The sequence below is a fragment of the Ambystoma mexicanum genome, chromosome 13, assembly GCF_040938575.1.
Source record: "Ambystoma mexicanum isolate Mex_15411 chromosome 13, UKY_AmexF1_1, whole genome shotgun sequence".
NCBI classification, from domain to species: domain Eukaryota; kingdom Metazoa; phylum Chordata; class Amphibia; order Caudata; family Ambystomatidae; genus Ambystoma; species Ambystoma mexicanum.
The window spans coordinates 806967572-808121004 of record NC_090938.1 but is presented as its reverse complement, the minus strand read 5'-3'; the positions used below and the strand labels follow the sequence as shown (position 1 = coordinate 808121004).

The 1153433-nt window shown below is 47.3% G+C and overlaps 2 protein-coding genes and 2 long non-coding RNA genes across 4 annotated transcripts; 2 read left to right on the top strand and 2 right to left on the bottom strand.

The window, feature by feature from the left end:
- The first annotated feature begins 66793 nt into the window (after positions 1-66793).
- Positions 66794-67984, top strand: LOC138520699 (uncharacterized). The gene is made up of 3 exons (XR_011282866.1): positions 66794-66883; positions 67324-67612; positions 67722-67984. It is a non-coding gene; the product is annotated as an uncharacterized lncRNA (long non-coding RNA).
- A 247454-nt stretch (positions 67985-315438) lies between these two features.
- Positions 315439-582452, bottom strand: LOC138522036 (H-2 class II histocompatibility antigen, E-U alpha chain-like). The gene is made up of 5 exons (XM_069635258.1): positions 582183-582452; positions 489656-489901; positions 388015-388296; positions 338773-338934; positions 315439-317563 (listed from the first exon to the last, which is right to left on the bottom strand). Exons 1-4 carry the CDS (start codon positions 582259-582261, stop codon positions 338786-338788), a joined length of 756 nt encoding a protein of 251 aa, XP_069491359.1. The 5' UTR covers positions 582262-582452; the 3' UTR covers positions 315439-317563; positions 338773-338785.
- Positions 582453-582759: 307 nt separating this feature from the next.
- On the top strand, positions 582760-811131 carry LOC138522037 (H-2 class II histocompatibility antigen, E-S beta chain-like). Its single transcript, XM_069635259.1, has 6 exons — positions 582760-582943; positions 658373-658642; positions 745282-745560; positions 746729-746842; positions 790933-790962; positions 809864-811131. Exons 1-6 carry the CDS (start codon positions 582856-582858, stop codon positions 809881-809883), a joined length of 801 nt encoding a protein of 266 aa, XP_069491360.1. The 5' UTR covers positions 582760-582855; the 3' UTR covers positions 809884-811131.
- Positions 811132-1096674: 285543 nt separating this feature from the next.
- Positions 1096675-1109276, bottom strand: LOC138520698 (uncharacterized). Its single transcript, XR_011282865.1, has 2 exons — positions 1109085-1109276; positions 1096675-1100227 (listed from the first exon to the last, which is right to left on the bottom strand). It is a non-coding gene; the product is annotated as an uncharacterized lncRNA (long non-coding RNA).
- Positions 1109277-1153433: the final 44157 nt, after the last annotated feature.

Here is a 1153433-nt window from a genome sequence, read left to right as displayed (position 1 = left end):
ATCTATATCTCCCGCCAGAGCCATTACCGACGATTTTTGTTTATTTATTTGTAGTCCGGATATTGCTCCATATTCTTCTATCTGATGAATTAGTAGGGGTAGGGTCTTGATTGGTTCTGTAAGGGTCATCATCATATCACCTGCGTAGGAGGCTGTTTTATGCATATGGCCTCCCATTTCTATGCCCTGTATGTCTGCGGCCGCTCTGATTTTTGCCAGAAAGGGTTCAAGGAATATTGCATAGAGTAGCGATGATAGGGGGCACCCCTGCTTGGTGCCCCTTCCTATTTTGATGGGGTTCGACAATTCCTCGTTGACTGTGATCCTGGCCATTGGTGAAATGTAATTGGCTCTGATCATCTTCATGAAATCATTGCCCATTCCCATTTTACGTAGAATCGCGAACAGCATGGACCATTCTACCCGATCGAATGCTTTTTCCGCATCAATCGAAATAATTGCTGATGGAATTTCCATGATTCCCGCTTTCTCTATAAGATGCACGATACGCCTAATGCTGTCGTGGGATTTTCTGTTGGGGATAAACCCTGATTGTTCTTGGTGGATCAGCTTAGGGAGCAGGGGAGCTAACCTGTTGGCTATTACGTTTGTGTAGAGTTTTGCGTCCACGTTGATTAGGGCTATTGGGCGGTATGAGCTCGGGTTTTCCGGATCTTTTCCTTTTTTGTGGAAGACAAGTATTTTTGCTTCATTCGTGGAGGGTGCGATGTTGTTCGAATTCTTGAAAGTGTTGAATAGGTTTGTTAGATAGGGCGTTAATATGTCCGCAAATGTTTTGTAGAAAGCCGCCGTAAAGCCGTCCGGTCTGGGGCTTTATTTTTGGGAAGATCCCTTATAGCTTTAGTGACCTCTTCAGTCGTTATCGGTTGTTCAAGGGCTGCTTTTTCAGCTGGGGTTAATGTAGGAATTGATATATCTTTTAGGTATGCTTCCTGTTCTTTTTCATTTGGGTGCTGTGAAGTATATAGGTTCTGGTAGAAGTCCCGGAATATTTCTTTGATATCTTCCGATTGTGTTTTCTTTTCTCCCTGTCCGTTTTTCAGGGAGTGCACCATTTGCTCTTGTTTTTTCCCTTTTAGTTGTCTTGCCAGCAATTTGTCTGCTTTATTTGATTTCATCGCATACCAGTGTTTTGTGTGCAGCAGTTGGATTTCTGCTCTTTTAGTCCTGATCAGGTCTAGCTGGCTCTGAATGTGGCGATATGCCCTCTTTATTTTCCTGGAGGTATTCTTTGACATTTCTTCTCTTATGTCTTCCATTTTTTTTTCCAGTTCGTCTTCCCATTTGTGAGATAGCTTGTCTTTTTTTGATTTCAGCGCTATTATCTGTCCCCTGATCATCGCTTTGAAGGCATCCCATATACTGCTCTGGGAGACATCAGTGGTGTTGTTTTGCTCAAAACATTCCTCTATTTTTTCTCGAATTGTTTCTTTGGTCACTGGATCTTGTATGATGTCTCTGGGGAGCGTCCATCTCCATAGGCCTGATCGCTTTCTGAATTTGGGAAGTGTGGGCATGGTCTGGTAGCGATATCTGACCTTTTTCAATGTCCTGGATTTCTCCCACCAGGGGTCCTGTGGCCCAAATGTAGTCTATCCTGGAGCTTGAGTCATGTACATGTGAGTGATACGTGTATCCTTTTGTTGTGCCTCTGAGTCTCCGCCATACGTCTTCGAGTGCCATATTCTGCATAGTCTGTTTGAGCGCTGGTGAGGGCGTTCCCTGTTGGGAGGGTTTGGGATTCGAGCGATCATCTGTTTGGTTCCACGCTATGTTGAACTCTCCTGTCAGAATAACTTCCCATTCCGCGAAGATTTCCAATTTGTTGATCGTATCTTTTATAAAGCCCTCCTGGCCCGTGTTCGGCACGTAGAGGGTTGCTAGAGTCAGGTGGCGATTGTCTATCAGCACCTTCGCAATAACATATCGGCCGTTTTTGTCTGCCATTGTCGCTTTGATTTGGACTTTCAAGTGGTTGGCGAATGCAATCAGCACTCCTTTTCTTTTCTCTTCGTCATTGGATTGGAGGATTTGATTGTAGCCTCTTATCCGGGTAAGGCCTTTCCTCTTTTTCTGTATGTGTGTTTCTTGGAGTGTTATTATATCGAATTTCTCTCTGTGCAGGAAGTGTTCCGTTTTTTTCCTTTTCATTGGCGTGTTCAGGCCTCTAATATTGAACGTTAGAATTTTTAGCCACATTCTTTGGTGTGTGGCTTGTGTTTCTTCTTGGATTCATCTTGTGGGTCGCCCTTGTATGCATTTGTACCGGTGGGTATCTCATTTCCCCTCCCTATCTTCCCCCCAACTCCCCTCCCTCCCCCCTCCCTCGTTCCCGCCCCAACTTTGATCCTGAGGAGGGCCCTGGGCCCTATGGTTGCTCCGGCGTTGTGCCTTTGCTCCATGCCCTCTAACGTCTCAGGTTTAGAAGTTTGCAGGGGTTCCTAAACCCTGCTTGTGGTGCAGATTCCTAGGTCGTCCCTTGGCTCTGCCGCACCTTCCTGTGAGCACCTGCCCTGTCTGTTGCTTCAGTATGTTTGTGACCTCACTCTCCATCTGTTCTTGCGTAGAGGTTCATTTTCGTTTACAGTTAGTTTTCCACTGTTTTTCGGGATTGGAGTCTAGTTCTTCGCTTTTCTGTTTGCCACCCCCTCGGTTCCCTCTTTTGTCTTGGGAGCTCGCTTTTGTTTGGGGGCTCTGTCTCTTGTTCATGGCCACCCAATATTTGGAGGCCTTCCTCGCACGTAGCGATTCGGCATTGTTTTTCCTCCCATGTGAAAAGGAGTCCAAAGGGGAATGTCCATTTATATCAGATTTGTTTTTCGGTAAGGAATTTCGTTACCTGGCCCATTTCTCTTCTCTTTCTAAGCATTGATTGCGCTAGGTCTTGGAACAGAAGAATTTCTTTTCCATTCATTCTTATTTGCTCTAGGGTCCTGGCCTTCCTTAGGATTTGTTCCTTCTGTATGTATCGTGTCATGAACAGCTCTTGGGCGGGTTCTGGGTTCCCCTGCTCTCCGAGGGCCTACTCTGTGTATTCAGTCAATGAGGATTTCCTATCCAGAGCCATCGTTTAGAATGTCTTGGAAGACTTGTTGTACGGCATTGCGCAGGTCTCTATCCTCCACGGTTTCCGGCATATTTTTAATTCTTATGTCCGATCTCCTGGATCTGTTTTCTAGGTCTTCACATTGTGATTCAAGCTCCATTGCCACTCTAACTAGGCCGTCTTGTGCTTCTGAATATTGGAGTACTTCCTCATCCATATTCTGGACCGTCCTTTCCAAGTTATCTGTCCTTTCCTCGAGGTTTTCTATGTCTTTCTTCAGGTGAAGGACCGCTTGTTTCAATTCCCCCTTCATGTTTTCGAATTGCGTCTGGGTAGAGGATATGAACTGGTCCTGGAATTCCTTGAACCAGGTTTTCATGTCGTCTTTCGTGGCCATTTCTGTGTGTTCTTTCTGTTTTGGGGGGTCTTCCCCCTTGCTTTTATTTCTGTTTGGTTGCTTGTTGTCAATATTTCCTAGTCCCCAGAATGGAGTCAGATCCTGGGCCTGTTTAGAACCACCTTTGTGTGTCGCGGAGGCCTGTAATCGTAGTCTAGCCCTGGATTTTGACATGTGTGTGTGTCTTTACTGGCCTTTGGTTATTGATTGTTCTCTGTAGGTCTTAGGTTTTTATTGAGTGTTCCTAGTGGGCGGATTGTCTTCTACCCTTGGTGGGGTCTTCCCGCTTGGACTCTGATCGGGTTGGGGTAGTCTCCCTCTCAGGCCTCGCGTGGTGGAAATTCCCTTATTTCTCGCTCTTTCATAGGGGAACAGAGTTTCACCAGTGAGTTTCCCCTCGGTGTCTCCTCAGGGTCCATGTTTAGGGTGTGGGTGTTTTCGTTTTCCCCGCGGGGTCCTTCGTTATCCCCTGCGGTCTCGTGTCTTGCCTGTCGGGCTTCCCCTGGCCAACCGTGGGGTGCTTACCCCGAATCTACTTAGGTTGGGGTTTTCCCTGGGGGGGATGGGCGCTCGGCCCGCTCGCCTGAGCTTTTCCTGTGTTTGCGCCAGGATCGTTTTTTCCCCTCTCCCGTTGTATCCCCCTGTATTGTGGCCGGGGGTCAGTGTTGCTAATCGCATGGGAGGTGGGGCTCTTCCCGCCAGTCCCGATGGCTCTCCCAGGCACTTACCTCTGCTCCGTAGTCACTGCTGCTCTGCGCGGCCCTGCAAAATTCTTCGCCTTTCCCTCCGGACTCCGACCGGGACTCGCGTGAAGCGCTTCTGCTTCTCGCCCCCGCGCCTCTCCGCGGGCTCGGCACTTGTTCCGGGCCCGGCCTCCGGCTCTTCTGCTCGATCCGCCTGGGTGGTGCCCGCTATCCCTCCGCTTTCTTCTCCTGCTGGGGGGGGGGGTTCTTGGTAGGGAGGAGCATGGCTGCCGCTCTCCAGGCTCCGGTCCTCTTCCTTTCTCTTCCTTTCTCTGCCTTTCTCTGCCCGGCCGACGTTTCGAGTTGTTGGCTGGGCCTGCGACGCACCCCGTGGATCTGCTCTTCTCCGGGTTGCTTTGCTGGAGATCGGGCTGCTCTGGGGCGGGGCGGCGGGGCAGGTCCGTCTTCTTCTGGCAGGAGCGATCGGGGGTCTCCTCTTCTTCCTTTCTCCACCTTCCGTAGACTGTGGAGGGAGGATGCGCACCGCTGGGCTCGGTGTTCGCTTAACTTGAAATCTTAAATTTGTGCGGCCCGAGCTGGGGGACGGAGCTACGCTCACGCACGTCTACCCGGCTCGGCTGCCATCTTGGAATCCCAAACCCCTCTTTTTAGCCAGTCAGTTTTGGTGGCCGGTGAGAAACACTGGAGTTGGCACATCTTGGAATCTCAAACCCCTCTTTTTAGCCAGTCAGTTTTGGTGGCCGGTGAGAAACACTGGAGTTGGCACATCGTCCTAGTTCTTTGCAGTTAAGACTGCTATGCCTTAGGACAGTTATTGGGGCAGCTTTGCCTGGGGGAATACATTTGCAATCAGTTGATTCGTCAAAATAGAAACATTTAAAACGCTTCTCCTATTATTATTATTATTATTATTATGGTATTGTCACTATTGAATTGATCGTGTTGTAATTAATGGGATGCAAGGGCTTCAAACTTACATAATATGAGCCTCCTGTCTTGCCATAGAATGACTAATCCCCCTCACTAGCGTGAGAAGGGGGTTTAGATTCTATTAAAGACAAGGAGGCGAGTAGAATCCCAGCCACCCACCCTTGATATGATATGGCATCTATGGCGCGCCTATAGACAGGTGTTTCAAGAGAGAACATTCTTTAGTTTGTTGTTCTTCCCATCCACCCACCCTTCTTTGTTTGTTGTTCTTGCAGCTTCGGGCTGAGATGTTCTGTTGACGAACATCAGTAACAGTTACAAGATGTGGAGAGTGCGTGATATGAGAGCTTCGCTGGATTGTGTTATCATCTGGTCTGTGCAGTGCATGTCGGGTTCAAGACAGTTACAGAAGGAGGAGTTGGGATTGGAGTAAAGGACTTATATAGAAGAGGGGCCGTGCCCATTGGTCTGCTGCAGGGCATGACCTGTCCTCCATGATGGACTGGGGAGTTCCCCCTTACATTGACATGTACTCTGTGTTTCAAACTTTTTTGTTTGTAAAAGTTTTTTCTTTGCTGCTGTGGTTTCAGAGTAAAGAGTGTGATGCATAATACTCGCCTCCTTGTCTTTAATAGAATCTAAACCCCCATCTCACGTTAGTGAGGGGGATTAGTCATTGTACCCAACCCAACCCAACCGTATTGCTCAGATCCTGCACAGAGGGGAGCACCCCGTTAGGTTGCAGAGAAACCCCTGCTCCCTACGGACGTGTATGCCAAGCACCTCATGATTATTCATAAAAAGGGTTCCGATCGTACTTCTGGGTGACCGGTTTCGTTGGTGTAACACTGAGAACCTTGGCTCTTGCTTTACCCTGAACTGGAACCCGTGGGGACGATTCTACAGGATTCCATGGAAATCTGCCCCGGTTCCTGCACAGTCAGGAGTCATTGTGCTAGGACACGTCCTGTGCTGTGATGCATGCAATCCCGTCCAGAATGATTGCAGCTGAACATGTTTGGACACCCCGATGCCTTGGGACCCTCATGGGTTTTGAACCCTGAGCCCCGAGACAGTAGAGACTGTTTTATAGCGTGGCCTGAAGCCAGGGAGTCTTGGCGCTGGCTTTGGGGAATTTTTGTTGTTGTTTTGCCCCCGCGTCCTCCCGCCTTGGCCTCCAAACAGAAGCTGCTGCGTTTCTTGGTTTCGCTTCCTTGTCTGGCGTGGCTTGCTCTCCAGTGTACTTCTGTAGCATCAAACATCACCTCAGGAGCACAGAATGTTCTAGAATCCGGGAGGCAAACGTATTACTGTGCATTGTCCCCACTTCTGACGCAGACCACAGGGCAGATGTTCACGCAGTCTGGTTTTGAGTGTGAGACCAAGAGCACAGGTAATACAGGTGACACCCACACGTCCCTGCTCACACGCTTTTGGCGACTGGCACTTGCCATACAATTACCCCACTCACCCGCCAAGCACCTTTACCTGCCCGCAAAAAATGGAATGTGTTTCATCCACCATGGGGACTCGAATAGTTGAGAGGTATGGAGACCCCAACAGCCAGAAGAAAAGCTGCAAACCCCAAAGCATACTTGCCAACATTATGTGACCAAAAAGATGTAGGATTTTTCAAGTTTCCAAAATAATAATTTGCATAACTATGGCATCACAGAAAAATACAAAACATACATTGTTGGCACCATTGAAGCATTCTAAAATACACAACCCATCAAACAGCACAACATGGAAAGATGTTCAAATTTTAAAAATGTATAATTCTGAACGGTAAAATAACACCAAATTCAATTACACAGAAGGTAATCACACAGAGCTGGTAGGCAAGGTTTGCCACTGCTCTGTAGCAGCAGCCCAGGCAGTATATATCTATTCCTGCAGTGCAAGGTGAATAACTGAACAACATGGAGACTGATACCCTCCTCAGTCTGATATGCAGATGCTGTGTGATTGTGTCACACTCTGCCACTTGCCTTCACTGGTGGTTCACCTAAGGTCTTTCCAGGCCAGAGTGCAGGGCAGAGTCACGTAGCTGTCAGGTCACTGGATTGGTCTGAGCCCAATCGAAGTAATCACCTACCAGCCCACTGTACAGACAGACTAAAGTGTTGCATGCTTTGTCCTGCAGCCTGCCTTAGAGTCACATAAATTACCTGCCACTGTAAAAAGCAGTAGGATCTCTCACCCAAACCTGTAGGCGGTAGGTCTGCTTAAAAAGCAGAAGCCTACTGCCAAAATCTGTAGGGTTGCCAAGTATGTAGAAGTGCAAAACAGAGAAACACACGGGACCCACATGTTGGACTAGATCTCACTCCGGAGGCTTCTAATTAAGCATTAACTTCTTTACTACCAGCAGCCAGCAGCAAAGAAAACAAACTTAGTCTATATAAGGCTAGCCCTGCAGTCTATATAAGGGTAACGCTGCACTCTATATAAGGCTAACACTGCACTCTATATAAGGCTAACACTGCAGTCTATATAAGGCTAACACTGCAGTCTATATAAGGCTAACACTGCAGTCTATATAAGGGTAACACAACACTGCAGTCTATATAAGGGTTACGCTGCAGTCTATATAAGGGTAACACTGCAGTCTATATAAGGGTAACGCTGCACTCTATATAAGGCTAACACTGCAGTCTATATAAGGCTAGCCCTGCAGTCTATATAAGGGTAACACTGCAGTCTATATAAGGGTAACGCTGCACTCTATATAAGGCTAACACTGCACTCTATATAAGGCTAACACTGCAGTCTATATAAGGCTAACACTGCAGTCTATATAAGGCTAACGCTGCAGTCTATATAAGGGTAACACTGCAGTCTATATAAGGGTAACGCTGCACTCTATATAAGGCTAACACTGCACTCTATATAAGGCTAACACTACAGTCTATATAAGGCTGACACTGCAGTCTATATAAGGGTAACACTGCAGTCTATATAAGGCTAACACTGCAGTCTATATAAGGGTAACGCTGCAGTCTATATAAGGGTAGCCCTGCAGTCTATATAAGGGTAACACTGCAGTCTATATAAGGGTAACGCTGCAGTCTATATAAGGGTAGCACTGCAGTCTATATAAGGCTAACGCTGCAGTCTATATAAGGGTAAGGCTGCAGTCTATATAAGGGTAACACTGCAGTCTATATAAGGGTAACACTGCAGTCTATATAAGGGTAGCACTGCAGTCTATATAAGGCTAACGCTGCAGTCTATATAAGGCTAACACTGCAGTCTATATAAGGCTAACACTGCAGCCTGTATAAGGCTAACACTGCAGTCTATATAAGGGTAACACTGCAGTCTATATAAGGCTAACACTGCAGTCTATATAAGGCTAACACTGCAGTCTATATAAGGGTAACGCTGCAGTCTATATAAGGGTAACACTGCAGTCTATATAAGGGTAACGCTGCAGTCTATATAAGGCTAGCCCTGCAGTCTATATAAGGGTAACGCTGCACTCTATATAAGGCTAACACTGCACTCTATATAAGGCTAACACTGCAGTCTATATAAGGGTAACACTGCAGTCTATATAAGGGTTACGCTGCAGTCTATATAAGGGTAACACTGCAGTCTATATAAGGGTAACGCTGCAGTCTATATAAGGGTTACGCTGCAGTCTATATAAGGGTATAAGGGTAACACTGCAGTCTATATAAGGGTAACACTGCAGTCTATATAAGGGTAACACTGCAGTCTATATAAGGGTTACGCTGCAGTCTATATAAGGGTAACGCTGCAGTCTATATAAGGGTAACGCTGCAGTCTATATAAGGGTAACACTGCAGTCTATATAAGGGTAACACTGCAGTCTATATAAGGGTTACGCTGCAGTCTATATAAGGGTAACACTGCAGTCTATATAAGGGTTACGCTGCAGTCTATATAAGGGTTACGCTGCAGTCTATATAAGGGTAACACTGCAGTCTATATAAGGGTAACGCTGCAGTCTATATAAGGGTTACGCTGCAGTCTATATAAGGGTATAAGGGTAACACTGCAGTCTATATAAGGGTAACACTGCAGTCTATATAAGGGTAACACTGCAGTCTATATAAGGGTAACGCTGCAGTCTATATAAGGGTTACGCTGCAGTCTATATAAGGGTATAAGGGTAACACTGCAGTCTATATAAGGGTAACACTGCAGTCTATATAAGGGTAACACTGCAGTCTATATAAGGGTTACGCTGCAGTCTATATAAGGGTAACACTGCAGTCTATATAAGGGTAACACTGCAGTCTATATAAGGGTTACGCTGCAGTCTATATAAGGGTAACGCTGCAGTCTATATAAGGGTAACACTGCAGTCTATATAAGGGTAACACTGCAGTCTATATAAGGGTTACGCTGTGGTCTATATAAGGGTAACACTTCAGTCTATATAAGGGTAACGCTGCAGTCTGTATAAGGGTAACACGGCAGTCTCTATAAGGGTAACGCTGCAGTCTATATAAGGGTATAAGGGTAACACTGCAGTCTATATTAGGGTAACGCTGCAGTCTATATAAGGGTAACACTGCAGTCTATATAAGGCTAACACTGCAGTCTATATAAGGGTAACACTGCAGTCTATATAAGGGTAACACTGCAGTCTATATAAGGGTAAGGCTGCAGTCTATATAAGGGTAACGCTGCAGTCTATACAAGGCTAACGCTGCAGTCTATATAAGGGTAACACTGCAGTCTATACAAGGGTAACACTGCAGTCTGTATAAGGGTAACACTGCAGTCTATATAAGGGTAACACTGCAGTCTGTATAAGGGTAACACTGCAGTCTATATAAGGGTAACACTGCAGTCTATATAAGGGTAACACTGCAGTCTATATAAGGGTAACACTGCAGTCTGTATAAGGGTAACACTGCAGTCTATATAAGGGTAACGCTGCAGTCTATATAAGGCTAACACTGCAGTCTATATAAGGGTAACGCTGCAGTCTATATAAGGGTAACACGGCAGTCTCTATAAGGGTAACGCTGCAGTCTATATAAGGGTATAAGGGTAACACTGCAGTCTATATAAGGGTAACACTGCAGTCTATATAAGGGTAACACTGCAGTCTGTATAAGGGTAACGCTGCAGTCTATATAAGGGTATAAGGGTAACACTGCAGTCTATATAAGGGTATAAGGGTAACGCTGCAGTCTATATAAGGGTAACACTGCAGTCTATATAAGGGTAACACTGCAGTCTATATAAGGGTAACACTGCAGTCTATATAAGGCTAACACTGCAGTCTATATAAGGGTAACACTGCAGTCTATATAAGGCTAACACTGCAGTCTACATAAGGGTAACGCTGCAGTCTATATAAGGGTAACACTGCAGTCTATATAAGGGTATTGCTGCAGTCTATATAAGGCTAACACTGCAGTCTATATAAGGGTAACACTGCAGTCTATATAAGGGTATTGCTGCAGTCTATATAAGGCTAACACTGCAGTCTATATAAGGCTAACACTGCAGTCTATATAAGGCTAACGCTGCAGTCTATATAAGGCTAACACTGCAGTCTATATAAGGGTAACACTGCAGTCTATATAAGGCTAACACTGCAGTCTATATAAGGGTAACGCTGCAGTCTATATAAGGGTAACACTGCAGTCTATATTAGGCTGACACTGCAGTCTATATAAGGGTAACGCTGCAGTCTATATAAGGCTAACACTGCAGTCTATATAAGGGTTACGCTGCAGTCTATATAAGGCTAACACTGCAGTCTATATAAGGCTAACACTGCAGTCTATATAAGGGTAACGCTGCAGTCTATATAAGGCTAACACTGCAGTCTATATAAGGGTAACACTGCAGTCTATATAAGGCTGACACTGCAGTCTATATAAGGGTAACGCTGCAGTCTATATAAGGCTAACACTGCAGTCTATATAAGGGTTACGCTGCAGTCTATATAAGGCTAACACTGCAGTCTATATAAGGCTAACACTGCAGTCTATATAAGGGTAACGCTGCAGTCTATATAAGGCTAACACTGCAGTCTATATAAGGGTAACACTGCAGTCTATATAAGGGTAACACTGCAGTCTATATAAGTCCCTTGTTTATTTATGTCATTCTCTTCGCTGCTGCTGAGGGCAGAGGTTAACTCTCCTCCTGTGTCAGTTGCTTTTTTCATTAATGGTCTTATTTTACTTATATATGATTGCATAAGAGGCTGTAAAACCTTCTGAAGCTTTAAGGTTGAGTGTTCATTAATGCTTTTTCAGTAATACACAGTGAGTAGCAGGACGGGACTGTCCCCTTCCCGGGTAATAGGGCTCGTGCTACGTGCACAACACGCGCACTGACCTCCGAACAGAGGTTGCCACTGTGTCAATCCTGGCACGTAAGGGATTGGTTGACCCGAGTGGTCATGTCACACTTAGCAGGGAAGCCACAGTTTTGGGTCCCGTTCCCCCCAACTTGCAGACCGTGACTCTGCTCTTGTGGAGGGGACTTGGTGCATTCGGTGACTGTGGCGCCGGCTCGCCGCAGTTTTTTAGCAGAGGGCAACATGGGTCTCTTCCCACCTCCTTCCAGTGCATCCGCCGCTGTTCAGGGGCTCTGGCAACTGCTCAGTGCGCGTCTTCAGCTGGGCTTCCAAGGTACAAGGAATTCAGTTAGGGGACAGATTTATTAACCATTTGTCCTCTTATGTCCATACCTTCACGGCCCTTGACAAACACGCAAAGTTCTTTGCCCCTAAGGCTTTGGACAAGGCCAGAAGAGGTACAGCCCGCTCCTCTGGCCCCTTTTCCCAGGGTTCCTCCCACCCCATCCATTATGCATCCAGAGGTGCGCACAATTCAGCCTCTCCTAGAGATGGTCAAGCAGGATTCTATCCACAGGGAGGGAACCAATGGAGAAGCCGGGCCAAAAGAGGATTTGGCTGATCAAGGTCAGCAACACATAAATAAAAACATTCCTTTTAAATCTTTCTTCCGTCAGAGGTTTGGGAGCGAGGTTGGCCAGGATCCTACCGGAATGAGAGATTCTCACACCAGATCCATGGGTTCTCCAAACAGAATTGGGAATCCATGTAGATCTTTGCTCTCCCCCCTAGTCAGTTATTTGCGCCTGTTCCCCTCAGTTGTGACAAATTCAAACAGAAACTATTAGATTTAGAAAGCCAGGGACTCGTCTATAAAGGGGCTGTGGTTCCAGCAACGTTCACAGCCTCTCAATTCCTCAGCTCGATATTCCTGGTCCCCAAGACTGACGGTCATAAACCTCAAGGCATTAAATTCATTTATGATTTATCACCAGGAACCTCTCGTATTCCCAGCTTGTAGCTCTCTCCTCAGATTCCAGGGAAGCGCTTATGTGGTGGCTAAACCACATGGACGCCTGGAACGGGACAGGCATTTTTAGTCTGTCATCGGGCCTCATTATAAGTCTGCTGGTCTGGTAACAACGATACCAGTAAGCTTGCCGGTACCGTTGTTACCGAACCGACAGACTACGAGGTCTGCTCGTGGGTGCCTTCCCGCCTGCCAGGTCTGTCCTGGCGGGTGGACCGGCACCCGCGAGCAGACCTTGACAGATCCACTGGCACCGTTATTAACGGTGCTGGTGCATCCGGCGTCCCCATTCCCATTCAGCCCTATGGGGGCTCAAATGGGAATGGGGACTAATAAATACCAGTACCCGGCAATGGGGATGTACCAGGTCCGCCCGGGCTGGAATGCCCCAGTACATCCCAATTGCTGGGTGCTGGTGAAAAAACCACTTCGGTGAATACCGGCACGGCTACCGCCACAGTCATAATGAGGCACATTGTCTTGGAATCAGACCCCAGCACTTTGGGCTGGGGAGCCAGGATAGGGCAGATGTCCACTGGGGGAAAATGGTGACAACAGGAGAAGGTCCTTCATATAAACTTGCTGCCACGCTCAGTAGGGTTCTTTGCGTGAAGAGCCTAGTGAAGGATCGGGATAGTTGTATCCTTCTGCAGATGGACATCTCCGTAGTTCAGTACATCAACCATTTGGGGGAACTTGTTCCAAGGGTCTAGCAGACTTTGTGTAGGAGTTTCGCATTTTTGCCTGGACAGAAATATACATCTACAAGCAGTATACCTTCCAGGTTGGAACAATAGAGTGGCGCATTGAAACTCCAGGCATGTCCTAGACAGGAGTGATTGGATGTTGGACAGGAACATGTTTTCTTGCATTCACAAGCTCTGGGATCCATAGAGATAGAGCCTTTCGCTTCCAGACTCAATTGCCAGGTTCACAAGTTCTTCAGTTGGAGACCAGACCCAGAGGCATTAGCCATGGATACGTTCCTGCAGGATTGGTCAGGAAAAGCGGTGTATGTGTTCCCTCCTTTTGTAATGATAGTGAGGGTTCTGGGTCAGGTGCAGGCAGTACTCCTCAATGGTAATAGTGACTCCTAGAGACCCCCAAACCCCTTCCAGTTCACCCCCATCTGCTGACAGCCCCCGCAGGCCTCCCTCATGATCTGGTCCATCGGGGACAACTATCCTTCATGGCCTGGAAGATCTCAACTCTTCCTGGTATTTGTAGGGACTTTTCCAGGTTGCTTGTTCAAAGAAGGGAAAGCTTACAAGACAATCACTGGATTCAGGTCAGCGACATCAGCAGGACACATCATAGTAAAAGGGGAACCCATTGGTAAACATTTCCTTGTAAGGATTGTGAGATTTACATTTTTTTTTTAATTTGCATAAGTCTTGGCCAGATAATGAACATTTTACTTTTGAGTAACTGTTTGCCAATCTCATTATGTCATTGTGTTTGACTTCTATTAAGGGAGTATCTGTTTCACGGCATTAGACATTGATAATAAGGTGTTCTCTCCAGGGGGAGTTACCTGTTTTGGTACCAGGAGAACTACATATATGACCTGTTAGTTTCATATCATTCCTTTCAGGGGGATCATTCACTGTGAGTGGTGCAAATGAAATGCTTTGAATAAAGAAAAGCTACTGGTAGACACATGAGTGTTTTCTCACATGTAGTCCCCAGGGATCCATTATCCAGGTGGGCAGGGAAGGGCCATCGCTCTTAGATACCAACCCTGGGGGCGGACTAGCGAGGGGGGGGCCACCTTGATGGGCGATCCCTGGGGAGTACATGTGGGAGACCCTCAGGTGAGACACAGTATTCCGCCACTTTGGGAAAAGGGGACAAGGCTTGCCTCAAAGCTTTTATGGGATATTCTAATACCCATCCCTTCGAACCTGACCCTAAAATTAAGATAAGATGAATATGAAACTCTCCAGGTAAAATCAGGGAAACATTCTGTACTAATATCAATCAGAATCTATCCTCCCCTCCCCCAGCCTCTCCAAACTATTGTAGAAACCCATCACTCCATTCTATAATACCTTCAGCCAAGACAAAAAGTGTAAAAGAAGAAATCACACTCTCATACCATTGTCCCTCCCACCATCATTACAAGGAGGGGATTAGGCGAGAGAAACTGAATAGATCATCAGATCATCCACGGCGATCTGCCCATCCCTCTTTCTGAACACCCCCTTACCCAACATTTCCTCAGCCCACATGACCTATCGTGTGCCAGACACCCATTTCCCCTGTACTCTCCTTGTTTAAACTGTCATAGTACCATCAAGACAGAGAAGATACATTCAGAGGTATGCAACTATTTTCATGAATGTCTCGTTAACAACGTCAGGCAAAGTCAGGCACTGGGCGAACATTGCATCCACCTGAATCCTGTTAATAGTCTTCAGGTGTATGAAAGGAGTAACCGTATGAGTCAAATAGAACGAGTTGGAGCCCGAGAAGGAACCCGCCCCAGAGACAGAGCTAGCAGGCAACTGGGAAAGCCTGAGCACCCCAAGATTTGCCGTCAGAGAACAGAGCACTGAGATGCTGAGAGCTAGTGATGTGAGAGGGCTGGAGAAAGTGTGGGGAGGGAGTCTCGAGGTCAAACCAACCCACACAGGCTTCACTCATTCCTGATCACATCATCTGCACCCAAGGCTTCCAACTTCACTTTTGGACTATAATGTACCCCTCCCTGTACCCTGCATTACAAACCATGTCATTATAAATAAAGATGGGATGACCATGCTCTTAGATCTTTATGTTTGATTAGTTTATGGTCGGTGGTCTGGGGTCAACTGGTATGTTGGAATTCAGGGGTCTCAGGACTAGGGCAGTTGTAGAGGCTATAACCCATAGTGACATTCCTGCCTGGGACATAGCCTGTCTGATCCAGGTGTATCAATTTGCCAATTACTCGCTTGAGCCTATTGGCCAGCACTGCCATGAGTATTTTGCTATCTTGATTAAGCATTGATAATGGCCTATAGGACCCACAGTCCACATTTGGTTTGCCCGATTTCAGGAGTGGGATGATCCCCACCTCTCGGAGAGACTCCGGCAGCTCCCCCTGTTTGTAGGCCTCATTGAACGTGGCCAGAAGTGGTTGGAGTAACTCCTGCTGGCTATAACTCATAGTTAGCTGGGTGGGGGTCAGTGGCCTGCTTCAGTCTGTTTGCAATAACACATACACCATGGTGCCCAGTTCTGTCTCGTGGCCTTGCTGGGCACATTCTTTTTAGAACAAATATATTGGCAAAAATCTTAAAACAAAGAGGGGTTTCTATGGAAGTTGGTGGCATGGGTCTCTCTCATCAGCGCTTGGGCCTGTCCAGATTTCCCCTTCAGGCTCGCAGACTGTGTCTAACACACTAAATACTCCATGGCACTGCATGCCCTGTACTTTGACTATGGCTGCTAATATCTACAAAAAAGGTGTTCGCTTTTGGACGTGTACTATGCCTAAATGTCTAAATTGCATACAATATTACAATCATGTGAGGACTTTTGGGATGCCCCCCTCCTCCCTGGTCTATTACAGTTCTTTTAATGGGGTTCGCCTCACCTCAAAACGCCTAGGGAGTGGGATGGGCTTGCTCCATTCCCAACAGGAAACAGAGCTGCAGTTTGATTTTAGTAAATGACTGAATGTTCAGAAATGGGCCTAGTGTCATGAATGGCAAAATCTATCACCTTAATTTAAGTAACCACTTCTAAAGCAGTAGGCCACAGGCCTTGTCATCTTACTGTTAGCAAGTAAGCCTAATGTGACAGAATGATATTTTGGGTGGTGTTAAGGCTCAATAAAAATGGCCTAGCCTTGGCCAGCTTGTCAGAGCTCCTCGTGCAGGTAAGATCCTCTGAGCGTATACTTTCTGCTGCATTTAGTGTGTTGATAGTGCATCCCTATTTCTACATTCCCCCCTCTAGTTGATTCATCAACTACTCTGCGCTCATCTCTTGTCTTATCAAAAGGATCAACTGGCACCCACAACTTCCTAACATTTCTGGGATCCCCTCCATACTCCTCTGGGATGCATGGCATGAAAAATCAATCCTCATCCCCTGCACAATGGACATAGGTCTCAATATAATTCCCAATATCATGTGGTTGGTCAAAATGTGTGTCTGGTGGCCCAATTGGGATATCTACCCTAACCATACGATGTACGTTGGGCTTGATTGCACCAGTGCTCCCTGCTTGTGTTATAACATCTTTCAAGAGAGGCGTGTCGTTGATAGGAGGCAGTGCAAGTGGCATCATTGGCATAACCTTACCAACTGTTTTCTTACTGCATCCCGCGATCAGCTGGCAACTGCAAAAGAGCACAAGTAGCAAAACCAGTACAGGTATCAGTAATTTAAAGACAGTATTCATCCAGGATGGTACCCAAGAGAAAATGGATATCAGCCAGCCATTTGCCGTTGCTCCACCCTCCTTTTCCATGGTGGTGCATACATTGTGCAAAGCAGCTATTGCTTGGCTAAGAGAACCGTTGTTGGTGTCATTTGGAGAAATGTAGTTACAGCAGGATGTTCTTATCTTGGCGCAAACACCTCCTTCCATGGCAGTGAGGAGGCCAGGGACATATCTATTTTGGAGAACCACTATTCTAATTCCTCTGACCTATTCCTTGGTGGCGTTTAGGCCCTTCTCAGATTTGTTGGCCATCTGTATAAGTTCCCACCTGGTTCTTTGCAGCCACTTTGCATTTGCTGCTGCTTGTAGTACTGTTGCAAAGAGTCAAGCAAAAAAGGGTCATGTTTTGCTGAACAGCCAGCACTCAGTTGGTATCCTAATTTTTCACTCGATTCCTCTGATAGGTAGTTGCCTCGACAGTGACGCTGCAGGCACGGTCACTGTCGAGGCAACACCTCAACAGTGACCAGGCCTGGTGGGCCTGCTGAGGCATTTTGTGAATAGGTTCCTCCATCATAGGGTGTTTGCGGATAGCTGTAAGATTAACTTTTGGGACCAACAGCATCATGGATTGCAGGGTTGCTAGCTAGCATGTTCTGTGATGATTCACTGGATTTTGTAACTTCTCCACAGAGTGGAGCCCTTCCCTTTGAGGCTAAGGAGACAAGGCTGCCACCAAATAATCCCCCTAGGGGTGGTAAACTTCGGGAGGAACTCATAGGGAGAGACTCCCCTAAAGCTTACAAGTATAGGGACTCCCGGCTGGGGAAAGCCTTCCCTAAATCCTTGCCCCCACAAGCCATATCCTTGTTGACTACTTCCCTTTCATAAGTTGAAACTAATACTGTGTGTTATTGTGAGGATTCCACTGTCTCATCTGTAAAGGATTATAATACTGAGATGAAGTAGAACCAAGGAAACATATAATGAAAGGAGTCATCTAAGGACTGAGAAGAGGTGGCCATTGGAAGACATGAAGATCACCTGGAAGACATTAACTGTGAACGTTGACGCTGCGCTTGGGGCAGGCCCAGCTATATAAAGTAAACAGCAAGGATGGATCAAAAAGAGGGAGACGCAGGAAGAGCAGCGAGTGAAGCTGGCGTTCATCCTGCACTGCCCGGAAGCTCAAATCCACAGCAAACAGAGCCCAGAGAGACTGCTGGTCTATAAATAAGAGGAAGTGGGAAGACGTCACACGAGCCAACGTGCAATCACAGAGTGGTGGAAAAGTAAGGAATTTGGCGGTGGCGTGACCTCTAGGAGGTGGACCGACGGGTCTATTAACTATGCCGCAGCAAAGAGAAGGAAGACGCTGGAGAGGCACTTTCAGAGGACGTGTGTGGCAGAACTCCGGAGAGAAGATCCTCAGAAAGAACCTGCAAGGCCCCAACTATTGGAAAGAGATAATCAGAGCTGTGTAAGAGCTGGGTTGAGTCCTGGGAGGCTCAAGATTCAAGTACTCCTTGGGAGTGATCTCCCTCATCACAGTAGTGATACCCAGAGAACCAAGAGTCAAATATTCCTCTGGAGTGATCTCCCTCGTCACAGTAGTGATACCCAGAGAACTGAGAGTGAAGTATTCCTCGGGAGTGATCTGCCTCATCACAGTAGTGATTACCCCTGCATGACCTGAATTTGCTAGGCCTAGTAAATTCTGTCCTGTCCCCCATTTGTCTCCCCTCCCTTATCTGGTTGCGCCTGAAACACTTCATGCACTTACACTAGGAGAAATGCCTTCAGGCCTAGTACGCTAGTTACTTTTTTGTTAGATCATTCGGCAACCTCAAGACCTAAGAATGACTACTGTACTCACTTGCTCCCTTCTCACCTTGAAGCGCTTTTTAGCACTTCACCTGTGTATAAGCACTGTACAAATAAACAATTACAATTACCCAGAGAACCAAGAGTCAAGTAGTCTTTGGGAGTGATCTCCCTCATCACAGTAGTGATACCCAGAGAACCAAGAGTCAAGTATTCCTCAGGGGTGATCTCCCTCATCACAGTAGTGATACCCAGAGAACCAAGAGCCAAGCACCACTCAGGAGTAATCTCCCTCTTCACAGCAATGATACCCAGAAAACCAAGAGTCAAGTAGACTTTGGGAGTGATCTCCCTAATCACAGTAGGTATACCCAGAGAACCAAGAGTCAAGTAGACTTTGGGAGTGATCTCCCTAATCACAGTAGTGATACCCAGTGAAACAAGAGTCAAGTAGTCTTTGGGAGTGATCTCCTTCATCACAGTAGTGATACCCAGAGAACCAAGAGTCAAGTAGTCTTTGGGAGTGATCATCCTAATCACAGTAGTGATACACAGAGAACCAAGAGTCAAGTAGTCTTTGGGAGTGATCTCCCTATCACAGTAGTGATACCCAGAGAACCAGGAGTCAAGTATTACCTGGGGGTGATCTCCCTCATCACAGTAGTGATACCCAGAGAACCAAGATTCAAGTAGACTTTGGGAGTGATCTCCCTCATCACAGTAGTGATATCCAGAGAAACAAGAGTCAAGTAGTCTTTGGGAGTGATCTCCCTCATCACAGTAGTGCTACACAGAGAACCAAGAGTCAAGTATTCCTCGGGAGTGATCTCCCTCATCACAGTAGTGATACCCAGAGAACCAAGAGTCAAGTAGTCTTTGCGGGTGATCTCCCTAATCACAGTAGTGATACCCAGACAACCAAGAGTCAAGTAGTCTTTGGGAGTGATCTCCCTCATCACAGTAGTGATACCCAGAGAACAAAGAGTCAAGTAGACTTTGGGAGTGCTCTCACTTATCACAACACACATACACAGGAAACTAAGCATCAAGTCTTTAATGGGAATGCTTTTGCCTGTGGAAGTATGAAAATAAAAACCATAAACTAGAGGAGTAGCTCGGGAGTGAACTCCCTCGTCACAATGAGAGTTTTAATACTTGTGAAAAATACCAAAGAGACAAGGACCTGTCTGAAAGTGATGTTCCTAGTGAAGTATTGAATGCAAGGAGGAGAGTGTATAAAGTCTTGACATTATTGTTTTAAAGTCCGTGGGAAGAACTAAAGAGACTTTTCAAAACTTGTGACCAGAACTGTCAAGTATCAGTCTATGGAACCTTTCCAGACAGGCCAGGAGAAGGGAGTCTACTTATATCTGAATAGGAACTTTGCTGAATGCTTTTGGTTTACTTTCTTAGTGGCAGAAATAGAGTGATTGGTTTGGATCGAGGAAGTATGTAAGTTTCTTTGACTTGGATACTAATGAGTTCCTGGGTTATATTAGGTTGCGGTAGGGACTCCACCCCTATTAGAGGTAGGAAGAGTTAGGTTTCTTCCTTTACTTAATACAAGTTTATGCCCAAACATCACACTACCTCATCAGCCTCCTTACTTCATCTCACCACAGTTCCTCCGCAGGACGACGGTAGCTGCACATAGGCCAGTCCCCTGCAGGCCCAGTCTGTGTCCATTAGCGCTGAAGGGCCAGTTTGGAGGTCGCAGATGCTAACAGTCTCGCCACAGTTCTTATTGTCCCTCAAAAACATGCTGCCACTGCCTCTGAAACACAGGGAGAAACAAAAAAGTTACATAGCTTTAGTGAGTTGGTACTGGAAAAGCCATATCCAACTTTTAACGAACTTATTCCAAATAAAAGACACGTTCCATTTCTCTCTGATACTATTTCCTTAGACAGTCCCGCATCCCTGCTGCTCTGCACCCAATCAGGCCTTCAACCCATTCATCTTTAAAGAAAACGCCTCCTTCCATCTGTAACCTAGGTCTTTCACACTGCAGATGGCTCCTCCCTATCCCATTAGAACACCGGACAGTGGGTGGTGCCGTGACAACAACCTCATTCTTCCCGGCTCTTTTCTCCCCCTTTTCCTGGAAGCTTTAATATCAGTTTGTTTCCATTCACTTCCTCAGTCAACTCTTGATCTCCACATAGGTGCCTCACATATAGAAGTGTCAGCTCCCATCCACTGTATGGTTATTTAGTGTCCCTGGACCATACCTCGCACCCTGCATAAGGCTAGGTGCGCTAAACATTGTGCCTCCACTTGTTTTCGTTTCTCCTTTCCAACCACCCTCATATGTCTGTACCACAAGCGATCATCTGCATGGCGATGCACATCACTCATATGTCTGTTCCACAAACGATCGTCTGCATGGCGATGCACATCACTCATATGTCTGTTCCACAAACGATCATCTGCATGGCGATGCACATCACTCATATGTCTGTTCCACAAACGATCGTCTGCATGGCGATGCACATCACTCATATGTCTGGTCCACAAACGATCGTCTGCATGGCGATGCACATCACTCATATGTCTGTTCCACAAACGATCGTCTGCATGGCGATGCACATCACTCATATGCCTGTTCCACAAACGATCGTCTGCATGGCGATGCACATCACTCATATGCCTGTTCCACAAACGATCGTCTGCATGGCGATGCACATCACTCATATGTCTGGTCCACAAACGATCGTCTGCATGGCGATGCTCATCACTCATATGTCTGTTCCACAAACGATCATCTGCATGGCGATGCACATCACTCATATGTCTGTTCCACAAACGATCATCTGCATGGCGATGCACATCACTCATATGTCTGTTCCACAAACGATCGTCTGCATGGCGATGCACATCACTCATATGTCTGGTCCACAAACGATCGTCTGCATGGCGATGCACATCACTCATATGTCTGTTCCACAAACGATCGTCTGCATGGCGATGCACATCACTCATATGCCTGTTCCACAAACGATCGTCTGCATGGCGATGCACATCACTCATATGCCTGTTCCACAAACGATCGTCTGCATGGCGATGCACATCACTCATATGCCTGTTCCACAAACGATCGTCTGCATGGCGATGCACATCACTCATATGTCTGGTCCACAAACGATCGTCTGCATGGCGATGCTCATCACTCATATGTCTGTTCCACAAACGATCATCTGCATGGCGATGCACATCACTCATATGTCTGGTCCACAAACGATCGTCTGCATGGCGATGCACATCACTCATATGTCTGGTCCACAAACGATCGTCTGCATGGCGATGCACATCACTCATATGCCTGTTCCACAAGCGATCATCTGCATGGCGATGCACATCACTCATATGTCTCTACCACAACGATCGTCTGCATGGCGATGCACATCACTCATATGTCTCTACCACAACGATCGTCTGCATGAAAATGCAAATCACTAGAACTTTCTGGTGGAACGTTTGGGTTAGTGCTATTCCTCGTCACTCTAATCATAGAGGCACTAATATATGCTGATCCGTCTGCAATGCTATTGCCATTAGACGGACCATATAAACTCGACCTTGAAAAAAGCAAGAGAGAGAAGACAAGCGAGCAACACAATGCCAGGCATACATCTTTCCATTAGATCTTGGTCTTCTTGCGCCTGAGATGAACACCTGTCCTTGTGCCCAAATGGCTGTATTATGTTCATGGAAGTGAAAATGTCCATACTCCCCTTCTCTGCATTCCCCCTACTCCTTCTTTTACTGATGTGAGAGGGGAGATGTTGCCCAGGAGATGGGGTCCCTACGGATGTCGCTGAGGGGGACCCATGGACGGTGTCCTGCTACCTTGACCGCTGTGAGGGTGGGGCATATTATCTTGAACGGTCCCTCAAAGCGTGGTTCCTTCCACTTCCTCACACTTCCTTCCACTTCGCTCTGGCCTGTAGCTATGGGCGCCGAAGCATCACCTGAAGCGGTAATGACCCCCCAGTTCGGGGCTTATTGCTTAATTAGAAAACTGTTTTTGAAGATTCTCATCTCTAACAACTGTGATAAATCGAGGGAATTCATCCCTTCTCCACTAGGGGGAGCCCCCGCCCTGTGACGATGGGGAGGTGAGCCTGGTCCGCAACACCCTCCCTAGCGGTAGAGGCAAATGGGGCCTCCCCGGGAGAGACTCCCCCTTTGGGGACAAGAACTCCAGTTCCCACGAGGAAATTCTGCAAGCTGGACATACAGCGGCCTACATGGGATGTTTTAAAATGCCAGAAACCATGAGGTATCAAGAATGGGACAAAGAAACTCCTAATGGATACCGTCATTTTATGGGAAAAGATCATATCCCTTTAAATCAGAACATCCAATGTACTGGGACGAGTATGTTAAAGAGCGTGCATTCAAAGAGAGACGAACGAGAAGCAGGAGAAGAGAGTAAAGAAAGAGAGGATTGCATATGCAAGCCAAGGGAGGCCCCAAGCTGTGTAACACCTGGAGAGGACGAGAACCAGGAAGCCCGCACGTTTCAAACTCACTCGCAATTACTAGACAGGAAGCCAGAGTTGCGGCGAACCCAAAACCTGAGAAAGCGACAGGGTAGGAGCCCAGGAGAAGGTGGTGGTGAGACCACAGAGGTGAATCCATGGTGGACAGCTGGTCTGCAGAATGACACTGATACCACCAGCAGCAGATGAGCACATTGTGTCCGGGAGTGCAGCCGAGCACCAGGACACCGCGAGAGAACGAGAGAGAGAGAAGTGACGGACGCCAGAGAGGAAACAGCGTCAGCGGTTCATGAGCAGAGAGCGAGTCCCCGAGAAAGAAGCCTTCCGAAAACGTTCTCCATCAAGAACGAAGGTAACGGGGAGAACGGGAAATACAGAAAGACTCATGTGGATTATTTTACTGCACAGTTAACTCATCAAAGTAAAAACTATGAAACAGAGTTAACCTTGAAATCAAGTGGATACAAAGGTTGTGAGTCAAGAGAAAAGGTTGTTGAAAAGATGGCCAATGAGAGCAAGAACCAGTGGATGAAAGTACCCTGGGAAGGGCGGAGAATAACTTGCTATCCTGTACAAGAACAATACGGTACTAAAGAGAAAGAAAGACATAGGGCCTCATTACACGGAAGGCGGTAATGGTTAACGGCCACCGTTAATGGTAACGGTGACCGTTAACCATTACCGCCTTACTACGAGGTCCCTTAGCGGGTTGGTGCTTTAACGCCTGCTTTTTGCAGGCGTTAAAAACCAACCCGCTAAGGGACCTCGGAGCTAATTACGGCACCGCAAAATTGCGGTGCCGTAAATAGCGCCTTCCCCATTCCCATAGAGCCCTATGGGGCAGAAATGGGAATGGGGAAGGGCAATGGCGGAAGGGGGATTTACCGCCCCACCAACCTTGGAATGGGGCGGTAAATCCCCTTTCCGCCAAGGCGGTGCCGGTAATTTACCGGCATGGTCCAGGGTGCTAATAGCACCCTGGATCACAGCCTTCCGTGTAATGAGGCCCATAGCCCTGAACGGATACAAAACCAAGTGATCCACAAACAATGGAACTGCTATAATATAAGAGTGACGAACCATCAAAACAATATTCCCTTAAAAGGGCCCGCTCAGGTCTATGAACAAAACCATAAGAGACAGCCAAAAGGGATTCAAGGTGAAGCGAAAAAACTCAAGATCCCAACTGGGAACTAAAGAGACTGATACAAGAGGTCATGGGAGACTATTTACAGATTGCAAATTAAAGACTGGTACTAGAAGTACCCTCAGGAGAAGGGAGTCATTTTCCTGACCTAAGTTAGCTTTTTCATAGCGGTCGGGTCAGTTAGGGAAGGTTTTGGACAGCAGACTTATTTCTTTGGACATTCATGACTGACAAACGAGCACCTTAGTTAGTAAGATAGGTACGGACATCTCATAGTCATAGGGAAAGTTAAGCCTTATATCAATACTTGTAGATCATGTCCTCTGAGAGTCGGTGTCCTTCTTCTGATTCGCCACACAACATATTGGAATATGGGTGCACACTGTTTCATTTAGAAGATATTCCATAAAATGATTCTTATAAAACATATTGGGCAAACCCACTCTGCACTTTCAGCCGTTTAATATGACCAATATGCTAAGAAAAAGTGTGTTGATAAACACTGAGCTCACCCTCATAACGTGATGACATCATCACACATTTTACGCCATTGTGCTCCGACGTGCACGCGGTTTCCCGCAATATACGCCTCTTTCTTTTGTAACTAGTAGGTAGGCGCAGTAAAAGACTTTCCTGTGCATCCGTGAAGGCCGACACTTTGGGGGTAAAAATTAGATACAGTTTTATCCTTAGTCTCACATACATTCATGAGTTTTTTCTCAGACTGATTGGGCTTGTATTTCTTTGTTTGTAATTCAGATTATTTCAATCTTCATTGATCTGCAGCTGTATGGCAGTGCTTCAGGTGCCAGGTTTTGATCACACTAATTAGCAACTATTGTTCCAAGTTATTTTTAACATTACCTCTGCATAATGCCATACAATTATAGCGACCATATCCTTGACTATCATTGTAGATATTCTGATATCAAACAGCAATACAGATAATGGTGTCCTGGTTACATGTTCTGTGTAATAGATACCGTTTTTTTCACGTGGCAATGAAATGTACTAACTGTTATATCATTTTCTTTCATTCCCTTTTCTTGTTTGTTCTTTATGTTTTTCTGTGTCTAATTTTGTACCATGGCTTTTGGCTCATAATTACATATTTAACCCTGATGACGGTCATATTCCGAAATGCATTGGCTTGAATTCTATCTGGTTTCCCTCAATTTGGAATGGATTTTTACATGAAAGATCTGACCACATAAGGACTTGATGTACATGAATGTTCTTGCTGATGACTATTTCCTATGTTGATTACTGTTTAAGAAGCTTCCAGGCACCTTAGTGTGAGCACACAGTCCTTGGAAAGTTGCCAGAGGCCTTATGCAAGGGCATGCTATCCTTACTAGCGGGAAGGGCACAGTATCTCTTACTAGCAGGAAGGGCACAATATTCATTGGCACCCTGGTGGGGGGAGCCAGCCAGTCAGGTGGCTAGGAACGTGAGCTTGAAACGCCAGTGAAAGCATGCGTTCCATCGCACCTGTCGGCCAGCTCTCCTCCGGCCATCTTCCCCCCACCCTCCATCCCGTTATATTTTTTTCATCCCTTCCCACCCCCCATTTACCTCATTTCTGTGGCTGTGGCACTCCCCACCACCGTAGCTAGCTCCTTCCTCTCTGCTCTTGCAGGCCGCCATGGAAATGGAGGCAGGGATCCGTACGGAGCCCCGCTTCCCTTTCCATGGCAGCCATCTTGGATAAGTATTTTCCTTTGTACAACAGGATGTGTGTAGCGTCCTGTTGTACAAAGGAAAACACTTTTTTTTAGCACCCCGCCGGTTTACCACTTTGGCAACCCAGGGTGCCAATGGCCTTAAGCCCTCTTTCCAAAGGCTGGAATGGAGGTTAACAGCCCGGAGCCCTCGTTATCCGCCCTCACTTAGCACGGGCCGATAACCTGAGCTGCCGGGTCCTTAACCCCCGTTCCAGCCCTTCGAATGGGGGCTTAATGCCACATTACTAATGGGAAGGGCACGATATTACTGCAGAGTCGGGCACTGTATCCCTTGGTAGTGTAAGGGAGGAAAGGGTCTTTTTGACACCCCGGCATTCCGCGCAAAGTGAACCTTATGCTCATTCAATCAATGGAGACGTCTCTTGTCTGACTATCCAATTCATTTTGTACGACACCAGGAACTCCATTTTGCATAATTCATAACTCCATCTTTTTGCTAGGCTGCACAATGATCCCTAAGAAGCAAACCTTCTCCCTTTCTCACTCCTTCCAGCACCGCGCACAGTCAGCCCAACCACCTCCTCCTCCTCCTCTCTGGCCTGTGCCGCTGTCCTGTTCTCACGGAAGCTTGGGCACGAATTGTTGCAAACTGATACTGTATCTCTCCTCTTCCTCTGAGATAATTGCCCTGTGTATGACCGGACCGAAGCCTGGCTGTAGAAAAACCATTTGTCTCTACAAACATGCCCCTGCGCCTCCGACCCCCACCGTTCAGAGTTATTGCCTGTATAAACCTCAATCCCCCTCGCTCCCTTAATGTAGCAGTTGGTGGGACCCTTTCTCATGGGCCACCCTAGATTGCCCCCGTATAACTAATCCCGTGTGACTATATATTTTCCATGTACTAACACTTCTCATACCCTCGTTTGATCTATGAAACACAAGATGAATGCACCTTACAGGGCCACCTCCAGATAAGGCACCTGGACCACCACGCCTCGGCCCTCACTAAGGTCTAGGTCAAGAATGTGTTCGCCTTTCACCGCAATTTATAGATGACAATGTATTTTATATCCTATGTATTAAATCTTGCATGCCCATGATCACCGTGAAGCTTAGATTAGTTAGAATTACAACTGTGTGGACACAGCTCGACCTTCACCCCTCCCTGATGAGCCCAGCTGACCCGCATGCCACAAGAAGCAACAAGTTCAGTATCAGCCAATCAAGCAACACCGCCACCATATAGCCACACTGGCTTATTGAGCTGAGCCAATGAAGTGGCACCAAGTAACACTTATAGAACTCATCATAGATGACGGCAGTCATGTTTAAAATGTGTTGTTTCTGTATTGTTGGCAGAGCGCTCTCGGGGATGCAGAGTCCTCTGCCTGCCACATTTATTATTATATAGAGCAAAACTTTATCTGACTCGCAATCCTTCTCCTGGTCTCATTCCCTACTGGGGTGTGTCCTTTTATTCAAAGTTTGTATTGTATTTTTGGGGAATGACCACCTTCACTTGGTGACCCCTTTTGCGTGATTGATACGAGACATCCCCCCACCACTGCGGCGAGATCCGGGGCACCCCCAACAAGGCTGACCCACCTTCGGCTCACTGGTATTTTTTGTTTTAAATGCATACGCTCCTGAAAAGGTTCCACGGGTCCCAGCTTTGCGAATACCCTAGTGCCTGCCGGGCGCGGCTCTTGATTGGGGGCGGCACCCCGATTGTGGGTAGATCACGCACGGATGCTCTCGGATCTACAACGAGCATGTGAGTATCGATTGTGAGAAAAATTAAAGAAGGGTAATGGTAATGGGAATGGAGTCAGATTAAGCAACGGGAAAATAACCTGTGGGTTGGGATAAGGTGTGACTAAACAACTGAGAAATGTGGGGATTCTTCTCGTTGTCTTCATATGGCCATTAGGTTTTTATATAAGGTGACGGAATAAGAGGAAGTACGGGAATCTAGCTGTCTTGACCAGTACAGGAGTTTAAAGGGTGAAAAAAGAAATAAGTGGGAGTCTTGTATAAAGGAGAAGACTAGGAAAATATGAGTTATTCTTTGCTTCTTTACTTCTGATAGACGTTCTCTAGAGGTCGGCCCAAAAGGGGCCAGGGAAGGGTGAATGCAGGGATTGTATGAAAGGGGAAACTCTGGGTTTAGGGCAGGGGGTAGCGGGTGAAAAGGAAGGGAGGGCACATGTTCTACATTATTTGTTGTGAGTGCAGTCCATTGGTGTGTTACGTTTTATATTACATGTTAATGATATGTCATTCTGGTTATATGATATTCATGTGAAAAAAAATATAGGTGGGAGTTTGACAAAAAAGTTTGCTTAAAGTGTTTTGATAGGTCCAGCCTGCTAAAAACAAGGATAGAGAACCACAGCCCCAGGTGGCGACAACTCAAGAGGAGGGAGGGGAAGAAAAAGAGAAGGGGGAAAGAGCCCAAAAAGTTGTACCCATTCCTATCTAAGCCCGCGGAAGGATATAGTGATCCCCTGTATCTGCCCGACAAAGCGTGCTCCTTACGCCGGCAGCTGCACCGCCTCCCCTTTATGATCCTAAAGGGATGTACGGTCCAAGAAGTGCACCCACGGTACATATAGGGCGTCTTACCCGAGATTTAGAAACACAAATTACCACCACACTAGCAGAATTAACACGTTTGAGGACCTTGTGTGAGAGTAGCCAACTTTTGCCAGGGGTGGACAGACACCACCACCCCCTCCATCAAATGCTTCTGCGCGCCCCACAGTGGAAGACTGGAGGTCAGGGGACTTCCTATTCCGAATAGACAGTGCACCCGTTAAGGTGAAACGCGGAGGTAGAGAAGATGAGCAGGTGAGTACAGGACAAGGGAGTGTGACGTCTGACAGGGAAGAGGAATGTTGGAGCGATCTAGATGAATATGAGGAAGGGGCCAGAGCAGGTGGGGTGGCATTACCAAGGAGAACAATACTGAGCGACCACGGGGAGGAAGAAGGGTGACACACCCCGGAAGGTTGAGAAGTAGGATAGGGAGAATGGCGGTAGCAAAGAAAAAAGGGATCAAGGTGAGAAAGGGAAAAGGGAAGTCAAACCTACAAATGCCTCTGATTCACAAGGGGCAGGAAGACCATACTATGTCTCCTTGCACAAATGATAAGGCCGATTTGCTGAAGATGTTGCCCCTGCTCTTGGGGGGGGCTACTAAATGAATATACGCATTTGAGAAAAACACAGCAGGGGTGCCGTTGGCAATAGGTGATGTCAAAAGCTTGTTACTTTCTGTGGTGGGTGACCAAGCTAACGGAGTATGGGCAAAGGCAGAGTTCCCGGGAGTGACACTGGATTGTGACCGTCATGAAGGGGCATCTTTTAATAACGTGAGGGCGCAGGTATGGGGTGCATTGCAGAGTACCTTCCCTGACACCCCAGATCTACACTGAGTAATGCAATGTACAATGGGGAGGACGAAGGTGCTGCAACTTACATTTTCCGGGTGCAGGATATGTGGAGGGCAGAGACGGGCACGGCTTGGGACCAGTCTACCTCCCTCTTTTATTTTATCATTAAGAGAGGCCTCCCCAAAGAGGTACAAAAGGCACTTGAAAAAATTGCTGGGATAGAGCCAAGGGTTGGCCAGAAATACAGAGCATTATGGTATACCACTGTAGGAGGATTAAAGAAAGGGAGAAAGAAATTGCTCAAAAAAGATTAGATTAGCAGACGAGGCAAAGCTTGTACAGACTAAATTGGTGAAGGTCGCGGCAGTAGCAGCCGCCCTCCCCATGGAGCGGCAGGGAGATGGGGAGGAGGGGTCGGTAACAATACAAGAGAGAATGGCAGCCACCTGTCCAGCTAACGGACAAGAGCAATGGGCTGGAGAGGAGCAGTATGGAGGGCCCCAATGACAAGGAAAACCTGGACAAGAGGTGGGTACCGAGGAAAAAGAGGAGGGTTTGGAGGACAAGGACCCAGGTGTGGAGGACAAGGGATGTGCTGGTCATGTGGAAGGTGGGGTCACCTTGCAAGGGAATGTTGTACCCTCCCCATGGCGTATTACCAAAACAAACAATGATATGGTCACCCCCACCCAGGTAGCCTGTATGAATTGCCCATGGGTGGATGTACACATGAGGAACAGGCTGACACACGGTATGTACATGAACACAGAACATCGCCACAAGGAACACAGCAGCAATTGACACGACAAAACCAAGTAGTAAACACAGCAGTAACCCTTTCGCCACGATGGCAAATGGCACACCAGCACCTTTTAGAGGGACAACCATGGTGGGGGGACATGTTTTCACATTCCCTGGGACAAACACACACCCAGACTAGGACAGCCCACAGAGAGCACTTGCATGTCCAATCCTATCAACTACCCTTCGTCCAGACGAGGAACCACTGTTGGGGCCAGAGATAGGAAACAAACAGTTCATCTTCATGGTAGATTTGGGGGCAGAAAAATTGTGTCTAATGGAAGGCCGGTTTCCGCTTTTGGACCAGAAGTTGGAAACGCATGGTTTTTCTGGGGCTGTAGTCACGGTTCTATACACTAAAGATTTGGACATAACTGAGGGGGGGGGGACAGTGCGAGCACCCCTATTGTATCATGAAGACTCGCCAATAAATTTGCTGGGGAGGGACCTTCTTAGCAAGCTTAACATGATAATCTCCTTTATGGAGAGAGGAATAGCGTGTTCAACAGTAGGTATGTGTCCCCTCAGAGCAATGTTGTTAATTAACACAATTGCAAATGAAATAACTGTCTGAGGAGTACCCATTGACACAGATATGTTCGTGCAAGGTATACAGGTTTTGGCAAGAACAGTGCCTGAGATAACACGACAGGAGTGGAGGGTACCTTCTTATTTTGTGTTCCAACCCGTAGCTTCCCCTGAGGTGGTACCTGGGACTATACTATCTTTGGATTTGCAGGGTGTACAAGCGTCGGCCCAACGTATTGCAGTGATAGGTTTGGACACGCATGGATGCGAGTAGCGCACAGTCCTATGCACAGACCCCAATATAGCTCTGCGCGACCTGACAGATGAGGAGCTATTCACTGACAATGACAGTGATGGAGAAATAATAATGGAAATTTGTATTCCTTGTGACATAATGATTCAGCACAGACAGGTTACAAACCCCCTCATGGCCATTGTCAGTGCGCCCCCAACATTTTTTGATGAGGACATACAACAAGTAACCGACGACTTATGGACAACCAATCCCCACGATGTAGGGCTCTTACAAGAGGTACGCCTGTCAAAATAAAACTCAAACCTGGTGCAGTACTTCCCCGAGTAAAACAGTACCCCTTGTCCAGAGAAGCAGGAGGGAATAAAAGAAACCATACATGCACTATTACAACAAGGTATCATTGTGCCCTCAAACTTACCATGTAATACGGAAATCTATCCAATCAAAAAAGGGAAGGATGGGGCTTGGAGGATGATACAGGACTTACACCAACTTAATGACATTATACAGAAGGAGTTTCCCCTTGTTCCAAACCCTGTGTCCATCTTGTGCAGCATCCCAAAATCAGCCACCTGTTTCACAGTAGGGGACTTGAAAAACCCATTTTTTCGGTACCACTTTATCTAGAATCCCGATACTTGACTGCCTTTACCCTGGGGGGCGGGGGGATATGAGTACTGCAGGCTGCCCCAGGATTATTGTGAATGTCCGAGCATTTTTAACAGAATACTACATGAAGACCTTGCTAACATTGATGTCAGAAGCACAGTAATACAATACGCAGTAGATCTCCTAATTTGTGGTGAAAGCGAGCAACAGTGCAGGGCAGACTCCATCACATTGCTAAATCTGTTGGCCCAAAAGGGATACAAGGTGGACAAGCAGAAGTTACAGTATTGCCTAACAAAGTGCTGTATTTAAGGCAGCTAATATCAAAAGATGGCAAACGAATAATCCCAGACAGGGCAGCAGTAGTATGTGCAACCGTCAGGCATCGCACTGTAAAAGGCATGCAGACATTTCTCGGCATATGTAAATATTGCCGAGCATGGATATTAGACTATGCATCATACACCAGGCCCCTAGCTCAGAAATTACATGGACCCACACTGAAAGATTTCATCTCCACCGCCCCAGTTCTAGTTACCCCAGATTACGAACATGAGTTTTTCTTATGCTCACATTGTAATGGAACGCTTAAGACAGCAGAACTAATGCAGAAAACATCCCTAGGGCACAAACCCCTGGCCTATTACAGCGGCATGCTTGACGCTGTGATGCAAGGACACTTTGCATGCGAACAGGCTCTTGCGGCCGCCGCCATCGCAATTGAAGAAAAAAGTGCCACCATTGTGATGGGATGTTCAGTGACGTTGTTTGTCGAGCGCTCCTTATTTGCAATTCTTGAAAGGTCCAAGTCCACACTGACAACACAAATGGCAACAGCATACAAAATTATACTCTCAATCTCCAACATACACGTAGTACATTGCAAAACAGTAAACCCAGCAACATTCATTACAGAGTCCTGCACAGTGGAGGATATGCAAAATCATGATTGTGCAACATACGAAGTGGAGGGTGATGACATTCCCAAAGCAAATGAAAATGCCCTAGAGAAAGGGGAAGTGTACTTTGTGGAGGGGTCGGCATCTTTTTGCCCAGAAACAGGGGAGAAGCATGTAGGAGCGGCAGTAGTGAGGTTGGAAGACAGAGAGTATGAGACAATTGTACAGAAATGGTTACCAATGCATTTTTCAGTACAAGCAGCAGAACTTCTAGCATTAATTGAGGCACTACATGCGGCAAAGGGGAGCGCAGTGACAATATACTCAGATTCAGCATACATGACCACAACAGTACATGGTGGGTTGTCAAGGTGGGGAAGAAGGGGGTTCAGAAGAGCAGATGGATCCCCAGTGCAACACACAGATCTTCTAAAAGAGATAATAGAGGCGTTAGCAGAACCCTCCAGAGTGGCCCTAGTGAAGTGCCAAGTGCACACTAACAACAGTGATGTCATATCATTGGGAAACGTGGCAGCGGATGCCGCTGCGAAACTGGCAGCATACCTTCAAAAGCCCCTACAAGGAGAGTACATATTGAAAGGGAACGCACACGAGGAAAAAGAATTGTAGTATAATTCAATGCCAGTGTTCCAGATAATTGAGTTGCAAAAAAGAGTCCCAATAGAAGAACAAGAAATGTGGACTAGAAGTGGGTGCACACAATCAGCTACAGACCTCCTCTGGTGCCATAACTGCACGGGGAAGGGAGTAATGTCCCTAGAACTATTACAAATTACATTCCAACAGCTGCACTTGCCAGCACACATGGCAAAGCAACACATAGCTGCAGATATACAAGAAGATTGGTTTGCTCCGGGATTGCAGGAACATGTGGCAAAATTGACCATAGAATGCACAATTTGTCAGACATACAATTCTGGAATGACTCTAAGAACATTGAGAGGTACACTGCCTAGCCCCATCGGACCCTTTCGTGAATTGCATATTGATTATGTTGACATAGGAGAAAGGGGCAATGGGGCATGATATCTCATTGTGGGGGTCTGCACCTTTTTACACTGGGTGGAAGCAGGACCCTGCGCCCATCCAGATGCGAATTGTGCAGCAACATTTTTGGTGAGAGAGGTTTTCCCAAGGTGGGGAATTTGTGATGTCATACGGTCCAACAACGGGACTCACTTCGTAAACGACTTGTTCAAGGAAGTGACGTCCCTATTAGGAATTAACCACAAGTTATGTTCCATTTATCACCTGCAAGCATGAGAATGGCCCAATACCCCCTAACAGTGAGAGGGGCTCTATAGCCCATGTAATGGAACTAGTGCACTTTATCCTTGGAATAGGGAGAAGTCAGCCAGGCACTATCCTCCTGATTGGATTATTTATAATTTTAATTTATAATTGGTTACTTATAACATGCTTAATAACCAGAGGTTTCTAAGCGTGGACCCGGGGATCGAACCTGTGTTGCACTGCTTCGTCTTGCTCCCAAGATGAGCGCGTTGCCCCTAAGCTATCCTCCAGAGACTAGAAATAGAAATAGCAAGCTGGGTGCTATAACCCTGTAAAGGTTAACTCTGGCAAAAAGTGTCTATGCGCTATGTCCTTGTAACTGTAAATTGAGCCAGGAAGCCGCTAGACCCTCTATCTTCGAGACTGCGTTTGAGCATCAAGAAGCTGCAGGACTCTATATTCTAATGACACTGAGAAAGAAGCACCTGGGTGCTATATCCTTGTGACTGTGTATTGAGCCAAGAAGCAGCTAGACGCTATATGCTTAATATTATGTCAGAGAATCAAGAAGCAGTTGGACACTATATCCTGGTGGCTGTGATATTTAGCAAAACGAAACTGGGGGCTATACCACTGCAACAGTCTTGAGGGTACAGAAGGTACAGGAGGTACAGAGCGACCCGTATCCATGTTGGAGTGAAGACCCTAAACCCCTATATTTGCACCCAGCCTGACACCGATTTGAGCAATGATACCTGATTCCGTGAGCCGGATCAGGTTGTTATGGCCCGGGGCCCAGGTTTGGAAGGGCCTTAACGATGGGCCATGGTGCTCTTCCCGCCGGATCGGGTATCATTGCTATAAGCACCCCGGGTTCTCAATCCACGAACCCAGGGTGCTGACAGCAATGTATTTTGGATGAATGAAGGGGACGCCTTGCGGCATCCCGTTCATTCAAACAACAAACTTTACCAAGATGCCTGCCACGGAGCTGGAAGATGGGGATCCAAGTGGAGAGTGGGGGGTCAGATGGTGGGGGAGCAGCCATGAGGTTGCTTGGAATGTGGGCTTGTATCAGTAGATTCAGCCTGTGATCCAAGTAACCTGATTGGCTGGCTCCCCACCCCCGGGCGCTACTACTTAGATTTTGCCCAGAGGGGAGCACAACGTTAAGTTGCAGAGAAACCCCTAGTGCCTTTGGACCTGTATCCCAGCCACCTCCTGATTACATACAAAAAAGGGTTCAAGCTGTACTTCTTAGGTCACCACTGAGAGCCTTGGATCTTGCTTTCCCCGGAACTGGAATCTGTGGTGAACATTATTCTGGATTTCGTTTCCATGGAAATCTCCACCAATTCCTGCACTGTGTCTATACTAGCAGGAGTCACCGTGCGAGAAAACGTCCTATGCTATGATGTGGTTAAACCTGTCCAGAATGATTGTAGCATAAAATGTTTGGGCACCCAGATGACTTAGGGCCCTCTCAGGTTTTGAAACCTGCACCCTGACCCCTGAGCACAGTAGAGACTACTTTATAGCACCTCCTTTAGGATGTGTTGTACCTATCCTCTTCCTCCCTACGACCCCCTCTAACTAATCCAGAATAGGGCAGCAAGACTTATACTTATCCTCAAGCCCAGGGACCGCATCTCTCCTGCCCTAAAAACTCTTGATTGACTCCAGGTTGCTGCAAGGATCAAATTCAAATCCCTCTGCCTCATCCACAAGGCTGCCTGGAGCCGGGGACCACGCTATCTGCTACTTGCTCTTAATAATTACTCTCCCTCTAGACCTCCACGTTCCTCTGGTACCAGCTCTCTGTGTATCAAGCGTTTGGCTAAACAGAGGGCCAGAGGCCGATCTCTTTCCTCAGCTGGCTCCCTCTAATGGAACAGCCTCCCCCTCCCTCTTTGTCTTGAGCCGGACCTCCTCAAATTCCGGAAGCTCCTCAAGACTCTCCTTTTCACCCCCTCCTTCCCTTCTTGCCACCTCTGCTAAGCTCACAGTCGCTGTGATTGGTGACCAGTGACCTTATGTGTCCTTCGGGGCCCTGGCCTCCCACACCCAACCGCCTCAGCCTCTGCCTACACACAGCACTTGCCTTGGCACCCACTGGCCTATGCCACTGTAGGCCTGCACTTACCTGCTTATTGCAGCTGAACGCTCCCTGGCACTTCCTACACTGGGCACTTACATCTGCTGCTCACCCACGAGCACGGACACTCCTGCACTTATCCCCACTCCCTCTTCCCCTCCCCTCTCCCTGCACTTGCACGCTCTGAATGCTCACAGGGCCTAGTAGATCTGTCTTTATCCCCCAGTGTATTAATTGGTCTCAGTTCCATGTTCCCTCACTGTTGCCCTGTGGGCGCTTTGAAACACAATTTACTTGTTATATAAGCGCCTAACAAATGCACAATAAAATAAAATTAATGTTGTAAGGCGAGTGCTGTAACACTTTCTCTGTGTGCCAGTGAGGCTCTGTCAATGTGTTCTTCTTTGTCCACCAGGTGGTACTTGAGAACCTTTTTTTTTCTTTCTTTGAGCTGCCAAGCTCCTGGCCCTTTGGAGTCCCTCTCTCCCTGACAACAAATGACGTTACTGGCCCGTCACCTCCGATTGGTTGAGCGCCTATGCAAGCTGTGCCATGTGGCCTAAAGCCAGGGACTCTTGGCGCTGGCTTTGGGGAATTTTTGTTGTTGTTTTGCCCCCGCGTCCTCCCGCCCTGACCTCCAAGCAGAAGCTTCAGTGTTTCTTGGTTTCGCTTCCTTGTCTGGCGTGGCTTGCTCTCCAGTGTATTTCTGTAGCATCAAACATCACCTCAGAAACACAGAATGTTCTAGAATCCGTGAGGCAATTCAGTTTGCAAAAGTATTACTGTGCATTGTCCCCACTTCTGCAGCAGACCACAAGACAGGTGTTCAAGCAGTGGGGTGTAGAGCAGTGGGGTGTACAGCAAAGGGGTCTAGAGCTGTGGGGTGTAGAGCTGTGTGGTGTAGAGCTGTGGGGTGTAGAGTAGTGGGGTGTAGAGCAGTGGGGCGTAGAGCAGTGGGGTGTAGAGCTGTGGGTTGTAGAGCAGTGGGGTGTAGAGCTGTGGGGTGTTCACACAGTGGGGTGTAGAGCAGTGGGGTGTAGAGCTGCGGGGTGTAGAACTGCGGGGTCTAGAGCAGTGGGGTGTAGAGCTGTGGGGTGTTCACGCAGTGGGGTGTAGAGCAGTGGAGTGTAGAGCTGTGGGGTTTAGAGCGGTGGGGTGTAGAGCTGTGGGGTGTTCACGCAGTGGGGTGTAGAGCTGTGGGGTGTAGAGCTGTGGGGTGTTCACGCAGTGGGGTGTAGAGCAGTGGAGTGTAGAGCTGTGGGATGTAGAGCTGTGGGGTGTAGAGCAGTGGGGTGTAGAGCGGTGGGGTGTTCACGCAGTGGGGTGTAGAGCTGTGGGGTGTAGAGCTGTGGGGTGTAGAGCTGTTGAGTGTAGTGCAGTGGGGTGTAGAGCTGTGGGGTGTAGAGCTGTGGGGTGTTCACACAGTGGGGTGTAGAGCAGTGGGGTGTAGAGCTGTGGGGTGTAGAGCTGTGGGGTGTTCACCAGTGGGGTGTAGAGCAGTGGGGGGTAGAGCAGTGCGGGGTAGAGCAGTGGGGTGTTCACGCAGTGGGGTGTAGAGCAGTAGGGTGTAGAGCTGTGGGGTGTAGAGCTGTGGGGTGTTCACGCAGTGGGGTGTAGAGCAGTGGGGTGTAGAGCAGTGGGGTGTAGAGCTGCGGGGTGTAGAGCTGCGGGGTGTAGAGCTGCGGGGTGCAGAGCAGTGGGGTGTAGAGCTGTGGGGTGTAGTGCTGTAGGGTGTAGAGCAGTGTGGTGTAGAGCTGTGAGGTGTAGAGCTGGGAGACCTAGTGCAGAGAGTGGCGAATACACTAAAACCACAGGGACTCCGCTCACACGCTTTTCGCCATTGTCACCCACCATGAAATTATTTCACTCACCCGCCAAGCACCTTTACCTGTCCATACACTTCAATGGGCTCTCACCCACCAAAAATGAAATGTCTGTGTTCACCCACCCTGGGGTTGCAAATGGTTAAGAGGTATGGACTCCCCAACAGCCAGAAGAAAAGGTGCAAACTAGAGAAACACACTGGACCCACATGTTGGACTAGATCTCACTCTGGAAGCTTCTAATTAAGCATTAACTTCTTTACTACCAGCAGCAAAGAAAACAAACTTAACTTCTAAAACACATTTTATCTTAATTTTTTTAAACATAAAATTAACATTTTGTTTCAATGGCTGACCCCAAAGATGAGGTCATGCACTGACATCCTCCAATAGGCTAACACTGCAGTCTATATAAGGGTAACACTGCAGTCTACATAAGGCTAACACTGCAGTCTATATAAGGGTAACGCTGCATTCTATATAAGGGTAACGCTGCATTCTATATAAGGCTAACACTGCAGTCTATATAAGGGTAATACTGCAGTCTATATGAGGCTAACACTGCAGTCTATATAAGGCTAACACTGCAGTCTATATAAGGGTAACGCTGCACTCTATATAAGGCTAACACTGCAGTCTATATAAGGGTAACACTGCAGTCTACATAAGGCTAACACTGCAGTCTATATAAGGGTAACGCTGCATTCTATATAAGGCTAACACTGCAGTCTATATAAGGGTAATACTGCAGTCTATATGAGGCTAACACTGCAGTCTATATAAGGCTAACACTGCAGTCTATATAAGGGTAACGCTGCACTCTATATAAGGCTAACACTGCAGTCTATATAAGGCTAACACTGCAGTCTATATAAGGGTAACACTGCAGTCTATATAAGGCTAACACTGCAGTCTATATAAGGGTAGCACTGCAATCTATATAAGGGTAACGCTGCAGTCTACATAAGGCTAACACTGCAGTCTATATAAGGCTAACACTGCAGTCTATATAAGGGTAACGCTGCACTCTATATAAGGCTAACACTGCAGTCTATATAAGGCTAACACTGCAGTCTATATAAGGGTAACGCTGCACTCTATATAAGGCTAACACTGCAGTCTATATAAGGCTAACACAACACTGCAGTCTATATAAGGCTAACACTGCAGTCTATATAAGACTAACACTGCAGTCTATATAAGGGTAACACTGCAGTTTATATAAGGGTAATACTGCAGTCTATATAAGGGTAACACTGCAGTCTGTATAAGGCTAACACTATAGTCTGTATAAGGGTAACACTGCAGTCTATATAAGGCTAACACTGCAGTCTATATAAGGCTAACACAACACTGCAGTCTATATAAGGGTAACACTGCAGTCTATATAAGGCTAACACTGCAGTCTATATAAGGCTAACACAACACTGCAGTCTATATAAGGCTAACACTGCAGTCTATATAAGGGTAACGCTGCACTCTATATAAGGCTAACACTGCAGTCTATATAAGGCTAACACAACACTGCAGTCTATATAAGGCTAACACTGCAGTCTATATAAGGCTAACACTGCAGTCTATATAAGGCTAACACAACACTGCAGTCTATATAAGGGTAACACTGCAGTCTATATAAGGGTAACACTGCAGTCTATATAAGGGTAACACTGCAGTCTATATAAGGGTAACGCTGCACTCTATATAAGGCTAACACTGCAGTCTATATAAGGCTAACACTGCAGTCTATAAAAGGGTAACACTGCAGTCTATATAAGGGTAACACTGCAGTCTATATAAGGCTAACACTGCAGTCTATATAAGGCTAACACAACACAGCAGTCTATATAAGGGTAACACTGCAGTCTATATAAGGGTAACACTGCAGTCTATATAAGGGTAACACTGCAGTCTATATAAGGGTAACACTGCAGTCTATATAAGGCTAACACTGCAGTCTATATAAGGGTAGCACTGCAATCTATATAAGGGTAACGCTGCAGTCTACATAAGGCTAACACTGCAGTCTATATAAGGCTAACACTGCAGTCTATATAAGGCTAACACTGCAGTCTATATAAGGCTAACACAACACTGCAGTCTATATAAGGGTAACACTGCAGTCTATATAAGGGTAACACTGCAGTCTATATAAGGGTAACACTGCAGTCTATATAAGGGTAACGCTGCACTCTATATAAGGCTAACACTGCAGTCTATATAAGGCTAACACAACACCGCAGTCTATATAAGGCTAACACTGCAGTCTATATAAGGGTAACACTGCAGTCTATATAAGGGTAACACTGCAGTCTATATAAGGGTAACACTGCAGTCTATATAAGGCTAACACTGCAGTCTATATAAGGCTAACACAACACAGCAGTCTATATAAGGGTAACACTGCAGTCTATATAAGGGTAACACTGCAGTCTATATAAGGGTAACACTGCAGTCTATATAAGGGTAACACTGCAGTCTATATAAGGGTAACACTGCAGTCTATATAAGGCTAACACTGCAGTCTATATAAGGCTAACACAACACTGCAGTCTATATAAGGGTAACACTGCAGTCTATATAAGGGTAACACTGCAGTCTGTATAAGGCTAACACTATAGTCTGTATAAGGGTAACACTGCAGTCTATATAAGGGTAACACTGCAGTCTATATAAGGGTAACACTGCAGTCTATATAAGGGTAACGCTGCACTCTATATAAGGCTAACACTGCAGTCTATATAAGGCTAACACAACACCGCAGTCTATATAAGGCTAACACTGCAGTCTATATAAGGGTAACACTGCAGTCTATATAAGGGTAACACTGCAGTCTATATAAGGGTAACACTGCAGTCTATATAAGGCTAACACTGCAGTCTATATAAGGCTAACACAACACAGCAGTCTATATAAGGGTAACACTGCAGTCTATATAAGGGTAACACTGCAGTCTATATAAGGGTAACACTGCAGTCTATATAAGGGTAACACTGCAGTCTATATAAGGGTAACACTGCAGTCTATATAAGGCTAACACTGCAGTCTATATAAGGCTAACACTGCAGTCTATATAAGGCTAACACAACACTGCAGTCTATATAAGGGTAACACTGCAGTCTATATAAGGGTAACACTGCAGTCTGTATAAGGCTAACACTATAGTCTGTATAAGGGTAACACTGCAGTCTATATAAGGCTAACACTGCAGTCTATATAAGGCTAACACTGCAGTCTATATAAGGCTAACACAACACTGCAGTCTATATAAGGCTAACACTGCAGTCTATATAAGGCTAACACTGCAGTCTATATAAGGCTAACACAACACTGCAGTCTATATAAGGGTAACACTGCAGTCTATATAAGGCTAACACTGCAGTCTATATAAGTCCCTTGTTTATTTATGTCACTCTCTTCTCTGCTGCTGACGCCAGAAGTTAACTCTCCTCCTGCGTCGGTGGTATTTTTCATTACTGGTCTTATTTTACTTATATCTGATTGCATAAGAGGCTGTAAAACCTTCTGAAGCTTTAGGGCTGATTGTTCACTCATGGTTTTTCAGGTGTACACAGGGTGTAACAGGACCTTTCAGGGGGATCACACATTCTGGGTGGTGCAATGAAATACTTTGAACAAAGAAAAGCTACTGTGAGAAACCTGAGGGTTTTCTCACATGTAGTCCCCCGGTGTTAGGCAGAATCACATGCAGTACCGTTGGGGAACACTACATGCAATTAGGACTACAAGTGGAAGCACAATTTCACCTTTGGTGCAAGCCTGTACTACACAGTAAAGTGGTAGCGATGGCTGAGCAGCCAGACTTATCTCAAGAGTTTAAGTGAGCAGTAGAACAAGTTACACAAAGGACCAACCAATACAGTGATTCAAGTAAACACTTACATGGTTTCTTGATAAAAGAATATACATTTATTTACTCAGTCAGTTAGAAAACATCACTCTAGCATAAGCAGCTCAATATCACACACTAATACACCACATAAATCTAACTGGAAAGTAAATGAACAAGTTTAGCTCTAAAATTAAGTGGGAGCAAAATGGCACTTCAGATACTTAATAAAGGAGGGAAAAGACAAGGTTATAAGAATAGACAGCCCAAATACATTCATAGGCAGGGCAAAGGGTTTCAGTTAAATACAACCAGCAATTCTTCTCAATAGGCCTGGGCCAAAGGCAATGGTTCAGAGTCTTTTGAATAGGATAGCACAGTTCTGGTAAGTAACGGTTAAGTCTTTACCACAGAGATTAGAAGAATTTGGCTAGGCGAAAAGTTTGACGAAGGTTTAGGGAAGGACAAGCCTTCGTAGTTGAGGAAAGTTTCACGCACTTTCTTGATGGCCGAAAAGATTTTTGGACCGCGTTTGCACAGTACCTTGTCAATGAAGAAAGCTGTAGCTGACGCATGTTGTTCCTGGCAATTCAAGCAGATCTCGCTGTTCCTGAGCTTCAGTCGTGTGGACAAGAAGGAGGACGTCGGGAGGTTCCTGCACTGCCCAGGGAAGAGGCCAAAAGCTGTAGCAACAAGTCAGTTTAAGGTATGAGTGCCTTAAAGTCCATGAGTTGGTTTCCTTCCCTCTGGCTATCTCGTTTTCAACAGCACTCTGATGAAAATTCGACCAGAATAGGACGGTGTCCAGGTGGCTTGCGAGTTGTTTGTTCCCAACAAACTCAAGGGAAGAATTTAACCTTGAAGGGCTTCTCTGTCGTCAGAGTTTCAGGCAATTCGGACCTGCAGCAGGGCTTTACCGGACGTCCAGGAGTTGCAGCAGTCCTCTTCCTTCCTCTCCTCTTCGGTTATTTCGTTCCAGTGGTCGACTCTGCTATTCAATACCCAGAGACCTGCTTTTAAACAGTTTTCCCCCATTCATTCCAGCCTGGCTGTCACTCACACAGCAGGGTGGCTGTACTTGCCGGACAGCCATCCAGCCAATCACGCCAGAGTGCATTCAGGTCTCCTAGGAGACTAAGCACAGGGAGTTTCGGGCACCTCCCTCACATTCGGTCCACCCCAGACACCCTGGCGCCAGAGGAGGGCTTCAGCACTGATGCCCGCCAAAGGCCAACAAACAAAGGCACCAAACCGAGAAGGACCTTTCCTAAAAGAAATGGCGAAAAAAGATGACCAGAGTCTGTTTTTACAGATAGGTCTTGGGCGCCATATTGAAAAACATGGCTGACCCGATTTTTAGCTACCGTTGTTAGCGTTCGGGAAAAATCACGGTAGTTGATCTAAACCACTGCCACCAGCCATTTAAAGTAGGAAAGGGTAACATTTTACTGATACATGAGTGTTTTGACTCAGGGGAAGCTAAGCAACCGCTCCAGCACTCTGTAGGAAGATAGTGTGTGCTGGGTCAGTAAATTTAAAAAGACTAGTAAAGCCATTTTAACTTTTTAACTTTAACTGCTCTGGGAGACAGTAGTCAGTCCCAGAGAAGGTATTTAAACCTTGGGGAGTCTGAAAGACACCCCTGTGCCACTGCACTGAAGGTGTTGTGTGACACACAGAAAAAGATGATGCCACTGGAGTTGTTTTAAAACTCCATAACCAAAGAACACAAAATTAAAACACACACAAAATACAGGGAAGAGTTGGAAAAAAAAGGCTCACACTCTTCCCAGGTAAAAAATAAAATCCTAGAAATCCAGCAAACAACAGGGATCTGTTATGCAGATGGCCAGGGAAGGGCCATCGCTCTTAGATCCCAATCCTGTGGGCAGACTAGCGAGGGGGCACCACCTTGATATGAGATTCCTGGGGAGTACATGTGGGAGACTCTCAGGCGAGACGCAGTATTCCGCCTCTTTGGGAAAAGTGGAAAATGCTTGACCTGAAGCTTCTATGGGATATTCTAATACCCATCCCTTCGAACCTGACCCTACAATTAAGATAAGATGAATAAGAAATTCTCCAGGTAAAATCAGGTAAACATTCGGTTATAATATCAAACAGAATCTATCCTCCCATCCCCCAGCCTCTCCAAACTATTGTAGAAACCCATCACTCCATTCTATAATACCTTCAGCCAAGACAGGGCAAAAGAAGAAATCACACTCTCATACCATTGTCCCTCCGACCATCGTTACAAGGAGGGGATTAGGCAAGAGAAATTGAATAGATCATCAGATCATCACCAGATATCTGCCCATCCCCCCTTTCTGAACACCCCCCTACCCAACATTTCCTCAGCCCACATAACCTATCGTGTGTCAGACACCCATTTCCCCCTGTACTCTCCTTGTTTAAACTGTCATGGTACCATCAAGACGGAGAAGATACATTCAGAGGTACTCTACTATTTTCATGAATGTCCCGTTAACAAGGTCAGGCGAAGTCAGGCACTGGCCGAACATTGCATCCACCTGAAGCCTGTTAATACTCCTCAGGTGTATTAAAGGAGTAACCATATGAGTCAAATAGAACGAGTTGGAGCCTGAGAAATAATCCGAACCAGAGACAGAGCTGGCAGGAAACTGGGAAAGCCTGAGCACCCCGAGATTTGCTGTCGGAGAACCAAGCCCTGAGATGCTGAGAGCCAGTGGTGTGAGTGGGCTGGAGAAAGCATGGCAAGGGAGTCTCGAGGTCAAACAAACCAACACATGCTTCACTCAATCCTGATCGCGTCATCCACACCCAAGGCTTCCACCCTCGCTTTTGGACTATAATATGTCCCTCCCTGCACCTCACATTACAAACCATGACATTATAAATAAAGATGGGACGAACATGCTCTTAGATCTTTTTGGTCGATTGTTTTATGGTCGGTGGTCTGGGGTCAACTTGTAGCTTGCAATTTAGGGGTCTCGGGACTGGGGCAGTTGTAGGCGCTATAACCCATAGTTAGCTGGGTAGGGGTCAGAGGCCTACTTCAGTCTGTTTGCGATAACACATACACAATGGCGCCCAGGTCTGTCTCATGCCCTTGCTGGGCACATTGTTTTTAGAACAAACATATTGGCAACAATCTTGAAACAAGGAGGGTTTTCTGTGGAAGTTGGCGGTGTGGGCCTCTCTCATCAGCGCTTGGGCCTGTCCAGATTTCCCCTTCAGGCTTGTAGACTGTGTCTAACACACTAAATACTCTATGGCCATGCAGGCCCCATGCTTTGACTATGGCTGCTAATATCTACAAAAATGGTGTTTGCTTTTATACGTGTACTATGTCTAAATGTCTAAATTGCATACAATATTACAATTGTGTGAGGACTTTTAAGATGCCCCCCTCCTCCCTGGTCTATTACAGTTCTTTTAATGGGGTTCGCCTCACCTTAAAACGCCTAGGGGGTGGGATGGGCTTGCTCCCTTCCCAGCAGGAAGCAGGGCTGCAGTTTCATTTTAGTAAATGACTGAATGTTCAGAAATGGGCCTAGTGTCATTAATGGCAAAATCTATCACCTTAATGTGAGTAACCACTTCTAAAGCAGTAGGCCACAGGCCTTGTCATCTTACTGTTAGCAAGTATGCCTAATGTGACAGAATGATATTTTGGGTGGTGTTAAGGCTCAATAAAAATGGCCTAGCCTTGGCCAGCTTGTCAGAGCTCCACGTGCAGGTAAGATCCTCTGAGCGTATACTTTCTGCCTCATTTAGTGTGTTGATAGTGCATCCCTATTTCTACATTCCCCCCTCTAGTTGATTCATCAACTACTCTGCGCTCATCTCTTGTCTTATCAAAAGGTTCAACTGGCACCCACAACTTCCTAACATTTCTGGGATCCCCTCCATACTCCTCTGGGATGCATGGCACGAAAAAGCAATCCCCATCCCCATCCCCATCCCCTGCACAATGGACATAGGTCTCAATGATATAATTCTCAATATCATGTGGTTGGTCAAAATGTGTGTCTGGTGGCCCAATTGGGATATCTACCCTTACCATTGCTCCACCCTCCTTTTCCATGGTGGAGCATACATTGTGCAAAGCAGCTATTGCTTCGGTAAGAGAACCGTTGTCAGCATCATTTGGAGATATGTAGGTACAGCAGGATGTCCTTATCTTGGCACAAACACCTCCCTCCATGGCAGTGAGGAGGTCAGGAACATATCTTTTTTGGAGAACCACTATTCTAATTCCTCTGAGCTCTTCGTTGGTGGCGTTTAGGCCCTTCTCAGATTTGTTGGCCATCTGTATAAGTTGCCACCTGGTTATTTGCAGCTACTTTGCATTTGCTGCTGCTTGTAGTGCTGGTGAAAAGAGCTGAACAGCCAGTACTCCGCTGGTATCCTCATTTTTCACTCGATTCCTCTGATAGGTAGTTGCCTCGACAGTGATGCTGCAGGACCAAGGACAGGTGGGCCTGCGAAGGGATCTTGTGAACGGGTTCCTCCATCATAGGGTGTTCACAGATAGCTTTAAGATTAACTTTAGGGAACACCAACATCAGGGATTGCAGGGTTGACAGCTAGCATGTTCTGTGACGTTTCACTGGATTGTGTCACTTCTCTGCAGAGTACAGCCCTTTCCTTTGAGGCTAGGGAGATGAAGCTGCCACCAAATAATCCCCCTAGGGGTGGTAAACTTCAGGAGTACCTTAATGGGAGAGACTCCCCTAAGGCTTGCGGGGATAGGGACTCGCGCCTGGGGAAAGACCCCCCATAATCCTTGCCCCAGAAGCTGTATCCTTGTTGACTCCTTCCCTTTCATAAGTTGAAACTAATACTGTGTGTTATTGTGAGGTTTCCACTTTCTCATCTGTAAGGGCTAATAATACTGAGATGATGTAGAAGCAAGGAAACATACAGATTACTAATGAAAGGAGTCATCTAAGAACTGAGATGAGGTGGCCATTGGAAGACATGAAGATCACCTAGAAGACATTAGCTGTGAACGTTGACACTGCGCTTGGGGCAGGCCCAGCTTATAAAGTAAACAGCAAGGAAGGATCAAAAAGAGGGAGATGCAGGAAGAGCAGCGAGTGAAGCTGGCGTTCATCCTGCACTGCCTGGAAGCTCAAACCCACAGCAAACAGAGCCCAGAGAGACTGCTAGTCTAGAAATAAGAGGAAGTGGGAAGATGTCACACGAGCCAACGTGCGATCACAGAGTGGTGGAGAAGTAAGGAATTTAGTGGTGGCGTGACCTCTAGGAGGTGGACCGTCGGGTCTATTAACTATGCCGCAGCACCGAGAAGGGAAAAGCCGGAGGGAGAGACACCCCCCAGGAAGAACCTGCAAGGCCCCAACTATTGGAAAGAGATAATCAGAGCTGTCTAAGAGCCGGGTTGTGTCCTGGGAGGCTCAATAGTCAAGTACTCCTCTGGAGTGAATACCCTTGTCACAGTAGTGATATCCAGGGAACCAAAGTCAAGTATTCTTTGGGAGTGATCTCCCACATCACAGTAGTGATACCCAGAGAACCAAGAGTCAAATATTCCTCTGGAGTGAGCTCCCTCATCACAGCAGTGATACCCACAGAACCAAGAGTGAAGGATTCCTCGGGAGGGATCTCCCTCATCACAGTAGTGATACCCAGAGAACTGAGAGTGAAGTATTCCTCAGGAGTGATCTCCCTCGTCACAGTAGTGATTACACCTGCATGACCTGAATTTGCTAGGCCTAGTAAGTTCTTTCCTTTCCCCCATTTGTCTCCCCGCCCTTATCTGGTTGCGCCTGAAACACTTTGTGCACTTGCACTAGGAGAAATGCCATCAGGCCTAGTACGCTAGTTACTTTTTTGTTAGATCATTCCTCAACCTCAAGGCCTAAGAATGATTACTGTGTTCCCTTGCTCCCTTCCTGCCTTGAAGCGCTTTGTAGCACTTCACCTGTGTATACGCACTGTACAAATAAACAATTACAATTACCCAGAGAACGAAGAGTCAAGTAGACTTTGGGAGTGCTCTCCCTTATCACAACAAGCATACACAGGAAACCAAGCATCAAGTCTTTAATGGGAATGGTTTTCCTTATGGAAGTACGAACATAAAAAGCCATAAACTAGAGGAGTGCCTCGGGAGTGAACTCCCTCGTCACAGTGAGAGCTTTAATACTTGTAAAAAATACCAAAGAGACAAGGACCTTTCTGAAAGTGATTTTCCTAGTGAAGTATTGAATACAAGGAGAAGAGTGTATAACGTCTTGACATTATTGTTTTAAAGTCTGTGGGAAGAATTAAAGAGACTTTTCAAAACGTGTGACCAGAACTGTAAAGTATCAGTCTATGGAACGTTTCCAGACAGACCAGGAGAACACAGTCATTCTACTTATAGCTGAATAAGAACGTTGCTGAATGCTTTGGTTTACTTTCTTAGTGGCAGGGATAGAGTGGTTGGTTTGGAGAGAGGACAGTATATAGGTTTCTTTGACCAGCATCCTGATGAGCTCCTGGGTTACATTAGGTTGCAGTAGGGAAACCCCCCTCCTTAGAGGTAGGAAGAGTTAGGTTTCTTCCTTTACTTAATACAAGTTTATGCCCAAACATCACACTACCTCATCAGCCTCCTTACTTCATCTCACCAAAGTTCCTCCGCAGGACGGCGGTAGCTGCACATAGGCCAGTCACCTGCAGGCCCAGTCTGTGTCCATTAGCGCTGAAGGGCCAGTTTGGAGGTCGCAGATGCTAACAGTCTTGCCACAGTTCTTATTGTCCCCCAAAAACATGCTGCCTCTGCCTCTGAAACACAGGGAGAAACAAAAAGTTACATTACTTTAGTGAGTGTTTACTGGAAAAGCCATATCCAACTTTTAACGTACTTATTCCAAATAAAAGACACGTTCCATTCCTCTCTGATACTATTTCCTTAGACAGTCCCGCATCCCTCCTGCTTTGCACCCAATCAGGCCTTCAACCCATTCATCTTTAAAGAAAATGCCTCCTTCCATCTGTAACCTAGGTCTTTCACACTGCGGATGGCCCCTCCATATCCCATTAGAACACTGGACAGTGGGTGGTGCCGTGGCAACAACCTCATTCTTCCTGGCTCTTTTCTCCCCCTTTTCCTGGAAGCTTTAATATCAGTTTGTTTCCATTCACTTCCTCAGTCAACTCTTGATCGCCATGTAGGTGCCTCACATATAGAAGTGTCAGCTCCCAACCACTGTATGGTTACTGAGTGTCCCTGGACCATACCTCACACCCTGCATAAGGCTAGGTGCGCTAAACATTGTGCCTCCACTTGTTTTCGTTCTTGTGGTATAAGCAGTCTGGTGTGTGGCTGTCACATGGGGGATCAATGAGCAAACAAACCATGGCTCGCTCGATTTCTCCTTTCCAACCACCCTCACATGCCTGTACCACAAACGATCGTCTGCATGGCGATGCACATCACTCATATGCCTGTTCCACAAACGATCGTCTGCATGGCGATGCACATCACTCATATGCATGTTCCACAAACGATCATCTGCATGGCGATGCACATCACTCATATGATCATCTGCATGGCGATGCACATCACTCATATGTCTGTACCACAAACGATCGTCTGCATGGCGATGCACATCACTCATATGCCTGTTCCACAAACGATCGTCTGCATGGCGATGCACATCACTCATATGCCTGTTCCACAAACGATCGTCTGCATGGCGATGCACATCACGCATATGCCTGTTCCACAAACGATCGTCTGCATGGCGATGCACATCACTCATATGCATGTTCCACAAACGATCGTCTGCATGGCGATGCACATCACTCATATGCCTGTTCCACAAACGATCGTCTGCATGGCGATGCACATCACTCATATGCCTGTTCCACAAACGATCGTCTGCATGGCGATGCACATCACTCATATGCCTGTTCCACAAACGATCGTCTGCATGGCGATGCACATCACTCATATGCCTGTTCCACAAACGATCGTCTGCATGGCGATGCACATCACTCATATGCCTGTTCCACAAACGATCGTCTGCATGGCGATGCACATCACTCATATGCCTGTTCCACAAACGATCGTCTGCATGGCGATGCACATCACTCATATGCCTGTTCCACAAACGATCGTCTGCATGGCGATGCACATCACTCATATGCCTGTTCCACAAACGACCGTCTGCATGGCGATGCACATCACTCATATGCATGTACCACAAACGATCGTCTGCATGGCGATGCACATCACTCATATGCCTGTTCCACAAACGATCGTCTGCATGGCGATGCACATCACTCATATGTCTGTACCACAAACGATCGTCTGCATGGCGATGCACATCACTCATATGTCTGTACCACAAACGATCGTCTGCATGGCGATGCACATCACTCATATGCATGTACCACAAACGATCGTCTGCATGGCGATGCACATCACTCATATGTCTGTTCCACAAACGATCGTCTGCATGGCGATGCACATCACTCATATGTCTGTACCACAAACGATCGTCTGCATGGCGATGCACATCACTCATATGTCTGTACCACAAACGATCGTCTGCATGGCGATGCACATCACTCATATGTCTGTTCCACAAACGATCGTCTGCATGGCGATGCACATCACTCATATGCCTGTTCCACAAACGATCGTCTGCATGGCGATGCACATCACTCATATGCATGTACCACAACAATTGTCTGCATGGCGATGCACATCACTAGATCTTTCTGGTGGAACGTTTGGGTTAGTGCTATTCCTCGTCACTCTAATCATAGAGGCACTAATATTTGCTGATGCGTCTGCAATGCTATTCCCATTAGACGGACCATATAAACTCGACCTTGAAAAAAGCAAGAGAGAGAAGACAAGCGAGCAACACGATGCCAGGCATACATCTTTCCATTAGATCTTGGTCTTCTTGCGCCTGAGATGAACACCTGTCCTTGTGCCCAAATGGCTGTATTATGTTCATGGAAGTGAAAATGTCCATACTCCCCTTCTCTGCATTCCCCCTACTCCTCCTTCTACTGATGTGAGAGGGGAGATGTTGCCCAGGAGATGGGGTCCCTACGGATGTCGCTGAGGGGCACCCATGGACGGTGTCCTGCTACCTTGACCGCTGTGAGGGTGGCGCATATTATCTTGAACGGTCCCTCAAAGCGTGGTTCCTTCCACTTCCTCACACTTCCTTCCACTTCGCTCTGGCCTGTAGCTATGGGCCCCGGGGCACTACCTGAAGCGGTAATGCCCCCCCTAGCTCGGGGCTTATTGCTTAATTAGAAAACTGTTTTTGAAGATTCTTATATCTAACAACTGTGATGAATCGAGGGAATTCATCCCTTCTCCACTAGGGGGATCCCCCTCCCCGTGACGATGGGGAGATGAGGCTGGTCTGCAACACCCTCCCTAGAGGTAGAGGCAAATGGGGACTCCCCGGGAGAGACTCCCCCTTTAGGGACAAGGACTCCTGTTCCCACGAGGAACTCCAGCAAGCTGAACATGCAGCAGCCTACATGGGATGTTTCAAAATACCAGACACCATGAAGTATGAAGACTGGGACGAAGAAACTCCTAATGAATACCGTCATCTTATTGGAAAAGATCATGACCCTTTAAATCAGAACGCCCAATGTACTGGGATGAGTATGAAAGAGAGGATTGCATATGCAAGCCAGGAGACGCCCCAAGCTGTGTAACACCTGGAGAGGACGAGAACCAGGAAGCCCGCGATTTTCAAACTCACTAGCAATTGCTACACAGCAAGCCAGAGTTGCGGCAAACCCAAAACCTGAGAAAGCGTCAGGGCAGGAGCCATGCGGAAGGTGGTGGCGAGACCACACAGGCGAATCCGTGGTGGACAGCTGGTCTGCAGAACGTCACTGATACCATTGGCAGCAGAAGAGCACATTGAGTCCGAGAGTGCAGCCGAGCACCAGGACACCGCGAGACAATGAGAGAGAGCAAAGAGACAGAGGCCAGAGAGGAAACAGCATCAGTGGTTCATGAGCAGAGAGCGAGTCCCCGAGAAAGAAGCCTTCCGAAAAACGTTCTCCATCAAGAAGGAAGGTAACGGGGAGAACAAGAAATACAGGAAGACTCAGGGGAATTATTTTACTGCACAGTTAAATCATCACAGTAGAAACTATGAAACAGAGTTAAACTTGAAACTATGTAGATACAAAGGTTGTGGGTCAAGAGAAAAGGTTGTTGAAAAGCTGGACGATGAGAGCAAGAACCAGTGGATGAAAGTACCCTGGGAAGGGCGGAGAATAACTTGCTATCCTGTACAAGAACAATACGGCACTAAGAGAAAGAAAGACATAGCCCTGAACAGATACAAAACCAAGTGATCCACAAACAATGGAACTGCTATAATATAAGAGTGACGAAGCATCAAAACAATATTCCCTTAAAAGGGCCCGCTCAGGTCTATGAACAAAACCATAAGAGACAGCCAAAGGGGAGTCAAGGTGAAGCGAAAAAACTCAAGATCCCAACTGGGGAACTAAAGAGACTGATACAAGAGGTCATGAGAGACTATTTACAGATTGCAAATTAAAGACTGGTACTAGAAGTACCCTCAGGAGAAGGGAGTCATTTTTCTGACCTAAGTTAGCTTTTTCATAGTGGTCGGGTCAGTTAGGGAAGGTTTTGGACAGCAGACTTATTTCTTTGGACATTCATGACTGACAAACGAGCACCTTAGTTAGTAAGATAGGTACGGACATCTCATAGTCATAGGGAAAGTTAAGCCTTATATCATTACTTGTAGATCATGTCCTCTGAGAGTCTGTGTCCTTCTTCTGATTCGCCACACAACATATTGGAATATGGGTGCACACTGTTTCATTTAGAAGATATTCCATAAAATGATTGTTATAAAATATGTTGAGCAAACCCATTCTGCACTTTCAGCCCTTTAATATGACTGATGTGCTGTGAAAAAGTGTGTTCATAAAGACTGAGCTCACCCTCAAAGCGCGATGACATCATCACACATTTTACGCCATCGTGCTCCGACGTGCACCTGGTTTCCCGCAATATACGCCTCTTTCTTTTGTAACTAGTAGGTAGGCGCAGTAAAAGACTTTCCTGTGCATCCGTGAAGGCCGACACTTTGGGGGTAACAATTAGATACAGTTTTATCCTTAGTCTCTACATACATTCATGAGTTTTTTTCTCCGACTGATTGGGCTTGTATTTCTTTGTTTGTAATTCAGATTATTCCAATCTTCATGGCTCTGCAGCGGTATGATCACACTTTTTAGTACTTATTTTTCCAAGTGGTTTTTAAGGTTACCTCTGCATCAGGCCATACAGTTATAGCGACCATATCCTTGAATTTCATTGTAGATATTCTGATATCAAAGAGAAGCACAGATAATGGTGTCCTGGGTACATGTTCTGTGTAATAGATACCGTTTTATTCACTTGGCAATGACATGTACTAACTGTTATATCATTTTCTTTCATTCCCTTTTCTTGTTTATTCTTTATGTTTTTCTGTGTGTAATTTTGTACCATGGCTTTTGGCTCATAATTACATATTTAACCCTGATGACGGCCATACTCCGAAATGCATTGGCTTGAATTCTGTCTGGTTTCCCTCAATTTGGAATGGATTTTTACATGAAAGATCTGACCACATAAGGACTTGATGTACATGAATGTTCTTGCTGATGACTATTTCCTATGTTTATTACTGTTTAAGCAGCTTTCAGGCACCTTAGTGTGAGCGCACAGTCCTTGGAAAGTTGCCAGAGGCCTTATGCAAGGGCATGCTATCCTTACTAGCGGGAAGGGCACAGTATCTCTTACTAGCAGGAAGGGCACAATATTCATTGGCACCCTGGTGGGGGGAGCCAGCCAGTCAGGTGGCTAGGAACGTGGGCTTGAACCACCAGTGGGCTTTTAGCCGGCTCACCCAACACCATCTTCCCCCCACCCTCCATCCTTTTTTTGATTTTTTGATCCCTTCCCACCTCCTTTTACCTCTTTCTGCGGCAGTGGCACTCCCCACTGCTGCCGCTCCTTCCTCTCTGCTCCTGCATGCCGCCATGGAAAGGGAAGCAGGGCTCTGTACGGAGCCCTGCTTCCCTTTCCATGGCAGCCATCTTGGATAAGTGTTTTCCTTTGTACAACAGGACGCATGCAGCATCCCGTTGTACAAAGGGAAATACTTTTTGTTTAGCACCCCGGGTTACTGGTTTGCAATCCGGGGTGCTAATGGCCTTCAGATCTCGTTCCAAAGGCTGGAATGGGGGTTAACGGTGTGGAGCTTTCGTTTTTCGCCCTCACTTCGTTTGGGCCTATAATTTGAGCTGCCGGGCCCATAACCCCCATTCTAGCCGCTGGAGAGCCCTAATATCCCTCCACAGGAGGCATGGCACAATATCCCTTACTAGTGGGAAGGGCACGATATTCCTTAATAACAGGAAGGGCACAATATCCCTTACTAGTAGGAAGGGCACATTACCTCTTACTAGTGGGAAGGGCACGATATCCCTTACTAGAGGACATGGCATGATATCCCTTACCAATGGTAAGGGTGGGTTATCCCCTACTAGTGGGAAGGGCACGATATTCCTTAATAACAGGAAGGGTACAATATCCCTTACTAGTGGGAAGGGCACGATATTCTTTAATAACAGGAAGGGTACAATATCCCTTACTAGTAGGAAGGGCACATTACCTCTTACTAGTGGGAAGGGCACGATATCCCTTACTAGTGGACATGGCATGATATCCCTTACCAATGGTAAGGGTGGGATATCCCCTACTAGCGGGAAGGGCACGATATTCATTGCTAGGGGGAAGGGCGCAATATTACTGCAGAGTCGGGCAATGTATCCCTTGGTAGTGAAAATGAACCCAATGCCCCCTAACAGTGAGAGGGGCTCTATAGCCCTTGAGATGGAACTGGGGCACTTTATCCTTGGAACAGGGAGAAGTCAGCCAGGCACTACCCTCCTGATTGGATTATTTATCATTTTGATTTATAATTGGTTATTTATAAGGTGCTTATTACCCGGCGGTTTCTAAGCTTGGACCCGGGGTTCGAACCTGTGTTGCTCTGCATCGTCTTGCTTCCACGATGAATGCGTTGCCCTTGAACTATCCTCTCGAGACTAGAAATACAAATAGCAAGCTGGATGCTATAACCCTGTAAAGGTTAACTCTGGCAAAAAGTGTCTGTACGCTATGTCCCTGTAACTGTAAATTGAGCCAGGAAGCCGCTAGACCCTCTATCTTCGAGACTGCATTTGAGCATCAAGAAACAGCAGGACTCTATATTCCAATGACACTGAGAAAGAAGCACCTGGGTGCTATATCCCTGTGACTGTGTATTGAGCTAAGAAGCAGCTAGGCGCTATATGCTTAATACTATGTCAGAGAATCTAGAAGCAGTTGGACACTATATCCTCGTGGCTGTGATATTGAGGGGAAAGCAACTGGGTGCTATATCACTGCTACAGTATTGGGAGTACAGGAGGTACAGAGCGACCAGAATCCATCTTGGAGTGAAGACCCTAAACCCCTATATTTGTACCCAGCCTGACACCGATTTAAGCAATGATACCTGATTCGGTGAGCCAGATTGGGTTGCAATGGCTCGGGGCCCAAGTTCGCGAGGATATATATATGGGTACTCCCTTATTTTTGTTAACGGGGGGTCAAGTCTGTTGGTAGGGAGAGTCTACAACGAGAAAAAACTACATGACAGACTGACTACCCCTCTCTAGAGGTCCTGTGAAGACACAGGTTTGGGTACAGAGAGACTGCTTACTTATTATACAGACTAAACACCTTGTGGGAAAAAATTATTTCGATTGAATGCAATGTAGCAAAAATCATTAATCTCTTTAATGTTAATTCATAAAAACATCTTAAAATATATTATTAACTTCTGCTTAAACCAGTCATACCTTTCATTCCATTGATACTTTTTACAAAAACGAGGTTCTTCAATTTAAATATTCTTCCAACATATTATTTATTTTTGATGTGCATGACATAGGAAAAAACATTTTGTTTCCCTTTTTAGGTCGACATATGTTTCGGCCCTTGATGGAGTACCACCGTTGTCTGCGGTGGTCAGAAAAACAACTGTCGGGCCATCTTCAGGACATTCATATTTTCTTAGAAGATTAACAAGACAATGGGCCTCATTACGACCCAGGCGCTGATGGGTTAACGGCGCCTTAAAAGGCTGCAGCGCCGTTAACCTATTAGCGCCTAATTACGAGGTCCCTGTAACGCTCACCTGATTCCCGTAGAGGCGCCGGTCTTGACTGGGCGTATACCGTATCTTCAAAGGTGATGTGTAACACACGGCTGGCTCTTTGGGCTGGACCTCTGTGCACTGTATGTCTGACTCGAAGGGTAAGATGTCTGCAGATAGAAAATATGGGATTAATGAACTGGGTTATTGAATGTCTCTCTCTTCTTCCCTTTCTCTTCTCCTGTAGAACCCCAAAGGTTAACGTTCTCACCTTAGGTAAGTGAACGCCGTGCTCTCCATCTGCCTCGGGGCAGGGTGCTGTAACCAGTTTCTTCACTGGATAAGGGGAGCAGGCCTCTTGACTTCAGAGGACTGCTGTCCGTCGTTTACTGCACGAACGGTAAGTTTCGAGTAATTCTAATGTCTTTAAAAGTCTTTAGTAATGATGTCTCTTGTTTTGCAGGGTTCCGGCGATGGCGGATGACGGGCTGAAGTGAGTTGAAGATGGAGCCCGTGTGATGAATGGAAGCGCCTGGAAGCACGTAAGTAAGCGCTTGTTGCCTGCTTCACGATGCGCTCTAACTGTCTTTTTATTTTGCAGGTACAAGTTCGGAGCGGCTGCAGGGTGCCGGAATACCCACTGGGTTAGATGTGGAAAGGAGTAATGGCACGTGAGTATTAAAGTTCTCCAATGTCTTTAAACGCACCTTGTTTTGTCTTTCAGATGCGGGATGCAGCGCCGAAGGCCTCCGGAGCGTGCGAAGAGCTGGTAAGCTTTTGTCTTTCAGATGCCGGAATGCAGTGCGAAGACCTCCGGAGCGCACGAAGAGTAGGTAAGCCTTTGTCTTTCAGATGCCGGAATGCAGCGCGAGGCGTTGGTGACAGCCGATGGACCAGGTAAGTGAAGCGCTGTCACTGAAGACCGTAATGCTAACCTGTTCTTTCTTGTCTTTATAGGTGTTGCTGAAGACTGGATTCAGGATGGTAAGCCTTTTTCCTTAGGCCCAGGATCAGATGCAGAAGACACGATGAGCGTTCTGCTGCAGAGGATGCAGAATAACGCAAAGCAAGATTCATCCATCGGGTGTGGTTTAAATAGCCTCCTGTAGTGCTTAGGTGTCTCCTTCCACAGCCACGCCTAGGTAAGAAAAGAGTTCCTGCTTTCCAGAAGAGTTCCAGTGTTCTGAACCTAGGGAGTGGCTCCTGCCCCACCCAACAGGAAAAGTAGTTCCAAACAGAAGAGGATCAGAGGCTCAACTGGCAGGCAAGTAAGCAGCATGGTCTGCTGCAGGTAAGTCCACCCAAGCATTATGAGCCCGGCGCTTCCAGCGCTGGGACTGGGCATATTTATGAGCCTGGTGCCACTGGCGCCAGGACTGGGTCCAAAAGGTCCCAATTGGGACTGGTTGGCACTCGGAACCTGGGTTATGGATCTGCTTCCAAGGGAGTTGGGAAAACCCAGACCTTTTGGAAGCAGAGATCATGACAGTACCCCCCCTCAAGGCCCCTCCCAAACCGGGCTTCTCCGGGGGTTTTGGCTTGTCAGGAAATGTTCGGTGAAATCTTTTGATTAAGCGAGGAGCGTGGACATATTCAGCAGGTTCCCAGGATCTCTCTTGGGGGCCGTAGCCTTTCCAGTCAATTAGGTAAAATAGTTTAGATTTGGAGATCTTGGAGTCCAGAATGTTTTTGACTTCAAACTCGAGTTCTCCATCAACTAGGATGGGTTTTGGAGATTTAGTTAGTCGGGTTTGAGGTTGCACGGGTTTTAATAGAGAGACGTGGAAGACCGGATGTATCTTCATGTGCGGGGGCAAGTCCAACTTGACCGCTACTGGGTTTACTATGGTAGTGATGGAATAGGGACCAAGGTATCTTGGGTTGAATGTGCGTGGCCCTTTTAGAGGTAGATATTTGGTGGATAACCAGACTTGATCCCCTACTTGATATTGAGGGGCTTCCTTCCGATGTTGATCTGCTCCTTTCTTGTATTGTTCTTTAGCCCTTTGAAGGCGAGAAACAGCTTCCTTAAAGACTTGGGTGATTGTAGAATGCAGGTAGTCTACTGCTGGTGTTTCAAGATCTTGGAGGGGATCCAACTCCGAGGTTCGAGGGTGACTGCCGTATAAAAGAAAAAACAGGGTTTTCCCAGTTCCCGAATGGACAGAGTTATTGTAGGCATATTCGGCTATCCAAAGGATGTCTTTCCAAGTTTTTTCAGTTTGTTGCAGCATGCAGCGTAAATACTGTTCCAGAGTTTGATTGGTCCTCTCGGTTTGTCCGTCGGTCTGAGGGTGGTGACTGGTCGATAGTCTCACATCAATTTGAGCCGACCGACAGCAACTTCGCCAAAAATGAGAAATAAATTGACTACCTCGATCCGAAATTAGAACCGAAGGAAAACCGTGCAGTCGGACGATGTTTTCGAGAAATTCTCGGGCCAGAGTTGCTGCTGTTGGCAAGCCTTTGAGCGGAATGAAATGCGCCATCTTGGAGAATAAGTCCACGATTACTAGAATCGTATTATATCCGGAGCATGGAGGTAGATTGGTGATGAAGTCCATAGAAAGCGTATGCCAAGGGCGAGGTGGGATGTCAATAGGGCGTAAGAGGCCTGCTGGTCTTTTCTTTTGACTCTTGTTTTGGGCGCATACTCCACAGGATATTATAAAGTCTCTGATATCTTTTTTCCAAGACGGCCACCAGAAGTAGCGCTTGATCTTTTCTGAGGTCTTGGCCATACCGGGATGTCCTTCCATTAAAGAATCGTGATAACAAGAGATTACTTTTTTCTGTAAATCTGTGCTGGGCAGGTATAATCGTTCTTGGAAATACAATAAATTGTCCTTTACTGCAAAGTCCTTTCCCTGCAGATGCCAATTCTGTATGTCTGCTGGAGTTACAAGTTGCCTGGCTTTATCCTTAACTTCCTCTATGGATTGTGTGGTGATTACACCCAGAATTCTTTGTTCGGGAATGATTGGTACAGGTTTAGGGTTGATCAAGTGTTCTTCCACTCCCATCCGAGAAAGGGCATCAGCTTTACCGTTTTTTGTACCAGGTCGATAGGTAATTATGAAGTCAAACTCGGCAAAGAATAATGCCCAACGGAGTTGTCTAGAGGATTGGGCTTTTGCGGTTTTCAAATATTGCAGGTTTCGGTGATCCGTAATCACAGTAACGGTGTGTCGGGCCCCCAGCAGATAATGCCGCCAAGCCTTAAAGGCAGACTTGATAGCCAGAAGTTCCTTGTCAGTAATCGTGTAATTGATTTCAGGAGGCGAGAATTTGCGGGACCAAATTGCCACGGGATGCAACTGATTGGTTACCGGGTCCTTTTGTGATAGAACTGCCCCCATGGCAAGGCTTGAAGCATCAGTTTCCACGATGTAGGGGAGTTTGGGGCGAGGGTGTTTTAAGATTGGTGCAGAGATAAATTTAGTCTTCAAATCCTGGAAAGCTTGTTCCGCCTCGGTAGACCATTCAAAACGTTTGTTTTTCTTTAACAAGGCAGTGATGGGCTGGACTATTCGAGAAAATTCGGGGATAAACCTGCGGTAAAAGTTAGCGAAGCCTAACATGCTTTGCACACCTTTTACGGAGGATGGTGATGGCCATTTGAGAACTGCATCGACCTTCTTTGAATCCATACGCACTCCGCCAGGTGATAATATGGATCCCAAGAATTCAACTTCAGTCACGTTGAAAACACATTTTTCCAACTTAGCGAAAAGTTTGTGTTGACGCAATCTTTCGAGGACCATTTTCACGTGTTTCCGATGTTCAGATTCCAATGAAGAATAAACGAGGATGTCGTCAATGTAAACAACAACACACACATCTATGAGCTCTCTGAGGACATCGTTCATAAAATATTGAAAGGCGGCCGGGGCATTGCAAAGTCCGAAGGGCTTGACCTGATATTCAAATAGCCCATATTTGGTGCGGAAGGCCGTCTTCCATTCATCGCCCTCTTTTACTCGTACCAAGTGGTAGGCTCCACTAAGATCCAGCTTTGTATATATGCATGCTTTTCTGACGTGGTCCAGGAGTTCAGGGATCAAAGGTAACGGATATCTATTCTTGACGGTGATCTGGTTCAGGGAGCGATAATCTATACAAGTTCTAAGGTCTCCTTCCTTTTTTGGAACGAAGAACAAAGCTGAAGAAGCAGGGGACTTGGAAGGACGAATAAACCCATTTGCCAGGTATTGATCCAGGTATTGTCGAAGGTGAAGGTTCTCAGGCTCGGTGAGGGCATAAATTCTACTACAAGGAGGAGTAGATCCAGGTATCAGGTCTATCTGGCAGTCATAGGACCTATGAGGAGGTAGAGAGTTAGCCTGGTCCTTCCGGAAAACATCTTGGTATTCTAGGTATTCGGGAGGTAACTGGGGAGTCTCTGAAGAAATTGCTGCCAGTGCAACACCAGGTGGAGGGTGACAAGTACAGACACATTCTGGAAACTGGACCGTTCTTGCTCGCCAATCGATCAGAGGATTGTGTTTCTCTAACCAAGGTATTCCTAGAATAATCTGAAACTGAGGAGCCTTGATCACATCGAACACGATCTTCTCATGGTGTCCATCTTGACTTACTAGCGTCACTTCTTGAGTGGTATGCGTTAAAGGTCCGGAGGCTATCTCCGTTCCATCCACCGTAGTAATGACGTCCTTTACAGCCTTGGGACAAAGAGTTAGATTCATCCTCAAAACCATTTCATGATCCACATAATTGCCGATGGCACCGCTGTCGACGTAAGCTTCAATTGCATGTAATCGATCCGGATTATCAGGGCTAATGAGGACCATAGGTATCACGAAATGCGAGGTCACGGAACTGGTTTTCACGCTCGGCAAGAGGACCTCTATTCTTGTCGGGCGAGGTCGTTTCCCTGCTCAGAGTTTGTAACTTTGGTAACTGCAGCTCCTACTGCCTTCTTGGCAGGTTTCACCGGACAGTCTCGAAGAAAGTGCCCTGAGTTTCCGCAATAGAGGCATAATTGCAACTGTTTTCTCCTTTCCCGCTCCTTTTGTGTTAGAGGACCTTTCAGGCCCCCTATTTGCATGGGTTCCCCGGAGTCTACTCCTTTGGAAGGAGTTGGCGGTTTGGAAAATACTCGAGCATCAAACTTGGAACGATCGGCCTTCCTGTTCTGCAGTCTGTGATCTATTTGAACGACTAAGTCTATATAGTCCGAACAATCTTGTGAGGGATTCACTACTTGGGCTAACACATCTTTGAGCTCTCCACGTAGACCTCTATAAAACAGCGTAATCCTTTTGTCCTCAGGCCATTGAGTTTCCACTATCAGTCTGTTGAAAGACGCAATATAAGCCAAAAGGTCTTGATTACCTTGTCGCAACGAAAGAAGCTCATTGTCCAAGGCCTGCCCCTGTGAATGTCTTGCGAACAGTTTTTCCATACTGAGCTGAAAAGCTTGAAAATCATGGAGGACCGGATCATCTTGATTTACTAGAGGGATCGACCAGTCTGCCGCATTGCCACTAAGGTACGAAAGCACGAAAGCTACTTTAGCTTGATCAGTTGGAAAGGCTGCTGGCCGGCATAAGAAATGCAACCGGCACTGATTGATAAATACTGCAAACCTCTTTGGGTCACCAGAAAATCGTTCGGGCGGAGCCAGAGGTACATTCCCAGGTAGGTTGATCTGCACTGGATTCATAGAGGATGTAGAAGGAAGATTTCCCCCAGATGCGGGTAACGGGGTCTGTCCGGCTTGTGACTGTAGCAATTGTCTAGCGAGATCATCTGTTCGCTCCTTGGAAATAATCAGTTCCCTTCTTAGAGCGTTCGTTTCCTGACGGGCTGCATGCACTTCTGCCCTTAGTTCCCCAAGTAACTGGGCTAGCTGGTCGGTATCCGAGGTTTCCATAGCGCCTGGACGGGAGTTTTGCGGTAGGCTTTGCGTTCTGTAACGCTCACCTGATTCCCGTAGAGGCGCCGGTCTTGACTGGGCTTATACCGTATCTTCAAAGGTGATGTGTAACACACGGCTGGCTCTTTGGGCTGGACCTCTGTGCACTGTATGTCTGACTCGAAGGGTAAGATGTCTGCAGATAGAAAATATGGGATTAATGAACTGGGTTATTGAATGTCTCTCTCTTCTTCCCTTTCTCTTCTCCTGTAGAACCCCAAAGGTTAACGTTCTCACCTTAGGTAAGTGAACGCCGTGCTCTCCATCTGCCTCGGGGCAGGGTGCTGTAACCAGTTTCTTCACTGGATAAGGGGAGCAGGCCTCTTGACTTCAGAGGACTGCTGTCCGTCGTTTACTGCACGAACGGTAAGTTTCAAGTAATTCTAATGTCTTTAAAAGTCTTTAGTAATGATGTCTCTTGTTTTGCAGGGTTCCGGCGATGGCGGATGACGGGCTGAAGTGAGTTGAAGATGGAGCCCGTGTGATGAATGGAAACGCCTGGAAGCACGTAAGTAAGCGCTTGTTGCCTGCTTCACGATGCGCTCTAACTGTCTTTTTATTTTGCAGGTACAAGTTCGGAGCGGCTGCAGGGTGCCGGAATACCCACTGGGTTAGATGTGGAAAGGAGTAATGGCACGTGAGTATTAAAGTTCTCCAATGTCTTTAAACGCACCTTGTTTTGTCTTTCAGATGCGGGATGCAGCGCCGAAGGCCTCCGTAGTGTGCAAAGAGCTGGTAAGCTTTTGTCTTTCAGATGCCGGAATGCAGTGCGAAGACCTCCGGAGCGCACGAAGAGTAGGTAAGCCTTTGTCTTTCAGATGCCGGAATGCAGCGCGAGGCGTTGGTGACAGCCGATGGACCAGGTAAGTGAAGCGCTGTCACTGAAGACCGTAATGCTAACCTGTTCTTTCTTGTCTTTATAGGTGTTGCTGAAGACTGGATTCAGGATGGTATGCCTTTTTCCTTAGGCCCAGGATCAGATGCAGAAGACACGATGAGCGTTCTGCTGCAGAGGATGCAGAATAACGCAAAGCAAGATTCATCCATCGGGTGTGGTTTAAATAGCCTCCTGTAGTGCTTAGGTGTCTCCTTCCACAGCCACGCCTAAGTAAGAAAAGAGTTCCTGCTTTCCAGAAGAGTTCCAGTGTTCTGAACCTAGGGAGTGGCTCCTGCCCCACCCAACAGGAAAAGTAGTTCCAAACAGAAGAGGATCAGAGGCTCAACTGACAGGCAAGTAAGCAGCATGGTCTGCTGCAGGTAAGTCCACCCAAGCATTATGAGCCCGGCGCTTCCAGCGCTGGGACTGGGCATATTTATGAGCCTGGTGCCACTGGCGCCAGGACTGGGTCCAAAAGGTCCCAATTGGGACTGGTTGGCACTCGGAACCTGGGTTATGGATCTGCTTCCAAGGGAGTTGGGAAAACCCTGACCTTTTGGAAGCAGAGATCATGACAGTCCCTTTGCGGGACCCGACCTTAATGGCCGGTTTTGCCAGCCGTTAAAGTAGGGACCCGCAAAGGGACCTTGGTATTAAGTACGGTGCCACAATTTGCGGCACCGTACTTAGCACCTTCCCCATTTCCATTGAGCCCTATGGGGCAAAAATGGGAATGGGGAAGGTCCATGGCGGCATGGGTAATTACCACCCCGCCAACCTTGGATTGGGGTGGTAATTCCCCATTCCGCCATGGCGGACACCGGCATGGACCATGGTGCTAATAGCACCATGGTCCTCCGCCTGGGTCGTAATGAGGCCCAATACAATTAAGGACATTAAAGAAACCTTGGAAAAAATTGAGGTGGAAATGATTACATTTAAAAAACTGACTCTAGATAAGAAAATTTGAAAGCTAAAGAAAGATGTAGAGCAATATAAAGAGACCAGAACATACCCCTATCTCATAGAGACATACTATGATGGTATACAAAAAGCCAGTCAAGGGAGACCATATAACACTGGGAACAGAAGAAGACCGTTTGTGAATTTCTCTAATTCATCAAATGCATCAACCAGCAGCGGTTCAGATACAAGTCAGCAAAGACCTACAGGTCCACCTCCCCAATTGTTTCGGGGACAGGGGAAACGCGGCCGACACAAACACCAAGGCCCGCCTCGGATGCACACGAGGAATTGGCAGGGCCCTCCCCCACAAACTTGGTAGTCCCAATTTATAATCTAACTTCCTATGTCCTTTCGAAAACCAAAATAAGTGTTCTCTTTAAAGGATTGTCCTTTGTCCCCACTATGAGAGCTAGACCTTTCGAGACAGAAGTAGAACTACAAAAGTTCTACAGTACAATACACCTAAATACTTCTTCAGAAACTCGATATTGTCGACTAAAAAACCAACGATAACAGGTCTCAAAACTCCTTCTAAATTCATCCCTTCAAATGAAATGGTGAATCCAGCTATTTTAGCATTTGAACTAAGGATTTCCCATGAAATCCAAGATGTGATAAAAACTAAAAACACTTCAAAAGATAATTTGTCTAAAGCCGAAAGAAAAGCATTGAAAACCTTACAATCTAATGACTCCTTTATAATTAAGCCCGCAGACAAGGGGGGAGGGATTGTGCTGTGGGAAAAAGGTGTTTACGAAATTGAAGTCATGAAACATCTAAATGACACAACTGCTTACAAAGAACTGGCACGAGACCCCACACCCAGGCTACAAGAGGAAATTGAAAGTCTCATGAAACATGCAGTGGAAGAAGGCTGGATAGACCCTGATGAAAAAGATTTTCTGGTCAATCAACATCCAACCATGCCAGCCTTTTACATTCTCCCAAAAATTCACAAAAATTACCAATCACCTCCAGGTAGACCAATTGTGGCGGCCATCAATTCCATTCCCGAACCACTGTCAATATACTCTGACTGGTTCCTTAGACTCTTTGTACCAAAAATGGCATCATATGTGAAAGATACCACTAGCATGTTAAAAAGATTGGAGACTATCAAACTGAATCCATCAGATATCTTGGTAACCCTGGATGTGGTTAGTCTCTACACCAGTATTCCTCAAAATGACTGTTTGAAGGTGATGGCTAAATATCTGGACAAGCGTACCACGACACTTAACCAAGTTCCACCTGCATTCATCTTAGAATGTATTAGGCTAGCGCTAACAAAAAATGTCTTCCTGTACAACGACCACTTCTATAACCAGATACAAGGGACGGGTATGGGAGTGACATTCGCTCCCGACCTCGCGAACCTATACATGGACGACCTTGAACAACAATTCATTTTCAACCTGCATTAAAAACTGGCTACGATATATTGACGATATCTGTCTGATCTGGAGTGGCACATCTGACCAACTCTCCCTGTTTCACAAGTGGCTTAATCTTCAGAACCCACATATCCAATTTACATTACATACGGACTTGAACAAGATTCCTTTCCTAGACCTAGAGATACAAAAAACAGTCAGTGGCAACATAGAAACTGTGTTATATAGAAAGCCTACAGATAAAAACACTCTCCTTAATTATCACAGTTTTCATCCACTAAGTCTCAAAGAAGGCCTACCATATGGCCAATTTCTGCGTATTCGCCGAAATTGTACACAAGTGGAAATGTAGAAACAACATGGAAAAAATCTCTAATCCAGACTTAAGGATAGAGGTTACCCTAAAACCACTGTACACAGAGCGTATAAAAGAGCATTACATACGATTAGAGCAACCAGCTTGGAACCGGTTCATCGGAACAATGAGGATAAAATAACACGTGTTAGCACATAAGGCCCGATTAGCAACAATTTGAGAAAGATCATTCGCAAACATTGGAAAATGATTCAATCAGAGGATTTTAACCCTCCAGTTCCCAGGTTTGCATTTAAAAGACAACAAAACATAAAAGATACCCTAGTACACACATACCCTAACATTAGAACAATGAAAACATCACAAGCATCACTATGGGGCTTAACCCCCGTAGAAGGTCACCACCGTTGTGGAAAATGCTCAGTCTGTACACAAACTGCCACGATGAAAAACATTACCCTTTGCAACACGGTAATCCAACTAAAAGACTTCACTAATTGCCTAACCCAATGGGTTGTGTACGCCATCAAATGCCCCTGCGACTTGGTGCACATTGGAAAAACTAAAAGGCAAATCCACCAAAGAATCTGTGAGCACAAGTCCTGCATTCGGAAACAAAGTTGAGAAAAAAGCACTTGTGACTCACTTCACTATGAAACAACATAAATGCACCGATTTGCTATGGTGCGTCATTCAGGTCATTAAACCCTCCCCAAGAAGGGGGAATAGAGATCTGACCCTCACTAGAAGCGAGCAGAAATTGATCTATAACTTCAATACAGTGAGAAGGGGGCTAAATATTGCCGTGGAGTGGAGTGCTTTTCTTTGATGGTATCTAATCAGTCTATACCAGTTTGCATTATCATGAAATCTGGGCTCGCTATCACCCTGGCCTTCATTAGATAACCGATCTTGTCTGGTCTACATATTTAGGCAGAAAAGTCTTCCCACCATTATTTGTAACCCATCAAGTGGTGATGCCCCATTACTCCAGGAAGTAAGTAAATACAACAAGGGACATTGAGATCATCGAGGTTATGTCACCCCTGTATCTACTGGTGTTTGCTCAATCAGAGTGATTAATATTCATCCTTGCAAATATGTTTAACGTGTGTGCTAGTCCAGGGCTTCTGGAAAGGACCACGAAAAAACACGAATTCTGTGAAAAGATGGGTTTACCAACACTTTTGGTAACACTCCGGCCACACATCTAGAGATGTGGAGAGCATGTGGCTGTCGGCAGCAGATGACCAATAGCGCGCTTGCCATTTTTGCGCTCCCAAAATGCTGTAGATATTGCCATGTGATCTTTCACGTTTATACACCTGCAATCAGGTGTTTTTAATATGCCTAAAGAGTGTTCCTCTCCAACGGCTCATCAATTATGGAAATGACAAAAAATACAAACTCTGCTAAAGTATAGGTTTATTAATATTTTCAGCCACACTGCAGTCAGATAACTAGAAATGTAAAGCACGATCAGCTGTTTGCAGCAGATGACTAACAATGTGCATACTAGATTGTGCTCGTAAATGCCGTAAATCTATCACGTGACTTTTCACGCACGTACACCTGGAATCAGGTGACCTTTAAAAGGGCTGGTGCGCCATTTAAACCGTGGTGAACGTATGGAAGATATCTTGTCCGTTTTGCCACCAGCAGCGAGCGCGTTCAACACGAGTAAAGTGTCAGCAACAGGTATGCGCTTGCGAACAAATGTCATTGAAAGCGTATGTTTTAAATTGTTGTTGTCACAAGCATACAAGAAGTCATGCAGCATTTAAGTTAGAACAAGAAATGTTTTAAACATGTAGCTGTCTGCCATTAGACAACGAGATGTAACACAAACGTTCAAGTTGGTAATCTATTTTGCACTAAACAATAGAAAGCCCTTCTTTAAATATGTTGGGGCCGTTTCATCTGCTAAAATAAGAAATACCAAACGAGATAACATTGTTACACATTTCTCATGTCTATCCAAAATTTTATGCGTGGTAACATAATAGATTTTTGACTGAGATAAGCGAGACACAATAAGGCGTTACAACTCCTTTTTCTGAAAAAGTAGCATTGAATGCTAAACAATAGTGCATCTAAAAGCCCCAGCTAACAGGACTTCACCTGCCATTTGTTAACAGGCAGGAGCATAGCTACAAGCAGTGGATCAAGCCTTGAATCAGGGAAGCTGTCCATCACTCGTTGTCACTACATTAATAGTGGCCGTGAAGATACATCTACAAGGAGGGGCCTCCCGTAAATTCTAAAGTCATTAGGAACCTTCTTTCTTTTCTATACAAGTAATAAATAGTCAATTCATTAGGTCCTAACTTTTGTGTGTTCCCTTTAATGTAGGGTTCCGGACACTGGATAAATCACGTACCCAGCAGTCCCAGCTCAGTGGTCCTAACTAGATGGTGCGGATCACAGGTGGGTGCAGTGCCCTTGTCTAGAATAAAATAAACTAGCTATCACCTTCAAACAACCAACCTGGGAAAACTTTGTTCATATTGTAATATATGTGTAATTTATGTTTTAGATCTGGCACTTTATGTGAATGGGGAAAAAAATTAATCTTCTAAGACAATATGAATGTCCTGAAGATGGCCCGACAGTTGTTTTTCTGACCACCGCAGACAACGGTGGTACTCCATCAAGGGCCGAAACATATGTCGACCTAAAAAGGGAAACAAAATGTTTTTTCCTATGTCATGCATATCAAAAATAACTAATATGTTGGAAGAAAATGTAAATTGAAGAACCCCGTTTTTGTAAAAATTATCAATGAAATGAAAGGTATGACTGGTTTAAGCATAAGTTAATAATGTATTTTAAGATGTTTTTATGAATTAACATTAAATAGATTAATGATTTTGCTACATTGCATTCAGTCGAAATATTTTTTTCCCACAAGGTGTTTAGTCTGAATAATAAGTAAGCAGTCTCTCTGTACCCAAACCTGTGTCTTCACAGGACCTCTAGAGAGGGGTAGTCAGTCTGTCATGTACTTTTTTCTCCAAGTTCGCGAGGGCCATAACGATGAGCCCTGGTGCTGTTCCCCCCGGATCGGGTATCATTGCTATTAGCACCCCGGGTTTGCAGTCCACAAACCCAGGGTGCTGACAGCAATGTATTTTGAATGAATGAACGGGACGCCTCGCGGCATCCCGTTCATTCAAACAACATACTTAACCAAGATGCCTGCCACGGAGCTGGACGGTGGGGTTCCAACTGGGGAGTGGGGGGGTAAGATGTTGGGGGAGCAGCCATGAGGTTGCTTGTAACGTGGGCTTGTATCAGTAGATTCAGTCCGCTATCCAAGTAACCTGATTGGCTGGCTCCCCACCTCTGTGTGCTAATGCTTAGATCTTGCCCATAGGGGAGCACCCTGTTAAGTTGCAGAGAAACCCCTGCTCCCTACGGACGTGTATGCCAACCACCTCCTGATTACATATAAAAAAGGTTCAAGATATACTCCTTAGGTCACCACTGAGAGCCTGGGCTCTTGCTTCCCCCAGAACTGGAATCCGTGATGACATCTTTTCTGGATTTCGGTTCCATGGAAATCTGCACCGATTCCTGCACTGTGTCTATACTAGCAGGAGTCACCATGCTAGAAAATGTCCTATGCTGTGATGCAGTAACCCTGTCCAGAATGATTGCAGCAGAAAAGGTTTGGGCACTTAGATGTCTTGGGACCCTCATTAGTTTTTAACCCTGACCCCTGAGCACAGTAGAGACTACTTTATAGCACCTGCCTTAGGATGTGCTATATCTACCCTCGTTCTCCCTATGTCCCCTTAAACTAATCCAGAATAGGGCAGCAAGACTTATCCTTGGCCTCAGGCCCAGGGGCCGCATCTCTCCCACCTTAAAAATTCTTCTGCAAGGATCGAGTTCAAATCCCTCTGCATCATCCACAAGGCTGCCTGGAGCCGGGGACCGCGCTATCTGCAACTTGCTTGCACTAAATACTCTCCCTCTAGACCTCCACATTCCTCTGGTACCAACTCTTTGTGTGTGAAGCGTTTGGCTAAACAGAGGGCTGGCAGCCGATCTATTTCCTAATTTGGATGTCTAAGAAACGAGCTGGGGGTAGATCTCTGTCTTCGGCTGGGGCTTCCCTCTGGAACAGCCTCCCTGCGACTCTAAAACTTGAGGAGAACCATCTCCGGTTCGGAAGCACCTCAAGACCTTCCTCTTTTCTTCTGCCTTCGTTCCCCTTCTCCACTGCTGATCTGTTCTCTTGGCACTTGTCACCTGGCCATCCTCTGTCCCCTGGGCCCAGGTACCTGCTCACCCTGCCACCCTCCCACACTGCCTCCGAGCCACCCCTTGCACTGGAGACTTGTATCTGTACCCATACAGTCTCCATGCCCCCTTTTTCTTCTTTTCATGCACTTATTCTGAATTACCCAGTTTGCTGCCGTAAACACAGCACTTGCCACTTGCTGGCTGCACTAGCACTGTTAATTTCCTTTAATATCAATTTATTTGTATTTATTATTATTTATCTGTTTATCCTCTGCTCTGCACTTTCCACTCTCCGCCTTCCATGCACTTTTCCCCTTTCCCTTTCCCATGCACTTGCACGTTCTCAATGTCACTGGGCCTAGTAATATCGCTGTTGTGTTCTCCCCTGTTCGCCTCCCTTGCCTTGTCGCGCTCTGAAATACTGTACGAGCGCGATAGAAATAAAATATCCTATCATATCTTATGGAACAGCCTCCCCCTCCCTCTTCGTCTTGAGCCGGATCTCCTCAAATTCCAGAAGCTCCTCAAGACTTTCCTTTTCACCTCCTCCTTCCCTTCAACCCTCCTCTACTAATCCCACAGTTGCTGAGATTGGTGACCAGGGCCCTTATGTGTCCTCTTGGGCCTGGCCTCCCACACCCAATCGCCTTCAGCCTCCGCCCGCCCCCAGCACCTGCCTTGGCACTCACTGGCCTATGCCACTGTAGGCCTGCACTTACCTGCTTATTGCAGCTGAACGCTCCCTGGCACTTCCTACACTGGGCACTTGTATCTGCTGCTCACCCACGAGCACGGACACTCCTGCACTTATCCCCACTCCCTCTTCCCTTCTCCTCTCTCTGCACTTGCACGCTTTGAATGCTCACAAGGCCTAGTAGATCTGTCTTTATCCCCCAGTGTATTAATTGTTCTCAGTTCCATGTTCCCTCACTGTTGCCCTGTGGGCGCTTTGAAACACAATTTACTTGTTGTATAAGCGCCTAACAAATGCACAATAAAATAAATGTTGTAAGGCGAGTGCTGTAACACTTTCTCTGTGTGCCAGTGAGGCTCTGTCAATGTGTTCTTCTTTGTCCACCAGGGGGCACTTGAGAACCTTTTTGTTTTCTTTCTTTGAGCTGCCAAGCTCCTGGCCTTTGGAGTCCCTCTCTCCCTGACAACAAATGACGCTACTGACCCGCCACCTCCGATTGGTTGAGCGCCTATGCAAGCTGTGCCATGTGGCCTGAAGCCAGGGAGTCTTGGCGCTGGCTCTGGGGAATTTTTGTTGTTGTTCTGCCCCCGCGTCCTCCCGCCTTGGCCTCCAAACAGAAGCTGCTGCGTTTCTTGGTTTCGCTTCCTTGTCTGGCGTGGCTTGCTCACCAGTGTACTTCTGTAGCATCAAACATCACATCAGAAGCACAGAATATTCTAGAAAACAGGAGGAAAAAGTATTACTGTGCATTGTCCCCACTTCTGAAGCAGACCACAGGACAGGTGTTCAAGCATTGGTGTGTAGAGCAGTGGGGTGTAGAGCAGTGGGGTGCAGAGCTGTGGGGTGTAGAGCAGTGGAGTGTAGAGCAGTGGGGTGTTCACACAGTGTGGTGTAGAACAGTGGGGTGTACAGTAGTGGGGTGTAGAGTAGTGGGGTGTAGAGCTGTGGGGTGTAGAGCTGTGGGGTATAGAGCAGTGGGGTGTAGAGCTGTGGGATGTAGAGCTGTGGAGTGTTCACACAGTGGGGTGTAGAGCTGGGGGTGTAGAGCAGTGGGGTGTAGAGCAGTGGGGTGTAGAGCTGTGGGGTGTTCACGCAGTGGGGTGTAGAGCAGTGGGGTGTAGAGCAGTGGGAAGTAGAGCCAGTGGGTGTAGAGCTGTAGGGTTTAGAGCAGTGGGGTGTAGAGCAGTGGGGTGTAGAGCAGTGGGGTGTTCAGGCAGTGGGGTGTAGAGCAATGGGGTGTAGAGCTGTGGGGTGTTCACGAAGTGGGGTGTTCACACAGTGGGGTGTAGAGCAGTGGGGTGTTCACACAGTGGGGTGTAGAGCTGTGGGGTATAGAGCAGTGGGGTGTAGAGCGGTGGAGTGTAGAGTAGTGGGGTGTAGAGCTGTGGGGTGTTCACACAGTGGGGTGTAGAGCGGTGGAGTGTAGAGCTGTGGGGTGTAGAGCTGTGGGGTGTTCACGCAGTGGGGTGTAGAGCAGTGGGGTGTAGAGCAGTGGGGTGTAGAGATGTGGGGTGTAGAGCAGTGGGGTGTTCACGCAGTGGGGTTTAGAGCAGTGAAGTGTAGAGCAGTGGGGTGTAGAGCAGTGGGGTGTAGAGCAGTGGGGTGTAGAGCAGTGGGGTGTTCACGCAGTGGGGTGTAGAGCTGTGTGGTGTAGAGCTGTGGGGTGTAGTGCAGTGGGGTGTAGAGCTGCGGGGTGTAGAGCTGTGGGGTGTTCGCACAGTGGGGTGTAGATCTGTGGGGTGTAGAGCAGTGGGGTGTAGAGCTGTGGGGTGTTGAGCTGTGGGGTGTTCACGCAGTGGGGTGTAGAGCAGTGGGGTGTAGAGCAGTGGGGTGTAGAGCTGTGGGGTGTAGATCTGTGGGGTGTAGAGCAGTGGGGTGTAGAGCTGTGGGGTGTTGAGCTGTGGGGTGTTCACGCAGTGGGGTGTAGAGCAGTGGGGTGTAGACAGTGGGGTGTAGAGCTGTGGGGTGTAGTGCAGTGTGGAGTAGAGCTGTGGGGTGTAGAGCTGTGGGGTGTAGAGATGTGGGGTGTACAGCAGTGGGGTGTAGAGCTGTGGGGTGTTCACGCAGTGGGGTGTAGAGCTGTGGGGTGTAGAGCAGTGGGGTGTAGAGCAGTGGGGTGTAGAGCAGTGTGGAGTAGAGCTGTGGGGTGTAGAGCTGTGGGATGTAGAGCTGTGGGATGTAGAGCAGTGGGGTGTAGAGCAGTGGGGTGTAGAGCAGTGGGGTGTAGAGCTGTGGGGTGTAGAGCTGTGGAGTGTAGAGCTGTGGGGTGTAGAGCTGTGGGGTGTTCACGCAGTGGGGTGTAGAGCAGTCGGGTGTAGAGATGTGGGGTGTAGAGATGTGGGGTGTAGAGCAGTGGGGTGTTCACGCAGTGGGGTTTAGAGCAGCGAAGTGTAGAGCAGTGGGGTGTAGAGCAGTGGGGTGTAGAGCAGTGAAGTGTAGAACAGTGGGGTGTAGAGCAGTGGGGTGTAGAGCAGTGGGGTGTTCACGCAGTGGGGTGTAGAGCTGTGGGGTGTAGAGCTGTGGGGTGTAGAGCTGCGGGGTGTAGAGCTGTGGGGTGTAGAGCAGTGGGGTGTAGAGCAGTGGGGTGTAGAGCAGTGGGGTGTAGAGCAGTGGGAAGTAGAGCCAGTGGGGTGTAGAGCAGTGGGGTGTAGAGCAGTGGGGTGTTCAGGCAGTGGGGTGTAGAGCAGTGGGGTGTAGAGCTGTGGGGTGTTCACGAAGTGGGGTGTTCACACAGTGGGGTGTAGAGCAGTGGGGTGTTCACACAGTGGGGTGTAGAGCTGTGGGGTATAGAGCAGTGGGGTGTAGAGCGGTGGAGTGTAGAGCAGTGGGGTGTAGAGCGGTGGGGTGTTCACACAGTGGGGTGTAGAGCTGTGGGGTGTAGAGCTGTGGGGTGTAGAGCTGTGGGGTGTTCACGCAGTGGGGTGTAGAGCAGTGGGGTGTAGAGATGTGGGGTGTAGAGATGTGGGGTGTAGAGCAGTGGGGTGTTCACGCAGTGGGGTTTAGAGCAGTGAAGTGTAGAGCAGTGGGGTGTAGAGCAGTGGGGTGTAGAGCAGTGAAGTGTAGAGCAGTGGGGTGTAGAGCAGTGGGGTGTAGAGCAGTGGGGTGTTCACGCAGTGGGGTGTAGAGCTGGTGGTGTAGAGCTGTGGGGTGTAGTGCAGTGGGGTGTAGAGCTCCGGGGTGTAGAGCCGCGGGGTGTAGAGCTGTGGGGTGTTCGCGCAGTGGGGTGTAGATCTGTGGGGTGTAGAGCAGTGGGGTGTAGAGCTGTGGGGTGTTCACGCAGTGGGGTGTAGAGCAGTGGGGTGTAGAGCAGTGGGGTGTAGAGCAGTGGGGTGTAGTGCAGTGTGGAGTAGAGCTGTGGGGTGTAGAGATGTGGGGTGTACAGCAGTGGGGTGTAGAGCTGTGGGGTGTTCACGCAGTGGGGTGTAGAGCAGTGGGGTGTAGAGCAGTGGGGTGTAGAGCAGTGGGGTGTAGTGCAGTGTGGAGTAGAGCTGTGGGGTGTAGAGCTGTGGGATGTAGAGCAGTGGGGTGTAGAGCAGTGGGGTGTAGAGCAGTGGGGTGTTCACGCAGTGGGGTGTTCACGCAGTGGGGTGTAGAGCTGTGTGGTGTAGAGCTGTGGGGTGTTCGCGCAGTGGGGTGTAGAGCGGTGGGGTGTAGAGCTGTAGGGTGTAGAGCATTGTGGTGTAGGGCTGTGGGGTGTTCACACAGTGGGGTGTAGAGCAGTGGGTTGTAGAGCAGTGGGCTGTTCACGCAGTGGGGTGTAGAGCTGTGGGGTGTAGTGCAGTGGGGTGTAGAGCAGTGGGGTGCAGAGCTGTGGGGTGTTCGCACAGTGGGGTGTAGAGCAGTGGGGTGTAGAGCAGTGGGGTGTAGAGCAGTGCGGTGCAGAGCTGTGGGGTGTTCGCGCAGTGGGGTGTAGGGCGGTGGGGTGTAGAGCTGTAGGGTGTAGAGCAGTGTGGTGCAGAGCTGTGGGGTGTTCGCACAGTGGGGTGTAGAGCAGTGGGGTGTAGAGCAGTGTGGTGTAGAGCTGGGAGACCTAGTGCAGAGAGTGGCGAATACACTAAAACCACAGGGACTCCGCTCACACGCTTTTTGCCATTGTCACCCACCATGAAATTATTTCACTCACCCGCCAAGCACCTTTACCTGTCCATACACTTCAATGGGCTCTCACCCACCAAAAATGAAATGTCTGTGTTCACCCACCCTGGGGTTGCAAATGGTTAAGAGGTATGGACTCCCCAACAGCAAGAAGAAAAGGTGCAAACTAGAGAAACACACGGGACCCACATGTTGGACTAGATCTCACTCCGGAAGCTTCTAATTAAGCATTAACCTCTTTACTACCAGCAGCCAGCAGCAAAGAAAACAAACTAACACTTCTAAAACACATTTTCTCTTAATTTTTGAAAACACAAAATTAACATTTTGTTTCAATGGCTGACCCCAAAGATGAGGTCATGCACTGACATCATCCAATAGGCTAACACTGCAGTCTATATAAGGGTAACACTGCAGTCTAAATAAGGGTAACACTGCAGTCTACATAAGGCTAACGTTGCAGTCTATATAAGGCTAACGTTGCAGTCTATATAAGGCTAACGTTGCAGTCTGTATAAGGCTAACACTGCAGTCTATATAAGGCTAACACTGCAGTCTATATAAGGGTAACACTGCAGTCTATATAAGGGTTACGCTGCAGTCTATATAAGGGTAACACTGCAGTCTATATAAGGGTAACACTGCAGTCTATATAAGGATAACACTGCAGTCTATATGAGGGTAACACTGCAGTCTATATAAGCCTAACGCTGCAGTCTATATAAGGCTAACACTGCAGTCTATATAAGGGTAACACTGCAGTCTATATAAGGCTAGCACTGCAGTCTATATAAGGCTAACACTGCAGTCTATATAAGGCTAACACTGCAGTCTATATAAGGCTAACACTGCAGTCTATGTAAGGCTATCACTGCAGTCTATATGAGGCTAACACTGCAGTCTATATAAGGGTAACACTGCAGTTTATATAAGACAAACACTGCAGTCTATATAAGGCTAACACTGCAGTCTATATAACACTGCAGTCTATATAAGGCTAACACTGCAGTCTATGTAAGGCTATCACTGCAGTCTACATAAGGCTAACACTGCAGTCTATATAAGGCTATCACTGCAGTCTATATAAGGCTAACACTGCAGTCTATATAAGACTAACACTGCAGTCTATATAAGGCTAACACTGCAGTCTATATAACGCTGCAGTCTATATAAGGCTAACGCTGCAGTCTATATAAGGGTAATGCTGCAGTCTATATAAGGGTAACGCTGCAGTCTATATAAGGGTAACGCTGCAGTCTATATAAGGCTAACACTGCAGTCTATATAAGGGTAACACTGCAGTCTATATAAGGGTAACTCTGCAGTCTATATAAGGCTAACACTGCAGTCTATATAAGGGTAACACTGCAGTCTATATAAGGGTAGCACTGCAGTCTATATAAGGCTAACACTGCAGTCTATATAAGGCTAACACGGCAGTCTATATAAGGGTTACGCTGCAGTCTATATAAGGGTAACGCTGCAGTCTATATAAGGCTAACACTGCAGTCTATATAAGGGTTACGCTGCAGTCTACATAAGGCTAACACTGCAGTCTATATAAGGCTAACGTTGCAGTCTGTATAAGGCTAACACTGCAGTCTATATAAGGGTAACGCTGCAGTCTATATAAGACTAACACTGCAGTCTATATAAGACTAACACTGCAGTCTATCTATATAAGGGTAACACTGCAGTCTATATAAGACTAACACTGCAGTCTATATAAGACTAACACTGCAGTCTATATAAGGCTAACACTGCAGTCTATATAACACTGCAGTCTATATAAGGCTAACACTGCAGTCTAGGTAAGGCTATCACTGCAGTCTATATAAGGCTAACGCTGCAGTCTATATAAGGCTAACACTGCAGTCTATATAAGGCTATCACTGCAGTCTATATAAGACTAACACTGCAGTCTATATAAGGCTAACACTGCAGTCTATATAAGGCTAACACTGCAGTCTATATAAGGCTAACACGGCAGTCTATATGAGGGTAACACTGCAGTCTATATAAGGGTAACACTGCAGTCTATATAGGGATAACACTGCAGTCTATATGAGGCTAACACTGCTGTCTATATAAGGCTAACACTGCAGTCTATATGAGGGTAACACTGCAGTCTATATAAGGCTAACACTTCAGTCTATGTAAGGCTATCGCTGCAGTCTATATGAGGCTAACACTGCAGTCTATATAAGGGTAACACTGCAGTCTATATGAGGCTAACACTGCAGTCTATATAAGGGTAACACTGCAGTCTATATAAGGCTAGCCCTGCAGTCTATATAAGGCTAACGCTGCAGTCTATATAAGGGTAACACTGCAGTCTATATAAGGCTAGCCCTGCAGTCTATATAATGGTAACGCTGCAGTCTATATAAGACTAACACTGCAGCCTGTATAAGGGTAACGCTGCAGTCTATATAAGGATAACACTCCAGTCTATATGAGGCTAACACTGCAGTCTATATAAGGCTAACACTGCAGTCTATATGAGGGTAACGCTGCAGTCTATATAAGGCTAACGCTGCAGTCTATATAAGGGTAACACTCCAGTCTATATAAGGGTAACGCTGCAATCTGTATAAGGGTAACACTGCAGTCTATATAAGGCTAACACTGCAGTCTATATAAGACACACAGCACTGCAGTCTATATAAGGCTAACGCTGCAGTCTATATAAGGCTAGCCCTGCAGTCTATATAAGGGTAACACTGCAGTCTATATAAGGCTAGCCCTGCAGTCTATATAAGGGTAACGCTGCAGTCTATATAAGGGTAACGCTGCAGTCTATACAAGGCTAACGCTGCAGTCTATATAAGGCTAACGCTGCAGTCTATATAAGGGTAACGCTGCAGTCTATATAAGGCTAAGACTGCAGTCTATATAAGGGTTACACTGCAGTCTATATAAGGGTAACACTGCAGTCTATATAAGGATAACACTGCAGTCTATATAAGGCTAGCCCTGCAGTCTATATAAGGGAAACGCTGCAGTCTATATAAGGGTAACACTGCAGTCTATATAAGGGTAACACTGCAGTCTATATATGGCTAGCCCTGCAGTCTATATAAGGGTAAGGCTGCAGTCTATATAAGGCTAACACTGCAGTCTATATAAGGGTAACGCTGCAGTCTATATAAGGGTAACACTGCAGTCTATATAAGGGTAACGCTGCAGTCTATATAAGGGTAACGCTGCAGTCTATATAAGGCTAGCCCTGCAGTCTATATAAGGGTAACGCTGCAGTCTATATAAGGCTAACACTGCAGTCTATATAAGGGTAACGCTGCAGTCTATATAAGGCTAACACTGCAGTCTATATAAGGGTAACAGTGCAGTCTATATAAGGGTAACGCTGCAGTGTATATAAGGGTAACACTGCAGTCTATATAATGGTAACGCTGCAGTCTATATAAGGCTAACACTGCAGTCTATATAAGGCTAACACTGCAGTCTATATAAGGGTAACACTGCAGTGTATATAAGGGTAACACTGCAGTCTATATATGGCTAGCCCTGCAGTCTATATAAGGCTAACGCTGCAGTCTATATAAGGGTAACACTGCAGTCTATATAAGGCTAGCCCTGCAGTCTATATAATGGTAACGCTGCAGTCTATATAAGGCTAACACTGCAGTCTATATAAGGGAAACGCTGCAGTCTATATAAGGCTAACACTGCAGTCTATATAAGGGTTACGCTGCAGTCTATATAAGGGTAACACTGCAGTCTATATAAGGCTGACGCTGCAGTCTATATAAGGCTAACACTGCAGTCTATATAAGGGTTACGCTGCAGTCTATATAAGGGTAACGCTGCAGTCTATATAAGGCTAACACTGCAGTCTATATAAGGGTTACGCTGCAGTCTACATAAGGCTAACACTGCAGTCTATATAAGGCTAACGTTGCAGTCTGTATAAGGCTAACACTGCAGTCTATATAAGGGTAACGCTGCAGTCTACATAAGGCTAACACTGCAGTCTATATAAGGGTAACACTGCAGTCTATATAAGACTAACACTGCAGTCTATATAAGACTAACACTGCAGTCTATATAAGGCTAACACTGCAGTCTATATAACACTGCAGTCTATATAAGGCTAACACTGCAGTCTAGGTAAGGCTATCACTGCAGTCTATATAAGGCTAACGCTGCAGTCTATATAAGGCTAACACTGCAGTCTATATAAGGCTATCACTGCAGTCTATATAAGACTAACACTGCAGTCTATATAAGGCTAACACTGCAGTCTATATAAGACTAACACTGCAGTCTATATAAGGCTAACACTGCAGTCTATATAACGCTGCAGTCTATATAAGGCTAACGCTGCAGTCTATATAAGGGTAATGCTGCAGTCTATATAAGGGTAACGCTGCAGTCTATATAAGGGTAACGCTGCAGTCTATATAAGGCTAACACTGCAGTCTATATAAGGGTAACACTGCAGTCTATATAAGGGTAACGCTGCAGTCTATATAAGGCTAACACTGCAGTCTATATAAGGGTAACACTGCAGTCTATATAAGGGTAGCATTGCAGTCTATATAAGGCTAACACTGCAGTCTATATAAGGCTAACAATGCAGTCTATATAAGGCTAACACTGCAGGCTTTATGAGGCTAACACTGCAGTCTATATAAGGCTAACACTGCAGTCTATATGAGGGTAACACCGCAGTCTATATAAGGGTAACACTGCAGTCTATATAGGGATAACACTGCAGTCTATATGAGGCTAACACTGCTGTCTATATAAGGCTAACACTGCAGACTATATGAGGGTAACACTGCAGTCTATATAAGGCTAACGCTGCAGTGTATATAAGGCTAACACTGCTGTCTATATGAGGGTAACACTGCAGTCTATATGAGGGTAACACTGCAGTCTATATAAGGCTAACACTGCAGTCTATATGAGGGTAACACTGCAGTCTATATAAGGCTAACACTGCAGTCTATATGAGGGTAACACTGCAGTCTATATAAGGGTAACACTGCAGTCTATATAGGGATAACACTGCAGTCTATATAAGGCTAACACTGCAGTCTATATAAGGCTAACACTGCAGTCTATATAACGCTGCAGTCTATATAAGGCTAACGCTGCAGTCTATATAAGGGTAATGCTGCAGTCTATATAAGGGTAACGCTGCAGTCTATATAAGGGTAACGCTGCAGTCTATATAAGGCTAACACTGCAGTCTATATAAGGGTAACACTGCAGTCTATATAAGGGTAACGCTGCAGTCTATATAAGGCTAACACTGCAGTCTATATAAGGGTAACACTGCAGTCTATATAAGGGTAGCACTGCAGTCTATATAAGGCTAACACTGCAGTCTATATAAGGCTAACACTGCAGTCTATATAAGGCTAACACTGCAGTCTATATGAGGCTAACACTGCAGGCTTTATGAGGCTAACACTGCAGTCTATATGAGGGTAACACTGCAGTCTACATAAGGGTAACACTGCAGTCTATATAGGGATAACACTGCAGTCTATATGAGGCTAACACTGCTGTCTATATAAGGCTAACACTGCAGTCTATATGAGGGTAACACTGCAGTCTATATAAGGCTAACGCTGCAGTCTATATAAGGCTAACACTGCAGTCTATATGAGGGTAACACTGCAGTCTATATAAGGGTAACACTGCAGTCTATATAGGGATAACACTGCAGTCTATATGAGGCTATCGCTGCAGTCTATATGAGGCTAACACTGCAGTCTATATAAGGGTAACACTGCAGTCTATATGAGGCTAACACTGCAGTCTATATAAGGCTAACACTGCAGTCTATATAAGGCTAGCCCTGCAGTCTATATAAGGCTAACGCTGCAGTCTATATAAGGGTAACACTGCAGTCTATATAAGGCTAGCCCTGCAGTCTATATAATGGTAACGCTGCAGTCTATATAAGACTAACACTGCAGCCTGTATAAGGCTAACACTGCAGTCTATATAAGGGTAACGCTGCAGTCTGTATAAGGCTAACGCTGCGGTCTATATAAGGGTAACGCTGCAGTTTATATAAGGATAACACTGCAGTCTATATGAGGCTAACACTGCAGTCTATATAAGGCTAACACTGCAGTCTATGTAAGGCTATCACTGCAGTCTATATGAGGCTAACACTGCAGTCTATATAAGGCTAATGCTGCAGTCTATATAAGGGTAACACTGCAGTCTATATAAGGCTAGCCCTGCAGTCTATATAATGGTAACGCTGCAGTCTATATAAGACTAACACTGCAGCCTGTATAAGGCTAACACTGCAGTCTATATAAGGGTAACGCTGCAGTCTGTATAAGGCTAACGCTGCGGTCTATATAAGGGTAACGCTGCAGTCTATATAAGGATAACACTGCAGTCTATATGAGGCTAACACTGCAGTCTATATAAGGCTAACACTGCAGTCTATGTAAGGCTATCACTGCAGTCTATATGAGGCTAACACTGCAGTCTATATAAGGCTAACGCTGCAGTCTATATAAGGCTAGCCCTGCAGTCTATATAAGGGTAACACTGCAGTCTATATAAGGGTAATGCTGCAGTCTATATAAGGGTAACGCTGCAATCTGTATAAGGGTAACGCTGCAGTCTATATAAGGCCAACACTGCAGTCTATATAAGACACACAGCACTGCAGTCTATATAAGGCTAGCCCTGCAGTCTCTATAAGGGTAACACTGCAGTCTATATAAGGCTAGCCCTGCAGTCTATATAAGGGTAACGCTGCAGTCTATATAAGGGTAACGCTGCAGTCTATACAAGGCTAACGCTGCAGTCTATATAAGGCTAACGCTGCAGTCTATATAAGGGTAACGCTGCAGTCTATATAAGGCTAAGACTGCAGTCTATATAAGCGTTACACTGCAGTCTATATAAGGGTAACACTGCAGTCTATATAAGGATAACACTGCAGTCTATATAAGGCTAGCCCTGCAGTCTATATAAGGGAAACGCTGCAGTCTATATAAGGGTAACACTGCAGTCTATATAAGGGTAACACTGCAGTCTATATATGGCTAGCCCTGCAGTCTATATAAGGGTAAGGCTGCAGTCTATATAAGGCTAACACTGCAGTCTATATAAGGGTAACGCTGCAGTCTATATAAGGGTAGCCCTGCAGTATATATAAGGGTAACACTGCAGTCTATATAAGGGTAACGCTGCAGTCTATATAAGGGTAACGCTGCAGTCTATATAAGGCTAGCCCTGCAGTCTATATAAGGGTAACACTGCAGTCTATATAAGGGTAACGCTGCAGTCTATATAAGGGTAACGCTGCAGTCTATATAAGGCTAGCCCTGCAGTCTATATAAGGGTAACGCTGCAGTCTATATAAGGCTAACACTGCAGTCTATATAAGGGTAACGCTGCAGTCTATATAAGGCTAACACTGCAGTCTATATAAGGGTAACAGTGCAGTCTATATAAGGGTAACGCTGCAGTGTATATAAGGGTAACACTGCAGTCTATATAAGGGTAACGCTGCAGTCTATATAAGGCTAACACTGCAGTCTATATAAGGGTAACACTGCAGTCTATATAAGGCTAGCCCTGCAGTCTATATAAGGCTAACGCTGCAGTCTATATAAGGGTAACACTGCAGTCTATATAAGGCTAGCCCTTCAGTCTATATAAGGCTAACACTGCAGTCTATATAAGGCTAACACTGCAGTCTATATAAGGGTTACGCTGCAGTCTATATAAGGGTAACACTGCAGTCTATATAAGGCTGACACTGCAGTCTATATAAGGCTAACACTGCAGTCTATATAAGGGTTACGCTGCAGTCTATATAAGGGTAACGCTGCAGTCTATATAAGGGTTACGCTGCAGTCTACATAAGGCTAACGTTGCAGTCTATATAAGGCTAACGTTGCAGTCTGTATAAGGCTAACACTGCAGTCTATATAAGGGTAACGCTGCAGTCTATATAAGGGTAACACTGCAGTCTATATAAGGCTGACACTGCAGTCTATATAAGGCTAACACTGCAGTCTATATAAGGGTTACGCTGCAGTCTATATAAGGCTACACTGCAGTCTATATAAGGGTTACGCTGCAGTCTACATAAGGCTAACGTTGCAGTCTATATAAGGCTAACGTTGCAGTCTGTATAAGGCTAACACTGCAGTCTATATAAGGGTAACGCTGCAGTCTATATAAGGGTAACACTGCAGTCTATATAAGGCTAGCCCTGCAGTCTATATAATGGTAACGCTGCAGTCTATATAAGACTAACACTGCAGCCTGTATAAGGGTAACGCTGCAGTCTATATAAGGATAACACTGCAGTCTATATGAGGCTAACACTGCAGTCTATATAAGGCTAACACTGCAGTCTATATAAGGGTAACGCTGCAGTCTACATAAGGCTAACACTGCAGTCTATATAAGGGTAGCACTGCAGTCTATATAAGGGTAGCGCTGCAGTCTATATAAGGGTAACGCTGCAGTCTACATAAGGCTAACACTGCAGTCTATATAAGGCTAACACTGCAGTCTATATAAGGCTAACACTGCAGTCTATATAAGTGTAGCACTGCAGTCTATATAAGGGTAACGCTGCAGTCTACATAAGGCTAACGCTGCAGTCTATATAAGGGTAACGCTGCAGTCTACATAAGGCTAACACTGCAGTCTATATAAGGGTAGCACTGCAGTCTATATAAGGGTAGCACTGCAGTCTATATAAGGGTAGCACTGCAGTCTATATAAGGGTAACGCTGCAGTCTACATAAGGCTAACACTGCAGTCTATATAAGGCTAACACTGCAGTCTATATAAGGGTAGCACTGCAGTCTATATAAGGGTAACGCTGCAGTCTACATAAGGCTAACACTGCAGTCTATATAAGGCTAACACTGCAGTCTATATAAGGGTAGCACTGCAGTCTATATAAGGCTAACACTGCAGTCTATATAAGGCTAACACTGCAGTCTATATAAGGGTAGCACTGCAGTCTACATAAGGCTAACACTGCAGTCTATATAAGGGTAGCACTGCAGTCTACATAAGGCTAACACTGCAGTCTATATAAGGGTAGCGCTGCAGTCTATATAAGGGTAGCGCTGCAGTCTACATAAGGCTAACACTGCAGTCTATATAAGGCTAACGTTGCAGTCTGTATAAGGCTAACACTGCAGTCTATATAAGGGTAACACTGCAGTCTATATAAGGGTAACGCTGCAGTCTACATAAGGCTAACAATGCAGTCTATATAAGGGTAGCACTGCAGTCTATATAAGGGTAGCACTGCAGTCTATATAAGGGTAACGCTGCAGTCTACATAAGGCTAACACTGCAGTCTATATAAGGCTAACACTGCAGTCTATATAAGGCTAACACTGCAGTCTATATAAGGCTAACACTGCAGTCTATATAAGGGTTACGCTGCAGTCTATATAAGGGTAACACTGCAGTCTACATAAGGCTAACACTGCAGTCTATATAAGGCTAACACTGCAGTCTATATAAGGCTAACACTGCAGTCTATATAAGGGTTACGCTGCAGTCTATATAAGGGTTACGCTGCAGTCTATATAAGGCTAACACTGCAGTCTATATAAGGCTAACACTGCAGTCTATATAAGGCTAACACTGCAGTCTATATAAGGGTTACGCTGCAGTCTATATAAGGCTAACACTGCAGTCTATATAAGGGTTACGCTGCAGTCTATATAAGGGTTACGCTGCAGTCTATATAAGGCTAACACTGCAGTCTATATAAGGCCAACACTGCAGTCTATATAAGGGTTACGCTGCAGTCTATATAAGGCTAACACTGCAGTCTATATAAGGGTTACGCTGCAGTCTATATAAGACTAACACTGCAGCCTGTATAAGGGTAACGCTGCAGTCTATGTAAGGCTAACGCTGTGGTCTATATAAGGCTAACACTGCAGTCTATATAAGGCTAACACTGCAGTCTATATAAGACTAACACTGCAGTCTATATAAGGCTAACACTGCAGTCTATATAACGCTGCAGTCTATATAAGGCTAACACTGCAGTCTATATAAGGCTAACGCTGCAGTCTATATAAGGCTAACACTGCAGTCTATATAAGGCCAACACTGCAGTCTATATAAGGGTTACGCTGCAGTCTATATAAGGCTAACACTGCAGTCTATATAAGGGTTACGCTGCAGTCTATATAAGACCAACACAGCAGCCTGTATAAGGGTAACACTGCAGTCTATATAAGGGTTACGCTGCAGTCTATATAAGGGTAACGCTGCAGTCTATATAAGGCTGACACTGCAGTCTATATAAGGCTAACACTGCAGTCTATATAAGGGTTACGCTGCAGTCTATATAAGGGTAACGCTGCAGTCTATATAAGGCTAACACTGCAATCTATATAAGGGTTACGCTGCAGTCTACATAAGGCTAACACTGCAGTCTATATAAGGCTAACGTTGCAGTCTGTATAAGGCTAACACTGCAGTCTATATAAGGGTAACGCTGCAGTCTACATAAGGCTAACACTGCAGTCTATATAAGGGTAACACTGCAGTCTATATAAGACTAACACTGCAGTCTATATAAGACTAACACTGCAGTCTATATAAGGCTAACACTGCAGTCTATATAACACTGCAGTCTATATAAGGCTAACACTGCAGTCTAGGTAAGGCTATCACTGCAGTCTATATAAGGCTAACGCTGCAGTCTATATAAGGCTAACACTGCAGTCTATATAAGGCTATCACTGCAGTCTATATAAGACTAACACTGCAGTCTATATAAGGCTAACACTGCAGTCTATATAAGGCTAACACTGCAGTCTATATGAGGGTAACACTGCAGTCTATATAAGGGTAACACTGCAGTCTATATAGGGATAACACTGCAGTCTATATGAGGCTAACACTGCTGTCTATATAAGGCTAACACTGCAGTCTATATGAGGGTAACACTGCAGTCTATATAAGGCTAACACTTCAGTCTACATAAGGCTAACACTGCAGTCTATATAAGGGTAACACTGCAGTCTATATAAGACCAACACAGCAGCCTGTATAAGGGTAACACTGCAGTCTATATAAGGGTTACGCTGCAGTCTATATAAGGGTAACGCTGCAGTCTATATAAGGCTGACACTGCAGTCTATATAAGGCTAACACTGCAGTCTATATAAGGGTTACGCTGCAGTCTATATAAGGGTAACGCTGCAGTCTATATAAGGCTAACACTGCAATCTATATAAGGGTTACGCTGCAGTCTACATAAGGCTAACACTGCAGTCTATATAAGGCTAACGTTGCAGTCTGTATAAGGCTAACACTGCAGTCTATATAAGGGTAACGCTGCAGTCTACATAAGGCTAACACTGCAGTCTATATAAGGGTAACACTGCAGTCTATATAAGACTAACACTGCAGTCTATATAAGACTAACACTGCAGTCTATATAAGGCTAACACTGCAGTCTATATAACACTGCAGTCTATATAAGGCTAACACTGCAGTCTAGGTAAGGCTATCACTGCAGTCTATATAAGGCTAACGCTGCAGTCTATATAAGGCTAACACTGCAGTCTATATAAGGCTATCACTGCAGTCTATATAAGACTAACACTGCAGTCTATATAAGGCTAACACTGCAGTCTATATAAGGCTAACACTGCAGTCTATATGAGGGTAACACTGCAGTCTATATAAGGGTAACACTGCAGTCTATATAGGGATAACACTGCAGTCTATATGAGGCTAACACTGCTGTCTATATAAGGCTAACACTGCAGTCTATATGAGGGTAACACTGCAGTCTATATAAGGCTAACACTTCAGTCTATGTAAGGCTATCGCTGCAGTCTATATGAGGCAAACACTGCAGTCTATATAAGGGTAACACTGCAGTCTATATGAGGCTAACACTGCAGTCTATATAAGGGTAACACTGCAGTCTATATAAGGCTAGCCCTGCAGTCTATATAAGGCTAACGCTGCAGTCTATATAAGGGTAACACTGCAGTCTATATAAGGCTAGCCCTGCAGTCTATATAATGGTAACGCTGCAGTCTATATAAGACTAACACTGCAGCCTGTATAAGGGTAACGCTGCAGTCTATATAAGGATAACACTGCAGTCTATATGAGGCTAACACTGCAGTCTATATAAGGCTAACACTGCAGTCTATATGAGAGTAACGCTGCAGTCTATATAAGGCTAACGCTGCAGTCTATATAAGGGTAACACTGCAGTCTATATAAGGGTAACGCTGCAATCTGTATAAGGGTAACACTGCAGTCTATATAAGGCTAACACTGCAGTCTATATAAGACACACAGCACTGCAGTCTATATAAGGCTAACGCTGCAGTCTATATAAGGCTAGCCCTGCAGTCTATATAAGGGTAACACTGCAGTCTATATAAGGCTAGCCCTGCAGTCTATATAAGGGTAACGCTGCAGTCTATATAAGGGTAACGCTGCAGTCTATACAAGGCTAACGCTGCAGTCTATATAAGGCTAACGCTGCAGTCTATATAAGGGTAACGCTGCAGTCTATATAAGGCTAAGACTGCAGTCTATATAAGGGTTACACTGCAGTCTATATAAGGGTAACACTGCAGTCTATATAAGGATAACACTGCAGTCTATATAAGGCTAGCCCTGCAGTCTATATAAGGGAAACGCTGCAGTCTATATAAGGGTAACACTGCAGTCTATATAAGGGTAACACTGCAGTCTATATATGGCTAGCCCTGCAGTCTATATAAGGGTAAGGCTGCAGTCTATATAAGGCTAACACTGCAGTCTATATAAGGGTAACGCTGCAGTCTATATAAGGCTAGCCCTGCAGTCTATATAAGGGTAACACTGCAGTCTATATAAGGGTAATGCTGCAGTCTATATAAGGGTAACGCTGCAGTCTATATAAGGCTAGCCCTGCAGTCTATATAAGGGTAACGCTGCAGTCTATATAAGGCTAACACTGCAGTCTATATAAGGGTAACGCTGCAGTCTATATAAGGCTAACACTGCAGTCTATATAAGGGTAACAGTGCAGTCTATATAAGGGTAACGCTGCAGTGTATATAAGGGTAACACTGCAGTCTATATAATGGTAACGCTGCAGTCTATATAAGGCTAACACTGCAGTCTATATAAGGGTAACAGTGCAGTCTATATAAGGGTAACGCTGCAGTGTATATAAGGGTAACACTGCAGTCTATATATGGCTAGCCCTGCAGTCTATATAAGGCTAACGCTGCAGTCTATATAAGGGTAACACTGCAGTCTATATAAGGCTAGCCCTGAAGTCTATATAATGGTAACGCTGCAGTCTATATAAGGCTAACACTGCAGTCTATATAAGGGAAACGCTGCAGTCTATATAAGGCTAACACTGCAGTCTATATAAGGGTTACGCTGCAGTCTATATAAGGGTAACGCTGCAGTCTATATAAGGCTGACACTGCAGTCTATATAAGGCTAACACTGCAGTCTATATAAGGGTTACGCTGCAGTCTATATAAGGGTAACGCTGCAGTCTATATAAGGCTAACACTGCAGTCTATATAAGGGTTATGCTGCAGTCTACATAAGGCTAACACTGCAGTCTATATAAGGCTAACGTTGCAGTCTGTATAAGGCTAACACTGCAGTCTATATAAGGGTAACGCTGCAGTCTACATAAGGCTAACACTGCAGTCTATATAAGGGTAACACTGCAGTCTATATAGGACTAACACTGCAGTCTATATAAGACTAACACTGCAGTCTATATAAGGCTAACACTGCAGTCTATATAACACTGCAGTCTATATAAGGCTAACACTGCAGTCTAGGTAAGGCTATCACTGCAGTCTATATAAGGCTAACGCTGCAGTCTATATAAGGCTAACACTGCAGTCTATATAAGGCTATCACTGCAGTCTATATAAGACTAACACTGCAGTCTATATATGGCTAATACTGCAGTCTATATAAGACTAACACTGCAGTCTATATAAGGCTAACACTGCAGTCTATATAACGCTGCAGTCTATATAAGGCTAACGCTGCAGTCTATATAAGGGTAATGCTGCAGTCTATATAAGGGTAACGCTGCAGTCTATATAAGGGTAACGCTGCAGTCTATATAAGGCTAACACTGCAGTCTATATAAGGGTAACACTGCAGTCTATATAAGGGTAACGCTGCAGTCTATATAAGGCTAACACTGCAGTCTATATAAGGGTAACACTGCAGTCTATATAAGGGTAGCACTGCAGTCTATATAAGGCTAACACTGCAGTCTATATAAGGCTAACACTGCAGTCTATATAAGGCTAACACTGCAGGCTTTATGAGGCTAACACTGCAGTCTATATAAGGCTAACACTGCAGTCTATATGAGGGTAACACTGCAGTCTATATAAGGGTAACACTGCAGTCTATATAGGGATAACACTGCAGTCTATATGAGGCTAACACTGCTGTCTATATAAGGCTAACACTGCAGTCTATATGAGGGTAACACTGCAGTCTATATAAGGCTAACGCTGCAGTGTATATAAGGCTAACACTGCTGTCTATATAAGGCTAACACTGCAGTCTATATGAGGGTAACACTGCAGTCTATATAAGGCTAACACTGCAGTCTATATGAGGGTAACACTGCAGTCTATATAAGGCTAACACTGCAGTCTATATGAGGGTAACACTGCAGTCTATATAAGGGTAACACTGCAGTCTATATAGGGATAACACTGCAGTCTATATAAGGCTAACACTGCAGTCTATATAAGGCTAACACTGCAGTCTATATAACGCTGCAGTCTATATAAGGCTAACGCTGCAGTCTATATAAGGGTAATGCTGCAGTCTATATAAGGGTAACGCTGCAGTCTATATAAGGGTAACGCTGCAGTCTATATAAGGCTAACACTGCAGTCTATATAAGGGTAACACTGCAGTCTATATAAGGGTAACGCTGCAGTCTATATAAGGCTAACACTGCAGTCTATATAAGGGTAACACTGCAGTCTATATAAGGGTAGCACTGCAGTCTATATAAGGCTAACACTGCAGTCTATATAAGGCTAACACTGCAGTCTATATAAGGCTAACACTGCAGGCTTTATGAGGCTAACACTGCAGTCTATATAAGGCTAACACTGCAGTCTATATGAGGGTAACACTGCAGTCTATATAAGGGTAACACTGCAGTCTATATAGGGATAACACTGCAGTCTATATGAGGCTAACACTGCTGTCTATATAAGGCTAAAACTGCAGTCTATATGAGGGTAACACTGCAGTCTATATAAGGCTAACGCTGCAGTCTATATAAGGCTAACACTGCAGTCTATATGAGGGTAACACTGCAGTCTATATAAGGGTAACACTGCAGTCTATATAGGGATAACACTGCAGTCTATATGAGGCTATCGCTGCAGTCTATATGAGGCTAACACTGCAGTCTATATAAGGGTAACACTGCAGTCTATATGAGGCTAACACTGCAGTCTATATAAGGCTAACACTGCAGTCTATATAAGGCTAGCCCTGCAGTCTATATAAGGCTAACGCTGCAGTCTATATAAGGGTAACACTGCAGTCTATATAAGGCTAGCCCTGCAGTCTATATAATGGTAACGCTGCAGTCTATATAAGACTAACACTGCAGCCTGTATAAGGCTAACACTGCAGTCTATATAAGGGTAACGCTGCAGTCTGTATAAGGCTAACGCTGCGGTCTATATAAGGGTAACGCTGCAGTCTATATAAGGATAACACTGCAGTCTATATGAGGCTAACACTGCAGTCTATATAAGGCTAACACTGCAGTCTATGTAAGGCTATCACTGCAGTCTATATGAGGCTAACACTGCAGTCTATATAAGGCTTACGCTGCAGTCTATATAAGGCTAGCCCTGCAGTCTATATAAGGGTAACACTGCAGTCTATATAAGGGTAATGCTGCAGTCTATATAAGGGTAACGCTGCAATCTGTATAAGGGTAACGCTGCAGTCTATATAAGGCCAACACTGCAGTCTATATAAGACACACAGCACTGCAGTCTATATAAGGCTAGCCCTGCAGTCTCTATAAGGGTAACACTGCAGTCTATATAAGGCTAGCCCTGCAGTCTATATAAGGGTAATGCTGCAGTCTATATAAGGGTAACGCTGCAGTCTATACAAGGCTAACGCTGCAGTCTATATAAGGCTAACGCTGCAGTCTATATAAGGGTAACGCTGCAGTCTATATAAGGCTAAGACTGCAGTCTATATAAGGGTTACACTGCTGTCTATATAACGGTAACACTGCAGTCTATATAAGGATAACACTGCAGTCTATATAAGGCTAGCCCTGCAGTCTATATAAGGGAAACGCTGCAGTCTATATAAGGGTAACACTGCAGTCTATATAAGGGTAACACTGCAGTCTATATATGGCTAGCCCTGCAGTCTATATAAGGGTAAGGCTGCAGTCTATATAAGGCTAACACTGCAGTCTATATAAGGGTAACGCTGCAGTCTATATAAGGGTAGCCCTGCAGTCTATATAAGGGTAACACTGCAGTCTATATAAGGGTAACGCTGCAGTCTATATAAGGGTAACGCTGCAGTCTATATAAGGCTAGCCCTGCAGTCTATATAAGGGTAACACTGCAGTCTATATAAGGGTAACGCTGCAGTCTATATAAGGGTAACGCTGCAGTCTATATAAGGCTAGCCCTGCAGTCTATATAAGGGTAACGCTGCAGTCTATATAAGGCTAACACTGCAGTCTATATAAGGGTAACACTGCAGTCTATATAAGGGTAACAGTGCAGTCTATATAAGGGTAACGCTGCAGTGTATATAAGGGTAACACTGCAGTCTATATAAGGGTAACGCTGCAGTCTATATAAGGCTAACACTGCAGTCTATATAAGGGTAACACTGCAGTCTATATAAGGCTAGCCCTGCAGTCTATATAAGGCTAACGCTGCAGTCTATATAAGGGTAACACTGCAGTCTATATAAGGCTAGCCGTTCAGTCTATATAATGGTAACGCTGCAGTCTATATAAGGCTAACACTGCAGTCTATATAAGGGTTACGCTGCAGTCTATATAAGGGTAACACTGCAGTCTATATAAGGCTGACACTGCAGTCTATATAAGGCTAACACTGCAGTCTATATAAGGGTTACGCTGCAGTCTATATAAGGGTAACGCTGCAGTCTATATAAGGCTAACACTGCAGTCTATATAAGGGTTACGCTGCAGTCTACATAAGGCTAACAATGCAGTCTATATAAGGCTAACGTTGCAGTCTGTATAAGGCTAACACTGCAGTCTATATAAGGGTAACGCTGCAGTCTATATAAGGGTAACACTGCAGTCTATATAAGGCTAGCCCTGCAGTCTATATAATGGTAACGCTGCAGTCTATATAAGACTAACACTGCAGCCTGTATAAGGGTAACGCTGCAGTCTATATAAGGATAACACTGCAGTCTATATGAGGCTAACACTGCAGTCTATATAAGGCTAACACTGCAGTCTATATAAGGGTAACGCTGCAGTCTACATAAGGCTAACACTGCAGTCTATATAAGGGTAGCACTGCAGTCTATATAAGGGTAGCACTGCAGTCTATATAAGGGTAACGCTGCAGTCTACATAAGGCTAACACTGCAGTCTATATAAGGCTAACACTGCAGTCTATATAAGTGTAGCACTGCAGTCTATATAAGGGTAACGCTGCAGTCTACATGAGGCTAACACTGCAGTCTATATAAGGGTAACGCTGCAGTCTACATAAGGCTAACACTGCAGTCTATATAAGGGTAGCACTGCAGTCTATATAAGGGTAGCACTGCAGTCTATATAAGGGTAGCACTGCAGTCTATATAAGGGTAACGCTGCAGTCTATATAAGGCTAACACTGCAGTCTATATAAGGGTAGCACTGCAGTCTATATAAGGGTAACGCTGCAGTCTACATAAGGCTAACACTGCAGTCTATATAAGGCTAACACTGCAGTCTATATAAGGGTAGCACTGCAGTCTATATAAGGCTAACACTGCAGTCTATATAAGGCTAACACTGCAGTCTACATAAGGCTAACACTGCAGTCTATATAAGGGTAGCACTGCAGTCTACATAAGGGTAGCACTGCAGTCTATATAAGGGTAACGCTGCAGTCTACATAAGGCTAACACTGCAGTCTATATAAGGGTAGCGCTGCAGTCTATATAAGGGTAACGCTGCAGTCTACATAAGGCTAACACTGCAGTCTATATAAGGCTAACGTTGCAGTCTGTATAAGGCTAACACTGCAGTCTATATAAGGGTAACACTGCAGTCTATATAAGGGTAACGCTGCAGTCTACATAAGGCTAACAATGCAGTCTATATAAGGGTAGCACTGCAGTCTATATAAGGGTAGCACTGCAGTCTATATAAGGGTAACGCTGCAGTCTACATAAGGCTAACACTGCAGTCTATATAAGGCTAACACTGCAGTCTATATAAGGCTAACACTGCAGTCTATATAAGGCTAACACTGCAGTCTATATAAGGGTTACGCTGCAGTCTATATAAGGGTAACGCTGCAGTCTACATAAGGCTAACACTGCAGTCTATATAAGGCTAACACTGCAGTCTATATAAGGCTAACACTGCAGTCTATATAAGGGTTACGCTGCAGTCTATATAAGGGTTACGCTGCAGTCTATATAAGGCTAACACTGCAGTCTATATAAGGCTAACACTGCAGTCTATATAAGGGTTACGCTGCAGTCTATATAAGGCTAACACTGCAGTCTATATAAGGGTTACGCTGCAGTCTATATAAGGGTTACGCTGCAGTCTATATAAGGCTAACACTGCAGTCTATATAAGGCCAACACTGCAGTCTATATAAGGGTTACGCTGCAGTCTATATAAGGCTAACACTGCAGTCTATATAAGGGTTACGCTGCAGTCTATATAAGACTAACACTGCAGCCTGTATAAGGGTAACGCTGCAGTCTATATAAGACTAACACTGCAGTCTATATAAGGCTAACACTGCAGTCTATATAACGCTGCAGTCTATATAAGGCTAACACTGCAGTCTATATAAGGGTTACGCTGCAGTCTATATAAGGCTAACACTGCAGTCTATATAAGGCCAACACTGCAGTCTATATAAGGGTTACGCTGCAGTCTATATAAGGCTAACACTGCAGTCTATATAAGGGTTACGCTGCAGTCTATATAAGGGTAACGCTGCAAACTATATAAGGGTAACACTGCAGTCTATATAAGGCTAACACTGCAGTCTACATAAGACCCTTATTTCTTCATGTCATTCTCTTCTCTGCTGCTGAGGGCAGAGGTTAACTCTCCTCCTGCGTCAGTTGCTTTTATCATTAATGGTCTTATTTTACTTATATATGATTGCATAAGAGGCTGTAAAACCTTCTGAACCTTTAAGGTTGAGTGTTCATTAATGCTTTTTCAGTAATACACCGTGAGTAGCAGGACGGGACTGTCCCCTTCCCGGGTAATAGGGCTCGCGCTGCGTGCACAACACGTGCACTGATCTCCGAACAGAGGTTGCCACTGTGTCAATCCTGGCACGTAAGGGATTGGTTGACCCGAGTGGTCATGTCACACTTAGCAGGGAAGCCACAGTTTTGGGTCCCGCCTCCCCCCAACTTGCAGACCGTGACTCTGCTCTTGTGGAGGGGACTTGGTGCATTCGGTGACTGTGGCGCCGGCTCGCCGCAGTTTTTTAGCAGAGGGCAACGTGGGTCTCTTCCCGCCTCCTTCCAGTGCATCCGCCGCTGTTCAGGGGCTCTGGCAACTGCTCAGTGCGCGTCTTCAGCTGGGCCTCCAAGGTACAAGGAATTCAGTTAGGGGACAGATTTATTAACCATTTGTCCTCTTATGTCCATACCTTCACGGCCCTTGACAAACACGCAATGTTCTTTGCCCCTAAGGCTTTGGACAAGGCCAGGAGAGGTACAGCCCGCTCCTCTGGCCCCTTTTCCCAGGGTTCCTCCCGCCCCATCTATTATGCATCCAGAGGTGCGCACAATTCAGCCTCTCCTAGAGATGGTCAAGCAGGATTCTATCCACAGGGAGGGAACCAATGGAGAAGCCGGGCTAAGAGAGGATTTGGCTGATCAAGGTCAGCAACACATAAATAAAAACATTCCTTTTAAATCTTTCTTCCCTCAGAGGTTTGGGAGCGAGGTTGGCCAGGATCCTACCGGAATGAGAGATTCTCACACCAGATCCATGGGTTCTCCAAACAGAAGTCGGAATCCATGTAGATCTTTGCTCTCCCCCTTAGTCAGTTAGTTGCGCCTGTTCCTCTCAGTTGTGACAAATTCAAACAGAAACTATTAGATTTAGAAAGCCGGGGACTCGTCTATAAAGGGGCTGTGGTTCCAGCAACGTTCACAGCCTCTAAATTCCTCAGCTCGATATTCCTGGTCCCCAAGACTGACGGTCATAAACCTCAAGGCATTAAATTCATTTCTGATTTATCACCAGGAGCCTCTCGTATTCCCAGCTTGTAGCTCTCTCCTCAGATTCCAGGGAAGCGCTTATGTGGTGGCTAAACCACATGGACGCCTGGAACGGGATAGGCAGTTTTGGTCCGGTCGTGGAATCGGACCCCAGCACTTTGAGCTGGGGAGCCAGGATAGGGCAGATGTCCACTGGGGGAAAATGGTGACAACAGGAGTTGGTCCTTCATATAAACTAGCTGCAGCGCTCAGTAGGGTTCTTTGCGTGAAGAGCCTAGTGAAGGATCGGGATAGTTGTATCCTTCTGCAGATGGACATCTCCGTAGCTCAGTACATCAACCATTTGGGGGAACTTGTTCCAAGGGTCTAGCAGACTTTGCGCAGGAGTTTCGCATTTTTGCCTGGACAGAAATATACATCTACAAGCAGTATACCTTCCAGGTTGGAACAATAGAGTGGCGCATTGAAACTCCAGGCATGTCCTAGACAGGTGTGATAGGATGTTGGACAGGAACATGTTTTCTTGCATTCACAAGCTCTGGGATCCATAGAGATAGAGCCTTTCGCTTCCAGACTCAATTGCCAGGTTCACAAGTTCTTCAGTTGGAGACCAGACCCAGAGGCATTAGCCATGGATACGTTCCTGCAGGATTGGTCAGGAAAAGCAGTGTATGCGTTCCCTCCTTTTGTAATGATAGTGAGGGTTCTGGGTCAGGTGCAGGCAGTACTCCTCAATGGTAATAGTGACTCCTAGAGTTGGCAGTAGACACCCCCAAACCCCTTCCAGTTCACCCCCATCTCCTGACAGCCCCCGCAGGCCTCCCTCATGATCTGGTCCATCGGGGACAACTATCCTTCATGGCCTGGAAGATTTCAACTCTTCCTGGTATTTGTAGGGACTTTTCCAGGTTGCTTGTTCAAAGAAGGGAAAGCTTACAAGACAATCACTGGATTCAGGTCAGCGACATCAGCAGGACACATCATAGTAAAAGGGGAACCCATTGGTAAACATTTCCTCGTAAGGATTGTAGGATTTAAGTTTGTTTTTTAAATCTGTTTAATTCTAAATAGTGAAAATGTAACTTTGTAATAACTGTTTTCTCATTATGTCACTGTCTTTGACTTCTATTAAGGGATATGATATGGTATTTATAACACGCTTAATACCCAGAGGTTTCTAAGCACAGACCCGAGGATCGAACCTGTGGTGCTCTGTGTCGTCTTGCTTCCAAGGTGAGCATGTTGCCCCTGAGCTATCCTCCCGAGACTAGCTGATTCACGGCATTAGACATTGATAATAAGGTGCACTCTCCAGGGGGAGTTACCTGTTTTGGTACCAGGAAAACTAAACATATGACCTGTCAGTTTCTTATCCTTCCTTTCAGGAGGATCATGCACTGTGTGTGTGCTGCAATAAAATGCTTTAAACAAAGAAAAGCTACTGGTAGACACCTGAGGGTTTTCTCACATATAGTCCACAGGGATTCTTTATCCAGGTGGAGATGGAAGGGCCATCGCTCTTAGATACCAACCCTGGGGGCGGACTAGCGAGGGGGGGCCACCTTGATGGGCGATCCCTGGGGAGTACATGTGGGAGACCCTCAGGTGAGACACAGTATTCCGCCACTTTGGGAAAAGGGGACAAGGCTTGCCTCAAAGCTTTTATGGGATATTCTAATACCCATCCCTTCTAACCTGATCCTAAAATTAAGATAAGATGAATATGAAACTCTCCAGGTAAAATCAGGGAAACATTCTGTTCTAATATCAATCAGAATCTATCCTCCCCTCCCCCAGCCTCTCCAAACTGTTGTAGAAACCCATCACTCCATTCTATAATACCTTCAGCCAAGACAAAAAGTGCAAAAGAAGAAATCACACTCTCATACCATTATCCCTCCCACCCTCATTACAAGGAGGGGATTAGGCGAGAGAAACTGAATAGATCATCGGATCATCCACGGCGATCTGCCCATCCCCCTTTCTGAACACCCCCTACCCAACATTTCCTCAGCCCACATGACCTATCATGTGCCAGACACCCATTTCCCCCTGTATTCTCCTTTTTTAAACTGTCACAGTACCATCAAGATGGAGAAGATACACTCAGAGGTACTCTACTAGTTTCATGATTGTCCCATTAACAAGGTCAGGTGAAGTTAGGCACTTGTCGAACATTGCATCCACCTGTAGCCTGTTATTGCTCCTCAGGTGTATAAAAGGAATAACCGTATGAGGCAAATAGAACGAGTTAGAGCCGAAGAAGGAACCCGAGCCAGAGATAGAGCTGGCAGGCAACTGGGAAAGCCTGAGCACCCTCAGATTTGCTGTTGAAGAACAGAGCGCAGAAATGCTGAGAGCCTGTGGTGTGAGACGCCTGAATAAAGTGTGGGGAGGGAGCCATATCTTCAAGGAGCCAGAAGGGGAGTGCATGGAAAGTCGATTTCTCAAGAGACATTCCTTAAAAAGTGCTCATTCCCCTGGGCCAGCAGGGCTGCCCAGGAGTGTAGGAGGGGTGAAGGAGGAGTCCCTGACCTTGACACAATGAAACCGCTACAGCTACACTACCACAGCCAGTGAGTTCAAAGTCAGAAGGGAGCCCAGTTGGTGAAACGTGCAAAGCGCAAGAGATAATTTGTTGCAAGGGAAGGACAAGCATAGGATGAAAGACACGTTGTTGAAAGACTCTGTTAGAATTAAAGTTACTCTCCGAAAGTGGACGGAGCTGTGCAAATCTGGAAGTGGGAGCTAAAGTGAAGAACAAGGGGGAGCTTGCGGGATAGGAAGATTGAGCTGAAACCCCAAAATAATACCAGATAAAGAGTGCCTGGGGCACGACCCTGTTGATGAACTATGATGAAAGACTGTTAAAGAGTCCCTGGGGCACGATCCCATAAAAGCCAAGGTGCTGGAGTGGTCACATATAGAGCAAAGTAACTTGGGCGCATTCAAAAGTCTCTGATACAGAGAATTGGTGAATTGTTATAGTTGTTGAATTGATGGGGGAAGGAACCCCTGTTGAATCAAGAGTAAGAGAACAGTGTGCAAAGCCTTGAAAGCGAAATTTGTAAAAGGATGGTACAAGATGAGAACATCTGAGAATAAAGTGTGAACTTTTAAATCAAGAGGGCTGTCGAGTGTGGGGAAAAGGAAAGCCTGTAGAAGCCCAAAAGGAAGTTTTGAGAATCTATGGAACTTTGGTGATCGCGAGTAGTTCAAGCTTAGGGAAGGGAGCAGTGGGCCAGCTCCAGTGTTGCCAGATGAACATCGAGAAGAAAGCGGCAGAGTCGCCGCATGTGCCATCCTGATAGGCTTTTGCTACACCCTTTTGGATGTTGTCCAAACCCCTACAGAGTACCTTTCTAGAAAGTGAGGGCAAACCTAGATTAGACACAGATTTTCTTTTGATATTGACTGACACACTTTGAACTATTAATCTTTTCTTTTTATGGTCGAGATTACTTCCATTTAGAATAGGGCAGGTTAGGTATTCATCCCAACCCTTTTTCCTAAATAAAGGTTTGGGAAACTGATTCCTTGTGTCTGTGTCTACCTCTTCACACCATGACAACCTCACACTACATTTAGACCTGCGGCTGCGTCTCGGCTGCTTGTTTCTAAACTTTGCAGTCCAGTGTCTCTGGCCACTTTAGCCAGGTGGGTCGGATGGGTTATGAAGGAGGCAGGCATTGACATTTCAGTGTTTGTGGCACAGTCACTCAGGGCAGCCCTGGTCTCAAAATCAGCCTAGGTGGGAGAGAGGCTGGAACGTTATCTTGAAAGTGTTTGATCATAAATGCATTAAACATATTTCAGTGAATGTTTTGCAAGAGCTTTAAACTCTCCTAATAAGAACTCTTGCATCTTGACATATAATGTATAATGCCTCTCACGTCATATTCTATTAAAGACACGGAGGCGATTATTGTGCCCCCCCCTGAAATGCTCAAATTACCTTTGTGAATAAGGTGACCTGAGCATTTAAAAAAATAGTGCAAATAAAAGAAGCGCACAGAATGCACTTGATTCATTTGCACTTATTTACAAAGGAGACCTGAGCATTTCAGGAGGGACTGGACAGCAGCGCAAAGATGCGTTGTCCAGCACTTTTGCATAAGTTAGCATCAGAAGTGCACCCCAGACACTAATGAGTGACAGGCTCCCAGCAACCACGTGTTTGCTGGGATCCCATTTCACAGAGACAGGCCCTTAAACAGGACCCGTCTCTGTGAAGTGATCAGAAAAAAAGCATTTCCGTCCTCGTTTGAGGGATGGAAATGCTAGTGTGACAGCCGCAGTTTAACGCGTGGCTGTCACACTTCAAAAACAAATCATGACATGTCAGAAATGACCTTTCCATGATTTGCACATTGTGAGGGGTCAGAAATGAGAGGCAGACACAAAGTTGTAATGTTTTCATTATCATACTTCTTTATTAAATGAAAAGGGGTTGCATAAAGGCTTCTCGTTCCCTATCCTAAAGAGAGTTTCCCTGCCCAGGAAACTAAAAATAAATATCAGAGTGTGTGTCGTCGTCAGAACATATAAACTGAACTCGTGTCCAAAATAAACTAATCTCACTCTGACACTAAAAATGAACAACTAAAGGTGCAGGGAAATGTCTCTGACCTATGTTTGGCAGAAAGTGTTCACAAAAGTAAGTAGATAAATCCAACAGAAACAGTCTTTTCCATGGTGAAAATCCTTGGATCCAGAGGGTGGTTCCGTTCCCCATGATATTTCAGGTAGGATGGCAAAAGTGTCTCTTTCTTAAGACTTGCAAAAGTTTCTGTCAAACAACAGCTTCTTAAGACGGCAAAAGTGTCTCTTTCTGCAACTTTAGTGGTCCTCCTGGTATACTCCCCTGCCAGGAATCATTTAATCAACTTCTTTGATTACCTAGTATACTCTCCTGCCAGGAATCCCTTTCAGGGGTCTTGCAGATTCCCTGGTATATTTCTCTGCCAGGTATCGCTCCCCAAAATGCTCATTGCCTGATGTGTTCCTTCCACTAGGTCTTCTTCTCTGGGTTTAAATGCCTTTCAATATAGCACAGCTGTATTACTTCACTGTGCTTTCACATCATTGGCCGAGGTATGTGAGAAACCCGAATGTGTCTCACCCACTAGTCCCTGGGGATCTGTCATCCAGGTGGCCAAGACACAGCCATCGATTTTGGATCCAGCTCCTGGGGGTGGACCAGTGCGGGAGGATCACCTGGGTGAAGGGTCTTCGGGGAGTGGGAGTGGGACCCTGCATGGCGAGACGTGATATCCCCTTCCCTGTAACACCTTTACCCCATCCTACCAGGTAGGATACTTAGGATATCAACCTCCCAACCCTTTTCTCGAGAAAAACACTTTCTCACGGATGGATCTCTATGAGAGAAAACGGACTAATACCTGAGCCGTATACCTGACATGGCCCAATACAATGGTCAGGCAGGATCAGGCAATTACTGACCATTACACACAGCTGACTTCCATCAAACTTCCCCACACGGATAAAATACCGAACATGAGAGCACACTCTGAACAAGGCAAAGCACACGAGGAAGCAGCAGTTCCAAGATGGCACTTTAATACAAGGCGAAAGACAGCGAAACATAAGGGGATTGCGAGGAGGGAAGTGCCCTTGACCTTTTCAATGAGAGAACGTTACATTTATGAACCTTCGAGAATAGAAAACGTAAGACCAGGAAACAAGGCTGAAGAATCCTGCATTGTGTGTTCAAGGTACCTAGGGCTCTACCGCGTCTGTAGTCAAGGTTGGGAGAATCACTTGCTGCCATGGTACTGTCCTTGGCTCCAACAACAAAGCAGCACCAGTGAAGTCTGCCCAGTCGGTGAGTTGGGGAGACCTATACCAGAGCAGTCTGTATTGAAACCAAGGTTGCAAGCAGCAACATTGTATAGTGAAAGCTGAAGCGAACAGTGTATGAAGCGTATGTGATCATCGACACAAGCAAAATTGAACAACAGATGAGTGATTGTGCTTTGAAGCCAAGATACAATACCTTAGACAGAGTGGTCTGGCACTGCGTGCATGCTCATTCGAAAGTCTCTGTAAGGGATCCAACTGAAAGGTGGCAAAAGCTAAAGAGTGACAAAGAATTGTGAAATCAAAGTGGTCCTGTAATGGGTCAAGCAAAATCCCATGCACATTCGAAAGTCTTCAGTGTTAATACCGTCAAGAAAGTTGATGACAAAATAGATGAAGTTGGTCAGAGCCCGGCAGAGGGAGATCATCTCAGAGCTTTTGGTTAAAGCAAGTTTGTTTTTAAAAGTTACATTGAAATTGGTCTGAGCCCGCCGTAAGGAGAGTAATTGAACGTTGTGTTAAAGAGTATCTAAGCCCGGCTGAGGGGGGTCCGAGGTCAATAGTGCATCACCTGAGAAAGTGACTGTGTGTGATATCAGGCCCTCTGAAAGAAGATACTTTGATAGGCAAAGAGACTTGTGCACAGACGTTCCTGTTGCTAATGATTGAACTGTATCCTCTTGCTAGAGAAGCCAGAGACTGTGCTGCATTCGAGTGAGCCACCTTGTCCCGTGCTTAAAACGTGGGGAAGGGAGGCCAACGGTCTTAAACATCCTAAAATATCATTTTGTGAACACTTCTTTCCTTTTCGTAACATTGTTTCCCACTCTATTTGTATTTAGAGGTAAGGGTTGGCAATAGGTGTATTAGTATAGGCCCTTTTATTTTGAAAAGACTCCATTAGGACTGTGTTCTTATTTGATGGTCGTGGCTTGCTCCCATCTGTAGATTTAGGATTAGATGGGCGTTTTTCAAACCCTTTTTTGAAGTTCAATAAACACCCTTGAACTGTGGTCACTTGTGTCTGTGTTACTGTTGATACCATGCTTTCCTTACCGGTACTATTTGTTCCACTTTCCCCACTTTGACATCTCATGTATGGGGACTTGTTCCAGTTCTGTCTTGGTTCTTTACTTGGTTGGTATTGAAATATTCCTATTTGTTTATATGCCTGTCGGTACACCTTGCAGTCCCCAATGGTTGTGGGCTGACTCACTGGTGTCTTGTAGCGTTCCGGACCCGTGGCATGCTGCTGCGAAGAAGCCTCCTCTCTGGGAAAACCTCCCTCGCACTGCAGACTCTCCTCCAGCAGGCCTGGCCACTCCACGCTCTGCTGCCTCTCTGCACCACCGTGGCACCACCGTGGCTCCGGTAGCTCTGCTGTAAACTGCCCGTTCTCTGCCGGTCCTCCCACGGTGCCTGCTGCATCTTTCCTGGCCTCGCGCCACACCGGTATATCATTGCGAGGGGCTGCCTGGAAATGCCTGCTTTCTCCTGTTCTGCCTTCCTCTTCCATTTGAGTGCAGACACCATTTTTAAATGTCTCATGCACTCGTGTTGCACGAAAACAACTAGCCTGTACGTATAGTTTTGTGTTACTTTCAATCTGCATTAACTCCTTCTTCGTCCTCCTCGTCTCAGTACTTGAGGCTTTATGGGAGTTGGAGTCCATAGGATTTATATTTAAAGAAACATTAGAGATAGGTTCAGACGTTTAGGTGTCATAGGGAAAGGGGAAATACTGAGTCTCTCCTAATGGAGTCATCACCGCCTCGCGGCAGTCGTCCCCTCCCCCATGATCCCCCCTCATAGTACCACCCCAGGGTCAGGATCAGGTAGCGGCTGCCGTCCCCTGGGTGAAGATCATCACCGGGGAATCAGTGGCGACTCTGCAGGATTAATCACAGCACCCCCCTGAGCCTCTTTCAAAATGACCCTCCTTTCAGGGCATTTAACAGTGCATCCCGCTTGTGAATTCAGGACGTGATTTTAAATCCCCTGAAACGCCCCCTTATTTGCACAAATGCGTGAAGGGGGAAAAAGGGATAGATGAATGAAGATGTCCTTGGCGCATCTCCTCTTGCGGCAAAACAAGTTTGGAGACTCTGGCCCACTTTTTCTTTGCTCTTTTGGCTTTTGGCCCAGAGCCTGATGCCAGGCATGTGGGGCCAGGCACCCGCTGCCTGAAGCAGGCCGTGTTTATTTACAGGACACTCACACCACGCCAAGCAGGGTACAGTCAAACGGGACCTGCCCAAGGTCACACAGTGTCGATCACACCCTAGTCCCATGCTGGCCTCCTTTAATTACCTCCTGTGGGCGTCTTCTCAGGAACAGTAGACCTCTCATCCTGTGGACTCTCGAGGGAGAGGGGAGTCAGGTTTTGGGGGTGAGATCTGAGTAAAGCTGGCCTACATGAATAATTGTATTAGCGTGATGAAGGTTTTCTAAGAGTGAGACCCCATGAACGTGTTTGGAAACATGTAATTTACTGGCAGGTGAGGGTAATAGAGATCCAAGGAAGGCGACACCCTCCAAATGAGGGCGAGGTGAGAGTGGGATGTACCAACCGAACAGAATATGCACTATTCGGCAGAACACCAAACATGAAGCAGGGCATGCCAAGTCAGCCTCAAGCCTGAAGACATGCTCTATGAAATAAATAAGATTGATCCTTTACATGTGTGTTTCATGCACCCCTCTTTATTGTCATGAGCACATCACTTTTATTTGAAAGCTACAAAAGAACGGCAGGTCAATGAAATATTCATGCAGTGGTCATTCCAGCGCCAACCGCACCCTCTCATTCCTCGCCCCCTCCCCGTTTCCAAAGTGCTAGCACATACAGCTCATTCCGGCTCCCAGCCCCAAACAGACAGGACCCTCTCATTCCTTGTCCCTGCCCCTCTCCATCACCCCCCCCCCACCAGTGCTAGGACATGCAGCTCACTCTGGATCCCAGCCCCAAACAGACAGGACCCTCTCATCCCTTGCCCCTCCCCCTCTCCATCATCTCTGCCCCCCCCCCACCCAGTGCTAGCACCTACAGCTCACTCTGGCTCCCAGCCTCACACAGACAGGACCCTCTCATTCCTAGCCCCCCCCTCTCCATCATATCTGCCCCCCAGTGCCAGCACATACAGCTCGCTCTGGCTTCCAGGCCCACACAGACAGGGCCCTCTCATTCCTAGCCCCCCACTCCATCATATCTACCCCCAGTGCTAGCACATACAGCTCGCTCTGGCTTCCAGGCCCACACAGGCAGGACCCTCTCATTCCTAGCCCCCCCCCCCCTCTCCATCACCCTCCTCCCCCAGTGCTAGGACATGCAGCTTGCTCTGGCTCCCAGCCCCACACAGACAGGGCCCTCTCATCCCTTGCCCCTCCCCCTCTCCATCATCTCTGCCCCCCCTCCCCACCCAGTGCTAGCACATACAGCTCATTCCGGCTCCCAGCCCCAAACAGACAGGACCCTCTCATTCCTTGTCCCTGCCCCTCTCCATCACCCCCCCCCCACCAGTGCTAGGACATGCAGCTCACTCTGGCTCCCAGCCCCAAACAGACAGGACCCTCTCATCCCTTGCCCCTCCCCCTCTCCATCATCTCTGCCCACCCCCACCCAGTGCTAGCACCTACAGCTCACTCTGGCTCCCAGCCTCACACAGACAGGACCCTCTCATTCCTAGCCCCCCCCTCTCCATCATATCTGCCCCCCAGTGCCAGCACATACAGCTCGCTCTGGCTTCCAGGCCCACACAGACAGGGCCCTCTCATTCCTAGCCCCCCACTCCATCATATCTACCCCCCAGTGCTAGCACATACAGCTCGCTCTGGCTTCCAGGCCCACACAGGCAGGACCCTCTCATTCCTAGCCCCCCCCCCTCTCCATCACCCTCCTCCCCCAGTGCTAGGACATGCAGCTTGCTCTGGCTCCCAGCCCCACACAGACAGGGCCCTCTCATCCCTTGCCCCTCCCCCTCTCCATCATCTCTGCCCCCCCTCCCCACCCAGTGCTAGCACCTACAGCTCACTCTGGCTCCCAGCCTCACACAGACAGGACCCTCTCATTCCTAGCCCCCCCCTCTCCATCATATCTGCCCCCCAGTGCCAGCACATACAGCTCGCTCTGGCTTCCAGGCCCACACAGGCAGGACCCTCGCATTCCTAGCCCCCCACTCTCCATCACCCTCCTCCCCCAGTGCTAGGACATGCAGCTTGCTCTGGCTCCCAGCCCCACACAGACAGGACCCTCTCATTCCTTGTCACTCCCCCTCTCCATCACCCCCCCCCCCAGTGCTAGCACATACAGCTCGCTCTGGCTTCCAGGCCCACACAGGCAAGACCCTCTAATTCCTAGCCCCCCCCATCACTCCATCATATCTACCCCCCAGTGCTAGCACATACAGCTCGCTCTGGCTTCCAGGCCCACACAGGCAGGACCCTCTCCTTCCTAGCCCCCCTCATCACTCCATCATATCTACCCCCCAGTGCTAGCACATACACTATCACTATCCCTCTTTCTGATGGGGCTGCCGGAGCGGCTTCAGCTTTCCCCTCCACCTGACCTTCTCTTCACTCTGTGCACTACGATCCTGGACACCCTGGAAGGTAAGCCCTCTACCATTGGGCCACTCCAAGATGCACGCGAGGACGCTCGAAAATGAACATTTATGCAAATAATATTTTATGCACAGGCTTGTGCTACATCTGTAAATTGCAGACTCTGTGAGCCAGAAATCGCTCCGTTTCGTTTTACTGCCCCCAGTGAGTATCTCTGTGCCCCCCCCCCTGCCCCTGTGAGTGCCCCCCCTGCCCCTGTGAGTATCTGTGTGCCCCCCCTGCCCCTGTGAGTATCTGTGTGCCCCCCCTGCCCCTGTGAGTATCTGTGTGCCCCCTCCTGCCCCTGTGAGTATCTGTGTGCCCCCCCGCCCCTGTGAGTATCTGTGTGCTCCCCCCTGCCCCTGTGAGTATCTGTGTGCCCCCCCTGCCCCTGTGAGTATCTGTGTGCCCCCCCTGCCCCTGTGAGTATCTGTGTGCCCCCCCTGCCCCTGTGAGTATATGTGTGCCCTCACCCTGCTTGCCCCCCCTCTTGCTCTGCGCTCCACCCCCCTCCTCATTTCCATCCTCTTCAACTTCCCGCCAACTCCCCCCTCCTTTTCTCCCCCCTCTTAGACTTCCCCCTCCTAGCACTTACTCCTATCATCTGTCCCGTGACTCCTGATAGCAGCTTGTCTGTCTCCCCCCTTTTTGTTCTCCCCCTCCCCCCCTCCCCTACTTTTCAATTTGTCACTGACTTTTTGCTCAGTAGCGTGTTTTGTTCTCCTTTCCCCTCCGTACCCTTGCCCCCCCTCCCACCCCTCCTCTTGTTACCACCTGCACTGCGTAAATTGTCGTCAGACATAGTAATGTTACTGCTTGCTTTGTTCTCCTCCTATCCATTACCTCTTGCCTTACTTGTTCTATGCACTTGCACTATCAGAAATGTCGGCAGGCCTATTATGATAGTTATTTTCACATTCTGTATTGTTTCAAGGACTTTTGCTGAATGTAACTGTATTTTTCCTATGTCCCCTCCCTCCTTGAAGCGCTTTGAAACACATTGTGTATAGGCGCTGTACAAATAAACTATCATATCATATCATACAGCTCGCTCTGGCTTCCAGGCCCACACAGGCAGGACCCTCTCATTCCTAGCCCCCCCCATCACTCCATCATATCTACCCCCCAGTGCTAGCACATACAGCTCGCTCTGGCTTCCAGGCCCACACAGGCAGGACCCTCTCATTCCTAGCCCCCCCATCACTCCATCATATCTGCCCCCCAGGGCCAGCACATACAGCTCGCTCTGGCTTCCAGGCCCACACAGACAGGACCCTCTCATTCCTAGCCCCCCCCATCACTCCATCATATCTACCCCCCAGTGCTAGCTCATACAGCTCGCTCTGGCTTCCAGGCCCACACAGGCAGGACCCTCTCATTCCTTGCAGGGCTGGTCTCTGCATAAGGCTATGCAGGCGGCTGCCTGACGTTCCAGCCCCTAGGGGCGCCAAGAGGATCCACCCATTGTACACATCTAAACACAGGAATCATACCAAAATGTCGCCCTGACAATTACGACGGGCGAAAATGCTGACTTTTTTTTTTGGGATATAGTATGGGAGGGGAGGGGTTGCAGAGGGTCTCCCCCCTCATATATGGTGTAAAGGGGGTTTAAAAAACAAAGTCGGCATTTTCGGCCCTCGCAATAATCACATAGATCCTTGTACACACACACTGCGCCATGATGCTTGATGCTGCTGCCCCTGCATCATTTAATTTCATAACATAACATTATGTAAAGAAATAAAGCCCTACTCGAATGTGAAACCAGACTGAGTCCGAGAGCGAGAGCACTGCCCGCCTGATGCCAGGCTGCTGGTCTGCTGCTGCTGCCCCGCACAGCCAGGCGAGCACCACCCGCTTGCTTTTATGGGTTGTATACGAATTGTTCGTTTTACAACTGTTCGAATTACAATTGGCCTTTTCACAATTGACCGAATTGTGAAGGTCAATTGTAACATATATGTGGGGGGAAACCCCACACAACCCCCCACCCAACGTCAAACCCCCAAAACCCTATATATATATATATATATACGGTCAATTGTGAAAAGGTCAATTGTGACCCTTTAAATTCGGTCAATTGTTCATTCGAACAATTGTAAACGAACAATTTGGGTAATACCCTTTTACGATCAGTCAACTGCGGGAGACTGCGGGGGCTTGGCCCCTTTGATCCCGTTCACTTGCCCCTACACGCTGCCCTGCGTCTTTTCCTGACACCAGCAAACTGTTTTATCCCGATACCACGGCATTGGTTTTCAGAGAACCATTTAATCCTAAAACTCCAAGCGCTGCGCTGACTTAATCAGCAGGCCACTTTACTTTACCTACCCCACCCTACCCTCCATTGCCACTCAGCACAGTGCTAGAAGCCAACACTGGACTGTGCACGGGAGCCTCCGGGGGCAAGTCTTTTTAATCCCGTTACTTGCCCCCCCCACCTCCGCAACAATACATTGAAGCTCTGAGTCTCTGCCCCGTATTTCCCTTTACCTTTCAATCAACATAAGGATAAACATGTCATCCACAACACAGAACAAAACTGCGCCCAATGCTCCCGACCCTAGAACAAAGCAGCGTGGGAAACTGGACGTGAACTTTCTTCCGCACAATCCACTTGAAACATTACAGCTAAATATACAACAAGCAATGCATAAACACAAGTCCAAGAAAGGCGTACCAGCTGCTCTGATCCAGAGTGCACGCACTTGTCTAGTTGCTCATGTAACAATTTTGTTAATCTTTCTACGATTACTGGCTGGTGGCAGTGGTTTACTTTTTACTACCATTGTGTGTTTTTACCATGAGCTGTATTTGCAGCTGCAGTAAGGCACCCATGGGTGCCCACTTTCTCAAAATGGCCCCGGTCTTCTTTTTTCGCCATTTCTTGTTGAAAAGGTCCTTCTTGAGATTTACTCTGAGCGCCAAACCAGGTTTGGTTCCTTTTTTCGCTTTGTCTTTGGCGGGATTCATGAGTGAAGGCCGCCTCTGGCTCCAGTATGTCTGGCAGGGAAAGGAAGTGAGACAGGAGCCCGAAGCTCCCTGTGCTTAATCCCCTTGGTTACAGGAATGCATCCAAAGGTGATTGGCTGGTTGGCTGCCCGGCAAGGACAGCCACCCTTCTTGTGTGATTGACAGCAAGGCTGGAATTAATGGGAGAAACCTGCATAAAAGGCAAGGCTTTTGGCTTGGAAGGCAGTCGACCACTGGACGAAGGAATCCGAAAAAGAACTTGGAAGAGACGCCTACTGCAACTCCTGGACCGTTGGTTTGCCCGGTGAAGCCCTGCTGCTGTGCCGAAGCTCCGAATTTGTTTTGACTAGAGAAGCCCTGCAAGGACGACTTCTCCCCTTGGGTTGGTGGGACCAATCAACCCCAAAGGGAACTCCTTTGGACATCCTCTCGGAGCTGGCTGTACTTCTGCTGCTGGAACCGAGGGGACAGGGAAAGGAACAGCAAATCGAGTGGATCACTTTTAAGTTGGACCTGAGCGCCAGGACGATCTTCCGGACTCCCCTTAAGCAGGACTGACCAAGCCTGAGCCACCTCAATGAAGTGCTGGACCCCAGATGCGAGGAAAGTCCGAAGTGGTATCCGAGAACCGCAGTGTTGCTATTTGCTGTCCGACGCGAGGAGCTGCAACCGCGAAGTGCAGCTGAATTGAAGTTTGCCCATTGCTGCTGCTGACCTTCCCATTGCAGTGCAGGAGTCCCCAGACGTTCTCCCTTTTTGTCCTCACGACTGAGGCCCAGGAACACCAGGATCTGCAGAGCTGTACAGGAACAGAAGCCAGCTGGAACCATTTCTTCTAACCAAAGGTACTGTAAACCTAAGAGGACTTACCTCTTGTTGTGTAGCCTTACTCGCTCTCAGTTGAGACTTGTCTTGGTTGCCCTTGCAGAGTTGCTTACAGCTTTGCCCCTCACAAGCCTCCCAGCTTGTGGCCGTTCAAGTGAATCTTATTTCGACAAACATTTCTAAAAACATTGCAAGAAGTTTACTTGCCTGCAAAGATCTTCAGCTCCCCTAGACTGTGCTCAACTAACATTGGCTGTCCTGGCTTCCTGAGAGACTTTCTTACCTCTGACTCTGTGCCTTTACCTTTCCCCCAGGAAAGGGTTAAATTGACTTAACATTGGAAGGTTTCAAAAAGTAATCGTCTGTTTATTAATCAATCTTTGTTATAGTCCCATATCTAACCTTTACACCAAACTCAGCGTTGCTATAAATGTTCCAGTAATAAATCAATGTCCAGTGTCCTAGCTATTAAAGTCACCTGAGGGTGTAGTGTCTGTGCCATCCACAATGGGTATCATCTGGTTTAGAGAAACTAAAAATGTTTTTGAAGTGTATTATAATTGTTCCATGTTTTGATCCCTTCTGAAGAAGGCTTATAAAACTGACTGTTAAGTTGATAATTGTTTATTCAAGAAACCTTAATAACTTGTAAGTGTTTATTTGAATAACTGTCACTGTGAAACGAGTTACAACCCTACTGCTCACATTGACCCCTCTTGAGATAAGCCTGGCTGCTCAGCCACACTACCAACCTGTGTAGTTCAGACTTATACCAAAGGTTGTGTTCCTATTGCCAGGCTGTCAAGGTTGCTGTATTCTTCGAATGGATACTGCACACAATCTTGACTAACCGAGTTTTATGTTAATTTCTATTTGATTGTTGAACCGTAGGTTATCAGAGTTGGGGGGATGCTCTATGAATGATAGGTGACTTGACCTTTCGGTAGTATTTCTACCCAAAACAATCATGGTAGTTGGGTCACACCAATGCTTTACACCTTATTCTGTCTAGGTAACTTTCCTCATAATATTCTTGGAGTTTTTTCATGAGTGGGGCGTGTGCAATAACAGCATCCCATCAGATATTCGGGAATTACAGTACTCTCGCAGGAAGATGAATACTGTGTCTCTGCCAAAGGAGTCACCACTTCCCCATGACAGCCATCTCGTCCCACGTGATCCTCCCTCATGATAACACCCCCAGGGTTAGGATCAGGTAGCGGCTACCTTCTGGCCACATGGGAGGAGACTTTAGGCTGAGGTTCAGTGATGACTCTGCAGTATTCTCAACCTAGCGTAGATTGTGAGTTTGCTCATCCCTGCTTGTGCTGTTGCTTTGATTACCCCATTGTGCGTTATTCAGCTTCTCAAGTCTGGCTTCCGGTTTCTTTGGCCTTGTTTGACTGGTTGCTTCTGTCACTACCTCCTGAGCTATCCGGGTCATTAGCGTTGTGAGGACTATGGGCCTCCTCTGCCCTGTATGGTTCTGCCTTTCCTCCCTCCCCCCTGGGGTACTCGCACCGTCAGCCCTGCTTGGGCTCTGTTCGGCCTCACCACCCTCTAGCTTCTTGTTGGATCACGATGCATGCCCTTTTCTATTGCAGGAATGCTCTGGAATGGAGGCAGCATCCTTGCATCTTCTCTGATCTGCTTTTCCGCGTTGCTTCCACAGGTCAGTGGATTGGAACACTGTGGTGCCCTGTTTCCTCTGCTTCGTTCTTCTGCAGTCCCTATCTGGTCTGCACTTCTGCCTTCGTAGATGCGGCAGCGCTCTATTGGCTGGCTTGGGTCTACACCAGCCAAGCCTACTGCGTGGCTCTCTGCTCCTTCTGAAGGAGCGTCTTCCCTCGGTTGTGTCCTGAGTGGATGAAACAGATGGAGTGGATGGAGCGGATGGAGCGGATGGAACAGATGGAGCGGATGGAGCGGATGGAGCGGATGGAGCAGATGGAGTGGATGGAACGGATGGAGCAGATGGAGTGGATGGAACGGATGGAGCGGATGGAGCGGATCTAGTGGATGGAGTGGATGGAACGATGGAGCGGATGGAACGGATGGAGCGGATCTAGTGGATGGAGTGGATGGAACGATGGAGCGGATGGAGCGGATGGAGTGGATGGAATGATGGAGCAGATGGAGCGGATGGAGCGGATGGAACGGATGGAGCAGATGGAGCGGATGGAACAGATGGAGCGGATGGAGCGGATGGAGCGGATGGAACGGATGGAATGGATGGAGCAGATGGAGCGGATGGAACGGATGGAACAGATGGAACTACACCTTACTGATAACCAAATGGATGCAACAGACGAAATGGATGATCCAACGAAGTGGAATGAACGGACAGAGTAAATAAAATGGATAGAATAGATGGTACAGATGGAGTGCTCGATCTCAAGCGCATAACTGATAACTGCCATATTACACCACCACGCTTACTCCCTCCTATACACCAACACTCATCTAGAACACAGCGATACTATGACACATTCGGTATAGCTGTTCTCATACTAACACCCGCTGCATACTCCCCATCATCCTAACTAAACATCAGCTGAGCACACTGCTAGCTTAAGCGTCTCCTCAGGCCTAACGCAGCCACAAATCAGTCTAGGCGTCATCCCCCCCAGAATGACCACATATGCCTGACTTCCCAACCGCTACACCTGCCGCTAAGAAGCAGCTAACACGCAACTGCCACATCAGCTGCACACATAGCCGGTACACACACGCACCTTATGATCCTTTCTCTCTCTACTGACTTCTGAGGGAGTTCAACCTACCAGCGCTTTGAGATCATACCAATGATACATAAGGCGCTATATAAATGCCAAGTAACATAACATAACACTGAACAACCTATCTCAAATCCACTAGAGCCATATGAAAAGCAACCACAAGAAATTTCTTTGGACATAAGGAAAATCACATAACCATTGTAGCCGCACCTTCCACCCGATAAACTAAACACAACCAATTGTCAATCACAACCCTTTCTTACCACGACAGATCCTGACACCGAGGATACTGATGCACCACTAACTACTCAGAAATGTCCTCGGGTGACACCAGATGAGACCTTGATCAAAGATGTAATGGGCCGATGTGAAGATCCTACAGCTCCAACTGTTGTGGTAGCCTGCTCCACTAGGACTGCTGCAATCAATGAAGGAATCCCACATGAAGCCTTGATCCATAGTGATAATTCCATCTTTACTCCCCCTGTGGGCGAGCTGATGAATAACCACACAAATGTATCCTACAGGACAAAGCCAACAATATACTGCCAAAGGATAAGAGTCCTTGTCCTCTACATCTGTTCCGAAATAACAACTCCACCCACTCATCTTTAACAAACAACAACCTATTGACCGTCCCACAACGGAATCAATAGTCTATCAGGATTCATCAGTACATCATTTTCTCGATAATCCACATGACACCATTCAACGCAAACTACCAACAGAACAAGCAATCTCGGATAATCTGGTTTTACTGACAGAATCTGCCCACAACTGTTTTAGTGGAACCAACCACAGTCAGGCAGCTCGACCACTTTTGGCTGACAATTTGAAAAAAGAGAAAGCCAAACTTGCCAAATTAAAATGGCTCCAATCCCACACGGCACAGAAACTCATTAAAGAACCTCTATCACACCAACCTCTCCGAAGAAACAGCAAAGCTGCGCGCTTATCCCTTGACATTACAGAGATTGAATCCTTAATGAATAGCTTGGGAAAAAGAAAGGAAGTGTTCGGTGATATCCAATCTTCTTCAACCCCCTTAGTGAGAAGTTCTCAACCCAACATGAAACAGCCATCCTACATTAAATCCGAAATACAGAAGACGAAGAACACCAAGAAATCACTCCAAAACCAATTTACCTATGAACCTGAAGAGTCATTTTTTTAATCCACCGCAGACAAGTGAGAGGCAGAAGTCGATCTCACCAACACTGCTTCATAAAGATGACATCAAAGGGTTCAAACCCATGGACAAAGACAACGATGACCACAACTATTATAGGATACCAACTACTATGGTAGACCTACAAAACATGCTCATCGCAATAATTTCTCAATCCATGATACCGTTTTTGAAATTACATGAAACCATCAATGACAATATCCGGGATCAAGTGACGCTATTAGCCATGATTCACCCCAAACAGATCCACACAGAGAACTTTATAAATACCATAGGGACTCGTTTGGACACTGAAGCAGAGCAATCCTGCCTCTGGCAGTCAAGACTCTTTGAGATCGCGAGAGGAGAACAAGAGGAAAAAAATCCAACTGACTGCCGATGTTATGTCCTGGCTCAAAGCTCCCTTGCAGAAACAGACGATCATTCCGCTCGCCAAGGTCAACTCCACTGATAACTCAAACCTTCCGATACCTCCCCTGCCAACTGTAGGAGAGGAATCGCTATCGCCCAGACCCAGGCAGGCCCCACAGGCCACAATAGATGACTTTTCCATATTACAGCCAACAATTGTTAATCCTTCATTAAATATTCTAATAACGAATTCTGCAGACACCTTTCATATTTTCTCCCAAAACGAGAACTCACTGGTGTCGATAAAAGGAAAAGTAAAAAAAAAGCCTAACAAACAGACTGGATCAAGAGCTTTTCTCCGGAACTTAAAACCACCTCAAGATCAACCTGCAAACAGAAATCAGGAGTCCCGTAAAGCGTTAGAACTCAAGGTAAAGCCAATCAAGATCAGACCTCAGAACACTCAGCCTACTCCAATTACGCCCCCTTAACTATGCATGAAGACAACAACTCTAACCTAGAGGAACTACTCAATTTAACTACCCACATGGATCCACAAGACCCAGGGATGCACGAGATATCTATCTATCCTAACGAATCTGCGCAGGTTACCATCAAAGAATATATCATCAACTCATCTGAGATTTCTATCTTATCCAATCTTACCTGCGAGGAAAGCTCAGATGTATCTGCATATTATTTGATAAAAAGAAAAGAGTATAACTCCCATTGTGAGCCTGGCTACCAACGACAAGCCATCAGGTCACCGACCCCCAATGCAGCCTAATCAAAGGCCCCCAAGATACAGGAACGATCAGGGACTCAATATGGATGCAAAGGACCATATAACAGCTGAAGGCCCATGTCTACCTCAATTTGTCAACCCCTTGATCCAAAGAACACATTACAACCTGAGGCTGGAAAATCTTATTCACAGACCCGCCCCTCTGATACTGAACAGGACAAATGTCCTGCTACTTTTACAGGCAATATCTCAATTGAAAGCAATTTGTTCTGAACACATTAAGGTGGTTACATTCGAGGACCATCATTCCCTAGAAGAAATTCGAATTGAACTCTGGGATATTACTGTAATGGAAAAGATTCTATCCATGGAAAAAATCCTACTAAAACTTGGATTCAAATGTCAACATATCACCGAAAATACCAACGATGGGAAGCAAACTCAAAAAACCCATGACTAGGAGGGCACCCGCAGATAAGATACGTGGGAGATAAACACACAGCGCAGACCACCAAATGCCCAAGCCGCCATGACTCTTTTAACACCAACCCTACTTTCTCCTTCTAAATATTCCCACAATAGAATAAGCTCTGATCATAGCAAACGCCCGATCAGGCGAGAATATGATAGACATCAAACAAATATGAATCGTAACTCATAACCATCAAAAAAAGACGACACCAATTGGCTGTTATGTTCGTGGAACACCAGAGGGAATGTTCATTTGTTCAACCAACCGGTTCCGGAATTTGAATCTTACCATATTACCTGTTTCCAAGAAACATGGCTGACTGAGATACCTTCCTGCAAAGGTTTCTTAACCTTTCTCAATACGGCTCTACAAAGAAAGCAAGGTAGACCCTCCTCAGGCCTACTTACCTTGATTAAAATCAATCCAGATTGGAGTTTAGTGAGATCTGAGAACATAAATCCATGGACACAAAATACCATAATAGAAATACAAATCGAAGACGCCAATCAATACCCTCCCCTCTCCTTGGGGGACACATGAGAGACTTATATCAATCATGAATCTATATTGGAACCCGGAGGCCATCAACAATGACACTTTCCTCGATGGGGTACTCATGACAATAGATGATCTTATTAATAACCATCGAACCATTGAATTCATCATCTGCAGTGACTTAAATATACACCTACACGCCTCCAATGGTCAACCGCTAGATCAGAGGGGCTTATCAATACGATCGCAAAGATGGTCTAAAGAAATACACATTCGCAATCTTATTCTATCAGGACATGCTACCGACGATCAAAATAACATCATACCCACCTGGGTACGAGGAAACACATCTGCAACAATTGATTTTATTTATCTAACTGCGGAATTGAATGCCTCAATAGTGAAAGCAAACACTATCCCGACCACGAAAAGCGATCACTGCCAACTGATAATACAAGGTTCGGGCCTGACTCAACATAAACAGATACAACCGCTCAGCCAACTAGAAATCATCGGTTCAGCCACAAGAATAAGCCAAATCCAAACCTCAAATATATCCACTCTCTTTCAACAAGCGAATATGGAAGACGCCGACAAGCTGAATTATGAATGATTTCTGATTCCTTTTCACAACCAAAATCCCCTGCAAAGAAAAAAGAACCATAAACACCCATAAAATGCAGATTTAGCTGACAAAAGGAAATCTCTGAGGAAGACACTACGTCTATTGAGGAAAAATGTCAATCCAGACAATATTCTAAAAACAAAATACTTGTACTCTAACTGGAGGAAACCTGATCAAATGACTTTACTGAAAAAAGATGCAGAAGCTATCCTGACATCATACAAAACCCATGAGTTGAGCGAGCTCTGGAATCTGCTGAACAACAACTCTCAGCCTCAGCACATGCTAACCGCAAATGTCACCCTACAAAAATGGATACAACACTTTTCCACCATATACAAAGCCCGTACGACGGACTCTACTCCCCCTGTCATCCATCACATACAGAAGTGGCATATATCGTGGGACAAGCAAGAAATTGTAGAGATGATCCACAACCTAAACGCCTCTCGTACTCCGGGCCCGGACGGACTCTCTAACGCGGTCATCAAGAAGGACCCTCAGATCTGGGCAAATCTGACGGAACAACTTTTTTCCCTAATTAATAAACTAAACCAGATTCCCTGTTCTTGTCAAACTGCCACAATAGTACCCATCTTCAAGCAAGGAACTCGCGATTAGCTGGCTAATTTCCAACCTATAGCCCTCCTCAACCCCATAGGAAAACTGTTTGCTTCACTCTTGCTCAAAAAACTTAGCAAGTGGGCTTCAGAAAACAACCGATTTGCCACAAGACAAACAGGCTTTGCAGCGAACATTGGCACTAATGTGAATCTGCTATTACTAAATCTGATCAAAAACGAAGCAATAAAGAGCAACACCATCGTTTGCCCAGCCTTCATTGATCTTCACATGGCTTTGTACACCATTTCAAGACAGAAATTGTGGAATAAACTAGCAGCTTGGAAATGTCCTACTGACACCATTGAGCCAATCAAATTACTATACTCCAATACATCAATAACCATCCGACTGTCTAAAGAAGGAGCAACCACCTCCTTGATCCAAACATCGAACGGCCTGAAACAGGGCTGCCCCCTTGCTGCAACACTCTACAACCTCTTCACTGCAGACCTTGAAGGTCATTTCGAAAAATAACTCTCTAAACCCTCCAACAATCAACTCTTTTCCCGTCCCAGCATGCACTCTGCTCCACTTGTTATTTCTACTGTCCGCACAGGCATTCACTCTGACTCACTTGGTCTACGTTCCTGCACAGGCATGAATGGATGCTGCATATCACAGTTGACCCTCTTGAGCAGTATGGAAGCCTGCATAGTGGACTAGACGTCCCTGAATTCACTCTAGCTCATTGCAGCAGCTAAAGATCTGTGAACGCAATTTGCTTCTCTAACGGCATTGGACTGCTGATCCCAGAATGCACTGTCCCTGACTTAATGAAAATGCCTCCTCAAGCCTATGTGTTTCATATACCACCTCAGCAGGAGTACATGCCAGACGAGTTACTCTGCCTGGCACAGTTCAGGCGACCACTCCCCATCACACATAAGACTATATGTGTAGGAATGCACACTTCTTACACAGTACAAATCCCTCCTGGGGATCACACCCCCAGAAGGCAAATCCAGAATAAGAATAATCCCCGCTCAGATGTGCCCGTCTTGATGCCAGGGCACTACCTAAACACGCTGGTGGCATGGCAGCTCTCCTCCTAGGCGGACATGTTCGCGTGAACAGAAACCTGGACGCACGCCTCCTCTGGTGCGACAATCTCTCTCGCAGTCCCTAAAGGGGATTCAATGCTTAATGTTAATCGTGCAAACGGTAGAGGGGGTGGCATCGCCGATATCTTTGCATCAACAATAACAGTTTACGAATTTCCCATCTGCCCATCTTCTTCTGCAAACCCAGGCTTCACATCTCAAACGCCCGGCCTTGTTATCTACAACATCAAAGGGATCCCGACAGCTGAGTCATTGTACCACCTTTTTATGTGAATGTTGGCACTCCTTATCAAAACACCTGGATTGTGACCCTTTTACTTTTCCAGAAGCATCCATCTGGCTGAATCCGTCACTAACCAGACAAGGAAAAGTGCTATTCTGGCCATCCTGGTATCTGGGTGGAATTCGATACATCAAAGATCTCCTTGAGAACGGAACATGGATCCGATTTACTCAACTGAAGAGGAAGTTTAGCTTGATAGATTGCAGCTATGCCGAATACAGACAATTTAGTGGTCTGATGTCTGCTAAACTTGAGCTCACACCTGGAGATTGCGGGCAAAGCGCTGCTTGGCTAACGTTGGAACTCTGTGTCAGAGCCAGTCATCCTGCAGCCACCGTGTACAATATCCTTGCATCGAAACGAAGGGGGGTCTTTGACCTTCCAATCGTCTGGGCCAGAATGCTGGAAGAGATGTTGCAATAACGTCTGCTTCTCGAGCATGGATTGGGGGCTGAGAGCCACACAAACCAAGCTGCTTTTTAGAACATATTGGTCACCGGAAAGAATGTTTAAAAGAGGCCTCTCAGACAATGACAGAGTGCTGGAAGTGTAACCGATCAGTAGGCACTCTGAGTCACTTGGTATGGTTTTGCATGAAAACCAGATCTTTCTGGGAAGGGATGTGTGAGCGGATGGGCCTGGTGCTGCATTGCTCCATCCCGAGAAAGGCTGCACTTCTGATTCTTGGGGATATCACCCACTAGGAAGGCCTGTCATTTCCAAAGAAAATCTGGGTATTAAGAAGCTGCATGCTTGCTAAAAATAATCTTGTGTGCATGGCAATCCCCCAACAGCTTCAACATCAATGATTGGGTGGAGAATTTGCTGACTGTGTCCACGTACGAAAAGGCGATTTTAAATACAAAGGAGAATCTAGTAAATTCAATGATCGTTGGGCTCTGTTCTTGGACACCTATGGCTAAATGATGCGTGCATTATTGGCTAAATGAAATATGTGCAGTTTGCATGTCCCCTGAAATGTATCGTCATTATGAGCTGGTTGCATTGCTGTTTTACAAATGTATCCTGTTAGATGGGTAATAGGCGTAACATTGATATAACATGTGATGTGACTGATGTGGTTTTTTCTTTCTCTTTATCTCGCAATGTGATAACAAAAGTCTTCTAAGACGAGTAGTTTTTATAAAGTTCTATTGTCAATGCTTTGGTTGTACTATTTGAATATGCATATGTGCTTTGACTTACTAATGATAACATTAAAATCTTTAAACTCAAACGCCCAAGGCCACATTATCATCCATGCAGGTGTCAGGCCAAATGCTCATAGGCTTAGTAGTGTAGGCACTCGTGCTCTCTTTCATACCCCTAACTAGTAACAAGATATTGCATACCATTCTGTGTGGAATAGAATTGTGGCCACAGGCTTTTATTATTATTTACAACAATAATAAGCACATGATAAAAAACAGGTGTGCTTTTGGACACCTCCAGCTCGAGGTGGGTAATGCCTTGCACCAGCCGATTGTTCCTCAGATCTGGGTCATGCTCTGTGCTAGTGGTCTTTCCACCGTTCTTCGAGCTCTGCTGGCAAGTCCTTTTCTTTGCTTACCTGCAAGCTGAACGTTTGCCTCTATCTTTGGTTGGTTCCTTTCTCTCAGCCCAATTGGCCTCCTCTCTTTAGACACGTGCCGCCACACCTGAGTTGAAGCCCCGGCCTCTCAGGTTCCCCCCAAAAGTACCCTTATCTGCCCCCTTATTCTCTGGCACCCTGCTATCCCCATCCCTTTCTGCGACACTCAGTGGCATCCCTAGCGAGGGTAGTTGAGCCGAACCATAGCTCTAGCCTGGAGAAGGAGCCAAGGACATCGATGTCCTACGTGTACTCTCAGGACGGTCCATTTATCCCATGCCACAGATCCACCAGTACACAGAGCTCCATCACGGACGGACGTGTCCCTGCCCCTCCCCCTGCGGATCACTGACACCTGCCTTTGTTGCTGATCCTGGCCTCGCACCTCCCTTACACCTGATCCTGGCCTCCCACCTCACTCACACCAGGTCCTGGCCTCCTACCTCCATCACACCTGACCCTGGCCTCCCACCCCTTCACACCTGATTCTGGCCACTTTCATCCCTCACACCTGATCCTGGCCTCTGACCTCCCTCATACCGGATCGTGGCCTCTCACCTCCCTCACACCTGATCCTGGCCTCCTACCTCCATCACACCTGATCCTGGCCTCCCACCTCCCTCACACCTGATCCTAGCCTCCCACCTCCCTCACACCTGATCCTGGCCTCCCACCTCCCTCACACCTGATCCTAGCCTCCCACCTCCCTCACACCTGATCCTGGCCTCCTACCTCCATCGCACCTGATCCTGGCCTCCTACCTCCATCACACCTGATCCTAGCCTCCCACCTCGCTCACACTTGATCCTAGCCTCACACCTCTCACGCGCCTGATTCTGGTCTCTTCCCTCTCTCACACTTGATCCTGAGCTTTTATCATCCATCTAACTCTGACCCTGCCCCTCCCCCTCCGGATCACTGCCACCCGTCCTTGCTTAGTGCTGATCCCGGCCACACCTTCTGCTCGCCCGTGAACTTGGCCGCTGTCGAGGCCTCGTCTTACCTGGTGACATATGACGCTATGGATTGCTCATTTCTGATTGGCTGCCCAGGGCAGTAATGTGTGATTAGGGTGCGTTGCCCCTGGCTGCAGTCCCTGTTTAGCCTCTGATGGAAAGCACCCGCCTGCCTGTGGGGAAGCACCCAGCACCCAGCAGCCCTCACGTTCGCTTCTCTGCTTCCTCTTCAACGCAGCTCTTCTAAACACACTGCAATAAACATTACTATTTATACACACCACATCTTTACCTCCGAGCTCTGATCAAGCATTGACAAAGCCAATAGTCTGGCTTTTGAATAGTGAAAAGCGTTTCAGTTTGTACTCACACATACACATTGCCGCATGAAAGAGCTTCGGGCTCCTTGGGTGCTCCCAGTCCGGTCTTCCAGTGCCACCACCAGTATCATTTGCTGGTGATACCAGCGTTCCGGACACCCCTCAGCCAGCGCCTTGATTAGAGGCTGGCAAATACTTTTTAAAGCTTTTCATTGGTGACAGATGGCAGCGGACACAGCAGCAAGTGGGGAGTGCCTTCTAAGTGTGACAAGTCCTTCTGTGAGTGTGGTGATGATGATAAGAACTGCAATAATTGCACTTCATTTTAAAGCCCCAAGAACTGCAGCGAGCTTCCCAAATGTACACATTTTTATCAAGACAATTAAACTGAGTCACAAAATAACACTTTAAAAAACACAGTATTGTTTATTTCCATGATGTCTGCTTGTTTACAAACAAAAAGGGTCTGCATTTTTGATGCCGTTCATATTTTCTACACACCCAGATGCACGCGACTATAAAACAATGACTACAAACACGTGTCTGTATCACTCATATTCTGTTGTTATGGGCCTTTACATCTTCAAAGTATAGTTGCAAAGCCCGGGCGTGACTCTTTAGTCTGGCATTACTCTGCATGTTAGAGCTATTTATGCTTCATTCTGGGCGGGGAAAATAAAACTATAATCCTATAGTTTTGTTCAAAACGTTGTTATAACCGTTTTATTCTATTTGATAGTTTATTGCGTGAGGGACGCTTTTCAAGTCATCACTATAACACGCAGTGTTAGTTCAGCTCTTGAAAGGCAAACAGTAGCACATGTTTGTAGCAACCACAGCACAGACGTTCTATGCACAAGGACATACATCGCACAAGGGGCTCAAATTCCTGCTTCACTACTTAACTCACGTGTGTGATCCTAGGCACATAATTATACATCACTGTGCTTCATCTGCCTGTATATATGGGGTACTTATGATTGAGTCAGCTGAAAGAGTACACTTTTTGCATCAAGTCGCACTCTTGGCTTGGCAGTGGCTAAAGCCCACACTGAGGACAGTGGGAGTTTAGATTCTATTAAGAGACATGGAGGCGAGTATTATGCATCAATCTTCTTTACTCCACAAAACAGCAGCAAAGAAATAAACATGTTTTAAAAGACTGCACATTTGTTAAGAACAAGAACAAACAAAACATGACACCCCAGTCCAAGATGGCAACCATGCCTTCCTCCCCCAAGGAGGATCTGAGCTCCCCTATAAAGTCCTCTGCAGGAAGTCCCTTGTCCTCTTCTGTAGCTGCGAAGCAAAGGTAACAACAACATGAACAGCTCAGACTAGCAACGGCATCCATCCAGAGAGCAAAGTCCAACCGCCACGGTCCTCCTTTGGTAAATGCTGGGAACCGTCCTTACGGAAGATGTCCTCACAGAGGAACTGAAAGAGAGCAAACATATGATGCGGAAGGGTGGGAGGGATAATACTCGCCTCCGTGTCTCTCACGTTAGTGTGCAGGGAGTTAGCCATTATATGGTGTGACCAGAGGCTTCCTATTATGTAAGTTTAAAGCTCCTGCAATACCACATTATAGACATGTGGAACATTTTCAAAGTCTTAAAGGTAGACTCCCTGCACCAATCAGCTGCTTTATGGAAATCTTGCAGATCACCCCCCATGAAAACGGACTTAGATGCCATAGCCCCCCCCTTGCCGAATGGGCTCCAAAGACAAAGACATCCACCCTTGTCTCTTTCATCACCCAACGCACCCAGCGTGCCAAAGTGGCAGAAGACACCGCCCCAAAAGGCTTCCAGATGGAAATGAGCCGCTGAGAGATAGAAGGAGGCCGTTAAACTGGGTTCCATGCCTTTATAACGAATACACAAATAACGAAAACATTTTCAGTGAAAGTAAAATAATGAAAGAATTTCAAATTATTTTCTTTTTTAATTTGGGGGGATTTGAAGCCCCCCCATTTACACAGCTTTATAACCCCTTCAGCCTCCCTGCCCTTTTTAATCCCTTACCCCACCCCCATGTACACTTTAACCAAACATTTTTCGTAATTCTTTGTCACTAAAAAGCTATTTGTTCTTTTTTCACAACATAAATACTGTTTATGGTAAAATGAAGTCATACACTCATAGCATTGCAAAGAGTTCACCACACATCATTTCTGATCCTCCTGGGAAGAAGGATAAGAAACCGAGGTGGTGAAATTCTTGCTTCTACGAGTGATAAAGAATGTTACACCCTCCACAGAATACACCTTATTGCCGAAATGTTTTCACACCTGAAACTCTCTTGATGGAAATTAGACACAACAACATAGTTAACTTAGCAGACAGTTGCTGGCGTGACAAAGTCTCATTATTGGGTCAAGAATTAAATAAATGGAAAACCAAATTACCATCCAAAAACGCAGAATACTTAGCCTTAGGAGGAACCTCAATCCTACGGCATCGCAACGCCTTCTTGACCAAGAAATGCTTTCCCACTGGCTCCCATTTAACGAGCACATGTCCTGCCCATATCACAGACCAGCGAATATTAACTCTCCTATAAGCCTTTCCCCCTTGAACAATATCACCAAGAAAGTGACCACCTCTACAGGAGGGGCAAACACGGAATCGACACCCCTGTCCACGCACCAGCCCACCCAGCGCGACCATGCAGAAGAGTAGGAATCCTGAGTGCATCTAGACCATGAGTCTCTGAGAACTTAGAAAGCATCTCCCGAAAGACCTGGCAACGCCCAGGAATCGCAGAAATCTTTCAAGCGATGAGGGACAGTTGCCCCTGCAAAATCTGCTTGTGTAGGCCTCCCTGGGATCTGTGAGAAGAGGGGAAATGACAGAAGCAGGCGCAGAACATCCACCACCAGCTCCAACAGGGCCGAAAACCACACGTGGGTCGGCCAGATTGGGGTCAGAAGAAGCACTGGCACCTGCTGCCTGTGCCCCAGAAGAAGAACTTGAGGAATGAGAGAGAATGGGGGAAACGCACAACCTTTGAGGTGCCTCCGGCCTGGAGAAATGCATCTACCGCCAATGCATCCGGATGCCAACTGAAGAAATGAGGCACTTAGCAATTAGAGGTGAGAGGCAAAGAGGTCAGTGAGGAATGGACCCAACCCCCCCCGACAGAAGATGAAACATCTCTGCATTTAGTTCCCAATCGCTTACATCCTGAAGAAACCTGGAATTCCAATCCGCTACTTTGTTGACCAGACCCAGGAGATTCTCTGCCTAAAGCATTATTCCCTTGTTGGGACAAAAATGCCCAAAATCCTGGGACAAATCCACCAAAACTTTGGGCCGCATTCCCCCCAGCTTATTGATATAACATACCGCTGAGATGTTGTCTATTCTCAGAAGAATGCAATTTACCTTGCCCTTGGCCAAACTCTTCACTGCAAATGAACCCACCAGAAGCATGAGACCATGTATACAAAGAGACGTCTCCTGAGCAGACCTCTCTCTGCCCGTGGACACCTCCTGCCATCTTGCCCCCCCCAGGTCTGACTGACTGGCATCTGACTGTAACACCATATCGGAATAAGACCAAAAGTAGCCCTCTCGTTCCAAGCTTCAATGTGTTGGAGCCACCACTGAAGCTCCCCCGAGGTTTCTGGGGAAAGCCTCACCACCTGCGAGTATGGCGCGCCCTATTTTAGATGACTGATCTGCAACCTCTGAAGAGCGCGGTAATGTAACGGACCCGGAACAATGGCCTGAATAGTGGCCGACAACATCCCAATGACCGTCGCCAGAACCTGGAGAGAGAGAAAAACTTTCTTCAACACAGACTTGATCAGACTGTGAATACCCTGTATTCTTTTCTGGGGAAGAAGGAGCTGACACAGCTGACAATCGATAACAAAGCTCATAATTTGGATGCATCGTGAAGGCACGAGCACAGATTTGTCGAGGTTGATGACGAACCTCAAATCCTACAGTAAAGAAATCGCCAACCGGAGATGAGCTTGTCGCAACTCCCGTTGTTGAGCTAGCAGGAGCATGTCATCCAAGTAAATTATTATTCTCACCTCCCTTGCCCGCAAGAAATCCATCACTGGGAGCAACAGCTTTGTGAAGCACCACAGAGACGAGGTGAGACCGAATAGGAGGGAGGCGAATTGCCAAACGGCAACCCTGCCACTGAAACTGTAGGTATTCCTCATGGCGGGGATGAACCGGAATGACCAGACAGGCGTCTTTGAGGTTGATTTTGCACATCCAATCCCCCGGGAGGAGGGAATCCCTGAGAAGATGAATCCCTTCCATCTTGAAATGGTGGTATACTACAAACACATGGAGGGCCTTGAGGGTTATCACTGGGCGGAACCCCCCATCCGGTTTCGGCAGAGGGAAACTGATCAGAGAAAGGGGGAGTGAAGATGAGAGGCGGGAACGACAGCCCCCTTGTAAATAAGATCTCACACTTCCTTGTCCACTAGATTGCTTTTCTCCGGACTGAAAACTACCGGACAAGGAAGAACCTCCTGACAGGGAGGGGAATACATCTATGTGAAACCTGGACACCATGGGCCTCATCAGGAGTTGGGCGTAACGCCGGCACTAATAGAGCTGGCGCTATCTGCCCTACTGCCAAACCCACCGGCGCTATTAGCGCTGGATCACGGGTTTGGCGGATTTGGAAATCCCCATTCCCCATTGAGCCCATTCGGGAATGCCCCATTCCCCATTGGGCTCAATGGGGAAATTTCACGCTCATACCGCCGGCGGATTTCCCGCCGGCGGTATGAGCGCGAATTTTCAGCAGATTTCCCCCGAGCTCAGAGCTGGGGAGAAATCCGCCAAAGCCCTGATTTGGCAGACCGTTAAATCCGGCAGTAACAGCGCTACCGCCGGATTTAAGGGTTACCGCCAAACTCGTGATGAGGCCCTGTGTGTGGAACCCATGCGTCTGTAGTTAGAGGAAGAAAACGAGCCAGCCTGCCCCCAAGCTCTCCTGGGAAAGAAACACTTAAACATACACTGCTCACCTGCTGCAGATCTGGCTGAACCTGCTCCACTGGCAAAACGACCACTCCACTGGGTTCCTTGCTGTGGAAAGAACACATCTGCAGCGCCTCTGGCTGCAAATGACCCTGCTCGCATGCCTCTTGCGACAAACTGCGATCGACGCGCGGATCCCTGAAAGGGACGTCTAGAGGAGCAGGCTTTACCTCTTCCAGCCCTGGGAAAAACACCAGGCGGCAAAACTTTCTTAATATTGGTCAGAGCCTTATCCAAGGCTATACATGTGTGCACAAAGGAGGACAACTCCTTGACAAACCTGTCCCCAAACAATAACCCTTGCGCCCTGGGACCTACTTCAGAAGGAACCATATGCGCCAACTTAGGATCTAGACGCATAAGCAGCGCCTTCCTGCGTTCAGTGGGTAATGCAGGTTTAGCATTGCCTGGGAGGCAGACACATCTCTGAATCCAGCCCTGAGGGCTGTCACCTGAAGGGAAGTTTCCAAAGCTACGCTCTCTTCCAACATATCAAATATTTGTGTAAGGGTCCCCAGAACATCGAACAACTTATCCTGACAAGCACGCAGGGCCTTATCTATTACCTTACGAGGATCCTTCCACTTTCTGGTCACAAAAAGACCAGAGACTGGTCCACCTCAGGGGTAGCATCCACCTTATCTGGGAGACAGGGCCGCAGACATTCTGCCTTGAGCTGATTGCCAGCCTCCTTCTCCATAGGCTTCCTTACCCAATGCCTCATGAAAATCACTACCGACTCAGACAGATGCCACTCTGCCGAATGCAGAAGCTGAATACTGCCACGGTCGATAAAGGGCTCACCCATTATATCCTTGGGTACCACCTGCTCTTTTTTAATCTCCCTCCGTTTAACCCTGTTCCTTTCCTCTTTCTATCTCTTCTATCTCTCTTTCTACCTGTGGTGTTCCCCACGGGTCTAACCTTTCTCGCTGGCTTTTCAACCACTACCTGGAACCTCTTGCCCACTGCACTGCTACATTCTGCTCTAACTTTCAGTGTTATGCAGATGACACTCGGCTCTCCTTCAGGCTCCCCTCAGCCACCTCTGCCCCTTCTCTCATACCAGACTGTCTGGCCGCAATTCAGGAATGGTGTGCTGCCTAGGATTTTTGCCTTAATGCCAGTAAGACTGAGATCCTCCTCACTGGGACACCTACTCCCTGCTTTCCCCTCTCTCTCTGTCTGCCCACCCTGTGCCCTCTTTCTGCTCCTTCCTGTGAGGCTAAGAACCTTGGTGTCATCTTCGACTCCACCCTCTCTTTCTCTCCTCACATCTCAGACGTCTCTAAGAAGTCAAACTATCAACTGCACCTCCTCAGAGGTATTCTTCATTTTCTCACTGTCGCCCAGAAGCTCACTGTCTTCAGCCTGGACTATTGCAACAGCCTCTTTCTAAATCTTCCTGCCTCTACTCTTCAACCTTTATAACTTATCCAGAACAGGACTGCAACACGTGTCCTTGGCCTCATGCCCAGGGATCATATTTATCCAGCTCTGAAATCTCTTAACTGGCTCCTAGTGGCTCCAAAGATCAAGTTAAAGACCCTCTACATCGCCCACAAGGATTTCGGGGGCCTGGGTATGCACTATATTCAACTTTCTCTACCTAAACATCTTCCATCTCAAGCTCCCTGCTCATCCACCTCTAACTCTCTGAGGGTCAGACGCTTCTCCAAGCCAAGAGTGGGGGGCAGATCTCTTTCCTCAGCTGAGTCCTCCTTCTTGAACAGCCTCCCTGCCTCTCTCAAACTTGAGCATAACTACCTCTGGTTCCGGAAGCAACTCAAGACCTCAATTTTTGCTTCTGCTTTCTCTCTTCCTCTTCCCTGCTGATGTCCCTGACTGTTCCACGCACTGGTCACCTGGCCACCCACAGAACTCGGTCCAAGGCTCCCGCATGTCCACTTGCCCTCACGCTGCCTCTAGGCCCCACCGGCACTTAAGGGTCTGTATCTGCAACCCTACAGTCCCTTCTCATTGCACTTATAAGCCACCTTCTGGCAGCACTTATTGAGTTACCTACACTGCTCGCTCCCCTCCCCCTAGCACGTCTCCCCTTCCTCTTCCCCACACTTGCGCGATCTGAGTGACACAAGGCCTAGTAAGATTGTCATTTTGTCCTCCTTCCGTTTCCCCCTCCTTGTCTTGTCGTGCCTAGAAACACTTGTGTACAGGCGCGTTATACATGACATATCACATATATCATAAAGGTGCCTTGATTGAGGGAGTTGTTGATGATTGCCAGATTAGGGAGGTGTGTTTCGGTCTGAAGGCTCTTGAGTACGGAAGAAGTGAGGATGTCATTTGCATACACCATGCCCTTGAGGGATGCGTGGGTGGCATTGAGATATTTCAAAGTGAGTATCTTGAAAATGTTCCAGGTAGTGGGGGTTTTACGAGTTGGTTTGTGATCTGCTGTCAGTTGTGACATTAGTGTCTATGTGCTGGATGGGTCATGCTAATCTTGTTGAAGAAAGAATTGATGTCAGTGGATGTTGAGATGGAATGCGGTCTGGTTAGGTCGGGCTAGGTCGGGCAGAGAGTTGGCTCAATGCTAGAAGGCTTTGAAGAGGGCTCTGCTTTCATTGTTGTCCTTTTCTATGGTGTTTTGGTAGTAGGTGGCCTTGTCAGTGGTGATCAATCCACTGAGTGTAACATGGAGTTACTTGAGCAGGGCGCGGTCGTATGCCCTGAATGATTTTCACCATGTCTTTTCTGACTTTCTTATGGTTCGTTGGTTGAAGTAAAATTATTGAGTGATCCAGGGTGTGGAAGGTTTAAGTTTGATGGTGCGTTTTTTCACTGGGGCAAGGCTGTTGATATTGCTTATGTGGGTGGTGTTGATCTTTTGGAGAAGGGAGTCACAGTCCTGGTTTAATGTAGGTGAAGGTTGGTGAGGCCTTCCATGATGACCAGCAGTGGAAAGCTCTTAAATGATCTGAAGGCTTGTTTGCTGGGTTTCTGATAGGTATGCTTTACAGTGTGATGACATCACATGTGACATCAATTCTGATGAAAAGTCCTTACAAGGGTTTCTGTTTAGAAGGTTGCTAGCAACATATGAAGGGGTGATCGGGAGACCTCTCACGAACTACTCCATGTATCACAAAATGTACTTATTGAAACAGAAATTGAAGTGTTGTTGTTAATGCAGCAATCTAATAATACATACACATAGGCCATGGCTTCAGCATGGACCATAGAAGTAGAGTAATTTTAATCCAGTGATATTGGCCAGCAGAATCATAAATCCAAGCCTATCAGAATCTTGACTATTGTTTAACTTGGAATTAACAGCTAACAATACAAGAATTACTACACACATGTGTTATTACAAAACATACGCATGGAGAGCATCAATGGTTACAAATCTGAGGCACATTCAGGGAAACTCTAGTTAGGAGGAAAGAAACACCATGACCAGAAAATGACACTAAGATTAGAGTTCATCATCATGTATAAAAAAGGAATTGTCTGTCTGGGGCCTGCTTATTGTCTCATGTATGTATGCCATGAGTTCATACCAAACCCTAAGGAAAGTACCTTAAGAACATAGCAGAAGGTTAAGGTCTACATATACAGCACCTTTAGAGTATGTGTATCATATTTTCAATGTAATATGACAAGATTAAATCCTCTGCTTAAAATCCACACTGTTACTGAACAAAAACAACCGCCCTGATATGTGATGTCATCAGTGATGTCATCAATTATGTCATTTATGATGTCATCTTTGATGTCCTGGGTGTTAGTCTTAGCAGTGCATGGTGGTGGCATAAGTTAAGGTTGCATAGCTTAACGTAACTGTCAAATTTCTTTGGTTTTTTTCGATTTTACCTTGCAACCATACGTTCTTTTAACAAAGTTTTTTCATTGAATTTCATAGGGTAATATAAGTGCAACTTAACCATAACATCCATTCAACAACGTTTTTTCAGTGAATTTCATAGGTTTGTATTAGTGAAAATGTTTTGCAGAGAGGCTGATGTATATGCCATCTATAGGGCCCACCCCCTCACCTCCATCATACTGGAAGAACAGCAAGAAAGCACTGTGCACGACACCTGGTATCATCCCAATACCACATTGAAGATATGAGAGACATTATGCGCTCAGACAACCCTATCAAATGTACCCTTGAACTGATGCAGTAGAAGGAAGCCTGCAGACATCAATGTAACTATAATAAATGAAGTCTGATGACGTCATGAAGAAGAGAAGATATGAAGACCACAGAAACTAACACATGGATATTTAAAGAATGAAGATGTGACATAAGTGACAAAGTAAACATGTATGTGAATACGAAGAAAACCAAATGCACTGAGATGAGTGACAAGAGATGTAGTAGATGTATATATGCTGAAATGCAAGATAGACAAGACAATGTAGAAGCTTGCTAAAGTTGGAAATAGAACGTGGGCAAAGCAGCCATGTTGATAAAATGGACGTCAGCATCGTGTAATAGTAAGCAAGAAATCTCGAGAAGGGAAACCAAGGCTGAAATGCTGACAGGCACTGGAATACAAATGTGTGCACGAACAAAGGATAGTTGTTTGGTTTAGGATCAAGAATGCCACAGCAAGAAGCAACTGCAAGGTTTCAAAGGCGTCGGAGAGGATAAGCCATGTATGTAAGACATTGGTCTCTTAGATTAAGTAAAGGAGTGAACATTTGCGAGTGTCAAGTATTGTAGAATTAAAGACATTGAAAGCCTATTACAGTGGGATTTTAGACCCAGTAATGAGAGGACATTACCCTTGCAAACAAGCGTTAGCTGCTGCTGCTTTTGCAATTGAAAAGGCTGCAAGTATTACAATGACGTGCTCAATGACTTTATATGTCGAGCATGCCTTATTCAACCATTTTGGAGAAACCCAAAAGCACATTGACTACACAAAGAGCACCTTCATATGAAGTGATTATTTCAAACCCGGCAATCAAAATTGTTAGATGCAGGGTAGTGAATCCAGCCACATTCATAGCAGAACCAGTAGAGAAGGAGGACCATACACATGATTGCACAACATATACTGAATTTTATGATGATATTCCTCATGTTAGAGAAAATGCTCTTGGAGAGGGGAAAATTATATTTATTGATGGTTCTTCAAATAATTGATCAAGCGACTAGAGAAAGACATACAGGGATGGAAGGAGTGACTTTGAAAACATAACAATGAATTTGAAGTAGTGACAAGTGCTAGACTGCCTTCAAACTTTTCAGCGCAAGCTGCAGAATTAGGGCTGCGTGTTGCTGCACAAGAGAGCTATGAGGATGAGGAAGTGAGAGTGTGCTCTGACTGTGTGACATAAACTTTACATGCAGGATTGTCACGTTGGAACAGGAGGGGCTTCCACTGTGCAGACGGTGCACAGTGCAACATGCGTCTCTATTGGACAGGCTTATTAAGGTACCACAGCTCCCATTGGCTATCGCCGTGGTGAAGTACGCAGCCCATACTAAGAGGGCAGACATGATTTCTCGCGCTAACGAAGCAGCAGATGTTGAAGCAAAAAGAGCAGCATATTTTCCTGATATTTCTAGTTTTGAAACCCAAAGTGTTGAACAAATATCAGAACGATGTATGATTATGAAAGAAGGCTTTAATATGTTATGCATTGTACATTTAATTGAGCTGCAAGGCCGAGCCCCACAGGAAGAACTTGATTTATAGAAAAGACAGAGGTCTTCCTTATTCCCCGCAGAGGCTATATATATATATGGAGACAAGATAGTACTGGAAAGCCAGTCATGCCTCTAGTATTATTGAAAATTGCGCTGGATCAACTCCACTATCCCACGCATACAACCAGAGAGAGTCTTGCTCGCATGATTGCAGAAGACTGGTTTTCTCCAAATTTGTTAGAACACGTTGCACAGTTTATTGTGAACTATATTGTCTGTCTGAAATTCACAGCAGGGCATACCTTTCAAACAGTGAGAGAAGCAATACCCAGGCCCAATGGCCCCTTTCAGCATCTACATATAGATATGTGGATATGTTTCAAACATGCAATGGCTACAGATATATGTTAGTCATAGTATGTCCCTTTTCCAGATGGATTGAGGCAAGTCCATGCATGCACCCTGATGCCACATGTGCTGCCAAGTTTCTTGTATGTGAGGTATTTCCTAGATGTGTTGTATGCGAAATCCTGCAGTCTGATAATGGGCCGCATTTTGTAAATGAGATGTTCGAACAGATAACTCTTCTATTCGGCATAAAGCACACGTTTTCATCCACTTATCACCCACAGGCAAATGGTGTTTGCAAGAGATTAAACAGACTCCTCAAAGAAAGGATAGCAAAGATAAAGATAACTTTGAAGGAGGGATGGCTATATTGCCTACCCCTTGCCCTATTCAGACTAAGAAACCAGCATGACTCAGATCACCACCTGACTCCTCACGAGTTGGTGACTGGATGCCGCATGAGAGTACCCCCTCATTCAAATAAAAACGGATGCCCATAGTGTAGCAAAAACATTAGGGGATGAGATGCATGATTATTTGACAAATATGACAGCTAGTGTTTCTTTTATTTCCCAACCAATCAAAAATCAGAGGGAAGGGTCGAAGATGATTGAAGAAGACAGCCAACCGATCAACCCTATCCAACTGTTAAAACCACCTAGTTTCTATCCTGGGGATCAAGTGCTCAACAAACCCTGTTTTGAAGGAATGTACCTAGTAGAGGAGGTCATTCCCACAACCTTAAAGATCCAAGGAAGAAGAGCCTGGCTGCACCTGAATGATGTGAGGTTTTACAAAGGAGAGACCCCTACCCCTCCAGCACCCGTTGACGGTGAAGCAAGAGAAGAAGATCCACGTATGCAGATCCGATCGGCTACCAAGAGCCAGCAAGAGTCACCCAAGTAAAAATGATTTGAACTGCCAATCATTTCCAAGTTTAAGTGGAAATGAATAAACTTTGCAGCATTCACAGAACTATTCCTGTTAGGTTAAAGAGACATTGGGCCTCATTACGGGTCCGGTGGTAACCGTGCCGATAAAACCGGCCAGTTGCCGCCGGACCCGTAAATATTTACTGGTGCCTGACTTGCCAGTAACACTGGTGGATTACAACCCCAGCGTTCCGGAAAGTCAGGCACCGGTAAATAGTAATTCCCCATTCCCATTGAGTCCTAATGGGAACGGGGAACACAGAAGCATGGGCACTGTTAATAATGGTGCTGGTGCGTCCGTGATGGTCTGCCTACCATGGCCGCTGTGACCGGCAGGGTCAGACCTGCCAGCCACAGCAACTGCAGCAAGCAGACCTGTAATATGACCCCACCAGAAACAACAGTGCCGATAAGGTTACTGGCACCGTTGTTTCCGGTCCTGCATAGCTGTTTTCCGGTCCTGCATAGCTGTAATGAAGTCCAATGTTTCAAAAGAAAAATGAAGAACGCACCAAACACTTTATGTTGCCCATAACGGTGGACACATTTCTGCATGCTGTTTTTGTATAAATACTTCAAACCTATCCCGCTCTAGTGAGATGAAACGTTGATATTGTCACCTTTTTCGGAAATTCCCAAAACATTCTGATCCTTCGCAGGATTATCATTGCAATATTGTTACAATTTCTGACATAAAAAGTGTGGTTATTATAAAGAGCAACAAGAACTAATCTTTGATAAAAAGAGAATGGGAATCTAACATTATGTAAGATTCACATTGCTAGCAAGAAGACCGCTTAATGCACACGGCGCAATTCGGCATATTAACTCTTTTGCATTATTTCTTGTAGCTGCATTTCGTACAATATGTTCCCTTTACTTCCTTATTCTAATAGCATTTCGTGAAATTATGTATTATAATATAGGTAAAGCATCCAACACTCAGACATCTGTTTCTATCCCTAACAAAAGTACAAATGACTGTTTTCCAGGTATTTCCAAAATAATTAATCAGCTTTCGAGGGAGGATGGAGCTGATTACCTGCATATAAATGCATATATTGATAAATCAGCCCATTTAAAGAATAACATGTGCTACCCCGCTCTAGTGAGATAAAACGTTCATATTGAATAGAGGAGAGATGAAGATTGTTGAACATAAAAGACCGGATTGTGCTGAGACATGGGAAACACCAGGATTGCAAGGATTCTGGGAAATACCTCAGCTGTTGGTATATGAACATGTAGCCACCTGTACAGGATGGGAAGATGGAATGTTGGCATACAGTGCACACTTATTGATGACGACACCAGTAAAGATAGTGCAAATAGTCAATGACGAATGTCTTAAAGAAGGGGCCATGTACTCAATGTTATTAAGATGGTTTGAAGATGAAGCAGGACCTGTATCCAAACTGCCCATAAACAATGCGATACTATGTTTCAGAAACAGTGGTCAGACCAAAGTTGAGGAAAATAAAGGATATAAATGCGTAATTGATGTGCCAGGAATGAAAGAAGGAACTGCTGTGCTGATGGAGCACTATTGGGCCTCTGGATCCAGAGCTCACATAAAGCTGCCTAAATACTGGGGAGGAATATGTTCTATGGTGGTAACACATGTTCCTGCATTGGTGGTCCCTCAAAGTGATCTCCATATAGACAACTTTCCAAATATTGATGCACATCAAAGAAAGAAGAGGTCGCTCAACCTTACCCGACAGAAGAGGGAAAATTACTTTTCGGCAAAATCAATAGAAGCGTATTACAATATACCGGATGAGCATAAATTGTTCAGTTCAGGCTGCAGCAAATGTAGGTGGTTACAAATCACAAGGTGGGAGCTGTTACAAACAAACAATGAACACGACAGTCAAAGGATTTAACGCGATTAAAGAAGAATTGAGGGCCATCAGACTCATGACCCTCTAGAACAGTTATGTGCTTGACATAATTACAGCAATAGAAAGAGGCATGTGCGCAAAGATAGGGCTTTCTTGCTGTATATTCATACTTGCCCATGATGGAGAAAATGGAAACCTGACAGAGGCCATAACGTTGTTATCGACCCTGCACACGAACATGGAAGAAGAAGTAGATGAAAAAGAAGAGGATAAGGATTAGTATTTCTACCTGTTCTCATGGGTTCCAACCTGGCTGGCAAATGCATTTAAGATACTGATAGCAATAATAGTGTTAGTATTGCTGGGATTCTGTCTTATAAGAATAATCATAGGACAATGTAAGAAGACAGCAAAGAAAGCTACTGGGATGAAGATAATGATCGATGTAAATGCTGTGACTGATGAACACACACAGACCGAGCACACTACCCCTGAGCACCTGAACGAAACCCCTTTGGTACCCCCAGGAACAAAGCTTTACTATCCCAAGGATTATAAGAACTATGTGGGACATTGGGTGTTCTGTACACTGACAGGGGGATGCTGCTATGTGACCAGGAGAGTGGATGAACACATACAAAATGCAGGTGACCTGAGAGGGGTAACAAAAATATGGATTCCAAAGAAACGACTGTATGGAGAAAAGGCCAAGAAGGTTGAGGGGGTGGTTGAGTACTCGACCAGAGGGGGGGAATGTAGAGACGCAGATGTATACATAATCTATAGGTCCCACCCTCTCACCTCCGTCATACTGGAAGAACAGCAAGAAAGCACTGTGCATGACACCTGGTATCATCCCAATACCATATCGAAGATATGAGAGACATTATGCGCTAACACAACTGTATTAAATGTACCCCCGAACTGATGCGGTAGAAGGAAGCCTGCAGACATCAATGGAACTAGAAGAACTATAAATGAAGTCTGACGGATGTAAAGTGACGTCATGAAGAAGAGAAGATATGAAGATGCACTGAAACTAACACATGGATATTTAAAGAATGAAGATGTGACTGAAGTGACAAAGTAAACGTATATGTGAATACGAAGAAAACAACATGCACTGAGAAGATGAGTGAAAAGAGATGTAGTAAATGTATATACACAGAAACACAAGGTAGACAAGAAAACATAAAAGATTGCTAAAGTAGGAAATAGAACGTGGGTAAAGCATCCATGTTGAACAAATGTCCATCAGCATTGTGTAATATTAAGCAAGAAATCTCTAGAAGGGAAACCAAGGCTGAAATGCGGACAGGCACTGGAATACAAATTTGTGCGTGAACAAAGGATAGTCGTTTGGCTTAGGATCAAGGATGCCACAACAAGAAACAACTGCAAGGCTTGAAAGGAATCAACAAGGATAAGCCATGTATGCAAGACATATTTCTCTTAGATTAAGTAAAGGAGTGAACATTTGCAAGTGCCAAGTATTGTACAATTAAAGACATAGAAAGCACATGCAGAATAGAGCAACCAAGTCTCGAGAGTCCGAGGAGAGTAATACCACCCAATATAATAGCATCAAATAGCACTAAATATAAGAGCACAATGGACAAAATCATGGTCTCCTCACACGTGGTCCAGGACTGGAAGACAAGGTCTCTTCATAAAGCCCCAGATGAAGATAGCAATGCACCTTCACTCCCTTTAAAGTTCAGAGGAAGAGAACAGCTAGCAAGGTCAACTACCAACAAGAAGCCTTGGCTTAGGGCCTAACTGATGAGAGATGGTAGCTTAATTAGCCAAGTGGGCAGTTGTCTGACCTTGTTCCCCTGCACCTGGGTTGTGTTGCTTATGTCTTGCTATTGGGCCGAATGTTCAAGGTTGGACGAGAGTGCCAACCAATCATGAGGGCCTGTGTGATGGTGGACCATGCATTGTTGCAGAAGCCTCTTTGCTGCTGTTATTGTGTTAATATCTGTATTTTACGTACTTAGAGGTGGTTCAAGGCGTTCCCACCAGATAAGGGGCATCCAATGATGTTACTAACACCTATATAGTCTATATGTATACGTTTCCCTTAACCAATCCCTTCACCCGTTAGATTTTTACTGTTAGCCATGTAGGATGACATCATAGCTGACGTACATCGAGGTGGTATCCTGTGATGTTAACGAATACAGAAATAGTGAACCACATCGAAAGTGATTAGATATTCTTTTAATGGCACTATTCCACACTTTCCCCAAATATTCTAGGACTGGAGTTTGAATATATAATTGTTCCAGTCCTAACATATATTGGCGAGGGTGCTTAGTGCCCTTTTAAACAAATTAATCACATCACATCAAAATTGATTCGGCATTTTAGTTTTCGGTAACATCACATAGATAAAGCCTTTCTTGTAACTGAAATGCATTAAGAATGTGTGCGCTGCGATCTCCAGGTTTCACTACTTTAATGAAATGATAATAAAATCGTATTTTGCCATAATCTCTGAGTCTGTCCAGTTTTCTGGGCCCGAGATCATTTATTGTGGTAATCCCATCCGACACTTGGAACGCACCAGGTGCCCTTGCACATTTTAATGATGTTACAGCACTGTATATAAGTTATTAATAATTCCTCTTTTAACATATATGAAAGAATTATAAACCTCCTTTAACAGATATTTTTTTTTCAGCACATACCGACGTGTGTCGTTTTCAGCAGTGCATGTTCGGGATGCAAATCATGGTTCAATGGCCTAGGGCATGAGGCTCGACCTAGCCCCACCAAACCACCTCCATTATCCACTGCACCTAGCGCACACTGCACCAATAGCCAGTGCTCATTGCGTGCAGCTATGGCCAGTCTTCACAATCCATGGGGCATGGGCCTTGGCCATGCTGCATGTCCAAAAGGCTAATCAGAGTAGACATTTGTCCTTGCCGAGGGCCAGGTCCACTGCCCAGACACCAAAGCTATATCACTATTTTTTGTACTTACATCTTGACACTTTGGAAATAAAACACAGGAGAGATTTGCAAAAGCATGCTTTCATGCCCTTGCTGATGCTCCTCGTGCATGTTTGCTGCAATCCGTACATTATTACGGGCTGTAGCAGTGAGCAGAATTATTTTTCCCATTCAAACCTATCCCGATTTCAGAAAACATTACCACATTGCTGGTCCCTGGTGGCCATGCCCACTTTAACCACATTACTGGTCCCTGGTGGCCATGGCCAGTGACCAGATGGTCCGCGGCATGGCCAGCGTCCATGCCCCGTACAATCTGGCCCGCTGGCCATGGCCACAGGTTATACCTCAGTCACTAAAGGTATATCTCTATTTTCGTACCTACATCATGACATTTTTCAAAAAATAAAACACAGACACATTTGCAAAAACATGCTTTCGGGTCCTTGTCAATGCTCCTCGCACAAGTTTGCTGCAAATCTGTCTGTGTTTTATTCTTTGAAAAGTGTCAAAATATAGGTACAAACAATAGTGATATAACTTAGCCACCACTTGACATGATGCATTCAAACTTTGCACAAACATTCAAAGTTGGGTCTATAATCTTTTTGCAAACATTTGTGCAGATTTGTCACATGGCAGCAAAGTTATAAGCCATCTAAATATGTTGCGACCCCCTCTAATTTTACATCCTCTTGAAAAAATCCCACCAACTTTGCAAAAACATTAAATGTTGGGTCTAAACTCTTCTTGCAAACTGTTCAAATATGTTGGGATCCCCCTCTAATTTTGCTGCCTCTTGTCGGAAAGGCACCACACTTTACAAAAGCATTGAACGTTGGGTCTACAATTATACTGCAGAATATCAAACAGTTTCATTAAAAGACACCAAAGTTATAAGCCCTCCAATAACTGCTCTTCACCGGCCTTGTAATGCAAAAATATGCATGGATGTCCTCGAACATTTGTGAAGTTCGCAAACATCACAGTGATGTCTCCGAACATTTGAGATGTTTGCGGACATCGGAGAAGAAAAACACCCGTTTTTTGGCTTTTTATGGCCATATCCCATCCTTATCACCCCTCACGTCCCCAGAGATTTCATTAGTTTGACAAGTGTAATGTTGTGTTTTTTAATATGTTTTTATCATGTCATCTGCGGACTAAGAGCGCAGTTCGATAATCCAACATGGCATCAGTTTTAAAAGTTTTGATGCATCTGACGTTTTTAATTGTCCAAACAGCAGGAACGTACAATGTCTGCAAATGGCATGCAGCTCCCTGATTGATGCAGAGGCATCCGTGGACACCGAATCAGGAAGTGAGTCCGTGGACCGGACGCAGATATAACTAATTGTTTGACTTACATTTTTGGCATTTTTTATCAATCTACTGGGGACAGATTAATACCAAATTTGTAAAAGCACGCTATCAGAACTAGGTCACCACGCCCCATGCAAGTTTGGTGCAAATCCATCCAGCAGGTTTAGGCTGTAGCCACAAGCAAATTATTTTTCCATTCATGCCTATCCGGATTTCAAATATTTCGGGACTGTGCTCATAACCTCCCCTTGATAAAACTGCCCAAAACTTTACAAAATAATTCAGAGTTGGCCATTTACTTTTTTTTGCAAAGTTGCGTGCCAGTTTATTGAACGGCGCCAAAGTTATAAGCCGCCCAAAAACTGCTATTCCTATGGGTTGAAAAACGTAACCATAACTACAGGGCCGCTACCGCAGGCCCTGTAATGTATAGACACCGCAGATGTATATATTAAAAGTTTCTATGACTTTTTCAAATCTGAGCACAGAATTTTCATTCAACACAATGAACTGGGGAATCTCCCCCTGTGGCACTGCTGTGAATGTCAGATGCATACCGGCACCTGACTTAAGCCATCAAGCCCTGATATTCGCCGAACCCCCTTTTAAGCTGCATACATAAAGATTTGAAAGCAGGATAGGATGGTGATTGGGGTAAAAGCTTACACTTAGTTGTATCCCAACAGAGGGTAGATGCGGGTAGATGAGTCAAACTATAGCTCTATGCTGGAGAAGGAGCCACGCACAGCAGTGTCCTAAGTGTACTCTCTGGACGGTCCATTTATCCCATGCCACAGATCCACCAGTGCACTGAGCTCCATCATGGACAGGATCACAAGTGCGCTTGTTTAGCAATCTAGCCAGAGGGACATCTTATCAACCTCTGTGTCAAGTATGGTAGGGTATGGTATGGTAATGTTTATTTGTAAAGAGCCTACACACAAGACAAGTGTTTCAAAATGCTCAATGAGGGAGGGAACAAGGGGAAAAAACAACAGTCATTCAGAGCCCTTGAATTTCTGAACGATATAAGTCTGCACAGGCAGAGTAAGTGCATTTACACAATTAACAGTGTAGATAACAGCAAATGGGTCTGACGACGATTCTGCAGTTTTTCCAAGTGCATTGAGGCACCACCATGCAAGGAGGGGAGACAGAGAAGATAGATAGATGATCTTCAAGGCACGGAACATTCAGATCGCGCAAGTGCACAGCAGTACAGGGGAGGGGGACAAGTGTGAGGGGGGGAGTCCAAGTGCGCCCAGTCAGTCAGAAACTGGAGTATCATATTAAAGTCACCACTGATAAACTCTGAACCCAGAAATTCATGGCATCTTGTAAATACAATATCAAAACATTTAGGAGCGATGATAGGAGTGATCATTTAGAAGGATGATGTTAGTGTCCGCAATATTACCCAAACAATACCATATCCCTCGGCTGGGACAGTTTCCACCTCACCACATTGGAATCAGAGATCACAATGTATTAGTGTAACCACCCACAGAGTGTGAAGGGTGAGAGGAATACCATTACGCAGTGTCCAAGCACTTGGTAAATGCGGCATGCAATCCCTGGATAAATGGGTGGCCTGTAGCAAGGCCAGTCACTTGGTGCCTTTATCTTGCGGCTTTCACCAAGTTATTGAGACCCTTAACATTCCAGGTGTTCCTCTCAATTTGGTCAGTTTCCATGGCACCCATAATCGCCATGGCAATGTGGCGAGATCAACGTGCTACATCTGGATCGTGGACCACTAATCGAATCCCAGACAATCAAACTCTTATGCCCCTGGTTATAGAAGTATGCAAATAGTCAAGAAAGCCCCCAATAACTGACCCCCAGTCCCGGCAACATTATTCAACTCACAAGCACCAGTGAGTGCGACCGACTATAAACCACACAAAACAGATAGCGATACATGCAGTGAGGCGGCTAGTAGTCAATAACCCCCACCACCCTCTCCAGCCTTCCAAATAATGCTCCTCGATTGCAAAACCATTGACTGTAAAACAAACATTATTATTAGTCTCCAAACCAAAGCTGCAACAGGCCACACAGAGCTAATCATCCATAGCATGGACATCAAATGAGCCAGTGGACATCTCCCTCAAAGCAACAGGGGACGTCAGGACATCTCCAGACTGCACCAGGGTGTACTGGTGTATCCTAGTAGAAGTCCGCTTTTCATTCAGCCGGGCTGCTCCGAGGGAAGTTAGGATTAACAAAGTCGAACACCTCATTGGACAAAAAGATGAGTGTGTTCCAATTGTGAATTTTCCAGGGTTGGCAGGAAACAGCAGTGCGTAGGGCACCCCTTATGATTCAGCTTTTTCTCAACATAAGTAAAGAGCTTCCTAGATGGCTGAACTGCTAGGCTAAAATTGGGAAAGATTGATAACGTGACAGACCATTAGTACACATTGCCTTTCTTCCAGGCTGGATGAAATGAGAGGAAAATATCCCGATAGTGAAAGACTTGAGGTAACACTGGGTGCAGAGTATAATCATTACATGGGCCCTGTGGCCTACAGGCCTTGCAATCTAGAAGTGTGCAGAGAAGAGTCCCCAAGCAGCACCATCAGCAATTATCTAGGGAAGCCTCTGGTGGAGCAATAGGTTAGGATACAAGGAGACCAGCAATTGCTTTATTGTTTCTGCAGAATCTATTTTCAAGGGCATTATTTTTGCTTTCACCTCGACGAGGTCTCTAGTCAATGTGGTCATTGTTGCTTCGAGTCGATGAACCGCGCCTCCCATGCCATCTGTTCTGTTCTCTTCCTCCATCGTTTGCCCGTGCAGCTTTTCTGTTGTGGCATTTGAGAATTCCACCCGAGCCGCTAGGTTATCAAGCCTCTGCCCTACGGAAGGCATATTGTTCATCAGCAGCCTCATTTGTATTTCTCTACCATTGTTGGTGTAGCCTCCTCTGCCATATTTCCCCCAAATGTGTCACTCCTTGATTGAGCAGTACTTCTTTGGCAAAAGGGCATATAATAATAATAATAATAATAATTTGGCACTTATATAGCGCTACGAACCCTCAGGTATCTGAGCGCTGCTTATTATTACCCACGGTGTGTGGTGCTCATTTATCGACCTCGGAAGGATGAAAGGCTGAGTTTAGCCCTGCTGGGATTCAAACCTGCGTCAGCAGGCTCTGCATGGATGTCAAAGCGAGCGCTCTACTCGCTGCGCCACTTGACCGGCACGTATGTTTGGGACGTCTAAAGAGCAAATGTAACTGGAAAGCAATGAAGCCCTGTACATAGTGTCCATCTCTGATTGATTCTTAGAGCCTGTAGGCTTGCTACCTGTGCCTTATACCAGCAGGGCAGTGACAGCAATGGCTTCTATCTAGAGCCGGAACCCTCGCACAGTCCATCTTGGATTAATTCTTAGAGACCTGTAGGCTTGCTGTCTGTGCCTTATACCAGCAGGGCAGTGACAGCAATGGCTTCTATCTAGAGCCGGAACCCTCGCACAGTCCATCTTGGATTGATTCTTAGAGACCGGTAGGCATGCTACCTGTGCCTTGTACCAGCAGGGCAGTGCCAGCAATGGCTTCTATCTAGAGCCGGAACCCTCACACAGTCTATCTTGGGTTGATTCTTAGAGACCTGTAGGCTTGCTACCTGTGCCTTATACCAGCAGGGCAGTGACAGCAATGGCTTCTATCTAGAGCCAGAACTCTCACACAGTCCATCTTGGATTGATTCTTAGAGCCTGTAGGCTTGCTATCTGTGCCTTATACCAGCAGGGCAGTGCCAGCAATGGCTTCTATCTAGAGCCGGAACCCTCACACAGTCTATCTTGGGTTGATTCTTAGAGACCTGTAGGCTTGCTACCTGTGCCTTATACCAGCAGGGCAGTGACAGCAATGGCTTCTATCTAGAGCCGGAACTCTCACACAGTCCATCTTGGATTGATTCTTAGAGACCTGTAGGCTTGCTATCTGTGCCTTATACCAGCAGGGCAGTGACAGCAATGGCTTCTATCTAGAGCCGGAACCCTCACACAGTCCATCTTGGATTGATTCTTAGAGACCTGTAGGCTTGCTATCTGTGCCTTATACCAGCAGGGCAGTGCCAGCAATGGCTTCTATCTAGAGCCGGAACCCTCACACAGTCTATCTTGGGTTGATTCTTAGAGACCTGTAGGCTTGCTACCTGTGCCTTATACCAGCAGGGCAGTGACAGCAATGGCTTCTATCTAGAGCCAGAACTCTCACACAGTCCATCTTGGATTGATTCTTAGAGCCTGTAGGCTTGCTATCTGTGCCTTATACCAGCAGGGCAGTGACAGCAATGGCTTCTATCTAGAGCCGGAACCCTCACACAGTCCATCTTGGATTGATTCTTAGAGACCTGTAGGCTTGCTATCTGTGCCTTATACCAGCAGGGCAGTGACAGCAATGGCTTCTATCTAGAGCCGGAACCCTCACACAGTCCATCTTGGATTGATTCTTAGAGACCTGTAGGCTTGCTACCTGTGCCTTATACCAGCAGGGCAGTGCCAGCAATGGCTTCTATCTAGAGCCGGAACCCTCACACAGTCTATCTTGGGTTGATTCTTAGAGACCTGTAGGCTTGCTACCTGTGCCTTATACCAGCAGGGCAGTGACAGCAATGGCTTCTATCTAGAGCCGGAACCCTCACACAGTCCATCTTGGATTGTTTCTTAGAGCCTGTGGGCTTGCTATCTGTGCCTTATACCAGCAGGGCAGTGACAGCAATGGCTTCTATCTAGAGCCGGAACCCTCACACAGTCCATCTTGGATTGATTCTTAGAGACCTGTAGGCATGCTACCTGTGCCTTATACCAGCAGGGCAGTGCCAGCAATGGCTTCTATCTAGAGCCAGAACTCTCGCACAGTCCATCTTGGATTAATTCTTAGAGACCTGTAGGCTTGCTGTCTGTGCCTTGTACCAGCAGGGCAGTGCCAGCAATGGCTTCTATCTAGAGCCGGAAACCTCACACAGTCCATCTTGGATTGATTCTTAGAGCCTGTAGGCTTGCTACCTGTGCCTTATACCAGCAGGGCAGTGCCAGCAATGGCTTCTATCTAGAGCCGGAACCCTCGCACAGTCCATCTTGGATTCATTCTTAGAGACCTGTAGGCTTGCTGTCTGTGCCTTATACCAGCAGGGCAGTGCCAGCAATGGCTTCTATCTAGAGCCGGAAACCTCACACAGTCCATCTTGGATTGATTCTTAGAGACCTGTAGGCTTGCTACCTGTGCCTTATACCAGCAGGGCAGTGCCAGCAATGGCTTCTATCTAGAGCCGGAACCCTCGCACAGTCCATCTTGGATTCATTCTTAGAGACCTGTAGGCTTGCTGTCTGTGCCTTATACCAGCAGGGCAGTGCCAGCAATGGCTTCTATCTAGAGCCGGAAACCTCGCACAGTCCATCTTGGATTGATTCTTAGAGCCTGTAGGCTTGCTACGTGTGCCTTATACCAGCAGGGCAGTGCCAGCAATGGCTTCTTTCTAGAGCCGGAACTCTCGCACAGTCCATCTTGGATTAATTCTTAGAGACCTGTAGGCTTGCTGTCTGTGCCTTATACCAGCAGGGCAGTGACAGCAATGGCTTCTATCTAGAGCCGGAACCCTCACACAGTCCATCTTGGATTGATTCTTAGAGACCTGTAGGCTTGCTATCTGTGCCTTATACCAGCAGGGCAGTGACAGCAATGGCTTCTATCTAGAGCCGGAACCCTCACACAGTCCATCTTGGATTGATTCTTAGAGACCTGTAGGCTTGCTATCTGTGCCTTATACCAGCAGGGCAGTGACAGCAATGGCTTCTATCTAGAGCCGGAACCCTCACACAGTCCATCTTGGGTTGATTCTTAGAGACCTGTAGGCTTGCTACCTGTGCCTTATACCAGCAGGGCAGTGCCAGCAATGGCTTCTATCTAGAGCCGGAACCCTCACACAGTCTATCTTGGGTTGATTCTTAGAGACCTGTAGGCTTGCTACCTGTGCCTTATACCAGCAGGGCAGTGCCAGCAATGGCTTCTATCTAGAGCCGGAACCCTCGCACAGTCCATCTTGGATTGATTCTTAGAGACCTGTAGGCTTGCTACCTGTGCCTTATACCAGCAGGGCAGTGACAGCAATGGCTTCTATCTAGAGCCGGAACCCTCGCACAGTCCATCTTGGATTGATTCTTAGAGACCTGTAGGCTTGCTACCTGTGCCTTATACCAGCAGGGCAGTGCCAGCAATGGCTTCTATCTAGAGCCAGAACTCTCGCACAGTCCATCTTGGATTAATTCTTAGAGACCTGTAGGCTTGCTGTCTGTGCCTTATACCAGCAGGGCAGTGCCAGCAATGGCTTCTATCTAGAGCCGGAACCCTCGCACAGTCTATCTTGGGTTGATTCTTAGAGACCTGTAGGCATGCTACCTGTGCCTTATACCAGCAGGGCAGTGCCAGCAATGGCTTCTATCTAGAGCCGGAACCCTCGCACAGTCCATCTTGGATTCATTCTTAGAGACCTGTAGGCTTGCTGTCTGTGCCTTATACCAGCAGGGCAGTGCCAGCAATGGCTTCTATCTAGAGCCGGAAACCTCACACAGTCCATCTTGGATTGATTCTTAGAGCCTGTAGGCTTGCTACGTGTGCCTTATACCAGCAGGGCAGTGCCAGCAATGGCTTCTATCTAGAGCCAGAACTCTCGCACAGTCCATCTTGGATTAATTCTTAGAGACCTGTAGGCTTGCTGTCTGTGCCTTATACCAGCAGGGCAGTGCCAGCAATGGCTTCTATCTAGAGCCGGAAACCTCACACAGTCCATCTTGGATTGATTCTTAGAGCCTGTAGGCTTGCTACCTGTGCCTTATACCAGCAGGGCAGTGCCAGCAATGGCTTCTATCTAGAGCCGGAACCCTCGCACAGTCCATCTTGGATTCATTCTTAGAGACCTGTAGGCTTGCTGTCTGTGCCTTATACCAGCAGGGCAGTGCCAGCAATGGCTTCTATCTAGAGCCGGAAACCTCACACAGTCCATCTTGGATTGATTCTTAGAGCCTGTAGGCTTGCTACCTGTGCCTTATACCAGCAGGGCAGTGCCAGCAATGGCTTCTATCTAGAGCCGGAACCCTCGCACAGTCCATCTTGGATTGATTCTTAGAGACCCGTAGGCATGCTACCTGTGCCTTCATCCAGCAGGGCAGTGACAGCAATGGCTTCTATCTAGAGCCGGAACCCTCGCACAGTCCATCTTGGATTGATTCTTAGAGACCTGTAGGCATGCTACCTGTGCCTTGTACCATCAGGGCAGTGACAGCAATGGCTTCTATCTAGAGCCGGAACCCTCACACAGTCCATCTTGGATTGTTTCTTAGAGCCTGTGGGCTTGCTATCTGTACCTTATACCAGCAGGGCAGTGACAGCAATGGCTTCTATCTAGAGCCGGAACCCTCGCACAGTCCATCTTGGATTCATTCTTAGAGACCTGTAGGCTTGCTACCTGTGCCTTATACCAGCAGGGCAGTGCCAGCAATGGCTTCTATCTAGAGCCGGAACCCTCACACAGTCCATCTTGGATTGATTCTTAGAGACCTGTAGGCATGCTACCTGTAGAAAAAATATAAGGGGCGCCTGCTTTTAAGTCTGTGGTCTATCAGGCAAAATGATAAGGCTAATGAAAATTAGACCATCCAGACCAGAGATAACAACTGATTACTCTTTCAATTTGTAATCGTTAGCTATTTATTTCGCAATAATCCATATGTCAAGTTACACAATAACAAATATATTCATATAAAATATGGCTCTTTGAACTTAGAACAAACACATCCCTCCAAACAAACTTCATTCACAACTTCTTCATGCATTCATCACATTCACAAACGATAGGAAAAATGATATTTTGTTCATATCACAATAACAATGGCAGTTAAGGCGTTTCTTGGTTTCACACTTGATTGATTTACAATGTGTCCATCTGTCAACATTCAGAGGATAGAAAAACTGTTTGTCGACATGTTTCGGTTGAGTTCTTAACGTGGGCAATGACTTCCCTTTGTGTATTATACTCAACCTTCTTCAGGACAAGAGACGTTCGCCAATTCCGCGTGGTCTCATAGAAAAGTGGGGGTGTGTATAAGGCAAAGAGGCCTTGGGTCTATAAAATAAGGAAAGAATATGTAAGATGTCATCTCTGTTTCATAAAAACCCATTTCTTGAGTAACAGCTAGCTACTGGAGCTGTGTGCGAACCGGCTCACCTCCTCTGATTTTTTCAGTGGCTGGCGTGTCGGTTCAGTGGAGTAAATCCCGGCATGAGAGATCTCTAATAATGAGCTCCACGTAGTACGTCCTACAGAATAAGGGACATATAAACTTGTAAGTTTATAGGAAGAGTATAGCATACTATTAGAAATGAACATTAATGAATTGGTACTCACTCAGTTGGAGTAGTAGGGCTCGCAGAAATTGTCCGAGCTGTAGGTTCAGTCAGACTGCAGGGGAGGAGACAAAATGTAAGTGCTTCCGAATTATACACCCATATGTCGCGTAACTATTATCACAATATAAAACTTGCTTTTAAGAGTTCTTGAATGTCAGCTCTATAGAATAGAGAAAATGTAAAAAATGTGTGATGGGCCCACAATAGGGAGTCAGGGACCCATGAGCCTACACATCTAAACCTCAGAATGTCTGAGTCTCTACAGTGAACTCTAAACCACTCGTAAAAAATAGAAAAATGATGCTTACTTCTTTGGTTCTCTGTAATGAATCCCTTGGAAGAGAGTATCCGTTGCTGTTCAGTCGCAGATAAAAATGTCACGAAGCTGTAACAACAGTGCATGGTTTCAGATATGGAGCCAAATGAGCACGAACTGGCATAGACTATATCTGCTGCTGTCTACTTACTCGGTGGTTACCTCGGCTCTGTCCGTCAGTGTATGAATCTGTTGGTGCTCCTCCGCTAGTGATCGCGGCGATCCGGCGTACGTACCAAATAGCACCAATGGACGCACGGCCGCTCGGAATTCTGGTCCGAGTGGTATGCGGCTGCTCGGCATTATGGACAACGTAGTTCCCGAACTAAGGCGGAAACGAAAACTGTCTCCACATGAATGTACGTCTTGTGAGGTATACACACAATTACCAAACAGTGGTAAATGTGCCGCTGTGCACGCTCACTGAGCGTGAAAGGAAACAAAGTCCAGTTTTCCAGTGCCCGGTTGATAGAGCTAGGCATTATGGGATATGTGGTCCCAAATATCTACAGGCCTCTTTTGTTGTTATTTAGTAACCTAAATCGTGAAACCTCTCTTCCCATGTCGCAGGGCTATGAAAAAAGGCTACAGATGAATGTAAAAGTCTGATACTCATCTTAGGCCGCCATAGTGTTATGTACTATTCAGGACATTCCATTCCACTGAAATATTTAACCCGTGGCGGACCGTATCTAGAGAATAGATCCATTTCTGTTCCAGGCGGTGTAGGGCACTAGCCATATCCCCGCCTCTTGATTTAGTGCATATGGTTTGTAGTACAAACCACTTGATGTCTGTATCTTTATGGTGAAGTCTGTCAAAGTGGTCCACCAGAGGTTTGTCAGCTGTATGGTTTCTAATACAAGAGCGGTGTTCCCCAATACGTATTTTAACCTCTCTTGTGGTTTTTCCAACGTATAGTAGGTTACACGGACATGAGATGACATAGATTGCATTTTTTGTATGGCAGTTGGTGTGATTCTTCATCGTCCATGTATTGGTCCCGTATTGAAAAGTATGTTTGGTCTCAGTAAAGGGACATACACTGCAGTTCCCGCATTTGTAGTGTCCAATAATGGGTGGAAGTCCCCATTGGTTCAAAATTGAGTTCTCTTTAGGTTTTTCATAATAAGCGTGCACCAACTTTTGTCGCAAGTTGCAATTTCGTTTGAATGCAAACATGGGTTTCTTAGATAATGTACCCGGGTTCTTGATTAAATCCCAGTTCTTATTGATGATCTTCTTGATAGCATTGCTAATAGGATTATACGTTGTGACACAGACCAGTCTCTCGTGGATCTTTTTTTCTTGACTCTGTAGAATGAGAGCCCTATTGGTGTTGGCTGCTCTCTTCATGTTCCTTTTTACCAGTTGTTTCGGGTAACCCCGTGTGTCCAGTCTTTCTTTGAGTTGTGTGGCGTGTGTTTGATAATCGACCCTATCTGTGCAATTGCGTCGAATCCTCTGAAATTGCCCATATGGCAGATTAAATTTCAGACTCTCCGGGTGAAAACTTGAGTAATGTAGTAGGGTATTCTTGTCTGTGGGTTTCCTATAGAGTGAGGTGACCAACGCATTCCCTTGTTTTCTAATCAGTAGATCTAGGAAACTGACTTGATCATTGTTCCATTCGATGGTGAATTTTATATTGGAATCGCACGTGTTGAGCCACTTGTGGAAGGTGAGTAGAGATGTATTGTCACCCCGCCATATGATGAACACCTCGTCTATATAGCGGCGCCACATCTTCAGCTGTCCATGCGGTTGTGTTCGTAGGATGTCGTCGATGTTTCTTGATTCGAAATTGGCCATGTATAAATTGGCCATGTGTGGGGCAAAGGTGGCACCCATACTTACCCCTTTTTGTTGTTTAAAAAGCTGTTTTTTGAAGAGAAAGAAGTTCTCTGTCATTGCTAATCTCGAACACTCTAGTATAAACCCTGTTGGTGGTTTATGTGGTTTATTACGTGTGTCGAGTACTTCGGCTAATACTTCTAGACATGCCATTTGGGGAATCGACGTGTATAATGCTTCCACGTCCATTGTGAACAGCAGATCTCCTGTTTCTATTGCAACATCTTGAAGAATCCGAATCATATCCGTAGTGTCCTTAATATATGAAGGCATTGCCAGGACAAAAGGTTTCAGGAAAAATTCACTGTAGATGGACAGTGGTTCCAATAAAGAGTCTATCGCTGACACGATTGGCCTCCCTGGTGGATTCTCGAGGCTCTTGTGCACCTTGGGGAGAATGTAAAAGCCCGCTTTTTTGGGGAATTTTTTGTTCAGAAATTTAGCCTCGTCTGAGCAGATTCATTCTTCTGTCAGGGCGTGTGTTGTAAGGCTTTTAATCTCTTCCTGTAGTCGAGCAGTTGGATCTTGGTCCAATTTTTTATATGATCTCGTATCATTGAGCAATCTCAGGCATTCTTTATCATAATTGAGGCTATCCATGAGGACTATCCCTCCGCCTTTGTCGGCCGATTTGATAGTTATATTTCCTTGGCTGCTTAGATTTCTGAGGCTCACTCTTTCGTCTTTTGTCAAATTATCTGTACGATAGTTTTTCTTCTTTAGACTCGAGAGCACTTGTTGCGTCACTCGGTTCTCGAACGTGATAATTTCCGGCGGACAAGTATGTGCCGGTGGATTAAAGTTTGACTTCATCTTGAGCCCAGTAATGTTAATATCTGCTGGGTCTTGGTCTTTATCCCCCATATTGGTTTGATTTTGATTGGGTATATATATTTCGAAGAAGTGTTTGAGTCTAATGTTACGGAAAAACCTCTATAATTCTAGTTCGATGCTGAAAGGATCAGCTTTGGTCACAGGGACATAAGATAATCCTCTCGCCAGAAGGCTTTTTTCTGCAGGACTCAAAATGTATGAAGAGAGATTAAAGATCGGCAAGGTATCAGGATTCACTGATTCGAATACCATTGCCGGGTGCGTACCCCCATTTGTTGAGGTCGTTGTCGTGGTCTTCCTTTGGGGCCCACTCTGGAAAAACCCCCTTGTTGTTGTGGGAAGAAACCCCGTCCTCTTTGGGGTGCCCCGGATGGGCCTGCTGAAGAGGGATCAGATCCGCTAGACAAACCAGATGAATTGGAGAAAGTCACTTTCCTATTACGTCTCGGATTCTGATTCGGATTCTGAGGTGGATTAGTAAAGAATCCTTCTTTGAGATACGGATAGGTTTTATCTTCCTTGTAGCCAGCAATATCTTTTTGCAATTTAAATACTTTACGATCTAGATTTAGTTGTTTAAATGTCTTGATCTCAATTTCTAGATTTTCCAGTATCTTTTTTGCGTCATGTATATTTTTATTATCCAAGAATTCTTTTTCCAGGATTGCTAGCTCATCTCCCTGTTTTTTTGTTTCCTCCTCTGCAGTCGCGATTATTAATATAATCCAGTCCCGAGAGCAGCGATTACCGACACCGCTAAAGTTTTTTTGAAATTTAGGGTTATCAGGGAAAATACACGGTATGTTTCTTACTTGGAGACCTTCCGGAATAATTCCAGCCCTGAGGTATTCAAGCATCAGTTTGCCAGGTAGTTCGGTACCGGTGATCTTTTTCTTTTTTTGTAAAATTATTTCACTTTTGTTTTGTTCACCACCTGTTGTTGTTTCAGCTATCTTTTCTTTTGTTAGCCATGCGGGTGTCTCTAAGAGTTTTTTTATAGTGATCCTCTGAGAAAGAAAAAAGGTGCACATTATCCATTTCTTTGTGAAACCTTCTGAAGACTAATTAGCCCTTTCAGCCGTGGGCTGTGCTTAGATAGAAAAAATGTAAGGGGCGCCTGCTTTTAAGTCTGTGGTCTATCAGGCAAAACGATAAGGCTAATGAAAATTAGACCATCCAGACCAGAGATAACAACTGATTACTCTTTCAATTTGTAATCGTTAGCTATTTATTTCGCAATAATCCATATGTCAAGTTACACAATAACAAATATATTCATATAAAATATGGCTCTTTGAACTTAGAACAAACACATCCCTCCAAACAAACTTCATTCACAACTTCTTCATGCATTCATCACATTCACAAACGATAGGAAAAATGATATTTTGTTCATATCACAATAACAATGGCAGTTAAGGCGTTTCTTGGTTTCACACTTGATTGATTTACAATGTGTCCATCTGTCAACATTCAGAGGATAGAAAAACTGTTTGTCGACATGTTTCGGTTGAGTTCTTAACGTGGGCAATGACTTCCCTTTGTGTATTACATTCAACCTTCTTCAGGACAAGAGACGTTCGCCAATTCCGCGTGGTCTCATAGAAAAGTGGGGGTGTGTATAAGGCAAAGAGGCCTTGGGTCTATAAAATAAGGAAAAAATATGTAAGATGTCATCTCTGTTTCATAAAAACCCATTTCTTGAGTAACAGCTAGCTACTGGAGCTGTGTGCGAACCGGCTCACCTCCTCTGATTTTTTCAGTGGCAGGCGTGTCGGTTCAGTGGAGTAAATCCCGGCATGAGAGATCTCTAATAACGAGCTTCACGTCGTACGTCCTACAGAATAAGGGACATATAAACTCGTAAGTTTATAGGAAGAGTATAGGATACTATTATAAATGAACATTAATGAATCGGTACTCACTCAGTTGGAGTAGTAGGGCTCGCAAAATTGTCCGAGCTGTACGTTCAGTCAGGCTGCAGGGGAGGAGACAAAGTGTAAGTGCTTCCGAATTATACACTCATATGTCGCGTAACTATTATCACAATATAAAACTTGCTTTTAAGAGTTCTTGTAAATGTCAGCTCTATAGAATAGAGAAAATGTAAAAAATGTGTGATGGGCCCACAATAGGGAGTCAGGGACCCATGAGCCTACACATCTAAACCTCAGAATGTCTGAGTCTCTACAGTGAACTCTAAACCATTCGTAAAAAATAGAAAAATTATGCTTACGTCTTTGGTTCTCTGTAATGAATCCCTTGGAAGAGAGTATCCGTTGCTGTTCAGTCGCAGATAAAAATGTCACGAAGCTGTAACAACAGTGCATGGTTTCAGATATGGAGCCAAATGAGCACGAACTGGCATAGACTATATCTGCTGCTGTCTACTTACTCTTTGGTTACCTCGGCTCTGTCCGTCAGTGTATGAATCTGTTGGCGCTCCTCCGCTAGTGATCGCGGCGATCCGGCGTACGTACCAAATAGCACCAATGGACGCACGGCCGCTCGGAATTCTGGTCCGAGTGGTATGCGGCTGCTCGGCATTATGGACAACGTAGTTCCCGAACTAAGGCGGAAACGAAAACTGTCTCCACAGGAATGTACGTCTTGTGAGGTATACACACAATTACCAAACAGTGGTAAATGTGCCGCTGTGCACGCTCACTGAGCGTGAAAGGAAACAAAGTCCAGTTTTCCAGTGCTCGGTTGATAGAGCTAGGCATTATGGGATATATGGTCCCAAATATCTACAGGCCTCTTTTGTTGTTATTTAGTAACCTAAATCGTGAAACCTCTCTTCCCATGTCGCAGGGCTATGAAAAAAGGCTACAGATGAATGTAAAAGTCTGATACTCATCTTAGGCCGCCATAGTGTTATGTACTATTCAGGACATTCCATTCCACTGAAATATTTAACCCGTGGCGGACCGTATCTAGAGAATAGATCCATTTCTGTTCCAGGCGGTGTAGGGCACTAGCCATATCCCCGCCTCTTGATTTAGTGCATATGGTTTGTAGTACAAACCACTTGATGTCTGTATCTTTATGGTGAAGTCTGTCAAAGTGGTCCACCAGAGGTTTGTCAGCTGTATGGTTTCTAATACAAGAGCGGTGTTCCCCAATACGTATTTTAACTTCTCTTGTGGTTTTCCCAACGTATAGTAGGTTACACGGACATGAGATGACATAGATTGCATTTTTGTATGGCAGTTGGTGTGATTCTTCATCGTCCATGTATTGGTCCCGTATTGAAAAGTATGTTTGGTCTCAGTAAAGGGACATACACTGCAGTTCCCGCATTTGTAGTGTCCAATAATGGGTGGAAGTCCCCATTGGTTCAAAATTGAGTTCTCTTTAGGTTTTTCATAATAAGTGTGCACCAACTTTTGTCGCAAGTTGCAATTTCGTTTGAATGCAAACATGGGTTTCTTAGATAATGTACCCGGGTTCTTGATTAAATCCCAGTTCTTATTGATGATCTTCTTGATAGCATTGCTAATAGGATTATACGTTGTGACACAGACCAGTCTCTCGTGGATCTTTTTTTCTTGACTCTGTAGAATGAGAGCCCTATTGGTGTTGGCTGCTCTCTTCATGTTCCTTTTCACCAGTTGTTTCGGATAACCCCGTGTGTCCAGTCTTTCTTTGAGTTGTGTGGCGTGTGTTTGATAATCGACCCTATCTGTGCAATTGCGTCGAATCCTCAGAAATTGCCCATATGGCAGATTAAATTCCAGACTCTCCGGGTGAAAACTTGAGTAATGTAGTAGGGTATTCTTGTCTGTGGGTTTCCTATAGAGTGAGGTGACCAACGCATTCCCTTGTCCGGGGCACCCCAAAGAGGACGGGGTTTCTTCCCACAACAACAAGGGGGTTTTTCCAGAGGGGGCCCCAAAGGAAGACCACGACAACGACCTCAACAGATGGGGGTACGCACCCTGCAATGGTATTCGAATCAGTGAATCCTGATACCTTGCCGATCTTTAATCTCTCTTCATACATTTTGAGTCCTGCAGAAAAAAGCCTTCTGGCGAAAGGATTATCTTATGTCCCTGTGACCAAAGCTGATCCTTTCAGCATCGAACTAGAATTACAGAGGTTTTTCCGTAACATTAGACTCAAACACTTCTTCGAAATATATATACCCAATCAAAATCAAACCAATATGGGGGATAAAGACCAAGACCCAGCAGATATTAACATTACTGGGCTCAAGATGAAGTCAAACTTTAATCCACCGGCACATACTTGTCTGCCGGAAATTATCACGTTCGAGAACCGAGTGACGCAACAAGTGCTCTCGAGTCTAAAGAAGAAAAACTATCGTACAGATAATTTGACAAAAGACGAAAGAGTGAGCCTCAGAAATCTAAGCAGCCAAGAAAATATAACTATCAAATCGGCCGACAAAGGCGGAGGGATAGTCCTCATGGACAGCCTCAATTATGATAAAGAATGCCTGAGATTGCTCAATGATACGAGATCATATAAAAAATTGGACCAAGATCCAACTGCTCGACTACAGGAAGAGATTAAAAGCCTTACAACACACGCCCTGACAGAAGAATGGATCTGCTCAGACGAGGCTAAATTTCTGAACAAAAAATTCCCCAAAAAAGCGGCCTTTTACATTCTCCCCAAGGTGCACAAGAGCCTCGAGAATCCACCAGGGAGGCCAATCGTGTCAGCGATAGACTCTTTATTGGAACCACTGTCCATCTACAGTGAATTTTTCCTGAAACCTTTTGTCCTCGCAATGCCTTCATACATTAAGGACACTACGGATATGATTCGGATTCTTCAAGATGTCGCAATAGAAACAGGAGATCTGCTGGTCACAATGGACGTGGAAGCATTATACACGTCGATTCCCCAAATGGCATGTCTAGAAGTATTAGCCGAAGTACTCGACACACGTAATAAACCACATAAACCACCAACAGGGTTTATACTAGAGTGTTCGAGACTAGCAATGACAGAGAACTTCTTTCTCTTCAAAAAACAGCTTTTTAAACAACAAAAAGGGGTAAGTATGGGTGCCACCTTTGCCCCACACGTGGCCAATTTATACATGGCCAATTTCGAATCAAGAAACATCGACGACATCCTACGAACACAACCGCATGGACAGCTGAAGATATGGCGCCGCTATATAGACGACGTGTTCATCATATGGCGGGGTGACAATACATCTCTACTCACCTTCCACAAGTGGCTCAACACGTGCGATTCCAATATAAAATTCACCATCGAATGGAACAATGATCAAGTCAGTTTCCTAGATCTACTGATTAGAAAACAAGGGAATGCGTTGGTCACCTCACTCTATAGGAAACCCACAGACAAGAATACCCTACTACATTACTCAAGTTTTCACCCGGAGAGTCTGAAATTTAATCTGCCATATGGGCAATTTCTGAGGATTCGACGCAATTGCACAGATAGGGTTGATTATCAAACACACGCCACACAACTCAAAGAAAGACTGGACACACGGGGTTATCCGAAACAACTGGTGAAAAGGAACATGAAGAGAGCAGCCAACACCAATAGGGCTCTCATTCTACAGAGTCAAGAAAAAAAGATCCACGAGAGACTGGTCTGTGTCACAACGTATAATCCTATTAGCAATGCTATCAAGAAGATCATCAATAAGAACTGGGATTTAATCAAGAACCCGGGTACATTATCTAAGAAACCCATGTTTGCATTCAAACGAAATTGCAACTTGCGACAAAAGTTGGTGCACACTTATTATGAAAAACCTAAAGAGAACTCAATTTTGAACCAATGGGGACTTCCACCCATTATTGGACACTACAAATGCGGGAACTGCACTGTATGTCCCTTTACTGAAACCAAACATACTTTTCAATACGGGACCAATACATGGACGATGAAGAATCACACCAACTGCCATACAAAAAATGCAATCTATGTCATCTCATGTCCGTGTAACCTACTATACGTTGGAAAAACCACAAGAGAGGTTAAAATACGTATTGGGGAACACCGCTCTTGTATTAGAAACCATACAGCTGACAAACCTCTGGTGGACCACTTTGACAGACTTCACCATAAATATACAGACATCAAGTGGTTTGTACTACAAACCATATGCACTAAATCAAGAGGCGGGGATATGGCTAGTGCCCTACACCGCATGGAACAGAAATGGATCTATTCTCTAGATACAGTCCGCCACGGGTTAAATATTTCGGTGGAATGGAATGTCCTGAATACTACATAACACTATGGCGGCCTAAGATGAGTATCGGACTTTTACATTCATCTGTAGCCTTTTTTCATAGCCCTGCGACATGGGAAGAGAGGTTTCACGATTTAGGTTACTAAATAACAACAAATGAGGCCTGTAGATATTTGGGACCACATATCCCATAATGCCTAGCTCTATCAACCGGGCACTGGCAAACTGGACTTTGTTTCCTTTCACGCTCAGTGAGCGTGCACAGCGGCACATTTACCACTGTTTGGTAATTGTGTGTATACCTCACAAGATGTACATTCCTGTGGAGACAGTTTTCGTTTCCGCCTTAGTTCGGGAACTACGTTGTCCATAATGCCGAGCAGCCGCATACCACTCGGACCAGAATTCCGAGCGGCCGTGCGTCCATTGGTGCTATTTGGTACGTAGGCCGGATCGCCGCGATCACTAGCGGAGGAGCGCCAACAGATTCATACACTGACGGACAGAGCCGAGGTAACCACGGAGTAAGTAGACAGCAGCAGATATAGTCTATGCCAGTTCGTGCTCATTTGGCTCCATATCTGAAACCATGCACTGTTGTTACAGCTTCGTGACATTTTTATCTGCGACTGAACAGCAACGGATACTCTCTTCCAAGGGATTCATTACAGAGAACCAAAGAAGTAAGCATCATTTTTCTATTTTTTACGAGTGGTTTAGAGTTCACTGTAGAGACTCAGACATTCTGAGGTTTAGATGTGTAGGCTCATGGGTCCCTGACTCCCTATTGTGGGCCCATCACACATTTTTTACATTTTCTCTATTCTATAGAGCTGACATTTACAAGAACTCTTAAAAGCAAGTTTTATATTGTGATAATAGTTACGCGACATATGGGTGTATAATTCGGAAGCACTTACACTTTGTCTCCTCCCCTGCAGTCTGACTGAACCTACAGCTCGGACAATTTTGCGAGCCCTACTACTCCAACTGAGTGAGTACCGATTCATTAATGTTCATTTCTAATAGTATGCTATACTCTTCCTATAAACTTACGAGTTTATATGTCCCTTATTCTGTAGGACGTACGACGTGAAGCTCATTATTAGAGATCTCTCATGCCGGGATTTACTCCACTGAACCGACACGCCTGCCACTGAAAAAATCAGAGGAGGTGAGCCGGTTCGCACACAGCTCCAGTAGCTAGCTGTTACTCAAGAAATGGGTTTTTATGAAACAGAGATGACATCTTACATATTCTTTCCTTATTTTATAGACCCAAGGCCTCTTTGCCTTATACACACCCCCACTTTTCTATGAGACCACGCGGAATTGGCGAACGTCTCTTGTCCTGAAGAAGGTTGAGTATAATACACAAAGGGAAGTCATTGCCCACGTTAAGAACTCAACCGAAACATGTCGACAAACAGTTTTTCTATCCTCTGAATGTTGACAGATGGACACATTGTAAATCAATCAAGTGTGAAACCAAGAAACGCCTTAACTGCCATTGTTATTGTGATATGAACAAATATCATTTTTCCTATCGTTTGTGAATGTGATGAATGCATGAAGAAGTTGTGAATGAAGTTTGTTTGGAGGGATGTGTTTGTTCTAAGTTCAAAGAGCCATATTTTATATGAATATATTTGTTATTGTGTAACTTGACATATGGATTGTTGCGAAATAAATAGCTAACGATTACAAATTGAAAGAGTAATCAGTTGTTATCTCTGGTCTGGATGGTCTAATTTTCATTGGCATGCTACCTGTGCCTTATACCAGCAGGGCAGTGCCAGCAATGGCTTCTATCTAGAGCCGGAACCCTCGCACAGTCCCTCTTGGATTGATTCTTAGAGACCGGTAGGCATGCTACCTGTGCCTTATACCAGCAGGGCAGTGCCAGCAATGGCTTCTATCTAGAGCCGGAACCCTCGCACAGTCCATCTTGGATTGATTCTTAGAGACCGGTAGGCATGCTACCTGTGCCTTATACCAGCAGGGCAGTGCCAGCAATGGCTTCTATCTAGAGCCGGAACCCTCGCACAGTCCATCTTGGATTGATTCTTAGAGACCGGTAGGCATGCTACCTGTGCCTTATACCAGCAGGGCCGTGACAGCAATGGCTTCTATCTAGAGCCGGAACCCTCGCACAGTCCATCTTGGATTAATTCTTAGAGACCTGTAGGCTTGCTACCTGTGCCTTATACCAGCAGGGCAGTGCCAGCAATGGCTTCTATCTAGAGCCGGAAACCTCACACAGTCCATCTTGGATTGATTCTTAGAGCCTGTAGGCTTGCTACCTGTGCCTTATACCAGCAGGGCCGTGACAGCAATGGCTTCTATCTAGAGCCGGAACCCTCGCACAGTCCATCTTGGATTGATTCTTAGAGACCTGTAGGCTTGCTACCTGTGCCTTATACCAGCAGGGCAGTGCCAGCAATGGCTTCTATCTAGAGCCGGAACCCTCACACAGTCATCCAGGTAATCCACAAAGGTCAGCTAGAGGTATGAACAGTGTGTGAGGTCTCAGGCCACCCCCACCTCCACTCAGCAACCCCTGGCCTATCTGGTTCCAGTGCCCATGGTGCGCCTCCAGCTCCTTCCCGGTGATACAGCCTCAGAGCACCATGTCCCGGGCACCTAAGCAGCCATATCCACCTGCTTCCACATCCAGGAAATCTGCTGCCTGGGGTCCTGGAAGGAAGGAAGGGCAAACATCAGGAATGGAGGTGCACAGGGCAGACCAAATTGTAGCCATTCTGATGGCCACCCTCTAGCGCCTGCTTGTGCTATATATTCTGACCTATCTGCAATCTGCAGGAGCGCCTTCAGGGTGCTCAGAATGTGACTTCTTTTGGGATTCCTGCACTCTTCACATTGGTTGTCAGTTAAAGCGAAAATTACGCTCAAGCTGCTGTTTTTGAGTTGTAAGGTCAACAATCTGGAAAGAAATAATAATGAATGTGCCGGCTCACAGACTAGGCTCAGAAGCAGAAGGTGAAAGACATAGGTGCTTTGGAGTCACAGAACCCAGAGTGTGGCCCTCCGTGCACACTGGAGTTAGCTCAGTCCCGCCAGCTCGCCTGAAAGCATGACTGCTTCCATGAGGCCGCTGGATGGGTGATGTGCTCTGGTCTCTGAATCATTGGGGGTGTTTACTTTGAGTAGATTGGGTTTGCAGAGCACCAAACAAGCAGAATAATGTCCTTCAGGGCAACCCAAGCGATGGTAGAGGGGAACAGTATTTGAGGTCGGAAGGATGTGGGAGAGGGAAGTCATAGAATGAGGAAGTGAGTGAAGAGGTCACAGCACTCTCAGGTTCACACCACGTCTAAACATTTGTGCTGTCCTTCAGACTCAAGGGATCTTGTAAGGGCAGCTGGATCACCTTTTTATATCGAAGTGGTACTTAATAAAATAATATTCACCCATGACCCTGGTCTCTCGCTCTACTTTTACAAATGATCCTGCCCTCCCACCTCCCTCACACCAGATCCTTGCCTTTTACCTCCCTCACACCTGATCCTATCCACCCACATGCCTCAAACCTGATCCTGGCCTCCCACCAGCCTCACAGCTGATCCTGGCCTCCCACCTCATCCTGGCCTCTCTTGTCGGGCAGGCTTCCCGGGCTGAGGGCCTGGACGTTTTTTTTTTTGTTTGTTTTCTCTTAAAACCCACAATGGTCTCGGCTGACTCCCAAGTAGGGCAGCTAGACAGGGCGCCGGGCTGTGTCTCGTCCGCGGCGGGCTGGATGGGCGGCGCTGCCTCCCCCTCAGCCTCTCCTGCACCGGCAGGTTCGAGGCGGCATCTGGAACAAAACAAAAACATTGCCTGTGACCCTTGGCAGTGGATCACTCGGCTTGCGCGTCGATGAAGAACGCAGCTAGCTGCGAGAATTAGTGTGAATTAGTCTCTCCTTTGCCTTTACAACTAATCATGGCCTTTCACCTCCCTCACAAATAACCCTGCTCTCATCTGCCTTCATACTTGATCCTGTCATCTTACCTCCCTCGCTCCTGGCCTCTCATCTCCCTAAAACATGCTCTTGGCCTCTCACCTACTTCACACTAAGCCTCTCATCTCCCTCACACCTGATCCTGGCCTCCCACCCCCCTCACTCCTGATCCTGGCTTCCCACCTCCCTTACTCCTAATCTTATTTATTTATTAATTCGATTTGTAGAGCGCATGTCAGCCCGGGAGCATCGTGACGCTTGTTACAGACATATCTTAGTTGCATATACATCTTGCGCTCTCACTACTGATCATGTCCTATCAGCTCCCATGCACCTGATCCTTCACGCCACATCCTGGCACTTCACCTCCCTCACACCTGATTCAAATCTCGGACCTCCCTCCACTACCGGCTTCTCCCCTCTGTCACACCTGGTGCTGACCACCTGATCCTAGCCTCTCACCCCTTCAGACCTGTCCCTAACCTCTCACTTCCTTCTACACATCGCCTCTCAACTCCACCTCATGAATTATCCTGACCCTCATCTTCCTTCACCCATGGCTTCTCCCTTCTCTCACACTTGACCTTGGCCTCTCACTTCCGTTACACCTGCTCCTGGACCCATACCTCCCTCACGCTTGAACATGTCCTCTCACCACCCCTTACTCCTGTATTCTCCACCCTCACGCCCAATCCTGGCACACCACCTCCCTCACATCTGGTCTGGCCTGACTTCCCTGCAGCCCTGGCTTCCCCTCTCCCTCACACCTGATCTTGGCCTCACCTCCCCCCACCTATGGCTACCCATCTGTCTTACACCTGATCAAGATCATTCACCTCACGTCCCAGAGGCCATGATCCTAGCCTCTCGCCCCTCTGGCCCTGATCTTGGCTTCTTACCTCTCACACGTGATCCGGATCTTTCACCTTCACTCGCCTCTCTCACGCCTGATCCTGATCTTTCATCTTCCTGTGGCCATGAACCTAGCCTTTCATTTGTCTGCTCCTGATGCTGTCCTCTCACCTCTTTCCCTCCTGACATTTCCCCTTCTCCCACCTGCCTCACTCCTGAACACCTGATCCTAATCTTTTACCTTCGTGCGTCCATGAATCCAGGTATTAATCCCTCTGACCGTGATCCTGTCCACCCCCTCCCCCTCTCCCGCAGGGGTGTTGCTGGGTCTGGAAAAGATCCGGGGCTACGCTAACATCGGGACTGGCGAGACTCGGGCTAGCTAGCCTTTTGGTTGTAGCCCCTGAACTTGTATTCAGGGCTACAGCCTAAAGACCCAGGCTCTAGCCCCCTCAGCACCCCCCCCCCCTCCACCACTAGACACGCCTCTGCCTCCTGGATCACTGACACCTGCCTTTGTTGCTGATCCTGGCCTCCTACCTCCATCACACCTGATCCTAACCTTCCAGCTCCCTCACTCCTATTCCTGGCATCCCACCTCCCTCACACCTGATCCTAACCTTCCACCTCCCTCACACCTGATTCTAGCCTCCCACCTCCCTCACACCTGATCCTGGCCTCCCACCTCCCTCACACCTGATTCTAGCCTCCCACCTCCCTCACACCTGATCCGAGCCTCCCACCTCCCTCACACCTTATCCTAGCCTCACACCTCTCTCACGCCTGATTCTGGTCTCTTCCCTCTCTCACACCTGATCCTAGCCTCCCACCTCCCTCACACCTGATCCTAGCCTCCCACCTCCCTCACACCTGACCCTAGCCTCCCACCTCCCTCACACCTGATCCTAGCCTCCCACCTCCCTCACACCTTATCCTAGCCTCACACCTCTCTCACGTCTGATTCTGGTCTCTTCCCTCTCTCACACGTGATCCTGAGCTTTTATCATCCCTCTGAGCGTGCCCCTGCCCTCCCCCTGCGGATCACTGCCACCTGTCCTTGCTTAGTGCTGATCCCGGCCACACCTTCTGCTCGCCCGTGAACTTGGCCGCTGTCGAGGCCTAGTCTTACCTGGTGACATGTGACGCGGTGGAATGCTGATTTCTGATTGGATACGCTGGCCCTGCTTAGCCTCTGTTGGAAAGCACCCGCCTGCCTGTGGGGAGGCACCCAGCACCCAGCAGCCCAGCACCCAGCACCCAGCACCCCTCACTTTCGCTTCTCTGCTTCCTCATCACAGCAGCTCTTCTAAACAAACTGTAATACACATTATACGCGCCACATCTTTACCTCCGAGCTCTGATCAAGCACTGACAAAGCCAATAGTTTGGCTTTTGAATAGTGAAAAGCGTTTCAGTTTGTACTCACACATTCACATTGCCGCATGAAAGAGCCTCGGGCTCCTTGGGTGCTCCCAGTCCCCGGTTCCAGTGCCACCACCAGTATCATTTGCTGGTGATAGACACATAAGTGTTCCGGACACCCCTCAGCCAGCGCCTTGATTCGAGGCTGGCAAATACTCTTTAAAGCTCCTCATTACTGGTGGGTGCAGCAGCAAGTGGGGAGTGCCTTCTAAGTGTGACACGTCCTTCTGTGAGTGTGATGATGATGATGATGATAAGAACTGCAATCATTGCACTTCATTTTAAAGCCCCAGGAACCACAGTGAGCTTCCCAAATGTGAACATTTTATCAAGACAATTAAACTGAGTCACAAAATAACACTTAAAAAAAAACAGTCTAGTTTATTTCCATGAAGTCTGCTTGTTTGACAAACACAAAGGGTTTGCATTTTTGTGGCAGTCCATATTTTCTACACACCAAGATGCACGTGATTATAAAACAATGACTACAAACACGTGTCTGTATCACTCATATTCTGTTGTTATGGGCCTTTACATCTTCAAAGTACCGTTGCAAAGCCCGGGCGTGACTCTTTAGTCTGGCATTACTCTGCGTTCTAATACTATTTATGCTTCATTCTGGGCGGGGAAAATAAAACTATAATCCTATAGTTTTGTTCAAAACGTTTTTATAACAGTTTTCTTATATTTATCAGGATAGTTTATTGTGTAAATGGTGCTTTTCAAGTCATCACTATAACACGCAGTGTCAGTTCAGCTCTTGAAAGGCAAACAGTAGCACATGTTCGTAGCAACCACAGCACAGACGTTCTATGCACAAGGACATACATCGCACAAGGGCATACATTGCAAATTCCTGCTTCACTACTTAACTCACGTGTGTGATCCTAGGCACATAATTATACATCACTGTGCTTCATCTGCCTGTATATATGGGGTACTTATAATTGAGTCAGCTGAAAGAGTACACTTTTTGCATCAAGTCGCACTCATGGTTTGGCAGTGGCTAAAGCCCACACTGAGGAGAGTGGGGGTTTAGATTCTATTAAGAGACATGGAGGCGAGTATTATGCATCAATCTTCTTTACTCCACAAAACAGCAGCACAGAAATAAACATGTTTCAAAAGACTGAACATTTTTTAAGAACATGAACAAACAAAACATGGCACCCCAGTCCAAGATGGCAACCGTGCTTTCCACCACCAATGAGGGTCTGAGCTCCCCTATAAAGTCCTATGCAGGTAGTCCCTTGTCCTCTTCTGTAGCTGCGAAGCAAAGGTAACAACAACAAGAACAGTCCAGACTAGCAACAGCATCCATCCAGAGAGCAAAGTCCAAGCGCCACGGTCCTCCTTTGGTACATGCTGGGAACCGTCCTTACGGAAGATGTCCTCAGAGGGGAACTGAAAGGGAGCAAACATATGATGAGGGAGGGTAGGTGGGAGGGATAATACCCGGCTCTGTGTCTCTTAATAGAATCTAAACCCCCACTCACGTTATTCTATGGAGAGACCAGAGGCTTCCTATTACGCAAGTTCAAAGCTCTTGCAATACCACATTAGCGACATGTTGAACATTTTTTAAGTCTTAAAGGTAGACTCCCTGGACCAATCAGCTGCTTTATGGAAATCTTGCAGATCCCCCCCATGAAAACGGACTTAGATGCCATAGCCCCCTTTTGCCGAATGGGCTCCGAAGACAAAGACATCCACCCCTGCCTCTTTCATCACCCAATGCACCCAGCGTGCCAAAGTGGCAGAAGGCCAATGAGCCGCTGAGAGGTAGAAGGGGCCGGTAAACTGGGTTCCATGCCTTTATAACAAATACATAGATAACAAAAACCTTTTCAGTGAAAGGAAAATAACGAAAAAATGTTGCATTTTTTTCTCTTTTTTAATTTGGGGGAGTCCCTCCAATCCCCCTATTTCCCCAGCTTTATTACCCCTCCATCCCCACCACACTTTTGAATCCCTTCTCCACCCCCATGCATACTTTAACCAAAAATTTGACATTATTTTCGTAATTATTTTCACTAAAAAAGTCATTCATTATTTATTTCCGATATAAACACTGTATAATTGTAAACTGAAGTCATTCTCTCATAGCATTTCAAAGAGTTCACCACACATCATTTCTGATCCTCCTGGGAAGAAGGATAAGAAACAGAGGTGGTGAAATTCTTGGTTCTACGAGTGACCGTCCGCAGAATACACCTCATTGTCCGAAGCTTTCACATGTGAAACTCTCTTGATGGAAATTAGACACAACAAAATAGTTAACTTAGCAGACAGTTGCTGGCGTGACAAAGTCTCATTACTGGGCCGAGAATGAAATAAATGGAAAACCAAATTAACACACGTCTGTCACTTTCAGGGACCAGCAATTATTAACTCTGATATAAGCCTTTTCCACCTTGAACAACATCACCAAGAAATTGACCACCTCTACATGAGGGGCACAAACGGGACCGACACCCCTGTCCACGCACCAGCCCACCCCACCCAGCGTGCCCATGCAGAAGAGTAGGAAACCTGAGTGGATCTAGACCGGCATTGCCCCAAAATGTCGTCCCAAAAATGCTGAATGCACATTTTTTGTGCATGCGGCATAGTTGATAAGGTCGAATCCCAAAATGCCGAACTAGGTGAGTGGGGGTTGACGGGGTTACCCATGCTCCCCTGGTTCGGCATTATGGGCTGGTGTGTTGCCGGGGGTGTTCCCCAAATACACTAAAGGCACAGTGGGGGGAAAAAACAAAAATCCAAAAGCTCAAATTACAAAATGCAAGCAAGTGGGCTTCGCAATGTTGTAATTCAAGCTTTTCGGATTCGGTCATTTAATGTACATCTATCTAGACCATGAGTCTCTGAGAACTTGGAAAGCATCTCCCAAAAGACCTGGCAACGCCCAGGAATCGCAGAAATCTTCCAAGCGATGAGGGACAGTTGCCCCTGCAAAACTAGCTTGTGTGGGCCTCCCCTGGGATCTGTGAGAAGAAGAGGAAACGACGGAAGCAGGCGGGGAACATCCACCACCAGCTCCAACAGGGCCCAAAACCACACCTGGGTCGGCCAGAATGGGGTCAGAAGAACCACTGGCAGGTGCTACCTGTGCCCAGAAGAAGAACTTGAGGAATGAGAGAGAACGGGGGAAACACACAACCTTTGAGGTGCCTTCGGCCTGGAGAAACACATCTATCACCAGCGCATCCGAATACCAACTGAAGAACCGAGGCACTTGGCGATTGAGGCCAGAGGCAAAGAGGTCAGTGAGGAATGGACCTCAAACCCCCATCCCGGAGAAACTTGGATTTCCAATCCGCTACTGTGTTGACTAGACCCGGAAGATGCTCTGCCTGAAGCATTATTCCCCTGTTGAGAGAAAAATGCCCTAAAACTTGGGCCAAATCCGCCAGATCTTTGGACCACATTCTTCCCAGCTTGTTGATGTAACGTACCGCTGAGATGTTGTCCATTCTCAGGAGGATACAACAATTCACTTTGCCGTTGCCCAAACTCATTACCGCAAACGAACCTACCAGAAGCTTGAGGCAATTTATATGAAGAGACTTCTCCTGAGCAGACCACTTTCTACCTGTGGAGACCTCCTCCTGTCTTGCCCCCAGCCTGACCGACTGGCGTCTGACTCTAACACCATATCAGGAGTAAGACCAAAAGTAGCCCTCCCGTTCCAAGCTTCAATGTGTTGGAGCCACCACTGAAGCTCCCCCAAGGTTTCTGGTGAAAGCCTCACCACCTGCGAGTATGGCGCGCCCTATTTTAGATGACTGATCTTCAACCTCTGAAGAGCGCAGCAATGTAACGGACCCGGAACAATGGCTGACAACATCCCGACGACCGTCGCCAGAACCTGGAGAGAGAGAAAACCTTTCTTCAACACAGACTTGATCTGACTGCGAATACCCTGTATCCTTTTCCTGACTGATTGTGCTTTTTTTAGTTTTTGAGAGAGGTACCTGGGGCAGTGTCCGACAGGCATTTGTGCGTAATGGCCATGGTTTTGAAGATAATTCTTTCTCAAATTGGTAGCCAATGTGCATTCTTTCTTGCATCAGAGATATGCTCCCACTTGGAAATGCTTAAGGCACCTCTTAAGGCATTGTTTTGGATGCCTGCATGCTTACTGTTGCTTGCCCATACCTCGCTCTTGAAGGCTCCACCTTCTGAGAGGCTTGCATGGGGCGTGCATCTCAAGTGTGCTAGGAGCACACAAGCATGCTTACTGTTGCTCGCCCATCCCTCGCTCTTGAAGGCTCCACCTTCTGAGAGGCTTGCATGGGGCGTGCATCTCAAGTGTGCTAGGAGCACACAAGCATGCTTACTGTTGCTCGCCCATCCCTCGCTCATGAAGTCTCCACCTTCTTCTCAGGTTCTGAGTGAAGTGGGCATGGCGCACACTTGTGTTGGCCATGGATGATGCTTGCCACCTTCCATGCATTGTCCTCACCTGCTACTTCCGCTTCTGCCTGGGAAAAGTTCCCCAGGGATTAAGCTAACTAATAGCTATGTTTGCTGGTCCCACCCTAAAACAAGAGGGTGTGAGCCAGCTCAACGCTACTCATTTGATCAGTCTCAAAGGGAAATTGTTTGTCGGTTCATTCAAGATACAAACTAGTGAATTTCAGCTTGCACACATATCTGAGCAAGTGCATAAACCAAATGAGTACACTTACAAATTACAATAAAAGTATATATTCGACAGTTTTAACCACTGGAGTATACGTGACTGTAGTATACGTGACATAAATGAGGCTGGTATAAGCAAATTGTATTTCTGGAGGCTAGAGTTGAGTAAAATCGAAAAGTGATAGAGGCAAGGTGTTTATTTATTTATGTTGACATTTGTATAGCGCACCTAACCCAGAGGCATCTGGGCACTGGTTACATAAGAGGGTTGGCTGTCTTGGTTACATATATCATTGTGTTACAGAGATTGTGATATATAGTGAGTGGGATAATGTATAGCAAAAAGTACATTGAGGGAAAAAAGAGCATTGAGATTAAGGCACCCTAGGTATAGTTTGCGGCAGAGGATGTATAGCAAATAGTGCATTGACATAGAGGACAACATAACATTGTACGTAGAACAAAGCATTGACAATAAGGCATAGTGGGTGCTAATCGTTGTCAGTAGGGTAGATTATTAGCAGCTGTAGGGTTAAAGTTATCTATATGTCTTGAAAGAAGAGCCAGGTTTTGAGGCCTTTGCAGAAGGACCAAAGGAGGGGGGGGTCTGATCTTAGAGCATTGAGTTCCATTGTTTGGCAGAAACCACAGAGAAGCTGCAACCTCCAGCTTTTTGGCGTTTGTGTCTCAGAATAACACAGCAGTGGGAATATGCAGATATGGTAGGTCTGTTGAATTGGGTTTTGAAGATTTGTCTGGCTAGGTAGAGTGGGACGCTATTGGACAGGCATTTGTGTGTCAGAGGTAGGGTTTTGAATGTGATGCGTTCACGGACCAGGAGCCAGTGGATCTTTCGTCTGGTTGAGGATATGTTATTTTTTAGGGATGTTGAGTGCAGCTCGTATAGCATTATTCTGATTGATTTGTAGTTTGTTAATGTTTCGGGAGCTGGAGCCCGCAAAGAGGGAGTTACAATAGTCAATCCTAGACAGAATGAGGGCCCTAGCGAGGGTGATGCAGTTATCAGTGGTAAGGAAGGGTGTGCTTGCATTTATTAGTTTGGCGGTGTAGGCTGCTGCCGTTGCGATTGCGTTTACTTGCCTTGTTAGGGAGAGGGATATGTCAAGATATACTCCTAGTGTTTTTACCTCTTTTGCTACAGTGATAATGTTACCATCAATGGTGAAGGATTTATAGGATTGAGAGAGGTTGTTTAGCCGAGATTGACTGCCAATGAAGAGTAGCCCCGTTTTTTCATCATTAAGGCATGGCTCGTGTTGAGCCATCCAGGCTTGAATGGTGAGTTATATTTCGCTTAGTATGTTGGAGTCGGTTTCATAGATGCCAGTGGTGGGGAGGAGAATTTGGGTGTCATCCACGTAATTGGTGTACGTCATTCCCAGTTTGCCTAGTAGGTCGAATAGTGGTTTGGTGAGCACGTTGTATAGGGTTGGTAAGACGCAGGAGCCTTGTGGCACTCCACAGGTGACTAGGGCTGGCGGGGCGCCGCAGTGGTTGAAAATACTCTCATTGTGTGGTTAGATAGGAAGGATTCGACCCATTTTATGGCGTTGGCTGAGAAGTGTGCAGATAGGGCAAGGTGTTTGCATACTATATTGTGGTTTATCAGGTCAAAGGCCGCTGACAGGTCTAGTAGGAGGAGGACAGCCAGATTGATCTTGTCTTTTATCTCATCCGGTCAAGTGGCACAGCGGGTAGAGTGCTCGCTATGACATCCGTGCAGAGTCTGCTAAGGCAGGTTTGAATCCCGGCGGGGCCAAACTCAGCCTTTCATCCTTCCGAGGTCGATAAATGAGCACCACACACCGTGGGTAATAATAAGCAGCGCTCAGATACCTGAAGGTTCGTAGCACTATATAAGTGCCAAATTATTATTATTATCCATTTGGATTTTGAGGTCAAGCAGGACGGTTTCTGTACCGTGACCAGGGCAGAAGCCTGATTGGCAGAGGCCAAGGAGGTTGTGTGTTTCTAGGTATTTTTGGATCTGTACGTAAGCCACTCTGTCCAGTATATTCAGGAGGACTGCTACTGTAGTGATGGGGTGGTAGTTAGTGGGGATGTTGGGGTTCAGAGTGGGTTTTTTGAGAAGTGGGAGTACCAAGGCTTCTTTAAGGTTTTCAGGTACGTTGCTGGTGGAGAAGGAGTTGTTGATCAGGGCTATGATGAAGGGGGCAAGCTCTTTCGCTCAGTCTTTGATGAGGGTGGCTGAACAAGTGTCTCTGGCATCTGGTGGGTTTTGGTGGTTTCTATGATGGTTACGGTGGTAAAGTCAAAACTGGGTGTGGTGCTGGGAGATGTGGGGTGTGGGTGTAGGGTCGGGCCACTGAGTCAAGTTTGGATTTTTTGGCATTGATTTTATTTTGGAATGTGGCGACTTTGCAGAGGAGGGCGTCTTGAATGTTTTTGAACCAGGGAAGATCTTTTTTGCAGTGGTCAGGTGAGGGGGCTGGTGATTCGAGTTCACATAGGATTGTGAAGAGCTCTCTCGTGCCTGAGTTTGCTTTTGCAATTCTTTTGTTGTATGAGTTGCCTTTTTGATTGGAGAATGTTTAGTTTGTACCCTAATCTAGGGTGTTGAATTTCTGTTTGTTTCCATGAGAAGGGGATTATTTCCAGGTGTTCTCGGCCATTCTTTTCTCGGCGTGTAGGGCTTTGAGGCTAGATGAGTACCAGGAGTTCATGTGGGCAGTTTGGATTTACGGTTGCCTAGAGGAGCAGCTTTGTTGATGGCATCAAGGATGGTTTGGTTGTAGAGTATAACCATGGAGGTGGGGTCGGTATTGGTATGGGAATGGCTTGTTAGTGGAAGTAGCAGGGGGAGTATTTTGTCTGGTGTGATGTTTCGTGAGTTTCTCGAGGGTGACGTTGGGATCGGTTGAGGCAGGGTGCTCTGATGGGCTAAATCGTTGATAGTGAATAGGATGACATTGTGGTCTGACCAGGGGCATGGGTGGTTTGCTACGATGTTGGTATGGCAATTGAGGTCCGCTAGCCAGTCAAGTATTCAGCCTTCGTCGTGTGTGGGGTTGGAGATTCTGTGAAGGAGACCTTGTGCTTCGATAGTGTTTGCAAGGGCAAGTGCCTGGGGGTCTGATGGGTCGTTGAGGCCCAGGTTGAAGTCTCCTAGTATGATGATTTTTGAGGAGGGCTTGGTGTTGTCTGAGAGACGTTGTGCAATCTATTCCTCAAATGGTAGCAAGGGGCCTGGAGGTCTATAGATTAAGTGGGTTGTGAGAGTGGATGTAGCAGAGAGGGAGATTTTGAATGAGATAAGTTCTCCCCACAGGATAGTTTGGTTGGGTATTTCTCTGATGGTAAGGTTATTTGGTTGGGAATTTCTCTGATGGTAAGGTTATTTGGTTGGGTATTTCTCTGATGGAAAGGTAATTTTTGGTGAGGACAGCTACCCCGCCTCCTTTAGATACCAATCTGTCTTTCCTGAAAATGGTCTAGTCGTCAGGGATGGCCAGGGAGAGGAGGGTGCTGGAGCTGGGTGCAGCCAGATTTCTGTGATTGCTAGGAAGTCTAGGTTGTGGGAGGGGATGAGATCAGCAATGTCAAGGTTATGTGCCAGGAGGGATCTGGCATTGACGAGGGCTGCCTTGAGGTGAGTTGTGCTGTCTGTTTTCGGGATATGTGGTCTGGTGACCTTTTGGGCGTTAGGTTCTAGCGGTTTCTCTTTCTTCGGTATCTGATCTATAGCAGTTAGAGGATTGTGCCTTGCTGCTTTGGGTGGATTTGAGTGGGGAGCTGTGGTCCCGGAGGGGCTTGTTTGAGCATTTGGAGAGAGTGGTGGGGTTTTCCTTGGAGGGGTGTGTTGCTTTCTGGTCGTTGAGTGGGGTCTTGGTTCTGCAATTGAGTTGTTCGTTTCTGTGGGTGATGGATGAGGGGGTAGTTCGTGGGTGTTACTGGTTAGTGATTATGCAAGATGCTAGGCGTTTGTTTCTCTGTTCCAGAGAACACGGTTTCTTGGGGTTTAGGTTGGTCTTGAGTCTGGTGGTGTGTCAGGTTGTAGCGGTGTAGTTCATGCTGGTTGCTAGATGCTTGTTCCTGTAATTGGGTGAGCAAGGTTTCTTTGAGTTCAGAGTTGTCGTGTGTCCAGTGGATCGCCAGATTGAGGAGATGCAGATTGTGCGGGATAGGCGGGATACCAGGCGATTTTTTCCTGTGCTGTGGTGAGCAGGGTTTCTTTGAATGTCGGGTGGTTGTATGTCCAGTGGATTGCATGATAGTAGTAGACTGGGTTGGCCATGCTGTAGGAAGGAATGGGGATGGTGGGATGTCGTGAGAATTAGGGAGCATGGGAGCCATTTTCGGGGAGAGTAGGAGCTTGGTTTTAGTGTGAACTGGATAACCCAGCCCTTTAAGATGAATAGCAATACCCTGGAGATGGATGGGGATGCAGATTGTATTAATACATCTATAATCGAAACAACTCAGGTAGTTGGCAAAAAGAATAACAGTTTTAATATCAATTATCTAAAACAGGGAGTACAACGGACAACAACAGATGTCGCAGCGCAAATTCTCTCAATGCTTCTTAAAAAAACTCATTCATTTATAGTGAAAAATCATCATAGGTGACGTTTATCCTACATGTTACTAACGTCATCCTACGTAGCAAACTACAAAAACCTATTGAAGAACGTGATAGGGTCTAAGGGAATATCTAAGTATACGTTCTATACTAGTATGGTACAGTGAGTGAAAGTGATTGGTTTCTTAACATCAGGTGGGGCAACTAATCCCTCCCTTCAAAATGGCCACTATGAACGTCACTAAATGTACGACGTCCAAATGGCTACACAAACTATAGGACCATAATTACGTCATCCCCTACAATTAGTTGTCATTCTAACCTCCGTCAGTACTTTTCTACTTACGTCTAGCAGCACGCAGGCTGAACTTCCAGGTGCTGGTGAGCTCATTTTAACCAGAGCTTCCCACCAATTAGCATATCAATCTATCATCACCTCAGTGGTCTGCTGTCAATTAGGACTTTGAACTCGTCCTTGAGAGTGTTCTTTGCTCTGGGGAATTCAGGGGAGTGAAGGCACGCTCTGCCTTCATGCGTAGGTGTGGTCATCGTGTTTGTCCAATTTCATCCTTCCATGTGACTGAAGAGCTTTTAGTGCATTTAAAATACTATTTTCTAATAGGCCTCTGACATTTTCCTTGTTTTGTTCATGCCTTCTGAACAGGAGTTTTGTTCTTTCACACGATTTGTATCCAATGGCAGCTCACCCCAGTTTGATAAGACCTTGGCTTCTTGGACTCATCCAGCCTCGCCTTCTGAGATTCACTTTGTAATTCAATTGTTTTTAACTGCGACACACTGGAAAATGAAGGCCTTTCTTTCTTAGTCTAGCACTGTTATAATACGTTTGTGGAAACATCCATCCTTTACTTGTCCATGTACATATATCTATGTTGGCGCTTGCCACAATCTATTCATTATAAAGCTAGCTTCACGATTTCTGTGTCTACTTGTGTTTCTTTTGCATCTGTACACGTGTAAAATGACTTGATATCTTCAACAGTTCTGTAGCATAAGCTTCTTTACCTTGATCCCAAGATGTCACCTATCTTTGATACTGCCTTGATTCCTTATAGAATATCTCCATTCTCTAGTCTCTGCATCTTCTATGTACGTCAGCTCCTCTCTGTGTGACGTCGCCATTCATCTTCGCCATTTATTTTCTCTGCTTCTTCTGGCCATCATATTTTCTTGTATGCAGGTATGGTTTTCTCAACGGGAACCTTGCCTCCAGGATTCTTCTCGGTATTGGTATTCTCACTGGTACCGCACGATTTTCATACTCTGGCTCCCAACATATAGGCAATATGGGCAAAGTGGTTGAGGTGGGGGTACTTGGCTCCTCCTCTACACTCCCCCCTCAGGGCAATTTATTGACCACTCTCTCATCAATCTTCACATCAAGACATCCTCGTCTGAAGAAATGCTTCTTTGGGACCCAGATCTTGATCCCTACTTTCAGGCATCCAGCTGATTTCACATGCTCATCTTTGTTCCATGTCATGAGCATGCACTGTCCATTTGGACTACAGTAGACCCATCTTCCCACATACTTCTTATGGTTCTTCGGGTACAGGAACTTCGTTCCCTCAGGTGCATGGATGCTGGCCTTTACAAAGTCTCTGATTTCTTCATCTGTCAAGTCACTGGCCTTCCATCCTGGTTCAACATTGATCATGATCTTCATTTTTGCAGTCTTCTTGCATAGTGAGAATACATACACAGAATCCAAGCATTATCATTATTATCAGGGCTCCAAGGAACTTGAAAATGTCTGCCATCCATTGTGGAATCCAAGAAAAAAAGAGTTCCAAACCAACTGTCATCAGCAATGTCTTCTACTTCGTCTATCATCTGGCCGTGTAGCTTCATCAGCATTCCTATGGCCTCAGTCAGGGTGCCATTTTCGTCATCATGAGAAGGTATGATATGCAACATGATTCTCTGATTTTTGCACAAACACCTCCATCCATAGCTGTGATCATGTCCAAGACATATCTGTTCTGGAGAGTCATCAGTCGTATGGCTCTCATCTCTTCTCTGATTGCATTCAATCCTTTTCTGATCGTGTTGATTGTAGCAATTCCCATCTGGTGATCTGCAGCCATTTGGTATTTGCTCCAACCTGGATTCTCGGCATGAAGATTATCGTAAAGACTGACGATTTCTGACTGAACAATCTGTGCTCATATGGAATAGAATCAAAAGCTTCTATGGATTTTGCTGAGAAATAATTATCTCTCTTCATTCTCCTAATCAGCTCCACAGATCTTCTCTTCCTCAGGTGAGCATCTGCTTTCGGGAAACTGTCAATATTCAGGTCACTTTCCGGAATCACCAACGCTGGAACATGGACATTCACTATTGAGCAAAGTCCTCCCCAATCTGCAGGCAATCTTATATACGCTCTTGCTCCACACACCCAATAGAGATCCATGATCACTGCTTTTCCGATGCTCATTCTTGGTGCATCAGGGATTCAACTACAATTCTGATTTTCTCAGACTTTTCTTGTACCATTGTTTCTGAAGCACAGCTTTGAACTTTCCAAAGGTACTATCTGCAAGGGTCCTCCTCTATCTTCAACCCAGGTCAGTAACTTGGCAATACTCTTCCATAAGGGTTTGCATGCTACTTGTGCATTCCAAACAGTCGATTCAGTACGATCATACACCATCCATGCTCTGTAGATAACCACTCCTTCTTCCCAGCCATCTGGTGATAATACTGATCCCCAAATCTGCATCTGGTCTCTGTATTTCCAATGTCAAATGTTTTCTTCAATTTTCCCTGGACTATCAAGTTTTTTGTTTACTTCCCATCTGATTCCAGCTCCTTTCACTCCAGGCTTCTCGTATCTGATCACATGATTCTTGGTGTGCTCTCTGTCTCTTGTCTTGGAGTCTTGCACATAATCATCTTCATCTGGATCTGTCAATTCAGTTGCCCATTTGAGATAGGCACCTCGGCCCATGAACTGGCCTCTTGTGCGGCAAAGTGCTATGTGTGAAAGACAATGTGCTGTCAAGACGTCTACTTCAATAGCTATGAAGATCTTGGACTTTACCATGCTATAAGGCAGGAGTGCACATACAAAGAATTCCTCCTTTGAGGTGCTTCTTCCCACTTCCTTCATATGTTGATATCATATGTTATTCCCCAAGTGTGCTGTGCTATCCAGGAAATCATTCAGCTCATAGTCATCCTCTCTGGCATCTCTCTTGGATCTCATTCTTCTCTTGAGACCTTCTATAATTATCTCATGAAGTATGTCAGCATAACTCCTTCTTACTGGATCAATCATAGGGACATTTGTTAGAGGACTGGGCATATTTACATGTGTTACCTGTGTAGGTTCACCTTTTGACAACTTTTTCCTTTGTCTCTCCTGTTGAGCCTGTTTCTGGTGTCCGAAAATAATTTCTACGACACTTTTTGCATGAGAACAACAGTTAGTGACATTTGTCACAGACTCAGGTGACTTTTCATTATTCTTTGAGACAGGAAAAACTACATAGGGTCTTGGCTGCCTAGCAGTTGCCACGTCTCTACCATCCTTCTGTTCAGGAAGATTCACAGGAGTCTTTGCTCCATTTACATCTATGTAGTAAGATGTACACACCGTGAGTGGGAGCAATATTACTATGAATAAAATGAAAGCGGAAATAACGCAAAGATATGACCACTTAAAGCAATTACTTTTTATACATTGTGGACATCTCTCAGGCTCTGGCATGATTATGTTGCTACTAATGCTGCCCATTCTTTTTATTAAGAAAGGAAAAATAGATCTTTAATTAGGGCAACATTATGCACTACTTCTGGAAGCGGCTGACTCGGTTCTGTAAATCTCCTCGATCAGCTGACTGCTTACTGGACGATGAACACAAATTCCCAGTGAACGCCACTAATTGGCCTCTCACCAGATGACATGATGATTTTCTTTAAGCATAAAACAAAAGTTCTTTTCAACAAGCAAAACCTCGGATCTGTCCCACGAAGCAAAGTTTCATTCAGATCTCAATGTTCTCTCAGAACATATATTTACTTGAGTAATTATGTTTCTCAAAATCTCACTAAGTGCTGGATTATTTCTCGGGTCTCTCAGGAATGTTCGGACATCTGTGTGTCTATTAACAAGCTGTGGGCATTCTTCAATCAGGTAGTAGAATACAAGGCTGACCAGTCTGTGTGCATTGTCAGCTGATAGGGGCATTTGCACCTTCCCCACTGTACTCAGGAAGCTGGAGAACCTGCTCAATAATGGCTGTGAGCAATCGCCTTACGATAGGACCATTCTTAGGATCTTGCAGGAAAACGTGAACAGTAGTACTTCTTCCCACAAGCACAGGATATGCACGCAAAATAAACTGAAAAACTTCAAATATGATCCGTGAAATGTTGTCATTGGGCACCACCATGGGCACCTCCAAACAGGAACTCACTGAGAAAATAATCAGGGAACTGTTCTCTCTTCCAGTCGTCGAAAAAGAACTCAAGATCTGGCATATTTTCTTCTTATCAAGGCTTAAGCATGGCTCAGTCCAATGTCAACAAACACCTGTTGCTCAAGAACAAAGATCTTCCCTTAACTCCTTAATGACTGAAAAGAGTGTTTGAATATTTTTCCTTAACTCTGTAATGACTGAAAAGAGTGTTCGAAACAAGCCACAGTCCAATGAACTCTTTATCTTTCTTCAACAGCTTCTGCGTCCTTCTTCCTGGTCATAGATCTTGTCTGCACGTGCTGAGGTTCTATCCCGATGCTTGCTTCCGATGGGTGTGGGGGTAGAGGGGTCTCTCCAGCATAGATCTTTATGTCACCAAGGAAAATCCAAGCACGTCTGCCTTGCAGTTTGACAGCAGACGGTGTGACGTCCTCCATGATAAAAGGGCTGTTAAAGCGGGGTTCATGCCACTTTCTTGTGAAGTTGCGTACTAGGACCGTTTCTCCGGGGAATAATTTGGGAAGACAAAGTTCTTTAAATCCACTTGTTGAAGCATCTCCTTCTGTGTTCTGTATTGCCCCACACCCTTTTCATTTGATCTGAAATGACAGAGATACTTGAAGTCATACAAATAAGGTAATCACCTAGCTCCTTTCCTAACAGTTCTGAAGTCAGCTGGGCATCACTTCTAACTCTGGATGGAGGTGTGAGGAGTGTCTTCATTCGCCTCCATGTCACTATCTCATGGGGGTTAAGATGGTGGTCCGAAACTGGTTGGTTCCTCAATTCATATAATGCCAGTGGTAGTCAATGCAACCACCCTTTCTTCAAGGTAAGCTTCAACTTGGCTATCTTTCATTAAGCAAGCCGTTGAGCCTTTCACAGATTCCATTTTCTTGTGGATGATAAACCAAAGAAAACATATGCTTTATACCAAGCAAAACTCTTATTTGCTCAAAGATTTAATTTACAAAATGAGGACCATTATCTGATCTTAACATTTCACATATTCCCCATCTAGGAAACACTTCTCGTATTAGAATTTTGCTGCACAGGTGGAGTCTGGGTGTGTACACAGACCGCTTCAATCCACCTTGAAAAGGGACAAACTACTACAATCATGTATCTATATCCATTGCATACCTGTAGCATATCGACATAGTCGATGTGCAAATGCTGAAAGGGGCCATTAGGTCTCGGAATAACTCCCCTAACTGTGCGCAGTGTGTGCCCAGCGGTAAACCTTTGACACACAATGCAATTCACTACATAGAACGCTATGTGTTCTAATAAATTTGGCCCAAACAAATCCTCTGCAATAGTTGAAGCGAGGTTCTCTCTAGTTATGTGCGCTGGGTAGTGTTGCTGTTCCAGCTCCACCCTTAATAAGGCCACAGGCATCACCGGTTTACCAGTGCTGTCTTGTTGCCACAATGCTTCAGAGGGGTTTAAAGAACACCCTCTTCGCGTCCACAAGTCTTTCTCATCTTGAGGCGCTTCTCCCTGAACCTCTACCAATTGGGTCCTAGACAAATTACTGTAGCATTCGGACACACTCATCATTACAACCATGCTTTCATTCACTTCAGGCGCCTCAACGTTCATCATTACATTATCTGAATATGCAACACGCTTGGCTTAATCATCGGCTGCTTGATTTCCACGTGAGATAAAGACTGTCTTTTTAGTGTGAGCTACGCATTTAACGACTGCAATGTCTACTGGGAGTTGTAGTGCCTTAATAAGCCTGCCCAATAAGGCACATGCTGCACTGGAGTGGCATCCGCTAGGAGGTAGCCACTCCTTTTCCAACGTGCTAGCTCTGTGTGTACCGTCGACGTCATGTAGGCGGAGTCACTGTACACTGTTACATACTGGTCTGCGTGATTCTCGAGCACGATTATCAGCACCACTAACTCTGCAGCCTGTGCTGAATAGTGAGACGGTAGTCGTGTACTTACAAGTACCTGAAACTCTCCATTGGCCGTGTGCTTCACCACAGCGGCACCTGTATATCTCTGGCCATCACTTTGATCTATCCTTGAAGAACCGTCAATAAAAACAATTTCTCCACCTGCCAAAGCATTTTCTTTTATCCTAGGGATTTCATCATAGAATTCTTCATATTTTGAACAATCATGCACATGCTCACCCTCTGCCAGTGGTTCAGCTACAAACATAGCAGGATTCACTATTCTGCATCAGACTATTTCAATCGCCGGATTCAATATGACTACCTCGTAGGCAGAAGCCCTTTGAGAAGTCAACGATTCTTTCAGTTTTTTCAAAATGGCAAACAATGCATGTTCAACAAATAGCGTCATAGAGCATCGCATTACTATGCTTGCAGCCTTCTCAATGGCGAACACGGCGGCGGCTGCCAAAGATTGTTTGCAAGGAAAATTACCTCTCATTACTGGGTCTAGAATCCCACTGTAATATGCAAGGGGCTTGTACCCCAACGCGGTTCTCTGCGTGAGGACTGCTGTCATAGCAGTGCCATCCGTGTGTGAAAACAAAAAGAATTCCTCTGCATAATTGGGAATCCTTAAAACTGGAGCTGTGCAAATTGCTTTTTTAAATTCTTCAAACCCTTCTTCCATTTCCTCAGTCCACATAATTTTTTCTCGTGTTACCTGTGCTTTTTTTAGAGCTTGCAATAAGGGCCTAATGTATGAACTGTAGTCAAAGACCCATGCTCTAACATATTTGCATAACCCCAGAAATCTTTGCATGTGTTTTATCGTGTGTGGCTTTGTGGTTTTCAAAGTAGCCTCAGCCCTTTCAGGAGTAACCTTCTGTCCTTCATGCGAGATGAACTGGCCTATATACAACACTTCGTGTTGACAATACTGTAATTTTTCCTTGTCAACTTTATATCCTCTGTCAGCAAGAATAATTATTAGTTGAACAGAATCTCATCTGCACTCTTCCTCCGAGGTGCTACAAACTAATATATCATGTATGTATTGCAACACAACACTTTCGAGATCAATATTGCTTAAGTCCATCTGCAGGACTCTATTGAAAATCAATGGAGACTCACAGTACCCCTGGGGTGATCTTGTGCTTTTCAATTTCTGTTGTCTGAACGTAACTTACGTCAGATCCTGCGAGTCTTTGTGCAATGGGATTGAGAAAAACGCTTTTTTCAAATCAATCACAGTAAAATATCGTGCCACAACAGGGATACCACATCGAATTGTCACAGGATTAGGAACTAAAGGGAACTCGGCCTCTAAAATCTGGTTAATTGGGCATAAATCTTGAATTAAATGCCACGACCCCCCCCTTAGATTTCTTGGTAGGGTGTACTGATGTATTACACTGTGACTCTGACATCACTAAAATGCTTTGTTTCATCATGGCGGAAATCGTCTTGAAAATGCCTTCATCTGCCTCTCGAGACATAGGATACTGCCATGGGATACTGCCATGGTCATAATCACCAGTTTCCCGTACCTCGCTGCCGTACACTGGAACACCCTCCCTAGCTCCCTGCGCTCTGAACCCTCACTGACCGCCTTTCGGAAAACCCTGAAAACGACCCTGTTCATCTAACAATTACATGGCCTAGCCCTCATAATTGTATTGTATGATGTATTATGTGATATATCTGATCACAGGTCACTGCCTTACTGTAAGCCAAGGCACAACCTGCTCACATTGTAACTAAGTCTTCCTGCAAGTAACAGTGCCACAATGCCCCTGGGCTGCCTGCGCGCTATATAAATTTAATAAATAAATAAATGGTCGAGGTAAAATTGCTCCTCGTTTCAATTTAATCTTCACTTCTCCAATCCCCTTCAATAGGCCTACGTCATAGGGGCCTGGGGTCCATAATGAAACTGGCACCTTTGATATGTCGTAACACTAAAGAACGATATTGGAGAACACAGTTAAAGAAGAGACAAATCAATCATCTTAGAAGTTAAATGATACAGACATACAGACTGCCCTTACAGTGAAGAACACCCTGTCCCTATCCCAATGGATCTCTCCCTAGTAGACGGGTGATGCACCGCCTATCTAAAAGGGATAGCAGAAAGGAATTTCCCTATCCAATGATTAAGCAATAACATATCAGATACAGGTCACCAAAATACCAGTTTTAAGACAGAAACCATATATATATATATATATATATATATATATATATATATATATATATATATATATATATATATATATCTTTTTCCAGAGTGGCATGGACTAATCCTCTTATTTGGAATTTCTCTCTATGTTTTAATCACCATTTGATAGAGGTAGTCCTGTCAACTCAAAACCTGACTCTGATAATAAAAGCAACTAATATGCTCCTCAACGAGAGCAGCAAAGCCTAGAGGCTGATACAGCTATCTAGCGATAAAACACATGATTTGTGACGTGTACAGATATATTGGGTTGAACATCGTCATCTGCATGAAAACGCTCATGCCTGGTTGGGTCGACCGGTTTCGATAATCATAGCTATTGGGATCATCTTCTTCAGGACCATTCATGCTGTTCTTGGGATGTTACTCCTTATCTGAATCAGTGTTGTGATCCAGGTGACACCTCTGCTTCCCGAAATCTGTGTAGAAGTAGTCAATCACGTTCAGGTAACTCAGTAGATCAGTTGGTGTAGGAAATGTGCATCTCTTGACATCTTGGCAATTACGTGGTTGTTTGCAACGCGTCTTTTTTCAAATATCAAAAAACCCAAGATGTTTCATGCAGCGGCACATCTTGTGTCTCAGTATTCCTGCAGTATGTCTAAACCCGAGTGTTTCCTCATCCGTGTGTGTTCATAGCGGGCGTCTCTGTCACCTGGGCTGGACTGGCGTACTTTCGCCATGTCTTCATCAAAATATTTGGGACGTTTTTGTGCTATCATCATTTTCTAAGGAACCTCTCATTTAATTGCTCTTACCCAATACGTAATGCTCATTTCAAATACTACTTCGTCATAAGATGGATGATCTCTAAACATGTCCTCATCAGTGACGTCAGTCAATCTGTAACCTTCCCCAATGGCGATTACTGTGCTTCATCGTCTGCCTTCATTGTCAACTCCATCAAGTAAAGCCATTTCTCCTTGCACTATGGCTGCTTGTAATTCTAAGGGAAAGACTCGTCCTTCTTCCTCAAGCATAGGTACCATTGGTCTAAATAAGAACTCATCAGGTATTTTCACAGTTTTTCCCACTAAGCCTGGCAGCCATGTTAACAAAATGCGTACCCCATAGTGAAAAACTTCTGGTTCCAACGGAACTGACCGTATGGTCACTTGCCCTGTGAATGCCATAATAATGCCAGTGAGCTGTCCTATTGTGGATACAGTCTCATCCCTGTACCTGTAAAAGGATTCCCTCCATTGACAGTGACACCCCCTATTCTAGGAGTCATTAACTGTCCCGTGCTTGTGCTTTGCTGTATATGCATTGGTGAGTGATGTGACTGCCCTTGTGGCAGATTCGTTGCTGCCTGCTGTGCTTGCAAGCCTTGCTGTATTCTCGGCGCTTGTGCCTGCTGCACCGTCTGATTCTGAGCAAACCCATTCCCATTTTGCTGTGAATACGCAGGCGGGTTTTAAGTCCCCCCTCTTGAAAACAGACTATTCTGCATGAACCCTTGACTTCTACACATGCGAGCAATGTGCCCTGTCATACCACACGTCCAACATATAGGAGGAGGTCTCCTAACCTACCCATCCTGCATGTTTTGGTTGTCATTCTACATGTTTTTAAACCCACCTTGATTGTTCTGGAAATGTCCCTGATTATTCTGCCAGCTCCCTTGATTATTCTGAAAGCCCCTTCCTCGAAAGCCCCCCCTTCCCTGTGGTACAAACCCATTATTGCCTTGGTCAAACTGCCTTTGATTGTTCATCTGTGGCATGTTTGCTACTTGCTGTGAGCTCGATCGTCTCCACTAGTCATCATTGCCCCTTCAATGGCGTATTTGGATAATTTCTTCTGCACTAACTTTGCCTCTTCGCCTTTCCTAGCATCATATTTTTTGCAATTCTTTTCTTGTAAGAGTCTGGAATAGTGCGCGATGGTCATCTAACTCTCTGACCATGGTTTCGCTTCCATACCCACTAACTTCTTGAGCTGCTTCTGCACTGGGTTTGGCAGCCCTTGGCACAATATATGATAAAACACAGGTATAGATTTTCCCCAAGCCTCGCGTGTCTCCAAAGCCCATTGCTCTTGGAGGTTTTGAATGTAAACAAGCAGATCATCCCTTTCCTGCATCTTTTTCGTCATTATAGCTCCCATATCTGACGTGTCCGGATACAGCACTCTAAGCGCTTTCCAGACTGCCGCTCTGCAGTTATTGAACGGTGCTCCGTCATGAGCAGTGTTTACCGTGGTAACACCAGAATATCCCGCTCGTGACCAAACGTCATCAGCCCTTTCCCCAAGGATAGCAATCAGGAGACCCTTAATGTCCCCTACAGCCAACGTATTTCCTCCTGTCATCTTCTCTAACTCGTGTATCCATTTCCCAGCACCCAAAGTTAAACTCAGGAGTTTGCACCTTAAATTATCCTTGTCCATTTGTGGCCAAGGTATATGCTGTGGTCTGGCCCCTCCTTTCTCTAACAAGGAAAACTGCGAAACCCCAAACTCACTCTCATACCCCATCGTCTGTCTGTCCATAGTAGGGACAATGGTTCTGCACCGCTTTCTTCCTGGCAGAAACCTTAACCTGTTCACATAAGGTGGCGACTCCCCCCTCTCACCATGGGGTTGCCCTTCAGGTCGATCTAGCCGCGTCAATGATTCTGACGTCCGAGGTATAGGTAAGTATAGATCCCACCATCTTTTTTTTTTACTTTAAATTTTTATTAGCATTTCAGACAAACAACAACAAGGACCATCAGTACACATCTTCTTGAACTTTGAGTCCGTCCTTTGTAAATTTAACATATCCCCTCCCTCCCCCGACCCTTCCCCAACCCGTAAACAGTGACAGTGGCTTCTTGCGTAAGGGAAGACTAATAGATTTGGCTAACAGTTTATTGCTGATCCTCTACCTCTCCCGGGGGACGTCATTCCCAGTTCTGGGATCTTGGTGGGGTGAAACAACATGATGTGTCCGGTTACCTCAATATATCGAGCTAGTTGTTATTGGCTCTCTTCCCTCTGGCGACTCCCTCTCTCTCCCCTCCCCTTCCTCTGGAGGGGGGACTCACCCTACCTTTGTTAGTTCTGTACTGTGTCTAAACCACGTTGTTTTATAGCGTTTGCCAGTGCTTCTTCCCTCAGTGAACTTCCCATCCCCAATTCTGCCTTACCCCATCCCAGGCTGCTCGAAAGGAGCCCAATTCATCATTCACCATGGCCGTTAGTTTGTCCAATAAGAACATGTTTTTCACTTTCAACAGCCATTCTTCTTTATTGGGGATCATCCACTTCCGAGCCAGAGCTACCCTCCCTGCCTGTAACATAGTCTCCCACATCCTGGGGTATCTATATATCTCCGAATCTCTCGGGGGTAAGCCCAGTATCATCGTCAGTGGGTCCTGCGGGAGTGTTTCCTCTGTAACCTCTGCCATACACCCTCACAGGTTTTCCCAATATGCTTGTATTTGTGGGCAGTGCCACCACACATGGCCTCTCAAGCCTATGAGGCTGCACCCCATCGGGCACCGTGGGGAGGCTCCCGGGAACATTTTGGATATTTTGAGGGGGTCCCTGTGCCAACCCTGTAGTACCTTGAAATTATGCTCCATATCAGCTGTGAACAGGTTCCCGTGGAATGCTATTCTGAAGACCTTGCCCCACACCTCATCCGTGAGTTCCTCACCCGCTAAGTCATTCCAGTATTGACTGAACCCTCGTCTCTCTTTTAAATTGTTGGTGTTGATTACTTTATACAACTTAGACACCATCCCCCTCCTTGAGCCAGCTGAGTCAAGGGCTCTCTCAAAGGGGGTTAGGTATCTCTTGAAGTTTTCTCCACATTTCTAGGCACGTAGGAGACCCTTCAACCTCAGGTACTCGAATACCATAATCATGTCTGGTCCCAGGGCCTCAACCACCTCTTCGTAGGCTAGGAACTCTCCTTCCTGGAATCATTGGCCCACTCTTTCCAGACCTTTCCCTGATCAGTTCTGTGCATTTCGGAATCCCCTGTCTCCCAACCCAAGTACAGGGTCAAATAATGACACCATTGGAGAGGGCCATGAAGATAGATATTCTGTTTGTGCGCCATTTCTCCACAGGGACCACAGTACCACCAGCGTGGGGTGATCACGTAATCTGCTCGGAATGTCTTTACGTGGGGCCCACAGGAGATCCCTTACTTTGAGCGGGTGGGTGTCCATATCCTCTAGGTAGGTCCAATACGTTCCCTTATCATCTTTCATGTGCTCCAGGAGGACCCGGAGTTCAGCCGCTTTGTGATAGTAACGGAAGTCAGGGAGGCCGAAGCCCCCTTCCTCCCTGGGAAGGGTGAGAGTGGCTCTCTTGGTTCTCGGGGGCTTGCCTTGCCAGATGAATCTATGCACTGCCGATTGAAGATCTCTAAAGACATGCTCGGGACTTTCGTGGGGAGGGCTTTGAATAGGTATTATTAATCTCCGTAAGATGTTCATCTTCACTGCCGTCATATGGCCATACGATGAGAGGATCATGTTGCCCCATCGGTTTAGATCTCTCTTGAGGTTAGCTAATAAGGGATGGAAGTTTGCTAAGGCCAGTGTCAGGAGATCCCTTGGGACAAGAACACCCAGGTACCGAATTTCAGTTTTTTTTCGACCCTGACCCCATGGAAAGTAGACAGAGTCCAAGATCGGTTCGTGCAGTCGGAGGGGTAGCAACATATATTTGTTTTTTTTTTATTTTCAGCCCCGAGAAGGCCCCAAAAGTGCCGATTAAAGTGAGGGGGGTAAGCGACAGGCGCAGGTTCACTATGTAGCCCAGGATGTCATCTGCAAACAGGGAGAGCTTGAATTCAACCAGGCCGCTACGGATCCCCTGTATTTCTGGGAGTGACCTCACTGCTATCGCTAGGGGTTCCATTGTGAGTGCATATATCAGTGGGGACAAGGGCATCCCTGTCTAGTACCCAGTGTATGGTTAAAGGAAGCTGTGAGTTCCCCGTTTATTTGTACTTTCGCCGTGAGGGCTCTGTATAGGGCGGCTATCCATTTCCTCATATGCTCCCCGAATCCCATCTTTTGCAGGAGGACCATCATTTACCGCCATTCCACTCTGTCAAAGGCTTTCTCCGAGTCAAGGGAAAGCAGGCTAGCATTTAGGTCTGTTTTCCGAACATGGTGGAAAAGATCTATGTGCTTTTAGATGTTATCCGAGCCCTGCCGTCACCTAATGAACCCCACTTGGTCCCCATGGACCAGGGTGGGCATAATCCCCTCCACCCGTCTACCGAGCACCTTGGCCAGAATCTTAATGTCTGTACTGAGTAATGATATTGGCCGGTATGAGGAGCACTCTGTCAGGTCCTTTCCCTCCTTTGGTAACACCACTATTAAGGCCCCCATCATCGTCTTGGGCAGGATCTCCCCGTAAGGGCCACGTTAAAGACTCTGGCAAGGTGCAGGGCGAGGGTAGAACGGAACAATTTATAGAATTTCACTGAGAACCTGCCTTCCCCCGGAGTCGTGCCTCCCTTCATTGCCTTAATCACCTGGGCAACTACCTCCTCCGTTATAGGCGTTTCTAGGTTCCCTGCCGCTTGCCTGCCGCTTCCCTCGCTAGACCAGGTATCGAGATCTATCCAAGAAAATCTTCAAATTAGGGTTTCATTGCCATCGAATTCAGACTTGTATAGCTTTTCATAATACCTCTTCAAGGCCGAACCTATGCTCAGGTTGTCATAGGATAAGCCACCCTCGTCCGATTTTGTGGCTTTTATCATTTTACTTTTCTGGGCTTCCCTCAGTTTCCACGCCAAAATTTTGTCTGCCCTGTCCCCCTTCTCGTTATATTTTTGTTTGAGGAATTGAAGGCTCCTTTCCGTTTTAGACAGCAAGAGGACTTTTAATTGGGTCTTACACTGGTCTAGGGCCGCTGCCTGCTCTAGGATGATGGACTTGCCTGGTACCTGTCCCGGCTGAAGTTCTGCTATTTTATCCCAAAGGGCCTTTTCCTGAGTATCCCTTTCCCTTTTCTTTTGTGCCCCCACTTTTATCAGGGTCCCCCAAATAGTGGCCTTGAATGCATCCCTCAAAATGTGCAGGCTGACCTCCCCGTTATCATTCAATTCAAAGTATTCTATTATATTTTCCAGCACCGTTTTGGCAATTACCGGGTCCTTGAACAGGGGGTCACTGCATTTCCATCTGCCTCTTCGTTGTCGGCCCCAGCCACCCATTAATGTGATCCTCATCACATCATGATCGGACCAGGGGACAGAGTCCACCCTGTGGTCCACCGCGTGGGCAAGCAGGGAGTTATCTACCAGGATATAGTCAATCTTGGAGAAGGTCTCATGGATTCTCGAAAAGTAAGTGAATGGAGGATCCCCCCCATTGACCTCTGGAACGTATCTTCCAGGCCCAGCTCACAAGTCATTTTGAGTAAACTTCTAGATATGGGGTTGTCCGTTGCCCGGAGAGATTGGGGTACCATTCTCTTCCTGTCTCTTGAGGGTTCCATTACCATATTGAAGTCCCCCCTACAATTAGGATGCCTTCTGCAAAGAGTTTTAATTTGTCCCTTACCCCCTCCCAAAATAACACCTGGCCTTCATTCAGGCCGTAAACCACTGCTAGGGTCAGCTAGGCTCCCTGGAGCTTTCCTTTAACTAATAAGTATTGACCCTCTGGGTCTTTGATTGAGGCCTCAGTTTTGAAGCCTAAATCGCTGGCCATGATGATCTCCACCCCCCTTTTCTTTGTTTTGTACGAGGCGTGAATTAACTCCCCTACCCCTCTACCTCAAAGGACCGGCTCCTTCCTCCTCACCCAGTGTGTCTCCTGGAGTAAGAGCAGGTCTAACTTGGCCCTTCTAAATTCCCTGCCTGGCAGGGATCTTTTCGTGTGAGTTAATTCCCCAGACGTTGGGAGAGCCTATCTCCAGTACCGGTAGGTAGTCAGCCATTCCCAAGAACGAGGTTACTTCTAGTGGACATCACTGGGTCGCCCCGCTGACCTATCTTGCCTTGTTTTTGCCCCGCTTGTGGGGCTCGATGTGAGCTTGAGACCACTGCTTCCCTCCCCTTTTTCCCACCTTACCCCCTCCCCCCAGGGTGGAGCCTGACCCCAACTGCCCCCCCATCCTTCCTGACAAACTTTCAACTATAATTTCCCTTTTCCCCGGGGCACAGCCAAAAAGTTCGACCATTCCTGGTGCTTGACTGGACCATCACTGTCCCCGCCACGGCCGGGTCCCATTTCAAAATATGTCTCCTTCTTTGAACCCCCTCTTATCCCCCTGCCCCCTCACCGATGCTACATTTTTGCTGACGCTCCCCCCATACTAGCTATTCGCTGGGGAAGCTCGCTTGGTCTCAGTTCTGAACTTCGGGCCGTTTCCTCGGTCCTGTCCAAGGCCCCTGTCATCCTTTGGGGCTTCTCCGGCCCCTATCACGCGTCGGAGATGGAGTGTTCAGTTGTTCAATTTTCCTGGATCCGGGGATCCGTCTTCTGTCCCTCCCCTCTCGATCCGGCTGCTGCCTCCGCAGTGGGTTGTCTCTGGTCGTCGGAGGAGTCCACGTATTCTTGAATCGCCCCTCTGATGTCGTCCTCTGTGACGAGGCTTATTCTCTGGCCCATATATTAAAATGAATGAATAGCCCCACCGGTAGCGCACCCTCTTCTCCCGCAGGCATAGAGTCAAGGGGCGGCATAGCCTTCGCCTGGCCAGCGTGAAGGCAGTCAAGTCTTGGAAAATCGATATTCTCGCATTGTTATACGTAATGTCTCAGGTTTTCTTGGCTTCCTCAAGGACTTTCGTTTTCTCGGTAGAATAGTGGAAGCGCACCAGAATGGAGCGGGGCCCCCCCCCGCCGTGTGCGCCCTATCTATCGTAGGTTCTGTGGTCGCTTTGATTCCAAACAATAGGCGGATCACGTTTCTGACCATCTGACAAATATCCCTCTCTGTTTCCCCGTCCACCTCCGGGATGCCAAAAAATTGAAGATTGTTCCTCCTCTCCCTGTTCTCAAAATCGTCCATGTGCAGGGCTCTTCGTCTTTTTTTTCCAAGGCAGCGAGTCTTGCGTCTATCTGTGCCTCCAGGATGGTGGACAATGACTGATTGGACTCAAGTTGGTTCAGTCTGTCCTCTGCTTTGTCTGCTCTTTGGTACAATTTCTCCAGCTTTTGATTTATATCTGAGAGCATGTCTCGGATTACCTGCTGTAGGGCGGCGAATCCCTTTTCCATGGCCGAGGCATCCTTCGTCGGGTTCGCTGCCTGATCCATATTGTTTTCCACACCCCGGCTATATTGATCTCCAGGTGCTTCCTGGAACCGGAATTCCTGTAGGGCTCTCTTCCAGCTCATGCAGCACCCTTGTGCTTGCGTTATGGGTGTGGGTGCCAGCCGGGTGGGAGGTGGCAGGTACTAAAGGGTGCTACTGTGTTTGGGTGGTACCGACTTGTTTTGGACTTCTTTACTGGGGCGGCCTTCAGCCATGCAGTTGCTTTATCCAAGGCGGGCACTCACCGCAGTTGAGGCCCCCGGGGCCCACCCCTTGTGTGAGACTAGTAGGCGTTGTTTGAGGTGCACGTGAGGGATGGAGGTATTGGCCCTGTAAGCCCAAATTCCTGGTAGATCTTTGCTCTTTACTGGTTCTTGAGAAGAGATTGTAGGTTGGAGGGGGTGTTCTTCCTCCTCTTTGACGTGGAATCTCTCCCTCTGGCAGATCTGTGCCTTGGATATGTCCTGAACAGCGGGGCCAGGAAGCTGTGGGTCTCCCGGGGGTCCCCTGAGCGGACACACACCCCGAAACCGAGTCTGGGTGCCACCACCCAGGTGGGTCCAGGGTTCAGGGGCCTTCTGCCTCTGCTAACACTGCTTGTGTTCCCCTTGCGTTCATTGGGGTAGTTCTCTTTTGAGGGCCGGAGCCTTGTCCCTTGTATACTAGGTCGACACCCCTTCCTTGCATCCGGTGGTGCTTCCAGATAGAATGTGGGGGGTGAGGGTGGGTCTCACGCTACCCAGATTTTCGTCCCAGGTGTAGGGGTGCCAGAGCGGCCTGCCGCTGTCATGATGCCTACCCCCGGAGCACCAGGCCAGGCCCAGCACCCCCGGGAGCAGGCATCATGCCCCCGGGTAAAAGCCCAGCGGCCCCTTATAGGGGCTCTTTGGACTCTGTCCTGGCGCCGTTGGTGCCAGGCTCATAAAGGAAGGTGTTTTGTGCACTTACCTGATGCAGACCATGCTGCAAGATTCAGGCCTCCCTGAGACCTGAAAGGGACTATTTTTTCATTGGGACTATTTTACCACTCGGGCGTGGCCAGGGAAGGATACTTACCTGGAACTACTTTGGGGGCTATTTAAGCCACGCCCAGACAGTAGTTCACTCTTCGCGTTGTTCTGCATCCAAGCAGCTGAACGCTCACCGTGTCTGCTCCTGCATCTGGTCTCCAGCCACGCCCGCCTCGATCCTGGAAAACCTGTAAGGAAAGAAGAGAAGAGAAAGGTGAAAACCAAGAATTTTATCAAACTTCTTACCTGCATCCGGAACCTTCACGCCAGCGTTCCTGAGAAAAGACTTTCATTTAAAAGCACTGCGTTGCTCGCTGCAGCGCCGCGCTTCACTCACCTGTCCTCGGGAGTTCTTCTGGCTCCACCGCGACTGTCTGCACTGGTCGCCACATCTCTGCGCCTAGGGGAGAGAAGAAGAGACAAAAGATGAGCAGAAGGAACAAATGAGGAAAGCCTAATTTTCCGCCATAACACTTACCGGTCTTCTGTTGGTGGATCATTCCTCATTTCGGGTCAGCGCCGCTTCGTTGGCAGGTACCGCACCCCGACCCCTATGGGGAAAGGACAAAAGACATTACTGGAGGAATATAAAGACATTAAGAGGGATCGCCCCCATCGCTAACTCACCTGAGTTTACCATCGGCAATTCAATCCCTAAACGCATCGCCTTCATTCTGCACCTGAAATAAAGGACAGATCACAGGTTAGGAAGGCAGCAGAAAAGGAGGCTCAACACTTGAACTTTTGTAATCTTCATACTTACGGCGTTCCGCTCGGAAAAGTCAAGTGGATTTTGCCAGCGCCATTCTGAAAACCAGTGAAGTAACTGGACAAACACGCGCCCCTGCACCAGAAGCAGGATGGAGAGTTCATCCTTTCAAACCATAAGGTGAGCTTCAACCGGGGATTTCGGAGGAAGTTAGAGAAGAACGAAGGGAGGAAGGGGGGAGCAAGCACACTATTCTGCAGACTGTTAATCCTCTTTCTCATCTGCAGAAGGATATTCCTACGGGCCAGACAAGCAAGATTTGAGGGTCCTGTTCAGTCGGTGTTCCGAGTTCTGCGCATCACGCTCGAAGAGGCCACAGCAACCCAGACTAGACCAGCGCCTCCGTGGGAGTCAGGTGAGCGTTACAGAACGCGAAGCCTTCCTACAAATTCCCACCCAGGCGCTATGGAAACTTCTGAGACTGATCAGTTGGCCCAACTACTGGGGGAATTACGGGCCGAAGTACACGCCGCTCGTCAAGAGACTAATGCTCTCAGGAGGGAAGTGATTGTATCAAAGGAAAGAACTGATGACCTGGCTAGACAGTTTTTGCAAGGTCAAGCTGGACACACTCCTCTACCCGGTTCCGGGGGGAACCCCGCTCCGGTGGTTCCCAGTAACCCTGTGCAGATTAATCTACCTGGAAACATGCCGCTGGCCCCACCCGAACGCTTTGCTGGGGACCCCAAATGATTCGCCGTATTCATGAATCAGTGTCGTTTGCACTTCCTATGCAGACCTGGGGCCTTCCCTAATGACCAGACCAAGGTAGCCTTTGTATTGTCATATCTCAGCGGCTGTGCTGCCGATTGGTCAGTTCCACTGGTTACTCAAGATGACCCGATTCTCTGTGATTTTCAAGGATTTCAAGCAAGCATGGAAAGGTTATTTGCTCGACACTCTCAGGGGCAGGCTCTGGATGACGAACTCCTATCCCTGCGACAGGGCAATCAGGACCTCCTATCCTACATTGCAACCTTTAATAGACTAATTGTGGAAACTGGGTGGCCAGAGGATAAAAGAATCAAGTTATTTTATTGAGGTCTACGCGGAGAACTTAAAGATGTCCTGGCCCAAGTTGTAAATCCGCCCCAAGAATGCACAGAATATATAGACTTAGTGGTCCAATTGGATCACAGACTTCAAAACAGAAAAGCAGATCGGTCCAAGTTTGAGACCCGGGTGTTGGTCAAGACCCACGCTAACCCCAAGGGTGCTGATGTCTCTGAGCCTATGCAAATCGGAGGGGTTAAAGGACCTTTAACTCAAAAAGAACATGAAAGAAGACGGCAGATGCAATTATGTCTTTATTGTGGGTCCTCTGGACACTTTCTACGAGATTGCCCGGCGAAACCGCCCAAGAAGGTGGTAGGAGCCGCTGATAAAAACCATGACGACTCTGTTTCGGCAAACGACCACGCCCGACAAGCGTAGGGGTCCGCTTGCCGAGCTTGAAAACTAACTCTCAGACCTCGCATTTTATTGTGCCAATGATCCTCGTAGATCCGGAACAGCCTAAGCGGTTGCATGCAATAAAGGCATACATCGATAGTGGGGCTATAGGAAATTATGTGGATCATGAATTGGTCTCTAGGATTAACCTCCCTCTGCGTCCTAAAACCAGCAAAGATGTCATCACCACAGTCGATGGAACCGAAATTGCCTCTGGACCGGTAACACATTCCACTGCTGAGGTGACACTTATAGGTCCGGACGGCCATCGGGAGGCAGTTGTGTTTGATGTAATCAAGGCTCCACAGTTTCAGGATATTCTCGGAATCCCTTGGTTAGAGACACATAATCCTCGAATTGATTGGCGAGCGAAGAGAATAACCTTCCCGGATTGTGCACAAACCTGCTACCCAGAAAATCTGAAGATTAGTCTAGCGTCTGTAACCTCTGTCTCCATGCAACTACCTCCGGAATACCAAGACTTTCAGGACGTCTTCCAAAAGGAACAGGCCAACACGTTACCTCCCCACAGATCGTACGATTGCCAAATCGATCTGGTGCCCGGTGCACAACCCCCTTGTAGCAGGATTTATGCCCTTACTGAACCTGAGAATCTGCATTTGAGACAATATTTAGATCAATACCTAGCCAATGGTTTCATTCGCCCGTCAAAGTCTCCCGCATCCTCGGCTTTGTTCTTCGTGCCCAAAAAAGAAGGCGACCTTAGAACTTGTATCGACTACCGCGCATTGAACCAGATAACTGTTAAAAACCGTTACCCTCTGCCTCTGATCCCTGAACTCCTTGACCAGGTGAAGGACGCTTGCGTATACACCAAGTTAGATCTCCGGGGGGCTTATCATCTGGTGCGAGTAAAAGAAGGCGATGCTTGGAAAGCGGCCTTCTGTACAAAATATGGATTATTCGAATACCAGGTGATGCCTTTCGGGTTGTGCAACGCAACTGCTGCCTTCCAATTCTTCATGAACAATGTCCTTCGGGAACTCATCGATGTTTGTGTTGTCGTATATATCAATGACATTCTTGTGTACTCCTCTTCGGAATCTGATCACAGAAAGCATGTCAGGGCCGTCCTTGAGAAATTGCGCCAGCACAAACTGTTTGCAAAGCTGGAAAAGTGCGTTTTCCATACCACCGAGGTTGAGTTTCTTGGATTCATCCTGACACCTAAAGGGGTCCGAATGGACTCACAAAAAGTGGATGCCATCCTCAAATGGCCATCACCTAGTTCGGTGAAAGGTGTCCAAAGCATGCTTGGTTTTGCCAATTTTTATCTCAGATTTATCCCGGAATTTTCACGTGTGGTACAACCCATCACTGCACTCTTGCGGAAAAATAAACGCTTCGAATGGACCGAGGAAGCCGAACAGGCCTTTCAGGAATTGAAAGCTAAATTCATGTCCGCACCTATTTTGAAGCACCCGTGTCCCGATCTCCCATATATAGTCGAAACCGATGTGTCCAGCTTAGCCATGGGAGCTGTCCTGTCTCAGAGAGACCCTGAAACCAACCAACTGCACCCCATAGCATTTAGGTCCAGAAAGTTCTCGCCGCCTGAGGTAAATTATGCAATCACCGACAAGGAATTATTAGCCATTAAGTCCGCCTTTAAGGCTTGGTGGCATTATCTTCTTGGCGCCAGGCATACCATCACCGTGATCACTGATCACCGAAACTTACAATATTTAAAAACTGCCAAGGCTCAATCGTCACGTCAGCTCTGATGGGCTTTGTTCTTTGCTGAGTTCGATTTTGTAATCACTTACCGCCCCGGCTGTAAGAATGGCAAAGCGGACGCGCTATCTCGAATAGGAATGGGAGAAATAGACACAAACTCAGAACCTGTGCCGATAATTCCCGAACAAAGAATTTTGGGGATAACCTCTTTACAAACCCTTGAAGACATTCAAGCACGGGTAAAACAACTCCTGGACTCTACAGCCTTGCAGGATTGGATCCAAAGGGGGTCTTACTTTTCGGTCAACGATGGCCTACCTTACTTCCAAGGACGCTTATTTCTGCCAGAAAAGGAATTGCAAGAACTGGTTATTTCCCGTCATCATGATACCCTGATGGAAGGACATCCTGGCATTGCCAAAACTGAGGAAAAAATTAAACGACAATTCTGGTGGCCTTCCTGGCGAAAGGATATTAAATCTTTCGTGATGTCCTGTGGAGTTTGCGCCCAAAACAAAGGCCAAAAGACAAAACCCGCCGGTCTTCTTCAGCCTTTAGACATTCCACCAGCACCTTGGCACACCTTGTCACTAGATTTTATCACGGACCTGCCCCCTTGTAATGGATACAATACTATTCTGGTTGTGGTGGATTTATTTTCCAAGATGGCCCATTTTATTCCGTTGAAAGGATTACCTTCAGCTTCTGTCCTAGCCAAGGAATTCCTCGAAAATATCATCCGTTTGCATGGATTCCCGTCCATACTAGTCTCCGACCGGGGAAGCCAGTTTATTTCTCATTTTTGGAGAAAGTGTTGTCAACTGGCACAAATCGACGTAAGACTCTCAAACAGCCACCACCCACAAACCGATGGTCAGACGGAGAGAACGAACCAGACCCTTGAACAATACCTACGATGTATGTTGCACCAATCGGAGGGTAATTGGAAGGATATTTTATGGGTGGCCGAATATGCATACAATAACTCGGAACACTCTGGAACTGGACAAAGCCCCTTTTATATCTTATATGGACATCGCCCTCGTACTTCAGACCTGGACTCACCTCTGAGCCTTGAAATGCCCGCAGTGGACCATTTGCATTCCACGATAACTCAAGCCTTCAAGGATGCAACTGCACATTTGCAACAAGCGAAAGGGAAATACAAAAAGAATGCGGATCTGCATCGGAGTGAGGCGCCTCCATACCAAATAGGGGATCAAGTATGGTTGGCTACCAAACACTTATTGCTCAAGGGACCTCGAACTTTTAATCCAAGGTATTTGGGCCCTTACTCAATCAAAGCTATAATTAACCCAGTGGCAGTCAAGCTCGATCTACCAGCTAACATGCGGATTCACCCCGTTTTTCATGTGTCACTTTTGAAACCAGTGCAACCAGGAACCAGATTAATAAAGCCACCAGAACCAATCCAGATAGATGGGGAGCCTGAATTCGAGGTGAAGAACATTTTGGATTCTAAGATCTCAAAATCAAAACTTTTCTATCTAATTGATTGGAAAGGGTACGGGCTTCAGGAAAGGTCTTGGGAACCCAGCGACCACGTACATGCACCTCGACTGGTAAAAAGGTTCCATCGAAATTTCCCAAACAAACCGAAACCTCCAGAGGGAACGACCTTGGGAGGGGCCTTGGGGGGGGAGTGCTGTCATGATGCCTACCCCCGGAGCACCAGGCCAGGCCCAGCACCCCCAGGAGCAGGCATCATGCCCCTGGGTAAAAGCCCAGCGGCCCCTTATAGGGGCTCTTTGGACTCTGTCCTGGTGCCGTTGGCGCCAGGCTCATGTTGGACATCAGTCCTGGCGCCATAGGCGCCAGGCTCATAAAGGAAGGTGTTTTGTGCATTTACCTGATGCAGACCATGCTGCAAGATTCAGGCCTCCCTGAGACCTGAAAGGGACTATTTTTTCATTGGGACTATTTTGCCACTCGGGCGTGGCCAGGGAAGGATACTTACCTGGAACTACTTTGGGGGCTATTTAAGCCACGCCCAGACAGTAGTTCACGCTTCGCGTTGTTCTGCATCCAAGCAGCTGAACGCTCACCGTGTCTGCTCCTGCATCTGGTCTCCAGCCACGCCCGCCTCGATCCTAGAAAACCTGTAAGGAAAGAAGAGAAAGGTGAAAACCAAGAATTTTATCAAACTTCTTACCTGCATCCGGAACCTTCACGCCAGCGTTCCTGAGAAAAGACTTTCATTTAAAAGCACCGCGTTGCTCGCTGCAGCGCCGCGCTTCACTCACCTGTCCTCGGGAGTTCTTCTGGCTCCACCGCGACTGTCTGCACCAGTCGCCACATCTCTGCGCCTAGGGGAGAGAAGAAGAGACAAAAGGTGAGCAGAAGGAACATATGAGGAAAGCCTAATTTTCCGCCATAACACTTACCGGTCTTCTGTTGGTGGATCATTCCTCATTTCGGGTCGGTGCCGCTACGTTGGCAGGTACCGCACCCCGACCCCTATGGGGAAAGGACAAAAGACATTACTGGAGGAATATAAAGACATTAAGAGGGATCGCCCCCATCGCTAACTCACCTGAGTTTACCATCGGCAATTCAATCCCTCAACGCATCGCCTTCATTCTGCACCTGAAATAAAGGACAGATCACAGGTTAGGAAGGCAACAGAAAAGGAGGCTCAACACTTGAACTTTTGTAATCTTCATACTTACGGCGTTCCGCTCGGAAAAGTCAAGTGGATTTTGCCAGCGCCATTCTGAAAACCAGTGAAGTAACTGGACAAACACGCGCCCCTGCACCAGAAGCAGGATGGAGAGTTCATCCTTTCAAACCATAAGGTGAGCTTCAACCGGGGATTTCGGAGGAAGTTAGAGAAGAACGAAGGGGGGAAGGGGGCAGCAAGCACACTATTCTGCAGACTGTTAATCCCCTTTCTCATCTGCAGAAGGATATTCCTACGGGCCAGACAAGCAAGATTTGAGGGTCCTGTTCAGTCGGTGTTCCGAGTTCTGCGCATCACGCTCGAAGAGGCCACAGCAACCCAGACTAGACCAGCGCCTCCGTGGGAGTCAGGTGAGCGTTACAGCCGCGGCCCGCTGTTGGGACTCACCGCAGTTCGGCGTCCTCACTTCCTTGGGGTTCTTTCTGCTGTTGCCGGGAGGAGCACAGGCCCCCACGCACCAAGATCAAAGCTGTTTCCCCTCTGATCAAGGATCATGGAGGAGGGCACATGCCCCAGAACTGGGGGCCCAACCCTCCCACAGAGTGGAGTTGTGGTGTTGTTTAAAAGAATAATGGGAGCCCTCCACGTTGGCCATTACCCAAGGACAGTGCTTGTCATCCCTGGCCCCCGCCATGACCTGTGGTTATCGGGAGGGCCCCAAAGAAATCAGTGTCCATTCGGGCTTGCCTGGAACTTCACTTACACTGCATGGTCCTTGAAACAATAATGAGAGGGGAGCTCTAGTGTCTCGCAGGGAGTGGCCTCTCCAATGCCCTTGACTTCTAATACTGCAATGTTGTGGCGTGTTCCACACCTCCTCCTGGCGTGAGTACTCCCTGTGCCCTGGTGGAGCCCGACCCCCTCTCCTCAGGCTTTGAAATGCGTTCAGGGCTCAGGGAGAGTCTAGGGCTCCTGCAGGGTACGCGAGAGGCACTTCACTCCCTGGGGGTAATCAACAGAGTGGCGGTGCGTGTGGCCCCCTTCACTGGTCCTTTTCACTCCTGCTTGGTGTGGCGTACACCCCCAGGTCCAGGGTGGGCCGTTCGCCTCCAAGGGGAGTTGGTGCTGGTTTATTCGGTATCATCCAGGAGCACTCAGTGTACCTCTACTGCTTCTCGTGGTCAGCTCGGGGACATCTACAATCCTCCAAAATCATTCATCCTCCGGGGTGTGTGCGTGTTATCTGAGCTATGGGCAGGTGGCCATTGGCGCCGGAGGGTCTCTCTCCTCGGGTGGAGGGGGATAAGGGTATTACTAGCGCGCTGCCGAACATCCGTGTATGCAAGCCGCTCTGCCACTTCAGGTAGGGAAGGACAGCGTCTGTCCCTGCCGTGTGAGTTCAGGATGGGGCGAAGCGGCAGTCAGTGCGTTGTGTGAGTAATGTGGCGTGACCACCTTTCCTCACCTTAGGACACATTGAGAGGATACTCATCAGCCCCAGGTCCCAGCTGTCCCAGAATATCCGGCACTCGATCTTTCCAGCTGTGGGGAAGCCTCCAAGCCCCAGTCACGGCCACAGGGGGGACCTGGGCCGCAATGGGGGATGGGGCACCCTCTACCCCTGCTTTCTGGGCCAGGTTATACTGTCTGATGGTTCAATAGTCCACACAGGTAGGCTGCCTGGATCCCAGCGTGTCTGGTCAGCGCCCTCCACTCCTCTTCGATCGCCTGGACCCTGCTCCCTGCCGATCTCACTGTGATCCTTGGGAGAGGCGACGTGTCCTCGAGGGATGCGGGACAGCTACCTCCCCTGTCTGCGTTCAGTAGAGGGCGATGGACGAAGCCCTCCGCCCGGCGGGCAAGCTTCCCCTTCGTTGAGTTAGGTGATCAGGGGCAGCGTGCGGGAAGGTAGTGCCCCCCCAGTGTCCTCACCGCCGTCTGGGGAGCGTATTCACAGGCCCCCGATACGCAGTCACTGTATTTGGCTCTTCCTCGTTTGGTGCTTCACTTTACGGGTGCCGCCAGCCGTAGTGGGTTCTCCCCTCTCCATAGTTCGTTGCCCCCGGAGTGGTGGGGGGTCTATTTGCCCGACCCTCCTCAGTGTTGCTGTGTAGGGTTGGTATCCTCTGTCTCGAGTAGGGTGCCTTCGCAGAACGCTGCACTCCAACAGTGCCGGAATCACTTTCGGTTTCGCCTCACAGAGCCAAGGCTGTTTCTTCAGTTTCTGGTGGTAAAATTTCTCAGCTTTTTCGCTCAGAAGCCATGTGGGAGTTTCACACACCACCTTTGCCGGTCAGTTCTGGGGTGGGAGGTCCCAAGTGTGGGCTCAATCCAACTTTTGGGAGAGTCGGGCTGGGAGCTCACGTAGAGGCAAACTGCATCTACGCGCTCCCTAGTGGCCACCAGATCCGACCATCTTACTTCCTTATCCATTGAGAAACATCCTCAGGACCACATGCGTCACCTCTCTCCTCCCCATGGAAGGTGCCCAACTCCTATAACTTCTCTCCTCTTCATCTCTGTTTAGAGTCATCTCTGTTTAGAGTCAGCCTATCTAAAGACAACTCTTTGGGCTTGACACTACATGAGGCTCCCTCTGTGTCCTACAGCTGCGTACTCTCGAGTCGATCATTTTTTCCCTTCCCCTTTAATTCCTTCTTGGCTCTCATATCATGATAGACTTTATCGATTGCGTCCCCAATGCTTCTAGAGTCAAACTCGTCCTCTAGATTTACTCTAGACGGGCCTGGTAATGACTCGTATTCTGGGAAGAACTCTTCTATATCCTCCGATGCTACTTCCGGATCAGGATTCCTTACTTCCTTCTCCAAGCGATCAAGATCACGTGCTCTCTGCCTTCTCTTTTGTTCTATGTCATTGTCAAACTATTTTTGCTTCCTCGCTTCCTCTCTTATCCTGTCTTCCGCTTTATTCTTTTATTCCGTAATTCCTGTCCCTCCTCTTCTATTCTTTTTCTTTCTAGCCTTTTCTGCTCATCGATTGCCCTTTGTATGTTATCATGTTTTCTTTGCTCCTCTGCTCTTTCCTGTTTCTTCAATTGCTCATCTTGATACAACTGCTCCCATCTTGGTCTAAATTTCCTTTTCGACTCTTCTTCTTTCAATTGTTCCTCCCTTGCTTTATCTTTTTTATCCTGTTTGTCTCGATCTTCCCTTTGCCTCACGTCCTCGATGCCTTTACCATCGAGTTTGAGCAAAATCTGACCACCCATCCATTTGTTCTGTAGAAGTGCTAACTCGTCAGTTTTATCTCTTTCTCCCTTCCATCTCTTTATTTCTCTTCTATATCTAAGGATGTACTTGGTCGTTCACTTTGCTCTTCATCGCGTCTCTCCTTGTCCCTCTGGACCTTAGAGATTACATCTCTCTCAGTATTTTTCTCTGGGCCCTCGTCGCTGCTCTGCACAGGCGACTCATATGCCGGGTTGCTATACCCTGCTGCTGCCCTAAGCTCCCTTAATGGGTATAACCCGTTGTCTTTCTTACTTTTGCCGTCTATTCCAGGTGGGGCGGGGGGAGCAGAAGGCTCCTCACCCCCCTCTTTACATAAATTGAGGATCCAATCTAAAGGAGGCAGCTCATCTCTCTCCTCCTGGTACATTTTCCAAAGCTCTAAGCTATCTAGTCGCTTGTCTAGCTTTTTCCCCGTATATGCTGCATGCAAATATGTCATCATATGCTGCAGAACTGCTTTCGATAGTGATCCCCTTGTGGCCAGGCATAAACATTTTGTCTTCAGTTCCCTTAACCCATTCCACACTATACTGTCTAAGCTTGGGTGCATGCTTCGGCAATTGCTTGCAGAGGTGCACAAGTGGAGTTACATCCTCCATGTTTGACTCATCACTCTTGACTGTTAATACTCGCTTTCAATTGTTTACAGATTTCAATATACATTTCAGAAAAACAACACAATATGAGTGTGCATCAATCGTCGCAGGCTCCAAACCCTTTAAAATCACGTTTTCTACTTTAATCTTGCTTAAAAAACACCATCAACTCAAGTTTAAACAAAAAAATAGTTTTTTCAACCTCGCCATTTCTCCTCTTTTCATTAATTAATATTGTTTCTTATTTCATCATCATTACTCAATTCACATAAAATAAACAGACAAACAAACACACTCGACCGGCCACATATAGCTTATCTCTCACAGTCTTTTCTCTAAGATCTGTCTTGCCCTCTAAGAAATACTCCTACAGAGTTTAAATTGTCCTCCTTAGATTCGTCTTTAATCGAATCCGTTTTCTGGATCTAGGTACAACTTCTTCTGTTACGCTTTTTAAAACGCAGGCACTGGGCGTACTCTTTATCGTGGCCTCTCCTCACAATACCTCTTAATTATTTGGCCTCTCCTCAAGTCAATCTTTACTCAATATTTAACACTCTTATTCTTAAATTACGTTTACCCCAGCCTGGACCCTGGACCGTTTTCCCCTTACCACTTTTCTTCACTCATTGCCCATACAGTTTTTACTCACCATTCGCATGTTCGTCTTCCGACTCTCGGGATCGTCCGCCCCTTCTACCGCCTCTTCAGCTTGCTGTTTGTTCAGCTTCCTGGAGATGTGGGAGGGGATTCCGTGGAAACCGGAGGACCAATCACACCCTGCTTGCAAGACTGACTATTAAACTATACCACTATCTACGGGGAGCTTCACGTCCTTTCAGCCGAATGGCAGAGGTTGTGCGATATTTCCGGGACCCCAAAGCTTACTTATCTCGATGGGTCTTTAACCATCCTCTCTCTGCTACCACGTGAACTGGATAACCCAGCCCTTTAAGATGAGTAGCAATACCCTGGAGATGGATGGGGATGCAGATTTTATTCATACATCAATAATCGAAATTACTCAGGTAGTTGGCAAAAAGGATGAGTGTTTTAATATCAATTATCTAAAACAGGGAGTACAACGGACATCTACAGACGTCGCAGCGCAAATTCTCTCAATGCTTCTTAAAAAAACTCATTCATTTATAGTGAAAAATCGTCATAGGTGACGTTTATCCTACGTGTTACTAATGTCATCCTACGTGGCAAACTACAAAAACCTATTAAAGAAGGGAATATCTAAGTATATGTTCTATACTAGTATGGGACAGTGAGTGAAAGTGATTGGTTTCTTAACATCAGGTGGGGCAACTAAGCCCTCCCTTCAAAATGGCCACTATGAACGGCACTAAATGTACAACGTCCCATTGGCTACACAAACTATAGGACCCTTAATTATGTGGCCCCCTACAATTGGTTGACATTCTAACCTCCGCCAGTACCTTTCCACCTACATCTAGCAGCACACAGGCTCAACTTCCAGGTGCTGGTGAGCTCGTCTTAACCATAGCTTCCCATCAATTAGCATATCAATCCATCCTCACCTCAGTGGTCAGCTGTCAATTAGGACTTTGAACTCGTCCTTGAGAGTGTTCTTTGGTCTGGGGAATTCAGGGGAGTGAATGCACGCTCTGCCTTCATGCGTAGGTGTGGTCATCGTGTTCGTCCAATTTTATCCTTCCATGTGACTGAAGACCATGGAAACAAGCTTCTAGTGCATTCAAAATACTATTTTCTAATAGGCCTCTGACGTCTTCCTTGTTTTGTTCATGTCTTCTGAACAGGAGTTTTATTCTTTCACACGATTTGTATCCAATGTCAGCTCACCCCAGTTTGATAAGACCTTGGCTTCTTGGACTCATCTAGCCTCGCCTTCTGAGATTCACTTTGTAATTCAATTGTTTTTAACTGTGACACACTGGAAAATGAAAGCATTTCTTTCTTAGTCCAGCACTGCTATAATACGTGTGTGGAAACATCCATCCTTTACTTGTCCATGTACATATATATGTTGGCGCTTGCCGCAATCTATTCACTATAAAGCCAGCCTCACAATTACTTTGTCTACTTGCAATTCTTTTGCATCTGTACACGTGTAAAATGACTTGATATCTTCATCAGTTCTGTAGCATAAGCTTCTTCACCTTGATCCCAAGATGTCACCTATCTTGATACTGTCTTGATGCCTTGTAGAATATCTTCATTCTCTAGTGTCTGCATCTTCTATGTAGGTCAGCTCGACTCTGTGTGACGTCACCATTCATCTTCGCCATTTATTTACTCTGCTTCTTCTGGAATCACATTTAAGCGGCCATCATATTTTCTTGTATGCAGGTATGGTTTTCTCAACGGGAACCTTGCCTCCAGGATTCTTCTCAGTATTGGTATTCTCACTGGTACTATCACAGGTTTCCCCCTTTCTCACCTGTTTTCGTTGCCTGATGACTTCTTTAGGCAGAGTCTTCTTTCGTATGGTTCGGGTCTTATACAAGCCCGCTCGGCCGTCCTCGGCTTCCAGATTGCGTTCAGCTTCAATGTCCGGGATCAAGGGAAACTCCAGGAATTCAGAAAAGAGGATGAGGTGCACGCGGTAGCGGTGCAGGGATTCCGGGAAAGGCTGGACAAGAAGGAGGGAAGGTAATTGGAAGAAGGGGATCCAGGAACCAGGAAACAGCAGAATAGTACAAGGGAGAGTACGGAGCACACGTCCGGTCACAGCTAGCAGCAGCGTTGAGACGCGCAGGGCCGCGGGGGGTGTGGTTTCTTTATAGAGCACGCTGCGTAGAACGTGAAAACTGGTGAGCAGCGTTCTTAGCTTGCTGCCATGTTGGTAGTACTATGGAGTGTAAACCCCGACGTGTCAGGGACCAGGAGGCCCAGAAGGGGCGAGTTGGATGGTTCATGACAGGTACCGCACGATTTTCATACTCTGGCTTGCAACATATAGGCAATATGGGCAAAGTGGTTGAGGTGGGGGTACTTGGCTGTTACGCTCACCTGGCTCCCACAGGGGCGTCGATCGGAACTGGACAGCTGCGGTTTCCACCTACGTGACGCGTATTGCAGAGATGACAGACTGGACTGGCCCACCTAATCTCGTCTGCTTGACCCGAAGAAGTATTCTCCTGAAAGTGGAGGAAGGGAATTGGCCACCCGTGGATTTGAGTGATAACCCCCCCCACTGTTCTCCCCTCTAATCACCTCCGATGTCTCTATATTCTCACCTTAGGTTTTGAAAGGAAGAGCTCTCCATCCTGCGTAGAATGCAGGGGTGCGTGGATAACCAGTTACTTCACTGGTCCGAAGGAATTGGAGAGTTCCAGAACAATATTGACTCTGAGGTTCCTGGCGAGGAGCCGTAAGTATATAGTTCGTAAGAGTTCAAAATGTCTGACTTTCACTCTTGTCTGATTCCTTGCAGCTTGCAGCTTGACCCTAGAGAAGATTGCCTCGTGCGGCTGGTAAAGTTCAGGTAAGAGTCTGTAGTATCCAACACTGTCCGGTAAATGACACCTGCATGTAATCTGTTGCTTTCTCCCTTATTACAGGTGCTGAGTGAGAATTATGGTGTTTTGAGGAATAATACCTCCGGCGGTAAAATCAGGTAAGTCTATTATGGTGAACGAGATTCCCTTGGTTTGTTCTTTCGGCTCACCTGGCTGTTCTTTTGTTCCCCTTCGAGGCCGGAGTTCGGCGAAGATGAATGGAGGCTGCGCCGGCCCTTGGAGATGAAGAATGCCTCCGGCGGTAAAACATTAATCAGAGCACATCTAGATTAGAGGGGGGGCGGAGGGGCTTGCAAAACATTCATCAGAGCACATCTAGATTTGAAGGTGGCTGAGGGCCTGCAAAACATTAGTCAGAGCACATCTAGGTTTGAAGGGGGCCGAGGGCCTGCACACAAATAGGGTTGATGGGGGCAGGGTGGCCTGCGAGTCAAGTAGGAAGCATGCCTAGTCTGTAGAAAAGGCTAGGGGCCAGCAGCCGGTCATGCTGAGTTTGGGATTTGCGGTTGGTGGTGGTGGCTTGTTCAGCAAGTAAGCAATTGCCCTTCAGTTGCTGGCAATAGATGAGTGGTTGGTGGTAATTAGCCGGTCTGCAACGCGTGTCTCCGAGTGAGAGAGAACTGGTTAGGCGTTGCTAGGCAACCTTGTGCGATATGGTGAGCATGGTCTTACTTGTGACACGTGGAGTCTGCTTGGTGTGAGGGACCAGCGTGCATGGCGTTGCGCTGCTGGACACAGTGCTGGTTTTCGCAGTGCTGGGGGTTCAAAGTGTTGGGCGGCCAGGGTCTCGTGCTGCTTCTCCCTGCTCTGACAGGATCAGACAGGTGTCTTAGGAGTGGGGCCATGGGTGGGGGTCTGGCTTTCACCTGCCGGATAATTGTTTTGGACCAGATGAAGGTGTCTTTGACCAATCAGAGCAGCTTCAGGCTGCTTCAGGATGTACGTTTGTTGCTGCTGAATCGGGCAGCCATTTTGGAGGGACATGTTCGAGTACAGAATAAAATGGCAAGTTGCAGATGATCTTGATGGAAGCAGTTCAATTTTACTTCTTGATGGAATGAAAACCAGATGCCTGCTATCTTGCTGGGGGCAGAATGCAGGTCGCGGTATTAGCGCTGCCCACAATCAGTCGCGCTTGTGTCAGGTGTAACCTTTGAATCTGTGCAGTTTGGTGCGAGGCTGCACACAGGGGCCTCGTGGTGCTGCGGATGCCAGCTGTGTTCCGCAGCAGCGAGGATCTGGCTTCTCTTGTTGGATTAATCATTAACACTATCATTGCCCTGGGCATCCTTCCATGCCACAATTCCTTACTATGTGTGTGTGCCACTACAGTAGGAGACTAGCAAATGAGTCTTGGTTCTGCCACCTAAAGGTGCAGTTCAGCCTCACCTGCTTGGACATGTCCCCTCTGCACTGGAACACAGGCCATCACAGGCATTTTAAGACCTAGTGGTCTATAAGATTTGACTGAGCACTCTACATTAGTGGCACTGGCAGGGGTGTTGCTAGGTCTGGAAAAGACCTGGGGCTACGCTAATGGCAGGACAGTCAGGACTTGAGGCTAGCTAGCCTTTTGGTTGTTACCAATGAGCTTCTATCCAGGGCTACAACCAAAAGACCCGGGTCTATAGAGCCCTAGGCCCCCCTAGCAACGCCTCTGAGTGGCAGGACAAAGGCTGTTTTGCAGCCAACGGTATGGTAGGCTGACCATAGCAATGGCAGTGGTTATAATTGACTCAAATCCACCCATCCATCCTTTTGTAGATTTGGCTATAAAATATAAGACTGATAGATTGCACTGGAATACTGATTAGAGATAGGGTGTAAGGATGGACACACAGCCTATGGGCATGTTTGGTCATTTACCCACCCATTGATCACCCATAGTCATGGTAATCCCTATGACCATTCCCATCAATAACTTGCCCCTCCCCGGCAAAACATACCATCCTGGGAACTCTTTTAGCTAGCTTTATCACAAAGTAACATCACACTTTGTGCTGTATAGTGATATGAATATTCCCAGGCCACTTACCAAGCCTCAGGGACTAAGATAGAGTAATCACCTGGAGCTTTTTGGCATTTTACTCCTTGTGACTCTTTTGTGGGCAACCTCAAATTTGAGCTAGCGTGCCAAACCAAAAAGAGGGGGCGATTGTTTCCTACTTCGCACAAAAGCATTCATTCTTTGCACCATGTGCTGTGTATACACTTACCCTTGTGCAGGCAATTGGATGAGTGCGCAAGATGAATCTGTCCATATTAGAATAATGTCCCGAAGCACATACTTATCTCTGCAATATTCATGACAACGTAATTACTCAATACATTAACCACTTGCATAAAAAGAGCTAGGAATTAATCATTGGTTTACGTTTAATTATTAAAATATATTTCTGTTTATCCAAACATCTACTTGTGTGAGCGGTCTTACCCACTATACATACCGCACTGCCTTAATCTTCTATGAGTTGGTTCCTGCCTCTAACTTACCTACCCAGACCTACTCCTCCTTTGAAAGCCTGGTCTGCAAGTTGGTCACCTCTCCCACCTCCACCCTGACCATTGCTACCATCTATCGGCCTCCAGGCGCCGCCTCCCTATCCCTCTCTGAATGTGCTGACTTCTGCTCTTCTTTGCTTTCTTCCACCTCTAACCTTCTCTTGGGTGATTTCAACATTCAACTGGACTCCCCTGGCTCTGCATGCACTCTATTCACTGACCCCTGCTCCTCGCTTTCCCTCTCCATTCTCCCTTCTGGGCCAACCCACACAGCTGGACACACTCTGGATGCCCTCATACACTTTTATCTCTCTCCCCCCCGCCCCCATTAATCACACCTCTCTCCTGGTCAGACCACTCTCTCCTCTCCTCCCATCTGGGTCCGATTTTGTCCCCCTGACTGCCCCCACCAAAATCGCACCACTCTCCTTCACTAAAACCCACCTGATGAAACGAGTGACTGTGGCTGCCTTCGCCTCCACCTTCATCCCCTCACCCTCACCCCTCCACATCTGATTCTACCTCTGACTCTGCCCTTAGCAACCTCCATCTTTACATCACCAACACTCTTGACATTCTTGCCACAGTCATGAGGATCCGTTTGAAACCTGCCTCAAAGCGTAACACTTGGTATGACACCGAACTTGCAGCCCTGAAACGAAAGTGCAGGGCAGCAGAATGGAAGTGGCTAACCTCAGGCTCATCGTCTGTCAAAATGGCCTGTCGCCTGCTCCAAAGGCAATACAGACTTGCCATCCGTGCAAAGAAAAGAGCCCACATTCAGGCATGGGTTTCCAGCTCATCCAATAACTCGGCTGAAGTTTTCAAAATCTGCAGGGAACTAGCCAACCGCTCCGCAGTCTCCTCCTCCCCTTCTCCTTCTCAGGCCCTCTGCAGTGCGCTGGCCTCACACTTTGCCATCAAAACTCAGGACATTCTGACCACCCTTTCTACACTCCCTCACAGCCCATCCCACACCCCCTCCCTCCCTTATCCTTTTCCTCCTTCTCTCCTGTCACACCTGATGAAGTTACCAGAGTTGTCCGCTCCATGAATGTCTCTTCTAAACAGGTCTCCCCTTCCTCATCCAGGACCATCAAGGATAACATTTGCTCTCTTGCCCCTGCTCTCGCTGATTTCTGCAATCACTCTTTTGTCACAGGATCTTTCCCCTCCCCCTTGAGCACTCCTTTGTTTACCCACTCTTGAAAAAAACCTTCCTCTAACCCTACCCTACCAGCCCTGCCAGCTATTGCCCTATCTCCATCACCCCCTTCCTGGGAAAGCTACTTGAGAAGCTGGACTTGCCCCAACTTATCTCGCACACTGAACTTGGTGGTGGCCACCACGACCATCAATCTGGTTTCAGAGCATCCAGAGGCACGGAACCTCTCTTCTGAACACCTGTGAAGAACTGCTTGCATCGCTGGTCTTCAACTCCCCAGCTGTCCTTATCCTCCTCGATCTCTCCTCTGCATTTGACACAATTAACAATTCCATCCTCATACAAAGGCTCCACGATACACTGTGTATCTCGCAACGGGCACTGGATTGGCTGTCCTCTTTCCTCGCTAACCGCTCTTCCCAAGACATCCTGGGCCCCTTCTCCTTTCCTACTTCCATCTTCACGTGTGGTGTCACTCGGGGATCTATACTCTCCCCCTGGCTCTTTACCATCTACCTTGCTCTCCTTGCACATCTCATCTCCGCTTTCTCCTCCAACTTCCAGTGTTACACAGACAACACACAGCTCTTCTTCAGACTCCCTGCTGACCCTCTTGCACCCTCGATCATCCCTGACTGCCTATCTGCCATCCAGTCCTGGTGCACCTCCACTGATCTCTGCCTTAATGCTTCTAAAACTAAGATCCTTCCCATTGGGAGCCCCAGTCCCTCCTTCTTCCCCTCACTCTGGCCTTCCTCCTTGGGCTCACCCCCTGCGCCTTCAACTGAAGCCAGAAACATTGGAGTCATCTTCGACTCCTCTCTCTCCTTCCTCCCTCACACCCAGGTCATTGCTAAGAAGTCCCACTTTCAGCTCTTCCTTCTCAAAGGAATTCTCCCTTCACTCACTTTCCCTCAGAGGATCAACGTGACTCAAGCTGTGGTTCTCTCTAGACTGGACTACTCTAACAGCTTCCTACTAAATCTTCCTTCTTCCACTCTGTTACTCATTCAGCTTATCCACAGTAGGGCAGCAAGACTTATCCTTGGCCTTAAGACCAGAGACTGCATCTCTTCTGCACTAAAAAGTATTCAATGGCTCCTGGTTGCTGCACAGATTAAATTCAAATCCCTCTGCATCCTCCACAAGGCTGTTTGGGCCCAGGGACCACAATATCTTCAACTTTATCTCACTAAATACTCTCCCTCTAGACCACTTCACTCCTCTGGCACCAACCATTTGAGTGTAAAGCATTTTGCTAAAAAGAGGGTGGGGGTCGTTCACTTTCCTCTGCTGGCTCCCTCCTTTGGAATAGCCTCCCCCTGCACCTTGAGTGGGATCTTCTCGAATTCCGGAAGCTCTTTAAGACGTTCCTCTTTTCCTCCTCTTTCCCTCCCTCTCTCCACTGCTAATCCCACAGTTGCTGAATCAGTGCCGTTGGCCCTTATGCATCCTCGGATCCTGGACTTCCCACACTAATTCTTCCCATCTCCTGTCTATCCACAGCACTTTGCATCTGCACACTCTCCGCTCTGGAGGCTCGCACTTAGCGGCCCAGGCCGCGTAGCACTCAACATTCCTAGCACTTCCTCCATGGCTCACCCACAAGCCCGGACTACCCAGCACTTACCCCTCTTCGCTCTTCGTTTCTTCACTTACACGTTCTGAATACTCAAAAGAATAGTAGGTTCCTCCCTCTCCCTCTTCCCCCTCTGCTCTTAAATATTGTGTTGTAATGTATTTCCCACTCTCGCTCCCTCCTCCCTGCCCTTTGGGCACTTTGAAATGCTATATTCTTATTGTATAAGCGCCTAACAAGCAAACAATAAACAAATAAATAAATATATTTCATTAAACCATTAGTTAATGCTTTGATATGTGTCTCACAACAATGATCTTAACCCTTCACACTAGCTCACTAAATTCATCATTGGTTTCAGGATTTCCAAAAATAATAGCGTCTCACCTATAATATGTTTGCAATTTACTTCAAGTTCCTTCCAATCATCCTGCTGGTTAAACATGCTAGTTGTATCTAAGTTCAATCAAATGATAATATCAAAAATAGGCATCACCGACTATCAGTTTAAAAGCAGTATTTTATTCTTACTGTCAAATTGCTTTTAAAACATGTTGGCTCACAGCCATGCTTAGCTCTTCAATTTCTTTTTAAGAAAATATGGTTCAAAATCTACTTGCAACTTATCTCATTAAATATACAAGCCATCCTTGCATGAGAGCGTCGACCAAGAAAGCCAGCTGAGGCCCGAGCTCCAGACAAAGACTCTGAAATCCTTCATAAACATCCTGGTGGAAGGATTTTAGTGATCGCCACTCACAGATTTAGTGTCAGTAGGTGTAGAGAACTGTGACTGCAGCCCCCAGGTAGTGGCAAGTGATGACAGGGGGTGTAAGGCTCCATTGACTAGCACAGGACCTCGCTCAAGCTCAGAGAATGACAGCAACAGCGGAATAGGTTGCAGCCTTTCCCTCAGAACATTGACGCTTGTGTGGCGCTGAACAACATACGTAAGTAAGTACGCCGGGCTGTCTGGAGGGACTCAATTTCTCATCTGGGCAGCATGGTGGGTGAGGTAGTGGAGTGCTCCTCTTTGTCCATTGCAAGTGGCCTGTGTCAATGAGGGCGTGGCAGATATATTGATGCTCTTTGTGGAGTCATTTTGATCCCGTTCACCCAACGATCCATAGGGCATTGGATGTCACTGTTGGTCCTAATAATAACTCACTGTAAGAGTGAGGGGCTGCACTGAACTGGTCATTGATTGCTGGTAGGCTGTGAGCATCTTTGGCGGCACTAACTTGAACTTGTCTTTTGGTGATACTGGCAACACCTGCATAATACACCCGTTGCGTGCCAGTTGTTCCATTTTTATTGCTGCGAGTACAATTTTAGGTGGAGTGCCTGGATACAGGGCCTCATTAGGACCCTGGCGGTAAGGGGTTTGCGCCAGCGTTAGCTGCGCCGACCCCTTACCGCCAACTACGAGTTCCCAGAGCGCCATGGTCACTTTTCCGCCCGCTTTTTGCGGGCGTAAAAATCCATGGCGCTATGGGACCTCGGTGTTAATTACGCCACCGTAGTGTACGGTGGCGTAATTAACACCTTCCCCACTCCCATTGAGCCCTATGGGGCCGAAATGGGAATGGGGAAGGGTAAATGGGTCAATGGGGACTTACCGCCCCGCCGACCTCGGAATGGGGCGGTAAGTCCGCCATCCGCCATGGCGTAAAGGGACTTTGCGCCATGGCGGAAAAGTCCGCCGATGGCGGAAAAAATCTGCCAGGGTCGTAATGAGGGCCACAGTGTAGCAGAATGGAAATGGAGCAGGACTGCTGTTTGCTATGCCAAATGCAAATAGAAAAAGACAGTATAAATTAAGTGCCTTTCATTACACCAGCTGCAAATCTATAGAAACTGATCGATAATCCAGGGTTGTTGGAAGATGACAGAGGCAGAGAAACATATCAGCGACTCTGAGGAAATGAAGGAAAAAAAATGAAGGAAAAACAATGTACACTGAAAAGATATACACACTCACTTGAAATCAAAGTAGCAACACTGGAAAAAGAAACGTGTAGTGTAAATGCAAAAAAAGAGGACTTCGAATCCAGGTCTTGTGGCAATAACCTCAGAATTTTGGGCATCCTGGGGTCATCATTGTAAGGCCCCATGGGATTATTTTTGAAGAAAGACCCGCCAGAGATCCTGGGTCGACCGGTGTTCCCTGATCATTTTTGATTGAGAGAGCCCACCGGTCACTTGGACTGTGATGCCCCTAGGCCTGTGATTGATAGATTATTCAATTGCAGAGACAGGAACTTTGTTCTAAAAGCGGCAAGAGAGAAAGGCAGCATTTAGTATGGCAACTCAAAGATAACCATTTTCCCTGACTTCAGTCCTACTGTACAAGCTGCAAGAACGTCATACATGGAAGTCAAACACAGGCTACGTGATAATAATATAAAATACCAAATGCTATTTACATCTCACCTGAAGATAATTCATCAGGAAAAATCAAATTTACTTAGTACTGCGGAATGACCCCCTTCCTTAATAGACACTTATTTTGTGTATATCAACAGCAAACAGCATTTACCACATTCCCCAAAATAAATATACTTCATTTTTAAATGTAATCCTCTTCGCTAACCTGATGAGAAGATCACGTTACAGTAATACAATGACTCCTGGATGTACGGAGTCTCAGAAGCTCACAGAGGTGAGTTTGGTCTACTCTCATAGCAAGGTTAGCAAGGGTGGGTAGAGTTTGGTTAATTTGAAAGATTTGAGGTCATTCATTGGCGCTTGGGGGTATGCTGTTAGCAAATCACTTGCATTATGTTGTCATTCACTCTTTTGAATATTTAATGGCTGCACTGCTTTTGCTCCGTGCTCTTAGTCATGTACTTTTCTCTATATATATTGTGTTGTCTAGATCAGTTTACGCAACAACAAAGAGGTAGCTAAATATCACGAACTTGTTAAACCTCACTTTGGCTCTGACATATTCTGAGTTGAAAGCTCTCACATTGAATGTTCATGGCTTAAACAACGTTGTTAAGGCATGGACGATCATAACATATTTGAAGCATCGTTCAATATCTCCAGCCAAACTGCAAGAAACACATTTGACAAGGGAGGGGCACTAAAGGTTTGGACATCAATCGAGTGGCAGTAAACGGTGCTCATCGTTTACATGAATCTTGAGCGGTAACAGCACTAGTGCATAATTCAACTGGGTTTTGGTCACATAAAACCTTGTCTGACCCAGAAGGTAGATTCTTGGTTGTAGCTGGTAACTTGTGTGCTGAAAACATTGCATGCATGGATATACATGGCCCCAATCTAGACACTGATCAGTTTTTTTGACTCCCTGACGATTACATTGCATGATTTCATTGGATATAAGATAACTATAGGTGGGGAGGCCAATACAATCAGTGGTTTGGATAGATCATCGTAGGCCACTTGGGATCACTGCCAAAACGCTGGCCCTTTGTGATAAATATGATCTGGTAGATTCTTGGAAAAACTTTAATGGAACTTCCATAGGCCACACATTGCATTTCAGTGTACACAAACCTTATTCCAGAATCGACAGATGGTGTGAGAATCAGACTACACCGGGATGAAGAGGCTCCCGCACTATTCGGCCCGAACAATGTCAGGCCACTCACCCGTCCTTCTATCCTTACCTATACCCAACAGAGGAGGGGTGATCCTTCTATCCTTATCTATACCCAAGAGAGGAGGGGTGATAAGGAAATTCACATTGGAGGCTCCTGCAGATGGGGCATTCAGACTAAAACTTGATAACGAAATGCTGATTTGTAGAAATTAGTTTGTCACAACTGAAGTCAACGGGTTAGCACATTCTGTCTCAACCCACTCGAATTTTAACACATCAAAGACAGAACACATTTATTCATCAAGTTATTCTTCAATCGCAGTTCCCTGCAATTTACAAAATGTCCCTACAGAAAAATAACTCTTTATCCCTACATATATGTCTCTAACCCTGGTATAGCGCTGGTGTATCACCTATCAAGGTTAGGGGATATAAGAGAAACTCGCCCTATCCTCTCTCACTACTTTCCTCATCTGCTAAGACTAAGACCACACTTTATGGAAGTCAATTCCTTTTTCTTTTATTCCTATTGCTTCCACTTCGTGTGACTTATCAAATTTCTAGGTTAAAATAGAAAACATTTGTGCAATGAACTCATTCCATATGTATCTTGTAAGAGGATTCAATTCAACACTACAGCTAAGTCAATGCCTAGTCTGGGATACTGAATGGAAACCCTTATTGATATATCTTTGCATCAAGTTCATGCGTTCTGGATGACTACCCCTATATAACACCCCTCTCTTGGAATCCCCCTGACCTCACTGAGCCAAGAAGTAGTTCTGTTTTGCAAGTTTAAAAGGTTTATTTGATAATTTAAACAATAGATATATATATCACACTTTATAATAAATTAATAATTGAATATCACACTTAATCTGAGCAGTAATCAATAATAGATAGTCCGGCACTAGCACACTTCTTTATAATCAATGATGAGTGGTTATAGGATGGATAAGATAGCAACAATACTTTTATGGTTTCAAATGGATGCAAGGTGGAATGAAATTGCAGTACGGAAATACTCAATATGATTTCAACAAAACAATGTAATCACTTTTCTCTGGCAATCCACTCTCCCCTTTATGCAATGCAAGGAAATGGAAGGAAAGCACACAGTTCTCAGAAATGCAATCAAATGTAATTCAGTTCACCCCAGCAAGCTTAGACTACAGAAGTTTGAAACACAGGCCCAAAATGCTTTTATATGTGCTGGCAATGAAGTGAAAAATATGCTAAAATGTTTTTATATGTGCTGGCAATGAAGTGAAAAATATGCTAAAATGCTTTTAATTCCCTCTAGAGGTTCAGGGTGAGTGGTATCTAGTTAATATTAGTCCAGGTTCACTCTAGCAATGATTCAGGGATGGTTCTTAAGAGGCAAACAAATGTTTAGCAAGGAAAGCAAGGAAGCTGCTGTTTTCACACGTGGCTGGATTTTTAACCAAATGCTCAAATCGCGGTAAAATTCGCGAGTGCGAGAATCATGATTACGGAGAAAGTATAAGGAGTAGGAAGTCGGAAAGGTAAGATTCTAAGCTTTCAGAGGAAAGTTAAACCAAGTTCCTAGCCCAAACGGTTCCAGAGATACGGACGATTAAATAAAGATAGTTTTTTGGATTTGAAATTTTAAAAGTTCAAAGCAACAGGTTACAGCTTGCAGATAGAAAATGACAGGTGACAGTTAGGAGGCAGTTCTGGTTAGATTAAAATAGATTGAATTATATTATTTTAACTAAGAGATTGGTTCTGCACAGTTCTGCTAGGTACTCACAATATATTTTTGAATTAGGCCTCGCCACGGATCTGGTCAGGTTTTGGACTGGACTCCGGTCTGGTCTGGGTCTCTTCACAGTGATCTGGGTCAGCTCTCTGGTTCTGCTAACAGCGGTCTGGGTCAGCTCTGCGCTGCTGGTCTAGCCTCTCTGGATTCTGGATACTGCTCTGCTTTCTAGGTACTGCTACAGTTTCTGGAGATTGATGGATTTGAAGTCTGGATCTCTGGATGTGAAGTCGTCGATCAGCATGCTCCGCAGCAAATGGAATTGAATGTCTCTATCTGTCCTGACTGTCTACTTTTATGTGTTTTGAAAGTGGGTGTATGTGCAGCATCACTAGCCAGCCCCTCTTTCAACTTGTCATTGGCCCAATTCTCCCCTCTCCCATGATTGGGGAAGGAACTGTGAGTCAGAGTGATGCTGTAGGTTTTATGGGTCAGAGGATCCTCCCCTGGTCAGTTTGCCCACAAATCTATATTTGATTCAAAATGCACATTTCTCAAATACATAGTGGTTTGTCATTGCATGTACATATTACCTATCACATGAGGTAGTCTCTGTCCCAAATCTGCTCTTCCTAGGAGCTTGGGTTCAAAAATGGCAACATATTTCACTTTTTAGTCGGGTTACCAATATTGGATTTTTCCCCGCATTTACACAGATGTGCCCATGGTGTGTGGGCATTAGGTGGTGGAGTGTCAGATTTTTAACATACATACATTTAGAGTAATATCCTCTTTTCCGCTAAAACCCCTTTGAACATACCACCGGGTCCTACCACGTCTTCAAATGTGCACAGAAAAATCACAAGAATAATGATATCACTTATAAAATTTTCACAAGTCCGCTCTATGAATGATCCATCTTTTTAGATTTATGTTCTGGTCCCAAAGGGGTGTGGTTTCCCCCAGCACAAGGTTGAATTTCTGTTTTTTCCAGTTCTGCCAAGCTAGCTTGCTCTCACAGGCAGTGCTCCTCCCCTTTCCTTCCAGGAGGAAGCCACTTTTATGACCCCCATAATAAAACATTTGCCTGAGTCAGGACAGGGCTTTGTTCAATTTCCTGCAGAGCCCAGGTAATTCAATCAGAGAAGTGTCATATCCCTTTTGGTGGAAACAGCAAAAGGCAGCTAGGCCTGGGAACACAGCTGTTGTGCAAGTCTCAACTCCTGTCGGGGGTAGCTGGTGGGCAGAATTCAGTTTCATTAAGCCGGGTTTCAGATAAAATGTCACTTTTTGTTCCCCAGTTTAAGTCAAGACAATTTTTACATATGCAGCTAGAATGCTGATTCTAAGTTCAAAACTATGACATTTTAACAGTGACAAACTATGTGGCAGTCACAAGTCTGTCCCTCAGTTTATTTACACATTTCGATTTTTGGTAATTTTAAATCCAGTTTCAGTTTAAGCCGCTGCAGACCTGCAGAGCTCAGCCAGTCTTGTTATAAACCTTCAAGTCACTTCAGAATATAACTTTACATTGTATCCACCTCTCAGTAAGTCTTTCTTTGGCCTGCTTTGGGTTCATTTATTCAGTTTTACACAAAGTCTGGTGGTTTTAAAACGCCGGCTTTCTGATAGTGGTGAGTACTGGTAATGCAACCATTTTTGGGATTTTTCTTGGATTAATGCATTCCAGACAGGAATGGTTCTTACATGGTAGTAAATCCTTGCTTAACATTGTTTTGATGGGGCTCCTTACAGTAAAATGGTTATGTGGAACCCCACAAAAGGGTTGAATCTTTAAAGTGGTCCGGTGAGCCACGATTTCAGCAACATTTTGACATCAATAACAGTGGATTTTGTTAACAAAGATCTTTCTTTACACTGGTGGGTGGCAAGTGAGGTAACCATTTTGGTGTGTGCACAAACTGCGTGGTTCTCCTGGATTCTGGCGCACTTGTGGGCTTTTTGGCCATCTTGGATTTTCTAAGCCCACAGCACCAAATGTTGCAGTATGATAGCTCAAACGTGGGTCAGGACACCCAACAATCTCAATATTTACTTTCACTTCTTTTTAAATTATGGATGTAGTTTAACCAGGCTCAGTCTTGTTTTTATGAGTCAAGGGGATCAGGGAATCAGCCCGACCCACTACTAGTCAACTGGTTTCAGCGGAATTGGTCCCACTCTCCGCTTTCTTCAGGACTTAATCTGTGGCCAATGTGGTCACAGCATATTATTAAAAAGGACAATCTTCTCGTTTCTTGTTTTGCGCTCCATCTGCCTTGTTTTGGGAGAGCATCTCGATTTTGTTGTTGGACGTCTTAATTTTCTTTTCTCAATCCATAAAAGGGGAATACATATAGAGGGGGACTGTCAGAGAGTATATTATCTCAAAATTCTCTCTATACAACTTTTCCATGTTGTAAGGCTTACCTCTCAGGGTGTCTTGTGTATGTTTAAGTAATGCTGTCCCTGTAGTTTCAGAGGTCCATCAGTGGTTCTCTCTTATTAGTTCCTGTGGGTAAATGATCCCCAGTTATTGCTTCATCATCTCATACATACACCATAGGCCATCTAGAAGATGGTATCTTTGTATTTTTGTCTTTTTGTCACATCTGGTCTCTTTTACTCACCCCATATGATGTTTTCTTAAGGGTGTTTAGGTCTCCCAATTCGGACCTGCGTGTTGACCGCCCTCTGGTGTTTGAGTGACAGCCTGCACTTCGTAAGGTTAGTATAATTGTCTTCTTTGCGGCTGTTTTAATCACCTAATAAGGGAGACGTTTGTGATCATGAGGTATTTCTTGTGAACTCACATTTTCATATAGTTGTACATCACAAGATGGGGCAGAACATGCTTTTCTATCACCTTGGTTTAAGAACCACACAGATATGCCGGGCGTCTCTTTTCATCTGTGCTTCATTATTATGCAGGGCACATTTTGTGTGTTGCGCAGTGTTACCCGACACGGTATTGCATTACACAGTGTGATTTTAAGCTTTGTCATGATACAGTTGCACTTCTTCAGCTCCGGTGCATATGAAGGCGGTTTTAAGCCAACTCCCATCGAGGGGCGAGTGTTACGGGCCTTACCTTGTCCGGTTCTGTTCCGAGAGCCAAGGCCAACATGTCGCTCGTACGGCATCGCGGCCGCCATATTGGAGTACCCCAGCTTTTGTTTGTTTTGACACGTGACTCTGCTCTTGCGAGCCGGTCCAGTCCTCTTTTTGTTGTTATTACTGCTGAGTATAACACAATGGTAAAATTCAGATTTTCCACACATTCGTTACAGAAAGTCATAATTCTATTAAAGACACGGAGGCGAAGGATTATGCTTAACTCTTCATCTTTACTGTCAGCAGCAAAGAAAAACAACATGTACAATAGCATACAAAAACCAAGAAAAAACTACAATAACCATGAGGTTTTTCGGATTTTGTAGTCCATCCCTATAGGTCCTTAAAACTGACCACGTGTTCCCAACAACCAATAAACAAATAACAGTCCTCTCAAAACCCTTGTCCTTCCTTTATTCTCCCTCTTTCTTTGATCCTGCGAGGGTGTGTTCAGTACATCTTCAAACTTTATCCACGTCTTGCATCAAACTCCGGTTTGTTTGTTATCCGTCGCTCCTCCTACAAAATAAATCAGGTAAAAGGTGACTATAGACCAAAAATAAGGGTGGGCAATCGTATGCATCAGAACATTACTACCGTCTCATCAAGCAATATTACCAATAATTAAATATTCTATCATAAACAGTACATATGTAAACACAACATGATGCATATCAATTACATCTCATACGATTGGTAGGGTGGGATAATCCTTCCCCTCCGTGTCTTTAATAGAATTATGACTTTCTGTAACGAATGTGTGGAAAATCTGAATTCTATGTCAAGACCGGAGGCTCGGATTATGCTTGTTCAAAGCTTACTTACCACCAACAATGACGCACTTTCCATGGGTTTAAAATAGAAAGTTTTAAATGTCGACTCATTCGACCAATCTGCAGCTCTCATAATATCTTATATCCTAGCTCCTATGTTATAAGCTTTAGTCGCCATCGCTCCTCTAGCTGAATGGGCGCCATATCTCTCAACATCTATGCCCGCTTGAACCATCACCCATCTAAGCCATCTAGCGATAGTGGCTGGTACCACTGCTTTATAGGGTTTGCAAATCCCTATCAACAATTGAGACACGCCTGGGGGTCTAACATCCCTCGTCATATCCTCGTAAACTTCTATACACCTGACTGGACACAATTTTGGTTGATCTGGAAAAGATTCATAGGAAATAGATCTCAAACCTGTTTTGGTCCTTTTAGTTATAAGAAAAGTCACTCCATTCGGAGATATACTCTTCCTGTCAATCTCCAACACTCTCACATCAGAAGATCTCTTAAATGCCAACAGACATAAAAGCATAGATAATTTGCCGGAAATCGCTTTCCGGGATAAGTCTTGATTATCTGGCCAAGATAAAAACAGTTTCAAAACTTTATCTACATCCCACAACTGGTTATATTTAACACTAGGTGGTCTCAACATCTTTATTCCCCCTAAACAATCTACAAATCAACGGGTGTTCTCCAACCGCTCTACCCTCTACTCTAGGGTGTCCCGCAGATATCGCTGACCTGGCTGTATTGATCGTTCTGTAAGCCTTGCCCTGCGCAGCCATCTGAGCTAAAAAATTGGTTACATGTACCACATCTGCTCTATCGGGATGAATATCCCTTTCCATACATCAGCTATACCATTTATCCCATGCTGATCTATAAGCTTTGTGAGTGCCTGGGGCCCATGATTCATTAATGATGTTTTCAGCTTCATTCGATAAACCTGGCCTAGCCCAAGATCTCCTGAAATCGCCCAAGCCACTAACTTGAGTCCTCCTGACCTCACCAGCGGATGACTGCCCCCTCTGGGATCTCGAATGATAAATTCGGTGTCTGGTAGAAGTACTGGGTTGTGGTATGTCAGTTCTAACAAACTGGGAAACCACGCCTGTCCCTTCCAGTCTGGCGTGATTAGAATTATGGATGCTTTTTGACGTCTCACCTGTGCCAGCGTCCTCGCTATCATTGAAAAAGGAGGGAACGCATAATTTCTCTGATGTTCCCAGGGTTGTAGGAAGGCGTCTGTCGCTTCCGCTTCCAGATCCGGCCTCCAGCTGAAGAACCGAGGAAGCTGTCTGTTCAACCTCGAAGCAAACAGATCGACCTGACAAGGACCCCACCTTGTCATAATTTCTTGGAACACTACCTCGTCCAGCTTCCAATCGCTGGCGTCTCTGAGGTATCTCGAGTTCCAATCGGCCACCTCGTTCATCTGTCCCGGCAGATACTCCGCCGTCACCGAAACTCTCCTCTCTAGACAGAGTTCCCAAAATTCTTTTGCCAATTCCGCCAATAACGTGGACCTCGCCCCCCCCAGTCTGTTGATGTACCTGACTGCGGAGACATTGTCCATCTTCAGTAGGACGCAACAATGTGCTTTCTCCTGAGTCCAGCATCTCACTGCAAAGGACCCTGCCAACAACTCCAGGCAGTTTATGTGGAGTCTCGTCTCCTGGTCCGACCACCTGCCACCTGTGGACACGTTCCCACATCTGGCTCCCCAGCCCCATCTGCTGGCGTCGGACTCGATAATGAGGTCCGGGGATGAACCAAATATGGCTCTCCCGTTCCATGCATCCATATGAATGAGCCACCATTCTAGCTCCTCTCTCACATCCTGTGAAATATTCACTCTTGATTCTTAAGAAACGCCCCTCCTGAGGTGAGATATCTTCAACCTCTGGAGTGCCCTGTAATGCAGAGGTCCTGGGCAAATCGCTTGAATTGATGCCGCTAGTCGGCCCACCAATCTCGCTATGTCCCTCAACGACATCTCGCCTCTCGGTAGAGTATGTCTCAGTTGTTTCTTGATGTCGTTCACCTTGACAATAGGTAAACTGAGAGTTCCCTGTAACGAGTCCACAATGAAACCCAGAAATTCTTTTGACTGGACAGGGATTATATTGGACTTTTCCCAATTTATTAGGAAACCCAGATTCTCTAACACCTCTATAGTCATCTGAATCTATTCTATCAACAATCCCTTCTCTTGACACATTAGGCAAATGTCGTCTAGATAGATTATCAGTCTTATCCCCTGAGCTCTGAGATGAGACACCACGGGTTTCAGCATCTTTGTGAAACACCACGGTGCTGATGCCAGGCCGAAGGGTAGACATCGAAATTCCCAAATCGTTCCTTCCCAGAAGAACCTTAGAAATTTGCAGTGCTCTTCTGCGATGGGAATGGTCAGGTAAGCATCTTTCAAATCTATTCTGGCCAACCAATCTCCCTGAATAAGAGTATCGCTCAACAGATGTATCCCTTCCATCTTGAAATGTCTGTATACCACATAACTGTTTAGGCCTCTCAGATTTATGATTGGTCTTGTCTTGTGTCTTCCTTTTACTATGAACATATTGCTTATGTAACCTCCTACCTGAACCGTCGCGGGTCGAATAGCCCGTTTGATTTGTAAAGCCTGTAACTCTTTTCCCAGTAAGGCCTTGTCTTCGCTGTTCATTTCTAAACCTCTTGGCGGTTCTCTCTGATAAGGAGTTTCTACAAAATCTATATAAAAGCCTTGAACAGTCTGAATCACCCAGGGATCCCCTGAAATGTTTAACCAATTTTCCAATAATTGAGCGGTCCTCCCCCCTACCTCTGGGGTCACCATACTTGTACAAGGCAATCTCACCTGTGTTATTTTGCTGACGCTCCCCTCGCCAGATTCTGCCTCTTCCTCTACTCCTCGATGGGAAAAAAGGCGTTTGTCTGCGCTCTTCTTGATCGCAGCAATTTGTTCTATCTTGAAAGGATCCGTTGAAATGGTACCGGCCAGCCGAGCGACCCCTGCCTCTGCTGGCCCGTCCAAAAACCTGTCTCCCAAAAACTCTCTTCAACGATGCTTGCGCCTTATCCAAGGCTGCATAGGAGTTCACAAATCTGGTGAGCTCCTTGATGAAGGAGTCTCCAAATAGCTTTCCTTTAGCTGACGAAGCTGAGTCAGAAGATGCTAACTCACTCAATTTTGGGTCGATCTTGACCAACAAAGATCTCCTCCTTTCGGTGGTTATGGCATGATTAGCATTACCCAACATGCATATCGCTCTTTGGGCCCAACCTATGAGGATTGTCGGGTCTATCGGTTCCCCTTTTATTTTCACGTCCTCACCCATCTGGAGGATCTTAGTGAGGGGTCCCGTCACATCGAGCATCTTGTCCTGACAGGATCGCCAGGATCTATCAAGTCCTTTCCTCACATTTTTTGTGAATTTACCCATAAAGGTAATCTTTTTTTCGTCAATCACTGGCGTATCAGCTGCCCCTTCAGGGAGGAGTGGTCTTGGGCATTCTGCCCACATTTTGCTTCTAGCCTCTTTGGCTAGCGGCGCCCTCAGGCGTTTCTTTAAATATGACGCAATTCTTTTGGGGGGTTCCCATTCTGAAGATCTGGGGTGAATCAGTGCCTCCGGATCGAAATCTTCATCATCCGCACCGTCCCCCTCAGTCTCCTCATTTTTCCTTTTCTTTATTGCCTCATGGCTTTCTTCACCTGAAGAGGATATCGATAGCACTTCCTCCTCTTCAGGGTACTCCTCCTCCCACTCTTTCTCACTCTCATCTGAGGTATGAGATGTTTCTCGTCCCCTGCTAGGCACCGCTTTACCTTTTCTTTTTCTTTTTCCACCTTTCTCTGGTGGAGTGCCCGGGGGGTGTGGGCTTCCTCCGCCCTACGGGCTGCTTTACTGCCCCCTTTGGATTTCATTCGAGCTTTCAAACTCTTGACCTCCTCCAGGCCCTGAGAAAAACGGAGCCAATCCTCCATCAGCGCTCTCTGCTGAGGATCATGTCCCAATGAAGCCCCCAGGGCTTTGTGTAGGACGTCTGTCATGGCCATGTGGCTCCTCTTTTGGCTAACACTAGCCTTCCCCTCATCACTGGAGGAACTCATTAGTCTCAGGCCCCGGGGAAAGCAAATAATAATAATGTTATATTTGTATACCAGGGATTATCACTCTCTCAGTACAGAGAGTAAAAATATGTCCAAAAGAAATATAAATTAAATTCCCTGGTTCTGAGTATATAATATATACAGGTATGTTAATATCTGATAACAGGTTTTACCTGGGACTGTGCCCGTATGACTGCAGTATCACCGATTGCCTGCAGGGGCGCTGTAGTGTGCCTGGCACACAGGCCGCTACGCTACGTTCTCATGAACGGTGCGTAATGATATTGAATCCAATTGTGATTCGAAAAGAATTAAATGAGCAAATCACCGACACTGTCCGACACAAACTCCTCTCAATATGAATCGGCACGGAAGAAGTGAGCGCCGGAACTACGCAGTCCCGTCGCGCTCCTTCTTCCGTACCGCAGTGCCCTCTTTGACGGTTTTGTGAAGTTGCGGCCGCCGGTGCCCCAGCCCCGTCGCGCCCGCAACTTCAGTAAACCGTGAATGTAGCGGATATGCTCCGCCCGCAGGCACAATATATTACCAACGTATAGTTTAAATACACTCTCAGTACACACACACGTTTTCAATATGTAATAAGAAAAAAGAGTACTTAATTCGCTGCCGAGCAGCAAAGAAAGAGGGAGAATAAAGGAAGGACAAGGGTTTTGAGAGGACTGTTATTTGTTTATTGGTTGTTGGGAACACGTGGTCAGTTTAAGGACCTATAGGGATGGACTACAAAATCCGAAAAATCTCATGGTTATTGTAGTTTTTTCTTGGTTTTTGTATGCTATTGTACATGTTGTTTTTCTTTGCTGCTGACAGTAAAGATGAAGAGTTAAGCATAATCCGAGCCTCCGGTCTTGACATAGAATTCCTGAGCGCGGGTCCACTTGGATAACATGGTGTTGTATTTCCACACTGTTGCTCTGCGCAACCAATGTGTGCGATAGCTCTGAATGTCAGCCACATGTGCTACAATATACACATGTATCACCAGAAGTTATCTATCCGAGTTAAGGATGAATAATGAGGACACTTGACATAAACACACCAAATGTACTCTATTCCTTTCATGATTATGTATGTATGCTAGCACTGATGGTGCAGATGGATTGCACTTGTTGTCATATTATGAAATGCGGTCTGTGTTAGTATATTCCTATGAATAGGCACAGACAGCTAGCGTTGTGTTGCCTCTCCACACTATTAGGGTGTGCAACCGCAGTTGTTAGTATAGATACATTGAATATATCAGCATTATAATTCTGCTAGTGTTTGCCAGCATATTTCCTCATTGAGTCCCTCCAGATGACACCCAAGCCTGAATATCCATTGTTGTTCTCTCCTCAAAAGGATGGCCCCAATATTTCCTCCACGTTTTGGTACCACTACCTTATCTAGTATGGTTCAGCTGATGTCATTCTCAGAGTGACTATTCAGTACAAAATGATCTACTAGGGGGGCAGTCATCCTTTTTCTTCTAATGTTGGATCTATGCTCGCAAATCCTGATTCTGACTGCTCTTGTGGTCATTCCAACATAATTCTTGCCACAAGGACATTTGATCAGATATACCACATTAGTGGTATTGTAGTTTGTCAAAGTTCTTTGCTCCCACGCTGTCGTCCATCCTATGTCTATAGTTGTGAAGCGTTTCATGAAGGGGCACACCGAGCACGTCCCGCACAGTGTATGTTCTGTAGCCTTAGGTAGTTCCCACAGACGTGACTGATTTTCAATTTCTTTTTTCTCCTCTCTGTATGTATGTACTAAAACATCACTAATGTTTCTCCTTCTTTTTATCGCAAACAGTAGGATGCTTAGTTTATTCTCTCCAATATTCAGGAGATGCCACAGTTTCCTTATCTCTTTTTTTATGCGGTTGACCACTGGAGCGTGACTAAATACTGCCGTTATTTGGTTCTCATCACTTTGTCTTTTCGGATGTTGGGTTAGAGTTCTTTCTCTCCGTATATTGCAAGCTCTTTTTCTGACCTGTCGTATCGTTCTTTTGGGTAGTTTCTCTCTCTCAGTTTCTGACTTAGTTTATCTGCCTGGACATCAAATTCGTTCCTAGTGGTGCAGTTACGCCTGAATCTAAGGCATTGCCCGAATGGCAGATTCTCTGTTAGAGTCCTTTGGTGAAAACTAGTGGATTCCAAAAGAGAAATTCTGTCTGTGGTTTTTTGATGTATTGTTGTTTCCACATTAGGTCCTCTCCTAGTCAATTTAAGATCTAGGAATGTCGCTGTGTCCTTACTGGATTCGTGGGTGAATTTTAAGAATGAATTTAGACCATTGAGCCAGTATATGAATTCATGTAGATTGTCCTCCGTTCCCTAAAAAAAATGAGGATGTCGTCTCTATAGCGACGTCAGTTTAAGATGTTCTGTGTTTAGGGATTTGATGCATGGTAAATATGACGCTCCTCAAAATCAGCTACATAAAGGTTAGCTAATAATGGGGGAAAAGTTACCCCCATAGCTTTGCCTGAAATTTGCTCGAAATACCTGTTGTCGACCATGAAGTAATTTTTAGTAAGCGTGTTTTCTGCCAATTGCATGATTAGGTTGATGGGCATTTCAATGGGCGGTAGTTTGGCTCGTAATATTTTCTCAATCGCTTTAAGTGTCTGGCCTTGTGGAAATTTCAAATAAAGGAATTCAATGTCCATGGTGACTATATAGATGTTGTTGCTGGGTAGATTTAGGGTCTTGAGGTGTACCAAGACCGCTGTAGTGTCTTTGGTATAGGATTTCACTGATGTTACCTCATTCTTGAGAAAGAAATGCACAAATTGGGATAATGGCTCCAATATGGAGCCTATCCCTGAGACTATTGGGTGTCCTGGTGGTGGTCTAGTTCCCTTGTGTATTTTGGGTAGTGAATAGAAAACAGGGCATCTCTGAAATTTGGGGCAGAGGAAATCTGCTTCTTTAGGACTAATATGTCCCTCTGTTAGTGCCTCCTCAATTATGGGGTTGATAAGGTTCTTCAATGTGTCGGTAGGATTTGTACCTAATCTCGTATAGGTAATTCTATCCTCGACTAGTACATTAAGCATAGTTTGGTAATCTACCTTATCCATTACCACTATGGCTCCTCCCTTATCAGCGGATTTAATTATGATGTTTTGATTATTTTGCAGATCTTTTAATGCATTGTTCTCAGTTTTACTCAGATTGAAGAAAGGGCTGTTATCCTCTGCCTCTATTTCTTCAATTTTCTTTAGCAGTGCTTTCTCAAACGTTATAAATTCTGGTGTGATTGAATTAGGCGGGGATAGAACGTAGATTTGTTATGGAGGCTGATAGTATCATAGGTACCTCTGAATGTATTGTTTGCAAAATGTTGTTTGAGGCAAATTTGTCTCATAAACTGCGTGAGTTCAATTCTTGCCTGGAAAGGGTCATGTTTAGTAGTGGCGACAAATGATAGTCCCCTTTGGAGCACCCCAAGTTGTATTGGGTTGAGCAATGTTTTAGAAAGGTTAACCACTAAAGATTGTTTAATTTAGGTACTTCCTCTCTCCCTGTCTCTTTTACTGTTCAAACGCCTGGTGCGTTCTGCTCGTACCAACCTCTACCTCTGTTGCGCGTGATCATGGGAGATTGAGCCTGCCACCATCCTCTCGGTCTCCCGCGTCCTCTTGGTTGTTGAAAACCCTGGATGTTGCCACGCCTGTTTTGTTCCTGGTCTTCAAAACGTAGGTTTCTTGCTGGTCTGGTTGTGTCCTCATCAGAGCTCCCACTGGAGAAATTCCAGTTATTGGGTCTGGGTCTGCTCTTGCGTTGATATTGCCATCCTGTAGGTTGGCCACTATTTGAATTTTGGTTGGTATTTTTCTCGACCTCTTCATAATATTCATCGGTGGTATAAGGGTATTTTTTCTCATGTGAACATGATGCAATGGGCCTCATTACGAGTCTGGTGGTAACCAAGGCGGTAAAACCACCTGGTTACCGCAGGACTCGTATTATCATTCCGCCTCTGTAATTCACGGAATTACCGGGGCATTTAAACCCCGGTTTTCCGGGAATCACGGAGCCGGAATGATGTTAATCCCCATTCACATTGCGTCCTAAGGGACTCAATGGGATTGGAGATCATGGAAACACCGGCAGCATCTCGTAATGCTGCCGGTGTTTCCTTGTCGGCCTGCAGGCGGGCGGTGTTAAACCCGCTAGGTCAAACCTGGCAGGAACATCACCTCCCGCCTGCAGGAGTCGGGATCAGGCGGTCCGGAAACAACGGTGGCGGCGGGTTTACCGCCACCGTTATTTCCGGACCGCCTGATTTGGAATGAGGCCCAATATCTTTTTTTAGTTTTGTGATTTTTTTATTTAGATTGAAGTCTTTGGGCCTCATTACAAATCACCCTGTATGGAAACAACGAGGCGGTAAACCCGCCGCCACCGTTGTTTTCATGCCGGGCGATCACAACTCCTGCAGGCGGGAGGTGATGTTCCTGCCAGGTCTGACCTGGCAGGTTTAACACCGCCCGCCTGCAGGCGGACGAGGAAACACCGGTAGCATTACGAGATGCTGCCGGTGTTTCCATGATCCCCATAGGACTCAATGGGAATGGGGATTAACACCATTCCGCCTCCGTGATTCCCGGGAAACCGGGGTTGTAATGCCCCGGTAATTCCGGGAATCACGGAGGCGGAATGGTAATACGAGTCCGGCGGCAACCAGGCAGTTTTACCGCTGCGGTTACCGCCGGACTCGTAATGAGGCCCTTTGAATTCTTTAATGGTTGCATCCAGTGCTTCCATACTTTTCAGATAATTATCGATGATCATTTTTGCTGCCAAGATGTCTTGTTTCAAAATGATTTTGTTCATCAACTTTTTGGAGACTGATTTTGCAGTGTTTATGATGAGGATCAACCAATCCCTAGTACATTTATTAGCTATAAAGCTCCAGTGTTTTCTAAACTGGATCTGATCCAGGAAGATGCTGTAGTGATACACGAAATTGCAACCTTGCCAATCAGGGCTTTAGATGACAGCATTAGCCGCTGAAAGCCAATAGTGTATTCAAAGTATGTGCTAAAAATGCTGACAGTAGTCTGTTGTAGCACTTCCATTATGCAGTAGTGAGCTACAAGGAATATGACAGGCAGGGAGGGCCCCCAGCTATGTAGCTAATAGGTTTTTGGAGTGTTTGGAACATCATGGCACCTATATAGCGCTTAGATAGCCAGTCTTAAGCGCTATAAACACTAAGCTATGAGTGCATGCCTTTTAGAGCTTGCAGATGGGGTTAATACATCCCTGCTTCCCTTAGAATATTCAGCCTCACTAACGTTAGCCCTGGCCCCAAGCTAATCTTCCTTTTCTCTGGGAAGGTACTGATAAGACATTCCTCAGCCAGCGCAGATGGGAACAAGGGAGGGGGTAGGAGCGAGCAGGGAGCATCTCAGAGAGAGCTGGGTTTTTTCCATGAGCCAGTTGCACAGGGAAAGTTCTGGAACTGTGCGTCATGGTGACTGACAGCAAGAAGTTATAAAATATCCATGCACACATGGATCAGGGGGAGATCGCCTGTGGACTTGATTCGTGTACAGTCAGGTGCCCGGAATTGGCTCTCACGGTGTCCTCCAGCCTTGTTTTTCTATGAGCGGGGCTTGTTTTACAGCTAGCTTATGAGAAACCCAGGTCTCCCAGGGCTGATTAAGGGACGTAAGACTGTGTTTCTCTATGTTTCTCTATATTTCTCTATGTTTCTCTATGTTTATCTAAGTTCCATGTTTCACTATATTTTGCATTGCTCTAAGTGTTATGCCTTGTAATATTCTGTAACTTGAATCCCAAATGTATATGAAATTCACTGCTTAGAATAAATATGCTAATAACACTTTGAGGGTGTCATTTGTCACTTGCATGAGATCACTGCTCAGCACAATAGAACCTGTATTTTGGGCTGAATTGGGTATTTTTGCTCTCAAAGGGCTGGCCCCGAGGAAGATTTTGCCCAATATCAAGACATTTGGTGGCAGCGGTGGGATTGTGAAGAGCAGTGCCATGCTGACATGACAAATGGTGTGAGAGAACACAGTGTAGAGTGGGGAGCAGGCTGTCGCATTTCCTTGATGGTCTCACTGCAGCTCTGAGACTTCAAAAGGCAGCAATGTTGTGTCGGCTTGCCGTGGCCGATAGCTTGTGTGGTTAAGACTCCCTTCATGGGATTGGTGCCAGGGAGTACAAGGCAATAAACGAGCGGGAAATGGCTTTGTTTAAAGCACTCCGATGAATGGTTAAGAAAGATGTATGCTCAATTAGAAAAGAATTTTATCATGTGGTTTCCCAAGTTTAAAGTTGTAATTTGGAATGCATAGTGAGACGGAGTTCTCATCTCTATTCTGTCATGAGGGCAGGAAAAAAAATAATAATTGCAGGGATTTGACATGCAAATTGTGAATAGTGATTTAACCATTGACTCAGCCCCAGTGTGCTAGCGAGTGGGGGCTGTAATGTTCGGAGGCGAAGGTTCGTCTTTTTTGATGTATGCTTTTGAAGGGTTGGCATTCCTGAATAATGAGGAAGGGGAATGAGCCATGCTTAGGAGAATGAGTAACATCTGTGCTGAGAGCCTAAAGAGTTTTTTTTCTTTCTTTTGGCAACTGTAAAATTCCATGTGCTAATGGTGGCAAATTCTGTTTAAAGGAAACACACTAAAATGGTTATATTGCATTTTAGGCTGTGCCATGCTTTTATTGGGTGAGAGACTCACTTAAAAGGAAAGTGAGTGAATGTTATTTGGATTTTCGATTTTTGTGTACTGATTTGAAATTGCAGAACCAGCTTGCAATGGTTGGGGGGAAAAACAATTTATATTTTTCTAAATTGCCCCTGGAGTATTTTTGACTGTCCCCATGCTATGCCATGGATTTGTGCTGTTGCCTCATTAGTGATGTATGCTTTGGAAATAGTGACCTGTTGACTGTGATACATGGGGAAAAATGTTGTTGACACATTAAACAGCCCACAAGCAATAGAGTGTGGGTTGTTCTTGCAGAAAAAAAAACGTGCAGGGAGCTGCACTAAATATGGCATTTTTATTTTTTAAATGCACTGAACTGAGTGGTTATAGTTTGGCAATGGTACAACAGAATGAAACATCTGTGTGTGATAAGATAGCACAAAGATTTAATGGGTTGTGAGTTCTCTTGAAAGATCGCACATTACAAGAAAAAAAAGACGCTTTGACATTTTGCAAAATTACATGGAGTAGAAAAATGACAAGAAAAGTGCCGCTTTTGAAAACAAGAGTCTTGCTGTGTGTGCAGAGCTTGTGCCTTGAAGCTGTCTTGGGCGAGGTGTGTGAAGGCAAACAAAAGCAGAAACAGTACAAGAAAGAGTTAATTTGGATGAATTGTCTGAAACGAGTGAAGCCGCCACAGTATAAGAGTTATAGGCAAAAGAGATAAGCTGCGTGCTAATGGCGCTGCCAGGTGCACACGAAAGATAAACATGCCTGCATTCCTGAGGAAGGGGGAGCAAAAACAGAGAGCTGTTCAAAAAGTAAAGAATTTGCCCAGTAAACTGTGGTACGGAGCAAAGGCTTCATGCAGGATGGCAGACGGGCACATCACATCTGAACATTTACCTATGCATCTGTGAATGGGCCAAGAAAAGACAGCTGCCCATTCCAACAGACATTACTGTGCAAACCGCATTCCCATGTGATGTGATGTGAAGTGAAGTAAAGCGCTATTGCTGTGCAAGCTGCATTCCAATGCTCCATGTGATGTGAACTGAAGTAAAGCGCTGTGCACTGGAGAAGAAACCTCTAGGCGCTTTGAGAAGAGAAAATACACATCTGGCAAACTGCAAGCTACATTGCCAGGGATGGAGTAACTGACAAAGACATTATGGCCTTCCAGATGGAAGCAAAACTGACAAAAGTGCTTAGCCGTTTTGCAAGAGACAACATGCAGAGCGGGGCTTTGAAGTACAACATGAACACTGCACATTAGCCATGATCCAGAAGCCACACGGCTTAGTGCAAGAATGAATGATTTGTTGAAGCAACAAAAGAAACTGACTCAGACTATCGCACTCAAAGGAGTGGTTCAAAAACAGCAAACGCCCTTTGAAAAAATGGAGTGATGCCAGCAGGGCAACCTAAACCAAGATCATGGGACACTGGAAGCAAGTTGGCGCCTGGCATTGGTGATCGCTTTGGTGAAAAAGAAAAGCATTGTGCGACCTGGGTACTTACTATATGGCTTTGTAAAAGCACAGATCAGTCTGAGGTACCATTGACCAGCTATGATTGCATTGCACAAATGAGTTTGTGATTAGGCAGTTACACCCCGTATGGTTGAGTGTAAATAAGCCCCCAGAAACATGCAGAAAGGTGATAAATAATTGCAGTAGCAATGACAAAGTGTGTAGTTACCTGATGAGACTTTTTGAAGATGGGGGTGGTATTATGGGAAGGGGTGGATAACGCTGATATTGAAGTTTTGATGACATCCTAACATTTCTGTTTGTATTTTGCCTAGGCAAAGCACGACAAGACATTTCATAATATAGGAAGATAATATGCAGTTTGTGGGTGACACTGATCAAAGAAGGGTCAGACGCATTCTCAGAGAAAGCGAGCCACTGCGACATGCTATTTCAACTTTAACGTGCCCTGCACCGCACTCAATGCTGTAACCTGCGAATAGTGTCCAACAGAGTAATAACTTTTACTGAATTGGCACGATGCAGACTTGGCTAATTATCAAGTATTTGATGCTACACATTTAAATGACATGTTTTGCCCTTTCTTGTTTAAAGGACTATGGACAATGAATTGTGGACTGTAACATCAGGCACCACATACAGCTGTGTGACACAGCAATTGAATGCTAACACATTGAAAAATGGTTTTTAAATGCACTGTTGAGATGAATCTGAAAAAACCAAATGGTTTTCCTCTTCCAACTGAATGGCTTTAACCAGAGATGTTTTGTTTTTTGAAAAAAAAAATATTCTACATTGCACGTAGGCAGGAGAATGATTTATGAACTGTTGGGGCAGCAGAATTATGCAAGCAGGAGCGTAATTTATTTTGAGATAAGATGGGTGCGCACATCAAAGTCACCTGTGCGTAGGTTAAGATTCTTAATTGAAGTAATGCTGCCAAGTGTATGAGCTATAATTTGAAATGGTAATCTTTGAAACACTGGATACTTTTACAGCCAGCTTAAGGCAGGTAAATGAAACCATGACTGACTTGATGTTTGATTTTATGACACAGAGTGTGACACGGTTTTTTGTTAAACCAACCAGTTTCATGTTTTTGTGGGGACAGCTGTCTCCAGCACACTAATGCAAAGAGTCACCTTTTGATTGTAAACATTTGGAATAATTCTTTGGAAAAGCGCTGCAAATGAGTATCCACATGGAATTGCTAGAGTACTGGCCTGGCACATTGTCAGGCATCTCTTGTCACTGAATGGATACCATTTGTTTAATTTGTCTAATGTGATGTTTTTCTGACCAAGAACTGCAGCGAGTGTTCTCGCCAAGATTTAATGAACTATAACTTGACTAAATGAATTTTTTCCATGGTGTGATGAAACAGCCACTGCCGGATAGTAGTATGGTGTTTGTGGCTAAAGTTAATATTGTATATGGTAGATATCCCACTTGAAGAAGGGTATTCTCCAAGTCACAGAAGGTAGACACTGTGAACCTGTTAGATTTTCCAGTGGTAAGACAACATGTAAATTGTAGACTGGTAATGCACACCTTCATTATTACAGTGCTACACTTAGACATAGATTTATCATGAGGCAATGTTTCCTTAGTACTACCAAGCTGCTACAAATGGAGTCCATTTCTATGGCCCATCACTAGAGTGCGTGTAGCTAGGGAGCTAGATTCATTAATTGCAGGAGCTTTATATGCTTGTGACATAGAAACTGTGCACTATAAGCTGGCCACTATGGGTTCTGATGCCAGCTCTGCTATAGAACTTCTGGCCTAGTGGGGCCCATTGATATGCCCAGCACTGCTACAAGTATTGACAGCCAATTGAAGATAACAGAATTTTAGACATGAAGACATTTTTGTCTGCCATAGGGCAGGTCAACAAGACTGCTAAATACACACAATGCATTGTATGGCAAACATTGTTAAATCAGCAGGTGTTGGCTTTTTACTGGGTGGGGGCGACCATCCTCCACACACTGGCACGCAGAGCTACAGTTACCAGCATACATATGGATTGAATTGCTTGCTTTTGATTGCATGAATAACACATGCCATGCTTTGATGTAAATTAGTAGAATTGTTTTTATTTAGACAACCTGGTGCCCATGGGTTCACCTTGTTCACGAAATTAGATGGTTTCTGGTTGGGTTCCACCTACCTGGGGGAAGTGTCTAGTCACACAGCCCATAGTCACGCTTGAATGCCCTGGGATCAGGGGGAGGGTAGGCCCTTAGAGTGAAAGGCTGCCAGGTTTTAGAATTGGTAACCATACATAAATGCAATAGTGCATTGTAGATTAGACTACACTGGATTGCCTTGACATTTTAACTGCATGCTGCTTTTTAACTGACAATCAGTTATACAAAATTGATTTAGGTATTTTTGTGTAGGCCAGGTTTTGGCTAGAGTAAATGTCCATGTTCACTTGGCGTAGGTATTTTTGTGTAGGCCAGGTTCTGGCAAGGGTATATGTCACTGTTCACTTTGTGTACATTTTTGTTTAGGTAGTGTTTTACCTTGCATGCCACGCTAACTAACCGCTATAAGATAGTTTGCTTAAACCTCTTGCAAAGCCCCAAGGTCTTTATCGCTGCACTAAATACTATATTGATAGGTATTAGTCAGCATTTTGTCGCACACACGTTGAATAGGGGTGGAATGTAGTGATACACGAAATTGCAACCTTGCCAATCAGGGCTTTAGATGACAGCATTAGCCGCTGAAAGCCAATAGTGTATTCAAAGTATGTGCTAAAAATGCTGACAGTAGTCTGTTGTAGCACTTCCATTATGCAGTAGTGAGCTACAAGGAATATGACAGGCAGGGAGGGCCCCCAGCTATGTAGCTAATAGGTTTTTGGAGTGTTTGGAACATCATGGCACCTATATAGCGCTTAGATAGCCAGTCTTAAGCGCTATAAACACTAAGCTATGAGTGCATGCCTTTTAGAGCTTGCAGATGGGGTTAATACATCCCTGCTTCCCTTAGAATATTCAGCCTCACTAACGTTAGCCCTGGCCCCAAGCTAATCTTCCTTTTCTCTGGGAAGGTACTGATAAGACATTCCTCAGCCAGCGCAGATGGGAACAAGGGAGGGGGTAGGAGCGAGCAGGGAGCATCTCAGAGAGAGCTGGGTTTTTTCCATGAGCCAGTTGCACAGGGAAAGTTCTGGAACTGTGCGTCATGGTGACTGACAGCAAGAAGTTATAAAATATCCATGCACACATGGATCAGGGGGAGATCGCCTGTGGACTTGATTCGTGTACAGTCAGGTGCCCGGAATTGGCTCTCACGGTGTCCTCCAGCCTTGTTTTTCTATGAGCGGGGCTTGTTTTACAGCTAGCTTATGAGAAACCCAGGTCTCCCAGGGCTGATTAAGGGACGTAAGACTGTGTTTCTCTATGTTTCTCTATATTTCTCTATGTTTCTCTATGTTTATCTAAGTTCCATGTTTCACTATATTTTGCATTGCTCTAAGTGTTATGCCTTGTAATATTCTGTAACTTGAATCCCAAATGTATATGAAATTCACTGCTTAGAATAAATATGCTAATAACACTTTGAGGGTGTCATTTGTCACTTGCATGAGATCACTGCTCAGCACAATAGAACCTGTATTTTGGGCTGAATTGGGTATTTTTGCTCTCAAAGGGCTGGCCCCGAGGAAGATTTTGCCCAATATCAAGACAGATGCATGGTTCGATTTTGATGGTTAGCCCATTTGGCGCTATATGTGATCTGAGACACTCAGTCATTATCACTCCATGGAGCTCTGTTCTGATTAGTTTTTTGCGCAGGACTTCAAATTCATTCCAATCATCGCCTTTTGGTCATAGGTCTGCTTGTTGGTCTACCCCTAGTATAGAGGGATTGGCCAAAATTCCCTCCACTAGCTCCACCGTATGCGCTAAATAGGTTGCTTCTGCCATTCTCTGGTTTCATCCAGTTAACCTTGTCGTGATGGTTTTCTCAATGATACGCAGTGTAATCCCCTCTCTATTGATTCAGTTTTAAAGTGTCCTTAAATACTACACTGACTCACTGTAAAAAAAATGCTAGAAAAGTAGTGTGTCACAACTAAAGCCAATGGGTTAGCACATTCTGTCTCAACCCACTCGAAGTTTAACACATCAAAGAAAGAACACATTCATTCATCAAGTTATTCCTCAATCTCAGTTCCCTGCAATTTACTAAATGTCCCTACAGAAAAAAAACTCTTTATCCCTACGTATATGTCTCTAACCCTGGTATAGCGCTGGTGCGATACGCTAGATGAAATTTGTAGAAATTAACCGTGACTCTGTGGATACAGCAGGCAGACTTTGGGAGACGTAAAAAAACGATCTAAGGGGTATTTATACTTCTAAGGAAGCAGGCATATTGAAATCACTCAGAGGAAGATTGGATACCCTGGAAAGATCTGTACAACAGTGAGCACTAAAGTGCATCTAATAGCATAAAAGCAGCTGTGCCCAAGGAGAAAGTGGGATTATTTAGGAAGACTGTTGACCGTGAGGTCAAGTATTTGACTAAGCAGGTGTCAGCGAGGAGGTATGGCGAACGGGAAGGCCTTGGAAGGTTGTTGGCATGGAATACACACAAGGTTACGTAGGTGAAATTGTAGTTAATGGGAAGGCGCACAGGGATAATGAAACTATTATGCAATGTTTGCTTGAGTATCACAATGCGCTATATAAAGCTGTGGATCCGATGCTCCGGGATGTCATAGATCAATACTTGGATAGAGTAGAAATAGCCTGGGTGGTTGATTCCCATTGTGAATGCCTAGATAGACCAGTGACGGAATCAGAAATAAGCAGCCATTGGGGATATGTAAGCGGGTAAAGCTCCGGAATGAGATGGCAGAACTATGGAATATTGATAGCACACATGTGGTATAGTTGCTCCTATCCTTTCTGTACTGTTCCTGGAGGCTATAAGGGTGGGAATGCTGCCCCCTACCATGCAGGAAGCAACTACAATTTTGGTACCGCAACCAGGGAAAAACCACCCCAACATTCAGCGCTTGTTTTACTATCACAGACTGAAGCGGATACCTCTACTGTAGCCAGGTTTTTAGACTCCAAGAAGGTGTTTCACTCCTTAGATTGGAAGAATTTGTTTGCAGTGCTTTGCAGAATGAAGGTGGGTTCAACTTTAATTTTCTTAACTAAGCTATTATATATTCAGCCTTCAGCAAAAATTCGGATAAATAACAATATATCAACTTTGATTGAAATTCAACGTGGCACTTGACAGGGTTGCCCTGTATCCCCACTCCTGCTTTCCCTTGCAGTTTAACCACCGGCCAGCATCCTAAGATCTGAACATATTGACCGGCCCTGCAATTCTCCACGCAGAAACTGTTGATTTCTCTCTACGATGATGACGTACTGTTAAATGTCCGAAATCCAGATGATAACATTGCGCTTTAATAAATTAAATTTAATCTATTAAAACCTTTGCAGATTTTGTAATACTCCGAATCAAGTGGCATTCTTAAAGCACCTGCTCATCGACTGCTCGGGGCTAACAGAGGAGCGGAAATGCCATTTGACACCACTAGCAGAAAAAATCGTGACTTATGATGATCAAGCCTGGTGGGCGAAATTGATGAGCAGAGAAAAAAAAAATAATAATAATAATAATAATGGGTGATTGCAGCGGCTGCATTCATACGCAGGATTCTAATAATGGGTGATTGCAGCGGCTGCACTCATACGCAGGATTCTAATAATGGGTGATTGCAGCGGCTGCACTCATACGCAGGATTCTAATAATGGGTGATAAGCGGCTGCACTCATACGCAGGATTCTAATAATGGGTGATTGCAGCGGCTGCACTCATACGCAGGATTCTAATAATGGGTGATTGCAGCGGCTGCATTCATACGCAGGATTCTAATAATGGGTGATTGCAGCGGCTGCACTCATACGCAGGATTCTAATAATGGGTGATTGCAGCGGCTGCACTCATACGCAGGATTCTAATAATTGCAGGATTCTTCCCACAGATGACCCAGGTCGCACGTCTCTGTAAAGCAAGACCTGTGAATTGACCTATCAGACCAACTGAATGCAGGAAAATATTTTAATTTACTTTTATTACTGCAGTCCTTCTCTCCCCCCGTTTCTTCATTCACGTTTCTTTTTCTTTGATGGTTCTTCAAGCTTTCTGGCATAAGAATTGGAACAAGTCAAGCCCGAGAGAGATAGAAAGACACTTAAATTAATAAACAGAGCTAATACATGTTAACTGGACGGGATTTCGTAAGCTGGTTGTAAAAATTGAAATCAATTAAAAAAAATGTTTTAAAAAATCAAAATAATGGAATTAAATTCCAGTGACAGCAGAGTCAGAAGCAGTCTCTGCAGGTTGGACTCTCTCCAGTTCCCTGAGTCTGTTCTTGCTCTCTATCAGAAGGAAGGAGGATACAAATACCTACTTACACCCCGGAGCGGCCGCGGAGTCACAGCAGAGTCAGAAGCAGTCTCTGCAGTCCCTGTCAGGACTGGCAGAGACATGGCATCAGCCCCTGACTTTCGGCAAAACTGCTGCCTAGACATCACCAACGAGGAAACTGAAGAGGAAAAAATGCACCTCAGAAGCTTGCGCTTACTCCAACTGCCCTCAAGCCTCTTGTTCACCTCAAAACACCCAGTCAAACTCAGACCGCAAGCTCTCCTTTCCACAAGTTCCACCCTGAGCGGGCTCTGCCCAAGCTTCATACCAAGCGGGGTTCAGCGCCCAAAAAAGCGGTAGCAACTACGCAGAAATCCCCAAAGAAGGGGCAACAACTTGGGGCTGAATCTCATACCCCCTCAAGGAAACTACAAACTTACAAAAATTCACAATCCAAAGGCCGAGCTACGAAGTTGAAGCTCCCAAAACAAACTTTTTCGAAAATAAAGAAAACAATGCTGGAAACTTTGGAAACGCTCCAAACACCCAGCCCGTGCCCAGTGTTGCAGGTATCCCAGTGCTGCCAGTCGGAGGACTGGCAGCGAGGGAAATACCTCCACAGGAGCCGGGACATGAACAAGAGGCCGCAACCCAACTCGTATCAAATTTAGAACACACAAACTGCTGCGTAATCCAGGAACTTCCACCTGCCGTGAACGTCCTCCCGGAGCAGAGGAGCCCTCACTGCTCGGCGAGCCCCGGCCCTCCTGACCCGACTCAGGCTGAAAAGTCAGCACTGCCTCCAGGATCGGTGGGCCCGCCGGGGTGCAGTGGCGAGGTGGCGCCCCAGTCAACCGTGGCGATTCGGGCTCAGATACACGCGGGAAACCTTCAGGACGCTGGAGGCCCTCGCTCGCCCCGCCCGCTAAACGTTGCTCCAGCCGGCTGTTCACACGCGAGCGAACCTGTCTCAAACACCGACTTGCGAGCTCCTCCGGTGGAGACCAGCAACACTGCAGAGCTGCACGCTGGAATAGCATCTGCAGCCCAAAACTCAATCACCCCGCCGGATGCATCAGAGGAATGGGAATACATCTATGACCCCAAACCAAATTCCCAGACAAACAAAAAGACCAGCGCCCAGACCCTCAACGGTGAGCCAAACAATTTAAAAAAACTACAAAAAAAACTGGGCCAAAAAATACCAAAAGATCTGGTCAAACCAAGAAGGCACAACAAAGAGTGCCAGCGGGAGTCACCCCCAAAACAATGATCTGCAACTCTTTAAAAGAATTGGTTGCCCGACAAGGGAAAAGAAAGCACGAGGTGCTTACAGAACTTACTGACTACGAGATTCTTGAGGCCCTGACTGATCTACAGCCAGCAGTGAAAACAAGAAAGACCGCTTCGATCCCTAAAGTCAGCAGGGCGCCCAACAACAATAACATCAGTCTGACTACTGACATACAAGAAAGCTTACCTGCAAACTGTGCCTTTGAGCACTCGTCAATTGATCTGAAAACCGCAAAGGGGTCGGCTGAACCCCCCCTCCTTTTGGAGTCCTAACCTACAACTCAGCCCTCCCAAACTCCCCCAAGTAATGACCAGGGAGCCCCAGACATTGACCTGCCTCCTACTCCTGAAACTCAAACAGTCGATAAAAGCTCAGAGGCCGGATGCCAACGCAACCTAATAATATCTACGCTGGACCCCCTTGAAGTCTTTCATAAGTCTAAAGTTCCCATGCTTCTACACCCTAGAATATCCGCTGACGCAGAGTGGCTGCTCTACGGCTCACAAAGACCCGCAAGAAGATCCTCTCTCCCACATTTTGCACGTGAATCCCGGACATCGAACCACCAGCAGGAGCAGAGGGCCCCCCAAGATTCTTCCTTTGTTATCCCAAGCAGAGTCCAATCTGACCACTCTGCAGTGCCCAAAGAAACTCCCACAAAAAAACCTGACCTGACGACAATAATGTCGGCCATCACGATAGGTTTAACACCATTTGGGAAACTGCACAAATCTCTCAACGAGACACTAAAAGATCACACTACGCTAATTGCTATGATGCACACAAAGTTAACATTCATCGAGGGTTTCATCACTGCAAAAGAAAACAGCGCAAAAACAAACAAGGATTGCCCTAACTCTGAAATTCTTAGTCAAGAAATGGACAACACTGAAAAGGAGACATCCAAGTGAAAGAGCTCCTGCGCCCACACCTAAACCGATCTACAACAAGGACCAACTCAATTTGTATTCTCTGGAAAAACCCGCCACCGAAAAAAACTGAAAATCCCTGGCGGGGCCAAAGAGTACCACTCATGAACGGAAATCAAATGATCAATCTTGCACCATCATCGATCAGCCAAATCCCTCACACACCACCTCAAAAAGTGCTCCTTCCGACAAACAAAAATAATTGGTATTCAATTACTAGAAAAGCACAAAGTTAAACCCTAGCGGAGTGTCCGCCAACAAAACACAAAAATCTCCAAGATCTATTGAAGAGTTTCTGGTGGAAAAAAGCTCAATGAACATTACTCTCCACTCTTCGCCAGAGACTCTAGGGGTATGCAAACCAACATCGACATGCTCCTTTGAAAAGGAAAATCAGTCAAAAAAACAAAGACGTAATAGCTCGACAAGCACGACTCAAACCCCTTCTATTACAGATCGCCCTCAGAAAGAAGCAACACGACAAAAAAAACAGAACAATCGTCCTTTAAATACAGAACCTCCAATGACAAACCCGAACATCAAGGGCCAGACGAAATGAAAACACAAAAAGGCCAAGCCTATCAAGACCAAACCAAAGACAAAAGACCACAAAACAAATTTCGACCAGCCCACAGCCCCCTTCATAAACCCCACAAAAGGATCATCCTAAAAATGGAACAATCAGAAGCAAACAAAGAAACTATAACCCTGAATAGAGGTACTATCATGAAGATCTTGAAAAGCACTAATGACCTCAAACGATTACCTCTGCACGACATTACACTCGTGGAACCATACCACATTGCTAGGAAAGCCAAAGCATACATTCACACAAAGGAGTCATTGAGATCAACTCTATCAAACACAGACTCTGAATTCCTTCTAAAACAAGGTTTCAACATTACTGAATACACAAAGTCAAAACGAGCCCCAGTAAAAACCCCACGAGAAAGGACGCCAGAAAATTGCCAGCCCAATGTTAGGCCGCAACATCACCACCGGCACTTTCAAGCAATGAAACACGATGCATCATCAAGCAAAGGTTCAAGGACAAAACCCACGACGACACCAAGAGCAGAAGAACTAAGGCGAAGCAACCCATCGCAGGCTGAAAATGAGACGCGAGGAATAATAGCAGTTCTGGAAAAAAAAGTCCCTTAACCCATCATGAGAACCCTCCACCGACTTCAGAAAAAACAAACAGCCAAATATCCTTCGGCCCAATCAAACAACTCTGGGCATGGCTGCCAAAACCCTCAATTCCCAAGACAAGCAAATAGCAGTTAGAAGTGAGGTCTACAAGATTTGAAACTCCGATTTATGCAAAAGAAGTAGCCTTACTGAAACTCGGATCATGGAACACCAGGGGTTTCAGACACCTAACAACTCAGGGAGACACCAATCTGGGAGAATATGATATCTTCACACTCCAAGAAACTTGGCTAGCAGAAGCCCCAGCAATAGACGGATACTCACTTGAAATTGCACCAGCCAAAAGAGCAACGATGGGCCGCCCGTCTGCAGGACTGCTAATTGCAGTGAAAATCGGTTCCGGCCTTGAGATCACAAAAAAACGCTCATTCTCCCAAAGCCATCTTTCAATCCAAGTGAAATGGACAAGGAAAGATCCAACGAGTAAAAAGTCACTGAAATCATCAATGGTGCTAATAACGGTGTATTGGAACCCGAAAGCAACTACAGACGAAAGATTTCTAAGGACCATTGAAGCAGAGATCGATGACATCCAAGCCAACACGGAGATCACGATGATCGCCATCAGTGGAGACTTAAATGCGCCCTGCCCCTTTACAAAAGAACCGTCTACCAACCCTAAAGAGGCACGTTGGGGGGACTCAAGAGGACAAAAATGGGTGAAACTGATGGACTCAAGACATATCTATAACGCAGCCCAAAAGTCAACAAAGTTACAACAAATACCAACATTGGAAAGAGCCCACCAAAACGCCACAATAGACTACATCTTCACCTCTGAAGCCCTGCTAAACCTCTTAACATGTTTTGACGTCACACGAGCTAAAGCAAGCGATCACACCATTGTGGAAATGACATGGCTGTCTGAAAACCCCCCCAAAACAACAATGAAAACAATGGTCGAGGTGAACAATCGAGGAAACCGGCTAAGAATGACAAATGACTGAATCCTGGAACTTTCCGAGCTCTACAGCCAAAAACGTAGTGGCGAAGAAAACAACACAAGTTCACACACAATAGACTATCACCCACTTCTGATCCCATACCAAAGAGATCACCCAAAAAAATGTGTTACAGCTTCGCAAGGACCACATCAGTACAACAAACTTTTGGTCAAGAAACAAAGAGCCCTCAGAAAACTAAAACGGCAAGCACAAAAAACAAACTCACAACTGACCAAGAAACAATACCAAGAGGAGGCCAAGAAATACACTGGCTGGCTAAAATTTCATCGAGCCACTTTATATCAGCAAGATGCCGAGCTGATGTTAAAAAAGGTCAATGGAAAAAACTCCCGCGACTTCTGGAGCCTCGTAAAGCGGGTAGGATTATCTTCAAACATAATAATAACTAATGCAGTGAGCGAAGAACGCTGGATAAAACACTTTTCCACCCTTTTCAAGAAACCATTGACAAACTCGGTCTACACTCATACCCAGAGCGTCACACCCTGGGAAGACTACTCCAAGAAAGACGACATTGAAAGAGCGATACAGAACCTAAAAAGTTCTAGAGCGCCTGGCCCAGATGGGATAACAAATTCCGATCTGAAAACACATCAAGCCCTATGGGCTTCCTTCATTAGCATCGTTTTCAAGGAAATCAGCCGTTCAAAATCACTTCCCAGCTCCTGGTCCCAAGCAACGGTGGTAGCAATCTTCAAGAAAGGCGAACGATCCGACCCATCAAACTACCGCCCGATTGCTCTACTGGATACAATAGGGAAAATCTACGGCTCTTGTCTACTCGCAAGCTTCCAACTGTGGGCAAAACACTCACCATGCAACGATCCACTTCAAGCAGGCTTCACTAAAAACGTCGGAACAACAACAAACATTATGCTCCTGAGTACGCTAAAAAACCTGGCAAGAGAAAAAGACAAAAAGATCTATCTGGCCTTCGTGGATCTGACTCACGCCTTCGGCAAGATTGATCGTGACCTTCTTTGGGCAAAGCTGAAAAGATGGAAATGCCCTGAGCAGATCCTCGAACCAATAATCGCTCTACACTCAAAAACATCCATCAGAGTGAAACTCAATCAGACAGGCACCCTGTCAGAAGAAATCGCAACTGACAGAGGAGTGAAGCAGGGCTGCCCCCTGGCACCGGCCCTCTTCACAGCTTTTCTTGGAGATCTTAAAGATTCCGGCGACCCACTCAGAACTTTTCCACCAAAACTAGGAGGCACGGAAATCCCAAGGCTCCTATACGCCGACGACATCATCTTGATCGACCAGACACCGATCGGTCTTCAACGGCAGCTGGACAGTTTGAACACATACACAACTGAAAACAATCTGATAATCAACAAGGAAAAAAACAAAATCCTGGTTCTTGAGAAATCGACCAAATTAAACCGAAAACCAAATCACTGGATGATAGACTGCTCAAAAATAGACCAGGTAACAGAATTCAAATACCTTGGGGTCATGATTGACACCTCTGCAAAAGAGATAAGCATGCAAACAAACCTCTGGGAAAAAACTCGGAAACTATCTTCACAGGCCAAGGCCCTGGATAGAAAATGTGGCCGCTTCTCCCTGATGCCAGCAATAAAATATTACAAAGGAAAATTCGTTCCATCGATAACATACGGAGGAGAAGGCATGCCAAACATCCCTACAAGCATTTGGCCACAACTGGAAGCTCATTTCTGGCGAGAATTACTACACCTACCGAAGTCAACATCCTTTTAATTAGGAGGGAACTGGGCTTGCTGTCGCTGAAGGCCACTGTCGACTGGAACGAAATGGCCCTTTTCAGAAAAATCATCATGTCAGACTCCGCTCCACAATACAAAATGCTAAAAGAAGAAACAACTGCTGGGAAAAGCAAAATGCTTTCAACTTGGGCTCTCAAACAGAAAGCTTGCATGGAACAGATTGGATGCGATGAGGACGACCTAATTCGGAAGAGGAAACTAAATGAACTCGATTGGATAGATACCCTGGAAAAGGCTGCTGCCAACAAACTCCTAGCCCACCTACCTACGCAAATCAAAAAACTAAACAAAATCGACCAAGTTTTCACGTGCTTCCCGGATAAACGCAAAAGAAACACCTTCTTAAGTGCTAGGTTAAATCTTCTCCACACAAACGAAATAAGAGCCTTAAGAGGGCTATCAACAACGAACCAGTGCCGCCTGTGCAAGAACAGCGCCGAAATTGAAACAGTGAGACATCTCCTGATGACATGCCCTGAAACAGCCCAACTAAGGAAAGCATACCTAACCCCGCTGCTGGAATCCGCCGCACTGAGAGAGGAGGACACCTGGTGGTGCCGTCTGATAAGTGGGAAAAAAACCCGTTGGATGATAGCAGCCACAAAAATTCTGGAAGCCGCTCTGCTAGAATGTTTGAAAAGCACAAACTTATCATCCTAAGGCATAAAGCCAGAACGAAAAAAGACAGAAACTAAGAAGAGGACAAAAAGAAGCAGAAGTAGAAACTCGGAAACAGAAACAAAGAAATAAAGAAACAAAGAAACAAAGTAAAGAAGAATGTACGACAAACAGCTCGTGATCAACAATCTGCAAACAAGCAGTTTGAACCTACAGACTGTCTTTGTAAAATCAATAAATTTTGATAAAACACAAAGTAAAACAAATAAATGAAAACAATTAAATAACTATTTTAAAGGAATACAGGCTATATCCTGCTCTAGGCCCTCAGCAGCTGCTTAATGTAAAGCCTATATTTTCTATCAAAGAATTCTGTGTGTCTCAGAGCTAAAATCAAATGACTGCGGACTCAGGGAAAGCAGAGTCAAGAAGCCTGGTCTCTTAAAAATGGTTGCAAGAGACTATGCAGCCTTTATGCTGCATGTGTTGCTTTGCTAAAACATACCAGTTCTGGACCTGGGCTCTCCCTCGTGCACCCCGCGAGCTGGGTCTCCTTTTTTCAGCATCTTCTGTTGCACTAGTCGGCGTATTTACCTTGGCAGCCCCCATGTACAGCCCTCCAGATTATCTCGCCCTGCTATTTTTTTTCTGCCAAGAGGTACACACCCGTTTGCCCCAGGTTTGCTTTCCCATTTTATAACACCATTCTGGGATGTACCCCAACTTCCGTGAATAGACTGGGCTGCTTTTTCTGACATTCTAATGTTCACATTTCTTGCTATGAGCTATTATGTCCAGTTTGTTTGAGTAACAGCCAAGTCTGACCCTTCAGCCACGTTCAATTTAACCGACTCCTAGCACAGAAGGGGCAATTGTCACGGAGCGCTCGTTTAACATAGGGTTTTCTCCACACACTATGTTCACTGTAGTTCCTGATAATTTGGCATGCAGCCTTTGAGACCTGCTAAATTTGTCCACAAATATTAAGCAGGTCGGATTAACTGGATCATTCTGCTTTCACGAATAGAATCGCCTTTGAGCATAGCAATGGCGTTCCTTCTGTCATGTGCGCGTGTGTGAGGCTCATTTCTGTTTTCTATCCTAATAAGCATGCCTTTCCCTTGCTACTGCTTTGCTTTTCTCGGTACTGCTTACACAGCTTCTGGCCTGGCATGGCTTCTGTGCTGAGGTGCAACCAAACTTTGGATGAACGCGTGCTCTCCAACAATTGTTTCTGCTAAATGTAATGTTGGGCCTTGTTGTACAAACTTGCTGTACAATTAATTTCTGTTTGCTTTTCTTACTTCTAAGCGCTACCCAGGCATTGGGTTCTGTGATGAATCTAAAGATGTCACCACTCCTCCTTTACCGGGATAGCCTTTCCTCATGTGGCCAGGGGACGCAGCCACTACCTGATCCTGACCCTGGGGGTGGATATGTGATGAGATGCGACCCTCAGGGAGGTGAACCGACATCATTGGGTGAGACATGCTATCCCCCTTTCCCTTTTAGGGATACCCCTTCAGTCCCTCAGGCCCTCATGGCATATTGTGATAATGCCCCTCAATATCGCACAACATCTGGGAATAGAACATTGAAACATCCCGTAGTCAAAAGAGTAGAAAAGACTGGCACGAAGAAGAGGACAACCATAATGAAGATTGCTTGACTGAAGCGAAGCGAGCAGTCTAGCAATTGGAGAAATCCGATTGGCTTTGGATGACTCCCTTCCTCAGAGCAGGTCAAAGATTGAACAGCTGAGCAAAGGAGAGAGCTCCCTTCGGCTAGACATTGCCGGGGAAGCCAAGTTGTTGGGTTGACAGGTGAGCACGGAGACGCAGGCGAACCGTGGAGAATGCTTCCCAGCTTCAGCTGGAAATCCAGGAGAAAGGGAGCAAAGCCGAAGAGTGGTACAAGGAGAAGAAAAGGTGGCGTCTGTGTTGGCGATGGACTCCTACGGGCATTGGATACGCTGAAGAGCGACGTGACGCAGAAACGAAAAGTTTGTGCCAACAAGGGAAGCCGGGGTGACATGCAGACCGCCATCCGCCGCATAGCTGAGCCGTCCGAACCGGAGAGAGAGAGCAGACACAATGCAGGACCTGAATGGGTGTCTGAGAAGCCACAGAAGCCGTTCAAGCACCAGTGTGCCCACTATGAAAGGCTGGGGCACTGTGTGGGAGTTGGAGAAGGCACTCCCAAGCATATGTGGGAGGTGAACCCTACGAATTGCAACAGGGCCAATCTACATAGCCCCAGGACGCGAAGAGGTGAAAAGATACGAGTACCCGAATACTAGAGGGAACTTGAGGAAGTGAAATACTCTTTGGCTCCCGAAGCAGATGACTGTTATGTTGAAAGTCCTGGCAGGAGAGTATACCAGGTAAACTGGAGAATTGAGACAAGACAGAAGGGAAGAGCCATTCCCCTTCTTGAGAGCAACTGTACAAAAGACCTGGCAAGGGAGTACACCAGGTGTTTTGCGAGTCTTGGACCTGCACCCTGATTGTATTATAGTGAAGAGAGAATCCCAGGAAAGACCCATGCCTCTGGGATGTGAACTGTGTTGGAGTTGGTAAAGGCCAGGGGAAGGGAGTAATTCCCCCTGGAGTGGATTGTGATGCCAAGAGGAGGGAGTCATCCTCTTGGCCTATTGAGAACTTGGCTATTATTTTTGAATCTTTATTTGTTTGGGAAGAAGCCTAGGGAAGGGAGTCATTCCCCTAGAACTGTGAACATTATATTTGGAACTTTGGTTGGTGTTACACCTTTTTTTGATCTTGAACATTTATGCACTTTGAAGATCAGAGACAATTCCCTTCACACTTTAGAGTTAGTTTCAGCATCAGAAGGCTAGGATAGAATGTTGGACACAGGACATTTTTGCTTTGGACATCCTGACAAACGACAGAACCTTGGTTTCATTGAGGTAGGAAAATTCTTCTTAGATTAGGGATAGTGAGGCATTTTCCCAGCCCCTTTATCTAATAAAAGTTTATATCAAGCATCATGAGTCTTCTGTGTCCTTGTCTCATTCCTGGTTCCTCACAGTACAGGCACTGAAGTTTGTAAGAGGTGTTTTATGGGATGGATTTGCACCCCTTGCTGTTATCTACCACGATTCTATGACAATAGGGCTTGCACATGTTTTTTCTAAGCATTCTACCGAGAGTCAATGGCTTAAATGCCACTGTAAATAAGCTCTTGGTGTCATAAAAAAACTTTTAGCAATGTGTCTTTAGCCACTTTATTTGCCACTTTATTTATGAGCAATATGTGTGTCCTTCCATCTGATCCCTGCACTGAAGTTCTGTCTAAAACAAGCATTCACATAGCCAGATGTTTGAGCTACTATATACTGTACATATATATTGTATATGCATTAGACAGGAACTTATCCAGATAATTACATTATATGAATTGAATTTAATTGATATTTTATTTCTATCACGCTCATACACAAGTGTTTCAGAGCGCGACAAGGCAAGGTAGGGGAACAGGGGAGAACAAAACAACGATCTTACTAGGCCCGTTGACATTGAGAACGCGCAAGTGCATGGGAGAGGGGAGGAGAAAAGTGCATGGAAGAGGGGAGAAGTGGAAAGTGCAGAGCAGAGGATAAACAGATAAATAACAATAAATGAATGAATAATAAAGGCAGCAAACAGTGGTAGTGCAGCCAGCAAGTGCTGGGTTTGAGGGGCAGCAGACAGGGTAGGTCTGATAAGTGCAGGATGAGGGGGGACTGTATGGGTACAGATACAGACCCCAGTGCAAGGCGTGGCCCGGAGGCAGTGCAGGAGGGGGGCAGGGTGAGCAGTTACCTAGGCCCGAAGGACAGAGGGTGGCCAGGTGCATGGTGCCAAGGGAGAACAGACCAGCAGGGGAGAGGGGGGTGAAGGCAGAAGCAAAGAGGAAGGTCTTGAGGTGCTTCCGGAACCGGAGATGGTTCTCCTCAAGTTTTAGAGTGGCAGGGAGGCTGTTCCAGAGGGTGGCCCCTGCAAAGGTACTCACACTATTTTTAAGCTGTTACCATCATATTGCCATGTGGTACCCTTATGTCAGTGCCTGGCAAATGCCTATCACATGCCTACTCAAAAGCCCAAACTGTGGTCTTTGCCAATGAATGTTAGTTTCAATTTGTCCTCCTCAAGCGACAGTGTATATGCTCATATGTTAGTGTCTTGCTTGCTAAGCCTTAGGAATCCAGCGGCAGCACGTTGAGATGGACCAATAAGGCTGTGCCCAAAAAATGTCAAGGCTAGGATGGCGAGCATGGACCCCTTTCAGCTCTTCTAGAGTGTACTTGTGGTGTTGCAACCTAAATAGTATGTATCTTTGTCTGCATTGCAGCCTTGTCTATCCTGGTACACGAAAGAGGTTCCCAGTTAGGGAACTCCTGTTCCCCGCACACTATCACAGACTCTGTGTATGAGCCAAACATTTAGTAAATACTTATATATAGTAGTTTAATATTTCTGATAGGTCTAAGATCAGGTAATCATGACAATTATTTCATACATATTTAGTATCACAAGTGTGTCCTGAGGCAATAATTTAACATATAGTTTAATGTTTATTCATGAGGCCCAACACGTTTCGAGAAAATCATTCTCTTCATGGGTTCAATTTTCAAATCAATTCTACAAGATAATATAAATAAAATAATTATTGAAATTCATTGGACATAGTTTTTTGATTTCCATTCATAGTCAGAATCATTAGATACAGATAATATAGTACTCTTCATCAATTCATAAACAATACTGAAAGAATAACCTCCATGGAATGTGTCCTCTTGAAAGTGCTTACATGTTCTAAATGATACATTATTCTTCTCGGCCAGACATCATCTAATACTTTCTTTGCAATTAGTCAGTAGGGCCTGGTTTTACTGGCAAGGCTACCTCCAAACTCGCATCCGGTTCTGGCACCCGCGAATGGGCAATTACTGGGCTAATCCAGCCCAGCCGTACCTGGTATTTGCCCTTTCGCGGGTGCCGGGCCCGGTACATCCCCATTCCCATTAGCACTGGTACTGTTAATAACGGTACCAATGTTACCATCATGTTCTGCTCGCGGGTGCCGGTACGGCCACCAGGTCAGACCTGGTGGCTGCAAGGACACCCGCGAGCAGAACTCCTAGTAAGGCGGTATGGTAGCAACGGTGCCGGTAGCGATACCGGCGCCGTTTTTGTCTTACCACCATACTTGTAATGAAGACCAGTATGTCTACATATTGTTTAAAACATCTAACATGTTCCCTTTCATTTCCCATACTGACGGTTTACATTACATTTCAATGTGAAACTAACTTAACTCTGTATATTCTTCAACCAAAATTCATTTGAAATCTAATATGCTCAAAACAAACTCAGAATTTTAGTAAGTGAATTCTCACCTCAACGTGAGATTATCCGGACTTCTTGCTATTCCTACCAAACAAATCCGCCCCATTCTTTTTTCTGTGTGGGCAGAGAAACCTAATTCCCTTTTTCACATCAATCTGTTATATGCTAATAAAGATACTTCTGAATTTCTGCACTCCCCTAACCTGAGAAAGTGTGCTGAGCTCTCAGTGGAAACTTCACCCAATATGAAAATCTTTGGATATATATTCAGAAATTCTGTGGATCAGAGAATATTTACTAAATAAGCGCCCCAGTTTTTAAGGTAAGTTGTAAAAGTTAATAGACTTTCTGATGTTAAATCAGACTCGCACACCTACATGGAGGATTCCTTGTATTTCACATGTGTTTTTCTTGAAGCAGAGTTTCTAGCATGCCGCAAAATGGCCGCTTCTTATGATCGTGTAATGTTGCGTTTTCGTGACTTCATCACGCATTATGCCGATGACGCAATGTGCTTGTGATGTCCCAGTAGTAATCAACTAACGCTATTCGCTAATGCCCAAAGTCTCACAAAAGGATAAGTCTGGCAGAGCAGCCCCTTTAGGGTCATAAATTATAACAGGTCAAAACATGTAAAGTGTAAAATGTGGGGAAATTGTATACCTTGTCTCAGTTCAAATATTGTGGAAATTAGAGCACTATGCCAGTATATTAATTAAGTAGAAGTCCCTAATTTAGTGAGGTTATTCAAATAGGTATTTTCTATTTTAGGGGAAAGGTCTAATTCTGTCTTGCCTACATGTTAAAGATACATTTGGCCTTATCTCTGGCTAATGTATAAAGGCCATATAGGACTAATTTCAGGTATGTGTAATCCTTTTGATTATTCAATGGGTAATCAAGAGAATCAATTGTGGACCTTACTGCTTCTATAAGGTGTATAATCTCTTTGTCTCTTGGTATGTGTAGGTTGAGATAGGTACCAAATGATTCAAATAGCTACGGAATAGCTTTGTGTATGTTTACTCTGTGTCACAATGTTGGGCAGAATACACCCCGAGTCAATGTTTACATTACCAAATCAACAACAATGTTAAATAAAGCTCAATTTGAGTCAATGTGAAAATCAACAAAATGTGTAATCGAAACCTTTGTTTTAGCACGTACTGCCTCCAAAGAGTGCACATTCTAAACGTTCCTTGTGATCATCTGGAACTGATGTTCTATCAATTACATTCAAGGGTACATATCTATCTATGATCCCTTCGGTACTTATCTGTCTCGTAAGAGTGCACAATCTAGTTCAAGTTATAATCCTTGTCTCCAATGTATAACTAGTCTTGCCAATGGTTGCCTGTTATTAAGCCGAATGTTCCTGTGACCTGTTGTATGTTCTATATTCAGATAGTATTATGTTTTCACTTCTTGTATAGACAGTAATGCAACTGGTCTAAGTAATAAATCTCAGTTATGTAGAGTTTCATAGGAACTGGCCTAAATAATATTCTTCATTCATCCCTAGTGGGGTCATTGAATCTAGGTGGTGAATCCAATAGAGTTCCATTTGTGATAGTCTTTTTGCCAAATCCCCACCTCTTGGGAGGGGATGTATCACTTGCAAGATGATGCTTCTTAGTTGTGCTGTGATGTGATTATTGTCTCTAAAATGTCTATATACTGGAGATTTAAGATTGGCTATCCTTAGGTCAGAGTTATGCTCAGTCCATGGGTCTTTTGCCTTGTGTGTAGTTTTTCCTACGTTGTATTTCCCACATGGACATCCAAGGGTATATATCACATTTTTGCTGTCACAGGTAGCATAATCCTTACATTTTATTTTCTTTCCTTTATGGGGATGTCTGATGTACTCTCCTTTGATAATATTTGAACAGTGCTGGCAGTTCAAACATGGAAATGTCCCACATTTGGGTTTGCCTAATGTTTTCTGTGTGGACTTTTTTGGTCTCTCTGCTCTGATGAGTGTATCTCTCAAATTCTGGCACCTTTTATACACTCGCATCGGGGGCTCCGAAACAATCGATTCAAATTTGGGTCCAGTTTGATTTAATCCCATTTTTTGTTAATGATCATCTTAATCTGATAATTTTGGGATGAACATTTCCATGTGCGTATCAGTTTTATATTCTCCTTTTTACGGGCTCCTTGGAGGAGGTCCTCCCTTCTATGTGATTCTGATCTTGTTATGGCTTTGTTTAAGATTTCTTCTGGGAAACCTTGAGCTTTAAATCTGTCAGCCATCTGTTCATATTCTTTTTGTAGATTCTCTGTAATTCGAGACCATTCTATTCAATCTCAAGAATTGGCTGTGTGGGAGACTTTCTTTCAGACAGTTAAGGTGAAAGCTGTTAAAGTGAAGTGTATTATTTACATCAGTAGATTTTCTATAGATATTTGTCAATATTTCTGTTCCCGTGAATGCCACTGATACATCTGAGAAATGTATGTTAGGTTCTCCCACGTCCATTGTAAATTGAATCCGCTTGTGGCAATTGTTTAGATATTCGAAGAACGTAAAAGTTCATCATCTATATACCGTTTCCAAAATATTATCTTAGATGCCCAGGGTTTAACATCCAGAACAAAATTCCTCTAAAGTTGATACATGAAGATATTTGCGTAAGTAGGGGCTACTGAGGAGCCCATTGATGTTCCCGCTATTTGAAGGTAGAACTGCCTTTGGTATCTGAAATAGTTGTTAAAGAGAATCGAATTGATAAGCTCCATGGCAACACCAAAAGGAACCACTCCATAGTGTCCATCCCTTCGCCATGTTGGATGGATGTATAAAGACTATTGACATCTAGTGAAAATAGAGTTAAATACGGTTCAGAGAGTTGTAATTCACCTAGTAATTGTGGAAAATGAGCTGTGTCTTTAAGGTAAGTATTCTATCCTGCCAGACTTTGTCATGATTCTGGCTGATAAGTACTGACTTGAGTAACTTCTTCCAGGGTTTGTATGCAAACAGAATCCTTCATGTATATGATGGGGTTGGCTTTGAAGCCTATGATGCAACTCCTCGGTGGGGTGCTTGGTCTACTTCTATATGCACGCCCAATGGAATGTGGGGCTGCCCGATTGCAACCCTAGATTACCTAAGAGATAAAATCCTGGAGCTGGGCCTGCTGCAGCCCCAAATAGAGCGTATCGGGGAGGGGCTGGTGCAAGAAGACATGACAACTGTATGTGCAAGGAAAGAGCTATTTAAGGGTCATTTCTTGGAAATCCTGATAAAATGTGCTCAACCATACACATAAGTTAAAATTAGCACCGGCAAAAAGATGTGTGACAATGTCGGGACGACCCCTGGCATAAAAAGACCAGTAGTCTAATATCTTTGTGGCGATTGGATGCTAACATGCAGGATGGGGTTGGATTGATGGGAGGGGGCAATCTAATTCTGAACAGTGAGGGAATAACAAATGCAGCCCGGGATGAAGAGGTAGGGGTAATGAAAAGCAGGGATGTGAGTGAGAGGGGATACCCTGCCGGCGATACGGCCCGAGTGTACTGCGAGGGTGGTATCTGCACTTATTTAGCGCAATGTAAACCAGAAAGCATGAAGATGACCAAGTGTCGGGCAACATCGAATCTGAAGAAGAGTGCGAGGAATGGTACACCAGGGAATAGCTGCATTATCACACCTTTATAGAATGTGAGGTTTTATTTTTCAAATTATAAGGCATTTCCATCAAAGGACATTTGGCATATCTCCATATTATGAGATTAAGTGCCTTTATGCCCGAAGGGGTCATACAGAATATTTTACATTTTCTTATGATTTGGGAATGCTTTTAAACTATGTATGTATTTTTAATGCGGTTTATATTACATATTTTTCATGATGGTAATTTTATTGCAGAACACCTATAATAAAAGTGTTTTATGTTTCTATGCACTAGTCTCTGAAGAAAGCAGTTGATGAATGAATGAATAGTAATATCATCTGTTTTTTATAGCGCTTCATGCCAGATTTTCCCCGCTTCTAAGAGGTGACCTGATTGACATATTCACCAGTAAGTTGCATTTCTATGCCAATGAATCACAAAGCCTTCTGGACATCCCCAAAACGGCAAAGTCATCATAGAGCACCACCTCCTACTTACCAAGGTATCCATGACGGGACAAAAGAGGACAACCTCTGTAGCAACACTGACAAGTCTGAGATCATCGGCTTTGCTATCCCATTCACGTGGCCGACCCCCATAGGCACACCACCATCACCGGTGTGTAAAGTAAAAATCTAGGCGTGTTATTCAAAAGAAAGTGTTCCTATAATGCTCCCAATGAACACACTTTTAAACCACACGACCTAAAGAAAAATCACTCGATACTTGGAGACGCCTCCAAAAATGGAGATGACGCAGATCTTATAATGTCAAGATCAGGCTATTGTAAAACTATCTCCATCGATTTGGACAAAAGTCTAACACGCCAACTACAATTGCGCATAAATAAGCCAGCTAGGTTGATCTTCTCCTTAAAACTACATGATTGTGTCCCACTTGCCCTAAAGGGGGAACACTGACTCCCAATAGAGGGGAGAATCGTTCTTAAGATACTGTGCATTAGGCATAAGAACAATTTGAGGTAATCAGGCATGCCACAATTAGGATACTGTGCATTAGGCATAAGAACAATTTGAGGTAATCAGGCATGCCACAATTAGGATCCTGCAGTCCACAACAAAAACATTTCTTGTGTGCTTCAATGATCAACGGTGGATTCCTGGGGTATTTTTGCTTTTAGAATATCAAAGATACGGATGTTTAAAGGACTCATGAAACTCAGTATGTATCTTTAAGTGAGTGGGTAAACATAACTTTACTGCGACTGGATTAATGATCTTTTGAATTGTATAAGAGCCGATATAGCAGGGTTTGAACATTCTAGGCGAACAAGGAATCTGTCTGCTCTTTGTGGGCAACCAGAGGTCCTATCAGTAACATCGTAGGAGGTTGTGCCGTAGATCCATGAAAGGGGGAATCCATGGGAGCTGTATGAGTGGCTGCAGTAGCAATGGAAATATTGCTCAAGGTTTTGGTGGATTCCTTTGGTTTCTCCGTCGCTCTGGGGTGATACACAGGGGGGAAGATGTATGTTCAGTCACGCCCCTGCTGCACTGGAGTCCACGCAGGGACTGACAGGCTCTGCAGCCCGGAAGCAGAGGGCCAGGAGAACGGGTCAGTGTGTGTGTGTGTGTGCGCCGTGTGTGTGTTGGTGTGTGTGTTGTGTGTCTGGCTGTGTTGTGTTTTGGGGGAGTCTCAGGGGAAGGCTTGGGGGGAAAGGAGGGGGCTGAGAGATGGGGGTTCAGGCAGCAAAACACTGAGAGAAATCCCACAGGAGAGGGTGGGGATGAGGGTTTGGGCTGGTGGGGGCAGGGAGGAACAATGGGGAACTCAGGGTGAAACCCCCCCAAATATTTTTTTTTTTTAAAAAAAAAAAATCATTGTAATGCTCTGAAGCGAAAAGACCTTTACAATGCCGGTTTTACGATCAAAAAGAAAATCGGTCACTGTAAATCGGTCTTTTTCACTTGAGAGCTTTAAAATTAGGTCATTTCACATAGTGCCGAAATACTACCTTACTGGGAATCATAATGGGAATACCTTGTTCTTCTTGTCACTCTAGGGTGGTGTGAGCAGTCAGAAATGAGAGTCAGACACAAGTTTGCCATGTTTTTGGTTGTGAAAAGGCCTCTCTGACCCTGCACTAAGAGGATTTCTCTACCTAAACAAAAACAAATGCTCTGCACATGTCAGGATGTCAAAAATAAAACTGTCCTGTGTCCAACGTTCTATTATGACCCTCACACTACAAACTTAACTTTAAGGTGAAAAAGGGGATTTGTCTTTAACCTTGATCAGTTTGGAAAAAAGTGCTCAGGAAGGGAAAAAAAATGATTTAAACAAAACGTTTCTTCGAGGATACAGTTCTTGGTTCCAAAGAGCAGCTCCCTTCCCCTGGATTCTTCTTTACTCCTTGAGATTTTCATTCACCATAGTTCTTTGGGGCCTCTTTTGGCCAAAGGCAACCCTTGCACAACAATCCTTTCGCTTCACAGTTTTTGGGCCTCTCTTGGTCCAGTCCAACACTTGCACAACAACTGTTTAACTTCACAACTTTGGTTTCTTTTCAGGAATAGTTCCTTGGGCCTCTCTTGGTTAGATGTGACACTTGCACACAACACTGTTTGGGCCTCATTACGACCTCGGCGGTAGCCATGCCGCTGTTGGCGGCATGGCTGCCACCGAAATCGCGTCCGGGTCCGGTTCCCAGAATGAGGAATTACCGGGCCATTCCGAGTTCGGAGGGCCTGGTAATTCCTCCCTCCAGGAACCCGGGCTCGGACCTTCCCCATTCCCATTTCAGCCCCCATAGGACTGAATGGGAATGGGAGAGGGAGCAAACAACGGGCCGATTACGAGTGGCCCATTGTTTGCTCCCTCTTCCCCTCGCAGGACCCGGTAACGACGCCTGGTTTTACCAGGCGTCCTTACCGGGTCCCGCGAGGGGACCTCGTAATGTGGCGGAAAGGGGTTTAACGGATCCGCCTCCTTTTGCGGAGCCCGTTAACCCATTCCGCCAGGGTCGTAATGAGGCCCTTTGTCTTCTTCTAATCTTCAATAGCCAGGACTTCTGTTTTACACACTTGCGGTTGCTTGTTGTACTCTCCTGCAGGACTTTTGTTTTGCACACTGCAAGTTGCAGATATACTACTTGTGACTTCCTGGTATACTTCCCTGCCAGGACTTCTGTTCATTTGGTCTCTCACCCACTCAGAAATATGTCTGTATATACTATTCGAGAATGTTTCCTCCTGATAAGTCATCTTTCTCCTTCTTTCTTCGTACTGGTCCTGTGCACATTTACACATTTGCAAAGGGCTTATCTGCAACTTAAATCGCCTTTTAGTATGTCCATCTCTTTTCTCTCTCTCAGTTAAGTAACTTTTAGATACACGCCCTCGGCGTATTGGCTGATATGCCCCGGTGACCCTGTTGCTCTCTGGAGGATTCACTGGCCTCGGTAGGGGTTTTTTCCTCTCTTGCGGTCGGTCGGGGAAGGATTCTCACTTGTCTCTCTCTCGCAGACTTCTTTCCATCGCTCGACGGTCTTCCACCCCTTACTCCCGACACGTCTGCTGTCCCTCTAGCTTCGGTAAGCGAACTGCGCTTCCTCTGCGTCTTTGTTCGGCAGCGAGCTGTTCGACTCCACAACGCCGGTTCTGGCTTCTTGACTCTCCACTCTGTGCAGAGAGGTGTACCTCTCTCTCTCCAGTCGCCACAGCAGCTGCCCTTCATCCAAGGTTTGGGCTGCTTAAAATTCCCGGGCACAGGTCTGTGCCAGCAAAAAAACTATAACAGTCACTAGGTTCACAGTCTCTCTTGTTCCACATTGCTTGATCCCTCTTCTTTCTCGTCTCAGTTTTTTGTGAATTCTGGGAACAGAAGTCCATTATAAATGTTTGACTCATGGAACTTGGATGAGCATTACCAAAAGGTTTTGATGGCCAGTCACCTCTGATAGACGGATAAGTGGAATTGAAAAAGGTGATTCCATCAGATTGGCAAGATTGGTTAGCAGATTTAACTAGAGAGGTTTCCCTGTTTTTCATGGGAAAAGGAGTGGAAACATGGCAATACGCCATAAGGGTCTCAGACATGGGAAGTTTGTTCACAAGGAAAAATGGGGGATACCATGCATCACCTGATATTCCTGCCCCCAGGGTCAGGATCAGGTAGTGGCTGCCATCCACTGGCCACATGCGAGGAGGTTTATTTATTTATTTACTTTTACATTTATACAGCGCTCAAAGCCTGAGGGGCATCCAGGTGCTGCGTCATAACCAGTTACTTTTATAGTAATACAAGCATAAGAAACATACAGGGGGTCATTCCGAGTCGGGCGGTAAGGGTTAACGGTCACCGGTAACGAGACCGGTGCCGTTAAACCCTTACCGCCCTATTCCAAGTTCCCTTTGCGGGTTGGAACTTAACGCCTGCTTCTTGCAGGCGTTAAAAAACCAACCCGCAAAGGGACCTTGGAGCTAATTACGGCGCCGTAATTTACGGTGCCATAATTAGCGCCTTCCCCATTCCCATTGAGCCCTATGGGGCAAAAATGGGAATGGGGAAGGGCCCATTATGAATGGGGAATTACCGACCCCGCCAACCTTGGAATGGGGCGGTAATTCCGCCATTCACCATGGCGGAGTTGGAAAGATAACGGCGTCAACCAAGGCGCTAATAGCGCCTTGGTTAACGCCAGGGTCGGAATGAGGCCCACAGTGTAGATGATTTGGCAGATAGGGGTCTGGCAGTGTAGCCGTGCTCCTGGAGTGATCATCTCTAGAAGTTAGGTGAATAGCAGAGTTTTTAGGGCTCTCTGGAATGACCTGCACGGCTGTTCTGCTCGCAGGTTGGGTGGGAGTAGGTTCCAGTGCTTGGCAGTGATGTTCGGAAAGCTAGCGCCTCCAGCTTTGGCCCATTGAAATTTGGGCTGGGGGATGCAGTGGGCATAGTCAGACCTTGTGGGTCTGGAGGAGGATGCTTTAGAGAGTTTTTGGGATAGGTGTGGGGGCATCTTTGGACAAGCACTTGTGAGTGATGGAGAGAGTTTTGAAGAGAATCTGTTTGCGAACAGGGAGCCAGTGGGGTCTTTTTTTCTTGCCGCAGTGATGTGTTCCATTTTAGGGATATTCAGTGCTGCTCTAAGTGCATTATTCTGAATGACCTGCATTTTCCATATGTCGTTATTTGTGGTGCCTGCAAAGAGGGCATTGCAGTAGTCAAGCCGGGAGCCTACAGTGGCTTGGGCTATGGTAAGGCAACGGTCCTGGGATAGGAAGGATCTGGATGCATTGATTAACTTGGTCGTGTAGGTGGCGGAGGAGGCGATAGCGCTGACATGACCTGAAAGGGCGGTATCAAGATAAACTCCAAGGGTTTTCACAAAGGGAGAGACAGAGATCGGGATTCCGTTAATGTTGAAGAGGGAATATTCGGGCGCAAGTCTCTTGATTAATGGTTACCGCCGGGTGTTCAGTGATGACTCCACTGGATTCATCACAGTGGAGAATCTAGGGGATAAAGCATCAGCTTTGGTGGTTTTGCAGTCTAGGTTTATGAATCACTATAAATTCAGAACAGCTAATCAAATGCACGCATATCCAGTGTCTCTGGTTAGTACTGCGAGACGTTTTGAGAAAACCCAGGTTACAGTGATCTGTTCTCCTTCCAAATAATGTCTGATCACTAACAGTTCTTGGCTGAAGATGATATAGTTAATTTCTGACAGTGTTCATTTCCTGGAGTGGACCGCTGCTGGATCTAATTAATTTGAATAAACCCTGGGATAGGAGTGCTACTGATGCCTGATTAGATGCATCCATTTCTACCACAAATGGAAGGTTGGCTGTTGGTAAAATAAGTACAGGAGCGGAGGAGAAAGCTTTTTTTCGTTTTTAGAATGCCCTCTCATTAAACGGGTCCCATATATAGGGTACATTCTTCCTGAGTGATCAAGTCAAAGGATAAGCTAATCGGGAGTAGGTGAGATGAATCGCCTGTAATAGTTAGTGAAACACAGGAATCTTTGTAACTCCTCAATTTTCTGTGGGACTGCCCAATCCAGTACAGTTCTGACCTTTTCTTGGTCTATGTCTACACCGGTTGGGTTCAGAATGTACACCAGAAAAGTTACTGTTTCCTCATGAATGCCCATTAGGAAATTTGGCAAATTTAGCCTGTTGTCCAAGTCTCTGCAGGACTTCTCTCACATGCTGAACGTGTTGAGCATAGGATTCCGAGTAGAGCAATATATTGTCAAGATAGACCTCTTAAAAGTGATCACGAATATCTCTAAAAACATCATTTAGGAAATACTGAAGTACTACTAGTGCATTACACAACCAAAAGGGCATAACCAGGTATTCATAATGCCCTCCCAGAGTTCGGATGGCGGTCTACCATTCATCTCGAGGATATATGCAGACTCGATTGCAAGACCCTCATAAATTGAGCTTGGACTTGATCTGGGAGTACAGGCATAAGGGGTAATGGGTATCTGTTCTTCACTGTGATGTCATTCATTTGCCAATATTGCATGCAAGGCATCATTTTTCTGCAATCCTTCTTGGGTATACAGAAGATTGAAGCTCTTGCTGGCAAGGAGGGACTTATGAATCCTTTGGCAAGATTTTCATTGATCTAGTCATCTAGGACCTTGGTTTAAGTGTTTGGGTATAACCTACAAGCAATACCGGGTCCTGGAATTAGTTTGATGTTGCAGTCGTAGGGCCAATGCCGGGACAATTCTTCAGCCTCTTTTGGTTCATAAACATCCTGTTAGCCCTGATATTGCGATTGAAGATTTTCCACTGGTGCCAACACGCGTGGTCCTTGTATGGATTGTTCTGTTTTGAGGTCTGGGTGATTGGGCAGGATTTACACGGGGCAAAACTCTGCACAATGTGTGGATTGTAATTTAGGCACTCTCCTACTCCAACCAATGAGGGGGTTGTGTTTAGCTAGCCCGGGCATATCGAAGGTTATTTAAAATATAGATCATCTATAAGATCGAAGGTGATAGGATCCTGACTAAACACCCCACAAGTCACGTGAAGGAACCTTGTTTGGTGTGTAATTGGTCCTGAGCTCAATATAGAAACATCAATAGAGTGCATTGGTTCAACAAAATTCTTGAGAACCTGTCTAAAAACCCCTGTTATTTAGAAATGTGAGTGTCCATACAATTTCCAGTGGCCCTGCAAACTATCAAAACTCAGGTTTAAATCAATGTTCTGTCTCCCTGTATTAAAGTAATAGCTAAGTTCAGGTGCCTAAGAACAGGAGTGGGGGGCGGGGGTGGATATAGTAATCTTGTTTAACAGGCCCATCCGTCTTCCCTGATTTACTGTGGACCCTCTTTGTTTCCTGGTCTTTTTGGACAGGATCTGACAGAATGCCCTCCCTGCAAATCCACAGTAGAAACATAGATCTAGCTTCCTTTAGCGTTCCGTTTCCTCTCTGCTGACAGGGCCTCACACCCCTCATTTTTGCATTGGTTCTGGAATTTCCTATACCCCAGGAATTTCAACAGTTACTCTGGGACTAGTCTGCTTGAGTTTGAACTTCTGTCTCTTTGCTTTCTTTTCTCTCCACTTGTCTTTGCTCTATTTGTAATGCAAGCTCCATTACATCCTCCACTGTAGTTGGGTGTGGTGTGATCTGTACTGTAGCGTGTTTGATGTCTTCTCGCAGCCCTTCATAGACTGCAGTGACTTGTACATCTTCCTCCCAAGTCACTTTGGCTACAAGATATTTCTGCTATATGAGCTATTTATTTATTTATTGGATATTGTTGTTTTTAGTTCAAATGAACTTTTACAACAGTACAATTCATTTTACATATAATCATCTTAGAAAAATATATTAGAAACCAACAATATTAAACCATCAGCATATCACATTCTAAAAATAATACACATAATTATGTATAACGTTCATACAAGCATTAATCACAACACAAACGTCAATTCTCATATACTACTTATATGAGCTTTAAGGTCCTCGTTTCCTTGCTTTAGGTCAAGCACTTCATGTCTTAGGGGTTATTCACAGAAATTCCTTTCGAACAGCAAAACATTCCTGATAATCATTCAGAATTGGGTTCTGGTGGCTTATTCAAGGGGATGGCCAAGTTAGTGCAGGCCCTTCTAAGTTCATAAACATGAAGGCTACCCAAGTCTTTCCAGAAGAGTAAAGCTGGCAATGATTCAAAACTGTAAAAGCAGATATTGGGTCATAAATCGCTGGAACTCTTCTGGGTTGTCAGTATATTTTGGTGGGCTAGTGGGATACTTGTGCCCTTGTGGGATGGTTCTGATTCTTGGGATGGTTCTGATTCTTGGGTTTTCTTTTTTCTATCCTTGAACCTTAAGATTATTGGAAAGAGGCAGGTTTTGCTTAAGAATTTTCCAGCCCCTGAGGTTCATGTCCTTGAGCACCTTGCTGCTTGGAGGAAGGGTGAAGTGATTGTTCACACCTCACCCTTCCTCAGCTTTGTGTGGCAGAGACTGTGTGTCTCTGCAGCTAGGGAGGGGAGAGGAGCAGACAGGGGGGGGTTGGGCTGCCCCTCTCCTGGCCTGCTGGTGGTAACATCAGTTAACCTGCCTCGCCTTGGGCTGCACTGCGGCATTGCCCATAACTGCTGAACCCATATGCATGCATTGGTATTGGCCGACCCCTCACCCTCACCCAGAATAATTTGGCTCACACAATGTTGTCAAGTGTTGGCAATAAAAGGCTGTAGGTTTTTATTGTACAGATATGGTTGTTATGGAGATAACAATAATCACATATCATAATAGTCACATACTTTTGGGCCCCGGGTTCTGAGGTTACCCCCTCTGGCCCGTGCTGCCACACGCGGGCAGGTTGACGGCTGACCGTGTACCCCCAAAAGTATCTCCTAGTGACAACCCCTGGAGGCTAGAGTTGCTGAGATTTCTCAAAAGAAATGTTCCATGCCCTGATTTGATAAATGAGTGCCGTCTTTGAGAAAATGGTCCCGGTCGCCCAGTGGTGCTTTATTTAGCCCAGTCCTCTTGTCGTACAGAATTTCTCTAGCCCCCTGTTCAGTTTTCTTCTAGAGATGTCTACCGATTTGTAGCAGTTGGCCCCTTGCCATTTCTTTCTGGGTAGGATGGCCAAGAAGTATATTTCTGTTCCCCTCCAGTTGTGAGAAATGCCGGCTAGTGAGGAGCAAATGTCCTCGAATAAATTTCTCCTTCCAATGGAAACCAGATCATTTCCCCCTAAGTCTATAATCAAGAATTCTGGCGGGTCTCTGTATGCGACCAGCTCTGCTAGTGTTTCGTGGATATTGGTCAATCTTAGCCCTCTGTATCCCCACCATGACGCAATGGTGTTTCTGAAAGGTGGCCCTTCTTTGGTTTCTTCTGCCCATCGGCCCGTCCTGAAGATAAATGAGTGGCCGACTATCCATGCTGATCGTAGTGGGGTCCTCCCTTCACCTGTCGTTTCTGGCAGGGGGTGTGTAGAAGAAAAGATGAGGAAAGATAGCTATATTAGCTGTGGTCTGATGTATCTTTTGTAGCAGTCTGACTTCCATCCCCCTATGTTTTTTAGAGGTTGAGGTGCTAGGCCTCCTTGCCATGCTCAGGTGGCGGCACCTATTCTGAAGGAGTGGGTGCCAAAACCCTTTGGGTCCCACCCTGCTTTGCCAATTGCTTTCATTAGCACCCCTTTAAATTGGTAGCGGCTTAGTGCCGAGGCGTCCTTGTGGATTAGAAACCTCCCCACACCTTGGGCCTTTGCGTGTAATAAAGGTTGGTGATACATACTGGGCAGTTTGTTGTCTCATCATTCTCTTGGCCCCGGTTTTTGACTGTTGGATTTCTATGCTGACGCTCTCCTGTCTAACCCTGACCTCCATGACACCCAAGCCGTTTGTGGCCTTGGTGCTGGAGGTGATAAGTTCTCCAACCCGGAACGCCCCGTATGTATGCTAGGAAAAAAGCTGTTTTGAATAATATGATCTTGTATGGATGCCAGCATATGGCTTCCAGCTGGCTTGCAATTTGTACCAGTTTGTTGAAGTCAAGGGGGCGGCGGGTGTCCACCTGGGGGCCCTCTATTCTGCCCCATCCTTTGATTGCGTAGGAAATGGGGGCATTCTGGGTGGGTTCTGAATCACCACGTATTTCTGAGAAATATGAGTTTGCAACTAGGTGTCTTTTTGCCCAGTCCCTCTTAAAGCCCTGCTCATGCGCCCATTTAAAAAATATTTCTATGTCTTTAATCGTTATTAACTCTACATGGTTTAAAACTGTGACTCTAAAAACTGTTTGTAAGCACTTACTGTACTGCGCTGCGGTAGTGCTTGCCAGTGCTTTTTCTGCCATCTCTGTAAGGAACCCTGGGCCAGGGTTCGTGATTCCTGTGGGCAGTGGGTTGTTGGCACCCGTTTTTGAGGTGCCTGGTTCTTGTTGGGCATCCCGGCCTGGGCTCTCTGGCACTGGCGTTGATGCCGTTATTCTTGGTTTCCCATTATTGCCCAGCATTCCGCTGGTATTGGCGTCATCTGTTCCTGGGCGTGTGGCGCTAGCTCCCGCAATCTTGGCCACTGAAAGCGAGATAAGGCATCGGCAATGTTATTATCCGCCCCCGAGATGTGCTTTGCTTTGACCACAATGTTCTCTTGTAGTGTGACTGCTGTGATGGCTCGTAGGACTTTCAGCACTAGAGAGCATTTGGTGGACCTTCTGTTTATTGAACCTACCACGGCCATGTTGTCACACCATACCAAGAGTTCAGTGTTCGCTAGCTGCCTGCCCCAGATGTGTAATGTTAGCCAAATGGGAAATATTTCTAGGAGGGTGATGTTTTTTGTCCACCCTGCCCGTTGCCAGGGGTTGGGCCAGTGTCCTGCCACCCATTCTGAGTCTAGTATGGCTCCAAAACCCCTTGCTCCCGGCTGCATCGGTGAAAAGGACCCTTTTTGTCAATGTGTTCAATGGCGTTCGCCAAAGTGAGGTCCCGTTGAAATTTTTAAGGAAATTCCCCCAAATTTCCAGATCTTGTTTCACCTCTGTGCCTAACCGGGTGTGTAGGTGGGGTTTGGTGTATGATTTGATTTTTAGCTCCAGACTGGTGGAAAATACCCTCCCCTGAGGGATTATTCTGGCTGCGAAGTTGAGGCTACCTGCTAATGACTGAATATCTTTTACTGTGCCCTTGTCTTTTGCTGTCAGGGCTTGTATTTTCTCCAAGAGTTCTGCTATTTTTTTTTCCGGGATTTTGCATAAGCCCCTTGCAGAGTCTATTTTGATACCCAGGAAAATTATGTTGCTGGCTGGTTTGGTCGTTTTTTTCCCTTGCTAGAGGTATGCCCCACTGTGAGGCCATTCCTTCTAGAGTCGCCAGGGCCCTGCTGCATTCCTCAGAATCTGCTGGTCCCATTACCATGAAATCATCAAGGTAATGCACTATTTTGCTCCCTGGTCTCTGTTTTTGGAAAGCCCAATGAAAGAAAGAGCTGAATTGCTCGAATAGGGCGCAGGATACTGCGCACCCCATGGGGACGCTTCTGTCTACATAGAATTTGTTATTAAAAGTAAAGCCTAGCCATTGCTGGGAATCTGGATGGACTGGCAATAGTCTGAAAGCGGATTTGATGTCCAGTTTGGCCATCAGGGCTTCCTGCCACATTCCTGTATGAGTCTTACCGCCTCTTGGAAGTGTGTGTAGGATACCGCAGATTCTGTGTGTGGAATGCCGTCGTTTAGAGATTGGCCTTTGGGATAGGATAGATGGTGAATTAACCTCATTTTTCCGGGTTCTTTTTTGGGGACCAAGCTTAGTGGAGATAATATGTAGTCTTTGAGGGGCATGTGGTCCCAGGGTCCTGCAATCCTGCCTAGTAGTAGTTCCTTCTTGATTTTGCTCTCCACCATCTGGGTGTTGTCCCTGGCTGATTTCAGGTTCATCGGGACATTCTGCGACCATGTGCCCTTGAAAGGGATGATGAAACCCTTGGTGAAACCCTGCCATATCGCCTCACTGGTTTCCCTGTCTGGATAATTTCTGAGTGCTTCTCTAAAATTGTTTGGGTTGATGGGAGTTTTGCATGGTGCTAAACTTGTGGTTGCTGGGGGGGTGGGGTTGATGCTAATCTTTTGCATTTTTGGCTGGCAGTCTGGTGCAGTTGTCTGCTGAATGGTCACCGTTACAGCTTGTGCAAGTGTGTTTGTACCAGCATTCCTTCCCCCATGTGCACAGGTTTTTTCCAAAATTCCTGCATGGAATGTTGGCTTTTGGAGATTGGTTTTTGTACTGCCTGTGGGCATTAGACTTAGCCGCCCATGGCTGGTTCTTCCGAAAGGGCTGTTCCCCCTTTTTGTGTTTTTCGTTGTCATTAATTCTGGGGCCCTGTGCATTTTTGCTATTTTTGGAGGTTGTTTGTGGGGCCTCTTCCTCTGATGGAGGCTCGGCGTTTAGCATTCTGGACCTCATCCCATTCTATGGCTGGCCTCTCTGACATGCTTCTCCTAAATCTAATATCATATGCTAGTCAGGTCTTCCCTTTTTGAGTGATTTTTACTTCTCTTATTTTATCCATGTATGCCCATAGTTTTCTGCCATCATTGGGGAATTGTTCTTCGTATATCGTTGCCAAGATGGCAAAGGCCTGCAACCAGTTGCCCCAATTCTGTTCTACCTGGGCGTTTCTGGCTATGGCTTTCTCCTCTATCTTTTTGGGATCCTAAAATAATCTTTCCCTTTGCGTTGGGCTTCTATAAGTGAAAGAATTTCGATGAACTCCTTGGCCCATATGGCCTCTTTGATTGTGGTGTCAATGTTCCATGCTAGGCATCTTTTGTATCTATTTAGTATTTCAGTCTGGAAGGATTTCAATTTTAAGTCTAATTGGGCATTGCAGATTATTGCTATGTCTGTTGGGTTGTTGCTGCTTGGCCCTGTCTGCCCCAGAGTGTCTGTAATGGGGGTTGTCCATGCTTTTAAAGCACCTGTTGGGTCTGTTGTTGCTGCTGTTGGCGCAATTGTGCTGGCTGCTGTTGGTGCTGCTGGCACCTGTGGCAGTGGTGTTGCTGTGGCTGGTGTTGTTGGGATTGTTGCTGGTGGAGGGGGGTTCACCGTTATGGCAGGTTCTAGGGGTATGCTGGGGTTTGTGGGCCCAGTTCCCCCTGTGGGGGATAATTGTTTTCCCCTGATTTCGAGCAATAATTGTTGCAATTCAGACATGTTTTCGCATAATTTTGCCAGTTTTTTGTTACCCTTTCTTGCGCTTTCTGTTATCTTCCTTCTCTTTGATGGTGTTGTGTCGTCATCTTGGCTGGGTGGTATGGGTGTCCCCTCCTTTGGTAGGCCATACATATTTTCCCTGACCCATGCCCAACCATAGTGTTCCACCGCCTCGATGGCTGCTAGGTGGTGAGGTGACTTGGGCTTTTGTGCCGGTGTTAGGGGTTCCTGGGATTTTTCGTTTGGGACCCATGATTCTTTAGCCTGTTTTGATAAAAAAAGGGGGGAAACGAAAACATTTTGTTTTGAATGGCTGGGCTGTTGTATTTGTGGAGTTTCTCGCTGGATTGTTATGCTGCTGCCCGTGTTGGGTAGCTGTCAGGTGTTGTACAATAGCTACAAGGCTTTTGTTTAGCCATTGCCTTCAGCCCCCAGAGCTTACTTGGTCCCGGGCCTCTGTGTTGCCCCTGCTTGCCTCTCAAGCTTACTGTCATATATTGTCTTTAGTGGCTAAAAGCATTTGTTTGTGCCCGAGTTCCAAGTCTAGTTTAGTAGAAATTATGCTGTGTTGCTTATTTGAACTTCAATCATGCATTATCACGTGTTATAAACATTTTTTGGTGTCTGAGCGCTGCATATTATTACCCAGGTCTCTTTTCAAATACCCGCTGTTAGCATGGACCCTGGTAAAGAATGAATAATAGTGCTAATGAAGCCTATGTTGCTATGAAACCTATGTATCTATGTGCTGCTTATTTCTAGCCTGATCAAGTCTCTTGCGTGAGGTTTCAGATGCTGGGTTTCCCCGCGGCCTGGGATTAGACTTTGTTATATTCTTTTCTGTAATTGACACAACGCGCGCTCTTTGACAGCTGGAGGGATCAGTTTCCTGCCGGCTCCCTCGGGAATGTTTATATTAGCACGCGCGTTGAAACATAGTTTTCATTTTTTCCTCGCAACCCGGTGTAGCGGCTCACCTGCAGGCTGAAATTGACCTCCGCATAACGCCGGGCTGCTTTCTTTGTTTGTCCTTCACTCGATCAGCTAGGCAGGTCCTGGTCCTGCACGGCGCGTCCCAGGGATCTTCTTTTGTTTATTCAGTTTTCGCTGCTCGCTCCCGGGCTGCAGAGTTCTCAACAGGACAATGTTCAAGGAGGTAGAAAGACACTGTGAGTGCAGTGAACTTCAAAGAGTTTGCTAAAGAAGCAAAGGTTGGAAGACACTGAGTAAGTGAACCTCCTGTTTGTTTGGGTCCCCGTTCAGGGTCCACAAACAATTGTTTTTTCTCAGAGCATGCTGCTCTTATTTATTAGATCCAGGGGAGCCCTGGGTCTTTGATGTGTATAGTAGTGGGGGCTGTGTTCCAGCCCCCGGCCGGCCGGGTAGCCAACTGTCTGGCCCCCTGTGGGGGGGGCAGGTCTTTGAACCTGTGCCCTGCCTGACTGTTGGTTTCCTTAGGTGCTTAGCACCTTGCTGCTTGGAGGAAGGGTGAGGTGATTGTTCACACCTCACCCTTCCTTAGCTTTGTGTGGCAGAGACTGCGTGTCTCTGCAGCTAGCGAGGGGAGAGGAGCAGACAGGGGGGTTGGGCTGCCCCTCTCCTGGCCTGCTGGTGGTAACATCAGTTACCCTGCCTCGCCTTGGGCGCCCCTGCAGCATTGCCCATACATTCTGGGTTCTGGTAGTGGACAAAATGTGGCTTTTATTGAATGTTTAGAGAAAAAATAAATGCCATGAGCCATGTAGAGAGAGATTTCATTTTTTCGTACATAACAGCTCTTTTTGTAAGGTGGAATTTTGGAGAAGTGTAAATGTTTTTATATGCCTAAAGGTGAGATATGTATATTCTCCTGCATATGCGCCAGTGTTTGCTGTTAACTTTGCTACTTTGTTTGGGTTTGTGTGGGCTGGTTAACCTGGGTTAATTTACACTGAAGGGAAAGAGCCATTTTTAAACATACCACACCATTTTGTGCTCTGCTACAACTATTCTTTTGTGGGTACCTCAAAATGGAAGCACTTGGTGCAGTCGCCTGAAAGGGGGATCTCTTAGCGCCGACACCCTCAGTGGGGTGGCCCGGTGACAGCCTTTTTTGTGCCCAATTGCCCCCCACCCCCAGGCTCCCATTCAGACACACACACTCCTTCATGGCTACCCTCCTCCCACGGAGCCCAACCTCCTTACATCCCAAAGGAGAGGCATGACCAGTTGGATGAGTGGGAGAAAAATTGCCACAGCAAACTTTATCACATATATAAAGTCAGGAGTTAGCTTACAGGTGTTCCGTTTAAACTCAGGATTCTGCGCTGAGACAATGCAACTTTCTTCCCCCGCCCCTTCGGGTCCTTGGGGGACCCGACACAGGCACCCAGTCCCTTCCTCAGCAGTCCCTCTCTACCCTTTGGCCATTTCACATTTCACATTTACATTTTACTTTTCACTTCACTTTCCCCATCACTATTTACGTGCAGTTTTTTCGTTCCATGTATTGCTTTACTTTTCTTTTCTTTTCTTTCGGCTTCGGTTCCTTCTAAAGGATGCGTTCCGGTCTCCTTTTCCCCCTTTAGCGCCCTTACCCCTGGATTCCATCATCCCCTTTCCCCTGGTGGGTTTGTTGATGTTGATCTTTGTTAACTTTCTCTCCCCCAAAAGGTCTTCCCTTAACCCATCCTGCTAGGGAGCCCCCCTCCCCCAAGGCCCCGGGCTGCCCTAGCTCTCCCCGCCTTGATTGTCCCATCCCCTCCAGCCCCTCTTCCCCATAGCACCCTCCTGTTCACGAGAGCCCCATCCATCCCGCGCTATCAAACCCCCCGAGCTCAACCACCTTCTTATCCCCATTGTCTTCCCCTGCCTTTCGCTAAAGAGGGGTCCTCCCCAACTATCCCCCCTGCTCCTCCTGGCCCCTACCCCCCACATTACAAGGCCCCCCCCAAGTGTTTCTTTTAGATCAGCTTGAGCTGCCCCCCTTCTCTTGAAACCCCGACCCCTTCCCAACCCCTAATCTCCCATGGGCCCCCCTTCCCCTCAGTTTCCAAACTACTTGCCGGAGCCCCGTTTACTGTGAATTCTTTCGACCCCCCCCCCCCGTTTGCTGACTTCATTGTTGCTCTCCATTTTAAGTTTCCAACGATGCACTTCACATTTCCCCCGCCCACTTTTGGAGTTGGAAGGTCTTCCAAGCCCCCTATCCCTCCCCATTAACATGGGCCTCCCCTGAGTCTAATACTCCTGGGCGCCGTTCATAATAAACTAATGGCTGTGCAGTTCCCCTTGTGGTATCCGCCAGTGCTTTCTAACGGGAACACCAGGTAACATCCGCAAGAGACCTGTCGCTGCGACCGGTGTCTCAGCCATGACTCACAGCGGGTCACCGGCCGCAGTGAGTTCCCCCTCATGCACCTGGTCGCCTGAGGAGCACAAATCCCAAGCTATACTTCCAACCATGTTCTTTTAACCCCATTCATACCGTTCACAACAGACAGGCTGGCCCTCCGGACCAAACCGGTGGCATGATGAATTGTGCCGCGCCCTTCCTGCCGGGTTCTTCCTGTTTGCCTGCCTGCTCGTTCCGTGCTCCATTACAGGAGGGCCAACTGACCTGGCAGCGGCGTGCCGAAATGAGGTCTTCCCTTGACCGTTGCGTTTCCTTAGCGGAGGCTCCCGCCCCCCCAAGTGTTGGGGAGGGAGCGTTTTCAGTCCAACTACCGGCCTTTATTAGTTGGTAGGACTTACAATTAACCTCGTCCCTCCCTTCCCCTACTTGCCTCTCCTTGTACCTTCCGTTCCATTATCCTGCTTCTCCCTTTTCCAAACTTTTTGCCTTAATACGGCCTCCTTCCCCTCTCTTGACCTTAATATACCTTCTGTCTAGTCCCCCATGCTTACGCTCCTCCCCACCGCCCCTGTCCTTACCCGCACCCTTGCCACTTTTGCGCTGTGCCAGCCCCTTCCATGGGCCTTTGAACATACCACACCATTTTGTGCTCTGCTACACCTATTCTTTTGTGGGTACCTCAAAATGGAAGCACTTGGTGCAGTCGCCTGAAAGGGGGATCTCTGTGTCCTTAAATCAAACAAAGACATGATATAAGGTATTAATGCGAGCTGCCACCCCTCTCTTGGTTCATGAAATGGTCGGACCTTAAAGAGAGAGAAAACCTACGTTTTTTCTCTGAGGAAAAGAGAGAGGGAGAGCTGAAGGAGAAGGGGCCCATCCTCAGCAGGGCCGGTCCGATTTCACACAGGCCTTCCCGGCCGCAGATTCCGATCCAGCGACCTGGGGCGGGATAATCTTGGAAAACAAGAGGAGCTTCGCTGTCAGACGTTCCCAGGGCAGCCTCCTTGGAGGTGATAAAGGTCACAGAGGTTTGCTCTGTTTAATGAGCAGAGTCATTTCAATGGCCTACTAGATACGCAGGCAATTTTAAATTAAGTACAATATTATCCCTGGCCTGTCTTCCGGTGTGCTGGTAGGCAGAGGGAGCTCAATATAGCTAAACTGTACCTCAGGGATTTATCTCTGATCACAGGCAGCCCAGCTTGGGATGCTTATTTCACCGAAAGGCCTACTCTGATCCGCCTATAGTAGAAGAACAGTAAAGAAAACTGTTTATCAGACAGCACGTCAGCTCTACCTCCCAGTGACAGTTGCTCAGAAGGAGGGTCACGCAGAAAGAAGTGTCACTTTGTTTGGACTGGGGGCTCACATAGAATAACAGTCTGACCATGAAGGGTTCGATGCATTAAAGAGTACAAATTAGAAGACTTCTCACATAACTCTGGGAGTGGAGACCTTAATGGTATAGGCAAAACTGGGCTTTCTCATTTAGGACATTTATATATATTTACAGCTATATAGATTGCAATGTCACCCTGTGAGGTTCTCTAAGGGCATAGTGCCATAGTGAGAAAGGCAGCCTAATCAGCACTATGTTTGTCAGCTCATGTGCTGCCTTCTTGATCTGCTGCACAGTTAAGGAAGATGACTCCCAGTATGTAGGAAGTCTACCACTGCAGCGTACCCAATTCCCCATCGACAGCTGGCCAGTTATCTCACAGCAGCATTACTGCCCTGGAGCAGCTTTACCCAGGACTTCTAGGCACATCAGTGGTGTCACTTTCTTATTTGGGGAGGGTAGCGCTGGGGAGTGTCATTGCTGGACTTGTGGGGCCTGTGGCTGTGTTTTGTTCTCCAGGTGTGTATGTTATGCTGTGTGTGGTAGACAACAGCTGCCACTGTTTACAACAGTGAGACTGAAGGCCTTCAGGGTCGGACTGGGACAAGAATAGGCCCGGACAACAACAAAAAAGAGGCCCACTGCTCGTCTCAAAAAAAGTGGCCCCTTTCAGGATACCAAAGCCCCTGTGCCCTCGACAAAGACACTGTGGGGTGCTTCCGAACTGCACACAGTCAGCAGCAAAGGCTAGCTATCATCCGGGGTCAGACTGGGCCATGCAATTGTCTCAGGCACCAAAGAAAAAGTGGCCCGCAGTTGCAAATGGCTTTTCATTCCTTTTGTGATACTGTTTGAATAGTACCCAGGCAGAGCTTTTTGATAAAGTGACATGCAAATTGTATATTTTAAAGAATATTTATTCAGCAAGCAACACTGGTCAAAACTACTAGTCGCAGTGTGAATTAACTCATCAAACTGGCCCACATGAGCCAATAAGGGTCCCACTTTGGCCAAAAAAACGGTCCCACACCAGCATTTTGTGTTTTTGGTTGGCCCTGGGCTTATGGTCCTACAGGCCAGTCCGAGGCTGCTCCCAGCTCAACTGACTTTTCAGTACTGACACATTTTCCCTCATCTTTTCCCCCATGTTTTACCATGGGCAGGGCCACAATCCATCTCTATCAAGGAAGCCTAAATGCTTTGAGAGCAATGTAGCAGCATGCAATACTCTTTACCTACTATTCATGCCAATGAACAGGTACAGCCAGCTTCCAAAACGGATACGGTTACATTTCGCTCATGCCCACATTGCCCAGTAACAAATACAACCAGCTCTGATGCCCAAGGGGCCGTACAGCATAACTGGTACAGCCTGCTCCCAGCTATGGTAAAGCCAGCTCAAACACAATCGGCTCGTGATCGTTCTCTGTGAACGTTGCTGCACCCATTTAGTAACAGGTAGAGGAGCAAATTCCCACATATGTCAGGCAATAGATAGCGCAAGGTAATGAAACGGGTATTTGTAAATCAAACCACATCTGTCAGGGATGTCATGTAGGGTTGCCAGAGCTCTGCCTGGTGACCCCTGAAGCCTCCCTTGCTACCCCTGTGGTCTCCCTTGCTACCCCTAATTTAAAATTGGGGCTCCTGGGCTGTGGTCAGCAGCATGTGGCTCTGTGTTTCTTAAGTGGCTAGTTTTCTGATAGCTATAGCCGGTAAGATAGCTCAGTGGGTTCAGCGCTCACTGCTGCAATGTGCGTGTGCTCTGCAGGTTGCAGGTTCAGCTCCCAGAGAGGTCAACTCAGCCTTTTACCTGCTGAGGTTGAGTGAGTACCAACACAGGTTGAGTGACTTTGTAGGTATATTTGGTCTATATGAAGCTCTTACAAGTAAGTGCTATATAATAACACAACATTATCATTTGGCCTTGGACATCTGCTTGCATTCACAGTAATTTGGTAAATTGGCCCATATGCACTGATATACTGGTATGGAAACACGCTGCACCTACTAAGGCACGTAGGTGGATAACACACACCAGCAGATACCCAAACCAAATGCACACATAAGGCAGACAAAGATTTGACACACACACACACACACACACACACACACAGGTGCCTCCATAATGCATCACAAACAAATACTCAGAACACATACTCCGTCTCCGCACACCTACACCACGACATACCATCCACAACATAGATACACACGAAACACACACATACACATTACACGCTTGATTGTTACACTAACAAAACACATGTTTGCATGTCGCATCTACATAAGCATAGACCAACTCACAGACACATCCAAGATACACATTCTCTGCAGAGACATACACAGGCAGACACACACACACACATATATACTGCGCCAACCAACCACATACAGACATGAGCAACATAAACTATATATTCACACATAATCACACACAGTACATATGTGGTGCACCCAACACAATCATGAACGTCCAGTAACACACACGCGATACTTACTGCACGTCCACCACATATATCCTCTCAAACATATACAAGGTGAACTTGGGCAGCCAGATGCACGAGACGCAACTAAACATACCCCCCCAAACCGCAGCACACAGCTCCCAGCCTATCAACATTGTAATGAAGTCCTCATGCGTTTAAATATTGACACTATTTATTTGCACATTCCATTGAAATGCAGTTGAGATCAGATGGGGCATCATTTTTGTGTGGGGTGGCCGTGGAGGGGTCACAGGCAGGATATGGCCATTTTATAACTAAATATGAGTGTAAAATGCTGGCCCTGACTTGCAAAGGAAGGCGATTTCAAAGCTATGCATAGAATCAATCGCACGCACTTCCATCGCTCCAGGACGTCATTATGGCGGGTGTAGGTGTGTGCTATGTAAATGTTTATAAATGTGTACATTTGTCACAGTGACCCCAGACGATCACAACAGAACGAAAAGAGGGCAGACGGCACACTGATGATAATAAGTAGGAAAGTCACCAAGGAAATGAGTGCCATAAAGGTGTTCCTTTATAGTTAAGAGTTTTGCCGGGACTGTCCCGTAATCGGGTGCTCTGCTCTGTCCCCCTTTCTCAAGATTATTTTTTTCACTGCATTGTTACCGGTTTTTGGTAGTAGGTCTTCTTAGCTGGCAGGCAGGAATGCACAATCTCAAACAGTAGGAATGTGACATTTTACGAATTAAGATTGTGATTGTAATTATTGTAAAGTGCTTCAAAGCTAGTGGTAATTTGTGATCAAATAATTATAATATGTGTTTATTCCACCAATAACACTTGAACCTCCTTCTGCTCCAACCACTATTGAAATGTAGTGCCTTGACAGCCACATTCAAGCGCTATTCCTACTTTTATGTTAGTTGCCCTGTCCCGGTCTGTTACTTTTTAAATCTGGTCACCCTATTTATACTACCTATTATATGGAGAGAGAGAGAGAGAGAGAGAGAGAGAGATAAAAGGAGAGAGAGAGAGAGAGAGAGAGAGGGGGAGAGAGAAAAAAGAGAGAGAGAGAGAATGTGACTTCATCAAGGAGATTTGATCGACTCCAAATCCATCGAATATTTTGTTCTTTTAAGCCATATTTCAGCAAATATATGCAGGTGGGAGACCCCCGGAGCCCCACCTTGCCCCCACCTCAATTATTACCCTTAACCCCTCTCCCCACATATGTTTACAGGCAGGTCACAGAGTCGTAAAAAAACGCACTCATTTTGAAATACTGCTGCAATGCTTTAACATTCAAATTTGGAAAAACCAAAAGGTGGTCCTAAGTCACTATGTGCAGGTTACTGCCTTTTCTGGCTTACACATTTTCTGAATTTGACCTTTTGCAGTCAAGCAGAGAAGAAACGCGAAAAGCAGTACATTCTTGTAACGTAGTCCCCTCACTCTGACCGATCCATCATTACAGAAGGCGCGCCGCCCACATGTAATGCACACACGCGCCCTCTCCTACAAATGAGCCATTTGCCCTAAACATAACTTAAACCGTTCCCATCTGTAGACCAGTGGGTTGCTTTTACCACCTAGCCACGTTTCACCTCCTCGCTCCGGAAACGGCTAAAATCCCGGCTCATCCAGACCCTGCGCTCTTGTTCATAGTAGCGCCTAATACTAGTTTTTGTGGTCTCTGCACCATCCAAGCACTTGAATGTGTACTGTACATCTTAAACAAATAAATGCGTGGGCTTTTCTAAAATAAAACAAAGTGAAGGGTAAAGGGGTGGGTCAAGTCATTGAGACAAATAGGATGCAGGAATGAAGTGGTGCGATTCTGGGCTTGCCCCCCCCTCCATCCGTTTCCTGTAAAGTGTGCTAGTAATGAATTCATTATGACTTGACCAGGTCATCTGCCCTGACAATATTCCATTCATGGATCCCAGCACTGCTGGTTTGTATGGCCAGTGTTCCACACTCCCTCTTTTCTGGAATTCATATAGCCCCCATACTTCACATGGCAGGCAGTACAGCAGTTGCCTAGTGTCACTGGCGTTAAAACAAAACAAAAAAAAAATCAACCCAAAAAAAAAGCACAGTGATGAATGAAGCGAAATGCTCAGGGAGCGGACCCGGCCATTTGCGGCCTAATCTGCCTGAAGGAATCGGCTACTGTCCACGAATGATGCCCTGCTCAAGAGAGATGGGAGATTCTGGCAGGAAAGTGGGGGAAAAAAACAGTCGACGCAAAATGGCCATGGTTTAAAGTTGACAGCTTTACTCAACGCTGCCTGGAAGTATTCTTTTTTTGTTCTAATTTGAATTTCTGAAGATTTAATGCACTGCACAGCGGTACATGAGTTTTATGTACTCAGATGAAATGCTTGTTTCCGTGAAATGACTGTGAAATGGATTGTTAAACTAATTCATACAGCTGGTAAGATAGCTCAGTAGGTTGAGCTCTCGTTCGTGCAATCTGTTTGATTCACAGGTTCAAATCCCGGCAAGGTCGACTCGGGTTTTGTTCCTGAGTAAGATCTTCTATTGGGTAATATAAATGTATGTAACATTTGTTCTATGTAAGGCGCTTTGGGTAAAAGCGCTATGTAAATAAAAAAAGTTATTATAATGTACTTGTGTCTCAGGTAGGTTTGCCGTCAGGCCAGAGGTTAGCTGTTGTGCTTTGTTCTGTTCTAATGATTTACACATGGTTCTTTTTATGTCAAAGCAAGTAGAGAGAGTTTTTTTTTCTGGAAACTTCTAGAAGCTTTGTATATCTAAAATAAAGAACTTGGGGACAGATTGTAAAATGTAAACATGAAGAGAGGGGGAATTTGCACCCAGTCTTAATAATTAGTACCCAGAACTGTTGAATCATTAGAACTCGCATTCCTCTACAGAACCCTGCAGCTCCCGTTCTGCAGCCTGTCAGGCTATTAAAAAGGGGGAAAAAACATGTGCCAACCAGGCTTTGTCTCGGGAGGATAGCTCAGGGGCAACGCGCTCACCTTGGAAGCAAGACGACACAGAGCAACACAAGTTCGATTCCCCCGGTCCGCGCTTAGAAACCTTCGGGTATTAAGAGCATTATAAATAACCTATCATATCATACCAGGCTTGGCTCCACCCGAAAAAGGACGGGCGAGCTCAAACTGCAAGATCCCAGCCAAATTCAGTTGAAAAGATTCGATGGTTTTGGCTTCGACCACATCTCCTGCCAGTAAACCTTTGGCTGGCTGCTCGGATTTGGTTGAAGTATTCCAAACAAAAAGTTTCTAATGCCCCTCCAAAACTGGAAAGATTGGGAAAGATCCGTTCAAAAAGGTTAAAGTAGCACCTGCAGTGATATTAATGATACATATGGTGATCCATTCTTGTATCACTTCACACAGCAGACCTGCATGCAGAACCCCCCGCCCCACCCCAGGCACACTCACATGGCATGGCATGGCAGGGAAAGCCCCTGAAAAGACAGTCCACTCCTTACCTCAGTTGGCTGGCTGTTGGCTGGGCTGCCTGCTGCTGTCTGTGTGGCCGGCACTGCCACTGGGCACTCCACTGTCTGCTGGCCGGCCGCCTCAGTGCTGCCTTGTGGTCCTCCTGTCCTGTGTGGGCTGTGGGCACTGGCACTGTCGTCGCTCGTCGGTCTCAAGAGTCGAGGTCCACTGCAGACGGTGTGTGCTTCAGTGCTTGTGTTGTGGGGCACTGGGGCTCATATAGCAGCAGCCCAGCCACTCCAGCAGCATAATGTATGAATGCATTTGGCGGCAAATTGGGCAGGCATTCGTCCACGGTGGCCCCGGGGCCCAGCCCAGCCCCAAGGCACACAAGTTGAAGACAGTTGCTAACTTGCTTTCAACTTTGCAAAGAAGTGTTACTTACTTCCTGCAGCAAAGTTGAAAGCAAGTGTGAAATCAATGTGGAGTGTCAGTCACTGTGTTTGCAGTGCCGGGCTCGGCGCCTCGGCCCCAGCTCAGCGGAGCCCGCAGGCAGGCTTCATCCCCCAGGGTCAGGAGGTCTCGGAGGGGGGAGGAGGGAGGCAGGTGTTCCAATTGCTTTGGTCGGTGTACCGTGTTTGCAATTGCTGAGTTCAGCCTGCCTCCCTCCCACAGTACAGATTCACAACTGTTGTTCTCTCTCTCTGTGGGCAGTGGCCGCCGCATTCGCAGGCCAGAGGCTCGTGAGCTGACGGCAGGCACACCGGCCCACTGCAGTGGCACTAGCGGGCGCCCAGCATCCCACCGACGCGACACCGGCCCGTGAATTATGCACATGCATCTGCATCTGCATGCATCATAAATTATGATGCATGCATGATGCAGATGCAATCATCAAAGAAAGGTAACATCTAGTGACTACTAGTGTTACCTTGCTATGATGATTGTGCAGAGCATCCGGCGCCGCCGGCGCGTGGCCCCTCCCCCTCGCCCCTCCTGGCTGTCTCCCTCCTCCCGCCTCCATGCCCTGCCCCTCACCCACACCAGGGCACTGGCAAGGCGACTCACTCCCCCCCCTCCGACCATCCCCATCTAACTTGGCCGCACCCGGGGCCGCGTCGCCGCAAATACTCGCGGCTCAGCGAACTGTCTGCAGCGCACACACGCAAAAAAAAAAGACATTATTTTTTTAAAGAAAAAAAACAGCCCAGGAGTGGCTGCCGGAAAACCGGCCCCAGGGGACCCCAAAGTCGTTTGGCCACGAGCCGAAAGACCGAAAGGGCCAGTCCGACCCTGAAGGCCTTACAGGAAGGGATTTTCAGAGCCCATGCAGTAAATGCAAATGTTAGGGCAATGAAAAGGGCTTGGTAGCCTTTTGATCAGAGTGTCAGAGTATGCGGAAAACAAAGTGATAGTAAAACCATAGAACGAACACCATGGGGAGAGATGGACAAAATGTTTGCATAATATGCCTGCATACTAATCTTTGCACATATAATGATTGTTTCTATTCAAAAGACATGGCAGTAATGAACTGATGCTATGCCAGTAAAGTGAATAATTGTGAGCCATATTAATTATCCCCACTGTTTGGGGTGACTGTTAAGCATTCAGTAAAATTATTTATTTATTTAATAGTCAAGATACAAATATATATATATATATATATATATATATATATATATAATGTTTACCCGTTCCAGGGTTTTTATAAATTAATTGCACGTTTCACCATTACCTCTGTCAATTGTGTACTATTAAATACACGTAAATTATCAATATATGTCATTTAATGATTCTATGTAGCCACAAAGTGGTGACTTCAACACATACATGTTAAAGAACAAATGCTGTGCACATATCAAATAAATCACAAACAACACAAGGAAAGCGAAAGAATTGTGTAAAGGAATGTGAAAATGTGTGAAGACAGCAAGCAAAGAAAGGCAAAATACATGAAACAATAGTAACATAAATATCCTATACTGTTCAATCGGGTTCTGAGACAGATACTCCTCTTGAATCACAGTCTAATGTGCAGCCGCAAGTTCCTTGTCAACCACAAGAACCAAATGCATGTTATCACGTCGTCTACTAGGTGAGACAATATACAATTCCAATTATTGTCTTCCATTCATAATGATCTTGAGCGCTAAAACTCCTCGTTGCAATTAATGACCTGAATGGGATTCGTTTGCTCCAGGACTGGTCTCCTGTTTTTCAATTAGAATAAGCATGTGCATTGTGTTCTGTTGGTGTCCCAAGATCACCCGCAGAGCCACGCCGGAGTGACACGACGCCGGACCGTAAGCAGGAGCATAGTTAGGCGAAGGATTGCTAGAGCTTTTTCACCCCCACAGGCTGCCCAAACGCCAGTGGGGCTTTCCATCTGTAATCAGGAGCATCGTATGATATGATATGATATGATACAGCATTTATAATCACTCCGGCGTGGCTCTGCGGGTGATCACCCTCTTTTCCCCCCGTGTTGTTGGAATGATATGTATTTGGCCTAGGAAATGAGGGTTTAAGGGGCTGCCTGCCTCGTGTTTTTGTCATTGTGTACTATTGCCATAATCCATCCATGCATAGGAAGAGTGTTGGGTCATTTCTTTTACAGGTGTGGATTCTGGGGCGCGGACCCATTATTCGCTCCCAGTGGAGGTACTAACTTCAGAACAAGTCGGCACCGGAGGTATTACTCTCCCTAGGCCTCCCCGGAGGCTCAGGCAAGAGCATGTGCACAGGAAGGGGTGTGCCCATCTCCACAGGAAGGGGTGTGCCCATCTCCACAGGAAGGGTTGTGCCCATCTCCACAGGAAGGGGTGTGCCCATCTCCAGTTTAGCTACAGGTTGCTATCTCGCCATCAGAATATACAAAGGGCAGCAACGCCTTTCATGTAGATAGTGGCTTGTTTCTTGTGTCACTGCGAGGTGCATGGTCCATAGACCGAAGAAGAGGCTATGCTCCCGAGTACACCAATTTGGGGTCATTCAGTAAAACCTTCCTCCGGTTCACATCCATGAGAGATTCAATTCCTGCCGGTAAATGTCTCAAGCTGAATGAAATCAAGACAGACAAGGTTATAAACCAATGAAGCACAGAAGCAGGACCCATCCTTCCTCCTTTGCGGTACACTCAAGTAAATGAATATTTACGTAAAATCAGTTGTGGGCCGGACTGTGACTTTAATGGTCTCTCATAAATTGTAGACCCGGAAATGCAGTGAGTGTTTAGGTTTCTAGGATGTTTGAAATACTGTAGTACCAGAACACAGCTAGAAGATGGTACTGGTGTGGGCAGGGGTCCTTTGTAATGGTTTGTTGAGAGGTGTGAGAAACCTAAGCGTGCTCTCCTGATTAGACCCCAAGAATCTCTTATTCAGGTGGCCAGGGAAGGGCTGTCGCTCTCAGATCCTAACCCTGGGGGTGGAGGAGCTAGGGAGGATCACCTGGGTTGGGGAACCCGGGGTTATGCTCGGGGGAATGCCCCAGGTGAGATGCGGTATTAGACAAGGGAGGAGGACGAGGAGGAGGAAGTCCCTGCTGCTTTTATAGGCTGTTACAAATCCACCTCCCTTCCGCCCAATGAATCTCCCTTACCAAAAAACCAACCCAAACCCTGTTGCAGCTAGAAACTACATCTCCCAGAATCCCTATCTTCCGGTTGCCTACACGAATACTCCCAGTCATACTTCTCTCCGTCCCTCTGATTATTATTTCCCGAACTCCCCATCTGCTTTAACCAAACACCACTGTTCCCACAATCCCCCCTATTAATTTCACGACAGTAATCCCGGTCCTTCCCTCGACAAACCTTCAAACTGTTATTTTATGGATTTTTCCCACTCATTTCACAAACCCTACAAAATCTCACCCTTCCGAGTTTACCAACCCCCTTAGGACGAGGGTTAACAAACTAGGAGGTAGAAAGAATACCCAAGGAAAAATGAGGGATATAATTCCTTATGAAAGCCCGCCAGGGTGTCCCAGTTCTGAAGCGAGATGGACTTACACCAGAACCGTATACCTGACATGTCGCAACACAAAGGTCAGGCAGAGTCAGGCAATTGCCCGAGAACTACACACACCTGACTGCCCTTTCTCTTCCCCATAAGGATAAAAGCCGAAGTGCAAGAGCACACTCCAAGCAAAGCCGAACGCACGAGGGAGCAGCCATTCCAGGACGGCAGTTCAAAAGGAGGAGAAAAGCGGCAAGACCTGAGAGCACAACAAGGAAGGAGTTGCCCTTGCATTTTTCAACCCAGACCCGCAAAGCCTCAGATGAAAGAAACGTAAGACTGGGAATCACAGCTGGCAAATGGTGTGACGGATGTCAGCTGTACATGGAACCCTCCTGCACTGATAACCAGGGGGGGGAGACACGGTTGCCATCATGGTACCGTCCTTGACTCCAGCGGCAAAGGAACCGCTGAAGTGTTCAGCACAGACCGTGAGTCAGAAGAACCTGATACTCAACCGGACTGTGCTAGGCTCAAGGTTGCAATGAAAACATTAAGAAGATAATGAGACACAAGGTCTTTTGTGAGCAAACCTGGTACCAAAGGTAGAGTGGTCCGGTGCCACATGGGTGCTCAGTCGAAGGTCTCTATCGGGTACCCCTCTTATGAGCAAAGAGACTTTATTGAACATTGGGAAGAAAGAAACTACAAATACCAAGAGTCCATAGTTTGACATTGTGAAACAGGCGTTTGTGCCAGGCTGAGGGAAACACTGTGCAAACTGTTTATGCGTAAAAACCTTCACCTGCTGTAGCCTAACAGAGTGACCCTGTAATAACTGTTGCATAAATTGGACTTTTCAGGAATAATACTCTCCCTCTAAACATGCACCCACTGACCTGTTCCAGTAGATGCGTGTGTTGAATGTGAGTGGCCACCTGGAGAACCTCTTCCTCTCCCTAGATAAATTAATCAGGAGGGAATGAGCTCTCCAGGGAAACCCTCTGGGGGAAAAAACCCTGATCGCCTCAGTAGATGTAATCTTCTATGTTGCACTGGATGGGGTGAGTTTCCGTTGCGATTCCAGGTGACTGAATGCAAATACAACAAGGAAATAAGAAAGGTAAAGATTATAGAACAATAGGTTCAGGAATAGAAATAAGGGTGAAATGATCTGGATATAGGATAAGGAAATATTTACCCTATGGAGATAGGAAATGTGCAATGAAGTATTCAAAACAGCAAGAATACGTATTCCTTCTGAATGATGGAAATATAGAAGAAAGAAGGTTGAAGGTATTGAGTCTCCTAAGTGTCGTAGTATGTTAAATCGGTTGGAAAGGAATCTAAAATACCTGCGAAACAGAATTTAATCGTAAAGAAATTACGGGTGATCCTAGTTGTGAGAGTTCCGGAATCGGCTGTGAGCCGGAAGAGACAAGAAGAGATGTGATGGGAAGAAGGCAGTGCTAACTAAGGCGTCAGAGCTAAACTAAGCGTGCAAATAATACCTGGTAAGCAAGTTCCCCTTGTGGGATAAGTCGGAAATGGGTTCGGAGTGAATTGCCGGGTAATGTCCGGAGAGACTGGAGCGATAATGCCGGCTCAATGTGTCCCGACTTGAATGAAGATAAGTGATCCCGGATGGCTAGCAAAGAATCAGGTCTGAGTCGACCGCTGGCTCGAAGAGAACGGGTGTTAAGTGGCGAAGCCTCAATTCCAGAGGAGCGGGTGGGAAGCTTTGAAAACAGAGAGACAGAAAATGGTAAGAATCGAACAATGAGAGCTATAGCAAGTAGTTAAGCCTAGAGGCGAACTTACGGAGCGCTGATTGTAAGGAGTAGCAACGCACTCGAGCATTGTGTCTTTCGGCAGATAACCAGAACTTTGCTGAGGGGGCGGAGCCTCCGTTGCAGGCATCCACTGCAAAGCTGGAATGTCGCAACCTGCCGGAGCCGCCATCTTGGGAGAAACAATGGCTGCCATACGTGCCTGTGACCATCGGTGCCACAAAGACCATCTCCTTCTGTGAGATATGACAGTATGCCCCCTCCAAAGGGCAGACGTACCTGGTTTGCCGGGATGAGAGCAATAAAATCGGCGAACCAACTGGGGAGCATGAACTGCAGAAGCCGGTTCCCAAGATCTTTCCGCAGGCGAATGGCCACGCCAATCCACCAAGTATTGGAGATGGCCCCGATGATAACGGGAATCACAAATGCCAGCCACCTCAAACTCGGGACCAGAAGAAGTTAGAACAGGAGGAGGACGAGCAGTCAATCGGCAAGAAAAGCGATCCACCACATCTTTTTTGAGTTGTGAAACATGAAACACCGGATGAATCCGAGACCAAGAGGGAGGAAGTTGCAGGCGATAGGCAGCCTCGCCCAATCTTTTAAGCATTTAAGCACAGGGAATGGCCCAAAGTACCTTGGAGAGAGTTTTGAAGGTATCAGATGTCTAGGGAGAAATCGGGAAGCCAACCATACCCTGTCACCCGGGACAAAAACAGGAGCCGGAGTACGGTGCAAATCAGCAAAACATTTAACCCGTTCCTGAGCGTCTTGAAGAGAAGCCAGTGCCTTCCGATGTCCCAGTTGAATATCCTGTAATAGCTCTGCAACATCCGGAAACGAAGACGCAGATGATACCCCTACAGGAAAGCAGGTAGGATGGAACCCATAAGAGCAGAAAAAAGGACTGGATCTCAGCGAGGCGTGACGGGTATTGTTATACGCGAACTCTGGCAAGGACAACAACTCAGTCCAATTGTCTTGAGACGCCAAAATATAGCACCTAAGATAGCCTTCAAGAGTTTGGTTCAAATGCTCAGTTTGGCCATTTGTTTGAGGATGAAACCCCGAACTTAGAGCCCGGGAAATGCCAAGAATCTTGCATAGCTGTTGCCAATACCTGGATGTATACTGAGAACCCCTATCCGAAACAATAGTCTCGGGTAAGCCATGAACAGAAAAAATGTGAGTAATAAAGATCCTTGCCATCTGAGCCGAGGTAGGTACCTTAGGCAGGGCCACAAAGTGAGCCATCTTCGTGAAGTAGTCAATGGTAACCATAATCGTAGTGCATCCGGCAGAATTAGGGAGATTCACCACAAAATCCATGGAAATAAACTGCCAGGGACGCACCGGAACAGGCATCTTTGTGAGCAGGCCCAAGGGAGGACATCGAGGCGTCTTAGACTGCAAACAGATAGTACAGGCAGCCACATATTCTCGCACATCCTCCACTAGATTAGACCACCAAAAGTGACATCGTACCAGTTCTACAGTGTTGCAGACCCCCCGATGGCCGGCCACCATCGAATCGTGACACATTTGAAGAACCATTTCCTGGAGTCCAGCAGTAGGAACAAACAGTCTCCGATTCCGATAACCACACCCTTGATTGATCGTGAGACCCAGGGCCTGAAAGGCGGTATGATCTGTATTCTGCAATACCAAAGTGGCATCGGCAACGGACTGGAGAAAGTTGGAAACCACATGTACAAAACGAGCCTTAGGAAATAAAGGTTCAGTACGGAATTGAGCCCACTGAGTAGATTCCTTCCTAGATAGGGCGTCAGCCTTTAAGTTACTTCTGCCGGGAATGAAGGTGAACACAATCTCATACGGAGAAAAAAAATGAGCCCAACGGGCTTGTCTGCTATTCCGGGTTTGAGCATACTGAAGGGCCCGAAGGTTGTGATGGTCCGTTCGAACTTCAACAGCATATTGAGCTCCCAGCAGTAAATTTCGCCACTCTTCAAACGCTCGTTTGATGGCAAGCAACTCCTTTTCAAGGACAGTATAATTTAGCTCCGATGGAGAAAGGGTTTTAGACATACAAGCGACGGGACACTCCACTCCCTGTTCATCTTCCTGGAGAAGGATAGCTCCAAGAGCGAAATGGGAGGCATCTGACTCCACAATAAACTTCCTTCCTTGATCCGGAGAACGAAGAATAGGTCTCGTCATGAAGCAGTTCTTTAAGGAGATGAAAGCTTCATCAGCTGCACCGGACCAACGAAAGGGAACTCCTTTTTTGAGAAGAGAGGTCAATGGTAGAATAATCTCAGAGAACCTGAGAATAAAACGCTGATAAAAATTGGCAAATCCCAGGAAACGCTGGATATCCTTAACACAATTTGGCAGAGACCAATCCTGGATAGCAGAGACCTTCCTGGGGTCCATAGAGACACCCTGAGCTGAAAGGATATACCCCAAATAGGCTACTCTGTCCTGATGAAATTCACATTTGTCCAGCTTACAGAACAAGTGATTATCACGGAGGCGCTGTAATACCTCAGTAACATGACCAACATGTGCGGTCGGTGTAGAAGAAAAAAACAAGATATCATCTAGATAGACAATTACTGAATGACGGAGAATGTCAGAAAAAAGATGGTGCATAAAATGCTGGAAGACAGCAGGAGCGTTGGACAACCCGAAGGGCATAACGTGATACTCATAATGCCCAAAGGGCGTCCGGAATGCTGTCTTCTGCTCACCTCCTTCTCCCTTGCGGAGAGCACATACATGCAACCAAAAGGAATAGGCTGATCCGGAAGCAACTCGATGGCACAGTCGTCTCGACGATGAGGCGGTAGTTCAGCATGTTCAGCATCAGAGAACACCTCATGAAAGGCTTGATAAGGCTCAGGAATTCCCCGGACCTGATTAAGCACAGCCGTTCCCGACCGTTCACAAGGGTGAGTGGAGGCAGAATGGAAACCAAGATTACCCTGAGTAAAACAATGGGTTTGACAATGAACAGAACCTAGAAAAAATGTCCCCGCCAACCAATTAATATACGGGTTGTGTACCCAGAGCCAAGGTAATCCCAATATGACGGGATAATGTGCAGTGCGGATAATGTCCAAGATGATGACTTCCTTGTGAGAAGCAATGGTCATTTGGAGGGGAGTTGTTTGTTCTTTTATGGGTCCCGAGACCAACAGACTTCCATCCACGGATTCTACAGGAATGGAGATAGCCTTAGCAGTACGAGGAATCCCGAATTTAGCAGCCCAAATTTCATCAACGAAATTTCCCGCAGCCCCGCTATCAACCAGTGCCGGAACTTCAATCATACCCAATGAAGCACAAGAAAAAGAGACTTTAAGAACCAGCATGGGTGCATCAGGGACGTCTGTGATGTGGGGTGAAATGTATGAAGGAGGGGAACCGCTCATTGATTCCCTAACCGTGGTTCCCCTGACGGTCGGGTACGAGCGTTTCCCTGCTTCCGAGAGAGAATGATGGGACAATTTTGAATAGAATGCTCATTGGAATCGCAGTACATACACAATCCTAAAGTGCGACGTCGGATCCGTTCCTCAGAAGACAAAGGACCCCGAGCCGCACCTATCTGCATGGGTTCATCAGGGGCAGCGCCCTTGGGGGAGGTAGTAGAATAATCCGGCAGAGTCCTGAAATCTTTCTGTCGCTTCCTTTCCTGACGCCGCTCCAAAATTCGATAATCCATCTGCATGACCATCGAAATCAACTCCGCCAAATTAGGAGGGCGCGGAACTCGAGACTTCGTCCTTCATGTCTTCATTTAAGCCTCGTCTAAAAAGTGTAATCAAAGCGTCATCTGCCCACGAAGTACCTGCTGCCAATTGCTTGAAGCGAGTAATATATGTCATGAGATCAAGGGACCCTTGACGGAAGTCCAACAATTGTTCCTGGGTCGACACCGTGATTTCCTGCCTCCCGAACATGGTCTTAAGACTATTAACAAAGGCTGGATAGGAATCAAGAATTGGATTGTTTGACGTGACCAATGGGGTGGCCCAGGCTAGAGCTGGATCCATAAGCTGAGCTATCATGTGACCCACCTTATCCCTATCATTATGAAAAAAGGCAGACTTGAACGTAAATTGTACCGTGCAAGACTCCAGAAACTCCTTTAACTTATGAGGATCTCCATCAACACGTCCCCCAGGCAGAGGCCCCGGAGGAAGTTCCGAGCAGCTAGGAGCCCTCCCCATGAATTGCCGTAAAACGGCATTCTCCTGTTTGAGTGCCTGAACTTCAGCCGTCAATGACTGTACTGCCACTAACAACTGTTGCTGCTGAGCCGGATCCATGTCAACAGGAGCAAAAAAGAAAGGGGGAGAATACGATTATAAAAAAAAAATACTTTACTGTAAAACAGTAAACCTTTTGGTTATCTTTTGGGCGTTGCTAACTGTAATAACTGTTGCATAAATTGGACTTTTCAGGAATAATACTCTCCCTCTAAACATGCACCCACTGACCTGTTCCAGTAGATGTGTGTGTTGAATGTGAGTGGCCACCTGGAGAGCCTCTTCCTCTCCCTAGATAAATGAATCAGGAGGGAATGAGCTCTCCAGGGAAACCCTCTGGGGGAAAAAACCCTGATCGCCTCAGTAGATGTAATCTTCTATGTTGCACTGGATGGGGTGAATTTCCGTTGCGATTCCAGGTGACTGAATGCAAATACAACAAGGAAATAAGAAAGGTAAAGATTATAGAACAATAGGTTCAGGAATAGAAATAGGGGTGAAATGATCTGGATATAGGATAAGGAAATATTTATCCTATGGAGATAGGAAATGTGCAATGAAGTATTCAAAACAGCAAGAATACGGATTCCTTCTGAATGATGGAAATATAGAAGAAAGAAGGTTGAAGGTATTGAGTCTCCTAAGTGTCGTATGTTAAATCGGTTGGAAAGGAATCTAAAATACCTGTGAAACAGAATTTAATCGTAAAGAAATTACGGGTGATCCTAGTTGTGAGAGTTACGGAATCGGCTGTGAGCCGGAAGAGACAAGAAGAGATGTGATGGGAAGAAGGCAGTGCTAACTAAGGCGTCAGAGCTAAACTAAGCGTGCAAATAATACCTGGTAAGCAAGTTCCCCTTGTGGGATAAGTCGGAAATGGGTTCGGAGTGAATTGCCGGGTAATGTCCGGAGAGACTGGAGCGATAATGCCGGCTCAATGTGTCCCGACTTGAACGAAGGTAAGTGATCCTGGATGGCTAGCAAAGAATCAGGTCTGAGTCGACCGCTGGCTCGAAGAGAACGGGTGTTAAGTGGCGAAGCCTCAATTCCGGAGGAGCGGGTGGGAAGCTTTGAAAACAGAGAGACAGAAAATGGTAAGAATCGAACAATGAGAGCTATAGCAAGTAGTTAAGCCTAGGGGCGAACTTACGGAGCGCTGATTGTAAGGAGTAGCAACGCACTCGAGCGTTGTGCCTGTCGGCAGATAACCGGAACTTTGCTGAGGGGGCGGAGCCTCTGTTGCAGGCATCCACTGAAAAGCTGGAATGTCGCAACCTGCCGGAGCCGCCATCTTGGGAGAAACAATGGCTGCCATACGTGCCTGTGACCATCCGTGCCACAAAGACCATCTCTTTCTGTGAGATACAGACCCAGCGAGACGAGATCGCCCTTCGGAAGACTCTGTTTGGGATTGGCAAGTGCTTTGGAAGGTCTGAGCCCCGATGAAGGGGACCTCACTAAACCGAAAGGGGTATTTTAAAAAGACATTAAGACTTGTGAATATTACAAACAAGGAGATTGAGATTGAAAGGAAGTGAATTCCATATTGTGAAGAAGCTAAGTGAACAACATTGTGATGACAAGTATGAACCCGACCGAGGGATGTCCACAGTGAGTGGTTGGTCTGAGCCCGAATGAGGGAAGTCAACGATTGAGAGAAGGATCGCAGCCCGGCACAGGGGGATCCAAGGGGGAAGGGTAATCACACGACGAAAAAAGATTAACTGAGGGAACTTTTGTTTTGTTGTTTTGGTATATCAGGCCCTCTGAAGCAAGATACTTTGCATGAGAAGAGACTTGGATACAGAAGGCCCTGATATTGAGAAAAGGAACTGTAAACTGTGCCGGAGAAGCCCGGGAGTGTGCTGTGCTCGAGAGTCCCACCTTGTGCTGTGCTAAAAACGTAAGGACGGGAGACCCCGGCCATAACATCCTGACTCATCATTTTGTGAACCCTTCTTTCTTTTCTTGTGAACATTATCCACATTCTTTTGTAGCATAGCAGTAAGGATTGACAATATGCTTCTTAGTATAGGCCCTTTATTTGACTAAACTCACTTGGGCAGTATTTTTATTATTTGATGATCATAGCTTGCCCCAATCTTATATTTAGGTTTAGATTAGGCATTTATCTCACCCATTTTACAGTTTAATAAACACCCTTGAACTGTGACCACTTGTGTCTGTCTTACTGTGATGCCATGCCTTCCTTAGAGAGGCCACCATCAACACAGGAAGTTTCTTTCCCTCCCCAATCTAGATGTCACACAATAAACGGTTTATTGCCAGTTCTTTGTTCAGCTCTATCTCAGCCTCATATCATGCCCCTTGTATCCCTCCCCTTAGCTACCAATGAGCCAAGAACCAAGCCTGTGTACAAAAAAATATTTGTACTATTTGGGTGATAGGTAATAGAAATTTGCATTAAAATGTCACCACTTTATCCGTGCACAACACGAAACACTTCTCTCTACATAAATAACTCACACACATGGGTTGGGAAAACTCAGATCACAATGATTTTACTTTATACAAATTTCAAATTAAATGATCATCAATGCTGGTCCATGAATAAAATCACTTTACATTTGCAATGCTGTGCAATTTTCCTGTGCGCTTAAAAGGCTAGCAGTTTGAGGGATAGACTTGTACAAATGCATATGGCAATCATAATGTCACCCCCGCTTTTGCTTAAAATGAACAGAGCAGTTGGTTTTTCAGACCCCACCCTACTTTGGTCTGTGTTGGTGAAGTCGGATGGAAAATAATTGGGATGTTTGAAGAATTTCGGATTTCAGACCCCCCCTCCACTTAAAGGCCTGTGTTGGGGAAGCTGACAGTTTAGGGATTTCTTTTCATTTTAATTTAGGGAAAAATCCACCCATCTTCCTAAATGAAGTCAGGGTTAACGGGCAAAATAGGATTACCCAATCCCAATATCAGTTGGCAAATGCACCAAAGAAGCAACAACTTGGTTCAAATCTTTCCTAGGCCCACGTAATATTAGAGTAACCAAAGACAATGCCTTCTCCATTACCTCCATCCTTCTATGTGGCGTCCCACAGGGGTCATGCTTATCGCCCCTTCTCTTTAACATATACTCACGTCTTCTCTGTGTTCTTCTGTCGGCCATGGGCATATATTTTGCCAAGTATGCCGACGACACACAGATAGTCATCAAACTTACAGGCGAATATCAAAAAGATCTTGAGTGTATTAATCTCATCTTTAGGGAATTTCAGAACTGGATGGCCCTGAATTCTCTGGCCCTCAATAACGCTAAAACTGAGTTGCTCATTGTGGGCACCCAGCAGCGGCTAAAGAAACTGGATGTGAAATACGAGAACTTTTTTGATTGGTCATCACGTTATTCACGTATCAAAAAATGTAAAAACTCTTGGGTTATACTTTGACCCTCAGCTATCGTTTACTCGGCGGACCAACTTCCTCAAGTCTTCTTGCCACTTTTACATCCAACTTCTATGGCAGATCCGTCCTTACCTGTCCAGAGAAAATCTTGCATTGATAGCGGCAGCAATTGTGAACTGCAAGCTGGACTACTGTAACAGTCTTTTGATTGGTACATCTCAGATAAATATTAGAACATTGCAGGTGATCCAGAACAGCGCAGTGCGAGCTGTGCTTGGACTTGGGCGCAATATGCATGTTTCTGAAGCAAGACGCAGGCTGCATTGGCTGCCCGTTCAACAACGACTGCACCACAAAGGGCTGTCAATCGTGTACAAGTGCTTGCATGGCAAGGCCCCATCATACCTCAAGACCAGGTTAAAAAAGAAACCTGATGGTCATTTATTATGATCCAGCGGCAACATTTCTTTGTTCCAACCTATGTTTACGCTGAAGAGGTTTGGAGGAGCCAGTTTCAATTCCTGGGCAACCCACCCTGTGGAACTCCATGCCAAAACATCTGGCCAATATCAGTTCAGTAATTGTCTTCAAGAAACAACTGAAAACCTTCTTGTTTGATCTAGGCCATGGGTAAGGCCTCCTCACCCTTTTGCAATTGACACTACCTTTATCGTGTCTGCTTCATAACATCCCATGACTCCTGATTTTGGTAGAGTCCGTCTTGTTCCTACCATCCTTGTTGTCCTTTGTTATACTGTACGTTCTTCGTTGTCTGTTTCTTTCTCTCCTCTATGTGCCCTGAGGCCTCAGGGTTAGTGGTGCAATACAAGAGCACAGATAGATAGATAGACAGATAGACCAATCTATAGTTTTCAGCGCACACTGGAAATGAGCTTTGTTAATTTTGAATTGTAACAGAAATCACCCTGTGGTGTTCTGCCAGGGGGAATTAATTAAATTATTATTTTTAGTTAAATAGGCTAAGGAACACCACAGTTCCCCCCCCCCCCCACCCACTATAAAGGGAAAGGATTTAAGACCAGTAGATTCCCCCACATTTTAGTTACAAAGGGCTCAAGTCTACTTACCTTTGAAAACCTTGGTTTAAAGATCAGGAAGGCCAGCTGCATTTAAGGACACTCCGGAAAGATAGGGCAGGGGTCTGGTCACACAGCTCTCAAGGATGGCCCCCAGCTTTCCACCATAGGACCCAGTCTGCTGTTAGGCCTTCCCTGCAATACACAACTCCGCCCAGATGCAATCTCAGCAAAATCTGCTTTTGGTGTTTCCTTGTGGCTGGCAGATGGTAATCTTCAACAGTTCTCTCACAATGGTAATTTTATTAGCTCTTCTTTTTCTCATAATGCATCCACTTTATAAACCAGTGATGACACCATCAAGTTTACAATTTTGGGTAGTACCTGCAAGAGTTCTCGCATATAGGATTGGACAGTTACCCTTCTCTCACCTGCCAAATCCAGCCACTCTCTAAGGATTGCTTTAAGAGTCTGGAACAGACATATGGCAACTTCCCTTTGAAATCCTCTTTTGTTTTTATGTCAATTCTTTTTGGCAAAACTTAGTTTTGCAGCAAAACTTCATAATTTACTAGTAACTGCCACAATGTACATCCATTTCGCTTCAGCTACTCATGGGGACTTTAATAAAAAACGATAGCCAGGTTCGCACTATTTTGGATGGCTGTGTGGCAATTTTACGCCGTTTACACAAAAAGCATAATAATTATTAACACACAATTAAATCTGCACATTCCTAATTTTAGCCTCCACCAGTTTGCCAAATCTTGAATCTGGGACATGTTAAGAGCGGCCAGGAACACCTTTTTAATCGTCATTACAATTTCTTAAATCGCAGGTGGATGAAGTTTATTTCAACAAATTTACCTGTAAATTGTCTAAAAAATTACACGTATATCAAGGCAGCACGACTTATGGTTTCTGCATAAGTTATAATAGTACATGCGCAGTGTGTTGTTGTGTTACTGTGGGCAGCTGACACCAGGAGTCGATTTCAAGAACTGTGAGTAAACGGAGGCAGTGTATTATCACGATTCATGTTTTGATCGGTCTCCCGTTTGTTAAAGACATCTTTCTCTATCAACGTAGCCATTACAGAGGTATCTGCTAAATAGGGGTGACTGTCGGCCAGTGAGCCTTTGAAGCCCTTCAGAGCGCTTGTCTACTTTTCCAATCGGGATCGAATTGGGGTCCCGCATGCGCTGTTTCCACCGCTCCTGCTTGTTTTTCATGGATCTTTGGAGCAGCGTGAAAACCCTCCTGACTCCGCATTTAGAGACGTTGGATGCTTCGGCAGCACTTCAGTATGCAATAAACGTAGTGCTCCCTCCCTCACCCGTCAAAGAGCTTTCATCTCTTGTTGTTGACAAACATGTGGCTTTTATCAATAATTCAGCGGAGGGGAGGATAGGTGGGAAAAGAAAGGATAACCTCAAGGCAACTGAGCTGATAAACTTGTATTTTTTAAAGCATGTGAAACCGAATTTGCTTGTTTCCCATGACTCTTCCACCTCGGGGCTAATGAAAGAGTACTTAACTCATCACGATCAGCGCTCAACAATTGGTGCCAACAAGAAGCATCGATTTTACATCCTCATATGAGATGGAAGTTACAAATCTGGACCAAGATGAAGACTTTTCCCTCAATACGCCACCTATTTTTTCTGAAGCACAAGACTCAGACTCTGATCCGGATTCCTCTATTACTTCCTATCCGGATTCCTCTATTACTTCCTATGAGTCCACCACTGCTCCTGCACAGCAAAGGAGGCTGTCAATGGAAATTATAACTCTCGACCTCCCAATTGCAGGATCCTCCAACTCAATGATAACTGAACTTGATCAGGTTCTGAGCGTGTTACTCTCTCTCTTTGAAAATCTGCAGAAGGATTCACAGGCGCAGGCCCAACAAATGGACCTAATTTGGGGGAAGGTTCAACATCTTTCGGACTTGACCTTGTTAGGGATGTACCCAATGGGTGACCATGAGCCTGCTCTGAATAAACCCCAGGTTGATTCAGCTCCTGGAGCTCCAATTAAAGAACAATCTATCTCGACTGGACAAGCCTTACATCAGGCCGAAGCTCTCAAGGCCAAAGAACCTGGCTATTGCGCAACGCTCAGCAAAGTACAGAGCATTGTCATCTCAAAAGCAAAATGTAAGAGCAACATTTCTTTAAAAGAATTAAAGAACAGGGAACCTACGAAAATTTCGAACTCCATTGGCAAATATTTTTTCAAGTCGGTGTCTCTTTCTAACTCTATGAACACTGCAACCCAAGTGGACCCTCTGTTTTTGGACTTGGTCGATTCTACTAGTGGAGCCTTGCGTGGAAGTACTCCACAGGTAGCCTTAGAGTCACCTGTGCCTGCTATAGCGGGATTGCCCGTGCATGGCTTTATAGACAATCCCAGTGCGACCTACCCCCGCCATCTTTAGATGTTCTTCAGAGGGGGGTGTGGGAGTGTCATAAAACCACAAATTGTTACTTGGCCATCCCGAATTACTCCCAAACTCAGGTGGCCACACTGATCCATCCCCAGGCAGTGAGGTGTCGGCTCAGGGAAATCAGTTCAGTTCATTATTCAGGAGGTGGGAGGTTGACTAACTGCTCTACGCAGATCAAGCGGCCCTCACAGCTTTCTACACTGATTGATAGTGGAGGGGAGGCACCGTTGCTTCAACTTGGATCGGTGGGAGGCACTTGGATCGGTGGTGGAGACTAAAATTACACGCGAGGGCCCGACCTTATTGCCTCTGTATTCTTCCCATCCTACACAAGGCAATGGGACAAAAGCATTCCATGCAGATAAGGGTCCCTATAAGCCAACTGACCTAATAGTGAGGGTCTCTTGTGCTGCATATGAAAAGAGATTTTTTATTTTGAATCGTTGTGGAATTCTAAAGTTACTCTCCCTAGTCCAAAGTCTGAGGGCTATTTCATCAACAGACATAGAGCGCATTTTATTCCCTCATAAAGGAAAAATGGATGTAGTTGTGCTAGCATTCGTTTCACAAATGGTATATAATTCGGAATTAGGGGAAATTGAATCGTTGCTTGATGTAGGATTTGAATGTTCCACCAATGTTAGTGGAAGGAGGGAAGTCTACCCCAAACAACCACTGACACAACGAGGAGTAAATTACCCGACTTTCTCTCTGTATGCTTATGAACAAACGGGTCTTGCATCAACTAGACAGAGAGCGGGAGGGGAAGTGTTCGATCTAGATCCTAGGGATCAAAATTGGCATTCCAAAGCAGTACATGATTCAAACAACTCAAGGTACATTTACGGGCACTGATAAATGTAATGTACTTTCCTGGAATAGTTGTGGGCATACTCACTTATTTACAAATACAAATTTGGGATCATTGAACACACTATCATTTATATCCAAGAAACTTGGTTAACAGAAACACCTGTAATTGACGGATATGTTACTTTTGCTTCCTCTGCCAATTACGGCCTTAGGGGAAGGCCTACTGGCAGATTTGTAACCCTCATAAAAAAGATTACAGGCTTGAGTATTGATAGCGTAGTCATTGCGAATAAATGTTTACTAGCAATACAAATTACCATGTTGTTGGACGGAAAAAAACACAAGTTGTTATTGTTGAACCTTCATTGGCATCATAAATTGACTACCACCCAAGCTATCTTGGAGGAGGTTGTTGACCTCACTTCAAATTGGCTAGATAGTTCAGAGGAGGGTTGTATTATTTGGGGAGGTGATCTAAATTCTTTTTGTTTCCCTGAGTCAAACCCCTGTACCGGTCCAGTCTGGTATCCCATGCCCTGGAATCCATGCTCATGGAATTCACACAAGGCCTCACTGATAAATGGAAGAGCTGACAGGCAACTGGCATCCAGTACACTGGATTGGAAAAATCACACCTTTAATGTAAACTACTTCGATTCCTTTTTGTCAAACCTTTTGGGTAACATTTGATGAGAAAAGTAAGGTCCCTAGACAACATCTCCATTAATTCGACCAGGGCGGGTGCATGCATAAGAGGGAGATGAGGGCTAAAATAAGGGAAGTCAAGAATAATCCCCTTGCTGATTTACATTCACAGTAAGGGGAGCTCAAAAAAAGAACAATACTATCGCCAATGATGTAGACAGCATAAATGCATGCTTTTTCAGAATGATGCAGAATGCATGATGGATGCCTCATGTCATACATCTTTCTCCTCTTGTTGGCATCTTATAAATCATCTAAGCAGAACACATAGTGATCTGCAGTTAAATGCCACTGGCGAACAGCATTGGGTCTCATTTTATCAATCCAAATTTGGGTCCATCCAGACTCTTGATTCCCCTTTCCCCCCTTCTTCGGGACTTTAGAACTTTGAGTGGAAGATCCCAATTAAATTTGATGAAATGGCTGAAATCATAAAGGGCAGTAGTAATTCCAGGGCCTGTGGGCCTAACAAGCTTTTTCTCTTCAAGAACGATCCAGCTATGTGGTCTACCATCCTAACTCTCTATTTCAGACAGATCTTTGACGGCTGGCAAACTGCTTAATTAATTCTGATCTACAAGCATGGCGATCGAAAACAACCCATGTAATTACTGAGCCATCCCATGCTGGCTGCTGATAGTCAAATCTTGGCTTCAATGCTACTTTGAATCAGGCCGGATAATAAAATGGCACATGGGCTTCAGCAAAAAACATAGCACAAATCTTAACAGCCTATTATTAAAATATGTCAAAGGCTTAGCTTTGAAGAGGTATGCAAAGGCCTCTTATGTCGTTAGTTTCAATCTTAATTCTGCATTTGACTCAGTGAATAGAGGTCTTTTATGGAAAAAGTTTGCAAGGTGGAACATACCGATGGGCCTTTTTAGACTGATTATTGCCCTCCACGGTCAGTCCAAAATTAGGAACAGACTAAACAGGAGGGGGGACATATCCTTACCCATTAATATGATTTCTTGAGCCAGACAAGGATGCATGTTGGCACCCTGCCTATTTAATTTATACACTTCAAATGCGGGGGATAGCCTTGAGAAGGCCGCCTTTGCATCCCCCATTTTGAATAACCAGCATCTGACCTGGGTGTCGTACGCGGATGATTTCTTCTTGTTCGACCTTAGACTGCACGGTCTGTAGAAATTGATTGATGCTTTTGCCATTTACACCAAGGCAAATGATTTATCTATCAATTGCGCTAAAACCAAGGTTTTGACATTTTCTGATTTACCTTGGGTTCCGTTTCGAGTCTAAACCCTCTAAGCAACTGCTTGTGGAAAATATAATAAGACCTTAATTGAAATAATGTGGAATGTTCTCAGTGCTTCCGGTACTCAAATTCTATCTTGGGAAAATAGTGCCTAAACTTCTCTATGGAATCGAAATACAGGATATTGTTGTGGTAGATATTCTCCATAAGCATGAGGCCTCCTTATGGAGGAAATTGTTTCAAACCTCAAACTCTTTACCAGGGGTTATACTAAGATATGACTTGGGAATCCAGTCACTTAGATCAAAGGGAATATGGAGCTTTATTAATCTATATTATAAGATTCTTACTGCAGATGCTTCCACACTTTATGGAGATGTTCAGGCCTCTTTGTCTCGACTTCCCGTCATGGGCCCATTTATGTTTCAGAAAGAATGCGAAGATTATCTATCATTGATGGGCTCCTCTCGTGAAGAATTAATAAATCGACCACAGCATACTAAGCATCGGCTGAGACTTTGGGACTGGGCCCAAACAGTTGATTTGTTACATTCACTTCCATCTCTCGTCCATTTGAGTGCTGATCATAAGAGATCTGGTGTTGTTGCACCTTTCTATCTGTTTACCCATCAAGGTCTGATAGGATTAATTCTGCAGATTTTGGTGAAATATTGTGCATACCAGGGAGACTCTGTTGAGATATAAAATGATCAAAAGAGGGGAACCTCAATGCAGGTTCTGTGAGGGCATTTTGATTGAAATGTCAAGAGATTTATTAATGGAATATCCTTTTCATAACGCTGTTTAACACAAGTATTTCAGTAAACAATTTGTCAATGGTGTTAGCTCTGATGAATTGGAGAGGTGGAATAGATATTTGAGTGGTTATGTAACCTCTGATATAATTGCGGTGGTTGTTTTTTTTTAGCCATTGATTTGGGTTAAGTTTGGAATATTATTTGTTTTTAGAGTTTGTATCAATCCTCTTTTCTTCTTCTTTCTGCCAAGAACAGTGAATGGTTTTTAAATTTGGGAATTTTATCAATTGTATTAATTGTATTGTACATGTGTTTTTTCTTGTATGAGGTTTGTATTTGTATTCTTTTTGAATGTGTTTCTTTTGTTAAAAGCTGCAAGTCAGCTAAATAACAATAAACACATATAATAATAATACTACATGTTAAACGAATAGAAAATCTTGATGTTATGCAAATAAGCAATAAAATAAAATAACAACATTAAAATACATTCTAAATTATGGGGTCTGTCAAAAGTGAAACAATGATCCTACCTCGCAGATTTAAATAGAGTCTTTGTGACTTACCCAAATAACCCTTCCGTGGCAGTACTGTTGGTGGAAGACGGGAGGGATTTTTATTCGTATGGCAGGTATTATTGAAAGACACACATTTTTAGAGTTTTGCAGAATGAGAGGATATTACTGGCATTTTGAACCTCTGCCTGGGATTGAGTTCCAGATTATTGGGGCGTGGCAGGACAAGCACTGCTTATGAGTCTTCTCTTTGCTGGCAAGCTTGGACTCCAACCTTTTGATAGTTTCGCTATGTGTGGTATGAGAGCCTCCAGGAGTGTGGCGTTTAGCCAACAACTATGTTGGTGTTTTCTTTGAGACTGCTTTGTAGATGATACATGCAGTTATGATCTTGGTGGGGAAGGGAAGCCAGGGAAACCTGCGCAGTATTTCAGAGACGTGGTTGAATTCTCGGGCACCTGTAATGAGGCAGGCTGCAGTGTGGCGGTCTGGTTTGAGGGGGGCCAGGTGTGCGGCTGAAAGCCCAGTACGGAGGGCATTTCCCCGATTGATGTGTGAGATCATGAGGGCTTTGACCACTGTGTGGAATTTCGCTCGAGAGAATGAAGGGTTTGATTTCAGGGAATGTGTGGATCTGTAGCCGTGTGGTTTGTGCCTCTTTGGCTACGTGCTTTTGGAAGGATAGGCTACTGTCAACAATGAAGCCCAGGGATTCGGCTGTGTTTGACAGCTGGGGTGTGAATCCTTCCAGGCACGTCATCCAGCTATTATTGCAGTAGTTGTTGTTTTGTGGGGGGAGCAATGAGGACAAATTCGGTCTTAGTTTGGTTCCGTTTTTAAAAGTAAATATATTACCAACACCACCCTGTAACCCTGCCAGTGTCAGAAATTGAATTGCTGGGTGCTCAGTTTAGATCTTGCTTCTAGCCTCGAGAAGCTTTACTATCTACATACAAACATCTACCAGCAGCTACTTTGGACTCGGCTGTCATACAAACATATTTATCTAACATGAACTGTTTCAGTCGCATTCACAAATATGAGCACAAATAAAAGAAGCTATTTGCGGAAATACTCAGATCCCCTTATTCACAAAGGTGACAGAGCATTATAGGAGGGGCGGGACAATAGTGCGAACATGTGCTGTCGAGCCCCTTGCATACATTAGTGCTGGGAGTGCCGTTAGAGGGCCTGTCTTGGTGTAATGACTGAAATAAATGCTCGTGTGACAGCTGCGGTTTAACCTGCGGCTGTCACACATCAAAAACAAATCATGACATGTCAGAAATGACCCTGCCATGCTTTACGCCTCCCCCTGCGCCTCTCTCAAAAGGCGCCGGTAGGGGGGTTACCCTCATTTCAAGAAATTTAAAAGCATATCCTGTTTGTGAATTTGGGATGCGCTTTTAAATGCCTTGAAACCCCCCTTCTTTGCACACATACCAAGAGAGGGGGGGGGGGTGGGCATCCGAATGAGCACATCTAAGAAGCCCTTTGAGAATTGGGCTGCTTATTTTTTTCGGCACAAGTGAGATGTGCAAGCGCCTCTCCTCACTTGGGGCAAAACAAGTTTTGAGAATCTGGCCCTGTGTCTTTGTGCACGTGCACAAATGAGTATTAGGACAAATCTAGGAGACATTGAAAGTATAATTGTTCATATGTAATGGGCAAAAGGTTATGCTTTGCCCCTCACGGGGGAGTTAGATCTGCTCAATGGTCCGGCTCAGGGGGTGCTCCTGCTTACTGGGAATTATATGAATTACATCCGTTTCCTTTAGCTCCTCATCATCACACCTTTATTTTGATTATTCATTTGTTTATTTATAGATGTGTAGCCCTTTTATCCAAAGTGCTGAACAATTGTAATACATGAGTGGTGCAAAATTATTTTAACATAATTAGAATGTATAAATAAACATAATAATCAGAAAGAGTCAAAAACCAATGTAATCATAATTAAATTATAATTAATTTGACAAGGCAGTAGAGAAAAGATAAAGCTTCGTACCTGTTTTTGAACTTTGTTAGAGCAGTGCAAAGACATACATTAATGGGCAGAGCTTTCCATAATTTGGAGGCTAACAATTGGAACGAACGAAAACGAGAATTTGCAGAGGGTGGCTGTGGAATAGGTAGAAGACACAGAGAAGCATAATATAAAGAGTGGGGTGGTTGGTACAAATAAATACGATTATCAAGATAGATTGGAGCAAACCCATGAATACATTTAGATATTATTAAAAGAAAATGAAACTCAAATCTAAACTGGATGGTCAAGCAGTCAAGTTGAGCCAAGTATGGTGAAATTTGCAAAGTATAATTCAGATTAAATAAAATCCTGACCGCCGAAAGAAGAATAGATTGGAATGGTAGAAGAGCATATTTAGGTAACCCAACGTATAAGGAACAACGGTTATTTATTTAGGAAAATACTAAAAGTAGCAAAGTTTTTGTGGATGAAAAAGTTAATAGATTACAAATGTGTTAATATTAGGCTTTGGTCATTAGTAACATTTGATTCTGTAGATTGAATCAAATACAAATCCTAAATTGCGAGCAGAAGAAGAAAATTAAAAAATGATAGGTGAAAATAAAATGGAGCTAAGGCTCTATTACGAGTTGGGCGGTATCCTGGCGGTAAATCCGCCAGGGTTACCGCCCTATGCAAATAGCGTTGCTGCAACTCGGTCCGGCGCTATTAACGCCAGATCCTGAGTTGTGGTGGGGCAGTAAGTCCCCATTCCCATTGGGTCAATTGAACCCAATGGGGTATTTCTGGGCGCTATTAGTGTGGCGCAAATTGTGCCAACATTGGGTGGAAAGTTGCCAGATTTACCTCCAGGTAAAAGCTGGAGGTAAATCTCCCACTTTTCACCCAACTTGTGATGGGGGGAGCGGTAATGCGGCAGTAATAGCGTTACTACTGCATTTTTACCACTCTGCCCAACCCGTGCTGGGGCTCACAGTATTTGAAGTAGCTGGAAAAAACAAGATCTCAGTTATTTAGAATTTAGTCATAGAACACGAGTTGCCATCCAAGTGTCAACAGCGGAAAGATACCGAGAGAGTTGCTGATGTAAAGAATCAGAAAAAGTCAGGAATGTACAGAACATTTTGTTGGAAAAACAAATGACTGAATAGGCGATGCAAGTGGAATGGTATCATTTGTTAAAGGTAAAGGGCCAAGGACAGAACCTTTTGGGACACCATAGTACAGAGACCAAGATGAAGAATACAGACCTTTCTAAGAGGCAAAAAAGAACTATGAGAAGGATGAGGGAACCCAAGAAAGAGAAGAAAGAAGTGACGGATGGTCCACGTTATCCAAGGCAGCTGACATGTCTAAAAGTACTAAGCTAGATGATAACTTGGAATGAGCCTGCAGAATAGAATTAGATACTGCCAATAATGCTGTCACAGTAGAATGAGCGGCCCAAAGCCTGGTTGAAGTGGAGATAGTGTCCCATTTGACATTAAGTAATTGGATTTCTGGGAATGAGCCATTCTTTCATGTCATTTGGATAAATATGGGAAAAGGTACTGAATGAAAGTGAACCAGACAAGAACTATCTAAACTAGATTTCTTTAATAATGGAATAACAGTAGCCTGTGTAAAATCTGATGGGAAACAACCAGTTTCAAGAGATAAATTAAAGAAAATCACACGATGCAGTACCAAAAAAGGAAACACAGATTTAACCAAGGAGGAAGGCAAAGCGTCAGAAGGTGCAGTTATAGAATTAGACCGAGAAATGACTGATATAACATCAGCATTACATGCAGTTGAATAGGTAGGGAAAGACCTCTTAGTAGTAGAAGAAACAAAAGACAAGGAAGATTTGTCCATTATAAAAGAGGAACGAATATCTTCTATTTTCCCAATAAAATAGGATGCAAAATCCTCTGAGACTAAAGAAGGTGAGAGTGAAGGATCAGCCGATAGCGATACTAGTAGCAGAAAGAAAGCGACGTGATGTAGAATGAGATGATATAAGATCTTGGTAATATTTTGCCTTCGCATTATTCAGAGCTAGTTCATAAGCTTTATGTAAGTCAAGAAAGTTTGAAAGATTATCCTGTGTTCTATGTCTATGCCAATGGCATTCAGGCCTATGGAATTGTTGCTGTAGATAGAAAAGAGGCCTAGTAAAGCAAGGCCGAGAAGGTTTAGCTGTTGGAGTAAAGGAGGTTTTTGGACAGTGAAGGTAAAGTGTGGATAAAATAGATGTGTGTATAGCTTGATTACAAGTATCAACAACCAATGTAGGGAATTCTGCATGGGATGAAAGAAAGGAGAAAATAGATTCTGTGCGATTTTGGATTGAGACATGTCTAGTATCACAATGATAGAAGATATGATTCGACAGAGCAGAAATGCTAAGCACAGATACATTTAGAGAACAAGCAGTAGAAAGTAAAAGGTGATCACTAGAGGGGACACTAATCATAGCACCAGATTCCAGGTCGGTAATATCGTTGTGGGGTCATGACCTTGTTATTACCAATCAGTTGCGCCCCATTGCTACAAATATGTCTGTTCTTGCCCTGTCATCCTCTTCTCTGCTGCTCGCTGTGGAAAGATAATACGCTACCTCATATGGCTCTTGCCTTCGGTTCATTTAATTAACTTCTCTTTAAGCATGTCCTATTTCTTGTGCTATTATGTGATTCTAACAGCTCATGCTCCTAGGGTCGTCACTTTCTTCGTTTCTTGTGCAAGGGGGATAAAGCATAAATGGCCAGAAATAGAATTATGTCTGCTATTTCAGGGGAGGGGATGGTTTAGCAAAAGGAGGACCTATTGGGAAACACGGTTTAGTCAGGAAGGCCTTTGGGTCTATCTGCAGAACACTTCCAGAAGGCTAAGCATTCCATGTTCTTGGATGTTTCAGTGTTTTATCTATTTCAGTATTGGCGTGATAGCAGGTTTTTTCTGTACAACATTGTACTAAATGTTCCATTATGTTGTGTCCAATCTGCACTTGAAGAGCTTCTGGTGTCAGGTCCTTAGATGTTGATAACAGAGCATTTTTGTCTGAAGGGGTAACATTCTTCATTACACTTCAAACACAATACATGGCCACTCTATGTCTTATTCTTCTTTTCTGGAGGAAAGGAAACTCTGTTCATAATACTTAGAACATTGAACACCACAAACGTCTTCTGCTGTCAGGCCTGACTTGACTTCCCAGCTGCTTATTTCATACTCGTAGCCTTATCTCCCATTGTCTTTCTCGACTCTTGCAATTGGGCTGATGGGTGATGAAGGAGGTGGAGGTGTATTTTTACATGCATTGGGGCTCATTCAACATGGGCTGTCATGGCATCTAAGGTACACATCACTGATGATGCCAAATGAGGCTGCAACATATCTGGGGATGCTTTTGGTCTCGTGCAGAGGGGATGTAATCTAGCTGTTTGAGCAGGACGGCCCCTTTTTGTGTGGGACCAAGCCTGGCTTGCATATGGTTTTTCCCTTCTGTACTGGCATGGCAGGCAAAGGATGATGGCCGAGAGGGTCGCCCAAAGCAATGCCAGAACCTACGATGAATTCAAACCTTCCAGTCATCACCCTTCTGCTTTGCTTACGGCATCTAAGTCAGTCTTCTTCTCGGGAGGGATTGAGGATATTATGGAGGCAGCTGATTGGTCACAGGAATCAATGTTTAAAACATTTGATCATAAACACATTCATCAGGCGTGCATCACTTAAACTAGTGCAATAATAATCCTCAGTTCTTGCCACAGCTAAAGGCTGTGTAGTCTTCCTTACTTTCATGATAGGAGGCGTAGAGTCATTATTCTGGTTTGTTTTATAGTGGTATTGCAGTGGTCGTCTGAGGATCCATGGAAAGGTGCTCAGGCGAAGAACAACAATTTAAAGCTGCATCTCCCATTGTCTTTCAGTTCCTTGGCAGGCTTGTTCTCCTTTCTCACGTGGATTTTGCTTCTTGTTTCTACTTATGTGAGGTGTGCGGGAGGTCAGCGTGGATGGGTTTTCCGTTCTCGCGTTACCACCCTGTTGCCCACCCTACTACCTGACTGGAAGGGGAGCAAATCTCGGGTTGCAGACTGGATAACATCCCAGCAGTTCTGAGTCCCACCATATCCTTACCCTGCCCTGTGTAACCTCCCAGGGTGAGTGGGGTGGGCTGTCTTTCTTCGCCTGGCTTGGCATGGGTGCCACAGGGTTCAGATAACCATTATGACCCAGGCGCTAATGGGTTAATAGCGCCGTAAAAGGCCTGTAGGACAAAATGGCTCTGTGTACTGGGCTCATGTGGGGGCTAAAAGGTGCCCTGAAGTAACATGGGGGCTGTCTTGGAGAAGTGGAAGTGTCTCTCTCTCACACTCTCTCCTTCTCTCTCCCCTCCCGCCCAACCTCTCCACTCTCTTTTGTTTTGGTTGTCCTGATACCCAAGCTGAAAACCCATCCCAAAAGACTAGAATTCTTCTCAAATTGTCGTTTTTTTATCTGCTGTGCCTTTGGTAACCTGACACATGCCAAGGGTATTGTATGTTACTTAACTGTGTGCTTTAGTACAATTATTGTGGGTTATGTATGTTTTTGTTTGTCATATAAGTTCATCAAATTTGGTTTAAAGGGACTTTCAGGAAATCTTGCGTATTCTAGCAAAGATCGGTGATATACAAAGAGCAGTTGCTGACCTGGGAAAACCCATTCCTCAAGAGTCCTGCATCGCAATTGGCTTTAGCGATGGGACTGTGGAACCTAGTTGGTATTAAAAACAGGCAAAACAATATTTGCAGGTCCTTTTATGCTTTTGGTTGGCTTCCATCATCATGGCTTATTTTACTATAAAATCCCAAGGACTGATCAGGGCTAGCTTGAATGGAACAGAGGCACTGGTATACAGAATACGACATGCACCACAGGCTCCGACAGCAACACATTGAAGGTAGCAAGCTCACAAGGTGTTCAAATGGAATGCAAGCAAGGTCCTGGCTCTCAGCGATCAGCAGAGACTGGGCCAAATGAGTGTGTCTGAGGCGGAGCTACCGAGGTGGCAGCACGTGAGGAGATCAAACCTCTGCCTGTAAGAGAGGTGCCGCCTCCACCAACGCCATGACGTCGGTTGACGTTTGCAAACCCTGATATCCTTCCAGTCCAGCCTCCAGGTGTGTTCTTTTCCCCAACTGACCCAACCAATGTACAGCAACACTGAGGACATTCACACTGACCAGGGGCAAGCCTTGGACTTTTGGGGCTGCCTGCACTCTTGGTAAGCAGACAGCAAAGTTATTTCAATGTAACCTTGGGATGAAGGGAGTGATGAACTGTTTTCCTTTACCAATGTTTCAAGGCATTTGTTTATCATGACGTCCTTATGAGGGGGGAGGGCCTGACTCTCTGCAGTTCTGTGAATGAAATAGCCCCAGAGGGTGTGGCCCAAGCTGGCACAGTGGCGCTCTCCAGATACAAACAAATAGAAGCTGGAGTGCGCAGGGTGTACTCTGGGAAACTAGCGCTGCCACTTGTAGCATTCGTGCTCATCTGGAACACTGGAGCGAGCTGTGGAAGCCAGCTGCATAAGTGGAATCCGGAATGCGAGTCAAAGAAATACAGCTGTGAGCCGTGGCGGCCGGTCGACACTCTCCCTCCTATTTATCACTATATGTATATACTTTAATTCATAGTTAAATAATTGTTCCATTTGCCACATAAGAGTCCTGTATTAATTATACCCCATTGAATCCTGACACTACAGCACTATGGAGAGGTTACAGGTGCTGTGCTGGAGGCCAACGATTTTGGAGCAGGGGAGATATGTAATTTGTGGACAAAGCTTTGCTGCTATGGTCAGGGGTGTTGCTAGGTCTGGAAAAGATCCGGGGCTAGGCTAATGTCGGGACTGGCGGGACTCGGGGCTAGCTAGTCTTGTGGTTGTAGCTCCTGAGCTTCTATCCAGGGCTACAACCAAAAGACCCAGGACTATAGCCCCCTTAGCCCCCTGCCCCCCAGCAACGCCTACCATTAGACAAAACAAAAGAGGTGATGGCTGAAAGGTTTGTAATTAATCTAAACTTATGGCATTGCTCTAGGCAACCGTCCAGACCATCGTTCGCCGACTGCCAAGCCATTACAAAAGGGAAAAGACCATATGCTAGCCATGCTTGGTGTCACTCAAAAAGGGGCAGTCCAGCCTGAACTGCTTGGTCATATCCCATCTGTACGAGACCACAAGCATCCCCAGACATGTTTTGGCCTCATTGGACGTCATCAGTGAGGTGTAGCTTGCGTCTCTAGGCCCAGCAGGCACAACACCCATGTATGGGCAAACCCGTCCCACTTTGGAGCAGGGGAGATATATAATTGGTGGACCAGGCTTTGCTGCCTCCACTAACACTTTGCCCACTGTCACTTCCCTGTGTTTATGATCGCAGTCTTGGTTCTTGGCTGCAGCACTCCCGCTGCTTACTGCTCAGACCATTTCTGTAGATCGAATCTGATCTGTGTTCTCTGGTTGACTGCTGGGTCAAAAGAGGTGCTGAGTCAGAGCTGTCCCAGGCTCTTGGGGGATCGGCACCCATGGAGTTGCACCTGCCTGTAGTTCCCTGGGGCCAAGGTATTGTACAAGTTATTCTCCATGTGTCTGTTTGATGCAGGGCCGGTGCAGGCATGGTGCACGAGCGTGTGTCTGCTTGGGCCTGACTTAGGTTGCTCTGCAGGGTGGATCTGGAAGTCGGATATTTGGAATCTGTAACTACTCCAGGGATCATTGTAAGAACAACATCCTTGGTCAATGCAGTGTGAGGGAGGGACTTGGTTGCTGTAGCCCCAGGAGCTGAACTGTGTGTAATCGACTGGTAACTAGTGATGATCAAGCCATGGAAGACTGGTTCTAACGACCCGGTCAGCCTGTAAGCGTTTGAATATAATCAGTAGCGCAGCAGCTCTTCAACCATGGATTGGCCTGATGGCAACGCTGGAAGCCTTGACCATGCCCTCACACACCAGGTAATAATGACCGACCTTAAGACCAGCAAGTTCTACTTGTCGCCCCAAAAGGATGGCTTAGCTTCGAGATCGGATGACACTCAGTGCTGGCCGGTATATCAGTAGATAGTTGAAAATCTCATCAGCACTGCTGGGACTAGTTTCTCATGTGTCACTAAATCAGCCAGAAAATTGGAAGAGGATGTTAAAATTCTTCAAGACAAGATGAAAGATCTCGAAACAGATCCTGACATAATAATGTTGGAACGAGGGCGGGAGATGAGGCGGGCCCTTGAAAAGTTAATACCCAACACCAACACCTCGCAATGTTTCTTGCTACAAAAGACACAACATTCTCTTTGCGCAAAGTGTAAGCATGGAGTTCCCCCACGTCTGATAATGGCCAGATTTCTTCATTATTGCAACCCTGCCATGACTTTCAAGCTGCGAGCGATGCTGGTGAACTGAGATTTGAGAACAAGGGATTGAGATTCTTTCCTGAATTCAGTCTTGGGGCGCAAAGAGCACATGGACAATTCAAAGCAGTCGGGCGGCTCCTCCGCAACATAAACTCATCGCCTGCATGATCTGTCCAATGCAATTATGCATAGTTGGAAATGGCAATGCATGATTCTTCACAAAACAGGCTGCTGCGGTGGACTGCATTGAGCCACACTCGCCAGACCGAGAGACCAGGAATGCTGCTAAGTCAGGTCCATCTTGGTGTGTATGGACCTATGCTTTTCCACTGGGTCTGCTTCCTGATGGCATCGTTTCGGACTTAATATCTATAAGATGTATATATCCAGGAGAGTCTGTTTTGCAACCAATTCTCTGGCAAAAGGGCACTATGATGTCTAGTGTGATTGTGGGCGTGGAGGCGAGCCTGGATTACACCCAGGGTTTTACCAGGGGGTAGGATATGACACTGACATTTGTGGTGGATTTTGGGTGTGGTGTTAAGGCCATTTGTTCAGTTATTTTCCACATAGTACAGTACCCATCCTTCCGCCCCAGTGCTACAAGCGCCAGTGCTGGACTCAATATTGATTGCACAACAAGCACGTTCAACAGGGCTGCCTTGGATGATGTAATTTATGGTATAAGTTACTCACCGTAGTGACTGACATACTCTTAGTCGCCTTTCCTCAATACTGCATGGGTGTCCCTTCCTAGGGACGGGAGACAGAACCTTTTTCACCAGAAAAACCTTCTTCCCCTTTAAATTTAGAAGCACGTGGCGGTGCGGCCCTGGGAGCATGCGCTACCCTGACTCAACCCACCAGCGCCACTCCTCAGTCCCCAATGACGTGTTGACAATATTTATCATTGCCTAATGACGCCAGTATTATTAAGGGGGAGGCTATTGGGACGTATGGAGGAAAGGGGACTAAGGACTAAGAGTACGTTAGTCACTACGCTGAGCAACTTGTAATTACTCTTACGTCCCGTCCCATTTCCTCCATGCTGCATGGACGATTACAACTGAATGTAGCCCCAGGGTAGAGAGGAGACCATCCTTAAGCAAACAGGTTCCTTAGAAACGCCTGTCCGAAGGCCGCGTCTGCCTTAGAGCCGACGTCCAAACATTAGTGCTTACAGAAAGCTGAAGGGGTGGCCCAGGTAGCCGCCCTGCTTATGGCCTGCCACGGAACCTGCCTCTGGAATGCAATGGCCGTGGCCTTGGCTCTGACCGCGTGAGTGTGCATGTTGGCTGGGAGCGGATTGCGCTGCCCCTCATAGGCCTCTTTGATGGCCACAACCATCCACCTTGCGATGAAAGCTTTGGATGCCAGATAACCAGGTCTGGAGACACCAAAGATGACAAAAAGTGCATCTGACTTGCGGAAGCCCTTGGTCCTATCCAGATAGAATTTCAGAGCATGTCTGACCTCCAGACAGTGCAAGACTCTCTGAGCCTCGTCCTTGGGGTCAGCGAAGAATGTAAGTAAGACTATTTCCTCATTCAGATGGAAAGCAGAGGGTACCTTGGGTAGGAACGCCGGGTGAGTCCGCAGGACCACCTTATCCTTGTGGAAAGTGGTATAGGGTTCTGAAGCCACCAGAGCCTGGATCTCGCTGACTCTGCGAGCGGAGGTGAGTCCTACTAGCAGAGCTTTCTTGATGGTGACCAGCCTGATGGCCGCTGACGCCATTGGCTCGAAGGATTTGTGCGCTAAGGCGCCCAACACCACATTGAGGTCCCACACAGGGTGTGGCTTTTTGATGGCCGGGTAAAGCCTGGACAGGCCCGCCAGATGTTTCCTGACTATCGGGTTGGAAGAGGAGAAGACCTCCTCCTCCGAATTTCTGTAGGCCCCTATGGCTGCGAGATAGGTGCGACATGTGTCCACCTGTACGCCTGAATGGGCAAGGTGTGCCGAGAAAGAGAGCACATCGTCCAGTGTGCACGTCAGGGGGTTGATTTCCTTAGAATCTGCCCAGTGACAGAACCTGCTCCATTTACTCCTGTATTGGCTCCTAGTGGCCTTGCTCCTAGCGCCATGGATGATCTCCAAGTTAGCCCGAGATAGGCTCAGGTGCTTGAGGGTGATCTGCTCAGGAACCACACTGCAATGCACCATGCACTTCTGAGGAGTGGGGTGGAGAACCCTTCCCCCTGCTGGGACAGGAGAGGTGCTGGACCCAGCGGAAGGTGAATGGGTGGTCTGTCCGAGAGGCTGAGCAATTCGGAGAACCACGGTCTCGCTGGCCACCAAGACACGATCACTATTATGCTGAGGTGACGAGTCTCCTTTATCTTGCAGAGTACACTGGGGATCAGAGATGTGGGAGGAAAGGCATAGGCTGTCATGCCCTCCCATTGAATCTGCATGGCGTCGCCTGGGGAGCCGGGGCCCTGTCCCTGCCATGGCGTGAACTGATGGCACTTCATGTTCCTCTAGGAGGCAAATAGATCCACCTGAGGATGGCCCCATGTGTTGAAGACCACTTGCAGCACCTGGTCGTTCAATTGCCACTCGTAATTGTGCGCCTCTAGCCTGCTGAGCCTGTCCACCTCCAAGCTGGCCTCCCCGGGAGGTGGACGGCCCTGAGGTACATGTTGTTTTCCAGGGCCCATTCCCACATGCTGACCGCTAGGTTGCACAGCGGAGGGGACCTGGTACCCCCCCTACTTGTTGACATTATACATGCTGGTGGAGTTGTCGGTCTGGATCAGGACGTCCTGCCCCCGATGAGCAGGAGGAAGGCCCTGAAGGCTAGCCAAATGGCCCTGAGCTCCAATCGGGTCCAGACTCCGTGGACGCTGTGGCTGTCCAGAGTGGCTCCCCAGTCCTCTAGGGAGGAGTCCGTAGTAATGGTGACCTGCGTAGCTGGCTGCCGAAATGGCCTGCCTGTCCGCAGATTGCAGTCCTTGGACCTCCACGTGAGGTCCGAGTGGAGAGAAGGCGGTATGCTGATGAGCTCCGCTTGGGAGTCCTTATCCTGATTTCATGAGGCTGCGAAGTGCAGCTGTAATCTCCTCATGCGGAGTCTTGTGTGTGGCACGGCCAAGAGGACCACTGTCATGATACCCAGTAGGTGCTGGTACCACCAAGCCGAAGTCACTCGTCTGGTAAGGAAGTGTGTAGAGGCCCTAATCTTGGCTCCGAGGGAAAAACCTTCTCAGAGCTGGTATCCCAGATGAGGCCCAAGAAGGTGAGACACTGCATGGGCTGCAGCTGAGACTTCTTGAGGTTGATGGTAAACCCCAGGTTGTGGAGTGTACTCATAAGCACGGAGGAAGTGTGAACAACCCCCTCTGGGGATCTCGCCCTGACAAGCCAGTCGTCCAGGTGCGGGTAGACATGGTGGCCCTGGGCCCTGAGGAGGGCTGGCACTGCATTCATGAGTCTGGTAAATATCCTGGGGGCTGAGTTGAGGCCAAAGGGTAGCACCTTGTACTGGAAATGACAGCCCATGATCCTGAAGCGTAGGAAGGAGCGATGGGGTTGCCAAATCGGGACGTTTAGGTAGGCGTCCTTCAGATCCATGGAGCACATCCAATCACCCTTGTCTAGTGTCTCTGCAATGAGTGCTGGCGTAACCATCTTGAATTTTTGAAGAGGGAGGGAGAGGTTGAGGGGGGATAGGTCCAACACAACTCTCAGGCCAGCCTGGTTCTTCTTTTGTATGGGGAAAATCCTGGAATAGAAGCCTAAACCCCTCTGGGAGACTGGTACTTCTTCCACTGCCTGGCTCTCGATGAGCGACCGGATCTCCGCCAACAGATTTGCCATCCCAATCTGTGGAAGTGGAGGGGAGGAAGGAGGACAGGGAGGTGAAGGTAGGCGGTACCCCTTGGATACTACTGAGAGGATCCAAGGGTCCGCAAAGTTCTGGCACCAGAAATGCACGTGAGAGACTAGCCTGCCCCCCACTGGAGACATGTAGACCCAGAGGGACCCGTCATGCCTTTTTACTCTCTGAGGCTGCTGCTGAGGAGGGGGACTGGAAGAAGCCCTTGCCACCCCCCCTCCCGTTTTGTTGCTTGCGCCAGTGCTGACTCGGCGAGCGGTCAGGTTGTCTCGCCCTCCGTTCCTGGAATCCCCAGACCCTGCCAAACACCTGCCCCTTATCGGAGCATTGATGCGACTGGGTGTACGCCTTGGGCATGGCCTTTGTACAGATAAAGACTTTGCGGTTTGCGAGCTGGTCTTCTTCTTATCCAATTCCTCGTCGGTGGTAGAGTGGAAGAGGTCACTACCCTCGAAAGGAATGTCCAATATGCCATCCTGGTTGTCGGGGTTGAATTTAGTAGCCCGAAGCCAGGCCGTCCTTCTCATGTCCATGGCGATGGCAAGAGGTGTCGATGTTCTGCGCTACCAGCCTGGTTTTTCCTAGATTCGCCTTAAAGCGTGCCTGGCTGTGTGCTGGGAGTTCTGGAAGGAAGTCTGCTATTTCCCGCCACAACCTCTGGTTAGCGGCAGCAAGCATGACATCCGCATTGGCTTGACGCAGGTGCAGGGAGGCGTTGGAGTACAGCTTCTTCCCGTACGCCTCCAAGATCTTCTCTTTGCCTAGCAGCGCCGAGGACGAGGTGGCCGAGGACGACTGAGACTTAGAGTAAAGTGACGCTGCAGCGATCACCGAAGAGTATGGTTGGGGGTACGTTGATAGCAAGAGTGTATCCCCCTCCATCTGTCTATACTTGGTATTGAGGTGCCGATTGACAGGCTGGGCCGAGTGTGGCTTGAGCCACCCCTTCTTGTCCTGTCTTGGTAGGGGGCCTCTGGGAGAGGATCTCTGCCAAGATCCCCTCCTCGGGCTGCTCTACCTCGGGATGACGAAGGTCCAGATATTCTGCCAAACCTGCAAGCCTGTCGTGAAAGGCCTTTGCTGACGATGGCGTGTCAGGGTCCTCCTCCTCGTCTGTATCCACCTGAGTGTCTGGCTGGTTCGAAGTGGGAGGAGGGGTGCTGGGCACCGTGGGCTGCGGTGTGGAGACCGGAGCCGGAGGCTGCTGCGGAGGCTGGCCTGGAACCAGCTGCACTGGGGCCGGAATCGAAGGAGCCGGAAGCGGGAGGAATGACTATGGGCGCCGGTGGAGTGACCGGAGGGAGCAAGTCCCTGACTGCATCCCTTAGAATGGCCCCATCTGGGGGGTTGGCATCATCCCCAAGAACCTTTCAAAGAACCTGTCTTCGGAGGTGGAAGAGGAGGCAGGAGATACTGACGGAGTGGCTGGGGGCTGCTGGGGCCGGAGCACATGCAGTCTGGGTTGCAGGGGAAACCTGCCCTGCACTACTGATGGATACACTGTAGGCCACATACCTGGTTGACACCAGTCCCACCTTGAAACCCGTTCACCAGGCTGCTCTGTTCCTAGGAGTGGCATCGGACGAGCGGCCATGTTGTCTGGCACGGCGGCCATTTTGTGGGGCTGCGTGCCATCTGCCAAAGTCGTGGTGCATGGCCCTCTGGGTACAGCCTTGCCCAAGACTCTTGGTGTTGGAACATGAGGCCTATCCTGCACCTCAGGTCTAGGCCTGGAAGGTGAATCGCCCTCGGCATTGTCGCCACTAGTGCTGCGTGCATGCTCCCCCCTCGGACATGGAGCCGGTACTAGGGCGTAGCCCCTCGGGTGTAGACCCGGTAGAAGAACCTTGCAGTCCCTCAGCACTGATACCGGTAGGGTCAGAAGACCCCTTGGCCGAAAGCCCGGTAGCTGGGTTAGCCTCGGTGCGTGTGCTGGTAACAGAACACAAGAGGTTCCTCCCACTTGGGCGTTTTCTCAGGAAGGAGTCGCCCTTACAGGGTGTGAGGGAAAATAACGGCTCTCCCTTGGGCCTAGATCGCTGCTTGCCAAACTTCTTCAAGTCCTCTGGAGGCGACCCTTCGAAGAGCTCCCTCCACCTAGCTAGCCTCTTCTTCAGTGCACGTGGAGTCAGTGTGTCGCACGTGGTACAACCTTCCCAGCCGTAGTCAGGGCCCAGGCAGCGGAGGCAAAGAGCATGGGGGTCAGACATGGGAAAGAGCCCCTCGCAGGCTGGACACCTGCTGAAGCCTGCTAAAGTCGACATGCGCCAGGGAGGAGCGTGACGCCGGAGGACCAAGTACCTAGGTGACAAATAAAGACAAAAAGATAGGAGAAGAATCCGGGGAAGAGCGTGTCAAATGACATGGCAAGGCCAAACCCAGGAGCGCTGGTGAAATCGGCCCATTGCCGTCCACGCAGATAAGGGGATTGAGGAGTGGCGCTGGTGGGCGGAGTCAGGGGAGCGCATGCTCCCTGGACCGCACCCCTGCGCTCCTCTAAATTTAAAGGGGAAGAAGGTTTTTCTGGTGAAAAAGGTTCCGTCTCCCAACCCTAGGAAGGGTCGCCCATGCAGTATGGAGGAAAGGGGATGGGCCGTAAGAGTACATTGCAATTCTAACATGGCATGCTCATGGCCCCAATAATGATCTTGTGGATTAGCACCTTTATCCATTGACACAATGGTCGAGGATTATTAAACATGATGAACTACTATGACGTCATAGCACGGCATGGGGATACATCTGTTTCTCTGCTAGATATTTTGATCCCTTTTCAGGATGTTGTGGGGTGATAGGAGAGGGACCTTGGGACCTCATTATAAGTTTGGCAGTATATTCCACAGAAATACCGCCAAACTCGTTTACCGTATTGTCACTCGCAATCACAATAAATCCCCTTTAATCCGAATGGCAGTTTTGATCCCCATTTCTGAAGTCCAGAGAACCCCCAATTGGGGATTTGAATGTCTTGCCACCAGTGGTAGTTGTGGAGGTAAAGAAGAGTACAACTTTAGCAATTGCCCTCATATTCTGAATTTTGCAGTGCAGTAAATTGGTGGTAAAGAAGCAGTACTCGAATTAGCATGACTTTACCACAATTTTTCACCACACAGCTCAACTCGTAACAAGGTCCTTCATATATTTTATGCTGCCTTTGGCCCATCATGCATCGACTGCGCACCCTCTGCAGGGATGGTCTATAGAGGACAGTGCAAGGGTCAAAAAAGTGTGGTAGGAGACAATCCACAACAAAAAGCTATGGATGGGTAGCTTTCAACTACAGGGTGCGTTTGAACTCGGCGTCCTGAGCAACATCACAGACAACTGGAGCTTCACTCAGCTGGTCTATCAGATGTCACTGTGCAATAGATCCTCATCGTTGATGGATGCCCATGTATAGTTCTATATAAAAGAAATGGTGCATGGAGATGACTGATGCCAAGCGGCTGGCTGTCGGTGGGCTATGTTTGCAGGAAGCTCTGCTGATTGCCTCTCTGTTGGCAGTGTGGATGGATCACAGGTGGCAATAGCTGTTAAGCTTTCTATTCAGGGCATGACAGAGGTGTCGCTACGCTGACACATAAGGCAAAGAACTTTGTCGCAGTCAGGGGTGGATTGGCAACTAAAAGAGGCCCTGGAAATAATTACCGGGGACCAAAAGAGTCCCTGGAAATAAAGTTCAAACTGGCCCCATAGTACACATTTTCAGCAAGCCCAATGCTTTTCCTATGAGAAAATTTGGAAATACCATACAAAAGAGGCCCAGGATGTAGAGGCCCACCGGGAAATCTCCAGAGTCCCTATAGGCCAGTCCACCCCTGGTCACAGTAGATCCTATGTGTGTATCAGAGGGCTGCTATGTGTGTGCAGTGGGTCTGCTTGGAAATTAAAAAGGGTTGCTGTCCAATTCACATGGCCCTAATGCCGAGACCCTGACACTCTTTCAATAGTTTAGGAAAATATTGAATAAATCGTTGAATGCTGGCAAAAATTTAACAGGAGAATGTCAACAGTGTTTGGGGCCAGGGTAAATTCGCGAGGCCATTTCTGATTTTGCTTGCAGCAAAGCACCAGTTCAGATTTACCTTCATGGATATCCTCGGGCCTAGACGTTTAGATCTGTACAATGGGGCATAAGTCAAGGGGGAACTGCTGCCTTCCCTGGAAGAGCCAATATTGCTTGGCTAATGCCTGACAACCCCCGTGACAAATGCAGAGCATATAGGCCTTTATCCATGAGGAATATCGATAGCAAGATTTTTGCCACAATACCGCTAAACAGATCTTACCACATTTTTCCTCTCTGGCCCGGCTAGACCAATCCAGTTTTATTCCAGGCCGATCTGTGCCGATACATATCAGAAGGCTGTGGACCACACTATGAGTTGCACACACTGAGCAGAACATTAGCTCCACTTTCTTAGGCAAACAGAAAGTGCTTTATTCATTGGAACAGCAATGTTTTTGGTTAAACATTACAGCGCTTGAAAAAAGATACAGGGTTCATCTGTCATTTACAGCCCTATAAGAAGGGTCTGCAAAGATTAACTTAAAGCTTCTGACGAACGGAGAGTGGACTTGGGGTACCCCTTCATGATGCTCAATGGGCCTAGCTATGCACCTCCCAACGAATATATCGCTCTGTCCACCAGTATGTCCATTGTATCAGAAATATATCCATAGACTGTACTGTACAACTGCTGGGTTACACATCACGGACAGTAGTTCTATGTCGGATGCCTGCCCTGGAACAGGGTTGGACAGACTGAGAGCAGTGCTCCAAGCAAGGAGAAGGAGTTGTAACTAAGGAGGCAAATGAAAGAAAACCATGGTGACTTCTGAGGGGCTCTACCGAATTACTGAGGAGATTATGAAACCCAGGAAGGAGAAAGTTCAAACGCCTGCTGGAGGCTACACAAGAGGTAAGGTCAGGAAGCAAGGAGGAGGGTTTGCCACAATTGTGCTAAGCATGTTCTCTGAGTTCTTGGCAAGGGGACAGGAACAAAAGAGGACTCTAGACCAGGAGTGTAATCCTTGGTTGGTGGGTAACATCAGCCTGACAATAACCCTGGCAAGGAAGAAATGTATTCTGGCATGGCAAGAGCCAGGGTGCATGACACTCGTGTCTGCGGGTAAAGTACCCCTTATGCCAGGCGCAGGGGAAGTACAGGGAGCCCTAGGCCAGAGGGGATCATATCTGGGCCAAGCCGAGATAACGGGGAGGGCAAGGATTCTACTATACCCCTTGGGCTACAGGACGCTCCATCTCCATTGGTAGCAAGTGTTCATTTGGGTGATTAGTGGGCATCGAGCACATGGTGGTTTTGAGATCTTTTTATTGCAATGTCTGTATTACCTAATGTTCTGCACTGCAGGATGTTTGAAAAATGATGATTGAACATATAAGCAGGACAAGAAAGATGCTTTATTCATCGGAGACATTTTGAATGGAAATTAAATGTTTGTACTAAATAATTGTTGCAAAAACAGAAAATACAAAATCAAAAAAAGAAATATATATCGTGAAAGCTGATAGATTGGTTGACAGCAATTAGTCCTGAGAAACTGATTCACATTTATTGTAGCAGAAATAGATAGAAATTGTTATTTAAGCTCAAATACATTTTGGACACACTTTTGTGAAAAAGGTTGGTTGGGGTCAGGCAACATTGGTGGCGGCGGCAAGGGGGCAGGGAGGGGCAGTGGTAGGAGTGTGGGGGTATCCCCTTGCATTCTGTGGTAAAAAATTGTGAAAAGTAATAATTCAAGCAGACTCTAGTATAACGCGCCCTACTTTCTCTCAATCTGAAGTGAATTGCCTGGTGCATTACAAAGGACCGATAATAACGTCAGAATGCTCTAACTGCTAAGAACAGGACTGGTCAGAGAGCTTGGCTATGGATGGCTAACACATGGATTAGCATCCCGCCGTTGTCTGATGCGGTTAGTATATGTGTTATTAACCACTTACGTTTTTTGCATAGACTTGCATAATAGCCAGGCGCTTTGTTCTTTAATATTTCGGTATTGATTCGTGTTTTGTAGTGATTGTACTTGTTCTATATGAGAATAATGTCGTTGCTCAACTGAGACCATTGAATAATTCCATTCTGGAAGCATCATCACGTTTCCACCCTTGTTCCAACCCCTTCCTTATCTCTGTCGTTGGCCTCAAGTGCCACGGTAGGATGCAGAAGTTTGTGAACCACTGTGAGCAAGTAGTGGGGATCCTTGGCTGAACCCCCACTAATCAAATCCTTGAATAGAATCTGGAGGATTTGTCAATTGCTCTGATTGCTGTACCTCGCGTTTGTGTTATAAGAACTAATGTACCTCCTTTCCTTGTCTCCTAGTTGCATAGTATGGCACCTCACCTGAAAGCCCCTTATCCTATTCCTCTATTTCCCCCCTCCCTGAAGGCTCTCTTCTGAAGCTTATTTACAAGATTAATACTCCCATGCAGAAGCTCTAAAGGGTTAATCTGCAGAAACTGAAGAGTGTACAGGGCACAGCAACGGCACCCAAACAGCTTCTCTTCTGGAGCAGTCTACCAGCTGCTGGTGTGGCCAAATGATTGCCAGCCCTCTCTCCCACACACTGATATCTTATATCACAGTTTCTTCACATGAGACACTGGCAATGAGAACTGATGCTCATTTGGGTGAGTGAGGCAAACGTCCTCTAACATTGTGTGACTGGGATTAGTTTCCCAACACTGGGATGGCAGAACCAGGGCGAAGTAAGTGCCCCCTGAATGATTTGAGCTCTGAGGAGCAGGTCCCCACATGTAATCAGCGCTCATCCCTTCACGGGCTGCTCTTTTAGGAATTGTTGCACCTTGTGATCTGGGTCATTTTCTTTATGGGCTAGTGCAAAAAGCATGCGCAAAAAGCAGGTGTAAAACGGTTCAACCATATATTCATTGATTGATGCGGAGGAGCGGGAGGAAAGGCCGCTTCCGCCACTGCCACCTGCTCTGCCGTGCAAATCCACGCGCATTATCTCCAGCATCAGATTTTCAGGCTGGCGATAATGCATTGGATTCCCGTAGAACCCGCCTGCTTTTTACACGTGCTAAAGCAGGTGGATTTCATAGAAATTAATTGTAAATGTTTCCATGTTTCCACATAATTTGCACTACGAAGATTTTTCCTGCTTTTGCATTTTTTCGGTGGAACTATTGGACATGGTGTGGAGGGGGACCTATTTTAACTCGTCCTTTACATGCAGTATAGAAGGTCTGGGAAAATGCTCTCCTTTTTATGCATACCTCAGATCAGACAGTGCTTGGAAGCTGTGTGCTTTGAAGAAGTAAATGAGGAGCCTGTTTGATTGACACCCGTAGCCCATGATATCACCCCAGAAAGGATCTGAGCCTGCCTCCTCGCCATCCCTCCCTTCAGCTCACATATTTAAAGATAAAAGCCAAAAGAGTCGTGATTCGTATAACAGCCGCAGTCGTCGAGAAGAATCGCAGTACATCAGAAAGTTGCAGGAAAGTTTCCGGATCCGTTCGTCCGCGAATTGTCTGAAAAACAAGAAACATTGTCAGCATCCCAAGAAATAGTCAGGAGTGACAAACTGACATTTGAAAAGAAATAAGGTTTAAATGTTTTCACAGACTAAAACTGGCCGCCTCTGTTCACTGATCCACAGGGCTCCTGTGCACTGTTTGAGAGCTGCAGAACAGTGGCACTGCACAGTTCTTGCAGTACAACAACCCTGAACCATAAGAGGATGCGATTATAATGAAGATATGCCCATGACTGCCTTATTAACTCCTAATTTGGATTTGTTTCCCCAGCAGGGTCTCTAATAAGACCCATTAGCAGCCTGGGCTAGGTTCACAGCCAATTAGATTGCTTGGAACGCAGGCTGTATTCACCAGCACAAGCTTGCAATCCGAGCTGCCCATGGCCTGTTAAGTGTTTAAAAAATAGAGAGTAGGCCCAGCCATGGCTATTGAGGAGGGAGTGATTTAAACAATACACTGGGCACGGCCGAAGGCCATGGCCAGTGGTGCTGAAAAATATACAGTGGGCATGAAAAAAACAATAGTATAACAAAACCCTTGAAATTCAACAAGTAAAACGATAACGCGCTGAGTTAAGCCGGTCCTAATATTCCCAATGCGTTGAATTTCAAGGGTTTTGTTGCGTTAAGTTTACTCACCTTAACTGCTTAACTGCATTTAAACAAATGTTTTTTCCGTGAGTAAATAGGTAAAATGGAGTTTCATAGGAAACCCCAAAAATGAATTTCGAATACCTTTTGGCTAGAGTGATGGATTTGGCTGACATTTTGGAAAACTAAAGTTTGTCAGCCCCCCTCCCGACAGAAAGGTTTGCGAAAGATTCTTTGAAAAATAGAAAAGTTATTAAGAAAACAAAAAAATTAAGTTTCGGCCAGCCCCCAATCATTTTCCCATAAACAAAGGTCAATTTTTGCCAGACCGCACAGCTAAAACCGCTGGACAGATTTGGATCCGGTCCGGACCAACTTGGGCACAAAGTGTTGACTCGCCATCCTTTTGTGGTTTGGGGTTATTCCAACCAGTACCTTTTTTTGTATTTGACGGAGTAGGGGGTGTCCCCTTCTCCAGAATTGATAGCTATATCTGGGGGTAAATTGAGAAGAAATTGGGTGTTTATAAATGAAACAGCCACCATCTTTTTTTTCAATCCAAGAAATAGCCTCAGTTATACCCCAGGTTAAATCCCAAGTTATAGCCGAGGGTATCGGAAAATGAAATGCAGAAAAAAGCCATTTGCAGTTCTAAAAACATACAAATGCCATCTCAGTAGAGGTGTGGGGGGAGCAAGAGTACACCAGGTGAAATTTGGGAGTTGTAGGGGGGCTAGGGACCAAGTTTGCAACACAAGGATCAAACATTTTCCCCATACCCTTGGCTATAACCTGGGGTATAGTCTTGAATAGCCAACATCTCAAAGCAAACTGTGTCACAGAAACAGTGTGTGTTTTGGGGGAAATGGGAGAGGGCAGGGGAGGTGAGGAGGCCATCAGGGGTGTGAGGGGACCTGGTACAGATGAGGGGGCACTTATTTATTGGAACATTTCCTCTCTCAAGTTATTTTTCAGGTGTTTATTACTTTTTTTTAAAGTCCAATGGCATTTTGTCTTGCACACTTTCTTCTGAGGGGAAGGTCAATTGAACTACATTTGTATATTTCACTTTAAGATATGTTTACTTACTATGCGTATATATTCATGGGTGCCAGCTTTTGATTTTCACTATGGGGGCAAAAGTACCTGGGCATATGCTATCCTTGCAGCCGGTCATTTTTTTCCTTTTTCCTTGCTGCTTACATGCGGTTAGTTGGTGTTTTGCGATGTATCACACAGTCACCAAGAGACCAACCATAAACCAAGGGGCTTGTAACACACTACTTGACCAAAGTGCGTGATCTTTAATTTAATCTCACTGCGCATTGCCTAAAAAATGGTGAGTTCTCGAAGCCTACCATCTTTTATACATGACAATAGCACTGTCAAAACAGATCAAAATCAGTCTGTGATTGATGAATGTCTTTGAGCGATGGTTGCATTAGGGTGGATTTCGAGGTAAACCTCTCAAACATGGGCATATGTTATTCTTGGAGCCGATCATGAGTGGATGAGACAATTTCTGTGCCTTTTGACGAATTGCGTTCTGGTATTTGTTGTCTCCCAGTCAAGATAGAAGGGGAAGAATGCCACAACTGTACACTTTGTGCCTAACATAGTGCTATAAGGATTTATATATTTGAGGGACACTATGGTAGGAGTACTTTTGCAGTTATCTTTATAAAGCAGAGTATTGTTGAAAGCCATGTAGATATTTGCCACATCTCATGCCCCAGCAGGTTCCGCTCTCGTCTGACTAGATCTCTACAATGAGAGCTGATTTGAAGATGCCCCGCCCATCCAGGCCTCCATGTGCACCAGCCACCAGTGTAGCCCATCCAGGCCTCCATGTGCACCAGCCACCAGTGTAGCTCCCATCAGTGCTTCTTGGTCCAGAGGAGCCAAATTGCTGTAAAACAGTCCATGATGGAGATGTCGCACCTTCAGCCTCTGAAGGGCTCTGTAATGCACCGGCCCAAGAAAGATCTCCTGAATGGAGGATGCCAGGAGCCCCACCACTCTGGGTAGCGATCTGAGGGACACCTTTCATCTGCCAATCAAAGTGTGAAATTCCTGCTTTATGCACTACACCTGCCTGCTCGTGCAAGATAGCCAATGTTGTGCCTATTCAGAACCCGAGGAATTCTAAGACTTCGGCGGGTGCCTCAGCCAGTTTTGCCCAATTTATCACAAGGCTTAGGAGTACTACTGCATTTACATGGGAACAGAGTTTATCTTGAGAAAATAGGTTCATACTGTCCAGGCAGAGTTCCAGATAAGATATTGAAATTGGAGTATTTTACTCCCTATGTTTTAAAGTTGGGAGCAAAATTGTTTTTACTAAAAACGTAATTCCCATTACCAATAGGGGTATTTTATTGGCAAGTAACAATATATACTAATTCTAGAACAGCTTTCTTTGTGTAATCCATACTTCATGCAAATCAAATGCTGCACTTTGACCTGTAAAGTTCTTCTTCAGAACAAGCAGTAATAATGTTACAGCTGTTTCCTGTGGCCCTGCTCGGCTGGTACCACGTATCTGAACACATCACGGAGCTGTGTGAGTGGGCGCAGGGGGCATGCGTGTTTGGATCCACTGCTTCCCATTTTATGTTGCAGTATCTGTACTCCATATTTTGTTGGGGGTATTTGCTTGATTTTAGAGAGTGAAAGTGGCTGATACACAGCTTTTCTCCATTTAGGTAAATAATTAGGCGAATCCATCATCAATTTCGAGAAACACCACAGCGCTGATAAGAGATCGAATGCCCGGCTTGCAAACTCTCAAGTTTCACTGCCCCTACAGGGATTGGAGGAAGTACCTGTGTGGCAGAAAAATGGGTACTGTCAGGCAGACATCCATCAAGTGCAGATGTGTCATTCTGTCATCTTTCTTCAAATTGTCTTTCAGGAGGTGTAGCCCCTCCATCTTAAGTGGCCGTAGGACAATGCATTGAAATCCCTCATAGTTATGACAGGTGGCCCTTTGCCAGTCCAGCGCACCAGGAACATGTTGCTCAAGAAACCCCTTTGGTGTAGCTTAGTACGAAATCTGCTGAAGGTCTGGCCCCCCCTTGTCCATGCTGTCTTTTGTCTTCTTTAAAACATCAAGTTATATGTACATACATACACATCACAAGAGTTAAACTGTGAACCTGCACTGCATAACACTCAAGTGGATTTTGAATCATGTGATGCTATGTGCAGGATAAGTGACAACGTACCAATAGCAATAAGATTAGTATTCTTTTATTAGGAACAGCCGATAAAAGTTGACACTAAACTAATCCTCTTATGTACCCAGGCCTGGACTGCCCGCCGGGATACTACTGGGATAGTTTTTGGTCAGCTAGGGCCTCTTTTCTTGAAGGAAGGATACAACCAATGTATGGACCAGTGCAGTGACGCCTGCGCATTGTGGGGGGCACGTGCCCTCGTGTGCTGTGCTATCATATGCGCAGATGCAGCCGTGCTCGGTACTCAGGGGACGAGCTGCATTCGAAAGCGCCCCAGGCAACCTTTCCCTGGACAGCGGGTTGGGGGGCGCAGTGAGTGGTGGGCCAAAAGGGAAGGGACACCCGAAGGGGAGGGCACCGCCTCAGCGCCGGGCGGAAGGGCGACGTCATGTGCAGGCGCCACTGCTGCCCGGCACCGGAAGTAGAGAGGCTAAGGGTCCCGGGTGGGTATAAAGGGAGGGGGCGCAATGTGCCTGCCCTCTTTATTTCGCTGCCAAGGACCGGTGTGCTGCTCGTGGCAGCATGTTTCGTTTTCATTTTCGCTTGGTAGCAGGTCACGAAGATGGCATGGAGGGCATACAGCCCCATCCCATGCGTTTTTCCATCTCTGGGGTTGCGCGGGGTGAGCTCTCAGCTATTGGGATGGTTTTGTGAGCTGGTGGTGGCAAGGCTCGTTGTTTGTACAGAGGTTTACTTTCATTAGCTTCAGGCTTTGGCGCGACAACGACATTGTGCTTGTTTGTATTATGGAATTGTTGGCGTTGGGCGTGGGTAGCGCGACGGGCTGCGGCAGGAAATGTGCTTGCAGTGAGGTTTGTACTTGTTTTGTGCAATTCTGCTGTGGAAATCGAAATAATATTGTACCTCTAATCGCATTGTTTAAATGTATGTTGGCCTACGCCAAGCTGTCTAAAAAACATTGTGTACATAGGTTCCGCGGCAAGGTCCTGACCTTAATGTATTGTGCAAATCGCCATCTTGGATTAAGCCGCCATTTTAGGTACTCTTGCAGTGTGGAAGTCACCCTGAACAACAACATGGAGGCCGAATGACATTTCGAGTGGGGTTCTGGCCGTTGTGACCTCCGCACACGTGAATAAATAATATGTCCGCAGGCCACTTGTTAGGGTCGCGAATTAAGACCTTGTCCTCTCTCTGACCCATGTGTAAATTAACAACTGTATCAGCGGAACTGATCAAATTGCATATATTATGGGATTGACCTGGCTACGAACCCTAGGTTTGGTTCCAAGAATGGTTAACTTGCGAGAGGGTTGGCCAATGCCGGACAAAAAGAATAAAAACCCAAGTATCCCAATGTTCGCTCTCTCACACTAACACGGCGAACTACCGTTGATGGTTCGTTCTGTTACTCTGAGGGCCGAATAGCTATCCGTATGTCAATTGACTTTTGGTAACTTTGTAACTTTGAAATAAAGCGCTTTGTATGTCCTTTGTAACCTGTGTTGGTGTGTTTCCTTTTGGGCTTCCCGGCCTCATATCAATTTTTCTGTTTCCACAGTTGGCGCCCGAATAGGGACCCTCAAGATTGATGCCGGATCATTGAAGGTTGACGCAGACTATCGAACCGGGATCGGACGGTGTGATTCTGCGGGCCCAACCGATCGAGACGCGATACCTCGGCAGCGCTGCACGATCCGATCCTTGGACGATAGTCGTGTGGTCTGACACGGCATCTTGACGAGGGTCCAATTTTGAGGCGGGCAGATTTGCCGAAACCACCAAACGCAAGGTAAAATTTGTTAGGTAAGTCCTTTGTAAACCGTACAGTCCTCCTTAGGTTTGGTCAGGTGCAGTCGTGACCCGGCTCTTAATTTAACCCTGACAATTTGAATTTGGCGTATTGTATCTGCAGACACAATTATTGGACCAGGTAGCACCAATTTTTTGAGAAATGCCTGGGAAATTGTCTAGCTGCTTTAGGGCTCTGTTCCGCAGCGATCGATAATCTTTGGAATTTAGCCGCCTGGCACCACAGGAGGGGTCGCCGGCGTGTACTATGTACTGTAAGTATGGCATTGGAAGTATAGTATTTAATGATATTTGGCACAGACAGACCAGACATGCCTCCGAATTTCAGTGGCCAATCAATGGTAGTTTTGAGATCCCCTGTATTGAATATCTAGAATCGATCTTGTTAAAGAAAAAGGCTAGGCCAGTAGCCTTCGATGTGTTACAAAATTGGAAGAAAGAAGCATTGCAGCAGCTTAAAAGTAGGGATAAACATGCACGTCGTCATAAAACAAACGCTGAAAAAGCATTATTATATGATAAAGAAAAACGGTCAGAATTAGTTAAAAATATGGATAGAGCCTTTTCACTCGGGGTCCAGAAAATTTACCCCTCTAAAGATTTCCATGTTTCTGAGGAATTTATTGAGAAATTATTAAATGAACGCAGGCCCGATGCCTCAGCGCCACCTCCGTATGCTCCTGTCTTGGGCACTCTGCCCATTCCTGCTGTTGTTCCTTCTGCTATTCCTGTTCCCCCTGTACAGCCTATTGTTCCTAGTACTTTGGTTGTTGTTCCTCCGCCTATCGCACCTCCCCTTCCCCCTGCACCTGCACCTTTGTTATGTTTACCTACACCTTCGCTCCCAAGTGGCCCCGCATTGATTGGAGTCGATCCAGGTGCAGGGTCAAAGATCGTGACTCGTAGTACTGTTTCTGCAGATAGGAAACAGGAATTGTTCGCATGGGCTAAGCATTGCATGGAGAAATGTGATCAAACTAATGTCTTTTCTACATTATCTAATTTGAATAGTTTTCCCGAGAAAAATGTTTTTATCGAAGGTTTGGGGACTCATTTGTGTGTGATGTGGGGTAGATTACAAAATTCGGATCTTCCACAAGGGGTGAGAGATCTGAATGCTTTGGCACTTTCGAGGGACACAGAACAGAAAGTATATGGACATGTTGAAAGATTGTTTGAGTTTAGGAGAGAGTTTGAAAATTCACGAGATGAGGATGATGAGGACGATAGAATATATGTACAGAAACGGTTCCTTCCGTGCCGAAGAACAGCACCTGAGGAAGTACGAATTTGTACCAAAGATGCGGTTCGATGGATCTCAGATTCATCGATACCGCCAGACGAAGTGTATGACATATACAGTCAGTACACAGTAGAGATGCAAAGAAAAGTAATTCAGGTGATGGTACAGCACATACAAGAGGAATGTGTAAGGAAGAAGGTTAGTTGCCCCATAGAATTATTGGGTATTTGTAAAAGGGCTTTTTCGCCCGACACTTCTACAGCTGCCTTAGCGCTCGACCTGGCTCTATTGCTTAGTAAGCGGCCGGAGGTACCTATATCTCAGTTGCCTATGAGAGAGGTTCCTCCGACCTTCGTCCCAAAGGTTGAGATCCCCGCCAACGCGGCGACTGGTGCCCCCGCAGTGGATATCCCTGCACATTATGTATCGCAGTTCGTTCATGTCCCGTTCTCGCGACAGGAAGTGAACACGATTAGACAATCAGTTCCCGATATTAGGAAAAACCCGACGGGGTTTTACAAAGAAACAGAGTCCGTCTTACAGTCCTCTGTGTTCACCTTGAGTGACATTGACTTGTTATTTCCTGTGCTTCTACCCGTAGATGTATGGAAACAGGTTCGGACAATAGACGATGTGCCGGGGTTGGGAGATACGTGGGCAAATCTGATTAGAATTGATGGAGAAAGACCAGCCGGTGAGAAACCGCCCCAGGTAATACTCACTTTACCTGATAGGATTGTCGTTAAACTAAAAACTATAATTCCAGAAAAAAGGATTATTTGGGACAAGCTTACGGCCTGTGTTCAAGGGAAAACTGAAGGTGCCACCGAATTTTTCAATAGATTCGAGCAGGTATTTTCTGACTTCAGTGGACAGGATTTAGGTACAGAGTCGGGGAAGAGGTTGTTCGTGGACAAATTTGTACGTGGATTGTTACCTGACATCCAGTCACAAATTATGTCCTCTGAGAGCGCTTGGCAGGCAAAATCTCAATCTGAGGTTTTGCACATGGCTCAATATTATGAGAACCGTGTTAATAATGAGAAGGAAAAACTTGAGAAGAGAAAGGGAGATTTGAAAACCAAAGTACTATTACAGCAAATTATTAGAAACCCCAGAGGAGGTACGACACAGACCAGAGGTCAGTACACCCCAAGAGGAAATGCTCCTCCGAGTCCTATAAATATTAATCAATGTGCTTATTGCCGCCAGGAAGGTCATTGGCGAGCACAGTGCCCTGCCCTTCGCCAGAGGTCAAGCGGTACGTTTGGGGGTATGGGTAGGCGACCTAGGGGCCGCCCCGGAGCAGGGGGCCCCGACAGAGGTCAGCTTTTGCAAGATTCCCAGCAACCTTTTTCACGGGAAAATCAGACCTCGGGTATGGACTCGAGAAACATATTTGATCACCCTTCTGCTGCCTACCTTTCTGAAGAGCTTCCTTCTGACGAGGCTCTATTTTATTAGGATTGCCCGAAGCAAGGTTTGGAACCTTTGCCTATTCCCGTTAATCAAAAAGGCCCCTACGTTGAACTATTAGTTGGGAATAGGAGACACCAGTTTTTGATTGACACTGGAGCACAAAAATGCTCCATTGATCATTCCAGGGTTCCAAACATCCCACTGTCAGGGCAAACAAATGTTTCCGTAGGGTTTTCTGGTATACCGACCGTCTGTCCGGTTTCCGCGCCGGTGTCTGTTTCTTTGGATCCCTTCATGGACCATTGCCCTTTTCTTCTCACTTCTAACTGTGGAGAGAATTTGCTGGGGTTGAATTTGTTAAAGAAATTGAACGCAGTAATTCATTGTTCTTCGGATGGAATACGGCTAACGGTTTCACCACAGCAACTTCCTAACTCTCAGTTCTTGATTCGACCTCTACCTCCCGAGTTTAGCATTGTTCCGGAATGTTTGTGGGCAGTGGACGACAATGATGTCGGAGTATTACACATTGAGCCCGTTAAAATAGTTCTGAAACATGGGGTAAAACTGCCACGCATTCCGCACTATAAAATATCAGCTGAGGGTGAACGTGCTTTGAAATGCATTGTCTCCGATTTTGGACATCGTGGGGTGATCGAAGAGATTACAGGTAGTTTGTGTAACAGTCCGATCTTACCAGTATATAAGAAAGGCGACAATGCAATTCCATACCGGTTTCTAATCGATCTTCGTGCTATTAACCGAGTGGTCGCCCCACAATTTCCAAATGTGCCTGATGTGACGACGATATTAACAATGATCCCTGCTACAGCTACGCACTTTAGTGTTGTGGATCTGAAAAATGCCTTCTTTAGTATCCCTATACATAAAGAAAGCAGATATCTGTTCGCGTTCACCTTGGGGGGACGCTCATTTACATTTACAAGGGCACCTCAAGGGTATACTGAAAGCCCTAGTATTTATAGTAGAGCTTTAAAATAGCAGCTCGACACCCTTGAATTGCCACCTACTTGCACGCTGCTTCAATATGTTGACGATTTACTTTTGGCTGCAGACTCTGAGAAAGCCTGTAAAGACGGCACTATATTGTTGCTTGTCCACCTAGCTAAAAATGGTCACAAAGCTTCGCTTAAAAAATGTCAATATTGTTGTCAGGAGGTTGCCTATTTAGGCTACCTCCTGTCAAAGGAGGGGAGAAGATTGACACCTGAAAGAATAAAACACATTTCTGGCATGTCTGTCCCAAAGACGCAGAAGGAAGTCAGAGCCCTGATAGGGATGGCGTCCTACTGTAGGTTGTGGATCCCAAATTTCACACTAGTGGTAAAAACGATGTTGGCTTTGACGAAGAAGGGCATTTCTCTGCCACTGCCATGGGAATCGGAACATCAACGATCATTTGAGCTTCTCAATACCGCGCTATGTTCGGCACCGGTTCTGGGTACTCCAAATTATGACAAGGCCTTTGTGTTGTTTGTGCATGAATGTGATGGATGTGCTTTGGCTGTGTTAACACAGGAACACGGAGGGAAGAATAGGCCGTGCGGCTACTACTGCTCCGCCCTTGATCCTGTCGCATGCGCTTTGCCAAGATGTTTGCGCGCTGTTGCTGCTGCTGCCACGTCTGTAAAACAGAGTGAGGGAATGGTCCTAGGCCATGATTTGATTTTGATGGTACCTCACTCTGTTGATATTTTATTGAATAAAACTCAAACACAACACCTCACCTCTGCACGGTTAACAAGGTATGAATTAATTCTGTTTGCCCCTCATATCCAAATTAAGAGGTGTTGTGTTCTCAATCCGGCTGAACTCTTACCTTTCCCGCAAAGCACTGTTTGCGGTGATGAAGGATCACATGACTGCCTGTATACCACCGAGCAAGAAACAAAGGGCAGGATAGATTTCATAGATACTCCTTTGGATAATGCAGAAGGGGAGCTGTTTTGTGATGGCTCCTGCTTCAAACTCGCGAATGGTACATCTACGGCTGCTTATGCAGTTACTACATTGCGCAAAATTGTTGAAACGAAGAGAATTTCGCATAACTCTGCGCAGGCCGCAGAGATTATAGCGTTGACCCGTGCTTGTGAACTTTCCCAAGGGCGAAGAGTAAATATATATACCGATAGCCAGTACACATTTGGGGTGGCTCACAACTTCGGAAAACTTTGGTCGGAAAGAGGGTTCCTGACCTCACATGGGACCAAGATTCAGCATGGTCCTTTGATAGTGCAACTACTTTCATCGCTCTCACTCCCTAAACGATTAGCAATCATGAAATGTGCAGCACATCGCAAGGTCATAGATAATGTGGGCAGAGGGAATGCTTTTGCAGATTTGATAGCCAGACAAACGGCCACAGACCTTAGCACGGACATGTATACCTCGAGGGAAGTGAGAGATGTTTGCATAATGGATGAAGGTATTGGGTCTGTGCGAGATATTCAGACTGATGCCTCAATGGAAGAATCTAGGAAGTGGGTTGAAGGAATGGGGAAGTTGGATGACGAAGGGTGTTGGGTGGATACATCCGAAGGGAAATGGTTGCTCCCTGATTCTTATGTATTGGCAATGGTTACGATGGCACACGGTCCTACGCATGTGTGTGCCCAGCAGATTACGAAGATGTTACAACAGGTTTGGGTGAATGACAAAATTCTGGAAACTGCAAAGAGGCATGTCCAGAACTGCATGATCTGCCTACAGCACAACGTGGGTAAAGGGACAGTGACTTCAAGGGGGAGTTTTGGGCCCCCCTCTGTCCCTTTTGAGATCATTCACTTCGATTATATTGAAATGGAGCGATGTAATAATCTGAAATATGTTCTTGTCATTATTTGTGCTTTTAGTAAATGGGTCGAGGCTTTCCCCGTCAAAGATGCTACCGCCATGACTACTGCAAAGATTATGGTAAAATAATTCTTTCCTCGATTTGGGCTCCCGAGGATAATTTGGTCGGATAATGGTCCCCATTTTATCGCAGCAGTAATTTTGCAAATTTGTGCCGCCCTAGGCATTGAGAAACGATTTCATTCAGCTAGACATCCTCAAAGTGCTGGGTTGGTGGAAAGACACAACGGTATTCTAAAGAATAAACTTGCAAAAACATGTGCTGATACCAAACTAAAATGGCCAGATGCTTTGCCTATTGTGTTGTTAGCTATGCGTACCACACCTCAAACTAGAACTGGGCTTTCTCCATTCGAGGTGGTAATGGGGAGACCTGCTAATATCTGGGGTCTCCCAAAACCTAAAGCCCTGAGGGAGGTGGAAAATGTATTGCTTGTGGATTACTGTAACCAGTTAACTAAAAATCTGTATTTCATTTACCACCAGGTGAATGCTGCTTTACCTGTACGGTTCACGGGCCCAGGACACGATATGCAGCCCGGTAGTTGGGTCCTTGTAAAGGCCTACGAGAGGTCTTCCTGTCTTGCGCCTCGCTGGCGTGGACCCTACCAGGTGCTGTTGGTCACCAGGACAGCAGTGCGGGTGGCTGGAAAGAAGAATTGGATTCACGCGACGCACGTCAAGAAACTTCCTCACCCGACGCCACACGCTACAGAAAAAGCAGAACCCCTCGCTGATGCTACAGTCTCTGATCCTGGAGTAGCAAACAGCGCTGTGAGTGCGTCGGAGAATTTCTCTGAGCCTGAGGAGCTTGGGGAACAGTCCATTTCGTCTCCGCACTCTCTTGATAAATCACTTTCGGAAAACACTGTTTCGAGCTCTGCGACTTCCGTCGCCACCGACACGTCGCTTCCCTCAGGAAGTGACGACACTTTGCTTTTGGATCAGACAAATTTGGGTACCATCAGGTACAACCTTCGACCACGGAAATAGAACTACGGCACGAGTGTCGTGCAACTGGAAAGGGAAGTGATCGGAAAATTGTTTTGTTTTGTTGAACAAAAAGGGGATTCTGCTGGCTAGGGTTGGGAAGGACTAAGAAATCACGCGACCGTAGTGTCGCCAGCAACGAACATTGGGGCTGTCGATCAAGGAACTACGATACCTGCCACCTTCACCGCTGCTCCCCGCACTGGACTTTTAGATAAGGGGGTGACCAAATCGAACAATGAACAATGTGCCTGGGCCCCGAAAACGTACTGTTGAGCTTTCATTTTGATTATTGTTATTTTTGCCATTGCTGCTGTAGGACTTTGGTATTTCGAAGAAATCTATCCTTTGAAACCTTTATTACCGACCAAGATCGTACCAACTGTTTTGACTCCCTCTGTACACCTTCACACTCTGTCCCCTAGAGACTCCCAACATAGACAAGAGTATTATAATAACACTCTGATGATAGTGATGAATGCTACTCATGCCATTTTTAATAAGAGCAATTGTTGGATTTGTACTCACTTACCGCAACATGGGAACAAGGGACTGGGATGGTATATACATCCTCTACCTTTAACGACTTCTTGCTATGCCTCTCTTAGAGCACTATTCTTTGGCCGATGGAATGATAGCATCTCAGGGAACTTCGATGGGACTAATTTAAATGATTTCGAGAGACGTGAATTGACTCCCCTGGGATGCTCGCTTTTCGCAAATAGAAGTAAACCTAACGTTGCTTCTATTAGGCCGTCTGACAAACTATCTCTCCCTTTTCAAACTCTGATTTCCTTTAAAATGGCTCCGATAGGCAATAAGGATGCCATGCCTCCTTCTTATTCTGTGAATCATAGTCCTGACTCGGTTCCCTTCTGTGTACAGAGAAATGGCACTAGGCCAATGGGAGATTTTGAAACTTGTAAAAATATTGTAAATTTGACTGGGGAAAATAGGCCTCTGTAGGTAGGTGGACCCGTTTATTTTGTCTGTGGTAGTTTAGCATTTCCCTGGTTGCCCAAGGATTGGCAAGGGACTTGTTATTTAGGAATATTGTTACCCGGGGTATTTATAGTTAGTACCTTAGAGATGATGTTTAGCACTTGGCATAGGCCAAAAGGAGGGTCTGTGGAAATCGAAATAATATTGTACCTCTAATCGCATTGTTTAAATGTATGTTGGCCTACGCCAAGCTGTCTAAAAAACATTGTGTACATAGGTTCCGCGGCAAGGTCCTGACCTTAATGTATTGTGCAAATCGCCATCTTGGATTAAGCCGCCATTTTAGGTACTCTTGCAGTGTGGAAGTCACCCTGAACAACAACATGGAGGCCGAATGACATTTCGAGTGGGGTTCTGGCCGTTGTGACCTCCGCACACGTGAATAAATAATATGTCCGCAGGCCACTTGTTAGGGTCGCGAATTAAGACCTTGTCCTCTCTCTGACCCATGTGTAAATGAACAACTGTATCAGCGGAACTGATCAAATTGCATATATTATGGGATTGACCTGGCTACGAACCCTAGGTTTGGTTCCAAGAATGGTTAACTTGCGAGAGGGTTGGCCAATGCCGGACAAAAAGAATAAAAACCCAAGTATCCCAATGTTCGCTCTCTCACACTAACACGGCGAACTACCGTTGATGGTTCGTTCTGTTACTCTGAGGGCCGAATAGCTATCCGTATGTCAATTGACTTTTGGTAACTTTGTAACTTTGAAATAAAGTGCTTTGTATGTCCTTTGTAACCTGTGTTGGTGTGTTTCCTTTTGGGCTTCCCGGCCTCATATCAATTTTTCTGTTTCCACACTGCGATAGAGGAATGGGGCGATGTTGGAGATATGAGATGGCTGCGGGCTGGGGGTTTTACGTTCGTATGTTTACCGAGGATGGCCTGGCAGGGGTTACCTTTCGAGACGGCATTGCCGGTTGAGGGCGGAAGGACTGGTGGTGGTTTTTAAAGGAGAGCACACAGCCCCTAGGCCATGGAGAGCCACTGGGCTTTTAGCGCACCTCACGGTGAGCACGGCACCAGTGAAATGCTAAGACAAAGCGGTGCCCATGTGGAAGTGGGAGGCCTGAGGGAGACCCAAGACAGGGCCACAGTTTTGGACCGGCAGTCAACAGACCCGGTGGAGGGCGTTGCTGTTGCTAAACTGTTAGGCAACATTGATTAATACATTATTAAGTTAATTAGAACCTTGTACAGCAAGGATTCGCCTAATCCGGACACTAAGAGTCTGGAGGGAGCAACTCATAGCCTGAGAGCTTTCTCTTTTTTGTATTCGACAGTTGTATGAATAACAGTGTATGATGAACAGAGTATGAGTCAGCAAGTGAATGCAAGGTGTATCGTTTGAAAGGAAGCACTACTGCACTTTGTGAGTTTATAGAACAGAGGTATGAATTTTAGGCAGCTTACAGTCTGCATAGTGTGTTTTTTATCAATGACTGTTTAATATATTTTTAACACATTGGGCCTCATTACAACCCAGGCGGTCCGGAAATAACGGTGGCGGTAAACAGGCGGGAGGTGATGTTCCCGCCAGGTCTGACCTGGCGGGTTTAACACCTCCCGCCTGCAGGCGGACGAGGAAACGCCGGCAGCATTACGAGATGCTGCCGGTGTTTCCATGATCCCCATAGGACTCAATGGGAATGGGGATTTACACCATTCCGCCTCCGTGATTCCCGGAAAACCGGGGTTGTAATGCCCCGGTAATTCCGGGAATCACGGAGGCAGAATGGTAATATGAGTCCGGCGTTAACCAGGCGGTTTTACCGCCTCGGTTAACGCCGGACTCGTAATGAGGCCCATTGTCTTAATAAAATCATTTTTGTATTGATAAATCTTTCTAGTGGTTGAGTGAAATTTTAGAAATGGGTGTGGGTATATATATGCAAATAACAAGGGGGGTCCTGGGAGACTCTCTGCCAGACATGAGTCCTGGTTGCAAGAGCCTTACCCAGAGTCTTTAGCTCACTATCTTTCACAGAGAAGAAATATCCCAAACATATCAGTCTTTGTCCTGCCCTGGGGCAGTCCAGCACCGAAATACTAGGCAATTCTCCTCTTAACAAGAGTACCAACAGCAACCCCAGAAACGTGTTTCGGTCTGGTTGAACCTCAACAGTAGGGTGTAGCTGTGCCTCTCTAAGAATAGTGAGCAAGGGCTCCCCTTGTTAATTTGCATATTTAAGTAACCTTGGGTCTCACCCTAAGTCACTAGGGGAATCCAGACGCGGACCCCTTGCTCACTATTCTTAGAAAGGCACAGATCCACCCTACTGATGAGGTCCAACCAGACCGAAACACGTGTCTGGGGTTTTTGTTGGTACTCTTGTTCAGAGGAGAATTGCCTAGCATTTCGGTGCTGGACTGCCCCAGGGCAGGACAAAGACTGATATGTTTGGGATATTTCTTCTCTGTGAAAGATAGTGAGCTAAAGACTCTGGGTAAGTCTCTCGTAACCAGGACTAATGTCTGGCAGAGGGACTCCCAGGACACCCCTTGTTAATTTGCATATTTAAGTAACTTTGGGTCTCACCCTAAGTTACTAGGGGAATCCAGACGTGGACCCCTTGCTCACTATTCTTAGAGAGGCACAGATCCACCCTACTGATGAGGTCCAACCAGACCGAAACACGTGTCTGGGGTTTCTGTTGGTACTCTTGTTCAGAGGAGAATTGCCTAGCATTTCGGTGCTGGACTGCCCCAGGGCAGGACAAAGACTGATATGTATGGGATATTTCTTCTCTGTGAAAGATAGTGAGCTAAAGACTCTGGGTAAGTCTCTCGTAACCAGGACTAATGTCTGGCAGAGGGACAACCAGGACACCCCTTGTTAATTTGTATATTTAAGTAACTTTGGGTCTCACCCTAAGTTACTAGGGGAATCCAGACGTGGACCCCTTGCTCACTATTCTTAGAGAGGCACAGATCCACCCTACTGATGAGGTCCAACCAGACCGAAACACGTGTCTGGGATTTCTGTTGGTACTCTTGTTCAGAGAATTGCCTAGCATTTCGGTGCTGGACTGCCCCAGGGCAGGACAGACTGATATGTTTGGGATATTTCTTCTCTGTGAAAGATAGTGAGCTAAAGACTCTGGGTAAGTCTCTCGTAACCAGGACTAATGTCTGGCAGAGGGACTCACAGGACACCCCTTGTTAATTTGCATATTTAAGTAACTTTGGGTCTCACCCTAAGTTACTAGGGGAATCCAGACGTGGACCCCTTGCTCACTATTCTTAGAGAGGCACAGATCCACCCTACTGATGAGGTCCAACCAGACCGAAAGGCGTGTCTGGGGTTTCTGTTGGTACTCTTGTTCAGAGGAGAATTGCCTAGCATTTTGGTGCTAGACTGCCCCAGGGCAGGACAAAGACTGATATGTTTGGGATATTTCTTCTCTGTGAAAGATAGTGAGCTAAAGACTCTGGGTAAGTCTCTCGTAACCAGGACTAATGTCTGGCAGAGGGACAACCAGGACACCCCTTGTTAATTTGCATATTTAAGTAACTTTGGGTCTCACCCTAAGTTACTAGGGGAATCCAGACGTGGACCCCTTGCTCACTATTCTTAGAGAGGCACAGATCCACCCTACTGATGAGGTCCAACCAGACCGAAACACGTGTCTGGGGTTTCTGTTGGTACTTTTGTTCAGAGGAGAATTGCCTAGCATTTCGGTGCTGGACTGCCCCAAGGCAGGAGAAAGACTGATATGTTTGGGATATTTCTTCTCTGTGAAAGATAGTGAGCTAAAGACTCTGGGTAAGTCTCTCGTAACCAGGACTAATGTCTGGCAGAGGGACTCCCAGGACACCCCTTGTTAATTTGTGGGTATATATATCCAATTGTGTTCTTCTTCCCGTCTGTGGGATACAGCATAAAGGCAACGAGATTCTTTAGTCCAGAAACATTTGCAAGTCCAATAGGAGGGACGAATCTCGGGGCCGGTAAAATATTCCCCATCAATCTTTCAATTGTATATGTGTGTGTTGTGTATGCAGACTGACTGGGTCTCCCCCCTGGCAATAAGCTCCTTGCAGATTTTAAAGAGTTCGGCCGAGTTAGAAGCCGCAGAGACACAAGCTTGAATGTGGACTCTCTTCTTGGTGAGGACAGAGAGTCGGTATTGCCTTTGTAGCAGGTAACAGGCCAGTTTGACAGAGGATGAACAGGAAGCCCTCCATTTCCTCTCAGCCGTCCTACACTTATGTTTAAGTGTAGCTAGGTCCGAGTCATACCAGGAATTGCACTTGGCTTTGGACTTCAAATGGATCCTCATGACAGGGGCAAGAGATTTCAGAGTATCGGAAATGGAAGAGTTGATCAGAGATAGGGCTCTGTCAGGATGTGAGTCAGCCAGAGCTGGAGAGGGGGGGGGGGCGTAGAAGGGGACGGCGAAAGACTCAATTGACACACACTTCATGGGCCGGATGTCCGAGAAGGTAGGTGGTAGTGTTGGGGTTGGCTTGGCCTGGGGGGTAGAGAGTGTGAGATGGGAGGAGAGGAGGGAGTGATCACTCCAGTAGAGTGGTCAGAGGGATGGAGAGGGGGAGGTCAGAGGAGATCAAGACATCAAGTGTGCGCCCTGCAGAGTGAGTCAGACCAGAGGGGAGGATAGAAAGGGAGATGGAATCACAGAGGTCACGGAAGAGTACAGAGGAGGATAAGGGAGAGTCTAGATGGATGTTGAGGTCACCAAGAAGGAGGAGTTGAGTGGTAGAGGCCAGGAGGGAGGAGGAGAAGTCCGCCCACTCAGAGAGAAATGAAGTGATCTGGCCAGGGGGGCTGGTAGAGAGTAGCCACAGTAAGACAGAGGCCAGGAGAGAGAGAAAGACTGTAGACAAGGCATTTGAAGGAGGAGTATGTCTGCGTGGGAATGATAAAAGCAGGAATCCACTTATATACAGTCATATGCAGAGCAAGGTGGAAAATACATTTGGGAAACATGAAAGTCACGCAATACATTGGTGAAATGCAAACCCACAGTAAACAACAAGTGACATATAGATACTGCCATTTCCACACCCGTAGTCGGCCATTATCAGTCTGAGCATTTATGATATGTGCATATGTCCCATTTCTATTGCCACATTGTCAGGTGTGTGCTCGGAGGAATGTGATTGTTGAGGTGTGGGCTGTTGCCTCTGGGCCATAGAGGCCTACAGAACGGGTGGTTTTGCTTGATCTCAGCTGCATGTGGGTGCAGAACACACACTTACTTGGGTTACACGTGGGGTAATAAAGCAGTGAAAGGCATTGTATGAATTTGGCATGGCTTCTACTGCTACTGGGCAAGCATTTGCCTTGTGGTTTGTTTGCAGTCATATATATTTGTAAGTTGTAACAACTAATGATATGTCTATGGGCACGGGAATGGTTATGGTCGTATTTGTTGGCTCTATGGCAGGTTGTTTCTCGGGTTACGCGTTCTTAGCGCGTGAGTTCACTCACCTGCTTTGTAAACATGTACGTTTTTCGATGGGATGGTTCTTTGTTTTCAGTAATTTCGTGCAAAGTGATGGATGGCACGGTCTGGGGTCTGTAACGAAAAAAGTGTGGGTGGGAGCGAATGCTTTGCAACAGGACTCTTCGCCTAGAATAGCAATATTTAGATGGCTCTCCTTAAAAGGAGGAAGAGAGTAATTTTGGATGCTAGCTGCATGGCAGATTAGGATGAACACTTGGTTGTACGACCGGTTGGCAGAGTAAGGGAGCACAAGAGGTGCAAGGTTATAGATGGTAAGATAACATGGGGAATAGCGAGGATGGTGGCCCCCTGTTGTTCCTTAAGTTTTCAAGTGGGGGGGGGTTTATGGGAGGGCAAAAGGGGCACTTGCCCAGGGTCCCCACCTTGAAGGCGGCCCCCACAAAGCTGCCTGATCTGAAGAAGTAAGATTCCATTGTTCACCAGACTTAAATAGAACATGTCAGGATATTTTATGTGGTGCTGCTGAGGCTCTAAACCCATTGCCTTTCTGTTTTGGCAAGTGCATTCTGCTTTGATCAATTCATCATGTATTGCTTTCTGTGTTCACTGTGGTATACATAGTTTGTGTGTTTCTTACGGAATACCTCCTGTAGCATTATTTCCTTCCTGTGGGAGTTATGTTGATCATGTCCAATAGGCAATGGTGAAATGCATATTGATAAATTGAGTGCCACAATGGTTCAGAGTTAGCTCAGTGTGTCAAGCACCCATTGCAGAGATATGTGTTCATATGCAAAACTAGAATATCACATTCCAGCAAGGCTGGCTGAGCCTTTCCTATGTCTGAAGTTTATAAACCTGCCTGCATATGTACTTGGTTTTGCAGAACAACATCTGCTACTAGCAGCAATGTTCCTGCACCAGATAGGGGTTGCTATAAAAACGAACATATCATCCGTATGGTGAAGGTCTAGAAATTGGTTTGTTCAGATGGGGTGTCGTAAAAGCTAGGCAATCGCCTCCAACGATGGCATAAACTGTTAGTCCAAAAGGCGAATAAGTATCCAAATTCAAGACTATGGAACAAAAGCGTTCATGTTTGTATCCTGGATTTGCCAGAAGTTGATACAGTGATCCTGGTCAAATCATCCAATATATCTTACATTACTGTGCTGTCTTCTCTGAGGTTTGCCTTCTTGCGTGCTGCTGGTATCGTTTAGCTCATTACTTGATCTTTCTTCTTATGTAGGCCATTTGGGTGGAAGGCTGCCATACTTTGAATCAGACAGGAGCTAGCGCCTCTAAGCTGGACAGCTTTGCTTCTCATGGGACAGTACCAGCACTAAGCAGCAGGGCTGCCATACTGTCAGTAGGGTAGTAGGATAATAACGTTTGTTGCTTTACTTGAACACTACCGGAATTCTCAACTTGCCTACTATACTCTGATGTTATGCCAAAAGGTCAGAGGGCACGCATCACCCGCCAACCCGGCTTCTTAGCCATAGGCCCATCTGCGAAGGGTACAGGGAGCAGGACCATCGCCATGGGAATGGCCATGTGGAGTAAAGGTGGCCGTCAAGAGGTTGCTCTAAACTGTACCACCCTCCACAAGAAAAGGCTGGAGCGCATGTCTTGACTATGCATAGTTAGACCCCGGGCCCACTCAGATGTTTTGCAGGTCTTGATTTCTGCCGGGGGTCCTAGATTTTGAACTTATCAGTAAGAAATTGGGGGCCAGTGTCACTATTAGTACCTTGGGGCTAGGCGTTCCATTGTGAGCTGACTGCCATTTTTCTCACATCCTCTCATTTCCCTGCACCCAAGTCTCTCCTGCACTCCCTGTTTGCCAGCCCTCTACCCCATGCCATCTTACCTGCAAGCCGCTGCTCCCATTAAGACCTCCCACTTCGCCCTGCCCAGCTGGTAGCCAGTAACACAGGAAGCGATAACCCTTTTCTATTTTACTCAGCGGTTATCTTGTTTTGAAGGTTTTCTACAATAAATTGGGCTAGTGCTATAGGTGCGGGCCCATTTTCCTTAAAATATAAAGTTTAGTCTGCTGGAGGGAACACCAGGGTTATACTAGCATTAACGACCTCAATAAAGGGGGAACTTGGCTGATATCAGACCTGGGCCCACGCTGAGGCCCTGTTTCGCTCGGGCCTGCCAGGGTTTGAGCCGATACTGGCCAAGGCTGCCCCCTTCTTGGTACTTAAGACTATATTAGCGCTTAAGAATTCGTCATCTATACTAGAGCACTGTTTCTCACTTTAATATGAACTCCTGTAACCCTTTTTAATGGAAGTCTCTGCATCAGAACATGGTACCATTTCTGGACCAATCGCAATGATAGACGGCTCCACGTTGCTAGCAGGGCATTGTCGTCCAAATAGCACCCCACCGCCAATGTTTTTGCCAAGATGTGTCCTGCATGTCTGTAGTATGTGCATGTGCAGTAGCACCCACCCAAAAGCTAGCGCGCAGCTTTACTTCCTGCAACAAGGTCCTGGCAGTGCCCTTGCCCTCAGAGTAAAGGAGTCCCTGCCAGGCTAGCCTTTTCTCTCCTTTATAGCAATGACTCGTACCTCCCCTCACCTCTCGGCTGCACTCTGCCCGTCAGTCACACAGACTCACCTGAATGCGGCTGTCAGAGTCCTCTGCCGGCCCCGTTGCCGAGCCTCACCGCCTTGATGCAAAGGATGGTCCCCGCAATGATGCCAACAATCCCCACAGCCAGGCCCAGTCCGCACAGCACATTGGCAGCCACTTCCGATGGTGGGGTGGACAGGTTGGAATCTGGAGAGGAGAAGAAAGTAGGACAGAGGTCAGCGGCAGCATTCTCAGCTTTCCCAGCTTTCACGCTTCTGGGCCGCTGGGTTTCAAAGATGGAGCCCACCATCTGTTTCCTTACCCATGTCCTCTCTACTTGCCCTGTGCCACTGGCTTCCATGCATAAAGACCCTGCGTGTCTTCTAGGTTGCCCTGTGCCACTGGCTTCCATTCATGAAGACCCTACCTATCTGCTAGTTGCCCTGTGCCACTGGCTTCCATGCATGAAGACCCCACCTGTCTTCTAGTTCCCCTGTGCCACTGGCTTCCATGCATGAAGACCCCACATGTCTTCTAGTTGCCCTGTGCCAATGGCTTCCATGCATGAAGATCCCACCTGTCTGCTAGTTGCCCTGTGCCAATGGCTTCCATGCATGAAGACCCCACGTGTCTTCTAGTTGCCCTGTGCCACTGGCTTCCATGCATGAAGACCCTACCTATCTGCTAGTTGCCCTGTGCCACTGGCTTCCATGCATGAAGACCCCACGTGTCTTCTAGTTGGCCTGTGCCACTGGCTTCCATGCATGAAGACCCCACCTGTTTTCTAGTTGCCCTGTGCCACTGGCTTCCATGCATGAAGACCCCACCTGTCTTCTAGGTTGCCCTGTGCCACATGCTTCCATGCATGAAGACCCCACCTGTCTTCTAGTTGCCCTGTGCCACATGCTTCCATGCATGAATACCCCACCTGTCTTCTAGTTGCCCTGTGCCACATGCTTCCATGCATGAAGACCTTACCTGTCTTCTAGGTTGCCCTGTGCCACATGCTTCCATGCATGAAGACCCCACTTGTCTTCTAGTTGCCCTGTGCCACATGCTTCCATGCATGAAGACCCCACCTGTCTTCTAGTTGCCCTGTGCCACATGCTTCCATGCATGAAGACCCCACCTTTCCTCTAGTTGCCCTGTGCCACACGCTTCCATGCATGAAGACCCCACCTGTCTTCTAGTTGCCCTGTGCCACACGCTTCCATGCATGAAGACCCCACCTGTCTTCTAGGTTGCCCTGTGCCACACGCTTCCATGCATGAAGACCCCACCTGTCTTCTAGTTGCCCTGTGCCACACGCTTCCATGCATGAAGACCCCACCTGTCTTCTAGGTTGCCCTGTGCCACACGCTTCCATGCATGAAGACCCCACCTGTCTTCTAGTTGCCCTGTGCCACACGCTTCCATGCATGAAGACCCCACCTGTCTTCTAGTTGCCCTGTGCCACACGCTTCCATGCATGAAGACCCCACCTGTCTTCTAGTTGCCCTGTGCCACACGCTTCCATGCATGAAGACCCCACCTGTCTTCTAGGTTGCTCTTTGACATTGGCTTCCACAGCTGCACCTCCTACCTTTCCATGTCACTGTATTTTTTAAATAAAACTTTTGCAAATTTGCCATCACATTTTCCCTTTTTTGATGGTTTTTGGATGTTTTGCGATTTTCAAGGGGTTATCTGCCGTACATCATTGCTTCCTGTACTTACCTGCTGCCCTTCGCTAATGTTTGATGAACCCTTGAACTCTCTCTTCTTCGACCAGTATCTAATGTTGGTTGGCATATTTGAGGAGGTGATTGTGCTGGGCTAGCCCCGCTCTTGTGCAGGTCATACTCCTATAAATACACAGTCCAGTCGTACCCTTTGTTCCTGTTTGTTTTTTTACCTATGCGTCCGGTCAGGAAGTGTATTGTTGCTGTCACCTCCCCTTCTGTCAGCTGTGATTACTTATCACCCCCCTTGCTACTCTTGGGGGGAATCTTTTTTCAAAATTAATTTTCAAATGGATTGTGTCCTCCAACGTATTCCTCATCTTTGACATGCATGTCCTGCTTCAACTGCCTCGGAAAACATTTTCGGCAGAGGGCGCTGTGCGTCAATGGTGTTGTGTCGATGTCCCTCGACGGCCTCACAGAGCATATGTAGCCCTGCGGCGCCCATTGGCCTCAGTTCCATTTTTCTGCGACAGCATTTGCTTTGACAACGAAATTCATCGTGCTTCATTTTGTGAGCAGTTTCTTTCGAGAAATTCTTCGAAAAATTCTTCGATATGTCTTCATCTTCGACACCACGGACACCGACGACTGGCTTCAAAAAATGCAGAGACTGCGGGTCCAAGATGTCTCTTACTGACCCGCACCTTGTCTGCTTGTGGTGCCTCGGGGAGGACCACAACACGTCCAGTTGTACCAAGTGCCAGTCCATCACAGGAAAGGCCTTGAGGGAGCGGAAGGGGAAACTCCAAGTAGGGAAAATCCCCAAATCCCTTAAGCCGTGACATGTTAGGCCTTCGACCGATGAGTTCAGAGGAGACTCTCCTCGGAAGAAGAAGGAAAAGCGCTCTCGGTGTAGGAGTGGCTCCCACCACTCTTCGTCATCTTCGAAGAAGTCGAAGAGAAGTCACCGGAGGTCGCCTTCGACAACCTCTTCGTCCGACGTCTCCCCTGAAAGGGATGCCTGTCACACACAAAAAAAAAAAAAAAAAATCGACCCCAGCTGAATGGTAAGCTTTCTGAAAGGAAATGTTGAAAATCTTCGAAAAGCAAGGTCATGCTCCTACCGAGCCTTCAAAGCAAGCCGGTAAGGATAGGTCTCACTCGAAATCCCGCACGCCCTCGAGCCCGGGAAAACGGCCTGACAAACATTGGGAGCCCTCGAGGCCTTCATCCAATGATAAATGCAAAGAAAAGTCCAGGTCCTCGACGCCATCGAGACCTTTGCCGCCGGCGGTGTCTTCGACTCCTGCCAGGCACTCGACAACGACGGTGTCTTCGACACACGTCGGGCTCTCGACATCAAAGACTTCGAAACCAGCTACGCCACATAAGCCGGCTGTCCCATCGAAGTCGAGTGCCCCTCTTCTATCGATGCCGATAACGCCTTCTACGTTATCGAAGCCCTGTACCTTCCATTCCTGCAAAAATGTATACTCCTCTTCCCAGAAAGGAATTTTTCAAGTCACTCACTTCAATTTATGAAGATGAGGAACGCTCTGAAGAATAAGATGCCCATTTTGGGTTGCAATATGGGACACCCAATGTTCCAGAGTGCCGGATATCAGAGGACCCCAGAATTAAGGACTTATATGATAATTTACAGTCTGCGAATGGAGTAGATACTTCACTGAAACTGTTGTTTGGAAGACCTGAGCCTGATGAACATGCTGACACTTCATACAGACAACTCATGTCCAGAGTTGTAGCGTACATGGGATGGAGCAGGCCACCACTCCCTTATGAACAAGATGATCTCAACGATATTTTGGATAAGGGTCCTCAGACTGACCCTGTTTTGCCCTTTCATATGGCATTACAAAAAAGGGTGGCTAGAAATTGGGAAACTCCGGACACCAATCAGGCAGTTAATAAGAATCTACAGCGCCTCCAGTAGTGACCCCAACTACCTGTCGAAACACCCCACTCCAGAGAGTCTGGTGAGGCAGGCAGCTACAGCTACTTCAAAACAGGCAGCACACCCTACCATCCCTCCTGATAGAGACGACAAGCGTGTAGATGAATTATCAGCAGGGAGCATGGCACTGAAATCTGCCAATTCCACTTGTGCCTTGGCAACATTTTCGTACACTCTGTGGGATTGCATATATATGGCGGCAGAGCATATTCCCGAGGGGAAGAAAGGGATGGCTTCTTGGCTATAATAATTTTTTTTTAATTATTTTTCTTCAGTTTTTACAAACCTTTAAAAAGATAACAACAAACAGTATAAAAATAGACTTCTTTGTGCCCAGTTCGTTGTCTGGGCGGCGTCTTTCCTCAAAAAAGGTACGCGTAATTTCACCACTATGAATTAGTGAACAGTGGGGGGGCGTGGCCAAGCAGCCATGGAGTAGGCTGCGATTCCTTGGAGCTCCGTGATCCGACTTATTGATTCGAAGCAAAACGCATGTGTTGACGGCTGATTCCAGCGGAAAAAAGATATTGTTTCTGGGTGAATACTTCAGGCAGCAGATGAGCGCATCGGCGGGAGAAAGTGGACACAGCAGATGGAATTAGGCCACTTTGTGTCCTGATCCGGGAGCGGCGCAATTGATACTAAGATGGCGGCTTGCCAACACAAAGGGACCCCTAGCGGCACTTTAAATTGGGTGCCAGGCGGGCAGTGAATGGACTGCAGGCGTGCAGCGGCAGATGGAACAGTGAGTGGCCGACTACCGGAGAGAAGCCCACGAATAGCCCGAGAGGATGTACACAGCGTTGGGCCACCGGGCCATGAGATAGGCGGCACGTCCTTGGCGCTCCCACTAGACCAGGACGATGTATACACGAAACGGACAAGAAGAATGACAGCGTTCCCACAATAGTTTGGAAGCGTCGAGCACGCAGGGATTACATCCTGAAGCCGCACGGAGGAGTGGATGAGCAAATATGGACACAATAAGTGGCGCCGAGACCTGTACCGCCCGAAACAAAATGGTGACCGAACCTGATCAAAGGATTACACTGGTGGTCCATGAAGCGGCCTCGTAAGGGTTGGGTCGCAGCAAATGAGTATATGCATCTTGTATGTACCATCAGCCTTTGATAGGTGCAGAGACCAGGAAGAAGCATCGAAGACGCACCCTGCTGATACCAGGCACGGACACGTGACGCGGAAAGTTACAATCCACCCGAATAACAACTTCATGTGTAACAAGTGGTGTAGGTTGATATACAGAGACCCCAACAATTAAGCGGCACCGGGCCGGAGCCAGACACGTGGGCAAGGTTGCATCATGTCGGTGAAAAGTCTGAGAACCAAGACCAAACAACCCACAATGGAGGTCTTTGCGAAAGTGCAGAGGACCCCCACAACATCGGAGCGGAGCACGTCCGCGACTACTGCTGAAGAAGCCCCAGAAGTAGATAAGCACCAAATCCTGGAGGCTATATCGGAGCTGAGCACCAAGTGGGGCGCAGCAATGGCGGACTTACGGACAGCTCTGGAGGGCAAAATAGATGCGGTCGGGACTGAACTTACCCTGTTACGGCAAGATGTTAGGGGGCTGGCGGAGAGAACAAGTGGGCTGGAGAGTGCCGTAAAGACCAATACTGATGTCAGCACAAATAATGCAAAGGAAGTTCATGTGCTCAAACAGCAGGTTGCTAACCTCAAAAATCGGGTGGAAGAAGCGGAGGGAAGAGCGGGGAGAAATAACATATGGGTGGTCGGCCTGCCGGAGGGGGAGGAGGGCTAAGACTCTACAAACTACGTGGAAAACATGATCCTACAAGAAATAGGAGCAGATAAGCTTTCGCAGGGATTCACGGTGGAGCGGGCGCACCAAGCCTTGATGAGGAAACCATGACCTGGGGCTCCGCCGAGACCTATCATCGCAAGGATCTTGAACTATAGAGATAGGGAGAAGATCCTGGAATATTTCCGTAAAGGTGGGACAATACAGAAAGCATCCGCCAACATTACAGCATACCCGGATTATACGATGCTGGTGCAGAGACTGAGATACAGCTACGTGGCCGTCAAGAGGAGGCTGCGAGCAGCAGGCATCAAGTACATGCTCCTGTACCCGGCAAAGCTGAAGGTGCTACATAAGAGCAGAGCGCTCTTTTTTGACACTCCCGAGGAGGTGGTAACATGGCTGGATCTGCAAGGCTGCCCAGAACAAGAAGTGGACCGTGACCGGCAGGAACAGGACGGCTGAAAAACTGGTGCGACGGACATTGGGGGTACTGGATTATACCGGGAAGCGAGACTGGTTGAACACTGGATAGCATTCGGGCCTTGTGCCCGTAATGGACTGGAATATAGTAGGTAAATTGTAATTGGAAGCTGCATAGGGTTAACACAATGCGTAATAAATTTGGAAATAGGAGCAATAGGATGGAAGCAACCCACCCCCGAAATACTAATAGTTAAGTGGCCATTAGGGTGACTTCACCCTACTGAGCCCTGAGCATAAGTTTGTGCTGGACGGGGCTAGATGTGGGGGTGCCTGAGATCCAGGGATAGAGCTGGGGAACAGTTGGAGGGGGCGTTGTTGGGGAAGGGATGGGTGGGGGGAGGGAAGGGAGGTGGGAAGTTTGGGGTGTACATAGTTTTGGGGAGTTTAAGTTCAAACATGAGCCTACATGGAAGAGCTGAAGGGTTGTATCTGCATAGCATGACCGGGAGGGTTCGGTTGGAAATGAGGGAGGAAGATATCAGAGCGCTATGGGAGATCTCAGGATAGTGACGTGGAATGTCAGGGGACTTAACAGTTATATGAAGAGGAATAAGGTCATGCTGTATTTGAAAAGGCAAAAGATAGATGTTGCATTGATACAGGAGACGCATTTGACAGGGGAGAAGCTGGAGCTAGTTGGGAAAAAATGGAAAGGGATTGTGGTGGATTCGTCGTACTCTGCTTACGCTAGGGGAGTGCTTGTCTGGGTGGCGCCTCATGTCCGGTTTAGCTACTACAGGAAGTGGCGGAAACTGACGGGAGGATGGTTATATTGAGAGGGCTGTTGGAGAATAAAGAGGTATGCTTCGTGAATACGTACGCCCCCAACCATAACACGGCGGCATACTTCAGGACTCCGTGCACCAACCTTAGTATGTGTGTGGGAAGCACGGTTATTTGGGGCGGGGATTTTAATTGTGTAATGAACCCCAAGGTGGATAGATCTGATAGCAGGATTGACAGGCCCACCCCAGCGGCCAAAGCATTGCAGGTGTTACTAGATGATTTCGGCTTGGTAGATGTATGGAGAACAAAACATCCCAATGATGGGCAATATTCGCATTATTCTGTCCCGCAGCAGCAACACACGAGATTGGACTATGTTTTTGCCATGCCGGATGTAATTGCAGAGAGCATTCAATTAGAATACAAGGCGAGGGTCCTCTCAGATCACTCGCCCCTAGTCCTCGGTCGGCAATACTGCCCCCCGAGGGTGCGGATTCCGACATGGCGCCTCTGAGCGGAGGCACTCAAAGATCTGGTCTTTTGTGAGGACATAAGAGATGAGATCATTAACTATTTTGAAACAAATACTGGTAGTGTTGACTCGGCGGCTACACTATGGGAAGCTTTTAAGGTGGTGATGCAGGGGGCAGCCATAGCTAAGTCAAAGGGCCTGCAAGGTGGGGTTCTGGCTGACCTACAAAGAGTTGAAGATGAACTAGAAAGAACATTAGAAAGTGGCAGTGTGGACACTGAGCTAGTACTTAAACTACAACAGCAATGTGCGGAACACTGGGAAAGGCTCTGTAAACTCAATTATAAAAAGTATGTAGAAAGACAGCACGCGGGAGGAGATAAAACAGGTAGGCTTTTAGCGTGGCTGTACAAGAGTGAGACCTCTAGACTCCCGATTAGGACAATAACTAGAGAAGATGGCGATGTAGTAGACACTCAAGAAGGAGTCAACAAGGAATTTGCGGATTATTACAGGGTGCTATATGGGGACAAGGAGGGGGGCAGTCAAGAGGAGATAACCGAAACACTAGAAGATATAGGACTACCTAAGATAAGTGATGAGGAGAGAGAAGAGCTTGATGCACCAATTACCCTGGAGGAGTTGGAGGAGGTTGTGAGGCAGTTGCCCACCAGTAAGACCCCAGGAGCAGACGGGTTCCCTAGCGAATTCTACAAAGTAAATAGAGAAGAAGTGCTCCCCCCAATGCTAGACATGCTTAACGAAGCGTTTGAGATGGGAAGGTTGCCGGAGTCACTCAGAGAAGCGATCATAATACCGCTCCCTAAACCCAACAAACCGGGGTATAGCTGTAGCTCCTACAGGCCTTTGTCGATGCTGAACCAGGACAGCAAGATACGGACGGCTGTCCTGGCAAACAGATTGCAGAGAGTAATTAGTAAATGAATCCACCCGGATCAAACGGGCTATGTCCCGAATAGGAATATAACCCATAATCATAGGAGACTCCACCATGTGATCGAATGGGCGGATAGAAATGAAGGCGAAATGGCGATTGTATCCCTAGACGCAGTAAAAGCTTTTGACTCCGTTAAGTGGCCATGGCTGCTGGCGGCCCTGGGAGGTTACGGAGTAGGGCCGGGTTATATCAGGTGGGCGAAAAAAACTATACAGTGAGCGTTAGCCAGAGTTCGAACGGGATCAGTGATATCCGAGAGATGGCAGCTTAGTAGAGGTACCAGGCAGGGGTGCCCCTGGTCCCCGATGCTTTACATCCTAGCCCTGGAGCCCCTAGCGATATACCTCAGGCAACAATATGATACGATAGGTATTGAGGTTGGGGAGGAGCGGCATCTAATATCCTTATATGCGGATGATTTATTACTATACTTGCAATACCCGGAAGAAAATCTTCAATATATCCTTGAAGTGATGGAGAAATACGCAGGGTTGTCCGGCATTGCGGTAAATCCTCGAAAATCTAGTATATTCCCGCTAGGTAGCTATAAGGGGACCCCGGAGGAAAGGTTGCCGGTGTTACAGATACCATGTGTGATTGGTTCTTTCCGTTACATTGGCAGAGATGTGTATCACACCGCAGAAGAGGCACAACAAGCCCAACACCGAGGTAGCTGTTGAGAATATCCGGAAATGTATGAAGTTTTGGGAGAAGTTGCCCCTAGCTATGATGGGACGTGGGGCAATGCTTATGATGGTGGTCCTGCCTAGGCTTTTACATTATTTTAGTAATATCCCACATATGATACCCAAGAAGTTCTTCGCTAAACTGAATAGTGTGTGCAGGGACTTCCTATGGCATGGTACCCGCAATAGAGTAGCGCTATGGAAGTTGCAGAACTTCTACGAAAAGGGGGGTATCAAGCTGCCCAATTTTGAGGTCTACTATATAGCAAGTCAATTACAATATGTGGCCAATTGGCTCTCCGACGAAGTGACCCCTGAACATAGGTTGTTTGGGCGGGTTTGTACCCCATTTTACTTAAGGGAAATTATATGGTTGCCTGGAACAGATATGAAGGAGCGCCCTAAAATGATGATGTTGGGGTGGAAAATGTGGCGTCGAGCGTGTCGGATGATGGAGGACCCATTCCCGTGCTCCCCGCAAGTACCGCTGGTCACTTTAGCAGGAGGGGACAAGCAGCTGAGGGTGATTATCAGGACCTACTGGGAATCGGTGGGGCTGGTAACGTTAGGGGACATCTGGCAAGAGGGGACCATTAGAGATTTCGAAGAACTTGGGGAGGAGGTGGGATTACATACTGGCCAATATGTTACATACCATAGGATGGTTCAGAAAATTCGGAAAACGTGGCCTGAAACAGTGTTGGCAGAGGAACCAGATGCTACTGTGGGGGCAATATATGACATATCGGAAGGGGGGCATGAGATTTCTTGATTGTATGAGATGGTGATGATCAAGGTGGGGAAGGAATTGACACATCTGAGACTTGATTGGGAGGAGGAGGTGGGGGCCCCAATGGGAGATGGGATGTGGGAACGTGCCCTGGGATATCACAAGAAAGTGTCAAGAAACGCCAGACTTAAACAAATACAGCTGTACATAACGCATAGAGCATACATGACCCCTCTGAGGATATCCAAGTTCCGAAACGCTGGGCGACAGGCGTGCCCTAAGTGCGACATGGAAAACACTGACATGACACACATGTTTTGGCCATGCCCAGTAATCAAATGTTTCTGGGGTGAAGTGGCACAAAAATTAGCGACAAAAGTGGTCACGCTTGTCATAGATACGGCCTGGGCCTGCTTGCTGGGAGGGTTCCCCAGACCACGGAAACTTAAACATGTTGAGAAACTGAGAAACTTGGCATACGTGTTAGCAAAACGGAGGATCGCCATGGGATGGAAGAAGTGCCGCAAGCCACGGGTGGAGGTATGGTGGAAGGAGTTACAGAAATGGGCTGAGGCCGAAACGGTAGTATGGCAGGCGGCGAGCGGCATGAGTGGGGAGGAAGAAGTGGGTACCTTGATGGCATGGAAATTATTAATAGCGGAACTGTTCGGATCTATATCGGACCCGACGGAATCCGATGATAGTGAGACCCGGCCACATGCAGCAGATACTGAATGCGAAGTACAAATAGGCTCATAATGGAGGGTGGGACCTGGGGAGCAGTGGCAAAATGGAAATACAAATGGTGTTTAATGGAATTGTTGTAAACTACACTGCGTGTTGGGTTTGTTTGTATTGTTGTTTGGTTTGAATAAAATTAATTACATTTAAAAAAACAAAAATGAATTAGTGAACAGTCTTGGCGTCTAAACTCTCCTTTAGGACACAAAGAAAAGTGACCAATGCGTATACAACAGATCTATTTGAACCATCAAACAAGGCTCTCCACCAATCCTCCATAGATAGAGACTGGAATTTATTTGTCACCGGGCCAAAAATAGTGTTTCTTTGTTGCTCTAACCCAGAACATGACATTGTCAAATGCTTGAGAGTTTCATTATTGACTCCACAGAATCGACACAATAGGTCTGAGTCATCGGACTGGGACCAAAAGCTTGAGCGCTCCTTGGTGGGCAGTGCATTGAGCCTGAACTGCATGTATAAGGTTCTCGAGCGTTGGTTCAGGAAGCAAGTTAAGTATACCGGTAACTGGCCATATGCTCTTGCCTCTCCGGGAGCTTCTTTCATCGATCGTGACTCCAATCGGTTCTCCACATCTTCAATTTCGCCGAGTCTGGGTTTTCAATCAGAGTTTGCACCGTTATGTCGTATGTGTCTAATGCCTCAAGACACAACGCATTCCATTGGTGCAAAATTGTTTGAGTTTTTTCAGTCTCTGGATTATGGAGTATCTCAATTTGAGGTGGCGGATTCATTTGCAATGTTTTCCTGAATAGACTTAGAAGATTCCAAGTAACTCTAGCTTGGATTGAGATATATCCAAGTTCATATCTTATGCAGGCCGTTGCAATCCCCTTTGGTAGATGTAGGACTCTCGACCAGAAAATATTTTCGAGCGAGTTCCACACATCATACCCACAGCCAAAAACATTTTCGTCACCATATATCAAAGCCAGCACAACTTTTTGCTGGAAAAAGACCACTGTCGGTTTTAGAGAAAATTAGCCAAATTTTCTATTGACCAGAGACGCCTGGCATGCCAACTGTTGGCATTTGCTCTTTGTTGACTCCACCCAGGGGGCGTCATTTCTACTGGCGCTAATTCTCATTCTCATTCTCGTGAAGAACACCACCCTAGATAGGTGGTGTTCTTCACGATCCTAATCAACTCTTTATCAAGGTACCAATTGAATTTCTTCTTGTTACCTTTATTGCACGGCAGTTTTTCAAATACCAAGATTTCACATTTTTCCTTGTTGATGGTAAGGCCATTCACTGTTAGGTACTTTTCTGCGATGGTAAGTTTGCGTTGTAGACCTATCGATGTTGAGTCCAAAAGGATAAGGTTGTCTGCATAAACAAGATAATCAATGTGAGTACCGTGTATTTTCAGTGGAAACGTGGTCAACTCCTTGAAAATCTCTTTGATGTCAGATATGAACAAGTTGAAAATGCTAGCTGCGAGGGGGCAACCTTGTTTAACACCCCTAAACGTGTCAATTGGGGCTGATAGATTTCCCTTAAGATCTAGTCTAACCCTAATCAAAGTATTTGTGTGTAGCTCGCGGATGGCAGCCAGCAAGCTAGGTGGGCAATTCCACTCACTCAGCTTTCTCCAAAGCAGGTCTCTATTTATACTGTCGAAAGCTTGTGATAAATCTGTTAGGGCCCGATAGACCTTAGAGTTCGACCGATGCGCTTCCATCTTCAGTAGATTTAGCAACAGGAGATTGACACCACACCCCACCCCCTTGACAAATCCTGTTTGTCTCGGATCTACCCGATTGCATTCTGTAGACCACTTCAGGAGTTGCTGTTGCAAGAGGGTGGCATACACTTTCCCCAGCACATCAAGCAGTGCAATGGGTCTGTAATTCCTTGGGTTTCTTCTATCTCCTTTTTTGAAGATTGGCACTATGACGGCAGATTTCCACGATTTTTAGAGTATTACAGCACTTGACAATTCTGTTAAACAAGATTGCACAAAAGTCTGACCATTCTTCCGGGTGGAGTTTAATGGAAAAGTTTGTGAGCCCATCCGGGCTGGGTGCTCTAGAGTCATGCACATTTAATAACTCGCAAGATGTCTTCTTTGTCAAACACAATCTCCCAATGCGTTAGAAGGGGAGCTTCCTATTCTTTAGTTGATGCATCTTTGTAAAAGAGGTCAGAGTAGAAGGATATCCACGTTTGGCTGCAGAGCATGCTGTGGCGCGAGATTGTTTTTTATAAGTCTCCAGTAATCTGCTGAGTTATTACTCGCCATTTTAGACAACATGAGCTCAGCATCATTTTGTAACATAATGGCTTTATGAGCCTTGAGCCAGTTCTTGTAAGCTTGTTTAAGCTTTCTTCTTTGCTCACAAGCATCTGCAGTACAGATTTTTAGCACCTTTCTCAAATGCCATTGCAGGGTTCTTTTTCGTTGAGAGATTTCTAAATCAAATTTGTGTTTGAGTGTAAATTCAGCATGTCTTAGATTGTTTTTCCGTTCCACGCATTGAAACAAAAGATGATCATATTCCAAGGATCCGGAATTCAATTGAAATTTAGCTGAAATGAGGGTTAAGTCCTCAATGTCAAGATTTAGACGAATTCTGCATGCTCCCGTTCTTACAGCATAAGCCCAACGCTCCTGATTGTGCCGAATGGTGGAGTTAAATTTCAAGATCACCATATCGTGATCACTGTGGATCATTTTTGTGACTTCAAAAGAGTTAATTCTCATGTGGATATTTCCAGATACAAATATGTAATCGAGCGTTGAGCTTTGGTCACCTCTTCTCCACGTCGGTGCAGCCGGGATGTCCCCCGGTGTTTGGCCATTTAGCATCATTTACCCACGAATGTCCATTTCCCTACACCATTGATTTGTCAGTTGTTCTTCAGGATTGCTTAGTTTCTTTTTGCCACTAATTGGATTTACGTGAGTGACACAATCGATATTAAGGTCACCACAAATGATCAGATCATTTGAATTGCCCATTTCCATTAAATCGTCAATAACAGCTGTCACTTGATCGACAAAAAATGTGGCACCAACTGCCCCATGATTCCAATAAAGATTGATGATGTAAAGTTTAGAGTTCCTGCGCCTGCGTTGTCCCTGAGCGACTAACCCTCACCACCTGAATAAATGGAGAGGGGTTAAAGCAGTTCTCAATCCTCAGGCCAGAGTCTATCTTTGCCGCCACCAAAAGCCCGGCCATTGGTCTCCCCTTGGCCTGTTTAATGGCTGGATTGTGCGCTATTTCAAATCCTTCAAAGATTGGAGTTTCATTTAGCCACGTTTCCTGCAGGTTCTAGGGCCTGCATTACTTGGACTGTTCAGTATTCAGAGTTCCGGCGACCCATGACCAGTCATTTTCATTGGCGTCCCGAGGAGCGACCTCTTCTGTATTGTTCACATTGAGAATGGCACTATCCGCTCTTTTGATTGTTATCCTTATACAGTCATTCCGTGATGTCTTGGGCAAGTGCTCAAAGTCTGAGAAAACAGTTTGTAAGGATGCTACTGGGGATGTCACCAAAGATGATCGGTCAGCCACGAACTCATCAGGCTGTTTCACTCCACGGTCGGGTGCTCGACATGAGTCTTTTTCCTTTGCTCTGTCCGCAAGCCAAGTTGGTTCTATTGAAATGTCGAACCCCAACAACATTAGCACAGGACCTGCTTCTAGCAGCGCATCAACTATAAGTTTGGACTGCAGATGTAATATTACAGCATCGTGTTTGGTTTTGTTGAAGAATTCAACAATCTTCAAGTCTCCAGATTCAATAGCTCTAAGGCTCGGCACAAGATGACACAACCACAGTACGTTATGACGATTCAGGATTAGGTAATCCGAAGACTCTATACGTTCCAAGAGTACTTGGTGAGCCGTTTGTGTTTTCGGTGTGTAGTTTCCCTTCTTTGGGTCCTTTGAAGTTAGAGGAGCACTTTTAATATTGTCTCTCACAGTTGATCTCGATTGGGCAGTAAAGAGATGGCTTGTTGGCTATAATTAAGGACGGCAAAGAAGGTAGTTGAGTATCCCTTCAGTCAGGATTGGATACTGCGGATAGTATCAAGCATGGTAGTGCGCATATATGCGTGGTTGAGGAAGTTGGGTTTTGCAGCAGATGTGCAGTCTAGGCTTCTCAACATGCCTTTTGACGGGTCTCATCTTTTTGGCAGCAAGGCTGACGAGAGCCTTGAGTGGTTGCAGACCTTGAAGGCGGCAGCCAAGTCTTTAGGCGCCGCTGTTAGGCAACCTCAGCCTTTTCGTACAAGTGGACTACCTAGGAGGGGTAGATCTTTTCGCTACTACTCCTCTGTTAGAAGGGCAAGATGAATGGCAAGTCAAAGAGGCCAGAGAAAATATTCTTGTGGTGGACGAGGTAGAGGTGCTAAGCCAGCTCAAGCAGCAGCCTCCTTACCATCGGCCTCTGCAGCAGCCGCCACAAAACCACTCTGAGGTCATGAGTCACAGTTCATCTGTGGGGGGCAGATTGTCTTTGCATTTAGAAGAATGGCGAGACATTACTTTGGATGCTTGGGTTCTGGAAACCGTAGCCCACGGTTACTGCCTTCCTTTTAGAAGAAGACCTCAGAACAATCCACCGGGGAACTGCTCTTTGATAGTTATGGATCCACTCCTTGTGCAGGAAGTTTTAACCCTGCTAGAGATAGGTGCTATAGAACCGGTACCTGTAGCGGAGAGGAACAAGGGATTGTACTACCCATATTTTTTTTATCCCCAAAAAGGATGGAGGACTGGAACCCATGTTGGACTTGAGATACTTGAACAAGTTCCTCAGGAAGGACAAGTTCAAGAAGGTCCCACTTTCTCAAATCCTTCAGGCCCTCCAACTCCAGGACTGGTTGGTGTCATTGGACCTTCAGGATGCTTATTTTCATGTGCCAGTCCATCTCAAGAACAGAAAATACCTGAGGTTTGCAGTTGGCAGTTCTCACTATCAGTTTCGAGTTCTGCCTTTCGGGCTGACCTCCGCCCGAGGGTTTTCACCAAACTGATGGCGGTAGTGGCAGCGAATCTCAGGAGAGGGGGATCAACGTCTACCCCTACCTGGACCATTGGCTGATCAGGGCGCATTCTCCCGAACAAGCCCGGGATCATCTCAAAGTCACCTGCAACTCTCTGCACAGATTGGGTTTCTCCCTCAATTACAAGAAGTACCATATGATACCTTCTCAGCAGCTCCAGTACATTCGGGGCTGTACTAGATACATCCTTGGGAAAGAGCTCGCCACCCAAGGTGATGGCTCAAGACATTCTTCAGATTGTGACCACATTTCAGAGTGCCCAGAATCCTTCAATTTCTTAAGGTTTCTCTACCTCATGGCATCCTGCATTTTTCTGGTGCCAGAAGCCTGCCTGAGAATGAGATCCCTTCAATGGGCTCTAAGAACACAATGGGCCCAGTTCTCAGGAAAGATGTCGTATTCCAACAGGGTCTCACAGGATCTTCTGTGGTGGGCCTGCAAGGAAAACATTCTGAAGGGAGAACCCTTTTGGCACCCATGGCCGGAGATTACAGTAGTGATGGACGCCTCACTCACGGGGTGGGAGCCCACGCCAACAATCTGACAGTCAGCAGTCGTTGGTCTCCATCGGAGTACAAACTATACATCAATCTTTTGGAGCTGAGGGCAATCAGACAATCACTGAAGGCCTTCCTGCCCTCTGTACGGGGAAAGAATGTCCTGATAATGACGGACAATATAGTGGCCATGTACTACCTCAACAAGAGAGGAGGTGTAGGGTCACTACCACTGTGCAGAGAGGCAATGCAGCTCTGGTACTGGGCAATTCAAGAAGGAATCTCTCTATCGGCAGTTCACCTAGCCGGAGAAGAGAACACAGCGGTGGATGCTCTGAGCAGGCAGAGCACAGTCTCCCACGAGTGGGAACTAACTCAGGAAGTCATTCAAGAGATCTTCATCCTTTGGGGAACCCTTCAAGTGGATCTGTTTGCGACCGGTGATAACCGGGAATGCAAACTGTATTGCTCCAGGGAATTACCCCCAAGAGGAGCTCTGGGAGACGCATTTGTGGTGGAGTGGGAGTTTCCGATCCTGTACTCGGTACCTCCAGTCCCCGTCATTCCACATGTGATCTGGAGGTTGAGAAAGTTCAGGAAGCACATGATCCTAATTGCCCAGATTGGGCCAGGAGGACAACCAAGACCTTTTAGACATGTCCTTCTGTCCTCCGATACGTCTTCCACAGAGAGAGGATCTTGTCTTGCGAGAGGATGGTCGGGTTCTCCATCCAGAGGTCAACATTCTCAACCTTCATGCTTGGTTTCTGAAATGTTAAGATATAAGGATTGGGACCTCCCGGATGACGTTATGGAGGTGTTGCTTTCGACTAGAAGACCAGTAACAAAATCTTTGTACCATTGCTGTTGGAACAAGTTTTGCAACTGGTGCAAGGAAAATAATGTAGACCTTTTTCTGTGTAAAACACCAGACGTATTGTATTTTCTTCTATCCAGATTGGTACCATTAAAGGTTATCTGGAGGCGCTGTCTGTTTTTAAGCACTTGTCAGAGGAATGCTCTTATTTCAAAATCCCTCTGGTGACTCAATTCCTGAAAGGACTCACTAATGTGTATCCTCCATCTCCTTTCCCGGTTCCGGTTTGGGACCTAAACTGGTTTTAAAATTCTTAATGTGTGCACCCTTTGAACACCTAAACACGGGTCCACTAAGGTTATTATCCATTAAAACCATTTTATTGGTTGCTCTCACATCAGCACGCAGAGTGAGCGAGTTGCAGGCACTGTCAGTAAAGCCACCCTTTACAGTCTTATACAAGGACAAGGTTGACTTGAAGGTCAAACCTTCATTTTTACCAAAACTAATTTTGGATTTTCATTTGAACCAGAAAATTGTCCTGCCTTCCTTCTAGCCTCCACTTTACCCTGGTAAGGAGGATGGACGACTTCATAGGTTAGATCCTAGAAGTGCATTAAGCTTTTACATTTCAAGAACATCCAAAATACGGTTTGAAGATCAGTTGTTCATAGGGTATACAGGACACAAACTAGGTCAGGCTGTTACCAAACAGACCTTATCTAGCTGGATAATTTTGGCAATTTCTGAGTGTTACTGGCTAGCAGGGAAAGACCCTTCTGAAGGTTTGCGGGCTCATTCCACCAGAGGTATGGCTACATCTACAGCCCTTCAAAGGGGAGTTCCTATTAGGAATATCTCTGATAATGCAACATGGTCATCAATACACACGTTTACAAAACACTGTGCTCTGGATGCTTCCCATTCTCAAGATGTTGCTTTTGGCAAGGCAGTACTTTGCTCTGCCCTTGAAAATGTGAAATAAATAAAATTCTACACCCTCCTCCAATCATAAATACTGCTTTGGGAGTCTGTCAAAGATGAGGAATAAGTTGGAGGACACAATCCATTCGAAGAACAAGTTACTTACCCCTGGTAACGTTCTTTCGACTGGATGTTCCTCCAACGTATTCCTCATCGCCCTCCCAACCTACCCATCTGTAGAATTTCCCATGCTATTACAGCTTCCGCTCCACCAAGGTTGAGTACTGTCATGCCCGTATTTATGGGCATTTCTGCTGCATGAGGAGGAAAAACAGAACTGAGGCCAACGGGCGCCGCACGTGCTATATATGCTCTCTGATGACGTCTTCCTCGACAGAGGCCGGCGAGTGACAGCGACTCAACGCCATCGACGCAAAGCGCCCCCTCTGCCGAAAAAGTTTTCTGAGGCAGCTGAAGCTGGACATACATGTCAAAGATGAGGAATACGTTGGAGGAACATTCAGTTGGAAGAACGTTACCAGGGATAAGTAACTTGTTCTTCTGCTTAGGTCTTTTAAAAAGTCATTTGTTCATATACTGCTCTGGTGCTTCTGCGCATTTGCTGTATGCCGTTTATGACCGAATCCACCACTGATAGGCATTTGCACTCTCTTTCCTGCCGCTGATCTTCACTCAGCCTGCGTGACATGCCTCGGAAACTTCCATCCGGTGACTACCTGTGCCTTCTGCTGTGGGTTGGCATGAGATCTTTGAAGACAAGGCTCCAGCTCATGTCCAAATAAGGGACCAGTACTGGAATCTACCATTTAATTAGTGAAAGGTTGCAAACGGTCAGACTTAAATAAGGGATATGCGGCTTTGGCTTCATATTGAATGATCGATTCAAACCTTCTAAAGTCACAAATGTAGCGTGGAGGATAGCCCCAGATTTAATAAAGAGTCATACAGTCACAGGGCTTCCTGGAGTTGATCAGGTGTCTCCGGGTACTGATTTCAAACGGTCTTTTCTGCTCAGGTGGATTCCGTAAAGTCACAAGTCAAGTTCACTTCCTCCCAGGATCCTGGTACGAAACCATTGGTGTGAATTGGTTCCCATGGATTCATCAGCTCCTAAAACAGGCAGACCTTCTGTACAAGCCGTGCCATCTTATAGAAGATTAAGAAGACTTTAAAACCCTCACTGCTCTGCAACATCTCCTAATTGTATGGAGATTAGCAGGTGGGAACTGAGTGAGGGTGGAGGCATTAAAAGCTCTTCAGGGGTGTGATAGATCATTCCTTTACCAAATACCAAACTCCTCTTCTTCCCATTTGGTTGTTTAATCTGCTTTGGTTGATGATTACTTGGTGCCGAGAAACACATTTCTGTTTGTTTTAGACTTGGATGACTTGAATTTTGGCAATTATCAGTGCTTTGCTTTCTTTCAATACAGCTGTTAGTTACTCTGATGAGAGTTGCAGTTTCCTGCACCACATTTGCCATCTCTAACAGGAGTAAAATGTCAAGTTGGAAGATCCTAGCCAGGCATGAAAGGTCCATCTCCTCTCCAATTCTTCACATGCACACAGTGCACCATTGCTTACTCGCCAAGAATCAGTGCACGTTTTGAGGCTTGATTTTTCGACTGTGGGTTCTAATTCTTCTTTTCTGCGTCCTTCACAGGAACAGACTTTCTTGTGAACCTTTGGGTACTGTGTCTACTTGTGTTGAATGTTTATCACACTCCTACAATGCTCAAGCCACTCCACACCGGTGAGTGTGATCTTTCGGCCTTTTCGTGTATACTCGTGGAACAGACACTAGTTCCGGATCCTCTATTCAGTATTGAAAAAAGTGTGGAGAGTGTGAGTGTGTCATGAAGCCAAGCATGATCAACACAATACAGACAAATGACTAAATCAAACAAAGGTTTGTTTAGGTTAGTTACAATGTTGCGCCATCACAAATATACTGTTTGCAAGCACTTCACGGTTTGCCATGGAACTTCCCTCTGATAACCAACACTGGGAATCAACAGGCTGATCTCTCGTGGGCAAAACTCTCTAATGCAAAAACCTAGGATGCTTCTACCCCGTGGCTCGCAATGATCAGCAATGTCTCGGAGTTTGGTAATCCTCAGTTTGGGGGGTCCCTTCCTATGATTTACCTTCACTTCTCAGTCATTCACATTTGAGGGTTTGTGTGTCCTTGATTTTGTTTCATGGCTCCTGGTTCTGTACTCTCAGCTCCTCTTCTTGGACTCCTGGGAGACCCCTTTGCCTGGGTCTCGGACATCACTTGCATTTTAGGGTGTGAAAGTGGTGCTAGCTAGAGATGGACGATATCAGGATAATGCCCAGGGCTTCCGCCAGGAGGCTGGGCACCGGAACACGTTTATTGGTTGCCTTATTCCCCTCCTGTTTTTGGCTTCCGGTTATGCTCGCCAACACCAAGCCATTGTCCACCTTCTCGCTGAGTTGAAATGGTCCCTTGCTTAAGGGGACTTATCCTGTAGCTTCTGCTTATTCCACTCCACAATCTATCTCTCTCCCTCCCAGCTCCTTGATACTTCACCATGTGTTTGCACCTCTTCCCCTTCTCCACTCGCACCCTTCATTTTTAGGGCGGGCTGCTCCTCTATGGCATTCTCTTCTCCAGTATTCCTCCTCAACTAGCACCTTAACCTCTCTTTCTTCTTCCTCCTCCATCCAATGCACTTCTCAGCTGAGGTTATCGGGAACCTCCTCTTTTACAACCTCCTCTGCCGCTTCTCTGTTCCTGCCTCCATACTGCTCCCAAATACACCCACTCCTCCTCTAACCCTCTTTTAATATTGACCCCACGAGCCCCCTGGCTATACTCCTCTCACTCACCATTGATAGCTCCTCCTACATCCAGCTGAATAGACTCCTCCTCTCCGTTGACTGTCTCCTCTAACCTCCACTAATATTCTCACTCTTCTTCCTTGATGTCTTCACTAACTCCTTCCTGCGTATACTCCTCCTCTCGCAGACATTTTCTTCAACCTCCTCCCGGAGATAATCCTTCTCCTCTCCTCCCTTAGCTCTCCCTCCAGCCTCCCGATTCTTTCTGATGTTCCCTCTTATACCCCTCTGACCTTCCCCACCTCCCTCCACTTTTCTCTCTCTCTGGTCATGGCTATCCAGCCTTCCCCGTTCTACAGCTCACTGTTCTTCTGTCTCCAACTCCAGACACACATTTTCTTACACGTAATCATATTAAGATGTTTACTTATTTCAGGGTGGGTACTGCAGTGGATAAGCGTTATTAAGTTGCTGCTTTCCTGCTGCTTCTCTGGCCCTGCCCCTCTCCCCTTTGTAGTGACATGATCCAATCCCTGAGAGAGACTGTCTTCCATCTTGCAATTCCTTTTGCAAATGCTATGAATGGGGCTGCTGCAGTAGAGACTGGTTCCCTTTGATGACACACAGTATTACTGTGTGTGATCTGTGAAACAGAAGGTTTGTTGGTGTGAAGGAGCTGGCACAAGCAGTGTGACTGGAGGGCCCTGCATTTTTATGCTAGGTCATGTTTCCAAGATTCAAGTGTTTCTGATGAAATTCCATCCTCGCAGGAAGGTATTGGAAAACCTATTTCCTGGGTGGCCTTAGTATTACCTTAACAGGGGGTATGACTGTCCTACAGGAATGACCCATGGGAGATGGGGCGTCCCACAGTTCCTCTATGGGACACATCTTGGGTATAATTGTACCAAAATGGTGCTTATATGTTAAATGATTTACCCACACAGGGACCTTCCTTTACAGGGACTTAGGCTGCCTCTCGTACCGTGTGATGTGCTCCTGCTAAAAGCCTGGTCCATGCTCCGGCTGGACAGGGGATCCTCCCAGCCTGCCCCTGCGCTTTCATCACTTACCCAGCCCCTATGGCCACACCACCCTTTTCCACTAGAGTCTGGCAAAGGACTTTGTCACAAGTTAACAAATACAGGACTTTTTTGACGCTCAGGTGAAAGACTTAACAGTCCCCACATTCTCTGCCTTGTGGGTTTCTGACTCCAGTTGCAATATCAGCAGTGCCAATTCGTTATTCTGTTCATGTTCCGGTACCATAGCCAGACTGTCCGGAAGAACTTTCCACTCTTTTTCCAAATAAGAGAGCTGATACAGATACAGATTTAGAAAAAGAAAATTCAATATCCTTTTAGGCTCTACAACATGGTCTTGGGGAAAGCCATGTAGGCATTGGAACTGTTACCCCAAAGATGTCTCTTGCAGATGGTCTCTTCTTCAGGCTTGCTCTTTTAAAACCAGACAAACCAATGTTAGGCTTTGCCATGTCTCAGGCACAAAGTTGAATTAAAATACCTGAAATCTAAGGGATGGGGGTCAGCTGAGGTCACTGAGTGAGAATTCAACTCAGCAAAATTCGCTAGGCTTCTCTTTAGGACTTTTCTCCTCAGTCCTTCCCTCTCTCCCTCACAGTCTTTGGGGTTTTAGATGCCACACACTTCTTTCTTGGCAGCTAGAGTTGCTTGCTTGGCTTTTGTAGATGATATCAGGCTGCCAGGCTTTACCTTGAAAAGTACTAGTACCACCCACCACCTGTGGTGCCTTGGGTTGTGCAGAAGGGAGCCAGGCATCAGAATCATTAGGCTCCTTTACAGGATCATTGTCGGCCTGAGGCTGTTAGGCTAAATCTCTTGAAGAGCCGTCAGAGACCTCCTTGGGTACTACTCCCCCCAAGCCTGGAGTCTCAGGCAGCCTTTTCTTGCTTTGTCTCTCTCGCGCTCTCTGGTCACCTCTTCTTCCCATCAGTTGCTCACACCTCTACTCTAACTTTCACCTCCTCCTCATTCACCTCTCTTGCTCTCTCCTTTACTCCTCGAAAAACTGCAGTGCTCGGATCTACTACTCCTCAACACCTCACTTTTTCACTTGTCTCCCTCTCCTCCCTTGTATGTTTTTGTAGCTTCTCCTCACCCACTGCCTAGCTGCCACGCCACTTTCTCATTTTGCCTCCTCTGTTCCTCCTCTCCATTGTGCTTTTTCACTTACTCTTCTGGTGCCCTTTCTTTCTTCACTGGTTGTTCCTTCCCTTTCTATATACTGCTTGTCACCTCTACTATCCCCAATTCTTTCCCTCGCCGGTGCTCTCCATTCACCTTCTACTTGAATGCTCCTCTTCACTGCAGTCACCTTCTCTTCTCCCTGATGGTCTTCCCTCGTTCTCATCTAAAGTGCTGTTCTTGACCAATGTCACCTCTTCTCCTCCTCTCTAAAATAGACCCTTCTCCTCCGTTCTTCGCCTCGCTTCCTCGCCACTCCTTCGCGCAATGCTCTTCACCTGTAACTCCTGACTCCTCCACACTTCCTTTCTTCCTGCCCCCATGGACTACTTAATTGATTAAGGATGGTCATCTGGATTCGACACAGCCACTCCCTAGCCTATTTTATATTTTTCACCACTCCCCCATCTCTCTCCCTTGAGTTTTCTTCCTGTTTTTCTTATGATGTAATCTTATCTGTCACCCATCACTCACTCTCCTCTTTAAGACCAGCAGGTGCCCTCTTTGCTGTACATATTTCCTTCTTTCACCTCTCTCTTTCTCTGTCTGTTGCCCACTTTTTCCTGGTCCATTTCTTCTACAGTTTCTTATATTCTGCAGCGCCCTCTCCCTCTTTCTCCATATGTGTTTTATTTTTCCACTCTGTCTTGTTTTTCATTCAAGGCCTGCATTCCATTGCTCGTATCCCCCTCGCCTTCTGTTTTCTTTTATATCTGTCACTTGTTTTGCCCCCGCTCTCATGACGTCTTTTTCTTTCTTCATCTTTCTAATTTTTCTATTCATTCTTGCATTTTCATTCACTTTTTTCAGTTTTCATGTTCTTTGACATTCCTTCGTCTCTAACCTCATTCTTCTGTCTTTTGCCCCTTCTCTCCCTCACGCCTCCTCATGCCCCCCACCCCCCGTCTCCTCCCCGCACCCCAGTGCCTTCTCATTTTGCTTTCTCTTAAGTCTTATTTGGATTTTCTTTCCATTATCTGCCACATTTGACTTTTTAGCACCTTCTCAGTCTCCCCCCCTTAGCACTGGCAATCTCTCCCAGGAGGGTAATGGTTGCTCATTGTGTTGCAAGGCCCCATTGAAGTTAGGGTACTTGCACAGAGCGGTGCTAATGTTTTAAACAAAGGCAATGCTGCCCCTGCTTGTGGGGCAGAGGGGTGGGGTAACATTGAAGCAGACAGGCCAGAGCAACGTTCTGTCCTCTGCTGCCCAATTGGTTTTTAATTGAGTAAAAACATCAGGCAGGGACAGGTAGTGGGCAGGGATGTGCGGGCAAAATGAAAAACAAGGAATGAGGAAGCCATATGGCCTCCAAAGAACAGACGCTCAGCAGTCTTGCTAGCAGCGCGTGAAGGTGGGTAACTGTGGGGTACGTGCAATCGTTTCCCCCTGGGGTTGTTTTGGGCGCTGCACTGGCCAGCGAGCTGGCCGCGCATAGAGCGCCTCTTTGCTAGGTATAAATGGGGGCAGGGAAGGTTTGGGAGCAAGCAACAGTTGGCGGCATAGCGTTTGTCAGGTCGCTGCTCCCGAGCCTTCCCTGCCTTGGCGTGTTCTGGTGCGGTCGGTAGGTGGCAGAGGTATTGGGGGAGGGCACTTGTGCCTTTGGTTGGGCGGGATAAATAAAAAGGTTTTTTTATATTAAGTGGGTGCTGTAAATAAAGCACTGCTCGTTTACCTGGTGGGGAGGGGGGGTGGGGGGTGGTTTGTCACACAGTACTCTGCAGGGGTGGTATCTCTTTGCCTCGTTTCTGTTTTCTTGGTTGTGTCGTGCCTGTGCTCCTGCAGGCCCGGCTCTCTCCCAGGACCATTGTGTATGGTGCTAGGATTGAGGGAGTGCAGGCGTGTGGTACGTCTTACACCTTCCTGGCGGGGGGGCAGCTTGTGATTTTCCCGCCACCAGTGAGTCCGGGGCCAGGTGGAATAGGGCGGCGGGCAGTTTTAGGAAGGTGGGGAGCTCCCTCTGCTCACACACATTTAATTTAAGTGCAGTGCCGGTTGTGGCCACAGGGGAGGCAGTGCTGTGCACGACCTCTGAGATTTCTATGTTCCCTCCAACCCGTGGGGGAGCCGCTTAGCAGCGTTGGCCAAGGTGTGTGGAAGGAGGCATCGAATTAGCGAACATTTATGAGTTTAAGTAATTAATAATAATATATTGCAGAGGTCAGGTTTTATCATTTAGGTTATTCAGATCTTTGCAAGCCCCGTGACGTTTGTTCAGGGGTTTAGGAGTGTTTTTTACTTTGTGGAAAGGTAGTGGCCCCTGGCTGCCATGGTATCTATAAAATAATACATAGATAAAGGATACACAGTTATACACAATATTTTAGCGGTTTTGGTCATTACAAACATATATAGGAAATAAGCCCTGAGAAAGGAGATTTAGCCTACCAGGTGCTTGGTAGGAAGAGAATTTGGGTTTCTGCAGAGGGTGGGGGGTCTGTGGCATTAGGGGATCAAGTTTCTTTCTCCAGCATTGGTATCTTTCATAGATTCACATGCTTGAATATTCCCTGCTGTCAGACGGGGAATCCTCTGTAAATTAAATAACAAAAATGAATATATCAAAACATTCCCTTGGGAAAGAAAAGGAAAGAAAGCTACCCCCATAGGGCCCTATAGTTTTGTGTAGCCTTTCACTTGTGGAGTCCCTCCACCTCCTTTTGGTCCTTTTAGGCCCCAACCAATGAGGTGGCAGGGCCTAGGCTCCACCCCAGTCAGCCATCTTCAGATTTTTTCACTGTGTCTTACAGTACATGGGAATCCTCTTCAGCTCTCTGAGCTTTCATAATTAATCTCTATTTTCTCCAACCAATTTAAGCTTTTTCAGCTTCCACTTTACTAGGGCTTCTTAGCGTTATTCTCAGAAGCCTGTATTTTTTTTCTCTCCACACCCAGAAATGTCATGGGCTTGCATCACTCACCCCTCCTCGTGGCTGAGCAAGGCCAAACTGTCAAAGAGAAGACTTCTCTCTTCAGGGACTGTTCCAAGTGTGGCAAGAAGGTCATTTTTATCAGGGACCCACACAAACTATGCATTTACTGCCTTTACCCTCACAACATTCATTCATACAGTATATGCCAAACGTTCACCAAGAAAACCCTGGAGGACATGCACAGAAGATTGCTATTACATCTGGAGAGCAGTCAAATGTCCTCAGATGAGGAATCCTGCAAGACTGTGCCATCAACCTCTTCCAGGCACACTGAGAAGCGAGCTTCTAAAAGGTGACCGTCTTCAGTGGACAGAGCACACTCCCCTCCAGCTAAGGACAAGAAGAGGAAAGACCTCTAAATAACCTTCCAGAACCCAGGAGGGTAGGGTGACAGGAGATACACAAAAAGGTAAAGACTTATCTTTTTCTTCTCATTCGTCAGCAAAGCGGTCATCCACGGAGACACCGTCTACGACTAAGCTAACCTCACCGTCTACTAAAACTGCACCATAGTCGATGGTTAAACCATCGTCTGCAACCAAACCGGCTTCCTCGTCGACGAAGTCATCCCTGTTGTCGAAGGATTCGTCGACGAAGCATTCGTCCACGAAGGAATCATCAAGCAAGCACTCGTCGACGAAGAAAACATCCTCGTCAAAGAAGCACTAGTCAACGTCTAAGACATCCATGGAGAGCCCATCGTCAAAGCACTTGTCTACGGGTAGGTCATCGACTGAAAGCCCATCAATGGTATGCTCGTCGATGCCCAAGCAATCATACATCAAGCAACCACCGTCGTCAACAGAAGAGCCGTCGGCAGGCCAAGGACATGATTTAACACCACCATCTATGCAATGGATGCCTGTGAAAGTCGTTGAGGAGCTTTTTCCTCAACCAGAGGAGACCATAAGCATCCCTTCAGAATTGGAAGGACTAGAAGGTGCTGTCTCTCTCTCTCGCCAATCACTGAAATGAATGAGCTCCCGGATATCATCTTACATAAGGAATTCTCGGAGGGGGAGGGACCTTTACCAGTTCAGGCCAAGGAGAATAGCCCTCACTGGAAACCTACAATGGAGGATGCAGCAGACCCTTTCGACCCAGCGCTCTTACAATCAATGCACAGAATTATGGAAGGATTCACCAGAAGACAAAGGGCGAGACTATCCACCCAGTCAGTCTCAGCAGGCAGACAACCGCAAAGCACATCACATGTGCACCGCAATCGGAGCAGGTCTCCTAGGGACCACACGCCTCACAACTTGCCACCACCTCATCAGTCCACTTCAAGGGACAGCCACCAAGGGCGCAAACGCATCGTGAGGCGCTCAGAAGAGGAAACACTCTCCGTCGCACCCGAGATCATCGCCACAAAGAGCAAGGTCAGCTCCTTCAATATTGGGCCTGGAATCACTTGGTCACTTTGAACAAGAGGGGGAGCCTGATGACCCCTTTAGGCAGTTCTCCCACTCCGACAGGCAGGAAGACGAACTTGAGGAGGGTGAGCTGCCACAGGACTCACCAGACCCCGACCCAGACGACTGGGAGTTTGTGACCATCGAGAAACAAAGGAAACAAGACTCACCGGGGGGCTCATCACCACCAGACGATATGGTGTCTTTTCACTCAGTCATGGCAAAGTCAGCAGACATTTTCAAGATTCAGGTTGCTACCGAAGAAAGGCGTTGGTTCTCTATGACCACAGGGACAAGAGACGCTGCACCATCACTACAACCCCTATTTTGGAAACCATCTGGGATGCTGGTGTAAAGATCCTTGCTAAACTGCTCTCCACCCCTGCACTAGTATCTAGACCGGAGAAAAAGTACAAAGCCCCAGACTCGGCCCATTTATGTCTCAGAGGCCATCCCAAACCAGATGCTGTCATTAACGTAGCAGCAAGAAAGAGACTGCAAAACCTGGCTTCCCCCCCTCACTGCTCCACCAGATAAGGAGGGACATAAGCTAGAAGCGATTGGCTGCAAGGTCTCAACAGCAGCATCGCTTGCAGTAAGGGCCAGCAACTCCATGGCCATGATGGCTAGGTTTGACAGAGAGCTATGGCTCTGCATGTCTAAGCTGACAAAGCATCTCCCGGAAGAATTTCAACAGGAGGCCAAGGCCATCATTGCAGATGGCAAAGCAGTCTCGGACCACATGGTAGACACCTCAGTGGACACCGCCCACTGTGGTTTCAGGCAAATGGCACCCAGAACAGTACTTAGATGCCAGGCCTGGATGAAGGCCACCAGTTTCAGGCCAGAGGTACAAGCCCAGATCTTGGATATGCCCTTCGTAAGACCTAGTTGGCAAAAAGATTGACGATCACCTAAAGGGAATCAAGGCTGACATGGACACAGCTAGAGCAATTACCTGCAATTGGTTCTCCCTTGGCTCAAAAAGGATGATTTCCTCGCCACTCAAGACTTGGCGCGTATTTTCACATTCTCATCCATCCAACACACATGAAATACCTCCGGTTCACAGTCAACAACCAACACTTCCAGTTCAAGGTGCAGCCCTTTGGGTTAAAATCGGCACCAAGAGTGTTCACGAAATGCCTAGCCCTGGTAGCCGCTGATCTCAGGTGCTCAGGAATCTCGGTCTTCCCTTACCTGGACTACTGGATAGTGAAGGGAATCTCCCTAAACACAGTGTACGCAGCAGTTTGAAGAGCAACAACACTATTGCAGGACCTAGGTTTCTCAATCAACGAGGACAAGTCCTCGCGTCTGCCCGTGCAGACAGTGATTTTTCTAGGAGCAGAAATCGACACTTGATTCCCTAGGGTATGCCCCTCGTCGGACAGAGTGACGACAATTTTCCACCTCTACACGACCCACCAGAACACGCTACGCGAACCAACTGTACTCTCCTCATATCAACAGGGCCAAAGCAGGCGGGTTAGGTTTCCCTTACATAGCCGCAAAGTTATAGAACATGCTCCCCACAGATATCAGAGCAGAAAACTCCCTCTTGGCCTTCCGAAAAAAACTCAAAACCTCTCCGTTCAGCTAACCTATTGTATGCACTGTTCCGTTTCATGCCTGTACTGAAAAAATGCAAATGTCATCTTACCCTGTAACTAAGAATGCTGTCTGTAACTAAGAATGCTGTCTGTAACAAGCGCCACGATGCCCCTGGGTTGTTGCGCACTCTACAAATGCGAATAAGTAAATAAATAAATTCAAAATTCATTGCATGGTTCGGGGACAGGACAAGCTCTACTTTCAGGCAATACAAGTCCCTCTTGGGCATGATATCCTCCTATATCTTTCGCATACCAAACTACAGGCTAAAGATGCAACCACTTCAGGATGAGCTAGACAACCAATGGGCACAACACAGCGGGTCATGGGAAGACATTGTTCGGTTCACCCCAAGTTTTCACAAGGCACTCAGATGGTGGGCCAATTGCCACAATCTTCTCCAAGGTCTCCCTTTCAAATCTCCCACGTCCACCCTGCTACTGAGGACTGACGTATCGCTCTCGGGATGGGGAACTCATCTAGGCAACCTTCAGGCCAACGGGATATGGTCAACAACAGAATCTCGCCTACACATAAATGTACTGGAACTCAGGGCCATTTGGTGGGCTCTAAAGTCTTTCCTTCCAGTTCCGACTGGGGCAGATGGTGACAACACCACTTCGATGCACTACACAAACAAACAAGGGGGCACTAAGTCCAACATTCTCTCGCAGGAAGAACAACTACTCTGGAATTGGGCACTTCATCACAAAATTCCCATGAAAGAGGAGCATCTCCACGGCAAGGACACCATCTTAGCAGACAACTCAGCCGGCAATTTCTACAATCGCACAAGTGGGAGATCAACAATGAAGATCTCGACAGACTATTCCGCAGGTGGGGGAAGCCCAGCATAGATCTGTTTGCACTCACAAGAACACAAAATGTGATCAGTTTGCTTCCAGGTATCCAGAAAAACATTCATTGGGAGATGCATTCTCCGTACTATGGAAGGGGAAATTCCTCTACGGGTTTCCACCAACACCTTTGATCTTGCGGGTATTGCACAGAATGATCGAACAACCCTGCACCGTGATACTAATAGCCCCACTGTGGGCACGCCAGATGTGGTACCCGACGCTCCTTCAACTAGAGATCGAGGAACCGGTCCATCTCCAACCTCACTTGCACCTCTTATATCAGCAGAAGGGCGAGTTACTTCACCACAACCCAGCCAGTCCATTCCCTTTAGGGGCTGGCTCCTCAGCAGCGAAAGTTCCACAACCTAACGCTAGATCCCGAGTGCTGGGATATACTACAGGCTGCAAGGCTCCATCTACTAGATAAACATATTACAAAAAGGAGAAACGGTTCAGAACCTTGTGTCTACAGACGAACACACATCCCCTTTTGGCATTTGCAGAGCAAATACTACCTTACCTCTTACAGTTAGCCAAAGAGGATCTAGCAATATCTACCAGTAAGGTCCATCTATAAGCTGTTGCCGCTTACACAACCAAACCTCATCAGCGCTCCCTAGTGTCTCATCCAGCGGTTAAGGCTTTTCTCAGGGGACCCGCACGCTTTTTCCCCAGACAAAGGAAAATTGCTCCTCCGTGGAGACTTAATACAGTACCAGTTGCATTAATGAGAGCACCATATAAACCCATACACAGGTGAGATTTAAAATTCTAATCACGGAAGACAGACTTTCATGTGGCCATCACATTAGCCAGACACATCTGGAAGCTACAGCTTTGTATGCTGAACCTCCTTTCACCAATTTTCACAGAGATAAGGTCATTTTACAACCTCACCCTAAATGTATAATGTGTCTGAAGCCATTTTAGTGGAAAGGATCGTTCTACCTACATTCTTCGGCAACCACACGACCACTGCCGAACGTATGCTACATTCCATAGATGTGGCACAAACATTCCATTTCTGTTAAGAACGGACCAAGAAATTCAGAACCTCTAAAAGACTCTTCATCGCATTTGCGGGACAAACCAAGGGCAAATGCATATCCATACAGAGCCTGGCACGTTGGGTATCCAGATGCATCGCTCACTGTCATGAGCTCAGAAACAACCCATTGCCAGCGCACTCAACCAGAGCGAGGGCGACTTCAGCAGCTTTTCAAGCAGGAGTGTCTTTAAAAGACATCTGCCGGGCAGCCACATGGAGCACTCTCCACACTTTTGCCCGGCACTACTGCTTGGAAGAAGAGAGCAAAAATGAATCGGCAGTGGGACAAGCAGTACTCCAGCATTTAATTGCTTAAGGTAGGAGCAGCCTCTTGTTCCTTTTGTTGATTATTGATTAACTGTTCCCACTGTTCCATAACATGTGTTCCAGGTAGCTTCATTTTGCCTGCTATAAGTCGTATCATACTAATATATATATATATATATATATATTTACAGGTAAGTCACTAAGACTTCCGGGGGCAGGATGGCAAGACAAGGTACTATGTCAGGTGGTTTTGTGGACACCAAGTCTTTGAGGGAGGCTCTTAGCAGGGCATCAAAAGCTGAGATTGAAGGGGCAGTACAAGAGGTTACGGGTCAGAGGGGCCCTGGGGGGGCCACAGCGCAGATCGGCTTCCGACAGGGCCCTTGCAGCAGTAGTGGCTTGCAGCTCGTCGGCAGGGAGGTGAGAGGTATGGGACAAAGGGGCCAGGAGGAGCAGGGGGGATATACCCAGGAGGCCGGCCATGAGGAGGGGAGTAGACGGCAGTGGGCCAGTCTATGGGCTTGGAGCAGCTGGTGCAGGCAAGGGTGCTAATGGGGAAGGAGCAGGGGCAGAGGTGGGCAAGTGTCAAGTTAGTGAGGTGGGGGTTGGGTAGGATCGAAGGGGCTGAGGTGGAAAATGCCTGCAGAAGAGTGTAGAGAGGAGGAGGAGGACAATATCCCTGGTAGAGGATGGAGAAAGGGGAAGGTATGGAGCGACCTCCCCGCAAATCAGTGTGGTACGCAGAGGAAATGACACGGCCCCCGCAGTGGTAGAGGAGGTGGACGGAGAGGGCTTTAGAGTGGTCCCTCCCGCAGGCAGAAGCGGACAGCCTAGAGGGTGCGGTACAGCCCCTAGCACGACAGAGCGCAGGGTGGAGGAAGGAATGCCTCACCTGAGATGAGAAGAGCAGGAAGGAGTTAGTGCGACCCTGCCGAAAAGACAACACAGGAGCATCGGGGTGGACGCCCCATGCTGGCCCAACGAGAACCTGCACGGCTCAAGAGAGTGCTCGCAAAACATGACTGGTATATGACTGGGGGAGATAAATTTGGGGATGAGAATTATTTGCGGTGGGGGGAGAGGGACAAGGGAGACTGGTTGGGGAGAGAAAATGTGCGAAGGGTTTTAAGGTTTGAAGGGAAAGATGGGGCAGGGGGTAGCAGAAGAGCAGGAATGCAGGGAAGATGGCCTGGAGACTCTGCTGATGTGTTTTGTCCCTGCAGTAGGAGCCCGTTGAGGAAAATAAGGAGGAGATGCAGTGTGGAGGTCAGGATAACATGGCTAGGTGACGGCAGGGCAGTAAGAGGTGAGCAAGAAAGGGAATGGTCTGCGGCATGGGTCAGTTTGGGAACTAGGAGGACGAGACAGAGGGGGAGTCGGGGCAGCTGGGGTGGGCATTGGTCAGGGAGAACAGCAGAGGTGTCTCCTCAGTTGAAGTTCAGACGGACAAGGTCGCTGATCCAGTGGCACAGGGGGTGGTGGAGGTACCTACGGTAAATACAAGTGAGATTATAGAGAAGATTAAGAAGCTGCCTTATATGGGCATTACAAAGCCACTGGGCGCGCATCTGATGGTGGCCACAAAAGAGAAAATATGGGCAGGGGAATTTGTAGATGTGTTTAAATTCTTACACAGGGAGGTGAGAGCCAAAGAAGGGTCCAAGGAAGAGGAGCGGGAGCTAACGTCAAGACCAAGGGTATCAGTTACAATTGAAAACTGGACGTCGGCATGTATAATATATGCTAGCGTTTATTGTGAAAAGTTCTGAGTGGTGTGTGGCCTTGCTAAAATATATGGACGTGAACAGGAAAGCTTTCACGAGTTTTGGGGGGTTTGCATGGGTGAGATATGGCAAGGATGGGTGAGGACAAGCAAGCGGTATGGAGAGAGACAGATATGGACTTAGGGTTACAGTGGATGGCGCTCAAGCGTCCAACCCTAACGCTGCATACAACAAGCGGTTTCCCTGTGCCTTACCAGCCCTTTCCTGGTCGCACAACCTTTGATGGGGCAGGGGGAGGAGGGAGGGGTCAGCGAACAGCAGCATATTGGGCATTTAATAAAGAGGGCTGCTCTAGACCAGTGTGCAAACGTAGGCACAAGTGTAGCAGATGCATGGGATGGGATCCTGTTACACAATGTTTTGCAACAGGAGACAGAGGGAGGGGGCGTGGGGCAGAGCGAGGAGTTGTGGAGAAAGGCCAATACTCCAGTTAAGGTGGAGATGTTGGAGGAATGGCTTAGTTTTTACCCGTATAGAGAAGGGTCCAGGATTTTGGGGGAATGGTTCGGTGAAGGTTTTAAGTTAGGATACCAGGGTCTGAGGATGCAGCGGTGGGCAGAAAACTTGAAGTCTGCTTGGGAGAATTTGGAAGTGGTAAGGTTGAAGCTGCAAAAGGAGGTGGCGGTGGGAAGAGTGGTTGGCCGTTTCCGGATTTGCCGGGTGATTTGGTGGTGACCCCTTTAGGGGTCGTGCCTAAGAAAGTAGCCAGAGAATTCAGACTGATTCCTCATTTATCATGGCCAGAGGGCATGTCCGTGAAAGACTTCATTGCACCGGAGGATTGTGGGGTGTCTTATGCCAGTGGGTTTAGTGAGGAAGGAAGGCGGTTGCGCTTTCATGGACAAATGTGATATCAAAGCAGCTTTTTGTTTGCTACCGATGCATCTGGAGGATTTTTGGATGCTGGGAATGCAGTTTGAGGGCCAGATTTATGTTGACAAAGCATTGCCAGTGGGCTGTGTAGTTACATGTGAATTTGAGCGTTTTAGCTCTTTTCTTCAGTGGATTTTTACTTACAGTTCTGGTTTTGAGGGAGTTTTGCATTATTTGGATGATATTCTTTTCATCAGTGGGGCAGGAGAAGAGCAGGAGTGTCAGCAGATGCTAGAGGTTTTTGAGCCGTTGATGCTGGAGTTGGGAGTGCCATTGGCTGAGGATAAGACTGAAGGGCCGGCGGTGGTTTTGACTTTTCTAAAACAGAGTTGGATTCAGTGGCCAAGACCTCACGCTTGCCGGACGGCAAGGTGAGCAGACTTGTAGAGTGGCTGGAGAAGGTGATAGCGGCGCATAAAATGAAGCTAGTGGACATGCAGAGGTTAGTAGGGCATCTCAATTTCGTGTGTCGGGTGGTGGCCCTGGGTCGCACTTTTTGCAGGAATATGTCGCATTCTATGGTGGGGGCAAAGCACCCACATCACAGGGTAAGGATTTCAGGAGCTGCCAGGGAGGATTGTAAGGGTTGGCTAAGATTTTTGGAAGAATTCATTGAAGAGTCAATGTGGATGCAAAGGGGACCCAGTGGCGTGGGAAGTTCACGTTTTGTCAGATGCTGCAGGTTCTGGAGGATTTGGAGTGTACTGGAGGGGTAGGTGGTGCATGGAAAAGTGGCCTGAGAAGTGGCAGAGAGGGGGCGGAGCATAGCCTTTTTGGAGGTTTTCCCGTTGCGAGTGCCACTGGAGTTGAGTTTGGTTTGGTTTGAAACCTCTTTTTAGTAAGGGTACAAATAATTGTTTACATGTTCTTCCCCTCGGCCCAGTACCCTTCCTATATTAGGCCGTTCCCTATTAACCTTCGGGCTTTTTTGTTACCATTTGAGGCAACCTTGTTGCTTAGGGTTTATCTAACAAACATAGGACTTAGGTATTTATTACCACTAACTTAAGTCCATTACTGTGCTTCTCTACGAAAAAAAACCCTTCTCTCCCAAGATCATTGCCTCTCGGTATTCGCTCATATTGGGTAGCTGGACATCTGGGTTACCACAACAGACCTAATAATTATACTGTTGATGTATCTCCATAACTGGGCATGGCAGAGAATCAAACATTGTCCCTGTCACTAAGGGGCTACGTTTCGTTCTGTTTGCCTCGCCATTCACCACGAGGTGTTGCTACTAGGGTATGTGTCCTGACCCAGTAGTCACGGACATTGACCTTGATTTCTCTAGACACTTTTATTTACCTAGACCGCCCACAGTGTTTTTTGAATGCCTCTGCCGTGCCACACTTTGCTGCAACTCATGCCTGATTTATCTCTGCATTTGAACCACTAGTACCTGAATAACTTGGTCCTTTCCTCCTCTGTTGTCCCTTCCTTGATCTTTCCAGGAGCAAATACCCTGCACCCACCACTAATTTTGGGGCACAGCATTTGGAGTGAGCTATCACACGGCACGGCAGACATACTTACTCAGTCAGCAGGTACCCAGCAGTTATTATTTTCTTCTGCTTGCCCTTTGTTTTTGCATACAAACAAGCATTACTGCAAACACCACCTTTTTCTGAGTATTCTGATCTATGGGCTTCCAGCAGCCCTCACTATAATTTGGCATTCTATTTCCCACACAGAATTCCCTGCATACCGATCAACTGTTTGGGTCCCCACCACCCCTCTGGGACCCGTGTGATGATCCATGCTGTCCATCACCAAGCCTCTCTGTGACCGACTACCGAGTACTTGGGATATATAGCACCGGCAGGTAAGACACATGCCTGGTGCTGCGAGAATAGATTCACAACTATTGTGCCCAGTAATTAATGGCACACCATAACCTTGCTCACAGGAGTTCTCTGTACTTCCCACAGGGTCCCTCATATGGAGCCCTGAAGAAGGCGGACGTGTTTTCATTCTAACACCGCCGAAACGTGAAACCAACTGGGAACACCCGATCAAGTCCGTTCCCGGTGTTATAGACCCTGTTCAGTCCATCTCTGCCACGTCGGCAAAGATATCGTTTATCCTATGACCCTGGAACATTCACTGTTCAATTAAGATTATATCCCTATAGAACATTCGCTGTTCAATTGAAATTACTCTACATTTGTATGCATACCACTTGTGTCAATGAAATAACAATTGATACTTACACTTAATTTTGTATATTATGTCATGTTTTCTTATTGTATGTTTATGTTGTTACTGCAAGTTGCTATTTCTTATTTGTATGTTTCAATATTTAGTATGTCTCATTTGTTTATCACATGCCTCATATGATTAGAAAATAAATAATTGTTTCCTAACACTTCAATACACAGATACTGTGAGTGGTGATTACTTCCAGATTCACTCATTGGATCTCTTATTTATGAGACCAACCTTTTATAAATCCTCTGGACAGACCTAAAACTCTGTATCTGTCCCACCAAATGTTTGGTTTGGTTTGAAACCTCTTTTTAGTAAGGGTACAAATAATTGTTTACAACCACTGGAGTTGTGGGACAGAAAGTTGCAGAATAAAAAAGTGAATTTTAAAGTTGACAATGAAGCAGTGGTCAACATTGTGAACAGTTAGCTAGGGACCAGAGGGACGCCAGGCTAATGAGAGAATTTGTGCTGCAGTGTCTCAAGTGGAATGTGGTGTTTAGAGCAACTCACGTGCCTGGGAAAGGTAACTGCATTGCTGATGCATTTTCTCATTTTCAGTGGCAGAGATTCCGTGGGATTGACCCGTAAGCAGAGGTGAAAGGGCATTGGATCCCAGAGGATCTGTGTCAGCTAGGAGAATGAGAGCACTGCGTTTAGTAGAGGGTTCACTAGCCCCAGCTTCGAGGGCTGCATACAGGAGTGCATTGTTGGGCTTTCTGAAAGGGGGATGCACAGTTGGAAGGGTATCGAGGATGCAGAAGAGAAAAGAAGGGAGGATGTAATTGAATTTATATTGAGGTGTGTGGACAAGGGTTGGTCTAGAGCAACGGTAGCATGGACATTGGTGTGCATTGCTTTCTATGGAAATTGGTTTTGGGGCTTTCAGCCCAGTGGCGGTGAAATGACACGTAGGATGTTGGAAGGGTGGGCAAGGGAAAAAAAGGAAAGGCAAGGACAGCAGGAGACCCGTTTCAGCTGCCCTGTTATTGAAGTTGTCCAAGGTTATTGAGGGCGTGTGCTGGTCATCATGGGCAAGTGACATGTTTGTGACATGTTTTATTTAGTTGTTTTTTGGGACATTTTGGGTGTCAGGGCTGGTAGCTGGGAGGAGCGGTGAAGGAGGTCTTCTGTGGAGGGATGTTCAGCTGTCAGAAAACAGCATGGATATAACAATTTGTAGATTAAAAACGGATCAGAAGGGCAGGGTTTTTTTTGGGTGCCTCTGGATAGAGGTAGTAAGGATTTGTGTCCAGTGAAGGTGGGATCATGATGGCGGGAAAGATGCAAAGGAAGAGAAGGTTTGGTTTTCCAGCATGAAATCGGGTCAGAGGTGACGGCATCTCAGGTTTTGGGTGCGATGAGGAGAGCCCTGTTGGCTTTGGGTGAGAAAGCTGAGGATTGTTTTACTCATTCTTTTAGGATGGGGAAGGCGTCTGAAGGTAGCAGGCTGGGTATGTCTGAGGAGAATGTTAAGAGTGTGGGGCGCTGGAAATCGGCAAAGTACAAGGGATAAATCAGAGATCTGGGAAAAAGGGGCCGTTAGGCAACAAAAGGCTTTGGGGTGGAAGGACATGGGGATGTCGGAGAGAAGGCTCACTATATTTTTTCTTTTTCAGATGTGGCACGAAGGAGTGGGGAGTTGCCTCAGATCTGGAAATGCGGATACTCCATAGTGAAATGGGCGAGGAAAGATGCAGCGAAAAGGGTTTTTTGGATCGATTTGGGGTGTAGTAATCTTAGTTGGTTGAGGGAGATGTGGCCCAGGGTGAGGTGGTTTGGACCAAGTTGATGCCGAGAAGGGTATGGAAGGGGCTGTGAAGAAAGGGGCAGTGGAACCAACGAGGAAAATGATCAACACGGAAATGGGGACATTTTGTGGGGTGCAAACACTGGCGCACCTGGAGATCATTTATGAGGCTTTTGGTTTGTTTCAGGAGGATGGGGTGCATTTGTCACTCTTTGGAAACTAGTACTACTTGTGTGATGCTGGGATGGCAGTGGAGGATATTATAAAGGGTTGGAGGTAGATGAGAAGTGGGATGGGCTGGGGCAGAAAGAACACTTCATGGGAGGGTTTTTCTGGTGCCGGGGGCATGGCCGTTTGGAGTAGGGATGGGGGAAACAAAAAGGGGTACTGGTGCGGTAAAGGAGGGGTGTGGTGCTGTTTGCACAAACAGGCTACCCCGGGGGTACAAAGAGGGGGAAGAGGTATTTAAGAAGGAGGGGCGTGGCCTCTGGGAGAAGATAGGAAGAAGGAGGAATGATGGTTGAGAGGAATTGAGGGGGGGCAAGGGACAGGAAGTGATGAACTGTAAACTCTTTACATTATTTATTTGTTTTGCCGATTGTTAATTGATCTGTTAGTCTGTAAGGCCAGGGAGCTAGGTTAGCGTGTTTTTTGGAAGCTGTGGACTGTCACATTAAAGCAACCTTTTCTACTTTAAGCGAGTATGGGATTTTTTTGTGCAGTAAGCCCAAAAGGTGGTGCAAAGTGCAAGTGTTTCAGCGAGGAAGGTAGAGTGGGTTGCAGTGGCAGAGAGATGCGGCACACAGGAAGAGAAGGGCACTAGTACGAGGGAATCAGCCGCAAGAAGGTGGAGAGCGGGGCATTGAGTCAGAGATTGAGCCTGACGAGTCTATCACTTCCAGCAAGTTGAATCAGCTTTCGAGTTGGGTCCAGATGATGCTTGCATTGGGTGCAATGCGTGCTTGTGACATGGCAAGTCAGAAGCTTCCAAAGGGCAAAACAGCGGTCGAGTTGCCGCAGCAATGCGCTTCACAGGGTCTAGTTGGCGTCAAGACAGCTCGAAGAAGCAGGTAAGCAGTTCCAAGTTCTTGAAGTGCCAAAAGCAGCACTGTGGGTCCTGAAAAGGCTTTAAGGCAGCGAGTACGGTTGAGCTGGCTTGAAAAGCATCTCAAAGTGGAAAACAGGGTCCCAAGCTGTTGCTGGATGGCCCACTTCAGGGTGTCTAGGGCCAAAGTGAGTCCTTTGTTTCACCCTCCACTCAAGGAAGCCTGACTGGCACCCGCTCCCTTCACCTCCAGTGAGCAGGATCCTGGTTTCAATGCACAGGCAGCAGAGAGGTCTTGTCCAATAGCAGGCTCCCCCCAAATGTGTCCTTGGGGTAGCTAAAGGGCAGAGGTTTCCTCTGCCTTGGATTCCTTTTGTCTTCTCCTCTATGGTAGAGGACTTTGGGATAGACTACATCCCCAATACAGGTCCAGTGAAAGCTGTTGTCAGGGGTTCCATACAGGTTGCTGTAACAAGTGTCCTTTGTCCTTTGATGTTATTACCCAGAGTATTTTGTCTGCAGGAAGTGGGAAGGGACAAGACGTTTAGGAGAGCCCTAGAAGAATACAAGATGGTGGAACCCCTCCCCTGCCTACCTCCTATCTGGGCTACACTAAACCTACCCCTTCCCATGTCTGCCTATTTCAATGATTAGCACCCTGGTGTGAGAGTGCCTTTGTTATGTCAGGATTGTCTTTGAAGCACTGGTCCCAGGGGACCACCTGGGGAGAGTTACTGTCTCCTGGAAGAAGGTTTTGGCATTCCTCAAGTGGATCAAAGGGCCTTAGCTTCCTGGGGCAGGGTCCCACATTGTTGTGTGGAGACACTCGGAACAGACAGCTAATACACCCCAGCCCTGTCATGTCATACCCAGAGTGTTTTGTCTGCAGAACGTGCAGAGCACAGGGCATTTAGGGAGCTCTCACATAATCCAAGAGGGTGGAACCCCTCTCTTCGCCTACCTCTCCTCTGGCATACGGTATTCCATCCCTTTCCAATGTGTGCCTACTTCAAAAGGACTCCAGTGATCAGCACCATGGTGTCAAAAGCCCTTTTTTGTTATGCCCGGGCTGTTTTTGTAGCCCTACTTGCCAGGAAACGTCCCGGGGAGGGTGTCTCTGTCCTGGAGGGAGGTTTCTGATCAAACAGAGTTGCACCCTGGGGCAGGGTCACACAGCGTTGACGTGGAGACACGGAGACCAGATAGCTTATACACACCAGTCCCTGCCATGAGAGGAACACTGTTCACCATGCTGACATAATATGGCATGTAAATGCATTGACTGTACATTTGTGTACACTCAGCAACTACCATGTCATAACAAAACATGGTTTATATGTACATTTTAACATGGCACTAGGCTGACAATGGTACACAATTATGTTTTAAACCGGAGGTGCATATGGTAAAAAACCACCTTTGTTGTAACTTTGTGTTCTGGCAACTGTCTGTAATGCACATGGCACCTTTGACCCTGCTCTGCTGCCAATGCAAAACAGTTGCTGGAGATAGTCACAGCCACGCAAATTTTACACTATGCTATAGCTGGCATGGAGCAATTTATGAAAGCAAGTGTGATTAGCAGAGCTTGCTTTGAGAGACAGGTTGACCCTCATCTTATTGCTAAAAATCAAAACAGCTAAGGCTTTCACAGCTTGGCAGGTTCACGTCCAGTCACAGATGAGCAGGGGGACTGGTGTACCACCAGACTTGGAGATGTACCATGTAGGAGCCCAAACCCAGCATGTGATTTCCTGGTCCATTCTTTCCCTATACATGGCGAACGTGTGAGTGAAAAAGAAGAGCACAGCCACCTCCAACCTAGAGACGGCACTGTGAACGCACCACTGAGGCCACCGCTGTATAGGGCTAGAGACGGCACTGCTGGGGTGTCCCTAGACTCATGAAGGGGGAACGCACCACTGAGGCCACCGCTGTATAGGGCTAGAGACGGCACTGCTAGGGTGTCCCTAGACTCATGAAGGGGGAACGCACCACTGAGGCCACCGCTGTATAGGGCTAGAGACAGCACTGCTAGGGTGTCCCTAGACTCATGAAGGGGGAACGCACCACTGAGGCCACCGCTGTATAGGGCTAGAGACAGCACTGCTAGGGTGTCCCTAGACTCATGAAGGGGGAACGCACCACTGAGGCCACTGCTGTATAAGGCTAGAGACGGCACTGCTAGGGTGTCCCTAGACTCATGAAGGGGGAACGCACCACTGAGGCCACTGCTGTATAAGGCTAGAGACGGCACTGCTAGGGTGTCCCTAGACTCATGAAGGGGGAACGCACCACTGAGGCCACCGCTGTATAGGCACGTGATAAACTTCATGTAAAGCATAAGAGGCCCCTGATGTGGTCACAGTTCTCCCTCGACATGGTTCAAGACCTGCAGGTCGGCATCTGAGCCTGGGGACGTGAAATAGGTAGTTTATTGGCTATTAGGACGCTCGTGGATCTGTTTGAGAAAAGTGAATTCATTTCCATTGACAGATATCATGACTATGGAGTGACCTCAAGTATTCGTTGCCACACTTTAGGCTAAAGGTGAAATGGCTGAGAAGGTTGACTTGTTCCCCAAGAGTCCCCATGCGAGTGAAATTCTCCATTCTTTTGCGAGTCAGGTCCTCTTGCCAGGCTGTGTCGTCTATGCATTTAGGATTGTGATGGAATGGAGGCAAGGTAAGTGTATAGGGAGGCTGCCCTAGACATGGCCACTGAAGATGGCGTATGAGTGGATATTTGCACGCAGCCATAACTGATCTATGTGAATCAGCCATCGGAACAATGCCGGCTGTTCCTCATGCTGGTGTCATTCTACGTCCGATTCTTGCTGATTCGCAACCCATTCTACGCTTGGTTTACCGGCAGTAACGCCACACACTGATGATTGTGTCTGCCCGGTGTGGCACATGCCGGGGAATGCACCGGCCTACAAGAAGGCCAGTGTTGTTCTGCTGGTGTATTCTCCTGGTACAGTCCAACAATATATATGAAATATAAGCCCAGATTCTAGCCCTTTTAAGCTCCTGCACCAAATGCACTGTAGTCCTGTGAACATTAAACACATGGACTGACTATGGATGGAGAAGGTCCAAGATGTAAGCATAAGAATGTTGATTTTGTACTTATAACATGGCTGTGTCGTAATGTGATTGTTCCGGTGTAAAGTTACGGAGGTGTAGTATTTGGGTTCATAGGTGAGGCAGGAAGGACCCTGGAGCCATAAGTATATCAAAAGGAAAGCTTATTTATTGTTACAGGGTCAGGATATGAAAGGCCGGTATGGAGCTGATATGGTAACATCCTTTCATGTTCTTCTCCCATCCTGTGTGTCCCTGACTGCCACAGCTGGAACCTTGAGTCAACATCAGGTTCCAGCCCAGGCAACATTCCGTGGCTTGCATTGCTATGCCAATGCAAGCCCAATACTACAGGAGGCCATCATTGCAATAGTTGAAATAGATGTAGCCACTCTTCCTCTGCTCCAGAGGCTGGGCTTTTTGAAATACATTGGAGGCTCATTGGCCTTGCCTTACTACTAGCCTAAAGGCAAATGGCAATTAACTGGATGCGCACCTGTTCGCCAATAGGGGAGGCGAAAGGTAAAGAAACAGATCCACCTATTCCTGAAGTAGTCTGCACAAACTTTCAGCATGTCTACATATCCACCGTGTGCCCCCCAACAAGCGCCTTGACTGTGTTGCCTTCACTGTGTAATTACATGTAGTGTTCCTGCTTACCAAAACGTTGTCATTGTTAGTATGAATCTGGTATATTTGAAATTCAATACAAAATGCAAAAAAATATAGTTTTGCTTCTTGGACTTTTATTCCAGATATATATTGCTGGTTGTAGCGACAGCACAAGGGTGAAATGTGTACACGATTCAGCACCGATACAATGGAATGATTTATGAAAGTGTAAGGACTGCTGCAGTGACCACAGACGTCAAGGGCACAACGAAACCTAAATTTCGGGGTGGGAGCTAACCCTTCAAATGTTGGCCGAGGCGCAGAGTTCAGAGACAGTGGAGGAGGGGCAAACCTATTTGTGTGGGGGGCATCTAACTTCTTTGTGCATTCTAATGAGACTATTCTAGTGCAGCATCAATGTTACAAGCAGTTAACTCTCTCCTTCACGTCTGAAACCACCCACTTAAGGACTGCTGTAGGAATGAACGGTTTCCTGTCCCCTCTCTATTCTTCCAATCACCCCCTGGCATGCAAGCACTAACCCCACATCGTATGCATATGAATGCAGGTGCTAACAATGAAATGCTTTATGTTAGTAATTGCCACGCCTTTGTTAACACTTGTGTAGAAACACTTGTGTACAGACACGTTATAAATGCCATATCATATCATAACATGGAAGTCACGGTGCTTTCTAACATCTGTGTTCTGTTCTGTCTGGCCACTGCTCTGTAGGTCATCCAAGTCGAGTCAACAGAGCCCAACATTTCATGGGGGGGTGGGGGGGCAGAAGCCCAGTCACTTTAGTGGTGTTCCACCACTGACAGACGTTGTACTTAGACCACATTTATGACCAGCCATATTTGGTCACAAGCAATGCAAATATAATTAGCACATTAGAGCTTGCCTAGAGCTGGTATGAAGACAATCAAAGCCAACATCAGTCCACAAATGATGGTTGGACTGGTGCTTCCTCCAGTACAAATCCTAACAATGCAACATTTCAAATGCAAACCATATAGTCCTTTCACTAGTACTGACACCAATGCAAATCTAGACACTGCTCCTAACCACAGCAAAATAGGCAATTGCACCAGCATTACAAGTAATTCAGTCTGAAAATAAAAGGTTCCTGAGGGAAGTTAAACCAATTTAAGATTGCATGCTGAGGCTGCAAGTGCCTGCAAGCCAGTAGCAAGCAGTCAGGGAGCTGTAACGGTTTATTGAGAGACCACCCTCAACACAGGGAGTTTCTTCCCTCCCTACTCAAGGCGTCACGCAACAAACCGTTTAACAGATTCTTTCCTTCAGCCCTACTTCAGACGCATATCATGCCCCTTGGATCCCTCCCCCTGAGCTACCAATGAACCAAGAACCAGGCCCGTGTACAAGAAATATATTTGTATTTATTTAAATTAAAAGTAATAGAAATCACACTGAACTACACACGCCACCTTCTTTGCGGCTCACCATTAACTTCTTGTTACTCAAATCAATGACACACTTTTTTTTTAAACACAAATCACAATTCTTTACTTTCTACAAATTTCACTTCAAGAAATAATTAAACTGATCAATAACCAAAACAATTATAAATGTAGTGTGCAATTTTGATTTTCCTGCAGGCTTAAAAGTCTAGCAGTAGGATTTCAAGATTGGTACAAATATATATGGCAATTATGATTTCACCCACACTTTTGGTTTAAAATAAACACAGGGTGATTTAGTGGTTTGTTTATCAGAACCCCCTACTTTGGTCTGTGTTGGGGAAGTCAGACAGAAAAAGTTGAATGATTAGGGAATTTTGGATTCCAGACCCCCCTCCTCTGAAATGCCTGTGTTAGGGGAAGGTTGGACAAAAAGATTAGACTGATTTAAGAACAAAGACACCCCTCTTCCTTAAAGAAGTCGGGGTCAACAGGATAAAAAAATGATTACCCAAATAAATTACAGGCTATAGTTTTTCAGCGCACACTGGGAAGTGAACTTTGTTAATTCTGAATTCTAACAAAAATCATCCCATAGTGTTCCAGCAAATGGGAAATTAATTATGTTAATCTTTTTAGTTAAGTAGGTTAAGTATCTACACAGTTTTGCCCCCCCCCCCACACCCACTATAAAGGGAAACTATTTAAGGCAAGCAGACACCCCACCTTTTGGTTTCCCAGTGCTCAGTTCTAGTTACACAGAAAGCCTCAGTTTAAAGTTCAGGAAAACCAGCTGCATGTCAGGACCCTCTGGAAAGATAGGTCAGGGGTCTGGTCACTCCACTCTCAATGATGGCCCCCCGCTCTCCACCATAACACCCAGTCAGCGTTTAGGCCTTCTTAGAAATAAACAACTCCACCCAGATGCCCTCTTAGCAGTCTCCTCTGGTGTTTCCTTGAAGCTGTCGGATTGTAAATTGCAGCAGCGCTCTTCAATGGTAAATTTCAGCAGCTCTGCCCCTTCCTCCTAGTGCAGTCCCCCTTATATAGCAGCGATGACACCACCAATTTGACAATCTTGGGGGGGGGGTTGCCTTGCAAGAGTTCATGCAAATAGGATTGGACAGTTACCCTTCTCTCTCCTGCCCACTCCAGCCCCTCTCTATGGATTGGTTTAAGAGTCTGGAGCAGACAAATGGCAGCCTAATTTACAAGCCCCATTTGTTCTCATGTCAAGTTTTTGGCAAAAACTAGTTATGTGGCAAAACTTCAAAATGTTACTAATAACTGCCATAATAAACATATTTTCTGATTCAGCTAATCATGGGGAATAAATAAGACAACAGCCAGGTCCACACCATTTTGCACGGCCGTGTAGCACTTTTCTGCCCTTTTTACAAAAAGCATAATGGTTATGAATATGTAATTGATTTCCCATATTCATCCTCCACTCATTCACCAACTCTGACATTTGAAACATTTTCTGATCAGCCAGAAACGTAGTTTAACTGCCCATTACAGTTCCCTCACTCGTAGGTGCATGAATTTTATATCTCCAAAATCGCCTGGAAATTACCTAAATATGGTACATAAATGAAGAAAATCTGCCTTCTGGTTGCTGGGAAAAAGGACTATGTTATAATAGTCCTTTTAAATTAATTGTAAATCTGTATGTCCCGCAAATGGGGAACTGCTTCCTCCAGCCACCTGTCTCCCTGGGATAGCCTGTGACCAGAGGTTTTTTTATGAGTCTCTTTGGAGTTGGTAGTTTGCTCTTTGAAGTTGTAGCCCCCAGTCTTTAAACCTTTTAGTCATGCTCCATCCAAGGAGAACTGTCCTGCTATCACTGCCTTGAGAGCAAGCAAGTTTGCGAAACACTGGATTTTCAACAACAACAAACCTTCCAGAGCACACTTTATTGCAGTAGTAATTAGATTAGGGATGTAACATTCAGACCTGCAGCAGGGGGGTTTTCTTGTGAAGTTTGCCCACCCACAAGCCAAAAGGGTTTGCTTTGGGCCGACAGACATTTTTCCATGGAAAACAAAGTGGCTTTTCAAATGTCACTGGTATTTTATATGTGAAACATAATATACATTACATTTTGTCAACATGCACCATATTTTTTCCCCATCTTCTGTTAGCAGTGGTACATTTTCACATTTAAACTGGAAAGCCGTTTTTGTGTCAGTGTTGAAAATCCTGCTTTTCACGTGAAAAGGGACCTTCAGTTTTCACTTGCAGCCACAGATGCAAAGCCATTTTTGTGTCAGTGTTGGAAATCCTGCTTCCATGTGAAAGGGACTTCTGTTTGGGGCCTTTGAATGCACCCCACAGAGCAGAGGCGACCCCACAGTGCCTCACACAGGGGATACCTTTCCTGTTCATTGTGGCTCTAGTAAACCAGTGCCAGTATTGATGTTTCTTCTTTGCCCTTCTGTTAGCAAACAATGGAACCTGTAAGAAACTCGGGCAATGATGGGTTACCTGAACATAACTGAAACTGGCCATGGTGTGGTAACGAGGCATAATCCAAACTATTCAATTATGAACAAAGTTGGTATAATATTGTATTTATTTATTTATTGGGTATTTATAAAGCACCTATACAGCAAATGGTGTTTCAAGGTGCCACAAGACAAAAAAGGGGGGCAGGGTAAGAAAACAGCAATAACGGTCCTACTAGGCCTTGTGTCATTCGGATCGTGCAAGTGCAGTAACAAGAAGTGGAGGGGGGAAGGGTCTGAGGGGGGAATGCCAGTCGGGCAGAAGGGATAATGCTAGGGTGGGAGGAAAGTGCAGGGCAGAGTGGAAGCAAAAAGGGCACTGGGGAGGGGGAGGGGAAGAAGAGGGCCCCTGGGGCTAGGCAAGTGCTAAGGGGAGGCCAGGTGGGCAAGTGCCAGGGGATGCAGGGAGTGAGGACCACAAGCTAAGTGCGAGGACCAGGCTCAGTAGGGATGCACACCTCACCAGGCTAGTCAGGGGAAGGGGGCCCAGAGGGGCAAGTGGCAGGTTAGGAGCAGGGGTCAGGGAGACCAGGGTGCAGGGGTAGACTGGGCGAGGAGGGCCTGGTGCCCTGTAGGACTCAGAAGGGACCAGGCAGTCAGTCAAAGCAGCAGAGGGAGCATTAACAGGGGAGGAGGAGAGGGAAGGAGAGAAAAGGAGGGTCTTCAGAAGCTTCCGGAGCTTAAAGAGAACTGGCTCAACCCTGAGAGGGGCAGAGAGGCCATTCCAGAGAGAGATACCTGGCGGAGAAAGATCTACCCACCACTCTCTGCTTGGAAAAGCATATGATCTGCAGAGAATTGGAGCTAGAAGACCGAAGGGCTCTAACAGGGAGGTATTTACGGAGAGAGAGTTGGATGTAGTGGGGTCCCAGGCCACAGAAAGCCTTGTGGATGATGCAGATGGTCTTGAACTTGATCCTCACAGCCACCGGGAGCCAGTGGAGAGATAGTAGGGCTGGAGGGATGCAGTCCCTGCGCTCGAGGCCAAGGATAAGTCTTGCAGCCCTATTCTGGATTAGTTGACGGGGTGAAGGGAGGATGGAGGCAGGTTGAGGAAGAGGCTGTTGCAGTAGTCCAGCCTGGAGAGGGCCATTGCTTTGGAGACATTGGGCCTCATTACGAGTTTGGAGGTAGCCATGCACTTAATAAGGGCATGGCTGCCTCCAAACTCGGGTCCGGGTCCGGGTTCCCTGAATGGGGAAATACTGGGCTATTCCGACTTTGGAGGGCCCAGTATTTCCCCATTCAGGGAACCCGGACCCGGACCATCCCCATTCCCATTTGAGCCCCCATAGGGCTCAATGGGATTGGGGAGCATGCTAACAACGGGCCCATTAATGACAGGCCCGTTGTTAGCATGCTGGCCCCCTCGCGGGACCCGCTAAGGACGTCTGGTAAAACCAGACGTCCAGAGCGGGTCCCGCAAGGGGACCTCGTAATAGGGCGGTATGGGGTTAACGGCTCCGGCGCCTTTACCTGCGCCGTTAACCCCTTACCGCCCACCTCGTAATGAGGCCCATTGAGTTTCTGCGGGAAGGTGAGGAAAGGAAGAATGCCTCTGAGGAGGTGCAGCTGAAAGTGGGCCTTCTTGGCAAGGTCTGTGGTCTGAGGAGAAAAGGAAACAGAGGCGTTGAAGATGATGCCAAGGTTTTTAGCCTCACAAGAGGGAGAGTGGAGGGGACCCATGGAGGGCGGCCAGAGAATAGGAGGGAAGGAGGGAGCGGGTGTCCCAATGAGAAGGATCTCAGTGTTACTGGCATTAAGGCAGCGTTTGTTGTAGTAAGGCGGTATGGTGTAGTAAGCTGGTATAGTGCAAAGTGGCTATAATGTGACAACTGGACATAATGTAGGCTACAAATTATCTATGTGGGCATCATGCAATTTGCTATCTATGCATGATGAGAACTGGCAGTGATATGCTGAGTTGGTGTTCTGGAACTGGCAAGGTCGTGCTTAAACAGGCCCAATGTAAAATGGCAATGACATGCCCGACTTCCATTTTAAGGGGGAACCAAGTGTGAATTTGATATGACTTTTCCACTTCTGTCCTGGCACAGCAGGCTGAAAAGTGGCGGTTTTGAAGGCTGCCTAGAGCAATTGCAAGAGGTTATGATGACTTCATATCTTTTCCACCCAGCACTCTCCAGCGTGGCCTATGTTACCCTAATTGCGATGGATATGCACAGATGTGGGTCCTGAGCTTGTTACACCTGATTGATGACACGCAGTGAGGCTGAAACATGTGCAGTTACTTGTGGTTTCCTCCAGAATGGATGTGACTTGGGAATCTGGTGTGGTCTTTGCCTTCTGGATGGGACAAACCTTATTTGCATATGTTTTTCCCCTTCTGAAATGGCACAACAGGCAGAAAAACAATGGTTTATAAAGGGCCATGTTGAATTTCCAGTGGATATGAATACGGTTGAGCCATTCAAAGATCTTTCAGCCATTACTCCATTTGTTGTATGGTAATATGCCAGTTGGACATGAATACACGGTCAATGATGTGCTTGCTGGATTCAACATATACATACATTAAAAAGTAGAGCGATTAATGTACTTGAGTGGTTTCTTATATTGACATGGCCACGTGCATGGATCCAAGTCAGACCATGTATACTCTGGTTAAGGCTAGTCCCCACATCATGTTATGCTCTGCTTGCTATGTCACACTGCTTTTTGCTACCTCCTCTTTTCGTCCTGCCGAGTGACAGCCCCGAGCAGATCCATTCTACCAACCATGAGCTTAGAGCCCTTTAGGAAGCGTGCCTTTGGGGGCTGCCTCCTGCCATTGCAAGTTACCTGCAATGAATGGCTCCCCTGGTATCGCAGGGATGGGCTGGAGTGTATGCCACCACAGAACTCATGCTCTCAACACTGGACACCATCATTGTTCTGTTGCTTTTGTAACTCTGTTGAATAACTCCACATTCGTCAGAGGGGATAGTTCAGTTTAGTAGATGGTTATTTTGCTGAGTTAGCAGCATTGCAGCGAAGAATGAATAGATTGTGATGTGATTTGTCGTGTTCTGTTTTAGCCACTTCTAGGGTGTCAGGTGCTCAGGTCTTTATGCCGTTCTATTGTGTGATTTCTTTTTTTTTTATAGACTGCCCTTAATGCACTCCTGTGTATAAGCTTAGCGGAGGGTACAGTACAGTTGTACACTGGATCCCCGGCTGTGATGGGATTGTTACTCTAAGGCTAATCACACTCTACAGCTATAGGGTGCAGGTTGCAGATGATTCCCTTTTCTATTCCCCTATTCACGAGAGTGGGACTTTCTGCTGTTCAGAAACCTACCCCAAAACTTATTGACGGTGGCCTCCTGCCCCCAGTGGTCCACGGAGCAGGCATACTCATCCTCCTGTGTAGGGATGAAGGTCAGGTACAGGTACTTCCTGAAGGAGAAATCGTCGTTCGGGTAGAAGTCCGTCTCTGCCACCCCCTCGGTCACTCGCTGCCCGTTCTTCAGCCACGTGACGTTGATCACAGGTGGGAAAAACCTGTTCATAAAACAGATCAAAACGTTCGGCTCCCCGATTTCCACTGTGTCCTCCGAAAACACCAGCACCTCTGGAGCAACTAAAGAGAACAAGAGAGAGGAGAGGGCGTCAGGAGCAGAATACATGAGACTGTGCAGAAAGGGAGGCAAGAGGGAGGTAGGGCCAGGAAGGGTGCCAACAGGAAGAGGAGAGGAGGGAGTGGTGAGGAGAGGAAGGTGGAGGGCTGCAGGTGGAAGGAGAGGGATTAACAGTAGCAGAGTGAGATGGGGCAGCTCGAGACGAGTACAGTGTGTGAGGAATGCGAGCTTTGGCTGGAGCAGCAGGGAGATAGTGGTGTCTTTGGGTCTGTGCCAGTGAGCCCTCCACGCGCACTGAGGTGGAGTGGTGTGACCCTGCGTAGTAATGGACATTATACTGTACAGGTGCACATTGCTTTCTCTCGTCCACCCGAATACCGGTTTTTAAAAGTTATTTGTGCATAATGTGTTTGAATTCTGTGGAGTGCGCTGCTGCGACCCCACTGCTTGTATAAACCCTCATGACTCAGCCACTGTGGCGAGTCTGGAAATCAGTAATGGGGGGAGTGGGACAAACCGCGGAGTACAAATACCGCAAGTGTATGCTGGGGTACAAACACATAAAGACCAAGAGACAAACTGGTTTAAGTAAACCTATTTCTTACCATTTACATATTTATAATGGAAGTTCAGAGTAGGTTTAAAAAATAAATGGTTTTCATCAAGTTAGTAAACACCCTGAACGGTTGCAAGAGGATTTGCTCATAAAAGTGTTTTACTGCGTGTTTTTCATTCAACACATTTTATCATCTTTTGTTGCTGTAGTTTAAAATCAATTAATGAGAATATGTGTAACAAAAGAAATGAACAGTCTGCAATCACCCTCGACTAGCCCCCCCTCCATCATCAGGTACCTCGAAGGTCACTCCGAAGTGCAACTCAGCCGCACGCACATATTTTTTAATTTTTTTTTTTTACTTGTGTATATCTAAATAAATAGATTTTACAAGTTTCTTGCTTGGTGACGGTCGTGGTCCTAAAGCACGTTTTGATTTTTATTTGAGGTGAGGTCCTCAGAGGCCCATCATCCTTCACTTGACTGTTTGCTGCATTCTGCTAGAGCGGCTTGAAGTATCTTGGCTGTTGCGATGGTCCAAGATGTTCTAGCTCCGCCACTTAGGCGCGGCCACCACTGCTCTTCTTCAGGGTCCGTGAAAGGTTCTAGCACCGGTCGTAAGTATGCTGATCGTATGTTAGCCAGCGACTGGCAGCTGGTTAGCAGGTGTCGCACATTTTCGGTTTGGTCTGGTATATTGCACAGTCTGCAGATATTAGATTCTGATTTGCCTCTAATTTGGAGTATCTCGTTGGTGTGTAATAAGTTCAAACGTGCTCTTAAAAAAAGTTGGCGGAGCAGTCTGCTCGGAAATCTCCTTAGAAATTGGGCGATTTCGTTCCGTTTCAATGTATAAACTGGGAGATGGGCGAGGAGTTTGTTCTCGGTTGCTTTTTCCAAAGTTGTAATCCAGTCTGAGTCAGCCAGTTTCCTTTTGATTTTGCTCGGGTTGGAGATTAATTCTGCTTCTGTACATGCTATTTGGTCAAGTTGTGTCTTTATCTTTACTGCCCAGTTCGCAAGCATTTTGCAGTTTCCTGAAGCAATTTCTGCGTTGATCAGTTGGTAGAGCCGGAGGCGTTGTCTGATGATTGTTTTTCTGTACAAGGCGATTTTGTTGAATTCTACTGTTGCTTTGAGCGAGACCATTCCTAATTCCCTCCTTATGGCGGCCATTGCTGTGGATTTTGGTAGATTTAATACTGTCTTCCAGAAGTGACCCTCTATCTTTTGCCAAAAGCTGTCCGGGATAGTCGGCATTGCTTCGCTCCCATATGTGAGTGCAGGGACGACTTTCGCCTTGTAGAATTTGATCGTTGGTATCAGCGAGAATCTTCTGAATTTTTTTTCCAAAATTTTGGCTTGTGTTGACAATGCTCTCACTTTCGCCCAGAGATGGTTTTGCATACTGGTTTCCAACTGTGAGCTGTCCGCGATCACCCCCAGAAATCTGAATTTCGATACTGACTCAATCTGGACCTTTTCCATCGCCCATTTGAAGGTGTTTGATTTTTTTGTTGATTTTCCCAAAATTAGGATTTTCGTTTTGTTCTTGTTTACCTCCAGATTTAATCGGTTGATATAGTCAGACACGTTGTCTAATTGTCTCTGAATGCCTATCTGCGTTTGGTCCATTAACACAATGTCATTGGCATATGCTAGGCGTGGCATTGGCACGTTCCCTATTTTTGGTGGGAAAGGCTCTTACTGCGGAGCAGGTGTCTTTGAAATCTCCCATGAAGGCCACAAAAAGTGCGGGGGCCAGAGGGCAGCCTTGTTTGACTCCTCTGCACATTGGAATTTCCCCAGACAAAAGGCCTTTACTGTTCAATTTCACTCGCATGGAAGTGCCCGTGTGTAGTGCCTTGATGGGAGCCAAAATGGTTTGCGGCCAGTTCCAGGAGTTCAGTTTTGCCCATAAGAGTTCCCTGTCGACGCGGTCAAAGGCTTGGGTTAAGTCTATGAAGGCCACAAAAAGTCTGGTTGAGGCCTCTAAGGTTTTGCTCTTCGCTATGCTTAGGAGCATGATGTTGATTGTGGTGGATGAGTTATTTTTGAAGCCCGCTTGGAAGGTGTCGTTACAGGCTGCCTCCGTTGCCCAGGTCTGAAACCGCTTTAAAAGGAGCATGCTGAAAATGTTGCCGATTGTGTCGAGGAGAGCGATTGGTCGGTAGTTGCAAGGGTCAGATTTATCTCCTTTTTTGTAAATTGGGACCACGTTGGCGGATGTCCAAGATCTCAGAATTGATCGTGTTGCTGCGCACTTGCTGAAAACCAGGCTGATGAATGGGGTCCATAGATTTTGAAAGTTTTTGAGGTCAATGTTAGTGACTCCATCGGGGCCAGGTGCTCGCGAAACTTTAAGTTTGCTGATTGTTGATCCAATGGGCCTCATTCCGAGTATGGCAGTAAGGGATAGCGGCCACCGGTAACGAGACCGGTGGCGGTAATCCCTTACCGCCATACTCCGAGTTCCCTTTGCGCCCTCGCCCTTAACGCCTGCTTTGAGCAGGTGTTAAAGTAGAGGGCGCAAAGGGGCCTCCAAGCCAATAACGGTGACCGTAATGAACAGTCACCGTTATTTGCATCTTCCCCATTCCCATTGAGCACTATGGGGGCTCATTTGGGAATGGGGAAGAGCCTTGGTGAATGGGGAATTACCGCCCCGCCGACCTTGGAATGGGGCGGTAATTCCGCCATCCACCAAGGCGCTGCCAGTCTGGGTACGGCGTCAACCAAGGCGTTAATAGCGCCATTGGTTAGCGCCGTACTCGGAATGAGGCCCAATGTCTTCTTGGTCAGACACGTCAACCCAGGAGCCGTCACATTGACTTTGTTCTAACCCTGCAGGAGTCGTTGGCTGCCGAAAAAGGGCTTCAAAGTGGAGTTTCCATTTTTCTTCACTGACACAATTAGATGGCTCGTTGGCCTTCTGTTCCGCTCTAGGTTTTAAGAGCGACCAGAATTCTCTCGCGTTTTTGCCTGCTCCTTTTTTTAGTATCTCTTCAGAGTCTTTTTGATAAAGAGTTGCTCGGTGATGTTTAAGCCAGGCTTTGTACTTCTTTGCTTCCACTGCTGCTTGAGCCAATAGGCCGGGTGAGCTCGATTTTTTGGCTTTACGCTTTAGTTGTCTAAGGCTTGGGCGTTTGGCGACGACTAGTTTGTCGGAGGCCTGATTTCCCAGAGCCAATCCCGCTGCGTGAAGGTACTTTATAGGGGCTCAGCAGTGGTTGAAAGTCGATGTCTGCTGCGTCGTGTTTGAAGGCAAGGAGTTTGGTTTTGTAGTTCCTCGTCAGTTCTTCTACTCTTGCCGCTGACAATTTTAAGCGATTGCCCTGTAAGTTGGACTCTATTTCTGTGTTCATTTTAGGTTTGATTTCTGCTGTCGAGCTCCATGATGCTCTTAGGAGGTTGTGGTTGCTTGGTTCAGTGCGGATGACTTTGAATTTCGTTATTAACTCTAACATTGCATCGGAGGCAAAGATGTAGTCTATGGTGCCTTTTAGGGAGCCTCTCTCCCAGGTGGGGAATCTTCCTGGAAGTGGAAGTGACAGGTCCAAGTTATGGAATCCTCGTGATGACATCAGGTCGTTCCAGAGCTCACCTCGTGTTTCTGCTGCAGTTTTTGGTCTGAGTACCTGTCTTTGGGAGGAGTTTTTCTGTTTCACATTTAGGTCTCCACAGATGATGACGTGGGGAATATGCTTTTCGGCATAGATATTATCAATTTCTATTTCCAGCATGTTCAGGAACTTTTTGTCAGAGATGGCTTGCGGATTCCAATATGTGTTTATAATTGCAATTTCGGTAGTTGTTTTTTTTCCTGAGTGCTGGTTGTAGTTTGTCCAAGTCGTTCTGATGGTTAAGTGATGGCTTGAGAGTGTGAGTGTCTCCGTTATGTTGATTTCACTGTCCACTCTGGTTGCCAAAAGGAGTCCTGATGACGGGTGACCCAGCCTGTTCTTTGTTGCTGGTGCAAATGCTATCCCGAATCCCTCGAGGGCCGGTTTTTCTGTTAACCATAGCTCCTGTAGTGCTAATATGTCAAAACGGCCCAAGTTGGGGCCACCTTTGGTCATGAGGGTCTTGTACCCACAAGTGTTCCATGAAGCGATTTGTATGGGTTTTTGCTTCAAAAGTTGAGTCGTTGGAGATGTAATCTCAAATGCCCCGTCTCCAAGAGCTGTTGGTTGCTATTTTTTCAATGTTGAGACTAGCGACTTTGGCAGCCAGGACCAGAGTGGTTTTGGCGGCGCTGTTGATGTTAGGTTATTTGGGTCTTTGGTCCTGCTTGGGTCCATGCTGTGGGTAGATACCTGTTCGGAGGGACTTGGTTGTCTCGAAGTTTTTATCTGTGAGCTTGGAGATCGAAAGGGTGCGTCCCTTGCCAGTCTGGGCTCGTTGGTCTTTCTGGTTGTGGCTGCTTTTAACAGGTCTAACCTTTCTGTTAGCATATCTTTCGATCTCCCTAACGCTTCTTTGTCGGGATTCAGCCTGTTGTTCTTGTAGAGCGATTCCGTTCTCGAGACGTAGTGCATTTTTTTTTCCGTGGTGTGAGCTTGAAGCGTTTTAACTGTCTCTAAGTCCCTCTGGACAGTGGTGTCTGTTAGCCTTAGGCCTCGCACTAATAGTGATTCTTGGGCTACTTTCAGTTGCAGTCTGTATTTCTTCGACCTTATGTGTAGGTAGCATTTCGCTTTGGTGCCTGAGTGGTATGGTTCCACTAGGGTTAGATCCTCTGTTGATAGGTGATGTAGGCACCATAGCTGTCTAAACATTTTCAGAACCGTTCTTCTGTTTAGGATTGTGTCCTCTTTGTTGTTGCTTGTTTGTTCTAATTTCAGAGTTATGGTTGGGTGTGCTTTGTCGGACGGTGTCTTCCTTGTCTGTACATAGTCATCGCTCTTTGTTAGCCCATTTCGCTGTTCCGATGTTGTCGAATGATGGCGACTTTCTTTGTGGTTACTTTTGTGTTGGACAGGATAATAGTCGTGTTGGTAGTTTTTCCTAGGGCGATCGGATAATCTATAGATATGCCTGTCGGAGATCTTCTCCGATCTTTGGTGGTGTGGGGCCTTTGGTGAGTCGTGGTGGGGTCTTTCTCGCCCCTCCCGACCGGCTTTCGGGCTTTTTTGTGGCTGGTTGCTTGTAGAGCCTTTGCAAATCGGTTGGTGGGGCTGGTTGCTTGCCTGTTTCCTGGCCGCCCTTGGTGAGGAGCGATAGTCTGTCCTGATTTTCTTTTCGAAGACGTCCTCTGGATCTTCGTATACAGAAAGCTTCATCAGTGCTTTGTCGGACAAGAATTCTTCAACTGTGGTGGGAGACCTGGTTGGCTGGTTCGATGGGTGACTTGTGGGACCAGGATGTTTTGGACCTTTTCCCGCAGCTGATTCTTCTATTGGGACTCGATTTGAACTTGTTCCCAGGATGTGGCTGTCTTCTGTCTTTTCTGGTGAAGGCCTTTTGCTTGTTACTGACTGTGGAAGTTTGAGAAGTATTTGGTTGTTTTTTTGGGGGTTGGCGTTGGGCGTTGGAGACTGCACTTTTTTTCCTGGCATTACCTTTTTCTTTCTTTGCGGGTCCTCAATTATTGAAGGGGCCGATTCTGTCAGGTTTAGTTTAAAGTTGAAAGATTTGCTCTGTGGCAATGTTGGAGTGGCGCCGTTTCCGGTGTTGGTGTTGAAAATGCTGAAGGCCCCTTGGGTTTGAGTTTCGGAATTTTTGGTTTGTTTGGTCAGATCCCTGGGACATGAGGGTGAGGGAGTCTCTGTTGCCACGTTTAAGGCTAAAGATTTTTTTCCTCAGTCAGCTTCGCAGCCTGCCCCATTTCTTCTTGCGGGATGGGAGTTCTGCGACTCCTTGTTCTTTGCATTGTTGTTTGCCTCTGTGCGTTTTTCCACTGCCATCACGTAGCCCTCCAGGAATATTAATTTTGTGTGGATCATTGTTGAGACTGTTGTGTGGTCTTTCATCGAGTCATTTAATGATTCATACAGTTTACAGAATGGTGCCAGGGTGATGGTGATAGCAGACATAATGGTAAGCATGTCTGTTTTTTTCGTTGGCGTTTCTTTTTGGGCCGTGTTGGATCTTTCGTTTCTGCTTACTGACCCCGACGTGGAGTCTGTGGGTTCTGCTTTGTCCCCTTCTGCCGTGGAAGAGTTGATGATTGTCGTCTGCAGAGTGTGGACTTTCCTCTCTGTTTGGTCTTTCCCCCTGAGGGTTTCTTTGTGGTCGGGAGGGAGTGTGCAATTTTGGGTCCCTGATAGTCGGGCCTTCTGGGTGGCTCAGTTCCTGGGCTCCGCCTTTATTACCTGACCTGTCAGGATTGAATGTGGTCAGGGATAAGCTGTGTAGGAACGTGCTGCAGTGCCCTCGATGGTGACTGAGGGAGAATTGGGAATATCTGGTCCTGATTTCCAGCATTGGTTAATGTCTTATTTTCTTTGACACATTCGCCCTTGCTGGGCATCTTGTGTGTTGGTGAGGTTGACTTCTCCACTAATAAACGTGATTGGGATGCCTCAGTGGTCCCTACCTTTGGAGCTTCTTCAAATGTTTGGTCAGTAATCACTGGTGCCTCTTCTGAGATTGCGACGTGTGGTGGTTGCCTTGAGGTAGCTGTGCCCTCAGGGCTTGGAGTCTTTTCCCTTATGGTTACTAGACTTGCTAGAGTTTTGCGTGATTTGGGCGGCGGGGACGCTTCTTGGATTGCTTCCAGGATTTCTGCGTCTGACAGTTCTAAGATGTCATATTTGCGTTTACCCTGGCTGTTGAAAAAGTCCTTCAGTGAATTGATGTGCCCTGTTTTTAAGGGCACCTTTCTTGCGTTTGGCCTTTGGTGGCTATCAGCGTTTGTCGTTCCTTTTTTTGCTTTTGCTTGTGTTTATTTTTGCGCTCCCTTTGCATTCGACCCTCTTGGAGGGGGGGGGGGTCGTGATTATCTCATCGTCTACTTCAATCCATTGATCTTGTATTGGCATTGTATTCTTGTTTTTTGTTGTCTGCTGACTGAAGTCAGTTTTATGTTGAGTTTTATTTTCGTTTTTTATTTTTCTGAGTTTTCAGCAGTGCTGCTAAGGAATTCCCTAATGAGACGTCTATTTCAGCCCTTGGGGCTGTTTGAAGTTTTTCCCCCTGGGTCCTGGGGCCTCCAGGGACTTTGGCATTGTTGCATCTGCGCCGTTTTCTTTTCCTGTGCCTGCGACCTGAGTGTCTCCTGCCAGTAGAGGGCGCAGGTCGGCAGCGTCCGGCGCAGTATGGATTTGCGCTGTTGTGCTGCCTAGACACGCGCGGACGGCATCCTCTGTGTCTGGCACTGGAGTCGGCGGAATCTCCCTCCGGGGTCTGTCCGGCAGTTCCTGCTGGTCCTGCTGGTCCTGTTCCCCCGCCTCCCTCAGGTGCAGCGTCACAAGGCACCCCCCGCTCCCGATGGGAGGAGAGAGGTCCGGAGCTGGCGCATCCAAGGGAAGCGGGATCTTCATGATTTGTTCTTGTGCGCCATTCTCGGCAGCCTCGTCCTTTTGGCGCGCTTGGGCCCCCACCGCCTCCTCCTCGACATGACCCGGCCTCGTCAGCCCTCCGGCTGGCGATGGTCGGGGAATTGGCTGGGGGACGGGCGACGGGGTGGTCGTGCGCCTCGTTGCACTCTCTGGTGTGTCTGAGAAGTCGAGGCATGGATCCTTCCATGAGGGCACAGTGGCCGCAGCTCGTGACGAGGGTCCCGATGGATGGACTCCTGGTCTTGAGTGATCTTTATTTAAGACTTTGTTTGGAATTTTTAGTGAGTGGTTGCCTCCGGCGGATTTCAGCTCACTTGACTTAACTGCTGCACCTGAAGTCGGTTGCCACCTAGGAGGGCTGATGTCGTCAGTTGTTTGGGCCTCCAGCATTTCCAGAGCTGTGGTTGGGGAAGATATCAGCCGAGGGTGAGGGCAGGGGTGGTCTTGGGGTGCGCCCCCGGCCCTTTGAGTCGGACGAGAGCTTCTTAGTGATCTTTTCTCCCTGTTCCCCTCTGCTGTTAAAGTGAGAGCTGGGATGGAAGATCCTGATGCGACGCCATTTAAAAAAAAAAAAAATGTTTTACTGCCTGTTGGTGCTAGACGGGGCCGTGACCGGCAACCGGCCCCTCTCCAGCCCCCGAGAACACTGCAGAACACTTTTCGCTTCACTTTCCGCTCCGCGTTCTGTGGGATACTGGCGTTTTTGAAGTAATGGCAGGCTGTTGCAGGGGTTGTAGACACGCATCCAACAATGAACACAGAGACCACACTGCGGCGCAGGTACCGCAGAACACTTCTCGCTTCACTTTCCGCTCCTGTTTCTGTTTCGTAACTGAGTTCTAAGTCGCTCGGGTCGGCTCGCACATATTACAATTCCAACCTGACAGTTGAACAGTCTTCGATAAAGCGTCCACTCGGTGCTGTTACCAGATAACACATAAGAGTGCTCTATATTACGTGTCTTGATTATTTGAGTCCATTTAACAGAAAAGAGGCGCAGAGGATAGATCCAAAAGGAGGCAACTGCCCCCTGAGTCTTTTAGCTGGGACGCAGGAATCTCACGTTGCTCTCCCCCCCGCCCCCATATACATGTTTACAGTCTCCAGCTTGATTCTACATCTGTGTGCAGTGTCTGTGTGGATGAAGATGAAATGCTATTGGCTTGAAAGTCATGTATGTAAACTGCACTGTGGGGAATGCAGGGAATTTGAGCACAGAGAGCCACAGCGATGCTGATACTTGAACAGTCCTAAACCAGAGCGCTACCTAGGTAGCTCAGGTGGTTTAGTGACTGTTGCTGTTGAAACAGTATTCCAGTGGCCTGCAAATCCTTATATAAAAAAAGAAATGTGCTTTCAAATGCACTGTTCAACCAGGGCAGGGATAGAGCTGATTCCTAGCTCATGTTCAGGGCGATGGTGGGGGAGTTTCTACCTCATGGTGAAAACCAAACGTTGGCACCATGAACCTACATTTAAGTTTCCTAATAACTGCTGTCAGAATAATACATACATTTAATTTTGATTGAGCAGTTTGGCAAGCTCATGACAACTTTAAAAGTGTACCATGCAAAAAATACTTAAGAGGGGCACAAATGGAAGGGTATTTGTCGGTGAATTCAAACACAAAGCACAGACTGAAAAAAATAGACTGGTGGCTTTAAATTTAAGCAATGTGCTTCTCTTTGGAAATGTCTTTTTGTTGGTTAAATTGTAAGCAGCGCACGTAGCAAACAGTATGCCCGGCATGTGGGAACAGGGCAGTTTCTAGCCAATTTGGTGCCTAGGGCCAAACACCAGAATGCACCCACTCCCGCCCCCGACTGGCACACATCACTCCCAAACTACACCTATGTGTCGTGCGACGAAACCCCTCCTCAGTAGGAATAAATAATTGCTATATAAATGAAGCTGGTTTAATTACATTGTAATGCAAGTACTTTACAGAAGAATTCTAATGTGAAACACAGCTGTTGCTGCCCAAGTAAGTCTTAGTTACTTACCTGTAACTGTATTTCTCCAGCATTGGTATCTTTCATAGATTCACATGCTTGAATATTCCCCGTTGTCAGACTGGGAATCCTCGGTGATAAAAATAATTATTAAATGTTTTTTAATATACACACATTGCTACTTAGCAATGCATGTACATAGCCCATTATGGCCTATGAGCCATTCTATTGTGTAGTCCCTCCACCTAACTTTGGTTCTTTATGGCCCCAACCAATGAGGTGGCAGGGCTTAAGCTCCGCCCCCGGCAGCCATCTTCAGATTTTCAAACCGTAGAGATTACAGTATGATGGATGCCGAGCATAGGAGCAGCCTCTCAGGGGAGGCGGGCGGGCGCATGTGAATCTATGAAAGATACCAATGCTGGAGAAATACAGTTACAGGTAAGTAACTAAGACTTCTCCAGCATTGGATCTTTCATAGATTCAGATGCTTGAATAGAATCCCAAGCAGTTAAACAAAACATGCCACCATCATATCCATATATGCAAATACAGAAAAAACATATTTCTGATCAAAACTTTACCATGCAGCAACACAACGGTTACATACTCCGGGAAAGGTGGGAAAAGGATGCTGGTCCTACCTTATGCAAAGAGATGGCGGTGCACTGCCTGTCCAACTGCAGATTCTTTGTTGGTATCTTCAGCCAGGCAGTAGTGTTTAGCGAACGTGTGCAGAGTGCTCCACGTGGCGGTTCTGCATATGTCCTACAGGGCCACCCCTGCGTGGAATGCTGTTGACGCCGCTCTCCCTCTGGTGGAGTGCGCCGACGGTGGTTTGGAAAGGGGGTCGCCTTTCGTCTGATGGCAGTGGGTGATGCAAGAAGAAACCCAGCACGCCAGACCTTGTTTGGAAATATGCTGGCCCTTTGTATGGCCAGAGAAGGCGATGAACAGTCTATTTGAAGAACGGAATTCTCTAGTCCTTTGCAAATAAAACTTTAAAACTCTTGCTATGTCCAGAGAATGCAATGTTCGTTCTGCTTCCGAAGAATGATTCTGGAAGAAAGTTGGTAAGACAATGCATTCTGTGAGCGTCATTTCCAATACTACCTTCGGAAGGAACTTAGGGTGTGGTCTTAAAATGACACGGTCCTTATGGAACAAGGTGAAGGGAGGTTCAGAAGATAAGGCTTGTAACTCACTGATCCTCCTGGCCGAAGTAATGGCTATCAAGAAAGCCGTTTTCCATAACAAGAACTTTATGTCACACCTGTGGATGGGCTCGTAAGGAGACTCCATGAGGGCTGTTAGCACCGTGTTCAAGCTCCAGGCTGGGACCGGCGTGGGCGTAGGCAGGTATGTATGTAGAAGTCCTTTAAGGAGGACCTTAACGACCGGAAGGGAGAGTAAGGACTGCGTCTCCGGGGCCGTCGTGTATGCCGTAATGGCTGATAGGTGGACCTTGATCGAAGACAGTGAAAGACCTGCTTTGGCCAAGTGCAATAAGTAAGGAAATACTTGCTCAACCGAAGCGATGAGGGGATCAATAGCATATGTCTCGCACCACTTGGAAAAACGAGTCCATTTCCTAGTGTAGGTGATGCGTGTAAAAGGGGCCCTCGGGGCCCTGATTATATCCCAGCATTCCACAGGCAGATTGAGATTAATCAGTTTGCGCTGCTCAGGGACCAGGCCTTGAGAGACAGGCTCGCTGGATCGTGATGGAGGACCTTGCGTTTCTGTTGCGACAATAGATACTGATGCGCCTTGAGGCGAATCGGGGGCCATTGGGACAGGTGCTGTAGGGTCGAGTACCAGACCTGCCATGCCCAGTGTGGTGCAATTAGGATCATAGAACACTTCTGCTCTTTCAGCCTGTGTAATATCCTGGAAATGAGGGGAAAGGGGGGAAAGGCATATCGGAATTTCCCTGTCCAATCTACTGAGAAAGCGTCTCCTACCGACTGACTCTCTGGGTACCTGGAGGCGAATATTTTGCATTTCTTGTTGGCTCTGTTGGCAAAAAGATCGAGATGTGGATGGCCCCATAAGGCGAAAATCCGTTGGGCTTCCTTCTCCTCCAGCTCCCACTTGTGAGAAGATGTGTAGTCCCTGCTCAGCTTGTCCGCTAGGACATTGTCCACTCCCGGAAGATGTTCCGCCTTGATTTGAACTCCGTGATGCAAGGCCCATGCCCATAGTAGTTGAGCTTCTTGGACAAGATCTCTGACCTCGTGCCTCCTTGCTTGTTTGTGTAGGGCATGGAGGTCGTGTTGTCTGTCTGTACAGTGAGTACCTGCCCCGTTACTACCGGAAGGAAAGCTCTCAGCACCCACCGAATGGTCCTGAGTTCCAACACGTTGATGTGGAATTGTGACTCCTGGGGTGACCAGCAGCCCTTGGTTTGTAGGTCCGCAAGATGAGCGCCCCAGCCCGAAAGAGACGCGTCTGTCCTCAAGAGAAGGGTCAACGTTGGTGCCTGAAACGGCATTCCCTGTAAGAGGTTCTGCAGAGAGTTCCACCATCGAAGAGCCCTGTGCAGAGTCGTAGGAATCTGGACGATGTCCTCCCACGAACCGAGAGCTTGTTTCCATTGGTGGTCCAGTGCCTCCTGAACAGGCCTCATGCAAAGCCTGCAATTTGGTATGAGGAATATACATGAGGACATCATGCCTAGGAGGGACTTGTAAGAGCGCACCAATGTCGTTTCTCTCCCTGAGAAACAAGAGGTCAAGTGGAGAATTGCTGATGCTCTTTCTGCCGACGGTCTCACTCTGGGAATGTTGGTGTCGAGATCGGCTCCCAGGAAAGAAACTGTCTTGCTGGGAACTGGACAGGACTACGCTTCGTTAATGGTGAAACCTAACCCTCTTAGGAGATTTGTTGCCTTTGAAACTGCCAAGTGCGCGCTTGAGGCGGAACTCGCTCTTATCAACCAGTCGTCCAGATATGGAAAGACTTCTGTTCCTGTCCTCCTGAGTTTTGCAGCCACTGGTGCTAGGCATTTTGTAAACACCCTCGCCATTTAGAAATAATTAGTGTCAAAATAGTTCCTTGACAATGATAATATCCGTATTTTATTTGCAGATGCATAAAATACCAATGCATTTCCGACATTAATTAACAAATTGTACATATATTTCACAAATTGATTGTAATTTTTCCTGAATTGGCATATGTTTGAAATATTTGTACGATTTGTTAATTAATGTGGTTCATGAAATTATAATGGTGTGTGTTTATCAAATTAGTCACTCCCTGATGAAGGACTCATTCAGTCGGAAATGCATTGGCACTAATTATTTCTAAATGGCGTTGTTGTACAAATATACTAATAAAGACAATTTAAAAACAACAAAAAAAATGTATTATTTCTAAATGGCGCAATAAGCCCAGGATTCAAGGATGAATATAACTGAAATCTAACTAACGAAATTATCTTTGAGCTATAAAGAAGCCCACAGAGTAGTATTAAGGGTGTGCAGCCCACACTGATGGCCGTTTAGCCTAGGTCTTTCTCCTTACAAACTCAACCTCATCACTACCACCCTGCCAACCCTCTTGATGCAAATCTCCCCTTCCACTCTCCTGGTCAGACCATCAAGCAATCCCCTTTGACATTCTGCGCACCACCCCTGTCAAGCCCTCCCACAAGAAATCCATCCAACTAGCCTTCAGATCATTTAAGAATTTCCCAATGGTAGGCCTTACAGAAGACATCCACCTCACCTGGGTCAAACAACCACAATTGCACCTAGACTGTGATGCACTTCACAAACCTTTCAACCCCACCCTTGCATCCAACATCAATTGCCTTACCCCAGTGGAACAACGCACTTGCAGGCCCAAACCTTCCACACCCTGGTACACTCAAGAGCTCAACCTCATCTAAAGAACTATCAGAAAACAAGAAAAGAACTAACGCCAATTCGACAGTGTTGCTGATATCGCACTATTCAAAGACCTCTGTTCAACCCACAGACGACTGATCATCACTACCAAGCCACTTGTTACCAGATCAACATAGCCAAAGCTGACAATGAAAGTAGAGCACTCTTCAAAGCCATCAAGCATTGCATCAACCATCTACACATGCCAACTTAACTGCACTCCATTGAAAAAGCCATCGCCATCCACTCTTTTTTCATCATTAAGGTGAACAAGATCTGCCAGCCAAACAACAATACCACAACTAACACACCACGCGTGCCATCACTTGAGGTCGTTATGCCCTGGATGGTATTCAAAACACTCACCATGGAAGACCTGACTGCTACACTAGCCTCTCCCTAGGTCACATTACACCCCGATGACATCCGCAGACAACATCCTCCCAGCCACCATCCTCCTTACCTTCCGAAGCACTCCACCCCTTCCTGAGTATCATCAACAGCTTCTCCATTCAAGGGACCTTCAAACATTAAGACCAGACAAGTCCTTCCACTCTTTAAGAAGCCCAAGTTGGACCCTGATGACCTTAGCAACTACCACACAGTCCCCCACCTTCCCTTCTTAGGCAAAATCCTTGAGAAAGCAGTAACCACTCAACTCTAACAATACATCAACACTAACAACCTCCTACAGTCCTTCCAATACATATTGAGACACAGGTGTTGCACCAAGACAGTTTCCATCCAAGTGATCATCAATGCCCTTAACATCTTCAACGATGGACATCCCTGCCTCCTGGTTCTCCTTGACCTCTTGGCTACGTTCAACACAGTAGACCACCTAGCTCTCACTGATATCTACATCACCACCTGGGAATCAGCAAGACAGTCCTCCAATGGTTGAAGTTCTATTTAACTAACTGGCATCGGTTCATCCAGATGGGCACCTCTAGATAACCTATCCTACCCATCCCCTGTGGAGTAGAGCAAGGATCCATCCACTCCCCCATTATCTTTAACATGCACATGGAATCATTTGTACTCTCCTGGCCCTGCACAATTTCCACATCCAGCAAAACACCACTCTACCTCATGATCTCCTTAATTGAAGATATCCACAGACTCAAGTGCAGCCTTGCACTAATCCAGTCCTGGATGTCCAGTGCTTGCCGAAAGCTGAAACCATCCAAGACTGAATTCCTCTTCCCACCAAAAACACCAGACATTAAGACATTCAGACCTGTCTCTCTGCCACTGCCTCTCTGCCATGAACCTTGACGGCTTCACAATCCTGCTGACCCCATGTGCCGAGTATTTTGGGTTCTACCTTGGCAGATACCTATCCTTCAAGACACACAAAGCTAAAAAGACAAACAGCATGGTACCAACTCTCCCTCCTGAAGAAAATCAAGCCTCTCCTCCCAGCAAGCAACTTCATATACATAATCCAAGCCCACGTCCTTTCTGACCAGGATGGTGTAAATACTCTTCTTGAAGGTCTCCCGAAGACAGCCCTCGCTCCCCTGAGAAGTGTCCTACATGCAGCAGCAGGTCTCATCAAATCACTCATCAAGCTGCACTGGCTCCCACTGCACACATGCATCACATTAAAATCCTGATGCATCATCTACAAGGCAGTCATCGTCATTTCTCCCAAATACCTCACTGTGAAGCTACGCATCTGTGGTGGCCAGCGCTCCAACAGAGTAAAAGATGTGAGAAGATTAGAATAACGCTGCTGAAGGAAGGAAAGCACCAGAATTCAGCCCTTTTCTGCCTATGCACCAAGACTCTGGATCCTTCTCCCTGTCACTCAACATCAGACTCACCCCACACTTCATACTTGTTTACTATGTCTCAAAAGCTACCGGCAGAATCTTTTCAAGAGTCTGGTTGATTTGGCTACTAAATGTCAATCCTATGAATATTTAGCCCCTCTTGCATTACCTTATGCACTACCACAATATGTTTATACTTTTCCCAATTCAACCACCAGAAGTGACTATTTGCGTTGTCAAGGTAGCGGGGAATCCACAGCAAAGCGGAACAGATGGGCTAGGAAATCCCGCACCCTATGACGGACAGAGTCAAAGTAGATGGCAAAAACAGGCCTGCTTTATTTACAAATCATATAAAGCAGGGACAGTAGTAAGCACAAAGTCTCAGCTAGCTCTCGAAGGTTACATAGTTGCAAGCCCTTTTTGTTACAAATCTTTGTCACGAATTACAACATCTTACGTTTTGTGGTGTACATTTAAGGCCCATTGCAGAAACCTCCTTCCAAATGAAACCGCATTGAAAGAATGCCAAATACGGTAGCGTTTTTCTTTCCATGGCGCACATGTGTGCCGAGCTGTTTGAACATTGCCACCAAAGAATTACTATGCATTGTTTTCTTTCAACTCAAATCATCAGAAAATGACCTATGCTCAGAACGGCATCACATTTTGCTGTTCTGTCATGTTGAAATACTGAAACTGTGCAGGACATCTTAGACGACTTTGCAATTTGTTTTTCTTCATGTTAAAACCCACAAAGTTGTGTCCTTCCTGGAAACACACCATGTGTGCTTTATTTCTTCAAACTGCCAAGATATGAGGCAGTATATCTCAGGAACAGCATTGCTACTGAAAAATCACTTTAAGAGCAAAGAATTCTGTGTTGCACCTTCAACACGGCCTCTGTTTCATGTTTTGTGAACCATCGCGCTCAATTTGCAGCAAGGGAAAGAAATGACATGGCGTTTTGCTTTCCATGTGAAAGATCAAGGAAATCTTGTCCAGCATCCTTTTGTGTCCATAAATCAACCGTACATGCCAAAGCCCCAGAAGTTTACTTAAAAAGAAACTGCAGGCTTCGGAAAACGCATCTGTGCATGTGAGATGAAAGAAAATGAACCCACGTGTAAAACAGTGCTTTTTCAAACCAGGAGAAGGCCGTTTGAAAAAGAATGCAATTACAGCCTGTGCTCACAGAGAAATGGGATTGAATATGTGGGAATGGCGGATTTGCTATAAGATATGTATGACATTCATTCCCCAAAAGACTTGGTTTCTGTTGAAAGAGAGAAAAAAAAACCTTTGACACCAGCAGGACAGGTTTGGGCCCAGGCATTTACTTTAAGGATGCCCTGTCTCCCATGGGAAAATAATTACATCCACAAGTGAACTAGCCCCCATGGGCATATGAAAGGCCGAAAGTGTGGAAGCTCGCGGCCTCGTCAGACTGACCGGCATCCCTGCAGAAAGGGACAAAGCACCCAAGGGGGAACTAGCATTTCACCAAGAGGTGTGATTTCCTTCTACACCCATTCCCTGCCCCAACTGCATGGCTTCAAAGGGCATCATGGAAACCCTTTGTTCAGGCTGTCCCAGGGAAATACAGTTTGGTTGTGGGGGTGGCAGGACCGCCCCCACAGTGGCTAATCCAGCCCATTAAATTTAATATAACTGTTGTACATTTAGACATTTGTGTCAGCACCCGAAATAAGCAATAATTCGAGATTATGCCTGTATTTCATGTGATTTTTAAACAAGCAAAATGAGACCAAGTTCATCTCTCTAGCCCATGGTGAAATGGAATGGCAGGAAAAATGCATTTTGGGGTGAATCGAAAATGGCATAGACATGAAACTTGGCGAAGAGATGTGCAATGTTAGTGGGCATATGTGCAGCTATTTGCAGAATTTTAAACATTAGGCCTTTCAGGTAAATGATGAAATTGTGCCAAAGGGTGATGCAACATCACACAGAGTTGGTGATAGGACTGTCCAATTCCCTGTGAAATATGGAACCTGCATATCTGTTTCTTATAGTGGTTACTAGTATAGATTTGAAGTTTTGCGGCATAACTTATTTTGTTAAAAAGTAGCTTTGGGGAACAAAGAAAGGTCGTAAATACACACACATGAAATTATGTCAGTTCCCCTGAACCAATCAGCCTGGGGGGAGGAGGAAACACCAATAGCCTGACCTATCCCAGGATAGGAGTAACTCCAGAGTACTTCCCCCAGATTGTAAAACTCTATGATGTCACTTTGGCTATATAAGCAGGAGACAGAGAAACACAAGGGACACACGACTGACAAGCCACTGAAATCCATTCAAGATCCAGGAAAGCAGAGATCCATTCATCCACCCAGGCAGAACCCCCCATCCAGATCCAGCCATATACAAGCATCCAGGGAGAAAGGAGGAAAGGCAGCTGATCCCCTTTTGGAAAGCCCAGTGACCAGACCTTGTTTGTTTGTTTGTTTATTTATTTGGTAATGCGCACCAAACCCTCAGGTAGCTGGTTGCAGCAATTACAAGTATATTTATAGTTTAGTTACAACATACAACAGGTTCAGTACATAAACATGAGGCAAATTACATTGTATACAGTTTACAGTCAGTCAAGAGTGTAATACACAAAGAAACACGCAGATAGTCCTAGGGGCAGGAGGATAAATGGGAGGAGTGGTAGAGTCATATCTTAGATGTCCTTGGCTCGAAACCAGCTCAGCAAGGTACGTCTAAATCTAGAGTATGGCTGTTCCATTCTAAAGGCAGTAGGGAGTGCATTCCAGGAAAGGGCAGCTTTGACTGGAAAGCTACCTCCACCAGCTTTGGACAGTCTAAATCTTGGAATTTCTAAACAGGTGTGGTTAGATGATCTGGTGTGGTGAGTAGAGACTTTTCTGGTCAGTCTGGCAGATAGATAGGGAGGTGTGGCATTATTGAGGCATTTGAAAGTGAGGGATAACGTTTTGAGGAGTATCCTGTCGCTAATTTTTAGCCAGTGTTGGTCTCTTCTGATGTTGGAGATGTGCTCTCTGCGGAGTATGTTCAGAGCTGCTCTCAGGGCATTATTTTGTAGTGTTTGCATTTTGTTCAAGATATTTTTGTTAGCGCCTACGTAGAGGGCATTACAGTAATCTAGCTTAGACATTATTAATGCATTGGCGAGCGTAATGCAGCTAGCTTTAGATAAGAAGGGTCTAAAAGCTCTAATCAATTTACAGGTATAAGCTGTAGATGAGGCCAAGGAACTGACTTGTCTTTTTAGTGATAGTGTAGAATCAAGGTAAAAGCCTAGTTTTTTTACCTCAGTTACTACTTTGATTACGTTGCCATCGAGGTTGAACGCAGCGTAGCTGGGGCTAAGTTTTTTTAGGTTAGAGTCAGAACCCAGAATCAGGATCTCAGATTTATCGTCATTCAGGCAGAGGCCATGTGAGGCCACCCATGCCTGAACAAGGAGGTATATCCTGTTTACCAGAGCTGTGTCTTCGACGAAATTGCCTGAAAGGGGTATGAGGATCTGGGTGTCACCAGCATAGTTAGTGTATGTGACACCCAGTCTGTCAAGTTTGTCAAAGAGTGGCTTGGTAAAGATGTTATACATTGTCAGAGAGACGCATGAGCCTTGTGGAACTCCACAGGTAATTTGGATTGGGTCTGCTGAGGCTGAGGGGAGAACACTCTCATCGCACGGTTAGCTAGGAAGGATTGTACCCAGGCTATAACATCACTCGAGAAATATGCAGCTGACGCTAGGTGTTCGCATAACACTGCGTGATCCACCAGGTCAAATGCTGCCGATAGGTCGAGGAGGATTAGCATAGCTGTTTTACCTTTGTCCTTCAACTCGTCTATTTGTGTCTTTAAGTCAATTAGAGCAGTTTCAGTCCCGTGTCGTGGTCTGAATCCGGATTGGAGCGATCCTAGTAGAAGGTTGGCCTCGAGATAGCTTTGGATTTGGAGGTAGGCTACTCTATCAATGATTCTGAGGAGGAATGGGACCGTTGTAATGCGTCTGTAGTTGGTGGGGATGGCTGGATCTAGGGTCTGTTTCTTGAGGAGGGGTAGTACCCAAGATTATTTGAGGTTATTTGGGACAATGCATGACTTAAATGAGGAGTTGATTAGCTTGGAGATGAAGGGTGCTAAATCTCTAGCTGCATCTCTGATTATTTGTGCTGGGCAGCTATCGCCCTGACTGTTAGAAGGCTTTAGGGATAGTATAACCTCTTCTGTTTCCCGTATGGAGATATTAGTGAATCTGAAAGGGGTAGCAATGTTGGGAGTGGCAATGGGTGGAGTGGGATGCATCTCAGTGGAGTGCAAGGATGCTTTTTTGTTGGCAATTGTAGTCTGCAGAGTAGCTATTTTGTTGTCTAAGGCATTTTGGATGCTAGTACACCATTGTTTATCTTTTGGGATATTGTCAGTGGGCGGAATGGGGTTTTCCATTTCACGCAGGATGGTGAAGAGCTCCTTGGTAATGGAGTTAGCCTTAGTGATTCTTTCATTGAACGTGTTCTTTTTGGTAAGGATTATTTCTTTCTTGTACATATTTGCGACATTGGTTAGAAGGGTTTTGTTCTCGGCTGTAGGGGAGTGTCGCCAAATAGCTTGGAGTTTCCATTTTTGCAGACTTAATTCTTTAAGCTGGGGAGTGAACCAGGTATTAAGGTGTGATTTTTGTTTGCCTTTGCGTAATTTGATAGGCGCCCTTGACCAGCTGACCCATCCCTCTCTTCACAGTGACCAGACCTTGCCCAGCTGACCCCATCCATGAGAGCCCAGCTGTCCCAGTGACCAGATCTCTTGACCCGCTGTCCCTGTGACCTGATTCTTGGCCCCGCCGTCCAGAGACCTCACTGGCTTTCCAAATTCCCAAACTCAAGCTTATCTTGTAAGTATCAGATCACCGAGTACCAAAAACTGCATATGCCGCTCTTTTTACCCTTGCACCCTATTAAAATCCCAAATTGCCAGTATCATCTGTCCCCCTTTCCTTTGAAGAATCTGTGTTAGTCCATATCTGTTAGCGTATTCCTTTCATAATTCTTTCAGTTATTTGTGCAAGTCATTAGTACCATTTTGAAATAAACTAATGAATTCCCCTCGAAATTAACCCCCTTGCGCGCAGTGTCTTTCTTTAATAAAATAGCCATTAAAATATAGCCTTAGTAGAACCAGTCATTGTGCAACAAAAAACGAATTTGCCCGTGTATTGTGTTTTTCTATAAATTCTGATTTGCATTTTTCCAATAGAAAAATCCTAACATAATCCCATTAAGAATATTCCCTTTCCCTCAGAATCCTATCAATTATGTTCCTTTTTTTCAAATCCCAAAAACCAATTTCCGATTTTGACAGCTAAGCCCCTTTTTCTTAGCTGCTTGTCACTTTAAAAGCCCGTTTGAAAAACGAATTGCAATTCTGCTGCGTGTGTTTTCTTCTGCTGTATTTTCCTTCCAAAAATCGATTTTCTTACGTGTGTTCACGTTGCTTTGGGGCTCTGTCAGTAGTCTATAAGGTTCCTTGTCTCTTAAGTGCAGCCACACAAAGTTTTGTCCTAGCTATCCTACTGCAACTGTAACCGATATACAAGGAATAAGTCAAATCCAAGTATGCCAGTTTGCTTCTTTTGAAGGTTTTCAATTTCGTTTCTGGCTTCCCATCTTGGGGTGGTGGGCTGAATTTTAAATCTGATTTTTCCCTCTTCATACTGACTTCTTGCCACTACTTTCCATCCACAAAGAATTTAGTTAGCAGGTGTTTGTGGGAAGTGTTGCAGGGGGAGGCTTAACCTGTGTGCTATCTGTCATTTTGAAGAAAAGTGATTTTGTTTCCGCTTCTATAAAAGGTTTATGTATCTTATGTTAGGAGTGTGAAGTAACTGTATTGTGGGATTTTTGCATTTGAACTGCCACACAGTGGTGGCTGCTGCCCTAATTTGGATTTGCTTGATTTTCTTTTAATTCTATAAATTAATATATATTTCATTGTTACACACCGGCCTGGTTCATGGTCCATTGCGACTCGGGTTGTTTGTTAAGGTGGGTGTGAGACGGGTTGGGGGCCTTCTCAAAGTAGAACCCGAGAATCAATAAAGATAAAAAGCGTTTTTATTGTGCGCCGCACTCACTATCAGTGGAAAGAGTCCCTGGTGGGAGTGTGCCGTGTCCTAAATCAGTTACACAGTGGGGGCTGGTGCTGTGATTGAGCTAACTGTTTCCACCCGTGACAGTCTAACACAGCAGTCTAACCCATTGAAGGTAGTGATACTTTTGGTGGTTAGAAAACTGTGTTAAACTGTAAAAGCGCCATCCCTAAACGTATACCCTAGGTATCAGGCCTGTGTGTATAAATAAAGTAAAATAACCCTAAACTGCGCTAGAGCAGGGTACAGACTTGTCCTTGCATAAATAATTAAATATGGGAAGAACGTGTTTCATAATGAGCACCGTTGAGATCAACATAGCTAGGCAGCACTTTCTGTCCAAACTATTAATTAGAAGAGAATGGTCAGAACAGGAGCAGGAATCCTGGCTAGCCAGTATGATGCAACAGGTCACCTCCATAAGCATGGATGTGTGGCAGGACAGTGGCCTGTTGCATCACGCATTGCTGAGCTTTATATGACTCAGAATATTAAAGAGGAACAGCTTAAGGTGGTCCGACTCACTGCCTACATATGCCTCCACATAGTAGTTATGGAAGAAAAATACCAAGAAAATATAACTGTTGCGCAAAACCAGTCTGGCGTCTTAAATCAAACCCAAAGTGAATAAAAGCAGGAAGAAGAAAAAATGCAAGAGAGACAACATTGTGAGTCAGAGTTGAGAAATCTCACCAGTCAGTTAAAAGAGGAGTTGGCAGTACAGCAACTAACTAATTCAGAACAAGAGGCCCAACTATCTACATTAAAAGAAGAGTCTCAGGAAAGGGGTGATTCCGTGAAAGAGAGTGAACAAAAATTAAACCAACAAATAACATACAATAGAATCTGCTTAGAGGACATGGGCGCGCTACAAAAACAGATTGAGAAATTAGACAAGGAGAATAATCAGCTAATCATTAAAGAAGTTCATTCCCAAACAGAATTTGACCAGGAACGCCAGAAGTTAGGCACAATAAAACAACAAAGAGATGAACTAACGGAACAGATTGGCACCCTGTATCAGGAAAAAGATGCCCTGTGCTAGGGAGTGTGCAAATTAAAAACAGACCTACAGAAAAGAGAGTCAGCCCTTCAGGAACTGACTGACCTAAAAACTGAGTATACAAATTTAATGGGGCACATGAGACAAAAAGAGGGTGATCTAGAAGAGACCACCCAAGCCAAAGATGTGCAGAGACAGGAGATGCATCTCCTGGAACATAAATGGCCTGAGTGTTCCCAGGCAATGCAAGAGGCCCAGAAAAGAAATGAGGCCCTCTCTGATGAGAACAGGGGACTCCAGAGCCAGGTAGTAGCACAAGGGAAGGTCATAGCAGTAAGTCAAGCCCTGATAGCAGAGCACAAGGTGCAGGCCTTTGCCTACCATAAGGAGATAGATTGGGGCTGAGAAGGAGAAACTTGAGAGGTTAGGAGAAGAGTGTGCTAGGTTAAATCAAACCTTGAGGGACCCCGAGCCGTTAGTGAGGGATAGGGCCACCCCTGATCACAGTGTGATGCCCTCTGTACCAAGGGCCTCAAACCCATTTACCACCCTGTATGCGCAAGACACTGCTGACCTCATATCCACCAGTACACAAGAACCGGGAATCATGAAGCAGCCAGACTCAAGTAGGCCCAGCATGATTGAGCAGGCAGGCCACCGCCCATCAGAGATTGATGGACGGGCATCCCTGTACAGGTTCAAAAATATTATGGCCAATGTATTTGATCAGGAAGCCTCCTATGAGGAGAAAATCAGGGAGCTAGACTTGAAGAAACATAATCTACAAAGGGACTATTTGGTTCGCTTTGCAGAGAAAAAGGAGCATGCATTGAGGCCCCAAAAGAGTATTCTGAAAGCCTCCACCCAATCAGGGAGGTGGGGGGAGTTCTCCACCAACCCTGGAAGTAGAGAGGAGTCAGAAGACTACTACCCTTAGCAAAAGAGGGAGTCGAAGGGGAGTGACCCAGAGAGCCCAAAGTACAACAGGGGAGAAGAAACTAGGCCCCACCATACTGAGACAGACTCACAAGCTCAAAGAATTAGACAGTGCCTAGAGGATAGCAAGGGGACCTCAAATAGCAGCAGCTCTGAGTCTGAGGGCGAATGGACTCAAGTCCAGGGGAAAAAGAAGGCTGCCAAGCAAAATAACATTCTGGTGAAAGACTCTATTAGGCAGATTAAGGCTATTAGAAGTTTCATGACTTTGTACCACAAAAATGACAAATAATCAGTCTGGGAGCACCTGGAGCTATATGACCAGATGATGATATCTTTCCCTCATGTGTCCCGTCATGTCCTTTTTGTCTTTGATTTTCCCCTGTATTCGTCTCCCCTTTACACAATTCTAATATGATTATTGACTTAGATTTAAATAACGCTTATTGACTCTCTGTTTTACTCGGTTCTGACATGTTCTTTGAATATTTAATGTACTTTCTCAGTTCACCGATTTGTTGTACATCATTATGTTCTTATTTAAAATGAATTAAAAAATTATTGAAGGGCAACAGACCCATCTTGGGGTACGTGTGGACTCCCCCGGGCCAGGGGATGATCCAATCATGTGAGTACGGCCCCAGGGAACATCCCTTCTAACTTCCCTCGGGAGGGCAGTAACCTCCCAAATTCTGGTTTAAGTTTCTTCCCCAGGTACCCTCAAACCCCAACCTGCAGGGCAACCCTCCTTACTCTTCTCGCTTTCAGGAGTCCAGACCATCAAATCCGGGAGAGGGGAGGCCAAGGGTGGAGGGCTATGAGGGAAACCCTCAGTACCAAGGTTACTCCGGGATAACGGATAGTTACCCCTCCCGAGAGCAACCTAAGTTTGACTCAAGACCCCCCTGTCAGCCAGAGAGGGTGTCCCAACTGGAGCGCCAGGTCCAGAACCTAACTCAAGATCTGAGTCGCATGTTGAGGGCTCAGCAGAACCCTCAGATGACCATGGCGGCTCCAAATAACTCAAACCAGGGGTCTGGCACCCCGGAACAATGACGGGGAGAGAACCCGAAAACCAACCGGTTCCCGAGGAGGAGGCACAGGAGGAAGGGGGATGCAAAGCACTAGAGGAAGCTTCCTTCCTCACCTGTGAAAAGCCCCTAGCCATCCCGGAACCGGAACTTAAATCTCATGCCCCCGAAAATCTGCAACCCAGGAAACAGAGGGTAAGTAGGAGAAACCAAGGGACAAAGAAGACCCATTTTGTGGAGGAAGTCGGTGTCCTCCAGTTTGAAGGGGAAGAATCCCTGGAGGATTCTGGGAAGAAAGTCTCCTTCAAAGATGGGGGATTCCTCCCAAAGAAAAGTGGGTCCCACAAGGCCCATTCTTGTAAGACCCTATTGTGTAAGTATATTGGATGTAATTAGCTGTAATTAACTTTAAGTATTTTTGTATGTAACTAGCCTTAGGATTTTTTTCATTTATGCTTATTATGCGTTGATGCTTGACTGTTCTGTATACACTATGCCATTGTAACATTATGTAACCTAAGATATGCGCCCAGATGCCTTTGGGCAAGGCGCACTATACAAATAAACTAAATACAAATACAAAATACAATCCAGACTGGGTAGGTGGGGGGACTGATTTAGAATCGCACATCCCTGAACCCCAGAAATGCCATCCTAAGGGCATAACTATCACTGAGGGATCCTCCCCACAAACCGGTTCTAGTGACTGTCTCCAGGTAAAAGGGGACAGCACAGAGCCAAGGGAAAAAGGGGATTCAGAATGCCAAATTTTCTTTACAGATTCTCGAACTCCGACACAGAAAACATTCCAAAACCCCACTCTGTCGAAGTCCAAAATAAAGAAACTAACCACCAAGCCTGTCCAAAATGCCCATTTCCTTTGCCCCTTGGAGGAGAAAGAAGGTAGGTTCTATACACCTCTCCGAGTGCAAGGGCAATATGTAATTTTAGCACTGGTGGACACTGGATCCCAAGCCACTCTTCTGTCCAAAAGGGCCTTTGAGCAGCTAAATTCAGGAAGGGGGGAGAGACACCAGATTCCTCTCACCCCTCTTCCTGGACAACTTCAGAACTTTGACAGGAATGAAATTCCCGTCGAGGTGACTGCAGATCTGGAGATTAAAATTGGGGCGACACAAGTTGAAATACGCGGTCATAGTCGTGACTCCCGAGGGGACCCCTTGACTATTAGGGAATTACCTCCTTCGGAGGTTGTCTCCCCTAATAGACTGTGTGAACAAGGTACTCTGGGCTCAGGCTAACCGGCCAATAAAATTAAAACAGAGCACCAACTATGTCAGTCTAAATGGCACATGCCACATGGTTGAACAGCGATCTGACCAAATTGAGTTCCATTTTCAAAACAATCAAGTACCTTGCATTACTGTAATTTCTGTAGGACAACAAGCTGGGGATAGGAACTCCTCTCCATTCCTGAAAATCAACCTTCCTCCCAGTTTCAATTGGTATTCCACACTGGAAGGAAATACCTTGAAATTGTATACCGATCCCCAATTTGAAGAAGTCCTGTAGTAAAAAGTGATGAAAAACCAGCTCAAAGCCTGGCTGATTTAGAAAGTGGGTGAACAGCTGTTCCTCCCTATTCAATTAAATGAGGGGAAGGTGCCTGTTCTTGCCAGAGTATGCCTGAATGATGGAAAAAGCTCCATCAGCGAAGGGTTGTTCAGGAAACTCCCAAAAGATCCGACCATTCCCACATTTAAAATGGTTGACAAGTGGGAAATGGTCCTGGATCTCCCAATTCCAAACATCTCCTGCCTAGCAGGTGTATGATAAAAATGTCCATAGGTGATAAAAGCATAGAGCATAAATGTTAGGTCGTGTGAGATGCCCCTTCTGCACTCTATTTAGGCAGTGACATTCTCAATCGGTTTGCAATTAATTTGGACGTCATAAATTACAAAGCCTGGTCCCGACTGGGGGGTAACCCCATGGGCTTTGGTGATTCTGAAAAGGCATTTCAATCAGCCCAATTGCTACCGTATGTAGTTGAAATTCAAATTGGAGAGGAGGTCACCATCCCAGAATGGACCCGACAATTCCCACTTTACCTAAACATTAAGAAAGGACATAAACTCCAAAACCCGGACGCTTATGTACACCTGAATCACCATCTCCAACAACAGGGGTTGGAGTTGAAACCAACACCATTAGTGGACTTAGAACACAAGACCATTCCAATATTGGTGGATAACAGCAACCCTAGGAGTATCACTCTGGGCGCAGACACCTTTAAATAAAAATCCAGGTGCAAGCCATCAGTCATTCAGACACTTTGAGACATCCCTGGCAGGAAAGGTTCTGAACTTCTGACCTGTTTGCTTTGAACTTGTGCTGTCAGGAAAGGTTCTGACCTCTTCAACCCAACATTTGCAGCAACATTTCATCAGCATAAATTGTCATAATGTAGAGATGCATCTGTCACCCGAACACATTGAAAGTTCAGTCGAACCCTAATCACCCTAATACTTATGTATTTATTTTTTTATTTATACATTTATAATGTGCCGAAGCCCGCAGACATCAGGGCGCATAAACAGAAAGAAAAATGACAGAGCAGATAAGGCAAAAGAAACCACAATGGGAGAAGGAAAGCAATGCACATTATTCAAAGAGGAGGGTTTTCAATTTTTTCCTGAAGCTCAATAGATTTTCATTGAAGTGCAAGTGTTTAGGGAGTTCATTCCACCTCTTAGTAGCTTGGACAGCAAAAGCCCTACCAAACCTCTTGCTCTTTTACCCCTAGGGGCCAGCAGGTAAGCCCCATTACTCGACTCTGTGGTTCTCTGCAGTTATACCTGCTTTCAGGTATCCATACGCTGACAATTCGGGTCATTCAGGATTCGGCTGAATATATTCAGCCAAGCATATTCCTAACATTGGGACTACAGGTTCTGCTGTGGGGAGAGCTCCTCCGAAAGGCATATCTGCATCAGGCCCTGCCATGATGACCAGTCAGTCTCCTGTCCCATTTCTGCTGCGGGACTGCTCTGAGGAAGAGATTAGGAAGGAAGTCCTGGCCACAGCCAATGATCCAACTGGTGCAGGGAGCGAGAGAAGCAGAGGCTGCGAGGAGCTGACGCTCTGCTCAGTGGCGTGTGCAGACTCTTGACTGGGGTGGCATGAAACACACATGCACAAATACGATAATGTGGCGGCACCTGGGGAGGCCAATCAGACTCCAGGGGTAGCACGTGCCCCCCCCCAGGTCACTCCCTGGACACGCTTTTGGTTCTGCTGCCTGTGATGGTGAACTTGGCCCGTTGCATGGAGGAGCAAGTAGAGAACGGTCAAGAGGAAGTGGTTATACACCAGCATTAGACTCAGTCCCTGGCACTGTCCTGTGCTTCTCTTGAACGATTACACGCTGAAGCGCCTGACTGAATGGCAGGTAGCAGATGCACTCTGGGAAACAGTCCCATCAATGCATCACAGCTCACGAAGTGACGAGTGAGGTTGTAAAGGAATTTCAGTGCACACATGTTTTCCCTTGTCCTTCCCTTTTGAAACTGTTGTCTGCAGCTGTGCTTGTCACTTCACTTTACAGTCTGGACAATCAGCCGGCCTTAACCCCTGAGCCAAGACTTGTAAAATTGCATTGTGGCACTTGTGGTGTGGAAGCCACACCAAGGACCAAGTTAGGTGGGGAGAGATTGGTTGGGGGGGTGGTGCAGGAGGGCTACAAGCATCTGCGGAAAGCAGTTCTTTTTACAGTTTCATTTGCTCTGCTCGACACCCTGAAGCACTCACATAAAGAAATGAATGCTCCTTTGTGGGTACTCGTGTGTTGCATTTATTATGTTCATTTACATATTGAGGCTCCCCAGTGTTTGCCCTAATCATAAGGGCGGAGGTACTTTACCCAAAGCATTGAGTTCCTGATCTAAAGCACACCAGGTGGTACACACCCTTGTGGATTCTGTGTCTCCTTTTGTTTCATTCTGGTGCTCTGCCAAAAGGTGTTTCCACATGAGTTACGGGGGCAGTGCATGAGGTCTAGTAACTTGAGATTAGACGGGGTTTGATGTTCAAGAACTTCTTAGGAATTTGGAGAATTTCTTCAGCAATGTCCTTGTTCATGTATATACTCTGCACTTCACTCCGCTCTATGAGTAGGAATGTCCCCCCAGGGCGCGCTGCATTTCTTGATCAGTTGGGTATGACACGGCACCTTGAAGATAGGGTAGCAAGGTTTGCTCACACCTGGCTTCTTCCATGAAGGTATTTTATGCACTGCACATCCTCATAGCTCCAAAAGCTTGGGATGAGGTTCCCCTCCACTTCTTCGGGTACATTTAAAATGCAGATTGTACTACCTGTTTTCTGAGCTCGAAGTCCAGCAGGGAGGGTGCCGCGGCCGTATCAGAGCCACTACATTGGTGAAAGATCACTTCCTTCCTGCGTGAGGTCACTTCAATCTCATCACACTGCGAAAAAAGTCATTACATGCCAAAGGGGCTTAATCACTTGTACAATTGCAGGGTCCTGTGGTGTGAGCTAAGTTTATATCACAGTATAATGCAATTTAATACAGCTTTACACATACTAACTCCCTTCCAAAGGGGTGACCTTGTTCCAGAGAATGCCTTTGTAACAACTTTCTGTTTGCCCACCACCTCAGTCTCACTCGGCAGAGAGAAGGCCTCATTATGATTACTCATCTCTATCCTTGAGTGCCAATCAGCCCCTCTTTGCCTCACTGCCCTTTTCTATGCATAAGCCACTGTGCGGATTGTCCTAGCCAGCCTGCTGTTAGCGCGACCCTGGAGCCATGTTGTCCCTCGCGACGAGAAACTATGTTTGTGCGCTTGTCAGACATTGCTGCATTGAGTTTTTTGACTGAAACTCGATACCCCTAGGCCTCTGCACACTGGGCCTTCTTTGTGTATGTATTTCCATATTTTCTCATAGGAAAAGGGTTGGGCTTACTCAAAATGTGTAATATGGGGCCACCCTCTGGAACACTATCCCGGTGTCAGCTTGGAATATTCTCACAATTCGTCAATTTCTCAAAACATGGCTCTTTCAACAACATCTGACCAAGGACTAATTTCAATGAATGCACATATTGATGCACAGACCTCATAGTACTGCGCTACTGTTAAAAGGTGCCAGTACAAATGCTGGCTACCCACACTCTGTACAATGCTCTGCTGCGCTCAAGCTAGGTCCGCACTTTAAACAAAAAAATAAAATATAAAATAACAAATAATTTTTAGGGCCTCTTTTGTTTCCCAGCCCTGTACAACACCTTTAAATTTCAGCTTCTGAAATCTTCCTCTTTCATTTTGGGAGTTAAAGATCAGGGGGAACAACATTATTATAATGCTGTGGAGCTGTAATGAGCTAAGCATAAAGCCACATATTGCTCCATTTCTGCGGTTGTCATCCATTAAATCCTGCTCCCCCTTGAGGGTTTTGAGATCCACCTCCTCGTCCTCTTGGTCCATTCCCTCTACCACATGGCCAAAAATTGTACCCGCCCTGATAAAATAATGCTGCTGTTTTACTGGGTACCCTACATTGATTGGCTGTGTAGGCTGTAACTCTTGTGTAACCACTCCTTCAACGCTCGTCAGTACTGCTCCTTCTATGGCAAACTTCAACAACAAAAAATTCTGATCTAACTTTGCTTCCTCAAGCTACCTATTCTCTGTTTTTTTCTTATTCTTTTCTTGCAACAATCGACAATGATGTACAATAGTCAAATGTATTTCTAGCCATGGTTTTTTATCCATCCCTACCTGTCTTTCCTTCTGCCTTTGCACTGACTGGGGCAGTCCCTGACATAAAATATGATAACATAATGCTACTGTTTTATCCCACGGTTCTCTCATTTCAAGACTACAACTTTCTTGAATCTCCTGAATATAAGCAACAGGATCTTTATTCTCTCCCATTTTCCTTGTCATAATCACGCCCATGTCTGACTTCTCAGGATACTATACTCTAAGTGCCCTCCTTACGACTGCTCTGCACTTATTAAATGGAGCTCCATCGTGTGTTGTGTTTTGTGCTGTCACACTCGCATATCCCGTTCCTCTCCAAATGTTATCAGCTCTCTCCCCTAGGATAGCTGCTAGTAGGCCTTTTACGTCACCTACTGCAAATGTAATTCCTGCTGTCATTCTTTCTAACTCATAAATCAATTGACCCCCTCCTCCAGTCAAACTAGGTAATTTGCATCTAAAATTATCTTTATCCGTCTGTGGCTACGGTATATATTGTGGTCGTGCGCCCCTTTCTCTAACAACGTGAATTGTGTAAACCCTGTTCTATAATCATTTCCACCTACGCTTCTTGTCTTCCAAGTGGGGCTGGTTTCACCCATTTGTCTTCGTCCTGACAATTACATCAATCTACTTAAATGAGGCAGGGACATTTCCCCTACACTATGCGATCGTCCTTGTGGTCGTTCGGGATATTATATAGGTTCTGGTGTTTTTGTTTCTGGGTCTCCTAAATCTGACCACTTTACCCCCTTTCCTATGCCTGGATCTATTGAAGAGCCACATGCTCCCTGTCCTCGTGCTCTCTGGATTTCTTTGCCTTTCTTCGCCTGACATCATTATACCCCAACTGATATGGCTGTTATCCCTTTTCTCATCATCAAGATCTAGGGCCTCATCACGACTTTGGCGGTAACCCTTAAATCCGGCGGTCGCGCTATTACCGCCGGATTTAAGGGTCCGCCAAATCAGGACTTCGGCGGATTTCGCCCCAGCTCTTAGCTGGGGGGAATTCAGCCGAAAATTTGCGCTATTACTGCTGGCAGGAAATCCGCCGGCGGTAAGAGCACGAATTTTCCCCATTGAGCCCAATGGGGAATGGGGCATTCCCGAATGGGCTCAATGGGGAATGGGGAATTACATTACCGCCGAACTCGTGATCCGGCGCTATTAGCGCCAGGGAGTTCCGCGGTAGGGCTAATACCGCTGGCGGTAATACCGCAGGCGTTACTGCCAAAGTCGTGATCAGGCCCTAGTCTGTTAAGGGGCAGTGTTCTATGCTTATCCATCATTACCTAATCCGATCTATCTCGTTTCTCTCGTTGGAGATATTTCGATACTCCCTCTGGTCTCAAAATCATCTTTTTCCTCTTTTTACTTTCTTCTGTACTATCTTCACTGCTATAAGCAGGGGATGCATATATCGGAATAAACACTGCTGCTGCTTTTAACTCCTTTAAAGGATAGAATCCCTGTTTCTCAGTGTCTGTACTCCTGTCTTCAGAAGGAGAAAGAGGAGCCAAAGGCGCTGCACCCTTCCCCTCATGCTGATTAAGCATCCACTCCCTCTCGGGTGGGTCTTCTCTCTCGGTCTGATACATTTTCCCTAGGTCTAGAATAGCTAACATTTTTTGTAGGTTCCTCCCTGTGTAGACAGCATGTAAGGCTGCTGTCATGTGTTGCAGTACTGTTCTTGAGAGGGAACCCTCTTGAGGCCAAAACTTAGTCAGCTGTGCCTCTTACCCATTCAGCATATTTCCTGATCTTAGGTGAGTACCTCGGTAATGTTCATATAAGTGTTAGTAAAAGAGGAGTGTTCTTCATGATGACAAGTCGTCTTTAACTGTCAATTCTTACCAGACCTTTCATTCTGCTAATTATATCACAACAATCAGTTTGTGCAAGCACCATCAATCGTTGCCCATTTCCCAAAAATAATTCTTTAAACAATTTCCAAGCCTACAGAATAATATTCCCTTTGCTCCTTTATTATAGTTCTATCAATTCTTGCAATCCTGCTGTTTTATTATTGACAACCTAAGAATCTTATTTTGTCTATTGATTCTCAACTGCTACCCTCCTATGATTGATTGATGCTAATCGCTTGTTTTTAACTTCTGATAGACTAGATTGATACTATCGATCTAAATCTCTAATTTACAACCTAATTTATCACAGCAACACTAATATATTCATAACCCCAACAAAAAAGTGCACAACAAATTCTACAATCGTCTTTCTTTACTTTCTCTAGTAAAAGTATCTTATCTATGTTTTACCCCATTTTGGAGCATATAGCGCATCTTCATGTCGGCCGTGCCTCAGGAATCCTCTCTAAGAATACCCCAACTTGGATTGTAATGCATTACCTTCTATCTTCTTAAGAATAGGAATCGATGCAATCTCTCTCTGTTAAAACAAATCCCATTCCCATTGTCTTAATATATATATTTAGACATTGCTCACTTCCAGCCCTTCAGTATCGACTCTTCCCCAATCGACCAGTTCACCTTAAGTCGGCAGGCACTGGTGGGGACCGAACAGGAATTTTTTCATAGAGGCACCTGTCGACTGTCTCGTTTCACATGTGTGTTTTCTCCGCTCTCCACAGGAAACTCTGCGATCTTCTGGCTAATGGTGGAAGACATCATTAATCAGAGAGTCTGGATCTGTACCATCTGCACCGCCAACAAAATGTGCAATAGCACCTGGAGCGTTCCAATTGCCAAATGGGATTACCAAATAGATTATCTCAGGCCCAAATAACCGGACAGACGCAAAGAATATGGCAAAATACAACTTTATCAGTTCAATGAAGTACGGAAACCTGGCAAACAAACAGATTGTAGCTCACACACTCTCAGCGCATTTCTATTGCACAAAAGGCTTTATACCTCACTCTACATCAACTATGATGTCATCCTATGTGGCAAACAGTAAAAACCTATCGGGCAGAGGGATTGGTTAAGAGAACATATATGCCTATAGTTCATATAAGTGTTAGTACCATCATTGGCTGCCCCTTATCTGGTTGGCATGCCTTGAACAACCAGTATGTAAAATACAGAAAATAGCGTAATACCAATAGCAGATTGGCTTCTGCAACAATGTATGGTCAACCATTACATAGACCCTCATGATTGGTTGGCACTCTATTTCAACCTTGGACATTAGCAGCACATAAGCAACGAAACCCAGGTGCAGGGTAAAAACATCATACAACTGCCTTTTTTAGCTAATTAGCCTACCATCTCTCATCAGTTAGGCCCTAAGCCATGGCTTCCTCTTTGTAGTTGACCTTGCTGGATGTTCTCTTCCTCAGAACTTTGATGGGAGTGAAGGTACATGGCTATCTTCGTCTGGAGCTTTATGAATATGCCTCGTCTTCTGGTCTTGCACCACGTGTGAAGAGACCATGATTTTGTCTATTCTGTCCTTCTAATTAATGCTATTTGATTCAATTATATTGGGTGCTATTACTACCCTTGGCCACTGGATACCTGGTTGCTCCATCTTGCATGTGCTTTCTGCATCTTTAATTGTTCAATAGTTGGCACTCATAATTATTCACTCAGTTACTTAATCTGAGAGAAATATGTCTTAAGTACATGGCTTATCATCTTCAACTCCTTTCGTGCTTTTCAGTTGCTTCGCACTGTGGCATCCTTAATCCTGATCCAAGCAAATACCCTTTGTTTTTGCACAAATCTTTATTTCAGCGACTATCAGCTCTGCAGCCTTAGTCTCTCGCCTCAAGATTGTTCGTATACTATTATACGATTCCAATGTCCATTTTCTCAACATGGCTACTTTACACACGTTATATTTCCTACTTTAGCAAGCTTCTACATTATCTTATCTACCTGGCGTGTCTGTGTATATACGTCTACTACATATCATGACACTTATCTTCTAAATGTATATGGTTTTCTTCGTATTCGCATGTATGTTTACTTTATTGCTTCAGTTACATCTTCATTCTTCAGACATCCATACATCAGGCTTAATGCTTCTGCGTATCTTCTCTCTTCATGACTTAACTTCTCTTCAGACCGACTTTATTTATAGCTCTTCTATGTCCAGTGGCGTCTGCAGACTCATGTCTACTGCCTCAGTTCGAGGGTACATTTGGTACAGTTGTTTGAGTGGATAACATCTCTCATACCTTCGATGTGTTATTGGGATGATTCCAGGTGTCAAACACAGTACTTTCTTGCTGTTCTTCCAATATGACGGAGGTGAGGGAGTGGGCTATATAGATGATGTTTACATGTGCCTCTCTAAACAACAAAACCATAGATTACTTCTGGGATGGTACTTGTAGGAGTTACTCACAGTCTAGTCTCCATATCAGGCCTCACTGCTTTCATCTTGCTTTTTCAGGCCTCTTCTGGGTTTACGGGTCATGATTCTCTCTTCTGCAGGCTTTTCCTCAGCCTTGCAGAAATCACTTGGGGGCTTTTCCTAGCCCTTGGGTCACAACAGGTCTCTTCCAGACCTCGTGTTTATCAGGATTTACTATCAGTCTTTACTAGACCTTCATTTTGTCCGTTTTCACACACCTGACTTCCATCACACTTTCCCACACAGATAAAAGGCACAGCACAAAAGCACAGTCTGAGCAAGGGAAAACACACAAGGAAGAAGCAGTTCCGAGATAGCAGTTTAATACGAGGAGAGAGATGGCAAGACCAGAGAGGGTTACAAGGAGGGAAGTGCCCTTGACCTTTTCAGAGAAAAATCATTACTTTCACGAGCCCTTGAGAATAAGAAACATAAGACCTGGAATTAAAGCTGAATAAAGGTGCATTGTGTGTCGAAGGTACCCAGGGCTCTCCCGTGTCGAAAGTCAAGGTGGGGAGGAGCGATTGCCACCGTGGTACTGACCTTGGCTCCCATAACAAAGCAGCACCAGTAAAGTCAGCACAGCCGGTGAGTTGGGGAGACTGATAGCAGACCAGTCGGTGTTAGAACCAGGGTTGCAAGCGGCAACATCGTATGAAGAAATCTGAAGAGAACAGTGTGTGCAGCATATGTGATGAGCGACACAAACATAATTGAACACCCAAGGAGTGACTGAACTTTTGAAGCCATATACAGAGTGGTCCGGCAGCATGTGGGTGCTCATTCGAAGGTCTCTGTTAGGTGGCTGACTGAGAGGTGGTAAATGTAAATTGTGAAGTCGAAGTGGTCCTGTAACAGGTCAAGCTAAACCCTGTGCACAGTCAATAGTCTTCAATAGCTAATACGAACTGCAATTGGTCCACACAATTGTGTAAAAGGAAGGATCTGAGCCCGGCTAAGGAGGATCCGGGGTGAACCGTGAGTCACCTGAGAAAAGATATTCTCTGAACATTCGAGAAGGGGATCTGAGCCCAGAAGAGGGGGATCAAAAGTAACGATTGTGGTATAAAAAGGGATCTGAGCCCAGGTGAGGGGGATCTAGGGTGAAGAGTGAACCACCTAACTTGAGTATTCGTAAGAAGAAAGGAACTTTGTTTGTTTTGGTACATCAGGCCTTCTGAATCAAGAGACTTTGATAACTTAATAGACTTGGGCACAGAAGGTCCCGATGCTGGTAATGGAACTGTCCTCGTGCCGAAGAAGCCCAAGAGGGTGCTATGCCTGCGTGAACCTCCTTGCCCCGTGCTGAAAACGCGGAGAAGAGAGGCCAACGGCCTGAACATCCTGACTTATCATTTTGTGAACACTTCTTTCTTTTTCATGAACAGTATCCCACACTATTTGTATTTAGAGGTAAGGATTGGCAATAGTTTTCTTAGTATAGGCTCTTTTATTTTGACAAGACTCCACTAGGACTGCATTACTATTATTTGATGGTCCTAGCTTGCTCCCATCTGTAGATTTAGGATTAGATAGGCATTTTTATCACCTTTGTTAAAGTTCAAGAAACACCCTTGAACTGTGGTCACTTGTGTCTGTGTTATTATTGATGCTATGTCTTCCTTACAGAGGGCAAATAGTGATCCCTCCATAATGGCTCAGAGCCCTCGCAGAGGCTCTCGCTTCTCTCAGGCCTATCTTGGACTCGGACTGGCAGATAATTACCTGCTTTGCATGCAATATGACGTGGCCCTGCAAGTTCACTGTGTTTACCCCTATATTCGATCAATGATGACAGACGTCACCATGAAGGGCAGGACCCAGACACTTGTGTATTTGAATATTCCATTATGTTCATTCTGATAAGCTTATCACTCTTCAGGAGGGGCCTGATCGACATGGGCATGTGTTGGGCCTGCTAACATGCTACAAATAGTGGGTGCCCCTTCATCGTCCTCTTACGATACTGCTCCCCTGGTATTCTTCCATCTGGCCGGACTCCTTCGGCGTTACATCTGTTCCAGTGTCAGTTGTGAAGAACCTGGGAGTCTACATTTCTTCTTTCTTGTATATGGTGCCCCAGGTCAGTGCTGTCTGCAAGGCTGGTTACTTTACTTTGAAGGTTTTACATAAAATTCTCCCATTCTTCCAGTTCACCTTCAACCTATTGTATCCTCTATGGTTATGAGTCGGCTTCACTACTGTAATGCACTCTGTCTCGCTCAGCCAAAGGGTCTTATCCATCGGCTCCAATTGTTGCAGAACCTAGCGGCTAGCACGGCGACAGCAACCCCATATGGTGCACACATTAGTCCAGTTCTTTGAGCCCTCCACTGGCTCCCAGTGGAGAAAAGGATTGCTTTCAAATCACTCTGCTTGGTCCACCGTGCCTACTATGGAGTCGGTGCTAGCTTTCTTAAAGAGAAATTGTCCCATATGTCCCCACTAGGTCTCTGCGCTCAGAGACTACCTGCCTCCTAGTGGTGCCTAAAGCTCAGTTGAGTAGAGTAGGAGGTTGTGCCTTCTCAGTGGCGGCCAGCAAACTGTGGAATTCTATCCCAGTTGATCTTAGGCGTACATCTAATCACCTTCTCTTCTGACGCCTTCTTAAAACCTGGTAGTTCTAGCTTCTTGTTCAGGTTGCTATGGCTGCTCCCTGTGCTGTCCTCGTGCCAAGATACCTATGGTGAACGTGCGTGCTATAAATTCCCATAACAGATGCTATGGGAGCATGACATGGTCAGGCACTTCTGGGCGATGGTTAAGAACAACATCACAAGGGTAACAGTTTAAGGAAAGGAGTAGAGCTGGGCGAGCCTGGCGTGGCTTAGGATGGCCCAAGTCGCAGCCGGGGCACTGGCCCTGCCCTCTTCTTGGGTCAGTGCCTGCCCAAAGCAGGGGCCAGCCATGAGCCCCACCGTATACTGGGAAAAAACGTGTGGAAAAAAATGCTCCTGTCCTGTTCCAGCCAAGCAATGAGGGGCTGGGATGTGACGGGAGGTCAGGCGATCAGGCCAGGAAGTCAGGCAGCCTCTTACAGGAGCACAGCCTACCACCTTTTTGTGGGTCTACTGCACTCACTCCCCTTGCTATCCTCCCCTGCCCCACCCTTCCCCATTCAAAAAGTACGGGCACTGTCCCTGATTCTCCCCAGAACTTGTCTTACCCCCATCCCTTTTGTCTTCCTCCAGCTCCCTTTATCTGCCCCTTACCCTTTAGCTCCTGTTCTTACCCCCTTAGCCCCTTTTGCTGCCCCATCTCATTTAGATCCCTTTGTTGCCCCAATCTGTTTAGCCCATAGCCCTTGTTCTTGCCCTAGCTCCCTTTAGCCCCAGTGCTTGCCCCCCAGTCCTGTTTAGCCCCTTTTCCTGCCCCACAGTCCTGTTTAGCCCATGTACTTGCCCCAGTCCCTTTAGTTGCCCCAATCACCTTTTCTTAGCCCCTGACACAGGTCCCTCTCCCGTTTTGCATTTCCAGGGCTCCGTTTTTTGCAGCCCTGAGAGGTAGGACAGACAACACCCCCACCCATCCACCCTCCCCCCCCCCGCGACCCCAGGCTTGGCCCGGCACACAAACTCCCTGGCGCTCCCAGGTCTAGAAACGAGTAATAGCTGTGAGGATGGGGATAGGTGAGGAACTGGATTAGCTATCGCATGGGGAGCGAATTTGATTGAGGGCGGCATCTATGTTAGCCCACAGACAGGTTTTTCGCAGCCGGAAGTCCACATTGCACCCATCTGTAGAGGCTTGCCATTCAGAAATGCATCAAATCTGAGCTATGGGGTGGGGTCATTTTTCGATATGAGAGTAAATCGCCAAAATTCTAGTCAACCTTAGGCCCTTTTGAAGAGCACTTTAATTGGGCATACCTGTCCCATAAACCATGGCCACTAACCTGCATGCTGATTTAGCTTAACGACTTGTACTGTTGAACACAGAACTGAATGCATGTTTTTTTTAATTCTGTTGTTATGCTATCAAATGCAAAATGTTGACTGCAAAAAAGTGTACAACTGAGCCTGCACGTGCAGGCCATAAAGCTGGAACACACCGCAGGTCTGTGTGGTTGCTTTTGTAGAAGACATGTTTTCAAGTGGAACTTCAAGTCCTAGAGCGAACATGGAGGAGGGGTTGACATCCTGCCCCAGAGCGCCGGGGCACGCCTCCCCGTGGCGCTCTGAAGAGTAAGGTATTAGTGCTTCGAGCTGAAGAATCAGCGGCAGCACGGACAGGAACGTTCGAGAAGCCCGGGCCCGCGGTTCGGATTTCTCCCTCCAATCTGCGGTTCATGTCTCCCTGGGTGACAACATGGATGCAGAGCTGAGCAGAGTCTCTCTGTAGCTGTAAATCCGCGTTCTGTTTACAGCGATTAACTGTTGCAGTGGTTGCGGGAACAAACACTGCTAAACCTTAGTTATTTCTTGATCCTCCCAGACTGTGTCCTCTTTGCCTTCTAAAACATCAATCGTGCTCTCTCTGATGGCGCTCCCTAGAAAGGACTGAGAGACTCTGTGTTTTCGAGTTGTTGGAGCCTATGTGCGCCCCCCTTAACAGGAGACTCAAGAACTTTTTTCAGTTTATGGTTTGAAGAAACACGAATTTGGTTTGCTGTTCTGACCGCAAATAAAAGAAAACATTGGCATTTTAAAGCGAATTATTAAGTGTGGAAGAAATTCCATGGAACAGGTTATTTGAACCATCAGTAGAGGGTCTCCCTCACCCTTTCTCAATGAACACCATCAGACACATAAAACGCAGAGGACCAGTTCCTAGGTGTAATTGCAATTAACTCTAGGGTCCTCATTACAAGTACTGCTGTGAGTAGAAAGTGGCAGTAATTCTGTTACTACCGTGCATTGCCACGCTGCCGTACTAGGAGGTGGATGGTAAGGTGGAGGATAAACCTCCAGCAAAAAGCTCCACATTTCCGCCAAAACTCCCCAGAATTACCGCCGAGTGTCATTCCATTGAAATCCCCATGGAGTCCCTGGATTCCAAAAGGGGGACTTGCACTTCCCAACCACCACCTGTAAATCCACAGGACCAAGTGGCAGTAATCGTAATTTTATTTGTTGGTATTTCAGAGGATTTACTGCCAGACTCGTAAAGAGGCCCTATGTCTGCGCAGTGTCTGCACAGCCGTGCAGAAGATGACCAAAAACCCACATACCACCATATGATTTGACGTCCTGTGCACATTATTTTAACTGGTTGGCTGGAATTTCCACCACAGTCACACAATAAGCAGTCTTTCCAATTGAGGTTCACTGTAGACCGGGCCATACCATTATCAAGTACCAAGCATATCACCTGCACCCTCATTGTCTCACTTCTTATAGACCCTCTTTGCAATATCTACACCAACGCCTACTCTTGTGGCTTTGCCCATGCTAGTTTAGTTGTGTTATAATCGTCACTGTTTTATGCACTCTCTCGTCACTTCAGTGAACTGATAAGGTACCAAGAGAGAAAATGATTTGGCCATGATCACATGATATTGTGACTATGGGCACTGCGGTTCTCCTGCTGCCAAATTACACCTGAGCTTACAACAGATGGACACAACTATGAACTGTCATCCAAGTAAACTTACCAAGCTGCCCACCCAAATATTTATTGGTTATCGGATAGAAACAAGTCTCATGAATTTGATTGTTAACCTGGGTACAGTATCTTTCATGGTCCCATCCCCAAGACTCTCTGCACCCACCAAACGTTGCAGCCTATTATTTATTTGATTTTTCTGTGATTCAGTTTTGGAGGAGAAATGAGCACAACAGAGAATACATATCTCCCAAAGGCAATCCAATGAAGTAGGTGTATTAACAATAAGCAACGTATTTGTGTTATTCTACAAAATGGAATATCAAATGCAAGGAAGGAAGGACACACATTCTAAGTCAAGACCGGAGGCAAGCATTATGCGTAATCTTCTTTATTTCTACATTTCAGCAGATTTAAATCTTCATACTTGCTTTACTAAAAGCATTAAAAATGTTTATGTTTTTTTAAACAAAAAAAACATATCCAGACTTAACTTCCCATGAACCCCAATGTCTCTGGTAGTCCTGATGACCATCCTGAGTCCAATGAGGCCTGGGTCCTTTCCTCTTCTTTTTCAGCTCTTCACAGAGTTAAGTGCCTTGATTATATGTCTCCCTGTATTAAACTGTTATGCCATAGTTTATATGCTGTACACATTATGCTTTTCACATATTTATGACGCGCAGCATGCCGCAAGTACAAACACGACCTTTCCGGTCACTCGCAAGCCTTTTTCGGTCCCTTTATCTTTATTCCCTCACAGCAAGTGCACGCCGTCTCCCTCTCTCCCTTCCGGCGCGTGCGCTGCGAGCGGGGGACACCAGAACCAGAGCGCAGCCTAGCCCACAAGTATCACACTCATGCCTGGGGCTGCAGCTGCACACCGGCACACCAATGTATTATAATTAAGTTCATAGATATTGACAGCGAGTGTCAAGTAACTCGCAAATGTAGGACGCAAAGCTTTCAGCATAGTTCTAGGGCCTTTCCTCTAACTTTGCTGGAATTCAACAACAAGTTAGAGGCAACGGTCACACACCGGCTCATCCTACGAGCGTAGGACATACTCAGCAGCATTCTTAACGCTATAAACAATGAATCGTCTGCAAGCCCTACATAACAGACACATTAAGTCCACAGGAAGACCAGTGGCACAAGCGATATGTGCTTGTACTTGGAATAGAGGAGACCTGAGCTCTAATCCCACATTGAGTGTATCCTTGGTACAGTAAGTAGGCCAAGCAAGAGCCACACATTAAAGGCCTACAAATCAAGAGGAGCCCAGCTTCTCAGCAGACCCTCATAAACCCCATCAAGCCACCACACCCAATCCAGGAGGATGTGCCATTCAGCCTGCATCATCCAGGCACCATGGCACAAGTGTAGTATGGAGTCAGAAGAGGGGAGTGTCGGCAGCCAAGTTCTCTCTGAAGAGGAGGATTCAGATCTGACTCTCAGCTTTAAGAGAGTTTTAGGAGATTCTTTAACTGACGCAGTGGCACAAGGAGTACGCCCACTGCAGGATAGGCTAGACACACTGGAGTACCTCATTGAGGACAGGCTTAAGAAGACAGGCTCTAAAGAAATGGCCTGTACATCCTCTGAGCAGCCCACCAGCAAGGCAAGGAAGGGGAGAGAACAGACCTGCAAATACAAAGCCTCTCCAACTCCACAGGGTCATAGCAAGGAGGATAAGAGAAGACCTTTTGAGGCTGTCGACAGTTTTGAGAAGCTAAAAGAGGCTTTCTTACTAAAGTCGACTGTGCAAAGACTCCTACCCCATCCCCAGAGATGCAATACACAGAGGATGATGACTCCTCGTCAGAATCCAGAAATTTAGACTCCAAAGCTACCCAGAAGTCCAAGGGCAGGAAAAGGAAGCACAAGGAGAAGTACCCAGAGGAGCACAAGGATGAATTAATGGTCATGTTGGATCCAGAATCAATCATACACCGAAGATCAAACAGCTGGTGCCCGTCACCCAGAGTAACAACATACATGGCTCAAAGGTTATGCAAACCTATTGAGAAGGAAGTGAGGCTATGAATGCGCTCACAATGTCCCATGGCAGAACTGCCAGGTAAGGTGGCAGAGACCCCTGAGCTGGACCCTAAAATGACCACTTTCATCTCTAAAGCAGCCAGAGAACTGAGAAAGGGTATGGACCGAGCCTGGATAGGCTGCCAAGAAAAAGTCATAGACTTGTCAGGACCTATAGCTAAGATCATGGACTTAGCAGAGAGAGCCAGAGACACCGGAGTACCAGTGGATCCGGAAGTCCTGGCCATTTGGGCTCAAAGAGCCGTATGTCTTCTAGGGAACGCAAACTGTGCCCTATCCTCCGAAAGGAGAAGAAGCTTTCTACTAAAGGTAGATTTGAAGCTGGAGATCTGGCTTCCTACGAGGCAGTAGAACCTACACAAGGACGGCTTTTTGGCAACACTTTCATAAAAGAAATGAGGAGACTTGTAGGAACATACACAGCTTTCGAGAAAGCCCAAGCACCTATTAAAAAGATTTTTCCCACAACAGTTTTTGCCTGGACCGGTCGCAACAGAGTTAGTGCATCTGGTCATTTCCATGCACAAAGAAGACCTCAAAACGCCAGGGTGCATTACTGAAACAAGACGCCTTCTTTCCAGCTCAAAGACGCAGCTGCAAAGGTCGCAGAGGACGTGGTTACTACCGTCACCCGAACACACCAACAGGTGAGAGAAGTGATGTCCCGCACACTTTCCCCTGTTGGAGAGAGGATGCTGTTATTCTTAAAAAATTGACAAATGTATTCAAGCGATGCATGGCTGCTTCAAGCAGTGGCAGGCCTCCATCTAGAATTTGTAGCTCCACCTTATCAACAGATAAGACCAAAATGCATACAGATAGCACGCAAGGAGGCCAACTTGCTAGACAGGGAGCTCAAGATGCTAGAGAGCAAGGGTGCACTAGAACACTGCACAGCGAGACAAGCCTTCATATGCAACATGTTCCTGGTTCACAGAAAAGAGAAAGTCAGACCAGTAATAAACCTAAAGGAGCTAAACAGTTGGTTAATCTACAGGCATTTCAAAATGGAGGGAGTACACCTTTTCAGGGACATCCTTCGCAGAGGAGATTGACTAGTGAGACTAGATCTAAATGACACATACCCAACAGTCCCTATCACCTGAAGAACACCGGAAGTACCTACCTTTCGTATGGAACGGGCACACATGGCAATTCAAATGCCTCGCATTCAGACTAGCGTCTGCTCCATGGGCCTTCACAAAGATTATGAGATCAGTGGCTACAGCCATGAGAGAGAGGGGCATCGGAATGATCATCTACCTAGATGACATCCTAATGCTAGCAGAGAGCAAACAGGACCTCATCGAGCAGACTCAATGGGCGTCTGGGCTCCGCCTCTCGCTAGGATTTCTAACAAACCTACAGAAATCAGAGCTCACACCCAAACAACGTCTGGAATTCCTGGGGTTCATACCGAACACCACCACTAAAGCTCCTGGGTCACAAGATAAGAGAGATAAAGGAGCTCAGAGCGACTCTGGCGAAGGACATAATATCGCATCCAGCAGGCATATCACACTTGCTCATCATGCGCATGATGCCGTTTAGAGCAGTAGTAGCAGCAGCGACCATGGCGCATTGGTTGTGAGAGATCACTCTAGCAGGCATAGACATGGCTAAGTTTGGGGCGCATTCAGTGAGGGGAGCCATGGCTTCCAAAGCTTTTGGAACCGGCGCAGCCTTCAAGACATATTAAAAGCAGCAGACTGGTCCAGCGATAGTACGTTTAGGACTTTCTACTTTAAGCCTATAGCAAGCGCTGCAGGAGCAGTCATTCATAGCTTTGAACAAGCACAATGAAATTGAGGGACAGACTTGCTTTGCATCTGTGCCTCCATTTCTAAAAATAGTTTTGGGTTGGGTGTACCTCTACATCCGTGCACCCAGGTGCACAGATGTAGAAGTATACCCAAACCAAAACGATTTTTAGAAATTGATGGACAGATGCAAAACAAGAGCCTCTTGCTTTGCATATGTCCCTCAATTTTTAAACATCGTTTTTTACCCGGCTTTTACCCGGGCCAGAGAGAGACATAGTATGGATGGACCAAAGGGACATCCACACTGTGTCTCTTCTCTACGGCCTGGGGGGGGCTCAGCCCGACTTCATTCTGCCGGCGGGTCCCGGGCCCCGGAGTACCCGCGTACTCGGCACCCCTGTCAGGTTTGGGTTGTTGGAGTCCACTGGGAAGGTTTTGGATTTCTTTGGTGGCACACAGACCTTTTTTGGTCTGTCAGTGCATTCTGGTCGGGGTAACTCTGAAAAGAAACAAAGAATTTAGGGCAGAATGCCTGTCATTGGGTGATCAAAGGTGGTACTGGTTGACACATTGAGAGCAGGTTAAGAGGGAATTTCAGGGACGCCACCCCCCCCCCCCACCGCTGGAGAAGGACAGGCTGTGGCATTTGCCTTAGTAGGCCTCCTACCCCGGGCTGGGAAAGGCCCTACTCCCTCTCTGACATGGTCAAGCCCCTGACCCTGTTACACTTGTTTAATGCTGGATATATCATGTTCCATTGACTGCTTCAGAGGTTACATGAAAGCCAGCGAGGGATCTCAATTACCCACCTTGTTGGACTTATCAGACATGTCCTCATTAGATGTGGTGGTTATTGGTGAATTTTTTGCGCTGTTTTTGTGGGCCTCACATTGTGCAAAGCTTCACCATCGGGTAAGTGAGGGTGGAATGCAGGATATTGTTTTGAGGATACAAACTCCAATTTTTCTTGTGGGTAGGCCTCTTGTATCTCTCTCAAGAATGAGGGGGGGGGGGTGGAAGTTCTTCCCGCCCTCTTAATCGGTGAACCCTAGATGTTTCGTGGGGTTTCGTTGAAACACTTTTGTATAGGCGCGTTAAAAATGCCATATCATATCATATGGTATCTGTGTCCGAGTGCAGACTTTGGCGACTGTCTTAGCGCTATCAGGAGTGATATTCATCAAATAATTTCTTCTATTTCTTATATTTGGTATAGGTAGATTTTCTTTTTTTAAACTTGCATTTCCCGCCTAGGCTGGACAGCGTGTAAGGCAATGGGTCTAAGGGGTATCTGGATTGAGGTCTGTTTTCAGTTCCTTCTACTTCCTAATATTCCTCACAGCGCCTCCTCTCAATATGGTCGCAACATCACTTCAGCAGTCTAGATGTTCAGTCTGGGTTAAAGCATGCCAAGTACTGCTGCTCCTACACCAGGTGTCCTTTTCAATTAGCGGCCTTGCAAGGGTCTCAACTCAGAGAGGGAGCGAATCGGCATGCCTCGCGCCCCTCTGCTTAATCACTGAAAGAGCTTTCACTCTAATGCAGCATTATACCCAGTGCTATAAGTGGGATACAAAATCGAGGGCTGGTGGGTGACTCTGGAAAGGGGGCATATGATATGCTATGATATATTTTATTTATATGGCCTAGAGGGGAAGGTGGCATCAGTGAGGTCAACCTGCCCCAAATAAGCATTATGTCATGAGAACCTGTAGACAAGTATTTTGGGTAACTCAGCATTGTCCCGGGTGGTCTTGCCTACATTCTGTAAATAGAACGCCCTCTAGTTTTGTTTCTAAATAAACTGCGTTCTGTAAATAAATCAGTTTCTCACAGTATATAAACAATTCAATCAGTGAGTAAATTACCTTTATTCTGTAAATAAATGACGGAGGCGCTGCATGCCACATAGCTTTTTATAAATTCTCATTTAGGTCTTCAACCTCGCTGCTGGCTGCCTCCCCCATGATAACCTGCGGCTATTCATCCCCTGTCTTGATTTCTTTATGTAGAATTTTCCCACAGTAGGAAGCCGTGCCTACAAAGCACAGCCTATATGCCAGCCCCCTGGCCCAAAGTAGCACTTACCTCACAGTACCGCTGTGTTCTTTGTTGTGGGTTGCGCTCGCATGCGGCACTCCAGCAGTGACTGCAGCCACTGTTAAAAAAAATGGCACACAACACGACTCCACATAACTGGCGATTTTGTCAGGGCTAAATTATTTGGCTAAAGCAAACTGAGGAAATTGGCAGAAGACGAATATGCTTCCAATGTGGAAGGACCTAATGTAGGCCTACATAAAAGAATGGCACTGGAATGCAGCAAACAAAGGGAGCTGAACCCAAGCTCTATGACCAACCAGGGAAGCAGCAGACCACAACTGGAAGCATCTGGTTCTGCCAATTTTCTCATTTTGTTTTATCCAAATAACGTGGGTATCTTGTGCAATGATGTTGACGATCAAACACAGATTCAGCCCTGATAACAGATTCAGGTCCGAAATGCATTGGCATCGCATTATGAATCTGTTTGCCAAGTGTTTTGTATTTTATAAAATTAGCTTTTGTATCATTTTACAAGAGAGAAGCATATTATTACATGATGCCATGACCCAAAAGTTTTGACCACTTTATCCAGAGTTAAGAGATCTTAAACTAGCATATGAGTATGGTCTTGGTAGACCTTATTGTTGAGTACGCAGCACCAAGGGCGATCCCTCAGTGATACTAATGTTCCACCTTTCAAATTTAAATAGAGCGCAGTGCCCACCAGTTGCTTCATTTTCCATTTTCTTTTGTCAGAGCTGCCACCGTGCCTTTCAAGCGACCGCCAGAGTAAGCACACTCGCGCACGCAGTTCTCAGTGCGCTCTACCACTCTAGAGAAAAGGTTTCCTATACAATTGTGACATCGGGAGCCACTGCTGAACTTCTCTTATTGGAGATTACTAAGGCTCTTATCAATTTCATAAACTTTCAAAGATGTGGCGAAAGACGTCTCAATGTGTTGATGCCACCTGAATTCTCTCACTGCGGCGGTTATGAGAGGTGCTGGGGTCCATCTACCAGGCTCACCAACCTCTGTCTCAAGCGGAGGCTGGGCTTCCATGTAGCTGCCATCACTAAAGACTCTGGTCCCCTTCCACAAGTTGGATTTTCAGACAGCCACAGGCTTCAAGTCATTATTGGTAAATAAGGGAACCTTCTTGATTTCCCGTAGCTACAGTGGAATATGTTACAGTGACCCCTCCGACCGGGCTGACGGCATAATTGCCTGTATGTGGTTTGGAATCTCTTCCAGAAGTGTTTTCATCCAAGTTCCTGGAAGGGCGCAGTAACAGTGAACAACTTTATGAGCAATTACTTCTGACCATGCCAAATTCAAGAAACTGGTGGCTATTTTCTGTCACATGTGGTTCCACAGAGGCCACCCCGAACAGACAGCTCCCACACCCTGCCACCCGATTGAAGACATGGGAAGCAAATGGACAGCCTTATTCACAACCTGCTATCTCTACTTTGAGGGTCATCAAGGACAGAGGGGCATAGAATTCACAGCATGAAGGTTAGGAAGGAAGTCCATGATAGGAAGGTGGGGGCTGGCTGCCAATCTAAACCCTGTGACTGTGCCACACTAGGCAGTGCTCCAAACACCTATAGAAGGGAACCTACATTCTGTCAATGGTGAACACACAGACATTTTGAGATACGTGGTTTTTGGGAACATCCAGTAGGTAATACTTGCCCATGCCAGAAGTATTAACTATTGGGATCTCTCATAAAGAGAGAGAGGATATTGGGGCTGTAGGGGAGACTCCACCCTTTTATACAATGTCACGTTTTCTGACAGAGTTGTCAAGTGGCTGCTTGCTGTCTGCCTGTCTCACGCCTCATCTGTGTGCAAGGTGGAGAGCAGCTCATCTGTGATTGTAAACACGATGGGTCTTCGTGATTACTGCGCAGCACGACATTTCGATGATGAAAATGTTGACCACCGAAAATGGCACCCCAAAGTGATCGCATAGATCACTTTTTGCCACATCTCCCTTACCCGCTATCCCTTTGTCCCTACTTACTTTTCTGCGTCACACTTCTTTCCGGTGCCGAGATTCCCTGCACCCCCTGCAACGTCAGCTCCCTATTCCCGACGTGGGTCGGAACTGGCGCTGCAGGCTCCTTTTTGGGGGGAACTTTATTGTCCCCCGCCAGCCATGTAATAGAAGCGGGGGACACCCCCGCAACCTCTGAATCACATTTTACCAAACATGGGGAGGGGGACGAGGGACACCCCCGCTCCCCTCATTCAGTAAAATCGAATTTGTTATTTTTGTAAATGCTGAATGCGCAGTAAACACACATTCAGCATTTTTTCATCATCACATTGTACCTGAGAGCGACCATTTCGTTATTCAACAGAGCCAAACTGAAACCTACCAAATATTCTTCTTAGGCCTGTCCCAGCATTTCACCCCAGATCATCCTTGATGCGCACCTAAGTCCCTCCCACACTGTGAGGTGCAAGGAACACGGCAATTCAACTGCAGTCTCCACCACTCATTCCCTACCAGGCTCTCTGCACCGCATTGGTCTCCCATTTCTCACATAAGACACAGTACATCCTGTACTCACCCTCCTCCACCCCCATCTCTCCTGCCTCCCTTGGCTCCCCTCCTGTCACCCCCCACGCTCTCCTTCCTCCTGCCCATAGCACTGTGTGGGGTCTCTAAAGTTGCCTGCTCTATGAAGGTCTCCTCCAAACAGGTGCGCCCCTGCTCTTCAAGGACTTTTAAGGACAATATCTCATCCCACGCCCCAGCTCTTGCCGACTTCTGTAACCACTCCTTCAACTTATCATACTCTATCCCTCAAGCACTCCCTTCTACACCAGCTCCTAAAAAAGCCATCAGCTGACCCCCTCCAGCCTGGCTAACCACCGCCCTATCTCCACTACCCCTTTCCTGGATAAAATCTTGAAGAAGCTGGTCTTCCCTCTATACTGAACTTGTTGGTTGCCTCCACGACCATAAATCTGTATTCCGGGCTTCCAGGGGCACGGAAACTACTTTCCTGAACACCTATGAAGACATGCTTGCAAATCATGACTAACTCTCCTGCTGTTCTCATTCTCCTCGATCTCTCCTCTGCCTTTGACACAGTCAACCATGTTATCCTCTTAAAACGACTCTGTGATAGCCTCGGCATCACGGACCGGACATTGGAATGGATGACATCTTTCCTCACCAATCGCCATTCCCAGCTGCAACTGGCTTCTTTTTCCCCTACCACCACACTCAAGACCGGCAGCGTCCCCCAGGGCTCCATCCTACTGCTGTGACTTTTCAATATCTATCTCGTCCCTCTTGCACACTTGATCTCCTCCTTCTCTCATTTCCAGTGCTATGCCGATGACACACAGCTTTCCTTTAAACTTCCCTCTACTACCTCTTCCTCCTCCTCCATCATCCCTGACTGTCTGACCACCATCCAGTCATGGTCTGCAGCTAACGATCTCTGTCTTAATGCGAGTAAGATGGAGATCCTTCTCATTGGGACACATGCACCCTGCTTTGCTCCTACTCTCTGGCCGCCCTCCTTGGGCCCTCTTCCCTCACCATCTTGTGAGGCCAAAAACTTTGGGGCCATCTTCGACTCCGCTCTCTCCTTCACCCCTCACATCTTGGACCTCGCCAAGAAAGACCACTTCGAGCTTCACCTTCTCAGAGGCATTCTCCCTTTCTTTACCTTCCACAGAAGCTCAATGTCTCCAGAGCTCTGATCCTCTCTAGGCTGTACTACTGCACAGCCTCTTCCCCAATCTCCCCCACTCCTCCCTATGCCCCCTAAAGCTAATCCAGAATAGGGCTGCAAGACTTATGCTTGGCCTCAAGCCCAGGCACCGTATATATCCAGCCCTAAAATCTCTCCACTGGCTCCCGGTGGCTGCAAGGATCAAATTCAAGACCCTCTGCATCACCCACAAGGCATTCTGGGGCCTGAGACCACACTATCTCCAACTTTCCCGCCCTAAATACTCCCCTGCTAGGGCCCTCCGCTCCTCTAATTCCAACTATTTGCTTGTCAAACACTTCTCAGAGCAGAGAGTGGGGGGCAGGCCTCTCTCTTGCCTCCCGTTGGAACAGCCTCCCGGCCCCTCTCAGACTTGAGCCAGACTGCCTTAAGATCCGGAAACATCTACAAACTCTGCTCTTCTCCACCTCTTTCCCTTCCTTGCCAACTACCCCACTGCCATTGAGACTGGTGGCCTGGTCCTCATGCATCTCCCATGTTACCAGGTCCTCTACCCAGTCGATACTAGCAGCGTCCCCCCATCCCCACTGCACTGCGTGGGCCCCTGCTTGGCGGCTGTGCACCCCACCCTTGGGATTCACCTGCCCTAGCACTTAGCCTGAGGCCTCCTCCTTGGCTCCACTTGGTACTTGCATCCCGGAAACCCACCAGCACTTGTCCACCCCCCCCCCCCCAACCCATCCCTATCTCTTGCACTTCTCTAGGAGCCTAACAAATGCTCAAATAAATGGTTTCTGCAAAGCCCATCCCTGCCCTAAGGCCCATCCCCACTCCAAACCCTATATTTTGTTCTAGGCTTATCGACCACTATAAGGGTGATTCTGTTCCAAGGCCCAACTCCGATATGGGCCAATACATGTGCCGCACTAGTATCGGAACTATGTAAAATGTTGTATAAAAACACAGGGAACTTTTTGGGAAGAATCACTCTTGGACCTCCACGACTTGAGTTCTAATCACCATTTAGGTGGTGTCGCAATGGTGCGTGCAGGAGGACTGGAGACACTGAGTTCCCCCACTCCGATTGTAACAATAATCAAAGAAGCTGCACGCATCTGTTTACTGCGCCACAAATAGATTTGAAAGAATTGAAGTTGTTGCCAAAAAATGAATTAAACCATTATTTATTAATAGCCCTTTGTTTGATGACACGTGTTTCGGCACAATCCCTGTGCCTTCCTCAGATCAGGGCAATGTCTATTTGATGCCACAAAATTGTATAATTAAAGATGTACAAAATGTCATAACATGATGATACAGCAAAAACCCCCAAGTTGGGGCAACACAAAATAAAAAAAAGATAAATTATTGTAAAGTCGTATGTTTTATGGAATGGCGGTTGATGACCAGCATTTTTCCATGGACTTGGGGAATGAAATCATAGGACCAATCCCTGATGACTGCTATGACTGTGACAATGACATACCGCCAGAAAGGATCTTCACCCAGCAAGGGGGGAATTTCCTGGTGTACTCTTTCTTCCCTAATGGGGGGGGGTGACCTGTGACATCAGGAAGGATGAGGTGATATTCCAGGTCCATAAGGACTGCCTCTCCTACCTGAAATCCTCTGTCCAGGTCAACACCCTCACCAGAGATCTCGCCTCACAGCTGGAGGAGACCGCTGAGAATGCAAAACCTGAGGTCCTCTCAGGCTTCAGACAGATGGTTGAAGCACGGGTTAACCTCGCTGATGCCTGTGAGACCGAGGAACAAAATCAACAGTTGAAACAGGCGTGCTTAGATTTTCAAGATATCTTTGCTGTAGACTCGTATGACTGGTCGCACCGAGATACATTCTACCTCAATTCCCACAGACCCTGTGATGACTTCCGTATTCGTGAAGCAATATCGCTTGCCTCTCGCGTCTATGGAGTCCCTTACAGAAATCATAAAAAACCTAGAGTCCCGTGGGATAATTCGCCCAGTCCACAGTACCTTTAATTACCCGGTACTGGGGATTTTAAAACCAAATGGCCAATGGAGACTTTGCGCAGACCTTAGGGAGCTGAACAAACGGGTCCACGTGTCCCGATGGCCTCTTCCCAACATAGACCAGGGACTGGCCCAGATCCAGGGGTCAAAGGTGTGCACCGCATTGACCTGACCAATGGATACTGGACGGTACCCGTAAGTAGGGAAGACCAGTACAAGCTGGCCTTCACTTTTAGGGGGCAGCAGTACACATGGACCCGAACTCCCTTCAGATACATAAACTCTGCCAATGAATTCAACATCTTTCTGCATAAGGCCATGCCCGACTTGGGTGAAAGGGGTAACCTGACCTATGTGGATGATGTCCTAATTAAAAGCTCAACTGTGGAGGAACACATAGCGGAAATCTGTTATGTTCTGACCCAGTTGAGGGCTGCCGGAGCAAAATTGTCCTTTTAAGAAGGCACAATGGTGTAGGACCCGTGTCAACTTCTTAGGACATGAAATCACCCCTGAGGGTCTCTGTCCCCAGGCGAAGAAAGTGGAAGCACTACTGAAACTGAAAGACCCCACAACTCTGTGTGAACTAAGGAGCCTCCTTGGACTGACTAATTATAGCAGGAAGTTTATTGTGGATTACGCAGAGGTCACGAGACCCCTGATCCATTTGTTAAATGGGGGGTCAAGTGGGAGTGGGGCCCAGAACAAGCAGAGGCAGTGAAACAACTCAAAAGAAGCCTCTCACAAGCGCCTTGTCTAGCTTGCCCCGTCAAAAACAAGGAGTTCTTCTTGGAGACGGGGTTCTCGAATACATGCTTGACAGAAGTATTATACCAAAAGCATGACAAGGTCAATAAAGTCATCTCCGATGCGAGTAAGACTGTATCCTCCGTGGGGGAAAAATTCAACGATTGTGAGAAGGCCCTCCTGGCAACTGTGTGGGCATTGAAGAATTACCGCCCATTCATCCAGGGGGAGCACATCATTGTGGAGACTCCTCACCAGCCTTTGCAATATCTCCAAAGTGACAGAATCCAGGCAGGAAATGTGAGTAATTCCAGAATTACTTCCTGGATTCTGTCCATGCAAGGCTTTCCTGTGGAGGTCAGATATGGCCAAAACAAGAAGAGTCCCCTCGCGCAAGGTTTTTCTGACTTGCATGATTGTGCCAGAGAAAACTGTCTCGAGGACGAAAGTCTCAAAACCCAAGACAACATGGAGGCGTACCTGAATACCCCGCACAAGGTCTATGACGAAGACACGTGCCAGGGGATGCCCACAGTTTATGTGGATGGGTGCTCCTACCATGTAGACAACAACAGGGAAAAGGAACTGGTGGCCGGTTTTGGGAATGCCTGGGTGAATGATGCCCCAGAGCCCTCCGCTGGGTACAAGATTGGTCCCTGCAGTAGTCTGTTGGCGGAGTTGATGGCAGTTCACCAGGCAATTCTCACTGCCGTGCAACACCGACTCCACGAACTGGTCATAATCACTGATTCAGATTATGTCCAGAACGGGTTTGTGGAACACCTGATTAATTGGAAAACCAAGAAGCATGCTGTGTGCAAATAATAAACAACTCAAGCATGTCAAGCTAATACAAAATATTGATGATCTGGTCACCTCTAATAGGATGACCATTTATTGGAAAAAGATTAAGGGTCATTCTAGAATAGAGGCACCAGGCAAAACTGGAAATGACCTGGCTGATCAGTTGGCCAAAACCGGAGCCATCCAGGGGGATCTCCTTGAGATCGAGTCCCTGTTGGGGGAAATTCAGGTCACTGCTGTCACCAGGTCCCAGACACTTGCTCACAATGAACTATCAACTGCCCAGTGGAGTAAGGAGACCCCAGATGCTGATTTAATCACGGCACAAAAAGGGGATCCAATTATTGGGAAATTTTACCAACACATTGAGGACCCCGTGACCTTTCCTCTGATGTAAACCGATTACATTGGGAAAGAGGATCCCCGGGTGTTGATGAAGTTTCCCAAAATGTTCCAAATCCAAGACGGTTTGTTGGTGAGGAGATCCATCTCTGGATGTGACCAGTGGGTGGTACCTACCTCATTCCAAAGCCTGATGCTAAGTCACACCGATGACGCAGCCACAGCCGGTCATTGGGGGTTTCACACTACTTTAGAAATCTTCGGGAGGTTGCATACTGGACACACATGGGGCAGGACCTTGACCAATATTTGAAGGGATGTCTTGTGTGTGCACAATTTCAGCCAAGTTCACTCACACACCAAGCTCCCCTCAAGAAGAGGGGGATGACACTGCCTTGGCCAGATTTATAAGTGGATTTCATCGGGCCCGTGATTCGCTCCTCTAGGGGGAACAGGTACATGTTAACAGTAACATGCTTGTTCACCAAATAGTTGGAATGTCTCCTGGCCCCAAATTGCAAGGAAGAAACAGCAGCTGCCCTGATGATCAACCACATCTTCTCGCGTTTCGGCCTTACCCAAATGGCTGAGTCAGACCGAGGAAGTCACTTCACCAACAAAGTGATGACAAAGATGTGGGAGATACTTGAGGTGAAGAGAAAACTTCATATTGCATACCACCCATCCTCTAGTGGGGGAGTTGAGAGGTACAATAAAACCATTGTGAGCATTCTTAAGAAGTTTGTGGCGGATTCTTGGCCTAATTGGGACATCCGATTACCGCTTGTCCTGATGGCCATCAGATTTACACCATCTTCTGCGACCAAAATGTCTCCATTTGAGCTAATGACTGGACGAAAAATGGTGCTACCTCAGCATCTAATTAACGCCTCCACAACACATGAATATGTTGAGAATCTGAGAAAACACCTTCAGCATGCTTTTGCATACGCTCAGCGGAATCTGGAGAAATCATCAGAGGGGATGAAAACCCACTACGGCTTAAAAGCAACAAAAAAAAATACCAAGTAGGAGACCGGGTCTACTTGTACAATTTTCAAAGGAACTAGACTAAGGAGAGGAAATTCCTCCCCCCCTGGCACGGTCCCTTTGAAATTGTAGACAAAATTTCACCTGTCGCCTACAAGATCTGCATCCACAAGTAGATCTGTCAGAAGAGAAATTGGTCCATATTAATCAGTTAAAAGGTTGTCACCTCAGACACACTTTGCAGCTGATTGATGAGCCAAAGGAAAATCCAGCAGAGGAATCCTCTGAAGAATGAGAAGAAAGGAAAAGAATAACCAGAAGGAAGTATTGGGATATATAGGTACATCTATATAACAGGGAGTAATTTACTTGATGTTATCATAAATAGAAGAAAAAGTTGTTTGAAAAGTTAAGTTAGTGTCCTTGTCCTGTTGAGTAAGTTGCTTGAAGTTATTGTGAAAACGAGAATAAGAGATCACAGAAAATTGTAACTGAAATCATTGTTTCGCTGTTGTAAATCTCCTGGGAATACTGCAATTGAAAAATCCTAAAACCTGCTTTTATCTATCTTCTATTAGATGATTAACCCCATTACCTCCTAGCCGGTGAGGACCTTCCCGGGGACCTGAAAGGAAAGGAAGGAAAGGGGTTGCCGCTCCATACCTTCGAACTGAAAGATGGAAGGTGATCCGGCGGTGCCGCTTCCTGGTGAAGAAGAACGCCACCAAATGAACCCCACTCTACCCTACTCTCCTGCAACAAAAAGTCATGGCAGAGCAGGGGGGTGGGGGGGTGGGATGGAGAATCTGTGGGGTACATTTAAGGCCCAATGCAGAAACCTCCTTCAAAATGAAACTGCATTGAATGAATGCCAAATACGGCTGTGGTTTTCTTTCCATGACGCACATGTTTGGCGAGCTGTTTGAACATTGCCACCAAAGAATTACTGTGCATTTTTTCCTTTCAACTCAAATGATCAGAAAATGACCTACGTTCAGAACAGCATCACATTTTGCTGTTCTGTCATGTTAAAATACTGAAACTGCGCAGGACATCTAAGTAGCCTTTGCAATTTGTTTTTCTTCATGTTGAAACCCACAAAGTTGTGCCCTTCCTGGAAACACACCCTGCGTGATTTATTTCTTCAAACTGCCAAGATATGAGGCAGTATATCTCAGGAACGGCATTGCTACTGAAAAATCACTTTAAGAGCAAAGAATTCTGTGTTTCACCTTCAACAAAGCTTCTGTTTCATGTTTTCTGAACCATCGCGCTCAATTTGCAGCAAGGGAAAGAAATGACATGGCATTTTGCTTTCCATGTCAAAGATCAAGGAAATCTTGTCCAGCATCCTTTTGTGTCCATAAATCAACGTACATGCCAAAGCCCCAGAATGTTACTTAAAAAGAAACTGCAGGCTTCAGAAACCACATCTGTGAATGTGAGATGAAAGAAAATGAACCCACGTATCAAACTGTGCTTTTTCAAACCAGGAGAAGGCCGTTTGAAAGAGAAATGCAATTACAGCCTGTGCTCACAGAGATATGGGATTGAATATGTGGGGATTGGGGGTTTGCTATAAGATATGTATGACATTTATTCACAAAAAGACTTGTTTCTGTTGAAAGAGAAAATAAACTTTGAAACCAGCAGGACAGGTTTGGGCCCAGGCATTTACTTGAAGGATGCCCTATCTCCCATGGGAAAAGAATTACATCCACAAGTGAACTAGCCCCCATGGGCATATGAAAGGCTCGAAAGTGTGGAAGTTTGCGGCCTCGACAGACCGACCGGCATCCCTGCAGAAAGGGAAAAAGCACCCAAGGGGGAACTAGCATTTCACCAAGAGGTGTAATTTCCTTCTACACCCATTCCCTGCCCCAACTGCATGGCTTCAAAGGGTGTCATGGAAACCCTTCAGGCTGACCCATGGAAAGACAGTTTGGGTGTGGGGGGTAGCAGAAACTCCCACACAGTGGCTAATCCAGCCCATTAAATTTAAAAGAACTTTTGTACATTAAGACATTTGTTTCAGCACCCGAAATAAGCAATTATTCAAGATTATGCCTGTATTTCATGTGATTTTAAAAAAAGCAAAATGAGGCCCAGTGCATCCCTCTAGCCAATGGTGAAATGGAATGTCAGGAAAAATGCATTTTTGGGTGAATCACAAATGGCACAGACAAGAAACTTGGCAAAGAGATGCACAATGTTAGTGGGCATATGTGTAGCTATTTGCAGAATTTTAAACATTAGGCTTTTCAAGTAAATGATGAAATTGTGCCAAAGGGCGATGCAACATCACACAGCGCTGGTGATCGGACTGTCCAATTCCCTGTGAAATATGGAACCTGCATATCTGTTTCTTATGATGGTGACTAGCATAGATTTGAAGTTTTGCGGCATAACTTATTTTGGTAAAAAGTAGCTTTGGGGAAACAAAGAAAGGTTGTAAATAGACACACATAAAATTATGTCTGTCCCCCTGAACCAATCGGCCTGGGGGAGGAGGAAACACCAATAGCCTGACCTATACTATGATAGCAGTACCTCCAGAGTACTTCCCCCAGATTGTAAAACTCTATGATGTTTCTTTGGCTATATAAGCAGGAGACAGAGAAACACAAGGGACAAGCGACTGACAAGCCACTGAAATCCATTCAAGATCCAGGAAAGCAGAGATCCATTCATCCACCCAGGCAGAACCCCCCATCCAGATCAAGCCATATACAAGCATCCAAGGAGAAAGGAGGAAAGGCAGCTGATCCCCTTTAGGAGAGCCCACTGACCAGACCTTGCCCAGCTGACCCCATCCAGGAGAGGCCAGCTGTCCCAGTGACTAGATCTCTTGACCCCGCTGTCCCCGTGACCAGATCCTTGGCCCCGCCATCCAGAGATCTTGCTGGCTGTCCAAATTCCCAAACTCAAGCTTATCTTGTAAGTATCAGATCACCCAGTACCCAAAACTGCATATCCCGCTCTTTTTACCCTTGCACCCTATTAAAATCCCATCCAAAATCCCAAATTGCCAGTATCATCTGTTCCCCTTTCCTTAGAAGAATCTGTGTTAGTCCATATCTGTTAGCGTATTCCTTTTACTTTACTTTTACTTTATAACATTTATATAGCGCGGCCATGGAGCCAAGGGCGTCAGGGCGCTACAAGACAAAACATCACGAAAAACAGCTAAAAAACATGATCAGGAAGTCAGGTAAAAAGAGTACAAATATCAGTAAGAGATTTAAAATCAAACTAAGTAAAAAGGTGAGTCATCAACCTTTTCTTAAAAATATCAAGTGACTCAATACTTCTAATCTCCATCTCCATTCTTTGGTGTCCAAAATATCCCGAACAAAAATATCGCAGTACATATGGCCGTTTGTCTCGCCATAGGCGATATTTTTGGGGGGATAATTTGTGGGAGCGGGGGCTGCGGGGTGTCCCCTGCACATTTGAAAATAATGCAGGGGGTGCCCCCCGCAGGGTCCATGGCTCAATATTGCTGCAAAAATATGGCAATATTTTTGTATCGCAATATTTTTGAGGGGTTATTAACACATGGAACCCATTCTTTATAATTCTTTCAGTTATTTGTGTAAGTCCTTAGTACCATTTTGAAATTAATTAATTAATTCCCCTATAAGGAGGTACACAGTGCGAGCTAGTTAAAAATATAGCCTTAGTAGTACCAGTCATTGTGCAACAAAAACCGAATTTGCCCGTCTATTGTGTTTTTCTATACATTCCGATTTGCATTTTTCCCATAAAAAACCCTAACATAATCCCATTAAGAGTATTCCCTTTCCCTCGGAATACTATCAATTATGTTCCTTTATTTCTCATCCCAAAAACCGATTTCCGATTTTGACAACTAAGCCCCTTTTTTCTTAGCCGCTTGTCACTTTAAAAGCCTTGTATCTCAGGGTCCTCCAACCTGTTTCGGTTGAGCTGCATCCCACTCCTGATACTATGTGTGAGGTAGGCATGGTATCACGAAAAAGACACACACAAATGATACAGTTCCCAAAAACTATATTTGGATGGTAAGGAGGGGATAATACCTAACTATCCATAACTCTAAGATGGGAGTAGTCGCTACCAAAAAGAAAAATAAGGAATGTCTAAGTTCGTCAGTCCAAAACAAAAAGGTTGTCTGTGTCAAACCTATGCTTGCCCTCACTTCTATAGAATAACAATGAGCAGGGGACTGGAGTAACGTAATAGTGTTCAAAGGTAAAACAGGATGGCACTGGAGCTCTTCCACAGCTCCATTCCCCAAGTTCAAGACACTCAGACTCACCAAAGATCTGTAGAATTCAAAAGTTCACAAGGCATTGTAAGGAAGGCATGGTATCAATCAGTAAGAGACACAAGCAACCACATTTCAAGGGTGTTTATTGAACTTCAATTGGGATTGAAAAACACCTATCTAAACCTAAATCTAAGATGGGAGCAAGCTACGACCATCAAATAATAATAAACACAGTCCTAGTGGTGTCTTGTCAAAATAAAAGGGCCTATACTAATAAACCCATTGCCAATCCTTACTTCTAAATACAAAACAGTCCGGGAAACAATGTTATGAAAAAGAAAAGTGTTCAAGAAATGATATGTCAGGATAGTTGAGCTGTTAGCTTCCCTTCCTCACATTTTCAGCAAGGGACACGGCTGCACACTTAAGCTTAACTCACACTCTAGCTTCTCCAGCATGAGGATGCAGTTAAGAAACAAAAGTATCAGGGCCCTCTGTGCCAAAGTCTCTTTGTCATTCAAAGTCTGTCATCTCAGAGGGCCTGATACGACAAACAAACATTAAAGTTCCTTTCTTCTCAGGATTTCACATGCACAACTTCTTGGGTGATTCACTGTTCACCCCGACTCCCCCTCGGCCGGGCTCAGATCCACTTTAATGCAATGTTCTGAATTGGTCTCCATCTGCCGGGCTCGGACCAAATCTCTCTCATTTTCCAAACTTTCTTTACTGTATCAAAATGGAAGACTTTCGACTGTGCGCAGGATTTTGTTTGACCCTTTGCAGGACCACTTCGATTCACAATTATTTGCTCTCTTCTTTTTAAAAAAAAAACTTTATTTAACGTTGCACACAGGTAATGCACATGCATATATATACTCCACATTACTTCATTACATTATACACAATCAGTTTCCTTCTGAGTCTGAGTTTTCGTGTTCGGCCTTGTCCGTCATGTATTGTTTGTACCTTGCCCATATATTTCTAGGCTTGGAGGAGAGCAGCACCGAGTCCATATATAGTTCTTCTGTGTCATTTGTCCATACCATGTCTCTGTCCCAATCCGCCTTAGTTGGCGGGTTTGCATTCTTCCACTTCATTAATATTGCTCTTTTCGCTATTAATAGGCTCAAGTTTAAAAGTTTTCGCCATGTCGGGTTCATTTTCCTCACCACACCCAGCAAGCATATCCGCGGAGACCATTCCACCGGTTGGTCTGCCATCCCATCTAGCGCTTCACAAACCTCTGCCCAGTAGCCTCTCAACTTTATACATGCCCAGAGCATATGATATATATTTGCATCTTCAGTGTTACATCTCGGGCATGTTCCCGGTGCGGCCGGGTAGATTCGTTTGAGCTTTACAGGGGTATATAATGTGTCCTATGCACTATTTTATAATGAATTTGTTTGTATCTGGAATTGCATGATATTTGTTTGGTCAGTGCACAGATCTGGGACCATTCTTGATCCTCTATTTGTTGGCCCAAATCCTGCTCCCACTTGTTCCTGCCGTTTGATTCTCTGCTGGGCGTGTCTGCACTATAACTTTATACAGTGCTGAGGCTGAGATTTTCTGTATCCCCCCAGTAAACATATATCCAAGCCCCATGTTTATCTCCCGTTCATTTGGGAAGGTAGGGTATGCATTTTGTATGGCGGTTTTTACACAAATATATTGTTGTTTATGTTTATTTGTGTTTCCCACTATATCCTTGATATCGTCCTATTGCACAAAGCACTTTTCTGGAAATAACTGTCCCCATTGAGCAATGCCCCTGGCGCTCCAATGCATAGCCCCCTCCCCATCTATGTTGAAAGGTGTTTGGGGGTCACCCCAGAGTGGCATACTTGGGTGGTATAGCCTGTTGGTGCCAAATATGTCGGCTATTTTAGCCCATGCCGTGGCCGTTGCCTTTGTGGGATCTATGGTGTTATAGTGCTTGGGGCTTGGTCTGGTCATCTTGCGGAGTGCTGCGATTGCTTCCCGTTCTTTCTGGACAGGAGGTGGGGTCCCTGGGTTGAGAAAGTGTGTGGCCCACTGGGCAGCATAGTGTGCCTGCGCTGCCAGGCAGTATCATTCCAGGTCAGGTGCCATCAGCCCGCCCATCTGGTACGTATCAGTTAATGTCCTCCAGCTCAGTCTAGGATGTACTCCCCAAACGAACGCGACGCAGGCACTGTTCATTTTAGCAAACAGGGCGCGACCCAGCCAGACCGGTATTGTACTGAACAGATAGAACAGTTTTGGTAGTATTATCATTTTGATTAGGGCTATTCTTCCCATCATTGATATGGGTAGGGCGCTCAAGCGATTCATTTTTGTGCATAAGGTGTCAGCCAATGCGCTGTAGTTTAGGGCGCGGGATAGTTGGGCCGTTCTAGCATTGTATGCTCCTAGGTACAGAATATGCATCAGGCTCCAGACAAGACCATGTAGGTTTTGGGGTTTTATCGTATTTTCCGTGAGCGGAAATATCTCTTATTTGTTGGGGTTGAGACGTAGGCCAGAGTATTCACCAAACCTTTTGACCTCTGCCAGAACCTTAATGGAAGTCAGGTGCAAGTAAGGAACAAGTTACTTACCTGTAACTATTGTTTTCCAGCATGGGTCTGGAATGGATTCACATGCTCATGAATATTCCCCGTCGTCAGGCTGGGAATCCTAGATAAAAGAAAAAACTGTTTCACTTTCACTAACAAACTGTATTTCTCCTCTAAACCAATCATTGTACTCTAAGTCATACTGCCCCCAACCAATGACAGTCCTCTCCCTAAGCCCCTCATCTGGCATCCATCTTCAGATTTGGAAAGCACGTAAAGTGGCAGTATGACCAAGAAGAGGGGCAGAAGGGAGTGTTCGTATGTGAATCCATGCCAGACCCATGCTGAGGAAGAATAATTACAGGTAAGTAACTTGTTCCTTCTCCAACATGGTGGCTGGCATGGATTCACATCCTCATGAATAAAAAATACATAGCAGTACAACATTACAAAACCGTAGGAGGTGGCACGGCTCAACAGAAACCATTACTCTCACCTCTGGAACAGACTCGACTCAAGCGAACAGGTTGTGTAGCACTGCTTGGCCGACTCTGGCCTCCTCTCTGGAATCCCTGTTGATGCAGTAGAACTTTGTGAAGGTGTGCGTGGACCTCCACGTAGCACCCTGCAGATGTCCAGCAGGGGCACACCAGACAGGAACGCCGTTGTCGCAACGATCGCTCTGGTGGAGTGGGCTCTCGGACGGCCGGGCAGCAGTCGGTTCGCCAACCAATGACAGAGCATGATGCAGCCGGAGAGCCACCTGGAGATAGCAACCTTGGACAAGGCCTTCCCATGGTTCACAGGACCAAAGTTCATGAACAGTTGACACGTCTTCTGAAAACTCTTAGTGCGTGCGACCTAGAACTTCAGGGCATGAGCAACGTCCAGCGAGTGCAAGGCCCTTTCAGCCGGTGATGAAGGCTTCAGAAAAAAAAACTGGTAACACCAAAGGTAAGTCTGTTTGCAGGATAGGGCCTGGATCTCACCTACCCTCCTGGCAGAGGTGATGGCCACAAGGAAAGCCGTTTTCCAGGAAAGGAACTTGAGAGGGACCCGATGCATACGCTTGAAGGGGGCCCCCATGGGCCTCGTCAGCACCATGTTGGATTCCCACACCGGGGCAGGAGCCTTCACCAGCGGGAAAGACTGAAACAGTCCTCTGAGGAACTCCTTGAAGAGACAGTGGAACCAAAGAGAAGATCTTTCTACAGACCTGGTGTAGCGGGAGATTGCCGCCAGATGCACTTTGATAGAGGTGTGCGCCAGTTCCTCCTTGGCCAAGGACAACATGTATGGAAGAATTTGCGGGGCCGTGACCCTCCAAGGGGTGATGTTCTGCGACCAGCACCACATAGCAAAATGCTTCCACTTGTGACCGTAGCATTTAAGAGTTGACAACGCTCTGGCCTTGGCAAGGACCTCACTGCAGTCTGATGCCAACTTGTATCCCCCTAACTCTAGGACTGCAGGAGCCAATCCCTCAGGTTGAGCGATCCTGGTTCATGATGCAGGATTGTGCCTCCTTCTCTGGTGAGCAGATCCATGACCACCGGCAGCTTGACCGGAGGTGAGGCTGACAGACTGAGAAGGCCCAGGTACCAGATCTGCCTCGGCCACGCCGGGGCGATGAGTATCACCCTACATCAGTACCATTTGAGTTGATTGATAACTCGCAGTAGGAGAGGCCAGGGATGGAACGCGTACAGAAATAGGCTTTCCCACGAGAAGGAGAACGCGTCCCCCATGCTCCCCGGTTGGTGGAATCCGCTGGCAAACCTCTGGCATATGGAGTTCGGCGCTGTCACAAACAGATCGATCTGGGGCCTGCCCCACTGGATGAAGATGCAGTCCACCTGGTCCTGCCAAAGTTCCCACTCGTGGCAGGAACGCAACTCTCTGCTGAGGGAGTTGGCAATGGTGTGCTTGACTCCTGCCAGGTGAAAGGGGACGAGGAACATCTCTTGCCTGACGGCCCAGTGCCTCAAGTCCTGTGCCTCTTTGGAGAGCGCTGGGGATCAACCCCCCCTTCTTCCTGATGTAGAACATTGTGGTGCTGTTGTCTGTGAAGATCCTCACCACTTTGCCCTTCATAGACGGCAGGAATGACTTGAGGGCCCAGAACACTGCCTGCAGCGTCAGGATATTTATGTGAAGATCCTTCTCCTCCTCCTGCCACGGGCCTCTGGCATGCAGACGTCTGGTGTGGGCTCCCCAGATTTCCAGGGAAGCATCTGTGGTGACTGTCTCCTGGTACGGGGGGCTTTGGAACCCTGTACCCCGGGCAATGTTGGATTGAACACCCCACCACCGTATCACCCAATGGAAACTCCTCGTAGAGCGGGATCTTGTCCGCCAAGCTTCCAGACACCTGGACCCAGCATGCGTCAAGGAACTCCTGAAGAGGTTGCATCCGTAACCTGCAGAGCTGGATAAGGTAGATGCATTACGACATCATGCCGAGAAGTGACTTGATGGTCCGCATCATGGCGGTCTTCAGTGACAGCAGTCGTCTCACTTTGCCCAGAATGGCCACTGCCCTCTCCTTCGAGGGCGATGCTAGGCAGAGACTGTACTGAGTGCCACGCATAGAGAAAAACGTGTATGAACAAAAAAGTTTTGCATGGTCCGGATAAACAATAGGTTTAGTTGTGGCTATTCATTTGTCAACACTGCTCAGAGACAATTCAGAAAGTGTTTAAAGCGATTGGGAAAAAACTTTATTACAAAAAACAAGTATCGCTAATCACTAATGTGGTTGCTAATAAATTCAGACATTATGCAATTTTTGCAAAAATAATAATTGCAACTGGAGGAAATGTGTCAGGAAACATGCCAATAGGAAGTTATGTGACACTTTAATGGCATAATTCAAGGGCCTGGAGAAAATGCCTCTCATAATCTATGTAAGGATGATAATTGCATCAGAATAACTGCACCACATAAAATGATGATCAGAATTCATGGGGCTCTGCTTACTATCCACATTATGTTATTCTGTGTGTTGTGACAACATTTACTCAAAACCAGCCTTACAGCTAAGAGGCATATACTATTTTACTCCCTAAAAAAAGGACAATGTGCCCAACAAAAATGGGAAACCATGAACATATAGGAATCTACCACCTGCTTCTACCCACAAAGTTCCACTGACCTCTTTTCAAATCAGTGACCATCAGAGCAGTGCATTGGTAGGAACTCGAATATCACTGCCCGATCTCAAGAGGAATTTCAGTGGGAAATAGCATTTGAATAAGCATGCAATATCCCTACTGCCAAGGCCAATTACTTTCTCACTCAATGAAAAACCTTTTGATTTCAATTATGGGGCAAAATCGTATCAGATCCCTGATTGTAACCCTGACATAGAAAGTGAAATTACAGGGCACATAATACAGCCTATAGTTTTGCACACCTTTGATCACCACAGCCTAGACAACAAATCAGCAAGAGCGTTACTGAGGTTTCCTCTGGCACCCTGTTGTAGAAAATCACGTATATTTGCCCTTTAGGTCAATAGCAGCAATGCTCACAGTTACAACATATAGAGCAGCTTCTTCTTTAACTAGGGACCCCTCTTTTGAAATTCACTGTTATCAGTTGAACAAGATGCATTGCGATGCTAGGAGCAATAAATGCAAACCCATTAATATATTGAAAAGTCCTCAGCAGCTGGGCATAGAAAGAAATAGAAGGTGCCATTTCCTAGGCTTTTACTATAGTTTCCTATGCTTTAGCAAACACACATTTCCTTCACTGCTGATTTGTTGTTTGAAAGTTGCCGATTCATTATTCACCCTGAAGGGATATTCTCCTGTTCTCTTCCACCGGTTCCCCTCCCGGGCTTCTGTGCTAGCCTCCAATATTAGTTGACAGGGTTCTGTAAAAAGTGAGGGATTGTAGAAGTAAAACTCTAACCCAGATATTTGCATACCCACAATACTTTGCAAGCCTCATGATGTTGATGATATGTGCAGTTTAAGAAAATGTCATAAATCTGCATGTGCACAATTACTGTGAATTACATACAAGATTGTTTGCAATATACCTCACCTTTCAATTGTTGAGTAGGTTTCGACAAGTGCTCAGTGAAACCATTTTTGTATATCAGCGAGTTAACATAACTTGTTAAGGTCTATCCCCCGTGGAACTCTGAACATTTCGAAAGGTTGAAGATTGTGTGAAAAGCATTCTAGTTATCTGAATATTGTTTTCCTAATTGTACATATGATTAAGGCCAGGCAGAGTCCATACCAATTATCCCTTTCAGGCCAAGTAAATGATATTGCAATGTTGCTCTCCACTCATATGGTAATGTTAGCAATGCTAAAGTAGGCGACGCTGAGCATGACATTTGCCTACTCAAAATACTTAGAGGGCAAATTAATATTTGAGTTTTATAATGTGCTAACTTGCAATGGGGCTCTTCAAAGTGCTTGTGTGACACATGTACAAAGAATAGGAAGCATGGGATGAGGTTAAATATCCTAGTAGCCTGCTTACAGCAAGTAGCCGATATTTGAGCTGGCACTCGGGTTACATAATGTGGGTAATGCTTTTGCTAAGGCAACATGAGTTACAGAAATCCTTGTGCTTGAACGTCATTCCTATTATAACATAAACCAAGACTTGTATCTAAGTCTGGTGACCTTTTGCTGAGCTAAGGTAGAGGCAGAGTCATGGTTGTCTGGTAATATCTGCATGTGGAATGGGGCGGAGTCCAAGTCATACGGTATAACTGTGGCAGAGTCAAGAATAGGATAGTGGCTGGGGAGGAATGATAATTTAGTTAATGTGTGCAGGCATATCCAAGTTATATCTTCTGTTCATGGAGCCACTTTTTCATATTCATTTTTAATCTCGTGTGGGTGTATTCTATTTTTAGAGTTTTTAGGTTTTTAAGGTCAAGCTTGCATAACAGAGCAATGTAAATAGGTTAGGCCAGAATATCAAGAATCGTTGGTATAATTTAGCTTCATTTTGGGAGAAAGCAAATATTAGGTACCTGCTGTGGCTTGTGCCTTATTAAATCATGGGAAACTGGGGGTTGATTTACACCAACTTGTGAAAACTCAGCGACCTTAAGTGCTATTTGGAAAACATTGGCCGTGTCGCACTTGCAGGGGAGATAGAGGTAAACAACCCTACCTCTGAAAATGAAGTAATACGACACACACTCTCCTGCATACAAATGCGCCACACTTATATTAGTGTACAATTTGTATTGTGTGTGTTGTACTACCCTATTAAATCTTATTTGATTATTTGAATAGGTGGGAATTATCTGTGTGCGCTGCTAAAATTCAGGGAACATTGGTCCCGGGCGATGTTGAATAGAACGCCCCACCACCGTATTGCCTGATGGTAACTCCTCGTCGAGCTGGATCTTGTCCGGGAAGCTTAAAGACACCTGGACCCAGGAAGCATCCAGGAACTCCTGAAGCGGTTGCATCCGTAACCTGCAGAGCTGGATAAGGTAGATGCATGATGACATCATGCCAAGAAGTGACTTGATGGTCCGCACCGTGGTGGTCTTCAGTGACAGCACTTCCCCCAGAATGGCCTCTGCCCTCTCCTCTAAGGGCGATGCTAGACAGGAGACTGTACTGAGTCTGGCTCCGAGGAACAGCACGTTCTGCGATGGCATCAAGCAGGACTTTGGATAATTGATGAAGAATCCCAGATCTTTCAGCAGCTGGACGGTCTTTTCTGTGTATCCGACGGCCAACTCTCGTGAACTGGCCCGAATGAGCGAGTCGTCCAGGTACGGGTACGCATGTAACTCCCGTAGATGCAGATGGGCCGCCACCAGTGCCAGGCACTTCGTGAACACCCTGGGGGCTGACTTCAGGCCAAAGGGGAGGGTCTTGAACTGGTAGTGCCATCCCTGCACTACGAAGCGTAGGAATTTCGGTGCTTTCTGTGAATGGGAAAGTGGAAGTAGGCGTCCTCCAGGTCCAGCAACATCAAGAAGTCTTCTTCCTCCAGTTGGCTGAGCACGTGCTGCAACGTTACCGTCCTGAATTTTTGGGACTTGAGATAATTGTTGAGACGCTGCAGGTCTAGAATGGGCTGCCAGCCCCCGGTTTTCTTTTTGACTAAAAAGTATCTTGAATAGACTCCAGAGCCCCAGAGTCATCTTGGAACTAGCTCTATCGCCGCTTTTAATAGCATGGCCGTACCTCCTCCAAGAGTTGAGGGATGTGATGCTCCTGCCAGGCCACCGGAGGGATCCACGGACACTTGTGTTGGAACTCCAGGGTATGTCCGTGGGCGAGAACGTCCAGCACCCATCTGTCGGTGGAGATCTTCTCCCACTCGCTGACGAATCCCGTTAGCCGGCCTCCCACCGGGGTGCATGTGTGGCGGCCCAATGTCTTGGTCAGTTCAGTACTGCTTCAGGGTCGGCGTCCTGCCTTGAGGCGATGACGGCGCTGACCGCCTCCACCGTAGGCTTTGGAATGGCCTCTGTAGGCCTCCTGGGTTGGGGACCTGGAGTGCTGGCGGTACGACGAGGAGAAACCTCTCGTCGACCTGCCCAACTTTTCCTCTGGAGTGCGAAAGGAAGAGCAGTGTGGCTGGAGAGTGCCCAGGGCACAGGCCGTCTCTGTATCTGTATTAATGGCCTGCAAGGACTCGTTGACGGCCTTCCCAAAGAGGTTATCACCGTCAAAAGGCATGTCCAGTACCCTCGCCTGGACATCCTGGCAGAAATTCGAGGCCTTCAGCCAGCCTGGACGATGGAGGCAGACACTGTTCCACATCGATAGGATGTCCAGGGATACATCTCTTGGTGGAGCTGGCGTGGTCCGAACACTAGGCCCTGTGCCGTCATTGCCGTCATCCTTCTCCACGTTCTCGTGGGCAGTGTGCAGGGACTCCAGGTCTTTGTCGTCCGTGGATGAAACTTCCATGGCCTGGGGCACGACATGTGGCTGGCCTTGCACATCATCACTCCCCCTGCCCCATTTTGCCACCCTGAGGGGTCGGGCCGGGCTCAGAGACAGCATCCTCTTCTCCGGCATACCAGCAGACTTTGCCACCGCCCCGGCTGAGGACTCCCACCTCTGAGGCAGGGACACCTCGGGGCGCAGTAGGGGTTACCTTCATTAGGTCAGCCCCTTTGGCCTTCGAGAGAGCAGCCGCCACCAGCTCAATCGTCCATGAAGATGTCTCCTTCTTGGGCAGGCTGGCTGCCTTTTCCCCGTCCTGGGCCGCTCAGGTTTCTCCTGCAACTTAGCTGGGTTGGACGATTTCCTCTTGGAGGAGGAGCTCGATCGCTGGCTGTCGATGGAGTCGGATGGTGACGTGGATCGCGACCTGCCTATCACGGGATGCACTTGCGCGGTGACCCCGATGGAACCGGACTCGTGGTGCTTGGCCTTGGTCCCCACAGACGAGGCACCCTCAAAGGACGTAGAAGCCTGCTCCTGGGACTAGCCATTCCTGGGTGAGGGATGCCGGAATTCACTGGCAAACGGATCCCTGCTGTCGGCAGATGGTGAGAAGAACACACAGGCTCTTTTTTGACAAACATTGACTATTTTCCCATCAGAAAATGACTTTGAACACTTAAACGTGCAGTAAAAACCTGAAGATGGCTACCAGAGGAGGGGCCTAGGGTGAGGACTGTCATTGGCTGGGGGCATTATGACCCAGAGTACAGTGATTGGTTTAGAGGAGAAATACAGTTTTTAAGTGAACGTGAAACAGTTTTTTCGTTTATCGAGGACTCCCTGTCTGACAACTGGGAATATTCACGAGCATGTGCATCCATGCCAGACCCCATGCTGGTGAATTGTCATTAATTGCTTGACCTTGCCTGACCAAGGCTTTGGGACATGTCAAGTATACTGCTCGGGTGTTAGTCTGTTTTCTCCCATAGCGGGCTGTCCGTGTGAGAGTGCTTGTGTTGGAAAAGGGGGGCGGGGGTAGAGTTCCTACGTATTCTATCTGGTAGGATGGGGTGAAGGTGTTACAGGGAAGGGGATACTGCGTCTCGCCATCCGGTGTCCCACTCCCACTCCCCGTAGATCCCTCACCTAGGTGATCCTCTCGCACTGGTCCACCCCCAGGAACTGGATCCAAAAGCGATGGCCGTGTCCTGGCCACCTGGATGACAGATCCCCTGGAATGAGTGGGTGAGACACCTTCTGGCTTCTCACAGCATAAAGGCTTCTCCGGGTTCTCTTTTCCAGACTCCAAAAGCCCTTTTAGTTCAGACCCTCTTGGTTTAAAATAAATTCACCTTTCCACTTCCAAAGTGTTCTTATTTCCTAATTATATCATGAAACGTAAAGTTCAGCTACTAACAGTTCAACTTAACTTGTGGGTTCCCTTCCCCATATTTCACAAGATTACACTCACTTTTCCTTTCTCGCACGGCTCCCCCTTTTATGCTCTCTGTTTTGCTAGGTTTCCAGTTTGCACACAGCTCCCCTTACCTTTAGGAAGCTTCTTCCATTCATACAGAGGCTTTCGAGAACATTTAACCCTGAATGTGACCACTCTGTTACTTAGTATCTTGTCATTGCTGTGCTTTCTTTCTCTTGTACAGTACACAATCACAGGTCAAACATCAACGGGCACATCTTTCATTATACGCGCTTGGCAACTTTGTATTCTCCCGCACTTTCACAATACAGGCTTTCCTTTGCATTCAGACTCACGGTTGTGCTCAGCTTTAGCAGTTCTTCGTTCTGAGGTCAGGGTCTCACCACCTGCCCCTCAGACACTCCCGGGCTGTCCCTCTAGCCGAGGGGAACAAACAACTATACTGTTTGCTTTATCAGGGATCAGCACGCCTTCCAGCTCCCAATCACTGACTCTCCTGGCTCCTTGGGGACACGCCTCCCTCGCTACACCGTCACTCTCTGCTTCAACCTGCAGACTTCCAGTGTCTCGGCATCCAGTTTTCCTGCTGGCGGTCCTGGTTGGCTCTGGCGCCCTCACTCTCCTCCCAACGCGTTTGCCTTGCTGTTTCAGATTGCTGCTTTTATACTCCCAGCAAGAGTTGATAGGTTTCAGGTGACTGTAGTCAGCTTTAAGTGCCTGACTCTGCCTGACCTCATTAGTGCGACACATGCATTGAGAGTATAGGTTTGCCTCTGCTTGTATCTTCCTCTTCCCAGCACCATAATAGTGTTCCCCATAGGGAGCCTGCATAGCTCCTAGCTTCCTCTTCTTTGTCTCAGTACTTGAATGGTACATTGGGGAATGGCCATCTTGGGATTATAATAGCCTATGAAGGCTAAAGGGGTATCGGGTAGGTGGATGTCAGAGAAGGGGGATACCATGTCTCGCCCTCTGTTATTCCCTCCCCGATCCCCGAGGACCCTCTACCCAGGTGATCCTCCCTCGCTAGTCCACCCCCAGGGTCGGGATCCAAAAAATAAATCGATGGCCCTCCCCTGGCCACCTGTGTAGAGGATCCCCACGGAGTAGGAAGGGAAAAACCCTTAGGTTTTTCACATAGAGCATGGGTGCTTTGTGTGTACTTGTATTTGGTTTTGTGTTGGGTGTTGTGAAGTGTGTGCGGTTTGTGTTGCGATAGAGGTATGGTTGTGTTTAGTTTAGGGTTTGAGGGCGAGTATGCAGAGTATTGAGTTTTTAGTACAGTTAGTTAAGTGCAACACATTTTCTTCCTTCCAAAAAGTCCATCCAGGTGAGTGAAACCTACTGCCTCAAAAATGTGTCTGATTGTGACACATTTCCTACCCCAATACTCCATCCAAGTGTAACACATTTCCTACCCCCAAACTGTGTCCTAGGGTGCCACATTTCCTACCCCCAACTGTTCATCTGAGAACGACACATTTCCTAACCCCAGAACTTCTTCTAAGTGTGACACATTTCCCACCACCCAAGTCTGTCCAAGTGTAACACACTTGAATAAGTAAACAAAAACACCAAGCACACCGTTGCTGAACAATGTTACAGTTTTGGTTTCAGAATAAATATGATAATTAGGTCTGTTGGTAAGATGTGAAAAGGTGCGGGGGAGAAGTGCTTAGCCTTGGTGTCTAGGCTGGGAAATCAAAAGAAAGGTTTCCTATAGATTTTTGTCTTAAGGCCTAGTCCTGATCTTTCCACAGTTATGTCGAAGAAGTTGACTGATGGTCTACCAATTTCAATTGTTAGTCCAATCCTCTCATTGCAGTTGTTGAGGTATTTCCAAAATTGTAGTAGTTCACTTTCTGTAACTAGCCATATTCCGAAGATGTCGTCTATATATTGTTGCCAACATTTGATTTTTTCCATTGTGGATTTTGTAATATAAAGGTGGTTTCAAATTGGTACATAAAGATATTGCCGTATGACGGTGCCACCGATGAACCCATAGAGGTTCCTGAAATTTGCAGATGGAATTGTCCATTGTATCTAAAGTAGTTGTTATAGAGTATGATGTTCATTAACTCGATAGCTAGTACTTTATGGATGTTGACTTGGTGATTTGATAGTAGGACCCATTCCAATGATTCAATTCCCTCTTTGTGTGTTATTGAGGTATACAAGCTGTTGACATCCATCGTGAAGAGAATAAGGTTATCTTCTATCAAGTTGATAGAGTTAATGAAGAGTGATAGAAACTCGAAATGCGTTGGACCTTTTTACATCTTTTGTATAAATAAAAAAACTGTATATTGGGAACTAATTCTAAAGCTGTCAAGTTTAACTTTATGGCTCTCTTTGCCTTGAATTCAATAAGTTAGAAATGTCTAAAGCAAAAAATGACTAAGATCCAGTAAATAGAAGGTTGTAATTTTTGGGTGTTTCCCCTAGTGGGGCTCCCAAATAGTTACCTATCCTTCAAATTCTAAAATAACACTTAGGCCTAGGCCTCATAGACAGTGTGAAGGGGACGCAGGTTTCCTATTTAGGAAATCATCTTTCTTTCAAGTGTAACACACTTCCCACTCACAACAATCCATCTAGGGGTCACCCATTTCTAGCCCCAAAATATTGCTAAGTGCAATACATTTCCTGTCTCCGGAGATCTATCCAAGTGCAACACATTTCCAACCCCAAAAAAAGAAAACCCTCTGGGTGCAACACATTTCCTACTCCCATCAATCCATCTAAGGGTGACGCATTTCCTACGCCCATGATACTGACAAGTTTGACGCTTTTCCTAACCCCCAAAAATCCATCTAAATGCAGCACACAGACACCTCCCAAAAATCCATCGGAACATCTAAGGGGCGATAAACCTGTAAGTAAGTAAACTTGTCCACCCACACCAAGCTTGGTGGGGATCTGTTTGATTGCATAGTTTTCCCAATATTGATTGAGTGGGAACATAAAGTAAACCCTTAGTATTTTTATTAAACAATAATGTAATTAATTCCCACATAACAACATTGCTTCCAGTGTGGATAAAAATACGGTCTGTAAAGTAATTGGGTAATCCTATTTATTGTTGCCAACCCCAAAACATCCCTAAAGGGAGGAGTGCATTAAAAACGAAATTCCCTACTGCTTCCGATTCCCCTGAACTCTGCCTCAAAGCAGAGGGGTTCCAAATGATCAACTAAATACCTGGGTTTGTATGCTGGGAGAGGACTGTGTCTTCACAAAGTTAAACAGAGTGGAGTCACTGATTTAGAAGCACACTTTCTATTGGAGTGAGAAAGTGGCTCCTAAGAGAAGGGAGATGGCGCCTTGCACAGTGGTGAAAGAAAAAGGGTTGCAAATATACATCAAAAGTGTTTGTTCTGAAAACCTTGCTGTGTTATAAAACCGGCAGCATTGCTAAGAGCACAGCGCCAGTCAAAAATCTTTTTACATGTAATTAATCTAAACAAAACTGCTAGCATTGTCAAGTGCACAGGGAAATTAAAAATACAAAGCGCTGCATGTGTGAAATTGTTTTTGCCAATAGACAAGCATTGCATATTATGAATCCCAGGCAAAGTGTTTTGACTGTACATGTTGTGGGGTTTAAAGAGTCAGTGATCTGAGTTATCCTGAATCAACTAGTGCTTTCGATTGGTGTAAAGAGAAAAAGAATTGTTAGGAAAGAAAAGCATTTGGGCAACGGAGTGAAGTGGCATAATTTGTGATTTTGTACAAATATAAATTTTCCTATTCATTAATATATATTCTTTCTGTACACCGGCCTGCTTCTTGGTTTATCTGTGGCACAGGGGCTAGGGACATGCGTGGTGCTGTATGAGCCACAGACAGGACTAGATTGAACCGCAAAGGAATATTGGTGTTGTGCTTTTGATTGGGGAGGGAAAGAATTGTTTGCTGCATAAATATCTCTAAAAGGGCATGAGTTCAAGTTTCAACTACCGGTCCTGAGGAGCGTACTCAGTTGAAATTAAGTTAGTACCTTCCACCCACAGGTAGATGCATGCTTACAAACCTGCCAGAAGTATGGAGAAAAGTTGTTGGGACGTAGGTGTAAGGAAACAATACTCACCGCAGTTACTGCTGTACTCCTAGTCCAGAGGTCCATTTCTTCCAATCACCCACCCTTTATTCCCCTAAAACACCCTATCTTCCAGTCAGGGCCTGACCTTGGTGGTTGAAAAAGGACTAACGGGCGAGGCCTGGAAGCGGAGCTTGCGGAGGCGGGCTCTGAGGCCACACATGCACCAGGCGCTGTGTAGAAATAAAACAAGCATTGGCAAAGCCAACAGTCTGGACTTTTGTGTAGGTATGGGATAGGCATTTGCTAGGCACTGATATCAAGGTACTACCTGGCCATAAGATTGCAACAGCTGGAAAATTGAGTTATTACCTGGGCATATGATTCCAGTACCTAGCAATTGCCTAATAGCTCAAGGCAAACTGTTGGCTTTGGCATTGCTTGCTTTTAACAGGTCAACAGTGTAAGGGACAGCTATAAATCAAGTGGCTCAAGGCACACTTGGTTAAGAAGTTTTTATTACACCATTAGTCATTTACAACTGCAATCAAGCCATTAACTCTCTGTAGACTGCTTAGAAATAACGCTGTCTGGCTAACATTTGATTTTAGTACTTGATAGAGTGTGCTCAAAGAGATTCCTTGTATGTGTTGTGGGCGGGGAGGGGCAAGGAATGGGTGGGAATGGCCATAGGGATAAGCATTGCCATGGGCAGTACATGGGTGGGTAAATAACCAAAGAGCAACCACAAGCTGTGTGTCCCTCCTCACATGCCATCTCCTACCTGTACTCCAATGCAATAGTTTCGGCTTATAGGTGGCGTTTAAGAGTCACCTAATAGCCCAACCTAAAAAAGACATTTTTTGTGGTGTTACAAAAAAACGGTCCGACACTGTAGGAAATATGGAGGCAAGGGGACTCTGGTCTCTGAGAAACCAGCTGGCTAGCTGCAACATCGCCGCCATTCTCTCGGTGGAAGGCCACACCCAGGGAATGCAAGTGTCCTCAGTCGATGAAACAAACCTAAACAAGACACGTAACCCATATGCATACCGCCGTAGTGCACAACGACAACATCGACAGCCGCAAAAGTGGCCAGGACTCTGCAAAGTGCATGAATATCGGCAAAACTGCACTCATACACAGCGTTCCACAATGGGTCCACCCCTTCCAAACCGAAATTGCCATCCAAGTGTCTTTCCAAAGCATACTTGTGTAGATCTATCACAAAGGCATCACCCAGAATCAACACAATGCGTTTAGCCATGTCAGCCACCCTCACTACGCAGAGTAATGTAACACTGTATGACCGCCCCTTTCAGTGAACCACACCCTCAGTACCTGATTGGATAATCCCCACAGTCCCATTCCATTGGGCTGCATGGTGAGAAGCACACAATGTGGCATGTGCGCTTCCCAAACTACTGCGAGGGCCGCGCCCCAGTGAAGCAGGAGCAGGGCTTCTTCCCTTTCCACTATTTTATGTCCACCACTACCTCATTGGGTATGGGTAACCAGTCACACAAGCATCCACCAATGCCATCGTAGACGTTAGCATCTAACACTGTCATTCGAAAGCACATCCATTAGAAAGTTCAGTAAAAGATTGCAAGATTCTTGCATCCACATTAATCCACATGAGCACCCACCACCACAACATGGAGGTATGCAAACTTTTCCCTCAGTATGTTTACAGCTCTGTTGTAAGTGCCTCTGCGCATGCATGTGGCACTGAACGTCTGTTACGTTCTTAAAAAGCATACTGTTTTTTTCCCATCCCCTACCATCAAGTGGCACCTTCAATGGTATGTGCTTGCAATGTTTTCATTTCCCCATATCATACATTGCATTATGAAAACAGGAACTCTGCTTTCCTTCTGAAAAAAATACGATTTCTTTTCCCCACTAACCCATTGTCTACATAAATCGTAAAAATATGCCACCAAAAGCAGCAGTGAATGCATCTTACCAACCTAATGCAATTTCCCAAAAGGTCACTGTGTGCACAGCTGTGCTTCTCTCTAGGCTGTACTATAGCAACAGACTCTTTTTGAATGTGCCCGCTTCTACTCTCCACCCTTTGCAACTCATCCACAAGAGTTCTGTATCCCTAACAGTTCCACCACCACCTCATGTCTGCACGTACCCTTCCAGTTGGCACAATCGAGCCGTATTTTTACTTGTGGTCATGTCTTCTTCCCATGTACTACACTTTCCCCTCCCCCTACCCATGCATTTGGGCGCTCCGAGTGGCACCTTGCCTAGTAGGTTTGTTATCTCTGTCTCCCCTCTGTTCCCCCTCCCTTGACTCATTGCGCCTTGCAAAACTTGTGCATAGGCGCATTATGAATGCCATATCATATGATATCATACACACATTGCATTCATACCAACAGGATGCCTGCCACTTACCTTGTACACTTCACAGGTTGTTTTCCCCCGTACTCCTCTCACTACAAATTTTACAAACTTTATCGCACAAAAGCAACACTAAATGCATGCTACCAACTTCAAACAAGTACATACAGTTCATGCATACAAACAGGATGCCTGCCCCTTACCTTGCACACTTCCACCACAGCCATCTGCACTTATTTCTACAAAGGGACCTTCCGACACAGTATTTGCGCACACACCAAAACCTCAAACCTTATCGAGCAATGTCTTTCGCTCTACAGTCCCATTTCCACGGCTCCCATCCTGAAAATGTCCGGATGTGCCATATATAATCCTGAAACTACCGCGGAATTCCCTGAGTTTTCGCACTAGGAAGGGGGAGAGGAGTGTGAAGCAGGATAGGGTATTGGGTCTTTAGTGGTCCCTCCGAAAAGGTTTTTTTTTATGCGTTTTTTTACGTGCTTCCCAACAACCCTTTTTTGTTTTTTCTCTTTGTATGACTTTGCTTGTTTCTCCTCCTTCAATTTTTACCGAATTACAGTCGACACTTCTTGCCCAGTGTAAAAAATAAAATGGCATTGCCAATGGCGTTCTAAGACTTGCCATTTGCCTTGAAGCACTGTATATTTTGCATCTTCATGCTCTCATAGTACGTGGAGAACATCCCATCAGTCGACATACATGCAGACATGCTTCTGTTTATAAGACACCTTCCGAACTCTGGCTGGGGACAAATTACACCGGCATGGTCCCATGCTCCTCTTGGTGCAATGGTTAAGAAAACGACCTTGGCAGTGGGAAAAATCTTCATCACTACATTCATCAACTTCTTCAGCTGACGGAGGAAACGTCCACACGACATTTAACCCAAATGTAAACCTCGATAATTTGCCACCACAACTTGAACAGTAACAATGAAGGCCAACAATCCCGCCAAAACTGCATGCATAGAGACTGGCCCACAAAGTGGGCACTCCTTCCAACCCGAAATTAGCAGCAACGCCTCTTTGCACGGCATACCTGTGCAGATCTTGCACAAATGTATCACCCACGATCAGCACTGTGTGTCTGTCCATCTCTACCAACCTCATTACACAAAGAGTATAGGGAAAAAGTACTACTGCCCCTTCCTGTGACCCACAGCCTTCACACGTGATTCCATAATCCCCACAGTTCCATTTGCATGCCCACCATGGTAAGAATGTCACGATGTGGCGCGTGCACATTCCCAGCTACAGTGAGGGCTACACCCCAGTCAAGCACACACACTCCTTCTTCCCTCTCCACTGTTATTCTTCCAGAAGTCCCTCATTGAGTACTAGTAAATATTCAAGCATGCATGCAGCAATCACAGGCAAGAACTCTTCATCCAACAATATCATTTCTGTACAGCACTGCATATATACCGTTCAACAGTCCGCGTACACGCCGTGTGTGCTCCCAAAACACCTTCCGTACAAAGGTGTGCAAAAAAATCCACGATTTCAGCATCCAAAATCATCCAGAGCGGCACCCATCATGCCTTTGACCATGCACACAAACGTCTACTGCTTGCCCACACCCAGCACAACATAATGTAGCCATGCATGTGAACATGTGGCCAAAAACCACAATCCACAACCTTAAGTTAAGCAGCAGCACTTCTACCCAACCCCAGCACCATCACACAACAATACATGGAAACATGTAACAGTTAGCACATTCTACAAACATACCACTGCTTCCACCACCCCTACCCACTTCCATTCACAAACTATTATCTCACTGGCAATCAAACCACACAATCTTCACAACATTGGGCCTACTCCATTTAAGGTACACAAACCACAATATCCAAGCACATACAAGATTCACTTCAGCGCTACCCTCTTCTATACTGACAGTGGGCCTCATCACGAGTTGGGCGGTAACCCTTAAATCCGGCAGTAGTGCTATTACTGCCAGATTTAAGGGTCCGCCAAATCAGGGCTTCAGCAGATTTCTCCCTAGCTCTGAGCTGGGGGAAATCCGCCGAAAATTCGCACTCATACCGCCGGCGGGAAATCCGCCGGCAGTATGAGCGTGAAAATTCCCTATTGAGCCCAATGGGGAATGGGGCATTCCCGAATGGGCTCAGTGGGGAATGGGGAGTTCCATTACCGCCAAACCTGTGATCCGGCGCTAATAGCGCCGGGGGGTTTGGCGGTAGGGCAGATAGCGCCGGCGTTACCGCCCAACTCGTGATGAGGCCCAGTGTTCCAACACTGCACCCAGTGGGCACACTGCAAGGCTTTTCACTGCACAATCTCCAGCCATACACCAAATACTGTAGGTTGTTCGCACAATAACCACACCCATGGAACCAACAATATGTGCATGTCAGCGCACTTCTGGTGCTCTATGAAGAGTAAAATGTGCTCCTCAACCATTCTGTATAGGTGACCACCCTCTGAGAGATGCAGTCAAAACTGTATTGCTGCGGTGGGTGTGGTGAAGGCCTTGGCTTTTGGGTGCATGCCCTACGGCCTACGCCCTTTCACCATGCACACCCACTGCAACACAATCCAGCCATGCATGGCAATATGACACAAACTACCACAATCCAGACACGTACCACAGCTACCGGCACTCCTACCCAACCTCCACACTGTTATACAGCTTCGCATAGAAAGATGCACCGTTTTGCAGAATCTGCAAACGTTTACACTGCCTCTGGCACCCCTACCCACTTTAACTGACATACAATGGTTTTACTGCCAACTGAACCAACCAACAGTATATGCATGTCAGCTGACTTCTGGTGCTGTAGTAAGTCTAAAATGTGCTCCACAACCATTCTGTAAAGGTGTGCACCCTCTGACAGATGCAGTCTACACAGCATTGCTGCGGTGGGTGTGGGCAAGGCCTTGACTATTGGGTGCATGGCCTACGGCCTTCAGCCATGCACCCAATAGTCTAGCCCTTGCCCACACACACTGCAACGTACTGCAGCCATACATGTCAACATGTGCCCAACCACGACAGTCCACACACATACCACAGCCACTGCTATCCAACCTCCGCCCCACAGTACAGCTATTCATGGAAACATGCAACAGTTACCACAATCTACAAACATACCACAGCCTCACGGCACCCATACCCACTTTCGCTCACATAGTATGGAGTTATGGCCAACCAAACCAAAAAAATGTTCGCAACACTGCCCCTGCTCCCAGCACTCTATTCAGTACACAAAAGCAATAGCTCATAGTGCAGTACAATAGGCAGCACTCCACGCTATGGACACTATGCAATCCTCTGCACAATCCTCTGCACTATGCCCTTATCCACTTCTATGCACACACTACCTAAGTATTGCACCCACTTCACACACTGCAGTATCCATGCACATAGAAGATGTGCTTAAACCCTACCCTCTTCTGTACTGACAGTATTCCAACACTGTACTCAGTGCACACACTACAGAACGGTTCACTACATTACCTGCAGCCATATGGAGTAAGTAGTGTAGGATGTGCAAAGAAGAGCCACACCCATGGAATGAACAATGTAGGGAATGTTGAGGAACCACACGCAGAAGCCAACAATGTGAAACCTAATTGCAACCACTGCACATAGTTGTCGGAGCAAGGGCACCATCCGTACGTCCAATGGGCTACGGCCTTAACACATGCAACACATCGCAGTACATGCTATCTTACATTGTGCATTTCATGTGCAATGCGCTCCCCTTTTGCAATTCAGCTCCCACCACTCAACACGGAAAGAGGTCTCTGCACCAACTACCGTGCTGTAACTAAGCCTGCCTGCATTCAGCACACATGGTAGGCGGCTGTGCACAGACCAGCAAATTGGCGCTGTGCACGCGGATACTGCATGCACATCAACGTATTTGTCCACCTATTGACATACCTCAGATGAATCACTTCTCACTCCTCCACCCTTTCCATCCCTTCCTCCCTCCACCGCATGCCATAATATATGTTTTGCTATGCACTCCCCGTCTGCTACTCAGCTTCCAGCAGTCAGCATGGTAAGAGGTCGCAGCACGGTAAGAGGTCGCAGCACGAGCAATTGTACCATAACGAACGCTGACTACATTCAGACACATGCTAGTCGCCTGTGCAAGGCCTGCCGTTTTGGCACAGTACGCACAAATACTGCAGGCACACCACCGTCTTCGTCCACCTAACAATCACACATCTCACATGACCCACTTCTCTCTCACCCACCCTTTCCATCCCCTCTTCCCACCACCACATGCCGTACATTCTGTTTGTCAGTCCCTTTCGGCGCTGCACTGTCCTCCAATACACTGTGGCGGCATCTCCCAAAAACGTTGATGCACAGCACGCTTGCCTCTAGCCAACCACCGCCTGCGCCAAAGTTCTCCGACAACACGCCGTACCGCAAGCCCATGACACTTCTGTCCACGGAGCGAACAGGGAATTGGGTCAGCGGAGCGGAGCCAGATATCACTAATTTTTTGAGACGTACATTTCAGTTCTTTGCAACAAAAGTACCGGTTAGATTTCCACTAAACACACAAAAGCACACTTTCTGAACCAAGCCCCCGCTCCTGCCGCAAATTTGATGCAAATCCGTCCAGCCGTTCGGGCTGTAGCCGTGCGCAAAGTTTTTGCTCATTCAGTCTATGGAAAAACAACATTTTTGAGACCCCCTATATGTTTCTCCCCCCCTCCACGAAACCTCACCAAATTTGCTGAAAAAAATCAGAGCGGGCCATATGCTTTTTTTGCAAAGTTTGGTGTGGATAGCTCCGGGGGGCGAAGTTATAAGCCGCCGAAAAAGTGGTCTTCCTATGGGTTTAGCAACTTAACCATAACTACACGACCGCTACGGCGTTACGTGTCATATTTATTTAACGGACATATGAAGGCAACTTCACAATGGAGCTAGGGATTATTCCCACTACTCTGCCCCGCACAGGGTGTAAACAAGGCTAGATTACCTGTTCACATCAGAGGAGCATATTACTGAATTTGTAGAGGTGGAGTACTTAGCCAAAACACTCTCTGACCAAGCCCCTCTGCTGGTCAAATGGGCGATGGTGGCCCCAAGACCGCCAATACACAGCTCGAGACTCAGGAGCGAAGTCATTAGACACTGCGTTTAGGGAACATGTCAGGAAATGCACGATCGAATTTATAGAAGTCAATGAAGGTAGTGTCAAGCAGGTGGCCACAGTATGGGAAACGTATAAGGTAGTGATTAGGGGTGAGATGATAGTTACTGCAGGGGGAGTTAGGAATGCCATAACCGTGGAGATCAAAGAAACTGAATTAAAACTAGCCAAAATTGAGAGGAGGAATAGTGTTGGGGGAGATCACCTGGAGGAGGAGATTAGACTGCGAAAGACTTGCCTGACACAATGGGACAGGCTGAGTAAATGTAATTATGCTAAATTCCTTGAGCGAAGTCACGCACAAGGAGACACACCTGGCAAAATGCTAGCCTAGTTGGATAGAAGCAACAATAAAAAAGACCCAATATACTCTGTTCAAACGGCAGAAGACGTAGTGGTAGATAACCAGGTTACTCACCGTAGTGATCACCTTACTCCTAGTCCATAGTCCCCTTTCCTCCATACTTATGGGATATTCCTCTGTCCTGTGGACGGGACTGGAGCGCTTTGCAAAAAGCATCCAAAAGAACCCAAAAATGTTTTGGTCCTTCCTCTCTTTCTGCACGGGGCCCGGCACGCGGCCGAAACCCCGCCCATCTCGGCTCCACCCCGCGCATCGCCCATCAGTCCTTTTCTATCGCCAGGTCAAAGACCTCTTAGCAATAACAGAGGAACCTTATTAGAGGGGACGGCGGGCGGCCGTATGGAGGAAAGGGGACTATGTACTAGGAGTAAGGTGATCACTACGGTGAGTAACCTGGTTATACTCCTACGTCCCGTCCCCTTTCCTCCATACTTATGGGAGATTCCCAAGCACTCCTTACAGGAACTACGGGTGGATGGAAAAGACTCCTATTGAAAAAGGTTCTTCAGCACAGCCTGGCCAAACTGAGCATCAGATCTGGAGCTCAAGTCTAGACAATAATGTTTACAAAAGGCTGAAGGGGAGGCCCAAGTAGCTGCTTTTGCAATGGTCTCCCAGGGGACATATTTTTGAAAGGCAACTGAGGCTGCCTTGCCCCGCACCAGGTGTGCATGAATTCCTTTAGGAGGCTGCAGTCCTTGAACTGTGTAAGACTCTGTAATGCAGGCAGCGATCCATCTGGAAAAAGTTGCCTTAGAGGCCTGTTTACCTTGTGGGTTACCAAAGGTTACCAACAGTTGAGAAGAGCTCCTAAATTCGGATGTTCTGTCTAGATAGAATTTAAGAGCCCTTCTAACATTCAAACAATGCAGAACCCTTTCCGCTTCTGAAGCAGGGTTTGGAAGAAAAAGCGGCAGGGAGATTGACTGGTTCAGATGGAAATCAGACACCACCTTTGGAAGGAAAGAAGGATTTGTCCGTAGGACCACCTTATTCATGTGGAAAACCAAGAAGGGATGCTCCACCGACAAGGCCTGGAGCTCACCCACCCGCCTTGCTGAAGTAATAGCAATCAAAAAAGACACTTTCCACGAAAGGTACTTAAGGTCCACCGTGGCCATTGGTTCGAACGGTCTATGGCACAATGCCGTAAGGACTATATTCAAATCCCATGCCGGGTGCGGCTTGCGAAAAAGGGGGGTGGATCAGTAGAAGCACTCCCTAATTTTTTATAACAAGAAGTTAATTTCCTTAGTAATGTGTGGTAATCTAGATAATTTTAAGGTGCGGGGGAGGAAAAGTTATCCTGGCACAGGATCACTACAACATTTATGTAGAAACAAAAGCGAGGATCCAAAGGTAGGAGCCCTCCCGTCCCCTGCACTCTGTCATAAATCCATCAAAAGATGGTTTACCAAATTTCGGTATGCTGGCTATGGTTATACAATGATATACAGGGTGAATAAGTAATAAAGCTAATCATTCGATTGTTTAGTAAAAGAACCAAAAGAGGTTTTAATTTTAGTCACAATTAGTTCACCATTAAAACTTAAAGTGAAAAAGCCAAATTAGCTGTCAACAAAATAACATGAAGTAAGTAAGCAAGCAATGATAATCCATGTATACAATTCAGTAATGGCTGACTTGTTTCGGGATACACATCCCTTCTTCGTGAGCCAAGTAGATTAAACTGAAAAACATAAATAAAAATAGAGACTGTTTCAATAGACACAATGCCTATGTAAAGGTGTGTTAAGTTTAGACATAGCAATCGTAATAAATCTTTAATGAAAAAGATATACCATGCTGAGTACAGTTCAGAGATATTATTAAAATGCTAATCCGAATTATACTGAGAATGGAGGCCTCTACTGTAGCCAGTGTGCCAGATAATGCCCACTATATGTACCAAGATAAATCAATTGAATCTCTAGGCTGCCCTTTAAATAAAGCCACACTCCATTTACTAATTTCAAACTATTTCAAGTCGGCATACCTTAAACGTAGAGAGGGTGAAGTATATGTCTCCCTAAAAAATGGTGAGCTTGTATGTTCCAATCCTTCACACCAGCCGGTGAAAAAGGATGATCATCTCCTGAGTGCCTAGCGCCTGAGGGAGAAAATTAGAAACGGGGCTCTAACAACCGAGTGTTAAATCCCTACGTATGTGATAAAAAAGCAAGCTTTCTCAAGATTGCGCGCTGGTTAGAAACTGAAAACGTGGGTGTCCCTTGAAAAGTGTACACATGTCGATGTGTACATCATGCATTAAATAGTGGGTATGGGTAAACAGCCATGTACAATGAAATGGCTTACCTGTTAAGGTGAAAGAATGGGAGGAAGTGAAAGAAATGGAAACTCCACTAGCACGATACTCCTGGCGTGCCCAGCAAAGTAATTGTAGACCAATCTGTGGTATTCTGTATAGAAATATAAAGAGACGTATAGCAACGACAGCTATGAAAAAAAAGCTTTTAAAAGCTTTTAAAAGGCCTGTGTCTGCACTAAATGTGCCACTGGTAATGTAGGTATCCGTTTACCTCCGAAATTGGATTCAAAGACTACACGAGCGCGTGTAGAAAAAGTGCTGCTTCTGCGGATTGACACTTCTCGAGTACGAGCGCCTTCCGATCAGAGGGATGCAGTCCTCGTACGTGCTGTGGTGGGTTTGCTTGTCTCCCTGACAACCCTCTAAACACATATGCGGAACAATTGTATCAATGTATAAATGCAATTTCTGTTTTTCATATTGGACAATCCAATTTTTGTTTCTTTTTTAAAAAAGTGATTTAATGACTGAGGAGAGAAAATAAAAACTACTCCCAGTTTTCATTTATACGAGCGCATGTGTATTTCCTTTGTTTGTACACCTATCCTCTGGATATGCATAAATAAGGCTACAATAGAGGATCAGATACACCTCTAATTTCATTTGCATATAATCAAATTGCAATAAGCTTTGACTTTCATAGACAGGACACCCCCTCATGTTTTCCTTTCACTGATAGCCCTTTGTCCTGTGCTATTGTTTTGGGCTCTCCCTCCCGTTTACTCTAACCCTCTAAACACACAGCAGTCCATCATAGTGTGAGTGTGTGTTTGATAAACATAAAGAGCGGACTATGCAGAATCCCATGGCACAAAAGGCTAACCAAATGGTGCACATGGGAGCGCCATCTTAGAATGTCCAGTTTGTTCATGGAAAAGCCTACAACAGCTGACAGAAGTTATCTGCTTGACACAATTGATGTGTCAAAAAAGAGCTAGTGAACAATGAAATGAAAAAATGAAGTATTTGACCATATATGCTATTAAAGAATGTATGGACAGAATATTAAAATTATCTATAGTATGTGCATGTGTGAGCAACGAACTGTGCTCACAGCAGAGATCCTCCCAGAGGGATAACCATATATGCTATTAAAGAATGTATGGACAGAATATTCGAGTTATCTATAGTTTGTGCATGTGTGAGCAACACACTGTGGCCACAGCAGAGAGCCTCTCAGAAGGATAACCTCCATAATCTATATTCACAGATATGCATAAACTGAACCTGCCACGTACTCTTAGACAAACTTATGAACAGTGGGCCGGTCAACATACCCCGGGCTGATTAAACCTTAACAATTGTTCCACTGTAAAAAGTAGTTAGTAACATCTGTTATGTCTATTGAAGGGCATTTATTGCATGTCTAGCAGTTCAATCATGCCCCAAAGAAAAAGAACAAGTAGTTGTCAATGGGGTGTGAATTGGTGGATATGACCTAATTGAAATTGATTTTAACAATGGGGAGTCCCACGAAAGGTTTTTTATTTTATTTATTTTTTTTTTGCGGCTTGCGAACCGGGGGATAAAGGCGTGTCAAACCCGTGAAATGTCTCTTAATCACTAGATTAGACAGAGAGTAAGATCATTGATCCGTAGATAAGTGGGCGGATACCGCCGAAAGGTAAGTTCTGCATGATAGAACATGAATGCCTGACTCAGCTAGGTGGGATACGAAGGATAGCACAGTGTCAATCGTAGCCACCCTTGGATCCAGCTGTTTGGCTAAGCACCAATGACACAACCTATGCCATTTGCTTCTGTACTGAGACCCTGTAGAGGGTTTCCTGGCTGCCTTAATAATGCGCATGTTATCAGCAGACAGGTTGAGATGTTCTAAATACTTGAACTCAGGCACCATGCCGCCAAGCAGAAAGATTGTGGGGAGGGATGCCACAGCTGCTGATCCTGGTGAAGCAGGTCGGGACTCACCAGAAGCCTGATCGGTGGATACACCGACAGGTGTTGGAGTTCTGAGAACCAAAACCTGGCCGGCCACCACAGGGCTATGAGCAGAAGGGAACAGTTCACCGTGTTCTTCAGTTTGCAAATCGTCCGATGAATCAGAGGCAGAGGCGGGAAAGCATAGGCTCTCATGTTGTGCCATGGAATCTCGAGAGCATCCCCCAGAGAGGAGGCCCCCAGCCCGTTTCTGGAGGCATACAGAGGAAGTTTCTTGTTTGCCGCTGTCGCGAAGAGGTCCACTGCCGGAGTGCCCCAACGCAGGAAAATCCCTGAGAGAATCTCCGCCTTCAATTGCCACTCGTAGCTGACCATCGTCTGCCGACTGAGGGCATCTGCCGTGACATTCAGCTGGCCAGGAATGTGTACTGCCACAAGCCAAACACCATGAAGAACCGCCCACTCCCAGATCCGGATGGACAGGTCCACAAGAGGGGGAGACTTGGTACCCCCTTGTTTGTTGATGTCATACATTGACACTGCATTGTCCGTGCGGATCCGGACTACTTTGTTGGCAATGATCGGTCTGAACGCCTTGAGCGCTAAGAAAATCGCCAGAAGCTCCAGATGATTTATGTGGAGGAGCTTGTCCTGAAGTGACCAAGGATCCGAGACCTGAAAAAGATCCAACATCGCACCCCACCCCCGAAGGGAGGAGTCCGTCGTGACCGTTACCATCGGGGCTGGGTCCTGAAAACCCGCACCCACTGACAGGTTGCCGAGAGACAACCACCAGTCCAGGTCCGCTCTCATGGAAGCCGGAATCAATATCGGCTTGGAGTCCGGATCCACAGCCTGACACCAAGAACTCTGAAGAGTCATCAGAGTGCGCCTCATCTTGAGACGAGCAAGAGGAAGAGCCAACACGCACGAGGCCATGAGGCCCAGAAGCCTCTGGAACCACCAGGCCGACATGCTCTCCGACTGCGGAAACATCTGACACATTGTCAACAGATCCGCCATTCTGTCCCCGGTCAGGTACACTCTGCAGTCGATCGTGTTCCAGCGAAAACCCAGGAAAATCAAGTCCTGAGAGACCGTCATGGAAGATTTCTGCCAGTTCACCGACAGCCCAAGATGGAACAGGAGCTGAAGGAGAGACTGAAGATTGAAAGCGGCTTTCAGCGGGCAAGGGCTGCGTAAGAGCCAATCGTCCAAATACGGGTACACATGGATACCCTGCAGACGAAGATAGGCCGCAATCACCGCCATCATCTTCGTGAAAACATGTGGCACCGAGCTGAGGCCAAAAGGAAGCACTCGAAACTGGAAGTGCTCCTCTCCCATAGAGAAACGGAGATATCTCCTGTGTGGATTCCAGATCAGAATGTGCATGTACGCATCCTGAAGATCCACCACGCTGAGCCAATCGTTCACCTGCAAAGAGGACCGTATCTGGCGTGATCATCTTGAATTTCTCTTGGGGTAAACAAAGATTGAACTGGGAAAGGTCTAGGATGGTGCGCAGGCCAGCCTGGTTGGGTTTGGGCACCGTAAACAGCCGGGAGTAGAAGCCCTCCCCTCGTTCCCCAAGGGGAACGGGTTCCACAGCTCTGAGGTCCAACAGTTTCTGAACCTCGGCTTTTAGGGAGGACGAGAGTGACCGCTGGAAGGGAGGATTGACGGGTGGGGTAGGGGGTAAGGGTAAGCGGAAGCCCGCCCGAGCGACTGACAAGACCCACCGGTCCTCGGTGATGGTCTGCCACGCCTCCCAATGAGACGCAATGCATCCTCCCACCGGGGTCTCGTGCGAGCCCGGAGAACCCTCATTTGGCAGGCTTTTCAGTGGTGTTACCACCTGAACCTGAGGAGGAGGCTGAGGAGCGGGCGAAAAACCGAGTCCGTTGCTGTCTCCGGCGGTTTTTACCCGAAGGGGTATCCGTTCTGCGTTTTTTCCGATCTAGAAAACCTCTGAAGCCAGCGGCGGGCCGACTCTGCAACAACGGTCTCTGGGTTCTGAAAGGAGGTTTAACCAGGACGGACAAGGACTTAGCTGTCTGGGTGCTGTCCTTCGTCTTGGTCAGTTCCACGTCTGTTGTGGAATGGAAAAGCTCCTTACCATCAAACGGCAGATCCAACACCTTGTCCTGCACCTCCTTTGAAAACTTGGTGGCATGCAACCACGCCTGTCGAGAGGTATCAACTCCCAGCAGAAGGCCCTGAGCCGAAGTGTCGACGTGATGGGCCGCAGCCTCCAGCAGATCCTGTGACAAGACCCTGGCATCGGACAATCCCGCCTTAAAGTCCTCCAACTTCTCGACTGGAATGTATTCCTCGAATTCTGACAGACCTTTCCACATTTTCATATTCGCCCCTGCTAACACCAGTCCTGCATTAGCCTGCCGGAGCTGCAGGGCCGAGTTAGCAAAAACCTTCCTCCCAAGGGAGTCAAGGTGCTTGTCCTCTTTCCCCAGGACCTGACAAACCGTTGTAGAAGAGGATGCTGCAGGCCTGGACTGTAAAGTGGCCGCAGCCACCACCGTGGAGGAGGGGGGTGGGCAAGATGCTAAAGCCACCTCTAACGAAGGATGCAGCCTGTAACGCGCATCAATTTTCTTATTGACGAAAAGTACAGAGTGTGGCTTCTCCCAGACTCTACGGACATTGGCCAAAACGTCCTTCTGCAAGAACAGGGCGGTACGCTCCGAAAGAGATAAGGTCAATGCCCCCGAAAGCACACCCTCCTGCGGAGCTGGTGCCTCGGGCACTGGAATGTTCAATAGACTCATCATGTCCAGCACCCGGTAGTGAAAAGCTCGAATAGAGCGGGCTGGCCTTCGCTGTCCTGATCGCCCTGCGCATCATCCGACAAGTCAGGATCTTGCTGAACTACGTCGGGCACCGACTTGTCCACCGGGGACAACGGGGGCAAGGGCGGAAGGGTAGGGGAAGGCACCGCAGGCAAGAGCGGCGCCGGCGGAACCACCAGAGGCGCGGGTGGAGCCGGAGGCGCAGGCGGGCATATTTCCCTAAACAGACACTTGAAATACTCTCTCATGGGGTCGGAACACATGAGCGTTTGAAACTTGCCAAAAAAGGCGTCCTCCAAAGGGTGCCGAACCGACAGGCAGCGGAACATTGTGTGGAAGAGGCATCCGAGCATTCGAGTCGTAAACCGGACGAAAGGGATGCGCATAAGGAACCTTATCCAAAGAACCCATCCCTACACCTGAGGCTGATGGCATAGTTGTAGGGGAATCACCCAAAATGGCCGTCATGGTTGTGGCGGGAACTTTCGTCATCACCTGAGGGGAACTGCGGCACGTGTGGAAGTGAGGCAGGGGTCCCCCCGATGGATCAGGGGTCTTCATTTTACCCTTTACACAAGGAACCTCAGCCGAGCCGGTACTATGTGGCCTGGGATGTTTCTGCGACATACCACTAGCCAAACTAGCCTTCGCAGGAAGGACCTCGGCACTGCCGGTAAAGGAAGATTTACTCCTTGCCCCCTCAACGATTCTGGCGTCGCCACAAGAGCGGGAACGGTGAAGACCTTTCACCGATAAGGCCTCCTCAGGCCTCTCAGAACTGTTGGTTGCCTTAGCCTCTGAAAGAGGGACCTCAGACCCGAGTCCGGTAGAAGCCTTTCCGCAGCGGGCCTCGAACATACGTTCGTTATTACTACACCCAGCAGAGGCCTCGGGGCGCACCCCGGTACTTTTGAGGGAAGCCGATAAAGAGGCCTCGGAGCAAGCTCCGGTACCACAAGTAGCCCCCACAGGAGGGGCCTCGGAATGTACTCCGGTGTCCATAGGCCCCTTACGGGGACCCTCAGAGAAAACTCCGGTAGATTTTTTATACCCAGAAGGCACCTCAGGGCAAGCCCTGGTGACAGAGCGATCGACGCTCCTCCCGGACCGGGAAGACCCCGGGAAAGAGTCTCCCGGCCGGAGTGCTCTAAAAAGTAAAGAACTTACCAGGCGTTTCTTCTTTTCATCGATGAAGTATTGAAAATGCGCAGGAGGAGTGCGCTGAAAAACCTCCTTCCACCGTTCCAACCGGCGTTGAAGTGCCCGGACCGAAAGGGAATCACAATAGAAACAGGAGTCCCAACGGTGATCGGGACCCAAGCACTCTAAATAAAGAGGATGGGGGTCCGCCCTCGCGAACCGCCGCTTACAGGAGTTACAATCTAGAAAGTCTAGTTTGAACGACATAGACAGACTACTACGCGATCACTAGCGAGAGCCAGAGAGGAGGAAAAGGGAAGAAAACTTCCACAGATGCAAGCGCGTCCAGTCCCGAATGTGCGGAGAAAAGGACTGATGGGCGATGCGGAGCCGAGATGGGCGGGGTTACCGCTGCGTGCCGGGCCCCACGCAGAAAGAGAGGAAGGACCAAAACATTTTTGGGTTTTTTTAATGCTTTTTGCAAAGCGCTCCGGTCCCATCCACAGGGCGGAGGACTATCCCATAAGTATGGAGGCAAGGGGACGGGACGTAGGAGTATACACAATTAGAGGTCAATTCGGCATTTCAAGAATACTACAGAGAGCTATATAAGCAATCATGTGAACAGGGATGAAGAGCTACAAGACGCACTGGATCTTGTCACCCTACCTCTCCTAGACGACCAGCAGAGGGACATGCTAGAAGAGCCCATAACTGCGGAGGAAGTGATAGCCATGATAAGATCTCTGCCCACAGGCAAGGCCTCAGGAACGGATGGCTTACCAGGGGAATACTACAAAGAATTTGCCGGTACACTAGCGCCAATCCTAGCATGGGTATACAAAGAAGCATATGACAAAGATCCTCCAAGTAGCATGAGAGAAGCTTTGATCATTCCACCCCTCTCTCTATTAAACCAAGACAGTAAGATACTCACGGAATATTGGCTGATAGACTACAGAAGGTGATAAGAAAAATCATACACCCTGACCAGACGGGTTATGTTCAGGGGAGGAATATCTCCTGGAATTTAAGAAGGCTACATCATGTAATAAACAGTACCAGAGATAGGAAATGAAACTGTGCGGTTGCTTCGTTAGATGCGACCAAAGCATTTGATTTGGTGCACTGGGACTGGCTGTATGTTACTATGATTAAAATGGGAATCGGGCCGCACTACATGACATGGGTAAGACTAATATACACTAAATCAATGGCGAGGGTAAGGACAGGAGCCACTTACTCGGATGCCTGCAAAAAGGTACCAGGCAAGATTGTCCATTGTCCCCGATGCTTTATGTAATTGCAGTAGAGCCCATTGCAGCGTTCCTTCGGCAGGAATATAGCGATGTCGGAATAGACATTGATGGAGTACAACACATAATATCTATGTATGCAGACAATATGCTGATATATTTACAAAACTCTGAAGAGAACCTACAGTATTTTCTGGATGTTCTGGACAACTTCAGTGTACTAACAGGGATAGGAATAAATAAGAACAAATCCTCCTTATTTCCGATGGCACAGTTAGCGGCAAGGGGCGAAGCAGGGCTCCCTGCTGTGCCACTACCGTGGAGCAGGACCTCCTTTAGATATCTTGGACTAGATGTTTATCGCAATCTCAAGCAGGAACATGAACACAATACTATGAAAGCAAAGGAGAGTTTGACCAAGTCTATGCAGGTCTGGGGTAGGTTGCCCTTGTCCATGGCGGGTAGAGCGGCCCATCTGAAAAGGAGCTTCTTGTGGCAAGGGGGTAGGCATAGAGTTGCTCTCAGCACCCTGCAACGACCATGTGTGCAGGGCTGAGGATTCCTAACTTTGAATTGTATTTCTTGGCGTGCCAGTTACAGTATGGTGTAAATTGGTTGGCAGAAGACCCCACAGCAGACACTACATTCCTGCAGCCGGCAATAAAGCAGCTACACCTGAGAGACCTGATATGGGTGGCCTAACAGGAATTAAGTCCTTACCCACAACTAGGTGCATTAGGAATCCAAATATGCCAACAGATCTGTAGGACAATGGGAATCAAAGACCCGATATCGCCAGAGATACCTCTGGAGTCAGTAATGACTGATAAAAGAGGCCTACGGGCAGGAGTGTGAGCACATTGGGAGTCTTGTGGTATTGCAACAATATGGGACCTGCGGGGAGAAAACAAGTTGCTAGACTTCAGGGAATTGCAAGCAGCCACGGGTGTACATGAAGGCCATTTCCTATTGCACGGAGCTATACTAAGCAAAATAAAGGGAAGGTGGCCGACAGCTACATAAGACACGATACAGAGGGAGGAAATATAAACTATTATAAATATCTGTGAGGGGGGGGGGATTACGCCATATCCAGACTCTACCAGGTCCTGATAGAGTGCAACTCGAGGGAAGTATTCAAATATAAAGCTGGGTGGGAGAAAGAACTGGGGAGGTCCTTTGATGACAAATAATGGGGGAAGATAGTCTCATATCACAAGAAAGTTTCCAGGAATGCCAGACTGCAGCTGCTTCAGTTATACATCACCTAAAGAGCATATCTCACGCTGGATGCGATTGCCAAGTTTAAGGGGGCAGGCGTGCAGACATGACCCAAGTGTAAAAGGGCAAAGGCGGGTATGACACATATGTTTTGGGAATGCAGCACCATACAGGAATTTTGGAAGCACATCGCGAACAAGGTGGCCCTGGGGGGCGTTATCGTAGATGTACAATCCTCGGAGGCATGTATACTGGGACTGTTTAAGATAGGTGCTAAACAGAAAGCGATGGGCAAGATCAAAGATTTGATATATGTGCTGGCCAAGCGCAGCATAGCCATGCGGTGGAAAGCGGACAAAGTGTTGTGTGTTAACAGATGGTGGGGAGACCTGAGGAAATGGGCAACAGCGGAAACAGGGGTATGGGAGAAGGCGCTAGGGGAGCAAAAACTAGAACCTGGAGTGGATAGCCCTCACGGCAACATTGTTCAGCCATAGTGAAAGTATGAAGCGGGTGTACTAAAGTCTACAACATAGATCCTGGAACACTATAAACAGGCTTGGGGGGGCGGGAAGTTGGGAATTAAATTGGTTATTATGTTGGATACTGTTATGATGTGATAAAGACAATACTATGTTGTGGATAAAAAATTAATAAAGACATTTAAAAAATAATTATATTTATTTTTAAATTACCGAAGATTCTAGCGACTGGGAATATTTAAGCATGTGAATCTATGAAAAATCAAATGCTGGAGAACACGTGTTATGGCTATACCCAGTAAGGCCAGTATTTGCCACTGTAAGAACACTTATTCTGGCTGTGGCCAGTAAGGCCAGTATTTGCCACTGTAGGAACACTTATTCTGGCTGTGGCCAGTAAGGCCAGTATTTGCCACTGTAGGAACACTTATTCTGGCTGTGGCCAGTAAGGCCAGTATTTGCCACTGTAGGAACACTTATTCTGGCTGTGGCCAGTAAGGCCAGTATTTGCCACTGTAGGAACACTTTTGCTGGATGTGCTCAACAAGGCCAGTATTTGCCACTGTAAGACCACTTGTGATGGTTGTGCCTAGTAAGGCCAGTATTCGCCACTGGAAAAGCTCTTGTTATGGCTGTGGCCAGTAGGGCCAGTATTTGCCACTGTAAGATACTTGGTATGGCGTTGACTAGTAAGGGCGTTATTTGCACTGTAATCATATTTGTGATGGCCGTGCCGAGGAAGGTGAGTATTGCCACTGTAAGAACACTCGTTATGGCTGTGGCCAGTAAGGCCAGTATTTGTCAATATAAAGCACTCATGCTGGTTGTGCCCAGTAAGACCAGTATTTACCACTGTTCGAATGATTGTGCTGGTTGCAGCTACTTCCTTTTGTGAAGTCAGTAGACTCTTTGCTGTAATATCAAAAAGAGCAGGTTTCGAACTTGGGAAACGCATTGAACAGAATAAAGAAATTCTACTGAAAGGCAACAAAAATGCTGAGCAACGTAGTGAAATATCTACCGAGGAACCTTCTTCTTTCAATGGGTAATGACCTGCAAAGAGCAGATGTTAAAAGGGGCATGTGCCCTGCACTGCTATTCCAAAGTATATGTATGCTAGTGACGACGAAAGGACGAAGGAAATGGAGGAGGCTCCCCGATAACCTGTGTGGGGTCCTCCTCCTCCCTCCCCCTTGGGTAAGGGGAAGGAGCCGGCCGAAGCGCGGCAAAATGCCAAAAGCCAGCGAAGGGCAACAAAGGAAAGGGGCGGGGATGCCCCTTTATAACGGGCGGGCTCCTTACTGCAGGAAGCATCCAGCCCCTGCAGAAGGACGCCCGCCCCAACTACGAAGAAGGATTTCGTTTTGATTGCTGAGGATTTCGTGGTGAGTTGGTGGCACTCAGTAGCAAGCTTGACGTCTAAACAGCGGTTGCAGGGGAAGCGCACACAAACAATTATTGTTAAGAACTTATTCAGTGCGCATTTGAGAACGGATTGAGGCATTAGGGACTACCACAGCCTGCTCAACCCCCGGCAAAGTAAGGTCACAGAGGCTTAAGAGCTTGGGGCAGTTAAGGCGCTAGAACTTGCTTAGCAATGGACCTAGAATCATTCATGGCCATGGCCAAATTGGCTGCTGCCAAGCACGGGCCCAACTGGTTGGAGGCAATAGGGGAGGAACAGCCTGGTCCCAGCTAGAGGGAGAATTCCCCTCTAATGTTCCCCGACAGCGAGGAGGCCTTAAGAGAATTGGAAGGACTAGAGGGATAAGAAGAGTTGGAGGACCACAGCGAGGAAGAAGAGGAGCCTGCCACAAAAAGAAAGAGGACCATAACACAGAGGGCCAAAGCAAGCAAGGAGCAAGCCAGGAACAGCAAAAAGACCAAATCGACCGGGGCGAAAGGGAAAGGAAGGGCGCGGGAGGTTGTAGCCGTCCCAGCACCTATACCTGCGGAGGCTCCAGGGAACCGTGGTTCACCCAGCACTCCTGTAACCAGACCGGTGGTAGTGGCTGAAGAGGGGCCCACATCCTTGGAGGCATTGAAAGGTATGGTCATGCAATGTATGCAAGCATGGGGCAATGCTCCGTTATTAAGTGGTAATGTGAATACTTTCAATCAAATTGCAAGTGATGCTGCAGTGGTACAACAGCGTGGAGTGAATCTGGGGCCAGGGGGGCTTGGGCCAGGGGGCTATCATGCAGGTATTCCACTCAGTACTGGATTTCCAGGGGGGGTAGTCCAGTTGCCCCAAGGTTATCATGCTACAGCCTTGACTAACTCAAACTCCTTAGGGGGGTTTACTACAGTGCTTCAGGAGGGGACAGTGCTGGCAGGGGCACAGCAGGGTCCAACCACTCCACACTCTCCTTCTCTCCTCATATATCTGATGTCTCTAAGAAGTCACATTACCAGCTGCACCTCCTCAGAGGTATTCTTCCCTTCCTCTCCTTCCCCCAGAAGCTCACTGTCTCCCGAGCCCTGGTTCTCTCAAGGCTGGACTACTGTAACAGCCTCTATCTTAATCTCCCTGCCTCCACTCTCCGCCCCCTGCAACTCATCCAGAACAGAACTGCGAGACTTGTCCTTGGCCTCAAGCCCAGGGACCGTATCTCTCCAGGACTGAAATCTCTTCACTGGCTCCCAGTGGCTGCGAGGATTAAGTTCAAAACCCTCTGCATTGTCCACAAGGCCTTCTGGGGCTTGGGGCCTAAATACCTTCAACTCTCTCTTCCTAAATATCTTCCTTCACGAGCCCTTCGCTCATCCATCTCTAACTCCCTCATGGTCAGCCGCTTCTCGAAGCAACGCGCTGGGGGTAGATCTCTCTCCGCAGCAGGGGCCTCCCTCTGGAACAGCCTGCCTGCCTCCCTGAAACTTGAGGAGAACCATCTCCGGTTCCGGAAGCACCTCAAAACCTTCCTCTTCGCTTCTGCCTTCTCTCTCCCTCTCCCCTGCTAAACCTGCTTAACTCCCCACTGAATTCTGCACTTAACCTGCATCTGGGCCACTCTCAGCGACCTCGGTCCAGGGCCCAGCCACTCTCCACTTGCACTGCCCCCCTGGCTCCCCCTGCACTGTGGGACTGTCACTGTATCCCTACAGCCCCCTGCCCAGCACTTGCTCTGCACTTACCTCGCACTTGCCACCAGCTGGCCCTTTTTATTTATTATTTATCATTATTATTTCATTACGCCACTTACCTTGTACTGCACTTTTCCCCCCACCTCCTCCCCCTGCACTTTCTCCTTTTTCCCCTTACCTCTGCACTTGCGCGATCTGAATGACACCTGGCCTAGTAGGATCGCTTGTCCGTCTTCCCCTTGTTTCCCTCCCTCCCTGCCTCGTCGCGCCTTGAAACACTTGTGTATAGGCGCGTTACAAATACCTTATCATATCAACCTGGTGGGGGCAAGGGTTGTCGGGGCCAGGAGTGAACACTGTTAGTGGTGGGAATCAAGGGGTCCAGACTACCGGGGGAGCCAATGGCATTCAGGGGGGAATGTGGGGCAATGTTACTCAATACGGGAGACCGATGCCAGGCTTCGCTCCTGTCCGGGTGTCAGTAAGCCCCTTGGTGTGGCACATCCCATGGGCTACCAAGGAGAAGTTGTGGAGAAAGGAATTTATTGAAATCTTAGACTTGGTGGGAATGGAACCCTTAGGGGAAGGTATAAAGGATTTGTCAGAGAAAGAGAAAGAAAAGAGGGACAGGGAGAAACCCAAGGTGGAGCCAACTATCCACAACTGGCTGAAGGCTTTCAAAATGTATACGTCAATTATGCTAGAGAAGTACCCACAGGATGCATTGTCAATGATCGCTTATGAACAGTATATCCACAATATGTATTTGAAGCATGGGGGGGTGGAAGGATGGTTGCAGTATGACCAGGGCTTTCGGCTAAAAATGCAAGTCTGGCCGGCTATGTCTTGGAATGAGATGGACATTGGGGGGTTCATAGATAAAATGGTGCCCGCAAGTGAAGGGGGGGACAAGGCCCACGGGGAGAAACCGCAAGTCTGGAGGGGCAGAGGGGGTTATTCTCAACGGGTTAGGGCGCCCTTTCGCGGGCACTCCTCCTGGAACAGCCGAGCCAGCTACCAGGGGGAGCAAGCAGAATGCTGGAGGTTTAATGTTGAGGGGGTTTGCCCCTTTGGCAAAGCATGTCGATTCAGGCATGCACGGGGCAAGGGCGCAGGGCACTGTAGCTCCTCTGCCAGTGAGGGGAAGCGGAGGAGCAGCCCCAAAGTAAAAGAGAAAGGAAAGAGGGAATGAAGGAAAAGAGCTCATGTTAAAGTGTACATACCCGCCGGTGTCTCAGATTGTGATTAAAAATTGTTTGCCCACACCGGTTAACCTCCAGGCAATGACTCCCTTTTTAAATACGTAGCACAACAGTATGGAGGCGAAACTGCTATGGGAAGGTTTCAGGTGGGGTTTCAAAATACCATGCACAGGGGCCAAGGGTGGTAAGGAGGCACTCAATTTACGATCAGCATTGGGGATGCCAGTGGTGGTGGCTCTTAAAGTGGACAAAGAAATCAAGATGGGTAGAGTGGCGGGCCCGTTCACTTCACCATCATTGGGGAATTTTGTGGCATCACCTTTGGGGCTGGTCCCTAAGAAGAAGGAGGAGGGGCAATATCACCTGATTCATCACCTCTCCTTTTCCGAAGGGGACTCAGTGAATGACGGCATAGCCGAAGAATGGTGTCGTGTGCATTATTCCTCGTTTGATGATGCAGTGGAAATGGTAAGGGCAGCCGGGAGAGGGGCCTTAATGGGAAAGGCCGACATCGAGTCTGCATTCCTGTTACTGCCTATTCACAAAGAGAGTCAGCATTTGTTAGGTTTCAAGGTGCAAGACCAGTATTTCTATGATAAATGTTTGCCAATGGGTTGCACCATATCATGTGCCTAGTTTGAGGCGTTTAGCACCTTCTTGGAGTTTGCAGTGAAGCAAGAGATGCAGGAGGGAGGAGTCTTGCACTACCTTGACGATTTTTTATTCATCGGCAAAGAAGGGACCAGGGAGTGCGGGTCTCTCATGAGTACATTTCAGGGGTTGATGAAAGGGATGGGGGTCCCACTGGTTGAAGGTAAAACAGTGGGTCCGGTTACCTGGTGGACATTCCTAGGGATAGAAATTGACTCAGTCAAGGGTGATTGCAGGCTCCCTCAGGACAAGGTGAGGAGATTGAAAGAAACCATAGAGGGTTTGAAGGGGAAGAGTAAGGCCACCCTGAAGGAGCTCCAGTCGCTGGCAGGTAATCTCAATTTTGCGGGGAAAGTCATCCCGGCAGGTAAAGTGTTTGCAAGAAGTATTGAGCTCAAAACAGTGGGGTTGCAACATGCCTCTCAACATGTCAGGCTGGGATCCGAAGTGAGGGAGGACCTCGGGATGCGGGAAAAGATTTTGGAGGATTTCAATGGGGTACTGCTATGGAGGGAGGATTGGACCAGCAGCGACAGGCTCAGGCTATTCACAGATTCATCAGGTGCCTGTGGTTTTGGGGCAATCCTGGACAACAATTGGTGTGGGATGGCTTGGCCCATGGAGTGGCATCAACAGGGGATCCCTAGGGACATCACGTTGCTCGAGCTGTTCCCTATTGTGGTAGCCTTTAAAATGTGGGGCGAGCAGTTGAAGGACAGAAAGGTGTTGCTCTGGTCAGACAACCTGGCAGTGGTCCAGATCATAAATCAGGGGTCATCTAGCAATACAAGGGTTTTAAGACTGCTTAGAGAACTCAACAAAATCATGCGTGCATTAAACATTGAGGTCAGAGCACGACATATTCCTGGGGTCAAAAACATAACCGCTGATTCTCTCTCTCGTTTACAGTGGGAAAAGTTCTGAGGGAATTGTCCAGGAGCAAGCAAGGTGATGACCCCATTCAAAACTCAGTGGTGGGGCATGATTGGGGCGATCTGAGTTCTCTGATTCACACGGCGCTAGCACCGGGCACGGCAAGAAGATGTAAGGCATGCGGGGAACGGTTCTTGGCCTTCCAAGAGGAGGTCTTGTTGGAAGGGCAGAGGGAGCTGCCAGTAAGGGCCTTTGTGGGCTGGTGCAGCCGTTCAGGGAAGACCAGAGCGTGGATGGCCTATCACTTGGCGGCAATAGCCCATTATTTTAAATTGGGGGTAAAGGTGACCCCACGAAGGAACATTACATTATAATGGCCATGAAGGGCTGGGCAAAGCGGGTGGTGAAGAAACCCGATGAGACGGCCCATCGACATCGTAAAACTGCATAGATTGGTCAAATGCCTAGGGGAGGTTTGCCATGACGAATATGAGAGGGTTTTGTTCAAGGCAGCCTTCACACTAGCTTTCTTTGGGGCATTTAGGGTGAGCGAACTGGTCCCAGAGAACAGGGATGCCAAGGGAACAGGGTTTCTACAATTGGGTGATGTGCACATGACAGAGGGCCGGTTAAGCATGTTACTAAAGAGGTCTAAAACCGACCAGGAAGGGAAAGGGTGTACAGTGTCTCTCCAACCCATAGCGGGGAGCATAGTATGCCCAGTCAGGGCACTGACTGCATTTCTCCAGCAGAGGCCGCCAACGGGGGGGGGGGGGTGGGTGTCCTCTTCTCATTCACAGGAATGGGTCCGCATTGAGCCGCTTCCAGTTTAGAAGGGTCATGGACATGGCACTGGGGAAAATTGGGGAAACAGAAGGGGTGTTCAGGACCCATTCCTTTAGGATAGGGGCGGCCACGTCAGCGGCAGCCGTGGGTCTGGGGGCGGAGGACATCAAGCAGATCGGGAGATGGAGATCAGGGTGTTTCAAGCGATACGTCAGACCCGAGAAACTGTACGGTTAACATGCTGCCTTCTCATCCCACTAGCGGCGGCTCGTCGGAGAAGTTGATCCGTCTGAGTGATAGGACACTCATTTGTGTCAAGGGCAGGGGCGAGCTGGACGGCGGAGCAGGAAGAGTTGACTGCCGGCGAATTCAGGATCTGGTGGCACGGGGTGCCAGGGATGAAATGGGCACAGTTGCAGGGGCACGTGCGCAAATTGCTGGGTAAGCAGCAAAAACCGGACGTATTGGTCATACATCTGGGGGGTAATGATTTCACGAGCCTGGGGAGGGGGGCGTTGATGAGGGAAATGATGTTCTCATTACAGGAGCTGGCGGCACAATTGGGAGAGACGGAAATCATCTGGTCAGAAATAATCCCGAGACTGGAGTGGAGAGGTGCAGAGAGCCACTCAGCGGTGGAAAAATCTAGAAGAAAGTTGAATTGTGCAAAGTCTAAATTCTGTAGGAGCAGAGGTTTCCCACAGATCAGGCACGGCCTGATTAACTTGAAATCCCCAGAATATTACCTTAAGGATGGGGTACATTTGTTGGCGATGGGGATGGATCTCTTTTATTGGAATATCTGCACTAAACTCCTGGAAATGTAACATAAGGAAAGGGGGAGCCACGGTGGGCGGTAACCTACCTGTGGCGTGGCGATGTTTGGGCGACCAAACACAAGAGACAGACTCCAGATGAGCCAAGAGAAAGCCGGAAGGATCTTTGCTCTTCTCGGACCAGCGCCTCTTGGGAGCCTAAGTGGCAGGGGCGTCTGGTGGTAACAATAAGGGCTCGGCTTCCCCCGAAGAAACGGCACTCTCCCCGCCCAGGAACACCTGCAGGGGCAGGAGAGGCTCGGACGCGAAGGGTTGGGAGAGTTGGGCCTACAATGGACTTTTGGAAGGAAAGGGGGAAGCAGGTTATTGGACACGGAGCAGTCGCCGCATCTTCAGAGCTATTTCCACTAATGTTTGCAGTGTGGTTTTTTATGATGTTGTGGAAATAAATCTGCAGCCTTTTTATGCTAAAAAACAAAACAAGACTCATTCTGCACGTTACTGGGGGAACAGAGGAATGAGCATGTACTGTATTATGGGTCCAAATGGACAGATGCACGGGTTATTTGCTGCGCAGAAACAAATGCAACGAACTGGGAGTAGTGGACGCGGCTGTGCGCAAGAGCACACCAAGCTCTCACATAATATGTGGGATTCGTGATACACGTGTAGTTGAACTGTAAGTCGTATTTGCTTAGATGTCATCTTTCAACTGATTGACAGAGGAAGATGGAGAGCTGGAGGGAGAGAACCATGGGGAAAGGAACAGGATGTAAGAAGGATAGAGGGGAGGGGAGCTGATAGAAAGAGAGAGTGGAGGATGGAGTGCAGAAGAAGTGGAGAGAATGATTGAGGCTGGTATTGATGGTCAGTGAGTGTTTCGAGTTTCTTCTCTTACCGTTTTTAGCTGCTGTGTTGTTTGAGCTCTTCTTCAAAATACCTAAATTGCTTTTATCCAGAGCCAGGTTCCCCAGCGCTCCTTGTCCCTCAAAGGAAGTGAACTGTTGGAAATCGGGGAGCTTCCAGACCACGTCCTTCTTTGGTGAATGCACATAGAAGATCTCGTCGTCGTCCAGTTGGAACATGAACTCGCCCAACTCGCCGTACGTCTGTACAACTTCCGCCTGAATCAAAGTGTGGTGCACTGTGGAGAGAAAGAGAGCGGGTTGTTAGGCAACTGTCTGTGTGTGTGTGGGGGGGGGAATAGTTGGGATGTAGGGCGTAGAACGAGAGCTCCCTCTGACATCTGCACCACTGGCGGTTCCCGAGCTGGTCCGTAATATCACCAAGGCCGTTTCTAGACAATATTATGTCCATAGGGTGAAACCCAGAATATGCCCCATTCCTTCTCTCCCCTTGCTCCCCCCCCCCTCACGTTGCACCTCTACCTCGCACTGCATTCCCTCTCCTAAATCATTAAATCATTGACTTGAAATAAGTAAGTAGACAACATATGCCCCAATCTTACAAACATTAGTTCATTTTCATGATCCCAGGTTTATAATATTTCTGTAGATGAAGGGCACTTTCCTGGAGCAATTTTGTTCTCAATTGAAAGTGTAGCAAGGACCAATAACTGTATTCAGTTGGTGAACACATCGCTCAGATACCGTTCCAAATGCTCTACGGGAATAGTGAGAGATGGGTGTTTTAAAGAAAGGGGAAGAGTTAGGTGCTGAATCAAAACGGGACAATTCCAGCCTGTAGTAAATAAGGTTAGGGTACAAAGAGCGCCTTGAAGCTTGTTCAAAGCGCAACTGGGGAAGGCCAGAAAAGTAAGAAAGCTATGAGTTGAAGGAGTCATGTTGCCATATGATCTGTGCACCTAAACACGTTATAACAGCATCTGCCAAATGCCGTGAGGGTTTGAACATTGAATTGCAAAACCTGGTGTATGGTGAAGAGTATCACCCGAGTACAGGGTGTGCATATCTAGAAGACGACATGAGAACTTGGCTATGTGATGGCAACAGTTGCCTAATGGTGTGAGCACGTGGCCATATAATGCTAACATAATGACTAAAGGTTGCATGCCGGATCACTAGCTCATGTGCAGCGTACTGGTTTTGGAATGAGGCAATGCCGTGGCACGGGGTTGCCACCCTGGTTAGGCTGGCAGGCCCTTCTTAGCTCCATAAAGCTGTATACGAATCACTGAATTACCATCATGGCAAGTACAATGCCAAGGTATTGGAATGCAGAGCACAGTGGGGTCGTTGCTATTGTCTGGAGGCAAACGCTGGCCATGAGTGGGAATACCTGGCAATGATATGAGTTTCTTACTGTATGATGAGAATACCCTTAACAAGTTGTATGTTAACATATCCTGGTAAAACCTATCAATGATGGTAACTTGGACATGTGATCATGACACTCGGCAAATCATGAGGGTACATGAGCATGTGATCTCAAGACCACAGTTGACACAGAGAAAACATTTTCACTCTGCACAAGTCAAAACTATTGACTTTGTTAAAGCTTGTTTTCTACCTTTGTACATCAATTTGTTTTACAGTTAATAAGACACAAACACACACACGAAGTTGCTCCTGGAAATATACAAGACCAAACAAAGGAAGTATTCCCATATGCGCTGTCCCTCAACCTTCAAGCCCTCCATTTTACTCACTCCTGCCTCTTTGTGAAAACTTAAAGAGCCGCAATAAACATAATGGATAACAATATTGCTTTTTTCCTACTTACTCAAACATATTTCCCCTCTCAGTGATCAGCATGGTTTGGCAAGGTGACTCCATGACACCTAAAAAATCCTGGGCTTATAACAGACCAATGCACTCTGGGAGTTATGGTCTTTTTTGGTTTCAATTGGCTTAACATACCAGAAAACAATGATTTTCAAAAGAAGCCCCAGTGGTGTTCAGGGGACAAGGAGTCACTCATATTATTGCCACAAGACAGCCCACAAACAAGAAAATGAGCCCAGCCACTAGCTACAAGACCATAAATGAATGCCAATTCCCCTCTACCTCATTTATTATGTCATCCTTTTACCATTAACTTCAGTGAAGTACCTCTGCCCTAACATCCTCCTACTCCTGAAGGCAGTCTGTGGCCCGTTTGATCAAGGCGGTGACAAAAGCCCTTTTTGTCCAACATGAGCTCTCAACCCAGCATTCTGGGATGCCTTCCCTATGCCGGAATGTTCACCCCGCCCAAGGTTGTAGGGCTGCTTAAGCATGTTTAGTTTCACAAGGAGATGCTAGCTAGGGAGGTGGGAGCTTTCTTGAAAGAATCTCTGAGCAGATTAATAAGCCATTGGCCGCATCATGGTGGATCGATGCATATGGGCAGGGCAGGCGTCTGCCCCCTGCCTCTGTTCACGTAATGCTGCTGTCTGTTAATGGTGCTAAAATGCAAAGGCTCGCTGCTCTATCAGGTGGAAGATTTAACAGGCTCTCCCTGCTGCACCCCTTGCCTCACTCGATGCCCCGGGCCGCTGCCCTGTTAGCCCAATCCTAGAAACGGCCTTGCATGTGGCCTGCCTCAAATTCACCCTCTGGTATAGTTTTCTGGAGTCTTGGATCTTTTCTGACTGACTGGAAACATTCAAGAGTTTATGAACTCGAGGCAGGCATCCTGGCTGAATTACTATCATTACAGGTGAAACACTTGTGTATAGGGGCGTTACAAATGCCATATCATATCATAACTTATCTCCTTGTCAGTTTCACACGCATAAGGCCCTCGGCCCATCTCACACCCAAAGGCCACAACAACTAGCAAATGAAAGAGGGATGCGAGACGCAGGTGAGGATTACATCCTTTCTCCACCACCAGCAGCCCCTCAGCTTGTTACAAGGGCACAAGTAATCAATACAGGAATTCATACGATGCTACCAAACGAATCTTGGCCGAGTACTTTCATCTGCTAGCCGATGTGGGCTTTGAGACATGCTCGGCTATGACATCTTCCATCTACCTGCATCTCATTGACTAAACCACTCAGGTATGTGCGCAACTAATACAGGGTTGCACCCCAAACAAGTTATAGAGATAGACTGCGTGAGTCGGACACCTCGCTAGCCTACTTCCACACATGGACAGGGGTTCATCCTGACCAGATGGAGGCAGGGTCTGAGGTACATTCCGCAGAGAAATAACCACCATGGAAGAAAGGGGCTGGGACAGCCAGGAAAAATCACAACGAATTGACACAACAAACTCCACGCAAAAAACATCTACACCCTGCGACTACTGCAGAGGAAACTTACACCACAATGGCCACTTACTTGCCAGCAGAGCTGAAAGTTCAAAGTGCAATTGATTCAATTACTTCGCAAAGGTTTCTCGTTCAGGGAATTACCTGATCGCCATGAGAACTAGTGCACAACGCAGACAGAAGATATTACCAATAGCTTCAATGCCAGATGAAGACCCAGAAAACTAAAAAGGAAGAGCACAAGCCTTCCTGATTTTCACCCTCTGCCCCAAACTAGGCTGGCGCCCAACACCAGCCCTGCTGCAGGATGTTAATTCCAGAAACCCCCATGCCATCCCTCGTTGATATGGGGGCTTTGGTCAACATGATGAGCAGCTCGCAGTTTGGGATGCTGAAGCCCAAACCTCAACTTAGACCAACCAGGGTGAAGATCTTTCTGTATGTATGGGTTGCACTCATCTCCTTGCAGGAATGGCAAGAACTGACTTCCATATCAAAATTGCAGAAAGTTTATACTTGATGTCTGTAGATACGGCTACCCTCCCGTGCTGGACATGGCGCTGGACCTGCAGCCGAGAAGACATCCTTTGTGAGTTGACGTACTCTTCCCTGGGATTGGGGGCCTGCGATCCCACAAGGTAAGTCAGCCAATAGCCCTCAAAGAACGATGAGTCCGTTGTCATCTGCGCCTCATGGTGGAGGAGGCGGAACTGCACAAATTAGAAGAAAATGATATGAATGAGAAGGCTGAGGGGCCCACACCCTGAGTGTCAGCAATAGTGGGGGCATGTAAACACTAGCATTCCGACTATGTATCGACATGCACGTGTGGTACAAGGTGATAAAGTGGGAGACACGCCCCATGCCTACATTTTAAGACCTGCTGGTCAGAATACAAGGGATCATTTCTTAAAGTTAGACCTCAATGCCAGATACCACCAATCCCGTTGCAGGAGGACTTCCGTCGTACAATGACATTCTTATCTTGTGAAAGCCTACATTGATACAAATACCTAAACTTTCACGACTTCTCTGCAGCCGGTAGTTCAAAATACAATCATGGGAGTCATTGCAGGCATTGTGGGGCAATCGATGTCAGTAGTGACATACTAATATTTGTGAAAATCCCCTCCGAACAGCATCAACGGCTGCGATGTACTGCAACAACTGAAAGACTAAGACCTTTAACAGAGAAAAATTACATTTTTTTGGCTTTGTGTTTCAAAGAGACGGTGTCTCTCGGTTGACCTCCAAAAAGTCAAAGAAATCAAGGCAGCGCTCCCCCTCAGAACCAGTCTTAAATGCAGAGTGTTCTAGGCATGGTTAACAAGTTTCACCCCAAACCTTGCTTCCCTAGGGTAACCACTGCAACGTCTGACCCGGGAGCAGAAACCTGGGAGTGGTGGGGAGCAATAGGCAGAAGCATGCCAAACCATGAAAGATGTTTTAGCCGCTTACACCGCAATGCAGTGGAGTAACTTTGCTAAAAATGTTGGTGGAACATGACATCTAAATGAAAGGGGCCCCTGCCAAATGAGTGATAAAATGGTGTGACACAACAGTTGGGGAGACAAACACCTTTGTCCTCCAATAAAGTTACACCCTAGCCGCAATGGTGTACTTCAACCCAAAACAGCAGACGGAATTGTTTGGAGATGCTACTCTCTAGCGCCTAAGAGCAGTGCTCACACATCACATGCAGGCCGATGACATCGTCCCTGTAGCATTTGCGAGCAAAGCATTGACCCCCACTTTACTGAAAACCATGTACTTGCAGATAGCAAAGGAGGCTATAGCCGAAGTGTGGGTGGGGGGGGTGCTGTCGCTTTCCCCTGTATCCGTACGGCAGGCCGTTCACATTTTTGACAGACCATAAGCCCCTCATTCCTAAATATTCAATGATTGGCATTTCGCCCTCCCCCAGGATCGTAAAGTGGATCTTATACCACCCTGGCACAGGGAATCTGGCACACTTCCTCTCACACCATCTGAAAGAAGTAACGGCTAGAGTGGTGAGAGCAGCCATGCGGCTGGAACAACCCATGAAAATAGTGGTGTCTGAAAGTCTTCTGAAACCCTGCTGGTGTAAGAAATCCAGAAGCCTTCCACCAAAGATGAATGCATGAGTGTAATAAAGTAAGTACTCACTACTAGCAAGCAGAAAGACATTCTACAAGCCCAATAACATCGGACAGAGCCATTGAAGGCTGACCAAAGAGACTATTCTTTAGACAGGATGAACTCTCCAACTCCGAAGGACTTCCCTTAAGAGTCTCCTGAATAGTGATTCCACTGGCCCTTACCACGCGGGTAGTCTTATTCACACACGCGGGTCACCAAGGCCAGTGCAAGACTGAAGCCCATCTCAAGGTAGAGGTGTGGCTCCCATTACTAGCACAAGCCGTGGAAGCAGCCCTGTCAAGCTGCATCCCGTGTCAGGCCACTGGCCTCCCGCCCAGCACTGATCCAGGGCAATGCCGGGCGGCAGTTCCCTGTGGGAGCACATCAGTGCCGACTTCGCATCATACACAATGGCCAGTACATTCTGGTGGTCATTGGCGAGCACTCCTGATACCTAAAGATTGTAAGCACCATTGCGGCAGCAGCTGTGATGCCTAAGCTTGAGAAAATATTTGCGACCCACAGGCTGCCCAGCCCACCTCCATAAACACAGATAACGGGCCACCCTTTTCAAGGGGGTGAATTTGGACAATTCCTGGAAGTCTTCAACATCCATCACTGATAAATCACCTCGTAATGGCTACACGCCAACTGGGATGCCTAACGCATTATGAACACCAACAAAAAGGTACTGAGAATATCAGATGACCAGAATGATGACCCGCATCTTGGGTCAAGCGCCTCGCAGAACCAGTACCATCATCCTAGGATGGGAGCTACTACGCATGGAGAAGTAACACACGACAGAGAGCAAGCAGAGACGAGCCAGCAGGTCTACACAGGGGTAGGGAGGCGCAGTGCTCTTTAAGAACTCACAAACCCAGGGGAAGTTTCATCTGCCTTTTGACTCCTTACTATGCACCGTCAATGCCCGAAAACGTAGAGTGGTCACCGAGGGTCATCAACTGTCACTAGAAATTCATCACATTTCAAGGCTTTGGCTGAGCATCGTGAGGACGCAATGGGCCAAACGAAGGAACATGATGACAGCAGAGAAATGGGAAGCAGTGACATGGTCCAGGCTACCCCGTAGCCCAGGAAAAGTCACCAAAACCTAGGTAACCCACAAGAGTTCTGCGAAGAATACGAGGCCGGGTGTTGCTTTCTTTCTTTGGTGGAAAGCGGAGCTTTGGGCGGTGAGCTGAGTTTTACCTGTGGGGTTAATCCCTTTAAGCCACCTCCACTCCCAATTGCTTCACCTAGAGACAGCCTCCATTAGCAGCAGTTTGCGCTGAAGCAGTGCGCCAGTGACACACGCATTGTGAGTGAAGCACGCAAAGTGCATCTCTGTCAACCAGCTCCTGACCTAAACCAAGACGCCTTGGAACACATGAAGACTCTACCAACTGAACCTGTAGTCGCTCTGGACCCCACCACCAGCCCACTACCTATCAAGAGTGAGTCATGAACCGTCTGTACCTCATAAGAATATGATCTGAGACACCCCAGAACCCTCACTGTGCAGGTTGGCTCAGTGGGCTGTAAATCCCAAACTTCTAATTCAGTCACTAGTAAAATTACAAACACTTTTACTACAACTACTGAGGCCACTACATACACTCAGTTTGAGGAACAATTGAAGCTCCTCCGTGGCATGTTAAAGCTAAAAAATGACCGAAAAACATCGAAATGTACGTGCTATTGGTAATATGGCAAATAACAACCACAACGACCCCACGGCCCTCATTGCATTAGAGTGCTCGAAAACTTCCCCGAACCCTGGGACGGTAGTTTCTTCTGAGACCACCACTAGGGGACTGACTATGAACAACATGCAGCGCTGAGCTGAGACCAAAAGGGAGCACCCAAAACTGAAAATGCTCCCCTCCCAGGGAGAACCGTAGATATTTCTGATGCCGTCTCCATATAAGAAAATGCATATAAGCATCCTGAAGGTCCACTACGCTGAGCCAGTCGCCCTTCCCAAGACAGGACTTTATTTGGCAGGGCGTGATCATCTTGAATTTCTCTTGGGGAAGAGAAAGGTTGAACTGGGAAAGGTCAAGGATGGTGCGCAGGCCAGCCTGGTTGGGTTTGGGCACCGTAAACAGACGAGAGTAAAAACCCTCTCCTCGCTCCGCTAGGGGAACGGGTTCTACCGCCTTGAAGTCTAGAAGCTTCTGGACTTCGGCTCTGAGGGAAGGCGTCCCAGTCTGCTGGAAGGGAAGGTTGAACGACCCGTTGTTGTTTTCGACGGGGCCCGCCAGCAGGAGGATCAGCCCTGCGCGATCAGCTATCTTGGAACCCCATAAAGCCAGAGAAGGATCGAGGTTGAGACCCAGATCTCTGCGAATAAGGAGCTTTGGACGGACCCTTCGTAAGGACCAACAAAGACTTAGCGGTCTGAGTGCTCGCGTTAGTCTTCGTGAGCTCATCTTCCGTGGAGGAATGAAACAATTCCTTGCCGTCAAAAGGCAGGTCCAGAACTTTCTCTTGGACCTCCTTGAAAAAATTGGTGGCATGGAGCCAAGCTTGACGAGAGATGTCGACCCCCAACATGAGGCCTCGAGCCGAAGTATCAACATGGTGTGCCGCGGCTTCTAGTATTTCCTGTGCCAATACTATTGCGTCAGACAAACCGGCCTGGAAGTCATCCAGCCTATCCGCAGGAATAAACGCCTGAAATTCAGCCAAATCTTTCCACAGTCTCATATTTGCTGCTGCCAGAATCAGCTCAGCGTTAAGCCTGATGCAGCTGTAATGCCGAATTGACGAAGATTTTCTTTCCCAAGGAATCCAGCAATTTGGCTTCCTTGGCCAGAACTTGGGCCGCAGCAGAAGAGGTTGCAGAGGCTGGCTTGGACTGCAGAGTGGCAGCCGCTATCACCATAGAGGAAGGGAGCGAACAAGACACCAAGGTTATTTCCTCAGAGGTGTGAAGCTTGTAACAGGCGTCAATTCTCTTATTCACATATAGCCAGGTGTGGGGCTTATCCCAGACCTTGCGGGCCTTGGCCAAAACGTCCTTTTGAAGGAACAGGCCGGTTCACTCTTGCGGCGACAAGGTGAACGCCCCAGAAAGCACCCCTTCCTGCAGAGCGGGGGCCTCAGGAACTGGAATGTCAAGAAGGTTCATCATGTCCAGGACCCGGTCATGGAATGCCCTGATAGAGCGGGGCTGGTCATTGCCGTCCTGATCTGTCAAAGGGTCGTCCAGTGCATCGGGTTCCGACGGCTGGGGTACATCCGGTGTCAAAGTGTTGTCCCGTTCCGCCAATGTCTTCTTGACCGGAGACAATGGAGGCAGAGGAGGAAGAGCTGGAGGCGGGCCAAGGGGAAGAGGAGGAACAACCACCGGAGTGGCAGTCGTTGGGGCTGGAACCACCGGAGCGACTGGGGCCGTGGCCGGACCCACCAAAGGAACCGCCAAAGTGGGGGGTGGCAAGGGAGGATCGGGATAAATCTCCTTAAACAGCCCTTTAAAATACTCCTTCATAGGGTCAAAGTGCATGAGCCTCTGAAACTTCCCAGCGGAGTGACGAGGGAGTGTTCCTTGTGTGGGGCTAACAGCTATTTTCTACGTGGATTGTAGTATTGGCAGTATTTTTTTCATCTTCATCACAACCAGGAGGAGTCAATTGCACAAGAACCCCCCTCACTCGCAGAGCGACGAGGGAGTGTTCCTTGATTAACGTGGGATAACGCAAGAAAAGAAAGAACTTGGTTAACGGGATTTCTACATTACCCCGAGTGCTGCCAGAATGGAGACAAGGCAGCAGCTGTGCACCCGCTCGAAGATGCCGCGATGCAAATCCGATCCCCCCCGGACGTCAAAGAAGCGTGCGCCAAGATGGCAAGTAAGTGACTATGAGAGTATGAATTCCGAAGTCTTCCTGTCTGATGGCGGTGGGGAGGCGGAGGGCACGAAAAGAAACGTTCGCCGAGAGATTAAAAATACTGTGCGCTCACATGTGAGGTAGGGTGACCAGACGTCTGGGTTTCCCGGGGAAGTTACCCGACGTTCGGGGGTCCCGGGAGTTTTTTTCTTTTATAAACCCCGTCCGGGGTTTCGGATATGGTCCCTTTTTTGCCAGGACCTGATTTCAAAATCACGAAATTGGGTCCGGGTGCAAATCTTTTTGCGAAAATGGGGGCGTGAAATGCTTTTCACTCCCCCTTCCCCTCCCCGGCGCTCTACTCCAATGAGAGGAGTGTGCATGTTAGCACACCCCCTCCCCGCCCCCCCGCAACAGGCCAGCGACATATAAGTAGAACTAAAGTTGTATGTGTATTTACCTTAGTCCTACTTCTATTTCGATGGCCTGTCCGGGTTTCTTTTTTTTTTTAAATCTGGTCACCCTAATGTGAGAAGAATGGGCACCTTGCGCGCAGCCTCCAAATGTGTGGCTGCAGACATGCCGGGGGTGTCCGGTACACAAGCTGCACCCCGGCCCTTATGCCACCCCAGACTCTCATTGAATTGTGATGGGGCTGAGCCGGAGCTCCCCGCCTCTGAGAACTCTAATGTACAGGCGCTGCAGTGCAGTTTCCGAGATACCCAGGAGTGGGTGTTAATGCTCAGCCTCTTTTACTGGGTATTGATCATGCAAGGGATGTGACTGTGTGCGAGATCAATCCTTTAGTGCACGCTAGCGTTCCTGGTTCCGTCTTGGATGTGAGTTTAGATGCTGTGCCATCCTCTATGTCCGCATGTGATGACCTCTGTACATTTGGACCAGGTTATTAAGCAGATTTGCAATCCGAGCATTTATATTGACAGTGCTGATGAGAAAACTGAGACTTTTACTGCAGCCTCTCCAATCCCTTGCGAACTAAGAGGGGAACTACGAGAGGAAAGAAATTAATCTGTGACTAACCCCAATCCGAGTAACGCCGACTCCGCTGAGCCAGCGTTTGACTCTTCTAAAGCCGACATAGGGAATTGGGGTGAGCATGAGACTTCCACTAATGCCCCAGGCCCGGGTCGTACAAAGTATGGCGCGATGGAGGGCCTGGGGGGTTAGGCGTAGGGTGTGAGCAGAGATGGCGCGAAACACAAGGGGAGGGGCAGCCAGGTGGCGCCCCCCGCCCTAGCGTTGCCAGGACAGCGGCCAGCAACACAGGAAAGGGTGTGAGGGCAACCAGCAGGGGGGCCGGGGGAGGGCCGGCCCCCCACTGGAATAACAAAGGGATGGGATGTATAAGAGGGGCTCAGCAATGAGGGGGGAAGCACAACCAGGTAAGAAGCTCACCTCGCTCATGTAAGCTTCTAGGGTCCTGGAAAAGGAAGAGAAACGTTTACCACCCACCCTGCAATTTTGGGAAGAAGGAGACGAACCAAGGAAGAGCTGGAACGCTGGGTACTATCTTCGGTACACGGTAGAGGAAAGTCGTAGGCGGCACGTGTGCAGGAGCCGATGCCCGAGGGAAACAGACTTGCCAAAGCGAAGGATGGCACCTGCAACACTGGACAAGGTGTGCCCAAAAGCACACATGTTGGTATATAATTTTGGTTTGTGTAATTTCTGTAGAAAAATAAATGCCTACGGCCAATAATTTCTCCACAACAAAACTCTCTGTAATCATTCCATATTAAGGGTAGCAACCAGGAGCAAGGGGAAGCCCACACTACACGGCCTACAATGAGAGGCGTAACTCAGTGGCTGTGGCTGATCAGCTAATCAAGGACCTTGTAGAGATGACTGATAAAGTAAATATACGCAATGAAGAAGTAGCTGCTTAGAAACAGAACAACGAACGAAACAATGACTCATGTGGCACAGTTCCGATAGAGCTGCCGGAATCACGTGCCAGCAGTGACGCTAGCAGTACTGTGCTCTTAAAAAATGACGCACGTATATACGATGACATGCCATCTATAAGAGCACAGGCGGCTAAAAGAAGAAGAATTGTTGTTCACAAAAGAGAATTGGGGTGAGAGAGGACCTTAGACACAAAAAGGCAAAAAGTCCTGTACCAACTGTATCAACAAATCAAAAAATAAAGTTTTGGAATTCTGATACAGAGTATCGACAGAAAATGCCTCTGCAGGCGTCTCATCTTCATGTTCACCTTATGACCAAAGAAAATACAAGCCAAGAAGACAACAGAAGGAGTTTAAACTAAGAGATACGATGAAAGACGCTGCGCAAAGAAAATTCATTCAAGCAGTGACGGAAACTATAATGAATGAATTAAGAGCTAATTTAATGTCAGCTACTGCTACTGCAAGAACCCCTTTGACGAAAATCTATGAACAATTTAACGAGAATTACAGGGACCAAAATACACTCATTGCGCTCGTCAATACAAAAATGGTCAATCTAGAGATGAGCCTACAAGAATTGAAACAAAGATGAGGTGACAGCTACTATATTGAAAGGGGCTTTAAAAAATACAAGAGAAGATACAAAATTACTAGCTGAGGTTGCCAAAGAGGCTCTGGCGATATTAAAAAAATATCATAATGGAGTAGATGGGACTGTGCATATGAAAACAGGTGCGTCTAAAGATGTAGATCCACAAAGTTTGTATGATGACTCTGGAAATGAGTTTAAGTCCTCAAAAGCAAACCCAAGAATTGGCCAGTCGAGAGCAAATATTAGCCTAGCAGAGTTATCGGAAGGTGTTGCAAGTGGCACCGGGCCGGATATTAATGATATTCATAGAACTGCACATGAATTGAATTTAGAAAGAAGTGAAATTGAAACGATTGTCGCCTCAACCTCTACAGATGCTGATGGAGTGACATTTGAAAACAAGACTGCGAAAGCTAAAAAGGTTGCAACTGATGAGATAAAAAAATTAGCCTGAGGCCGCAAAATGTGATAATGTAACAGGAGTCAGACCTTCCGAAGCACTGTCAACAAGTAAAATCACTGGTTCACAGAAGCAAGAAATTGAGCAAAGGGTCACAAGGGAAACCCATGCTATTTTTGAAAAAGATAAAAAAAACATCTGAAACTACAAAAGCCATAGAGAAAGTTCAAAATAAACCTTGCAAAGCAAAGAGAAAAACAAAGAATATGGCGTAAACAAAGAAACTTGAAGGCCTTGAACATCACAATCCAAAGGAATAGTTCAGTTTCTGCAGAAAAAAAGGCTTAAATCGACTAAAATCCCAAAGGGGCCCGAATATGACAAAAGACCAAGACACAGACAGAAAGTAAGCTACCCTCTGAACAAGGATCTGAGGCAGCGACGATGGAGGATCTTTTAAATATGTCCACATATGAAATAGATGACGATGAGGATGAAAGAGCATTCTCATGATGACGGAGATGAGAGTGTAATTGTATCGATTGGCTCTGATGACGAGGTTAAGTCAGCCCCCTTCAACGTCGAGGATGAGAAGGTAACTGCAGCTACTCACTCTGAAGACGATGCCACGCAAATCGTTGGGAAAGAAGCTATATGTGGGCCTGGTTTATGGAAGCAAATAGTTGCTAACACTTCCCCAGAAAAGAAATCGCCAAAAGATGACCGAAACGGTGCCAGAAGCCTTATGGCCGCTGACAAATTCGTAACAATGGAAGTCAGAAGACAAAGGACTCTAGGCAAGGAAAGGCTGGCTGGCCCGAGAATGGAACGTGAGATTGATCCTAATAACATCTCTAAAATGACTGAAAGAGAAAAGTACCAATCTGAAAAGAAAGTAACTAGACAAAATAACAAAAGACCACAATCTGTGGGACGAGATACAGAGGAAATATGGAGAGTTGATAAAAGACACAAAAAATTGAATGAAGGATGCGATATTAAGAAATCAAGCTATGGCGATACTTCCTTACGCTTATTTCTTGAGAGTACCATACCTAAGGACAATGGTTTGATCCAATCGGTATAATGTTATGCAGCTTCTGAATCATATACCAACTATGAAGGGAATTTCATCTAATGATATAAAGACTGTAGAGTTCCTTGCAGAATCAACAATGGACAGAGTCGTGCTACATCTGCATTTGAGGATATTTTATGATCTTATAATACAGAATATACACAATGTCGGCTCGCTTGGATTTGTAATAAAAGAGATTAGCACTAAAAATAACTCTTAAAGAAGGCCTGAAAGAAAAAAATGGCATCAAGTCTTCTTTTTTAGATGATGATCTGGACGAACCGGATTTGGATTCTGTAAAACTTGTCAAGTTAGTGAAAACCAAAAAGCCGTTTAGAGTCACCATAGAAGCTGATGAGAACGTGAAATCTTTGTTTAAATGGAACAAAGAAACGAGCCCAGCAGACTTGCTTGACGACAGCTGGAGCTGGGTTGCAGGTGCCCTGAACGCCAAAAAGAACAGTTAACAGAAGATGGATAGCTCCAAGGGGGGCAAATAAATGGGCTCATGGAACACTCAGATTTGCCCATCTTTTCGAGAAATCATTTAAACTGCTGGAGGCCCTAGATATAATGTGTTTCCAGGAAATATGGATGGGAGTTCCCCCAATTGTGGATGGATATGATCTAGCATTTAACCCTGCAATATGCCAAGAGAGGGGTCGACCAATGTCCGGGATGGTGACCATGGTTAAGAGGAAAAGCGGCTTACGAATTAGTAACTCCTGTAATTTCTCGCCTTATGTCCAAGTGACAACAGTCACAAACAGTGGAGAGATGAGAAATGTAACTCTAAAGATCTAGATTATAAACATCTATTGGCATCATAAAGCCGCAGGAGAGCTGGAGTTTCTTGATCAGCTATGTGACCATCTGAATAATATAACAGAGAAGGAAGATAACGCATCCATCATAGTATGTGGTGACTTTAACATCGACATTTTAAGGCTTGAGTTGTATCAAATAAAAAAGGATAACTTACGAAAAACCATACTAGAAGAATTTGATGCCAGAAGTATTCAGATTCTAAATAGAAAGACGCCAGGCGACATCCCAGCTCAAGTGACCTGGGAGAGAGAAAAGCAAAAATGCATCTCAGATTATTTTGTAACATCACAAAATATGAGTAAAAGGCTGTGTGAAATGAAGGTCATTAAAACAGATTTCAGTGACCATAATTTAATAACAATCTCCTTTGAAACAGAACTTCTAAAAGAACGCACGAAGTGGAAACAAAACTTAGAAGTTGAGCCTGGCGGAAACCGCTTAAGAATGAACACCGCTAAAATAATTTTTTTTTATAATTCACTAGACAAGTCAGGAACTGAAAAAAATCATACCATGATTGAATATGATGTTTTCCTTCAAGCTTATAAATCTCTGTGCCAACGATATAAGAAGGGCCTGGAAAAGAAGCATGTATATGACCCAGAAGTGGTCAGAAAAAAAAGGGAACTGCGAAAACGGTTACGACGCCTGGAAGTTGCTGATTTGATGAGATCTGAGAAAGACAAAGTTAAAAATAAAGGAAAGATGCAGTATAACAACTGGCTTGCTGAAATGGTACAAATCAGTATTGGAACAAAACGACACCGAAAGTATGAGGAACTATTTAGCACAAAGAAACTCAAGAGACTTTTGGGCAGTAATCAATGAACTTGAAAGTCCTCAGAGCGTGAGCCTATGTATTCTAGTGACAGAGGATAGGTGGATTGCCCACTATACAGCGCTGTTTTCTAAACAGAAGATAGATAACATCTACGAAGAGAAGAAAGAACCCTCCTGGAACCTCAAGATGGAGAGAGAAAACATTTATAATAACATCAAAAACTTGAGCGCCTCTCACGCTCCAGGGCCCGACGGCCTGACTAACCACATCTTAAAGCAAGAGCCAGAAGAATGGGCTGATTTTTGCAATAAGCTCTTCAAGATGGTCATAAAAGAAGGAAGGATACCAAAGACCTGGAAGAGAGCCATTATTGTACCCATTTTTAAGAAGGGTTCTAGATTAGAACCTCATAACTACAGACCTATCGCACTTTTGGATGTGGTGGGGAAAGTCTTCGCCACCCAGCTTTTAGGCCAATTAACCACGTGGATTAAGCAAGCTGGTGTGACGGATGCGAGGCAAACTGGCTTCGTAAAAGGTGTGGGCTGTAGTCTTAATTTGTTTATTTTAAAAATGTTAAAAATTGAGGCAATTAAGAAAAAACATCTGTATACATCGCATTCATCGATTTGGCTCACGCCTTCGATGGAGTTGACAGAGAACTGTTATGGAAACAAATGGCAAGAAAGGGCTGTCCAACTAGCCTCCTCTCAGCAATAAAGGCGCTGAACACGAAAACATCTGTCCAAGTACGTTTAGACCAGTGTGGGCATGTAACTGCACCAATAACAACTACTCGTGGTGTCAAACAGGGTTGTCCTTTGGGAGCTACTTTATTTAATTTCTTCTTCTCAGATGTTGGTAAGGCCCTAGAGGGGGTAAACTCTTTTCCATCAAAAACTAATGGAGAGCATGTCAACATGATCATATACGCAGATGACATCGCAATATTAGACCTAACACCAGTTGGCTTACAGAGGAAGATTACAGCTCTAAAGGGCTACATAGAAGAGAACAAACTAATTATCAACGTACAGAAAAATGAGATCCTAATACTAAGAAATCTACAAGGATCTCATAAGCAAAATGCAAGCCAAAAGTTCAAATGGATGTTGGGTACCGACGTTTTGAAAGTTGTCACAGAAGTTAAATATCTGGGCATTACAATGAGCGCAAGTATTAATGATGCGCCAATGGTGAAAAAGCTGGCTTCCAAATGTAAACAACGTGCGGCACAAGCTGTTAAACTTGATGCAAAATATGGAAGATTTTCGCTAGTGCCGGTTGTACGTTTATTCTGGAACAAAATGATACCCACACTCACATACGGAGATGAGGCTCTGCTAGGTGTGACCAGGAAATATGGTCAGGATTTAAGCAAGTGATATGGCAAAGAATCCTCAATTTGCCTAAGGGCATTCCAACTGCCTGCATGAGGTATGAGATGAGCCTTTCGTCTGTTAAGGCAATTGTAATATGGAACTCACTAATGTTATACAGAAAAGCAGAGGGAGCTGATGATATCCCTCAATTTCGCCTTCTCACAAACAATAATGTTCCCGCCTCTCAAGGTATATTGGGACTGTGGAGATCGTCCTGTGAGGCCATCTTAAAACAGCTCAACATTGACAAAGAGACTCTTCTACAGAATCCGAATGCAGTCAAAAAACAATTACTGGAACAAGACTGGATCGACACGTATGACAACAGAATGAGACATGTAAGAATGAAAAATGCCCCAGCCGAAGCAAAAAAACGGAACAATCTGCCTAAATACAAATTTCCGTGTAAAAGGAGGAGACACATTTTTCTAAAATTCAGATTAAACGCTTGGGAAACTAAGGAAACATCATATTGGAACGGGGAGAATGACCCGCGCAAGCAATCATGTCGCTTTTGTAATGGGTCGGAGGAATCATTAAAGCATTTGATTCTTTTGTGTCCGAAGATGAGAGATGATAGAATCAAATGTATGGGCGAGGAGATGAGCAAATATTCCATACGTACTGCAGAGGATTGGTGGACTATGATGCATGTTGGCGAAAACAACAAACTGATTTTCGCATTGACAGCGCTTTTGGACATAATAGTGAGAAGTCTGAAAACTAGCAGTGAGGCTAGAAATACTGATTTGTATGGACTAATGAAAATTGTTGCAAGTATATGGATGATGTCTGGATTTTAATCTGATGAGTTTTAGACCGCAAAATTTGATGGAATATTTTACAATGTCGTATGTTTAATGCTAAAAGCCTGTCCCAAAGTGAATTGTAAAGATGTGCATTTCTTCTTTTTTGAAAGTTTGTAATAAATGAAAAAATAAATAAATAAATAAATAAAAAGAAGAAACTTCCCGAAAAAAAGCATCCTGTGACAAGGACCTAGGCGCTGGGGGGGACAGAGGCCACTCAAAAGGGGCATAATCCCACGAACGCAATGAGGAAGGCTGCCAGGAAGGCCCGCCGCTGTCGAAAGCACATGGAAATGGCTGCTCACCAAAAAGAAGATTCACAGCACCCGACGTCGACAGCGTAGGTGTAAGGCAAGAATCCAAAATGTCCACCGTAGACCACGAGGGAAGGCCCGCCATTTTGTCTGCGCCTGAAGAGAACTGCGTCACATATGGAAGTGAGGCGGGAATCTCCACAGGTTGGTCAGGGGTCATGTTTGAAACTTTAGCCTTGATACAAGGATCCTCGGCAGAGCCGGTACTGTGGGGCCTCGGATGTTTACCAGACATCTTAGAGATTGCCCTTATATTAGCCTCCAAAGGAGGAACCTCGGCGAAGCCGGTAACAGAGGAATTACGGACCAAGACCACCCTCCATGCCCCCGCGACAGAACCGGTATCACAGCGAGCGCGGGAAAGATGAGGAATCCACCTCACAAATAAGACCTTTGGAGGCCTCTCAGTTCTGTCGGTACACACCTTAACCTTGAGAAGAAGAACCTCGGAACTGCGTCCGGTACTTGTAGCACCCTCGAGAGGGGCCTCGAGCCGTGGCTCGGTACAGAAAGCCTTAACAGAGGCCTAAGGGCGAACCCCGGTGTCTGTAAGGGAAGCTCCAGAAAAGGAGACCTCGGAGCGAGCTCTGGTACCCAAAGCCTCAGAGGAACTGGGCTGACGTTTAACACCTGATAGGTGAACCTCGGAACGTAGTCCGGTATCGGCAGGCCCCTCGTGGGAACCCTCAGAGAAAACTCTGGTACGCCGGTTAGGCCTGCGAGGCACCTCAGGGAAAACCCTGGTAGCAGAGCTCTTAAAGCCCCTCCCGGACCTGGAGGACCCCGGGAAGGAGTCCCCCAGCCGGGGTGCCCTAAAAAGTAAAGAACTTACCAGGCGTCTTTTCTTCTCATCGATTAAAAGTTGAAGATGCATGGAGGAACTCGCTGGAAGACTTCCTCCTACCGACGAAGACGATGTTGAAGTGCCCGGACCAAAAGAGAGTTGCAGTAGAAACACAAGCCCCAACAGTGGTCCGGTCCCAGACACTCCAAGCAGAGAGAATGGGGATCCGCCCTAGCGAACTGACATTCGCAAGATGAACAGAAGACAAACCCTAAACGATCCGGCATAGACAGAGGACTATGCGACCGCAAGACCGGAGCAGGAGAGAAGGACAACGGGAAAAAGAAAAATATCTTCCCGGTGAAGTAAATGCGTCCAGTCCCGACCGCGCCGAGAAAGGACTGAAGGGCAATGCGCGGGGCGGAGCTCAGGAGGGCGGGGTTACGGCCACGTGCGGTACCCCGCGTAAATAAAGAAGAAGGACGCTTTTTCAATTTGATGCTTTTTTACAAAAAGTGCTCTGGTCCCATCCCACAGGACGGAATGTCCCCAAAAGTATGGAAGAAAGGGGACGGGACGTAGGAGTAAGAGCATTACAAAAGTCCAACTTGGTATTCATAAGACCTCCCACCAACATTGGACGGTTTTTCGCAGAGATGAGTGGAGGTGGGGGTTTCAGGAGTTTCGTCTGAAAATAACAGGCCTTAATAATTTGGTTGACCTTTAGGTGTTGGGGTATTTCCCAAGGTATGCCAGAGGTCGTCTGGGATGACTCCCAAGGGACCAACACCCTTCCCCAGAATAAACAGAAGACTCAGCCAAGGGCAAGTTAGAACTGTGGTTTATTGCAAATATGTGAGAGAGGGTATGCCCAGACGTGGGTCCCTTGCTCGCTGCGACATAGGGAACCAAGTTGCAACTCACTGAGGATGCCGAACAAGGCTGAAACATGTCTGGGGTTGCTTGTGTTTCCGTGCAGAGGGGACCTGGCCTACCATTGGTGGCCGCACTTGACTGATTTGCATATGGCTGGACCCCTTTTGCAATGGCGCAGAGGATTGAAAAACGGTGGTGTGGAAGGTTGCCCAGAGTGTTTTAATGTACTTTCTGACAGTGCATGCTTGCAAGGGATGCTGCTGTGAGCTAGCATGGAACACTGTGCGAGCCTGTGGAATGTTTGGCTAGGAGTCCATCTCCATAGTTCCAATCCTGACAGTTAAGCCTGGGTGATGGGACCCAGTGGTCTTTCTTAGTTAACAGCTTATGTAACTTATAAAAAAGAACTTATAAATAAGCCTAAGAAGACTGCAGAAGCTGCTTTGTAACAATGGCAATGAGGATTTTCAAGAACCTGTGCATAAAGATGAAGGAAGCTGCGCGGGGGAGGAGCAGAAGAAGGAGGGAGAGCACTGCCCCCCAAATATACAGAAGTTAAGTCCCATCACCCAGGGGCGCAGAGCGCAGGGGGGTTAGGAAGAGAAGATATGGGGGAGTTGAAGATGTGAAGAAGTTAAACCCCAGAAGATAAGCAAAACCCCAAAAGCAAAGCGCAGGACTCACAAGCATGAGGTGGGTCTGAAGAAGTAATAGTTGGGGAAAGCTGTGAAGCCCCAGTAAGGAAGCTCCAGCAAGGGAGTGTATTTTTTTTAGCGCATGAAGTAGGAGTTGGGGAAGGCTGTGAGACGCCCTTGTGGAAGCTTAACTCCTGAGAAGAACCATGAACTGGCATTTAAGTACCGGTCATGTGAGCAGTGTGGAGAAGGGGTTAAAAAAAAAAAAAAACAGCGCAGTTGGTCAGAGTAGAAGACATCTGGTAACTGCGTATTATGAGAGAAGGTGAAGTTCATTGTGCGGTCAGAGCAAAGGACCCTCTTGGAGGGGTGACGGGAAACGTCCAAAGCCGGAAGATAGTGAAACTCCTAATGAAGTTCAACGGCGAGCAGTGCACCGGAAAGAGGAGGAAGCATGCGGCAGTAGCGGGGAAGTTTGCTCATTGCTTTGTTCAGACTCGTCTCGAGAAGTGAAGAGTGCAAAGACTGCTAGAGAGAAGAGGAAGAAGAGCGTATCCTTTTACGACATCGTTGAATTACCACGCTGAAAGCAATGCATTATTGATAGTGATAGGACCGAGTGGTCAATTTTGTGAACAGCTTTGGTAATGTTTGTTAAGTGTACCAGTGACACAGCATGGATTATTGTTGCTTAGTGCGATGTTAGAGAGTAAAGAAAATTTTACGTTAATGGAAGAATGCTCATGTTGTATGCGCGTCTTGGAAGTTGAAGTTTCGACTGAAGTAGGTCTGTGATGTAATTTAAGAATAACGTTTTGAGGAGTTGCAGCTGAATATGGACTCACACGGACTTAGTAGATTGCTTTATTTGTCCTAGGTGAGAGCGTTGGATGCGTTTGAGGGATGTTTGAAGTTTAGGAAGGAGAGCCTGAGTGGGCTAGAGATAAGCGTTTGAGGCAGTTCAGGGTACGCTGCCATGTGCAACACGCATTTCTAAGCTGCTGATGCAACAACGGCTACAAGTGGTTTTGGATATGCAAATATGTTACTCAGTGAATGGGTTTGTGAAGAACTTGAGTGCTTGTGGGTGAGTGCAACAATGGTGTTAGGGAGGTAGCGCCTCCGTGTGTTTCTGGGTGAGTGCCACAATGGTGTTAAGGAGGTAGCACCTCTGAGTGCTTGTGGGTGAGTGCCACAACGGTGTTAGGGAGGTAGTGCCTCCGAGTGCTTGTGGGGGTGTGCCACAACGGTGTTAGGGAGGTAGCGACTCTGTGTGCTTGTGGGTGAGTGCCACAATGGTGTTAGGGAGGTAGCGCCTCCGTGTGTTTGTGGGTGAGTGCCACAATGGTGTAGGGAGGTAGAGCTTCCGAGTGCTTGTGGGAAGTGGTGAAGTAGGTTGAAGTGTGGTTAGGGATTTCGTCCCAGATATTTTCAATGAGTTGCATCATCTCTAAAAGATGCTCGGCATATCTCTCCGGACTGAGTTTCTCCTTGTAAGGGTATTCCTGTCTTGGCCGAGCCATGCAAGGAGGGGTATGTGTTGTGGTGGAATTGTTCGGTTGTTCATCCTCTTCTGGGTTTCTCCATGTTAGAGTTGCCTGTGTAAAGGAGGGGATTGTGTGTTGAACATCTCGTGTTTGGTTTGTCATCGAAAAGGGAGGAGATGTGTTGTAATGTACTTGCTGATAGTGCATGCTTGCAAGGGATGCTGCTGTGAGCTAGCATGGAACACTGTGCGAGCCTGTGGAATGTTTGGCTAGGAGTCCATCTCCATAGTTCCAATCCTGACAGTTGAGCCTGGGTGATGGGACCCAGTGGTCTTTCTTAGTTAACAGCTTATGTAACTTATAATAAAGAACTTATAAATAAGCCTAAGAAGACTGCAGAAGCTGCTTTGTAACAACAGAGCAATGCCAGTGGTTCAGATTCATTCAAAACCATCCACCCATCACTTTTGTGGTCATATATTATTGCAAATAAAACCAATATGCTCCAGTATATCGCAATATTCCATGCTGTGCATCCCAGTTCCATGGGTAAATTGCATCATCCCTGGGACCTTCCCCAAAAAACCTATCCCCACCACCGATTGGATGCTGAGAGTGGTAACCCATATAGACATACCCTATAGAGGTTATTCTACTGGTCCTTGCATGTCAGCTGGCTGGCCTGCCCCATCCCCAAGAAACCATCTATGACAATGTTGCAGAGTAGTGGGCTTATCACTGGCCCTTGCCCCTTGCCATCCACCCCTGGATTACTGTCTCTTGATTGGCTGGAGATGATCTCCCCAGGACTGGGACCTAAATGGGTTCTCAGCCCTCTGTGCATCTCTTCAAGGCGTTGTGAACCGACTATGTGTCTGAATTGTATTGTGTAGTTGACCACCTTTTGCCTGTGATAGTGCTACTTCACGTTGCAACACTTGTTTCAGTCCTCATCTGAAATGCTGAGAACTGACAGGCTTCCCACCATGGCTGACTGCCCATTGTCTAGCTCAGCTGCATCGCGTGTTTGTGGACCACAAAATAGAACTCTTGGGTCTCCATTTATGAGGATTTATTCAATTTTCCCGCAGCTGGTCCCTTGTTGCTTGGGGATTGTAATGTGACGTTTTATCTCTAACCTTGGCTGTGAGCACAGCTTTTGTTTCGTGCAGCCTGAGCTGGCTTTTATCATCTCTTGTGACCTTCTGTAATTTTCCTTGGGCTTATAATGTAATTTCTACATGCTCCTACTATTCTATGTTTACCTATAAGTTAGTCAAACGTGGTCCTGCCAAGCTCCATATATACTCCTGTAGTCCCATAAAGTGTATTGCCATAAACATCTGCAAGCTTGCTAAGGATCTCTTGTTGCCTTGCGGTTCAGCATTACTGCATTTGGCTAATGCAAAAAATAATAAAAGCTTTGACAGTATGCATATGTATCTGTCCTCTATCTACAGAACTGTGTAAGCATGTTCTTCGTCTATGCGAATGTGTGTTTGTGTAGTGCAGGGCTGTGAGTGTGCTTCATGAATAACGCTGCTACGTTGTGGTGTCACTAGTGACGTCAGCATAGGGGCTTCTTGGTGCCTAATCGATACTGTCCATTAGGGTATTTCCATCCACAATCTCCGTTGTCTCGCCTGTCCCTGAAAGGATGTGTACTGGACTAAGTCTCTATTGCTGATTGAGGGGATACCTTTCTGCATATGTGTCAGCCAGTGGTGCACTTGGTGTTTGCCCAAAAAAGGATAAATGGCTTACAGCGTACCTAGCTCTTCAGCTTGCCGTGTTCATAGGTGTTCACTCCTCCAAGGTGCCCATGGTCATCAAAACTCCAGGCCATGTAACTGCAAGCTCCCCCTGGGTTGCACCATACCCATTTTCCTCCATGAGTCTTACTGGTGCACGGGTTGTCGAATTTTACTGTCTCAGTTGGGGACAGTGGACATTCTCTTATTCTCTTTCTCAACCTCTCTTTCGTCCACTATCTTGTCCTTCTCTTCTCCCAGCTTCACATCCATCATGACCTTCATTCCTATTGTTTTCTCAGTTGTCTTGGAGCACTGAGTGATGCAGATCTTTACCACACATAGTCCCACTAGTACTATTAATAGTGCGCCCAGTAGTACCTTCAGTCCGTCCGATAGCCATGATGGCATCCATGACTACAGGTATGCTATACAGCTCTGGTCTTTTCCGGTCACTTTAGCTACTTCCTCCATCTTGGCATGCATCTTCAACAGGCATTTCACTGCCACCGTTAGTGTGCCATTCTCTCCATCGTTGGCAGGTGTGAATGCGCAACAGGATCTCCCAATTTTTGTACAAACTCCTCCTTCCATTGCTGTGAGGAGATCGAGAACGTATCTGTTCTGGAGTGACATCAACCTTACTGCTCGGAGCTCTTCTTTTATTGCATTGAAGCCATTTACTGAAGAATGTATTGTCAGCATCAGTTCTCACCTCGTTATTTGGAGCCATTTTGCGTTTGTATATGTCTGTACAGCTGTAACCACTGATGCAAAGAAAATTTCCATCCTACTAAATAACCAACGTTCAGGTGGTACATCATTCAATGATGCTTCTGACTCTGATGAGAAATAGTTGCTTCTGTTCACTCTACCGACTCCCATGGACCTTTTCTTTCTTCCCATTTCTTCTACTTCCACTGACCGATTATTTCTCGCGTTGGTGTCCATCTTCATCGATCTTTATGTCCTTCTGGGACACTACCAGTGATGGCATATTGATGTGTACCAACAAGCAAACTTCTCCCCAGTTGGGTGGCAGCTTCTCATATGCCTTGGACCTTGTGGGGAAGGAAATAGTCCTAACCCACCCCCTGGGCACGAGGTACATGAATAAACCATGAGAGCAAACCAACAGGAGCAAAACTACCCCCCTGCCCCTGAGTGACACGTGCATACAGCCTGATATTATAACCAAATAGCTAGATAACCTCACCTCCCCTCTTCGCACTAACCCTGTAGTCACAGTAACACTCTATTCTCTATCACATTTGTATTGCATTATAGTAGGCCAAGACGCCATCTTTACCAGGCCCAAAAAGGCTACCATTCTAGTGAGCCTGCAGCACTCGCACTGCAGGCCTCTCTCACAGAAGGACCAGAGCATGACATAACACGCCAGCACCACACAAGCCCTGTTCTCACGGAAGTTCATTCATTCCCTGTTTTCTGAATGTTGCAATAATGTAGTATCATTTCTCGAAGAATGCGCTCGGCACAGAGCGTGAGACAGGAACCAGCCACAGCACAAAAGCCAATCCATCTTCCCCCAACCTGCCCGTGCCCTATCCCCCTTCACCCCGCCAGGCCAGAACTTGACCACCCTCAGCTTCGCCATCCCTTTCATGTTAAGTATCTAACCTCCTTGCCCCAACCATTTTAGAACACCCGCCATAAACCCTTATCCTAGATAACTATATATTCCTACCAAATGACAACTCACACCTGCTACATCACAGGGCTAGGTGGTAAAGTGTGCCCCCAGGAGAGGTACAGAGTACAGGAGGTGCGGTATCAAGGAAAGTATGAATGTAGCGGTTGGTATTCCAATATATTATTCCCAATCTACAAAGGCCCTATGTGCATGTGAGGTCCAGGCACCCATCGTTATTCAGTTCATGTTGTTTAGTTAGACAGAGATGAATCCAGTGCCAGCTCGACCTGACCCTCACCGAGGAGATGAGCCCAGCTGACCCACGTGCTTCGCAACCAACTAAAATGTATTGGCCAATGAATGCTTAGCATCCCCTATGTAATATATGTTCCCCACCAATCCTGAGCAGTGGACTTACTAAAGTGTAATGATGTCACGGATGACGTATTTGTTATAATGTGCTGCCCGTGTAATTTTCAGCAGAGCGCTCTCCGGCAGCAGAGTTCTTTACTGTTATGTTTATTTTAAATAAACGTTGTCATCCTTGCAACTCATCTCTTGGTCTCATTCCCTAACGGGGTGTATTATCTTATTTTTTATTATTATTATTGGGGCACATGCTGTAAGGGTGCCTTCATTTGGTGACCCCTTAGCATGATTTTCCTTAGCTCCCGTACTGCGGTGAGATCCAGGGCCTCTCCGCCAAGGCTGTGCCCACCTACAGCTGACCAGTCCCCCTAAAAACACGTACGCAGAAGCAGTTCTTGTGGGTCCCGGATTTGGAGTGAGGCCCAGGCATTGTGCATTAACAGCGAACAGAGGCTCTCGGAAGAACACAGGCACGTGAGTATAAATGGCAAGGAAAGACAGTTGGGGAATATAGAGCAGTGTGATTGAAGGAACAGGCAGTGGTTGAATGCGAGTGAGGTGATAAGAAGAGTGAAAGAAAGCGCGTCTGACTTTTTACATGCCCATTTATTTTTTATCATTTAAGTCAAGAGGATAAATGAGAGAATATACGGGAACCTAGCTCCGAGAGGGGTTAGAAGGCAGCGCCGCAGTGCATTGTCCCGACCAGTGCGGAGAATAAACATGGAGATAAAAAAGTAGGAGCCCCATATAATTAGAGGGCTCGGGAAAAAGTAGTAGTTGTTATTTTAACTTGTTGTTTTAGCTTATTGTTTTTAGTGTTATTTTCATGAGGAGGAGAGCCCAGGAGGGGCAGGTGTGATGTGAAAGACGAAGGGTGAGTGAAAAGGTGAATATTGCTCTGGGGGGAAGGGAGTGATGGGAAATTTGTTATATGTTTTATGTTCTATGTGTTCTTGTTTTGTTGGTGAAAATTGTTTTATGGTTATTTGTGTTTTATCGCAAAAAAGGTAGCAGGCGCTCCTCTCCAGAAAGAAAATGGCATGATAACCTGTTCTGAGATGAGAGTTTGCAGCACACACTTTTTGCTCACTGTACCTTTCACAGATGGGAAATATCCATTTGCATATCAGTCCTTGTCCCGCCCACATGGACAGTCCAGCACCGAAATCCTATGGCAATTCCTCTCTGAACAAGAGTACCAACAGCAACCCCATACACATGTTTCAGCCTTGTTGGGCTTCATCAGTGAGGTGAAGCTGTGCCTCTCTGAGCACAGTGAGCAGGGAGTCCACGTCTGGTTGCCCCCAGGTAACTCAGGGTGACCAACCCCATGTTCCTTGCAAATATTTTTTTTAAAGTAGCAGGCGCTCCTCTCCAGAAAGAAAATGGCATGATAACCGGTTCTGGGATGCAGCACACGCTTTTTGCTCACTGTACCTTTCACAGATGGCAAATAACCATTTGCATATCAGTGTTTGTCCCGCCCACACCTTTTTTGTTTAAAAGAAGCACAAAAGGAAAAGACGTGTATTATTTGGACATCGGAAATGCAAACAGCATTTTATAGCCTAAAAGAATTGATTTCTACAGCACCAGTCCTGGCCACACCAGATTATGAGCACAAATGTTACCTTTTTTTGCACTCCAATGGCACTCTAATGACAGCAGTTCTGATACAAAAACTGTTTATGGGTCACAAATCACTGGCCTATTACAGCGGCCCACTTGATTTGGTAATGCAGGGTCACTTTGCTTGCGAACAGGCTCTTGCAGCAGCCGCCTTTGCAATTGAAAAGAGTTCTGTCATGGGGTGCTCTGTTACCTTGTACGTGGAGCACTCCCTGTTTGCGATACTAGAACGATCAAAATCCACCCTGACCACACAAAGAGCTTCAGTTTATGAAGTTATCCTCTCGAGCCCCAATATTCACGTAGTGGGATGCAAAACTGTGAACCCTGCCATATTCCTTATGGAACCATGCACCACTCAAGACATGCAAGAACATGATTGTGCCACATATGAGGGCGATAACATCCCGAAAGCGAGGGAAAGTGCACTAGAAGGAGAAGTGTTCTTTGTTGACGGATCAGCATCCAGCAGCCAGGAAACTGGTGAAAAACATGTAGGGGCGGCGGTTGTAAGATTAGAAGGGGAATATGAAATATTGATTAAAAACCGCCTACCCATGCACTATTCCGCCCAGGCCGCAGAGCTAGTGGCGCTGATCAAGGTTCTCCATGCAGCAAAAGGATGCGCAGTGACAATACATTCAGACTCAGCTTAGTTAACCACAACGGTACACGCTGGTCTATCAAGGGGGTTCAGACTGCCGATGGATCCCCAGTACAGCATGCAGAAATATTGAACAAACTGATTGAAGCGCTTGCAGAACCATCTGTAGTAGCCATAGTGAAATGCAAGGCACACACACATAATACAGATGAAATTTCTTTAGGAAATGTAGCTGCCGACGCAGCCATAAAGGAAGTTGCATATCTCCCCCTACACACAAGCACAGAATGTATCTTGAAAAATAAGGGTGAAGAACAACAACACGGTTAAAACACACTCACCATTGCACAAATTATCGACTTACAAATGAGTACCCCACCCACAGAGCAATATCTATGGATTAAGCAAGGATGTACACAGTCGCCCACTGATTTGCTGTGGCGACAGGACACAACAGGAAAGGTGGTCATGTCCATAGAACACCTACATGTAGCCTTTGAACAGTTACATATGCCTGCCCAAAATACAAAGCAGCACATAGCAGCAGATCTCCAGGACGATTGGTTCATCCCAAACCTTCAGGAGTATCTCAATAAATTGGTCATTGAGTGTACAACATGCTAAGTATTCAATTCGGGAATGACACTACGAACGCTGTGGGGAAAATGACCCGCCCCATAGGGCCCATCCGTGAACTGCATATAGATTATGTAGACATGGGAGAAAGATGCAATGGCTCTAGATACCTCATTGTAGTGGTGTGTCCATTCTCCCGCTGGGTGGAGGCAGGGCCCTGCGCCCACCCAGATGCAAAGTGCGCAGCTAAGTTCCTCATCAGAGAAGTATTCCCCCGCTGGGGGATATGTGACATAATAAGATCCGATAATGGCACCCATTTTGTCAACGATTTGTTTACAGAGGTAACGTCCCTGCTAGGTATAAAGCATAAAATGTGTTCAATTTACCACCGCAAGCAAAAGGGGTGGTAGAAAAAAATCAACAGCCCCCTCAAAAGTAGGTTATCCAAACTGTGCCATTCTCTAAAAAAGAACTGGGTATACTGTTTACCCTTGGCAATCATTCAGCTGCGCACACAACCCAGCAAGGACCACCACTTGTCACCCCATAAAATAGTAACTGGATGATGCATGCAAACGCCACTGTCACCAGTGAGAGGAAACTCAGATGCCCACAGAACAGCAGCAGTTTTGGGAGAGGAGTTTAAAGAATACCTCACCTAACTCACCCGAGCAGTACGAATAATAGCAAAAAACTTGCTCCACCTTTCACAAATGAAAATCAAACAGACACAACAACAGCAGCACAGGACAGCCCAGCACAACCTCTAATGCCAGAAGAGTTAGTATATGTGCAAAGATTTGTCAGAAAATGGAACTCCCTGAGATTCCATGGTCCCTATGAGGTAATCTACTGCACTCTTCACGCTGTAAAAGTGGAAGGACTGCGGTATTGAATTCACCTCTCAGACGTTTGAAAAACACATGACAGTGTAGCACAAGAAAATGAGAACATTGCACAGTGTCAGACGAGCATACCTTAAAAGGTCACTGGGCCTGTTTTAAGGAAACAACAGCAACAACCTATATACAGTAAAGAATGTAAATAAATAGAGTACATTTGAAAAAAGAAATGTACATAATGAAAAAGCTCTCTCTCTTTGTCTCTCCCTCACATCCCATCTAAAGGTTTATTAATGCCCACCCCGTTTTTATTCCTTCTCCATAGGTACACAGACCATGGACCTAACACTGATTAATGAGTGTTATATGAGTTAGATAGCAATAGGGTAAAAATGAGTACAACACGTGCCTACAGTTACTATTGTGGAATTCGGCTATTTGCCATTTCTATGTCGGGGTTAGGAATATATGGGAGAGCATCTTTTATCTGGGGCTCCCATATAAAAGGAGGGCTGGGGGCGGGAGTGGGCACGATGGTGTGGAAAAATAACATGTCTTTGAACATAACCACGTTATATAAAAATGTGACAAAAGTGTCGAAAGTGTTTTTATATGCTAGGAATAAAAATGACAGTATAGCTGATGTATTAAATCATACGCTGCTACCCCCCCCCATCATGTTTACAGTTCAGCAAACTACCTCATAACCTAGTTTGTCGTCTACCTCAAAGTTTGCCGATATGTCTAATGTATTAGTTACCCCAACGCCCATTATAGTACCAGATAATATGCACCCTAGCACTGTGTATCGACAACCTGTTGCAGATATTACTGCATCCCCATTGTCCAGCAAACAACCTGCAATGCGTGAACTTACAAATGTTGTATGTGACAGCTCCCAATCCGCACTATGTAATAGCCTAATGGTCCAATTATTACCAGCCTATGCACAACTAACAATATGCAGCAATGACAGAGCATGTAGAAGTATGGCAGGGAAACATAACTGTTGGTTGAACAATATCAGGAAGAGAAGCACGACAATCTAGGTTTAGATAAAGTAGAGGACTTTCGCCTTCCTGGGCAATCTAACAGCTAGTACTCTGATATGAGTGCCACATGAAGGCGAACAACCAATGGGAGCTGCTACATGTGTTCCTTGATACCACACGCATCCGGGGCACCAAATGTCCTAATACCCCAAGAGGCACCTCTAGCCGATTCACAATGTCTCATCCACCTTGCACTATGTAGGATCAAAGGAACCTACCAGGCACACACAGTAAGAATGAAGCTTCTTCTGCCAGCCGAGAGGAAGTGCAAGAAAGGATCAAAAGGACCGTTTCTGGCAACAGATGGCACAAGTTTTGCGGAAACCAAATGGCAAGAGTCGACATTAATGTGCAAAGCAGAGGGGCTTCGTGGCCTTTCTGATGAAAAATTGGACTTGGTGGAAAACACGTGTGCACATATATCGACTGAATACATTGCAAAGCTAACATAGGTCACAGCCCTCGAGAAAGCTATCAAGGTGCAGCAAGAAGAAAATTATGAACTGTGTTTTTATGGCTAAGGAAAGATGTCAATGGGCTCTAACAAATATTGCAACTATCATCATTCCTGATCTTCGAAAAGGCCCTGCAGCAATGGACTATTACTGGGTATGTGGCAAAAAAGCATACTTGCACTTCCCACACTCTTGGAGGGGCTACTGTTCTTTGGCAACACTACATTGTGCACTGCTAGTCATGACACAAGAGCATCTAAAGGGGGGAACTGTAACTGCAGATGGCCAAACTTCACCAAACGCCACAGAAACACAGCCAACAGCAGCGCCCCCCATCTTCCAAATACTGGCAGAAGAGGAGAGACATGATCACCTGTTCCGAAGGAAATGCTCCAACTACATATCCCAAGAGTCCTCCGACTTGCTTGCGCAGATCCCAGACGAATACAAGCTGTACAACTCAGCAGAAACATTCTTTGTCTCTCTTGTGCCCAGCATCCAGAAAAGAGCAAATGCCAAATGGTTACAAATTGTCAGTTGGGAGCTGATTCAACTGGCAAATGACACAGAAGAAGGATTCAATGTCATCAAGGTGGAAATGAGGGCACTGCGAAAAATGACAGTGTAGAACCGGTATGTACTGGATCTGCTCACAGTGATGGAAGGCAGTGTTTGTAAAAAGATCGGGAGTTCATGTTGCACATTCGTACCTTCTGAAGATGCAGATAATGTTACATTATCACATGTGATAGCAGCCGTGCAAGAACTTGGTGAGAAAATGAAGGAGGCGGGTGTGCAGGAGAACAACTGGTTCAGTGCGACATTCAGCTGGGTACCCTCATGGCTCGGAATGATCATGAAAATGCTAATCCCCATCATCGTGTTCATCCTACTGATCTTCTCTGTGTGCCATTTAGGACTCCGGTGTTGTACAAAGGCGATTCCTAGTAGTTCAATGATGATGGTGACTATTGGAAGTAAGAATAACCATAAGATTCTCTCAAATACTCAGGAGGCACAAGTACAAAAAGGGGAAAGTGATGAGCAAAAATACTGTATGGTAGCAATATACCACACTGGAGATGAAGTAGATAGTTATTACCACACTACCATTAAAAAGCCTGAAGATATTGAGAACTAAAAGGAGGTATGGGTAGACTTGGCTGGGGATGGGGACTGTATATACATGACCTGCACTCCTGAAGAGTATGTCCGGCGAGGGGAAAGCCTAAGAAGTGTGTGCCGGGCATGGATGCCCATAAAGGGTAGCTCTGCCTGGGAGGAAGCAGAAAGAAGGGCTCACGAACCTAGAAATACTGAGGGAGGGTATTCGTTACTTTAGGAGTAACGAAAGGGGGGAATGTTGGGAAGGAAATAGTCCTAACCCACCCCCCCTGGGTGCGAGGTACAAAACTGTCCCCTTCCCCCTGAGTGACACGTGCACAAAGCCTAATATTATAACCACATAGCTAGATAACCTCACCTCCCCTCTTCGCACTAACCCTGTAGTCACATTAACGCTCTATTCTCTATCACATTTGTTTTACATTATAGTAGGCCAAGATGCCATCTTTACCAGGCCCAAAAAAGGTTACAATTCTAGTGAGCCTGCAGCACTCACACTGCAGGCCTCTCTCACAGAAGGACCAGAGTATGACATAACACGCCAGCACCGCACACGAGCCCTGTTCTCACGGAAGTTCATTAATTCCCTGTTTTCTGAATGTTGCAATAATGTAGTATCATTTCTCGAAGAATGCGCTCGGCACAGAGCGTGAGACAGGAACCAGCCACAGCACGAAATCCTATCCATCTTCCCCCAACCTGCCCGTGCCCTCTCCCCCTTCAACCCGCCAGGCCAAAACTCACCCACCCTCAGCTTCGCCATCCCTTTCATGATAAGTATCTAACCCCCTTTCCCCAACCATTCCAGAACATCCACCATAAACCCTTATCCTTGATAATTATGTATTCGTCCCAAATGACAACCGACGCCTGCTACATCACAGGGCCAGGTGGTAAAGTGTGTCCCCAGGAGAGGTACAGAGTGCAGGAGGTGCAGTATCAATGAAAGTATGAATGTAGAGGTCGGTATGCCAATATATTATTCCCAATCTACAAAGGCCACATGTGCATGTGAGGTTCAGGCACCCATCGTTATTCAGTTCATGTTGTTTAGTTAGACAAAGAGGAATCCAGCGCCAGCTCGACCTGACCCTCACCGAGGAGATGAGCCCAGCTGACCCACGTGCTTCGCAACCAACTAAATGTATTGGCCAATGAATGCTTAGCATCCCCTATGTAATATATGTTACCCACCAATCCTGAGCAGTGGACTTACTAAAGTGTAATGATGTCACGGATGACGTATTTGTCTGTTATAATGTGCTACCCGTGTAATTTTCGGCAGAGCGCTCTCCGGCAGCAGAGTTCTTTACTGTTATGTTTATTTTATATAAACGTTGTCATCCTTGCAACTCATCCCTTGGTCTCATTCCCTAACGGGGTGTGTTATCTTATTTTGTATTATTATTATTATTGGGGCACATGCTATAAGGGTGCCTTCAACCTGCACGGCCAGAAATGGTACATTAGTGCTGCTGTGCTGACATTTATGGCTAGATGCTTCTCCGTGTACCGACAGTCTGTCTTATCTCCAACTCGTACTTCACGGTCGCACCCGTGTCAACTAGGAAGGAATATTCTTTACCCCCTATAACAACATCCACCCTAGGTTCCCTATGTGGGTCTGGTGTCACTGATAGGATAGAACACATCAGGGTTCCCAGTGAGCTGTCCTACCTTATGTATAAAGTCGTCCCACGGTGTGCCGGTGGATTTCCCCCATTCCCATTGTAACTTCCCATTCCAGAATTCATGATCTGTAATGGTTGTGAGGGTGCCTGTTGGGATTGCCCTTGTGGCAAATTCCCCATGCTTTGTGGTTGCGCCCCTTGTTGCGCTCCTTGTGCTTGCTGTTGCACCGTGTGATTTTGTGCAATGCCCTGTTGTGAGACTGCAGGTGGATTCGCTGTACCTGCTCCCATTCCTTGGCTATTCTTCCACATGCCTGGACTTCTGCACGTGTGCGCCAAATGTCCTGTCATTCCACACAGCCAACATACCCGTGGTGGTCGGATTATTTGTCCATTTGACATATCCGAATTAACCAGGTTACTCACCATAGTGATCACCTTACTCCTAGTCCATGGTCCCCTTTCCTCCATACTTATGGGATATTCCTCCGTCCTGTGGGACGGGACCGGAGCGCTTTGTAAAAAGCATCCAAAAAACAAAAAAAATGTTTGGTCCTTCCTCTCTTTCTGCACGGGGCCCAGCACGCGGCCGTAACCCCGCCCATCCCGGCTCTGCCCTGCGCATCACCCATCAGTCCTTTTCTATCGCCAGGTCAAAAACCTCTTAGCAATAACAGAGGAACCTTATGAGAGGGGACGGCGGGCGGGCGTATGGAGGAAAGGGGACTATGGACTAGAGTATGGTAGTCACTACGGTGAGTAACCTGGTCATACTCCTACGTCCCGTCCCCTTTCCTCCATACTTATGGGATATTCCCAAGCACTCCTTACAGGAACTACGGGGAGGCCCAAGTAGCTGCTTTTGCGATGGTCTCCTAGGGAACATATTTTTGAAAGGCAACTGAGGCTGCCTTGCCCCGCACCAAGTGTGCATGAATACCTTTAGGAGGCTGCAGTCCTTGAACTGTGTAAGACTCCGTAATACAGGCAGCGATCCATCTGGAAATAGTCGCCTTAGAGGCCTGTTTACCTTGTGGATTACCAAAGGTTACCAACAGTTGAGAAGAGCTCCTAAATTCGGATGTTCTGTCTAGATAGAGCTTAAGAGCCCTTCTAACATCCAAACAATGCAGAACCCTTTCCGCTTCTGAAGCAGGGTTTGGAAAAAAGACCGGCAGATTCAGATGGAAATCAGACACCACCTTTGGCATGAAAGAAGGATTTGTCCGTAGGACCACCTTATCCTTGTGGAAAACCAAGAAGGGATGCTCCACCGACAAGGCCTGGAGCTCACTCATCCGCCTTGCTGAAGTAACAGCAATTAAAAAAGACACCTTCCACGAAAGGTACTTAAGGTCCACCGTGGCCATTGGTTCGAACGGTTTATGGCACAATGCCGTAAGGACTATATTCAGATCCCATGCCGGATGCCGCTTGCGAACCGGGAGATAGAGGCGTGTCAAACCCGCGAAATGTCTCTTAATCACTGGATTAGACAGAGTAAGAGCATTGATCCGTAGATAAGTAGGTGGATACTGCCGAAAGATAAGTTCTGCATGACAGAACATGAATGCCTGACTCAGCTAGGTGGGATACGAAGGATAGCACAGTGTCAATCGTAGCCACCCTTGGATCCAGCTGTTTGGCTAAACACCAATGACAGAACCTAAGCCATTTACTTCTGTACTGAGACCTTGTAGGGGGTTTCCTGGCTGCCTTAATAATGCGCATGTTATCAGCAGACAGGTTGAGATGTTCTAAAAACCTGAACTCAGGCACCATGCCGCCAAGCTGAAAGATTGTGGGGAGGGATGCCACAGCTGCTGGTCCTGGTGAAGCAGGTCGGGACTCACCGGAAGCCTGATCGGTGGATACACCGACAGGTGTTGGAGTTCTGAGAACCAAAACCTGGCCGGCCACCACGGGGCTATGAGCAGAAGAGAACAGTCCACTGTTCTTCAGCTTGCAAATCGTCCGATGAATCAGAGGCAGAGGCGGGAAAGCATAGGCCCTCATGTTGTGCCATGGAATCTCGAGAGCATCCCCAAACAGGAGGCCCCCAGCCCGTTCCTGGAGGCATACAGAGGAAGTTTCTTGTATGCCGCTGTCGCGAAGAGGTCCACTTCCGGAGTGCCCCAACGCAGGAAAATCCCCGAGAGGGTCTCCGCCTTCAATTCCCACTCGTAGCTGACCATCGTCCACCGACTGAGGGCATCTGCCGTGACATTTAGCTGGCCAGGAATGTGTACTGCCACTAGCCAAACACCATGAAGAACCGCCCACTCCCAGATCTGGATGAACAGGTCCACAAGAGGGGGAGACTTGGTACCCACTTGCTTGTTGATGTAGTAAATTGACACCGCATTGTCCGTGCGGATCCGGACTACTTTGTTGGCAATGATCGGTCTGAACGCCTTGAGCGCTAGGTAAATCGCCAGAAGCTCTAGATGATTTATGTGGAGGACCTTGTCCTGAAGCCACCAAAGATCTGAGACCTGAAGAAGATCCAACGTCGCACCCCACCCCAGAAGGGAGGAGTCCGTCGTGACCGTTACCATGGGGGTTGGATCCTGAAAACCCACACCCACCGACAGGTTGCCGAGGGACGACCACCAGTCCAGGTCCGCTGTCATGGAAGCCAGAATCAATATCACCTTGGAATCCGGATCCACAGCCTGACACCAAGAACTCTGAAGAGCCATCTGAGTGCGCCTCATCTTGAGACAAGCAAGAGGAAGGGCCAACACGCACGAGGCCATGAGGCCCAGAAGCCTCTGGAACCACCAGGCCGACATGCTCTCCGACTGCGCAAACATCTGACACGTGGCCAACAGATCCGCCATTCTGTCCCCGGTCAGGTACACTCTGCAGTCGATCGTGTTCCAGCAAAAACCCAGGAAAATCAAGTCCTGAGAGACCGTCATGGAAGATTTTCGCCAGTTCACCGACAGCCCAAGATGGAACAGGAGCTGAAGGAGAGACTGAAGATTGCACGCGGCTTTCCGTGGGCAGGGGCTGCGTAGTCGTCCAAATACGGATACACACGGATACCCTGCAGACGAAGACAGGCCGCAATCACCGCCATCATCTTTGTGAAAACACGTGGCACCAAGCTGAGGCCAAAAGGAAGCACTCGTAACTGGAAGTGCTCCTCTCCCATAGAGAAACAGAGATACCTCCTGTGTGGATTCCAGATCAGAATGTGCATTTACGCATCCTGAAGATCCACCACGCTGAGCCAATCGCTCATCTGCAAAGAGGACCGTATCTGGCCGGGCGTGATCATCTTGAATTTCTCTTGGGGTAAACAAAGATTGAACTGGGAAAGGTCTAGGATGGTGCGCAGGCCAGCCTGGTTGGGTTTGGGCACCGTAAACAGCCGGGAGTAGAAGCCCTCCCCTCGTTCCCCAAGGGGAACGGGTTCCACAGCTCTGAGGTCCAACAGATTTTGAACCTCGGCTTTTAGGGAGGACGACACCGACTGCTGGAAGGGAGGATTGATAAGTGGGTTAAGGGTCAAGGGTAAGCGGAAGCCCGCCCGAGCGACTGACAAGACCCACCGGTCCTCGGTGATAGTCTGCCACGCCTCCCAATGAGTCCTCCCACCGGGGTCTCGTGCGGTTAACCCTCATTTGTGTAACGCTCACCTGATTCCCACAGAGGCGCTGACCCAAACTGGACTGCTACAGTTGCTTCTATGACTATGATGAGGCGTAGAACTCGGAAGACGCTCTGGGCAGGACCTCCGAATATTGACTGTCTGGCTTGTAAGGTGAGTTTTCTGCAGGTGGAAGAAAAAGGGGTAATTACAAGCTGGTTGGATAAGTTCTCCCACCAATCTTCTGCTTTTCCCACTTCTTGGTTCTCGACTGGTCTCCACAAACTCTCACCTTTGGTTTAGTAAAGCCGAGCTCTCCATCCTGCTTCTGGTGCAGGGGCGCGTGGAATCCAGTTACGTCACTGGATGATTTCAGTGTTTAGGCTCAGTGTCCTTTTGTGGCTTGTAATAGTCCTTCAGGTGCCGAGGAGCTGTTGGCGACACCACCACTGCTGTGCAAGAAGAGGCTCGTGAGTATAGAAGATCTGAGGCCGCTTCTGAAGGAGCACCCTTTTATAATGTCCTTTTCTGTCTTTCAGGTGCCGAGATGCTGTGGGGGATGCCGCCGCTGTTGCACGTGCGGTGGCACGTAAGTATAACTGAATTGTGGCCGTTTCCAAATGGGCGCCTCTGATAATGTCTTTTCCTTCCTTTCAGGTGCCGAAATGCTGAGGGCGATGCTGCCGCTGCTGCGCGTGAAGAAGCGCGTAAGTATTACTGAATTGTGGCCACTTCAAAATGGGCACCTCTAATAATGTCTTTTGTCTTCCAGGTGCTGGGATGCTGCCGAAGCGAAGGCCGCGGTGAACTCCGGTGTGATCACGGATGGATAAGGTAAGCGAGCGCAGCTGCGAGCGTGTTGCCCGTTTTCTAACCTTATGTCTTTATTTGCAGGTTGTCGGAGACTGGACTCTTGTGGCTGAATTCTGGTGAGTAGATGTTCCTGTGCCTTTTCTTCATCCACAGGTTGCTGCTCGAGAAGCTGACGGTGTGTCTGGACCTGGAATGCAGGAGCCGACTCGGTGAGCGTCCTGCTGCTGTTGCAGAATAACGCGAAGCACGTGAATTCTATCGGGCGTGGTTTAAATAGTGGAGAAGTGCTTTGGTGCGTATTCTTCCTCCAGCCTCACCCATGTAAGAAAAGAGTTCCAGTGTCAGAGGATTAGCATCAGCCCCACCCAGGTAAGAAAAGAGTTCCTGTAACAGAGGATTGGTCCCTCCCAGCCAGTGGCTGGGACTTCACCCAGCTTGGATTGTTCTAGGTGAATATGCAGCATGGTCTGCCACAGGTAAGTCCACCCAATCACTACTGCACACTAAGAATATGAGCCCGGCGGCCATGGCGCCGGGACTGTGGTTCCTTATGAGCCTGGCGCCAGAGGCGCCAGGACATGGTCCAAAGGGCCCCTGTAGGGGTCTGCTGGAACCGGGGGTGTGGATGATGAGCCTGCTTCCGGGGACGCTGGGCCAGTCTTGGCTCCTCGGGAGTAGCGCTCATGACAGCACCCCCCCCTCAAGGCCCCTCCCAAACTTGTCCTCCCCGGGGGTTTTGGTTTATCGGGAAAGGTTTGGTGGAATTTCCTGACTAGACGAGGAGAATGAACGTAGTCATAGGGTTCCCAGGATCTTTCCTGGGGTCCGTAGCCTTTCCAGTCGATTAGGTAGAATAGTTTTGATTTGATGATCTTGGAGTCCAAAATGTTTTTAACTTCAAATTCGGGCTCTCCATTCACCTGAATGGGTTCTGGAGGTCTGGTCAGTCTGGTTCCAGGTTGCATGGGTTTCAAAAGAGATACGTGAAACACAGGATGTATTCTCATATGGGTTGGCAAATCTAATTTAACGGCCACTGGATTAATTATGGCCGTAATTGAATATGGTCCCAGGTATTTGGGGTTGAAGGTGCGAGGTCCTTTTAGCGATAAATGTTTGGTGGACAACCAGACTTGATCCCCAACCTGGTATTGAGGGGCATTGCTTCGGTGTTGGTCTGCTCCTTTTTTGTACCTTTCTTTAGCTTGTTGTAGATGTGCAGTCGCTTCCTTGAAAGCTTGGGTAATAACAGAGTGCAACTGATCTACGGCGGGTGTTCCAAGATCTTGAGGTGGGTCGAGGTTGGAGGTTCGAGGATGAATTCCATACAAGATGTAGAAGGGACTCTTCCCGGTTCCCGAATGAACTGAATTGTTTTATGCATATTCAGCTATCCAATGGATGTCCTTCCAGTTGCTTTCAGACTGTTGTAGCATGCATCGTAAATATTGTTCGAGAGTCTGGTTTGTTCTCTCGGTTTGCCCGTCGGTCTGGGGGTGATGGCTGGTTGAAAGTCTTACATCGATTTGAGCTGACCGACAACAACTACGCCAAAAGTGAGAAATAAACTGGCTTCCTCTATCAGAGATTAGTACCGACGGGAAGCCGTGTAACCAGACAACGTTTTCAAGGAATTCTCTGGCTAGTACTGAAGCTGAAGGTAAGCCTTTTAGCGGAATGAAGTGGGCCATTTTAGAAAACAAATCCACAATAACGAGAATAGTGTTGTACCCGGAACAGGAGGGTAAGTCTGTGATGAAGTCCATGGAAAGGGTATGCCAGGGACACGGTGGAATGTCTAATGGTTGCAGAAGACCAGCCAGCCTTTTCTTTTGACCCTTGTTTTGAGCGCACACACCACAGGACATCACAAATTCTTTTATGTCTTTTCTCCATGAAGGCCACCAGAAGTGTCTCTTCACTTTTTCTGTGGTTTTGGCGATGCCAGGGTGACCCTCCATTAATGAATCATGATAACAGGAGATTACCTGTTTTTGTAAATCGGCGTGTGGTAGGAATAATTGTCCTTGGAAATAAGGCAAGTCATTGTTTACGGTGAAGTTCTCTCCTCTTTGTAACCAGCTCTGTAAGTCTGATGGGGTCACAAGTTGTTTAGTTTTTGCCTCAATATCCTCGATGGATTGCGGAGAAATCAGACCCAAGATCTTTTGTTCAGGAATTATTGGTACGGGTTCGGGATTGACAACGTTATCTCCCATTCCAATTCGGGAAAGAGCATTCGCTTTGCCGTTCTTGTTGCCTGGGCGGTAAGTGATCACGAAGTCAAATTCAGCAAAGAATAGAGCCCAGCGAAGCTGTCTGGAGGATTGAGCTTTGGCGGTTTTCAGATACTGTAGATTTCGATGATCGGTGATCACCGTAACAGTGTGTTTGGCCCCGAGGAGATAATGCCACCAGGCCTTAAAGGCGGATTTAATAGCTAAAAGCTCTTTGTCCGTGATGGTGTAATTAATCTCAGGCACCGAGAACTTTCGAGACCAAAACGCCACAGGATGCAGTTGGTTAGTCTCTGGATCCCTTTGTGATAGAACTGCTCCCATTGCTAAGCTGGAGGCGTCGGTTTCAACGATGTAAGGGATATCCGGGCGTGGGTGTTTCAGTATTGGCGCCGAGGTGAACTTGGCCTTTAGCTCTTGGAAGGCTTGTTCAGCTTCTGCAGACCATTCAAAGCGCTTATTTTTTCTTAAGTGGGATGTGATGGGTTGTACCACTCGTGAAAACTCTGGAATAAATCTGCGGTAAAAATTGGCAAAGCCTAGCATGCTTTGAACGCCTTTCATGGAAGTAGGAGATGGCCATTTGAGGATTGCGTCAACTTTTCTCGAGTCCATGTGGACTCCTTTGGGTGTCAGAATAAATCCCAGAAATTCGACCTCAGTGACATGAAAGGCACATTTCTCGAGCTTGGCAAAGAGTTTATGTTGGCGAAGTTTTTCAAGGACCGCCCTAACATGATTTCGATGATCAGCTTCCGAAGATGAGTACACAAGAATGTCGTCTATGTAGACGACAACACAGACATCAATGAGCTCTCCGAGGACGTCATTCATGAAATATTGGAAGGCGGCCGGCGCATTGCATAGTCCGAAGGGCATCACTTGGTATTCAAATAGCCCATACTTAGTGCGAAATGCCGTCTTCCATTCATCACCTTCCTTGATCCGTACCAAATGATAAGCTCCCCGGAGATCAAGCTTGGTATAAATACAGGCGTTTTTCACCTGGTCGAGGAGTTCCGGGATCAGAGGTAAGGGGTATCTGTTTTTTACTGTTATCTGATTCAGAGCACGGTAATCAATACAGGTTCTGAGGTCACCTTCTTTTTTTGGTACGAAGAACAGAGCCGAGGATGCAGGAGACTGTGACGGACGGATAAAGCCATTGGCCAGATACTGGTCTAAATACTGTCGCAGATGAAGGTTCTCAGGCTCGGTGAGGGCGTAAATCCTACTGCAAGGGGGAGTTGCACCGGGTAGCAGATCTATCTGACAATCGTATGATCTGTGAGGTGGCAAGGTGTTAGCCTGTTCCTTTTGAAAAACATCTTGGAACTCTCAATACTCTTAAGGTAATTGTGGACCGTCAGTCGTTGCTGACGCTAGGCCAATGCTGGGTCGTGGATAGCAGGTTGGTGCACACTCAGAGAACATTATCGTCTTTGCTCGCCAATCAATCTGAGGGTTGTGTTTCTCCAACCAAGGGATTCCTAGGATTACTTGGAATTGAGGAGCCTTGATCACGTCGAACACAATTACCTCCCGATGCCCGTCTTGGCCTAGTAACGTCACTTCAGCAGTGGTATGGGTTACCGGTCCGGAGGCGATTTCGGTCCCATCCACCGTGGTAATGACGTCTTTAACCGCCTTTGGACAAAGAGGTAGGTTCATCCTGGAAGCCAATTCGCGGTCCACGTAATTTCCTATTGCTCCACTATCAATGTATGCCTTAATAGCATGCAAACGTTCTGGTTGCTTTGGGTTTACGAGGACCATAGGCATTATGAAGTGCGAGGTCAAAGAACTGGTTTTTAAGCTCGGCAAGCGAACCTCTACACTTGTCGGGCGAGGTCGTTTCCCGGCTCAGGCTTTTCAGAGTTCTTGTCAGAAGCTCCTAGTGTCTTCTTAGGTGGTTTTACCGGGCAATCTCGAAGAAAATGTCCAGAGTTTCCACAATAGAGGCACAATTGCATTTGTCGTCTTCTGTCACACTCTTTCTGGGTTAAGGGACCCTTTACGGCCCCAATCTGCATAGGTTCAACGGTGTCGACCCCTTTGGCGTTGCTTTGTGTTTTCGTGAATACTCGGGTTTCAAACCTGAATCGGTCCGCCTTTCTGTTTTGGAGCCTATGATCCAATTGGACCACCAAATCAATATATTCCGAACAGTCCTGAGGAGGATTCACGACCTGGGCAAGGACGTCTTTAAGTTCACCACGCAGACCTCTGTGAAATAGCGTGATCCTTTTATCCTCGGGCCATCTAGTTTCCACGATTAACCTATTAAAAGATGCAATGTAGGCTAAGAGGTCCTGGTTGCCCTGTCGCAGGGAGAGGAGTTCGTTGTCCAGGGCCTGCCCTTGGGAATGTCTTGCAAAAAGTCTCTCCATACTCGCTTGGAAGGCTGAGAAGTTCCGAAGAATTGGGTCATCCTGTGTAACCAGAGGGATCGACCAATCAGCGGCGCTGCCGCTAAGATACGAAAGTACAAAGGCTACCTTGGTCTGGTCAGTTGGAAAGGCTGCGGGTCTACAAAGAAAGTGCAGTCGGCATTGATTTATAAACACTGCAAATCTTTTAGGGTCACCAGAAAAGCGTTCAGGTGGTGCCAATGGCACATTTCCAGGTAGGTTGATTTGAACGGGATTGGTTGAAGTAACTGGGGTATAATTCCCCCCTGAGTTAGGTAGAGGAGTTTGCCCCGCTTGACCCTGTAATAACTGTATGGCGAGATCCTCAGTTCGTTCTTTTGACATTATCAATTCCCTCTTAAGGGCGTTCGTTTCCTGGCGAGCAGCATGGACTTCAGCTCTTAATTCCCCCAACAACTGGGCCAATTGGTCTGTGTCGGAAGTTTCCATAGCGCCTGGGTAGGAGATTATGGGTAGGCTTCGCGTTCTGTAACGCTCACCTGATTCCCACGGAGGCGCTGACCCAAACTGGACTGCTACAGTTGCTTCTATGACTATGATGAGGCGTAGAACTCGGAAGATGCTCTGGGCAGGACCTCCGAATATTGACTGTCTGGCTTGTAAGGTGAGTTTTCTGCAGGTGGAAGAAAAAGGGGTAATTACAAGCTGGTTGGATAAGTTCTCCCACCAATCTTCTGCTTTTCCCACTTCTTGGTTCTCGACTGGTCTCCACAAACTCTCACCTTTGGTTTAGTAAAGCCGAGCTCTCCATCCTGCTTCTGGTGCAGGGGCGCGTGGAATCCAGTTACGTCACTGGATGATTTCAGTGTTTAGGCTCAGTGTCCTTTTGTGGCTTGTAATAGTTCTTCAGGTGCCGAGGAGCTGTTGGCGACACCACCACTGCTGTGCAAGAAGAGGCTCGTGAGTATAGAAGATCTGAGGCCGCTTCTGAAGGAGCACCCTTTTATAATGTCCTTTTCTGTCTTTCAGGTGCCGAGATGCTGTGGGGGATGCCGCCGCTGTTGCACGTGCAGTGGAACGTAAGTATAACTGAATTGTGGCCGTTTCCAAATGGGCGCCTCTGATAATGTCTTTTCCTTCCTTTCAGGTGCCGAAATGCTGAGGGCGATGCTGCTGCGCTTGAAGAAGCGCGTAAGTATTACTGAATTGTGGCCACTTCAAAATGGGCACCTCTAATAATGTCTTTTGTCTTCCAGGTGCTGGGATGCTGCCGAAGCGAAGGCCGCGGTGAACTCCGGTGGGATCACGGATGGATAAGGTAAGCGAGCGCAGCTGCGAGCGTGTTGCCCGTTTTCTAACCTTATGTCTTTATTTGCAGGTTGTCAGAGACTGGACTCTTGTGGCTGAATTCTGGTGAGTAGATGTTCCTGTGCCTTTTCTTCATCCACAGGTTGCTGCTCGAGAAGCTGAGGGTGTGTCTGGACCTGGAATGCAGGAGCCGACTCGGTGAGCGTCCTGCTGCTGTTGCAGAATAACGCGAAGCACGTGAATTCTATCGGGCGTGGTTTAAATAGTGGAGAAGTGCTTTGGTGCGTATTCTTCCTCCAGCCTCACCCAGGTAAGAAAAGAGTTCCAGTGTCAGAGGATTAGCATCAGCCCCACCCAGGTAAGAAAAGAGTTCCTGTAACAGAGGATTGGTCCCTCCCAGCCAGTGGCTGGGACTTCACCCAGCTTGGATTGTTCTAGGTGAGTATGCAGCATGGTCTGCCACAGGCAAGTCCACCCAATCACTACTGCACACTTTAAGAATATGAGCTCGGCGCCCATGGCGCCGGGACTGTGGTTCCTTATGAGCCTGGCGCCAGAGGCGCCAGGACATGGACCAAAGGGCCCCTGTAGGTGTCTGCTGGAACCGGGGGTGTGGATGATGAGCCTGCTTCCGGGGACGCTGGGCCAGTCTTGGCTCCTCGGGAGTAGCGCTCATGACATTTGGCAGGCTTTTCAGTGGTGTTACCACCTGAACCTGAGGAGGCGGCTGAGGAGCGGGAGAAAAACCGAGTCCGTTGCTGTCTCCGGCGGTTATTACCCAAAGGGGTAGCCGTTCTGCGGTTTTTCTCGCAGAAAAACCTCTGAAGCCAGCGGCGGACCGACTCTGCGACAACGGTCTCTGGGTTCTAAAAGGAGGTTTAATCAGGACGGACAAGGTCTTAGCTGTCTGGGTGCTGTCCTTCGTCTTAGTCAGTTCCCCGTCTGTTGTGGAATGGAAAAACGCCTTACCATCAAACGGCAGATCCAACATCTTGTCCTGTACCTCCTTTGAAAACTTGGTGGCATGCAACCACGCCTGTCGGGAGGTATCAACTCCCAGCATAAGGCCCCGAGCCAAAGTGTCGACGTGATGGGCCGCAGCCTCCAGCAGATCATGGGACAAGACCCTGGCATCAGACAGTCCCTCCTTAAAGTCCTCCAGCCTCTCGACTGGAATGTGTTCCTCGAATTCTGACAGACCTTTCCACATTTCATATTCGCCCCGCTAACACCAGTTCTGCATTAGCCTGCCAGAGCTGCAGGGCCGAGTTAGCAAAAACCTTCCTCCCAAGGGAGTCGAGGAGCTTGTCCTCTTTCCCCAGGACCTGAGAAGCAGTCGTAGAAGAGGCTGCTGCAGGCCTGGACTGTAAAGTGGCCGCAGCCACCACTGTGGAGGAGGGGGGGCGGACAAGATGCTAAGGACACATCTTCCGAAGGAAGCAGCCTGTAACGCGCATCAATTTTCTTATTGACAAAAAGTCCAGACTCTACGGACCTCAGCCAAAACGTCCTTCTGCAAGAACAGGCCGGTACGCTCCGAAGGAGAGAAGGTCAATGCCCCCAAAAGCATACCCTCCTGCGGAGCGGGTGCCTCAGGCACTGGAACATCCAATAAACTCATCATGTCCAGCACCCGGTAGTGAAAAGCTCGAATAGAGCGGGGCTGGTCTTCGCTGTCCTGATCGCCCTGCGCATCATCTGACAAATCAGGATCTTGCTGGACTATGTCGGGTACTGGCTTGTCCACCGGGGACAACGAGGGCAAGGGCGGGAGGGTAGAGGAAGGCACCACAGGCAAAGGCGGCGCCGGCTGAACCACTGGAGGCACGGGTGGAGCCGGAGGCGCAGGCCGGCATATTTCCCTAAACAGACCCTTCAAATACTCTCTCATGGGGTCGGAACGCATGAGCGTTTGAAACTTGACGAAAAAGGCGTCCTCCGAAGAAGGCTTTGTAACTGGCGGAGGAGGCCTCTCATGAGGAGGATAATTCCAGGGACGCAGAGGGGAGGGGTGCCAAAAAGGCCCATCCCCAGAGGTGTCCACATAGATCAAGGGTGCCAAACCGACAGGCAGCGGAACGTTGTGTGGAAGAGGCATCCAAGCATTCCAGTCGTAAAACGGACGAAAGGGATGCGCATAAGGAGCCTTATCCAAAGAACCCATCCCTACACTTGAGGCCGATGGCGTAGTTGTAGGGGGAGTACTCAAAATGGCCACCGTGGTTGTGGCGGGAATGGGTGCCATTTTGCCATCACCTGAGGGGAACTGCGGCACGTGTGGAAGTGAGGCAGGCGTCCCCCCGATGGATCTGGGGTCTTCATTTTAGCCTTTATACAAGGAACCTCGGCCAAGCCGGTACTATGCTCAAGAGCATACTTTGATAATTTCTTTTGCACCAACTACGCTTCCTCACTCCTTTTTTCGATTCTTTTCCTGCAACAGTCTACAGTAATGTGCGATAGTTAACTGTATTTCAGCCCGAGGTTTAGCCTCAACTCCTACCAATTTCTTGAGTTGTTTCTGCACTGTTTCTGGCAATCCTTGGCACAATATATGGTAAAACACAGTTATCGATTTCGTCCCAGATTCATGCGTTTTGAGCACCCACGCGTCTTGGAAATTCTGCATATAAATCAACAGCTCTTCTGACTCTTTCATTTTTCGAGTCATTATAGCTCCCATATCGGAAGTGTCTGGATAAAGCACTCATAGCGCTTTCCATACTGCTGCTCAAGAATTGTTAAATGGCGCTCCGTCATGCGCGGTATTAACTGTAGTTACACCAGGGTAGCCTGCCCGTGTCCACACATTGTCTGCTCTCTCACCAAGTATGGCGATCAGGAGACCTTTAATGTGCCCTATAGCTAGCGTGTTTCCCCCTGTCATTTTTTCTAACTCATGTATCCATTTCCCGGCTCCCGATGTCAGCATTGGAAGCTTGTTTTTCAAATTTTCTCGATCCATGTGTGGCCATGGAATATATCGTGGTCTACTCCCCCTTTCTCTAGTAGCGGAAATTGGAATGCGTAGCCCTCTTTCTCTTCTCTCTTTGCTTTCCTGTCTATTGCAGGGGTAACATTCCCGCATCGCGGTCTACCTGGCAATGTCCTTAGTCTGTCTACATAGGGCGGTGAAGACACCCCCCTCTGACCGTGAGATGCTTCTTCATATCGGTCAGGCCGCGTGGCGGACTCCGACGCTCTTGGTGCAGACTCACTGGCGTCTGACCAACGTATCCTCTTTCCCTTGGGAGTCGTCTTTCGCGCCTTTTCCCTTCATCGTTTGCCTCGCGCTCCTCTCCTTCAGAGTCGGACATTGTTTGTTCCCAATTCACACAACTTCTCGTATCCTCCTTGTCCCTGCTTATTTCTAATCTATCCAGGGATAGCTCTCCGTTCCCACTGCTTTGAGTGCGCTCCTCAGTGTCATACAGCTGAGTGCTTTCTAGGCGCTCGTCCTCTCCCTCTCCTTGGGGTGTTTGCTCTAGCCCCATTTCATCATATATTTTGTCGATCGTTTCTCCGATGCTTCTGGTGTCGAAGTCATCATCAATATTTGCCCTAGATGTGCCTGGTACTGAATCGTACGCAGGAAAGAATTCTTTGATTTCTTCCCAGTCTACAACTGGATCGGGTTTTTTAACTTCCCTCTCCAAATATTCGTGATCACGTGCTCTCCGTCTATGTTTACGTTCGATATCGTCATCAAATTCTTTGCTCCTCCTTGTCTCTTCTCTGACCTTCTCTTCCTCCTTTCTCCCTTCATTTCTACGTTCATCTACCCTTCGAACTTCCTCATCTCTTCGTCTACTTATCCTTTTTTCACGTACCCTTTGCTCTTCTTCTAACCTTTGTTGTTTCCGCCTGTCTTGGACATAGGCTGCTCTTGGGTTGCGAGCGAGCTGTTTTTCCTTGCTCTTCGCGATATAGCTGTTCTCGCCTTAATCTGTCTTTCCTGCTTATTTTTTCGTCTCTTATCTCTTTCTCCTTTCTCTGCGTCTCCTCTAACCTCTCTTTAGGTCTCACGTTGTCACTTCCTTTCCCATCGAGTTTCAATAGAATCTGTCCTCACATCCATTCGTCTTTTGCAAATGCTATCTCATCAGTTCTGCCTTTGCTCCCTTTCCATCTCTTCCCTTCTCTCTCCTTGTCAAGAGATGCACTTGTCTGTCCCTGATCCTTTTTTCATCATCGCGTCTCCCCTTGTCCCGTGGGACTATGGAGGTAATATTTCTGTCCTTTTCTCTCCCTTGAGTGTCATCACTACTATGTGTAGGTGACTCATATGCGGGGTTGCTATACCCCGTGGCTGCTTTCAGTTCCCTTAGCGGGTATAATCCCTCGTCCTTACTTTCTTCAGTTTTTGTTTCGGGCGGGGCAGGTGGCGCGGTAGGCGTCTCACCCCCCTCTGTGCATATATTTAGTATCCAATCTGCCAGAGGCTCTTCCTCTTTTCCCTGTTCATACATCTTCCACAACTCTAGAACAGCAAGGCGTTTTTCTAACTTCTTGCCTTTATATGTGGCATGCAAATATGTCGTCATGTGTTGTAAGACGGCTTTAGATAAAGACCCATTTTGTGGCCACGGCATAAACATCTTGTGGGCAGTACCTTTAACCCACTCGGTGCTATATTTCTTTAGGTTGGGCGCGTGTTTCGGCAGATACTTACAGAAGTGTGCTAATGGAGTAATGTCTTCCATGCTTAAATCTGTCTCTGTTCCTCTTGTACAACACTTTTCAATGCTTTCATGCAACTTCAACACTTCCAACAATATGAGCGAGCACCAAATATCGCAAGCTCCAATCCAACTTTTCCCCCCAAAATCTTTTATATCACTGATTTGCTCAAAAACATCAATTCATATGCGATTCTGTCTCAACTATTGAATCGCGCAGTTTTATTCTTGTCAAAAAAAATAATTCTTTCGCATAAGACGTCACAACAGAACATGTAAGACAGACACTTAATAGACTAGACAGACACCAGCTGGACACAAATATCTCTGCCTCTAATCATTACCCCTACATGGAGTCTAAACAAACCCCTTTCACAACGTTTTTAATCGTGGTGGTAGCCTAATCGTTCCCCATTATGTGCGACTCTGGGTTCATGTTTTTTCTGACCGCTATATTAAAGCGCAGGAATAAGGTGAATCCTCTCACTTCTCAGGTGTCCGTCCTGGTATCCTCTAACTTTTCAAGTGTCCGCCCTGGTATCCTCTAACCTCTCAATTATCACTCTTGAGTCATTATCCCCATATATATATATATATATATATATATATATATATATATATATATATATATATATATATATATACACAAGCTTCTCTACTTCTAACTATTTTGTTTTCCCTCCTCCCTCCATTACCTTTTCCCTTTACTTGTTCTAAGGCGTACGTTGTTTACCAAAGCACTCAATTTTTTGCTTCACTCACTGTTCGCATCGTTCCTCTCTGGACCCTCGGTATCACCGCCTCCGTTACCGCCTCCTTCAGATTTTCGTCCAATCAGCTGCCCGTAGGAATGGGAAGGGATGTGTTTTTAAAACGGGTCCCTTCAGGCCTTGACTGCAGTCTTGGGTCAATTACACTACCATTGTCCACGGGAAGCTTCACAGTCTACTCGGCCGAATGGCGAAGGACTCGTGATATTGCCGAAGACCTAGAGTTACTTCGTGTCTACGGTCAATAGGTGTCTTATGTTAATCAATAATCAATGGTTTCCAACCATCCTCTGCTATCAAGTGTATACGAGTGCGAGTGACCCCTGACCGGCCCATAGAATCAGAGCTCGCTCTCGAATACTTTAAGACGAGATAGCTGCACCTTGAGGTGGAGGGGGGTGCAGGTTTCTTACTCCAACACCAATCAATAAGGACAACTCAATGGTTTGGCAAAGGGGAGTCCGTTTAATGACAAGTACAAAAAACAGGGAAACATGGAGATCAACAGTGATGCGATAGCCCGTCTCGCTTCAACTCCCAAGAACTTCATTCAAACAGTAACAGTTACACCCAAAATTCATCATCATTGACGTTTAACACTCATAAGTTTGTCATACAATTCTATTGGTTGGAAAAGGTAACTTAAGTATAGGTGCTATATCTGTATATGGTAACAGAGTGTGAGGATTGAATAACCATTATGAGGTGGGCGTCTACGCCCTTCCCTCTAATATTACTCATGTAGACGTCACTAAAAGTACGACGTCCCATTGGTTCTACTATCCATAGGACCCTAGATTATTTGGCCCACTGTCATTGGGTTGGCTACAACCCCAAGCATAAATCTCAACTTTAATTAGCAGCATGCAGAATGGTCACCCAGATGCAGGATGCCCCAAGATTCACCCAGCCTCCCTTCCATCAATCAGTATTTTATTGCTATGTGTCAATTAGTTGGCTGTGGTTAGCCTTGAAACTGTAGCTTCTTGTCAGTAAAAGTTATGGTATCTTCTGCTTCTGGGTGACATCAGACGTTGGTACCTCTTCGCGCTTGGCTTGTCACGTGCTAGTACGCTGTGAATCTGCTTTGTTCTCCTTCTATTTTCGGCCACCACCTGCCTGGGCCTCCTTATCTCGACCTTCACGGGGCAGGCTGCTCTGCTCTTAAGTTTCGATTCTCCGAAGTTACTATCCACCTCCCTCTCTTGGCCTGACCTCGACTTCCCAGGCACAAGCTGCTTCTTGCTGAGTTTCAATTCAGCCCTCTCTTCTCGCTTTAGCTGGCACATGAATCCTGGCCTGTTTGACCCTTAGTAACCTGGGTTAGTTCTGCTTTTGTATAAAGTGGACTCACACTTATATAGTGTGCTTCGTTGAGGTAGAAATATGGTTGGCGCTTGCCGCTCTATTCTTCTACTAAGCATAGCAAGCTGCACTGTTTTCTTATCTTCTTGCGTTACAAGCGTATGTACAGGCGTTAGCTGGTTGAGTGACTTCACCCTGCTTTACAGCTTAAGTTCCTGTATGTTTCAACATCGACTCCTTCTAAGTTCACAATATCCTTATTCATAACATTTCTTTGTGTGTCATCTTTTGGTTGTCGTTCGTTCATCTGTGAGTCTGTCCGGGCCCTCGTGTCGTCACCATTCGTCTTCCATTAAGGCCTTTTGAGTTTCTTCTGGGACAGTGTTTAAGCAATCTTCATTTCTTGCCATTTGCTGGTAAGGTTGTCTCAATGGATACCTTCCTGCCCATGGTTGTCTGGTTATTGGCACTTCAATAGGTATTGCTCTTTTGATTGGCACTGGGCAGAGCCCCAATGCGGCTCTCTGCTGGTTTATTTGTTCATCATACGTCACATATCTCGGTGTGAACGTTCCTGGTACTTCAAGATGGGTGACTGGAGTGCAGGCCATATTTGGGACCTCCTCTACAGACTGTCAAGGTATGGCTCCTCTCACAACTCTCAATGTATGTCCTGCTGTGAACTACTTGCATGTCAGGCAGTTGCTCATGAACTCGGCCACATTTTCCGCCAAATTAGGACAGAACCATGTTTATCCAATATGGGCTGCAAGCACCTCCTTCCCTGTATGTGTTGGATAGTGATACCCCCTCCATTCCTGTGTTACAGGTGGTAAAAGCACTAGGAGTTTACTTAGATTCTAACCTTACAATGGTCAGACAGGTTAACTCCATTTTATCTGCCTCGGCCTACCATTCAAAATTAATCACTGCAGCTAGACCTTTCCTGACACAACAGAACTGCCTCACCATAACCAGAGCAATAATTGGGTCCCGACTGCATTATTGCAATGCCCTTCTGGTAGGCACCTCTGAAAAAAACATCAGGAAACTTCAGACGGTACAAAACAATGCACTTAGGGCGGCCACCGGCATTTCAAGGAGGGACCACATCTCGGCCACCAGGAATTCGGTTCACTGGCTCCCCATCAAGGAGCGTATAATTTTCAAGACTCTCGCACTCACCCACAGATGTCTCCATAACTCTGCCCCCATCCACCTCTCTCAGAGAATCTCCTTACCTTCCACAGACAGACCCACAAGAACAGCCTACACTAACCGCATTACCATCCCCAAGAGCTTCAGGGCGCGAGCAGGTGGATCGAGTTTCCCGGTCATTGCAGCTACCAACTGGAACTCGTTACCCCCCCGTCTGAGGTGCATCGAATCACACACAGCATTTAGAAAAGCAATTAAAACACTTCTGTTTGTACATAACTGATCTGTGCCTGCTTGTGTATACTAACTTATGTTCTGTTACCCCTCTAGCCTAAGTCTGAAGGAAGTAATCTCAATCACCTATTTATCATGTATCACTGTATTCCACTAGGCTCTTGCTCCCTGTAACCTTGAGCAAGGCCTCTTGTATATGTAACTAAGACATCTTCTTGAAACAGCGCTGATGCCCATGGGCTGTAGAGCGCTTTACAAATCCAAAAATAAATTAAATAAATAAATAAATAGTGTAGCTGTGTCAATGCTGTGTGCAACAATGCAAGTGGCATAACTACTTTCCTTGTGTTATCTTGTTGCCATAGGAAATCTGTTGGGGAGACTGCACATCCCCTCCTAAGCCACAGGTCTTTTTCCTCCCTGGGTGCAGCTGCCTGTAGTTCCATAATCCGGGCTGCTGGTAATACATTGCACCCCTCCTTGAGTATCATTGTCCTTCCATAATCGCATGCATGTGGGGAGGCCTCCATTTCTAGAAGTTCTCCAAAATATGCAGCACATTTTGCTTCTGCGTCTGCTGCTTCATTCCCTCTTGAGACTGGGTCTTCTAACCTTCTGTATGCTTGGCATTTCACTACGACTAGTTGCTCAGGATCATTTAGGACGTTGACTAGCCTGCCCAATAGAAGTGCATGCTGTACTGGTGACCCATCAAACCTTCTGAACCCTCTCCTCATCCGTTGTGACAATCCTGAATGTACTTTTGAGTAAATCATCACCTCCTTTATTCTGCTGTGCTCCAATGGCAATATTAGGGCCACTAGTTCTGGTGCCTGTGCTGAATAATGTGACAGCAATCGTGCGCTGGCCACTACAGCACTTGTTCCATCTTTCCTAAACCTTACCACTGACGTTCCTGTATGTCAGACCCCATCTGTCTGGTCAATTGTTGAAGACCCATCAATGTAAAGCACATCTCCCCCTTCAAGTGCGTCCCCCTCTACCTGACGAGTGTCACTGAACTCTTGCAAGTTCTCTGTGCAGTCATGTGCGTAGTCGCCCTCTTGTAGCACGTTGGCGAGCAAGGTCGCCGGATTGACAAGTCTACATCTCACTACCTTGATAGCTGGATTAGAGAGCAACACCTCATACCCTGATGCTCTTTGCGTTGTCAGTGTGCTCTTCAGTCTTTCCAGTTTTGAAAAGAGGGCATGCTCCACGTAAAGAGTTGTGCTGCACCCCATGGAAATACTCGCTGATTTGCCCCTGTAAATGTGGCTGCAGCCAAAGCTTGTTTGCATGGGTAGTGTCCTCTCATCACCAAATCTAGTTTCCCACTGTAGTATGCTAGTGGCTTGTGCCCCAAACTTATCTTCTGTGTCAGTACCGCTGTCATCACCACTCCATCGGAGTGAGAGAACAGGAACAATTCCTTCTTGTAGTCTGGGAACCCTAACACTGGAGCTGTGCATATCGCTTCCTTCAGCTCATCGAATGCCTCAGTCATCTCTGTTGTCCATCGCAATGTCTTGTCCCCTTTTTGTGCTTTGTTCAGTGCACTCAGTAGAGGTCTGGTGTAAGTGCTGTAGTCGTAAACCCATGCCCTGCAGTAATTGCATAACCCCAGAAACTGCTGCATTTCTCTGACTGTCGTGGGTTTGGCTGTCCTGCGTGTAGCCTCCACCCACTCTTGCCTCACCCGTCGGCCATTTTGAGAGATCATCTGTCCAATGTATAGCACTTCCTTCTGACAGTACTGTAGTTTGGCTTTGTCCACCTTGTAACCATTGTCAGATAACACTGTCAGCATGTGCACTGAGTCATTTGTACACTGTTCTTCAGTCATACTGCAAATCAAAATGTCTTCTACGTACTGTAGGACCTTATTGAATATGGAGTGTGACTCACAGTACCCTTGAGGAAGTCTTGTATGTTTCCACTTCTTGTTTCTATGCAGAAAGTAAGTCAAAAAGTGTGTGTCTGGGTGTAATGGTATAGAGAAGAAAGCATTCTTCAAGCCTATGACCGTGAAACAGGCAGCTTCGGCCGGAATGCTGCACAAAATTGTCACTGAGTTCGGAAACCAAAGTATTTTCTGCTTCTACAATATGGTTCAAAGGTCTCAAGTCCTATATAAAATGACATGTTCGCCATGTTGCTTTTTTAACATGGTACACAGCTGTGTTGCATGGTGACGCTGATGGTACCAGGATGCCTTGCTTCACTAAGGCTGCAATGGTTTCATAAATGCCCTTGTCTGCCTCCCTTGAAAGTGGGTACTGTTTGACTTGTGGTAAAATTGCTCCTGGCTTCAGCTTAATCTTCACACCTCCCTCTTCCTTCAGAAGTCCCACATCATAGGGACTGGTGGTCCATAAGACGCTGGGTACCTTGGCCAGATCTTCCGCAAGAAAGGTTGGTGGTGCGTTCAGCACCATCACCATTCTGTGTGGTACCTCCCTGTAATGTATCCTCACCCAATATGTGATGCTCATTTCAAACACCATCTCATGGTCTGATCTGTTGTCCCTAAACAAGTCTTTGTCACTGTGGTCAACCTGTGTCCCTCAGCTACTGCGATCACTGCTCTCCATGGTCGTCCTTTGTCATCCGTCCCAAGCACTGCTATCCACTCGGCTCCCACAATCACTGCCTCGATCTCTAGTGGCACTTTTGTTTCTTCTGCTTCATCCAATGGCACCTCTGGTCTGAATAAGTACTCATTTGGAATGCACCACATCTTTCCTCGAATCCCTGGAAGCCATGCTATTGCTATCTCATTCCTGTATTGGAACAGCTCGTCATCCACTGACACCCCCCTCTGTACCATTCGTCCACAGTAGGCTTGTATGATTTCCCACATGTTGAGAAAGTGTATCCCTGGTGTGGAGCACATTATCCCCTTGTCTGTTTGTTTGTTTGTTTGTTTGTTTATTTGGTAATGCGCTCCAAGCCCGTAGGCATATGGGCGCAGCAATACAAGAGGACTCGAAACTTAGTTACAATGCCCGACACAGGCTATTACGAAAAAACAATGGTTGCTTACAATGGGTGATACAGTACATATAGAATAACAAGGGTTAAGCGCGTAAGAATAACATCTTAACAGGTTGTAGCGTTTCCGCTAGGATGAGGATCGTTGCATGTCGTTGTTGTGCAGCCATTTGAGAGCGTGGGATCTGAATCTTGTCTAGGGTAGAGGGCGTCTAAGGTCGGATGGGAGTGTGTTCCATGATTGTGCAGCTCTAACTGGGAAGCTCGCACCGCCCGCTGTGGTAAGTTTGAATCTAGGGACTTCCAGTAGGAAGGTGTTGGCAGATCTCGTCAGTCGGTTAGAGGGTCTCCAGTTGATTCTTTCCGCTAGGTAGGGGGTGCTTGATTGTTGAGGCATTTAGAGGTGAGGGAAATGGTTTTAAGGAGGATTCTGTCCTTTATCTTTAGCCAGTGGGCTTCTGTCTGGTGTTTGGAGATATGCTCTCTGCGTGGGATGTTCAGAGCTGCTCTGAGAGCGTTATTTTGTAATCTCTGGAGTTTGTCAGTGACCAACTTATTTGCGCCTCAGTATACGGCGTTGCAATAGTCCAGTCTGGAAATGACAAGGGCATTGGCCAAGGTGAGGCTACTGGCACTGGACAGGAAGGGTCTGGCGGCACGGATGAGTTTACACGTGTAGGTAGTTGAGGAGGCGAGGGAGTTCACTTGCTTTTTGAGGGTAAGAGCTGAGTCAAGGTAAAAACCTAAAGTTTTGACCTCGCGCATAACCTTAATAGTATTGTTATCGATGTTAAATGAGGCATAGTCCGGGGTGAGTTTGGATAAGTTATGGTCTGACCCGAGGAGCAGGATTTCAGTTTTATCGTCGTTCAGGCAGAGGCCATGAGTGGCCATCCATGCTTTAATGAGGATGTACATTTTATTCACCAGAGCCAAGTCCGCTTCATAGTTGCCCGAAAGGGGTATGAGGATCTGGGTGTCATCTGCGTAATTAGTGTAGGTGACGCCCAGTCTGTCCAACTTGTCGAACAATGGCTTGGTGAAGATGTTGTACATAGTGGGTGAGACACAGGAGCCCTGTGGGACTCCACATGTGATTTGGATGGGATCGGCACAAGTGGAAGAGGAGAACACTCTCATGGTCCGATTGGCTAGAAAGGATTGGACCCATGCTATAGCATCTCTTGTGAAGTTGGCAGCCAGCTTGAGGTGGTTGCATAAGACTGCATGATCCACCAGATCAAAAGCTGCTGACAAGTCCAGTAAAAGTAGCAGCGCTGTTTTCCCATTATCCTTAAATTCCTCCATTTTAGTTTTAAGATCTATCAGGGCTGTTTCAGTGCCATGGAGAGGGCGGAAGCCCGATTGGCGTGAGCCTAGTAGATGATTAGCTTCTAGGTATTCTTGAATTTGGAGATAGGCTACTCTGTCGATAATTTTTAGTAGGAAGGGTACCGTGGTGATTGGCCTATAGTTAGTCGGGATAGATGGATCGAGGGTTTGTTTTTTGAGAAGGGGGAGGACCCAGGATTCTTTTAAGTTAGCTGGCACTGTGTTGGATTTGAAGGATGAGTTGATAAGCTTCGAGATGAAAGGGGCTAAGTCTCTGGCAGCGTCCTTTATTATTTGAGCTGGGCAGCTGTCGCCCTTACAGTTGGAGGGCTTCAGTGAGAGGATAGCCTTTTCAGTGTCGATGATGGAGATGGGTTTAAAGCTAAAAGGGGGGATGGTGATAGGTTCAGTTACTAGAGGCACTTGTTGATCAGTAGGAGAGAGGGTGTCTTTTTTATTCATTATTTTAAGTTGGAGGGTGGAGATTTTGTTTGATAGGGCATTCTGTATATTAGTGCACCATATCTTGTTCTTTGGGACCGTATCAGTTGGTTGGATAGGGGATTCCATTTCCCGGAGGATGGCAAAAAGTTCCTTGGTATTCGATTTGGCATTGGTAATTCTGTCATTGAATACGTTTTTTTTTAGTGTTGATAATTTCTGACTTGTAGTGTTTTGAAACTTGGGTTAGCTTAGCTTTGTTGTCATTGGTGGGCGAATTACGCCAGATAGTTTGGAGTTTTCGTTTCTGCTTTCTAAGGTCCTTAAGCTGGGGGGTGAACCAGGCATTGAGGTGGGCTTCTTGCTTAGCTTTGCGTAGTTTTGCAGGTGCAATGGTGTCTAGTGCGTGAGACATAGCTTTATTGAAGGTGTCTACTAGTATGTCTGGGTCAGTGTTGTCTTTCAGACCATTGATAGTAGGCAGGAGGAGGGGGATGAGTTTTTCTGTAGTAATGTCTTTTTTACTTCTGGTAGGGAGTGGTGGTATCATTTTGATAGTTTTAGGGCTGGGGAGGTCAAGTGTGGCAGTGAAATGTATTAGAGAGTGGTCAGTCCATAGTTGAGGGGTGATGGCAGTGATGACTATGTTGCAGTTGAGTTTTGATACCCAGTCAAGGGTTCTGCCTTTAGCATGTGTGGGGGAGAGAACTTTTGGGTGAGGCCTTGGTCATTTAGGATAGCTGTTATAGAGAGGGCGTTTTTATTGTCTGGCTCATTGAAGCTGATGTTAAAGTCGCCCAGCAGCAGCGTTTGCGAGTGACTTTGGGTATTGTTCGCTATGAGGGTGGTAAGGTCATCTTCAAAGTTTCCCAGGGGACCTGGGGGCCTGTAGATCAAGTGAATGGTTAGCGTGCGGTTATTGGAGAGTTGCATTTTTGCTGAGAGTACTTCACAGGAAGCACAGGGGGGTGAGGTGGTGAGTCTGATAGGCAAAGTGGTTTTCGCGATGATTTCTAGGCCACCGCCTTTAGCAGTGGGCCTGTCTACTCTATGGATCTGGTAGTTGTCAGGTATGGCTAACATCAGTGAAGGTCCTGCTGCCTCATGGAGCCAGGTTTCTGTTACGGCAAGGAAGTCAATGCTACTGTTGTTTAGTATGTCAGCAATTTCAATTGCATGGGCTAACATGGATCTGGCATTGATAAGGGCTCCAGTAAGTGATAGGGTGTTCTTGGGAGTAGGGTGACTTACAAGTATATCTGTATGCTTATTTTGACTCCGGCGTTTCTTTTGGTGGAGGTGAGTAGGAGTAAGGGTTGGAGTTAAAGGTGTCGTAGCTAGAGTTTGCTTATCCATGTGTGTCTGTATAGATGGGAATCTGGCAGTATTGTTATTACTGTTTCTTTTAGGTTCGTATATGCAAGGTAACCTTGCCCTGAGTCTCAGGTTTCTGTCTGTGGGGGGACGAGTGCTAAAGGTAGCAAAGGTCATGATTGTAACTAGGAGGGTCAGGGAGGTCAAGTTTCTGCACATGGTAGTTGGTGTGGTTCCCTTATTTCGCTAAGATGTCTGGCTAGGGTGGCGCAATGTGTAGTGCAAGTGGCTAGTTGAAGCCAGGGCTGCGCCTACTGTTAAAGGGCATGATATTCACAAAACACAGTATAAACTAGAGTGCATGGTCTGTTAATGATGAACGGGTACAGCACAATCAAGGTGGTCCGTTAGCGACCATAAGGCACAACACAGTTAACGTGGTCCATTAGCGACCATAAGGCACAACACAGTTAAAGTGGTCCGTTAGCGACCATAAGGCACAACAGAGTTAAAGTGGTCCGTTAGCGACCATAAGGCACAACAGAGTTATAGTGGTCCGTTAGCGACCATAAGGCACAACAGAGTTAACGTGGTCCATTAGCGACCATAAGGCACAACACAGTTAAAGTGGTCCGTTAGTGACCATAAGGCACAGCACAGTTAAAGTGGTCCGTTAGCAACCATAGGGCACAACACAATAAGGTGAACCATGAACACCTGGGTATAGGTAGCACCAAGAAAACTAGGGTCTAAGTATGTGGACACAGCTATGGCAGTTATCGTGGGTACGGGTCTAGATCAAATCATGCAAACATGAATCGGTGCATTAACAATGCAATGGGACACAAATTAAATGCATAAATCAGGGGTACCTAGATTCGAATTTCGCAGGATGAACTTAAAGTTCAGTAGGCCACAAGATCAAGATGTATGAGCAAAGAAAAAATGAAAAAAAAAGAGCACAACAATGTAAAATGCCAGAGGGTGAATGGGCATAATAAGCATAGTAATGATACTCATCAGGGTGTGGTGAACGTAAGTCAGGCTATGGTGGCGCAATGTTATGGCAGTTCAACCTGAACGTCCCGTGCAGTGACTGCAGCGCATGACATGTGCTAGTAAGGCAATGAGGAGAGCCGTTTGGGAGGATAGAGCAGGTAGTATAGCTTAAGGCAAATATAAGTTACTCACAGCCTCAAACGGGCAGGGGGTATGGCCCTGGGCTCTGGCCAGCTCAGGACAGTCTCTGGACAGTTGTTGGCCTTGCCCTCAGGGCCTTTCCAGGAAGGGCCGGCTTACGCCTCCCGGCGCTGGATAGGTGAAGAAGTAGGCTGCAGAAGCCAATCAGCCGGCGCCTCTCGTCGGATGAAGAAGCAGAGTGAAAGGGAGAATTCAAATGGCACGGGCAGCCATCTTGGAGTGCTTTCCAGTACGTGTGTTGCAATGGCGATCAAGTGGCAATGCCTCAATTAAATGGATGGCCACAGCTTGCATTAGCTTGCACATGTAAGGAAACACGTACGTTTCAATTACAAATATTGTAATGAATAAAAAAATGCAAATGGTTACCGCGCCTAACGCGCTAAGAATAACCAAGAATCAGGGCTAAAATCATTAGTTTCGAGGTGACATACCTTAGTGCAATTCTACACTAGGGGTGGCAGCTGTGGACCCCTGCTCCAGCAGTGGCCAGGTGCTCCGGCTCCAGCTCGGACGAATTTCGAGTGTGTGAATGAGATGGTCATGTTGAGTCTTCTCATGATGTCTCTCCCCAGAATGTTTACATGTGTCTGTCGAGAGTAAAGTAAGGGTAAAGATAGATAAAGCTCCCCTATAGAGAGTGCATGTTTTTCTGTAAAAGGAACCACATTTGTAGCCCTAGAGAATCCTTGAGAATTCATGGCATCACCTGGCAACCTTTATTTCCCCTCCCGGATGCAAGATTTAGTCGCCCCGGTGTCTACAAGAAAGGAAAATGTTTTGTCACCTTTTGTCACCTATCGTCACCCCTATGTGTCATTATTCCACAGCTTTGGGTGTAACTGACAGGATAGAACACATCAAGTCCATCTGTGGGCTGTCCTATTGAGGATATAAGGACATCGCAGTCCCCAGACATGGGTTGTTCCCAACCATTATGAACCCTCCCAGGTTCCTAATGGGGGCTGTTGCTACATAGTCTGTGCGTGCCACTGTCCCATCGTTTGCTTGTGCACCATTCTGTATCTGTGGCACCTGTGGCGACGTGTATGCATGCTGTGCGTTACCTGGAGTCTGGGACATCTGTGGTGACTGTAAGTACTGCGGTATGGGTGCCTGCATCTGTGGTACCTGAGTCATGGGCTGGTGTGACTGTGTGTATGTGTTTGGTGCCTGTCCGTGTTGTTATGCCTGGTCCTTTGTAGTGCTCACCCTGTTCCCCCTTGTATGCTGGCTGGTATTGCAACCGCCCATTCTGTTGCACCCCCCTGCTTCCGCACACTCTTGAAATGTGCCCGATCTGCCCACACACCCAGCACTGTGGTGGATGCCTCCGCTGGGCTTGAAAGCCCCACTGAAAATCCCCTGGGCTTTGCTACACCTGCTGCCCATATCCTCGAGACCCGCCTTGGTTGTGATGTATCTGGGTCCTGTACCTGCACCTTCTAGGTGGCCCCCCTATTCCTCGAAACCCTTGCTGCATATTCCCCCACCCCATAAACCCTACCCCCGCGAGTTGCTGTGCGTAATGTGGCTGTGACGTCCCTTGCCCTCCCGTGCTCGTTCTCACCGCCCCATCCATTGCATATTTGGATAACTTCATTTGCACTAGCTTCACTTCCTCTTGCTTCCTTTCCTCTCGCTTTTTCCTCGCGGTTTCTTGCAATAGCCTTCAGTGGTGTACTATGAAAGCTGTATTTCTGGCCATGGTTTTGCCTCCATACCCACTTATTTCTTAAGCTGCTTCTGTACCGGCTCTGGTAGTCCTTGGCACAATAGATTGTAAAATAATGCTACTGTTTTCTCCTACGGTTCTCGCATTTCAAGGCGCCAAAGCTCTTGAATTGTCTGAATATAGTGTAAGGGGTCTTCGTCCTCCCCCATCTTACGTGCCATAATCACACTAATGTCTGACGTGTCTTGGTAATGTACCCTGAGTGCTTGCCATACTGCTGCTCAGCAGTTTGCAAACGGTGAACCATCGTGCGCTGTGTCCTGGGTGGTTACTCCTGGAAAACCTGCGTTTCTCCATAGGTCATCAGCGGCTTCCCCGAGAATTGCCACTAATAACCAGGTTACTCACTGTAGTGATCACCTTACTCCTAGTCCATAGTCCCCTTTCCTCCATACTTATGGGATATTCTTCCGTCCTGTGGGACGGGACCGGAGCGATTTGTAAAAAGCATCCAAAATACAAAAAATATTTTTGATCCTTCCTCTCTTTCTGCGCGGGGCCCGGCACGCGGCCGTAACCCCGCCCATCTCGGCTCCGCCCCGCGCATCGCCCATCAGTCCTTTTCTATCGCCAGGTCAAAGACCTCTTAGCAATAACAGAGGAACCTTATTAGAGGGGACGGCGGGCGTATGGAGGAAAGGGGACTATGGACTAGGAGTAAGGTGATCACTACGGTGAGTAACCTGGTTATACTCCTACGTCCCGTCCCCTTTCCTCCATACTTATGGGAGATTCCCAAGCACACCTTACAGGAACTACGGGTGGATGGAAAACTCCTACTGAAAAAGGTTCTTCAGCACAGCCTGGCCAAACTGAACATCAGATCTGGAGCTCAAGTCTAGACAATAATGTTTACAAAAAGCTGAAGGGGAGGCCCATGTAGCTGCTTTTGCGATGGTCTCCCAAGGAACATATTTTTGAAAGGCAACTGAGGCTGCCTTGCCCCGCACCAGGTGTGCATGAATACCTTTAGGAGGCTGCAGTCCTTGAACTGTGTAAGACTCCGTAATACAGGCAGCGATCCATCTGGAAATAGTCGCCTTAGAGGCCTGTTTACCTTGTGGATTACCAAAGGTTACCACAGTTGAGAAGAGCTCCTAAATTCGGATGTTCTGTCTAGATAGAATTTAAGAGCCCTTCTAACATCCAAACAATGCAGAACCCTTTCCGCTTCTGAAGCGGGGTTTGAAAAAAAGACCGGCAGGGAGATTGACTGGTTCAGATGGAAATCAGACACCACCTTTGGCAGGAAAGAAGGATTTGTCCGTAGGACCACCTTATCCTTGTGGAAAACCAAGAAGGGATGCTCCACCGACAAGGCCTGGAGCTCACTCACCCGCCTTGCTGAAGCAACAGCAATCAAAAAAGACACCTTCCATGAAAGGTACTTAAGGTCCACCGTGGCCGTTGGTTCGAACGGTTTATGGCACAATGCCGTAAGGACTATATTCAGATCCCATGCCGGATGCGGCTTGCGAACCGGGGGATAGAGGCGTGTCAAACCCACGAAATGTTAGACAGAGAGTAAGAGCATTGATCCGTAGATAAGTAGGCGGGTACCACCGAAAGACAAGTTCTGCATGACAGAACATGAATGCCTGACTCAGCTAGGTGGGATATGAAGGATAGCACAGTGTCAATCGTAGCCTCCCTTGGATCCAGCTGTTTGGCTAAGCACCAATGACAGAACCTAAACCATTTACTTCTGTACTGAGACCTTGTAGAGGGTTTCCTGGCTGCCTTAATAATGCGCATGTTATCAGCAGACAGGTTGAGATTTTCTAAAGACCTGAACTCAGGCACCATGCCGCCAAGCTGAAAGATTGTGGGGAGGGATGCCACAGCTGCTGGTCCTGGTGAAGCAGGTCGGGACTCACCGGAAGCCTGATTGGTGGATACACCGACAGGTGTTGGAGTTCTGAGAACCAAAACCTGGCCGGCCACCATGGGGCTATGAGCAGAAGGGAACAGTTCACCGTGTTCTTCAGTTTTCAAATCATCCGATGAATCAGAGGCAGAGGCGGGAAAGCATAGGCTCTCATGTTGTGCCATGTAATCTCGAGAGCATCCCCCAAAGAGGAGGCCCCCAGCCCGTTCCTGGAGGCATAGAGAGGACGTTTCTTGTTTGCCGCTGTCGCAAAGAGGTCCACTTCCGGAGTGCCCCAACGCAGGAAAATCCCTGAGAGGGTCTCCGCCTTCAATTCCCACTCGTAGCTGACCATCATCCGCCGACTGAGGGCATCTGCCGTGCCATTTAGCTGGCCAGGAATGTGTACTGCCACTAGCCAAACACCATGAAGAACCGGCCACTCCCAGATCTGGATGGACAGGTCCACAAGAGGGGGAGACTCGGTAACCCCTTGCTTGTTGATGTAGTACATTGACACCGCATTGTCCGTGCGGATCCAGACTACTTTGTTGGCAATGATCGGTCTGAACGCCTTGAGCGCTAGGAAAATCGCCAGAAGCTCTAGATGATTTATGTGGAGGAGCTTGTCATGAAGCGACCAAAGATCCGAGACCTGACGAAGATCCAACGTCGCACCCCACCCCAGAAGGGAGGAGTCCGTCGTGACCGTTACCATGGGGGTTGGATCCTGAAAACCCGCACCCACCGACAGGTTGCCGAGGGACCACCACCAGTCCAGGTCCGCTCTCATGGAAGCCGGAATCAATATCACCTTGGAATCCGGATCCACAGCCCGACACCAAGAACTCCGATGAGCCATCTGAGTGCGCCTCATCTTGAGACGAGGAAGAGCCAACACGCACGAGGCCATGAGGCCCAGAAGCCTCTGGAACCACCAGGCCGACATGCTCTTCGACTGCACAAACATCTGACACGTGGCCAACAGATCCGTCATTCTGTCCCCGGTCAGGTATACTCTACAGTCGATCAAGTTCCAGCGAAAACCCAGGAAAATCAAGTCCTGAGAGACCATCATGGAAGATTTTCGCCAGTTCACCAACAGCCCAAGATGGAACAGGAGCTGAAGGAGAGACTGAAGATTGCACGCGGCTTTCCGCAGGGAGGGGCTGCGTAAGAGCCAGTCGTCCAAATACGGATACACATGGATACCCTGCAGACGAAGACAGTTCGCAATCACCGTCATCATCTTCGTGAAAACACGTGGCGCCGAGCTGAGGCCAAAAGGAAGCACTCGAAACTGGAAGTGCTCCTCTCCCATAGAGAAAGGGAGATACCTCCTGTGTGGATTCCAGATCAGAATGTGCATGTACGCATCCTGAAGATCCACCACGCTGAGCCAATCGTTCATCTACAAAGAGGACCGTATCTGGCCGGGCGTGATCATCTTGAATTTCTCTTGGGGTCAACAAAGATTGAACTGGGAAAGGTCTAGGATGGTGCGCAGGCCAGCCTGGTTGGGTTTGGGCACCGTAAACAGCCGGGAGTAGAAGCCCTCCCCTCGTTCCCCAAGAGGAACGGGTTCCACAGCTCTGAGGTCCAACAGTTTTTGAACCTCGGCTTTTAGGGAGGACGACCCCGACTGCTGGAAGGGAGGATTGACGGGTGGGGTAGGGGGTAAGGGTAAGCGGAAGCCTGCCCGAGCGACTGACAAGACCCACCAGTCCTCGGTGATAGTCTGCCACGCCTCCCAATGAGACGCAATGTGGCCTCCCACCGCGGTCTCGTGCGAGCGCGGAAAACCCTCATTTGGCAGGCTTTTCAGTGGTGTTACCACCTGAACCTGAGGAGGAGGCTGAGGAGCGGGAGAAAAACCGAGTCTGTTGCTGTCTCCGGCGGATATTACCCGAAGGGGTATCCGTTCTGAGGTTTTTCCAATCTAGAAAACCTCTGACTCTGCGACAACGGTCTCTGGGTTCTAAAAGGAGGTTTAACCAGGACGGACAAGGACTTAGCTGTCTGGGTGCTGTCCTTCGTCTTGGTCAGTTCCCTGTCCGTTATGGAATGGAAAAGCTCCTTACCATTAAACGGCAGATCCAACACCTTGTCCTGTACCTCCTTTGAAAACTTGGCGGCATGCAACCACGCCTGTCGGGAGGTATCAACTCCCAGCATAAGGCCCCGAGCCGAAGTGTCGACGTGATGGGCCGCAGCCTCCAGCAGATCCTGGGACAAGACCCTGGCATCGGACAATCCCACCTTAAAGTCCTCCAGCCTCTCGACTGGAATGTGTTCCTCGAATTCTGACAGACCTTTCCACATTTTCATATTCGCCCCCGCTAACACCAGTTCTGCATTAGCCTGCCGGAGCTGCAGGGCCGAGTTAGCAAAAACCTTCCTCCCAAGGGAGTCGAGGAGCTTGTCCTCTTTCCCCAGGACCTGAGAAGCCGTCGTAGAAGAGGCTCCTGCAGGCCTGGACTGTAAAGTGGCCGCAGCCACCACCGTGGAGGAGGGGGCGGACAAGATGCTAAGGCCACCTCTTCCGAAGGATGCAGCCTGTAACGCGCATCAATGTTCTTATTGACGAAAAGTCCAGAGTGTGGTTTTTCCCAGACTCTACGGACCTCAGCCAAAACGTCCTTCTGCAAGAACAGGCCGGTACGCTCCGAAGGAGATAAGGTCAATGCCCCGGAAAGCACACCCTCCTGCGGAGCGGGTGCCTCAGGCACTGGAACGTCCAATAAACTCATCATGTCCAACACCCGGTAGTGAAAAGCTCGAATAGAGCGGGGCTGGTCTTCGCTGTCCTGATCGCCCTGATCATCATCCGACAAATCAGGATCTTGCTGAACTACGTCGGGTACTGGCTTATCCACCGGGGACAACGAGGGCAAGGGCGGGAGGGTAGGGGAAGGCACCGCAGGCAAAGGCGGCGCCGGTGGAACCACCGGAGGCAAGGGTGGAGCCGGAGGCACAGGCGGGCATATTTCCCTAAACAGACCCTTGAAATACTGTCTCGTGGGGTCGGAACACATGAGCGTTTGAAACTTGCCGAAAAAGGCGTCCTCCGAAGAAGGCTTTGTAACCGTCGGGGGAGGCCTCTCATGAGGAGGATAATTCCAGGGACGCAGAGGGGAGGGGTGCCAAACAGGCCCATCCCCAGATGTGTCCACATAGATCAAGGGTGCCGAACCGACAGGCAGCGGAACGTTGTGTGGAAGAGGCATCCGAGTATTCCAGTCGTAAACTGGATAAAAAGGGATGCACATAAGGAGCCTTATCCAAAGAACCCATCCCTACACCGGAGGCCGATGGTGTAGTTGTAGGGGGAGTACTCAAAATGGCCGCCGTGGTTGTGGCGGGAACGGCCGCCATTTTGCCATCACCTGAGGGGAACTGCGGCACGTGTGGAAGTGAGGCAGGGGTCCCCCCTCGATGGATCAGGGGTCTTCATTTTAGCCTTTATACAAGGAACCTCGGCCGAGCCGGTACTATGCGGCCTGGAATGTTTCTGCGACATACCACTAGCCAAACTAGCCTTCACAGGAAGGACCTCGGCACTGCCGGTAAAGGAGGATTTACTCCTTGCCCCCTCAACGGTTCTGGCATCGCCACAAGAGCGGGAACGGTGAAGACCTTTCACCAACAAGGCCTCCTCAGAACTATTGGTTGCCTTAGCCTCTGAAAGAGGGACCTCGGACCCGAGTCCGGTAAAAGCCTTTCTGTAGCGGGCCTCGAACATACGTTCAGTATCACCACACCCAGCTGAGGCCTCGGGGCGCACCCCGGTACTTTTGAGGGAAGCCGATAAAGAGGCCTCGGAGCAAGCTCCGGTACCACAAGTAGCCCCTACAGGAGGGGCCTCGGAATGTACTCCGGTGTCCACATGCCCCTTACGGAGACCCTCGGAGAAAACTCTGGTAGATTTTTTAGGCCCAGAAGGCACCTCAGGGCAAGCCCCGGTGACAGAGCGGTCGACGCTCCTCCCGGACTGGGAAGACCCCGGAAAAGAGTCGCCCGGCTGGGGTGCTCTAAAAAGTAAAGAACTTACCGGGTGTTTCTTCTTTTTGTCAATGAAGGATTGAAAATGCACAGGAGGAGTGCGTTGAAAAACCTCCTCCCACCGTTCTAACCGACGTTGAAGTGCCCGGACCGAAAGGGAATCACAATAGAAACAGGAGTCCCACCGGTGATCGGGACCCAAGCACTCTAAACAAAGAGGATCGAGGTCCGCCCTCGCGAAGCGTCGCTTACAGGAGCTACAATCTGGAAAGTTTAGTTTGAACGACAGACAGACTACTACGCGATCGCTAGCGAGAGCCAGAGAGGAGGAAAAAGGAAGAAAACTTCCACAGATGCAAGCACGTCCAGCCCCGAACGTGCGGAGAAAAGGACTGATGGGCGATGCGCGGGGCGGAGCCGAAATGGGTGGGGTTACGGCCGCGTGCAGGGTCACGCGCAGAAAGAGAGGAAGGACCAAGCATTTTTTTTGTTTTTTGGATGCTTTTTACAAAGCGCTCCGGTCCTTCCCACAGGACGGAGGAATAACCCATAAGTATGGAGGAAAGGGGACGGGACGTACAAGTAAGTTCCTTTACGCCCCCCACTGCCAGCCTCTGTCCTGCTGTCATTCTTTCCATTTCAAATATCCATTTCCCCACAACCGCAGTTAATGAGGACAGCCTACATCTCAGGTTTTCCTTATCCGTGTGTTTCCATGGTATATACTGGGTCGCCCCCTCCTTTTTCTAGCATGGGCAACTGTGTAAACCCTACTTCCCCGCTCGCTCCGTGAGTTAGTCAAATGTGCTTGTCAGCGTCCCCAGGGTCGGTGTGTGCATCTGTTGGTGCTCCTCGAGTCAGTCACGTACAGTTATCTGACCCTCCCACTCCCCGTGTCCTTACTGGCAGTACATGCTATGGCCGTCTCCCTCTTCCTTCGCCCTGGGAGATCCCGGAGTCTTTCAACATATGGGAGCAGGCTGTCAGAATTGTGTTATGCAGCTCTGGCCCATGGTGTCTGATTGTCCCTATCGTCCTAAGTCGTCCTAAGTCGTCCCCATATTCCGTTCCCCTTCCCATGTCACACTCTGCTCCACGCTGTCCCCGGGGACCTCTGCTTCGGTCGGCCTGTGTCCTCATCTTCAATTCCCCCTGTGTCCTCTTCTAACTCTGTTTCCACGAAACTCAGTCTCCTAGAGATTGTGTCTTCCCCAGGCTTTCCTCTAGAGTCGATCAAGTCTATGCCACCCCTATACCCCTGGGACCTGACGGTCTGTCTGATGCTATGGAGGTCCTGCCCCACATGGTCATACTGTCTGGTTCTGCTCGCTTACCCCCACCCCTTATGTCCTCTTCCATGCCCATTGCCTGTCGTGCCCTGATTTCTCTGAGCGCACTCTCCTCCTTCTGCTTACGTTCACTCATAAGCCGCTCTATCTGCCACTTCCTTCGCTCCTGGTCCACTAACATTTGTTTCTCCTTTGCCTCTGCTTCTCTTCGCCTCACAATCTCTTCTTCCTCCTCCTCTCCCGCTGCTCCTGCTCTCTCTTCCTCCTTTTTCCTTTCTCTGCGCTCTCTCTCTCTCGTCACTCTTCTCTCTCCCTTCTGTCTACTTCCTCCATTATCTCTTCCCAGTATTTCGCTTCGCTGCTCTTCTGAGAACCTTCCACTTCTTTGATCTCCCCTGCTGCTTCTCCCGTTGTGTGCCCATCTAGCTTTAGAAGAATCTGTCCCCCTACCCATTCATTCGTGGCTATGCTGTCTAACTCCTCCTTCGCATCCTTGGGTACCTCACTGCTTGTTCCTTTTCCATTGGTCGCTTGCCCGATCCCTTTCTGTCCCTCCTCCTTGGTGTGTGGCAGAGGTTAAAATATTGGGTTTGAATACCCTTCTGCTGCTTTTAGTTCCCTTTGGGGGTACATCCTTTGCTCATCATCATCATCTGTGTCCACTGCAGCTTCACTTGCAGGAGCGGGTGGGGGATCGGAGGGTGGGGACGCTGGTCCCGGGGGGCCTCCTGTTGGCTCAGCATCCACTGATGCCTCACCATGTCCCCCTCGCTCTCCTGTAACATCCGCCATAACTCAAATATTGCCATACCGTTTGGCTAACTTCTTCCCCTTAAAAGTGTCATGTAAGTGTGTCAATAGTGATTGCTGCACATCCTTGGTGACACTTCTGCATTGTGGCAGTGGCTTGGGCGATTTACCCTCTGTATCTTTAGTCCATTCTGCCCTATATTTACAAATCCTATCCTTATAAGGTGGGAGGGTCTTACACAGGTGCTGTAGGGGCGTGTCACCCCTGCACTTCCCTTGGTACATTGCGTTTGCTTTTACCAGACCTCAAGTCCAGGTTTTTGATACTCCGCTGTTAGGGGAAAAACAGTGTAATAGCAATTCTTTCACTTTTCTCCGAGCCTCTCTGGCTCCAAAACAACCTTTCATGCGTGCTCCACACACCGCCCCTTCACAAGTCTCCGCCTCTTCAGGCATACCCACCACTTGTGTGCATGCGCCTTAAGCACTGCCACTGGACAACCTCCTCTGTCAATCTCAAATTTCTCAACACTGATTCCTCACCTCCTTGTGTTCTCCAAGTCCTATGTGCCAACCTATGGGTGACGTCACCAATTCACTGTGCAAGGTATTACTAATAATCACTTACAGCGCGCACAATACTAGAACCCTGTTACCCAAAAATACACGCAAGCCCAACACAAACCCACAGCTGTCTTCCTGCCTCCTAGCAGAGTATACCAATATTTTTTCATGTTCGTTCGGTACCTGCAGCATCGCCTTGCAAGTAACTGCCTCTGCAAGACTTAATCAGACAAATCACCTTCCGCAATCTAGGCCAGCTCCCTTTGCTAAACCTTACGGTAATACCATCATCTATGACCTGAGCTAAAACGCCCAACCCACAGGAAATCCAATATTTACATACCTTCTGTCATCCGTGCCCTCGAGTCAATAGTCTAGGTTATTCACCAGAACCTTTTACCTCAAAACCGAATGTGCCCTAACCACAGAAATGACATCTACCTCTGCTCCTGTCCCTACTAAAGTTGACAATGCTAGACAATACTCGACAATACTCCACAAAGTACTCAACAATACTTGATACCACCCTCGCACCCCCATTACTCTCCCTTCCCCCTAATTGCTGTGTGGCTGGGTCAATACTTATACTCAGTGGTCTGCTGACACGGTTCGGCTGCCGCGTCCCTCAGAGCTGGCACACCACCCTTCTGGTATGCTGGAATCGGACAGAATATTTCCCAGGCTGGCTCCTGACGGCCTTTCTACACGGGAACGCCTTCCTTGCTGTCTCGAAACACGCGAGGGGTCCCGCAGCCTTCCAGGCTCCGCGGCGGGAGAGTCGGCTTTGCGCCAAACTAACATAGCCCAACCATCGACTCTGCTACCAGCTTGTTGGAGTATTTCCCAAGGAATGCGAGGGGTCGTCTGGGGGTCCGCCTGCCTCGTCCCCAAGAAACTATTACAATGTTGCAGAGTAGTGGGCTTACCATTGGCCCTTGCCTCTTGCCATCCACCCCTGGATTACTGTCTCTTGATTGGCTGGAGCTGATCTCCCCAGGCCTGGGACACAAATGGGTTCTCAGCCCTCTGTGCCACGATGTGAACCGACTATGTGTCTGAATTGTATTGTGTAGTAGACCACCTTTTGCCTGTGAGAGTGCGACTTCACATTGCAACACTTGTTTCAGTCCTCATCTGTAACGCTGAGAACTGCCTGGCTTCCCACCACTGGCGAATGCCCATTGTCTTGCTCGGCTGCATCGCGTGTTTGTGGACCACAAAATCGAGCTCTTGGGTCTGTATTTGTGAGGATGTATTCCATTTTCCTGCACCTGGTCTCTTGTTGCTTGGGGATTGCAATGTGACTTTTTATCTCTAACCTTGGCTGTTAGGGAGAATTCTCATAAATGGCTGATTTTCCTTACCTAATGAGTCCCTCAGCAGCTTTGCTGGATTTCTAGGGTTTCTTTTTTTCACTTTCACCTGGTAAGAGTGTCAGCCTTTTTCCCACTCGTACCTGTGTTTTGCTGTGTGTGTTTTTACCATTTGTGTGATCTTGGTCTCTGGAGCCTCACCTACTCCATGAGCATCAATTTTCATGTGTGTTACACAGCACCTTCAGTGCAGTGACACAGGGTTGTCTTTGAGACTTCCCACTGACTCCATTTTCTGGGGCTGACTACTGTCTCCCAGAAAAAATAAAGTTGCCATTAACTTTATTTAGTCACTTTAAACCACAGACCCAGTACACCCCATCTTACATGGAGTATTGGAAAGGGTTAATTCTTATCCCTTTTTGTCTGTGTCTCTTGGAGCATTGTTTTGCTCCCTTTACATCAAGACTTGGCTGGTGGCAGTGGTAACTATCCTATTTTTCATACCGCGGTTATATTATATAACCATGGTATTGTTTTAGGCTATTATATTAGCCTCAAACATAAACCCGCTTGACCATATATATTTTATTACGGTTCGGCTGGGTTTATTCGCCATTTCTTTTTGTAAATGGCTTTCTCGTGTTTTACTCTGCGCGCCAAACCAGGTTTGGTCCCTTTGTTCGCCGTCTGTTTGCAGGCTTCTGCACAGAAGCCCTCCTTAAGGCGCCTGAAAGTCTGGTTAGGTAGGATGTGAGGGAGGGGTCTTAGGACCCCTGCCATGGGCTCCCTTGGTAACCCAAGTCGCACTCCTGTTTGATTGGCTGGGTGACTGTCCTTGCCAGGGCAGCTACCCTGCTGTGTGATTGTCAGCCAGGCTGCGTGAATGGGGGAAACTGCATAAAAAGCAGGTCTCTGGGACTGGAAAGGCAGAGTCGCCACTGGAACGAAAGAACCAACGAGGAGCTGATGGAAGAGGACCCCTACAACGACTGAACCACCCAGTGAAGCCCTGCTGCAGGTCCGAATCTTCAGAATCCGACGACAGAGAAGATCCTCCAGGAAACTTCTTCCCTTGAGCTGGTGGGACCAACCAGTTCACCCAAACTTCAAGCCAGGACCCCTCCTCTGGTCGAATTCGCTGTACAGAGCTACAGTGGGCCGGATAGCCAGGAAGGTCGGACCCTGCTTGGGTTTTAAGGAGCGCACCTTTTATTTGTTGCTTTGCTCTGCTGCTGGTTTCTTCCCTGGGTAGTGCAGGACCCTCCAGTCTTCCTACTTCTTGTCAGTCCGACAGTCGCTTCAGGAACCGTGAGCCTGCAGGAACTGCCAGGAACGTCCGCCTCAGCTACAGCTCCCTCTCCATTTTAAGGTACTGTGCAAATCCGGTTGTTCGTTTCGTTCAGCCGCGGTGAAAGTGTTTGAAATCTTTATCCAAACCGAGGGCTTGTCCTTCTCTTCTCTTTGAACTAACTTTTCTGCCAACCAACCTCGTCCGGAATCCGTGGCACGAACTTTACCGCGAACTACCCTTAACTGTGTGATCTTGAGCAAAAGACTGTTGACCCATTGACTTTGGCCCTAAGCCTTTTCTACTTGATTCTATCACTGTAGTTCCTCTTGCTCAATTGCCCCGAATACTTACCTGTTGGTGTGGTTCAATGGATCTATGTGATCACTGCGACAGCCAAAAATGCCGACTTTCTTTTTTTAACCCTTTACACCACATATATACGCGGGGGGAGACCCCCCACAGCCTCCCCATATTCATATCATACTCTAAACCCCCCCACATATATATATGGTGTAAGGGAGGGGTTAAAAAGAAAAAGTCGGCATTTTCAGCCGTCGCAGTTCCCAGGTCGACATTTTTGTACGATTCCCGGTTCAATTTCTATTAACTTTGTTTTTCCCTCCCTTTTAAATTGCTGGAGTGCCATTTTGCTCCCACTTCATTTTGTGAGCTTAACTTGTCTGGAACTTATTGGGAGTGGTGTGGTGTATTAAATGTGCTGTTTCTGAAATGTGGTAAACTAGGGCTTTTCTCCCCTCGCAGGATTCTCAAACTTAGGTGGCCTCTTATTGGGTACCTAATACGCATTTACTGTGTTACTGCTGTTTCTGAAATGTGGTAAACTAGGGCTTTTCTCCCCTCGCAGGATTCTCAAACCGAGGTGGCCTCTCCACTGGGTACCTAATACGCATTTACTGTGTTACTGTTGTTTCTGAACTGTGGTAAACTAGGGCTTGCCACTCACTTCCTGTCCACTTGCTCTCGTCTGTCTTGCCCCCCCCACTCCCTCCTATTCCATGGTGCTCTCTATCTCGCCTATCTTATCTAACTGCTTCTCCATTGACTATCCTGCTCTCCTCACTAAATCTGGTAGGAAAAAGTTTAAAAATGACATCCTGGTCTCCAACCCAGGCCTCCCTATCGCTGACACCTACACCAGTGCCTCCTCCAAGGAAACGCTCACTGACAGCCTCTTTTTTGTGCCTTCGCCTGACCTATGGACCCTTCATATAGTCTCTGTGCTCTCTCCTTTCTCCTCTTCTCCCATTAATGGTGGCACCCGTTGGGATGTCCTCTTAGCACCCTTCCACTCCTCTAAGGCCATCATTAATGTCTACGCTAATGGGACGGTCTTGGTCCAAGGCCCTCAGGCCAACCTTCACCTCTTTGATAGACACTTCCCACGCCTCATCAACTTCCTTTCCTCTCCGGCTGTCCCCCCTCCTCTGTCCTCGGCTACCCTGCCTCCACCCTCCCTCTCTGCCCCCTCTCGTGCTCCTTCTTCACCTCCGCAGGGCGTACCTCTGATCTGTACCCCTCCCCGGAAGTCCTTCAAGGTTGGCAACCCTCTCCACATTGCCACTCTTAACTCTCGCTCTGCCACCAAACATTCCTCTGATATCTGTTGCCTTCTTGAGGAACTGGACCTTAACCATGTCTCCGTGAGACCGAGGACGTCAACGGCCAGCTCTGTCACCAGCTTTGACACACTCCTACCTGATGGTTAAAAGATCCTCTCCGTGCCCAGGCCCAACCGTGCTGGGGGGGGTGTGGCCCTTATCTTCCCTGAGTGGATTCCTGCCACTGTCACTCCTACGCAGACCTACTCATCTTTTGAATGCCTTGTCTGCCGACTCTCTCTCTCTCTCCTAGCCATTCCCTTACCGTGGCTACTATCTATCGGCCACCTGGTCAAATCTCCTCCTTCCTCTCCGAGTGGGCGGACCTCTCCTCCTCACTCCTGTCCTCAACCACTCAACTCCTCTTTCTTGGAGATTGCAACATCCACCTGGATGCCTCCTGTCCCCCCCTCTGGACTCTTTCGCGACCTCTGCGACTCGCTCTCACTCTCTATTCTCCCGTCTGGGCCGACTCATTCGGCAGGGCACACCCTTGATGCTCTGATCTCCTCTGACCTTCCCCTCTCTGTCCCTCTCTCCACTCCTCTCTCCTGGAGTGATCACTTTCTCCTATCCTCCCACCTCACCTTCCCTACCCCACAGGCAAAGCCACCCTCATCACTGCCACCCTCCTTCTCGGTCATCCGACCCATGAAGCGCGTGTCAGTTGAGGCTTTTGCTGCCACCTTCTCACCCCCCCCTCGTCGGCTGACTCCCACCCTGACACAGCCCTCTCCACGCTCCACTCTGCTATATCTGATGCTCTTGATATCCTTGCCCCTGTCATGAGAATCTGCCTGAAGCCCAAAGCCAAATGTAACTCCTGGTATGACTCGGATCTCGTCACCCTAAAACGCAAGTGCAGGGTGGCAGAGAGGAAATGGCATGCTTCATGTTCATCCTCTGACAAACTGGCCTGCCGCCTGCTCCAAAGGCAATACCGTCTCTCCGTTCTCACCAAGAAGAGAGCCCTTATCCAAGCCCACATCTCTGCGGCATCTAACAATTCGGCCGAACTCTTTAAAATCTGCAAGGAGCTGGCCAACCCTGCTGCAGTCTCTACCTCTCCTGTCCCCTCCAAGGCCCTCTGCACGGCACTGGCCTCTCACTTCATCTCTAAAACTCAGGACATCCTGTCCTCACTCTCCTCCTATCACCTCCCTCCCTCTATTCCCTGCTCTTCCTCTGGCCCTTCTGCAGCCACCCCTCCTCCCTCCTTCTCTGCCTTTCCCCTTTTCTCCGCTGACGAGGTTTCCAGACAAGTCCGATCTATGAAAGTCTCGTCAAAACAGGTTCACCCCTGTTCCTCCAAAACTATCAAGGACCACATCGACTCCCTGGCTCCTGCCCTGGCTGACTTTTGCAACCACTCCTTTGCCTCTGGAGTCTTCCCATCCCCCCTTAAGCACTCCCTTGTGCACCCTCTTCTTAAGAAAACGTCTTCCGACCCCTCCTGCCCGGCTAACTATCGCCCAATCTCCATCACTCCCTTCCTGGGCAAGCTCCTGGAGAAACTGGCCATCTCCCAGCTTAATCTCCATGCTGAATCTGTTGGTAGTCTTCATGACCATCAGTCTGGCTTCAGAGCTACCAGAAGCACGGAAACTGCTCTCCTGAACATCCGTGAGGACCTGCTCTCGAACCTTGACTCAAACACTCCGTGTGTTCTCATTTTGCTCGATCTCTCTTCTGCCTTTGATACTGTCAACCATGCCATCCTGCTCAACCGTCTCTGTGATAACCTGGGTATCACTGGTCAGGCTCTGGCGTGGCTGACCTCTTTCCTCTCCAATCGACCCTCCCAGGTCCAATTGGGGTCCTTCCTCTCTGACATCTTTTTCTCTACCTGTGGTGTCCCCCAGGGATCTAACCTCTCTCCCTGGCTGTTCAACCAGTATCTGGCACTCCTTGCCCACCGCATCACCACTCTCTGCTCCAACTTTCAGTGCTATGTGGATGATACCCAGCTCATTTTCAGGCTACCCTCGGCCTCCTCCTCTCCTTCCCTCATCTCTGACTGCCTGTCTGCTATCCAGGAATGGTGTGCCGCCAATGACCTCTGCCTTAATGCCAGTAAGACTGAGATTCTACTCATTGGCACACCCACTCCCTCCTTCCCTGCAGCTCTCTGGCCGGCCTCTCTTGGCCCTCTTCCTGCAAGGCAAAAAACCTCTCGGTCATCTTCGACTCCACACTCTCCTGCTCTCCTCACATATCTGACGTCTCTAAGAAGTCACACTACAAGCTGCACCTCCTCAGAGGTATTCTTCCTTTCCTCTCCTTCCCCCAGAAGCTCACTGTCTCCCGTGCCCTGATTCTCTCGAAGCTAGACTACTGTAACAGCCTCTATCTAAATCTGCCTGCCTCTACTCTCCGCCCTCTGCAAATTATCCAGAACAGGACTGCGAGACTTGTCCTTGGCCTCAAGCCCAGGGACCGTATCTCTCCAGGACTGAAATCTCTACATTGGCTCACAGTGGCTGCGAGGATTAAGTTCAAAACCCTCTGCATTGTCCACAAGGCCTTCTAGGGCCTGGGGCCTAAATACCTTCAACTCTCTCTTCCTAAATATCTTCCTTCTCGAGCTCTTCGCTCATCCGGCTCCAACTGCCTCAGGGTCAGCTGCTTCTCCAAGCAACGAGCTCGGGGTAGATCTCTCTCCTCGGCAGGGGCCTCCATCTGGAACAGCCTTTCTGCCCCCCTGAAACTTGAGGAGAACCAACTCTGGTTCCGGAAGCACCTCAAAACCTTCCTCTTTGCTTCTGCTTTCTCTCCCCCTCTCCCCTGCTAAATGCTTGACTAAAACTGCACTGAATCTGCAGCTGGGCCACCCTCACCGATCTCGGTCCTTGGCCCAGACACTCTCCACTTGCACTGCCTCCCTGGCAACCCCTGCACTGCGGGACTGTCTCTGTATCCCTACAGCCCCCTTTCCCAGCACTTGTCTGCACTTACCCTGCACTTGCCACCAGCTGGCCCCATTATTTATTGTTATTCTACTTACCCTGTATTGCACTTTCCCCCCTCCCTCCACCCATGCACTTGCGCGATCTGAATGACACCTGGCCTAGCAGGATCGTTGTCTGTCTTCCCTTTGTTTCCCCCTCCCTGCCTCGTCGCGCCTTGAAACACTTGTGTATAGACGCTTTACAAATGCCACATCATATATCATATTAAGAGTGTGATTTTTAAACTGCTTATAATAGTGTAATGTTATACAACTGAAGAGTGAAATAAATGTATATTCTTTTACTTCGAGTCAGTGTTTGCCTGAATCATAGTAATTGCTGTCCTTTGTGTAACTATTTGATACTGCTCACTTGCTGTCCTTTGTGTAACTATTTGATACTGCTCACTTACTCTTGAGATAAGTCTGGCTGCTCAGCCATCGCTACCACTTTAACTGTGTAGTACGGGCTTGTACCAAAGGTGAATTTGTACTGTCACTTGTAGTCTTAATTGTGTGTGGTATTCCCAAAGGGTACTGCATATAATTCTGCCTAACAGCTGTGAGCATGGCTTTTGCTTCGTGTCCTGTGGCTTGATGCCTTCTGTAATTTTCCTTAGACTTATAATGTAATTTCTATATGCTCCTACTATTCTATGTTTACCTATGAGTTAGTCATACGTGGTCCTGCCAGGCTCCATATATACTCCTGTAGTCCCATAAAGTGTATTGCCATGGGCATCTTCAAGCTTGCTAAGGATCTCTTGTTGCCGAGTGGTTCAGCATTACTGCATTTGGCTATTGCGAAAAATAATAAAAGCTTTGACAGTATGTATATGTATCTATCCTCTATCTACAGAACTGTGTATGTATATGATATTTATAGAGCGCACAAAGACCGCAAGGTATTGAGGCGCTAGGGAGTAAGAGGGAGTCTGATAAATAAGACTAAAACAAATAGGTTTTTAGAGCCTTGCGAAATGGGAAAATCTCCTGAAGAATGCGAAGTTCCAGAGGTAAGGCGTTCCAAAGTGAGGGGGCGAGAACTGAAAACGATCTCCCTCCAGCTCTGGCGCAGCAAAATCTAGGAATGCATAGCAGGGATTGATTTGATGAATGCAGTAGTCGGCCTGGAATATAAGGCACAAGTTTGGCACACAGAAATTCTGCCCCAACATTGTGAATTGCACAATGGACAAGGCAGAGAACCTTAAACTTAATTCGGCTTCTAACAGGAAGCCAATGAAGTTGATGTAACAATTCTTGAGAATGGGCAAGTCTAAAGGCTCCAAAAGCGATTCGAGCGGCTGCATTCTGGAGGGTTTGAAGATGTTTAAGGAGCCTCTCCGGTTGACCAAGATAGATAGCATTACAGTAATCTAAAGAGCTCATAATAGATGCTGTAACAATTTTTGACCTGAGGGCAACAAGAAGAAAAGGAGAACATTTTTCAAGACCTTAAGTTTTATAAAACCCATTTGACAAACAGCAGAGACTTGAGCTTTCCGAGAGCCAGCAGCCATAAGTTTGATCCCAAGACTCTTCATGACTGGCGAGGGCTATGGACACGGGCCCAAAGAAGAGGGCCAATAATCACAAGTCCAAAGCTGACCTTCAACACTAGAGCCAACCAAGAGGACTTTTTGTTGCCGTTTAATTTTAGCCAATTTTTGGCCATCCAGTCTCCAACTGCAGCAAGACAAATTTTTCAGTTTGGTCGGAGGGTCCGCCGAAGGTTCATTTAAGCGAAACACAATCTGGGTATCAGCGTAGGAGAAGAAATGAACTCCATGGCTGGCAATCATTTAGGCCGGTGCCTGCATATAAAGATTAAAAACCAACTGGGACAAGACAGAGCCCTGGGGGACTCCACAGTTGAGGGTAATAGGGGAAGAGGTGAACAGGGGAAGAGAAACTGCAGCCGTTCAGACAGAAAAGAGGCAAACCATTTTTCCCACCTTGTGAAGATAGTGGAGCAGCTTTTGAAGGTCGAAAGTATCAAAGGATGCAGAGATCAAAGGATGTAGAGAGGTCCAGGAGAATCAAAGCTCCCACCTCTGTGGTCCTGAAGTAAAGCATTGTCGTTCATGAGTGCCACCATCACAGATTCAGTGCCCATCCCAGGGCGAAAACCGGACTGAAAGGGATGAAGAAGAGAATTGACTTCAAGAAACGCAAATAGTTGAGGGGTCACAATAGATTCCATTAATTTCATCAGCACCGGAAGAAGAGAGATAGGACGATAATTGTCCACGACTGCAGGATTGAGATGAGATTTTTTTAAATAAAGGAAGGATCACTGCATGCTTGAGAGAGGCGGTGTTCTGATCTTGATGGTCGTGCAGATTATTGAACCTCCGTCCCCAAGTACCGCATAGACAGAAAGGATACACTGTCTGTGCAATCTTTGAGGCCACAGGTGTGTTGAGCCGTCAATCAGGTAGCAGGAACACTGGAAGGACCCCTGACCGCTGCAAGGCAATGGTTAATGGTTAAACAGGAGCAATGCAATTGATACGGGTAACTGGTAACAATCAGTATTGACAAGGCTTACCCAGGAGTGTTGCAAGTAGGGTCCTAAATGTGGTAAGAGCCACAGATTGTTGGTAGTGATGAAATGGGCGTTCTGCACGGCTAGAAGGTGGGACACACCTGGGTCTGATGTAGATGGACCAGCAAGGCAAGAAGGTCAAAACCAAAGTTCCAAGATACTAGATTCAGAGAGGATAATCCAAAGGCAGTCCAAGAGAGTTCCAAGGTCAAGGTGCCGGGGAAACAAGGTGGAATCCAAGAAACAGAAATCCGAGGGGCAGGCAAGACAAATCCAAATCCAAAGAACAGTTCCGAGGTCGCAAAATCCGTAATCAGAAACAGGAAAACCAAAGCGCTACACAATCCTCAAGAGATCAGCTGTGAAGCGCTGTAACCACGTTGCCAAGATGCTTTTAAACTGATTCAGTAACCACGTGGTCACGGGACGCTGGATGTTCGTTGCCGTGGGAGTCTCCGTGGGCATGACCAGCCGTGAGCGCGCCTCCATGGTAACTGCCAGCGAAACAAAGGACGGTAGACGCCGGGGCTACAGGCTGGTGTCCTCCTACGCCAGGCAAAGTGCTGGTTCTTTCTATGTGCAGGGACTGCTCTTGTTGTTAGGTGTGGTGTGGGGCTTGTGGTTGTGCGGTTCTTAATGGGGCGAGCAACGGGAGACGTGACAGAGCCCCCCCCTCAAAGGTCCATGACCCCGTGGGCTGGACGGGTTATCCCGATGAAAGCGAGCAACCAAACGTGGGGCATGGACGTCCCGGGAGGGAACCCAGGAGCGTTCTTCAGGGCCATACCCCAACCAGTCAACCAGATACTGGAGGCGACCCCTGCAGAGACGAAAACCCAGAATAGCACTGATCTCATACGTATCCGGGAAGGACACAGAAACAGGGGCAGGAGATTGGACCAACCGGGTGGCAGAAAGACAGGGCTTGAGTAGGGAAGTGTGGAACACTGGGTGGATATGCCAGGAAGAGGGAATTGAGAGCCGTAGGGCTACCGGGTTCAGAACATGTGAAATCTTGTAGGGACCGACAAACCGGGGTAACAGTTTCCGGCAACCAGGGATCCGCAAATGGCGAGTCGACAGCCAAACACGGTCCCCAACCTGATAAACAGGAGCCGCCACCCGTTTCTTCTCGGCCTTGGTTTTCATAGAGGCTTGGGCTTCCCGCAAATGAACCAGTGTCTGGGCATGGATAGATTGCAGATCCTGAGCACAGAAATTGGCGGCGGGAGTGCAGGAGAAAGAGAAATCGGGGAGAGGGAGAGAACGAGGATGCTGCCCATAGAGCGAATAGAAGGCGGAGAACCCGGTGGACGAATGCCAGGCATTGTTGTATGCGAATTCGGCCAAATGGAGCAGGTTCATCCATGTATCCTGATACTGAAGGGTCAGGCATCGCAGGTACTGCTCGAGAGCCTGGTTTATCCTCTCGGTCTGGCCATCGCTCTCCGGGTGGTAGGCTGAGGAGAAGCGGGCATCAATGCCAAGGATCTTGGTAAGGGCCTGCCAAAAACGGGATGTGAACTGCGTACCGTGATCGGGTACAATGACTTGTGGAAGACCAAAGAGACAGAAAATCGACTTGAAAAATAGTTGGGCCAGTACAGGGGCTGAGGGAATCCTGTGACAAGGAATAAAACGGGCCATCTTAGTATAGGAATCGACTACCACCCAGATGGAATCGTACCCTTGTCTGCAAGGCAAATCTGTAACGAGGTCCATAGAGACCGTATGCCATGGTCTGGGAGGAATAGGTAGGGGTTGAAGGAGACCCACGGGACGACCCCTGCGTGTCTTGCACTGTGCACAGATGGAGCAAGTGTTTACATAAAGTTGCACGTCGCGTCTCATAGATGGCCACCAACACCATCGCTTTAGTAACTCCAAGGTGCGATGCTGTCCAGGGTGTCCATTGATGGCCGCGTCGTGAGACCAAGCAAGTGCCTGGTTACGTACGTCGCTAGTGGGGAGGAATAACTTATCATGTATGAAGGGCAACCCTTCCTGAAGAACCAAATCCCATTCTGTTAGTGCTTGTGGATGATGTGAAACCCACTGTCGGATGAGAGTTAGCATGGAAGGAGAAGGAGTGCACATGCATATGACATGACCTTCGTTCAGAAGGGTATCTGGGTATAGGGGCAAAGAATCCCCTCCGGTCGAGCGAGATAAAGCATCGGCCTTACCATGTGAAAGCCCCGGTCTATGTTTTACCACAAAGTCATAGGCGGCAAAAAACAGGTGCCAACGCACTTGTCTGCTGTTCAAACATTTAGGGGAGGCCAGGTCTTGCAGGTTTTTGTGATCTGTGTAAACCACGGTTTGATGTTTGGCCCCAATGAGATGGTGTCGCCAGGTCAGCAATGCATCCTTAATGGCCAGTAGCTCCTTCTCGGTGACTGTGTAATGGGACTCGGAAGGTGTAAATTTCCTTGAGTGGAATGCTACGGGATGCAACTGACCCGTGGAGGGACAGGGTTGGGAGAGCACTGCGCCTAATGCAAAGGAAGAGGCATCGGCCTCCACAACAAACGGAAGTTCGGGGTCGGGATGCTGTAGTACAGGAGCTGTGGTGAACCTAGCTTTGAGTGTTTCAAAAGAACGCTGATGTTCTGAGGTCCAACAAAACTGGACCCGAGGACTGGTCAAGGCAGTCAGTGGTGAAACATTGGATGAAAAACCGGCAATGAAACGCCGATAAAAGTTGGCAAAGCCCAAAAACGACTGGAGCTGTTTGAGACAGGTCGGAGCGGGCCAGTCGATGATGGCACAGACTTTGGACATGTTCATGGATAGACCTCCAGGTGTAATAAGAAAGCCTGGGAACTCTACTTCCCTAGTATGAATCACACATTTCTCGGGATTGGCATACAAGGAATGTCTTTTTAGCCGAGTTAGGACTTCTGTGACATGGCCTATGTGTTCCTCCAGTGAGGACGAAAATATCAATATATCGTCTAGATAGGCCACAACAAAAACGTCTAAGACGTCAGAGAATAGCTCATTAACAAAACGTTGAAACGTAGCGGGGGCATTGCAGAGACCGAAAGGCATTACAGTATACTCGAACAGCCCTTGTCGAGTACAAAATGCCGTCTTCCACTCGTCTCCGCTACGCATACGAACCAAGTTGTACGCCCCCCTTTGTCAATCGGTCTAATAGCGTGGAGATGAGGGGTAAGGGATACCGATTCTTGATGGTAACGGTGTTCAATCGTCTGTAATCAACACAGGGACGTAAGTCGCCCTCTTTCTTGGGCACAAAAAAAATCGGACTAGCAGCTGGAGAGCTAGAGGGTCATATGTGACCTAAGCGTAGGGCTCGTTGGATGTATTACTTGAGTACTAACTCTTTCGATGGAGATAAGGAGTATATTCTGCGCTTTGGTATAGTTGCCCCAGGAACCAAATCAATGGGGCAATCATAGGGTCGATGTGGTGGTAGGCCTTCTGCCGTGACTTTGTCAAAAACCTCTCGGAATTCATGGTAGTTAGTGGGAATCCCAGCTGTAATGGCCCCCACAGTATGTGGGACGTTCATAGATGGATCTGTCTCCTCAAGGCTGGCGGAGGCTATAGCCCCAAGGACAGTGGCCGGGGATGAAATCGTAGCGAACTCGATCAATCAGAAGTGTTGGCAAACTTCAGATTCAAAGGTGACCTGTCCATTGCCCCAGTCAATCAAGGGATTGTGTTGTTTGAGCCATGGAATGCCTAAAATGATACCGAACTGAGGCGTGGAAATGAGGTCAAACGCTAGTGTCTCTTGGTGCGTGCCCTGAATCACCACTAACATGGGAGCGGTCTGGTACTCAATGGGACCAGAGACAAGTGAGGTACCATCGACCGCTTGTACCAGCTCTGGATACTTTTTCTTGATCAAGGGTAGATTAAGGTCCTGAGCCAGCGAAATATCAATAAAGCAGCCAGTGGCCCCAGAGTCAATCACAATCTGTACTGAGTGTACCAAATCTCCGGCTGGCTTCAGCTGGGCCTGGACCGTAATCGGTCTGATGGGACCAAATGCAGGTTCATTGGAGGTCAGAGAAGGACTCGCCCGTACCCCCATGCCTAGGGGCGAGCCTTCTGAAAACCCGATGTTTTATTTTTAGGGCGGCGAGGACATTCTTTAACATAGTGACCTAAAGTACCACAGTAGAAACAGGCGTTATCGGTTCTCCGACGTTCCCGTTCGGCCTGAGTGATGGGACTCCGGATCCCGCCAATTTGCATGGGTTCCGGAGCAGAGACGGATGGGGCTGGGGGTGTCTGATTGGAAAAAGCCGTCTCTGCTTTCCTCTCAGACCTGCGAGCGTCCACCTGTAGGGCCAGATCCACTAACTCAGGGAAGACTGAGGGAAGAGCCGGCACTACAGAAAGAGCGTCTTTCATGTGGCTACAGAGACCACGGTAGAACACTATGGCTTTCTTTTCTTCAGGCCACGAGGTCTCTGCAGCCAGTTGATTGAAACGGGTGATGTAATCAATCAGAGTTTGTTTTCCCTGTGTAAGATCAAGCAATTCCAGGTCTCGGGATTGTGCCTTATACCTGGTGTCAAACACTTTTGCCATTTCTGTCACCAGTAGATCAAAATTGTATGGAGCAGGGTGATCACTCTCTAATAATGGGTTCGCCCAAATGGCTGCTACACCTGACAGGTGAGAAAGAAGGAAAGCTGCCTTGGTAACAGAGTCAGGAAAAAGCTGGGGTCTACACAAGAAGTGAAGTTTGCACTGGTTGAGAAAGGTACGATATTTCCTGGGATCCCCCTGACAACGTTCGGGGGCAGCAAGAGGAAAGGAGGTTGGAAGAACCACTGGAGTGGGGACTGTGGTTGCTGTGGATGGATGTGCAGGTGGATCTGAGGGGGTGGGGTCGCCGAACTCGGCATCTGCGGGTAAAGGGGCACGTGTGCTTTGTAGGGCATCGAGTCTATGGTGGATAGCCGTTGTGGCTGCGGCCATGTCGGTCCTAAGGGCCGCAACCGCTTGCATTAGAGCGGCCACAGGGTCCCCGGAGGAGGTATCCATACTCTGGACGACCAGGAAGGCTTCACAGTCTGTTCTGATCTTGATGGTCGTGCAGATTATTGAACCTCCGTCCCCAAGTACCGCATAGACAGAAAGGATACACTGTGCAATCTTTGAGGCCACAGGTGTGTTGAGCCGTCAATCAGGTAGCAGGAACGCCGGAAGGACCCCTGACCGCTGCAAGGCAATGGTTAAACAGGAGCAATGCAATTGATACGGGTAACTGGTAACAATCAGTATTGCAAGGCTTACCCAGGAGTGTTGCAAGTAGGGTCCTAAATGTGGTAAGAGCCACAGATTGTTGGTGGTGATGAAATGGGCGTTCTGCACGGCTAGAAGGTGGGACACACCTGGGTCTGATGTAGATGGACCAGCAAGGCAAGAAGGTCAAAACCAAAGTTCCAAGATACTAGATTCAGAGAGGATAATCCAAAGGCAGTCCAAGAGAGTTCCAAGGTCAAGGTGCCGGGGAAACAAGGTGGAATCCAAGAAACAGAAATCTGAGGGGCAGGCAAGACAAATCCAAATCCAAAGAACAGTCCGAGGTCGCAAAATCCGTAATCAGAAACAGGAAAACCAAAGCGCTACACAATCCTCAAGAGATCAGCTGTGAAGCGCTGTAACCACGTTGCCAAGATGCTTTTAAACTGATTCAGTAACCACGTGATGTGTCTCACGGACGTGTGAGGCGTGACGTGATCACGTGGTCACGGGACGCTGGATGTTTGTTGCCGTGGGAGTCTCCGTGGGCGTGACCAGCCGTGAGCGCGCCTCCATGGTAACTGCCAGCGAAACAAAGGACGGTAGACGCCGGGGCTACAGGCTGGTGTCCTCCTACGCCAGGCAAAGTGCTGGTTCTTTCTATGTGCAAGGACTGCTCTTGTTGTTAGGTGTGGTGTGGGGCTTGTGGTTGTGCGGTTCTTAATGGGGCGAGCAACGGGAGACGTGACAGGCGGGAATATGTCCAGTAGAAAAAGAATGGTCAAGTGCAGCAGTAAAAGGAGAAATAGAACTATTAGAAACTTCTTTAAGAGTACAGAGAGGAATAGGATACATAGGGGAAGTAGAGCAAAGTTTCCTCAAAGCAACAGTGACCAGACTGTCCGTTACCACATTAAAATAGAAGGCACCGGGCAGGATCTCCTCAGAGACAACCAAAGGGGTAAGAGGATCAGTCAATGTCGGTCTTCCTAGACTGATCAGTTCACGAATGTTAGAAATCTTATCCCTAAAGAAGGAGGCAATGCGGTCACAGTGGGCCTGAGATTGCAAAGTCATTAAAGGAGCCTTCGCAGGGGTAGTCAGTTCCTTTGTCCCTCGGAACACCTCTCGAGTGGAGCAGGAGGCCGAAAGGATACCATTAGCGAAGAAATCAGACTTGGCTTTTTTTAATGGTCTCATGGTCGATAGTACCAGCTTGTAAATAAGCTAGCCTTAGAGATGGATCAGGGTCAGAGAACCATCTGCGTTCTGTTCTTCGACAGTGTTGCTTAAACAGCTTAAGTGCAGGGAAATACCAAGAAGCAGATGGTTGTGCCTGGGTCAAGGATGGAGTAAAGGGAGCGAGGCGATCAGCCGTTGCTTGAATTGCATCAATAAGGGCCCTATAGGGGTTTTTAGAGTCAATAGCTATTCCATTACAATTGAGTGTGATAAGGGAATTAGAGATAGTCTCATGCGAAACCCTAGCCCAATGGTGGCGAAATTTAGGAATGACCACCGGCTTTAATTTGGGACAAGGCAGAGGGAGGGAAAAGGGCTAGAGAAAATGGTCCGACCAAATTAAGGCCATCAAAGTCAGATAAAATGAGATCTAACTGATTGACCCCTATATGAGTAGGGCCGTGATTTCTCAGAATAAAGGTGCAGTGCCGTAGTACCGAGACAAATGTACTTGTTTGCAGGTCATTAGGATCGTTGGGGTATAATCATGTTCTTCGTGTATGCAAATGTGTGTTTGTGTACTGCGAGTGTACTTCATGACTAACACTGCTATGTCGTGGTGTCACTAGTGACGTCAGCATAGTGTCTTCTTGGTGCCTAATCGATACTGTCCATTAGGGTATTTCCATCCACGATCTCTGTTGCCTCTCCTGTCCCTGAATGGATGTGTACTGGATTAGGTTTGTATGGCTGATTGAGGGGATACGTATCAGACAGTGGTGCACTTGGTGTTTGTCCAAAGACTGCCTTAGGCGAACATATATCAGCGTATCGTCCGCAAATGAATGGTAACAGATCGAATTAGGTAAATATATTGAGTAGTGGGCGGATATATAAAATTAAACAATATCAGAGACAGCGATGAACCCTGCGGAACTCTGCAGTTTACAAGCAAAGCTTCAGACAGGTTTGGGCCTGCCTTAACCTGTTGCGAGCAGTTGGACAAAAATGTTATAAACCACTGACTAGCCTTATCGGACATATGTGCCAGTGATGATAACTTGGCTTTAAGTATGCCGAAGTCCACTGTATCGAAGGCTGCTGGCAGGTCAAGCATGACAAGCATGCTGATATCACCATTGTCAGCAGTCTTGAGAATATCATCCCAGACGGTAAGTAGAGCGGTCTCGTTCCCGTGGCCTGCTCTGAATCCTGATTGGTAAGGGTCTAGGATGTTATTTTCCTCCAGGAATACCTGTAACTGGGTGGTGACACCCTTCTCCACGATTCTGGTTGATCTTAAGTCTTAAAACGCATGGTAAGCAGTGTTCCTAATTGAAATCAAACCCTGTCCGACATGAAAGCATGTCTGGGAGGGTTTCATTGTAATTGTGTACAAGCTCCCTGCCATGTGAGCATGGCAGGCAATGTGTACAATGGATCCCTATGGAGTTCGCCTGCTTTATGCTGGTGCATACAGCAGGGGGACTCCATAGGGAGCTCCAGCATCTGCACCAGCACATTTGTATGGTGTAGAGGAAGGAAGGTGGGGGGAACACAAGTTGCATTCTGCACCTCCTCTCCGCCATACAAATGAATGAAAATGAGCCGTGGCGTTATTGAAAAACATTAAAGCCTTACTCAAGGCTTTTACGCCTTTCAATCACGTTACGGCTAAACTGAACATGAGCTCCACAGTGTTTTACAACTACTGCCAAACTCGTGTACAGGCCCGGTCTGTTAGAACAGATGAGATATTACCCATAGGCATTGAGTGCAGGGAGGAAAGTGGCTAACTGCTCCCTTAGAACTTTAGCAATGGGGAAGGAACCTCACTTTGCCCCCAGTGTTCTGGGTGTGCATCCTAAATGAGGCTACAAGGGGCTGGGAAGTGGTCTTGAGGGTTACTTTCTTTTTTGGTCTCTCTTCAGTGACTGTTTTATTGGGCAGAGCCTGCTGCTACCTGCTGCCAGCTTACCTTTAAAAGTGCAAGTCCAGCGCAGAGCGTGGCGCGTACTGCAAGTGGCTGGGAAGTGGTCTTATGGGTCTTGGGTGTCGAGGGGGAAGAGACCTCAATACACTGGTTAGACCATTTCTGCTGTTTTTGTAAGAGCGTTCAGCTTTCACTGACTGCTGTAACTGAGCCACACCAAGTGTATTACCAAGTCAAAGCTAAGAAGTGGAAGATCATGGAATCATGGAAAAGGGCTTGGCAGCACTGAGAGCCCAAGAAGACAGGTTGTTGTGGGATTTAGCACAGGCTGACACACAGGAGAAAGCAACTACCAACGATGCCTGCCTTAACACTCAGTCAATCCCTCCTGTACTGCTCTCTAATCTGAGTCCAACACACGCACTAACGGAAGGCGTGAGTGGAGAACAGGGTGAGGATGGTGGCGAGAATGTCCAATTTTCGTTTTTTATTTATGGCTAGTTTACACCCCACCAATGACGCTTCAACCTCTATGCATAATGGGGGAGGGGCAGTTAACGACCAACACAAGCATATTACTGTGAAACCCCAAGACCATCTTCAACTAATCCCTCTGTCTACAGCTGCGAAAGAGCTCTCAATGAGGGCTCATGATCATGACCTGGCCTTGGATGTCACGGTAGAAGGGAAGGTGGAGAAGTGTGGTTTTAACGTGCAGCCTGAAGACTCAATTGTGCTTGACCACTCATGTGAGCATCTCTGCCAAGACAAGGAGGGAATCACTAAACGAGACTATCGGCAGGGGAAAATAGGGTTGAAACTAGTGTGTCTGGCTCGATTACACAGGGTCTGGCTTCAAGCCCCATAAGTAACACACTAAATGACTTATTGACAGGCCGAGGCAAATTTTGAAACGACCCTTAAGTGAAGATTATTTTACCCCCAGAAACATTACTTTGCTCCGTGACTAACATACTGCCTCAAGTAGATTCCTTGGGGCCAGCCTCGATCTCAGCACTTCATCTTGTTTTGGAGTCGTTATTAAGACTTTATGATAACATCAAAGAAGTGAGGCAGGAAAATGCTACTAAATTGGCCTCAGTGGATCTGAACGTCAAACTCTTACTGGAAGAATTTGCTGGATTCCAGCCATGTTGCAACCCTCACATTTCAAAAAAGTGTTCAGTGCAACAAAAACACACCTAACTATGGAAACACACCAAACCCTGCCAGCAAAGAGTAACTACAGGCAGAGTCATTAATGTATACATTGGTGAGGCAGTGTGAGGCAGCGGACAGTCCCTCTTGCCTTGTGCAGTGTTGTCTTAAGGGGGCTGAGTAGCATCTGGCAGCCACCAGCCCTTTGGGGGAAGAAGACATAATTGAAATATCGGGAAGTCTGGCAAGCTCTAAACCAACGAACAGAACAGCGATCAGGTTGCTTTGGATAGAGTGCATAGGCAATGGAAAAAACACAAGCTTCGGCAGAAGAAGAAAAGCAAGAACCATCCAGCCCAAAATTCAAACAAGCGGAAAAATTCCCAAACGTTCATTGAGGCATTGTCCGATAAGGATTCTGAGGATTCTGACCCATCCATTGCCATGTTAATCCTTATGGTATTCCCACCAACTACCTGCCCCCTCCCTGCTGAAACATACCCTCTTGGGTACTCTTTGAGCTAGCTCTGTCACACAGTAACATCAAACTTGGTGCTGTATTGGGCTTCCTTGTGTTATATCTAAGTATTCTTTTGAGTGCTTAATGACTTAATTACCTCTGTAAACGAGCTCCTGTTGTAATAATAAATCTCTTAACAATGTGTGTTTGCAGCCAGTAGATCTAAAAGCAACATGGGTGTCCCCGCATCTGTTCCTTGCACTGCATTAAAACAAGCAGTCGCAAAGCCAATCGTTTTGACATGTGTATAAGTATTACAAAGGCATTTGCCAGACGATGCCATCCTATGCCTAGTTACTTACACCGTTTTCTAGATGTTGTCAACTTTTTGCAAGGTTGTACCCTTGTGGCTTTCGTCCCCCGCCCAATCAACATTTGCCTCTTAGAAGATTGATCATGAAACCTTGAAAATAACTCAAGAAAAGGGCATTCCCTATTATGTTTCTGGCAAGTATAAACGGTGAACATCTGTTAAACCTAAAAAAGGGTATTGAAATATTACCTGCAGAGTGCAATCAGAGGTGGATTCAACAGCCGGACAAGGGACAAAGGCCCATGGGGTACCCTTGCTCTGCCTTTCTCCTCTCAGTCAGCCTTGGCTGCAGAGGACCTTCAAGTAAGGCCTTATTTTTTTGACATGTGTCGGCAGCAGATTATGTAAAACAGGAAGTGATTAGTGATGGCTAAAGGTACTTTTTCTTTAAATTATATAAGCTTTTAATAAGCTATTAAGTTTGATTCTTGGGTGATTAGACATTATGGGGGTACAGAACAAGCTGTGTGAAACAATGACTTTGTAATGCATTTCATTTCACTTTGTGTCTGTATAAGATTTTTTTGTAAGGTTTGCATTCATTTGCAATCTGGAGCTTGTAGGCTTCAATTCAGGATGGGGAAAATAAAGCTACAATCAAATCATTTTCTGCCGCTTTTTCCACTCTGCAGGACTTGGAAAATGACCACCTATGATTGTAGCTTTATTGGGAAAAACAAACATATTCCAAATCATTAATTGTGGGTGAGATTTAAATTGTTCGAGCCACGTAGTGTGAAAGTGAAGAGAAAAGGTAATTTTGCCTATGTTTTGCTGTTTACGTTTCCAGTACTTTGTGGAAACCATTCAAATTGCCTGTAGGGCCCTTCTGCAAAGAAGTGCAAACAGGAGTGGTCCCCTCCATGCAATTTAGGATTAAAAACAAAATTACCCCAATACTCTTGTTCATCAACTCATTTCCACAATGGCGTTCACATTGTCGGGTTGTCGGGTTGTTTTATCATGTGACTTGTGCATTTTTAAAGTAATCAGTATCAAATTGAGTATTTTATTTTTTACTGTTTATGGTTTATTACAAGCATCTACAAAAGACGTTAGTGAAGTAAGAAAAAGAAACTAAATAAGTGGACAAAGAAAAGTAAAGAGAAAAATCGAATACAGAAACTTACAATAATAAACAACATTTCATTTTCATGGTTTACAATTATTGGTATGAAAGTATACAATTCATAACAATAACGTTTTCCTATAAATCATCCCTTTCACTTAAAGTTTCTTTTATATACAGAGTAGCAGCTATAGTAAGTAAGCTGGAAATAAGTACCATTTAAAATTCTGTACAAAAAGTGATTTGTGTGCAAAGACTCAGAATGTTATTATTTAAAACCAAACTTCAACATATTTCTACCAACTTGAGCTGGGAATATGTGCGGTCAAGTACCTACATTTCAGACTAGGCTCAAATTCTGGCTTTACCACTTAACCAAAGTGTGTAATGTTGGGCAGATCATTTAATCTCACTGTGTGTTTCTTGCCAAAAGTAGGAGCCAGCCCCTAGATGTGATTCAGTTTGCAGTAGGAGCTATTCAAAAAAGACCAACTCATGGTTTAATAGATGGGCAGCGTAGGGGTCAGGGCCCACCAAGCAGACACACACACACACATATTTCTTTGGAAAATATAAGGCCCAATTTATTGAACAAAATAGTGTCATTAAATAGCAAAGCAAAGTAAACATGTCAAATAAGAAGTAAATGACAATTGCATATTATAAACAGTATGTAAACAGTATGTACCAGACAAATATGTATACGGGTGGCAGGGGAGCAGTGGCCCCTGCTCCCTGCCACATCCAACCGGGAGCGATACCAGGAGGCCGGAAACCCCTCAACCTGCACTGTCTACCTCCTGATCCCACACTCTCTTGCATGCTAGCACTCCCACACACCCTCAACTCAATTAAAATGTGCTGCAAAACTGCAACAAAAAATAAAATTGTCTTCAAAATGCCATTTTGTAAGAAACAAAATATCCTATTCCTTGCTTCAATATTTATCTAGGCGGAGGGAGACTGTCTTTCACAACAAAATGGCTGGATCAGAAGCACCTCCTCCATGGTCTGCTGGGAGTAGCCACAGTATTCAGGGAGTTATTGTTGAGCACATATCAACTTAGATGGAATAAGGACTGCAGGCCTCGTTGCTCAGCCCCTGCAGGGGTAGAAGTGTACCAGAAAAAGCAGTGGAACTGTGACCCCTGCAGGGGACAGTGTAGACAGGAAAGGACCAACGTGTAACACATGATTCAAGGCTTGCCGCCATGCTGGTTGGCAGCCAATTGATTTGAAACAGATTTCAGTTCAGCTGTAACTTCTAGCAGGTGGTAAAGTGGCGAGTTGTGCTTTAACTTCACAAAGAACAGTTCTGGAATGGTGGAAATGATTGCAAAAAGCAGTTGAACTGTTGAAAGTAAGAAAATGTAGTGGAACGCTGCTCCCGACAGTTCCCGCTCACTGAGCCCCTGCATAGGAGGAGGTGGCATCCTCGATTCTCCCAGCCAGGCCAAGAAGCCATGGAGGGGATAGGGTGGGGAGGTGGGACTGGTAAATGGGAATGGTAGACAGGGGAGCTGATGGGAGGTGACAGGGACTAAAAGGTGAAGGAGAAGGCGACAGAATAGAAGGGGGAGAGCAGATGGGAAGGGAAGATCGGTAGATTGACCTTGCCACACTATTTTATCTGCTTCTCTTTTGCCATGTACTGTTTTTTTCTATCTGAATTATAGAATTATGTTGAAGAAAGGTACAAAACACTTGGCTTAGGGCATGGTTAATTGGGATTAATCTCTCAGACTCTTGTTAAGGGTTCTGCAATATACAGCATTCATGTTTCTGCTTTGGCACTAGTTTTCCTTATGGAGATGGGGTAGCGCATGGAAGATGAAGTGAGTAGCGAATGGAAGGTCAGAGTAGTGAGCGAGCGAATGGAAGGAAACAAAGGAGCAAATGGAAGAAGAGAGCAGAAGACTGTGGAGGGGCTACAGGAGAGCCTGTGACTTTGGAAGGGATGAGAGAGGGGAAGAAGAGAGCAGATTTCCTATTTGAATAAATTAAGTGATCCTGGGCAAATCAGCTTATGTCAGCAAAAGCTGGTGAGGTGAACAGGCTGTTTCCTGCCAGAGTCATACCCGTACAACACACAGCTCCAATAGTAGAAAAAGACAACTTAAAAAACATCTAACATTTGTTGCTCTCGTGACAGCCATTAACTATTCCCAACATAAACTCCACACCCCCTAATGGCAAACTTGGCCCACCGAGATAAAAAATCCGGGGGCCGGGCCTGGGGCAATCCAAGGCCACTTGCGTCAGTGTCTGGTGGGAGAGTATTCCAGGGCACCGCACCTCAAGACAGAAAACAGTAAATAAACTCTGGCCAGTCTTTCCGCGCCAGTGTTTTTTGGGTCTTAGTTGGGATAAAATGTTCTGAAGTTAGCCGCACTTGTTTGCATCTACTTTGTCTGTTGTGTATAATTTCGGACGGATTGTGTGGAAAGGTGCCCTTGGATTTCCAGTGTGGCACTGCGTTCTGCCGCAGTGTCTGCGCCATGAAAGGCGGCTACGCTCGGAGTCCATTGTAGTGCTCGGCAGGTAAGTAGCGGAGTATCACGCATTCGGGGTAGTACATGGTATCACACTCTGGCGGGTACTCACCTTCCACAGCCCCCGCCTGGGGCAGGCACAGCACGGACAGGGCGGTCACGATGCAGAGTGTGGGGGTGAGGTCTGCCATGCTCCCGCGGTGTATGCCTCCCTCTCAGCGCGTGCCTTTAACGGGCTCTGGCAGCGCACACTCCCCGTGCGGATACTCCCCGTGCAGATACTGTGCAGGGCGTGTCCTGCTGGGAGGGCGGATGCAGGGTGAGACCCAGCGCCAATGCGAGCCTTCTCTGCTGCTGACAGCGGAGTTACCAGGTAGTCAGTGCCCAGGTGGGACCGGAGAGGGCACGCACCCTCAGAGTGCGTGCGGTGCGAGACTCCCCTCTGCTAACTTGCTGGCACAGAAGAGTTGCCATACGCGAGCGTGTGCTACTTGCTGTAGTGTGGCATAGTCTCCCTTTCGCCACAGCCACTGGCCCAGTGTGCTTTCTGTGGTACTGTGGCATGAGTGCTTGCCGTCCTGATCCTGAGCACGCACTGTGCACTCCTGCTTGGTGACTGCTGATGCCGGCAGTGCCGGGCTCTGATTGGCGGACCCAGGGTTGGGAGGGTTGGGTCTTCTAGAGGGGTGGCCCCCCTGGGTTTAGTGCAGCACACTGCCTGCTCCGCTCCTCCCGCTGGCAGTAGTGTAGTCCGGACCTCCTGTGACTCCACATCGCTTCTGACCATGCGGGACCCCTGGGTGTCCGTAGGAGGGTTCGTGTGGATGCTGACCCTGCTGGGGGCCCGAGTGACGCTCTGCAGAGAGACCCCAGGTGAGCTGGAGCCCCTTCCCTTATAGGCACCAATACACCAGCCGGGACACCCAGGGGAATCCAAGAACAGCCGGCCCCACGGTGAGCAGGAGACCCCAAGGGGAGTCTGACCGCCCCCTTCCAGCCCCCCGCCGTGAGTCACACACTCCCGGTGCCCCCCCCCCGCGATGGCAATAATATGACTCGCGGTGGGAATGTGTACGCTGAAAGTGCTTTGACTCTCTCAGCTGCCCTAATGGGCTCGGACTCTGCTCTGAATTTAAGATTACACGTGTATACTTTACCAGCAGACAGGGGGGTGGACCTTACATTTCGGGGGGCCTAAGTGGTGATGGGAGGGGCCACTTCACTTCAGAAAATAGGCGGCGCAAACTTGGAGGCCCTGTCCCCACTGTTCTACCCCCCATGGTCTGGTGTGGGGGCCAACGATCAAATAGTATATTTTATAGCGCAATATGCAGAGAGGCAATGGAAGTCTTTCTTGGAAGTAGCATCTTTAAAGTTGTACTGCATTTGTTCGAGAACATTTTTCTGAACAAACACAGTAAAACTTTATTATTTGTTTATTTGTGAATAGTGTATACAAACTTTTACAAAAAGAAGAGAAAACAAATACAAAACTTTGAACAGAATATAAACATAATAACGAATGTAGACATTGGACATTAAAAATCAAGCAAGATAAGCAACTTCAATACTTTTCCAAAATAACTCAGAAGTACATACATAAATGCAAAAAAATTAAACATATAATTTCACTCAGTTTATACTAATAGTAAGATTGTAATACTCCTTTAAAAATATACTTTCTTAACATGATTTCCAATAATCAGAGGCGTCGTTAACACAAGTATATGTTAAAACGCAAGTATATATCTTGTTAATATCCACAATCATAAAAATATAGCTTAAAAATATGTATTTGAATATATAAGAAAATGATTACAATCTATCTGAAGTATAAAATATAGGCTTACAATAGGCCACACATGTTTTTAAAAAAAGCAGTTCATCTTATTTTTAATTTCAATCTGTTGCCATGTAACATTTGATATCACAGTAGATCCCTATTCAGAAAGTGTATTGTCTCAAAAAATGAGAAAAATAAAGAATCCTTTGAGGCAGAAGAACCTGACATACAAGCAGCATATTTATTTATTTATTTATTACATTTATATAGCTAACAGCAGCCCTTGGGCATCGAGGCGCTGTTACTTGCAGGGAACTTAGTTACTGGGAAAGGGCACATGAGAGCTGTAGTTTTACATTTGAACAATATACATTAGGATACATATAATATACATGTGAGCATGGTACATTTTGTGGTGTAACATGTTTAGCTGTAGATCATGGCGTACTTCAGGTGAAGAGCGCAGTTTTCATGGCTTTGCGAAATGCCATGAGGGATGTCTCACCTCGGAGGGTAGGAGGTAGGGCATTCCAATGTGAGGCTGTGAGGTAGGGGAAGCTGGAGCCACCTGCTCTGGTTCTTCTTACCATGGGCACGGTATGCTGGCGTAGGGTGTTCTGGTTGGCCTTGTGGAGGTGGAGGGGTGGATTCTTTGCGAGAGGTAGGCAGGTGCGGAGAGGTGGATGCACTTGTTGGTCAGTGTCAGGGTTTGGAATAAGATCCTTTCTTTTATTGGGAGCCAGTGGGCTGATTTCCTGGCGGCAGTAATGTGCTCTCTTTTGGAGATGCCTTGAGCTGCGCGGAGAGTTTTGTTCTGGATGACTTGGAGTCTATCCAGGTTTTTAGTGGAGGTTCCTAGGAAGAGTACATTGCAGTAATCTAGCCTTGAGCCTGTGATGGCTCTGGCTATGTTAGTGCAGTTTTCTTTAGAGAGAAATGGCCTAGCTGCGTTAATTTATTTGGCATGGTAGGCCCCCGAGGAGGCGATAGCACTGACATGTCTGTTCATGGACAGGTTAGAGTCCAAGTAGACTCTGAGGGTTTTGACTGCGTCTGATACTGGGATTTTAATGGAGTCGATGGTGAAGTGGCTGAACTTTGTGTCAAGGTTTTTTAGTGTGTCAGGGGAGCCTACCAGGAGGAGTTCAGTCTTGCCAGAGTTGAGGCATTGTCTGTTAGCTGCCATCCAAGGCTGGATGGTGTTGTAGATGGTTTATAGTCATAATGTCGACAAAAAAATGTCGACAGACAAAAATGTCGAAAAAAATAATGTCGAAAATAATAATGTCGACATTCTATACTTTTAATGTAAAAAGTCATAATGTCGAAAAAAAAATGTCGACATTTTTTTTTCGACAATATGACTATAAACCCTTAACACTATCAACACCTCACCCAACACCCTCCTGCAACCCCCCCACACCACCACCCTCCCACCCCTCATATGCAACACATTCTAATTATTTATATATTTATTTATTTATTTTTTCAATAAATAAATAACCAACAAAAAGTATCATTTACTATGGGGGGTCCCCCCCCCAACCCCCCCTCACCCAACACCCCCCTGCCACCCCACCACACCCCCTAACCACCCTCTCACCCCTCATACTCAACACAATCTAATTATTTATTTATTTATTTATTTTTTCAATAAATAAATAACCAAAAAGAGTCTAATTTACTATGGGGGGGTCCCCCCCAACCCCCCCTCACCCAACACCCCCCTGACACCCCCCCACACCTCCCCCCAACCACCCTCTCACCCTCATTCCCAACACATAGTAATTATATATTTATTTATTTATTTATTATTCAATAAATAAATAAACAAATAAATAAAAAGAATATCATTTACTATGGGGATGTCCCCCCCAACCCCTCTCACCCAATACCCCCTGCCACCCCCCACCCCTCATACTCAACACATACAACACAACAATAAATATATATTTATTTATTTATACAACATTTCGAAAAAATGTCGACATTAATGTAAAATGTCGACATTTTTGTATGTCGACATTATTGATTTTCGACATTAATTTGTCGACATTTTGACTGTCGACATTATTGATGTCGACATTATGACTGCACACCGTTGTAGATGTCGTTAAGCATGGTGGAGTCAGTGTCGTAGTTGCCAGTGAGGGTGAGGAGGATTTGGGTATCGTCCGCATAGTTTGTGTAGGAGTTACCTAAAGCGTCAAGGATGAGAAAGAGTGGGCGAGTAAAGATGTTGTAATTATGGTGGGTGAGGCGGAGGCCAAGTCAGAGAACACTTGCATGGTTCTGTCTTGCAGGAAGGAGGTGATCCAGGTCGTGGTGTCTGGGGAGAATCTGGTTGTGGTGGAGAGGTGGTGGCATAGGACGTCATGGTCTACGACGTCAAATGCTGCAGAGAGGTCGAGGAGTAAGAGTAGGACTGGCTTGCCTATGTCTCTGGCATCGTCCATCTGTTTTTTTAGGTCCAGTAAAGCTGTTTCCGTCCCGTGCCTAGGGCGAAAGCCAGACTGACGTAGCCCTAAGAGATTGTTTTCTTCGATGAAGTGCTGCACCTGCAGGTAGGCAGCTTTGTCCATTATCTTGAGCAAGAAGGGGACGGTGGTGATGGGCCTGTAGTTATACGGGGTGGTAGGGTCGAGTGTGTTTTTTTTTTTTTTTAGCACGTGGCAGACCCATGCTTCCTTGAGGCAGGAAGGGACTTTTCCAGTGGCAAACTTGCCGTTGACGAAGGCGGTCAGGAATGGCGCGAGGGTATTGGCACAGTCTTTGATAATAGAGGCAGGGCAGGAGTCACCCTTGCAGTTGGATGGTTTTAGGGTCCTCATGAGGTTGATCATGTCTTGTTCCTGTATGGCTTTGAACGAAAAAAGCAGGGAGGTGTCCAGGGTGGTGGGAGAGGTAGGGGTGGTGGTGGTGGGGAGCGAGTGTTTAGTTGACTGAATTTTGGATTGGAGTGTGCTAAGTTTGTTGCGCATGGCTGTTTGAATTTTTGTCACACCATATCTTGTCTTTGAAGTTTAGCGGGGCGGGGGTTGAGGTCTCTAATTCTCTGAAGATAGAGAAGATTTCATTTGTATTGGAATTGGCATCGGAGATTCTGGCTTTGAAGGATTTAGCTTTGGCAAGGATGATTGCCTTCTTGTACTCTTTACAGCGGGCGTTGAAGTAGAGTTTGTCTTTATCCGAGTGGGAGGTTTGCCATCGTGTGAGGGCTTTCTGTTTTTCGGTGCGGAGTATGAGGAGGTCGGGGGTGAACCACGTATTGGAGTGACTCGTGGGTTTCTGTTTATGGGGTTTGAGAGCAGCTATGGAGTTGACAGCTGATTTGATAGCAGCCTCGTATGAGAGTGCAAGGGTTTAAGGGTTTCTGGATCAGTGGAGAAAGGTGGTCTGAAGGCTGGGCCTTGGAGGACGGGTAGTAGTCTTTCTTTAGTTAGTTGGCGAGAGCTTCTTGTGAGGGCTGGGTGCAAGGGCTGGGGATTGGGAGTGGAGGAGATCGAGGTAGGTATGTTGAAAGAGATGATGTGGTGGTCCGACCATGAAGTGGGGGTATTTCCCGTGATGGTAATGGGGCAGTTATGTTGAGCAATCCAATCCAGGGTTCTACCTAGAGAATGGGTGGGGTCGGAGATGGTGTTCTTGAACCCTAGGGTCTCTAGGGCTGAGTTGAGGAATTTAGCAGCTGGGTCCTTCGGTTCATAAAGACCTAAATTGACGTCACCGAGTAGGATTACTTTGGACGGTTTCTTAAGATTGTCGGTGAGGAGGTGAGTGAGTGAGGCCTGGAAGTCACCTAGGGGACCTGGGGGGCGGTAGACAAGGTGCCTGGCAATGGTGCATTGGGGAGAAAGGCTAAGTTTGAGTTGGAGGTAGTCGCTGTTATTGTTCATAGATTTCTCTATCTTTCTAATGGCTAGGCAGTCTTTGGCTATTAGCGCTACACCTCCACCTTTGGATGGGCGGTCTTGCCTGATGATAGAGTAGCCAGGGGGGAGTGCAAGAGAGAGTGCAGGGCCTGAGGCTTCATGTAGCCAGGTTTCTGTGATCATGAGGAGGTCAAGGTTGTGGGTGGAGACGAGGTCATGTATGTCTAGAGCATGAGCATTGATAGACCTGGCATTGACCATGGTGCATTTGAGATGTGGTTCTGCAGAGACTAGAGGGGTAGGAGTGGGTGGGAGGGGTGTGGAGAGTGGGGCGGTGGGTGAATGGGTGGTTCTGTCCTTGACAGTATTGGTGGTCTTGGTGGTCCGATTTTTAGGGTGAGGAGGACCGGGTAGGGTAACTTTCAATACATTGCAGTTAACATTGGTGGTGGAAAAATGTGGCATCACAGTAATTACATCACGGGTCCCATTTTCTAGGGTGGTGGACATATGTGGGGTGGCATTCAGCAAGATGAGGTTTGAGATGAGCGAGTTCGGGTCAGGTGTTATACGAGTCGTTGTAGCTGTTTTCAGGGAGACTGGTGGCTTGGAGGAGGGCGTTCTTACAGTGGGGGTGGGGACCAGAAGTCTGGACTGCAGTCTGGTGTTGGGAGCACTCGTAGGCAGTGGTAGGGAATCAAATGTGGCTCTGATCGTGCAAGCGTGCAGTCTTGTTAGTCTGGCTGCTAGGCAGACAAGAATATGGAGTGGATTCAATGCAAACTCCTTATCTTGAGCGAGTGACAAGGGTCTGCGTCAATCGGCAATCGAGCAGCGAAGAGCTGCAAAGAGCACTGGCCTTTTCTCTTGGCCTTCGCTCGTCGGCTTGAAGTGATTCTTCTATAACATCTGTTTTACAAAAACGACACCATTTCTCAATACAGTTGTCTTTGGTTCTGATTTTTAAGATCTCATTGGTACTTAATACATTCATTCTAAGTCTCACAGTTTGATTACAAACAGTTTTACTGGGATACCTAGAAAGGTATTCTTCAATTACTGGATGAAACTTCCAAAATGAGCATACCTGATTATATATTCTAGAGTTATTGATGGTTTCTGTGTTGGTACACCAATTAAGTCTTTTTACCATATTTTTTACCTTGTTTGGGTTATTTAACAAAGTAGACAAAGATAAACCTAGAGTAGATAACGGAGTTCCCACTTCAGTTTTTCATAAAAAGTCCTACATTATCAGCACCCACTATGGCATGTAAGGAATTCTGTTTGGAAATGAAACATTTCCTCAGTAAAAAGGTCCTTTTCCAAGAGAGCAGGGATTTTAACGACTGTAACCCCACTTCATACCTTATAGCTTCCATGGGAACACTCTTAGGCAAGAAGAATAATACTCTTTTCCAAATAATACTTTCAACAGCTTTTAAGTAATCCATACATTCATGGGCACTAAACTCAAGTCCATATAATAGTCTAGGAATTAATTTCATTTTATAAAATTCTCTCACTGAAACCATAGAAAATGTACTATATTTTCTCTCGATTATATGCATTTGTCGAAGAGCAAACTGTGCTTTGCTCTTCAAGGTGTTTTTAGCAGTGATTAATGAACAGGTTCCTGTAAAAAAAGAACCCAAAAAGCATATATTCTGTAGCTTGATCTTTTTGCCTTCGCAGAGCCAAGTAAAGTTAGCCTGCAGCTTGTTTCTCTTCCCCAAATGAACAATAACCGTCTTAGACGGATTCATTAAGAGCTTTAGGTCACCTATGAAAATGCCAAATTCTTTAATCAAACGTTGAAGACCTACTTTGGTACTATCCATACGTAAAAAATCATCTGCGTAAGATATCCAGTAAAACATTAACGCCGCCAGTTTCGGGGAAAGGCTTCCCTCACCTCTCTGCTTAACAAAATGCAAGTGTGCACATCCAGGGGTGCACCTTGGCTTTAGGTGGGGGCTAACCAGTGGCGTCGCCAGGTATCAAATTGAGGAGGGGCACGGGGGCCAAAGACAAAAGTAGGGGGTGCCACAGACAAAAGTGTGGGGGGGGGCTGTTTATGAAAGGTAATGTGTGAAGCCACAAGCACTCCTGCAGAGAGAGGTTTGTGCACGGCAACTACCCACACCCCACTGCACTTCCCCTCCCATCAGAATGCAGGTACAAAACTATTCAGTGACTAATAGCCCATCATTAGCAGTTTTGTGCGCTCCATTCTATTGGGAGGGGCTGCAAGCTGCTCTGCACACTATGGAGGTCGCTGTGCAGAAACCGGGCAGGAACACCTGAGAAGTGGCTCGTGCTCATGTTCATACCGATGCCAGAATGCATACCAAGATCACTGCTCGCTTTGAGAAAAAAGGAGAGTATTTGCTGCGTGATATGCAGACATTTGCCTTAGTGAGTGTCACAAATAACACCACCAACAGAGAACACGGTCACTGCTCGCCTTAGGTAGGGGGGGTACAAGGGGGGGGGCACAGGATCAGAGGGGGGATGGGCCCCCCCACTCCCTCCCAGGCCCCCCCTGGTGACGCCACTGGAGCTATCCCTTCAAATGTTGGGAGAGGCGCTAACTTAAGAGACGATGGAGGAGTGGCAAACTTACTTGTGTAGGGGCATCTAACTTCTTTACTCATTGTAATGAGACTATTTTAGTGCAGCTTCAATGTTACAGTCAGTTAACTCTCTCCTTTAAGTCTGAAAACACCCACTTCTTGCAGATCCTGAAGGTCCTAGAACATATTAACATGGCAGATGGTGTGTAATGAAAGACTCAATATCATAGCATAACAGGACATAGCAGAGTCTGGGGCAGTACTCTGGACGGCCCAAGAAACGTCAGTGGCCGGGAGCAACAGGGGAGAAAATGTAGTGTTGGTTCTACCACAGTTAGTGCGCTATACTAGAATCTCTAGATGCACTGACTGGCTGGTGAGACTATGGGCCTCATTAAGAGTTTGCCGGTCCAGAAACAATGGTGGTGGTAAACCCGCCGCCACTGTTGTTTCCGGACCAGCAAACTACGACTTCAGCAGGCGGGTGGCGTTACTCCCGCCAGGTCTGACCTGGCGGGTGTAACGCCACACCGGCACCGTTAATTACGGTGCCGGTGTTTACACGGTCCCCATTCCCATGGAGTCCTATGGGACTTCATGGGAATGGGGAGTAACGGAATACCGGCTCCGGATTTACCGGACCACCGGGGCTGTAATGCCCCGTAAGTCCGGCAAGTCCGGAGCCGGTAAATCCCTACGAGTGCGGTGGCAGCCTGCCGGTTTTACCGGCATGGCTACCGCCAGACTCATAATGAGCCCCTATGTCTGCCTGTCAAATCAAGTGATACGAGACGGGGAGGGCCAGTGTAGCAATAATGCAATTCTATATGACAGTATTGGAACCACTAGCAGAGGAGCACCAGGGTACACCAATGTGTCCCTACACTTATTAAAATTGTCCTATTGTAAGGGTGTAAATGTAATCACTCCAATTTTTGCACTTGAAGTCAGGGTGAAGTTACATTATTTTCCCGGGATCACACAATTCGAGTGAAGCAGGGATTTTAACCCACTCTGCAATTTGGGCACAGCCACCTTCTTCCACGCTTTACTTGGAACAAATATTTAAGTTTTGGGCGTGAAGACCTACAATAATACTGTCTTATAGAGTTTACTTGCAAAATCCACAAATTGCATAGTAAAGCATCATGACAACATGTAAATCCTTATAGCAACAGGCTGAGCCAAAATGATATCAGTGTACCTTTTAATTTCCACATCCTGAATGCAAAACTATAAGATCCAAAAGGCAAAATATCTATTTACCCACTTTATTTTCAACGCTGTAAGACACACAATAAAAGAAGTTGTGTAATAAACTCACTTATGTTTGGCGATTCGTCACAAACCTCCAGCGTGTTGTTATGTATGGTTTTGAGAACATTCAACTAAGGACATCAAAGCAAACTTGACTTTTTAACGTATCACGCTATTAGACGTTATGGGTATGAACACATTTTCAAAGGGTGCTTTATTGTGTTGCTCGTTTGAACGGTCACAGATTTGCAGGGTGACTGGTGGTCTTTCAGTTGGAAATTCACCATCATGCATAAGAAAGGCTCTGCTGCTGCTGATGATGAATTCGGGGGACGCAGCCTGTGTGTCTCAGGGGGGTTGCAGATCCGAGGGCGCATTCTGTGTGTCTCAGGGGGGCTGCAGCAGAGGCAGGGGCGCAGCCTGTGTGTCTCAGGGGGTTGCAGAGCCGGGGGCGCATTCTGTGTGTCTCAGGGGGGCTGCAGCAGAGGCAGGGGCGCAGCCTGTGTGTCTCAGGGGGGTTGCAGAGCCGGGGGCGCATTCTGTGTGTCTCAGGGGGGCTGCAGCAGAGGCAGGGGCGCATCCTGTGTGTCTCAGGGGGGTTGCAGAGCCGGGGGCGCATTCTGTGTGCCTCAGGGGGGCTGCAGCAGAGGCAGGGGCGCAGCCTGTGTGTCTCAGGGGGGCAGATTTGCCTTGGAAGAAAGAAAATGCGCCAGCAGGACCATGTTCCTGATCCTTTGAACTGTTAAAGGATCAGCATGGAAGCACTGCTCCTCAGCTAACATTTGGGGGCGGGGGCCCTTCAGCCCGGTCAGCTCAATGACGTTGCGGCCTGCTCCACAGTGAAGTGGCTCTGGATCTTTTGGGGCAGTTGTTGTCTCGGCTGTTTCGACACAACGAGACATATCATGATGCTCCACATAGAGGAGCCAGAAGTGGTGTAGTGGACCTGCCACACTGGTGGTGGCACGTTGTCTGAAGTGTTACTCTTAACAAGTCCTCATATTTTGAATGCATCCTCCCCTTGTTACGGATTCTATCCTCACGCCGTTATTTCTGGGAGCAAAGGGTTGGCAAAGGCCATTACACTGCCTGTGTGCTTCAAAATGCTGATTGCTGCCAAGACAGACCAATATACCATGAGATACATCGATTAGACACGGTCCAGCCCAATGCCTGATGAACGCCTTACCCTGTCTCGAAGGCAGGTCTGGCTCCAGGAATTTCTATCTGGGTGGGCCAGGTTTGTGATCGTGGGGGCCCAACTTCTATTGTGTGTGGGTATAGGAGTACCCTAAAAAAGTGCTGGCGTTAAACCAGATTTCTCAGACCTGTGTTCTGGCAAAACATTTCTTACTGGATCTGGAAAAATCCATTTGCACCCTTAAATTGGTTTAGTCTGTTAGACGGCTTTATAAGGTGCAGAAGCCTGGATTCAAACCCAGGTTGGGAGGACGATAGTTGATACATTTACCTGCAAGACTACCAGAATGTCTGATACAGATGCTTGCTAGGATTGCACTCCCTGGCACATTTAAGGCAAAGGGATTCTTAGGCAAGGCTGACCGATGGTACTGGGTAGGTGAGGCATGGGTGTGGAGGTTATGGGGGGAATAGTAAATGGCTGTCATGAGTGCAACAAATGTTAGATGTTTTTTAAGTTGTCTTTTTCTGCTATTGGAGCTGTGTGTTGTACGGGTATGCCGCTGGCAGGAAACAGCCTGTTCACCTCACCAGCTTTTGCTGGCATAAGGTGATTTGCCCAGGATCACTCCATTTATTCAAATAGGAAATCTGCTCTCTTCTTCCCCTCTCTCATCCCTTCCAAAGTCACAGGCTCTCCAGTAGCCCCTCCACAGTCTTCTGCCCTCTTCTTCCATTTGCTCCTTTGTTTCCTTCCATACGCTCGCTCACTACTCTGACCTTCCATTCGCTACTCACTTCATCTTCCATGCGCTCCCCCATCTCCATAAGGAAAACTAGTGCCAAAGCAGAGAAATGAATGCTGTATACTGCAGAACCCTTAACAAGAGTCTGAGAGATTAATCCCAATTAACCATGCCATACGACACATGTTTTGTACCTTTTTTCAACATAATCCTATAATTCCACAACCCCAGCACAAATAATTATAAGAACACCAATATCGGATCCCTAAAGAAAGCTTTTGAGCAATTAGAAAACTTATCTAAACAGGAGCTCTCGCATTGGTGGGAGATGGCCACCATTGATAAATATTTAAAAGTAGGCAGAATACCTCGAGGATTATGCATATTTCCGGCATTTGAAGAGGAAGATGTGGAAGATGTAAAAGAATGGGAAGATCTGCTCACCACAACATCCAAAGAAATGATTCACAGGATCATTATGAATACAAAAAAGTCACATTCTAAACTGCTACTAGAAATTGAGACAACTAAAGAAATCATTGAAAAGATGAACCTACCTGAAGCAACATTTAAAAATGATCAAATATTGGATGAATATTTGCAAAAATTTGAGAAAGAACTAAAATTAAAAAAACAACAAACCTTTTTACGTGATGAATTGGACTATAAATTCAAAAGAGTTTACACATTCCAAAACAAATTCAAATCAAGACCATCACCTGGCAAAAAAACGGTTAAGAAAGCAACAGATGAGCAAAAAACATTCTCTGAAAACACATCTGGCTCTTCAGAACCAGAAAGTGAAAATCAAGAACAATCAGAACCACAACAGGACAGCACAAAAGCATCAGACAGTTATTGTTATTGTGCTTGTGCTTGTACCGCGCCAAAGCCCATAGGCATCCAGGCGCTGAGAGAACAGAGTACAGTGAGCAAAAAGACTACCACAGAAGATTACTCTAGTTAAAAAGATGCGTTTTTAATTGTTTTCGAAAGGCAAGAAGATCTGTTGTCTTGCGCAGGGATGCAGGCAGTGCATTCCATGCCTTAGCTCCCTGGGTGTGAAAGGCTCTTCCAGAGCCTCGAGAGCGTTTCAGCGGTGCTGTACCAAAAGATAGCCTTCAGCTGACCTCAGGTTTCTTTTGGGCTGGTAAATGCTAATGACATCCTTAAGGTAAGCAGGAGCACTACCAAAAATGCATTTATGGCATATGGTTATCAATTTGAATTGAATTCTGCGTTCCACAGGAAGCCAATGCAATTTTTTTCTGGCTGCAGTAGTGGGTTCTGAGCGCTTAATTTGGAAAATGGTACAAATGGCTTTGTTTTGTATTTTTTGTAACTCCTGGATTTCTGCTTTACCTGCACCGCCTAGAAGTGCATTACATTAATCTATACGTGGCAAGATGACAGCTCTCACGAGTTTAATACGGTTTTCAACCGAGACTAGTGGTGCAACTTGCCTGAGCACTTTAAGATGGTAATTAGTGCAAGTGGTAATGGCTGCAACATGTGCTTCACAGTCTAAACTGTTTTCCATGAATGTGCCCAAGGTTTTAACTTTCTGCACAATGAAACTACCATCTATCCTAAAACCAGTCTACTCCTGGCCCAACTTGGTTTGTGCCTGACGCGGGCCAAAGATCATGGGCTCCGTCTTTGTAGCATTCAGACACACCCAGTTAGTGGACATCCACTGTTTTATCAGTTGATAAACCGCATTTACTGTAAGTTGATCCGTGTCATAATCGCCAGTAATGTTGAGGACCCGCTGGAAGTCATCAGCATAGTTACAGAAAAAGGTCTGGAAAAGATCTAATTCGTAACAGAGAGGAAAAATGTAGATGTTAAATAACAGTGGGGAAAGACATGCCCCCTGGGGTACACCACACGTTATAATTTGTGACCCAGAGGAACTGTCCCCCCAATGCACCTGTGACTGACGACCCTCCAGGAATGCCCTCAACCAGGCTATGGCATTATCGGAAAGGCCCCCAACAGTCTGCATTCTGTCAAGCAAGGTTTTGTGATCTAGCAAGTCAAAGGCTGCTGATAAATCCAACAACATCAGCAGCCCTGACTTGCTATCTTCCAGTCTAGAGAGCATATATGTCTGCAGGTCCAGAAGGGCACTCTCTGTGCCATGATGGCTTCTGAACCCTGACTGCTTAGCATGCAAGATGCCAGCCGTCTGGACATGGGCCTGTAGCTGGATAGTTGCTATCTTGTCTATAAGCTTTAGGAAAAACAGGGTGTTGGTGATTGGTGATAGTACAAAAACATATTCTTTTTTAGAAGAATATCAAAAGCACAGACAGGCAAGATCCTACCCACTCTACCAAAGCACGCAACAATTAAGAAATCAACAGCTGCAATACACAAACACAAATGGTGGCCAACAAAGAGGGGCAGAAGGGGGAAGAAGAGATCAAACAGGAGATAATGCAAACACGGGGGTACAAACAAGATCACAAAACCCACAACGGAAGAGAACTTAGTTCTAAACCTAACAAATTCAGGGCTATCAGATGATTTAGTCACAGCACTAAATAAAGGACTATCTTTCAGTCGTGCCAATCAAGGACATTATTTCCAAATGAATCCTGATCTTTTTAAATTCAGCAGATTACTAAGGATAAAAAAATTATTTGCAATCTGTCCCGAACAAACCAAGAAGACAAGAGGAGAAAAACCAAAACCATCGGAACTAACGGTACTTGACACAGAACAAACAGCCAGTCTCCTTAACATTGGCGAATTGGAAGATATCCACACAATGGAATCAGTTGCATTGGATCTGAATATTGATACTGGTCTAACAGAATCATCAAAACCCAAAAGCAAATCTAAATTTATACCACAATTAGCCATGGAAAATCCAATTGACATATTTGTCTTAGCAGTACAAAAGGACTTGAGAAAAAATTATCTATCTAAGAAAGAACTAGATTGGAGCAAGCATAACTTGAATACTAAGGAGAGAAAAGCAATCATAGATCTATGAAATAATGATGAAATTACAATAAAAGAGGCTGATAAAGGAGGCAAAATAGTCCTCCTAAACACTACTGATTATATTCGTATGGGGAAACGCATCTAAATGACACAACCTGCTATGAGAAATTGACAGAGAACCCCTTGCCTCAAATACTAGAAGAATGGAACATATTGAGCACACATTGGTATGAGAATGGTATATTAACAGATGTAAGGAATAGACATCCAACAATGGCGACAATATACTTTCTTCCAAAAATTCATAAAAAATACAGCATTATACCATCAAGCAGACCTATTATTAATGGAATAGGATCTGTAAGTGAACCCATATCAGCATACATAGACAGGCACCTACAACCATTAGCAGCCAGTCTGGCTTTATATGTACAAGACACCAAGCACATATACATCAGCTAGAACATATCAATTGGGAAGAAAACTATAGACTGGTCACCTTTGATGTCACTGCGCTATATACAAGCATCCTACACTTGAAAGGAATGGAAACAGTTGAATATTTTCTTAAAGCTAGGTCAATCTCTTACCTGGATCAGAACAATATGATCCTTGAAATGCTAAATTTTGTACTTAACAACAATGTGTTTATCTTCAACAACATCATTTACAAACAAAGCCAAGGGACTGCAGTGGGGGCGAAATTTGCCCCCCTTATGCAAATCTATATATGGGGAACTATGAACTAAAGCATGCTTGGACCCTTTGCGCATTTTTGGAAGATAACAACATAGTGTTTTGGGGTCGGTACATAGACGACATCCTGGTGATATGGAATGGAGATCTGAAATCACTGAAAGAATATCATAAATTTCTAAATACAAACGATTACAATCTCAAACTAACAATGGAAGAAAGTATAGACAGAATTTACTTTCTTTACCTGGAGCTATATATACACGACCGGAGAATACAATCCACACTTTACACCAAACCCACATCTGAAAACAGTATACTACATGCAAAGAGCAACCATCCTCAACACATCATCCGCAATGTACCATACAGAGAATTCTTAAGAATCAAAACAAATTGTACTCAAGAAGCAGACATGAAGCAAAATGTAGAAACAGCCTTCAGCAAATTTAAAGAAAGAGGCTACAATAATGTACAACTAAATAAAGCACTCAGAAAAACAAAATTGTTATCAAGGAATGAACTTCTACAAAACAAATCGAGTAATCTTGAGAAACAAACCAAAAATACAATACGGTTCATAACATCATATAGCACGGACCACATGATATTGAAAAAAATTCTAAAAAAACATTGGTATTTATTGAAACTAGATAAGGATTTAAGCAATCACATTGAAGATCAACCAAAGATCACATACAAAAGAGCCAAGAACTTGAAACAAATATTATGTCCGTCACATTTTGTAAAGGAATCAACAACAATGGGAAAAAATAAACTGTGGTCAGCGGATAAACTTAAAGGCAACTACAAATGTGGTATGTGCAATTACTGCCGATATTCAGAGAATGGAAAAAAGAAAATAAGATTACCGGATGGAAAAAACCATGAGATCCAACTGTAACAGCAATCATGTAATCTATGCTCTTGAATGCATCTGCAAAAAACTCTGTGGGAAGCACGATCAGAGCATTGAAAATAAGGATTTCGGAACATCTTAGAACAATCAAAAATCAAGATACTAGATACCCACTAGGCAAACACTATGCAACAGAACATAATGTATCCAACATAAAAGGGATTAGATTCTTTGGAATAGAAACTGTTCGAACCCCGGCAAGGGGGGGAAACAGAGAAAAAAGGGGGGAAAACAGAGAAAAAATACTATGTCAAAAGGATGCAATTTGGATCTGTAATTTGGACTGCTGCAACACAGGTCTGAATTCTGACACGGAAATGGGACATTTCTTGTAAAATAACTCCTTTTTGAAAAAATGTGTCGCTTGTGAAACTATTTGTAAAATATGCATTCTTTTCAATTATGAAAGGTCTTATGTTTGGTGAACTGTTAGCATGCATAGTAAGCAACTAACCATATATAAGATGTCAGAGATCTGAATTATATTAGGAGCACCAATTATAGGAAATAACAGACCTATTTGAGGATGAAACATTAGGAATAACCAGGGCATTCAGGAAAATAAAAAAATTAAAAAGTCAATGTTGAATATTTAATCCATGGCATCCTTTAGTTAAATCAAATATCACCCACATAGACATAAATAAGAGTAGTTAGAGTATTTTGAAGGAATTTCTCCGTAGTATATTAATTACTACATTACACACAATTGGGCCCGTATTCATGCTTAAATTACTTAAGCCGCCAAAGTGACATGACCGCAGGCACAAACGACTGTCGTGACGTCATCACGTACGCACAACAAATGAAATACGGCACGCAATGATGTCATCACGCTTCGCCGTGATGACGTATATAAATAAACTGCCATTTTGAGTCATCCGTATCAGCAACCACGATTGGATGAACATCGCGTGATTTAGAAGCTAAGCCACTAGAACCAAATATATTCTCTCAGTAAGCATAGATAGGCAAGAGAGGAATAAGCAATAGCGGAATATTTTTTCTTTTTCACTATTAGATATAAAAAACAGGTCCCAAGAGATAGAAAGAGATACAAAGAGAACCTCAAAATTGGCACAGTGGAAACCCAATAATTTGCAAAACTTGAGAAAACTAGAAACCTTGGAAAGGATGGGAAATGGTCTATATGATGTAAAAGAAGTAAGTACAAATCATTTAATGTGCACAAGTACCATGCTATCATTGACAAATTGTATACGGTGCCCAACAGTCCTTCAAAACATAACCACTCATACAATATGCATTGCTCCCTTAACTTGCAGGTATGATGATCATATAATACTTTAAAGAACCGTCTGAGAGGACGGAGAAACGCGCGTAGAGGGAGAAAAAAGGGAGAATTGAGTGCATACTGCTCATATCATATTTATAGGCATTGGTTGTTTAACTAAAAACCTTTTTTTGGAGTCAGAGCACACAACTATACTCTGTATGGATACAATACAGAGCTGAAAGTAACAAAAGATTTATGATGTGAAAATAGATCAACAAAAAAATCTTTTTGGAAAATGGAAACATAATTTTGTGTTCAAGAAAAAGTGTAAACACCCTGTATGAATATAATACAGAGTACTAGGAAATCAAAGCTTGTCATGAAAATATTAATTGATGAATGAATAATAACAACTGATGATAACAAATCTTTTTAGAGCCCACCTAAAAGTCTCTGTGGTTCATTTTCAATTCAGTAATTCTATAATTGAGATATCAAAAAACAGTACACAGCAAAAGAGAAGCAGAGAAAACAGTGTGGCAATATCTACGTTCCCTTCCCATCTGCTCTCCCCCTTCTATTCGTCGCCTTCTCCTTCACCTTTTAGTCCCTGTCACCTCCCATCAGCTCCCCTGTCTACCATTCCCATTTACCAGTCCCACCTGCCCACCCTATCCCCTCCATGGCTTCTTGGCCTGGCTGGGAGCATCAAGGATGATGCCACCTCCTCCTCTGCAGGGGCTCAGTGAGCGGGAACCGTCAGGAGCGGCGTTCCACTACATTTATTTTTTACAGTCAACAGTTCCACTACTTTTTGCAAACATTTCCACCATTCCAGAACTGTTCTTTGTGAAGTTAAAGCACAACTTGCCACTCTACCACCTGCTAGCAGTTACAGCTGAACTGAAATCTGGTTCAAATCAATTGGCTGTCAACCAGCATGGCAGCAACCCTTGAAACATGTGTTACACGTTGGTTCTTTCCTGTCTACACTGTCCCCTGCAGGGGTCACAGTTCCACTGCTTTTTCTGGTACACTTCTACCCCTGCAGGTGCTGAGCAACGAGGCCTGCAGTCCTTATTCCATCTAAGTTGATGTGTGTTCAACAATAACTCCCTGAATACTGTGGCTACTCCCAGCAGGCCTCTTCTGATCCAGCCATTTTGTTGTGAAAGACAGTCTCCCTCCACCTAGATAAATATTGAAGCAAGGAATAGGATATTTTGTTTCTTACAAAATGGCAAAGTAAATAGCAAAACATATGCAAAATTGCCTTTTCTCTTCACTTTCACACTACGTGGGTCGAACATTTTAAATCTCACCCACAATTAACGATTTGGAATCCACTTGCTTTTACCAATAAAGCTACAATCATAGGTGGTAATTTTCCAAGTCCTGTGGAGTGGAAAAAGTGGCAGCAAAATGATTTGATTGTGCCTTTATTTTCCCCATCCTGAATGGAAGCCTACAAGCTCCAGAATGCAAATTAATGAGATCTTACAAAAAATCTTATACAGACACAAAGTGAAATGAAATGCATTACAAAGTCCTTGTTTCACACAGCTTGTTCTGTATTGATATTGATATTGATAGTTTAATTGCATAGCGCCTATACACACATGTGTTTGAAAGCACTTCAAGGCAAGGGAGGGCGCAAGGGAAAATATGATGACATTCTTACAAGGCCTTGAGACATTAAGAATGTGAAATTCACTATCGTACTAGACCTGACGACATTTCAGATAGTGCAAGAGCTTCGACAATGATAAGGAGGGGAAGGAGGGGGAGGTAGGAGATGAGACATACAATGACTAAATTACTAGGCCTGATGACATTTCTGGTAGTGCAGGGGAATGACAAAAGTTGAAGGAGAGGGGGTGGGGGGAAGGAGAGGAACAAAAGAAGTGACTATCGTACTAGGCCTGATGACATTTCTGGTAGTGCTGGAGATTGACAAAAGGTGAAGGAGAGGGAGGGGGGAGGGAGGGAGAGGAACAAACAAGCGACTATCATACTAGTCCTGACGACATTTCTGGTAGTGTTGGAGATCAACAAAAGGTGAAGGAGAGGGAGGGGGGAGGGAGGGAGAGGAACAAACAAGCGACTATCATACTAGTCCTGACGACATTTCTGGTAGTGTTGGAGATCAACAAAAGGTGAAGGAGAGGGAGGGGGGAGGGAGGGAGAGGAACAAACAAGCGACTATCATACTAGTCCTGACGACATTTCTGGTAGTGCTGGAGATCGACAAAAGGTGAAGGAGAGGGAGGGGGGAGAGGAACAAACAAGCGAATATCATAATAGGTCTGACGACAATTCTGATAGGGTAAGTGCATAGAATATAGTGAGGGGAGGGGGGAGAGGAGAGAGGGACAAGACGGGGAGACGAAGAGAAGACTGAGAAGCAGTGAGTTTGGTGAAAGAGAGGAAGAAGCAAAGCCGGCGAAATACAGTGTTATAGAGCACATAAGCAAGTGGAGAGAGCACATCAAGTTGCAGAGGTCAGTACTGAACACATAATGTTGCAAGAGATCAGCAAGTGCAAGCCAGGATTCAAGTCGTGACTCATGGTCACCATGATTACGTGATGCTTAAGGAAGTCCAGCATGAGAACAACGAGATTCGAGATGGGTGAACCAACATGAGTCACAGGAGTCCAAAAGTCAAATCAAAGCATAAGCCCCCCATAATGTCTAATCACCCAAGAATACACTTAAATAGCCTAAAGAAAGCTTATATAATTAAATTAAAAAGTACCTTTAGACATCACAAATCGCTCCCTGTTTTTAATAATTTGCTGCCGACACATGTCAAAAAGATAAGGCCTCACTGGGAGGTCCTGTGCAGCCATGGCTGACTTTGAGAGGAGAAAGGCAGAGAAAGGGGGCCCCATGGGCATTTGTCCCTTGTCCGGCTGTTACCATTGCACCATTTATACTTTGCCAGAAACATAATAGGGAATACCCTTTTCTTGAGTTATTTTCAAGGTTTCATGATCAATCTTTAGAGGCAAATGTTTATTAGGTTGGGGGGGGCAATCCTCCAGTCCTGGCCCCCCGAACACCTCTGCCACTGGTGGTACCCCACAGTAAATAGCCATGTCTGGCACTGCCTAAACACCCAGCAGTTATATCATAATTTTCAAAAAAGACCCATGATTCTGTTTGCATACAAACATTGTTAATGGTTACTCCAGCAGTATGATGCTATCAAGGCAGTACTCATCTGTTAATTTCATGAAAAGTTCTGGCCAGGCAAGATAGGCTTCCACACAAAGATACATACTATTTAGGTCAGAACCACACTGGTTATTATACCTGAGACAAAGATCTGAAGCTGGTCCATACATGCCGTCCTAGCCTTGATATGTTCAGGTAGGTTCTTGTTGGTCCAACTCAGTGAGGTTCACTTTGATTCCCTAGGCGTAGCAGACAAGGAATCCGCATCTGGCAAAATATACTTTCGCTTAGGGAGACAAAGCCATCGGTTTGGGCTTTTGAATACACATGGGAAAGACATTTTCCAGGCACTGCCATAAGGGTAAAACCTGGCAAGAAGTAGGGAACATCTAGAAAACGGTGTAAGTAACTAGGCATAGGATGTCATTGGGCCTCATTCCGAGTATGGTGGTAGTCATGGCGCTATTTGCGCCATGAATACCTCCCATACCGGTACCGACTCCGACTTGGTTCAATGGGGACTTACCGGTGTAGTCCGACCTTTGCGGGACTGGTAAGTCCCCATTGAAAAAGCCATTCCCCATTCCCATTTGAGCCCCCATAGGGCTCAATCGGAATGGGGAAGTAGCTAATAACGGTACCGCAATTTGCGGTACCGTTATTAGCTCTGAAGTCCCTTTACTGGTCCCGTCCTTAACGCCTGGTCAGACCAGGCGTTAAGGACCGGACCCGCAAAGGGACCTTGGAATAGGGTGCAAAGGGATTACCGGCACCGGTCTCCTTACCGGTGCCAGTAATCCCTTTGCGCCCACCTCGGAATGAGGCCCATTGTCTTGCAAATGACTGTGTAATACTTATACACATGTCAAAATGATTGGCTTTGCAATTGCTTGTTCTAGTGCAGTGCAAGGAACAGATTAGAGGACACCCATGTTGCTTTTAGATCTACTGGCTGAAAACACCATAACGATTTTAAGACACGGCACGCTCCACTGACCATGAACGCGGCGCACAATAAAATGCTTTTTATTTTCATTTGAACCCTGGGTTCTTGCCTTGAGAAGGCCCCCAACCCGTCTCACAACCACCTTAACAAAAAACCCGAGTCACAATGGACCAGGAACCAGGCCGGTGTGTAACAATAAGATATTTATTAACGTTCTGATCAAATGAAAAATCAAGCAAAATGAAATACTTCGGCAGCAACCACCAAAGTAGTGGCAATACAATTCAAAATATTCCCACAATACAGTTAGTTCCAAATCCTAACAAAATATACAGAAATCTTTAATAGTAAACAGAAGCAAAATCGTTTTTAAAAATAACGGGATAGCACTGAAGTTATGAACTCCCCCTGCAAGACTCCCCCCAAACTTCAGCTAACTAAATTCTTTGTGGATGGAAGGCAGTGGCAAGGAGTCAGAATGAAGAGGGAAAAATAGGATTGTGAATTCAGCCCACCACCACCAGATGGGAGACCAGAAAAGAAATTGAAAACCTTAATAAGGAGCAAAATGGCATAATCGGATTTCCTTTGTTACTTGCAGAGCAGTTGCAACTGTGATGGAATAGCTAGGACAGAAATTTGTGTTGCTACACTCGAGTGGTAAAGAAGCTTACAGATTACTAACAGGACACAAGGCAACATGAACACAGGTAAGAAAATCGATTTTAGGAAAAAGATAGAATGCAAAAGAAAACACATGCGGCAGAAGAACAAGTTACTCCTTACATGGTAACGTTCTTTCGATGGGATGTTCCTCCGACGTATTCCTTATCTATGATATTTGTATCTCCAGCTTGCTGGCCTCGGAAAATTGTTTTCCCCAGTAGAGAGCGCTGTGCATCGACGTCCGTCGAGTAGGTGTTCCTCGACAGCCACCGTATCGACACCGACGCCATCATGCCTATAAATGGCCACGCGCAGCGTCCGTTGCTCAGTTCCGTTTTGTAGAGTAAGGTAGTTATTGCATGAATGGTTACTACCCTTGAAGGAGCGTAAGCTGCAACCACAAGGGAAATGTTACTGCAGGGATGGATGGGAGGGGCGATAAGGAATACGTCGGAGGAACATCCCATCGAAAGAACGTTACCAGGTAAGGAGTAACTTGTTCTTCGAAGGGATTGTGTCCTCCGACGTATTCCTTATCTATGATAGACTCCCATAGCAGTGGTATGTGATTGGAGGCGGGAGTAAGTGATGCCATATTACTCTTTAAGAATGAACAGAGTGTAACACAGCTTTGCCAAATCTAGTCTCTTGACTAGAGGAGGAATCCAGGCTATAAATTTTGGTAAAGGTATGTGCGGACGACCATGTGGCAGCCACACATATGTCTCTAATTGGTACCCCTCTTTGAAGAGCTGAGGAGGCTGCGATACCCCTGGTCGAATGAGCCCTTAGATTTTGACGGGGCTCTTTCCCTGCCAGTTTGTAGCGTTCCAGAATGGCTAAAATAATCCATCTGGAGATGGTTTGTTTGGTTATTGGTAATCCCAACTTATGTCCTGCTTAACCTACAAAGAGTTGGTCTGCTTGTCTAATTTTAGCAAGTCTAGTGATATAAAAACTCAAGGCTCGCTTAGGGTCCAGCCTGTGTAGTCTCTCCTTCCTCTTTCCCCGGATGGGGAGGAGGATAGAATGAAGGTAAAGTAATCTTCTGAGTAATGTGAAATTCAGAAACTTTGGGAGGAAGTTAGGCTTCACCTGTAGAACGACTTTGTCCTTGTGAAAAATTGTATGAGGAGGTTTACAAGATAGGGCTTGTATCTCGCTAACCCTTCTAGCAGATGTTAATGCTACCAATAAAACAGTTTTGAGGGTGAGAAACTTCAATGAACAAGAGTGGAGTGGTTCAAAAGGAGCACCCTTTAGGAAGTTTAAAACTAGATTTAAGTCCCATAAGGGAACTTGGAATGGTCTTGGAGGGTAGACATTAGTTAGACCTTTCAGGTATTGTATTACCAATGGAATTTTGAAATACGATGGCTCCTCTGTAGTGCGCTTAAAGATCGATAACGCTGCGAGATAGCCCTTAATAGTGCCAACTTTAAGGCCTGAATTTGCCCAATAAAGTAAGAAGGATAACACCGCAGGTGTACCACATGAAAAGGGTTTGATATTCTTTTCTCTGCACCAGCTGCAAAATTTATTCCAACGGCAGCGGTATAGAGTTTTAGTTGCTGGCCTTCTGGCCGAAAGCAACACCTCCATGACGTCATCTGGAAGGTGCCAATCCTTGTACCTCAACCTTTCAGATACCAAGCGTGAAGGTTGAGGGTCTTGATGGCTGGATGGAGAACCTGACCTCCCTTCTGCGAGAGAAGATCCTCTCTGTACGGTAGACTAATTGGAGGATGGATGGGCATGTCCAGAAGGTCTGGGTACCACGTTCTCCTGGCCCAATTCGGGGCAATTAGGATCATGGTCTTCCGAAACCTTCTCAACCTCCTGATCATTTGAGGAATGACAGGGACAGGAGGAAACGCGTACAGAAGTGGGAACTTCCAGTCCACTACGAACGCGTCTCCTAGAGCTCCTCTCGGGGGAAATTCCCTTGAGCAAAATCTGTCGCACTTCCTGTTGATACTGGTGGCGAACAGATCCACTTGAGGGGTTCCCCAAAGGGCGAAGATCTCTTGAAGGACTTCCTGAGCTATCTCCCACTCGTGGGAGACTGTGTTCTGCCTGCTCAGAGCGTCCGCTGTCAAGTTCTTCTCTCCGGCTAGGTGAATTGCTGATAGAGAGATTCCTTCCTGAATTGCCCAAAACCAGAGCTGCATCGCCTCTCTGCACAGTGGCAGTGACCCTACGCCTCCTCTTTTGTTGAGGTAGTGCATGGCCACTGTATTGTCCGCCATTATCAGGACGTTTCTCCCTCTTACAGATGGCAGAAAATCCTTCAGTGCCAGTCTGATGGCTCTCAGCTCCAACAGGTTGATGTGTAGTCTGGACTCCGATGGAGACCAACGACCACTGATGGTCAAGTCATTGGCATGGGCTCCCCACCCCGTGAGTGAGGCGTCTGTGACTACTGTTATCTCCGGCCATGGTTGCCAAAACAGTTCTCCTTTCAAGATGTTCTCTGGAGAGGCCCACCACTGAAGGTCGTGGGCTACCTTGTCCGGAATCCGGAGGAGATCTGTCATCCTCCCTGAGAATTGTGACCACTGAGTCCTCAGTGCCCACTGAAGGGATCTCATTCTCAGGCGAGCCTCTGGCACAAGGGATATGCAGGATGCCATGAGGCCTAGCAACCTCAAAAAGTCATAGGCTGGGAGACGTTGGGCATTTTGAAACCTGGTGACCATCTGCAGAATATCTTGAGCCCTCACCTCTGGTGGCAAGGCTTTTCCCAGGGACGTGTCCAGGACTGCTCCAATGAACTGGAGTCTCTGTGATGGTATCATCTGAGACTTCTTTAAATTGAGGGAGAAGCCCAGCTTGTGAAGGAAGTGGCAGACATAATCTAGTTGGATCCGAGCTTGTTCTGAAGAAACTGCTCTGATCAACCAATCGTCCAGGTAGGGGTAGACGTGAATCCCTTCCCTCCTTAGACTTGCAGCCACAACCGACATTAGCTTGGTGAAGACCCTCTGGGCGGAGGTCAGCCCAAATGGCAGAACTCGAAATTGATAATGAGAGTTGCCAATTGCGAACCTCAGATACTTCCTGTGCTTGGGATGGATTGGCACATGGAAATAAGCATCGTGAAGGTCCAGAGATACCAACCAGTCCTGAAGCTGGAGGGCCTGAAGGATCTGAGAAAGAGTTACCATCTTGAACTTGTCCTTCCTGAGGAACTTGTTCAATTCTCGTAAGTCCAGGATGGGTCTCAGTCCTCCGTCTTTCTTTGGTATGAGAAAGTAGGGGGAGTACCAGCCCTTGTTCCTGTCCGCTACAGGTACCGGTTCTATGGCACCTTTCTCTAACAGGTCTACAATTTCCTGCAAGAGGAGCGGATCCGGCACTTTCAGAGAGCTGTTCCCCGGTGGATGGCTCTGAGAGATGCGTAGAAAAGGCAGGCAGTAACCTTGGGCAACTGTCTCCAATGCCCAAGCATCTGACGTAATAGCCTGCCATTCCGTCAGATGGTGAGTTAACCTGCCCCGTACAGGTGTCTTGTGATGGGAGACCTCAGAGTGGTTTGGGAGCGGCTGATGCAGTTGCCGAAGGTAAAGCGGCTCCTGCTCCTGCTGATGCGGCTTTCTTTCCTTTACCCCGTCCACCACGGGTACATTTTCCTTGGCCTCTTTGAGCCGGCCGTCCTCTGCCTCTTCCATATGAGGAATAATAGCGAAAGGACCTTCCTCTCCACGAGGATCCTGAGGGACGAAAATTAGTTTGGCGGATTGCAGCTCCTAGTGACTTGGCTGCTGCTTTAGATGTTTGCAGTTTTTCCAAACTGTCATCCGCCTTTTTACCAAACAGGGAAGAGCCGTCAAAGGGCATATTTAAAAGTCTGGCCTGTACGTCAGAAGCAAAGCCGGACTTTCTCAACCACGCATGCCTGCAGATTGTGGTACTTGCCGCCATGGACCTGCTGATACTGTCAGCAGAATCAATGCCAGTTTGAAGGGACCCACACATTGCATCTTTACCATCTCTGATGATATTTAAAAATGCGTCCCTTTCTTCTCCTTCCTGGAGGCAGTCAGCCGCTGATGAAGCACACTCCCAAAGAGTGTGGCTGAACCTCGCGAGCGTACAAGTTGCATTAATAGATTTTAAAGCCATGCTACAGGCCGAGAAGACTTTCTCAGCCATGGCATCATATTTTTTATCATCCCTATCCTGTGGAGCAGTGGAGTATGCAGATGTACTGCCTGATGAAGTTGCAGCCTGGACCACCAGACTCTCTGGAGTAGGGTGTTTAGATAGGTATTCAGGGTCAGAAGCAGATACCCTATATTTCGCTGACAACTTCTTGTTAACCGCAGGGATAACTTCAGGAGTTTCCCATCTAGTTAAAATCTTTCTTTGTAAAGCAGAATGAATGGGAATCACAGGATCATCCTGTGGACCTTTATCCAGAATATCTGTGAGGTCATCCTGTTGAAAAACAGGTGAAGGCGCAGACCAACCCATGAACTCCATAATTCTTGACATTAGGGTTCTATAAGGGGTTTCAGCAGGCTTCCCTCGGTCTGGTTTGACAAATTCCACTTCTGGGGAAGTGTCTAGGCCACTTGCTTCTTGTAATACATCCTGACGGTCTTTCAACCTTCTTTCCTCAGAGGCAAAAGTCTCTGGTTCAGGTGATGTGGTCCTCTGCAGCCCAAAAGGCCTTTCTTGATCAGAATCTTCCCTTTCTTCATAAATTGAAGTTAAGGGGGTATGCTCTGGCCTGTGAAATGGTATAAAACCCATCTCTAAAGCAGAGGGAGCCATCATCAGTGGCCTTGAAAAGGTCGATGTCGTTGACGCTGATGTAAAAATCCTCGAAGGCGCCAACAAAGGCGTCGAGAAAACTGGAAGAGGCCTCGAAGAACTCGAGAGGATCAGAATCCTGCTCGAGGATGTCGACGACGTTCTCGACGTCGTGTCGGAGGCTCTTGGTGTAACCGTTGGCTGTGGAGTAGCCGTGGGTTTTTCTTTTATCTGCGTCGATGTCGGCGTCGACTCGATCGACGGATGCGTCGAAGAACCCTTCGATAACAGCGTCAATGGCGCCGATCTATGCTTCAAAGGGGCTTTCGACGATGGCGTCGAAGATGCTTTACTTCCCGATGGCTCATGGTGCTTTCGGGTCGACTGTTTCGCCGGGTGCTTCGACTCACGGCGTTTAGATTTTTTGGGCTTTTCACCCGGGGTATCACCCTCAGCTGACTTCGAGGGGGTTGAGGCTGCTTTCTCGAAGACGCTTAGCATCTTTTTTCTGAATTCCTCCCACTCAGCCTGAGAGCTGTGTTTTGTGGGGCAGTGTTTTGTGGGGCAATGTACTCTTTCAGGGGAACTAGAAGACGACGACAAAGGAGATCTTCTACGTCTCTTTTTCGAGTGTCTAAACCTCGACGAGTGGTGGGAGCCACTTCGAGACCTAGACCGAGAATGCTTTTGACGGTGAGGAGACGAATGTCTCGACTCTACCGCGGAAACTTTCGAGGAAGTTAAAACTGACTTACCTCTCTCGAGCTTCCCCTTACGCTCCTTCAAGGCTTTCGCCGTCATGGAAAGGCATTCCTCACACTCCGAACACTGGTGTTCAATTCCCAGACACCACAAACAGATCCTGTGAGGATCCGTCAACGACATTTTCTTCCCACAGTCTCGGCATTTTTTGAAACCGGACCGAGGAGTCGTCGGGTCGGAGGAGGAAGCCATCAAGTACGAGTCGGTTTTCTCAAGGAAATATGAATATATTTCGACTGACGAACTGAGCAACGGTATTCCGAGGCACATGAAGCGCGGAAAAACGGAACTGAGCAACGGACGCTGCGCGTGGCCATTTATAGGCATGATGACGTTGGCGTCAATACGGTGGCTGTCGAGGAACACCTACTCGACGGACGTCGACGCACAGCACCCTCTACTGGGGAAAAAAATGTTCCGAGGCCAGCAAGCTGGAGATACAAATATCATAGATAAGGAATACCTCAGAGGACACAATCCCCTCGAATGACAATTCTTTTCTTTTTTTTTATTTTTTTTTTATTTACTTGATTTTAACCAAACAAATGATTTTTACAAGGTATAAAAAAAGACGTAGCATAGGTGCTTCTTTCGTTGCCTACACAGCTTGTGAAGTCTGTTCGGTTGCTTTCGCAGGTTTCCGACTCAGGTGCTTTTGGTGTCGGGGTCAGCGACGATAGTGTTTTTAAAGGCAGCGTCGAAGATCTTAACTGCTACTGTAACCCATTTTGTTTTTTCCCCCGCAATCAGTCTACACCACCAAGTGTGCTCTTCTCTGAGAGGGGTGTCATGAAGTAGTGGAAGTAAGAATGCTGTCCGTAGGTAATAGGTTTTCGGACAGTTCAGAATCAGATGCCTTGCTGTTTCTATAGAGTCTGGATTTGCACATAGTCTGCAGATTTTGTTTTCAGATTTAGTGCGAATAGCCTGGATCTCTTGGGTTGGCATCAGATTTAATCTTGTTCTCATGAACAATTTCCGGAAATTCTGGTTTGTAAATTTGATGCAATAGTTCAGGGGGAGGTTCAGTTTGTTAGTAGTAGGAGGAAGATGACCAAGAAGTTTGTTTACGGTTGCTAATTTGCATGTAGTTATCCAGTCTTCTTGTACGACTTTGATTTCTATTTTTTCCGGGTTGTGGATCAAGTCCTCTTGGGTGCATGCAAGGTCTTTTAGTTTTGCCGTTAGTTTTTTCTCCCAGGTGGTCAATGCTTTGCAACGCCCCAGCTTTAGTTCTTCTAGAATCGTTTTGTAGATGGGTAGTGAGTCTGGGTCGATGATTTTCCTCAAAGCTCTCATTTGGCTTTGTTCAATGGATGCTGCCAGGGATAGTAAACCAAGCTCGCGTCGTATGGCTGCGATGGAAACAGATTTTGGTAAGCCCAGAACAGCTTTCCAGAGATATCCCTACAGTTTCGGCAAAATTGACTCCTGAATGTTGAGTGCCACGTCCATTCCATAGATTAATGACAGTACCACCTTTTGCCTGTACAACTGGATCGCCGGTATTAAAGAGAATTTTCCATATTTATTGTCAATTAGCCTTGTTTGAGTGGTGAGTGTTTTGACTTTGGACCACAAAGCCACGATGGTCGAGTTCTCAGTTTTATGTTCATCAATCATTACACCTAGGTACCTGATGTTTGTAACTATTTCAATCTTTGCGTTGTTTAAGAACCAGGAGCCAACCGGTTTGGATTTTGAGAGCTTTTTCCCCAAAACCAAGACTTTCGATTTCTCTGTGTTTATTTCTAGGTCATTTTCCGAGATGTATCTAGCCAGGTTTGCCAACTGGCGCTGGAGACCGACTTGGGCTTGGTCCATCAGGATCATGTCGTCGGCATAGAGTAACCTAGAGACTGCGATGTTTCCAACTTTCGGCAGGAATGCTCTCACGAGGGTTTGCGTATATTGAAAATCACCTAGAAATGCAATGAACAATGACGGGGCTAAAGGACAGCCTTGTTTGACTCCTCTTTCAACCTTGCCTGCTTCCGATAGCATGCCTTGCCGGCTTAGACGGACTTGCATAGTTGTATCTGTATGTAATGCGATTATTGGGTTCAGGATTTCCTCAGGACAGTTCCAGTTGGTTAATTTAGACCATAGTCTTTGCCGGCTTACTTTATCAAAGGCCTGAGATAGGTCGATGAAGGCAAGGAAAACTTTCGGAACCCCGTTTTTTACATTGTCTTTGATGATGTTCAAGATCATGATGTTTATACTTGTCGAGGCTGTTTTCAAGAATCCCGGAAGTGGTCGGTTGCAGGCGAAGTTCTTACCCAGTTTTGAAATTTTGAGAGGAGTAGAGTCGCGAATATTTTTCCCATGATGTCCAGGAGGGCTATCGGTCGATAGTTCGCCGGGTTATCGCTACTTCCCTTTTTAAAGATGGGTACAATGACCGCCTCAGTCCATGTTTTCGGGATTAGTCTTGATGCTATGCAGTGATCGAAAATTTTTGTTATCAAGATGGACCATTCAGTTTGGTTTTGCTTTAAATCTATATTAGTCAGACCATCAGGCCCCGGTGCTCTAGACGTTTTCAGTTTTGAGATTGCTGACTTTATTTGGTCTTGAAGTGCTAGGTTTGTCCATGGTACTTCTTTTTGGGTTATTGCATCAGTTACGGTTGAAGCGATTGGGGCAAAATGTGCTGAGTAGAAAGATGTCCAGGATGATTCCGGTATCGAATTGAGGAGTTTGTCATCATTTTGGATGCCTTTGTTCTTTATTAACGCCTAGAAGTCTCCTACGCTTTTTGAAGATAGCGTTTTTAACATCTGTTCTGCATCTTTCTGATAGAGTGCCGCTCTCCAATGTCTTACCCAGGTTCTATAAGATCTAGTCGCCGCAGTCAGCAGTTGTTTTCGTTGGTGTTTCTTTTATAATCACGTTGTAATTTTCTCAGTTCTCTTCGTTTTTGCACTAATGAATCGTCGTATTCGTGCTGACCAGTTGTTGTTGTGGGCTTGAGACTCTTTTGCTTTTTCGTATGGAGTAGTAGAAGAGGCAAGTAGTTTGGCCTTTCCATGCCACTAATGGAATTTCTTTGATAATCAACGTAGCTTTGTGTTATTTCTTTAACGTTGAGTGCTGTAAGCTGAAGCCGCCTTTGGTTCGCTGCCAGTTCCACCCTTGGTGTGTAGCTCAGTCTCGGCGTGGTTATGGATTCCACCGTCATGTCTAGAAGGTTATGATCGCTTTCTTTCATTTTGTAAATCTCGAACGTAGTGACGTGAGATAGTAAAGCGAGAGATATGAAGATGTAGTCAAGCGTGGCTGTTGAGGAGTCACGCTCCCACGTCGGGAAAGCAGGAAGTTGGCCCTTCACCATAGCCACGTTATGAAAATGTCTGGCTTCCATCAGGTCTAACCACAGATCTCCTCTTACTTTTGCTGCTATCGCCAGTACCGAGTGGCTAAAGTGATCGCACTTGGCGTTCAGATCACCACAAATAATGATGTAATCAATGGACAATTCAGCCGTGATCTTGTCTAGTAGCGTGGTCATTTCTTCACAGAAGTCCTTGTTTGTGGTTCTTTACGGGTTCCAATAAGTATTGATGATGGCCAACTTTGAGTTTTGGTTTCCCTTAGGACCTGTTGTTGGATGGCTCACCAACTCTCACATTTGGAACATGTTCAGATCAGCCAGAAACCTAGTTTAATTGGCCATTACAGTTCCCTGAGTCGCAGGTGGAGGAATTTTATATCTCCAAAATTGCCTGGAAATTACCAAACAAACGGTACATAGATTAAGAAAATCTGTCCTATGGTTGCTGAGAAAAAGGCCTAAATGATAATAGTCCTTTAAAATTAATTGTGAATCTTCATGTCAGACAAATGGCCATTCTCCTGCCTTCCGGCCATTTGTTTTCACTGGGTCAGCCTGCACCCAGAGTTTTATTTTTAATCAGTCTCTTTGTTTTGGAAGCTTGCTCTCTGAAGTTGTTTCCTCCATTTTCACACATATTGGTCATGCTCCAGCCAAGGGGAACTTCTCCTGCAGTCAATGCCTTTAGAGCCAGCAGGTCTGGATAACACTGAATTTCGACACCTTTAGCCAGACACTTTATTGCAGTTGGTAATTAGATGGGAGATGTAACATCCAGACTGGCAGTGGGAGATTTCCTTGTGAATTTTCCCACAGCCAGCAAAAGGGTGTGCTTTGGCTGATATTTTTCCATGAAAACAAAGTGGCTTTTCACTGGTGTTTTGTATGTGAAGCATAACATACATCACTTTTGTCAACCTGCACATCATGTCTTTTCCCTGATATTTTTCTGTGAGCAGTGATACATTTTCACATTTAAACTGCTTTTACTTGCACACACCAATGCAAGCCGTTCTGGTGTCACTGTTTAAAAATCCTGTTTTCCATGTGAAAGGGATCCGTGATTCTGCCTTCTTTTATAAATTAAAATGCTGCTTTTCCTTTGGTAATGACAGGAAAAACCCCTTTTCCACATGGCTCTTCAATTTTACTTGAAATAAAACACAGGGGAAGCTGTTTTTGGTTCTGTGTTTAAAATCCTGCTGTTCATGTGAAAGGGACTTCTGTTTGAATGAACCCCACGTGCTCCCCCCTCTGTTCTTCCATGACTCTTTGTTGGGGAAGAGCAGGGCAGAGTGGGGTTTCATTAGGCGTAATTTCCTTCATTCGGGAGTGGACACTCTAGGCTCCCCTTTGGGGTATGGCATGGAGCCACCTTTTCTACCTTCTTTTGGGAGTGGGAACTCCAGCCTCTACTTCCATCTTTGGGTTGGAGGGTATGGCAATGCACCCCCTTTCTTCCTTCCTTTCCAGGTCCCTGGGGTTCTCACCGGACTCCTCTCTCACCTCCAGGCTGGAAGTTAAGGAGGTTAGTGCTCTAATAAAAGATAGAAAAAGAGTTTCAGTACTTTTAACACACACATTTCCTCGGACGATTTACATAGAATTTACAACAGCATACAATTATAACATGACATTTTCACCATTTCACAAAACCCATTTTATTTATTTTCTTCATTTTTACAATAACTCCAAGTAAATTACTCCCTGCTCTGTGTATATTTGTCTTAGTTCCCATCTGATTTTTCATCCTTTCTTTCCATTCTTCTGATGGTTCCTCTGCTCGACTTTCATTTGGGCCTTTAATCAGTCGTAAAGCGTGTCTAGGATGACAGCTTTTCAACTGATTAATGTGGACCCATTTTTCTTCTGTCTGTTCTCCTTTTGGGGTGGGGGTCTTATATGCAACAGGTTATATTTTATCTACATTTTCAAAGGCACCAAGCCAAGATGGGAGGAATTTCTGCTCTGTGGCCCGATTCCTTTTAAAATTGTACAGGTAAACTTTATCACCTATTTCATACTAAGCATGTTAGAGGTGTGTCCTTACATTTTCAATGTATCCATGAGTAGTGGACGCATTTATCAGTGTCTGCTCCTGAGTCCTATAGAGCAGACGCTGAGGTAACACCATTTTACATCTGGTCATGAGCTCAAATGGAGACATCTTTGTTGCAGAAGATAGTGTAGACCTAATAGCCATCAGGATAAGCTGCAATCGGATATCCCAACTGGGTCAAGAGTCTGCCATGAACTTCTTTAAGATACTCACAATTGTTTTGTTGTATCTCTCTATCCCCCCGCTTGAGGCCTGGTGGTAGGCAATGTGGAGGTTTTTTTTACCCCTAGAATCTCCCACATCTTCGCCATCAACTCACTGGTAAAATGGCTTCCTCGGTCCGACTCAATCCTTGTGGTTGATCATTAGTGCAGCAGCTGTCTCCGCCTTACAATTCAGGGCTGGAAGACATTCTACCCACCTTGTGAGCAAGCTTGTCACCGTCAACATGTACCTGTTTCCTCTAGAGGAGCGAATCACTGGCGCGATGAAATCGACTTGCAAACCTGACCAGGCAGTGTCATTCCCCTTTTTTGTAGGGGAGCACTGTGTGTGAGTGAACTGGATTGGAATTGAGCACACAAAATACACCACTTTCGGTAAATGTTGAGGTCCTGGCCCGTGTGTGGCCAATAGGCAACCTTGCACAAGATTTCCAAAGTCGTATGAAACCCCCTGTGACCAGCAGTGGCTGCGTCATGTGCGTCAGGCTCCGGAATGATGTAGGTACCACCCATTGGTCACAGCCGGTAGGGTTCTCCTTACCAACAAACCGCCTTGGATCCGGAACATCTTGGAAAACTTCATTAACACCCGGAGATCCTCTTTACCAGTATAATCTGACTCTGTTAGAGGAAAGCTTACAGGGTCTTCAATGTGTTGATAACATTTCCCAATGACCGGGTCCTCCTTCTGTGCAGTGATCAAATCCATATCTGGGGTATCTTTACTCCATCGAGATGTCGAGAGTTCGCTGTTAGCCCAAGTTTGTGACCAGGCGACAGCTGAAATCTGGATTTCACCCAGCAGGGATTCCGTTTCTATGAAATCCCCCTGCAGAGCTCTGGTTTTAGCCAGCTGGTCAGCTACGTCATTCCCAGTCTTATCTGGCCCCTCTATCTTGGAATGAGCTCTTATCTTCTTCCAATAGATGGTCATCTCATTGGAGGTCACCAGAACGTCGGTTGACTGGATCAGTTTGGCATGCTTTAGGGGTTTGTTGTTGGCACAAAGCATGCCTCGATTCTTCCAGTTAATCATTTGCTCCACAAACCCATTCCTGACATAATCCGAGTCAGTGATTATGACCAGTTCATTGAGTTGGTGGTGCACTGCAGTGAGGATGGCTTGATAAACGACCATCAACTCTGCAACCTGACTACTTCGGGGTCCTATTTTATAACCAGCAGAGGGTTCCGGGGTATCATTCACCCAGTGTCACTAGGATAGTCCTCCTCCGATTCCCCAAGCTTCCCCTCCTCCTCACCTGAGCTCACGTCTTCTGGGGGTACCTTCTTCTTCTTCTTCTTCTTCTTTTTCCACAGACTTCCTTTTTATGTATGCAGATATGGCCTGCCACGAGAGGAAGCCACCCTGGATGCCTAGATGTGAAGCAGCCAGGTGGTACCCTCCTGGGACGGCCCGGTTTAGGGGAAAAAGCCAGAAGGCACAGAAAAAAACAATGCCAGGTCTGAGAATCCAGTGGTGGACATATGGAGGAGCTCCACAGGAAGCAGAGTAAAGTAGAGAAGACGCAGGCAGACCGGAGGACCGGTCCAGTGGAATATGGGTTCCTGGTAGGTTCATCAAAGGGAGAGGCCAGGTAAGTAGTATGAAACCCCTTGAAAGACTGCACTGAGAAGCAGCGCTAGGACGGCAAAGATTCCAGGAGGGAAGAGAGCCGGGGAAACAGAACCGGCTCACGAACAAAGACAGATAAGCTTCGCTACAACAAGTCACGGAAGAAAGGAGAGAGCCAGAGAATCCCAGGACGGGAGAAAACAGCCCCCCGAAGAGGGGGGGAGTTCTGGAGGGACAGGAGAGAGAGAGGAGAGAGCGCCGGAGACGAGCGCAGAGAGCCACAGAGAGAGACCACCGAGAGAGAGGGCGGTCGCAAGACGGAAGAAGGGCACTGCAGTGAGACACGGGGAGAGAGAGAAGCGAAAGGGAGAAAATCGTACGGTGTGTACGAGAAAGAGGAAAACAAGCGTGGTAAACCCAAAGAGGATGCTAAGCATTAGCAAGGGTTGCAAAGCGCCGGCTGCCGGGAGGAAGGGAAACAAGTACCTCCTGGCGTCGGCCATGTTGCCAACAACTAGACCGCTGAAAAGACACAACCTGTAATGTGACGGCGCAATCAATGGCCACCCAAGTGCCAGCGGTTCCACAGGCGCCTGCCCACACGGCGCATGACACCCAGGCATTCCCAATGCCAGCCACCAATTCTTTTTCCCAGCTGCTATCAACATGGTAGGAGGACCCATCCACATATACTGTGGGTATCCCCTCACACATGTCTTCTTCATAGACCTTGTTTGGGGAAGTTAAGTACGCCTCCATGTTGTTGTTGGTCATTATACTTTCGTCCTCGAGACAGTTTTCTTGAGCACAATCATGCAAGGCCACCAACCATTGCGCTAGGGGACACTTCTTGTTTTGGCCATATCTGACCTCCACAGGAAAGCCTTGCATGGACAGAATCCAGAAAGTAATTCTGGAATTACTAACGTTCCTCGCCTGGATTCTGTCACTTTGTAGATATTGCAAGGGTTGGTGAGGAGTCTCGACAATGACAATGATGTGCTCCCCCTGTATGAATGGGCAGTCATTTTCCAGCAACCACACCATTGCCAGGAGTGCCTTCTCGCAGTCATTCAATTTATCCTCCACAGAGGACAAATTCTTGCTCGCGTATGAGATGACGTTGCTGACCATGTCATGCTTTTGGTACAATACTGCTGTTAGACAAGTATCTGAGAACACCGTCTCCAAGAAGAACTCCTTGTTCTTTATGGGGTAAGCCAAACAAGGAGCCTGGGAAATGCTTCTTTTCAGTTGTTTAACTGCCTCAGATTGTTCTGGACCCCACTCCTACTTGACTCCGGCCTTTAATAAATGGACCAAGGGTCGAGTGAGCTCTTCGTAGTCTTCAATGAACTTTCGACTATAATTAGTAAGTCCAAGAAGGCTTCTTAATTCTCGCAGAATGGTAGGGTCTTTTAATTTCAATAAGGCTTCCACCTTCTTCGCCTGGGGATTCAGACCCTTAAGGGGTGATCTTGTGCCCTAAGAAGTTCACTCGGGTCCTAGACCGCTGTGCCTTCTGAAAGGACAGTTTTACTCCGGCTTTCTGCAACTGTGTTAGAACATAGCAGAGTTCTGCTATATGTTCCTCCACAGTTGAGTTTTTGATCAAAACATCATCCACATAGGCCAGGTTTCCCTGTTTGCCCAAATCAGTCATGGCCTTATGTAGGAATACGTTGAACTCATTGCCAGAGTTTATGTATCCAAAGGGGGTTTGGATCCACATGTAATGCTGCCCTCGAAGGTAAAGGCAAGCTTGAACTGGTCTTCCCGACTCACTATATCTGAACGGGCGTGATCATCTTGAATTTCTCTTGGGGTAGAGAGAGATTGAACTAGGAAAGGTCTAGGATGGTGCGCAGGCCAGCCTGGTTGGGTTTGGGCACCGTAAACATCCAGGAATAGAAGCCCTTCCCGGGTTCCACTGCCCTGAGATCCAGTAACTTCTGAATCTCGGCTCTGAAGGAGGGCGACCCCGACTGCTGGAAGGGAGGATTGATGGGTGGGGTAGGGAGAAGGGGGAAGCGGAAGCCCGCCCGAGCGACTGAAAAGACCCACTGGTCCTCGTGATGGTCTGCCACGCCTCCTAATGAGACGCAATGCGTCCTCCCACCGGGGTCTCATGCGAGCGCAGAAAACCCTAATTTTGCTGGTTTGTCGGTGGCAGCACCACCTGAACCTGAGGAGGATGCTGAGGAGCGGGATAAAAACAGACTACATTGCTGCCTTCGGCCGGAATTTCCCAAAGGGGTGTCAACCCTGCGGGAATTTCGATCTAAAAAAACCCTGAAACCAGAGGAAGGCCGAGGGTTTGACAACGATCTCTGTGTCCTGAAAGGAGGTTTAACCAGGACAGACAAGAACTTGGCGGTCTGAGTGCTGTCCTTAGTTTTGGTCAGCTCATCGTCTGTTGTAGAGTGAAAGAGCTCCTTGCCATCGAAAGGCAGGTCCAAAACCTTATCCTGCACCTCCTTGGAGAACTTGGTGGTGTGCAGCCAAGCTTGACGAGAGGTATCCAGACCAAACACAAGGCCTCGGGCCGAGGTGTCGACGTGGTGCGCCGCAGCCTCCAGGAGATCCTGTGCCAAGACTCTGGCATCCGACAAACCCGCTTTGAAATCTTCCACATTTTCTGCGGGAATAAACTCCTCAAACTCCGACAGACCGTTCCACATTTTCATATTCGCCCCCGCTAACACCAGTTCTGCATTGGCTTGACGCAGCTGCAGAGCTGAGTTAGCGAAAATCTTCCCCCCAAGGGAATCAAGAAGCTTATCTTCCTTGGCCAGAACCTGTGTAGCCGTCGAAGAAGAGGATGACGCAGGTCTGTATTGCAAAGTGGCTGCCGCCACTACCGTGGAGGAGGGGGGCGGACACGACGCTAAGGCCACTTCTTCCAAAGAATGGAGCCTGTAACGCGCGTCAATCTTCTTATTCACAAACAGTCCAGAGTGTGGCTTCTCCCAAACTTTACGGACCTCGGCCAAAATGTCGGTACGCTCTGGAGGAGATAAGGTGAACGCCCCCGAAAGCACGCCCTCCTGCTCATGTCCAGCACCCGGTCATGAAAAGCTCTAACAGAGCGGGGCTGGTCTTCGCTGTCCTGATCGCCCTGTAGATCGTCCGACAGGTTGATCAGGTTGATCGCTCTGTAGATCAGGTTGAGTCACATCAGGCACCACAACGGAGGCGGGGGTGGAAGAGTTGGGGGAGACCCAGCCGGTAAAGGCGGCTCCGGCGGAGGCACAGGAACTGCAGCCAGGACCGTCAGCGCAGGCGGGCATATCTCCCTGAACAAGCCTCGAAAGTACTCCTTCATGGGGTCGGAACGCATCAGTTTTTGAAACTTGCCGAAAAAGGCATCCTGCGCCGATGACTTAGGTGTGACAGGAGGAGGCCTCTCATGAGCGGAGTAATTCCAGGGGCGTAAGGGAGAGGGTTGCCAAGAGGGCCCTTCCCCACTGTTGTCTACATAAATCAAGGGCGCTGATGCCGCAGGCAGCAAGACATTGTGCGGTAGAGGCATCTGAGCGTTCCAGTCATAAACTGGACGAAACGGATGTGCACAAGGAACTCAATGTTCACCTGAAAGAGCACCCCCTACACCTAGAGCCGATGGCGTAGTTGTAAGGGTTGTATCCAAAATGGCCACCGCGGTCTTGGCGGGAACGGCCGCCATTTTGTCGGCACCTGAGGAGAACTGCGACACGTGTGGAAGTGAAGCAGGGGTCCCCACAAGTGGGTCAGGGGTCTTCAATTTAGCCTTAACACAAGGAACCTCGACCGAGCCGGTACTGTGTGGCTTAGAAGGTTTCTGTGACATCGTAACAGCCAAACTAGCCTTCAGAGGAAGGACCTCGGCACTGCCGGTAACAGAGGGATTACGGTCCAAAACCTCACTCCGTGCCCCCTCAACAGAACTGGGATCACTGCAAGAGCGGGAACGATGAGGAACACACCTCACCGACAAGACCTTAACAGGCCTCTCAGAACTGTTGGTCACCTTAGCCTCTAAATGACGGGCCTCGGACCTAAATCCGGTAAAAGCCTCCTCACGAGGGGCATCGAACTTTCGTTCGGTGTCAACAACCTCAACCGAGGTCTCAGGGCGTATCCTGGTGATTTTACGGGAAGCTCCAGTCAAGGAGACCTCGAAGCAAGCTCTGGTACCCGATGCCTCAGTAGAACTGGGCCCACAAACAGCCCCTACAGGAGGGGCCTCAGAATGCAATCCTGTGACAATAGGCTCCTTACGGAAGCCCTGGGAGAAAACTCTGGTAGAATTTTTAGGCCTGGAAGGCACCTCAGGGCTAGCCCCGGTAATAGAGCTTTTGACGCTCCTACCGGACCAGGAAGACCCCAGGAAGGAGTCCCCCGGCCGGGGTGCCCTAAAAAGTAAAGAACTCACCGGGCATTTCTTTTTTTTTGTCGATGAAAGTTTGAAAATGCGCCGGGGGAGTATGTTGAAACACCTCCTCCCACCGTTCCAAACGACGTTGAAGCGCCTGGGCCGAAAGGTAGTCACAGTAAAAACACGAGTCCCACCGGTGGTCCGGACCCAAACACTCTAAGCAAAGAGGATGGGGATCCGCCCTAGCGAAGCGTCGCTGACAAGAAGAACTATTTGGAAAGTCTAGCTGAAAAGGCATAGACCGACTACCACGCGACCGCTAAGCCAGAGCAAGAGAGGAGGAACTGGAAGGAAAAAATCTTCTGAAGATGCAAGTGCGTCCAGTCCTGAGCAAGCAGAGAAAAGGACTGATGGGCGATGCGCTGGGCGGAGCTAAAGAAGGGCGGGGTTACGGCCGCGTGCGGTACCCCACGTAAAAAGAGAGGAAGGATACATTTTAGAAAAATTTGATGCTTTTTACAAAGTGCTCCGGTTCCGTCCCACAGGACGGAGGAATGTCCCCATAAGTATGGAGGAAAGGGGACGGGACGTAGGAGTATTGGGTATTGTAGCGGATTATCACATGGCACACCCCAGCCAGAGACTTCTTCCCCTGACACTGAAGGTGGCGCAGAATAAAACATGCCCTTTTATTTTTATTTCAACCCTGAATTCTGTTGAGAAGGCACCCAACCCGTCTCACACTCACCTTGACAAATACCCTGTGTTGCAATGGACCATGAACCAGGCCGGTGTATAACAATGAAATATTTATTTGTTTTTAGTATTCAAATGAAAATCAGAGCAAAACAAATTTTAGGGCAGCAGCCACCACGGTGTGGCAGTACATATGCAAAATCTGATAATACAGTTAATTCACTTCTAACACAATGTACATACACCTTTAAGAGAAATAGAAATAAAATCACTTTTCTTTACAATCAGTTGGCAGATAGGTTATGCACTCCCCCTGCAACACTTTCCCCAAACACCTGCTGACTAAATTCTGTGTGGATGGAAAGCAGTGGCAAGGAGACAGAAAGAAGAGGGAAAAGTCGTTTTTTAAATTCGACCCACCACACCAGAATGGGAGGCCAAATGAAAAATGAAAACCCTCAAAATGAGCGAAATGGCATACTTGGATTTACAGGTTACTTATGGATCAGTTTACACTTGCGGTAGTATCACTAGGACAGAATTTGTGTGGCTGTGTTGAAGAGACAAGGAAGCTAACAGGCTACTTGAGCAGGGTAGTAAAACAATGTGAACACAGGTGGGAAAATTGACTTTGGGAAGGAAAACAATGCAGCAAAATCACACGCGGCAGATTTGCATTTTCTTATTTCAAACGGGCTTTAAACTGGCAAACAGCTAAGAAACTGGGCTTTGCAATCAATTGGAAATGGGTTTTTGGGATGGGAAACAAAGACACAGAACAGGTAGGTACAGATGGAGGGGAAAGGATGACTTTTTATGGGATGCTAGTATGGGTTTTTCTATAGGAAATGCAAATCGGATTTTAAAGAAAGGCAAAGAAATGGGCAAAATCGGTTTTGTGAGCACAATGATTAGTTCTACTGAGACTATATTTTTAAGGCTATAATTGGTAAAAACACTCAACAAAATTATTACTATCGAAGGTCAACAATAATGAACGTGAATTTTCAATGGGAAATTAATTGATTTACTCCAAATGATACTAGGCACTTACACAGGTACAGAAAGAATTAGAAAAGGAATATGCTAGCTGATACAGACTAACACAGATTTTTCTAGGAAAATGGTAAACAGACGATACTGACAATCTGGGAAATGATTAGGGTTTTTAGGGGATTTTTATGGGATTTGAACAAGATATAAGGTAACAGAGCGGCATATGCAGTTTTGGCTAATGGGTGATGTGATACTTACAAAATACACTGGAGTTGGGCAATTTGGACAGCCAGCAAGATCTCTGTATGGCGGGCCAAGCATCTGGTCACGGTCAGCGGGGTCAAGAGATCTGGTTACTGGGTCAGCTAGGCTTTCTGGGATGGGTCAGCTGGGCAAAAAGGTCTGGTCCTGGATTCTCCTAAAGGGGATCGGCAGCCTCTCCTCTTTTCTCCCTGGATTATTGAGTATGCCTGGGTCTAGATAGGTGGTTCTGCCTGGATCTAGATGGGTGGTTCTGCCTGGAGCTGGATCAGGGGTTTGTCTCTGGATCTGGTTTTGGGTCTGAGTCAGCAGGTCAGGAAATCAGTCAGTCAGTCAGTCAGGAAGTAAGCAAGTCAGGCAGTTCAGTCAGTGCAGTCCTTTGTGTCGCTCTGTCTCCTGCATATATAGGCAAAGTGACATCTGAGACTTTTACAATATGGGTAGAAGTTTTCTGGACTTACCTCTCAAAGGGGATAGGCCAGGCTATTTGTGTCACCTCCTCCTTCCGAGCTGATTGGTTTGGGGTAAGTGACCTCAGTTTAAGTGTGTGCGTTTTATGATTTGCTTTGTCTCACCAGTTACTTTTTACCAAAAATAAGTTATGGAAGAAAAACCTCATATTTACAATAGTCACCATCATAAAAATCAGCTAGGTAGATCCCATATTTCACAAGGAATACGCTGGTTTGAACACCAATTCTGTGCGATGTTGCATCGTCCCTTAGCGCCATTTCGCCGTTTTCAGGAGAAACATAATATCGACAATTCTGCAAATGGCTACACATATGCATTCTAGTATTTGGCATAGTTTCTCCCAAGTTTAATATCTGTGCCATTTATGCTTCCCCCCCGAAGTGCATCTTTTCTGTCATTCCCGTTCCCCAGGTGCAGGCAAGACACCCTGGGTCTCATTTTGCTTGTTCAAAAATCACATTAAATACTGGCATAATATGACATTACTGTTCATTCAGGGCATTGGGAGAAATGCCTTAATATGAAAAGGCCTTTAAAACAAATGGGCTGGATTTGTCCCAAATGTGGGTGGTCTTTCCCAACCCCCAGCCAAATTGTCCTCCTACTGTCTTGGCTTGGACAATGGTTTCCATGACGCCCTTTCAAGTCAGGCAGCTGGGTGCTGGGGTGAATGTAGAGGAAATCACACCTCCGGGCCAACAACACAGGGCCCAGTCATCTCCATTGTATTTGATGGCACGCCTGCCGGTCAGTCTGGTAGGACCCATAATTATCACACTGTCAGCGTCATGAGAACAGAGCACACACCCTTGCAGCCTTAGTCACAGGTAGGTGCGAAATTAGCCTTGATACCAAACTGGTTTGACAGGAATTCATGGGCCTCAGTCAGGCTGTGGAAGTCCTTTTTGGGGGGGGGGAAACAGAGCACAATATCCATATTTTTGCAGCCCCTCTCCCCACATGTAAAATTGTGTTTGTGTGCAAACTGCAGTATTATTTCACATTTAGTTTTCCCAAGGTAATTTTCTGCTTTGCAAAAGCAAATTTACCCATGTTCTTTTTCTCACATGTTCATTTCACAAAATGCGGTTTTTGCCACATGCATCTTCCTTGGCATTTACTTTCTGGAAGGCTTTTTATATCTCTGGTAAGTTTCTGGACACAGAGATATGCTTGAAAATGGTTTCTTGGTAATTGACACAATGCAAGAGAGAGAGCATCTTTCCTTTGAAGTACTTTGCGTGTGTTGATTTATTTCAAAAAGTAAATCCAAGCTGTGCGGACTTGAAGCAGAATTCCTTTGCTTTTCATGGACTTTACTGATGAAACAATGCCGTTATGGGAGGGATGGCCTTATTAGATGGTGTTTAAACACCAGGGGCCTCATTACGAGTAGCGCGGTAAAAACGGGGTCATTACCGGCATGGAGGTACGAGCGGGTCCGTGCTCGTATGACGCCGCTAATAGCGGGTGATTACGAGTGGGCGAGCACGCGTGAACCCCCATGGCGGTAATGGCCGTACCAGCATGTCGCTAAAGGCCCTCCAACCCCCCGATAGCATCATCACGGGACCCGCCGATACTGCCACCGCCTAGGAGGAACCCCTTAATACTGACCTGGTAATAACAACATGCTAATACCGGGCTCGTAATACCGGACCCGGAAGTAACGTCATCGCGTCGGAACGGGAAATGCGCCGGCGGCCATCTTTAAAAACACAATCCATTGCAATCCTTCCAAACCACCAGTTGATTCCAGGAGAGACCAGTGGCAATACATACACCATGTCCAAGGCAACCCGGAAGACCACCCCCGGCTGCGGAAACAACGCTTCTGTGATGCAGAATTAAACATGCTTGCGGACACCCTTGCCGCACATGCCGATGTGATTAAAAGTCAGAACATGAAGCGTGAGGTGCAGCAGCGCAAAAAGGATATCTGGCAGGAGGTTGCCCGCAAGGTCTCCGCTGTTAGAACCACCCCACGGAGTTTCGAGGATTGCAAGAAGAGGTGAGATGACCTCCGCCTCAGGGTCCGTAACATCCTTGCAAGCAACAGGAGGGAGGCCATGGCCACAGGCGGGGGTCCCCACTCTCCTGCCAAACTGACCACCTGGGAGGAGACGGCAAGCACCTTCATAAATCCGGAGTCCATCGAGGGATTTGGGGAGATGGAGACGGGTGCAGCAACATCACCAGAAGTGACCTGTAGGAGAAACCATGACGTAGCACAAGTGATGTGGAAGAGAGTCTAGGCAAGGCAATGTATGTCCCAACACCCACATGAACATATTCAAGTCCAGATGGAGGGCCAAACCCTGCCACACAGAAATGCATGCTGAGTGCCAATCCCATTACCAACACACAGCCAACACACATGGACCGTGCCCATGTAATACATCACATAAACCCCAATACAACGGCATGCCACCTGCCATGCAGCAAATGCCAAAATGCCCCCTCAGACTACCCTGTGTGACACACCTGTAAGACATGAATGCATGATTAATGAAATACTGCACAGCACCATAGTATGCATCTGACATGTAACACCATCACTGATGCCCTGCATCTCTTCTACCCCCCCAGGCACCGATGGAGAAGATGCCAGCCAGGATACCACCACGGGGGCATCCACGTCCCGGCCACAGAAAAGGGCAACTGACCACCACCACCTCCGGGGCAGCCTCGCAGCCCACACCTACAGCCAGTGCATCTGACACTGTCGACACCTGGCTGCCCACACCCACACCAGTGGGAGGGGAGGCCCTAGAAGCACTGGCCACCACCGAAGATGACTTGGAGGAGTATGTGGACCAGAAAGGAGTCACGGAAGTGGCATGCCCACGCCCCCAAGCCCCGTGTCCACCCCCCCGCCCCAAACTCAGCCCTCACCCACCTACAGCAGTGCTGATCCCTGCCTGCACGATTCCGACCTGAGCCCCTTCCCCGAGGACAGCACTGATAATGCAGGCCCCATGACAGCACCCCCCACCACTCCTGCTCCCACCAACAGCCTTGAGTCACGGCTGGTGAGGGTGGAGGCCCGACAGGAGTCGATGTTGGAGCTCCTGCGCCAATACATAGCGGATGGTGAGGACACCAGGCGGGAGATAGCCAAAGCCATAGCGGGGACCACAGCCCCCATTACAGACAACACAGCCGCAGTCAATGCCTCGGTAGTGCTGATGAGAGACTGCCTGTGGGCCATAACACAGGTACTGACATCTATCCTGCTGCACATGCAGCGTCCACGATTTGCAGCAGGTGTGGAAATCCCCACCGACTCCTCATTAGCCACCACACCTGCTTCCTCTGTCCCCACCAGCCCTGTGCGCCCTACGAGAAGGAGTGCGAGGCACACTGAAATGCTGCCCCCGGACAGCAAGAAGTCCTGCAAATAGTGTGGGAGGACAATGGGAGTGGCTCACATGGTGTTGGGGGTGAATGGGAGCATTTGGGGGAGTTCACTGGGGGGGTTTGGAAGTTCACTGGGGGGGTTTGGAGTTTACTGGGTGGGTTTGGGAGTTTACTGGGGGGGTTTGTTGGGGAGGGTTGTCACATTTTTGCAGTTTGATTCAATACACCCGTTGTGAGAAAAAACATTCAATGCCTGGACATTGTTCATTTTGTGTGTATCCATTTAATGTATGACGGTGTTCAGTGCCCAACTCCCAACATTCCCTGTGAGCATGTCCACAGTAACCCAGTGTGTCACTGACATGTCTATCAAAGTCCCTGTGGTTCAGAAGTATTTGTGAATCAGTGATTGGCGTACTGCATGGCCATCCTTTGCATCACGTACTGGCAGGGGTGCTGCTTCACCTCCGTCTCCATCCTCATCATCCTCACCCAGTGCATGCATGTCAATGTCAGGTGGCAGTGGCACATTTCTCCGGATGCACATGTTGTGCAGCATGACACAGGCCATGGTGATCTTTGCCACCTTCTCAGGCCTATAAAGGAATGCTCCACCAGACCTGCTTAGGCAGCGGAACCGCGCCTTCAACAGGCCAAAAGTCTGCTGAATCACAACACGGGTATGGGTGTGAACCCGATTGTACTCCTATTCATGGCTGTTCCGCGGGTTCCGCACAGGGGTAAGTAGCCACGGCTTCAAGGGATATCCTCCATCACCTGCAAGCAAATACAAATAGGTGTGTGTCACTCTGAGCTGCCACCTTCAGGAATCACAGTCATGGCCGCAGCTATTTGGTGTGGACATGCACGTGTCCCTGTATGTATGCACAAATGTTATCTAGATGCATACTATACTGCTATGAGGTGTGGTAGTCTGGATGGCGTTCAATAGATGATGCATGGTGAAATAATGCATGCTGAGGCGGATGTACTGTGGTTGTACGACAATGTTTAGCCTCCCATTTATGCTGTGTATACTACACTGTGCATAGTCACACTAGCCACATTGGCACAGTTGCGATCCTGTTTAGTCATGCATTGCTTGATTTACACATGGTGGGCAGGTTGTGCGTCTTACATGTGGTCATTGATATGCGTTAATGGTCAGATGTGTGCCAATGATGTGTCATGTTGGCGTTGGGAGGTTCAGGTCAGGTGTCATTAGCTCTGCGTGCATTCTCCACTCATTGTCCATTCCCACCCAGGTGGAGTATGCATCGCCCCCCCATTCCCACCCAGTTGGAGTATGCATCCCCCCCATTCACACCCAGGTGGGTATGCATCGCAACACATCCCTACCACGATGCACTGCCATGGGCCACTCAGGCAACTCACCAAGCAGCCAGGCACGTGGTCCAGCATGTCGCTCCATGTGACGGGGTAGCGTGGTGTTACGCAGCACCATGGCATCATGTGTTGATCCGGGAAATCTTGCGCAGCAATGTGTGATGATCTTGCTGGAGTCACATACCATCTGCACATTGATGGAGTGGTATAGCTTGCGATTGCGGTACACCGCCTCTACGGCATGGGGGACTACCAATTCTACATGGGTGCAGTCCAGGGCAACAACACAATTGGGCATGCCTGCCAGTGCATGGAAGCCTACTTTGGTGTCGGCTATCTCCTGGGCAGTCCGTGGTAGGGATATGTGGGTGCTAGCGTGCTTCAGGAGTGCATCCAGCACTTTGTTCAGCATGCGTGAAAATAGTGGTTGCGAAATGCCATGCAGCTGGCCCACTGTGTGCTGGTAGGTGCCTGTGGCCAGGAAGTGGAGCACAGACACCGCCTTTAGTAGCGGGGGGATGGCAATGCGTATTTCTATCAGGCTGACAATATCGTTGTGTATCATGTCCACCATGGTGGTGATGGTGTCCCGGTCCAACCGGTACAGGGTGTGGATCTGCCCAGGGGTTAGATTGAATGGACTGGGCCTGATGTGTGGGATTGGCGGCTGCCTATGAGGTACTACTGGCTGCACTGGTGGTAATTGCTGGGCCTGTCTCACCCTCCTTCTCCTCCTGCGTCTCCTCTGTGCTGCCTGTTGTTGCTGCTGTAGCTGTTGTTGTAGTTGCTGTTGTTGCTGTAGTTGTAGCAGCATAGGCATATCCTCCAGCGCCATGATTGCAACAGGTAGTGGTAGCATTTTGGTGTAGGAAGGGGTGTGGTGTGTGGGTGTACTCCTTTTATACTGGGCCAGACTCGATTGAGTCCACCTGTGGTGATTGTGTGCACCTGTGGCAGTTGCCTTGATTGCTCATTGCTGTTTACGGATGGTCTGCGATGCCTATATGGCGACATCGTGCAGCCCCTAATTACCACCTTCGGGATGCCGGTATTTGCATGCTCGCGTGGGTTGTGATGTCCTCCAATTACCGGCATGCCGGTATTTGCTCCCCGAAGGGGCGCGTGTACACGCCCATGCCGGTATGAGGGGGCACGGTACGGGCGGTGCCGGTATTGGCGGGTTGTCGGGTCGTAATGACCCGGACCCGTTAACGATGCCGCTATTACCATTCCGCCTTTCTTTTTTCATTACCTCCTTTCTCGTAATGAGGCCCACCATGTGTTTCACTACAACAAAACTGTGTGATGTTTGAAATGAAAGTAGCAACAATGCGATGTCATTTTAAATATAGGTCATTTTCCTGTGCAGCCTTGAATGTTTAAATGACAAAACAGCTGTGCAGAGCCATTCTGGCTTTGAGTTGTTTTCTCTGGATTCACGTGAATGACAACAAAATGCAGCTATTCTTGGGCTGGCTGTGTTCAACTCTCGCCCCATATGTGCTCAGCAGACAAAAGCACAGCCATTTTGACTCACCATTTTTACTCTGACCAGGATAGCGCCCCCCCCACCACTATCAATTGTGGAGTCCCACAAGGGTCCTGCACCGCACCGACCCTCTACAACCTATTCACCAAACCCCTCTTTGACTTACTGGACTCCCTCAACATAGCGTACACCAACTACGCTGATGACACGCAGGTCCTCCTCCCCCTCTCTGGAGACTACGACCTTGACTCGGAAGCCCTCCTCAAAATCTACTCAACTATCCAAACATGGATGGCTATCAATGGCCTCTGCCTAAACGGAGACAAAACCGAAATCATCATCCTAGCCCCTAACGAAACTCTAACCAAACTCAGCCCCGATTACTCGCACTTGATCATCGACAGTATTAGCATACCTGTCTCCTCTGCCGTCAAGACCTTAGGAGTCTACATTGACGCGACACTCTCAATGACAAGACAAACCAGCGCCATTGCCTCAGCTTCTGCTCTGACTACCAAACTCATCTACGCCATAAAACCCTACCTCACCACGCCCAACTGCCTCTCCATAGCCAGAGCTACTATAGGAGCCAGACTGGACTACTGTAACGCCCTTCTGGCAGGCACCTCATCAAAAAACCTAAACAAGCTCCAAATAGTGCAAAACAATGCCCTCCGTGCTGCACTACACATTCCCAAAACTGACCATATCTCACAGGCCAGAAGACGCGTCCATTGGCTCCCAGTCAAGGAAAGGATCAACTTTAAAATCCTCACCCTCACACACAAATGCATCAACCACACAGCACCCCCCTACCTATCTGAGACTATAACCAAGAACTCCTCCATCCGCCCCAGAAGAAGTCACCACGCCAACCAACTCCAAGTACCCACTGTAAAAAGAGCCAAAGCCGGCGGCATTGGCTTCCCTCACATAGCACCTAAGCTATGGAATGCCCTCCCCAACGCACTTAGAGCAGAACCATCTCTGTATCTCTTTCGCAAATCCCTCAAAACCACGCTATTCAACTAACTCCACCTTCCCTTCACCCACCTCAGCTCGCACACATCTGATACGAAAAGTGTTCGATACGAAATGCTTCCTGTAATGAAAATTGCTTTGTAACCATCTTCCTTCCATTGTAACCAGACTATGTATGTATTCATGTAACAGCGCCACGATGCCCCCGGGCTGACGTGCGCTTTAAATAAATCTGAATAAATAAATAAATAAATAAATAAATAAAAATTTTGGGTGACTGCTGAAATGCAGTTTTGTGATGCAGGGAATTTCTGTTGGGGCTGGTAAATGTACCCCACAGTATCGTCTGCAAAGTTAGTGTAGGTAATACCAAGGGAGTCAAGGATGTCAAAGAGGGGCTTGGTATAGGTGTTATAGAGTGTGGAGGAGAGACAGGATCATTGGGGTACATGAAGAGTGACTGGGGTGGGATCAGTGGAATGGGAGTCAATGAAGATTCTAGAAATGTGATCACGGAGGAAAGATTTGATCCATCGGACTGCCTCTGTCAAGAAATGACAGAGTGGAGAGATTTTGGCACATAAGGTTGTGGACAACCAGGTCAAAGGCAGCTGACAAATCTAGGAAGATCAAGATGGTGACGTTTCCTGTGTCACAGATACTGTCCAGCAGCATTTTCAAGTATTGGAGAGCTGTTTCGGTACTGTGTTTGGGTCAGAAACATGACTGTCTGGAGCCTAAGAGGTAGCGTTGTTCAAGGAATTGTTGAGATTGGAGGTAGGCAATGCAGTCTAGAATTCTGAGCAATCTGAATATCCCTCCTGCTACCTGTTTTAAAATAATAGTACTTTTCTCTGCCTGGGTCTTCCATGATTCGCTACAGCAAAATCTAATCTCCAGATAGTCAAATATTTTAACTTGTTCGTGGTACCACCTACAACTATCTTAGAGTCTATTAACTTTTGTTTCTCTATCATTATCATCTTACTTTTTTCCCTGTTAATGGATAGATGTTTTTGGTGGCAAAATTCTTCAAAACCCACCAATAACTGCCTCAGACGATGGTCTGTTTGGGAGAGAATTACCACATTGTCTGCAAAAAGCAAAATCGGTACTGATTCAACAACCAGTCTTGGATGGTACCCACCCTTGTGCTGAAAGCAACAGAAAATATTAATGAAAAGATTGAATAAGGTGGGGTCAAGGTCACAACCTTGCCTCACACCTTTAGCAATGTCAATCTTCTGATACTTGACCCTAATGGCCCAAGTGAACCCTCCCTCTTGTATCATGGTGCAGCGCATTAATTAGATGAATCGGTACTGTATCCATGCCTTGAGTTCTAAGAGAATCCCATAACATGGCCCTATTGACCATATCAAATGCAGCTTTAAGGTCTGAAAACACCATATATAGAGAGCCGTTCCGAAGTGACAGATATTTCATTATTAAAAGCATTAAACCAAGGCCATGCTCTATGGACCTTGCCCCACTGCAAAACCCTTCCCTGAGCTGGAGTTATGTTGCCAATACCTCCGATTCCAGGATCCTAGTCAGTACAACCTTTGAGAGAAGTTGTCCTAATGCATCCAAAAGGGAAATAGGTCTGTAGTTGGCAGGATCTCCCCCATTTCCCTTTTTGAATACAGGGAGCAGCTCTGCAATTTCCCAGCAGTCAGGGATGGACCCTGTTGTTAAAATCAAATAAAACTAAGAACATAGGATGGGTACCCAAATCATTGTATCAGATTTAAATAGTTTGGCTGTAAATCCGCCCAGACCCGGGCATTGCCCAAAGCCTGAGATTCTAGAGCCTTCCCCAACTCAGCTAGAGAAAATGGGGACACAAAACGGAATAGAATTCTAAGGAACCGCCTCCCTTTTCTTACTCCCCATTTGTAAGATCTGATTCATCCCACCTTCCAAGCTATTGAACAGCACATGATAATGTGTGCACGTTTCACTGGAGATATTACCATCGAATCTCAGAGTATAGCCCTGCACTCCCAAAGTTATCATGGCCCAAAAGGACCCTTAGTCAGGATCGCCTGAGCCAGTTCTCCCAGGTTATGATGTGATATGGCATTTATAAGACGCCTGTACACAAGTGTTTCCAGGCGTGACAAGACAAAGAGGGGGAAACAACGATCTTACTAGGCCCTGTGTCATTCATATCGCGCAAGTGCAGGGAAACTGAGAAGTGCCAGGGAGGGCGGGGGAGGGGGAAGGGAGAAGTGCAGGTAACTCAAAAGTGCAGCCAGCGTGTGGCTCATTGCAGGTAACTCAACAGTTCAGCCAGCCAGGTTCTTTTCACACACTGGGTCTGCTTAATACGAATAAGCTCTGATGTACTGGCTCCTTATCATTGTGGGGTGAAATAGCCCTAAAATGCCATGACTACAGGCCGGAGTCAGAGGGGGAGATATACCCCTCAGCAAAAGGCCTGTGCTGGAGTACATGCAAAATGAGGCCCGTGCACAAACACAAAGGAGCAAAATGAGGCATCTAACCATGGGGATGCCTGAAAATATTCTTTGGTACACATGAGGGGGAAGACCTCATGACACTTTTGCGAAAGATCCAGAGAGGCTGGGACCATATTGGAAGAAACGGCGACATCCAGCATGTAAATGAAAGGGCCAAAATGTGCACAAGCCTGCACAACAGGCTGTTTTTTTGACTGTAACAAGAATGATTGTCTTCAAAAAATCAGTTTTTCCCTCTCATTTTCAACTAAAGACCTGCTCTTCAAAATATGCGCACGAATGCCATCAAGGAACTGTAAGATGGTTCATCATGAGGCCATCACAGAGAATCTTTTAAGTAATAAGAATCTACAAGGAAATGTGGAACTATAACAGCATGAAAGGTTTTAGGGCTAAAACGGACCCCAGTGACATTGCAGTTGGGTCTTCAAAATCAACACTTTAAGTATTTAAATGTGCAGTTAAAATCTTTAAACATATTATGTTGCCTTTTGTAATCACAGTTGCAGGAAAGTACTGTTTCAAGGGTTTATATGTTATATTGTGGGCATTTGCTGAAGTTGGATCAAATGCACAATGCTGGGAAAAGGCAACTCTTAAGTTTCACTTCCTAAGAAATGAACCCCTGGTGAGAAACCAGCCTTCCCAAGCTGTGTTACTATGGGCATTCTGTTGATCTTTAAGTTATATGACCAAAAGCACTCAGGCTGTCGTAAACTTAGCAATTAGCCTTTGAAGCTGTAGGCTAACCTCAACAAATGGGTGCCTCTTGACGTCAGAGCTAAGAACCAGATCTCTGCTTACAGAGGGGGGGAGAGTGAAGGCAGAGCTTTGCACCCATTGCACAGAATGGGAGATATGCAATTTTTGGGATAACTTGGGAGATATTCATTGTACATTTTTCAGGTTTGGATTTATGAAAAGCTGTCAGTGAGCTGCTTCTGGTGTGTCCAAAACGATTTTGGTGACACCAACCTATCAAAAGTTATCAAACAAAAATTAATTGTGTTCTCTGTATGAATCTGACAATCATAGAAATTTGACAAAAGGTGTAGTAGGTGATAGGTACTCTGCCGACCGAATGCCATATTTTTCAGTGGTGTAGTTTGGGCGTAAACGAGCAAATACGGTAGCTTCGCCCCAATATGTCGCACAGCCACCAAACAAGGTTTATGCGATTCACAAAAAAATGTAATGTCTGAATGTTTTGGCATCTGTGGCGTAATCTGATGAGAAAGGGTATTTTTCAAAATGTGAGATTTCTAGGTACAAAAGCCAGATCCAACCCCATACCCTTGTCATATGATTGATGGGGTATCCTCCCCTGACTGCTCAAATCACGCCTACTTTCTCGGAGGGGGAGGGAACCCTTGACCACTGCCCAATCAGTTGTGCGAGGAGGATGACACAGCAGTGATGTCATATGGCTTATAAATAGGTTACTCCTCCTCAACTGGGGATTCTCTCTACAAAATCCGAGCTGTGCAGCTGACAGGAGATCTGGAGCTATACTTCCAGAAATTGGGCCTAATCCTGGAGTGAAGCAGGGACCTGGAGTAACTGGTTGGGATCGCAGAGTGAGGCCTTGATTGACCCCGGTGATGGTCCTGGCAGTGGAGCCCTAATGCCATTGATGACTATAGCATCCTTTTCTTCTGTAAGTTTAGACCTCCACAGCCATAGATTAAACAAGTCCTATCTATGTAAGCACTAGCCTAGAGTGTCCATGAGGAAAAATCATCTATTATATCTGTTTGTGGAATTTAGTCATTTTTCTATTGAAAGTATTTGTATTTGTCTGTGCAATTTGGTAACTCTTCCCTTGACAAATACTGTGTTCCTCTGCGCATCTAAGTCATTTTTCCTATGGAACAAAATATCCTTGTGTATCTGTTGATTATAGTTCTATTTCACCTGAAAAGTCTTGTGTTTGTTTGCATTGTTAAGTTATTTCCCTAGTATTTTGCTCAGTAAATCAATTAATTCCCCCATTGAAATACACAGAGCAACATCGTGGGAATTCAAAATCAACCATCTTGTGCCCAGTGAGGTTATTTAATTGTTATAGTCATTAAAGTGTTGCCTTAAATTCGGTGTGATTTACAATTTCGTTTTTCCAAAACATTCTGTTCCTTCTTTAAAAAGTGATTTTCCTATCCAATCCTTCTTTCTCTATCATGTTCTGAGCTCGTATTTAGCATTGCAGTTTCCTTCATTTTTATGGTTTTGACTTTGCCTATCACTTTCAGCCCCAGTAAACCTTAGCGTGATTTGCATTGTCGTTTTTCTCAGTCTTTCTTCTCACCTTTGAAAAATAATGTTCATACTCAATCCTTCTTTCTCTATCATACCCTGATCTCGGATTCAAATTCTATTCCCTTTTATTTTTTACTTTTATTTTTCATGTGCTGCCTGTGTAAAAATCAGATTTCCTATGTGTGCTAGCTAGCCTGTTTTGATGCCCTATATGTTTTCTATTGTAAGCAGCCCAACATATCCCTGTGTGCTGTCCCATGATAGTAGTATTGAGTCATTGAAAAACCCAGTTTTCCATTGTAACAGGGGGGAGCACTTAACCTTCCTGCTATCAGTTGATGGAAATTAGTTGGCATTGCTTTTCACAACACAAATTTGGTGTAGCATTGAAGTCTATCATAATCTGGTGATGTTTTAGAAACCTGTGCATTGTGTTGCCACCTCAATGGTGGCTTTTGTCTTATTTTGGTCTGATCGAATATTAAAATAATAAATTAAATAATAAATTAATAAAGTGTTAATTGACAATACACTGGCCTGGTTCTTGGTCTTTTGGTACAAATGGTGCTGTTGGAGGTTGGGTGCAAGACGGGTTGGAGGCCTCCTTAAAATAATATTTGGGAATTATAAAAATAAAAAGTGGTTTAATTGTGCACACGCCCTGTGCAGGGGAAAAGGGTCCTGACTTGCTTGTGCTGCATAATATATTGTGACATCATACGTACCAACAGATAATATTTTGGCTTCCATGCTGCTTTCATCTTCCAGAGAAAACGAGACAGTCCCTTTGTCTTATTCCAACAGTCCTTTTTGAACCATTGGGGCTCGAGGTCAATATTCTACAGAGAACTGGTGGGACAAGTCAAGAAGTTGTTAATAACCTTGAACGCTTCGGTGACAGAATAATAATGGTCATTGTACGGAAAAAAATCAGAAGGTTATTGGTGGTGAATATTACTATGTTGGAAGAAGTTTGGACTTTTCATCATATGGGGTTCAGATTGGCATGAATTCTACACGGCAGCACATTCAGAATGCACACAACAAACGGGGCTCGCCTTTGTTTTTACTTTCACATTGGAGCTTGCTCAGTTATGATATGATATGGTATTTGTAACGCGCCTATACACAGGTGTTTCAAGGCGCGACGAGGCAGGGAGGGGAGGAACAAGGGGAGACATACAACGATCCTACTAGGCCAGGTGTCATTCAGATCGCGCAAGTGCAGGGGTGGGGGGGAGGAAAAAGTGCAAGGGGAAGGGGAGGGGGGGAAGTGCAGTAAGGTAAGTGGCGTAAGTAATAAATAAAAGGGCCAGCTGGTGGCAAGTGCAAGGTAAGTGCAGAACAAGTGCTGGGGAAGGGGGGGGCTGTAGGGATACAGAGACAGTCCCGCAGTGCAGAGGGGTTCCAGGGGATCAGTGGCAGGGCCCAGGACTGAGGCCGTTTAGAGTGGTCCAGTTGCAGGATCAGTACAGTTTAGTGAAGAATTAATTAGCTGTTCAGCAGGGGAGAGGGAGAGAGAAAGCAGAAGCAAAGAGGAAGGTTTTGAGGTGCTTCCGGAACCGGAGGTGGTTCTCCTCAAGTTTCAGGGAGGCAGGAAGGCTGTTCCAGAGGGAGGCCCCTGCCGCGGAGAGAGATCTACCCCCAGCTCGTTGCTTCGAGAAGCGGCTGACCATGAGGGAGTTGGAGGCGGATGAGCGAAGGGCTCGGGAAGGAAGATATTTGGGAAGAGAGAGTTGAAGGTATTTAGGACCCAGGCCCCAGAAGGCCTTGTGGACAAGGCAGAGGGTTTTGAACTTTATCCTCGCAGCCACTGGGAGCCAGTGTAGGGATTTCAGTCCTGGAGAGATACGGTCCCTGGGCTTGAGGCCAAGGACAAGTCTCGCAGTTCTGTTCTGGATGAGTTGCAGAGGGCGGAGAGTGGAGGCAGGCAGATTAAGATAGAGGCTGTTACAGTAATCCAGTTTAGAGAGAACCAGGGCTCAGGAGACAGTGAGCTTCTGGGGGAAGGAGAGGAAGGGAAGAATACCTCTGAGGAGGTGCAGCTGGTAGTGTGACCTCTTGGCGACGTCAGAAATATGAGGAGAGAAGGAGAGTGTGGAGTCGAAGATGACCCCAAGGTTTTTTGCCTTGCAGGTAGGAGCAGAGAGGGGGCCAAGGGAGGCAGGCCAGAGAGCTGCAGGGAAGGAGGGAGTGGGAGTACCGATGAGTAGAATCTCAGCCCCTTTGCGGACCTATTGTGCAAAAACTATGGCTCAGGTGATATACAGGGCTGAATTATGGGGCATGTGGGTAGGTTTGCCATAGATGCATTGGAAAATAAATTCCTGCAAAAAATCCTTGGAATTAGCCTGACTCTGCAGTGCTAGGGTGCACGGGGAATGGGTGTTAAATACTAAAGAGACATTGTGAATATGAAACCCGTATTATGTGTATCAATATTGGCGTCTTTAAAAACAATAATCTGTTGGCGATCTTTGTTCTGGAAGGGGCGGCAGGCGACCCCATCTGGGACAGCCACCCCTTTTCTTGACTATTTCCCATAGATACTTTGCAGTAAAAAAAACACTCAGAAACTGGAGACATGAAATAAAGGACTCAACGGCCATGCTACCCATAGTTTTAGGTTAAATAAGGCTGCAGCCTCATATATTGGTAAGAGGTCCAAATGATAATGGTAGAAGAAAAGATCCTTGATTGCTCATCAGCTGGCACCTGCCACCAGGTTGATGGCCACTACCGGTGGTGGCCTGGATGCTGTGTCCTTGGAGAGAGAGCTGCCCCCTCCGCTCGCTCTGGCTGACCCAGCCTGAGCCCTCACAGCTGCCAGTCTCAGAGATGTGAGCTGACAACAGCTACCTGTCAGACTCTGCACAGTAAAAACTCATACCACATACTCCTACGTCCCGTCCCCTTTCCTCTATACTTTTGGGACATTCCGTCCTGTGGGATGGGACCGGAGCAATTTTGTAAAAAAGCATCAAATTTGTAAAAAATGTGTCCTTCTCTTTTTAAGCGGGGTACTGTAAATCGCCGTAACCCTGCCCTCCTGAGCTCCGCCCCGCGCATCGCCCATCAGTCCTTTTCTCCACGCGGTCGGGACTGGACGCACTTGCATCTTCTGGAGATTTTTTCTTCCAGTTGTCCTTCTATCCTGCTCTGGTTCTGCAGTCGCGTAGTCATCCGTCTATGCCGGATCGTTTGGGATTTGCCTCTTGTACTTCTTGTGAACGTTGTTTCGCTAGGGCGGATCCCCATTCTCTCTGCTTGGAGTGTCTGGGACCAGATCACTGTTGGGACTTGTGTTTTTACTGCGACTCCCTTTCGGTCCGGGCACTTCAACGTCGTCTTCAGCGGTGGGAGGAGGTGTTCCAGCGCGTTCCTCCACCGCATTTCCAGCTCTTCATTGAAGAAAAGAGACGCCCGGTAAGTTCTTTACTTTTCAGGGCACCCCGGCCGGGGGACTCCTTCCGGGGGTCCTACAGGTCCGGGAGGGGCTTCAAAAGCTCTGCTAACAGGGTTTTCCCTGAGGTGCCTTACAGGCCTAATAGGCGTACCAGGGTTTTCTCCGAGGGTTTCCGTGAGGGGCCTGCCTACGATCCTATCACGATCCGAGGTTCACCATCTAGGTGCTAATAGCCAGTCCAGTCCGGCTGAGGCTTTGGGTACCAGAGCTCGCTCCAAGGTCTTCTTGTCTGGAGCTTCCCATACAGATACCAGGGTGCACCCTGGGGCCTCTGTCGAGGCTTTCTGTACCAAACCACGGTTCGAGGGACCTCTCGAGGGAGCTATTCAGACCGGACTCTGTTCCGAGGTTCCTCATTTGAGGCTAAGGTGTGTACTGACAGAGCTTAGAGACCTGACAAGATCTTGTCTGTTAGGTGGATTCCTCAACATTCCTACGTTCACGGTGATACCGGTTTTGTCGAGGGGGCACAGGGAGAGGTCTCGGACCGTTTCTCCTCTGTTACCGGCTCTGCCAAGGTTCCTCTCTTAGAGGCTAATTCAGGCCCTAACAGAATGTCTCAGAAACATTCTAGGCCACATAAGACCGGCTCTGCTGAGGATCCTTGTATCAAGGCTAAAGTTTCGATCAAGTCCCCTGACCAGTCTGTGGAGATTCCTGCCTCACTCACACATGTGATGCAGTTTTCCTCAAATGTTAACAAAATGACAGCCATTTTGGATTCTTCCCTTACACCCACGCCATCGGCACTGAGTGCTGGGAGCCTTCCGTGTGATGAACATCCATTTCCTAGTGGGAATCCGTTCCGTCCAGTTTATGACTGGAGTGCCCGGATGCCACTACTGCACACGGTCTTGCTTCCTTCTACTTCTGCCCCGTTGGTCTATGTAGACCCGGTTGGCGGTGGGCCTTCTTGGCAGCCTTCCTCTTTGCGGTCATGGGGGTATGCCTCTCACGAGCGGCCTCTGCCCACACCAAAAGCTAAGACTTCGGCAGAGGATGCCTTTTTCGGCAAGTTTCAGAGGCTTATGCACTCTGACCCCACGAAGGAGTACTTCAAAGGTCTGTTCAGGGAAATCTGTACTCCAGCACCTATTCCTGCTCTGACAGTTCCAGTCGCAGCACCTGTCGCCCTGGCAGCAGTGCCGCCCCTGCTGCGCGGCCCGCCTGCGGCCGTCCACCCCTGCCTCCCTTGTCCCCAATCGACAAGACTCCGGCAGAGCCAGATGTCGATGTGACGCAGGTCGATCTTGATGCGCTGGACGACCCTCAGGCAGATCAGGATAGCGAGGACCAGCCCCGCTCTGTCAGAGCATTCCATGACCGGGTCCTGGACATGATGTCTCTCCTCGGCATTCCAGTACCTGAGGCACCACTCCTCAGGAAGGGGTGCTTTCCGGGGTGTTCACCTTGTCTCCTCAGGAGCGTACCGGCCTGTTCCTCCCGAGGGACGTTCTGGCCGAGGCCTGTAAAGTCTGGGATAAACCACACTCTGGGCTACATGTTAACAAAAGAATTGACGCCCGTTACAGGCTCCACACCTCTGAGGAAGTAGCCTTGGCGTCATGTCCGCTCCCTTCCTTAACGGTTGTAGCAGCCGCCACCCTGCAATCCAGACGGGCCTCCGCAACCTCTACAGCTGCGGCCCAGGTTCTTGCCAAGGAGGACAAGTTGCTGGATTCCTTGGGCAAGATGGTTTTTGCCAACTCGGTGCTGCAGCTGCGTCAGGCAAATGCTGAGCTCATTTTGGCGGCTGCGAATATGAAACTGTGCAGAGATTTGGCTGATTTCCAGGAGTTCATTCCTGCGGACAGGCTGGAAGACTTTAAAGGTGGCTTGTCAGACGCCAGAGTTTTGGCGCAGGATATACTGGAGGCTGCTGCGCACCATGTTGATACCTCAGCTCGAAGCCTCATGCTGGGGGTAGACACCTCTCGTTAAGCTTGGCTTCATGCAACAAAGTTCTCCAAGGAGGTCCAAGATAAAGTTCTGGACCTGCCTTTTGACGGCATGGAGCCATTTCATTCTTCGACTGATGATGAGCTTACAAAGACTAAGGCCAGCACCCAAACTGCCAAGTCTCTTTCGGTGTTGGTAAAGGCCTCGTTCAAAGCTCAGAGAACTGCTCCCCAATCTCGATCCTCCTCAGGCTTTTGAGGGTTCCAGGATCGTAAGTCACAGAGCTGATCCTGCGTCTGGTAGCTCCCTGTCGGAAACAGCAGCGCGGCCGGTTTTTCTCTCGGTCCTCAGCCTCCACTTTAGGGCAGGCAGTCTCTCCGCCGAGAAATCTGCTAAATGATATTTTTCGGCGCTCGCATGAGACTCCGGTGGGAGGACGAATTTCGTCTCACTTGGAGGTGTGGCAGACCATCACCAAAGATCGTTGGGTTATGTCCATCGCTTGGGTGGGCTACCGCTTCCCACCCTTAAATCCTCCCTTCCAGCAGTCGGGGACGCCCTCCCTCAGAGCCGAGATTCAGAAGCTTGTAGATCTCAAGGCGGTGGAACCCAATCCCTTAGCGGAGCGAGAGGAGGGCTTCTACTCTCATGTGTTCACGGTGCCCAAACCCAACCAGGCAGGCCTGCGCACCATCCTAGACCTTTCCCAGTTCAACCTTTCTCTTCCTCAAGAGAAATTCAATATGATCATGCCCTGACAAATAAAGTCCTCTCTGCAGAAGGGCGACTGGCTCAGGGTGGTGGACCTTCAGGATGCTTATATGCATATCCTGATCTGGAGTCTGCATCGAAAATATCTGCGGTTCTCCCTGGGCAGGGAGCACTTCCAGTTTCGAGTGCTCCCTTTTGGTCTCAGCTCGAAGATGATGTCGGTCATTGCAGCTTTTCTTCGGCTACAGGGTATTCATGTATATCCGTATTTGGACGATTGGCTGCTGCGCAGTCCTTGTCCAGTGAAGGCCTTGAGCAATCTCTGGTCTCTCCTCCAGCTCCTGTTCCACCTTGGGCTGTCAGTGAACTGGCAGAAATCTTCCATGACGATCTCTTAGGACCTGTTTTTCCTAGGTTTCTGTTGGAACACGATAGACTGCAGGGTGTACCTGACTGTGGACAGAATGGCGGATTTGTTGACCACCTGTCAGGTGTTCATTCAGTCAGAGAGCATGTTGGTCTGGTGGTTCCAGAGGCTTCTGGGCCTCATGGCCTTGTGCATGCTTGCTCTTCCCCTTGCGCGTCTCAAGATGCGGCGGACACAGATGGCTCTTCAGAGCTCCTGGCTTCAGGCGGTGAACCCAGACACCAAAATGATTCGGGTTCCACCCTCCATGATGACAGACCTCCTATGGTGGTCTTCCTCCAGCAATCTGTCGGTGGGCGCCCCTTTTCAGGAGCCCTACCCACAAGCGACCATTACGACTGACTCCTCCCTTCTGTGCTGGGGCGCGACACTGGATCATTTTCAGGTTTTCGACCTATGGTCGTCTAAGGACAGACAGCTTCATATAAATTATCTGGAGCTTCTGGCGATTTTCCTGGTGCTCAAAGTGTTCAAGCCAGGTATTGTCAACAAGGTGGTCCGTATACGCACGGACAATGCGGTATCCATGTTTTATATCAACAAGCAAGCAGGTACCAGGTCTCCTCCCCTTGTAGACCTAGCCATTCAGATTTGGGAGTGGGCAATCCTGCATGGTGTTTGGCTGCTTGCAGTGCACATCCTGGGCTATCTGAATGTGACTGCAGACTCTCTCAGCCGACAAACGATAGTCAGCTACGAGTGGGAACTGAACTCGGAGATCCTCTATGACATTTTTCGCCATTGGGGCACTCCAAAGTGGACCTCTTTGCGACATCGACAAACGGGAAGCTTCCTCTTTATGCTTCCAGGAACGAGCTTGGAGCTTCTTCCCTGGGGCACGCTCTCAAAATCCTGTGGCACAATATGAGGGCTTACGCCTTACTGCCACTTCCTCTGATTCATCGGGCACTATGCAAACTAAGGAACACACAGAATTGCACTCTTCTGTTCATAGCCCCCTGGTAGCCAGCCAGATTCTGGTTTTCGGAGCTTCAGCATCTGTCTCTGTGTCCCCCGATCAGGCTTCTGCTGGTTCCTGATCTGCTTCACCAGTGCGATCAGCAGTTGTGGCACCCCTCTCCACAATCGTTCAGCTTGGCGGCCTGGTGCCTGAGTTCAAATCTTTAGAACATTTCAACTTGTCCACGGATAACATGTGCATTATCCAGGTGGCCAGAAAGCCTTCGACAAGGTCTCAGTATAGGAGAAAATGGCTCTGATTCTGCCACTGGTGTTTGGCTAAGCAGCTGGACCCCAGAGTTGCTACTATCAACATGGTCCTGTCTTTTGTCTCTCATCTGGCATCGTCAGGCATTCATGTCTTGTCTTGCAGGACTTATTTGTCGGATATTGCCGCTTACCTGTCCACTGACACCTGTTCTTTTTCACTGACGAACCTTGCCATCAAAAGGCATTTTGCGGGTTTGTTGCATCTCTATCGTCCTGTTCGCAACCTGCATCCAAAGTGGGATCTGAATGTGGTCCTGACCGCCTTATGCCATAAGCCTTTTGAGCCCATGGCTACGGTTGACTTCAAGTACCTTTCATAACTGCTGAACCCATATGCATACATTAGTATTGGCCGAACCCCAAACCCTCTCCCAAAGATAGGCTCACAACTTGTGTCAAGTGTTTGCAATAAAAGGCTGTAGAATTTTATTGTACAGATATGGTTATGGCAATACACAATATCACATATCATAATGGTATCATACTTTTGGGCACCGGGTCCTGAGGTTACCCCCTCTGACCCGTGCCGCTTTCTTGTGTCCCACGACTTGTTGTGGGCACCGTACAGTGCCCTGTACTTCTTTTTGTTGTTCTCCCCTTTTCGTAGGGTGGGCGGGTTCTGTGGTAGAGAAGCAAGAAGATTTGGAAGACACTGAGTGAACAGTGAACCTCCTGTTTGCTTGGGTCCCCGTTCAGGGTCCACAAACAGATTGTGTTTGCTCAGAGCATGCTGCTCTTATTTATAGGACCCAGGGAGGCCCTGGGTCTTTGTTATGTATGTAGTGGGGGCTGCTGTTGTCGCAGCCCCCGGCCGGTAGCCGACTGTCTGGCCCCCTGGTGGGGGCAGGTCTTTGAACCTGGGCCCTGCCTGACTGTTGGTTTCCTTATGGTGCTTAGCACCTTGCTGTTTGGAGGAAGGGTGAGGGTGACAGTTCACACTTCACCCTTCCATGGCTTTGTGCTGCACAGACTGAGTGTCTCTGTAGCTGGGGGGAGGAGATGAGCAGGCCCAGATAAGGTTGGGGCTGCCCCTCTCCTAGCTGCTGATGGTAACAGCAGTTACCCTGCCTCGCTTTTGCGATGCCCATGCAGCATTGCCCATCAAAGGTGGCTTTTTTTTATTTCTGGGACTTCAGCAAGGCGTGTGAGTGAACTTCAGTCCTTGTCTGTAGAACATCTATTCCTCAGCTTTCATATGGATAAGGTTGTTCTTCGGATGAATCCTTCCTTCCTTCCGAAGATGGTATCTGATTTTCATTTGAATCAGTCTATCTCATTGCCTGTCTTCTTTCCAGACCCGGCCTCGGATGCCAAGAGGGTACTGCACTATCTGGACGTCAGACAAGCCTTTAAGTTTTATCTGGACAGAACATCTGAGTTTGGGAACTCTTTGCAGCTTTTCGTGACCTTCTGGGATTCGAAAGGAAAGTCTTCCTCGAAAGCAACCCTCTCCCGATGGATTTGCTTCCTGTATTTCAGAGGCGTATACCATTCAGGGCTTTCAAGCCCCAAAGGGAATTCATGCGCATCTCGTGCGGGGCAAGGTGGCTGCCGTTGCCTTCCAGAAATATGTTCCCTGGGAAACCATTGCAAAATCAGCCATGTGGGCTTCACCATCGACTTTTTGTAAGCATTACTGTTTGGATCTGAGCTCCTGGGCCGATGCTCAGTTCGGCCAAGCTGTGCATAAAAACCTGTTTCAGTAAGGGGGTTTCCATCCACCCGTAATTCCTGTGAGGAGTGCTTGGGAATCTCCCAAAAGTATGGAGGAAAGGGGACGGGACGTAGGAGTATAACAAAGTTACTCAGTGTAGTGACTACCTTACTCCTAGTCCATAGTCCCCTTTCCTTCATACGCCCCCCCACGCTGTCCCCTCTAATAAGTTTCCTCTATTATTGCTTAAAGGTCTCAAACCTGGCGATAGAAAAGGACTGATGGGCGATCGGGGCGGAGCTCAGGAGGGCGGGATTATGTCCCTACTCTAGTAAGAGGAATCGGTCTGATGCCTTGACCCTCGATACTGGTTAGGCATTCTGGCTGCGTCACTTTATGCAAAAAAACTCATGTCTTGGGAAAATAGATGGGCGATTGTGCTTTTTCTGTATGTCCCGGTTGCCATTTAACATTAATGTCTCTTATTGGCAGCAGCCAGATACAGGTGCTGCTGCCTTATCAGGGTCGGACATGTACCCATCTCCCCATATTCCTGAGGAGCTCTTTGGTGAGCAGAACAATAGCAAATGTCCCAATTACTCACCAGTAATCGCCATTACTCCAAGTCTGGAGGTTCGGCGTCACGCTCCTAATTCCCTCGCACCCTCCCCGTTCCTTTGGGAGAGGGTGGGGAAAAGCAGGCCGAGGGTAAGTGAGGGTAGTAGCCAAAATAGTAAGAGCCAAAAGAAAGCCCTGAGAATCCTGCGCACTGATGTGGGCAAGGGTGGTCTGGAAAGTCTGTCGGTAAAGGAGTACGGACTGTGACGAGGAAGCCGGACAATGAGGCAATGCATCATTGAACCCTATCCAGTGGGGGAATGTCCTTGCGATATGCCTGTCAGGGTGTACCCAGCCCCGCATCGGTCTGATTTCCATGTCTGGTGCTTTTAAAGGATGTTTGGTTTATTGTATACGTATGAGCCTGCGGTAACTTTTCCTTTCACTTCCGAATAGTTTGTAAAATCTATGACTTTTCTTGCAGTTTCCTTTTGAAAAAGCGACTCTGGAATGTGCAGTTTAACCTATTGTGTTAAAGAAGAGATCGTGTGTGCCCTTTGACCTCCTCTGGTGTGGTCGTGGCGCGCTTGTTGCGTGTGGTTGAGTGGGGTCCCTAACACAGGGATAGGGGGTGGCTATCACCGCCGGGCCGCAGAGGTGTATGGGATGAGGGGTTCCTCTTTGAGGAGATGAAGCGGCCTAGAGGGGAGACCCCGGCCCCCTCCCCTGGGTGCCCCCGGCCCCCTCCCCTGGGTGCCCCCGGCCCCCTCCCAGGGCTCACTCTCTCCTCTTGTCTCCGCCCCCCCTCCCCTGGGTGCCCCCGGGCTCACTCTCTCCTCTTGTCTCCGCCCCCCTCCCCTGGGTGCCCCCGGGCGCCCCCGGGCTCACTCTCTCCTCTTGTCTCCGCCCCCCCTCCCCTGGGTGCCCCCGGGCTCACTCTCTCCTCTTGTCTCCGCCCCCCCTCCCCTGGGTGCCCCCGGGCTCACTCTCTCCTCTTGTCTCCGCCCCCCCTCCCCTGGGTGCCCCCGGGCTCACTCTCTCCTCTTGTCTCCGCCCCCCCTCCCCTGGGTGCCCCCGGGCTCACTCTCTCCTCTTGTCTCCGTCCCCCCTCCCCTGGGTGCCCCCGGGCTCACTCTCTCCTCTTGTCTCCGCCCCCCCTCCCCTGGGTGCCCCCGGGCTCACTCTCTCCTCTTGTCTCCGCCCCCCCTCCCCTGGGTGCCCCCGGGCTCACTCTCTCCTCTTGTCTCCGCCCCCCCTCCCCTGGGTGCCCCCGGGCTCACTCTCTCCTCTTGTCTCCGCCCCCCCTCCCCTGGGTGCCCCCGGGCTCACTCTCTCCTCTTGTCTCCGCCCCCCCTCCCCTGGGTGCCCCCGGGCTCACTCTCTCCTCTTGTCTCCGCCCCCCCTCCCCTGGGTGCCCCCGGGCTCACTCTCTCCTCTTGTCTCCGCCCCCCCTCCCCTGGGTGCCCCCGGGCTCACTCTCTCCTCTTGTCTCCGCCCCCCCTCCCCTGGGTGCCCCCGGGCTCACTCTCTCCTCTTGTCTCCGCCCCCCCTCCCCTGGGTGCCCCCGGGCTCACTCTCTCCTCTTGTCTCCGCCCCCCCTCCCCTGGGTGCCCCCGGGCTCACTCTCTCCTCTTGTCTCCGCCCCCCCTCCCCTGGGTGCCCCCGGGCTCACTCTCTCCTCTTGTCTCCGCCCCCCCTCCCCTGGGTGCCCCCGGGCTCACTCTCTCCTCTTGTCTCCGCCCCCCCTCCCCTGGGTGCCCCCGGCCCCCTCCCAGGGCTCACTCTCTCCTCTTGTCTCCGCCCCCCCTCCCCTGGGTGCCCCCGGGCTCACTCTCTCCTCTTGTCTCCGCCCCCCCTCCCCTGGGTGCCCCCGGGCTCACTCTCTCCTCTTGTCTCCGCCCCCCCTCCCCTGGGTGCCCCCGGGCTCACTCTCTCCTCTTGTCTCCGCCCCCCCTCCCCTGGGTGCCCCCGGGCTCACTCTCTCCTCTTGTCTCCGCCCCCCCTCCCCTGGGTGCCCCCGGGCTCACTCTCTCCTCTTGTCTCCGCCCCCCCTCCCCTGGGTGCCCCCGGGCTCACTCTCTCCTCTTGTCTCCGCCCCCCCTCCCCTGGGTGCCCCCGGCCCCCTCCCAGGGCTCACTCTCTCCTCTTGTCTCCGCCCCCCCTCCCCTGGGTGCCCCCGGGCTCACTCTCTCCTCTTGTCTCCGCCCCCCCTCCCCTGGGTGCCCCCGGGCGCCCCCGGGCTCACTCTCTCCTCTTGTCTCCGCCCCCCCTCCCCTGGGTGCCCCCGGGCTCACTCTCTCCTCTTGTCTCCGCCCCCCCTCCCCTGGGTGCCCCCGGGCTCACTCTCTCCTCTTGTCTCCGCCCCCCCTCCCCTGGGTGCCCCCGGGCTCACTCTCTCCTCTTGTCTCCGCCCCCCCCTCCCCTGGGTGCCCCCGGGCTCACTCTCTCCTCTTGTCTCCGCCCCCCCTCCCCTGGGTGCCCCGGGCCCCCTCCCCTGGGTGCCCCCGGGCGCCCCCGGGCTCACTCTCTCCTCTTGTCTCCGCCCCCCCTCCCCTGGGTGCCCCCGGGCTCACTCTCTCCTCTTGTCTTCGCCCCCCCTCCCCTGGGTGCCCCCGGGCTCACTCTCTCCTCTTGTCTCCGCCCCCCCTCCCCTGGGTGCCCCCGGGCTCACTCTCTCCTCTTGTCTCCGCCCCCCCTCCCCTGGGTGCCCCCGGGCTCACTCTCTCCTCTTGTCTCCGCCCCCCCTCCCCTGGGTGCCCCCGGGCTCACTCTCTCCTCTTGTCTCCGCCCCCCCTCCCCTGGGTGCCCCGGGCCCCCTCCCCTGGGTGCCCCCGGGCGCCCCCGGGCTCACTCTCTCCTCTTGTCTCCGCCCCCCCTCCCCTGGGTGCCCCCGGGCTCACTCTCTCCTCTTGTCTCCGCCCCCCCTCCCCTGGGTGCCCCCGGGCTCACTCTCTCCTCTTGTCTCCGCCCCCCCTCCCCTGGGTGCCCCCGGCCCCCTCCCAGGGCTCACTCTCTCCTCTTGTCTCCGCCCCCCCTCCCCTGGGTGCCCCCGGGCTCACTCTCTCCTCTTGTCTCCGCCCCCCCTCCCCTGGGTGCCCCCGGGCGCCCCCGGGCTCACTCTCTCCTCTTGTCTCCGCCCCCCCTCCCCTGGGTGCCCCCGGGCTCACTCTCTCCTCTTGTCTCCGCCCCCCCTCCCCTGGGTGCCCCCGGGCTCACTCTCTCCTCTTGTCTCCGCCCCCCCTCCCCCGGGCGCCCCCGGGCTCACTCTCTCCTCTTGTCTCCGCCCCCCCTCCCCTGGGTGCCCCCGGGCTCACTCTCTCCTCTTGTCTCTGCCCCCCCTCCCCTGGGTGCCCCCGGGCTCACTCTCTCCTCTTGTCTCCGCCCCCCTCCCCTGGGTGCCCCCGGCCCCCTCCCAGGGCTCACTCTCTCCTCTTGTCTCCGCCCCCCCTCCCCTGGGTGCCCCCGGGCTCACTCTCTCCTCTTGTCTCCGCCCCCCCTCCCCTGGGTGCCCCCGGGCGCCCCCGGGCTCACTCTCTCCTCTTGTCTCCGCCCCCCCTCCCCTGGGTGCCCCCGGGCTCACTCTCTCCTCTTGTCTCCGCCCCCCCTCCCCTGGGTGCCCCCGGGCTCACTCTCTCCTCTTGTCTCCGCCCCCCCTCCCCCGGGCGCCCCCGGGCTCACTCTCTCCTCTTGTCTCCGCCCCCCCTCCCCTGGGTGCCCCCGGGCTCACTCTCTCCTCTTGTCTCCGGCCCCCCTCCCCTGGGTGCCCCCGGGCTCACTCTCTCCTCTTGTCTCCGCCCCCCCTCCCCTGGGTGCCCCCGGCCCCCTCCCAGGGCTCACTCTCTCCTCTTGTCTCCGCCCCCCCTCCCCTGGGTGCCCCCGGGCTCACTCTCTCCTCTTGTCTCCGCCCCCCCTCCCCTGGGTGCCCCCGGGCGCCCCCGGGCTCACTCTCTCCTCTTGTCTCCGCCCCCCCTCCCCTGGGTGCCCCCGGGCTCACTCTCTCCTCTTGTCTCCGCCCCCCCTCCCCTGGGTGCCCCCGGGCTCACTCTCTCCTCTTGTCTCCGCCCCCCCTCCCCTGGGTGCCCCCGGGCTCACTCTCTCCTCTTGTCTCCGCCCCCCCTCCCCCGGGCGCCCCCGGGCTCACTCTCTCCTCTTGTCTCCGCCCCCCCTCCCCTGGGTGCCCCCGGGCTCACTCTCTCCTCTTGTCTCCGCCCCCCCTCCCCTGGGTGCCCCCGGGCTCACTCTCTCCTCTTGTCTCCGCCCCCCCTCCCCTGGGTGCCCCCGGCCCCCTCCCAGGGCTCACTCTCTCCTCTTGTCTCCGCCCCCCCTCCCCTGGGTGCCCCCGGGCTCACTCTCTCCTCTTGTCTCCGCCCCCCCTCCCCTGGGTGCCCCCGGGCGCCCCCGGGCTCACTCTCTCCTCTTGTCTCCGCCCCCCCTCCCCTGGGTGCCCCCGGGCTCACTCTCTCCTCTTGTCTCCGCCCCCCCTCCCCTGGGTGCCCCCGGGCTCACTCTCTCCTCTTGTCTCCGCCCCCCCTCCCCTGGGTGCCCCCGGGCTCACTCTCTCCTCTTGTCTCCGCCCCCCCTCCCATGGGTGCCCCCGGGCTCACTCTCTCCTCTTGTCTCCGCCCCCCCTCCCCCGGGCGCCCCCGGGCTCACTCTCTCCTCTTGTCTCCGCCCCCCCTCCCCTGGGTGCCCCCGGGCTCACTCTCTCCTCTTGTCTCCGCCCCCCCTCCCCTGGGTGCCCCCGGGCTCACTCTCTCCTCTTGTCTCCGCCCCCCCTCCCCTGGGTGCCCCCGGCCCCCTCCCAGGGCTCACTCTCTCCTCTTGTCTCCGCCCCCCCTCCCCTGGGTGCCCCCGGGCTCACTCTCTCCTCTTGTCTCCGCCCCCCCTCCCCTGGGTGCCCCCGGGCGCCCCCGGGCTCACTCTCTCCTCTTGTCTCCGCCCCCCCTCCCCTGGGTGCCCCCGGGCTCACTCTCTCCTCTTGTCTCCGCCCCCCCTCCCCTGGGTGCCCCCGGGCTCACTCTCTCCTCTTGTCTCCGCCCCCCCTCCCCTGGGTGCCCCCGGGCTCACTCTCTCCTCTTGTCTCCGCCCCCCCTCCCCCGGGCGCCCCCGGGCTCACTCTCTCCTCTTGTCTCCGCCCCCCCTCCCCTGGGCGCCCCCGGGCTCACTCTCTCCTCTTGTCTCCGCCCCCCCTCCCCTGGGTGCCCCCGGGCTCACTCTCTCCTCTTGTCTCCGCCCCCCCTCCCCTGGGTGCCCCCGGCCCCCTCCCAGGGCTCACTCTCTCCTCTTGTCTCCGCCCCCCCTCCCCTGGGTGCCCCCGGGCTCACTCTCTCCTCTTGTCTCCGCCCCCCCTCCCCTGGGTGCCCCCGGGCGCCCCCGGGCTCACTCTCTCCTCTTGTCTCCGCCCCCCCTCCCCTGGGTGCCCCCGGGCTCACTCTCTCCTCTTGTCTCCGCCCCCCCTCCCCTGGGTGCCCCCGGGCTCACTCTCTCCTCTTGTCTCCGCCCCCCCTCCCCTGGGTGCCCCCGGGCTCACTCTCTCCTCTTGTCTCCGCCCCCCCTCCCCTGGGTGCCCCCGGGCGCCCCCGGGCTCACTCTCTCCTCTTGTCTCCGCCCCCCCTCCCCTGGGTGCCCCCGGGCTCACTCTCTCCTCTTGTCTCCGCCCCCCCTCCCCTGGGTGCCCCCGGGCTCACTCTCTCCTCTTGTCTCCGCCCCCCCTCCCCTGGGTGCCCCCGGGCTCACTCTCTCCTCTTGTCTCCGCCCCCCCTCCCCTGGGTGCCCCCGGGCTCACTCTCTCCTCTTGTCTCCGCCCCCCCTCCCCTGGGTGCCCCCGGGCTCACTCTCTCCTCTTGTCTCCGCCCCCCCTCCCCCGGGCGCCCCCGGGCTCACTCTCTCCTCTTGTCTCCGCCCCCCCTCCCCTGGGTGCCCCCGGGCTCACTCTCTCCTCTTGTCTCCGCCCCCCCTCCCCTGGGTGCCCCCGGGCTCACTCTCTCCTCTTGTCTCCGCCCCCCCTCCCCTGGGTGCCCCCGGCCCCCTCCCAGGGCTCACTCTCTCCTCTTGTCTCCGCCCCCCCTCCCCTGGGTGCCCCCGGGCTCACTCTCTCCTCTTGTCTCCGCCCCCCCTCCCCTGGGTGCCCCCGGGCTCACTCTCTCCTCTTGTCTCCGCCCCCCCTCCCCTGGGTGCCCCCGGGCTCACTCTCTCCTCTTGTCTCCGCCCCCCCTCCCCTGGGTGCCCCCGGGCTCACTCTCTCCTCTTGTCTCCGCCCCCCCTCCCCTGGGTGCCCCCGGGCTCACTCTCTCCTCTTGTCTCCGCCCCCCCTCCCCTGGGTGCCCCCGGGCTCACTCTCTCCTCTTGTCTCCGCCCCCCCTCCCCTGGGTGCCCCGGGCCCCCTCCCCTGGGTGCCCCCGGGCGCCCCCGGGCTCACTCTCTCCTCTTGTCTCCGCCCCCCCTCCCCTGGGTGCCCCCGGGCTCACTCTCTCCTCTTGTCTCCGCCCCCCTCCCCTGGGTGCCCCCGGGCTCACTCTCTCCTCTTGTCTCCGCCCCCCCTCCCCCGGGCGCCCCCGGGCTCACTCTCTCCTCTTGTCTCCGCCCCCCCTCCCCTGGGTGCCCCCGGGCGCCCCCGGGCTCACTCTCTCCTCTTGTCTCCGCCCCCCCTCCCCTGGGTGCCCCCGGGCTCACTCTCTCCTCTTGTCTCCGCCCCCCCTCCCCTGGGTGCCCCCGGGCTCACTCTCTCCTCTTGTCTCCGCCCCCCCTCCCCTGGGTGCCCCCGGGCTCACTCTCTCCTCTTGTCTCCGCCCCCCCTCCCCTGGGTGCCCCCGGGCTCACTCTCTCCTCTTGTCTCCGCCCCCCCTCCCCTGGGTGCCCCGGGCCCCCTCCCCTGGGTGCCCCGGGCCCCCTCCCCTGGGTGCCCCGGGCCCCCTCCCCTGGGTGCCCCCGGGCGCCCCCGGGCTCACTCTCTCCTCTTGTCTCCGCCCCCCCTCCCCTGGGTGCCCCCGGGCTCACTCTCTCCTCTTGTCTTCGCCCCCCCTCCCCTGGGTGCCCCCGGGCTCACTCTCTCCTCTTGTCTCCGCCCCCCCTCCCCTGGGTGCCCCCGGGCTCACTCTCTCCTCTTGTCTCCGCCCCCCCTCCCCTGGGTGCCCCCGGGCTCACTCTCTCCTCTTGTCTCCGCCCCCCCTCCCCTGGGTGCCCCCGGGCTCACTCTCTCCTCTTGTCTCCGCCCCCCCTCCCCTGGGTGCCCCGGGCCCCCTCCCCTGGGTGCCCCCGGGCGCCCCCGGGCTCACTCTCTCCTCTTGTCTCCGCCCCCCCTCCCCTGGGTGCCCCCGGGCTCACTCTCTCCTCTTGTCTCCGCCCCCCCTCCCCTGGGTGCCCCCGGGCTCACTCTCTCCTCTTGTCTCCGCCCCCCCTCCCCTGGGTGCCCCCGGCCCCCTCCCAGGGCTCACTCTCTCCTCTTGTCTCCGCCCCCCTCCCCTGGGTGCCCCCGGGCTCACTCTCTCCTCTTGTCTCCGCCCCCCCTCCCCTGGGTGCCCCCGGGCGCCCCCGGGCTCACTCTCTCCTCTTGTCTCCGCCCCCCCTCCCCTGGGTGCCCCCGGGCTCACTCTCTCCTCTTGTCTCCGCCCCCCCTCCCCTGGGTGCCCCCGGGCTCACTCTCTCCTCTTGTCTCCGCCCCCCCTCCCCCGGGCGCCCCCGGGCTCACTCTCTCCTCTTGTCTCCGCCCCCCCTCCCCTGGGTGCCCCCGGGCTCACTCTCTCCTCTTGTCTCCGCCCCCCCTCCCCTGGGTGCCCCCGGGCTCACTCTCTCCTCTTGTCTCCGCCCCCCCTCCCCTGGGTGCCCCCGGCCCCCTCCCAGGGCTCACTCTCTCCTCTTGTCTCCGCCCCCCCTCCCCTGGGTGCCCCCGGGCTCACTCTCTCCTCTTGTCTCCGCCCCCCCTCCCCTGGGTGCCCCCGGGCGCCCCCGGGCTCACTCTCTCCTCTTGTCTCCGCCCCCCCTCCCCTGGGTGCCCCCGGGCTCACTCTCTCCTCTTGTCTCCGCCCCCCCTCCCCTGGGTGCCCCCGGGCTCACTCTCTCCTCTTGTCTCCGCCCCCCCTCCCCCGGGCGCCCCCGGGCTCACTCTCTCCTCTTGTCTCCGCCCCCCCTCCCCTGGGTGCCCCCGGGCTCACTCTCTCCTCTTGTCTCCGCCCCCCCTCCCCTGGGTGCCCCCGGGCTCACTCTCTCCTCTTGTCTCCGCCCCCCCTCCCCTGGGTGCCCCCGGCCCCCTCCCAGGGCTCACTCTCTCCTCTTGTCTCCGCCCCCCCTCCCCTGGGTGCCCCCGGGCTCACTCTCTCCTCTTGTCTCCGCCCCCCCTCCCCTGGGTGCCCCCGGGCGCCCCCGGGCTCACTCTCTCCTCTTGTCTCCGCCCCCCCTCCCCTGGGTGCCCCCGGGCTCACTCTCTCCTCTTGTCTCCGCCCCCCCTCCCCTGGGTGCCCCCGGGCTCACTCTCTCCTCTTGTCTCCGCCCCCCCTCCCCTGGGTGCCCCCGGGCTCACTCTCTCCTCTTGTCTCCGCCCCCCCTCCCCCGGGCGCCCCCGGGCTCACTCTCTCCTCTTGTCTCTGCCCCCCCTCCCCTGGGTGCCCCCGGGCTCACTCTCTCCTCTTGTCTCCGCCCCCCCTCCCCTGGGTGCCCCCGGGCTCACTCTCTCCTCTTGTCTCCGCCCCCCCTCCCCTGGGTGCCCCCGGCCCCCTCCCAGGGCTCACTCTCTCCTCTTGTCTCCGCCCCCCCTCCCCTGGGTGCCCCCGGGCTCACTCTCTCCTCTTGTCTCCGCCCCCCCTCCCCTGGGTGCCCCCGGGCGCCCCCGGGCTCACTCTCTCCTCTTGTCTCGGCCCCCCCTCCCCTGGGTGCCCCCGGGCTCACTCTCTCCTCTTGTCTCCGCCCCCCCTCCCCTGGGTGCCCCCGGGCTCACTCTCTCCTCTTGTCTCCGCCCCCCCTCCCCTGGGTGCCCCCGGGCTCACTCTCTCCTCTTGTCTCCGCCCCCCCTCCCCTGGGTGCCCCCGGGCTCACTCTCTCCTCTTGTCTCCGCCCCCCCTCCCCCGGGCGCCCCCGGGCTCACTCTCTCCTCTTGTCTCCGCCCCCCCTCCCCCGGGTGCCCCCGGGCTCACTCTCTCCTCTTGTCTCCGCCCCCCCTCCCCTGGGTGCCCCCGGGCTCACTCTCTCCTCTTGTCTCCGCCCCCCCTCCCCTGGGTGCCCCCGGGCTCACTCTCTCCTCTTGTCTCCGCCCCCCCTCCCCTGGGTGCCCCCGGCCCCCTCCCAGGGCTCACTCTCTCCTCTTGTCTCCGCCCCCCCTCCCCTGGGTGCCCCCGGGCTCACTCTCTCCTCTTGTCTCCGCCCCCCCTCCCCTGGGTGCCCCCGGGCGCCCCCGGGCTCACTCTCTCCTCTTGTCTCCGCCCCCCCTCCCCTGGGTGCCCCCGGGCTCACTCTCTCCTCTTGTCTCCGCCCCCCCTCCCCTGGGTGCCCCCGGGCTCACTCTCTCCTCTTGTCTCCGCCCCCCCTCCCCTGGGTGCCCCCGGGCTCACTCTCTCCTCTTGTCTCCGCCCCCCCTCCCCTGGGTGCCCCCGGGCTCACTCTCTCCTCTTGTCTCCGCCCCCCCTCCCCCGGGCGCCCCCGGGCTCACTCTCTCCTCTTGTCTCCGCCCCCCCTCCCCTGGGTGCCCCCGGGCTCACTCTCTCCTCTTGTCTCCGCCCCCCCTCCCCTGGGTGCCCCCGGGCTCACTCTCTCCTCTTGTCTCCGCCCCCCCTCCCCTGGGTGCCCCCGGCCCCCTCCCAGGGCTCACTCTCTCCTCTTGTCTCCGCCCCCCCTCCCCTGGGTGCCCCCGGGCTCACTCTCTCCTCTTGTCTCCGCCCCCCCTCCCCTGGGTGCCCCCGGGCGCCCCCGGGCTCACTCTCTCCTCTTGTCTCCGCCCCCCCTCCCCTGGGTGCCCCCGGGCTCACTCTCTCCTCTTGTCTCCGCCCCCCCTCCCCTGGGTGCCCCCGGGCTCACTCTCTCCTCTTGTCTCCGCCCCCCCTCCCCTGGGTGCCCCCGGGCTCACTCTCTCCTCTTGTCTCCGCCCCCCCTCCCCTGGGTGCCCCCGGGCTCACTCTCTCCTCTTGTCTCCGCCCCCCCTCCCCTGGGTGCCCCCGGGCTCACTCTCTCCTCTTGTCTCCGCCCCCCCTCCCCTGGGTGCCCCCGGCCCCCTCCCAGGGCTCACTCTCTCCTCTTGTCTCCGCCCCCCCTCCCCTGGGTGCCCCCGGGCTCACTCTCTCCTCTTGTCTCCGCCCCCCCTCCCCTGGGTGCCCCCGGGCGCCCCCGGGCTCACTCTCTCCTCTTGTCTCGGCCCCCCCTCCCCTGGGTGCCCCCGGGCTCACTCTCTCCTCTTGTCTCCGCCCCCCCTCCCCTGGGTGCCCCCGGGCTCACTCTCTCCTCTTGTCTCCGCCCCCCCTCCCCTGGGTGCCCCCGGGCTCACTCTCTCCTCTTGTCTCCGCCCCCCCTCCCCTGGGTGCCCCCGGGCTCACTCTCTCCTCTTGTCTCCGCCCCCCCTCCCCCGGGCGCCCCCGGGCTCACTCTCTCCTCTTGTCTCCGCCCCCCCTCCCCCGGGCGCCCCCGGGCTCACTCTCTCCTCTTGTCTCCGCCCCCCCTCCCCTGGGTGCCCCCGGGCTCACTCTCTCCTCTTGTCTCCGCCCCCCCTCCCCTGGGTGCCCCCGGGCTCACTCTCTCCTCTTGTCTCCGCCCCCCCTCCCCTGGGTGCCCCCGGGCGCCCCCGGGCTCACTCTCTCCTCTTGTCTCCGCCCCCCCTCCCCTGGGTGCCCCCGGGCTCACTCTCTCCTCTTGTCTCCGCCCCCCCTCCCCTGGGTGCCCCCGGGCTCACTCTCTCCTCTTGTCTCCGCCCCCCCTCCCCTGGGTGCCCCCGGGCTCACTCTCTCCTCTTGTCTCCGCCCCCCCTCCCCTGGGTGCCCCCGGCCCCCTCCCAGGGCTCACTCTCTCCTCTTGTCTCCGCCCCCCCTCCCCTGGGTGCCCCCGGGCTCACTCTCTCCTCTTGTCTCCGCCCCCCCTCCCCTGGGTGCCCCCGGGCGCCCCCGGGCTCACTCTCTCCTCTTGTCTCTGCCCCCCCTCCCCTGGGTGCCCCCGGGCTCACTCTCTCCTCTTGTCTCCGCCCCCCCTCCCCTGGGTGCCCCCGGGCTCACTCTCTCCTCTTGTCTCCGCCCCCCCTCCCCTGGGTGCCCCCGGGCTCACTCTCTCCTCTTGTCTCCGCCCCCCCTCCCCTGGGTGCCCCCGGGCTCACTCTCTCCTCTTGTCTCCGCCCCCCCTCCCCCGGGCGCCCCCGGGCTCACTCTCTCCTCTTGTCTCCGCCCCCCCTCCCCTGGGTGCCCCCGGGCTCACTCTCTCCTCTTGTCTCCGCCCCCCCTCCCCTGGGTGCCCCCGGGCTCACTCTCTCCTCTTGTCTCCGCCCCCCCTCCCCTGGGTGCCCCCGGCCCCCTCCCAGGGCTCACTCTCTCCTCTTGTCTCCGCCCCCCCTCCCCTGGGTGCCCCCGGGCTCACTCTCTCCTCTTGTCTCCGCCCCCCCTCCCCTGGGTGCCCCCGGGCGCCCCCGGGCTCACTCTCTCCTCTTGTCTCCGCCCCCCCTCCCCTGGGTGCCCCCGGGCTCACTCTCTCCTCTTGTCTCCGCCCCCCCTCCCCTGGGTGCCCCCGGGCTCACTCTCTCCTCTTGTCTCCGCCCCCCCTCCCCTGGGTGCCCCCGGGCTCACTCTCTCCTCTTGTCTCCGCCCCCCCTCCCCTGGGTGCCCCCGGGCTCACTCTCTCCTCTTGTCTCCGCCCCCCCTCCCCTGGGTGCCCCCGGGCTCACTCTCTCCTCTTGTCTCCGCCCCCCCTCCCCTGGGTGCCCCCGGCCCCCTCCCAGGGCTCACTCTCTCCTCTTGTCTCCGCCCCCCCTCCCCTGGGTGCCCCCGGGCTCACTCTCTCCTCTTGTCTCCGCCCCCCCTCCCCTGGGTGCCCCCGGGCGCCCCCGGGCTCACTCTCTCCTCTTGTCTCGGCCCCCCCTCCCCTGGGTGCCCCCGGGCTCACTCTCTCCTCTTGTCTCCGCCCCCCCTCCCCTGGGTGCCCCCGGGCTCACTCTCTCCTCTTGTCTCCGCCCCCCCTCCCCTGGGTGCCCCCGGGCTCACTCTCTCCTCTTGTCTCCGCCCCCCCTCCCCTGGGTGCCCCCGGGCTCACTCTCTCCTCTTGTCTCCGCCCCCCCTCCCCCGGGCGCCCCCGGGCTCACTCTCTCCTCTTGTCTCCGCCCCCCCTCCCCCGGGCGCCCCCGGGCTCACTCTCTCCTCTTGTCTCCGCCCCCCCTCCCCTGGGTGCCCCCGGGCTCACTCTCTCCTCTTGTCTCCGCCCCCCCTCCCCTGGGTGCCCCCGGGCTCACTCTCTCCTCTTGTCTCCGCCCCCCCTCCCCTGGGTGCCCCCGGGCGCCCCCGGGCTCACTCTCTCCTCTTGTCTCGGCCCCCCCTCCCCTGGGTGCCCCCGGGCTCACTCTCTCCTCTTGTCTTCGCCCCCCCTCCCCTGGGTGCCCCCGGGCTCACTCTCTCCTCTTGTCTCCGCCCCCCCTCCCCTGGGTGCCCCCGGGCTCACTCTCTCCTCTTGTCTCCGCCCCCCCTCCCCTGGGTGTCCCCGGGCTCACTCTCTCCTCTTGTCTCCGCCCCCCCTCCCCTGGGTGCCCCCGGGCTCACTCTCTCCTCTTGTCTCCGCCCCCCCTCCCCTGGGTGCCCCCGGGCTCACTCTCTCCTCTTGTCTCCGCCCCCCTCCCCTGGGTGCCCCCGGCCCCCCCTCCCCTGGGTGCCCCCGGCCCCCCCTCCCCTGGGTGCCCCCGGCCCCCCCTCCCCTGGGTGCCCCCGGCCCCCCCTCCCCTGGGTGCCCCCGGCCCCCCTCCCCTGGGTGCCCCCCTCCCCTGGGTGCCCCCGGGCTCACTCTCTCCTCTTGTCTCCGCAGATGATTTCGTGACTCAGTGGAAGTCCGAGTGCCACTTCCTGAACGGGACGGAGCGGGTGCGCTATGTGGCGCGATGGTCCTACAATCAGCAGCAGTTCCTGCACTTCGACAGCGACACGGGGGTCTTCAAGGCGGACGACCTCCTCGGGGTCCCGAGCGCCGAGTCCTTGAACAGCCAGAAGGAGGTCCTGGAGCAGGAGAGGGCCGCGGTGGACACGTTCTGCAGACACAACTACGGGATCTTGGAAGACTTCATGCAGCGCCGCAGAGGTAAGACCTCCGCCCGCGCCTCTCCCCGCCGGGCCCCCGGAGAGGCGCTATATGCAGCGCCGCCCCTCGTGGCTCCGGCCTAGGCGCTGCGAGCGGCGCCACATGCAGGCAGCGAGCGCTGGAGTGACAGCCCTGTGCCGGCTTCCTTCCAGGGGGGGTGGGCAGGGCAGGGCAGGGCGGCCTTTCCCAAGAGAAGGGCCCTCTAATAGGAAAGGGGCGCAGCGGCGGCAGCACCCTGCCGTGCCCTGAGATGCCTGTGCTCTCGCGGGGAACGTCCTTACCCCACCGACGCGAGACCCGGCCTCCAATCCCCCACACGGCGCTGACTCATCAAGGGGAAACTATGAACAAAACCCCAAAGAATCAATAGGGCAGGACGCCGCCCGCTCCCTGAAATAAGTGGGCGGACGGCATCCACCCGCGTGTTCCCTCGTCTTGCCCCTGTAACTCTGCTCACAGATGTTTCAAGTAGTCGTTTCTGAAAGTAGGAGTGCAAAGCAGAGCTGCATGCCGACTTAATATAAAAGAAAGACTTAATATAAAAGAAAGACTTAATATAAAAGAAAGACATAATCTGCCCAATTGGCAGTTATTCATGGTTGGTGAACATGCTCCTTTTCTTCTATGTCAGATGTTTTAAACACATGAAATGAGTGACTCAATGTCATGTGAACATCATTGCGGGTATATTCATCTAATATTTCTGCACCCCTCTCCCTCACCTTTTGCAAACCTCCAGCACTACCAGAAATGTCGTCAGGCCTAGTACGATAGTCGCTTGTTTTGTTCCTCTCCTCCCTTAAAGCACCCCTCTCCCTCACCTTTTGTTTTTCTCCTGCTCTACCAGAAATGTTGTCAGGCCTAGTACGGTAGTCGCCTGTCTGTTTCCATTTCCTTCCTTATCTATGTCTTAGCTCTTGCACTATCTGAAATGTTGTCAGGCCAAGTACGATAGTTAAGTTCATGGCCTGTAAGAATGTCATTGTATTTTCCCTTGTTCCCTCCCTTGCCTTGAAGCGCTTTGAAACACATTGTGTATAGGCGCTATATCATTTCATATCATACTTAAAACAAAAAAAGACTACAACTCCCAGAATGCATTTATCTACTACATGAAAGCATGGAACTCGCTAGCAGGTGTCCAGATGGCATGGAGTCAGTTTGCAAAACTATGCTATTTACTAGAACTCAAAAGTTTCATTAAGTATGGAAAAAAAACAATACTGTTATCCATTATGTTTCTTACAGCTCTATAACATTTAGCAAAAAGGAGCCATGTAAAGTTTGAACACTAAGGAAAAAGCACTTAGATGGAATACTTCTATCATTGACTGTTCATATTGTGTGTGTTTAATTTACATTGAACATGTTGTGTGCAATTGAAAGAAACACCCATTAACAAAGCCAGCAGTTTGGACTTGAGTATAGTGAACACATTTTCTTTGGTTCTACTCTGGGTGTTAAGATGAGCTGCCTGTGTTCCTTCATGATTTGCCAACTGTTGTAATCACTTGTCCTTGTTACCATTCTTTGATATGTTAACATACACCCTCTTGCAGGTATGCCCGTGTTAAATGAAGGAACATCCATAATTGCCAAATACTCACACATTTCACCAGCTTTTGCCACCACACAACAGCAACTAGCATGGTTTATTAGCAATTTCAATTGGTTGGCATTGTACTGCCATCATATAATTCTAATTTGGTGTCTCTTATAGAGCTTCATGTAGATGGACCACTTCTAAGCACTGTAATAATCAGTGTTATTATTACCCATGATTCTTCTCCCTCAAAATAATTAAAGGTCTAGTTGATCCAACCAGGGTTCCAAACCTGTCGCATGGCATTGCTTCATTCCCAAAATAAAACATTTTGCACATGAGCTATCCATCAGGTGTGCAACTATTTGCCAAAGTTAACTTTATATGCCCAGTACTCACACCCTGGTAATTGGTTATTTATAACCCGCTTAATACCCAGAGGTTTCTAAGTGCGGTCCCGGTTTATGCAACCACTGCCATCACATGCCTAAGCTTCATGCCATTTTCTACATACTCCCATCCGATACTCTGGTACCTTCACCATACACACCAGGTTTTCCCACTAAATGCTCCTGCACTCACAACATTTGGCAAAGACTGTTATACTTTCTATAGGTGTGCAGGTCAACTGCATGACTGCTTCACCTCGTAGCCTACCTACATCTCTGATATTCTGCTATAGCTCTTTCAACTCGTTTCCAGGCACTCTTTGCAACCTAACCTTACTTAATCTAGTTGGGCACTGCCCTGCTTGGCCCCACCATCTAACGTTTTCCTTTATTCCACACTCCTCTTCGTATTCCGTTGGTGCATTTTGAGCAGCCATAGAGCGCTGTGTTCACCACCTAGATACAGTTGTTGGCTCTTGCCACACGTTTAGTTGAGCATAAGATTGCTGGAAAATAGATTATGCTGCAGCAATTGACGCTTTTGGGCTTACTGCACAAATTTACTCAGACTTGCTTTTAAGTGGAAACGGTTGCTTTAAAGTGACAGGCCACAGCTCACAAAACTGCTAACCTGGCTCCCTGGCCTTACAGACTAATATATCCATTTTAACAATTCCCCAACAAATAAATAATGAAACAACTTAAATTCCTCCCTTCCTGTCCCCTGCTCCCTCCCCTCCCCTTAAATTCCTCTCAATCTTCATCCGGCTTTCTCCCATCTTCTTCCTGAGGCCACGCCCCTCCTTCTTCAATACATCTTCCCCAGGAACGTCATTTAGGAGTCACCAGAGGTCGCAACTGCGACCTCTGAGGTCTCCCTTGCTACCCCTAAAAAATAAATAAAAATAAGAACAGGAGTGCCACAAGTCTAACACTTTCAGCAGTGACCCTAAATAAGAATGAATAGGAATACCAAATAATGTGTCTTTCTGGAATTCTATACAATAATTGCTAGACTCATTAAAGTTTGATTTCAGGCACACTGCAGGGGGTGAGTCACTGATTTACTCTGTTCTTAAACGCCTCAACTCAGCCTTTCATCCTTCTGAGGTCGATAAATGAGTACCAACACAGGTTGGGTGATATTGGGTGTATATTTTTTCTATATAAAGCGCTTAAGCATAAGTGCTATATAATAACACATCATTATCATTTGGCTTTGGACGTCTGCTTGCTTTCACAGTAATTTGGTAATATGGGCCTATACACACTGATCTTAACGATACATATGGCAATCCATTCTTGTATGAAATGTACATCACATTATAGTGATATTGTAACCATATTTCTCGTAGTGTACTTAGGAACAATGTTATGTGATGCCACTTCCTGTTTTGTCAAGGGGTGAAAGGTCGTGTTCCATCACTTCCTGCAATATCACTTTGGGGTGGGTCAAATGACATCACTTCCTCTGTTGTTAGAAGAGGTCAAGGGTCATGTGATGTCACGTTCGCTACCCCTGGCATTTTGGTGAAATGGCGTCCCTGCTCTTCCCCCTCTTTGTACCCCGGGGTAGCTCGTTCATGCAAACAGCACCACCCCTCTCCTTTACTGCGCTAGTAACTCATTGTGCTTCCCCCGCCCCTCCTCCAATGAGCCATGTCCCCGGCACTACTGTAAAGCCTCTTTCCTCACCAAAACTCCCCTCAACATCAATCTCCTCACCTATTCTATGACTTGCAACATCAGCAACAATGAACACCTTACATCATATCGCCCTTCTACTGCCCCAGCCTGTCACACCAAACCACTGTCCTCCTCTATGACCACTCCGCTCCTTCTAAAAGCCGGAACTTCAAAATAGGGGAACATAAAGAAAACCCAAGCCCTTCTAATTACCAAAAAAGGGTTGGGGTTGGGGACTAATGCTAAGTCCTAACTAACCATTGCCTGCTCCCGAATGTTCCATGCCCCCTTATATACCCCAGAGAAGGCGCTCTATGCACAGTCCAGCCAAAAAAAAACAGGGGGGAAACGCTCCCTGGGGCCCCCCTTTGCCATGACAACATCTAGGGAAGTGCCCTGCATTTAGACACTGAACATAAAGATGGGAAACCGAAAATGAATTCCTGTTAGTAATATTGGTGTACACATGGTCTACTTACTAGCTTTATGTATAAGCCAATAAACCGTTATTTAAGTTGCAGTGGTTTTGGAGAGGGAGTGCAGTGTGAGGGTGGGGGGCGTATTCTGATGTCTCAACCTGGGCGCAATATTGTCTATAACCTGCCCTGCTTTCACCATGCATTGCGAGCCCTTTCTTACGGACCCACGCAAATGCACAGAAAAATCTACAACCATACTAGATAAGCTCAACTTTAACTTATTGGCGCCCATTTCCTTAGCCTAGACCTAATGATACCCAATTACAACACAACAAACATTTGAATAATCCCTGCCTTTTCTAATGCCCGCAGCACGTGCACGCCCCACTTTAAACTCCCAGGCTTAGCTTATTCAAAATACTGGCGGTTCGCCACCAAGCTGTGCAGTGTAAGAACCTGGAGAGAATGCAGCGGCGACATGAACCGGTGCTTCCTCCTGCGCATTCCCATGAAACAGTCATTCTAATGTACTCTCCTGCTGCGCCTGCAGATCTTTCAGTGTGACGACACTCGGTCTTCCAATTCATTTCCCCAAACCCTGTTCATGAGCCCCCACCCTCCTTTAACACACTACACCCACCTAACAAACATTGACAAAGATTGGGCATCATGCATTTTATTTTTCTTTCTAGACTGAGAAAGAACCATGATTCAGGCCATGAGTGACTGACGAGGCACTTCAGCTTCTATAATATAGTAATACAGGGTGTACGTTGCAAAACTCCAGTCTGTTAAGCCATGCGTGAGTGGGTCTCTTTGTACATGCACCCCTAAAATATCCCTTTGGATGTACGTCCGAATTCGGCTCCCTAAAGAACGATGTTGCAGAAGGTGAGCCGGTAACGGCCACCCCGCATGGTCACGCTTTTTTTCCTTCCCTGCCACCCCCATGCAATTTTCAGGGGAGTCCTTCCCCGCATCCCCTTTCCCCCCCCCCATTCCTCACTCACCTTGAGCTTACCGTTCCTGCTGACCCCATTGCCGATCGCAGTCCCCAGTCGCTGGGCTAAAGTGCGACGTAATGAACTTTGACCTACCTGCAATGTGACGCGCAATCAAACACTTCTCTGAGATACTAGTTTTGCCATCTAAGGAAATTAAGGCACCGAGTAATTTGGGGAGTCCACAGATGCAAAAGCTGGGGGATCTTATCACAGATGCTCTCAATCTACGCTCTGCACTTCACGCGGAAGAGTGAGTACTTCACCTCCCATGCCACAGTTACTTTTACATGAACATACAATGCCTTTTTCATAGTGGCCTTTCAAAAAGGGCCATAGTGCCGTTTATTCAATAAAGCTTAATTGAAAAGAAGCGAACCACATGGCTGATTAACCTGACAATATATAAAATAACTTTATAGAAGCAGCCGGCGTAAAGTAATAGTAAGATTCAATCTGAAAATGCAATAGTTCACGATAGGGACTGCGTCCAGTTTGTATAAATTAAAAACGGTGAACTGCAGTAATTCACCTTGGGTAACTATTTGAGATGCTGACAACCCATAAAAAACACCCCCCCCCCCCATAGCATTTACTCATTGATTTATGTGATGTGTTCAGATATATACAACGGCATAAAGCTTCAGTTATAGCAGTGCAGTTCGGTGGGTTCAGTGCCTGCTCTGTGTGCGTGTGAGAGAGAGATCGAGTCAGACATTTGCATCTGACTAGGACGGACGTGGTGTTTCATGCTTCTGAGGACAGCAGTACAATCATCATGTCAATCATGCCATGAATAGCCACAGGCAAAGGGAATAACAACGCAGGGCCTTTTTATAATGTACACGCATTCTGCCACAAACTGCCACCTAGTCCATCCAATCTTCCAGGTCTGTGGGGCCATAAAGACGGGCAGATACCAGTCCCCTGGGTTATTCTGCCAATGCATATGTTAGTCAGAAACATGAAGGGTGTAATTAAGACCCAATTTCCCAACTAGCAATGTGGGGGCGCAGAATAACGTGCATTAGTTAGGCACATAATCCTAGTTTACGTACAAAGTAACTTCTGTGTGAGATCATTTTGAATGCCAGTAACCGTGACCAACTATTGGCCGCTTTTCTCATCTACAGTAACTTCGCGCTTTCATTTACACTAGTTTATGCAGAACCAGCGCTAATCCATTGCCTGGTGGCAGATCTAATATTTGTTGCCAAACCTGTTCTGAGCTCATGCTATTTTACTCTTACACAGCAGAGAAGTTCAATGTTCCCATTGTAAAGGCATGACACCAAGTAGCAGATTTGCAGGGTGTGGGCTTCTGGGGTCCAGGACTGGGGGAGAACCTATAACAATTAACATTGGACAGTTTGCTAGAGCTACAGGGAGGAAAATGAATTGCTACAATTCCTTGCTAAGTGACCCATGACCCGTTGCACACCTTCATCCTGCCCTGTCTGTTCAGTTTACTGCAGTTTGCATTTGGACACATGTATATTAGCTTTCCCCATACGTTTGGCCTACAAATCTTTATTTATTTTATACGTTCATATGGCGCCAGAGCCTGTAGGCATCAGTGCACAATCAAGAGAAGAGGCCATAGCCAGGACCAGAATATTTTCATTCAAACAAGGAGGTTTTCAGTTGTTTCCTAAAATTCAACGGGTCTTTTGTGGTATGCAGTGTAACTGGAGGTTTATTCCATTCCTGGGCAGCTTGCACCGGGAATGAACAACCATTCCCTTTGACCCGCTTGCTCTTGGGGCAGACCAGTCTCATAGTATACAGACAGTTCTCAGTCTCGCTGCGCTGAACAGTGAAATAGTGACAATACTGAAATGAATTTCATTCAGTTCAGCAGCATTGCACAGAGTTCCGCAATTGCAAAGCAGCGAGAGAGTGCATCTGGCACTGGCCACGATATACTTAATTGGTTAGGCTAGCTCTTGAAACTTTCAGCCTCAGATGAAGAGTCGGTGATGACTCGAAACACGTGTCAGGCTACTTCGTTATTAAAGTCATTGGACTCCTGAGAAATCCCTCCTTCTTTGAATTACTTGGAACACCTGTCACTATTGCACTGTTCAGCGCAGCGAGACTGAGAACTGTCTGTGTTCATTTAGGTTCTTAACTGTGGGTGGCATCTGGCAGTGCTCCCACACCCCTCAGCCACCTGCAGCTTTAGTGCTTCACTAATTTCTTCAGTGTACAAGTGCTGTGGAGTTTGACTTGTTCTGCCATACCTGTGTGTTTCCAGTCTCATAGTATAAGCAGACCGAGTAGTTCTGGCAAGATTTTGTACAGAAATACATTCTTTAATGTACCAAGGGGCCTGACCATAGAGACATTTGTGGAGGGTCGTGAGAATTCTGGCTTTCACAGGGAGCCAATGTAGCTCCCTTCTGTGTGCCACGATGCACTTGTGCCTAGGAACATGCTTCACTATCCGAACCGCATCATTTTGCAGTATTTGAAGTTTTTTTTTAAACAGCCTTTATTTGCCCCGATCAATAACGCACTGCAATAGTCGATCCTGGACATTATGATAGCCCGATCTAGCGTGGAGCCGCTCATTTCAGAGACACAAGGCTTCACCAATCTCAGCAGTCTAACATGATGTTGGGTCTTGCCTAGAACACTGTTGATATGAGTCGACATGCTCAGTTATGCTTCAAGAGTTATCCCCAATGTTTTTACTTTGTTAGCTGCTTTAATATAGTGCTTCTCAATATCAAAACCGGCATATTGAGCCTGAAGCTGGGCGCGGGCCTGGGAGTAGCCAAACATCAAGAGCACGGTTTTATCTCCATTCAAGCACATTCCGTTGATTGCCTTCCAGCTCTGTATTGCTCCATAGACTGTGGAAATTCTTTCCGCATCTTTTTCGTAGTTGCCACTCCGCTCCATAAGGAGCTGAGTGTCATCCGCATAGTTTGTGAAACAAACTATCACATAGTGGGCGACAGAATACGTTAAACAGGGCCGGTGAAATGCAAGCAAAGTGCAGTGCTATGGACTAAAAAACCAAACTCCACCACTAGTCAGCTACGTTCCCACCACTAACTAGCTACTTACTCTATATGCTGGTTGTGAAGTGTGTATATGAATATATATTCCATTTATAGCTATTTTAAAAAAATGTTTTTATAAATAACAACGTTAAGGTGCAAACACTCACTGTACACCACTACAAATTCAACCTTAAAACGCAAAGAATAACTACTCACTCAATACTACCACAAATCCAACCTTAACACTCACTTCAAGTATTAGGCAAGTTACGTCCATTCATTAGGGTGGGGCAAAAGCACCCGGATGAAAAGCAAGCTCAAGGGGGTGGGATTAGCAGGGAGAAAGAACCCACACACTTTTGTTCTTTGGAAATATCCAGCCATGTTTAATCCTTTAACATTATTAAACGCAATCTAATTTTTGACATAATCTATAACTCATATTAGCAATACGTGTTCCTTGTGATAGGCAGTTCCTGGTGGAACCATTAACTCAGCCCCCTGGCGTTTGTACAGCGGTGAGGTCCCCCCTACGCTGTCACGGACCTCCCTGCCATAACCTATGATCCCAGGAGGCGCCTTTCTCCTGGCCAACAGCTTTCGCCTCCTGAACCCACCCCCCCTTTTCTCGGCCACCTTCTCATCAGACCTTACTTGCCGGCCAAAGCCATCCCAGTGGGAGGCAGACCGTGCCCTTACCACTGCACCTAACCAGCCTCAGGCCCCCCACCCCCCACAGGAAGGGCAAATCACTGACCACATGGTCCCCCACCTGCCACCCCCTCCCCTGCCAAAATGGGAGAGTGGGATGGAAACTTGGCATAGGGTGTAGTGGAGGGAGGCAGGCGTGGCAGTTGTTTCCCAGGCGAGATCCATGAGGCAGCATCCGGCAGGGTCCTGAAATGTGAGGCAGAGGAGCTGCTGCTCCTTCTTCCCTCGGCCGACCCCTTATAACGGTGCCATTTGGTGCTGTTGCCGGAACCCCTATGGCTCTCCCCATCGTTTTAGCCGAGGGCGTCCCCCACCCTCGGCAACCTCCTAGTGGCCGCACCTGCAGATGCCCATTCTCTCCCGTCTTCCGGGCGCCTCCCATCCCGCCCAATCTGCGGCCCCTCCACCGCTCTCAGTAGTGTGGCTGAGCGATCAGGCTTAACTCTCAGGAAGGGGTTGCAGGCTGACACAGAGGTACACTTAATGCACATGCTTATGCATGGAGAGTACACTAGCATGATATTCTGACACATATATACAGGTATTATGTTACACTTATAAATAGTGGCACATTACACATGCATTATAGAAACAGTGTCTTTGAAAGCCCCCGTCACCCCTATACTTAAATGTGAATCCAGAGTCCTTTAAATGGAGGGGGGCGGGGTCTGAAATCCAAAATTCTCAAATCATTCCAATTTTTTCTGGCCAACTTCCCCAACACAGACCTTTCAGTGAGGAGGGTCTGAAAACAAACCACTAAATCACCCTGTGTTTATTTTAAACCGAAGTGTGGGTGAAATCATAATTGCCATATGCATTTGTACCAATATATAAACCCAACTGCTCACCTTTTAAGCTTGCAGGAAAATCCAAATTGCACAGCCCTACACATGTAAAGGACTTTTGTTCATTGACAGTTTGATTATTTCTTGAAGTGTAATCTGTAATAAGTAAAATATTGTGATTTAAGTTTTCCAAACCAAATTGTGTGAAGTGTATTTTGTTCCACGGATAATGTGCTGTGTGACATTTTAGTGCGATCTATTACCGGTCATTCAAATATATTTCCTGTAGACCGGCCTGGTTCTTGGCTCATTGATTGCTCAGGGGGATTATGATATGTAGCAGAGATAGGACTCAATAAATTAAACTGTTTATTGTGTGACACCTAGATTGGGGAGGGAAGGAACCCCCTGTGTTGAGGGTGGCCTCTCAGTGAACCGTTAGAGACAAGCGGAGGACAGGCATTCTAACATGCAGTTAAAATACCTCGTGCCTGCATAACAACAGTAAAAGGTCCAAAAGACACAACCCACTGTTGTAATCTTTTGTAGGTATTCTACCTGCTGGTTGGCACACAACACATATAGAACAGGAGTGGCCAGAAAGGGAAACCTGACAATAGAAACCACAATATTTCTACCCTCTGGGGCACAGTATCCGTAATACAAATGCACACCTGTCAGTGAAAGCCAGGACTAGAGGGTACAAAACTATTCTGAAACACAGCCAGAGGCCCCCAGAAAAAATCTAGATACATTTTAGAATCGGATCCCAATGAAGAACACTTCATGAAAAAAATAGCTGGTGTTATTGGCACAGCGAGATATTTAAAGAAGTGGACAGCATGACGTTGAAATTGCATCAAAAAAACATCGAGAATAGGCACCCAATGCAGCACCCAAAAGCAGTTACTCCCAGCGCTGGTTTCACAAGTCTGTTCCAGGAGGATGAAACTATCGGTAAGTACAGGTCATCTACTTTCAGGTGTGGTTTACAGGATACGATTCACAGTCATCTAGATCCTTGACCGGCAATGACCCCAGCGACCAATAAGAAGAGTAAATGGCCTTCCTACAATGTAGACCCTCGAGCCTCAAGCAAAAGAAACTGTGGGGAAGATGTTAAGGAGGCTGGGGAACCTAGCAAGTGCATTCCAGGGTCTTCGTGGATGCATGGAGGGTTGCCGAGCCACAGAAGATGGCCCCACGGCAGGCACAATAGTGCAGGTGACCCAGGCAAGCCCAAGAAGCAGATGAGATGGGTTGTTGGGGTCCCAACACCCTTCCAAGTGGTGGCAGTGACCCGCAACAAGGCAGACGACCCTGCCTGTAAACGGTGGGAAGCGGCACAAAGGGCCGAATCGACACACCAGCGGAGTCAGCAGCAGGATTCAGGATGTCCAGGATAGACGTCCAGCAACAGGAAACCCCAGCTGGAGAAGTGCAGGCCACCACATCCAGCCGGTATAGCCATACCAGGACCTAAAAATCCAGCAATGGCTGGAAACAGCGGGAAATCCTCCTGCAGGTAAGTAGGCCTGTTTCCTTCGAAAATCCATCAGCAAGAGAGTGAAATGTGGTAGGGTTTCCCCTTCAGTAACACAACTTAAAAGGACTGGCCAAAGCCAGCGCACAAATCACAACAAGGGGCTGGGAACAAAGGGGTCAGCTACCCAACCAACCTTGTTAGCCCATAGAACTGCCACTCGGCCCAAACTACCCCATAGGATGTCGGCGGGCGAGATCAGGCACTTAGACTAGTCTACACGAATACACATAATATGGTGGCTGCATCTTAACTAATCTTCAATAATGCACTGAGTACCGGAGACCAGTCCATAAGCGCAGGACTGGAATTCAAACCTGTATTGCTCTGTGTGGCTTTGCTTCCAAGACACACGTGTTGCCCCTGAGCTATCCTCCCGGCTATCCATGTTCTGCTCACAAAGACAGTTTGTGAGGTTGTGTGGGGGGCAGGGGGAGGTTGTGTGGGGGGGCAGGGGGAGGTTGTGTGGGGGCAGGGGGAGGTTGTGTGGGGGCAGGGGGAGGTTGTGTGGGGGCAGGGTGAGGTTGTGTGGGGGCAGAGTGAGGCTGTGTGGGGGCAGGGGGAGGTTGTGTGGGGGTAGGGGGAGGTTGTGTGGGGTCAGGGGGAGGTTGTGTGGGGTCAGGGGGAGGTTGTGTGGGGGCAGGGGAAGGTTGTGTGGGAGCAGGGTGAGGGTGTGTGGGGGCAGGGTGAGGTTGTGTGGGGGCAGGGTGAGGTTGTGTGGGGGCAGGGGCAGGTTGTGTGGGGGCAGGGGGAGGTTGTGTGGGGGCAGGGGGAGGTTGTGTGGGAGCAGGAGGGGACATCTTGGTGAGGAAGGATAGACTTCCATTTCCCATTCACTTCTCATCACCAAAGGTTATATTCTTTAAACGTGGGATATTGCAAGCTCCACCCCCGAGCTACCATCAACCCCAGGCATGGTTGTGGTGGGGTACAATCTGACCCCACTTGCGTCATTCTTAGCAGGGTCCACTTAGGGAGTCGCAATGTGGAAGGTATCCACAGGCCAGAGGCTACTTACAGGCGTGCCAGGGCACAGGTCATGGCCAAAGGCCATGCAGCACTTCAGGGGGCAAAGAGCGAAGACCCCCACCCACTTCAAGTGAGTTTCTGGGAGCTCAGGGCATGGCAAAAAATCATGCCCTGAGCAAAGTGGCCACTGGTCATAGCTGCAGGTGCATGCCGGGGGCCCTCAGTACAGCCGTGGCTATGCCGTTGGCAAAAATCCCAGTCTGCATTGTTGGTATACAGCATAATAAAAACGAAGAACTCTGTATACATAACTATTGTGAAAGAAAAATCCTGGTTGGATTACCCCCATTGAAATTCACTGCAAACACATTAATGGAACAATGCAATGCACATGTCAAATTTACCCTGTAACTAAGGAAAATGTCTGTAACCAGCGCCACGATGCCTGCGGGCTGTTGCGCGCTTAACAAATGGGAATAAATAAATAAATAAGTTATGATATGATAAGGCATTTAAAACGCGCCTATACACAAGTGTTTCAAGGCGCGACACAACCAAAAAAAAACAATTTACCAGTTATGGTTCATAAAGAAATATTTCACTCTGCCAGCACCACACCACTGTATACAAAAACATGCCTCTGCCACACTGACGATGCACCTCTCTCAAGGCCAGATAATGATAAGTCATTTAAAACGTGCCTGTACACAAGTGTTTCAAGGCGCGACACAACCAAAAAAAAACAATTTACCAGTTATAGTTCATAAAGAAATATTTAAATCTGGCAGCACCGCACCACTGTATACAAAAACATGCCTCTGCCACACTGACGATGCACCTCTCTCAAGGCCACATAATAATGATACGTCATTTAAAACGTGCCTGTACACAAGTGTTTCTAGGCACGGCATAAGCAAAATACAACAAATAACATGCAAGTGCCCATGTCCACATAGAAACAAGTACGACCTATCGGTATTCTCCTGTGGTTGGGGGGCTTTTCAACAGAGCTGACGAATGACTCCGAAAGATCTCCTGCCTCAACGTACATCTCGGGAGCGAGAAAGCTGGACATATTAACAGATTGAGAGCTTTATAAGGGCCGTGATTGCCCTCCAGAGGCCATTATGTGTAAGTACATTGCTCGCGTTATTCACTTAACTGAAGTAGAAAACAAAAGGGAACTTTTCCAAGTAGCTCCCTGAAAAGACTTACGCCCTGATTCATGGAATGATTTAATACGAACTGCAAAGACTGGTAGCACGTTCATTTATGACTAGGAAGAAAGAAAGTAATTGGAAAATATTTAGGACATTATGGCAAATATGGCTGGTACAGTGCTGTTTCTACCTTCCACAGGCGAGCCCACCGTCAAATGGAGGACTGCACACCGATTTCTAAGATACATTGTGGGAGTTTATGGCACACATTTTCCTAGGGATAGGAAAGAGGCTCTATGATTGGACTGCCTTGCACATGTAAGGCTGACCATTTTTATAAGGCTACCTGAGCTCACACCTCAAGAGCAAACTTCGCAATAGTAACAGGGTGAGACCAAATAGCAGTTCCTGAATGCCCCAAGAGGTTTCAACATCAAATGTGAATTTAAACATTGTCAAGAGGAGCATCTGAGAGATCCGGTTATGATCAAATTCTCTAATCATAACATATGAGAAGCATTATGCAGAGAGAAGGATCCAACACTTGAAAAAGCGATTCAAATAGCCAAATTAATGCAACACACAGAAACCTGTATCGTGGAGCTGGAATAGATATGCTCAAAGTTGAGAGTGAAACTAAGATGGTCAACAAGAGTCTAAAAGGAAGGGATACAGCCAAGGATACTAACAAAAAAAGATATGACAAGACTGGTGTTAGAGTTTCCAAGAAGACACCCATGCCCCCAGAGATGCTACAGATGAACAAGTTACTTACCAACTGTAACGTTCTTTCGATTGGATGTTCCTCCCATGTATTCCTCATCTTCGATATATCCTTACCTTCAGCTTTGCTGCTTCGGAAAAAAATGTCTCTCTCCACCAGAGGGTGCTCCACTCAAGGCTGCAGCGTCGATGTCCCTCGGCGGCATCCGTCGAGCGCCGACGTCATCCGCTGTATAAACGCCTCGAGCACGCCTGTCGGCCTCAGTTCTGTTTTTTCGTATATTGTAGCCAATCGAATGTAGTTAATGGCGTGCCTCTTTTTGACCCAAGCCTTAAAGGAATTTTGAGTGTAAACCACGTAAACTGTATTGTGGGGTAGGCTGGGAGGGTCGATGAGTAATACATGGGAGGAACATCCAGTCGAAAGAACGTTACAGTTGGTAAGTAACTTGTTCTTCGAATGGATTGTGTCCTCCCACATATTCCTCATCTTAGATAGGCTCCCAAAGCAGTTTTGTATCGGAGGTGGGAGTACAGACATTCTCTAGTCATGTACCGAATGAAGTACTGATTTAGCAAAAAGACTTCCTTGTGAAGAAGTTGAATCTAGAGCATAATGTTTTATAAAAGTGTGCATGGATGACCATGTGGCTGGCACCCTTTTGAAGTGCTTTTGAAGTCGCCATGCCCCTGGTTGAATGAGCCCTCAGCCCATCTGGTGGTTCTTTCCCAGCCAATCTATAACATTCTGTTATAGCTAAAATTATTCATCTAGATAATGTTTGCTTAGTCACTGCCAGTCCCAATTTGCGGCTAGTGTATCCCACAAAAAGTTGGTCACACTGACGTAGTCTTGCCAATCTTGAAATATAGAAGCTGAGAGCTCTTCTAGGGTCTAATCTATGTAGCCTTTCCTCTTCCTTACTTGCGTGAGGTGGAGGATAGAAAGTAGGCAGTGTTATTATTTGTGACAGGTGAAAATCTGAGACAATTTTTGACAAAAAAGAAGGTTTTACCCTAAGGACAACTTTATCTTTATAAAAGATGGTGTGAGGAGGCCCGCTAGAAAGTGTCAGCAACTCACTTACCCTGCGGGCTGATGCAATTGCCACAAGAAGTATTGTTTTTAAAGTAAGGAGCTTTAACGGACAAGAATGTTAAGGGTCAAATGGGATGCATGTGAGGAACTTTAGTACTAAGTTTAAGTCCCACACAGGTACTTGAAAAGGTATTGGAAGAAACACATTATTTAGACCTTTTAAGAATTGTGTAATCAAAGGTATCTTGAAGTAAGATTCTTCCTCTGAGGAGCGCTTGAAAATAGATAGTGCTGCTAAATAACCCTTTATCGTGCCAACCTGGAGCCCCAGATTAGCCAAGTGTAACAGAAAAGACAACATTGTGGGAACATTACACTGAAACGGATCCACATTCTTATCTCTGCACCAGTTACTGAACTTGTTCCAATGACACCGGTACAGAGATTTGGTTGCTGGCCTTCTGGCCGAAAGCAAAATCTCCATTACGTCATCCAAAAGGTCCCAATCCTTGTATCTCAGCCTCTCAGAAGCCATGCGTGAAGGTTGAGTAACTTGACCTCTGGATGGAGAACGTGACCTTCCTCTTGCGAGAGAAGATCCTCTCTTTTTAGAAGACGTTTTGGAGGGCAGATGGACATGTCCAGAAGGTCCGGGTACCACATTCTCCTGGCCCAATCCGGGGCAATTAGGATCATGGTTTTCCTGAACTTTCTCAACCCCCTGATTACTTCAGGGATCACAGAGACTGGAGGAAACGCGTACAGCAGGGGAAAATCACAGTCCACTACAAACGTGTCCCCTAGAGCTCCTCTTGGAGGAAATTCCCTTGAGCAGTACTGTTCGCACTTCCGGTTGACCCTGGTCGCGAACAGATCCACCTGAGGTGTTCCCCGAAGGGTGAAGATCTCTTGAAGGACTTCCTGAGCTAGTTCCCACTCGGAGTCGGTGCTCTGCCTGCTCAGAGCATCTGCCGCTGTGTTTTGCTCTCCTGCTAGGTGAACGGCAGACAGAGAGATCCCTTCTTGTCTTGCCCAGAACCAGAGCTGCATTGCCTCTCTGCACAGCGGTAGTGACCCAACGCCTCCTCTCTTGTTGAGGTAGTACATGGCCACCATATTGTCTGTCATTATCAGGACATTCTTTCCCCGTACAGAGGGCAGAAAAGTCTTCAGCGCTAGTCTGATTGCCCTCCGCTCCAAAAGGTTGATGTGTAGTTTGGACTCCGATGGAGACCAACGACCGCTGATTGTCAACTCATTGGTGTGAGCTCCCCACCCTGTGAGTGAGGCATCCGTCACTACTGTTATCTCCGGCCATGGTTGCCAAAACGATTCTCCCCTGAGGATATGTTCTCTACAAGCCCACCATAGTAGATCTTGTGCTCCTCTGGTTGGAACTTGCAAAAGATCTGACATTTCCCCTGAAAATTGGGACCATTGAGTCCTGAGGGCCCATTGAAGGGATCTCATCCTCAATCTGGCTTCTGGCACTAGGATGATGCAGGATGCCATAAGACGGAGCAACCTCAGAAAATCGAAGGCCCGTAGATACTGGGCATTCTGGAATTTTATTACCATCTGCAAAATGTGGTGAGCTCTCTCTTCGGGAGGTGAGGCTTTGCCCGAACAAGTATCCAGGACTGCTCCGATAAACTGGAGTTTCTGTGATGGTATCATGTTTGACTTTTTAAAATTCATAGAAAAGCCTAGTTTGTAAAGGAATTGGCAGGTCTTGGACAGATGTTCCTGGGCTTGTTCTGGAGGGCGTGCCCTGATCATCTAATCGTCCAGGTAGGGGTAGACATGAATCCCCCCTCTCCTGAGACTCGCTGCCACCACCGCCATCAACTTGGTGAAAACTCTCGGGGCGGAAGTCAACCCGAAAGGAAGAACTCGAAACTGATAGTGAGAATTGCCAATCGCGAACCTCAGGTACTTTCTGTGGTTGAGATGGATTGGCCCATGAAAGTAAGCAGCCTGAAGGTCCAATGATACCATCCAGCCTTGGAGTTGGAGAGCCTGAATAATATGAGAAAGTGTGACTATCTTGAACTTTTCCTTCCTTAGGAACTTGTTCAAGTTTCTCAAGTCCACGATGGGTCTCAGTACTGCGTCTTTCTTTGGAATGAGGAAATATGGGGAATACCAACCCTTGTTTCTCTCCGCTGCAGGTACATGTTCTATCTGGATGTTTGACAGAGCTGTATCCCGGTGGGTGATTCTGAGGTTTCTTTTGAAAAGGAAGGCAGTAACTTTGGGATACTGTCTCCAGTGCCCAGGCACCTGACATAATGCCCCGCCATTCTTCCAGATGCTGTGAGATCCTGCCTCCCACCGGGGTCTTGTGGGCCAAAACCTCAGAGTGGTTTTGCGGCAGCTGCAGCAGCGGCTGAAGGGACAGTTGCCGTTGCTGGGGCAGATCTAGTACCTTTTCCTTGGTCCTCTTTGACTCGCCTGTCCCCATCCTTTTCCAAATGATGAATAAAATCGAAAGGGACGATCCCTCCAGGAAGATGAGCCTGTGTAGGGGCGTTGTTGAGGTTGTCGTATAGCGGCACTGAGTGATTTTGCCGCCGCTTTGGAGGTCTGCAGCTTCTCCAAGCTTTCATCCGCCTTGCTGCCAAACAACCTCGAACCGTCAAATGGCATATTGAGAAGCCTGGATTGCACATCCGGTGCAAAACCTGACTTTCTCAGCCACGCAAATCTGCGTAGCACTGCGCTAGATGCCATGGACCTACTGATACTGTCAGCCGTGTCCAAACCTGATTGAAGGCATTCTCCCGAAGCCTTCTTTCCATCCCTCACTATGGATAGGAAACCATCACGTTCCTCACCTTCAGGGATGTGTTCAGCTGCCACTGTCATACAGTCCCACAGGGTGTATGTAAATCTTGCAAGGGTGCAAGTTACATTTGTAGATTTTAAAGCCATGCTCCCTGACGTAGAAATCTTTTTCGGGACCATGCATCAATCTTTTTATCATCCCTATCTGGGGGAATTGTAGGGTATGCAGCATTTCTAGTAGAAGTAGCTAGCTGAACTACAAGACTTTCAGGTGATGGATGTTTACTCAAAAATTCGGGATCTGAGTCTGAGAAGCAGGGTCTATATTTTGACACATACTTTTTATTTACTGCCGGAATAGATTCAGGGTTTTCCCATGCAGTGTTAACCCTCCTTTGTAAGGCAAAAAAGGGGATGGCAAGGCGCGCACTCCAGTTCCCTGTCAAAATAGACCTGATACAAAAAGTAACTGGGTTAGATCCCAAAAACAATTTAATAAGTATTAACAGGGTTGACTCCCAAAACATTGAAAAAGTATTAACAGGGTTGGATCCCATCTGCTGTTCAGTTGCTCTGTTTGTCTTCTCCTCCTAGCACTTTCCTGTCACAAAAAATCATCAGGGAGGCTGTGTGGTATGCAGGTGATTCCAATTAGCAGCTCTTATAGTCTCTAGGAATTCTGGTAGCTGTAGTGTTCACATGTTGCCAAATCAGGTGACCAGGAACCGACACCGCTCCTAGTGCACAAGTCTTTCCCAAATTTGGGGGAGGGGAGAAAACCATCAGTGTGGTTCTCTAAAGTGGGGCACAGTAACCCCGGTGCTGCTGCCTCTGGAGCCCGGGACTCCAACATTGTAAGAAACAAACAGGGGGATGGCGAGGCGTGCACTCCAGTGAGGGTTTTCTCCCCTCCCCCAAATTTAGGAAGACTTGTCCAATAGGAGGGGTGTCGGTTCCTAGTCACCTGATTGGTAACATGTCTAAACTACAGCTACCAGAATCCCTAGAGACTTTAAGAACTGCTAATTGGATTCACCTGCATACCAGCACAGCCTCCCCGATGAATGTTTGTGACAGGAAAGCGCTAGGAGGAGAACAAATACAGAGCAACTAAACAGCAGATGGGATCCAACCCTGTTAATACTTTTTCATTGCTTTGGGATTCAACCCTGTTAAGACTTTAATTGTTTTTGGGATCTAACCCATTTATTTTTTATCAGGTCAAATTTGACTGGGAACTGGAGTGCGCGACTCGCCATCCCCGTTTCCTCCTTTGTAAGGCTACATGAAAAGGAAGTATGGGGTCTTGCTTAGGTCCTCCTGAAAGGATGTCAGTCTTATCATCCTCCTGATAGACATGTGAATTTCTACTCCATCCCATGATTTCAGTTACCCTGTTCATCAATTTTCTATATCCCGCATCAGCATGTTCAGCCGGGTCAGGCTTTTTAAATTCATATTCTGGAGATGTATCCAGACCACTTGCTGACTGCAAGCACTCATATAAGTCTTGCATCTTAGATTGAGGGTCAATTAACTCCTCAGGGACTTGCTTTGTACCAAATTTCACACCAGCAGGTGAAACATCTTCTTCCGCTGCTGATGAATCTCCTTCATATATGGAGGACATGGTTCTAAAGAAATCATGTCTATTTTCTGGATGAAATACCCTTTCAGGTAGCATAGACTTCGACAGAGGTGTCTATTTTGTAATTGGTGTGAACAAAGACATCGACAAAAGCGTTGATGGCGTCGATGTTGTAGTCATCCCCTTCGATGTCGTCGAGGTAATCTTCTACACCTCTGAAGGAATTGTCGACCCCGTCGAAGGAATTGCCGAGACTGTCGATACCGTCGAAGGAGCCTTCGACACCGTCGACTGTGCACTCGACGTAACCTTTTTGGTATGGGTTGTCGACACCTTGTGCTCGACCGCCTTCGTTAGAGGCTTCGAGGACGTTTTAGACGAGGACTTTGATGGCGTATGAGTGTCTGACGCCATTTTCTTGAGTTCCACCTCCGATTTATGCACCGGTAGGCGTTTTTTATGAGGCGTCAGGGAAGATTACCTGGACGACACCCTCGACGATTTTTTGTCGGATTTTCTCTTCTTAGATCTTCTCCTGTCACTCTTTTTATGAGTAGGGGCATGGTCTTCGCTAGACCTTTTTGAGGGGCTCTGGGCCGCATTCTCAAAAATCTTCAGCATAGATGCTCTGAACTCTTCCCACTTTCTTGGAGAATCATGCTTTGACTGACATGTAATGATTTCCTCGGACGACGTTGTGGAAGAGGAAGAGGGAAACGTCTTTTCTTTGCCTTTTTTGAGGAAGAATAAAAGGACTTCCTTGGATCTACTCCTCGACCTAGATTTTCTGTGATGTTTTGATGAAGACTCAGCCGAGTCTTTTCTCCCTCTCCAAGAAAACTTCGAGGACTCCTCCCCCACCGCCAGTTTACCTCTCCGTTCCTTTAAGGCCTTATGGGTAATCGACTGACAGGAACCGCACTCATCTATACGGTGGTCTGAACCGAGGCACCAGAGGCAATTCCGATGGGGGTCAGTCAGCGACATCTTTCTCCCACATTTCTGGCATTTCTTGAATCCAGTCTTCGGTGTGGAAGGATTAGATGAAGACGACATTCTTACGAACTGAAGCACCGTTTTATTCAATCCAAAGCGAAGGTAACCGAAAAACGGAACTGAAGACAACGGGCGCGCTCGAGGCATTTATACAGCGGATGACGCCCGGCGCTCGACGGATGCCGCCGAGGGACATCGACGCTGCAGCCTCGAGTGGAGCGCCCTCTGGTGGAGAGAACATTTTTTTTCCGAAGCATCAAAGCTGAAGTTAAGGATATATCTAAGATGAGGAATACGTCGGAGGACACAATCCATTCGAAGTAGACATTATGATCACTTAGCTGGCAAAAAGAATTGTTTTGCTGTTCACATTATTTACAGAACTTGTGGATAAAGGGTCATCTGGCCAGGTGTTGCAGGCAAAATGGTGGAAGGAAGCGGTGTTGGAAATGTCCAAAAGTGGAGACTGCCAATTTGAAGGCAAGACAGTGCAACCAAGCAGTGATGAGGGTGTGTATACAATCAATGCAATTCAAGGCACGGCCAACAGAGCCAAACCACGGGCCACCATAAATATCAGTGGTGTTGAAGCAGAGTTGTTGGTGTGGTGGATTCAGGTTCAGATTATAGTCTAATCAATGCTCATACATGGGGGGACTAGATTTAAATCCTGTGCACTAGTTGAATCAAGCGTGATTACCAATGCCTATGGAGATATACCTATGGAGATTCTAAGTGACCAAGGCCAAATTTAAGTTTAAGGAAAGGGGCTCTGCTGGATTGGGGGAATTTGACTAGGAAAGGTGGCAATCTGCCGTCCACGGTTGAGAAAGTCAACTTGGCAATAAAACTTGATCCAGAGCATCCAAACCAAGTGCTGACTGTCAAAATACAAATCACAAAGCAATGAATGAGGATATTTTGACATGGGAACCCAACGTGTTCAAAAGGGATACTGGATTTCTCAAGGGTTGCCTGCATTTTATAAAGCTGAATCCTGATGCCACTGCAGTGATGTCCAAAGTACGGACAACTTAATTGGCTTTAAGACCGAAAGTTGAAAAGGAAATGCACGGGATGGTAAAGGCGGATATCATTGAGCCTGTAGATGCTTCTCAGTGGGTGAGCATCACAGTAGTTGTGCGTAAAACCATTGGGGCATTGATAATATGCATTGACTTGAGAGTACTGGAAGGAACTCATGGTAACAACAGTAAAGACAGACACAAGTGACCACGATTCAAGAGTGTTTATTTAAACAATATGCAGGGTGGAAAAACACCTAATCTAAACCTAAATCAAAGATGGGAGCAAGCGTCAACCATCAAATGAAAAACAAGGCAGTCCTTGTGGTGTCTTGTCAAAGTAAAAGGCCTATACTAAAAAAAAGATTACCAATTCCTTACAACTAATTATAGAAAGAATGTGAGCTAGGGGTTTCAATAAAGAAAGAATTGTTCACAAATAATGAGTCAGGATGTGATCTCTCTTTCCCATGTTTTCAGCAAGAGACAAGGTGGGTCTCCTGAGCACAGCACTCACTCGAGCTTTCCCAGCCCGACACGACAGTTCCGCTCCAGCTATCAGTTTCTTCGATGGTTAAAGTCTCTTTGCAATAAAAAGTCTCTTGCTTTCGACGGCCTGATAATTTCAACAAACAAACACAAAGGTTCTGTTCTACATATACTTTGGATGATGGCTTCACCCCTGGGCACCCCCCTTCTGGGCACAAACACCAAACAAGTCGTGCTCGACAAATCATATGAACAGTTTTTTTCATACAGTAGTTAGAGTGATGACTTTTCACCCCGGATCTCCCTCGGCTGGGCTCGGACCACAAATGACAAGCGGGATAGTTCTTTTCTCCTTGTCTTATAATATTTCTTGTTTCACAAATCTTAATGTCTTTTTAAACAGTTCTCCGGGCTTTGCCCCTGATGTTTGGCTTCCCTCTTCTGGGTTTACTCTCGCCAACTTTTACTGACAGTTCGTAGCAGGATTTTAGACTTTGTCCCAAACAGTTCCTTTCTCAGTGAACTTTGAGTGGTGACTTTCCACCCCTGGATGTCCCTCGGTCGGGTTCGGACCCCAAAGTGACAAGGGGGCACTTCACTTTCCCTTGTCTTGCAATGCTTCCTGCTTTCATGAACCACAATGTTCTTTTCAAACAATTCATTGTCTTTTCACCATGCGGGTTTCGGTTCCCTTTTCGCCCCAAACCTCTGGCGGTCAAAGACTTTCCCTGTAAGGAAGATTTGACAAGACCCCTGTATGACCACTTTCATCCCATTTCACCATGCGTCTCTCCCCGGCTGGGCTGTCAGCGGAAGAGGCGCCCGGGTACCGTTGACATCTGTGGCAATACACGCTGGGTATTGTTCGCGGTCTCACGATTCCTTCTCTTGAGGCTTCACGGGTCTCTGTCGATAAGGGCAAGGTCACTTCTCCCCTTGGTATCCTCTCGGCTTGTGCCGTCTTTTGCTTTCTCTTGAACTGCTGAGCTGAGTTAGCTCTCACGTTGTGCGGTCTGCCTTGCTCGTAGTGTGCTGTCATGCTCCACCTTTTATCCCGCTGGGGAAGGGAAAGGGCCGTCCGGTGTGTGTAATTCTGATCAATTGCCTGACTTTGCCTGGCATTGGGACATGTCAGGTAAACGGCTCAGGTGTTAGTCCGTTGTCTTTCGTGTTGTGCGAAAGTGTTCTTGTCAGAAAAGGGGGCGGGCAGTGTTTTGGAATATCCTACATGGTAGGATGGGGAAAAGGTGTTTAAAGAAGGGGGATACTGCGTCTCACCCGTCGGTGTCCCACTCCCCAAGCACCCCCCATCCAGGTTATCCTCCCTCACTGGTCCACCCCCAGGAACTGGATCCAATAGCGATGGCAGTGTCCTGGCCACCTGGATGACAGATCCCTGTGTAGAGGAGGTCCCAGATATGGTCTGCACTCCAGCCACTCATGGTGAAGTACAAAGAACGTACATACCAAGGTACGTGACGTATGAGGAACAAATGAACCAACAGAGAGCTGCACTAGGACTCGGTCCAGTGCCCATCAGAAGAGCAATACCTGTTGAAGTGCCTATAACCATCAACTATTGATTAATTATTGATAAGACACCTATTGACAGTCGACACGAAGTAACTCTAGGTCTTCGGCAATATCGCAAGTCCTTCGCCATTTTTGTCGAGTAGACTGTGAAGCTTCCCATGGACAATGATAGTGTAATCATGTCCAAAAAAACTGCAGTGGGTTTGAAGGCACCCGTTTTAAAAACAGAAACCCTTCCATTCCTATAGGCAGTGAGCAGGCGAAAGACCAAAAAATAAAGGCAGTAAAGGAGGCGGTGATCCCGAGGATCCAGAGAGGAACGATGCGAGCGGTGACTGAAACAAAAAATTCAATACTTTGGCAAATGTTTTATAGGCAGTAGAACAAGTAAGGGAAGGGTAACGGAGGGAGGTGGAAAAAACAAAATAGTTAGAAGTAGAGAAGACGGTATATATATAAGGGGATAATGACTCGGGTATAATTGGGAAAATAGAGGTTACAGGGAGAGACACCCAAGACAAAACAGAGGTTACCGGGTGAGACACCTGAGAGAAAACAGTTACCGGGAGAGACACCCGAGAGAAAACAGAGGGTACCGGGATAGACACCCGAGAGAAAACAGAGGATACCAGGGAGGACACCTGAGATAAGAGTGAGAGGATTTGCCTTGTTCCTGCGCTTTAATATAGCGGTCAGAAGAAATGTGAACTCATAGTCCCACATAATAGGGAACGATTAGGATACGACCATGTTTAAAGACGTCGTTAAGGGAATTCGTTTACACCCCATGTCGGGGTATTGATTAGAAGGCAGAGATATTTGTGTCCAGCTGGTGTCTGTCTAGTATGTCAAGTGTCTGTTGTCCGTGTTCTGTTATATGTCACATGTAAAGAACTGTGTATCATTGATTGTTTGAAACGAAGTTTGGGTTTTACGCAATTCTGTAATTGAGAGGGAATCGCACATGGATTGTTGTTCTTGAGTGAATTGATGATATAAAATCTTGGCGGGAAAAGATTGGATTGTAGCTTTCGGTATTTGGTGCTCGCTCATATTGTTGGGAGTGTTGAAACTGCATGAAAATATTGTTGGGAACAGAACTTGAGCATGGAGGATATTACTCCACTGGCTCACTTATGTAAACAATTGCCTAAACATGCACCAAAGCTTAAGAAATACAGTACCGAGTGGGTTAAGGGTACCGCCCACAAAATGTTTATGCCGTGGCCACAGAACGGGTCCTTATCTAAAGCCGTCTTACAACATATGATGACTAATCTGCATGCCACATATACAGGTAAAAAACTAGAGAAATGCCTCGCTGTTCTAGAACTTTGGAAAATGTTCGAACAGTCGAAGGAGGAAGAACCACCTGCTGACTGGATATTAAACATATGCACGGAGGGGGGTGAGACGCCTACCGCGCCACCAGCCCACCGGAACTAGAAACCGAGGGAAATAAGCCTGAGGGACTTTACCTATTACGAGAGTTTAAGGCAGCCACGGGATACAGCAACCCTGCATATGAGTCGCCTACGTACAGTAGTGATGACATTAAAGGGAAGGAGCAGGAGAAGAATCTCACCTCAGCAGTCCTGAGGGACAAGGAGAGACGCGATGATGAAAGGAAGGATCAGGCACAGATTAGTGCACCTCTCGATAAAGAGAGAGAGGGAAAGAAATGGAAAGGAAGTGAAGACAGAACTGATGAGGTAGCATTCGCAAAAGACGAATGGATGGGAGGACAGATATTGTTGAAACTTGATGGGAAAGGAAGTGATGATGTCAGACCGAGAGAGAAGTCTGATAAGACGCAGAAAAGGGAGAGGGAGAAGGATAAGGAAATAAGGGACGAGAGAATAAAAAAGGATAGGCTGAGGCGAGAACAGCTATATCGCGAAGAGCAAGGAAAACCGCTCAGTCGCAAACAATGCGCAGCCTATGATCAGTACAGGCAGAACCTGCAAAGGTTGGAAGAAGAGCAAAGAATATGTGGAAAGAGAGTGAAGAGACGAGAAGATGAGGAAGTTAGAAGGGCAAATGAACGTAGAAATGAAAGAAGGGAAGAAGATAAGACTAGAGAAGAAGCGAGGAAGTGCAAGGAAGTCGATGATGATATTGAACATAAGCATAGACAGAGGGCACGGGATCTTGAATATTTGGAGCGGGAAGTTAAAAAACCCAATCCTGTTGTAGAATGGGAATACATCGAAGAATTCTTCCTGCGTACGACTCAGTACCAGGCACGAGTGGAACAAATATTGAAGATGACTTCGACACCAGAAGCATCAGGGCAACGATTGATAAAATATATGATGAAATGGGGTTGGAACCATTATCCCAAAGGGAAAGGGAAGACGAGCGCTTGGAAAGCACTTAGCTATATGACACTGAGGATGTCACCCAAAGTAGTGGGAGCAGGAGGCTGTCACTGGAAAACTAGAAATTAGTAAGAATGACGAAGACACAAGGAGTTGCATGAATTGGGAACAATCAGTGTCCGACTCCGGAGAGGAAACGGAGGACGAGACAAATGAAGAAGGGAGACGGCGCGAAAAGCGGCTCCCAAGGGACAAAGGGGTACGATGGTCAGATGCTAGTGAGTCCGCACCAAGGACATCGAGGTCTGCCGCGCAGACGGACCGGCATGAGGGAACACCCCATGGTCAGAGGGGGGTGTCAGCACCCGCCTATGTAGATAGATTGAGGACATTGCCAGGTAGACGGCAATGCGGGAATGCTGCCCCAGCGATAGACAGGAGAGCTATGGGGAGAGAGAAGGAAGACTGTGCATTCCAATTCCCGCTGCTAGAAAAGGGAGGAGTAAGACCACAATATATTCCATGGCCACACATGGATCGAGAGAATCTGAAAGACAAGTTTCCAATGCTGACATCGGGAGCTGGGAAGTGGATACACAAGTTAGAAAAAATGACAGAGGGTGTCACAATAGCTATAGGGGACATTAAGGGCCTCTTAATCGCCATACTTGGTGAGAGAGTAGACGATGTGTGGAAACGGGCAGGGTACCCTGGTGTAACCATAATTAATACTACCCATGACGGAGCGCCATTTAATTGTAGAGCAGCAGTGTGGAAAGCGCTACGAGTGCTATATCCAGACACTTCCGATATGGGAGCTATAATGACTCGAAAAATGAAGGAGTCAGAAGATCTGTTAATTTATATCCAGAATTTCCAAGACGCGTGGGTGCTCAAAACGTATGAATCTTGGACAAAATCAATACCTGTATTCTACCACATATTGTGCCAAGGGTTTCCAGAACCAGTGCAGAAACAGCTCAAGAAATTGGTAGGGGTAGAAGCTAAACCTTGGGCTGAAATACAATTGACTATTGCACACTACTGTAGACTGTTGCAAGAAAAGAATCAGAAAAAGGAGGCAACTCGTAAGGGTGAGGAAGCGAAGCTGGTGCAAAAGAAACTATCGAAGTATGCTCTCGAAGGAGCCATGCTGACCAACCCAGCGGAACAAACATGCAAGGGGTGGCTAACCCGCCGCAGAACAACCAGGGTAACGTGGGATTTTACCCGAGGGGAAGGGGATTTAGAGGAAGGGGATGGCAAGGTATTCAGGGAGGTTTCCAGAGTAATCAAGGAAGCTTTTAAAACGTGCAGATGGGCAATCCAGATATGTCAAATGGACAGATAGCCCGACCACCACCAGTATGTTGGCTGTGTGGTATGACAGGGCATATGGCACGCTCGTGCAGAAGCCAAGGCGCGTGGCAGAATGGCCAAGGAACGGGAACAGGCATGGTGAATCCGCCTGCAATCTCACAACAGGGCGGTGCACAGAATCACACAGTGCAGCAGCAAACACCAGGTGTGCAGCAAGGCGCCCTGCAGGGGGTCCAACCCCAGAACATGGGGGACTTGCCACAAGGGCAATCCCAACAGGCACCACCGCAAATGTCTCAGGGCACAAACTCCGGAAGGGGAGGCAACCCTGGGAATGGAGAAAATCCACAAGTATACAGTGGACCGAATTTATACATGAACTAGGACAGCACACTGGGAACTCTGATGTGCTCTATCCTATCAGTGACACCAGACCGTAACAGGGAACCTAGGGTGAATGTTGTCATAGGGGGGAAAGAATATTCCTTCTTAGTTGACACGGGTGCAACACGTTCGTGCATACGAGAAGGCAAGTTTTCCATGTCCGGCAAGGCCATGGATACTCAGAGTTTTACAGGAGCTCATAGTCGAGTTCCCTTTACGGACAATCTCTGAGTCTCCGTAGGAGAATGCAAGATGAATGCATCCCTATTATATTCACGTCAGACCCCAGTGAACATTTTGGGTCGAGACTTAATGACAAAATTGAATTTGACAATCTCGTTCACGGAGGAGGGCATAGTATGCTCCACTCCAGGAATGCATTATTCAACGGTATGTGAAATGATCAGAGCATACTCAGGACGCATGCCCATACCATTAGAACCAGAAGTCTTCGCATATGGCGTGGGTGTGCTTATGACGGGATTGCCAGGCCTCCCAGATAGAACTATGAGAACCCCTGATGAGTTCCTATTCAGACCAAGAATACCTATGCACGAAGAAGTGGGACAAGTATTTCCCTTAACGATACATATTGCAGCAGTGCGAGGGAAAGTGGCTTTGGTCGAAGGATACGATGATGAAGGCAGACAATGGTGCGCGATAATCGCCATTGAAGAAGGGTATCGAGTGACTGACGTCACCGATGACGATTTGTTCGAAGAACACCCTGACTTAGAAGAGACGAGGGTGGAAGTAAGTCTCATATTCTGGGTCAAAATTATCAAACAAGAAGTGCCACAGAGAATGATGTTGGCGCTGGTCCATCTAGCATACTTTGATGATGACATGGCCCAAGTGCCCGTCTCAGTATGCACTACTGGACCTTATGACGTAGGCTTCCTGAAGGGGGTAGGAGAAGTGAAAATTAAACTAAAACCAGGAGCAATTTTACCAAGAGCGCGACAATATCCCATGTCCAGAGAGGCGGATGAAGGGATCGCGAAGACAATTTCCACCATGATGGATCAGGGCATCCTAGTGACGTCAGAATCACCCTGTAATAAGGTGATTTACCCCGTCAAGAAATCGAAAGGAGTGTCTTGGCGTTTAATCCAAGATTTAAGAGCATTAAACTACATTGTTGAAGCCGAGTTCCCTCTAGTCCCTAATCCATCTACGATTCTGTGTAACATACCGATCGCGGCGAAATATTTCACGGTGATTGACTTGAAAAATGCTTTTTTCTTAATCCCGTTACACCGTGACTCGCAAGATCTGACGTCATTTACTTTCAGACAAATGTGTCTGAAAAGCACGAGGTTGCCACGGGGGTATTGTGAGTCCCCGTCCATTTTCAACAGAGTCCTGCAAATGGACCAAAGCAATATTGCAGTAGACAGTGTTGTTTTGCAGTATGTGGAGGACATTCTGATCTGTAGCACCATTGAGGAGCAATGCAGGCACGATTCTGTTCAACTACTGACTATACTGGCTGAGAAAGGTTATAAGGTTGACAAGGAGAAGCTACAATACTGTCAACAGGAGGTGCTGTACATAGGCCAGCTAATTTCACATGAACGGAAAAAGGTGACCGCAGAAAGGGCTGAAGCTATCATGAACATGGCTAAGCCGCTCACGATAAAGAAAATGCAAAGCTTCTTGGGCCTGTGCAACTATGTTAGAGCATGGGTTTTTGACTACAGCACTTACACCAAGCCCCTGCTCCAGGCTCTAAAGAAGGCCCAGGTGACAAAGGAAAAAATTGAATGGACTGAGGCAATGGAAAAGGGGTTTACAGAGCTCAAGAGAGCGATTTGTACGGCCCCAGTTCTCGGGATTCCTAATTATGCAGAGGAATTCTACCTGTTCTCACACACTGATGGCAGCGTTATGACGGCGGTGCTCGCTCAGAGAACCTCATTGGGGTACAAGCCCCAGGCGTATTACAATGGGAGCCTGGACCCAGTCATGAGAGGCCACTTCCCATGCGAACAAAGTTTAGCTGCTGCAGCGTTCAACATACAAAAGGCGACAACCATTGTAATGGGATGTTCCATGACGTTATACGTCGAGCACTCATCATTCGCCATCCTAGAGAAACCAAAAGGCACACTGACATCTCAGAGAGCGTCTGCCTATGAGGTGATCATATCTAACCAATCGATCAAAATAGTTTGATGTAAAACAGTAAACCCAGCTATGTTCATAGCTGAGCCAGTCACTGAAGGAGAGCCGATACATGACTGTGCAAACTATGAAGAATTCTATGATGAAATGCCCAGGGTGAAAGAAAATGCCCTGGCGGGTGGTGAGATCGTGTTCATTGGCGGTTCGTCAAGAATCGACCAAGAAGACGGACAAAGATACACAGGCGTGGCCATAGTAAAACACGTAACGAATGGAGAATTTCGAGTACTCATCAGTGCCCGAATACCACCTCATTATTCAGCACAGGCTGCAGAATTATTGGCGTTGATACTCGCCATTGAGAATCATGCAGACCAGGAAGTAACGGTGTACAGTGACTCCACCTATGTGACGTCCACCGTGCACGCAGGACTAGCACGCTGGAAAAGGAAGGGCTACCTCCGAGCTGACGGCACGCCAGTGCAGCATGCAGCCTTATTGGACAGGCTGATAAAGGCACTACAGCTCCCAGTGGGCATAGCGGTCGTGAAATGCGCCGCCCACACCAAAGGGACAGATTTCGTGTCACGTGGAAACCATGCAGCAAGCAGACACGGAAGCCAAGCGTATGGCATCCAAGAGTGAAACGATCATGGAAGTAGAAGTGGCGTGCACCCATGAGCATATGATGGTAGCACGAGCCACATCAGAAGCCTATAGCAATATGGGACAAACTCAACTGATGGAGCTCCAAGGGGAGGCACCTCAGGATGAAAATAACCTATGGAAGCATCAAGGGTGTTCTTTAAACCCCTCTGACGGATTGTGGCAGCAAGACAGCACTGGTAAACCAGTAATGCCGGTGGCCCTACTAAAAATAGCTTTGGAACAGTTGCATTACCCATTTCACATGTCAAAAGAGAATCTAGCAGCAACGCTCGTAGAAGACTGGTTCATACCGAATTTAGCTGAGCATGTTGCATTCTTTATGGTGAACTGCATAATTTGCCAGCAATTCACCGCTGGGCACACATTAAAAGTAGTGAGAGGAATTATCCCCTGGCCAAATGGGCCTTTCCAGCACTTCCACACTTGAAATATGTCGACATAACCGATATGTAACGGGTAAAGGTACTTAATTATAGTGGTGTGTCCATTCTCTAGATGGATAGAAGCAGGTCCCTGTACACACCCAGACTCAACCTGTGCTGCCAAATTCCTGGTGAGGGAAGTGTTCCCTAGATGGGGGGTGTGTGAGGTGATGAGGTCAGATAACGGGGCCCATTTTGTTAACGCAGTCTTTGAACAGATTAGCTTGCTGCTTGGTATAAAGCACATGTTCTCGTCGGCGTATCATCCGGAAGGTAATGGTATCTGTGAGAGGCTCAACGGCTTGTTAAAGGAAAGGATAGCCAAGTTGAAGCTTACTCTAAGGAGGGGATGGTTACACTGCCTTCCACTGGCATTGAATGCTCTTCGGAACCAACCAGGCTCCCACCATCATCTTACGCCGCACGAGATAGTCACAGGAAGGAGAATGAGCACCCTCCTTACCCCCCGAGACAGGGCTAGATGTGATGCCCAGTCAACCCGAGAGGTCTTGGGAACCGAGCTGCAGGAATAGCTGAACTGCATGACATCAAGCCTTAATGTAATTTCAGGCCAACTACAGCGACGAGGAAAAGGGTGCAGTGCAGCACAAGACACAGCAGGGCATGGTGAAACAGACACAGTTCAAGGTCTACGTGCGCCTCTTATCTTCTCTGGTGATGCTGTGTTGGTAAGGAACCACACGAGAAAAAGGTGGGACGAGCCAAGATTTAATGGCCCCTTCATCGTAGAGGACTGCACTCCTTCAGCTGTCAAACTGCAAGGCAGGAGAGCTTGGATCTTTCTGAATGACATTAAACCCTATATCGGAGAGATCCCTCTAGCTGCACCCCGTCGCGAAGAGACCACAGACAACAGGGAAGAACCACAGCACGTGCAGACAAGATCCATGACGAGGAAGAAGGACACATGGGCAGCAAAAACCAAGACAAAAAGAACTCCTTTGTAAATTGTGGCCCAAGAAAAAACAGGATATTTCCACCCAACAAAAGGGGAATAAGGACATAATGAGGACACTCTGTGCATCATAGTTGCAGGGTGAAGAAGAGAATTGCGCATCTAAGCCACAACAACGTTGGTGATCTGAACTTTTGAACCAAGCCACACTTAAGCATTGTTGATAAACAAGACTCTGATAGACTGTGAGCAAAGACTTTTCTTTTAAGAGCTTAACACAGTGTCCTAAAGCGACTAACACCAAGGCTTTGCTCTGCAGATCTTATGGTACCTCCCAGCAGAAATCTCACATGGGATGTGCTCACCTACTTTCAGTTAGTGGTAATATCATATCTGTCACTTGTAGGGAGAGTAACCTGTGTCACAGACTTTGTTCAAGATCCTGCCAACAAGAAAGTAATCCGGCAACTGCTAACTGTCATCGCGGAAGCCTTCGCTGAATTACCCAAATACAGTGATAAGGACGCAAACGGACACACTTACATTCATTAGAGATCCAAGAAACACTGAGCAGTTGCACCAGCTGTGGGCTAAGCTCAACTACCTGGTCGCAATCCACGCAGCAGGAAAGTGCAAAGACTGTTCAAGCCAAGTGAAGGGCCTGTGATCCAGAGCCCAGCAAAATAGGACAAATGTCCCTGTCACCCGAGGACAGCCGGCTGGCGCATAACGTCCTGTTTTGCCTAGTCACTGACTTTCCAGAAATGGTGGGAAGACCTGCCGAGGTTGACGTCATCACCTTCATAAGAGATCCAGCTAATGTCGCGCATATGGGAACGCTCCTACATGGTATTATGCTTCAAGTGGAGCTGTCCAACTTCCAGAAAGAGTATCTGAGGAGATTCCAGTGAAACCTTCCGCCGTGGGACAGATCCAGGAGACAGAAACACTGTTTTTCATCTTTCCGCCGAGGGACAGATTGAGGGAGCAGAGACGAGAACTTCACCTTTTTATTTTTGTTTTCATTTTTTCTCTAGTTTGATTTTGATTGGTACCAATTTTTCCATTCTTTCGCATTTGAACAGTGTCCAGCATGTCCTCAGGACTGAAGCAGATTAAGGGGTGCACTGGAAACTTACCTATTTTGAATATGCATAGTGAATGTGACTTACCAAAGGTGTTAGTCTAATCTTTTCCAATCTTTTCCATAGTCTAGCAAGGGAACTGTTTCACATAACCAGAGACAATCGCCACCCGCAAGAGGGGGGACACTTGAGAAGCACCAGACACTTTATGATACAAAACCTTTAAGAAACGGTAACGAAGTAAGTGAAAAGAATTTAAACACTGACATTAGTGTATCAGTATCAGTGTTCTATGTACAAGCGCCCTGATGCCCGCGGGCTATCGGCGCTATATAAAAACTAAATACATACAAATACATACATACATACATTGATATGATTGAAATGGGGGCCCAGAACAGTAACCTGGTACTCCAACAACCAGAAGGGCGCCCCCGTTTCCCTGGAAGGAAATGCTGCCAGCTTTCATACCGCTCGATTATGTGTGTATGCATAGTGATTATCATTGTTTTTCTGTCATTAACAATCAGAACTGCATTCTTTATCGGTGCACGAAGCATCCCAATTTCAGTGCACCCACCGGATAATGTATGCATGAATCCCACGAAAGCACCTAGAACCTATATAGTTATTCCAGTCCCAAGAAATTCGGATGGTAAAGCAAATGAACTAAAGTTGAATATAATTAACAGTGATACATTCACACTTGAGGTAATGAATGAAGAGGAAAGCTGGAGACAGGTTTAGCACGGAATGAATGAAAACGTAGCACTGACAACTACACGCACTCACACATTGAATGCACACAAACCAGTGCAAGTGTCAATGGCTACACAACCTCAAACAAAGGCAACAGAAAGTACGAGACTGCCTACCGAACAACTAATTACAGACGGTAGAGATCGAGGGGAATCAAGTGAAAGACCAACTAAAGAAGATATAGCAACAGCCCTCAAGAAGACAGAAGCGGCTACGAAAGGATTCACTGCAAAGACACAAATGTTGATAGATCACTTATTCTCATTTATAGCTAGAGCAAGGAAATGACAAGAGGAACTGAAAAACAAAACCGCAGAGACTTTAGTAACAAGCACACCAGTTCCTACACAGAAAATAAGCCCCAGGTCCACGATGCAGCCATACGTGCGGCAGATGGTACACAGGTGGTGGTTAAGGGAGCTATATGAGAAAATACAGGAAGAGAGGAAAAGAACCACAAAACCTTCTTCCATCACAGCGATAAAACCTGCTCCACCGACAAGCATGCCTGAGAGACCCCAAGCAAGGAAAGGTCACACAGACGCATTTAAAGATGAAGTTATAGCTAACTACAGAAAGACACTAAGAATCAAGAGAAGCCCACATGAAGATAACAATGAACTAAACGATTACCTGGACAGCACAGCACATCTAGGAAACAACATTTGGTACCAACACATGAAAGAGGTTGGAATTAGAAAATCAGAAGGAGACTGCTGCGTCTGTGCAATTCTACCGTACAGCATGAGGAAATCCAAGATCTTCGTGGCTGTAGAAATTGATGTTCCAACAGCACACTGTATGTCACACGTAGCAATGTGTAACGCTAGAGGACAATTTATGGGGAGAAATGCCTCATTGATATGGGCAACTGAAACAGAGTATCCCGATGAAGACGGTTACGTCCAGGACATCAAGACAAGAAACAGAGCGCATACTAAAAATCACGTGATCAGGTACGAGAAGCCTGAAGTTAAAGGATCAGGAACAAGATGGGAAATAAACCTGAGGCTGAGCGTCCAAGGAAAGACTGCAGAAGAGGCTCAAATTTGGAAGAACAGAGGCCAAATGCAGATCTGGGGAACAGTGGTTTCCCCAAACGGATGGGAAGAAGGAGTGGTGATCTGCCGAGCTTGGATAGTCCTTGGAGCCTGCCAAGAAGCAATAGAGAACTCACAGAGGTTATGCAAACCTCTATGGCCAAAATTGGTAAAGTTGTTGACATGGATCGAAGACAGAGGAGGACCCTTGCAGATAGTGCCACTGGAAAGCCCAAAATTGTGCTTCAGGAACAACGGCACGAGGAAGATGGGAGAAAATCAAAACTGCGGACGAACCTTTGAAGCTCCAGGAATGACTCACGGAACCGCAGTAATTATGGATCATTACTGGGCTTGTGGATCCAAGGCATCTATAAGACTATCGAAAAACTGGGGAGGCATATGCACACTAGTGAACATCCACGTTCCTGCACTAGTGATCCCGAAAAGTGACCTGAATATTGACAATTTCCCAAAAGCAGATGCTCACCTAAGGAAGAGAAGGTCTGTGGAACTGATATCCCGAATGAAGAGAGAAAATTACTTTTCTGCCAAATTGGAAGAAGCCTTTCATGCAATTCCGTATGAACACAGGCTGTTTAGCCTCACCTCATCAGTATTCATGACGATTTTCATGAAACAAATTCAAGTTGGAGTAAATACTAAATGGTTGCAGATAACCAGATGGGAGTTATTACAGACCATCAACACAACCATAAAAGGATTCAACGCGATCAAAGAAGAACTAAGAGCAATCCGATTGATGTCCCTCCAGAACAGATATGCCCTTGACATGATCACCGCAATGGATGGAGGTGTTTGGCAAAAATAGGAGAATCATGTTCCACATTTATACCTTCGCATGATGAAGAAAATGGAACCCTAACAGAAGCCATAAGTATGCTAACAAACCTACAGAACCAGATGATCAATGAGACCGACGAAGTGGATGATGACAGCTGGTTTGGAACACTATTCTCATGGGTCCCACAATGGATGGTGGACATATTCAAGTTTCTGGGAGCTTTGCTACTGATGATACTGCTAGGATTCTGTAGTATCAAGATAATCATCACACAATGCCAGAAAACTGCAAAGAAAGCCATTGGGATGAAGATCATGGTCGATGTTAAACCAGGATGGGAGCCCAGAGACCTGACTGATGAAGAAATAAGAGACTTTGTGAAGGCCAGTGAATTTGCGCCAGAAGGAACAAAGTTTGTGTATCCCAGAAAACGAAGAAAGTATGAAGGGAAATGAATCTATTGCAGCTCAAATGGACAATGCCAGCTAATGACCTGGAACAAAGACGAACATGTAAAAACAGCAGGAAGTTTGAAGGGGGTAATAAAGATATGGACTCCAAAGACACATTCTCTTGCACCATCATGTACAACCCCGGAAGACGAAGAAATAGAGTCAGAAGAACCAAGTAAGACGAATCCAAATGAAGAAGCAGAAGTGGTCGATGAACCGACCAGAGGGGGGAGTGTAGAGGAGGTCTCAGATATGGCCTGCACTCCAGCCACTCATGGTGAAGTACAAAGAACGTACATACCAAGGTACGTGACGTATGAGGAACAAATGAACCAAAAGAGAGCTGCACTAGGACTCTGTCCAGTGCCCATCAGAAGAGCAATACCTGTTGAAGTGCCTATAACCAGACAACCATGGGCAGCTCTGTATCTGCTTAGACAGCCGTACCATCAGCTGACACGAAATGAAGATTACCTACAGACTGTCCACGAAGAGACTCAAAGAGCCTTAATGGAAGGTGAGTGGTGACGACACGAGGGCCCGGACAGCTCACAGATTAACAAAACGTTAGCCAAAGGATGACACACTAAGACGAAAAGTTATGAATATGAGATGTAACAGACTTAGAAGAGAAAACGATGTTGAAACGTAAGGAAACATAGCTGTGAAACAAAATGGAAGTATTCAACCAGCTAACGCTTGTAAATAGGCTGGGAACGCAAGAAGCTAAGAAAACGGTACTGCTTGCTATGCTTAGTAGAAGAATAGAGCGGCAAGCGCCAACTATATATCTACCTCAATAAAGCACACTATACAAGTGCGACTCCATTTTACATAAAGCAGAAGCATGCCCAGACTGCAAGGGGCCTACCAGGCCGAGATTCATATACCAACTAAACCCAGGAGGAAGGAGCGGAATCGAAACTCAGTAAGAAGCAGATCATGCCTGGGAATTCGAGGTCAACCTAAGGAAGGGAGGAGAGCGGCAACTTCGGAGAATCGAAACTTCAGAGCATAGCAGCCTACCAGTGAAGGTCGAGATAAGGAGGCCCCAGGCAGGTGGCGAGACTAAAGGAAGAATCAAATACACGAGAAAAGACACTGTAGCAGATTCATGGTGTACTGACATGTGACCAGCCAGGCGCGAAGAGGCACCAACGTCTGATGTCACCCAGAACCAGAGGATGCCATAACTTTTCCCGATAAGAAGCTCCAGTTTCGAGGCCATCCTCAGCCAACTAATTGAGACATAGCCCTAAAGCACTGATTGATGGAAGAAAGACAGGGTGAATCATGGGTCACAAGGCACCTGGGTGTCCATTCTGCATGCTGCCTAAAGTGGAGATTTATGACTAGGGGTGTAACCTACCCAATCACAATGGACCAAATAATCTAGGGTCCTATAGCTAGTAGAACCAATGAGACGTCGTACTTGTAGTGACGACTATCACGAGTGAAGTAGAGGGAAGGGCGTAGACGCCCAACCGATAAGAGTTATCCAATCCTCACGCTCTGTTACCATATACAGATATAGCACCTATACTTAAGTTACCTTTCCCAACCAATAGAATTGCATGACAAACTTTGAGTGTTACACGTCAATTGATGACGAGAAACTGCTATAACTATTGCTGTCCGAATGAAGTGTTGGAGTAAGAGAATCCTGCACCCCATCCTCTTCAAGGTGCAGCTATCTCGTCTTACAAGTACTTGCGGGCGAGCTCTGATCCCATGGACCCGTCAGATGTCGTTCCACCCTCCTGTACACCTGGGTACTAGTCCGGGAGACACTGTCAGGTTTCTCACAGTACTTAACTGGAATGTAATTGCAGAAACCTTTCCACTAGCGAAGATCAACGAAGCAATTGGAGAAATCAATGGTGCTGACATGTTTTCATTCATTGACTTGAAGTCAGCGTACCATCAAGTGAACATTCGCTCTCAATCCATGGATCTTTCAGTGGATATCACTGTGATGGGACTTTACAGATGTAAAATGATGCCTTATGGTTTGGTATCAGCAGCCAGTGTATTTCAAAAAAATATGTACAAGTTACTAGGCAGGATGGATTGGTCAGGGAAGGTGTCAAAGATTAAGATATTCAGAGTGCGAGGGAGAGGATCATAGAGGAAGGTCCCAAAGCCAAAAGAAGATGATATCATTTGAACTGTGTGAAGGAAATGCTGGTACAGCTCGGGAGCAAGATCAAAGTGAAACTTCTACGAAGGGTATGTAAAGATGTCTCTGGGTACTGGACATGTGTGGAGTAGTGGTTTGGAATAAGGACAGGGTCACAGTGCCACACCATGAGTAAAAAATAGATTTTTGAGGTTTTCTGTTCAGTATATTACGGTTTATTTGGGTTCACAATTTGTTTGATTGCCAAAGAGAAGGAGGTGTGTTATATTCTGGTTCTTTTAAATTGTTAATGTAATTTATTTCATTGGGCATTGTCATGTGGTGTGTTGTAAGAAAACAAATCACAAATGTACATCTGAGCACTGTACTCAGGGCTCCTCCCACTCACCGAGCTTTCTCATAATGTTCCTGCATGTCTGCACAAACATAGGTGGCTTTCCTCAAAGTACCCATTGAGAGTGCGTGCATTCTAAAAGGCTTGTGTTCATGGAATGTGTTCCATGGAGCTGGGTGACGAGTGAGAGGAGCGCATGAATTGACAATTGATGAGAGATGGGAGGTGCCAAGGTTGTTTTAGAGCTTATATGTATTTTGTTTGTGAAGAAAATAAAAAAAAATGTCACTGTGTATGAAGCCCAGGGACTGCATCACTCTAGCGCTGAAATCCCTCCACTGGCTCCCTGTGGCTGCAAGGATCAAGTTCAAGTCCCTCTGCATAGTCCACAATGCTTTCTGGGGCCGTGGCCCTAACTATCTACAACGCTCTCTTCCTAAATACTCTCCTTCCAGATTCCTCTGCTCGGCCTCCTCCAACACTCTGAAGGTGAGCCGTTTTTCCAAACAGAGATTTGGGAGTAGATCCCTACCCTCTGCAGGTGCCTCCCTCAGGAACAGCCTATCTGCCTCTCTCTGTCTTGAGCTGGACCTCCGTACGTTCCGGAAACTCCTCAAGACCTTCCTCTTCTCCTCCTCTTTCCCTCTTCCTCTCCCCTGCTAACCTCCTTCTCTTCTCTCCTACTTCCTTTTTTCCTTCGTTCTCTTCCCCAACCTGCTCAGTTCGCTGACTGGTCCCCTGGTGCACCTCTGGAGCCTCACAAGTCCGAGGCTCCCCCACCAGTCCTGCACTTGCCTCCGGACTCTGCCTTGCACTACTGCACTTGGATTACATTCCATGAGAGTGGCAACCACTATGCACTTAACCCAGGGCCCTGCTGGACTGGGAGCACTCGTCCCCCTCCCTCGCACTTCCTGTCTGAGCACTTGTACGACTTTGAATGTACTAGGCTTAGCAATAAAAATAATAATTTAGCATTTATATAGCGCTACGAACCCTCAGGAATCTTAGCGCTGCTTATTATTACCCACAGTGGGTGGTGCTCATTTATCGACCTCGGAAGGATGAAAGGCTGAGTTTAGCCCTGCCAGGATTCAAACCTGCGTCAGCAGGCTCTGCACAGATGTCAAAGCTAGCACTCTACTCACTGTGCTATCGGACCAGCTAGTATGTCTGTCTGCCCTGTCCTCCTCTGAGTCAACAAAAAGATTTGCCACTATACGGTGGCGTCGGTCTGCCCATAGGGAGGCGGAACAGTCTGGGGCATGTACATACTATATCAAAAAAGAAGGTGCTGTTACAAGTGGGGTTGGTTCACCTAGGTTAAATTATTCAAAGAAAACTTCCGAGTCCAGCCCGCCATTGAAGACTCATTTGCACATTCAGTCACAATAAACCACCTTGTCAACCACAAGTATCAAAAGAAATATGTATATATTTGTTTAAACAGCAAACAGTGCAAAAGCGTTCAACACATCAACAAGAGAAAAAGACCAAATGATTACAGGCACAGTAACCTGTGACAACATCTACATTTGCATATGCATATTAATAACAAAGATTAGGAAACAACAAAGGAATGAAAGAAAAACCAGAGAAAAAGAATTAATTGTTCAAAGGAAAAATTTGGCAAAAAAACACAAAAATTCAAAAGTACTTATACATAAAAGGCACACACGGCACAGAACCATAAGCAACCTAGCCTGGCCGCTTTACAGACCTATAACCTGTGGTACCTATAAGTTGTGCCTATTCGCCTTCCAACTATTATGAAGGCAGTCTTGTGCCTAACCAATGTTATTGGTTCAAAAGACTGGTTTAAAGAAAAAAGAAGACTTGCGGCTTTGTCTATTAAGACTTTCAGTCCCCTCGTGGAAAAGTGCGTTTCGGCAGGATAGCAATTTAAACTGGCATTTCGGAAAGATGGTCCGCCTTCGGACCCAGTTTAAATTGCTATCCCGCCGAAACGCACTTTTCCAAGAGGGGACTGAAGGTCTTAATAGACAAAGCCGCAAGTCTGGATCATGGATTGCAACGGGTCCAGCAGCTGAAGCAACTTTCCTCTGTATCTTTGGCTCCCCCCACTGCGTTGGCAGACCCTATCCTGGATAAGCGTTTTTCATTCTGGGACATCTAGAAGGACATGATCCCTTCTTTTTTGATATAGTATGCCCTGTCCTCCTCTGTCTCCCCTCCCTAGCTTGGTTGTGTCTAATCTACTCATGCATAGGCACACCGATTATCAAGCTTCTTGTCTTCGATTGTCCTTCGCCCCCCCCCTTTCTCTCCCCACCCTTCGTCACGCACTTATACCAGTTCAATTGCCTCTGGCCTAGTATGCTAGTTATTGTTGTAGATCATTTGTAATTTCAAGGCCTAAGAATGACGACGATATGCCCTTGTCCCCATCCCACTTTGAAGCACTTCACTTGTGTATAAGCGCTCTACAAATAAACAATTACAATTACTCCATATTGAGAGGAATAAGGAAAACTACTGCTATATCGCAAACACAGGCTATGACCCGAACTACCAAATGTGAGAGTGACTTAAGGATTCTTCTCAGAACATGGAATGGGCCAAAAAGCAGGAAGGAGAACTACAGAGCTTTGACCAAGGAGGGTAGACCCATGACTATTCAGTGAGTATATCACAGCCTGAGAAAAACCCTAAGCAGGGGGAGGAATATTTGCAGGTAGTAGTGTGTCTAAACTATCACCAAGTAGCAGAGGAAGGTGATCCATGGCCAGTGGGTAAACCTATCCAGGTCAAGAGAAAACCCTAAGCAAGGGAGGAGGAAACGCTTGCCGATGGGAATTGGACAAGAAGCATGCCACGCATCCTCGCTCTGGGACTGAGAAGCCAAGAAGTCTGCCGGGCACTATACCCCCGAGACTCTGAGTTTGAGCCAAGAATCAAGTGGGGTGCTGTAGCCCCACAACTGTTTAGTAGAATATGAAAATCTGACAAGGCAGGCGGCCCTCTTAGATAATGCTTTGCATTATTTCAGTAAACCATATCATGACACATTTCAGCTTACCTTACCCTTTTTGGTTCCAGGTTGAACCCATACCCTACTTTGAGTATAGGTGAAAGCCTAGACCCTATCCCAACCTCTTTCTATATGTGATTTGGAGCTAAGACCTGGGCCTGAGGCCATACTCCAGAGACTGCACAAAAGATTAGAGATGTACGGGAGACTAGTATCCCTGATAAGCAAAGAACCCAACACTTTATATTTTACCCCATGCTAACACTGTTTGCCTAGACCATTCTCTGAGAAAAGTGTCCTGTGTGAATACCCTCTGCTCCTGATGGAAGTGTAGCCCACCCAACCTGTTGTATGAAATAAAGATATTGACACTGACCTCTGTCACACAGGTTCTATTGCTCCTTTGTAACACCACCATCTTTTTAAACCTAAAGGACCTGGATTGTGACAGCCCACAGTACTGCACTTTCCCCTGGGGCAGCTGGTTTAGTACTCCAGGGGAGATACAGCGTGCCCACTTCCTGAGTTTTTTGTCACTTTGAATGCCTCTGAACTTGCCAGATTCTTCATTCCATCCTCAAACTCCTCCAGTTCCTAAACAATCTTTGTTTTTGGGGTTGTTCAGATTCCAATGCCACTTGAATGTGTGTGTGTGTGTGTGGGACACCTTTAACGCAACGCTCAGTTCCATTGAGGTGCCTGGGCTGGTTAGCACATCCACTTCTCTTTCATAGGTGGATTGTTCACAAGTTCTAGATCTTCGGCTCAATCCTGAGGAATGTGCCCTTTATAGTCCGTTTGCAGACTCTAGTCTGACCGGTTGGAACTCCAGTGCCCATTTTGGCTGTTTAGTTTCCATATCCTGCTCCAGCGACACCTGTTCCGAGTTTTGGGCATGTGGCTGAACAAAGAAAAGCAGATGACTGTCCATCCCATCCCTAATACACAACCAAGGATTTATAGGGCTATGGAAAAGCAGGTGTCCTTCATTAATCCCACTATACTGTGCAATGTCTTCCTGGTGAAAGCTGTGTAGGGGTTGGAAGTGTTACCCCACGTGAAACCCTTTTCTGACAGGACTTTTGCAAGGTTGGATCTATCAAAATACGATAAACTAGTCCCAGACTTGGATTTGTCACTAAATGTGAGTCATTGCTCATTTGGAAAATAACATTTTGAGGCACACATTTTGAATCCTTGGATCTTATAATTAATGTCCCAAAGGATGAATACTTTGTGGTCTTGGGACATCTGTCAGCCCAGTCGGATGTGATTATATTGGCTTTTGGCAAAGGGGAGGGCCCATCTTCTCAGCCATCGTCTGTCTAGTCTAGTGAGACTCAGTCCAGGGAAACGCAGGCCAAGAAATCTTAGCAAAATGCCCCACTTTTCTTTTGGCAGCTGAATTCTACTGTGGTGATGTCATGTTGTAACTCACAAAACTTGGACAATCTTGATAAATTTGCAGAATTTGTAACACCGGATGTGGCAGGGGAGTTCACTTTCTGGCTTTTAAAGGTAGAGGATGCCTTGTTCAAATCAACAAGGACTTGAGAGACACTCCCTTCCGAGTTGTCAACTCAGCTGTGGAGAGAAGAACCACCTAGGCATAGGTTCTTGACCTTCCCCTGGATGGCAAGATGTTTTTAGCTCCTTCTATAGAAGAATTATTGCAAAAGTGCAACATGGGGAAGGTAACTGCAAAATGTATCATTGCAATTTTGGTATTTCAAATTCTGTCCCAGCCCAGAAAGGCTTTTAAGAACTTCTCAGCTCACAAGTGCTGAAATTCAGACCTACCAACAGCACTTTGAAAAACCAAAGATTCTGTGGCAAATGTAAGTCTACAGCCCAAGTGCTTCGGGCATACTCAAGTAGTCTGCTTGGGATCGGGACAAAAGAGGGGGAGGGGTATTGCTTGAAATGTTCAAACCAGTTATTGACAGTGGAATATTTCCAGATGGGGACTCTGGGTCTGATTTTGGCACAACAAGGTTGTGGCTTTGCAATAGACACCGTCCACTACCAATTCAAATGTCTGCCCTGCAGAGTGAATGCAGCTTTGAGAGTCTTCACGAAAGTCTTTTAAGTGACACGTTTATGCCAAAATGGAACACCTCATAAACCCCAACTTGACACTTCCTAATTCGGGTTTTCATCTACTAACCAGGCCCTGGAGACTCTACAGATAATAGGAATCAGCCAAGAAGGATTGCGGTTTTCCGTAAACATCCTAAAGTCGGTTCTGTGCCATACACCAAAGATCCAGTTTATCAGTGCACTCGTCATCTGTGTTCAAGGGGGAAGCCTTTCACCCAAAGGATTGGATTTCTTCAGTTTAGGATGCTGTCCCGCATTTCCCCAACCACACTCCAATCTCTGCTTGGTAGGTCTAGAGACTTTGAGGCCATTTAACCTCTTGCAAAAACACCCTCTCACTGACCAACCAATAACTGCCATTAGTATATGGAGTTTCAGTTAAAGAAAGTATCGATTTCCCTCCTTATTGGTTCAGTCAGAACATTGGTGGTGTTCTCAAGAACCGAATCTGTTGAAAGGGGCATTTCTCCCATTGTTCGCTTCACCGGCTGCCTGTCGCTACTGATTCTGTGGCATTCAGATTGGGGATGGCATTGCTGGATTCTGAAGACCCAGAGCCTATGGGAAAACCAAGAAAGGCTCCATCAGATCAGATCAATTTTCTGGAACTGTAAACTACCTTTTGGCTCTGAAAATTCTATTTTAATAAGCCGGGTGGAGGGGAGTGTAGGGGTGTACCTGGTCCCTTCCTCTGTGCATTTAAGTAACAGAGATTTGGGATTTTACACTTCAGCATCAACTAACACTTCTGGTGATATATTTGGAGGAAAGGAGCAATGTCATAGCAGACGTGCTCCACAGACGCCATCATGTGCCACACGAATGGAGCCTCAAGCCCTCAGTTTCTCGGAAATACTTAGACATCTCTGGTAATCTGCAAACAGGCCTTTTCCCCGCAAAACAGAATCCAGAATGTCACCAATGCCTGTGCCGCCTGGCCTTGAACTGTAACACCAAGACCTACCCTTAAAATGTGTACTTTGCACTGTATGAAACAGTATCCCCCATTATTCTACCTTGAGGAAGTGCTTTTTAGGCACAAAACATGTATTGACATTACTACATTGGGGTCAATATAAATTATGTGTGATAATAAAACATACCACGAATACCAAGTGATGACATTGTTGAACGCAGAGGAAAAAATGGTATTGCACAGGCTGTCCTCTCTCTGCATCTTATAATGCTGAAGTTCAGAACCTGGTTCCTAAAATGTTAACCTACGCCCACCTAGATATCTCCGATACCAATCTGACTGCTCTGTGTGCAGCATGGCAACACTCCACTGAAAGTTAGTACAAAAGCAAGTGGGCCCGTTTTTGCCACTGTGCTCTTGAAAGTAAGATGAAGCCACGTCTACCCACCGTGGACCAGGTCATGTCTTTCATGACTTGCTTGGCTGGTACCGGGATTCCTATTGATTCCTACAGGCAGCACGTCTCAGCTACTGCTGCATATGCACAATCATCAGAGGGTTCCTTTTTGTTGCAATCCATGTCAATGAAGGATCACTTTGAGGGCCTTCTTCATCTTTAGCCCATCTTTTGCACTAAAACATGTGAGGATAGCCTAGGGCCTGCACAATGATATGCGGGTAACCGTATACTACACAGAAATTGGGAAGGTAGCACATATATTGCACTCAGAAGATCTGTGAACGTTAGATGGATTTGAGGGTGGGCAGTGTGCTGCACTTAGATGGACTTGTGAGTGGGCACTTGTCCATTGCACTCAAAGATATATGACGATAGCCTATCCATTGCACTTAGAAGATCTATAAGTTAGACATTGTAGCTCATAATGAAATATGCAAGTATCCTTGTTGTTGCACTTAGAAGATGCCTGAGAGTAGCCCATTATAGAACTTAGAAGATATATAGTAAGACTGTAAGGGTAGCCTGTCCATTGCATTTAGAGAATAATATGATCCCAAGATCTTATGGTAGCCTGCCTGTCACGCCTAGAAGATGTACAAAGATAGCAGATCTAGTGCTCTTAGAAGACTTTGAGGTTAGCCTGTCTATAGTCTCTAGAAGAGCCTATGAGGGCAGCTTCTCTTTTCACACAGATGCTCTTAACACACAGCAAGATCAAAGAAAAGCTACATCTGAGCTTAAGGTACGTATAAATGCACCACTTCGGTGGACATCTGCCGCAGGCACAGTCATCCATCCACACACATTAGAATACAGCAACGACTATGACAAATTTGGTCTAGCTGGACACTTAACGTCTTCGCCTCCATACACCAGACTTGCCCCAACACCTCTGCCACTAGAATACAGCGACAACCTACAACAAAATTCGGTCTAGCTGGACACATAACTTGCACTAGAGCACTCCTGTGAACTCCCTCAGCCCCAATGCACATGCCTGACATCTTAGGTTGCTGGCTGAGGCCCGGCCAGCCAACCTAATTCCTAATCTTGGCCAAATGTACAAACGCATTCTAGAGCTTTTCTGAGAATGTTCCCCCTGGACTTCGGTCCCCGAGGGCAATCCCACCACAAGCGCATTGAGACCATACAAATGGGAAAAGACGCTATATAAAAAACTACTGCTACTTTAGCCTCCCGTGTGAGACCCCACTGATGGCTTCCCATGATCTGACTTACAGCCCTAGAAGATTCAAGCACCCATACATTCAGACATTTATTTCTTTTCCCATTGTCCAACAATGAACCCCCAATGACACTTCCAGTGTCCATGGATAGCTTACCTCCACCAGTTGACCTGATTCTACAATCAGCTCCTCGTCAATGCCCTTTGTGGCCTTGTTCCTCAGAGGAGCATTCATGGTGTCCTTGGTTTATTTTTAAATAACCTAGATATGTTATGTAATGCTAAAGGTTCTTGTACCGCACACTGTTGCCACTTGTGTGGTCTCTTATGCTGAACTTAGTACTCAAAAGCTCTTCTAGATGTCGATATGTAAAAAATGGACAACAAATGAATGTTTATAAGCACTTTTGGTCTTCGACTGACCTTTTGTGTAAACATTAAAACATCCCAAAAAAATACTACCGTAAATAAATAAAGCTATAATACAGTTGTAAGTTTAGCAAATGGACAACATTTTTGCTAACAATGCAATAAAGTATACAAATGGAGATCAACCAACTACATGGCACCTTGCCCAAGTCTGATAATAAAGTAGATTCATGCAGAACCTACCCGTCAGCCGAGAGTGCTTGCCACATTACAGAATAAGACCATTTTTGACTACCGGGCCATGTGGTTAAGAGGTATTTAAATGGTCTTAAGAATCTTCCTCATACTGGCTTGCGAGTTAAATATCATCTTCACTGGGGTAATACATAAACACTTTCAACTCCTGGCTTCCACATATTTCAGATAAGTCTCACCGAAAATGCCTTTCCATTTGACATTGATATCACAAGCAGAGAGAGCAGCATTGAAGCTCTGCTCAGATTACTCCTTCTTGAATTTTATACTAAGACAAATTGGTACTACGTCCTCAACTGAACTAAAGAGTTCTCAAGGTTTCATCTTAATAAAACCATTTTCTATGTTTTCTTCCTGAATTCAAAGTTGTTAAGAGGTTGTGGAGGAGCAGGTAGCTGCCATCTTGCCAGTCCCTGCCCCCTCACCACTGTCACATTGGAACAGTCGCAGAAGAGCTATAGATGGGACCCCCTGCATTGTTCCTACACTGCATCGAGTGTATGAGAGGCGTCATGCACTTAAACAGCAGTACAAAATGTACCCTTGCACTAACGGTGTGGAAGGATGTCGCATGGACGAGTGTTACATCGAAGGATGTCGCCTCCCAAGATGACCGAATGCATCTGTGAATATCGTGAATGGACGTTAAAAGAAATCTGACAAGGACAAAGTGAGGTCATAAAGAAGATCTATGAATCTATGCTGAAACTATATGAAAATACTAAGTAATAAAGTAACTGACACACTAAGAGTAACATGAAGTTAAAGTGATCATGAATCTAAAAGGAAATGAAGCAATTTACTGACCAGTAACTGTAAATATGCAGTAACGCAGGTAGAAAGACAACGTATAGAAGCTTGCTATAGAGGAATGTATATCATGGCAAGGACGGCCACATTAGGAAAATGGACGACGGTTCATTTTGAATATAACTAAGCTACCTCAGAAACTGGCTGAAGTTGTAAGAATCAGAAGGCATGAAAAGACAGTCCCATGAACCAGACCCAATGATGAGTCGAGGTTGGCCCAGAGTGAAGATTCTATTTTTAAAGGATAAGCACAGAGCACAAAGGGAGTACATGGATAAGCTCAGAATGTGATACATTCTTCTTAGATGAAGGAAGACGAAAACATCGGTGAGAGCCAAACTGCTGGTCAATTAAAAGTGTATAAAGTTCATATGAGAAAGAGTGAGCAAGTATCTAGAGGCCAAAAGGAGCAACATCACCTTGCATAATTCAATCAAACAGCAGTAAATGGAAGACTGAAATGGATACATTTATGGTCCACTCACACGTGACTCAGAAGTCAAAAACAAAGAATATTCATTAGAGCTTTAAGCTAAGATAGTGGTGTGCTCACACTCCCTTGAATGTTCCAGAACAGTGAGCAGAAACAAGGTCAACTACAGATGGAAGACGTTGGCTGATGGCCTACTCATGACAGATGATGGTCTAATTGGGAAAATAGGGCGAAGTCTGGTCAGATTCAAGCACCTAGGTTTTGTTTCACGTACGTGCTGCTAAGGATCCGAAAGTCCAAGTTTGGGGGGATAGTATGCCACCAATCAGTGGGGTTGGGCAGACAACCTAACATACACTGTTGCAAGAGCCAATTCCCTGATGTTTTGCCAACCATAATCAGTACTGTATGCATTTAGAGGTAGTTCAAAGCGCGCCCTACAGACCAGGGGTAGCCAATGATGCACTAATCATTATATGTTCCATAAGTAGATATATTCCCTTAACCAATCCCTTCCCTTTTGTATTTTGACACGTAGGATGATGTTATAGAGACGTATATTGGGATATAAGAACTCCATGTAATGAAGTTACTGTGTGAGTGTGCAAGCATCAGTCCGATGTCTGCCAGTTAACCCTGCTTTATTGAACTGATAATAAAGTAGTATTTGGCCATATTCTTTAAGTCGGTCTGGTTATTTAGTCTAAGATTTAATATTGTAATTCCTTCTAGCACAGAAGACGCTTCAAGGTGCTAGAGCACATTTGGTCGTGGTGCGGTTGGTTACGGTCTAGTCGACCTAGGCCAGACCCCGGACAATTGGCTACTCCCGCCATTAGCCAGACCGCAGAGTTTCCTGTGGAGAGCGGCGGGCAGAGTCGTGTGTGAGCGACGATTTGGTCGGCAGGTCCCTCTTTGACGAAATTCCCATCCGGTTGCAGCAGGCACCCTGCGGATGAAAGGCGAACTGGTCGGTTGAGGGTGAGTCGATGCCGGAGGACTCAAACCGAGTCCCGGATGTAAGTAGAACAAAGAAAGTGTCAAAATAAGGGGGAGGGTTTGTGGTATAAATAAATGTGTAAAAAGTAACAGGATTTTTGGGGGAAATTACAAAGTGATCCCAAGAGCGCAGAAGGGTACGCACTAAGTTATTTAAGATTCCTGCAGCAAGGTCCATAGACGAGTGCTTATCAAACTCCAGGAAGGAGCAAAATAGAGAAGGGATACCTTTACTAAGATAGTAAAGAAAGGCGTACGCAGTAAACATATTTTTTAAAGTGCTCATGTGTGGGGTTATAAAAGTGTTCATATACATTTTTTGTTGTGTCTAGAATAATGAATGTAATACGATAGTAAAAATGTAAGAGATTAGTGAAAATGTTGACAAAGTGATTAACGTCAATCAGGCAGGGAGAAATCAAGGAAAATAATATATAAATAAAGAAGAGACTCTTAACATACTAAAATATAAGAATGATACACCAAAATTAGTAGAAAGTGTAAACGAAGGAGGAAACAAAATATCACCACATAGATTTTGGAAAAAATATATATATATACATAATATATAAATAAAGTGAGCAGTTAAAATATATTTCGATTGCGATAATAAATAACGATTGATGGTGCCAGCACCAATTGATTGGTGTGGTACATTTGATAAAATAAAGAATCAAATAAAACAATGGGTAAGTATTGACAATCAAAACCGATCTGTCATCATGGGGGATGCACCTCTTTTACATTTATGTGGGACACTACCGAGATACACAACGAAAATAAGGAAATATTCGGAATGGGTTCGAGGCACGACCAACAAGACACTAATGCGTGGCCTCAAGAAGGTTAATTGTCCAAAGACATATTGAGGCATTTTGTGACATATTTGCATGCCACATATAAGAGGAAAAAGCTGCAGAAAAGATTAACCATGTTAGAACTTTGGAAAATGTACCAGAGTAAGAAGGAAGATCCAGCCTATAGGGAGTGGATGCTCAATCAGCATAAAGGGGACGACGTAACACCTTCGACTCCCCTTTCCCATCCTGAAGAGAGGAGTACGGACACAGAGGAGAAGGGATTTTACCCTTTGAAGGAATTAAAAGCAGCAGCAGGGTATGTTAATCCAACGTATGCCCCCCGCGTATAATAGTGAGTATAATGTGGAAGAGGACAAGAGCAGAGAAAGTAAGAATACATCAGCATGCGATGAAAGTAAATAGCGTAATGAGAGAAAGGACAGGCAAGAGAGACAAATGGAGATAGAGGAAGAAGCAGGAAGCAGAAATAAATAAAAGACAAAACTAAGGAAATAATGATAGTACAAAATGAATGGATGGGAGGACAAATATTACTGAAGCTAGACGATAAGGGCATTGATGGTGTTCGTGAAAGAGAGGAGAGAGAAGAGCGGGAAAGGAAAGAAAAGGAAGAAGAGAGGGACAAAGAGTGCAAGCGAAGGGAAGAACGAAGAAGACACGAGTCAAGTAAAGAGAAGGAGAGGCTAGAAGAGAAGAAACAATGAGATAGAAGCCCAAAGAATGAAAGTACATAGGTTGCAACAAAGGCGAGAGGAAGATGAATCGAGGGAGATGAGAAGAAGAAGAAATTAATAAGAGTAGGGGATTAAAAGATGAGATAGAATATTTATGCCATAGGAGCATATTGCTGATTAATGCACAAGAACGACAGGAGGAGGAGAGAGGGTCACAACAGCTCTGCAGGGAACTGCAAGGAATGCTGCGAATAGCATGGGCTGGTGGGCAGGATACAGAGAACATAGAGCAAGGGCTTGGGAAGTTATATAGGCAAATGAGGGACAGAGGAAGGTACGAAATCCAAGAGAATATAGAAGGATCCCTATTAAAGGGAACCAAAGGTAGATCAGGTGACGTCATAACAGACAAGTATGGAACATTGTCTTTAAATAGATTAGATCTTGATGACGTGGAAGGAGACAATAGTCGCACAAGCTGGGGAATAATGATGTCAGGTGAGGAAAAGGAGGAGACAGAAATGGTACGAAGAGAGGGCGCATGCAGGGTTTCAAACAAATTGAACGTAGATAAATGGGTAAAATGGTCCGCTTTAGAGGATCCTAAAGAGAGGACACCAGAATGAATACCATAAACTGAGCAACCATTAGCACGATCGCGCAGTACAGGGGATATATCCGTGCCATATGTAAGTAGGTTAAGATCATTACCAGGATGGAAACAAATGGGTGAGGCTAGTTCCACTGTGAAGACAAGGAGTGTAGGTAAATATGATTATGAATCATGGTTTTCGCATGTCCCATTATTGGAGAAGGGGGAGGACGACCACAATATATACCACGACCATAGATGGATAAGTATAATTTAAGGTGTAAATTGTAGGGTTTAATTCCTGTGCGGGAAAATGGATTTATGAATTAAAAGGATGAGATCAGGAATGACGTTAGCTATGGGTGACATAAAAGCGCTGCTAGCGGCTATTCTAGGGAGAGAGCGGACGACATTTGGAAGAAAGCAGGATATGCAGGTGTAACTGCGCAAAACACAACACACAATGGAGCACCATTTAATAATTGTAGAGCAGACGTTTGGCGAGCGCTCAGAGTACAATATCCCGTTACATCGGATATGGGTGTGATTATGACTAGGAAAAGGGGAGAGGATGAAGATCCTATTGTTTATATTCAAGATATCCAAGACAGATGGAGGCAGGAGACGTGTGAACTGTGGGATAAAACAGTAGCATTATTTTACCACATTCTGTGCCGGGGACTGCCTGAGCCAGTGCAAAGGCAATTGAAAAAACAGGTGGGAATGGAAACGAAGCCATGGCCATAGATACAATTAACAATCGTGCATCATTGCCAATTAATGCAGGAAAAAAATAACAAGAAAGCTGAGAATAGAAAGCATGAGGAAGCAAAGGTAGTTCAGATGGAATTGTCTAGAATAGCCATTGAGGGAGCGGTATTGACAAGTAATGAAGGAGGGGTGGCACAAGAGATACAGTCAGGGCCGCAAAACACTGGCTATCCTGCAGATCAGAGTGTGTTCAATTTTGTACCAAGAGGACAAGGGAATGAGTTTAGAGGAATAGGACGAGGTGGATTTCAAAACTTGCAGGGAATAGGAGGGTTTAATGGTGGGCAGCCACAGCAATGTTGGAATTGTGGAAGAATGGGACACATAGCTAGGACATGTAGAAGCAGAGGAGGCATGTAACAGAATTGGCAAGCTCCAAGAGAGGGGATGGGTCATACTCCACAATATAATGCAGAATCACAGGCGCATTATGCCCAAGATCACAAGTATGCTCAGACATATGCGCTGAAACTCCAACAAATGCAGCCAGCACCGCTGCAAGTGCAATCGCTGCAAGAGCAACCACAGCAAGGACCCATGCAGATACAACAAGCACAACCGCAGCATACACAAGTCAACAGGCGATGGTACCACAATGGAACATGACTTATTTATTTTAATTTTTAGTAATGCGCCAGCTTGCCCGAAGGCCTCAGTGTGCACAGAGAACAGGACAAGACAGACGACAAAGAGAGAATCAGAGAGAGGGCAGCAGTAGGTCAGGACTTAGATCGAAGGACAGTTGAACAAGAAGGTCTTTAGCCTTTTTTTAAATTCATTGGTTGTTTGGATTTTTTTAAGTTCAGGAGAGATGGAGTTCCAGAGTACAGGGGCTTGGACATCAAAGCCTGTTCCCCCAAATCTGGCCAGCCTGAATCTAGGCTGGATGAGCCTGGCCTGGTCCTGAGACCTGAGCGTGCGAGATGGCAGGTAGGGCTTCAAGCGCCCTATAAGATATATTGGAGCCTCCTGGGCCAGACATTTGTGGGTTAGGGTCCGGATCTTGTGAGAGACACGTTGCTTCACAGGCAGCCAGTGCAGCTCCCTTCTTGCTTGGGAAATGTGATGTCGCCTGGTGAGACATAGGATTGCTATTACTGCCCCATTTTGGGTCACTTGTAGGGCAGAGAAGTTGGATTGGGATGGGGCAACGTTCTGTCTCATAGTCAGTTCGGCATCCATAATGACACCCAGGGGTTTTACGCTATTGGCTACCGGGATGGTAATGTTGGCGATGATGAAGTTTTCATAATCAAGAGCAATTATTTTTAGCATGTGCATAGAGGAAACAACTAGAATCTCAGTTTTTTCGGAATTGAGGGCCATAGAGTTGGCTATCATCCAGGACTGGATGGTGGAGTATATGGTGTTAAAGGCCTGTGTGTTTTGGGAATGGATGCCTGAGAGTTTTAGGTCAAGCTGGGTATCGTCTGCGTAGTTGGTATAAAGGATACCCAGGGCATCAAGAATCCCCAGCAGTGGCAGGATGTAGATGTTAAAGAGAGTGGGTGATAAACAAGAGCCCTGTGGGACCCCTAACGTAACCAGTGCTGGTGATGAATAGGCGTTGTCTATGGTGACTCTGGCAGTGTGGGGGCTCAAGAAGGAGTCAACCTTCTGTGCTGCCATCCCAGAGTAGTCTACCAAAGACTCTAACCTGGTCGCCAGGAGAGTGTGGTCGACCAGGTCGAAGGCGGAGGAGAGATCAAGCAACATGAGAAGAACAGGGTGGCCCTGATCAACAATGGAGAAGAGACTAGATTTCAAGTCAAGCATGGCGGTTTCGTGCCATGCCGAGCTCTGAAACCAGGTTGCCGGGGCCCCAAAATACTGTTTTCCTTAACAAATTTCTGGAACTGAAGATATGCCACTCAGTCCATGATCTTAAGGAGGAAAGGCACATTGGTAATCGGACTGTAGTTCTTCATCAGCAGGGGATCGAGGTTATCCTTCTTAAGTCGGGGGGTGATCCATGCCTCCTTGAGATGAGGTGAAACACACCCCAGGAGAGATTAACAAGTTTGGTCACCTAGGGGCCTAAAACATCAAGGCAGTTTACCAATAGCCTAGAGGGGCAGATATCCCCCTTGCAGGAGGCAGACTTCATGCTGGTTACGATCTGGGTGATTTGGCCACAGTGCTTTGGGAAAAGAAGAATACTGGTCGCATTTTGCCAGAGATGAAGAGAGGGAGGCCTGTCGAGCGCCAGGCTGATCTCTTTGAGTGGTAACCGATTGCAAATGGGAGGTTACTTTGGCAGTAAAAGTGTTGTGGATTGCTCGACACCAGGAGGAGTCTTTATGTGGGACAGTTTTGATGCAGGGTTTGCTCTTAAACTCCCTTAGAATGGCAAATAACTCTTTTGAGCTTGATGTCGACTATGCTATTCTGTTATTGTAGTGACAGGTTCTAGCATGCACAATGGCAGCCCTTAAATTCTTCACTGCAAGTTTAGAAAAGGCTAACGTAACTGGGGAAGGCTGTTTCCGCCAGGCTCGTTCAGTAGACCTCTTGGATTGTCTGAGGTTCAGTATTTCATTATTGACCCAGCTGTGATTGAAGGTTTCGGGTTTCACACGTCTGGTGATAACTGGGGCTACAGTATCAATGACAGAGTTGAGTGTGTTGGTAAGATGAGAGGCTAAATCAGAGGCACTACTGAAATCCTCAAGAGGACCTAGTTTGAGACTAAGAGCGTGGGATAATTTACAGGGAATTAGGTTTTTCAGGTTTCTGGTTTTAATAGATGGCCTTGGGGTAGCAGCCACTCTAGGAGGCGATGCCGGGGGATGATGAAAAAGGTCAAAAGATGGTGATCAGACCAGGCACAGGGAGAGATGGAAGGCTCAGAGATGGAGAGCTGATGCGACAGTACCTAATCCAGTGTATGCCCCCCTACATGAGTGGGACAAGCAACCTGTTGGGAGAACCCTATGGCATTGAGGGCAGCAAGTAAGGATAGTGCGGCTATATCTGTGGGAACGTGGCCCAGAGGTTAAAGTCCCCTACCAGGATGATCGTTGAATTAACATTTGTGGTTTTGTTCAGAATATTCAGAACTTGTTCTTCAAACAGGGGCAGGATTCTAGGGGGTCTATAGAAGACCACAATGGTAAGAGAGACTACTAATTTTGATTAATTCGCAGCTTTGCTACCTGAGTCTTGCAGTCATCGGGGGAGTCATGAGGCGAGAGGTGGCAGCAAAACTGGGTCTTAAACAGCAGTGCAACGACCCCTCCTCTCGTGCTTTCACGATCAGCCCGAAGAATCTCATAGTTGGGTGGAATTGCTAGGGTTGCCTCCGATGGAGTGGAATTACTGAACCAGGATTCTGTGATTGCGAGAAAGTTGGAGTTAGTGAGTAAATCCTCAACTTCAACCCTGTGCTGCCTGATAGATCTTGTACTCAGCAGAGGGGGTCCCTCCCTAGGAGGCCCTCCCTCAGAGCATTTTTATTATAACTGGGTCGTTGGGCAATGAGATCAGGGTGGTAGTCGTCATAGGGCCAGGATTGATAAGAGGATCCGTCTCAGTGCCCTGTGGTATCTCCAGTCTAGGCCACATGACTCTGCCGGGCCCCACTTCAGGAACGCAGCAGGCCCCAGCACCTGAAATGAGGAGTGCAACTGTGATAGGAAGAAATCCTTTCACAGGACAGGGATGAATTGATATCCACAATAGGACAGCCCACAGAGTGACTTGATGTGTTCAGTACTATCAGTGACACCAGACGCCCAAGAGGAACTAATGGTCAAGGTGGCAATAGGAGGCAAGACATTTTAATTTCTAGTAGACACTGGAGCAGCTCGTTCCTGTGTCCCTGAGGGGAAAATATCCAATGTCAGGCATTGCCATGAATTCTCAAGGGTTCCCTGGGCCAACAAATTGTGTTCCTTTTACAGATGAATTACCAATTTCTATAGAAGAACATATGTCAATGCCATTATCATACTCTAGGCAGACGCCAATCAATATTTTAGGACATGATTTAATGATGAAACTTAATATGACGCTATCTTTCACTGACGAAGGAATAGTGTGCTCTACTCCAGGGATACATTGTATGAATGTGAGTGTTTAAGCCTTTACAGGCCAGATGGCATTGTTAGGAGTACCTTTAGATCCAGAACTATTTTTGTATGGAGTGACTATTTTATTGTCATGGTTACCCAGGTTGGCAGGTAAAATATTGAGCATACCTGATGAGTTTTTGTTTAGGCCAGAAATTCCCATGGACGATGGAAGGGCAGATCATTCCCTTAGAATTGGCAGCAGCAGTGGTCAGAGAAGAAAGGGTGATGCTGCATGGAACAGACAATGGGCGAAGGGGATGGAGGACAGTGATAGCCCTCAGTGAAGGATACAGGTTGACAGATTTGACAGAGGAAGAACTGTTTAGAGATGACTATTATGATGATGAATTAGTATTTTTTATAAGTATCACTTATTGGATTAAAGTGAAGAATATAGAAATAACGCAGAGAATGGCATTGGTAAACAGATGACTGCTATTCTTTCAGGAAGACTTGGAGAAAGTGACAGACATTTTGTGGACCAAGAGCCCATATGATGTAGGACTCTTAGAGGGGATAGGGGCAGTTAATATTAAATTAAAACCAGGAGCTCTATTACCACAGGCAAAACAATACCCCATGTCTAGAGAGGCGGATGAAGGTATATTCAAGACCATCTCTGCATTAATGAAGCAAGGCATATTAGTGCCATCAGATTCATCATATAATATAGTCATGTCAAAAAATCAACGGGGGGTTAATGGAGATTCATCCAGGACCATCGCCTTTTAAACGATATAGTCAAAGCTGAGTTTCCTTTAGTTCCAAATCCTGCGACAATATCGTGTAACATTCCGGCTGCAGCCAAATATTTTACAGTTGTCGATTTAAAAAATTCATTTTTCTCGATTCCCCTTCACGAGGACTCACAAGATTTGACTACCTTTTCATATAGAACGATCCGCCTGAAAGACACTCGTTTACCTCAAGGTTACTACTATGAGTCCCTTTCCATTTTTAACAGAGTTCTCCAGATGGACCTGAGTAATGTCCAACTCGAAAGTGCAATAATTCAGCATGTGGATGACATTTTGGTGTGTGGTGAGACAGAGGAAAGGTGTAGAGAGGACTCAGTTAAACTCATGACTATACTTTCAGAAAAAGGATAAAAGGTTGACAAGGAAAAATTACAATATTGCCAAGAAGAGGTCTTGTATATAGGACAGCTAATCTCTTATGAGGGGCGAAAAGTGACACGTGAAAGAGCCGAAGAAATAATGAAAACTATAGCGTCTAAAACAGTTGAGGAAATGCAGCAGTTTCTAGGTCTATGCAATTACTGCAGGGCCTGAGTTTTCGATTACAGTACAACTATCCAACCACTTTTAAAAGGACTTAAAGAGGCACAAGTAGATACAAGTACAATAACATGGAGAGATGAGATGACTGAAGGGTTTGAGCAATTAAAAAAAAGCAATCTGTACAGCCCCTGTGTTGGGGATACCAAATTATAATGAGGAATTTTATTAATTCTCCCATTCAAATGGAGAAGTCTTGACAGCAGTTCTTACACAGAAGATGACATTAGGACATGGACACAAACCATTGGCATATTATAGTGGGATGTTAGATCCAGTAATGAAGGGACATTATCCCTGTGAGCAATCTTTAGCTGCTGCTGCATTTGCAATTGAAAAGGCTTCAAGTATAATGATGGGGTGTGCAGTAATGTTATTCGTAGAGCATGCATTATTTGCAATTTTAGAAAAACCCAAAAGTACGTTGACTACATAAAGAGCATTGGGTATGAGGTAATCATTTCTAATCTCGTGGTTAAAATTGTTGATGCAAGACAGTAAACCCAGCCACATTTATAGCGGACCCAGTAGGAGAGGATGACTATGTACATGATTGTGCAAGGTATATTGAGAATTATAATGAAATCCCCCAAGTTGGAGAAAATGCTATTGGGAGGGGCGAAGTTGTTTACATTGATGGTTTGTCAAAAATCGACCAGATGACTACGGAAAGGCATACTGGATCAGCGGTAGTAAAGCTGAATAGAAAGGTGAATTTGAGGTTGTAACAAGCATGAGGTTGCCTTTGAGTTACTCAGCACAGGCTGCAGAATTGGTGGCGCTCATTGAAGCACTGCAAAGCTTTCAGGATGAGGAAGTGACAGTGTACTCTGACTCCACCTATGTGACGTCAGCTGTGCACGCAGGTCTGTCACGCTGAAAAAGGAGAGGCTTCCTCCGCACAGATGGCACTCTGGTGCAACATACAGCCCTATTGGATAGGCTTACAGAGGCATTGAGTCTTCTATTACCTCTAGCAATCGTAAAATGCTCAGCGCATACTAAACTAGCAGATTGAAATTCCTGCGGAAACAAAGCCACAGACATAGACATAGAGGCTAAAAAAGCAGCCTATTAGCCATCCATATTCAGTTTAGTGTAAGAAGATGTTAAACAAATGACAGGACGGTGCATGTTGGTAAAGGAAGGCTTTAACATGTTGTCTATTGTCCAGTTAATTGAAATACAAGGTCAAGCTCCACAAGAAGAACTCGCTGTATGGAGGAACCAGGTGGGTTCTTTATCCCCCACTGAGGCAATTTGGAGACAGAATAGCACTGAAGGCCAGTTATGCCTCTAGCATTATTGAGAGTAGCACTGGAGCAGCTTCACTACCCAGCATACATGACTTGAGAGAGTCTAGCTGCGACTATTGCAGAATAATGGTTCTCACCCAATCTCCTGGAACATGTGGCACAGTTCATTGTGAATTGTATTGTGTCAGAAGTTTACTGGAGGACACACTTTGTGAACAGTAAGAGGAGTAATCCCTAGACAAAATGGCCAATTTCAACATCTACATATAGATTATGTAGACATACTACAGACATGTAATGGTTATAGATATATGCTGGTCGTAGCATATCCTTTTTCTAGATGGATCAAGGCACGTCCATGCACACACCCTTAAGCCTCGTGCACAGCCAAGTTTTTGGTACGCAAGGTGTTCCCCAGGTGGGGGGTGTACAAAGTTTTGCGGTCTGACAATGGACCGCACTTTGTAAATGAACGTTTTGAAAACATAGTACTTTTGTTCGGTATTAAGCACACATCTGCCTACCCTGCACAGGCCAACAGTGTTTGTGAGAAACTAAACAGATTCTTAAGGAGAGAATAGCTAAAATAAAAATAACTTTAAAAAAGGGGTGGTTGCATTGTCTGTCCCTTGCTTTGTTTGCATTAAGAAACCAACCTGGTTTCGGATCACCATTTGACTGCTCATGAGTTAGTGACATGATGTTGTATGAGAACCCCATTGACTCCTCCAACTGATGCCAACAGTGTAGGAAGGGCATTATATGACGAGATGCATGATTATTTAACAGCAATGATTGCAAGTTTTTCTTTCATGTCTCAACAGATCAAAAATCGTCTATCCCAAGAACCTGAAGATCTGCACAAACCCCCAAAACGATATCCCGGAGACTAGGTGTTAGTGCGAAAGTTCATACGCACTTGGAGAACTCCTCGTTTTGAAGGTCCTTATGAGGTGGAGGAAGCAGGCCTCACTGCTGTGCAATTGAAGGGGAGAAGAGTGTGGCTACATCTACATGATATCAAACCATATAAAGGCAAAACATCAGCCCCTCTCGAAGACACCCCAAGAGAAGCAAGACAAGTAGTTCCACGTATGCTGACCCGCCAAATGTCTAGGAATGAGAACAAGGAGAATGAAGTGAACACAAGCACTATAGACTAGGAATTAATATCTTTTTGAATTAACTAAAGATCATTGGATTCCAGATTTGACAAAGAGAAAATAGATTTGCAGCTACCTTGGAACAAACACTCCTTTTCGACAGCATTTAAAAGACAATGAGGAAAGAGTCCAGACCTTGAAAAAAAGAAGAGTATCAATTACCATTTATGATACCTGTAGTAACACTAGTATATACATTCTTATCTGTTCTTTGCTCCTACGTAGTACGTACTTATCCAGCTTTAGTATGAAGAGGAATAAACATTACATTTTTGGAGACCCAAAAAACAACTGTATTATTTGGAGAGTGATGATTGCAGTGATACCAGATTTTTTTTATATAGAAGTGATTTCAAAGAAGCTAACAAATTTGCACATTGAAGTGAATATAACATGGGGAGAGACCGCCGTATTTTAGAGACTCATTGCCATCCACAAGGTCAATAGGTTTTCATGGAATATTAATGTTGATTCTTATGGGTCTTGTGATGTGTATTTTTCTCATTATTATGGCAATTCAAAACGTGGCAAAAGGTAGTACTGATATAGAAGGAATTAATGAAACATCTATTATTGTCCCCACTAAAGGCACAGACAGCCTGTTTTACAATATAACTAGGAGGTTGTTTCGATTTAAACGGGATATGGAAGACAACCAGGAAGATATAAATACATAAATTGATAATTCGGCTCATTTAAAAAATAATTTATGGTACCAGCACATGCAAAAATTGTTACGGAGAACATCAGATTAAAGTTGTTATGTGTTTTCCCTTATATCTTACACTTTGGGAACATCTAAAAATGTATAGCTACGGAGGTTTCAGTGAAAAAGGCACATGCCTGACGCATCTTGCACTTTGCCTGACCAGAGGACAATTTCAAGGCAGGGCAGCATCCATAGTGTTGGTGAATGAAGCAACATTGTCAAGAGAAGACAATTATGCACAAGATATAAAGTCAAGAGAAAAGCAAGTCACGAAACATACATAAAAAAATATGAACAGCCTGGAATAAATAGAGCAGGAATTAGGCCAGAAGAAAATAAGATGCTCAAATATGAAGACAAAACTGGGGTGGGTAGACGAGAATCCTGGGAAAGAGGCCAACTACGCATAAAAGGAACAGTACTCACTTCCGAAGCATGGGCTGAAGGATTGATTGTGTGCAAAATATTGGCACTAAACGGACAATGGGAAGCAGTTGTGATGAATTCAGAAAAGGAAGGTTAAGACAAGTGGCCTAAGATTGCGAGACTGCTGATGTGGGTCGATGATGAGGGGGACCCCTGCAAATACTACCCCTGAAAGATGCGTCCTTATGTTTTAGAAACAATGGCACAATGAGAGTAGGAAAAAATCTCAAGTGCAGTCGAATTTTCAATGTTCCAGGCATGAAGGAAGGAACAGCAGTATTAATGAATCACTATGGGGCATGCAGATCTAGTGCATGTATGAAGTTTATCACCAAAGTGGGGAGGAGTGTGCTCATTGGTACTAATATGTATACCAGCGTTGGCAATACCACAGAGTGACTTCCAGACAATATATTTCCTGAAAATGGATGCACACTTGAGAAAGAAATGATCGTTCAGCCTCTATCGTGAAAACTGAATTATTTTTCTGCAAAATCAGACAATGCATACTATGACATTCCATATGAACATATAGACTGCTTAGCCAAACAGCAGTGATACTTACATCTATATTCATGCCAAGACTCCAGGCTGTAACAAATGCTAAGTGGTTGCAGATTACCAGATGGGAGTTAATGCGATCCGAGAAGAAATGAGGGCGATTAGGCTTATGGGCCTTCAGAACAGGAATGTTCTGGACTTGATTACAGCAATAGAAGGAGGCGTTTGCTCAAAGATCGGGCCTTCTTGCTGCACATTTACACCTGCCCATGATGACGAGAATGGAACTCTGGCAGAAGCAATAACTATGTTGTCAACGTTCCATACAAAGATGGTGGAAGAAGTAGACAAAATTGAGGATTGGTTTACATCTCTGTTCTCATGGATTCCAACTTGGCTATTGAAGGCAAGTCCCTGAACACTCACACCAGAGAGAATACAATCCACTAGTGAAGAAAGGCCCAAGTCGATCTTGTAAGGATAACAATTTTAATCTCACAGACAGATGAGAGCAACAGCAAAGAACTCTGCTGTTAACAATGCTCTGACAAGAGAGGGTACAAGCAGAATGTTATAAAGAAACACATCTTAATCAATGACATAAACAAATACAGTAAAAACCCACATGGCTGGTTGGTGTGTGCCTATACAGGATCCGCCTGCCCCATAAGGGATGCCATGTCATTGGTTTCAGCCCAGTCCGTCAGTCTTCCATCATGTGGGTGCCACATAGATCGTCTCACCGACGAAGGTCAAAGAACAAATTACACTCCTGACACAATGGTACTTTATCATTGTACTGTGCACCTGGCGGGCTTTAAGACTGGGACAAAGGAGGTTCTGCGGCACTCTGACCTTCACACACACATTTCACTCACTCCCTTCCGCGCCATCTGGCTCCAAGGTCTCCACCCTCGTATTGAAAAATAATGTATCCATCCCAGTACCTCGCAATAAAATCATATGATTGTCGCTCAAAGACGTGCACTGTCCATCCTCTTTGAACATTTCAAGACTTGTTACTTTGGGGTTGTTGGTCAAAGGGCACCTGGTGCCATGGAATCCAGGAACCTTAAGGTTTAGTCAGTTATACGGGCTATAACTCGCAGTCGCCTGGGGATGGGCCGGGTCATGCTTTGGCCAGTGTGAGATAACATGCACACCAGGCGCCGGTCTATGATCGCGGTTTGTAGGGCACATTCCTTACGGATAGGAAAACATCTTTACAACACAGTTAGAACAATGAGTGAGCTTTATGGCGGTCGGGGGTGTGGGTTGTCCTCATGGGAGCTGGGGCATGGCTGCAGATTTCCTTCATTTCGCAATTAGGGCCTAATACATGAAATGCTGCATTTGCAGCGCAGGCCTTGTCTTCACACTGTAGTTACTAACATCTACGCAGAATGCACTAACATCTATACAAAATGGCAGGCTTGCTCGCGCTTTGGGCTATATTATGTGGGTTGATTATATTCCCCTGTCTCCCCTCCCCCCTGGCCCATCATAGTGTTATGAATGCTGCTTGCCTCACTCTAAAGCACTTCGAAGTGGTGGGACGGGGACGCCCCCTTCCCAACATTCCTTAATACCCCTCTGCTCCCGCTGTCTTCTTTCTGCTTCCACGTATGGCTGTGTCCGCTTTATTGGTACTCACGCCCTGCAGACTGAGCGCAAACTCTCCCCCCTACATGCATATTCCTCAGGTGAGCAAGTCGTATAGATGCATGCCCCATCCCCTGCCAGGTCCACCCAAACCTCTGTATAATTCTCTATATCAGGGGGCTGAGTAATGATAGTGTGGTATAGGTGATCAACTTCATTTCCTAACTGGATGAGGAGCCTTTCATGCTTAGGACCACACTGTGGGAGATCTGTCTGTACCTCAATATCTTTTCTTTAGCGAGGTGCCTTTGAAACCCCAATTGATACCATAATTCCTGCGCTATTGGGTGCCACATTGGCACAACATTGAAGGCCCAGTTGACAGGTGCAGAAAATAACAAGGATGAACACGATGATGGGCATCAACAGCTTCATGATCGCTCCAAGCCACGACGGGGCCCAGTCAAATGCCATGGTGAACCAGCCACTCTCCTGTACCCTCCTTCATATGAACACCCGGGCCATGGACAGCTGCAATGATGTGGGACAATGACGCGTTCTCTGTATCCTCTGAAGGCATGCACGTGCAACAGGAATCGCCAAACATTTTGCGAACCCTGCCTTCCAATGCTGTTAACATGTCCAACATATAGCAGTTTTGCATCATCATAAGTCTCAATGCACGCAACTCAACCTTGATCACGTTGAACACGTTCTCTGTATCGTTCGTGAGCTGGACCAGCTCCCAGCGCACGATCTGCAACCATTTGACATTTGCTGCGGCCTGCACTCCCAGCTACAGTAGAGATGCGAAAAGGGATTCTGCTGAGCTGAAGAGCCGGTACTCCTCCAGTATTTCAGCAAGCAGTACAGAAGAGTCTTTAGATATGTAATTTGATCTTTTCTTCCTCTTAAATTATTGGAACAGTCCTTTTCCTGGCAGGATGCAGAGCTCTTGTGTGGACAACAGGTTTTTCTCTTCTTCGGATACAGGAGGCCAGTTAACTCCTCGGCAGGCAGTGCCCCCCCCTTCAGATGTTCTTCTGGGATTGCAAGTAGCACTGAGTGTAGTGTGGCTAGCGAATAGCACCTCCATGATGGCGGGAGGTGCAAGTAAGCTTGTTGGCCGCAGAACCAGTAGTAATACATTACCGCCGCCATTCCCTTTTTCATGTCTGCAATGAGGAGAGTCTTATTGCAACATTCGTTTGAGCCGACAAACACTGTACTCTTGCTGCAAAAACATAGTCCATACACTTCTTCCCTGTGCACTCGCACCGGCTTTTCCATGGTTGCAATCCACGTCCGCTTTGTGATATGATCTGTCCATATTTGTGCACAGAAATTGTCCACTCGTGCTATCATGTCCTTGTTATAGGTTGCCAGTCCTTCTGCCATGTAAGGTAGTGTGGTGTCCTGCCATTTGTTATCGACATGTTTGAGTCCTTTCACCATCAAATAGGGCAACTCCACATATTTGATGTTGTTTGAATTGTCGTTGCACTTCACAAAATCTGGACCCACCTATTGCAGTTGCACACTGTGTGCCTGGAACGTTCCTTTTATTCTGCATGGCGCAAGATGAACTAGGCATTGTGCCTCTATAATTGGGACTGCTTGCGGTACTAACACCTTGGGAGCCACTGACGTGTGTGGAATGAGTGAACACACATAACAGCTTCCATTCACAAGGTTTCTTCCCATGCCACTCATGTCAGTATACCACAAGTTGGTAAACTCGGGATGGCGAATATCCTCAATCGCATCCAAACCCAACCCTTGATACATATCATACTATTTACGTACTTTTCTTTTTATTATTCTATACACGCTCTCGGGGGTGCCAGCCCTAACAGTGCTATCGAAAATAACATCATATTATTTCAAACTGTTAAACAATCTTTGCTTTGCAGAGAACAACGTTTCCACCGATATCCCCATTGCCAATCGTGCCCATACTCTCGCTGTTGTATTGTACCGGTTATAATCATCACTAACACTTATATCAACACTATTGCTACTCCTATATTCATTTCCATTGTTATTGTTAGCATTCATATTGCTACTAATATATGTAAATCCACTAATATTCTTAACATTTATATGTAATGTCCCATTTGGATAATATACAATCCCACCCCCCCTTTATAGGACCTTCCCCTATAGCATCCTCTCCCCAATAAAGCCCCAAAAGTGCTATCATACATAGATCTGAAATAATGGCTATTCCACAATAGTAGGCATAAGCCCATACATTGTAATGTGTGCACCTACAGTTCGGAGCCCTACCTAACGAGCAATTATGTACGTTTGTGAGATTCATCATCTTCTTTCCTGAAATGGAAGCAAAAAAAGACACACAACAAAGAAACAGATAGACGAACAAGATGTACTTTTACACAGAGAGAGAGAGAGAGAGAGAGAGAGAGAGAGAGAGAGAGAGAGAGAGAGAGAGAGAGAGAGAGAGAGAGAGAGAGAGAGTGAAAAGAGCTCCCGAAAAAGGAAGAATATGGAGCTAGAAGCTGGGCTTCGGCCCATCAACCGAGTGTGACACTGCACACGTATTGTGCTTGGACAGGCCAGTGAGGTATATAAGGTGCAGGTACTGCTACCCCTCCTTTCAAGATAACTGATGTGCCACCATGCTGTCTGGAGGTGCCATTCAGACGTCTGAGAGGTGTACCCAATATCGCAAGCTCTTTACCTTAACAGCGAGGGGAGTGAAAAATACCACCTCATACGGCCTGTGGAACCGAGGGTTGTTCCACCTATGCACAAAATTGAGAATGTACACAGTCACCAGGCAGCAGCGGTTGTGTGGTCATGCGCTCAGGGTCTGTCGCCATTGTAGTTGCTACGTCTGGTGTATCTTGTCTCAATTCTGGGAGGTGCAATCTGTTGGGAGACATATTTAATTGCCTGCGTTAGTGTGGTCAACTAATCGTTGAACTCATCACCTAACACCGCTGCTACCCTATGTGCGCCTGAGGCTCTTCTTATAGGGGATTTGGGGGTGTGCATACGCCAACCAGTGAGAGCACACCCCCAGTGACCACCTCGTGAGGTGGCAAATGGTGGTCTTTGCTGGGCTGTGTACGTAGACTGAAGAGGGCCAGGGCCAAACAGTGCACCCAGTTCTTTTTCAACGTGGTACACAGTTTGGACAATTTGCTTTTGAGGAGCCCATTGATCCTTTCCACAACGCTGTTGGCTTGTGGGTGGAAAATTGAACACATCCGGTGCTTAATGCCAAGTAGTGTTGTGACATGCTGAAACAGTGCATTGAAAAAATGTGTGCCATTGTCTGACCTTAAAACTTTGCACACACCCCATCGAGGGAAGACTTGTGTACCAAGAATCTAGCAGCACATTTGGCATCTGGATATGTGCAAGGCCCTGCTTCCACCTACCCTGAGAAAGGGCAAACCACTGCTATGAGGTACCTGGAGCTATTGCAACGTTCACCCATATCAGCATGATCTATGTTTAATTCACGGAACAGCCCAGTAAGGCAGGGCAATGTGCCCCGTAACATCCATAATGTCATTTCTGTACTGAAACTTTGACACGTGGTGCAGTGTATGACCATTTCTGTGATACTCTCCTGGATGTTTGGTATACACCAGTCCTCCTGTACATCGTAGTGACTACCTTACTCCTAGTCCATGGTCCCCTTTCTCCATACTTGTGGGACAATCCGTCCATTGCGATGGGATCGGAGCACTATTTTAAAGCATTAAAAAAACATGGTTTTTTGTCCTTTTATTTTTACGCGGCTACAGCACGTGACCGCAGCTCCGCCCTTCAGTCCTTTTCTATCGCCAGGTCTAGGACCATTTAGCAATAGTAGAGGATACTTTTTAGAGGAGACGGCGGGCGGGTGTATGGAGGAAAGGGGACCATGGACTAGGAGTAAGATAGTCACTACGGTGAGTAACTTTGTCATACTCCTACGTCCCGTCCCCTTTCCTCCATACTTGTGGGAGATTCGCCAAGCACAAACCATAGGTGTTATGGGTGGATGGAAAATACTCTCAATGGAATAAGTTCTTGAGAACTGCCTGACCAAACTGGGCATCAGCGCATGAGCTCAGATTGAGGCAATAATGCCTACAGAAAGCCGATGATGAGGCCCACGTAGCTGCTTTGTCGAATGACTCTCAAGGGATGTACTTTTGAAAAGCCATAGCGGCCGCTTTACCGTAGACCAGATGTGCATGGATACCCTTTGGCGGTTGAAAGCCCTGGGCACCGTAGGCTTCCGAAATACAGGACACAATCCAGTGGGAAATGGAAGCTTTGGGGGCTGGTTTCCCCTTTGCGTTGCCGAATGTGACAAAGAGTTGTGAGGAGTTTCTGAAATCACTAGTTCTATCAAGGTAGAACTTTAGAGCTCTCCTAACATCCAAATTGTGCAGAACTCTCTTGGCATCAGAGGCCGGGTTCAGGAAGAAGACCGGTAAAGAGATTGACTGGTTTAAATGAAAATCAGTCACCACCTTAGGTAGAAAGGAAGGATGAGTGTGAAGCACAACCTTATCCTTGTGGAAAGTGAGGAGGAATGTATGTTCCACAGAAAGAGCTTGGAGTTCGCTTACTCGTCTTGCCGATGTGACTGCAACCAGAAAGGCAACCTTCCAAGAAAGGTATTTAAGGTCAACAGTGGCCATTGGTTCAAAAGGTTTATGGCGTAAAGCGGTGAGGACCACATTCAAGTCCCATTTGGGATGAGGAGTCCGAACCGGCAGGAAAAGGTGTCAAAGACCCGCAAAGTGTCTCTTGATGACAGGGTTAGTCAACGAAAAAGTGCAGCTGTCTGTAGACAGGTAAGCCACAATGGAGGACAAGTAGGTCCTGCAAGACAGAACGTGTATACCAGAGGCCGCCAGGTCCGATATGAAAGGCAACACAGTGTCGATGGAAGCCTGTCTAGGGTCAAGGCTCTTAGCCAAACACCAGTGACAGAAGCAGAGCCATTTGCTCCTATATTGAGCTCTCGTAGAGGGCTTCCTTGCTGCTTGTATAATACGCATGTTATCCTCAGAGAGGTTGAAATGCTCTAAAGATCGGAACTCCGGCACTAGGCCACCAAGCTGAGCGATTGTGTGGAGGGGTGCCACAACTGATGATTGCTCTGGTGAAGAAGTACAGAAATTTGTGGTAACCTGATTGGAGGGTATCTCGACAGGTGCTGCAGGTCTGAAAAACAGAACCTGGCTGGCCACCACAGCGCTATGAAGAGGAGAGTGCAGTTGGATGTGCTCCTGGGCTTCCAAAGTGATCGATGTATTAGCGGCAAAGGAGGGAAGGCAAAAGCACTGAGGTTGTCCCACAAGATCTCGAGAGTGTTCCCCAGGGAGGACGCTCTGAGCCCGTACCTGGACGCATAAAGCGGAAGCTTCTTGTTTGACAATGTTGCAAAAAGGTCCACCTCCGGGGTGCCCCATTGCAGGAAAAAATCACTGAGCACCTTTGTGTTCAGTTCCCATTCGTGACTCGTATATTGACGGCTGAGCGAGTCTGCAGTCACATTGATGAGACCCGGGATATGCACATTCTTGAGCCAGACATTGTGTTGGATAACCCAATCCCAGATTTGGATAGCCAGGTCCACGAGAAGGGGAGACTCAGTGCCCCCTGCTTGTTGATGTAATACATTGTTACAGAATTGTCCGTGCGCAGTCGTACCACTCGGCCTATGATCGAGGGCTGAAACGCTTTGAACGCCAGAAAAAACACCAGAAGCTCCAGATAATTTTTGTGGAAACGCCTCTCCTGGGGCATCCACAAATCGAACACTTCGAGATGAAGCCGTGTCGCACCCCACCCCAAGAAGGAGGAGTCCGTTGTAACCATTACTTGTGGGCAGGGCTCCTGGAAGGAGGTCCCCACTGAGAGGTTGTCAGCAGATGACCACCATTGGAGGTCTGCCGTCATGCTGGAAGGGACTGGAATCTTCTTGGAATCCGGGTCCAAAGCCTGGGACCAGCAGCTCCGAAGAGCCAGCTGCGTGCGCCTCATCTTCAGGCGTGCGAGAGGCAGAGCTAACTCACAAGAGGCCATGAGGCCCAGAAGCCTCTGGAACTACCAGGCCAACATGTGGGAGGACTGCAGGAAGAGCTGGCACGTGGCTGACAGATGCCTAATCCTGTCCTCCGTCAGGAAAACTCTGGTGCTGACGGTGCTCCAACGGAAAGCCAGAATGGTTTGGTCCTGAGAGACCGTCATCGAGGATTTCCGCCAGTTCACTGACAGCCCAAGATGGAACAAGAGCTGAAGAAGTAACTGAAGATTGGTCAAGTAGGCCTGTGGGCAAGGACTGCACGGAAGCCAATCGTCCAAATATGGATACACATGAATTTCCCGCAGCCTGAGGAATGCTGCAATGACCGACATCATCTTCGTAAAGACACGCAGTGCTGAACTGAGACCAAACAGGAGCACACAATACTGGAAGTGTTCCACTCTCACAGAGAACCGCAGATACTTTCGATGCAGGCTCCAGATCAGAATATGCAAGTAAGCATCCTGAAGGTCTACAACCCTGAGCCAATCGCCCTTCCGGAGAGAGGACTTTATCTGGCTGAGTGTAATCATTGTGAGTCTCGTTGGGTTTGGGCACTGTAAACAGACAGGAGTAAAACCCCTCCCCTTGCTCCCCGAGGGGAACAGGTTCCACTGCCTTGAGGTCTAGAAGCTTTTGTACCTTGGCCCTGAGGGAGGGTGTCCCAGTTTGATGAAGAGGAGGGTGGAAGGTGGGGTAGGGGGAGGGGCAAGCTAAAGCCCGCCTGAGCTACTGACAAAACCCATCAGTCTTCGGTGATGGTCTGCCACGCCTCCAGATGAGACGAAATTCGTCCTCCCACTGGAGTCTCGTGCGACCGATGGAAAACATAATTTATTTGTTTCATCGGCGGAGATACCACCTGTTACTGTGGGGGAGGCTGCTGGCCGAGAGAAAAAACGGCCCCCTTGGTGTTGCTGTTTACGGCAGGGGCCACCATTGGAGGCATCGGAGCAGCGAGCCACCGGTCCTGAAGCCAGAGAAGGACCTCGTCTGAGACCCCGACCTCTGAGTGTAGGGTGCCTTTCCAGGTGTCTTCGCAAGGACAGACAGCAACTTAGCAGTTTCAGTACCGGCCTTAGTCTTCATGAGTTCCTCGTTCGTGGAGATGTGGAACAGTTCCTTCCCCTCAAAAGGGAGGTCAAGCACCTTGTCCTGGACTTCCTTTGAAAACTTTGTAGCGTGCAGCCACGCCTGTCGGGAGATGTCAACTTCGACCATAAGGCCTCGAGCAGAAGTGTCTACGTGATGGGCCGCAGCCTCAAGTAGATCCTGCGCCAAAACTCTGGCGACCGACAAGCCCCCCTTGAAGTCGTCAAGCCTATCTGCAGAAATGCATTCCTGGAAATCAGCTAGCTCTTTCTAAAGTTTCACATTGGCAGCGGGCAGGATAAGACTAGTATTAGCCTGACGAAGCTGAAGAGCTGAATTGGTTAAAAACCTTCTTATCAATGGTGTCCAGAAGCTTATCCTCCTTGGAAAGGATCTGGGAAGCTGCCGTAGAAGATGCAGAGGCTAGCTTTGACTGGAGCGTAGCCGCAGCCACCACCGTCGAGGAGGGGAGCGGACATGAAGACAAGGATATGTCCTCCGACACATGATGCTTATAGCGAGCATCTATTTTCATGTTAAGGTGCTTCCAAGTATTAGGTTTCTCCCAAACTTTACGGGCCTCGGCCAGAACGTCCTTCTGTAGGAACAAGCCAGTGCGCTCCTGTGGCGACAAGGTGAAGGCTCCAGAAAGTACCCCCTCCTGAGGAGCTGGGGGCTCGGGTATCAGAATGTCTAGCAGCGCCATCATATCCAACACCCAGTCATGAAAGGCTTGAATAGGGCGGGTTGGGTCATCACTGTCCTGGTCTATCTGAGCTTCATCCAGTGAAACGGGAACAGAGGGCTGGTCCACTGCACGTGGCGCCTCAGGTCCTAAAGTGGTGTTTGGCAGAGCCACCAGAGTCTTTTCCACTGGGGAAAGAGGAGGCAGAGGTGGCAGAGGTGGCGAAACCGGACTCAGCATAGGTACAGCTGGAATAGGGGCCGGTTCTGGAGGTTTAGGGTACATTTCCTTAAATCCTTAAAGTATGCCTTCATGGGATCAGAATGCATGAGCGTCTGAAACTTCCTGAAAAACACATCCTCAGATGAGGTTCTGGGCACTCGGAAGGGGCATACCCCCAGGAATGCAATGAGGATGGTTGCCAGGATGGACCTCCACCAGCTGGGTCTACAAAGACCAAAGGGCGCGGATGCAGGAGGGAGCAAGACTGTGTGCAGCAGCGGAGTCTGAGTATGCCAGTCCCTTGGAGGGGGGAACGGGTTCTTATTGTCCATGAAACGTGGGAATGCCTACTCTGCCCCAAAAAACAGGCCCCTCAGCACCAGCCGTAGGTAACGTTGGTGTAAGAGAGGTAGTCAAAATGGCCGCCGCAGACAGCAGGGGTTGGGCTACCATTTTGTCCATGACTGAGGTGAACTGCGTCACAGGTGTTAGGGAGGCAGTGGACACCACAGGGGAATCAGGGGTCTTATGTGCCATTTTAGCCTTGTGGCAAGGAATCTTGGCAGAGCCGGTACTAGTAGATCTAGGGTGTTTTTGAGACACCTTGGGGACTACTGACAAGTTAGCCCCAGATGGGGGAACCATCGGCTGAGCCGGTACAAGAAGAAGACTTATGGTACGAGACCGGCTTCTGTGTCCCTTCAGCAGGATTGGTAACACCACTGGTGTTGTGGCCAGACTTGGAGTCACCCCCCAAATCCAGGACCCTCACAGGGGGCCCCTCAATCGTGCCAGTCGTAGATATAGCCCCAAGAAGGGGAACCTCAGGAGTGACCCTGGTACATTTAGTCACCTTGAGACGGACCTCGAGCTGACGCTCGGTACGCTTAGTTCCAAGAGTGGAAACCTCAGGGCTGACCCCAGTGAAAAAAGCACCAGAAGAACTGGGCCCAACTTTAGCCCCCAAAAGGGGCACCTTGGATGAAGATCCGGTCTTGGCAGCCCCTCTACAAGGGGCCTCGGAAGGTAATCCGGTGCACCTATTAGCTCCCTTGCAGGACACCTCAGGGATATCCCCGGTAACAGAGTCACTTGAGCCCCTCCCGGACCTAGAATACCCCGGACAGGTGTCCCCCGGGCAGGCTGCCCTGAAAAGGAACAAACATACTGATCGTCTCCTTTTTTCTTCAATGAAGAGCTGTAAATGTGGAGGAGGAACGCGCTGAAACACTTCCTTCCACCTGTCAAGGCACCGTTGGAGTGTCTGGACGGAGAGGGAGTCGCAGCAGAAGCACGCGTCCCACCGGTGTTCCAGGCCTAGGCACTCCAGGCAAAGGGAGTGAGGAACCGCCCTAGCGAGACGACGTTCGCAGGATGAGCAGGACTCTAACCCCAGGCGCTCCGGCATAGACGGAAGAGAACCAGAGCAGGATTGAAGGATAAGGGAACAACAAGAATATTATTCCCTGTGATGCTAGTGCGTCCGACCCTGACTGTGCAGAGAAAAGCACTGAAGGGCGATGCACAGGGCGGGGCTCAGCAGGGCGGGGCTCCGGTCACGTGCCATAGCCGTGTAAAAATAAAAGGACAAAAAAAGTCCTGCTTAAAGTGCTCTGATCCCGTCCCGATGGACGGATTGTCCCACAAGTATGGAGGAAAGGGGACGGGACGTAGGAGTAAGTGCAACTGTTCAAATGCTACTGCTAGCAGCTCCTGGGGCATTACTGTCTTCCCAGAGCTCTCTTGTCTCCACAATAGATCTGTTGGGGATTGCACGCATCCCCTTCGTAGCCACAACTCTTTTTCCCTTTCTGGTGCTCAACCCTGTAATTCTGTTATCTGGGAGATAGGCAATGCTGTATACTGTGTTGGATGTTCACTGGCTGGTGGGGTGGTTACAATGTACTCAGCAGGCATTTCATTAGGCAGATGCACCGCCATTTTGGCTGCCATGTCGGCGGCTGCGTTCGCTGTCAATATTTTGTCTGTCCCGTTCGTGTCAGCGGTGCACTTAACGACCGCCACAACAGATGGCTGGGATAATGCTTCTATCAGTATTTCTAGCAGTGCTGCATTCTGCACTGGGGATCCATCCGCCCTCCAAAACTTCCAGTGGCATAACGAGCGGGCACAGTTGTTGTGACGTATGCAGAGTCTGAATATATTCTGACATGGCACCCACGGGACACCCTCAATGCTTCAATAAGCGCCATAACTTCGCAGCCTGTGTAGAATAATGCATGGGAAATCTTTTCATAACCAACGTCTCGTAATCCCCTTCCTCAAGTCGTACCACCGCTGCCCCTTTATGTCTTTGTCCATCCTGGTCAATTGTGGACAACGCATCAACAAAGAGCATCTCTGCGGCATCTAACAATTCAGCCGAACTCTTTAAAATCTGCAAGGAACTAGCCAACCCTGCTGCAGTCTCTACCTCTCCAGTCTCCTCCCAGGCCCTCTGCACGGCACCGGCCTCTCACTTCATCTCTAAAACTCAGGACATCCTGTCCTCACTCTCCTCCCATCACCTCCCTCCCTCTATTCCCTGCTCTTCCTCTGGCCCTTCTGCAGCCACCCCTCCTCCCTCCTTCTCTGCCTTTCCCCTTTTCTCTGCTGACGAGGTTTCCAGACAAGTCCGATCTATGAAAGTCTCGTCAAAACAGGTTCACCCCTGTTCCTCCAAAACTATCAAGGACCACATTGACTCCCTGGCTCCTGCCCTGGCTGACTTTTGCAACCACTCCTTCGCCTCTGGAGTCTTCCCATCCCCCCTTAAGCACTCCCTTGTGCACCCTCTTCTTAAGAAACCCTCTTCCGACCGCTCCTGCCCTGCTAACTATCGCCCAATCTCCATCACTCCCTTCCTGGGCAAGCTCCTGGAGAAACTGGTCATCTCCCAGCTTAATCTCCATGCTGAATCTGTTGGTAGTCTTCATGACCATCAGTCTGGCTTCAGAGCTGCCAGAAGCACGGAAACTGCTCTCCTGAACATCCGTGAGGACCTGCTCTCGAACCTTGACTCCAACACTCTGTGTGTTTTCATTTTGCTCGATCTCTCTTCTGCCTTTGATACTGTCAACCATGCCATCCTGCTCAACCGTCTCCGTGATAACCTGGGTATCACTGGTCAGGCTCTGGCGTGGCTGACCTCTTTCCTCTCCAATCGACCCTACCAGGTCCAACTGGGGTCCTTCCTCTCTGACATCTTTTTCTCTACCTGTGGTGTCCCCCAGGGATCTAACCTCTCTCCCTGGCTGTTCAACCAGTATCTGGCACTCCTTGCCCACCGCATCGCCGTTCTCGCTCCCAACTTTCAGTGCTATGCGGATGATACCCAGCTCATTTTCAGGCTACCCTCGGTCTCCTCCTCTCCTTCCCTCATCTCTGACTGTCTGTCTGCTATCCAGGAATGGTGTGCCGCCAATGACCTCTGCCTTAATGCCAGTAAGACTGAGATTCTACTCATCGCACACCCACTCCCTCCTTCCCTGCAGCTCTCTGGACGGCCTCTCTTGGCCCTCTTCCTGCTCCTACCTGCAAGGCAAAAAACCTTGGGGTCATCTTCGACTCCACACTCTCCTTCTCTCCTCACATATCTGACGTCTCTAAGAAGTCACACTACCAGCTGCACCTCCTCAGAGGTATTCTTCCTTTCCTCTCCTTCCCCCAGAAGCTCACTGTCTCACAAGCCCTGGTTCTCTCGAAGCTGGACTACTGTAACAGCCTCTATCTAAATCTGCCTGCCTCTACTCTCCGCCCTCTGCAACTTATCCAGAACAGGACTGCAAGACTTGTCCTTTGCCTCAAGCCCAGGGACCATATCTCTCCAGGACTGAAATCTCTACACTGGCTCCCAGTGGCTGCGAGGATTAAGTTCAAAACCCTCTGCATTGTCCACAAGGCCTTCTGGGGCCTAAATACCTTCAACTCTCTCTTCCTAAATATCTTCCTTCTCGAGCTCTTCGCTCATCCGTCTCCAACTCCCTCAGGGTCAGCCGCTTCTCCAAGCAACGAGTTGGGGGTAGATCTCTCTCTGCGGCTGGAGCCTCCCTTTGGAACAGCCTTCCTGCCTCCCTGAAACTTGAGAAAAACCATCTCTGGTTCCGGAAGCACCTCACAACCTTCCTCTTTGCTTCTGCTTTCTCTCCCCCTCTCCCCTGCTAAATTCTTGACTGAAACTACACTGAATCTGCAACTGGGCCACTCTCACCGATCTCGGTCCTTGGCCCAGCCACTCTCCACTTGCACTGCCTCCCTGGCAACCCCTGCACTGCGGGACTGTCTCTGTATCCCTACAGCCCCCTTCCCAGCACTTGTCTGCACTTACCTTGCACTTGCCACCAGTTGGCCCTACTATTTATTTGTTATTCTACTTACCCTGTACTGCACTTTCCCCCCTTCCTTTCCCCTTGCACTTTTCCCTTCCCTCTACCCATGCACTTGCGCGATCTGAATGACACCTGGCCTAGTAGGATCGTTGTCTGTCTTCCCTTTGTTCCCCCCTCCCTACCTCGTCGCGCCTTGAAACACTTGTGTATAGGCGCGTTACAAATGCCATATCATATCATATCATATCATATCACCCTCTGCCAATGCGCAATGTTTCACTTTGGGGATGTCATCTTCCTCCCCTTCGTATGTGGCGCAGTCGTGCACTGTTAGATCTTCGGCAGTGGGCATAACTGTTAGAAAGGTGCCTGGATTCACTGTTTTACATCTAACCACATGGACGTGGGCTTTGAGATAATGATCTCATATGCCAAAGATCTCTGTGTAGTTAGGGTGGACTTTGACCTTTCAAGGATAGCAAACAGAGAATGTTCCACATAGAATGTAACTGAGCACCCCATTACAATAGTAAAACTTTTTTCTATTGCAAATGCAGCAGCTGCTAAAGCTTGTTTGCACGTGAACTGTCCTTGCATCACTGAATCCAGTGTGCCACTGTAATAAGCCAGTGGCCTATGGCCCATAGTACTTTTCTGTGTCAACACTGCAGTCATGAGCTGGCCATCTGAATGTGAGAACAAGTAAAATTCCTGTGTGTGATCTGGGGTGGCCAGTACGAGTGAGGAACTAATAACTTCTTTTAGATCGTCAAACTGTTTGATCAAATCTGCAGTCCACTGTAACTTATGGTCCTTTGTTTTCTGTGCTTCTCTAAGGGCCTGCAGAAGTGGTCTTGTGTATACTGCGTAATCTAATATCCATGCCCTACAATAGTTGCATAGCCCTAGAAACGTCTGCATTTCTTTAACTGAGGCAGGTCTGTGGGTGGCGCGTACTGACGCTGCCCTATCTGCTAGTATCATTTTACCATGAGCAGATTTTAAGTGTCCCAGGTTGAGCACCTCCTGTTGGCAGTATTGCAACTTAGCCTTATCAATCTTGTTCCCCTTGTAGGCCAGCAATTGCAAGAGTGTAATGGAATCCCTTTGGCAGTGCTTCTCACTGTCACTACACAATAACATATTGTCCACGTATGGAATAATCGTGCTGGGCACCTGAATATTCCCTAAATCAGTGTGCAGTATTCTGTTAAATATGCTTGGGCTCTCGCAGTACCCCTGAGGTAACCTAGTATGTTCAAACTGCATCTGGCCCTGTGTAAATGCCGTAAGGTACCTCGACTCAGGATGAAGCGGAATCGAGAAAAATGCATTTTTCAAGTCCACTGCAATGAAGCATGTGGCTTCTTTGGGGATACTGCATAACATTGTCACAGGATTCAGGACAACTGGAAATTCTTTTTGTACCCCATCATTTAGGGGGTGCAAGTCCTGGATCATTCTCCAATTGCCCCTTGTTGATTCTTTGACAGGGTATATCACTGTGTTACATGGAGATGTCGATGGCACAATGATCCCTTGTCCAGTAGAGCCTGTATTGTCTTTCTAATACCCTCCAACGCCTCCCTTGATAATATTTACCCTGGGCAGCACTGCCCCTGGCTTCAGTGTTATACACACAGGGGTCACGTCTTTCAGTAGTACTACATCGTGTGGATTTGTAGTCCACAACTGTGAAGGTATGTGTTGTAAGCCTTTGTCAAGGAATAGAGGAGAAGTTAGTACTGCCATTAGGGGGCACTGCACCCTTCGGTACTGTACCATTATGTCACAGGGGATCCAAATCTCCAATATAATCTCCCCATTCTTGTCATTGTTCTCGAACAGCTCATCATCCATCACATCCTTTAACTGTACTGTTGGATCTATAAAGAGCACTGTGCGCCACTCACACCCGTCCTTGTCTATTCCTACTACGACAACCCTCTTGTCGGAGACCAACAATCCCTGTAAATCCAGCAACAATATTATTCCTGCCACCACCTCAGGTGACACAAGTGGATGAAAGATGAAATCTATGGGCACCCGCCAACACTGTTTAGCGATCTGAGGCACCACCTCCATAAGCACAGTAATACCATAAAAGAACATGTCCGGGTCCACGGAAGTGCCGCGGACCACCATCTACCTAGTCATCATGTGTATTATCACCATTGCCCTTATTGCGCACATCCCAGGTGTGGAGTAAACTATACCGTGATCTGTAAATGATATTGTCATGTTTAATTTGCTGAGCAGGTCCCTGCCCAGTAAATTGACAGGGAAACTTTCAGAGTATAGTAGGGGAGCCCGCACCACCTTCCCTCCCACCTTTACGTGCAGCTCCTCAGTGTATGGAACTGTGGAAATAGCCCCAGAGAATCCTGGCGTGTCGAGATATTTGCCTGATAATGGGAAATTCCCCTCCATGTCGCACCAGAGTCCACCACAAATATGAACTGTTTGTCTCCTCTCCCCCCCCACCAAGGGTTCTTCTTCAGGGTTGATGGTCGTTGATAAGACCGGACACGTGAGTGCTCTCTGTGGGCTGTCCTAATCAGGGTATGTGTTAGTTCTGGGGAACGAGAAGGGGTTACCCCCCATCACTGTTGCTCCTCCAAAGTGGGCGGTGACTCCGCTTGGTACCGTATTGCCGCAGTGGATGCCGTACCTGTATATCGGATACCTGAGGCTGCTGGTTGTATGTCTGGGGTTGTCCCTGTGGATACCCTTGATTTTGATACCCTTGACCCTGTTGTGGATACCCTAGCCCTTGGGGCCCTTGGCCCTGCTGCAGTGACCCATAATTATACCCCATTGCAGACCTGCTCCTGCATTCCCTTGCAAAATGCCCCCACCCCAAACATTTCCAACATTGTGATGGGCCAAACTGTGAGAAACCTGAAGGTGTCTCACTCGCTAGTCCCTGGGGATCTGTCATCCAGGTGGCCAGAACACGGCCATCGCTATTGGATCCAGTTCCTGGGGGTGGACCAGTGGGGGAGGATCACCTGGATGAGGGGTCTTTGGGGAGTGGAAGTGGGACACTGAAAGGTGAGACGCAGTACCCCCTTCCTTATGACACCCTTTCCCCATTCTATCCCGTAAGATAGTTTAAAAATCTACCCCCCCCATTTTCCGATACAAACACTTTCTCACACCGTGAAAGACAACGGACTAACACCAGACATGTCCCAACACAAGGGTCAGGCAGAGTCAGGCAATTCCCGACAACTACACACACCTGACAGCCCTTTCCCTTCCCCACAGGGATAAAAGGCGGAGCATGAGAGCACACTTGTAGCAAGGCCGAAAGCACAAGAACGCATCTATTCCGGGACAGCAGTTCAAACGGAGGAGAAAGGTGATGAGAATGGAGAAGACGATAAGGAGGGAGCTGCTCTTGCCCTTTACTACCCAGACCCGCGAAGCCTTCAGTAAAGGGAACATAAGTCCGGGAATCACAGCTGGCGAGTGATGTGACGGATGTCAGCGGTACGTGGGACCCTCCCGCACTGAAGGCCCAGGCGGGGAGAAGCGGTTACCATTGTGGTACCGTCCTTGACTCTAGCGGCAAAAGAAAAGCCAACGCGTTCAGCACAGTCGGTTAGTCGGAAGAAACTGATAGTGGACCGGACTGTGTTAGACTCAAGGTTGTAGTGGCAACATTGTACATGAAAGAAGAAGATAATAGACAGAGGTCTTTTTGTGAACAAACTTGATACAAGAGCCAAAGTGGTCTGGCGCCACGTGGGCGTTCATTCGAATATCTCTGACAGGTACCCCTCTCATGAAGAAAGTGGAGATATTGAATAAGAAACTTTCTCGTTGATGAAACTACAAATACTAAGAGGCATAGGGGAGGCCAGTATGAAGTGTCAAAGTGGTCATACGAGGGTCAAGTCGAGCCCCTTGTACAGTCGAAAGTCTTTGACCTGTTGTGAAAGTGTGCACGAAATAGGCCCTCTGGGGCTAGAGACTTTGTGTAAAAGAGATTTGGCCACAGAAAGTCCTGATATTGTTTAAAGGAACTGTAAGCTTATGCCGGAGAAGCCCAGGAGTGTTCTGTACTCAAGAGTCCCACCTTGTCCTGTGCTGAACACGTGGGGGTAGGGAGACCACAGCCTTAACATTCTGACTTATTCTTTTGTGAACACTTCTTTCTTTTCTTACGAACATTATCCCATACTATTTGGTAGCATAGCGGTAAGGATTGGCAATAGGTTTTTTAGTATAGGCCCTTTTTATTTGACTAGACTCCACAAGGACTGCATTATTATTATTTTATGGTCGTAGCTTGCTCCCATATAAGATTCAGGTTTAGATTAGGAGTTTATCTCACTCATTTGTACAGTTTAATAAACACCCTTGAACTGTGATCACTTGTGTCTGTCTTTGATACCATGGCTTCCTTACAAACCCCACCCCCTCTGGGTCCAAATCCCCCTCCTCTTGCTCCTCAGAAGCCCCCCCTTCCTCTCTGCGGCACTCCTTGTTGCCACGGTGGGCTGGGATACTGTTGCACCCAGCCCACTGTCCTCGTCCTCTTTCAGCCCAGAGCGCAGCAATAGTGGCGCTCACAACCTGCTAAGTGCTCTCTGTCCCCTCCACCTATACTGGCGTTGACACCGGTGCCTGAACAACTTTTACCAATTTCTTTTCTACCAATTTCATTTCCTCTGTTTGGCGCCTTTGGGCTGTTTCCCTTTCCCGCTCCTTGATTGTTTTGCAATGGTGCACTATTATACTCTGTATCTCCGGCCACCCCTTTGGTTCGATACCCACAGTCTTATCAAAAACCTTCTGCACCTCCTTTGGCAAGCCCCTTTTTACAATAAAATAGAAAAATGGTATTGAACGATCCCACAGTCCTCCCATTTCAGCTCTCCGCATCTCTTGTAATTTAAGAATACATTTAGCTGGGTCCTCATAATCGCCCATTGTACACTGCATCAGGGACTGTAAATCAGGGGTGTCTTGAATGCCCTTCATAACGCATCCCGCACCTGTGCTCTAATTCTGCTGAAGGATGCTCCATCATGTGTATTGTCCCCCAGGGCTATTCCCAGATACCAAGCTTTTACGAACATATCCCCCGCCTGGTCCCCAATTATAGCAACCATAAAACTCTTTATGTCCCCTATTGCCAGGGGCACCCCTGCTGTTTGCTTTTTAAACTCATATATCCACTTACTCACCCCTGCTGTGAGCTATGGGAGAGCCTTAATCAAATTGTTTTTATCCATCTGGGGCCAGGGCAGATACTGTGTCCTCCCAACCCCCTTATGTATGAGGAGCATCTGCATCTTCGCCCCACTTCCCATACCCTTCTTGTTAACTCCCCTTCTTTTTACCAACGCCATTTGGCCGGCCCTACTCCTCAACCTGCCCCCCACGAACCTTCTACTTGAGGGGGCGGGGGTACTCTCAACTGCCTCTTCACCCTTCTCTTCTTCTTCTTCACCCTGACCCTCATCAAACATATCATTGTCTTCCTTCCTCACATTGTTTCCCACCACCGCATTCTCCTGTCCAAGGATTGTCCACTCAGCCTTATTTCCCTCCTTCTCAACACATACATATATGATTCCTTCAGGATCCATCCTGAGCAGCACCTCCCCCTGGCCTCCATTCTCCCAACCCTTCTCTCGACACCCCTACATCCCTCTCTTCTCTTGAGGTTGCCTGTATCCTGTTCAGTTCTGTTAGCAACTCTACCAACCTATTTTTGAACTCCCTTGACCTGACACCCGCAGATGCCGATACTTCGATCTGGTGTGCATATGGGGGTGGAGGAGTGGTAGCCTGTAGTTTTGCTGCTTCTGAAGGGGTTCCTACCACAGTGGGTACATAGGAGGGGCTCCCTGCCTTACCTTTGCCTCACCTTATAATGCCATAGCAAAATAACCTCTTCACAATACACACACCAATAAGTGATAACACAAACCACACCCACGTCACATCAACGACCTGGCTCTCCACGTGTTAACACCTCTCCCCCATGCATCTGTCCCCTACATGCTATCGCTTACAAGAGTCAACTCACATGTGCGTGCTCACCTGAACTCCTCAGTCACAGGGTTCCACCACCGGCCCACACTCTCCTCAGAGACGTGCCCCGCTTTAAAGAGTAGAGAGGACTTCACTTAAAATGGCTCCCGCTAAACCATTCGGAACACATGACTTTTTGGGACCGGTCACTGTAGGGGGGCGTGGCTCCTTTTGGAGAAGCGGCCTGGAAGCCTCCGCAAGTACGGGGGCGCTGTGATCATGTCGGGGTCACCAATTGAAGGTAAGTCCCTAACGGCTCACACCAGAGAGAATACAACCCGCTAGGGAAGAAAGGCTAGGGCGGAAACGCCCAAGTCCATCTTGTAAGGATAACAAGTTTTAATCTCACACATAGAAGAGAGCAACAGCAAAGAACTCTGCTGCTTGTTTGTTTTTTTGTTTATCGATTTGATAATGCGCACCAAACCCTTGGGTAGCTGGGCGCAGTAGTACAAGAAGTCTCGAAGCTTGGTTACAGTGCCTGTCACAGGCGGGTACATACATGTGCATACATATATATAATACAAAGCAGATATTTACAAGTCATGGAGCATAGAGGATATGGATGAGCTTATGTACATGATAAAACAGTGCTTAACATTACGTATACTTAAGGGAAAGCCTGCAGCCAAGGAGAACAAGGTCAGGTGCATTGGTTGCAGTAGTAGTGTTAAGTGCAATGGTTGTCGAAGTAGTGCCAGAAGGGTAGAGCGGCAGTAGGGAGGGGTGGAGGCGGTTATGAGTCGTTGGTGCAAAGCCATTTGAGAGCATTGTGTCTACATTTGGAATAGGGTTGGGGTTGTCTGAGGTCAAGTGGGAGTGTATTCCATGATTGCACAGCTTTAACTGGGAAACTGGTTCCTCCGACCGTGGTCAGTTTAAATCTGGGAATTTCAAGCATAGAAGTATTAGCAGATCTCGTGGGTCGGGTAGTGGTTCTCCTAGAGATTTTTTCCGACAAGTAGGGAGGTGCTAGATTGTTTAGACATTTAGAGGTGAGAGAGATTGTTTTGAGGAAGATTCTATCTTTTATTTTTAGCCAGTGAGTCTCTTTTCTGAATTTAGTGATGTGCTCTCTATAGGGGCTTAGAACGCTCTGCCAAGAGAGGTTGAACTGGAGGCTTCCAGCTCTTTAAGATGAGTAGCGGTACCCTTGAGATAGATGGGGATGCAGATTTTAATCAAACATCAATAATCAAGACGACACAAATAGTTTGGCAAAAGTTTGTCTGTTTTAATGCAAGTATTTAAAACAGGGAGTACAACGAACATCAGCAATCGCTCGATACTCTGACTGGCTCTAACTACTTCATAAAAACAATGGGTTCCTATACCCATAATTGGTCATAGCTGACGTGTTGACCTGCGTCATTACCAACATCATCCTATGTGGCAAACTACAGAAACTTATCGGGAAGCGGGATTGGTTTTAAGTGAATAACTAAGCATAGGTTCTATATCTGTATGGAGTAAACGAGAGAGGTAATAGGATAGTTAACATCAGGTGGGGCAACTAAGCCCTCCCCTCAAAATGGCCACTATGAACGTCACTAAATGTACGACGTCCCATTGGCTACACAAACTATAGGACCCCAAACTACGTGGTCCCTTACAATTGGTTGGCTACTAACCCCCATCAGTAATTTTCCACCTACGTGAGCAGTACGCAGACCGAACAACCAAGTGCAGGTGAGCTTGTCTTGATACCAGCTTCCCACCAATTAAAAATGTGATCCATCATCACCTCAATAGTCCAGTGTCAATTAGTACTCTGAAGTAGGCCTTGAGTCTGTAGTGTTCTCTGAGAATTTTTAAGGAGTATGGGTACTGTCCGGCTTCTGTGCATAGGTGTCATCTTCTCATCCGTCCAACTTTCTTCCATCATGTGACTGGACACCATGAATTGAGCCTTTTCGTGTATTTGATTTTATTCTTCAGTAGTCCTCTGACATCTTTTGTTTTTGCTTAACCTTCTTGAACAGGAGCTTCTGTTCTTTCACGTTAATTGTATCTAATGTCAGCCAATTCCAGTTTGATAAGACCTTGGCTTTCTTGGCTCAGTCAACTCCTTAGCTGAAATGTATTCTGTTTAATTCAATTGATTTTTGTAACTGCGACACTAGAATTGAGACCTTCCTTGTTGTTCAGTACTGCTTTATACATAGTGGAAACATTAATTCCTTATTAATCCATATGTATCTATGAGGTATATATGTATATGTTGGTGCTTGCCACGGTCTAATCTATTTTAGCATGTGGCTAGCTTCATGATCACTTTGCTGCTTGCGTTTCATTGCATCTGTACACGTTTAAACTAAGTTTCTTCATCAGATTTGTGGCATAAGTCTCTTCATCTTAATCCCAAAATGTCACTTATTCTCTGTATTTCTTTGTTCTTTATAGATCGTCTGCCTCTCTGGTCTGGTTATCCTTCTATATGGGTGTCGATTCAGCTTTATATGATGTCACCATTTATCCTGGTCATTCAGTTTCTTTGTTTCATCAGGAATTTTGATCAAATGGCCATCATATTTTCTTGGATGCAAGTATGGTTTCCTCAATGAGTACTTTACCTCACATATTCTCTTAGGTATAGGTACTCTTATGGGTACTGAACATAATCCATGCTCTTCTCTTTGCTGGTTTAACTGCTCAGTATACGTCACATACTTTGGTTCATATGTTTCAGGTAATGTAGGCGGGGCAGGTGGAGTGGGTGTACTTGGCTCCTCCTCTAAAAGGGTACAAGCAGAATGTTATAAAGAAACACATTGTCATCAATGACGTAAACATATACAGTAAAAACCCACGTGGCTGGTTGGTGTGTGCCTATACAGGATCCGCCTGCCCCATAAGGGATGCCAGGTCATTGGTTCCAGCCCAGTCCGCCCGTCTTCCATCACATTTCTCTCCTTTTCCTTATAAACTTCACTCGATCAGTTGTGTCATTTCTCAGGGTTCCTCATAGTTTCCACTTATTTTTAATATTTAGGTTTTCCTCATTTATACAGCTATGGCATCAGCATATATAATAGCGTCTCTGACTCTCAAGTGAACTTTAAACTTACTTCGGACCTATACTGAATGTTGGTGCCGGTATGTATTTTATAGACTCCAGGATGAGTGAAATTCGCCATAAATTAAACCAAAAAAGATCCGTCTTTATCACTGTCACTACTCTCGACTATTTGGCCCAACACACTTGGCAATTGCACTTCTCCATTGACAAATGTGAGGAATCTAGGTAACCTGTTCACTTCCAACCTGTCCATGTCTTTACAGATGTCCCCATTGGCACAGAAACGGTCCTTCATTATGACTGCTCTGAATCTCCCCTCTCTACACTTTCTGGGCATACTCCCAAAAGTACTGTCTTTTCGGCCAACAGTGTATACCCAGGCACTACAAAATGTGTGATTTACCAGTAACAGAATTTCAAATCTTCTTGTTCTGCAAAACTAACACCGTTGGCTTCTCCTTCTCATATTTAGCTGCAAAACATTGGAAATCCAGTGTCCCCCTTCTTCGCTCTTTTGTCTTTAGCCGGTTGTTGTATCCGTAGCGCAATGAGGCCACTGTGTTGGAGATTGCACTGAATTAAGTCTTCTGTAGCAATCCATCCAGCACGGAGACGGTGAGGAGAGGTGGGCAAAGAACAAGGAGGTTTGAGAGGCCAAAGATGAGAATAGATGAGAGATTTGTTGAGGAGTGCAAAAGAGTTGAGGGGACAGCTGTAGAGAAGGATCGCACAGTAGTCCAGTGTAGCGATGGGGTTCTTTGTGGCACGGTCCATGAGAAGGGGGTGGATTGTCCTGCTTGTCAGCAGGTTGATCCTAGCAGCAGAAGCGGTTAAGAATTGTTGGGGGAGAGTATGAGGTGGTCAGAGGGAAAGGATGTCGGGGTGTTTTCTGGGCAGGAACGTGATGACTTTGATCTTAGAGGAGTAAAGCCTAAGACCGCTAAGTACCATCCAGTGGTGGATGTCTGAGCAGATTTCCAAGGTGGGTTAAGGCATTAAAGAAAAGATGATCTTTGTGCCATTCACAAAGAGAGGGTAGGAAAAACCCCAAGGAAGGGATGAGCTTAGCAAGGGGAGAGGTACAGAGAGATGAATAGTGCGTGGGACAGAGTTTAGGGGGGCCACCAGCCTGTGGGTACTAGGGATCCGAGATTTCTGTGTTCCAGCAAATGGGGAAAGTTCGATGAGAGAGACGGGAGGCAATCAAGGGGAGAGGATGACGATGGCGGTGAGCGTGGGGTGATGGTTACTGGTGAGAGAGTTGGAGACGTAGGTTGGCAGAATTCCTGTGGAGTGTCACTGCAGAGACCCGATGGAAGGGGTAACGGAGTGGGTTTACCTTCAAGTAACTGGTGATCCTAGCAGAACATCAGACACTGCCTGATTTGGATGATGTGTACGTTAATCATTTACTGATTCTTTGAGCGAAACTCAGTTTAGAAAAGTAGTGTTGTTACTCAGAGTCCTTTGGTTACAATCCTAGTTGCAAAATGACTGTCCAACACGCATTTCACATCATTGTGCTACAAATACCAGACACTATGTGTAAACAACTGGAGGACCTTGCACATTAAAGTATAAACAATCTTGAAACACAGAAATAAAGAAAGGAAAATTAATTGACAAAGACAAGCATTAATAACTCGTACTTACTTTACATTCAAGCTTACACAAGAATGAGAAACCAAATTATAAGGAATTATCAGACATGTTATTTACTAATATGATGTGATGTCGACCAACAAGAATTACTACTCAACTTATGGACACAAGAAATGACTGAAATACTGTTGTCAATGTTTCTTTTATTGGTCTCTTTCTCTTTATTTTTCGGTTTCGAGAGTCATTTGCAAGGTCCTGCAGATGGTTAGACATTGCGCCTGGGTGTTTGTAGCGTACGTTGATAGGAGCAGGTTCCAGGTGCAATATCCAGACCAGAGTTTCCTTGGCTGTCTGAAGAATGGGGGCCAGCTCAGATAGATAGAGTGGCGAAAGGATAGAGAGGTGGTGAGGCCGAGGGGGCATTGGTGGCAGCACCATGCCTGGCTTATAAGTAGCTCTTTTTCCTTTGTAATGGTGCAGACGGGTTCAAATAATTGTGCTATGGAAGACTTCCCAGAGCAAAGCCAATGGTCACTATTCATTGAAAACTTTCCATCCAACACATTTTGTCTGAAGTGTTATTAAAAACAAAGACTACCCATTGTGCCGCCCATAGGCAGGTGAGTGTGATGTCACTTTCCGTGACATTACTCGGGTTAAAGGTTGTGCCTTGCCCCATTAGGTTCGCCTCACAACCTCCAGTAAATGTAAAAGATGGCCTTATGGCCAGCACTAGGCCTTTATGGCCTTCAATGCATTAGGGTCTCCCAGCAGTTGTGCAGAGAGAGCAAGGATGAAGTGCACCAGCATCAACTTACATGACATCTTTTCATATAATGTCTGCGTAATGGTCCCGAGTTAAACTCCCTACTGTGGTATTTTATTGGGCAGCGTAATCTAAATACGTATATTTGCTTAATGAAAAACATGACTTTGGTAAGACTGGTCGCCTGATCTCTTCCCCTGCCCCCCTTCCCCGCTGTTCTCCCCTTACAGTGAAGCCCAAAGTGAAAGTGTCTCGGTCGAACAACGAGGACCCGAACAAGCCGCATATGCTGATCTGCAACGTGAATGGCTTCTACCCATATGCCATCACTGTGCACTGGTACAAAAACGGGCAGAAGGACCCGGGCGTGCTGTCCTCTGAGCTGCTGCAGAACGGGGACTGGACCGGGCAGGTCATGGTCATGCTGGAGACCTCCATCAATCCTGGAGACACCTTTGTCTGTGAAGTCTTGCATGTGAGCCTGGATGAGCCCCTCAGGAGAAACTGGGGTAAGGAGTGCTCACTTTCTCTGCCTCTTCCTCTCATTGGCTATTGTTTCTCTCTGTACCCCACTCACTCTACAGTGGCATACAAGCAAGACCCTTCCTCTGTCCCCCAAGACCATCTGTGTTTGACAGCGACTAACTCTGCTTACGGCACCATACAGAAACCGCCGTATGGTAGCCGTGGGGTTATGTATACACCAACAAAGGTCTTCAATATAGGACACGTTGATCATAGAGGAAGGACTGCAGCTTGACGCATGGGTGTGGTTTGATAGGCGGGGCTGGTCTTACCTTCGACCCAATCTATCATTTTTAGGGTGCTCGGGACAGTGTTGAGATGCTGTCGAAAACCAGTGACTGCTCATGTGCTCATGAAATAAGCAGAGTTAAGGAAAGAGTGAGGTGTGGAGCAAAGCAGGCCGTCTGCACCTAAAGCCAGGTATGAAGGTGGCTGAAGCCCAGAAAACAAAAACGTGACCTCCAATTAAGACCATTAGAAAGTATTCGATTGCTGGAAATGTCATATTAAATAGCTAACAGCCATGATCCGGAAGCAGTGTTTGCAAAAATGGGGTGTACTTCCATGGCTGTCTTACACATGGAAACAAGCAATCAAACGTAAGTAGCCGGGTATTTACACAGATGTCCGGGGACACAGTCTACACAAGTGTTCAGTCTTTAACCACACAAGAACCCAAGTAACCAAAATAAAGCACCCCCCAACATGCCCAAGGGGGGGGGGGGCATTTGTCCTATACAGGATCCCTATCCTATTACACTTCCCACTTCACTCTTGACAGCCAACAGAATGAGCATAAGCATAGTAAACAAGGGAGCACTTCCTCCTTTCATCTCCTCCTTCCTTCTTTCTGTCCTTTCCTCCTTCCTCCTCTGCTCCCTTCCTCCTCTCTTCCTTCTTCCTATTCTCCTTCCTCTCCCTCCCTTCCGCCTCTTCTCCCTCCTCTCCTTCCTCCCTCCTCTCCTTCCTTCCTCCTCTCCTCCCTTCCTCCTCTCCTTCCTTCCGTCCTCCTTCCTCTCCTCACTTCCTTACTCCTCTCCTTCCTTCCCCCTATCCTCCCTTCCTTCCTTTTCCTCCTGAGCACTTGTTTGTCTGTAACCCTGAATAAGCTCTTCTGGGTATATCTAACCTAGCTTTTCCTTCCTTCCACAGATTCAGAGGAGTCAGAATCCGCCAAGAGCAAGAAGTTGACAGGGATCATTGGCTTGGTACTGGGAGGGTTGTTCTTCACAGTTGGCGGCGTCATGTATTGGAAAAACAAGAAAGGTAAACCGAGCTGGAGACAGCCAACAGTTATCTACCAAAAGATCAGGGTCTTAAGGGAGGAATCATCCAGACCTACACTGAAACCTAAGTGATGGATTAGCCACTAACATTGCAAGACTATAAGTAAAGGGTTTTGTTGTGTCGTTCATTACCGTAAGTAAAACATTGTGTGAGTGGAGGGCCCTGTGTGATGGGTGGTAGGCCAGTGATGAGACCTTGGGTGAAAGATGGCTAGGTGGCAGGAACCCAAGTAATGGGTTACCCAGTAATCAGACCCTGAAGGCAAGATCGTCCTGCTGCAGGACCCTGTGGGAGGGGTGTCCCAGAAATCGATCACAATCTTGAGTGAGTATATTGACTTGATCAAGTATCAAGACCAACTCTCGGCCGAGTAGCAAAATAGCTGCAATTTGTTTTCATTCCTCTCGGGCTGTACACCTCCTTCTTCAGCAAGGGCACATGTGATGTTCCCTCACAAAGCTCCCTGACTTAGGATGGGCAATACACAGTCTCTCCCAGCTCACTGACACTAGCACCTGTTCGGGTGGTCAGGAAATGTCCCAATGAGAAGAACAAGTTACTTACCCATCGTAACGTTCTTTCGACTGGATGTTCCTCCCACGTATTCCTTATCCTTGATATTTCCTAATATCCAGCATGCTGCTTCAGAATTTTTTTTTCCCCAATAGAGGGCGCCGAGCGTCGATGCCTGTCGAGTCAATGTCCCTCAGAGGCCTCCGTCTTGATGTCAACGTCATCATGGGTATAAGTAGCGCACGCAGCGTCCGTTGCTCAGTTCCGTTTTGAAGAGTGAAGCACTGTCCAGGATGTGACGGTTATTACACTTGAGGGAGCGCAGACTGTAACCACAAGGGAAGTTTTACTGCGGGGAAGGATGGGAGGAGTGGTAAGGAATATGTGGGAGGAACATCCAGTCGAAAAAACGTTACCATAGGTAAGTAACTTGTTCTTCGAGTGGATTGTGTCCTCCCAGGTATTCCTTATCTTTGATAGACTCCCAAAGCAGTAACATAAATACAGGACGAGGGAGTAAAATGTAACTTTAAGTATGCACAGGTGTAGTACTGCCTTTCCAAATTTAGATTCTTGGCTAGTGGAGGAATCCAGACTATAAAATCTTGTAAAGGTGTGTGCAGACTACCATGTGGCAGCTGCACAAATATCCTTTATTGGAACTCCCCTTTGAAGAGCTGACGAAGCTGCGAGACCCCTGGTTGAGTGAGCTCTTGTATGCTCTGGAGGGTCTTTACCGGCCAATTTATAACATTCAATAATAATCAGAATAATCCATCTAGAGATGGTTTGGTGATGGCTAGGCCTAATTTATGACCTGTGTAACCCACAAACAATTGGTCAGTTTGTCTTAGTTTTGCTAGTCTGATAATGTGAAAGCTCAAGGCACGCTTTGGATCAAGTATATGCAGTCTTTCTTCCTCTTTTCTCGGATGTGGAGGAGGGTAAAAGGAAGGCAAAGTTATTTTCTGGGTGATATGAAATTCCGAAACAACCTTGGGAAGGAAGTTAGGCTTCACCTGTAATACAACTTTGTCCTTGTGAAAGACAGTGTGAGGAGGCTTGCAGCATAGAGCCTGTAGTTCACTCACCTTTCGGGCAGATGTTATAGCCACCAAAAAGACAGGTCTGAGGGTGAGAAGTCTTAATGGGCTAGAGTGAAGGGGTTCAAAAGGAGTACCCATTAGACATTTTAAGACCAAATTTAGGTCCCACAAGGGGACTTGAAAAGGAGTTAAGGGGTGTAAACATTAGTTAACCCCTTCAAAAATTGAATTACTAAAGGTATTTTAAAGTAGGAGACTTCTTCAGCAATGCGCTTGAAGATGAACAGCGCTGCTAGATAGCCTTTTATCGTGCCAATCTGGAGTCCCAGATTTGCTAAGTGCAAAAGAAAAGATCACACCATTGGTGTATTACATGTGAAAGGGTCAACATTCTTATCTCTACACCAGCTGCAGAACTTGTACCAACGGCAGCGGTATAAGGATTTGGTTGCTGGCCTTCTGGCCGAAAGCAACACCTCCATTACGTCGTCCGGGAGGTCCGAAAATGTATATCTCAGCCTCTCAGAAACCATGTGTGAAGGATGTAAGTCCTGAAATCCGGATGGAGAACCCGACCTTCCTCTCGCTACAGAAGATCCTCTCTTTTTGGAAGACGAATCGGAGGACAGATGGACATGTCCAGAAGGTCCGAGTACCACGTTCTCCTGGCACAATCTGGGGCAATTAGGATCATGGTTTTCCTGTACCTCCTCAACCTCCTTATTACATGAGGAATGACGGGGACCGGAGGAAACGCGTAGAGGAGTAGAAATTCCCAGTCCACCACAAGCGCGTCTCCTAGAGCTCCTCTCAGGGGAAATTCCCTTGAGTAGAATAGGTCGCACTTCCTGTTGACACTGGTCACAAACAGATCCACTTGAGGGGTTCCCCAAAGGTTGAAGATCTCTTGAAGGACTTCCCACTCATGGGAGACTGTGCTCGGCATGCTCAGAGCGTCCGCCGCCGTATTCTCCACTCCGGCTAGGTGAACTGCTGATAGAGAGATTCCTTCTTGTAATGCCCAGAATCAGAGCTGCATTGCCTCTCTGCACAGTGGTAGTGACCCTACACCTCCTCTTTTGTTGAGGTAGTACATGGCCACTGTGTTGTCCGTCATTATCAGGATATTCTTTCCCTGTACAGATGGCAGGAAGGCCTTCAGCGCTAGTCTGATTGCCCTGAGCTCTAAAAGGTTGATATGTAGCTTGGACTCTGATGGAGACCAATGACCCATGATGGTCAAATCGTTGGTATGGGCTCCCCACCCTGTGAGTGAGGCGTCCGTCACTACTGTTATCTCTGGCCATGGTTGCCAAAAAGGTTCTCTTCTCAAGATGTTTTCCCGACAGGCCCACCACTGAAGATCCAGTGAGACTCTGTCTGGGATATGTAGGAGATCTGACATCCTTCCTGAGAACTGTGACCACTGGGTCCTGAGAGCCCATTGGAGAGATTTCATTCTCAGACGAGCCTCTGGCACCAGAAAAATGCAGGATGCCATGAGGCCGAGCAATTTCAGAAAATCGAATGCCGGAAGATGTTGGGCATTTTGGAATTTTGTCACCATCTGTATGTCTTGAGCCCTCACCTCTGGTGGCGAGGCTTTTCCCAGTAATGCATCCAGGAATGTTCTGATAAACTGGAGTCTTTGTGATAGTTTCATATGGAACTTCTTGAATTTGAGGGAGAAGACCAGCCTGTGGAGGGAGTGGCCGGTATGGTTTAGATGATCCAGGACTTGTTCCGGGGAACTGGCCCTGATCAACCAATCATCCAGGTACGGGTAGATGTGAAGCCCCCGTCTCCTGAGACTCGCTGTCACAACCGCCATTAGCTTGGTGAAAACCCTTGGGCGGAGGTTAGCCCAAATGGCAGAACTCGAAACTGATAGTGAGAGTTGCCAATGGCAAATCTCAGGTATTTTCTGTGCTTGTGATGAATTGGCACATGAAAGTAAGCATCCTGAAGGTCCAGAGATATCAACCAATCCTGAAGCTGGAGGGCCTGAAGGATTTGAGAAAGGGTAACCATCTTGAACTTGTCCTTCCTGAGGAATTTGTTCAATTCTCGTAAGTCCAAGATGGGTCTCATTCCTCCGCCCTTTTTCGGAATTAGAAAATATGGGGACTACGAACCCTTGTTCCTCTCTGCTAGAGGTAGCGGTTCTATAGCACCTTTCTCTAGCCGGTCTAAAATCTCCTGCATAAGGAGCAGATCTGGAAACTTCAAAGAGTTGTTCCCCGGTGGATGACTGAGGTGTTTGTAGGAAAGGCAGACAGTAACCTTGGGCAATTGTCTCCAATGCCCAAGCATCTGAAGGTATAGCCTGTGTCAGGCAGAATCCCGTGCATTTCCCTCTGGGACGACTACACAAGATTAGGACTACAGGTGAGAGCAATAAATCCCCTTTGGTATCAGTCTGTACCACAAAGATTTAGTTGGTAGCTGTGGCTAAGCAGTCAGACTTATCTCAAGAGGGAGATGAGCAGTATTCAGGGTTTACACATTAGGCCTACCAGGCTATGGAACAAGGAAACACTGACCAAAGCTTTGTACTTAAAAAGTAAATATATATTTATTTTATACACCTCTAATCAAACACATGTATCACAATTATCAAGTAAGTTAAATTAGGTCACGAAAAGATATACACAACTCCCTATTCAATTGTAGACAAGTCTGCGGTAGAGTGAAAACTGAGCAAAAACGGCACAGTGAAAACCCACTACAAATGGCACTCTAACAATTTAACGAAAGGAAGGGAAAGCACAAGTTAAACAGAAATATCTTCCGACACCCCCTAGCAACACTTCCCTGACGTTTTGTGGACAAGTAATGCACAGTGATACTCTAGCAAAGAGATAAGTAAATGAAAACTGAGCAAAATGGCATTCCACAAATTAAAACAGTAGGAAGGAAGAGGGGTTTAGAAGATTCAGATGCATCAACACATTTCTTATTGAAAATTAATCTAGTGAGAGCAGATCTAACAAATCAGCCAGAGTCAATAGGCCTGAGCCAGAGTCAGTGGTACCGGACCAAAAGCTTGGGAGCAAAAATGTTCTTGTAGCTGCAGTCAAGTCTTTGGTAAACAAATGTAGAAGAGGTAGATGCAATGCAAAAGATAATGTTAGGAGAAAGGGCGGCCAACCCAACGAGTAGCTAAAGGATTTAAAACACCTTCATGGCTACTACGGGAAAAGGGAGGCCTGGCGGAACAATGTACCTTAAACGTGAAGAAGTGGCTCCTGCAGTGGCGGTTGTTCCTGGTAGTTCCTGCAGTTCGAGGGTCCAGCAGAGGAAGAGAGGCTCTCGTCGTGGAGGAAGGTTCGAGTCACTGCACTACCCAGGGATGAAACCAGCCGCTGTGCTGCTAAATGAAGTTTAAAAGGTACGCTCCTTTTAATCGCGGTCCGGGTCGATAGCTGCCTGGCTATCCGGTCTCCAAGTGCTGAGCTCTGTCGATTCGACCAAGGCAGGTCCGAGGAAGCGATGGGTGAACTGGTTGTGACCACCAGCTCAAGGGAAGAAGGCTGTTTCGATGAAGATCTCCTCTCGTCGTGCGGAAGAAAAGTGGCAAGACGATCCGGCAGGGCTTTACCGGTGGTGTAGATGCTGAAGATGTCTGTGGCTTCTCTCCCCTTCGGTTCCGTAGTTCCAGTGGCGACGTCTTGCTCTTCCAGTCCTCAGGACCCTGCTTTTATGCAGAAAGAGACCCATTCCTACAGCCTAGCTGTCACTCACACAGTGGAGTGGTCTTCTTGGTGGGAGACCCTCCAGCCTATCAGGTTAGAGTGCGACTTGAGTTGCTGCGGCAACTCTGTCCAGGGGTTCTACTCCCCCTCCCAAACAACAGACCCACCCCAGACTCAGAGGCGCCGAAAGGATAGCTTCTTGGCAGAAGCCTGCCAAAATAGCAAACAAAGGATCCCCTACCTGGGTTAGGAGTTTACAGTAAAACACGAGAAAGAATTTATATTAAAGTTCTGGCAAATAAACCGCACCGGAGTAAAGTTAATAATAAAATAACCCAGCGGTATGTTAGAGGCTGTCAGTAAAAGTGGTAGCCTCGAACAATGGGAAAATCCCATAGGAAAATATTCGTGGTCGAATATTTACGGTAGTAACCACTGCCACCAGCCAGAAACTTTAGAGAGAGGGACTTTAAGGTACCCCCTCGAAAATGAACCAAGGGAAAAACTATTAACCCTTTCCAGTACCTCCATAGTAAGATGGTTTGTACTGGTTAAGTTCATAAGATTTGACTAGTAAAGTCAATGGGGACTTTACATGCCCTGGGAGACAGTAGTCAGTCCCAGGGTATGGAGTCTATGTTAGGGGGTCGCTACGACGCCCCTGTGTTACTGCACTGAGGGTGCTGTATAACACATGTGAATAAAGATGGTTCCTATGGGTGAGAGAAAAGATCCCATAGGCATTAAACACAGGAATAGCCTAGAACACACATAGCAAAAATGCCTAAGAGTGGGAAAAAGAGTCTCGATCTTAGCAGGTAAAATGAAACAAGCCCTTCAAATCCAGCAAAGCTGCTGGGGGACTCTATAGGTAAGGGAAATTAGCCATAGAATGAGAATTCTCACTAACACTCAACCCCCTCGCCCCCCAGACTAAGGGACAGGAGGATCTAATCCACTCCTGGATGAGTCTCATACCTCTAGTCGGTTATAAACATCCTAGAGAGACCATCAGCATTTTGGTGGTGACATCCTGACCTGTGCTCAATGGTAAAATCAAACCCTTGGAGGCAGATTGACCATTTTAGCAGTTTTGGGTTTTCCCCTTTCATTTGCATCAACCATCTCAAGGGTTGGTGGTCTGTTTGAATGGTGAAAGTAGATCCATACAAGTATGGTCTAAACTTCTTCAAAGCCCACACAATGGCAAAACATTCTCTCTCAATAGTTGCCCACCTTGTCTCAGGTTCCTTCAGTTTCCTACTGATGAAGCAAATAGGGTGCTCCCTACCTTTCTCATCCAGTTGACTGAGTACTGCACCTATACCTATATTGGAAGCATCTGTTTGTACAATTAAGGGTTGGTGGTAGTCAGGAGCTCAGAGAACTGGAGCTTGACAAAGGGCTTTCTTTAGGTTTTCAACGGTCTGATTGCACTCCTCATTCCATTTGATCTTTTTAGGGAACATGGGAGAAGAGATTACATTCATTGGAGAAGCTATGGATCCATAGTTCTCAATGAAATTCCTGTAATACCCAGTGAGGCCTAGGAAGGCTCTCACCTGGGTTTGAGTAGAAGGGGTTGTCCAATTTTGCACAGCTTCAATCTTGCTGAGCAAAGGCCTTATTTCACCACCTCCTACCTCATGCCCAAGGTACACCACTTTACTCTGACCAATTTGACATTTGCTTGCCTTTATGGTCAGATGGGCCTGTTCAAGAGCCTGCAAAACATATCCTAGGTGGTCAACATGTTCTTTCCAAGTAGGGCAGAACACTGCAATGTCATCCAAGTATGCCATGCAGAAGTCCTCCATCCCATTCAGAACCTGATTAACCATCCTTTGGAATGTAGCAGGTGCATTCTTTAGTCCAAAAGTCATAACCTTAAATTGGTATAAGCCAACTGGGGTGGAGAATGCAGTTTTCTCCTTGGCATGGTCAGTCAGGGCTATTTGCCAATAACCTGACGTGAGATCAAATGTGCTGAGGAACTTGGCTGAACCAAGTCTATCCACTAGCTCGTCTGTCCTTGGCAAAGGATGGGCATCAGTCTTAGTGACTGCATTTAGGGCTCTATAGTCCACACAGAATCTCACCTCCTTTGATCCTGCCTTTGGTACTAACACAACTGGGCTAGACCATGGACTAGTAGAGGTTTCTATTACCCCGAGATTAAGCATCTTGTTGACCTCTCCTCTTATGTGGGTTCTTATATTTTCTGACATCCTGTAGCCCCTGCTTTTGACAGGTAAACTGTCACCAGTTTGGATATCATGTTGGCCCCAAGGGGTCTAACCTGGTGTCAGAGAGAACAGAGGGGCAAATTGACTTAACAAAACTTTGCACTCCTCCTGTTGCTCAGGTGTCAGATTAGAAGAGAGATTAACTCCTTCTAGTTTCTCATCTAAAGGTTTGCCTCTGAGGAGGTCGGGTAGAGGCTCACTCTCCTCCTCCTCTTGAGCTGAAGCTAGAAGCAAAGCTCCCAGTTCTGGTCTTGCTCCTCCTTATCTCTCCTCACTTCTCACCTTCTACTCCCCCTCGCGCCCTCTTCGTTCTGCTGAACGTTTCCTCCTTACTGTACCTCCTTCCCCTTGTGCTTCTTCCAGGTTTTGTTCCTTCCAACTTCTTGCTCCTCTTCACTGGAACGCACTCCCTCTCTCAATCTGCTCTTCCACTACCCTTCCCTCATTTCGCACATCCCTTAAATCCCTTCTCCTCCACTCTCCTCCTTGAAGATCTTCCCATTCTCTCTTCATCCCCCCTCCCTCTTCTGACTCCTTAATCCCCTCTCCCTCCATTCTCCCACCTTCCTATTCCTCACTTGTTCTTTTCTTTTTTATTCCCCCTCGCCAATCCTACTTCCTCTCTACCTCCCCTTCTCCACAGTTAACTGTTTTTTGCGCTGTTTTACTGTCGAATGATTCATCATGTAATTTTGCTCACATTGTTTGTTTATTGTTGTTCACTGTATGAGTTGTTCCGTTGTTCCATTGTACAGCGCCTTGGCATAAAGCGCTCTATAAATAAACAAATCAATCAATCAATCAAATCAATAAGCTTTTAGACGGTTGATGTGAAAGACTCTAGGAGCCTCCTTGGGGTTGCCCAAGTCCACCAGATAGTTTACCTCTCCATCCATTTGACCTGCAAGGCCCTCTGCCTTGTTGGGACCATAACAAGAACTAGCTGGTCTTGAGCGAACTCAACCATGTTGGCCTTCTGGTCATGCCAATGTTTGACCAGAGCCTGACCTGCTTTCAAGTTATTACTTGCCTCAGCCATCATGTGTGACATTCTCCTCCGGAGTCCTATCACATAGTCAGTGACTCTGACTGGTGTGGGGGAAGGAGCACTCTCCAACCCCTCCTTGATCAGGGCCAATGGACATCTAACCGGATGGCCATAGAGAAGCTCAAAGGGACTGTAACCCACTCCCTCCTGAGGGACTTCTCTATATGCAAAGAGAAGGCATGGCAGTAGAAGATCCCACTTTTTTTAAGGGGGTCTTCCAAAGCACCTTTCATGCTCTTCATGGTTCTGTTGAACCTTTCTACCAACCCATTGGTTTGAGGGTGGTAGGCTGTTGAGAACTTGTAGGTAACTCCACAGTTTTCCCACATGGCTTTCATGTAGTGGGACATACATTTTGACGCCCTCTCGGAAATTACCTCCTTAGGAAACCCAACCCTGGTAAAAAATACCAAGGAGGGCCTTAGCCACAGCTGGAGCTGTAACAGTCCTCATAGGAATTGCTTCAGGGAACCTAGTAGCATGGTCTACTACAACAAGTATAAACCTGTTGCCTGAAGAAGTTGGAGGATCAAGGGGACCAACAATGTCGATTCCTACCCTCTCAAATGGTACTCCCACTACAGGGAGAGGCACTAAGGGTGCCACGTTCTTGGTTCCACTTTTACCAGAAGTTTGGCAAGTGTGGCAACTCTTGCAATACTTCTCTACCTCAGCCCCCATTTTAGGCCAATAAAAGTAGAGAGAGAGCCTTTCCTTGGTCTTCTTGAAGCTCAAGTGACCAGCCAAAGGTATCTCATGGGCTAGTTGCAAGAATTGGAGTCTGTTTGCTTGGGGTACTACAAGTCGTTTGTAGTCCCCAGGAGCTGACTCTGTCGGTCCACTATAGAAGAGGCCATCTTCCCAGTGTAACCTATACTTCCCAGGCACTTGCCCTTCAAGCTGAGAAGCTGCCTGGTGGCGAAGACCTTCCAGAGTTAGACATTCTCTTTGTCCCTTACTGAAGTCTGCCCTTTGGGGTCCACCTTCTGCCAGTAATGACTGCAGCTCAGGATGGTCCACAGGGTCAATATCTCCTATGAGTTCCTGGCCTCCTACTAGATCTGAGTCCTCAGGCTCTAGTTCAACCACACAGGGTTGTACCTCACTCTCAGCCTCAGCTGGAGGAGGAATCACAGGTGTGACTTTTGCTAACCTAGGAGATTTCCTGGTTGGCAGCACTGGAGTGCCTTCTGCTGTCTTTTTCTTTGAAGTCTTGGGTTTCCCCTTTTCTTCTGGTTGCTTAGAAATGGCAGTTAGTAACTCCAGTGGAGTAGGAGTGATTTCCATCATCTCCTCAGAAGAGCCCCTCAAGGTCCTCTCCCTTGCAGGTCTGGTAAGCTCCTGTAATCTCTTACTAGGAGGTCTGGGGGTACTTGACACTACTCCCAGATCTTTCAGATCATTTCCCAACAGCACCCTTCCTGGTACTTCAGATTGTACACTCACAGATATCATGACAATCATTTCATTGCACTGGATGAGAGCTGGTAATTGGGGAAGCATCTGCACAGGCCCTCCAGCTAACTTGGTGAGGCGTTTGGGTGCCTTAGCAACATCCTCCACCTTGAAAAAAGATGTGTCCACCACAGTTATGCTGGCCCCAGTGTCTCTAATGGCAGGGGTTTCCTGACCATTGACTAGGACACTGTCTTTATAACACTCTTTAGTATTAGGAGGGATTGAATTATGTACATCTAAACTCTGTTGTTCCCATAACCCAAGAGATACTAAAGATACACTAGTTGAGACTCCAATGGGATCTTCAGCCAGTAATTGAAAGTTTCCACTGACCATATGGACTTCCTCCTCTGGAGCGAAGGCTAAGGAGACAGTGTGGACCCCTGAAGGTTTACCCTTACATCTGGGATCCCCTTTCACATGATCAGTAGAGCCACAAACATAACATTTTCCAAATGTCTTTATGAATGGTGGCTTGTTCTGACCTCCTTCTGGTCTCGGACCAGAAGGTACACTAGCCTGATTAGGTCTCCCTTGTGGCTTACCCTTAGGATTTTGTTTGTGGCCCTCTTTGGAATTGGAATTATTTGAATTCTCTTTGTTGCCTTTCTTTGGCTGCTTTCCCTCATCCTTTTTCTAAGTTACCCCAGAATCCTTGTGAGTGGCCCTGTTGGCAACCCACAAGTCAGCAGCCTTGGCTAGCTTCTTAGAATCTAATTCCTTTGAATCAACCAAGTGTTGTCCGAGCTCAGGAGAGCAGGCATCATAGATAGACTCCATCATAACAAGATTTCTCATTCCTTCATAAGTTTTAACTCTATAACCCTTAAACCATCCCTCTAAGTTTTTCAAACACTCATTCACCCAAGTAGCCCAAGGGGTACTATCATGCTTTTTGAGGGTCCTAAACCTCTTAAGGTACTGGGAAGGAGTCTTCCCAAATCTAGCTATCAAAGCTAGTTTTACACATTCATAATCCATCCTATCCACAACCCCCAACTCCATTACCACATCAGATGCAACAGGGGGGAGCCTAGAGTATAACCATGGGATCAACTGATTCCCTGTGATATCCTGGAGCCCATGATTATATGCAAACATAGCAATCCAATCTAATACATCCAACTTAGGTTCATACATACACACAATCTCTTTAGGCATCCGGGGTCTTTTTGGACTGGAAGATCCAGAAGATTCGGGGAGAGAAGCATTTTCCAAAAACAATTTCTTCATCTCAAGCTCATGGTTGAGCTCCATTTCTTTGAGCCTTAGTTCTTGATGTCTCTGTTCAGTTTGGGCACTAATTCGTTTGATTTCAAGTTCAAGTCTCATCTTTTCTAGAGATATAAATTCTGGACTTAATGTGGGACCTGGTAAGGGTCCAGTAGCTACAGGTTGAGGCTTTTGAGCAGGTAGAGGACCAGAGGGGGTGACATTGTTATCCTCCTCTTCCTCATCTGACTCAACAATAACATCATCAACATTATCATCCTCAATGTTTGCTACATTTGCTGGAGTAGGGGCCACTACAGCACCACTATCCAGACTTTGTCTCTCCAACAGTCTCAATCATTTCTTGTTTCTTGCCTTTGACAGGAAGACCTTTCTGTCTACAGAGATCCCTTAAATAATCAGCAGTATTAGTAAGGAGGGTCTCCTGACTGTAACTTTCCATGATTTGTTTAAAATAAACTTGTTGTGATAGTTAACCTTGTGGTTAGTTGCACCAAGCACTAGCAAAACTCTAAAATGTAAATCCAATACTTTTATCCTCACCGCTGTACACCAGTGTTAGGCAGAATCCCGTGCAGTTCCCTCTGGGACCACTACACAAGATTAGGACTACAGGTGAGAGCAATAAATCCCCTTTGGTATCAGTCTGTACCACAAAGATTTAGTTGGTAGCTGTGGCTAAGCAGTCAAACTTATCTCAAGAGGGAGATGAGCAGTATTCAGGGTTTACACATTAGGCCTTCCAGGCTATGGAACAAGGAAACACTGACTAAAGCTTTGTACTTAAAAGTATATATTTATTTTCTCCACCTCTAATCAAAAACATGTATCACAATTATCAAGTAAGTTAAATTAGGTCACGAAAAGATATACACAACTTCCTATTCAATTGTAGACAAGTCTGCGGTAGAGCGAAAACTGAGCAAAACGGCACAGTGAAAACCCACTACAAATGGCACTCTAACAATTTAACGAAAGGGAGGGAAAGCACAAGTTAAACAGAAATATCCTCAGACACCCCCTAGTAGCACTTCCCTGAAGTTTTGTGGACAAGTAATGCACAGTGATAACTTAGCAAAGAGATAAGTAAATGAAAACTGAGCAAAATGGCACTCCACAAATTAAAACAGTAGGAAGGAAGAGGGGTTTAGAAGATTTAGATGCATCAACACATTTCTCATTGAGAATCAATCTAGTGAGAGCAGATCTAACAAATCAGCCAGAGTCAATAGGCCTGAGCCAGAGTCAGTGGTACAGGACCAAGAGCTTAGGAGCAAAAATGTTCTTGTAGCTGCAGTCGTCTTTGGTAAACAAATGTAGAAGAGGTAGATGCAATGCAAAAGATAATGTTAGGAGAAAGGGTGGCCAACCCAACGAGTAGCTAAAGGATTTAAAACACCTTCATGGCTACCACGGGAAAAGGGAGGCCTGGCGGAACAATGTACCTTAAACGTGAAGAAGTGGCTCCTGCGGTGGCGGTTGATCCTGGTAGTTCCTGCAGTTCGAGGGTCCAGCAGAGGAAAAGAGGCTCTCGTCGTGGAGGAAGGTTCGATCCCTGCACTACCCAGCGATGAAAACAACCGCTGTGCTGCTAAACGAAGTTAAAAAGGTACACTCCTTTTAATCGCGGTCCGGGTCGATAGCTGCCTGGCTATCCGGTCTCCAAGTGCTGAGCACTGTCGATTCGACCAAGGCAGGTCCGAGGAAGCGATGGGTGAACTGGTTGTGCCCACCAGCTCAAGGGAAGAAGGCTCTTTCGATGAAGATCTCCTCTCGTCGTGTGGAAGAAAAGTGGTGAGACGATCCGGCAGGGCTTCACCGGTGGTGTAGATGCTGAAGATGTCTGTGGCTTCTCTCCCCTTCGGTTCTGTAGTTCCAGTGGCGACGTCTTGCTCTTCCAGTCCTCAGGACCCTGCTTTTATGCAGAAAGAGACCCATTCATACAGCCTAGCTGTCACTCACACAGTGGAGTGGTCTTCTTGGTGGGAGACCCTCCAGCCTATCAGGTTAGAGTGCGACTTGAGTTGCTGCAGCAACTCTGTCCAGGGGTTCTACTCCCCCTCCCAAACAACAGACCCACCCCAGACTCAGAGGCGCCGAAGGGAGGGCTTCTTGGCAGAAGCCCGCCAAAATTGCGAACAAAGGATCCCCGACCTGGGTTAGGAGTTTAGAGTAAGACACGAGATAAAATTTATATTAAAGTTCTGGCAAATAAACCGTACCGGAGTAAAGTTAATAATAAAATATCCCGGCGGTATGTTAGAGGCTGACAGTAAAAGTGGTAGCCTCGAACAATGGGAAAATCCCATAGGAAAATATTCGCGGTCGAATATTTACAGTAGTAACCACTGCCACCAGCCAGAAACTTTAGAGAGAGGGACTTTAAGGTACCCCCTCGAAAATGAACCTAAGGGAAAAACTATTAACCCTTTCCAGTACCTCCATAGTAAGATGGTTTGTACTGGTTAAGTTCATAAGATTTGACTAGTAAAGTCAATGGGGACTTTACATGCCCTGGGAGACAGTAGTCAGTCCCAGGGTATGGAGTCTATGTTAGGGGGTCGCTACGACGCCCCTGTGTTACTGCACTAAGGGTGCTGTGTAACACATGTGAATAAAGATGGTCCTATGGGTGAGAGAAAAGATCCCATAGGCATTAAACGCAAGAATAGCCTAGAACACACATAGCAAAAATGCCTAATAGTGGGAAAAAGAGTCTCACTCTTAGCAGGTAAAATGAAACAAACCCTTCAAATCCAGCAAAGCTGCTGGGGGACTCTATAGGTAAGGGAAATTAGCCATAGAATGAGAATTCTCCCTAACAGCCTGCCATTCTTTCAGATGTTGAGTTTAATAAATGTACTCACCGTAGTTACTACCTTATTCCTAGTCCATAGTCCCCTTTCCTCCATACTTATGGGACATTCCGTCCTTTGGGACGGGACTGGAGCACTTGTGTAAAAAGCATCACATTTTTCAAAAATGTTGTCCTCCTCTTTTTACTCGGGGTACCGCACGTGGCCGTAACCCCACCCTCCTTAGCTCCGCCCAGCGCATCCCCCATCAGTCCTTTTCTATCGCCAGGTCTGAGACCTTTAAGCAATAACAGAGGAATCTTATAAGAGGGGACGGCGGGCGTATGGAGGAAAGGGGACTATGGACTAGGAGTAAGGTAGTCACTACGGTGAGTAACTTTATTATACTCCTACGTCCCGTCCCCTTTCCGCCATACTTATGGGAGATTCCCAAGCACTCCTCACAGAAATTACGGGTGGATGGAAACTCCTTATTGAAACAGGTTACTAAGCACAGCTTGACCGAACTGAGCATCAGCCCTGGAGCTCAGGTCCAGACAGTAAAGCTTACAAAAAGCCGATGACGAGGCCCACGTAGCTGCTTTCGTGATGGTCTCCCAGGGAACACATTTTTGGAAGGCAACAGCAGCCGCCTTGCCCCACACAAGATGAACATGAATTCCCTTTGGGGCCCGAAGACCCTGAATGGTATACACCTCAGAAATACAGGCAGCAATCCATCGCGAGATGATTGCTTTCGAGGCCGGCTTTCCTTGCGGATTTCCGAAGGTCACAAAAAGCTGCAAAGAGTTCCTAAGCTCAGATGTTCTGTCCAGATAGAATTTAAGGGCTCTTCTAACGTCCAGGCAGTGCAGAACCCTTTCGGCCTCTGTTGCTGGGCCTCGAAAGAAGGCAGGCAATGAAAGTGACTGATTTAAATGAAAATCAGAGACCACCTTCGGAAGAAAGGAGGGATTTGTCCGCAAGACAACCTCATCCTTATGAAAAGTAAGGAATGGATGTTCTACCGACCAGGCCTGAAGCTCACTTACACGCCTTGTCGAAGTCACAGCAATCAAAAAGGACACCTTCCACGAAAGGTACTTAAAATCGACAGTAGCCATGGGCTCGAAAGGCTTATGACACAAGGCTATAAGGACCACATTCAGATCCCACCTTGGATGCAGGTTGCGAACAGGAGGGTAAAGATGTAATAGGCCCGAAAAGTGTCTTTTAATGACCGGATTCGTCATTGAAAAAGAGCACTCGTCAGTGGACAGGTAAGCGGCGACAGCCAACAAATAAGTCCTGCAGGACAAGACATGAATGCCCGATTCTGCCAGATGTGAGACAAAAGACAGGACTATGTCGATAGTAGCTTCCCTGGGGTCCAGCTGCCTAACGAAACACCAGTGGCAGAACCGTAGCCCTTTACTCCTTTACTGAGATCTTGTCGAAGGTTTCCTGGCCACCTGAATAATGCGCATGTTATCCGCGGACAAATTGAAATGCAAAGAGGTCCACTTCTGGAGTGCTCTTAACAGCGAAAAATATCCAAGAGGATCTCTGTGTTCAGTTCCCACTCGTAGCTGACCACTGCTCGTCGGCTGAGGGCATCTGCAGTGACATTCAGCTGGCCCAGGAAGTGTACTGCTACCAGCCAGATACCATGCTGAATGGCACATTCCCAAATCTGAATGGCAAGATCCACAAGAGGAGGAGATCTTCTAACCCCTGTTTGTTGATATAGAACATGGACACCACATTGTCCGTGAGGACACGGACCACTTTGTTGACAATGCCTGGTTTGAACACTTTCAGTGCCAGGAATATCGCCAGGAGCTCCAGATAATTTATATGAAGCTGTCTGTCCTGTGGTGACCAAAGATCGAAAACCTGAAGATGATCCAACGTCGCACCCCAACCCAGAAGGGAGGAATCTGTTGTGACAGTAAACAGTGGGCAAGGGTCCTGAAAAGGAGCGCCCACCGACAGATTGCTGAGAGAATACCAGCACAAGAGGTCCGTCCTCATGAAAGGTGGAACCAGTATCATTTTGGAATCTAGATCCACTGCTTGAAGCCAGGAGCTTCGAAGAGCCATATCCGTCCGCCTCATCTTGAGACGAGCAAGAGGAAGAGCCAGCACACACAAAGCCATGAGGCCCAGAAGCCTCTGGAAGCACCAGGCCGACATGCTCTCCGACTGCATAAACACCTGACACGTGGCCAATAGATCTGCCATTCTGTCTCCAGTCAGGTATACTCTGCAATTGATCGTGTTCCAACGAAAACCCAGGAAAATCAAGTCCTGAGTGACCGTCATGGAGGATTTCCGCCAGTTCACCGACAGCCCAAGGTGGAACAGGAGCTGGAGGAGAGACTGAAGGTTGCTCGAGGCTGTCAGTGGACAAGGACTGCGCAGCAGCCAGTCGTCCAAATACGGATACACATGGATACCCTGTAGCCGAAGAAAAGCTGCAATGACCGACATCTTCGTAAAGACGCGCAGCGCCGAGCTGAGACCAAACGGGAGCGCATGAAACTGGAAATGCTCCTCCCCCATGGAAAACCGCAGGTATTTCCGATGCGGACTCCAAATGAGGATATGCATATAAGCATCTTGAAGGTCCACAATGCTGAGCCAATTGCCCTTCTGTAGAGAGGACTTTATCTGACAGGGCGTGATCATCTTGAATTTCTCTTGGGGAAGAGAAAGGTTGAACTGGGAAAGGTCTAGGATGGTGCACAGGCCAGCCTGGTTGGGTTTGGGCACCATAAACAGATGGGAGTAGAAGCCCTCCCCTTGCTCCCCTAGGGGAACGGGTTCCACTGCCTTGAGATCCAGAAGCTTCTGGGCTTCGGCTCTGAGGGAGGGCGTCCCCGACTGCTGGAAGGGAGGATTGATGGGTGGGGTAGAGGGAAGGGGCAAGCGGAAACCCGCCCGAGCAATTGACGAGACCCACCGATCCTCAGTGATGGTCTGCCACGCCTCCCAGTGAGACGCAATGCGCCCTCCCACCGGGGTCTCATGCGAGCACCGAAAAACATAATTTAGTGGACTTCTCGGTGGAGAGACCGATTGATCCTGAAGAGGAGGCAGAGGACCGAGAGAAAAATCAGCTGCTGTTTCCGACGAGAGTTCCCAGATGGAGGATCGACCCTGCGTGTCCTCCGACCCAGAAACCCTGGAAAACCAGAGGAGGACCGAGGCTGAGATGACAATCTCTGAGCTTTGAACGGCAGCTTCACCAACACGGACAGGGATTTGGCTGTTTGAGTGCTGCCTTTAGTTTTGGTCAACTCCACATCCGTTGAAAATGGAACAGTTATTTGCCGTCAAAAGACCTCCTTAGAAAACTTTGTGGCATGAAGCCAAGCCTGACGAGAGGTGTCAACACCAAGCATGAGGCCCCGAGCCGAGGTGTCAACATGATGTGCCGCGGCCTCGAGCATGTCCTGTGCCAGAGCCATGACATCTGAAAAGCCACCCTTAAAATCATACAGCTTGTCCACGGGAATGAACTCCTCAAATTCAGATAGACCTTTCCACATTTTCATATTTGCCACCGCTAAGATGAGCTCTGTGTTCGCCTGGCGCAACTGCAGGGCTGTATTAGCGAAGATCTTTTTCCCCAAGGAGTCAAGCAACTTGTCCTCCTTGGCCAGAACCTGGGCCGCTGCTGTAGAAGAGGCGGAAGCCGGTCTGGATTGAAGCGTGGCAGCCGCCACCACTGTGGAGGAAGGGAGCGGGCAAGACGATAAGGCTACCTCTTCCGAAGTGTGAAGCCTATAACGAGCGTCAATCCTCTTGTTAACGTGAAGTCCACTGTGTGGTTAATACCAGACCTTGCAGACCTCGGCCAAAACGTCCCTCTGGAGGAACAAGCCGGTACGCTCCTGAGGAGACAAGGTGAATGCCTCAGAAAGCACCCCCTCTTGGGGAGTGGGTGCCTCAGGTACTGGTAGATCTAGAAGACGCATCATGTCCAGAACCCAGTCATGGAACACTCTAACAGAGCGGGCTGGTCCTCGCTATCCTGATCCCCTTGCGTGTCATCCAATTCGTCTGGATCGACCTGCGTCACATCTGGCTCTGCCAAAGACTTGTCTGTTCGAGACAAGGGAGGCAGGGGTGGAAGGGCTGGAGGTGGGCCAATCGGTAGAAGTGGAACAGCTGCCGGAACAACCAGCACTACGACTGGAACTGTCGGCACAGGAGTAGGCGCTGGAGGGCAGATTTCCGTAAAAAGACCTCTGAAATACTCCTTCATGGGGGTCAGAGTGCATGAGCCTCTGAAATTTTCCGAAAAAGGCATCCTCCGCCGAAGGCTTAGGCATTGGAGTGGGCAGAGGCCGCTCATGAGAGGGGTAGCTCCAAGGCCGTAAGGGAGAGGGCTGCCAGGAAGGGCCTCCTCCAGCCGGATCAACATAGATCAAGGGAGCAGATGTAGCAGGAAGCGAGACCGTGTGCGGTAATGGCATCCGAGCATTCCAGTCATAAACTGGACGAAAAGGATTCGCACAAGGAAGTCGATGTTCACCTGAAAACACGCTCCCGATGGCGTAGGTGTAAGGGAGGAACCCAAAATGGCTGCCGTAGTTCACGCGGGAACGAGCGCCATTTTGTCAGCATCTGAGGAGAACTGTGTCACATGTGTGAGTGAGGCAGGGGTCTCCACAGACGGATTAGGGGCCTTGACTTTAGCCTTGACACAAGGAACCTCATCAGAGCAGGTTCTGTGTGGACTAGGATGTTTCTGAGACATACTATTAGCCAAATTATCCTCTAGAAGAGGAACCTTGGCAGAGCCGGTAACAGAGGAATTACGGTAGGCGAACTCACTCTGTGCCCCCTCAACAGAACCGGTATCACTGCAAAGACGGGAACGTTGAGGAATCCACTTCACAGACAAGACCTTGACAGGTCTCTCAGTTCTGTCGGTCACCTTAGTCTCAGAAAGAGGAACCTCGGAACAGAGTCCGGTAACAGCTCCCTCAAGAGGGACCTCAAACCTTGGTTTGGTACAGAAATCCTCTACAGAGGCCTCAGGGCACGCCCCGGTGTCTGTATGGGAAGCTCCAGACAAGGAGACCTCGAAGCAAGCTCTGTTATCCACCACGTCAGTAGAACTGGGCCGTCGATTAGCACCCACAGGAGGGGCCTTAGATTGTAAGCCGGTGCTGCCAGGCACCTTACGGAAGCCCTCGGAGAAAACTCTGTTACTTTTTTTTAGCCTGGAAGGCACCTCAGGGGAAACCCCGGTAATAGAGCTTATGAAGCCCCTCCCGGACCGGGAAGACCCCGGGAAGGAGTCCCCCGGCCGGGGTGCCCTAAAAACTAAAGAACTTATCGTAGATGAAACTCTGAAAATGCGGAGGAGGAACGCGCTGAAACACCTCCTCCCACCGCTCCAGACGACATTGAAGTGCCCGGACCGAGAGGGAATCGCAGTAGAAACACGGGTCCCACCGGTGATCCAGACCCAAACACTCTAAACAAAGAGGATGGGGATCCACCCTAGCGAAGCGTCACTCGCAAGAAGAACAAGAAGGAAATTCTAAATGAACCGGCATAGACGGACTACTACGCGACCGCAAAACCGGAGCAGGGGAGGACACTGGAAGGAAAAAATCTTCCGAAGATGCAAGTGCGTCCAGTCCTGACCGTGTGGAGAAAAGGACTGATGGGCGATGCACTGGGTGGAGCTAAGGAGGGCGGGGTTACGGCCATGTGCGGTGCCCCGCGTAAAAAGAGAAGGACAACATTTTTGAAAAATGTGATGCTTTTTACAAAAGTGCTCCGGTCCCGTCCCACAGGATGGAATGTCCCATAAGTATGGAGGAAAAGGGATGGGACCTAGGAGTAAATCTGCCTCCTACTGGTGTCTTGTGATGTAAGACCTCAGAGAGGTTTTGGAGCGGCTGACGCAGATGCTGAGGGTAAATTAGCACCTGCTGATGCGGTCTTAGTACCTCTGCCCCGTCCACCATGGGGGAATCATCTCTGGCCTCTTTAAGCCGGCTGTCCTCTGCTTCTTCCGTATGCGGAGTAATAGCGAAAGGGCCTACCCCTCCATACCCCTCCAAGGCGCACCTGTGGGGCGGTTTGGAGTTTGCCTTATCGCAGCTCCAAGGGATTTTGCTGCCGCCTTGGAAGTTTGCAGCTTCTCCAAACTCTCATTAGCTTTACTCCCAAAAAGATGTGTGCCGTCAAAGGGCTTATTCAGAAGCCTGCACTGTACATCTGGGGCAAATACCAACTTCTGCAACCACGCAAATCTGCAGATTGTCGTACTAGCCGCCATGGCTCTGCTGATGCTCTCAGCAGAGTCTGGACCGGTTTGGAGGGATTCGCACATAGCGTCCTTTCCATCCTTGATAAGGTTCAAGAAACCGTCCCTTTCTTCCCCCTCTGTGATATGGTCAGCCACCATTGAAACACAATCCCAAAGGGTGTGCGTAAACCTCGCCAGTGTGCATGTGGTATTAGCAGCCTTCTTGGCCATGGCATCAAATTTCTTGTCTTCATGATCCTGCAGGATTGTGGGATATGCATTTTGCTTTCCAGAAGAAGTTGCAGCCTGTACAACTAGGCTTTCTGGAGTTGGGTGCTTTGACAGGTATAGAGGATCTGCAGTTGATGCTCTATATTTAGCTGTTAATCTTTTGTTAACTGCAGGGATCACTTCTGGTCTTTCCCAATTGGTAGACACCATTTTATGCAAAGCATTGTGAAAGGGGACAATAGAATCCTCCTGTGGACCCTTGTCAAGTATGTCCGTTAGGTCATCTTGTTCAAACAAAGGTGTGGGCCTAGACTCCATCACTCTAGTCATAAGCATTCTGTAATTGCTTTCTGCATGATCCCCTTGTTCAGGTTTACCAAAGTCAACTTCCGGGGAAGTATCAATCCCACTTGCTTCATGTAGGGAATCCTGCAAATGGTTTATTCTGGACTCTTCTGAGACCAATTATTCTGGGATAGAAGGCCTTCTATACTCCAGACCAGAGGGTCTTTCATCATCAGATGATTCTCCTTCCTCATAAATTGAGGAAAGAGTGTTGAAGTAATCTGAATGAGATTGAGGTATATAACTTTTTTCAAGCGAAGTAGGAGTTATGGATGTCACTATTGGTGCCGAAATAGTCAAAATCGTCGACGGTGAAACCGTTATTGGCTTCGATGTCGTTGATGGAACCCGAATGTGATGTCGACATCTTCGACAGAGTTGTCGAAGCTATTCTCTTGAATGGCGTCAAGGAGATCGGCACTCTAGGGGTCGATGGATTCTCCTTCGATGGAGTCGCTGAGGGCGTCAATGACGCAGTTTTCGGCTTAGCTTTATGAGTCGATAGTGATGACTTCTTGTGCGTCACAGAGGCTTTTCCCGACTCAAGGGTTTTTCACGCTCACAAGGAGTTTCTCCCACCGAGGCTTTTGTGTTTGCCAGGTTTTTCTCCTGGAGTATCGCCTCTAGGTGTCTTCGAGGGGAGAAAGGCCACATTCTCCTTTAGCATGCTTTTACGGAATTACTTCCACTGTGCCAGGGAACTGTGTTTGGTTGGACATATGACCTTCTCCGGTGAACTGGAGGATGAGGTGGAAGGGTACCTATGGCGCCTTTTCTTACTATGTTTCGAAGAGGATGAATCGTGTGATCCACTTCGAGAACGTGACCGGGAGTGTTTTTTGTGATGAGGAGACAAAGTTCTTGACTCATCGGAGGTGCATTTGGATGGGGTAATGGACTTTTGGGGCTTACCTCTCTCCAATTTCCCTCTGCGCTCCCTCGAGGCCTTTGCCGTCATCGACATACACTCGTCGCACTCTGAACATGGATGCTCTGCCACAAGGCACCAAAGACAGACCCTGTGTGGATCTGTCATGGACATCTTAGCCCCGCAGTCACAGCATTTTTTTAAACCGGACCGGGCCGTAGACGGAGCAGATGAAGAGGCCATCTCGATCGAAGTTATGAGAAGATTTTCCAAAGGAAACTCAAAGAATTTCGATGTTCTCACAGAACCGAGGGTTACGTTCCTGAAGCTGTGAAGCACGGAAAAACGGAGCAACGGACTCTACGTACGCTACTTATACCCGTGATGACATCGACGTCAAGACGGAGGCCTCTGAGGGACATCGACTCGACAGGCATCGACGTACAGCGCCCTCTACTGGGGAAAACATTTTTTTGAAGCAGCAAGCTGGATATAAGGAAATACCAAAGATAAGGAATACCTAGGAAGACACAATCCATTTGAAAGAGGGGCTCACGTTGCGCACGCCATATTTTTGACTGGAGGAGCCATGAAGTTGGCACGATGTTGCAATTTTACATGTATTCAGCGTAGTTAAGGAGAATGGTATCATGTTACTTTGTTTAAGTTGATACATTTAGGATTTGCACACGCGAAGCAAGATAAATGTCAAAATCAACAATGAAATATAAATACAATCTGGGTATGGGGTGCCACGAAGCGCCTAGAAGCTGGCTAATGAGGAGCTTCATAATGTGCATGCGAGAAAGGAGATTTGTCATGAAGAAACCCCTGTAAAGAGGGCATGGTAGTTTTTAAACATGCATGCACTGATATATATACATAAATGGCAAATTTACAAATCCATATGCAGTGTGCTCTTTTCATGAATTGGATAAACTCTGCAGTAGGTTTTGCGAGGTGAATTCTGAGTGACTGTGAAAAACTGGGTTTGCAGGGTTTTGGAGGCCGAAGGAAAAGTCATTATTGAGTAACTGCGACATTAAGAAGATGGTCAGCCAACAGGCCGGCCCAGGGTTTTTATGGCTTGGCAGTATCGTGGAAAGAAGATGTAATCTTTTAAGTGCATGGGAGCTTGTTATTTACTGTTCAGGGGAATCCGGCCATTTGCTTTTTGACCAGCAATAAACCTGGGGTGAAAGAAATACCTAAGGGCAGAGTGATCGTTACTTCATTGGTTTTGATTGTTTTTCTCAGGATGTGACCGGAGACCATGCGTGTTGAATTGGTAGTCGTTTAGATTAGAGTGTTCCGAAGAGGCCAGCAAGTCTGGGTGGGTGAGATGGTTTATCGCCAGTTCAAAGGGAACCTGTTTATTCTTCCCCTCCTCATATTGTTTGAAGTACTCTTGCAAACCATGTGCAATTACGTTCAGGGTTAGGAGGTCTCAAGCCAGCTGGGACTTGTAATAAATTATGTTTATATGTGAATATGTAACTATGTGATGATGTTACAATCTACCATGGACAAATCCTAAAAATGGGTGTGCTGTACCCATGAGCTGCATGTGATAGTTAAGATAATTGTGATCAATAAGCACGGGGGAATTGGAGAAAGATTGGATTTCTTTTGTATAGCTGTTGACCAATCGTGGGGGGTGGTTTGTAATAAAATATATGGGAGTGTTTTAACTGTTGCAAAAATATATATAATGTGTCAACTTGTATGGTTCAGGGAGATTTTGGTTAGTTTGACTCTGTTGAATCATCTAGCCCCTCCCAGCCAATTGTACAATAAACTTGCTTTACGTATAAACATGCACCAGCTCTGGGTTAAGGTGATTAAAGACCCATCCGCACACACTTCAGTCAGGAACCACTATGATAATAGTTAGCCAGGCTTCCACTTCCATGGCCCCTCTTGCTGCATCTCTGATCTTTAGTCCAAGGAGTGTGTAGAGTAGCCGCTTGCAGTCTTGGCTAGGTCAGAGTGACACATGATTAGAAACGCTTGCAGTAATCTCCTCTTAATGGCTTAACCCAACCTCAGGGCCTGTGCTAGGAATCTTTGCTGCCCTAGGCAAAACGCCTCTTCGCTGCCACTTATCAGCCAACTGGATGTACTTTCCTGCTTGTAGACCCATTATAAGGCCACCTTGGTGCCCACTTCTTGGTTGCGCCCTAACAGGCTGCCCCGTATTGCGTTTCTCTACAACTATCCTTTTTGAGTTAAAGATTTATATCAATATAATAAAAAATCCATGACAGTATCCAATAAATATTCTATAGATATTTAGCAGTGTAGACTATAATTACTCAAGTTATCAATAAATATCCAATACATATTCTAAAACCTCTAAATAAATACAACAACAAAGCACTATGTATGCGCTATACATTTCTGTTCATGGAATGTATTTGATGCTTTAAATCAGAAGGTAGCAATAGTGACTTACGGTAAAATACATAAGCAGCTATGAGCATATGATTAAATCTTTCAAATGTACATGCAAACCTTTATGCATTTAGCATACACACAAGGAAGGGGGAAAGCAATGCTTCCATGTTTGAATTCTATGAATGCATTGGAAGATTCTGGAAGAGCCTGACATTTTCCATCCCACACCTTTCCAGTGAAATAAATAGCAGCCCAGCCTCCATGCTATAGTAAAAAGAGACAGATGAAAGGAGGGGAGATTCCGCGAATTAAAAAAATACCAAGTTGGGACCCCTCATCCTGGGCCTTAAGAATTTGGGTTTAGAAAAATGGTGATATTTATAGCGAAATGGTCACTCAGGGCATGATTACAAGTTTGGTGCTAGTGTTAAATCTTCTTGTATACAGATATGAGTTATTCATTGTCAGATATTGAGTGGTACCGCATTTGTGCAGGTCCAGTTAAATACAAAGTGGATTTAGATTTGAGGTACACACAATAAAGAATTAACCATTATCTGTACTGGTCCCCAAGAAAGATGAAATTGAGCAAGGTATGTAATATAGACATATGTTGGAACTGTAAAAGAGAGATGGGCACTACGCTCCATATGTTATGGTTATGTGGTAAGATACAGCTATTCTGGAATGGGGTTTTTCAGAGAATGGAACTAGTTATAGATCTGGCTATACCCAGAGATCCACTTGATGGTGTGCTAGGTTTAATTTCGTTAGATGTTGTACTGTGTACTAGTAAAATGTTTTGGACATATAGAGCCCTCCTCCTTGCCAAGAAACACATTTTGAAATTTTGGAAAAGTGACACTTCCCCTAATATTGATGATTGTTTGCAGAGTCTGGCTCTTCTATCAAGGAGAGAGAAAACATCATTTAATGCAAGTAACCAGCTGGTAAATTGTGGCCCTTTGCTAGATTCTTATAATGCAAGTAGACAAACTCATCATTGAGGTCTTCAGTTTGTCCTTTAAAGGAGTAGTGTGCTAAAAAATATTATTGTCCCGAGCGTTCAGGCATTTGTTTTTAAGCATACGTTGGTCGATCGTAAAAACATTTCCTATGCACCTTACCGTGGTTTGCCTCACTTTTACACATGCAAAATCAGGCAGCAGGGCGCGGCCATCTTGTGCTAATCTTATCCGTTGCTGCATCGCCCTAAGCTCAAGTACCCCATCAGCACTAAATCATATGCCCCGCCCCTGAAGCTGACAGCACTAGATGCGTACGGCCCATTTCACAATGCGAATGCACGTCTCGTGTCAACGTTCTCTGCTAATGGCGTGTCTCCATGGGAATGACAGGATGCCTCTTTCCTCAATAAGTATAAACAGAGCACTTCTCATCAGACAACACCAGAGTTGCTTTTTTAGTTGTTTCACTGTCTTTTTTCGAATATACTGTGACTCGTTTCTGCTCTGTTCAGCTATCCTCGTTGCTCGTAGCTTGTGCGAACAGATACTAGTGCTAGCATTACAATCGATTTTAATTTTGTCGTATAATGGCATCAATAATGCCATACCAGTACGAGCCGGAGTATTCCGAGGCGGAATTAGTGGAAAGAGAAAGATGCAGAAACGATGGGGCTTCGGACGACAGTTGGGAAGACGAATCACCCAATCAAGAGCCTGAGCCTAGTCTCATGGACAACGTCTCCACCTGGTGTACCTGCAATCGGTGCGAGGTCATGCCAACCGAGGTGGAGAACTGCTGCTGCAGAGAAAACTCTGGATGCTTGGCCTACATATCGGAAGAAGACACACCACCGCTACGCGTTACCGAGCTGCATGACTTCAGGGCAGCCTGCCTCACAAGGTCCATGTTGAGGATTATGATGGTGCTTATGCACGAACTTCGTACAACAGTTCGCCCGTGCAATCCAAGTAACGAGTAAGTGTACTCTAGATATGATGTCACTTAGGCCACTAACATTTCATGCTTGTCTCCTATATTGTCATAACTTTGATCTATCACTGCCAAATGAATGTAGTCTTGCAATTCTATACATTGCTTGCGATTTGGGGAAATCATAGTGGTCCTTTTACGTATTTCTCACGTACAGCCAATAAACAATATTTCCTGGTGTCCCAAATGTTATGCAATGCATAGTTCTTCACTTTTGTAATGTGCCTACACTTTAAAGCCAAGTTTATTGATCCGTGAAGTAACATTTGTACTGTCAACAATGCCATAGGATATAAGATTGCATTTTCAACTAAGGATTGATACACTTATCTTATTCATTTAAATACAGTTTGTATCTTTCTCTTCAACAGGTGGTACAGGCTGGTGGCCTATCGTTCGTTTACATGGTGGCTTCATGGGAGGCTTGGACACCGCGGTCAACAAGTAATACCGGCCTGTGTCGTTGAAGCCATTCGCGCCAAATTCCCCAGCGACAGTGGACAGTACAGGGGATTTTCCCACACTGCCGCAACCCAAAGTGTACAATGTTTAGTACATTTGTGACATCAACATCAGCAACCAAATAAAATACGATTGAACTTTAATGAATAGTTGTTTCAATTTTTCAGTGAATGAAGGACACGCTCACTTGTCCTGGCAGGGCTGGTGAAGGCAGAGAGTCCCCAAAATACAAATATAAGCTTTAGTAAATGCACACATCCAGAAGGGAATGAGACTAGGAGAGTGTTTGTGAGAAGTATAAAGGTTTTATGTAAAGTCAGCACACAGAGAACGCTGCTGCACGTGGGTCGGCCATGCTCATCTGGGCGATGTGAAGGTCAGGTCAATTCCGCGGCTGGGGGTCACTCCTGACTTTCCAAACTACATAACATTTTGTGACACACAATGAATCATGCAAGTCATGTTCAACCCCTAGAATGTGGAGATACCTATAAATTGTAACTACATATAAAGACGTTTCAGTTCAAGGGGTTTGTGGGCGTAAGGGGTGCAATGGTCTTACTCTCATGGTGCGTGATTAGAGGATTACATTTGAGATTTATGTGGCCTGGTGCCATCAGGCAAGAACGAGTGAAGTGACACGTGTTGGTCTTAGCAAAATATCAGGACTTGTGGTTAGGTTATATTGGGGGCCCTGTGGTGAGGAGTCTTCACATTAATCGGAACGCGACCTTTTCCAAAATGGAGTTGGAGGTTTATACAAAATGGATTCCGACCGGGTCCTGCAGTAGGCCCTCTTCTATTGTTGCCATGATTTCTCTTCTGGCACCAGTGATGAGGCAAAACAACCCCTCCTTCCTTACACTGGCAGGATGTCCTCATAAGTGTGTAGTCTCCATTCAGCAGTGTTCCGCCCCTTTTCTCCATGCCTCTTGCCCATCAGCCACCCTCCTGTATCAATGGCAGTTCGCACCTGTGGCCCTGCCCTCCCGAGGGGGCTGGCAGGATGGGAACGTCCGAGGTGCGTTACACCATAGACACTTCAATGTTATCTTCCGCAAAGCGGCCATTGTACACAGGGTATCCCCAGACCCAGTGTCTGCAGGCATGTTGTGACCGCGCCCCTGCAATCCATACTCATTCACATACACACCCGCTTTTCTAATTCTTTATAAACCCCTTGATATTTATCCTGAGAACATCTGTGAGCACTGGAAGTCAACCCGTGATCGTGCTACCTGTCGGCATCTGTGAGCACTGGAAGTCAAATCCTGATCGCGCTACCTGTTGTCCTGCTGCTAACTACCCTGCTTGCTGAATCTCATTGTTTGTTAGTCAAGGTAAGTGCAGGTCACCTGATCGTCTCTTTTTGATCTCTGTAGAATTCTATCTACTTTGAACAAATGTACCCAGTAGTGGAATGTTCATTCATCTCATTGCCTTTACCATTGTCTATTATTTAATTGGTTCTGTTCTCAGTATATAGCAAGTGTCAACAGTGTGAATTGGGATAGAATTGCATCCTTCGCGGACCATGTCTATAAGCATGTTTCCTTTTGATTCATGAAAGTACATTCAACGGACGACTAACACATTACGATTTGCGTCACCTCACTCAATTCTGTATGAAATATACCCTATTGTTTAGTCGACTACGCTACACAGGTTTTGCTTCTGCGACCAAAACAAACATTGCATAGATACATTATGATATAATTCCATCCCTATGACGCATTTGTGTAAAACATTATTGTAACTATCTGTCCTTTTTGTTACAGATTTTTCAAGAATGCCTGCTTGTATGGTTGCTGGTTGCCGTTCTAGGACCCATGACAAACCTAAGGGCACAATAATGCATACATTGCAGAGGAATATATCGAATAAGAGAATGGGTCAGATATTGTGGATTTGCGACGGACGAGCTTGAATCTAGAACCCTGGCTGTCTTCGCGGACTTGAAGGGCGATAGATACCGCATCTGCAGCCTGCACTTTACCACGGATATGTACAACCCATCGCAGTACACAAAAAGCATTGACTCAGAACCTCACGTAAATTGCTTCCGAACGCAATTCCAACTCTATTAATACACACGAGCGACCAGGTGAGTTCACGCTGATGAATTAGCTGTAGATGATGAATTAGCTGTAGGCCTTGGGGTACCGAACAGGTAACTACATTAACGGATTGGTGCTTTTGGTGCAAATGTTTCTTACTCAACTTTGCATATTTACCAGATTGTATTACTTTATAACTATACAACATTTTGCTAGACATCTGTCCCTGGTTTTATGAGCATCAGAGATGACTATGCAATAGTGCACTTCGAAATAAGCATAATCTTATCGTAATCGGTTGCTTGACATGTCAATTCATTTAGGTGAGCATATTGACTGCAGCACAGACCCTCGGTACTAGCTACATCACTGACATGTCTATTATACCAATGGTGTGCCATACAGACTTGCAGAGTTCACATTATTGACAGTTGGATCTTCCCACATATCTAATGCAAATCAAATTTTCCATTTACCACTTCGTGTCAATGCACTGAAAATGAAGGAGCAAGATTCTACATCCATTTCTTTCCCGGAGTCCACAACCACTTTGAGCGCCTATCAGATAGTTTTATGATTACACGTATGTATTATACCTGGAATTCTAAATAATATGAAATAGTTTACGTATTTCATATTGTTTACATAATGTTTAATTTATGTGTTTTTATTTATTTGTACCATTGTCTGCATCCAATGGTCTCTATTCAATTTCACTGTTTTCATCCATACTAAAACAAGTACTGTGTTACAGGGTGATGATGGCACCTCAACTACAATTACATCATCCTTTGGAGTTGTTCCAGAGTATGAGGTATGCGTACTGACAGTTCCATTGAATGAAAGAAAGTAAATCCTACATCGGATACTGTTAGACCGTGACATTCATATAAACGTGCATTGATTCACACTTTTATCATTACAGTTGTAACGCTAGAATTTGTACCCTAATGCAGAATGCAATGCAAAATGCTTGAGTGCAACATTATAATCAGTTTGTTTTGCATGGTGATCTCTGATCCAGGACACTTGCCATAAATCAGTTGAAATTTGAAATGTCTATTTTGACTAAATGACGTACACTGTTTTTCTTTTTAAAAAAAAAAAAAATATTCGATTCAAGGGATGTATACAAGGAGGTGAATTAGAAGAGGAGGTACATGAATCTGAGGTGGTGGACCAGCTTGCTGGTGCGGTCGACGAAGAATATGCTTGCACAGACGAAGAAGACGCTTGCACAGACGAAGAAGACGCTTGCACAGACGAAGAAGATGCTTGCACAGAAATTCAAGAAAACAAGGGTAACTTACACACGATTTCCTTTGCGAAAAGTGTTTTGTGCTGGTGTTGTCTTCATAACATGTATTTTTTTATCTAAAGTGGTATATACTGTATGTTGGATTTACATTGAACATATTTTTACAACCCATCTACTAGAGGCCCAGAAGCATAAGAACTATGAGCACACAGACAACAAATGAAACCAAAGATGCTGCTTGCCAAACAAATTTCACATGGAGCAACTATTATTTGAGGCGCAGCGTGGTCCAGTCAATAAGCAGATTTGAGATGCTTATGCCCAATGGCCAGAAAATGAATGGAATGTGACCGGCGAAGCAAGCAAAGTGTTGTTGGAACATTGCTACAATGCGAGATCTGGACAAGATGAAGATGAAACTGAATATAAGGAAGATGCTTTTGAATTACTCACTGACCCCTTCACACAATCTACACCCGCAAAAAAAGGGCCACCCAATAAACCATCAACATTGATGGTTTCTCCAATTTGTGAGCAATTAACACAAGATGAAATAACAGAGACTGAAGCCTCAACGGAACTGACCGAGGAACTTGCCAAAGATCTCGACTTCAGTCTGGGCAGTCTATGTCCACCCCATTTGAGACAGAAACCACATGTATGCAGGACGATAGTCTAGTTAACGAGCAGAAATACATTGTATTCGACAACTACCTACTACGGATTACACTGATGCTGAAATGTGTCCATCCAGTGAGGGGGAAGAAATCGGGAAGCCATTGGTGAATGTTACTTGTGTATCACAAGGCACAAACCTGAAAATCAAAGCCACCTGTGCCCTGCTCCATGCACCATTTTCATGGTCCGCTCACCCTATACTGGACAAAGTACCAGCTGGAAATCTACTGTGTGCATCAGCTTTGCTTTTCAGTGGTTCGACCTTTAGTAAGTTGTCCAGTTTCTGTGCATTTGTGGGACTTCAGTTCCTCTCTAAAACGCAGTATTTAAAATATCAATGTGAATTTTTATTCCCTGCTATCAGTGAAGCCTGGAAAATGGAACGAATGTCAATTGAACGGAAATTCTCTGGCAAACGGTTCAGGCTAGCTGGCGATGGACAGTCTGACCACCCCGGATTTTTTGCAACGTACTGCACATACTACTTTCACGACATGGACACTAAACAAAATAGTGAGTTCTGTGGTGGTGCAGGTGTCCGAATGTAAATCCTCAGTGGCCATGGAGAAACATGGCTTTATAAAATCCCAGCAAGATCTCCAATAGAGGGGAATGCAAATAGACCTCATAGCAACCAACAGACATGTTTCAATTGCCAAGGTCATGCGCGAATAATTTCCAAACATTCGCCATCAATTTGATGTCTGGCACGTAGCTAAATCAATCAATAAAAAAATCGCAGCTGCTGGTAAAAAAAAGGGTTCTGAAAATATTTTACAGTGGGCCCAGTCTTTCAGCAACCATCTTTGGTGGAGCTCCAAAACTAGTGATGGGTGGAAATTCTACTCGAAAAATTGCGCTCATTGATGCACCACTGCTCCAACGTTCACTCATGGACAGAAAACCAACATTTTCACCAATGTGAACATGGACCTTTATCGGAGGAGCAGGAACGCAAGAAGAAGTGGTTGGTTCCATCTTCACCTGCACACAAAGCTCTTGAGAAGTTTGATAAAACTCTATCTGAAGGGACTCACAGAATTCTGTCACACAGGAGATTTGGAGGGGTTCCACAATATGTGCCTAAAGTACCGGCCCAACAGATTGCATTTCGGCATACAGGGTATGGAATTTCGCACACTACTTGCATTATTAGCGCATAACGAAAACATAGGCAGACAACAATCTAGAACTGCTGTAAAATTGGGGATGCTTCATTACGAAATGGCCTTTGGAAAAAGAAACAAAACATGGGTGGTCACGCCAATATAGCAGGAAATGGAATTCGATTTCGTGAAAGATCTGACGTTGACTGTGTTGACCATGCATACTCATGGAATCGTTCATGGTTTGATTCCTAGGACACATACATTGGCACAAAACATTGCAAACGTGCCCTCTCCACCGAAAGCAGACCTCGTGGAACAGTTCACTTCCCGCTACAAATGATTAGCTGCTATTTGTATGTTCAACAATTTTTATACATTGTACATGACCAATGGAAACATATGCAACTTGAATTTCAAAGCTATCAAAAGTATAAATTGTCCAAATAAAGCATACAAAAAATGTTTTTCCAAATGTATCCTGTTTGACAATTTGTTTTGCAAGAAGTGCCTGTTTGAGCACTCCTGATTAGGTATATGGGAGGTGAATTTGAGGTGGTACAGGGGTTGGTTCTGAATGCGCAGATTCCAAAAAACACAATATATAATAATAATTGTACACATCCATAAGGGAATGAGACCAGGAGAGTGGCATTGAGAAGAAACAAGTCTTTATAGAGATTAAGCATAAAGAGCACTCTGCTGCCCTGAGAGCGCTCTGTCAAACATTAGATCAAACACATTCCATTTCCAAATGATTGCAGGGGTGGGGGTACAGGGGTACTGCTCTTCCAAGACCTTATCAGTGGGAAAGATGTACCCCGCACTTTGAGGTTGAAGACGCTGGAGTTATAGGTTTTAGTATAAGGTGAGATATATGAGGGCATAAATCACTGTCACTGGGGTATAGATGAGGAGCAAGACTAGATTTGCAGAATCAGATGGGTCGCAGAGCGGTCAGACAGAGGGGTGATGAGCTCAGAGGAAGGAAGACAAACCAATACACTGTTTGAATTGTAACACTTCACGGTAAACCAGCCGTGAGAAATACGCTGTCTGACACAGGCGCCGGAGTAAAAAGGTGGGGGTTGTCAGTGTTCGCTGAGCGCAGCATTTGCAAAGGTGGGGGCTGTTGGTGCTCCCTGTGCTCGGCGCTTGCCGATAACAGGAGACAGCCTCAGCTGACAGGTGGTTTATGACTGGTGAGTGTTTGCATAAAGTGTTTTGCAAAAATAAAATTTCGACCGGCATTGGTGTATGCCAGCAAACAATTACTTTGTTTTTCATAAATATTCAAAATGCCACAGTGGTCTGCACGGGGGAATTGATGCCATGGGACCCAAGATCACTGCTTTGAGCTTTGTACTCCCACGCGTCCTACCGAGTAAGTTTGTGGCTTTCATTTACCAAAAGCAAGCTAAGCATAAACCCTTGTATTGTTTTTTGACCCTGGAATAAAGGGAGGATTCATAAGGAAAGCAAAGGAATCGGGGGAGGTATGTAAAACCGTCAAATATGATAAGGTTCAGCATTCCAAAACTGGACAAAGGAACATGTAATTTCATTTTATGAAAATTTGCTTATCTGAACGGACACTCTGCGTTACGCCGAGAGAATGGAAATGGCGAATATTATGTACGTTCTACTGTAGACCAATTTGTAGACAAAGGAGTCAAGGTTTCATTTTATGACCATTATGGCTGGCTGGCTAACATTGCAATGGCTTGTTGTTTTTGGCATATTGTGAGGACACGCAGAGACAACCGGCGTGCACTTGTATTTGTCCCAGGCCCATGGGCAGTCCAGCACCGAAATGCATGTAGTCCACGTCTGGGTTCGCACAGGTTCCACCAACGCCCAATTCTAGGCTAATGTTACTTTAAAATGCCATCTATCTGTTATTCAAATTCTTCCGTCAACTTCCGCATCGGCATCCCATTGCGAGCTAAACATACTGCATAGTTCTAACTTCTCAAGCACATCGTAGACTCCAACATTGCACATTGTTTTCTCTGTGTTTGCATTGTTTCATGTTTGTGTTCATCATTAGTTGTCACACGGTGCATAAGTAATGGATCGATCACAATAAAGAACGGCTAGTGAGACACATTTCTGTAGTTTTCTACACAGATACATCCTGCCGTTCTGCGAATGTCATCATTTCCAGATACCAATTGATGGCTTCTTCAGCTGCCAGTTGTTGATACACCTCAATGGCTGGATGACTATCACGTTGATTTGGGACGATTGCCCCGGGCCCATATGCCCTTTCGCGGTACCGGCAATAAGGAGTAACTTGACATTGTTTACAGTGGTCTAGCAACAAGCTGATGCCGAAGCCTTGCGAATCACGGTGCGTCCAATGCGCTTATACCCAAAGGAACACCTTGTGACTCACGATAAACATGTGTGTATCGAGAACAAAGAAAGAAACACACAAATGGGTTGATTATGGAAATCAGCGGATGTTCTCTGAGCGTTTATTGTAAAATAAAAGCACATTATAAATGATAAATTGCAGAGTATTGCAGTTTCCTTTAAAGATAGTGTTTTGTATTCAGAATTGGGATGTGACGTGCTGTGCTGTGAGAGGATGTGTGTTGATATTCCGGGTTCTGCGTCAACTGACGTCAGGACGTAGGTGATGACCGGGCGGGTTTGGCTACGCTGCACAGTAGCGTCACAGAGATAGGCAGAGAATATCGCTAGGAATGGTGATGTCAGCTTCAGGGGCGGGGCATATGATTTAGTGCTGATAGGGCACTTGAGCTTAGGGCGATGCGGCAACGGATAAGATTAGCACAAGATGGCTGCGCCCTGCTGCCTGATTTCGCATGTGTAAAAGTGAGGCAAACCCACGGTAAGGTGCATAGGAAATGTTTTTACGATCGATCAACGTATGCTTAAAAACACATGCCCCAACGCTCGGGACAATAATATTTTTGAGTGCACTACTCCTTTAAGGTACAAGGGCTGTTTCTGTAACTGATATGTTCCTGCGATATTTTCCAGACCTGCAATGTCAGACTCTGGTGTAGCTGAAGAGCAATGTGTTGAAATGTGAAGACTGACTTTTGAGTTATTGTGGTTAGTAGTTACTGGGGAAGCATTACGAAATCCTATGGTATGTATTGGTCTTTTGTACACAGGACCAGCTGCACTAACCTCAGGACACTGAATGCCTTGTCCTGTTAAATGAGTGTTATTAGCAGTCTGGGGATATTGTGTAGCTAGCCAAGCTGGTCCCGAGCAAACAACTTGTGCCACTGAAATCCCCATTACATACTCTGGTTGCAAGTCCACCACAATGAGTGAAAGATCTTTGGCTGCAGCAGTGTTAAGACATTGGGCCTGAGACATGGCAGCCCGAGATAAAGGAGTACAAGGTTTGTGCACAGGCTGAAAGTCGAATGCAGTGTCAGAAGAAATGCCAGAAAGCACATGAGTGTTTTCCACTGTTTGGGCTAACAAAATCTGCAGGAATTCATTATATTGCTGCAGTTCTTCTACAGATACGGCCTGCGGATCATAATTACAAATGTCATAGTAGTTTAACATAGAAGGGTCAGAGAGCCAGTGAGTGTAGTACTGTGCTTACAAACATTTGTTTTCTATGACTAGTCTGTCTTTTAAACTAGGGGTTTTGTTTGCTGTCTTTATGAAAACTTAAGATTTAGGCAGAGGTTTCTTCAACCAAAAGGAAAGCATTTTAGCTCTGTGTATGTATGTATGTATGTATGTATGTATGTATGTATGTATGTATGTATATGTATGTATGTATGTATGTATGTATGTATGTATTTATTTATTTGCATTTTTATAGCGCACAGCAGCCCTTAGGCATTGTGGCGCTGTTACTGTTACAGGAAGACTTGCTGGTTACAGGAAAGAGGTGTGCATAGCGGTTACATAGCGGTTACATGCAGCAGCTTAGCTTGGTGGTTACAAAGGCAGTTTAGCTTATTGGTTACATGGGCATACATAATATGCAAAGTGGTTACAGTAGGTACAGTAAAATTAATTACATGCTTAGCATTGCGGTTACCTAGGAAGCAGTGGGGTAAGGTTACAGATTCTGCTTGATGAGTTTGGAAAGCCTGAGGAGTTAGTTGAACAGAGTGGTTTTGAGGGTTTTGCGAAAAATGAGGAGGGACGGCTCTGCTCGGAGCTCACTGAGGAGTGCGTTCCAGAGTTTGGGCACTATGTGTGGGAAGCTTAGACCTTCAGCATTAACTCTTTTAATGAGTGGGACTTGTAGTTGGGTGGCATGGTGACTTCTTTTAGGACGGGTAGAGGTGGCTCTGTTGATGGTATCAGTTAGGTAGGGTGGAGCAGTGTGGCTCAGGCATTTGTGTGTGATGGTAAGGATTTTGAAATTGACACGTTCCATGATGGGTAGCCAGTGAGCGGCTCGCCTGGCTTGAGTGATGTGTTCTCTTTTGGGAATGCTGAGTGCTGCGCGGAGCCCGTTGTTCTGCACGATTTGTAGCCTGTTGATGTTTTTGGCTAAGGTGCCTGCAAGGATGGCATTGCAGTAGTCCAGCTTGGCTCCAATTGTGGCTCGGGCGATAGAGAGGCAGTTTGGTGGGGTTAAGAAAGGTTTAATGGCATTTATGAGTTTAGTGGTGTGGGCCGAAGCTGAAGCAATGGCGCTAACCTGTCGTTTCATTGAGAGGGTCGAGTCAAGGTGGACACCAAGGGATTTACAGAGGTGGAGACAGGAATGTTAGTGGTGTTGAAATTGTCATATTTTTTGTTAAGTTTAGGCAGAATTTCTTTAGGGCCAAGGAGTATGATCTCGGTTTAATCCCTGTTAAGGCAGAGACCATTGATTGCCATCCAGGTTTGGATGGTGGTGTAGATTTGGTGAAGGGCTGCTCCGTGATGGTCCTAGTCACCGGAGAGGGGGAGTAGTACTTGCGTATCATCGGCATAGTTCGTATAAGCTATGCCGAGTAAATCGAGTAGGTCAAACAGAGGCTTAGTAAATAGGTTGTAGAGGGTGGGTGCCGTACAGGATCCTTGGGGCACTCCGCAGTGAATGGTGTCAGGAGCTGCATTGGCAGGATCGGAGTAAACCTTCATGGCTCTGCCTTCTAAGAAGGAGGTTATCCAAGAGGTGTTTCTTAGGAAAAGTGGGCTGCGTTGGAGAGGTGGGAGGTCAGAATGTTGTGATCTACCAGATTGAATGCTGCTGAAAGATCAAGAAGAAGCAGAAAGGCTGGTTTGCCCTTATCCATGATGTTGGTGATTTGGGTTTTGAGATGTAGTAAGGCTGTTTCTGTGCCGTGACCTTTGTGGAAGCCGGATTGTCTGCTACCCAGGATGGCGTTGGCTTCTAGGTAGTGTTGGATTTGTGTGTGTGCAGCTTTATCAAGAATTTTTAGGAGGAATGGGACTGTGGTGATGGGGCGGTAGTTGTTGGGGCAAGTAGGATCAAGGGAGGGTTTCTTTATAAGGGGGCGCACCGATGCCTCTTTGAGGCTTGGAGGTACAGTTCCTGTGGAGAAGGAGGCGTTGATGAAAGCAGTGATAATGGGGGTTAGTGCGATGGTGCAGTCTTTGATGACGGCAAGCAGGCAGATAGATATCTCCTTTACAGGTGGAGGGTTTGATGTGTTGGAGTAGATCTGCAACTTCCTTTTCTGTGACGTTTCTGAATGAGAAGAGTGGGGTATCCGGATTATGAGTGGATGGGTTAAGGGATGGGAGGTGTCCCTGTTTAGGTAAGGCTTTGCGTTAAGAGTGGATTTTTTCTTGAAGGAGCTTGATTTTATTGAGGAGGGCTGCTTGAATGCTAGAGCACCAAGCTTCATCTTTGGATATTTCGTCGGATTTGGTGGGCGGGGTGATGAGATCTTTGAAGATTGAGAACATTTCCTTGGTTTTGGAATTGGCATTGGTTATTCTTAGGATGAAGGATTCAGACTTAGCTTTAAAGATTGCTTTTTTGTACGTCGAGGAGCTGGTTTTGAATTCTGTCAGGGTTGAGAGGTTCAGCAAGGATTGCCACTTAGCTAAGGCCAGGCATTTGTTGTTACCTAGAACTGCTAGCTCTTCTGTGAACCAGGAGTTGGAGTGCATGGAATTATTTTCTTTCTTATTCTCTAGGGGAGCTATGGACTCAATAGCGTTAGTGAGGGTGAGGGAGTAAATGTTAGCGAGTACTGTGGGGTCATTGGCAAAGGGTGGTTTGAGATTGGGGATGCCAAGAAAAGGAAGGAGGTTCTCTTTGTTAAGATTTTTGGAACTTCTGACTTTGGCTGGTGGGGCGTACAAGAGTACTTTAGTGGTAGACTTGCAATGGTGGTCTGTCCACGGGAGGGCTGAGATATTGGTGATGGCAACTGTGCAATTATGGTCAGCTATCCAGTCGATGGAGCGACCTTTGCAGTGAGTAGGCTCAGAGACTTTGTGGGAGAACCCTAGGTCGGTGAGATCATTGGCAAGTGAGGTGGCAGGTTTGTCCTTGGGGTCATGAAGGCCTAGATTTAGATCTCCGGTAGGAGGGTTTTGGTGGAGCTTTTTAAGTTGTTTACAAGAATATGTAGAAAGTGCTTTTGGTAGTCTGCGGTTGCGCCAGGTGGTCTGTTTGTGACAATGAAATGTATAGTGCATTTAGGGGAGAGCATGATCTTGGCATACACAAGGTCAGCGTTGTTTTCCCATTGTTGGTTACAGAGTCTGATGGACAGGGACTCCTTAGCAATGAGAGCCACGCCCTCACCTTTGGATGTCTTGCGGTCCTGTCTCATAATGGTGTATCCTGGAGGTAGAGCGAGAGATATGGCTGGGCCAGAGGCTTCATGAAGCCATGTTTCGGTAATTGCTAGCAGATCGAGGTCTGGGGAGCTGATGAGGTCATTGATTTCTAGAGCATGTGCAGGGAGAGAGCGGGCGTTGACTAGGGCACATTTGAGGGCGGTGGTGTGGCTGGATTTGCAGTTGGTGGGGGTGTGTGAGTTGGTGTCGGTGGAGGGCTTGTGGTGAGCGGGTGGAGCTGGGTCAGGAGGGGAGAACAGGCAGGTGGGTTTGAAAGTTTCTGTTGAGGGAGAGTTGCTGTGAAGGGTGTGCGGGTGCTAAGTCTGAGGTTTCTAAGGTGAGTGTGGAGTGGGATGTGGGAGTGTGATTTGGCTCTGAGCGAGCTCTTAGCCTTGAGAGTCTGGTGGGTAGAGCGATGTGCTGTGATGATTTAGTTGTGCTTAGGTAGTGAGGTGAGCCTAGCAAAGGGGTTGAAGAAGAATGGAGTTGGGGGGTTAAAGTAGTAGTTCAAGCGTGAAGAGGAGGCATGGTGTGGGAGAGCCCGGGTAAGTGGAGTGTTAGAGTGAAAAGGAGGAAAAGAGTGTTGATGGTGAGTGATATTTGGTGCTTGTTGGTCCCAGGAAGATGCATTAGTGAGAGGGGGTCGTGCAAATTGAGTAATTGCATTTAAAGGGAAGGGTACAAGATAGGAGTATCAAAGTGTGCGTTACTGGAACACTGACGGGTGGTGGTCGGTTTGAGTAGTACAATATGTGCCAGGTGGGTAGAAGTAGCGACCAATGGGGAAGCACAGATAAGGCAAGGCAGTCAATGCAGTAATAACAATTGGGAAGCACAGATAAGGCAGGGCAGTCAAAGCAGTAATATCAATGGGGACGCACAGGTAAAGCAGGGCAATCGAGGCAGTGATACCGTATGTGCTGGGTGGGCAGGTTAAGACCGATGTAAGAACACAGATAGGTGGGGCAGTACAGTTACCAGTAGGAGCATCGGTTGTGCTGTAAAGTCGAAGTTCAGCGGATAGGTGCGTGCAGATTATAAAATGCAGCCTGTGGGATGTCAGCTGGTGGTGGAGCACGAAATGAGTCAGTGCATCAAAAGATGGGTGCCGCGTGTCTGCACAGAGCAGAGAGCCTGCTGCAGTTTCAGGGGAACAACCCTGCAGGGGCAGATGATTACAGTGGTAGCGCAATCAGAGTGGTCAAAAGCAGGGCATTGAATGGATTGCGTGAGTAATGCTATGGGGGAGGCGATCAGTTTATAGCAGCGGCAGACAGTTAATTTGGAGTCGTGGATAGCCAATTTACCAAGAGTAGAGCAGGGGCATGTAAGGAGGTACTCAAAAGGCAAGTGATAGTAAAAGGGGTGGTGGCGCTAACAGGCACAAACAGGGCCCTTTGCCGCGGCCCTTCACCGGAAGGGCTGCAGCCGGCTCCTTCCGCCTGCTGGCGGAAATGCTTGTTTAAAATGCTGGTGTGTTGCTAGGCAACGAGGGTCGCCGATCGTACGGTGGTGATGGCGGCCATTCTGTATCAGATTTCAAATGGCTGCTGAAGAAGATGACGATAAGAGCACACGAGTTAACGTGCACAGGGGTGTGCCTTTCCTGCCTACGGGACATACATCTATTGGCTCTTGAATTCTGTCCTATGTTGCGCAGGGCACCCAGGTAATGGGTGGCTGTGCTGATGTAAGGGGGCAGGTAAGCGCCTACAGCAGGAAGTTAAACAAGAATGAAGACAGGCAAGGTAATTCAGAACGACGGAACAGGAAGAAAGGACAGATCTCAATCGTGAACAAAAAAGGGATGGGGACCATGCACTGGACAAAAGATGAGGAATCCCACTAGGGGAGTATACACAGGCTGGACTAGAGACTGCCCACAGATATAAGGGAAGCTCAATGCCTCTGTGTAAGTTACTTTTACAGGCACCACTCCTTGCAAGCCCATGGAAAGGGGAAGCAGGAGTGGCATCTGTGTCTGGACCCTAGGGCACAAACAAGGAGTGTACTTACACGAGACAAGCCGGTATGGGTCCAGCCGGAACCTACAGCGGATGCCCTCTGAGGGAACAGAACGCAACACACTGTTACATTTAATTCACTATAGACTAGACACGTGAAGGGGCAGAAATTGCCTGCTGGGAACCCCTGCAGCCAAATTCTGAACAAAGGAGTAACAGAAGCACAAGTGAGGACAAGAACGGTAACTAAAATAACTAGGGCAAAATAGGCAGTAAAGTAAGCAAGGTTCAGAAGGGGAAAAACAAGTAGAAAAGAATCAATTTGCAATAATACAGAAGACTAGAACTGCAGACAGGTAACCAGGAACTGTAAATATGGACTGGAATAACCAGGGGCAGGACTGAAGACAGATAATGGGGAAACTGTAGCTCTGAAGTGGGAAAACAAGGGCAGGACAGAAGATGGATAAAAGGAAACCCAGGACTGGAACTTGGAAGCTAAAGCCAGGGAAACACAGTCTGTAGGAAAGGAAGAAGTAACAACAGGCAGGGAGCCAGATAATAGGAGGCAGAGAGTAAGGGGCTGCAGACAGGGAACAATGACTGCAATATAGGAGCAGGGCTGCAATGCAGGACGCTCAGAAGAGCAGGGCAGAAGGCAGAGGAGATTAGCAAGCTGCAATGCAGAAAGCTTAGAAGAGCAGGGCAGAAGGCAGAGGAGAGGTGCAGGCTGCAAGCCAGGGAGCCCAGAGGAGCAGGGCAGAAGGCAGAGGAGAGTAGCAGGCTGAAAGGCAGGGAGCCCAGAGGAGCAGGACAGAAGGCAGAGGTGAGTAGCAGGCTGCAAGGCAGGGAGCCCAGAGGAGCAGGGCAGAAGGCAGAGGAGAGTAGCAGGCTGCAAGGCAGGGAGCCCAGAGGAGCAGGACAGAAGGCAGAGGTGAGTAGCAGGCTGCAAGGCAGGGAGCCCAGAGGAGCAGGGCAGAAGGCAGAGGAGAGTAGCAGGCTGCAAGGCAGGGAGCCCAGAGGAGCAGGGCAGAAAGCAGAGGTGAGTAGCAGGCTGCAGGGCAGGGAGCCCAGAGGAGCAGGTCAGAAGGCAGAGGTGAGTAGCAGGCTGCAAGGCAGGGAGCCCAGAGGAGCAGGACAGAAGGCAGAGGAGAGTGGCTGGGCTGCCAGGCAGGGAGAACCGGGCACTGGAACAGGCGCAGTATCGACAGCAACAGGACACAGCAGAATAACGTGGCTCTAGGCAAAAAGGGCTGGGAGTGAACTCAATGCAAGAGACCTGTGCTCCTGCAGGCTGCTGCTTAAATACTGCCCTGCCCTGGGCTGCAGCTGGCTCTGGAGCAGTACACCTGAAGGTAATCTGCCTTCTCCCTTCCTCCCTCGTCCTGGGAAGGTGAAAATAGCACCGATCTCTAGGGCTTCTGGTGATTGTGGTTCCAACACTGATGCATAGGAATAACCAGAAAATGAGAACTGCTGTAAGGTGCATTATGGAACATGTAGTTTGCAAAATTAAATAAGAAAGTACCAAAGTCTTGCAAACAGAAAGTAAGGACAAAAATATGAATAGGTATTATCCAGGGAGTATTATAGAGATGAATGAGTCCCAAATAGTCCACGATGGGTGCCAATTGGTGTGCTAGTGGCACAGTCGTGACAGCACCTCACTGAGGAGGCCCAACAAGGCCGAAACATGTCTGGTGTTTCCATGCAGAGGGGACCTGGCCTAGCAGTTCGGGCTGGGGGGCTACCATTGGTGGCAGTACCTGACTGATTTGCATATGGCTGGACCCCTTTTTTAATGCCGCAGACAGCCGGGCTAAAAAACGGTGGTGTGGAAGGTTGCCCAGAGCAATGCCAGTGGTTCAGATTAATTAAAAACTTCCACCTATCACTTTTGTGGTTACTTATTGAATAGGAAGACATCGTCCATGTCAGTGTGCAGACCTCCATTTAGCACTATTTAGCCATTTCATTGAACGCCCTCAGAACGAACTTACATGCCTTTTATTGAAGTTCCTTTAACCTTTGAGCATAATGATCCATTATTATTCAGTAGTGACCCACTAGGAACCCTTTTGGGATGTATGGGTTCACCCTTTTTGCAAGGGAAGAAACGCATAGTTTGATGCCTACTTCTTGCGGTAGATCCTTACCTGGTGGCATTTAAAGTTTAAATTAATGATCTGCCCTATTGCTTAAATGGGGATTGCAGGAAGACAGCCACGTAGACTGATCCAGTATGTGTGGGGAGTGGAATGGAGAGGAGGGGGGAGGGCCTCGGAGAGGAGCCGCAAGCGATATATATACAGACAATATGAGAACCTTTGGATCTGAGACCAGGATTGAGGAAAACTGCACCATTGAATAAAATGTTGATTTGAACGAGACGTTGGAAGGGTGGGGGTGGGGGAGTTGGGAGATTTAGGGCCTCATTACACGGAAGGCGGTAATGGTTAATGGCCACCGATACTGGTAACGGTGACCGTTAACCATTACCGCCTTACTACGAGGTCCCTTAGCGGGTTGGTGCTTTTTAACGCCTGCTTTTTGCAGGCGTTAAAAACCAACCCGCTAAGGGACCTCGGAGCTAATTACGGCACCGCAAAATTGCGGTGTCGTAATTAGCGCCTTCCCCATTTCCATAGAGCCCTATGGGGCAGAAATGGGAATGGGGAAGGGCAATGGCGGAAGGGGGATTTACCGCCCCTCCAACCTTGGAATGGGGCGGTAAATCCCCTTTCCGCCAAGGCGGTGCCGGTATTTTACCGGCATGAGCCATGGCGCTAATAGCGCCATGGCTCACCGCCTTCCGTGTAATGAGGCCCTTAGTCTATTCTTGTTCATGTAGGTTATACATGTCTTTGCTATATTGAAAAATGTCTGGTTCTCTTTAGAAATGCTAATAAAACCAAGTTTAAAAAAAATAAAGTTTAAAGAATATGTTTGACCTTCATTTGAGGGTGTAGGTCTGTTATGTTAATCTTGCTTTGTCTGTCTGGCTGGGGCGCTAGCTAACTAGGAGGACAATCAGTCTTCATCAGCTCCTCTGAGCTGTGGAGCCAAATCCTGTCAGAGGTTCTGATCGCCCTGGTGAAGGGCCAGTCTCCCTCTGCTTACACACAGCAGGAGATTCCTGCCCACCTCTCTCCAGTAAGAGGGCATGATACTGTATGGCACCCACTCACCAGGCTACAGGGAGTCGCTCCCTACTTGACGCCCCTAACTAACATCGGTATGCACCAACTGCAGCACACCTGGCCTGGTCTTTCTCTGGAACGTTTCATTTCAGTCAGGGCTGGCATACATCATCTCCTCTTTCATTTCCCAGAGTAACCAGCCCTTTTCAGCGATAGCTAGACTGCCACATAGTGCTAACAGGCCCTCACTGCAGTCCTCTGCGAGGGTGTAAAGCTGAGGCCACCTCACACATAACCTGCTCACTGAAGCTTGGAAAGTGCAGCCCTCTGACCCTCACTTAGTAGTACCCACTGTGCTTCACGCTTTAAGGAACAGAGAGACTGCCTAATTGCCTTCCAGGTGAAGTCATGTATTGGTTGCATACACGAGGGATTGTCCAGTGACAGGATCATGAGTGCGGGGCCACAAAGTGATAGTGCCCAGATTGACTGAAAATGAGTTTAACACTGCACCTCTCTTTTTTTTTGCAGGACGACCACAGTTTCATCTTCAGCCTGAAGGTAATTTTAAAATGCAATATTGCTAGAGTTGGAGCCCTGTGCAGGATTCTGAGAGCTAGTGGGGTATCACGCTTCCCCTGAGAGTAACGCTCATATCTTGCGTCAGTAGAGTCTAGTGCAGAGGGCCATTGCTACACCCGCTCAGTGTGCTGTTTGTTACATGCAGTCCATGTGTTCTCTCCTCTGCAGCCTGGAGCCCAGGGCTTCTGTGCTGGCTTAAAGCAGACCATCTGATAGGTATCACAAACGGTGTTCACAATTTTAGGGTACTTTGCACACCTTTTATTTCATGTTTATCGTGGGCATTACTCCTCCTGTGTACAATTTGGTGTCTTGTGTGCTGGTTTTAGTCCCTGTATACTGCAGGGCTTCTGCCACCCGTGCACACTTGGTTTCCTGTGTACAGCTGTTAACGCCCAAATGCCAATCAAGATTATGCCCTTCTGTATGTGCCATGTTATCCAGTATTTATATCCTTGTCCTATCAAAAATACGCATGCATGTAAGGTTATACAATAAGTGCACAAGGGATTGCATTTCCTGCGCTAAGCTGATAAATAGAGTATAAGGGTTATGCCGATAGACCTTCCTGAAAGGCTCCCCCCACCCTGTGCCCACATATATTAAGCCTAACCACAAAATGTGGTTGGATATCGTATTCTACGAAGACTACCTAAGCCAACAAGGTGTCGCTCTTCAACTTAAGCCTGTATGTAAGGTGTTTAAATAGTGAAACCTAGCCAGGAGGCATTGGGGCTCTCTAGCCTTTTCCTGAACTGCAAGGAAGGATGGTGGCGCCACTAGAAGGTTCCAGAGATCAGGCGCGTACCAGGGGAAGGCCTGTGTCCGTTTTCTTTTCTACAGTTTTGTTTCTGGTCTCGAGATGTTGTGGCTTTGGGAAATGCTCTGGCCTCCCAAGACGGCCAGTTTGTCGGCTAGGTATGGTACACTTGAGTTGCCTCAGCCTTTTATTATGTGTCACAGGCGATCTTAAAGACTATTTGGGCTGGTACAGGCAGCCAGTGTTGCCCCCTTAAGGTAGGGAAGTGGGATTGTGTTTTTTGACTAGTGATTACTCTGACTGCGGCGTAATGTGCTGCCTTGAGAAGGGTGAGTGATGTGGCTGGGATGACTGAGGGGAGTGTGTTGCCTCATCCAGGTGTGAAGTCAGAGGATGAGCAGAAAGCCTTAATTTTGCACCTTAGTGTTAATTGGTACCAGGCAGTGCTTTAGCCCTCGCAGTCTCCAAAAAGTGGTGCTGAGCCGGGGCCCTGGAGGGGCCCCCTGGTCCCACCACGCCATGGCAGAACACATTATCCCGCCACGACCGAAGCCTCGACGGGAGATGCACTGGCCATTTTAAAGTCAGGCGGCTGTGTGACTGACGGAAGTGCCAGCCAGCCACAGCATCGCTGAAACTGGAAGTTGCAGTTTCAGCAACGCTGTGGCTGGCTGGCGCTGCAGTTAGTCAATGTAACTTCCTCGTGTGACCCCTCACGTGAGGGCTCACAAGAGGAAATTATGTTCACTTTGTTTCCCGTCTCCAGGTCACTGACCCTCACGAACCTGGGGGCTCCGTGACCTAATTTACAGACTAGATCATGGAACCCCCAGCCTCACAGAGGGTCAAAGATGCCATGGGCTCCTTGATCTATCTGTTCTGCAGAGCAGAGCACAGATCACCAAGCTCGAGGTGTCTTTGTCCGTTGGCAAAGCTTTATAAAAGATGGCTTAAATTGTGTGCTTTTCAAGCCATATTTTATAAACATAGACATATGTTACATATGTCTATGTTTATAGTTTATAAAAGATGGCCTGAAAAGTACACAAACCATAGTAAGGTATGCATACAGACATATAAATGCTTAGGTACATTTATATATTTGTTTGTGCACCTTACTATGGTTTGTGTACTTTTCAGGCCATGCCCACCATGGAAAGCATGCCCCCAAATGACCCCCCCCCCCCTCAATTTCTTAGCCCACTTAAAGCACTGGTACCAGGACATTTGGGCCTTTCTGCTCTGGGTTATTTGAAAGAGGCTGCTTTGCATAGTGAGGCCCAGTGGCTTGGCACTTGTTGTGAATCCTTGCAGGCAGAGTTTTGCAAGCCATGATCAGATTAGTGCTTGGCTGGTCGCAGTTTTGAGCAGCATGAACTCGGTTTGAGACAAATTGAGTTTAAGATAAGAGTTCTTCCTCCAGGACTGAATGAGCCTAGCCATAATTGTAGCTCTTCACTATAGCTCACTTTTAGGTTTAAATACGCATCATCTAAATATTGAAACAGGGAGGTGTCTGTCATTCAGGCGAGCCCCCCAGATACTCTATGTATAGGTTCAAGACAGGGACGTCATTTCACCAAAATGCCAGGGGTAGCGGAAGTGACATCACACGACCCTTGACCCCCCCTGGTGACATCACAGGAAGTGATGTCATTTGACCCCAGCCCGAAGTGATATCGCGGGAAACGATGGAGCACAACCTTTCACCCGTTGACAAAACAGGAAGTGCCATCACATAGCATTGTACACATACGAAAAATATGGTTATGATATCGCTATAATGTGATGCACATTTCATACAAGAATGGATCGCCACATGCATCGTTAAGATCAGTGTTTATAGGCCCATATTACCAATTTACTGTGAATGCAAGCAGACGTCCATGACCAAATGATAATGTGTTATTATATAGCACTTACGCTTAAGCGCTTTATATAGAAAAAATATACACCCAATATCACCCAACCTGTGTTGGTACTCATTTATTGACCTCAGAAGGATGAAAGGCTGAGTTAGGGCGTTTAAGAACGGACTAAATCAGTGACTCACCCCCTAAAGTGTGCCTGAAATAAACCTTTAATGAGTCTAGCAATTAATGTGTCTTTCTGGATTTCTATACAATACTTGGAATTCCTATTCTTTCTTATTTAGGGTCAGTGCTGAAAGTGTTAGACTTGTGGCACTCCTGTTCTTATTTTTCTTCTTTTTTTAAGGGGCCTGAACAAGAAAGCTAGCCACTCCAGAACTAAAAGAGCCACATGGTGCTGGCCACAGCCCAGCAGCTTGCACTGTAAAAAATGTTTTTTTAAAATTAACATTTTTTTTTTTAGAGGTCGCAAGGGAAACCACACAGGTCGCAGTTGCGACATCTGGCGACCCCGAAATGACATCCCTGGTTCAAGATGACTATTGGTAGAATGCAGGTTTTCCAGGAAGGTGCTTGCTTAGGGGAGTCTGTAAACTATTTTCATGTGGCCCCAGATTGTTGCAAATAGTGTACTATCTTTTTTTTTGTATCCTTTATTTGTGTTGGTTTTTCCAAACCTTTACAAAATACATTATATCTAAAACAGATTGAAATATTCCGTTCTATAACAATAAAAGGAAATGTAAATATTACACCCATAAATTCCTTTACAAAATTCAGCGAAAGTCACACCAGCAGACATAAAAAAGAGAAACAATTCAATAAAAAAATAAAATGATTGATGGCAATTAAGTCCATTGAGATATACAAAGGAGGAACAGGTTGTCAGTAATTTGATTGAGTTACAATACTTAACAAGAAAAACGTTTAAAATGAAAAATAAAACAAATTACGAAGTCTACAAATGTTTTTAAAAATCTTTGAACAGCTAAATTCAGAGAAACTGTTTTGCCATGTTAATGTTAAAGGCATTTGTATAGCGCACCGTCACCAACGCAGTTGGTGTCCGGGCGCTCAGGCGGATCTGTAACAAGGGGATGTGGGGGGGGTAGATTAGTCGGGTGAAGAGGGAGAAGGAGAGTGAGAAGAGTGGTTTGCTGACTTTTTGTGTAGTTGTGGTTTCTTCGTCAAACCAGATATTGAAGTCTCCAAGGACGATCAGATGATTGTGTTCAATGGCTAGGCATGTGATTGCTTCCGTGAAGGTGTCCACGAAGGTTGAGTCGCATGTTGGTGGTCTGTACATCATTATGAATTTCAGGTTTGTTTTGGGGTTTACTGACGGGCATATGATTAGGGATTCACATTTACCCACGTTTAACGGGTCTTCCAGTTTGATAGCCAGGTGTTCCTTGAGGATGACTGCCGGTTCCCCACCTCTTTTGGTTTTTCTGTTTGCTTGGACGCATTTAAAGTTGTCAGGCAGGCAGTTGTTGATGGTGATCTTGTAATTATCGTCTAGCCATGTTTCAGTTACAAATAGGATGTCGACACTCCCATCACATAGTGTCAGAATCCGAAGAAACCTCCCTCCATTCCTCCTCACCTGGGTCTTCTGTGGAACTTTCTTCTTCTGGATTCCTCTTCTTCCTTCTACGATTCTTTAGTTTGGTGTTTCCCTTCTTTTCTTTCTTCTGGAGTAAATAAGGTTTCTCTACTCGGGATGTCGGTAGGGAGTTCACCAAAAGCGTGGTGTCCCCTGGAGCTAGCCCCAAAACAGGGAAAAGCCTCCTGGCTGAAAAACCCTGTAAGTCCTCAGGATGAGATTCCAGGCTGAAGATGATGGAGACTGGAGTCACAGTAAGTATGGTAGCAATCGGTTCCTACCCAGAACTTTGGTGAATGGGTAGCAGGCAATGGTTGAATAGCCTTAGGTCGCAGGTAGCAGGCAAATGGTTGCATAGCCTTAGGTAGCAGAGTGAGCCTGCAAGGGGAAGGGTCTGACTTGTAAGTAAGCGGACTGGAAGGAATGCGAGGAAAGACAACAGGAAAACAGATAAGCGGACTGTGAAGAGGGAGTCCGAGAGAAATGATGCAGTGGCGAGGTATGAAACGGAATATCCGAACAAACCATAGCCGTTGTGCGAGGGACACACAAAAAGCAGACAGACAAGGCGAAAGGAAAGGAAAGTAGCGGCGAGAGTCGCAGAATTAAAGGAAATGAAAGGAAAGAACGAAAGCACAAGTGCAAAAGGCAAGCGAAGGTTCCCACAAAAGTGCAGGAATCCGAACTCCTGATAAGGCGGGCTCACTGAAGGAACGAGCAGCGGGCACAACACAGGAGAGCGAGAGAGAGCATCGGCGCACCGAAAAATCCAAGGTGCAGCGCACCGATGTGCTGGTACTGTTGCTATGCCGGGCGGCGGCCATCTTTAGACAAACAACTAGACCGTGAATACAATAACGGTTACAATGTGATGGAACATCCTAATGGCGGCACCACTGATCCCAGACCTTCCGTGAGGGCATGACACATAGCAGGCCGTAGATTTCGGTGGCATGTTTGGACATCGACCTCGCATTGATTAAATTGCAATGGATCTTTTGTGTGTGGTTTTGTTTATCAGTTGTTCCTTGTTTTCGTTTGTAATTGTTCAGTCGAGGTGTTTCTGTATTGACGTTGATTGGATGAGGATGAAGATGAAGATCAGCGAAGGCTGCTTCTTCATTAAAGCGGTCTGCTAGATTGGTAGCTTGGCTGTTGCATCGCAGTGCTTCTCTAGCGGTGCCGATTGGTTGAGGATCAGCGACAACTTCTTCATTAAATCGGTCTGCTAGGTTAGTGGTTGGGTTGCTGTTTATTAGAGCTTCTTCGTCTTGTGTGGTCTGTTGTTGATATCTACAGCGCTATTCTGTTCTTGTAACGAATGGGGTAAGGGGGTTGGCGTCTTCCCGCTCTCTTCTTTGGTCCTCCTGTCTTTTTTCTGTTCGTTTGGGATTGTTTTTTGTTTGTCTTGAGGTCTCCATGTCGTTGTTATTTTGAGATTCTGTTGTTGATGCGAGGTAGGGTGTAAGATATAACAATTTTTCTATTAAAGTGTTTGTTCTGGAGTTATCGTTGTTTGTTCTCTTACAGTGTTTGTTCTGGAGGTAGCGTTGTTTGTTCTGATGGTGGCTATGTTTGGCAGGGTGTTTCCTGTATTCAATGTAACTTCTGCTGGGGACAGTTGGGTTTGCTTGTCCTTGTTTGTTGTTGCGTCATCCGGCTTTCTTTGTCAGCGTCCATTTCTGCGTCGTGGCATTTTGGGTCTTGATGTATAGTTAACAGGGCAGGTGTTCGTCAGTAGTATCTTGTGCTAGGGATTATTGGCGTTTACTCTAATGATTATATTCGGGTGTTATCGGGTACCTTCTGTCCTTTAGTTGATAGGATAAGTGTCTCCCTGACCTGCGCCCTGTCCGGGGGTTGTTGGGCGATTGATTATCTGGTGGTGTAGGACTCAGTAGGGTGGGTATCGATGTGGTGCTAGGCTAGTAGTCAAAGCTATCTTAGTGTGGAGCGGGCCTATGATGACAAGATTTTCACAGTGTGGTATCCCACAGCCAGATTTGGGAGTTCTGTAGGTTTGGAGAGGTTTGCACCTAGCAGTGCAACTTGAGTCCAAGCCTAAACACAGCTAGTGCCTACATCTAGTAATGCAATAAGAGTATAAGACTAATCACAGCTAGATCTGAGTGTCCTTCATAGTGGGCGAGAGGCCTACACCTAACAATGCAATTAGCGTATGAGCCTAAACACGGCTAGAATGGAGTGTCCTGTATAGTGGGAGAAAGGCCTACACCTAACCATGCATAATGTTCAACCATAAGAGGTCCAAAGGAACCCAATATATGCTGGTAACGCATTTACTAAAATATTCCATTCCCTGTGGCCTCAATGCTAAACAATGAAGCAGCAGACGTGGTAGCGTTTCTTTTTATAAAGGCATTTACAGAGTCGACAATGAGCGTGTGCATCTGGGAGCCCACTTCTAATATAAAGAATTTCCTTTGTGGGTAACACATTTAACCTGAAGCACATACAGTATTTTCTCCACTTCCTAGTATTAGGAAAGCGTTTCAGGTATGGTTCAATGGAGCCAGGTTCCTTTTAAATAGAAATAATATCAGCATAAAGACGAGAACTTGACACTCTATCATAGGGGTGTGCCCAGTCATTTCTTTGAATTAACTTCTTTGCTTTATCTGGAAAATTCAATAAAGTTTCCACAGAAATTCCCATAGTATCCAGAGACTGCAGGCATTCAATATAAACAACACCATCCTTCAAACTGCCTTCACGCACCTCTTAACTCAGTTAGGAATATAAGCTTTTATCAGAATTAACAAAGAATTTCTAAAAGAGGGATAGCCTCCTCCATTCAACAAGGCTCTGAAGTGACTGCCGACCCAAGTCATAACGTATCGCTGGAAAAGTGACACACTTAGGAATAAAATATAGCACTGAACGCCACAATAGGGTTTCATAGGCACTTAGTTCAGGATATATCCACGCAGGGAACAATTCCAATCCATAGCACAGCCTCTGAATCACTTTTGCAGTGTAGAATTTGAATGTCGGAAGAACATTGTATTTTCCATATGTGTTGTCAACCTTTTTCATTTGCACAGCCAGCATGTGAGTTTTCCCCCTCAAATAATTCCTATAAAACACCTTGTAGGATGTGTGATAATAGGAAAACCCAAATATGTCATGCCCGCATTCACTTGGAGTTTGAATTGGTTCAGAAACCATGAGTACCGTATCTATTTTTATCTGTGAAATCACTGTCTTTTGGGGATTAATACATACATTTTCCAGCACAAGGTATTGATTAAAGGCTTCAATTAACCTTTGAAGTCCAATTTCCTCCCCCCACCCCGGGGGACAAATGAGGCTCTTGCAATAGAAACACCAAAATCAGATACGTATATGTTAAAAAGGCAAGGGGCCAATATGCAACCTTGCCTGAGGCCATTAGGTGTCACAATAGGGCTAGTCAAGAGGCTGTCATTGTTTAACCTCACTTGAATCTGATAGTCCTTATAAAGATGAACTAGAATCCTCAATAAGCCCCCCTCCCCCGCAATCCTAGCTTATCAAGTTATTTTCCATAAAATAGGTTGATCCATAGACGGGTCCATAGATGCAGTATATATGAGAGGGGATGTGTCTTTCCAGGCTAAATGTTGATGACTACACAACAGAAGGCCTCCACAATCAGTGCCCATAGGTCTCCTAAATCCCATCAGAGTCTGGTCAATAATGTTATTAAAAATACACCATTCTACAACATGCTCCAAAATCAGCAAGGCAAATATTTTAGAGTCTGCATCCATAATGGCAATCGGGCAGTAATTTAATTGAGGTAACTGATCTCTCTTTTTATAGATGGGAATAACATAAGAGGTCTTCCATGAAATAGGGGTTGTCCTAGCGATCACAATGTTCCTGAACAGTACACACAAAATCTTTGCCCACAATTCAATATTTTGTTTAATAATCACATTTGCCAAGGAACTGGGACCAAAAGCCCTGGACGAGCTGGCTTTAGTGATTATCCGCTCAATATCTTCCACAGTCACTGTCAGCGACCAGCGAGATGTTCTGGGAACAACCATGTTACTACTAGTGTCCTCCCTACGCCTATAAAACTAAAAACAATTGCTACATCAGGTCTGGTCCAAAATGGGATTAGTTTTAGCAACTAGTTCTTTAATCTCAAACCCATTAATTAGAGACCAAAATTTAAGTGTATTCTGAATCTTCAGGGCTGCCGTCATAGCTTCACCATCCCGTTGGAGCATCTGGTAAAGATGTAGTTTAATCCAGTTTTTAAATTTTTGTTTCAGATTATGTATATCTTTCTCCTTGGCTATACCACTGATACCAGATTTCTTGATCTGTCGAGTCTGTTTACGAATATTCCTTTCATCCCTTGAACTTGGGGGTCGAATTTTTGTAAATGAATCTGTACCTTTTTTTGCCTTTTTCTGTCTATGGGTACATTTTTCAGCACAGAGTGTAAGTAAGAGTTGAGAGAATTATTAGAATAACAGGCTAGTTTAGTCTCGAGAGGAAAACTTTTGAAATCCTTCACCAGCACCGTATTTAGCTTTAGAATCTTATCGTTATGCCAAATTAGTCGATTGCACTTCACATTGGAATTTAAAGGTATGGAATAGTATTGGGCTTCTTGTTCTGACTTTTTCCAGTCTAAAGTCATGCGTAGCATACCATGCTCACTATAGGCATTAGGAATGATTTTGAGGTTGGTGACAAGATCAAACGGCATTTTAGTTACAAATAGGTAGTCGATAACAGAAGAAACATTCCTACCATGCCAGGTTGGGGTATTTGGTTTCATTCAACATGGACAGCCCCAATCCTCAAGATTCTGACGCCATATTTGACCTTGTAGAGTTTTCCTCCTTGTCACACACACCTTCCCACTCAAGTCTGGCAGAAGAGCCCAAGCAGGGGAGGCAACTGATACCACTGTATTCTCTAATGTCAGGGGAGGCAACTGATACCACTGTATTCTCCAATGTCAGGGGAGGCAACTGATAGCACTGTATTCTCCAATGTCAGGGGAGGCAACTGATAGCACTGTATTCTCCAATGTCAGGGGAGGCAACTGATAGCACTGTATTCTCCAATGTCAGGGGAGGCAACTGATAGCACTGTATTCTCCAATGTCAGGGGAGGCAACTGATAGCACTGTATTCTCCAATGTCAGGGGAGGCAAAAATGTCAGGTGTTCAATGTCTAGTGAACTTAAGGATGTACACTCTGCATTCTAATCTACGGCCACAATCACTTCACCCCCTGGTGTAGTGATAAACCAGTCTTCCAGAGTAGCATTTAGTTTCTTAAGTCTTAGATTCAGGTTACCGAGAGGGTTCCAGTAATCATTTAACACTAGTATCCGCCTACAATCATTCGCATCATCCAACGCAATCATCACGGCTAAAATGCCTTTAGTTACACACCAGTGCTCAATGGTCCTGAGTCCCGGTCCAATACGAATAGCTGTGACGAGACTCCTGGCAGGGTGACCCCTCAGGCCCTGAATTGCTGCTTCAATCACAATTTCATAACCTTCGAACACTGAGGGATCCTCCAACCATGTCTCCTGTAGGAGTATAATGTAGACAGTACAAAGATCATGGCAAAGCTCATGGAAGATAACGGCAAAGCTCATGGTCCCCCAAGCTCTGGCTCTCTCTAGGTTGGACTATTTTAACAGCCTCTTTCTAAATCTACCTGCCTCTACTCTCCGACCTCTGCAACTTATCCAGAACAGGACTGCGAGACTTGTCCTTGGCCTCAAGCCCTGGAATCGTATCGCTCCAGCTCTGATATCTCTCCATTGGCTCCCAGTGGATGCAAGGATTAAATTCATGCATTATCTACAAGGCTTTCTGAGGCCTGGGTCCAATAACCCTTCAGCTATCCCTCCGCAAATACCTCTCATATCGAGCTCTTTGCTACTCTACCTCTAACTCCCTTAGGGTCAGTTGTTTTTCAAAGAAACGAGCTATGGGTAGATATCGGTCTTCTGCTGGGGCCTCCCTCTGGAACAGCCTCCCTGCCACTCTAAAACTTGGGGAGAACCATCTCCGGTTCCGGAAGCACCTCAAGACCTTCCTCTTTGCTTCTGCCTTTGCTCCCCCTCTCCCCTGCTGATCTGTTCTCTCTTGGCACCGTGCACCTGGCCACCCTCTGTCCTCTGGGCCCAGGTACCTGCTCACCCTGCCACCCTCCCACACTGCCTCCGGGCCACCCCTTGCACTAGGGTCTGTATCTGTACCCATACAGTCCGCCCTCTCCCTTTTTTCTTCCTGCACTTATCAGACTTACCATGTCTGCTGCCTTAAGCCCAGCACTTGCCAATTGCAAGCTGCACTACTACTGTTTGTTGCCTTTATTGTTTATTAATTATTATTTATCTGTTTCTCCTTTGCTCCGCACTCTCCACTTCTCCCCCTTCCATGCACTTTTCCCCTCCCCCTCTCCCATGCACTTGCGCTTTCTCAATGTCACTGGGCCTAGTAAGATTGTTGTTTTGTTCTCCTCTGTTCCCCTCCCTTGCCTTATCGCGCTCTGAAACACTTGTGTACGAGCGCGATAGAAATATAATATCAATCAATCAAAGGGCTGGATCGGAGACAAAAAGTATATGAATAACTATGCTAAAGTGTACCTTTAAGTTCTTTCAATTGAGCAATGGCTTCTCTCAATGACAGAGCCAGCCATCACCAATGTGTCTCCTCCTTATCCCCAGACAATTCCTCAGGATATACATCCCTTTCCCTACTAGAAACAGTTTTGCTGTCATTAGTCTCAGATCCAAAAACCATCTGCGAACTTCTCCTTCCTAGTTGTCCCCTATCAAACGGGGAAAGATTGTATCCTAACTTGTAGAAGTTCTGCACTGTCGAGTGAATAAAATCCACTAGTTTTAAATCTTTTGAAGTAATAAGTCTGAGAGTTGTTACTTCATTAAATAATTCCAATACTCGTGTTCTGTTTAGGGAGTCCAGACCACCATGATCAAACATATAGTTTAACATTAAACTCTGTTTGTTCGGAAACACTGTATCTCTCAAGCAGGGTTCTGTCATCCTGCTTTGCTAATTCAAGGGGGGGTAGCTTTCCCGAATGGGTAAAGAAGTGGAGACCTGAGTATCTGGAGCCCTTCGTTCTAATAACCCACTATACTGTGATGGATTACTGGGCCCCTGACTGACCACAGGAGTATTGTTAGACCCCTCTGACAAATACTCAAGAACCTCCTTTACAAAAGCTTGTTGATTTATTCCCTCTGGTGCTTTTAAGGGGTCCGGTAGTTGATGGTTCCAATTAGGTTTGTTAGGAAGCTTGTTTTAGGGGGACCCAGAGATAAAAGGCTCTGCCGCATAAACCTTGTCTGCAGTGTTCTCATCACGGGAGGCCATAGGAGGATTAGGATTATTTATTTTTACTCCCTCCTTTAATACCAACATCGAGATCATGTTGAACAGATAACCCCAAAGAGTGAATTTTCGAATTTTCTTGGCCGAGTATATTTTTCACTACTTCTCTAATTTTCCCCTCAGACAAGTGGGGAGTTTTCAACCCTACTATCCTATTAAAAGGTTTCGACCCCTGTGTGTTAAGGTCCTTGAAGGTTACTGCTGTCTTAAGACGAGGATCTCTTATTTCAGCCCTGTCAAGGCCACAGTGAGGACCATCATCTTCAGTTAGGCTAACCAACTGTAAGCCGCTCCTAGCCTCTGAGGTGTTAGATCGCAATGTATGTTGTTCTGCTACGGCCTCCTCTTTATTCTGTGAGACTTGTTTAACCTTCTTACAACATGAGTTCTGGGGCTGTTTAAAAATAAGAGCGCTTCTTCAGACTGTTGTTTATTCTGGTACCCATACTTTCAATCCCTTAGTCATTCCTTTATGCTTCAAGACGTCTACCAACTGAGTGTCAGGTTCTTCCTGATATTTCACTTGTATCATCTGAACACCCTCCTCCTTTCCTGCCATATTTCCCCTCAGGTCTATTTTGGACAAATTCAAGCTTTGCTCCCTTAAGGGGGGAACCCACGGAGGCCGGCCAGAGAGTGAGGGGAATGGATGGTGAAGGTGTGCCAATGAGGAGGATCTCCATCTTGCTGGCATTCAGAAAAAGATCATTGGCGGCACACCAATCTTGAATGGCAGTTAGGCAATCAGAGATGAGAGAGGAAGAGGAGGTGGCCGAGGGCAGCCTGAAAATGAGTTGAGTGTCGTCAGCGTAGCTCTGGAATTTTGAGCATAGAATGGCAATGCAGTGGGCGAGAGTTGCCAGGTTTGGTTGAAAAGCCAGAGTGAGAGGTTAGACCCCTGGGGAACACCACAGGTAGAGAGAAAGATAGATGATAGGAAAGACCCAAGTTGGACCTGGGAGGGTCAATCTGAGAGGAAAGAGGTCAGCCAGGCCAGAGCTTGATCAGTGATACCCAGGTTCTCACAGAGACGGTTGCGCAGGGTGGTATGGTTGACCGTGTTGAAAGCAGAAGAGAGATCAAGTATGATGAGGACAGAGGGAATGTTGGAGTCAAGGTTGGAGAGCAGATCTTCACAGATGTTCAGGAGAGCAGTTTCCGTGCTTCTGGCCACTCTGAAACCAGACTGGTGGTCATGGAGACAGTCAACAGAATCGGAATGAAGGTTTAGCTGAGAGATGGCCAGCTTTTCCAGGAGTTTGGCCAGAAAGGGAGTAATGGAGATTGGGCGATAGTTAGCCGGACAAGAAGGATCAGCTGTGGGTTTCTTGAGAAGAGGATGCACAAGGGAGTGCTTCAGAGGGGAGGGGAAGGATCCTGAGGCAAAGGAATGGTTGCAAAATTCGGCAGGAGCCGGAGCAAGGGTGTCAATGTGGTCCTTAATGGTTTTAGAGGAACAAGGATGAACGTGTTTTGACGAGGCCTTCATAGATCGGACTTGTCTATCAACCTCATCAGGGGAGAAGAGAGGAAAGGAAGAGAAGGAGGGAGGGGGGTCGTTAAAGGGGGGTTAGCAAGCACAGACTGAGGGGGAATAGGAAGGAGAGGGTGGACAAGATGTCCTGGGTTTTTTAGATAAAGTGAGAGGCAAGGTTATTGCAGAGAGCCTGGGGGGCAAGACGAGGGGTAGAGACTGCAGCAGGGTTGGCAAGCTCCATGCAGATTTTAAAGAGTTCAGCCGAGTTGTTAGATGCCGCAGAGAGACAGGCTTGAATGTGGACTCACTTCTTGGTGCGGACAGAGAGTCGGTATTGCCTTTGGAGCAGGCGACAGGCCAGTTTGTCCGAGGATGAACAAGAAGCCCTCCATTTCCTCTCAGCCACCCTACACTTACGTTTAAGTGTAGCTAGGTCAGAGTCATACCAGGAATTACACTTGGCTTTGGACTTCAAGCGGATCCTCATGACAGGGGCAAGAGTATCAGAAATGGAGGAGGAGAGAAGTAACAGGGTTGTGTCCCGGTGTGAGTCAGCCAGAGGGGGAGGGAGGGAGAAGGTGGCAGCGAAAGCCTCAACTGCCACACGCTTCATAGGTTGGATGTCCGAGAAGGTAGCTGGCAGTGTTGGGGTGAGCTTGGCTTGGGGGGAAGAGAGTGAGAGATGAGAGGAGAGAAGGCAGTGGTCACTCCAGGAGAGAGGAGTGGTCAGAGGGATAGAGAGTGGGAGTCCAGAGGAGATCAGGACGTCAAGTTTGTGTTCTGCAGAGCGTGTCGGGCCAGAGGGGTGGATAAAGAGGGAGAGGGAATCGCAAAGGTCGCGAAAGAGCACAGATGAGGGACAGGGAGAATCGAGGTGGATTTTGAGGTCACCAAGGAGGAGGAGTTGAGTGGTAGAGGTCAGGAGGGAGGAGGAGAGGTCAGCCCACTCAGAAAGAAAAGAGGTGATTTGCCCAGGGGGCCGGTAGAGAGTAGCAACAGTAAGAGAGTGGCTAGGAGAGATTGAGAGCCTGCAGACAAGGCATTCGAAAGAGGAGTAAATCTGAGTGGGAATTATAGTGGCAGGAATTCACTCGGGAAAGATCAGGGCTACACCCCCCCCCCCCCCCGGGCCGGGAGGATCTGGGTGCTGAGAGGATCTTGTAGCCATCAGGGAGGAGAGTGTCAAAGCTCGTGACAGAGCTGGCTATGAACCATGTCTCAATGAGACCAAGGACATCAGGGTCCAGTTCGTCAAGGAGGTGGCAGATGTCAGAAGAGTGTTTGACAGCAGAGCGAGAGTTGAGAGTGGCAAGATGAAGAAGGTTGCCAGCCTTAAAGACCTTCCGGGGAGGGGTACAAATCAGAGGTACACCCTGCGGAGTTGTGGAGGTAGCCTGAAGTGGGGCAGAGGAGAAGGGAAGAGTGGGCAAGGTAGCCAAGGAATGAGACGAGGGGACACCCGGAGATGAAAGGAAGTTGATGAGGCGAGGAAACCGCCTATCGAAGAGGAGGAGATTGGCCTGGGGACCTTGAACCATGACAGTGCCGTTTAGGTAGACATTTGGGATGACTCTGGAGGAGTCAAATGAAGCCATTAGGACTTCCCAGCGAGTGCCACTGTTAATGGTAGAGGAGGAGACAGGACAGAGCACAGAGATCATATGGGGGGATCCATAGATCAGGCGAAGGAACAACAATGAGGATATTGGTGAGGGTCTGCCTGGAAGAGGCGCTGGTATAGGTATCAGCAATAGGGAGACCAGGGTTGGAGGCCAAGATATCCTTTTTAAACTTCTTCTTTCCAGACTTGGTGGGGAGGGAAGGATATTTGATAGAGAAGCAGTTAGAATAGATGGGAGAAACAGAAAGCACCATGAGTGGGAAGAGAGGAGGCAGAGGGAGGAGTAAGCAAGTACAGTGGTATAGAACAGTCACTGGGCTAGCAGGTTACAATCAACTGGTTACAGCAAACAGTGGGCGGGGCGGCTTTTCCAAAGCACAATGTCTCTGCAGATATATAAGAGATTGAGATATATCAGATCCTTGAGTACAATGTCTATGCGATTGTCCAAGAGTCTTAAATGAGACTAAGTAGGCTCTGTTTATACCTTCAAACAGTGTTAGCAAATACGGTCCTCGTCCAGAATGTAGCTTGGAGCAGCCTGGATGAGCCAATACCACTCGTGGTGTACTTCGGCATGGGCACGCGTGGATGCGCGCCGCCTGGGCTTTTGAAGCTGGTTAAGACAAACAGGGGGTGGGGCTGATTAGCCAACAGCACTTGTGGTGCACTACGGGATGCACGCTATTCTGTGTGTTCCCATTGTTGCACTCTCGACAGGAATGGTAGCTGGTTGATGCCGGGTGGCGAGAACCTGTATTGTGATACTTGGTGGATACTGGGTGGTTGCTTCTTGTTCATGATACTTAGTGAATAACCAGCGATTTCAAGTGGTCTTATATGGAGCCCTTCTGCCATTTGTTTTGACTCACTGCGCTTGGCTCTGTAAAATAAGGGGGGGGTTTGGGTGTAAACAATGAGGCAGACTAATCCAAAATCTGTTGGGTTGATGGGTGTAGGTCAGAAGTACCAGTGTCCTGGGGGACGATCTGTTTTCTACGGCTTGGGAGTATGTGATCTGAAGGGGAGAGCCCAAGATCGGATGCCTACAATGCTTTGTCTGGTTAGCCGCTGATGTGTTGGGTGATAGGGCAAAGCGCCAAACTTAGACATGGCTCGATTAGGGTTGATGTGCTGGCAGCTAGGCCTCTGACGGCTGTCTGTGGGAAATTTGTGTGCGTGGTGTAAAATGGTAGATCTTCAAAGGGAGTCAGTTGTCAGTTAGTCGGAGAAGGCCTTACAAGGCAAAACAACCTGGAGACCGATCCAATTTCACTTTCTCACATTGCCACTGTCGATATCTCTGTTTCTTTCTTAGTCTCTCTCTCCCTCTCTCTCTTCCCCTCTTTCTCCACCTATCTTTCACTCCTGTCTTTCCCCTTTTCCTCCTCTCTCTCCCCCCGTCTCTAACCCCTCACCCCTTTCTGACCCCCCCCCACACCCTCTCCCTATCCATGTGCAACAAAGATCTGTGAATTTGCAGATAGGGAAGAGGGCAGCCTGAATATTCAACTCTTTACCACAGGCTGCAGGCAGCTAAGGGTTATGGAAAAAGACACTTTGGTTCAGAGAAAGGGCTGCTTATCAATGGAGGACCCTAGGCACACAGTTTACCTTCTTTAGTATGTTGATTGGCAGACTGCAAATGTCCTTAAACTTTGCTTCAACTTGCTCAGGTGTTGTGCTCAGTAGCCAGCTAGGACTTTTGTCTATCGGAGCACAAAACCAGGCCTTTTACGCATTACATTCTTGTAAATACAACAGCTTTATTTTTTTCCTGCGTAAATGTACACACCAGTTTAGCTTATTTTGATTTATATCTACATGGATGTAATTGTAGCCGTGTATAAAATCCTCTGAAACACAAATGTTTTCTCTGAAGCCTTTCAGAAAGAAACCACACACTGTTATAAGGTTGGGGTTTTTTCTGTTTAGTTTCTGCTGTGTTTTGTGTCTACCTGCTCATGCTGCAAACAGAAGCATTGTGCATATTTATTTTCCTAACATGTTAGGATCATATCATTAACAAGTTGGAAAACTGAGTTAACTGAGAATTCTCTTTTGTACAAATTATGCTTTTTTTCAGTGAAAGCAAACCAGTATTGCACAAACGAGTTCCTGTGCTGTGTCCATTTATCATCAAGATGCATATATATATGTTGTGTTTATACACATTATTGTGTAGGAGAATGTTTTCTACAAATGTAATACATTGTTTGAACTCAGACATATTTGCTGAACTACTGTTTTGTTCCTAGTGGGTTCTATTCAAGTACTGCCATGTTTTGGTCGCCTGTTACATACCTTTTACACTAGTTTACACTCAATGGGGTACATTACTATAAATGGCCAGTGGCAGCAGAGTCCTTGCTCAAGGGTGAGAGATTGTCATTACACCAATCACAGGGGCGACAGCCTCTTTCAAATCTTCAAGACTACAATTAGAACATTCTAAACCTGACTGTTACATGTGTAATTGAAATAGCAAAACCTGTCCCTGTGATAATCCAGATAGGTTTTTTTTATTTTTATGTAGCACTTCATGCATGGTTCCTCCAAATTCTAAGCACTGTGATTAGTATACCTCAGTCGATAGTCAGTTTACTGACTTCTAAAGGATGTGAGTCATTAAGATAGCTCAGCGGGTTGAGCGCTTGCTGCTTTGATCTGTGCATAATCTGCAGGTCATTAACACTGTCCAGCCAAAATGTGACCATGCCCTCTGGGTTTTGAATCAGGCTCTCCCACTAGTGACACCCAAACCCTGCTTGTCTAACAGAGCCAAGCACAGTGAGTGAAAGAAAAATGTCAGAGAGCTGATTCTTGTTCAGGGTAATAGCTGGATGCCGGATATCTGGGTCTTGTTGACATCACTTGGTGGTTGCCGGATCGCTGGGTCTTCTTTACGTTACTTTCTTGGCACACTGTGGCTGGTACTTGTACATGTTATTTGGTGGATTTCAGGTGACTGGGTCTTCTTCAAGTTACTTGGTCGGTACCGGGAGTCTGGGGTATTTGATGTGAGCCTCATATATCGTTTTATATGCCTCCAGTGCCTTGACACTACTGAACAGTGGAAAGCAGTATACACATTTTGTAATGTTATGCTATGAGAATCATGTAGCACAGCATTTGCCATTTACATGGCCTCTTGGCACTTTGGGTCCTGCAAGGGAGCGGGTGGGTTGGTTGTTGGGGTAAAGGGGTGAGAGCAAGGTTGCTGTTACTAAAAGGGTAGTGTGAGTCAGATGGTGAAACCTTGCCTTGGTGCAGGTAAAGTTCTACGTAATAAACGTTAGGTGGTGTGTGTTCGTTGCACAGTGAGAGCTTAGGGTGGTGGAGTTGCTTCATAACTGATGGCTTGAAAAGGCATTGCTTAATGGTGGCAAGGCGGTTGGCATATTGGTTAATGTGTGATGTGAAGGGCCTTGTGAAGTTTTTGAAAGACTCGTTCTACTAGCAGTAAGTGGTGTGAGGCAAATGTGGATGCGAGTAATGAAGGATCTATGCGCGACCCCAGTGTAGAGGAACATGGGTGTTGGTAAGAACAGGATGCTGAGTATTAATAGGTTCGTGTGGGATCATTTGTTATGTCAGAACTGTGGGGACAGGAACAGGGGGCTGAGTTCCTTTGCTCTTCTCTCCTCATTATTCTACCCCTTAGCCCCACCCATACCCTCCTCTTCCCACTGTAGACTGCATCCATTGTCATTGTCTCGCTCTTGCTCACTTTCTCTCGCTTAAGCTAGTTAATCTCACTCACTTTCCCTCGCTTTAGCCAGATAAATAGGGCATGTTCTGCAGCAAGGATCAGAGAATGCCAAAAGTGGGGTAGGGCCGCCTGGGAACACTCTGGATTTCTCTAGATGCTGAAGGTTCTGAAAGTAATGAACATTTGGTTTAAGCGAGGGGGATAGGGAACTGTAGGGCTTCTTTTCGCCCTCCTAGGGTTCAGGGGGTGGTCGGAGAGCTGTCTCTGGCCTCGTCCTACATTGTACAGGTACCGTGCCTAGTGAGGCCTCCTAAGTTTTGCTAATCGGGGCAAAGCCCGTCAGACAGTGAAAGCACCTATTCATTCTGCTGCCTTACTTCCATCTCCCTGAATTAATCTTCCTTGTTTTATTTTTACACAGGCGTTAATTTTATGGGGTAAAAGGTTCTCCGTACCTTTTTCCATCAGAAGACCCTGGAACCAGTGATGTTGATATAGCAGAAGAGACGGCAGCCGAACGTATGATCTTTCCCTCACCTCTAAGTCTCTAAACTGCTAAAGGAATCTGGAATCACCAGCTCTAGAAGGGAACCGGTGATGCCTACCCCTTCCACCTTCCGCGCCTCTTCTACTGTCTTCTGAAGAACCTAAGTCAGTTGCACTGGGTCTGCATGGATTCGCCAGTTACCCAACCTGAAGCCTGGACACTTCTGTCGCCGCTGAAGCTCTGTACACAGGTAGCGGTCTGCACTTGCAAGGAAACTGCACGATACCCCAACTGCAGCCTTTCACATCTCTACTCTTGCTTCAGCAGAAGTACTCGAGGTCATCCACCCCACCATGGCCAGAGGCTGTTTATCGTGCTGGGAAAGAGACTCATCTATTGTTTCATGCAGATGTTGTCAGGGTCCTCCATGTGGGAACAGGATGCTCTCCCTCTCCCCTGCTGATCTGTTCTGGTTTCTGAAGCGCAGTAGCAATGGCTTGCACTCTACTGAGCCCTAACTCACAGCACTGTTTTATCATGTCTGCATAATCATTTGATAGGCCACTGCCCCTTTAAATATAACCGATTCTCCATCAGACAAGAATCCTAAATAAATGTCTGATTATTTGTGAGTGGTGATAACCTGAAGGAAAGGGGGTAGGTGTCCGAGCGAAGAGGTACCTCGGAACTGTCACATACTTGGCTATGGTGATCGGTCCATTAATTGCTGTCATTGCTCTTGTTATAATCCAATGTCACACATAGTTGCTTCTTCCGGAATCTTATTTTTAGTAGAAATCTTGGATCTATGAAGATTCCTTGAATATTTTTCGCAGACTACAAATTTGCTGATATTTTTTGCCGATTTTGACATTTTTCTTTACCGCAAAAACAGGGGGAGATCACCGAGCCGGCCTTCCACCCCTCATCTCCCCTTCTATATCCCAAAGCCTAACTTACCATCTATAGTTTTTCGCATAAAAAGAATTCGTCAAAGTAGTAATTGGGAAAAGTGAGGAATCCTGAAATCTTGTGTATTAAATGATTCTGCTCAGCTTATTTGCCTCTTCTTGGTCTCTCCTCAGGGTCCGGTTTACAGGTCTGCTCTTGAAAATCCTTTGTTTGATTATACAGCAGTATCTCTGCTCTTACTACTGTGTGGGTTGTGATTTTTTTAATAAAGTTAAAACCTGTCTTAAACACTTACTTGTACTTGAGTATTTAGTGAATACCCAGGTGAAAAATGATCTAGACAGTTCTTTTTATGAAAATCATTACAAAGTTCAGTAGATTCATGTTGTCACTGAACCTGTAGTATCCCTGCTGAGCACTTTCCAGGTATTCGTTTTTGAAAAAGCGCTAAAAATAGTGTCTGTGTGTGTGTGTGGTCTGTGGCAACTTGTGAATCTGTTTTAGAATTACATGTTATGTCCTTGGAGTAGTGCTACTATGGCATTAAGTACCCATTCCACGGGCTATAGCGGGATGTGGAACGGGTACTTAACGCTATTAGCACCCGTAGCTCACCATGGGATTGAAAGGCCGGGCTCCATACTTGCCCCTCTTCCATTTCCATGATGGCCAGACTGGGCAGAGCGAAAGGAACGGCAACAGCTGCGGCGGCCACAGTCGCTGCAATGAGGCAAGTGGGGAGGAGGAAGATTTGAAAAAAAAGGCAACAGAGGGTGGGGAGAAGATGGTGGGCTGGCGAACCGGCCATCAGGCGGCTGGGAACGTGGGCTAGATCGGCAGTATCATCAGCCAGCGTTCTTAGCCTCTTGATTGATTGGCTCCCCCCTCAGGGTGCTAATTAGGCGCTCACAAGGGCATTCTATGTTCGACCCACAATGCTTCTTCTAGTTGATGCCTTCTGTACAATTCTTTCCTAGTGGAGCCACGCTGTGGGAGCAGGAAGTAAAAAAGTAAAAAAGAAGAATCTGTCCCCTTGATTTTGATGATCAGAAACTGATGTTTGCCTCAAGACCGCAAAGAAAGTAAATGCCAGTTTAAAGGCCCTGACACTTCGGAGCAGACAGGATGAAAGATGGGTGGCCTCCGTCATAGATCCTCACCAAGCTGAAGCCTTGGCGCCACTGATACTGATAGAAGACACTCAGGTGCTAGGTGCCAAAATCGCATCTGAGCCGGAGGCCAACTCTGGAGAAGTGTAGCCTTTTCAGGCTCCGGAATCAGGGATCTGGACATAAGCACACCCAAGTAATGAAGGTCACTTCTCCCAAATAAGACCCCCCCACCCCCACCTGCCCACAGTGCTCCAAAATATAGTGTACGTCTTTTCCACCGAGGCCTATGAGAAGGTTCAGGAAAAGATGCACGGTGTGCAACAAAGGTGCACAGGCTACAACGTTTGCACTGCCAGGATGGGCATTGGTTTCAACAGACCACACTGGCTCAAATATAAAAGCGTACACAGGTTTATCAGGGATTTGTGTTGGATGGGGAAAAGGTAAATTAAAAGTCTTTTGCAAGTTCTTGCGCGGGCTCCCTCCCAGAGTCAGAATCCACTACAATGTCTTGGGCACGGGTTGGCTTGGGGAGCCCCCACATCCCCTATAAAGTCCTTCCTGACAGCATCCATAAAATGATGGGGATGTACCCAGGTTTAAAAAAAAATGATAATTAATTTTTTTATTTGTGACGTGATTTACAGAAAGCCTAACACAAAAAGAACAATCACATACAAAGATAAATAAATATTCCTTACAAACAACTACAATATACAATCAGATCAATTGATTAAGACCAACCTGTAAAAAATGATAGAGTGCAATAATTAGGGAGACATATCCCCCCACATTACTCTACACCACAACATATTCCTTCAATATTCAGAATAAAAACATTCAAAACCTTTCATGAACCACCTCTCTCTGCAGGAGTTTAAGCACAAACAATCCATAACCCAATGGCAGAGAGTTTCATGAGAGTCAGACTCTGTGCAAAAGCGTCAAGTCATTAAAGAGTCTGGTGCAGAATTAAGATACCAATGCTTACTCCTTTCCCAGCTGATTCAATCTAAAACGCGTATAAAGAGCCTGTAACTTATTGCATGGAAAGCGGATCATATACAGCGGGAGACATTCTCTTTTTCGCAGAAACTGTGCATATTCTGAATAAGAGGGATAAGTGTTAATAGTATCAATAGTCACCAAGATGCTTGCGAGCTATGGCGTGTTATAAACATATAAAATAAATTAAACAAATCCAGGTGTGTGTAAAGGTTTGAGTTTAAACAAACAAAACCGTGAGTTTCCACACGGTAACCCCATATGCACTCCTCACGGGATAATATCCCTTAGGTAATTAGAGCAATTCACTATGTCGTAAGTGATTAATATGCATAGCTCTCAAGTAGAGAGCAGGTGCTCAATCATAGTAAACTTGAAGTACTGGCAATGAAGCCAATATGGTAACTGCAAAAATGTTCCAACAAAGCTATAAACATAGGTTTTTTTTGTTTTAATACAACAGAAATAGTGATTTTCCAGAACACGAAAAAATTCGCAAAATGTTTTCAAATAAATACATAAGTAACTAGTGTTTACAACATTCACACTAGTGTTTTTATGAACTCATTAAAGTCTCTGAAACACATTCCAAATAGCACCATTAGATTCAATCATTTGCCAACGCGTTTCAGATTATCACAGAATCCATCCTCAGGGCTAAGGTAACTATTTGTTCCCATTCTTCATAATGTCTCACAGTTCAGATCTCTAGAAAGTAACCAAAAGATATAATCACTAATAATTAACATACTCGACCTTAATTCAATCACTAGCAAGAAACGCTAGAACACTAACCTTAAAATCCATCAGCAATAGGTGTTGTCAATTCGTAGAACCAAACTTTACGGGACCTCAGTGCACGACTGGGACCAGTAGCAGGTAGGCGTGGGACTCTGAGTATTCCAGTATCCTACGGGGAGGGGGAAAGTATGCATATGTTAAATAGGGAGAACCTAACTACATGCGAAAGTTTGAGTTTAACACCCCCTGGATGATGAAGTAATTCCTCTTCCGAGGACCCTATCACCTTTAAAAGATCTAACATCTTGACTTTAAATGTGTTAATCGAGTGAATCGATGCATCCTTCATCATTTTACACAGGTCAGAATAAAGTGATGAATGGAAAAAGAGAGACCCAGGCCTCTTTCCACGATTTTCCCTGCATGACATTCAAATGACGACCCAGATCGATAAGTGACATATCCAGGCCATACAACAGCACTGGCTCGATCTTCAAAGTATAATACTGTAAGATCGGTCAAATTGAGAACTTAAAAACTCTGGAGAGTAGACATTTCATGTGAGAGTTCAGAGGTCGAAGCTTATCTTTGAGAATGGCCTTCCACATCACAATGGAGGCAGTATTGGACAGATTGTACCCCAGGTACATCAAATTGGGAACCCTGTCCAACCTCTCTGAACCCAATACCCAACACATAGATTTTGGCTTAGGAGATCTTGAAAAAATAATCTTCAATTTATCACCGTTGGTCTGTAAATTATATACGGAGGCATAGGCTGAAAACAGGTTCAATTTATGCTGCAAACACAATGCTGTTAAATCAAAAAATATAAAATCATCGGCAAAGGTCAGCCAATTTAGCCTGAGATGGCGAAGCCTAGCCGGAGAAATATTGGGTTCCACTACAAAGCATCCATATCACTTACATATAATGTAAAAAGGGTTGGTGCTGAAATTCATCCTTGTTTCAGGCCAACAGCAGATGAAATAAATCTAGTAAAAGCACCCGCTCGGGTAAGAAACACTTTTATGGAGGTGTTCTTGTGTAATAATGCCAAAAGCTGCACCAATTTCGGAGGAATGTTGAAGTTGTGCAATTTAATCCACAATGTTGAAGTTGTTCAAGTTGATCGAATAACACAGTCAAATGCATTAGTCATGTCAGGGGACGCCATATATACCGGTCCCTTACCATTATGTTTAACGTCATCGAGTAAATGAGCCTAAACAGTAGCATTCAGTGCATCTCCATATTCTTTCTGAAACCCACTGAGCTTTTAACAAAGTTACTCACTGTAGTGACTATCTTACTCCTAGTCCATAGTCCCCTTTCCTCCTTACTTGTGGGACATTCCGTCCTTTGGGACGGGACTGGAGCACTTTTGTAAAAAAGCATTAAAAAATGTTGTTTTTGTCCTTTTATTTTTACGCGGGGCCACCACATGTGGCCGTAACCCCGCCCTCCTGAACTCCGCCCCGCGCATCACCCTTTAGTCCTTTTCTATCGCCAGTTCTGAGACCATTTAAGCAATAATAGAGGTTCCTTTTTAGAGGGGACGGCGGGCGGGCGTATGGAGGAAAGGGGACTATGGACTAGGAGTTAGGTAGTCACTACGGTGAGTAACTTTATTATACTCCTACGTCCCATCCTCTTTACTCCATACTTGTGGGAGATTCCCAAGCACGCACCACAGCTAGTGCGGGTGGATGGAAAAAAACCTTTTACTGGAATAAGTTCTTTAGAACAGCCTGACCGAACTGAGCGTCGGCCCTGGAGCTCAGGTCTAAGCACTAATGCTTACAAAAAGCTGATGGGGAGGCCCACGTAGACTCCTTGGCAATGGTTTCCCAAGCGACATACTTTTGCAAGGCAAATAGCAGCTGCTTTGCCACGTACAAGATGAGCATGGATGCCCTTCGGAGGGTGAAGGCCTTGAACGTTGTAAGCTTCCGAAATACAAGAGGAAATCCATCTGGAGATAGTTGCCTTTGAAGCTGGTTTCCCTTTCGGGTCTCCGAATGTGACAAAGAGTTGTGAGGAGCCCCTGAGTTCACTCATTCTGTCGAGGTAAAACTTCAGGGCTCGCCTGACGTCCAAGTTGTGTAAAACTCTCTCGGCATCAGATGCCGGGTTAGAAAAAAGGCAGGTAAGGAGATTGACTGGTTCAAATGAAAATCGGTAACCACCTTAGGCAGGAAGGAAGAATGAACGCAGAGCACAACTTTATCCTTGTGGAAAGTGAGGAACAGATGTTCCACTGAAAGAGCCTGGAGGTCACTAACTCTCCTCGGTATGTTACTGCAATGAGAAAGGCAATTTTCCAAGAAAGGTATTTGAGATCGGTAGTGTCCATGGGCTCAAAAGTCTTATGGCATAACGTGGTGAGGACCACATTCAAATCCCATTTGGGATGAGGGGTGCGCACCGGCGGGAAGAGATGAAGAAGACCCGCAAAATGTCTTTTGATGACTGGATTAGCCAATGAAAACCAACAGCTATCTGAGGACAGATAGGCCGCGATAGCAGAAAGGTAAGTCCTGCATGACAGAACATGAATGCCAGAAGCTGCCAGGTGAGATACAAAGGAGAGTACGGCGTCGACCGAAGCTTGCCAGGGATCGAGCTGTTTAGCTAAACATCAATGGCAAAACCGGAGCCACTTGTTCCTGTACTGAGCCCTCGTAGAAGGCTTCCTGGCCGCTTGGATAATGCGCATATTGTCTTCGGACATATTGAACTGTGCTAAAGATCTGAAATCAGGCACCAGGCCGCCAAGCTGAACGATTGTGGGGAGGCGTGCCACGTCTGATGATTGTTCTGGTGAAGAAGGTTGGGAATCTGCATCAATCGGATCAGGGAAAGTATCGACAGATGCTGTAGTTCTGAAAACCAGAACCTGGCTGGCTACCAGGGAGCCATGAACAGGAGAGTGCAGTTCGACGTGCTCCTGAGCCTGCAGAGTGACCGGTGAATCAGAGGCAATGGAGGAAAAGCATAAGCTTTCAGATTGTCCCACGGTATCTCGAGGGCGTCCCCCAGTGAGGACGCTCCAAGCCCGTTCCTGGATGCATAAAGAGCTAATTTCTTGTTTGAGGAAGTTTCAAAAAGGTCCACCTCTGGGGTGCCCCATTGGTGGAAAATATTGGAGAGGACTTTGCTGTTCTTTTCCCACTCGTAACTGGCTGGTGACCGAGTGAATCTGCGGCCACATTGATGTGACCCGGGATATGCACTGCCTGGAACCAAACACTGTGCTGGATGGCCCAGTCACAAATCTGTATAGCCAGATCTTCAAGAAGAGGAGACGTGGTGCCGCCCTGCTTGTTGATGTAAAACATTGCAACAGAATTGTCCTTGTGGACACAGACAACTCTGTTGCTTATAGTCAGTTGAAAAGCTCTGAGCGCTAAGAACACCGCCAGGTAATTGATATGGAACTGCCTCTCTTGAGGCGTCCACACATCGAACACCTCGAGATGATGTAGCGTCGCTCCCCACCCCAGAAGGGAGGAGTCTGTAGTGACAGTTACCTGTGGGCAGGGCTCCTGGAAGGAGATTCCCACTGAAAGGTTGTTGGGGGAAGACCACCATTGCAGATCTGCCGTCATGCAGAATGGAACTGATATCATCTTGGAATCCGGATCCAAAGCCTGGGACCAGCAGCTCCGAAGAGCTAGCTCAGTGCGCCTCATCTTTAGGCGTGCAAGAGGTAGGGCCAACACGCAAGAAACCATGAGGCCCAGAAGTCTCTGGAACCCCCAAGCCGTCATGTGAGAAGACTGGAGGAAGATTTGGCACGTGGTCGACAGGTCTGCAATCCTGTCCATTGTTAGGAACACTTTGGTACTGAGAGTATCCCAACGGAAACCCAGAAAGATCAGGTCTTGAGAGACTGTCATAGATGATTTCCGCCAGTTCACTGACAGCCCAAGATGGAACAGGAGCTGAAGGAGTGACTGGAGATTGGTCATAGCTGTCAGTGGGCAAGGATTGCGCAGGAGCCAATCGTCCTAGTATGGGTATACATGAACTGCAGTCTGAGGAATGCTGCGATGACCGACATAATCTTCGTAAAGACACGCAGTGCCGAGCTGAGACCAAAAGGGAGTACTCGAAACTGGAAGTGTTCCACTCCCTCGGAGAACCGCAGATATTTGCGATGCGGGCTCCAAATCAGGATGTGCATGTATGCATCCTAGAGGTCTACCAAACTAGCCAATTGTCCTTCCGAAGAGAGGACTTTATTTGGCAGGGCGTGATCATCTTGAATTTCTCTTGGGGAAGAGGTAGATTGAACTGGGAAAGATCGAGGATAGTGCGCAGGCCAGCCTGGTTGGGTTTGGGCACTGTGAACAGACAGGAGTAGTAGCCCTCCCCTTGCTCCCGGAAGGGAACAGGCTCTACTGCCTTTAGGTCTAGACGCTTCTGTACCTCGGCTTTGAGGGAGGGCGACCCTGTCTGCTGGAAGGGAGGGTTGAAGGGTGGGGTAGGGGGAAGGGGCAAGCGGAAGCCCACCCGAGCGATGGACAAAACCCACCGGTGTTTGGTGATGGTCTGCCACACCTCCAGATGAGACGAGATTCCTCCTCCCACCGGAGTCTTGTGTGACCGACGAAAAATATAATTTGGAAGATTTGTGGGCAGGGAGGCTACCAGACCCTGGAGAGGAGGCTGATGGGTGAGAGAAAAACCGGCTACCTTGCTGTTGTTGCTTACGGTGGGGCCTGCCAACCGGAGCATCAGATCAGCGCGCACAGCGATCCTGAAACCCCCTGAACCCAGAGGAGGACCGAGTCTGACCTCTGTGTATAAGGGGCCTTGGCTGGAGCTTTCGCCAGGACCGATAAAGACTTGGCGGTTTGAGTACTCGCTTTAGTCTTTGTGAGTTCTTCATCTGTGGAAGAATGGAACAACTCCTTGCCATCAAAAGGAAGGTCTAATACTTTCTCTTGCACTTCCTTTGAGAAGTTCGTCGCATGGAGCCACGCTTGGCAGGAGATGTCAACCCCGAACATAAGGCCTCGAGCTGAGGTATCCACGTGGTGAGACGCAGCCTCCAGTAGATCCTGTGACAACACTCTGCCGTCCGACAAACCGGCTTTGAAGTCGTCTAGCCAATCTGCAGGAATATACTCCTGGAAATCGGCTAACTCCCTCCACAGCTTAACGTTGGCTGGTGCCAGGATGAGCTCGGTGTTAGCCTGACGAAGTTGGAGCACAAATTGGAAAAGACTTTCTTGCCAATGGCGTCAAGAAGTTTGTCCTCTTTGGAGAGGATCTGGGCTGCCACAGTGGAGGATGCGGAGGCCGGTTTGGACTGGAGGGTGGCTGCTGCCACCACAGTTGACGATGGAAGCAGACATGTCGACAAGGCTATATCTTCCGAGGCATGAAGCTTGTATTGAGCGTCAATCCTCTTGTTGAGATGCTGCCCGGTGTGGGGTATCTCCCAGACCTTACAGGCCTCGGCCAAGACGTCCTTCTGGAGGAACAGGCCAGTGCGCTCCTGAGGTGATAAGAGTGAAGGCTCCAGAAAGCACCCACTCCTGCAGAGTGGGGGCCACAGGTACTGGAATATCCAGCAAAGCCATCAGATCCAGCACACGGTCATGGAATGCTCTAATAGAGCGGGGTTGTTCATCGCTGTCCTGATCCGCTTGGGCCTCGTCCAGTGAAACAGGAACAGAAGACTGATTCACTGCACATGGCGTCTAAGGGACTAAGCTGTTGTTTGACCGATCCCCCGACTTCTTTTCTATCGGGGAAAGCGGAGGTAGAGGTGGAGGAGGTGGCACCACCGGGACCTGCTTAGGAACAGCTGGGACAGGAGGCGGTACAGGAGGATCAGGATACATATCCCTGAAAAGACCCTTAAAGCACGCTCTCATGGGGTCAGAGTGCATGAGCGTCTGAAACTTCCGAAAAACCGCATCCTCAGAGGAAGGTTTTGCCGCTGGAGAGGGCAGAGTCCGCTCATGAGGGGCATACCCCCATGAACGTTATGAGGATGGTTGCCATGAAGGTCCACCACAGGCTGGGTCCACATAGATCAGAGGCGCAGAAGTAGGAGGCAGCAAGACTGTATGAGGCAGCGGTGCCTGAGCACGGCAATCGTTAGAAGGGTGGAATGGGTTCTTGTCCACCTGGCGTGGAAAAAACTGCTCAACCCCAAAAGGAATGCACCCAGCACCAGCCGTCGTGAACGTTGGTGATGGGGAGGTACCCAAAATGAATGCCGTGGACCGCGGAATTTGAGCTGCCATTTTGTCGACACCTGAGGTGAACTGCGTCACAGGAGAGGGTGAGGCATCTATCTCCTCAGGGTTAGTCAGGGGTCTTAACTGATATTTTACCCTCGAAACATGGATCCTCAGCTGAGCCAGTACTGGCAGATCTAGGATCTTTACCAGACATCTTAGGGACTGCCCCAGAATTAGCATCCAGTGGAGGAACCTCGACAGAGCCGGTACTCCAAGGCCTGTGGTGCGTGACCGCCTTTTTCACCCCCTTGACAGAACCTGTGCCACCACGACCCTGAGCGTGGGAAGGTTGAGGAATGTACCTCACTGAAGGAGTCTCAAAGAGGAACCCTCGGTTCTGCCTGTACTGGATTAAGCCCCAAGAAGAGGAACCTCAGGTTCTAACCTGGAACGTTTAGCTCCCTCAAAAGGGGCCTCGAGCCGCAACTCAGAGTGAATCCCAGTGTCGTAATGGAAAGCTCCAGAAATGGAGACCTCAGGGCGAATCCCGGTATCCAAAGCCCTAGATGAATTGGGCTGAATTTGAGCCCACTCCCTGGGAACCTCGGACGAACGACCGGTTTTGGCAGGCCAACGGTGGGAACAGAGAAAACTCTGGTGTGCCTATTAGGCCCCTTGCGGAACACCTCAGGGATGCCCCTGGTAATAGAGCTACACAAGCCCCTCCCGGACCTGGAACACCCCAGGAAGGAGTCCTCTGGCCGGGGCACCCTAAAAAGTAAAGGACCTACCAGGCGTTTTCTCGTCAATGAAGAACTGTAAATGTGATGAGGAACACGTTGAAACACTTCCTCCCACCAAAGAAGACGATGCTGGAGAACCCGGACAGAGAGGGAGTCGCAGTAAAAACAGAAGTCCCAACGATGTTCCGGGCCTAGACACTCCAAGTAAAGAAAATGGGGATACGCTCGCAGGAAGAACAGGACACGAATCCCAGAAGCTCCGGCATAGATGGAGGACTAGATGACCGAGGAACACGAGCATGAAGGAAGGACAAAGGGAATAAAAGAAAACATTCCTGATGATGCTAGTGCATCCAGCCCCAACCGCGCGGAGAAAAGGACTGAGGGGCATTGCACGGGGTGGACCTCATTAGGGCGGGGTTATGGCCACGTGCGGTGGCCCCGCATAAAAATAAAAGAAGGACAAAAACAACATTTTTGATGCTTTTTTACAAAAGTGCTCGGGTCACGTCCTGAAGGACGTAATGTCCCACAAGTATGGAGGAAAGGGGACGAGACGTAGGAGTAAAAGAGGGTCGAATATTTAGAAATTACGAGATTTAGATCTCTTAATAATAAAAGTGCAAAAACCTTGCTAATACAATCTATTAAAGCAATGGGCCTATAACTGGAGGGGCTTACATGTCTTTATAACGAAACCCATATATCAAAAGCATTTTATGACGAATAACATATAACGAAAACATATTTCTCGAAATGCAATTAAAAACATGAGAGCAGTTCATATAACGAAACGTGTATAGTGAAATACACCAATATCGATAGTAAACAAAGACCTCTGTGAAAAGGACCTTAATGAGGAAGTATGTTTGAATACAGTAGCAACGGTTCAACAACAGTTAGTTGAGAGACATAACACTGCAGTGACTAGACTGATGAGAGTGTAAACATGTGAACAAATGCGTGTACCCTTCAAAACTATAATCAAGAAGAAAAATTCTGATGGACAGATACTGAAATTTAGATCTATCCTAGTGGTTTGAGATTAGGTCTCCTAAATTGGAGATCCTGGGTATGAGTCAGAAGTGATAACCACTCACTGTATCAACATACTGACAATTACGTGTGCCAGAGGAACATCTTAGAGGAAAAGGAGACAGTAGTAATCAATTGTCCCTCTTTTTCTCAGTGCTGACAAACATTTGTTTATTCTATTGAGCAAAAAATCATCAATTTAATCAAAACAAACAATTGTGACAATTTACAAATTATATCAAGACAAACAGTTGTGACAATTCACAATAGCGTCAGAAAAAAGCAACAAGACATTGCCTAGTGAGAGCAATTGTGTGCATGTGTCAATTATGCTTCATTGACAAAAATAACAAGATGCAATTTTAAGAAAAAAGAAAGTAACATGGTATTTGAACAACAATAATAATAGTCCAGATGCAGGCTAATGATTCAACAGGTCCACTGCACTCTGGAGCTAAAAGGGTTTCAAAGTTACCGTTAGGGTAAGAGTGTAATTTAAGACAAACAATGAATGTTCCAGGGTCAGGGAAAAAGATATCTTTGCCAACGTGGCAGAAGATTGTTAAACAAAATCTGTAGACAGGGAGACAAACTAATTCGGGTGTTCCCTGTGCTCTTCACATTTCGGCGGTAGTGGAGTGTACCAGGTCCGCCTTCATCAGGGCTCCTAGTCGGGGACCCTGTGGGGGGTACAGAAATGTCTAGTGAGTGAAATTATACTTGCAGTGCCAATAATTACTGGGCACTAATCATCTAAGTGTATTCTCCCAGTGCCGGTCAATTGCTTACCTGCCGGTACTGTAAATCCCAAATACTCCGTTTTGGTCACATATGGACTCTGTGTCAGACGGCTGAGTGGTCACTTGGCTGGTGGTCACATGGATGCCAATGGGGTATCGTGTCCCAATGGGGACCTTTGGTCAGGTGTTTCTATGTGAGTAAAGAAGGTGAGACTAACCAGGTTACTCACCGTAGTGATCACCTTACTCCTAGTCCATAGTCCCCTTTCCTCCATACTTATGGGATATTCTCCGTCCTGTGGGACGGGACCGGAGCGCTTTGTAAAAAGCATCCAAAAAAACAAAATGTTTTGGTCCTTCCTCTCTTTCTGTGCGGGGACCGGCACGCGGCCGTAATCCAGCCCATCTCGGCTCCGCCCCGCGCATCGCCCATCAGTCCTTTTCTATCGCCAGGTCAAAGACCTCTTAGCAATAACAGAGGAAAGGGGACTATGGACTAGGAGTAAGGTGATCACTATGGTGAGTAACCTGGTTATACTCCTACGTCCCGTCCCCTTTCCTCCATACTTATGGGAGATTCCCAAGCACTCCCTACAGGAACTACGGGTGGATGGAAAAACTCCTATTGAAAAAGGTTCTTCAGCACAGCCTGGCCAAACTGAGCATCAGATCTGGAGCTCAAGTCTAGACAATAATGTTTACAAAAAGCTGAAGGGGAGGCCCAAGTCACTGCTTTTTGAAAGGCAACAGAGGCTGCCTTGCCCCGCACCAGGTGTGCATGAATACCTTTAGGAGGCTGCAGTCCTTGAACTGTGTAAGACTCCGTAATGCAGGCAGCGATACATCTGGAAATAGTCGCCTTAGAGGCCTGTTTACCTTGTGGATTACCAAAGGTTACCAACAGTTGAGAAGAGTTCCTAAATTCTGATGTTCTGTCCAGGTAGAACTTAAGAGCCCTTCTAACAGCCAAACAATGCAGAACTCTTTCCGCTTCAGAAGCAGGGTTTGGAAAAAAGACCGGCAGGAAGATTGACTGGTTCAGATGGAAATCAGACACCACCTTTGGTAGGAAAGAAGGATTTGTCCGTAGGACCACCTTTCCTTGTGAAAAACCAAGAAGGGATGCTCCACTGACAAGGCCTGGAGCTCGCTCACCCGCCTTGCTGAAGTAACAGCAATCAAAAAAGACACTTTCCACGAAAGGTACTTACGCTCCACCGTGGCCATTGGTTTGAACGATTTATGACACAATGCTGTAAGGACTATATTCAAATCCCATGCCGGATGCGGCTTGCGAACCGGGGGATAAAGGCGTGTCAAACCTGTGAAATGTCTCTTAATCACTGGATTAGACAGAGAGTAAGAACATTGATCTGTAGATAAGTAGGCGGAGACCGCCGAAAGATAAGTTCTGCATGACAGAACATGAATGCCTGACTCAGCTAGATGGGATTCGAAGGATAGCACTGTGTCAATCGTAGCCATCCTTAGATCCAGCTGTTTGGCTAAGCATCAATGACAGAACCTAAGCCATTTGCTTCTGTACTGGGACCTTGTAGAGGGTTTCCTGGCTGCCTTAATAATGCGCATGTTATCAGCAGACAGGTTGAGATGTTCTAAAGACTTGAACTCAGGCACCATGCCGCCAAGCTGAAAGATTGTGGGGAGGGATGCCACAGCTGCTGGTCCTGGTGAAGCAGGTCGGGACTCACCGGAAGCCTCATCGGTGGATACACCGACAGGTGTTGGAGTTCTGAGAACCAAAACCTGGCCGGCCACCACGGGGCTATGAGCAGAAGGGAACAGTTCACTGTGTTCTTCAGTTTGCAAATTGTCCGATGAATCAGAGGCAGAGGCGGGAAAGCATAAGCTCTCATGTTGTGCCATGGAATTTCTAGAGCATCCCCCAGAGAGGAGGCCCCTAGCCCGTTTCTGGAAGCATAGAGAGGAAGTTTCTTGTTTGCCACTGTCGCGAAGAGGTCCACTTCCGGAGTGCCCCAACGCAGGAAAATCCCTGAGAGGATCTCTGCCTTCAATTCCCACTCGTAGCTGACCATCGTCCGCCGACTGAGGGCATCTGCCGTGACATTCAGCTGGCCAGGAATGTGCACTGCCACAAGCCAAACACCATGAAGAACCGCCCACTCCCAAATCTGGATGGACAGGTCCACGAGGGGGAGACTTGGTTCCCCCTTGCTTGTTGATGTAATACATTGACACCGCATTGTCCGTGCGGATACGGACCACTTTGTTGGCAATGATCGGTCTGAACGCCTTGAGCGCTAGGAAAATCGCCAGAAGCTCCAGATGATTTATGTGGAGGAGCTTGTCCTGAAGCGACCAAAGATCCGAGACTGAAGAAGATCCAACATTGCACCCCACCCCAAATGGGAGGAGTCCGTCGTGACCGTTACCATGGGGGTTGGATCCTGAAAACCCGCTCCCACCGACAGGTTGCCAAGAGACGACCACCAGTCCAGGTCCGCTCTCATGAAATCCGGAATCAATATCGCCTTGGAATCCGGATCCACAGCCTGACACCAAGAACTCCGAAGAGCCATCTGGGTGCGCCTCATCTTGAGACGAGCAAGAGGAAGAGCCAACACACACGAGGCCAGGAGGCCCAGAAGCCTCTGGAACCACCAGGCCGACATGCTCTCCGACTACGCAAACAATCGACACGTGGCCAACAGATCTGCCATTCTGTCCCCGGTCAGGTACACTCTGCAGTCAATCGTGTTCCAGCGAAAACCCAGGAAAATCAAGTCCTGAGAGACCATCATGGAAGATTTCCGCCAGTTCACCGACAGCCCAAGATGGAACAGGAGCTGAAGGAGAGACTGAAGATTGCAAGTGGCTTTCAGAGGGCAAGGGCTGCGTAAGAGCCAGTCGTCCAAATACGGATACACATGGATACCCTGCAGACGAAGATAGGCCGCAATCACCGCCATCATCTTCGTGAAAACATGTGGCAACAAGCTGAGGCCAAAAGGAAGCACTCGAAACTGGAAGTGCTCCTCTCCCATAGAGAAACAGAGATATCTCCTGTGTGGATTCCAGATCAGAATGTGCATGTATGCATCCTGGAGGTCCACCACGCTGAGCCGATCGTACATCTGCAAAGAGGACCGTATTTGGCCAGGCGTGATCATCTTGACTTTCTCTTGGGGTAAACACAGATTGAACTGGGAAAGGTCTAGGATGGTGCGCAGGCCAGCCTGGTTAGGTTTGGGCACTGTAAACAGCCGGGAGTAGAAGCCCTCCCCTCATTCCCCAAGGGGAACGGGTTCCACAGCTCTGAGGTCCAACAGTCTCTGAACCTCGGCTATTAGGGAGGAAGACCTCGACTGCTGGAAGGGAGGATTGAAGGGTGGGGTGGGGGGGTAAAGGTAAGCGGAAGCCGGCCGAGCGGCTGACAAGACCCACCGGTCCTCAGTGATGGTCTGCCACGCCTCCCAATGAGACGCAATGCGTCCTCCCACCAGGGGTCTCGTGCGGAGAACCCTCATTTGGCAGGTTGTTCAGTGTTGTTACCACCTGAACCTGAGGAGGAGGCTGAACCGTTGTTGTCTCCGGTGGTTATTACCTGAAGGTGTATCCGTTCTGCGTTTTTTCCGGTCTAGAAAACCTCTGAAGCCAGCGGCGGGCCGACTCTGCGGCAACGGTCTCTGGGTTCTAAAAGGAGGTTTAACCAGGACGGACAAGGAGTTAGCTGTCTGGGTGCTGTCCTTCGTCTTGGTCAGTTCCACGTCCGTTGTGGAATGGAAAAGTTCCTTACCATCAAACGGTAGATCCAACACCCTTTCCTGCACCTCCTTTGAAAACTTGGTGGCATGCAACCACGCCTGTCGAGAGGTATCAACTCCCAGCATAAGGCCCCGAGCCGAAGTGTCGACGTGATGGGCCGCAGCCTCCAGCAGATCATGGGATAAGACCCTGGCATCGGACAATCCTGCCTTAAAGTCCTCAAGCTTCTCGGCTGGAATGTATTCCTCGAATTCTGACAGACCTTTCCACATTTTCATATTCCCCCCCGCTAACACCAGTTCTGCATTAGCATGCCGGAGCTGCAGGGCCGAGTTAGCGAAAACCTTCCTCCCAAGAGAGTCAAGGAGCTTGTCCTCTTTTCCCCAGGACCTGAGAAGCCGTCGTAGAAGACGATGCTGCAGGTCTGGACTGTAACGTGGACGCGGCCACCACCGTGGAGGAGGGGGGCGGGCAGGAAGCCAAGGCCACCTCTTCCGAAGGATGCAGCCTGTAACGCGCGTCAATTTTCTTATTGACGAAAGGCCAGAGTGTGACTTCTCCCAGACTCTACGGACCTCAGCCAAAACGTCCTTCTGCAAGAACAGGCCGGTACGCTCTGAAGGAGATAAGGTCAACGCCCACGAAAGCACACCCTCCTGCGGAGCTGGTGCCTCGGGCACTGAACATCCAATAGATTCATCATGTCCAGCACCCGGTAGTGAAAAGCTGGAATAGAGCAGGGCTGGTCTTCGCTGTCCTGATCGCCCTGCGCATCATCCGACAAGTCAGGATCTTGCTGAACTACGTCCGGCACCGACTTGTCCACCGGGGACAACGGGGGCAAGGGCGTAAGGGTCGGGGAAGGCACTGCAGGCAAAGGCGGGGCCGGCGGGACCACCGGAGGAGCGGGTGGAGCCGGAGGCGCAGGCGGGCATATTTCCTTAAACAGACCCTTGAAATATTCTCTCATGGGGTCAGAGCGCATAAGCACTTGAAACTTGCCGAAAAAGGCATCCTCCGGAGAAGGCTTTGGAGCCGGCGGAGGAGGCCTCTCATGAGGAGGATAATTCCAGGGACACAGAGGGGAGGGTTGCCAAACAGGCCCATCCCCAGAGGTGTCCACATAGATCAAGGGTGCCAAACCGACAGGCAGCGGAACGTTGTGTGGAAGAGGCATCCGAGCATTCCAGTCGTAAACCGGATGAAAGGGATGCGGATAGGGAACCTTATCCAACGAACCCCTCCCTACACCTGAGGCTGATGGGGTAGTTGTAGGGGAAACACCCAAAATGGCCGCCGTGGTTGTGGCGGGAACGGACGCCATTTTGTCAACACCTGAGGGGAACTGCGGCACGTGTGGAAGTGAGGCAGGGGTCCCCCCCAATGGATCAGGGGTCTTCATTTTAGCCTTTATACAAGGAACCTCGGCCAAGCCAGTACTATGCGGCCTGGGATGTTTCTGCGAGATACCACTAGCCAAACTAGCCTTCACAGGAAGGACCTCGGCACTGCCGGTAAAGGAGGATTTACTCCTTGCCCCTCAACGGTTCTGGCGTCGCCACAAGAGCGGGAACGGTGAAGACCCTTCACAGATAAGGCCTCCTCAGGCCCCTCAGAACTGTTGGTTGTCTTAGCCTCTGAAAGAGGAACCTCGGACCCGAGTCCGGTAGAAGCCTTTCCGCAGCGGGTCTCGAACAAACGTTCGGTATTACCACACCCAGCTGAGGCCTCGGGGCGCACGCTGGTACTTTTGAGGGAAGCTGATAAAGAGGCCTCGGAGCAAGCTCCGGTACCACAAACAGCCCCCACAGGAGTGGCCTCGGAATGGACCACAGGCCCCTTACGGAGAGCCTCAGAGAAAACTTGGGTAGATTTTTTAGGCCCAGAAGGCACCTAGGCACGGTGACAGAGCGGTCGATGCTCCTCCCAGACCGGGAAGACCCCGGGAAAGAGTCTCCCGATCGGGGTGCTCTAAAAAGTAAAGAACTTACCAGGCGTTTCTTCTTTTCGTCGATGAAGGATTGAAATGCGCAGGAGGAGTGCATTGAAAAATCTCCTCCCACCTTTCTAACCGACATTGAAGTGCCCGGATCGAAAGGGAATCACAATAGAAACAGGAGTCCCAACGGTGATCGGGACCCAAGCACTCTAAACAAAGAGGATGGGGATCCGCCCTCGCGAAGCGTCGCTTACACGATTTCCAATATGGAAAGTCTAGTTTGAACGACATAAGCAGACTACTACGCGATCGCTAGCGAGAGCCAGAGAGGAAAAAAGGGAAGAAAAACTTCCACAGATGCAAGCGTGTCCAGTCCCGAACGTGCGGAGAAAAGGACTGATGGGCGATGCGCGGGGCGGAGCCGAGATGGGCGGGGTTACGGGCGCGTGCCGGGCCCCGCGCAGAAAGAGAGGAAGAACCAAATTTTTTGGTTTTTTGGATGCTTTTTACAAAGCGCTCCGGTCCCGTCCCACAGGACAGAGAATATCCCATAAGTATGGAGGGAAGGGGACGGGACGTAGGAGTATGCTCAACCTTGTGTGGTATCCCGTGTGCAAGGATAAAAAGTTAATTAAGCTTAATTGTTAATGAACTCTAGTCACGTAAAGGTAATAACTGAAGGGTACCTGGTAAATGTGTTTTAATTGTATGCCGTAACTGAGGATAATTCACTCCGGCCAGTAGTGGTGGATACTGATTTATTCACTGTGAGGTTGGCTCCTGAAAAAGGTCAAAACAGATGCCATAAAAGACGTGATGTCCCTACAACAACAATAACTGCATTCCGTGGTTGGAGAAAACTCTCTCTACCGCGGCATCACGTACATTGTAGTTCACCAAGACAAGGGCAGAAAAATACCCATAATGAAAGGTGCTATGGGTGTGCCTGTAAAGCTGCTAGCCCCAAGTGTATACATGTCCAATTCCGTATACACACTTGTGCATTATACAGAGGCTTAGCCAGAGACGCCAAATAATGGACGTGGTTGAATTGAGTAAAATTAAACGTTTACAGTTACGTCCTGCAAAGTGGCGGCATCCATCTGGATGCTGTGTAGTGGACGTTACTCACCGTGCTCCTGGGTTCGTCTGTAACAAGTGAGCTGCCCGGCTCGGCGTCCGCGTCTGGCATTAGGCTATTGCGCACGCGACCAAACCATTTGTTGTTATATGGTTGTCATGGAGATTGCGCGTGCGGAGTTCCGGAGTGTGCAGGCGGCGTGAGCGAGCTCATGTTGGCGGGGCGAGGAGCCACTGTGGAACTACTAATGAATAGGTGACAGTTCAAGGCAGGGGCTCCCAGATGGCATCGGTCGATCCTGCGAGGAATACTGAATATGTGTATATAAAGTCCTGCATGTAGATACGTGTCCATGTCAACGTGATGTCAGGGCATAACAGTATAGGCGCGCGTAGGCATAGGTAAGATGAACCTGTGCTCAGATTGCAGTATTCACGTCGGCAGGGTGGTGCCGAATTGTATTATTGAGGATACACGCCTGGTCCTTCTATAGGGTGAGTGCTGTAAAGTCGTTTTCCATTGGTAATGACTACACGGCACGGGTGTTAGTCACTGGTTGCAGTGTCAGAAAGCATAGCGTACCCTGTGGATGGTGGTCGTCACCGGCTCGTTATTGCATCACGGGCGGAAAAATCTCGTTTAAACCATGGTGGTACGTGTCTAGGCGGTGAATCCACCTGGATTCCTTTTTAAGAAGGCTGTGTTGAATATCGGGCCCTCCCTTGATTTTTTCAACCACCCACCAGAGGATGTCATTTGGGGTGTGGTTAGTGACTAAAAAAATTTCCACTAGAGGTGCAGTTAAGTTTTTGCATCTGATTTTGGATCTGTGTTCCGAAATTCTGATGTTGACTGCCCGAGTGGTCTGACCGATGTATCGTAGGCCACATGGACATTGTATGCAATAAATGACGTTTTGGCTTTTGCAATTAGTCAGGTCCCTGAGGGTCCATTGTCGCCTGCCAATTTGGAAGGTTTTCAATTTTTTGGGTGAACTGGCAGGCGACACAGTTGCCACACGGGTGGTGGCCCTGTAAGGGGCGTAGAGTCCGTGCCCCGCAGCTGGATGTGTTTGGTTGGTAAAGTGAGTGTACCAGGTATTTTCGGATATTCTTTGATCGCTTATATGCGAACCTTGGAGGTGGTTCATCGGGTAGGTTCAGACAAGCTATATGCCAGTATTTATTGTATATTTTATTGATTTGTGCAGTGTGGGTGCCAAATGTGACTACACACGTCAGGCGATCTTCTGTGGTGTCTGTGCTTTCCCGTTGTAATTGGAGCAAAGTCTCTCTGTTAGTGTTACGTTGAAGACTACACGAGACACTCCGAAGCCTTATCCACCCGGCTTAGAATAAGAGGATATCCAAAGAGACAACTGGATCAGGCCAAAAAAAGAGCTCGGAACACTAACAGAGAGACTTTGCTCCAATTACAACGGGAAAGCACATACACCACAAAAGATCGCCTGACGTGTGTCAGGGACCAGACTAATTGCAAAAGTCAAAATGTCATTTATTGCATACAATGCCCTTGTGACCTACGATACATCAGTCAGACCACTCGGGCAGTCAACATCAGAATTTCGGAACACAGATCCAAAATCAGATGCAAAAACTTAACTGCACCTCTAGTGGAACATTTTTTAGCCACTAACCACACCCCAAATGACATCCTCTGGTGGGTGGTTGAAAGAATCAAGGGAGGTCTGGATATCCAACACAGCCTTCTTAAAAAGGAATCCAGGTGGATTCACCGCCTAGACACGTACCACCATGGTTTAAGCGAGATTTTTCAGCCCGTGATACAATAATGAGCCGGTGACGACCACCATCCACAGAATACGGTATGAATTTCTGACACTGCAACCAGTGACTAACACCAGTGCCGTGTAGTCATTACCAATGGAAAACTACTTTACAACACTCACCCTATGGAAGGACCAGGCGTGTATCCTCAATAATACAATTTGGCACCACCCTGCCGTAGTGAATACTGCAATCTGAGCACAGGTTAATCTTACCTATGCCTACGCGCGCGTATACTTTTATGCCTTGACATCACGTTGACATGGACACGCATCTACACGCAGGACTTTATATACACATATTCAGTATTCCTCGCAGGATCGACCAATGCCATCTGGGAGCCCCTGCCTTGAACTGTCACCTATTCATTAGTGGTTCCACAGTGGCTCCCCGCCCACATGAGCTCGCTCATGCCGCCTGCACACACCGGAACTCTGCACGTGCGATCTACCTGACAACCATATAACAACGAATGGTTTGGTTGCACGCGCAATAGCCTAATACCAGACGGGGATGCCGAGCCGGGTAGCTCACTTGTTACAGACGACCCCAGGAGAACGGTGAGTAACGTCCACTACACAGCATCCAGATGGATGCCCCCACATTGCAGGACATAACTGTAAACGTTTAATTTTACTCAATTCAACCACGTCCATTATTTGGCGTTTCTGGCTAAGCCTCTGTATAATGCACAAGTGTGTATATGGAATTGGACATGTATACACTCAGGGTTAGCAGCTTTACAGGCACACCCGTAGCACCTTTCATTATGGGTATTTTTCTGCCCTTGTCTTGGTGAACTACAATGTACGTGATGCCGCGGTAGTGAGAGTTTTCTCCAACCACGGAATGCAGTTATTGTTGTAGGAACATCACGTCTTTTATGGCATCTGTTTTGACCTTTTTCAGGAGCCAACCTCACGGTGAATAAATCGGTATTCACCACTACTGGCCGGAGTGTATTATCTTCAGTTACGGCATACAAATTAAACACAGTTACCTGGTACCCTTCAGTTATTACCTTTACGTGACTAGAGTTTATTAACAGTTAAGCTTAATGAACTTTTTATCCTTGCACACGGGAAACCACACAAGGTTGAGCAGTCTCCCCTTCTTTACTCACATAGAAACACCTGACCACAGGTCCCCATTAGGACACAATACCCCGTTGGCATCCATGTGACCACCGGCCAAGTGACCACTCAGCCCTCTGACACAGAGTCCATATGTGACCGAAACGGAGTATTTGGGATTTACAGTACCGGCAGGTAAGCAATTGATCGGCACTGGGAGAATACACTTAGATGATTAGTGCCCAGTAATTTATGGCACTGCAAGTATAATTTCACTCACTAGACATTTCTGTACCCCCCACAGGGTCCCCGACTAGGAGCCCTGATGAAGGCGGACCTGGTACACTCCACTACCGCCGAAACGTGCAGAGCACAGGGAACACCCAAATTAGTTTGTCTCCCTGTCTACAGATTTTGTTTAACAATCTTCTGCCACGTTGGCAAAGATATCTTTTTCCCTGACCCTGGAACATTCATTGTTTGTCTTAAATTACACTCTTACCCTAACGGTAACTTTGAAACCCTTTTAGCTCCAGAGTGCAGTGGACCTGTTGAATCATTAGCCTGCATCTGGACTATTATTATGGTTGTTCAAATACCATGTTCCTTTCTTTTTTCTTAAAATTGTGTCTTGTTATTTTTGGCAATGAAGCATAATTGACTGTGAGGTGGAAGCAGTGGCAGCCGCCCTGGATACTGGGAGAAAGGTGGGGGTTGAGGAAGCGTCCCGTCAAGTGCTGGCCATCAATGAAAGGAGACAAACTACAGGTCCCAAAATACCCCACGAAATACTGCATCAGGAGGGAGGCACACCGATGGGTAAAGAAAGGAAAAAAAGGAAAGTGAGAACCGGGTTTCCTTATGTTAAAACGGGCCGAACACAAACAAAGTACAGGGTTAGCCCACAGTGGACGGAGCAGGGAGGAGGTGGGGAATCTGAATCAGGTGTGTTAAAACCATTGTTGAGAACACATGGGGCTGATTACGGGGGAGGGGCTGGACAAGAGTTAAATGCAACTCCAAGAGACTCAGGAGGCGTCTTATTTTTCAGGAGCAGCGCGTGGCGAGAGACGCCGCACCCGAGTGGAAAGAGACCAGCCAAGAATACGAGTGGGCTTACTAGTAGTAAGCGGAAAGTTCACAGATTGACACCGTACGCGGTCCAAGGCTCAAGACCTTTCAGTGGAGAGAAACGGCCGCCTACGAAGAAGGATTTGGAGTGGTGAAGTGTATACTATTGACATTGGGTTAATTTGGTTTTCATGGCCGGCATACAGGTTGAAGGGTGAAAAGCCTGTAATCGCCTGGCTGTTATCTTGGGACTAATTAAGGCCAGTAGTGGCAGTTACAAGTAAAGTAAGGCAGAACGCCTGTGCCTATGAGGTGAAAAGAACCATCATCAGTTGGCTGAATTTTATTGATCTGTGACCAGAATTTGTTGTGCAATAAACCACTGTGAAAGAAAACCTCGTTTGTCTCCAGCTGACTACTTAACAGTGGTGGCAGCGGTGGGATTTCAGAGGAACGCAAAATCACCAGCAACATGGAAGCCGTGTTAAAAGCATTGGCTGAAGGCCAACAGCAACTACAGCAGTTGGTGCAAGTACAAGGACATCAAGCACAGGCGGACCGGCAGGCCCTACAACAGGCTCTACAAGTGCAAACAGTAGCTCAAGAACAGGGAAGAGCAGCATTGAGGATTCTGGGTGAATCAATGGCTAACCAACGGGCACATCCAGCTATTCCCCCTACCGTACTTCAAAAATACCAGGCAGGGGATGATCCTAGTTATTTCTTTGTAACCTTTGAAAGAATAGCCCGAGCAGCACAATGGCCACAGGACCGATGGGCTTTCTTTTTGGCGCCCTTGCTTACTGGAGTAATGCAGGGAGCCTATCAGGCTGCCAATCCCACAGGGGACACCCCATATGTGGACATCAAGAAATCAGTGTTGGAAAGGCTGGGGATGGATGAGGAGTCCTATAGGCTCCAGTTTTGTGAAACCAAACTGAAACCTGGAGAGAGCCCCAGGCAACTGTTCTACCGCGTACAGGATTTAGCGGAAAAATGGTTACAACCCAACACAGCCACGATTGGACAGATTAAGGAAAAGGTAATGTTGGAACAATTCATTGACGCCCTGCCTAGTCCCATACAAAGGTGGGTAAGGCAACATCACCACCTTACTCCATCGGAAGCCATAGATGTGGCCACCGCCTATCAAAAAGCCGGAACACCCCGCACATTCACAACACTACCAGCGAGGACCCCCAACGAAACTCCTATTATGCGCAGCAATTACAGGGGACCAATCCAAGAATCCAGGAATAGACCAGACACCAAGCCCAACAACGGAACCAGTGTTATAAAGGGACAGGCACCCCAATGCTTCGAATGTGGGGAATGGGGCCATATAGCCCGGTTCTGTGCAAGAAAAACCAAGGCAGAACCAATGGACATTGGAACACTACAAGCTCCAGGATATCGGAAGAAACTGCCCTATGTGATAGAGGTAACGGTGGATGGACGTCCCCAACAAGCCATGATGGACAGCGGTAGCAGACAGACGGCCATACAACCGCATGTGAGTGAGCAAGATCCAGGGAAGGTGAGAACCATTGTCATTAAATGTGTGCATGGGGACATAAAAAGGTACCCTACGAAAGACGTTGTGTTGGGGTTACGGGGACAAGAGATACCAGTTAAAGTAGCCATTATTCCGGCCATACCGGCCCCGGTACTAATAGGTACAGATATTCCAGAATTCGATAAATGGTTAAAGGAAGCTCCATTTGCCAAAACAGAGATCGGGCTACCAATAAGAAGGGGGAAGCTCACAAAAAGCCAGAGAAAACATATGGAAGAGAACAGGGGAAAAGGAATGGAAATTGCCCTCATAGACTGGCGAGTGGGAGATCATCTTCCCTCGTTCCGGACCGAAACCGGACTGGATGAAACCCTAAAAAGGGCAAGGGAACAAGCACAAGCAATGAGTGGGACCCCAGTTACTACTCCATACTTCAAGGAAAACCAAGGGCTAATATATAGGGTGACCAGAGGTTCCGATAATCAGGAGAGGGAGCAATTGCTGGTTCCCCAGTCATACCGGAAAACTCTGATCCAACTGGCCCATGACCACACAACAGGGGGGCACTTAGCGGAAAACATGACGGTGAAAAGGGTGTTGCAGAATTTCTACTGGCCTGGAGTATATGCGGAAATAGCTAGATATTGTCAAGAGTGTGCCATATGTCAAAAAACTAGTCATCATATACCGGCTAGAGCACCTCTGCAAAGAATGCCCCTGATTAGGGAACCCTTCCAGAGAATAGGGATGGACATTGTAGGGCCATTGGAGCCCACCAGTAGAGGGTTCCGGTTTCTCTTAGTGATTGTGGACTATGCCACTCGCTATCCCGAAGCTTTCCCTTTAAGGGGAATCTCAGCAAGACAGGTATGCGATGTGCTTATGCCGTTCTTTGCTCGAGTGGGAATTCCCCTGGAGATAGTGACAGACCAGGGGAGTAACTTCATGTCAGTGGTTATGAAGGAGGTGTGTAAGACCTTAGGAATTCAACACTTGAAAACCTCTGTGTACCATCCCCAAACGGATGGGTTGGTGGAACGATATAACAAAACTATTAAACACATGATAAGAAGAGCCACCAGCCCCACAGGGTTGGGATGGGATCGGGTTCTACCTTGGGTGTTGATGGTACTAAGGGATACCTCGCAATCCTCAACCGGATACTCCCCTTTTGAATTGTTATTCGGAAGACAGCCCAAGTCCATACTGGGCTTACTAAAAGACACCTGGGAACAACAGGGGGAAACCTCACTCACCGAATATGTTAATGACCTAAAAGAACATCTAGGTAAACTGAGAGACTTTGCTCAAGAAAACCTGGGGAGGGCCCAAGACAGACAAGAGAAGTATTATGATCAAGGGAGCCGACCTCGAACTTTGAAGGTAGGAAATAAGGTATTGGTTCTGCTGCCTACCCACACGAACAAAATGTTGGCTCAGTGGAAGGGCCCGTATCAGATAACAAAAATATTGGGACCTGTAAACTATGAGGTGGAACAACCCGAACGGAAAAATAAATTTCAGAATTATCACATTAACTTGCTCAAGTTATGGAAAGAAGGAACAACAGACATGTTATGTTCAACCCTCTGAGACATGTCAGTCTCAGAGCAAATGGTCCCTAATAGCCATAGTAGTCTTCAAGATGTGGAAATGGGGGAACAGTTTAGTGAATCCCAAAAGAACGAATTATTGGATACCTTGAAGCAGGTGGCTGGAATTTTTTCAGGAATACCGGGAAGAACACATATGGCTACCCACTCTATACCCACGGAAGAAGGAAAAATTGTAAGGCTCAGGCCTTATCGAATTCCGGAGTCAAAACGTGGGGAAATGGCCAAGGAAATAGATAACATGCTCGAATTGGGGACCATTGTGCCATCTAAAAGCGCATGGTGCTCACCAGTGGTCCTAATACCCAAACCTGATGGTACTGCTAGGTTTTGTATGGCCTTTCGGCAGTTGAATGCAATATCCCGCTATGAAGCCTACCCGATGCCCAGAATTGATGAACTGATAGAAAAACTGGGTTCAGCCTCATTCCTGAGCACCCTGGATTTAACCAAAGGGTATTGGCAGATACCCCTCAACCAATCAGATCAGGAGAAAACCGCCTTTTCAACACCCCAAGGCTTATTTCAGTTCACTGTCCTACCCTTCGGTTTGCATGGGGCACCAGCCACATTCCAGGCATTAATGGATAAAATCTTGAGACCACACGAAGAATATGCTGCGGCTTACTTGGATGACATAGTGATCTTCAGCCATACGTGGAATGAACACCTGGCACATTTGACCCAAGTAATACAATCATTAATAGAGGCTGGTCTGCACATTAACCCCAAAAAGACTAAACTGGCAGCACACACAACCAAATACTTGGGATATGCAGTGGGGGGAGGAGTGATAACCCCCCTTTTGGACAAGATCCAAGCCCTACAGAAGCTCAGGCCTCCCGAAACTAGGAAAGAAATTCGAGCCTTCTTGGGGTTTGTGGGGTACTATAGGAGATTCTTGCCACACTTCTCTACCATAGCTGCACCGCTTACAGATGCGCTGAAAACCAACCGTCCCCTACAGATCACCCCGGAGGCAGTGCAAGCATTCCAGAAGTTGATCCGGATGATTTCCACAAAACCTGTTCTCCATTGTCCTGACTTCAAAAGAATTCTATTTGCAGGCGGATGCCTCGGGATGTGGTTTAGGAGCAGTGCTGTCCCAGGGGACTGAGCAAAACCTTTGCCCCATAGCCTTCATCAGTAGGAAGTTGCTTCCACACGAGATTCCGTATTAAACGCTGGAGAAGGAATGCCTGGCCATAAAATGGGCTGTTGAGTCTCTTCGATATTACCTACTGGGTAGACGGTTTACCATTTTTACCGATCATGCACCACTAAAATGGTTGGCTACACAAAAAGACTCAAACCATAGAGTTCTGAGATGGTTTTTGACGCTACAGCCTTACCAGTTCGTGACTGTACATAAACCAGGAAAATATCAGATGGTGGCTGATTACTTGTGTCACGTGCCATGGACCTGCCCGAACGGCATGGGTCTTTGGGGGGAGTATGTGAGGTGGAAGCAGTGGCCGCCGCCCTGGATACTGGGAGAAAGGAGGGAGTTGAGGAAGAGTCCCGTCAAGTGCTGGCCATCAATGAAAGGAGACAAACTACAGATCCCAAAATGCCCCACGAAATACTGCATCAGGAGGGAGGCACACCGATGGGTAAAGAAAGGAAAAAAAGGAAAGTGAGAACCGGGTTTCCTTATGTTAAAACCAGCCGAACACAAACAAAGTACAGGGTTAGCCCACAGTGGACAGAGCAGGGAGGAGGTGGGGAATCTGAATCAGGTGTGTTAAAACCGTTGCTGAGAACACATGGGGCTGATTACGGGGGAGGGGCTGGACAAGAGTTAAATGCAACTCCAAGAGACTCAGGAGGCGTCTTATTTTTCAGGAGCAGCGCGTGGCGAGAGACGCCGCACCCGAGTGGAGTGAGACCAGCCAAGAATACGAGTGGGCTTACTAGTAGTAAGCGGAAAGTTCACAGATTGACACCGTACGCGGTCCAAGGCTCAAGACCTTTCAGTGGAGAGAAACGGCCGCCTACGAAGAAGGATTTGGAGTGGTGAAGTGTATACTATTGACATTGGGTTAATTTGGTTTTCATGGCCGGCATACAGGTTGAAGGGTGAAAAGCCTGTAATCGCCTGGCTGTTATCTTGGGACTAATTAAGGCCAGTAGCGGCAGTTACAAGTAAAGTAAGGCAGAACGCCTGTGCCTATGAGGTGAAAAGAACCATCATCAGTTGGCTGAATTTTATTGATCTGTGACCAGAATTTGTTGTGCAATAAACCACTGTGAAAGAAAACCTCGTTTGTCTCCAGCTGACTACTTAACATTGACACATGCACACAATTGCTCTCCTTAGGCAATGTCTTGTTGCTTTTTTCTGACGCTATTGTGAATTGTCACAACTGTTTGTCTTGATATAATTTGTAAATTGTCACAATTGTTTGTTTTGATTTAATTGATGATTTTTTGCTCAATAGAATAAACAAATGTTTGTCAGCACTGAGAAAAAGAGGGACAATTGATTACTACTGTCTCCTTTTCCTCTAAGATGTTCCTCTGGCACACGTAATTGTCAGTATGTTGATACAGTGAGTGGTTATCACTTCTGACTCATACGCAGGATTTCCAATTTAGGAGACCTAATCTCAAACCACTAGCATAGATCTAAATTTCAGTATCTGTCCATCAGAATTTTTCTTCTTGATTATAGTTTTGAAGGGTACACGCATTTGTTCACATGTTTACCCCTCGGCCCTAGTACCCTTCCTACACAGGCCGTTCCCTACAAACCTTTGTTTTTTTTTTCTACTTGACTGATGAGAGTGATGGAAGAAATTCAATCCAAAAGCAAAACAAAGCCTTTCAAGGGCACGGGTAAATTTCATTATGTAAAAGTGAGGTGAAACGTGAACCTTTTCAACATTAGAAAGGGGCAATAGATGAATTCTAAAGATTCTAAAATGACATTTCTGTGAGTAAAACAAGGTTTTTCATTCATTTTACAGTTTGACATAATGAGCGACCTGGAATATATTGAATCCAAAAAAGGGAAAAAACAGTTGGTTATAAAAGTAATAATGAACAAAGAAAAGGAAAACAACAATACCATATATTGAAAATGTGCTGATTGTCACGTGAACAATTGCAGAGGAAGAGCTGTAACACATGGGGAGAAGATAGTTCATGAGGGAACACACAACCACATACCCAAACAGCACCAAGGTGATAATTAAAAAATAATTCGGAAATGAAGGCTTTTGTAGATTCAAATTAAGACGAGCCAAGTGGCTCAATAATAAAACTGGTATGCAACGAATTCCCATTTCACATGGCCGGCCAAACGTCAAACTACTACAAAGATAATTGTGTAAACACAAACAAAATAAAGTGCATCCCCCCCCCCCACGCTGCACAAAGATTTCAAGATGTGAAAATACCACCGGAATTGTTGTTAACTTCAAAAAATGAAAACTGTTTACTGTTGGATAACGAAAACATAGAACAAAGATTGCTAATCTTCAGAACCACTAAAAATGTTGAATATTTAAAATATGCTAAACAATGGCAGGTTGAGGCAACTTTCAAGGTCTGCCCAAAACCATTCTCCCAGTTTTACAGTGTGCACAGTATTATAGAAGACACTTTAGTACCGGTAATATTCACAGAAATGCCATCTAAATCCGAGGAAAATTATAAGCAAATATATAGGTCTATACGTGACAAAATAACACCAAAAGAGCCAGAAATAATCATTTTAGATTTTGAAATACAACAAATCAAGGCAATATCAGAAACCTTTCCAAAAAGTAAAATTTAAGGTTGTTTTTTCATTTTACACAATCATTATGGCGAAAAATACAGCAAGATGGAATGCAAAAAAGATATACTGATGATTTAGAATTTCAACATGAAATTACTGTTGCATTAGCTTTTGTACCAGAGAATCATGTAGATGAATATTATGAACATTTGACACAAACTGAATTTTATAAAGCAAATGAACAATTTTTAGAACCAATTTTGGATTATTTTGACACACATGGATTGGACAATTAATGAGAAGTGGAACACAACGAAGACCATGATTTAGCAAAGATCTAGGGAATTGTTACTCCGCAGTAATACAGGAAAATGCCAAACCTAATAATAAACTTGAGGGATGGGACAATGGAATCAAACAATCGTTCAAAACTTCTAATTTATGGTTCTTTTTGTAACATCTGAGAAAAGAACAATCAGGTCAAGAAATGCAAATTGCACAATGTATATCGAGAGAAAAAAAAACACAGTACAAAGAATAAAATATCGCAACAGCCAGCAACGACTAAAAGAATGTGTACTTGCATTTGAAAAGCAGGAACAAATTGCATATCTGAACAGTATTGCCTTTAATATAAACTGTTGAAAATCAAAATATTCACATACCACTGCAAACGCCGAAATCCGGAACACCCAAGTAAATCCAAATGAGGGAAAGTCATCCAAAAACAAAGAAAATACCAAGAATCCATAGTGGAAGAACACCCAAAAAAGTATGGGAAAAGTAAAAAAACAAAAAAAAATCAGATCCAATGCACGTTCCAGTAAATCCACAGAAAAACCAAAAAAAACATCCAAAAGAGAGTCCAAGGCTTCCACGGACAAAAAAGAAAAAGTTCCATTTGAAAAAGGTTCAAAAACCAAAAAACAGAAGGAACTCCAAAGAGACACTTCATCCACTCCAACGCGAAAAATCCAAAATGGCTGCAATGGTTCCTATACATCGCAATGAGAAAAATTAATGATAGACCGACACCTATTGGACAAATAAGATATTGCAATTTACAATATTGTTAATATATCTATGCATTTTATAAAACAGTTAATTTATTTATTAAAATGTTAACATTTATTTATTAGAAGTAAAAGATAATTTAAAGAAAAGTTAAATGTATTCAATTTACATGTATTCAAGATTAAATAGTTCAACATAAAAACTATTCGGTATATGTGGTATTCTTTATAGTCAAATTCTATAAAACAGGATTCCATATAAAATTATTCTCTATTAACACTGTATACCATTGGAGGGGTTAATAAGGTCACCTTTTTTAAAAATAAGGATAATATAAATTGTTACCACGTAGGGGGAATTAAGTTGGTCTCGAAAATATAGTCAAAAAGGGGTTTGAGCAATGAAGACCAAAAGGAAGGAGCGTTCTTCAAAACAAAGGGTGGCATGCCATCCGGCCCCAGGGCCCGAGAAGGTTTGAGTTTATTAATGGCCCAAAGAATATCATCCTCCAACCAGACACACTTCCCAAAGATCACAGCATCCTCCTTAGGATCGTAAACACCACCAAAACCCTCCGGAAGGAGATACTACTTCTCATAAAATTACACCCATGCAAATTCGTAAACAGGGGAGTCCATAGATGGGCCCGAATTCCCCAACCTATGATTTATCGTGGCCCAAAATGTACCTCCCCTACCATTACAAAGCTGACTCAACATTTGTTGATTGTCCTTTAGAAAAAGTGTATAGAGCACAAAATTGGCTTTGACGGTCTACAGCTGGTCTCGTGGGCGACTCCTTAATATCACTTGTATTTGTCGTTGTGAATCTTGGTTATAGAATTCAAATATTATAATTCCCTCATGATGTCGCAATTCCTCGGAGTTGCCGTTATAAAGCCTATACCGTTAAAATTGAATAAAATGAAGAAATAACTCTGACTCTGCGCCAATTGATTTAAGAGAGTTATGCGTTTTTATTAAGTCAAAAAATTAAATCAGAAACGCCCAGTGACACGTGTTTCGGCTCAATGGAGCCTTTCTCAAAACTGGGCTACTTTGGTGTGTTCTAACTATATCAATCATATATTTTATCATTAACTTTTGATTCATTATTCAAATGCCATAAAATTAACATGTAATCAGAACATTCCCCCAATCACAGTACCCCCCCAAACAAATAATATTTGGTTTTCCAATTTAAAGACAGAAATTAGGGATTGGTAAAAGGGGAGGAGTGTATGGGTCATAAGAAAAAAACACATTTGTGCAAATAGGTTATACAAAGCACAAGGAAGAGAAAAAGTAAGTAGTCAAGGGATGGAACAAACAGAAAGTGAAACATTTTCTTCATTTTATTCCTTTAGAAAAAGGTCAATTTTAAGGGATCTGGTTAAGTTCCTATGTGACTGGCAAATCTTTTTCATATGCTTTAACTATTCAATCTTTTGCAAACCTTGCCTCTTAAGAAGAGCCAGACTCTTGTGCATTGCCCTCTTAGAGGCCGCAATTCGAGGCTCAAAGTTGTGCGATAACCCCTTAGCATTCGAAATAGAATACTTAGCAGTAATAGTTTTGAGACATAACAAGATGATACTATATAAATCATTAACTCTATCACAGGCAAAAGAATTAACCAACAGACCTGAAAAGCTGAGTAAACTTAAGGCCGATTCTATTATCCCATCTCACGGTTCAACCACTCCTATCAAAAGACAGAAAAGAAAGGGCAGATTCCAGCTCGAATGCGCAGAGAGATAAACGTAAAAAGAAAATAAGAGAAGGTGGTCCCTAAGGCCTGGGTCATACAGACTCAAAGGCCCACTTTTTGCCCATAAGTCACCTGAACAAAGATGTAATCAATCCTCTAAGTAGAGTGACCCCTATGCCAAGTGTAAGAGGAGGAGTCAGAAGACGCCACCTGTCCACTCGTAAGAATTCCCATTTAGTATGAAAATGATCTATTGCCATATCCCTGTGAAAATTAGTATAAAAGGAATGAGGAATAGAATTAATCACATTCCACTCTGACCCCTCTGCACAATTTGAGTTAAAATCTCTCCCAAGAACTATAGAGTAGTGCTGCCCCCTGACAATCCAATCCCCAAAGAGGTCAGATAGGGTGGCCTGCATAGCTTCCCTAGTCACCCTAACTGGGTTCCAATACATATTAACCAAAAGTATACTCAGTTGCAAAGGTCTTATAGTAAGATTGACAGCCAACACCCCCTATGAAGAAAGTGCCAATTCTGAAGTTACATCTAGATTGGAATCGATCTCAATAACCAGACCGCCACTCGGTCGACCCATGTCAGCTCAGGTGGCAAGGCTAGAAAAAGTGTGATAGCCTTACAAATGTAAATGCGTAGTCGACATAGTTTCCTGAAGCATAATAACGTTAAAACCTCTAACGAACAATGAATCCCTTAAAAATCGATTTAAGTTAGCCCGACCACAGACATTCCATGACATAACATTCCAACTAGAGAGGCTAGGGTTGTGTGAGACCCTGTCTGAGTCAAGCAAACGTTTTTAAGGCAGACTCAACCCATGACCAATTCTGTCCAGCCTGCGTGAAGTTCGAAATTTGGGCCCCAGTTAAAGCACCCACATGGGCCGGTGTATTAGTGGACTGTGGTACGGGTGCCCTCCTCTTCGCCTCTTGTATCTGACTTAGCCTCCTGCAGGGATTTAATTGAAACCAGGTCATATCTCAAAGTGTGTAAATTGACCCTCTGCTCCCATACCAAATTAGCCACTATCTCTGTATGGAAATAACAGGCCATCCGATAGTTATTTGAAATTGGCAAAGTGATATGGTCTATATCTCCGGATGTGAGGGCTCTCAAAGGTGGAATTTGTTTGAAAATGTCCAGGAGTTTCACCTGTTTACCCGTGTTTGGCCTTTAATTTGGGAAATGGAAGACCAGCCCACAATCCTCAAGGTATTTCGATCCAAGTCGAAAGATTTCACCACTTTGGCATGACACACGCACCTCCAGCCCACAACCCGAACTCCCAGAATTAGCCTGCTCTGATTCCTCAATTGACGGTCCATCATTAATAGAAGAGGGACTGGAAATATTAAGATTACCCAAACCACCATTGCCACTTATTCTTGTGGCCTGGTTCGGGACCGCGACTAAAGAATGTATTTTGCTTACAGGCTGGAGGAAAGAGGTCATTTCTGTTTGTTAATTTTGGGGGCGCCCCCAAACCACTACCATAGGAGCTGTCAGCAAAGTCAGCAAAGTCGATGAGACAGGTGAAGATATTACCAAGACTGGGGGATCACGCCCATCGTCCTTCTCCAAGGAAGCGAAGCACGGATCAGTGCCCGTGGCCCGCATAGAGGTTGAAATGCTAGGAATCGGTGCCACATCCAACAAAGTAGCCTTGGGGAGGACCCTGTCACATTATCCACACAAGTGGCGCCAAGATCCTTCCCTTGCCTACTGCCCTGTTTCACACATGACCACCCCTCCACAACAACTTGAGAGTTAAGAACAACAATATCATCCTCCTCCGGTAGACATCGTAACCATTTTAAAGATGAGTGGCGCCCATTCAGCTTAGCCGCCGGCATGTTTTTAGTTTTTCTTTTTTAGTTCCTGTTGACTTTCTTCCCCTTTGGGTTAAGATGTTTAATGTGGGAAAACCCAGTCCCCGTAGACAAGTCCTTCTCCATATTATTAAGTCTCCCAGATTGAAGTGAATGAAACAACACAGGCGAAACACTTAGGACATCATTACAAGTCCGGTGGTAACCCACCGGTTGCCGCCGGACTCTTAACACTTTTATATCAGGCACCAGAAAATGTTAGTCCCGATAGGACTCCATGGGAATGGGGATACAGAAGCACTGGCACCGTTGCTAACGGTGCCGGTACTTCTGTGAAAACTCTGCGGGTGGGTGCCGGTACGCATGGCAGGTCCGACCTGCCCGGCGCAACAGCCCCTGCCCGCAGTGTTGTAGTGTGGCAGTCCAGGAGGGTGCCAGTACTGTGCGACCAACACCCTTATTTCCGGACTGCCACACTTATAATGAGGCCCTTAGTCTGGAAACACAGACCAATAACGGAGCAGGGCTATTCAGGGCTTGGCTGATAACAACCGAAGCCTGATGATCAAGAACTCCTTGTTCTGAGTTCAAATTAGGACCCTCCAAAGATATATTCACATCTGGTTCCATAGTAGTTGAATATACCTGTTGACCAGAGTGCAAATTAGTAACCTACAATGGTGAGATCCAGTCATTTACCACAAAGACTGATCGAGCAACCTCCCTTGTGCTCAGCAAATGAAACACCTTGTGGAAGTTCTCCATCCTGTTGAGTTTAGAGGCATTCCCTGCAACTGTGTCTTTAATATTGTCGGACAGTCTAAGTAACGACTGAAGAACCAGGTGCAGGGCTGAAATCAATGCAGGCCCCAGAGAATCAACTTTCAGTAATATTTACGATTGTCGCTTCAAATAAATATTCTTGGGCGTTAGGAAATTGTTTTGTTGAATCGCGGCGTGATAGGTTCATCCCGCAACGCCCCTAATAGCAACAAAGGGACTGTATTTGTAGCACCCACCCTATTCATAGCCGTGTTAGTCATATTTCTGACGTCCATTGCATTACACAGCCTAATGAATGATTTGTCCCAAATTATGGAGCAGTCCAAGGGTGGGGAACGTGTCGCCAAATCGGGACCTAAGAGCCCCAACGTAACGCCTGTATGGTCCACAGGCTCCACATTAATAGTGGACATATCTGCTTGAAGAGAAGATTAAATGTTGTGAGCTTGATCTTCTGTACACAAAACAGCCCTTATAAACAACTTCACACTGTAATTCCACAGAGTCAATTGATTTTAAATTCAGGGATTCAAATAAGGCTGCGCGGTTGGAGGACAACACCGGCAGGATGATAGAGTTTAAGGACGAGATTGTTCGTCCTTTTTGCATAGACTTACATAATAGCCGGGCACTTAAAGGGTTAAGCCTGTCGGTAAATCCATGGGCAAGCGACTAGCTGAAAGAGGGTCAGCAGCCCGGGACTTACTGCGCAGCGCGACCAGCATGTTGAGTACAAGGATTAGTCCGTTCAGTGACCCCTGGGGATCTGAGGCACACAAGAACACACAGAGGTGGTAGCCGCTGCCTCCTCCTGGAAGCCAATAGCAATGCCAGTGAAGTATAGTATAGCTGTGTTGGAAGCAAGATGACGCAGAGCAACACAGGTTTGAATCCCGGGTCCATGCTTAGAAACCTCTTCAGTATTAAGCGTGTTATAAATAACCAATTATAAGAATATAATTATAGAAAGACTGCTCCTTGTAGCGGCCGAATATTCAGGATACAAAGTGCCCACACAATACATACAGAACACTCCAACTCACTCCCTGGGTAGTTACCGGGTGTCAGATGCCCACTGATGGAGTCCTTCATTAGGGATATCTCCTCCCTGGGTTTGCCGATCTGGAAGGAGTGATGTCTTTGGAGTGTGGGTGGTTAGCTAACTGCCCAACCCTAGGGTTACCTCTACCCTCGAGCCTCAGCTGGTTCTGCCCTCTTCACTGCCACACCACGACTGTGTGCCTTCTCCCCCCCTTGAGCTCATCTCCTTCATATTGTGGACTCACCCTTATCCAAGTCCCTCTCCTTCTTGGTCTGCTCTCAATGCTGTACACCTCTGTTTAAAATTCTCCAATTTCCTTCTTTAGATTGCCCACTTCCTCCAACATCCTCCAGGCCTTCTCTTAGACTCTCCCAGGCCCCTACGATAATAATGGGACCTCCTCTTGAAACTATCCTCTACTCTCTAGTCAGTAACTTCTCCAGTTATTCTCTTCCTCCGAACTCCAACAAGTCCCTTGCTGTTAAGCCTTAATCCTGTCCTCTATTATAAACTCCCCCAGCCTCTTGATCCTGTATCCTACAATATTCTTTTACCAACCTACTTGATGCTGGAACACACCAATGCCTTCCTCCAACTCCTTCTCCCCCTCTAGGATATGTGAGAAACCAGAAGGTGTCTCACCTGCTAGTCCCCGGGGGTCTCTTTCTCAGGTGCCCAGGGCACAGCCATCGGCTTTGGATCCAGGCTCTGGGGGTGGAGCAGTGCGGGAGGATCACCTGGGTGAGGGGTCTTCGGGGAGTGGGACACCTAATGGCGAGACGCGGTATCCCCCTCCCTGTAACACCTTTACCCCCAACCTACCCGGTAGGAAATTTGGGAACCTTACCCCCCAAACTCCCCCTTTTCCTTCCACAGACACTTTCACATGGACAACCCGCTCTGGGAGAAAACAGACTCACACCCGAGCATTGTATGTGACATGTCCCACTACTATGGTTAGGCAAGGTCAGGTAATTGGTAACACCTCACTCCTGACTTCCATTAAGCTTCCCCACACAGATAAAAGGCGGAGCACGTGGGCACACTCTGAGCGAGGCAAAGCACACGAAGGAACAGCATTTTCCAGACGGCAGCTGAACGAGGGAAGAAAGACAGCAAACCAAGAAGGGTGTGCAAGGAGGGCGATACCCTAGACCTTTCCGTTGAGAAACTATTACTTTCCAGAATCCTTCAGATTAAAAAGCGCAAGGCCAGGAAATCAGACTGAAGAATCCTGCATTGTGTGTCAGAAATACCTGGGGCCCTCCTGCATGGCTGACCGAGTCGGGGAGGAGCAGCAGCTGCCGTGGTACCGTCCTTGGCTCCAGGATCAAAGCTGTGCCAGAGAGATCAACACAGCTGGTGAGTTGGGGAGACCGATGCAAGACTGGTCCGTGTTGAAGTCAAGCTTGGAATCGGCAACATTGTATAAAGAGCGCAAGAATAATAAAGTTACTCACCATAGTGACTACCTTACTCCTAGTCCATAGCCCCCTTTCCTCCATACTTATGGGACATTCCTCCGTCCTGTGGAACGGAACCGGAGCACTTTGTAAAAAGCATCACATTTTTCAAAAATGTGTCCTTCCTCTCTTTTTACGTGGGGTACCGCACGCGGCCGTAACCCCGCCCTCCTTAGCTCCGCCCAGCACATCGCCCATCAGTCCTTTTCTATCGCAAGGTGTAAGACCTTTAAGCAATAACAGAGGAAACTTTTTAGAGGGGACGGCGGGCGGGCGTATGGAGGAAAGGGGACTATGGACTTTGAGTAAGGTAGTCACTACGGTGAGTAACTTTATAATACTCCTACATCCCGTCCCCTTTCCTCCATACTTATGGGAGATTCCCAAGCACTCCTCACAGGAATTACGGGTGGATGGAAACTCCTTACTGAAACAGGTTCCTAAGCACAGCTTGACTGAACTGAGCATTAGCCCTGGAGCTCAGGTCCAGACAGTAATGCTTAGAAAAAGCCGATGGGGGGGCCCTAGTAGCCGCTTTTGCAATGGTCTCCCAGGGAACATATTTTTGGAAGGCAACGCCAGCCGCCTTGCCCCGCACAAGATTGCATGAATTCCCTTTGGGGCCCGAAGACCCTGAATGGTGTACGCCTCAGAAATACAGGCAGCGATCCATTGGGAGATGCTTGCTTTCGAGGCCGGCTTTCCTTGCGGATTTCCGAAGGTCACAAAAAGCTGGGAAAAGTGCCTAAGCTCAGATGTTCTGTCCAGATAGAACTTAAGGGCTCTTCTAATGTCCAGGCAGTGCAGAACCCTTTCGGCCTCTGAGGCCGGGTCTGGAAAGAAGACAGGCAATGAAATTTACTGATTCAAATGAAAATCAGAGACCACCTTCGGAAGAAAGGAGGGATTTGTCCGCAGGACAACCTTATCCTTATGAAAAGTAAGGAATGGATGCTCTACCGACAAAGCCTGAAGCTCACTTACACGCCTTGCCAAAGTCACAGCAATCAAAAAGGACACTTTTCACGAAAGGTACTTAAAATCGACAGTAGCCATGGGGTCAAAAGGCTTATGACACAAAGCCGTAAGGACCACATTCAAATCCCACCTTGGATGCAGGTTGCGAACAGGAGGATAAAGATGCATCAGGCCCGCAAAGTGTGTTTTAATGACTGGATTAGACAGTGAAAACGAGCACTGGTCAGTGGACAAATAAGCGACAACACCTGATAAATAAGTCCTGCAGGACAAGACATGAATGCCAGACTCTGCCAGATGTGAGACAAAAAACAGGACCATGTCAATAGTAGCCTCCCTGGGGTCCAGCTGCCTAGCCAAACACCAGTGGCAGAACCGTAGCCCTTTACTTCTATACTGAGATCTTGTAGAGGGTTTCCTGGCTGCCTGAATGATGCGCATGTTATCCGCGGACAAATTGATATGCTCTAAAGATCTGAACTCAGGCACCAGGCCGCCAAGCTGAACGATTGTGGGGAGGGGTGCCACAGCTGCTAATCGCTTTGATGAAGCAGATCGGGGACCAACGGAAGCTTGAGCGGCACGCACACCGATAGATGCTGAAGCTCCGAAAACCAAAACCTGGCCTGCCACCAAGGGGCTTTGAACAGCAGGGAGCAATTCACTGTGTTCCTTAGCTTGCAAAGCGCCCGATGGATCAGAGGAAGGGGCGGAAAAGCGCAGGCCTTCATGTTGTGCCATGGAATTTCGAGAGCATTCCCCAGTGAGGAGGCTCCGAGCCCATTTCTGGAGGCATACAGGGGAAGCTTCCTGTTTGTAGACATTGCAAAGAGGTCCACTTCTGGAGTGCTCCAACAGCGAAAAATATCCGAAAGGATCTCCTTGTTCAGTTCCCCCTCGTAGCTGACACTTGCTCGTCGGCTGAGGGCATCTGCAGTGACATTCAGCTGGCCCGGGATGTGTGCTGCTACCAGCCAGATACCATGCTGAATGGCCCATTCCCAAATCTGAATGGCAAGATCCACAAGAGGAGGAGACCTGGTACCCCCCTGCTTGTTGATATAGAACATGGACACCGCATTGTCCGTGCGGACACGGATCACCTTGTTGACAATGCCTGGCTTGAACGTTTCAGCGGCAGGAATATTGCCAGGAGCTCCAGATAATTTATATCAAGCTGTCAGTCCTGTGGCGACCAAAGATCGAAAACCTGAAGATGATCCAGCGTCGCACACCAACCCAGAAGGGAGGAATTCGTTGTGACAGTCAATAGTGGGCAAGGGCCCTGGAAGGTACCGCCCAACGACAGATTGCTGAGAGATGACCACCACACGAGGTCCGCCCTCATGAAAGGTGGAACCAGTATCATTTTGGAATCTGGGTCCACTGCTTGAAGGTATGAGCTCCGAAGAGCCATCTGCGTCCGCCTCATCTTGAGAAGAGGAAGAGCCAGCACACACGAAGCCATGAGGCCCAGAAGCCTCTGGAACCACCAGGCCGACATGCTCTCCGACTACATAAACACCTGACACGTGGCCAACAGATCCGTCATTCTGTCCCCAGTCAGGTACACTCTGTAATCGATCGTGTTCCAATGAAAACCCAGGAAGGTCAAGTCCTGAGAGACCGTCACGGAGGATTTCCGCCAGTTCACCGACAGCCCAAGGTGGAACAGGAGCTGGAGGAGAGACGGAAGGTTGCTCGAGGCTTTCAGTGCACAAGGACTGCGCAGCAGCTCATCGTCCAAATAAGGATACACATGGATACCCTGTAGCCGAATATAAGCTGCGATGACCGACATCATCTTCGTAAAGACACGCGGTGCCGAGCTGAGACCAAACGGGAGCACACGAAATTGGAAATGCTCCTCCCCCATGGAAAACCGTAGGTATTTCATTTGCGGACTCCAAATGAGGATATGCATATAAGCCTCCTAAAGGTCCACCACGCTGAGCCAGTTGCCCTTCTGTAGAGAGGACTTTATCTGACAGGGGGTGATCATCTTGAATTTCTCTTGGGGGAGAAAAAGGTTGAACTGGGAAAGGTCTAGGATGGTGCGCAGGCCAGCCTGGTTGGGTTTGGGCACCGTAAACAGAGAGGAGTAGAAGCCCTCCCCTCGCTCCCCTAGGGGAACGGGTTTCACCGCCTTGAGATCCAGAAGCTTCTGGACTTCGGCTCTGAGGGAGGGCGTCCCCGACTGCTGGAAGGTAGGATTGATGGGTGGGGTAGGCGGAAGGGGCAAGCGGAAGCCCGCCCGAGCAATGGACAAGACCCACCGATCCTCGGTGATGGTCTGCCACGCCTCCCAGTGAGACGCAATGTGCCCTCCAACCGGGGTCTCGTGCAAGCACCAAAAATCCTCATTTAGCGGGTTTCTTGGTGGCGAGACCCCCAGATCCTGAGGAGGAGGCAGAGGACCGAGAGAAAAATCAGCCTTGCTGCTGACGCTGACGGGAGTTTCCAGCTGGAGGATCGACTCTACGTGTCTTTCGATCCAGAAACACCCAAAAACCAGAGGAGGACCGAGGCTGCAAGGGCGATCTCTGAGCCCTGAAAGGAGGTTTCACCAGAACAGACAGGGACTTGGCTGTCTGGGTGCTGTGCTAAGTCTTAGTCAGCTCTACATCCGTTGACAAATGGAACAGTTCTTTGCCGTCAAAGGGCAGGTCCAGAATTTTATCCTGAACCTCCTTGGAAAACTTTGTGGCATGAAGCCAAGCCTGATGAGAGGTGTCCACGCCAAGTATGAGGCCCCGAGCTGAGGTGTCGACATGATGCGCCGCAGCCTCAAGCATATCCTGCGCCAGTACTCTGGCATCTGACAAGCCAGCCTTAAAATCGCCCAGCTTGTCCGCAGGAATGAACTCCTCAAATTCTGACAAACCTTTCCACATTTTCATATTCGGTACGTTAATATGAGCTCTGCGTTTGCCTGGTGCAACTGCAGAGCCGAATTAGCAAAGATCTTCCTCCCCAAAGAGTCAAGCAGCTTGTCCTCTTTGGCCAGAACCTGAGCCGCCGCTGTAGACGACGCTGAAGCCGGTATGGATTGTAGCGTGGCGGCCACCACCACTGTAGGGGAAGGGAGCAGGCAAGACGCTAAGGTTACCTCCTCCGAAGTATGAAGATTATAACGAGCGTCAATCTTTTTGTTAACATGCAGTCCAGAGTGTGGCTTATCCCAGACCTTGTGGACCTCGGCCAAAACGTCCTTAGGGAAGAACAATCTGGTGCGTTCCTGAGGAGACTAGGTGAACGCCCCAGAAAGCACCCCTTCCTGGGGAGGGGGTGCCTCAGGTACTGGAACATCCACAAGAGCCATCATGTTCAGTACCCGGTCATGGAACACCCTAACAAAGCGGGGCTGGTCATCGCCATCCTGTTCCCCTTGCGTGTCATCCAACGCGTCCAGATCGACCTGCGTCACATCTGGATCCTCTGAAGACTTGTCTATTGGAGACAAGTGAGGCAGGGGCGGAATGGCTGGAGGTGGGCCAACCGGTAGAGGTGAAACAGCTGCCGGAACAACCGGTGCTACGACAGGGACCGTCGGCACAGGATTCGGCACTGGAGGGCAGATTTCCTTAAAAAGACCTCTAAAATACTCCTTCATGGGGTCAGAGTGCATGAGCTTCTGGAATTTTCCGAAAAGGGCATCCTCTGCCGAAGGCTTAGACATTGGAGCGGGCGGAGGCCTCTCATGACAGGAGTAGCTCCAGGGCCGCAAGGGAGAGGCCTGCCAAGAAGGGCCCTCTCCAGCCAGATTAACATAGATCAATGGCGCAGACGCCGCAGGAAGCGAGACCGTGTGCAGTAATGGTATCCGAGCGTTGCAGTTATAAACTGGATGAAACGGCGCACAAGGAAATCGATGTTCACCTGAAAAAATGCTCCCAGCGCCGATGGCGTAGGTGTAAGGGAAGAGTCCAAAATGGCCGGCGTAGTTCGCGCGGGAACGCGCACCATTTTGTCAGCACCTGAGGAGGACTGCGTCACATGTGTGAGTGAGGCAGGGGTCTCCACAGACAGGTCAGGGGTCTTGACTTTAGCCTTCACACAAGGAACCTCGGCAGAGCCGGTACTGTGTGGCCTAGGATGTTTCTGAGACATATTATCAGCCAAATTAGCCTCTAAAAGAGGAACCTCGGCCACGCCGGTAACAGAGGAATTACGGTCAGCGACCTCACTCTTTGCCCCCTCGACAGAACCGGTTTCACCACCAGGGCGGGAACGATGAGAAATCCACCTCACCGACAAGACCTTAACAGGCCTCTCAGTTCTGTCGGTCACCTTAGCCTCAGACAGAGGAACCTCGGACCCGAGTCCGGTAACAGCTCCCTCACAAGGGGCCTCGAACCTTGGTTCGGTACAGAAAGCCTCTACCGAGGCCTCAGGGCGCGTCCCGGTGTCTGTATGGGAAGCTCCAGACAAGGAGACCTTGAAGCAAGCTCTGGTACCCCCAGCCTCAGCATAACTGGGCCGTTGAATAGCCCCCACAGGAGGGGCCTCGGATTGTAATCCGGTGTAGGCAGGCCCATTACGGAGGCCCTCTGAGAAAACTCTGGTACCTTTTTTAGGCATGAAAGGCACCTCAGGGGAAACCCCAGTAACAGAGCTTTTGAAGCCCCTCCCGGACCGGGAAGACCCCACGAAGGAGTCCCCTGGTCAGGGTGCCCTAAAAACTAAAGAACTTACCGGGCGTCTCTTCTTCTCGTTGATGAAACTCTGAAAATGCAGGGGAGGTACGCGCTGAAACACCTCCTCCCACCGCTCCAGACGACGTTGAAGTGCCTGGACCAAAAGGGAATCGCAGTAGAAGCACGAGTCCCACCGGTGATCCGGACCCAAACACTCTAAACAAAGAGGATGGGGATCCGCCCTAGCGAAGAGTCGCTCGCAAGTTGCCCGGGCGAACTTATACCATCAAAAATCATACTTGAACATAAAGACCTTTTCGCCCCCTTTCTCTGTCGGTTTGTAAACTCCTCGTTCCGCACAAGTCATATTCCCTCTTCTGTAAAACATGTAGCTGTCACTTCACTGCTAAAATAGGTCGGCCTGGACCCTAATGACCTGCCAAACTTAGGCCGATTACTAATACTCTTTTCTTTTTAAAATGAGTGGATAAGGTAGCAACGCTACAATTACAGACACGTGTTGGAAAATGGCATTTTTCATGAAAAACAGTCAGGGTTTCGTAGTTTACACGGCACTGAGAGTGCCTTATTGGATCTGCAGACATATATGCTATCAGATTTGGAATCAAGCAAGTCGGGGCTGCTGATGTTATTAGACCTATTAGCAGTCTCTCAGACGAGGCAACGACCTGGCTTAAGTCGTTTCTCGAGGGACGTAGTTCCCTTGTGCACTGGGGCGAGAGCGCCTCTTATGCCGAGATCACCATCTTGGAGTCCCTCAGGGGGCTTGCCCTTCCCCTCTGCTTTTTAACATTTATATCATCCCAATTTGTAGGGATCTTGATAGCTCAGATATTTTTTTCTGCAACTATGCAGATGACTTTCAGCTGGCACTGGAGGTCAGTGGAGATCACAATAAAGATCAACAAACCCTGGATCAGACTTACCAAATGGTGAAAAGCTGGATGACAACTAATTGGTTCTGCCTTAACGCCACAAAGACAGAACTAATGCTGTACGGCCCCAAACAGGTTAGAGAGAAACTGGACCCCCTTTACAGCAGTTTCCTGGTTGATGGAAATCAGATACCAGTGGTACATGAGGACAAAATCTTGGGCACTTATCTGGAGGCCAATGTAGAGAACAGCGCCCACGTAGACGCAATTATAAAAAGTATTAATTATCACCTGAAAGCACTCCGTCAAGTGGCCCCTCTAGTTTCAGAAGAAAACCGTACAAAACTGGTTCGGGCTATAATATTACCAAGAGTGGACTATTGTAATGCCCTCGTGGGAGGAGCCAAGAAGATGGATCTTCAGAGACTTCAGAAGATTCAAAACTCTGCAGTACGTGTTGTTTTCCAGATGAAGCTCCTTGAGCCCACATCAGCAGCCAGGAGGACTCTCCACTGGCTGCCAATCTCAGCCAGAATTCAATTCAAACTTCTGACCATTTGTCACAAATGTGTCTACGGTGAGGCACCTATATATCTCAAAAACAATTTGAGATTATACCCTAGACGACCACTTAGATCGGCTAAAGACTCCCTCCTGCAAGTCGATCGCTTTAAAAGGACTGGCGAAAACGGTTGTGCTTTTCATGTGCAGGCAGCACAGGCTTGGAATGCCCTGCCGGTTCCTCTCCGTAACACAGCCTAACCTTACGGAAACAGTTGAAGACATTCCTGTTTAATTAGATTTTGACTTGCCATCTGGCTTATATAGTGTCTAGCCTTTTTCTTCTATGGCGCCTGGACGCTTTCGGGCTCTGGCGCCTTATAAATAAAATAACATAACATAACAAGAAGAACAAGAAGGAAAATCTAACTGAACCGGCATAGACGGACTATTACGCGACCGCTAAAACGGAGCAGGAGAGGACACTGGAAGGAAAAAATCTTCCGAAGATGCAAGTGCGTTCAGTCCCGAACATGCAGAGAAAAGGACTGATGGGCGATGCGCTGGGCGGAGCTAAGGAGGGCAGGGTTACGGCCACGTGCCATACCCCGCGTAAAAAGAGAGGAAGGACACATTTTAGAAAAGTGTGCTGCTTTTTACAAAGTGCTCCGGTCCTGTCCCACAGGACGGTGGAATGTCCCATAAGTATGGAGGAAAGGGGACGGGACGTAGGAGTATGAAGATTGGTAACGCATGTGATGAAAGACACTAGGAAAGCTTAATTGCTGATGGATGTTTGAACTTTAACAATACCTGTGACAGAGTGATCTGGCACTGCAAGCGTGCTCAATCGAAGTGCTCTGTGAGGTATCCAGCAAGACGTAACAGAAGCGGAAGTAAAAGATGAGAATGAGAAATGAAGTGAATCGAAGTGGTCCTGCAACGGTTCAAGCAAAATCCATCGCACAATCAAGTCTTCGATTTTTGATACAAAGAGGAAAGCTTATAAAATGAGATTAGATGATCCGAGTCCGAATGAGGGAGACCATTTGTGATCATTGTGCTTAAGGCGTCTGTGCCCGAATGAGGGAGACCAATTGTGAACATCGTGCTTAAGGGGTCCGAGTCCGATCGAGGGAGACCAATGGTGAACATTGTGTTAAAAGGGGGTCCCAGCCTGAAGGAGGGAGACCAATGGTGAACAGTGGACCTGAGAATGTGTGCATGTGAAAATCCTGATAAGAAAGGATTTATTGTGCTTATTTGTTACATCAGGCCCTCTGCAATAAGAGACTGTTATTGGGAAAGAGACTTTGGCAGAAGGCCCTGATACCTATGCTTTGAACTGTTTCCTCGTGGCAGAGAAGCCAGAGTGTGTGAAAAGCTTGAGCGTGCCGCCTTGTCCCGTGCTGAAAAAGTGGGGAAGGGAAGCAAATGCTCAACTATCCTGACATATCATTTCTTGAACACTTTTCTTTTTGCATAACATTGTTGTCCCACAACATTTGTATTTAGAAGTAAGGATTGGCAATAGGTTTATTAGTATAGGCCCTTTTATTTTGACAGAGACTCCGCTAGGACTGCGTTGTTATTATGTGATGGTTGTAGCTTGCTCCCATGCTTAGATTTTGGGTTAGATAGGCGTTCAACCAACCCATTGAAGTTCAATAAACACCCTTGAGCTGTGATCGCTTGTGTGTGTCTTCACTGTTTGATACCATGCCTTCCTTACAGATGTTATCACATTTCCACCATACTCTGCTCTTCCAACCTCCTCTCTCTCCACTCTGCTCCTTCTCCAACACACTTTGAATGTCATCCGTACTCCACTCCAGTAACCCTCACTCTGACTGGGTTAAGAGCTATTTTTATAGTGGCCTGGCCCTTCCCCAGGGCTGATCTTCCAGGCAGCAGCCTGCAGTTGTGACTTTAGGGGAGGGCTTCCCCATGATGGCTGCAGAGGATTTCTTCCAGCTGTTTCCCTGGGGCTGGGCTCAGTAAGAGAGAGGGTGGGCATTTTGGTTGTCACCAGTCTGCTCTGCCTCTTCATGTGTGCCCAATGCCTGCAGCTCAAGGTCCCTGCCTCACCCTGAAAGTTCTCTCCTGCTAATTTTCTCTTTTATGTTGTCCTGTCCTCCCCCAGTTTGTGTACACCTCATAAATCCCTGGGAGAGAGAAGAATGCTGCAATTTTGATTTTTCTCATGTATTATTAGAAAGAGGAGGCAGCACAGTGTCTCCTTTTGGCAAAGCCCTGGGTTATACTTTTCAGGGTTTGTAACGCCCTTCTGTGGGTTGGCTTGCTCTCCCTTAGGGCTTCCTGTCCCTGTAATAAGGAGTAAGGACTCCCAGTCAGGTCCAGGCTTTGGTTCCTGAAAACGGGAATAATGGGTGATGTTGTCCTCACATTCAGGCTCTGTGAAAAACAACCTGGGGGGCCTGACTTCTTGAGGATGAGGTGTTCTTAAGTGGAATAGTTGCTATCATGCGAGCCATGTGACTGGTACCTGCTTTAAGGAATAGTTTCTGCAGAGGTGATGCGGACTGTGGTGAAGCTTGCCCTTAAACATCAAGGAGCTCATTTTTCGAATAAAACGTTAATTGGCCGGAGGGGAGCACTTACGTGCAAACAGGTCTCTTCTGAGCAATTTTCGTCATTTGCACTGTAGAGTGCAAATGAGAAGTGTAAAGAGGTGGCAGAAGCCTCTTTACACTTCTCTATTTGCACTGCAGAGTGCAAATATATGTTAAAGCTGCCTGCCATGGCAGGCAGCAATTACAATGATTTCCTATGGAAACCGCCAGCATTGGTTTCACGCCAGCATGAGGGCGTCAGTCCAAGTTGAAATGTAACTCCCCTTTTGCCCGCACCCTCCGCCTTCAAAAACAATGAAAATCCCCAAAGTGTGAATGGAGGCGTTAAGACAGGTGTAAACGTGTTGTGCCCGTCTTTATCTACCTCCAAACTTGAAAATAAATCTAGCACCCGCCAATTGGCAATTACTGGGTCATTACGGCCCAGCCGTACCCAATAATTGACCATCCGCGGGTGCCGGAATCGGGTGATCCCCATTCCCATTTGAGCCTCATAGGGCTCAATGGGAATGGGGATGCCTGTAGCACCGGCACCATTAATAACGGTGCCGGTGCTACAGGCATGCTGTGCTCACGGGTGCCTTTCATTCCGCCAGGTCAGACCTAGCCAGGTCAGACCTAGCGGAATCAAAGGCACCCGCGAGCACAACTCAGAGTTTGCCGGTCCGGATACAACGGTACCGGCAAGCTTACCGGTACCGTTGTATCTGGACCGGCAAGCTCGTAATGAGGCCCATTAATGACACTTGCGTTGCTGAAAAAGGCTGTGCAGGCAAATCACTGAAAAGCAACTAAATGGGACTATTTAGAGATCCCCGTAATTTAATGACGGGAAGCCGATGTATGTAGACTTCCACGTAAACAGGCCCCAACCCAACATCAAATATTCATCATTTCAGCAGCGGAGTGCAAAAGTGCAGGGCAAAAGGCGGCATACACGCGTGTACACTGCCTTTTATCCTGCACTTTTGCACTCTGCTGTGCAAAGTAAGTAAACAGAATCTGCAGAAATTATCAAATTCCAAAATATCCACTGCAAAATGACCACATTATTTTGGTCGAATTTGTTAGAGATTGTAGTACATTTTTTGTAAAAAAAAAAATACATGTGGGGTGGGGTAAGGGTATAAGTTAAGGTATTAGGAGGTGGGAAGTTCCAGGGTCTCCCCCCCCGCAAAATAAAAAAATAAATCCACCCTAAAAAATGCAGTCATTTTGCAGTAGGTATATTATTTTCAATCATTTCACGGTGATCTGTGCACAGCAGGCAGCGTTTACAATGGATCCCTATGGGTTCCGCCTGCTTTATACTGGTGCATAAACCTGCTGGACCCCATAGGGATCTCCAGTATTTGCACCGGCATGAAAATCTCATGCTGGCATAATACGTGCGAGCACGGCAGGCAGCGTGTACAATGGATCCCTATGGGTTCTGCCTGCTTTATGCTGGTGCATATCGCTGGCGGACCCCATAGTGATCTCCAGCATCTGCACCGGCGTGAAAATCTCATGCCGGCATAATACATGCGAGCATGGCAGGCAGCGTGTACAATGGATCCCTATGGGTTCCGCCTGCTTTATGCTGGTGCATAAACCTGGTGGACCCCATAGGGATCTCCATCATTTGCGCCGGCATGAAAATCTCATGCCGGCATAATACGTGCGAGCACGGCAGGCAGCGTGTACAATGGATCCCTATGGGTTCTGCCTGCTTTATGCTGGTGCATATCGCTGGCGGACCCCATAGTGATCTCCAGCATCTGCGCCGGCGTGAAAATCTCATGCCGGCATAATACATGCGAGCATGGCAGGCAGCGTGTACAATGGATCCCTATGGGTTCCGCCTGCTTTATGCTGGTGCATAAACCTGGTGGACCCCATAGGGATCTCCAGTATTTGCACCGGCATGAAAATCTCATGCTGGCATAATACGTGCGAGCACGGCAGGCAGCGTGTACAATGGATCCCTATGGGTTCTGCCTGCTTTATGCTGGTGCATATCGCTGGCGGACCCCATAGGGATCTCCATCATTTGCGCCGGCATGAAAATCTCATGCTGGCATAATACGTGCGAGCATGGCAGGCAGCGTGTTCAATGGATCCCTATGGGTTCTCCCTGCTTTATGTTGGTGCATAAAGCTGGTGGACGCCATAGGGATCTCTAGCATTTGCACCGGCATGGAAATTCATGCTGTCGCAAATGGGCAGCTGAGGAGCAGGTGTAAGTGGATCTTGGTCACCTGGCCTAAGCCCTGCCCACCTGGTGCCTTCCTGGTTGCCGCTCTTTTCCCTACTTAAGGAGCCCTCCAGCCTCTTTTCCTTTGCAGCTGGGGAGCAGGTGCAAGTGGATCTAGGTCACCGGGCCTAAGCCCCCCCCACCTGGTGCCTTCCTGGTTGCCGCCCTTTTTCACCACTTAGCAAGCCCCGCCCACCTGGTGCCTTCCTGCTTGCCGCCCTTTTTCACCACTTAGCAAGCCCCCCCCACCTGGTGCCTTCCTGCTTGCCACCTTTTTTCACCACTTAGCAAGCCCCGCCCACCTGGTGCCTTCCTGGTTGCCGCTCTTTTCCATACTTTTCCCCTCTTGCTTCTCCACTCTTTTTTACTGCTTACTCTCTGTTCTCTCCTCCTCTTCCTTTCCCCCTTTTCCTATCTCCTCCCCTTACTTTCTTCTCTGCACTTACTCTATCAGAATTGTCCCTGGACCTAATATGATAGCAACCTCGTCTGTCGCTCCCCCATCCCCTTACTTGTTCCTCCCCCACCCCCCAAGCCTCCCTCCAGCACTATCTAAAATGTCGTGGCCTAGTATAATAGTCGCTTCTTTTGTTCCTCCCCTCACTTTATGCACCCCTCTCCCTCACCTTTTGTTTTTCTCCAGCACTATCTGAAATGTCCTCAGGCCTACTACGATAGTCGCTTGTTTTGTTCCTCTGCTCCCTTTCTGCACCCCTCTCCCTCACCTTTTAGTTTTTCTCCGGCTCTATCAGAAATGTCATCAGGCCGAGTACGGTAGTTGCCTGTCTGTTTCCATTTCCTTCCCACTCTCCCCCTCCCATCCTTATCTATGTTTTAGCTCTTGCACTATCTGAAATGTCGACATTCTTACTGTTCATGGCCTGTAAGAATGTCATTGTATTCTCCCTTGTTCCCTCCCTTGCCTTGAAGCGCTTTGAAACACTTTGTGTATAGGCGCTATATAAATAAACTATAATATCATAATATCATATCAATGCTGGAGCATTTGTATGGTGGAGGGGCAGGAAGGCAGTGGAAATACAAGTAGCGCTCCGCCCTTTCTATCCGACATACAAATGATTGAAAATGGGGGCATGACGTGAAGGCTTTTATGCCTTCCATTTCCTTTACATCCCTCGCGAAAATCAGCCCCAATACAGTCGCATACATCTGCACTCGGTACTGAGGCGCAAGGTGATGAAATATTCCTGCACACGGGTAGCACACGGCGCCGAGGCACATAGGCAGGAAGGCATCTAGAGACAGAACAATACTTTCAAGATAGTGTTTGAGGTGACAGTACTGAGAAAGAAACCAGGCACGGATGTTGCACATTTCAGCTTTGGTACCGAAGCGTTAGTCCTAGAAGGGGCATCAGGGAAGGAGCTTTAAAACTCTTGTACATAAATAGATTGAGACAGGAATTGTTTAGATGCTTATTACAGAAAACATCCCAAGATACAAGAGCTCTCTCTTAAAGATTCAAATATTGTGCCCATAGCTAGAAGAAGGCGTGGCACTCCAACCTGCACATCTGAGGCACCAACTCATAAAGAGAAGACATGCCTTCATGCTATGGGCCAAACAAGCTACACGCTCAGCACACAGCACACACATCACCAATGCCACTGCGCCCTTGGCAAGACACCAGTGATTACAATGTGATGAAATGTGGCCTGAGAGAGTTTGGGCGCAGGTTCAGAGATCATCCTTCAGGTGGGGCAGATCAGGTCCAACATTTTACAAGCACTTTGGATGATGCAGAACAGCAGGGAGATGGGCAGTCATGGCGCTAGAGGAAATCATGGCCCGGGGTAGCTGGGGTTCCACCCCAAATCACACGTACACATCAATAATGTGCCCTTTGATTGGGAACACTTGTTTGGAACATAAGTGGGTGGGCACCTTGAAGTCCAAAAACAGAATGAAATGGCCAGATCACTGGGGACTATTTCAAATAGACAATGTGCGAATTGGGAGCAGAACACAGAAGTCACAGAAAGCTAACACGTTTTACAAAGACATGTATGATGTACTCCAGCATCTACCTCAACACCCGGTGGCAGGAATGCAAGCAAATCTAAAGGTAAGGTCAGGTAAGTAGTCTTATATAGCGCTCCTCTGCCAATAATGTTGGCCTTGCTGCACATAGTTTTGTAAGAAAGGAGGGTGGAGTGGGATAGCGGGAAAGGCAGGAAAACCTTGGGTGCAGGTCGGAACTATCCATTACTTACTTGTGTGCCGATATGAAAACGCTATGGGCCTCATTACGCGTTTGGCGGCAGCCGTGCTGGTAAAACCGGCACGACATGGGGACGTCGGATGCACCGGCACCGTTTACAATGGTGCCGGTGCATTTGACATGCTGTGCTCGCGAGTGCCGATCTGCCCGCCAGGTCAGACCTGGCGGGCTGACAGGCACCCGCGAGCACAACTCGTAGTAGGGCGGCACGGTAGCAACGGTGCCGTTAGCTTACCGGCACCGTTGTTACCGTACCGTCATACTTGAGTGGTTGTTGATAGAAGCTGGGTAGTGTAGGAGTCTTTAAGTACTCTAGACCTGGCAAGTCATCTGAACGGAGTGAGTAAAGTGAAAGGTTGCAAGATATTTTGTAAAGAGAAGGGTTCGATTTGCCAATGGGTGGGTGGGGGACGGGGGTGTTTAGAGGTATTTTTGCGCCCTGGCTCTTAGTTGCCAATTCTTCAAGAGATTCTGGTGAAGTTCAATATCCTGTAGCCGAGGTCCACAAATCAGCAGAATATCTCATGAATGGTAATGTGGACAGGCAGTTAGGAATTTAAGAGGATTCCAATTTGAAGGTCCAACAGAATATAGTATTATTATTCCAGATATCACCTACACATATTAAGCAGTGAGGAGCATGGTGTGAATGCTCCTTACTAGTTGGAAAAAAGGAGTAACTCTCACAAGATGACACGTAATCTGGACCCAATGTTTAATATATTCGGCATAGTGCTGGGTTGGGGAGGATATCTGTTGCAATGATTTTGGTTGGTTGCTGTTTGCGCTCATGTTTTTCTAGATGGTTGGTTGAACAGCCAAGTCTTGAGCGGTTTCCTGAATGTCAGGTGGTTCACTTCCAGGCAGAGATGTTTGGATAGGCTGTTCCAGAGGTTTGTCGTCAGAAAGGAGAATGCAGATCCCCCTTTTCATTTCATATTGAAGTTCGGAGCTAGGACTACTGCAGTGCCGTGGACCTTTATGTTCGAGAAGGGGTGTAGTGCTGGATCATCCTTCTGAAGGAGAGGGAGCCACTTGCATGGTAGGAATGATGGACAATGCACCTGGTTTTGAAATTAATAATTTTCCTGACAGATAGCCAATGGAGAATACAAAGTGCTGGTGTGATATTTTCGAATCTCTTCATTCTGAGGCGCAGTCTTGCCACTGCATTTTGAACAAATTGTAGTTCACTTGTCAGATAGTCCGGGTGTCCAAGACAGAGGATCTTATCAGCGTCTAGTGTGGAAAGTACAAGTGAACTCTCAGCCATGGTTCTGTGGGTGAATGTTAAAGAAGGTAAGATGCTTCGTAAAGTACAAAGTTGGAAAAAGCAGCTTCTCAGGGCATCTCTGATTTGCAGATCAAGTGTGAGGGTGCTGTCCATTGTGGGTCCATTGTTCCTTACCGTTGTGGACAGGAATGGGCATGGGCCCATCTTATCAGACCAAGGGTTTGAGCTGGGGGTGGAAGCTGCTGGAAGGCAGAGCATTAGTTCAGGTTTGGTAGGGTTGGCTTTTAGCTTATTCTGTGTCATTCATGGATTGGTTTAATATCTGGAGAGGTTGTTGATGGATTGGTCTCAAATTTGTAGATTATTTGCACCATCCGCTTAGTTGTAGCTGGTGATGCCAGATCCATTGATGAGGTCTAGTGGGGGGTCGGGGGGTTATGTAGGGGGTTATGTATATGTTGAATAGAAGAGGTGACCATAAGGATCCCTGTGGTAATCCGCAGGTTAGGGTGTGACGCTGGGAATTATAGAAGCTCTTGATGGCGGTTTCAGTTCTGCTCGTAAGGAAGAAGGCTATCCATTGTAGAGATGTTTGTTTCATTCCAATGTCTTCTAGTCTTTCTAGGGGGATCTCGTGACTGATGGTGTCAAAAGCAGCTGTGATGTCTAGCAGGATTAGAGCGCTTATCAGCTTTGTTTTTAAGTGTTTCCCAGATTGAGCAAAGAGCAGATTACATACCACGAGATGGTCTGAAACCAAGCTCTACCTAATCCAGGAGGTTGTTGATTTCAAAGAAGTCCCACAGTTGACCATACATGAATTTTTCTAGTAGTTTCCAGATGAAATGAATGTTTGATACTGGGTGGTAGTTAGCTCGGTCATTGCCATTTGAGCAAAGGTCTGATCTAAGCACATTTCAGCGAGCTTGAGACTCTTTCTATGCAGCCATACTCATCAAGGAAGCATAGGAAAATCAGTTTTAGTTCAAGATATTTCATGATGGATTTGTAATAATTGGGAGGTGGCATGAATCAAGCATATTCGTCCCTTCTCCCGAAGGCAGAGCTTTCCCCTTTGAGGCTAAGGAGGTGAGCCCACTCTGGGCAAGTGGAACATCACTTGGAGAAACTCCCCCTTAGGGTACAAGGACTCCCGTTCTTGTGAACAAATCCCATAGGCTACACACCATAGCAGCATATATGGGACTACCTGCTGTGAAGAATAATGTGAACCCTGTATATTTGGCTGCAGGCAATGCTGAAACAAACCCATTTGGAAAAGGAAAAGATGTTGTCTCTTTAAGGAGAAACGTACATTCGTACATTTAACTGAGACGAGTGCAGTAACAAGGGAGATAGAGTGTCGTACGCACAGGAAGCTCCCTGACATGATCATGCCTGGGAGATGAGGAGAGACGAGTCATGGAGCCCATGACTTTTGAGAAGGCGAAGACCGCCAACGTGAGACGCCAGAGGCCCGGCACATACAACAATGGGGAGATTGTTGTGAAGCAGAAGACAGGAATCCTGTACCAGGGGTTTGGGGCTGTTTGTTCTTCTGATAATTGTTCGCGACAAACTGTTCGAAATTAATCTGTTCGCATGTGAACAATTATCAGACCAAGAAACAACCCCAATCCCTGCACACATTCACCCAAAATGCCCCCACCCCGATCCACACCCCCCCCCCAACTCTACTTACCTGCCTGCTTGCCTCCAGGTCCATGGCAACCCTGCAGCGTCAGATCCGTCCCTCTAACGCGGTTCGGATCCAATGCTGCAGGGACCCCTTTTCTTCTTTTTTCTTTTTTTTTGGTCCCCTGCCGCCAATGCTGAGGAAGCAGTGGACACCCCTGCAACCTCCAAGGCCAAACATGGGGGTCGGGGGACACCCCCGCAACCCCAGCTCCACATGTTTGGTATGTTTTATAATCAATGGAATGGTACTGGCCGAATTCGGCCAAATGTACCATTCGATCGATTAGAATCAGTCAGTTAGGCTAATACCATACTATGTGGTGGTGTGGCCACGACCAGATCATGGTGGGAAAGTCGCCTGGCGAAGCATGTCAAGACCATCACAGCGGGAAGCACGAGCAGCCCTCTATCACCAGCACCTGTATACGGCAGCAGCCAGAAGGGAAGCTGAGAACTGGAAGCTGACACGCCCGATGCACGAGAAACCAGATACTGAAGAGGACTGCCCGAGCGAGTGCTGAGCCCTGCAAAGTTCCCTCCCCTGCATATACGGAGGTACCGGGGAAAACAGGAAAAGTGGGAGACGCCAGGGCAAGATTATATAAAGAGATAAACTCGTCCCAGTCATAAGGACGTTATATTCAATAATAAATTGTTTAACTGGAAGTGTGGAAAGCAGATACAGAAAAAAAACGAGCAACCCTATATGGAAAATAGTTAAAGACTGGAAACAAATACCATGGAAGGGTGGGAAATTATCCTATGAGTTTAAAGGTGAAAAGTAGAGAAAGTCTATCATAAAATCCTGTAATAATGGATGTGAAATAAGACTACCAATTGAACAAGATAAAGAAAGAGACACTTACAGAGAGAGAAGCCAGAAGAACAAGTTGCTTACTCCTGGTAATGTTCTTTCGATTGGATGTTCCTCCCACGTATTCCTCATCTTATGATAATTATCTCTCCAGCTTCAGCTGCTTCGGAAAAAAAAAATATTTTGACAGGGGGCGCTGTGTGCCGTCTCGTCGAGTCGATGTCCCTCGAGGGCCTCAGTTCGACGGTCAACGTCATCATCAGTATACGTAGCACAGACAGCGCTCGTTGGCTTCAGTTCTGTTTTTCCCCCTCCTGAAGAGGAATTACCAGGCGTACCATAGACCGTAGGCTCACAGAAAGCATAAACTGTAAGAACACGTAAATTGTACAGCGCGGTAGGCTGGGAGGGGCGATGAGGAATACATGGGAGGAACATCCAATCGAAAGAATGTTAGCAGGGGTAAGTAACTTGTTCTTTGAATTGATTGTGTCCTCCCATGTCTTCATCATTTTATGATAGGCTCCCAAAGCAGTAATAATTTGGTGGTGGGAGTACGAATTACATTTTGTTCTAATCATGGACCGAATGAAGGACTGCTTTTGCAAATTGTACTCCCTGACTGGAAGATGAATCCAGACAGTAATGTCTCACAAAAGTATGACTAGACGACCAAGTGTCCGCTGAACAAATGTCTTGGATTGGGACACCTCTTTGAAGAGCAGCAGAGGTTGCCATGCCCATTGTGGAATGTGCCCGAAGGCCTTCCGGCGGGTCCTTGACTGCTAATCTGTAACATTCACCAATAGCTAGGATAATCCATCTGGATATGGTTTGTTTAGTAACAGCTGTACCCAATTTGGGGCCAATATAGCCAATGAATAATTGGTACTTTTGGTGAAACGTAGCCATTCTGGATATGTAAAAACAGAGCCCTTTTTGGGTCCAGTCTATGTAATCTTTCCTCCTCCTTCCATGGATGGGGAGGTGGATAGAAAGTTGGTAAAGTAATTTTTTGCGACAAGTGGATATCGGAGACTACCTTTGGTAAGAAAGAAGGTTTCACCTTGAAAATAACCTTGGGTCTCATTATGAGGGAGGCAGTAGAGGGTAATGGCACCGGTAGAGCTGCCGGCGCCGTTATCCCTTTACCGCCTCATTACGAGGTCTGCTCGCGGGTCCCGCTAAGGACGTCTGGTAAAACCATGTGTCCTTAGCGGGACCCGCTAGCAGACCAGGTTGCTAACAACGGACCCGTCATTAACGGGCCTGTTGTTAGCATCCTCCCCCTTCCGATTGAGCCCTATGGGGGCTCAAATGGGAATGGGGATGTCCCGGGTCTGGGTCCCGGGAAATGGAATTACCGGGCCCTCCAAGGTCGGAATGGCCCGGTAATTCCCTATTCCTGGAACCCGGACCCGGTACCCAGTATGGGGGTAGCCATGCCGCTAAAAGTGGCATGGCTACCTCCATACTCCTAATGAGGCCCCTTGTCTTTATGGAAAACTGTATGAGGAGGCTTACAGGAAAGGGCCTGCAACTCGCTTACTCTGCGGGCTGACGTTATTGCAATAAGCAAAACAGTTTTTAATGTGAAATGTCTTAATGGGCATGAGTGTAGAGGCTCAACAAGAATGCATGTTAAAAATCTAGATCCCATACAGGGACATTGAATGGAACTGGTGGAAATACATTAGTAAGGCCTTTTAGGAATTGAACAATCAGAGGGATCTTAATATATGAATCCTCCTCTGAAGAGCACTTGAAAATAGATAGCGCCGCCAGATAACCTTTAATTGTTCCAATCTGGAGCCCAAAATGTGCCAAATGTAACAAAAAGGAAAGCACCATAGGTGTGTCACATAGAAAGGGATCCACATTCTTATCCCTGCACCAGCTGCTGAACTTGTTCCAACGGCAGCGGTACAAAGATTTTGTTGCTGGCCTTCTGGCTGAAAGCATAATCTCCATTACGTCATCCGGAAGGTCCCAATCCTTATATCTCAGCCTTTCAGAAACCATGCGTGAAGGCTGAGTGTCTTGACCTCTGAATGGAGAACTCGACCTTCCTCTTGCAAGAGAAGATCCTCTCTTTGTGGAAGACGCATTGGAGGGCAGATGGACATGTCCAGAAGATCTGGGTACCACGTCCCCCTGGCCCAATCCGGAGCAATTAGGATCATGGATTTCCCAAACTTTCTGAACCTCCTGATCACGTGAGGAATGACGGGGAGTGGAGGAAATGCTTACAGGAGTGGAAACTTCCAGTCCACCACAAACTCATCCCCTAGAGCTCCTCTTGGAGGAAATTCCCTGGAGCAAAACAGTTTGCACTTCCGGTTGACACTGGTCGCGAACAGATCCACTTGAGGGGTTCCCCAAAGGGTGAAGATCTCTTGAAGGAGTTCATGAGCTAGTTCCCACACGTGGGAGACTGTGCTCTGCCTGCTGAGAGCCTCTGCCGCTGTGTTATCCTCTCCGGCTAGGTGAACTTGTACAGGAGGGCGGAGTGACCTCTGATGGGCCCATGGGATCAGAGCTCACCCTCGAGTACTTTTAAGACGAGATAGCTGCACCTTGTGGAGGATGGGGTGCAGGATTCTCTTACTCCAACACAAATCAATAAGGACAACTCAGTAGTTTGGCAAAGGGAAGTCCGTTTAATGACAAGTACAAAAAACGGGGAAACAAATGGAAATCAGCAGTGTTGCGATCGCCTGTCTCGCTTCAACTCCCCGAACTTCATACAAACAGTAACATTTATACCAAAAACTCGTCATCATTGACGTGTAACACTCAAAGTTTGTCATGCACTTCTATTGGTTGGGAAAGGTAACTTTACTATAGGTACTATATCTGTATATGGTAACAGAGCGTGAGGATTGGATAACTCTTATCGGGTGGGCGTCTACGCCCATCCCTCTACATCACTCGTGATAGATGTCACTACAAGTACGACGTCTTATTGGTTCTACTAGCTATAGGACCCTAGATTATTTATTCTATTGTGATTGGGTGGGTTACACCCCTAGACATAAATCTCCACTTCAATTAGCAGCATGCAGAATGGACACCCAGGTACCTAGTGTCCCAAGATTCACCCTGCCTCCCTTCCATCAATCAGCACTTTTAGGGCTATGTGTCAATTAGTTGGCTAGGGATGGCCTCGAACTGTAGCTTCTTATCAGGAAAAGTTATGGCATCCTCGGGTTCTGGGTGATATCAGACGTTGGTACCTCTTTGCCCTTGGCTGGTCACGTGTCTGTTCACTGTGAAGCTGTTTCATTTTCCTTGTATTCGTGTATTTGATTCTTCCGTAGCCTCGCCACCTGCCTGGGGCCTCTTTATCTCGACCTTCACTGGCTGGCTGGTATGCTCTGAAGTTTTGATTATTCGAGGTTGCCGCTCTCCTCCCTTCCTGAGGTTGACCTCGAATTCCCAAGCATGTGCTGCTTCTTACTGAGTTTTGATTCCGCTCTTTCCTTTGGCTTTGGCTGGAATATGAATCTTGGCCTTGTTAGCCCCTTGCAGCCTGGGCTTAATTCTGCTTTTACAAAATGGAGTCGCACTTGTATAGTGTGCTTTATTGAGGTAGATATATAATTGGCGCTTGCCGCTCTATTCTTCTACTAAGCATCGCAAGCAGTACCGTTTCCTTGGCTTCTTGCGTTCCAAGCTTATTTACATGCGTTCAGTCAGTTGCGAAGTTTCATCCTACCTTCATGGTTACGTTCTTCGTGCTGCAACGTTGTTTCTTCTTTTAAGTCTGTTGTACCACTCTTCATAACTTTTTGTCTTGTGTGTCACCTTTTCGCTTGTCGTTTATGTTCATCTGTACGACTGTCCGGGCTCTTATGTCGTCATGCGAAGGTATAAATGTCTAACATGATTCTCCGATTTTTGCGCAAACACCTCCATCCATCACTGTGATCATGTCAAGTACATATCTGTTCTGGAGGATCATCAATCGGATTGCTCTTAGTTCTTCTTTGATCGCGTTGAATCCTTTTATGGTGGTGTTGATGGTCTGCAATAACTCCCATCTGGTTATCTGCAACCATTTAGTATTTGCTCCAACTTGGATGTGTGGCAAGAGTATTGTTGTGAATACTGATGAGGTGAGGCTAAACAGCCTGTGTTCATATGGGATTGCATAAAATGCTTCTTCTGATTTGGCAGAGAAGTAATTTTCTCTCTTCATTCGGGATACCTGCTCCGCAGATCTCTTTTTCCTCAGGTGAGCATCTGCCTTCGGGAAACTGTCAATACTCAGGTCACTTTTTGGGATCACTAGTGCAGGAACAAACGTGGATGTTCACTATTGTGCATATGCCTCCCCAGTTTTTTGGTAGTCTTATATATGCCTTGGATCCACATGCCCAGAAATGATCCATAATTACTGCAGTTCCTTGAGTCATACCAGGAGCTTCAAAGATTCGTCCACAGTTTTTATTCTCTCCCATCTTCCTTGTGCCATTGTTCCTGAAGCACAATTTTGGGTTTTCCAGTGGTACTATCTGCAAGGGTCCTCCTCTGTCTTCGACCCATGTCTGCAACTTTACCAACTTAGGCCATAGAGGTTTGCATAACCTCTGTGAGTTCTCTATTGCTTCTTGGCAGGCTCCAAGGACCATCCAAGCTCGGCAGATTACCACTCCTTCTTGCCATCTGTTTGGGTAAACTACTGTCCCCCAGATCTGCATTTGGCCTCTGTTCTTCCAAATTTGAGCCTCTTCTGGAGCCTTTCCTTGGATGTTCAGCATCGGGTTTATCTCCCATCTTGTTCCCGTTCCTTTAACTTCAGGCTTCTCATACCTGATCACGTGATTCCTAGTATGAGCTCTATTTCTTGTCTTGATGTCCTGAACATAGCCATCTTCATTTGGGTAGTTCGTTTCAGTTGCCCATATCAAGGAGGCGTCTCTCCCCATTAACTGTCCTCTGGTGTTGCACATTGCTATGTGTGCCATACAGTGTGCTGTAGGGACGTCTATTTCGACTGCCACGAAGATCTTGGATTTTCTCATGCTGTACGGTAGAAGTGCACAGACAAAGCATTCTCCTTCTGATTTTCTTCTTCCGACCTCTTTCATGTGTTGGTACCAAATTTTGTTTCCTAGATGTGCTTTGCTGTCCAGGTAATCGTTCAGTTCATTGCTATCTTCGTGTGGGCTTCTCTTGATTCTTAGTGTCTTTTTGTAGTTAGCTATAACTACATCTTTCAATATGTCTATGCAGCTTTTCCATGCTGGGGGTCTCTCAGGCATGCTTGTTGGTGGAGCAGGCTTCATTATCTGCAACGCTGTGGTAGGAGAAGGTTTTGTGGTTCTTTTCCTCTCTTCTTGTATTCTCTCGTGGAACTCCTTCAACCACCACCTGTGTACCATCTGCCCCACGTATGGCTGCGTCTTGGGCCTGGTGCTTGTTTCTTGTGTTGGAACTGGTGTGCTTGTTATTACAGTCTCTTCGGTTCTATTTTTCAGCTCCTCATGTAGTTTCTTTGCTCTGGTTATAAACGGGAATAAATGGTCTATCAGCATTTGTGTCCTTGCAGTGAATTCTCTCGTAGCCGCTTCTGTCTTCTTGAGGGTTTTTGCTATATTTTCTTCAGTTGGTCTTCCACTTGATTCTTCTCGATCTCCTTTATTATTTTCTGGGACTGGTTGTTCGGTAGGCAGTCTTGTGCTTTCTGTTGCCTTCGTTTGAAGTTCTGTAGCCATTGACACTTGCCCTTGTTCCTGTACATTCAGTGTGTGAGTGCGTGTAGTGGTCAGTGCTACGTTTTCATTCATTCCGCGCTGACCCTGTCTCCAGCTTTTCTCTTCATTCATTACCTCAAGTGTGTATGAATCACTGCTAATAACATTCAATTTTAGTTTGTTTACCTTGCCATCAGGATTTCTTGGAACCGGGTGTAGCCCTGATCTTCCCCGAGTGGATTCCTGCCTCTGTCATTCCTACGCAGGCCTACTCCTCTTCTGAATGCCTCATCTGCAGGCTCTCTCTCTCCCCTAGCCATTCCCTTACTGTGGCCACTATCTATCGGCCACCTGGTCAAATCTCCTCCTTCCTCTCTGAGTGGGCGACCTCTCCTCCTCACTCCTGGCCTCGACCACTCAACTCCTCTTTCTTGGAGACTTCAACATCCACCTGGATGTTTCCTGTCCTTACTCTGGACTCTTTTGTGACCTCTGCGACTCTCTATCACTCACTATTCTCCCCCCTGGCCCGACTCACTCTGCAGGGCACACTCTGGATGTGCTTATCTCCTCTGACCTTCCCCTCTCTGTCCCTCTCTCCACTCCTCTCTCCTGGATTGATCACTTTCTCCTATCCTGCCACCTCACCCTCCCTACCCCTCAGGCCAAGCCACCTCCATCACTGCCACCCACCTTCTCGGTCATCCAACCCATGAAGCGCGTATCAGTTGAGGCTTTCACTGCCACTTTCTCACCCCCCCCATCCCCTTTGGCTGACTCTCACCCTGACACAGCCCTCTCCACGCTCCACTCTGCTATCTCTGATACTCTTGATATCCTTGCCCGTGTAATGAGGATCCGTCTGAAGCCCAAGGCCAAGTGCAAAACCTTGTATGACTCAGACCTCGTCGCCCTTAAACGCAAGTGCAGGGTGGCTGAGAGGACATGGCATGCTTCTTGTTCATCCTCTGACAAACTGGCCTGTCGCCTGCTCCAAAGGCAATATCGGCTCTCTGTCCTCACCAAGAAGACAGCTCATATCCAAGCCTGCATCTCCGCGGCATCTAACAACTCAGCTGAACTCTTTAAAATCGGCAAGGAACTGGCCAATCCTGCCGCAGTCTCTACCTCTCCTGTCCCTTCCCAGGCCCTCTGCACGGCACTGGCGTCTCACTTCATCTCTAAAACTCAGGACATCCTGTCCTCACTCGTCTCCTCTACCCTCCCTCCCTGTACTCCCTGTTCTTCCTCTGGCCCTTCTGCAGCCACCTCTCCTCCCCCCTTCTCCGCCTTTCCCCTGTTCTCCGCTGACGAGGTTTCTATGAAAGTCTCGTCAAAACAGGTTCACCCCTGTTCCTCCAAAACCATCAAGGACCACACTGACACCCTTGCCCCTGCCCTGGCTGAATTCTGCAACCACTCCTTCGCCACTGGGCTCTTCCCTTACCCCCTGAAGCACTCCCTGGTGCATCCTCTTCTTAAGAAACCCTCTGCCGATCCCTCTTGCCCAGCCAACTATCGCCCAATCTCCATCACTCCCTTCCTGGGCAAGCTCCTGGAGAAACTGGCCATCTCCCAGCTAAATCTTGTCTTCATGACCATCAGTCTGGCTTCAGAGCTGCCAGAAGCACGGAAACTGCTCTCCTGAATATCCGTGAAGACCTGCTCTCCAACCTTGACTCTAACACCCCCTGTGTCCTCATCTTGCTTGATCTCTCTTCTGCCTTTGACACCATCAACCATGCCATCCTGCTTAATTGTCTCCGTGTTAACCTAGGGATCACCAGTCAGGCCCTGGAGTGGCTGACTTCCTTCCTCTCTGACCGACCCTCCCAGGTCCAAATTGGATCCTTCCTCTCCGCTATCTTCTTCTCTACCTGTGGTGTCCCCCAGGGGTCTAACCTCTCTCGCTGGCTGTTCAACCAATACCTGGCACTCCTTGCCCACCGCATAGCCGCTCTCTGCACCAACTTTCAGTGCTATGCAGATGACACTCAGCTCATTTTCAGGCTACCTTCGGCCACCTCTTCTCCATCCCTCATCTCTGACTGTCTTCTATCCAGGAGTGGTGCACCGCCAATGACCTCTGCCTTAATGCCAGTAAGACTGAGATTCTCCTCATCGGCACACCCACAGCCTCCCTGCTTCCCTGAAACTTGAGGAGAACCACCTGCGGTTCCAGAAGCACCTAAAAACCTCCTCTTTGCTTCTGCTTTCTCTACCCCTCTCCCCTGCTAAAGTCCTGGCTGTTACTGAAACTGCACTGGTTACCTGGCCACCCATCATATCTTGGGCCCTAGCCCTGCCAGATGCATGCCTGCACTGCCTCCCTGGCAACTCCTGCACCTGTGGACTGTTCTCTGTATCCCTACAGTCCCCCCACTAGCACTTATGTTCTGCACTCACCCTGCACTTGCCACCTGCTGGCCGTTTATTTATCTTGTTAGTCTATTATCCCATGCACTGCACTTCCCCCCCTGCACTTGTCTTCCTCCCACTTCCTTTGCACTTGCGCGATCTGAATTACACTTGGCCTAGTAAGATCGTTGTCTGTCTTCCCTCTGTTCCCCCTCCCTTGCCTTGTCACGCTTTGAAACACTTGTGTATAGGCACGTTATAAATGCCATATCATATCATATCATATCATATATAGGGTCTGGGTGCTTTCGTGGGATTCATGCGTACATTATCCGGTGGGTGCACTGAAATTGGAACGCTTCGTGCTCCAATAAAGAATGCAGTTCTATTTGTTAATGATGGAAAAACAATGATAATCACTATGCATATACACATAATCGAGCGGTATGGAAGTTGGCAGCATTTCCTTCCATGGAAGCGGGGGCACCCCTCTGTTTGCGGGAGGACCAGGTTACTGTTCTCAATCATATCAATTGTTAAAGTTCTATTCTTTTAATTTACTCCATTATTGTCTCTCAGAAAGTTTGTAACATAAAGTGTCTTGTGCTTTGTGAGTGTCCCCCCTCTTGCGGGTGACAATTTTCTCTGGTAACGGGATGCAGTTCCCTTGCTAGACTATGGAAAAAGATTAGACTATCCCCTTTGGTGAGTCAAATTCATGGAGCATATTCAAAATAGGTCAATTCCCAGTCCACCCCCCGAATTTGCTTCAGTCCTGAAGACATGCTGGACACTGTTTAATATGAAAGAATGGAAAAAATGGTACCAATCAAAGTCAAACCAGAAAAATAAAAACCTAAGAAATAAAAAATGAACGGTGGAGTTCTCGTCTCTGCTCTCTCGATCTGTCCCTCGGCGGAAGGATGAAGAATTGTCATGCCTGCTGGACATACCTCTGGACCAGGAACGACTTCTCCATACAAAATGAGTTACACCCATAGAACCACTAGACCATTCTACTCAAAATAGAGGTTGTTCGATGCATTGCCCGGAAAACAACGTCTGCATTTTTCACGTCGTTAAATTTCACGTGACTTAGGTCCGTCACGTGTATCACGGCAGTGCGTACATAAGCAGCGTGGAAACTCCAATCGCTGCTTCTGATTAAGTCAATTTTGGCGTTTTGGTAGCTGAACTCCGGACCTGCGCTCTCGCATTCCCTTCAGCAACTTCTTTGGCCTATTTTGAGCGTGTTTCCTCCACACGCTAATTCCGGAGCTGCGTGTTTCCTGTTCGCGTGCCAAGTCTCCACGCGGACGCTGTCTGCAAGCGCGGCTGTCCTGATCTGCGTGAGTCCTGTTTGTGTGCCAAATCTCCACTTGGACGCTGTCTGCAAGCGCGGCTGTCCTGAGCTGCGTGAATCCTGTTCGTGTGTCAAATCTCCACGCGGACGCTGTCTGCAAGCGCGGCTGTCCTGAGCTGCGTGAATCCTGTTCGTGTGCCAAATCTCCACGCGGACGCTGTCTGCAAGCGCGGCTGTCCTGAGCTGCGTGAATCCTGTTCGTGTGCCAAATCTCCACGCGGACGCTGTCTGCAAGCGCGGCTGTCCTGAGCTGCGTGAATCCTGTTCGCGTGCCAAATCTCCACGCGGACGCTGTCTGCAAGCGCGGCTGGCCTGGCTGCGTGTATTCTATCGCGTGCAATCCTGCACGTGGTTTTCTGAACTATTTTGAACCTTTGGTACCTGTTACAGTTAACAGGTGAAATTATCATTTTTGTTCATCGTGGGAAAGGAAGTATTTCATGAACTATTTGAAGGTTATTGTGCACAGTACTTTGGACGCTATCCTGCGGTGCACCAACCTGGTATCTAGCGAGAGCCTCGTGCCGTTCGTGATAAGTCTCCCTTACTAATCTTCCCTTCCTTTGTCGTTTGTTCAACTCCTGGTTTTCTTCAAGGAACTTTTGTGGATTACTTCAGTTTTTGCCATAAGGTCAGTGTCTGAATTAATGCTAAACTGTGTTATCTTAGTAATTCGATTGGGACAGTTTCTTATGATACTTTATCTATCCTAGGCATACTTCCTACACAAGTCCCACGCCCTTTCCAGTGATCCATCTCTCTGCCTGTTTTATCCAGTCAGAGAGTTGTATCATTTGGAAGGTCTAATTTGACCTTCCTACAATCAAGTCTTGTGAAAATAGGATCCGGAAGAGCCCTACCAAATTGTATCCTTTATTGGTTTCCGTATCCTTTTCAGTTGATACATTGTTGATATATTACAAGAACTGTGTCTCTGTCTCCTGGATCTGTCCCTCGGCGGAAAGATGAAGAACTGTGTCTCTGTCTCCTGGATCTGTCCCTCGGCGGAAAGATGAAGAACAGTGTCTCTGTCTCCTAGATCTGTCCCTCAGCGGAAAGATGAAGAACAGTGTCTCTGTCTCCCTCGGCGGAAAGATGAAGAGCAGTGTCTCTGTCTCCTGGATCTGTCCCTCGGCGGAAAGATGAAAAACAGTGTCTCTGTCTCCTGGATCTGTCCCTCGGCGGAAGGCTTCACTGGAATCTCCTCATGTAGTCGCTCTGAAAGTTAGACAGCTCCACTTGCAGCATTATGCCATGGAGGAGCGTTCCCATATGCGCGACATTAGCTGGATCTCTGATGAAGGTGATGACGTCAACCTCGGCAGGTCTCCCCACTATTTCTGGAAAGTCAGTGACTAGACGAAACAGGACATTGTGAGCCAGTCGGCTGTCCTCGGGTGACGGGGACATTTGTCCTGCTTGGCTGGGTTTTGGATCACAGGCCTTTCTTTTGACGTGAACAGTCTCTACACTTTCCTGCTGCTTGGATTGCGACCACGTAGTTTAGCTTACTCCACAGCTGGTTCAAATGTTCAGTGTTTCTTGGATCTCTAATGAATGTAAGTGTGTCTGTGGTTCTCCCGACGAGTGCAGGACATTCCTCTATGATGCGAAAGAAAAGTGTGTACGTGAGTTCATCTATGATCACCTGTGGGGGAAGCATTTGTGTCCTTATCACTGTATTTGGGTAACTCAGCAAAGGCTTCCGCGATGACAGTCAGCAGTTGCCGGATTACTTTCTTGTTGGCAGGTTCTTGAACAAAGTCTGTGACACAGGTTACTCTCCCTACAAGTGACAGATATGATATTACCACTAACTGGAAGTAGGTGAGCACATCCCATGTGAGATTTCTGCTGGGAGGTACCATAAGTTCTGCGAAACAAAGTCTTGGTGTTGGTTGCTTCAGTACACTGTTTTACGCTCTTAAACGAAAAGTCTTTCCTCACAGTCTATCAGAGTCTTGTTTTCCAACAATCGCGCTCTGAAACACTTGTGTATGAGCGTGATAGAAATAAAATATCAAAATCAATGCTTAGGTGTGGCTTGATTCAAAAGTTCGTATTATCAGTGCGTTGTGGCTTAGATGCGCAATTCTCTTCTTCACCCTGCAACTATGATGCACAGAGTGTCCATTATGTCCTTGTCCCCTTTTTTGCTTAGAGGAAATGTCCAGTTTAAGCCACAACTTGTAGAGGCACTTTTTCTTGGCTTTTGCTGCTCATGCGTCCTTCTTCCTCGTCATGGATCTTGTCTGCACGTGCTGAGGTTCTTCCCCGTTGTCTGTGATTTCTTCGCGGTGGGGTGCAGCTCGAGGGATCTCACCGACATAGGGTTTAATGTAATTTAGGAAGATCCATGCTCGCCTGCCTTGCAATTTAACGGCTGACGGAGTGCAGTCCTCTACGATGAAAGGGCCGTTGAATCTTGGCTCGTCCCACCTTTTTCTCGTGTGGTTCTTTACCAACACGGCATCTCCAGGGAAGACGAGAGGCACACATAGACCTTGAACTGCGTCTGTTTCAGCATCTCCTGCTGTGTTTTGTGCTGCGCTGCACCCTTTTCGTCGTCGCTGTAGTTGGTCTGAAACGATATTAAGGCTTGATGTCATGCAGTTCAGGTATTCCTGCAGCTCAGTTCCCAAGACCTCTCTGGTTGCCTGGGCATCACATCTAGTTCTATCTCGAGGGGTAAGGGGGGTGTTTATTCTTCGTCCCGTGACTATCTTGTGCAGCGTAAAATGATGGTCGGAGCCTGGTTGGTTCCAAAGAGCATACAATGCCAATGGTAGACAGTGCAGCCATCCCCTCTTTAGAGTAAGCTTCAACTTGGCTATCCTTTCCTTTAACAAGCCGTTGAGCCTCTCATAAATACCGTTACTTTCCGGATGATACGCCGACGAGAACTTGTGCTTTATACCAAGACGCAAGCTGATCTGCTCAAAGACTGCATTAACAAAATGAGCCCTGTTATCTGACCTCATCACCTCACACACCCCCCATCTAGGGAACACTTCCATCACCAGGAATTTGGCAGCACAGGTTGAGTCTGGGTGTGTACAGGGACCTGCTTCTATCCATCTAGAGAATGGACACACCACTACAATTAAGTAACTGTACCCATTACACACTTGAATCATGTTGACATAATGGATATGTAAGTGCTGAAAAGGCCCATTAGGCCGGGGGTTGATTCCTCTCACTACTTTTAATGTGTGCCCAGCGGTGAATTGCTGGCAGATTATGCAGTTCACCATAAAGAATGCAACATGCTCCGCTAAATTCGGTATAAACCAGTCTTCTGCGAGCGTTGCAGCAAGATTTTCTTTTGACATATTAAATGGGTAATGCAACTGTTCCAATGCTATTTTTAGTAGGGCTACAGGCATTACTGGTTTACGAGTGCTGTCTTGCCGCCACAATCCGTCCGAGGGGTTTAAAGAACACCCTTGACGCTTCCACAGGTTCTTTTCATCCTGCGGTGCCTCCCCTTGAAGCTCCATCAATTGAGTCTGCCCCATATTACTGTAGGCCTCTGGTGTGGCTCGAGCTACCATTATTCGTTCATGGGTGCATGCCACTTCTACTTCAATGATCGTCTCACTTTTGGATGCCATTCGCTTGGCCTCCGCGTCTGCTGCATGGTTTCCAAGTGACACGAAATAATAATTAATTAATAAATAATTTAGCATTTATATAGCGCTACGAACCCTCAGGTATCTGAGCGCTGCTTATTATTACCCACGGTGTGTGGTGCTCATTTATCGACCTCGGAAGGATGAAAGGCTGAGTTTGGCCCCGCCGGGATTCGAACCTGCGTCAGCAGGCTCTGCACAGATGTCAAAGCGAGCGCTCTACTCGCTGTGCCACTTGACCGGCTTAAAATCTGTCCCTTTGGTGTGGGTGGCGCATTTCACGACCGCTATGCTCAATGGGAGCTGTAGTGCCTTTATCAGCCTGTCCAATAAGGCTGCATGTTGCACTGGCGTGCCGTCTGCTCGGAGGTAGCCCCTCCTTTTCCGGCACGCTAACCCTGCTTGCACCGTTGATGTCACAGAGGCAGAGTCACTGTACACGGTTACTTCCTGATCTGCGTGATTCTCAATGGCGAATATCAACGCCAATAGTTCTGCTGCCTGTGCTGAATAATGAGATGGTATTCGTGCACTGACAAGTACTTGAAGTTCTCTGTTTGCTATGTGTTTTATTATGGCCACACCTGTATATCTTTGTCCGTCTTCTTGGTCGATTCTCGAAGACCCGTCAATAAAGATGAGTTCCCCTCCCAACAGGGCATTTTCTTTCACCCTGGGGATTTCATCATAGAATTCTTCGTAGTTCGCACAGTCATGTAACGGCTCTCCTTCAGTGACTGGCTCAGCTATGAACGTAGCTGGGTTTACTGTTTTACATCAAACTATTTTGAATGATGGATTAGATATGATCACTTCATATGCAGAAGCTCTCTGAGATGCCAATGTGCCTTTTGGTTTTTCTAAGATGGCAAATAATGAGTGCTCGACGTATAATGTCATGGAACATCCCATTACAATGGTTGTCGCCTTCTCTATGGCGAACGCTGCGGCAGCTAAGCTTTGTTCGCATGGGAACTGGCCTCACTGGGTCCAGATTCCCACTGTAATACGCCAGGGGCTTGTACCCCAACAAGGTTCTTTGGGCGAGCACTGCCGTCATAACGCTGCCATTAGTGTGCGAGAACAGGTAGAATTCCTCTGCATAGTTAGGAATCCCAAGAACTGGAGCCGTGCAAATCGCTCTCTTGAGTTCTGTAAACCCTTTTTCCATTGCCTCAGTCCATTCAATTTTTTCCTTTGTCGCCTGGGCCGTCTTTAGGGCCTGGAGCAAGGGCTTGGTATACGTGCTCTAATCGAGGACCCATGCTCTAACATAATTGCACAAGCCTAGGAAGCTCTGCATTTGCTTTATCGTGAGCGGCTTAGCCGTATTCATGATAGCTTCAGCCCTTTCTGGGGTGACCTTTTTCCCCTCATGTCAGATTAACTGGCCAATGTACAGTACCTCTTGTTGACAGTATTGTAACTTTTCTTTGTCAACCTTATATCCTTTCTCAGCCAGTATAGTCAGTAGCTGGATAGAATCGCGCCTGCATTGCTCTTCAGTGGTGCTGCAGATCAGAATGTCATCCACATACTGCAAAACAACACTGTCTACTGCAATATTGCTTAGGTCCATTTGTAAGACTCTGTTGAAAATGGACGGGGACTCACAATACCCCTGTGGCAACCTCGTACTTTTCAGGCGCATTTGTCTGAAAGTGAATGACGTCAGATCTTGTGAGTCACGGTGTAGCGGGATTGAGAAAAAAGCATTTTTCAAGTCAATCAACGTGAAATATTTTGCCTCGATCGGTATGTTACACAGGATCGTAGATGGATTAGGGACTAGAGGGAACTCGGCTTCGACAATATCGTTTAATGCTCTTAAATCTTGGATTAAACGCCAAGACCCTCCCTTTGATTTCTTGACAGGGTAAATCATTGTGTTGCAAGGTGATTCTGACGTCACTAGGATGCCCTGATCCATCATGGCAGAAATTGTCTTCGCGATCCCTTCATCCGCTTCTCTGGACATGGGATATTGTCGCGCTCTTGGTAAAATTGCTCCTGGTTTCAGTTTGATTTACACTTCTCCTACCCCCTTTAGGAGGCCTACATCATAGGGTCCTGTAGTCCATACTGAGACAGGCACCTGGGCCATGTCGTCATCAAAGTATGGGGGACGGATCAGCGCCAACATCATTCTTTGTGGCACTTCTCGTTTGATCATTTTGACCCAGAATATGAGACTTACTTCCACCCAAGTCTCTTCTAAGTCAGGGTGTTCTTCGAACAGATCATCATCGGTGACATCAGTCACTCGATAACCCATCTTCAATGGCGATAATCGTGCACCATTGCCTGCCTTCGTCATCGTACCCTTCGACCAATGCTACTTTCCCTCGTACTGCTGCAATATGTCTCGTCAAGGGAAATACTTGTCCCCCTTCTTCATGCATAGGTATTCTTGGTCTGAATAGAAACTCGTCAGGGGTTCTCATGGTCCTATCTGCAAAGCCTGGCAATCCCGCCATAAACACACGCATGCCATATGCGAAGACTGGTATAGCTCTCATGGCTATGCGTCCTGAGTATGCTCTGATCATTTCGCACACGTTTGAATAATGCATTCCTTGAGTGGAGCATACGATGCCCTCCTCTGTGAACGAGATTGTCATATTCAACTTTGTCATTAAGTCTCGACCCAAAATATTTACTGGGGTCTGACGTGACTATAATAAGGGCACATTCATCTCACAATCTCCTACAGAAACTGGGAGATTGTCCATAAAGGGAACTCTGCTGTGAGCTCCTGTAAAACTCTGAGTATCTATGGCCTGGCCAGACAAGGAAAACGTGCCTACTCGTATGCACGAGCGTGTTGCACCTGTGTCAACTAAGAAGGAATATTCTTTCCCCCCTATGACGACATTCACCCTTGGTTCCCTGTTAGGGTCTGGTGTCACTGATAGGATAGAACACATCAGAGTTCCCAGTGAGCTGTCCTAGTTCATATATAAGTTCGGTCCACTGTATGCTTGTGGATTATCTCCATTCCCAGGGTTGCCTCCCCTTCCGGAGTTTATGCCCTGAGACATTTGCGGTGGTGCCTGTTGGGATTGCCCTTGTGCCAGGTTCCCCACGCTCGGGGGTTGAACCCCTTGTTGCGCACCTTGCTGCAAGCCTGGTGCTTGCTGCTGCACTGTGTGATTCTGTGCACCGCCCTGTTGTGGGATAGCAGGCGGATTTACCGTGCCTGCTCCCATTCCTTGACCATTTTGCCACGTGCCTTGGTTTCTGCACGAGCGCGCCACATGTCCTGTCGTTCCACACAGCCAACACACTGGTGGTGGTCGGGCTATCTGTCCATTTGACATATCTGGACTGCCCATCTGCACGTTTTAAAAGCCTCCTTGATTATTCTGGAAACCTCCCTGATTACTTTGAAACCCTCCCTGATTACTCTGCCATCCTCTTCCTCTAAATCCCCTTCCCCTCGGGTAAAATCCCGCATTACCCTGGTTAATCTGCGGCGGGTTAGTCACCTGTTGTAGGTTCGGTTCAGCTGGGCTTGTCAGCATAGCTCCTTCGAGAGCATACTTTGATAATTTCCTTCCTCACCCTTACGAGTTGCCTCCTTTTTTCGATTCTTTTCTTGCAACAATCTACAGTAATGTGCAATAGTCAACTGTATTTCGGCCCACGGTTTAGCTTCTACTCCTACCAATTTCTTGAGCTGTTTCTGCACCGGTTCTGGCAACCCTTGGCACAATATATGGTAGAATACAGGGATAGATCTTGTCCAAGATTTGTGCGTTTCGAGCACCCACGCGTCTTGGAAATTCTGGATATAAATCAACAGATCTTCTGACTCCTTTATTTTTCGAGTCATTATAGCTCCCATATTGGAAGTGTCCGGGTACAGCACTCATAGCGCTTTCCACACTGCAGCTCTACAGTTATTAAATGGCGCTCCGTCATGGGTAGTGTTAATTATGGTTACACCAGGGTACACTACCCGCTTCCACACATTGTCTGCTCCTCACCAAGTATGGCGATCAGGAGACCCTTAATGTCCCCTATAGCTACCGTGACACCCCCTGTCATTTTTTCTAACTCGTGTATCCACTTCCCGCCTCCCGATGTCAGCATTGGAAGCTTGTTTTTCAGGTTCTCTCGATCCATGTGTGGCCATGGAATATATTGTGGTCTTGCTCCCCCTTTTTCTAGCAGCGGAAATTGGAATGCGCAATCTTCCTTCTCTTTCCCCATGGCTTTCCTGTCTATCGCCGGGGTAACATTCCCGCATCGCCGTCTACCTGGCAATGTCCTCAATCTGTCTACATAGGCGGGTGCTGACACCCCCCTCTGACCATGGGGTGTTCCTTCATGCCAGCCGGGCTGCGCGGCAAACTCTGATGCCCTAGGTGCGGACTCGCTAGCGTCTGACCATCGTACCCCTTTGTCCCTTGGGAGCTGCCTTTCGCGCCGTCTCCCTTCTTCATTTGTCTCGTCCTCCGTCTCCTCTCCGGAGTCGGACACTGATTGTTCCCAATTCACGCAACTCCTTGCATCTTCGTCGTTTTTACTCATTTCTAGCCTGTCCAGGGGCAGTCCCCTGCTTCCACTACTTCGGGTGACATCCTCTGTATCATACAGCTGAGTGCTTTCCAAGCGCTCGTCTTCTCTTCCCCCGTGGGAATTTGATACTAGCCCCATTTCATCGTATATTTTATCGATCGTTTCCCCGATGCTTCTGGTGTCGAAGTTATCTTCAATATTTGCCCCACTCGTGCCTGGTACTGAGTCATACGCAGGAAAGAATTCTTCAATGTCTTTCCATTCTACAACAGGATTGGGTTTTTTAACTTCCCGCTCCAAATATTCGAGATCCCGTGCCCTCTGTCTACGCTTAAGTTCTATATCATCATCGACTTCCTTGCGCTTCCTCGCGTCTTCTCTAGTCTTTTCTTCTTCCCTTTTTCTTTCATTCCTACGTTCATTTGCCCTTCTAACTTCCTCATCTTCCCGTCTCTTTATTCTCTTTTCACGTACTCTTTGCTCTTCTTCCAACCTTTTCTGATTCTGTCTGTACTGGTCATAGGCTGCCTTCTGTTTGCGATCGAGCTGCTTTTCTTGCTCTTCGCGATATAGCTTTTCTCACCTCAGCCTATCTTTCCTTTTTATCCTTTCGTCCCTTATATCCTTATCCTTTTCTTTCTCCCTTCTTTGTGTCTCAGACTTCTCTCTCGGTCTCACATCATCACTTCCCTTTCCATAGAGTTTCAACAATATCTGTCCTCCCATCCATTTGTTTTTCGCAAATGCTATCTCATCAGTTCTATCTTCGCTTCCTTTCCATTTCTTTCCTTCTCTCTCTTTATCGAGAGGTGCACTAATCTGTGCCTGGTCCTTCCTTTCATCATCGTGTCTCTCCTTGTCCCTCGGGACTGCGGAGGCGAGATTAATTTCCTGCTCCTTCCCCTTGATTTCATCACTACTGTATGTAGGAGACTCATATGCGGGGTTGCAATACCCCGTGGCTGCTTTAAGCTCTCTTAGCGGGTAAAGTCCCTCTGACTTACTTCCCTCAATTTCTGGCTCAGGCGGGGCTGGTGGCGCGGTAGGCGTCTCACCCCCCTCCGTGCATACGTTTAATATCCAGTCTGCGGGTGGCTCTTCCTCCTTCGGCTGTTCGAACATTTTCCAAAGTTCTAGAACAGCAAGGCGTTTCTCTAGTTTTTTATCTGTATATGTGGCATGTAGATAAGTCGTCATATGCTGTAAGACAGCTTTAGATAAGGACCCATTCTGTGGCCACGGCATAAACATCTTGTGGGCGGTACCCTTAACCCACTCGGTGCTGTATTTCTTAATCTTGGGTGCATGTTTAGGCAGTTGCTTACATAAGTGGGCAAGTGGTGTAATATCCTCCATGCTTGGATTCTATTTCCAACAATATTTTCATGCAACTTCAATACTCCCAACAATATGAGCGAGCACCAAATACCGCAAGCTCCAATCCAATCTTTTCCCGCCAAAATTTTATATCATCAATTTACTCTAGAACATCAATCCATGTGCGATTACCTCTCAATTACAGAATCGCGTAAAACCCAAAACTTCGTTTCAAACAATCAATGATACACAATTATTTACATGTGACATACAACAGAACATGTACAATAGACACTTGACAGACTAGACAGACACCAGCTGGACACATATATCTCTGCCTTCTAATCAATACCCCGACATGGGGTGAAAACGAATCCCCTTAACCAAGTCTTTAAACGTGGTCGTATCCTAATCGTCCACTATTCAGTGGGCTCTGAGTTCACGTTTCTTCTGACCGCTATATTAAAACGCAGGAACAAAGTGAATCCTCTCACTTTATCTCAGGTGTTCTCCCTGGTCTCCTCTGTTTTTCTCTCGGGTGACTATCCCGGTACCCCTCTGTTTTCTCTCGGGTGTCTACCCCGGTAACCTCTGTTTTCTCTCGGGTGTCTACCCCGGTAACCTCTGTTTTCCCTCGGGTGTCTACCCCGGTAACCTCTGTTTTCCCAATTATACTGGAGTCATTATTCCCTTATATATATATACAGTCTTCTCTACTTCTAACTATTTTGTTTTCTCCGCCACCCTCCGTTACCTTTCCCTTACTTGTTCTAATGCCTATTAGACGTTTGCCAAAGTGTTTAATTTTTCGGTTCACTCACCGCTCGCATGGTTCCTCTCTCGATCTTCAGGATCACCGCCCCTCCTTTACCGCCTCTTTCGGTCTTTTCATCCGATCGGCTGCCCGTAGGAATGAGAAGGGTTATGCTCTGTAAGGCAGGTTCCTTCAGACCCACTGCAGTTTTTTATGGACTTACACTATCATTGTCCACGGGAAGCTTCTCAGCCTACTCAGCCGAATGGCGAAGGACTCGTGATATTGCCGAAGACCTAGAGGTACTTCGTGTCGACGGTCAATAGGTGTCTTATCAATAATGAATCAATAGTTGATGGTCAAAACCATCCCCACCGCTACCAAATGTACAGGAGGGCGGAGCGACCTCTGACGGGCCCATGGGATCAGAGCTCACCCTTGAGTACTTTTAAGACGAGATAGCTGCACCTTGTGGAGGATGGGGTGCAGGATTCTCTTACTCCAACACAAATCAATAAGGACAACTCAGTAGTTTGGCAAAGGGAAGTCCGTTTAATGACAAGTACAAAAAACGGGGAAACAAATGGAAATCAGCAGTGTTGCGATCGCCTGTCTCGCTTCAACTCCCCGAACTTCATACAAACAGTAACTTTTATACCAAAAACCCATCATCATTGATGTGTAACACTCAAAGTTTGTCATGCACTTCTATTGGTTGGGAAAGGTAACTTTACTATAGGTACTATATCTTTATATGGTAACAGAGCGTGAGGATTGGATAACTCTTATCGGGTGGGCGTCTACGCCCATCCCTCTACATCACTCGTGATAGACGTCACTACAAGTACGACGTCTTATTGGTTCTACTAGCTATAGGACCCTAGATTATTTGGTCCATTGTGATTGGGTGGGTTACACACCTAGACATAAATCTCCACTTTAATTAGCAGCATGCAGAATGGACACCCAGGTGCCTTGTGCCCCAGGATTCACCCTGCCTCTCTTCCATCAGTCAGCACTTTTAGGGCTATGTGTCAATTAGTTGGCTAGGGATGGCCTCGAACTGTAGCTTCTTATCAGGAAAAGTTATGGCATCCTCGGGATCTGGGTGACATCAGACGTTGGTACCTCTTTGCCCTTGGCTGGTCACGTGTCTGTTCACCGTGAATCTGCTTCATTTTCCTTGCATTCATGTATTTGATTCTTCCGTAGCCTCGCCACCTGCCTGGGGCCTCTTTATCTCGACCTTCACTGGCTGGCTGCTATGCTCTGAAGTTTCGATTCTTCGAGGTTGCCGCTCTCCTCCCTTCCTTAGATTGACCTCTAATTCCCAGGCATGTGCTGCTTCTTACTGAGTTTCGATTCCTGGCTGGAATATGAATCTTGACCTTGTTAGCCCCTTGCAGCATGGCTTTATTCTGCTTTTACAAAATGGAGTCACACTTGTATAGTGTGCTTTATTCAGGTAGATATATAATTGGCGCTTGCCGCTCTATTCTTCTACTAAGCATTGCAAGCAGTACCAATTCCTTGGCTTCTTGCGTTCCAAGCTTATTTACATGCATTCAGTCAGTTGCAAAGTTTCATCCTACCTTCATGGTTATGTTCTTCGTGCTGCAAATTTGTTTCTTCTTTTAAGACTGTTGTACCACTCTTCATAACTTTTCGTCTTGTGTGTCACCTTTTCGCTTGTCGTTTATGTTCATCTGTACGACTGTCCGGGCTCTTATGTCATCACCATTTGCCTTCCATTAAGGCTCTTTGGGTCTCTTCAGGGACAGTCTGTAAGTAGTCTTCATTTCGTGTCAGCTGCTGGTATGGTTGCCTCAGCGGGTACCGGGCTGCCCATGGTTGTCTGGTTATAGGCACTTCAACAGGTATTGCTCTTCTGATGGGCACTGGGCATAGGCCCAGTGCAGCTCTCTGTTGGTTCAATTGCTCCTCGTACGTCACGTAATTTGGCGAGTATGTTCCTGGTACTTCAAACTGTGGGGCTGGGGTGCAGGCCATGTCTGGGACCTCCTCTACAAACTGCCGACATGGAGATTCCTTCTTGAATTGCCCAGAACCAGAGCTGCATTGCCACATTAGTAGTGACCCTACACCGCCTCTCTTGTTGAGGTAGTACATGGCCACTGTGTTGTCCATCATTATCAGGACATTCTTTCCCCATACAGAGGGCAGAAAGGCCTTCAGCGCTAGTCTGATTGCCCTCAGCTCCAAAATGTTGGTGTGTAGTTTGGACTCCGATGGAGACCAACAAACACTGATTATCAGATCGTTGGTGTGGGCTCCCCACCCCATGAGTGAGGCACCCGTCACTACTGTTATTTCCAGCCATGGCTACCAAAAAGATTATCCCTTGATAATGTTGTCCTTGCAAGGCCACCACAGACGGTCCTGAGAGACTCTGCTCAGAACTTTCCGGTGGTCTGACATTCTGCCTCAAAACTGGGACCATTGAGTCCTGAGAGTCCATTGGAGGGATCTCATTTTCAGGCGAGCCTCTGGCACCAGGAAAATGCAGGATGCCATGAGACCGAGCAACCTCAAGAAATCGAAGGCCGGGAGATGCTGGGCACTCTGGAATTTGGTGACCATCTGCAGAATGTGTTGAGCACTCACCTCGGGTGGCAAGGCTTTCCCTGAGGAAGCATCCAGGACTGCTCCAATGAATTGGCGTCTTTGAGATGGTATCGTGTGGGACTCCTTGTAATTGAGGGAGAAGACCAGTCTGTGGAGCAATTGGCATGTTATGCTGAGATGTTCCTGGGCTTGTTTGGGTGAACAAGCCCTAATCAGCCAATCGTCCAGGTAGGGGTAGACGTGAATCCCCCCTCCCCTCAAACTCGCTGCCACCATCACCATCAGTTTGGTGAAAACCCTTGGGGCGAATGTCAAAACTCAAAACTGATAACGAGAACCGCCAACCGCAAAACTCAGGTACATTCTGTGCTTGAGATGGATAGGCACATGAAAGTAAGCACCCTGAAGGTCCAACAATACCATCCACTCTTGGAGTTGGAGAGTTTGAAGGATTTGGGAAAGGGTAACCATCTTGAACTTGTCCTTCGTGAGGAACTTGTTCAAGTTTCTTAAGTCCAAGATGGGTCTCAATCCTCCGTCCTTTTTGGGAATCAGAAAGAATGGGGAATACCAACCCTTGTTCCTTTCAGCTACAGGTACATGTTCCATTGCACCTTTCCCACACAGGGTCAAAATTTCCTGCACGAGGAGCGGATCTAGAATTTGAAAGAGTTGTTCCCCGGTGGATGATCCTGAGGCCTTCTTTGGAAACGAAGGCAGTAACCTTGGGCTTCAGTGCTCAGAGGCTGAGTAAGTCTACCTCCCACCGGGGTCTTGTGAGTCAAGGCCTCAGGGTGGTTTTGGGGCAGCTGAAGCAGCGGCTGATGGTGAAGCTGCCGCTGCTTGGGTTGGTTTAGCACCTCTCCCTCGTCCACCACGAGGGAATCTTCTCTGACCTTTTTGACCGGCTTGTCCTCTTCCTATTCCAATTGAGGAGTAGAATCGGAAGGACTTACCCCTCCAGGAAGATGAGCCAGAGTAGGAGTGTTGAGGCTGCCTAAAGGCGGCGCTAAGGGATTTAGCCGCCGCTTTTGAGGTCTGCAGCTTTTCCAAACTCTCATCCGCTTTGCTGCCAAACAGCCTCGAGCCGTCAAAGGGCATGTTGAGTAGTTTAGCTTGCACATCTGGTGCAAACCCGTACTTCCTGAACCACGCAAATCTGCGTAACACTGTGCTAGCTGCCACGGGTCTGCTGATGCTGTCTGGAGTATCCAGACCTGACTGGAGACATTCACACATTGCATCCTTACCATCCTTGATGATTGCCAGGAAGCCATCTCTTTCCTCTCCTTCCGGGATGTGGTCAGCTGCCATAGCTATGCAGTTCCACACCACAGTGTAAACGTAAACCTTGACAAGGTACAAGTCACATTTGTTGATTTTAATGCCATACTGCCAGCCATAAAAACCTTTCTCGCCCAGGCATCCACTCTCTTATCATCCCTATCAGGAGGGATGGATGGGTATGCTGACTGCTTGGTAGATGTAGCAGCCTGAACCACCAAACGTTCTGGTGTTGGATCTTTAGTCAGATACTCTGGGTCGCTGCTGGATAGTCTGTATTTTTTAGCAACTTTTCTATTCACTACAGCCGCAGTTTTGGGTGTCTCCCAATTTGCAGAGACCCTTTTCTGTAATGCAGTGTGAAAAGGCAAAATTGGATCTTTCCGGGGACCATGGTCCAAGATGTCTGTCATGTCATCCTGCTCAAAGTAAGAAGTAGGCCTGCTCTAGCCTAAAATCTCTATAACCTTACTCATTTGTTTTCTATATGAGGAGTCAGCATGTTCAGTTGGATCTGGTTTGCCAAACTCTAACTCGGGAGAGGTATCTAACCCACTGGCTGACTAAAGGTTGTCATATAAATCCTTTAATCTGGAGTGATCAGAGATTAGAATTAGAGGTGCCGAATTGTAGCCCAAATGGTGGTGTGTTATCATCAGAAGGTCAATCTTCCTCACAGCTGGCTGATAAAGACTTTAAAAAGTATTTTGTAGGCAAATGTTTGAAAACTTTTTCCTGTACCAACACTGGCTTCGACAATTTCGAAGTAATCGTCGACAATGACTTCGAAGTCAGGATCGCCTTAGTCGGCGTCAACTTCAATACCGGTGTCGACAGCTTATGACACCGACTGAGTAAACGAAGGCGTCAACGTTGTTGACTTCTTGTGCTTCTTCGATGGAACCCTCGATGGGCTAGGTTCCTGACTCGTCGCAGCCCTCAATGATTTCTCGTCGGATCGAGATCTTTCCCGATGCAGAACCGGCTCAAGGCTCGGTTTCGAAGATGTTGTCTTCGACTTCCCTTTGTCGTCTTTTTGCAGATCGACAGGGGGGTGGGCTTTCTGCTTGACCTTCGAGGGGGTCGAGGCCGCATTCTCAAAGATTTTAAGCATCTCACTACGAAACGCATCCCACTTTGCAGGGGAGTCCGATCTAGTTGGACACCTGATTACCGCAGCCGAGGAATCACTGCAGGTCGAAGGCGACCTATGATGCCGTTTCTTGGCCTTCTTCAAACAAGACGACGAAGAATGGCGTGATCAACTTCTCGATCGAGACGCTTAGATCTTTTATGTCTAGAAGAATCCCTCAACTCATCAGTCTTTTTTTAACTCTTCGAAGGAGACTTCGAAGGTAACCTTCCCACCGCCAATTTACCTTTACGCTCCCTGAGAGCCTTGTCGGTCATAGCCTGACAGGAGCCATAGTCGGAGGTACGGTGCCCGGAACCAAGACACCACAGACATACGCAGTGGGGGTCGGTGATAGACATCTTCGATCCACAGTCTTGCATTTCTTGAAGCCTGATTTAGGCGTTGATAGTGCCGACGAAGAAGACATTATCAAACCAAAAATAACTATCGATTTCACAGAAGAATCGAAGCGCGCCGTAATTCTCTCGAAGCGTGAGCTCGGAAAAACGGAACTGAAGCCAGCGGGCGCTGGGTGCGCAACTTCTACTGATGATGACTGTAAGTGAGTAACCCCCAAAAATACAGTTAATTCTCCCAATGGAGTCAATAAAAAACGCATCCCAGGAGGGAATGAGACAAAGTGCTGGTGATAATGAAGGCTTTATCTAAAATAGGGTAAGCAGCATCTACTCTGCTCACGCCGAGAGCGCTCTGCAGAAACCATGTTACACTTTGCTTTTGTACATGAAAATCGTCATTGAGCTGTGGGAAGGCCTAGGGGGCACATAAACAGTCGCCATTGGTTACTAAGAGTGGATACCTATAGGTGCCGTAGGGTCGGAGACTCATGGTTGGCTCGAAGGCACGTGGCGCGGTGCTGACGTGTTCTGGGTCAATCGGTCAGCTGGGCTCATCGAGTTGGTATGTGGGGTGGTAAGTTGTTGCAATGTTTCATACTAAATAACCATTTAACATTTGCCCTTGTGGCCACTCATTCCCATCCATTCACTACCATAATCTGTGTGTCCAGTGAGTTCAGAGACCTGCATCTCAAGTGTGCATGAAAACATGGTCAAAGGCAGGTTATTTATTACTACCCATAAATTGGACTTCATCCATCAAATACTATGCTTGGTCTGTTTAGACAATTCAGAATATACTGGCTAAGAGGTAGAGCTCATGAGGTCATTGTAGGGCCTTGGGCATCTATCATTAACAACAAAGAGGATTCTAAATATATGGCTGGGACGACTAGGTCACAAGAGGCACATACCATCGTGGGCATGTATTTCATTATGGGAGGTTTAGTGATCAGGCATGTAAACATCATTAAATCTCTGCCACTCTATCTTGACATCATGAAGGGTAGAGGAGAATCAAAGCCTCTTTGCAGCAGGGTTCCTTGTTGCACAACGAACAGGGCCTTTAAAACACCATTATACATATAGGTTTTTATGCATAGTGTACTATCTTACATTCGAGTCATACTGGATTGAAATATGCTATGTGTTTCATGTGGTCATGTATTTTTATTATAACAAAAGGAAGACAAAGAACTCATCAAGAAATAAAATGTATGCTTGAATCAATGCTCATTGTTCATACGACAGTTTATAGCTCAAGGTCTACGTGTACATGCTTAACTGGGACTATAGCTTTGTCGAGAGAAATTAACTGCTGTGTTATGTTTACACAATGATATGCAATGGTATTCATATATTCACATTTGGACTTATAAGAACGAGGTAGCTTCGTGCTGGCGTATACAGTGTTAAGTCGGTCATACATACATTGTTACAATCTATTTCCATGGGCATTGCTGGGTCATAGGTCAATATGCATCACATTTTTATCCTTAAGCTTTTAACATGAGACCTTCTAGTTACACATAAGTGTTATATTGATCACTTAGATACACATTGGGCCTCCTTTATGTTTATGCGATCCCGCATGCACAAAGCATGTTGATTTTGTTCATATTTAAAACGCGAATGAACAATTCACCCTAAAGGTCTCTTTTAACTGCTGACTCTGTCCTGAGGGGCATGGGGATTAGATTTGTTATGGCCAGGGCCTGTGGGGTGTGGAACAGGTTTATAGAGACAGATAGCTTTCACTCTGGCCCCGGCTCCGGGCTGTATCTGAGTCAATGAAGGAAGACGGAAGGCAAGAGATACAGTGTGGATCTTGTTGCATTCTTGCAGCCAGTCTTCTCATGGGAATCGGACAACTGCAGGGACGGCAAGGGGGAGGAGGTGGGGGTAGCAGCTTGCTCGCTGTGCGCGCCTGGCTGAGAGAGCTGCGGGTCTGCATTGAAACCTCATAGCTGCTTTGCTATTATAAAATGGAGTCAGTTGTTCACAAAATGGAGTCTTGTCCACCGTGGCCTTACCCTGGTATAAGGGGTGTTACAAGGGGCGGGGAGCACAGTTCCTAGGGGTATTCCTGCACGAGTGCTGCGGGGCCCTGAACCCAAAGCAGCCGCGACTGGGCCTACCCAGGAAGTGTAGGAATAGGGGAGGGGGGGTTTAGAATGCCCCGCCTTCCACTCATTCCCCCCTAACGAATACTGTAACTGCCCCAACCTCTTACGTTCTTCCTCCTCTGCCAACGCTTCATCCCATGCAGGTGTCCCCTTTATTGGCATCCGGGTTACAGGTCATATAGATACACCCTCCCTCACCTTCCAGGTCCACCCATACTTCCTTGTACCATTGTAACTCTCTGGGTTCCTTTATGGTTGTGTGGTATAAATTGTCAACTCTGTGCCCTGTGTTGTATACGGCAGTCATTCTAAATTTGGGCCCTGAGCTGTCCCCTGTTTGCACTTCTGCCTCATGTTTGATTTGTGCCACACCATTTGCATGACCCATTGTTACCATCCTTAGCGCGCCATTTGGTACTGCATTTGCGCAGCATCGTAGTCCTAATTGGCACACACAAAAAATGAGGAGCAGAAAAACGATGAGTGGAATAAGGAATTTCACTGTCATTCCGAGCCAAGACGGTACCCAGGAAAAAAGGTTGTCAAACCAGGTGCTGGGCTGTGCCCCTCCTTCATCCTTCATCCGCTCTCCGAGGTCGTGCACTGCTGCTATTACGTTTGAGAGGGATCCGTTCTCCGCATCTGCAGAAGGTACAAATGTGCAACATGTGCTCTCGGTTTTTCGGCAAACACCTCCATCGATTGCTGTTAACTGGTCCAACGCATATCGATTCTGCATCGTCATTAACCGCAGGGCTCTTAGTTCCACTTTGATAACATTGAATCCTTCTTCAGTGTCGTTGGCCAACTGGATGAGCTCACACCTGGTAATTTGAAGTCACTTGGCATTTGCTCTCGCCTAGATGCTTGGAAAAAGGGACACGAAAAATGTCCTTCCTAGAGATGGTTTCCTGGGATCACCATTAACGCAGAGTGCAGCATTGCCAGGGAGCATGTTCCTTTCCATGACTGCGGGAGATGCAGGTATGCCATGTTGCCGCAAACCCAATATGTGTCCATCATTGCACCGTTCCCTTCTTCATGTCAGGTATTATGAGAGTTTTGCTGCAGTTTTTATTTCCCCCCATGTTCTTTTTCCCTTCCCCATGGAAGCAAAGTTCATTTGAAATGTCTTTCTGTAGTTTGAAGGGCTTTCCGATGGCGGTGACCCAAGTGAGTTTTGTTATGTCTTCAGTCCATATGGGAGCGCATGTTCTCTGTACCCAGGATAGTTTCTCTTCAGACAGCCCTCGCAGTGCTTCTGCCTTGCATAATATCTCCTCCTGTTGCCATTTATTGTCCTCGTGCAATGTCCCTTTTATCACCAAAAATGGCTCTTTCACACAAATTACTCCTTGCGGCCAGGAGTAACATGTTCGCTCGTTTTGCAAGAGTTCAAATGACACTGTGTGCGCTTGAAAAGTACTTTTTATTCTGCATAGCGTGAGGTGTAGGAGACATTGGGCCTCTGCAAATGGAATTTCTTGTGGCAGCAATACCTTGGAAGTGCCTGAGGCATGGGGTAGAAGCGAACACACATAACAACTTTCATTAGTTGTTTGTTTTGCTGTGCTGCTCATGTCCGCGTACCATTTGTCTGGTGGGGATGTTGGGGATCATCAACTGTGTCTAAACCAAATTTATAATGTTCTTCCCACTTTTCCTGTTGTGTTTCCCTCGTCCTTCTCCTAAGGCCACCTCCCTCATTTCTTTGAGCCCAATTTCCTTCTTCCTTACCTTCCCATTGTGTATATATAGTATAATAAGTAATGGCTATACCTTTGTCATCATTACCTTTTTCTCTGATGGTTGTATTTCCTGTTTTTGTAACAACCGTAACCGGCATTGTCGTTGGGTATGGGTGGTTCTGCACCCATGTGAGCTCTGAAGGAGTTCTGTCATTCATTGTGTATAACATTATTTGTGGTGTTATTATTATTATGTTCATCTTTATGGTTCTCGTGGGCCCATATTAGCTTGGCACCATCCCAAATCAAATGGGTTCCCTTTCTAATAGTTTCTATGCCCACACCTCCCTGGCAAACATCAATGGAAATATATGCAACAAGCCAATACAGGAACAGACCAAACACTGTTGTAAAGAATACTACTGCACACACAAACAACATGCACTCATATGAATAACTAGGATAACCATATCTCCCCTGTCTATTTCTATCTACACTATCATTTGCTGCAGCCAGGGCCTCGTCCATGCCCATTATAGCTCCTAATAAATAAAATATAAGCAATTGTTAATCGTGCGCATCAATCCTTCATGTTTTACATGTTATGCATCTGGTGGTTGGGTTCAGTTTTTCTAGTTTAATCTCTACTTCACGCTACTCACATAATCAGATATTATTGAATTGCTACCTTTTCTTTCTTGCATCCTTCTGTTTCTCGCCCCCACACCCTAAGTCTGGGGGAGGGAAACCGAGGGAGTCAAATCTCTGTCAGCTGACCTCTTTAATAGAACACAAAACATGTATTGCTATCTCTGCTTTTCAAATGCACAATCGAAAAGGGAACAGTGGGAAGAGAAGTTGAGAGAGAGATAAAGAGATCTCAATTTTGTTTCATTTTGTCACACATATTACTACTATTTAATAACACTATACATTTATTTACATTTCTTATTTATCATATATTTACTCTTGCTTCACGGCTGACAGCTGTCCTTGTATTCCTACATCCCATCTTCTACGTTTGTGCGCTGTGCTCATCCCTGTTATCTTTGTGGTCTACGCAGTCTGTGCTCCCATGGGCTCTATGAACATCTGTCAAATGTATCCAGTACCTTAGGCCCTGCACCTTAACCGCTATAGGCGTACAGTATACTACTTTGCATGGGCCATGGAATCGTGGCCCATTCCACCTCTGTACAACACTCCTCACATATACCATGTCACCTGTCATCAACTGGCAGTCTGGGCTATCTGTGGCTGGGGTTACTGTGTCAGTAGCGTTTTCCTGTGTGAATGGTGGTGCTAACTGCTTAGCTATGGCTTGTGCTGCTCTTGTCAGATTCCTAAGATACTCATGGAATTCTTCCCCTAACACTGCAGCACTTTGGTGTGCGTCTTATTGTCTGCGCAAGGGTGAGTGGGCTGTGTGCATTCTTCTACCCGTCACAATTTCATGGGGTGACAGGTGGTGGTCCTTGCTGGGCTGGTTCCTCATCTCAAAAAGCGCCAGGGGTAAACAATACACCCAGTTCTTCTTGAGTGTATGACACAATTTTGACAATCTACTTTTCAGTAATCCGTTCATTTTCTCCACAACGCCATTCGATTGCGGATGATAAATCGTACAGAGCTTATGGGTTATTCCTAACATCGCAGTAATGTGCTTGAACATGTCATTCACAAAGTGCGTTCCGTTGTCGGAACGTATGACATCACAAATGGCCCAAAGGGGGAACACTTCTCTCACTAAAAATTTAGCGGCACACCGCGCATCTGGATGAGCACAGGGGCCTGCTTCCACCCACCGGGAGAAGGGACATACCAAAACAATTAAATATCGGGCCCCGTTGCACCGCTCTCCCATGTCTGCATAATCTATATGCAGCTCTCTGAAGGGCCCTTCGGGCTTTGGCAATGTCCCTCTGAGTGTTCATAGCGTCATGCCGGAATTGTACGTTTGACAGGTAATGCATTCTATTATCAGTTTTGTCACATGTTCCTGTACTCCGGGGGCGAACCAATTTTCCTGTATGTCAGCAATGATGTGCTGTTTTGCATTGTGAGCTGGGAAATGCAATTGTTTGAATGCAACCTCTAACAATTTTGCTGGCATCACTACCTTGCCAGTGTTATTCTGTCTCCATAGCAGGTCAGTGGGTGACTGACTGCACCCTCTTTTTACCCGTTTCCTTCTCCTCGCTGGGTGCATCTTGTTGGAGCTCAATGATTTGAGAGACCAGTAGTGAGTTGAATCCATTTGGCTGTACTTCCTCTACTATCTTTTGAAGTATGTACTCACCTGTTGGCTGCTGTGGCAAATACAATGCTTCCTTGTGTCTTGATATTGGGCAAAATCTTCCTCGGGGCCAGCCCTTTGAGAGCAAAAATACCCAATTCAGCCCAAAATACAGGTTCTATTGTGCTGAGCAGTGATCTCATGCTAGTGACAAATGACACCCTCAAAGCTTTAGCATATTTATTCTAAGCAGTGAATTTCATATACATTTGGGATTCAAGTTAGAGAATATTACAAAGCATAAAACAAAGAGCAATGCAAAATATAGTGAAACATGGAACTTAGATAAACATAGAGAAACATAGAGAAATATAGAGAAACATAGAGAAACACAGTCTTACGTCCCTTAATCTCAGCCCTGGGAGACCTGGGTTTCTCATAGAAAAACAAGGCTGGAGGACACCGTGAGAGCCAATTCCGGGCACCTGACTGTACACGAATCAAGTCCACAGGCGATCTCCCCCTGATCCCATGTGTGCATGGATACTTTATACTCTCTTGCTGTCAGTCACCATGACGCATAGTTCCAGAACTTTCTCTGTGAGGCTGGTTCATGGAAAAAACCCAGCTCTCTCTGAGATGCTCCCTGCTCGCTCCTACCCCCTCCCTTGTTCCCATCTGCGCTGGCTGAGGAATGTCTTATCAGTACCTTCCCAGAGAAAAGGAAGATTAGCTTGGAGCCAGGGCTAACGTTAGTGAGGCTGAATATTCTAAGAGAAGCAGGGATGTATTAACCCCATCTGCAAGCTCTAAAAGGCATGCACTCATAGCTTAGTGTTTATAGCGCTTAAGACTGGCTATCTAAGCGCTATATAGGTGCCATGATGTTCCAAACACTCCAAAAACCTATTAGCTACATGGCTAGGGGCCCTCCCTGCCTGTCTATCAACAATGTTTAATTTGACCTATCTCATACTAGGCCTGCATATTCCTTGTAGCTCACTACTGCATAATGGAAGTGCTACAACAGACTACTGTCAGCATTTTTAGCACATACTTTGAATACACTATTGGCTTTCAGCGGCTAATGCTGTCATCTAAAGCCCTGATTGGCAAGGTTGCAATTTCGTGTATCACTACATTCCACCCCTATTCAACGTTTGTGCGACAAATGCTGACTAATACCTATCAACATAGTATTTAGTGCAGTGATAAAGACCTTGGGGCTTTGCAAGAGGTTTAAGCAAACTATCTTCTAGCGGTTAGTTAGCGTGGCATGCAAGGTAAAACACTACCTAAACAAAAATGTACACAAAGTGAACAGTGACATATACCCTTGCCAGAACCTGGCCTACACAAAAATACCTACGCCAAGTGAACATGGACATTTACTCTAGCCAAAACCTGGCCTACACAAAAATACCTAAATCAATTTTGTATAACTGATTGTCAGTTAAAAAAATTCATTTAGTCAAGTTATAGTTCATTAAATCTTGGCGAGAACACTCGCTGCAGTTCTTGGTCAGAAAAACATCACATTAGACAAATTAAACAAATGGTATCCATTCAGTGACAAAAGATGCCTGACAATGTGCCAGGCCAGTACTCTAGCAATTCCATGTGGATACTCATTTGCAGCGCTTTTCTAAAGAATTATTCCAAATGTTTACAATCAAAAGGTGACTCTTTGCATTAGTGTGCTGGAGACAGCTGTCCCCACAAAAACATGAAACTGGTTGGTTTAACAAAAAACCGTGTCACACTCTGTGTCATAAAATCAAACATCAAGTCAGTCATGGTTTCATTTACCTGCCTTAAGCTGGCTGTAAAAGTATCCAGTGTTTCAAAGATTACCATTTCAAATTATAGCTCATACACTTGGCAGCATTACTTCAATTAAGAATCTTAACCTTCGCACAGGTGACTTTGATGTGCGCACTCATCTTATCTCAAAATTAATTACACTCCTGCTTGCATAATTCTGCTGCCCCAACAGTTCATAAATCATTCTCCTGCCTACGTGCAATGTAGAATATTTTTTTTTTCAAAAAACAAAACATCTCTGGTTAAAGCCATTCAGTTGGAAGAGTAAAACCATTTGGTTTTTTCAGATTCATCTCAACAGTGCATTTAAAAACCATTTTTCAATGTGTTAGCATTCAATTGCTGTGTCACACAGCTGTATGTGGTGCCTGATGTTACAGTCCACAATTCATTGTCCATAGTCCTTTAAACAAGAAAGGGCAAAACATGTCATTTAAATGTGTAGCATCAAATACTTGATAATTAGCCAAGTCTGCACCGTGCCAGTTCAGCAAAAGTTATTACTCTGTTGGACACTATTCGCAGGTTACAGCATTGAGTGCGGTGCAGGGCACGTTAAAGTTGAAATAGCATGTCGCAGTGGCTCGCTTTCTCTGAGAATGCGTCTGACCCTTCTTTGATCAGTGTCACCCACAAACTGCATATTATCTTCCTATATTATGAAATGTCTTGTCGTGCTTTGCCTAGGCAAAATACAAACAGAAATGTTAGGATGTCATCAAAACTTCAATATCAGCGTTATCCACCCCTTCCCATAATACCACCCCCATCTTCAAAAAGTCTCATCAGGTAACTACACACTTTGTCATTGCTACTGCAATTATTTATCACCTTTCTGCATGTTTCTGGGGGCTTATTTACACTCAACCATACGGGGTGTAACTGCCTAATCACAAACTCATTTGTGCAATGCAATCATAGCTGGTCAATGGTACCTCAGACTGATCTGTGCTTTTACAAAGCCATATAGTAAGTACCCAGGTCGCACAATGCTTTTCTTTTTCACCAAAGCGATCACCAATGCCAGGCGCCAACTTGCTTCCAGTGTCTCATGATCTTGGTTTAGGTTGCCCTGCTGGCATCACTCCATTTTTCAAAGGTAAAGTCTTTCAGTCCAATACCGCTTACAGTTGTACAAGCAGCTTTGTTTATTTATCTTTCTTTTCTTAGCAGTGTCTTTTCAAGCCTCTGGTTTTTTCACTTGTCATTTTTTCAAAGGGCGTTTGCTGTTTTTGAACCACTCCTTTGAGTGCGATAGTCTAAGCCAGTTTCTTTTGTTGCTTCAACAAATCATTCATTCTTGCACTAAGCCGTGTGGCTTCTGGATCATGGCTAATGTGCAGTGTTCATGTTGTACTTCAAAGCCCCGCTCTGCATGTTGTCTCTTGCAAAACGGCTAAGCACTTTTGTCAGTTTTGCTTCCATCTGGAAGGCCATAATGTCTTTGTCAGTTACTCCATCCCTGGCAATGTAGCTTGCAGTTTGCCAGATGTGTATTTTCTCTTCTCAAAGCGCCTAGAGGTTTCTTCTCCAGTGCACAGCGCTTTACTTCAGTTCACATCACATGGAGCATTGGAATGCAGCTTGCACAGCAATAGCGCTTTACTTCACTTCACATCACATCACATGGGAATGCGGTTTGCACAGTAATGTCTGTTGGAATGGGCAGCTGTCTTTTCTTGGCCCATTCACAGATGCATAGGTAAATGTTCAGATGTGATGTGCCCGTCTGCCATCCTGCATGAAGCCTTTGCTCCGTACCACAGTTTACTGGGCAAATTCTTTATTTTTTGAACAGCTCTCTGTTTTTGCTCCCCCTTCCTCAGGAATGCAGGCATGTTTATCTTTCGTGTGCACCTGGCAGCGCCATTAGCACGCAGCTTATCTCTTTTGCCTATAACTCTTATACTGTGGCGGCTTCACTCGTTTCAGACAGTTCATCCAAATTAACTCTTTCTTGTACTGTTTCTGCTTTTGTTTGCCTTCACGCACCTCGCCCAAGACAGCTTCAAGGCACAAGCTCTGCACACACAGCAAGACTCTTGTTTTCAAAAGCGGCACTTTTCTTGTCATTTTTCTACTCCATGTAATTTTGCAAAATGTCAAAGCGTCTTTTTTTCTTGTAATGTGCGATCTTTCAAGAGAACTCACAACCCATTAAATCTTTGTGCTATCTTATCACACACAGATGTTTCATTCTGTTGTACCATTGCCAAACTATAACCACTCAGTTCAGTGCATTTAAAAAATAAAAATGCCATATTTAGTGCAGCTCCCTGCACGTTTTTTTTTCTGCAAGAACAACCCACACTCTATTGCTTGTGGGCTGTTTAATGTGTCAACAACATTTTTCCCCATGTATCACAGTCAACAGGTCACTATTTCCAAAGCATACATCACTATTAAGGCAACAGCACAAATCCATGGCATAGCATGGGGACAGTCAAAAATACTCCAGGGGCAATTTAGAAAAATATAAATTGTTTTTCCCCCCAACCATTGCAAGCTGGTTCTGCAATTTCAAATCAGTACACAAAAATCGAAAATCCAAATAACATTCACTCACTTTCCTTTTAAGTGAGTCTCTCACCCAATAAAAGCATGGCACAGCCTAAAATGCAATATAACCATTTTAGTGTGTTTCCTTTAAACAGAATTTGCCACCATTAGCACATGGAATTTTACAGTTGCCAAAAGAAAGAAAAAACTCTTTAGGCTCTCAGCACAGATGTTACTCATTCTCCTAAGCATGGCTCATTCCCCTTCCTCATTATTCAGGAATGCCAACCCTTCAAAAGCATATATCAAAAAAGACGAACCTTCGCCTCCGAACATTACAGCCCCCACTCGCTAGCACACTGGGGCTGAGTCAATGGTTAAATCACTATTCACAATTTGCATGTCAAATCCCTGCAATTATTATTTTTTTTTCCTGCCCTCATGACAGAATAGAGATGAGAACTCCGTCTCATTATGCATTCCAAATTACAACTTTAAACTTGGGAAACCACATGATAAAATTCTTTTTCTAATTGAGCATACATCTTTCTTAACCATTCATCGGAGTGCTTTAAACAAAGCCATTTCCCGCTCGTTTATTGCCTTGTACTCCCTGGCACCAATCCCATGCAATAAGTCAGTCACGACTGATTTACTGAAGGGAGTCTTAACCACACAAGCTATCGGCCACGGCAAACCAACACAACATTGCTGCCTTTTGAAGTCTCAGAGCTGCAGTGAGACCATCAAGGAAATGCGACAGCCTGCTCCCCACTCTACACTGTGTTCTCTCACACCATTTGTCATGTCATGGCACTGCTCTTCACAAATCCCACAAAGCTGCCACCAAATGTCTTGATATTGGGCAAAATCTTCCTCGGGGCCAGCCCTTTGAGAGCAAAAATACCCAATTCAGCCCAAAATACAGGTTCTATTGTGCTGAGCAGTGATCTCATGCTAGTGACAAATGACACCCTCAAAGCTTTAGCATATTTATTCTAAGCAGTGAATTTCATATACATTTGGGATTCAAGTTAGAGAATATTACAAAGCATAAAACAAAGAGCAATGCAAAATATAGTGAAACATGGAACTTAGATAAACATAGAGAAACATAGAGAAATATAGAGAAACATAGAGAAACACAGTCTTACGTCCCTTAATCTCAGCCCTGGGAGACCTGGGTTTCTCATAGAAAAACAAGGCTGGAGGACACCGTGAGAGCCAATTCCGGGCACCTGACTGTACACAAATCAAGTCCACAGGCGATCTCCCCCTGATCCCATGTGTGCATGGATACTTTATACTCTCTTGCTGTCAGTCACCATGACGCATAGTTCCAGAACTTTCTCTGTGAGGCTGGTTCATGGAAAAAACCCAGCTCTCTCTGAGATGCTCCCTGCTCGCTCCTACCCCCTCCCTTGTTCCCATCTGCGCTGGCTGAGGAATGTCTTATCAGTACCTTCCCAGAGAAAAGGAAGATTAGCTTGGAGCCAGGGCTAACGTTAGTGAGGCTGAATATTCTAAGGGAAGCAGGGATGTATTAACCCCATCTGCAAGCTCTAAAAGGCATGCACTCATAGCTTAGTGTTTATAGCGCTTAAGACTGGCTATCTAAGCGCTATATAGGTGCCATGATGTTCCAAACACTCCAAAAACCTATTAGCTACATGGCTAGGGGCCCTCCCTGCCTGTCTATCAACAATGTTTAATTTGACCTATCTCATACTAGGCCTGCATATTCCTTGTAGCTCACTACTGCATAATGGAAGTGCTACAACAGACTACTGTCAGCATTTTTAGCACATACTTTGAATACACTATTGGCTTTCAGCGGCTAATGCTGTCATCTAAAGCCCTGATTGGCAAGGTTGCAATTTCGTGTATCACTACACCTTGGCGGCTGCGTCCGCTGCAGCGTTCCCCAATGAGATGATGTCATCACCTCGTGTATGGGCCTGACATTTTACAACCGCTACAAGCGTAGGCTCTTTTAATGCATCAATTAGTTCTCACAATAGTGCTGCATGCTGAACTGGGGACCTGTCTGCCCTTCGGAATCCTCTCCTCCCCCATCTTGCTAACCCTCCGTGTACTGTTGTTGCCATTTAGGCAGAATCTGTATAAATGGTGACCATGCATCCCTTTGCCGTGTATAACGCTTCTATGAGCGCAACCAGTTCTGCTGCTTGGGCTGAAAAATGCGATGGCAACCTTTTCTGCACAATCACTTCAAATTCCCTGTCTTCCACCCGTACCACTGCTGCTCCTACATGTTTTTCTCCAGTTCCACAATCTATGGAGGCAGAGCCATCCACGAAGTACGTTTCCCCTTCTGACAGTGCATTCCCATGTGCTTTGGGTGTGTCATCATCCTCTCCTGTGTATGTTGCGCAATCATGCTGCTGCATGTCTTCAACTGTGCATGCTTCTGTGATAAATGTTGCTGGGTTTACACTTTTGCACCGCACAATGTGGATGTTCGCACTAGAAATGATCAACTCATATGCCGTGGCTCTTTGTGTGGTCAATGTACTTTTTGATCTTTCAAGGATGGCGAACAGGGAGTGTTCCACGTACAACGTGACAGAGCATCCCATCACGATCGTGGAACTTTTTTCTATTGCGAACGCAGCGACTGCGGGAGCCTGTTCGCAAGCGAAATGTCCCTGCATTACTGCGCCTAATGTCCCACTATAGAAGGCCAGGGGCTCGTGACCCAGGGATGTCTTTTGTGTCAGTACTGCTGTCATGAGTGTACCATTGCAATGTGAGAATAAATAAAACTCCTGCTCATAGTTGGGGGTCGCGAGAACTGGGGCAGTAGATATTAGTTCTTTGAGTGTGTCAAAAGCTATGTGCATTTGCGTCGCTCTTGCGTCCATTGTAAGTTGGTGTTTTCTCGATGCGCCTCCTTGAGTGCCTGTAGCAAGGGCTTGGTGTATGCTGCATAATCCAATATCCAAGCTTGGCAGTAGTTACACATACTGAGGAACTTTTGCATCTCCTTTACTGAATTAGGCTCTTTTACTGCTCTTATGGCTGCTGCTCTGTCAGGTATGATTCTTTTGCCATCTTTAAATATCAATTGGCCTAAATATATGACTTCTGTCAAGCAGTATTGTAATTTTTGCCTGTCTATCTTGTACCCTTTCTGTGCGAGATGTGTTAACAAGGTGATCGAGTCCTCTCTACACTCTCTTTCATCTTTCCCGCAGACTAACAAATCGTCTACGTACTCGTACTGAATTATTGGACTCGTTGTGTGTATATTTCCAAGGTCCTCATGCAATATTCGATTGAAAATGCTGGGGCTTTCACAGTACCCTTGGGGCAGTCTGCAATGCTCATATCTTTTTCCCCCCAGCGTAAACGCTGTCAGGTACCATGAACCTTGATCAAGTGGAATGGAGAAGAAAGCATTCTTTAGGTCCACCACTGTGAAGTGAGTGGCTTCTGTTGGAATGCTACATAAAATTGAGGCAGGATTTGGGACAAGAGTGAACTCCTTCTGTGCTAAGTCATTACGGGGGCGTAGGTCTTGGATCATCCTCCACGCCCCTCCCTTTGCTTTCTTGATCGGGTAAATGCAAGTATTGCAGGGTGAATTAGACGGTACTATTATTCCCTGCGTCATCAATGCATAGATTGTGTCTTTTATTCCTTCCTCCGCTTCCCTAGAGATGGGGTACTGTTTTACCTGGGGTAGAATGGACCCGGGTTTGAGCTTGATCTTTACTGGTGTCACTTCGTGCAGTAACCCTACATCATGTGGGCCTGCTATCCACAACTGTGGGGGTACTTGAGACATGTCTTCCTCAAAGTATGCTGGTGGTGCTTTAATCACTGCTACGAGGGGTAGTGGCACTTCTCTTCTTTGGATCATGACATCACAGGGAACTGCAATTTCCATCACTATTTCCCCATCACCTTCTGTGTCACTAAAAAGCTCCTCATCTGTCAGGTCTCGCAGGGTCTTATTGGCGTTGATGCACAGCACTGTTCTCCACTGGCATCCCTGCATATCCACTTCTATTACTGGTATTCTTTGAGATGACACTTGCACTGCATGTATGTCTAGGGACACTATGGACCCTGGCACTATTTCTGGGTCTGCAATTGGCCGGAAAACAAATTCTGAAGGCACACTCCATTTTTCACTCTTCAATTCTGGCACTACTTTTACTGGTATTCTCAATCCTTGTAGGAACATATATGGGTTTACAGGTATGCCACGTGTTTGTGGGTAATTTGCTTGGGTGTGTATCACTAACATGGCACGGATTGCACATATGCCTGGTGTGGAGCATACTATACCTCTGTCCGTGAAGGATATAGTCATGTTGAGTTTGCTGAGAAAGTCCCTTCCCAGCAGATTAATGGGCGACTCTTCATAATACAACAAGGGTGCCCGCACAGTTCTTCCCCCCCACCGTTATGTCTAGTTCTTCACTGTATGGAACCTCGACGACCACCCCAGAGAATCCCTGCGTTTCCAAAGTCCGATTTGAAAACGGGAACCTGCCTTCCTTAAGGCATGACTTTTTCGCTCCCGAATCCACCATAAAAATACATTGCTTGTTTCCTATCGCCGCCCCTACCAGTGGTTCCTCTGCTGCGTTAAGGGTCGTTGACAGTACTGGACACACAAATATTCTCTGTGGGCTGTCCTATGCTGAATGCCATGGGAGGTCATCAACATCAAAAACATTTCCTGTCACCATCACTGTCTCTCTGCACGGTGTAGGTGTGCCATTTGCAGTGGTAGCATAGGCATTATTGCGCATGGGGGCAGCTTCTTCATGAACTTGGGGGTGTGAAGACGTGCTTTGTGGGGGCATTGGATGCTCATTCATGTATCTAGGGTCGGGCTGACTGTCTCGTCTATTCCCGCCCATTGGTAGCCTGTAGGGGCTTCCTGGGTGGGGGTGTCCGACCGGGTGTTCATTTGGATATGGGTTACTGGGCCGGCTTCGGCATTCTCCCATAAAGGGTCCCCACCTCCCACAATTCCAGCATTGTTCTTGCATTCCCCCTCGGGGCCCTCCATACCCCGCACTCCCTCCTCTCGATACCCTGAATACTCCTCTATTGCCCCGCCCCCCCCGATGGCCACTGTGGTCCCTCATATTGATTTTCCCCTGACCATTGATCCTGACCGTTACCTGTCCAATTTGCCACCATCTGCATTGGTATTCCCATCTGTCCGTCTTCCTCCTCCCGCTCTCTTCCTACTGAACTGGCGGTTGCCACTGTACTGACCTTCAATAGTTTACTTTGCACTCATTTAGCTTCGTCTGCCAACCGCCGCTGAGCTATCTCCTTTTCCTTCTCTTTGATCCTCTTGCAGTGGTGTACTATGATGCTTTGAATTTCAGGCCACCCCTTGGCTTCGATCCCAGCAATTTTATCATGGGCCTTCTGTACTTCCTTTGGGAGCCCCCTCTTGATAATGAAGTAGAACACGGACGTTGATTGGTCCCAGGCCGTACCCGGCTCCGCCCTCCACATGTCCTGCACCCGGAGAATGAAAGACATCGCATCTTCCTCATCTCCCATTGTACATTGCATTACTGATAGTAAATCTGGGGTGTCTGGGAATGTTTCTTGCAATGCGTCCCACACGCGTGCTCGCACTGTGTTGAATGAGGCCCCATCATGGCGGTCACAATCTAGTGTTATTCTGGGGAACTCCGCCTTCGCCCAGACCCTGTTGGCTTGGTCACCTACTGTGGATACCAGCAGGCTTTTAACATCCCCCACCGCCAAGGGCACTCCTGCTGTGTGTTTCTCAAATGCATATATCCACTTGCTGGTGCCTCCTGAAAGTGGGGGTAGCTGTTTAAGCAAGTTAGCCTTGTCCATTTGAGCCCATGGTATGTAATTTGGCCTCCCTGCCCCCCTGTGTATTAGTGGCAGCTGTAAATTTCCACCCCCTTTTTAGTACTCACCTTCTTCCCTTTCTTCCCGATCACAGCCATGCGCCCTGTTCTGTTCCTTAACCTTCCTCTCCATTCTTCCATGGGTGACAACCCCTCCCCAAATGAAGCCCCACCTTTGGCTGTTCCTAGTCTCCTTTCTTCTTCTTCTTGCTCCTCTAAGTCGCACCAATATTCTTCCTCCCTGTCTGATGCCACCCCCCCCTCTTCTATCTCGCGTTCACTGTCAGCTGAATTTATTTCTATTATTCGTGTAGGGGTGTCATTTATTCTAAACAGTATTTCTCCCTTCTTCCACCCATCTTCCCCCGTCCCTACAGTTGGTTGGGGTGACTCAGTGCGTTCTACCCGGGGGGTGAGTGACCCCACTGGTTCTCCCATGGCCCTTAGGCGAGACAGCTCTGTTCGAGCCATTGTTAGTCGCAAGTCCAAATCCTGTGTAAGCTTCTCGATATTGATTGTGGGGGTACTCACCTGTCCTGTTAATCCTTGGCTCTCATAAGGGGGTGGTGCTGTGGTGGTTGGCTTAAGTATGGGAGGTGCTGTGGGTTGTGCTATGTACACAGGGTCGCTGTATCCTTCTGCAGGTACTGGTTTTGACAATAAAGGATATACACGTGTGATCTCTATCACTTTCTCATCCGGTGTGGTCGGCCTTTCACTGCCAGTTGTTGTCAGGGGAGATGTATTAGGCTCACCATTTTTCTCTGGGGGCACTTCCTCAAACAGACACCACAAGTCCAATATCTCCCTCCTGTTTTGCAACTGTTTCCCCTTATATTTAATGGACAGGCAGGTGGCAACTATATCTAATACTGCTTTATCAAAGGACCCTCCCTCGGGCCAAACTTGGGGCAATCCTTCTCCCTTCAACTCCACGACCCACAGGTTGTGGTACTTGTTAATCTTTTCTGCATACCCTGGCAGCGTTTTACAAATGTGGGCAAGGGGCGTCTCTGCACCCATTGTGTCTTACAACCAATATAACTCAACTGACAATTTCTACCTCCACTTATACACTTCTCATATGACCAACTCAATGTATTATGCAATTCTTTTCAATTTCTTTTGCCTCACTTTTCCCACACTCATATATCCTGTACTAGTCGAGATAGCACTATGCGGTGCCGCCTTCCACCCCCCACCGGAGATAGGATCCCTATTAACCTCTTTTCACCTTATGCTCTGTCACTGTCCCAATGGCCATATGCGATAGAAGGAGAATAGAATGGAATATAGAGAGAAGACCCAGGCCCCCAAGACCCTTTTTCCCCTTGCACTACCAATTTCCACACCTCTTTTCACCGGAATTATACCAGTTATCCCAATACCTCCTAATCTGACTCCCACCCGTCTTTCAATATCACCCGCACTTGATACTCACGTGTCCGTCTTCACCCGATCGGTCAGTGCGCCACTCCTCGCTCAAAGACCACGCCCGGCTCCGGCGAGTGGTACGGTGGGTTTTGTAAAGGGGGATCCCGTACCCTCTCGCCCTACTGCGTGCGCACGTCTAGGTGTACCGATTGCCGTTGGCGGGTAGCTCTTGAGGGAGCACGCTCTGGGTCAAAGCAGGGGGACGTCTCGTGCCAGAAGGACGGAAAAGAACGATATCGCGTCGGGGTCACCAATGTAAGTGAGAGACCCCCAGAAATGCAGTTAATTCTGCCAATGGAGTCAATGAAAAACGCATCCCAGGAGGGAATGAGACCAAGACCGAGTGCTGGTGATAATGAAGGCTTTATCTAAAATAGGGTAAGCAGCATCTACTCTGCTCACGCCGAGAGCGCTCTGCAGAAACCATGTTACACTTTGCTTTTGTACATGAAAATCGTCATTGAGCTGTGGGAAGGCCTAGGGGGCACATAAACAGTCGCCATTGGTTACTAAGAGTGGATACCTATAGGTGCCATAGGGTCGGAGACTCATGGTTGGCTCGAAGGCACGTGGCGCGGTGCTGACGTGTTCTGGGTCAATCGGTCAGCTGGGCTCATCGAGTTGGTATGTGGGGTGGTAAGTTGTTGCAATGTTTCATACTAAATAACCATTTAACATTTGCCCTTGTGGCCACTCATTCCCATCCATTCACTACCATAATCTGTTTGTCCAGTGAGTTCAGAGACCTGCATCTCAAGTGTGCATGAAAACATGGTTCAAAGGCAGTTTATTTATTAATACCCATAAATTGGACTTCATCCATCAAATACTATGCTTGGTCTGTTTAGACAATTCAGAATATACTGGCTAAGAGGTAGAGCTCATGGGACGACTAGGTCACAAGAGGCACATACCATCGTGGGCATGTATTTCATTATGGGAGGTTTAGTGATCAGGCATGTAAACATCATTAAATCTCTGCCACTCTATCTTGACATCATGAAGGGTAGAGGAGAATCAAAGCCTCTTTGCAGCAGGGTTCCTTGTTGCACAACGAACAGGGCCTTTAAAACACCATTATACATATAGGTTTTTATGCATAGTGTACTATCTTACATTCGAGTCATACTGGATTGAAATATGCTATGTGTTTCATGTGGTCATGTATTTTTATTATAACAAAAGGAAGACAAAGAACTCATCAAGAAATAAAATGTATGCTTGAATCAATGCTCATTGTTCATACGACAGTTTATAGCTCAAGGTCTACGTGTACATGCTTAACTGGGACTATAGCTTTGTCGAGAGAAATTAACTGCTGTGTTATGTTTACACAATGATATGCAATGGTATTCATATATTCACATTTGGACTTATAAGAACGAGGTAGCTTCGTGCTGGCGTATACAGTGTTAAGTCGGTCATACATACATTGTTACAATCTATTTCCATGGGCATTGCTGGGTCATAGGTCAATATGCATCACATTTTTATCCTTAAGCTTTTAACATGAGACCTTCTAGTTACACATAAGTGTTATATTGATCACTTAGATACACATTGGGCCTCCTTTATGTTTATGCGATCCCGCATGCACAAAGCATGTTGATTTTGTTCATATTTAAAACGCGAATGAACAATTCACCCTAAAGGTCTCTTTTAACTGCTGACTCTGTCCTGAGGGGCATGGGGATTAGATTTGTTATGGCCAGGGCCTGTGGGGTGTGGAACAGGTTTATAGAGACAGATAGCTTTCACTCTGGCCCCGGCTCCGGGCTGTATCTGAGTCAATGAAGGAAGACGGAAGGCAAGAGATACAGTGTGGATCTTGTTGCATTCTTGCAGCCAGTCTTCTCATGGGAATCGGACAACTGCAGGGACGGCAAGGGGGAGGAGGTGGGGGTAGCAGCTTGCTCGCTGTGCGCGCCTGGCTGAGAGAGCTGCGGGTCTGCATTGAAACCTCATAGCTGCTTTGCTATTATAAAATGGAGTCAGTTGTTCACAAAATGGAGTCTTGTCCACCGTGGCCTTACCCTGGTATAAGGGGTGTTACAAGGGGCGGGGAGCACAGTTCCTAGGGGTATTCCTGCACGAGTGCTGCGGGGCCCTGAACCCAAAGCAGCCGCGACTGGGCCTACCCAGGAAGTGTAGGAATTGGGAAGGGGGGTTCAGAATGCCCCCTCCTTCCACTCATGACGTTGACAGTCGAACGGAGGCCCTCGAGGGACATTGTCTCAACAAGACAGCACACAGCGCCCCCTGTTGAAAAAAAAATGTTTTCCGAAGCAGCTAAAGCTGGATAGATAATTATCATAAGATGAGGAATATGTGGGAGCACACAATCCATTCGAAAAGGGGATTCATCAAGTTTGATCAAGTTCAACCCAGGCTAGGAAAGCCTGGGTTACAAGATTGTGAAAGATCTACAAGTGTAAAGACTGTGGGAAAGTATATCAAGGAGAATTAAGCATATCAGTAATGAGATAAGACCCAGGAGCATTGTGGAAGAGCTACACAATCTTTCAATAAAATATCCAGAGACTATTCCAGAAGATTGTATTAGGAAGCATATGGCGTGACAGACACTTTTCAAACACCAGGAGATAAAAGAAGACCAGGGGAAAAAGACATTCTCTTGGCCACGTTTGAGTTGGTTATATTTGTGGTAGGGTCAGGTAGAGTTAGGTTTGGACTGAGGACATTTTAATTTGGGACTTCTTGATGACCAACAAGCACCTTTTAGTTCCTTTAGATAGTGTGGTAGGTCAGAAGAAGGAGGTGGACAAAAGGGTGCCATGTTCAACCAAACCTTTTATGAAGAAGGCCTGACTTTCCCTAAGCTAAGGTGGTGCCCTGCCTAACTAAAAATACCTAGGATGCTTGTCGTCAATGTGTAGTCCAAATCAATGTCTGTTCTCTGTCCAAATCTATTCTAGTCTATCCCTACCACTAAGGAAAATAACAAAAGAGAGAAGGTCAAAGAGAATGACTCCCTTCTCTTGGACAAGTCTCTGTGAGCCTTTCTAGGCTGTTCTCAAATAACGTTGAGTTATCGTGTGAATTAAGTCTCTTAGTTCCGCTTGAGGATTCTTCCAGCTTTTAGAGGTTCCTGTTCTTTTTGTCTTAGACACTCTGTTAAGATGTTTATCAGGATTAGCACATGTTACTTCATACAGTTCTTGTAATTCTCATTCTTTATCTCTGTTCTTCTGCTTAGTAGCACAAGCAACTTTTCCACCTAAGTGGTCCTCTTCTAAGTCCCCATGCAAAGTTCCAACCTTTTCACTACCCTTTCAGCTTGTCACAAAGGCCTTTGGTACTCAGTACTCATTGTATTTTTACTGATTTTCAAAGTTCCATAACATTCATAACCACTGGGACGAGTGAGATGAGCCCTGATGCTGTATTTGATTTTTGTCAAATATTCATAACCACTGGGACTGGTGACATAAGTCCTGATTCTCTCTTTGCTTTTTCTCAAGTATTCATAACCATGGGACGAGTGAAATGAGTCCTCATGAAGTATGGTGGTCCCTTCCTGGGTCTCCTGCTACACCCGTTACCTTCTGTCTTGGATTTTAGCATCACTGGTTCTTCCTGTGGAGCCAGGACACCTTCTTCCCAACACGCAGCTTCAGCGTGTTCTGCATCTTTCTCCTTCTTGCGGTGGGCCCTTGCACACTGGGCCTTGGTGGTATCAACGTTGTGTAGGGACCAAACGGTCCACCCATCCTGGGTCACGCCACCACATCCAGCTCGGTTTCTTCCTCCTCAGTCGGCTTCCTACCTTCCCCCCTGCTTCTCCCGGCTGGTGGTTCCAGATGCCAATCTGATAGTGGTTCTCCCAGCTTCCACGGCTCTTTCTGTGTCTCTGCTTTTGAATCTCCCGGGCTTCCTAACAATTTACTTAAGTCCATCTTTCCCTTTTATCTACGCTTAGCTGGTTCCACCCCAGCGTGAATGCATAGTCTTTCCTCTGTTTCTGTGGAGCGCTCTTCATTCCTTGCTCAAACTTCTTAATCTCAGTGGGCCTCATTACGACCCTGGCGGAGTACCATGGTGCAATTTGCACCATGGTACATGGCGCTAAGCTGCCAATTCCGCCAGGGTGGTTGGCGGATTTACCGCCCCATTCCGACCTTGGCGGGGCGGTAAATCCCCAATCCCCATTTACCCTTCCCCATTCCCATTTTTGCCCCATAGGGTATAATGGGAGTGGGGAAGGCGTTAATTACGCCACCGTAATGTACGGTGGCGTAATTAACTCTAATGCCCCTTACCGCCATGGATTTTACCGCCTGCAAAAAGCAGGCGATAAAATCGCCATGGCGGTAAGGGAACTCGTAGTATGGCGTACATGTACGCCATGCACTACGCCGGCGGAGGTCCCCTACCGCCATGGTCGTAATGAGGCCCAGTGTGTTTGACTGCCAACCACAGGGTATTCTTCATTGACTTTGCATTCTTCTTCTTCTTCTTCTTCTCAGTAATTTTGCCAACTCTAGGAGTGTGTGTTTAAACATTACTGTAATAAACAGAGACTTTTGGGATTGTTGTGTTGGGAGATTGAGTGTGTGTTGGGACATCCCTTGAGAGGGTGTAATGGAGTTCTCTTGAGAGGGTGTTAGTGAGTTCTCTAAAGGAAAGTGACTCCTTATCCCCAGGAGGAGAGTCTCTCCCTGTGAGGTCCCGCTTTCCACCACCCCTAGGGGGAATATTGCATATTGGGCTCACCTCCCTAGCCTCACAGGGAAGGGCTCCCCTCTGGGGAGAAGTGACAGGATCCCTAGATTCGTCACATTAGGCAGGGAAATCCCTCTAGCAGTAGGGAAAGATAGGCCTTATTTATTTAGTTTCATTAAAATAAGTCAGAATGTCCTTAACGTGTCTGACTCCTTCTTCCGACCAGCCTCAGAGGGCACAGATCTTTTGAAGATCAGGTTGGGTTGCATGATTGAATGGTATCAAGCAACTCCTCTGCAAAGAGAAGGAGGAAAGAGGTTAGAGATGTTGCAGGGGAGGTGGAAAAAGTACTCAGTGGGGCGCTGTGGTGACATAGGAGTTTGAGTGTCCTTTATTTTCACAATGTTCTTGGATGTTGAGGATCTTTTGGGTGAAATGTGAAGCCATCTGATCAGAGTTCTTTAGTCAGAGTAAGAGTTCTCTTGCAAGCTGTTGGTGTTTTTAATTTTTAGATGATTTTATACATTTCCCTTGGTCTGTGTTGTGTCGATTCAATACGTTAGGAGTAGTGTGCTTCCTTTGCTTTGATGACTTCTGCCCTGTAAAAGCGTTCCTGTTGATGATAATCGAATTTTCTGGTTTGTAGTTTGCTTTTCCTCCAGTTTGTGATTTCCCTTTTTCAAACGGGTTAGCTTGGGGGTGGTATCTAGTTCCGTCTTCGTGAGTTTTTGAAGGGTTTTTTAGAGGCGATACTGTCCAAGGTGGAAATAGTCCAGGTATCAATTAAGCGTGTCTCATCCAGCTTGGTTGTTAGTCCATCTGCGAGATGGGTAGACTTGTTTGCTTCCAGTCGTTCTAGTAGAGTGTTGATTTGTATTTCTTTCCAGGGTCTGGACATTGCTGAAGGCTCAATGGATGGTGCTGCAAGAGGCAGTGTCTCTGTGGATATAGGGAAAGGTATGGATAGGCGGTCACCAGAGGAAGGTTTGAGTGTGAGTGGGACCCTTTACTCATTGTTTGAAGTGTACTGCTATAGGATTTGCTCTGAGTGACTTTGTGGCCGAGTTGTGTTCTTTCTCGAGCCAAATGTTGAAAACTCAGAGTATAGCTGGAAGTTAGTGATCTACAGACAGTTTGGCAGCGGTGTCAGTGAGTGTTTTGCAAAGTATGGGCAGTAGGAGGAGGGCTGTATATTAAAAGGAAGCTTAGCCATGCAGGTGGAGAGATGGAGCAGCTCCGAGTGTGAAACTCACAGTCTGGAATATTGTTGACCACAACTACATAATGAACATTCTGCTTACCAGGAAAGGCTTTGCTATCTTTTGTCCATCTCAAAAGCCTTTTTTCTAAAATGTTTGTCCCAAAATTCCAAGCAATAAGAAAAACTGTTATTTTAATAAGCCATGACTTTCTGCCTCTATCTAATGCTTTATTCATTATAAAATCATAAATGTTTGCCTATATGGTAACTTTAGGTTAAACATGGATCTTCTTTGGGCCGGTGGCCAGCTCAGGGGGAACGCACTCGAAGCAAGACAATGCAGAGCAACATAGGTTCGAATCCCGGGCCCGTGCTTAGAAACTGGTAATTAAGAGCGCTATAAAGAAACAATACATATATATATTATTATTACTAGAATTGACTATTTCTATACAAGTCTAGAATTGTGTTTCACAGATGTCTTGTATAAAGCAGATTGTATGCCCTTCCATTTAATAAAGAAACACATCATTGAGCTCTCATGTCCTAATCGATGAAAACAAGCTATGCACATTTGAAACAGTAAAATGTTTCTGGGCCACTAAACACAACAGCACTCACAAAACATCTGATAATTTGAAGATTGTAGTGATCGTCTTTCTTTCCAGTATACCTCCTGCTTTAAAAGCTCTTTAAAAACTTTAGTACATATTTTAAATTAAAACAAAGTAAAATCATGTCATAAATTCAAAGTCGAATATAGTGAAAAGCGTAACCCTATCTGTGTCATATAAGATTATGTCATGATTCTAGCTATAGAGGTCAAAACGATTGGCAAGTGTTCCTCCTAATATATAAATACTCGTAGTGATTCTAGAATATTCAAACAAAACTTCCCTTGCAATAAAATTCTTTAATTCATATGAAAAGTCTATTATAAATGGAAGCAGACTAAGTGGTCCACTGTATTTCAGATTGCTTGGATCCTCCATCACCCAACAGGTTCTGTGAAGAGCAGTAAATGATCCCTCAATTAGGTACCTATTATAATGAAAAAGTATCCTACAAAGCTAAAAGAATGGGAGTAGAAATGTGCTGAATGACACATTACTGGCTCATAAGTAGATTAAAACCAATGAAACATCATTACGTTCCAGCAGTAAACAAAAATTACTTTGTTTCTTGAAACCTAAAAAACACATGAAACCCATGTAAATTAAAAAGTTTGTAACTTTGCCGAATAGGTGGAACTCTACCTTGAAGGCTACCTTGATGAAATCAATTGCAAAAAACGCCAATGCTGCATCTCAACAGTAAAGAAGAACCGAAAATGGACATAAGCCTGCCAAAATGTGAACCCCCGCCCCCACGCCGCTGAACCATGGAGTGCAAGGCAGTGATTCAGAACATCAGACTAATGTCATTATAAGGGCTAATCTTGAACTTGAAAATCATGTATATAAATAATAAAATAAAATGTGGTGCAGGATGTAGTCACCCTGCCATCCTCCAAATCCATCAAAATCAAAAAATGAGTACTGAAGGATCTTATTTTCAAAACTTCCCTTTTTTCAGGTTCAGAAATAGAGAACCTGCGCAGATAAAGCAGGATGGATAAAAATCGGAGACCACAACAGAGAAGAACAGCAGCTGTTTTGAGGCAACATTTCGAGACATAATACCCATTTGGAAACAAATGCTAAAATAGTATTAAAACCTACCTCCCATGCCAGCCTCCCTCCCCGCCTTCCAACATACGTCTATCAAATCGGGGAAAAATGCTGAAGCATAACATGGTTAAATATGCAGTGGATGCTGCCCTTGTAATAATCCTTAAGTGGGACCATTTACTTAAGTATTTTAGAAGGTTTAATGCTGTGATCTTTTCCATCGCTACAATGTTCCATAATGTACACTCCCAGAAAGCAAACATTGCGCAATACGGTTTCTTCCAGCATTGCACTACCGTCTTGCTACCATAAGTATTTGCCAGATTAAATATTTAAAACGAGAGGCCACCAGAGGGCGCGCTCATGGCTGCATCTTGAGCGTGTTTCTCCCATGTCACTGGGCTGTAAGGTGGTAAGAGCCATACCTAGATGCCCCCCCAGACGGACACCGGCTGCACCTCTTGGGTGTAAAGACTTGGGGCGTGCTGTCCTGAAATATGGACCAATTTGAGTGCTTCCCGGATGCGGCTCTCCACATCTTGTGAGCAGAGCTGCCACAGGACCAACGTGCGGCATGCGAGGATGGGCCTGGGCCACTGGAAGGTGTGTGGCCAGCACCGAAGTGAAGGACCCAGGACCAGAGGAGCATAGGGCTCGCACCCAGTGGGGGAGCCTCCTCACACCCAGCGGGGAGGGACCGGCCACGACGGTGAGCCCGTCGGTGTGCAGTCTGGCGCAACGACAGAGGAGAGGCGTGCCCAGAGATACCGAGGCCCAGCAGGGGTAGGTGGCCCACAGTGCGGACTGGCCCCCTGAGCGGAGATGCTGCCATCAGGGAGGAGTGTGGCCACTTTGGTCTAGAAGGGCAGCCAGCCCGCACAAATAGTGGCAGAATCTAGAGGCAGGCGTCCACTCCCCAAAGCCGCAATTATTTACTAACATTTCAAGTGGACGGTGCTGCAAACATCGCGTGCAATTGAGGCTACACAAGTGTCTTCCCATATACACATACGAGTTAAGCCTCCCCTGTGATTGCACTGCTCATTTTGTTCCGCCTCCCGCCCTCCTCTGCCTTCATATTCCGTGTGCGTAGCGCACCCCGCAAGTGACAAAAAGTGACTGTTTACTGGCGTGTTTGCCTGTGAGTTCATCCGTGCAAGACTTTGTTTTTCTGCTCAACAGCCTTCTCTGAATTGGTGCATCTACAGCAGGAGAAAGTCTCTAAAGGCAACACCTTCTGTGCCTGACTTTGATGTAATTCGAACTTGACTTCCTCTCTAAGTGCATAATTGTATCGTTTATACTAGCAGCTAGCTGCTGCTGCTCTCAGCCTTCTTAACTTTCTCTTATATTTATTTGTTCCTTCTTGTTGTTTGTGTCTCCCCACTGCAGCTCCCCTGTGATTGCACTGCTCATTTTGTTCCGCCTCCAGCCCCGCCCTCCTCTGCCTTCATATTCCGTGTGCGTAGCGCACCCCGCGCGCGCACCCGGAAGTGACAAGAAGTGACTGTTTACTGTTCACTGCGAGCGGTGAGGGCGTGTGGCTTTCTAAGTCTAGGCTTTAAACATTTCACATAATCTGTAGGTTAGATTTACTTTTCATCTGTTACTTTCCCTGTGGCTTCTACAATGTTCACGCATCTGCACACCCTAAAACAAGGTATGCCCAATGATTCTGTGATTGTTAACAACCTAGATAATGCTGTAGTCAACAACTTCAGCGCGATGCGTAGGGCTCATTCCTTGCGCTATTTACCCTTAAACTCACAACGCAGAACTATGGTCACCATACCCTCACTAAACCTGGACTGTACTAATTTTAGTAGTTTTGGGCAACCTGCGATCAATGAACCTAACTCGTTGGCCTCGCACTCTCGCCCATCACGTGTTTCTGGTCATGTTGCGAGACATTGTCAATGGGTCGGAAGCCCTCTGGCAGCTCCGATGCAACATTCTATCTCGGATGCTACTTTACTTGCATTGGAAGGCCGACGTGTTAAAAAATATGCTTCTTCATCAGTCTCCCTTCCAGAGACGATCTTTGAATGTCATACTCCGCAAAACCATGTTCCTATTTCTTTGCACTCTGACACTGGTGACTCGCCAATATCAGTGTCTAGCACCCATGATGATGTTATACCTCACGAAATCTCTTCCATTAGCAACCCTCCGAGTGATTCCTCCTTGTATGCCCAACCGACACCCTGTGCTCTTCCTCAACCTCCCTCTCCGAAATCGGAGACCATTAACCTACCCACTATGTTGGAAATCACTCTTGCGGCATTAAACACCACAGTCCTGAGCTTATATAAACTCTTTGAACGCCTGGATGAAAAAATTTCAAAGCAGACGCACCAGCTTGACATGATGCATGATTGGATCTTGTCGTCAAATAAGGCATCTATTGCTCAAGACCTGCCCTTCTCTCAGCCAACTCCTTTTCCTACTCTTCCCTCTATTCCTGACATCATCCGCCCCATTGAGGCTGAGCCTCAACATTTTGCGCCCATGGCACCGGATTGTTCTTGGGAGAACATCTCTAGTACGCAAGAAGGGCCAGATGGACATCCCATACCGGTGCTTACGTCTCCTCCGGCATGTAGCTCAGCACCGGTCTCTTCTCAAGCTTTACCTCTCGCACCTGGCCCTCATGACTCAAATGCACCAAGTGCTGTGATCGCAGCAGTGCCGGCACAAGGCAAAATTAACAAAAAAAAAAAAAGTTACCAGCTCGACAAACACTAATCAAGAAATCTAAAAACATGCTTGCTCCAAAGCTCCCGAAAAACTCTATTGCCTCTTTCTTGCACATGAAATGTAAAGGGGCTAAATTCACCAACTAAGAGGTCCCTAGTGGCTAGGGAGATTAGAAGAATGGGGATCGATGCACTCTTCCTCCAGGAAAGGAGGTTCCCTAGGGGCGAGGAAAGGAAGATTCCACATGGTCTGGGGGGGCAGGTATCCTGGGGATCGGGGGATGTGAGGAAGGGGGGTGTTGGCATCCTGATACACAAGCGGCTAAAATTGGAAGTTGAAAGGGTGTGGACTGGTGGGAGGGGAGGGCAGTATTGCTGGTGGGCTCGTTGAAGGGAGTAAGATTTACTTTTATGGAACTGTATGCCTCCAATCAGGGGCAGTTGCATTTCCTTAAGCCAATGTTGGCGAAAGTCTTGAATGAAGGAGCAGGATAACTGGTTGTGGGGGGGATTTCAACATGTGGGCGGACTTACAGTGGAATAGGAGATCAATGGGGCTGCATGGAATGGTGGTTCCCTTGCTGATGGGGGAGGGCTACAGGAATGCTTGGACTTGCATGGCCTGCGGGATGTGTGGTGCTTTTTCCACCTACAAGAAAGGGGATTTACCTTCTACTCGATGCCCATTGGGACTTACACTCGCATAGATTCCCTTTGTATCTCACAGGATCTCTTGGAGGGAGCTCTAGGTTCAGAGATCCACCCGGTGGCCTGGTCAGACCATGACATTGGGCCTCATTACGAGTTTCCCGGTCCGGAATCTGTTGTTTCCGTAACGACGGTGACACCGTTTCCGCAACCGCTTACGGCCTGGCAGTCGCGCACACCAGACCATTGCAGAAACGGTATTATGGTATTACCGCCGGCACAGAAACACCCACGGACATGGATGCGCCTGTTGTGCATCATCTGAAAGTACAACTGGTGCACTGTTGCCGCTTGATTCCACCTCCTCCCCAGTGATGATGCACAACAGGCGCAGGATGACATGGGTGACATCACTCCCCTACATCACCTGGAGTTCAGCCCCTCAGGACTCCACAGCCCCAGGAGGTCGCCCACACCCTTGATGGCCGAAATGAGCGCACGCCTCCAGCGCATAGAGGAACAACAAATCAGCCTCACACAGCTGGTCAGAAAACAACTGCAGGAGGCTAGGCAGCAGCGGGAGGAGGCAAGGCTGCAGCAGGAGGAGGCAAGGCTGCAGCGCGAGAGTACTGCCACCTCTGTGCGCCGGCTGTCGAGGGCAATAGGCCGTTTTGCCACTACTAATGTGATCCTGTCACGGCATGTGAGGGAGGGGAACAGCATCATGTCCTCCATTGGAGAGTCAATGTTGGTGGCCCAGCAGGCTTATTTTGGCAATGTGCCAGCTGTTACGCCACCAGTGGCGTCCACCAGCACCACCCCCTCCAGTTCCGTAGCGAGTAGCCCACGGAGGCGCTCATGTCGGCTGGCCAGACCCTCTGGGAAGGACGCATCCGCACACAAGCGCAGCCGTAAATAGTGGGATGAACATCAGACTGTCGTCAAGACATTTGGGATTGGTTGGCTGTATGGGGGTGGGTACGTTGGGGAGGTCCGTAATGGGGTTAGTGGGTTGGGGCATGGTTGGGGGTGGGTATGTTGGGGAGGTGGGGGAGGTCTGTAATGGGGTTAGTGGGTTGGGGCGTGGTTGGGGGTGGGTACGTTGGGGAGGTGGGTGGGCACGGGTGTACAGCTTTCCCTTCCAATTCAACTTCATCACTGCATAGTTTAGAATAAAGAATAAAGCACTGTTAAAAAAGAAGTGACGAGTGGACATTCCTGATTTAATTTGCATTCAATCCATTTGATGTTGTGCATCATATATTTGTGCCATGCCGTGCATGTAGAGTCTCTCAAAAGGAATGATGAATGAGTGCTTCCCGTGCATGTTGTCCATCCTGTGCGCCCCTGCCAGGGAGTGCACCCATCCCATCCCCATCCCCATCGTCGTCATCATCATCGTCATCCACATCATCATCATCTTCTGTGTCTGGGGGCAGAGGAATGTTCCTGCGCATGCACAGATTGTGCAACATGACCTGTCCTTCGTACGGGCGTCATCAGCCATGGTGTGAGTGCATATCCTGCATCACCTACATGGAATTGTGAGGAAGGGTACATGTCAGTGTTCGTGGTTTCCATGTCTGAATCAGATGCAGTACAATCATGTTCCGTTTGTGATTTGGTTGTATGGGGCATCCTATGATCTGACTTGTAGGTCTCTACCATTCCAGGGCCATTGGTGGTCACATTGGTGCTTTGTCATTGGGCTAAGACTTGATGTGCACAGGTAGATGGCCATGAGCCCATGTGTGGTTGGTAAGTATGGCATTGTGCAGTAATGTGCAGTAATGGAGTAGTGAGACAATGGTCACTGTGAATTTGTGGTCAATGCACAATGCCGGGTAAGCACACATCATGTGCATTGTGGGGGCACAGGAGCATTGGGCGGGAGAGGGACTCACTTCCTCATCTCAGCCTTGCTTGTCGTGCAACGACATGTCTAGGGTGTGCATCTCCGTTGGCAGGGTGGGTATGTGCACACTGTGGCAATTTGGATTGTGAAGCAATGCGATGTGTGGGGTGTGGTGACTGTCCATGTCATTGGTCAGGGGTCATGCATTGTCAGTTGTACCAACACATACACAATGGACATTGCCTTAGCCACCCCCCCCCTTGCACAGGGTCATGCATTGGCAGTTGTACCAACCCAAACACACAGGACATTGCCTTAGCCACCCCCCTTGCATAGGGGTCATGCATTGGCAGTTGTACCAACCCAAACACACAGGACATTGCCTTAGCCACCCCCCTTGCATAGGGGTCATGCATTGGCAGTTGTACTCACCCAATAGCCATGTGCTTTGTCTAGCATAGCGTTCCATGTACCGTGGTATTGTCGAATTACGCAGGACCATTGAGTCATGTGTCGACCCCGGGAAACGAGCACAGCAATGGGTTATCACTTGTCCAGCATCACATACCATCTGGACATTCAGAGAGTGGTATTGTTTCCTATTGCGGTACACCAACTCCATTGCACGTGGTACTGTGAGCTCTATGTGGGTGCAGTCTAATGCACTGATGCAATTTGGTATGCCAGCGATGGCATGTAAGACCAACTTGGTGGCAATGACCTGGGCAGGGGTACGGGGGAGGGCGATATATTCCAACACATGGCATCCAGTACCTGGTCAAGCATTTTTGAGAAACAGGGTTGTGACAGCCCATGCAGCTCAACGACAGTGTGCTGATATGTACCAGTTCCAAGGAAATGCAGTACCGAGACCACCTTCAGCAGGGGCGGGATTGCAGTACGGATGCTGATGCGGCTGCTGATGTCATCCTCGATCATGGTGACGGTGGACATGATTGTTGGACGGTCAAGCCGGTATAATGTGTGGATCTGCCCTGGGGTCAGGTTCCAGGGTGAGGCCCTGATGCGGGGTATTGCAGGCTGCCTGCGGTGTCGTTCCGGCTGCACATTTGGGTTTGGTATGGGTGCCGGGTTTGCAATCTGCCGCCTGCGCCTCCTCTGCCTCCTCTGCTGTACTGCTGCCACAATGTGCACTGCTGCCTGTAGGTTTAATAGCCCCAATGCTGCTACAGCGGCTGGCGGCATGGTTGTGTTTGGAGTTGGCCTGGTTGTGGGTGTGGCCCTTTTGTAGGCTCCCAGTTGCCTGCAGGGTGCAGCCGGGCTCATTTTGTGCACCTGTGGCTTGATTGAGCTCACCTGCCACTGTTTAACGCCATATCCGCGGTGGTGGTGGTACCGCCACGATGTTCACGGTGTTTCCGCCATTGTTGTCACAGTGTTTCCGTTTTCGTGCTATTTGTAATACGCAGATTCAGGGTGCGTTGTCTACGCTGGGGTGGCTCCAAGGTGATGGTGTTTCCGGAATCACAGGTTGGAATTTGCAGATACGGTAAACGGTGCTGTAAGAGTGTCAAAAATAAAACTCCAATCAACCCTGGGATGAGGCCGAGGGCTAGATAAGATGTTCAGGAAGGCATGAGAAGGAAAAGTGGAGGAGCTATGTGTACAATTGGAGCTAATGGAAAGACAGCTGGAGGAAGGTGTTCGCCATACCAGGGGGTATGTCTGGAATTTACTCATCTCATGTTGAACAATGGCATGTTGAAGCCATACCCAAGAAGACACAGACGGGAACACCCTTCTACTTACTTCCCCAGTCCCCCAACAAACATTTGGGAAATGTTACATGTCAGAGATCCGAATTTGCCAAGTTTGAAAAAAAGTTTGAAAAAAAGCTGCCTGAAAAGCGAGCAGAAACAACCCTGACATTTTTGGAGCCTTGGCAATTAAGTCAGTAACCAACAACACTCACCTCTCACATGTAACTCTTGGATTAGCTTCCACCTAAGTTTGCTTGGCAGCTCTATTATTTGGGAAACTACCCGTGGTACCAAAAATTGACACAGCAGGTATTTTAAGCGTGCATATTAACCAGGATTGCCAAAACACACTCACAAGCCTGTAATGCATCGAAAACGACTTGATCTCTATCTTAGAGTACTCAAAAAACTGTCTAGGAATCCCAGTGTGTATATTAGCTCAACACATACTCTTCTGTATTGCCTCTCCCTAGAAGATGCCTATATATAATGGACAAGCACATCCATACTAATACAAGCATTCAGGCCTGTGTCTGCAAACTCCTTTCCTGCTTTCTATTCCTCTTTCTCACCCTTGCTCATGCTATTCTTCCTATCAGACTAAGGTCTGGTGACACCAGGCGGGGGCGCAATATGCTTTGGACAAGGATTTGGTGCTTTAAAACTACTGCGGCATGATTCGGCGCAGTTCAAAAGCATAGTAACCTAACATAACCTGTCTAATGTTATGCACATTGCGGTTGGAAGTGAAACCAGACTGATCAGACCCTATAAGGCAGAGCTCTCATTAGTCGACTGGTGAGGACCTTTGAGTAAAACTTTTCGTTCACCTTAAGTAAGACCCACACTTTGAAGCCAACTTGCCTTGTTTTGAAAGCAAAATAGTCACAGCCTCTATCATAGAGGGAGTCCCAATGCCTGACCTGAGGAACAAATTAAAAAGATTGGTAATTGGACCTAGTACAGCCAGATTGACAGTCCTATAAAAGAGGGGGATAAACGCAACTAGGCCCGGCACCTCATTAAGTTGTAGGAGATATAGCTGCCTCAATCTCCTCCTTTAAGGTAAGTCCCTCCAACTCCTGTCGATTTAATTGCAATAATTTATGTACAAACACTCGGGGTAATTCATGGAATTTCGCACAAAAGTGGCGCACGCGGCTGGCGCACAGTGTTCCCGTGCCATAGACTGCACCAGCCGTGTGCGATAAAATCCATTTCATCGCACAGCGTATTCATGGATTTTAGCCTCCAAAACCAGCCGTGGCGCAGAGTGGCGCAGCGACCCTGCAGCAGCACCAGTTACGCCCCCAAGAACGCCCTCGCGCAGGAAAATCCATCAAAAGACCCAATTCAGCGCAAAGGGCGGCGCTAACCCTGGATGAGTTTACAGGGCTGCCAAACAGCAAACGCCAAGCGGGGAACTTGTATTTCAGGGGTGCGCGGGAAGTTCCACACGCGATTGGGCTGGGTCCGTGTATTCCAGGGGTGCGCGGGAAGTGCCACACGCGATTTCAGCAGGGTACGTGTATTTCGGGGTGCGCGGGAAGTTTCACCCGCGATTGTCCGAGTACGTGTATTTCAGGGGTGCGCGGGAAGTTGCACACTCGATTCCAGCAGGGTAAGTGTATTTCGGGGTGCGCAGGAAGTTTCACACGCGATTGTGCTGGGTACGTGTATTTCAGAGGTGCGCGGGAAGTGCCACACGCGATTTCAGCAGGGTACGTGCATTTTGGGGTGCGCGGGAAGTTCCACACGCGATTGGGCTGGGTACGTGTATTTCAGGGGTGCGCGGGAAGTTTCACACGCGATTGTGCCGGGTACGTGTATTCCAGGTGTGTGCGGGAAGTGCCACACACAATTTCAGCAGGGTACGTGCATTTTGCGGTGCGCGGGAAGTTCCACACGCGATTGGGCTGGGTCCGTGTATTCCAGGGGTGCGCGGGAAGTGCCACACGCAATTTCAGCAGGGTACGTGCATTTTGCGGTGCGCTGGAAGTTCCACACGCGATTGCGCTGGGTACGTGTATTTCAGGGGTGCGCGGGAAGTTCCACACGCGATTGGGCCGGGTCCGTGTATTGCAGGGGTGCGCGGGAAGTGCCACACGCGATTTCACCAGGGTACGTGTATTTCAGGGTGCGCGGGAAGTTTCACACGCGATTGTGCCGGGTACGTATATTTCAGGGGTGCGCGGGAAGTTGCACACGCGATTTCAGCAGGGTAAGTGTATTTCGTGGTGCGCGGGAAGTTTCACACGCGAATGGGCTGGGTACGTGTATTTCAGGGGTGCGCGGGAAGTTCCACATGCGATTGGGCTGGGTCCGTGTATTCCAGGGGTGCGCAGGAAGTGCCACACACGATTTCAGCAGGGTACGTGTATTTCGGGGTGCGGGAGAAGTTTCACACGCGATTGTGCCGGGTATGTGTGTTTCAGGGGTGCGCTGGAAGTTGCACACGCGATTCCAGCAGGGTAAGTGTATTTCGGGGTGCGCGGGAAGTTTCACACGCGATTGTGCTGGTACGTGTATTTCAGGGGTGCGCGGGAAGTTCCACACACGATTTCAGCAGGGTACGTGTATTTCAGGGGTGCGTAGGAAGTTGCACACGTGATTCCAGCAGGGTAAGTGTATTTCGGGGTGCGAGGGAAGTTTCACATGCGATTGGGCTGTGTACGTGTATTTCAGGGGTGCGCGGGAAGTTTCACACGCGACTGGGCCTGGGAGAGCGGGCTACGTGTATTCCTGTGGTGGGCGGGAAGATTTACACGGTCGCCTACAACGCGCCAAAAAAGACGGTCCAATCCGGAAACACGTACGCCAGCATGAAGCCGGCGTACGTCGACTCGCAGGAAGCAGGCGTACGTCGACACGCGCAGCATAAAAGTGCACGCAAACAACAAACAACCTCATACGCCAGGATGAATATACCGTTCCTAGCAGCAGTAGCCGTGGGATACCGCAGGAGGAGGAGGAGGATAGTCAGGGCCAGAATCTTCATACCCAGAACCAGCCTTTTTGGGATGCCTGATGACCAGGTGTATGGGAGGTACAGGTTTCCACCTCACATAATACTCGACCTGGTCAGTGAGTGGGAGGATGACCTCACATCACCCACCCTCTGCTCCCAAGCACTCACCCCCCTGGAGAAGGTTCTCAATGTACTGCACTTATTGGCTACCGGATCATTTCAGCGGACAAGTGCCATAGTGGGGGGGTGTCACAGGCCACGCAGTCACGGTGCCTACACCAGGTGTTGGCCATCATCACTGCACGCCCATCAGTCCGCAGGCACATATACCTGCCCAGAACACCTGCAGAAAGGCAGGCTGCCGCCCAGGATTTCTGTGGGGTGGCACAATTCCCCAAAGTGCTAGGTGCCATTGATTGCACCCATGTGGCTCTACGTCCCCCCAGGGCATCTGAGCACATCTATAGAAACCGCAAGCACTGGCATTCCATCAACGTCCAGGTAGTATGTGATGCCAAGGGAATCATCACCTCAGTATATGCCAACTATCCAGGGTCCACCCACAACAGCTTCATTTACAGAATGTCAACCCTAAACCGGGACATGGAAGCTGGCCGGCATGGTGATGCATGGCTGCTTGGTGAGTATAAATGCCACTGCACATGCATGCATGTCAGATACAGAGTAATGTCACTACCCCACTAATGATACCCATCACCACCTCCCCAGGGGACAGTGCCTACCCTCTGAGCACCCACATGATGACGCCAATTCGGAACCCCATCACGCCTCCCGAGGTAAGATACAACACAGCCCATATTGCAACCCGGGGCATAGTGAAGCGCACATTCGGAGTGCTCAAGTCACGCTTTCGCTCCCTTGACCGTTCTGGCAGGCAGCTGTTATACGCTCCCCCAGTAGTGTGCAGGATCATAGTGGCAGCATGTGTCCTGCACAATGTTGCAACAAGCTGGGGCCTGGCTGTGGACATGGTGGTGCCCCCACATCCCCAACCACATGCACGCCCGCTGCGAATGGAAGGGGAAAGGGCACGGTGTACGCAGTTGGTGGCTAATTACTTCACATAGAAATCACACCCCTGTGGAGTGCACACAGCCCTGGCACATACCATCTGACAATCAGTGATGCCTCAATCAGACAATGATGATGAATGAAGGGACAGTCAACTGTCACAACCATAGCAGCCTGAGATTGTTCACTTGGAAGTGTTACAATGTGTGCATCCCTACCTACACAAACACCACCAATGCAGTGTCATCAAAAGACACACTTCTATGCAGCAAAAATGAATACCCACTTGCAAAATACAACATGAGAACAGTGCCATGTCATCCAACCCCTCCGCGGCACCGCCACACAACACACCATGGCATGTCATGCAATGTGAGATGAAACAAAGTAATCCCCACAACATGACACAAGTGTCACAAAGTTCAGTGTCCCTAATGGAAACTGGCCACACATGAAATGCTCACAGTAATGCAGGACCAACAACACACATGAGCAAATATTTAGCAATAATACAAATCAGCTACACAACCTCAAGCCTACCATAAACATGACAGTACAAATTTTAAGAAATGTGTAGTCTCACTACCTGATAATGCCAGCACTTCCACCACTTCCAACTGTACAGTGTTGGCGCCACGCAAAAGTGTAGGTGCACTGCTTACAACATGGACTCCAAAGTAGACGGCCTTGTGAAGAAATGAGGAATGGACCTGCAAATCAGGAGGATGAGATGGATGCAGAGGCACATATCAATACACCATGCAGTGTACAATACAACAACAATATGCACTAGGAATGTATACACAGTATTGACTACAGACTGACCACACAGCACATGGGAGTCCAACGTCACTGTGTAAGTCAATGTCACTTGGGCACACCCTTTGCAAGCCCATGGAAACGGGAAGCAGGAGGGGTGTGTGTCTCACAAACCCAAGCATCTAACCCAAATTCAGGACAAGCCTGCATGTGCCCAGCCACAATACAGCAGATGCCCACGGGAGCCACACAAGGCAACACACTGAAAAAAAATTCAAAATTCAAAAATTCAAAATTCAAAAATTCAAAATTCAAAAATGGCCATGTATGGGCCAGGGGAGGTGGGGGAGGCCACCCAGGAGGTCCGAGGACAGGGTGCACACCAAAACCCACCTGTGTGGATTCTGCGAAAAAAATCACCTCCATGGGCTCATGGCCTGCACGGCTACCCTATTGTGGGAGAATCGCTGCTGTCGCTCTCCCCACCCTCTGCAGCTGCATCAGGAGGTGGTGGCACTATGGGAGGCAGCCCACGCAAAGCCCAAGTCTGGTCCTCCATGGCAGCAAGCATGCGGGTGTGGAAGGTCTGGTTCTGGAGGATAATCGTGCGGAGGTCCCCATGCAACAACTCACGGGATGCCCGGACCTCCTCCCGAGTTGCCTGCATCTCAGCTGAGAGCGTACGTGTGAGACACCCCAGCTGCTGTTCTGTCCTCGTGTCAGTTGAAGCCTCAAGCTCAACAAGAGTCACCCTGAGGTGACGGAGTTCCACCCTCAGGGCTTCCCTGTGGCCCTGGGACTCTATAGAAATGGCTTCCCGCAGAGTCTCCAGTGCCGCCCGTCTGTCCCTGTTGGACGCCAACATGTCCTCCCTGTGTGACTGGCAAATGGAGTCTGTTGCCTGCTGTAGTTGCTCCATCAGCCTTTCTTGGGGGACAATGGAAGTGGCCACCCTATCCATGGCCTGAGCCATCATCTCAGCTGATGCTGCCTGTTGGTTTGCCATACCGTATATGGATTGCTCCCATGCGGTATTGCCAGGTGGCGTACGGCCACCGCGTTGGCGGGCACCACACCTGTCTGGGGCACGGCGAACTGCGCCTTGCTGTGCCGGCACTGCCTGAGGCTGCAGGACTGCATTCCCCCTCTGATCTGCTGGCCCAGGAACAGGATCAGATGTTGCGGAGTGTGACCCTGCAATTGTAACCACCAAAGGCGGACCTACCAACACTGACATCCCCATTGAGGGTTCTACCCCCGGTGCAGGTGGGTCGGACAGAACAGAATCCCTCACAGAAACACTTACCTGCGACCGCACATAGGTCTCATCATCTGAATCGACACCTGAATAGAGCTCGGGGAGGTGCACCCAGAGTCACCCCTTGAGAGAATGGTCTGCAGCAAGCGTGGGTTCTCACCCACCACCACACCACGTCCCTCACTGGTGCCCAGTCGGCCCTGAGACCCCTCCTGGGTCTGCACCATCTCCACAACCCCAGCAGTATCAAGTGCGTCATCCCCTGCAAAGACATGAAAGAAAAGAAATGGGAACAGGCATTAGCACCATGGCACACAATTAGGGCTGAGAAGCAACAGAACCAGTACTTCATTGACACATGTCCCACATGACTATAACCCTCCCATGCATGCACCGTCACTGCGTATGAAGGGGAGGCAATTGGCACACATTGATGACACCAAGATGGAAGATCAACCCATTTGCTGCATGCTGGCTAGCAGTGCCATCACACATTGGCCTGTGATTGGCATGTCCAATACACATACATGACACATGCCATCACACAGATGGCATGTACCATAGCCATGTCACACATGTGACAATAGGACTGAGAAATGCCTAGTGAAGGTGGTGGAATGCAAACAATCAGCCTGAATGAACACAGAAAAATATGCAACAATGTTGTGGCAAGATGACACTTCAAGGGCAACTGCCGTGATGTTGGGATAAATGTCTACTGTTGCCAGAAGGGATACTGCAATACCCAAATCCTGGTGCGCAGAATGTATTGGATGAAGAACATGGGTGACCCAAACCACTCAGGCACACACACCCTCACCTGGCACTCAATCAGAAGCCCTCACACACACACCATGCACATGGATGACACACACATGCATGTGCACTCACCGGACAATGCCTCGTAATCTGGCAGGTCTCCCACGCCTTGGATCTGTTCCTCCGTGACGTAGGTCCCAGCAACATACTCATGTGGAGTGAGTTCAATGTCCTCTGCTGGAGACCCACCTCCAGTCACTAGAGTAGCGGCATGACTTGAGGCCAGCTTTTTCTTTGCCCTGCGCTTCAGGTCATTCCAGTGCTTGTAGCAATCATTAGCTGTGTGCCTCACGATTCCAAGGGCACGTATGATGTCCGCGATCGTCTGCCAGTGTGCCTGACGTTGAGCAGGTGTCGTCTTGCACCCTGCAGTAATCAACATTTCCCAGTCATGTGCGGACACATACTCCACAAGTGCATCACGTTCGGCCTCACTGAAGCTAGGCTTCCTCGAGGTGCCGGACTGTGTAGCCGTGTCTGGGGCATCAGCCTGTACTGGACGAGCACTCTTCCTCTTCCGCTTGGAAGGTGGTGGGGATCCTGAGTGTCCTACGCCGCTCTGGACACTAGGGGCAGGAGCCCCGGTGGATTGTGTACTAGGAGTGTGGGAATGAACACTGAGCATGGGACTTGGTGCATGCATTAGCTGAAGTGTGATGTAGTCAAGGGGAACGTCAGCAAGATGGACTGGGACCCACACTGTCCTGGCTGGGTGAGTGAGAGCTGGGGTGAATGGAGCCGCAGCTGCCCCTGCAGCCGCCACACCCTGCCTACTTGGGGCAGCAGATGACATAGTTGCCCCTGATCCACGTGGCCTGGTGACACCAACGTGCACCGCCACACGTGGCCTAGACCTGCTGACCTGGAAGTCAGCCTGGGAGTCACCCTGTGCCAGGTCTGGTGCCACAATGGGCTGGTCCAACAAGGGCTGAGCAGGGATGGTGTCAGCCACGTTACCCTCAACCAGGGGGGGGCATGGGTGTCCCTGACTGGTCCTCCACACATGGGGGGCTAGGGGCACCCTGCAAGTCCCGGCCACGTCCCCTACCGTATCCACCATGCCCACCTCTTGAGGCTCGGCCACCTTTGCCACCCTTACCGCGTGCTCGCCTCCCAACCATGGCACTGATGTTGTTGTGTGTGCGTATGGGAGTTGCAGTAAACTATTGTCCTGGGCAATTGGGGGTCAAAGGGGTAGGGTACTAGATGGAATTCGTACCCCAGTGCTCTAGCAAGGCTGTATGTGACCCCTGGGGAAAGATGACGTGTCACGCAACGCACAGGCACCCCAAAAAAGGGAGCTAACGTTCACGCAACCCCTCCTAGACCACGTGCGTGGAAAAATAAACCTGCACTACGCTGTGGCACCCAGAAACACAAAAATGAACGTATGCGTGTCACACGCAGCCTAGAATGACCTCTGAAGGGGTACGCGACACACGGGGCATGCACAGATGCTAAATATGTGCGCGACTCACCGTCTGCCTGGAAAAATAGCGTGAAAAAGACACGCGTGTGCGCGCTGGCAACATCTCCGCCAAAAGAAGAATTGTACGCTGTCTGAGGAGACAGGACAACAGAAGAAGTGTACGCTGTTTGAGGAAACAGGCCCAGAAAAAAGACAAAAATCGAAAAAGCTGTCAGAGGTAACAGGGAGTACGAACTTGAAACGCTGTGAAGTAAATCGCGTGTGAACCGACAAGAAGTACAGCTTTCACCCACTCGCTCTCCACGAAAAGCACGTACAAGGAAATGGCGTCCTACACATGCCTTTTAAACATTCCCACACGTCCAGCGTCACTTCCGCGTGTACGCGCTAAGGCCCTATCCTCCAGTTACACGAGCTGACACTCTGACGTGCAGTCATTGGACGTGTAACATGCACCCGTGTACAGGGTAATGCCCGCGCACGCATGTCACAGACGCGCATACGCACTGAGGCCCTTTCCACCAATTACACGCTTTGACACTCAGACGTGCTTATTTTTTCCACACGCCATGGAAAACGCCTGTGCGTGTAACGTCATAGACGCACCTACATGCTGGGGGCCTTTGGGCCAATGAATTCGCGTACGTGTGCTGACGCGCTTACACGCTAAGGGCCTTTCCTCGAATTACACGCAGACGTGCTGGATTTTCACGTGCCAAATCACTCCGTATCAAGCTGGCCACATGTAAGCACACGGAAGACCACGCTCCTGCCCAGAAGGCCGAATCACTGCCCCCTAGAGCCCCGAGCACGCTCCCACCTGCCATCTGCTGCTGCCTGACTGCCTGCTGCCCACGTGCCCTGCCATTTGCTGCCTGCACATCAGCCAGGGGTGCTGTTGCTGTGACCACCCCTGCTGGAACCGAAGACTCCCGACTGGGATTCCATCGCTCCACAGCCCAGCCCCAGGACCCAGTTGCCCACCCACTCCTGCCTCTGGGGTTGCCATGTCGGGCACTACACCATCTGGCACCTCTGGCAACCCCCAGCCAGAGAGGCAGAGGGGCACCAGCTTCACTGCCACCGAAGTTGGTGTCCTGGTGGAGCTAGTCCTGGGGCAGTATGATGCCCTCTTCGGAAGTTTGCACGCCGACAAGGAAGGACGGACTCGGATCTGGACGGACACCGTGACTGCCATCAACGCGCAGGGGGTGGCAGTCCGACAATTCCATCATGTCAAGAAGCGCTGGGAGGACTTCAGGTCCAGGACCCTGAACAAGGCCCGGCGCCTCTTGAAGGCAGCGGATGCCAAGGGGCGCCAGGGCCACTTGTCGGAAGATCAGATGATGGTCCTGGAACGCATATCCCCAGCGCTCCACGTCCAGGTCCTTCAGAGGCAGACCCGTCTGGAGTCGAGCAGTAAGTGTACATGCATACTGATTGTAAGCTCTGCGTGTGGTGGTGTGCCAGAAGTGTGCAGGTTGCACATGTGGTTTTATGGGGCCAAGTATGGGGGTGTGTGTACAGAGCCGTGAGGCTAACACATGCGAGGGCTCTCATGTGTGAGATATGGATGGTGCTTGTGTGTGTAGGCTTGCATGCCAAATGCAGATGTGTGTGCACACATGTAATGAATGTGTATGTAAGTAGGCATGATCGTGATATCACACATGGATTTTGGTTTCAGCTGCATGTATCTGCATCGAGTACATGTGCATGTGTGTGTATTTGACAAGGGTGCAACATTGATGCAACATGGATGCATGTGACACCGGGATGTGGAAGACTGATTGGCAGATGTGACATGGATGCCGATCGCAACACTGCGACAGTTGGCGGAGGTGTACACATGCATGCAAGTGCGGTGGTGTGTGTGCATGTGTAGTCCACTCCCTGTGTTGCATGTGATGTCTGGCTCACCTTTGCCTGCTCATGCTGTTGTATATGTATGGATGGTGCTGGCTGTTGTGATATGGCTGTGGTATAGCTCATGTGTGCGAGTTGAAATGACATGTGTGTTGGTGATTGTGATGCCATGTCTGAGGTTTGCCAATGCCACTCATGTACCACTGTCATGTGTGTATGAGTCCATTGTACAGTGCCCTGATGCCTGTGTTTTATTTCTCCCTGTCTGCAGCGTCAACTGATGAAGAGGGCGGGGAAGGTGCTGTGGAGCACAGCGGCAGGGTTCGCACCGCCAGCCAGAGACGCAAGGCCCGGCTCCCCTCCCAGGTTGTCATCTCGTCGGGGAGTGAGGAGTCCGGTGCCACGTCCCAGGCCGCAGCTGCCGAGGGGAGAGTTGGACTCCTCGGCAGCAGAAGGGGCAGCTGGGACCCCACAGGGCCCGACGGGGGAAGATGGCACAGAGTCATCCAGGTTGGTGGGGGGTTTGGTGGAGGAGGAGGCCATGCAAGCGACAGAGACGGGGTCTGGAGGTGGGGATTCTACTGGTGCTAGTGGTGCAGTGCAGGACAAGGGACAGGAGGCAGCACAGGCCGCCGCAGAGGTGCCTGTGTGCAATCCTGTCCCTGATCCTGTCACTGCATCATCTTGCACCAGCAGGGATGCCTACGTCCAGACCCGTTTTCAGGCAGGGGATGATCTTACAACAACTGGCCTTCCTCTGCCTGCGGACGTGGCTATCCAGGTACGGGTTGAGCCTGTCCTGACTGGTGTGGCGTTGCGTTAACGGGCCATGCGAGGTGACCTGCAGTCTTTTCTTGAGGAGACTGCACGTCATCTCGAATGGCTCGTTGACCGCGTTGGCCTACTGGGACGGGTCACCCAGGCCGGATTCCTCCGTTTGCTGGAGCTTGTTCCGACCCCCTCCTCAACTGAACACCCTATGTGCCAGTCGTCCTCCGTGCCATCTTTCCACCCATTTGTCACCTGGGTGCTCTGTGGAGCTGCCTCTGACCGTGCGGCCAGGCTGGTGGAGGACACATCCCTGCCACAGTCGGGAGTCAGACGTCCAGGCCACATCAACGACTGCACCCCAGCCGGAGGAGGATGTGCAGGCAGCAGGAGCACGGGCACAGGCACAGCAGCAGCAGCAATGAGGTGGGAGCCATGATGGTTCGGGGCCTTCGACATCGGAGGGGCAGGCATCGGCCGGAGGGCAGGAGGACCCAGGACGGGAAGTGTCTTCCGTGTGGCAGCGGTTGGGCCACGCCATAGATGCGGAGCGGCAGCGGGCGGAAGAGGCACGGCTCACGATGGTCAGGGCAGAGAACTCCATGCGGAGGGCCCTGAGGCGGGCCGAGTGCCTCGAGGCAATCCGCAGGGAGTTGGAGGAGAACATGTCGTCGTCCCTGCGGACCATCAGGGCCATGGAAGAGGACCGCCTCCGGGACATTGAGCAGGAGTTCGATGATGCCCTGGCCCAAAACATCCAGAAGTGAGCCGTCGGACTAGCCCGCTGCCCTTGTAAATAGTTCTTTAGTGTTAAGTTTCCTTTCGTTTTTTTTTTTTGGGGCGGTTGGACAATGCCCAAACTTCTTGTATATAGTTCTTCATTAGGTAGGGTTTTATTTCATAGGTTTTCATTTTAAGGATTGGGCACATGGACCCTGGATGTTCACTTTGAAAATAGTTTGACAATGGATTTGGATTATTTATTTATTTATTTATTTATTTATTTATTTATTTATTTATTTATTTATTTATTCCATGGATCAATGTTTTTTTTTTTTGGCACCTTGGATTTATTTTCTCACACTAACACTTTGGAGACTTGCTTTTGGATTGCTTTTCATTTGGATTTCATGCATCTTTTTCATTTATTGGACATGCAGGATTTCATTCCTTATTTCCATTTTCTTCAGTTCCATTTCATTCCCTTGTTTTTCTGTTTAATACATTATCATTTGGTACTTCAATGTGTGGTATTCTCTCTTTGGTTTCATGCATGTCACAATGTGTGTTTTATCATTCACATGCTGCCATTGTGTGGGTTTGACGGATATGTGTTGATGTGCAGACTAGCCATTTGGGATGCATCATGTGGTGGGGATTTCTTTGTTGGGTGGATGTCATACCTGGTGGTGTGTTCGGACTGGGGTGGCGTGGGGGGTGTATTGAGGGGGCATGGGGACCATGATTGTGGATCGTCATGAGGTGTTGGGGGGACATGTGTGGGGGCCTGCTGGCAGGTGCCCTGCACTGCTGGGGGATGGGGGTGCAAGGGGACATGTGTGGGACGAGTGGGGGCCTGGTGGAGGGTGCCCCTGACTGCTGGGGGGTGGGAGTGCAGGGGGACATGAGTGGGGGCCTGGTGGAGGGTGCCCCTGACTGCTGGGGGGTGGGGTGCAGGGGGACATGGGTGGGGGCCTGCTGGCAGGTGTCCCTGACTGCTGGGGGTTGGGGTGCTGGGAGACATGAGTGGGGGCCTGGTGGAGGGAGCCCCTGGATGCTTGGGGGTGGGGGTGCAGGGGGACATGTGTGGGACATGAGTGGGGGCCTGCTGGCAGGTGCCCTGCACTGCTGGGGGGTGGGGGTGCAGGGGGACATGTGTGGGACATGAGTGGGGGCCTGGGGGAGGGTGCCCCTGACTGCTGGGGGGTGGGGGTGCAGGGGGACATGAGTGGGGGCCTGGTGGAGGGTGCCCCTGACTGCTGAGAGTGGGGGTGCAGGGGGACATGACTGGGGGCCTGCTGGCAGGTGTCCCTGACTGCTGCGGGGGTTGGGGTGCTGGGAGACATGAGTGGGGGCCTGGTGGAGGGTGCCCTGGATGCTGGGGGGTGGGGGTGCAGGGGGACATGTGTGGGACATGAGTGGGGGCCTGGTGGAGGGTGCCCCTGACTGCTGGGCCGTGGGGGTGCAGGGGGACATGAGTGGGGGCCTGGTGGAGGGTGCCCCTGACTGCTGGGGGGTGGGGGTGCAGGAGGACATGAGTGGGGGCCTGGTGGAGGGTGCCCCTGACTGCTGGGGGGGTTGGGGTGCTGGGAGCCATGAGTGGGGGCCTGGTGGAGGGTGCCCCTGGATGCTGGGGGGTGGGGGTGCAGGGGGACATGTGTGGGACATGAGTGGGGGCCTGCTGGCAGGTGCCCTGCACTGCTGGGGGGTGGGGGTGTAGGGGGACATGTGTGGGACATGAGTGGGGGCCTGGTGGAGGGTGCCCCTGACTGCTGGGGGTGAGGGTGCAGGGGGAAATGAGTGGGGGCCTGGTGGAGGGTGCCCCTGACTGCTAGGGGGTGGGGGTGCAGGGGGACATGAGTGGGGGCCTGCTGGCAGGTGTCCCTGACTGCTGGGGGGTTGGGGTGCTGGGAGACATGAGTGGGGGCCTAGTGGAGGGTGCCTCTGGATGCTGGGGGGTGGGGGTGCAGGGGGACATGTGTGTAACATGAGTGGGGGCCTGGTGGAGGGTGCCCCTGACTGCTGGGGGGTGGGGGTGCAGGGGGATATGAGTGGGGGCCTGGTGGAGGGTGCCCCTGACTGCTCGGGGGGGTGCAGGGGGACATGAGTGGGGGCCTGGTGGAGGGGTCCCCGTGACTGCTGGGGGGTGGGGTGCAGGGGGACATGATTGGGGGCCTGCTGGCAGGTGTCCCTGACTGCTGGGGGGTTGGGGTGCTGGGAGACATGAGTGGGGGCCTGGTGGAGGGTGTCCCTGGATGCTGGGGGGTGGGGGTGCAGGGGGACATGTGTGGGACATGAGTGGGGGCCTGCTGGCAGGTGCCCTGCACTGCTGGGGGGTGGGGGTGCAGGGGGACATGTGTGGGACATGAGTGGGGGCCTGGCGGAGGGTGCCCCTGACTGGGTGCTGGGGGGTGGAGGTGCATGGGGACATGAGTGGGGGCCTGGTGGAGGGTGCCCCTGACTGCTGGGGGTGGGGGTGCAGGGGGACATGAGTGGGGGCCTGCTGGCAGGTGTCCCTGACTGCTGGGGGGGTTGGGGTGCTGGGAGACATGAGTGGGGTCCTGGTGGAGGGTGCCCCTGGATGCTGGGGGGTGGGGGTGCAGGGGGACATGTGTGGGACATGAGTGGGGGCCTGGTGGAGGGTGCCCCTGACTGCTGGGGCGTGGGGGTGCAGGGGGACATGAGTGGGGGCCTGGTGGAGGGTGCCCCTGACTGCTGGGGGGTGGGGGTGCAGGAGGACATGAGTGGGGGCCTGGTGGAGGGTGCCCCTGACTGCTGGGGGGTGGGGGTGCAGGGGGACATGAGTGGGGGCCTGCTGGCATGTGTCCCTGACTGCTGGGGGGTTGGGGTGCTGGGAGACATGAGTGGGGGCCTGGTGGAGGGTGCCCCTGGATGCTGGGGGTTGGGGGTGCAGGGGGACATGTGTGGGACATGAGTGGGGGCCTGCTGGCAGGTGCCCTGCACTGCTGGGGGGTGGGGGTCTATGGGGACATGTGTGGGACATGAGTGGGGGCCTGGTGGAGGGTGCCCCTGACTGCTGGGGGTGGGGGTGCAGGGAGACATGAGTGGGGGCCTAGTGGAGGGTGCCTCTGGATGCTGGGGCGTGGGGGTGCAGGGGGACATGTGTGGAACATGAGTGGGGGCCTGGTGGAGGGTGCCCCTGACTGCTGGGGGGTGGGGGTGCAGGGGACATGTGTGGAACATGAGTGGGGGCCTGGCAGAGGGTGCCCCTGACTGCTGGGGGGTGGGGGTGCAGGGGGACATGAGTGGGGGCCTGGTGGAGGGTGCCCCTGACTGCTGGGGGGTGGGGGTGCAGGGGGACATGAGTGGGGGCCTGCTGGCAGGTGTCCCTGACTGCTGGGGGGTGGGGGTGCTGGGAGACATGAGTGGGGGCCTGGTGGAGGGAGCCCCTGGATGCTGGGGGGTGGGGGTGCTGGGAGACATGCGTTGGTGATCAGTAGTGCAAGGTGACATGTGGGTTGGCTGGGGGGCATGGCCATGGTGGATTTGCTGCCTGTGGGACATGACCAGGGGTGCAGGGTAGTCCCCTGTGGTGTGGGCTGCCTGCAGGGTCTGCGGAGGGTGTAGAGGGAACACCTGGGAGGACCCACATGGCCAATTCACGTGTAGTACTCCCCGGCACCCCCGAAATACACGTACCCTGCTGAAATCGCGTGTGGAACTTCCCGTGCACCCCGGAATACACGTAGCCTGCTGTATTCGCCTGTGGAACTTCCCGCGCACCCCGGAATACACGTAGCCTGCTGTGATCGCGTGTGAAACTTCCCGCGCACCCCGAAGTACACGTACCCTGCTGTAATCGCGTGTGGAACTTCCCGCGCACCCTGGAATACACGTAGCCTGCTGTGATCGTGTGTGAAACGTCCCACGCACCCCGATGTACACGTACCCTGCTGCATTCACGTGTGACACTTCACGCGCACCTTGAGATACACGTACCCTGCTGCATTCGCGTGTGACACTTCACGCGCACCTTGAGATACACGTACCCTGCTGCATTCGCGTGTGACACTTCACGCGCACCCCGAAATACACATACCCAGGCCAATCGCGTGTGGTACTTCCCACGCACCCCGAAATGCACGCACATGCTATTTTTCATGCAGTGGGTGTCCGTGTTTGTCGCGTACCCCTTTGCACGCCATTTGTCCTAGAGGGCCACAGTATGGGACATTCATCATAGCTGTATATCGGTGCTTTTTGTTAGCTCACATTTTGGCGCACATTTATTTCAGGCGCAGGGACGCTACCGCCTGCATTCTTGTGGCGGACGTGTTTGGGCCTATGTGCGTCTTTGCCCATGCGCTGGTTTGCCCTATTCGATTCCATGAATACGTGTTGTAGGCGAGCGTGTGGGCGTTCCGCGCACTTGCCTCCTGTACTTCCCCGTGACGCCCATATTTTCATGCGTTGTTCCCCATTCTGAGTGTTACGCCCCGTGTTACGCCTACTTTTGTTATGTGCGCCGCGCTATGTGCGATTTCACTGTGGCCGTGGCGCACACCATTAGATGACCTGTGCGCCGGCGTGCGCCGTGCACTTTTTCAGCGCACATCCAATATTTTTCTCGCGCACGGACTTCCATAAATCGATGTGCGCTGGTTTCCCTGCGATTTTCGCACTTGCACTGCGATTTTCGCTCTTTCACTGCGAATCGCACGTTTTCGCACGCTTGCGCCGAAATTTTCGGCGCACATTAATTCCATGAATCGGCCTCACTGTGTTAATATAAGCTTCTTCAATGGGAGGGTCTAATATTTCCTCAGACAGAATATCACAAAAATATTTAGGGCATCTTAACCACGGATAATAGATTCTCTTGGAAATAGAGATTGCGGTAGAGATTTCTGTAAGGACAATCGGGTACCTGAGGATAGGCTCTTAAAGCATCCATTGGGGTCTCTCTGGGGCAGTTAACCGATTTACCCTTCGAAGAATTTAGACTGGTGAGTAAACTTCTGAGACCTATCCCAGCACATGAAAATAAAAGCTTGGTCAGGTAATTGGTGTTTGCCACACCCAAAGCTAGTGCAAAATGTGTTGTGTAGCTGTCTGCAAAAGCCTCCCCAAAGGCAACTTACAATAGGTCTCAAACTGAAATACACAGGAAAATTGGAATATGGCGCATTCAATTCTCTTGTTCTGGATAATAATTTAATGTTCTTGGATTGATGTGTCTAAGAAAACTGTCTTAATGAAATACAAATGGAAACAAAAACATACAAACATGTTGTCATTAATTAGCTAAAGAACACTGACAAATATATTCATAAAGTAATTGGTGAACATGAATATTGTTAGTTTGTGTAACTTGCCCTAAACTACACATCTTTCACTCAATCTGAGCTCCATCAGGGTCAATGATGGCAGAAACCCAATTTAATATAAATCAAATGTTAAGAAATAAAGCACATGAATAAAGAATTTTGATCATCAAATGCTGTTGGTCATCTCATGAAGACTGGAGAAATGACCATGGGTGTCTGAGCTTGCCTGGCTCTACAGAGCCAGCTATTTTATTAATTGGGGAAGACTGAGATCTTCCATTCATTCAATTGAAATCAATGTACTGAGAAAGGTATACACGCTAGTTGCTTTAGGGGCAGGGTAACAGTATGGGGTTGCATGGACACTATATGTTCTTCTTATCTGTGTTTACCAGGCAGTGCTGAATTTAAAGATTGGATGAGCCAACCACATCAAATATTCGAGTTCAGCCCCAGTTTTCTGTGAATGTGGTAATGACTGTAATCCCAAGAAGCACTTCTTAATATGGAGATTGTTTTTCTTTTTTTAATTCCTAGCTAGCCATGTTAGGGGGGCATGGTCTCTGAGGAATTAAAGTGTGTGCCCGTGAAGTGATATTTCAAGGTCTCCATAGCCCACTTGATGGTTAGAGATTCCAATTGGATGGTTGCGTATTTCCTTTCTCTAGGGAATAGCTTTTGGCTAACTTGAATAGATCAGTCACTGTTTCCTTGCTTCTATTAAAGAACAGGTCCCAGCCCTGCTTGGGAAGCACGGGTTGGAGGATAAACTGCTTGGAGAAGTCGAGCATCATGAGAAGGGGGTGCATGACAGAGTGAACACTTCATTCCACAAAGGTCTCCTTGCTTTACCTTGTCCATTCTGCAAAGCTTTCAGTGAGTCGGCCAGGGGTTCAGCGATAAATTGAGGCTGTGTTCTACTGCTGGAGCAACACTTCTGGAGAGTCTAAGGCAGAGGAGCGCTGATGGTGCTGCCAGACGTCAGGAGAAGAAATCGACAGCTATACTCTTGGCCAATGGTACTCTGATAGGACCCAGAGATTGCGAGTGAAGCCGGGGAGACTTTGAGAGGCCCCATGCGTGAACTGGATTTCCTTGCTTTGGTTCTTTCTACAGAAAGATGTGGATGACTGGCAGGACACTTCATGGAAAGGACTGATATGTTTGCTCTCACCCCAGTTCCAAAGAAGTGCCATTTTGACAACCTTAGGAAAACACCTTAACCCCCTAAAACAGGTTTTCCCAGTAAGATAAATCAGTGGGTTGTGTGCCCGAAGCTCAGATGTAGAGGTTGCCCTTTAAAGATGTGAATCACAGAGAGGCAGATGGAGCCTGTAGCACTTCAAAGGTTCATAAAATGAATGCCAATGTGATCACTTTTTCTAAGCAGCTTGAGACAATTCAGTTTGTGATGCCTGGTATGTACATGATCATTATAATATCAAGCAAGGGTAACAGAAATGCTAAAAGGGATCGCTTTTGGAAACTATAAATATTAGCACAACTGGGGGATCATTTTGTAAACTGTGGCCTCTGACAAGAAGCTGCAGACAAATGGCTCGAGCACCATAAATTACAATTACTTCAGCACCATTGCAGTGTTACTCTGTCAATAAATGTTTTTAACACATTGTCCTGTGACTTCTAAGAAATAAACCATTGTCAACAGGCAAACAATTTCATAGATGGCAGAGAAGTGAGAACACAGTGGGTTGTCTTCTTGTAAAGACAGGAGAGTCAAAAGTGGTGCACAGACTAAAGCAAACATACAGCAGCAGGTCTCATTGATGTCACAATATTTCAAATTCTAGAGCCATTGGCAACTGTGGTGTGTGCGGTCTCGGGGCTGGGTACAGTTTAATTGTCTTTCCTGCCTGTCAACCATTGGAGTCACCAGGGCAGGTGAAGATAGAAGATTTGTTTGCGGCTGAGATCCCATTTAGGTCTATGGGTGGGTAAGCGGATGGGCTGGGGAATGAACTAACAGCCTGGCGGTGGGACCTGCCAAAAGCAAGGTGAGTTGATAGGTATGGTCTTGTGAGAAGGTACAGATATAGGTAGCTAACTGGAGCTTTGTGTGGGCTTTCAGAAGCAAATGCACCCATCACCTAAATCTGAACACTTGCCAAAGACACATGACTTAATTGATCCATGCTAGCAAATAGCTTTCCATATAGAAGTTCTGCCGATTAGAGTGTTTAGCATTTGCGAAGACACTGTTGGAGGCCCTGGTAAATTTGCTGGGAGTCCGGAAACCTCTCTCATCACAGCTCTGATAGTGCAAAGGCAGAATGCGAGGCTCTGGTTGTGAGGAAGCCTGGGGATGGGAGGGCATGCCCCTTTTGCACTCCTTTTTCTCCTAATCACTTCCCCCTGTTCAAGGTCCTCTCGGTCCTCGTTCCTATTACAAGGCAATTCAGGTGAGAGTGAGGACAACCAGCAAAGCAAACAAAGCAGATTTCCAACCACTGTGTTAGGTACGGACTGTCAGTGTGTGCGCATCATTTGAGGATGGGATTGCGGAAAGACATGGAGGTCGATGCATGGAGCAACAGTGTGGAAACCACCTAGTATGACTTCTAAAGGATTAGAGGAAGGGTGCGCGCTAATTATGGGGACCAGTAAGCAGTGCCGGGCTTCACCAGCAATGGGCAGGTTGCGAGGTCGACTGTGGAAAACCATGCAGTGCTTGGGAAAGAAAGAACAGGACACCATTAACCCCCATCCTACCCCCCCTGCCTGATATGATATGATCTGGCATTTATAACGCACCTACACACAAGTGTTTCAAGGTGCGAAAACACTTGTGTATAGACGCGCCTGTTAAACACGTGGGAAGCTCTCGCCATGTTAGGTGGCCCAACGAGTGACCCACTAGATGGTTTGCGAGGGAATTCCTGGTAGTGGGGAGAAGCTGGGCAGTGCAGTAGCACAGAACAGGCTGTGGGCATCTTGGTGGAAGGACAAGTACTGGGTGGTGGCAGCAGGACGGTTGTGGGCTCGATAAGGACCGAGCTAGGAGGGTGCCAGCTGATGGAGGAATGATCCTGGCCCTAAGTGAACTGAGAGGAAACTACATAGGATTGGTGGAAAGGATGACTGCTGGAGGGAGGTAATGTTTACCGTGGGGCCTGAACCAACAGGGTCAGACATGGCAATACACTGCTGCAAGGAACATGCCACTAGCTCTGGAGTTCTCAAGAACACTTTTGCAGATGGGAACCCTGACCGTATCCCCAAGCACCTTTGGTTCATGTCGCCATAATGTATCAAAAGAAGATGGTAATCATTGCTGCACCGGGTTCCCATAATCGTTCTTCGAGGCCTAACCCTTCCAATGAATTAGATATCCTACTGAACAAACTTTGTGCCTACGGTCTAGGGTATGATGGACAACCATGGATGAAGTGTTCTTCTCAGGGAACCACAGCGGATCTGCCAAAAGATGATTGGGGTGGACAGGTTTGATGGGTGACATGTGAAACATTGGGCATATTCTCCAATCTTTTGGCAGTTGCAACTTCTTTGCTAGTGGTGCAATGATCTCAGCATTGCAAATTGGTCCCACAAATCTTGGGTTTAGTTTGCAATGTCATTGAGGCAAGGTGATTTGATTGGTGGACAGCCATACTCGGCTGCGTGGGGTGTGCAAGGGAACATTTGGTCTGCATATCTTTTGTAGGTAGCCTTTAAGTGGCGTAGCAAATCTGTGCTTTTTTGTCAATGTTAATCATCTTCTTGGCTATTTTAGGGGCGGCTGGTTCTGAGCGTGGTTTGGTCGCTTGCTGTGGACTCACCTTTGGATGGTTACCAGTTTAGCTATAAAATGGCAACAAGCCTGTAGAAGTGTGATTGCTATATATGAATTTTGCCAAAAACAGATGAATTACTGGTCAATGATTTGATTTACTCTCCGTTTGTACACCTGTATGGGGATGAAATACCCTGGCATGTTGGAGCATACATCCTTGTTGTCTAGTTAGTGCATTTGAGAACGTAGCTGTTAATTGGGGTCCTTGATTGAAATAGTCCTTCCTGTTTACCCTTGTAACCTGTAAACATACAGATAGTACCAGGGATTTATAGTTTGCCTTTTTTTATGTGCATTATTCTTTTATATCAGCAAGACAAATTTCAATGTGCATTGCATGTGTATCATGTATTAGCTTATTTATTTACATAGCAAAAGGAAATGAAATATACATTTAAAGGTATTCGTACAAAACCTTTATCAATGACCTCCATAGGCATACTGTTGTTTCCCTGAGTACAATCTATAAACATTAAAAAATACATTTTTCGAAAAGAGTAAAATAAAGTAGGCAAAAACGTGTTTCTCATTATTTGTACCTTACATATGTGCACTAGGCAAGGGCTTCTTCAAGGCCTTACAATTACACTTCAAATCATAAGAAAAGGGAGAAAATGGAATACAAAATAGTCCAATTGTATGGTTAATAGTGTGGAAACATGTCTTCTGCTTTTGAAGGGAATACCTCAGCAAAGTCCTGGTATTAGAGAGGAATGTTAACCACTGAGGCAATGAGCTGCACCGCTACAGGACCGAGCACTGGGACATCTTGAAGAAGTTTTACATCCAGCACAACATTATTCAGACCGTAGCAGGGATGGTCCGTCGACCTGGGGATTGTGGCGGGTTAGCCATGGTACTCCTAGGATGATCTTTATTTGAGGTGCATCAATGAATGAGTCAGATATACTCCAGATGATCTTGCATCCGCCTCAGTAAATTGATGGTAGAACAGGTTATGGCATCGAAGTCAACAGCGACCCATACACTGAGTGGTGAATTTACACTCTCTGTTTGAGTCGACCACCTTAAAGTTTTCACTGGATCCCTGGTTCCAACAAACCTTCCAAAGACTGGAGGTGGTACAGCAGCATATTTTCAACATACAAGCTCTTAGGGTTCGGATCCATGCTTGAATCATTACTCCGCCTCATTTCTGCGCACTGAAGTTACCAGAATGGGAGCTGAGTAGTAGTGCATGAAATGCCCTTTGGTTCTGCAGTACATGCATAGGGTTTTCTGTATTTGATGGGGTAATTTGTCTGCTGTTCGTCATCAATCCAGGATTAGGAGCTTTTGGCATGCAGGCGTTCAGTGGTACAACCCTATCAGTGTGACCAGCCCTACAGATAAGGGGTGTATCAGACACTTTTACTCCCTAAAAATAGACAAATACTCCCAAAAAATACAAATAGGGAGTAAAAATACTCCCAACAAAAAATAGGAAACCGACATTTAGGACTTTGTGCTCCTGCTTTCACCCTCACAGCTCCAGGGATATGTTTGGGCCAGTAGTGCATGTAGTACCACAGGAAGAAACTACTATTATTACTGCCTGATTGGAAGAGGTAAACATGTATCTTTTAATGTATATGAACTGCAAATGATTAAGTATTAAAAAAACAATTCGATTTTCCAGTTAAAACATTTTTACTGGCTTATAAAATACTCCTATTGGGAATTGAATTTGAATTTATAGTCCCTAAAAAATCATTTTAATCCCAACTTTAAAAAACAGGGAGTACAATACTCCCACTTCAAAATCTTATCTTGAGCACTCAGTGTGACTGTGTATTCCTTCATTTCTCCTCTTACTAGGTCGTCACTCTTGTATTTGCATTTGTATTTATATTATGTGTATTGCGCAACAAACCCAGGGGCATCTGGGCGCATTATTTCGGTTACATTAGTGCAAAGTTACAGTGGCAAGGTACATAAACAAAGTAATGATAGAGAAGCATTATATACAGTAAAAAATAGGGAACATATAGGCAAGTTGCATGAGCAAAATACAGTGATTACTAAAGGTGATAACGTGGTATTATATACAGTTAGGAGGAAGATGTTAGTTGCAGGTTAGCTAGTTTCCTGAGAAGAAATTCAGTTTTTAGCTTTACTTCTGAATAATGTGAATGATGGTTCTGCTCTTAGGTTTGTGGGTATGGAGTTCTGCAGCCTCCAGATTTTTGGCGGGTGTACCTCGGGATTGAGAGACAGTTCAATTGGGCTGATCTAGTAGGTCAGTTAGATTGCCGTTTTGGAGAATTTGCACACCAGGTAATTAGGTGCTGAGTTAGATAAGCACTTATGAGTGAAGGTCAGAGTTTTGAGCGAGATTCTGTTTGTGATTGACAGCCAGCAGGAGTTACGTCTAGTTTCAGAGATATGATGAGATCTAGGTATGTTAAAGGTCGCTCTGAGGGCATTATTTTGAAGGACCTGTAGCTTGTTTAAGTTGGGTTTGCCAGTGCCTAGATAAAGCGTGTTACAGTAATCTAGTTTGGATAATATAAGCGTTCTAGCTAGTGTAGAACAGCTTGCAGGCGGGAGGAAGGGTCTGCACATTTTATTAGGCTGTGGCGTTCACTTGTTTCGTCAAGGTTAGGGTGGAGTCAAGTGTGTGGACTTTGTTGGAGACCGGGATGTTTATGCCGTCTATGGTGAATGAGTTAAAGGTTGTGTCTAGTTTCTTTAGATTGGCCTGGCAGCCGGTCAGTAGCAGTTCGGTCTTCTCATCATTGAGGCAGAGGCCATGTGTGGCCATCCATGCCCGAATGATGAGGTACATTTTGTTCAGTAGATTGGAGTCATTGTCGTGGTTGCCAGAGATAGGGATGAGGACCTGGGTTTCATCTGCATAGTTAGTGTAGGTGACACCCAGGTGATCCAAATCATCGAACAGTGTCTTGGTAAATATATTATAAAGTGTTGGCGACACACAAGACCCTTGTGGTACTACGCAAGTTACTGGTGTAGGGTCGGCCGCAGCTATAGGAGAGAAATCTCTCATCTTTCCATTGTCTAGAAATGATTGTATCCAGGCAGTGGCTTTCTCAGAGAAGTGGGCTGAGGAGGTAAGGTGGTTACATAGGATTTGTGGCTAACTAGGTCGAACGCAGCTGATAAATCTAGCAGCAGGAGGAGAGTTATGTTGCCTTTGTCCTTTTGGTAATCGATCTGCGTATTAAGGTCTATTAGTGCGGTTTCCGTGCCATGTCTTGGTCTGAACCCAGATTGTCGAAGGCCTAGGAGATTATTTGTTTCAAGGTGAGCCTGTATTTGTAGATAGGCTGCCCTGTCCAGAACTTTCAGCTGAAATGGCACTGTGGTGATGGGCCTGTAATTGGTGGGGATGTCAGGGTCTAGGTTAGGCTTTTTCAGTAGTGAAAGGACCCAAGCATCTTTTGGTTGGTAGGGACTGTGCTGGTCTCAAAGGGGGAATTTATAAAGGACGTGATGGTAGGTGCCAGATCTTTCGCTGCCTCTTTAATGAGGGCATATGTCATCCTGACATCGAGATGGTTTTAGGCCAAGGATTATGTTTTCCACTTCTGAAATGGATAGAGGTGAGAATTTGAAAGGGATGCAAGGTGTGCCTGCTGGGCTTTGAGACTTGTGAGGGCTTGTGTCAGAGCTAATGTCAAGTTTTTTCTTTTCTATTTTAGTCTGTAGCAGCAATATTTTGTCTAGTAAGGCTGCTTGTATTTTAGAGCACCATGTCTTGTCTTTAGAGCAAGTATCAATGGGAGGGATGGGTGATTCCAACTCTCTAAGGATTTTGAATAATTCATTCGAGCCAGATTTGGCGTTAGTTATTCTGTTATTGAAGGATTCACTTTTAGTTTGTAGAATAGCTATCTTGTATCCCCTTGCAGTTTTTAGGAAGGTGTCTCTGTTAGAGGTTGAGGAGTGATATTTCCAGTCAGATTCAGCCTTTCTTTTGTTATCACGTAGGATTTTGAGGCTAGGGGTGAACCAGTTGTTAAGGTGCGCCTGAGGCTTGGCTGTCCGTGATTTTAAAGGAGCAATGGCGTCAATGGCTCGGTGGAGCGTCTGGTTGTAGAGGTCCACGAAGGTGGATGGGTCTGTTTCAGTGTTTGAGTGATTTAGACACCCGCAGAAAGGCAGGCCGTGGCTCGGGACTTTTACAGGGTGGCACACTTCCTCAAAGTGCTCGGTGCCATAGATTTCACCCATGTGGCCCTACGTCCACCTAGAACCACTGAGAACATCTACCGCAACCGCAAACACTGGCATTCCATCAACGTACAGGTTGTATGCGATGCCCATGGAATCATTACCTCTGTCTATGCAAACTATCCTGGGTCTACCCATGACAGTTTCATATACAGAATGTCTGCCCTGAGCCGGGACCTGGAAGCTGGGAAGCATGGCAACACATGGCTCATTGGTGAGTACAAATGCCTGTGCACATGCATGCATGTCACACACAGACAAATACACAAACCCAACTAATGACAACCATCCTACCCTCCCCAGGGGACAGTAGCTACCCTCTGAGCAACCACATGATGACGCCAATACGGACCCCCACCACACCACCCCAGGTATGATACAACGAACCCCATATTGCAACCAGGGGCATAGTGGAGCGCACATTCGGAGTGCTCAAGTCACGCTTATGCTCCCTTGACCGCTCTGGCAGCCAGCTGCTATATGCACCCCCAGTAGAGTACAAGATTATTGTGGCAGCATGTGCCCTGCACAATGTCGCAACACGGCGGGGCGTACCGGTGGACATGTTGGTGCCCCCACATCCCCAACCACATGCACAGGCGCTGCTCATGGGAGGGGAAAGGGTACATGGCGAGGCAGCCCGGACCCAGCTTGTGGCCACATATGTCACCTAAACTCCCACCCTTGCGGAGTGCACACCGGCCTGGCACATACCAGGTGACAATCGATGATGACAAAGAGACAGTCAACTGTCACAACCTTACCACCCTGAGAATGTATTCACGGAAGTGCTACATTGTGTGCACCCTAGCTACTTAAACATAACCAATCTGGTGTGACCAAAAGGAACACATGCAAGGTGCATATCCCACCACCCCCCTGCAAAACAGGCCATGTAAATCACTAGTATGTCACCCAAACCCTCCCAACACCCATGACCCCTGTCCTCCATGCCATGCCATGCAACAGCTGAACAGCCAACCAAATGCACAACACATGACACAATCATCATTAAGTGCAACGTGAGAAATGTAAACAGGCATGAGACATTCACACTTGACATGGGACCTGATGAACTCACTTGGCAAAAATCTTACACACATACAAAGGGGGTCATTATGAGTATGGCGGTATGCCATAGACGGTGCCGGTAACGTCACTGGCACCATCCATACCGTACCGGCATATTACGAGTAACCCTGGCGGGTGGCGGGCTGTCTAGTTGTCGCCACAACTGCACCTGCAGCTACCACTTCAGTACATGTTACTTACAGTCGGGTCGCAAGGGTGCCAGGGTCGGATGCAACAGCAGCATCATCTGGAGCCGCAGGGGGTGGTGGCAGGGGCGTTGCTAGGGGGGGGCTAAGGGGGCTATAGCCCCTGATCTTTTGGTTGTAGCCCCGGATAGAATCTCAGGAGCTACAGCCAAAACACTAGCTAGCCCCCAGTCCCAACAGTACTGACAACAGTTTAGCCCCGGGTCTTTTTCAGACCTAGCAACTCCCCTGGGTGGTGGCATGGCTGCACCAGCACGTGGCTGGACATCCTGCCCCTGTGGTGCACCCCTGCCTCTTCCCGCTCTACGGCCACCCTGTACTCCACATACTCCCTGGTCACCCCGGCCACGTGCCCGACCACTCCCAACACTGGCAGGACACCCAGCTGAGCCCCCCATGACCTTTGGTGGCCTCACAACCATGGCACGGATGTAACAATGCCAATGGGAGCTGCATTGAACAGTTGTCCTGGTCAATTGGATTGAAGGGGGCAGGATACGTGATGGTAGACGCACCCCTGTGCTCCTGCAAGGCTGCCTGTGGACCCTGGGGATTAATGACGTTCACGCAATGCTCAGGCACCCCAAAAATACAAGAAAAAGGTATATGCAACCCCTGTAAAAAAAACTCACGCAGTACGCTGTGGCACCCAGGAAAACAAAAAAGCGTACGCGATTAACATGCGGGATACTATGACCTCAATAAATGGGGTACACCACAAACAGGGGCACCCGCAGTGGGAAAAATAGCGTGCAAAAGTGTGCGCGACTCACCGTCTGCGTGGAAAAGAAATACGCGTAGGCACTGTAATCGCTGTGAAGTAATCGCGTGTGAACCCCAAAGTAGGAAAAACACACGCGTCGGTCTCCACTGAAAGCACGTACAGCGCGCTGCAGACCCGCGCGGACCATTAACACATGCAGAAGGAAACGCCTGCGCGCATTACGTCACTTATGCGCTTACACGCTAAGGCCCTTTCCTCGAATTACATGCTGATGTGCTGTTTTTTCACGTGCCAATTCACTCTGCATCAAGCTGGCCACGCAACAACACACGGAAAACCACGCTCCTGCCCAGAAGGCCATTTTCCTACCCCCCAGTTCCCCGGGGAGCCTCCTACAAGCCATCTGCTGCTGCCTGCCTGCTTGCCTGCTGCCAACAGTGCCCTGCTATTTGGTGCCTGCACATCAGCCATCTGCAGGGGTCCAGTTGCTGTGACCACCCCTGCTGGAACAGAAGACTCCCGACTGGTATCCCATCGCTCCACAGCCCAGCCCCAGGACCCAGTTGCCCGCCCACACCTGCCTCGGGGGTTGCCATGTCTGACACAACACCATCCGGCACCAGTGGCAACCCCCCAGCAGGGAGGCAGAGGGCTGCCAGCTTCAGTGCTAATGAAGTTGGCATCCTGGTGGAGCAAGTCCTGGGGCATTATGATGCCCTCTTCACACCATCGTGCACCGACAAGGAAGGACGGAAGAGGATCTGGAAGGACATAGTGGGTGCCATCAACGCGGAGGGGGTGGCACCCCGCGACATCAAACACGTCCAGAAGCGCTGGGAGGACTACAAGTCCAGGACCCTCAAGAAGGCCTAGCGCCTCTTGGACGCAGCGGATGCAGTGGGGCGCCGGGTCCACCTTACCACCCAGCAGATGAGGGTCCTGGAGCGCATTCGCCCAGTGCTTCATCACCAGATCCTCAGGATGCAGGCCCGTCTGGAGTCGAGCGGTAGGTGCCCATGCATTCCCATTTTAAACATTGCATATTGCAGTGTGCTGGTAGTTAGATACTTGGCTGTATGTGTGACATGGGTCATGTATGGATGCGTGTGTGCAGGGACATGATGGTGCTGCATGTGAGTCCAGTGAGGCGTGACCCACATGGATGGTGTATGTGTTACAATGCATCATGCGGAGCAGCATGCGGAATGCACACATGTATGCATGCCTGTGTCTGTACTTGGACATGTCCGTGTGTCTGAGTAGTGTATGAGTGACTGGTCAACGCCATGGATGCATGACACATGTCCGTGACGATGTGTTGATTCACTGATACAGCCTAGTCATCCTTGTATCCACTGTGTCTGGGGGTATACGCGGCCAGATGCATGACCCTCCGGTGATGTGTGTGCATGTGATCAGCATGTCCCATGATGCATGTGAGTTTCAGCCCACCATTGGATGTTTCTCCGGTGCCTTGGACATGGATGCAAATGTTTGTTGCATGTGCCATGCCTGTTCCTGCATGTGTAGTTTGCCTGCACTAACCCATGTGTTGTGGAGGGACATGATGGAAGTGACGTTTGACACTGCCACTCATGTGCTATTGCTTTCTGTCTAGGGGACTATTGTACAGTACCCTGATGCTTGTGTTCAATGTCTCCCTGTACACAGCGGTGAGTGAAGAAGAGGGCGGAGACGGCGCTGTGGAGAAAAGCGGCAGAGATGCCTCCACCGGCCGGCGACGCAAGGCCCAGTCACCCTCCCAGGAAATTCCATCATACGGGAGAGAGGGGACTGGTGCCGCGTCCGCCACTACGGCTGCAGCGGAAGGGGCGGGTGAGCCCCCACAGGGGCTTGCGACGGCGGAAGACGGTGCGGAGCCATCCATGTTGGTGGTGTGTACGGAGGAGGAGGAGGCCGCTACAGAGCCGCACATGGGGCCTGGTGGGGGTGGTACCACTGGTGCAAGTGGTGAAGTCCAGGGGCAGGGGCAAGAGGCAGCACAGGTTGCCGCGGAGGGGCCTGTGCATGTCACTGTCCCACACACCAGCAGGGATGCCCCGTTCCAGGCCCGTCCACAGGTAGGGGGGAGGTCCACGTCATCTGGCACTCCTCTACCTGCAGACGTGGGGACCCATGACAGGATTGAGTCCGTCCTGATTGGTGTCGCGTTGCGCACACATGACATTCGTGATGACGTGCGTGCTTCCTGGGGGGACCACGCACGTCAGCACGAAGAGATGTGTGCCAACGTGGCCCAGTTGGGAGGGCTCATGGTCGGGGGTTTCCTCCATGTGTCACACTCTCTTGCAGCCCTCTCCTCCTCTGTGCACACTATACGCCAGTCGTTCTCCGTGCCGTTTTCCGGCCCAGATGCCACCAGGGCCCCCTGCCCCAACCAACGCAGCCAGCCTGGTGGAGATCCCATCCCTGCCACAGTCGGGAGTCGGAGCTCCAGCACAGGTGGTCACCCCAGCAACTGGACCCCCGGCAACGGACGATGTGCAGGCACATACAAGCAGGGCACCTGCACGATGGCCCCCGGGTGTTGCCATCTACCCGGAGGCAGTCGTGGTGGCTGCGGCAGGCAGCGTTAAGCTCGGCGTAGGAGGCATGTGGCCTCGGGGCCCTCTACATCATCGGGGCAGGCATTGGCCAGCGGGCAGGAGGACCCAGGATTGGGAGTGTCTTCCGTGTGGCAGCGGTTGGGCCAGCAAATAGGTGCAGAGCGTCGGTGGGCGGAGAGGGCACGGTTCACAGTGGTCAGGGCGGAGAACTCCATGCACAGGGCATTGAGGCAGGCTGAGTGCCTTGAGGCAACTCGCAGGGAGTTGGAGGAGGCCATGGCTGCATCCCTGCGAGACCTCGAGGCCAGGGAAGAGGCCAGCCTCCGGAACCTCGACATGGAGTTCAATGATGCCCTGGCCTGGGACATCAATAAGTGATCCGTCGGACTATCCCACCGCCTTTGTAGATAGTTATTTAGGTTTAGGTTTCATTTGGTTTTTATTATTATTTGGAGTTCACAGACTTTGCTCCACTTTTTGTATATAGTTGTATTTTCGATAGTGTTTTAGGTAAGTTTCCTTTTGTTTTGGGATAATGGACCCTTCAGACTTTTGTTTCCAATTTTACAGACATGTACATACTTTATTTTTATTTTTTTCACATGGAGTAATGTTTTTTTATGCTTTTCATCTTGGGATTTATTTCTATGGACTTTGGGGATGGACCACTATTTTTTTCATGTTTTGGATTTTTATTTTTCCTTGGATTTCACTTTCTTTTTCATATTGCAATCATTATTTCTTCATTTGCATGTGTGGTTGTCATTTTGTCATTTGGTTTTATTTTTAATACATTTCATTATTCTTCATTATTGGTGTGGTCTACTACGATTTCTTTTGTGCATGTCTCCATGAGCATTGGCTCAGTCATGTGTTGCCACTGTGTGGCTCTGTAGGACATTTGTTGATGGCCATGCTGGTTCTTTTCAGACTCTCATGGAATGGGTAATTTAGTAGGGAGTGGGTGCAGTGGATTGTTAGGTGGTTGTACTGGGGGGTGGGGGAATGGGATTTGGGTTGGCATTAGGGCCATAAATCTGTATAGTTATGACGTGGTGTTTTGGGGACATGAGTCGGGGCCTGCTGGCAGGTGCCCGTCAATTGGGGGTCGGTGGGGGGACATGAGTCGGGGCCTGCTGGCAGGTGCCTGTCAATTGGTGGCGGGGGGACATGAGTTGGGGCCTGCTGGCAGGTGCCTGTCAATGGGGGGGTTGGGGGTGACATGAGTCGGGGCCTGCTGGCAGGTGCCTGTCAATGGGGGTGGGTGGGGGGGACATGAGTTAGGGCCTGCTGGCAGGTGCCTGTCAATTGGGGGTGGGGGGACATGAGTCGGGGCCTGCTGGCAGGTGCCTGTCAATGGGGGGGTGGGGGGAAATGAGTCGGGGCCTGCTGGCAGGTGCCTGTCAATGGGGGGGATGGGGGGACATGAGTCGGGGCCTGCTGGCAGGTGCCTGTCAATGGGGGGGTTGGGGGGGACATGAGTCGGGGCCTGATGGCAGGTGCCTGTCAATTGGTGGGGGGGACATGAGTCGGGGCCTGCTGGCAGGTGCCCGTCAATGGGGTGGGTGGGGGGGACATGAGTCGGGGCTCCCAAGTGCATGGCGCCATGTGACCTGCCTGCGGGGCATGGTCAGGGTGGATGGTCTGCCTGTGGGGCATGGGGAGGGTGGATGGGCTGCCTGCGGGGCATGGTCAGAGTGGATGGGCTGCCTGTGGGGCATGGGGAGGGTGGATGGGCTGCCTGCAGGGCATGGGGAGGGGGTGGCTGCAGGGGGTGCATGTGGCTTCTCACCACACTGCTACGTGAATCTGGGGGTACGGGAGTGAGAATTACACATGATTTTGATGGCGCGAACGGGGTACACGTATTCCGAGGGGTGCGCGTGGAGTTCTTCACACGATTTCGCTGGTGCGAGCGGGGTACGCGTATTCCGAGGGGTGCGCCGGGAGTTTTACACGCGATTTTGCTGGTGTGAGCGGGGTACGCGTATTCCGAGGGGTGTGTGTGGAGTTTTACACGTGATTTCGCTGGCGCGAGCGGGGTACGCGCAATCCGAGGGGTGCGCGGGGAGTTTTACACATGATTTCGCTGCCGCGAACGGGGTATGCTTAATCCGAGTGGTGCGCCGAGAGTTTTACATGCAATTTTGCTTGCGCGTGAGCGCTGTGTGCCGTTTTTAGCACCTGTACGTGGTTGGGGGGCTGTATGCTGGTCCACTGGCCTTTGCGCCATGTAGGGCATTTTGTGTTATGTTTTTGGCACACGGGGCGGGGTTGGGGGCGTAACTGGCGCTGCTGCAGCGTCGCTGCGCCACAGCTGGTTATGGATGTAAGTATCCATGAATACACTGTGCGTCAAAATGGGTTTTGTCGCACGCGGCTGGCGCAAGCTTGCGCCCGCTCCCTCTGTGCGCCAGCCGCGTGCGCCACTTCTGCGCTAAATTCGATGAATTACCCCCAAGTCTCATGGCGCAATTAGCATCAAACAAATGCAGCATATGCTAAGAATAAGGCACATAGTTTAAATGGTATGAAATATTTGGCGGCAGTGTTTAGCAGGCATTTATCTTCAAACAAATGTAGTATATGCTAAGAATAGTTGATCTTGGTGAAGGAAAATCTCGATCATTTCATCAACAGTCATTTTATAATCCTCACCGTCACGCGTGCTTGAATACTGTGACGTGTGATCATTCCAACCATTCGATCTCAATGATTAGTTTATGAAAATCGGCAATGAAAGCAACCAGATCTCGGTTACCTTGTTCCAAGCTAAGCATCACAACTCTGCTTCAGTGGGATAACATGTTTTGAAATAATTTACAAAAGCGGCACTAACATTCATGCCGTTTCACAGTATTCAGTACAAAGTGAAAATGATGATAATGTTTGGCTGATTATTAGGGAACGTGGATGGCTCCATCAAAAAGCGTAGAAGGCATTGCGTTTGGAAGTTGGAATATTTAATGGGGTTTCCATAAAAACATTTGGGTGGTACTGTATTGTAAGTTGCATTTAGTTCTGTTGGTACTGGACGCAGTCTGTAGGGTTTATAAGATTATGTGATGCTGTAAACCCTTTGCTGTTGTGTATATAGAGACTTTTTCGTACCCGGCTGAGGCTAGTTGCACATTAACAGTGGACAGCTGGGTAGCCAATGGTTAAAGGGTGGTATTTCTATCCATCGGTTCATGTGCATTGAGTCGCAAGAATGTGACAACTCTAGCCCTTCTCCAATCCTACATTCTCCCTACTAAGACATTGAAGCCAATGCATGTGACAATAGTTTCAAAACGACCTAGGATGGCTTCTAATCAGCTGGACGAAGGAAGCGCAGTGATCAGAGGGTAGCAGTTGGTAGCACTGGGATTAGCTAGCGATACGCAGTTTGTTGATGTCTGCTGTGCAAAACCATCTGTGCAAAACCAAGACTGGGGAAGAGAGGACAGCATACCATGAGCCCCTGTTATACACCACCCCTCACCCCCACCCCCACCTTCTTATTTCATACTCTCTAGCCCTCCCTTCCTGTTATAAAATGTTTCGAGCTCTCACCCAGTTGGGGCGGGGTTTACTCAAAACGTTTCTGATTCTGATCTGATTCTTGGTGACCCTATTAATTAACGTAAGAAAATGAATGTAGTTGTGAGGAAACTTGTGGAAAACCAGTTATTTTTGAAAAAAAAAGTAATTTAACCAAATTATATTGCTAAATACACTAGTTTAGGAGTCCTATCTAAGAAATGTTCTTGACCAGAAATGACATGCTAAGTTGGCTGAGCATTTGGAAATTGTCACCTGGGACAAATCTGCAAATGTAATGCTCTGAACGCTAAAAGTACGATTGCACAAGTAGACACGCTCAGTACACTAACATACTCCTGCTTCACCTCCCATGGGTTTCTTTCTATGCCAAGGGAGTTCTTCTAGCAATGAGGGGCCCAATGACAGTCTTAGTTTTTGAAGAACCTCTTCCAGTAAAGCAGTACATGACCCTACTGAGGAGGACCCAGCCATTCGACCCAGATTATTCCAAGTTAAAATGTGTTTCTTTAATGAGTGTAAAAACAAAGAAAGGCTACTTGAGAAGATTGCATCTGGAGTTCCCCAGATTTTTTAAATCATGACAAAAGGCAAAGTTCCCCAAAATGTAAAAAACAGGAAACTGCATATTAGACCTTTTCCTGGGGAAATTAGGAAATCACAGTTATACTTTAGTTGCCTCTTACAACTTGGTGCTCCGCTGCTTTGGACAGTGTGATAAGCCACGTCCCCTCGCTTTATCTCAAGGTGTTAGACTTTTTTTTTCAGATACCGTGGATAGCCTGTTGAATGGCGGGATCCCTGTATCCAAATTCCTTTGAAGTCAGTGGTGCGGAGGGTGTTAATGGTCTACCTATAACTGCTAGTGCTCTGTATAGGTAGATGTACTTAATAGAACAACTATAACGCTGGACACTTCTTTCCCTCATTTACATAGACGTCTGGTTTTAAAATGTGCCCATACTAGTACTCTGTTGGGAGTCATTACTTGCTAAGACATTAAACTGGTAATGATGTCTAAGCAGAGCCTGAGACTGTGGCCCTCATTACGACCCTGGCGGAGAATCATGGTGCAATTTGCACCATGGTCCATGGCGCTAAGCTGCCAATTCCGCCAGGGTGGTTGGCGGACTTACCGCCCCATCCCGACCTTGGCGGGGCGGTAAGTCCCCAATCCCCATTTACCCTTCCCCATTCCCATTTTTGCCCCATAGGGTATAATGGGAGTGGGGAAGGCATTAATTACGCCACGGTAAATTACGGTGGCGTAAATAACAAGTCCCGTAGCGCCATGGATTTTTCCGCCTGCAAAAAGCAGGCGTAAAAATCACCATGGCGCTACGGGAACTCGTACTCAGGCGGAAAGGTACACCATGGTTCACGCCGGCGTAAACCCCTTTCCGCCAGGGTCCTAATGAGGGCCTGTACAAGTTAGCGGCAGGGTGTCTTTTTAATGCAATTTCTTGTGGGCTTTATTGTAATTTTTTTATGTATTTTCCTGAGATCTCAGGTTTAATGATTTGGATGTGTACTCGTGTTTTTTGAACAAGTGACCGTTCCCTCCCCTTTGAACATGGTCACTACTAGAAATAACAGTTGACCGACGATTTCTCGTTCAGTCGCACAATAAAGTTTCTAATTTTTTAATTGTGACAACCACCAAATGAATGTGGCTATCACTGCAGATTGGAGAAATATAGATTAACTAAAAGAGTTTTAAGTAGCAAACAGGAACACTGAGAGTGCAGATCTGGCGAGATTACAGGGGACTTTCAAATCCTTGCCATGATAGGGGTCCCTCTGCCCCTTAAAAAAAGTTGTACCTTTAGGGTATTCTTAGCCAATTTCATAGTTTTCTTCAGCAAAGAGCATGGACCATTGATACTTCCCATTTAAAGGATTTCTTTACTTCAATGCTTTTGCAATGCCAAATATCTGTGGCCGTCCTAAAGGTAGCCCTTCGTGTTTTAGTAGCTAACAATACTAAAGTTCATTTTTCTTTGATGGCACTGCTTGTTTTTTTGTTTGTTTGTTTATTTGCTACATTTTGTATTGGCAGTGCTGTTAACAGCTATGCCTACCAGGGGGGAGACAGTCCAATTCATGTTATTCTTTTGTTTATCAGCTATTGTGGTAGCGCATTGAATGGCCTCAAGCATCTTTGATCTAAAGGGCTGATGTCAATGCCCAAGTGCCACACTACGATTTTACTAAGGACTGTTTACTGGAAGCGGACTCTATATGTGGTGTCCCTGCTCCTGTTTTTGAGATGGATGTTGGAAACAAGAAAGGGAAACTATTATTGCCGAGCATGTGCTGAATGTATATTGCCACATTCTATTGGGCACGTTGCAGGGGATATATCCCCAAGGTGTACATTGTTTTCAGGGTGGTCGCCATGTACTAGATTGTACGGGAATTTTAGGTTTTTTTTACTAATTAAACCTTTCCTTGGTAAATGTTAAGGAATGGTGGTAATTCCCTGTACGGGAAGTGACCACTGACCTCTATACTTAATATATTGCATTTGTAATACTGCTGCTGCAGGTGGCATCCTTTAATGGACTGCAAGTCCTTATGCCAGGGGGTGGTGTGCTTAATGTGGGCTACAAATGGCTTCAAAGGTTCTTACATACATGTCAAGTCAGGAAATCCAAAACGCCTTGGCCAATGTACGGCATGTGTAATGTTGGCAGTATAAACAACGTGACTATACATAAATATCTCTACTGGCCTGTCTTTGGCCCCCCAACATTCTATATTGGCACAGCTCATGTCTAGCTTACAGCATTTGAATAATTCCACTAATGGGTCGGACCATTGCATTGACAATTGATAAACCTTAAGGCCTGTCCAAATCAAACCAAAGCATAGCATGCCTACCAAGGATAATTTCAGGGTTAGGGATCAAAGAGGGGCAGCAATAAGCTCTACCACTATGATACCCCCTTCATTACCGAAAAGGCAAGAATTACCTCATCCTTTATGTCTGACAGCGCCTAATTCGAATCCTATCTGTCCCAAGCGTTATGTAAAATCCCTTTCCTTATATATGACTAATGTCAAAAGACTGTGTAAAGGCTCGGTGGAGTATCCCGAGTATTTAATAAACAAGGCAATCCATTGGCTGCACCACTCAAAGGGCTGCCTCTCAGTAATACGCTCAGACATCACCAGCACGACTCGACATGTGGACCCGACCAATTCTAACTTTGATTACATTCATTTGACCTTTACCTCAGAACATCTGGTACAAGGACTACTTTCAATAGAATGCCATTCTTTACTCCCAGTAAAATCATGGAATATATTGCACCCTTACCACCGCCCCACACTCCCCGGAAGGTGTAAAAGATAGTTCAGCTTAATCAATATTCTGGGGATCTTATTGATTTGACACTGTTAGGCAGAATCACATGCAGTACCCTTTGGGAGCACCACACACAATATAGACTACAAGTGTCAGTACAAATTCACCTTTGGTACAAGCCTGTACTACACAGTAAAGTGGTAGCGGTGACTGAGCAGCCAGACTTATCTCAAGAGTAAATGAGCAGTAGTAGAGATTACACAAAGGATTACAATTACTGTGACTCAAGCAAACACTGACTCAAGGTTTTTGAGTAAAAGAATATACATTTATTTCACTCTTCAGTTGTATAACAGTACACCATTATAAGCAGTATAAAAATCACACTCTTAATACACCACACCACTTCCCTTAAATTCCAGACAAGTTAAGCTCACAAAATAAAGTGGGAGCAAAATGGCACTCCAGCAATTTAAAAAGGGAGGGAAAGACAAAGTTAATAGAAATTAAATCAAACCAACAGGTAAGTACTCAGGGCAATTGAACAAGAGGAACTACAGAGATAGGATCAGGTAGAAAAGGCTTAGGGCCAAAGTCAATGGGTCAAAAGTCTTTTGCTCAAGATCACACAGTTCAGGGTAGTTTGCGGTAAAGTTCGTGCCACGGATTCCGGACGAGGTTGGTTGGCAGAAATGTTAGTTCAAAGAGAAGAGAAGGACAAGCCCTCGGATTGGAGAAAGATTTCAAACACTTTCACCACGGCTGAACGAAACGGACAACCGGATTTGCACAGTACCTTGATAGGGAGAGGGAGCTGTAGCTGAGGCGGACGTTCCTGGTAGTTCCTGCAGGCTCATGGTTCCTGAAGCAACTGTCGGACTGACAAGAAGTAGGAAGACTGGAGGGTCCTGCACTGCCCAGGGAAGAAACCAGCAGAGGAGGAAAGCAACAAATAAAAGGTGCGCTCCTTAAAACCCAAGCAGGGTCCGACCTTCCTGCCTATTCGGCCCACTGTAGCTCTGTACAGCGAATTCGACCAGAGGAGGGGTCCTGGCTTGTCCTGGCTTGTTTGGCCGAACTGGTTGGTCCCACCAGCTCAAGGGAAGAGGTTTCCTGGAGGATCTTCTCTGTCGTCGGATTCTGGAGATTCGGACCTGCAGCAGGGCTTCACCGGGCAGTTCAGTCGTTGTAGGGGTCTTCTTCTGTCAGTTCCCATTGGTTCTATCGTTCCAGTGGCGACTCTGCCTTTCCATTCCCAGAGACCTGCTTTTTATGCAGTTTTCCCCCATTCATACAGCCTGGCTGTCAATCACACAGCAGGGTGGCTGTCCTGGCAAGGACAGTCCCCTCAGCCAATCAAACAGGAGTGCAACTTGGGTTACCAAGGGAACCCATGGCAGGGGTCTGAAGATCCCTCCCTCACATCCTCCCGACCTAGACTTTCAGGCGCCTTAAGGAGGGCTTCTGTGCAGAAGCCCGCGAAAAAACAGCGAACAAAGCAGTCATCACCGGTTTGGAGCGCAGCGAAAAACACGAGAAAGACTTTAACAAAATGAAATGGTGAATAAACCCAGCCAGAGCCAAAATAAAATGTATTTAGTCAAGTGGGTTTATGTTTGAGGCTAATATAATAGCCTAAAACAATACCACGTTTATATAAGATAATCGCGGTAGAAAAGTTAGGGTAGATAGCACTGCCACCAGCCAAGTCTTAATGTAAAGGGAGCGAAACAATGCTCCAAGAGGCACAGACAAAAAGGGATAAGAGTTAACCCTTTCCAATACTCCATGTAAGATGGGGTGTACTGGGTCTGTGGTTTAAAGTGACTAAGGTAAAGTTAATGCCAACTTTACCCTTTTCTGGGGGACTGTAGTCAGCCTCAGAAAATGGAGTCAGTGGAAGTAACACACATAAAAATATGAGGCCATGGAGTAGATGAGGCTCCAGTGCTCAAGATCACACAAAAAGTGAAAACACACACAGCAAAACACATGTAAGAGTGGGAAAAAGGCTCACACTCTTACCAGGTGAAAAAAACAATTTCTAGAAATCCAGCAAAGCTGCTGAGGGACTCATTAGGTAAGGGAAATAAGCCATTTATGAGAATTCTCCCTAACAGACACATTGGACGGCATACAGAAATATCACTCCTGGCCCTGCATGCAATGCTCCCCAAACCGCGGTAGCACTGAAATGAGGCCTTTTTTAGAGGGGACTCTAACTTCCAAATAAATGAATGACAGCAAGTCGTTCTCTGTGCTATCCTTGAATATGAATGGGATAACCAATAGGAATTGATTGCTCCCATGCTTTTTTAGAGGGGACTCTAACTTCCAAATAAATGAATGACAGTGAGTCGTTCTCTGTCCTATCCTTGAATATGAATGGGATAACCAATAGGAATTGATTAGCACGAATGTATTGCACAAAGTAAAATGATTTGTTTCCAGGAAACCTGGTTGACGGAACCCATTTATAAATCTAATTATTCTACTTTTTTCCACCCATCTCAAAAAGCCTTGAAGGGCCGTCCCAAAGGCCGACTTTTAATATGGGTACACGGTAGCCTGGGAATAGCTTGTAAGGAAATTAATTTGGTGTCCTCTGACATATTATGCATGGTACTCAGTTTTAAGGGGGGGGTCTAAATATCCTCATCTCGAATACATATTTAAGACAGAATCAACAAGCAATTGCTTAACTCGATCATGCAGTAGTCTTGATAACTGAATCCATAGAGAAGATCCACAATAGGGCATTGATTTTATTGGGTGGCTTCAATTGCCAACTTGAACCCATCAATCCCTCCTCTGTTGATTTGTCTATAGAGGACGGAATATGGGGTATACCAACACCTAAAGTTGACCCCACATTGTGTAGATATCCATTTTCTGGATTGGTCCAAGGGATTGTATATTCCCATGGCCGAAGAGCCTGTAATGGGACACTTCCCAGAAAATTCCCCAGTTCGTGCCACGTATCGTACACATAGTAAATCCAGTCTAATTGACTATATAATAATAAACGTGGACCAATGGGATTTGTTCGACTCATTTAGAAGAATTGAATGCCTGGAAAGCGACCACAACCCTTTAATAGTGAACCTCTTCACTATTATAAGAGGGACAAATGCCCACATATCATCCTCCCAACACCTGAATCTAAAGCTGTTAGGTGGCCCTCCATTATTGACCAGGATTTATTACCCACCATATACAGGATTCTGTTACCATTGTTGGAAGAATATGCAATGCCTACTACAGTTCTTACTCCATTCGTTTTTTATGACACCTTGGTAGAAAGTCTGTTACCTGTTTTGACTAGAAACTCCTCAATGAGATCCTACCCAAGCAATTAACAGTGAGGATGGTATGACCAAGAGTGCAGAAGGGCTAAAACTGCACTCACGATAGCGTTGACGTTATCTGGTGGAAGCGGCCGGGAGAGAATTAATCATCTAAAATATGAATACAAGAATTTATTAGCTAGGAAGAACACTGAGTTCATTGAGGCACTTTGGTTTTCCCTGTATAACGCAGCCAAACCCCATGATAATAAAAGGTTTTTGGCATATTGTAAGGACTGGTTCTAATGGGGAGGGCGGACATAGGGTAAACTATATACAACCCAATCTGTGGTTTGACCATTTCCAGTCTTCATATGATTCCGAGGATATACCATCACCTGTCCATATTGAAGTTGGCAAAAACCTTGTGGAGATAGCGATAAATGTCCCTGTCGACACAATGCAGGTTCTACTTTTTCAACATTGGAAGTGGAATGTGCAATCCTCTTGCAACATGCCAGAAAAGCCTCTGGTCCAGATTTCCTGCCTGTCGAGCTATTTAAGAGCAACATAAATATACGGGTCCCTTTTCTTACGAAATGTTTCAATTGGGTTAATAGAACGTTTAACCCTCGCAGAGTTGGAGGGGGGCAACAATGCTACCAATCTTTAAGAAAGGGGACAGAGAGATTCCCTCAAATTATAGACCCATGTCTCATTGACTCATTAGCAAAAATGTATTCGAAAATATTATGTTTTCGCCTTGAAGAATGGGTTGAAAATGTAAATATCCTTTCACCAGCACAGGCCGGATTCCAGAAAGGAGTCTCAACAATAGGTCAGGTATTTAGGCTACAACTTATTTGTGTTACTCTGGAAACTCAAGTTATTTATTTGGCTTTTGCAGACTTGCAGACAGTATTTGACACTGCTCTGAGAAAGCTGTTCTGGGAACCCCTTGATGAACTCCAGGTTGCTTCTAATCTTAGTAGCGTAATAAAGTCCCTATACCCTATTAATTTCGCACATATTTGGTGGACACCAAGTGGGCAAAAGTACAGATCCCGTATCTATCAAGGTTGTGGTAAGACAGAGTTGTGTGCTGGCTCCTTTATTATTATATATCAATGATATAGCCTTAACAATGGATGCTCCAAGACTAGGTCATCACAAATGGCGTCTTTCACTCTTTGCTGATGATGGAGGTTGCCTTGCCAAAGGCCCATAGGGCCTGCAGCACCAGGTCTCTGCCGTTGCGTCTACTTGTAGAAATAAGCATTAAGTCATTCATAGTCATTCTTAAGAGTTGTTTTTCATGATTGGTTCCTGAAAACTTGATTGGACATCTGTTATTCTCGCCGCTTATCATTTAACTATATTCTAGCTAAGTCTAATATGGCAATTGTTGGGTGTCCTGACCCACGTTTTGAATTACTATGCTGCAACATTTGGTGCTGTGGGTTTAGAAAATCCAAGATGGCCATAAAGCCCACATTTGCGCCCGAATCCAGGAAAACCGTGCAGTTTTGCGCACACCAAAATGGTAGCTTAACCTGCCACCCACCAGTGCGAGCGTGATGGGCCAGAAGCGCCAGGGGTGAAGGGTAGTGCCAAAGGAAAAACAGCAGGGCCCGTTAGTTCATAAGCGCTTTTAAATCACCTCTTTTTCTCTGAATGCAAGCTCAAAATGTCCATTTCAAACATTGCAAGATAGCTAATACAGGAGACCATCTGTTCAAAAATCTGTTTTAATTGGTGTCAAAAATGGCTAAATTAATGGAAAAAAAAATGATTCTACTGCAGAATCCACACCAATGCCATGTTGAGCAATGATCATATACTATCAAGGAAATCCCCTTTTTGAAATGGAATTAATTAAAGACAACTCCTAAAAAAATGGGTGCAGTACCGGCATTGGACACAAACCGGCACTAGCGGTCTAAACTCTGACAGGAGAACTGTACTTCAGGAGTTGCAAAAGGATCCTGAGCTAGCTGGGACTTTGAGTGACCTACTGTTGAGTGTCACATAGGTTGCAACTGTTAAATGTCATAGTTTTGAACTTAGAATCAGCATTCTAGCTGCATGTGTAAAAATTGTCAGTTTAATTTGAATGTAGAAAACTGGGAACCAAAGTGACATTTAGCTGAAGCCTGGCTTAAAGAGATTGAATTCTGCCCGGCAACTACCCCCGACAGGTGTTGAAACTTCATCAGCAGCTGCATTCCCAGGCGTGGCTGCATTCTGCTGCCCCTGCCAAAAGGAGATGACACCTCTCTGATTGAATTACGGGAGTGGCACCTGGGGACTGCAGGAAACTGAACAATGAGCATTCCTTGGCTCAGGCAAATGTTATATTGGGGGGGTCGTAAAATAGCTTCCTCTTGGGAGAAACTGGGAGGGGCAGTGCCTCTGGGAGCCACCTGAGCTTGGAGGTGGGGACAGACAGAAGTTCCCCCATGTGCTTTGAGAACCAAACCACACCCCTCTGGGCCAGGGCATAATTTTAAAAAGATGGATAATTCATAGTACGGACTTGTCAAAATTATATAATTAATATCATTATTCTTGTGATTTTTCTGTGCACATTTTAAGAGGTGTTAGGGCTCTGTACCATGTTCTGAGGCAAAACCCCATGAATTATGGAGTTTGCAGACACGGGGTTCACGCTAGAAAAATGGAAAGTTACTGGAATATGTGTAGAAAGGCGGCACACATTTGTGTAATTTTTGGTAAAAATTCAATATTGGAAAACCAACCAAAAAGTGCAAAATGTTGTCATTTCTTAATCCAAGCTCTTAGAAACATCAGAGTTGGAACAGAGACTACCTTATGGGATATATGATGTGTGTATGTAATGTCAATAAATTGTGTATCTGGGAAATATATATTTGGATCAAAAATAGATTTGTGTGCAATTTGACAAGGGGAGGATTCTCTGACCCATAAACCTACCTCATCACTCTGACACACAACTCTGTTCCCCAATCAAGGGAGAGAGGAGGAATTGGCCAATGATAATTTGAGAGGGGCAGGCTTAGTTATGCCTACGCACACACCCACTTTCTAAAGACATAAAAGGAACACCAAAACCCAGGTAGAGACATTCATTTTCCATTTCCTGTGGAGCATTTTGCCGGACCACACAACATCTAGAAGGAACACTCAGAACGTAGACTCCAGATAGACTACAGGACTTAAAGCAAAGGCCTAACCCACAAGCTGAGAACTCTTCTCAGCAGGCCTTCAGAATCCAACAATCCAACCAAACTATTCTACAGCTGGGCGAGCTGTTGGATTCTTTGCCAAGAACTTTTGCCAGAACCTGAGAAAGACCCAGAAAGCAGTGCTGTATCCAGAGAGACCAGACCGCTGTGAGCAGAACCAGAGATCCGGACCGCCGTGCAGTGCCGAGCGCCTGACAGACCCAGAGAGCAGAGCTGACCCAGATAGCTGTGACTTCAGAACCACCCCCCTGGAGTCCAGTCCAAACCTGTTGACCAGACCCTGACGGCCTATTTCAAAATTATAGTGTGAGTACCCAGCTAGAACTGTGCAGAACCAATCTCTTAGTTTAAAATAATCTAATTGAAACTATTTTAACCTGTTCAAAACTGCATAGAAATCTTGTGTTCCTTCTGTGATCTCAAACCTGCAAAAGTGTCATTTGTCATTTGAATCTTACTTTCATTTCGAGAAACTACCTCCACAAAAATCTTTTGATCCATTTAACTTTCCTTTCAAAGCTAAGATTCTAAGCTTTCCAACAAGCCTAAAACCGACTTTCTATTCCTTATAGTTCCTCCGTAATTGCGCTCGACGCACGCGACTAAATTGCCGCGATTTGACATTTTGCTTCATTTCAGCCACGTGTAAAAATATTTGTCTTTTGCTTCCATTAAGGAATTCCGTTTGCAACCTGATTACCATCCCTGAATCATTGATAGGGCTGGCCTGAACTGATTTAAAGTATCTCTCACTCACCCTGAACCACTAGAGGGAATTAAAAGCATTTTAGCATCTTTTCCACTTCATTGCCACCACATTAAAGTATTTTGGGCCTGTGTTTAAAAATCATCCCTGGTGCTCTCAGCTTGCTAGGGGGGAATTGGAACTTTGTATTGCATTTTTGTTGGTATTCTTGAAGACTGTGTGCTCTCCTTCCATTTCCTTACATCGCATAGGGGGGGAGTGATTTGTCAGAGAAAAAGTGATCATATTATCTTTTGTTGAAATCATATCAAGTTTATTTCTGCACTGCCTTTTATTCATCTTTGCACTTCCTTGAACCATATAAAGCCTTCTCTGCTACCTTATTCTTCTGTTTCTATTCATAAGTAACCAAGAACCGTGCTACTGTAGGATTACCTATTGCTGATTACTGCTCATATTCACAAGTGTGATATATAGATATTATTTAATTTTTCCAATAAATCTTTTAAACTGCAAAACAAACCTACTTCTTGGCTCAGTGGGGTCAGGGGGATTCTAAGAGAGGGGTGTTATATAAGGGTTGTCATCCAGAGTAAACGAACTGGACATAGAAATATATCAATAAGGGTTTCCATCAGCATCCCAGACTAGGCATTGACTTAGCTGTAGTGTTGAAATGAAGTCACTTAACACGATAGAACCATATCTTGACTACCAAACAAAAGAGGCAGATGAAAAACCTACATACACAATTTCGCTTTGGCATCCTACCACTTGCCACATTTACTGTACATTGGAGAAAGGATACTCTGGCAAAATGTCCTTTCTGTACAAGGTATGATAAAGACGAATTGCACTTTGTATTTGTGTACCCTCTATATAATGTTGTCAGGCAAAAAATGGCTCAAGCCAATTTTGAATTTGTATGGTTTTAGACATAGAAATGAGTTGCTCAATTTATTGAAATCTTGTACTTTTCCCTCTGTGTTTATTGCCTTTACCTCGTTTTTAATTGATGCATTCTATCGGAGTAAGAAGTAGTCATCTGGAAGTGTATTAATGGGTCTTTCCTTTTTATATGTGGAAATTAGGAAAATACTATGATTGTAGAGAAAACCTACTGTACTACACTGCACTTTCAATACTGGCACCTATGTTATGTCCTAATTGATTTTACATGTTTGTGGGGTTTTTATATAGTGTACGTTTTTTGCATATATATCCTTTGTCTTATACTGTATTTTGATTATTCTATGTAATTGTACGAAGTCAAATGCTTTTATGGTCTTGTGCTGACATAAAGCTTTATTTGATTTGGAATGAATATGAGAATGAACAAAAAAGCACACTCCCTTTCATGATTTTGGTACCAGCCACTTTATTTGCTGGGTTCAGCAGGTGCAAACTGACGACGTACTTGTGAATATGCCGGTGCCCGCAGGCCCCAGGATGAAGCCAGGCTGAGGAGGGTGGCATTTGCATTTATGTTCCCGAAAGAAGCAACTCATGCTGGTAATGTGGAGACAGCAGTCGAAGATCTAATGGACGTAGAAAGTTAATTCTTCAGTCCACTCTTAAAGCATCTCGTTCGGACCATGGTGCTCGATTTCGAAATTAGCATCTTGATGAGGGGTGTTAAGGACACTACGTATGAAAAAACACGTAGGTCATAACTCAAGTTTTTTATTTTGCTTTGTCAGCATGGGGAGATGGTTTTAAGTGTCCTCCACAACACTGTCAGGATGGCATCTCCTTGTGTTTGTGATTACCGTTCATAATTACAATTAAACGCTGCTCGACACGCCGTTTAATTCAGGCAGCATGTACAATGGATCTCTATGGGGTCTGCCGGCTTTATAAGCCAGAGGACCCCATAGGGATCTACAGCCTTTGTGTCGGTATGAAAATGCACATGTGTACGCCACCTTTTACCCTGAACATTTGCACTCCACCGTGCAAATGATGAAAATTTGGCAGCAGCGACCTGGCTATGCCTGAGGGCAAACATACCAGGTCCCTGCCATCAAATTACAATTTCAAGGAACATCAGCTCCATAGTCTCTCGGCACAAATAAAACTATCTGGACTCCCAACAACATGTCTCTAGTTTTCAAAACAAGTCTCTGGTTTCCAACATAAGTCTCTTGGTTTTTTCCTTTGTCATTTCGGGTCTTCTGCTTCTTGTCCTTGTCTCCATGGAGATCCCTTCATCTAGATGTTGGGGCCCTAAGCGCACTTGCACGTTAGATCTGAGCTGTGACAAGAGTTGGGGCTAGGTAACGTAGAAATGCGCCCCAGAGCTTCCACCAAAAGGCGACAAATTGAGATTCTAAACAGGTGCAGCCAGGGAGCCTCCTTCACCTCTGTCGAGACCTTGGCTCATCTACCTCCTCCACGAGCCACAACTGTCTTGTGCCTAATGAGATCCTTCCTGCACCTACAATTCTTTCCTTCGCTGTCCACCTCCTAGACCCTCCGCCACATGTTTGTACCTCCACACAGCTTACTGACATCTTCTTGCCTCTGGGTGCAATTCTTTCTGTCCCCTTTGCTTCTGGTATTTGTCTTCTTTCTCCTCCTTACTCCTGGGGTTATTTCTCACTCCCTTCTTCTCTCCTCTGCTCACTAGTCTGGCACCTCCTCTATTCGCTACAAACTCGTTCGTCCGCCCTTCCAAGGGTCATCTTTTCAAGCTCAGGGTTTGCCTCTAGCACTACTATCACCTCTACTTGATGTGACCTGATTTACAACCTATTTCCCTCAACTCTCCTACTCACCCACCACCAAATAAATCACCCCCAACCACCTCTCTCTGTAGCTCCCTCACTCGTCCTTTAATATCTCCCCTCTTAGCACACTCCTATACTTCTCCTACTGGTCTTCCACATCATAGCCTCACCACTCCTTTTACCCTTCTTTGCCTCTTTCTATCTCCCTGCTTACCACCTCTTTATTCTTCAGCCTCTCCAATCTCTTCTCCTGGCCCAGGATAACCTCTCTCCTTGCTCTAGCTCCACCTGCTATCGCTACCAGCTTCCACCATGTCCCTTTCTCTGCCACCAAATGCTCACTCTGCAGCTTTACAATTTCCTCTCACTGCTGTGCTGGCAGTTGGCTTCAATACAGGTCTGGGCAGGTTCATGCGAACCTTCACATTAAGCCTGAGCTGCGGCAAAGGTTAAAGGTTGAAGGGCAGGATTGCTCAGCGGCATTGAGACTGAGCAGCCCTGATATTCCAGTCAAAATCTTCAAATACATTCTAGAAAGGTCTCTCTCCATGTCTGCTGCTGAAAGGCTCTCTCACCCTGAAGTTTGCTTGTCTCCTCACCTGTCTTCAGCAGGTCAGTCTCTATCTCTGTTGGTAGCTCGGTTGAAGGACGTTGTACACATGTTTTCCCTTCATTGCTCTTAAGGAGTGGAGGGCTGCACTTCTTTCTGTCATATGGGTGAGGGGTGCAAGTCCACCTGGGATGTCCTGCTTGGGTGATCACTAGCACCTATGTGGGTATTCAGATCTTCCCCACTGTCTTCCTGTCCCTGAAACAATAGTTACATTTCCCTGCGATAGTTTGGATTTTCCTGCTGAAAAGAGGGATTATGGGAAATGTAGTCCCATATGTGGTTTGGCAGCTGGGTCCAAACAAATGGGACTTGGGACATCTGTCCAATATTCCCTCTGGTTTCAGGAACCTGGACTGGATTCTCCTGTAGTGTTCCACTACCGAATATGTAGTTGACTCTTTTGGATCTGGTCCAGATTTTCCATCTGTCTGCGGGGGAATTCTGGGAGTCATTTTCCTAATTGCTGGGTGGGATGGCTTGTTCTGGGCATACAGCTGGTATCGGACCTGGGACTCATCTCCAGGTCCCTGTGAAGATAGCCATTGTGATGTCCTCACTTCCTCATCCAAGGACGACAGTCCTCTGTTTATGTTTGGTCTGCGGGCTGAGACCCGCGTATGTTGAGGGGCGGGGTTACCGCCCAGGAGGTAGTCAGAAGCCGGGGTCTAAGGAATAAAGACGTGTTGTACCCCAGCTCCGTGCTCCGACTCTCTGTCACTGATATGCATGAGTGAGAGGGCGGCGTATGTGCAAGAGCGAGAGGAGGTCCACGATCGACCACATCACACTGGCGACGAGGGAAAGAAAGTTCCCGCCGTGCCCGCAATCGTCGGTCTGCTGCTCGTGGTGCGTCCCCTGTCACCACTGGGAGCCCGGACCTCGATTGCACGCGGGCCCATAGCAGTGGGTGGAGCGCGAAGGCTCCCCATTCCCCAATCTCCGGCGCAAGTGTTTCGAGCGGGTGGAGCAGGAACAGCCGTCAGCTCCCCGCATAAACACTCTTCCCGGGCGGTGGAGGACACATCCTCCCGCCAACGGCAACGCCTGTGAAGGCCCGGCCCAGCACAAGAAGACATCGGCGGGTGGAGCAACGACTCCCCGCGCGGGTGGAGCAGGTGCCGGCTCCCTGCGAAATCATCACCGGGTGGTGGAGGAGTGGCCTCCCGCCAACGGCAACGTGCACGAGCGGAGGAGGCAAAGAAGAACCTCCCGCTCCAACGATCCAACACAAAGGGGTAAGAGCGAACCCTCTTCCCCTCTGTCACGGGAAAAAGAAAAAAAAAGAAAAATAAAATCAAAACCACACCACGCACCTGCAGACATCGGCAGCAAAGGCTCCATTTTACAGCGCCCCCTAGCGGCAACCAAGTGCCACCGCGCTAGGAACAGTAATTACAGCGCCCCCTGCTGGCAACAAGGCGCCACCGCGCCAAGACTGTCCACTAAGAATTCCATGTTTTATTACTTCCAAGTACTATACTAAATAATAAATACTATTTTATTAATTCCAAGAATTAATGTTCAGCGCCCCTGCTGCAGAGTGACAATCACACCCGGCTCAGCCCAATTAGCCACAGAAACACTTTCATGAGTAACTCAGAGGAAGACTCATTAACCATCCCAGTGACACCAAGCAACACAGGCCATAAAAAAATGACAGACAGCCTCCTAACACAGCTACCAGCAAATTTCGACCTCACTGACACTGGCACCCTTGGATCAAGGTGGAAGAGGTGGCTGAGGGACTTTGAGGTATGTCTAAAGGCGGCAGGCGCACTAGAAGATGAACAAAAACTCAATCTTCTAAATCATGCTGTAGGACCAAATGTCCGAGACATTCTGGACGAAATTCCCGAGAACAACATAGACACGTACGTCAAGCTGAAAACAACGCTCACGGAATATTTCACACCTCACACCAATGTGGACTATGAACGGCACATATTCCATACCACAAAACAACAAAAGGGTGAAACCATAGACGCATTCGTCATGAGACTACGTGCAAAAATGAAACACTGTGATTTCAATAATTACTCAAATGAGGAGGCCCTCAGGTCACAAATCATAGTGGGATGTGAAAGTGCCGACTTCCGCAGACGACTCCTGCAACAACCGCGCAGCCTTGAAGAAATCCTTCGACTGGCGCGCTCGGATGCGGCCCTGGCCGCACAAGTGGAAGGTCTGGACGACATAAAGATAACACATGGAAAACATGAAAGCCTCAACAAACTGGAAGGGACTGCAAGAAACAGTGATCCGTTCTGCTACCGGTGCGGACACGAATACCCCCACGAAGGAATGTGCCCTGCAATAGGACAAAACTGCTCCGCGTGCGGTGGTGAAGACCACTACAAAGCCATATGTCTGATTTTCCGCAGCAAGATGAGAGGGGCTGGAAGGAGCCACAAGCCCATGCCAGAACCAGAACAAAATCAAATGACATCCTACCGCAATCATCGAGGATCACACCAGACCCACGAACAAGGGCACCACAAACATCATGACGACCAGACGGAAAAAAGGCATGACAAGAGAGAATGGAGGGAGAACAGGACTCCACTCCCCAGGACGAGAAGAAGACCACGAAGATACGTACGGTGCCTCATCGAACAGTCACAATCTGACAGCGTGTCCAGTGCCTCGTCGGATGAGAAAACATCCAAATCGGAAAAACACCCGGAAGTACCAAGAAGGAAGGGATACCTATATGCTCTAGGAAACAGCACAGCAAAAGAGCATAGCCCAATCCTCAGAATACAAGTGAATCAAATGGCAGCAGAATTTCTAATTGACACGGGGGCAACCGTAAACGTGATCAGTGAGAAAATCTACGAGAGCATACCAAACGCCCCCTGCCTGCAACCAGCTCAAACACTCATTTTCCCATATGGATCAAAGACCCCGCTTGCATGTAAAGGTTTCTTCATGGCTTCGTGCCGATACAAAGAACATGAAAAGAAGATACCCATGCACGTCCTAGAGGCAGCGACGGAGAGCGGATGCATACTGAGTTATCAGGCAGCAATAGAAATGGGACTAATACACATATTGTACCGCCTCATGGTACACAAATACCTAGACCCCACAGCAAGCATAGAACAAGTGTTCCCATCACTATTCAAAGGCCTCGGGAAGCTGAGGGACAGGCAAATAGAACTCCACATTGTCGCCAAGGTCCCACCCATAGCACAACACTATCGAGGAATACCCATAAACATTCAAAAACAAGTGGAAGAGGAACTAACAAAATTACTGGATGCAGACATCATTGAGCCGGCAGAAGGACCCACACCATGGGTCTCCCCAATTGTACCCGTACCCAAAAAGGACTCCCAAGACATCCGAATATGTGTGGACATGAGAAGGCCAAATGAGGCCATACTAAGGGAACGCCATCAAGCCCCTAGGATAACGGACATGGTACATCTGCTAAACGGGGCAACCGTGTTTTCTAAACTGGACCTTAACAAAGGGTACCATCAGCTGGAACTCTGCAAAAGCTCCCGATATATAACAACTTTCGCCACCCACCTAGGACTCTTCCGCTACAAGCGGCTAAGTTTCGTTGTGTCGTCCGCTGCTGAAATCTTTCAAGCAGAAATTCACAATATCATCAAATATGTACCCAACTGCCTGAACTACAGCGACGACATCCTGGTGTTCGGTCAAACTCAAGAGCAACACGACGATACACTGATGAGAGTGTGCATGGCCCTGGAAGAGGCACGACTCACACTAAACAAAGACAAATGTGAATTTCGCAAGAAAACACTCCGTTTCTTTGGCCACATATTCTCCGAGAAGGGAATGACACCCGACCCGGAGAAAGTGAGCGCACTCCGAGAAGCCTCGCCACCCACCACCACTTCAGACCTCAGGTCCTTTTTAGGCCTTGCGAGTTACTGCACCAGATATATACGAGATTTCGCATCCATCAGTGAACCCCTCCGAGCACTCACCAAACTCAACACAGAATTCACATGGTCCCCCCAGTGCCAAGAAGCATTCCAAGCGATTAAAGATCGCACATCCGATGCCCGGAATATGGCATACTTCGACCCCAAAAGAACAACAGAACTCGTTGTCGACCCCAGCCCCGTAGGCCTAGGCGCCATCCTGACACAACTCGACGACAGAGAAGAAAACAAAAAACATATCATATCCTATGCCAGTCGAAGCCTTTCCAAGACAGAGCAAGCCTACTCCCAGGCGGAGAAAGAAGGTCTGGCCGTAGTGTGGGCCTGTGAACATTTCCATTTGTTCCTATACGGAAAACCTTTCGTAGTTGTAAAGGACCACCAAGCCCTCATCTTCATTTATGGCAACCCTCAAGCAAAAATGCCACCACGCATAGCTCGATGGGCCCTCCGACTACAAGACTATCAGTTCTCCATCACTCATAGACCCAGAAAAGAGCAGAACCCCGCCGACTTCCTCTCGAGGCACCCGAAGGATGCGTGTGGACCAGAACCATCTATAGCTGACCAGTACATAAGATATGTCATTCACAGCAACACACCACAAGGACTAGACATGGATCACATCATTAGTGAATCAAACACTGATCAAGGGATACAAACCATCCTCCGATGCCTAGAGACAGGGCGATGGAAGCATGCCAAACAAATTCGTGAAACCATGAACGAAGACTTCAAGCGGGATCTCACCTGTTTCCTAGCTGTAAAAGAAGAACTGGCAAAATCAGACGAAGGGATGCTGCTAAAAGGGACAAAGCTAGTGATACCGCGCAGTCTGCGCCAGAAGGTACTCGAGCTCGCTCATGAAGGACACCGAGGCATTGTGTCCACCAAAAGGATGCTGAGGCAGAAGCTATGGTTCCCACAGCTAGATACCGCAGTAGAAGAACTACTACAAGACTGCCCCACCTGTGCACTTGTGAAGCCACACACCTCCCCAGAACCTCTAAGCATGACCGCACTACCTGAAGGGGCATGGGAAGAGATAGCCATTGATCACTTTGGGCCCATGGAAGGAGGAGAATACATTCTGGTAGCCGTAGATGAGTACTCGAGATACCCCGATCTACAGATAGTCCCATCAACATCTGCACACCACACCATACCAGTCCTAGATCGGATGTTCGCAACGTACGGAGTACCCAAGGTCGTTAAATCTGACAATGGACCTCCATTCACAGGACAGGACTTCCAAAGATTTGCCGAATACATGGGCTTCAGACACAGAAAAGTAACACCTCTATGGCCACAAGCCAATGGGACCGTTGAGCGGTTCATGAGCAACATCAAACGCACCACGCAAATTGCTCGCATCACGGGAGAGCCTGTCGAGAAACTATTATACCAACTCATGCGAGACTACAGGAATACGCCACACAGCACCACGGGAAAAACACCTTCAGAAGTGATGTTCGGGAGAACAATAAGAACACGAATACCACATGCGGCCATTGAGGAAGATCACTATGCAAGGGACGCAGAAATGAGGGAGAAGGATGCACGCATGAAGGAAACCATGAAAAGGGCCGCGGATACAAAACGGCACGCCAAGACAAATGACTTGGTGCCAGGAGACATGGTGATAGTCCGCCAGCCCCAGCCTCGGAAAAACGTAGCCCCATTCAGCGAGGAGCCTCTCCTCATCATCCGCAAGAAAGGATCACTCATCACCGCGGAAGGAGACCGCAAGACCATAACAAGGAACTCATCCCACTTCAGAAAGGTGTCGAGAGCCCCAGCCTTAGGTGACACAAACCTGAGTGACGAGCCCACTCCATGGGATGCTCCATATGAAGGAGATAGAGAAGACTCCGACGGAGAAGTGAATGCTGAGACGTGGACAGACTTTTCGACAAGAATAGAAGGTCGACCAACAAGGACGAAGAAAAAGCCTCACCGCCTCATCGAGGAAATGAACTAAGTTTGGACTTAAGGTTTAGTGACGGGAGGATGTGATGTCCTCACTTCCTCATCCAAGGACGACAGTCCTCTGTTTATGTTTGGTCTGCGGGCTGAGACCCGCGTATGTTGAGGGGCGGGGTTACCGCCCAGGAGGTAGTCAGAAGCCGGGGTCTAAGGAATAAAGACGTGTTGTACCCCAGCTCCGTGCTCCGACTCTCTGTCACTGGTATGCATGAGTGAGAGGGCGGCGTATGTGCAAGAGCGAGAGGAGGTCCACGATCGACCACATCACAGCCATGAGATTGCTTCATCACTCACAGCCTTTTCCACATAGCGCCTGCCCCCCCGCCCTGTCTTTTCCTCACTCTGGGGGTTCCATCATATCTTCTCACCCGATCTCATGTAGCTTGATCATCTGACCTTCTGAGACTTCCAGGGACTTAATTTCTTTTGCTTCCGGCTTCGTCATCTCTGGTTTCCTTTCCAATACTTGCAGGCTAGGTGGTGGGAGCTTCTGCACGTATTGTACCACTTTAGGACAGAAGAGATGGGAATTCTCATCTGATAGATCCTACGACCTTGTTCAAAACACTGATCCAATTGGGTATAGCCAGTACCAATGTTTATCTTCTCTGATAGTGTGGGTGTGAGGGCAAACTCAATAATATATACCGTGCGTACCGCACCTGTGTTGATATGCAGGAACCAGGTCAGCTGGAATGGCACTCTGGTGTAACCCAGAATCCATTTAGACTATTGCCACTGTCTGCAATACAATAATCGAAACATGGTACTTTCTTTATGTGTCTGGAATGTTATTGTATAGACATGTTTGGGTTTTCTTACAGTCTGGGCCAAAATACGTGTTTTCTTCTTTCTCCCAACTGGGGCTTACTATTCTGCTAGTTCGGACGGGCTCCCTCGAGTACGCATTAAAAGGCCATTCATAGACTATATAGGGGTCTTCCCATAGGCTATCACCTTCTATATGGGTTTTCCCTCCATCTGCTCCTCATTCTTTCCCCGGTGTGTAGGGCTCCAATGTGCTTCGACTTTTCTTCAGTCCTAGGTTTGAGGGCTTCTCCTCATGTTTCTACCGGCTCACGGTGCCTTCCAGGTGGAGCAGCATAGGACACTCCCAGGTTGTCGAAGGTTGCAGATAGTGCTTCTCATCACCTGCAGCAAAAACAAGGAGCAGCCCGATTCACAAAGGGCATGTGAAGGAGTGTTTTTAAGATGTGCTCTGTCAGCTGCCCCTTTCCCCCCTTTGCGCATTTTGGCAAATAAGGGGAGTTTCTGGGCATTTAAAAGTGCATTCGGAATTCAGAAACAGGATGGCTTTTAAATTCCCTGAAATGAGGGTAATCCCCCTGTGCCTTTTGAATCAGGCGCAAATCATGACAGGGGAATTTCTGACGCTGCCATGATTTTTTTTAAAGTGTGACAGGTGCAGTTTGATCTGCGGCTGTCACATTAGCATTTCGATCCACCAAACAGGGATGCAAATGCTCACCCCCTCCCTGCCCCCCAGGCATCTGACAAAGGTGGGCCCTTTAATGGCCCTCAGTGAAATGCACGTGGGCTGGACCACACATCTTTGCCCCTCCTGAAATGCTCAGGTCACTTTTGAGAATAAGGTGCCCTGTGCATTTCAGCAATGAGCGCAAATGGAATGAATGTGCACTCATTATTGTGAATCTGTCACTCTTCAGGCATCTCCGTCCTGGGGAACTAGGACATCTGCTTCTGTAATTCATGGACTCAATCTGGCTTTCCATGCAACACAGATTCTCGTAATGGGAATGTACTAGGACCTCTCTTTTGTTCACTTGGAGGGGTTAGTCTGCAAAGTTTAAAGTAGTACCACCAGGTTGCCTGGTTAACTTGAAGGGGGGCGCCGGATGGCAGGTGAACCGCAGACCTGGAACCTATCAGTTTACTCTTCCGGGTTCGCTCTGTGGACTTAATAGCCTGCGTTTGCGTCATCTCCAGTTGATTGATGGGTGTGAATTGAGCGCTCTATCAAGTTTCATAAACCAGCAATGGCACATAAATTACAAACACTACAAATTACAACACGCAAATCAAGGTTTGGTTGTTTATTTAGAGCTGGGGCTAGGCGATGGGGAAATGTGCCCCAAACTTTCCACTAAACGATTGGACACTTGAGCTTCTCTATTGGCACAGGCAGGGAACCTCTCTCACCTCTCTGTCTTTCGGTCCTAGCAGCACACACATGTCTACTTCTCTGAGTTACAAATGTCTCGTGTCTAATGGGATATTTCCTGCACTTCCTATTCCCACATTCTCCTTCTTTATCCTTTCCATCTTCTAAGTGCTCCACCACATGTGTGTCCCTCCACCCAACCTTCTGTCACGCCCTCTTGGCTCAGGGTGCAATTCCTGCTCTCCACTTCATTTCAGTTCCCTTTGTTCAATCTCTACCTGTCTTTCACCTCCCTCTTCCTTACTCCTGAGGTTCCTTCTTAGCCCCCTATCCTCTCTCCTCTGCTTGCTAGCCTAGTGCCTGCACCTCTGCAAAGCTCTACCACACCCCCGCTCCCCCTTCCAGAGTCCAACTTTTGAGGGTTATGGTTTGCTTCAAGCACCTCAGCCACCCCAGACTCATTTGGGCTCAATGTGGCCTCTCCTCCAACTTCCTACTCTTAACACTCTTTTCCTCCTAGGATGACTCTCCCAACTACTTTACTCTGTCTTTCCTCCTCACGTCTTTCGATATCACCTCCAGCTGTCTCCTTAACATACTCCTCCACTCCATCCTCCTTTATTGGTCTACCACCTCTCCTCCTCACCACTCCTTTTACCCTCCACTCCTTACCACTTCCTTATTCATTACCACCCAAGCCTCCTCTCCTGCCTTCTGGCCACCTTTTACCTGCTCCAGCACCTCCAGCTTTTGCCACCACCATCTCCATGGCTCCTCAACTCCTTCTCACTGCTGTGTTGGCTCTCATATAGGGCTGAAGATGAATGGTCCTTTCCTGATTGGCAGGAGGAGTCACTTGACAGAGCTGGGCATGCTGAGTGGCAGCAAGACTGTGTAGTCCCGCCTCTTTGTCTTTGTCGGAAGTCTTTGGATAGGCCAATCCCTTATCTCGAAACATTCTAGAATGTGTTCTCTGCTGGCTGGATGGCTGCTGCTATTCTAGCTCTATGTATGCTGTTGAAAGGCTCTCCCCTCTGACGTTTGTTTGGTCTCTCTCTTGTCTTCAGCACCTCATTCTGTGTGTTAGGAAATCATTAGGAGAGACAATGAAGATGTAAAGTTTTTTCCCTCCATTTAATCTTAAGGAGGGAGGAGTTGCACATTCTACTGTCATAAAAGTGAGGGGTGCGAGTACTCCTGGGATGTCCTCCTTGGGGAGTCAAAGGCACATCTATGGGCTGCTCCGATCTTCCTTTTGTCTTCCTTCCCCTGAAATGATAATTGTATTCCCCTAATCAGAACCTGTTTTTTTCTTCTGGACCAGAGAGGAATTGTGGGAAATGTACTCCTCATCCATATAGTTTGCCAACTAGGTCCAAACAACTTGGACCTGGGGCATCCAGTCAAATATTTCCTCCGGCTTTAGGGACCTGGACTGGATTCCTGTGTTGCCTTCCCCCTCCAGTGGTTGACTCATCTGTATCTGGTCCGGGTTTTCCAACTGATTAAGGGTGGACATTTGGAAGTCATAGTTTGTAACTGCTGACCTCTCCCAGTGGATGCTAGCCAGTTATTTAATTGGAAGGGTGTAGGGATGTTTGTTTAGTGAGCTGTTGGCTCGCGCCTGCCTCGTCTCTCTGCCTCGCGCCTGTGTTGATATTCCTACGGGGGCCGGGCGCGAGGCAGAGAGAGACGGTTGGTGAGCGATGGTGTTGCTGGTCTCTTATTTACCCGTGTCCGCCACATTACTTCAAAGGGCTTACATTTGCCAAGTAAATGCATAAGCGACCAAGTGTAGCGAGGGAACCCAAACGTACCAAGATGTGTTTGGGGGATCGCTCTCTGAAATCTTTTTTAAAATAATGGATTAAATGGTTCATTTTACAGCATACGTTCTGTGAAAAATTGGTGAAAAGCCACAAAGTTTACATTTGGTTTTTTAGGCTCACGCATGACAAAATACAATGGATGCAAGTCACCAACAGCATTTTCCAACTTATTTTCAGGATGACTTTGCCCAAAATATACAGTAGTTGGAAAAACAGTTTGATGCTGGCTGTGCCCACGCATGCCAATGCAGGCTGCACCAATACATGCCAGAATTACCACATAAGAGCATCTTCTGTTGGCTTTGCCAGTAAAAAATGGCATGCCGCAGTTAGAAAATATATCCAGACTAGCTGCACCAATGTAGGCCAGTCTAGCCACATAATAACACTAATATTTAGTTTACCCCTGATGCCCAGTATAAAATACCATGCCAGAGGCAGAAACTGTGACCAGACTGCAGCAAAGTAGGCCAGTTTAGCCCCATAACAGCACTGATCATGGTTGCTTTAAACTTGATGCCCAGTAACAAATGTCATGCCATAGTCAGAAAAAGTAACCTGACTGGCTGAAGCAATGCAGTCCAGTCTAGTAACATAACAGGCATGTTAACTTTAACATTAATGCCCAGCAAAGAAAATTCACCTCCTACCCCCTTAAATCAGAGGCCTGCTCACCAGCTGTTAAGATGGATTTTCAGAATGAACCATGGGGGTGGATTCTGAGAGGCCAACCTATTATGGTGAAGAGGAAAGAGACTGAAGTCTAGCCAAACCCAATCACAGAAGAGTAGTAACGCGGAAAGGTTTTGATAGTGTCTTTCCCAGAGATTAAAACATCCCTGAGTCTCAGCCAACAACCACACTCGAAGCACGCTTTCTGCACTGACCGGGTATCGGAACAACTAACACCTGATAGGTGTTCCTCTTTTTAAACTTCCAGTTTTCCTATCAATTTTAGTCTGGACAGCATGGGTCTCTTTACCCCCTAAACCTGTAATCGTAAAATGTCTCTTAAACCTTGAAGGATTCCCATGTATCAATGAGGCTTCCGGCCCTGTATCAATTAAGCGCGGACCTCCTGTATGTTTCCTGATTGCCAAAATAATGTCCCCTTTACATGACGCCGTCTGTCTACCTTAACTTGAGCAGTTGTTACCGGAGCTTGACCACCCTCCTATTCGTACTTTGAATGCATATTTTTAGACTCCATTTCCACCATCGCACTCACCATTTTCCTCAAATCCGCATACGTCGGCTGAGATTGCAGGGACATAAATGGGGACTCATCGTCTCCCTCCTCTTGAGGTGAGGCAGAAGGACCCTCCTAGACTTATGTACCTCCTGTCGCTTCACTTGTTTGTAACGCTCTTTCCGATCTAGACCTCGTTTTTTGTACAACAGATACATTTCCCGGGTCTCAATCCCATCAATGTCTTCTCGCGGCACTCCATCTTTTAGTAGTGCTAAAAACATATCCTTTCTGGATACGCGAGAATCTCGGCTATCAAACCTCTTACCAGGGGTGCGTCTTTCACTTCGCCCCTCCCTTTCTCACTCTCGGGTCGTTTCTCTGCTCTTTCCCATTCTCCTAGGTCTGTCAACTGACTAATTGCATCCACCACCTCATCAGTCATTTTGCCCATCATTCCCACCAATAGAGTCATCATGGCATTCTTATATGCCGTGGGAAGGGGCATTTCTAATAATGGCATTTCAGGATGAAACGGACAATGCTACAATTCCCATATGTTGAGGAGTGTCTAAATGAATTGCCTCTTTCATGGCATGCTTCGCTCACTCTTTGTATGGCTTCTCTCAATGTATACCACTTCTTCTCCTCGCTCAGCCAATCCGAGGCGCGGGGATACTTACGGTTACACCGATGAGCCACTAGCTGTAATAGAGACATTTGAACCTCTCCCCCATCATCCTCAGACGGAGGGCCGACACGTACCATTTCCCGAACATGTGTTTCCAGCGTCAATGGCAGAAACCTGGCAGCATCAGTGGCATCTACACTGAGACCCGCTGCCCCTCCGTCAAATAACCTGACCATCCAGGTTAACAAAGATTTACCAGTCCTTTGTTTCAATCTATTACTAGTTTCCCCAACCTCTTGTTGGGAATAATCCTTGAGCACGGTCAAATCCACCATCCCTCCTCCAGGATTATTCGGGTTAGGACCCGCTCGTCTACGAATCACGGGTTTAGCTGTTACCTCCTTGCAACCAGCCTTTCTCCTGGGCAAGACCTCTGGCTCTGAACCACTTTCTGTACTGGTACTATCAAATACATCTCCATCCCACTGGTCGAGGTCCCAATCAACCCCTGCGGAAGCAATCGCAGTTTGTATTTGTATTTATTTTATTTATAGAGCGCTCTTGGCCCTGGGGCATCTGGGCGCATATCTTACAGAGAATATAGTGTTAACACAAATATATATTACAGTTACATAGATTACAGTGTGTCAGGGCAATATACAATGTTGGATGCAGGCAAGAATAGTAAAAAAATATATCCACAGGTAACATACAATGCCACATTTACTTTACAATGGGGGAAGGTGTGAAACGTGGTCCTAGTGCTTCCCGCCAAGCATAGTTAGTCATACAAGTGAAGACCTGCTGGATTGAGTTCCTATGGTACAGCCCCCCCCCAAATGGCAAGTCTTATGCTTACTGTCCCGCTAGATCGAGATCCAGGAGCCAGCGTTTAGTATTGCACTTAAATAATTGGAAGGATGGTTTGGCTCTGAGGGAGAAGGGAAGCGTGTTCCAGAGCTTGGCCGCCAGGACCGGGAGCTAGAGCCTCCAGATTTTGAAGCTTAAATCTGGGGATGGACAAGGTGTGGGTTTGAGCGGTTCTGAGATGCCTTGTGGATGTGTGTGGGGAGAGTCTATTGGAGATGTAGGCTGGTGCAAGATTCGCCCTTGCTTTATGGGTTAGAGCAAGCGTTTTAAGGGTGATTCGATGATCTACCGACAACCACTGAAGGTTGCGTGTTGTGTCTGATATGTGGAGTTTCTTCGGAATGTTGAGGGCAGCCCTGATGGCATTATTTTGAGTTACTTGGAGTTTATTAATATTTTTATGGCTGGTCCCTAAGTAGAGGGCGTTACAATAATCAATCTTTGCCATAACTAAGGTTCTGGCAAGAGTAATGCAGTTGGGAGGAATGGCCTGCACGCAGTGATTAATTTGCATGTGTATGCTGATGCTGCAACTACTGCGTTAGTTTGTCTACTGAAGGAGAGTGTGGCATCAAGGTAAATACCCAAGGTTTTGGAGTTTTTAGATACCAAGATAGTGTTGCCATCAATGATGAAGCATTTGATGGAAGTGTTTAATTTATTAAGTCTAGCATGAGATCCAAGGATGAGTAACTTGGTTTTCTCATTATTTACACAGAGTCCATGATGTGCCATCCAGGCTTGGATAACTGAATAGAGTTCGTTGAGGGCTTTGGTGTCTATTGCGTGGTCTCCTGTGATGGGGATGAGAATCTGGGTGTTGTCAGCGTAATTGGTAAACGAGACACCCAGATGGTCCAGAATGTCGAAGAGAGGCTTCGTGAAGACATTATAGAGCGTGGGGGAGACGCACGACCCTTGCGGGACCCCACCGAGTACTGGTCAGGGTTCAGCTGATGCAGAGGGTGAGAAAACCCTCATAGTTCTGTTTGCAGAAAGGATTTAATCCAGGATGTGGCTGTGTCAGAAAAGTGGGCAGCGATTTTCAGGTGGTGGCAGAACGTTTGGTGATTAACTAAATCAAAAGCCGCCGATAAATCGAGCAGTAACTGCAGGGCAAGTTTTCCCCTTATCTTTTATGTCTGTTATAAGGTCAATCAGGGCCGTTTCCGTACCGTGTCTCGGGCGGAAGCCAGATTGCCTAAGGCCCAGGAGGTTGTGAGTTTCTAGATAAGCCTGAATTTGCAGGTAGGCTGCCTGGTCCAATATTTCTAGTAAGAAAGGCACAGTTGTAATGGGTCTGTAGTTGGAATGGTTACTAGGGTTGAGGGTGGGTTTTTTGATCAGCGGGATGACCCAGGCATCTTTTAGATTGTCTGGCACAATTCCTGTTTTAAAGGAGGTGTTGATGAAATTAGTAATGAAAGGAGCAAGGTCGTGTGCGGCTGCTTTAATGATAGGTGCTGGATACTGGTCACCCTGACAGTTGGACGGTTTGATCTCCCTGATGATATTTTCTACTTCCCACGTGGACAGAGGTGGGAAGCTAAATGGTTTGGGTGCGGGCTCAGCTGTGATAATATTAAATACATATTAGGTTGCCACCTTCCGAGAATTCACTCTCCCTCTTCTATTTTCGATATTTATAACTAGCAACCCTCACAGCAGCTCACTCAGCTACAGCCTGATACATGTCCGCCTTATCATAATACAACTTCATTTGGAGCTGCTGCATTAATGCAATCTGTTTTTCAGCGGCCAGCTCCTTTTCCAATCTCAGTACACTTGCCTGTAATTACACATTCTGTTGGTGCATCTTTCGAAAGGCATGCAACAGAATCCAGCCCCTTCCACCTAGAGCCGAACACGCTTTCCCTTTTTCCACAGGCACCTGTTGCAGGCAGCCCACCACTTCAGCTGGACTTGCCTCTCCTATACATCTGTCCCATGTCTCCCTCAGACCGGCACCACATGCCCAGGTCTGTGCAAGCTTGTCATACGGACCTTTGGTACACCTTGGAATAGTCACCTCAGGACAGTCTCCGCCTGCAGAGCTTCCTTTTCTCCTAAACAGGGAACTCATATTACCAAATGGATATTTTGCGTCCCTATCGTCAATACCTCAGAACACCTTTCACTTCTCCAATTAGTGCCTCTCTGAGTCCACAACTTTAAATTTCGCAAATTAGCAGGGCTCTTTAGTATCAATGTCAGCACAAAAGCCCTGCTCACAGCTCCAACATGTTTTGCTTTTTCTTGGCCGCATATGGGGATCCCAAACTTACGTCCCCCTAGACCCTAACAAAACAAGTTATTGGACTCAGATAGGCAAAGAATCACTCTTAGAACACAAAATGATAATAATAAGAATGGCTCGTTATATGCCCTTTATTCAATATACACACACACACACACACACACACATACATAACATATAGTCCATTATACAAAAACATAGAAAAAGAGCATCACCGTTGGAATAGTCGCAGAAGACACCTTCATCTCGGCCACCACAACACTGCTTAGTCCCAGAGCAGGTAGGCAGAGAGATCACTCGTACTAACAGGGTCTGGAGCGGAGCGTCCTCCCTCTCAGCAAAACTGCATTACCCGAGGGTCCAAGTTCCATCTGTCTTCCCAAGAGGAATACCTCTTCTCTTTATGGGGGAATCCCTGCCCCTCATTGGTTACCATACTGCCCTCGGCCGAAGAGCAGACAATAAGCATGAGGAGGAAAGAGTGGAAAATTCCAGCTAGAAGTGGAAAAACCCAGCTTCTCTTCCTTGCTTTCGTTCCCAGTACCCCTTATCACTGCACCTGCAGAGCGCTCCGACTCCCTTTCTGGCTCGTCCTTCAGCAGACAATACAAAAACTATTCTCCACAGTTAGTTCATCTGACATCAATATGTGACCTTGACTCCACTGCAGAAGAACTAGTTACTCTTACCTTGTAACGTTCTTTCGATGGGATGTTCCTCCGACGTATTCCTTATCTTAGATAGAAATCCTTCAGCTTTGCTGGCCTCGGAAAATTTTTTCGCCAGAGGGCGCTGCGCGTCGATGATCGCCGAGTCGATGACCCTCGACGGCCTCCGTGCCGACGTCGACGTCATCCTGCCTATAAAGGCCGCGCGCAGCGTCCGTTGCTCAGTTCCGTTTTGTAGTCCCCAGTAATGTTTTTGGATTAGACTAATCACCTTGAAGGAGCATAGGCTGCAAACCCACAGGAAGTCATACTGCGGGGATGGATGGGAGGGTCGATAAGGAATACGTCGGAGGAACATCCCATCGAAAGAACGTTACAAGGTAAGAGTAACTAGTTCTTCGAAGGGATTGTGTCCTCCGACGTATTCCTTATCTTAGATAGACTCCCATAGCAGTGGTATTGTGACTGGAGGCGGGAGTAATAAAAGTTATGTTACCCTTCCAGAATGGACAGAGTGTAACACAGCCTTGCCGAATCTAGTTTCTTGACTAGAGGAGGAATCCAGGCTATAGAATTTGGTAAATGTATGTGCGGACGACCATGTGGCAGCCGCACATATATCTCGAATTGGCACCCCTCTTTGAAGGGCTGAGGATGTTGCGATACCCCTGGTAGAATGAGCCCTTAGATTTTGAGGAGGCTCCTTTCCTGCCAATTTGTAGCACTCCAGAATGGCTAAAATAATCCATCTGGAGATGGTTTGTTTTGTTATTGGAAGGCCCAACTTATGTCCTGCATAACCTACAAAGAGTTGGTCTGCTTGTCTGATCTTAGCCAATCTGCTGATATAGAAGCTCAAGGCTCGCTTAGGGTCCAGCCTGTGCAGTCTCTCTTCCTCCTTCCCCGGATGAGGAGGAGGGTAGAAAGAAGGTAATATAATCTTCTGAGTGATGTGAAACTCCGAGACTACCTTCGGGAGGAAGTTAGGCTTCACCTGAAGAACAACTTTGTCCTTGTAAAAGATTGTATGTGGAGGTTTACACGATAAGGCTTGCAACTCGCTAACCCTTCTAGCAGATGTCAATGCTATTAGCAAAACAGTCTTGAGGGTGAGAAGCTTCAATGAACAAGAGTGTAGTGGTTCAAAAGGGGCACCCTTTAGGAAGTTTAAAATTAGGTTTAAATCCCATAAGGGAACTTGAAAAGGTTTCGGGGGATAAACATTAGTTAATCCTTTTAGGTATTGTATTACCAATGGAATTTTGAAGTATGAAGGCTCCTCTGCAGTGCGCTTAAAGATTGATAGCGCTGCGAGATAGCCCTTAATTGTGCCAACCTGTAGGCCTGAATTAGCCAGGTAAAGTAAGAATGACAACACCATAGGTGTACCACAAGAAAAGGGTTCAATATTCTTTTCTCTGCACCAGCTGCAAAATTTGTTCCAACGGCAGCGGTATAGAGTTTTAGTTGCCGGCCTTCTGGCCGAAAGCAACACCTCCATAACATCATCCGGAAGGTCCCAATCCTTGTACCTCAACCTTTCAGACACCAAGCGTGAAGGTTGAGGGTCTTGATGGCTGGATGGAGAACCTGACCTTCCTTCTGCGAGAGAAGATCCTCTCTGTATGGCAGTCGAATTGGAGGGCAGATGGACATGTCTAGAAGGTCCGGGTACCACGTTCTCCTGGCCCAATCCGGGGCAATTAGGATCATGGTCTTCCGAAACCTTCTCAACCTCCTGATCATTTGAGGAATGACAGGGACCGGAGGGAACGCGTACAGAAGTGGGAACTCCCAGTCCACTACGAACGCATCTCCTAGAGCTCCTCTCGGGGGAAATTCCCTTGAGCAAAATCTGTCGCACTTCCTGTTGATACTGGTGGCGAACAGATCCACTTGAGGGGTTCCCCAAAGGGCGAAGATCTCTTGAAGGACTTCCTGAGCTATCTCCCACTCGTGAGAGACTGTGCTCTGCCTGCTCAGAGCGTCCGCTGTCAAGTTCTTCTCTCCGGCTAGGTGAATTGCCGATAGAGAGATTCCTTCCTGAATTGCCCAAAACCAGAGCTGCATCGCCTCTCTGCACAGTGGTAGTGAGCCTACGCCTCCTCTTTTGTTGAGGTAGTGCATGGCCACTGTATTGTCCGTCATTATTAGGACGTTTCTTCCCCGTACAGACGGCAGAAAAGCCTTCAGCGCTAGTCTGATGGCTCTCAGCTCCAACAGGTTGATATGTAGTCTGGACTCCGATGGAGACCAACGACCGCTGATGGTCAAGTCGTTGGCGTGAGCTCCCCACCCCGTGAGTGAGGCATCCGTGACTACTGTTATCTCCGGCCATGGTTGCCAAAACATTTCTCCTTTCAGGATGTTCTCCCGACAGGCCCACCACTGAAGGTCTCGGGCTACTTTGACCGGGATCCGAAGGAGATCTGTCATCCTTCCTGAGAACTGTGACCACTGAGTTCTCAGTGCCCACTGGAGGGATCTCATTCTCAGGCGAGCCTCCGGCACGAGGAATATGCAGGATGCCATGAGGCCTAGCAACCTCAGAAAGTCGTAGGCTGGGAGATATTGGGCATTCTGAAATCTGATGACCATCTGCAGAATATCTCGAGCCCTCACCTCTGGTGGCAAGGCTTTTCCCAGGGAAGTGTCCAGGACTGCTCCAATGAATTGGAGTCTCTGTGATGGTATCATCTGTGACTTCTTTAAATTGAGGGAGAAGCCCAGCTTGTGAAGGAAGTGGCAAACATAATCTAGTTGTCTCTGAGCCTGTTCCGAAGATACAGCTCTGATCAACCAATCGTCTAGGTAAGGGTAGACATGAATCCCTTCCCTCCTTAGACTTGCAGCCACAACCGACATTAGCTTGGTAAAGACCCTCGGGGCGGAGGTTAGCCCAAATGGCAGAACTCGAAATTGATAATGAGAGCTGCCAATTGCGAACCTCAGGTATCTCCTGTGCCTGGGATGGATCGGCACATGGAAATAAGCGTCCTGGAGGTCTAGAGATACCAACCAGTCCTGAAGCTGGAGGGCCTGAAGGATCTGAGAGAGAGTCACCATCTTGAACTTGTCCTTTCGGAGGAATTTGTTCAATTCCCGTAAGTCTAAGATGGGTCTCAGTCCTCCGTCCTTCTTCGGTATTATGAAGTAGGGGGAGTACCAACCCTTGTTCCTTTCCGCTACAGGTACCAGTTCTATGGCACCTTTCTCTAGCAGGTCTAAAACCTCCTGCAAGAGGAGCGGATCTGGAAGCTTCAAAGGGTAGTTCCCCGGTGGATGACTCTGAGGGATATGTAGGAAGGGCAGGCAGTAACCTTGGGCCACTGTCTCCAGAGCCCAAGCATCTGACGTAATAGCCTGCCATTCCGTCAGATGGTGAGTTAACCTGCCCCCTACTGGTGTTCTGTGAGGGGAGACCTCAGAGTGGTTTTGAAGCGGCTGATGCAGTTGCCGAAGGTAAAGTGGCTCCTGCTCCTGCGGGTGCGGCTTTCTTTCCCCTACCCCGTCCACCACGGGTAAATCTTCCTTGGCCTCTTTGAGCCGGTCGTCCCCTGCCCCTTCCATATGAGGAATAGTAACGAAAGGACCGTCCTCTCCACGATGATCCCGAAGGACGAAAGGTATTCTGACGGATAGCAGCTCCCAATGACTTGGCTGCTGCCTTGGACGTTTGCAGTTTCTCCAAACTGTCATCCGCCTTCTTTCCAAAGAGGGTAGAACCGTCAAAGGGCATATTCAAAAGCCTGGTCTGCACGTCAGAGGCAAAACCAGACTTCCTCAACCACGCATGCCTGCGGATTGTGGTACTTGCCGCCATGGCCCTGCTGATACTGTCAGCAGAATCTAGGCCAGTTTGTAGGGTCTCGCACATCGCATCTTTACCATCCCTGATGATGTTTAAAAATGCGTCCCTTTCCTCTCCTTCTTGGAGGCAGTCAGCCGCTGATGAAGCGCACTCCCAAAGGGTGTGGCTGAACCTAGCGAGCGTACAGGTCGCGTTAATAGACTTTAACGCCATGCTACAGGCAGAAAAAACCTTCTTAGCCATGGCATCATATTTTTTGTCATCCCTATCCTGCGGAGCAGTGGGGTATGCAGATGTGCTGCCTGATGAGGTTGCAGCCTGTACAACCAAGCTCTCAGGAGTAGGGTGTTTTGACAAATATTCAGGGTCAGAACTAGCCACCCTGTATTTTGTTGACAGTTTTTTATTTACTGCCGGGATAATTTCTGGCGTTTCCCAGTTTGTCAAAATCCTTCTCTGTAGAGCAGAGTGAAATGGAACCACAGGATCCTCCTGTGGGCCCTTGTCCAGTATGTCAGTGAGATCATCCTGCTGAAAGGCAGGAGAAGGTGCAGACCAACCCATAAATTCTATGATTCTAGACATCAGAGCTCTATATGGAGTCTCCGCATGTTCTCCTGGGTCTGGTTTGATAAATTCTGCTTCAGGAGAAGTGTCCAAGCCACTAGCTTCCTGAAGTGCATCCTGAAGATTTTTTAATCTTCCTTCCTCAGAGGCGAAAGTCTCTGGCTCTGGTGATGTGGTCCTCTGTAAATCAATATCTTGGTCTGAATCCTCCCTTTCCTCAAAAATCGAGGTTAAAGGGGGATACATTGGTTTTTGGAATGGTATAAACCCCATTTCCAATGCAGAAGGAGCCATCATCACAGGCCTTGAAAACGTCGATGTCGTCGACACCGACGTGAAAGTACTCGAAGGCGCCGTGAAAAGCGTCGAGAAATGTGTACTAGGCCTCGAAGAACTCGAAAGGATCGGAGTCTTGCTCGAGAACGACGTCGACGTTCTCGGCGTCGAGTCGGAGGTCTTTTGTCTAACCGTTGGCTGTGGAGTAGCCGTGGTTCTTTCCTTCACCGGTGTCGATATCGGCGTCGACGTCGGCGTCGACTCGATCGACTGATGCGCCGATGAATCCTTCGACAACGGCGTCGATGGCGCCGACCTCTGTTTCGAAGGAGTTTTCGACGATGGCGTCGATGATGCTTTATCTCCCGATGGCTCGAGGCGCTTTCGGGTTGACTTTTCCGCCGGGTACTGCGACTCGCGGCGTTTAGATTTTTTGGGTTTTTTACCCGGGGTATCACCCTCAGCTGTCTTCGAGGGGGACGAGGCCGCTTTCTCGAAGACGCTTAGCATCTTTTTCCTGAATTCCTCCCACTCAGCTTGCGAGCTGCGTTTTGTGGGGCAATGAACTCTCTCAGGAGAACTCGACGAAGATGACGAAGGGGATCTCCTACGTCTCTTCTTCGAGTGTCTCGATGTCGACGAGTGGTGGGAGCCACTTCGTGATCTAGATCGAGAGTGTTTTTTATGGTGAGGAGACGAACGTCTCGACTCTACCGAAGAAGCTTTCGAGGAAGTTAAAGTTGACCTACCTCTCTCGAGCTTCCCCCTACGCTCCTTCAAGGCTTTCGCCGTCATGGAAAGGCATTCCTCACACTCCGAACTCTGGTGCGTGATTCCCAGACACCACAAACAGACCCTGTGAGGGTCCGTCAACGACATTTTCTTCCCGCAGTCTCGGCACTTTTTGAAACCGGACCGAGGGGTCGTCGGGTCGGAGGAGGATGCCATCGATATCGAGGTAAATAGTAGTTATTATATACGTTATCTTGACGAGAACTGAGCAACGGTGTTCCGAGGCACAACGAAGCGCGGAAAAACGGAACTGAGCAACGGACGCTGCGCGCGGCCTTTATAGGCAGGATGACGTCGACGTCGGCACGGAGGCCGTCGAGGGTCATCGACTCGGCGATCATCGACGCGCAGCGCCCTCTGGCGAAAAAATTTTCCGAGGCCAGCAAAGCTGAAGGATTTCTATCTAAGATAAGGAATACGTCGGAGGACACAATCCCTTCGAAATGTGCGTTTACTTACTGAGCCCACAAAAACGTAGGCTTTCATTGCAGTAATGGAAGTGAATGTCCAAAATGGCAGCGCATTGGCGCCATGTTCTTGTGCTCATTTTCATACACGCACTACACCGCCGGCTTCCTGCTTCATCTGCAGCTTTCCTCCCTCTGGCCCGCCCCTGCTGCTGATTGGAGAGTGTAGCCTCAGTACAGCGAGCTACAAAACCATCTGTCCTCACCCTGCACACCGCTTTAGCTCTGGTGTAGCAGGTGAGTGTTTGTGCCCTTTGTGCTGCCCTGACCCCTGGGTCTTGTAATTTTGTGCTTTTGGATGGTTTTTCTTCCTCAGCACTCTGTGTGCTCCCAATTCCCCCAACCCGCCGGCTTCCTACTTCGTTGTGCAGCTTCCCTCCATCTGGCCCGCCCCGCTGCTGATTGGATAGTGCAGCCTTGCTACAGCGAGCTACAAAACCATCTGTCCTCACCCTGTTTACCGCTTTAGCTCTGGTGAAGCAGGTGAGTGTTTGTCCTTTCTGCTACTCCAAACCCTGAGCCTTGTTATTTTGTGCTTTTGCATGGTTTTTCTGCATCAGCGCTCAGTGCGCACCCGATTCCCCTCACCCGCCGGCTTCCTGCTTTGTTGTGCAGCTTCTCTCCCTCTGGTCCGCCCCCGCTGCTGATTGGATAGTGTAGCCTCGCTACAGCGAGCTACAAAACCATCTGTCCTCACCCTGCTCACCGATTTAGCTCTGGTGTAGCAGGTGAGTGTGTGTGTGCCCTTTCTGCTGCCCCAAACCCTGGGCCTTGTAATTTTGTGCCTTTGCGTGGTTTTTCTGCCTCAGCTCTCCGTGCGCTCCCGACCACCTGTAGCTTGACCATTATCTTCCTCAAAGCATGTACTGCGCATTCAGTCCAGGAGATGACAACCTCTGTCAATCTTACTATCCACAAATCAATGCACAGAACTACAAACCTAGAGCGCAACTGCACTTATGTTCTAAACAATACGATCGAGCCTGCTCTTGTTAACCTGTGTCAATCTCACTTATCTGGAAATTAATGCACAGAAATACAACTCCTGGAATGTAACAGCACTTCTGTTTCAAACATTACGACTAGGCTAGATCACATCATCCATTGGGCATACAAGGTGGTCTCTGATCAAGCCATGTTACCCTGATCTGCCTAGGAACTAAGGTAAAGAACTCTGTGACCCGAGGCGCAGTATCAACCACGCTTGATTATACTTGCTCTAATCCCCGCAGATATGCACTACGCCCCCCGATCCGGGGAGCTCTCAAGCACTCGAACCTCCCGGAAGGGACAATAATGGGATACAATTCCACAATTCACACCATAAACTATGTCAGGATTACCTACCCACCTGCTGCAAACTATTACCCGGGACCCAGAAAATGGGCCCACCAGCACTTATAAACAAGCTTCTGAAACAGACTTACTCTGTCCCACCTCATGGGATGACGCTCTGAAGCAGGCGAGGAAACTGACAGGGAATTTCTCTCGGAGAACCAATGCTCCACAAGAATAGACACGGTCAACTCAGCAAACACTGAAAGGAAATCAAAAACAGGGGTCTCCAATTAATCCACACAGACACTCACACATACCAATATGCTCACTCTCTCCTCTACACCAACAAACAATAGAATGCAGCTATACCTCTCGATCAATTAGGCCTAGCTGCACACATACCTACTGTACTTCCATGAACACTTCAACAGCCTTTAGAATGCAGCTAAACCGCACTGACAATCGGCCTAGCTGCACACAATATCACACACAAGCGCCACCACTGCCAGAATGCAGACCCGAGGTCAATGGCCTTGCTGCACATTCTACTGACCTCACACAGCCACTGCACCCCACCTTCCATTCGAATGCAGCTACACAAAGCTTTTGCTGCACACATACTGAGTGCACCCAAGCACTTATACTACCCATTTCTCTTCATTGACCAGGCCTACGATGCCCGAGGGCGTTCAACCCACAGCGCTTTGAGATCATACCAATGGTATATAAGAAGCTATACAAATGCACAATATCATAACATAACATAGCATATAAGGTTATTCTATATGATAGCTGTAAGGAACTCATGATGGCGACAGTAAAGACAGACACAAGTGATTACAGTTCAAGGGTGTTTATTAAACTGTATAGGTAGGTTGGAAAAACGCCTAACCTAAACCTAAATCTAAGATGGGAGCAGGCTACGACCATTAAATAATAATAAGGCAGCCCTGGTGGTGTCTTGTCAAAATAAAAAGGCCTATACTAAGAAAAACCTATTGCCAATCCTTACAACTAAATACAAAATGGTGTGGGATAGGATTCAGAGGAAAGAAAGAAGTGTTCACAAATAATAAGTCAGGATGTGGTAGTCGGGGTCTCCCTTCCCCAGGTTTTGAGTACGGGGCCACGCGGGGCTCTGCAGCACAGCACACGCTCGAGCTTTCCCAGCACGAGACTACAGTTCTGCTCTCAGGTATCAGGACCTTCGGTGGTGAAGTCTCTTTTCTACAAAAAGTCTCTTGCCTCCGAGGACCTGATGTGTTCCAAAAATAATAAACAATAAGTTGCTTTCTGATTGTACTTGGGGCTGATTCTTCACCCCTGCGTACCCCTCTTCCGGGCTCGGACCCCTCTCGAATATCAACCTACCTCAGTCGGGTTCACTCTGGCTTGTATTCAAAAAGATTCCTCTGTCGCATTCACATGTCAGTGGGGTGATGGCTTTTCAACCCTGGATCCCCCTCTTCCGTGCGCAGACCCTTCTCAAATGTTTGCCTCCCTCTGTCGGGTTCGCTACGGCTTTTGTCAACTCAATCTCACTTCTGGAATTCACAAATCCTAATGTCTTTTTAAACAGTTCACTGTGGACATCCCTCTGTCGGATTCACCTTTGTCAACACACTGTTCTTTGGGACTTTATGCTTTGCCCCTTTCCATCGACATCCCTCCGTCGGGTACACTCTTGCCAGTTTTACATTTCCTTCTACTTTCTTATGATGCAGGATTCACTTCCCTTGCGGTTTTCACTGGTTTGTCAGTCAAAGACTTTCGACTATACAGCAGATTTTGCTAGACCCCTGTATGACCATTTTGACCTTTTCCTTGTGGCTCTATTAGGGCCTTCTGGTATCAGTAGTTTTAACAATAGGGGAATTAACCAGAGTCTCTCGAGTAAGCACCCACATGGTGCCGGACCCCTCTACAGCTAGTCTTCTCATAAAACGTTAAATGTTCTTTGAACTTTCCTTATTTTATCACTTGCCACTTTTGTTCAACACAGTTCGGTTTCTTATCGGTTTTCCCCTCGACTCACCGGCTGTGATGAACCGCTTGGCTTTTCTTGCTTCTGGAGACAAGGATGGTACCACGGTAGCAAGCGTCTGTCTCTGTCCTGCTTATCAGTGTAGGAGGGCTTTGTGTAACGTTGACATCTGCTGCAACACATGTTGGCTATGGTTCGCGGTCTTATGTTTGCTTCCCCGGAGGTTCCACGGGTCTGGGTCAGAAAGGGCAAGGTCGATTCTCTCCTGGCCGCCCCTTTGGTTCTCGCCACCTTTCTCCTCCTCTTGAACTGCTGTGCTTGGATAGCTGTCTTGTCGTGCGGTCTGCCTTGCTCGTTGTGTGCTCTCGTGATCCACCTTTTATCCGTTTGGGGAAGGGAAAGGGCTGTCAGGTGTGTGCAATTCTGGTCAATTGCCTGACCCTGGTTTTGGGACATGTCAGGTAAACGGCTCTGGTGTTTCTTCGTCATCTTTCGTGGTGTACGAAAGTGTTTGTGTCAGATAAGGGAGGGCAGAGTGTTTGAGTAGTGTATAATTGCTATTAGCTCAGGCAGATGAATTCAAAATGTTGAATATACTATGTTGAAAGTTGGGCATCACTGAGTACCTAATAACTTGGGTTTGATGCTGGCTGTACATGTTATCGGCTGTACACACTATTATTGAGAGCAGTAAAAGTTATAGAAATAGGTTTACATGTGCTGATTGAACGTTCATATTGATTACCAACAACCAGTGGTTGCATGGCACCTATGTAGTAGAATGGAGATTTCTGATCTAGCACGCATGCAACCACTTACGTATGAAACATAGGATGGTTTCGTTTTTATTCAAGGTGGATACATGTGAATCCAAATTAACCAACTAAGTCTAGCTGTGTGTTATCGCAAGGGTCTGAGTTACGATTTAACTCCTCCTAGGTTTAACTTAACATCTAAAATAACAATTTGGATAAGAAGGCTGTTATCGGGCACCCACAATGATTGGGATCCACATACACCGCTTATGGTATACGTAAACATATGAGCACTATGTATGCAAGACTTCAATTCCCATGTTGTACTACGTGGATTGTACATGTGACTGTATTATGCCACTACGCATTAGACGCACATTATAAATAGATCTGGCAATGGTGGCCGCAATGCGAAAGCACGCGATTGTTCTTTGGGTGCATCTGAACAGGACATCGTCTGACCAACGGTAAGTCTTGTGGAAGTGGTTATTCAATACAAGTAGGCACAACCAGCTAAATGGTATGCGGGAAGCTAGCTCATAATTAATCACTTTTCTTATAGGTATGGTAAATATATGCAGACTCTTTGAATGAATGGTAAAAACAGACATTTACCAAAGTATTGGAACTAGAACGGCATATCAGCAGAATTGCAGAATAACAGTAAACCGGAGGACAGGGGACAATCGTCATTGAAATGTATTGCTATTAGCAAACCAATACGCAGAACTTGATTAGTCAATTAATTACCAACTCTAAATGTTTTAGGGATTGCTAACACTGCAGTACTATAGGTGGAGCCACAGAGCTTAACTCACGGAAAAGCGGATGTAAGGAGACCAACAATTTATCAAGCTACGGTATGTTAACCAAGGTGCGCACTAGAATTATTATGACAATAATGATTCTCACAACCCATGAGACCTATATTTATTTACATACAGGTCCGTCTGAAAAGAGGAAGTATAGGTGAGCAAATGTTAAGAGAATACCACTAGAACCATCATTAATACAAGATGGGGTTGAACAACTAATCTGAATTTTAATTGCATCTCCCACTAGACGGCACAATAAAGAAAGCAGGGTCTTTGAATGGGCTGATGACTTGTGGGTGCACAATGACCACCTAAATTGATAAACGCGCTAACTCTGTAATATGCACTCAATAAACAATAGAGGGAAGAGATAGAATCGTAGCGCCCTTGCAAGCAAGACGCAAGATTTGAGGTGGATCATGGTAAACAAATGCTTAACAATTCCATTGATTAATCTATAGCATTTATGGTGAAATATCACAATAGAGCAATACATTTATGCTACCAGCAACGAAAATGTGGCATGCAAAGGCACTTGATGCCCGCTATAGTCATGTAGTTAATTTGTTTCATTTAGGTGCAAACAGGCCATAGTCACTAATGATTATATGTTTCAATTTTTCTGCTTCCCTCCCATCTTTCCCGACTATTGCTGATGGTATGTACCTTTGTACCTTGTTTTATGATGACATGATGTCCAATCACCATCAAAATATCTGGCTTTTTCCAATTTTGGCAACTAATCCTTATTTTGAATGTAAAATGTGTGGTTTTCTTTTCATATAGGTTTACAATGTGTTATGTATGAATTTTGCTATCTACATTTGTATTATACCATCAACAGCCTTGAAAAAGACAAGTAGTCGAAACACGTGTTGACTATTTTTTCAAGAATGAAAGAATTGTATAATGACAACAAATCAAATGTCGACATACTACTAATTGTAGCACTCAGTGCAATAGCGATTTGAGCTAATAGCAATTATACACTGTTTCTGATCTATGGTTTAGGTTTAGGTTTTCCATAGGTTATTAGCCACACTGCTGACGCATATGAATTTAATGGTCTATCCCAGCGCTGTCTCAATTTATACCAGAGTGTTTAAGTATCCTACGGGGTAGGGTGGGGAAAAGGTGCTACAAGAAGGGGGATACCGCGTCACACCCGTCGGTGTCCCACTTCCACTCCCTGAGGACCCCCCATCCAGATGATCCTCCCTCACTGGTCCACCACCAGTAACAGGATCCAATAGCGATGGCCGTCTCCTGGCCACCTGGATGACAGATCCCCGAGGACTAGTAAGTGAGACACCTCTAGGTCTCTCTCACAGCGCTGATGAAGAGATGTAGAAATCCTAATTTGATCAAGTGACGGATGATAAAGAGGATACTACTCATAAAGCTGACTGTCACATATGAGAACCTTCTGTCCAAGTCTTAATTGGCAGCATGCATTATTTTAATGTAAATCAGAATGGATTTGAGTCATATTACTTAAAAAAGCACAGACAGAGAAACCTATGGCCATCTAGTTGGCATACCCATGTTACTTATGCAAATTAAGTCACACTTACTAACGGCCCCAGAGTTTATGGTTGTTAATATTTGGAAATCTATGAATATACAAATTGAAGAACAAAACTATTGAATGGTCTCGACTATATCTCTTAAAAAACGGTTTGATTTTGGGATGCGCTTACACATAGGGATACCAATTTAGTCATGTTTATTTTTATGTATGTGTGTGTTCAAAACTACTGCATCCCCCACTTTCCCTTCCGCACTTTAACTCTCATTGTGCTAAGTTGCACAATGTGATCCCATATTATATTCACACAATTTATGTTACTACATGTATGCAAATCTAAAATGTATCACACTTGACACATAACACTAAAACAAAGTAACCCTTAACAAACCTCAATTAACTATTGAGCAATGGCTGAAAATCTCATCTCTTTTTTGTTATCAGTCTGATGGGTCTCGTTCCAATGCTATGCAAGTCTTGCATCCTGGCTGCCAACGGAATTCAGGCAGCTCTCACCCACTGACAGAGGCACACGGGATGGAGGGCGAGAGATTAAAAGAGCGAGCTAGCAACAGAGTGGGGTAGAGAGAGGGAGAAAGAGGAACAGACACACACACACACACACACAGTGAGAGGGAGAAAGAAAGAGAAAAACAGATCAACTGATGAGGATAGAGAGAGAGTCATGTATTAGACTGCACACAGAGAGAAGAGAGAGAGCACCTGAAACCAAGTTCTCACCCACAGAGGGAGTGAGTGAGCTGGATGTAGCCCAGGGAAATTAACTCTGGCGTGGAGACAGGCCAGGTCCGCACACCAGAGGGGGGAACACTTCTTACCCACCCCACACCTGCTGTGGAGGGAAAGGATGTTAGGTAACCTATGGTAAAACAAACGTGATGATAATAGGAGATGGCCATACCAACCTGGTACCTTGCAATGAGGAACCTGGTGGCCTATTAAGTCATTAATTGTGGATATTGAAAAAAAACACATCACACTTGGAAGGTTTTTCGGCTCCAGACAGGGATGTTATGGGCCATCCTAGCTTGTTCTTATCAAGACCTCTTCCATACACTGACATATACAAGAGAAAAGATCTGCTCATGAGACAAATTGCAAATATGCACAATACCCACAGAACACAATGATGAGCAACCCAGCTATGCCCCACCACATGGGTGCTCCCGGTGGGTGCAACTCCCCCTCCAACCTAGATGCCATAGGAAGTGCTGATGGACAGCATTAAAGTCTGGACGGGATAGGGGTCTGCTTCCTACAGTGCACCCACAAGAGGAAGAACCCAGCGTGGCTCCCTAAGTAACAAGGCATCTCAAGCCATTTCAATTGTCATACTTGTGATCCACACTGAACCGTTTCTCAAAGATCCATGTACCTTCTGTCCTATCACAGCAGTTCACTCCCCTATCCATGTACCTCCTGACCTATCACAGCAGTTCACTCCCCTGGTATCCCAGGGGTTAAACGGACCCTTACAGAAGCGTTGTATCCTCCACGGCCCTTACTATTACACAGGCAGCTCAAGGAGAGCCGAGTAGAGTGGACCAGGGGGGAGCTCAGTTTGGCAGCCTCCAAGGCCTACATAACTCTACAAACATCCACTATGGCAGCTGCAGTCCACCACCACATTTTTCTATACCAGTCCATGCATTTGGGATCCCCACAGATACACCTGCTGCCTGCTTATTGGCACTTGCCATAGTACCTCTCTACAGCTCGCAAGGCCTCCATAAGCCACTTCGGCTGGTTGCAGAACAAAGTGCCCATACTCCAGGGCTGGTGCAAGTCACCTAGTGCTGGGTGGGGACAGGACGCCTTCCCTGCTCGCACTGCGGTGCTGATGCTCCATTGTTGGTACCGCCCCTCCCTCTTCTGCTGCAAAGGGGAGCAGGTACCCCAGGTGCCCATCCTCACCTTTTGTCTGTTCAGAAGCCGGCCTAGAAACTCTGGGCATGCCAAGCCCATGTCCTACAAATCCCGTCCTGGACCTAACGACCGCCGAGTCCATTGACTTCCAGACACAGCATTCCACAAAACCCCAGCAATGGAGATCACATGGGGTAGTCCAGACTCCCCAACTCATATAACGGTGAGAGCAAGCACAACATCCTAACACTATATATTTGCTTATTAACGAAATCACCACTTCTAACACTCATTAGGTGTGGGGTGCTGTCTAACTCTGCAAAGGGGTAGTAAGCCCTATCCATGCCTGCCTGAATCGGGCTAGGGGTTATATAGAGACAGAGTGTGATGACTTGCCATCTGGCAAGGGTGTGAAAGCCCTGGCTCCTTTTATTTGTATTAAATAAAATGATGCGGGTAATTCCATCTCTGAAAAGGGTAATCTGCTGCTCAGACACCCCTTCATAAACTCCACGCCAAAAGCATAGTGTGTATCTGGGTCCTGCTGCACCAGTATCCTGATTAGCAGGACCTGCTCCATCAGTGGCACAGAGCAGGTTCAGAGGTCACAGCTGCCCATTTGACAGCTGCAGTGACAGCCAAGTCTCTACATTTAAGATATGCACCCCTGTACCAAAACTAGTATGATCACAAGTTGCCCAAGCTGGTAACAGAGTAAACTCTACATATAAGCAATGCATGACTTAAGGCACAGTGCATGGTGTTACATATGATCATTGCGGCCACATCCAATTTGATATCACATGTGTCAGCTCTTTTGAGTCAGCTCAGGTGTGTAAGGTGATAAGTATTCTGGCTAGACGGCTGAGTCTGCCAAATGACAGGACAGGAACTTGAATGGCCATGCCTGTTCTTCGATCTCTTTATGAGGACAGGTAACACCCTCCACCAGAGACAGCCGCACAACAGGCAGCTGTCCAAGGCCCCTACACCAAAGGTGCACACCCACTCAAAGGGAGCAACCTCACACCAGGGTGCAGCATTTCTAAAGGCCTTTGTTCTTAGTGAGAAGGGAGGCCGGGGGTTAGAGTAGGCAGGAGGGCTCTCTACAGCAGTGAAGACTGCCACCATCTTGTTTCTCTCTCCCTCCCTCTCTCCTTCCCGTCCCATCTACTTGTGTGCCTGCCAAATGACATGACAGGAATGTTCTGCCTCTTCTTCGATCTCTTTGTGAGGGCACGTAACACCCTCTGCCAGAGACAGCCACACAACAGGCAGCTGTCCTGGGCCCAGGCATCAAAGGAGCACACCCATTCAAATGGAGTAGCCTCACACCAGGGTGCTGCATTTCTAAAAGCTTTGGATCATAGTGAGAGAGGAAGGGGGCTGGGTTAGAGTAGACAGGAGAGCTTTGTACAGTGGTGGAAGACGTGTTTCTCTCTGCCTCTCGCTCTCTCCTTCCTTTCCCCTGCATCTAGAGCAAAGCACTTTGGACGTGATATCAGAAGGGCAAAGTCAATGTCTTTAAATAACAGGGATTGGACCACTAAGGCAGGCTAGCTTTAGTCCAATCACCTTCATGCCGTCGCCTTTAAAATAAGGGGTCCCCCACCACTATTTTGAATCATCATTTGGACTCCAACCTTTCAAGAAGTTTTCATTAGACCTCTGTTGCAAGGGTTGATCTTTCCAAAGTCCTCTGCCAGTGCGGGTGAAGACTGAGAGTCCAAGGCAAAAGGAAGCTCTGTCCCCTAACCATCCATAGGCACCAGTGGGGGTGAACTGCTGCTGGAACAGGACATGCCTCTGCCAGAGACCAGGACCTCACTGTGCTGAAGGACCTCTGCAGTTGTGTGCCAGCCTCCTCCATGTTTGGAAGCATGAGGAAAGGAACCATCTTGCCCCTGAACCCCTGAATTGGGGCTCACAGCACTCTAAAAGCCAGCACAGCTAGGATCCTAGCGTTTATGTTGTTGAACTGCCTTTTGCAGTCTACGGATCTTCAAATCACTCTTCCAGCGCCAAGAAGTCTGGTTCGACGCTGCCAAAGCGCCAAGAACTGCAAAAGGGTATATTGCCTATTAACTGCCCCCTTAGTCCAGTTCTGGGCCCTAGAGAATGGTAAGATCACTAATTCCCTTTTTGCATCCAAGAAACATATGCTTTTTAAATAACATTGTGGTTATTACTTGCCTTACACCCTTGATGCATTACTCAGAGTGGAATTGTGCTATCCTTGCTTATTCTGTGTTCATCCCTTGGGGGCGGGTTTTGTTTAGTGTTTTTCAATGTAGTTATTTTGCAAATGGTGTATTTTATTAATATAGAACCTTGATTGGACATTCCCTTTATTTTGGACTGTTATGCTTTGCAGGTTGAGTCGCTACTGAACCACATTGACACCCCCATTAAGAGCATAGCCTTCCCGGAGACCATTTTACCACAAAAGGTGAAGGAGGTATATCTCTTAACTGTGCCTGTTTTACCTTTAGGATTGATTCTGTTGGTTCTTGCTTTGTAGAGGTGTGAGCGCTGAGTGAGCATTTTATCCTCTACTCATCCTTATGCTTCTGCAGGGCAGAATCCAATTAGTGACAGATAGGCAGTGAGAGACAGTGTCAGAGACAGCGCCACACACTGAGCGCACAAAAGAGCGGGCAGAGCGGGCAAGATCATCATATGATACTCCGGTACGGTTACTCTGCACATAACGTACACAACGCATGTTGTAAGTCTGTGATGTATGCAATCAATGCCCCATGTGCATCCTCCCTCGCTCCCAATACTGGATTATCAACCTTCTCAACCTTTCATTACTCTGCATCCCAAGACCTAGAACTCTAACATGACTGGTATACAGTTTAGATGGTGGGCCTCTGAGGGACATGTTACTCTACCGCGGGGCGGCCTAATAACATCATGTCGTGGCACACCAGTTTTCCAACCCTTGATCCTCCAGTGCAGAGATTTCATTAAACAAATGAGTACATTCCGGAAGTAGCAGATTGGATTTCTGTGATTTGTAAAAGAAAAGGCCAGGACTGGAGTAGTGGTGCCTCTGAGACAAGGCCTTGTGTGTTCTCAATAAATGCTGTGCCCCTGTGTCTAACATCAGGCGCATAATTCTGTGATGCCTGGCCTGGAGCCTGATGCACTCCCCCACCCTGCCACCTGCTGACGCTCATGTGAAGCCTGGCTCTGACTGCTGCTGCATGAGCAGGAACTTGGTGAAGAGGGTGTGAGGATGTAGTCATCACTTTCACTTCCCCGTTCATAAGCCCAGGCCTGGTAAACAAGTGCTCCAATTAGCCCAAGCCTGAATTTGTGATCTGCGAAGCTACCACAAAACATTAACCCTTTTGAAAAGTCAGCACTTTGGTGCGATGGGGTGCTTTCCAAGGAGGGGGAACTGATGAAGTTTAAAGGCAGAGTGCTTTGCTCTTAAGCAAACAGATTGGAACTTCGGTCTCATGCCAGCGTTTGTCGTTTTACACAGAGTTTTTACAGAATCTAATTAGAGCACAATCTGAGAACAGGTGTGTCCTAAAGCCTTTCCTCCAATGGACACTGAGAGGTCAACTGAGAATTGTACTCCAGAGGAGTTCAACATTCAAATCAAACACTTCACTAAAACAACGCTTTGCATACACCTGCAAGTACCCCTAGAGTCCTAATTACTGTGCTGTCTCTCCACACTGTGCTACTCACCTGTAGTGCATTAACTCTTGCTCCTCCTGCTGCTCCTCCTACTCACCTTTTCCTACGCTTTCTCCAATCACTCTACAACTTCCTCCTTTCCTATCCCTATTATAAAACTCACAACTCTAAAATCCCACTACTCCATCTCGCTTCCACCTCCTTCCAACAAACAAAGCCAACTCACTTTCTCTCCGAATATTCTCTGCGTTGTAGAGCTTTAAAAACACCCACTCTCAGTCTTCTGTGCCCCTCAGAGCTTTACAAACAATCTCACTGTTTCCTGTGAGGGTCAGAAATGTGAGGCGGACAACTTTGTGAAGGTTTTACAAAAAATGCACATTTATTAACTCAAAAGGTTGGATAACGCCTCACTATCCCTACTGTAAAGACGATTTCCCTGCCTAAAATAAACTTAAGGAAACTCTCTACCAAAAGGTTTCTGTTCCTCCCACTTATATATACACCAACTCAACAAGGAAATACATGGCACAGTTCAACAGCAACAAATATAACAGTAACGCTCATATCATGATAACTGTCGCCTTATAACCTGGGCGAATTCCCCTTCCCCAGATTCAAACAGCATTTTATTTAACTGTTCAAAAAGGATAAGGAAATCCTGTCTCATAACAAAAAGTTCCACTTTAGTTTTCTTTTTGATCCAACTTGATAATACAAATTTTCAACTTGAATTCCACTGACAGTTCACAATTGTTCAACAAGGTTTTCCTCTTTTCACTTGTAGCCAAGATCTTGAGACAACTTCTTTTCACCAGCAGAGAATATTTCTGTACTTAATTAGTTTCAAAACAAATGTCTTTGTCGGGATATTTTGGCACCACTTATAGAACCACTTGTTTGGTTTCAGTTCTGCTTCACAAAACACTTTAGTGATTCTTCAACTGCTTCTTCATGAAATGTACCACAACACAGTACTTCAACAACTTCCACCTGGTTTACTCTCCTGCCACGTCTACTGTTTCCAGAACAGAACCAATTATTACAAAGTCCACTAACCTGGTGTACTCTCCTGCCAGGCCAGAACAAACTACTAAATACAAGTACTTCTGTTGTAACGGTCAACTTCCAATTATTTAACAATGTCTCATGCTTCACAAAAATCAAGTTTAAGAATGTCTTCAAGGGAAACAAGAAGCACACTGGTGCTTTTTATTACACCTATGTGTTTGCCACACGCAGGGCAGACCAGGCAGCTGCCTGACGTCAGCGACAGGATAGCCTCTAGGGGGCGCTGCACACGAGTCCGAAATCTCAAACAAAAAAGAATTGGTTAATGTGAAAAAATTAACTTTCACTGTTTTGCCACAGTACCATACATTTATACTTTAAAGTGCCTGAGTGACACTGCACTACGGCACAGTCAGACCAGCATTCAGTTGCAACTTGCAAGCAGAGACAGCAGCCAGTCTCTGCATTTTCTCGCGCAGGGCTCCCGGTGCTCCAGGCAGCCACGTTGATTTTTATAATGCGTTTTGCCAAAGAAAGAGAGAAGCCTCTGCTAAATAGCAACATTTGTTCACCGTGGCACCAGCCAGCCAGGCAGGCGACAGGCCTGGGCGCACGTGACACAGGCGGTTGATTAATTGGGCAGCCTGCTGGGACCCTGTGTCAGTTGGCCTGCACCTACAGACTGCACGCTTATGGACGCACAATGTCACTGAGCCAGGGGCGGGGGCTCTTATTTGGTAGCATTGCTAATTAATGGTGAGTCGCATGGGGGCAGTTTATGGTCATCAAAGCTTTGGCGACTTTGTTTCCTATTGAGAGCCCTCCCCCACCCACCCCCGCTCCCCTCTGCTCACTGTAAGGAATTTGGCAGTAGTCCTCCAGGTTCAGAATGAACATTGAGCGCGCATTCCGAGTCCCGTTGGGTCCAGGGCTGCAACATTTCAAACACAAAAATATGAAACAAGAAAAACAAAAATAGTGTCAGTTTTACTCGTACACAAATCAACCTTACATACTTCCAGTATACTGATGTGCAGATAAAGTACCTAATATAGCCAAGCAGGTTCTCTCCATGCCAATTACCCTACGCCATAAAATCCATCCAAATGGGAAACCTGCTGCAACACGGTGCTTCACTACTAGTAAACGTTATGAATGGCAGTGCTAGAGGGGCTGGATTCGGTTTGGGACTGCGTGGTGAGAGCACTCTAGCATTCATTCATCAAAACACAAAAGTGGGGTGATGTTAATTTAATGTACGCGAGTAGAAAAGAAGTACTAACTTTACCAACAAGCCAGCGCCAAATGTATAGTTAGGATCAGTGTGTATAGGCCATATTACCAAATTACTGTGCATGCAAGCAGACGTCCAAGGCCAAACGATAATGATGTGTTACTATATAGCGCTTTATATAGAAAAAATATACACCCAATGTCACCCAATCTGTGTTGGTACTAATTTATCGACCTCAGAAGGATTAAAGGCTGAGTTGAGGTGTTTAAGAACAGACTAATTCAGTGCCTCACCCCCTGAAGTGTGCCTGAAATAAACATGGGTCTAGCAATTATTGTATAGAATTCCAGAAAGACACATTATTTGGTATTCCTATTCTTTCTAATTTAGGGTCACTGCTGAAAGTGTTAGACTTGTGGAACCCCTGTTCATTTTATTTTAAGAGGCCTGAACAAGAAAGCCAGCCACTCCAGAAGCAAAAAGCCTCATGGCGCGGGCCAAAGCCCAGAAGCCCGCATTTAATTAAAAAAAATATATATACTTTTTAAAAAACATTTTCTTTAGGAGTAGCAAGGGAGACCACAGGGGTAGCAAGGGAGACCTCAGGGGTTGCAGTTGCAACCCCTGGTGACCCCTAAATGACGTCCCTGCTGGGGAGGCAGCAGCAATGGCTGGGTTGAAAAATTCAAGTTGAAAGTTTGTACCGGCACAGACAGCAGCCCTATTTCTCATCCACGCCCCTATAATTTCTGGGTTTTGTTCTGATCTTCTATGCATGCAGTGATGCAGGCATTTGGGAGTGACACCTGGTGATGCATGGGGAGGGAGGGCTGTGGTCAGATGGGTGAGATAGCATCACCTCCAGTGGTGCACAGCCAACAGCAGGTCATGTCACAAGACAAGGCAGGCAGGCCCTCCACCCCGGCCCTCCATGGGGATGGGCTCTCAGGAGTTCATGGGATATGGCGCCGTGGAGCTGGTGGGAAATAGTCACACGCAGTATTCAAAACACCCACCCCCTGCCATCGCCCTTTTACCCTGCTTGTAAACGCTGTATTTACAAAGTGATTGCTGACAGAGTACACACACTCAGCGCCATAAGAAGTCACTAATGATAGAAGAGATTAATACTTTATGCTGTATCAGTTCACTAGACAACGACCTAACTAGGTTGCATTTGCCATGTTAAAGGATTACCGGAAGACCCTAATCTGTGGATGTTATGGCCAATGACGTGTGCACAGTATGACATTGCGCAGAACTGGAAGCCCAGAATTGGGCATTGGACGGAAGACCGTTTATGTCACAAGTGATGCTTGTATTTGAGCTTAATGGAATTGTATTAGTCTTTTATTTGCACCTGACATGGCATACTCTGTGTATACAAATGTGGGTTTTGAGTGCGTTAGGGCATGTAATGTTGTATGCCGGTGGCCTGCCATTACTCGTGCGTTTTTAATGGCACATGGTCAAGTGTTTAAATATTTTGCTAAATCCTCATCGTTGGATTTTGTCTCCAAAGCGTGCAACTTGTGGCTGTAAGTGTCACTGTGATATCACTGCATGAAGTGGGCTGTCCCTGGATTAAGGGTGACTCCCAGTGAGATGTCAGGGAAACCTTGGCATGTGGCAGCTGTAGGGATATGTCCTGCTCTATCACTTCTCGTGTTTACAGTTTAATGTTTGTGCAACCCCGGGCACAACTGACCCCACATCTTTCGGTTACCTGTTACCACTTATGATCTTGTTACCACCTATGCTATCGCTTGCTATTTTATCAATCGAAATTGACATTGGGCAATCCCTGGATCTCTCAAAGTGAAGAAAAGTTAGTTTTTGAACACATAATACAGCTAACGTTGTAAGACTGTCACCTAGTATCTAATGTATGCATTTTCTATTGCATTTGTATTTCCATCTAGTTCTTTATCAAGTGCCCTATTTACAACATTTGTAACATTCAATTATTTTGGTTGTCACTTTTGGCGGTGGGGTGGGGGGTGCCAACAATGCTTCCCGCCTGGGGTGCAATCTGGTGTAAGACCGGCCCCGGCCACACGCAATACAGGCTATGCTTCACTTCTCCTGAATACCTTTTATCAGAAGGGCAGCCCTCCTGCCAATCTTGTTCCGCCTCTGTATCATTAGCCAACTGCTGATAATGATTCTTTCTCTCTTTCACATTTCTCTGGTTTTGGCAATGTGGGTTTAAGCCATCTCCTCTTACGACATCCTTTACATATGGGAAATATTCTTTATAAGCACAGGAATTCTCAATTGCCTTCTTTTGGCTTGGGGCAATACTGGCTGTTTATAGATTCCTTTGGTATGATTCTCTTTTGGCTTTGCCAATAGTGGTTTATATTTTCTCCTTGGGCTATTGCTCTTTCTTGTGGTTGGCTTTTAATATAACCCAATGTGTGATAATCACACCCTTCGGGTTGGATTTTTAAGTTCTTATTCTCCCGACTGCTTTGTTTAAAATCAGTTTGGTCTGCAACATAATTGTTAGCCTGCTTTACATTAGTTCGGCATTCAAAAAGTCAGGACTTGGCCAGCGGGCGGTTACGGAGCGCTCCGGGGTCACAATGTAACAGTGAACTCACCAGGTCTGGTGTGCGCTTCTGCTTGCCTCGTTGCCTCCTGGTCTTCTGCTTTGGTTTTCCTGAGCAGCCCGGCAATATCTCCTTCGCGGCTTCCCACTGCCCTCCTGGCTCCCACAGCGGTCTGTTACTCGCCTGCCACTGGTGCTCGCCTGACAGTGTGGAAACTACCAAATGGCGCGCTTTCCACTGCACGACCTCTGCAGCTGAAATCACAAGGATATGTGACCCTCTCAGTACCGGCATCAGCTTCACTCGCCACTATGGTCCCGGCTTCTTGGCCCTTCTTTGATTTCTTCTTCTGCTGCCACGCAGAAGGGTCAAAACCCCTCCACCTACTACTACTGCTGCTCTTCTTCTTCTTCTTCTTAATGGCCTGCACCTGAGGGGGCCTTTTATGCCTCTCAGTCCCCCTCAGGTGTGGGTCATTATTCCTAATGGGCTGCAACTTGCAATCTTGTGCCTCTGCAGCCCTCTTCTTCATCCCAGTACTTTGGGAAGTATGGGCCTCGAAGTCCACAACATCAAATTCATCCTTTTCAATTAATTATCATCACTAAGTTCATTTCGTTCCCCATACATATTCCTCAAAGGAGTATCATAAGGATTCAATAAAGTATTTGGCTTTGTAGAAGAATGGGGTTGTGCAGGATTTAAATTGGTAATATTTAAAGACTTCTCCTCATTATTTCCCTGGTATTCATAGGAGCGTATACTTCTAAGAGTGCCAGTTATTTAAAAAGGGCTTTTCTTTACACCTAATACATGACCGTTTATAATTGTCCTCACCCACACTATCACAGTTGGCTTTAGGGAATGCCACTCCATAACCCGACATTAAGGATATTCCCTTCCTTGAGGAAGACAAATACTGTGTCTCATCCCATGAAGTCCTCCTGTTCCCCTGGGCCCTACTCCTCCCAGGGGATGCTCCCGGCTAACACCGCCCCCGGGTCAGGATCAGGAAGCGTCTGCCTTTCCCTGGCCCCCAAGGTCAGGATCAGGAAGCGTCTGCCTTTCCCTGGCCACCTGCAGTACACCACCCCCGGGTCAGGATCAGGAAGCGTCTGTCTTTCCCTGGACACCTGCAGTACACCGCCCCCGGGTCAGGATCAGGAAGCGTCTGCCTTTCCCTGGCCACCTGCAGTACACCACCCCCAAGGTCAGGATCAGGAAGCGTCTGCCTTGCCCTGGCCACCTGCAGTACACCGCCCACGGGTCAGGATCAGGAAGCGTCTGCCTTTCCCTGGACACCTGCAGTACACCGCCCCCGGGTCAGGATCAGGAAGCGTCTGCCTTTCCCTGGCCCCCAAGGTCAGGATCAGGAAGCGTCTGCCTTTCCCTGGCCCCCAAGGTCAGGATCAGGAAGCGTCTGCCTTTCCCTGGCCCCCAAGGTCAGGATCAGGAAGCGTCTGCCTTTCCCTGGCCACCTGCAGTACACCGCCCCCGGGTCAGGATCAGGAAGCGTCTGCCTTTCCCTGGACACCTGCAGGACACCGCCCCGGGTCAGGATCAGGAAGCATCTGCCTTTCCCTGGCCACCTGCAGTACACCGCCCCCGGGTCAGGATCAGGAAGCGTCTGCCTTTCCCTGGCCACCTGCAGTACACCGCCCCCGGGTCAGGGTCAGGAAGCGTCTGCCTTTCCCTGGCCACCTGCAGTACACCACCCCCAGGGTCAGGATCAGGAAGCGTCTGCCTTTCCCTGGCCCCCAAGGTCAGGATCAGGAAGCGTCTGCCTTTCCCTGGACACCTGCAGTACACCACCCCCAAGGTCAGGATCAGGAAGCGTCTGCCTTTCCCTGGACACCTGCAGTACACCGCCCCGGGTCAGGATCAGGAAGCGTCTGCCTTTCCCTGGCCACCTGCAGTACACCGCCCCCGGGTCAGGATCAGGAAGCGTCTGCCTTTCCCTGGACACCTGCAGTACACCACCCCCGGGTCAGGATCAGGAAGCGTCTGCCTTTCCCTGGCCCCCAAGGTCAGGATCAGGAAGCGTCTGCCTTTCCCTGGCCACCTGCAGTACACCACCCCCAAGGTCAGGATCAGGAAGCGTCTGCCTTTCCCTGGCCCCCAAGGTCAGGATCAGGAAGCGTCTGCCTTTCCCTGGACACCTGCAGTACACCACCCCCAAGCTCAGGATCAGGAAGCGTCTGCCTTTCCCTGGACACCTGCAGTACACCACCCCCAAGGTCAGGATCAGGAAGCGTCTGCCTTTCCCTGGACACCTGCAGTACACCACCCCCAAGGTCAGGATCAGGAAGCGTCTGCCTTTCCCTGGACACCTGCAGTACACCACCCCCAAGGTCAGGATCAGGAAGCGTCTGCCTTTCCCTGGACACCTGCAGTACACCACCCCCAAGGTCAGGATCAGGAAGCGTCTGCCTTTCCCTGGCCACCTGCAGTACACCACCGCCAAGGTCAGGATCAGGAAGCATCTGCCTTTCCCTGGCCCCCAAGGTCAGGATCAGGAAGCGTCTGCCTTTCCCTGGCCACCTGCAGTACACCACCCCCAAGGTCAGGATCAGGAAGCGTCTGCCTTTCCCTGGCCACCTGCAGTACACCACCTCCAAGGTCAGGATCAGGAAGCGTCTGCCTTTCCCTGGCCACCTGCAGTACACCGCCCCCGGGTCAGGATCAGGAAGCGTCTGCCTTTCCCTGGCCACCTGCAGTACACCACCCCCAAGGTCAGGATCAGGAAGCGTCTGCCTTTCCCTGGCCCCCAAGGTCAGGATCAGGAAGCGTCTGCCTTTCCCTGGACACCTGCAGTACACCGCCCCCGGGTCAGGATCAGGAAGCGTCTGCCTTTCCCTGGACACCTGCAGTACACCGCCCCCGGGTCAGGATCAGGAAGCGTCTGCCTTTCCCTGGCCCCCAAGGTCAGGATCTGGAAGCGTCTGCCTTTCCCTGACCACCTGCAGTACACCACCCCCAAGGTCAGGATCAGGAAGCGTCTGCCTTTCCCTGGCCCCCAAGGTCAGGATCAGGAAGCGTCTGCCTTTCCCTGGCCACCTGCAGTACACCACCCCCAAGGTCAGGATCAGGAAGCATCTGCCTTTCCCTGGCCACCTGCAGTACACCACCCCCAAGGTCAGGATCAGGAAGCGTCTGCCTTTCCCTGGCCACCTGCAGTACACCATCCCCAAGGTCAGGATCAGGAAGCGTCTGCCTTTCCCTGGCCCCCAAGGTCAGGATCAGGAAGCGTCTGCCTTTCCCTGGCCACCTGCAGTACACCACCCCCAAGGTCAGGATCAGGAAGCGTCTGCCTTTCCCTGGCCACCTGCAGTACGCCATCCCCAAGGTCAGGATCAGGAAGCGTCTGCCTTTCCCTGGCCCCCAAGGTCAGGATCAGGAAGCGTCTGCCTTTCCCTGGCCACCTGCAGTACACCACCCCCAAGGTCAGGATCAGGAAGCGTCTGCCTTTCCCTGGACACCTGGGAGGAGACTTTAGGGAGGGTTTTTGGGAGGACTCCCTAAGATTCATCACATTCCCTAATAGATATTATTTCATCTCTAATCTGAACTCTCATGGCATCAGACATGATGTCCTAGTAAAGACACAGCTTCACAGGTGCGTTCTTAGTGACAAACCCCAGCATGTGACTGTGGCATGGTGGGGTCAGCAAGGGGTTCCTCCCCATACTGGCACTGGGTTCTGCATCACTTAGAGGGTGGTAGCATCCAGCCCATGTGATCACCCCACCCATTACCCAAGAGCCAGCCAGGGGGTGTTATCACACTCTGCAGTCCTTGGATGGTTTGTATGTATGTATTGTGTGTGCTTGTGCTAGGTTTTATGGCGCACAAAGCTAGATGGGAAGCAGCAGAGCGCTGTACAACAAGGGGATACTGTGATAGGGTGCAACAATGATGGGTACAGTTAGAAGGATATAAAACTTTATTTTACTTTATTAATTTGTATCGGGCACCACTGACCCGGAGGCTAAAAGGGCATCAACAAAGAACAAAGACAAAACAATACATATAGACAAGACGATAAACAGCAGGGCACAAAAGTCCGCTATAACCAGGGGAACATATGGCGGTTAAAAATTGGCAACCTAGCTGGACAGGTATGTCTTTAGTTTCTTCCTGAAGACAGGCTTTGAGGTTTCCACTCTAAGGTTCACAGGAATTGTGTTCCAGGAAGCAAAGAACGCCCCTTATTTTACTTGTGGCAATCTACAAGCTGGAATTTTTTGTTGGATAGTGTTGTTCGATCTTAGATTATGTGAGTTACATTTTACTTCCAGCACTTCTTTCAGGTATACTGGTGCTGTACTTTTCAGACATTTATGGGTGATTAGAAGGAGTCGAAAGCTAATTCTGGCTTTCATAGGGAGCCAATGTAGACTCTTCCTAGCCTCGGAAACATGGTCTTTCCTGTTAATATCCGTTATAATTCTAACTACATTATTCTGCACAACATGAAGCCGATCACCTCGGTTGTAGGAAAACCCACTAACAGGCTACTACAGTAGTCAAGTCTGGAACCCATCATAGTACTAGCAAGTATCTCTCAGTTTTCTCTGTAGATAAATGGCCGTGCGTGCATCATTAATTTAATGTAGAATGAGGCTGAGGAGACCAGGCTACTCACCTGTGCCTTCATATTAAGATTATGGTCAAAGTAAACCCCAAGGGTCTTTACTTTTTTTTTTCTTTTAATCTCACAGTCATCAATTTGAAACTCTGCGTATTCTGTCTCCATCTTATGAGTTTTTGCTTCTGTGCCCACCAGCATCAACTCATAGCGCAAGCCCATTATTGCACATCCAGCTTTGGATCAGTCCATTTAACCTATTAATCAAAATCTCGTCCTCCAGAAAATTGCCAGAGAGGGGGGCGACACATTGTGTGTCGTCAGCATAATTTGGGAACTCAATTTAGTTTTTTTCCATACAGTCAAAGAAAGGAATGGTAAAAATATTGTAAAATACTGGGGAAAGACAAGCCCCTTGTGTTACTCCCTGTAGAAGCTCAATTGGTTTTGCATCCGCCACTGCGCTGCTTACCCCACACTGACGCTTGCTAAGGAATGATTCAGCCCAGCAGGCTGCTGATCTTGAGAACCCTGCAACCTCCTCCAACCCGGAGACCAGCAATGCATGATCCACCAGATCGAAGGCGGCAGAGAGGTAAAGTAGCAAAAGCATTAGGCATCTGTCCATTATCCATATATCGCAGCAGCCTAGACTTGAGGTCCAGCAAGGCTGTCTCGGTACCATGATTCTCTCTGAACCCTGACTGCCATTTGTTCAAAATATTGTTGGATCTAAGATGGACCAGAACTTGCATATTGGCAACTCGATCCAAGATTTTGAGCAGAAACAGAGAATTAGATATAGGTCCATAGTTCAATGGATTGAGAGGGTGAAGGCCAGTTCTTTTCAGTAGCAGTGTAATCCACGTGTTCTTAATCACATTGGGAACACACCCTTCACTGAATGATGCATTTACAAATATACAAAGTGTGGTGATTAGAATAGGAGAGCATGCTTAAATGGCCGTGGCGGGACAAACATCCCCTTTACAATTGGTAGGTTTACATTTTGCTGTTATCAATGTCAATTCAGATTCACTCACAGGTTTAAATGTGAACTGTTCTGGCTTCCACATTCTTTGGGTTGTGATCATAGTTTTGGTATCTTTAGGGGTTCATATTCTGAGTAATTTCTATCTTATCTTTAATGGTGTTTAATTTATTGGACATGGCATCTTGAATTCAGATGCACCATTCAGTGTCTTTAATGACATCTTCTGTATTATCCTGACTTGGATGTTCCAATTGCTTCAAGATTTTAAATAATTCCCTTGGCTGGGAATGTGCTTTATTAATTCGGTCATCAAGACAAGATTTTTTAGCCAGGATGACAGGTATCTTGAATCTGTTTGCTGCAATTTTATACATTTCTTTATCAGACTCCATAAGAGAGTTTTTCCACTTCTAGAGTGTTTTGGTTTTTTCACTCTTTAGTGCTTGCAGCTCTGGGGTGAACCAGATGTTATTCTCCCTCTGGATAACTTCCTTTGTTCTCCAGCCTTCTGTAGAGTGCACTGATAAACATCTGCACTGTCATCCACAGAGGGAGACTCGTTCAATTCCTGATGCAAAGGTGTAAGCCATGGGCTAAGAGCCTCTGCTGTGAGTTTCCCAATATTTCTACACAGTTTTGGACAGTTTCTTATTCACAACCTGCTTCACACATGCGACCACAAAATGTATAAAGGACCATGGACAGGCCTGTATGTTTTGATTAGCTAAGGTTACATTATACCAACATGTTACCCTTCTCATGTGTGGGTGTCTTCACGAATTGTTCGAAACCCTAAGTCTGCTAGAGCCTCATCAAGAGGCCTAGCACAAGCATCATTCCCATCAGTGAACCAGTAGTTTAAAATCTCCTAATAGGAGAACTCTAGTATTCATCTTTATAAAAGCGAGAAATAGATTGCATATTTGGCTGATAAAATCATGCATAAGGGTTGGGGGTTTATATTTCCGGATCACATTAAAAGTATTCTCAGGATCTGTACTTAATTTTATGTTAAGTGTATCACATCCATCCAGATTAACGGTATCAACTCTCCATATATCCAATGTATTTTTAAAAATAAAAGCAACTCCTCCTCCTTTCCCCTCTAGTCTGTCCTGAAAGAGGATATTATAACCCTGAGGTATAGCCAGCATGAGTGATGGACCGGCTGCAGCATGACTCCATGTCTCAGTCAGTGCACATATGTCTATATCATGAAGAACTACATATGTAGCAACATCCCAGCGTGTTTAAGAAGAGATCTTGTGTTAAGCTATAAACACATTAAACCACAAGTAGTTCTGCTAGCGGGTATGGATAACTCATTCGGGGAGGCTATAGACTGGGTAAGCCCATCCTCTTTTAATGCTCCCAGGCCACTATACACCCTATTTATACTCAGTGAGTCCTCATCACTACCATACCCCTTTATATGTCGTGGGATATCAACATTCACTCCCTTGGCTTTAATTACCGGAAGTTGGTTATTAGATTGCTCTCCCAATGAAAACGAGGGGGTACAGAGGGTTGTAGGCACAGGATAGAGGTTAGGGAGGGAAAGGTGAACCAGTCTGGGAGGGGGATTCCACACATTATTTGGTCCTGAGAAGTTCTTTAAAGAGATAGGTCTTCAGCCCTGTCCTGTTCTGCAGGACATGAGTCGGACTATGGTGCCATATTCTAGGTGCCCAGTTGGAGAAGGGTGGCTTCCTGGTCTTCTCCCTTTGGCACTTCATGGTTAGCAACATGGCTGGATCAAGGCTTCTCTCCAGACAGAAGCTCCCTGGCAAGGCAAGCTGGGCAGGCTGACCACTAGGTGATGCAGGCCTGGAGTGGCGGTCAGTGTAGTTCTCTTAGGAATGGGGTGACACAGTAGCGCTTTCACAGGCCTATGATGTGCAGCATGTCTGGCCCAGGGTGGAGTCAGCGTTACCGGTGAGGAGGGAGCTGTTACTATCCATGTAAGAGGTGAGTAGACCTTGGATGGTGGCCCTGAAGTTTGCTTCAGAGAGGCGGGCATGATTTCAGGGAAGCGAGAGCTGGTGCCGTAACGTTTACTCTTTATGTTGATGAGAGCCTTGAAAGAGGGTGAATTCTGGTTCTGTGGGTTCTTAATTTGGTTTTGTGGGTTCCTAATTGTTAAAAATCTCAACTTTGATGCTGTGGAATGTCAAGGAATTTACTTGAAATGTCAGTGGGTAAAAATTTATATTTTTTAACTGGCTTTTGTGGGGGATTTTACTCTGAGTTTTAGCTTTACACATGAAATCCTGGGGTCAGCGTTTGGGTAATTGGTGTTTTTATTAACAGAGAATGACTTCAACTCATCTCTGAGGATTTTACTAACAATCTGACTTGGAATGTTCAGAAATGGAATCTCGGGGTTTTGGAAGAGGACTTCAAGACGTTTTGACCACCTGGAAAAGCAATATGTTTCACTTTAACTTTCCTGGGGTTATTTTAAAGTAAATGACCGCCACTGTTTGCATGTACGTGCTGTTGGGTCCCACTGCATGCAATTTTAAACATTTGCCAGGCGCAGTGGAAAACTGAAGAGTAAAACCAGGTGAAGGTGAATTTGTGTTAAACATTGCCTGCAAATGACACTTTGAAGGCAGCATATATTCATGGATTTCTATGGCATCCACTTGTAGTTTAGCAGGTGCTAAATACAGACGGATCCCGTAAGAAACCATTTGGTTTACATCTATCTGCATAAACATCTCAACAAATGCACTCAAAGGCTCCAAATGAGATACACCCACAAGATTGGATAAGAGCTCTTAACTCAGCTGTGTGGCCCTCCAGACATGGAGGCATAAAAACATTACACTTTGCTTCTACGCCTCAATTTCCCCTCACCATCCGTTGTAAAATTAACCCCCTCTCTATTTTTCAATCGAATATGAGGGATTTTATCTGAAATGTCAATGTGTTTCACTTGAAATTGGACGTGAAGGGTGTTTTTCTTGTAATCTTAGGGACACGTGGTTGACTGACAGTTCTAGGGTTTCTGATTTGGAAACATAGGGGGTCTATGACTTTGTAGCTCAGAGATTTTAAGAGTGTTTTTAACTTGGAGTCCCATCCATTTTTGACTGATATCTCAAGGGAATGCACTTTCCCACATAATATGGGGTCATGTTACATTATGATATACATGGTCTTATAGCGCCGCCGAGTGTCAAATTGCGGATACTGCAGACCATAACATTTCAGGGCACTGCCTGAGCATCACCTTCTAATAATAATTGCAATTCAAAGTTGCTGGACTCAGCACTTGAGAATTAAAAGGTTTACAGAGGCTCACTGGCAGGGACGGGTGGCCTGTGCAGCAGGACAGGTCCTTCCGCTCACGAGGCTGTTGCAGCTTTGTTCGCCACCAATGTTATCATTAGACATGTTGTAGCGTGGGCATGCATTCAACTTGAGCCTCTGGCTTCATGTTATGAGACGCAGTATACCAAGAACCCTGTTGCACGGACAGAAGGGAGTTTTGATAGGGGAAGATTTGCTGATGCACACAACTTGGTATGCAGTGTTTATATCAGAAATCTTATAAAGAATGAACATATTCAACATTGAATATTTTATGACGAAAAATGTTATGAAGAATGCACTTATGTTGGGTTAACAGTTAAATCTTGTGGGGAAACGGTTGGAGTGGGTTTTTAGGGGTGAGAAACAGGGGTTTGGGGGGACCCCCCCCAAAAAAGATTGGTTATATTTTTTGCTATAAAAGTTTCGATATATGTTCATTCTTTATATAATGTTTCGATATAAAGACATGTAACCACGCAACTTGTCATTGCAAGAGCTTGGAATTGACCATTTAGGATTCTTATTTTGTTGTGTTTTTTCTAAATAGATGCTGCTCCTGAAACAATTTTGAAGCTAATCAACTACTTCCCTATTGAATTAACACCCATCTTTCACTGTGCCAACTCATCTTGCACTCCTATCAACCCTTTTGCTCCCCAAATTGGTAAAGACTAAGGCCCTGATTCATGGAATTATTTGCGTTTAAAACGCAGATTTGCGCGCCATTCTTCCCGAAAATCCCTGTTTGACGTATGGTGATTTTCAGGCAGAAAGGCACGCAAATCTGCGTTTTACACGCATATAATTCCATGAATCAGGCACTTAGTTTCAGTTACTTATCTCTCTGAAATCTTTACTCTCTCTCTGTCTGCTGGACTCTTCTCCATCTCCTTTAAATCTGCAACTGTCTTACCCCTATTGAGGAAACCATCTACTGACCAAAACGTCCCAGAAAACGATCGCCTTGCCCATTATTTGAAAGTCCTTAAGCAAGTAGTCTTCAGCCAGATCACTAAGTACCTTGAGGATAATGGCCTTGGTGATTAATTCAATGGCTTCCATATTAAACACACCACTGTTACAGTGCACTCATGCATGTCTCCACTGTCTCTCTAATGCTCACCACTCCAAACTCTTCTATACTGATTCTTTTGGACCTTTTGACACATTTGACCACTCCTCTCTCCTCCTCACTCTCCAGGACCTTGGGTTTTGCAGATCTGCTCTTGCCTGGATTGCCTACTACCTGGAAGGTCGATCCTTTCAAATCTCTTGGAAGTCACAAACCTCTGACGCTAGCCCTCTCCCTGGCAGAATCTCCCAAGGATCAGTCCTCTGAGCTCTGCTCTACGGAGACTTAGCTCATCATTGTGCTTTCACTATCACCTTTTTGCTGTTGACACTCAAATATTTTTCGCCTTTACCTCCTTCATCCCAGCCACTTCGGTTCAGAATACAAACTGTATCATTGCAATTAGTCACTGGATGGCTCTCAGTTGCCTTATGCTGAACTCTCATAAATAGAAGTCATCTTTCTCCCAGTTTCCAATGCCATCCCTCCTCTCTCCTTCTTCTTTCCCACCGACCTTCTTGCTCCCTCACCCAAGGGTCACAATCCTGCGGTTCTCTTTGATAGCACCATACAACTGCAAAAATGCATCACTAACACTACTGCTCATATTAACCTTCTCAACATGTGTCCTTTTCTTACTAACCCACTCTACAAAAACTCTAATTTCCACTCTTGTGCTCAGACAACTGGACTACTGCTCAAGCCTACTCCTTGGCCTTCCTCTCTACTCCCTCCCTCTAAACAAAGTCCTCAACTTTGCTACCCACACTTTCTACAACCTACCCAGATTCTCCCCCAACCTCTACCTACCGACACATGCTGGTTGGCTCTCTGTGCACAGCCAATTTGTTTTCAGGTTGCTTCTCCTAGTCTACACAGCTATCAATGGTCTTGCACCTCAGTACCTGTCTGAATGTATCTTAGTTTATTCACCATCGCGTACCCTCAGATCCGACTCTGTACTCAACCTCTCTGTCCCATACCCTCCTGTGCCTCCTCCTGCTTCCGCTCTTTCTCCCTACTCTCCCCGCTCCACTGGAGCCCGCTGCCCATAACAATTAGTGCAACGGAGGATGTCTTTAAAGCCCAGGTCACAATTCAATTACTTGCTAAAGAGGGAGCTCCCGCTGCTCGTTCCCACATCCTCCTTTCCTGACCCCCACCACTACCTCCAGTGGCGCTGAACAATGTAATTTTGTAAATTCAATAAGTGCTCTGTTTTAGTTTGAAGCAGTTGCCCCCTTAGGTTAATGTTACGTTTTCTAAGTCATTTGTTATCTTATATACATTTTGTTTCTGGTTCTTTTGTTTTGTTCCTGGTATATGTTTTTATTTTTTACACCCTCATAAACTGGCTCACTATTTGTTCTCACTTTTATGCTATTGTAAAGGCTCCCTTCGTAGGAATGGTTCTGCCATCTTTAAATGTGTTATTGTAAGTCATTTCCGATCGAAATTGACATACATGTTCTTGAAATAAATACAAAATACAATCTTGTCGTTTAGAATGTGCACCTGTTCAATGACTGCTCATTTTCGTTAAGGGAAAACCAATGCAAAAAGTAAAAAACATTTCTTTTATTTCAAACTTCCTAACTTTTAAACTCATGGATTTGCACCAAACGTTCCAGTTATTAGCAGGGAAGGGGCAGGAGGTTCTGGCCCAAAAAGCATCTTTGCTAAATTTCATAGAGTTGCGCCAAATCAATCAAAAGTTATTGGCAATAGAATTTTCCCAAAGTCAATGGATTTTAGGTTCCACATTAATTGTAGGGAGACGACCATCATGCCCTACAATAAATATATATTGTATATTTTTTTCTGAGGCCTCTGAATCTGCTCAGACTCACATGCTTTGGATAGGCAGCCATCTAGTTGTTGGCTCAGAGTATTACATATTTATTTGAATTTGAAAAACGGGGCATGGACAGGGGCGTGCCTGTCACACTACCCCTATCCTACATGTACAGGAATCCATGATCCTTCATGAGTCGACATCCTCAGATGGTTTGTTTTTCTGACATGACATGCGTGTATGTTATGAATGCAACTGAGAGTTCAGCTGATGTTTTGTACTGTTCTGTTGCTTGCTTGCTGGGAGGAAGGGTGGGCACATGTGATTCTAAGCAGATACAAGCCACATAAAGATGATTACTGGGTAAGTCATATTTATCCTCTGGGGGTTTGTGAATCTACACATGCTTTTCCGGGGACCCACCGTCCTTAATACTCATACCACAGTTGAAGTCCAGAAGGCCTCTCCATTATAAGAGCAGTTCCAAAGAAAAATAAAGAAGGAGGAGGATTATGGGTAGGTTGGCTCATATATGCACTCGGGAAAGGGAATGTACAAAGAAAAAAGGGAGGGTATTTTTACATGAAATATTGAAGGTGGTGGACTGTTTTCAACGGTAAGGACTGGGACGAGGAAGTATGTTCTGGGCCCACCTCCTCCCATTCCACCACAGCAATGGAGGAAGCAACACCGTGGGCCATTTCCATCGACCCAGGACACCACCAGCTGCTGCAGGAGCAGCGCAGTCATTGCACAAAACAAGATAAGCCAAGATGGGCTTCAGGAACAAAAAACAGTAATACTGAATTACTGCTCTGTGAGCATTGTAAACTGCCCATATTGAAATTGGCATTCTCAGAAAGGCTGCCTGATGTAATTATAGGCTTTTTGCAAATATGCCCATAGTTTTGTGCTGGCCCAGTTGGGTTCAGTAACTGTTTGTAGCCCGTTTGAACTTTTTAACATGGCCACTGTATTTCACGTGGCGATGTGAACTCGGCGGGCGATAGCCGGCCGACCTCCCAAGGCCCTTCCCCAAGGCTCCTGTCTGGGCCCACCTCCTCCCATTGCACCACAGCAGCAAGAGAGGAAGCAACACCATGGGCCAGTTCCATCGACCCAGGACACCACCCGCTGCTGCAGAAGCAGCGCGGTCATTACATGCAACAAGGTAAACCCTAATGGGCTTCAGGAACGAAAAACAGTAAAATCGAATTACTGCTCTGCAAGCGCTCTACACTGCCCATATTGAAATTGGCATTCTCAGGAAGGCTGCCTGATGTATTAACAGGCTTTTTGCAAATATGCCCATAGTTTATTTGTGCTGGCCCAGATGGGTTCAATAACTGTTTGCAGCCCGTTTGAGCTTTTTGACATGGCTGCTGCATTTCTCGTGGCGAGGTGAACTCGACAGGCGATAGCCGGCCCACCTCCCAAGGCCCTTCCCTAAGGCTCCTGTCTGGGCCAAGCAGGGCCTCCACCTTTTTTTCCCCCTGAATCATGAAGAGCATCCCAATGCAGCCTGTGCCCACACAAACTTGTACCCTTGCATCTCGACGCTCTCTGCATATCGTCAAGTGATTGATGGCTGAACTCTTCCACTGCCTCCTTCACTAACAAACCTGACCCTTAATCATTGTCTTTCTCACTCTGACTTTCAGCCTGACCTAATCTTCCTCTTCTTCATTGCATTTTTGTGCCCTGTTTGATTTCAGAACCTAGGTGTGTGTGTCTGTATGTTCTTGCACCACACATATTGCATTGCATTTTTGTGCCGTTTGATTTCCGAACCTAGGTGTATGTGTTTGTAATGTCTTCTCTGTTTGATTTTCGAACCTAGGTGTGTGTGTTTGCAACTTCTTCTCTGTTTGATTTGTGAACCTAGGTGTATGTGTTTGTAATTTCCTGCACCCCACATTTTGCACTGCATTGTTGTGCCCGGTTTGATTTTCGAACCTAGGTGTGTGTGTGTTACACCTTTGCACCGGTGGTCGCTTTGGCGACAGCATCGGGTGTACAACACAATGCATTCCTACTCACCCAAGATGGCGGACGCCTCTGAATCTGATTGTGAAGCTCCCGCTGCAGAGGTTGCACGTTGTTTTCCTTCACGCCGCGACGATCATGTGACTCCATATAACCCGACCAGGAAGTTAAGCAAATGCGTCGCTACTCTCCAGATCGGCGCTTCGTAAGTTCGTTCCTAGGGAATCTGTTTCATGTTCCGTCCTCCTATCTATAGTTTTCTGTATCTAACTAACTGTGCTCTCTGCCCTTTCCTCCATTAGGCCATTTTCCGTACTCCGTCCGCTCACCTCCTCTCCCCTAAGGTCCGCTTCCAACCTAAAGAGTGAGTCTTGAGGGTTTATAGTTCCCTTCAATCCTCTCCCCATTCTTAGCTCAAATACTAACATCCGCTTCGGGTTTCCGGAAACTCTCTCTCTTTCCTCGTAGGAATCACCCCCTTCTCGAAGACTTTACACAGACTTCTCGAATCTCTCAACTCCATACCCGGAGTAAGTTAACATAGCTATTCGTATCAACAACAGACGATCGAAAGTGGAGAAAACTTACCTCTCCTTTCTTCCGTCCAGGACCAGCTTCGTCTGCACCGGATCTTTTGAAGGGAAGCTGGCTGATTCATCCTGAAGGTCTACAGTATCCTGTCATTACAACACAGGGTTTTTCTTCCCCGGAGGGTTTTCCCTGGGGACTGTGGTTCCTCCTCAGCTGAAGCTAACGGCTGGGAGGGAGCAGGGTTTCCCGGGAAGCCTTCACTATCTGCCTTGTTGCTGGTACGGAGTCCGCCCGCTGCCCAGGTTAGTGAAACTGCATAATTGTTCTGTCTCATATTGGACGCATTGTAATAGTGTGTCTGTATCTTCTTGCACCCCACACTTTGCATTGCATTTGTGTGCTCCTACTGTAACTACTAGGCCACCTGGTGTGTTTGCGCTAGGACTGTGCAGTGCAGCCACCCCTTTTTCCTTCAACTATCCTTTGCCACTCTTGTGGCACTTACCATCTCTCCTATCTTCTCTAACTGCTACACTATCACCTACCCTCCTTCTCTCATGAGGTCTGGATGAAAAAAGCCCAAAGAAGACATCCTGCGTGCCAACCCTGGCCTACCCATCGCAGCCAGCTATGTAAGCACAACTTCCAGACAGCTCTTCACTGATATCCTCTTCTCTGTCCCCTTCCCAGATCTATGGACTCCTCATCTCATTTCTACTCTCTGCCCTTTAACATCCTCTCCCATTAATGGTGGCACCAAGTGGGAAGCCCTCTTGGCAGGCTTCTGATCATCACGCTGTATCATTAATGTCTACCACACTGGCACTATCTTGGTTCAGGGTCCTCAACCCAACCTTGTTCCCTTTGACCGGCGCCTGCCGTCCCTCATTAACTTCCTTTCCCCACCTGGCACTCCCCCAACCACTCTCTCTGTCCCCCGCCAAACTGGTGTACCATGCCCCTGTACCCCTCCTTGGAAAACCTTTAAAGGCGGAGACCTCCTTCACCTGCCCACACTTAATGCCCGCTCAGCCAACAAACACTCTGCCGACATCTGCCTTCTTCTTTAAGACATTGACCTTGACATTCTCGCTCTTACCGAGACGTAGTTCAATGCCACCTCAGTCACTGCTTTTGACTCCCTTCTCCCCGATAGCTACAAGATCACTTCCGAGCCACGTCCTCACTGTGCTGGCAGTGAGCTTGCCTTAATCTTACCAGAGTGGGTTCCTTCCTCCCGCCTACCCACCCAGTCTTACTTTTCCTTTGAGAGCATGGTCTGCAAGTTGGTCATCTCCCCCTCCTCCTCTCTAACTGTTGCCACTATCTACAGGCCCCCTGGCACTACCACTGTGTTTCTCTCTGAATGGGCTGATTTCTGCTCCTCACTACCACCTCCAAACTCCTTCTCTTTGGCGACTTCAACATCCATTTGGACTCCTCTATCACAGCATCCACCCTCTTCCTTGACCTCTGCAGCTCGCTCTCCCTCTCCATTCTCCCGTCTGGTCCAACCCACTCAGTAGGACACACTCTTGATGCCCTCATCCACTCTGATCTTTCAACCTCCTGCCCCACTGATCACACCTATCTCCTGGTCAGACCACTCTCTCCTCTCTTCTTACCTGGGTGCCCTTGGACCTCTGACTGCACCTCCTCCAGCCCTGCCAACCTCGTTCATGAACATCTGTCCAATGAAACAAGTGTCAGCTGCATCCTTCGCATCCACCTTCTTCCCTCCTCTCACCTCACCCCTGACTCTACCTCTGACTCTGCTCTCAGCAACCTCCATCTGGCCATTACTAACACTCTGCACATTCTTGGCCCAGTTATGAGAATCCACCTGAAACCTGCCTCTAAGCATAATACCTGGTACGACTCCGAACTTGCAGCCATGAAACGCAAATGCAGAGCTGCAGAACGGAAGTGGCAAACCTCAGGCTCACCCTCTGACAAACTGGCCTGTTGCCTGCTCCAAAGGCAATACAGACTCTCCATCCGCGCCATAAAAAGGGCACACATTCAGGCACGGGTATCTGGTGCATCCAACAACACGGCTGAACTTAAAATCTGTAGGGAACTAGCTCACCCTTCTGCGGCCTCCTCCTCCCCTCTTCTGTCCAAGGCCCTCTGCAATGCTCTGGCCACACACTTCACCACTAAAACTCTGGACAACCTGAACACCATTGCTACCCTCTCCCCCAACCCCTCCCCCACCCCCTTGCCTACTATGGCTTCCCACCCTCCTTCTTCCTCTCTCTACTCCTTCTCCCCTCTCACACCTGATGAGGTCACCAGAGTTGTCCGCTCTAGAAAGGTCTCCTCCAAACAGGTTTTCCCTTGATCCTCAGAACCATCAAGGACAACATTGGCTCTCCTGCCCCTGCTCGTGCTGATTTCTGAAACCACTCTTTTGATACTGGATCTTTCCCCTCCTCCCTCAAGCACTCCCTTGTGCACCCCCTCCTGAAAAACCTTCAGCAGACCCTACCTGTCCAGCTAACTACCGCCCTATTTCCATTGCCCCTTCCTTGGGAAACTCCTGTAGAAGCTGGCTTTGCCACAACTTACCTCACACACTGAACTTGTTGGCAGTCTCCACAACCATCAATCTGGATACGAGCATCCAGAGGCACGGAAACTGCTTTCTTGAACACCCTTAAAGAACTGCTCGCATCTCTGGATTCTAACTCTGCAGCTGTCCTCATTCTACTTGATCTCTCCTCTGCTTTTGACCAGTCAAACACCTCCATCCTCATATTAAACGGCTCCATGAGATGCTAGGTATCTCGGAGCGGGCATTGGACTGGCAGACCTCCTTCCTAACTGGCAGTCTGTCCCAGGTTATTCTGGGTACCTTCTCCTCACCGACCTCCTTCTCTACCTGTGGTGTCCCCCATGGTTCTAACCTCTCCCCCTGGCTCTTTAACACTTACCTTGCTCCGCTGGCAAGCATAATTTCCTCCTGCTCCCCCAACTTCCAGTACTACACAGATGATACTCAACTCTTCTTCAAACTTCCTGCTGACCCTCTTGCTTCTTCCATCATCATGGACTGCCTATCTGCCATCCAGTTCGTGTGACCTTCTGAGACTGAGATCCTTCCTATTGGGACTCCTGCTCGCTCTTCCCCTCAACCTGGCCATCCTTTATGGGCTCTCCCACTTCTCCTTCATCCAAAGTCAGAAACCTTCGAGTCATCTTCGACTCCTCTCTCTCCTCCCTCCCTCACATCAGGACATTTCCAACAAGTCCAACTTTCAACTCTTCCTTCTCAAAGGAATTCTCTGATTTCTCACTTTCCTCCTGAAGCTCAATGTTACCAGAGCTCTGGGTCTCTGTAGGCTTCACTACTGCAATAGCCTCCTCCTGAATCTACCTTCCTCCTCCCTATGGCCCCTCCAGCTAATCCAGAATAGGGCAGAAAGACTTATCCGTGGCCTCACGCCCAGGGACTACATCTCTCCTGCCCTAAAAACTCTTCACTGGCTCCCGGTTGCTGCACGGTTCAAATTCAAATCCCAATGCATCATCCACAAGGCTGTCTGGGGCTGGAGGGCCCACGCTATCAGCAACTTGCTATTACTAAATACTCTCCCTCTAGACCTCTACATTCCTCTGGTACCAACTCTCTGTGTCTCAAGCGTTTGGCTAAACGGAGGGCCGGAGTCCGATCTCTTTCCTCAGCTGGCTCTCTCTTATGGAACAGCCTCCCCCTTCCTCTTCGTCTTGAGACAGACCTCCTCAAATTCTGGAAGCTCCTCAAGACTTTCCTTTTCACCTCCTCCTTACCTTCTTCCCTCCTCTGCTAACCTCACAGTCACTGTGATTGGTGACCAGGGCCCTTAAGTGTGCTCAGGGCCCTGGCCTCCCACACCCAATCACCTCAGCCGATGCTTACACACAGCACTTGCCTTGGCACCCACTGGCCTACGCCACTGTAGGCCTGCACTTACCCACTAATTGCAGCTCAATGCTCCCTAGCACTTCCTACACTGGACACTTGCACCTGCTGCTCACCCACTCCAGCACTTACCCCCACCCCTTCTTCCCCTCTCCTCTCTCTGCATTTGCACGTTCTGAATACTCACAAAGCCGAGTAGGTTCGTCTTTATCCTCCAGTGTATAAATTGTTTTAAAAACCCAAGTTCCCTCCGTGTTGCCCTGTGGGCGCTTTGAAACACAATATACATGTTATATAAGCGCCTGACAAATGCACAATAAATAAATAAATGGACGTGGGGTAATAATACTGACCGTTCGTATGTTGCACATCATGAATGTATTTGCCTCTTGGCAACTTCTTGCAATGTAACTTCCCATGATGCCATTATCAAAGTCAGACATCACTGCCTATAATGACACTTTTTGTGATGTTAAGACATATGGCTGAAATACAGAGAGAGGTGTGTTCCTAGCAGTGGTTAATTCAAACATTATTTTGTCATTTCTTTATACAAATTCAACTAGTTAATATTCACATCTTGTTCAAAGAACTTGAGATTATTGGGTGAAATGGGATTTGTCTTGATTCAATCAAGTATTTTAATGCGTTTGAGCATTAGTCTCAATTCTCATTGTGCGTAGTTTCTGCACGATATTGTAACATGATTCAACACATGCTTGCATAGCAACAGTACTACAAACGTGCTAGAGCAGAAGGCTGGAGCGAGTAACATAAGTGCATACATTATTTCAAAGAACAACAACATCGCAAACAGAGTGACACAACATAGCTAAAAAAAATGGCTAAATTAATTTTGCGAGTAGTCCACGGTGCGTTGAGTCATGTTACAATATTGTGCAGAAACTATGCACAATGAGAATTCGTATAAAGAAATTACAAAATAATGTTTGAATTAACCACTGGTAGGAGCACACCTCTCTGTGAATCAGTTATCCTCTCTAGTTCCTACCTCTGTAGGGGACACCCCTCCTGTACTCCAGTTAATACATATGGCCGCTTGGAGCACTACATGTTTGCACAGGACCTTGGAAATCCTAGCACCGGCTGGTCCCTGTCTTCTTTTACAGGTCCTGGCACAAAGGAGGCTTATATTATGCTTCTCCACCTTGAATACCAGTGAACAGCATCAAACAATAAGCATCACCAAATCTCGCTCCCCTTCCCATATCCCTGGGAAAGGAGTAGTCGAAGGGGAAAGAATAGCATGTGATCAAATAACCAATCTCCATCCAGTAACGCGGATCAGGTGCATCATCCAGAATCTTCCGTCCTCTTTCGTTGACGCTCAGGGGACACTTACACTCCATTTCTCTGGCACTATCAGATGTTCTGTATGTTGGTTAATGTTAATGATATGATATGGCATTTGTAACGCGCCTATACACAAGTGTTTCAAGGCGCGACGAGGCAAGGGAAGGGGAACAGAGGGAAGACAGAGAAAATGATCTTCCTAGGCCTGGTGACATTGAGATCGCGCAAGTGCAGGGGGTGTGCTGTACATGGGATCAAAACAATAACGAGAAGTGCAGCCAGCAGGTGGCAGGTGCAAGGGAAAGTGCAGACAGCAGGTATCCAAAAGTGCAGGTAGGGGGACTGTAGGGTTACAGGTACAGACCCAAGTGCAAGGGTTACCGGGAGGCAGTGTGGGTGTGCAACTGGGCGGGCAGGGACCTGGGCCCGAAATCAGAGGGTAGCCAGGTGACCAGTGCAGTATCACACAGGAAATCAGCAGGGGAGAGAAGAGAGGAGGCAGAAGTAAAGAGGAAGGTCTTGAGGTGCTTCCGGAACCGAGATGGTTCTCCTCAAGTTTCAGAGAGGCAGGGAGGCTGTTCCAGAGGGAGGCCCCAGCCGAAGAAAGAGATCTACCTCCAACTTGTTGCTTAGAAAAATGGCTGACCCTGAGGGAGTTGGAGGTAGAGGAGCGAAGTAAAGAATTACTGCTTTTATTTATGTGAGCGCAGCAGGTGCAAGCCTCTCTACACTGAGAGCTCCCTTTTTTTTGCTCTGCGCCGGGAGAGAAACTTTTCTTGTCTCCGGTGCTGAGTGATGCTCCAGTCCCAGGCAGAAACGGTCCTGCGAACCGGAGAAATTGCGCGCATCGGCTGATGCGGGTCCCGCATTTCATGAGATACTCACCCAACGCGACACATGGACGTGGGCTTGCGGAGGTGCCCATATGACCACAAAAGCAAACAACAGTATGGGTGGGCAATCTACTTCTGTGGTGCGAAAAAACCTGGCATAAGCCCCCACCCAGTTTCTGACAACCACATAAGAGGGATGCAGGCCACGGGGGCAATGATTTCAGCCAATCAGGAGCCTGGAACAGTCCACATACTCTGATGTGTTGAAATACATGGGCGTAGGACATGGGGTGGACAAATCCCCCCCACAATTGTAAATGGGGGGGATGTAATGTCATTTATCCCCCCCAGAATATGTTTGGTGTGTCGTACAGGGATCTGTTTTTGAAGTGGGGGCAGTGGCTGCTTACTATGTAAGCAGCCCTCTCCCCCTCGACCCCCAAAGCATGGGGGAAATACCCTGGGGGCAGATGGGTGATCATCTGCCCCCAGGGAAGGGGGCAAAAAAAAAAATATATATATTTTTTTAAATGTAGTTTTGGGTGGGGGTGGGTGTGGGTGGGGCCACTAGCCACCAGGGATTTTTGAAAGGGGGTGGCCCTCTCCCCCCACCCTAAGTGGATGGGGGCACCTTATGTAGCCCTCCCTGGGGGCAGATTTCTGCCCCTAGGAAGGGGTACATGAGATGCCCCCCATCCATTTGGGGTGGGGGGAGAGTCCACTGTAAATATTGGCAGAACCACCCCCAAGATTGGGGCAGTACATTTTGTTCCCCCCTGCGGGCAGATGGCCACACACGTGCCCATTTGCCCCTAGAGAAGGGGAAAAATAAAAAAAAACATTATTATAACTTGTTTTGGGTGGTGGTGGGGGGCCCGGTGGGGCCCACTAGACCACTTCTAATGTTTTGTGTTTGAAAGGGCGCCCTCTCCCCCCACCCTAAGTGGATGGGGGCACCTTATGTAGCCCTCCCTGAGGCCAGATTTCTGCCCTTAGGAAGGGGTACATGAGATGCCCCCCATCCATTTGGGGTGGGGGGAGAGGCCACTGTAAATATTGGCAGAACCACCCCCCCCCCAACCACACACATGTGCCCATCTGCCCCTAGGGAAGGGGCAAAACAAAAAATATATTATATCTTGTTTTGTTTTGGGTGGGGGTGGGGGACCCACTAGACCTCCAGGATTTTTTGTGTTTGAAAGGGGGGTGGTCCTCTCCCCCCACCCTGAGTGGATGGGGGCACCTTATGTAGCCCTCCCTGGGGGTGGATTTCTGCCCCTAGGAAGGGGTACATGAGATGCCCCCCACCCATTTGGGGTGGGGGGAGAGGCCACTGCAAACATTGGCAGGTCCGGTCCCCAAGCCTGGGGCAGTACGTTTTGCCCCCACCACCCCCTGGGGGCAGATGGCCACACACATGTGCCCATCTGCCCCCAGGAAAGGGGCAACACAAAAATAAAACAAATTATAACTTGTTTTGGGTGGGTGTGGGGGGCCAGTGAACCACCATGGATGTTATTAGTGGAAAGGGGGTGGTCCTCTGCCCCCACCCCAAATGGATGGGGGGGCATCTCATATAGCCCTCCCAGGGGGCAGATTGCTAGATTGGGGTTATCGGTGGGTTCGCCTTTTCCCTTTGCGCCCAGGTAGGTGCACCCACACATATGAGGTACCGTTTTCGTTGGGACACCTGCGGGCGCGGGAAGGTAGGACATCTGTTGTTGGCGGCGTGTTTCGGTGGGTGGCCCGAGGGAAATGTCCCTGAAATTTGGTGGAAAAAAACACAATTTTCAGACATTTCACTCTGGACACCCACCGAAACACGCCGCCAACAACACATGTCTTACCATCCTGCGTTCCCACAGATGTCCCAACGGAAATGGTACCTCACATGTGTGGGTGCACCTACCTGGGCGCAAAGGGAAAAGGCTAACCCACTGGTAACCCCAAGCCTTTTGGCACAGCAGATTTTGCCCATGTGGACAACATACAGATTTGGGCCTAGGGTGTCGAAGCCAGCAAGGAAAACAGGGAGCCTCATGCATTTCCTAAAAGAGGACACCCGTGGGAATCCACAGAGGTCTGACTAGCGCAAATCGCCCCAGAATGTATTACCCACAATCCCCGACAAAGTCCGAAGCATTACGACCGCCTACATTTGGGGAAAAAAGGGGCCAAATTTGGCAGAGATATCTTATGTAACAAAAGAGTTACAAGGGATTGAATGGCGACATACCGAAATCACCAGAAAAGGGCTGGGCAGAAATACCCATCGCAGTTAAGGGGTTAAGACGGTAAAGCCCCAGAAGAGATATCATTTGTAAGGTAGCTCAGTGAGTTAATGCTCCAAATGCAGATTGTGCACAGGAATATGTAACACCTGTGTTCAGGACCTGCCTTAATCTTCCGGTGGGATAATATGCAGAGTGAATGCATTCAGCTTCCGATGCAACACAGCATTTTCCAGGTCAATTGGGTCAGAAAAAGTGGTGGAAAACACTATTACTGTCGCTTTTTCTAATTGGCCGGATTTTAGTGCATTTTCTGGGTGGATTTCGGGAGCCGAGTGGACACACCAGGACCCCCTGTATTTCCCACTCCACCAGACAAATGCAGCCTTACTGCCAGCATGGATTCTCATGCTGGAAATAAGGAAAGGGATTCCTCTGGGATCTCCTTGGAAATTAAACCTGGTAAAAGCGGACAGAGTCCAGAAGAAGCCATTGTCAATTCCGCCAGCAATCGCTAATTGTGTGAGGTACTTACACTCTTCCAGAGTGGAAAAGCAATGTGATTTCACCTGCCTTTAACGCTAAAATCTTCAATTTTGTGGCGGAAAAGTAAAAACTTGCGCCAGTGGAAGTGGTCCACTCCATGCAGTTTACTTTTCGTCTTGATACTTGTGGGTTTTGCGTGATGCTACAGATGTAATAAATAAATTAATACATTTAACCTGACCCCAGATAAATGCCAATTCATGATCAGAATGAGTGAGCATGGCATGTCGCTGGTAAGAGGGTGTCCTGTGCTTCTTGAGTGTGTTGGCAAATGCCCTTAATTGCCATCTCGCGTTAAGCAGGTGCTTAAACCCATCAGTGTGGATTGCGCAATAATAATTCGACAGAGGTATTTCAAATGGCCAATTTAGCTCTTTGGGTGACATTGTCAATCTGTGGAGTGAATTGTGCCCACCCCGAGGAAGAAGTGTGTAAAACCCACAAGGGCACCGTGCCCTACTCTTTCTGTGTGTGTCTTCCCCACAGGGCGGCAGATGCCGACTCAGAGATGGGTAAGTCTCAGGTGGCAAGCCTTGTACCCTAGTTGATGTTGCAAAGAATTCCAGACTTCCGAGGCTGATAACATTAGTAGCATTGAGGTACATGCCATCTGACAGGTATGTGTGATAAAGTTGCAAAGCAGTGCTGTTAGCGGGCTAAAGCAGGAGGCAATGTCTGCCCACCCTCAAAGGGTAAGTACGACCAAAAGTAATAGGCCCCTCCCCCCATAATGGCTGTAAGGGCCAGGCTCCAAACCAGGGCAAGAATGCCCTCCAATCATCCACGCCCACAAGTAGGGTACCCCTCGTGCTCCAGGAACTCTGTTGTGCAACCTCTGTGCTTTCCAGGTTATACTAACATTATTTAAAGCCAGAAGTCTAAAAGGTTATCGCTTAATTGCAGCTGGAAATGAGCTCCTGGCGTGATCAAAATGTCTTAACCAAGTGTGACATCATCCCCTTCATTTATAAGCAATATGTGTGCTCTCGTGTTTCTTCATCCACTGAATTGCTGTTAAAAACAAAGGCAAGAGTTGTGTCTCTTGTGTAGGCATTAGGAAGGCAGTTGCCAGCCTCTGGCATAATATGTCCATGTTCTTCCAATATTGGCTAGCTGTTGCCCTCTTATAGCCAGGTAGAACCATTATGGCAGTGACTGGCAAATGCCTTTCCCCGGCAGACAGTAAAGCGGGAATAAGAGGCCAATTCAAGACACGGAACAAATAGCAGTTAAGACAGACTGCAGCTGCCACTGCTGTGTTAGGGAGAATATGTTGAGTGTTCAAGCAAGGAGGTATGTATTAAGCAAGCAAGCATTGATACAAGGGAGAGGCAAAGAAAGGCCAGAGGGGATCTTTAAATAGTGTAACAGGGCAGAGGACCCATACTCTGCCGTCCTAGTAACATATGAGAGAATCAAATAGATCAGGCTTTGCAGCAAATGTTAAACGAGAAAGGAACAGAGTCCAGCTCTGCATTCAGAATAACAAAGGCAAAGAAAGGCTAGGCTCTAAAGTTAGCATGAGATGGAATAAGAGGGACCAGACTCATCGTGAGAGGCTGGCCTGGCCCTCACAGGAACGCTAGAGGGGCAGCCCACATAGCAGGATGCCCCTCTGGCCACCCCCCCCCGGGTCCACATACACCCCACTTTCTAGGCATCCTATAAAAATACTAGATAGTTTGAAGTTACTCACGTAGCTTCTGATGATATGAAGTTTGTCTTTGTTCGAAGAAATAAGGATGTCTCCCTCAAGTCTCTAAAGAGGCCAATGATTGGACTCACAGAGACTGGAGGGTTGCATCCACAGGAAACCCTCAGGGGAAGAAAACCCGTCGTAGAGATGCCTTCAAGGTGTCAATGTTTTTCTGCGGAGTCGAGGGTAAAATGAATTCCTTCTGTGAGTAAATCCACAGCGGCTGCAAATAGCAACAAAGAAGAGGAGACGAAATCCTTCTGTGTGAATAATCCGCTGCAGCAGAAAACAGCAACAAAGGTGAAGGAGAAGGTCTCCTTCCGTAATAAGAATCCGCAGAGAAAGCAAGCGGAAAAAGTTGGTAAGAGATAGACAGGAGTGGGACGGCACCGGAGTACCGTGGAGGTAAGCAGCAGGGAAGCACTGCGAGGAGCGCTAAGGAAAGAAAGGATGATGTAACGGAGAAGGCTAGGTAAGAAGAGAAGGAAAAATCAGGAGCATAGCATACAAGATAGCAAGTAGCGACGCACCTACCCGAAGTTCAGAAGGAACTAAGTAGATTTGGGTAGATGGCGGTCGCCATCTTGAAAAGAACTAGACCGCTGCACTGGAGTTGGAAGAACGGAACAAAAAAGGCACCATCTTGGTTTCTTCTGAGTGTAAGTGGGGTGATGCTTTTTCCAATGCATCCATAAGGATCTCCGTGTGGTTCTGACACATCCCCCAGGTCCGACGCATCCGGCCGTGGACCTGGGAGTGCTAATAAGGGGGTGGGCTTGCGATCGCTCATCCTCCTTGTTTGCTGTACTCCCCAACCCTCGGAAGACAGTCAAAGCAGCAACATCACACACCTGGTCCCTCTACTCCAATAACAGGGCTTACTCAGACGTACAAGCAAGATTTCCTCTTTCTTTGAAACCCCCATCCTTCAATTCAAAGAGACACACACGTCTCCTTGCCCCACACAAAAAAAGTAGCAACTTGCAGTTGGTAGAAAAGGCTGCAACTCCTTTATTTGGCAGGAATCCACTTACAGGTGATCTGCCTCTTAACGAGCTGGCGTCCTAGCTGTGGCCCACTGGAAGTAATTGTAATTTCCTCTCTTACCATGAGCTCATAGTCAGATGACAAATCCAGAAATATAACATATTAAGGCATGTTCTTTGCTGCTGCATCCTTTAATTTTATTCTGTTTTCTTTTCTTCTTTTCTCTTGTTTTATACAGTGATGATATTTGTAATTTAATACGTACTGCTATTTTAATTTTAATGTTGTGAAAAGTCGAGTTATTTGACTAAAACACAATAAATAAATAAAGAAAGCAAAGTCCCCAAAGTGTCCCCTGCCCCCCCGTCCCCCCCCCGATTGTATGTGTCTCCTACGCCCCTGTTGAAATATCCAGCATTCCAGAGCTCACAGAACAATCTGGCCTCCTGATGTAAACAAATATTTCCATCCACTCCAGTGGATTTTGAGGTTGGTGGGGGGCTTCCCACTGGGCGGGCAGGACTAGAAGAGGCACAATACCTCAATACCTCCTCTGCATCCACTGCAGATGTTAATGCCCTCCCTTAACTTTAATCTCCACGTACATACAGTGGACTACTTTCCCTCCCCGTGTACTTCTGTAATGTGTGTAAGTGCACTGGGAAAAGCTAGATGGTTGCCGCTAATAAACAGTTCTGATGTCCCCGGATGAAGAGTTCACTGTCCCGAAAACAGCAGCGAGACACACAAAGGCTGTTTGCACACAAAAAGCAAGCGACTACTAATTCAAGTTCTTGTGTTATTTGGTCACTTTACAGGGCGCCCGCCGGCTGCTCCATTTCAACAGCAATGTTCGCATGTTTTATAGGAAGCAAAAACCTGGCACCGACCATCATAGGAGAATTCAAACATCCCTACCATAAACCTTCATTTCAACATTGATAGTAATGTTGCAACACATACAAATTGTAAAACGGCTCTAAAATTGTTTTTCTTCTAGAAACTCGTGGTGTTCGTCTCAAATCTCATGTTTTACTATGAATTAATAATCTAGGCCTGGGCGCTTGTGGTTTTTTAGTTCTTCCCTCAGTTTCTCGGGTTTTGAGTTTCACATATAGATGGATCGGAAATATTGCATGGTAAAAATGGTCTTGGCGCGCCATCAAGTGGTCAGAGTTTAGCATTGCAGGCGCTAACTAAGGACTCACTGCTTTACCTCCGTTTGCGAATCGACGGCTACAGTTTTTGACGTGAACACCGATATGTCAAGGGAAGCGGAAGTGACATCACGCATCCGGCTACATGATAAGAAATGATGTTATATGACCTTTGAACCTGATGAAATAACCTCACATGGCATTTAAGGTGACTGACGGGTGTAAACATGGTACGTAGGCGTACATTTCCGAAAATACCAAAACGGCACTAAAGCAGACAAGACTTTTTTTTAGACTTTTCCACATATGAACTAGGGTGCTGCTTTGATATGTCATGAAGAGGGTCATGTTTTGACAGGGGTAGACCCACTAGAATCAACACAGGCCACAGGCACTGCCATGCATGTGCCACTACAATGAAATGAAATGATATTTTATTTATATCGCGCTCGTACACAAGTGTTTCAGAGCGCGACCAGGCAAAAAGGCAGGGGAACAAGGTAGAAACAAAAAAACAAAAACAAAACAGCGATCTTACTAGGCCCAAAGCGCAAGTGCATGGAAAAGGGAAAAATGGGTAAAGTGCATGGAAGGGGGGGAGTGTAAGTGCGGAGCAGAGGAGAGAAAACAGAATCAATATTAAATTAAAATAAATATATAAGGGTGATAAAACCATGGTAGTGCAGCCCGCAAGTGGCAGGTGAACGATGGTCAGATAAGGTATATCTGATAAGTGCAGAAGAAAAGTGGGAGGGAGACTGTATGGGTACAGATACAGAAACCTAGTGCAAAGGGGGGTCTGGAGGCAGTGCAGGAGGGTGGCAGGGTGAGCAGGAACCTGGGCTCGAATGACACAGGGTGGCCAGGTACACAATGCCAGGAGAAGAAAACAGATCAACAGGGGCGAAGGGGGGCAAAGGCAGGGGCAAAGAGGAAGGTCTTGAGATGCTTCCGGAACCAGAGATGGTTTTCCTCACGTTTCAAGGAACCAGAGATGGTTCTCCTCAAGTTTCAAGGTGGCCGAGAGGCTGTTCCAAAGGGAGGCACCAGCCGAAGACAGATCTACCCCCAGCTCATTTCTTTGCAAAGCGACTGACCCTGAGGGAGTTGGAAGTAGAGGAGCGAAGGGCTCGAGAGGGGAGGTATTTACAGAGGGATAGTTGAAGGAATTTTGGTCCCAGGCCCCAGAAAGCTTTGTGGACAATGCAGAGGGTTTTACATTGAATCCTTCCATCCACTGGGTGCCAATGAAGGGATTTCAGGGCTGGAGAGATACAATCCCAGGGCTTGAGGCCAAAGACAAGTCTTGCAGTCCTGTTCTGGATTAGTTGTAAAGGGCGGAGAGTAGAGGTAGCTAGATTTAGAAAGAGGCAGCTTCAGTTATCCAGTCTGGAGAGAACCAGAGCACTCATACAGCCTCATATGGCCACTTACTGCCATCTTATACCATTTACAGGTGCAAGCCGGGTACTGCCATAACACTGTATGCCAAATTTAGCCATCTTATGTCTGTTATAGCCTAACAGCCTAGGAACAGTCAACATATATTGGTAACATTGTTATATGTTTGCGCCTTGAAACACTTGTGTTAGGCGCGTTATAAATGCCATATCATATCATAATGTATACAGTTGATTCTATCACATGCCAAGTGCATCCTTAAATGTCCAGTAATGACCCCAATCACAGTTAATGCATCATACACCTGGTATGGTCACCATATGTGAGAGCCTCGAATATCTAATTGCTGCCATCATATGTGGAGTGCAGGCAGGTGTCCCTGTAATGCTATTCAATGCATTGCACAAGGTTCCATATGTGCAGCCTCACATGTAATCGATTCCATCATGTTCCAAGCTCAACCTTAAATGATACACTAACATCACATACGTCCTTACATGCATGGTGGCATCTTTGCCATGGGTGATGTGCAGCCTCAAATGGCCCGGGGAAATAACAAAGAATGCCTGATGCAAATGGTACGTCACCGCAAGTAATGTGCAACCTCATGCCCAGTTGCTGCCGTCCTATGTTACTGAAAGGCCGCTTAGGTCATCATATGCATGCCATCTTTACCATCAGGGGTCTGCAGCCTGTGGCTCCCAGGATCCCTCAGAATTAACTATGCTGCACAAGGCTCTTCCAGACACTTGGTTAGGAAAGGTATCTTTCAATGAAGGTTTTGACAAATGTAACAGTTGTGAAATGTGCGCGTATACAGAGACCAAAGAGAAAGCATGTTATGGCATCATCCAACACAAATATTGGAATATTACACACAACATCACCTGTGTAACTAAATGTGTAGGATATGCAATTATATGTCCATGTGAACAGATGTACATTGGGTCTACAATTTGTCAATTGAAGGTACGCATTTTACAACATTATGGGCAATTTTAATATAGATGTTAGTTATCCCTTGGCAGTACACTTCGCAGACAAACACAAGAGTGATGCTTCACTCATTCGGTTCTTTGCCTTGCCACATATACCGGTGCATAAAAGAAGAGGAAATAGAGAAAGGAAATTACACAAATTAGAACCCAGACTCATAGTGACATTTAATACAAAAAAAAAACAATGGTCACAATGCTGGAGAAGAGATAGCTATGCATCTACTAGAAGATTGAATACAGTACAGAAAGTAGAATAGAACCGATACTGTTTGCAATATATGGGTTATCACTAGACTCCTCGATCACAGGACAAATGCATTCTCAAAGAAATGTTATATTAATGAATTCATTGATTTGAATGTTTTTAGAGTTTGTATTAAGAGAAATGACGAGATGTATAGATGTGATTTTGCACACTGTAAGTGCACTAGGCGCTTTACATAAGACAGAAGAATTGATTGAATTTTAAGATAAAATACAAGCATTTTTGCACACTGACAATGCACTGAACAATCACTGTAGTTAGCACTTTACAGCACATAGACACTTTAATTATTCTTATATGGAACCATTTATCCCACTAGGGCAGAATTTGGAATTTGGCATAAACTAAACGCAATAATGGAATTCATTCGCTATTTAGTGATCATATGCCATCTATGTGAACCTCTGATGCAGCAATTGTTTGGTTTTGAGGAAATGAGAAGTCTGGGGCGTGTATTGCATAATAACAGATTGGCCACTTGGTCTTGTGGGCATATCTTAAGAGATATTAAGGAAAAATCACACAGAAGAGAGTCTAATATAGTAACACTTTACATGCACAATATATATTAATGATTACATTCTCAAACGAAATGAGAAATGCATTAACTAGAAAGTGAATAGCTAGGCAAAGATGGCTGCCTGCATTGCGTAGGCCTTTTAGAGCAAGCTGGAGTAGCAGTCACATGACCAGTAACATGATGACTCTTAGAGTGTGTAGAAAAAGAGAATGCCCAATGCAACATGTTTGTAATTTCGCCTGGGGAAGTCCCTGAGCAAGGGGTGGAACGTGTGGCGTGAGTAAGAGCATCTTAAGGACTATTCATTATGTGCGTAAGTCCATGTTGGCTGAATGCATTAATTGATGAACTATTCAAAATAAAGTAACATGTTTTTGCTTGATGTACCGGACTGAGTACTCTTTGTAATTTAGTTCTGGCTTATGATGTTTGTGGCAGACTGATATGAAACAACAGAGTCAGAACAGCTGTTTAAATATATGTCAAAAAGGACAGGGACGACTCCCTGTATCGCCCTCGCACTCGCAGTGATCCCTTTTGGTATATCCACATATGCAGGGGTGCGTTGCAGTCAGCAACGTTGAAATAACTGTGCCAGCGATCCCAATCTAAGTGGTATATTCATTACTTTATTAGACAAAATGTCTTTAAAATCCAGCCAAGTACATGTTAATGTTAAAGGATATTTGTACCGTGCACTATCACCACCGCAGTGGTCCCGTGGTGCTCTGGTGGATCTGCAAAGGGAAAGGGGGTGGGGTGAGTTAGTGGGGTCTAGCGGGGAGAAAGTGCAAGAGAGCAGTGAGGTGCTGTTGGCAGCTTCAGTGCGGTTAGCACCGTTCGCTGAGCTTGGGGGTGTTTTCCATTGGTAGCCATCACGTTCTGTTGTGAGAAGGTTTTTTGTTCTGTTGTGATTCGTTTTGTTGTTGCAGTGTGGTGAAGTTTGTGCGGTTTGCTTGCTTCAGGGCTGTGGTTTGTTTGGTTTAAAGTTTGAGAGGTGCATGCAGAAAGGAAAGGTTGTTAGTGGGTTGATTGTTGGCCTCGCTATCTAGATGTGGTGCGTACTAATTTCCATTTCTTTCCAGATGTGGCAACTGAACATCTCCACACTTCTATCTGGAAGCTGCATTCGGTTATTATTCACAATGTTGTCCAGATGTGATGCAGATCGACATTCAAGATTATATCTAAATGTGGCCCTGGCTAACATTCACAATCCTGTCTAGATGCGACGCCAGCCAACATTCACAATTTCTATCCGGATGAGGCCCCGGCCAATACTGCCAATCCTGCCCAGATGCGACGCCAGCCAACATCCGCAATTCTATCTAAATGTGGCTCTGGCTAACAACCACAATCCTGTCCAGATGTGACGCATGTTAATATCCACAACTCTATCCGGGAGTGGCCCCGGCTAACATTCACAATCCTGTCCAGAAGCAATGCCAATATTCACAATTCGATCCAAGTGTTGCACTGACCAAACAGTCACAATCCTGTCCAGATGGGTGTCAGGAATGGCACTCTGTCAAGAGTGGCACAGGGTACCCAGGTAGATTTTGGGTGGCTGTGCTGAAGTAAGGTAGCAGATAAGCACACACAGCAGGAAGTTCAACAAGAAAGAAGAGTAGGAAACAGTAGCTGTGAGCCAAAAGGGGCAAAAGATACAAAGGTTCAAACAAACTGGATTCCCTCTTGGGGTGTATGCTGAAATGGGAAAGAGTGTTCCACGAACCTTAGGAAACTCCAGCCTTCTGCAAAAATTGCTATAACAGAGGCCCACGCTGTATGCTCATGGCTGGGAACAACAGCAGTGGGTGTCTGTAACACTGAAAACGCGACAAAGGAAGGGGCAGAGGTTGCCTGCCGGAAACCAACAGGCAAGCTCTGTACAAAGGGATTACATAAGACACATGAGAAGACAAGAACAGAAATATCCAGCGAAAAGGAAGTCAATGAGCAATCTAGCAGAAGGAAATGAAGGAAAGGCAGTTAAGACTGAAATAGATAACCTAAGTTGGAGTACAGAGGACTCAAGGAAGAGAACAAGGGAGCAGCAGTCAGGAAAACAGAAGGCTGCAAAGTAGGAAGCAGGTCTGCAGTCAAGAGTGGCACTAGGTGCAGGCAAACTGTATTGGACTGCGGAGGACTGTAGTAGGCTGAAAGGCAGGGAGTCCAGAAGAACAGGATAGAGAGAGATTAGTAGTAGGCGACAGACAGAGAGCCCAAAAGAATAGGGCCGCTAGTTAGGGAGCCCAGAGGAGCAGGGCTGTAGGCAGCCAAGAGGTGCAGGCTGCAAGGTAGGGAGCCCAGGGAACAAGCAGGCTTGGAGACAGCAGAAGGTTGCAAGCTGCACGGTAGGGAGCCCAGAGGACAAGGGCTGTAGGCAGCCGGAGTGAGGCAGGCTGCAGGGCAGGGAGCCCAGAGGACAAGGACGGTAGGCAGCCGGAGTGAGGCAGGCTGCAGGGCAGGGAGCTCAGAGGACAAGGATTGTAGGCAGCCAGAGTGAGGCAGGCTGCAAGGCGGGCAGCAGAGGACTAGGACTGTAGGCAGCCGGAGTGAAGCAGGCTGCAGAGCAGGGAGCCCAGAGGACAAGGACGGTAGGCAGCTGGAGTGAGGCAGGCTGCAGGGCAGGGAGCCCAGAGGACAAGGATTGTAGGCAGCCGGAGTGAGGCAGGCTGCAAGGCGGGCTGCAGAGGACTAGGACTGTAGGCAGCCGGAGTGAGGTAGGCTGCAGGGCCGTGAGCCCAGAGGACAAGGACTGTAGGCAGCCGCAGTGAGGCAGGCTGCAAGGCAAGGAGCCCAGAGGAGCAGGGCAGCAAGGAGTGAGCCCAGAGGAGCAGGGCCGCTGACTGTAGAGGGCTGCAGAGGACTGTAATAGGCTGCAAGGCAGGAAGCCCAGAGAACAAGGGCTGTAGGTAGAAGGCAGCGGAGCGTGATCGGCTGCAAGGCAGGGAGCCCGGAAAGGGCACTGGAACAAAACAGGATAATGCAGCAACAGGAACAGCATACAAAGTAAAGGGTCAAGGCAAACAGGAGCGGGGAGAACTCAAGATGCAAGACACTGTGCTCCTGCAGGCAGCTGCTTATATACAGCCCTGCCCTGTTCTGAGGCAGGCTAATTGACAGCACATGTAGCAGCACACCTGAAGACAATCTGCCTCCTCCCTCTCTGGTCCTGAGCAGGTGGAAGCAGCACTGGCCGCTAGTGCTTCTGGGGATTGTGGTCCCAATAACGATGAATGAGAATAGCCAGGAATTGAGGACTGCAGCCAGGTGCATTATGGTAAATGTAGTTAATTGAATAAAATAAGAAAGAACCGAAGTTGAGCAAATGGAAATAAAAGACCCTGGCGTGAAAAGGAGTAGTTCAAGGAGTATTAGGAGGATAAATGAGTACCAAGTAGTCCATGATGGTTGCCAATGCGTGCGCCAGCGGCGCGGGCATGACAATGTGACCCAAGCCAACATTCATAACTCTACCTAGACGGGACCCCAGCCAACATTCACAACCTTGTCTAGAGTGCTAGGCGAGCTATTATTGATAATTCTAACTAGATGTGGCATTGGCGTCCTGATGGGGTTTTCGCTCATTAAAAGTTTTGGCAGACAGGTAAGAGGACTATGTAGAGTCAACCAACGCATTTCGCTGTCAATTCCAAAGAATTCAAAACCTAGTCTTATTCCAGAAATGCTAGAATAAAATAAGATTCACACATATCTCAAGGTAGTAAAGAAAGACTTGTTAAAGCGACTCATTTAAAACTATGGCATCATTCTGAGCCTCTGCTTGGATTTATTAATGGTCACACTTCGGCATTTCTAATAATCACTGATGAAGTGCTTTCACAAAGCACTTTACATAAAACACTCTTATACAAAAATTGTTAGGCAATCAAAATGTATATTCATGTGTTGACCTGAGAAGAATGAAAGCCTGAGTTGACCATGCTAGGATTCAAATCTGTAACCTACAGACCACACATAGATCTCAGAAGTAAGCACTTAACCCGCTGTGCTATCTTACCAGCTGGTGGTTACATTTTTTATTAGCATAACACTTAGAATTATAGTGCTCGGAATCAGGAGGAATATGACGGCAGGCGAGGAGGGCCTTGAAGCAGGGTTCATGAATAGCATAGCTTCTCGCATAGGTGTAACAGTTTTCCGCTCACCTCCAAGTGTACAAATCACTGCGCAAGGAAAGCCCCACCAATAACTAAAGCCCTTATACCACAGCCAGGATGTAAAGTCATGGAGAACCCCTCTCTTAGCCAACATTGATGGTGAAAGGTCTTGGAACAAGAGTAATTCTGAGCCTGTGAAGACCACTTCCTGACTAGCCCTGGCCACGGGCATGATATCCTCTTTCACACAGTAGTAGCGGACTCTGGTCAGCCCATCAGGAAGCCACTTGCTGCGCAGCTGGGCAGTGAAATACACTCTGTGCGTCCTATCAAGTTCTATATCATTGTCCATGTAAAAAGGGAAGACAAAGCTAGTATGGGTGCTAGAGTAGAACTAAGACTAAGGAAGGGCGGGACCAGTCACTATTAAAAGATCCCTACACACTGTCGGAGAGGTGGAAGGTGCTCATAAGTGATTGTTATACCCACTTAGTTTTCATGGATCACATAGACATAGGTATTAGCAAAATAACATCTTTAATAATGTTATAAATCGTTAAAACGACCATCTGGCTAAGTCATGTGCTGGCGGTCTGATTAAAACAACAAAATTCAAAGACACAAATAATCATCTATCAGCGTTCTCACAACATATTTCATAGTTTTGGTCAAGACCTTCGTCTTGGGCATTTTTCTCAGATGTAATCAGAGGCACCTATTCTGCTGGTTAAACTCTAGTAATGTCTATTCCAACGGTTGTGATGTTAGTAATAAGGTGACTGTGAAAAACATGACATCTTTTCTTATATCATGGAGAACGCTGATAGATGATTATTTGTGTCTTTGAATTTTGTTGTTTTAATCAGATCACCAGCACATGACTTAGCCAGATGGTCGTTTTAACGATGTATAAAATTATTAAAGATGTTATTTTGCTAACACCTATGTCTATGTGATCCATGAAAACTAAGTGGATATAACAATCCCTTATGAGCACCTTCCACCTCTCCGACAGTGTGTAGGGACGTTGGGTAGCAAGTGGTATACTTTTTGCTTGTGTTTACTGTATACTCCTCACATACCCTCGCCCCCGTTACAAAAAAAGAGGAAACGAGCCATTGTGCTCAACTTATTTACTACTATTAAAAGATCAACATCATTTTTAATAATAAGTCAAAAAAGTTAAAACATATAATTAAATTCAATGGTCCACAATACAGTACTTCACATCCAATATAAAACAAGGAATACGTAACAGGCTATAAGTGCAAGCTAAAACAAATTCACAAGAAAAATATACATATACATATGGAACAAATAGTGATGTACCAGATTCAATTAGGATTGGTGTATCATAAATGTATGTCTCTGTTTTTAGTCCAGAGAACTGTCTCGACATGTTTCTTTTCTTTCAACATAAGTATAGAACATTCATCAGGAGAAGTTAGTTAGTACGAGCAAACCTAATTCCTATTGGATCAAGGGTTGAATAAACGTCTGTCTCATAGCACCTGTAGGGTTAAAAACATAAAACAAAGGGTAAGCTGAGGGGTAGCTTTAATACTTTGCGAGGTTCAGATAGATGAACTAGAGTACCAAATCACAGGGAATAATTACCTTATTTGGTGCTTGTGGGGGCTGTCTACTTCGATAAGTAAGTAGGTGTAGGAGGTAGTTTCAATCATACAAAACATATAGTATGGACTAAGCAACATAGTTTGCTTATGAGTTAGAGCTATATATACGTGTTCTCTAAGCACAATAAGAATCATTAGACCGTTCTCTAGTGTGAAATGGAGATGAGAAAGCGTGGTATCCCTAGGGTTTGTAAAGGTCCCGTAATGACAAGTTGCGCGGTAAAAAACCTTAAGGATAGTGTCATTACTGGAAGAAGTGATACGCGGCTGTTGGAAAATCCGTGATTAGGCAGGGGTCTCTGGGGACCTCTTATTAAAGTATGTGACTTAAACTAAGTTAACAAGACTGTTAGCGGTTAGTGAATCGATAGTAAAGGGTGTAGAATACCCTATAACTAAAAATGGGAAGTGGAAGTTAAACCGGTGGTTAGAATTACGGCTATCACCGTGATGGTAACATGTGGTGTATAGTAGGTAAAGAGATCGAGAGGTGTCAGTAGCGATCAGGGGTTCGGGCGGTGTGTATAGAAAAAGTCCCGCTTCTAAAGTTATTAGTAAAGTCCTATGCGGTATATTAGTGGTAACCACTGGTTGTGCAAGGTGAAGGCACGTATAATTGAATTAAGGCTAGGGTGACATACCTGCAGTTAATAACAAGTTGAGCAAGAATGTCCATGTAGTTGGAATAAATTCAGCTAGGGTCGGAGGCAGGCAAGTGCGAGCCCCGTATACAACGCTGTAATCAAAAGATAGTAGGATTGAGAAACGTTGTGGGTAGGCTATGGCTAGCAAAATAAAGCGGCTAACAACGAGCGAAAAGTACGCTTACCTAATGTTGCTCGGGTAAAGGCTGGTGGTGCATGGTGCTGATAGGGATAGTTCCACGGAGACGACTAACAACGCAAAGGAGCCGATGGCTTCTGTGTAGTCAAGGAGACGGGGAAGTCCTTTCTCAGTGTTGACTTCCTTGTTGCTTAGCGCAGAAAGGTAGGTAAACATGGCGGCCATGTTAAGATGAACGGTAAATGTTAGAGAACGTATGTGTACACCTGTGGAGAAGTAAGATGATCTAATGCACTGCAGTATATTACGGGTCCTTAGCGATCAAGTAAAAAAAGGAAATGTAATTATGTTGAGTGAATCAAGTTAATTATAGATATAATTATTAATTATGAAATTCCTCTATGTAGTATGAGTGAGGTAAACAGTATAATAATTAATCAATAAACCGCATATATACTATGCGGTTTATTGATTAATTATTATACTGTTTATATCCTACAAAATTCCTCTATGTAGTATGAGTCCAATCCACTTGCGATGCTTTAAGGTCATGCCAGTACTTATTCAATTCCTGACTGGCCTTGAGATTCGCTGTTGCCTGACCCATCATCTGTATCATCCTCTGTCTGAGGCCTAACACATAGTGCCCCACTTGCTTGGCGAGACCTGGAGGGGTGGCCTCCAAAACATCTCTGATTAAAGCAAGGGGCTCCCTCACGGGATGTCCAAAGAGTAACTCAAAGGGGCTGAAACCAACACCCTCTTGAGGTACCTCTCTGTAAGCAAACAGCAGGCATGGCAGGAGGAGATCCATTTCCTTCTTAGGGGCTCTTCCAAAGTGCCTAGCATGCCTTTGAGAGTTTTATTAAATCTCTTGACCAGACCATTGGTCTGGGGATGGTAAGAGGTGGAGAACTTGTACGTTACCCCGCACTCTTTCCACATCGTTTTCATGTAGCTCGACATGAAGTTGGATCCTCTGTCCGAGACAACCTCCTTAGGGAATCCAACATGGGTGAAAATGCCCAGGAGCGCGCTGGCAACCATCTTGGCCATAACCATCCGGAGGGGTATAGCCTCAGGGTACCTGGTGGCATGATCTACCAAAACCAGGATGAACCGATGTCCACCTGAAGTGAGAGGGCCAAGGTGACTGACAATGTTGATGCCGACCCCCTCAAATGGTGTGCCCACTACTGGCAACGGCTGTAGTGGAGCAATAACACTGCCTCCAGTCTTGCCAGACAAATGACAAGTGGGGCAGGTCTTACAGTGGGACTCCACTTCTACTCTCATCCAGGGCCAGTAGAAATGGGCAGAGAGCCTTTGCTTAGTCTGCTTGGTACCAAGATGACCAGCTAAGGGCACCTCATGCGCCAACTGCAGAAGGAAGGGCCTGTAAACCTGGGGTACCACCAACCTCTTGAGGGCACCAGGTTCAGGCTTAGTGGGCTTACTAACAAGGAGCTCACCCTCCAAATAGATCCGAAATGTCCTAGGCACTTCTCCCTGTGCCTGTGCCAGGGCCTGTTTCCTCAGACCCTCGAGAGAGTGGCACTCTCTCTGACCCTTATAGAAGTCCGCCCGGGAGGGTCCCCCTTCAGCCAATAGGCATTGAAGGTTGGGGTGGTCCTCCGGGTTGAGTTCCTCCCCCACAGCAGAGTCTTCTGGCTCTTCTCCCACAGGAGTTGAGACTGGGGTCACCACTGGACTCAGCCCGTCCGAAGCATGAGTCCCAGCAGATGCATCAGCAGCAGCAGGAAGAGAAGGAGTCCCCTCCACAGAGGCGGCCTTCTTACCCTTCCGTTTCCTTCGTGCCGTGGGTTTCCCCATCGGCGAGGGTTCTTAGCTCGCAGCTGGACCCTGTGTGACCTGCAATCGGGTGACCGCCACAGCAGCCATGGGTAGACCATCCGCGATCATCCCCAACTCTACCAAATCGTTGTCTAACAAAATGTTAGCAGGAACGTTGTCCTGAACCAGGACAGGAAGCTTCGCTGTCCTGTCTCCAATCGTAATGTTGACTAAGGGTACAGGCGATAATTTGGGAGGCCCACCAGCTAACCTGGTAGTTCTCAGAGGAGCACCTACATAGTCCTCTGGCTTGAGCAGGGTCCTGTCCACCACTGTCATGCTTTCCCCAGTGTCTCTCAAGCCAGTAGAAGGCTGGCCATTCAAGAGGACACTTCTCAAAAACCTACAAGTGTTCTGTGGGATTGTAGCCGGTACTTCTGCGTAGTGGTCCCAGGCCCCAAGGGACACTAGGGAAATCTTAATGGGAGCACTGAATGTGATCCCGATAGAGTTGGGTAGGACAGTGGCCTCCACCTCAGGTACAGAGTAGGGGTAGGTCAGGCTGACAGCCTGGACTCCAAGTGCCTTACTCTTACACTTGGGGTCACCCCTTCTGTGATCCAGAGCCCCACAATCCCAACAAGTGCCGGGAAGGCGGGGTACGGTACTGGAACCACTGGGACTCTGCTTTGCAGCAGGCGGACCACTACTCTTACTCCCACCCACAACAGACTTATCCCCACTAGGTTTGTGGGTCTTAGGAGAGGAAGGTTCTGGTTTATTCGACTGTGGTTGCTTTTGGGACTCCTCAGCTTTCTGAGAGGTCCCCTTTTCTTTGTCCTTGTCCTTCCCACTGGAGTCCTTAGGGGACACCCGGTGGAAGACCCATTTTTCAGCCAGCCTGGCCAGCTTAAAGGGATCTAAAATGTTCTAGTCAGCAACATACTGACACAGCTCTGGTGAACAGGCTTCAGAAAAATGCTAAAAAAAAAAGGTGGGACAATTCAACAAACGTTTTCGCTTTGTAATCATCAATCCACCCCATCATGTTCATGTGCGCAGCAGTCACCCAGTCAACCCAAGACACATTCTCTCGTTTCTTAAATTCCCTTAACCTTTTAAGGTATTGGGTCGGTGTCTTGCCAAACTTGGCAATCAAAGCAGACTTCATGCACTCATACTGACCCCTTTCTTCCACACTCAGTTTCAGAATACAGTCATAGCCAGTCTGAGGCACTCTGCTTAACAAACACTTAGCCCAATCTCTCTTATCAACTTAATGAATTGCACAAGCCATCTCAAACGCTTCAATCCATTGGAGGATATCAGAACCCTCTGCATACACACCCACCAAACCTTTCATAAACTTGGTGGCTGGGGACCTGCCACTCTCAACTGGTTTCGCTGAAGTCTCCGCTCTATCTCGCCAGCTGAATTTTCTGGTGCTCAGTGTCCCTATCTTTGAGTATCACTTGTTGTGCCAACTCCTCGTTCTTTAACTCAGCGTTGGTTGCCAGCTTTTTGTATTGAAAGGCTAACTGTTCCCGTTGTACCTCCATTTTTTAAAAGTTCAATCTTCAGGGCTTCCCCCTGAAGAGCAGTGCTGGGGTTCGGAACGGAGGAAGCAGAATTGGCAGCATTCCCTGAAACAGATTCAATGACAACCCCAGGGGCAGGAGCCTCAATGGTTACATGCTCCCCTTCAAAAGTTTCACAATCTGTCGGGTAGTCCACCCTAGACGTATCCTCAAAGTCTAATTCCCTGGCTTCACAAGCACTCTGGAGAGCCTCTAAGCTCATCCGAGTCAATTTACCATTCGCAATAGATTCCATTGCTTGTAATGTAGTTATTTTGTACGCAACTAAACCTCAAATTCACAAAGTGTGGATATTTTGTAAGTGGCAAGCATAAGTATCCCACCGCTGCCGCCAGTGTAAAGACTGGAGGGGGGTGTCTGTACTCCTGCTCTTTATATGGCAGAGGAGAGGCACAGAGGACCCCAGCCAAGATTTTCTATTATTGGTACGTGATCGAGCAATCAAGGCCTAGCTTCTCAAGAGGTGATGCAAGCTGGTTCTTAAGTACAGTGTAGTCCCCAAGCACCCACAAAGGAATGTCCGCACACTGTATCGGTTAAAATACAGTCTTTATATCATTAATATTCAAGGTTATATACAATATCACGATAACGCACTTTGTACTCGGTTATCTATAATGGCAAATATACAATTCTATGTGGTACCACAGTTACTATTAGTTCTCTTTAAAGTGCATCAACTGTACAGTTAAAAGGCACACAAATTAAGTCGTAAAGGAAACCAAAAATAGAGGTAAAGGGAAAGCAGTTGGTTAAGACAATTGGCAGAATACTGGCCCCTACCAAGACACAGTCCTGTGTGGAGATCCCCCCACCTGGGCAACCTGTAGAATAAAGAGATATCACAAGCCCAGTCCATATATTGTTCAGCAACGATTTCCTAATAGTTCTGCAACCCCAAAGTAGCTGGCGTTGTAGCGTTCCTCGTCGGGGAATCGAAGGCCCTTCTTGAGTGTCCTCCGTTTAAGGCAGGAGTCACGGGTCGTCGAACGTCCGACGGAGAACAGGGTGAGCTACAACGGTGAAGTGGCAGCTTCGTTCCTAGCGGAGCTCGTTGACGATGAAGCGTAAATGTCCTGCAAGGAAGAGGCATGCGGGGCACCTTGACGTCGATAGTTCTGGACCGCAAAGAAGAACTGTGGCCCAGCGAGGGTGTCGAGTCGTCAGCGTCTCTGTGGTCTTTGGGTGGCGGGAAACCCACCGGTGGATACTCCTCGTTGCGTCAACGGTCTGGCCTTCTCCAGCGGGATACAGCGGCGACGATGCGGATGAGAGCGTCCTTGGATCAAGAGTTCTTAGGCAAACGGGAGCACGGCGGCTCAGGTCACTGACGGCGTCGTCGAGAGTGGCCGACAACAGTCCGGGCGCTTCTCCTTGGGATTCCGCGGCAGTCCCTGTCTCCGGTCAGCAGCCTGTCGTAGGTCTGTCTACCAGGGAGCTTTGGCAAAGATCAGCTTGTGCACGATGGTCCCTCATAGCTCGGGAAGAGGGTGCCTTACCAGGTCCTCTCTGGGTCAGTCCTTGGAGACACAGCGGCTTTTAGATTAGTGAAGGAGAGCAACAGCAATTATTCTCTTCCAGCAGGGCTTCAAGGTCAAGCGTCAGTTTCACTCCAGTTATTCTTTGTAGTTTGGACTTCAGCTCTGAACACTTCTGAACACGATTCCTAGCAGTGAGAGGTCCCAAGAAATACTGTTGATCTCCCATTCATTCGGCTGGGTCACACTCAAGCATCCAATCAGTACGAAGGGCATTCAGCAGTCAGTCAGCCAATCAGGCGCACGGTGCATTCAGGCCATTCCTCTCCATCCAGACACTCACAACACAGAATGTGGATTCGGACAAGTACCACGCCATTCAACACTACACACTACATTCATACCAGTTTCGGGCAGGGCTGTCTCAGTAATTGTGTCAAACACTAGATACCAGACATCCACAACAAGAAGTGCATATTCGTCACACACTCCATTCACCCAGGTCCCACCCACAGGTGTACCCACAACATACGGTCGTTGGGAAGGCTCCAGCCAGTCTGGTCGGCACTTCCCCACACTACCATATATGGAACTTCCACCCAACAGCCAGTCAGGGGAAAGGGACAGAGTCAGGGCTTCCCAGGACTTCGGGAAGATCAAGGTAACAGGTGATGGAAGGCAAGAGGCCACAGGGGCCATTTTGTCTCCATAAGGAATCTACCGATTCCAATGACAGGGTCTGGTCATCCCGAAATGGAGGACGCTCAGGGCACCAGTCATTTAGGCACGGAGCTGCCACCAGCCCGTACCCTGCTCTGTGGGCCACACACAGTTGCCCAAAAACATACACTAGGGGCACAGGGTTGTACCCCCACCCATGGGTGCCCTAAGGGTATCCCATGGGTCCGTTCACCAAAACCAAAAGAGAGCTGCACCGCCAGGAGTCCCACATGAACTCCTGCACGGAAAACACGACAGAACACACGATAAAGGCAATAAAGGACAAGGATGCGGAGGCCCTGTCCGTCTGATGCATTTCCAACATCACACTTAATCCTTTCCATTAAATTGTGGGGATGGGGGAAGCAGTGTAGATCCTTAGCGCTTTGAATTGAAGTTAAAATGATTAATTCCCATATAGAAAATCACGATGAGTGTTGTTAGAGTTCGAAAACTAACTAAGTTCATGCCCAGAGTATTAGAGCTGGTATAGACAATAAAGTACTTGGATGACTCTACCTTTCTGAAACCCCTGACTTCTGTCCAGGCGAGGTCCTTAATCCCAAAAGAAGTAATCCTAAAACGCACCTTTCAAGTGAATGGGGAGGTTGTAACACGAAATTTCCCATTTGTTCCCTTGCATCTCCAAACTAGAATTCCAAAGCACTGCATGTCCTTTGAATGTGTGTTGAAACACGATTTCCCCACTGAGCTCCTTTTCCAAACATTGCTTTTCAAATAAAAGCACAAAAATGATTTTCCCATTCAGTTTCTTTCTCAAGCCTTGCCTTTCTCAAATTAAAGCCAAAACGATTTTTCCATTATATTGTGAATGTTTTCTATTGGTTAATTTGCAATTAAATCTGATGTAAATTATGAATCCAAATTCCAAATGTTACCTGTGTGTTGTAGTATTTGTCAGTTCATTAGAAATATAAGTCAGTCAGCCTTGTTTTCAGGCTCCCCTCAGCCACCTCTTCTCCCTCTCTCATTTCTGACTGTCTTTCTGCTATCCAGGAGTGGTGTGCCGCCAATGATCTCTGCCTTAATGCCAGTAAGACCGAGATCCTCCTCATCGGCACAGCTGCACCTTCTTTTCCTGTCACTCTCTGGCCGGTCTCCCTTGACCTTCTTCCTGCTCCCACCTGTGAGGCTAAGAACCTTGGGGTCATCTTTGACTCCACACTCTCCTTTTCTCCTCACATCTCTGACGTCTCTAAGAAGTCAAACTACCAACTGCACCTCCTCAGAGGTATTCTACCTTTCCTTTCCATCCCCCAGAAGCTCACTGTCTCCAGAGCTCTGGTTCTCTCTAGGCTGGACTACTGCAACAGCCTCTTTCTAAATCTGCCTGCTTCTACTCTCCACCCTCTGCAACTCATCCAAAACAGGACTGCGAGACTTGTCCTTGGCCTCAAGCCCAGGGATCGTATCTCTCCAGCCCTGAAATCTCTTCATTGGCTCCCAGTGGCTGCAAGGATAAAATTCAAGACCCTCTGCATTGTCCACAAGCCTTCTGGGGTTGGGTCCTCTCTACCTCCATCTTTCTCTTCAGAAATATCTTCCTACTCAAGCTGTTTGCTCCTCCACCTCCAACTCCCTCAGGGTCAGTCGCTTCTCCAAGTAACAAGTTGGTGGTAGATCTCTTTCTTCGGCTGGGACCTCCCTCTGGAACAGCCTCCCTGCATCTCTGAAACTTGAGCAGAACCATCTCCAGTTCTGGAAGCACCTCAATACCTTCCTCTTTGCTTCTGCCTTCTCTCTTCCTCTCCCCTGCTGATCTCCTGTCTGAAAATGCACTGGTCAACTGGCTACTCTCTGAATTTGGGACCAGGTTTCCTGTCCACCCAGTTGCACCCCCGCACTGCCTCCTGGCAACCCTTGCACTTGGGGCTGTATCTGCAACCCTACAGTCCCCTTACCTGCACTTATTGGACACCTGGTTTCTGCACTTAACCCTTGCACTGCCAGCTGCTGGCCGCACTACTTGTTGTTATTTGATCCCTTGTACGGCACTTGCCGTTCCTGCCCATCCTCTGGGACATTTTCCCTCCCTACTCCCCTGCACTTACGCGATCTCAATGTCACTTGGCTTAGTAAGATTGTTTGTCTCTGTCCTCCTCTGTCCCCTCCCTTGCCTTGTCGCGCCCTGAATACTTGTGTATAGGCGCGTTATAAATGCCTTATCATATCATACCAATTGGTGTAAGAACTTTGCATTTGTGATCTTGTGTAGTGCTACAGCATTGGTGGTTGATCTTTTGCTTGCTATTTCATTTTGTCAAACCTTAAATAAATATATATATTCTTACTATACACCGACCTGGTTCCTAGCCAATTGGTGGTACAGAGGGTGTTTGCTGGGGTGGTGCGAGACGGGTTGGAGGCGTCACTAAAGTTGAATCTGTACACGCGCTTTGGTGTGCAGATCTGTGGAATCTGATCGCCCTTGTCGCCTACTGGCTTGGATGATTGAACAGGAGAGGGGGTCTGCAGAGATTAAAGCCAATACATCACCTAACCCCAAATAGATTCTATTGAAATCCATTCTTCATTCTTACAATATTACATGTCTCTGTACTTCAGATCTAACATGACAGACTTGGCATTACATGACTATTTAGATCATCCCCTTTTGCCTATACTGATGGGAGTTTTCAAAGCACCCCTACAAATTGGGCGGATTGGTAACCTTTTTTTCTAAATGACAAAAAGGTTCTTCAGAATCGCCTGCCCCAACGCAGCATGGTTCCAGGACCCAGTATCCAGAGAGTAGTGTTTGCAGAATAAGTGGGGGGTGATCTACGTGGCCGTCTTATAAATGTCAATTAGAGGAACATGCCCCTGACGGGCAATAGATGATGGCTTTGCCTTTAAAAAGGCGGGAGTGCAGCCCCTCTGGTGGGCTTTTCCCTTATAATTCTTTAGGCCTCTACAATCGCTGCAACTAGACTTTCATGCAGCCGTTCCCATTGCAGTACCACCAAATGTTACAAGGAGTTGATAAACATTTCTCACCACTTTAGTCCTTTCCAGGTAGAACTTCAATGCCGTAGCCCCATTAAATGTGCAGAGAGCCCTTGCAGCCTCCATATTCGGATCTGTCAAAATTACTGGTGGTAAGGATATCTCTTCCTTGATGTGGAAGCTAGAGACTACTTTCGGCAGACATTTTGGTTGAGTTCTCAAGACCGCCTTATGCCTGTGGAAGACTATGTGCGGTTCTTCCACACTTACGGCCTACAATTATCTGACCTGCATGCCGAAGTGATGGCCACCAGAAAAGACGTTTTGAGACTTACCCAGTGTAGTTTCGTTAGGACCATAGACTCAAAGAGTTTCTGCATGAGAGCAGCCAGCACCACATTCAGGTCTCAGGGGGTGTGAGGATTCCTGGGGGAATAGCTCCTCAGCAGACAGTTGAAGTGTTGCTTCAGAATCAGATTTGACAGCAAGAGCTTTCTCATTGTTGAGTTTAAATAGCCCCCCACTGCAGCTAAGTAGGTCCTGCAGGAATGTACAGATACATTACTTTCCACTAAGTGTCAAGTGAATTAAAGTACATCGTATAATTCTGCCTCCAGCAGTTTCTTCTGTCTTCTACACACCAGTGGCAAAATCGTGTCCATTTACTTGCATACTACGAACACGCTGTGCTTTTTCTTGCAGCTCTGGTGACCTCCATGTTTTGTTGAGATAAGCCCAGGTGTCCATGTACAAAGTGCTCAGGCACCAAGCCGCTAAGGATCAGGGTGTAACATCATGGCTCCCTGCTAATACAAGAGGTCTGATCGCATTGGTAGCATCCTTGATGTCCCGCACCTGAGGGTCTCGGGATCCAAGAACCATGTCATCTTGGCCCAGTATGGGGCCATTATTATAATGCAGCAGTGCAACATCCGGTTTAGTTTGTGTAACACTTTCATCAGCAAGGGAATGGCTGGAAAGCAGGAACTTGCCTCCCTGTGACACCTCTCCTGTTCCCTTCCAGAAAACATGCAAGAGGCATTTCCTGTTCTGCTGTTTCGCAAACATATCCAGTAGTGGTGTCCCCCAAGCTCCAAAAAACCCCAGAACCCCTCCTCCTGAAGGTCCCACTCAAGAGAGGCGCAAGACCTACAGCCCAGGGCATAGGATCGGATATGGTCTTCCCCTGCCAGATGTACAGCAATGGGGTGGATAGAGTGCTGGAGACACTTCTCCCACAACTGTAGGGCAAGTCGACACAGAGACAGAAATCTCGTGCCTCCCTGCTTGATCAAGTAAAGCATGGCTGTGGCATTGTCCATGTAGACCAGGATGCAGCGACTATCAAAGTGTAGTTGGAAAGGCTTTTATGGCAGGAACATGGTTTCCTATTCCAGGAGATTTACATGGCTCCATCATTCATGATATCCCATTGGTCCAGGACTGTGCCTGAACCTGAGAGACTCGAGTCCGTGAAGAGGGCCTTGGTAGGAGGTGCATGCGAGAAGAGCACTCTACCTGACAGGTTCTCTTTTTGCATCCACCAATACAGGTCCAGGTGTAAGGAGCTTGGAAGTTGAACCAGATCCATCTCTGATTGCACACTTTGTGACCAATTTGCTGCTCGTGAAACTGTGTCCGTCTCATGTGACTCCTTGTGTGGAAAACCCATAACGCAGGAAGCCATTAAACCAATTAGGCGCTGACCTTTTATCGCTGGCAGGTGTGCAATCTCGAGAAATTCCTTGCACGTTGTGCAAAAGATCAAGATCCTTTCTATTGGGAGGTATGCCCTCCCTGAGCCCAATCCTAAATCAGACATCTATTACAGTCTTGTATGGGGGTGAGTACCGATTTTTCCTGTTTGACAGTGAGGCACAACGCAAAAGCCAGTCAGAGGACATAGTTCACCAACTGAACCACTCGAACCGGAGTGGCAGCACGGATAAACCAATCGTCCAAGTGCTGCTATACATGGATAGCTTGGTTGTACAGATGTGACATGAACGCATCCATGACCTTGGTGAAACCCCTCAGTGTAGAGCTCAGACGGAAGGTAAAATGTTTTACTGGTGGTGTGCATTCTGAACTGAAAAGCGGAGAACCTTACTGTGCACTTTCCATATCGGGATATGCATGTAGACATCTTGTAAATCCAGCGCTCACAGCCAATACCCCTCATCAAAGATGCCAGGATCTGTGCAGTTATTGATTAAAGCCAGACAATACAATGATTGTCCTCTATGCCACCTTGGAAGGGCAAAGAAGCGAGAGTAGCAACCCTCCGACTGAAATGCAGACGGATAATCTCCACGACATCCAACTTGAGCAGTTTCTGCTGACCCTCCACAAGATTTGGTGAAAACTGTTTGGGAATGGTGAAAGCATTCGAGGGGGAAACGGACGTGGAGATGGAAACCATATTTTTACCACCGAAAAAGAAAAAGGGTCTGATGTTATCTGCCTCCACAATGATAGGTGGAGACTGACTCACTCGCTGACTGGTGTGGAGCGCTGCTGAGCATGGATACTTTCAAAATGTAGGTTTCTCTGCCTGGCTCGGGGTCGAACTTACAAAACCCTTACCAGAGTGGGCTGTGTCCTTGTTTGAGAACCTGCAATTCGGGCTTGTCTGTCCCTGCCTTGGGACTGAGCCACGGAGTCTCTGAACCCACCTGCAGACCTTTGGCTCCTTCTTTTAATGGAGGAGAGTGGTCTCGCTGTTGGCCTGGAAACGTCCGGCAAGCTTTTCGCTGTGAGAGTGGGATTTCTCTTTTGTAAACTCCTCATCTGTACAGGTGTGGAATGCGGGCGACCCCCATCAAAAGAGAACCCTGTCACTTTTTCATGCACTTCTGGCAGTTGCTTTGTGCGTTTTAAGCAGACCATCCTGCTACGTAGGTCTAAGCCTATGCACATCACCCTGGCCGCAGTGTTCATATGTCCCGCTGTAAATTCAAACAAATCACAGCGAGGAAGTGCTCCTCCCGCTCATAATTCCAGTCGGTAGCAAACGCCTCCCTCTCCCTCCACAGCTGATCCTCCAGGATTGCCTCGCAGTTTGCCTGACAGAGGTGGAGGGCACTGGCCAGGTAGACCTTCCTCCCCACACTGTCCCATGCTTTTCCATCTTACCCAAGGGTGTGACCGAGGTGCTACCAACGCCACAGGATGAAGAGGATGAGGTTTTGCCATACACCAAAGGTGCGGGAACCACCGCTGAGTAGGCGGGGGTTCAGTCATATACATAGCAATTCTGTTGGACTTTGTCTGTACCTAGAGTGTATTTTTTGTCTCCACACTGGCAACATTGTGTGGCTTCTCACATATCTGCCTGGTGTTGAAGGCTTGTATTCTCCGACTTCATGCTCAGGACTTCAGCCAGCACCAGGTCTCCATTGGCGGTGTCTAATAGGTGGAGTTCAAAGTACTCCATTTCAGTGATCTGATTATAGAAAAACCTAGTTGGTTGCAGTGTCTCGTCCCGCTCTCCATCCTCATTAGCCCTCGTCGACTTTGAGGGCCCTCCTAGCGCAGGAGACCCTGTGGGTACTGTTTTCGGAGCGGGATCCTCTGTAGGGAGGGTGCAGTGTCAGAAAGTGGCTGTTCGCCGTCTGCTTCCCTTGGGGGGTCTGAAAAGGGCCAGCCTCAGATCAGGACTTGTTAAGAACAGTTTCCACCTATGTAGTAAAGGAGGATAGCTCAGGGGCAACATGTTTGTCTTGGAAGCAAGACAACACAGTGCATCACAGGTTAAAATCCCAGGCTTGCACTTAGGAACTGGTCTCTGGTATTAAGCGCGTTATAAAAAGAACAATTATAAAGGGTCCTCGGCTGGAACAGGATATGTCCTTTGGCCACTCCCCACCGAGCATATAGGTCGATGGGGCAAAGCTTGTGTATGGCTGACTGTTATCATGCTCTGTTGCTCTGGGAGCCTAGAAGGCACCTCAAGGTACAGGTCCCGAATTGGGGCTGAGCACTTGAAGCTAGGTTCAAAGGATTGTGTGTACGGTGTCCGAGCTGGACACACAAACCCTGGTACTGTTGAGGGCGCACTCAGAGCTGATGCTATATGCTATATATGCTATATGATGCTATAAGCACCATGGCTACCCCCTTACCGCATTCTGGGTTCCCTGAATGGGGAATTACCAGGCCATTCCAACCTTGGAGGACCCGGTATTTCCCCATTCAGGAAGCCCGTCCCCATTCGAGCCCGCATAGGGGTCAATGGGAATGGGGAGCATGCTAATAACGGGCCTGTTATTAGCATGCTGGCCTTTTAGCGGTTAACCCCTTACCTCCAACCTCGTAATGAGGCCCTTGGTCTTGCACTGCTGGATGTGCCATCTGCGAAGGGGGCCTTGTTTGGCAGACAAGAGCATAGGGAAAGCGAGGCCACATTAGTATATTCAGCTTTGCTGCTGTGACCGCTCTTTCTCTATGATCAGTAAAGTCGGGTCAAAGGTCAGCTGACTTTGCGCAAATTGTGTTGAAAGCTGCCGAGTGCCTGAACCTTTGAGTTCCACATGCAAAGCTGGTAACGATGAGCTGAATGGCTCTATAAGCATACCGGCGACTCTAGTTCATAGATTCCATCAGACCTGGATTTCATGGCCAAACTAGAACAAAGTTATTTTGTTTCAGGTATTATTTATTTGAAATGCAGCATACAGAATTTAAACGTTTTCACAGTCATGCTGCTCCGCTCTACAGGTCAGATCTTCTATGGTGATTGTCCCAATTTTCAATTTGCAATTAGCAAGACCACAGGGACATCACAGGGATGAGCTGAGGGCCTGAACTCAAAGTGAGCATTTCTTTTTCTTTTTGTTCCTATGTAAAAAAAATAATGAAAAGTTAAGTGACTTGCAAAACAGTGGAGCCAGGAGCACTTTGCTTAGGAACCACTCAGCCAGCAGGAGCAGAAATGTGTCGATTCAGCCTGGCCTGGCATCATCTGCCATTAGTTCAGTAAGTTAAGGTCCTACTGCACTGAGCAAACACACATTGGAATAGCTCTTGCTCAGGGTGTGAAAATTGTAAATTTTTTTAAAAAAGACAGCCAGTGAAGTCATGCATATCGAATTACTCGCCCCAAGGTTTAGATTCAAGGAACTTACGTTTCTCATGGTCATGGATCGGATAGCCATCCAGTTCTGTTTTAACTTAGTATTCTGGGATTTGTAGTTTTCCCACCAATTTGAAAGATGGGGAATGACACATCCCAGAATTCAAAGGGGGGCATGTACTGGATGCTTTTTTGATGCATGTCCACAAACCACTTTAGCTTTGTAGACCAGGCATGGACTGGCCTTTAGGGCAATAGGCCCATGGCGGGACCAAAAACGCAAAATGCTTCTGTGGGCTAGTTTTGTGGGTCAAAGAGGGGCACGTTTTTGGTCAAAGTGGGCCAGTTTGATGAGTGACTTCACTATGTGGCTAACAGTTTTGACCACTGTTGCTCAATAAATAGTCTTTTAAATGTACAATTTGCATCACATTTTAAATCTCCCCCTTGGGTACTATTCAAACAGTGTTCCGAAAGGAATGAATTTCCATTTGCAACTGTGGCCCACTTTTATGTTGGTGCCCGAGACATTTTTTTGCCCGAGACCGACCCTGCTGTATACTGTGTGAACACTGGGCCGATCAGTGCTTTCTGCTAGTAAATAAACTCCCCACTGCCACCCCACCCCCAACTGTCTTCTGTGCAGATTTGCACATTGGCACTATAGTTGTTGCTTCGCTTGATCCTTCACCTACCTGCCTTCTGCATATGGTACTGGACTCAAGCAGGCAGGACAGATTCTACATTCAATTTGAACTATCCCTAGCAATGGGGGTGAGATATTTCTTAGGTCCATTCTCAATTTGTGACACCACCCATGAAAGCATTCCTCCCTCTGAACTCACATCACAAGGGTCCTAATGCACACAGACCCGGGGAAATGGTGTTTATGGGGCTGTGGTGAGGTAGTGGTCTACTCTGACAATGTATGACCTTTTATGAAAATATTTGTTAAGATTAGTTAACTCCACCTGCTATACCGCGATAACCATGATATACCGACATTTGGCAAGAAGGTCATCGTACCGCCATAAAGCTAATACCGTGACACCCCTAGCAATGTCACAAGGGCCATCTTAGAACATTGCACTTTACGATATTGTACCATTATCTCACAGGGGATACAAATAGCCAACACCACCTACCCATCATCAACCTGATCCTCAAATAATTCTGTATCGCTTACTTATTTCAGGGGTACTGTCAGCTCAATAGACATTAAAGTGCACCACTCACACCCATTTCAATCGGTTCCAACCACAACTATTATTTTCGCTGACACCACCAACCTTGCAGGTTTAGTGAGAGTATGGTCCCTGCCACAAGCTCAGGGGTCACAACAGGTCTACAGATAAAATCAGATGGTATTCGCCAACATGCTTTAACAATTTGGGGCACTGCATCAAGCAGAACTGTGATCCCATACACAAACATGTCAGGATGAACTGGAATGCCACAAACCACCACCTCCCCTCCTCTGACATGTATTATCACCATTGCTCTCATAGCGCATGTTCCTGGGGTAGCACATATTATTCCCCGATCTCTAAAAGAGATGGTCATATTTAATTTACCTAGGAGATCGCTCCCTACCACATTTACAGGGGAAGTCTCTGAATATAAAAGAGGTGCACGCACCACTTTACCTCCTATTTTGATGGCTGCTTCTTCTGTAAAATGAACTGCGGCCACAGCCCCAGAGAAGCTTTGCGTGTCAATAGTTTCGCCTGAAACGAGAAGTCTCCTTCACTAATGCATAATTTAGTGGCACCCAATTCAACCATAAAGATGAATTGTTTATTTCCTATATCAGCGCCCACCAAGGGTTCCTTGTCTGGGTAAGTAGTCACGGACAGGACTGGGCACGCAAGGGCTTCCTGTGGGCTTTCCTAGTCAGGATATGTATTGGTACCTGGGAACATGAAAGGGTTACCTCCAATGGCACTCACTCCCCGTTACTGTGTTATTGTCCCATTTGGAACAGCATTGCTTCCGGGCATTGAAACTCTGTATGATTGGCTTGGCGGTGCAGCTTGTGCTTGGGTTGGGCAGGCAACTGTGTCTGAGGGGGGCATGGTGGCAACTGGGTATATGCTTGATGTATTTCATATGGTATTGACGTGGGCATCGGAGAAGTGTTGCAGATGTTGCATTGGGCCTGCGGGAACGTACAAATTATATCCCACTCCCATCCTACTTCTGCATTCCCTAGCAAAATTACCAATGTTTCTACATCCCCAACACTGACCTGGTCCCGCTCCCCCTCTCGGCCCCATTTCTCTGAATCCACCTTTGCCCCTCCTTCCTCCTTGGAGCCCCACCTCTTCCATGCTGCTGTCCTCCGTGGTACCATTCAGGATACTGTGGTTGAGACCCACCGTTCCATTGTCTTCCGCCTGGCCAGAACGCTGCTACCCTTGCATCCACTTGCGCTGCTGTCTGCTCAGCTGACTCTGATTGAGTAACTGCTGATACCCCCCCTTCAACTACTTTGTTTGCTAACTTTTTTGTACCAGTTTCGCTTCCTCAGCCTGCAACCTTTGCACTGTTTCCTTTTCTCTTTCTTTAATCCGCTTACAGTAATGCACAATTATAGTCTGTATTTCAAACCACCCTTTTGCATCTATATCCATTATCTTATCGAGAGCTTTTTGTACTTCCTTGGGCAATCCCCTCTTGATGACAAAATTGAAAAGCAGAACCGAGCGGTCCCGCTGTTCCCCCGTATCTCCCCTCCACATCTCCGGTACTTTCAAGATATATTGGGTGGGGTCCTTGTTATCTCCCATTGTGTACTGCATTATAGACTGTACATCTGGTGTATCGGGGTATGCCTGCTGCAGTGCATCCCATACCTGTGCACTGACATCAATATAAAAGCACCCCTTCATGTACATCCTCTATTCGGACTCTTGGGTACCCAGACGTCCCCTGCTTGATCTCCCATGATCGCTACAAGCAAACTTTTTACATCCCCCACTGCTAACGGAATACCAGCTGTTTGCTTTTCAAAGGCATATATCCAATAATACCGGAACGCGCTGCATCAGTACGCAGTGCCCCTCAGCCAAACACTGTCAAGGAAATGCAGAAATTCCTCGGGCTGTGCAATTATCTTAGTGTGTAGATTCTAGACTATGCTGCATATACTAGGCCCCTGTCGCAAGGTCTTAAGGAAGCACAAAAGACAGACAATAAAATAACGTGAACAGAGGACATGCTCACAAGCTTTAATGACCTAATAGAAGTGATCTCCATGGCCCCAGTTTTGGCCACCCCTGATTACATCCAAGAGTTTTATTTGTTTTCCCGCTCAAATGGACAGATGATGACAATGGGACTCATGCAAAAGAGCACTACGGGCCACAAGCCATTGGCCTATTGCAGCGGAATGCTAGACTCAGTAATGCAGGGACAGTTCCCTTGTAAGCAGGCGCTTGCCGCCACTGCTTTCGCAATTGAAAAAAAGTTCTACAATTACCATGGGATGCTCCGTAACTCTGTATGTGGAGCATGCAGTATTTACCATCTTAGAGCAATCCAAATCAACATTGACCACCCAGCGGGAATCTGTTTATGAGGTCATTCTTTCCAGCCCAAACATTCACATTGTGCGGTGCAAAACAGTAAATCCTGCTAGTTTCCTGACAGAATTGTGTACTGAAGAAGACCTTGCTAGGCATGACTGTGTGACATCTGATGGGAAGTAGGACATATCAAGAGCAAAAAACGGCCCACTTAGGGGGCCAGAGGTTCTTTAACGTTGATGGGTCATCAACAATTGACCAGGGGACAGATCCGAGACACAGTCGGGCAGCAGTTGTCCACCTAGTGGACAGAGAGTATGAGGTAATGGTGGAAAAAAGGCTGCCTATGCACTGCTCAGCACAAGCAGTGGAACCCATAGCACTCATTGAAGCACTACTTGCCTCCCAGGGGTGCCCGAGTGACCATTTATTCTGATTCTGCCTATGTCACCACACCAGTGTACACTGGGCTTGCTAGATGGAAAAGGAGAGGGTTCGGAAGGGCTGTTGGGTCCCCAGTAAAACATGCAGCACTAGTGGATAAACTGATTGAAGCTCTTTCTCAGCCCTCCATGACGGCTGTGGTTAAATGCACCACCCATACCAATGATAGACACAGTTTCACTCAACAATGGAGCCGCTGGCGTGGTGGCCAAACAGGGTACATATCTCCCAGTACCTGTAATTCCTGAATACCCAGTAGCACAGAGGCAAGAGCAGTTGCCAGACCCATACATGTCACTTCCAACAGCACAAATTACAAAATTACAGAGTCAAGCCCCACAGGAAGAAAAGGAGTTGTGGCAGAAAAGAGCATGGGCAAAATTGGCATGCCACATGGGCTGCTGCTGGTAGCCTTCGGCCAATTACATCACCCTTCTCATTCATCAAAACAACCTATTGCAGTAGATATACAAGAGGCCTGGTTTGTTCCCAATCTCCAGGAAGTGCTTACTAAATTAGTGATAAACTGCATCAAATGCCAAACTTTCCATACCTGTCACACCCTCAGAACCACACAAGGTATATAACCTCATCCTACTTGGCCATTTCGAGAGCTCCACATTGATTACGCTGACATGGGAGAGTGGTGTAATGGATATAGGTACTTAATTGATGTTGTATGCCCCTTTTCCCACTGTGTCGAGGCAGGTCTTTGTGCACATCCAAACGCTAAGTGTGCTGTCAAATTCTTCTTTGTGAATGAGGTGTTTCCTCGTTGGGGTGTTTACGATGTGCTGCGGTCTGACAATGGCACCCATTTCTTTAATTAACTTTTATAAGAAGTGACCGTGTTACTAGGCATCAAACATCGAATGTGCACAGTTTACCACCCCCAGGCCAACAGGTTTGTTGAGAGGATCAATGTATTGTGAAAAGCAAAACTCAGTAAATTATGTGCCACTCTGCAAAGAAACTAGGTGAACTGCCTCCTCCTCGCTTTATTTAGTTTGCGCACGCAGCCCTGTAAGGATCATCATTTATCACCACATGACGTGGTAACAGGCAGGCGAATGCATATGCCTCTATACCCTGCAAGGAACGCCTCTGATGCTGGGGGAGAAATTTAAGGACTACTTAACTGCTTTAACTAGATCAATTAATCTAACTCAACAGATAGCACCACAGTGGTTTGAAGAACCAATCAGCGCTGCACCAATTTCAACAATATTGCAGCCTCTTCTATTGTCACCTGGTGACCATGTTTTTGTGAGGAACTTTGTGCACAGGTGGAGTGAACCAAGATATAATGGGCCATTTTATGTCACTCCAACTGCAATATTGGGTGCACCTATCTAATGTTCGAAGAGCTCCCGATATCTAACCTCCCACTGACGAGCACAACACTAATACATAAATAAGTGCCTATTAAAAGTGTATTTGTATATGCAAAGCAAGTGACCAGATGTATATATGGTTTTGAACTATTCATATGATTTTACAAACTAATAATTTCTATTGAACAAGGTTTTGATATCCTTTTATTGTTTTCAGATATTGTTGTTGTCCTTTTTATTCCCTTTTTCTCTCCTCTCATAATGTCAGTAAAGTTGCTTATTGATGCGCCTGTTGCTAATGTACATTATGAATCTAAGAAGACCTCTAATGGTGCCTGGGGTTGGTCCATGTATATGTGAGTGATGCATTTCTCACTGAAAATATTTTATATTTTTATGTTTGGGTTGGCATTATATTTAGTAAGTAATTTTATATGGATGGGTCATTTAAAAGGGGGGATGCCTGAGAGGGGTGTACCAGGGGCAGGTCTATTTATCAAAATGCAGACAATAACACAATATTGGGAATTCATACTAATACACCAACAAACGGGAATGTGATAACACAAATAACAGATGCAAGTTTATTGAAGTGTATTAAGAGACAGACCAGGAAGAAATATGACTACTACCTAGGTTTTGGTTTTGACATGATAGAGGATGTGTGCCACCCAGAGATGAGTAACAGTTGGTACACGGAGGGGGCGTGGCTATCTGGCCATGGAATAGGACGTGCTGCGTGAGGAGCTCCTGATGATCCGACTTTATTTTTGCCAAAGTTACCTGTTGAAACTGCAACGAGCACCTAGAACTTTGGGGATCAGGCGATGGAAGCCGCACGCCAAGTGAAGTTCGTTGGAGAAGTTCATAGTCCCGGGGAGTCGTGAGATATACATGTTTTTGTTGGTACGGCTGTGTGGCCGCTTCGGCACCAAGATGGCGGCTAACAAAGGAGAGGCCTCCGAGGAGAAACGAAACTGATTTCCCGGAACTGCGGGAAATGGCTGCGGTAAATTGCCTGGAGGAATAGTACAATAGGAAAATATGGCAGAGTGTTCAAACTAGCACCATGAGAGCGCCCGGCCTGACATACGCTAATGGAGCCTCGGCGATCTGACTGCAGGAGGAGATAACATTGGATGCTTGGGCGACAAGGCCTACGGAAGTTGAATGGGGAGTGTGAGGCCATAGCCCACCGGTAAAACAATTCTAAGTGCCATCTCAAATGTGAGTTAGGAGACCTGGGAGCCAGACCATTGTCGGACCAAGGACAGTGCAACAGCTGCACTAAGGCGGAGGCGTACAGGATTGGAGGGCAGCGCCATGTCGGCGAAAGGGTTGAGAGTCAAGACTAAGCAACCCACGATGGAGGCTTTCACGAAAACGCAGCAGACCCCCTCAACATCGGTGCAGAGCATGGTCGTGACCCCTGCGGAAGACGCCCCCGAAGGGGACAAGCACCAGATCCTGGAGGCTATAACGGGACTGAGTGCTAAATGGGACTTGGCAATGGCGGACCTACGCACAGCTCTAGAGAATAAGATTGATGCTGTAGGTATGGAACTCACCCTTCTACGTCAAGATGTCAGGGCGCTTGCAGAAAGGACCAGCGGTCTGGAAAGTGGGGTGAAGATTAATACTGATGTTAGCACGAGCAATGCGAAAGAGTTTCATGTCTTAAAACAACAGGTCGCCAACCTGGAAAATCATGTGGAAGAGGCGGAAGGAAGGGCGAGGAGGAACAACATTCGCGTGGTTGGCCTTCCGGAGGGGGAAGAAGGCCAAGACCCCACACACTATGTTGAAAATATGATCCTACAAGGGATCGGAGCAGGGAATCTTTCGCAGGGATTTACGGTGGAGAGGGCACACCGCACCCTAATGAGGAAACCCCAGCCGGGGGCCCCGCCAAGACCGATCATCGTGAGGATCCTGAATTACAGGGACAGAGAAAAGATCCTTGAATATTTTCGTAAGGGCGGCACGATAGAGAGAGCATCCACCAACATCACAGCATACCCGGACTATACGATACTGGTGCAAAGGCAGAGGTATAGTTACGTCGCCGTCAAAAGAAGGCTGAGGGCGGCGGGAGTCAAATATATGCTGCTGTATCCAGCACGATTGAAGGTGCTACATAAGAACAAAGCGCTATTTTTTGATACCCCGGAGGATGTTGTCACATGGCTGGACCTGCAGGGCTGCCCAGAACAAGAAGCGGATCGTGATCGGCAGGATCATACCGAATGAAGATTTTGTAATATGGACATTGTGAGGGTGAGCAGGAGGAGGACCCTGATTGTACAGAGAAACTGTAACTGGCTGAACTTTGGACACAATCTGAGCCTGGTGCTCGATTTGGACTGGAATATAGTGAGTGTAACTGTAATTGGTAACTGTTTGGCATCTGTATGCATAATGTTTTTTTAAAGGAGCAACAGAATCTGGACGACCTACCCCAATAGATTATTAGTTTCAGGGGACATTAAGGCGGCTTTACCCTACAGAGCCCGGAGTAGAAGCGTGTGCTAGGCAGGGCTAGATGAGGGGGTGCCTGAGATCCAGGAATGGAGCTGGGCAACGGTTGGGGAGGGTATTGTTGGGGGAGGGGTGGGTGGGAAGATGGTGGGGGATGGGAAGTTGAGTGTGTGTGTGGTTATGGGGAGTTTAAGTTTTGTTTCGAGCCTATTTGGACGAATCAGCATGTTGTACTTGCGGTGCATGAAGGGGCGGAATCGGCAGAGGATCGGGAGGGTGATTACTAACGACCTATGGGGGACCTCAGGATAATAACGTGGAATGTCAGGGGCCTTAACAGTTATCTAAAAAGAAACAAAATCATGATGTATCTGAAAAGGCAGAAAATAGATATCGCACTACTACAGGAGACGTACTTGACGCGAGAGAAGTTGGACCTGGTTAAGAGAAAGTGGAGAGGGACTGTAGTGGGCTCGCCATACTCTGCATACGCCCGGGGGGGTGTTAATCTGGGTGGCACCGCATGTCCCGTTCAAATCGATACAAGAGGTAGTTGAAACTGATGGAAGGATGGCTATATTGCGAGGGCTAGTGGAGAGCAGGGAGGTATGCATAGTAAACACGTATGCCCCCAACCAAAACACAGCAGCATACTTCAGAGCCCTGTGTACCAATCTTAGTACGTGTATAGGGAGCGCGGTGATCTGGGGTGGGGACTTTAATTGTGTGTTGGATCCTGTGGTGGACAGATCTGATGGCAAGGTGGGTAAGCCTAGCCCAGCGGCGAGAGCGTTGCAGACACTGCTAACTGATTTTGGCTTTACAGATGCGTGGAGGATGAAACATCCCACTGAGAGGCAATACTCGCACTATTCAGCCCCGCACCAACTGCACACTAGGCTCGATTACGTCTTTGCTACAGCAGATGTGATGTCTGAGATTACTCAAATCGAATATAAGGCTAGGGTCCTCTCGGATCACTCGCCCCTGATCCTCAGATGGCAATATTGCCCCCCCGAGGGCGAAGATCCCTACATGGCGCCTCCGAGCAGAGGCGCTTAAAGATCCAGTATTTAGAGAAGATATAAGGGAAGATATTACTAACTTCTTTGAGGAGAATACTGGGAGTGTTGATTCCGCGGGCACATTATGGGAAGCTTTTAAGGTGGTGATGCGGGGGGCGGCCATTGCTAAGTCAAGAGGGTTACAGGGTGGGGTCTTGGCTGAACTACAGAGGACGGAAACTGAGCTAGAAACAGCATTGAAGAGCGGTGACGTAGACACGGAGCTGGTACTCCAACTACAGCAACAATGTGCAGGGCATTGGGAAAGACTCTGCAATCTCAATTATAGGAAATATGTTGAGAGGCAGCACGCGGGGGGAGACAAGACAGGCCGCCTTTTGGCCTGGCTATACAAAAGCGAGACCCCTAGGCCTCCAATTAGGACCATTATTAGGGAGGACGGGGATGAGGTGGCCACGCAAGAGGGGGTTAACAAAGAATTTATGGAATATTACAGAGTGCTGTACGGAGATGATGAGATGGGTGACCAACGCAAGATAATTGAAACGTTAGAAGACCTAGGACTGCCCAAGATAAGTGAAGAAGAGAGGGAGGAGTTAGATGAGCCAATCACGTTGGAGGAGTTAGAAGAGATTGTGAAGCATTTGCCCACCTGTAAGATCCCGGGAGCAGATGGGTTCCCCAGCGAATTCTATAAAGTATACAGAGAGGAAATCCTCCCCCCAATGCTGGACATGCTTAATGAAGCGTTTCAGATAGGACGGTTGCTTGAGTCACTCAGAGAGGCGATCATAATACCGCTGCCCAAGCCCAATAAACCGGAGCATTGATGTGGTTCCTACAGGCCTTTGTCGATGCTAAATCAGGACAGCAAGATTCTTACGGCTGTCCTAGCAAATCGATTGCAGAAAGTGATTGGTAGACTCATAAATCCTGATCAAACGGGTTATGTCCCGAACAGGAACATAACACACAACCATAGGCGACTTCACCGGGTGGTCGAATGGGGTAGTAAGAACGAGAGTGAGATGGCGATAGTGTCTCTAGATGCAGTTAAAGCTTTTGATTTGGTCAAGTGGTCATGACTATTGGCTGCTTTGGAAGGGTATGGAATGGGGCCGGGCTATATCAGGTGGGCTAAGATGTTGTATAGTGAGCCGCTTGCCAGGGTCCGAACTGGAGCGGTGATATCCGAGAGATGGCAACTTGGTAGAGGCACCAGACAAGGGTGCCCCTGGTCCCTGATGCTTTACATCTTAGCCCTGGAGCCTCTGGCAATATGCCTTAGGGCACAGTATGATGCGATTGGCATTGAGGTAGGAGGGGAACGACACTTGATATCCTTGTACGCGGATGATTTGTTACTGTACTTGCAATACCCAGAAGAAAATCTCTTATACATACTTGAAGTGATGGAAAGGTATGCAGAGTTGTCGGGCATATCGGTGAACCCCCAAAAGTCTGTCATATTCCCGCTAGGTAGCTATAAGGGGACCCCTGTAGATAGACTACCGGTGCTACAGGTACCATGGGCAACTACCTCTTTTCGTTATTTGGGCGTAGATGTATATCACACGGTGGAAGAAGAACACAGACACAATACGGAAGTAGCCGTCGAGAAAATTAGGAACAGCATGCAGTTCTGGGCAAGGTTGCCCTTGGCGATGATGGGGCGGGGGGCTATGCGGGGGGCTATGCTTAAGATGGTAGTTCTGCCCAGGCTCCTGCATTACTTTAGTAATATCCCATACATAATATCCAAGTCTTTCAGCAAATTGAACAGCATGTGTAGGGTATTCCTGTGGCACGGTACCCGAAATAGAGTGGCGTTTTGGAAACTGCAGAACTTTTATGAAAAAGGAGGTATCAGACTGCCTCATTTTGAGGTTTATTATTTGGCGGGACAGTTACAATATGTGGCTAAGTGGCTTTCTGATGAAGTGACCCCTGAGCACAGGGTGCTTGGACAGGACTGCGCCCCGTTTTATTTGAAAGAAATGATTTGGCTGCCTGAAACTGAAATGAGGGGGCGTCCTGCGATGTTGAGGCTTGGATGGAAAATTTGGCGTAGGGCTTGTCGTTTGATAGAAGTCCCATGCCCGTGCCTGCCGCAGATACCGCTGGTTGCTTTGACAGGAGGGGATAATCAGCTGAGGGTGATTGTTAGGACCTACTGGGAATCGGTGGGGCTGGCAACGCTAGGCGATGTTTGGCAAGAGGGATCCATTAAGGAGTTTATGGAACTCAACGAAGAGGCGGGGCTACACATGGGACAATATGTCACGTACATTAGATTGGTGCGGATGATTAAGAATACCTGGCCAGAGATAGTTTTGATAGAAGAACCAGATGCAGTTTTGGGAGCAATATATGATATATCCGAAGGAGGTCATGAGATCTCAAGACTGTATGAGATGGTGATGGCTAAGGCGGGGAAAGATTTGACACATCTGAGACTGGACTGGGAGGTGGAAGTGGGGGCCCCGATGGAGGATGGGGTGTGGGAGCGTGCCCTGGGCTACCACAAAAAAGTGTCTAGAAATGCCAGATTAAAACAAATACAGCTGTAAGTAACGCATAGGGCATGCATGACCCCCTTGAGGATATCTAAGTTCCGAAATGCTGGAAGACAAGTGTGTCCTAAATGAAACCTGGAAAACACTGACATGACACATATGTTTTAGTCGTGCCCGATCATTAGGTGTTTTTGGGGAGAAGTGGCGCAGAAACTGGCTGATAAAGGGGTTACTCTTGTCACAGACACGGCCTGGGCCTATTTACTGGGCGGGTTCCCTAGGCCACGGAAACTCAAGCATATTGAGAAACTGAGAAATCTGGCGTATGTGCTTGCGAAACGTAGGATCGCCATAGGGTGGAAGAAATGACACAAACCTAAGGTGGATGTATGGTGGAAGGACTTGCAGAAATGGGCGGAGGCTGAAAAGGTGGCATGGCAAGAAGCGAGTAGCCCGGCTGATGAAGGGGAGGCGGGCACCCTGTTGGCTTGGAAAACGCTAATAGCAGAATTGTTTGGAGTAATATCGGATTCAACAGACTCCGAAGAGAACGAAACCCAGCCGCATGTGCCAAACATTGAATGAGATTGACAAATAGGCTTACGGGGGGATGGAGGGGTAGTGGCAGCAGTGATTAAGATAACTTGATGTGTAATGGAACTATTATGATTATGCTGCTTGTTTGGTTTTTGTTGTTTTGTTTGCATAAAATCAATAAAAGAAATTAAAAAAAAAACAGTTGGTACACGGACATGAACTTTTTGGGGAAACAGAGGGTGAATGAGAGGTGTTACATTTGCTCCTTAATACCACACGCGTCAGTAGCACCCAATACATTAATACCACAAAATTTTCCGTTTTTTGGATTCTCAATGTTTTGTCCATCTAGCACTATGCAGATTGCGAAGCACGATCCAAGCACACAGCATACGCCTTGTGATAATGGATCCAGACGAACAGCAGTGTGCCCGAAATGCCAGAAGCCCACAGTGCTTGCAAAGACCATACATGCAGCTAGGAGTGAAGTTTGTGGCCAACTGATGGGGAAGAGACAGTGATGAGCTGTATATCAGGAGGACTTGTGGGACATAAAAGAGAAGTGATCCAAAAGGTAAACGATGTATGTCAAGAGTACTGGGGAAAGCATGTGGCAAAGCTCACATGGGTCGAAGCAAAGGAGAAGCCAGTGAAAGTGCAGAAACAAGAAGAATATCAACTGTGCTTCTATAATGCAGATGTCTCTGTGGGTACCTGTTACACTCACCTGGTATCCACAGGGACGCCACCCAGCCGGGTTACTCGCTGGAATGCTTCTCAGCCTTGCCCTGATGTGGTCTGCGGGGAAGGTACTGCCTTGTGGTAGAATTAGGCATGCTCTCCGTCCTTCCTTCTTTGCAGGGGCGCGTTGTCTTTCATGGGCGTGTGCGGTCCAGTTACTTCACTAACGCCGGCCCGTTTGATATTATTCAGGTAGGTCTTATTGCTGTTCTTTAGTTTTGTTGCTATCCTGCATGCCTTTCTTTGTTTAAAATGTCTCTTTTTTTCTCCCTTAGGTATGCAGAGCTTCAGCGCGGCGAACTGGCTTGGTTGAGCCCCGCTGGTAAATGATGGCGCATTAAGAGCGCTATGATGCGGTAAGCGCGCGCTATGCGCAGCGCTGCGAAGTCTTGCCTTTGCTAACCTGTGTTTTTCTTCCTTGTAGGTCGCGGTGTTCTTCAGTGCGAGTGGAATGTGCAGAGTGGTGCCAGCCGAGAGGCGACCAGCCAGGTAGCCCTTTTGAGCAGTTCGTAATTTGTAAATGTCTCTAATGCTTTCTTTAATGTTGCCTCTATCTTCCTCTTCAGGTCGTTCTGTCGGGGAGGCGTGCAGATTCGAGGAAGCTGTTCTCAGTAGCTGCGAGTGTTTAAAGATGAAGACTGCAGGTAAGATGCTGCTGCTAATGATGTTCCTTTTGTCTACTTGGAGGTTCTGCTTCTCCGAGGTTCGAGGGAATAGCTGGACACGGTGAGCGTCACGTTGCAAGCTGCAAAGTAACACAAAGCGTATTGTCTTGCTCGGGTGTGGTTTAAATAGCCCCAACAAAATAGTTCAGGTAAAGTTGTCCCTAGGCTACCACACCCAAAACACTAGACCGCATAGCTTGGTTCTTAGGAACCAAGCTGTGTGGATGCCTCCATGATGGCTGACAATACAATAAAGTAGTTCCCAAGCACATTATTTTTCATGGTGTATGAGCCTGGCGCCACAGGCACCAGGACTGGCCCCATGAGGGCTTTTGAAGAGGATTCCAGGCTCTAGAGGCCCAAGTCCTGACTCCATCTGGCCAATGGGTTTGCCAGAGGGGGTTTTGGGCGAGCGTCATGACAGCACTCCCCCCTAAGGCCCCTCCCATGGTGTTACTTCTGTCTGGCCCAGGTTTGGTTGGGAAGTTCCGATGGAATTTCCTGATTAGACGTGGTGCGTGGATATTCTCACTTGGCTCCCAGGATCTATCTTGTGGTCCAAATCCTTTCCAATCGACGAGATAATATAGCTTGGTCCTAGAGTATTTAGAGTCCAAGATACCTTTGACTTCGAATTCTGGTTCTCCGTCAACAAGTATGGGCTTAGGTGATGTCCCAATCCGTGTACCGGGTTGCATTGGTTTCAGGAGAGGCACATGGAATACCGGGTGGATGTGTAGATTAGGTGGTAAATCCAGTTTCACGGCTGCTGGGTTGATAATTGCCTTAATGGTATAGGGTCCTAAGAATCTCGGATGAAAGGTCCAGGTTCTCTTGATGGGTACGAATTTAGCGGCTAACCAAACTTTGTCTCCTACTTGATAATCAGGGGCCTTTTTCCAGTGTTGGTCGGCAAATCTCTTTTGTTTTTCTTTGGCATGAATAAGGTGTTCCTTTGCCCTTTTGAAATGCTGAGTAATGGTTGTGTGTAGAGTCTTTACCGCTGGCATTTCCAAGCTGGCTGGAAGGTCTAATTCAGAGGTACGTGGATGTCTGCCATAAAGGGTATAGAAGGGCGTTTGTCCCATGCTTGAATGCAAAGAATTGGTATATGCATATTCAGCTATCCATAGTAGGTCTTTCCAATTCCTTTGTTCGTGGTGCAGCATGCACCGTAAATATTGCTCGAGTGTCTGATTGGTTCTCTCGGTTTGGCCGTCTGTTTGGGGATGGTGACTAGTAGATAGCCGAACGTCGATCTGCGCCATTGCACAACATTTTTTCCAGAAGTTTGAAACAAACTGGCTGCCTCGATCAGAGACCAGAACCGAAGGGAAGCCATGTAGTTTAACCACGCCCTCCAGGAACACTTTTGCTAAAGTGGCTGCGTCTGGGAGGCCTTTGAGAGGAATAAAATGGGCCATCTTCGAGAATAAGTCCACAACTACAAGGATGGTGTTGAACCCTTGGCTTGGAGGTAGATCCGTGATGAAGTCAAGGGAAAGAGTGTGCCATGGAACTGGAGGAATGTCCAATGGTTGTAGGAGACCAGCTGGTTTTTGTTTCTGTGATTTATTTTGTGCGCAGACACCGCAGGACTGAATATGCTGAATATGCTGAATGATGTCCTTAGGCCAGGTAGGCCACCAAAAGTTCTCTTTCACCTTAGCTAGGGTTTTGGCGATCCCAGGATGCCCTTCGATCAGTGAATCGTGACAGTTTGAAATAATATGCTGTTGTAATTCCTTCTTGGGTACATATAGGCGATCCCTAAAAAAGGGTAGATGGTCCTTGATGGTATATTGTTCTCCTTGAGTTTGCCATGCGAGGTAGGCATCAGGATTCATTGTCCGTTGGATTTCTTTTTGTAGTTCTGCTTATGTTAAGGCTGTGGTGATACCCAAGTGTTTGTCTTCAGATATAATAGGTACTGGGTCTGGAGTTGTATATACTATTTCATCTATGCCCATGCAATATAAGGCATCCGCCTTTCCGTTTCTGACTCCTGGTCGAAATGTGATTACATAATAATATTCGGTGAAGAAAAGGGCCCACCATATTTGGCGCGAGGACTGGGCCTTGGCTGTTTTGAGATATTGCAGGTTTCGGTGGTCTGTGATGACTGTAATGGTGTGTCTGGCCCCCAGAAGGTAGTGCCTCCAGGCTTTAAAGGCAGATTTGATAGCCAGGAGTTCCTTGTCGTGATGGCATAATTAATCTCTGGAGGTGAGAACTTTTTCGACCAGAAGGCCACAGGATGTAGCTGGCCGGTTTCCGGGTCTCTCTGTGAAAGGACAGCCCCCATTGCGAGACTGGACGCATCAGTTTCAACGACATAAGGGAGGTCTGGGCGAGGATGTCACAGGATTGGAGCAGAGATAAACCTTTGTTTAAGTTCCTGAAAGGATTCTTCTGCTTCTTCGGTCCAAGCAAACTTTTTATTGTTTTTTCGTAATAGTACTGTGATTGGGTGCACAACCTGAGAGAAGTCTGGGATGAACCGGCGGTAGAAGTTCGCAAAGCCCAGCATGCTTTGTACCCCTTTCAGAGACGTCGGTGAAGGCCATTTCAGAATGGCATCTACCTTGTGCATGTCCATTCTGATGCCTCCTGGAGTAAGGATAAAACCAAGGAATTCTACTTTGGTGACGTGAAATTTTCAAGCTTTGCAAACAAGCGATGTTGACGGAGCTTGGTGAGGACTGAAAGAACGTGCCTGACATGATCTTGTTCCGAGGCTGAGTATACTAAGATGTCATCTATGTACACTAAGGCGCACACATCAATTAACTCCCTTAAGACGTCATTCATGAAATATTGGAATGCCACAGGAGCGTTGCATATCCCGAAGGGCATGACTTGATATTCAAACAAGCCGTACTTAGTACGGAAGGCGGTTTTCCATTCAACTCCTTTTCTGACTCGGACCAGGTGGTACGCTCCTCGAAGGTCCAATTTGGTATAAATCTGGGCATCTTTAACTCGGTCTAGCATCTCAGGGATAAGTGGCAAGGGGTAGCGGTTCTTCACTGTGATCTGGTTCAATGCGCGGTAGTCAATACAGGTTCTCAAGTCTCCTTCCTTTTTCGGTACGAAGAACAAAGGACTGGCTGCGGGGAACTTCGAAGGACAGATAAATCCATTTGCAAGGTACTGGTCTGAATAGGATTTCAAATGAAGGTTTTCTGGTTCTGTGAGAGCGTAGATCCTGCCGCAAGGGATTTGTGCACCAGGAACAAGTTTGATCTGACAGTCATAGGGCCTGTGCGGCGGCAATTTATTGGCTTGGTCCTTTTGGAAAACATCCTGGAAATCATGGTATTCACTTGGCAAGGTATTAGTTGCTCCCAGGGTTGATACTGTCGCTCCGGGAGTCATGGGGATACAGACATCCGGTTTCTCATGCCGGCCAGTCTATCAAAGGGTTGTGAGCAACCAACCATGGCATCCCTAGTATTAGCCTGTACTGAGGTGCCTTGATGAGATAGAATGAAATAGACTCCCGATGTCCGTCCTGGCACAGCAAGGTCACCCTGGCTGTGCACTGGGTTACTGGTCCGGAAGCAATTTCTGTCCCATCCACGGTGGTTACCTTGTCCATAGTTGGCTTAGAACACAAAGGAAGCCCCATCTCTGCTGCCAGTTCTTGATCAATATAATTTCCAACTGCTTGTTACTCACCACTGCGAAGTAGGCCCAAGACATGGATGAGTGACCTTGGAGATGATGGTTGTACAAGTACCAATATTCAGCCTTCCATCCCAGCTCCCCTGAGTACAAGACTCAGGCTTCCTCAAAGAGGGGCTCTTTTCTACAATGTACCTCTCCGCTGTTTTGATTGGGACAAACAGAGGTGTCAATTGAATAAAAGAGCGGGGAGAACACACACCGCCAATACCAATGCTGCAAAGGAATACAAAGATTTTATACAGTGTTGAGAATAAACCAAGCAATCAGAACAGCAGTATAATACAGGAAAATACCTAGGTAAGTATTGAGGTGGAGCTTCCCCGGGGTGAATCTACAAAATATGAATAAGCACAGTGAGTGGAAAGAATTCTAAAGAGACTTCCTAAAGTATTGAACCACTGACAACCAACCTGAAATATGGGTATTTTGAGGATGGATAATAGTCCAAGAAACAGAAGACAATGATAGGAGAAAACAACAAACAGGAATGTTAGTTTAGGGAAATAAACCCGAGCGGCACGAGGGTCGCACTAGTGCCGGGTTGGTGCAGAATCAGCAAAGCGTTTATATGCACTTTAAGACAAGTTCACAAGACAGTCACTCAATGTCCAAAAATCCAACAAAAGGAAAAATCCAATCAAGGCCGTGGAGAAATTATTACAAATAGCAGAGATGGAGTTGCCAACTACAAATATGTACCTGAGCACACACGCATCCAGATAAGGCGTGGAAGAGTTCCGGATGGTTGATAGTAAGTCACCTGCGAGGAGGGCAAAGTCGTTCCGCGTCTGGTAGCAGCTAGCTGGGATGAGGTACCGCAAGAGACAGCAGGAAGCAGGAAGAATAATCCAATAACGTTCCGGGTCAAAAGCCAGGCGAGCACGACAGCAATAAAGGAGGAGGCAAGCCAATCAAGAAGCCAGGCAAGGGTCAGAACCAGGTAAGCAGATTAGGAATTCGTGCGGAGGAAACACGAAGGAGTAAACGGACGTAACCGCTGTAGCTTGTAACGCTAATTAGCAGCAACGAGCCCCTTGAAAGACGGTGGTTTTAAAGCCGTATGGGGGTGTGTCTTGCCGTACGTCTTCCACGTACAGGACGTGTCAGCTGACACGGACTCCGTCGTAGTTTGTACAGGCGCCATGGCAACCTGTATCTGCTCTACAGAGGAGCTTGTAAAGGAGTCGTATTCTGCAAGGAAGCCCGCAGGGAAGCCCGAAGTGTAACACTGCTCCGCTATCAATGTATGCTTCAACGGCATGCATTCTTGACGACTGTTGGTGGTTAATTAAGATCACTGGTATTGCAAAGTGCGAGGACAGCAACTCTTTATTCTCACTCGACAAACTGACCTCTACTTTTGTTGAGCTTGGTAGTTTTCCGATTCCTTAGCTTCATCCTTCTCCGTGGCCCCGACTGTTCTTCTTGGGGGTTTTACTGGACAGTCCATCAGGAAATGTCCTGGTTTCCCACAATACAAACAAAGCTGTTGTTGTCTTCTTTTGTCCCGCACTTGTTTTGTTAATGGAGGCCGTATCCCTCCAGTCTGCATGGGTTCTACAGCATTTTCAGGTACACAGGGTGTGTTTTCCCTTGGTCGAACATACACGGTCTGAGGGTCCGTCTTAGACCAGTCTGCCTTTCGGTCCTGCAACCGGTGGTCTTGCTGCACGACCAGATTTATGAATTCTGCACAGTCTCTGGGTGGATCAACCACCTGGGCTAAGACGTCCTTTAATTCGCCTCTTAAGCCTCAATGGAATAACGTGGTTCTTTTGTTTTCTGGCCACCTAACTTCGGCAACCAGTCTGTTGAAGGTAGAATGTACGTTAACAAGTCCTGATTCCCCTGTCGGAGGGACAAGAGTTCATTGTCTACTGCTTGTTCCTGGGTATGGCGAGCAAAACGTGTTTCCATTTCTCTCTGGAACCCCCCAAAGTCATGTAATAGAGGATCGTCATGGGTTACCAACGGACCCGACCAATCTGCTGCACTACCACTCAGGTATGATAAGACAAAAGCTACCCGAGCTTGGTCGTTTGGAAATGCTCCAGGCCTACAAAGAAAATGAAGGCGGCACTGATTGATGAATGCTGCATACTTCCGTGGATGGCCTGAGAACCTTTCTGGTGGTGCCAGGGGCACTGTTCCAGGTAACGTGATCTGTACCGGAGTGGGTGGTATGGCGGGGTTTTGCATCGTTGGATTGCTTCCAGGTAGAGGCGTCTGTCCTGCCTGTGATTGCAAGTATTGCCTGCTAATCTCTTCAGTGCGTTCTTTGGTCACTATTAGGTCTCTCCAGAGGGCATTAGTATCTTGTCGGGCAGAATGAACCTCAGCACAAAGCTCTCCTAGTAATTGGGCCAATTGGTCCATTTCTGATGTCTCCATGGCGCCCAGGTGGATTTGTTATGGTAGGCTTTGCGTTCTGTTCCGCTCACCTGGTATCCACAGGGACGCCACCCAGCAGGGTTACTCGCTGGCATGCTTCTCAGCCTTGCCCTGATGTGGTCTGCATGGAAGGTTCTGCCTTGTGGTAGAATTAGGCGTGCTCTCCGTCCTGCCTTCTTTGCAGGGGCGCGTTGTCTTTCATGGGCGAGTGCGGTCCAGTTACTTCACTGACGCCGGCCCGTTTGATATTGTTCAGGTAGGTCTTATTGCTGTTCTTTAGTTTTGTTGCGGCTCTACTCTCTGCCCTCTGCAACTTATCCAAAACAGGACTGCGAGACTTGTCCTTGGCCTCAAGCCCAGGGATCGTATCTCTCCAGGACTGAAATCTCTGCACTGGCTGCCAGTGGCTGCGAGGATTAAGTTCAAAACCCTCTGCATTGTCCACAAGGCCTTCTGGGGCCTGGGGACGAAATAACATCAACTATGTCTTCCTAAATATCTCCCTTCTCGAGCTCTTCGCTCATCCGCTTCCAACTCCCTCAGGGTCAGTCGCTTCTCCAAGCAACAAGTGGGCGGTAGATCTCTGTCGTCGGCAGGGGCCTCCCTCTGGAACAGCCTTCCTGCCTCCCTTAAACTTGAGGAGGACCATCTCTGGTTCCGGAAGCACCTCAAAACCTTCCTCTTTGCCTCTGCTTTCTCTCCCCCCCTCCCCTGCTGAATTCCTGGCTGATACTGCACTGGTTACCTGGCCACCCCTCTGTTCTCGGGCCCAGGCCCGCCAGCTGCACACCCACACTGCCTCCCTGGCAACCCTTGTACCTGGGGACTGTTTTCTGTAGCCCTACAGTCCCCTACCAGCACTTATCTGCACTTACCCTGCACTTGGCGCCTTCTGGCCGTTACTATCTTGTTATTCTACTATCCTATGTACTGCACTTCCCCTCTCCCCTCCCCCTTGCACTTTTCCCTTTCCCCCCTCCCACGCACTTGCGCGATCTGAATGACACCTGGCCTAGTAAGATCGTTGTCTGTCTTCCCTTGTTCCCCCTCCCTTGCCTCGTCGCGCCTTGAAACACTTGTGTATAGGCGCGTTATAAATGCCATATCATATATCATATCATATCCTGCATGCCTTTATTTGTTTAAAATGTCTCTTTTTTTCTCCCTTAGGTATGCAGAGCTTCAGCGCGGCGAACTGGCTTGGTTGAGCCCCGCTGGTAAATGATGGCGCGTTAAGAGCGCTATGATGCGGTAAGTAAGCGCTATGCGCAGCGCTGCAAAGTCTTGCCTTTGCTAACCTGTGTTTTCCTTCCTTGTAGGTCGCGGTGTTCTTCAGCGCGAGTGGAATGTCCGGAGTGGTGCCAGCCAAGAGGCGACCAGCCAGGTAGCCCTTTTGAGCAGTTAGTAATTTGTAAATGTCTCTACTGCTTTCTTTAATGTTGCCTCTATCTTCCTCTTCAGGTCGTTCTGTCCGGGAGGCGTGCAGATTCAAGGAAGCTGTTCTCAGTAGCTGCGAGTGTTTAAAGATGAAGACTGCAGGTAAGATGCTGCTGCTAATGATGTTCCTTTTGTCTCCTTGCAGGTTCTGCTTCCCCGAGATTCGTGGGAATAGCTGGACACAGTGAGCGTCACATTGCAAGCTGCAAAGTAACGCAAAGCGTGTTGTGTTGCTCGGGTGTGGTTTAAATAGCCCCAACAAAATAGTCCAGGTAAAGTAGTCCCTAGGCTACCACACCCAAAACACTAGACTGCATAGCTTGGTTCTGAGGAACCAAGCTATGTGGATGCCTCCATGTTGGCTGACAATACAATAAAGTAGTTCCCAAGCACATTGTTGTTCACGGTGTACGAGCCTGGCGCCATAGGCACCAGGACTGGCCCCATGAGGGCTTTTGAAGAGGATGCCAGGCTCTAGAGGCCCGAGTCCTGACTCCACCTGGCCAATGGGTTTGCCAGAGGGGGTTTTGGGCGAGGGTCGTGACAGTACCAATGACAAGAGCAATGTGACAATAAGCATTCCAGACCTCAAGAAAGGAACAGCAGCAGTGATGGATACCTACTGGGTCTGCGGCCAGCAGGCATTTCTGTACCTCCCGCCATCATGGAGGGGCGAATGCTTCCTGACCATGCTGCACTCAGTGCTCCATGTGATCCCTGAAGCACACCTAGTTATGACACCAGGGAGCCTGGGTACCCCTACATCTTCACCTGAGCTCACTGCCTTTGCATCACCGCTACAGCCCATCTTCTGCATTTTGCTAGAAAAAAAGAAAACATACTTTTGAAAATTAAAAAAAGATCTGTTATGACTCATTGTATGAAGGTTTCCAAGAAATTGAGACACTCCAGGATACTCGGATACCAGGGGCTGGACTATTTGTACTTAGCTAGTCGAGGACAAATTCTTTCTATCAATGTATCCCTCTGGTGTGTTAATGTAATAGACAGAGGAATTAATTAACTGAAAGATACCGGAATATGCTACAGGAACACCACCAGCTGTAATAAGGAGAGGACAGCGGTTAGTCACATATACTGACTTCCTTTGTTGTTTAAAAGGCAGAGGAAGAAGCTGACCTCTGTGATGAGTGTTGTCTCACCTTGATATAACAGCTATGCGCGTGTTGTTGGGTAGCGGGATCCCTCGCGATATCGATTCGAAAGGAAGGATGTCTAGGAAAACAGGTAAGAAATCAGTACTAGGTAGCAGTGAAAAACCAGAAGCGAATACAAGGGTAGAGGAAATGCTCTTACCAGAATGTTTCAGTGGTGCAGCAGGGACAAGTGTAGGTCCATTAAGTCCAGAGAAAAACGTACGCAAGGGAGAGGGAGAGTGTTAGTGGGACCTGTCCTGACGGCACAAGGACGTCTGAAGCATGCGGGTTGGAGGCACATAGCAGAAGTCTCTAGTCTGTGCCAAATTCGAGTTGATGAGCAGAGCGATGTCCCAAAATTGGAGGACGGTCGAAAGAAATCAGTAGAGCGTCTCTTGTGGCTGGGTTTCAGGGAGAAACACAGAATGGCAATCCAGGGATGGAAACGGTTGACAACAGGCGGACAGAAGGACAGTTCCAAAACAGCAGGCCCAAATCAATCAGGGGCGTAGCAGTAGGTCAGCGTGGTGCGGGCAGCAGGGTACAGGGAGGAAAAGAACAAGCAAGTCAGTATGAAGTCCGAGTCAGAAAGCCAGGATCTATCAACCAGGGGTGTAAGCACAAGGCAGAGGTCGGGTAGGCAGAAATAGGTCAGCAACAAGGAATCAGCACGAGAACAATCAGAATGGAGAAGCAAGGAAAACCTCTAATCAGAAGCAATGGCTCGCTGACGCAAGCAATACTTATTTTGTCACGTACACGACGTACTGCGTGTCACGTGATCACTCGAGCCGGTCATTCCATTGGTTGCCGTATACACGGATGTGTGATATCGTGTGTACAGAGGCTTCTATTGTCGCCATGGTAACCTCCACAACAGTGTGGACCGGACATGCATTACCCGTGCAGAACGCCTGCCAGGGAAACGGGGCTGAGAATGCTTATAAAGAGGAAGGATTACCGAATCAGGAGATACCACAATAGGTGCATGCGAAACCCTACGCCTGAATTTAAGTGGAATCATGACAGCATCCTCCCCCATAGGCCCCCCTACACTCTGGGAAGCATGGAACCTATGCAAGAGTAAAGGTGAGTGGATGATAGCCAGGGGTTCCCAGGTCCTGTCCTATGGGCCATAACCCTTCAATGAGATAATGAGGCACCCCTCTATGGATTTTGTAGTCAAAAATAGCATTCACCTCGTAGACCTCAGAACCAGAGACAGACACGGGAGAAGGATGGGAAAACAAACGAGTACCAGGAAGACAGGGCTTGAGCAGGGAAACATGAAAAACAGGGTGGATCCTCCACTTTGAAGGCAGACAGGCGCAGACAGGCACACAACCAGAGGGTTAATGACTTCATATATCACATAAGGGCCAACAAAGTGGGGCAACAATGTCTTACGACCCGGTATTTTGAGGTTCTTGGTCAAAAGCCAGACCCACATCCCGGCTTCGTAGTCCTCGGCAGGTGCACAACGTTGGTCTGCAAAGCTGTTGGAGCATTCCTCAGCATGCATCCTCCAAATGCTGTTTGATCTCCCGATGCAACACAGTCAAGTCCCTGATGCAAGCACGAGCCGCGGGGCTATCAACGGGCAGAACCGGCTCCAGGGGAAGAGCACAAGGGTGCTGTCCATAAAGAGCAAAGAAAGGAGGCAAACCAGTGGACGTATGCAGTGAGTTATTGTATGTAAATTCTGCGGACCCCAACAGGGATAACTATGTACCTTGGTGTTGTAGAATAAGACATCGAAGGTACTGTTCAATCGTGGCATTGAGTCACTCTGTCTGGCCATCCGTCTGTGGGTGGTAGGCACAAGTATCTTTTGTCTATGCCAAAAGAGGAGGTGAGGGCCCTCATGAAATGGGATGTGAACTGCAAGTCCCTATCAGTGATAATGATGGCTGGGAGCCCAAAAAAACGAAACACATGTCTAAGGAACAAATCAGCCAATACTGGGGCAGAAGGAAGGCCGCAGCATGGTATAAAAAGAGCCATTTTAGTGAAAAAATCCACAACGACCCAGATGGTATCATATTCCTGGACAGATGGGAGTTCCACAATGAAATCCATTGACAACATATACCAGGGCTGTTGCCGGATCAGAAGAGGCTGCAGGGGACCCATAGGCTTTACCGGAGTGGTTTTACATTGCGCACAAACTGCACAGGACGAGATGTACGCTACCACGTCCCGTTGCATGGAAGGCCACCAACACCATCTATTTAGGAGATACAGCTTTTTCCTCCTGCCCCGATGGACAGCGAGTTTGGAGTTGTTACACCACTGCAATGCAGTGAGCCGGGAAACCCCTTCAGGAACGCAGATCTGACCTTGGATGTACGGGAGTGAGTGCACAATGTCCATGTTGTATTCAGACAGTTCTGGAGGTTGTACAGCTACCCATTCTTGAATGGAGGAGTGAAGAGAGGATTGTGGTGTACACCCACAGACCACCTGGCTAGGAAGCAGGAGTGACTCCTGTTATGGATGCGGCACTGAAATGCTGTGCATGCAGGAAAGAGCATAGGCTTTAGAGTGTAGATGCCCCAGATGATGTAAGATGACAAACTCAAACATTGAAAATAACTCCTGCCATCTGGCATGTCACGCTGTCAAACACTGCACAGACTCAAGGGCGAGGAGGTTGTGATGGTCGGTGTACACTTTCACAGGATGTGTAGCGCCCAATAGGTGATGCCTCCATTCCATGACGACATTGCAGACTACCAATAGCTCCCGCTCAGTGATGGTGTAGTTTCTTTCATAGGGAGTTAATGTTCTGCAGAAATAAGCCATAGGGTGCAAAACAGCAGTATCAGGACACTCTTGGGATAAGATGGCACCCACTGCTACACCAGAGGCATCTGCCTCGACTACAAAGGGCAAAACTGTATTCGGGTTTTTAGTAGAATGGATGCAGAGGTAAACACTGCTTTTAGTGCGTCAAAGGCGTTCTGGGCTTTGCCATTCCAGATGAATGGTATTTAGTTACTGGTAAGGGCTGTCAGGGGCGCTACCGTGGAGGAGAAGGACCGGATGAACCTCCGATAAAAATTGGCAAAATCAAGGAATGATTGTAACGCCTTCCTGGTTGTTGGTGTTGGCCATTCGAGGACTGCTTTTACCTTGGATCGATTCATCCTGATTCCGGTGCTGGTCAGGTCATACCCAAGAAACTCCACCTCCGTGGCATGGAAGATGCATTTCTCTGCTTTAGCATACTGACTATTCTCCCTGCGACGTTGTAAGACGGCAGAGATGTGCAGAATGTGTTGTTCGTAAGAGGGTGAATATATCAGTATATCATCCAAGTATATGATTACAAACTGATCCAGCATATCCCAAAACTCATCGTTCATGAAATACTGGAAAGTCGCTGGGGCAGCCTGAAGGGCATCACACAGTATTCGAATAGGCCATAGCGGGTCTTGAAAGTGGTCTTCCACTCGTCGCCTTCACTGACTCTAACGAGATTATAAGTCCCTCAAAGGTATAGTTTAGTGAACAAAACGGAAGACCCCAACTGGTCCAGCAGGACAGAAATGAGGGGCAACGGATACTAGTTGCGAACCGTGATGCATTGAGACCCCTATAATCGATACATGGTCTAAAATCCCCTTTTTTCTTTGGGACGAAAAACAAGGGCGAGGCCACAGGAGAACATGAGACATGGATGAAACCCATACTCAATGCTTTGTCTATGTACTCTTTTAGCACTAGGCCTTCCTTCTGGGTAAGAGAGTAGACCTGACCAGTGGGTATCTTAGCTCCCGAAACCAAGTCTATTGGACAATCATAATGCCTATGAGGCGGTAGTTGCTCTGCCATCCCTTTATCGAATACGTCCCTAAAGGCCTTGTATTCCTTGGGAAGAACAGTGACCGCTGTGGAAGACACAGCCCCCACAAGTGAAGCAGGATCAAGAAAAGGATGACAAGGTCCTGACTGTTGGGGAATGATAGAACCAAAGCATTGCTTTTTCGCAATAGTCCGAAGGGAAACAGACTTCTTTGCTTTGCCAGTCTATGGTAGGGTTATGCTGAAACAGCCGAAGAAGGCCCACGATTACCTTGAACTGTGGGGCGGCTATGAGGACGAAGGACAGGGTTTCGGTATGCCCACATTTAGTAGACATGTGCAAATCTGTGATGCTTTCCGTCATGAGACCAGAAAGCAGCGCAGTCCCATCCATTGCGTTCACCACTTCTGGTGAGGGCTTCGTGACGACCGGAATCCCCATTTCCTGGGCATATTGTAGGTCGAGGTAATTGCCTGTAGCACCTGAATCTATAATAGCCAAGGTTTTCCAGGGTTTACCAGTGGTGAACGAGAAGAGAACAGGGACCATAAATGGGGTCAGGATGTTTTCCCGCGGGGAGTCTGTAGGTACTTCACTTGATAATCGGACTCCATCTATTGTCGATCTCGGGAGTTTCCCGGTTTCCTAGATGGTCTTTTGGTACATTATCATTAAAAAAGTGCTTTGAAGAACCGTAGACAGAGGTTATTCTTTCTTCTGTTTTCCCTTTTGGCAGGTGTCAGCGGACCACGCACTACACCAATTTTCATGAGTTCTGTGTCTCCACTAGCAGAGGACTCAGAATGGGGAGGAACCTGTAGCACCAGTCTTTTTTCTCCCCTCCTTTCAGCTGTTCAGGCGTCTATCTGTAGTACCAGATCTAGCAGCTCGAGCTCGGGATAGGCCGTGGGAACAACAGAAACGGTGGCAAGGATATCCTTTAGCAGATCGAAGAGCCCCTTATAGAATATAACTGACTTTTTATCTTCCGTCCATCCAGTTTTGGCTACCAGTTGATTGAACCTAGCAAGATAAGCTAGTAATAGTGTGTTGCCTTGTCGGAGGTTCAGCAGCTCCAAATCGGTGTCCTGTGACTTGTAACGTGTGTCAAAAACCAGAGTTAGGGTTGTGATCGGCGCGTCACAATCATACAGCATGTAGCTATTATTTTCCAGGAGTGGATTAGCCCAAGTAGCGGCCATACCGCCTAGGTAGGACAATACAAAAGCTGCCTTGGTTGTAGAGTCCGGGAAGGAGGCGGGACGACAAAGGAAGTGAAGCTTAAACTGGTTAATAAACATTCTGAATTGCTTAGGGTTGCCAGTGAACCTTTCCGGAGGGGCCAAAGGAAATTGATTGGACATGAGTACGGTACTGGGTCCTGTCGTGGTAGCGGGTAGGCAGACCCGGGATCCACAGCCAGAGCGGTAGCCTCAGCCCGGGATGGCTGCACCTGTAACTCGTCTATACGACGGTGGGTGGCTTGATGAGCCACAGTCACATCAGCCTGCAATTCAGAGACCAATTGGACTAGGGATGCCAAAGTTTCAGAAGCGTCCATTGTAAAGGCTTATGATTCTGTTATGACTCACCGTGTGAAGGTTTCCAAGATATTGGGAAACTCCAAGATACTCAGATACCAGGGGCTGGACTATTCATACTTTGCTAGTCGAGGACAAATTCTTTATATCGATGTATCCCTCTGGTGTGTTAATGTAACAGACAGAGGAATTAATTAACTGAAAGATACCGGAACACGCTACAGGAACACCACCAGCTATAATAATAATAATAATAATAATAATAATAATGAGAGGACAGCGGTTAGTCACATATACTGACCTCCTTTGTTGTATAAAAGACAGAGGAAGAAGCTGATGGGTGTTTTCTCGCCTAGATGGAACAGCTATGTGCGTGTTGTTAGGTAGCGGTATCCCACGCAATATCAATTCGGAAGGAAGGATGTCAGGAAAACAGGTAAGAAATCAATACTAGGTAGCAGTGAAAAACCAAAAGCGAATACAAGGTTAGAGGAAATGCTCTTACCGGAATGTTTCAGTGGTGCAGCAGGGACAAGTGCAGGTCCATGTAAGTCCAGACAAAATCGTACACAAGGGAGGGTGTTAGTGGGACCTGTCCCGACGGCACAAGGACGTCTGGAGCGTATGAGTTGGACGCACACAGCAGAAGTCTCTAGTCTGTGTCAAATTCGAGTTGATGAGCGGAGCGAAGTACCAAAATAGGAGGAAGGTCGAAAGAAATCATCAGAGCGTCTCTTGTGGCTGGGTTTCAGGGAGAAATACAGAATGGCAATCCAGGGACATAAAAGGTTGACAACAGGCAGGCAGAAGGACAGTTCCAAAACAGCAGGCCCAAATCAATCCAGGGGCGTAGCAGTAGGTCAGCGTGGTGCGGGCAGCAGGGTACAGGGAGCAAAAGAACAAGCAAGTCAGTATGAAGTCTGAGTCAGAAAGCCAGGATCTATCAACCAGGGGTTTATGCACAAGGCAGAGGTCGGGTAGGCAGAAATAGGTCGGCAACACGGAATCAGCACTAGAACAATCGGAATGGAGAATCAAGGAAAATCTCTAATCAGAAGAAATGGCTCGCCGGCGAAAGCAATACTTATTTTGTCACGTACGAGACGTACTGCGTGTCACGTAATTGCTCGAGCCGGTCTTTCCATTGGTTGCCGTACTGAGAATGCTTATACAGAGGAAGGATTCCCGAATCAGGAGATACCGCAGTAGGTGCCTGCGAAACCCTACGCCTGCATTTATTTATTTATTTTTATTTTTATTTATTTGCATTTATAAAGCGCACAACGGCCCTGGGGCATCATGGCGCTGTTACAGAATTCTCATCATGATTACTTAAGTACATATATAGATTACAGTATGGTACAAAATAGAATGACTTTGGTATAATAAAAGACATTTAAAAGATAATGATGACATTATGGTGCAGAAAAAGAATGACTTTGACATAACAAAGACATTACAAGATAACGCTGGTATGTTCCAGGGGTTACGTCAGTACTGTCTGAGGGCAGTGCCTAGTTGAGCAGCTTTGTTTTCAGAGCCCTGCGGAAGGCAGTGAGGGACGTCTCCATCATGATAGAGAGTGGCAGGGCATTCCAGTTTTTGGGAGCTTACACAGGAAAGCTTGCTCCTCCAGCTTTGGCTCTTTTGAAGGTTGGGACAGAGAGCTGATGGGCGTATTGGATCCGCTTTGGTCTGAGAGAATTTTCCCGGTGAATTTTTTCTGACAGGTACAGGGGTGCTGAGTGAGAAAGGCATGTGAGGGTGGTAGTGAGGGTCTTCAAGAGAATGCACTCTTTAACTGGGAGCCAGTGGGCGTCACGTCTGGCCTGGGAGATGTGCTCCCTCCTAGGGATGCTTAGCACAGCTCTGAGGGAGCTGTTTTGGGTGATTTGCAGTTTATTTAGGTTTTTTGACAAGGTGCCTAGGAGGAGTATGTTACAATAGTCCAGCTTTGCATAGATAGTGGCTCTGGCAATGGTGAGGCGGTTTTGTGTGGACAGGTATGGTTTGACTGCGTTAATAATTCTGGTTGTAAGTGCAGCAGATGAGGAAATAGCGCTGACTTGCCGTTTCATTGACAAGGTGGAGTCGAGGTATACGCCCAAGGTTTTGACAGCAGCAGAGACTGGCCCTCATTACGACCCTGGCGGAGAGGGTATTACGCCGGCGTAGTGCCTGGCGTACCTCTCCGCCGTACTACGAGTTCCCGTAGCGCCATGGAGGATTTTTACGCCTGCTTTTAGCAGGCGGTAAAATCCATGGCGCTACGGGACTCGTTGTTAATTACGCCACCGTATTCTACGGTGGTGTAATTAACGCCTTCCCCACTCCCATTATACCCTATGGGGCAAAAATGGGAATGGGGAAGGGTAAATGGGGATTGGGGATTTACCGCCCCGCCAAGGTCGGCATGGGGCGGTAAATCCGCCTACCACCCTGGCGGAATTGGCAGCTTTGCGCCATGGACCATGGTGCAAATTGCACCATGGTACTCCGCCAGGGTCGTAATGAGGGCCACTGTGATAACAGTATCCTCAATACTGAAGGACCTGTAAAGACTGTCAAGTTTATTAAGTATTTCCTTTCGGCCTAACAGTAGGATCACTGTTTTGTCTCCATTGAGACATAGACCATTGCCTGTCATACAGGCCTGGATTAGGACACAGGTATTGCTGAGGGTGGCAGAATCTTGTTCGTAAGAGCTGGTGAGACAGAGAATGACTTGGGTGTCATCAGCATAGTTTGTAAATGCTATGCTGTGCCACTCTAGATCATTGAAGAGGGGCAGGGTGAAGATATTGTAGAGGGTATGAGAAGTGCATCATCCCTGTGGCACTCCGCAGTAGATGGGGGGGGGGGATGGTGCAGGCCTGGTCAGAAACTCTCATAGCCCTACCTTCAAGGAAGGAGGTGACCAAGCTGTGGCTTCCTGGGAAAAATGCCTGGCTTCACTGAGATGTCTGCAGAGGATCTTGTGATCAACTAGATGGAACGCTGCAGACAGATCGAGGAGAAGGAGCAGCGCGGGCCTGCCTTTGTCCATTGTTTCCTGTATTTGATTCTTCAGGTCAAGTAGTGCAGACTCGGTACCATGACGTGGCCGGAAACCGGATTGCCTTTTCCCCAAGATGTTGTTGATCTCTAGATAGTTCTGGATTTGCAAGTATGCGGCTTTATCCAGAATTTTTAGCAAGAAGGGCACAGTTGTAATGGGCCTATAGTTATTGGGCGAGTCAGGGTCAAGGGAAGGTTTTTTTAGCAGGAGTCTAACCCATGATTCCTTGAGGGAGGGAGGGTCGGCACTCATGGCAAAAGAAGCATTGAGGAATGCTGTGAGGAAAGCGGATAGTGGTTCTGCACATACTTTGATTAAGTTAGCTGGACAGATATCGCCTTTACACAGAGAAGGCTTTATATTTTTCATGATAGTCAAGATATCTGACTCAGTTACTTCTCTAAAAGCAAAGGGCTCAGTGTTCTTGTTAGACTGGGTGACTATAAGTGCCGGGGGCACAGTAGTTTTAGGCAAGGCTTTGAGTTGGGAGTTGATGTTGTTCTGGAGGGTGTTTATTTTATTGAGCATGGCAGTTTTCATTTTATTGCACCATGCCTCATCTTTCACTGTTTAATGAGTGTTGGTTGGTGGTATGGCTAGTTCCCTGAATATTCAGAACAGCTCTTTGGACAGTGACTTGGCATTGGAGATTCTGAGGTTGTAGGCTGAGGATTTTGCTAGCGTGATGGCTTTTTTATATTGTTTGGCAATGGTTCTGTATGCTGCTAGTGTGGAGTCATTAGGGCAGGATTGCCATTTAGTGAGAGCCAAGCGCTTGGTGGACTTTAGGTCACTTAGCTCTTGGGTACACCATGAGTTGGCATGTTTATTGGTTTTGGCACTTTTTCTCTCTAGTGGTGCAAAAGCATCTATTGCTTCTTTGAGAGTGGAGTTATAGAAATCGACAAGTTCCTCAGGGTTATTGGAGGAGGGAGATCTTAAGGCTGGAACCTCTAGAAATTGTACAAGCCTATATTTGGTTTTAGTGTGGTTTCTATTGGGGATGTGGAAGTGTATGAGGCGATGGTCAGTCCATGGGCGTGGAGTATTAGAATTGATGTCTGCTGAGCAGTTGTGATTGGCAATCCAGTCTAATATGCAACCTTTTTTGTGAGATGGGTCAGTGACCCTTTGGATAAAGCCCATATCCAGGAGTGCTGTGGAAAGAGCTTTGCCTTGCTTGTCATTTGTGTCATCGAAGCCCAGGTTGTTTAGGTGGAATCATGACAGCATCTAACTATCTATCAAAAGACTCAGCTCAATTGCTTCACAAAATACCTGATCAATACAGACTGTGCAAATAAAGAAGAAAAATGTTTTACTTCTCCATTAGTGCCAGGGATACAAGCCACGGCCAATGCCCAATTGCTGCAGATAGTTAGATAGTGAGATGGGAGCTGATACAACTGGCAAATGACACTGAACAGGGCTTTAATGCGATAAAGGTTGAACTGAAAGCCATCCGGTTGATCACATTGCAGAACCAGTACGTGCTGTATCTGCTCACAGCCAAGGAAGGAGGCGTGTGCAAATAAAATAGGGGAATCCTCTTGCACCTAAATCCCCCCAAACGATGCCCCAAACGGCTCTATCACGCAGTTAATAGAGACTGTGTGTCACAACTGTGCCCATTCGTACTGGTGTCCGTGCAGCTCCAGTGCCTACCTGTCAACAAACTAGGCGCGTAGCACATAGAACGGCTAGACCCTTCTACACCTGCTGGAGTCTCTTCAACCCACTTCCTGGTAGGTGGCGCCATCAGCAGTCGATACGCAGCTAAGGTCACGTGACTCAGGTTCCGATCACGTGACCTCGTCGCACGTATTTAGGCGTTCAGCTACAGCTGATCACTGCTTCTGATTGTTGTTTCGTTTGGCTATTCATTGAAGCCCCCGCTCATAGTCATTTCCCTGGTCTTCAACCTTTCCGGTCTTCCTTCTACCTTTCGTGGATTGGGACGCACTGGAAACCCTGCTCTGTCTGTTTCCAGCTCCATTTAAATGCTCCTGCTCACGTCCTTCCCAGCAGTGTTCTGTGCACTGCTTTTTCCACAAACGTGCATCCGAGTTGATCCCGACCAGAATCATCAAGTAAGCTGTCTGTGGTCGGCATAACTGCTTGTGACGTTGTTGTTCATCAGTTTGGGACAGAGCCAATTCAGTAGCTGCACATTTTTGGTTTTCTGCTTCAGCAGTTTCCTCAACGAGTATTGGGGTTGTGCATGAGTTATACTGTTTATTTCTCATCCTTTTGGCATTATTCCTCAAGCAGTATTGGGGTTGTGCCTAATATATTTTGCTATTGGATTCAAGGATTAATTTCTTCAAGGGCATTGGACTTCCTAATCAGATAATAAACTATAAACCAAGGGAGGATTAGATCTCATTCTACTCTGGGCTGATTCTTTTGCTATACCTATAGTGCACATGACATTTGGGACGCTATCCAGGAGTGCACCAACCCGACACTAGCGCAACCCTCGTGCCGTTCGTGTTAGCTACCTCACTAATCTTCGACTCCTTGACGTTGTTTTCCCTTAAGGATTACTTGGAGTTCTACTTGGAGGCTATCTGGACTACACCAACAGGTTAGTGTGGGTTCAAAGGGGGTGTTAAGGGTTTGAACTATTCACACATCATACTCATAGTGTTATTTGTTTTCTCACAGCTTGGTGATTACTCCTGCTCCTTGCCCTTTCCATTGATCACTCGTTCTTCCTGTAACCCTTATCAGTCTGAGGGTTTTATCAATTGGAAGGTCTGATATTGATCAAGCGTCTCCGTAGTAGAACCTCAGCACTTGGCCTCAGATATCTATAGGATTGGAAATCTTTATCACGTATCCTTTTTGAGGTCTGACCTTCGACTTGTATCCTTTTTAAATACAGGTGGGGGGCATACCTATCCTGGGATTGGTTCATGACACTGTGCACACTCGCAGAGAACATATGCACACGGAAGCAGTGATTCATAAAAATGACTAGTTCGATTTCCTCTTCTCGTGGGCACCATCATGGATGGGGCGATTGTGAAGATACTGGTTCCAGTGGTGGTGTTCGTGTTGGTGACCTTTTGCAGGTGCAAGTTGGGACTTCGATGCTGTGCTAAAGCGATCTCTAATAGTGCGATGATGATTGTTTCAATTTGGTTTAGCAGCGCTTGTGTATAGGCGCGTTACAAATACCATATCATATCATATCATATCATATCACCATGTGGTACAAAAGATGGGCAGATACAGACAGAGGACCCAAATAAGCCCTGCATGGTAAGAATAGAGCAAAGAGTTGATCCCCCAGGGACAGTTACAACCACCCCACCTGAACCTGAAAATTAGGAGGAGCACTGGATGGACTTAGGAGGGGATGGGGGCTGTTTATATCTTACCTGCACTATGGAGCAGTACGCTCAAGCGGGAGAAAGATTGCGCTCAGTATGTAGAGTGTGGGTGCCCAAGAAAGGAACACAAAAGTATGAGGAGGCTGAGAGGATGGCTAAGGAGTTCATTAATATAGAATTAATGAAAGGGGGAATGTTGGGAAGCAGGGGTGGAAGCCCCAGGCCCCCCATCGATTTAGGCCAAGGCGACTGTAAGAGGAGACTCAAGTGGTCCCCCGCGAAGCAGGATCACAGCAAAAAAATAACAAATCCAGCTACTAGTATCACGTGTATATTGAAAAGCTAGTTTAGAAGTTAGGTGCCATTTTGGAAATGAGGCCTAGTGTTATAGCCACGCCAGCATGCTTACAACTCGTCACAAAGGTTAGAAGGGGTGCATGCGGGTTTTGCCCACAGCCCTGGCAGTCCTGCAGAAGGATAATCTCTCAAACACACAGTCCTTCATTGTGCCTTATCGTAGTACATGCAACCTAGAAAGAATGTGCCCTGCAAGGCCCCGAGAGAGTTAGGATGAATCTCTTGAAGAGATACCCCACAAGAAGAAGGGTGAGGGCTCTACGCCTTTTCCTGTTCAGATCTTTAAGTTATAGTGGCCTGAGACCCCCAAGCACAAGACATAAACATTCCAGTGCACTGACCAGCCCAAGACCCCGGCCCCTAAAACTGTAAAGTGGACAATCGATTAGGAAGATCAGAGGACATGGAAGGGCTGCCACCACCATTGGGTCATGTGATTTGTGCTGCGAGGTGCCAGCGGAGAAGGTAACAAATGGATGCCACGGGTGGGAAGGCTGTGGAGGTGCTGGCGTGCCTGGGAAAGGTGCAGGGGTTTACGTAGTTCTGAAGAAGTTATTTTGACCTTAAAAGTAGCTGCCTCGCTCATGTCCTTGGTTCCAGGTGCACTATAGAGTTATGAACCAACGTATTGTGTAGCTAAATCACCAATTAGCGTTTGTTTATTCGATGACAAAAAGAAGAAGATTCCCCCCGTGAAAGAAGATGGACAGACGATGCTGGGACCAATCGCCTGGCACCCCATATGGAGCAGGCTATGTGTATAGGGTCGCACTAACCAGATATTTGGATTTGTAACCTATGTAATGTATGTCATCTGTGACGCTGCATGTCTTTCATTCTGTTTCTGCCAGAGCGCTTCATGGGAGGAGAGTTATTTCCTGGCGAATATTTGCATTTTTGTTAGAATAAACTTCGTTCTTCGTGCAAGAGGTGTGCTGGGCCTTTTTCCCTAGTGGGTTATATTTTTTCGGGTGTGAGCGTTGAGAGGTTACCCTTCACCACCCTGTATCATTCTGGTTTGTGTGGAATCAATCAGCAGCAGGGCTCATGTGCTAAAAAAAAAGGGAGGGTGACATTTGTAATGGTACATGACTTCAGAAGAAGTGAACATATGCCAAAAGTTAAATACTCACATTTTATTTCCTAATTAAAGAAAATGCAAAGGACAAATACGATTCTGACAAGTGGACAGAGTTTTCAGTAACATTAATGGCTAGGAATAAAAGGTTAAGCGTAATAAAACATGTCCTTTTAGCAGAATGTCAATGAGAGACATTTTACCATCTCATTATCTCATGTGGTCTTACGGCTAGTTGTCTGCCCTGAGACAGCAGGGGTTCAAATCCTGGCCCAGGCATGATTTACTTCAAATGGATATAGCAAATTCATTGGGCCTCATTACGAGGTTGGAGGTAAGGGAAAAACGATGACGGTAAAGGATTACCGGCATCGCATACTTCTCTGGGCTATTCTGACCTAAGAACCCGGTATTAGAGGCACCGCTAATAACACTGCCTCTAATAGCGGCAAGGGCGCGGGCACTCAGGCCTTCAGGCCGGCAATACCGGTATGCCACTAATGGGAGGACATCACAAGTCAGGCGACATGCAAATACCGGCATAATGAAGGCGCTAATAGCGGATACCGGAATGCTGGCAATACCGGCATCGCGAAGCACCCGTAAACTGCTATGTGCAGTGTTCCCAACTGCCACAGGTGCACGCAACCAGCACAGGTGGAGGCAATGGTGTCTGGACCAGCACAAAAGGAGTACACCCACACACCACACCCCTTCCCACACCAAAATGATTCCACTAGTAGTAGCAATACTGGGGCTGGAGGACATGCTTGCATTGCTACACCAGCAACAACATCAGGCACCACAGAGGAGACGCAGGAGGAGAAGGGGGGTGAGACGGGCTCAGCATGCCCCACCAGTGCAGCCAGTCATACAATGCAGGCAGCCCCCAATCCCTCGCATTAGAGCCAGTCCATTCAACCTAACCCCTGCGCAGATCCACACCCTGTACCGTCTGGACTGGGACACCATCACCACCATCATAGACATGATACACAATGACATCGACAGCCTCATTGACATCCGTACCGCCATCCCCCCTCTACTGAAGGTGGTGTCTGTGCTCCACTTCCTGGCCACAGGCACCTACCAGAACACAGTGGGACAGATGCATGGCATATCACAACCATTATTTTCACGCACGCTGAACCAAGTGCTGGATTCCATCCTGAAGCACACAAGCAACCACATATCCCTACCATGGACTGCCCAGGATATCTCCAACACCAAAATTGGCTTTCATGCACTGGCAGGCATGCCAAATTGCATCGGTGCCCTCGACTGCACCCATGTGGAATTGATGGTCCCAAATGCCATGGAGGTAGTGTACCGCAACCGTACACTATACCACTCCATCAACGTGCAAATGATATGTGACTCAACCAAGTTCGTCACACATTGTTGTGCTCGATTTCCTGGATCAACCCATGATTCAATGGTCCTGCGGAACTCCACGATACCATGCTACATGGAGCGACATGCTGGACGGCGTGCCTGGCTGCTTGGTGAGTTGCATGGCAAGCAAATGGAAGTGTGATGGGGGGGGAGATGCATACCTCACCAGGGTGAGATTGGGGGGGGGGAGATGCATACTTCACCTGGGTGAGAAGGGGGGGAATGCATACTTCACCTGGGTGAGAAGGGGGGAGAGATGCATACTTCACCTGGGTGAGATTGGGGGGGGAGATGCATACTTCACATGGGTGAGATTGGGGGGGGAGATGCATACTTCACCTGGGTGAGAAGGAGGGGGAAGAGATGCATACTTCACCTGGGTGAGAAGGGGGGGAGAGATGCATACTTCACCTGGGTGAGAAGGGGGGGGGGGAGATGCATACTTCACCTGGGTGGTATTAGTTGTGCGACTGGACAATGCCCATACTGCAATACACTGTGCCCCAAAGCATCCCAGACTGAACTTGACACCTGAAATCAATATGCAAGACGTAAGCTGCACAACAATGACAACATGCCAGTACTGCAACCATACCATATCCATCAACACGTACACTGCACATCATCAGACCGTACCCTCTGCAACACAATGCAGCATCTTGCTGTCAGTATACCCAATGCAAATGACCGCTGAACAGCATCACACCAGACATGTGTCCATGAGTGCGCATAAAGGAATCACACAAAGGCAATACACAGATTGTCAGTGGCACACCATCACACAAGTGCAGCATGCCAGCATGAGAACATCAAGCGTGGAATGGCAGATCATTGAGAGTCTGGTGGCAACGGTGATAGGATCAATGCATACGATTAACTACACATCACATAGATCATAGCAACTACTGCCGTAGGCAACCACAGTGCATGAACACTAGCAAGGAATAGGACACCCTGCATCAACTTGACGATGCAACCCACACCTGTGGACCATGTGACTTCACACATTGGGGTTACTTTGAACATCTCCATTCATGCAGGGATTTGTGGATGTGAGCAACAAATAACTGCAGGCATGGGAGTGATACGTACAGGTTCCATTTCATGAAATCACTTACACATACCCAATGTTGCACCCATGCAGGTGATGCTGGCTATCCCTTGAAGAGGTGGCTCCTTACCCCTGTCCGGAACCCACAGAACAGGCACAAAGAGGACTACAATCGTGCACATACCCGCACCCGTGTGGTGATCGAGCAGACCTTTTGCCTGTTGAAGGCACGGTTTCACTGCCTCAGCAGGTCGGGTGGGGCACTCCTGTACGGGCATGAGAAGGTGGCCAAGATCATCATGGCGTATGTCATGCTGCACAAAATGTGCATCTGACGAAACGTGCCTCTGCCCCCCGACATTGAACTGTAACCGCCAGGTGAGGCTGAGGAGGAGGAAGAAGATGTGGTTGCACGACAGGCAGGTGGTGATGCACAGGAGGGACGTGCTGTGCGCCAGAATGTGATAGCCCAATATTTCTAATACACATGGATGCAGAGGGTGCCATGGAAGTGGGACACAGGGCACTGGGTCTGGGGGGGGGGGGACATGGAAACTGTGCACTGTTCACCAATAAAGCACAGATACACAATAGCCAATGTCCAGTCGTGTGATTTTCCTTGACACAACGGGTGTATTAACATTAAGTGTATTGAAAGTGCATAAAGCCTCCACCCCATACACCCTCTCCCCGCTCCCCCTCCCCATCTCCCACACACACCCTCTCCCCCCACAACTCCCCCACACACTTCTCCCCCTCTGCCTCCCCTGACAACTCCCCACACACCCTCTCCCCCTCCTCCTCCCCCCACAACTCCCCCACAAACTCTCTCCCCTCCCCCTCTGAAGGGGCCCCTGAGGGACCCTCGTGTATGGAAACACGGCACAATCACCACACACAAACTAATACGCCAGACACGAGGTTGTATTCCCAAAAGCTAGGGTTTATTGCAAAGCAAATAGTCTCAGTTGGCCAACTGGGTCCCACGCCCCGTGACGTGTGTTTCCAGACCCCGGGAGACGCAAGAGACAGAGAGAATCATACAACAGTTACATATATACAAAGCCAGCATCTTACAATCAGTGGTGACACATTCAATACCGCCCATAATGTATTTCCTTTGAATTGGGTATGATGATTGACAATTGTGACAAGTATGACACCTTCAGACATTTATTTAGCAACAGTTTGCAATTTCATGAGCCTGCAGACACAATTCTTTTGTTATAAGAACACACTGCTTCTGTTCTTTGCAAGCAAGCTGCGTGCAGGGGAGAGACACATTCCAGGCCTCGCTATCTCCTAGTTTCTATTTGTGTACTGGTGGTCAACTTGCTCTCCAGGGCTCTACAGGGCTCAGGAAAGGGGGGCCGCAAAGAAGAGCATAATTCAAGCCATTTAATGTTCGCTTCTAACATTTCTACTGTATTAACGAGACTAGCTGGCACCTGTGTACTGATTAAAATGCCTCGCTGCTTTCTTCCAAGGACTTGTGAGGGGGGAGACCGGGTATTTCGGCCTGGGTTGCTGCGTTATGTTTCAACAAGTCTCTCGCGGCCTTGCACTTTACATGAACAATAATGTACTAGTGGAGCAGAATAAGTTTTCAGCACAGCAGTTTTAACAGAAAGCAAGAGGCAAGCGTTAGAAAACAAAATGGCGATTTCAATTACTTCAATCACTTCAAAATGGCCGCACTTCAGTCAAGCTTATGGCTATATATTTCTAATACTAAACAGATGAGGCGGTTGGTCTTCGGCCAACAAAGTACATTGCCTCATGATTGAGAGGTGTCTACTTTTTCTGGACTGACAAACTCTCCTTTTGGCCGTATGCCAAACGCTTCATCCATACATTGCATCCTCTCCCGACCAAGTATCTGATCCTGATTCTGAATCTTTCACACCACTGGTCTTCTCCTCATTGTCATCAATTCTGATTGCCATGAATTCTTTTATTGTCTTCAATTCATCATTACTGTGAGTACTTGATTTAGTAGTGCTCTTTTTTTCTACCATCTGTACGCACTCCTCGCTTATTTCAGTACATACTATGGGTAAGCAGTGTATGCAACAACATGTCATGAATATTCCTAGCACTGCTAGTAGGATCGCAAATAATTTCCATCCCCATGAGCGTAATATCTCCCAGAACCAGGAGTTTATGTTTAATTCCCAACTCCCTTCGGGGGGTGAAGGTCAGAGCTTAAAACGTGCAACTTTCTTATCACTTCGAAAATCGTAGGGGAGGAGTCACTTACAAATATGCAACACGCTGATCCCACGATTTCGCAAACTCTGCCACGATCAACCAGGATTAAGAGCCATCCTATTTTGGAGTGTCATTAATCTAATACCTTTTTCCTCTAATGTCATATTGTATAATATATCTGTTGTCCCATTTATTGTTTTCGCTAATATTTTGGACAGTTGTCTTATATTATACAAGTTTATTGCTTGGCCCCAAAATGGTATTAATGATTTTGCTATGTCCTCTGCGATCAAACCTCCATCCTCATTCTGCCGTGGTCTTGACCTGGCCAATTTAGCTATATCTGCTGTTCTTGAGAGGAATACCCCTGGGAACAAAAATCCCAAGTAACCAGTACCTCCCCAGTTTCTAGGTAACCAGGGATACACTTTTTCTCCACATATAAAGTAAACAGGATCACCTACATAAACTGGCTCTACCTCCTTATCAAGGAATGCTATATTCATGCATCTAGTGAATGTCCCTACCAAATAGGAACCCTTTGACCTCAGGCAAAAGGGGACAGAGCGTGGACTGAAATTTACTGTATAGGAGGGGGGCACTGTATCTTTATTTCCTTCTGGGTTCATATGAAACGTGATTACAGATGATTTATAGGACACAAATAATATGTCCTGTGGCATCGCTACCGGTGTGATCAATCGTGCTTTGTGAAATATAGAACAACCTACAGGTTTCATAATGATCTCTTCGAATTCATTCATATTTGTTCTTTCCAATTGACCAGTTTCACTTTCGTTCCATTTCCCATAATATAATGCACTCAAGGATGCGCAACATGCAGAACTCAATGCAGGGGCTGCACATACCAACCAATTCCCCTACCACCATGCTGCGGCAAGTGGGCACATACCCAGCAATTATTCTTTCATAATATGGAGAGAGTCATATTCATTATTAGTACTAGTGTGTTCTTTCCATAACCTTCCCTGTGTCTTTCTTCCATTGGGGACAGAGTGTAAGTAATTACATGAACCGGGCTTTCAGTAGTGGAGATGTTTCTAACAGGCAAAAGTACTTCTAAGGGGTGTATTTCTTCCAAGTACCATAATACCAGTACGGTCATTATTGGGGATAATATACTCATTATGCACTTAACGATCATTAAGATCGGCATACAATTTTTTCAGCAATTCTTTTTGTGTAACCTTCCAGTCTCTATGTTTAACTCATTATCAGCAGTGGTGCAGGAGGGGGCAAAAGCTGGTTCTGGCATTTTTCTCTCGCTTTTCTTCTTCTCCAACAATGTTCGTCGTGAATATCTCTTATCGTTGCACTCGTTTGAATGTCAATAGGTTCGGTAAATGTCAACAGTCTGTTCTGCCAGTTCTTAGCAGTCTGGATTGCTATACGTTAGGCGAGATGCTCAAAGAACTCCAGAGCAGTTATCAATTGCCTTCGTACCATGTGAGCCCTTCTTGTCCGTAAGGGGTGATCTGCACATGGATTTTATTTTTATAGCACTGAGGAGCCTCGCTTTTGGGCTGTCCGATTTGCTCAACCCTCACGCCGCTCTTTTCTAAGCCTCAGGTTCCTACTTCACCCACAAAAGGAAACAGAGGCAACAAAGATCGAAGGAAGTGAAAATGTGATCACTCTTTCTTCCGGTTCCGCAAATTATACCGCCTTGCTCCTGGTATCGTGTGATCAATGAATAGTGGGGACGCACTTCCAGACTCAAGCTCGGAGTCAGCCTGTGGCGCAATGGCAGACGGTGGGTGCCAAAGTGATGATGCAGATTTTGTTTCAGGCTGCGGCGCAATGAAAGATGGTGGGTGCCAAGGTGGTACACGCTCTGTGTCAGCCAGCAATGATGCAGGTTCTGCTGGACAACGTTGGGGCACTCTTTGCCCTTCCTCTTTTATAACAATCTTTCCAGGCTTTATTTCAGGATCGGACAGATTTTGTGGCAAAGAACTGGCAACAATTTCTTTTGTTTCTGGGACCGCTGTCTCTTTCTCGTCGTCTCGATCAGGCAGCTTTTCGGACAGTGATGGGACCTTTTTGGCATGCGTTGCATGAATCCACGCTTTCCTTCCGTCCACGCGGATGGCGGTCTGGGTTGTTAAAAGTACCTGGTAGGGTCCACGCCATCTAGATGCAAGTGATGTTTTTCTCTCAAAATTCTTGATCAGAACCCATTTTCCGTGTTCCAGTGAATGCCTCGGACCAGTGTATTGGATGGGTAGAGCCTCCTGCACCTGCTGATGAATCAAACGCAATTTTTGAATTAACAGATTACAATAAACGCTGAGCACAGGGTATTCAAGCTCCCTTAGCCGCTTTGGCTGTGGTGCACACCAAACATTCGCCGGCCTCCCCATCACTATCTCGTATGGGGAGAGCCCAGTTCTCGCCTGCACAGATGTGCACATGCACAATAACGCTAGCGGTAATGCATCTACCCAGCTCAACTTGTTTCCTGCACAAATTTTGCTTATTTTGGCCTTCAAAATGCTGTTGTGACGTTCAATAAGACCAGCACTCATGGGGTGTCTAGAACAATGGAATCTCTTGTCAATCTGGAGACCTGCGCAAATCTGTAATATCACTGTGCCCACAAAATGTGGACCATTATCTGACCATATGACACAGGGCAGACCGAATCGGGAAAAATACTCTTTTAACATTACTTTCGCAGTGCTCATTGCGGTGCAGTCTTTTAATGGATATGCTTACACCCATTTACTGAATGCACATCTAACCAATAGGACATACTTCAAGTTTTGGCACCTCTCCATCTCTATGAAATCAAAATGGATTACCTCAAATGGCATAGAGGGAGGGCCGAAACTGCTTGTTGGAGTCACCGTTCCCTTCCCCACATTGTGTTGTAAGCAGGTGATACAATTTTGGACCAGCCTCTCAGCATTTTTCTTTATGTGCGTGTTCTCCCATACTGTGGCTAGATGCTGAACTATCTTTTTGGCACAAATGTGAGTAGGGCTGTGGGCCATCATGACCATTGCAGTTACGTAAGAGTTGGGCAGCATCCAATTTTTACTTTTCTTGTCTACCCAGCAACCTTCTAGATCTAATTCTGCAGAGCCCTCAGCCCATCCTCGTATTTCGGCAACCGTATCTTCTGCCTGTATCTCTTTAATAGTGGCAATTCCATTTTCTATCATGCTGGGCACTTCCTTAGACTTTACTGTCAACATTTTAGTATTCAAATCAATGGCAGTTTGCTTCGCAATTCTGTCTGCAAATGCGTTTCCCTCCCCCACTTTACATGTTACTTTTTTATGCGCCTCGCATTTCACTATTGCTAGGCGCTTCGGACACGTGAATGCAGACAGTAATCGTACAATCAAAGGGCCATGTTGAATCCTGGCTCCATGTGATGTCAGGAAACCCCTCTCAGCCCAGAGTCGACCAAAGTTATGAACCACGCCAAAGGCGTATTGGCTGTCAGTATATATATTCACACTCAAATTTTCAGATATCTCACAGGTTCTGGTTAGAGCTATTATCTCTGCAGCTTGTGCAGAGTTGTAGGGGATTCTTTTGCTTTCTACAATACTCTTCAACGTAGTGATAGCATAGGCAAAACTTGATGTGCCATCAGGTAATTTAAAACAGGAGCCGTCACAAAATAGTTTTCCCTCTGGTTCTTTTTTTGTCAATCAATTCTTCCTTTTGTTTCTTCCTCAGTAACCATTAAGCAATCATGGGGAGGTGATTCATTCTCACCTAGTTCTTCCGTGGGTAGTTAATTCTGCAGGATTCAAAGCGCTACACCTCATAATTTGGATGTGTGGCGCAAAAAAGATGATTTCATATCTAGTCAATCTAGCAGAGGTGAGGTGTTGCGTCTGCGTTCTATTTTATATAACGTCTATGGCATGTGGCACCATCAAAATTAAAGTGTGCCCCAATACCATTCCTTCGGTTTGTTTCACTGACGCAGCAGCCGCTGCAACAGCTCGCAAACAACGTGGTAGTGCGCGCGCTACAGGGTCCAGCGCGGAAGAAAAATACCCGCATGGCCTATTTCTTCCACCTTGTTCCTGTGTCAAAACAGCCAATGCACAGCCTTCACTTTCATGTACAGTCTGAAAATGTTCTCATAATTTGGTGTACCCAAAACTGGAGCAGAACACAATGCAGTTTTTAGCAGATCAAATGCTCTCTGACATTCTTCACTCCACTGCAAGGGCATCACAGCATCCTTTTTCATCAATGCCACCATTGGCTTCACAATTAATGCAAAGTTTACAATCCACTGCCGGCAATATGAAGCCATGCCTATTATAGCTCTGACTCCTTTTTGTGTCTTTGGAATAGGCATACCAGAAATACTCTCTATTCTCTCTGGCGTCAGTCTTCTCCCTTCTCTCGAAAGTAGGTAGCCCAAATAAGCCACCTCCTTTCGACAATATTGGAATTTCTTTAAGCTTGCTTTGTGGCCATGCGCTGCTAAATATGTCAATAATAAAACAGTACCTTTTTTACAAATCTCTTCTGTATCAGCAGCGATTAATAGGTCATCTATATACTGTAATAATACACTACCTGTCGGTAATTCTAGCATATCTAGCTGTTCTTTCAATGCTCTGCTGTAAATACTCGGACTCTCTGTGTAGCCCTGTGGAATGCACGTGAATGTAAATGATCGTCCTCCTAATGTGAAGGCAAACAGATATCTACTATCCTCGTGTCCTGGAATGCTGAAGAAGGCATTTTTCAAATCAATAAAACTAAAATATTCTGCCGAGGCAGGAATCATTGTCAAAATTGTGGTGACGTCTGGAACCAATGGGAATTGAGGATCGACTACCTTGTTTAGTGCACGCAGATCAATTATGAAACAATATGGTACCTCATTACCTCCTTTCTTATACACCGGGAGAATGGGACTGTTACATGTACTGCCTGTAATCTCTTCAATCACCCCCAATTTTACCAAATCAGAAACAATACGTTTCAATCCTTTCTCTCCTTCTGCTGAGATTTTGTACTGTGGAATACGGGGTAACGTTACTCCTTCCTTCAGAGCAATTTTTACTGGCTCTATCTTCAAGCATCCCACATCATTGTCATTCATCGCCCATATACAAGTTGTCACTTCACTCAATTCTCCTCGCAGAGGTTTGGACAGAAACTCAGATACTGGTACATTCTGTGGCGAAATTGTCAAGAACACTCCATCTGGAGTGCAATGGATAACGGCACCCAGTTTTTTCAAGAGATTTAACCCCAAAAGATTTTCCCCACAATTTTCTGTTAAGAGAAATTGACAATATTCAGTGAATGGATCTAATGTCACTGCTACTGGTTGGGACACTGGATTGATCACTGGGGTACCTGCAAACCCTACTGAAATATTTCTTTGCCCTGACAGTGGTATCTCCGGAACCAAGTGATGGTCTATCGAGCACTTTTGTGCCCCCGTATCTACGAGAAAGCTATGCTCTCTATTCCCAACTTTCATTTCTACGTAGGGTCCTTTTTGATTCACGGGAACAGGCACTGGTTCCGACCCCTGTCTTGGGCTGTCCTATTGAGGAAATAACACATCATCCGATGTGTAATCACTACTATTACTATAGTACGTACTTGATTGGGTATCAAACATGTTCCCACCCCTTCCTCTATTTCCACTTTGTGTGTTCTGATGGCCCTGATTCGGGGTAAAAGCAGTCTGATTCTGAGCTTGGTTCTGATTTTGGGTACCATTTCCTTGGCTATTGTGGTGCTGCTGCATGTTGTTTCTATTCTACCCATTTGTTCCTGGATGCCACCTATGCTGTCTTCTCTGGCCATACCCATTTCTATTTTGTAAATGTGGACATTGCGCTCGCCAGTGACCTTCCTCTCTGCAGTACACACACTGATTTAGTCCCAGAGGTCCTCCATGCATGTTCGAATTACTTCTGCATTGTGCGTTTCCTCTTCCTCTATTGTGTCCCGCCACTTGCTGAAGTAGCACCTCAACCCTTGTTCGTAGTGCTTCTATTTTCATTGGCAAGGGATATTCATCAAATATCTCATGTATTTCAATTGTGGGAATACTAGGATCTGAAATCCATCTTAACACCTCTCGTAAACATACTTTTAGTTTATCACCCGTTTGTCTTGGCGACGACAGAAATCGCTGCTGCACATATGGTGTCACCACTTCCCTCCTATCTCTCCTAATATCTTTACTCCTCTTCCCCGGTGTGGCAAACATTTCAGCATATTCATCATCAAGTTCATTCTTAAATTCAAAAAGTCTGTCTATATGCTCCCTTATTTCTTCATCCCTCTCTCTACAACGGGCTAATGCATTCAAATCCAGTAGCTGTTGCGGCGGTAGCTTCCCAATTAACTGTTTCCATCTCCCCGTTAAATATTCCCCCATGCATTCCAACACTACCTGTCTTTCATTGCTCCTCCTGAAATCATACATCGAAGCCAGCGTCGATGTTTTATCATTCCAGTCTATATACATCTCTTGTCTGTTTTTGCAACCCTCGTTTTCTCTCTTTGCTGATCGCATTACGGGTCACTCTGGCGCATTCACTTTGTCCGGTCCCCTCTCTCGTTTGAATGAGTTCAAGTTCAATTATTGGAGGGGCAGATGGGACAGAAACGATCTCTAGGGAGGGAGGTGCAGATGGGACAACGGGAACGGGAAGTGACTGTTGCGGCGCTGGCTGGCTAATGGGAGGTGCTGATTGTGTGGTCTGTGGCTGTGCTGGGATTTGATCAGTAGGGAGGGGCTGAGCAATAGGAGGGGGCTGAGCAATAGTCACTGACGCTGTCTTTTTAGTCTCTCCCCATGGGCCTCTCTTTGTATCAGTCAATATTTTATTTATCAATTAATCTGATGAATGCAACTCTTGTTGTGGGTATATTTTATCTATACTCAACTGACCACGTCTATTTGATTTTCTCAAACTATCATTCCACTCCTCCTCCTGCTTTTCCTTCACTCTTTCTGCTTTCGACTTATGCCTGCGTGCGCTCTTCTCTCTACTTTTCCAACGAAGCATAGCTTCATAGTCTCAGTTGGCCAACTGGGTCCCACGCTCCGCGACGTGTGGTTCCAGACCCCGGGGACGCAAGAGACATAGAGAATCATACAACAGTTACATATATACAAAGCCAGCATCTTACAATCAGTGGTGACAAATTCAATACCGCCCATAATGTATTTCCTTTGAATTGGGTATGATGATTGACAATTGTGACGAGTATGACACCTTCAGACATTTATTTAGCAACAGTTTGCAATTTCATGAGCCTGCAGACACAATTCTTTGTTATAAGAACACACTCCTTCTGTTCTCTGCAAGCAAGCTGTGTGCAGGGGAGAGACACATTCCAGGCCTCGCTATCTCCTAGTTTCTATTCGTGTACTGGGGGTCAACTTGCTCTCCAGGGCTCTACAGGGCTCAGGAAAGGGGGGCCACAAAGAAGAGCATAATTCAAGCCATTTAATGTTCGTTTCTAACATTTCTACTGTATTAACAAGACTAGCTGGCACCTGTGTACTGATTAAAATGCCTCGCTGCTTACTTCCAAGGACTTGTGAGGGGGGAGACCGGGCATTTCAGTCTGTGTTGCTGCGTTATGTTTCAACAAGTCTCTTGCGGCCTTGCACTTTACATGAACAATAATGTACTAGTGGAGCAGAATAAGTTTTCAGCACAGCAGTTTTAACAGAAAGCAAGAGGCAAGCGTTAGAAAACAATGGTGATTTCAATCACTTTAATCACTTCAAAATGGCTGCACTTCAGTCAAGATTATGGCTATATATTTCTAATACTAAACACATGAGGCGGTTGGTCTTCGGCCAACAAAGTACATTGCCTCATGATTGAGAGTTGTCTACTTTTTCTGGACTGACACCTCCCCCCACAACTCCCCCACACATGGTGTGCACTTCAATGTAGCATTAGTCCGCAAGAGTTCCCATTATCAGGCTGCCCCTACTTCCCATGTCCTCTACCAGCATCGGGTGGCAGCATGTCTGACCGCCGCAAGGTCCGCGCGGACCTGCGCAGGGGGCTGGTCTGTGTGGAGCTGGCAGCGGAGGTGGTGCCTGGTTTCTCCAGTCCCTGTGCGGGACGCTGGGTCTCCATGGCATCCGCGGTGCGGCTTTTGACCTTCCACACAGCAGCCAACTCATCACAGATGCGTGTGGTACTCGCTTCTATTGCAACTTTAGTGGGCGTAGCGTATTCACGGCACTCCTCCCTCGCCAGGGCACCTTCACTCATGTGCTGGCCCACCAGCGCTGTGAGCTCCTCCTGGCGCTGTTGGATGAGGGTGATTCCCTGGTCTCTGTCCCTGACACCGGTGGATGTTGATGCAGCGTGCGGCATGGGTTCCCCATCATGTGTGCTCTCCGTGGGGCTCCATCTCCCTGACAATGATTCACCTCCAGACAGCTCATGGCTACTGGCATTGGGTGTGGGATGTGGGGTGTGAGGTGAGGTGGTGTGACAGCTGCGGGCTGGGTGTGCCATGTGTTCTGGGTGTTTGGCAGTGTCCCTCTTCATCGGACAGGGGTGCTGTGGCAGCTGCTTCTCCAACGGAACTGTTGGCAGCGGACAGTGAGCCATCAGCCACTGGCTCCTGTGCGGTGGTAGCAGCTGGTGTGGGTGCTATCGTGGTGTCAGTGCCCCTTTTATGCCTCGGTGCTGTTGCATCCTGAGCTGCTTTGGGTTTCTGTGGCAGTTCAGGTTTGCCTGTGCCCCTTGATGTGGTAGGCCTGTTGCCTCCTTCCATGCCCCTGGCCGTCTTCATGTGTGTTGTGGCCTGTGATGCGTATTCCTGTGCCTCGCTGTCAGATTGTGAGCCTGTGGGGGACCAAGAGAGGGGCAGCATCAGTGATGGTTTTACGTGCATCATGGATATATTGATATTGTTGCAGTTCTCTACATTTGAGGGTATTCGGACTGGGAGTTGTGACATACAGGTTGCTTGCCATATGGGTGGGTCATGCAGGCATACGTCTGGGTGACACATGTATGAGGTCCTGCATGCATGTGGATGTGATGGTGCTGTGGACAGCCTATAGGCAGGGTTGTGTACATGTGTGTGTGATGGCCCATTCATTGGCTCATTTCACTGTCACATTTGGGGGACATCATCATGCTTTGCATTACAGTGGTTTGTGTGGACACTCACCTCCATATGCCGATGACGGCACTCCACGCTCCATTTCCCCCACTCCCTCAATTGTCTCCATGCCAATGGTGCTGGCACATGTCTCCTTCCAGTAAGTCATCTTGATCGGTGCGCCTCGTCCGCCACCTGTTCCCATGCCCTGGCTCCGATTGGCTGCAAGAATGATTCTGATGCGTAGGTCATCCCAGCGCTTGTGCACGTCCTTTACCGTGCGGGGGGTGGTACCGACCGCACTGACTTTGCATGCCACCCCATCCCAGATCGCCGCTGATCTGCCGCAAACAAGACCTCCCCATTTTCGGCAAGGGTGTCCGCGAGCATGTTTAGCTCCTCCACCGAGAAACAGACCTTGCGCTGCCGCGCAGCACCTTTCTTCAGGGCCTTGGGCAAGGTGGAGTGGTAGGTGAAGTTGGGGCTGCTGTTGTGCTGATGCCGGTCCTGGGTGCTGAGAATGGAAATGGATTGTGTTTTTCAAGATGGCCGCCGTGCTCTTTCCCGTTCATTGTGCGATGATGCTATTTCCGGTTCCGCTTATTTACGGTGACCGCTAATAACGGTCACCGCTAATAGTGGTCCCCGCTAATGCCGTATCCATTGATGTCGGTAGTGCTGTCAGCGCTTTCCATGATGCCGCTAAGGTCAATTTTTTGGACTTTAGCGGCATGCCGGTAATGTTGTTACCGGAATGGCGCAAAGCTTGTGCCCGCAAACTCGTAATAGCCCTCTATTAGCGGCCTCTTTACTACATAGACACAGTATTTGCTCCATGCCGGTAAGGACAGTTACTTACCTCCAAACTCGTAATGAGGCCCATTGTGTTTAAGACCTTCAAAGCAAACATGGGCGTGGGGGTGGGGGGAGTATGCCCTCTGAAAAAAAGTGGGCAGACAGGGTTCATCTGCGTCATCCCTCAGTAGTGACTGCTTAAGCACATTAAAAAAACAAGCATTGGCAATGCCAACAGTTTGGGCTTTTGTGTAGGCATGGGAAAGGCACTTGCCAGGCACAGACGTAGTGGTAGTAACTTTCCATTGTTGGTTGCAGCTGCAAAATGGTACGAGTACCTGGACCTTTAATAGCGGTGCCTGGCAAAAGCTTTACACATATGCACAAGCCAAAAATGTTGGCTTTACCAATGCAAACTCTGGAACACAATACATACCGCACTTAGAACAGAACCGACCTTCTACGCATTCAAGAATAAAGTCAAACTCTGGCTCTTTGTACTTGATGCACCATCTCCCATGTAACATACCGACACCTATTACTATATCCTTCGCAATTTGTTTCTGCAGTTTTGCCTTTGCATAATGACCTGTGTCACTAATGTATTGATGCACCCTCTTGTTTGTAACATGTATTCTTGCTGTGTTAACATGTATGTAACCATTAACTTGTAAAATGTGCGCCCAGATGCCCCAGGGCAAGGTGTGCAATATAAATAAACAAATACAAACAGAAATGCTTGTTTTAAGCAGGACTTCAGTGAAGGACACACATGGTGCTTATAGAGTGCCTGATAGTAGGCGACGTACTCAAGCGACACCGCTGTAGGCGAAGTGGGCGGGAGCACTGCTCCTCTACTTTTCCAGAATGGTTTCGATTTAAAATAAAAGTGTTGGAAGAAGTTGAAACTTGCACTTTCAGTGCACTGCACTTAACGTGCCCTTAAACGGCAGGCGCATGTGTTTGGGGGTGTATATTGTGCGTGGGCGGGTGCGTGGTGATGGGGTTTGTGGGGAGCAGGGCTAGGCCAGTAGGGAACATAGTTTCACTACTTCTTTTCATACACTTCGACCACTGCCCCTAATAGCCCAAACTCAGTCTTGCATGCAAAACTAATTTCACTCAGTGGCGGCATTACCAGCAACTGACCCTTCTCACATTCAGGCACATCCTCGCTGGACAGGAACCCACCAAGGAAAACCTCGTCCTCACCTTCCCTGTGCCAGGCTCTTCCTCAGGTCCTCTCCTCTTCTGGGCCAATAAGTGGGCAGAGTGACAGGCAACTCCCCTGCTATCTTCTTCTGCCTGAGGATGGAAGCAAGAAGTCCGGGCCTTAAACTAGAAAAGGCGCCTCTCGAGCTGGTCAATGCGCATCATGAATGCGCGCCGGGACTGCGTTCTTGTCAGAAGCTGAACGTGCTTGGCAAATGGCTGCCGTCCTGCCAATGACGTCACGCACGCGACGCCGGAACGTGCAGGGGCCGGCCTCCTGCAGCTCAGACCAGGCCGGAAACACGTCACGCAAGCAAGGTGTGCCACGTGCCAGGGTTTCCGTGGCAGCGCGGCAGGATTTAGCTGCCCAGCTAGCAGGGAGGCGGACTAAGACACTACACAACAAGCTGGAAAGTGCAAGTGTGCATTCCACACGGGCTGCAGTCCAAGAGAGTGGCGCACCCAGGTTCTCCCTAGAGGGAATTAGTAGGGGTGCTTCATGTGTGTCTGGACTTCAATGCCCTGGCCCAGTGGCGTCGCTAGGTGGGGGATGGGGATGCCGGGGCCCCCATGTTAAACCCTGTGCCCCCCCACCTAAGACGAGCAGTGACCATGTTCTCCACCTACTTTTGTCTGTGCCCCCTGACTTTTGTCTTTGGCCCCCTCTGTGCCCCTCCTAAATTTGATTCCTGGTGACGCCACTGCCCGGGGCACGTTAGGAAAAAGGCATGACCAGACCTGGTCGTGATTGAGGGAGTCGGGTCAGCCCAGGGAAGGCTAATCCACATGAAAACTGGCAGTAATTTGGTGCCGTCTGCCACCCAGAGACCACATGGAGCTCATTTTATATGAGGCATTAAGAAGGGCACAGGCTGCATCAAACCTGTCTCCTGGCACAGGGATGTACCAAGTATGCACTGAAAGCAGGCGATTTAGGCGGGATTCTGCATTGGACCATGAATTATTTTAGGTGGGAGAAAGTAAAAAACACGGAGACTCTCGATTTCTTTATAAAAAAATGTTGCTGTTTTTTTTTTACTTTGTCCCATCTAAAATAATTCATAATCCAATGCAGAATCTCCCTCCTAAATGCTGCAAAATGGTGGCATGAATCAGAAAGTAAATCCGAAAGGCTCCCCAAAACACGTATCCGAAGCTGTAAGACTAGTTGGGCTGCATCAAGATCCCATACAATGCAATAAGCTCAGTAACTCTCGGAGACCGCAATCCCGGCAGCAGCTCTGACAGGATGCGTGGCTGCCGCAGCTCAAAGGAATAGCTATGGAGTTTTCAAGGCTGGTCCAAGTCCTAAAAGTATTCTCTCTTGTATGCTGTTCGTGGGAAACCAATTGTTTTGCTGGCAGAAGAGAGGACTTATCCATTTGCCCTGCGAGGGGAACCGGGTGCAGGGGCAGTAACATTTCCCAGGACACAACCAATAAGATCCTTTAAGAAGCCAGGAGGTTTCTCAAGAGTTAGGTCCAGACAGTGGTTTAGAAGTATCAAACTTCACACCTCACAGAGGACCACGCTGGAAAAGGCAGGCTCACCAGTCCTATCGCTGGTATATATGAGTGTCTGCTTGTGGCAGGACGGTTGCAAGCTTTGTCGCAGGTTCGGAGAAGCATCACAAAATACTCTTGAACCTCACGGATCATGAGCAGAGGTTAAGTCATTGAATTTTCATGAACACCTTAATTATCCTGAATGTTATGGACACAGAGTCTCGGGAATTAGGGTGGCCAGCAGACTTTCAAGCAAATGCTAGAAGAACTTGATTATTTCTCTCCATGTCCAAGTGGGGAGGGGGTTCGGCTCCCAGGTGTTTTTGGCACCAAAACCATCAGTGGGCTTTCTGCTGATACTCAACTTAAAGAAGCGAATCCATGGATCCCATTGGTGGACTTCTCAATGGAGGTACACCAGAAGATGCTACCATAGCTACTGTCTGGCCTGTGCATGACATCACTAAATCCAGGGGATTCTTATCCCCATGTGCCTACCCCAAATGATCAACAGAAGTATCCCGGGATCCCCTGCCGTACTTGGGTGGCGTTTGGGAGAAAGGCAGTGCCAAGAGTAGTCCCGAGACTGATGGCTCCTGAGGTTGGTCGCCTCCACTGAGAAGGGATTTCACTACATCCTTATCTGGACGACTGACTACTCCTAGATCTACGCTTGGAAGTGGTAGTGAGGAATACCGCCACCTGGGTATTTCAGTTGGTAGGACAGTATTCTCAAACAACTAGAATAAGTCCCAGCTCCAGCCAAACACAAAAGGGACTCCATAGGTCTGTTTATGGCAAGACTTGTAAGTCTAATCTCTCTGGCACTAAATAGGCTTAGAGACTGAAGAGCAGGTTGCAACACCTCCTACCCCAGGGTACACAAGGACACTTGTTCTTGGTTCCCTGGGGCAGTTTCACCTGCAGCATTTGGTACACCAATTGCTCCACTATTGGAAAAAAGAGGAGACGGAAAGCAAGCATTTGTTCCCTGTCTCAAAGGGGAAATCTGAAAGGTGCTGCAATATTGGCAAAGGCAAACAACCCAGTAGAGGAGCATGTTAATGGATCCATCCAGACCCAAGATAGTATCATGGACGCCACTTGCACTCGCTGGGTAGCATCCTTGCTAGGACAATCAGCCCAAGAACAATTAGCAATGTGGGAGAGGCCAGGGACATATACTTGGAAAGTGTCAGAGTCAGGGGTTCTCTTCCTCTATCACAGGGAAGTGAGTGATAGTCCACACTGACAACACAATAGCCAAGGCCTGTGTGAGCTATCAATGTGGAACAAGAGTGAAACAGCTGACAGAAATCTTGGAACACATCCTTTGCTTGGGCAGAGCAGAATCTTTTATTGTATTGTATTGTATTGTATTTATTTGTAATGCGCACCTAACCCGAAGGTAGCCAGGCGCAAAGGCAGCAAGAGGGTTGCAAAGCTTCGTTACATACGTGTGGCGAGGTCCAGCTAGGGTTACATTGCCGGGAATATCACGCCAGGTAGGAGGGTAGAGTATGTACATTAAAGGCAGTACTATAAACATATTTACAATTAATGCGTAGGGGGCGAACATAACATGTGCATTAGGGCAATACTATAAACAGATTTACATTCAGTGAGGCGCCACATGGTAGTGGCACATCTGGGTCTCTAAGAGTCATTGTGAGTCGAGAGATTTGAGCCAGTGGATGGTCCTAGCTCTGAACTGGTGGTAGGGTAGGTCCTCCCTGCACGACGGAGGGAGGGAGTTCCAGTATTGTGCTGCTTTTACTGGAAAGCTGTTTCCTCCAGATGTAGTACGTTTAAACCTGGGCACCAGAAGAAGGTTGGAATTGGCCGTTCTCGCGGGGCGGGAGAGGGTGGGTCTGGTGAATCTGGCGATGAGGTATTGGGGGGCTGCTTGCTGGAGGCATTTATGAATCAAAGACACTGATTTAAGAAATATCTTGTCCTTGGTGGATAGCCAATTAGCAGTTATTCTGGAATCTGAGATATGGGCTTTCTTCGGGATGCTAAGGGCCGCTCTGAGGGCATTGTTCTGAAGTATTTGGATTTTGTTAGAGATATATTTGTTGCAGCCTACATATAAGGCATTGCAATAGTCCAGCTTGGACAGGATCAGCGCTCTGGCCAAGGTGGTGCAGTTGGTGGGGGAGAGAAAAGGTTTGGCTGCCCTGATAAGTTTACAAGTGTAAGAGGTGGCGGAGGCCATTGCGTTCACTTGTTTGTTGAAGGTAAGGGTGGAATCTAGATAGAATCCGAGGGTTTTAACCTCCTTAGCTACCATTATTTTGTTGTTGTCAATTATGAATGAGGAGTATTTGTGGCCCAGTTTGTTGAGGTGGTGTGTGGAGCCTAGAATGAGGAGTTCCGTCTTGTCATCATTCAGGCATAGTCCGTGTGAGGCCATCCATGCCTGGGTGATGAGGTACACTTTATTAACGAAGGCCAAATCCTTGTCATAATCCCCCGACAACGGGATGAGGATCTGGGTATCATCGGCGTAATTAGTGTAGGTGATACCCAGATCGTCTAGATCGTCAAAAAGGGGCTTCGTAAAAATGTTATAAAGTGTGGGGGAGACGCACGATCCTTGCGGTACACCGCACGTGATCGAGATAGGGTCGGCTGCTGCTGTTAATGAGAAGACTCTCATTGTACGGATATTAAGGAAGGATTGGATCCAGTTAGTTGCATCTTGAGAGAAGTGGGCAGCTATTTGTAGGTGGTTGCACAAGATCTCATGGTCGACCAGATCGAAGGCCGCAGAGAGATCAAGGAGAAGCAATAGTGCTGTCTTCCCCTGGTCTCTCAACTCATCTATCTGTGCCTTGAGGTCTATGAGTGCGGTTTCAGTTCCGTGTTGTGGCCTGAAACCTGATTGGCGGACGCCTAGGAGTTGGAAGTGCTCAAGGTAGTGTTGGATCTGTTGGTATGCTATTTTATCTATGATTTTAAGGAGGAAAGGTACTGTGGTAATACGGCGGTAGTTGGTGGGGGTGGAAGGGTCCAGATTCGGTTTTTTGAGCAGAGGGAGGACCCAGGACTGTTTTAAATTATTAGGTACGGTGCCTGAAGTGAAGGACGCATTTATTAGTTTAGTAATAAATGGTGCGAGATCGCGGGCAGCATCCTTAATCAGTTGAGCGGGGCATAAGTCTCCCTGGCAGTTTGAGGGTTTGAGGGTGAGAATAGTATTCTCTACCTCTTTGGTGGATACTTTGTGGAAGTTGAAGGATGGGTTAAGCACTGGGGGGGATTGAGTCGGGTGGGCCTTTTTGTGGGAGGCGGTACTCTGTTTGGTGGAGGAGAGTAAAGATTCTTTTTTATTGCTTATTTTAGTCTTGAGGGATGAGATTTTGTTCGCTAGGGCATTTTGAATGCCTGTGCACCAGTTTTTATCTTTGATACACAAGTCAGGTACTTGAATCGGGGATTCGATCTCTTTAAGTATTGTGAAAAGCTCTCTAGTGTTAGATTTGGCTTGTGAGATCCGCATGCTGAAAGACGATTGTTTAGCCAGAATAATTTCTTTTTTATATTGGGAGGATAGGCTACTCAGGTTTTTTTTATTTCTTTCTGAGGGGGAAGCTCGCCAGATTTTCTCACAGCGTCGCTTTTCTTGTCTGAGGGCTTTGAGATGAGGCGAGAAACAGGAGTTAATGTGTTTCCGGGGCTTGCTCTTTTTTAGCTTCAAAGGGGCGATAGCGTCGAGGGATGAGAGCATGATTTTATTATAGATATCCACCATAGTGAGTGGATCAGTGTGGTCCGGGATGGCATTCAAGGTTGGTGTGATAAGCGGGATCAGGTTTTCCGGGGTGATGTTTTTTTTGTTGCGGGATTGGACGGCTGGAGCTATAGTACTGGCTGGTGCTGGGGTTGTCTCTAGGGTAAACAAGATCAAATAGTGGTCTGTCCAGGGCTGTGGGAGTATGGCAGAGACCAGGACTGGGCAGTTGTGCACAGCTAGCCAGTCCAGAGTTCTCCCTTTGATATGGGTAGGTTCGGTAATCTTCTGGGTGAAACCCAGTTCCTCTAAGGTATTGTTGATTGTACTAGCATTGGCGTCTGCAGGGTCGCTAAAGCCAAGGTTAAAGTCTCCTAGTAGGATGCGTTGTGAGGAGTTTTTGAGATTGTCTGATAAGATGTCTGTGAGGTCTTCTTCGAATGTTCCTAAAGGGCCCGGTGGTCGGTAGATAAGGTGAATGGAGATGGATTGAGTGCTAGAGAGGGTTAATTTAGCTGTAAGAGATTCACAGGAGCTAGCATTGATAGGAGATTCGATTGTGATAGTAAATTTAGTTTTGGCTATAATGGCAAGACCTCCACCTCTAGAAGTGGTGCGATCAAGTCTTAATAGCGTGTAATCGTCTGGGACTGCTAGCATGATTGCAGGGCCTGCCGTGGGGTGAAGCCAGGATTCGGTAACTGCTAAGAAGTCCAGGTCTTCATTATGTAGCAGGTCAGCAATGTCTGATGCGTGGGCTACCATGGAACGTGCATTTATTAATGCGCCTTTAGTCCCTAGATCTGCTAGGTTTAGGGGTGGTGGCATAGCATCGTGCGTGCTTTTCTGGTCTCAGATGGGCTCACGGTGGAGTCTACTGTTCAGTTGAAGAGGGTGTAGAGATGGATTCCTGGTCACCTTGTTATGGGCTAGTTTAGACAGTGGGTCATAGAGTCTTGCGAGCCTGGCACGTAATCTAAGGTTTCTTGCGAGAACAGGGCAGGGTATGGAGTTCATTTCAGTTAATAAGTGTGGGTTGTGTGCAGGCTCAGGTGCAGATAGGTTGGGTAGCATGATTATGTATTGGCTATTCAAGATGTACAATATTAATCTCAGTAACACTGTATAAAGCGTGTGGAGATACATTGTAATGTTGGGCAGGGTAGACTGGTGCGATGTATTAATGTCTGGTAGCGTGGGTCTAGTCTATTGAGGCACCTAAAGTCGATTCGCGCAGTCCAGGCATGAAGGCAAGGTCACTAACATAGTGCGAGGGCAATGAGTCACTTGGATTCAGTTTTATCATTGAAGGCGGTACATTTTCAGGGAACACCGAAAATGGAAGCAGAGAGGTGCAATAGAATCTTGACGCCATCGCTGGAATGATGCCCTTCATACAATACATGTCATCAGATTTGTGAGACATTTGCAAATCCGAACAACACGATATTCTCTCTGCAGTGCAGCAGACACCAAGATCCCCAGCCATGGGGAGTGGGCGCTCTAAACTTCTCATGGCTCAGGATGTTGCTGTATTCTTCCCTTTCTTTCCACTGATTTCCAAACTCTTGCCATGATTATGAAATAGGGGGCAGAGATGATAGTAGTTCTTCCTGATTGGCCAGGAGGTCCAGTTTAGGGGTTCTTTTGGATCATGAAGTGACTTGGGTGTGCCCTCTGTCTTTAGATTATCCTTGATCAGGTCCCTGAGATCTTCAGGATTGAAGTTGTGTCAGTTCAGTCTCTCGGCCAGGCGGTTGAGAGGCAGGGGCTCATGATGTTACGGCTGTCATTAGAAGCTGTAAAGGGAGTAAGGAATTCCAGAAGTTGAAGACCACCCTCTACCAGGACCTTCATACAGCCCCGGAGCACGTCCAGCAGTGTTGTCGCTGTAAGGCTTTTCATCCTTTGTCCTTTCCTCTGCCCAGAATAATGGCTTTCCTGTTAGAAGAGGTATTGCAAGACTTGACTCCCAGACATGAACACAGAAAGCGTTTGGCGCCTTCCTGAGACTTTCCGCTGGTATTGGAAGTTCTCCAAGAGCCCCTGGAAGAAGTGGATATGGATTTGTTGACATGCAAAGTGCTGCTCTCAGTTAAAATGCCATCTCTTAGGTGACTAAGGTGCTTAGGGGTATTATGTTGTAAGGCTAGGTATCTACGGGTTTTACCAGGTGCATTCATTTCTACACCATGCCCGGGATTTTAAACAAAAATGTGTTCTATGTCCCACTTGGATCAAGAGATGACTACCTGTGCTTGGGCAGTGGCCAGTCACTTTGGAGTTGTGGAAGTATGTTTGTTTTCTTTGTGAAAAGCTGGAAAGGCTTGGAGCAGGCTGCTTCTCCACTAAATACATGGATTACAGCAGTGCTTCCCGAGGTTTAGGAATTAGACGAGGTTCAACTGCCCACATTGACTCATCGCTCCACTAGGGGCGAAGCGGCGTTTTGGGCTGGTGTATTGGTCGTTGCCTCTAGTGGGCGCTTATGGGGTAGCTACCTAGGCAATCCCCTTAACCTCTTAACTTCTAAGAGGCTTCAGGTGGAGGTCAGTGAGGACAGAACCGTTCTGAGGTCAGAGGAAGTAGAGTAAGATGCAGTACCGTTCATGTATACCAGTGATCACCAACGTGTAGCTTACGTCACCCTATAATTTATTTTTGTTATGTTTATTAGCTAAAATACATTTAACCTTAAAAATGAACAATTCATGATAAAACAATTTCGAAATTATGAGGAAAAAAAGTCATGAGACATCGAGTCTAAAATGACATCCATCATTATCAAATATTTAAGAGTAAGATTTCCCCCATCCCATCCAACCAAAATCAACAAAGAACCTTGCAATCCATCCTCAATATCCCTCTTCCAACCTCAGCAATTTAATGAAAGCCATGAGTGGCACCACTAATGAGAGAGACGCATGTCTTCCAATAGATTTCTTTGTTATGTCTCAGCGGCCAATGTTTGCATTTAGCTCGATATAATTCACATTTCTCATTAAACTGCGGGCAGGCCATAACCAGATGTTCCAGTGATTCTACTGTGCTGGAGTCTTGGCAAAAGCGACAATACATGGAGTTCTTTTTGACCATTTTATATTTTCCCAGGACTTCTCTTGTTTTATACAGGTTCCAACGGAAAAAAATAAACTCATATCTCGGTTTTTGACAAGGAAAAATACTCCAGTGCACGGCCTATTCCCCTACACACTTATGTTCACGGGACAGGTGGCTTAAACTCTTTTGCTGATGGAATCTTTCCATTAATGTACACCACTCAAACAGTCTCAAACTTATATTTTCTTTCCGCAGGTTGATCATTAAGTCCTCACTAGAAAGACCTAGTTCACCCAGTATTAATCATTGAACGGTAGAACTTCATGTTTAAACAGTATTAAAGAAAGATCTGCATATAACGAGTTCTCTCATGGTACTAAAGGTTTGCGATAAAAAGCACGTTTTTTCCATTTAACAGTATACATAAGGTTACACATGCCTAGCTCAATGAGTATTGCCGAGGTAGGAACTGAATTAGGGATCCCCAAGACCTTTCTCCAAAGTCAACTTTCTAAATTCACCAAATAGTCAAAAACCCAACATGAATAGGTTGCAATCATAATTTTGGTAACACCGCACTGACGTAAAATGTGACCAATGGTGGCATGGTAAATTTAAAATACCTGTTTTTTTTTCTAAAAACACATTTGTGGCATGAACAATTCCATTTTAAGCCTAAAAGAATTCTTACATTTGTCTTGATTTGGTGAACGTAGAATGTGGAGACCGTTGTATCTTATTTCTGATATGTAACGCCACGCAATGACCACTTTCCTTTTACCTTCACTCTTCTCTGAACAAAGTTCCCGATCTTAGCTTTTTTAACATTAACCTTTAAGAAATGTTTGTGGGTGTGTCCATCGAATGCAGCCAATAATCTCTGTAAGTCGACGACAGAACAATCTCCTAAAAGAAAGTCGTCTGCATATGCTAGACAAAATACACGTAGTTGACCTATTTTAAAGGGTACAAAAGAGGAAGATTCCAAGGTTTCCCAGACGTCAGAAACGTAAAGATTAAAAAGACAGGCGGCCAAAATGCACCACTGTCTTAACCCATTCGTGCCCTCTTCATTAAGTCATCCGGAGGACTGTAGACTCATGAAGCCTCATTGTCAATTTTAATAGCCCGTGGGGAATACCCCACTTGCTAAGTTTCTCACAGAGCAAATCCCTATTCACCAGATGAAAAGGCCTGACTAAGATTTATTGAGGCCATGTGAGCAGTTATAATTTTTCCAGCTTGAACCGGATCTTGGCATAGTTTTATAATGAAGCTGTTTATCTCTGGCCCATGGGACTTCCTAAAGCCAGTTTGCCACTTGCTCAAACGTCCCAGCGAGTTGCCCATTCTTCTAGAGGACTAAGCAATATTGCTGCATAGATCTTGCTGTCAGCATCGAGTCTAGATATAGGCCGATAATTCTTGGGGTCATAGCGAAGGCCGTGCTTGTACATTGGTATTATGTAAGCGGTCTTCCAAGTTGCAGGGAATCGATCCATTCTACTTATGTCATTAAATAATAATGACAAGATTGATGCCCAGCACTGGGGATTTTCTTTCAAAAGTTTATTTGACAGCTTGTTTTGACCCAGAGCCCTTGAGTCACTGGATCGTATTGTAATGGCCTGTACTCTAGTGTTGAAAAATCCAGAGTCATACTCAATTATGCTAACATGGGTGAATAATGTAACTTTATATTTTATTTTTTAATATAACGGCACCCTTTAATTTTGCTCTCCGATTGCTCCGGGCCCTGGTATGGGGCCAAAGAGGAGGTACTGCACGATTGAGACAGCACTGGCTGTGTAGCCTAAGCGAGGACTCTGCATGATTGCTAGCCAGTCAGCCTGCTGGTCGATGGATGTGTCCTCCCACTGGTTGTAGTGCTAGAAGTGGGGTGGAGAGTGTTGGAGGAGTGTGCAGTGTGCAGCCAGCCTGGGCAGAGGCTGCAGATTGAATACCACATTAGTGCTGTTGACATCACAACTGTCTACTGCCGTATCCACACTTGGGCATGTGATGCACATAGACTTGGCGAGCATCAATAAGGGAGTGCCCGTGGCCCATGAATGAGACCTCCGGGTGAAGACCACGCTAAAGGTGCTGTAATAAGCATTAGAAAGTATACAGCAACAAATCGGCAATTACTCGGCCAGACCCAGGACACATGTTGCTCACCGCCTACAAAAGATTGGGGGCCCCTGATGCTGACCATCAGCCTAAGTAGGCTCATGAGGATCACCTGTGGCGGTTATATGTGATTTTACCGAAGGTAAAAACAGCATGGTCAATTCCAGAGCGGTCAAACTACCGAAAAAAATAACACATTTTTGTATTTATTTATTTTGGGGGCTCCTCCTCAACCCCTCGTTTTTCTATCCTTTTAACCCAACTCCATCCATGTTAACCCCTTACTCCACTACCGTATATATATATATATATATATTGAATTAACATTTTTGGTATTTTGGGGTATTTCAGCTTTCGGTGAAATGTACCACTCGGTTTTATTTTCGGTGAAATGACTGGATACCCAGGCCAGACCCTGTGATTAGTCCAGAAGAGGGGGGAAATCTGGAGGAGCCATGATGGGACGGCACATGAGAACAAGCGAAAGGTTGTGTGTATTAGGTTTCTGTTGGGTGTTGTGGAGCCCCCCGAAGCTGAAAGCAGCGACGAGGGCGGAGAGTTGTAGTAACGGGGAGCACTGTGCGTAATCTTGCCATTAGTGCATCTTTGGGATTGCGTCCTTAATCTCACAGCATCTTGGCTCTTTATTCCTGTTTCTTGCTGTGAGAGGGGCCTCGCCTGTGTGGCTTTTGGAATCTTTGAAGGAGAGCTATTTCAGTGGCTCAGTGTAACTTCTAGCGCTGGTGCGCCTTGTGGTCCTCTCTGGAGATCGCATTCACAGGTTTTCAAGCTAGGGTTTTTGGGATCTGCCTGCCCAGTGCATTTAATTAATCACACACTTGCCAAAAAGGACAGTTCTCTGTATATCTGCTTTGTCGATTGCGCGGGAGCAATAAACACAGTTAATAAGACAGACGTTGTGCACCAAATAGGAACAATGGGGTCTGGACTGGTCTATTTTATTAAACTTTCGTATACTAACAAATCCTCGCTTTTGAGATTAAATCAAGAAGGTGTCCTTTCTTCCCCGATCTGCACATATTCTGGCCTAAAACAAGGCTGCGTAGTGGCCCCGATGTTATATGATGTACACACGTCTGACTTTGATAAGTCCCTCCAGGAGTGTAATCATCATTGTCCCCCACGCATTGGGGAACAGTTGATAGCTTGCTGAGGATATGATCCTTTTGGATGACCCCCGTTAGACTTCAGCGTAGTCTTTGTGCTTTACAGAAATACTCCTTCACCAAAGACTTGAAAATTCATTCAAGGAAAACCAAACTCATGGTTAATAATTCGAAAAGGAAAAAGCATTTGGATTTTGTCTGGAAAATAGATCTTACGGTAATTGAAGTAGTCAGACAATATGTATACTTAGGAGTCTCGATCTCGGCTTCCCTGAATGTAAAGATAATGGCAAAGGAGGAGATGGTTAAGACTCAAAGGCAATGTACAGAGGCAATGCAATGCTATTAAGACTTTTTGTTGCCAACAGTGGGGGATTTTCTATAGAGGGTCTTCTAAAGATGTATAATTCCAGCATTGTCCCTTGTGCGTTATTTGGTTTGGACATTTTTTATGAAAAAGAAAGCAGGTGGTTGAAAGTTTCAGAGGGCAAATTATGGCCTTGTACTCTGGGTTTATTGAAATCTACCCCGATTGAAGCTATTTCATTGAATGCAGGAAACAGATGGGCTAGCGGTGCTCTTTATTGGAAAATGTTGGAAGAGAGTAGAAAACGGGAGTTCTCTTTATTCCGACTTCATGAATATGCCAGGAGAAGATTGAAAGGTTGGACACTTGGGAGAATGGTGACAAGAAAGCCAGGCGTTTTTTAATGAGATTGCGTTTTGGGAGTTACCAACTAATGTCTGTTCAGGTGCACGGGCTAAGGGTACTATGTAGGGTGTGTGGCCTAGAGGTAGAGACAATAAGATAGCTATTGCCCGCCTGTACAACGTTAACCCTATTGTATGATACAGCCTGTGGGAAGTGTGCAAGCAACTCCATACATTTGCAAACGGATCCATTCTGGGCCTGTCTTTGCTCGGGAAATGCAACGGTTCTTGCCTTTGCTGCTTCTCATATTTGGATGAAACGTGATGAAGTGTATTTTTGATGAGGTTTTAATGGTAAGAATTTTATAATTAGAATGACTGTTAAACTTTATGAATATTGTTTTCTTTGAGTTTTTATGAGGAAATTCCATGTGATTAATGTTATCGTTATTACTGTGATGGCATCTGTGGGAATGAAACACGTGTGCTTTAGTGGTTTGGTCTTAGAGGTGTGTGCATTGTAGCCAATGCACCTTACGTAATAAATAAATAGATAAATACATATCAAGCTATGCGGGGCATTTGTGACGAGGGCAGCGCGTCCAGACATGGTGGGTTCCATAACTTCGTTGGTTTGGTGGAGAGGGCCCCAAAGGTGTCTGTGCCTCGGGCCCCAAAATTGCTGAGGATGGCCCGGCTTGTGTTCCACAGTTCCACAACTGTTTGCCCTCGGTTGCCCCTTTGCCTTTGCCCACGGGCATCTTTGCTAGGAGACCACGGGTGCCAGTAGCCTGGCATGGTATGAAGGGCCTGCATGCATTGCTGCATGCCACATGAACAGTCCCCCGCCTCCTGCATCTGCCCCAGGCCATGCACGTGGCTGCGGAGTACACAAGTCACGCTCCGCCAGGGGGCGAGGAGAGGGGCTGGAAGGTGTGTACATCGCCGCCGCCCCCTGGGAGGACCTGGTTGCGTGCCAAAGTAAACACTCCTTCCCGCACCCGCCCCAGCAGCGCACGTGGGCCGCTGCGTTCATGCAAGTGAAGTGTCAGTGCACCTGTGCACGGTGTGTGGCCGGGGATGCAGGCCAGACACGCGGACAGGTGGCCGGACAGACTGCAGACAGCCGCAGTGGGCAGAGGAGGGCACACGGGGGGGGGGGGGGGGGGGGGGGCGCCCAGCCCCCTGCAATGTTGCGGCCTTGGCCGCCTTGGGGACTGCTGCCTGTTTTCCATTCCGCAGAAGCGTTGACACTTCTGAGAATAAGAACGAGGCCCGTGGCACCAAGTGCGCGCCCTTGAACCGTGGCACCAAGTGCGCGCCCTTGAACCGTGGCACCAAGTGCGCGCCCTTGGCACCAGCCAACGTGAATGTGGGGTTTAATCCACGCCGGAAATGTGCGCCCATTCCATTTTGGCTTGCTGCACAAAAACCCAGACTCATTTAAAAGTGGAAAAGGTTGCTTTAATGTGACAGGCCAAAGCTTACAATTAAACGCTTGCCTGGCTCCATGGCCTTACAAACTAAAGAAATATTTAAACAACCAATTAACTAATTAAACATTTTGATTTCCCTCCAACAATTAAATAATTAAATAAAGCCATTTCCTCCCCAACTATCCCTTGGACCCTACCGTCTCCTTACCCCTTTTCCAGGCGTCCCGCTTTCTCCCCGAGTCCATGCCCCTCCAGGCTCAATACCTGTTCCCCCGGGGGGGGCCTGCTTGTGCAAAAAGCACCACCCCATCCTTTCCCGTGCCATTCCCCCATTGTGCTTCCCTCCCCCCGCATCAAAAGGGGCCATGCCCACGGCACCAGAAAGACCCTCCACCGAGGTGCTCTTTCTAATCCACCCCCCCCCACCATTTCTCTTTACCTCCAACTCCTCAACCAATCTCCCAGCCAAGAGCTCCAGTCTGCCAGATAATGATTGTTCCCCAAAAACCGGAAAGTTTACCCATCCTCTCTACATCTCATCAATCCTTCCTAAACTATCTCCTTACGGACCAAAACCTGTACCGCCACCGATGTACAAAACTTAATCATCTCTCTGTTGATCCCTTTCCTAGCCCGCTCTATCGCCCCCTCACTTCTCGCTCCCCTCCACACTCTCTGCGGCAACAACTTAGTCCACACTACAGCTGCTTGAGGCCACATTTCCCGCACCCAGACTAAACCCCTTTTCATTTTCCTTAGCAGGGCCGCCCCTGTATCCCTCACCAGGTCATTCTCCCAGCACGAATAATCAACACCTCTGGAGCCCCATAGCGTTCCCGCAACCCTGCCAACATAGGAAGCAACTGGTCCCAGCGCAGACCCCCTAACCCGTGCCATCTTACCACCACATCCTTGTAGCTACACCCCAGTTGCCTACCAAGAACCCTTTTCTCTGCTTCTTTCCCTGCCCACTTAACAATTGAATGGCTGACAATCCACACTTGTGCCAACTCCCCCTCCTTTCGCACAGCATCTGAAAAAGAAATTACAAAAATTACTACAAATCAATACATTCTACCAAACGCTTTTGTCAACCAGGTCCTCTGCCACCTTCCTTCAAAATTCCCCTTTACCAAACTCCCTGACATACCCCTTGTATCTCCCGGACCTCCAACGCCCCAAACTTTTCACCTTATCCTCCGAAAAACCCAGCCTATTACCCTCAGATGCTGTGCCCATCCTGAATGAATGTGTACCAAAATCCCCTGCCTTTTCTCCTACCGCTACCAGAGCCTTTTGCAATACCCCCAAGACTTGTGCCGCTGAAACCGGCGTCCCATCCTCATGCTGAAACACTAAGCCTGTCTTACCCCCACAACGCTCCTTCCACAACCTGCCTGTCTGAACTGGGCATAAATCCTTGCTCCCCTGACCCAATAAAACCCAAGAACCCCTTCCCTTTTGGTCCATCTTAGACCTATTAATCTTGATGTCCAAACCCAATTCTGTAATTTGCACATCCTCCCACTGCAGTCCCCCAAACCCCCCTTCTCCCCACACCAACTCCGAAACCCAAAAAGCCCCAAAGAATAACCAAGTGAAACAAGTCGCAAACAGTTCCCCTTCCCATACCGACCAGCAAACTCTCCCCACCGCTTTAATCAACCTCTGCAGCAATTCTGCCGATATCGGCCTCCTCTTATCCTTGTCCCTCTTCTTCTCCCTTGCCCATCCTTCCAACATCCTACTCGCCATTTCCCCCCCACTCGGCTGAAAACCCCAAAACCATTTTCCGTAGAAAGCAATCCCGGCTAACTTCCCTGCTATAGTTGCCTTTGACCAGCCCCTGTCCATGCACCTCAGGAGGAAATTCATGACATCATCCCTCCTCCGCTCTTCCGCATCCCATCTACCCTTCCAACTACAAGCTCCCCCTCCAATAAAATCCTCCCAGGCCCTCCTGTATGACTCCTTAGACGCCCCGGTCAATGAACCCTCCACCAGAGCCAGCGCTCTCATCTTCCCATCTTCCACAGCTCTTCGGGAATCCGCTGCCCCTCCTGATCCACATCTGGAGCCAATCCACGGAATCTCTGCCATTGAAAACGAGATAATGCATCAGCGATGCCATTATCCTTCCCCGGCACATGTGTTGCCTTAAACACCACATTCCATTCCATGCAACGCAGAACAAATTCTCTCATCAGTCTTGCCACCCTCTGATCCCTCGCTGACTGCCTGTTCACCACATGGACCACGCATTCATTGTCAACATTGAAATTCACTTTCGTATTCCGCAAATCTTTCCCCCACAACTCCAATGCCACCAGCAAGGGGAAAAATTCCAGGAATGCTATACTCCTTCCCTCTTTCAACCACATAGCTGGCCACTTCTCTGCACACCACTTTCCCCCCAAAAAAACTCTGAAACCTCCTGCCCCCGCTGCATCAGAAAATATCTGTACTTCCCATGTCACCGGGTCTCCCTGCAACCACATTGACACCACGTTGAAACTCTCCAAAAAGCGCAGCCATATTCTGCAATCCTCCCTCACTGCCCCCGATACTCTTATCCGATGATGTGGGCACTTTTCTCCCGCCATAGCCCTCGCCATGTTCCTACAAAACGTCCTCCCTGGGGCCACCACCTTGCATGCAAAATTCAAATGCCCTACCAATCTCTGCATTTCAACCAGCATCATTGTCTTGGCCCCTACCGCTTTCTCCAGCAGTACCACCAGTTTGCTCACCTTGTCGTGCGGCAAGCGTGAGGTCATGGCCACTGAATCCAGTTCAATTCCTAGAAATGTCAACACCACTGCCGGCCCTTCTGTTTTGTCTTCCGCTAAAGGCACACCCAACTCCTCCATCAGCTCTTGAAACAACTTTAGCATTTCCTTGCACTCCCCCTCTCTTTCTGCCCCGCTAATGAACAGAAAATCATCCAGGTAATGCAGCACACTCTCCCAACCCGAGTTAAATGAAAAAACCCACTGCAAGAAAGAGCTGAACCGTTCAAACAAAGCGCAGGAAATTGCGCACCCCATTGGCAAGGCTTTGGCTATGTATATGCGGTCCTCGAACTGCAAACCTAACAACCAAAAATCCTCCGGGTGCACCGGCAATAACCTGAAAGCCGCCTTAATGTCACACTTGGCCATGAAGGCCCCTCGCCCTTCTTTCCTTACGAGCTCCACCGCCTGGTCCACACTTGCATATACAACCCCACATTCTTCCGGGGTAATGAAATCATTGACTGACATGCCCTCCGGCCATGACAAATGGTGTATCAATCTGAACTCCCCCGGAGCTTTCTTGGGCACCACCCCCAGTGGGGATATAACTAAGTCACCCGGCAGGTCATCAAATGGCCCCACTATCCTTCCCGCCACGATTTCTTTGCTCAATTTTTGTCTTACCACCTCAACATTTTCTTTGGCTGACTTCAAATTTTCAGCCCACCGACGGACCCTTGGGCCCTGGTACCCCAATCTGAAACCCTGACAAAACCCCTCACTCAAGATCTTAGCCCCTTCCCTGTCCGGATAGAATTGCAACCATTTTTGCAGCACCCCCACTTTAATTGGAGTAAAAGCTTTTCCCCACAACCCCTCTACCTGAACCTCTCCCCCTCCCCCTCTGTCCCTGTTGGAAACACTGAGTGAGCGGGTGTTTTCCTCCACACTTGCTACACTCGTGCCTGAACCTACACAGGGTCCTAGTGCAGACGTCCTTATTAAACGCCCAGCACGCTGCTGAGGACTGCCTTCTGCCTCCTCCCTCCGCCCCCTCATGGGCGGGGCGACGAAGAAAGGGGCGGTAAAGCACAGGCAGCCCACTTGCTGTGTGCAATGTCGGTGCAGGCCTCGTTGGAGCCATCCATTGCAGCCAAAGATCCATGTCTATCTCCCCCAGACCGCCTGACTGTCCTCCGCCATTCTCGCTCTGAATTCCTCATCATACCTTACCCAGGCAAAGCCCCCAAAACTTGTGAAAGCCTTCCTTATTACATCCATATATTTAAGCAGGGCCACGCAACGCTCCGGGAATTTTTCACAATAAACACTGGCATAAATGATAAATGCCGACGTCCAATTCTCAATAGTCACCGGGACCCTTGGGCGCGAAGCCAGTTCCCTCTCTTCTTCTTTAGACCCCTCCTTTGCTCTCACTTCCCTATGGAGCAATTTAAAAACATCTACAAATTCCCCCGCCTGAATTTTCTCCCTGGTCGCTGCCATCAAGTGCGCCCCCAACGGTTTTGTGATACCCGTGTATGGCAGCTTTTTCTCCTTGCCTTTCACTTCCACCTCCTTTTCCTTTTCAACTTGCACCTCGAGCACCAATGGCTCCACCACCTTGTCCGTTTGAACCTCCACTGAGCAAATGCTCTTCTCAGCCCCCGAGGCTCCAATGGCCTGTACACCAACATCTTTCCTTACCCCTTGCAGCCAAGACCCTTCATTTCCCATCCCCCTTTTTGTGACCCCTCTCTGCCATGCAGATGACCATTCCCTTTCCAGCTCACCTCTTTCCACACAGGCTGTCTGCGGTCTGGCGTCCACTCCGATGCTCCTCATCTCCTTTCTTAGAGGGCTCCTACTGCGGGGACAAAACATGTCAGCAGATTCCCCCAGCCAATGGTTCCCCGACCTCTTGCCCCCCGACCACCCTGCACCTGCCTTTCCAAATCCCAACTCGAACTCCTTCTCTCCTCCCCTCTTTCCCTTACCGCCCTGTAACCTTCAACCTCCCATTGCCCCCCATAATCCTCTAAACCAACTTCATCGCCCCTTAAATACCATTGAGGATGCGAGCTCATGCCCGCGTTGAGTTGATCTTCCTCTTGCGAGTCCAGGGCGTCCGCCCCGCAACTCCTTTGACGTCTTCTCGGCGGGGCCGCAGAAACCCCTGGCTGGTCCTCTTCTCTCGGGCGAGGCGTTCCGTCCTCCACCCTGGAATCCTCCTCGCGAGGGGCCGTTCTGCACCCTCTAGGCTCTCCTTGCGCTGACCAAGGAGGGGCCGTTCTAAAACCCTCTACCTCCACTCGACCGGCGGGGGCTGCCCAGTGCCCTCTGCCCTCACTCCTCCTACCCAGGGGGGCCGTTCCGCACCCCACTCTAACCTCCTCCATTGATGGGGACCTCATCCTCCTTCTCCCACCTGCACTCTTCTGCAGGTATGTACCCCCTCTTCCCCTCTGCCCTGTCACCCCCTTCTGCGCCCCCTCATTGGCCCCACTGTAGTTCCCTTGAGCCGCCTCTTTTTGAGCCATCCTAGCTTCCCCTCGGCTATCATTGATTCCCTCCCTCAATGGCTGCCCACCCGAAATCATTTCTCCCCCGGACGCCCTCCTGTCTATCTCCCTCCTCATCATCCTGCCCCTGGATTCCCAAACCTCACCTCTCCCCGCCGCGGGGGTGCAAGCCACCACTGCCGCGTGAGCCCCATCAGCCGCAGCTCTACGCTGTGGCCTGCCCCCACCTACCTCCCCTTCTCCTGTTACTTCCCCTACCGCCCCTTCCAATTGGGCCTTAGATGCCCTGCTAATTATTTCCAGGGCCTCCCTCAGAGCCCTAGCATCGACCAGACCTCTCTTGCTGGCTCCCTATCCCACCATAGTGCACCAAATGTCTGGCTGTGCGCTAAAATATGCCCCCTGAATATTAAACTAACTGCCCTAAGCTCCCGAACCAAAATCTACCCGTGGACCTATACCCCACGCGACAGGCTACCAGCTTTGCACCAATTCAACCGGGCACTTGCTATCACCAACAGGTAGTATAACCTACCAAAACTGTTCACAAATGTATTCTTATTATTTTTTTATTCATTTATTCATTTATTCATTTATTCATTTATTCATTTATTCATTTATTCATTTATTCATTTATTTATTTATTAATTTTTTTGATTAGCCCCCTAAATCCTGCCCTATCCCTTAAAAACCCCTTACCCTGGCAAGTAAACAGCCACGGGAAAAGGAAAGCCCCAAAAACCAGAAGCCCAAATAGAAATGGGGCAGGAGAGTGACCGTGTCACACTGCCCCCTGGTGGATCGCGAGATGCACCGCACTATAAGTAACCAGAAAAAATAGCACTGTCCCTTTAAGGAACCACACTGCCCCCTCTGGCGCTAGCCTGCTACTGTGTATCCAGCAGCGTAGACTCCAATACACAGTCCAATACACAGTGTGGCCGCCCACACTCTCTGAGGACCCAGGAAGACGGCACTGTCGCTGTGTTCGCGGACCAGAACACTGCTTATACCCAAAAACACCCCGCCTAAAGCGCACGTCGGAAGGCTGCACCCTACTTCTCAACGGCACCCAAGAGCCCTCGATCCCCCCAACTACTTGGATTTCCCACCGCTCCGCACCTGCCCACACGGGACCCACCGGTAAGAATCCAAGGGGTGTCTTATCTACGGCACCCCTTCTACCCGTCACACCAAATTATAAAATATTTTTTTATTTTTTTATTAACTAAACAAACTACCTACCCGCCCACTTTAGCAACACTCCCCTGCCTCACCTGACTGACTCGCACACCTCTAGGCCCAACTAATACCAGGGAAGGCGCGGGAGCAGGCAACAGGACTTGACAATCGCAAAGTCCAACCGTCGCCTGCCTCCCGAACCTTCCCTGGACCCTTAAATACCCCGGGGAGGCGCTCGGCCCCCACGGCCACTCGCTGGCCGTGTGCAGCGCCAAAAACCTCCCCGGGGGGAAAAGCTTTGCGTTCCCCCCGGGGCCCCCCTTCCATTGCAGAAAAAGGCCACGTGCTACTACTGTCTGCATGTGTTGACATGCGTGCCACATTGTGCGCACGTGGCAATACTGCCGCAAGCGTGATTGGTGGGATGTGCACACGCAATATTACCGCCTGCCACTGGCACCATTCAAAGATGATGCGCATAGCCGGATGCAGCGGCATTGCTTACACATCTCTGTGCCACCTGGGCCTTGAGCGTAGCCATGTATTGTGCACAGACCATTCCCCTGGCACAACCATGTACGACCTGATGCCAAGAAGGTGGGTCCCACACTGGAAGCTGCGGAGATGACACAGCTCTAGACCTGTGCCTGCAACCTCTGCGGCATATATTGCACGTGTGAAGGGGGGTGGGGGGGTAGAGCAGCACAGTCAGAGCTCCTCGTGGCAGCCTGTCCTGGCTGCTGGCAGAGCAGATGCTGCTATATGAGATCCTGTGTGGTCAAGAAGGTAGCCTGGGCTTGATCGTATAAAGGCCATTTCTCCTGGCACGCCCTCTATGCTGGTGAAGCCGCCCTGGAAGAGCCACGTGCACCTCTGGTCATGGGCCCTGCCTGCATTTGCCGGCATGGCTCCTGCTGGCCCGCGACCTCCTACCCCGGCCCCCTAGTCATAAGCCGCTCCACCTGTTCCTGAGGTCCTTGGTGATGAGGGGAGTCCATGTCATTACCATTCACTTGATGGATGTTGGAAGCCCAAGCGGTGCTGGCTGGTATCTTCTCTTCCAGGACCTGAAGTGCTGGGGCTACTCGTGTGCCACCTCCCCCTGTGGGGCTAAGTCTCCACTCCCCCGAGTCTCCCCCTCTCTTGTCTACTCATGACCTGGGGTCGTTTCTTAGATTAAGCCGCCACTAGGGGATGAATGCAGTGGGTGCCTGCACAAGACAGCTTTACTCGGTGGCTGTGTGTGTGCTGCGGGTGCGGCCCCAGGCACCGAGGGGGGATATCCGGATATAGGGAAGATCCGGGAGTTTCCCTTACCTTCATGTAGAGATCTTTGGACTGGAGCCCGACAGAGCCTTGCATGCAGTAGAGATCTGAGGTAACATCATTGAGTTTCAAACTGAGTCCAAGGGAAAAGGAGGAACCTCTAAGCAGCAGCAGCAGCAGAAGCAGCAGCAGCAGCAGAAGCAGCAGTAGCAGCAGCAGCAGCAGCAGCAGTAGCAGCAGTAGCAGCAGCAGCAGAATGCAACAACTTGACTTCTCAGCTCATGTCAGACGGTAAGAGAGGGGGTGGCGTGCATGCACACAGGATGCACAAGTGCACTGCTCACACCTCGCTGCCAGCAAAGTTTGGTGCTGCATTAAGGGAGAGTTCTAACAGATATAACACTCTGACATTTTGGGTGTTTGGGGAGGTCCAAAGGAGGCCCTTCCTAAACTCCCGGATACCGCATCATAGGCAGTTCTTAGTCTAAGATCAAATAGGGGGGAGGCGGGGTTACAGAACACCCGATTCCCCTCATGATGGGGGGGGCTGAACACTCAGGCTGCTTCTGTAGAAGGTGGAAGGCAGTTACAGCAGGTACGGCAGGTAGATGCAGTCTCCAAGCCTATATAATGCCCTGCCAGGTTCTAATAAAAATATAGTCTTTTATTCACAGAACAACATTACACAATGGAGAGTAAAAAGCACCAGAATAGAACAACTATAACTAGTCCAAAAACAATAGGAATTATCATCTGAGAAGCTCTTCCCTTGAACACTCTGTGATGACAAGTATCTAACCGGTCTCCAGCCCGCCCACAGACTACGAATCCCTCCTGGCAACTCAGACTAAGTTATGGCATGTCCCATGGAGAGGTGGTTTTGCATTATACCAGCCAGGATTGGCTGAGCTGGCAGTCCACATGCGCCAGGACTGCAAAGCGAGCCACGGAATGGAAAGGGATAGTCTCGGGGCCCCTGGAAGACTTTCAGGTGTTATTGGAGCACCTTCATCTATGGTTTTAGGAGAAAGAACACAAAGGTGGGACACCACACAGTCTCTCTGCCAAGCTGGAAGGATCTCCTTAGCACCTTAAGAGCTGAGAAACAACTAGAGTCTGCCACTAGAAGGATGTGGCATGCAAGAGGGTCTTCAAGGCGTACGTCAGCATCACCACATCTTCACCTGCTGAAGAGAGTCCAAGAGAAGCAGGATTAGTCCATTTGCCCTAAGTATCTAGCAGAAGACAATTGAGCCACTCCTCCACACCTACTGAGGTCTATTTAAGGGAATAAGGTGCTTAAAGGGTCAAGAGGTTCTCCTACACGTAGATCACACGGTCCAGGCCATGTCACTCCGTCACAGCAGGATTCCATTCCACACGAGACAGAAAGTGGAGACAGAAAACAAGAAACTGGAAGAGGCAAACATAATTAAGAGTGTCAGTGGCCCACATGTTGTGGATCTCCCCAATCCTTGTGGCCCAAAAGCCAAAACATCCAGATGAAATATGAATCTGTGTAGATATGAGGTTGCCCAATCGGGCCATCCAGTGTGAGAGGCACCCAACCTTTACACTAGATGGCATGCTGGCTGACCCGCAGAGTTCCAGTGTTTACTCAACAATTCACGTAATGTCCGGGTACGAACAGGTGCCACTTCACGAAGAGTTCCGATAAAACTACCACGTTCTCATTGCACATGTGCCTCTCCCGATATAACAGGCTGAGCTTTGGAGACTTGTCAGACGTGGAGATGCTCCAAAATACCATACCGGATATGCTGGTGGGACCTCCAATGGCAATAAATAATGTCAGCAACGGTGTGCTCATAGAGCCTGCATCACAAAGGGAACATCTGCTGTGACTGCCTGCCATTGTCAAAGGCTCAAACAAGACTGACGCTGAACTGAAAGACATGCAAGTTTATGCCGCCATGGCACGACTTCTTTGGGTTGTATTTCAGGCTCAGGGAACCTGTAAATTGGCTGAACGGCCAGCATCGCCATACGAGGTGCCAAGTGTCCTCAGCATGGTGAGCCTTTACAGATGTTTTATTCAGAATTTAGCAACACTGACAGAGCCACTTGGGGCCCTCACAAGAAAGGACTGCGCATAGGCTTGGGGCCCAAAGGAACAGTCAGCAATTGACTGTAACACAGGTACTGTAGTGGCAGACAAGGTATTGCTTTCTTCGAGCTGAAGAAGCAGTCAGAGATCTTCATAGATGCTAGTCCAATTGCTTTGAGTGCTCTCCTCCTACAATGTGATCTAGAGGGCGCCAGGGGCACTTTGGCCTATGCAAGCAAGGTTCTGAACATGAACTATGGGGCGACCGCCACGTCCATGTACATTTCTGGGCACCCATTTGCAGTAGTCTCCAACGACAAGACCCCCCTGTCACTCATGCATGACTTTTGCACCATGACCTCAGCAGACCCGAGAGATCGCTTCTCCAACTCCAATGTGATATCACTCCAATTCCGAGCAGGCGCCGATTATCCAGCCTCTGCCCAAGCGACATCACTTTGAAACAGCGATGGACAAGGGAGCGGAAGAACATATAGGAATGGAAGAGCATCTGTTCCCAAAACTAGGTCCCTACAGGACATGGCTCAATCCACAGGGCACCATGACGGCATGCAGCTGCTTCTGACACCACCTATGGGAGGGTGGCAGAACCTCTTAGGGAAACACAGCCACTGCTTGGCCACAGCCCAGGCCTTGCTGCAAGGCCTGTGGAGGGTGAGAGCAGAGCTGTCAGCTGGAACTGATGGCATCATACTCCACTACTCTTGACTGGTAATAACTCCAGACCTCATGCTCCAGGCAGTTAATCTGGATCACACCGGCATCAAGGGGTGTGCAAGACTAAAATGAGCCATCCTCACCAGCTGCACATGGTGTCAAGCAACCACTACTTTTCCCCACCCCTGCAAATAGAGTCCCCACAGAGGAGCACAGGCCCATGGCAGGTTCTAAGCTTAGGCTTTGGTTCAGTATTGAACTCACACACCTTCATCATGGTCCTTGGTGGGTTCTTGCAGTACACAGGAGTGAAGTTCATATCGTCCACAACCGTGGAAGTGGTGACACCCATGCTCGAGACATCTTTGCAACATTTGCCATTCCTAAGTCTGTGGGATCCGACAAAGGACCACCCTATCAGGGCGAGGAATTTGGTGAGTTTCCAACAAGTTATGGGATAATTCACAAGAAAATAATGTCCTGCTGGCCCGCGCAAACGGAGACATTGAGAGATTCATGCAAACGTTGAACAAAGTGTTCTGCATAGCATGTGAGTAAGGGGTACCTCTCGACAGTGTCCCCTACCCAATGCCATCTCACATGACCCCAGGAGTGGCTCCGGCCGAGGCACCGTGGAACAGGAAGGTGAGGTCAACCAACCCGGTAGCCGATTTGCAACAAAGGGCAAAGATCTATGCATACAGTACATGCCAGAAACAAAGGGACATCAACAGGAAGGAGAGAACTTGCTGGGGGCTACAGGAAACATCCCTCAAGATGGGGTACCAGGTGCTCATCCCCTCAAGAGTTTCCTGACACAAGCCGTGACTTCCATTCGAGGAAACCCTGTGGACCATGGCTGAAGCAAAAGGATGCATGGTCACGGCAGAAGCCAAAGGTACTTGTGTTATGAGAAACTGCAGTTGGTTTAGAAAGTTACGACACTCCCATGCCGGCAAAGCCGAGGTACGTGACATCCATCAAGAGCCCACGGACGTGGAGATTGGCCACGAGGAATCCACACTGGAGGTGGCCCCAGAAATGGAACAAGAAGAAGGTCCTGGAACAAAAGAAGATACCGCTCAGAGCAGAGACGCGGCCATATGACCAAGACCCAAGACCCAGATACCCCAGGAGGGATCTAAGAAGCGCCCCCACGAAACAAAGAGGCTGTGTTTGGGACTCATTGTTAATAGCATAGTGTGTTTTCATGTTTGCGTACATTCAAAGGACTGTTATGACGTGGGAAGTCCCACGCTACAAGGGACCTGCCCATCACAGTTACGAGTGACATTCATTGAATGAAGCAGACCCCACCCCATCAGGGAAGAGGTCACTTCCACACAAGACCTGATGTGTGGGTGATCATTGTGTGACGTCTCCACGTTACTTTGAACTGCATTGGTCCCCGGCCCAGGCTGTGGGGCCTACAAAAGGACAGACTGAGAAGGGAGGACTCTGGGTAGTGGTCAGGGGACAAACACTGGGCCCTGACAGGTGCTGAGTGCCTAGGAAGGAGGCAAAGGAGGGACCCTTTATGAGAGCACACAGTAGTGTAGTACATACTGAAAGGGGAATGATTGGAGGTCAGCAAGAGAGAGCGAAGAAAGGGAGCGTGTTGATACATGGGTCAGGTCACATGGAAACAGAAACTGATGAGGGACAATGTGCAAAGGACAAAGACATGTCAGGACAAAGATGAAAGAGCACAGGCCTACGTATCTTTGGGTGTACAAGAGGGAACAGAAAACATCCAGATTACAGAAGCAAACCCACATATAAAAAACCCTGAGTTCTCACCTGATGGCTGCACTGAAGAGAACATATGGAATGGGTAGCAGAATTCATTGGGCACCTATGTGTAAGAAGGGCTTGAAAGAAGAGGAGAAAGAGCTTACATGTAAAGTTAGAGCGCCCACACACAGAGCGGCCGGAATGTTGGCTTTCCTTATATGCGACCGTGTCTATGGTAAAGAAAGTCCTGAGAGGTGTCTGGTGCTTCCTAAATATTTGGATGCCATCAGACTGGCACATATGGGTTTTGTTTTGGAGGGGAGGGGATTGGGAGCTGGGGTTAGGTTATATTATGATGAGTTTAGGGCACGCGTGGGGGAGGAGCAACCTATGACATGGCATGCTTATGGCTCCAGTGGCTGGCACGTAGGTGACCAGTGCCCGAGGACCACACATCAAGCGGGCACCCATTACTATACACGCCCTCTCATGGGTGACCCTCTCTGGTAGCGCTGGGGTTTATACGGCGACGGCTGGGGGGGAGTGTGTGGAGCATGTCTGGCGTGAGAGCGGGTGGCACCAGACAGAAAGGGCGCTGGAGTTTTGAGTCAGGGTTTCAGAGGAGGGTCCAAGAAAAGGGAGAAAGCCAGAAAGCTGAGCATCAGAGAGGGAAGCACCTGAGATGGTGCTTTAAAAAGAACTGAAGAAGAATGGGGCGTCGGTAGGAGAGGATAGCCATGTAACAAGCCCCCGATGAGCAAACTGACAATATTCTTGCAAGCGAGCCATGGTACCAATGTAAGACATTTTGGCTCAATGGCCATCTTTCATGCCTGAATGGGACTTGGCTAAATACTTAATTGGCCAGGAGGGGAGCAGGGTGTGATATTGCAACATTGGAAATGCTCTGGAAATTGTATGTGGTTTTGGAGGGAAGCAGACCATTGTCAGCATCGTGCTTGCTACCGGTTCATCCAGGTGACCTTCCCGCGCTTAGGTGTGCAGTTTAAGGTCATACGCATATCTTTAGGCAATGCCGAGCCAATGGGGTGCTCAAATTCATGAGCACTTTTTGAAACCTGCAGTTTGGAAGCTCTTGGAAGTGCTTTGAAGCCGGGGTCAGGGTTTGGGCAGGTGCTGGATTTCCTGAATGGCTTCCTGATTGCAGGGAAGTCTGGGCCCAAAGGCCAATGTGGAAGGAGCTATAAGTCACGTTGAGTGTGGTCTTCCATTGGCACCTAGTAAGAGTGAAGGTTCTGTCATGGCTTTGAGCTTCTTAGGACCTGAACTAAGGCACCTGGCTGGGAATTTTGCATGTATGTAGCATTATCAAGGGAGTGGGCTGACAAGGAAGCTGAGGTTATTGCTGGAGTATTTGACAGATACAATGGGGTAACAATGTTACTCCCCGATGAACATAGGGTGAGGCATTGCCCGATAAAGTGAGATTCACAAGTATTGGCTCTCGATAATTGTTCCTGAAGCAGGCGGCGGTGTCCCTGTTGGGAAAGAAGTAACACAGGTGTCATTTCTTATGTGGACCATGGCAGAGTAGGGGGCATAGTCAACAGACAATCTGCAAAATGTGTGGGTTTTAAGATCACTGAGGGTGTTTGTGCTGCACTGTCAGGGATAGAATTACGGTTTAAGCAGATCACATCCCTGGGGTTGACCATACAGCGGCTGGTGCCCTTTCTTGTTCACAGTGGCAGAGGTTGTGTGAGTTGGTACAGGATCTACCAGCGTGACCGATGAGGATGGGCAGGAGATTTGAAAGTTGGGCATTTGAAGGCCCTGCATCTCGCAGAGGGATTATTGGAGCAATCCACAGGCCAGAATGGCGGGATTTCCGGACCGTGACTTGGAGCGATGAGTGGGGAGGATTTCAGCAGATTTCTTTGGGTTTGGCCAGGAAATTGGCCGCGGCCACCATCAGAGTTAAATTATCTGGAATAACCTTTTATGGAAAACGGTGGTGGTGTTATGAGCCTTCAAGGGGGGGACTAGGAAGCAAGATGCTGGAAGCTTGGGGTAGTCTGCATAGTAAGAGAAGAGATAAAAAAGGGCTTGCCATTGAAATGTTCTGGAGGACTGCGGGTACGTTGGGGTTGGCGTGTAGGCCACAGTTTGAAGTTTGTTGGCATTGTTATTTTTGGGGGATTTTGGGGGTATCTGAATTGTCACGAGGACAAAGGGGAGAAGGTGTGGCGAGAAGCAAATGTGAGTTTCTGTGGATGGCCAATGACCATTTAGATAAAAAGGACAAATAAAGACCAAAAAGAGAGTGGGTTCCTGCCAAAATTGCGGGAGGAGCCGGGAAACTGTATGGTGCAGGGCGGGGGGGAGAGAATAGGGGCAGGCAGATAAGGGCCAAGAAGGGTGTTGTTAAGGCAACAGGCTGCAAAGGCAGCGAGGGGTTTAAGGAGTGGACAGGAGTTAATAGTACCAAGGAGTAAACAAATAATTTAGATCCAAGAGAATTTGGGAGGCCTTCTTTTAATTTTGGGGTCTGAGTGAAAGTGAGCTGGTGGGCCTAAGGAGGTGGAGACTGACAGGGTATTTTGGTTAGCTCAGACTCTGAGCTGCTGGACTGATAACCATTATTTTGTGGTTAAATGTGTTTTTTTCTTTTTGACCGCGTGATGGAGAGAGTGAACAAAGATGAGGCAGGTCTGGCTCGGTGGCCACTCTATCAGAAAATGGGCAGAAAGGTAGAGGAAGAAAAGGTAAAATGGTAAACCGGCTGGTCTGGGGTTCGCCCAGTGAAGGTAATCTGGTCTGTGAGGGCAGGGATGACATGGGGATAAGGTTAACCAATGGTTTCCAAAGTGGCTAGGTCGCTCAAGCTCAAACTTGGACGAAGCCTACATTATCAGTGCTTCCAAGTTATAAGAACACAGGCAATCTCTTATGCAGCTGGACGAGCTAACGTCCATTTTAGAGTCAGGCAATCAGCAAGCCCATGCGCTCCTACACATCTTCTACTCCGGAAGCAACTCTCTCTCCTGGAATAATAAGTAGCCTGACCAAGCTGTAGTGTGTGTTACCCAAGTCCAAGCACTGTTCGCCAGCCTGAGCTAGCAGGCCAATCATGTATCCCCTAAAGTATATCATTAATCTGCCGAAAGAACTTGAGGTCCATGGGTCAGACAGATATAGCCACGGGGGATTTCCCCATACTACAGGCGAAGGGGACCTGGCGCTCACTACTACAGCTAACTGGTGAGGAGTAGGCATCCCACTTACTCCTGCCGCTAGCCTGAGAGATCAACGCACCACTATGCCGCCTACCGCACTTAAAGACTCTGAGGTTTCATAAGGCCTTGCAAGGGTGGTCCAGTGTTGATCAATGCGGCAGACCTGACAAGGAGACCAAGAAGCTGTGCATAGGGACTCTGTGCTCCATAGGGTTCCCAGTACAGCCACTTCTCTATACCCTACACCAAGAAGCTGTGCATAGGGACCCTGTGCTCCATACGGTTCCCAGTATTGCCACTTCTCTACCCTACACCAAGAAGCTGTGCATAGGGACCCTGTGCTCCATACGGTTCCCAGTATTGCCACTTCTCTACCCTACACCAAGAAGCTGTGCATAGCGACCCTGTACTCCATACAGTCCCCAGTACAGCCACTTCTCTACCCTACACCTAGAAGCTGTGCATAGGGACTCTGTGCTCCATGGGGTTCCCAGTACAGCCATTTGCCTACCCTCCACCAAGAAGCTGTGCATAGGGACTATGCGCTCCATAGGGTTCCCAGTACAGCCACTTCTCTACCCTACACCAAGAAGCTGTGCATAGGGACTCTGTGCTTCATAGGGTTCCCAGTACAGCCACTTCCCCACCCCACACCAAGAAGCTGTGCATAGGGACCCTGTGCTCCATAGGGTTCCAATTAGAGCCACTCCTCTACCCTACACCAAGAAGCTGTGCATAGGGACTCTGTGCTCCATAGGGTTCCCAGTACAGCCACTCCTCTACCCTACACCAAGACGCTCTGCATAGGGACTCTGTGCTCCATAGGGTTCCCAGTGCAGTCCCTTCTCTAGCCTACACCAAGAAGCTGTGCATAGGGACTCTGTGCTCCATAGGGTTCCCAGTAGAGCCACTCCTCTAGCCTACACCAAGAAGCTGTGCATAGGGACTCTGGGCTCCATAGGGTTCCCAGTACAGCCACTTCCCCACCCCACACCAAGAAGCTGTGCATAGGGACCCTGTGCTCCATAGGGTTCCCAGTAGAGCCACTCCTCTACCCTACACCAAGAAGCTGTGCATAAGGACTCTGTGCTCCATAGGGTTCCCAGTACAGCCACTCCTCTACCCTACACCAAGAAGCTGTGCATAGGGACTCTGTGCTCCATAGGATTCCCAGTACAGTCACTTCTCTAGCCTACACCAAGAAGCTGTGCATAGGGACTCTGCGCTCCATAGGGTTCCCAGTACAGTCACTTCTCTAGCCTACACCAAGAAGCTGTGCATAGGGACTCTGTGCTCCACAGGGTTCCCAGTAGAGCCACTCCTCTACCCTACACCAAGAAGCTGTGCATATGGACACTGGGCTCCATAGGGTTCCCAGTACAGTCACTTCCCTAGCCTACACCAAGAAGCTGTGCATAGGGACTCTGTGCTCCATAGGGTTCCCAGTAGAGCCACTCCTCTACCCTACACCAAGAAGCTGTGCATAGGGACTCTGCGCTCCATAGGGTTCCCAGTACAGTCACTTCTCTAGCCTACACCAATAAGCTGTGCATAGGGACTCTGTGCTCCATAGGGTTCCCAGTAGAGCCACTCCTCTACCCTACACCAAGAAGCTGTGCATAGGGACTCTGCGCTCCATAGGGTTCCCAGTACAGTCACTTCTCTAGCCTACACCAAGAAGCTGTGCATAGGGACTCTGTGTTCCATAGGGTTCCCAGTAGAGCCACTCCTCTACCCTACACCAAGAAGCTGTGCATCGGGACTCTGTGCTCCAGGAGGTTCCTAGCTCAGCCACCTCTCTAACCTGCACCAAGAAGCTGTGCATAGGGACTCTTTGCCCCATGGGGTACCCAGTAGAGCCACTTCTCTACCCTACACCAAGAAGCTGTGCATAGGGACTCTGTGCTCCATGGGGTTCCCAGTACAGTCACTTCTCTAGCCTACACCAAGAAGCTGTGTATAGGGACTCTGCGCTCCATAGGGTTCCCAGTACAGTCACTTCTCTAGCCTACACCAAGAAGCTGTGCATAGGGACTCTGTGCTCCATAGGGTTCCCAGTAGAGCCACTCCTCTACCCTACACCAAGAAGCTGTGCATAGGGACTCTGGGCTCCATAGGGTTCCCAGTACAGCCACTTCCCCACCCCACACCAAGAAGCTGTGCATAGGGACCCTGTGCTCCATAGGGTTCCCAGTAGAGCCACTCCTCTACCCTACACCAAGAAGCTGTGCATAGGGACTCTGTGCTCCATAGGGTTCCCAGTACAGCCACTCCTCTACCCTACAACAAGAAGCTGTGCATAGGGACTCTGTGCTCCATAGGGTTCCCAGTACAGTCACTTCTCTAGCCTACACCAAGAAGCTGTGCATAGGGACTCTGCGCTCCATAGGGTTCCCAGTACAGTCACTTCTCTAGCCTACACCAAGAAGCTGTGCATAGGGACTCTGTGCTCCATAGGGTTCCCAGTAGAGCCACTCCTCTACCCTACACCAAGAAGCTGTGCATAGGGACTCTGGGCTCCATAGGGTTCCCAGTACAGTCACTTCCCTAGCCTACACCAAGAAGCTGTGCATAGGGACTCTGTGCTCCATAGGGTTCCCAGTAGAGCCACTCCTCTACCCTACACCAAGAAACTGTGCATAGGGACTCTGCGCTCCATAGGGTTCCCAGTAGAGTCACTTCTCTAGCCTACACCAAGAAGCTGTGCATAGGGACTCTGCGCTCCATAGGGTTCCCAGTACAGTCACTTCCCTAGCCTACACCAAGAAGCTGTGCATAGGGACTCTGTGCTCCATAGGGCTCCCAGTAGAGCCACTCCTCTACCCTACACAAAGAAGCGATGCATAGGGACTCTGTGCTCCATAGGGTCCCCAGCACAGCCAGTCCTCTACCCTACACCAAGAAGCTGTGCATAGGGACTCTGGGCGCCATAGGGTTCCCAGTACAGTCACTTCCCTAGCCTACACCAAGAAGCTGTGCATAGGGACTCTTTGCTCCATAGGGTTCCCAGTAGAGCCACTCCTCTACCCTACACCAAGAAGCTGTGCATAGGGACTCTGTGCTCCAGGAGGTTCCCAGCACAGCCACTCCTCTACCCTACACCAAGAAGCTGTGCATAGGGACTCTGCGCTCCATAGGGTTCCCAGTAGAGCCACTCCTCTACCCTACACCAAGAAGATGTGCATAGGGACTCTGTGCTCCATAGGGTTCCCAGTACAGCCACTCCTCTACCCTAAACCAAGAAGCTGTGCATGGGGACTCTGTGCTCCATAGGGTTCCCAGTAGAGCCACTTCTTTACTCTACACCAAGAAGCTGTGCATAGGGACTCTGTGCTCCAGGAGGTTCCCAGCACAGCTGCTCCTCTACCCTACACCAAGAAGCTGTGCATAGGGACTCTGCTCTCCATAGGGTTCCCAGTAGAGCCACTCCTCTACCCTACACCAAGAAGATGTGCATAAGGACTCTGTGCTCCATATGGTTCCCAGTACAGCCACTCCTATACCCTAAACCAAGAAGCTGTGCATAGGGGCTCTGTGCTCCATAGGGTTCCCATTACAGCCACTCCTCTACTCTACACCAAGAAGCTGTGCATAGGGACTCCGTGCTCCAGGAGGTTCCCAGCACAGCCACTTCTCTAACATGCACCTCACCGCCAAATTCCATATTCAGACACATCCTTTACAGCACAAGTCCCCCTGCTAGTGCCCTACACAGTCCGCACAAGTGCAGCCAGGAAATGGAGTAGCTCCTCCCATACCCACCAGGCCACCCACCCCCGCTAGAGGCCAACACCCAAAGCTCAGCCCACTTGCTCTCTTCCTCTCTGCACAGGTTGGCCCTAAGGTTATGGAAGATGAGTCCTTACCGCTCAGCATTAAGAAGCCAAGTGACCTTCCTAGCAAAAATAGTAGCAAAATACAAAACTTCACTAATTGCTCGCATGAGAGCCTAGTTAGAGAGGTATAGCTCTGCACCAAGGTGGGCCTCGCCACCAGAGATCTCCTCTTATCATAATGGAATGTGTATTCATAAGGCAGTCGCCTACTGCCATTAGCAGAGGCCACAGAGGACAAAGCCATCCAATAGTCTTTATGGTGCACCATGCCTGTTTATGACAATGGCCTGGTTAGGCTCTTAGCCAAATTCCTAGGCTTCTTCTGTTGAGGCGTTGCACACCTCAAATCACTGAAGACTGGTATCAGCATACCTCTCGCACTGTGGCAGCAAACCTACCCCCTACCAGGCTTTCTCGCCTTGCCATCTAAGGCATGGGCAACTAAACCTTGAGCCTAGAAAGCCCCCAAGGAGACTGGGCGAAATCCAACCCCTTTTCGCTTTCCAAGAACTCAATAAACAGGAAATCAAACCACCGGGCAGGAAAAGGGCAACGACCAAAACACATCTCAGAGCAGAGCAGCGACAAAGGACCTTTCTGGCCAAGACTGGCCCTATAACACCCCTACACCCTGCCATGACCTCAAGGCACTCAGTAGGGTTGCTTTCTGTCCAAACATGCACGTGCTGGGAACCCACCACAAGCAGACACATACAGGCCACCACCAAAGGGAACAACCATGTCCTTCAGTCTGGAAAAAGCCTGGTTAGCAATCAACAAAGCTCCCAGGATTCACAACCTCATCAAAGAGCATACCATGAGCTTGCCACGGATCAACACCACGAGGTCCACTCCCATCTACACCGCTATGCAATATCCCCCAGCGGCGTACAGAGTTCATGCTCTAGTACAACCAACCATGGCTCCTGCTCTGGCCGACGTCTGCAACCACTCCTTCGCAACTGGAGTCTTCCCATCCCCCCTGAAGCATTCCCTTGTGCACCCTCTTCTTAAGAAAACCTCTGCCGACCCGCCCTGCCCACTAATTATCGTCCAATCTCCATCACTCCCTTCATGGGCAAACTCCTGGAAAAGTTGTCCATCTCCCAGCTTAATCTTCACACTGAATCTGTTGGTTGTCTTCATGACCATCAGTCTAGCTTCAGAGCTGCCAGAAGCACGGAAACTGCTCTCCTGAACATCTGTGAAGACCTGCTCTCAAATCTTGATTCCACTCACCTCCTGTGTCCTCATCTTACTTGATCTCTCTTCTGCCTTTGACACGGTCAACCATGCCATCCTGCTCAACCGTCTCCGTGATAACCTGGGTATCACCGGTCAGGCCCTGGCATGGCTGACCTCATTCCTCTCTGATCGACCCTCCCAAGTCCAAATTGGGTCCTTCCTCTCCTCTATCTCTACCTGTGGTGTCTCCCAGGGGTCTAACCTCTCTTCCTGGCTGTTCAACCAATAGATGGCACTTCTTGGCCACTGCATTGCCGCTCTCTGCCCTAACTTTCAGTGCTATCCGAATGACACTCCACTCATTTTTAGGCTCCCTTCCGCCACCTCTTCTCCTTCTCTCATCTCTGACTGTTCTGCTACCCAGGAGTGGTGTGCTTTTAATGATCTCTGCCTTAATGCCAGTAAGACCACGATTCTCCTCATCGGCACACCCGCTCCCTCCTTTCCTGTCACTCTCTGGCCGGCCTCTCTTGGCCGTCTTCCTGCTCCCACCTGCAAGGCTAAAAACCCAGGGGTCATCTTCGACTCCACACTCTCCTTCTCTCCTCACATCTCTGATGTCTCTAAGAAGTCACACTACCAGCTGCACCTCCTCAGAGGTATTCTTCATTTCCTCCCCCCAGAAGCTCACTGTCTCCAGAGCTCTGGTTCTATCTAGGCTGGACTATTGCAACAGCCTCTTTCTAAATCTGCCTGCTTCTACTCTCCACCCTCTGCCACTCATCCAGAACAGGACTGCGAGACTTGTCCTTGGCCTCAAGCCCAGGGATTGTATCTCTACAGGGCTGAAATCTCTGCACTGGCTCCTAGTGGCTACGAAGATTAAGTTCAAAACCCTCTGCATTATCCACAAGGCCATCTGGGGCCTGGGGCCAAAATACCTTCAACTCTCTCTTTCTAAATATCTTCCTTCTCAAGCTCTTTGCTCATCCGCCTCCAACTCCCTTAATGGTCAGTCGCTTCGCCAAGCAATGAGTTGGTGGTAGATCCCTTTCTTTGGCTGGGACCTCCGTCTGGAACAGCCTCCCTGAAAGTTGAGGAGAACCATCTCCGGTTAAGGAACACCTCAAAACCTTCCTCATTGCTTCTGCTTTCTCTCCTCCTCTCCCATGATGAACTCATGGCTGAAACTGTACTGGTTACCTGGCCACCCTCTGATCTCAGGCCCAGGTCCTCTCCCCGCCAGTTGCACATCTGCACTGCCCTCCTGGCAACCTCCGCACTTGGGGACTGTTATCTGTATCCCTACAGTCCCCCACATGCACCCTTGCACTGCCCACCAGCTGGCCCTACTTCCTATTGTTTTATTTATTCTATTACCCCATGTACTGCACTGTCCCCACCCCCCTCCCTTTCCGCACTTTCCTCTTCCCATTCCCCTGCACTTGCGTGATCTGAATGACACTTGGCCTAGTAGGATCGTTGTCTTTGTCTTCCCTCTGTTCCCCCTCCCTTGCCGCATCGCGTCTTGAAACACTTGTGTATAGGTGCATTATAAATGCCATATCATATCATATCATGGACCTACCAACAAGACACCCAATGCAAGACCATCACCCACATAGAGAATGCCCCCCTCTGAACTCTTACCCGCTACATGCCACTTGAATGCAATTAGAGTACTTTTGCGGTAGCGACAGCATGTAGATCGCAGGCTATGGGGCCTCCTTCTGTACGGAATGGCTCGACCTCATGTCGACACTGGTCAGTTCTGCAAAGGCCTCCATATCAGTGTGACAATAACAGTAACAAAAGGAGCTTTATTACCCACCACATTATGGCATATGGGGTATTTGGCCATAGTTCCATATTAGGAGGTCAAATACTTAGTACTTTGCAATCCAGTTTGTACCTAGATCCAAGGTTCTCATTGTGCGTCGGGGAGATTTCTTTCTTAGAATTACTACTTGCAGTGCTACATGGATCGATAGAAAAACAGCATTTGGTATTTTGTTTTTTATTTTTTTTAAATGTATTTCCACCCCCAACTTGAAGATGAAATGGAATGTGTCCAGTATCGGCTCATATTGCTCTTGTACAAGGTCTTAAATACACAGGAGGGTCGCTGCTGACCCTCTTGTGCATTTATTGTAACAGGCATGAGAAGCTGGGCATCGGATCCGCTCACCCTTTGACCCCCTTCGGAAATAGAAAGGTTTCTTGACTAAAATGAAGGAAAATGCTTGTTTTTAAATTTAAGGGAACCACTCGAGTGGAGCTAAAACTGTGAGTACAATATATGAGGTATTTCACCTCATGATATGTCAGGTTTACTGCATGCAGGATTCCACTGGAGCACCCCATGCGGGACATGCCCTACAAAGCATAATGCGGTGGGTGCTAAACACAGGCAGTGTTTGCAATTCCCGTTACCCTCATACTCATACTCAGGGCCCAAGGTGTAGAGATAGTGTGATAAATTGCCATCTGGCACTGGTGTGAAAGGGACATTTGCTAGTCAGATTACCTTTTCTTAAGCTCCATTCCAGAAGCATAATGTGTGCTTGTATCTTGCTGTATCAGTATCCTGATTCGCAGTGCCAGCATCTTTCGAAGTTATCCCAGCCACATTAAATTAATTTTGCACATGTGTCAGCCCTGGGCACATTTCAGCTGTGGAAGGATTATGTATATTCCTTCCAGACAAGGCCAAACTCTGTCCACTGACAGGACTAGCCTTGAAGGATTGCTTCTCTTTGTTCCTTTGTAAGGGCAGGTAACACCCTTTCTCCCAGGACAGCCACTCCACAGGATGCTGTCCTGGGATCCGAAACCAAGAAGCATATCCATTTACAGAGAGCCAGGCCTCACACCAGGTGGCTGCATTTATAAATGCCCTTTGATCCTATTGAGAAAGTGAAGGGCGGGGCTAGGACAGCCAGAGAGGCGACCATACAGGTTTTGGAAGGTCCTGCCATCTTTATTCTCGCTGCCTCTCTTTCTCCTTCCTGTCCCCTCCACTTCCTCTGGAGTAAAGCATTTTGGGTGTGACACAACAAGGGCAAAGTCCACATGCTTCAAGAGTAGGGTATGGACCCTTAAAGCAGGCTAGCTTTTCTCCAATCACCTGGGGACATGTGCCTTTAAAAGAAGGGGTCTATCAGCACATCTTGGAATCGCTGGACTCATCTTGAACCATCATGAAGATTTCGTTGGACCCCGCTGAGAGAGCAGCCCTTTCTAAAATCCTCCAGTTGTGGGGTGAAGGCAGAGGTTCCAAAAGCAGATACAAGATCTGCTCCCTAACCATCCCAAGGGACCATTGGGGGTGAACACTGTTACTGGACCAGAAGTCTGTCTCTCTGCCAGCCACCCTGTGCCTAGTACCTCACCATGCTGCAGGTCCCCTGAAGGTGTCTGCCAGCCTTCCCTGTGTTTGGGAGCCCGAGAACGGACTGACATTGGCCCTTGAAATTCTGGAGTGGGACTCACAGCATCTGGAAGCCAGAACAGCCGAGATCCTTGTTGTCGATGATGACCCGCTCTGATCCATGATTCGAGCACACCTTGTCGCTGAGCGATCCAGCAGGACCCGTCCGCGTTGCCCTGTGGCGTCCTCTGTTATTTGAACCGCCGTTCACGGTATGTCCTCGTTCACCACTGCACACCAGCAAAAGCGCATTGTTGCCTTAGATCGAACTATGAAGTACTGCTGCCTTGCATACAAAATGCCAAGTCGCCATCCAAAATGCCAGCTTCTTTATCGTCGCTCCTGTGAGATGACCGACTCAACGCTGGTGTTACCCGAACCATGACCTCCGAGCCTTCGCATTGAACTGACTTGCCTGTGCACCTTGGTACCTGCCTGACCGCCATCGATTTTCGACCGCTGAACCAGACTTGCTAACCACCTGATCCACACATCTCGAGTAGATGCTACGAGGCGGCAGCACCCCTTCCGTTCAACCCCACCTCAAAGTCAGCTTGCCTCTGGACCATCGCAACTGCCACACCTGAGACCCGAGTCAACAGCTCAGTTGACGCTGAGAACCCTAGTTTGATGCTGTCGAACCCCCATGACATTTGCAGAAGTTATTTGACCGATAGTTGCCCCTCTGGTCCATTTTGGGCCCTAGAGACTGGCTAGGTCATTTTTATCCCTTCTTGGAACTTGAAGAAATATCCTTTTGAACGTTGTGGTCTATTGAGTGCCTTTTTCCCCTTGTCTCATCATCCAGAGTGCTGCATTTATTCTATCTGTGCATATTGTGTGTTTCTTCCATAGGGGTGGGTTTTTACAGTGTTTTCTAGTTAGTATTGTACATGGCATGCCTAATTAAAGTACATATATTCATAGAACCTTGATTGGACATTCCTTTAGTTTGGACTGTTATACTTCGCTGTTTGGGTTGCTACTGAACCCCATGTACACCCCTCTTAAGAGTATAGCCGCTCCCTCTGCCCACGTTACCACAAAAGGCAAGGAGGTGTATCTCCTGACTATACCTGTTTTACCTTTATGATTGTGTTGGCTCTTGGTTTGTAAAAGTGCGAGGACTGACTGGGCGTCTTAGACTCCGCTCATCCTTGTACTCCTGCAGGGAAGATGTCAATTTGTCACAGGTCAGGCACTAGTATTATTGAATCAAGTTGTGTACTCCACTCGCCAGCACCTGCACTCTCCCGAGTGCAGCAGCTGTACCACGGGTTCAAGAACTGGTGAGAAACAGAATGTGACAAAACACGTCACAGCATGCTTATGCAAAAGGAGAGGAGGAGCGAGGAATAGCTGACGCAAGATCTTTCCACCGCCCCGCTTCCTGCCCCCCCATTTAGGGACAAGTGGATATCTATTCCAGGGGTGCTTTGGCCTTACACATAGGTGTAACCTAAAAGGGATCAGGTAAGATCTCCTTGGCTTCCATTCCTGGTTGGGGATGAGGGAGACACTATTGAGTGTCTGAAAAGTGAACACCTGTGACTGTAAAGCACAGTCGGTTGTCAGATGTTTGTGTCTGGGTGTCAGGGCATACTCCTGTGGGCCACCCATATCTAGACCCTGGACAGGTAACTAGCCAGAATTGATGCAATCGAAGGATTTGCTAATTATGGGCTAGTTGTGACCGTATCTGATAATGGTGTGTGCCCTTGTTTATATTGGAGACCAGTGAATATTTGGGGGCATTAGTTCAATGATATAGTTTTATTAAGACTCTGGGCCTCATTACGAGTATGGAGGTAGCCACGCCGCTCTTAGCAGCATGGCTACCCCCCCTACCAGGTACCGGGTCCCAGGAATGAGGAATTACTGGGCCATTCCGACCTTGGAGGGCCCGGTAATTCCCTTTCCTGGGACCCAGGCCTGGTACATCCTGATTCCCATTTGAGCCCCATAGGGCTCAATGGGAATGGGGAGGATGCCGTCATTAACGGGCCCGTTTTTAGCATCCGGGTCTGCTAGCGGGTCCCGCTAAGGACGCCTGGTTTTACCCCGCTTAGGACGCCTGGTTTTACCAGACTTCCTTAGTGGGACCCGCGAGCAGACCTCGTAATGAGGCGGTAGAGGGTTAACGGCACCGGCAGCTCTACAAGTGCCGTTAACCCACTACTGCCTTCCTTGTAATGAGGCCCTCTCAGTCTGACCTGATTATGGAGTTGCTGTATTCCATGCATCAGGTCCAGGGGTAAAACAATTCTTTCCAAGTGCCAGTATGGAGGTGCTGTATTCCATTCATCAGGTCCAGGGGTAAAACAATTCTTTCCAAGTGCCAGTGTCTAAGGCCTGAAGGTTCCTCACAGACGGCTTCTTGCTCTCCAGGAGACCCGCCATGAAATCTTTATCTGGTTCATAACCTTTGGACATAAACACCCTTCAACTATCAAGATTCCACAAGGGATCTCCCATACTGAAGGAAATATATCTCCAGATGTTATGCATATGCGTGTGTGATATTTGCAGCAGAAGTACTGTTGCAGGGAAGTAACATTTACTTCTCTATTAGAGCATGTTTTCATCTCTTCAGACAATCAAAGTGTGGAACCCAGCCTCAAAGCACAACATGAGGCCACCAGTAGGAGCCCACATTGTATGCCTCTCCCTTGTTCCTCCCACAGCTACCAGCACTCTAGCCAATGGGCAAGCTTGGAATGCAGACTCTTAATCACCTGTATAGGCAGCATTCCAAGCTTCCTTTTGTGATGTGTACACAAGCCCTGGTGAAGGAGACATAGGCAATCTGTCAAACAGGAAGCCCCAGCTGAAGTGCCCCCTTTCCCCTCTGCACAAGCTCTAATAGTTGGAGCCCTTACCATCATGCTGCACTGTGTGCTACATGACCTTTGCTCTCACTTGGGCCGGGAGGGTAGCTCAGGGGCAATGTGTGTGTCTTGGAAGCAAGGCAATGCATTGAAACACAGGTTCAAATCCCGGGTCCTGCGCTTACAAACCTCTCCAGTATTAAGCGTGTTATAAAAGAAGAATTATAATCATTAGTGGTCCTTTCTTTCGGTTCAGGACCGGTAACATGCACAGCAGTCGCCTACCACACAATAGGGCTCTAACGCTTCTTCAAATCCATAACTTTTAGCACTGTCAGAAATCCCCAATTAAGCCCAATATTTTATCAAAGCATCTATGAAAACCGCTAACATTGGAGAACTAGTATTAGAGGTAAGTAGCTTTTCCTTTAACAGTATGAAATCCTCCTCAGAATCAGAACCTTTAGAAAAAACTACTGCACTGTCTGGAAATTCCCTCCAGATTGTCCCTGGTGGTGGAGAATGTCAGTCGATCCCATACTGAGAACTTTCATGATGGGGAAGTACATTTTTCTTCTCCGGTTTGGAATTCAAGCCCGCTTCACAACCTCTAGAAATAGCCTTCTGGTTGTCAGATGGATTGTGGATGGTTGAGACTGTACTTGCAATTAGTGTTACAGGTAAGCAACGTTTCCTTCTACAGTCATGGCATCTCTCTCGGCTTCACTACCATTTGCAATAACTTTATGGTTGTGCATGAGCTCTCAAAAGGCAGTGAAGATATTTCTAACAGGATTGAACTTGGGGAGGATACCCATACTGTAGAATTCGTGTTACCGGGAAGTAATGTTTCTTTCTTGGTTTGTGCTCAGTTGTAAAACATGGGAAAATGATTCTCTGCTCACAGCAATCTCTTGGCTGGTGGGAACGGATTGGATAAAAGGAACCAAACTTGAGAACTAGTGTCAGAGATGAATAGCGTTCACAGTATCAGATGTCCTTCAGCTTAATCACCTACAGAAAAGTCTCCCTTGCTGTTCATGAGCTCTCATAAGGTGGGCAAGATACTGCAAAGCTTTTCTGGTTTGAAAGACGATAACCATACTGTTACAGTATTCCTTCTAAAGAGATACCAGCACACCATGCCGCATCAAACACGCCACTTCAGCTTCTGTGACCTCTGCAATGCCACCTGTGAGAAACCAGAAGGTGTCTCACTGACTATTCCCTGAGGATCTGTCATCCAGATGGCCAAGACACGGCCATCGCTTTTGGATCCAGTTCCTGGGGGTTGAACCAGCGCGGGAGGGTCACCTGGGTGAGGGGTCTTCGGGAAGTGGGACACCTGAGAAAACAGACTCATACCCAAGCATTGTACCTGACATGTTCCACTACTATGGTCAGGCAAATTCAGGCAATTATTGTTAACAACTCACACCTGACTTCCATTAAGCTTCGCCACATGGATAATAGGCGGAGCAAGAGAGCACACTCTGAACGAGGCAAAGCACACAAAGGAACAGCTTTTTCTAGACGGCAGCTGAACAAGGGAAGAAAGGCAGCAAACCGAGAATGGAGAGCAAGGAGGGAGATACCCTTGACCTTTCCGGCGAGGAAACCGTTACTTTCCAGAAACCTTCAGATCAAAAGGCATAAGGCCGGGAAACCAGACTGAAGAATCCTGCATTGTGTATCGGAGAGGAGCAGCAACCGCCGTGGTACTGTCCTTGGCTCCAGAATCAATGCAATGCCAGAGAGATCAACACAGCCGGTGAGTTAGGGAGACCGATGCAAGACCGGTCTGTGTTGAAGACAAGGTTGCAAGCAGCAACATTGTATGAAGAGCGCAAGAGCAAAGAATATTAACGAGTGTGATGAAAGACCCGAGTTAAGCTCGATTGTCGATGGGTGTTTGAACTTTAATATGAATCAGAGAAGGTACGAGACAAAGTAACAGAATGGTCCGGCACCGCGGGTGTGCTCAATTGAAGGTCCCTGTGTGATGAACCCAGCCAGGAAGTGGCAGAAACAAAAGCAATAAAGTGAAATGTATGGATGAAGTGAATCAAAGTGGTGCTGCAATGCTTTAAGAAAAATCCATCGCACAGTCGAAAGTCATTGAATTTTGATAACAAAAAGAAAGCAAAGAAAGTGAGATTGTAAGGTCTGAGCCTGATCGTGGGAGACCCGTGGTTCGAGCCCGATCGAGGGAGACCAATCATGAACTTGTGTTCAAGGGGGTCTGAGCCGGACTGAGGGAGACCCGTGGTGAAAAGTAGAGCCGAGAACTTGTGAATGTGAAAATCCTGATGAGAAAGTAACTTTGGTACTTGTTTGTTACACCAGGCACTCTGCAATAAGAGACTTTTATCAGGAAAGAGACTTTGCACAGACGGCTTGGATATCTATGTTCTGAACTGCTTCCTTGTGCTAGAGAAGCCAGAGTGAGTGCGAAGCTCGTGTGTGCCACCTTGTCCCGTGCTGAAAACGTGGGGAAGGGAAGATAACTGCTCAACTTTCCTGACATATTGTTTCTTGAACACTTTCCTTTTTACATATGTCATTTTCCCACACCATTTGTATTTAGAACTAAGGATAGGCTATAGGTTTATTAGTATAGGCCCTTTATTTTGACACAGACTCCACTAGGACTGCATTATTATTATTTGATGGTCGTAGCTTGCTCCCATCCTTAGATTTAGGATTGGATAGGTGTTCAATCAACCCATTGAAGTTCAATAAGCACCCTTGAACTGTGCTTACTTGAGTCTGTCTTCACTATTTGATACCATGGCTGCCTTACATGTGGTGTCAGGCGTGGGATATGATTCAATTGACAAAAATTGAGAATCCATGCTGGTAATCGTCATACAACCAGAAGGGGAAAATGGGATTATTGAACTCCTTGAGTCTGACAGTATATACACCATAAAAGAGACCTTGTTTTCCCAGCTTCAAGTCCCAATTGGCCAACAAGATTTGTTTTTCAAAACCCAGGCATTGTTAGATACTCTTCTGATCTCCCACTATAACAACCAACAATGGGATCGACTAGCGCCCTGAAATCTGCCTTTTACTGAACATTTCCTTTTTGGTACCAGGCTAGTTTCGGTTCCTGGTCCATCTGGTTTAGAGATCAACATACCCAGGTCTTCCCCTCTGTCAGGATCAAGCTCAGAGGACTCAGATGACTTTGAAACCCTCTCGGAGGAAGTTGAGACCCTTTTTTCTGACTCAGAAAGTATCACAGAGGGAACCCTTACTCCCCAGGAAACCGTGGCCAACCTTGAAGCTATCATGGCCCAGCTGGCTACCCATCAGATTCAGGCTGAAGCCTGTCTTCAAGAAAATGTAACAAAATCAGTTGAGTTACAGGCAAGACCCCTACTACCTCAAGGGATAGTACAACCTTATCAGGAGGGCGAAGACCTAGGGAATTCCTTTTTAAATTTCGAGCAATTAGCTGAGCGATTGGGATGGGAAACAAATCTAAAAAAATGATATTTAGTACCCCTATTGAAAGGCGAGCTACAAATCGCCTACGAGCTACTTAACCTTGGCCGGGGGCTACCTTTATATCCATAAAAGAGGGACTTCTTAAAAGGGTAGGCCAGACCTGTAACTTCTATCAATAGAAATGAAAGGCCATTAGAATAAAACCCAGTGAAACCCCCCATTGAGTTGGGGGAACGAATTAAGAACACAGTCTCTGTCCGGATTAACAACAAGACAATGGAAGAATTGGTAGAATAGATAATTGTGGAACAATTCACCAATTCTTTATCTCCCTTTTTACAGAAAGCAGTATTGCAGCTAAACCGACCCACCCGAATCATGGCTATTGAGACTTCCCAAAACCACTCAGACACAGTAAAACACTTTCACTCTGTACACAGAACTGAGGAGCGGAAATATCACAAACCTTACCACTGCCAATCCCAGGTACTAGATAGAAGGGGAGGCCTCTCTAAATCCAAACAGTGGATCACGAAAGAGAGAAAAGACGTCTGAAGACCGGACCCGAGGGGTAGAGATGAAAG

What these genes read in the sequence shown, in the direction of transcription:
- LOC138522037 (XM_069635259.1), top strand. Translation starts at nt 582,856, where the DNA reads ATGCGGGACCCCTGGGTGTCCGTAGGAGGGTTCGTGTGGATGCTGACC. An exon ending in GCTCTGCAGAGAGACCCCAG is followed by an intron (nt 582,944 to 658,372) that starts GTGAGCTGGAGC and finishes TTGTCTCCGCAG; the next exon opens with ATGATTTCGTGACTCAGTGG. An exon ending in GTTTCATCTTCAGCCTGAAG is followed by an intron (nt 790,963 to 809,863) that starts GTAATTTTAAAA and finishes ATTTTTACACAG; the next exon opens with GCGTTAATTTTATGGGGTAA.
- LOC138522036 (XM_069635258.1), bottom strand. Translation starts at nt 582,261, where the DNA reads ATGGCAGACCTCACCCCCACACTCTGCATCGTGACCGCCCTGTCCGTG. An exon ending in CCAGGCGGGGGCTGTGGAAG is followed by an intron (nt 489,902 to 582,182) that starts GTGAGTACCCGC and finishes TTCTCTCCACAG; the next exon opens with TGCACCACACTTTGATTCAG. An exon ending in CACCGTCAATAAGTTTTGGG is followed by an intron (nt 338,935 to 388,014) that starts GTAGGTTTCTGA and finishes TCTCCTCTCCAG; the next exon opens with ATTCCAACCTGTCCACCCCA.